The 1014737-nt window shown below is 40.8% G+C and overlaps 6 protein-coding genes across 26 annotated transcripts; 2 read left to right on the forward strand and 4 right to left on the reverse strand.

Annotated features, from left to right (window-relative positions):
• Nucleotides 1-14118: 14118 nt before the first annotated feature.
• tspan9a (tetraspanin 9a) lies at nt 14119-365316 on the forward strand. Of its 2 annotated transcripts, XM_074677479.1 has the most exons (9): nt 14119-14179; nt 91941-92005; nt 218835-218914; nt 313815-314006; nt 321342-321416; nt 342315-342416; nt 345332-345463; nt 355619-355702; nt 361641-365316. In XM_074677479.1, the coding sequence occupies exons 3-9, from the start codon at nt 218852-218854 to the stop codon at nt 361710-361712; spliced, it is 720 nt and encodes a 239-aa protein (XP_074533580.1). In that variant the 5' UTR covers nt 14119-14179; nt 91941-92005; nt 218835-218851; the 3' UTR covers nt 361713-365316. The 2 variants fall into 2 exon arrangements, with proteins under 2 accessions (XP_074533580.1, XP_074533578.1); XM_074677477.1 differs by lacking the exons at nt 14119-14179; nt 91941-92005 and having other exon boundaries at nt 217813-218914.
• A 10162-nt stretch (nt 365317-375478) lies between these two features.
• Nucleotides 375479-425435, forward strand: tspan33b (tetraspanin 33b). The gene is made up of 8 exons (XM_074677588.1): nt 375479-375588; nt 405837-405894; nt 406427-406554; nt 406737-406811; nt 412436-412531; nt 412873-413001; nt 420583-420744; nt 425342-425435. Exons 1-8 carry the CDS (start codon nt 375493-375495, stop codon nt 425408-425410), a joined length of 813 nt encoding a protein of 270 aa, XP_074533689.1. The 5' UTR covers nt 375479-375492; the 3' UTR covers nt 425411-425435.
• ttc38 (tetratricopeptide repeat domain 38) lies at nt 425337-463306 on the reverse strand. Its single transcript, XM_074677587.1, has 14 exons — nt 463187-463306; nt 462339-462416; nt 462161-462242; nt 457683-457854; nt 450484-450657; nt 440734-440809; nt 440241-440360; nt 440043-440102; nt 439782-439820; nt 437043-437124; nt 433776-433941; nt 428797-428956; nt 426415-426488; nt 425337-426060 (listed from the first exon to the last, which is right to left on the reverse strand). Exons 1-14 carry the CDS (start codon nt 463214-463216, stop codon nt 425976-425978), a joined length of 1398 nt encoding a protein of 465 aa, XP_074533688.1. The 5' UTR covers nt 463217-463306; the 3' UTR covers nt 425337-425975.
• A 2367-nt stretch (nt 463307-465673) lies between these two features.
• Nucleotides 465674-659574, reverse strand: mical3a (microtubule associated monooxygenase, calponin and LIM domain containing 3a). 16 transcript variants are annotated; one of them, XM_074677093.1, is made up of 40 exons: nt 659416-659574; nt 610060-610389; nt 567697-568103; nt 564730-564937; nt 564524-564640; nt 564290-564391; nt 563571-563726; nt 559588-559688; nt 554571-554828; nt 554315-554430; nt 553864-553990; nt 553681-553774; nt 553542-553571; nt 552295-552442; nt 543902-544098; nt 543623-543741; nt 543441-543503; nt 543130-543294; nt 540792-540893; nt 534338-534448; nt 524686-524872; nt 520817-520911; nt 520548-520641; nt 515799-515994; nt 512654-512949; nt 512276-512368; nt 511464-511634; nt 507144-507227; nt 503995-504108; nt 503832-503911; nt 501437-503687; nt 501257-501351; nt 497276-497326; nt 496414-496521; nt 489384-489477; nt 488494-488544; nt 487538-487588; nt 474875-474974; nt 470719-470792; nt 465674-467626 (listed from the first exon to the last, which is right to left on the reverse strand). In XM_074677093.1, exons 3-40 carry the CDS (start codon nt 567973-567975, stop codon nt 467442-467444), a joined length of 6963 nt encoding a protein of 2320 aa, XP_074533194.1. In that variant the 5' UTR covers nt 567976-568103; nt 610060-610389; nt 659416-659574; the 3' UTR covers nt 465674-467441. The 16 variants fall into 16 exon arrangements, with proteins under 16 accessions (XP_074533194.1, XP_074533189.1, XP_074533187.1 ...); XM_074677088.1 differs by having other exon boundaries at nt 501437-503735; XM_074677086.1 differs by having other exon boundaries at nt 501437-503750.
• A 4518-nt stretch (nt 659575-664092) lies between these two features.
• On the reverse strand, nt 664093-740162 carry LOC141796398 (UPF0606 protein KIAA1549-like). 3 transcript variants are annotated; one of them, XM_074677485.1, is made up of 22 exons: nt 739990-740162; nt 738773-739096; nt 708305-710371; nt 708119-708207; nt 706586-706745; nt 706373-706503; nt 704906-705098; nt 704737-704796; nt 704483-704628; nt 698476-698653; nt 696337-696521; nt 690159-690394; nt 687432-687568; nt 684174-684188; nt 683500-683708; nt 681991-682220; nt 681709-681853; nt 679185-679511; nt 674570-674622; nt 673562-673710; nt 671068-671219; nt 664093-669128 (listed from the first exon to the last, which is right to left on the reverse strand). In XM_074677485.1, exons 2-22 carry the CDS (start codon nt 738906-738908, stop codon nt 668931-668933), a joined length of 5196 nt encoding a protein of 1731 aa, XP_074533586.1. In that variant the 5' UTR covers nt 738909-739096; nt 739990-740162; the 3' UTR covers nt 664093-668930. The 3 variants fall into 3 exon arrangements, with proteins under 3 accessions (XP_074533586.1, XP_074533584.1, XP_074533585.1); XM_074677483.1 differs by having other exon boundaries at nt 664093-669170; XM_074677484.1 differs by lacking the exon at nt 684174-684188 and having other exon boundaries at nt 664093-669170.
• Nucleotides 740163-745299: 5137 nt separating this feature from the next.
• On the reverse strand, nt 745300-865455 carry hipk2 (homeodomain interacting protein kinase 2). 3 transcript variants are annotated; one of them, XM_074677315.1, is made up of 15 exons: nt 865084-865455; nt 841276-842452; nt 781444-781567; nt 779774-779893; nt 776947-777033; nt 771372-771556; nt 768694-768856; nt 763879-764008; nt 763069-763190; nt 756609-756739; nt 755485-755667; nt 755042-755365; nt 752703-752947; nt 752455-752612; nt 745300-751331 (listed from the first exon to the last, which is right to left on the reverse strand). In XM_074677315.1, exons 1-15 carry the CDS (start codon nt 865100-865102, stop codon nt 750867-750869), a joined length of 3633 nt encoding a protein of 1210 aa, XP_074533416.1. In that variant the 5' UTR covers nt 865103-865455; the 3' UTR covers nt 745300-750866. The 3 variants fall into 3 exon arrangements, with proteins under 3 accessions (XP_074533416.1, XP_074533415.1, XP_074533414.1); XM_074677314.1 differs by having other exon boundaries at nt 756609-756736; nt 763879-764104; XM_074677313.1 differs by having other exon boundaries at nt 763879-764104.
• Nucleotides 865456-1014737: the final 149282 nt, after the last annotated feature.

A 1014737-nucleotide genomic window follows, 5' to 3' on the forward strand; every position in this document is an offset into this window, starting at 1 on the left:
AAAAAATATGTACAAGAGTTAAAATTGTATCATATTTCAAAGGTTGAATTGTGTTATTATGATACATTATTTTTTTGGTAGCAGTTAATTTGTAAAATAATAATGTCAATAATATTATTTATTGTCAGTTATTGTGGGACAATATTTTTTCCAGCACACTTTGTTATCGGCCCAGGCCCAGTGCAGACTCAGACCCGTGTTGCTCTGACTGAAGGCTGGAGCTTCATCCTGCCACACAGACTTGTTAGTGGACGCCTTCCAACACATCCCTGTCCCCTCTGGGCAATCAGCAACATCAGATCCCCAGACTTCAGACTCTGCTCCCTGTGTGTCAGGATTACTGTTTATGTTGTGCTAAATCAACAGCAGACCTCATCCCAACATGTTCACCAGGCTCATGAGCACTGTGTGCCACTCGCTACTAGGCAGCTTAATGATGCCTATCACTGTGTGACTGAAGTCATTCTGTGTCATTCTGTCACTGTGTCAAGATGTGTTGGTTGGTCAGACACCATTAGTTCCTGTTAGGTATGGGTGTCGAATTAGGTACTTTTATAGGTACCGACCGAATTCTGTCAAAAGTACCGGGTACCGATTCACATAAAATCAAAAGGTACCATGTTTAGGTACCTAAATGCATCCTTGTGACTGTGAGGGAGTGGGAGAGTTAGCGATTTTCCATGCTGGGTATGAACACAGCATTGCAAGGTAATATGTTGTAGAATAAATATGTTAAATTGAAGAAAACATCTTTTTTATTCATAAATAAATTTATATTTTTTTACCACATGAACAAAAAAGGTACTGAAAATTGGTACCGTTGAGTACCGGTACCGATTGCCAGATACCGGGTATCGGTACCGTATCGTTTCAAATGTGAAAGGTACCCATCCCTAGTTCCCGTCTTCTTCTTATAACACTTTAACTCTGATCCCATATGAACACTTCTATGAGTTTACTAACAAACATGACACTATAAAATTCTCTATCTGTCAGATTCTTGATTGATCTGTGGAAACAAAACCAGAATAGATACTTTATCTATAGGAGATAGTTTCTTCAGTCTCTGTACAGCTTTCATAAAAGCTTTTAAGAGAGGGCCTGATCAGGGATTTCTGGTCAGGCTTTGAAGTCTCTTCTTGTACATTCACTTTAAATTGGTCTGGTCCTGGTCTTGCTTTTCTGCAGCTGCTTTTAATCTCCTAGTTCTCCACAAGGATGTTTGTATTTGTGTGTTTTACCTAAATATTATCCTCATGTAAAACTTTTAGTTTAGGAAATCTTTCCTTTGTTGAATCAAATTAAGATGAGAAAGTTTTACATCAGATAATCCTGATGGGCTATTTGTTTGATCAGATTGGACAGTTTGTTGGGTATGTCATGGTCTACAGAGGAACATTACAGTAAGAAATGAAAATGACCAATATCTGTTTTGCATTTAGATACATTTCCCAGAGATGAAACAGTGACAGTTGTGTTTTCTGTTTCCTTTTGTTAAATATGGTTTGAGGTTTTTGTGGTTTGTATCTGGAAATTGTAAACGGTAATGAAATAAACTAATGATGATGTTTCTAAGTGACCTACGCAAGAAAACAAAACCACAAGAAATCAAGCTGACATGTGTAGTTGATATTTGCATCTGAAAACACTGACATGAGATGCCAGATTGGAAAAATCAGCTCCTCTAATCTCTTTGTGATTTTGTCCTGTGGGTGTTCAGGTTCTGCTTTTGGATGAAATTATTCTCTTCTTGTCTTTTGACAGTGATATCATGTACCTTGAACCTATTTGATGGAATGACAGACTGCTGTACATGTGCTGCAATCTGCTGTTATATCGACCCAGCTTAAGCAGTTTAAAGCATTAAATATCATTTTAGAGTATCAGTATCGGGCCAATACCAGTATTTTTTATCTGTATTCGCGAAGGCTGTTGACACCAGCAGCCGATACTCAAGTAAAACAAAACAAAACAAAACAAAAAAACTACTTTGAGTAAGTCCTCCTCCTCAGTAGTTGCATTGCTGCGGTTAGACACCATGGTGAATGTGCATCTGGTCCTTTTCAGATGACATGCATGAACCAGGGAGAGTTAACAGTTAAACTGTTGTATTTACTTTAGTTTATTAAAAAAAGTACTAAAACTCAGACAGCAGCTAGTTTCATTTTGAATTTTGGGGAATTTGTTAAAAATAGTATACTCAGAGAGTTTTTGTGTTTTATTTTGGATTTGAGTGACTGTGCTGTCTTTGTTAATAGTTTTTTTTTGTGTATCAAAAGTACTAGTAGTATTGGGACTCGGTATCAGTGAGTACTCAAAAGTAGGGCTGTGTATTGATAAGGTTTTTATGATCCCAATGCCTTATCAATCCCTGCTTATCGATCCAATTCCATATCAATTCTCTTATCAATTCTCACTACAGAAAATTAAGAACTATGTGATTACAGATAAAGTAAAAAAGGTCCCTTTATTTTTTTTTCTTTTGTTTCAATGATAGTGATAATTATAATAATGATTAAACAAGTGTGTTGCAGCACATTATTTTATCTGTGGATATCAGTGTGTTGGCTGATATTTGATCTGATATTTCATTTTTCAGGCAATATCTGCTGATACCCATAATGTGCCGATATTATCATTAGAGCCCGACCGATATGGGATTTTTGAGGCCGATGCCAATACGGATACGGGGGGGGGGCAAAAAAAAGCAGATATCGGATATATCGGATATCCAATATATCGCCCGATATCCAATATATCGCCCGATATCTAATATATCGGCTGATATATAAAATAAATTCATAGATATACATGGGATATATAATTTGAACACAAATTATTATAATACCCTAATTCAAGACAGAGGCAGAACACTATTAAGTTACAACAAGGAACTTAAATTATAAAACTGCCAACATAAGAACTGTAGTGTTAACCAATGATAAATAAGAACAAGGTGTAAACACAATAATAAATAAAGAAGTCAAACTGTAAAAACTTTAAATAAAGAAGTCAAACTTTAAACACAGTAGGTATAAAAAAAAATTAAAGATGTAAACACAATGAGCAACTTACACAACATTAAAATGTCGTTCTATAGTCTTACATCTGATAATGGTGGACGTGTGAATTAACAGTAGCATTTATCTCTGTTTATCTCCCAAAAAAGCAACTTTCGCGACGTTACAACGTCCTTCTATAGTCTTACATTAGATAATGTTGGATGGAGGGGCCGGGCACTCGGGCAGCGTGCAGCCCAATACACAGGAGCAGGAGCGACAGAATCTCCGAGGAACGAAATTTTTTATAATTGGCTACATTTTGGCTGATGTTGATTAATCGGTGATTGGCATAATCAGCCCGATTAATCGGCCCGGCCGATTAATCGGTCGGGCTCTAATTATCATGCATCCCTAGATATTGAACATCATTGTTTTATAGAATTGGGTATCTTGTCCCTGGTGGTCTTATTTGCTTTTGTAGGTAAAACTATGGCATCAGTTTGAACATTCTGTCTCATAACCAGTGAGAAACTCCTCCTGGGGGCTTTTAAAAGGACTTCAGGGATAAGAAAAGCTCCATTAGCGTAGACAGGGTCAGACTGGATGATGCAAATGAGGAGAAACACTGTAATTGCATAGTTTCATGTCTGGGAAGTAAACATTGTTCTAATAATGCATGCAAAGTTCTTCATCCTGTCATATTTCTGAAACGCAAGGAGCCAAAGCCACCTGTCTAACTCATTTGCATCCGGGCACCCTGCATGTCTGACGTGCTGTGATGTGAGTGTCTGCAGCAGCCTGTCGGTGCTGTAGGAGGTGTTTTGATGAGAAGCAGCTGTGTGGATGTTCTCTGTGCCGTGCTACCTCTGTGAACATTGTTCAAAGCCTTTATGTCGTAATGCTGAGTGACACAGCGGGATGACAGCAGGGTTTTACACCAACAAGCTCTGAATGTTAAACTGCTGCAGGTCTGATGGGTTTGTTGTTTCTTCCAGAGGTCACGAGCTGCTTCGGGCATCAATTAGGTGTTTCCTGTTCTACAGCGTGACCTGGTGTGACCCCATCGTGTGTTTCTTCTTCTCTGCCTCACATTTTACTTATGTCTTTATTAGGCAAGCTGAGTGTGCAGCATGGGATCCAGTTGACCATATGTTGTGAGATTTCTAAAGATAGTAATCTTATTTCTGCGGCTGCACTTCTGCTATCAGGATCAATTATTTATGGAAAGAAAGGTCTGTAATTGATGTAAGCTGTGCGCTGCTTCATGAGCGCTGCTAAACCCTGCTCAGTGATTGATCACCGCAGAGTTTGAGCTGGTGTGTGTCCAAAGCTGTATGTGTGTGTCCAAGTCCTTTTTTCTTAGTGTGTCATTAACAAAGCGCCTGTGGCTACTTTACAAACGGAGGGCCTGATCTGCTACTCAAGTCTGAATCAGTGTTTTTATTGCTCTCCATCTTTTACAGAGGAACACACACTTTGGTGTATTTATTTTTCTGTTTTTGAACACACACCAAAGGCAGGGATCACCACTACATGTATGCCTGTCACACACGTCATCATATACCCCTATAACCGCTCTACATGTCATCATATTCTATAATCTGATCAGTCAGCCTGCCAGGGAGGATATAAATAGAGTTTTATCTCTCCTCATTCAGTCTTCCTGTTTGCAGCGCGGGCTCTTCCAGAGGCTGCAGAGCTGTCTGCCTCAGTTTGGCCGCACTGCAGTTTTTCTTTCTCAGGGTTAAATTTCAGTCCTAATAAGCTCAGATTTGCAGGCAGGCCGGGGGGCACACGGGGATTTAGGCAGGCTTGGCTGCAGAGTCTGCTGGATGGAGGAAAAAATCTAATCAGAGGGTAAAGCAGAGGGAAATAAAGTAAAACAGACATGCAGATGGTTTTCAAACAGAGCTGTTGTGACCACATCACACAGTGAAAAGCCTGGAGCACTTTTACTCAGCAAAATAGAGGAAAGAGGTAAGAGTTAAATGAGGTAACACTTTGAATTCCTGTGGTTACCTTTTGTTTTTGTACCTTGGTGTAATAAACACAATTTAATGACTTTGAAAATCTGGACTCAAGTTGAACTCAACTCCTAGACACCTACACAAGCTGTTAAAACATACTGTAGTGAAGAGAATGGGAAATACACGACAGTGAAGGGACACACAAGCAGAGATCATTTCATTAGTGAACACTGCTCTGTCCATTCAGATCTAAGGACGTATTAACAAGAGCAGAGGAACAGTCTGAGTGTGAGGATGTGGCTCTAAACCAGAGTGGAGAAGATGTTTGCACAGACTCCCTGAGTGTGTGCACGCAGTTTGAATCATATATAGAGTGGACAGCGTGGCTCCGCCTTTTACCATTGTACGGTTTTGAAGCCATCAAAGGTGACGCCATTCTGCAGCCAGAATCTGCGTATAGGCTGTGAGGGACTCAGAGAGAATCAGAGAGTTGCCAGTTGTCGAAAATAACAATATATATTTTTTCTAGAGTCTAATCTCCTCTTGCCCCCCTCAACATACTTACTTACTCCCCCCCCAAAAAATAAATAAATAAATAAATAAATAAAAATAAAAAAATACACAAGAATCTCAGCTGTCAATCATCGTAAAATTTGTAACGCTTCAATTTTTAACCTCAAATAACTAATGAAAAATAAACTCTTCAGAAAAAAAGAGGACTTGAATACAAGGCAGCTAAACAATATCTTCAAATCACCTCAACAATGTGAGAAACATTTCTACCAGGTGTTTCAATTTTTTTCAAGTTTGACCACACCCCATCTGGAATGACTGGAGAGCTGGATTTTTTTTTTTTTTTTTACCTATACTGCAGCCAGCCACCAGGGGGAGCTGTTTTTGGCCATTTTTTACAGTCTATTTGAATGAAGCTGAAGGAATCTGAGTGCAAGCAAAGGGTCTTTATGTGAACGAGTTTTGAAGCATTGTATGAGCAGGAAACTAGGTGGATTACCCAGTTGCAATTTAAAAAAAAAAAAATAAATATATTTAAACTCAAACTCAAGAGTTCAAAACTCAAAAAGAAAATAAAAAAAATTAAAAAAAACCCTCTAGGAATAAGGAAAACTTATCCTGCGTTCCAGAAATTTCCCAGTTGAAATCTCAGAGTTCTGACCTGAAAGCACCCCAGGCAAATTATGCCTTCAGTTTGAGCGCAAGGAAATGTAGTTTGTTAACAAACCAACATGACAGACATTATAAGGATAATTTTTAATTATTTCCATCACCAAAGGGGCCGCAACTTGCTCATTTGAGTGAAACAGAGGAGGGAAACAGTGCATAGGGTAACAAAAGCTTATACTTTATACTTTACGATATTGTTATTTTTAAACATATTTTGTATTGATTAATGCACTGAAAACTAGCAAATGCCAAAGTTATTATATTATATTATCATAATATTATATGACAATATAATTATATTATTTAGACAGTGATGTTACATCATAAGTTGCAACTGGGAGTACATTGATCTGGTTTCTTTTCAAAACAAGTATCCCCCCCCCCCCCCCCCCCCCCCCCCCCTTCCGTTTTTAAAAGTATTTTCACACGGCAAATCCACCAAGCCCCCGTCTCTCAGCTGTGACGTTGGAGAACCAAAAACCCAGTCTACATGAAATCACAAAACCAGAGTTCCCCAAAATCTCCACTTTGGCCTGAGTTTTCAGAAAACATAATTTTTAGTGACATAAAGCTGCAGTTTCATGTGGATGACAGGCATAAACATAAAAAAATATTTGTGTGGTTTCCCGAATACCTGGCTTCATGTGGGCGTAGCCGAAATAGACAGGAGGACAATCAACACAGGTGTGAAACAGGACAAAGGTGAAACACATGCAGGGCAATCAAACAAGAGGGAAACATAGGGAGAACTAAACCAAACCAAACACAGGGAGCAACAAAGCAACATGAAACGCAAGGGAAAACACAAGAATAACTGAGATTAACACAGAAAACACAAGACAAGAAACACAAAAAATAACCACAAAGAAACACCAGGGGCCCGTACTGCGAAGCTGGGTTAGCTCTTAGAGAGATAACTTCCTGGATAAGTTTCGGGTTTTCTGTACTACGAATGTGGATCTCTTTTTATCCAGACACGTTGCCCCGGTAACTGATGCTGAACGCCAAACCTGGTCCGGAGCAGGTTAAGTTCCAGGATAAGAGCTCACAGGGTGTGACAGACCGCCCGCTGACCAATCGGTTCTCTCGGACGGGCATAAAAAACCGCACAATCACCAATTTGCTCAGCCGGAGTGAAGTCCTCCGGTGCGGGAGCACCCCCTGTCTTTTCACCCAACATTTTTTCTTATGGGCTGTGAACAAACAATATCTTGCTGATCATCATAACTGAGACATTGTCAGGGAAAAGTAGAAATGTGAGCAAATGGAATCTTTCATACTGACCACTTTGAAGGATGTTTTTATTTCTATTTTTTATTTGCTCCCACGTCCTTTTTCCCCTCTGCTATAGCATCTGCAATACAAACTGCCTGTGAGCGTTTTCCTTGGGATTTGTAGGAGAGTGGACTCTTTCTAATTATGAGGTTGGATAAGATGCTGACACGCACACACTGACTGACAACACGAATGAATAAGGACCTAACTGCCCGTGTCGTCACATGAGGAGATAGGTCTATTAATATCAGCATTTTGGAAATTTACACATTCACAGAGTCGGCCATTTTTTGCCAGCAATCCATCTGTCTTCTCGCGGCCGCAGTGTCGCTCCTGGCCTAGACAATACTGCGGTACTCCTCGTATTTTTGCAGGATTATTTGCTGCTCCTCCGCAGTAAAGTAGGCTGCTCTCTTTTCCATTGTGGAAAATGCTCCGGGGCCGCTAACCACGCCCATTTTTATGTGTGCGCACACAGATCCCAGCCAGATTCACTTATCGAGTTGATAACGAGCCTCGTAGTACAGGGGATCTGGATGACGGAGATCCGGTGAAGTTCAGCGAGTTGTCGCAGAGTTCTCCTGGATGACTTAATCCATCTTCGTAGTACAGGCCCCAGGAGACTACAACATAAGGAAACTTAGTCCCTAAAATCAACAAATCACAGAACACGTCCCACACAACAGGAAAACTTGTGTGAAAATCTGTGAAACCATCTAATAATCCAGCCAGTGACTTTTGTGGAAAAGGGGGAAATCCAGCCAGAAACGGTTCAGGTTTAATTTCCACCTCCTGCCTAGAAATCACTAAGGGGCAGATCAAGTTCACTAGTTTTGTTTTTGATGATGAATCATCCCAGCCAGAATGTCGTATCCTCTTTCCCTCTTACTGAACTCACTCTATTGATTTATCGGGCTCAGACAGACTCATGTAAGTTATCTCTTTCCTTGTTGGATGCTGCAGCTGAAAAAATGAAGAGAGAATGTTGAGGTGATGCAAGACGTCATTCTGCTCCATTTTCAGGTTTTTGCTCCTTTCTTGCATCTCTGCTTTGGAGTTGAGAAAAATACAATCATTGTCAGGCTGCACACTTCCCAGGTTTTTCATGAAGCTTATTTCAGTGAAATCTTATTTGCAGATTCCAGTGTCACAGAGAAATTGAAAAATAAAAGATTGATGGGCAAGGCCCGAAAAAGAGGGAGGCCCCTGGGATATGATGCGGGGGAGAAGCGGGACGGGAGGAGGGCGAGGCAGAGCTAAGAATATACTCAGGGAGCTTCTCACGCTCCTGCCTTTATCACCAGCAGCTGAAACCTCCAGGGACTGCACCACAGACCTGCATACTGTACCCATTTACTGCGAGGAACTACAGGATATCCAGTCTGAAGAGCTGCACGTATCAGGACGCGGTGTTAAGCTTTCCTTTGTCAGAGTGCTCGCTGAGAGATTCAGCAACAATTAGGAAAGGTCAACTTAATGTCAGGTGGTGAGAGCCAGTTGGCTGAGGCCCTGTGTGATTTGTGGATGGTGTAATAGAAAGATTTGACATGATCCACAGTGGAGATGTTCTGTGGATCACATAAAAGAGCCCGTCTTAAATCAAGTGAACGTGAACACCCTGAGAGCAGGTTTTCTCCCTCTTCAGCTGTTGTTTACCCTCGATGATTGTGCATTGGCTTACCAAGAAAAGTGATCTGAAAGAGAAAATATTGAACCATGTTTCACTGATCAGTGCTTGTGCTCATGTTTTGAATCCATTTCTCCCTGCAGCCTCAGATGAATCAGCTCAGAGTCTTGATTGTATGCTTTCCTCAGAGGTCCGCTAAGTGCTTACTCCAAAAACAAAAGCAGTGAAGTGTGATTTCCTCCTTTTAAACAAAAGAACATGTTTTTTTTAAGATGCTTTTGGAAGATTGTCATTGTTGGAGGGAAACAGCCCTTCCTGGTCTCTTTACTTTTAAAGAGTTTATAATTTGGAAGCCACAACAGAAAAATTGTCGTCTGAGAAACCATGTGTTTCCAGCTAACATCTGATCCTTACCTCACTTGTTCCCTTGCTGTTTCCCCTCCTTTTTTCCTCTTTATTCTATTTCTGCCCTCCATAAGTCTTTCCAGTCATCTGCCTCTCAGCAGAACCAGACAGCAGAAAGTGACGTGGAGCACCTTCCCCTGGCTTTGCGGTGGCATGAGCAGAAATTCAATGAGGGGCAAACCTGCAGGTTGTAGACGCGCTCTGCAGCTTCAGAGGCCACTGACTCTGCTTTTGAAGCGGCTGACACTGTGAGCAGGAGAGTCCCACAGGAAGGTAGACTGAGTGGCTGTGTGTCACAGACAGCAGCCTCTGCTCTGTGGTTTAAGGCCAGTTCACAGGAATGGCTGTGGTCTGAACTGAACAGCCAACCTGCAGTTTCCACACAGACTCTGATTCATAAACACCGGATCCTCCCTGGTCATTACAGCTCTCCTCATGCAGGAAAAACCCTGATTGACTCATCTCAGTGTTCTTAAAATAGCTGTCTGTGCCTGTCAGCCTGCCTGACATCTTGATCTTAGGACTGTGGGTCAGGTCTGTATCTGTCAAACTGGTGGGAAAATCCATTGAGAGTACTTTATTAATTTAACCATCATATTTTGTTCATTTCTTGTCACACATTTTTGTGTTCCTGCACTAAAAAATGAAGACAGTTGGACCAACTTAATTTAACTGCTTCAATTGGTCACACCTCAATAAATTAAGTTATTTGAAATGAAGTTAATAAGTTCAGTTGTTTCAACTCAATAATTTGCAAAACCCAAAAGTAAAATCTGATGAGGTGTTTTTATACTTCATTGCACTGTAAAAATGTGACAAGTTGAACAAACAAAGGGAAACAATTGCACTATAAAGGTTAGTAAATATGACTAATAGTCTCAAGTTGCGTATTCTTTATGTCTGCTTGTAGAGTTTACTTTACAGCCTGTTGTATTCACTAAGTTTTAACCGAGGTGAGGAGGGAATGCAGTGGATATTAGAACCCACTGTACACTGAGATGTTAACCTGCTATGAGCACAGGCTTTCTTTGCTCCACATGGCATGGACCTGCTGTCTGTGCCCTGTCGCATGAACCGTGTACCCTTGAGTGTGTTTAATGTTTTATATGTAATTAAATAAGATGTCTTGATGGGCTTATATTATGATTAGAAATGATAAACTGCGTTTGCCTTCATTTATATTCAAATTACCATTACTGAGAGAGCATTTTAGTTAGAGCCCTCACTGCCATGGGGCAGCCAGGCAGCAAATCCCATGGAGCACACACAGACAGCCAGCTGGTCCATGCCATGGAGCACAGACACACTGTCTTAATGTTCAGCAGGGTCTCGTATCCACAGCGTTCCCTCCTCACCCACGGTTTGTCCTTTTGGGTTTTGCAGATTATTGAGTTGAAACAACTGAAAATTTTAAGTTATATTGATTCAAAATGTTGATTTGAAATGAAATATTTAGTTTATTTGACCTATTGAGTTGTGTTAATTAAACTTGTTAATTAAATTTTAAAGAACTTAATTTTTCTAGGTGTGACCAATTGAAGCAATTAATTTAAGTTGATCCAACTACTTTTTTTTTTTGGTTGTATCAACGCAGAATTTCAAGTTTATATTAGTGCTGCACGATTTGGGGAAAAGGTGCTATTTGCGATTAGGTGGACAATATTGCGATTGCGATTGTGCTTGCGATTTAATAAAAAGAGTTGTGTCATGATGAGTCTACAGACTTGCTTGGTTATCATGGAGAAAAATCTGAATTGCATGTGCTGACACTGCGATTGCGATTGCGATAATCGTGCAGCCCTAGTTTATATGATCGACAAAAATACATTGGAAACCTTAACTTTGAATATTGTGTTGGATTGATTAAAAAAATTACATCACTTCAACTGATTGAAGATTCACTTTTTACAGTGTGGTCAAAATGACCGGTCCATTAACACTGTAAAACTGTGATAATGCAACTATTATAACTTTTTGTGTTGTATTTGTGATCATAACAAGTTTTGAACTTGTATTTGTTGTTCATGGCCTGTAGGCCTCATTGTTTTGAGCTTATACACGTGGAATTCAAGTTCTGAAACCATCATCATTTCTGTTTAATTTTGACTCTAAGAAATAATCTGATGAAACAAAGTATACTGTTAATCACATACTACTTTGGGTCAAAGTTACAGAGGGCATACAATTACAAGAATCTGTTTCAAATATGATAGAACAAACAAAATATTATAAAAATATATGATTTTTTGTGTTAAAACCTCTCTTGGGACAAAGTCATGTGATCTCAAGTCAGTCTGAGCAAATTATCTCAGTTTTTTTAATAATAAATTCAAATTGGTCATATTCACAACATAGGGGTTAATTAAGATACCAAAATTTAGCTCCTGCACATCGATAATGACATCACACATGTCAGGAAACAGTTAATTGGCACTCCCAAATCTTATCGTCTGTAGCTGTCAGAAACATTAAGAGCTGAATTGGTCCTGACTGCTCAGTGCACACTTGATAAAGATTTGTCCAGATGTTTTTCAGGAGTAACGGCTCTGCCTCATGAGGCGGCCGGCTGTGTGCGGTCATCTGTTTTGTGTGTGTTGATTTTATTAATAGTCATGTTTTAGTGGGAAAGAAAGCGCACACACATGCTCACACAGTTCCCACTCAACTTCTGATTAATGTCTTCTGACAGATCACAGATTTATCCAGGCCGTTTTCTTAATCCTCGAGGTTTTCCTCATTAACCATGATGTCATGGTCCAGACGAGAGCTTAATTACAAGAAACACAAAGATGACGGTGTTAATTACACAGTGAGGGGAAGCTGTTTGACATCGCAGACATTACATTACTCGCTTCTTTTCAGAGACATGAGAGTCCATCCTGAGAGTCTGTTGTGAATTAATCCTCCACGTGTTTGGAGCTGAAAAGCAGGGTGAAAATGCAGGAGAAGATTTGGTTTCATGATAGTGTTTGGCTGCAGGAGGAGAAAACAGTTTATTTGGAGAGCTGAAGAGACAGAGTGCTATCCCAGAACCTATCAGCGGTCATCTAGGAACGTTCAGCTTTATTTAATCTCTACAAACAGACGTCTGTAGGGAAATGCTGCCGAAAAAGTCCACTCTTACAAGAAGTCCCTGAACTTCAACCTCCTTGTCAATTCTCTTTTGATATCGGTGAGGTCGAAATACACAATATTTTATCTTTTTTATGGCTGCTGTGTCAGATTAGGGGATTTAAGAGCCATAAATTCTGCTGTGGTTTGACTAACAGACCACACTGAAATGATACAGGGGTGCCTGACCAAACATCATGACTGACGCGAAAATGTAGGGAACAGAATGGTGTTGAGAAGACCTTAAACACAGCTGATGCTCAGAAAAAAAAGTTACCTTCTCCTCCCCAATACCCCCTCTTTAAAGATTCTTTAAAGAGGGGCTATTTTACTTTACCATGTTTTAAACATGGGTATTAAGTAACAATGCTGGAACTAAAAGTGCAGATTTCAAACTGCTACAATTATGTCATCACATAAGAATCTTCTTATGTAAGGTCTAACGTCAAAGTCTGTGCCCAACAAGCCTTCATAAAGCTGACCAATCAGAGCAAAGGGGATTTGTGGATCGTGCAGTCTTAAAGAGAAAGCAGCTAAAATGGATCTTTATTTCAGAAAGGCTGAAATTAGGATCTAGTAGGAATGTCACAATCTGATACACTGATAGGTATCAGCGCCCAACATGGGGATTTTTGCAGGATCAGATAGTATAAGATTTCATTATGTGATCAGGACCGATCCAGTTTTCATGTGTTTTCAGCACTGTCATGCTTTACAACTGCTGTAAATCAAACCACTTTGCAAACATGTCAGCTGTGTGAGACTACTTCTCTTTGGAAAGCAATGATAGTAAAACAGCATCTTACAACATTTGTAAAGTGAGTGTTCCCCAAGGAGGTACCAACAGAACTCACCTTAATACAACAAATATGATTCATCATTTACAACAGAATCACCCACCGGATAATGGGATTAATAAGAGAAAGGTATCTGTATCGGATCAGTTTTGGCAAAACATAGCATGAAAAAATCGAATAAGATTGGAGGTCAAAAAAATCTGTATTGGGACATCCCTAATATCTAGCCTGTGTGCTGTGAGTTTGATAACCTTGGTGTAAAGGCTTAAAAAAGAAAAAGAAAGAAGAAGAAAACTTCTCTTTAACTTCTCATCAAAAGACAGTCGTCAGGTTCCCAGGCTTAACTTTGAGTGATATTTTATGAAAAAGCATGCTTATGCTTTTTATATCCCATCCATGATGAATCATTTGTTCTTTGTATTCTGGGAAACCTTGAGGTTGTTTTGCTTTTGTTTTGTATGCCTGTCTGTTTTATTTCATTGGTGTGTGTTTTATTGTTGTGCCTTTAAATTCCATTTCATTTCGCTTTGTAATGTTTAATTTAAATGCATGACTTAAGAAAACAAACTTTGTTAGAACAACATTATTGTCCCTCTGGGATGCTGCTGCCATTTACAATCCCACGTTGTTCTACTCTACAGTCACAAAACTTCAGAAAATCTTAACTGATCACTTTTGAACTGTGTGTAAAGTTTTTGATTTGCAGTGCTTTGATCAGTGCAGTCAGCCTTACTCCTTGTTTTTCCTTCTGCTCAACAGGCTGTCAACAGCAAACCAGGAAACCACCACCTCTGTTTCTACACATCTGAGCAGGTAGGCTGTTTTTAGGATTTGCTTATGCAGTTTGAGAAAATGGAGATGTATTAAGAATGGGAGTGGAAGCAGCCTCACAGACTTGCTCCCCTGTAGTGTTGGTAGTGGGTATTTTCCCTGCAGCTCTGGCTTGTTGTAACAGAGTAGACAATAGACCTTCCAGGAAACTCACTCTGGGGACTGAATTACAGATTGTTCATGGCTGACTTGCTGCTCTGGTATGGGTGTGCTTCCTGTCAGCCTACCTCCAAACTTTGGCTCTGATGGCTGCAGGAAATAGCCCCTTATGCACACTCGCTCTCACACACACACACATGCTCTCTTCCTTAAATACTTGGGACATAACCTACCTGACCTCCTGTACCGCCTGTACCAGTAATTGGTTTTAGGTGCAATTTATTTTGGACCGTGAGGGCAGCAGACACACATGGGAGAGTGTGTGTCACTGAGGTCAAAAAGTTTCAGCAAGAATTTTAAGTGGCAGCGAGAATATTCCTGATTCAGAGTTTGCATTTTAAGAGCTAATTTATTTCACATTTTTGAGAGAGTTGTGTCAAAGAAGAAGTTAGGTAAAAGTGTCTTCTCTGCTGTGCTTGGTTAATGTTTCAGGGTTCTGATGCTTGTGCTGAGGTTTGTGAAATACATGTCTGAAAGTGTTTTTCAAAATGCTTTTATTGCTTTGAAACACATGGAACTTCTTTCAGCCTGTTTATTTGCGTTTATTTTGCATTTTTTATCAAAAGACGTTTAATCAGTTCGGGTTGAGTATCAGCTTTGTTGTCACATGTTTGCAGACAGGCAAGAGCAACAGCAGCACACAAAGCAGTTTGACTGACGTCATGTATCATCTGGAGTAGAGTTTGCTTTTTCAGAGGCCGAAAGCCTCTGGTAGGAACACTTCAACTGGCAAAGATCAGTGGCAGCATATGTGAAATATGACACGGTGCTATGCATGATGGATGTGTGATACATTGTCCCTCAGTTTGAAACAGTGCTGTCTCATTCAAATCTGGATGAACAGTTTGGTAACGCTACAGTTGTGTTCAACATGCCCCTCATCTGGTTCAGAGAGACGTCCTTTTTTCTGTGCTCTGTGCTGCTGCCGGTCCTTCGTATCTATCGGGGCCTGGAATATTTCTTGCTTTGCAAATTGCTATCAGTAGGTCTTTCTTAGATACACTGAAATACTTCAACACCTCAGACTTGTCGGCCCTTATCCAGACAAGAGCGTCCTTGCCGTGATTTTGCTTGTGTCACTGCGTACTGTTTCAGCCTTGTTGTTTTGTTGATAAAAGTCTTTCAGCCGAAAAACAAAAATGCACTTAAGGGCAGAGTCCTGCACTGGGTCGGGTACCCGATGGGTACCCGTAAAAACAGCTGATTTGCTGGTGGTTTTTAAAAACAATTTTTTTCCCGGGTTCGGATCTGGGTGGAAAAAATAACATGCGGGTTGGGTCGCGGGTTTTAGTGAGACATATCAAAATTAATATAAAATAATAACAAATACAATAAAATAAAAATGTAAGTTGTATGCTGGATGTAAGGCTGTGACCATATAGCCACACTATCCAGTTCTTATAATACATCCATGGTTGTGACATTATCCCGGCTCGTACCTGCTGAGCTTTGCTTAAGTCTGGACAGAAAGTAAGTCTACAATTACACATGTAAAGGTCCTTTTAAGAGATTAAAAGTTTAAAAACATTAATGGTAAAAAAAACGAGTGATTTCACACACTGAAAAAAATGTTTTGTTGAATTAACCCAATTTTATTGATTTTAGCAGTTGCACGCAATATCTTTATCTAGATCTAGCTAATTTATTTAATCTTAATGTACATGTTATCTTTAAGTTATTTCAAATTAATAACATTCGTTGTTGTAACTCAAATACACATAGTAGATTTTACTCAAATTTCTTAAGAGATCACAACTAAATCCATGTTCATCGAACTAATTTGTATTGAATTATTGAATTGACTCATTTCAAACCGTGAGTGAGGAGGGAGTGCAGTGGATATTAGACTCAGCTGTACAGTAAGATGTTAACCAGCCAAGGGCACTGGTTTTCCATGCTCCACATGGCATGGCCCTGCTGTCTGTGCCCTGTGGCATGGACTGTGTACCTTGAAGCATGTTCAATATTTTATATGTTAATAAATGAGATGTGATGATGGGCTAAAATTATGATCAGAAATGAAAAATTGGGTTTTGTCTTCAGTTATATTCAAAATACCATTACTGGGAGGGTATTTTAAGTGGAGCCCTCAGTGTCGTGGAGCACAGACAGCCAGTCAGCCAGGACAAGCAGCCTATGCTGTGGAGCACAGACAGCCAGCCAGACAGACAGCTAGCCAGCGCAGTGGATCACAGACAGGCAGCTGGTCCATGCAATGGAGCACAGACACACTGTCCCCACGTGGTATCTTAATGTGCATCAAGGTCTCATATCTGCAGTGTTCCCTCCTCACCCATGGTTTTTCCTTTTGGGTTTCACAGATTATTGAGTTGAAACAACTTAAAATTTTATGTTGGATTAATGCAAAACATTTATTTGAGAAGAATTAAAATATTTAATTTATTTGACTTATTAAGTTGTGTTAATTGAACTTGTTAATTTCATTTCAAAGAACTTAATTAATTTAGGTGTTACCGATTGAAGCAATTAATTCAAGTTGGTCCAACTACTTCTTTTTATTAGTTCACTGAAAAAATGTTTTGTTCAATTTACCCAATTTTATTAATTTTAGCAGTTGCACGCAATATCTTTATCTAGATCTAGATAATTTATTTAATCTTAATGTACATGTGATCTTTAAGTTAGTTCAAATTAATAACATTCGTTGTTGTAACTCAAATACACATAGAAGAATTTACTCAAATTTCTTTAGAGATCACAACTAAACCCGTGTTAAATAATTTAAGTTGGTCCAACTACTTCTTTTATTAGTTGTAGTAACTCAGAATTACATGTTGATATGATCCACAAAAATACATTGGAAACCTTAACTTAAATATTGAGTTGGATTGATTAAAAAATTACATCACTTCAACTGATTGACAGACTTTTTACAGAGCAGGTTATCCTCTGGCTTTGCTCTCTGATGAATAGGGCCTATTGCACATTACTGCCACCTCCTGCTCTGGAGAGGTTTTGCAGATGGGATTCCTACCTAAACCAATTAGGTTGAGTCAGCACCAATATTACAGGTAAATTCAAATTATTGCTTCGTAGCTTCTCTGTAGCTTCCGGGTCGAGCAGGACCAGTTGACGAAGTTTAGTAGTGAGAAGAGAGATCTGTGTTTTTCTCTGCTGAAAACAATTTCTGTGATTAATTTTGTTGTGATGGTGGACACTGGAGCCTAACTGTCAGACAGAAAAAAGGACAGAAGAGCAGAAGAAAGATAAACAGGAGAGAGATAGAGCACGAGCTAAAAGCTAAAACAGAGGCTAATCTGTTAGTGCTAATGTTCATTCCAACCCACAGTCAGCAGTTATTCTGCAGTGGTCTGTTCAAACTTGAGAGTCAATCAATAAAAGGAAGAGTGACGTTATGTTAGCTCTGATTGGTAGATGACTGGCAGGAAATAACCAGGATTCACTAACGTTACATATTACAGCTATGTCTCAGAGCACCAGGCTGTCAGTACTACATATGGACAGCTCCTAAACTACTGTATGAACTGTACCGTCCTGTTGTGTCCAGTAAAAGTTGTCTTCAACAAAGAAAATTTGTCTCAAAACAAATACGCCTGGTTAAAAGTCACATCTTCACGACGGTGTGTGTGAGACTCTGGGTCAGAAGGTGGTGAGGCAGTCCAATTAAAACAGATCCTCCTCATAGCATCAGAGATTTTTGTAGTGTTACTGACCATCAGTTTCAGCTCATCTCATACATGCACATTCACACACAGCTGAACAACTGTGGAAATAGATTGGAGCCCAGTTTACTGCTCAAGGACACTTCAGCATGTCACTACAGGAGCTAGGCCACAGCTGCACCATGTGACATAAGAACAACACTACAAGGATGTGAGAGTGCTTTTCACACTCGTCCATGAAGTGAGAAATAACCGTCTTGTCTGACTCTGTAGCTTATAAAGACCACACGTTGCAGGTATATGACTCTTAAGGGCCACATCAGTTGATCCTCCACCTTTGCTCTCAGCTGGAACTCATTTTCTATTTCTTCCTTTCTTTCTATTTTACTTTATTGTGTCCGTCTTCCTTAGTTTTTCCTTTCTTCCATCTTTATTTCCCTGCTTTATTTCTTCCTTTCCCCCATCCTTCCTGCCTCGCTAGTTCTTACCCTGGATTAACTACTCTTCTGGACACATTGCTGCCGTCTTCTTCTTCCATTACCCTGCCATCAACTTCTTCTTCTTTTATAATTATTTTATTTACAGTTTTCTAATTTTACAAATTCTAAGACGTTGGAAACACTTAAGATAACTTGGACAAACTAAAATCAACACAAATGGAACAAATGTGTAGTGTTACACGAACATGTTTCAGAAAAGTGTTTCAGTTTTTCCGTTTGTGAAACATACAGCATGTCTTTGAACCAGTGCGAGAAGCAGGGTGGACTTCAGTCTGAGGAGAATATATTTTCTAGCAACCACCATTCCTAAATGCAAAGCAATCTGCAAATCAAGGGACAGCTGTAATGTTTCTACAGAGCATTGAGAGATGGCCAATTTGTGGTCGGTTTGAATGTCTCTAGAATGTTCTTTGGAGTGACACTTAGAATTTGAAGTCAAAAAGTTGCAAAGTACAGAGCAGCACCACAAAATTAGAGCCCCAGATGTCTTGTACTGCACATTAAATTTATTGTTATTATTGAAGTACTTTCAGATGTCACTTTTATTGACTGACATGTTGCAGGTTTTGCAGACAGTTCTGCATTTGTGTTGTTTTGGCTTTTGGTGTAGAAACATGCTCATAGAGAGTTGCCATATCTGCCATGAAGAGTTGTTTTTGCTGAAATGTGGTTCAGTGTGCGTGGCCTTGTAAGTCTGTATCCCATATATAATTTTCCTCAGTATCTTCACTTGGGCCAAGACAAAATGCTGGGTCACACCTGTAACGCTGTGTGTGTTTAAGTTATGTCGCCAAATGTAGCGCTTGTACAGGTGAGTTAATGACAATAATGTTACTGAAATAATGTCAGTCCAATGTACCAGTAAGATGGACAGTCCGCTTCTATTTATATAAATCTTTATTGCAGACACAGGTCCATATACAAAAAAAAACAAAACAAACAAAACAGACATAAAAGTAGGCAGTAATATATAAAAAGATGCCGACATACACAAGGTACAAGTTATAGAGCTATTAGAGTTTGTATAACCTATCACACCAATGTCGCCTCAGCTTAGAAGTAAATCTAAAGCAGCTTTTCTTTGAGCTTACTAAGGCTTCTATTATGTTGTTCTCAGACTGATCAAGTCGACAGATAAAACTGAACATCATCTTTCTTAAAAGAGCCTCACATGTTGGCACCTGATTGGACACAAATAACTGGCTGGATCTATGCCACCTTGGGACATGAAGCAGAAGCCTCAGAGCATTGTTGTAAGCTACTTTGAACAGCTGCATACTCAGTGCCTTGAAGTTAGACCACAAATGAGCAGTGTATAGTGGGGTAATGTAAGCCCTGAAAAGTGAGCACTTAACAGCGACAGAACACATAGAAAATTTCCTAATCAGCATGTTCGCCTGAGCATATAATTTACAACGCTGTCTATAGATTTTTTTTTTTTTTTTCATTTTCATAATGTTGTTTTGACTTAAATATATAAATCTTTATTTGTCCCACTGCTGCTTTTGTAGGGATGGGTACCGACTAGGGGTGCACCGATCACAATTTTCGGGCTGATCACCAATCACTGATCTTTAAAAAGCCTGACCTGCTGATACCGATTCAGGCTGATACCAATTTTTGTTTTTTATAACAGAACATATGTTCAATGTTCCAATCTTATTTTATTGAAAATCATCACACAATACTTGTGAAGCAATAAAACCTTTATGTTTTAGCTTTAACAACCAATAAAGTGTCCTGAGTTTTAGGTCTCGGAAAAAAGCAACAATGGTTGGCTGTCAGACCTTCACAGAGATATAAAAGATCAGTTACATCACCCATCACCGATCTCCCAGTAATGAAGGCAATCAGCACCGATGTATGTCTAGAACCGACTTAGGTACTTTTATAGGTATCAATCGAGTTCTGTCAAAAGTACACAGTACCGATTCACGTAAAGTCAAAAGGTACCATGTTAGGTACCTAAACACATCCTTGTGACTGTGATGGAGTGGAAGAGTAGGTGATTTTCCATACTGGACATGAACACAGCAATGCAAGGTTTTATCTTGAGGAATAATTATGTTAAACTTAAATTTTTTTTAGACTTGGTTACTAAACAAATTGATTTTTTTTTTTTTTTACCACATAAGCACAAAAAAGTACTGAAAATTGGTACTATTGAGTACTGGTACCGATTACCAGGTTCTAAGCATCCGTACCATATTGTTTTAAATGTAAAAGGGACCCATCCCTATGCTTCTGTCAGCACTTCTTTTCTGATTCACTTTAAGTAACAAGGAGAGAAAGTTTGTTGTGATAACATCTGAATCTTCTTTGATTGACCTTTGACTCACAGTGGTGCCCTCTAATGGATGCTTTTTGAATGTTTTTTGTTACTGATGAGGGGACTATTGTATTGTGTAGTTTATAAACATAACAGGATGATAAACAGGCTTAAAATGTAATATGTCTTATTTTTTCTACTCTAGAAATAAAACCTCAGCTTTCAGCTGATACAAAGACGCCCACACTCTCTGTGTCCACACCCACTGCTCAGTCAAGAACAAGCTATAATTTGCTGCAGGTTGGGCGGTTTGGGTCACATTGAATCAAACAGCTTCTTCGGTTTTTGTGGTAACTGTAAGAAGATTAACTCTTGAAATATGAAAGCCCAGGATGAAACTGATGTGAGCTGCTGGCCTCTTCCACGCTGCCACTCTCAGGCTGAGTTAGACGCTCTCTCGTGAATACAGAAGGATTGTGACGGTCCATATAAAACAGGTAGAACCAGGTGCAGATTATCAGAGTGTGAGAGCTCTCTGCTGCTCTTCATTCTGGGTCAGGATGAGGGATCACATGAGAAAGAGGAGCAGCCTCTGAGGGTCTCCTGCTCTAAAAACCTCCTCAAAGTTCTGAGCTCAGGTCAAAGCCATTCATCGCCTCAGCTTCTGCAGCTTCTACTGGTCACTCCATGAAGTGGACTGTGCAGTGCTGCAGTGACCTCTAGCAGGCACTGTGGGATCTGCAGACAGATGTTTTGAATGGATTCACGGCTCTGGATGTGTCAACTTGTTTTAGCTGTTTTTAATTCAGACTCACCGTCCATAACCCACAGTGGAGAAAAAAGACTTCACAGTCAGCTGCAGATGGAGACTGGTTCTTTTTCATTTTCATTTAATGGTGGTAACATCTGGGCCCGGGGTTAGTCCTGAGTGATAAAGGAGGTGGTCTGTGGAGACAGGCTGGTGGGGACGGACTTTTTCCGGAGGGGAAAAAGGGAAATGAATAGCTTGGGCTTGTCACTATAAATCCCTGTGAGGCAGGTGAGACGCTGAGCAGAAAGGAGGGCTTTTTATTGTCACGCTGTTTAAGCTTTCCTTTTTAAATTCTGCTCATTTCCATCCTGCAGATTTCCACAGGGACAGAATTTAACCATCTGCACTTTACACCCTCCACTCCATGCTTCTTAAATTGGTTCATTTTTCCAGTTGTTTTAATAAGGTGTGTCTGTTTGAGCGTGCTCTTTCTTTTTAGTGCCTCACTGACACCTCTTTGGATTTTTGTTTGTGTGTGCACAGGTGTTCCCCCATAAACCAGGTGCTGCATCTCCTTTATGGGAGGGTTTAGTGATTAGAAATTAATCGGTAACGACTGATTAAATCATTTGTGGGATTTGATGTTAGTGATGAGTACCTCATTAAAGGGGACATCCCTTTATGCTGCACAGCTGGTCCAGTCAGCTGTTCATGGCCTCATGGTGTTTCACCACCACTGCAAACCCATATCAATCTTTTGCTTCTGCTTCTGTTTCAGCTCTACTTTGTCAGCTTTGGTTGCTCGATTTATGGCTCTTCTATAAGTTAGAGGTCAGCTGTGCTCTGAGGGGCCCAAGCAACTTGCAGGCCACAGTTTTTACAACATCAGTACTTAACCTTGTCTGAAAATGGCTGCTCAAAGCGTAAGCCTTGATTTCATGTTTGCCAGTGCCAAACAGATTTATTTTTTTGTTGCTATTGACTCTTGCTTTGAGATTCAATCAGGGGCCTGCTTGTCAGCACCCGTGAGGATCGACCCAGCTACAGTGGTCAGTAGGGATGGAACGTTTTTTTATTTTTTATTTTTGTGGAGTGGAGGATAAAACCACGACTGAGTCGCCAGCTTAGAGACTTTGTCGCTACATTTACACCTTGTGGCTAATGGCGGAAATACACCTGATGCATCTGCAGTTCGTCTCCGCTCCGTCAAGGCAAGAGATCAGACAGGTTTCCTTTCAAGTCAGTGGCCTTTTTCCAAACCACCTATTACACCAGCAGTGCCTACTGTTTTGGTCTGTAATAGTCAGTGTGCAAAAACTTGCAAAATCTGTAGTATACTAAAAATCCCTGGATGTCCTACTGATCCAGGAAAATTTCTCAGTATGCAACGGACCAGTGTATCTGGCATACTGTTTCCCACAATGCCCAGCGCTAATGCTGTTTGTCAATGTGAGTGGCAGGTTTTGGTAAATTACTGCCATCTACTGGAATGAGTCAGCATTACAACTACAACGCATCACTAACGTTAGACCGTCCATGAGATAGAATCTATCTATCTATCTATCTATCTATCTATCTATCTATCTATCTATCTATCTATCTATCTATCTATCTATCTATCTATCTATCTATTTATCTATCTATCTATCTATCTATCTATCTATCTACTTATTATAGTCCATATAAAACAATAATTACCCTTTTTTTTTAACATACATGAATTATAAGGATTTTTTTTCCCCATCATCTTTCCCAAACTTTAAACCAGAGTAGCATACTACAAAACAGACACAACACGACAGTCAGACTACATTAGGGATAGGTACTGAATTAGGTACTTTTTTTAGGTACACTCAAAAAAGAACATTGGTGTTTGTTCAATCAGCATAAATAAAACATGTAGCTTCTACTAGATTATTTCATGTTCAGTGGTTAAACATAATTAAAACATGTTGTTCCAGCATGATGTGCAAAATTGTTAAAACAACAAAATCACTTTATGTTAACTCAACCTAATTGGTTTAGGTAGCAATCCCATCTGCAACACCTCTCCAGAGCAGGAGGTGGCAGTAATGGGCAATAGGCCCTATTCATCAGAGAGCAGAGCAAGAGGATAACCTGCACTGTAAAAAAAAAGTATGTCAATCAGTTGAAGTGATGTAATTTTTTTAATCAATCTAACTCAATATTTAAGTTAAGATTTCCAATGTATTTTTGTGGATCATATCAACATGAAATTCTGTATTGCTACAACTAATAATAGAAGTAGTTGGACCAACTTAAATTATTTAACATGGGTTTAGTTGTGATCTCTTAAGGAATTTGAGTAAAATCTACTTTGTGTATTTGAGTTACAACAACGAATGTTATTAATTTGAAATAACTTAAAGATAACATGTACATTAAGATTAAATAAATTATCTAGATCTAGATAAAGATATTGCGTGCAACTGCTAAAATCAATAAAATTGGGTAAATTCAACAAAACACTTTTTTCAGTGAACTAATAAAAAGAAGTAGTTGGACCAACTTGAATTAATTGCTTCAATCGGTCACACCTAAATTAATTAAGTTCTTTGAAATAAAATTAACAAGTTCAATTAACACAACTTAATAAGTCAAATAAAGTAAATATTTTAATTCTTCTAAAATCAATATTTTGCATTAATCCAACTTAAAATTTTAAGTTGTTTCAACTCAATAATCTGCAAAACCCAAAAGGAAAAACCATGGGTGAGGAGGGAACACTGTGGATATGAGACCCTGATGCACATTAAGCTACCACGCAGGGACAGTGTGTCTGTGCTCCATTGCATGGACCAGCTGCCTGTCTGTGATCCACTGCGCTGGCTAGCTGTCTGTCTGTCTGGCTGGCTGTCTGTGCTCCACAGTACAGGCTGCTTGGCTGTGCTCCATGGCATTGGCTGCCTGGCTGTGCTCCACGGCACAGGCTGCTTGTCCTGGCTGCCTGGCCATCTGTGCTCCACTACAGTGAGGGCTCCAATTAAAATACCCTCTCAGTAATGGTAATTTGACTATAACTGAAGACAAAACCCAGTTTGTCATTTCTGATCATAATTTTAGCCCATCAACACATCTCATTTATTAACATATAAAATATTAAACATGCTTCAAGGTACACGGTCCATGCCACAGGGCACAGACAGCAGGTCCATGCCATGTGGAGCACGGAAAACCAGTGCCCTCGGCTGGTTAACATCTAACTGTACAGCTGAGTCTAATATCCACTGCACTCCCTCCTCACTTACGGTTTGAAATGAGTCAATTCAATAATTCAATATAATTTAGTTCGATGAACATGGATTTAGTTGTGATCTCTTAAGAAATTTGAGTCAAATCTACTATGTGTATTTCAGTTACAACAACGAATGTTATTAATTTGAAATAACTTAAAGATAACATGTACATTAAATAAATTATCTAGATCTAGATAAAGATATTGCGTGCAACTGCTAAAATCAATAAAATTGGGTAAATTCAACAAAACACTTTTTTCAGTGTACTGACCAACTTATGTCAGAAGTATTGAGAACTGATTCACGTAAAATCAAAGGTACATGTTTAGGTATCTAAATGCATCCTTGTGAGTGAGGGTATTGAAGAGTAGGCGATTGTCCATGCTGGACATGAACACAGCATTGCAAGGTTATATATAGAAGAATAGATATGTTAAATTGAAAATGATTGTTCTTTATTATGAAACAAATTGATCTTCTTTTTTTTTTTTACCACATAAACACAAAAAGTACCAAAAATTGGTACCGTTGACTACTGGTACCAATTGCCAGGTACCGTATCTTTTCAAATGTGAAAGATACCCATCCCTATACTACATACTACATGCAAAAGCAGAAGGCTGGATGCAGTGCCTACAACATACTACATCAGACCTGGGCAAACTACGGCCCGCGGGCCACATCCGGCCCTTTGTACGTCCCTGTCCGGCCCGCGTGAGGCCAATCATAAACATAAAACTCGTGCGAGTGCATATGTCTTAATACTCAATCTATCACAGGCACTGTACAAGACATTGCGGATGAAATCCTCCCTCTGGCTCAGTCAGTCTCCTCCACCTGAACTCTCTACTGTTCTGAAGAGAGAGCTCTGTCGCGTACACGCGCAGCGCGTAGGCGCAGCACACAACGAAGACAGACAGAACTTCACAACGACACGCGTGTCACTATTTTAGAGTCAGCATTCTCACTGTAAGATTCACGCTGCTCTAAAGTCTACTTATTGGAGAGGATGATGCGTTAGAGCAGAGCTACATTAGTTTAACTCACGACATGTCATGTCAACGCCAAAAAAGAAAGAAAGAAAACAGCTATGGCTCTGATAAACTCTTCATCAACGAGTGCTCCACTGTTTTCTGTCTCTGTCTCTGAGGTCTCCTGCAGCGTCTTTGGATCAAACCAACTTAAGAGAGAGAAAGGGGTGGATGGTTTTTGAGTTTTCGATATAACGACCAAATACAGGAGTTCATCTGACTTTGAAAAATATTAGAGATCACAGGAGCAAACTTAAGGTTGGGGGACAATCACGAGAAATCACAACCCAGGAGACCAGCTGGAGAAAGGGTTAAAAAATGGGAAAGTCCCTCCATATTCAGGAGTGTTGGCAGCCTGCCAGCACTCTCCATCGGTAAAAGTGAGATCATGTATGACACAGATTGACAAAGACGATAACTAAAGACAATTTCTCTATCAATAATTGTTTTTGTTTTCTTATTTGACCTATACACCACAGTTTCACAAAACCTAATGTAAATATTTACTGATTGCTTTATTCGTCTAAGTACAGCTATTCAAAATATTTAATTTAGAGCATTTTACAATGGAAGACAGTCGGTGGCCCTCTGACACAATTCAGGTTTCTTATGTGGCCCCTGGTAAAAATTAATTGCCCACCCCTGTACTACATTGTAGTATGTAGTAGGCGGTTTGGAAAACAGCCAATGTGTCAACTCACACAGGATCCGTTCTAATGGTGTATTTGAAGCATAAGTGTTGACCATTTTGGGGGGCATTGAGGTTCATTGTGTTAACCAGCTGCTTATTTTCATGGAGCCTTTAGGAAAGAGAAAGTTTCAACTGTGCCTGACTTTAGTCTGCTCCGGTTCCAACAGAATGCCACGATATATACAAGGCGTCTTTAAATGACCTTAACTTCTAAACCATTTGGGCTGGCAAGGACTCCTTAAAGAAGGAAAAAGAAGCTTTACAGGGATACAGATGTCCAGGTATAATGGTACTGCAAAGGACTCCGTGTACAACAGCCCTCCAATCAAAGGCCTGGATTGAAGCAAGCTGGTTTTATTACTGTAACTTCTTAATGATTTGAGCAAGAAGAAAAATAAGAGTGGTTCCTAAAAGAAGAGAAAGTGAGCTTTCTGAGCACGTTCTCTGACTCTTTTAGTTTGACACGTGGGGGATGAAGGGTTTCGATACCATGGTATCCTTTGGAAAAACAAGCAGAGGATAAGTGAAACTGAACTTTGAGGTTATGACCTGCACAGAAATTGCAAAATCGCATGAACCAGGTTTTAGTTAACTGAAGAAAAAGTGTGATTTTAGTTTGAGGAGTAACATGAAGCAGAACAACATGAGTTCTGGCCTTTGGTACACAGATGTGCTGGGTAAACCTTGACAGCAGATGGGAGAGAGGGACACAGGCGTGAGGGGGGATGGAGGGAGCTGAGGTTGAAGGAGAGGAAAAAGGGCACAGTATTTCACAGCCTCAGTAATGTTCTGTCTGTAAAAACATCAAGGCTTTGCTTCAGTGCGCTTCACAGCACGGCTCCTCTGACTCTGTGTTTGATGGCTGTGTTAGCAGGCCACAGCACAGCGAAGCAGCCGTGCACTGGCAGGTCAAAAGGGTTCAAAGAGGACCCAGTCTTTAATCAAGCACAGTGTTGACACGCCTTTAGCAAAACTGCTTTTTGGTTGTTGTTGTGTTGCACAAATGATGCAGCCTTTTGTCTCACTATCAGACATGATTTCACTTGGTATCTCTGTCAGCCTTTGAAATGAGCTGTTCCACTTTTGATCTGTTGTGCTTCAATGGATTTGCTGTTATTGTGTTTTTTAAATTGCTGCTTTAACATTTTTGGCTGGTTAAAGATAATTTTTGAGTGTGAGCTGTGAATAGAGATATTACATTAAATGGGCTGTCTGACAACAGTATCATTTCTCCCTTTTCTGAGAGTACTGACAATGAATGAATCAATCCATCAGTCAATTCTTTTTATACCAGGACACTTTATGAAAAGAGCAGGTCCAGACTGAACCCATTTTCTTTTGTTACACGGATCGAGACCTAACATTTGTCCATCATTAGCAGGCACAAAACAATCCTTTGTTAACAGACAAACCTCAGGTACAATGAGAGCCATGTGGAACAGCCATCTGCTGAGGCTGTGCTGGGCCAAGATGATGGGGTAGAGGGACATGTAGAAAGAGGGATGGGTGTGTGTTAGTGCAAAAACAACCTGGCTGACTCCTGACTTGTAGCAGGTCCACAGCCGTGAGGGGTCTGTAGCAGCAATCATCCTGAATCTAGAGGAGGAGCAGGAGAATTGCAGGGCCAATGCATTCATAGGGTATGGAAATATGAAGACATAGAGAAAGAGAGAGAAAAGAAGGATCAGGACCTTGTTTTTTAGATCTCCCTGCAGTTTAATCAAGCAGCAGGATGGATCCATGCTTTCATGTTGTTGACGCCAAATTCTGACCCTACCATCTGAATGTGGAGCAGAAATCCAGACTCATCAAACCAGGCAACGTTTTTCCAATCTTCTATTGTCCAGTTTTGGTGTTGCTGTGTGAATTGTAGTCTCAGTTTCCTGTTCTTAGCTGACAGGAGGGTCACCCGGTGTGGTCTTCTGCTGCTGTAGCCCATCTGCCTCAAGGTTGGACGTGTTGTGTGTTCAGAGATGCTCTTCTGCAGACCTCGGTTGTAACCAGTGGTTATTTGAGTTACTGTTGCCTTTCTAACAGCTCCAACCAGTCTGTCCATTCTCCTCTGACCTCTGGCATCAACAAGGCATTTTGGCCCACAGAACTGCTGCTCACTGGATATTTTAGAAATTTGCATTAATGAACAGTTGGAGAGGTGTGCCTGATAAAGTTGCTGGTGAGTGTATGTAAACATACACACACATACACACACATGCACATGCACAGTGAAGGAGCTGCACCGTCAGGAGTTAGAGGCACATTGCTTTGCTCAGTAGCACCTCTGCTATGTCCAGGGAACTATGCTAAAACCTCTTCAACTTTAAGCCTAATTTCCAATTCTGATCCATGCTGGGACTTGAACCAGTAACCCTCTACTTGCCAAGCCAAGTCCTAATGGACTTGGACTGCATTTGTCACTGAACACATGGCAAATCCATGGGCTGTGATTACATCATTGTTTTGAGGTCAGATGTCTTCATTGTGTTGCAGACATACATGTGGGCTGGAGCCCTCTATTGGTGTATCACTGCAATTTTAAAAGCCCTCTGTGCCGAACTCTGGTACGCGAGTTCAGCACCGTACCAGAGTCCTGTGTAGTCTACTTGTTTGACCTGGTTTTAATACTTTTTTGAAGCTCTGCTCTTGAGATTTTAAACTTCTCTCCCACTTCTGAAAGTGGGAGGAAATGTTCAATCAGGGGAGACTTTTCTCAGATGAAGAACCTGGAGTTAAACCTGTTTATTTATGTAAGAGAAAAACTTGCTCAAGAAACATTTTGTCTGCAATGCTGGCAGGAGGCCAGAGGTTTGAGCTGCAGCAGCCTTTATTTTCTTTTTACTAAGCAGCATCTGACACAAGATGCTAAATCCATTCCTGGGCTTTGTTCATATGCAGTTATTAAACCCAGTCTCAGTGAGACATTTCATAAATCAGAGAACTTCATAACCTAAAGATATCACTGCTGTGTTTTTACCAAAGCTCTCACCAGAGAGGGGGTCACTGAAGCAGCAGGAAATCTGCAGACCTCCTGTTTCTAGCGCCTTCTGAGCTTCCATTGGGTAATGTTGAGAGTTTCTTTGTGCAGGAAAGAGTATTTCATGCTGCTGCTGCTGCAACACTCTTGAAATTAAAAGTTCAATGCCACCCCTGAGCAATAAGATTATTGCATAACGCACAAGGTATTGTATGATTCCAGTTTATATTGCTCACCCCCTGCAAAGCACCTCTTTATTGAACCCTTTACTGCATTTGTTTGTTTTGCTTTGTGGTTGGTTTAAGAACACCGACAGCACCAAATGAAAAACCTGTCCGTGATGAGTCCACAGATATCAGGTGGAAGCTGAGTAACATGGAAGTTACATTTCCATATCTCTGCGTTTGCCTAATGAGCTCTCAGAGTGGACACAGATGAACAGGTATTAATCTCCCACCACTGCTCAGACTAATTTGGCTCTTATCGAATGACTGATTATCCGCCTCTCCCTCTGCAGCAGAAATGGATCGCCCTTGAAGTGCCCTCTGACGCTCTGACTCCAATTTGAAGAGTGTTTGTGGTTAGGTTTCAAAAAGCATTTACAAGATTAAAAGCGTACAGCAGGAGCGATAAAAGCTAACAGTATAAAATCTGATACATTAAAATTGAGTGATCTTCCTCATTAAATTCATCATGGGCGGTCATGTCCTGCATGCAGATGAGTGTGACTCTTTGCATTACATCATCTGGAACTTTTAAAACTTTGCGGATAGTGTGACATGCAGCAGCTGCTAGCTTACAGGATGGATACGTGAGCTAAATACAGTCTGTTCCTCTTCACTCCTGGTGTGCCAGTTGTGGCTGTTGCACATTTAGGTTTGGTCTCCTGTGAGAGCCTGAATAGCAAATAGGTTTTTTGCAAAGTCAACGGCTCCAGTGGCCAGTGAAGTGGCGTGTAAGCTGGATGCTGGATCCCATCAGTTAAATAGAAGCAGGAGGCTAAAGCAGCACAACCACTTATAAATCCAGCGAAAAAAGAACAGACACAGTAAACAAAGGGCAAGGATTCACCTTCTTTGTGATTTTCATGTGGCTCTTTGTTTCAAAGAACAACCGAGCTTTGTTTTAGAGAAGGCTGTGTGCTGCCAGGAGGAATACAGCAGCCGCTGTTGCATGGTAAGTACGTGTCTTTTGACCAATCAACGGCCTGCAGTGCTGTAGCTCCACCTCCCTCTGATCAGTTCACAGGCACCCTAACAGAAGGGTCCCATAAAGTGAGATGGCTTGTCCTGGTTATTTGGGGGTCTGTCTTGGGATTAGTCAGTGGAAACTGCATAAAATGCATGCTGTGCCGAGACAAACCAAAATAAACTACGTGGTGGAAACGGCTCTTAAGTGCCCCCTTGGTTGGCAGAACACACTAAACTGCCCTTATGGTTGGAAGAAACATACTGAATTTCCCCCTTAGCTGGTTAAAACATGACAAACTGCCCTCTTGGGCAGCAAACCTTAGAACTAAGTGCCCTCTTTCATGGCAAGAATGTGTGTCTGTGCCCTTCAAAAGCCTATGTGCGCCCCTGGTCACTGGTACTGTCATCAGTTGTGTTAAGGGGTGGGCACTGAATCAAGTATTCTTATAGGTACTGACCAAAGAAGTACAGAGTACAGACTCACATATTGTCAAAAGGTACCACGTTTTGGAGGTTTTCCATGCTTGACATGAACACAGCATATTGAAGAATAATTGTGTTACATTGGGAAACTTTGAGATTTTACTGTTCAACATATTAAAACATATTACCACCTAAACACACAAAAAAGGACCAAAAACTGGAACTGTTGAGTGTATCAATCAATCAATCAATCAATCAATCAATCAATCAATCAATCAATCAATCAATCAATCAATCAATCAATCAATCAATCAGACTTTATTTATATAGTGCTTTTCATACAATAAATGCAACTTAAAGTGCTTTACATAGAGAAAATTAAAAACATTCCCTTAAACCCACCTTCTCACCCCTGGGAATAGTATAGTATATATAGTATAGTAGTACAATAACAAATTGCCAGGTATTGGGCATAGGTACTCTATCGTTTCAAATATCAAAGGCACCCAGCTGTATTAACCATAACCTATTGGCTGCACTTTCAGTGTTGAGTGTTTTTTGCAAAAGTCCTTAGAACATTTCCTCTCGCATCCATTTGAGACCAGCTCTAAAAATCCAGAGCACACCTGTTCAACATCATCATGTGGTCCCTATTTTACAGCTGATGATTAACCTGTAGTGATAAATGTTTTGTTTATAACAACACTGTTTGAGGATTTTTATGTAACTTACTGGGTTTGATATTCTTCAGCTTCAGAATTGAACATTTAGTGTGTGGATTCAGCTGACTTTCTCTGAGATCTTCTGTCTACACATTTTCCTCCTATATAATCATTTAATCAATCAATCTGTTATAATGTCAATTGACAAAAAAAGATTCCCAAAACACTAAAAAACTCTAAAAACATCTACTGGATTTCTAAATAAATATTCTGTCTATTTGTGGTTTGACTGGTTTTAAATAAACAGGCGTCTATACAGGAAAAAACAGTTTGTATGGAGAGCAAAAGCAGGCAGAACATAGTCCACCAGAATGGCTGCCAGGCTCCCATCTGTGGATTCAAATGTGATGAACAAACTTTTCAACTTTCAAAAACTTTTCCATTGTCCTCTCCAAAACTAAACAAATAGCAAACAAATTACACCTGAGCAACAAATCTATAACATGCCAAACATTCTGGATAATCTTCATTCAACAAAAAATCATTTTAACCTTTTTCCCTTTTTCCTTCCAGTGACAAACCTATCAAGCTTTTTTTTTTTTTTTTTTTACTTTACAAAATATGGATCATTTTACTGTCATTTTAGCAACTACGAGACCTGCTCATGCAAGAAGAACACAGACTGCTTTTCTTCCTTTCACATATGTGAGCCAGAGTAAATCTGCTACTGATGATAAACAGGTGGGATCTAACAGACTGAGAAATTATGCCCACAGAAGTCCTGACTGAAAGTGGATTTATTGATCACTGTTGGCTGCAGAGGAATAACCGAGAGGCTGGTATCTGTTCCCAAGGATATATTATTGTCAGATGATTGGTGCTAGTTCCTCAGATTGCTGATGCTAATTGCTAATGAATTAGCCACGTGCATGGACTGCTAATCATCAGCAACTTTTCATTTTCAACTTCCCAATTCCAACCTGTCCCTCATATACGGTCACTTCTGGCTCCAGAACACCAGCAGTGCAGCGGCAAACCCTGAAACCTGAGTCTTCATTTCCCCAGGCGAGAAACTAATAAGTGCTGTCACAGTGACTGGGACCATTATTCATACAGTCTGTGGGAAAAACCAATTACCATGGAAAACCTACATTTCTGTCCGACCCTGAGCACTGAATAGAAGCTGTACATGTCTGCATTTATGAATCTATAATAATAAAGCATGCTATGATCAATAGCATGTACTGCATATGGCTGACACAAGAAAAGGTACAGCAGCAGAGGCTTTGTATGCTGCATGCTGCTGATTTCTCCAACCACACATGATGAGGTAAATGCCCTAATAGAGAAGGAACAGTCTGTGCCTCTTTATCCAGGAACATGCAAAGTCATTCAGCCTCCCAGAGAGGTAGTTACAGCTCTGAATCTCCCCACAAATCAATACAACTCTGTTCGAACATAATTATGTTCACATTTTTCTGTCAGTTTGGTAGCAATGGAGCTGCAAGCTCAGTCAGATGCTCCTTGAATCAGCGTTCTGTGACAGCTTTAACACATTCATCCTGGCAGGCAGGTTGATGTGTAGCAAGCAGAGGACAGTCAAAGTGAACAGGAGGCAGTAGAGGGAAGAAGTAGCTCGCTGTACTCTGCAGTGTGAGCCTTGCATGTGTTAAATGTAAGACAAATGAGTGAAGCAGAGAGGCTGTGTAGATGGAAAGAAAAGAGCTGCACTGTTTCCTTGCAGTGTGCGCCATCTAGTGAATACTGAGCCACACAACATGATTAGGTTTTCCCTGCCATGACTAATTGCCTCTGCTGCTGCACTCTGTGCACTGTAAACAAGCAGATGTTCAAACTTTAGAGCAAAGCATGAATATTGCACAAGGATCCTCTCTGCATTGTTGAGCCAGAAAAACAGCTTTCTGTGCTGAATACAGAAGCTTTTATCTCATGTTCAGTGTTTCTGTTTATCTCTAATCGAGGATGTGATTTGACTCACACGGCTTTAAACTGTTTAAAAACATCTCCTAATTCACTCCACTCCAAACCTTTAAGTTCATTAAAGAGCAGCAAAAAGAGTTCACACTTTGATCCCCCTGCTGAATAGAGAGCTCATGAGTCCTGGCAAGGCTTTGTGGTGGGTGTGACCCTAGAAATCAATAGTGTTCAAATCGAAAATTTCTTGGGTATCTCAGGATAGAAACAGAGAAACTAAGAGGGAGGAGGAAGGGAGAAACAGGAGCGAGCTGGAGGGAGAGATGGAGTAATGGAGGAAGAGGGAAAGAAGGAGGGAGAGGGATGGTTCACTAGAGGATAATTGGAAATCACAGAGGTTGAGGTGTTGAAACAAGCTGTTCCCAGCAGCCATTTATCCGGATCACCTGAGAGCTACTAGACCACTGTCCCTGACTTAAAATCAATTTTCTGATAAAATTACTTCAAGAACAAATTATCCCTCAGTCTCAGTGCTGTCAGGAGCCCTGTGTTCCTGATGACACCACTAGAGGTCAGTGTGACCCTGATGTGAGCACATGAAGGAGTGAAGATGTCATGTGCTGCTCTGATGGGTTGGAGGGGAGCTTGCAGCATGCTTCATTTTACAGTGGTGTCTGCAGTGAAAGCTGCACGGTGCAACACTTTGTTCGTTTTCCCTTACAAAAAAAATCACCCTCTCTTTTGTCTCCTCTTGCTCCCTTTCTTCCTCTGCAGTTGAAATCAACCTGTTTTTGCAACTTGCACAAGCCGTCTCTTCACTCCTGTGCTTACTCCTGTGTATTGCTCAGTAAGAGTGAGATGGCATTTCAAAAGGAATAGCTAACGACTCCATTGCCCTCATTGACGCATGTCAGTCTATTTCAGGCACGACGACTAACACCCTCAAACATGGCCAAGTGTGAGGGGATGATCTGCAGGCTGGATCAGCCCGCGGCGTCAGCCAGTCACTCAGTTAGTCAGGAGAGTGATTTTTGGACGGGGCAGGGCACTTTATCCTCATGCCGATGAACCATCACTGTAGTGTGTACTCCAGCCTCGTGTCACCCTGCTGACAGCTCTTCAATAGAGGAGGAGACGCACCAGGACATCAAACATGAGCTGACCTGATGTGGACGCCGTGGCATTTCTTCAACCCCGACCTCACCACCTCTCTGCCCATAACAGGAGCCGTCCCTCAGCCCCATCTCCTTATTGATCCCCACTTGGCCCCGGTTCATCCCACCCTCTCCGTTACAGCCATCAGTCTCCGTCCTGAGCTCGTTCACCACCGACCCCAGCTCGCAGGATGAGAGGAGCCGTAATTGGAGGGGAACGAGGTCGAGAGGAAGGGGGAGTGGATGGAGAGTCGAGCCATAGAAGGGGCGAGGACGGGTGAGGAAGAGTGGAGATGACGAGGGAGAGAAAGTGCGAGAGAGCGGTTGGGCAGCTGGGTGGAGACGAGTGGCATTAACGAGGCTGAATGCTGAATGTGGGGCAGGAAGGGCACTGCCAGCCGCAGAGGCCTGTGGCCGCTTTTCACATGACTCTCCGTATGCTCGGACGCAGGAGAGTAATAGATCCCAACGTGATGTGCTGGGATGCCTGGGGAGGGGGGAGTAAATTTAGCTGCAGCCACAGGCAGGCAGCTCCGCGGGGCCTTGGGGGGTGCAGCTTTAGGGCCTTCTCTTACTACCCCTCTGTGGTCATCTGCTCCCTTCTGGAAGAGTCGTAGAGGGCACGGCTGCAGCCACACTGTGAATCACCTCCTCTCCATACGTTAATGGGCAAATGGTGAGACATATCGCGTTGCAATGTGATTGCAGTGGGGGATGTGGGAGATAAGTCAGTCACACTTTATTTCCAGGCTGTGTTAGGGGAGCATCTGTCGGCTTGTGCTGCTATTGGGTTTCAAAAGCAATAGCGCATGTCATAAACCAATGCTGTATGATAGAATTGATTCTCTCTGATTGATGTACAGATGTTTCTCAGATGTTAGTCATTCAGCCAGTTAAGCAACAATAAAGCTGTGTTTTGAAGCCAAACACGCTGCAGGAGATGGCGTCTCTCAATGTCAGTGGTTGTGTCCTTAAACGCATCACACATTTCTCCCCCTGCCTGCATACAGTCCTCTGTGAGCCCGGCTGCCTGTCTCCTTTTTAATACCCTTTGAAGCAACATTAGGTGAAGATCAAACGAGGGCGCCGTGACTTTGGAGTGCTTGTATCCAAGTCAATGCTAATCTGTTGTTCAGCCCTTTCAAAAGATTCCCTTTTTCTCTTTGCAGAAGCATCGGCAGTTGACAGTTTATTATTTCCCAGCAGTCTGTCTCTGAAAGAAGCTGTAATATTTCTGATAAGAGAAGTCACAGAAAGGTTTGAAAGGGAAAAAAAAGCTCTTGTTTTTATTTTTTGGGAGCTCACTTGCTCAGGTAAAACCTGCCAAAATGAGATTGACTCTCTTTAAGTGTTAGCCCAGATTAGGGTAGTCTTGTAAACATCGCGTGCCAGATTATAGCTGTGTTTACGAATTTCTAATCTGTTAAAAAAAACAATCCTCTGAGAGGTTGGAAGCATATGCTTCCCTGATGGAGACAACTAAGAGAACAAGATCTCATAATCAGCTCAGGGAGGTGTGCTCCAAAACAGTGTGTGTGTGTGTGTATTTTTATTTATGTTTTATGATCGTTTGTCTCCACAGTTTGAGTTTTATCACTCTGCTGAAGATCAGGCAGCACAGGAGGCATCGTGTTTCCTTCTACAGTCGCTCTGGCACAGAAACAGCCATGCCTTATCTTTCCCTGCTATCTCCTCTGAAAATAACAGCTCTGTCTTCCTATAGAGCATCTGAACGTGGTGATATAGATTCCTTTGAGCCAATTAGCTTTGTACTTACAGGTCCAAACTGTTCCCATTTATGTTTGATTGCCTGTACGATACTTCTATTTCACAAACTGTTGGCAGGGTGTAATGCTTGTGTTTTATAATTGCAGGTTTATGGTATAGCTATATTATCTCTGATGAGAGCTGCAGTCCTGAATTACAAAGACTGACCATCTGCGCGGTGTGTCGACAGCTATATTACAGTGATTTATCAGCTCAAAGCAGACAGTGCTATCGTCATAAAGAGTCATTCATCGTTAACTAATGCTCCACACATTTTCTTAGTTGAAACAAAGGATACAGAGTTGGAAATGGCTGCAGGTTTGATGACACACTGTGAGCAGGATGTCTGTGAGTGAATGAAGAATCAACAACATGCTTTATTGCACTTCCTTTGGTTTTTATTTGTCTTTGGCAGGCCTCACTATTTGCCTCCTTGGCCTGAGTTTTTATTCAAATCTTTCTGACAGGCCTGAACAAAAGCTACATTCGGCTGTTGGCAGTCTCTCCTTTTACTTATTTGGAAAATCGTGCTTGGAGTAAATGAATAAGACTTGTTTTGAGTAGTAATGATAAAGATAAATGTCACACAGTAAGTCTGGACTCCACCTGTATTTTGGTATACACATTAATGACTGTGTTGCTGGAGAAATATCACATATCTGCTTTATTATAAACATATGATTCAGCGTCTTTATGCCTCATTAGATGCAGACTGAAGTTTGTGGGTGGGCTAAATTAACATTTTCAATCAAAGTGTTTTTATGGCAATCTTATTCAACAACTGAATGATTTAATTTCCTTATGTGTTCTCTCCTGGTGCCAGGTTTAAGTAACTTACAACATGTTTCTTTATCTGGGATCAGCCTCTTCTGGAGCACCAGAAATCTTGATAGTGGAGCAGTCTGCCTTCAAATTAAGGTTATCCTAATTATTTTGGGGTTAGCATTCAAATTAATGCTAAATCTTTGACTTAAAAACATCAGCTCACTGTTGGGGTCAGAGGCAAGAAGGATAGAGACTGCTGACGAGAACATTCGAATATATTCACCTTTATTCAGTCATTCATCTCCTAGTGCTTATCCTGTTCAGAGTCGCAGTTGGCTGGAGCCTATCCCACAGAGCTGACACACAGAGATAGACAACCTTGTTTTGAAAAATAACTTAATTGAGATTTTTCTGGACCAATGTTGCGATTGGGATTAAGTACAAGATTTTTGGGGGGATGTTTTTTTCTGCATTTTTCACAAGAAAACAAGCAATAAATCATTCTGTAGTATGCTCAACATGACAAAAGATACAGTCAACATATAAACTATTCTCTAAACATGTTGTGATGAAATTAGATGTATTGGTGTGTGAATTGATGTGAATAACAAACATTGATTTAACTATTACAATCAGTAATATTTTTGCCAGAAAAAAAAAACAAAAAAACAGAATGTTGACTTTTGCTGGTTTTAAGGAAGAATGAGTATAAGTTACTATATATTCCCTCCAGGTCTATGAAACTTTTTTTTAAATTATTAATTGTTCAGCCCTAGTGGGAGGAAGCTGTAGTACCCGGAGAGAACCCACTGTTGTACAGGAAGAACATGCAAACTCCGCACAGAAAGGCCCACTGGACTAACTGGGAGTCAAACTGGTGACCTTCATCAAGCATAGCGTTAGTTCAGGCAGGCCACGACGTCAAGCTTAGCTGTCGTCATCGGTGCAGATCAGCTCATTGCTTGGCTGACTCCCGTGTCCGCCTCCTATTGGAAAATTGCATTTAGAGTGGGATATTTTAACAGCTCTAGCCCAGCCTCCTTCCTGCTTCCTCTGATGGCATTTTGCAACCCACCTCCACCTGTCAATGAATTCATGTCGTTTGCCCTGCTCTGTCAGCTGTACTGATCCTGGTATCGGTATCAGTGTATCTGTGCCCCTCAAAGCTGGATCGGTGTCGGTGTGAAGAGGCCGATCCATGGTGCCAATCCAGGCAAACAGCTCTGTGCCTTTTTTTTTTCATCAGCTCTCCTAGCAATTTAATTTGAAATCAGGGATGGGTACCTTTCACATTCGAAACGATACGATACCGATGCCCGGTACCTGGCAATCGATACTGGTACTCAACAGTACCAATTTTCAATACTTTTTTTGTGTTTATGTGGTAAAAAATTAGGGCTGCACGATTTGGGGAAAAGGTGCGATTTGCGATTCGGTGGACAATATTGCGATTGCGATTGTGCTTTCGATTCAATAAAAAAAGTTGTGTCATGATGAGTCTACTGACTTGCTTGGTTATCATGGAGAAAAATCTGAATTGCATGTGCTGACATTGCGATTGCGATTGCGATAACCTCTTTTGCGATTACGTAATTGCATGTGCTGACATTGCGATTGCGATTGCGATAATCGTGCAGCCCTATAAAAAATATCAATTTGTTTAAAAATAAAATCTCATTTTTAATATTTAATAAATTTATTCTTCAATATAAAACCTTGAAATGCTGTGTTCATGTCCAGCATGGAAAATCACCTCCTCTACTACTTCCTCACAGTCACAAGCATGCGTTTGGGTACCTAAACATGGTACCTTTTGGTTCTACATGAATCGATTGATCGTAATTTTGAAAGAATTCCGTCTGTATATAAAATTACCTAATCCGGTACCCATCCCTACACTGTAAAAAATTTCACCGTAAAATTACAGTAAGTTACTGGTTAATAATTGCATTACTTTCACAGCAAGTTGCTGCAAATATTTTCACAGCAATTTACCGTAAGTAATACACAGTAGTTTACTGTAATTGTTTCACAGTAGTTTACATTAAAACAACAACACTTAACTGTTAATTCACGGTTGCCAGGCCCAAGGAATTACCGTAAAACAGGACAAGCAGCCTATGCTGTGGAGCACAACCAGGCAGCCAGGCAGCCAAGACAAGCAGCCTATGTCATGGAGCACAGCCAGGCAGCCAAGACAAGCAGCCTATGCTGTGGAGCACAACCAGGCAGCCAATGTCACTGGGCACAGCCAGGCAGTCAAGACAAGCAGTCTATGCTGTTGAGCACACACAGCCAGCCAGCGCAGTGGCCCATAGACAGCTAGCTGGTCCATGCCATGGAGCACAGACACACTGGCCCTGCGTGTTATCTTAATGTGCATCAGGGTCTCATATCCACAGTGTTCCCTCCTCACCCATGGTTTTTCCTTTCGGGTTTTGCAGATTATTGAGTTGAAACAACTGAAAAGTTTAAGTTGGACTGATGCAAAATGTTGATTTGAGAAGAATTAAGATATTTAGTTTATTTGACCTATTAAGTTGTGTTAAATGAACTTGTTAATTTCATTTTAAAGAACTTAATTTATTTAGGTGTGACCAATTGAAGCAATTCATTTAAGTTGGTCCAACTACTTCTTTTTATTAGTTGTACTAACGCAGAATTTCAAGTTGACATGATCCACAAAAATACATTGGAAACCTAATTTAAAAATTTTGAGTTGGATTGATTAAAAAAATTACATCACCTCAAATGACTAGAGATTCCCTTTTCACAGTGTAAGCTGACATACAGTCTTTGTTTCTAACGTGATCTAAAAAAGATTTTGTACTCCTATTATTGACAAAGGAACAGTTTACATCTGAGCTGGGAGCTGGCCCACACGGTGACGCGCTTCATGGCCTCTGATGCGCGCCCCGATGGTCAGTCTGTTCTCCCAGTTGCTGAGGTAACAGAGGCTCCGACCGTCTCCACTAACGGGTCTTTCCAGCACACTTTTTCCGCGCTGGCATGGATCATCCAGACCAAACAGTCACTGCGCCTCGGCCACAATAAAAAAGCGTCAGAAAAGCAAATAAAAAAGCGTCAGAGAAAAGAGGAATTAATATGGTGAACTTTACACTAGTTCAAAATGACAATATGTAGATAAAGTAAAGGTGGAAAACAAGGGTACAATAACTTGACAGAATATGTTAAACTTACTTTGGTGGCATCAACCTTGAAAATGTTGAAAATCTGCTGCACGTCCCACAATTCAGTTCATGGAAATTGCTGTGTTTTTGCAGTGGATAGTCTTAATACAGCATTTCATGGTGAAATAATGCAATAAAATGCTGTAAAATCCTGGTAATAATTGAAACGGCAAATATCACAGCAGTTGACTGTAGTAATACTGTTGTTATTGTAAATTTTAAAATTACAGTCTTATATTGTAATTATTACAGTTAAGTCCTGTAAAGTTGTAATACAGCAATTTACTGTGTGAAAATACAGTGAAACATTGTGAAATCCTGGTAATTTTTTACAGTGTATTTGAAATGTTGTTCAATATGTGTGTAGGATTGTTTTGCTGGTGAACATTTAAATATTTTATAGTTGAATTAATGTTAACTTCAGCAATTCCATCTACTCTTTTTTTGCATTTTTCCCAGTCTGATCCCACAATATGGCATACAGGTTATTATCTAACACTGGTATATGATTGGTATCGGTATCGATTGACACCCAAAGTCCAGGTATTGGGCTTCCCTAGTCTGCAGATGGTGAAATAGCTATTTGCAAAGACTGTGAAGAGTAGATGATGGAAGGAGAAGTCAAACAACAAAACAATTTTGCACTTCCACCTAAATTCAGCATCTAGCGAAACCATCATGAACAGCACAAAGAGTTTATGTAAAGCAAAAATGAAAAGCATCAGCGCAGTAAAAACCTGTCAGAACCTTGGTTATTAGAAAAAGCTAAGACATGCAGCAGCAACCACCCTAATGTTACAGAGCTTCAGCAGAAAGCACTTTAACTTATTGTTCTTTATGATCAGCCTGAGAGATACAAGCTTCCGGGGGTCAATGATGTTCTATGTAACAGTGTCAGTTCTGGTCAGTTCTTAGAATATGAGTCATGATTGATACAAGAAACTAAACTAGTGCACTTTTCTTAAAAACATGACATAAGCACCAGCTACAATTTGAGTTTTTGCAGTGTGACTTAATTTAATGAAGAAAGGGAAATAGACTGTAAATATTCAGATAAACCACATTGTAAAATAATAAAACATGATTTCTGTTCTATTTATCAGAATGAGAAGAAGAACCCCTTTCTCTGTCAGATTCTGTTCTCCTCCTTCCACAAAATAAAGACATTTTAAAGACGACTGGCTTCCTGGTAGCCTGAAGCTGCTCTTTCAGAGACACCACAGATGCTGTCAGTGTCAGAGTCAGAGTCAGATACAACAACCCAACAACAGAAACAAGTTCAACAGGACTGGAAATCCTGCTCTGAGGGGTATAACACAGAAACCAGACTCAGGCTTTACCCAGAACACACACACCAAACATACCCAGGCTCAACAAATCTTGAAACTCCAGTTAGAGACATCAGAAGTCATAAATTAATCACTGTTAGACTGATTTAAAGAGAGCAGATGAAAGTCTCATGCACAGTAAACTCTTACCCCATCCTTTTATTTCTAATGTGAAAACTACAAGCGTACATCTGTGAAGCTTCCACAGAGACACAGCGGGATTAAAACATGCAATGAGGCCTGATAGTTTCAAGTGAATAAAACATGCATGGAAAAGCTTGTAAGATTGGATTTGGCCAACAGAGAGGTTAATTTATTGATCTGTCGAGGGTCAGGGTTGTGTGTTACGAGACAAATCAGTTTTATTTTCCCTGTTTTTGCTCTAAAAACCACTTTAAAGAGACTAAGCAGGACTTAACCAAATATCAAAGCCATTACCGAGCGTCCTCATTGATCTTGTACTGTTCAAACAGTGTGCTGAAATTCAAAGTGCTGATTTTACCTGAAGCAAACAGGGAACACGCTCAGCAACAATACTCACACTGTGTTCAACTCTCTTAAATCCCCTTTCTTCTCCTTTCTGATGCTCAGTTTGAACTTAAGCAGCTTGTCTTTATCATGTCTACACGTCGTCACACACTGACTCTCTGCTCTGTGATTGGCTGCTCTAAAAAAAAAGGGGAATCTTTAATCAGTTGAAGTGATGTAATTTTTTTAATCAATCTAACTTAATATTTTAATATTAATTAATATTCCAATGTGTTTTTGTGGATCATATCAACTTGAAATTCTGCATTGCTACAACTAAAAAAAAGTAGTGGTTGGAACAACTTAGATTAAATGCTTCAAATTGTCACACCTAAATAAATCAAGTTATTTGAAATAATAATAATAATAATAATAATAATAATAATAATAATAATAATAATAATAATAATAATAATAAATCTTTATTGCAGACACATGTCCATATACAAAAAAACCCCAAAACAAACAAAACAGACATAAAAGTAGGCAGTAATATATAAAAAGATACCCAGATACATAAGGTACAGGTTATAGAGCTATTAACAAGTTCATTAAACATGACTTAGTTGGTCAAATGAACGTAACATCTCAATTCTTCTAAATCAACATCTTGCATCAAACCAACTTAAAGTTTTAAGTTCTTTTAACTCAAAAATCTGCAAAAACCAAAAGGACAAACTGTGGGTGAGGAGGGAACACTGTGGAGATGAGACCCTGATGCACATTAAGATACCACGCAGGCACAGTGTGTCTGTGCTCCATGGCATGGACCAGCTGGCTGTCAGTGGTTCAATGCGCTAACTGCTAACTTAAAATACTCTCTCAGTAATGGTAATTTGAATATAACTGAAGACAAAACCCAGTTTGTCATTTCTGATCACGATTTCAGCCCATCAACACATCTCATTTATTAACATATAAAACATAAACACGCTCAGAGGTACACGGTCCATGCCTCAGGGCACAGACAGCAGGTCCATGTCATGTGGAGCACAGAAAGCCTGTGCTCTTGGCAGGTTAACATCTTAATGTACAGGGGGTCTAATATCCACTGCATTCCCTCCTCACTCACGGTTTTAAATGACTAAATACAAAAGGCTGTAAAGTTAACTTTACAAGTAGATATAAAGTCAGCTCAAGTTAAGACTTTTAGTTATATTTACTAACCTAGTGCAATTGTTTTCCTAGATTATTTTAAGTGAGCTCAACATGTCACATTTTTACAGTGCAATAAAGTATAAAAACACCTCGTCAGATTTTACTTTGAGGTTTTGCAAATTATTGAGTTGAAACAACTAAAAACCTAAAGTTGGATTGATGCAAAATGTTGATTTGAGAACAATCAAATTTTTAAGTTCATTTGACTTCATCAAGTGTGTTGTTTAACTTCATTTCAAAAAACTTAATTTATTAAGGTCTGACCAATTGAAGCAATAATTTAAGTTGGTCCAACTGTTTTTTGTTTTTTTTTCAGTGTGATTAGATATTTATGTTAACAAGCGGTTGAACAGGTGTCTCTTCCCATGAGTCTTCTACTGTTATTAAAACACCACCAGCATGCAGAACCTGCTCCTGCTAATGCATTTATTCCCAAAAGACAGTCTTCCCACTAATCTCTCTAAACACTCACTGACAGCAGGATTTTGCTCAGTGAAATTTTGTTGTTTTCCTGCAGCAGATGGATGAACCCAAACACAGCACACTGTGGGCCGGGCGCTGTGTTTACAGGGCACGGAGTTCAACAGGCAGAGGATCGTGGCACTGCTGAAAGTAACGTTTTTATCCTGGTTCAGATGTTGTTTGGAGCGAACATGCAAATGACACTTGAGCACAAACAGTACAGTCTGTATCTGTGTGCTGAAAGTATAATGTTTTTATGTATGCTGTTTTGGTTAGATAAGGGCTTTTATCATTATTTCTTAATGCTTATCAACACAAATCTGGACTACCCTGCTGAAACTCTTATCCCGCTGTTTCCAAAAGAGACTTTTCATTAAGTATAAAACTAACTTTTGTATAAATCTCTAAGTTCACTTCCCCTGATTCAGGTTCAATTTAAACCTACTTTCTGCTTCCTCCATTAGGACACATCAGCTCTAAAAAGACATTACTTTGGCATCATCCTGAAATATTCAATGGCTGGAGTCATTCTTTACCCATACGAATGGAAAACCTTGGGTAGAAAATATCACAGAGTTGTTGTACTCCAGCCCTTGACCTGGGTCTCACATTTGCAGACACATTTCTTCTCATAGATCAGTCTGAATAACATGTTAATGGTGCTGTCAGAGCTGTTGAAGAAGCCGTGAACGTACACCTCATTGTCAGCTGCTCTCATCTCTCTTCCATTACTACACAAGATGAAAAATTCCTCCAATAACTCTCCGTCCAGACTGTGGAGCCTGGCTCTGCTACTATGGAGCCACAGGTGTGCTCATCTCTTTTTTTAGATGCCTCCAGCTCTTCCATTGTCTTAGCACAGGACCAGACGGCTCAGTGCCTGGGTGGTCAGGGGTGGACGCTCTGTCTGCAGGGCTTAATGCTCAGGATGTGGCTCCTAATTTAGATACAGAAAAAAATGTGCATCAGAAAAATATGACTGGTTTCCAAACTTTGAGCAGAACAAAAATGGATCAGAAAACAAAAGCAGCAGACTGAAAGTTTGGTCAAAGATTACACAAAGTGGTTTCCAAAGGACCGTGAGGACTATCAGTTTGAAGTGGACTGCAGCAACACCTTTGGCTGTGATTGCACGCACAATCGTAATGACATGACTCTGGCCAGGGTGTGTGTTTTTAATACTCCTTTTCTTTGTTCAAAACAACTTTGTTCACAATACAAACTGTTTTAGCCCTTAGCTCATGATTTGACTTTTAACCAGCCTTAAGCATGTATATTAGCTTTTAGCCCATGTTTTAATCTTTAGCCTGTTTAAATCTATAGCCCACGTTTCAACCTTTAGCCAGCCTTTAGCCTGTATTTCTCATTTCTCGTTCTCCTGTTGCTAGGCGCTGCCCAAGTAGCTGCCTGTTGCAGTAGCTCTCTCTTCTTTGTCCGTTTCTTGTAATTTTTTTTGTCTCTTTTTCGTCATCTTTGTATTTGGAGTGGATCGTCACTTTGTATGATTTATTGTTGGTCACGGACACCAAACTTTTTGTAGCTTCAGCGATATTTTTACTACTTTTCTCCTGTGTTTGTCTGGAGATCCTACATGTAACCATGGCTGCATTGTTTACATGTGAAATTAGCTGTTAGCAGCCTGTAGCATGTCAATGCTAACTAGTGTAAGGCTTGATGACTTCCCTCAAGGTGAGGAGAAGGAAGTGAGAACGACGTGCTGGTTCTCGGGTGCCAGCTGCGAGGTGATGACGTGGACCTGTCCTTCCACCCATCTTTGTTGGGAACGTGGGATCTATCTCCGGTGGGATGGACGAGCTAGTCGTGCTAACCCAGCGGCAGAGGGGCTGCTGGAGGGCAGAGCAGCATCATGCTGTTCACAGACGTGGCTGACGGAGCTGACATCGGACGCCAGCGCCACATTGGAGGAGCTTCGCCTGCTGTGAGCAGACAGGATCCAGGAGACAGAGACTGAACAGACTGCTGGGGAGGCTCAGTCCTGGACCCTGTGGAGATGGAGACTGGCTGGGCTGGAGAGTGGTGGACGGGCTGTCGTCATCTATTTTCTTATGGACCTTTTTGCACTTTCTATACACTTTCTTACTTTTGTTTTCTTAAATGCTGCGGTGACTCCTGAATTTCCCCTCGGGGATAAATAAAGTATTTTCTATTTCTATTGTATTCTGTTTTAGCTTTTAGCCCATGTTTTAATCTTTAGGCACATAATTTAGCCTTCAGCCCATGATTTAACCTTTAGACCAGTGTTACCCAACCCTGGTCCTGGAGGACCCCTGCCCTGCATGTTATAGATGTTACCCCACTCCAGCACACCTGATTCAAATGAATGGCTCGTTATCAGGCTCGAGCAGAGCTTGATGACGAGCTGATCATTTGAATCAGGTGTGTTGGAGTGGGGTAACATCTAAATTCTAAAACATGCAGGGCAGGGGGTCCCCAGGACCAGGATTGGGTAACACTACTTAGACAGCCTTGTCTTAGCCTTTAGCTCATGATTTGACTTTTATCCATTCTTTAGCCTTTATTTTAGCCTTTAGCTAGTGTTTTAGTTCATAGCCTGTGTTTTCACTTTTAGCCAGCCTTTAGCCTATGGTTTAGCCTCCAGCTCAGTTACTCCTGTTTATCGTTCTGCTTCTCTTTTGTTCTTTTTTCCATCTGACAATTAGGCTCCCGTGTCCACCATCACTACAAAATTAACCCAAGTAATTTTATTACCCAAAAAATAAACCAAAAAAAAAAAAAAAAAAAACGCAGAAATATGTTTTCACTGATAAACTTCATAAGCCAGGCTTGGTGGTTTCATGAGACTTTGATGTGCTGTAAATCAATTTGGTCCAGTTTAACTCAATCGGGAAGCTGAGAAATAGCAGTAAAAAAATATTTTTTGGTGCTGATGATCTGAATTTAAATTGTGGATCAGGCAAATATTTCTTTGAAGTTTGTCAAGATCACTTAGAATGTGCTTACAGTCCCTTTAACAAGCAGTTTAGAAAGTTTGTTGTAACCTGGGTTGCTTCTGTCAGATCCCTTGTTTTCAGCACAGAAAAGTTGATCATCAGTACAAAAGCAGAACGAACCCAGCCAGCTTTCTAAATTCAGCGACAGGATAAGCCTGTTTTACACAGAGATGACTCTCTCCTACCTGCTTCTTATTTCTAACAGCATTGCCCTCAATCCCTGCCTGCGTGTCATTCGCAGACAGTAAATTAATATGCATTAAAGCTAAGCGCTCAGGTGTGGAAGCAGAGGCCTGGCATTTTGCGGAGAGTAGCGCAGAGAAAGTGGGCTGTGAGTGATGAGGAATCGGACCGTTCCTGACACTTTGAGTCAGCCTTTATTCAGTGTGCACCTTCTGTCATCAGCCGCCCGCCACTTCTTTCATCTCTGTCACACACTGAATGCCATAACTTCACTAGCAACGCCTACAACAAATACAGACCAGCCCTCCCTCCAAACACACACACATGTGCTGCAGCGTGTGAAGCTCTCTATACAATTACCCACCATCCGTGGCCACTTTTGTGAGGCGTTTTAATGGAGATTTCCAACTATGTGATTTATGCTCTGAGATCTGCTCTAAATTGCGGTTGAGGAGATTCTCTAATAGGTTGTTTCTGCTGAACTCTAAACCTCTGAGATTTGTCATCCATTCATTCATTTCTCCGTCTTAATTGCTTCAACAGGTATCAGTTTCCACTCACTTCTTCTGCTGTCACCCTGAAGACTTCACAGACAGACAGAATGATAAAGGCAAACCTTTGCCCCAGAATGACTTATTCCCAGTGACATAAACAGTCACACACATGCACACCTCCCTGGAGATCTGTTTAATATTGAGCTACATAAATAAAAAGTGACTTGACACTTGTACACAGACCTACACATCTGGAGAAAGACTTGTCATCTCAGTCACATGTTGTACAGTACTGCGCTGTGTGTGTGTCCGGGGCCCCCCCAGGAGCCCCTGTGGAGCTTAGAGGGACAGTTTGGTCACCGGGACACCTAAAGGACAAACAGTGGCCAGGTGCCAGGGAGACAGCAAGGCGCCTAATTCATCACCACTCACTGCTGAGCGACAGACTGTGATGACACACACAGGGCCGACTCAAGGCATTAGCAGTGTAGGCAAATGCTAGGGACACTGGCAATCAAAGGGGGCGCCAGCGCGGCTATCTTTTTTTGTGTAAAAGAGTTTCCAGACTTAAATTCAGTTACAAAAGAATCCTGCAAAACTTGGCAATAACCTAAAAAAAGGCCCAATTTACTGCACTCGGCTTGACCCTGACGGGCACATGATCACAACATCCACACAGCTCCTCCTCACTGGCTTATTTGTGGATGAGATGGACAGGCAGTTTATGCTGCTTAAATAAAACTGGCCGACAGTAGGCTAAATAACAGGTATCATGTTAAAAGAGCCAAAGCCTTCAGGAGCCCAGGGGTGAAAGAGAAGAAGAGAGGAGGAGGAGAAATGCTAAAAAGACAGTGGTAGAAGTTTTACTTGAACTTATGCTAGCTTGTTATTTGTTGGTAGTCACGTTTGACCGTGTAAATCCTAACTTCTAATACAGTTAATGTAAGTGAGTTTCACCACTTTTTAATCAGGTAAACAAACATTTTATACGTGTAGATAAAATAACCAGGTATAGAATTACAGTTTTTTTTTGTGAGGCAGGTATCAGGTATCAGGTTAGAGTCATGCTGCTTATTAACATCATTGTGCACTTAGTAAGCTAACAATCGGCTGATTTGAAACACAAATATTGTAATAAATAATTTGAAGCACACTTGCCCTGCTGCTTTGATGAAGAGAAAACATACCTTGTAGAGATAGACCTATATGGATTTTTTAGGGACGGTACTTATACCGATTATTTGTAGGCAAGGAGGCTGATGACAGATATTAATTTGCAGTCAAAGTGAAAATAGTGGCGTTAAAAAATTGAACAATACAAACTCCAACACTTAACTTCATTCAAATACCTTTAGGCATATGTTTATTAAACAGCTCCCAGGCTTAGCAGCATATTTTATAAAGTTAAAGAAAAACTTTAAAAAACAAACAGTTAAATATTTCTACAGTAAATAAAGTTTCCAAAATTTCTATGCAACTGCAATAAACCTGGACATAATTGAGTTTGTGTTGCCTTTTACAGGCATGTAATGCAGTTGAGTTAATTGTCTGTTTGGGTTTACATGACTGATGTTAAATGTTTTGACCATTCAGGGCTTCCATAGGGTGGATAGAGAAACTCTGTGCAGAGAAGCATCAACAAGCAACTCCTGAATGTCTGCAGTTTAAAACATTTCTTATCATTTTTAAGAGGCAGCTTTCACTGCTGATTGGCTGTTACCTGAGCCATGGCTCTGCTTGTAACCAATCAGATGGTACTGTGGGTGGGACAGTGCTGTGGACTGAGTAGTGACTGCAGAGTGGTGCAGCTGCATCAGAGCCACAAACAACACAGTTTGCAATTGGTTTCGTATCGGCTATCGAATAAAAAAAAAAAGACTGATGCCGATATTCACCAAAATGCCAAATATCGGCCCTGATAATCGGTCTACCCCTATTACCTAGGAACCACTGGAATTAAGCTTTTCAAACGTTTGCTTTAGTATAAAAAATATTCAATACTACTAATTTGACTGATATATGTGACTAACTTGATTTCTTATTTATTGTATTTTGTTGTAGGTTCCTGTGATATACATATTTCAAATCTTTAATTTTTGTATTTATACATCTTTGTATTTCATTTCCAGATATGTTATTGTTTTTTTTTTTTTTTTATTTATTTAAATTTTATTAAAGTGTTTATTTGCTGTTTTTTTCTTTTATAAAAATAAAGTTACTAAACCGTAGCGCTGTATGATAGTTTTATTCCAGTATGTAAAAATTGTTATTGGTGCTGGAATACAAAGGGGCACCAGATGAAATCTTGCCGAGGGCACCAAATTGGTTAGGGACAGCTCTGGACACACACATGATGATACCACCATACCGCACTAGACCAGACCTGCTCTGCCTTCCCATCCCTCCCTCCTCTCTCATTACATTGAACAGCTCAGAAAAGGCTAACGTGGCACTATTGTAATTAGTGAGACACATTAAAGTCGGGGCCATGAAGCGTGTCATTAAAAATCTTCTGCTGCGAGCCACCTCTGTCTTCCCCGACTTCTAGGTGTGAAAACTCAGTGCTCAAAGTCTCTGCTTTGCATTGATCATGACATGCAGCGATCCTCTGTCTGTGCTCTTTGTCCTGCCCCTTCTCTCCTCTCCTCTCCTGCAGAGAGATGAACAGGCAGCAGGGCCGACTCCAGCCTATCACTCACTCTGTCAATCGCTGCGGGGTGATCAGAGCCGCAGGAGAGGACCTGTCCTATCCGCTACATGATTTAGCCATAAGATGGAGAGGATCCAGACAAACTGTGTTCCTCACCGTGTCTGTCAGTGCGCTGATAAATAAGACCCACAGAGATGGGGTGTTAGGGAAGGGTGTCTTTTCTTTGCAATTGTCTTATCCTCTTATTCCTTTGGAGTAAAAAGCTGAGGGCAGAGTGGAGACAGCCAGAGTGCAGCGCAGGTTGTGTGTTGATGTGCGGACGTGCCTGAGATCTGGATTTCCCTGAGTCACAGGGCAGCTGCTGGAGCAGATGAATTTCTCTCTGGCAGCCTGCTCATCATCAAATGTTGAAGCTCTCAATCAGCTGACCTTGTACACGCAGGAGTTCTCAGTCTGCTGTTATCTATCAAACATGCTGCAGCCAGTTTCCCTCTCATCCTCTCTTGTATCTCTCCTTGCATCTTGTCCAATGAATCACAGTGAATGCATTTATTTTTTCACGTTCCAATTTTTTGAAGTGTACCATCAGACCACCCATGTATCCATCCAGCAGGGGCTCCAGTATTAATGCTCCTGCCAAGACACGTTTCCTTAAGCTATATCTCATTTCAGCCGTTATCAGCAGCAGACCTGAGTAATACTCAGAGACTTGAGAGACACGGGGAAAAAAAGCACGAAGCTGATGTTTCGTCTGCGTCTGTGATTTGTCACGCAGGAAAAGTCCTTTTCAAACACTCGAAAACACTGCGACAGCATGTTGTTCTCATGCGTCTCTGCTGTGCAATCTGACTCCAGGTTCTCTTATTTAGTGTTTCCTGCTGCTGTGAATTCATATGAAGGCCAGACCTCCATTTGCAGAGTTGGACTTACAGAGCCATGCTGGTGTCCCTGAGGAGGCTTCAGTCGATGTGACTGTGTCATGTTTGTTTTGAAAGGGCAGACTTAAGATGACTGTCCAGACTTAGAAAACCTCTCTGGAGCAAGAGACACTCATTCCATGTAAAAGGTCACGTATACTCTACACTTCTTAGTCCAGCTAACACTTCGTTCTGTCTCCACACTCAGCAAAAACTCAAACCTTTACAGCTCTGGATGAAATTCTGTATCTTTACCTTCCTAAAATAATCTCATTTTATGCCAAAATGATTTTTGTTTCTGCCTAAACCATCTCCTCGTGACGCTGGCCTCCTCTAGTAAAATCATCCTCACCCTGAGTACAGATGCTGTAATTCTTCCCCTGTAGAATAAAAGACGATGTCAAGATTGTGACTGAGGCTGTTTCACAGGCTTTTCAAGAAGAATGACTCAGAGCTTGTCCTCTATTAGTTAGCGAGTAGATTAACTCTAATGTAGGCTAGGCTATAAATATTGCTCATTTATGTAATCTTTTCTGTCATTAAAATAGCTAAATCCATGAAGCTAGCACTCAGCAAAGAGTGGGAAGGCTCCACAATCTGTAGCTGTGACTAGTGATCAGCTTTCTGCCAACACTTTTCTCTTTTCAAACATTTCTTAATTTGTGTCATTTTTTCAGCATTGTAAGGATGGGTACTGATACAATTGTACTGACACCGGTGCCTTTATTGATTCTACTAATCAATCTGATTTTTAATTGACTCCCTTATCAATACCTCCTCTAAATTGTCTCTGTACGAAAAATAGCTTTACAGATTTTCTGTGTCAACAACCTTTTATTGAGTTTGTAAGTGAATTTGAAATTGCTCACTGGATCTGTATATCTCTGGATATAAAGGAGTGAAAATAAGTAATGTCATGTGACATTGATGTGCTGTCATGTTATATGTTATTTACTCAAGTAGGCCATCTAGTGTCTTGCAGTGCTTATAGCAATGATTTGAGTTGTTTGGAACATTGCATTAGTGATTAGTTTTTTTTTTTTTTTTTTTTCATGTCAGTTTATATTTTGACATTTGGAATTCTCAGTGTTGTTTACTTAGAATAACTGTGATGTGTGTCTCTAACAGAAGTTGAAATTCTATTCTGAAGCCAAAGTTACACTGATGTATGCTAACTAGGGCTGTCATTTTAACGCGTTAATTAGATTAATTAATTACACCGCAAATTAACCCATTATAAAAATTAACGCAGATAAGTCTGGATCCCAGACCCGCGGGGGTTCAAAGACGCACTTATTTTCAAATGTCTGGCACTTACAAACCGTTTGTCCTATTCAAAAGCTGTAAAAAGGTGGTGTTCTCGTCGGATTCTCAAATTTCTGAAGGCCCCTGAATGTATTACACATGACGTCAGCAACATGCTTTAAACCGGGGGGGGGGGGGAACGAGAGTGATTTTTATGAGACTGCCGTCCACATCTCCTTTATTCACACGTCCTTTTGAAAATCTGCAGAAGATCAACCGATCTGGTGTCGTGTTTCCAGTTTTTGGTTTCAATCCTAGAAGTTAGAAAAAATGGCTATTCCTAAATATTATATAGAATAGTCTTTTCTTTAGAGTTTTTATTTTATGAAAGCATCACGTGAGCATAATTTAAGTACTGATAACATCATTTGAAAAGCTTTACAGTTTGTCAGGCAGCTTGTGCTCACCACTTTGTCAGTCCCTGATGCTGCTTAACATGACTAATCACAATAAAAAAAAAAAAAAAAGGATTTTTTCAGAATGTTCGCACATTTGTGTGTCAACACCTCAAAGGGTTGTCATGTTTTGGTAATAAGTGATGTAAAGAAGCAGCAGGTACCAAGAGGAGACTCAGTTTCTGATTAAGCAGACGAAACTTTGATCAGTCAGTTTGTCAGATGGCTCTGGTTCCTTTTTTGCAGAGCCAAAGGTTTAGTATTGCCAGTGTCATAAAGGTGTGTTAAATAATAACAGATGTATGATATAATATACTACACAATATATCAATGACAAGACAAGGCTAAATAACTTTGTGATGGAAATCCAGTGCTCTCATACATTTTTATGTCTTTGTAGACGTCTCAGTCTTTTTAAAGTGACAGGGCTGACCTTGTCTATTTCACTCATTCCTCTCTATATCTGGTCTTGTGTATTTAGGAAAAATAGTTAAAGCAGCATTGAATGAGATAAATAAAGAAAAGATTGTGTGACAGACCTGACTGACCAGTTATACTTCAGTTATTCCAACAGTAGCCTTCAGAATATCCTGAATCTTATATATCTAAGAGTCAAGTTGATGATGGCTTCCTCTGCAGTTTTGGATGGCTGTTGGTGACTTTATGGAGCTTGTGTAAGTTCATGCTGCAAATTGAAGTCTTACATCTTGCTGTTTTCAGAGCAGAACCCATAACACTACCTATAGCTGTTATTCAATTTGGCATTAAATGGTTAAATCTATGGCTTGCGTGTTCCTGACTGAATCATTGATATTGATTCTATTACCAAGACTCCTCACTGATCCAAGTCTGTATTGATTCCATCACTGATACTTTTCTATTACTCGATAAGAATATGGCACTCCACTTTTAGAGAGAAGGAAATACAATCTTGTGTAATAATTTCAATATTTGCTGTAATTTTTTGGCAGCAGTAGTTGTAATAATGTTTTACAAGCTGAGATGAGATTAAGTTCGTTATTAAAATTCATTCCATCCTGAACATGTTTTTCATGAGCAATCAAACTAATTTCTCCCCAAACGACTGTATTTAGGCAAGTTTCTCACCAAACCTGAAAGCTCTTGTCTTGACTTGACACTGCAATTAAATCTGTAAGCAATGATGAATGCATCAGGTTAATTAAGCTCCTAAAATGAATTAATAATCAAAATACTTACCAAAAATAAATAAATAAATAAAAAAATAATAATAATAACAAGTGCTCTCTGAGTTGAAGTGGAGTTAAGCCCCTGTGGTGCCTTTTTTCCTGCCATCTAACAGGAAGTAATGACACCATTTCACTTTTTTTTTTTTTTTTTTTTTTTTTTTTTAACAGACTCAATAGCCTCATGTTAATCATCTAATTTGCAGAGTTCTGCCCCAATGCGTTCACAGACACACAAACACATACAGACACACATATTCTGAGTAGAGGACAGAGAGCTGGAAAACTACCACAAGATACATCTCCCAGCGCCCTCTCTGTGATGTAACAACACCTGCTCTCACTTACATGCACCTTGCGCAAAAAATAAATCCAAAAATCATCAAAGTACATTAAACATGTTGAAACACCAAGGAGCCAATCATACAGGTGCATCAGATTAGACTGATGTCAGCTAGCAGAGCACCATCCCCAAAGAGCTGTGGATATCAAAGAAGTTAAAAAGGGGTATCCCATTTTCCCATATTTATCCATGGAAATAAAGTAACAATGCTGGATGTTTGTACTAATTGGGCAGATTTTAAACCTCCTCATATTCATATTGTGTAGAAATCCCTGAGCCTACCCATAAACTACTCAGCCCTATCAAAACCCGCGTTTCCACCAAGCAGTCCAGTTCAGTTCAGTACAGTTTGGGATGGTTTGGTATGGTTAAGCCTGATCTTGTTTGCGTTTCCACAGCAAACTTTGCCCTCTCGTGGTAGGCGCCGTGTAAGCCGGATGCAGAAAGCTGCAGCTGTTAAACAATAGTGCGATGCCATAGCAGCGCGACACAGTGTACCCTGCTAACAAATCCAATGAAGAAGAAAAATATGACACAGTAAACAAAGGGCATAGATGGAAGACATGCAGCATTTCGTCCTCTCTGTGATTGGCATGTAGCTCTTTGATACAAAGTGCAATCAAGCTTTGTTTCAGAGAAGGCTGTGTCCTGCCAGGAGAAATACAGCCACTGTCACATGGTAAGTGACGATTCTTTTGACCAATCAATGGTCTGCAGTGTTGTAGCTCCACCTTCCGAGAGTGGATCAGTTCAGTCTGGCACCCATACGAAAGGGTCCCAAAAAGTGAGACGGCTCGTCTCGGTTATTTGGGGGTCTGTCCCAGGATAAGTCAGTAGAAATACCACAAAATGTGTGCCATACTGAGACGAACTGAACCGATCTGCTTGGTGGAAACACGGCTTAAGAGAAAGGGTCATCTTACCTAACTTTTTTATGACATGTTGGAGGAACAGGCCTCAAACACCAAGGTCTGCTCATAGTTCTGCCCCTGACAGGCCTCCAGACGACCAGCCAATCACAAAGAAGAGGGGGAATGTGGAGCAAGAAGTCTTAAAGAGACAGCAGTTGCAATTAAACATTTCAGACAGCGGCTGAAATATGGATTTTCTAAAACACCAGTGAGGTCAGTCTCATATGCATATAAATATAAAAATATAAATTATCAATAAATAGTAGATTTGAAAAACATCTTCAATCAAGAAGTTGAAGTTTAATAGCTTGTCAGGTAAATATGACAAGATGTAATTTTAACAGTGAATTAGATAGATATATTCATTAAGTTTTGTCACAGTCTATTTGTTTCTTGTAAATCTTTCCCTTGACTACATTTCCACATCCCTCTCTCCTTGGCGCTGCTTTTACCTCGCGTCTCCCAGTTTTCTCTCCACTGAACTCCTTCCCTCGTAAATCCCCTGCTCTTGTCTGCATGGACTTCATCCTCTCCCTCACATTCTCCCATGTCTGCTGACACAGTGCCGAGCGGATGCCTGACACCTGGGCTTGGCAGCGTCCTCTTTCCTGCCTCGCCTGGCGCGGAGAATGAAAGAGGAGAGGGAAGGGGAAGCGAGCCTCGTGCGCCGGCCTCAGCTGGGATGGAGCAGTGGGGATTTGTGGAGACCTAAACACCTGCGGGGGGCTTCAGGACGCTGCCAAAGTTGTTCACATACACACAGACATGAGGGCTGGCACGAAAGCACATTGTCACACAGTTCTGGCATCCCTTTGCGTCTGCACACACACACACACACACACACACATGCCCACACAAACAAAAGCTCACGCAGAAGGGAAATCTGTCACAGGTAAACATGTAGCCCACATGCTGTCACCAGGATTTGGTTTAGTTGTTAATCACGTCTTCCTTCACCTCCTGGAGTTTAAAAGACTGGAGAAAAAAAACTTGTTTCCATATGAAACAAGTAATGTCTCTATAAAACACTCTTTATTGCTGCTCACGTATAGATTACCAAAAGAAAATTGGAGTAGGATCACAAACAACTCTTCAGTGGCACCGCTGCTGTCCAAAAAAGCTAGAGAGGTCCATAAATTGTTCCTGTGGCTATTTGTTCCTTTTAGTGATCCATTATTGAGTAACAAACTCTGGTAAGCTCCGTCCTGGAGTAGAAGCTGCCTCCTTCAAGCCCCGCTCTATTGGTTATGGCTGCCTGTTGCAGCAGCTCTGTCTTCTTTGTCCGTTTCTTGTAATTTTTCATGTCTTTTTCATCATCTTTGTATTCGAAATGGGTCATTACCTGTTGGTAACGGATACCAAACTGGTTTTATCTTCAGTGATATTTTTACTACTTTTGCTCCTGTCTGGTGATCCTTAATGTGATTGTGGCATTGTTTACATGTGAAATCAGCTGTTAGCAGCCTGTAGCATGTCAGTGCTAACTGGTGCAAGGCCTGATGTTTCCCCACAAGGTGAGGAGAAGGAGGTGAGGACAACGTGCTGGTTCTCAGGTGAGAGCTAAGAAGTGACAACATCAACCTGTCCTTCCATGCATCATTACTGGGAATGTCAGATATATTTTTTTTGTAATTATCATTTATTTTTATTGCTCACTGTTTAAGCTGTCATCTACATAAACAAAGTAATTTATGTAACTAATTAATTAATCAATTTTTTTCCGTCATTCATTCATTCGGAATAGAAAAAGTTTACACAGTTTATAACATTTTTTTTTCACCAATTCCTTCACTTTGCCTTGTTTGGTTGCAATGATCGCCTGGAATCAAACATTGGGGTGAGCTCTGTGTGATGGATCGTATGAATGCCAGTCTGACATGAGGAGCTCCTGTTTGTCTGTGCATCTCCATGCAGAAGTTAGACATTTTTAGGAAATACAGGATGCAGAAATTTTCGGCTTCAAAAAGTCTGCGCGAGGAGATGAGACTGCCGAAATGATGTCATTTGTCCACACGAAGCTGCGCAGACCTTGCGGATGCGTCAAGAGTAAACCAGGCTCAACCCTGTCTTTCTCTTCTGTGTGTGAATAGAGCAATATGCACAGAGCGCTGAGCCCAAAAACCTGCAGAAGACGTGGCAAAGAATACAATAAGACATTTAATGAATGCTAAAATAATCAGTTTGTGTCATTTTGACTCTGGTTTAGATGTTGGCTTGTGTGATCACAGTTTGAGAGCAATCTCATGTAGGTCTATATCTTGTGTTTATTGACTTTTTAGGGTTTAGGGAGGCGATGGTACTTCATTTAGTTCACTGCAACAACTGTAACATAATGTAAACATGTTTTATAAAGGAGAGCTGTGAAAGTCAGGATGTGGAGGCGAAGGTGGAGATACCAGGTGAGGAAGCATGTTTTATAATAATCACTCTGCTTTTGAGTTTTCACAAGGTAGGCAGACTCTGAACAGAGTTTTCTTACACAGAGTGGACTACAAACGAAGGTCTGACTTATTTGGAGGATAAGTGTATACTCTGAGAATCTGTGTAAAAAATACTGAAAAATTCTGTATTTTACTGAGTCCCCTTTTAAAGTCACAGGCAGATTGTTTGGTTGTTGCAGATCATCTGCAACAACTTGTTTGTTTTCTCACCATTGACTGTAAACAACACCAACAACTCACCACCATCTAATCTCATTAAGAACATGAAGCCAGGACACCACTGTGTTGGGTCCCGGCATATTGTGCTGGAGGCGTATTTGGAGTCAAGACATGTGCTTGTTCTCCTACGTTTTACCTCAAGGTGATCCATCTGTTGATGTGTTATTCACCCTCATCATCTGCAGCCTTGTTATCACAGAAGAAAATCTACCCGTATCCCTTTAAATAGAACAGCTTGCCCTTACAGATGATAAAGTAGAATTCACAGCCCACCTGGGGTCTGCATTGAAGAGTGTTACTGGAATAATGATAAATGGTTACGTATAACACTGTAGACCTCAGTTTGAGCTCAATCAGCTCTCAGCTCTGGTTCACAAGACCAACAACCATAAAATCAATCTCAGGCATGAAACTGAATTTGTCACCAGCTGGGTGAAATACAGTAACACACACAGCAAATCTTCATGTGTTAAACTTCCAGAGTTAGGCCAGTCCAGAGGGAAGTGTTAAAATCTTGGTGTTGTTTTGAGGTATTTAACTCCATGCTGGGAGTTACTTTGCAGTGTTGATGAAAAATAACAGCACACAGTGTTACTTTAAACACTCCTCACTCATGGTTGCAATAATCATACGTTTTTACAATAACTGGTCTTTGATTGTTGACCCAGAAGTTGTTTGTTAATAAAACTTCTTGGTGAAGTTTGTAATAATAATTTTATTGCCTTTGTTTTCAATGCTTGAGATGCCCCATATCCTGCTTCCTTGAGACACCCCATCTCCTGATTCTTCACTAAGCTTCCAGACCCTTTTGTCATCACACCTTCTGCCCAGCCTCGAGGCCTTGTTGTGTAACTGCAAGTTCATTGCTTTTGTTTCCACCGTTAGAGAACCCTATCTCCCCATTTCCTCAATAAGCTTTATGATCCTTTTGTCATCAAACCTTCTGCCCAACTTCTAGGCCTCTGTCTCAATGTGGATTCCTGCAGCAGACAGAGGGGCGTGAAGAGTACTTTAGGGGGTGTTTCTCTCAAGCATAAATGTTTAGCTCGAACTATGATCAAGATCTTTCTTAACTTTGACCGCTGGCGTGTTGACTGACCTTTTTCTTTGCAAAGGAAAATAAAACCTTGCTGGCTGGCAGAAGTCTCTATTTCATTCTTCACCAGAAACAGGAAAATTTCCACATCAAGTTTCATTGAAAATTACATGTGCCATTTAAAACCTTTAATTCAATCAATTGAAGTTTTTGCCAAGAACTGCACTGTTTTAAAACTGAGGCGAGTGATTTCACTCAAATGATTTGAGTCATGATGAACTAAATAAAAGGTTAAAGTAAGTTTAACTTCAATGCTAAAAGAATTGGACTTATAATATTTTAACTTTAACTGACTTAAAAAAAAAGAACTGTTGGTCCAACTTAATAAAACTGTTTCAACTGGTCACACAAACAGTTTTTTCAAATAACTGTTTTATGTTGGACTAACATCATTAGATTAAGTCTCATGTGCTTTGTAATTTGATTCCTTTTAAATCGTCATATTGTATAAATCTAACTCATAACAAGTAATGCTAAATTTCCAGACTTTTCAATTAAATATTCTGTTAAAAAAAAATAATAATAATAAAAAAAAAAACTTTAAAAACTGCTCTTTTACATTTTAAGACAATTGTTTTAGCAAAGACATTTTTTGCTGTTTAGTAACCATGAGTGGAGTGTGAATGCAGTGGATATGAGACCCTTCCAAACATTGGGGCACAGGCTGTTTGCGCTCTATACATTGGACTGCTTGTCTGCGCTTCACAGCGTGGACTGGCTATCTGTGTGCTGCATGGCACAGATTGTCTGTGTGCTGCATGGCCTATACCCCCATGCAACCCCTCAATGTTCAGCAGGGTCTTATACCCCGTGTTCCCTTCTCACTCATGGTTGAAACAGAAACAGAACAACACAACTTAGTGTGAAAAATCCCCCTTTTGTGAGATAGAATAACACTGTAGGTGTTTGAATTTCAACACTATGAGAGAGTTAAAATATCATCACTTTCCAAAGTGTAAATTTAACTCTGAGTCTGTGAGAATAATATAAACTCAGGGAATGTGTTAAATTTAACACTGTCTGAGTTGAATTAACACTTTTGATTTTGCAGTGTAGTTAAAATACCTCTCTTCATTTTATACTGATCACTCAGTTGCATCAGTGCATCAAATTGAATCAATGCAAATCAAATCAGCTCAAATCAACTCCAACTTGGTTTGTGTGGAATGCTTGTTGGTGCCATATGGGCTGGTCTGAATGTCTGAAGAAAAGCTGATCTACTGGGATTTTAACCCTCAACCATCTCCGGGTCTTACAGAGAATGGTCCCAAAAAGAGAAAACATCCAGTGAGCAGCAGTTCTCTTGGACAAACTGTCTTGTCGATGCCCGAGGTCAGGGAATGGACAGACTGGTTGGAGATGATAGAAAAACAACAGAGACTCAATTCAATTCAAATTGATTTATTTATTCCCCTTGAGTGCAATTCAAAGGCACACAGAGCAGTATATCAAATTAATGACAGAGCGAAAAAAAAAAAAAAAAAACCTGAAACATATAAATAAATATTACTGCTGTGACTCAGAATTTTCACTCTGGGGATTAACAAAGTACATTCTGTTCTATTCTAGTGTATTCTATTTTTCTGTTCAATTAAGATACAAAATACAAAAAGGTATACAGAAATATTAAATATACATCAAAGAAATATATATATACATACAGAAAAAAGAAGTAATATGAATATACAGTGGTATGTTTTGGAAACTCGTCATACGGTCTCTCTGTCTCTGAGGTTCACTGCACATTCACACACGAACACAGTCACCTTCTTTATCCATCAGCCAATCACGTGCATGCTCTCTCATACATATACCTGTCATAGGTATCAGGGATAACTGATAGGCTAACAGCCTCTTGTGTTACTCTGTTATTAGTCCAACACATTTAAAGGGGACATATCATGCTGATCCCTGATTTAATACTTAAATATAATATAATAAATTTGAAAACAAGACCTTACACCCCCTGAATTTTCAAAAAATGAGATACTGTATTTTTTCTGATATCCTAGAACGAGATTTGATGCCTCTGAAGATAGGTCTTCTCTTCCAGTTGGCCGCCAGATTTCGACACGAGATGACACGAGGATCCTTTCTTTTTATTGGAGTAATCTGATAAAGCAGCTCCTCCTCTGTGATGTCACTTAGTCACACAATCACCACCGAGGGATACACCCACCAAGAGCCGACTGACTGAGTGCTGGATGCAGGGACTCTGTTCTGCTGAGCAGCTTGGCTTTACATGGTGAATTAGCAGTTAAAACACTGTAGTTTTAGCAGACGCCGTAATACTTGTGAGACTGTGATATTTGCATGCTTGTTCTGACATGCACTGAGAACCTGGACCACAATAATGCTGCGGTAATAACAAAGTGACGAACTGACGGTAGAGGCGATCTTTATACTACACTTTCAGCATGATGGATAAAACAAACAGAGAAAAGTGAAGGAGCCCTGTTATAGAAATAGTTAATTGGTGAAGTCTGCCTATATTTCCACATATAAACTAAACATGTTACAGTACCGGTTTGACTCACCACACTGAAGCGTCCTGAGATGATCTGTGTCCAGGTGGATTTTCTTCCTCCTGAGCTGCAGAACCGTCCGGGTCTGACTCGGGGTCCAATACAAAAGGACGTATCCTACACTCTGCCATTTTGTGCTATCAATGCCTTACGGTGAAGTTTTGGCAAACAGCAAACTCGCTCGGTCTGCCCCATCCTATATGGCGATTTTGTAAATACTGCCATGCTGCAAAAACCGCCCCCTGGCTCTACCCCCTCCGCCCCTCTGATAGAACTGACCAATCAGAGCACAAAGGGCTGTGACGTTGCGAGGTTACTGGAGGTCATTCTCCAAACGGAGCATTTCAACAAGATCTTCAGAATGGCCTAAAATGAGGATATTGAGAACGCTATTGTGGGGCAATGAAGGAACTAAATGACTTGTACTGAGGGCAGAAATGCTTTACAGGCATCCTAGTCTGGCAGAGTGAAAAGGAGAAACAAGCAGGATATGTGCCCTTTAATGACATTGGGGAAGCGCTGTAACTGCCATAACAATGCCTTTTTGTTTCAATTTACCTTAATTTTAACTTAACATAACAGTAGCAAACATGTTGTCCAATCAACAAGAAAAACGTTTTTCAAAATAATCATTAGTTGCAGCCCTAGCAAGTTGTAAAATGTATGGTGTGGGTTTATATTTTATTAGTTTGTTCTCTGGGGTGTTGTTCTGGGACTGTTTAGCCTGGTGGTCTGCAAGAGTTTTCTAGGGGGATAAGTGGTCCTTGGTTTGAAAAAAGTTGAGAAGCACTGGTTTAGGAGTCTGGAGTCTGCATTGGATGAAAGGTCTTGGCTCTCCTATGTTTTCAGCAGCAGGGACAGTGAAACCAGCATCCTGAGGAGAGCCACTCAAACACTGGGAAGATTATCTGACCTGCTGGCCTGATTGATGTAAGACTCCTTACAGCGCAGACTGTGACCGTACTCTGCAGGCGGTTTCTGTTCTGGAGGGTGGTGCAGTGGAACCAGCAGGTTATAGAAAAATTTATAATGCTATGATGCAAATAATCACTTGTTACAACCAAGGCCTGCAGAATCTCTGAACACACCACACATCCAACTTTGAAGCAGACGGACTACAGCAGCAAACTGCAGATGAACATCACCAGAACCAGGTGTCGTGTCCCTTTAGCGGCTTCACAGCCTCCAGGCTGAAGCTCTTTAACGGTGCTGTAGTCCTGGTTCAGATGCTGCAGTGCTTACTGCCTGAGGTGTGTGGAGAGGATGTAATGGCTCTGTTATGATGTCCAGTGGTTTTTTCCAGGCAGCAGCTCGGGATTAAAGAAAGGAAAGGAGACCTCCTTGATTCTCACTGCTCCTCTCACTGTCCCCTGTGGGGCCGTCTTACCTGTGATACTTTTGGAGGTTGAGGAGGTGCTGCAGTATCTGAGAACAGGCTCGACCATGCCCCTGAGAATTTTGTTGAAAGATTAAACTTTTTCAGTTTCTTTCTGGTTTAATAATCCCAGCGGCGCTGCTATATCAGGTGAGATTGTCTGAGATCTGCTCCACCAGGAACTTCTTCTCCATTCTCTCCATGTGGAGGACTGTGTGCTCTGGCTTTGACTTCATGACTTTCACAGTTATCTTCTTTGTTTGGCTGGTGAACAGGGCACAGTGTACCTTTATGAGAAAAACACAGGTATCAAAAGTGCATCTCACATGTCTAACTGTAAAGCATTCATGCTGTAAATGGTAAGCTCATAGACACTAAAGCTCTGAGCTTCACGCTGTTAAAACCGTGAAATCACATCATCCCTGCAAAATAAACACATTCAGTTCAGTATCATGTGGAAATGTTAAAAAGTCCTGACCCTGTGTTGGCCTGATGTGTTATTCCACTTGTACAGTTCATAACCCTGACTGGATACCACCCCTCTGACCCCTGGAGACTTGGTTTGGACGGTCTCTCCAACATGTCTGATTCCTCCTCTCCGTCAGAGCACACTGCTGCCACTGTTTCTCCATTTGCTCATGCTTTTCTTATCTCCTCCTGCAGACACAGCACTGGATCCACAGTGCCCTTCCTTATCACTTAGCCTGTATTTTTACATGCCCGTTGAACCTCTTTTCTTCGAGAAGTGCGTGAGCCTCTCATTAAGCATTCTTCCGGTCCATTCACAGACATGTGATGTCAAGGCAATGGGTCTTTAATTTGCCTTCTCAACACTATCTTCCCCTGCGTTCTTAATCAGAAAAATCATGGCTTCCAGCTCACTGGGACTTTTTCTTTATAGAGTAATATCTTCTTTAGTCCGTCTGTACTGAAATGTTTTAACATCGTATGTTAATATTTCATATTTTTGCGCTGCAGTCTCTATAGTTTTCGCTGCTGCTGTTGTTAATTTTCTCCGGCAAAATGGGTTGTTTTGCTCATCCTCATTGCTGTTCTTTCTCATTACTGCCTACATCCATTCACATTGAATTTCCTCTTTCCCCACAACAAATAGTTGAAAGAATGTGCTTTCAGGGAATCAGTTACTGTGAACACATAGCTTTTTACTCATTTCTCCCATCACCTGTTAAGACTGTCCCCTGTTAACCCTCATCACAGTTTACCTTGCAATCACATAAAGTGCAGTATGAGATCAAGGGCTCTAATTTTGTGGCACAGCGCAGGGGGCACAAGCCTGGCGCAGCCTGCGCAGTGCTAATTTCGTGCGCCGCACCTCCGTGCGCTGCCAATTTGACAATTTGGTAGACCGTCTGCGCAGAGATGGGTGTGACGGCGCGCCAGGGGGAGTTGACGGCGCACCAGGGGGAGGTGTCCGCAGATTCATGTTGGCGCAGTGACAATTTCTTGCCAAAAAAGTGCGCTGAAAGCTCGCCAGCTCCAACCTGGTCTATCCTCGGCGCAAGGCGGAGCGCACCCCACGCAGCTGTAATTTGGTGACAGGCGCACATGTGCGCACATATCATCAAAGCCTCAGAGGCAGGTTTCCAGAGTGTCAGGCACATTTTAATGCAATAAACAATCACAGTAATCACTGTTTAATATAACCGTCTGAACCAGCATATACATTTATATCTATATTAACTGTCCCCTCACATCTGATGTTAGATTAAAGCCGTTTGTCATAATGGAAAGTTAACCTGACGGCAGCTGGAAGTTTGATGCACATCTTACAATTAAACAATAAACAGCCTTAACATATGATACTGAGTATATATCTGGCGTCTCTCATTTCATTTAATTCAAAGAAAAGAGGGAGAGAAAAGACCAAGAAAAAAGAGACGAAATAAATTTATGTCACTCAGGATTTACCCGTGATTTCCCATATTTCTCTGTTTTACTCTTTATTTTTAACGTGATCTAAAAAGATGGAGTACATTATTGTAAGGAGGATGAGGTGGAGACACTGGGAGAGTATACAGTGTATCACCAAAGGTTCTGTTTGGCGAAGACAAACCAGATGGAGCAGGTGGATCAAAAGTATTCTGAATGGATAAGCCAGCTGTGTAACTGTCTCTTCATTTTGTACTCCTATTAATGACAAAGGAACAGATTACATCTGTCCCGGGAGCTGGCCCACACGGTGACGGGCTTCGTGTCCTCCGATGTGCCCGGCTGTCCATTCTCCTGTTGCAGGGACAGCGGCTCTGACCGTCTCCGCTACCAGCACTCTCTCCGGGGTGCTGTAGATCAGTCAGACCAATCAGACGCTGCACCCCGGCCGCAGGGCATTTAAAGGCGAGGAGAGGCGCTCATTTGATTGGTGAAAACAGCGCTAGGCTGTGTTAAACCCACTCACGGCTTTTCTCCTCCCTCTCTGCCATTTGCACGGAGGGAGGCGTGGACGCGCAGCTCTGCGCTCATCTGCACTCATCTGCGCCTGTACTGCGCCTCTCTTGGCACTGCAGGAAACTTGCAAAGTGCGCCGGTCACGCCCTGTGCGCACAGCGAAGGCCAGCGCAGGGCAGGTGCGCCTGTGCCTGGTCTACGAAATTAGAGCCCCAAGTGTCACTTGTCTCAGCTCTTCACAGCCTTAAACAAAAATGGCTTAATGACTTCTAAGTTAAAATTATTTGGTGTGAATGCTTCAGCATTAAATAAGACACCACAGTCAAGATGCTGGGTTCACTTTTTCCAACTTTTCATGATTTTGTTTCGGGTAGAGGCAAACTGATGTTTTCAAATGACATGTTTTGTTTTGCTATTTTGCTGCCTAGGGTTATGTATTTTTTTCTTTTGACACCCTTGATCATGACATTTTACTAAACCTGCCCACGCCACCATTGGACTCAAAGACACTGCCCTCATCTTGCTCAGCTTGAAGGGAAAAAATGCTCCCCCTGGTGACTGGCTGTAGCATAGGTAAAACATCCATCTTCCCAGTCATTCCATATAAGCTGTGGTCAAACTTTACAAAAATAATATATGTCTACTTCTGGCTTACAAAACAGTGACAAGAACAGCTCCTGCCTACCTAGGGCCCCTCATCCAGGTCTACACTCCTTTTGGTCCTCTACGCTCTGCTTGTGAAAGATGCCTGGTGCTCCCAGCCCAGCATGGCTCTGAATCTCTAGCCAGACTCTTCTCCTCTGTTGTTCCCAAATGGTGGAATGAATTACCTAACTCTATACAATTCACAGACTCCCTTTCTACTTTAAGAGATGTCTGAAGACTCATCTGTTCAGGGAACACTTAAGCCCTTAATCTGACCCTTCTCCTCTTTGACCTCAGAGGTAGAATGAGTCAGACGGTCTCAGACCCAGCTCTTAGTGCATTTTCAGCACTATTACTGAAAGTTGTTGAGGGTTGAAGTAAAGCATTGCATTATTTGGCCAGATTATTTAACATAAACAAACAAAGAAAAAACTTACTTTTTGCTTTTAACAATAAGCATCTGATAAATGAAAGCTTTTAACCACCTTGATGCTTTTTAAGATGGTCTGCCACATCAAATTGATTTTAAATTGTTTTGTTGTTGTCGTGTTGTTTGTTTGTTTTGTTTTTATTACCCCGCTTATCTTTTTATATTTCTTATTTTTCTGTTTTTATGAGCTCTTTAAGATCATCTGATGAAAAAAAACATTATAATAATAGTAATAGCAATAGTAACAATAATATTAATAATAATAATAATTATTATACTAATGATAATACAATTAATAAACTTGTTTGTGTACAGGAAATTATGTTTTATCAGTTGTATTATTCATTGTTGTTAGTTATTACTGTTTGTAATACAATGGTTTTATTCCAAATATGTGGGTATAAATGCTATTTTTATTTAATTTCTTGGGCTTCTGTAGAAGCCTTTTACAGATATTACAGATGATATGGTTGTAATTTGATATCACCAAAAGATGATGTTGGTCAAAGTTTTGAAAAAATGAAGTAACAGGAGTTTGAGAGGCAAAAATCTAAAGTCCTATGTCATATAAGTATGCAGGGAGGAGGTTAAGAACGTTCGAGGAGGAGGTTAAGAATGTTGGAGACAAACTGACCACACGTCATGTCAAATCAATTCAGGGAGGAGAATCCAGAAAGTTTAACTTCTGCTTGTTGACACCACAGGCCGTAAGGTGAGGTGAAACCATATTTGCAGACACGGCGTGCTAACCCGCGGGCTAAATAACACGGGTGTTTTTTGAATACTGGATCCTGTCCAGCAGTAGTAGCTTTGGAGAAGTGGAGCAGCTGGGAGCACCTTGAGGTCAACGGTTGCTGCAGAGAAACTGAAACGGTGGTGATGACCCCATCAGGGTTCACATTTTTTACTCATGTTATTTTTTTTAATCCTCTGAATGAGGACAGTTTAATGATAATTCCACCACAACACACAGATAAGAATCCATCGCTGATGAAGGCTAACAGAATCACTGGGGCATATTTTTCTGTATTCATTAAAATAACTGAACTAATGTATCTGGGTTATTTGTAGAATAATGGATAAACCCTCTACATGTAAATATACATATACGTTCCACCTTTCATCAGTCTCACAATGAAGCTTCACAATAGTCTTGTGTAGCATAAGCATATCATGTGATCTTGATTTGAACATTTTTAGGCCCAAACTAAAGCATGGTTTCATTCTCTTCTCTCTCAGGTCTCTGCAGAAGGTGCAGAACGGTCCAAACTAACGAAATATTAAGGCAGAGTTCTCCATTAGTCCCTTTATATTAATGCTGAGTGCTACTCAGAAAATTACCTTTAATTCTCCTGCTCTTACTGCCTGGGCTACCTTGTCTTTTCCTAAATTAATATATTTCTGTGCCTTTTTCATCTACTCTATCAGTGACTAAATAACTCCCCATCTCCCCAAACTCCTAAATGTTTCCCATCTCAAACTTTCACTCTAATGATTTTTGTTGGCTTCGCCCATGGACTTTCTGAACTCCCCTCTATCCTTGAAATTTCACCACTGCATTAAGCAATCCTGCCCCAGAGGCTCCTTCTCCTAGCACTCTCGTTTTGCTCACTCCCTGTTCCACCTGAGCTACCTGCAGCCCTTTACTTTTCCTACGGCAACTCCCTTTCATGAATGCACTCCTCCTCATCACCTCTTCCCATTCTTCCCCTGACCTCTCCTCCCTAAATGATACACTTTTGCTGTTAGAACTTTTTTTTTTTACCTTCCTGCCCATCTGTCATTGTTTGTACTGAGGCTAAAATCAAACCCCACAACCTTTAAAGCCCAAAGATCAGCAAAGTCAGAAGCAGAGCAGTATTGTGGTGAAGTCTAAACCTGCTATGACCTTGTTTTCCCTTGAACAACTTCCTCCTGTCAGGTGTTATTTTAAACATAGTTACATGGCTGTGTTGGATTCTTGATTCTAATTGGCCAATACTCCGTAGCAATGATCTGTTGTTGTTTATATATCAACAGAGTCTGGTGTAATGGCATTAAAATGTCATGTGCAGACAGAAGGTGGTTTGAGGTTAGAGTACGGTGGAAATTTAGAAAGAAGAGAAACAGCAGAGGAAGACGACACGAGCTGTAGGCAGTGTCAGAAAAGTCAAAATCGAAGAGGGTGTATGAGATAATATAACATGATTAGCTCATCCAGGGGTGAATTAGAAGTGGATTAATGTATTGATCACTGGAAAGTTTGGAAAGACACTAATAAATACTGTGCTGCAGTTACCACCAGCTCTCAGCCAACGGCACATATTTAACTCTAGCTGTGCTGACTGTTATCACCCTGAAGTGGATAATCTGTATTGAATGTGTAACGAGTCTCATTTGAATAAAAATGTTGTCTTTAGCCTGAAAGCATGTATAATCATTCGTTAAGTTTATGAAAAAAAAAAAAAAACACCACATAGAGATGCTGTTTGCTCTGCAGAGCAGTTTGTGGGGCTTTTAACCTTTGTACTCACAAGCCGAATGCACAACACCTCGAGAGATTTAGAGGTGGTAAATTCAAACCTTGGGAAGCAAGAAGTTTGTTGTAGCCATTTTGCGATAGTAGAAATAAATATCAGGAAAGTTCACCAGCAGGTGGAAATAGTTAGTGTGATAGTGAAAACAGGCACACGAAGAATGACTAAAAACATCAGAGGTTTCAGAAAGATGAGGTCAGCAGTGGTACAAATGTCCAAGCAGTCTATATAACATTGTTTCATCATGTTTAACCCTTCACCTACTGAAGCTAAAAGTGGTCTGGACATATTTGTTATTATACCTGTGAATGGTCCTAAAATGTCCTAGAGGTCTGAGTGGTCTGACCTCTTTCCCAGTCGTACATAAACTTGACTTTTAACATCTGGTTATTGATTGTATCAAATTGTACAGAAGTTTTGGAAGTTTAAAAGAAGAAAAAACATAAAAGCAACATTGATTTTTTAAAGGAGTTTAGCGAGGCAGACCCATAGACTATATATAGAGTGGACAGCATAGCTCCAACCATGTATCATTGTACGGTTTTAAGGCCAAGATACCCGTCACAGGCGCCACCATTGGCAGCCTCTGTGCAGCCAAAGTCTGCACAGGAGGCAGTTGACAAAAATAATTACATATTGTATAATTCCAGAAAAAAAAATCACAAAACAGCAAATGTCTGTCGTTGTTGAATGAAATGAGAAGCCCTTGTTTTGGGCTTCTTATAACAAATGAAAACGAAACTTTTCATAAAAAAGAGGACTTGAATACAAGGTAGCCAAATAATATCTTCAAGTCACGCCGACAATTGACCACAGCCCATCTGGAATGGCTGGTGAGATGGATTTTTTTTACTTATACTGCGGCGAGCAACCGGGGGAGCAATTTTTTGGGGAACTAGAAACTAGAAAGATAACATCCATTTTTTTTTTTTTTTTAATGGTCTATGCAGAGAACACTATAAATGACAGAAAGCACAGCTTCTCAGCTTTTTGTCAATATTGGAATTTTCCAGTTGGGCAAAAACTCCAAGAATTCTATTCTTTAACAGTGATTTAGCACAATAGCATGATATTTTGAGTGGTTTGCTTAACATCACATGCTTGTGAGTACTGAAGTGTACCATATATTACTAGAAGTGTAAGTGCTCAGGTTTCCAATGCAGTTAAAATTCTTCTGAAAGAAAACAAACAATGCTAACACTCTACCCAAGGTAAACACAGCAGACGCTAACGCTGTACAGAACATGGTTGCATATTGAAACTGTTGTAGGGATGCACCACTATGAACATTTTTGCTGATACCAATTTCCGATATTAATATTGCTGTTATGGTCGATAACCGATATTTACCTATATCGATATTGGTAAAAAAACAACAACAACAAAAAACAAGCTGGGATGATGTGTCGAGGTTGTTTGGAGGGGAAGAGCGGAGTGATAGCCGACCATGGAGAGGATCAAAGGATGTAGCGCCTTAGATGAACGTGATAGAAAAAGTATATTTTGTCTGTTTTTCGGATCAAAAACGTAGGAAGAGACACATAAAAGAAGAGAGTCCACTCGTCTTAGGTAGTTTTGGTATTACATATTCATAGAAAACAAGATTATTTGGGTCTTGAAAGATCATTGAAGATGCTCTAAAAATGGCCGGCAGCTAATGAGTAAATATCGTCCCACTTTACACATTGGCCAATACTGATATGTTAAAAAAAATTACCAACATTGGCTGATACAGATAAATTGTGCTTCCCTAAACTGTTGTTGACATTGTACATTGTGACAACTGACTTTAAATGTCATCCCTGCCCACAGAGTCCCAACCCCCTGCCCAACACCTTCCTGCTGTCAGGGTCAACGTCTGAAACAGCATGTCTGGCACATTTCTAGGGGTAAAGCTTTTGTAAATGTCTTTACATTTCAGGAATACATGTGTGATTAAGGCTTCAGATGTCTGCTGTCTCCAAGCTCTGCATCTGAGTGGCATCCATAGCGTCACCTGTATGATGACGTGTAAAACAGGAGCCATGACAGCACACCTGCTCATGTTACACTGGCTGAAGAAGCAGGCACATACTGCCTCTGTGGGAAACCTCCTCCAGAGGGTACACAGGTTAGAGGTGACTGAAATTGCCCCAGTGCTTTGCTGCTGATTTTTAAAGGTTTTGGGGTTAATATAACTCACCCAAAATAACATAAACACATGCAAAAAGAGACACAATTCTTGATGTATTGGAAGGCACATTTGGGCCATTATGTAGAGGTTGTAAATGGGTTTGGCATACAGAGGGACACCTGGGTACAGTATTTGCTAATTGCCCCGTAAAAGAACCCTGTAAGTACTTTCACCAACCTGAAGCTGGCAGCTTCAGGCTTTATTTGGACCTCAGTTTACGTGCACATTGCTTAAACTACACTCTGTGGGATAAAGCAGTGAGAGTGAAAGGGTGATCAATGTGAACTGTATTCTCCTCATGCCCTGTGGTGCTGCTACAAAACTGAGTCAAAGGTCTTTTTATAGCTACTCTGTGCAGATAATCCCCCCTGAAGATATTTGCAGCATTAAGAGGAAAGGTTGTTGGATTGCTGTAGTTTGATATATCCATATATATGTATGTTTGACAGTCTGTAGTGGGGTTTTGTTCTCCGCACTGCAGAGACAGAAACGTATGACAGCCATTTGTGCTAATTATGTTTTCCGAGCACATATTTCATCTGCTGCTCATTGTTCCCTGTCCACACTTATCAAACCCCTCCTCCCTGTTCATTCAGCTCCCTGCTTTAATTCCCAAAGACTGTGCCACTAGCTTGTCTATTACCTCCATTTAAAGCTTGGGGAGGGAAATGAAATAATAGGAGTTTTATCAGCTGTTAATCCAGTATGGCATTACTTTGAGCCAATGGACGCTATGGAAATGAGCATGAAGGATATGAGCTGTTAATACCACTTCTCCTGACAGGCTGCTGTGTTTCTTCACATTTATCCTGAGCAGTCTCATCTCTCATCCACCAACTCCATCACCCTGTCGCAGTGAGGTGGGGCACAGAGGTGGAGGCGCTACATGTTGAAGCTGAGGAGGAAGAAGTAGCTTGTCTTTAGGGATGGGTGCAGAATCAGATACTTTTATCGGCACCAACTGAATGCAGTCTGTAGTACCGAGTACTGATACGTAGAATCAAAAGGTATCATGTTTAGGTACTTAAACTTATCCTTGTGAGTGTGAGAGAGGAAGAGTGGGAGGTTTTCCACTAAGAATAAATATGTTAAATTGAAAATCTTTCAGAGTTTATAATGAAACAAATCATTATTTATTACCACATAAATGCTAAGAAAAGTACCAAAAACTGGTACTGTTGAGTACCGACACCAATAGGTTCCTTTAAATGTGAAAGGTACCCATCCCTAGTTGTCTCTGGAGCCCCATTTCCACCACATGATTCAATTTGGTTCATCTGGGCATGCCACGCATTTTATGGTGTTTCCGCTGACTAATCTCAGGACAGATCCCCAAATAACCAAGACGAGCCGTGCCATTTTTGGGACCCTTCTGTAGGTACTTTATTAATAGGTACCGACCGAATTCTGTAGGAAGTACCAATTCACAGAAAATCAAAAGGTACCATGTTTAGGTACCTAAACGCATCATTGTGACTGTTAGGGAGTGGAAGAGTAGATTTTCCATGCTAAAAGTGAACACAGCATTGTAAGGTTATAGATTGAAGAATAAATATGTTAAATTGAAATTTTTTAGATTCTTTTATCGATATTGAACAAATTGATATTTTTTTCCACAAAAACACAAAAAAGCCCCGGAATTTGGTACCGTTGAGTACCGGTACCGATTGCCAGGTACCGGGCTTCGGTACCATATTGTTTCAAATGTGGAAGGTACCAGTGGCGTGGCGTGGAGATTTTTTTTGAGGAAGCCAAGTGAGACAAAGCCTGTTATCTGTATTTTTTATTAGGGAGTGGGGTACATAAAAGGCTTTGTTGCAGTTTGTATCGCTATTTCATGTAACGGACCTGTTAGAGTGCCCAGAGAGCGCTCGTTTTACTTACTTTGAACACCGACACACGCCCTTTAGCTCTCCCACCCTCAATCACTCATTCACACACGTACATTGTCCTCTTGACTTAGCTTAAACATCGTATTAATTAATTCAACCGCCCACTTAGACGCACAACCGGCCGCTTCATGAACACTGCTAATGTGCTAACCTCCCTGATTTCATTCAGTGGCTCGAGGATGACGATACTGTGATTTGATTGGTTTGAGGCCAAAGACAGGGTGGCTTCCCTTGGCACAGTCTTGGTCAATCACAGATGAGCAGTGTCATGACCACGGCCTCATCTGATTGGTTAATCATTCTTGTTTTTTTTCACCAAGGGATGCCAACTCTGCTTGGCTTCCTTGCGGACAGCAACGTGCAGTATCGTATTTTCACCACGCATTCGCCACAGAACATTTACGAGGGCGCTGTTTTACACATTGTAAAATGCTCAATAACTAGAGGAGAGAAATAAGGAGGAGATGGCGGTGACAAAACACAGAAGAAGTATCGAAACTGTTAAAAAGGAATATTTTCATTAAATCACAGCTACATTCTAAAAAAAGAGAGGAAGCATGGCTTCCCTTGGCCTCCGGGAGAAAACGCCACTGGAAGGTACCCATCCCTAGGAGTGCCAGACTAATTCGGTCTGATCCAGAAAGGTGGAGCTAAAACACTGCAGACCTTTGATTGGTCGAAAGAATCGTCAATTACTGTGCAACAGCAGCTGTATTTTTTACAGTAGGCACACAGCCTTCTCTGAAACAAAGCTTGGTTGCTCTTTGTACCAAAGAGCTACATGCCAATCACAAAGAAGAAAATTTGCTGGATGTCTTCCATCATTGCTCTTTGTTTACAGTGTTGCATTTTTCTTCTTCATTGGATTTAAGTGGGGCTCTTAAAATCCTAACTGACTGCATTGCAGACATTAAAATGTGGTTAGGGCGAACTTTTCTGCACCTAAATAAAGCTAAAACAGAGTATGTTCTGTTTGGAGATAGTGCACACTCTGATGGTCTGTATTTAAGTTGCGTTCTTCTGTGAAGAGATTTGACTTTAAACACATCCGCACCACCACAGAATTTGGTCTTTTTAAATCTAAACTCAAACTCACTTTTTTAGAATGGCTTTTAACCCTGACTAAGGCTTTTAGGTATCATGCTCTTATTAGTTTTTAACTGGTATTATCTCTTCCAAATGGCTTTTATGCACCCTTATGCACACCTTCCTTTGCATTTTTATGTATCTTTCCTTTTTTATTAATTGTTCCTACTTTATTGTTTTATGTCGCTTTTATCAATAGTGTTCTTATTTATCCTTAGACACTACTGTAAAGCACTTTGGGGGCCTTTTGGGTTCTGTAAAGGGCTCTATAAATAAACATTGATTGATTGACAATTTGACAAACAAATTGACAGCGTGGTCAGAGCAAGTTTTTTTCAGTTACATGTTTTAACAAAGGTAAAACCTTTTTTTAAATTGTGCAGACTTGGAAAAAAACTTTCATGCATTTATTAGCTCAAGACTTGACTATAGTAAGGCATTGTATGTTGGTGTCTCCAAGTCGTCACTCAGCCGTCTTCAGCTGGTACAGAGTGCACTCGCTGCTTTGAACATATTTCCCCTGTTTTGTTTTCCCTTTGGTGGGTCCTTGTTTCTTTTATGATTTATTTTGTCAGGAGAACCCAGGGAGAACAAAGGAGGAGGACCCAGATGCAGATAAAATAAAACTGTATGCTAACTTAACTCAAAATTCAAAAAAACCCTGACAAAAGAAATACATCAAAAACGCAAGGAAACCCTTAAAAATCCAAGAAGCACAGGAGACATGAGATACGAGGCACAACACATAAGGCGACAGCTACAACGATCCAACTGAAAACAAAGGAAACACCGTGACTTTACACACACGGGGGAGTGATTAACACAGGTGTGCAACAAGACACAGGTGAAACACATTGGGAGCAATCAACAAGGAGGGAAACACAAGGAGAACTAAACCAAACACAGGAAAACTGGAGACAGAGACTGAATACATTAAAGACACCAAAACCCTAAGATAACCACAAAAGACCTACACATGACAAGAACCAAATCAAAACCACAAGAAACACAAACTAAGGACAAAAACAGGAAACACAGAACACTCAAGAATAACTAAGATAACACAGATGACACAGAAACAAAGGACAAGAACAGAACCACATAGAAACACAAGAAGACTAAAACACAAGAAAACCCAGAAATATACAAACCGAAAAACCAAACCGTGACAGTTCTTAAATTGCTTTTTGTTTTTAAAGCCCTTAATGGCCTTGCTCCTCCCTGTCCCACAGAGTTAGTGTGTTTTCAGAACCCCAACAAGGCCTTGTGGTCCTCAAATCAGTTCTTGCTGGAAGTCCCAAAAGGAAGGACTAAACACTGGGGTGATGGGGCCCTCTTGGTCGCTGGGCCTAGACTTTGGAATAAGCTGCCCTCTAAAAACCACACCACCACTGACTTTGGGCTTTTAAATCCAGCCTTAAAACCTATTTATTCAGACTGGCTTTTAACACACAGTAATGTGGTGAGATCTCGCCATTTTTCTTGAACTGTATTGTATTTTTATTGTATCGAATTTTAATTGTTGTGTCCTGATTTTAATGGAAAGCACTTTGGTCACCTTGTGTGTTGTAACAGGCACTACAAATTAAAGTTGATTGATTGATTGATTGATTATGAGCAAGGTACACTGTGTCTTGCTGCTATGATGCGATGCTATCATTTAACTGATGCGTGGTGGGCGGCATCAAGCTTACACACCACCTACCCTGTGAGAGGTCACGGTTGGGCGTGGAAACACAAACACGGTCAAGCTTAGGTGATCCAAACTGTTCTGATCTAAACCAGACTGGATGGTTGCTGCTTGAAACAAGGCTTCGGTTTCTCAGTAAAAACAGTTCATGCATTTTATTGAGAAAGATTCTGGGAGGTAAAAAAAGGCTCATTCAGATGGGTTTACTGCTCGATTCGAGGCAGATTGAGTCAGTCATTCCTTAAATATTTCAGATATTTTGGAGTCTCAGTCAGGCTTTGAAGTTCTGAGAGGGTACGACACAAGACTCTGTGAGCTCTGCCAGCTGGTGATGACACGTCTTTGTGAGGGATGAGGTGGATTTGGTGAGGTCATGGGTGATGACAGCTCAGCCCCTGCAGCATCGGGGCAATTGCTCATTTCCCGAAACCCCCTGTGTGTGCGTGCTGCTCTCTGGAGGTTGTTTGTTAGAATATGCGCGTTTCTGTATGTGTGTGTGTGTCTGGTGTGTGTGTGTGTGTGTGTGTGTGTGTGGGTTCACAGGTGCACAGCTGCATCACTCCCTGGCACGAGTGTGTCCGACAGATGCCGCAGCTTGTCTGTGTGGGTTTTGGGGTGACTGGAGAAATTTGGCAAAGTGGACTTTGCAGATGCCTCAGATTGCACGCTGGATCAGGAAGGAAATTCCTGCAGGACAGAGAATCGTCAGTGAGAGCCTGCAGGGCCGAGTTGGCATGGTGTCTGTGGTGAACACAGGCAGACTGCATCCTCAACCTAGGCACGTAGGCACACACAAACACACACACAAAGAGACCAGAGACATCAGACCTGGATCCACTCCAGAGCCATGGCGATGAGTGTACATGGTGACTGCTGTTTATCTACAGGCGGGGGTGATAATCTGCTCTCATGACTCCCCTGAGACTCTAAACCGTCTCCTGTGCATTAGAGTCACGGTCGGCTGGGGTCACAGGGGATGGAGGTATGAGCGGTTTGCAGAGGGAAAAAAAGCGAGAGATTAGTTGTGGAAAGCAGGGCCTCTGGGGAAGGTTGACTACCTCAGGGTTTTACAGCATTCAGGAGATATGCAGCCTTCAATCTCTCCAGTTCAGACGCAGTTCAATGTTAGAATCAATACAAACTGATTTCTACAGAATGCTGTTGGACACATTTCTTACATTATTTATTCTAAATGTTCAACACTTGACCCTAAGCCTTCATTAATGCAAGCAGAGAGGAGTAGTCTATTTCTCTGTTTTTGTGTCTTTGTGTCTTTTTTCACACATGCATCACACTCTGTGAGGCAGACTTTTCCTCTGCAGAGAGTCTGAAACACTGACGGTGAGGGGTTGATGCTGTTTTTCTTGCTGAACAGAATTACTGCCACACTCTTAACTGCTCAGCTTAATTGTCTGAATTATATGATGAGTCATGTCTTCCCTGAAGGGGTCCTATACCTGCCTACCATAGTAAATCCTGCTTATTACAAGGTTAACTACCCAAGATACAAACAGATTATAGATTGTATGTAAATAATTATTTAAAAAATAGCCCCAGTAATTCAGCGGCAGTTATTCTTCTCTGTCTGCTGTGGTTGAGTTAACAATGAACTGTCTTTATTCGGCTCTCCTTCTTCTCTGAGCTCTGTGGCTGCTTACCATCTGTGGCCTCAACAAACAGAAGCTAAACTCTCTGAACTCTTCTCTGCAGATTACAATAATGTGATCAATCTGCCCAAGAAATGATCATGTGAAAAAGGTGCTTCGAAATTTTTGCAAATTCATAAAAAAATAAAACTTAAGAAAACACTTATACACACAGTAAGTATTCACAGAATTTACCATGAGGCTCTTAACTGAGCTCAGGTTCATCCTGTGTCTTCTGATCTTCCTTGAGATGCTCCTACAGCTTCATTGAGTCCAGCTGTGGTAAATCCAGTTGATTGGACCTGATTTGGGAAGGCAAACATCTGTCTGTGTAAGGCCCCTCAGGTGACAGTGAATGTCAGAGCACAAACCAAGCATGAAGTCAAAGGAACTGTCTGTAGACCTCAGAGACAGGATGGTCTCCAGGCACAAATCTGGGGAAAGGTCCAGAAACATTTCAGCTCCTTTTAAGTAGGGGTGTATAAAAATTGTTGATGAATCCATGTATCGTAATATTTCCTCGCCCAATTCAATATCAATTCAGTAAATCGACCAGATCGATTCACCTCCCGGCAAGTGGGGGGTGCTGAGCATGTTAGTCATGTTGTATGGATGAGGGCCCCAGTGTAAAGTCAGCTCCTACAGCTTTAAAGTCTGCTGTTTGTATTTTTTGTTGCTCCAAAATATGAGGTGACAGACCACATATGTTCATGGGTTTGCAAATTGAAGCATTTCAATTAATTTTGTAAAAATATCGATATCGGATTGGATGATGTTCTTAGCAATATCCAGCCCTAATTTGAAGGTCCCAACGAACCCAGTGGGCTCCATCATCTGTAAATGGCAGAAGTTCAGAACCACCAGGACTCCTCTCGGAGCTGGCCCCCCATCTAAACCAAGGGTAAGCAGGGCCTTAGTCAGGACAAAGAACCTGATGGAAAACCTTCCAGAAGAAGATCCATCTCTGCAGCAATCCACCAATCAAGCCTATACAGTAGAGTGGCCTGACTGAAGTCACTTCTTAGTCAAAGGCTCATGATAGCCCACCTGGAGTCTGCCTAAAGGCCCCTAAAGGACTCTCAGACCATGAGAAAATGAGACAAAGATTGAACTCTTTGGTTTTAACAACAGGTGTCATATTTGGTGGAAACCAGGCCTGGCTCATCACCTGGACAATACCATCTCTACAGTGAAGCATGGTGGTGTCAGCATCATGCTTTGGGGATGTTTTTCAGCAGCAGGAACTGGAAGACTAGTCAGGACTGAGGGGAGATGAATGCTGCAATGTACAGAGACATCCTGGATCAAAACTGGCTCCAGAGACCTTTAGACCTCAGATAGGGGCCACGGTCCATCAGAATCTGATCAAACAAATCTGGAGAGATCTGAAAATGGCTGGCCAACGACGCTCCCCATCCAACCTGATGGAGCTTGAGAGGTGCAGCAAAGATGATGATGCAGTACCGACACTGCTGCATGTCACCTACACTCATCTCGAGAAGCCCAAATCTTTCATCAGACTGCTGTTTGTGTATTTCTTGAGCACCTTCAATACTGTGCAACCTCATCTGGTGGGACGTAAGCTACTGTCTGGATCTCAGTCCTCTGAAAACTAAGGAAATGGTTGTTGACCTACAGAAAAACCCCACCACCATCCCCTCTCTGTCAGTCAACAACCAGGTGATAGAGTCGAATCATTCAAATACCTCAGGACAATAATTAATCAGAGACTCACCTTCCACTAAACAGTGAAACCATCTTCTCCAAATGCCAGCAGCGCCTCTTTTTCCCGAGCAAGCTTTGCTGGCTCAGGTTCACCAGTCAGTCCTGACAGCTTCCTACAAATGCTTCACTGAATCTGTTATCACCTTCAATATATCAGCCTGGTTTGGTTCACTATCCAATATCCATCGCAGCCCACTCAACAAAATCATAACATTGAGCAGTAAAATAATTGGACTGGAGCAGGATTCGCTCACCAACATTTACAACAGAAGGGTTAAACTAAAAGGTACACACGTAGCCTCAGATACCACGCACACACTGCACAGTCACTACAATCTGTTGCCCTCAGGTAAGAGATACAGATCTCTGACATTCAGGACCAAGAGAGCCATGTCCAGCTTCATACCCACATCCATCCGGCTCATGAATGCTTGACCTGTGTCTGTAATTTGCATTCTGTAATTTTGCACTTTGCATGCCTGGAATAAGCTCATGAAAGCTTGTTCCATGTATGTTTGCAGGAGCCTATGATTAGGGTCTGTTTTTATCTACCTATTTATATTCCTTCTGTATTATAATCAACTGTTTTTTATCATTACTATTTATTAACTCACTCATTCATTTTGATCATTGTCCTCTGTCAGTATTTTTTAATGCATCCATTCACTGATTAGGCTTTTCGTTGGTTGACTGTTGGGTATTGGTGTGCTTGGGGGTTGACTGTTTGAATGCAAGTTGTATTGTACATGCACTGATGCTCTGCACAAATTAAGTTCCTAACGGATAAATAAAGTTTTTTGAATTGAAAGAGGAATGGACCAAACTGCCCAGAGATAGGTTAGCCAAGCTTGTTGCATCATATTCAAGTAGACTTGAGGCTGTGGAGGCGAAGTATTGAGCAAAGTCTGTGGACACTTATGTGCATGTGATGTCTCGTTTTTTTTTTTTTTTTTTTTTTTTTTTTTTTTAAGTAAATTTGCAAAACTTAAGAAAAAAAAAGCCTTTTCATGTTTTCATTACGGGGTGTTGCGTAGAATTTTAAGGGTAAAAAATAATTTCTTTCACTTTAATTTCTTCCCAAAATGCGGGAAATCAGAGTGCTGTGAACACTGTCCAGATGCATTGTTTCATAGCTGATTAACACAGAAACACTCAGCAATACTCAGCACTGCTCCTCCTGAACACTCCTCCTCTCTCTTCTCTAAAACAATTTCAAGTTATGAGAGCACATCAGACACATATGATCTATTGCTGTGAGGTTCACATGTGAAAAGCAATTGCAGACACTTTAAGGACCTTCAACTCCCTGAATTGTCTGGAGAGAGCAGGGCTTCATGTGTGAAAAGGGGTTTAAGCTGCAGAGCACCAAGATATGACACACAGCGACGCACCTGCTGGAGAGAACCACACACTGAGTGTATATTCTGTCTATTACATGGGCGTTTGGTTCCTCACAGCTGGTGTTTAACTCGTGAGTTTAAAAAGCAAAGTATCTGCAGCGCCAGGTTAAGCTGCGTGGGAAGAATTGGCATTTGACACTGGGAGCCTGGCAGTGGGCTGGCAGTAGAGATGTGACTGGGATCAACATGCAGCTGCAGAGCTAACATGGATGAATGGGTACATTTTCCCACCCAGGGTCCGCAGGCTGCAGCCCCTCCTGTGCATGCAGAGATCTGCAATTAAAATGCATTTTGTGCCACGGTGACTTCATTGAATACTTTGTTAAACTGATGAATCATCATGCATGTGGAGTGAGCACACAGCAGATATACATCTGACACGTGCAGCAGGCATGTGCTCCATACAAATAATCATGCAGGATAGGATCTACATAATGAGACATCATCTCCTTTAACAGAGTGCAATGACTCTCTCTTTTTCTCTTTGCACGTCACTGTCTCATAACTCTTTATTTCTGCATCCTGCATCCCTCCTCTGGATCCATCTGCTTATTTACCTCCCACACATGAACTCATCTCAGACACCGGGCCCGTGGAGGATTGTGAAAAAGGAAAAACTGCCCGAAAGAAGAAACATTTATCTAGGAAGATATCATTATTACCAACATCTCTCTTACAGTCAATAAAGTTTACAACACGAGGCGCTGACCCTGAGATATGTAGCTGCTAACCCTGAAATGAGACATGTATATTTCACTTCTCTCTTTAAGGTGCAGGAACACAAAACATGGCCACAAGCTCTTCTTTGTCTCAGCACTAAAGTACAGTTCCAGGCGTTACGGTGCAGTATTGTTTCAGTGCTGCTGAATCGAATCTCCTGCCCTGCACACCCCCAGTGTCAGAAAATGGGGATAATGGAAAGCATTTAGCACTTAAGCAGCTCCTTCTGTCTTGATGACGAAGCAGAACTTTGCTGCGGGGTGTACAAGCCGCTCTTAATGTTTGGAGATTTGTTTTCCTTTCTTCGCCCAATGAGAAGCTAATCGTCGATAATCGCAACAAGCCTGCCTCGGGGCCTTCATACAGCATCTCCCTCTTCTTCTAACACCACACGCCCACCGCTACATATTTCCCAGTGAGATAGAGGCGGCATATATTCAGCTTACAGGCCGGTTTGCTTTCTCTTACAGACAAAACATAATTTTCTTTTTTTTTTTACTTTTCTTCCAACAAGTAAAACTGTTAAAGACGAAACTGCGGATTGTTCTTTGCTTATTTGTCGAGCCAGTTAACCATAAAAATCTCTGTTCAATTAAGTTTTATTCCCAGTTCTTGTTTGTGCCTTATGCTGTTTTTTCTTCTTTGTGAGAGTCTTGCTTGACAAGATTTTAATTGGCTTGTTTTAATTCTAATCTGGCTCCTATGGCTTCATCCATCTCCAGTCGTCTGCTGTTTGAAGGAAAGCACACACACACACGCTCAGTCATAGTCACACACTCCAGGAGGAGAGAAGAAGAGGAGCCTGATTAATACAGCTCTAACCAGCAGCATTATGAACATTAGGAGTTGTAAAATGCTAAGCCCTGTTGCGTCCCTGTGTGTGTGATGTGCACACGCGAGGCATTGTGTGTTGAACCGTAAGGCTTTCACAGATAAATGATGCTGTGTGAGCTGACAGGCAGGCTGATGAGATAGAGCAGACCTGTCATAACTCTTCCTCAGCAGCACATAATGAACCTTGGCCTCCAGCTGACCCCTGAACCCTCTCTAACAGCGGCGGCATGCTCCTCGAATCATAATGCAGAGGAAAGACGGAACCCAGGCGGTCATTCTCGTTTGAATTGTCTCTTCAGGACGAGCTGTGAAGGACCTGTTGAAGCTGCTGATTGCCTGCTTTATGTGAGAAAACACAGAATGGAAATGTGAAACAAGCTAAACATGGAAAAAAAGAAAAGTCTATTATTCCTCACACCTCGATAGCCTCAAACTCAATTTCCTCTCTGTTCAATTCCAAAAGTGAGTATTCGCTCTGAACTGAAGCCACGCCAACAGCTTTCCCCGCTCTCCATGAGGAAAGTAATTGCATGGTTAAAGCTGTCCATTGAATCCCATCTTGCCTCTTATGATTCAGCTTCTGCAGGAACCTTCAGGCGCGTATCTCATCACTCAGCAATGCCACGCAGTTTGGCTCCCCTCCAGAGCTTACAGTAGCTCCCTCGTGGCCCCCAACTTAACTTCCGCACACATCAGCCTGCAATCAGCCTGGCCCAGCCACCCACCGGCTTGAATTACATAGAAATCCACGGTGATAAGCACCTGTGCTTTACCGATGCAGATTTCTGATGAAAGTTGTGTGGGCTGGCAGAAATGCAGGTCTGGGAATGAATGGAGTTAAGAAAAGCATTGCAGAAGTTAAGCCGCCTTCCTCATTTCGAGATCCTCCTGTTTCCCGTTTTTCATTTCACATCCCTCTGTGGTGCCAGGAGATCGGTGTGTGTGAGCCTGCGTGTGTGTTGTAAGGCCGTGCACGTGCTTCACACTCCATGCAACGGGATCTGTTTTGGAGCCTTTCCAGCATTCCTGGGCACAAGCGTCATGCCCTTCATGCCAAATATTACTCCGGGCGATGGCGTGTAGAGGCGGAACTGGATGAGACCGAAGCACAACGGCGGTGTAAAAAAGACGAGGGACCCAGAGTCCGATCTGAGCGGTGCAGCTGTCGAGGATTTGGGAAGTAAAGTTTTCTCCCCTTTGGCGCTGTAGAGCAGGATTAATCCAGGACAGCACTTACTGTGGGGATGCTTTCTCTGAGAAACCGTGTCATGTGCAAGGAAGTGTTGGTGCAAAGAAATAGATCTGAGCAGACAGATATGGAGGGACAGCTGTTGGGCCCAAATGTCCTGTGTTAGAAAAGAGCACTGTAAAATGTAATTTCTTGACTTTACTCGAAAAATTCAAGAGAATGATTGCCTCAAAATTTCCAAGTAAAGTAGATCATTAACTTTAAGTTGTCAAAGCTGAAAACTGTGTTTAGAAAACTCAGGTCATGGCAGTAACCTTGAGTTTAGTTAACACATTATTTGTTAGCTCAACTATAAAATGTTAGTTCAGACAGTCATTTTTGTTGTGATGGCATTTTCTTACCGTGAGTGAGGAGGGACTAGTGGATATAAGAGCCTGCTGTTCTTTGAGATGTTAAACAAAGGGTACAGGCTGTCTGTGCTCTAAATGGCACAGATCAGCAGTTTATGCACCATGACCAATGACCTGCAGTCTGAACCCGAACTCATCAACCCTTCTCATTTATTAGTATAAACACTAAACACACTACGAAAATCATTGAATACATGGGCCCATGTCCTGAGCACAGAGAGATTGTCCATGTCATGTGGAGCACAGAGCTGAGCTGATTTTGGCAGGTGAGCATAGATGGCTGGTTTGTGCAACACAGCACAGACAGCAGGTCTGTGCAGTGGAGCACAGACAGCCTGTGCCTCCCCACAGTGTAGCCTCTCAAAGAACAGCAGGGTCTGATATCCACTGTGTTTCCTCCTCACTCACGGTTATGAAACTCCATCACAACAAAAAGGTCTTCACTGTAAAATAACAGTAAAGTTTGTTTGTCAGTATTTTACTGTTATTTTGCAGTCTAATATTTTTTGGTGCTGTATTTAAACAAAACAGGATTTTACTGCTGAAATTTACAAGTTAAATTTCAGCATCTTGCGACTTGTACTAAAGAAAACTCTGCTTTAAAGAGCAAAAATGAAGGGTTTTTTTTTTTTCTTTTTTTAAGTTACCCACTAATAGATACAAAAGGTTATTTACTCAAATGGAATTTATTGGCATAAGTAAATGATATTAATAATCTTACAACCAAAACAGAAAAAAAAAGAAAAAAAAAAAACCTCTGAAAATGCCCACAATGCACTTGTGTAACACTCACGGAAATGCTATGATGTAGGTGTGCTTTATTTCCACTCATAAAATTTTAAGATGAAACATATTTTGTTGTTGAGATGATGCCAACTTTTAATTATGAGTTATCACAAGGGGTGCACCGATCAGCGGTCAGCAATCTTTAAAAAGCCTGACCTGCTGAAACCGATTTTTATTTTTCATTTTTTTTAACTGACAGTAATTTTCCAATCTTATTTTATTTAAAAATCATTGAACAATACCTGTGAAACAATAAAATCTTTACACTTAAATTTAAACAACCAATAAAGTGTCCAGAGTTTTAGGGGTCAGAGCACAAAGCAAAAAGATTGGTGCATGTCTTGTTATCACAATAACTTCACTAATCTTCGTCATCCTGACCTAAAATCATATGTTAGAACAACTAATGCTTTTTACAGTGCAGAAGGAGGCAGGAGGAGAAAGAGAGGGAAGCAGAAGGAGGGGGGAGGTATGCAGAGTCATTTATATAGATGATGGTCTTTTGAATTACCCTTAGTGCGGTGTTAGCACGGCAGAGTCAGCAGAATAGTAACTGCCGCACACACTTTATTCCTTACACCTTCCAACGTGCAAGGGCGAAGAAGCAGAGATGTGTTTTTGCACCTCAAGGCTTCATGACGAAAACAATCAATAACCTGTCAGCCCCACAAACTAAGGAGTGATCACTTAATTTCATCCGGACGTGCTCTGTTCCACTTCCTGTCGTTTCAATTTCTGAGCCCCCTTCCTCGAACTGAACGTGGAACGGAGATTAAGCATTGTTGTGTCTAAATTTATGTGTACGAGCAGATGGAGCGTGAAACGGATGAAACACTGTGTAGCATGTTGTTCATAATCCTCACAGGGTGTTAAACCCAGGATGGCATGATGCGCAGAGGCACAGGCCAGCTCACAGACAGCACGCTTCACACTCATTTCAGCTAATGGACGTTTGGCATCTCATCCCGATAAATCTGTGAAATCAGTCCAATTAGATGAGTCTGCAGCACGGCCTGGTTTGGTACCACCAGGCAGCCAAAGTCCATTCTAATGAATTGTTTCCTCTTTTAACGATCGCCTTTTCATCCACTCATCTCTCATTAGTCACTCCGACTCTCCAGACTTGCAAACACAAACTTTTTCCTCTGAGTTTGTCCTGCCACGTTGCGCTCAGGAAGCACTTGTCCCCCTCGGTTAGAGGAAAGCCAGCCGCCTCTCAGCTGACTCGCCGCTGTGTGCCAGCGCTGGCAGACAGCGCCTCATTCACAGCTGTGTGAGCTCTGTGTGCGCCACAGCTGCAGGGCTCCGCTGGCTCCCATGAGACAAATGATACCCTATTACCACACACAGCAAGAGCAGCGGCTTTTCAACGCCTCTCCCCGCGCTTTCTTATTAAAACAAGTTTATTTGCTCTGAGGTCCCACATATCATACTTCCAGACTGTGAAACACACACACACACACTCTTTGAAAGCATAAGTGTTCCCCTGCGTTCGAGACCAGATATTTCACATTCTCAATTCGTCTCAGCGAGGAGAAAAGAGGACTGTGTGTGTCGAATGCCAAGGTCAGCTCAGCTCTCTCGTCGGATCTCCAGGAATTGTGTTTGAATGCTAACATGCAAACACCCACAAAGCTGTGAGAAGCCTCTGTGTCCACAGTGTATAGGAGAGTGTCATGTATGTGTCTCATGATGGCACACATGAGAGCACATTTACTCCACGCACATGCTCCACACGCTGTGTAGAGATCAGAACGGGGTAAAGGGCCACAGATGGTAAATATAGCTCTGAGCAAGTGAGTGATCACATCTCCAGCCAAATGACAGTCTGTTTATAGCTATAGGAACATTACTAACTCTGCTCGATGCTGCGTGATGACCAGAAACTAGCATCTATCTCCTGAGGGGGACTCACTGTGGAAATGTTTAGCAGAATAAATGCTGACAGCCGCTCTGTTTTTCCACGTCCAGTGTTTAGAGTTGGCTGTCCAGTTGGCTATCTGCAATCCCCCCAGGAACAGGAAGGAGGGAAGTTCATAATGATGCTGCATAATTATATTTGTCTTGTTACACGGTGCGTCAATGGAGCTCTAATTAATTCTCCCGGCTAATGGGAGGAACAAACTGTCTTGTTTTGGCCCGCTGTGTCACTCTTTGGTTAATTCAGCTTTCATTCTGAACAGCGGTTGATGCGCGCTCCCTCTATTGATCACTGAGTTTTCTGTCTTCCTCTTGTTATCTCTGTGTCCTTATTATCCATCCTTCCTCTCCGTCTGACACATTTAAACCAACATAATGCTCACCTCCCATCAGCTCATACCTCCTGTTGTGCATGTCCTTCAAGCTACACACTCTGCTTTTCACTCCTGTCTGACCCCAGGTCTTTGACGTTACTCCTTTCATAGAAGCTGAAAACCCTCTGACCGATTCATCCTTACCTTTAGACCCACTACACTCAAGAACAAAAGTGGTGCTGATAGCAGGGACAAAGAAACTCAACGCGGCTATAATTTTGTGGAAACTTTTCAATGCAGCTCTTCACACACACGTCTCTGACAGTGTGTAGTCTTGTCTGTTAGATAAGAGTCGTGGTGAGAGGTAGCGTTTGGAACAGTTTCATTTTATGGATTACAACTCTGCTCATCATCTCCTTACACAGAACCATTTTTTTTTCATTAGACATTACTCTCTCTTCGGAAATAAAAAAAGTTGAAATGATTTACAGAAATAAAAGAATGTCGAGACCCGAAAGGAAAAGTGTTGCAATCTTTGTTTTTTTATTTTTTTCTAAATTGAATGTCCATTGCAGGGGACAGCTAACCTTGCAGAGAAGACAGACATGCCTGATCCAGTTTCTGAACTCCTGCAGGTCCATCTTGCTAGACTCCAATGACCAACGATTTCACTCGGCTAAATTCTAACCGGCCAATCAGGGAAGAGAGGCGGGAGCTGTGGGAGCAGACGTGACGTCAGCAGACTTTCGTACTTGTCAGCGTTCCTTTGATTCTTAAGTTAGATTTATAAAAATGGAAGCTGTCGTCTAACGCCTTCACAGCTGTTTCTCGTGATTCAGTAGTTGTTCATCTATTGTTTCTTAGAAGCATCGGCTCACACAAGCTATGTCATACCATGGTTTGATGTGGATTGGTCCGTGGTGAGTGTGTTAATCAGAACAGTTGTCCAATCACCAGCTGCTGATTTTTTTAAAGTCCCACCTCTGAAAACAAATTGGAAGAGCTGCTACCCAGATGGACTAGCGAAATATTTCCATAGCGAATATATGAAACTGTCCGTCTGGAGTGTCAGGTTAGGGGACAGCTGGACTTGTACTGAAAAATGTTTTTTTTCAGTCATACCTCCAGGTGTTTGTTATGATAAGCAAAACATGAATCATTTACCTCTGGAAAGTTTGATTGTAACCCTTGTGGATTGTTGACCCTTGCTTTCCCAGGTGTATATACAGAATAGAATAGAATAGAATAGAAATGAATTATTTATCCTGAGGGGTAATTCAGGAGTTGCAGTAGCAATCAAGAAATCAAAAGTAAGAAAGTGTATAGAAAGTGCAAAAAGCTCCATTGTTCATCATTGTCCAGTTCAGCCAGCCTCCACCTCCACAGGGTCCAGGACTGAGCTTCTTCAGCAGTCTGTTCAGTCTCTGTCTCCTGGATCCTGTCTGCTCACAGCAGGTGAAGTTCTTCTAATGTGGCATTGGTGTCTGATGTTAGCTCCATTAGCCATGTCTGTGAATAGCATGATGCTTCTCTGCCCTCTGGTATTCCCTCTGTTGCTGGGTTAGCACAGCTAGCTTGTCCGTCTTATAGAGGAGATAGATCTTACGTTCCCAATACTGATGGGTGGAAGGACAGGTCACTTCTTAGCTCACACCTGAGAACCAGCACGTTGTCCTCACCTCCTTCTCCTTACCTTGTTGGGAAACATCAGGCCTTGCACAATCTAGCATTGACATGCTACAGGCTGCTATGAGCTGATTTCACGTGTGAACAATGCAGCCATGGTTATATAGGGTATCTCCAGACCAGTGGAGGCTGCTGGTCAGTCAAAGAGGGGAAGCTCATTTTTTTCCAGCCTACATCATAAATTTGTTTATTTATATAAATGTAATTTCTACCCTCTGTTCTTTTTCAAGAAAATGATCTGTGACCCTGTCATATCAACCAGGTGTTTTTTCCAGGGATTTTACCAGTGTTCTCTCAATGGCCAGCAGAGCTAGATTGCTAGATTGCGGCCTTGGCCCATTGCGTTGCAGGTGTAAGACTTGAGACACTTAAAACAGGAGAAGCTCCTCTCTACAGAAGATGCTCCGATGGAGGGTTATACTTCAAGAGCGCTGACTGGCTCATTTCACTGTCAATCAAAAAGGGATTCGACCTCAGACAGATCATCCAATCATCATGCAGAAACCCAGCGTCCAGGCCAGCCCACTGCCTCTTAGACCCCGACTGTGTTTAAGCACTGAGACGCTGCAGGGATGAATGAGAAGTAGGTGGAGCCAGTTACATGCGATAGGAGCTGATTCTGAACAAAAGATGAAGGAATTCTAGCACATATTTGTCAATGAAATCTACACACAGCAGAACATATCACCACTTTTTTGGGGACATTTTAGGGGAAGCTGAGCTTCCCTTGCAGTCTTAGAACATTCGCCACTGCTACAGACAAACACAGGGGCTAAAGTAGTAAAAATATCACTTAAAGACAAAACCAGTTTGGTGTTCATGACCAACAAATAAGCCAAACAAAGTTGTGACCCACTGCAAATACAAAGATGACAAAGAGAGCTGGGCCAACAGGCAGCCACAACGGGGCGGCGCCCAGCAAATATGGTGTGATCAAATCTGGAAATAAAGACATTGAAAACTTTAAACTTATCTATGATTATGTATGCATTTATTTATGTATGTGTGTATGTTTGTATGTATGCATTTATATGTCTGTGTTTAGGTGTATTTATCATATCCATGTATGTGTGTATGTTTATCCGTCTAAGTGTGTGTGTGTGTATGTGTGTATTCATGTATCAAAGTGTATGTGTGTACATGTCTATGTGTGTGTTTTTGTATGTGTGTGTGCACCTATAGCATTGTGTTTCTACAAGGGAGAGACTCAAAAGCAGTGCACCTGACTCAGCATGTCAGCACAAGCTAATCGTGAAGTTATCTGAGACATACTTTGTTAGCAGAAAGCCAAGTTACATTGGTCTTCATCTCGCTTTGCTCCAAATACCCAAAAGCGAGATAAAGTTGAGCCAAGTTTCACCCTCAATTAGGAAAGGTCCATTTGTTTGGCGTTGGTTGCATTCTTCTTCCTCCGTGCTACGTCCTCTATTGTAGCTGCTTGGGATAGCGTCTCCACTCACTAGAGTCAACAGTTACTTGTGCACTGGACGCTCTGTGACTTGGTGAGGTTACCACTGCTACTCTCTGCCCAGAAACGTCTGAATACTACCAAAACATCACACATCACAAACAGGCTAAGGAAGGGTTGAGGCAGACACAGACACTGACACACGTGTATGTATGCCAAGAAGTGATGATTGAGCAGGATTATTCCTGAAGACTTTAATAATGTGATGTTTTGATGACAAAAGCAGGTCCTGGCAGATAAGATAAACTTTCTGTGCACGGTAAAAATCTCACTGAGGTTTAATCCTTAAATATTTAGCAACTGGGCACACGTGCCTTGTCAAATCCACAAGTCTCAAAAATTTTGAATTGGAAGTGTAACTGGTTGTCGGTACCCAAACGTAGTGTGAGGGAGATGAGAACTCAAAATGTTTACAACATAGTGATGGACAAAGCAACCGAGCCCCACACTATTATGACTGTGATTATATGAACGTAAGGTAGAAACAGACGGATGTGCTTGTCAGAGAATGTCTCTCTGTTTTTAACCTCTAATGTTTTTATTCATCCCGTTATTCCACTTGGCTCACAGTGAATTTTCCTTTTTTATCTGCTGTGTTCACACATCCTCCCACTCCCACTTCAAAAGACATTTTACACAGAGGCTGGTGAGAAAAGTGCAGGTAAAGCCAAGTTGAAACATTTAACTTACTGTGCTCACACATTCACAGGCAGCTCACCCTTAGTTACCAGGCAGTTTTTATGAGTTTGTGAATGCAGCTGGAGTGAGTCATATCTCCTCTGTTTTGACTTTAATTTTCCGGGAGGAAGGATGAATCTTGTGCACTCACTGCTCTGCCAATCAAACTCAGAAGACTCAAACATTGTCCTCTCACAGACATTGACTTTGGATGTCCCCCAGTCTGAACCTTCTCCAGTTTCTGTGAAAACATTTCAGCCCTTCTCAGAATTCAGAAAGATAAACCTTCAATAGATTTTTCAGCAACTGAAGACATATCAAACTACCTACATTGTCCTTGAGGAGAGCATGACATTGCAAAACAGGAATATGCTTTTGGCACTGGCAAAGGGCATTGTCCTTCAGTGAGCTCATGCAACAGTTCCGACTACACACAGAGAGAAACTTTAGCCACCATTCCTCACAGTAAAATGGAAATGAAGCAGCGGCTGTGCCCTCGTAAGTCATCCTGCAGAGAGAAAAGTGACCCCTCTTGTGCAAGATTGAGGCGCTAAATCAGCCTGCAGACACCTCCTGCTCCTCTCATCTTAAGGTGCTCGCAGAGAAGCATCACTCACACAGGAGAGCAAATGCAGCACTTTGATATTCTGTGTACCTTACTTTGGCCATGCTGCTCTTTGTTTCCAAGTGTTTTTTGTAAGTCTGTTCCAGTTTGATCTCAGTAGTGTACTTGACAGGGACGGCATTGAGAGATAAAGAAGATTGCATACTGAAACAAAAAGTACCTTTCCATTTGAAGCCCTTTGATTTACCAGGACACGCCGCCCGCACATCGTATTGTGGCGTTCTGCTGCACCAAGCAAGGTCACACTTTCACAGCTTTATTGTCATGATTGGAGCTCAGACCAGCTGGCCTGACCATGTCTCCAAAAAAAAAAAAAAGAAAAATCACAGAGACATCTTTAGTGTACTGCTGTGAAAGCTGCTGTAAGCAATCTCTGCCTGAGGTTGTCTTGTGGATGCTCTTCAAATTTTAATAACAACCCCGGGCTGTTTGGACACAAGTTTTTATACTGCTGTTTTATGGTTTGAATAAGCTTGTTTCTCAAGGACATTATAATTCATGGAGCTGGATGCAGGGGTAGTGAGTGAGTGAGGGTTTGCAGGAGGAGGCTCTCGGGTTGATTCATTTTAATGAACAAACTCAGGGAAGATAATTCAAACAATTCCAGTGACAGACAACTTTGTGTTTGTTTTTGCAGACTTTGCCGGTCCTCAGCCTGAAGTGGTGACAGATTCTCTTCATACTCTTCGCCCTCTTTGAAAGGTAAGACTTAAGATCAGCCCCTCTTCACCAGCTGTGACAATCTGTTTACACGACTCGAATGTCCACGGCGGCTAATTACCTTGTAGCATGAGACAGCACTCCTCAGCATCTCCTGTGTTTCTTCTGTTCATGTAGTCAGAGAGGCCCTTTAGCTTCAATTCAAATGCTTCTTTAATGTTAGCCCGGGTTGCTGTAAGGATTTCTCCCTCTGCAGGGTTAATTAAGACAGTAATGTAGGATGACAGATTATCTTGTCCGGACTACAGTAGACCTTTGTTGACGTGAGTCTGAGTCCATCTCTCTGGAAGTGTGAAGGGGCCACACAGCTAACCGCTCACATCTCCCCGCTGCACGCTACCTGTGCTTCAAAGAGAAGGCAGGCTCAAAGGGGCTAACTAAAATTAGCGGGGTAACAGATAACCTGCGCCTTGAGATCAAAGCGGGGCTGAACTGTCAGGCTCTTCAACGGCGCCTGTGGTGACAGAGCCACTAGAAGGAGGAATGCAGAGACACAGAGATGGGCAGGGAGAGAGTGAGGCTGCCATGCTATTCATGCAAGGGAATGAGTGTTCAGGAGGCCCCACGATGAGGTGTAAAGTTCCATGGCAGGAGATTATTCACGGGGCTGTTCAGTGAAGGGTCAAGGTTTTTTGTGTTGCACATGATGCTCTCGTTTTCTCTGTGTATTCAGAAACTGAAACATTGCTTTAAAGGCTTAACGCTGCAGTCAGCAGAGTGTTTGATCACTGTATTGTGTGCCATGGAAAGCTTTTTCTTTCAGTATCACTTCTCTGTGTTGTGTTTTGTAAGCCTGGATCTCTAGAAGATGTTTCAATAGCAGGTAGATGAAGTCAATGAAGTTTTCATCAATTGCAAGGGTCTGCAGCCGTGGCTCTTTGACTCCTTTGCAGTAGCTCATTGTAGCTTACAATAAAATCACACTAAATATTCATCACATCTAACAATAAAGCCTGCTGCTGCTTTACTTCACCTCCTACAACATTAACAGCCCAACGACTTTCCATGCACCTGTTGCTAACCTCAGGTTTCACAGCCCTGGGAAGAAAACTATAAATCTACAAAAAAACAATCATAAAAAAAATGACAAAATTCAATTCTGTGTGGTTGAATTCATGCCAAATGCCAATGTGCCAGCTTGGTATGTGGCAAGAGATAAAAAATCAACCAAAAATGATAAGTTGAGCTAAATGATATATATGTGTATATATAAATATGGTATTATAATAATCATTATGTAATGGTATGGTACTATTAAAAATTATGATATACATTATTAAAAAAATATATATATTTTTATTTCATAATGATTTTTTTTCTCCACCTTTTCTACAAACTGTTTGATTTTTTGTATTGTATTTTATCTTTTCGAAACAGTTTTAATTTCTGATTTTTATTTAATTTTGTAAATTTTTCAAATTTGTTTTTTCCAATTGTTTCATGAATTTTTCAAAAATTTTGAAATTTTTGCACATTTTTTCGAAATGTAAGCAAATTCTATTAGATTCCTTCTCTATTTTTTGCAAATTCTTGACATATCTTTTTCAATTTTAGTGAATATATTTAAAAAAATAAATACATAAATAAGTTACATGTATCATTTAAAAAAAAAAATAAATAAATAAATAAAACTTCTGTTGTAGATAATCATTCCCTAGATTTTAACTACATATTGAATTGTATTCACTGTACAGTTTTTATCATGAAGACAAAATCTGCAGGATGCTAGGAATACTCAGATGTCTCACTCAGGAAGAATTCTCAGCATACAACGGACTTAGCATACAGTCACCCATAATGTACCAAAATGCTAATGTTTTTTTTCTGTGTATGGTGGGTGGCGCTCAGTTTAAGGTGATTCACTATCACCTTCTGTAATCAGTATATCTACAATGCTGTGTTGCTAAGCAACAGTCTATCACATTGACAGTAAAGTGATGGGTAAGAAGTGACAGTAATTACTGTCTTTTCTAACCTTTAGAGAGGTGGTACTCATCTTACTGGGGCTGTTTTTATCTGTATAATTGATTAACGCAATCTACTTGTTAGCTTTTTCAATCCATACATGGATACTATGAAAGGGGTTTTGGGATTAGCTTTGCATCTACTTTACGAAACCAAAAATCCAGTGGAGAACGGATCAGCCTTAATAAAAACTTGATGCAAATGCAGTGTGCAGTACATATGGCATTCTTAAGTGGCATGTTGTAAGTGGTTAGTGGGAGTCTGCTACCTGAGTGGACTTATTTTTGTACTGTAATGCAATGTATGATGAAATTTGATGACAATCAGATACAATTTTTTTCCTCTTTTCACAACATCTATTTTCTCCTTCATCCTTCATCTGCATTACATGACCTCTTGCTAAATTGAGAAGCATAAATGTTTCTGGTTCATTCTGTGTTGCTGTAGAAACACAAATCGAAACCGCTCTGTAAGTGGACCTGCTCCTATGTAGATACAAGAAACTTAATGGGTTCATAAAAAAAACAAAAAAACAAAAAAACAAACAAAAAAAAAAAAACATTTTCATGTTTGAGTGAATAAACATTAATTCAAACAGAGCTGTGATTCTTATATTCAGTTCCTACCTAGTTTGTTTTGCAGGAACCTGCTTGTTACGCCCACTCTGAGGTGGCACCGTGTGGCTAACAACAATCCACATAATGACCCAACTCACAGTAAATCACCATAACAATGGTGATGGATTTATTTATATAGCATCTTCAAAAAACAGTGATTACAAAGTACTTCAACAGAAAAAAAACATGTATGAGAAAAGAAAGAGGTCTTGAAAAATGCAGAATAAAAAAAAAACAAATCAAAGGATTAAGAGGAATTTGAGCACAATAAGCAGTATACGGTGTGATGAACTCCAGGTAATCTTTTTAAATCCACCTGCAGAATGAAAGTGGGGAGATTCACAATACATTGCCATTCAACCATTACACTGCCTGAAATCATTTAAATTTCAAACACTATCCTTTAAAATGCTTCACTTTTTATACCAAGCATCCTTATTTTGTTTAATTTTAGCATACCATTATCACTCCACCTCTCTAATTTATTTTAGCACACCCTATCAGTATGTGGTTTTATGTTAATTCTCTAATTACAGCTGCTATCACTCAAATCTAATTTAAGCTAGCAGCAACTTTTGCATCACTCATTGTGACAGCACTTGTGTTAGTCTCTCATATTTAGCAAGCGCTGCTCACTTGTGAAAACACCTTTTTCCACACCTCTGTTTTAGTATGCTGCTCTTCTGTCACCTGTAGTTCTCTCAAACACTCTCAGTTTTTATCCTCAGCTTCTGTTTACCCCTCCCAGGTCTGCCATTCTCCACCTCTACACCACATGCCCTTGGACTTCCCCTTCTTTCCACCCTCTACACACCTGTTTGTAGTTTTAATCAGTGCCTCTACCCTCCCTGTCCACCTGCTCCCACTAACCTCATCAGTCTCAGTGCACATATAATGGACTATTTTCTTTAGCTGAGGTCAGACTGTAAGTTATAAGCACATCTGTTAACAAATGTGGCAGACACAAGGTTTTTGGGACCCGTTGGCTTTAGGATTGCCATGGTGAATGATAGATATAAGTTGTGATAAGCAGAAAGTGATTGAGTTGATTGTTTTTATTTTTTTATTGGCCGACTCACTTCTCACTTACTCACCTTAAAGATGCTGTGAGGAGGATCTTTTTAATTGGACTGAATCCTGGTTATGTCCTGCCAGTCATCTACCAATCAGAGCTAACATAACCTCACTCTCCATTTTATTGATAGACTCTCAAGTTTGAGCAGACCACTGCAGAATAACTGCTGACTATGGGTTGGAAGCAACATTAGCACAAACAGTTTAGCTCCTGTGTTAGCCTTTAGCTCGTGCTCTATCTCGCTCCTGTTTATCTTTCTTCTGCTCTTCTGTCCTTTTTCTGTCTGACAGTTAGGCTCCAGTGTCCACCATCACTACAAAATTAATCACAGAAATCGTTTTCAGCAGAGAAAAACACAGATCTCTCTTCTCTCTACTAAACTTCATCAGCCAGCGTGGTGTTGTCATAGAAACTTAGACGTACCGTAAATCAATCGACCCAATTGGGAAGCTAAGAAGTAGCATTTTGAAATAACCTGTAACCTGTAATATTGGTTCAGATAATCTCATTGTAAAGTGTGGATTACAATCAGGCATATATGTAGTAGGGAGGCTTTTTCAAGATCACTTAGAGACTCTCACAGCCCCTTTCAAGTAACTATTTAAAGGTGAAATAAAATAAAGTAAACAGAGTTTCATAAAGAAGACTCTACCAGATTTTTCAGTTAGTTATCCTGATCACTGCAGTCTGTGACATCTGCTTTTCCAGTTCCCAGTCTAGATCACCACTTCATTTTTTTCCCGTGTTCAGAATGTTGCATCATGAGGCATCGTCAGCTTTGTAGGTTTCTCTGTCCAGAACTCACAGTTAGGAAGTCTTTAACCTGTCAGAATCAGAATTCTTCTGATTCTGATTCTGACCCTGTCCTGCTTGTTCTTTTTCTCTCCTTGTCACTTCTTTTGTTTTTGTTGTTTTTTTTTTTTTCTCTTTTAAACAGCTTACAAGCTGAACAGCTTTTCGCAGATTAATCAATCTTTCTAAGGTCTTTGGTAGAATCACAACATGCTATAAAGCAATAACAGAATACAGCTGCAAGAGTGTTGGTCTAGCAACACTCGACTCCAGCACACCTGATTCAAATGATCAGCTCGTCATCAAGCTCTGCTGGAGCCTGATAACGACCCATTCATTTGAATCAGGTGTGCTGGAGTGGGGTAACATCTAAAACATGCAGGGCAGGGGGTCCCCAGGACCAGGGTTGGGTAACACTGGTCTAGCAGGTTAAAACATTTAAACAGGCACGATCTGCCTCTAACTGTCTGTATATGAACACTACCCTCCAATCTTCGATGCTAACCCTGTCGATAGCACTACAAAGAAAATAAAATGTCCTGCTTGTGGAATCACGTTTGTATTTTTAATACTTCCAGTGACTGAATTTGGAGTAATTTGACATATTACACATGAAACTAGCATTATTAATGCACATTGCATCATGTCCTGTGAAGCTCAGCATGTGTCCTTGAGGTTCAGAGCTAATCGTAAAGCTCTGACTCACCACTGTGAGTCATGTTCCTCCGTCATATGGCCATCTGTGGCAACACGCAGACTGATACACTGTTACATCTTCATTTATAAAGCGATTTGTGGCCTGCTACTACTCTATAGGTCTGTGTGTGTGTGTGTGTGTTTGTGTGTGTTTATCACACAGAACAGAGCTGAACAGTATTGATCACACTCCCAGGACCTTTTATATGCTCCCTGTCCCAAAAGCCAGATTAGAAATTGGGGAAAAAAAGCTTTTTGGGTTTTCTGTACCCTCGGCCTGGATCATAAAACTAAAGGAGCTGGTGTCATCAAATGTTTTTAAATCTAACTGTCTGTTTGGATAAGATGTAGATATGCCAACAGACATACAAACGTTTTGAGTTTGGATCCCTCAGAAGAACCAAACTGTCTCTGACTTGGCTCAGTTTATTTATTTTTTTTAATATATTTTTTATTTTTTAGCAAATTCAACTTTAAATTCAGATTTTTATGATTTTTTATTGCAGAAGAACATGTGGCTAATCTTGAGCATTGTAGCTAGTGATTTGTTTTCTCCTGCAGCCCAAACCAGATGTATTGTTTTTGGGATGCTGATTGTATCTATTAGAGTCAGGAATCAATGAGATTTCATTGACACCAGTGCCATTATTGATTCTACTCATCGATCCAATTATTGTTGGATCAGTTCCTGTGGAGTTTCCACATCCTGCATGCTTTATACTAATGGTAACATAGGACAAGTCTTGTACATCCCTTCCTTGACTGGTGTTTCAGTTTAAAGGGGGACCCTGTTCAGGAGTGACTTGCATCAAATGTGTCTTTGGGTTTGCAGTAGGGCTGCACGCTTATGGAAAAAATGAGAATCACAATAATTTTTAATAGAATTGAGATCATGATTCTGTGGCACTATGTTTTCACAAAATATTTATTGTACTGATGAACTTTAAAGAATCGAAAACGAATATTTAAATGGTCATACATGGGGATGGGTATTGATGAGATGCCCTCATCAATTTAGCTTATCTATCTGACTCTTTATCGATTCCCTCATCAGCCCCTCCTGTGGATTTTCTGTGTACAATAAGCAGCTTTACAGGTTTTCTGTGTCATTTTATTGAGTTTATAGGTAATTGAATAATAAATTGGCCAATTAATGTAGATATCTCTTGACATAATTGAATAAAAATAGGTATAAATCTTTGCACATGGGTCCCTGATCTCAGGTCTTAAAAAACACAAGTAAAAATTGCATGCATCTCCCTGAAACTCCTTCAGCTTTTCATTTAAAAGGTAATTTATGAGTATGTCCTGTCATTGTATTAAAATACAAACAAGGACTGTGTGTTTCAACCAGCAGCTGTCGTATCTGTCAACCAATGACACATTCAATAGACAACAGGGTCACACTTTTAACTGAAACACCGGGGGTGTAGAGAAAGAAAGACTTGGCACTCTTGGTATTTGATGTCGTGCGTCAACGAATGTTTCAGCATGATGTTTTTTTCAGCTGTTGCTTGAAATCACAGAGTGAGAGACGTTGCATTTAGCTTAAAATTAGCCACAGTTTGTCCACTGTGATTACTCCCTTGACTCTGTTTCTGTCAGTCATGCTGATTGCCTCGCACAATGCATGACGTCATTGTTTTGCAAGTCAGAAGAAATGATTGATTGTTTCCTTCTCAGTGGTAGGCACTGATAAGAAAATAGTTGAATGTGAAGTCAAATAGAAGTTATATCAATCAAACTTATTGGAACCTGTTCATTCTGGATCCTGTGTCCTGATTATCTATGACCGTCAGATGGATACAGGTTTGAGAGCTGAAATAAAAATCATATTGTTTATGACACATTTGTTTTTTGAAGTCAAACACTGATTTGTTTTTCTGTAATGCAATCTCTAGAGACGTACTGCATCTAAGCTCCACTAAGACTTCAGTGCTTTGTGGTTAATTTATTCCAGTTAATGTGTTTTCTCTATCAAGCGTATTTGTCCCACAAGGATCAATAAACTCTTAATGGAGCTATCTTGTTACTGATATCTTGTTTTAATTAAAACATAGCAGATCACAGATACTCAGAGCTGAACTTGAAACATCTTTCATGAAGGTAGACGACCTAACTGTTTAAGTCATGAGCTAGTGCTTGTTTTATGGTATATTTCTTAGCTTTAAGTAATAAATGTCAGGGTCGTTTGTATCATAATGAGAGGGTGCTTCTCCTTTATCCCTGTGCAAATCAAACCTATATCAGGGTTTCCTCCAGGATTTTTTTTTGAAACTGTAGGGGAGCCCCTCAGCCCCCCACCCCAAGAAAAAAAAGAAACCCAAAACATTAGAAAATTAACAACTTTTATGATTTTTTTTTTCAACATTAAAATAATTTAGCCTTATATAATGACAAAGTTTGACAAAGCATGCTGAGATCTATCTTTTAATTAAAACCCACTTGAAATGTATTAGACTGGTTGATGCATTACTACATTTTAACATTTAAACAATCATAGTTACTCATTGTTGTTAAAGCAGAGGGTGAAGTTAAAGAAGATAAATGGTGATTATTTGTGTGTATGCACATTCTGGCCACCCCTACTTATGTCACTTCCCTCATTGTGACCTCCCATTCTGAAAGTCTGGACAAGCCCCTGCACAGAGGCACCTATTGGTAACAGTGGTGTGAAAGCCAACACGCTTTCAGGTTTGTTCAAGAATGAAAGGAAAAGATAGACAAACTAAAACTTCTGTCTCAGAAAGAGCAGAAAGGTGACTTCTGTAGGAGCACCAGGAGGAGGAACGATCAGCCGGTGCATAATATGTGCAACTGGATTCACAGCACAGATCAGTACAACAGTCTCCACAAACTGATCAGGATGAAGTTTAAAGTAGATACAAACCACACAGACTGACAGGGGGAATTCTGCCCGAGCGGACTCTATATACCGATATAAACACTGCAATTCCGTATCGGGCCAGAATTTTGTGGTGCACGATTAAGAGACTTGAGAATTGTAAACTACAAAGACCTGCCCAAGCTCTGTCTCTTATTGGTTTTGACCACGATGTAATCCCACCATGAGTTTTAGGCTCCGTTTACACAACCTTTCATTTGAAAAAGCTAAAACGCAGTGAAAAAAAACTGCGTTTACATGGAAACACCAAGGGAATGAAAATGCTGTTGGAAGTATGCCAGGCCTGCAGGTGGTGCTGTAACTGCCTGTCCAGAAGCAGCTTTTGGTAGAGCTCCTCTGAAGTAGAGTTGAGTTGATCATCTGGTGTATTAGGAAATACTAAGTGCAAAAGTGGAGCAACAGATGCTCAATTTGTTGAAAGATAGTCAGCAGATACAGAAGATTGAGCAGCTCAAGCACAACACTGTAGTTTGTAATGATCGTAACAACGGTACTGTTGTCCTGTTATATGCGCTCGTGCCAAGTGGAGAGTGATGTCAGCATTTCATTGAAAACGCCAGCTTACTGTTTACACGGCAACGGTATCGGCAGCATTACAGAAAAATCCCACTCTAGAGGCCGTTTTCAAAAGTTTGCATTTTAGTTGAAGTGCTGTTTCCGTGTAGTGTGAGGCTGAAACGTAACCCTAAAACTGTTGTTGTGTAAACGAACCCTTAGTCAAGACAATTTTGGTCACATGTACAAGAGCCCTGAACATCTGGAAAAAAAGATTCCTAGTTCTGAAGGCATGGCGGCTTTTGTTTTGGCGTGGCGGTGCACCACGGTCATTTACATGTAGCTGAAACCCTGTATGTTGAATGACAAGGGACTTGGCATTGTTGACATCAGTCCTCTGACCAAGTCCTGCATGGCCTTTATTGTTTTTGTTGACTGTTTTTTACATTGCAGAGGCCTACAGCACAAAGCGCAGTCAACTTATCCGCGGTAACTCACATCTATCCAGGATTGAGTAACTGTAACAATGGCAATCAGGATAACCGATAGCACGACGCAAGTTATCAACACGGTAACTCAACCCAGGATTGTTTCATCAAGAGCCGTGATTGGCACGTAAAAGAGGAGGGCTCAGAGGCAGCTGACCAATCACAATCATAAGCGACTAAGAAAGCTCCGTACTTCACCGCTGAAGAGCAGCGGCTGCTAATGCAGCAATACAAGGAGGAGAGAAGCAATAACTCAGTAAGGGGGAACACGGCAGCAGCGGCCAACCGCAGGCAAAATGCATGGCAACGCATAGTGGACTGTGTAAATGCCTAAGTTACTCATCAGTGGCTCAGTATGATAGTGATCACACTTCTAAATCTCATACAATAATAAATGCTACTGTGCAAATGACTTGTGTCCAATTATCATGTCATTCTGGAGTCAGAAGAACATGGGAGCAGATAAAAAAAACAAAAACAAGAACATCATCACGTCTGATAAGTCTGTTTCAAGCAGTGGTGATTGCTCTAAGACTACAAGGGAAGCTCAGCTTCCCCTAAAATGTTCCCAAAAAAGTGGTGATATGTTCTGCTGTGTGTACATTTCATTGATAAAATTTGCGCTAGGATTCCTTCATCTTTTGTTCAGAATCAGCTCCTATCACAGGTAACTGGCTCCACCTCCTTCTCATTCATCCTGGGAACGCTATGAATTCGTTCCTAAGTTGCGTGAGGGCAGCAGCCGCTTGATGCACAACACGGGATGACGTAAACTTGCTCAGCCGCTCCTCATCCCCGACAGAGTACATGTAGCTGCCCGTGGCAAAGAATCACAGGGCGATGCACAATGTCTGTGGGACAGTCAGTGCACCGCTGCTGCGGGTTGCACGGGCAATGTACGGCTCTAATATTTCACAGAGGTAGAGTAGTCCGGGCCATCAGAACCTATACCTCTCATACCGGGAATCGTCGCTTTGATCGAGTGGATCTGATCGATCTTTAAACACCCTTTCTCTTTGTAAAGCTCTTCTTACAACTTGTACGCCTCTGTCCACCAGGTTTGGGAGACAAGGGCAGGCCATTGTTTCTGAGATCCGATTGGCCAGTGGGAGGGGCTTTTTGTAGGATCAGATTCAACCTCCAACTTATCCTGCTCCAGAGCAGGATAGCCGTTCAGAGTAGGTCACCATGGTGATCTACTCTGATAAAAAAGGAACCAGCTTCGTGCTATTGCTACTCAAGAGTTAACCCTGAAGTTATCTCGCTAAGACACTAATCCTGCTTCATGATATAGGCCTCTGGTCCATAGAGAAGTGGAGAAGTGAAGAAATAGGTCACAGAGACTGAGTCCATATCATGATGCCTGTAACGTGCTGTGCCCTGCCTGTCTTTTTCTCACTGGAAGTTTCTAGAGAGTTTCTATGCAGCAGAAAAAGATGCAAGTGTGTGAGAGAGATTCTGTGTGATTGGATTTGCATTTGTACTTAAAAACTAACAACAGAACATTCGGACTCAGGATGCTTGGATTTATAAATGTTGAATTAAAATGTTCAGTATGCCTCTGGCTTAATTCTGTGTCCTTCAACCTTCACATCATTCAATTATATCGGCAGACAAGGACACACACAATCGTTTCACAGCCCTTCAGCCGGCTTACAACTCCTTTGGGTCTCTCTGACCAGCAGAGGCAGCGTGGCACAGAGAGGTTAACATACTGGGAGAAAACAAGTGTGTGTGTGTGTGTGTGTGTGTTATTGATACCACTCCTGTTGTGTGTGCTGAAAGATACTGACTGATGCTATTCTACCAGTGAACCATTTACATATTTATTTCCCAGGCCAAGCAGCCCCACATGCACCGACGGCCACCAGAGACCTCATATGCCTGTCTTTAATTGGCTATTGATTGACTCTGCCATGGCAGTGAGAGACAATAAATTACCTCCTGCTTGAGAGGGGGGGTGCCAGACAAGATGAGCGTGGGGGGTGTCAAATCTCTGGCTGCATTATTTATACATCTCATTTTTATTTATATAGCAGGGATCAGTGACGCAATCCACCTCGGAACAATAGCAATCCCGACTCCCTCTGGGCCGCAGTTTATTTGCACAGGTCAGTGTTCATGAGTTTGTTTGGATATATGGTGCGAGCATGCAGAGGGATGCACTGTGTTTATGGAACGGATGAGCTTTTCAGTTTGAGTCTCGTAGAGCCTCTGTTTGACAAGAAATTGGCTCTTTTACGACAGTCTCCATTGTTGAGCCATAAATAATGCAGCATTATGTTTGTGTAAGCGTTTGCATCGGTGCTTGCGTGTGTCGTTGTGTCATAACAATATGATACGATGATCTGCACTTCCAAGTGAATGTAAATGAAAAAAAAAAGAAGATATGAATAAAACAGGCGTTTTCTTCAAGATTTACCTGACAAGCCTTTCAGCACATTTGCATTTCATTGCAGTTGTCTGATAAAGCACACAAGAATGATGCAAGGCTGACAGAGAGATTTCTCCTTCCTCCAGCCAGGAGAGTAATTATTCTGCCCGTCGGTGCCTGAGCGCAGACTGATGTTGAGCAGCTCATCACAGCCTCATTGCAAAGAAAGTCCATTTTAGCCTTTCATTCTGCCTCACCTTTAATTCCCCAAATCCTGTGCTTGAAAAACAAAGTGAGCTCAAAGCAGTCGACGAAAGCATGCCGTATGAATTCAGATGTTTTGTTTCACAACGAGGAATGAAAGTTACACACACTAAAACTACTGATAATTTTAGATTCAGAGGATAACAAGGGAGGATTAAAATGTTTTCCATTGTGCTGTTACTAATGGGGCCAGAGCAAAACCACAAACAGCTGTTAGGATAGAGCTTTTGGTTTGTCTTTTGAGGTCAGAGTTTTGTTTTTTTTCTGGTGTGTCTTGAGTTTCTTTGACTTTATTGAGTTTATTCTTTATGATTCTTGTCTTGTGTTTCTCTTTTAGTCTATGATATAGTTGGTTCATGTCACGTGTTGGGTTTTTGTCATGTTACTTCTGAGTGTTTCTGTGTTTCAGATTTAATCCTGTCTCTGTCTTAAGTTTCCTGTGTTTGGTTTAGTTCTCCTGGGTTGTGTACAAAATCATTCACTTATTCCCTACTAACGTGTAACGGTACACAAAAATCACGGTTTGGTACGTACCTTGGTTTTAGGGTCACGGTTCGGTACATTTTCAGTACAGTATGGAACAACGCAAAACCATTTGCTTGTTTAGCATGTTTATTAAACCAAAAACTTGCCATTATACAGCGAGGGGGGGGAGGCTCTTCAAGCTCCGGTTGGTCGTTAGCAGCAGCCATGATGCACAATTCAGACACAAGCTCCTGTGGCTACGGAAGCTCTTTGATATTCATCTTCTGATTGGCTCACTGTGAGACGTCACGTCCAGATGATATGCACATGATCGCAAAGCAGGAATCACAGACCACTTTCCTCATGAATATTAAAACACCTTCCCTGCTCAGCCAATCATAGACGAGTACTCACGTGAATATTAAAGAGCCATGTGCAGCAGCTAACGTAAACTTACTGTACTCATTTGAATACAGCACTGTACCAAACCGAACGGCCTTATGGAGCGGTCAAGCACGGATACATGTACCGTTACACCCCTACTACTTACTACTCATTATATGGTGAATAAGATGTAGTGGATTATATAATCCACTCAATCAGCTAAATTTAAACAACGTTTCGGACACTACTCACTCACCAGTAACTGACAGCGATATAATTACTCTCGTGTCGCTCATGGACGGCTGGGGATTTACAGTTATAACTTTTCTCAAACACGGCAAAACGGTTTTTATTTCAGTGATAACTAACATTATACTCAGCTGATTTTCCACAACTGCCAAATATTATAGAAACAGTTATTGTGTGTTATTTTTTTAAATAAATAAACCATATTTTTGTGCAGAACTTATGCCGTGTTTGAGAATAACAAGGTCCAGTGAATGCATCACCCGTGATGGCTTAGGGCAGTCTTTCTTAACCCTGGTCCTGGGGGCCCCTGCCCTGCATGTTTTTTATGTTCTGAACTCCAACACACCTGATTCAAATGATCAGCTCGTCATCAAACTCTGCTGGAGCCTGATAACGAGCCATTCATTTGAATCAGGTGTGCTGGTCTGGAGTGGGGTAACATCTAAAACATGCAGGGCAGGGGGTCCCCAGGACCAGGGTTGAGAAACACTGGCTTAGGGAGTGATTTTGGGCAACAGCCCTTGTGTTTCCCTTGTGTTTGATTGCCCCTCATGTGTTTCACCTGTGTCTTGTTTTACACCTGTGTTTGATTGCTCCCTTGGTTATATAAGCTGTGTTCCAGTTCAGGGGCTGCAGCCTATAGAGGCTGAATTTGAAGACCGGTTACACCACAATGGTGCGTTGAAGGCTGTCCCATTCCAAAGACTCCTCCAAAATGTGACCAGCGAATTCGGCCTCCTTTTCAAGCGCGGCAAAGGACGGATTCGGTGAATCCTTCTTAGCCTCACATATCCCAAGATCCATTGTGTGCAAACACTAAAGATGCTGGACATGGTCAAACTCCTAAAGAAGTCCTGTTTTACCCAGTTGTGAAGGATTTCTGGCAACAACTATATGATTGTTTTGCTAAAACACTGAAGAAGATTTTGTTTTACTGTGAAAATATTTCATGTTTGGGCAATTTTTAAGGAAAAATGGTTCTTCTTTATAAATTTTCTCAATATGGAAACTTCTACATTCATAAAAATAAATTCTTTGGAAAAAATAAAATCTTTTTTTTTTTTTTAAACAAACTATACATTCAATCAATTCAGTGCTCTAAAAAAGCAATTAAAAAAAATGTTTGTTTTTTTTTATTATTATCATTATTATTATTATTATTATAATTATTATTATTTCAAACATGATCTTACATCCCCCTAACACTTGTTCAAATCTTGAAAATGTATGTTGTTCAACTCTTACATGCACATTGTGGTTCGATTCTCTTTCAATAAAGAAAATAGTAATTATTATGTAAAATATTAAAAAAAGCAACAGTAAAGCACATCCTGTTGTAAATGTAAGGTTTTGATTTACATGTTTTAAAAGTAATGTAAGCTTGACAGGTGAGGGTGGCTGTGTGACAGTTTGTGACAAACAAACATCTGTTTCCTGTTTTTCTGAAGTTCCTGGCATTAGCAACAGAGCTCAATAGGGTGTCACTCTCAAGTGACCACACACACACACACAGGTCCAAGAGGTCAAAGAGCCCCTTCGACACCCCACAGTCACTTCAACCACTCCATTATTTCTTCAACCTGTTGCTTTGTTCACTCAGTCAGCCAGTTCGTCATCCAAACTGCCTCAGAGAAACAGCCGCAGGAGCCAGAGGAATCCACCAGCTGCATTCCTGAGCTCCGTCATCCTCCAGCCACACCGTCCGTCCGTCTGTCCGTCCGTCCAGGCTGGGAACTATCCCAGGAATGCCCCCTCCTGCTGTCTCACACATCCAGGTCCTGTTCCGGCAAATGCCCATCGGCTCAGATGGGCTTTGATGCTACCCCTGCACGTGAATGCTCTATGTGTGTGTGTGCGTGTGTGTGAGATAGAGAACGCTGACAGGCAGCCAGCCCTGGTATTGATCTGTAGCCATTCCGGCTGGAGCCCAAAGGGCAGGCTGTATCATCTGTCAGTCTACTGAGAAGGGCATTACAGCCGCACTGATCTTAGATCACAAATCCCACTCAGAGAGGGGGAGGAGGGGTGGGGGCGTCTGTGAGGTAGAGGGCAAGTAGGATAGAAAGATGCTGAAAGCATGAAATAAGAGTTGTGAAACATATAGTGTGCCCTAATGTGTGTGTGAGTGTGTGTGCCCTGCTTCTTTAGTGGTGACGCTGCCCTCCATTTACCCCTCAACGCTTTTTGTTGATTGAGACAAACAGTTACTGTTTTAGGACGGGGGGCGAAGACAACACTCAACACCGACCTTTTCACTCTGTGACCACCCACTCTCTTTATGCCCCCCTTGTAAACACACACACACACCAAGTCTTCACTGTCTCCCAGCAGCTCTCTCCACACTTCTGTGACAACACAATTACACAGCACTCAGAGAGCGTATAACCCTGATACACATCAGCGAAGGGACATGCACATAAAGTGCAGCATATGTACTCTATGCACACATGCACATAGCCCTGGGGACAAATAATAAATCATAATCATGTGTGGAACATATCGCCAAGCTGCGTATAAAGACTGTAAAATGACTTCAAAGGTTAGCATATCTCATGCATAGATAAGAGCTGAATGGAGCCGCCTGTTTCTCTTTCATAAGACCAAAAGTCACTCCGCTATTTTGATCTTGTCTACCTTCCTCGCTGTTATTGTCTCCCTTCCTCTAAGCCAGCTCCAAAAATCTATGCACTGTAATCAAAACTGAGATTGCTTTTGATTTGAAGTTTAGTGAAGGCGGCGCGCGCTGTGCTGTTTCAGAAGCGATAGACACAGCTGATTGTGTTGATGAAAATCCAAGGTTGCTACGACTAGTCTTGCATGACTCTCCTCTGCTCGGCTCCTCAACAGTGATTATTCCATTAGCCGAAATCTTCTAAATCTGTTCCCCCAACACTTATAGCTCGCCAACTGGTCTGTGTGTGACTTCACTTCAGCCGGCGTCTAAGTAAGAGAGCCGCCAAGACTCATAAAGCACGAGCGGTGATAATGGAATCATGACAGTGCGTTTGTGTCTATCTGTCTGCTGGCTTTTTATAACCATTGGAGGATAATGACCTGTTTGTGCATGGGTGTATTGTCCTTTATGCTTGACTTAGAAAACCACATAAATGCTGATCAGTGTAAATTACTGTTGAGAGGACACATTAGCATACACTTTCACCTTAAAGTCACATGTTACTGAAGTGAGCTGGTGATCAGGGTTGCATGAAATTAGCTATCCAGCAGCTGAAGGTTATCATTTTGTTTGAATCAAAACAAGTTATTTAAAATGTAGACAAAGTTCAAGAAACATCACTGAGTCTTTTTCATTTGAAAGGCTCTGAATACCTCTGTTCGGAGTTCTGTCTTTGATTTCCAGATTTTAAAAAAAAATGATTTGCTTGAGTTCTTTTAGCAACCTCTGAATTGTTCAAGACTCTTGAAAAACTGCTTCTTAGTGAAAAATTGTTTGCTGTTGTAAAGTTTGTTTATTTCTCTTTTAACCCTTATATTGTGTTCGGGTAAAATTTGACCTGTTTTTAAGTTGGGGTTTGAAAAAAGTACCATTTACTTGTATGTACCTGAACAAGGCTTCATCTAATCCTGAAACACAACTATTTTAACACAACAGAAGAAATTTTCTACACTCTAGTAAATTTTGAAGGCCTCAAAAAAGAAAAAAAAAATGAAGTGCAACTGTGGTGTTACAGGTCAAAAATGACCCGGCAGAGAATACTGACGGTTGCATGCATTTCGGAAAACCCGTGGGTTCTTCCACCAAACACAGACACAGGGTGCGTCTCAGAGCTCCAAAGTTCCATCCTGCCTTCCTCTACATGCGTCATTCACTTGAATCTTATGGTGCGGCCACACAGGCGACAGGTGATGGGCGAACTCGCAAATTTATTCGCGTGAATCGCCTGTCACGCGCTGCGTGAACGCCTGAGTCTCGACGCTGGACTATTTTGACAAGCTGAGGGGCGAACGCGCGTTAGCGTGGAGTAGAGAGCCCATTCATTTAAAGACGGAAATCCCAAAAGAGCATCTGAAAAACAATGAGCTGTGGTTTCAAAAGTATGACAGGAGAGTGTCTGAAAGCTTTGGAGATCCCGATCAATGCCTGCTGCCTCTCTCTGGTAATCCACCTCCACTGGCCCTGCCTGGCTGTTCCCTGCGATCCCATCCTCTATCTCCCTGAACCTCCGACCCCCCGAACCCCTGACTCATGTTCCTGGAGGTCTCCCTGGGGATAATGAAGGGGGTGAGGAAAGAGAGGAGCACAGAGAACTTCCATCTTTTCCCTGACTCTGCCCCTGCCCTGCTCTTTCCTCCTCTCAGGCTCAGAACTCCACTGAGGAAAACACAGTTTGACTCAGTGATGACCCGTGCAGGCAGATCCAGCTGGAAACGAATGTTTACAGAACTTACCTTCAAAACCTGTCTCCTCAGCAACTTTCACCCAAGCCTGCTGCTTTTTTTCCGGTCTCTGTAGAGTACACACGTGGTATCGTATAACTCTGGATGATGACACACCGCACAGATTATTTTCTCCTCCATCTTCCAGCGGAGTTGGAGCCAGAGCAGGTGGCGGTTCCCCCCCAACGTCATCAAATCAATGACGTCGTGGGGGAATGTCATAGCTGATTGGCGGCCACGGCAAGCCTTCACGCAAATTTGCGTTGAAAGTTCAATATTTTCAACTCGAGCGAATTCGCGTCTGCCACCCAAACGCGTGAACACTACAAACGCACAAACGCCCCAAACACTATTTTTGGCATCAGCTGATCACCTCAGGATCATTTGTCAGTCAGCTCTAACAGCTGTTTGTGCGTCTGGGCATGTGCGCTGTAATAACTCTGATCAAACAGAAACAGTAACAGAGCTTTGTCTGTTTCTTTAACCTGTTAAACAAACATGTTACCATGAAGAAAATGCTCTCTGTTTATTCTGTGTGCTGTTTAGAAGCTCATGGATCACTTTTCTGGTAAAATGCATGAGAAAATTTATGAATTATTTAGCCTTTATCTAGAGCTCATCCGATCGTGAACTCTGAAACTTGTTAATATAACCCACCTTATTGTGTCTGAGGAAGATATTATTGATCAGTCAGTTTTCTATATTAATCCTCTGATTATATTGATTTAATGATGGTTGTGTTCAGTGTTTTGTGCTCTAAACTCACAGCGAACACTTTATTACAAGATTTATGATCAGTTTCTGAACGATCCTCTGTGCCTGTTTTCAGCTCGTCTTTTCTCTCATTAAACTCTGTTGTGTTTTTGAAGTTTCATGTGAAGTCTGAGCTGCTGCAGCGTCCAATCAGAGAGTGATATTCCATATGGGGGCGTGTCTGTCAGTGAAAAGACTTCCGCAAAGCCGGCTCTCGTGTCTCCTCGATCGTAGCTCCTCCGATCAGTCTCCTCCATCCTCTCTCCTCTCTCCTCTGAGCGCAATTATCGCTTTGGGACAGTCTTCAAAATGGCGCCTGGGAAAGTACTTCCGTTGTCATGGGGGAGATAGGGCAGAGGAAGCACAAAGGTAACACATTGAGACGCACCCACAGACACAGACACACAGACACAGAGCTGGGAGTGTGAATGATGATTGTGCAGTGATGCTTTTCAATGTCAGTTCAAATCAACTCCTGCCAAAGCCAAACAGCTGATTCTACCATGGACTCTTCTTTGGTGTTGTTTAGAGCAGGGCTTTTCAAAGTGTGACACAGTGAGCCTCCCTTCAAAGAACATGAAGCCACCAGGGCCTCCCCTGTTTTAATAAAACAAATACTACTGATAAGAAATGAATTATCCACTTTGGTTTTCAACCACTAAATACCAAAGTATTAATTCAGAACAATCAGTCCCAATGCAGTCTCCCACAGTTTAGTGGAAATAGGTAATTAGATGAATTTGGGTCAGCACCAATTTCTGCATTTGTTAAAACAAGTACCTTAACTTCAAACATGGAAATAAAACGAGAGGACAGCTCTTGGCCACTGAGGCAGCAAAGAATGAAAGTTCAATCAAAATGTAGTAATAAAAACATTGTCCAATTTCAGATCAATCATACACAGAGCTTCTTTTAGCATCCGCAAAATTCTTGTTAAGGTGAGCATTTAGAATAGATTGTCAGACGCATGTAGTAGATTATAAATCAACAAACCACACATTATGGCCTTGGAGCATCTGGTCTAAGAAAAGGACAACTTTAAATATCGATAATTATCACTGTGTAAAATACAGAGAGTCTGAGACTCCTTCATTGACACGAGAGACCCCCTGAAGGCCTGAACTGTAACATTTCCAGGGTGTCTTAAGGGTCAAATTTTGGCTGGGTTCATATGTTCACACACCCCACTTGAGAGGGAAGCACGAGTGTCCCATTTGGTTGCAGAGCAGTTGGTTTTGGTGTTGTAGCTGTCTGCATGGTCACGCATGCACAAATACATGTGGGCGCGCACAGACAAGCACACAGAGAATCAGGGGAAAGAATCTGGCACACTGGTCTTCACACTTTCTACTAAGTTTAGACTTTTTGTGCTTTATTTATTTTGTGCCTCTTCTTGCAACTCCCCTTGAACTCTTTGGTGCCCCCTGGGGAGGCCTTACACTTTGGAAACCACTGTTTTCGTGGACTGGATGACTGGAGTCTACAAAAACAAGACATTTTGGCAACTTAACAAGTGAGTCATTTAACAAACAGGAGCTTTAATACCGTGTAGAAGAACAAACACAGCCACAACAGCCTGGCTCCTCCTCCTCATGCTGCTGACCAGCAGGCTAACACGCTGTCGAGGGATGACTTCCCATTATTCAAACAGCAAGTCAGCCAACGTGGTAGTGTTGGTCACTCTGGAACAAACAGCACTAGTGTTCGTGACCTGCCTCTGACATCTAATGTTAGATGGAGCTCAGCCTTCACTGTGGAGATGGTACTGGGGCTCACTTCAGATAGAATCAGGATCAGGATCAGAATAGTTTTTATTCACCAATAACAAGGAATTTGACTCTAGTTTGAAGTGCACTCTCTCCACACAATTATTGTGAATAAACACTAAAAATGAAAAAAAAAAAAAAAATAGAAAAAGATAGTAAGTAGTAAAAAAAAAGATAATAATAAAAATAACTTAAAAGAAAAAAAAAACTTTGAACAGAGGAGAATTGAAATATAGGCGCATTTTAGTTAGATAGCGCACTGAATAAGACTTCAAAGAAATGTGAAATGGGGGAAGGTTGAACTTTCTGAGCTGTCTGAGAATGAACAACCTCTGCTGTGCCTTCTTCCTGATGGAGTCTATGTGGGAGGTCCACGTCACATTCCAAGTGATGGTGGAATCCGGAAGGAGACCACAGTAGACACAGTGTTGTTAAAATGATGAGGGGGGTTTTCTCCTGTAGTCCACTGTCAACTCCACAGTCTTGGGCAGGTTGAGCTCCAGGTTGTTCTGACCACATTAGAGGATCAACTGTTCCACCTCCTGTCTGTAAGTGGCCTGGTCACCGTCCTAGATAAGGTCAACAGTGGTGGTGTCTTCCGCAAACTTCAGGAGTTTCACTGAGGGGTCCCCTGAGGAAGAGTAGTGGGGAGAGCACACAGCCCTGGGGCTCACCGGTGTTGACAGTCCGAGTGCTGGGTCCTACTAGCCAGGAAGCCAGAGATTCACTGACAGGTGAGGGCTAGCAGAGGGGTGGGTGGGTGGAGGATGTCAGGGAAAATGGTGCTGAAGTCCACAAACAGGATCCTCATGTATGTCCCTGCAGAGTCCAGGTGCTGTAGGATGTAATGCAGTCCCATGTTGACTGCATCCTCAGCTGACCTGTTTGCCCGGTAGATGAACTGCAGGGGGTCTAGTAGGGGTCCTGTGAAGTTGTTACTTGTTTTTTTTTTGGAACACCAGCTTGAATTTTCCCAATCACATGGGCTGTATACAGATCAGTCAAACATGGCATGCTGGTTCTTGGAGCAGACACCTACTGACCACTGCAAAAGGCCCTTGCTCACAGGTGCTGACAATCAGGTGACTCGTGTTCAACATAACTGAGTCACAACATTGTTTAGAGAAAGTTCTAATTTCATGTCAAAGTGGAATAGAAAAGAATAGATTAGGATAGAAGTAGGTAGGGTACCATTCACATTTGAAAATATGGTACCGCTGCCTGGTACTTGGCAATCGGGATCAGTGCTCAATGGTGCCAATTTCCAGGGCTTTTATATGTATTAATGTGGTACAAAATATCAGTACAATAAAATTAAATAAAAATAAAATCTCAAATTTATTAAATTAAACAAAATTATTATTCAATATGAAAACTTGCAATGTTGTGTTCATGTCCAGCATGGAGGGATGGGTATCTTTTACATATGGAACGATAGGGTACCTGGCAATCGGTACCGCTACAGCTGTGTTTATGTGGTGAAAAATATCAATTTGTTTACCAATTATATACTTTTTTTTTTTTTTTTCAATTCAACATATTTATTCCAAGGGATTATCTAACCCTGTACATCACATGGATGTGTTTAGGTACCTAAACATGGTACCTTTCGATTTTACGTGAATCAGTACCTGGTACTTGACAGAATTCAGTCGGTACATATAAAAGTAACTAATTCGGTACCCATCCCTAAATAGAATAGAATAGAATGTACTTTATTGCCTCCCTTAATTAAAACTCAGAGTTACAGCAGCAGAACAATTAAGTGTATAGTGCAAAATAAAATCAAGAATATTTAAATAGAATAATATAATAAGTGTCACCTGGAAAAAGTCTCCATCAGAGACGACAGCTTGTCCATCATTCTCCTGTCAGCCTCCACCTCCACAGAGTCCAGGACTGAGCTGGACTTCTTCACTAGTTTGTTCATTCTCACTCTCCTTTCTCCTGTTTGCACACAGCAGGTGAACGTCTTCCAATGTGGCGTTGGTGTCTGGTGTTAGCTCTGTTAGCCATGTCTCTGTGAATAGCATGATGCTACTCTGCCCTCTGGTATTCACTCCCTTGGCTGGGAGATATATTTTAATTTCCCCATAACTATGCATGGGTGGAAGGACTGGTTGATGCCATCTCTTCCTGGAAAGAAAGAAAAAAAAAACAGTGAAGGCTAGGATCCATGTGATGGAGGATGTCAGGGACAGACAAACAAGACTCAATGGCAGAATGAGCTATTTGGCCTTAGCAAGGCACAACCCACACACCCTAGCTCTGCTGCTCATCCTAGAAACGCATGTTCCTTACAAATGTAGCTCTATTTAAAAGTGAAACAGACTTCCCAACTGTACAAGATTTGTTGCCGAGTAGCATCGTTTAAAACAAAGAAACATAAACTCCTTTATATTTGGTGCTAAGTTTAGCTTCGTCAAATATCATCCCTTTTTTCTTTGTGTCCTGTACCATCTTTGGTATTCACCATGTTTTAAGAAAGACTTTTTTTTTAATAACAACGATCTTATTTGAAAAGTAAGGTTCAATATAACTCCACTTAGCTCTGTAAAATAAGATGTTTCTTTGAAGTCACTGATTTCCATTCCTCAAGGAAATGATTCACTCTGCATGTACCCAGTGATGGATGTGCCTCTGTACTGTAACTCAATCAGCCTCTACTCTATATGTCCTCCCTTAATAACACTTTATGTGATTACTACTGCATGCATAAAAACCTGGATTCCCATTATGTCACGCAGGTTTTATTTTCTGTTCATACTTCTGTTTACTCCAAATTACAAATTGAGTTCCCAGGTGGTGGCTGCCTTTAATTCTTCCTCCCCTGTGTTTGAGCCAATCAACTAATTAGCTTCAACAAGAAAAACCCTCTGCCTGATAATCACCACCCTGTGGTTTTGTGAATCAAACACTGATAACAAAGGTTACATCCTTTTCTGGCAGATAACACATTTTAAACACAGAGTTACAGAATCAAAACCAGCTCCTACAGGGAGGTATTGACCTGAAACACGGCTGGGATGAGCCTTTTGTAAGAGCTTCAAACACCACCGGGATCATCAGAGATAACAGACAATCTTGTTTGTCGCTGAAAAACATCGATATTGTTCAGAGAGATCAATAGAGCATATATTTTTAAACCTCACTTTGTGGATTCTTGAAAATGTTTTCAATAGAGTGGGAAAAAAAAAGTCAGCGAGAGCCTGAAATCTCTGATTGTACTCCACCTCAGGAGCCTTTCAGACACATTATTTAGTTTCACAATGTGTTTCTTCGTAAAGTTGTTTTGATGAAAAAAAGAAAAAAAAAAGTACATCCAAATGTGGGTGGAATGAAGAGCTGCGCCCCTAATGCAGATTCACTCAGTCAGAGATTTCAGAAACAATCAGTGAAGTCTGGAGGCAGAATAAAGAACACCAGTCCATTAGTGTTGAGAAAATGACAACGAAAAGTGCTCCCAACAAGCTCATTTAAATACGGAGTCAAAGATTGAAATAATTTCACCTCCATTTTAATAACTGCTCCACCTCTCCTATGGAAAATAACTATCAATGTTCAGAGCCAGGAGACTGAACGACTACACCCAGTGGGCTTCCTTCATTCAAACGGTATAAAACGGAACAGGAGGGGTCTTTTAGAGCCACATGGAGAGTTAAACCCTCAACATCTGCTGGAAGAGTTTGATTAAAAGATGAAGATGAAATCAGATTTCACCTGGAAGTCAAGATTCATCACAGCGTTTTACACATATTGTTGTTGATCATCGGTGTCTGAGGCTGTGCATCACAGTCTGCTGACCAACAAATGTCCCTATTTGAATGATCTATAAAAAAACATGGGCTAAAACAGCGGTTTCCGAGGCAGGAAAACCCCTGGAGGTTTTCATAAATCGGAAAATGGATAACAACATGTTATTTCATTTCTTGTTTTCAAATCAAAAATCGGTATACAAATAACAGCCTCCCTGCAAAAAAAGTCAACAACTTCCGGGTGACAACACATCAGAAATGATACAAACCAAAAAGGAGTAGAACAAAAATCCCATGATAATTCCATTCTCTCATACTCTATTTTTAATTTCAAAATCAAAAAATCGAAAAATAGGGCGTTACTTGTTTTCCGATTTTTTTATTTGAAAACAAGAAATGAAATAAGTTGTTATCTTGTTTGTCTGTTTGTCTGTGAACAACATAACTCAAAAACTAACAAACACATCTTAATGAAATTTTCAGGAAATGTTCAAAATGGAATAAGGAAGAAGTGATTAAATTTTGGAGAAGATTTGGATCACCGTCTGGATCCAGGATTTTTTTAAAGGATTCTTTATAATTGTGAGATAAGGTCGTTTTCATCATATATGTATATAACTCCACCATAATTTCTGACAGATGTGAAACTATGATCCAGACCCTGGCAATATTCTGAATACTAAGATCTGGAATATTAAATATGTACTGGGTCATCATCATTTTCAACACTTTCAGGAAGCAAATTATGGTACAAACCTACAACTAACACCAAATTGTAGCAGACAGTCTGCTGAAAGGGGGTATAACATTAAAGTAGGACTAAAGTGTTGGTGACAATCACAATATGCTTGGTGGAGGTCTGTGCTCTTTGAGTGATTTTCTAGTTCATCCTGTCTTGTGAAAATAACAAAAAGAGTTAATTTTTACATCAAACTTGGCAAATGGAAAACTTTTATCTGTTTTCAACATTTCTTAGTTTCCATTAGTGACAGAACCAAGTTGGCACCTGTTTTAGATGTAAGGCAGGTTAACTTAAGAAACACAGCAATAAGTCAAGTAAAGTCAAAGTTTATGTTTAGAGCACGTTTTAAAACAACCTTGGTTGACTAAAGTGCTGTACAGGGGTACAAAAAATCTCTCATACACTTTATATTAGAAACCTAGTAAAAATATAAAACAGTAAAAAAAAAATAAATGAGACAAACATTGAATATGCAAAAAAAAAAAAAAAAAAAAAAAAAAAACAGAAATAAAATAAAAGAAGAGTAAAAGAGAGGATAGGAAATAAAATGTAAGGGATAAAAGATACAAAGATAAAAGGATTAAAAAAGGTATGAGATAAAAGCCAGGATTGCATGTTTAGCTGGGACTGAACACCAAAGAATAAAGATGGGTTTTTAGCAGTGTTTTAAGTGCTCAGTTGACTGTGCAGCTCTAACCTAGATAGGTAGGCTTTTCCACAGTAAGTGCACATCACTTAAATTAAGTATCTTTAGTGATTTCTGCTCGTCTATTTGTGTCTGTTTTTGGATGGGCCTTTTTGTGTATACACATAGCAAGGGGGTCACTGGTTCCTGGCACCCCTATTTTGTTGGTTGTAAGCTGAAAATTCTGGGATTCCCTGGTCTGAAGCACAAGGTGCAAAATAATGTAACATACAGTGTGTCTGAACACATTTTAGTGTCCAAATGCCTCCCACTTTGGGTGTTAAGGGAGGCACAGGATGATAAAGGTTGTATTAAGTCCCTCCATTGTTCGGTGAGCTGGGCCTACAGGTAGGCGTTTCACTGTTTTCACAGCAGATTTCAAACTTTCACATCAAATAGAGCCAACTGGGGCTAGCATGTACCCCTAAAACACAAAAAACAACACCTGTGGTCACTCCACAGGTCAGGAAAGTGTACAAACTTAGGTTTCATTAACTTTTGCAATACAACAAGGCAACAAAAGTGACTGGATTGACATAGACGTGTGTACATTGACACATCAGAGTAGTGCCAGTGGTATGGTTTGCATATTCATTTTTGATTGGCGATATATTTGTAACCAGATTAGTCAGCTTGAATATTGGTTTTGCATATAAAATCTGGGGCGTTAGACTTTCATTTTGCATTTTTAACATGTAGCAGTGTGTAAACAACAAAAACACAACGACCCAGGGCTTTGTTAATCAGATGACTTCCTACCTTGAATACATGTCCTCACAAATTTTACATTTTCATTTTTAAGGGATACAGCCATGACGTTTCTGTATTAGAAATAAATTTGTAAACAATTTTTAGTTTGGAAATTGTAAGTAGAACTATACTTTTATTGGTCAAGCCAAGCTTTCTTTGCGCATGGCAGCACTGAGGCTAACTGTGTCCATACAGGAGCAATAAGTCACATTTGTATCTGTCCATAGTTCACTTCAGTGACATCACTCCATTGGTTTTTGAGGGAACATTTTCCAGCCTAACAACAGTGGTAACTGAGACTCATACTTGTTATTAATCAGTCAAAACACAAACACAGACATGGAGCTGAGACAGGTGCTAAGCTTCCTGACAATAACAACACACCTGCCTATTGATTACCTCAGCCATACCTCTGCCTGCAAACTGATGCACAACTCTGATCTTTTGCACAGTGTGTATGAAAAGATAAATGTGCTACGCACTCATACTCATTCTTTGAACCAGGCTGGAAATACGTTTATTGCTGCAGCACACTCATCATTTTGGGACTTCATAAGGATTCTTTAGCTTTCATAGCCAGGCTATGAAATTCATCACACATTAACACACCGATTCACAGCAATTTTCAAGTGGAATTCCATGTTGCACCATTATGATTGTGAATAGTTCAGTAATAAGGGAGCCGTGCATCAGTCAGCGCAAAAAAATAAGTGTTACAGTTGGCTTTGAACACACATCTGCCTTCAACCCTCATTATCACCAGTAGATAACCAGGACTGCTCAGAGCGATGCTTCAGTCAGATGGAGATTAGCCACTTTAGCATAGCTCAGCTTTCCTCGTCACTACCTACTCCTGTACAGTCAACTTTTTCTTCTCCAGGTTAAACAAGGTTGAATGGCTCCCTTCATAGTGTCTCTGGACTTTGTCAGCATCCCTCATCCCATCTTTTGATCTGTTCTGTAAGGAAAAATAAATGAGGCTGGAATAAGGCTCTTTGCACAGACAGGCTCTAAAAATAGTTGCTGAGGAATGCTGCCACATGACACAAATCTGTGTTTCCAACAGGTAGTGCTGTGCAATATAACGATATAACCGTAGTGCAACAAAAAACGTTGTCCATACGAAATAATTCTCTGTCGTTTATCGTTATTTGATGTATGAGCCGTTGGTCTGGCTCTGATGGTACGCCAACGGTGATTAATGTAATTGCAGCAGTGCTACTGCTTTGCGGTAGTGTTTCACGTCACCCACAAGTATGGGTTTACAGCACTGGAAGTGGAGCATGGATGCAACATGGCAGACATGGGAACCAGAATTTCATGGTTTGGCATTGGTTTGGATTTCAAAAATCAGACACCAACTAGAAATTGGTAATCTGCAAAACATGCCGCCAACAAGTCATCTGTAGCGACTAGAACACATCAAATCTTTTCTACCACTTAAAGACACGCCATGAAGAACTGTACAGAGACAGCATGAGGATGCAACGAAGCACGAACTTTACATCAAAACCACAACGTGATGAAAAGACAAATACACACCAAATGAGTCTAAAAGAAACGATGACCAAAGGCATCCCATATGACAAGCAGTCCCGCAGACACTGGGAAATTACAGATGCCATTACTAAATTCATAAGTCAAGATATGGCCCCAGTTTATACCGTGCACTTTTGTTTTGTGCACGTGTTAATGCACACAATGTATTTAGCAGTTTTGCTTTTTAAAAAGAATGGCACACTTGATTTTTTTGAAGCACTTTTTATTTTGATATTTGCACTTTATTTCATTCCTTTAAAACAGGTTGTATTCTCTGATATTTTGAACCGTATTTGACTGGATATTTATGTTTTATTTAAATGTATTTTTTTTATAAATTTTATTTTGTTTTATATACAAAACATGTATTTTCTAAATAAATAGAGAAAGCTTAGAGAAAACTGCCATTTATTTTATTTAATTTAAAGGAAAAATATTATATCTGGATATATCATTATCAGGATATAGAATTACCTATATCGGGATATAACATTTTGTCCATATCGCACAGCACTACCAACAGGTTTTGGGAGGGAGTCTTTGACCTCAAGACCTGATTTTTCCCTGTTTTTAACCATAACTGAATGTTGAAATCTCAGCCAGGTCCCGCTGAGTCAGTGGATCTACATCAGAATCCCCAGTCTGATGTCAGCTGGAGCTAAAAACATGAACAGTACCAGGTCCTCTGACAACCCAGATGGAAACCTCTCAATCTGTGTTTGTTATACTCACATGATGAGTACTTTCACTTCATCCAAACCAGGTTTCTGTTAACGTGGTCTCTAACTCCTCTTTGGGGATTCTCACTCTCACCTTCGTCCCATGTTTGAAGTGACTTCTGAAGCTTTGCAGGTGACGTAGCAAAGAGCAACACCTCCTTTGATCCACACATGGTGTTTGTGTGAACGAATGTGGGGAAGTGTGTCTGTGTGAAAGAAGTGGTGATGATGATCCTGGATGGTGTCTGAACAGACGCTCGTCGCCAGGCAGAGGTGATAGGCCTGCCGCCATGCAGTCTGGCTGTGTATGTGTGTGTGTGTGTGTGTGTGTGTGTGTGTGTGTGTGTGTGTGTGTGTGTGTGTGTGTGTGTGTGTGTGTGTGTGTGTGTGTGTGTGTGTGTGTGTGTGTGTGTGTGTGTGTGTTTAGCTGAGTGGTGTTTAATGTGCAGGGCTTTAAGGTGGAGTAAGGATTAATGTGAGATTTCAACCCCCAATGATCCGGCATATATTTCCTGCAGAGGTGCCCTCTGTCACACCATTATGGCGCCTGCGTGTGTGTATTAGTGTGTGCTAGTTATTTGTGTAGAAGTGATGTATCACTTTAGGCAGTTACTCGGTGCTCAAAATAAGTAGTTAACCCACCAGTTTGAAATGCACCATCACTTAGTTTGTGATTACGAAACAAACTGAAATCTAGCAACAGTTGTCATCAGCACAGACACAGGATCTCTCTTATTCACTGATATGACAGTGCATCAGGCCACCACGGATGGGCACATGAAAACAAATGTTTGAGCTCTTTTTCATCTTCCTGTGATGCAGAAAGTTAAATGATGTAAGGGCAAGTAATGTGATTGTTATATGATTTTTAACAGTCAAGTGTAAATCAGTGGCATGTACAGACTCTTTGAGGAGTAGGGATGAAAAGAAAGAGAAAAGCATATACAGCATGTTGTTAGGGGACCACAACATCCTTTATTGTGAAAATATAAACAAAAATATCAACATTTACATAAAATTTTTTGATCTGTTTTCCACATTTCTTTGTTTCCACAAGAACCCAGAGGTGAGATTAAATCAGATAAAACAGCTATATGTGCATGTAGGTTGCCTTATTTTCTAAAGTCGTTTTACCTTTAGCCTTTTTTGTTTGTTTTGAGATTGGCCTCTTCTCATGCTGGTTTCTTCAGGGATGAGAGGGTGTTTGTGAAATATTTAACCCTGAGGTTCCAAGAGGTTTTATTTCTCTCAACTACTCACTGATAGGAATGGGTACCAATTTTCCATACGGGACATGAACACAGGAGTGCAAGTTTATATACTGAGAAATACATGTGTTAAATTGAAAACCTTGAGATTTCATGAATGAAAAAAATATTATTCATTATCATATATACACACAAAAATACAGAAATTTGGTACCTTGGAGTACCAATACCAATTGCTTGGTGCTGGGCATCGGTACCATATTGTTTCATATGTGAAAAGTACCCATCCCTACCCACTAATATTCATCATTCTGCTTATTACCTAGCAGCTATCTTGGGATACAAACAAATAGGTGAAAAACATTGACTAAAATATTTTAATCCTAATGATCCCACAGTAGTAAGTGCTCCACGGATTCTTATCAGCCTGTTGTGGTTGAGTTAACGTCAAATCAGTCTCATGCAGTTTCCCTTCATCTTCTTCTGAGCTCTGTGATTGACACATCTTGAAAGACTTAAAAGAATATAATAACTTTGATCTCCACTGCTGTCATCAGCACCACTCATGGTTTAAGTTTCTTTGTAGCAACCGAAAGTTTTGCTCACCTGTAACACTGCAATTCCAGAGATTGCTGCACAGGATTCAGTATGGAAATATACATGTTGTTTAGCCTGCTGTATTAGCATGCTAACTGATACTAGCATTTCTACACTATTTCCAAATATTTCATTTAATTCATCCCACAACTGGAACATTTACAGAGGTACAGAAGTAAAAGTCAGTTTATAGTGCAAACAAAATATCAATCAGAGTATATAAAGATAGAATGATGCATTACGATTAACTAGGAAAAATAGGTTAAATTAAATTGGTCTAAATTCAATACCAATACCAGGTATTGATGCTACTTGTAATTTTGATCCATAAAATTCAAATTAACAGAAACTCTCTAACTTTCGGGTTTTTTTTGCTTTTTTTAAAAAAAATTTAACAAAAGTACAAAATAAAAGTGACAGCTGTCAGAGTTTTATTTATTTATTTTTGATTATTTTCTATTTATTTATTTTCAGATAACCTGAAGTGCAAAAATAAAACAGTTTTACTGTTAACTCTCTCTAGTTTATTCATGTTGTCTGAACAGACCTCACACACTTTTGCTGTGAAGTCAAACTGCTGCATGTTGCGCCAACTACTGGCAAGGAGGACTCACTTGGCGTAAGATTTTTTTTTGCCTCGAGTATCAGCTCCTGGTACCCACAGACTTTATGAGTACCAATACCTTGATACAAGACTGGCATCAGCCCGATGCCTGATACCTGATACCGATACCAGTACTCGACCATCCCTAAAATACAGCTGTGAAATATGCCCAGACTGATAACATAACAAAGATAAAAACCATCTACATAACAGTAGCATGGTGGTGAGGTATTCACATGTTGTGATTGCAGTAGTTCTCAAATTGCAGTGGTAATACAAACCAGTTATGGCACATTTAGAAAAAAGAGGGTTTCAATTACAGGAGTGAAAGTGTTGGTGGTGATGATGCAGTCATACCACGACTGGAATAAAACACAGATGATGAATAGACAATGTTATGCTAATGAAAACTCACAGTTTTAGATTTGACATGGTATGTGTACAGTTTGCCTCTGTTGCTGCTTATGGTAGTAAGGAATTTTGTCAAAGGTATTGACCAATCAGAAGAAAGCATCTTACACAGCTGGAATGTGAGCAAGAAAGCTGGGTAGAAATGTATCATAGATGTAATGTGTATATGTTTCAAACATCTAGACAGATCATTCCGTGTCCCTGACATAAAGCAGACCTGGCAGGAAAAAAAATATGGACACACAATTGAACCATACAGTGCAGAAGTTCACACACACACACACACACACACACACACACACACACACACACACACACACACACACACACACACACACACACACACAAAAAGTTCCATTAACCTGTGCAAAGACCATAAGGTGTGTTAGTCGGTGCATCACTGTGTCAGCTCTGGGTGAGTGGGAGATATGTGGAGCATGTTTTATAGTGTGAGAATAAACTACAAAGACGGTAAAGCCAACCAGACAAAACCACCTCGTCAGAGAGTGAGTGGGCTGATGGCTGAATCTTAAATACCCCTGCTGGGCTGGCCAAGTCCTCCCAGGTGCTGCAAAACCCCACCAACCAGCGACCTGCAGGGAGACAAACAGACTCAGGGAAGGAGAAAACAAAGAGCAAGCTCTGCTCAAGTGGGAGGCCAGTCACATCCCTTCAAACAGGAACCATGACAATCTAATTTTAGTTCCTCTCCGTAACTTTCTGGCTTGACTTTATTTCTTCTTTAACCATCCCTGTGCACTGACTCTAACCCCTGCACTAATCCTCTAACAGTCAGAGCTGTAATCATATTTTCATCTTATTTCTGGCACAGACTTCCCCGTATCACCATGATATATCTAAATGTGAAATTTTGCTGAAAGATAATCTCTTGATTCTTTTCATGAAATGCCATCCCACGGAGGATGTTGACACGGTTGTGTTTGGAGATGCTGAAATTCTTAAAACAAAGGATTATGTAGTAATATAGGTCTGTGGCTGCTTAATCTCTCTCTGGGCTCAATTGTGTTGTGTTTATGCTCGCGCATGTGTGTGGTTGTGTGTGTGTTTGGGTAAAGGTGGGGGGGCTGTTAGGTTTAAAGCGATCATGCTCTGATTCCCAGAGGTCCGTGTACGGAGCATGGAGACGGACAGATGGGTTGTTTTGTGAGATGCGGAATATTACCTCTAATGCCAAGGATCAAAGAAGATCAGAGTTGACCTTTCAACTCTGAACAAAACGTTAGAGGAGAGAACGATGACCTGGTTGCTGTTAGTATTTGTTCGGTCATGAGGTTAGCATTTAAAATTAAAGGGTTTTGTGCTGTGTAAGGCTGCACAGGATAGAGAAAACCTATGCTGCAGCATTTTCCTTTTCTCCATTATGCATGAAAATATTAAATAATACAGGAAATCAAACTAGAAAAAATAAAATGCAGTTTCATGTACATATTTAAAGTTTTATATCATACAAATGTCATTATCATTTTTTGGATCTGGACTTGAGTCTGTTTCCTGCTTTGAACCAGCTCCTGTCTTTATCACACTGTGTTCAGCCCTGTGACTGCTGCTCTGACCTCATCATGGAGACGTAGAGAGACAGCAGGAAGAAAAGTAGAGGAGTGACATAAAACCTTAGGAATAACAGGGATTGATGTACTTTGAAGTCATCATCCATTTCTAAAAATGTTTCAAGTCATTTTTAATCTGCTCTACCAATCCTTGTGTCAGTAACTTCAAATCAAATGAAACTCGTGCCTTCTTATATGGATGGGCACTGAATCAGGTACTTTTATAGATACTCAACAAATTCTGTCTGTAGCACCATGTACTGATTCATGTAAAATCTAACAGTACCATGTCTTGGTAGCTAAATGCATCTTTGTGACTGTGAGGGAGTGGAAGAGTAGGCGATTTTCCATGCTGGACATGAACACAACATTGCAAGGTTATATATTGAGAAATAAATCTGTTAACTTGAAAAACTTTGAGATTTTAATAATGAACATATGAACACACACAGAAGTACCAAGAATTGGTACAGGTTAGTGCCGGGCATCAGTACAGTATCGGTTTAAATGTGAAACTTGCCCATCCCTACTTTCTTCTGTATGTTATTCTCACATTTTAACATACCCTACAGTAGGGTTGAACAATTTTAGAATTTTTTTTTTTTATATCAGTATTGGGATTGCTATTTAGCATGCAATTTTTTGACTTGGGACTTTTCTCCTCTGTATTATTTTCTTAACACAAGCAATTAGGGATGTCCCGATCACCTCTTTTTGCTCCCGATCCAATTCCGATTTTTTTATTTTATCTGCCAATCCCGATATTTCCCGATCCGATCTTTCAGCAATGCATTAGGAAAAAAGCAAAGAAAAAAAACTCCTAAAAGTTGTCCTTTGAGTTTTTATTTTATTTTATTTAAATGAAGGTATCATTCTAGCCAACATGGATATAGCTTTTTTTCTCCACTTAGTGCAGCATTGGATCAACAAAATAAAAATAAAGCTTCTCAGTGGTACACCACAAGATAACCTTGTATGTGTGTTACAGTAAGGTTGTAATTTCTTGTTTGCAATATCGTTGTACTTGTTATTGTGACAAATAAAGTTATATTCTAAAATGAATGATGATGTTCTATTATACACATTTTAATTAAAAACAAGAACTAAGGCCTCAGGCTTTTTCCGATTCTGTCTCCCCCGATCTCCGATCGTTAAAAAATGCCCCGATCCCGATCCAATCCCGATCACGTGATTGGATCGGGACATCCCTACAAGCAATAAATCATTCTGTAGTGTGACCAACACAACAAAAGATACTGACGACATATAAACAAGTCTTTCCTGTAGGCCAGGCCCACATGTTATGATGAAATATGATGGATTCATGCAGGAATTGAGAGAAATAACATATCTGTGTTTAACTTTTACAGTCAAAGTAGAAAACTGATTGTTTTAACTTCAAGCCTTGGAGACATGTAATATTCCTTCTAGACAAACCAGCGTATTGACTTTTGCAGGAAAAATGAGAAAAAAATTCCATGTCTGTGCAAATGATTTTTTTTTTTATTACAGCTTTTGCGATTTGAAAATTGCATTCTATTTCATTGCAATGTCGGTTTCACTTTAAATAATAGTTCAGCCCTACTCAACATGGGTTAACATTGAGCACATCATGCTTCTGTTGGCAGAACATAATGAGTGCTCAAAACAGTAGCAATTAAACACAGAGAGAGGATATTCTACCTTTAAAAAAAATAATAATAATAAAATAAAAATAATAAAATAAACTGCCACCCCTGTAAAGGGCTGCACGGTGGTGCAAAGGTTAGTGCTGCAGCCTCACAGCAAGAAGGTCACTATTCCCAGCTTGGCTGATGGGCCTCTCTGTGTGGAGTTTGCATGTTCTCCCTGTGCATGTGTGGGTTCTCTTCAGGTACTCCAGCTTCCTCCCACAGTCCAAAAACATGCAATCACTTAATTGATCACTGAAAGGTTAACCAGTCCAGGGTGTACCCCGCCTCTCACCCAATGACAGCTGGGAAAGGGTTCCAGCCACCCGTGACCCTGATTTGGATAAGCAGTTCAGAAAATGGATTAATGAATAAATGAATTGTGTTCGAGAAAATCTTGGAGCAGCAGTATTGATGTATGTTTACATGAGGTGGGCTGCTCTCAAAGGGGCCAGCTCTGTCAGAGGTCAAGTGTGAGCTGCACTGAGATGACTGTGGCAGACCTTGAATGAACATTTAGATTAATCAAGGAAAGGGGAAAAGGTTGCTAAAGATTTTTCAAAGGCAGGAAAAGTGAAAACATGGAGGGTCTCAAATTAACAAAGTTTTATGTCTGTTGATGCAGCTCTTGTTTTGGGTTTGCCAGGAGTTAGGCTGTGTTGACATTTCCAATATGACAGTCAGCCTTCACAGTGGGTTAGCACTCAGCAGCACACCCTGATGTAAACATATGAAGCAGAAGCGCTAGAATCTGCAGTTCTTTGAAATTCCTCTTGAGGCTGGTTGCAGAAATAATCAGAACCCATACACGCCAAGCTGAGGCTGAAAAGAGGCCAAAGGCCCATCACTTTCAGTAGAAGGTATTAAGTATAATTAAATTGTATAACAGCTTGGATTTATCTAGCCCCTTTCAAGGAACCCAAGGCCGCTTTGCAAAAGTAAGAAAGAAACAGCAAAAACACACCCACATGCACACAGACACACTTCATGAGGAGGCGGATGAGCACTGGCTCGGTTGAATCCTTTGGTGAACAGGTGGTGTTTGAGATGTTTTTGAAAATGTCCAAAGATGCAGCAGCGTGAATTTCCGCAGTTCCAGAGGGTGGGGGTGGAGGCCTGAAGGCTCTGCCACCAGAGGATCACAGTTTTGTGTGGGGGGGTGGGGGGAGGACCTGTGGCTGAGGACTGCAGCTGTTGGGATGGGGTGTGGGGAAGGAGGAGGTCGATGAGGTACGGTGGGCCTAGACCATGGACAGATTTATAGTCCAGTGGGAGGATTTTGTATTGGATGGGGGACTTGATTGGGAGCCAGTGGAGGTAAATAAGGGTGGGGGTGATGTGGTACTTAAAAGAAAGGGTGGTGGAGTGCAGGATGACGGGCAGATAGCTCCAAAACTTTGTGACAGAAACAAATGGGTGATGTCACAGAGACTACATTCATGTGTTATACTGTCTATGGTCAGTGCTCATGAGCTGGGGCTAAAAAGTGACCTACTGTATGATAAACAACTTTTTTTTAGGGGAATAGGATCCAGAAATACACTGAAACATGTAACTACAGACTGGTCCATCCAGTCTGTGTGGTCTTCTAGGGCTGAAGAAGAACAGTACATCACAGTGTGATAACATTAATATTCAACAGTTAGAGTAAGATGCCTCAAACATAAAACCTTAGTGTGTGCCATGGTGATTAAAATGTTTGCCATGCTGTGAGTCATCGCTTTGCAGGAAGAATTAAAGATTCATGCGAATGAATAATTTACAGATATTAAACAAGATAGCGACCTGGGCGGTGAGGAGAGAGAGGCAGACAGGTAAGAGGCAGACAGGTGAGAGGGTGTAAGTAGGGCTGAGTATTGGCAAGAACCCCACTGTACGATACCCATTATGATACTTAGGTCACAATACCATGACATCACGATATCACAACATTGTGATATGATGCAATATTCTACTCAGTTCATCACTATTTGATTGAAAACAGCTTTTCTATTTTATTCTGTTTGAAATAATGAAAGTCAGATGCAGTTTTTCATACGCACACTTAACTTGAAACATTAGGGTCCGGTTTCACAGACAAGACTTGAGCCAAGTCCAAGACTAAAATGCAGTTTGAGCTGGCCTAACTTTAAGTCACTTGCACAGATTAATCTTAAAATAGTCCTAGATTTTGTCTGTTCTGGATTTAACAAAGTCAATTGCAAGAGGGTGGATTAGAGCTACTCTAGGACTAAACTGAAGTTTATATTAATCCTTCAAAGAGGCAGGTTTAACTTCAGCTTAGTGCCCTTTGTTAATTTAGTTTGTGAAAGGCAGCACACGAATAGTTTGAGAGCATGGAGTATTTGGAATATCAGTTTGATGAAATTACTTTCTGAGACCGCTTTTGAATGTATGAAGAAGACATATTGGAGATAACCACTTTGCTTGGGCCTAGACTTTCTTCCATGTCTCAAAGAAGAGGGCCTGTACCCATTTTTCTCCAAATTTTGAACACTTTGAGGTTCTTGGTATCCCAAGCACTCTTCTTCTTGTGTTCAGTGTCAGCAGTATGGTCTTTACTTTCAATGAAAGCATGATTTCCCAAAATTTGTTTAAGCAGAGTTTTTTTCAAACTCAGTAAAGTTCTTTGAGTGCATTCTTCTGGCTTCACTCATGTTTGGTGTCAAAATTCCCTTCCCTAATCACCATTAGGCTGATGGACTGTGCTCCCACTTAGGCTAATGAGAGTTGACCCAGGTGTTGTCAGTGACACTTAGGCTGTGTCCGAAATGGCATACTAACATACTACATACTACATGGTCGTTGTGTATATACTGTATACTACATACTATAAGTATGATTAGAGTGCCAACCGTTTACACTGTAGTATACTACTCGGTTTCCCATGATGCATTTCAAAACCTCCGACGACAAAAATTGGAAGCACACATAAGTCTATGGAAGCACACCAGGCTATCAAATATGTCTGTTGATTTGCCATATTTGAAAGTTTTAAGAGCATTTTAGGCGAGAAAGTCATCACGTAGAATATCAAAATGTGGTCATTTGGGCCACAAAACGCATGGATACAAATTTAATTTCGACATTTCGGACATTCTGTTAAGAGCGCCAATATGCTATCGAAGAAACTTCTGGTCCGCTCCAAAACAAGAGCCTAATTTACAAAAGCGTTCAAGAACTTAGAGGAGATAAACGGGTGCTTTTATTTTGAAAACGGGAAGTTCGCTAGTGGATGATTTTTAGCTAACACCGGTCTCAAGACGAATTCATCTCTCTTCAAAAACTTAAAAAATGTTTACTGCTCGCAGACACCGAAGATGATCCGTCCATCGCCTCAGGCACTTTATTTCTTTGTACTTACGTTTAGGTTTCCCTGTAGAGCTAAGTCCATTTTAGTTGCTTCTCATCTTGTCATCTCATGAATTTACGTTTATAAACACGGGGCTCGCAATGCATTATGGGGCGTGTCAGTACGACTAGTATGCCCACCTCCCATACTTAAAATTTTTACCGATATAGTATACATCCGGGTATTTCTCGCGCACACAATCTTTTCATACTATTTAATGTGAACGCACTACATACTATTTTTGACGTCATACTTAGTATGAGTAGTACGTTAGTATGCCATTTCGAACACAGCCTTACTCCAGGATTTCATAGTCTGGGAAAAGCTAAAACTAATGTATGCTACGCTCATGCAAGCTACTTAAATGACCCAGCTTTACTGGTCTGACTTAGGCCTAGTCCTGGCTTGATATAAGCCTTGTTTGTGAAACTGGGCCAAAGTGTGTCAAGTTTGTCGCTTCAGCTACTGTGACATTAAACTAATGCTGCAGAGAAAACGATTGGGTGAAAGACGTGGTCAGTTGGTGAAACTGATAAATGTAACTTAATGTAACCAATGTTCCACAGTTCTACAGTTTCATTTTGCAGACTCTTTTGTCCAAAGCGACATACAACACAAGCAAAATATAGATAAAAGGAAAACCAAGTTAGTACAACAAAGTGCCACAAGTTATTCGGCTGCAGTTGCACATTCTTCTTCTTCTTATTATTGTTATTTTAATAATGTTGTATAATCTAGCCAACTATCCACAATTAATTGCTGCAACAATATACTTCGACCTCTAACAGCATTCAGTAATAAGTGCTGAATATTGACTAAGAGCTGGGTCTGAGACCTTCAGACTCATTCTACCCCTGAGGACAAAGAGGAGAAGAATCAGATAAAGGGCCTAAGTGCTGCCTGAACAGATGAGCTTTCAGACATCTCTTAAATGTCATAAAAAAATCTAATATTGAACAAAACATGAAAAGATTAATATTTATCAGTCAAAACCCACATCATCAAGTTTAGGAATAAAATATTTTGAATAAAATTTGAGATTATATTTGTTATACAGTTTATGGGCAACATACTGTGGAGTAGCTCTTCAGCGCCATCTACTGCAGTGGAGGTATGGGAGACATACTGTACTTCCAACTCACCAAAAATATTTTTCATTTGTATTTTTACAAAAAAAATAATATTAAGAGTTTAATATTGATGTTTCATTACAGGTCAAAGTATCACTACGTGTTGTCGTATCCATATTTTTTCACACCTCTGGGTGTAATTAGCAGAACCTGCTTGGTATTTGCTGGGTGCGTCATTATTCCTCCAGGAGTCTATTTAGAGCGTTCCAGAGTGTGTATGTAGGGTCACAGAAAAAGCCATTAATTATCACATTAATAGATGAGTTGTTTCTTATGTCTTAACATGACAAACTTTATATACTGTCGCTTTTAATTACAGAAAAAGAAGTGCACAGGAGGAAAGACATTTGACACTTAACATTTACTCAGTTAGAGCAGTGTTCTTTTTATAAACACAGAGATGAAGTGAAGTTTTTTAGTTTGGAGAAATTGCAATAAGTGCATCTCACTTTAAAGAATATGAAGTTTAAACCCTCTTGACTGCATGCATGCACATGAGCAGACACATTTCATTTCATTTTCTTTTATTTGTTTCTGAGGGACACTACACATTAATAAACATTTCATAAAAATGTAAATGCACCCGAGTTAGCCAAAAGGCTAGTTTACATCAGCTATCCATCCTGCCAGAGCAGTATAGGCTAATACCTGGTAGGGAAGAAATAAAAGAGACATACAATATACAGATGCAAAGTGCAAATACCATGCTGATCAACAATAAAATACAATGAGATACACATTGATTAAAAAGCTTGATGCATAGTTTCCTACTATGTGACTCAGTCTCATACTCTCTCATGACATATATAAATAATTTACATGTTAGGTACGTTCACATCTTTCAATGTTTACATTAGGTTGCAGAGCGGAGGGGGTGCAGTGCGCTGATGAATCCGGAACATTAGACAATAATTTTTAAAAATAATGAGAATTTCCCAGCTTAACAACCTGTATTTTTGTATTATAGTGCAGTGATGGTATGCTCTTGGTTTTTTATCCAAGACTTTAAGAGCTTGTTTATAAAGCGACATGACTGGTGTTAAGGTAGTGCTGTTAGCAGTGAACCAGGTGGGTAAGCAGTAGTCTATGTGGGATAGTATAAGAGAAAACATGTACATTTTTTTTCTAAGATGCCGGAAATTTGCCAAAGCAAATCTTACATTTTTACAGATCTTGGAAACAACAAAACAACAAAAATGACTGTGTCATCAGCGTACATGAGGACTTCGCAGTCCTGGCACACAGACGGGAGATCATTGATGTAAAGACTAAAGAGGATTGGGCCTAGGACTGATCCTTGTGGAACACCTGACTTGAGGTTTTTATAGCAGGACATTGAATTATGAGTTTTAACACACATGAGATCCGTTTTGTCTGCACAAACAAAGTTTTCCTCGAACAAACAAGTCCTGCTTACCCCAAAGGCTACTAATCTGTTTTTGACACATTCCTTATGGGTTCGATCATGCAAACCCATACTACCACCCATACATGCGTGTCTGTGCCCAGACAGCTTAGAGCTAACATCTGCACAGCTGATGCATATGATATGAGGGGAGAATTAACATGGGCTGCACCTGATGTAGATTTTAGAAAGTGGTGGACCTGTGGTGTTGTTGTTGTTTGCTTGCTGAGGCCAGATTTAGGTCAACAAAGTGAGACTTCCTCTCAAGCTCCACCCAGAGGTGTCTGTAAGGCCCTATCAGCACCTCAAGGGATTTAGACTGTGTGTTTTTCAATGAGGAGATTATCCCCCGGGGACGGATTGGCTGCATGATACCTGCTTATAGTGTGTGTTGTGTTGTTTCAGTGTTGATGGAGCAGCCGCCCCCCCTCAGGAGGGAAGAGTTGGATAAGGTAAAGTGGGCTTTGCTCGTCCCTTGCGAGGTTCCCTTTGTCTGGAGATCATCTACTATCCCAGCTTTAAGAGGATTACCACATGTTATGACATTAAACTGGAAGCACAGTTATCATCAGCCCCGCGCCACATAAGCGGACTAGGAGCTGCTCTGCATCACCGAGCACATACATCACAGGAGGTGGATGCCTCCACTTCACTGCGGTCTTACCTCACGCGGATATATGATTTATCGTGTTATGTTTATAGATTTCTGAGCTGCACAATCAGTGTCAGTCATGTGTTTAGCATTCCCTCTGCATGCCTGCTTTCTAAAATAGGACTTTGCAGTTAGCTGGATTTATGACGTGCATCCACTCCTCTGTCTCCTCCAGTGAGCAGCACATCAAGGTTCTCCCCCAGCTCGCTGTACCCGGTCACATCAACACGCACATGACACATTTGTTTGTTCCTACCCCGAAAGAGCTGATGTAGAAAGAGGGAGAAAAAGAGGATGAAAACAAGGGAGAGGAAATGAAAGAGAGTTTAAGGTTTTTGTGTGTGTCACCATAACCTGCCACACACGCTGGAAGTGAAACCCCAGCTGGCCATGAGAAATCCATCGCTTTCTCCCCGTTAGTCTCCAGCCTTTTTCAAATCATGCTCCCCTGCCTTCCATGTGGACTTGTTATTACCTTCCTTCACATTACAGCGCCATAAAAAAGCCGTCCTCCCTCTCCGCGCGCTGTAAAAGATGTATGCCTTTTAAAGAGTGAATTTAAAAAAATGGAAGCCATGCTGGTATTTCTATAAATAATGGTTTGGCTTCTCAGAGGCAACCTTCGAGGCTGAGCGCCTGGCATACAGCACCCCCTAAAGTGTCTTCAGAATTTATCTGGTCCCGCACCCAACAGTATTCATCACAATGTAAAACGCTGTGCCTCTGCAATACATCACAATCGGGCCACAGGGCCGCCGTAAATCAAAACTACAATGCCCTTGACGTCTGCATTAGGCCCATAAACTATTTTTTTCGTTTTCTATTCAGGCCCAGTGGACGGTAAAAGACCCTGCTTGACCATAGTGGGCTGTGTGTGTGTGTGTGAGGGAGGGTGTGTAGCACATGTTTGTGTTACAGTGCATGGAGGTAAAGCTGCAGGCAGCTGTGTGTCGGGGCTTTCTGGGCAGTGTGACAGCAGCAGGCGGACACTGTCTGTGTCTGCGTCCGTCCCTGGCTTGACTGAAGCGTGATTTATGGGCTTTACCTGCTCCGTGGCTCTAATCCAGGTTTGGTGTGGTCTCTGCTCTGCTCAGCCAGACATGTCCCCTCTGTTCCAGCGCTCTACACGACCCTCATATACATGCACAGAGTAACGAGCGCTGACAGGCACACCTGTGTGTGCACTGCGCTGTATTTAAACAGATGGGGCAGCAGCACACAGACCTGTGCAGGGCTCATTCTGGGCGCAGAATTTCAGAATAGCTCTAACAGAGCAGCAATGCTCTGAGTATTTAAAAGAGAGGAGTTAGTGTGTTTGACTATTAGATTGGCCCAGCAGTGAGAGATCAATTGCATGGCTCAGATGTGTCCAGCTGCTTTTCACATACACACCAAGCCTCAAGTCTGCGACACGCCTGAGAGCTCTTTGTTCTCCTCTCTTCCAGTCTCCATTCCCACTGAGATCTCTTGACTCAGACTTTTATATTAAGAAACAATGTTTTCACACAGCAAGTTCTTTTGCTCTAAAGGAGAAAAGAGAGTTCCTTTTTTATGTCGTTTAAGAAGCAGGGAGCTTGAATTCTTAACAAAAGCAAGTATTTCCACTCTGTTTAGTCATTTGTTTTCTTGATGGGAGTTTTTTCCTCAGCCTGGGGATAGCAAAATAACCTCCACTGTCCTCCTGAGGCGGTTGTTAGCCTGCCGACGAGCCCACAGAGGTACAAGCTGCTAAAAAAACCTGCAACAAGCGCAGAGTGCAGCAGCTTTGGCAGTGGATTAAACACAAAGCCTCCAGCGTTTGGACTAAAATGCTCTAAATTGATTTGGCCTGCACTGTTTAAACGGAGTATGCTGCTAATAACTTTTCATTATCACAGGTCTACTGCCTGTACACTTGGTGATAACTCAGCAGACCCCGTCAGACAGGCGGTAGATTCAGCCACTTCACTAAAGCTATGCAGGGGCTGTTGCTGTATTGAGTTTAATCTTTCAGCACTTGTATGTGTTAATCCCGGGGGAAATTTAGCATTGCCATTGTTCTTCAAATAGTATAGCAGTTGGAAATAAGATGTGAAAGGGTCATAAAATAAAATAGAATAGAATAGAATAGAAAATACTTTATTTATCCCCGAGGGGAAATTCAGGAGTCACAGCAGCATTTAAGAAAACAAAAGTAAGAAAGTGTATAGACAGTGCAAAATGGTCCACAAGAAATTAGATGACGATATCCCGTCCACCACTCGTCCACCACTCTCCAGCCCAGCCAGTCTCCACCTCCACAGGGTCCAGGACTGAGCCTCCCCAGCAGTCTGTTCAGTCTCTGTCTCCTGGATCCTGTCTGCTCACAGCAGGTGAAGCTCCTCCAATGTGGCGCCAGCGTCTGATGTCAGCTCCGTCAGCCACGTCCATGAACAGCACGATGCCGCTGGGTTAGCACAGCTAGCTTATCCATCCCCCGGGGCTAGATCCCACGTTCCCGACAACGATGGATGGAAGGACAGGTCCACGTCGTCACCTCCCAGCTCACATCCGAGAACCAGCACGTCGTCCTTACCTCCTCCTCCTCCTCAGCTTGAGGGAAATCATCAAGCCCTACACTAGTTAGCATTGACATGCTACAGGCTGCTAACAGCTGAGTTCACATGTAAACAATGCAGCTATGGTTACATGTAGGATCTCCAGACAAACGCAGGTGAAAAGTAGTAAAAATATCCCAGAAGCCACAAAAAGTTTGGTGTCCATGACCAACAATGAACCATACAAAGTGATGATCCACTCCAAATACAAAGATGACGAAAAAGAGACGAAAAAAATAACAAGAAACAGACAAAGAAGAGAGAGCTGCTGAAACAGGCAGCTACTTGGGCAGCGCCTAGCAACAACTATAGATATACAGCACAAGTGATAGATATACAATAAAATAAGCAATAATGCAGCATTAAGTATCAGATAGGGATAATATATATATATATATATATATATATATATATATATATATATATATATATATATATATATATATATATATATATATTTGCATTAAGAGCACAAGGCAATGCTTAAAGATGCTTTGAGGAGGATCTGTTTTGATTGGACTGCCTCTCCACCTTGTGGCCTGGAGTCTCACACACACTGTCGTAAAGATTTGACTTTTAACCAGGTGTGTGTTTGTGTTGGAACAAATTTTCTTTGTTCAAGAAATCTTTTTAACAGATACAACGCAAAGAGGTAAGGTATTTATTACTTTGGTTACGTAGCGATAAGGTTTGAAACGTGACAACAAGCAAATGTAAGTTTGTACTGTACGTCAGTAGCCGGCTATATGTAGCGCTATCGGCAGCCCGGTGTTAGCCTACGTATCCGTAGACTAGTCTAGTCCGTCTAGTAGCTATCTATATTTAGCTCAGCTGACAGCCTGGTGCTCTAAGACATGTCTGTAATGTGTAACGTTAGTGAATCCTGGTTATGTCCTGCCAGTCATCTACCAATCAGAGCTAACGTAACCTCACTCTTCATTTTATTGATAGACTCTCAAGTTTGAACAGACCACTGCAGAATAACTGCTGACTGTGGGTTGGAATGAACATTAGCACTAACAGCTTAGCTCCTGTGTTAGCCTTTAGCTTGTGCTCTATCTCTCTCCTGTTTATCTTTCTTTTGCTCTTCTGTCCTTTTTCTGTCTGACAGTTAGGCTCCAGTGTCCACCATCACTACAAAATGAATCACAGAAATTGTTTTCAGCAGAGAAAAACACAGAGCTGTCTTCTCTCTACTAAACTTTGTCAGCTGGCGTGGTGTTGTCATAGAGACCTGGATGTGCTGTATATCAATCCAGTCTTGCTCTTCTTTGAAGCTACCGAGAAGTATTTCAAAATTTCCTCCAGTGACGCTGATAATCTCATTTTAAGGTGTGGATTATGATCAGGCACATATTTAGAGGGGATACTTTATCAAGATCATTTAGAAACTCTTCACAGCCCCTTTAACAGATATTGCACTTAGTAAACAGTAATAAACAGTATTTCTGAACTGTATTATACAGTGTATTGCACTTGGTATCTTTTTGCATTAGATAAATATTGTGTAAATGAACTGTATTAAACATATATTGCGCTCGATGCAATAAAATAATGCAACATTTCATGCAATAAAACAAAGGAAGAAAAAAAAAACAATATGTCAAAGAAAGACATCCAATGCAGTCACAGTGGATTGAAGAGGCAGAGGCTGATCCTTGTTTTAACATCTGGAGCAGCGCATCATCACTTTCCCATTAGTCAAGTTTTAATCAGCTAAGTGCTTTTCATTTTCTGCAGTAGACACAATTTGGGGGAAAATAATTCTGGAATAATCTTCATCTCCATCTCCGTTTTGCCTGGACAGAAACGGTGGAGAATATCTTCATGAGATTTTGGTGTTAGGCACTGAAACACATTCACTAACATATTCTCAGTGACAGTTGTGTTTCCTGGTTACAGCAAACTTTTTAGAACAACATACCCTTGTTGATGATCTTTTTGTTTTTAACTGGTAAACAACAGCTGCTCATGTCAAGGGGCAAGTTTGTGTGAATTGATCATTAGCATAAATCAAACCCCTGATCGCTCCCAAAACCTACCTCTGCCTGTCCTGTCCTGTTCCATATGGGATTGCACTGCATCATGCAGCTGCATAAACAGTCTCACTCTTTGGTTAAAAGGGCAGAGGATCTGCAACAGGTTTTCAGAATAAGCCCTGCAAAAATGTTAACAACACAAATTCAAAAGCCAGTCCAAGAGTTCACAACAAACGTCTATGTCCCAGAAAGCTGAGTCAGACAGCGCCCTTACAGACCAGGAGTATATCTGTCAAACTCAAATTTTCAATTTGCAACATTTCTCTTTTGCAGTTTTTGAATTAGCTGGGTATTCACAGTTGCTGTTGATGTCTTTCTTTTTCTTTTTTCTTTTTTTTTGCTTTTTGCAGTATTTCTTATTATTAAAAAATATTTTTGATATTTTACCACTGACAATTGTTATTATTATTATTTATTTATTTATTTATTTATTTATTTTTTAATTAGTGTCAGTGACAGTGATCACCTACTTTCTCCTTTGAATATTGCTGAGCCAGGTGCACATCTTCTGCACTTTTGGTTATTAACACACCTGACAACAGTGTACCATAGCAGAGCAGTGTCAAGGTGCATCAGAAACTAAGAGGGAGCAGTGTGACGGGGAGTCGAAGGTTAAAAGATCTTTCTCAAGCAGACTGGCCCGTGACTGAGATCTGAAGTGGTCAAAGGACGTGACAGTGATGAAGATGAATGAGGGAGAGTTACCCAGCAGTGTCGGGAAAAGCTGCAGAATTTCACCTATTCACATTCTGACATCTACTCTCTTAATCTTTTGAATTAGATTGGCACCTTCAGACTTAATGGTTGTTGGGGGGCCTCCCCCTGACCCCCAGCCACGCCCCTTCTATTTGGGGCAAGGTCTCCAAATCAACCAGAGGGGGTCTGGATGGGGACAAGGCAGCCCCTCCACTCAGTTTGAGCTTTTTTCTTGACTGTGGTGTACTTTGCTTTATTTTGGAGGACTTTTTAACCAAATGGTATCCTGATTGGTCAGGTTGGTTGAGGTGGCTCATCCCACTTCATTTACAGTCCTTTTTTTCATTTTGAGAAACTTTTTTTTCCCTAACTTCTCCCTAGCTTCTCTTAATGGTCTTGGGGTTGGATGGGTGACCCCTTCCCCTCTTTTTGGGGTACTTTTCTCTAATTTGGGGGACTTTTGATGTGTTTCATTTACATTGGAACTGGAGTGGAGAGTCTTATGAACTTGTCATAACAGCAATATTTCTGTGTGTAGACATTTAATAATACTATGTCTATGGCTGATTTAATGTAAACAGAATATAACAGGAGCTTAATTTCTTTTTACACCCGGGCAGCCATCTTTGTTTATAAATTTGGGGGTGGTGTAAATCCACCAACTTCCCAGTAGGAAATTCTGACTTCAGAGGGTGTTCCAGTTAAAAATACTCACTTTGAACTTGTATTTTCCGATTTCCAAGTACGAATGGAGAACCATTTGTTCCCACACTTACTGGGCATTTCTTGGGGTTGAGGTGACTTCTCCTGCTCAACTTTGGACTCTTTTCTTTACTTCTAGGGGAGTTTATAGCCAAACCCAGATGGTGTCCCAGGATTTAACCCAATTTTATTTCAAAAGTGGCCCAAATTTACCTCTACATTGCATTGTACTGTGGAAGTCCAAATTTAAATTTGGGTTTCTTCTAAATGGGAAAAAAAGCTGAAACTTATCTCTTTATTTTGGGTTTCTTAATGAAGCTACTTAAATTTACCCCTCGCTGTTGGGCTACCTTTAACAGTAGCCCAAATTTACCTCTTTTATTTTGCCCACTTTTTGAAAGAAGCCCTTTAGTTTGGGCTCATGTTTAATTTTTTTTACCTTAATTTTGGTTTTGTCCAAATGGAATATGTTTTTGTTAGATTTTTTTTTTTTTTTTTTTTTTTTTTAATAAATGAAAAATGCTTGAATTGAGTTTCAAATTCTGCCATGGGTCAACAATACAGTCTGTTCAAATAATGATCCTTTGAGAACATTAGAGGAAAAAAAAAATCCCCCCTATCAAAAGACAGTAAAAACACAACAGAGGAACTTTTGTCTTCTACTTTGTTTGCTCTAATCTTTCAATCAACTTTAACCCTCATATACCAAGTATTTATTATTTTTAATTATATAAACCATTAAACACCATTTCATGATATTACTGTTTTATGAGAACAAAAAAAAAGAACTTTTTTTCTTTTTTTTTCAGTGTCAGATTCACAATTTACTTTGAAAACATTAGAGAATAAAAACGTTCCATCTAGTCCCTTTATAACCACATTTTTTGATTACACAGTCCTTACACGGTATTAGGAATGGATACCTATTACATTTGAAATGATATGGTACCGATGTGCGGTACCTGACAAGTGGTACCAGTACTCAACAGTACCAATTTTCAATACTTTTTTGTATTTATGTGGTAAAAATTACTCAATTTTTTTTACAATAAAATCTCAAAGTTCTGCAATATATAACCTTGCAATGTTGTGTTCATGTCCATCATTGAAAATCGTCTACCCTTCCACTCCCTTACAGTCACAAGGATGCATTTAGGTACCTAAACATGGTACCTTTTGATTTCATGTGAATTGGTACTTTTGATAGAACTCAGTTGGTACCCATAACAGTTCCTAATCCGGCACTCACCTCTACACAGTGTAATCATGCACCCTCTAAAGTCAGTTTTGTTCTGGAAAAAAAAATACAGTTTTTACTGTTTACTTTAAGATATACAATTTTCCCTTTGTACATTCATGCATTAAACACATGTCTGTTCATAATGGTTAAAAACAACTGTAGCATTGCTGTTTTCACTTTCCCCTGCAAATAATTTAGTATAATATATGATATAATAATAATATTGGGTGTTTTTTTTTAGTAGGACTAAGGTTAACTGAAATATCCGAATAAAAACAGTAGAAAAAAAATATTCTTTTGTTTTTATAGAAGGTTTTGGTAGAGGACATGTTGTCCTCCAATGTCCTCAAAGGGTAGTAATTAAAAGGACCCACAAGGGTTAGGTTTTATATATGATGCTGTAATGGAGACACAATAATGTGTCAGACTTTATACAGAGGTGTGGAGCTCACAGCAAAGTGTCTCTCACGCCTCCTCTCTGAAACAGGTAACATGTATATAACTTGTTAATCATGGGCTTATTTTTGCCATCCTGTGAGAGTTCACAGTGTCATGTCTTTGTGAGGGCTGTGAGGGTGACGGACAATGCACAGGGTCAACTCAACACCACAGTGTTACTTCATTATTTCAGAGTCTAACCACTGTGAACACTCAGGTAATAAGTCAATCAAACTAAAAAGAAATAAATAAAGATTGTAATGGGCATTAAATAAAAGGTGCTTCTTTCCTTGTAAATACACTCTGAGATAAGCTCTCTGCTTTTTCTTTTTTTTTTTGGTTTTGTGGAACGACTAAAGTCAAGGCTGTTGATGTGTTTTCATTCTTATGTTACAGGAAGTCTTAGTGTTGTTCAGGATGACAGTTCTTGAGATCGACAGATGAATCATTTGTTTTTCTCCTCCTCGCATCACTTTTGCTGTACAGCATTATAAATATCTGTTTCTCACACTCAAAGGTATTTCCATGCAAAGGGCATGAGAGCTGTCATTGTGTGCTTGAGATACTATGGAACATAAAGAATAACAGATAATGGAAAAAGGTACAGCATTTACTGTGAAAGAAGACAATGTCAAAAACGTGTGACTTCAACAAAGGTCTCTGTCACTCCAGAATGAATCTCATCCACGTGGTTGTGACACGAGGCCTGGTTGTGTATTTTTCATTCGTGTCTGCCACACAGCTCCTCGTCTCTTTGCCACACAAACACGACCCGCATGTGTCCCCAGCTTGAGCTCCCATGATTCTTTTCTGTGGTTTTTACATCTTGACCACCTGCCGGCATCACACACACGCAACTTAAACAGCCGCCGCGCACACACCTGCTCCCACCCGCTTCCACCCGCTCCACTCTTTTTGCTCTCAGCAGGCCTGCCGCCAGTCTCCTCAGCAGCCAGCCAATCAGTCACCACTTTGTATTTGACATCAGACAGAGCCACCCTCATTGGCTGCTGAGAGGCAGACCACTGGGCTCCTAGTAGTTCGTTGTGGAATCAGAAATCCTGCATGGGAGCTGGGCTGCTTCATTAGTTTATTGCTTCAGCAGGTTGGACGTTTCATAAGCTAAATGGATCCTTTCTCCTCTAATCAGATCAGCAAAATCAGATCAGTCTGCATCATCAGCCAGCGCTGTCACATGAAAGGATTTCCCCACTCTACCAAAAACTGGGAGTACAACTGTTGTCCTGTGAGAATTTGTCGCACTCTCTCCGACTCTTAGTCTCTTTTTTCCCCTCTTTCTGTTTCGCTCTTCTTCTTCATCAAACACAGCTATTGCTTTCTCCCTGAGACGGTGCATGCCAAATGTGTCAAAAATTGCTTTTTCTCGTGCCTCTGTTCCATTTGCATTCTGTGCGCTACTACTCCTGCCAGTGTGTGTTTGTGCCCCTCTCTTTTTTTCAGTTTTCTCATTCATTCATTCCCAATGCTGCAGTCATGAGCGAGGGATGAATCCACAATGGGCCCCACAGTATTTCTAACTCCAAAGCGAAAACTCAATCTCTCAAAGTGTTTCACTCCAAAACGGCAGCTCAGGGCTGGCAGGAATGTGGTTTCCAGAAGTCAGGCAAAGGAAATCACTTCTACCATGAATACTGTAGAGAGCCATTTTCTGCTCTACTGTAAGGTCTGAACACTTCTTGAGGTGCAGGCTGGCTCCTGATAGGTGAGCATTGTGAAGCCGAAAAAGAAATCTATTGCTCAATGCAGCCAGCACAAAAAATGAAAGGTGCAGCAGAGGCTCATTTCAGCCCCTCTTATCTCTCTAATGTGAAGCCCATGGGTGTTCCTGAACCCGTGGCCTCTCTTCCTTCTGACCACGCTCTCTTTTGCACGTGTCCTCTCTCCCGTGGAGATGGAGGCGAAGCAAATTGATGAGATGACCTGATAGATAATTTTGTAATTATACAAGCTCTACATTTTCCCCTTATCAGCTTCAGTTCCCTCACAATTTTATAAATCCTGCCTTATTTTTCCATCAGATTCACCATCAGGCGATGCAGCACAGATTATAATTTGTGTTTTTGACACCCATCAGCCACAGTGTACTGACCGCTGACAGCTCAGGTAAATAACACTGATTATCTCTTTGCAGTGTCACCTGTCAGTGGGTGGGAAATGCAAGGCAGAACATTTTGTTTTTCAAGTTGTTTTAAAGAAATATAAAGCAGGAAAAATGTGTGGGTCATTCTTGTTTTTTATGTGAACAAATTTGACAAGAGACTGTGATGACTGGATGACTGGGTCAGATCAGATGTCAGACAGGAGTGTTTAAGGGTTGTGTTATTACCTGTGTCTGTATCTGAATGAAAAAAAACAGGAAGTGGGTGTGGCTTACACTTGATGTTTTTCTAGATGTTTCTGCAACAGTTATTAAAAAAAAAAAAAAAGTAGAAAAGATGTGACAATATTACGGATGAACATTAGATCAAGAGGAGCTGAGTTCATTATGACTTTACCGTCACTTGAACTGAGTCCATTTAATAGGTTGGAAAGTAAACTTTACAAGTAGACCTAAAGAAAACTCAACTCAAGACTCTGAGTTATGTTTACAAACCTTTTTAGTTGTTTTCCAAGATTCTTTTCAGTAAGCTCAACTTGTCACATGTTTACAGTGCAATTAGGTATAAAAACACCTCATCAGATTTTACTCAGATGTAACACTTGTACAATAAGATTGATTAGATGAAACTATGATGTAGGCTTGTTACCAGAATGATGGTCTCATGGGAGAGAGTGAGCAAGAGACTGAGGCTTTCGATCAAGGTTTTGAATCCTTATATTATGCAAAAGACACACATACACATATAAGCACATTAATTACAAAAATGTACATAGTGCATAGTATATACAGTGAAAAAGTGCAACTTTGTCAGTGCTGACAAAACCCCTGAAGTCCGTGTTCCCACCCCAAAGTTCTTTTAAGGACGTCTAGATCCGCTTATAGAATCCAAGGAAAAAAAAACTGCGGGTGCGATGAATTTTACTGTGTGGAAGGAAGGAAAGAATTGTCCTTGTGGCTACAAGAGCCTCTTACCAGTCCACCAGGAGCAGTTTCTTAAAGGTCATCGAGGTATCTCGGCTCTCCTTAGCTTCTCCTTAGCTCGCCATCAAAGTCCTGGTTCTGGAGAACGGGACCATAACTCTCATAAATTCAAATGTTCATAAATAAAGGTTTGTGCACAGTTCCTGTTACAGCACTGGTGGTACTATATCTCTTCAGTCAACATCTAAAAGACTGTCAGTCAACGGATGCTTCATATGCATTTTACATACATACATACATACAAACATACAATCAGTCATGACATGAAACCAAGGCTCTCCACAGATGTCTAACATCTTATATTGATCTAACAGATAAATATAAGTAAGTCTTCAACACCCACACTTCGTTTTATTTCATTCAGACCACATTGGAGAAACCAGCATGCTGTTTAGCAAACATTTGTGCTAACCGCACCAATTAAAATGAATGAAGCTGGCTAAGCTAGATTGACAAGACAGACTCACCCATCAGATTCTGTTCTACTCCTGGCTTGGTCATCAAAATTCATTGCAGTAAGAGGCTCCTACAGGCCACATAGTAAGCATGATTCAGTAACAAAGTTGTTAACATAGGAAAAGATATCGAAATGAATAAAACAAATCTGTAGCTTTCAGTAAAGCGCGTCTCCTGCTCCTACAATTCCCGCACTGACTGATAAGCTACCCGGTAGGCTATTCAACCCCATGTGACCCTCCCTGACGTCACCGAACCTCATGCTGTCATTGGCCAAAGGGCCCATGTGACCTGTAACCCGCGAAGCCTCGAGAATATCGCGAGACCACTATATCCAGGTACAGAATAGGAACAAAGAGAGCAGCAACACAGAATATCTCACCTGGGTTACACAGAGGTTTTGCAAATTATTACTCTGCCTTTTAAGTTCATTTGACTGAATCAATTGTGCTGATTGAATTTATGAACTTATTTCAAATAACTGAATTTATTTAGGTGTGACCAATTGAAGCAATAATGTAAGTTGGTCCAACTGTTTTCTGTTTTCAGTGCAGGAAGTTGTGCATGGAAACCACCTGAAAACACCCAGTGATTTTCAAAATAAAACAAAGTGTGTCAAAACCAGATCATATTTAGCCTGACTTTAACAACAAACCGCCACAATGAGCCCAGCCAGGCCAGGAGGCAACAGGTTTGAGGTTTTACTGCCCAGCATGAATAAAGAGAGGATGTACAGATGAGAAGCCTGACTGGAGATGTATCTTTTTACTGCCGGCATTAAAGGATCTGCTGCTGATGTTGTGATGCCAGATGCCACAAAACACCTTCGCCTTCCTAGAGAGTCCATATCTCAGCAGTGGATTAAACTCTATCTGATTTGTATGTGTGCAGACATATTTTTGTGAAAATATCTCAAAACTTTTTTTCAGTCGTATCAGCGTTTTCCTTCACAACAGGAGCAGACTCATACGGCTGCACACAGCACTTCCTCTCCCTTTTGATCAGTCCAGACAGTAAATTGTCTCCAGTTTTTTGTGCTGTCCTAGAGATGGTGATTATCCAGAGTAATTGATACACATGAGAGAGTGGACTCGCAGTTTCAAAGTGGATATGGCTCACTTACATAAACAGCAGAGTAAACTACATAAAAAGGGAGGAAACTGCATTCTATTTGCATAGTAATTCATTTTTGGCCCCTTATGTTCATAAAACTCATGAGTGTTTCTGCTGAAGCAGGAGGTGATAAATAAGTCATATGAAGTGAGCCTGCGTTCCTGCACTCTTTGTGTGCCTCTGTGTTTGTGTCTTTGGTGGAGCAAACATTGGATTGTGGTCAGAGGTTCTAATTTATCTTTTCATACACAAGCACACCTCTAATGATCGTCTGAATCAGCTCCCAGGGTTCGGTTTATTCTGATAAATAGAAAGAGCTTCAGATAGAAATGAGCTCTATACCTGAACACAGAGTGTGTGTGTGTGTGTGTGTGTGTGTGTGTGTGTGTGTGTGTGTGTGTGTGTGTGTGTGTGTGTGTGTGTGTGTGTGTGTGTGTGTGTGTGTGTGTGTGTGTGTGTGTGTGTGTGGAGGCTGCAGTCAGAAAGTGTTAGCACTGTGATTTGTTTTGCTTTGTTTTGGCTCAACTTCACCACTTTGGATTTACAATGAAAGTATCACTCTGAGGACAAAGTGCTGACTTTAGCTCCAGTCTTTGAGGATGTTGTCATCCAAACCTGGTGAGCGATCTAGGAATCATTGCCCGCTCTTTTTATGACAATGCAGCTGGGCAGTCGCCGTAAACAAGCAGAAGACTGCGTTTTTTATGACCACGCAGTGAACCAGACCTCATCAGTCATCTGAGCTCTTCCCAGTTAATCATTTGTTTCACTTTCTAAGAAGTGAGGGTTTAAAGCCACTGGCAGAGGCAATACATCAGCAAGATAGAAGAGTCTTCAGGCTGAAGAAGAATATTTTGATGAACCTGCCCACTTTTCTTGTTCTTGTACAAAAAGTCTTAAAACTGCAAAGTTTTTGGAACAATGTTTACAAAGGTTTGTAGCTCCAATGTTCTCTCCCTGAGAGGGATGGACCTTGAGTGAAATGACAATGAAATGACACAGTGAAGTCTCTAAAGAGTTGGAGGGACATTGTTTTGGGAAAATAAATAGAAGCTGCGTCACAGTGACCACTTACAGCAGCTCCAACACAGTCCTCACCATTTAACAGCTGTCTTTTATTAGAAAATTTCAACAAATCATTTTGATACACAACTCTGCACTGAGGCCTTTGTGCTTATATCTTAAAATATGTTGGGTTTTTTTGCAATTTGATTTTGTTTGATTGTTTTTTTAGTTTTTTAGTTTTTTTTTTTCTTTTTAAATTGCTTCTTAATTGTTTTGATTTAACCTGTTTGTCTGATTTGTATCTCAATAAAACACTCTGAATTGCTTTGCTGAAGTTTGCTACATAAATAAACTTACCTTGCCTCCTCATCTGAACTTTTCAGATACTGAAGTCAGTGTCAGTATTGTTGACTTTAGAGATAGACAGATCATTTACTAGCTGGGCTAATTATTAGGGCCGATATCTGGGATTTGGGGGCATATCCGCATCAGCGTTTTTTCTTAATCCGACGGACGATTGAATCCAATGGAAAATCCCATTGATGGGCTAGCACAATTATTGTTGTGACTATCTTACTGTTATGAGCTTATTTTAACTTTCACACAAATCACTCCTCTTATCAATACCCACAGGTTTACGTTTTACTGCATCAAAAAATGATAAGAAATGTTTTAAACTGCAGACATTCAGGAGCTGCTTGTTGATGCTGCTCTGCACAGAGTTTCTCCCTGTCTACACTATGGAAGCCCCATTTAACTTTATAAAACATGCTGCTAAGCCTGGGAGCTGTTTAATAAACATATGCTTGAAGGCATTGAGTGTTGGAGATTGTATTGCTCAAAATTTTTATGCCAATATTTTCACTTTGACTGCAAATTAATAATGTCTTCAAATAACGGTTATCGGCCTCCTTGCCTGCTAATAATCAGTATCGGTATCGGCCCCAAAAAATCCTTATCAGTCTGCCCACCCACATGTATGATACCACGAATTAATAAATATGTAGGCTACTTTAAATAAGACATACAACACAAGCTAACATACAAGCTCTTTGTGTGAGCATGGCAAATAAAAAAAAACGGAAAGGTCAAAGCCTGCTGGCTTCAAGGTCAACACTCCCTCTTACCTTAGCTTACAATTGTTCCATGTCTTTAAAGCTCTCCTGCTCCAAAACCCCCGCCCCTCTGATTGGCCATGACACAAATCAGAAGTGTAGACACAAACATACAAACTCTTTGTACAATCATATATGATGAAAAAAGTAAAGGTCAAAGGCCACTGACCTTAATTCATCTTTTCAAGTCGACTCTCCCTAATACCCTCTGCACTTAGCCAATGAAAGGCACCTTGTCCTTCCTGTACAACAAAGCCCTATGTGGTCCGTTCCTTATTACCTTGAGAGAGTGGGTATTTTTTTATGTATTAATATTTTTTGTCTATAGTGTCCCTTTGGTACCTCTTGGTAGCTTTTTGGGATTTACAGCTCAAGTAAATCTCCATTTTTCCCCTCACTTGTGTTTCAAGAAACCCTTAAATCAACCTCAGTCTGGCACACTTCATTTTAGCATCCTGCTCCACAAACCCCCTTCCCCCTGATTGGCCAGCCCTCTGGAGGCATTTCTGAAGCAAACCTATGGATGGACCCTGGTGTTTGAGTCCCGCCCCACCAATGTGTCATGAACAAGCTAGGAGACCCTTAAGTGATGACCTCATCATTTCAGCAAGTCTTGGAGAGATCTCATGCTATTTTTAAAACAGACTGTTTCAATTGGTTCACAGACAGATTCAGGGATTTCTATGAGATGTGAATCAGAGGGGTTTGAAAATCTTAAGACATTCAGCATGAACACCCAGTGTTGTTACTTGATATCCATATTTACAATATCAGGAAGGAGAATAGCCTTTTTAAGTTTTCAGGTCTTTGACAGAACACCTGTGCACTTGATGATGTTGATGGCACTGTTAATGGCTATGATGATGGTCACCTTGTGCATTGCCTTAAATTTGCAGTCAGTGGTGCTCCCACATGTTGGGAAGATGTTTGCTAGTATTGCCCTTGCTCACAGGTTTATTTCATTATGGCTTTTGTAAAAAAATTAACATTTTAAAGTGAGTTAAAAAGTCAGGGATGTACTCAGTTCTGGCTTGAACTAATTTCTACAAACCACAGTCAGTGTGAAGAAGTGCCATAAGGTGTGACACGTCTTAAGCTTTTTAGTTGTTCTTTGGTGTCCTTGCTTCAGTATTTGAAACTTGGTGTAAAGTGTTTTCGCTGCTGGTGTGACAGCAAACAGAAAACTGTGAAGGTCATTGCTTGCAGACTTTACTGAACTGAAAAACACAGCATCTTCCGAACAGAGCCAACTTTGAAAGATCCAATGAGCACGATCTGTTTTAATTGGACTGCCTCGCCATGTTCTTCAGGAGTCTCACGCACACTGTCGTAAACTACTGTTAGTGGGGTATGTGTTTGTGTTGGAAGTAAAAGGAGATCAGATCAAAGCAATTTTTTTACCAGTGCAGTTATATCGCACTACAGTTTAAAACGTGACAACAAGCTAACGTTATAGTAGCTGGCTATATGTAGTGCTATCGGCAGCCTGGTGCTACGGCATGTCTGTAAGCTAACATGACAACAAGTAAACACTGCCAGTTTGTTTGTAGTTTAGTAACTGTCTATATTTATATTTATATTTATATTTGGAATGGACATTATCACAAACAGTTTAGCTCCTGTGTTAGCCTTTAGCGCGTGCTCTATCTCTCTCCTATTTATCTTTCTTCTGCTCTTCTGTCCTTTTTCTGTCTGACAGTTAGACTCCAGTGTCCACCATCACTACAAAATTAATCACAGAAATCGTTTTCAGCAGAGAAAAACACAGATCTCTCCTCTTACTTCTAAACTTCATCAGCCAGTGTGGTGTTGTCATAGAGACCGAGATGTGATGTAAATCTTTCCGGTCCTGCTCGACCCGATCAGGAAGCTATGAAGTTGCAATTTAAAATAACCTGTAACCTTTAATGTTGGAGCTGATAATCTCATGGATTATGATCAGGCATATATCTAGAAGGGAGACTTTTTCAAGATCACTCAGAAACGAATTACAGCTCCTTTTAGGAGTGTTGGTGCCTAAACTAGCGAGTACTCTCTATGTTGGAGGCGTTCCCATCACTCCTGTTAATCTGAAAACTTGGAAGCTGTGGTGTCACTGAGTGCTATTTTTATTACAATCAACAGAGAGTGCTGAAACAGGAAGAGCAAAGTATTAGCATAATTATTTTCTGGCATTCCTCCAATAAATATGGATGTCCCTGAACTTTTAGACAAACTGTACAACGCAGGTCACTTAAGGCTAGTTTTATGAATTTTGATAAAGCAGACTTGCCAAACTTCCTCTCAGATCCTCAGAAACTGAGAGCAGGTAACAGTATAAGACTGAAGGTGTTATGTTTGGGGGGGATTTATTCTCCTGGCAGAGACAGGCTCTTTCTCCCTGAGGGCGCCAGGTGACTGACAGCAAACTGAATGTAATGTAATGCACCCACTGATGTGAGACCGTCGCCCTTTTCTGAACAAAGATGAAACCAAAATGTTGACAAATCCAAACGGAGGATGCATGTTTATGGCAATCGACTGCCAAACTGGCAATTTGAAAGTCTGTGCATGTTGTTTTTTGCTGTACTGAAGTTAATGGAGCCAAACGGACTCCACCGGGGAGAGGAGGCCTGTCTTTTACAAATATATTCACCGTGCAGACAGCTCAGGCAGGGAGCAGAAACTCAGACTGTGACTAACTCAAGATGGCACTGGCCCAATCTGATCTCACAGATCTGGCTCATTAATTAACAGACTTCATCAATTAACTTTTTTTGAAGATGAATGGAGCCCACATATTTATTTAACATCTGAAATTCTCACACAATCCTGCTCTGTTACTACACATTGCTCAGTGTGACAGAATATCTACACAACATGAGAGCTGGTTTAGCCTCACAGATACTTGGTGTTCACATCTATCACATATACACTCCTGTACTGCTTTGTTAGCAAACTACCTTGCTTTCTGCAGTACAAAAGAAGACTAAAGGGTTTCCACACATCCTAGACAACCGGGAAAACACTGGCTATGTTTACATGCAGTCACTAACCCTTTCATATTGGGAGTATTAGCAATAACCCAGTTGTGCACGGCCATGTAAACACCAATCACCCTTTGTAAAAGCCGGAATGTGCTCATATGCTGTTTTTTAAACACCTGAAAATCAACCCAGGGTCCAACTCCTTTTCTAACCTGAACATTTGGTCTAGTATACTCTTATCAGGATATCTCCATCCAAAGGAAAATGAATTTGTGTTTTTGGCATTTTGGTCTCGACCAAGGAAGCTTGCCACACTGCTGCTATTGTTGCAGAAAGGGACTCCATCCTAATGTCCTCCATGCATTGAGATGTTGTCCTTGCATCGCTGTTTTGATTGGGACACCATTTTAAAAGGAATAACTGTTTACTCACGCATGTAAACGGGTTATTCTGAATGTTTCAGAGCCTGGAATATTGACTTTAATCTGAATATTGACTGGATGTAAACGTTGCCAGTGGCTGTCCAGGAAAACCTTATGCCTCCCAGCAAATTATTGATGCAATCTCCTAAAAAGTCATTAGGTTTCCTAAAGAAGCTGACATTGTCTCCCTGGAAAGGCTAATCATGTTCAGGATCAGGTTGAATAGTGATGGTAATTTATGGACACAATTATAAACAGCCACACGCCGTAAACAACTCTAAGTCATGTCACACAGTTGGCACCAGCAGAGCAGTGACATCAAGGTCTTAAATGAGGCAAGAAATGTTTTGATCTCAATGTAAGAAGAGGCTACTGCTTTCTGCTCACTATTATTTTAAGCAGTGTAGGTAAGCATTATGGATTTCCTCATGGTTGAATTGTGTCACGTAGCATATTGCTGCTACGTTAGAAAAAAAAAAAAAAAAACTTGACCATTAAATGGTCAAAAGAATCGCCACTTCCCCTGCCACGGTGGTAACAAAGAACGACAAACATCCCTGCCATGTGTTAATCTCCAGTCGACTTTGTGAGGATAACTTCCCTATTGTTTGGAAAATGGCGTCACGAAACAGAAGCTGCTGTTGAAACAAAACTGAGTCACGTTTTTCTTATTTTTTGGATTTATTACACTGTGTTGCACTGCCTTCTTGCCACGCTATTACGTAGCTGATGGGGGTAATGGCATCAGGTTTACAGGCAGCCTACCAAGAAGGACATGGGTAGCTGTGGAAACACTGGGAAAATAAGGTCTGAATTGCATGTGACAAGTAAAAATATCTGCCAATGGAACAAAAGAAAAGTTCCTCGTATAAAAATGTTATTCTGGTTTTGGGCAAATTGTCCTGCAAATGTTCTTTTGTTCCATTGGAAGTTATTTTTTTGTTTACTTGTTACAAGCAGTGCAAACCTCATTTTTGTCTTTAAATAACTTGAAACAAGACATTTGTCTGGACTGGTCAGGTGAATGTGGCTTTTATCGAGTGAAACAACATTTTTTTACCTAAAATAAGACTAAAACACTTGATAAGATTTCAGTTTTTGCAGTGAAAGCAAACAGGATCAGACTTTACTGAGCCAACCTGTTTCAAACTGTACTGATCCATACTGGATGGCTTGGTAGCAATGATGCTAAGCAAACATATCAGTATCACTTTATCTCAAGATAAGTTTGATGTTAAACGGTTATACCGAATTATCCCTTTATTACATGATACTAAATGATAGCATTATTACGTGATACGTTTTTGGCGGTGTTGCACAGCTTGTATCTATGAAGTCTTCTGTGCCACTCCAGCTTCTTTAAGATAAATGAAGCTTCCTCTAGAGGGTTGCACTGATTCTTCCTTTTGCAGAGCCCCATGCATTTCAAAATCCATCTCAGTGTTGCAAACTTATTATTGTATCATCCACAGTGCTCGAGAACAGCAGAATCACCCCATGCCTTAACTCAAGCTTAGTTTGACAATGTAAGTAATCATGTCTTAACCTGATAATTCAGTTTATTGTAATAACCTGAAACTTATCATGTTATAACATTATACTAGTAAAATGTTTTTTTTTTTTTTTTTTTTTTTTTTGGTGAAGGTTGGTTGTGTTAGCTAAGCTTAGAGGGTTTGCTCATGAATGGAAAGCTATGGTTGAAACTTTGGATGGAACCATATAAGCGAGTCAAACAGTGTGAGCCACATTCACCTGACCAGTCCAGGAAAATGTCTTATTTTAAGTTATTCAAAGACAAAAATGAGGTCTGAATTGCATGTGACAAGTAAAAAAAATCTGCCAATGTCCCAAGGGCAAAGTAACTTGTAGGAAGACATTATTCTAGTTGTAAACAAATTTTCAAAAAATTCTTCCTCTGGCAGGTTTTTGACATAAATAGCTTGAAACAAGACACTTTTCGGGACTGGTCAGGTGAATGTGGCTCATATCAAGTAAAATATTTCAGTGGATGCTCCTTGTAATCTTAAACTGTGACACTTCATGCCTCTTTCTGACATCAGCAACAAACCAGAAGAGCCATCACTAGCCTACTTTGTGGTAAACAATCCATCACCTCCACTTTCTCTGCCAGCTGTAGCTCCTGTCATGGCTGCTTTATCGTAAATAAACATTAATTGGACAGTCAGTATAATATAATCATGTTTTACTGCAGTCAATTTGCACAGGCAAGTTTAATTTACGGGTATGTAATGAAGGAGTGAAATATGAACACAGTGTTTCCATGTAGACATTTTCAGGCAGTCAGACATGACATGACTGATATAAAATGTAAAATACAATAGTTGCTCAAAGATATTTCAGAATGTTCAACACTTAGTGGACAAATTTGATCAAACCTGTTTTAGATTAATAGACATCTCCCCAAATGTCGTGACTCAACAAACTCTGACTAAAAAAAATAAAGCACTGAGGGATGAAACCAAGGGCAACGAGAAAACAACAAAACATCTGGTTCTGTAGCTGCATGAGTGTGAAATCATTGCTTTGCTTATTATTCCATCAGTGTCAAACTGTGGTGATTCAAGCCTTGTTGAGGACTTTGTAGATCCAAGTAGTATTACACATCCTCGGTAATTTCTGTTTTTACCAGGAAGGCCACCTGTCTTTGAGGTCTGTGTCTCACACTCAGGCTCACAGGTTACCTGCCTTTGAGAGTAACTCACTTCAGATACTGTACAGCCCTCAGAGAAGTGAAAGGCTCTTTTCACTTTAATGGGTTTAATAAGGGATGCTGTTCAGGTTTATTCTGACGAGTCATTTATGTAATACGATTTTTAGATGATTTTTTTTTTTTTTTTTCATTTGTAGATATTACAAGAAATTATTGCAAAATTAAAAATAATTGAGTCGTGATTTAGCCCACATTGGGCACCGTAGAGTTTTACCAGTAGACTGTAAAATGAATGGACATATCTGTACCTGAAACAGAGTTTTGATGTAAATCATCAAAAATATTGAAAAGGGGGTTGACCTAAAGTTTCCTCACTAACATCTGTCAGTCAATCAGGTAAGCTGTGCCTCTGATTAGGTGAACTCCTATCATAATGTCTTCCAAATTCACCCTGTACAGTGGGTGCCATTAGGGAAATTATCTATTCAGGCTGAAGTCATTTTTTACCAGACTGTAAACATGTTTATTTGTGCAGAGCCGGCCTCAAAGGACATCCACTGAACTGCATTTTTTTGGCACATTTTCATCAGCTCATATTCTTAGACTAATATTTGTCGCTTGATTCCACCAGAGGTACTACCCACCCAGGCCTTGAGTGAAAAGTTATTACAGCAAGTAGTTGCCTGTCAGGACCTGCCCCTGTTGACATTAAGTTAAGTAACCCTGGCATTAAATTATAACAACCAAATCTGCTCATCTTCCCTTCCTGAGTGAAAGCTTTGCTTTGTAATCTCTCAGTGGAGGGTGTAGGTGTTAACTTGGTGTTAAAACTCCAACAGTATGTGTGTGTGTGTGTGTGTGTGTGTGTGTGTGTGTGAATGTCCATGACATCATCCTGAATGGTCCAGTCCTCTTCACATGAAGGGGTTCAAGGTCAGAGCCACATCTCCTTTGAATGAATCTTGTGAAAATTCTTTCAGGTTTTTCATGACTATGCGTGACAGAATGGTTAAAAATAATCTGTTAATGATGGAATGTAGTAATCTGGGTTGTTAAAACAACAACATTGTACACCAAACCAAACCAAAAACTGTGACCACAAAATCATGATAAGAGAAGATATGAACCATGGTTTTGTGAACCGTTCCATCCCTAGCATGTATGGATGTTTTTTTTTTGTTTTTTTTTAAATTGTTGCCTTGTTGTTTTTGTGTATTTTTATTCTTTTTTATTCTTTTTTTTTTTTTTTTTTTTTTTACATATGGACCCTGGTCTGAAATAAAGCCTATCTATCTATCTATCTATCTATCTATCTATCTATCTATCTATCTATCTATCTATCTATCTATCTATCCATCCATCCATCCATCCATCCATCCATCCATCCATCCATCCATCCATCCATCCATCCATCTATCTATCTATCTATCTATCTATCTATCTATCTATCTATCTATCTATCTATCTATCTATCTATCTATCTATCTATCTATCTATATTTTATTCACAAAAGACCTGTTTTTAAATGTTTTCTTTTATTTCGACTGAGCTTTTTCTGCTCCAAACAATGAGTCAAATTAATCAACTCATGAAATACAACTCCTCCAGCTCAAATGTTGGGTTTCCCACTCCCCCACAGACTCCACAGTCATGGTACTTCATCCCCCAGAGTCCTGTTTCAACACATGGCTAATGGGGCCAAATTCCCCTCCTCCCAAACCAAAAGGACTCTGTTGACATTTTAAGAACCAGGTCACAGTCATCTTCCAGAGCTAAATGGCAGAGGGTTTATTGAAACCTGTAATGTGGCCAAAGCTGACATGGAGAGGTATTTAAACACAGCGGGTCACTTTGAGTGGCAGTGAAGCAGAGCTGGTCCTCCTGTGTGGTCGTTACTGTTGGAGTTCAGGTGAAACTGCTCTGTGATCTGCGTGAGTCTCTGCAGGACAAAGAGGGGACCCTGCAGTGAGGCGTGATGTTAGGATTGTAGAGCTGCCAAAGTGCCCAGAGAGCTGGTCCACAGCCTCTGTTTATGCACTGCTGGAGGGACAATTCAACCTGGATGAGGTCCCACTGCTGGAGAGGGCTCACACAGGGCTGCAGCCAGCAGTCAAGAAGGGACGACCAGACAAGTCCCTGAGACGGGGGCTGCCTGTAGTGCTGCCCCCATTGAGCTCTTGACTGTGGAAAACAGAGTGGACGCAGAGAGCGTTCGCTGGGTGCTCTGTGAACTGGGTGCTGAAAGATTTAACAGCAGTAAGCCAAGCTCCAAAGAAGACAGAGGGTTGTGAATCATAAAGGGTTCAACACCAGCTCTGAGCATTAAATAACCCAAACAGATCCCTTTATGTTAAGCTACAGCAACTAAAACATTTTCTGAGATGTCTCCTATTGAACATAAAGGTTTTAAATCAAAGCATCTGCTCAGTGTAAACATCCCTCTGTAAAAAATGTGGTCATGAAAATTTAGAGACTTGAAATGTTTATTCAAGAATATATTAAATTTTGCATGAAGACATGACTCTTTGCAACCTCTTGAAGAAGTGTGGATAAAATCTTAACAGACTCTATGATAATAAAAAAGTACTTTATGCAGAAGCATTACATGAAAGGTCAGGGAAATGCTAGAGCTATTTTTGAGGACATGAATATGTCTGCAAGTCGTTAAAGTTATATGTCATAAATCCATGAATTACGGTTCATGAAAACTAATACTCAGTACATTATGACGCTACACAATTACATAAGCCCAATAAAAAAGGATGATAATATAATATAATGCAGAAGTATTGGTATTCTGAAAGTATATTAATTTATCTGCAATTAATATTTGGTTGGAGCTTCTATTCCATTAATTACTGCCACAATTGTGTGATATGGAGGGGATCAGCCTGTAGCCAGAGCTAGTGCTAGTTCTAAAGACAAAGAACTGGCTCCAGGTGCTGAAAACCTGTGCATAGCAAGCACCAACTCCACGCTGGGTCAGAGTGAAGCACAGACTACGTCAGGGACCAGGGCTACTGTGACCAAAGATCAGTGTTAAAAACTGCAACTGGTCAATAGCAAAGCTGTTGAGTGAGTTGTTTGTTGCTTTGTCGGTGATTCCTCATTCAAAACTTGAAATGGAGGCGAAATTGAGCAGCAAAGCACAACCTCTTTTAATGATCTGGTTATTATCTTGTTCTTTTATTTAACAGACTAAATAATCTTGTATTATTTACATTACAGGATGACATTTCTGCCTCATGGCCGTGCATTCACATTTCTTCTCTGCTAACTCTATTGTACATCCAAATCCAAATCCACTTTATTTATATAGCACATTTTAAAAACAGACAAACGTCTCCAAAGTGCTGTACAAACGCAAAAACCATAAAATAAATAAAACATTAAAAAAAATAAAAACATGAATTAAAATGATAAATAAGATAAAATAAATTAAAAGACACAGAGGACCACACAACTCACGCGGTGTTAAAAGCCAGAGAATAAAAGTGGGCCTTAAGACGAGACTTAAAACAGTTCACTGTGGGGGCCATTCGGATGTGGAGGGGCAAAGCGTTCCAGAGTTTGGGACCGACCACAGAGAAGGCCCTGTCCCATCTGGTTTTAAGTCTCGTCTTAGGCACCACGAGCTGGGACTGGCCCTCAGACCTCAGAGCGCGCGCCGGGATGTAAATTTGGATGCAGTCTGTAATGTATTGAGGGGCCAGTCCATTCAAAGCTTTAAAAACAAACAAAAGGATCTTAAAATCAATTCTAAAATTAACAGGGAGCCAGTGCAAAGAAGCTAAAATTGGGTGATGTGTTCGCGCTTCCTGGCCCCTGTTAAAAGTCGTGCCGCAGAGTTCTGGACTAACTGCAGCCGCGAGAGCGCATTTTTGCCTATACCCGTGTAAAGCGCATTGCAGTAGTCCAGTCGAGAAGAGATAAAAGCATGCACGACTTGTTCAAGAAGATTAAAGATAAAAAAGGTTTTACCTTTGATAAAAGACGAAGGTGATAAAAACTCGATTTTAAAACCGCATTGACCTGCTTATCCAGTTTAAAATCGTTGTCTATGGCAGTGCTCTACCCCAATGCATTTGCTGACCAAGCACACACCCACAAACACACACATACACACAGATGAGCATACTCTGTGGTGCAGACAATAAGGAAAAACAATGTCACAACAACCACAAGAAATGCAGATTAAAAAAAAAAAAAAGAAAAAAAAAAAAGAACTGCCTTTCTTGGGCGCTCCTAGTACCATCTCTTGGTTGCCATCCCCAGCAAGTGCAGCCAATTCCTCCCTGAAACGGCAACAAAAGTATGACATACTGATGTTTTACGATGACACGATGATGTGGCTCCAACTTGTCTCTTTGTCGATGGGAAACCAAACAGGTTCTTAGAAAGTACATGATTAGAATCAAATAAGTGCTAGCGTTGGCATGAAACAAGCACTGGTGGAAAAGAGGGAATAAAAGCTCCAGTTGCTTTCATAGTGTCCTTTGGCTCTTTCGACTAACTGGGTCTGGTGTCTCTTATCTCCCTCCTGACAAAACATCAAAGATTATCCTCTAAGGTTCAAGCCTGGTTAGCTTTCCAGTGCTACAGGTCCTAATCATATATGGACATTGTACTTATACTGTACAATATTAGCTTGACATGGGTGTTTCTGAATAACAAAACAAATGCAAATCTAAGAATCTTTTAAACACACTTGAAAGTGTGGAGCCTTTTAACGTTAAGGAAGCATTACACAATGTATAAAGTGTGAGCCGGTGAACTCTCGCAATAACAACCCAAAGTATTGCGAGAATATGTTTGCCCACCACTGCTTCCTGCAACTCAATAAACTTTCACTAAAGTTAACAGATACATCCCAAAACTACAATCTATCTCTTGGAAAAGTAACACAAAGCTTTCATTTTGTGCTGTTGAATAAAGGAAGGGTCTTAGAACAAGAATAACAGGAGCACTTGTATCTTTCTCCAGATTGTGTCTGGAGGGGGCCGGGAGTCCGTCTACAGTGGGCCACCAGGAGTGTGTGACCACAGTGACAAGGTTCCACTTTCTGTCCCTGCCCTTCACCCATCAATATTATCACAGGAATACATCTCAAAAATATGAGATAATAATTTTCTCACTTACAAAGCAAATTTGTGCTTGAAAAACAAAGGTTGGTGCATTTATCACAACAAAAACAACAACAATACTAAACAATAACAATTGTAAAAGTTTGCTTCATCATTGAAAAAGCATAACAACCAACTGGAGCTTTTGCACCAATAAAATCAGCTATTTTTCCTGATACTGCTGCCCAATTTAGTTTTGTGCCGTGAGATCAATCTCATATGACTATGACATGATTATCACTCCATAGTTTGCAACACTAGAAAAAAATAAAAGGGAAAAAAAAGTGGTGCAGTGGTGTGCACAGACTTTTTGAAGAGTAGGGGCTAAAGAAGAAAAAAAGGCACACACACAGTGCGTTTCTGTCACCAAGGAGAGCAGTTTATCATATTTTATACACCCAAAAGGGCAATTAAGAGTGTTTTGCCAACCAGGAAGGCACTTTCGTACTCTTTTTGTCCTCTGAGCAGGGACTTTAGGATGTGTTTTTCCCCCCAACGAGGTCACTTTAGTGCATGTTTTGGCTCTAAAGAGGGCACTTTATTGCATGTTTTTCAACAATTAGGCATAGGGGAGGTGACCAGCCTTCTTGCTCCCCCCTATGTTCGCTCCACTGCCTCAGAGTCAACATTTTCTTAAAGTTTAAAAAATGCACTACTTGGAAAGTATACATGTAGCTCATAGACTGTACAAAACATGGACCTAGTCTCGCCAACGTCACCCATCTGTTTCTGAAACGGAAAATGAAGCACATCGGCTTTAGCGGCCATATTGGTAGTGGCAGGGGCTTCACCTACAGCCATAGGGCTTTTTCAAACCGCCCCCTACACACTCTCCCTACCCACTAACCCTCCGTTTGCGTGTTCTCGCGGAGGGTCCGCCACATTAAGGGCCATCCCAAACCGATCCGCGGGGAGGGGTAGTGGGCCATAAAACCCTCCACGAGCGAGTCTGCACCGATGCCGACTCGCTGAACATGTGCAGCGCTAAATTGTGTCCGGTGTCATCCATGGAGGAAGCAAAAGACAAATGTAAGTTCCAGGCCTGCATAAACACTGTTAACCTAACACAAATATTTAATGATTGTCATGCAGATGTTCACAACTTAAGATGTACATGTCATTGATTAAGGCCTGCCTTGCGTTTGTTCAGACAGTTCGTGTTTATTTGAGTGTTTAATATTTAAGAAAAACATAATAATTTATTCAAGCGAGAATGAAACATGAAAAAATCTTCAATTAAAAAAAAGAAATGCAGCCAAAGAAGCGTGGGAGTAAGTTTCTTTTGTATTTCATACGTTATATTTTCTTTGTTTATCTGTTTCTGCCTGAGATCGAGTGAAGTTTCTGTCCGAAAGCTGTTTTTATACCCTACACCATGATGAAGTGAACTTCGTTCAGCTGCGAGTGTGATTCCATGACGGAGTGCACTCCGTCATGGAGTGGGAGTGTGTAGGGGGCGGTTTGAAAAAGGCCCATAGGGTGTCTGTCGGTCTCGTGACCCTCAGCTGTGCCTCTTATTGGGGGAGCTCGTGATCTTAATATCCTCCTAATGGCTGAGTTACAAAAAAAAAATCAGCCCAGTGCAGTGGGTGCCATTAGTAACATTAGCGACTCAGACAGGAGACGTTTTTTGAACCAGGCTGTAAATAGGTTAATTTCTGCTTTGAAAACGGCTTTTTTTGGCTTGGTGTGTATGTGACTTCCGCTACTTCCGGAGCCAGTGGAACCACTACATCTTTGCATCTCTGTGCTGCTGTTTGATTGTTTGGAGCCTTTTTGGACTGGGCCAACATGACTGTCACCTCCTTTAAACTCCAGATTTCCTCATTTATGTCAAGTCTTGCAAGTTCACTTGAACTGGATTGGAAATTAGTATTTTCTAATAGAGGAGAAGACAGGAAAGAGGAGCTGGTATGAAGCCCAGGATGCTGAAAAAATAGTGTGCTTAACAGTAATTAAGGGGGGAGTGAAAAAGTTTTTGGAGAGCCATTTGCCTGCTGGCTGCTGACCATTTGATAGTAGAACAGCACATTAAATTAGAGGCCACACAGTCCCAAAGTTGATGTTGCAAAATGTTTTAAAAGAAGCAGCAATTATTCAAAACAGCAGCATATTTCCAGGGCTAAACTTTATCCCTGGTCTGACCCCACTCATCCAGTGGGCTGAGTCAGAAAAACACAGAATTAATGAAGTGGATAGTGGTTAAAACAGGGAAAATATTTGTTAACCTCTAATACTTTGTGGTGAGCCCATTGTTTGGGGAGGCAGATTGGGTCACACCCAAATAAAGTGTTGATTAGTTGGTCATAAATTATTCCTGAATTGGGGTTTTGGCAAACAATGAATCTTCATTTTTAAAGGAAGAACAGCGCTGTCAGACGTCACATTAGGAAGAGGATTTTAATTTCACTGAGAGTGTATTTGGTGTAATTACACGTCCAGAGAAACACCAGAGTGACTGACTGATTGATGGCTTTTTGTTTAATGAAGAGAGAGTTGGTTTGTGTAGTTTCTCCATGAAACTTTGACAAACGGCTGCTTTGTTGGCTCTATGTGTTCTCAGTCAGACTGCTGTGGGACCTGATGGAGCTGCTCAGTGTCCAGGCTTCTTTTCAGCTGTGAATTATTCAAACAGGAAACTTTTTTGGCATTTTTGTTCCGTAATGTCTTTGTGGAGCTTTCCCTCCACTTTGATGTTGTCTCCGTCCACATTTGGGAGACAAGAGGGATGAAAATATTTGGTTTTGCTTTCCAGCTAACTACTCATTACTACCTAGTCCTAGTCCTGGTCACATGAACTAAGTGAAATGAGAGCAGTGTCTGCCTCAGTATCTGCTGTGTCTGAAAATCCACTTCACAGAGCATAACGCCCTCATGATAGTGAAGCACAAACAAGTCTTTCAGTCCTGCAGCTCTGAGCAATTTGCTCTTGTTTTGCATCCAGTGGAGTTGTGCTGTCAGTATAGGTTTGAATGCATTTAACCCTTAACTTAAGCTTAGTGATTTGGATCAGGGGTGTTCAAACTTTTTTCAAGGAGGGACACATTTGATTTTCTGAAAATGGGCCAGCAGACATATTTATTAACAGTACAAGTAGTGATTTATGTAAAAATCAGTAGCTCCTAGTGCTCAAACATGCTTGTTCTATCATCACAGACTGATTAAATCAAAGCTTACTCGTCCCTCAGGTGTCTCATCATACCAGATTTTAAGTGGTCAGTTTTTTTCTGAAAGTGTTACATGCTGCATGAACATCTGCAGGATCAGAATTTTGTCAAGATTATGTTTCATATTCAGGCAATTTTGACCTGCAAAAAAAAAAAAAAAAAATGATATTAGTGGCATCAAACATAGTTCAGCTCTACTAGTACTACTACTAGTAAGCAAAAGTTGTCACTAGTAGCACTGGTAGACTGAAAAATATTCACTACTAGTATTGCTAGTAGACTGTTTTACATCTAGTACAACAAGTAAGCCTTATATGCTAATCGGGGGTGGGGGGGGGTGGGGGGGTAATTCAGTCTTCCCATTGGATTTTGAAAGTATAACAAACAATCAGGGTGCTGTATTTGTTAATAACACATCCTACTTCACATAAGCTGCCCCTCCACATAAGACAAGCCCCCTCACTGTCCGCTTATAAAACAAGTCTTAAAACCCATTTTTATTCTTTGGCTTTTAACCCACCTTGAGACTCTGCTCATGTTTTAGTGTTTTTACGGTTTGTTTTAGTTTTAGTTTTTAATTAATTGTTTCACTGTTTTAATTATTCTTAGAACAATGTCACAATTTATTTTACTATGTGCACCTTTGTTTTAATGTTTTATTTGTTTTATTTACTCGTTTATGTCTGCACTACTTTTATGTACAGCACTTTGTTTTCAGCTGAGGTTGTTTTAAAGTGCTCTATAAATAAAGTTGAGTTGAGTTGAGTTGAGTTCATTAGGTCTACTAGAACTAGTGACTTATTTGGCTTTACTGGTAATTAGGGGTGGTTACCAATTTAGGTACTTTTTTTAGGTACCTACTGAATTCTGTCATAAGTACCAGGTACTGATTCACGTAAAAATCAAAAGGTACCATGTTTAGGTACCTAAATGCATCCTTGTGACTGTGACTGAGTGGAAGGGAAGGTGATTTTCCATACCGGACATGAACACAGTATTGCAAGGTTATATATTGAAGAGTAAATTTGTGAAATTGAAAAAAAAATATTTATTTCATGATTACAAAAAATTGTGTTTTTTTACCACACAAACACAAAAAAGTACAGAAAATTTGTACCATTGAGTACTGGTACTGATTGCCAGGTACTGGGTATCTATACCGTGTCGTTTCAAATGTGAAGGGTACCCATCCCTACTGGTAATGCTAGACTACAAACAGTGTACTAATACTACTAGTACTACTTTCAAGTTAACCAGTGGTACTGGTAAACCAAATTTTGTTTAACTAGTAAAGGTTTTTGGCGCACTAGTGTGCAAGTAGACCAGACCTGGGCAAACTACGGCCCATGGGCCACATCCGGCCCTTTGTAAGTCCCTGTCCAGTCCGTGTTAGGCCAATCATAAACATAAAACTTGTGCAATCACAGGCACTGTACTAGACATTGTGGTTTGAATTCTCCCTCTCTTTCACTGGTTTAGTCAGTCTCCTCCACCTGAACTCTCTCCTGTTCTGAAAAGAGCGTACCATGGAGTACATGTGCAGCGTGTATGTGTAGCACACACCGAAGACAGAAAGATCTTCTCAACGACACGCGTTTTTCTATTTTAGAGTCAGTCTTCTCACTATAAAGCTGCGTTTCCACCAAGCAGACCGGTTCGATTCATCTCGGTATGGCGCACATTTTGCGGCGTTTCCACTGACTTATCCCGGGACAGATCCCTAAAAACCGAGACAAGCTGGCCTACTTTGTTGGGACCCTTCCATATGTGTGCCAGACTGAACCGATCCGCTCTCGGAAGGTGGAGCAACACACTGCAGACAGTTGATTGGTCAAAAGAATCGTCTCTTACCCCGACAGCGGCTGCATTTCTCCTGGCGGCACACAGACTTCTCTGAATCAAAGCTTGATTGTTCTTTGTATCAAAGAGCCACATGCCAGTCACAGAGAGGACGAAATGCTGCACGTCTGCCATCTATGCTCTTTGTTTACTGTGTCACGTTTTTCTTCTTTGTTGGATTTAATAGTGGGGTAAACTGCTACGGCCTCACACTATTGTTTAACAGATGGGGCTAGCGGCATCCAGCTTACACGCCACCCACCACGAGTTTGCTCTGGAAACGCAAGAGGGATCAGGCTTAACTGTACCAAACCGTCCCAAACCGTACTGAACCAACCCGGACTGCTTGGTGGAAACGCGGCTTAAGATTCACGCTGCTCTAAACTCTCCTTATTGGAGAGGATGCTACATTAGAGCAGAGCTACGTTAGTTCAACTCACGACATGTCATGTCAGCGCCAGAAAAGAAAGAAAGAAAACAGCTAAGGCTCTGATAAACTCTTCATCAACGAGTGCTGCACCATTACCTGTCTCTGTCTCTGAGGTCTCCTGCAGCGTCTTTGGATCAAACCAACTAACAGAGAGAGGGATGGATGGTTTTTGAGTTTTGGATTTAACGCCCAAGTACGGGACTTGATTGACTTTGAGAGAGCTCACAAAAGCATACTAGAAGTTGGGGGACAACCAGCAGAAATAACAAGCCAGGAGACCAGCGGGAAAAAGGGTTAAAAAAATGGGAGACTCCCTCCATATTCAGGAGTGTTGGCAGCCTGCCAGGGCACCTTGGGCACGGTCTGGATGGTCAATATGACCGCACCCTTAAAGATGTCAGCTGTGAGAGTTGTTGAGTTTCTGCTGAATGTACACAGCTTTAGCTTTACATAAGCAGCCTATGCACAGTCCAGATGTAGTTTAGAGAGACCTTACAGATAGGCTTTGGTTTGGTTTGTGACCCTGACAGAAAATGTAAATGTTCACACCGTTTAGAACATGATTCATTTCAGTGACATAATTAATCCATTGTAAGATGAAAGCTGGGGGCAGTTTGAAAACAGACCTGGGTGCCTCATTTAAGTAATGCTTTTGTCACATTTGCACAGATTTAGTGGCTGTGAAAGCAAGCCCCAAGATATTTCAGAACTTTTCACCGCTCTGCTTAATGTTTAAGGGGAGGAGGTTAACTCTTTGTAAACAATAGGCAGATTAATATCCGACTGGGAAAACTGCAGATCAACTCAAAATGTAAGAGCTGTATTTGTTTAGATCACGCTTGGACACAGTTTGTCCACCTCATGCATGAGTAAACAGGCACAACGGCTTCAGACGAGGATGGAGGCAGAGACAGAAAACTCAGCTCAACAAATAAAGCCTTTAACTCCATTCATCACACAGCGGCTGCATCTTATCAACCTGTTTAATTAGGATCAGTGATTGATTACACAGGAGCCAAAAGGTTATTAATCTTCTTTTCCATTTGAAGGGATTGAGTACCTTCCTACCAATTACTGGGCCTGTGTGACTCACACCAGTTTTCAGAGGATCCTGGTGTTTACTTTAGCCTCCTCTGCAGTCTAAGTTGTTTAAGGATCCATGGCCTGGGTTTTCCCACAGGTCTATTTGTGCAGGCTTCTAAAAAGCACTGAGCCAGAGATGGAGCAGGGTGGATGTCTGCCCTTTGAACAGTGTCTAACCTTTTGGTGAAAGAGTCACTTAAACCAGCTGATGAGGTCGTCTAAAATCACAGCTTTGAAGCTTTTTCAGATTTTCCTCTCTCCAGGTAGAGCTCTATCTTATCTTCTCATTTTTTTATCTCTTCCAGGTTTAAATCCAATTTCTTTTTCTTTCTTTCATCACTGCGTTGTAACTGTGTCATTTCATAAATAGCTGATTCAACCTCCTAATGCGATGGCAATCTACACAGCAGGTGGTATCAGCTTTAGCCAGGGTTAGCGTTCCCTGATTGCAGGGCTTATTTTACATTGCAGCTCACATCTTTCAGAGTAATGGACCTGAAGATGAGATTTGGCACTTGTACAGAACGGTAGTGAGTCCATCCTCCCCCCTCTGCCCTGCCCCTGTGAGCATGAAGCACTGCAGTGTGATGGCGGAGAGCAGAGGGGAGGGCGGGACGTCTAATAGCAGCGAGAGCACATTTCTGTTTCCTAAAAGCTTCAAACCCACTTACTCTCCTCCATGTCACAGCCTGGGATCGTGGCAGCCTGATGAAGTGGATCAGCTGCTGACCTAAGATGACCACTGAGGAAATTTTAGCACCAGTGCCACCAGGCTTTCCTAAGACCGAGAAACAAAGTGTCACAATTACGTGGCCTCCTATGTCACAAGCTATCAGGCGTCATGTTATATAAAAGCATTTTGCCATCAGGCAGACTGGCTGTTCCTGCTCTTTCACCTTGTAAAAAAATCCCCCCGTGCAGGGCTGAGACTTAAACCACCACACACGTGTATTTTTGAACGTGAGCGTGGGTATTAATGGACACCTAAATGTGTCACCATCGAGTCTGTAAACGAAGATGGACTCAGGTAACCTTTCCAGCTGGTAAGACTCACTGCGTATCCTGTCTCTTCCACTCCACGTCCCTGTGTCACCCCCCAGCCCTGAAGACCCCTGCCGTTTCTTATCCGTCACCCCTTAAATATGAACATGATTCACGTTGACTATTTTCAGTATTGACTGTCCACCCTGGAGCATCTATCTGAGTTTGACAAGAGGCTCACCACACGAGAAGAAAATGTCTGATCTTTGGGTTTTTATTGGGATTTGAAATGTTTGACTGGTATACTTCTCAGATGAGCTGAAACCTCATCATGGAGCCTGAGTCAGGGCGATCATGGCAAAAATTCTGTAATGCACAATTATCCCACTCGTAACTCAGTTTATTCTGGAAATATTTGTAAAGTTCTGAAACAAGTAATGAACATGCAGATCAATGGAATTAAAAACACACATCAGCTAGAATAGAAAGGTTTTGTAAGAGCAAAGGAAATAAAATGTTCCTAAAAAAAGGAGAATTGAAAAAAAAAAGTATTTCTTAGAAGCAAAAAAATAAATAATAATAATAATAAAAATAAAAAAATACTAACTACCCAGGGTAGATTTCCAAGAAAGAAAAAAAAATTCTACAAAAATAAGAAAAATAAAAAATGTAAGGGTAAGACTGAAGGAGTTCTGGAAAAGAAGTAACTGTGTCTCAGTGATGATATTTTCATACTTTTTTGTTAAAAAATGGATTTCTAAGCTAACAGGTTAGCTATCCTACACAAAATATCTAAATAAGTGAAATTTCCTATTAATTAGTTAAAATATTCAAACTTGTTTGGTAATGACTCCTAATTAACTGACTCTCACATCTGGGTGTATAAAAGATTAAATTACTTACACATGTGGGCCTCAAAAAATCAGGCTCCTGCCTCATGTCTTTGATGTTCCTCTGGAGCATCATATTAGCATGCAACAATGTCAGTAATTTTTTGTAAAATTTGTATTAGTCTGTAAAATATTTAGTGTAATGGTAATGGCGGAAGTATAAGTGACAGCAATATTTGACTATAAATTAATTGCAAATTGAAAAAGTATATAAACAAATATAAACAATATTAATTTGAAAAATGTCTTTTTTTAAGTTGTTATGAGGAAATTTAAAGTGAAGATTTAAATGAATTCAGCACTTCTTATTGCTTTATTATAGAGGGGATGTTGAAATACCTGGATTGGGGAAAAAGTGAAATTCTAACACATTTGAATTTTTCAACACAGAAAAAGTATTAAAATGCCATCATTGAGACACAGTTATTTTCATAGCTTCTTCAACTTAAGTCTTACAAATAAAATAATTGTTTTTTTTTATTGAAAGCTACCCTAGGTTCAGAAAAACTGCCTTAATTGAGAAATCACTCCAATATAGAAAACAGTTTTCACCCAATGAAAGAGGTACTTCACTTTTTGATCGACCTCATCCTTACTGAAGCTTATGTTTGTCCAAAAAACTGACAGTAAATTCCTTTTGGCTTCAAGCTGCTTCTGTTGTGCTAATGGCTCAATGTTTGGATTTTCCTCCATGACACTTGTGTTTCCAACTGTCAAAGTCCCGTCAAATCCAACCACAGTTTGAAAGCAACCACATTATCTATGTGTGTTTACAATCATCTTAACTCATTGGCTGCCAGCCATTTTCAGAGCATCTTGACCAATCTTTCAAGACTTTTTAGATTGTTTGTACTAGGTGCTCCATCATTTGATCCTCTCCACGATCGCCATCATCTTTTCTCACGATCACGCCATTCCTTCACTCTGAACTACCGCAACACATCCTCAGCTTTAGTGTGAGCTGCTTAGACTTTTCTGACTAGCAACATCCATCTATAGGTGTAAATGGTAGCCACTGAGTTAATCAACTGATCTTGTGCTAAGTTTTAAGTCTGATTTCTTAATCTGCATGTCAACATGTTGTATGTAGCAGACTAGATGGTACAGTGTCACCTGGCCTTTTCTCCTCCTGCTGGTTTTCTGGCAGCCTTCGTGGTTTGTGACACCTGGGGCTTGTACCACGAAACATGATGAACACATTTAGGATCTCTCTCTATAACTTGGGTTGACTTAACAAAGCATTAATAATCCTGATAAGCGGTACTATGAAACTAGATGTCAACTCAGCAAGGGAACCCAGGGTTTTCGATCCGTGCACACTCACATTAAAGGGGCAGAGTTTGCAGCTTCTGACCAATCACAATCATGGAGAATCACAGCAGAGCAGCCTCCTTTACACTAGAGGAGCAGACAGTTATTCTTCAGTAAGAACTCAAACATATCATCCAGGACAAAAGAAACACTGCTGCTACAAAATCCAGGAAGGAATACTTAAACTACTAGATCTTTTTATGCATAGATTTGTGAGATTACACAAAATTATTTCATCGGACAGAATAAAGACAGCACTCTGATCACTCAATTTCACTTCAATACTTAAACCTGAAGTTACCTGGCTGAGAGAAAATCCAGCTTCATAGTACAGGCCTCTGGCTGCCTGTTGTCTAACTACACAACCAGCCAGGTTTTTTGATGGTGTATTCTTAGAATCCAAATAACCCACATGGCAGTTTTGTGTGGGTTAGAAGCTTTAAATGTCAGTTTTGGTTGTTTTGATAAAGTTCCTAGCCTTACCCTGAGTTGAACTCATCTTGAATAAACAGGAGTTTGCTTCTGTGTATTCCTGTTCCTGTGATTTTTAATTCTATAAACTTGTAACAACATTTGTAAAGCAGCTCATCTTTAAAAGAGTTAGGACGAGACGGAGAAATCAAGAGGAAAAAGCACATTATTCAGACTGCAGAAAGAACTGAGACTGAAACTTAACTTTGTTTAGTACTTATGTAATGTGATTCTGTGTAATTCTGTGATTTAACAGTGATGTGAAGGGATCTGTGTTGTCAGAATGGAGTCTGTTTGAATGCTTCGTGCAGTCTTTTATTAGAGCCTAGCTTTTGGTAGATCCACTACAAAACACACACACACTCACACACTCACACTGTTACACGGTGTATCTTTGGTCTTAGGGATTGCATTTTATTACTGCATTTGCTCTGCAGACACTAGAGCAGTGCGAGCTCACTGTACTAAATGATAATGTGCACTATATAAGCTCCTCCACTGTATCAAATTAACTGAGCCGTGCAGATCCTTTACTGAGTGATTTTAGCACAGAGATGAGAGTGTGTTTGTGTGCAGAGTGTGTTTATTCCACTGTAAACGCTCTTGTTTGCTCTCAGGTGAGGCATGGCGTGCTGAAAGTGTGACCGATCGTGTTCATTAATGCAGCGTTAGCCATGTGCAGGCTGTGCAGGGAGCAGGTGTTCCTCTAAACGTTAGCAGGTGATCGGGGTCTGGTGCGATGTGTCGCCGTATGTGGAAATATCCCAGGAGGTCTGTGCTCTCTTTCTTCATTTGTCACCCTGATGTCTCCCTGACATATTAAAACACCGCCTCACAGTTTACACACATTACATGTTTCAGTGTTGATGTGAACCTCCACTCTGTAAAATGTAATTTGTTGACTTCACTTAAAAAAAAAAAAAAAAAAACTAAGAAAACTGATTGCCTCAAAATTACCAAGTAAAGTAGATCATTAATTTTGAGTTGTTAATTCTGAAAAGAACTGTGATTAGACAACTACTGCTGTCTTCCAGCAAAGACATTCTTTGTTGTGATGGTGTTTTGTAACCGTGAGTAAGGAAGAAACACGGTGGATATGAGACCCTGCTGTTCTTTGAGATGTTATACGCAGAGTACAGGCTGTCTGTGCTCTACATGGCACAGACCAGCTGTTTATGCTTCATGGCAACAAACAGCTGTCTTATCTGTCTGAACCCTAACCCATCAACACATCTCATTTATTAGCATAAACACTAAACACACAGTAAAAATCAAAAATACATGGGCCCATGCTATGTGTTGCACACATAGCCCATCCATGCCATGTGGAGCACAGAGAGCTAGTCAGTGCTGCAGGGCACAGACAGCCCCACTGTATAAACTTTTAAAGTACAGCAGGGTCTCATATGCACTGTGTGTCCGCTACACTCATGGTTACAAACAGGGGATTGCCATATCATACCGTCTACAATGATACTGGTATAATTTTTTTGGAGGTATAAATTTGTCTTTTCCCGATATTTACAGTGCAGAAGTGCAATGATGTATGACGCTCCCTGCTGTGTACAAAACAACAATGACCGAGAGCGAAAGTAGCACGGCAGCATCAACTTCGTCCTCACATGAGGATTTAGAGCCTGAAAGAGGAGCAGCCTCAGTGATGTGAAGGTGGTTTGGCTGAACAAAGATCAGACACCTAGCAAAACACATTAAATGCAAAATGTGCAGGAAAACTGTTACCACAAAGGGTGGCAACACCACAAACATGTTCCACCACCTAAAGCTGAAACACACGGCCGAATACAACCAGGCTATGAAGACACGTTAGGCGCCCATAGCAGCTGGATACCGAAGATCACAAGAGAAACACATGTTCCTGCAGGAATTTCATCCATGACACCGTACTGTCCAGGTAATTAATTAGCATGTGAAACTCATCAGTATGTCAAACTTCAGCTCTTTCAGTCCATGCTTTGTCTTTCTGTTGGTGTCCTTATCGAAAGAATGTGTTGTGTCCTATAGAATTATGAAGTTTTTCACCTGCAAGATTAACTTTTCCTTCTCCAAAACATCAGATTTCCTCTGGATCTAACCTACTCACTATGTTTACATTTCAAGCTTGTGTAGTAAATGATTGAAAAAGTGGCTTCCATACTGTGTGTGCAATAAAAATGCTGTTATTCAGAAGCAGCTACCATTGATAATAAGTTGTTAGTTTTTTTCACCCCATATCATCATAAATATTGTCATTGCAAATTTCCTTAAAATGTACTGATATAATTTTAAGGCTATATCACCCACCCTTAGTTACGAAACACTATCACAACGAAAAAAATATTTGCTGTAAAACAGCAGTAAAGTACTAGCAGCAGGTTTGCAGTAATTTACTGTTACTTTACAGTGTAATTTCTTACAGCGCTGTATTTAACATAACAGGATTTTACCATTGAAATTTACAAGTAAATATACAGCAACTGGTGACAGTGAGCTGAAGAAAAATCTGCTTTAAAGAGAAAAACATTGAAGGCTTTTTTTCCTTCCCTTTTTTATAGTTACTCATTAATAGATAAAAAGGGTCATTCACTCAAATGAAATTGATTGACAACAGTAAATGTCCAAAAACCTGAATACCTTCAATGTTAAGTTGACGTTCATTTAAGTTGAAACATATTTTGAAGTCGAGATGATGCCAACTTATAAATATGTGTTTTCACAACAACTTAAGTAATATTTTGTACTACTGACTTAAAATAATATGTTAGAACAACTAATGCATTTTTTCAGTGCAGCATTTTATTGATGAGTGCTACACAAAGAGTTTGATGACTAAAGTCACCAAAGGCAGCGTGTGCTGAGAGCTCAAATTCAACGCTGTCAAGATAAAAAGGTTTTAAATGAATCACAACTTCTAATTTCTTCATTTTTAAACCAACTAGAGAATTAAACGGTTAATCTTCCCTGCAAGACATTTCTGCTTGACATGCTGCCATCCCAGAACTGTCAGGAAGAAAATTCAACTAATTAAATTGCACAACCAACGCTTTCTTTATCAGCAATGTGAGAAATGTAGGTGGTGCAGCCTGCTAAAGCGAACGCTTGGCTCCACAGCAAAGCAAGCCATGCCAGCACAACCTGAGGGATCACAGAACAGATAATCATCATCATCTTCCTCCCTCCAACCTTGAGGGCCGTATAGGTCCAAGGGAATTATTTAGGCGTGATTGAGTTTCACGATGTAGAAAGTTCTCTTCCTCCTTCTCCAGCAGTCGTGGCTTTGCAGAATCCCTCATTTTTCCCACAGAGGTGGCATGAAGCATGCATGATTTACAGTACTGCAGGGTAGGTAAGAGGTTTTATGTACAAAGCACACATGGCAGGCAAAGTGAGCCTTCCAAATGTGACAGCGTGAGACCTTCCAGGCACTGAAAGACTAAAAAGGAAAATCCAAATGGATGCACATGCAAACGTACGACACAGGTTCAGAAGACAGGATGAAAAACCACAGCGGTGTGGGGTTAGAAGCCAGCACTCATTTCCCCTCCTCCCTTACATCCACTTTATTACACAAACGCACAGCGTGACATGCTGTTTGTTTAGCTTGTAATTCACAGAGGAATAATTAAAACGAGAGGAGTTATGGCAACACGGAATAATGAATCATGAAGTGTAAGCTCTGCGACGTACATCTCACAGTGGTGTGCCCTCTCTTCTCACTCCAGCAGCCTCTTACAAGCCGTCAGACAGCAGGAAGACCATCTTTCATGCCCAAACAGAGAGGACACCTACAGAGCCGGCTGCTGAGGGAGACGGGAGCATTAGCAGAGAAATTGGGATGCTGAAAGCGTTTGGAAGAGATGAGAAACAGCCCAGACTTGGATGATGTGTTTTAGGAGGAAATAGGTTGTGCAAAAGTTAGAGGGATGAAGGAGAGACAGGGAGGCGCGGAGGACAGAAGGAAAGGACTGAGGAGAGAAGGAGGAGGGGAAGAGATGTAATTAGGAAGCAAGCGGCTGAAAGCTAGCGATGGCTGCTGCTGTGTTGGCCCCTGTAAGCATGTCTGACAGCCATCCACTTAACTCAGTGACCTGCATCAGAGCTCAGGGTCGCAGTCACGCAGGCCTCTAATTGTACCAAAAGACGCTCATCAGCAGGAGCATTGTACCTCATCCAACACACCCAAAGTGCTCTTCTCCACTGGCCAATTTCTGCAGAGTGACAAAATATGATTACAAGGTTACGCCTCGCTTTGACCCGAAGCTGAGTGCTAACGTTAGGAGGGTTTCAAATGTCCAGGCACAAAACAACAAACAAACAGACTTTAAGGAGTGTGGATGTACACTGTAAAATTAAATTTGTTGAATTTACTTGAGAAAACTTAGAAAATCTATTGCTTCAAAATGTTTAATTAAAGTAGATCATTGATTTGAAGTTGTTCAATCTGAAAGAACTGTGTTTAGACAACTCGTTATTGTTATCACGGAAACCTTGAGTATAGTTTACTCAAAATCTTTTGTTAGGTTAACTAAAAAAAGGAGGTCAAGATAGTGGGGGGGGGGGGGGGGGGGGGGGTGTATTTTTTTTGTTGTATTTTTTGTGATGGTGTTTTGAACCATGAGTGAGGAGGGAATATTAAACAGTGGGTACCGACTGTCTGTGCTCTACATGGCACAGACCAGCTGTTTATGCTCCATGGTAGCGACCTGCTGTCTTGTCTGTCTGAACCCTAACCCACCAACACATCTCATTTATTAGCATAAACACTGTATGCAGTGCGGAAATAATTGAGTGCATGGGCCCATGCACTGTGAAGTACAGATGGCCGTGCAGATGAGCACAGACGCCCTGTCCGTGCAAAAGAGCACAGACAGCCTGTGCCCCAACATAGTGTCATCTCTCAATGTACAGCAGGGTCTCATATCTACTTGATATAACAGCAAAGTACTGGCAGCAGGTTTGCAGTGATTTACTTTTATTTTACAGAATATTTTTTTTACAGTGCTGTATTTAAACAGAGCATAATTTTACTGTCAAAATTTACAAGAACATGTGACAGTGTACTGGAGAAAAGTGCTTTAAGAGAAAAAAAAGTATTTTTTTCTTTTCGTTTTTAAAAGTGACCCATTAATAGATACAAAAGGTCATTCATTGAAATGAAGCCCATTCACATCCGTAAATTACATAAATAACGTTACAACTTAAAAAACAAACAAAAAAAAAGACCACAATGCACCTGAGTAATACGTACAGAAATGTGATAATGAAGGCGCGTTTTATTCACTCTCCCACCCAAAATACCTTCATTGTCAAGTTGACATGCATTTCTGATTTATGTGGACATAGATTTTTAAGTTGAAACATATTTTGAAGTTGAGATGATGTCAACTTATAATTATGTGTTATCACAACAGCTTCAATTATCTTTGTCATCTTGACTTAAAATAATATGTTAGAACAATTAATGCATTTTACAGTGTAAATGTAGCCGTAGCAGTAATAACAGAAACATCCTCAGGTTTGTTTTTATTATCAAGTTTCAACATTCCAACAAATAAGCCTTTTTTTTTCTTCATTTTGATAATTCATATTTGAGAAAGTCATTTTCCTGCCTGGTATTTCATGAAAATTACAGGCTACTGATAGAAGATGGCCCAGGCCTTCTCTGTCTTTGGTGCTGCTGTTATTGTGCACTGAAAAAGGCAGCAGATGTCGTCACCAGAGCAGCTTCAGCTCTCCTTTAAAGTGATGTGCTCTGCAAACTGTATTTCCCTTATTTCATATTCTGAACCATCATGAATTTATGGAGCTTATATCACTCATCTCCAGCGAGGAGCATCCTTAAATGACCCTTCATGGGAACTTCATCCCACCAAAGCCGCTGTGAAATGTCAAGGCAAGTGAGAAAGGCAGCACTTCAGAAAACCCCGAGGAGCAGTGTGGAGAGAGACAGAGGACATATATTGATGCAAAGCTGTCCGTTATGTACAGTCATATGATGCTTTATTGAGAGAGTCAGAGGAGGCAAATGGAGAGGCTCAGTGATGGAGCGCCGCAGTGTGATGGGAGTTATTAAGCTGCTCTGTAAAGCTTTGAGCTGTTGGCCTTGTGATGATTTTCTTTTCAGTGTTGTTGATTTTTATAAGTGAATGAAAACTAAAGTGATCACACCGAGGCTTTAATGAGAAGATATCATATTTTGGTGTATTAGCAGACATTTCACATTAGACACATAAAGCCTGGTTGTTTACTTCTGCATTAATCCAACACTATAGTGGCTGATGCAGTCATTAACTCTACATACCTCTGCATCAGTGTTTACTTCTGCCTCAAAAGGCATAGAGCTGACATTCACTCACTGTCCACTTTATATGGTTCACCTGTTCACACATGGCAGCAACTCAATGCAGTTAGTCGTGACTGAAACTGAGCATCAGAATGGAGAAGAGAGGTCATTTAAGACTCTGAGTATTTGACAAACTGCTGATCTACTGGGATTTTAACCCACCTCCATCTCTTCAGTACACAAAGAATGGTCCCAAAAAGAGATCCATCCTGCAGCCTGAGTATTGTTGCTGACCATGTCCATTCCTTTATGAGCACAGTGTACCCATCTTCTGATGGCTACTTCCAGCAGGATAACGCTCCATGTCATAAAGCTGGAATCATCTCAGACTGCTTTCTTCAACATGACAATTAGTTCCCTGTACTTCAACACTCTCCACAGTTAGAGATCCTTTGGGATGTGGTGGAACAGGAGATTTTCATTGTGGATCCTTTAAGTACTGAACAATGAGAGGTTGGGCCTTTGCGGATCAGACTTGTAGCATAACCTGCAGATGCTGGATTGGATTAAGAAAGACTAAGCCATCACCTTGAGTTTGTTGCTGCTTTAAGTCACCTCCTTCTATCGCCCTGTAGTCCAGTTCTGGCGCGGTCCGCAGCTTCACAGCCTCAGCGTTAACCTTCCCAGCGTTTTAAGCTCCAGTAGCTCCTCTCTTTTCTGCCTTCACTCCCTGCTCACATCAATAATCCTTGGCTGTCTATGACCCTGTGTCTGATTTAGTGGTTTTCCTTTCTCAGACCAGGAGCACACCACAAGGTCTGCTGCTTTGGAGATGCTCTAACCCACTCCTCTAACCATCCCACTTTAGCCAGTGTCAGAGTCACTCACATCCTCACACTCGTCCAATTTTCCTTCTTCCATTACATTGACTTCAAGGACAAACTGTTGACCTGCTCGCCCACATTTAACACCAGCTGACAGGCCCCACTGTAAAGAGATGATCAGTGGTATTCATTTGGCCTCTCAGTGGTTGTAATGTTATGACTAATGGGTGTTGATGTGGTATTGGATGTGGAAAAATTGAGGTTCAATTTCAGTTTACTGGGTCACCACTCAGCAGGTAAGATACAAAAACTGAGTGAGAAAGCATTTCAGATTCAGTGGGGCAAAAAGTATTTAGTCAGCCACTGATTTAGCAAGTTCTCCTACTTAAAAAGATGAGAGAGGTGTGTCATTTTCTTTAGAAACACACTTTATGATGAGAGACAAAATGAGAACAAACATCCAGGAAATCACATTGTAGGATTTTTAAAGAAGTTATTTGTAATTTACTGTGGAAAATAAGTATTTGCTCAATAACAAATCAAAAACTTGCAAAATCAGTGGCCTACTTTATACTTTTTTTTTGCTCCAATGCAACTCCAGATTTCTACAATTCTGTTAGAGTGGATCGTTTATTCTTTGTACTACTAAAACTGTCATTAATTGCTGAGCTTTTCTGTGATACAGAAACTAGATAAACGTCAGATTGAGTGTGGAGTAATTTATTTTGGCTACATAAATAAATAAATAAATAAATAGATTAATTAATTAATTATTTGATAAATAAATGAATGAATTAATAAATAAATAAGTAAATAAATAAATGAAATAAATGATTAGCATGATGGCATAAAATAATGTTTTCACAGAAATAAATAAATAAATCAACAAATTCTGTAAGAAAAAAAGGAGAAGGCTGAAGCTGAGGCTTCTTTTTTGCCTTTCCTGCACAACCCATTTTTGAACCCAAAATATAAATTGTACAAAAAAGAAAAAAAAAAAAAAAAAAACTCGGAATTATTCCTATTAAACAATTGACATTTAGTTGTTTTCAATTTAGTTTAGTTAGTTTGTTTTCATTTAGTTTTTTTTTTGTTTGTTTGTTTTTTATCACAAGATATTTACATAATTTCAAGTCACTACTTAGTCTATTCCATAATTTAACTACCAAAAAAGAACTGAATTTAACATTTGTCCTCACTTCACCTATTTCGAGACGGAAAAAAACCCAACTTAAATTATGTTTATTTTTTCTTACTTAAAAAACAACAAAAAACAAATACAGTCGGGAAGCCTTTTTATTCTTTGCTCCAAATAGTACTTTCTGGTGTTTTTTTTTAAGTTAACAGTATCCTAGTATTAATTTAACATATTGATTGTCTTCATAAATTATACCAATATATTTAGATAATTTCCTATATATATATATATATATATATATATATATATATATATATATATATATATATATATATATATATATATATATATACAATTTAGTTTCACATACTGTTTTGCTTTAAATTTTATTTAGAGTTAATTTTATTTCACAGTTAGTCCCAACTCCATCAAGCTACATCCTGGTACCCAAAAAGACCAGACAGTAGGCTCAGGCACACGGCCTTGGTTGAACCGGGAGCTAAATTAAGGAGAGGTGTTGAGGAGTTTGCAAGCTGGTGGTTCCCTTTCACACAGAAGATCTCTGTGACCTCACTGAAACCCAACTGAAAAAATCTAACTGTTTAAATCTTACTGTCCTACTACTGCTTTTAAGGTAAACCGCCAGAGGATTAAAGTTTTGTTGGGGCAGTATACACTACATAACCTTTTTTTTTTAGCTTGGTATGCTGAGACAAAATGAGAAGATATGCACAGCCACAACATACTTGAGACAACTTCATCAAAATTTAACATCATGGGCCGAAGATGTGAAATGACATTTTCCGTTCTGTCTGTAACATTTCTGTGAAAACCCCGTGGTAAATCTCAAGATAAGATACCGTGCATTATTCAGCATTCTGTCCTTATGCTTTGATGAAAAAAAAAAAAAAAAAAGCTTTCTCCCTCTATTATTTTGTTGGTGAATTCATGCACTTGAATCCTGAGGAAATCAGAAAGCTGAGGAGAAGAGTGCAATGCTCTTACTAAGTTAAGGATGTATTATACCCTAATCTTGAATTTCTCCTCTTAGAGCTGCAGACACCTGAATCTAAGATCTGCATGTCACATTGGATGCTGCATGGATTTGTTGGGGGCAGCTAAATGAAGATCTGGCAGAGAGCTTTTGTGCACACTTTAATCACACGTCTATCAGGCTCTGCGTGTACAGTTTGCTGAGCTCAGATTTTCTTATCAGGGAGAGGCAGTCCAGAGGGCAGCCAGCTCTAAATCATGGATTAATCCCCCCATGTGGACCAGGCTCAATCTCCAGAGATGACACTTATTCGCTGTGATCCCCTTTGGTTTGCTGTGATCATATCGGCTCATCGTGCTGGTGACTCCGTCTACATCGGCAAACGTCAGATGTCAAGTTAGTGCTCTAAATGCATAAAGAGGGAGTCTCATATTAATTTTCTCTTTGTGTAGTTTAAAATCCTGCCAGGCAGTTGTGTATTGAAATGATATCAAAGCTCCCAAAGTGTATTTGGAGGGCCTCACAATGCAATACAAAATGCTTTCAATTATACTAAAGTACTTATTAATCATTGAATATCTGCTAATAAATTATACATCTGTGATGCACAAATGGTTCACATCGTATTTATTAATTATCAGCATCAGCTCAGGCGCATTTCAAAATGCTCTCTGTTTGAAATGCACAAGACTCATCTTTGCAGCAGCCCAGGCTGGCTGAGTATCTAATCTTGTCAGGAGGGGGCCACTTCAGGTGTTCCACATAATAAACGAAAACAAACAAAAAAAAAAGTTCCCTCTTCAAACAACCATACTTTCCAACATGAATTATTTAACTGTCGGATTTAATTTTGTTGCTGAATACACTGTAAAATGAAATTTGTTGAATTTACTTGAGAAAAATTGTAAAACAGAGTGCCTCAAAATCTCCAAGTCAAGTAAATCATTAATTTTAAGTTGTTAAAAGCTGAAAAGAACTGTGGACAGACAACTCATGTCATGGTAGTAACCTTGAGTGTAGTTAACACAAAATCATTTGTTACGGCAATCATAAAATGAAGGTTCAGGTAGTTATTTCTGTTGTGATGGTGTTTTGTAACCATGAGTAAAGAAGAAACAAAATTGATATACGACCCTGCTGTTCTTTGAGGTGTTGCACTGAAGGTACGGACTGTCTTCCAGCTATTTATACACCATGACAACGACCTGCTGTCTGAACCCTAACCCATCAACACATCTGATTTCTTAGAATCAACACCAAACATACTGTAAAAATCACTGAGTACAAGGGCCCATGCCATATGGAAAACACATAGGCAGTCTGTGCAGATGAACACAGACAGCCAGTCTGTGCAGCAGAGCACGGACAGCCGGGCCCTTCCACAGTGTAACTTCTCAATGTACAGCAGGGTCTCATATCCACTGTGTTTCCTCTGCACTCATGGTTCCAAAACACCATGGCATCATAAATTGTCTTTGCTGTAAAACAACTCTTAAGAACTGGCAGCAGGTTTGCCAGTTTGTTTTACTGTTATTTCACAGTGTAATGTTTTACAGTGCTGTACTTAAACACAACAGGATTTCAGTGTTGAAATTTACAAGTAAATTTACATAAACCTGTGAAGGTGTACAGAAGAAGACTGGTTTGAAGAGAAAAAAGAATTATCTCTCTCTTTTTTTTTTTTTAAGTAACCCATTAATAGATTCAAAAGTTTGTTCACTCAAATTAAATTGACCAAAATTAGTAAATGACGTAAAAAAAACCTTACTACTTACAAAATAGATAAACTAACATGACTCCCATAAATAAGGATTTTACTGTTAAAATTTGCCAGTAAATTTACAGAAACTTGTTACAGTTCACAGAAGAAAACTCTGCTTCAGAGAACAAAACATGATTTTTTTTTTTTTTTTTTTTTTTTTTTTTAAGAGGTACCCATTAATAGATACAAAAGGCCATTCACTCAAATGAAATTCATTGCCAACAGTAAATGACACAATTAATTTTACAACTTAAAAACAAAACAAAAACAACAACAACAAAAAAAAATTACCCACACTGCACCTGGGTAACACTGGCAGAAAGGTGATGATGTAGGTGTTTTTATTCCCACTTCCACCCAAATACCTTCATTGTCAAGTTGACATACATTTCTGATTCATGTGGACACAGATTTTTAAGTTGGAACATATTTTGTGGTTGAGATGAGGCCAACTTATAATTTTGTGTTATCACAACAACTTCAGTAATCTTTGTCATACTGACTTTAAATATGTTAGCACAACAAATGGATCTTACAGTGTTCTTCCTGGGAGCGCTTCTTTTCAGACAGCTGGGCCACATATCTTCTGAGGGTGGTTGTCAGTTGAAACCCTTGGTGTGGTTGAAGACGGACATCACAAAGACTGGACCTGTTCTTTGATTTGTCTCCTTTCTTGCTCTCTGGAATACATTTTGTTCCATTAACAGCTCTTTCTTTAGCTGTGCAGCTAGTTTCGTCCGCTCAGCTCTCTGGTACCTTGCTGGGTTTATCAATTGGTATCAAGTGGTGGGCTGTGCAAAGTGGTGTGGCAAGCCATTAGTATGAGACCCCTGATCAAGTGGAACATGCTGTAAATTTGGAACCAATGCAATCTGTTGATCTGCTACATGAAACAATTGTTGTGCTGAAAATGAAAGAAACAAAAAGATACGTACACTTCCTAAAGAAAAACTGACGATAAAAACACAAGAGACCCCCATGAGACAGTTCGGCAATTTTATTTTATTTTATTTTATTTTTATTTCTATTTTTCAACCCAGTAATGCCTTCGATCAGCCTAAACAGAAACTTGTTTCATTTTTTTATCATGACGTGACTGAGTATGATGACCCAGAGTCCATTTAACTTGCAGTAATGCATAGCTAATTTAGTGGCTGAGCTAACTCACACTTAATTCAGAATCTGACAGCTGGTAGTGTTTAATGAGCTAAAAGGCTCATTAATGATTCTTCTTAAATTAGAAGTGTATGTTTGAACCATTTAACTATTTCAAACCATTGATGTACATCAGAATAGATGTTGTTGGGGCCTCTACTAGAGGGCGTCTGAAAAAGAGGGGTCACACATATAGACTGTTGAATAAACAACTGGTCTCTTTGACATCACCCATCTGTTTCTGACACAGAGGCTGTTTCCCAAAGCCCAGGTACCTTGCCTTGCCTTACCTTTGAAGGCAGTGCCTCCGAAGCCACTTCCTTCCAATCCAAGGCAAGTGTCTTGCCTCTGCTCAAAAGGAGATGCTAATGGAGCAGCCTACAAAGGCATAATTTTACCATCAGATTCCTGTCACAAATGTTTATGTAATTGGAGTTACATTGTCTCACATAACATGTGTTGCACTGTGGACAGTGCTTGGAAAGTTAAATACAAACCTGGGAGTAGACTGTATGCTCAAGCAGCTACAAATATTGTCATGGCTTGCCACTTTTGTACGCTTTTTGCTTTTTTATTGTCACATCATTGACACTCTGCAGGTGCGGCTTCTCAGTAATTGTAGTAACGTGAGTGACACACAAAAGAGTTAAGTGGTGGACATGGTATAAGTTGTTATTTTCAAAAGGTGTATTTTGTTGCTTACATTTGAATTGGAATTTACCGCACGCCTCCGCTGGAGCGTCTCTCCCTGGTGCGTCTTTTCCTTCCATTTTTTTTTTCCTTTTTTTGTAGATTCATGCGTTGCATGTTGGGTATTTATGGCCATGGCAAGGCAGTGAAGGATACACCTGTGTATTCTTGGTCAGTTAGCCACATGCTAACCAAACGGAGGACATGTGCCTCCAGAGGACATGAACATTGGAACAGCACTTGGGCAGCAACCGATGATGTGGATGCCCACCCACGCCCACATCAGACCAAGGCAAGGCAAGGTACCTGGGTTTTGGGAAAAATCCAGAGTTTTAAAGACTGTAGTCGACAGAGCCATATTGGAAAAGTTGAACTCAAACAAGCTTCATTGAGTGACCTATTCAGACCCTGGTCATTCCTTCAGTCGGGCTGTAAACACACCCTTTCACTGCCATTGACGTATATAGACGTCATTTCAGTGCTGAACATTGCCCGCTAAAGAATAGAAAAAGGTGGAACTTTTTTTTCATATGTTTTGGAAATGTGCTCCAGTATTTAAGTTTTGGGAGATGATTGCCCTTAAACCTTTCTAAATTGTTCAATACTACCTTACCATGTTTGCCTGCTGTACTTATTTTGAATGACTTATCTAACCTGCACTTAAATTTGGACAATAGAAAAGCCTTGCTGGCAGGCCTCACTGCTGGGAAAAAACTTGTGGCGACACACTGGAAACCTCCACACTCGCTCTCGTACCGTGCTTGGATTCTGACATACTTGGACATTGCTTATTTGGAGCTATCGATAGCCAAAGTTCATGGAGCGAAAGACTCTGCCATAAAGGCGTGGGATGCACTTTTAACTAACCTCCATGGACTTCTGATGTAACATATGACTGAACTTTATGGATCTGGATCTGGGGAATGGGTGGGTTTTGATCTGGGTTTTATGGGTTTTTTTTATTTTAATTTATTTAATTTATTTTGTATTATTTGTGAGATTTACTCAATTTAATTTACTTTATTTATATACTTTAATATTTTCCTTATATGCTTTCTCGGTAGTTTATACACTTTTACCACCTTGACAGTTATTGTAGATGATTACACCTTTAATCTGTATTCCGGTTATGATTACAATATCTGTATCTTTACCTACTGCACTTTTATTTACATTTTTAAGTTTTTCACAACTTAAAATCTATTTTTGTATTGTGCATAAATATATTTGTATGTATAACGCCGAGAGGCAGAAATACAAAGCAAATAAAAATTTGATCACAAAAAAAGAATAGAAAAAGGTAGAGACAATCTTTTTTTCTGATGAAAGAAGAGAGTCTACTCTTTATTTCGTAGTTTCTGTGTTTACAGAGTCACAGAACTCAATATTCTGTGGGTATTGAAAGATAGGTCAAAATGCGCTAAAATGGCTGGCAGTGAATGAGTTAATTTTTGCTGCGAGACTGATGAGACGTGTGAGCAACTTTTGCCCCCAACTCTCTTAATACAAAAACACCCATGTGCAGGAGAGTTTTCCTGGGTGGTTGGGGAAGAGCAGTGCGATGTCTGAAAACAGTTTCGTAACTATTTGTGCTCAACGGTTGTGATATAGTCATTTTATACATCAGATGTGCAATAAGCCGCGACATATCACATATATTCAATATATCCCCCACCTCGAGCGACATGTTTTAAAAAAGTTTAGCAGATCGCCCCCTGCAGGCCTGGAGCACTTTAGTCGTCAAATCTCAAAATTGAGTGTTTTTATTTGATGAGACTGTTTCATATGCATTTTTATGTTTTCATATGTTGATGTTTGCAGCATTTACTGCAGGTTTTTTTTTTAATCTTTCTGTATGTTTTTTTTTTTAATGTTGCATTTGTTTTGGACTACACGTGTGTTTCTGAATTTGCAGCTCATTCCTCTCCATGAAGATCATTCAGGCCTTTGCCGATCAGTCGGTTTGCCTTGTCCACCGCTGTGTATCACAGATTGAAAAGCTTTCCTCTGACTCACAGTGGGTCACATTAAAGCTGTAGTCTTAAATAACAGAAGCTTAAGTCTGAAGTAATAAATCATTAACCAAATACTCTCCATCTGCGCCATGTTTAACTGGCTCCAGAGCCCAACAAAAAAGCCTACATCTGCCAGACTAATCCACTAATTTATTTGCATTTTGTGTCCTGTGTGCCCGTGAGAGCAGTCAGCTCACTGTGCTGAGGTGTGAATGTAAGCAAAATAGAAAGTGATTATCTCTGGGTTTTTAGGAGAACTATTATTTAATTTTTGTACTTAATTAAATCCTATTTTTATACGTTCCCTAAATCAAAAGTTCATTCTTAATGGGATGCTTGTCGTAGTAATTACCTTTTTTCACTTGTTTTATTCACAACTCCTAATGTGAGCTGAAAAGGTGTCGCATTGAGCACTGTCAGGGTTTGTTCAACCAATCAAAGTAACCACCTGCAGATCCGTCCGCCTCTCTGGAACAGAGATATTACAGAAGTCTATGAGCAGGAGGGAAAATGCACCACACCCCGTGATTACCCACGATGCATCCTATTACCGGCTGAAGATGACTTTGGACTCCCTCTGTGCAGTTTGTTGGTTTAGCGTCTATCTTTGAAAAATTAAAGACTTCTCGGGGAAGCTGAAGGAAGATTCTCGTTTAGAAAGTGTTGTCAGTGTGAATCACTGTGATTGATGCAGATGCTTCCAGCAAACATTACACCCACAGCTGTCTAATCACATGCCTCTGCTTTTGTCCCACTTTTATGTGAGCTCAGCTGCTTCTTGTGTCGAACCCACGCCACACTGAGACCACAGAAGAGCCTCCTCTGTGTTCTCCACGCCGCGTTTCGTGTAATTGCTAATTCAATTTCACTCTGTATGGTACGTACCCTACACTCTCTGATATAGCCACTCGAATTCAGTCGACGTCTCAGAAAGTGCAACAATAAGCAGAATATGGCGGTGATATGAGAGGCTGAAGAGTTGAGCCAGATGCCTGTCTGAATACAAAACGGGTGTGTGGGACGTGGAGCTGCAGGCAGCTGCGGATCAGACAGGGGGGAACCTGTGACCCTGATTTCCAAGCTGTCACAGATGTTGACACCCTGCGGATTCAGCTCTTCAGTGTGACACTGGCGTTCATACCCTGAATGTCACTCCGTCCCGTCTGGAGCTTAAGACGCACCTAAATCCAGCCACAGATCAGAAATGCATTAAATATCTTACAGTCGAGCGAACACGGTCACATGACTCCAGATCACTTCTTCTGTTCCTAGAAGCCTCATGAATACGAGCTTGGGGCTTGTTTAATAGCGTGTACCACTTATCCATTAAAGCTCTGAGTCTGAATGTGTCAGCTTTACTGTGATTTGTGGAGACAGTCGCTGTTTGCAGAGGCTGCCTTTTCATCATTCCTTAGAGGAGGCTGAAACAACAACAACAAACGAAGAAATGAGACAACACCAAGTAAAAACAATGACCATTGAAGTCCAAAATAGCTTCCGTTAATGTGGCAACTGATGACACACAAATCATAATTAGAATGCAAGGCAGTCGTTCTCTCCGCGGAGCCGTTCCTGCATTTTTCAATCCCATGCTTTATCGGTCAGGGACATGTAAAGTAAGAAGCATTATGTTTACCACTTTGAGCTATTACAGCAGATTAAAAATCATTCATACCTGCATTTTAGCAGAAGGCTGATGGAGCTGTGTTTGGAATATTTGCTCGGATATTATTCTGAAATGTAAGTTTCCCTGTTCCCTCTGCAGTAACCTTGAGTACCTCAATGCTTGTGTTTAATGAATTGCATTAAACCTCTTAGCAGTTATTATGAATATTTATGTGGCTGGAGCACAAAGACAGACACAGAGAGGTGAAATTGGAGGGCCTGAAAGATGCGTACCTGCTGTTCTTGACACCAGAAGTGACCTTTAACTCCACCCCTGCTTGTTTTGCCACCTCTGCAGAGAGTGGCGTGAGTCATAATTCTGCGAGAGCTCCTCCAGACATCTTACTCTGTGGTTTTATCAGGAGTGTCAAATTAACGTGAATGGAGGTCTTATCAGGACAATCCAGACATTTCAAAGTGTGCTCTGCTCATTGTGCTCTGATTTCTTTCAAATTGAAGCTGATGGTCTCTTCAGCCGTCACAAACTGCTGTTCACTCCCCATTATGTGAGGTGTACGCCTGATAAAAATGAAAGATGACGTGTTCCGTGTCAAATGAAGGGAAAAATGAAGGACAGTCCTCTCCTAATACCTCCCTCTGAGTTAGCATTCAGTGCAGGGTGCAGTTGTTCTGTGCCTCCACCTGTGATGTGGCAGGAATACCACAGCGGAGACAGACTGGAGCCGAGCGCTCTGAAGAGGAAATAAAACTCCAACACTGACTGAAACAGGACGGCTGACCTCGTCTGCTCAGATTCCAGGTTTTACACCAGAGAATAAACCCACTTGCAGAAAACCAGGGGCCACACACAGGCAGGGTGACATTAAGTGCATTTGGACAGGTTAATAGGAAGATCGCTGTGTAACTACTGTTTGTTACGTCAAGGGGAATTACAGTGTTTGATGAAAGCCAAAGCCTGAGTGTCAGTTACTGCATCCTGGTGAACTGTTAAAGTTGAAACTTGTCTCTTTTAGGCTGCCGTATGTCATGCTCTTTCCCTTCTTATTTTAAAAAATGTATTTGAACTGTAAATGCTACATTAAAGATGCTATGAGGAGGATCTGTTTTAAGTAGACTGCCTTGCCACCTTCTGAGTCTGACGCACACTGTCGTAAAAATGTGACTTTTTATCAAGTGTTTGTGTGGAACAAATTTTCTTTGTTCAAGTCAACTTTTTACCAAATATGACGCGACAAGTTAAGGTAGGGCTGTTGTTTGAAACATGACAACAAGCGAACATTGTAGTATCTGGCTATATGTAGTGCTATCGGCAGCCCGGTGCTCTGGCGTATCTATGACAACAAGTAAACACTGTCAGTTTGTTTGTAGTTTAGTAGCTGTTTATATTTAGCTCAGCTGACAGCCTGGTGCTCTAAGTCATGTCTGTAATGTTTAACGTTAGTGAATCCTGGTTATGTCCTGCCAGTCATCTACCAATCAGAGCTAACGTAACCTCACTCTCCATTTTATTGATAGACTCTCAAGTTTGAACAGACCACTGCAGAATAACTGCTGACTGTGGGTTGGAATCAACATTAGCACAAACAGTTTAGCTCCTGTGTTAGCCTTTAGCTCGTGCTCTATCTCTCTCCTGTTTATCTTTCTTATGCTCTCCTGTCCTTTTTCTGTCTGACAGTTACTGCTAAAATACACCTGATGTGTCTTAAGTTCATCTCATCAAATAGGTGTCCATTCAAGTCAATCTGTCAGTTTACACTGGACCCATTCTGTTGCAGTCCGTCTGTGTGGCTGCCCAGTTGTGTTGCAGGTAATGACCATAAACTGTATATAGAGTGGACAGCATGGCTCCACCATTTATCATTGTACAGTTTTGAAGCCAAATTACCGCCGTCTCAGGCACCTCCATTGAAGCAGTTTGGAGCCAGATTCTGGGCAGTAGAGACGATTAGGTATTCTGGGAGGATCTGAGTGGAGCTGGGTGACAAAAATAATATATATATATTTTTTCTTTTTTTCTTTTGGGAGTCTAATCACTTCTTGACTCTACCTCCCGACATATTTTACGCTCCCCGAAAAAAATACACAAGAACGTCAGCTGTCAATCATCATTAAACATAACGAAAAGCCTCGTTTTTAACCCCGTACAACTAATGAAAACCAAACTTTTCAGAAAAAAGAGGACTTGAATACAAGACAGCCAAATAATATCTTCAAATCACCACAACAATTGGATGTGAGAAACATTTCTATGATGTGTATTAATTTTTCAAAGTTTGACGACAGCCCATCTGGAATGGCTGGAAAGCCGTATTTTTTAACCTATACTGCATCCAGTCACCAGGGGGAGCAGTTTTTGTGGAGACCTCACTTCTAGCCAAGCAAGCGGACGTCCATTTTTTTAAACAGTTTATGGGTAATACACAGCTGTCCTGTTTGTGACGGATGTGGAGCTCTGACTCATAAATTCAAGGTAGGGAAGATTGAGCAAGACAGGAAGTGGTGGCTGGAAACTACTTTAAAACACCCATTGACTTTCAAAATAAAACAAACCATGTCAAAATCAGTTCCTATACAGCTTGACTACCATGATAAATGGACACAATGAGTGGAGCCAGACCAGGATACAACAGGTTTGAGGTTTTACAGCCCAACATGAATGAAGTGAGTCTTATCAATGGAGAGGGAAACGTGGGAACTCCTTCGTCTGTGACTCCAGCTTTCTGTCAGTCATGAAGCTTGATGGACTGAACAGCCGATGAGAATTTACAAACTCAGTCAAGCAGCGCAACGGAGTCACACTGCAGTCATACCAGGTGTAATTCAGACATCAGGCTCTAGTGTCCACCATCAATTAAAAATGAATCACAATCTCTCTTCTTTCTGCTGAACTTCATCTGCAGGTGTGGTGTTGTTCTAGCGACTTGGTGGTGCCGTAAATTAGTCATGTTCAATCTGATAAGGAAGCTATGAAGAAGTTACGAAGTATCATTTCGAAACAACCTATCGGCGCTGATAATCTCATGCTAAAGTGTGGATTAGGATCAAGCATGTATTTAGGAGGGAGACTTTTTTAAGATCACTTTCAAACTCCTCACAGCCCCTTTAACGCAGGATAATTAGCTGCTCTTCCTGGGGAGGAGCTTGAAGGACGATGCAGATTCTTTTTTATTCATATGTGAATCAGGAGAGTAAAGAAGTGGCTGAGGCTGTTTTCGCACTCAGCTGAAGGTCGCTGTGTGAGTCTGGAGCGACAGGGGAGACAGCATGTGTGAGTTTTCAGTGAGAGGAGCCCAGAGAGATGACTGCATAAAATATACAGTCGTGTGCACTGAAAGCAGAGAGGGCAGAGAGACACTGCATTAAGTGTAATGTAACTGCAGGCAGACAGCCTGTGCTTTCGCCCCAAATCTGGCCTCTTATCTGAGAACATGGACTGTAAGATCCCCTCTGCTGCTGCCTTGCTGTGCTCTGCGACTGATGGAGTCTTTAAACGAGGTTCACTGTCACCCTTCTGGAGCAGCTGCACAATATACAGCATGTGTCCTTTTTTCACTTCACTGGAAGCAAGCATTAGGAGATGTACCCTGGCTCAAACCTGCCGAGCAGGCAACAATTTTCACTGTTTCAAAGAAGTGATAATCTTGGGCAATCAAATCTTTGTGGTAAAGAGGGTGTACTCAGAAACATCTTTGCATGTTTTTAAAATGAGGTTACTTTGCTCCCACTGCAGAAAAAAGAAACTCTTTGCCCTTCAGCGAAGGAATAAGAAGTCGCCCTCGGGAAACTGATCGCATGCAGAACCTCCCATTACAGGAAGTAATGTAGCTGTTTGATGTGGAAAGATTGTGACTCCAATACTCCGGTGAAGATGCAGATATTATTATCCATTCCCATGGGTGATAGGTCAGAGGAAAGCTATTTTCTGGCTTAAAATCATTTTGAGGGAGACCTGGTGCTCTTGCGAGTGATGTAAAATTGATGCGTGAGTGGCAGAGTGGCTCACATTTCCCTCTCAGCGGCCCTCGCCGCCTCTGAAGTTTTTAGGGCATGTCATGTCTAATCTTGTTAGAGTTTGTATTCAGTCATTTCCTTTGAGGAAAAACATTCATTTTCACTTCCTCTCTGTTTTTTTTCTCTCTGGGTGTATTTTTATATGTTTAAGTAACATAATGAATTATGTTAAACTCTTAGATGCTCTGCATAAATTCTCCAGATGTTGTTATGTTTGGAGATTTGTGGTGAAGCAAGAATGGCTTTCATGTGAATTATCTCCATGCAGTTTTAGCTCGGGTATCACACAGAAGAAAAGCATGACACGGTATGGGAGAATATTGAGTTAATTTGTAATCATCAGTCCTCAAAGGGAATATGCAGAACTGGGAGCCATCAGCATGAAATGCATAAGTAGGTGAAATCAGAAAAGTAGCCCGAGCCAATTTCATCTCAGACTCTGGAGAGACTTCAGACTTTAATTAAGAATATTTGGCAGCTTAGCAAAGGCTCCTCGTCTCTGAGCTCACTGTAACAGAGAGATGGTAGGTAAAAAGTAGGGATGGAACAGTTTATGAAAAAAAATCCAAACTGTCAGGCTTCCCTCACTTGGTTCGGGGCACATGTGCTTCATTGTAGTGTTTTTCTTTTTTCTTCATTTTACTTCTCAGTTTAAAACGAGTATGTAGCTTCATCATACACATGCACAACTCAAGGTGAAGGTGAACAGCAGGACACTTTGTGGGGAAGCATATGTGTTGTTCACATCAGTGTTTCTCAAAGTGGGGTCCCAGGGCCCCCCCAGGGGTCCATGAACCATAGCTTGGGGGTCCACAGGATAATTTAGTAACAATTAAAAGTTTGCTGTATCACTGACAAAGCATGACAACAAACTTGGAACTTTTGCACCAATAAAATCAGCTATTTTTTCCCCCAATATTTCCTCAAAATTTAGTTTTGTGTGAGATCAATTCTCATATGACTATGAGATTTTGATCACTGCATAGTTTGCAACAATAGATAAAAAAAGAAAAGAAAGGAAAAAAAAAAAAAAAACCTGGTGCAGTGGCGTGCACAGACTTTTTGAAGAGCAGGGGCGAATAGAAGGAAAAAAGGCACATACAAAGGGCTCTAATTTCGTAGACCAAGCGCAGGCACACCTGCCCTGTGTCGGCCTTCGCCGCGCTGGCAGGGCGTGACCAGCACACTTTGCAAGTTTCCTGCAGTGCCAAGAGAGACGCAGTCAAGGTGCAGAGGAGAGCAGAGGAGCGCAGAAGAGCGCGTCCACGCCTCCCTCCGTGCAAATGGCAGAGAGGGAGGAGAAAAGCCGTGAGTGGGTTTAACACACCCTAGCGCTGTTTTCACCAATCAAATGAGTGCCTCTCCTCGCCTTTAAATGTGCTGTGGCCGAGGCGCAGCGTCTGATTGGTCTGACTGATCCCCAGCACCGTGGAAACAGCATGCTGGCGGAGACAGTCAGAGCGGCTTTCCCTGCAGCAGGAGAATGGACAGCAGGGCATATCGGAGGACACGAAGCGCGTCACCGTGTGGGCCAGCTCCTGGGACAGAGGTAATCTGTTCCTTTGTCATTAATAGGAGAACAAAATGAAGAGACAGTTACACAGCTGGCTTATCCATTCAGAATACTTTTGATCCACCTGCACTCCTGGTTTGTCATCACCAAATAGCAGAACCTTTGGTGATATACTGTATACTCTCCCAGTGTCTCCACCTCATCCTCCTTACAGGATGAATATGTGTGTGTGTGTGTATGTATGACCTACTACTCACACCTGCCAAATAGAACTGATATTTCCCGCGCTGTGGAGGGTGGGGTATTCCCGCAAGGACATTGGTAGTTCATGTAAAATAAGGGAGGAGCAAACATAAAAGCTTGCATTGCAGCACATTGTCCAAATCATTGGGGCCTGAGCCCGCCAACCGCAAGTTAGGTGAGAGCCCTATTGAAACCCTTGTGATTATTATTTCTACGCCTTTTTTCTTCATTATTATTTGTTTCTGCCAAAACATCCCCAAATTGCGTGCCTTTTGCTTGGAAAAAGCGCCCCAAAATTCGCATGCCCGAAAAAATGTATGAATCTGCAACTTGCCCAAAAATGAACGCTCCATAGCGCCCCTAGGGGATAAAAACTGCAGCCCCTTGGGCGACTTTGAGCTACAGCCCTAAAATTTGGTGTGTATAATGAGCATGCCCAGCCCAACTAAAAAGACTCTTACTAGTTTTGTGCTTTACGAACACAAACTTTACTATTTGGGCCTAAACATCGTAACTTAGCGATTTTGGCCAACAAACAAACTAGTCCTAGGTTTTTTTCACTAATCAACTCAAAACTTGGCTTGACTACGCTACTCCCATTGAAGATCAATAATCATAATTTAATTTTTATATTTTTTTTCGGTGTGGGTACGACATGGGCTCAAACTCTGCCACTGCCGGGTCCCAACAAAAGAGGAGGGTTGAGTGAGACGTTATAGTGACCACAAATATATTACAAAAAAGTAGATAGAACAAGTAAATAAAAATGTTTATGAGCATAAAGGGGGGTTACCAACATCAATCAATATGGTTCATTCTGTGAGAGTCATGAATGTGCACCCTAATCAGAAAAGATTTGGATGAAAGATTTGAAAGATACACAAACTCTAAAACTGAAAGTTTGACCTGATGGTGGCACTGCAGGAAAGGTCATATCATCACCAAAACCAGTAGGGTTCATACTCATGTTGTCATTAATGTTGTCAGTAAATTTGAGAAGATTTGGACAAAAACTTTTCCAGATAAATGATTTCTGATTGAAAAGTTTGGCCTGATGGTGGCGCTAGAGGACAGGTCAAGGTGTCATTATGAAGGGGTTATTGATGTATTCAACAAATAAACAAAGTTCCTGACACAAAAACTTGGTCAACTATTTTCTGTAAATCATTTTCTGGAGGCAAATATCCCTGGGGTCAGATTGACCCCAAGGGAAAAATGTGTGAGCAATATTTGAGGACGATAGGATAGTTAATATAGATATAAATGTATATACTGGTTCAGACAGTTACATTAAATAGTGATTACTGTGATTGTTTATTGCATCTGCCTGACACTCTGGAAACCTGCCTCTGAGGCTTTGTTGACATGTGCGCACATGTGCGCCTGTCACCAAATTACAGCTGCAGAGGGTGCGCCCCGCTATGCGCCGAGGATAGACGAGCTTTTAGCGCACTTTCTGCACTGTTGTTGGCACAAAATTGTCACTGCACCAACATGAATCTGCTGACACCTCCCCCTGGTGCGCTGTCAACTCCCCCTGGTGCGCCCTCACACCCATCTCTGCGCAGACGGTCTACCAAATTGTCAAATTGGCAGCGCACGGCAGCTGCACGAAATTAACACTGTGCGAGGTGTGCCAGGTGAAATTAGAGCCCAAAGTGTGCTTTTGTCATCAAAGAGAGCAGTTGATCATATTTTAACCACCCAAAAGGGCAGTTAAGAGTGTTTTGCCAACCATTAGGGCACTTTAATGCAAAATTTGGCTCTAAAGAGAGAACTTTATTTATACTTTATATAAAACTTTATTTAGAACTTTAATTATAACTTTATTATATTGGTTTTCAACAATGAGGCCTAGAGGGGGGTGACACCCCACCCCCCACCCCCCCTGTGCACACCACTGCCTCAGAGTCAACATTTTCTCAAAGTTTACAAAATGTATTACTTTGTTAGTATACATGTAGCTTAATTCTATTGTTGTGAAATACATTACTAAATAGTATTAAATTATGACAAATTATTCAATAATGATGGGGTCATTGAAAAAACGTCCAACCTGAAAGTGGTCCATGGTCTAGAAAAGTTTGAGAAGCCCAGGTTTACATGATGAGCTGAGAAGACAGAGTTAGAGTGTGTACCTGAGGCGTTGAGTTGTTCTGTTGTCACAGAGCACTTTAGATTCAGTGTGAGCTCTGATGACAGTGGTAAGAAAGTGGAGGATAACACCATGACTGAGTGTTGACAACTTGGAGATTTTGTAGCTTCATTTAATGACTTTCAGACCCTCTGGTGAGTCTTTTTTATAAAGAACACAATCGTTGTGACTTTTCCGGAGTTTGGAAAACCAGAATTACTTCTGCTGGTCCCCAGCCCAGATAAATAGAATAGAATAGAATAGAATAGAAAATACTTTATTTATCCCCGAGGGGAAATTCAGGAGTCACAGCAGCATTTAAGAAAACAAAAGTAAGAAAGAGTATAGAAAGTGCAAAAAGGTCCATAAGAAATTAGATGATGACAGTCCGTCCACCACTCTCCTGCCCAGCCAGTCTCCACCTCCACAGGGTCCAGGACTGAGCCTCCCCAGCAGTCTGTTCAGTCTCTGTCTCCTGGATCCTGTCTGCTCACAGCAGGCGAAGCTCCTCCGATGTGTCGCCGGCGTCCGATGTCAGCTCCGTCAGCCACGTCCGTGAACAGCATGATGCCGCTGGGTTAGCACAGATAGCTCGTCCATCCCCCGGAGCTGGATCCCACGTTCCCAACAACGATGGATGGAAGGACAGGTCCACGTCGTCACCTCCCAGCTCACATCCGAGAACCAGCACGTCGTCCTCACCTCCTCCTCCTCAGCTCGAGGGAAATCATCAAGCCCTACACTAGTTAGCATTGACATGCTACAGGCTGCTAACAGCTAATTTTGCATGTAAACAATGCAGCCATGGTTACATGTGGGATCTCCAGATAAATACAAGAGAAAATTAGTCAAAAATACCGCCGAAGCCACAAAAAGTTTGGTGTCCGTGACCGACAATGAACCATACAAAGTGATGATCCACTCCAAATACAAAGATTAGGAAAAAGAGACAAAAAAATTACAAGAAACGGACAAAGACGAGAGAGCTGCTGCAACAGCACTACTTGGGTAGCGCCTAGCCTACGGAAGGAGGGTTGATATCTAGACATTAAAAAAAAAACAAGAATAGACAGAAGAAAGTTCATTTGTAATTGTGAACATATTTATTATGTTGTGTTTTTCCTGCTTTCTGTCTCTTCCACCTTATTTCTCTCTCTCCTACAAAGTCCTTGACAATCACATGACAATGGATTATTATACAGATTAGACAGACAGCAGTGTCATTTAGTGACTTTTAGTGACTTCTGGGACAGCCAATAGTGGCTTTCCTTACTGAGGTGTTAGCATGTTGAGACTAGCACTGTTTCACTCAGCCTTTTCATGACTCTACATGACAGAATGGATTAAAAATAATCTGTTAGTGGATTATTAGGGTATATGGTAATCTGGGGTGTTAAAAACAACAATGTACACCGAACTGAAAACCATGACCACAAAACCGTGATAAGACCTGGTTTTGTGAACCATTCCATTCCTGTAGCAAGTACTCAAAGTAATAGATTACTCTATCACGAGGTTTACATTTGAACTAGTTTTTTTTCCATTAATGCTACTTGCACCATGTTGCTGGAGGGCTGAAAATTCCATTTTCTGCTTGGGAAACCTTTGTCCCCTCGTGGGATTTTATAGGTAATGTGCTCGGCTCCTGCATGTATGTGGTTTATTATGGGTTATCTGTGTGTGAGATGTTTTCTTTGTTTTTTCGCTCACACAGACACACATTTGACAGATTTAGCACTGTTTCATAAAAACAGTCACACCTTTTGTTATTGTTTTTCACGCAGCACAAACTGACAACGACTTTTGTCTGGTTTCACACCACCTGAAGCAGCGTCTGAACATCTGCTGCACGGTGCAAAGATTTCACGTGATACTTCGTGTATTCACAGAAACATGCGTCATCTTCCTGGCTGTACCATTTTCAGCGCAGTTTGAACGGAGGCTATCTCAAAGATGATCTGTTTCTTCGCTTGCAGGAGGATTTAATCTTTTGTGAAAACAAGAGCTGCTGTGGACATGTCTCACAAGTGTGTGTGTGTGTGTTTTACGTGTCGTGAGTGTTTATGCGACCCTTTATCAGTGGTTGTTGATTCATATCAGGAGTTTGCCCAAACACACAATGATTTGGCAGCTGCTTCCTGAGAGGAGGGTGTTAATCCCCAGCAGGGCAGTTCCTGTAAAAAAGAGGGATCCAGGCGTTTTGCCACACGCTGCTACCTTTATCTCCTCTCCTCTACTTCCCTTTTCTTCTTCTCCTTTCCTTTCCTCTCCTCCTCTCTCCTCTCATGTGTCGCCTCAGCTCTCTCTGGATGGCTGTGACACAACGGCTGCTCATGAATGACCACGGCCATATTGACCAGATCTGCGCCAAGGGCCAGACCCCGTGTCTGTAGTTCAAGCACACACACACTCACACACTCACTCACGCACACATGGACCAGTTGGGGCTTGACATATTGCAGGGAGGTGCTGCCCAGCTGGTCAGATTGGAGCTGAACCCATGTGGGCCATCATCTCCTCTCTGCTGGATTCAACCACATTTGGTTTGATCTTTCTGAATTTATTAATTTCATTTTTTTAAATCAGATTTCCTCCTGCCCACCCAACTCTTTCTCTTTCTCCCTTGTCGAATGTGGGCGTGTGGATACCACTACATGATGAGATTATGTTAATGGAAAGATAGTGTATGTCACAGGCAGCTGAAGATCATGCCGTGAACCTTCCCCGAGGAGCAAACAACAGTCTGAAGACAGAGATGAGGTGTCTTTTTGGTGGTGCACACAGTGCTAAAGCTCCTCAGGCGCTCTGTTGTGTCTTTAATCCATCCTTGCCTTTGAATCCTCAGCCAGGAGCCACAGTGCAGAGGAGCATGCATGGCAGAGAGGCGGATGCTGAACAGCTTGATGCTTCATCAATCCTCCTGCATCTTCAGCGTCTCCTCCATCTCCTGCTCTCTGTCTTCCTCTCCTCACAGCAGAGCAGCCTGACCCGTCTTTGTTTGCATTTCAGCGAGAGCCAACTCAAATATTGATGAACCCCCGGTGACCCCTCAGTGCTGTGTCAGCAGCTTCTTTAACGCTGCTTCAGAGATGCGGGTTGCTCGTCTGCTTATCGACTATCGCTCATGTTGTACGGAGTTCACATGATGCAGACATGTGCTGTGTGCCAGCTGTTTCTCCCAGCCTCTTGCGGGTTAGGAATCTGCAGGGTTGACCTCCCCCCTGTGGAGTCTGACCCTTTAATCTCCCAACATGCAGAGACAGAGATCATACACTGATCTCAGCTTGTGACTGTTCCACAGACAACATACAGTGCACACTGTAAAAAAAATAAATAAATATAGAACAGTAATTTCACAGGAAATGATGTAATTTTTAATACACACACACACACACACACACACATATATATATATATATATATATATATATATATATATATATATATATATATATATATATATATATATATATATGGATTTTACGGTTATTAACCCTTGATTTTTAAAGTGTATTTTTCTCTTTTTCAAAAACATTATACAAAAGATAGAAATTATCTGTAAAATGGTATCCTACATGTTTTTAGTTTTTTTTTTTTTTTAGGTATTATGCAAAGTATAGAGCTGATCCCTGTTCCCTCCTCACTCATGGTTGCAATTCAGGGTTAAAAAAAAAAAAAAAAAAAAAAAAGGTAAAGCACTGGCAGACTTCCAGACAGATGCCTTAAAATTACAGACAAACACTGTAAAAGTGCAAAACTACGTAAAATAACTGTAAGAATACGGGACTACACTGTAGAAAACAAAAAGAACTGTAAAAGAAACAGTAAAAGCACTGGCAGCAACGTTTCCAGACAAGTGCCATAAAATTTCTAGCAAACACTGTAAAAACATGGAACTACATGAAAGAAATGTAAAAAAATACAGGACTTTACCGTGATAAAAAAAAATAATAATAATTGTGTAAAAAATGGAAATAGCACTGGCAGCAAAGTTTCCAGACCAATACCCTAAAATTACAGTCAAACACTGTAAAATAGAGCAACGTAAAAAAAAAAAAAAAAAAAAGTAAAAATGCAGGAGTTAATTGTTTTTTTGTTTGGAGACAAATAAAAAAAAAAAAACAGAAAACCTCCAAACATAACACACTGCTCTTCTCCTAAAAACAATTTCCTCTCATGCATTACTGGTCATTTTTCCTCCATCAGTTTTTGTCCTAAATTTTACTTTTTTTTCTTTTATTTCACAACAAAGTCATTTTTTTGTGACAGTGTTTATAACCATGAGTGAGGGGGACACACCGTGGATATGAAGCCCTGCTGTACAGTTAGCACAGCATATCTTTGCTCCTCGGTGCAAATCGGTTATCTATGCTATGAGGAGTGGACCAGCTGTTTGTGCGCCAGGGGGATGGACCGCCTGTCTGTGTCCTGTGGAGTGGACTGGCTGTCTGTGCTTCATTGTGCAGTCCCTGTACCCAGTGATTTTTATGATGTGTTTTGTTTTGAATAAACAAGATGTGTTGATGGTCTCTGCTATGTTGGTAAATTTTTTTTTAATAACAATGTTATTTGAATTACACAGCCAGTCCATGCAGTGTTGCACAGGCAGCATGTTCCCCCAATGCAATACTTTAATGTTCAGCAGAGTCTTATATCCTCTGTGTGCCCTCCTCACTCATGGTTACAAAACACCATCACAACAAAAAGTATTTTGCTGTAAAATAACAGGATTTTTCTGTAGAACTCTTTGCATTGTCACTATATTGAAGGTGTTTGATCGTGATAATGTAGGAAAAATCTGTAAAATAATGGTATTTTTCTGTAAAATTACACTCATACTCAAAATCTGCAGACATTTATCTTTAGTTTTACCAGAGTTTGTTTTTATACATTACAAATTTGTTATTGCACATGGGGAAAAAATAGTATTTTTACAGGAAATTGCTGTAGATTGATTTGAATGTTTCCTAGAATAAATAATTAATACCATAGAATTAAAGAGATTAACCTTTAAGAAATCTGATTTGAATGTGTGTTGACTGAATTTATATGTTATTTTACAGTAATACAATGTTTTAATTAATTTTGACTGTAAAATCTAGTCCTGTATTTTTACAGTTATTTCATGTAGTTCCATGTTTTTACAGTGTCTGACTGTAATTTTAAGGTATTTGTTTGGAAACTTTGGTGCCAGTGCTTTTACTGTTTTGTTTTTTTTTTTTTGTTTTTTTTTCAGTGCAGTCATACCCTCCACAGTCAGAGAAAGATCCTGACTGCAGCAGCCTGAATGGAGCACAGGATCTGCTTTATGCTTGATGCTCTCTCTGAGTCTGTGCATTTCTTCATGTACTCATCTCCCCCTCCCAACCTGTGTAGCACTCAGAGGACATTTTGTCTTTAAGCTCTGCAGCCTGACCCATAGCCTGTTTCCCTGAAGCGCACGAGCAGTCGGGGTGATCTGTATCCATGTGGCGCCTCATAAGCATGTCCAGCTCCGGCGGCAGTGGGCTTCCAGGGCATTGAACGATCTGACCACCATATATTTTGGTTCTCCCACTGCCTTAAATAGTTTTTATGATGTGCCAGCGGCATCTGCAGGTTTCAGAAACGAGAGCTCTGAGGGGCATTGCTTCCGCTGTGGTTTCCATTTTTTCCATCTGACTTGGACTCAGTGTGATAAGTACATCCTCCCATCCGATCTCTGTTTCACAGCTTCCAGCACACAGAGACCCCTCACCTGCTTCCCTATTTTCTCTCTTGGCCTTTGTGGTCAGTAACACAACCCTCTTAGTGCGGAAGTGCTACAAATATGTCCGCTGCACAGAAGTGATTGCTTTTTGATACCACTCTAAGTTTAACACGTGCTATTTTGATTTCTGTCAAGGCAGCCACTGAGGTGCTGATTGTCAGAGCCCTTGACACGTTCATTTCAATTTTGCTTATTGTAGGTGTGATCTCACCTGAACATAAAGAATAACTTTCACACTGATTATGTTCTAGCAAAAGTTAAGCGATGCAACACCTTTAATTGGTGCTTTATGTCACCACATGTTCCCCTGTGTTCCAAGCATTCCTGTCAAACTCAGGGTGTCACATTAAAAACTGAGACAAAGGTCTTGTTTCCCATAAGCACTTACACACAATGTCATGAGGTCGTGTCACCAAGTCGTGTGCTTATTTTGAAGCAAACATTTCTAGTTGTTTTTTAGTTTTTCCAAGAGTTTTCCTAAATTTATGATCTTTGTGTTTTCTGAAGCATATGGGCTCTAATTTCGTGGCACAGCACAGGGAGCGCAAGCCTGGCGCACCCTGTGCAGTGTTAATTGCGCAGAGATGGGTGTGACTGCGCGCCAGGAGGAATTGACAGCTCACCAGGGGGAGGTGTCAGCATATTCAAGTTGGCACAGTGACAATTTTGTGCCAAAAACAGTGCAGAAAGTGCACTGAAAGCTCGCCAGCTCCAACCTGGTCTATTCTTGGCACAAAGCGGGGCGCACCCTCCGCAGCTGTAATTTGGTGACAGGCGCACATGTGCGCTCATGTCAACAAAGCCTCAGAGGCAGGTTTCCAGAGTGTCAGGCACATTTTAATGCAACAAACAATCACAACAATCGCTATTTAATGTAACCGTCTGAACCAGCATATACATTTATATCTATATTAACTGTCCCGTCACATCTGATGTCAGATTAAAGCCGTTTGTCATAATGGAAAGTTAACCTGACGGCAGCTGGAAGTTTGATGCACATCTTACAATTAAACAATAAACAGCCTTAACATCTGATACTGAGTATATATCTGGTTCTCTCATTTCATTTAATTCAAAGAAAAGAGGGAGAGAAAAGACGAAGAAAAAAGAGACAAAATAAATGTATGTCACTCAGGATTTACCTGTGATTTCCCATATTTCTCTGTTTTAGTCTTTATTTTTAATGTGATCTAAAAAAGATGGAGTATATTGTTGTAAGGAGGATGAGGCGGAGACACTGGGAGAGTATACAGTACATCACCAAAGGTTCTGCTATTTGGCGATGACAAACCAGGAGTGCAGGTGGATCAAAAGTATTCTGAATGGATAAGCCAGCTGTGTAACTGTCTCTTCATTTTTTACTCCTATTAATGACAAAGGAACAGATTACATCTGTCCCAGGAGCTGGCCCACATGGTGACACGCTTTGTGTCCTCCGATACGCCCCGCTGTCCATTCTCCTGCTGCAGGGACAGCGGCTCTGACCGTCTCCGCTACCAGCACTGTTTCCACGGTGCTGGTGATCAGTCTGACCAATCAGACACTGCGCCTCAGCCACACGGCATTTAAAGGTGAGGACTGGTGCTCATTTGATTGGTGAAGACAGCACTCGGCTGTGTCAAACCCACTCAGGACTTTTCTCCTCCTTCTCTGCCATTTGCACGGAGGGAGGCGTGGACGCGCAGCTCTGCGCTCCACTGCGCTCCTCTGCACCTTGACTGCGCCTCTCTTGGCACTGCACAAAACTTGCAAAGTGCGCCGGTCACACCCTGTCCACACAGCACAGGGCAGGTGCAGGGCAGGTTCAGGACAGGTGAGCCTGCGCTTGCGCCTGGTCTACGAAATTAGAGCCCTATGAGGTTGTCTAATGAAACACTTCAAGTTTCTGAGCTTTTATTTCTCTAAACACTGCTGCTGTAATACAGGTGGCTGTGGCATGAGACAAAACATTTCGCTGACGTGATTTTTCCACTGCCATCGTGTTTTTTTAGGACAACAAACAGACAAACATTTGTTTAAATACAAATAAAAATCCATATGTTTGGTGAGTTGGAAGTACAATACGTCTTCCACACCTCCACTGCAGTAAATGGTGCTAAAGAGCTTCTCCAACTGACCACGGCTTTCAATCAAGAGTTTCTTTACAACATTAGTCTAATGTCACTGTAGTCTACATGACAAATTTGACACTTTGTGTTTTCAAGTTAAGTGTTTGTGTGAAACACTGCATTTGACTTTAATTATTCAAATACAATGAAATTGAAAAGTTGTTTTCAATCAAACAGTTAACTGTGTAGAAAACCACAATATTGTGATATAATGGTATTATTATATTGTGATCTAAGTATCATTGGGTTCTTGCCAATACTCACCCCAGATGTGTTATACATACACTGTTTCTTATATGGACATACAGTATGGAGGTGATGTGATGTCACCCATCTGATTCATAATGAAGCTTATACTTAGTGGTGCCTGTATTGGAAATCTACTGTCTGCTAACTATCTGCCTTGTTTTAAGATCTGTCAAAGCCTCTTCCCCTTTTCAAGTCAGCAGGAGCAGCTTGACCAAATAAAAACAAGTCCACTGTGCAGCACTGGTGTTTGTGAAGTAGAAATATTATTTTGCATATAAATGGGCTAATTTTCCCCCTTATAAATGCATAATGGCTCCTTTAAAAACACACAAACAGCACCACTCAGGGACACTATTTCTTCTGCAGTGCTGTTTGTAATACATTTTGAATGTTCTTTGTGAAGGTAGATTAAACCTTTTTGGCTCACTTGTTCTGGTTTAGCAGGTGAAAAAGCTGTGTTGTCCTTTTTTTATATCAGGCCTTGCAGACTGTCACCAGTTTCGTCGGTGTACGATGTGTGAATGATCTGTCAGATTTGGCCCTCTTCATTTACAGGGGGAGGATTCTATGTATCAGGTCTTACCACTCACTCATACTGTAAACACCAGGAACATCAGGTCTTGGTGTCACATGAATCATATTTGTGTTATGTCTGATCTAATCCTGATCTCTGAATGTAAATACGTCAAATACTCAGAGCAGACTGGATAACTGAGCATCACGAGTACGCCTTAAAATGTCAAATACAGTTCATCTCTGCTTTAGATCATTCAGAGTCTGCCTTCGCTTTGCCCAGGAAGGCAGTCATTTCCTCTGTACGATTGCTTTACAGTTTCAAAGTAGCTGCTGCCAGTATCCGATGTTTGAAAAATCAAAAGACCCCCACCCTGAGTCAAGTTTAATTAACTCAAAGGCAAGAGATCGATAACCAAGCCTTCAATTTCACACATTTCCACTTTACTGGATCAGATTCATTTTGCTGACGTTCCATCTTTTCCCCTGTTCTGACGCTCATATATATTACATAAAGCACATAGGACTCTGATAAACTCACCCGTTGCACTTCTTTGATCAATATTATCAGAACATTGTGTAAGTCCTGATTTATCCGTCAGGCTATTCTGGGATTCACACGCCGTACAGCCACAGATATCACAGGCATTTGACCTCCCTGCAAAAAGCCGTATTGAACTGGACTTTACTGCACCGTGAAACTACGTTGCATTTCAATGACGAGAGACATTTTCTGATCTAAATGCTAATGTAGTATCCTGTAGTCGGAGTTTACTCAGTTTACTTGTAAAACCCAGCCCGTCTCTGGTGTCCTTCCTTATCTCCCTCAGCTCTGATGGACGTGCCTGAAGGAATTAACTTTAGATTGGGGCTTGGCTGCAGGACTGGCTGCTGGGGCTTTTGGGCTTTATGTGTGTTTAATTTTGTATGTGTGTGTGGATGTCGCTGCACTGAAAAAAGAAAACAGTTGGACCAACTTAAATTATTGCTTCAATTGGTCACACCTAAGTTAATTATTATCATTATTATTTTTAATGAAGTTAATAAGTTCAATCAACACAATTGATTAAGTCAAATGAACTTAAAAATTTGATTGTTCTCAAATCTACATTTTGCATCAGCTCAACTCAAAGTTTTCAGATGTTTTAACTGAATAAATTGCAAAACCTCAAAGTAAAAACTGACGAGGTGTTTTTATACTTTATTGCACTGTAAAAATGTGACAAGTTGAGCTTGCTTAGAAGAATCTAGGAAAGCAATTGCATTAAAAATCTTTGTAAATATAAGTAAAAGTCTTAAGTTGAGTTTATGTTATGTCTACTTGTAAAGTTTACTTTACAGCCTATTGAGTCGGCTCATTTCAAACCGTGAGTGAGGAGGGAATGCAGTAGATATAAGACCCGCTGTGCATTAAGATGTTAACCTGCCAAGGGCACAGGCTTTCTGTGCTCCACATGGTATGGACCTGCTGTCTGTGCCCTGTAGCATGGACCATGTACCCTCAAGCATGCTTAATTTTTTTAAAATGTTGATAAATGAGATGTGTGGATGGGCTAAAATTATGATCAAAAATGATAAACTGAAGTTTGTCTTTAGTTATATTTAGATTACCATTACTGAGGGAGTTTTAATTGAAGCCCTTACTATCCAGGCAACCAGTCTATGCCATGGAGCACAGACACACTGGCCCAGCGTGGTATCTTAATGTGCATCAGGGTCTCATATCCACAACGTTCCCTCCTCACTCATGGTTTTTCGTTTTGGGTTTTGCAGATTATTGGGTTGAAACAACTTAAAACTTTAAGTTGGATTGATGCAAAATGTTTATTTGAAAAGAATTGAAAATATTTAGTTTATTTGACCTCTTAAGTTGTGTTAATTGAACTTGTTAACTTCATTTCGAAGATCTTAATTTATACATCTGTGACCAATTGAAGCAATAATTTAAGTTGTTCCAACTACTTCCTTTTTTTTAGTTGTAGCAACACAGAATTTCAAGTTGATCAATCAACTGGTTGAAGATTCCCTTTTTACAGTGTGTGCCCCTGCTCCTGTCTGTGAGCATGTGGTTGCGTCATAAACGCCTCTTTTTCTTTCAGATCCTGACAGCAGACACAAACATGTGTCTCCAGCTCTCCTTGGTGGGTTCACTGTGACTGTCGGGGGGTTTTCCTCTTCAAAGAGTAAACAAACTGTTTACATGAGGGCGTGACATGTGGATGGAGCAGTTTCTGGCTCTGTGTATGGTCAGTCAGCAGCATCCTGACTTGTGTGATCAGTAATTTGAGAGTTTTACCTTTAGGGAGAGGTGCTTTATCTTTTCCAGCTTTAGTGCCATTATCTGCAGCCTTCATATGCTATCAAGACGGGATCTTCAGGGAGTCTGATGTCATAAATTCCTAATTAACAACCTTTCCAGACACCTTTATTGACTTTTCGGTTGCAAATCTCTGCAGAGTGACTGAGGGATGGCCATTACGTCTCGCCGGTCTGATCTCTATTGGAGGCTGGAAGCATCCTAAAGAGGCAGGACAGAATCCTTGATATGAAAGCAGACTGACATCTGATTTTAATTTGGTTTTGGAGACAAGGCAGACATCAAAATGTACACTGTTTGTTCATCCCTTCATCTCTGAGTACTCTCTAACCAAAAGGCACTTCAATCATGACCTCGTCTTCTTGTTTGCTTATTTCTTCCTTTCACTGTTTACGTTTCACAACGTATACGATCTACGTTGAAGATCTCGTGTTGACAGCGTTGTCTGTTTGCATCCACAGCAACAGACCCAGCTGAACGCTCCAAGGATCTAAGGCCAGTGGCGGTGACATACTGTGTGGGAGAAAGCCTTTGTAGTTGTAATCCTCTCCTTATGCTGCAGCCTTGATCATACATTCACACCAGGTTCATGGATGCTGTATGTCACTGGGCCTGACATGGCTTCAGATCGTCTGGTCAAAAGTATGCCGGACTAATTCCTTTGTAATATGAGCAAAGAGAAATTAGCCAGTAATGACCCAGAAGACATATTTTATCTCTGTTTGCTGTGTTAGAGCAGCAGACCTCATCTTCAGATGATTGAATTACACCCCAGCCGAGGACATCTGTTACATTCCTCCACTGGAACACAATTATATTCTTATGTTTGACATTTCAAAGTTTTCTGAAACTGACATTTAATAGAGCTTTATTTTTGTGGCGCTGCCGTGTAAGAGGCGACCTTGTGACTGGGGCTGTAATTGTCTTGATTCAATTCCAGTCAGCACATCGCTCACACTGGCAGGATATCAGAGGCATCAAAAAAAATACTGACATGTTCCCAATGAGAGACATGAGTCTGTTCATTAATGCGGCTAAAAATAACAAGTTTCTGTTTTTATTCTTCCACGGAGGAGTTCGGATCATTTGCCAAAAGAGCAACAGAAAACAAGGTTTATTTATTAAATCAAAGTGAAACCTGATTAAGCCGCTCTTATACTAAAAATACACCTCAGAGGTCACAAACACTTCACCAGCTTAAGGACTAAACACGGGGATAAGTATTTTATCAACATCCTCAAACTGCACCCCCCTCCCACAGTAAGGCACCCTCTACCTCATGTTCTCGTGTTATCTCAGATGTGGGGCGTTTAGGGGCAAATGACTTTCAGTCACTCAAAGTGGGGCTGTGCTTAAATATGTCACGATAGATTCATCAGATCGATAACACATCACATTAGACTAATTAGCCATGCAGTCTGTCAGAACTCACAGTTGGTGATAGAAACATCAGCTGCAGCCAGTTCTATTACACTTCAAAAGAGTTTAACTATACAATAAAACGGTTTTTAAAATCCAAAGAAAAGACACATTGAGAAATAAATTCTAACAAAATGAATTTCTGAAAGAAAGACCAAAATTACAGCCTGTGTTCAACAACAGCCACTTAGACCCACTGATCTCTTTATAAAGAGTTCCAGTTGTCAGTGAAATCATTATCATTCTTTTTTTTGGACTCAAATGGCCTCCACAGTCCCCAGATCTCAATCCAATACAGCAGCTTTAGGATGTGGTGGAACGGGGGATTCTCATCATGGATGTTTAGCCGACAAATCTGCAGCAACTGTGTGATGCTATCATGTCATGGAGCAAAACCTCAGAGGAAGGTTTCCAGTACCTTGTTGAATCTATGCCATGAAAAATTAAGGCAGTTCTGAAGACAAAGAGAGTCCAACCAGATATGAGCATAGTGGAAAGTGACCCATTTTAAAATTAAAAGAATAAAAAAGACAACAATGTGTGGTACTCTGTGTCAGTTTGGCCATCAGGAGCAGGTTATTATCAGTTATTTTCAACCCGTAACGTAAAGTAATCCATATTGTGCTTCTCTGGTCTTGACTATTGTGGAAGTAAGAGATTCAAAACAGAACCTCTGTAACATTACCAACAGCAAACACCAACAGGAAGTGCTCTGAAATAAAGGTCCTGACCTCTGCCTGTGGAAATAAAGAAACAAAGAAAAAAGAGACCCACACATCTGTCAAAGATTGTCCCAAATCTGATGCTTATGCTTAAAAAACCCAGGCTGTCAATCTAACTTTGTTTTCACACTGACATTCATTCTTTTCAGACTTGATGGATGCATCAAGAACTTGCTTAAAAAGCAGGACCTCTACACACATCCTAGTCATACAAACACAAATAACCTTTAGTCTTAACGTATGGTTTATGAAACGGACAATTTGGCTGTAATGTTTGCAGCATGCACAGCTGAAAATAATTGGCCAATAAGCTACACCACGGAAGCGAAACAGGTGCAGAATATGTCTTAATTCAGGGGAACCTCTTCGAAAACTCCATTCAACAAATTTTGAATCGCTCATGCAATTGCTATCAACAGGAATACAACTGGTGAGCAGTAATGGTGTGATTGAGAGAAAAATGTTTAAGAAAAAATGTGAAATAGCAAAATTAAAATAAAAAAATCCCAAACTTTTGGAATTTTCAAGAACTTGCAACATTTTGGAATTATGTGTATTAATTAGCAACTATTTTAAAAAAAAAAAAGGAAAGAAATGCAGAAAAAGTAAAAAAGTGATTTTACAAAAATTTCAGATCAATTTTTGTTTAAAAAAAATGCAAAACTGTCAAACAATTGCAAAATAATGAAAAAATGGAAAAAAAGAAATGTATTAGCTTGCAAAAAAATCATTTATTTTTAAGAATAATTTATTTACAATATTGATAGTGCTGCTCAACTCATCATGTTTTTTTTGTTGTTGTTGTTTTTTTCTTTTTTCCTAATGTCTTCCCATATACCAAGCATGTTCATTTAGGTGGAATTTAAATGATCCATGTACAAAGTGATTTTACGTAGTGTCGGTAATCATCAATACCCTCAGTAAGAAAAACAAAAATTATTTAATTCAATCATAGTTATTCAAAGGTACAAGGAGAGCAGGTTGCAGACCCCTGAGTCAATCAGATAAACAAAGGCAATGGAAACGGTTGGGCAAAGACCTTGAACAGAGTAAATGTGTTTGGTGTTTCACAGTAGAGAACCTCAAAAATAAAATCAGCAATATGAAAGCTGCTTTGCAGAACAAGCTCCTCAGCAATGCCCCAGTTACTCCATGAATAACCCTGCAAGCAGCTGTTTGATGAACTCCAACATTTCAGCACACACATCGTGGAAGGACCCAGACGCTTGCTAAATGCTGCAAAGTGCTGTACTCATGGTGGGTTGAGATGAGATAAAACTTCTCTTGTTTTGACATTGGGTCTCTGATAACAAAATACGATTTTAGTGTTAATGATTTGGGAAAGTGCCTCGAGATAAGGTTTGTAATGATTTGGTGCTACATAAATAACAATTGATTGATAAAAGTGAAAATGCCAAACAAACTTGCAAAACTAGTAGCAGCTTTGCCCTTGGGACTTCGATTGCCTCCCTTACCTCATCTATTAGCTAGAAAGTGTTGTGTCTCCTAAATATAAAGTTTGCTGTCAGTTTGCCACATCATCAAACTTTTCCAAAAGATTTGTTCCCTAAATTTTGTGTTCTCTCCACCTATTTGGTCTTAGATGGTAACACATGAAGTCTGCCATCCTTTGAAACAGTCAAACAAGTGCAGTAATCCTGCTGTTAGCACCTGTAACAGTGGGGTATATCACCACTAAATTCTGTGCTTTTTGGGGGATAACCTGGCTCATGCATACCACTTATTACTTTTTTTCACCATTAATACAAAAGGTCATTTTTCATTGCTTTGTTCTCATCATTTGTTCACTCTTCCTTTTATTTTGACATATAAATGTTAACATGCAAAAACACATTCTACAGATTCCTGTTCAGTCAAAGTCTTTCTTTTGGTGCAATGTTGATGCTGTTAACTGAAATTTGTCCAAGGTTGTATTTCTATCTGTGGCCCAACAGATCAACTTTCAGAAAGCTCTTGGATTCATTAGTTAATTAGGCTGCCATGACAAGGTTCAGTTAGAGAGGGACTGTCAGCCTCGGCTGAGTGGCACTTTCAAAGTTTGTTTGTTCTGTCGCTGTAACGGGAACTCTCCAAGGCTACAAACACAACTCAGCTGATGTAATAATAATGTCATCAGGGTTATATCAGCGTGGTCTTGGAGACCATCAAAGCTTGTGTAACCACGTGGGGATGTGAATGCTGCAGTGAGTGTTGGCTCTGATGTGGGGGTCTGGTGAAAGGAAAGGTAGGATCAGATCTGTTTGAAGCAGTACTCATTATTGGAGATACTGTAGAATAATATTACGGCCAGTGTTTTTGTCAATTCTGACTGTACTCAGACTTGATTAGGAGCAGGCTGCAATAATAGATGCCTGCCAAACATGTTTGCAAAAACAAATAAATAGATGAAGTGGACCTCAGTAGCACGTGGTAACAGCAGTCCCTTCAATTCAAGACTTTCAGCAGACTGTGACTTGACACTTACATTTAACATCAGAAAAGCTTTGGTTGTTTTGCTACATTTTTGGTGTCTTTTTGTTGCATTGAGAGATTTCATTTTTACATCCTTCTTACCAATATGACTCCTGACAACGATTTGCTTCAAAACTCAGTTTCAGAAACAGATGGGTGACATCACAGCGACTATGTCCATTTATTTTACAGTCCATGGTTGATCTACTTAGACGCAAGATGAGTTTTTGTGATGAAGACAACTAATCGAAGAATCACTGAGCTAACAATTCTGTTTCTGGTTGAATATCCATCCATCATGTCTGCAGCTTTTTCTCTGTCCATCTTTCATGTTCCCCTTTTTGCCATCACTATTGTTCTGGATTTTCTGCAGACTAAAGTGTCCACATACTTCTCACCCTTTTTGTATGAAATCCAAAAAAATTCTCCCAGACTATTGGAGAAACTTTTTGTTTTTTTCTTTTTGTTTAGAGATCCCTGCTTTGACCCGTGAGATTCTCCAGCAGCATCTGCCCTGCAGTAGGAGACACAAACTTAGGTTAGCTGGCTAGCTTACAAAGAAATACTCTTTTGCTGTTGCTGCTGCTTCCTCTTCTGTCCTGTATTTTATGGCAAGCAGCAGCCAGTGTGAACAACCACCACCACCCTTCCCAGTCAGTGTTCTCACCTTCAGCAGGATATCATTCTTGTTTAAAAGACGGTTACCATCTTCACGTATTATTTTAACATTACTGCTCACAGAAGAAAGTGTTCTGGAACTATAACAAAGATTTCATCAATTCAAGGTGAGTTGATGACTGAAATGATCCTCATTGAACAAGTAAAATAAGACTTCATAGAAAGAAAAAAAGGACTAAAATGTGACTAAAACTGATTAATATTTTCATCCATGCACTGAGACTAAGTCTGGTTTTCAAGAGACTGTTCCTTTGCAAGTGATCTTGGGAAAAGTATCACTTCTAGATATATGCCTGATTGTAATCCACACTTTAAAATGAGATTATTAGCACCAAAAAAATATTATTATAGTTATTCCTAAAGCTGAATGCAGATAGCCGCATCAATTAAATAATAGCCTGATGCCATGGCTAGGGATGGGTACCGAATTAGGTACTTTTTTAGGTACCGACTGAATTATGTCAAAAGTACCGGGTACCATGTTTAGGTACCTTAATGCATCCTTGTGACCGTGAGGGAGAGGAAGAGTGGATGTTTTTTTCATGCTGGACATGAACACAGCATTTCAAGGTTATATATTAAAGAATAAATATGTTCAATTGTAAAAAAAATATATATTTAACACATAACCACAAAAAAAGTACCAAAAATTGGTACCGTTGAATACCGGTACCGATTGCTAAGTACCGGGCATCGGTACCGTATTGTTTCAAATGTGTAAGGTACCCATCCCTAGCCATGGCAGCAGGGTTACCCTGCTAATAAATCCAACACAGGAGAAAAATGCAACAGTAAACAAAGAGCAACAATGGGAAACATCTTGCAATTTGTCGTCTTTGTGATTGGCATGTGGCTCTTTGATACAAAGAACAATCATGTTTCTTTACAGAGAAGGCTGTGTGCCACCAGGAGAACTGCAGCAGCTGTCTCACAGGAAGTGAAGATTCTTTTGATCAATCATTGGACTGCAGTGTTGTAGCTCCACCTTCCAGGATCAGATTGGTTTCGTCTGGCCCCCCTACGGAAGGGTCCCAAAAAGTGGGACGGCTCGTCTCAGAACTTTCCCAATATTAGTTAGTGAAAACGCTGTAAAATATGTGCCAAGACAAGACGAACCGACTGAACTGCTTGGAGGAAACAGGGCTTAAGACAACATGACACCAGCTGATAAAGTTTAGTAGAGAGAAGAGAGATCTGCACTTTTCTCTACTGAAAATTATTTCTGTGATTAATTTTGTGGTGATGGTGGACACTGGAGCCTAACTGTCAGACAGAAAAAGGACAGAAGAGCAGAAGAAAGATAATCAGGAGAGAGATAGAGCACAAGCTAAAGGCTAACACAGGAGCTAAACTGTTTGTGCTAATGTTGATTCCAACCAACAGTCAGCATTTATTCTGCAGTGGTCTGTTCAAACTTGAGAGTCTATCAATAAAATGAAGAGTGAGGTTACGTTAGCTCTGCTTGGTAGATGACTGGCAGGACATAACCAGGATTCACTAACGTTACACATTACAGACATGTCTCAAAGTAGAGTAGTGCTTAATATGGCTGGCTACCAAACTTACAGTTTGCTTGATGTCATGTTTCAAACCATATTGTTGCGTACATATGCTTGTGAAGCATTCACTTTTCACTGTTGGTCCACATAATCAAAAGAACTCAGCAACATATGGAGGGAGGAAAAAAGACCTATGGGTTGTTTTTCATACTTAAAACAAGACTTGATTTAATGAACTTTATCAAAATCCATTTATCAAAGATATATTTTCAATCGTCAAAGTCTGATTATATTGCAACAGACTTCATGTTAATTTCCCTCTACACCACACTGTTTGAAGATGAGGATATCTTGGTAATGTAGGATTCATAACATGTGTTTTTGCATACCGATAGAGCCCATCAAAAAGCATCCAAACTCAAGCAAATAATTTATCAACTCAAAAAACATATCTCTATCTGTAAGTGTCAATAATCTTAACTTCTTGTGTTTGGCACGCGGCCCTGACTCCATGGATTATGTTTCATGATTCTCTCACTGCCCTGTCAGAGGCTCAGGGTCAAGTGTTTGAGTTTCTTTACCTTCTGTGAAGCAGTCTGAGGAGCTCTGACAGAGTCTCTGTTGGTTTCCTCTGAATCGTGTCTCTCCTGTCTCCATCAGCCTCTGCAACACACTGTACATATGTTGAAGGAGCTGCCAGATTTAGTCAGCATCACAGAGAATCTTTGAATAAAATCCCGTCCCACACGCCCCCTCCATCTCCGCCCAGGCTCCTTGCTCTGGTCTGCTCTGCTGTGCTCCGCATATTTTTCATCCTCTCTCCAAGCCTCCGCTCCTCCGAGTCATCCTACATACGTCCATTTCTCCCGAGTCTCATTTTGTATCTCTCTTTCTTGCTTCAGCCCCTCAACCTGATGCAGGCGAGCAGAGCCTGGTTACACTGAGTCGATAGATGGATCTGTACGTGGCCCAGGAGAGAGCAGGCTTGGCTTGGATGTGTCCTTCAGGCTACTTGAGGAATCAGTAACACGCAGGCTAAAATCCCCACAGAGCTCTGATAAATGCGTGTAACTCAGAGAAAGCAGCAGTGACGCAGATTGTATGTGAATTTGAGGGCTGGAGAGCTCGCTGGATCACAAGTGCTCTTGAGTGTTACATGTCTTTTCACATGTATATAGCGGCTGACATGAAACCTTGCCACTTGTGACATGAGCAGCTATTTTCATCATCGTACATGTCTACCTTTGGCAGTCTTTAGAGCAGCAAGATATCACCTTAACCGTTTAGAGCGGTTACCTTTAGCAAGTATTTCTGTTACCATTTGGTTTTCAAATTGCTGAGCCTTTGTGGAGGCGTAATTAAATGATCTTTTAAAATAGTGGTGTCACATCAAAGTCCCTCAGCTTTCAAGGTGTTTGACTCTCAGCACTCTGTAATCGTTGAATGAGTGAGAGGTTTTCAAAGCCACAGAGAAATATCAAAAAATATGTAGTCAACAGAGACGCACTCTCCGTCTGTTTCTGAAAGGCCGAAATTGTAAGAATACGTCACATTTTCCTTGAAGGGAGACAGACATGATTTCACTAGGCACATATCAAATTGTCAATATGATCATCATTGTTGATATAATACTTTTTTTGCTCACTCTTCATCTGTTTCTTGTCATTTTTTCATCTCCTTTTCATCATCTTTGCATTTGGAGTGGGTCATTACTTTGTATGGCTCATTTGTTGGTCATTAACACCAAACTGGTTTTGTCTTTAATGATATTTTTACTATTTTTGCTTCTATGTTTGTCTGGAGATCCTACATGTAACCATGGCCGCATTGTTTACATGTGAGATCAGCTGTTCGCAGCCTGTAGCATGTCAATGCTAACTGGTGCAAGGCCTGATGTTTTCCCACAAGGCATAGGTGCTGATTCCATGGGTGCTTTGGGGCCCGAGAACCCACAGGGAATCCCGAGCACCCACAGAGAGTGCCAAGCACTAATATGTGTCAATCATGCCAGTGCAGCAGTCATTACTTTTTTAGTGTGTGTTGCTGTAAAATATGTTCATAGATCTGTCTTCTCCAAGCTCCACCATGAGTAGTAAGAGCAGAACTGATTGATCAGAGCTCATGTCAACTGTTGCAGATGCTAATAACTTACAGATATGAGATCCTTTACTCATATTCATTTGCTTAGCCTCAATAGAGGCATCATTTTTTAGAGTTAGATGGACATTATTTAACAATGTAGACTATGTATTAGCATTGTGGTAAGTTGTCCCACACTGTCCCACACAAACACATTCCTTGTCCCCTATGAGGCTTGCAAGCACCCGATCACTCTAGACAGAGGTGAAACCATCTCACAACCACTTGTTACTGTTTTTACAATCTCAATCTCACTGTTTTTTGTATTTTCATTGTCTGCACTTCAGGAGCACTAACCTAGGATACTTGCTGTGTTAACATAAGTCAAAGCACAACATATCTATCACAGGTTTGAGCCTTGTTGTTGCACCACATTGCTGTTTTCTAAAGCGAGCTAACAAGCGCTGTTGACAGCTATGTAAATCAAGATGCCTTGTTTTTATTGGGGTTTTGATATCCAATGAGGAGCTACCATACAGACAGCTCTTCATCAGAAGTCTGTGAATTACCTGCGACTGTCTGTGTTGGGTAAAATCGAACAGGCTGTCATGTTATCAGCACTCCAGCTCACACCAGTTAGGACACTGACAGGAAACAGTGGGCTCAAGCTGGTTTGGTGGCTGAAGCTCAAAATGCTGGCGCTTGCTGTTAGGATACAGCCAAACTGAGCTTGTTGGACAGACAACTATTTACTGGGTAGCACATATCTTATGTGACTACAGCAAAGAACAGCATGAAAAAAATGGGTTTACTTGAAATAACCATGTTTTTTATCACAACAACCAGACACCACGCCTGCAGCAAAAAGCCAATCAATAGATTCCAGTTCACAGGTCTCCAGGGACAAATGGTGGTGTGAGAAACAAGCTAACAAGCCTGTATTCCTGTGTATATCCAGTTTTGTAAATAAGATTTAAAAAAATAAAAATAAATAAATAAAAAAATAAAAAAGCAAAAAAAAATTAAGGCTATTATGTCTGTTATTTTTTTTTTTTGAAAAAATTAGAAAAATTAAAAATAAATAGATAAAAAAAAAACAAGGTATAGACCTGATTTATGGGGGAGAGGTAACCCTAAATAACTCCTGCCGTGACGTGAAGAAATAAAGTCAACTTAAATTCCAGGGGCGTGATATAATGGCAGGGGAAACACTGGTTAAGTATGTTTTGGCAGGGGGCAGTAACTTAGGTTTGTTTGTGCTTTTTGTCCTTTTTTCCCCCCGGATTAAATCAAGGCTAGCATCACTCACTCCCAGTCAGCTAAGCTTAACAAATGCTGGTTAAAGTCTTTAATTTAGCATAATCACATTTCAGTGGTCACAACATTTGGTTTACATTGAGGCTGCAGATGGAAACAGTTTCACATACAAATTCATTTATTTTTTTCTTATTATGTCAACCATCAATCCATGAATTTTGCTTCCAAGTTGCATCATTTATGAAATGCCCACGTCTGTTTCATTTCTCTGTTTGACAACCAGGACTCAAATGCTTTCTCTCTGCTGAAACAATGAAACACCAGAGGCTTGGATTAGCTCCTCCATGTCGATTGGGTATTACTGGATTTACCTTTAAGAGCATACGGTTCAAACTCTCCCTCCATCTGTCTGGAGGCAGAGCTTCCCCCCTCGTCCTCCCCGGCTGACAGACGACCATTACCAAAGCAGAGCACTGTGTGGTCCTCTGGTAAACCTGTTGGAGCTCGGCACTGCACGGTAACTTGATTCCCTGAGTCAATACTGCAATCAGTCTGTTATTCTAGTTGTTAGTCACTCAAGGTGGGAATTAACTCACACAGATAAAACAGCTTCGATTCCCCCTCTAATGACCTGGTTTTATTAAAAGTCCCCTCTTGAACTATTTGCTAACAATTAGATTTGCATTTCTGGTGATATGCACAAGAAGAAGTGGTTTATTATTGAAGCTCGTTGGTTGATCCTGATGTGTGAATCAACAGGTTGTAGGACTGAATGGTTTTGAAAAATAATCTGATCGCAATTTTTTGGGAATATATTGCGATTGCAATTTTTTGGGAGGGACGTTTATCTTCTGCATTATTAACTAAAAACAAGCAATAAATCATCCCATAGTATGACCAACAAAAAAAGCATACTGTCAACATGTAAACAATCCTTTCCTGTTGGCCAGACCTACATGTTATGATGAAATGAGACAAACTGATTAGGGATAGACCAATATGGATTTTTTAAGGCCTATACTGATTATTAGTAGTCAAGGAGGCCGATAACCAATATTTGAAGCAGATATTAATTTGCAGTCCAAGTGCATATATTGGCGTAAAAATTTTGAACAATACAAATTCCAACACTTAACTGTAATCAAATGCCTTCAAGCATATGTTTATTAAACAGCTCCCAGACTTAGCAGCATGTTTTGTAAAAGTAAATAAAAACTTTAAAAAAAACAAATAGCTGAAGTTTTCTACAGTAAATAAAGTTCTCCAAAATTTCAATTTAACTGCAATAAAAACTGGACAGAAATAAAAACTGGACAGAATTGAGTTTGTGTCACCTTTTACAGGCATGTTATCCATTTGAATTAGGTTTCTGTTTGGTTAAACATGACTGATTTTAAATGTTTTGACCATCTAGGGCTTCCATAGCGTAGAAAGGGAGAAATTCTGTGCAGCTCCTGAATGTCTACAGTTTGAAACGTTTCTTATCATTTTTTAAGAGTCAGAAAGATGTATTCCTGTAGGTATTGATCAGAGGGGTGATTTTTGTGTCTGTGAAAGTTAAAAAAGCTCATAGACAGTAAGATAGTCACGATGCTAATTGCGTTAGCCTATCAATAGGATTTTTCATTGACCTTAGCAGTAAGCTAAGAGACTTTAGCTAACCGATGCTAGCTGGATAAGAATCTCTTTCCTTTGCTCAGTTAGGCAGTGTATATCGTTTTCTGTCTGTTTTACACTGCTTTTCTGTGTCGAGTCTAAATAGATGACCAAATCAACAACTACTATCTCTCATTTCACTACGAACTGTTCAGTGATCTGCCGAGCTGAGCACTTATGTTCAGGGAGACTAGAGTTCATTAGGTTTCTACTCTCTCATACACACATACTTCTACTATGACTATGTTTATATCAGTATTATCAGCAAACTTAATTCATGTGATCAACACGTCTGGAGGAACTGTCAGTGAGCAGAGCTGCCGCTAATGTTTACATAACATTATTAAGTTTACAGTAACGTTAGTTGTGAGCTGTAGAGGACTGGGATGTGTATTACAATTTTGGGAGAGTCTGCTGCCTTAACTTACTTTTGAAACATATCTCTGCTATCCAGAGTTTCTCTTCTTGGCAAAACCTTTTTTTTTTAAAATCTTTTTTCTATATGTGTGTGTGAGAGAGAGATCACTGCATGCACACAGCTTTCACTGCTGATTGGCTGTTTCTAGGGATGGGTACCGAATTAGGTACTTTTAAAGGTACCGACCGAATTCTGTCAAAAGTATCGGGTACCAATTCATGTAGAATCAAAAGGTACCATGTTTAGGTACCTAAATGCATCCTTGTGGATGTGAGAGAGTGGAAGAATGCGTGATTTTCCATGCTGGACATGAACACAGCATTGCAAGGTTATATATTGAAGAATTAAAGTGTTAAATTGAAAAGAATTAAAATTTTATCTGTAAACAAATTGATATTTTTTACTACATAAATACACATAAGTACCGAAAATTAGTAACGTTGAGTACCAGTACCGATTGCCATGTACCGGGAATTGTTACCGTATCATTTCAAATGTGAAAGGTACGCATCCCTAGCTGTTACCTGAGCCATGGCTCTGCTTGTAACCAATCAGATGGTACTGTGGGTGGGACAGTGCTGAGGACTGAGAAGTGACTACAGACAGCAATGTGGCTGCATCAGAGCCGAAACATCACAGTTTGGAATTGGTTTCACATTGGCCATCCGATTAAAAAAAGACCAATGCCGATATGCCCTAAAATGCCAAATACTGGCCCCAATAATTGGCCAGGCCGATCTTTATTCAACTATTGCAGTCACAGCAGAATATTGACAAATTTATTCAACTTGAAGCCTTGTAGATGTGCAATATATGTATTATTAAAGGCCTTAGATAAAATTAGAGAAAGGAACAAAGCACTGCAGAACAAGCCGAGAATGAACAATACTATCAAAATAAATATAAATTTCGTCTTTTATGAATCTCACACAAATTTAAGTGTATAACTGTAAATAAGAGCAAATCACTGAAATATGTGAACATGTGAAATACACTTTTTTATAAAGTAAAAGAACACATGGATCTATGTGGCTCACAGGGTTTCCGCCAGAAAAAAACAGCATATTGACTTTTGCTGGTCTTAAGGAAGAACAAGTACAAGTTACTTTATTCCCTCCAGGTCTGTGAACATGAAACTTGTTAATTGCAGCCTTTGCGATTTGATAATTGCATTTGTTACATTATTATGTCAGTTTCAATTTGATTAATTGTCCAGCCTTTGCAGTATGGTCCCTGAATGTGACTCTAGAAGCTTCTTGAAGCCCCCATCCTCTCACTGTGTCTCAGATAGCGCTAGCCTGATCACTGTCTGTTGATTGGGTCCCTTTACATGCATGAATGCAATGCAATGATGAACAACACAGAGCAACAGTGAGACCAAGCTCAGGGCTGTTGACACCACCCACATCAGATGCAGTAATCACTTTAGTGACAGTTGCTTAATGTTTGGGAAACATGTGATAAGTCGTCATCCGTCAGAGGTAACCTGGGTCTGTTTGAGCTACAATAATCCTTGAAGTCACGGGCTACAGATGTGAACAGTGTGAGTCACTTTGGTGTGAAATCACAGGTTCTTGTGTCACCAGCAGTATGACAGCGACACCGCTTTGCATTTGAAAGAGGCTGCCAGCAATTTCCATCTCAAACACACACCCTGCTACTCCACACACAGCACTTTACCACATCTACAGTCCCCCCCTGACACTTCATTTTTTCCTCTTTGTTTGTTTCTTTCTGTGTAACTCTTCAATTCATCCCCGGCCCCTTAATTCCCCTGAGAGCAAAGATGAAATTGTTGAACATGTATAGTCAGAGCAAGCACAGTGATGAGCTTATTTAAGACGCAGGGAGTGGAGGGGAGGAGCTCTGGTTTGGCTGCAGCGGCTGCATTGGCTGCTCAGGAGTAGGAGGGGTTGAGAGGCAGAGGGAGAGAAGGAGAGAAGCAGAGAGAGAGTAGGGGGAGGAGGGCACTACTCTTGTTGGGAGATAGGGAATGCCCGTTAGTTGCGTCTGCCGATAATAGCACATCAGTCAGAGTGCTGCTATTGGGAGAGCAGAGCACAGGCAGTGCGGGGGACTGAGCCGCTGAGCGCAGAATGGAACAGTAGAGAAGACAGGCGCACTCAGAAAGAGACAGAGTGAGGAAGAGGAGAGAGCATCAGAGCGCAGGGAGAAGAGGAGCACAGAGAAGGAGCAGAGCAGTGCAGGGAGGAGAGGACAGTGAGGCAGGCAGAAAAGTTACCAGGTCAGCAAGAGATCGTGGAAGAGGAGCAGCTGAGACTCACTGGGGTCTCTTTTCTCCTGGAGCAGCTGGTAATAAGCAGCACAGGAGGAGAGTGATATTACAGGAGGGGATAGAAGGAGTGCTGCAACTTCTTCTTGGAGAGACAGTCCTGTCAGAAGGTGTGGGTAATGCTCCTCGCAGGACCTTTGAGCACAGCTACTTCAGGACTACCACAGGAAGACAGCAGCAGTGAGCAGAGGTGCCTGGACAGAGCAGCTCTGTGCACCTCAGTACTAAAGACTGTGAAGTGGATATAGTTGTGTTTCTGAGAGGTTTTCCTTTTTACCTATTTTGCTTCAGGGAGTGAAGCTGTGGACATTTGGAGAGTGATTTGTTCTGTCCTGTTATCCCTGAGACTATGGTAGACTGTGCATCAGGGAGCTCTTCATCAGCAGCTGCAGCCCTAGAGCATGGAGAAGTCCAGTAGTGAGGAGTCAGCCATTCACCGTAGCCCTTCTGTAGACAGCCGGGATTCCGATTTTGCGCAAGCATCCACGTCTGGCCGCCCGTTTGGGGGCCGCGGCTTCACTGCCGGCGCATTCTACGGCTCCACGGGGCCGCGCAAAGACGCACAGCAGGCGCAGGCTGGGGCAGCAGCTGACACCGGCGCAGGAGACAAGACCAACAACAAGTACAGCTCACCCAAAGGCAGCAAATACGTAGTCTTTTACCTGGATCTATCCTTTGTGTTCCTTTTAGAATTCAAGAAGTGCAACATGGCTAGAGGCTGCCTCTGCTGCTTGAAGTATATGATGTTCACCTTCAATCTCATCTTCTGGGTAAGTGCATCTCTCTTCTATTTTCTGTGTTTCCATCATGCTTGTTCACATCAATCTCGTACAATTTGCTCCAAAAATGTGTGGATGGGACTTGAAACAAAATGCTGACAGAGTGAATGTGGCTGCAGTAAGTCATGTGTTACTAAATGTGTCGGCTCAGTGAGTGATAAGTTTATATAAATGTTGATCTGGATGTTATTTCAAAGGGAAGGCTGACTGTGCAGTCATGCATGTAGTTATTACGTCAGGTTGTTTGTGCCTCTCCTCCCTGAATGTTGCTATTCCTGGATGTCATGACAGAGTCAGTGGCAGTGCACCAGGTCTCCTTTTGTATTTGGCTGCAGGGGGGAGGACATGGGTTCAGTAGGGTCACTCATTGGGGTGGTTTATGATTTACAGTGAGCATGCAGTTGAAATTCAGCTCGTGGCATGCAAGAGTGAAAGAGTATCTGCCTCAACAGTCCGGTAACACTGACGAGCAACACAATATGCACTCAGGGGAGACATCAGCAGGGGTGGTCATCAGGAGTTTCCGGTGGTTCTGCAGGAGATGATCTGAACTGTGTGCTCTGTTCTATCATTCACTCTTTTAATGAGATGTCTTCACTCTGGGGGAAAGCTCAGATCAATAACAGAGGAAATTAAAGTTATGAATTGCTGCACCAAGGCATTTAGCTCAATGTCTGTAATATTTAGAGTAATTAGAGTGATAATAGGCAAACTGTAACGCTCTCCATGAGGCTGTTTGCTCACAAACAGAGCAGGCTATTGTGTGGAGCACCGGTGTGTACCCGTGCATGGGCATTTGTACTAAAAGTGGGCATCCCTTGATTGTTTACAGAATGGATTAGAGGGCTTATGGGTTATGAGGCCAAGTCTTTTGTGCAGATGCAGTGGAGCGTGAAGCGTAAAAACATCCCTGCACGGGGGACTCTACCAACTCCAGCCCACCATGCCACTGGGATGTGAGCCCTGCTAACTGGGGCACACTTGGAGGCGACAGAGTGGGCATTATCTGCAGCCCAGCTGTGAGCCTGCCAGCATTATGAACACACACACGTACACATGCACCACACAAGCAGATATCCATCTCATCGTCAGAGGTGCTAAAGGCCAGGCTCAGGCCTGAAGCTGTGGGCATCTCTGCTGCTGCGGGGCAACATCTCCATGTCACTCTCGTATCAGTCCCCAGTCCACAGAGTCATCTGAGTGAGTGATCAGCAAAGACGTGAAAATGGCTCGGAGGCTACTCAGTGTGCCTCGCCTTCAAGTAAATGTTTGTTTAATGGAATGAAAGGGTCAGGAAAGCTGAGCTGTCATTGGTTAATTTGATGAGAGCACTTCTTGTGAACTCAATCAGCATGACTGCCATGCAAGCGAGGGCATCTGACATCTCTGCTGTCTGAAGAAAGGACATAAAAACTCAAGCAGCACACAGATTATCATGTCAATGTCTGAATCATTAAAAAAAAAAGGATTTTTGGTCTCCTTCTGCTTTGAGATATTTCCTTTTCTGCAAGTGGTGATGAGATTTCAAAGTTTGGGGATTTGATGAGGCTAATAACCCACGCCACGCTACTTTAACTCGATTGAACACACGTGGCTCGAAAGGGTTGTGACCTCCAAGAAGTGCTGCCCTTTACATGCAGAGCTGCAGGGGGACAGGTGCTCATTAGCCCAGAGGAAGTCAGACCTCCAACTAGTCAGCAGTGTTAGCAACACCTGTTAGCTCACTGTTCTGTCAGAAAAACAGCAAAACACACATGCCCGGCTTTTACAACACTGATGCCAGCTGCTGCAGAAAACTCAGCCTCCACGGACAAAAAGCACAGCTTTGGATTGTTGTAGTGAAGTCATTCTAGCACAGCTTTGCACAATATATTATTCAAGCTTAATCAAACCCTTAATCATGATTTGATGAGGAATTGATGAATTATGACAGCTCATCATTACTCTTTCTTGAGCAGTGAGTCACATGTGATAGATGAAGGCCTTACAAGACTGTACATTAACACAGTGACACCATCAGTTACCTGTGTGTCATCAGAGGCAGCCGGCTCACTTCATTTAATAGATAGCTGGCTGCCTGAGGGCACAGGTATAGGTCAACCTTTAGCAGAGGTCCTGAGGTCATCGTTATCCGTTCTCGTCTTGAGAGGTTGTCTCAGGGGATTTGTGTCAAGGCGTTTGCCTCCAAAGGTTCTCTTCAGGCTCAATTTGCGCTTAACCCTTTTCAGCAGCAAACCTCACAGCTAATAACCGGCTGCTGCACACCACTAATAGGGAGGTGGAAAAGAGGCTTTGGATTTCAAGCCTGGTGGCCTCCAGATCCCTTGAAGCGTCTCTTGTTGGACCCCATGGAAATGCATTACCACCATACTGTTGTGTGCGTATAAGCTGTCCTTTAAAGCAGGATTGTGGGAGTTTTCCTGTCATCATGTGTGAGGAATATATTTACGTAGTGGCTCGTGGAAGCAGTCCACAGGCTCTCCTACTGCAGCCCACCTCCTGCTATGCAGTAATTGAACTTTTACTCCCTTAATGTCCACTTAATGAGCACCCAACCTGCATATTCCCCTCTTCCCCTCAGATTGATGCTTGTTTTCCTCTCCCCAGTGGATCATTTTAATGACAGTTTAATCAGCATCTCGTGGGAAAAGAGAGGGGTTAGGATTCAGCATGTGGCGGCTGGATCTGTCTGTCAGCATGTGACAGCTCCAGGCTCAGCAGCAGCTGGCTGACTGGCACTCGGGACTGGGGCGCAGCAGTGTGCCCGGTTGAAGGTTAGGGGAGCTGGGATTAAAGGGTTCATTCGTCAGTGAGGGGTCCGGACGGGGTGTCTGATCAGTCTGCGACACAAGGAGGGAGGGTGAGAGACATGTTGTATCCTGACACCCCTGGGACTGTGCTGCTCTACCTCTGACACTCCAGGAATCACAAGGTTACCACAGCTGGTGGCGAGGTTTGCCTCTGAAGCTCTGACATCTCATCTCAGAGCGGGAGGGGGAATGATGGGCTGAGGTAATCCAGCACCAGGTACAGCAGGAGTCTCCTCTTTCCGGCTGCACATGCGTGAGTGCACTAGCTGTGCATACACATGCTTAGTGCCATCCTTGAAAGAATGCTCACCACCCACACACCACTCGCTCCACAGAGCTTACAGTGGTAACTTGAAACACAAGGTAAACAGCAGCAGGCACTCCAGGCATCTCAATACATGCGCTCATCCTCAGGCCCCCCAGCAGTTGTTCAAGACCATCTGGCTCCTCTTTCTTACCAAGGATTAGAGGAGTCTGAGCTGAAGGGGGATCTTCAGGCAGATTAGACCACTACTGGGTAGTGCGGTCAAGATTGAGAGCGTGGCTCCCTCGGACAGCTCTGCACTGAAGCCAACAATCATCCAATCAAATGGCCTTTGTGCTGTGACAATCTGTGGTTCAGTGGGAAGGGGAATCTGTTTGGCTCTGCCTCCCTTACACACGGCGGCCAGCTTGGTAGGGTGATTGATGTTAAGCCCTATTGGTGTCAGCCTTGTGAGGATATCAGTGTTAGTGTTCTTGCTCGGAGCAAGGATTTCAGCCTCTTACTCTGCGGTGTGTCCCCGCAGCCACCTCTGCTAATCTCTTCCATTCAGCATTCAATTTATTGTCCTCTGCTGCACTTATTTATCTCGTCTGGGATACCGGACGATGAAACAAGGGGGGTTCATACTCAGCAGAGGATGCCAAAAGTGAGGTATTCTCAACCTGCTCAATAAGTGCTAGACTTCAACTTGTTCACCTTTAAGTCGATCATTGATTACAATTTTCCAAGTCTCTCTGTCTCTCCTACTTGTGATAAATGTAGATCTGCTGACGGGATCTTGAGGTGCTGCCTTAAGCTCAGGAGTTTTGGGGATGACATTTTTCATTTGTGCAGTGATTTATATGCTATACAGCTGATTCCTGACAGTCTAATACTTGGCTGCTCAATTTTTTCTCACCCTTTCCTTACCACTTCAACAAACCCGCATGTTTGGTATGGTTGTTGCAAAACAGGTTATTTTGAGAGAGTAGGAACCGATTTCTCCTCCATGTTACAAAAAGTGGTTGAATGACATGGTTTCTTGTATATATTTGGAGGAGATCCGGTATACTCTATCCCTGTGTTTGCCAAACTTTTTTCAGGTGACCCACTTTTTTGGAGGAACAAGCCACAGCGACCCAATCCGAAATATGTCCAATCTGTAAATCAAGTGACAGGATAACTGTGCAAAGATAAAAAAGGGTTCTTTAATCATGTTTCTGCATCATGTTACATCTTTTGTACCAGCTAACAGGCCTAACATATTTGATGAATGCATTACAGCCGTGTTAGGCTTACACTCTGAAAATACTTGCAATTTTATAGTGATGGGTTAGCCTGCTAGCTTTTCAGAGTTGTATCTGAGTCATGTGATATTCAGGACAAGATATTAAGATGTGATGTTCATCCAGAATCAAGGTTACATGCCTTTTTTTTTTTTTAGCTTGATGTCACTGTACAGCTGTAACAAGCTGTCACAGCCTTGTTTCAGCAGCTGGTGCCTATCCAAGATCCAGCAGTGACTTTGGACTTTCAAACTCAAACAGGTTTTGAATCTGACTTCAAGTCTTTCTTTTGGAACCTAACGGTCTAAGTCCCAGGTGTCAAACCTTTGCCATGTAGGGCCAAGAGGCTGCAAGTTTTTGTTCCAACCAGAAACTCCACCAGCTAATTTCACTGATTAGTCCCTGCTCTCTGCTTGATGGTGAGGTAATCAGTGAAATCAGCAGGTGGACTTTTTGGTTGGAACGAAAATCCGCAGCCTCTCAGCCCTCCATGGCACGAGTTTGACATCCCTGGTCAAAGTAGTCAGTGGGTCAGCTCTTTCATATGTGTGATGGTGACACAGTCACAGCGTTTTCCTCTGAGTGCTGTAAAACAGTAAGAAACATGCGTTGGTTTGGCTTTGGTTGTTTGAGAAGCATCAGCTCATGGCTTCAGACTTTTGAAAAACAGTTACATGTTTGCAGTTACAGTAAACAATGCAGTGGTGACCCTTCACAATGAAAACATAACAAGCTATGACAGTGTGAGAAGCCAATCATCAGTAAAGAAATCGGCAAGGGTAGACTTCTGACTTCTCATCTGGTAAAGGAAAGCATGAATTTCGTGTAAACATTTTAAAAACGAATTAAGTGACCCATAAAAAATTTCTGGCGACCCACCTTTGGGTCAGAACCCAGACTTTGGGAATGACTGCTCTATCGGACACTTGCCACAGGTTCCTGGACATTTTGGGCTCTTTTATTGGTTATATCCAGAGGGACAGGCAGCAACCTCAGGACTAACTGAACTGAACTGTATCCCCTTGTATTATATCCAATACCTGCTGCTTTAAACTATCATCCTTCGACCCTCCTTGACATCTCTGACTATATGGCCCTCTTCTGGACTCTTGTGTTCATGTGTGGACCAAGATTCCTATTTAAATTTACCTCTGCCAAGTAGGTGATGTTTTTTGTAGAGTTTGTCTGTTTGCTTGTTTATCTGTGAACATTGTAACTCAAAAGATGATAGACAGATCTTAATGAAACTTTCAGGAAATCTTCACAATGGGATAAGGAAGAAGTGATTAAATTTTGGAGGTGATCTGGATCACCGTCTGGATCCAGGGCTTTCCTAAAGGATTCTTTATCATTGTGAGATAGGGCTGTTTTCACCATGTGTGTATATAACTCCACCATAAATGGTCAGATTGCTTTGCAAAACAAGACAAGACAAGGTCACCATCATTTCTGACAGATGTAAAAGTAGGATCCAGATCCTGGCAATATTCAGAATACTAAGATCCAGAATATGAAATATGTACTTGGTCATCATCATTTTCAACACTGTCAGGAAACAAATTATTGTACAAACCTGCAACTAACACCAAATTGTAGCAGACAGTCTGCTGAAAGGGAGTATAACATTAAAGTAGGACAATATGCTTGGTGGAGGACTGAGTCCTCTGAGTGCTTGATTTTACATGATTATACATGAAAAGCCATAAATAAAGTATTAAAAGTGAGGTATTCTCTATATGGAGACAGGATGTATGGTGGCCAAATGGACACATCCAGGCTTTGCCCTTAATTTGACACATAAACAGCCCAAAGCTCATTTGATATTCCTGTTGTAAAGAAAAGTGCTTGCTCAGCAACCCTTGTCCTACAAGTGAAAGCGAGGTGGTGGTATCAAAGCAGCGTCTTTGTTAGAGGAGCAAAAACAAATGTGTTTAACATTCATGAATTCTGCTGCTTACTTGAGGGATTGCTGCAGGATTTATACACCCCTTGGTCCAAAGTGACAGAAGATTAGATTCCACATTGATTTAATCACTGAATTTGACATTTAAGGTTTCAAATGTTAGAGCTATTGACTAACTCGGAGTGTCTTTTTTTAGTGGTGTGTGTTTGAGTGTCTGTGTCTGGTTCAGTGGAATCCCATAAAACGTTTCTCACACGCTGCCCCCCTCCCCCAGGAATTGGATCTGAGAAGTTGAAGCACTTTGCCTGTTCTTCATTCCTCGCATCGGCACATGAAAAGTTCAGTCGTGTTTTATGACTCAGGGAGGATGTATCGTCGCAAACTTTCCTTTTCTCCGTCTTTCTCACAAGAGGCACAGCTGAAGTCCATCAGTCACTGCCAGGTGAAACAAGGATCGGGGAAATAGATGAGGCTTGAGTGCGCCCTGTGAGATGATGAAACAAGCTGTATGTGCTGCGCTGTCACATGTATTTAATCCCATCAATCCACCGTGAAAGGCTGGCTCTTGAATTGGCTTTGAGATTGAAATGGCAGGATGCTGCATCAACCTCGGCCGGTCTGTCCAACTGAATTTTCCGCCCCTAGCTGTGAAAGGAGAGGCAGTCAGCACATTCAATCCGTGGTCAATACAACCAATTTCAGGTAATAAAGTTTGTTCTCTGAATCATCCATTTCAAGCACAGTCCACAAACTCTTCTTTGAATTCTGGTTCAGTTCTTCTTTTCCTTTGGAGCCTTGTAATTAGCGTCCCCACAGTCCCCAGGGCCTGGACTCGGATTGGCTAACCTGTTTGGTAAATATCTCCATATGCCTGCCTGTGTCCGGCACATTGTCAGGGGAGATCTCTCTAATTTACACGTCTCTTTGGCTGCTTCGATTTCCCAGCCGTGTTGTGCAGTGCCTCTGAGCTCATTAGCTCATGTTGCAGATCAACTGGGATACAGAGCTGCTGTGTTTCACTCTAGGGGGTCGAGGTAATAGACCAAGAGAAGTGGAGGTGCACTTTTTGCTTGGGCGCAGTGGGTGGGGGAGTGGGTGGGTGTTGCTTTTTGCATAGTCTCTCCTTTCATCCCTCAGCACTCGACACTCGCTGAACGATGAGTTCTGATGAGTTCAGTTTTGTGAAAGGGGCTGATTATGACACTCAAGAGGAATCAAGAGCTCGGACGTTTTTCAATGAGTTCACAACTTGTGCAGTGGATGTGGACTACCCTGTGAAAGTCTGATGCTATTTCCTAGAGGACCTTTCACATTTCTCCTCCCTCATTCATATTTCACTCCAGGTTCTGTCTCTTTAGGTTCACTCTTTTCTATTTAAAGAAACAGTCCCTGCCAAACGTGACCAATCCATGCTTTCGTCAGTTAGATATATCTTCAGCTTCGACTCTGCTGCACCTCGTCTTCATTTCTTTGCTCCAGCACATGAAGAAAGATCTAGATTTTCTAAATATAGGCCAGAAGAGTTCAGAGAAGAGACAAGGAATAGAAAGAAAGGGTGTCATTAGTTCTGCATACATCAGCAGGATCCTTTTTAATGACTATGTGCCAAAGTGTGTACCTCGGGCAAAAAGGAAAAGCAGCCTCTGTGTGGTGTGGTGTTGTGTTGTGTTGTGTTGTCAATAACAGGCTTTTAGCTGAACAGAGAAGGAGGAAATATCCAATATTGAGTGATCAAGATCCTATGCATTCCTCTTTAAGATATAAGATGTGTGTATAAAGAAGAGAGCAGCCCAAGCAGTGCTTGCGCCCAGAAAGGGAAAATCGAGCTTTTCTGTGCAGCCTCACAGCTGCATGTTTTCACATTTCAGAGCAGAATTCAATTCGCCGAGGAGTGATTGGTGTTATCAAGCAAACTGTTGCTCAAAAAATACAGTAGGTCGGCCAAATGGAGACGTCAGGAAATGAGTGTAATTACTGCAGCTTTTTGGTCTTCCTTTGAAGATTTCACATATCATGTAGTGACACTTTGGAGCGCCTGTGGACTTGTAGGGATTCAGTAAAGCCGCCAGCCAGTGAAACAGACACGCAGAGCTCTGTGATTTGATCAACTGGAGCTTTTGAAGTGCTCCCAAAGCCTCGTACTGTGACAAATTCTTCTGATTGTGCGGCACCTCCATGCTCCTTTGTTAGCCCTTTACAGAGATGCAGAAAAGCCTGTCTTAATTTTACTCTGTGGTCCCAGAGGTCAGTTCAGTACAAAGAGAGATTAATTAATTAGACCTGGGATGACAGTCAATAAATAAAGTCGATTAGTAAGTAAATAAATGAATGAAATGAATTTGATAATTTTGCCGACCACGATATATCGCTATTTGCATTTTTTCCTCGTCTCTCGCTTCCAAAGAGGCTGGATGTCAAGAGGGTTCACTCTGTGCATCACTTTCAGCAAGCAGTGCACCTGTAGCAGAATGAACAGAGTGAACCCTCTTGTCAGTCATCCACAATCTTTGTCTCAGGGGGAGGTGGGGCTGTTAGCATCAGGCTAGCGTAAACACACAGAGTGCAGCAAGTGAGCCTCATGAGCTTGTGAGTGTAAAAGAAAATAGGAGGTAAAAGATTATTGTAAAGTGAAACATCTCGGCTCCAGTGTAGAAATATTTCAGCTTCAAACTGAAAGACAGAGGTGAGATCATCAACACAGAAGAGCCAGTGTGCAGCAACAAAAAAAAGGCAACACAACAAACTTGCATGCCAATGAACTTGAACACAACCACCCGACCCAGTTTTCTGAGCTGGAGAAGAAACTGCTCCTGCAGATGCAGAGTCTTCATCCTGACAGTTAACACTCCAACAATCCACAAAGTTAATACAAACAGAACAGAGAAAAATGGTGTCGCTCACAGAAAGTGTATACTGAATGCTTCAAACTGAGACAACTGGACTGTTTATAGTTTGAGATGAAGATGATGAGGATGATGAAGCCTCATGGATGAGAGTGTAACCAAGGTCACTATTTTGCATACATTGTAAAAGTGAATGTGCATGGTAAGATTGAGTTGTGGTATTGCCGGTTCTTTGATTCTACTTTATTTATTTGTTCTCAAATTCTGTATTAATTCTTCTACATTAGATCTCACGCTATTTGCAGGTCTTGCGATAAGCTTATTAACCAATCATGTTCCTGGATTCAGCATGAATCAGGAAGTGTATGCATAAGACTGCGCATTTGATAGACCTGACACGCCAGACAGACAGTTTCATATATCCACCATAGAAATATTTCACTAGTCCATCTGGGTAGCAGCTCTTCCGATTTGTTTTCAGAGGCGGGACTTTAAAAAAAATCTGCAGCTGTTGATTGGATGACCATTCTGACTAACACACTCACCTCTGACCAATCCACATCAAGCCACGGTATGACCCTTCTAAGAAACAATAGATGAACAACTACTGAATCAGCTGTGAAAAAGGCGTTAGACGACAGCTTCCGTTTTTATAAATTTAACTTAAGAATCAAAGGAACGCTGACAAGTACGAAAGTCTGCTGACATCACGTCTGCTCCCACAGCTCCCGCCTCTCTTTCCTGATTAGGCCGGTCAGAATTTAGCCGAGTGAAATCGTTGGTCATTGGAGCCTGGCAAGATGGACCTGCAGGAGTTCAGAAACTGAATCAGAATCTTCTTATTTCATTAGCTGTCTCTTCCTTTGTTATCCTTACATTCATGCTAAAGTAAGCCTTAAAGGTAAACATATGTTACAAAAGGGAACGTCTTCACAAATTCTGAACAGTCCAGTTTTCCGGGTTTGGAGCGTTCAGATTAACTCTGACCTGGATTATGAGAATTTATGGACACAGGGAGTGAAGTTTGCTACATTGTAATTTTTTGACTGAGAGCCCATTTTACTTTTGTTTTTTGTTTATTTAGTGCATTTGAAAGTTATTGGTATATCATTACAATAGTGAAAAATACTGATGAGAAATAACAATTTATTACATTTGAAAGGGTGTATTGCATTATTATGATACATAATTTTATATTGGTGGTTAATTTGGTCTCAAAATATTGTCAGTAATGTTTATCACCAATAATTGTAGGATAATATATCCTCCAGCAAATTTTTTTATCCGCCCAGGCCTAGAATAAATAATTTGATGCAACACATTACACAGAACCTTCAATAAATATAAGCGTCAAATGTGTATTTTTCTCCACAACAGTGGCAGTGAGGACATCTCAGTAATACAGTAAAGCATGAACACACGATACAGATGAGAAATGTGTCCTGGTGCTGCAGGAGCGACTAACCTAGCATCTGTCGTCGTCTTCCAGGAAGACCAATCAATGCTAATCTGCACCTAAGCGGTGAATTAATGTCGAAATTTAGAACAGCTTGCCTGTTCAGCTACTCAGCATTTTTTCTGACACCTGAAGGCAAATTATGGTGAAATCAATGTTTCCCAGCTCGTCTCCACCCCCAGCCTCTCCGAGGAGGCTCAGAGAGTATCGTTCTCTGTGTCTTCAGAGAGCAGACCTGACTCCTTTTAGGTGATCTATCATGTTTCATTAACAATATATGATATGTGCTTAAGAGCTGAGTCATGAGCTGTGCAAACAGTCTTTTATAATGTTATATTCCTCAAGCTGCTCAAACATTCATGTGTAAATGCAGATTTCCTGGAAGTCCTACTGGAAGGTGTAATTTAGTCCATCAGTAGAAAAGCTTAAAGGTTGAGGGACCACTATGAGTTTTCTTGAGGTTATCAGCTGCAGACTGAGGGTGCATCAGTGCTGGGTTCCCCAGGGTCACTCCTTCAATTGATTCAATCCACTCTTATTCTTCTTCACACCGTGAACCCACTCAACCCACCCACAAAGCTTCCTGGGGAGCTTGTTTCCACTCATCTATGTCCTCCCCTTTCTCTCAACAACATCTCGATAACCAGAACCGCTGCTGCACAACGCATCCAAACCATGGGTAACAGATTGACTCTGGATCCGTTTATTTTACATGTGCCATCTTGAATTTGGGTCAGGGACTCAGGCAGTCTCTGCTTGAATGGTAATGAGCCCAGGACACATCTCCAGCAGGGCTGCAACACGCATGGAGGCACACACTCGTCCACGTTGTTAGCCATGACAAATGAGAGACAGATTTATGCCCCAAACATCCCAGCTTCTATTGATTTATTTAACCGAACCACAGAAGACGACTGCTGCGTTATAACTCAGCCATAAAATGCGACATATTGTAGCTTCTTAGACGTAAATGCATCAGTGCGTGTACTGACTGGATGATTTTATTGCCAGGCATGTTTTTATTGCTATTTTTGATGGGGAAATTTAACATAATATGCAACATACTGTACACTATCAGGCTCTGCATTACAGTTTGTTGTGTCTTGAAATGGATGCATGCTTTGTTGTTTTCAGAGCTAGACCCAGATCTTCGTCAGAGCAGGTTGTTGCAGTGCTCTGGTTATGTCTGATCCAATTTGAGCTTCACTCTTATTTGATGTGCACGAGGTGTGCTCACAACCAGCTGTAATATTTCCCCTGAAGAGGAAAATGCAGTTACTCGTCGAGATCCTTCACTGCTCCACTCACAGGATAACTGAGTGGCTGACAGATTTTGTAAATCTAACGTGGATTATTACCTTTCTTCCTGCATGCAGATTCATCCTCCGTCTTATCAGCAGCCACTTTTAAACTGTCCCTTTGACTTTGCTGGAGCCTTATCACAGGGCTTAAGCAAATGGTTCTGCTTGTTTATTTTACACCAATTTGCAAGCGCCGGTCTTATTGCCAGACATGAAAGAGCGCTTGCTGTAGGTATCTGCTCTGTTTTACAAGATATCACAGGTTTATTTCTTCTGAAAAGTGCAAATGTGAAGCAGTCTGGCTGCCTGCAGCATGCAGAGTCTTATATAAAAGGGGAGTTTGTAAAACCAGCCTCGTTCCATCACTTTGGTTTTTATCTAGGGCACAGAGGGATGTCTCAGATCTTACACTTTAGTCAAGACTTGATGGTTTTATTAAAGAAATCCTGGATCCATACGGTGAAGGTGTCAGAACTGATGAATGATGTGGTTAAAGCTTCATGAGTTGCTTTGTCGTCAAATGTGAATCATCTAAAATAAAGAAAGCTAAAATCTATTTTCTACTAGTCAATCACTTTACCTTATATAACTGTTTATATAATGTCTAAGGCTGTGTTCATATGGAGAAGCAGCTGATTGGTAGAGGTGGTTAACCCGACTGATTTCCCAATATGATTCGATTTTGAGGTCCCAATGTAATTACCAACCGTTTTTAATCATCAAAGAGTCTCGATTCTCAATTCTAAATCTTGGTTTTCCATTTGAAAATAACCCCAAATTATGCACCACTAAAAAAGCAGTCAGTTGCTGAATTACTTATCTTTAACTGAATAACTCAAAGCACTTTCTGTGGGGTGTTCTTGTTACTTTGTTGTTGTTTTAACTTGAAAAAAATGAAACATCTAGAGCTTTGGAAATGTGTGTGTTCACAGCTGTGTAATGTCTTGCACCTTCATGACACCTAAACTTAAATGGCAAAACGTATTGTAGCTTTACTCGCTACTTGGGAACCGTAGAACACAGAAATGAACGAGTAAATAATAAAATAGTCCAGCTAGTTTCGATGTTAAAGTTATCTAATCTATTTTACATGCTCTCCGGTGTGAGGCCCCCTTGATCGTGATGAGATGGTGTGAGACTACCAATGGAAATATCAGACGTGACTATCTACTGTTTTTCTCCTTTCATTCAAATATTTATTACGCCACAAACCAGATTACAAGTTAAACCCACCTGACTCCTCCAAAACTGGAACATAAAGGAGTCAATCCAGTTCACAGCGAGGCTCGACAGAAACGCAAGAAAAATGTCTGTCGCCAGACCAATCACATCACATTTGAGCAGTGTTGGGAAAGTTATTGTTACTCATTTTTTACCAAAAAAGTAAATGAATTAGTAACTGAATTACTCCTTCATAAATGTGATTACCAGGGAAAGTAATTATTGCATTACTTTTTTTAAAATCATCATTTTGCGGAAGGATTCAGTTTTTTGTGAAGGTTTTGCTCTGGGCCATAATGTTCACATGTCTGTTCTTGATTTTTTCATCTCTGACGTTGAAGTGGTGTCTGAATACTCCCATCCTGAAAACACCAGTTTTAACCCCACAGACAGCTCCTGTCTTGTCCTGTGTCTGGCTGAGTGATCCAGGTCAGATAGACCTGCCAACTCTCCTGGTTTAGGAGGGATTCTCCTGCTTTTCAACCCTGTCTCTTGCTCCACTCCCGACTTGTAGTTTCTCCAGATTAACCCCTTATTTTTAAGTCTGGTCCCGTTATCTCAAATATTTTTTAAAGTCAAAACAAGTCGGCTACTTACATGCCTTATATTCAAACCTAGAAAAGCATCCACCCCTCTCCCTGGAGTTGGTTTGATCCAAAGACGCTGCAGGAGATCCTCCCTGACTGCAGGTTACACAGACGCTCACAGGTAGCTGTGTGATATTTGTAAATGAAAAGTTGACTTTAGCATCGGTTCTTTGTTAAAGACGAGTCAACATGATAGCTCTAATCATTACTTGTGTGTCTAACACTTTTCCCCACATTTTATTTGCAGCTCCTCTCTTGTTCCTGGCTGAGCAAGCCAGTTCAGATAGTAATTAGTTATCATTTTACTGTTGGTAACAGGAACGGGGTTAGAATGTTTGAAATAGTAATTTGTTAGATTACCCGTTACTGGAAAAATTAACATTAGCAACATCATTAGTAATGCTGTTAGTTTTTAGGCTGTAATTCCCAACGCTGTGTTAGAGTTACCTACCATGTTGTGGTTCAGACTGTGCTGCTCAGCTACAGTGAGGCAGGACCATAGACTGTTAAAAAAAATGGACGTAATCTTGCTCGGCTCGAAGGGAAGTTGCCACAAAAAACTGCTCCTCCTAGTGGCTGGTTGCAGTATAGGTCAAAAATTCCATTTCCCTATTCATCCCAGATGAGCTCTGGTCAAACTTTAAAAAATTAATACACCTCGTAGAAATCTTTCTCAGGAGGTAGAGTCAAGAAGTGATTAGACTCTCAAAAGAAAAAATATATATATTATTTTTGTCTCCCAGCTCCACTCAGGTTCTCTCATAGCCTCTACTGCGCAGACTCTGGCTGCCAATAGTTGCGCCTGTGACGGGGGAATTTTAGCTTCAAAACAGTACAATGGTAAATGGCGGAGCCACACTGTCCACTCTATTTACAGTCATTGGGCAGGAAGTGAAGTGTCAGAACATCAGGACATACTGTGGCATCAAGATACCCTCAAAACTTGAGAGGGTATATTGAATCTGTGCCCATGGCTGCAAAGGATCTGCTATAAATAATGATTATGGCGCCATAGATAACAGATGGCATAAACCTCCATGGATTTTTATACCACCAATAGTGGAGCAGCCACTGCTTGTTGTTTTGGGATGCAATCAATTTTTCTCAATACCGCTACGGATATGTATACGTAAATATCAATCTAATGTATTCAGTGACTGTTCTTTCACACTCCAGTTTGTTTGACTTTGAGGAGTGTTTTCATTTATTGTTACTGTGTTTGATTATGTGCATGCTCTGTTGATGGAAATCCTTAATTAAAGATCAGATAAAGTGAGAAATTGGTGCAGGGACTTGCCATGTGTCATCAGCAGTCTTTGTCAGTAGTCATTTTTCCTGCACAGATGTCTCCATTTCTCTTATTAAGCCACCCAGGCTTCAGTAATGGCTGACTTGGGATTGTAGCTGAATACAAAAGAGTGAGTCAGAGTGGAGCTGGGAGTGGGCAGAGAGGGGTTAGAGAAGGGAGATAATCTGAGGAGTCGATTATGGGGTCATTGCCACCATCAGTGAATGATCTCATTCATCCACAGTGAGCCCTGAGAAATGATTAAATACACCTTCAGCCTGTGTACGCTCTCATCAGCGCAGTATGCAGACACAAATCCTCCTCCCGTGTTTTGACCACTGATGATTTCAGAAAAGGGCTCAGCAGCTTGTTTGGGGTCAGCCCATTAATGCCCCCTCCATTTCATACACATTTCAACTCCTCCGTGGTCTGCTCATTGTCATTTTGGCTCTCCATCATGACGGCAGCTTGCTCGCGCTGTTTGCAGGGTCTTTTCTTGAGCTCGGTTTACAAGTGAGCAGAGACAGATGGGCTCGGCCAGATTTTTCTCCCCAGTCCCCTTCTGAGAGGACAGACCGGCAGACCGAAAACGCTGTGCTCCTCCTGGGCGGGGAGAAACGAAGCATAAAGAGAGGGAGGGTAGGGACCGCTTCCCAAGAGCAGGAGAGGTAAACACATTGATGTTTGATGACAGCTCCCTCCGAGGTGAGTCACTCCTAAATCTGACTCCCTCTACTCCTGGCATCAGCAATGTTTACTCCAGGGAAGAAACCTGAAAATCATTTTGGGTCTTTGAGGAAAAAGACAAATTCAGTCAAAGCCATTGAGACTGTGATTCACATATTGAGTGTGAATTCCCTGCTGTTTCCCTGACTTTTTTTTTTTTTTTTTTTTGCAAGGTGACAAGTCTTTGGTTGATGAATAGCCAGCACTGAGCCTAGCGTTTGCTGCACATCATTAATTACATGTTCTTATCAGGTCAATGCTGATTAAAGTTTTAATTAAGAGAGAACTCACCTCTGATCAAATGGGACTTCAGGAGTGCTCGGTGTGATGTGTCCTGGTTGAGTCACTACGACTGTACAGCTGTCCTTCAGATTACAGCAGCCAAAAGGCCTGACACCAAGGCTGAACCTGACTCTCAGTGTTAGCTGGAAACAACATTACAAACAGATGCACTAGTTTGACTGAACGTATGAGAAGCTTGTTTCCTGATGTGAATAGTTTTTGAGCAACTTAGATTAAATTTGTATTGATCATGCAGAGCAGTTTCATCCACACAAGCTACAGTTTCCTACATTAGTATTCAGGCACAGCCAGCACACGGATGTGCTCCAGTACCAGGGTAAGACGGTGACATCACTGTCTAATCTTTCAGTGGATGAATGTGCAGACACAGCAGCATGACTTCACCTCACAGGGGCGACACGTGCAGGTGATCCCTGAATAAGCTAATATAACCAACCCCTATCAAGTTAACTACCACCAGGTTGGTCCGCTAATAGCTGCTGGCAACTTTTCAGCAACTAGCTACAGCACAGAAGTGAAGACAGAGGTCACAATAAATGAGGTTACAAATGAGGGGGTAGAATTTAGTCAGTCTGTGAGAAAGCTGACCCTTCTGTGTCTAAACATCAGTGATAGAGAGACACAATCAAAATGCTCAAAATGTTAAATATACACATGGCATGGTTTTAGCTGCCTAAAAAACATATCCTGTAAAGCCTTATTTATCTTGTTGGAAATGAGATGAGGTGTACAACATACATCTAAGTGTCAATTCTACTGTTTTCCCACACTTCAGTATCTGTTAGAAGGAACAGGGTACAATGCAACTGTAAACTCAGCTCCACTTCCCACACTGCCTTGCAGGGTACCTTTTAACAGTGCGCTCAGTCATTTTCCCACACTACTGCCTTGCAAGCCATAAAGGGTACTTTACACATATAGTTTGTCACTCAAAATGAAAATGTGGTGCTATCTAACCTTTACAAACAAGATGTTCACTTCAGTGAGCTTTACATCCATGATGAGAATCTCTCGTTCCACCACATCCCAATGGTGCTCTATTGCAGTGTTTCCCAATCCTGGTCCTGGGGACCCCCTGCCCTGCATGTTTTTTTTATGTTCCCGACTCCAACACACCTGATTCAAATGATCAGCTCGTCATCAAGCTCTGCTGGAGCCTGATAACGAGCCATTCATTTGAATCAGGTGTGCTGGAGTGGGGTAACCTCTAAAACATGCAGGGCAGGGGGTCCCCAGGACCAGGACTGGGAAACACTGCTCTATTGGATTGAGATCTGGGGACTGTAGAGGCCATTTGAGTACAGGGAACTCATTGTCATGTTGAAGAAACCAGTCTGAGATGATTCCAGCTTTATGACATGGAGCGTTATCCTGCTGGAAGTAGCCATCAGAAGATGGGTACACTGTGCTCATAAAGGGATGGACATGGTCAGCAACAATACTCAGGTAGGCTGTGGACTTTAAACCAGGCGGAGGTGGTGGATGGATCCATGCTTTCCTCCAAATCCTGAGCCAATCATCTGAATGTGGATCAGAAATCCAGACTCATCAGACCAGGCAATGTTTTTCAGTCTCCTGTGATCCAGTTCTGGTGAACCCATGTGGATTGTAGCCTTGGGCCTTGACCACACGTAGCCTGGTATATTCAAAAACAAGTATCGCCCACTTGTTTGTTTTTAAAAAATACTTTCAGACCCATATTCTGCTGTGTTTTTTGGGTGTGAAACCTGTGCCACCTACTCAGGATGAACCCCTGTAATTCAGCAGTGGCACTTCAGAGCCAAAAACTTTTCTGGCGTCTACACGAAACCATGAAACCAGAGCTTTCCTAATTCTTGGCTTTGGTCAGAGTTTTCGCAAAACATTGTTTTCAGTGATGTAAAACTGCGGTTTTGTGTGGACAACAGGCCTTTATGTATAAAAAATATGTGTGGCCTCAGTTCTTAGCTAACAGGAGGGTCACCCGGTGTGGTCTTCTGCTGCTGTAGCCCATCTGCTTCAAGGTTGGACGTGTTGTGTGTTCAGAGATGCTCTTCTGCAGACCTTGGTTGTAACCAGTGGTTATGTGAGTTACTGTTGTCTTATTACTCCCAGACAACTGCTGCTCACTGGATATTTTCTCTTTTTGGGACCATTCTCTGTAAACCCTAAAGATGGTTGTGGGTCAAAATCCCAATAGATCAGCAGTTTGTCAAATGCCACGGTCAAAGTCTTTTAAATCACCTTTCTTCCCCCATTCTGATGCTTGGTTTGAACTTTGGCAGCTTGTCTTCAACATGTCCACATGACTAAATGCACTGAGTGGCTGCCATGTGATTGGCTGATTAGATAATTGTGTTAATCTTAGTTGAACATGTGTACTTAATAAAGTAGGTTATCAGGACATTTTTCTCTTAAAAAGGTTACTTGGCCCCAGTCCTTCTTTGTATACTGGTCATAGGAATGATCCCTGGGCCCAACATAGTTTGATATTTGTCCTCCCCTACATTTCCTGTCTCTCCCTACCTGTCCTATCAAAATAAAGGTTATAAGCCAAAAAATAATCTCAAAAAGGCTTTCTCATAAATCAAAACTGACTTATCTGACAACATGAATTTATCAGCACACAACAGTGCAACAGTACAGTGTATTACCTATGCAGTAGTTGATATACCATTGGTTTAGCAGTCATAAACACACTGCAGTATCTCAGTGGTTTGCAGACTCGGCAGACTCTTTCTCCAGTATCAGCCAGATAAACATGGCTGCAGTGTCCTTCCTATTACAACTTGACAACAGCTCCAATCCAGAGGAAGGATTATCTTTTCAAATATCAGTTCTCTTTAGAAACTGGAGTAGTAGAAGAAGAAGAAGAATGTAGGTTTTTATTTGGTGTTAACAAAGGGAGTGTATATTTATCCTTCCTTTAGTGAAGCTAGCAAACGCTGGCTTTGCAACGTGTCTTCCAGCCTGCTGCGTATCTTCTTACAGCATAAAACAGCTGACAGAAAACACGTATCATCAATCGGTTGACAGAGCGAGCGTTTTCTCCATGATTTACGTTCAAAATTATGCAGACACGAGCCTGACAGGAGCAGGAAACTTTGTGGGGAATCCAGCTCTGTAAACTCTGCCTCATAAAATAAAGACACAGAATTAACTCACTCATAAACATCAGCACAGACAAGGTTTCCAGTTTGTACTCACTCTTATACAACACATACATACGTTTGGAGTAATTGGCATTATTGAAATACCCAGCGGCCACTCTCGACAGCTCCAGTGATGTTTATCCTTCAGAAAGGCAGATGAGCTCAGGTGTGCCTGGAGACAAACCGTTAGACTGAAGACTTAACTCCTCCTAAATTAGTAAGTTGCTGTTTCCTTTCGGCTGCTCTCAACTCCCCTGCCTGATTATCAGTGTTCAGAACATACAGCACAGTTTAGGTTCATTTTCTGCATTATTCATCCCAAACCCACACAGGCTTTTAAAATTCTGTAATTCCATGCTGAGCTTATGAGAGTGATTAAGCTTATTAACCATATCATGAACGGCCTCCTTCACTTATTCATTGATTCATTCATTATGTATCAAACTCTGTCTGGAAGTGTTGAGAACTCATGTACACGGAGCAGAGCTAATGCTGTATGCACTCTCCTGTGGTGTTTACACATGTAGCAGATCCAACATACATAGTGCAGCTGCATTAGCAGTGATGTGTTTCATAGTGGCAGGGGAATTAGCAATGACTGTGCATTATACAGATGACGTGCCTCCATCTCTTCCTATCAGAGGGAATGAAGCAGGTAAACATCCTTGATGGGCATTGACATGATGCTGCTGATGTATAGTAGCTGAGGCATGCTCTGAATATGGATATAGATAAAGATCCAGATAGACATCTTTAAATTGGTAATTCAAAGCACAGACATGATAAACTTGCATGTATGATGCATGGGTGGTGATAGTAATTGTAAGATCAAATTGTCTCTATAATAGTCACAAACCTGCATTTGGCCTTAAAGTTATCTGTAAACAGGGACAGTGTGGCTCCAGTCTGAGTTGGATCCAGACATCACAAGCTAAGCTGAACCTGTTGGCTCAAAGAAAGACATAGCAATCACAGCAATGATAAATACTGACCACACAGAGTGATCTGTTGGAACTGACAGTGTACTTCTTCTTGATAAAGCTATATGAAGTATTTCAGCTAAAGCCCAGTATTAAAGTTAAAGGTGTCACGGTATGGAATAACCCGGAAGCAGACTCTAAAGAAACCAAAACACTACGTATCTTCAAAAAAAAAAAAAAAAAAAAAAAAAAAAATCAAAACCAGTATATTAACAAATACAGGGATGAAAGCTGTTCTTAACCTTGCAACTGGAAAGTTTTTTTATTTATTTTTTTATTTTTTTTATTTTTTATTTTTTTTTTAATTCAAGAAGTAGAAATAGCACTTAAGTTGAGGATTGCTTTGCTTGTTGTCTTTCTGCCAAAAAAAAAAAAATCAAGAACTGGAAATTGCACTTAAGTTGTGGATTGGTTTGTTTGTTGTCTTTCTGCCAAAAAATAAATAAATAAATAAATAAATAAAATTTAAAAAAAAAGAATCAATGCAAAATTAAAGGCATGCTGACTGAGAATTTTTTTTTTATTTTTTATTATGTGCTAATTTAACATTTTTGTGAGAGAAAGGGAAGATATAAAAATGTTTTTTTCTTCTTTCTGCTCCTTTTCATTGTTTGAGAGTTTTTATTTTTACATTGTACTTATATATTTATGCCACCATGATTGAAATAATGACGAACTAAAAACTGAAACTAAGCCATTGATAATTATTAAATACTTTTTTTTTTTTTTCAAAGAAAGAGGAGAGTCAGACAACACATTTAAAGAGGAGGTATTATGAGGTGGTATATCATGTACCCTGTTGTATGTTAGCATGATTCACAGTAAAAATAAATAAATAAATAAATAAAAAATGGGGTTTCAGAAAACCTTTATTTTGTCTAAAACTCTTCATTTTAGCTGCTGTCTCTTTAAGGCGCACAAGTTCCACAAACCCCCTTCCCCCAATTGGTCAGCATTGTAAAGGCTTGTCAAGAAACTGTGAGCAGGCCTTGGTGTTTGAGGCCCACCCCTCCAAACGCATCATGAACCAGTTTGGAGATCCTCATGTGATGACCTCATCATTTCATCAAGTCTCATGAAGATCTCATCCTACTTTTGGGAATGGACCATTTGTGGACTTCTTTAAGTTGAAAAGCTCCAACTTTAACAGTTTGGAATTCTTATTTCAAATTGTGTTTGGCATCTTTGCTCTGACACCATCTTCAGTTTACATTCATTGAGGAATGGGTGGATGAAATCTTTAACCTCTGAGCTGGAGCCTGCAGGTGGGTGCTGCGGTGGATGTACAGGGCAGCAGTGACAATAACAGAGCATGGCAGAGGTTAGAAACCTGGCAGTGGAAATACTATAATACGAATCACTCTCTTCATGAACACACACACACACTGGTGAACAGTTGGTGCATTCATCACCAGCACAGTAAGAGTACAACCTTATGACCTATGCTGCAGCCAGCCACTGGGGGAGGTCTTAATATTTTGGCTTCACTCAAAGGAAGCAGTAGTGCCATCTATCTTCTTGATCAGTCAGCAAGAATTAGCAGTAACTTCTAGGTTTTACACTTTGAAGGAAGACAAACTGTTTAACAGCTGTGTTGTTATGATCTTCCACTTCAGTGAGAAGTCTGTTTCTGTCACTGCTATTAGGAGCTTAGTCAGTGGCATTTAAACACACATCTCTGTTTGCTTTAGTTAGAAGGTGTTCTCACATCTTCAAAGCCTCCCCCTCTCCACCTCATTCTTCCCCGGTGTGCTTACTTTGCAGAAGAGATGTGAGGGGAAACATATCCTGCAGCATGTTTGACTCCATCTTTAATTCCTTTACAGTAGTTGAAGAAATGAAGGAAGTGTGCTGTAGTCATGGGATTTTTTAACCTTGATTATCAACATGTCTTACTTAAGGGCTTCATGCAGACCAGTGATAAGCTAGAGGCACAAGTTTTAACTCATAAAGTGTGCAAAAATATGCCAGATTCACTGTTTCCCAGCATCTCTCCCCAACATGTTTATTTTTAATACCCGACAGTGTGTGTGATTCAAAGGTGTAGCTGTGAGAAATCTTCTCAAACACAATCACATTTTACGCCGGCCTGCACCAGAATAGCTTTATTAGGCTGGTTTAGCTGCTGATCCAATAGAACGCAGATGTTTTTAATGCCCATAGCATTCCTTCCTGATCAGCAGTTTCCCTTTTTCACCAGAGAGACGAGAGTAGTTTCATATAGAGACGCGTTTATTTGCAGAGGAAGTGCTCGGTTAGACGACAAACAAAACATCAATATGCTTTGAAACAGACTCACTCTGCATCAGTGCCTGTTATGGGGAGATGGAGAGGGCAGCTGCAGGGATGCAGATCTTCATTATATCAGAGTCCGTCTCAGACGCAGGCTGCTGCCGTGTCTGCTGAGCTTCAGTCTTTGTATGGAGATATGGAGAGCACGGTGGCATTGCAGAGGAGCCACGTGCAGTTTGCTTTTTGTGGGTTTGCATAATACATGCACTTGACTCGATTTATACTAAGAAGGCGGCCAAGGTTAGGGGAGTGTTCCACATGTATATTCATACCCTCAGATAGAAACTTGTGTATTTAAAAGCTGCAGTAGCTGTGTGTACTTTCAGACACAGAGTCAAGCAGAACAAACAGGAGAAGTTGTTCCTGATTATCTGCTTTGCTCTTGTGCTGTCAGTCACAGTTAGATCTCACCTCTCATTATGGGTACACTGAAAAATACAATAAGTTGACCTTACACCAAAAAATTATGGAAACCTGTTGCCTCAAAAATATTAGGTTAATTAAATACAACTCGTTTGAGAACGCAAAACCTTCCTTACATATTTTTTCAAGTACATGCAACTTAGGTCATGCTTTGTGATAACTCAATTTTCTCTTTTTGCACTCATAAAAGTATACACTAGACTCACTGAAATCTGTGTAATATTTAACACCTAAGAATATTAAGTACATCTGAAAGCTGTGACATCACAATGTTTGCCTTATTAATTAAGTGAATGTAAAAAAAAAAAAAAAATGAAGCAGAGCTGAGCAACTAAATTAAATAACATTTTAAAGTAGAGCTGGGTCTCATATCCACAGTGTTCCCTCCTCACTCATGGTTACATACACTGTCACAACAAAAATCAGCTCTAATTTCTAATTTCAACTTCAGTAACCGTGAGCGAGGAGGAGAGGCAGTAGATATGAGGCACTGCTGCACATTGAAATGTTGTTCTTCAGGAGGCACAGGTTGTCTGTGCTCCACAGCACTGACTGGTGGTCTTTGCTCCATGGCACAGGGTCTTGTACCTATTAACTTTCACAGTGTACGCCTAATGATTAATATATTCAATGAAATGTTTGACTGGACTATCACACTGTTTTGGCCGGTTTTGAAATGTAGTGTAAAAGTTGTTTATTTTCTGAAGTTAGCTGTAAATTAACACTAGGATATCATTTTAAGCAGTGACAGCCAGTTAATACCATGTGGAGCACAGAGAGCCTGTCAATGCTGTGACGCACAGGCATCAGTCCATGTCATGTGGAGCACAGACAACCTGTGCCACTGCTGCACATCTAGAAGTACGGCAGGGTCTTGTATCCACTGTGTCCCCTCCTAACTCAGGGATACAAAACGCAGTCACAGAAAAAATTCCTTCGCTAAAACCAATATATAATATAGTATAATATCAAGAAGCAGTATTTTTTTTTCTTTTTAAGTTTGGTTACAGAGAATATTTCATTTAAAAGTATGGAAACTTCAACTTGTGAAAACTAAGTTTCACAACTTTTTCAACTTCTAGCTACCATGACTTGTTTAAATTAGAGTTAATCACGCTTGATAAGAAGTGAGTTGGGTTCATGTAATATTTTTTATCAAAGTTAATGTTATGTTTTACAGTGTACGTAATCATTTATTAGCGACTTTCTGCGAATACAGCCAGTTTGCTGATCACCCATTGTTCTCTGTAGTGCTTGTTTTTCAGAGCATGCAGCAAAAGCTTGTGTAGAAGATGCAAAGTGATAGGAAGAAGGCACAATGAAAGTGTTTTTCCTGCAGAATCCAGAGTGTTGTCTCAGCCTCGACTGTGTGACCTTTTCTTTATAGTCACAGGAGACACAAAACAGTCACAGCTCTGCAGAAGCGTCCAGAAACAGGTCTGTTTTCCAGCTCTATGACGTGACCTTGTGCCAAACTGTGTTTGAAAAAATAATGTCTTCTTTCAGTTTGATAAGACAACTTTTAGAAGCTTTGATGCTGCATCTTTAATACGTTGGTTATTGCCACTCCCTTTTTTAAATGCATGTGTCCATATTTATTACCCCAGTATTTGTAGCTTATTAGCGTCTCCTCATCTGCCAGCCAGCACATAGACCCCTCCACTCCTATCAACCTGGAATAAAAGACTTCTGGGCTCTGGTAGTGAATTAGCGTTTTGAAAAAGACTTAGTGATAAAAAGGTTCATCTGAGGAGATAAACAGCAGTGCCACCAAATGTGAGACAAGCAAAAACACAATGAGTTGACATCATTGTTGACGATTTCTCGCATCTCTGTTTTCCATTTAATTCACCTTTCAGAGATCGATGCCGAACTACATCACCCACATCGATCACAATGCCCCCATCCAATTTTGTCCCTCTTGTCATGCTAATTACCCCGGAGATCTCTCAGTTTGCAGCAGAGTTTTTTGCCAAACAACGGAGAGCCTGAGATTTAGAGTGTCTCACCACACTGAGTTTTTCCCTGTCATAAACACTTACTCATTACTCTGCAGATATCCAATCACACAGTGTCTGTGGAGTGCACACAGGGGGTAGCTGAAGCAGCTGAAGAGGAACAAATGGGCTCCGTCAGCAGCTGTACTAATAATACCCTCTCCTCCTGTTCTCTGATATTAACTAATAGAAATGAAAAGACACCAGAATCTAAAGTGAAGCTTGCCACAGTTTTTAATCATAATGGAGAAGTGCACATTTCAAGGCGTACACACCAGGCATAAATATTGCTGCAGAAACAGCTGGTATAACCAGCAGAGCTGTGTTTGAAACGGCCTCTGGACACAGCGATAAGTCGAGATGGCATGGATCAGCTTCAGCTCTATCTTCTGCCTCATTTGTTCCTGTCTAAACGAGATAGGCCTGCTATCTGCTGGCAGCCGTCCTGCGGTGATACAGTGACAAAACGACAGGCTCTTTAAAGCATCACCTGCGTGCTGCGTGGGTTACAGCGAGCTTGTCACTTCCACCATTATCCAGCACAAACTCTAGGGACGGAGGACACTTAGAGGACAAAACAGGCAAGAGGCGGGCAGGCTAAAGCCTCGTCAAGACGACTGAGAGCCAGGGAGCGAATTAACTGAGCCGACACCTCTGCTGTTGTTACTGCAGGTGGACAGGTGGATGGGCAGATAGTCGCTGTCACTGTGGCAGCCGCAGGGGAGGCGCACAAGATGGATCAGAATGTTTATCGCTGCCGCCTTTCAGCGAGGAGACCTCTCTAAACACTCCACGCATCTGGAGACATCTGAGGTGGCCTACTTGAGAGACGCCCTGCACGGGCCTGTTTAAGCGTGTGTGAAATCTGGAGACAATCTTGGGTAAACAAGCTCTTTCTTGAGGAGGTTATTTGCATGCTAAAGCAGAAGAAAGGGAAGAAGGAGGAGCAACGCACCTGTTGCAGCAGTGTCTGCTGGATGTGCTTTGATTTATGAAGGAAAGCAGTCTGGCTCAATTTCCCCACGCTCCTCCTGAGATTTGAGGGTTTTTCATCGACTTTCAAAGGACTTTAATGTTTCCTTTCTTTTACTCAGGCTGCGTGTTAGTGTGTGCAGCAAAGCAAATAACGAGTCCAGGTGTTATTAAGACAAAGTGTGTGCCCTCAACATGTCTGCCATGGTTTCCTTTATGATACTGGAGACCTGTAAGAACAGTTTTTTAGCAAACATGCAGAGATTTCCATTAGAGAGATTTCTTGCACTGGTGATGACTGGGAGGAACTGTGAGGCCTCCTGCTTTCTGTTCTTGTTGTCAAAATGCTGTTTTGGGTTTGGGTATTTTCTGGTGAGTTTTCCATCCATCCATCTTCTACCGCTTATCCATGGTCTGGTGACTTTTTTTTATCTTTCCTGAGCGTTTCTGTGCTTTGGATTTATCTTGTCTCTGTCTTTATTTTCCCTGTGTTTGGTTTGGTTCTCCTTGTGTTTCCCTCCTGTGTGATTGCCCCTCATGTGTTTCACCTGTGTCTCATGTCACACCTGTGTTGATTGTCCATGTGCCTATTCAGGCCTTGTCCACACACAGCCGAGCATTTTCAAAAACAAATACTGTTCCAATTTGTTTTTAAAAATACTTTTGTCCACTAGGGATGGGTACCTTTCACATAAAAAACGATACGGTACCGATGCCCGGTACCTGGCAATCGGTACCAGTACTCAATGGTACCAATTTTTTGATACTTTTTTGTGCTCATTTGGTAAAAAAATATCAATTTGTTTAATAGTATATTTTTTGTATTATATTTTTTAATTATTGTTTTTCAATTTGACATATATATTCTTAAATATATAACCGAGTAATGCTGTGTTCATGTCCAGCATGGAAAATCACCTACTCTTCCACTCCCTCATAGTTACAAGGATGCGTTTAGGTACCTAAACATGGTACCTGATTTTTCGTGAATCGGTACCCAGTACTTTTGACATATTTCGGTCGGTACCTATAAAAGTACCTAATTCAGTACCCATCCCTATTGTCCACAAACGTACATGAAACCATGAAACCAGAGTTTTCCAAAATCTTTACTTTGGCCGGAGTTTTTTGAAGACATTGTTTTTGGTGGACGACAGGCCTTAACGTATAAAAGTATATGGGTTTCCCAGATATCTAGCTACGTGTGAACATGGCCTCAGTCTGTTTCTTGAGTTCCTTTGATGGTTCATCGTTGGCTGTCACCTCACGTGTGGTTGGTCTCTCATGTCTCATCCTTTTGGTTTCTTGTGAAAGTTTTCTCGAGTTTTTGGATTCTGTAGGAGTTTTTGGTATTGAATTTTTGGACTTTGAGTTTAGTTAATTTGACTTTTCTGTTACATCTGCATTCGGTCCTCCTCTCTTGTTTTCCTGCCGATACTTGTGACACTGGTGGCTGAAATATCTCACTCTAAGGCCCTTTACACACACAGCTGTTTTTTTTTTTTTCTAAGTTATTTTTTGGGCTTTTTATGCCTTAAATGAGTGTTTCCCAACCCTGATCCTGGAGGACCCCTGCCCTGCATGTTTTAGATGTTACCCCACTCCAGCACACCTGATTCAAATGAATGGCTCGTTATCAGGCTCCAGCAGAGCTTGATGACGAGCTGATCATTTGAATCAGGTGTGTTGTAGTCGGGAACATAAAAAACATGCAGGGCAGGGGGTCCCCAGGACCAGGATTAAGAAACACTGGAGTAAGAAAGGGGGCAAGAGTGGGAGGCAACAAGCAGGAAACAGGCCACAGGCTGGACTCAAACCTGGGCCACCCGCTTGGGGCAAACCTTATGGGGCGTTATAACCTAAACCACTAGGCCATCTGCGCCCCATGAAGCTTGATTTTTTTTTTTAAAGAAATAAAACACAAAAACAAATATCTCTCCCTCATTTAAAAAAAAAGTACTTTTGTCCACTCTTAAAGGGCAAATCCGCTGATAAATGCAGCAAGAAACATGCAAAACCCTTACATGGCAGTGTTTTTTTTCAGATGTGAAACCCGTGTCAGCTGATCAGAATCATCTCTGTCATCCTGCAGTTACGTGACAAGCCAAAGTTTTCCAAAATCTTCAGTTCTCTGAAAACATTCTTCTAAGTCAGTGTTTCCCAATCCTGGTCCTGGGGTAGCCCTACCCTGCATGTTTTTTATGTTACTGACTCCAACACACCTGACACAAATGATCAGCTCGTCATCAAGCCCTGCTGGAGCCTGATAACGAGCCATTCATTTGAATCAGGTGTGCTGGAGTGGGGTAACATCTAAAACATGCAGGGCAGGGGTCCTCCAGGACCAGGGTTGGGAAACACTGTTCTAAGTGACGTAAAACTGGTTTTGTGTGTATGACAGGTCTAAAAATATACGTGGTTTACACCTGGCTACGTGTGGATATGACCTAAAGGTGCAAAGCGGGTTGATTGGACAAATCTTCTTGGATCTGGATCACCTGGTGCTCCTCACCTGACATAAAGCTGGTTTCATGTTGCCTCACTCTCAGTCCCAGTCTCCCCATGATCGACCAGCCGCTTCACCTTCTCCATTTGTTAACACCCTTCCTCTTCATCGTGTTCACTTATTTCTTTGCACACTGCTGATGCTGCAGATTGTCCTCACTTCATGTCCATCGTTATACCCTGTTAGATTTGCATGAGTTGTGTTTCTCTCCTTTTATTATTGGCAAAGAAGTCAGGATATCGTCAAACTCTTCTGGGGGAAACTGAGCTTCCCTGCATGTCAGGATGATCAGAGCATCCGTACCAAACCACACCGTGTCTCCAGAGTTTATTGTCACGGTTTATCTTTTCTGGTGAGTTTCAAGCTTGTAAAAGCCACTTTGTATCTGTTCCTCACAGGAGACTGTTTCTTAATCTATCACATACTGTCTGGAGTGCAGGTTGTGGGATGAGTATTAAAAGCATGAAGAGCAAACTGATAGTGTGTGTGTTTGTGTGTGCCTCCCTGCATGAGGCAGCACAGGTTATCTGCTGTGCGCTGCAGCAGGACCAGACTCGGCAGTAATGGCAAATCTTCTGATATTATCCACATCTCTGCACAATCTTCCCACTGCGGGCTGTTCCATTACACTGGAAATGAAGAGTGAGGGAGGTCAGGGCAGTCAAATAAACAATTTTAGGTGGAGAATTTCATTACGTGTGGAGCAAAGAGAATGGTTTGCTGAGAGATTTGTTTCCTCAATTAACCGCTGCCTGCAGCTGCACACGGGATCTTTTTGTTTCTGTCTGCCGCGATTAGTTAGAAGAACGGTCAGAGAACTTCTGCTCTGTTAATGGACTTAAAACTTTTCCTCTGCTCAGTGTCTGCTGCTCCAACACCAAGGGGAGAAAGCTAAAGGAAGCATTTGTTGACTCATGTTCTTTGTGTTTGCTCTGCAGTCGGTACATTACCTCATGGCAAACACAGCTCCTTCTTTATGTTCCTGTTGGATGTTTTTCTTGGTGAAAGAGCGTGAAAAATTCAGCACAAAGCTTCACGTCGAGAAAAAAAACACTGTGGACAAACACTTGTGTGTTGATATCTTATAGGAGAAGTGCTGCTCTGAAAGCTCATCCACCGTTGTGGTGATCCAGTGTTCATGTTTAATTCCTTTAAGAGAGATTAAGAGCATCCGTCCTCATGCAAAATTTATTCATGCACTCTGCATTAGCAACGCATGTCTTTGAGTTCATCGTCCTCAAGATCAGTAAATTAAAGTTGTATAATCAATCAATTAGAAAGGGAAAGACTTCTGTATGATGCCAGGGGCAGATTTATATTTAAACTTGCCTGCTTTTGAGAGTTCAAGGCAGCTTTGACTCAATCCTAGTCTGCTGACCAGTGCTAAAACTGATGGTACTTTACTGTAGCATCCTGTGCCATCAGAGTATGAGACAGAGGGGTATGTCATCAGGAAGGTCATAAAGGCTTTTTCATCCCTGCCTTTTTAACATTTGCTCTCCATTAGTTATCTGTTAGGATTATCTTTGTCATGGTTTCCTTTTGGGTTTTTGTTTTGTGGATTTCTGGGTTTTGCATTTTCTTGTATATCTTGAGTTTCTTGGTTTTTCTTTGTGACTCTTTGTGCTTTTTGTGTTAATCTTAGTTATTCTTGTTTGGTTTTTTTTCTGTTTCCTCTCTTGGTACATAGTTCTTCCTTGTAATTTTAATCTATACTTCTTGCTGAGATGGGGACTGGAGATTGCAGCTCTAACTTGAGTTGCACTTAGTCTCCTTGCACACCAACAACGATGCAAATAAATGTACTAAATCGTGAAAAATTAGAGGCGTTGTATTCAATCTCCACAGCTATTCTCCTCCAAACGATGTCTTTGTAGATTTTTGTATTTTGTCTGAAACAACCAGGCACTGGGACATGAACTGAATCAGTGTTGAATGTTTTGGTGTGTGACGTGTCAACAGCGAGTGCTTTGATTGGTCCAATGTGTACTCATCACAGACAAAACTTAGGAAAAATCAACCTCTGTCCAAAAAAAAAGAAAAGCTACAATTTTGCTCAGCAAAACCTCTGTTTTGAAATCTTGCGTTGAAAACCGTAGGTTCGAAAAAATAAATACCATGCAAAGTATTCACGCAAAAATTTTGTGTCTGGTGTCCAAAAGAGACTTTAGACTTAACATGGACTTTAAGAGTGTCTTTTCAGCCTCAGATTTCCTCGAGGTGTGGGTTAGTTAATTGTTTGCTGTTTTCCTGTTTTCAACCTGGTGAGTTTTTCCAGTCTTTATGGGTTAGTGTCTTTTGTCAGGGTTTTTAGATTATTGAGTTAAGTGTGAATAAAAAAACCTTTCTGTTAAATCTGCATCTGAGTCCTCCACCTCCTTTTGTTTCCTGCTCTGTAAATTACGACAGTTTTTGTCATTTACGACCTCATCAGCACCACTCTCCCACATTCCCTCCAGCTTCATCTGCTCTCATACACGTTAGCAAACTAAGATATAGAGCAGAACAGCTGGTACACACAGGACAAATGGAAGAACTTCAAGCAGACTGTAACTTTCAAAGTTTTGTCTTGAAATTCAGGTCATTGTGGGATTTTTTGTGAAGCTTAAGTCAATTTTCCACTTTATGGAATATCAGTGTTTATTTTGCAGCCCTTTTTTCTTGCAAAGTATGCTGGGAAACAGAGTGATGCTGGTGGTTTTACTCCATCTTGGGCCATAATCATGCATTGAAAGACAAATGTGGTTTCAGACAGAGTAAATAAACCATGAGGAGCGCTGCTGGTGGTGGTTTGATGAATAAAGCTCCTCAGCTGATGACAACTAGTGACCAGTGGAGGTGGGTGGTGTGACCTCAGGTGGATTCATCATGGTCTGAACCACACAGCTGTCAACGTTTACATACACTGAGCTTAACTACTGTACTGTTAGGAAGCAGGACAGAAAACCCTGATTCGTGACTACGAGAGGGTACAGGACTTTAAACCTTTGATAGACCCCCAGATACAGACTGTGTCTCATACACCATCCTGACTCATCACATGGATTTCACATCAGCTGATACAGACCTGATCAAAATCTTAAGACCAGTTGGAAAATTGCTAGAATTTACCTTTTGCACATTTGGATCTCAATGAGGTTTTAAGTAGAGCTACAACATGCAAAAAGCACTTTGAAAAAGTAATTTATTGAAAACAACAAGTGAACTGAAATAAGCTGTTTATCAGCTGATCAAAAGTTTAAGACCACAGGCTATTAAAGCCATAATCTGCTCAAAATGTTCATTTTCTGTCAGGCATTCACACTGTCATGCCCTCCTGATGGCTAAAGCTAAGACGCTGTCTCTTCTTGACCATGGTCGGATTGTCAAGCTGCATAAGCAAGGCCTCTCGCAGCACGCCATTACTGCTGAGGTTGGACACAGTAAGACAGTCATTCTACATTTTTTAAAAGATCCTGAGCATTATTGAACAAAAAAGTCAAGTGGTAGACCCAAAATATTACACCTGTGCTGGGCCGGAGGATCAGATTGGCTGTCAGTCAAGACACAGGGTGGTCCTCGACTCAATCTAAGGAACTTCTTGGTACCGACTGCAGCGCAATAAACAAAAAACGACTTCAAAGGCCTTGTCTCCTTCAACACCACAAGACTGATCGTTTGGACGTTGCCAGGGAGCATCAAACATGGGACACTGAAAGGTGGAAAAAGTTTGATTCTCTCATAACCTTGATGGTCCAGATGGCTTCAACAGTACCGGCATGACAAGGAGATCCCACCTGAGATGTTTTCTACCCGGCACAGTGGAGGGGGTCCATCATGATCTGGGGCTTTTTCATTCAGTGAACACTGGAGCTTCAGGTGGTGCAGGGTCAAACGGCAGCTGGTTACGTGCAGATGTTGCAGCGGGCATCCTTCATGACTGACGGCCCTGGTCTGTGTGGGAACAGCTGGTTTTTCACCAGAACAACGCTGCAGGTCACAATGCTGGCTTGATGAAGGACTTCTTCAGGGAGAATAACATCACTCTTTGGACCATCCTGATGTTCCCCTGATTTAAATCCAATAGAGAACATTTGGGGATGAATGGCAAGGGAAGTTTATAAAAATGGCCGTCAGTTCCAGACAGTTGATGCCCTTTATGAAGACATCTTCACCACTTGGAGCAATGTTCCCAAAAGCTTCCTGGAAACACTCACATTACTTAGGGATGTTGCAATATTACATTTTCACTTCTGATACGATACCGATAATGCAGCATTGAGTATTGGCTGATACCGATACTAATCCGATACGACATGAGCATTAAACATACATACTTTTATTACTTATTTTGTATTATGTCTGTCATGTTAGAAAAGGCTTGATTAAGTGATATTATTCAAACAAAGAACAGTAGTCAGCAACAGTAGGTATGAGGAAAAACTGACCCATTTATTATTAACCAATGGGTAACAGAAACTGCTAATATCGAAGATTATAGATGCATTCCGATACGATACCGATACTTGTTTTTTTGCTGATATCGGACCGATATTCAATATCAATATCGGATTGGGACACCTATAGCATTAAGCCTGTCCAAACCAATTTCTGAAGTGATTAACGAGAATGGTGGAGCTACTCATTACTGAGTCCTACTGAGAAAAACTTTTTTTCTGGTTTGGAGAGTTTTTTTGTCATTTTTTGAGCAATGGTCTTAAACTTTTGATCAGCTGATAAACAACCTATTTCCGTTTACTTATTGTTTTTAATAAATTACTTTTTCAAAGTGTTTTTTTCTCCCGCCCCCTTCTTGCTTTTGCATATTGTAGCTCTACTGAAAACCTCATTAAGACCTAAATGTGCAAAATGCATATTATATCAATTTTGCAACTGGTCTTAAGATTTTGATCAGGTCTGTATCTCGAGTCTGTTTCAGTTCACAGTTAACTCTAAAGATATCTTTTTTAATGGAGAATATTTAAACTCCACCAACTGCCGTTCAGGCTCTGCCAAAACTGTAGATGAAGAATGAAAATGAAACAACCATTAGGCCTTGACCTTTAGCTTCATGTCGTGTCATCTAGAGGTGAGGAGACCATCTCAGGGCGCACCAAAAGATTGGTCTCCTGAGACCAAAATGTAGAGAAATATGTGTGACCTTTGCGCAGATCATCCTGCTCATCTCTGCAGGTTGCAGTTTTACCCTTTTCTACAGTTGACCCCTGAAGCCAGGTTTAATGTACTGGACGTTATACACACACTCTAAAAAAGCAAAGGATTGAACATAATTGCATTCAGCTCTTTGCACCACTGACATTAATTACACTGCCTCATTCCTTAGAGTTGTCATTTTAATATTTCTGCAGAAAAGCATTAAGATGAATAAATCTGGTCTTAATTTAATAGAAATAACTTTTTAGACATTATGTCAAAGCCCTCTTAAGCTCTGTTTTCCCAGCTTTGTTTTGCACCAGCTGCTGCTGTAAAAACAGTGTCATAAACTAAATATTCGACGGTTTTGGACTGGTGATTCACATGAAACAAGCCGCGTCGAGACGTGATGCGTCGAAAAGAGAAAAACTCTCACCACATTTGGAAGAAAACAGTTTCCAGAGAAACAGAAGAAAAACTGACATTCTGTGTTTGTAGCAGGGGCAGTCACCATTCATAACCCGAAACAGTTTTTTGGAAGATTTCGCGGCACACTTGATGAAAAGCGTGCTTTGTGTGTGTGGGAACAAACAGTGTTTGATTAAAAACAATGAATCTCAGTGATTTGTGTCATCAGTCTGCTTTTGATTGGAGATGGAGCGAACATGTCAGATGTTGTTGACTGAGGCCTACCACATGCCGCCTGCTGTACTTTGTGACTGGATCCAGACCTGCGAGGTGCAGCAGCAGAGTGCACATGCTCTGGATGATGAGCTGGCTCTGGATGGAGAAGAGAGGTGTCTGATAGGAATGTGGAAATACTGTTTACAGTGATCAGATGTATTACAGGTCACTGCTCTGGTTTGTATACCTCTGAGCTCCTCTCTCATGTGCACTGTGATGGATTGAAGAAAATCTGGACCGCATTAGAACATGCTTGTAAATCGACATTGTCATATTTATTACAATTAATTTCACCGTTACCTCTGTGTGACTCCCTCCAACCTCTTTGTTGTCAGATCTGAGCTGAATGATTGCACATAATGGATTCCACCATCCACACTCTCTGCAAAGGCCAAATGTTGAACTGATGTTGTTTAAAAAAGATGTTTGAGTTTAATTCATACCTTTTATCCAGCGGACACACCATGGCGTGTTATTTTCATGGGAACACTCTACATCTGAAGAAGAGATAATTATGAAGAAGATAAAACATCTGTTTGCTCTTGTGTTGTCATTTCTGCTTTCTTTCTTTTCTTTTCAATGACATACTTTTAATATTCATGTCGTATTATCCCATCAGTTGTTGGCTCCAAACAACATGTTTGGTAATGTGGGAATCTGATTTTGATTTGATGCTTACTGGTTTCATGATGGTGGCGTTACAACCGATCATAAATGACCCAAGTCTTCACCTCTGACTTCACCAAAGGCCCCAAAAACAGTTTCATAAAATCTGACCCAGTTCTTTGTTGCTCAGTGTGAGATGTGAAGGCTGTGAGAGTGTGCTGGTAAAGACCAGGGCCTGTATGCATGTTCAGTGATTAAACAAACAGATAATTGTCCAGTTAACTAATTATGCCATGAAAGAGGCGCAGGTGCAGATTACGTCATAATTAAGGAGAACCTCCTGGAAAACCCATCAAACAAAGTCAACTGAGCTTGTCTACCACTCAAAAACAGTGATAAACCTGGTGAGTGGTAACACTGTGACTGAGAGAAGATCAAGAGAAACATTTTTCAGCAGAAGAAATGGAGGTTTCTGTTGTTCTGTTGCTGTTATCAGTGAGTCAATCAGGTAAACAAAGAGAAAGAGAAAGTTTGGTGATCTTGAACAGAGTAAATATTTTTGGTGTTTCTGAGCACACAGTATAAAACCTCAGTAATAAAATCAGTAATGTGAAAGCTGCTTTGTGAAACAAGCATGGTGGCAATGCCCCAGTACCTCCATGAATAACTCTTGAAGCAGTTTATAAACTCCAACATTTCACCACAAACATCTTAAAGGACCCAGACATATTAAAAGCAAAGAGCGACTCGAACTTGTTAAACTGACGGCAGTGAGCCTCGCTGGTTTGAGACTTTGATTATCTCCCTTATCTCATCTATCTCATCTGTTTTAAAAATGTCTGACGCCGTGCTTATGTGTTATTGTTTAAGATGAAATATGCAAAGAGAACAGAGAACCGATATTTAAGTATTAATTGAATCCTTTAAAAAAGTAAGATGATGTCCAGATTTAGATCACATGTAGATTAAGTACCCTCCCCTAATCCCATTTATTCAATTTTTTTCCAGATCCGACAAATCAATTCCCTCACTTTCCTAATCGGCCCCCAGAGATCTGAATGGATTCTTTTCTCTTAACCAAAATAACTCAAAAATCCCTGACCTCAGTCCTGTACAATTCAATTTTCAGGATGTGAACCTGACCTCCCATAACTTCCTCAGAGCAATCTGGGACCAGAACCTCTGGATCACATTCTCTGAAGAGCAATGGAAGCGTAACCTTGCTCATACTCAATCTATGATGGAGGCACTAGACACCAACTCGTTCAGTGTAAAGTTTTACACAGGAGCCACCTCACTGACGTGAAATTAGCCGAAACTGATTCAGACAGAGGCAACTCTTGTAACAGATGTAAAATCTCTCCAGCTGACCACATGCACATGTTTTGGTCTTGCTGAGTTTTAGCGTGCCATTTCTGATACATTAGGGGGAATCTTTGGCTGCACCGTGATCCCTGCCCCTCTTATTGCTCTACTTTGGTTGCCTCCATCAAAAAACTCATATCGTATTAGCCTATTGCAAGGAGGCTCAGTCTTCTTAAATTGACTCATTTATCCCCACCCACACACAATGGATAGATTAAAGAAATTTCTAATTGTTGAGACTTGAGAAAATCAGATTCTTCCTGGAAGGCTCCCTATCTGAGAAGTTTGGCAAACTTTTTATTTTTTTTATTTTTTTACTTTTTTACTTCATGTAGATACCTTACATGTTGAAGCTAAAACCAATGAACCACTAAGTTGTTAATTTTATTTATTTATTTATTTATTTTTATCATAATTATTGAATACAATGAGATATATAGAAGTTTTCTTCTTTTTTTTTTATTTCATTTTCTTCCCCTTCCTGTGTGCGATACCATTTTCTAGTCGTTACCCTTTGACAGTTGAGTGTGTTTTCCTGTCTTGTTTGTCCTTGTAGTGTGAATGAGTGTGGATAAAGGGGTTGTTTTTAGTTTGGCAGTTGTTCACTTAAGTGTATCTAAAATGTCTTTTCCATTTCTGGACCCACCTCATGAACAGAAAATCAACAAAAAAATATTTGATTTGACTCATTGTCTTCTTCTGTGGATGAAGCTGAGTTACATTCACAGTCTCCACGCCAATGAGTAGCTTGGCGTAGCTTAATTTATCAGATGATTCATCTGTACATTCTGTCATACACATCCACATACTACACTAAAAACAGAAACAGTTGAGCTTTTACTCGTACATTGTCTTATGTGTGTTTTATGATACAAGTTAATCACAAAGCAGAGCAAGAGTTTTTGTGCTTCCAAAAGATAAATTTAAAGTCTTGTATGAGGACAGAAATTGTCTTCACATCCAAGAGGCCTGAAGGGAGAGCAAGGAGTCTCTGCTGACCGATAAACAGTTATTTTTAGTGGACTTCAGGCCTCTCCTGAGTGTAGAATACAACCTAATAACTGTCATTTCTCCTCCATATTCTGAACCTTAAAGACTATCATCTCTCCCCTGGAAATGGCCACAGATGTAATTCTACAGAAATCTCTCTTGACTTGTTTCATATTTAATAATCGACTTCTCAAGTTTGCCTGAGTTCAGGGTTACATAAGCTCTTGACATTTCTGTACAGAAACGCGCGGTCTGGGTCATGTGAGGCTCTAAAACTTCTCTCTGACTCACTCATCCTGTGGTTTTAGCTCACATCCCTCTGTCTTCCTCCTCACAGCATTTGCTGTTATCACAGAGCGCAGGCCTGCATGTCATTCACCAACTCACACGTTCAGTATTAGTGGATGCAAATATTCAAAGGATGTCGCCTCAAACATGGCAATCCATTAACCTCCCAGAAAAATTAGCATTGTCGACATTTAACAGGCTTTGAATTTTTGATTTTGACACCCAATTAATGCAAACTGTATCACCCATAGTTTCATCCTGTGATAAATGCACTGGAAAACAGCTTTAATAAAGATGGAAATGTGTAATTGAGAGACAGAGATATTAAAAGCAGTCTGAAGAATTGGCTTTTTTTCCGCTCCTCAGGAGTTTGCTGATCGTCTGGAATAGAAAAGGCGCTCTGACAGAGGGATAATTGAATTGACCACCTTCACCGCCCACCGCTATCCTCCTTCACTTCACACCTCCTCTGTGTCGCCGCAGCAGATAGTGATTTCTTTGAGCTTCGCAGAGAAAATACTAAGATGGGAGTGTATTGATCATTCTTCTTGAGAGTGGAGCTTCACAGATCACTGAGTTTCAGAAGCGGCCAACATTTTTGCGCTGGAAGGGATGCTCTTCACATCCAGCCTCTGCTTATCGCCCACTAAGAGCAGGGGCTGCTGAGAGGCTTTACCTTATCATTGTCCGGAATATAAATCACCTTTTCCACACACTTCACCTTGTGTGAGCAGAATGAGGCCATGTGAGCATCTGATTGTTAGTTTGTGCACTGTCTTCAATCAGTTGAAGTGATGTATTTTTTTTAATCAATCCAACTCAATATTTTAAGTTAAGGTTTCCAATGTATTTTGTTGATCATACCAACTTGAAATTCTGTTGCTACAACTAAAAAAAAAAAGTAGTTGGACCAACTTAAATTGATAGCTTCAATTGGTCACAGCTAAATCAATTAAGTTAATTGAAATGAAATTAACAAGTTCAATTTACACAACTTAATAGGTGAAATAAACAAAATACTTAAACTCTTCTTGAATCAACATTTTTGCATCAATCCAACTTAAAGTTTTAAGTTGTTTCAACGCAATAATCTGCAAAACCCAAAAGGACAAACCGTAGGTGAGGAGGAAATGCTGTGGATATGAGACCCTGATGCACATTAAGATATCACGCGGGGACAGTGTGTCTGTGCTCCATGGCATGGACCAGTTGGCCGTCTGTGGGCTCCAATTAAAATACTCTCTTAGTAATGGTAATTTGAATATAACTGAAGACAAAACCCAGTTTGTCATTTCTGATCATAATTTAAGCCCATCAGCACATCTGACTCATTAACATATAAAATATTAAACACACTTAAAGGTACACGGTCCATGCCACAGGGCACAGACAGCAGGTCCATGTCATGTGGAGCACAGAAAGCCTGTGCTCTTGGCAGGTTAACATCTTAATGTACAGCAGGGTCTAATATCCACTGCATTCCCTCCTCACTCACAGTTTGAAGTTGGTCAGTACAACAGGCTGTAAAGTAAACTTTACAAGTTGACATAAAGTAAACTCAACTTAACACTATAAGTCATATTTACCAACCTTTTTAGTGCAATTGATTTCCTAGATTATTGTAAGTAAGATCAACTTGTCACATGTTTACAGTGCAATAAAGTATAAAAACACCTCATCAGATTTGACTTTAAAGTTTTGCAGATTATTAAGTTGAAAAAACTGAAAACCTTAAGTTGGGCTGATGCAAAATGTTGATTTGAGGAGAATCAAATTTTTAAGTTTATTTGACTTAATCAATTGTGTTGATTGAACTTATTAATTTAATTTTAAATAACTTAATTTATTTAGGTGTGACCAACTGAAGCAATAATTTAAGTTGGTCCAACTGTTTCCTTTTTTCAGTGTGTCGCCTAATCGTGCTTTTAAAAAAAGATGCTGACGTGCGATTTATATGCAGCCCAAAAGTTTGGATCATAACTGTGGATCCCAAGCTGGCGTGGGTTCCTTGTAGACTGCACAGAGGTGGTTATCCTGCAGTGGTATATAAGAAGGCAGGGCCAGAGATATGATCATTAATTATTGATGCCTGTGCAGGCAGACAGCAGTGATGTGAGTTTCCTCTCCGTGCAGGTGTGATCTGCTGGAATAGTTCTGGGAAATGGATCTTTTTCACACCCTTGGTCTTGGCCTGTTTGTACCAAAGCAGTCTAAGGTTACTTCTAATGATCTGTTACCGCCAGGATGAGAGGTGTAAGGAAGCACAAAGGGGAAATGTTTAGATTTCAGACATTTTAGATTATGTAGGAATAGCTGAATCCTCCGCCTGCAGAGGAGGATGTGACCGTTACTAACACAGTTTGACTTTAAACGTCTGAAAATATGTAAATTTGGTTCACAGAGGGCACCTCACCTTTTCCCTTCAGTTTAAAGTTTGGATATGAAGAAGCTTGGTTTGGTTTGTTAAACGTAATGATTCATGTTGACCTTTCTGTCCACACAGGAAAAGGTCAAAATATGGGAAATGAGTCTCTGAATCCGTTCCTGTCCCTTCTCTGCATCTCTTGAATTAGCAACTTACAATAGGCCCTAGCCTTAATATTTCAGAAGCGAGCAGCTTGGCAAGACGCCATCTCCCTCCGGGCAGAATGTGGAAACCAAATGCAGTGATGTGTCAAAGCGAGTTCCTCCAACAGTCCACTAACAGAAGGATGTGCTGTGTGTGTGTGTGTGTGTGTGTGTGTGTGTGTGTGTGTGTGTGTGTGTGTGTGTGTGTGTGTGTGTGTGTGTGTGTGTGTGTGTGTGTGTGTGTGGATCCAAACGCTGCATGTATACTGCTCTGTATGTTTCCTCTCCTGGATAGGCAGTCATGCAGAACGTCTTTAGCTTTTCAAGCAGCGGTGCTCGGTCCTCATCACAACATGACCTCCTACGGTGTGTGCTCATCTCCCTGTAATTACAACCTAATTATCTGCATTGTGCAGCTGTGATCTAGATGCCCCAGAGAAGAATAGAGTCTTGACATGTTGACACAGATTCTTTTGAATTCACCGCATCCTTTGGAGTGTGAGTCCGTGCACACGTTTTTATAAATACTCACTCGCCAGTAATAGGCTTGGAGTGAGAAGAAAGACAGAAGGATGGCTGGGTCAGATGTACACATTAGCAGCTCTCGACCTGGGAGTCTTTGTATATTAATCAGGTCTAACAAATGCTCAACGGGGGGGCTACCGCCTGTTGATACATCAGCTTCTATGGCGTCTCGTTACCTATAGGCAACATTCCCATTTCTGTTCTTTTACGCTGACACAAGACATCCCAGTTGTCATTAAATACTTTTTAAAAAGAGAAAAGACCAATAACAAGGAACCAATAGCAGTGTTTGAATTTGTCATGTGACCCTCTGGAGGTCATGCAGAATCCCTTTTTTGCAGACTTTATTGCAAGGACCAACTCGGCCAATTCTCTTTAACCGTGTCTTCCTCAGGAAAAAATATTTTCATGTTAATAGACAAGTAAAGCCTAATCTCTAACAGTTTAAGTAAGGCATAAGGTGTGTCAAGGTGTCCATTATCAGTATTTATACCATGGTCTGGGTAAATACTTGATTCTGATTGGCTGTAGGGTGTCTGTTAAAAGGTGATAATGGACACCTAGAACAGAAGTTCTGGTCAAATAGCCTGATGGCTCTAAATTACTGCACTGGATCAAACATTAGTTGGTAACCATGGCAACGGAAACTTAACATCGCCTATAGCTCATAGACAGTAGAAGAGTGAATGGAGGATATTTATAAAAATGATGTAGGATAAACTTACTTTCTTGATAGCATATTTAATGATCAGAGTGAATGGTGGACAATATTCATTGCAATAAAAAAGATTTAGTAAACTGTTGACTTTGATCCTTTAAAAAAAAAACGCATCATTCTCTGGATACACAAACGATAAGAGGTGCACTTGCCCTCTGAAATCACACTTTTTTCACGTAACATCAACAATCATCTCACTTCCCTCCACTGATTAGGCCTAATACAACAACTGCAGCCGCAGAGCTGCAGGTTCTGTGGCCAGAGGAGGTTACCTTAGCAACGTGTCACAAGGAGCGACATTGAATAATCTGCTCAGCCGCTTCTTGTTTGACATGAATTATTTTACAGTATAAAAACAACGTTAATTGTTGTGTTAATAATTGACTAGATATGTATTTCTTTCATAAGTGACCATGGTATAAGCCAGATAATGCCCTCCGAGGTGTCCATTATCAGAAATTAATGGACTTGGTTCACGCCTCCGCGTCGTCCATTCATTTCTGATGATGGACACCTTATCGGGCATTATCCCTTACTGAATGGACAACTCGAAGTTGTGAACCAAAAATCCAGGGCCAGAAGATGATGCAAAATTTTGTTGATCACTCTGATCATTAAATAAACTGTGAGATGGTTACCAACTTGTGTTGAGCCAGCACAATCATTTAGAGCAATCAGGCCACTTGGCCAGGAGTTTTTTATGGGTGTCCATCATCGTTTTTAAACATACACCTTACTGCCAATCAGAATCGAGTATTCACTCAGACTATGGTTTCATTTACTTTATTTGCTAATTCATTCAAGGAAACATATAACAATGCAAATGTTACCCTGAGGCAACACTGTACCATTTCAGATTCACCGTGAAAACATGTTGATATAATGTCTTTGGGTTTTCAAAGTGTTCAAAAATTATTGTTTTATTTTTGGACCTTTTCAGTTTTCAACTTGATAAATTTGATGTTAGTTTTAGTAAAGTTCAGACTTGGACTATAAAGGGAGCTTTGTGAGCCTTCTTTACAGCGTGCAGGCTCATATCCTCCACACATTTCTCCCACAGTGAAAAGTCTGTCTCCTGAAAGCTTCAGAAGAAGTCTTTTGTTAAATAGTTCATGTAAAGTTAGATAAAATGTGTTTGGACTCCTTGACCCATTCATTTCAATGGGGCACTCCTCAATGGTAGAGTGTTCTTTGCAGGCAACGTTCAGACATCAAATCTGACAAAAAGAGTTTTTTTTTCTTCTTTATTTTTTCTTTTTTTTAATTTTTACACTTTTTATGAGAGCATTACAAAATGTTGAGGCCATCAAGTATTATCCTTGTGTTTGAAAAAAAAAAATGTGTTGAAATATAAATGAATACCTCTATTTTTTTCATTGCTGGCCATTATGGTACAGTGTTGGCTCAAAGCTACAAACCCAAAAAATCTATGAAGAATAATTCTTAGAAAAAAAATATTTGAAGAAATTTTCTAACTAGCATCATTATTGGTAGCATATAGGGTTAAATCCTCTGTGGCAAGTCCAGGCTTATATTCTTATTGTTGAATCCCAGAATAACTGACCAGGTGTTGATTACAGGGATCTCATTAAAACCAATGACTAACCACAGCAGCAATGATAAGGAGTCCTCACACCCACAGTGAATCTCCTCATCTAACCAGTTATTAGTATGCTGATTCAGTTCCTCCTTGTCTTCTGTCTGTCTTACTTTCTCTCCTCCTGCTCTGCTGAAACCTTAAACCTCAGTCCAGCCCACAGACCCCGTGATAAGCTCTGTTTAAAACCACAACGCCTCTCAGTCTGGCATGATAAAGAGATACCAAAAGCGCACTGTGAGGCTGTGCACCAGAAAACAGCACAAAGATGCCAATTTAGATGTGATTTTGTCTTGTTTTGAAGTCCAGCTTGTCTAATAGCAGCAGAGACAGGAGATGGAGCAGGGGGAGCGGTTATTGCCTCTAGTGTCTTATCACTCACCAGTCCCCAGCAGCTGAATGTGGTGCAGACATGGATTGGAGGGACTGTTGGGTAACAGCAGGTGATTCTTCATCCAGCCACGGAGTCTGCTCAGGGTTTCACACACACACACACACACACACACACACACACACACACACACACACTCACACACGGACAGGCGGAGTGTTTCTGATCCTCATCCTGCGACTTCTCCTGCTGAATCCTAATGTGCATGCATCTGCAGCAATGAGGCAGAGAGGAAACAAGATCTGCCACCTGCAGAACCCCAGCCAGCCCACAGATACCCATGATAAGACACACAGCATGTTTTATTCATGGGCAGAAAGTTTCCTTCCCCTTTAAAAACACCAGAAATATGAAGCAAAAATCATTTGAAGCATACTGTTAATTAAGTGCAAGCTGAAGTGAGTACTCTGCTCCAGAGGCTTGGCTCGCTCCTCGCGCAGTCTCGCTTTCCGTTCCCGTGTCCCTGGTGTGCGGTGTTGAGGTCACAAAGCACTAATAGGCAGGCTCAATCAGGAGGAAAATTAAGTGTGCACAACAATGCCAAATGGAGTGTTTCGCTGCTGTAATGGCTGTAAGTCAATGAAATGTCGGGGCATGTGACTAATGGACGGTGTGTGAGAGTCACAGTACGTTTCTATATTCCACTCACCCTGAATTGGATTTTCTTTTATTGCATTATTCCACTTTTTCAGGGTGAGATTGCTTGTTGGGGCACGCCTGTGGAATGAATCCATAATTTGATCTCTTTCTGCATTTGTCAGCAGTCTTGTCACAACATATTCAAACCGAACCACTTCAGTTTGAAAACATGCCAAATGAGGAAAGTTTAAAGGCCCCGTGAAGTGGAAATGAATGAAATGAAAAATGCATCATTAGTTTGGGAGTGTGTTGGCGACACTGTTAGCCAGATTCCCGGGCAGTGTATGTGTGCAGGGAAGAGGAGGGGGAGGACAAGCTCTCATTTTCCACTTCTGTCATCTGCCTCTCAAGAAGCAGTCACTCATTCCTCCTCAACAAACTCAATCGAGGAGATGCGTGGAAAGCTCGGCATCATATCGGAGATGGAACAAAACCAGCACAGCCATCTGAGGAGCTTTCCTGCAAGAAGTCCCCAGGTTAAATTTATCCCGTGCGGTTTCTCTAATCGAAGACTCTTTATTTTTATCCAACACTTCATCTCTCCTCACGGCGCCATAATTGCAGCTCCTTTCTCAGAGCAGTCAGTGTGTGAGCTCCCACCCAAACAGCCACCCTGAGGGAAGAGATGCCATCTCAAATTGGGTTTAAAGGAAGAAAAAAAAAGCCCAAAGAGAATATATTGTTCAGGTGGTGACGAATACAGAAGAAGCTTTTGCGTTTACACTGCAGGGGCTTTTTAGCCGAGTTCATTCAAGGATAGATACGTTAAAAGCTCCCTCTGTTGTTCCCCCTCTGTGTAGCTTGCTCTTTTCCTCCAATGGGGGACTGACTCTGCAGATTTTCAATTAGCCAGGGCAAAGTTGTCCTCATTAATTACACTACATTAAGATGATGCAGGAGGATTTTTCTCTGGGAAATTATGCAAGAGGAATTATGCAAGGATCCCCTGGAGTGGACCTGTTTCCTGTTGTTTGGCGTGCCGTCCCTCATGTTGCACTTAAGCTGGAGCGTTCACTAAATACGAGCAGTGTGAGGATGCCTTCGCTGGGTTTTTAATGTGGGCTCATAAAGCATCACTTAAGAGCAAATGGCTCCTCGCTCAGTCCACTTCATAATGTTACTCACTCTGTGGTCATGTTTGAGTTCAGTGTGTGCGATTTTGTTTTAACAAATATAATGTATGCGAGTATTCAGCGAGGCTTTTGTTTAAGGCTCTCAGAGCTCTTTGCATAAGCCCATGTGACTTTTAATTGCAGGTTGGCAGTGAGCTGCACCTTTCAGCCCTGGTCTGAATAAAAAGCAGTGTTATGTTTTGTCTTATTATGCGCAGGGCTTAACATTAACTTTTGTGCTCACCAGCCACTGTGGCTAGTGGTTTCTCAGGGTTACCAGCCACTCAGCATTTTCACTAGCCACAGTTTTGTTGTTGGATAATCATGTTTGATATGATTAAAGCTGACAATGGTATGCTAAAGTTTACTTAAACTAGATTTAAAACCTTTGTAAATGCAAATGACCCCTGTGCATACTCAAATCAAGACTACATCAATGTTTAACACCACAGATCATTGTTGAGTATTCAGCTCTGGTAAGTTTGTGCTCCTTAAATATAAAAATATACAGTCTGTTGAGACAAAGTCATAAAAGGAGGAGTTCATTATTGCATTTAATGAAAGTGGTGAAGGCAGAAGATTAATTGAAAAGATAAAAACTTAACTAAAAAAAAAAAAAAAAAACTTTGCAGGAAACACTGTCTCCGCTGAAATATTTATTTACAACAGTCATTTTTCAGTTATAAAGTAAGTACCATACTTCCTGGACTCAAAGTCACTCTGTAGTATAAATAGTCATTTTTTTAAGTAAAAAAATGTGTCATGAAGAAGAAAACAACAGATATATATCACATTTATTTAGAATGATTCAGTTTGTTTACAGTATTTCCAGAGTAAACTTTTTACATATAACTTTTATAAGAATTTGTACATTTGACGGTTTAAATATTCTTCCTACAGTTTCTCTTCTTTGCATGAGTTTTTCAATGCCCACGCCCTTTCTCTTTGAGTATTTCCAGTGAGATCAGAGCAGTGTGAGCTTAAATGATAGTCTGTGTAATTAATACACGTAGTCTCCCTGATGTCACCTGTCTGTTTCTGAAGCAGACTTTTGAAGCAAATTGGCTATCGCGGCTATACTGGAAGAGACGGGGGCTTTGAGTACAGCTATAGGGGCATCTATCAGTCACGTGAGCTGAGCTGTTCCTCTGATCAGATGAGCTTGCAATCTTACTGTCCTCTGAACTAGGGATAGACCGATTGTTGGCCGGGTCAATCATCGGGGACGATATTTGGCATTGTGGGGCATATCGGCATTGGTCTTTTTTTAATCCGATGGCCGATATGAAACCCATTCTGAAACCCACAAAACTGTGTTGTTTTGACTCTGATGCTTCTCTGCACAGAATTTCTCCCTGTCTACACAATGGAAGCTGTGGATGTTTGTTTAAAATCAGTCATGTAAAACCAAACTGAAAAATAATTCAATTGCATATCATGCCTGTATCAGGCAGCACAAACTCAATTCTGTCTAGGTTTATTGCAGTTAATGAAAATAAAATACTACAAACCTAACCGATGACTCCCTAACTGAAAAATAGGAGAAAACAACCTGATGCTGTACTCTCCCCTACTTACCAGACTGCCTTTTAACTTACAGTTTATCTTTACCTTAAGCACATCTAGTCTTCACATAAGTTTACTTTCTTAAACACAACTGCTGCTGCTCTGTGGGGAACGTTGGGAGTGAGGAAGGAGGAGGGTCGGCATCTCCACCCGCTCTGTCTTTTTTTAAACCGTCAGCCATCAGCTCCCAACCAATCGGCTGTCGCCCCTCCGCAGCGCTCCTCCAGTCGGCGTCGGATGCGCCAATTCCCACCGCCCAATCAGGATGCGCCACACCTGATGAAGGCTCAGAGGGAGAGCACAGAGAGAGGAGGGAGGGAAACACAAAGCTCCTCTACAACACAAATTCTACAATAAATTTACATAAATGACTCACAGTCATAACAACAGCAATATTTTCACTTTGACTGCAAATATCGACTTCAAATATTGGTTATTGGCCTCCTTGCCTACCAATAATCAGTCAATATCAGTAATAATAATCAGCCCCAAAAAAATCCATATTGGTCTATCTCTACTCTTAACTGCTGAGTTAGAAAGTTCTTTGGCTTGGTGTGTATGTGACTTCCTGTACTTTCGGAGCCAGCCTCAAGTGGACACTGGAGGAACAGAAGCTTTTAGCACTTCAGCATTGTCTTATATTCTTACACTGGAGTTGCCGCTTGGCTTAAATGAGCTTCATCTGATAAACGTCCTCACTTTTAAAAAGTTGGCGGAGTTTGGACTCCAGTTTGTGACTCAATTCCCAGAATCTGTTTACAATAGAGAGTGAAGAAGAAGTGAGTAAAATTTTAAATCACACTGTCAGGCTGTCCAAGTCTAAGCGCCTGTCAGCAGTTACGTTAGAAAAAGACTTCATGAATGGACCAATGAGCTTACACTGTGGTGGCAGTGCTCATGGGAGTTGTAGTGTCGTAGTCTCGTATTGCAATTGGTTTAGCGTTTCAGATGCCGTTTCAGAAAACTACATTTAAATAAACGCTGTTCCCCACCACTGCTGAAATCCACCTGGGTGTTCATGTCAAGCCCTGTTCATGAGTCTTCACTGTTTAAGAGTTTGGGTTTTTTCAGTTTGGCTGGAGAGCAGCTTCTCCAGCCAAACTGATCTCTGCCTCTCCTACTCATAGGCTTTAATTAAAATTACAGCATGGATCAACAGCCAAGTACACTCTAATGAAGACAAAGACAGGACGGAGCGGTAAACAGGCTCGACAGCTCTCATCAGACAAATAACGACCCCCATAAAACTCCCTCTACTAGTCCAACTTCACAGGCGTATCTCTTCCTCTCTTTTTACACTCATCTGGCCTCTCATTTCGCCTTCTTTCATCAATGTCCACACAAATCCCTGTGACACTTTTATCTTCGAGTTGTGGAGTTGAATATCTTCAGGGGAAATAAGTTTGTCTTGTAAAAGAGCCACACAAATCACAGAGGATCTGAAAGCAAAAGTGGAAAATGTTTGATGGTTTAAATTTTTCTGCATCAGTCAAATGGATTTTACTGCAGGAAGTCAATCCACAGGCCTCAGGAAGAATGAGCATTGTATTGTGTAGATGTGATGCATTAAGCTGCTTTTACCTCCTGATATTTGGGAAGTCATCAGATGCTGAAATGTAGAAGCTGCTGCGATGAAGTCGCACAGGATAGAGTAGCCATAGATTTGCAGCGTCATGGAAGAGAAAAAGAGAGACAGAGGAGGGGGCTGAGGCTTAGATAGTCAGTGAGGAGGCGAGGCATTAATGTCAGCTAGCAAATATAGCTCAGGGTTGTAGCCGTCCAGGCCACATGGGAGGGATATGGCAGTGTCAGGCCTCTGTGTGCCAGGTCTGATGGATGGAGTGGAGCAACTCGTCAATCACGAGGGCTTCAGTTTCCCCTAATAGATCCGGCCTCACTTTGGGAGAAGCTGCCCTGCGCCGCCGCCACTGCCACAGCCTGACATCCTCTGCACAGGAAAGGGCAACCTCTCCGTAGAAGTCTTTAACTCCTACCTCTGAAAACCCTGCTCTTCCTCAGGGTTTCTTTAAGGTCATGTGAATATTTTAACCTAATGACCACTTTTACTGAGACGACACTTTGCAGCGTCGGTTGCAGAGTTCACTGACACAACCTTCCTCGCACAGGACTTGACACAAGTAATTAACCTGTTTCCAGAGGGTAATGAGCGCTTGTTCCTGAGTTCAGATCAGCTGTCATATTGTTTGTGTCTGCACAATTAATGATGCAGACTCCACCTCAAACACTGGTGTTTAACACCTAAACAGGTCTTCAGAGTCTCCTCCTAATCACCTGAAGTGTCTCATTTCTTCTAATTCCTGAGCATGTTTTGCTTGAACTTTTGAGCAGCCCGATGGTATGTCCCTGAAATTACCTCCAACTGAATGGCAATGTCATATAAAATGAGTCCCCAGCAGCAGAGCCGTCCATCCATCCAGCACACATCCCACATCCCAACAACACGCTGTAATGCACACAACATTATCTCCTCCAAGCAGGAATTTGTGTCCACAAGCACTGACTTCCTGCCCGGTTTGCCTCCGCCGCTGTATTAACCTCCATCATCTGCACACACACTGGAGTGCCACAGCAGTGCTCAGGTTCTGCAGTAATTGCACATGATAAGTACTTCTCTCTGTGTAATCTCTGTCCTATGCCCTCAGCGCTTGCACCACACAATTCCAAGTTTCAAGCACTCCGCTTGTGCTGGAGGTTTAGGATTTAACGGCTTTTCTTTTCACAGAGGCAGCCGGTTTCATCAGGACTTCTCAAATGATTTTTCTGACTTTGATCTACAGTCAGTGGAGACTGAGAGAGGCTGAAGTTAAAGTATAATAAATGAAAGCATTTAAACAACCATTTATCAGCAGAACTCCTTTCTTTTTCTCTCTCATGCCTTTGTTTTGGCCCCAATAGGCCGCAGGGTTAATGTTGCATTCACATTGATTCAGACAGACAGACAGAACCGTCTCACCTTCAGCACCAAGAAAACAAACAACATCACAAGATGATGGAACAAACATATGAGGAGACTTGCTGCTATAGTGCTGTATTTCAAACTTTGTATGGGATTAAATTTCTATATACTTTACCCTAAAGCAGTATTGGGAAACCTAGGGCAGTGTTTCCCAAACCTGTTCCTGGGGTAGCCCTGTCCTGCATGTTTTTTTATGTTCCCAACTCCAACACACCTGATTCAAATGATCAGCTCGTCATCAAGCTCTGCTGGAGCCTGATAACGAGCCATTCATTTGAATCAGGTGTGTTGGAGTGGGGTAACATCTAAAACATGCAGGGCAGGGGTCCTCCAGGACCAGGGTTGGGAAACACTGACCTAAGGCACGGGTGCCACAGCTGGCACGTGAGGCTAATTATGTTGGCACACAGAGAATAATTGCAATACATAAAAACATTAAAAAGTAATGTATCCTGTTTAACACTTCACAAGAAATTGAGCACACTATGCTCACGTAAAAATGTAAACGCATCACCACAAATCTCTCATGAGTTCAGCCTGCCAGCTCAACCATTTAGCGGTGTTAACATGGTGAGCAAAGCAAGTTCCAGTCATCTTTCTAACATAGTTAGACAAAGGGAATATGGATTTATTTCCAGAGTAGATCAGGGGTTTGAAGCCTTCGCTATAAAAGTGTGGTATGAATGATATCAAGTGTGTGGCATCATTTTGAGACCAAACAAGAAAAATCTTCAGACATGAGACAGATAAATTAGAGTCAGTAAAAAGAGAGTCAGCAAAGTATTCACTGACAGGGAAAACATAAAGGAGACTTTCCTATTGACTGCCAGTGTTTTCATTGATGGACTACCAGATAAAATCCAATCAGAATCAAAGAGGTGTCTCTTTCAGCAAAAACTGTGGAAAGGTGTGGCTGTGGATGAAAGCGTGGACGTCAACAATGTTCTGTGCTCTGACATTTTGGCGGGATACACTGAATTTGATTGATTTTATGAAAGGAGTAAGTATCCGTACTTTGGGCATGAGTGTATTTTAAAGTGGTACAAGTCATGCAAAGGCTGCCTACCCCTGCTCTTAAGAATGTCTTCTTGTTCATGAAATCATTAGATTAATGTCTGAAGCTGCAAAATGAAGCTTGATATCTGTATTCTTTTCCAAACCTACGTTTTTAAAAGATTCTGTAAGGAGGATCTGTTTTAATTGGACTGTCTCTCCACCTCCTGGCCCAGAGTCTCCGCACACAGTCGTCAATTTCTTTTAGTGAGGCGCGTGTTTGTTTTGGAATTAAATGGAGATCAGTTCAAAAAAATTTTTCTTTGTTCAAGTCAACTTTTGACTGGACACAATGTGCTGAGGTAAGGTATTTATCAGTGCAGTTACAGTGACATCAAGCAAACGTTGTAGTAGTCAGCTATATGTAGTGCTATCGGCAGCCCAGTGTTCCGACGTATCTGTAGGCTAAGGTGACAAGTAAACACTGTAAGTTAGTATGTAGTTCAGTAGTTGTGTCACATTGTACAGGGGTTGACTTTTTTTTGTATCTCTGCAGTTTAGAAGATATTAGCATCACAAGTTTGTCCAATCAGATGCACAGCTAGCTCACTTGACTGATGGATGCTCTAAAGCTGTCAGAAAGGAACTCAAAGCCCAAGTCATATCCAGTATCAGTGGTCCCCAACCCCTGGGCCGTGGACCAGTGGGTCAATTGGCACCGGGCCGCACATAAAAATATACTCAACTTACAATATTTCTGTTTGATTTGTAATCTGACTCTAAATGATGTTTTATTTTGAAAAACGACCAGATTCTCTCTGTCATACCCGTCTATGACTCATTCTTGACGCCAAACCCCCCAATCTAGCAAAATGGACAAAAACATCTTTGGAAATTTTTTAAGCAGGGTAAAAAACAGTGAGGAGACAGAAGAATAGCTGGTCCATGAAAATATTGTCTGACATTTAACCATGGCACAAAAAATGTTGGGGACAGCTGCTCTATACGGCCCCCACCAACCATCCGCTTTATGACTCTGCATCATTAACAGATAGGTGGTATAGCTGTTTACCAGAAAGCTACAAGCCCATGTTTTTGGTGTCTTCTAGGCCAACTGGAGGTGTCAGTGTAGCTTCCTCTGCAGTAACCAGTGGCCAATCACAGAGAACACATTCAGGTTTTATACAGTCTATACTTGGACTAGTTGACATTATTGTAAGACAAAGCCTGAATATGTCTCTAATCATTGGACAGGATGCTAAGATGCTAACATAAGACACTTCAGGTAAAGTTAATCATTTGTTTGTTTGAACGTTGATTAGAGATCTTTGTATATTTTTATTTTATGAATTACCTGCTGCAGATGTATAACATCAGAGTCCTGTCACAGAGGGCAATAAAAACCTCTCAGATGAGCTTTCCGCAGCGAGCCATCCTGCTAATGTTTCTTCTATTTTCCATTATCCTCATCTGTTTTCACCACCCTCCCTGTTGACATCTGTCTCAATCTGCTGTGCCCTCAAGAACACTCTTTCCCTGAACAAACTCCGTGATTGGGCCTCTTTGCTTAAACGGAGCTCAAGCAAGCATGTCCAGAGGTTAAAATTCTGCACACACTGACTCAACAACACAGAGTATTTTAATTTACAAGACTGTGGGAAAGGGAAGTAATTGCATTTTCACTCTGCATGCAGTCCTGCTTTTTATTTCCGCGCACATTTGTTGCTTTATGCCGTCTTGGATTCCTCGGTTCTCATTTATTGGGTTTGTTTATGGGGCTACATACAATAACAGTAACATAATTAATCTTTAAGCATTGCTAACATCGAAGGAATTTCTCGAAACAGCATGAAAGTCAGCGGCGGCGTTAATGAAATGCCCTGTGTGTGCTTTGAATTATTCAGAAACATCTGTCGAGCTGCAGCTGTTAATTTGATGTTTCTTTTAAATATGTTATTAATTTAACTAGCAAAGGCTGTTGAAAGTAACTCATTATTTTACAGGTATTATTGTTCCAAGAGAAGACCTGTGTGTCTGTGATTAAAACCGCTCACACAGGGGAGTCAATAAGGTTTCCTGGCAGCAGAAAGCCTGAGTGTGCAGTATTTGCTTTGCATTTTTCTCCTGTCGTGTGCTTGTTGAATACACAAACACACAGTCCTGTACTGATCTGATTTAATGAGAATACCTCCTGACATCATGTTAAACCTCGGGGACACACACACTCACAGGGATGCTTGAGGTATCACAATCAGTGACTTTTACAGTTTCCTTCCTCACGTCTTTCCTCTGAGACATTTCGATCTCTCCAGGTTTGTCTCACTCGGTGGGGCACCCGTCAAACCACCATCCAGCAGCCTTTTCTGCAGTGTTGACTTCATGCTACATTACATGGAAGAGTGTAGTCGTATCAGATGACTCGTGAGTCCTTCTCCAAGGTAGCAGCAGCTCTCTTGTGAGGTGACGCCGGGGATGCAGCTTAACCTTTGAAGGAGGCTCACAATGAAGGGCTCTGCATACCAAGTGGTAATTGTCTTAAGAGGACACATGCTGCAACTTGGGAAAAAAGAAAAGCAGAGCAAGACATCAGTGAAGGGAACGTGTGACTACTCCCAACTCATTGAGGATTACTTCTTCTTAATTTGGCAAAGAGGTCAAATCTGCCTTTTTTTCCCCCCGTGGTGCCGTCTTTCTGCTCCGTTTCTCCCTGATGACATAAATTCTGCTTCCCGTGCAATTTTGTGAAATTAGCCTTTTCTGTGCGGCTGCACGAGTTTCTGCAAAAAGCCTGCTTATTTATTTATTTATTTATCTATTTATTTTTGGTGAAGGGCTTTGCTTTAACTGCCAACATGGTGAGAAATGTTTAGCTGTTTAAAAGAGTGATGCAGGTTTGCAGTGGAGGGAATAAAAGTGCTTTTATCAGACCAGGCTGCCCGGCAATATTTTTAGTTTTGACAATTGTGTATTTGTGGAAAAGAAAAGCCCTCAAGGTCAGAGTGCTCCCATAAATATGTTTTTATTTTTCATCATATGTTTGTTATCATGGTTTAGATTGTATTTCTGACAACTTTCTGAATATAGGCTGTCAAAAAAATCATAAAACCCTCCATTTATCACAGGCAGACATCTGGTTTTGGAACAAATAGAAGGAAATCTAGTGAGCTCCCGCTCTCCGAAACTCTCAAAAATCCACTCGTAAATACCGCCATGTGTCAAACCTGCACCACATTAAAGGTTTTTCTCGCCGCTGTAGTTGAATTCTGTCATTAAAGATGTGTTTTTAACTGCTTTGTCATGTACAGAGATGCCCTCACTTGCCCTCCAAGTGTAGCAGACACAGTTGAGGATTTGCAGAAGCCGGGAGCGTGTGAGCCTCGAACAAAGCCTCCATGCTGATAAGTCGCTTCTTAATCTTTAAATTCTGTGGACTATCTTCTCTACGTGCAGCTTTCACAGCTGAACCCAATCCATTTCACTAAAACGATCATTTAAAGATAAACGTATGGATCGTGTTAAAGGGAAATCAAAGTCATTAAAATGAAAAAAAGATAAAATAAAAAAATGTTAACTCGATCTGTTTCAACTCCCAGGTTTGATTTAATCTTTGGCCTGTTGCCGTGGAGGTCCTCATCTCCTCAATCCTCTGTGTTTGTACGCAGCTAACAGGGATTACAGCGGAAAGTCTGTTTACTAAGCTAACTATGAGCAGCATGGCTGACAGATGTAGCTTAAGTCAATTAATCATCCCTGACATTTAGAGACGTCCACCTACGCTGCACCTCATCTGTTTCCCCAGCAGTCCTCACAAACAAACTCACACACTCTCATTATACCGTTAATGTATTGATTGATCAGATTGTCAGTCGTCTATTTATGGGATTAACACTCCTAAAAGGGATTGTGTGTTGATCCTTTTGAAAGCCCGCACAATTTCTCCCTTGTGATGTGAAGCAGACTTAATAATTAGCGCTGGAAATGAATGGCGATTCCTCTTGCAGGATCATTTTGTTCCGTTTAGATGGCAAAAAAATGACTGCTGGTTTTACGTCTTCATTTTAAAGCGCTCCTCTGCCCCTCGATTTTACTTCCTTTCATTAGTGTGGGTTTTTCTTCTTCCACACTCACTCATCCAGGAGAGATGAGTGTGTCCAGAGTCTGCGGATCGAGCCTAATGAATGTCTCTCCATTTTTATTAGACAGAAGCACATCAATCAGAGCGAGGGAAAAGGAGAATCCCCCTGTGATGTGAACCGGTGAGATAAGAGTAAAGAGACTTAAGTGCAGTTAAAAAAAAAAAAAAGGTATACCCAGCACTTATTTCCATCAGCGCTAATAATGTATTTTACATCAAAATGTAGGGGGGAAAAAAAATCAAACGCTCAGAGCTCACTCAGCACATTAATCTTGGAGTACTTTTTGAAACAGAGGAGACAAAACCAAGATTAAAGAACGCAGGTTTCTCCTTTTCATTCTCATGACGAAAAGTTGAATTTTTAATCAAGAGTCTTTCCTCTCTCACATCCATCCAGCCACAACTTTTCTCATCACCTGAGCAGAGAGATCCTGTCTTTCCTGTCTACCCTCAAAGTTACTTTAAAGGGGCTTTAAGGAGTTTGAAAGTCATCTTGAAAAAGGCTCCCGATCGTAATCCACTCTTTAAAACAAGATTATCAGCACCAGTTGTCCGTATATTTCTCAATGCTAGTTTGTAGCTTCTTAGTAGCGTCCTTTACAAGTCTCTGTGACAACACCTCAACGGCTTTAGAAGTGAGAAGAGAGTTCATTGTTTTCTTTTCTTGAAACAATTTCTGTCATTAATTTTGTAGTGATGGTGGACTCTGGAGCCCAACTGTCAGACAGAAAAAGGTCAGAAGAGCAGAAGAAAGCTAAACAGGAGAGAGATAGAGCACAAGCTAAAGGCTAACACAGGAGCTAACCTGTTTGTGCTAATGTTGATTCAAACCCACTGTCAGCAGTTATTCTGCAGTGGTCTGTTCAAACTTGAAAGTCTATCAATAAAATGAAGAGTGAGGTTACGTTAGCTCTGATTGGTAGATGACTGGCAGGACATAACCAGGATTTACACATTACAGACATGTCTTAGAGCAGCGGGCTGTCAGTGATACGTATGAACGGCTAAACTACTGTCTGAACTAAAAGTTTGCTTGTTGACATGTTAGTCTACGCACCAGGCTGCCGATAGCGCTACATATAGCCGGCTACTGATGTACAGTACATACTTACGTTTGCTTGATGTCACATTTCAAACTGTAGCACTATGTAACTGTACTGATAAATACCTTACCTCATCACGTTGTATTCGGTAAAATTAGTAAAAAGTTAACTTGAACAAAGTAAATTTGTTTTAAATCAAACACACGCACGGTTGAAAGTCACATCTTTACAACAGTGTGTGTGGGACTCCAGGCCACAAGGTGGAGAGGCAGTCCAATTAAAACAGATCATCCTAAAAGAATCATAAAGTTTGAAATGAAAGTGACCAGGATTAAAAGGTTTAGTTTACTTTAACCTTTTTCAACTCTCAAAACTCTGAAAATGGTCCTTCAACAATGAATTGATTCTGTATTCTTCTTCCAACTGCTGAATATTGCATGGCCCCTCATTAAACCCATTAAGTTGTATGTTCCTTTTTTGGCCCGTTCTGTGCTGTAGTGTAAACTGTCGTCCAGAGTAACAGTAGATCTGCTCCTGTGTGGATAGAAAACGCTAATTCTGAGTCATCAAAAAACAAACTGATTTTATATTCAGGTGATTATACATTAAACATACTTATGAATATTATATTCCTTTTCTGCCCGCTCTGCCCTGCTGAATGCTTATTAGACGCACTGTACCTTTAAAGGTGTCCCCAGACAGGAAGTGAAGGAGATTTTCTCCTCACATCATTTGCATTGCATTTGCAATGACCTCAGGGCTGTTTTTGCACTTTGTGGTAATGCGCCCTGAATAGCTAATGTACCAACTGTACAGACATTAGCTTTACGTTCGTAGGCAATGGACACACTCATGATGTGTGTTGAGACGGTTCCTGTTTGTGTTCATGCTGTTTGTCCAATTATATCTGTTCATTTATTAAATCGTTAAAATGAGTCATAAAAGCCCAAGGATGAGTCAGACTCATTTTGTTTAATTTCAAGTTTTGCAAGAAGGTGTTTTCATGTGAGTGTGTGTTTAAAATAAATAAATTAAAAAGAAGTGTGTTCAGTAATGAGCCTCATTCCTGTGCATATGTTTACAGAAACATTTGTGCGTGCTAAATGTCCCTCAGTGGCCACCTTCAACAAACTCAGCCTCTGTTTTAAACAGTTTTAAGTGATGATATTACCACTTATCTTTGGGGCTGTTTGCATGACAACAGTTCAGCCTTACGTTTAGACTAAAACAGCGTTTTAGCCGACCTAGAATGCAAACTTTTGAAAACGTTCTCCAAGGTGATTTTTTTTCTGTAATGCTGCTGGCAAACAGTAGGCCGGAGTTTTCAGTGGAAACTCTGATGTCACACTCCACTTTGCGCAAGCACCTACATCAGTCCAAGTGTATCGTTATTTTGATTGTAGTCGACAGCTGCTAAATGTGCAAAATGAGCATCTGTTGCTCCACTTCTGCTTTTAGCATTCACCAATACACCAGATGATCAGCTCAACTCTACTTTATTGGAGATCTACTAAAAGCTGCTTCTGGACAAAACAGTTATAGCACCACCTACAGGCCTGGTATGCTAACTACAGTGTTTTCAGTCCCTCAGCATTTCTGGTTGAACACATATTTTTTCCCCTGCGTTTTCTCGTAAAACCTTTTTCTGTAAACAGGACCTTCTCCCACTCCCCACACCCTGACAGTGACCAGCACATCAGTGGGGTCATGTGGTGGGCACTTCTCTTTACTGGTGTTTTGTCAAGTCAGGCCCATGACACCTCAGGGAGACTTAACAGCTGACTCTGGCATCCCAAAGCCACCACATTCTAACTCCGACTGCCTGTCACAGTAACTGTAGAAAAACAAAACGACAAGAGAAGAATGGACCAAAGACTCACAGACAGGGGTTGGAAAGGGACAGGAAAAGCTGTAAACATGTTTATTTTTGCTGTAAAAATCAACTTTTTGTGGCTCAGTGTGTCTGTGTGTGTGTGTGGTGTCTGGAGTTTCTGCAGCCAGTCTCAAGCAGAAACTTGCAGCTTCCTGCATAAATCTTTTACATTAATTAAAGCACAAAAAAGGTACAACATTTAAGTTGTGACCCTGACGTGATATCGTCTGCGCTCACCCGTCGAACAGCTTGTGTGTGAATACCATGACAGAGCAGCCATCTGCTGCAGCCAACACGCTGAGACATCAACAACTTTATAACCAGTAACTGTACCGGTAACCTGTAACCTGCCCCTTAGGTGTTACTTGTGTCTTAACATCAGATGCCCTCAGGTGACCCAGTCATGGCTGATCAGACTGTGGCTTGTGTTCAGGTGGCACTTCCCTGCCTCCATTGTTCTCGATGGCTTTGATGCTTGCCCCTTGCCCAGTGCGCTGAGAGCTTTGTGGAGTGTGTGTGCACCACAAATCCTCTGAAGCCAGCCTCAATGGGCCTGGCCTTCCTGTTTGCGCTGTGCTCGACAGTCCATGACCAGATACTCATACTTGGTCCTCTTCCCTTCCTGAGCTTCTCCCATGGGCACTGTCAGCACCATGATGACGATGTTCTTGGAGGATATCTGGCCTCAGAGCAGTGCTGAGAATCCAGGTCCAGGCCTTCCAAAGGCAGCTGGTGAGGAAAAGAAAAAGTCTTCCTTAAAACTTGATTATAAACCTGTTTCTAACACCCTTTGAGCTGTACAGTATTGTGAGGTTACTGTCTCCTCTGGGTGTGTATCCTAATTACCCAACTGTAAATCTTTTAAATTAGCTGCCACAGCGGCCTCTGATGTCTCCGGTTTCTTTGACACGATCGATTTGTAAAGTGTGACAAACAAGCCAAGATCTGTTTCCCTCTCTTTTACCTCCAGGCTGGTTTTATAATGTGTGATAAAGTTTAGTTTGTTTTCCTGACAAATTCATCCTGCGGGATCTCCTCTCTTTAAACAGTGTGTTTTTCTCTCCTCTGTTTACCGTTCATTCAGTTTTAATGTTTGAAGATGTTCCAACCCTCCAGATTCTTCAGAGAATATCACTTTTTCAATTCCTCTTCCCTCCCGTCCTCTCGTCTGCACGCTGCTGCTACAGAGCCACTCCAAAGACTCAGTCAGCCTCAAACACGCAGTATTTGAGGGAAAGATCCAATCATTCCAAAGGTTCAGTCCCCTGACAGGCTGTTATACTGAAAGGTGTATTGATCACACATATTTAGTCATTATTGATTATTGTCACTGACTTGGCAAATAGTGCATGTGTGGAAGGTCTCCATTTATAAAATGAACAGGCGCACACAGCCTATAGGAACAACTGTGACTGAGGGTTTGCTCAGTTCAATCTGATTTTTTTTTTTCAATCTTCTTTCTCACTTTGACCCATAGTTTCCATTATGGTAAACTGATGAAGATATTGCACACTTTTATTTACCAATAAGAAAGTTCACAAGTTAAATTAAAAGGTGAACCAGAGTAAGAATGTTCTTACAACTCTTTGAGACATTGCATTCAATATATAAGGTGAGTAAACAACAAGAAATTAAATGTTTATTTTATTGAATTAAAAGAAAAAAAAAAAAAAAAAAGAAAAATCACACATGCTGGAGAATTTAATCTCTTTGAGTTTTTGTTTGTTGGTTTGTTTATTTTAATCCTTTGTGATTGAAAATGAAACTAAATGTGAAATGAACATAATGAGATTGGAGACTTTTGTGCCTTGGAGTGCACAAGGAAGCTTCAAAGTAAAAATAAAAAAAATAAAAAAACCAGCTTTATTTTAAAGTATACATAAAAGAAAAAATAAATATACTTGAAAAAAAACCCTCTGAACTATTTTTCAGTATCGGCAAATCAGTTTAAATCAGCCAGAATTTCATCTGGCTGCTCTACATATGATAGTAAAGAAATTCTGTCCAAGTGGCTTTAAAAAGCCAAAAATATCCAAATTAAATAAATAAATAAATAAATAAATAAATAAATAAATAAATAAATAAATAAATAAATAAATAAATAATAAATGGAACATTTTATTTGCAGGAAAAAATGGCCCCTCAAAAAAAGATTGGCATAATCGTCACTGTTTCCGTGTTGCCTTGAGTCTTTTTAAACCGTGTGTGAGATAAACCAGTTGTTTACGTTGCCAGGCAGAAGTGGGCTCTTTGCTTTACTGACTAAAAATCCAGCCTTGGACAGTGTCCTCTTTGATGATGTGGAGGCGGACAGGATGCAGGGGATACTTTTTGTGGTACTGGAAAAACATCAAAACATCATCAAACACAAAACAGGAGATGCTGTTTGGCATTGGCAGAGAACATCTGGCAATTTCACTCATCTCTGCGGCTCAAAAATGCATGTTCCTTATGAATGTGGCACCATGTAAAAGGGACAGAAACAGGCGTTCCATTTGTACAAGGAAGCTGTGATACAACAGAGAAATTACCTAACAAACATATACTGTCTTGCCTTAAGGCTTCAAGATATAGGCCTGTTTTCATGACAAGCCATTAGCAAGTAAACGGACCATTGGATGAATGGATAAGGGGTATGCATTAGCCAGGTTAAAGGGCCAAAAGAGCATTGGATTTAATGGAGGTGGAGTCTAATGTCAGGATCCAAGATTGCCAAACTTTCTCTTTCTCTTTGTTTTTTAACTGATTGGCTAGCTAATATCTGTTTGTTATTGTTATAAAATCTCCATTTCTTCCTCTGATTTTTTTTTCTTGATCTTCTATCAGTCACTCAGTTACCGCTTGTCAGGTTTATTGCTGTTAATGAGTGGTAGAAATGCTCACTTTGACTTTGATGGGGTTTTCCTGGAGGTTCCCTTTAATTATGATGTAATCTGCAACCTACGTCTCTTTCACGTTGTAATTAGTTAACTGTCCGATTATTTGCAGTCGTGCATGCGGCTAACGCTGCGGCCAAATGGGCCGTTCCATAACAAAATGTTAGGACGATTAGTCCCTTTTGATTAAAGACTGAACGTGCATACCCGCCCTGATCTTTAAGGAGGAAAAAGGAAAATGATCCAGACTAAGGTGTTGTGCACTCCCAAAGTCTGAATGTCTTCATCCTTGTTTTATAAGCAGGTGTCAGACTACGAGAATGTCAGTCAACTGAAGCTCTTTTTGACCAGATCAACCATTTGAGCCAGGCTGTAAATCAGAGAGTGAACTTTTTGTCTTTGTTTTTGTATGATACTGTCAGGGTGTCACATTGAAAACTTGGTCACACACTCTGTCTCCTCTGAAAAGCCTCTGCTTGCATAGACTGCATAACCCTGCTCACATTAACATCTTCTAAAATACTGAACTATTCAGATCATGTCCTCTGGATCCCACAGGCATGTTCCCTTTGAGCCACAGGAGGAGATGGTTGACCCCCGCCAACCATACCCCCTGCTGCCCTGCTTCTGAGATCTGCCTTTCAAACTCTGCACCCCCCTCCGGTGTGCGCTCAATTAATTCCTCATCATCCTCCATTTATTCTGAATTGATTCACTTCATCTCCTCCCCATGTGGGGGGAAACATCGTTCTGGTTTGTGTCATGGAAAAGGCCCGGCTCCATTACGCCATTGGCTGAGTTTAGATTAAAGATGTTGAACTAAATCACGGGAGGCCTTGTGACAGAGCCCCAGCAGGGTCCCCTGTAAGAGGTAGCCTGCCAGTGCCAGCTATATATAACCACCTCAATCAGTTCAGCGGCTGGTTGGACTTCAGCTGACCTTACTTCATTATATGTGCCAGAGGGACTCGTGGTCTTACTGACGGAGCATGTGGACCCAATGCACCTTGCAAGGAGAGGCAATCCAGGTCCTCCTGCAGCACAGAGACATGGTGAACAGAGAAATCAGTCTGATACTCAGAAGTTTCCCAAAAATGTTTTAGGCCTTCCCAAAAAGACTTCTAGTTGTGTTGTTTATTCCTTTTTGGTCTGTCTGTTGACACAAGAAGCTGTCAGCAGAGAAGTCCTTGCATTTCAACGGATTGACAGTTTATATATCACAAAACGAGTCAGCAGACAAGTAGCATACATACATAAGGTGTATTATCAGTATATATCAGTGGATCTCTAAAATGTCCCCATAAAAGTGGGGGTACGGTCTGTTGTGTGTACATTTCACTGAGAAAATATGCGCTAGAATTCCTTCATCTTTTGTTCAGAATCATCTATCTATCACAGGTAACTGGCTCCACCTCCTTCTCATTCATCCCCGCAGCGTCTCAGTGCTTTAACACAGTCGGACGCTAGGTGTCTTCTGACTTTAGCGGGAAGCGTAGAGTGGGTTGTTCCACTGTGGAAACTGGACGGTCATTGGATAAACTCTGGGTTTTGTCCCGCCCATCGGACGCTCAGCGTCTCTGGGGGTCTATGAGGCAGTGGGCTGACCTGGACGCTGGGCTTCTGCATGATGATTGGATGATCTGTCTGAGGCTGAATCCCTTTTTGATTGACAGTGAAATGAGCCAGTCAGCGATCTTGAAGTGTAACCCTCCCACGGAGCATCTTCTCGGTTGTTTTGGACTGAGGCTTTATCGATCCTCAGTGAGTTGACCTTTGCTAGAAACGACGAGCGTTTAGAGAACACTGGTAAAATCCCTGGAAAAAAACACCTGACAGGGTCACAGATCTTTTTTTTTTTTTTTTAAGAAACGGAGGGTAGAATTTACATTTAAATAAACAAATTTATGATGTAGTCCAGAAAAAATGTACTTTGCCTCCTTGACTGACCAGCAGCTGCCACTGGTAGATATGTAGTTTCATATCAACAGTTCATTACTTTATATTTGACGAGACTCATCAATCTGTCAGCTGAAATGCTTACCACAGATAGGACAAAGTCAAGTTGCCTCTTGTTTCCCTCATGGGATCTTTTTTCAGAAAACAATTGTTTGGGGAAAATAAAAAGTATAGGTCTAAAGAAATGTCTCCGTCATTTTGTGTGCCTGATGAGTATGTTTTGTAATTCAGATAAATGAGCTTTCCTTCTCTGATATTTAATTGTGCAAACTTGTCTGTTTTTGCTTAGTCGAGAATGCCAAGTCTGTTGATTGTTGTCTGTATATATGTTGACAATCAACAGATAGTCAACTACCAATCGGTTAATATATTATCTATTGATAGTCAGTTAATCTAATCAGTAGTTAAAAAACCAACAGAGTATAAAAAGGGTCAGTCATTTGATGGGTGAGAAATATTGGACATATGTTGATATTTCACTGTTAACTTTCAACTGACAGATCAATTCAGAGTAGTAGAGTCTGAACTTACAAGAAGAAGTTGACAATCCACAGATGTCAACTAATAGCCTGTTTAAATGAATAAGAGTCAGGAGAAAATGTATTTTAAATGTTGTACCTTATTCTTTTTAAGTGAAATTTTCTTGCTTTTCATGCCTTTATTGAGATAGGAGAGGACAGTGGATAGAGTAGGAAAGGTTTTGAGATTGGGCAGTGTGGAAACAGGCCACAGGCTGAATACAAACTAAAGCCACCCACTCGAGGGCGAACCTCACGGGGCGCGCCTTAAACCCCAGGTCTTTGAACTTTAATCTATAATTTTTCTCTCGGATCCTGACAGAAGCTTATTAGGAAACTCAGATACCCAGGGATTAGAAGACTTCACAAAAAAGTCATCATTGAGCGACTTGTGCTGTTTGCAGGAGTTCATGTAGCTCAAATCGATTATCAGCTATGCACATGCAACACAGCTGTCACTGCATCATTTGTTAAACATCTTGATTGTTTAATAGACGTCAAATCATTACCCAAATATTAACAAATAGTGTTGCACATTTTTCTCATTTCCTTCTGGATTATGTGTCAAATTGTTCTCAACAAACAAACAAAAAAACTTTGGGTAAGTGATTTTCGTGAGATACTTTCTGAACGTCTCTATCTGATTTGCTGTGCAGCGAAGTTCCCGTGGATGTATGGGCTTGCAAATCTCCACAATAACACCAGCAACCCAGCTGAGAGGCAAAGGAATCCGTCTTCCTTTGATCATTGCTAAGGCCTCTTTTGTAGAGCCGTGTCCTTGCTGCATGGCCTTGCATAAGATGGATTCAAAGTTAAGAAGTCTTTGAAAAAAAAAAAAGAGAGAGAGAAACCCTTTGAAATTCAAGGTGGACAACTCAGAGGTGCAGCGGTCACCGTGAAAGACACCATATGATCCCTGCATTTCTCATCAAATCCACCTGACTTCCTCGCCTGACGGTGAAATAACTTAGGTCAGCGTTTCTCAGAACTTGGTGCGCCGTATATTGCATAGAGCATAAATAACATAGTTTCCCAAACTCCTCCAAACTCAGCCTGTACTTCAGGAAATGTATTTATAACTGCTGCTCCGAGGGGACTCCACAAATGATGAACCTGTCAGCTGTCAGCTCCCACATAAAACCCACTGCCTGCAGCCTCTCCTCCCCCCCTGCTCACTTTGCATTTAAATGACGAGGTGTCATTGCGGCGGAGGAGTTGGACAGGAAATAGTGCAGCAGGTTTTTGCTTACTCTCGTCACTGGCCTTCCGGGGACTTGACCTACCTCGGCCCTCTGACTCTGACCTGGACCACAGGCGTGCTTGACAGGCGTCTAAATCTGCCAGGGGCCACCGTGTTCCCACGAGGACACTGTTAACAAAGGCAACCAGAGCCGCCTGAAACGCTCTGTGACGGTCACATTCACCTCACCCTTCCAGGACGCTGATTGAGATTTTTACACTTTCAGACACACACACACACAGAAAGTGAGACAGTAAGTAGATATAAAGATTAGCTGCCTCTCTACGTGACCTCTCCTGTGTGAGCCCTCACCTCCGCACACAACTGGTTTGACACCAGAGATTAGCGGAGGCATGAGAAATATCCGTGTTGCATGCACCATACATGGAGCTTAAAGCCTGGCAGCTCTGTGAGCACGCTAGGTTCAGTTTCTGCGAGGTGTACATGGATCATTTTAAACGATTAAAAGAGTTTCTTCGTCGGTCACAGTCAGGAACCAGGACCCTGATTGCCTGGGAAACTGCAGTGGCAGGCAGCTTTAAAGGATTTGTTTCTGTATGTTGTGTTCCTCTGTAATCATGTTTTTCAGGACGCAGTAGAGGTCTGTCGGCCTGTGTGAAATCCCCCGTCAGCCAGAGAGAGTTTACCCACATGAGAGCCGCTCAGCCTGCCTTCTCAAACACATCATCACAACATTTTGAGCCTGAGCAAACAGAATCCTCCTATTTTATCTGATCCCGTCTAATCTTGTGACATCTTATCTTGAAGAGGACCTTTGGATTGGGGGATCAAATCCTCTTGCTTGCAGTTTTTCCTGTAACTCCTGAAAAATGTAATTTTCTCCAAAACAAGTGGGGCAGTGGTTTTGACTTTTCTGTCACGCTTACATTTCTCATAACTTGGAAGTTAAAAGCCTTGTCCCAGTTTTTGGTCCTCGCTACAGCGAAAGATATGACAAAAAGTGACAATGTTTGGCCAGGACAGTCATTTCAAGCACGACCACAACATGTGCTCACTGATTCACCGCCTGAAAAAGGAGAGGTTAGATCTTCCAGGATGACTCTAACTCACATTTGATGGCCTTTGACAAAATGTTGCCCCGTCCGCCGTATGACTCATGCTTTGGCTGGAGACCAAGCCGGCAGCCAGTGTGGCAGTGTGGCCATCACGTACGGAAATTACTCACAATATTCTGTTGAAACTAATCCCCCTGTCTGCTTTTGTCTTTGAACTCGTGTCTGATGGCAGAGCCGCCTCCTCTGGAGGAGTGAAAATTCTTCAAGTTACGACGGGGGGGTCACAAGTGGCAACTGGAAAGTGACAAATGCAGACGTGCAATGAGCACATCATGCACCCTGAGTGCAGAAAAGTATGTAATTTATTCAATTATTCAGTGAACAATATATACAATGTGCCTTGATTCAGCGATATGCTATGCAGTGATTGAGGCCATATACTTTCTAGCGGTAAATGAAGGGTCTCAGTGCTTAGACAGCGTTTTCTCCTGATGGTGTGATGGGTAATTATGAAATAATAATCCGTACTGAGTGTGTCTAAAGCGTCAGGTTTCTTTGAAAAACAAATCATACCTTTAGGTCGAAATCTATGCCAGGTGTGTCCACATTTTTCAGAAAAGGCAACATTTGATATTCAGAAAATAACCAGGGCCCAGCAGCTCTTACTTAGCTCTCAGGTATTTATTATATCTGCCTCTAAGTGCGCTCAAACCTCCTCTTTCCATCATCACAGACTGATGAAATCAAAGCTCATCTGTCCCTCAGGTGTCTTGCGGTACAAGATATTCAGTGTTCAGTTTTCTGTAGTGTTACATGCTAAACATCAGCAAACTCTGCCTCTGACCAAAGAAACATTCTTCATTAAGGGGGGATATGGGGAAAATCTGTTGGGATGTTTTTGTAACATGTTCAGGATCTGTTTTTATCAGGATTGTTTTTTCAAAATTCAGATTATTGGTCCCAAACTATTTATGATCCTGTTTTCTGAACCATTTCCCTGCACCACTTCAAAGCTGTAATCTTCTCTTGTGTATTCTAATGGGTTTTATCTCGAAATGTTCATGACACACATTTTCACATCACACACATAAATTCCTTCATTTAAAGACGTCAACTGTAAGAGCTGTTGAGTTTCTGCAGAATGTACCAAGCTTTTGCTTTAGACAAGTAGTCTAGACACAGTCCAGATTAGGGATGAGTACCTTTAACATCAGTACATACAGTACTCAGGGGTACCAATTTTCAGGACTTTTTTGTGTTTGTGTGGTAAAAAATGACATTTTTTTGTTTAATAATACAACTTTTTTTTTAATTTAACATATTTGTATATCAATATTTAACCTTGAAATCCTGTGTTCATGTCCAGCATGGAAAATTGCCTACTCTTCCACTCCCTTGGTTGGTACCTATAGAAGTATCTAATTCAGTACCCATCCCTAGTCCAGGTGTTGTTTAGTGAGACATTACTAGAGTGTTACCCAACCCTGGTCCTGGAGGACCCCTGCCCTGCATGTTTTAGATGTTACCCCACTCCAACACACCTGATTCAAATGATCAACTCGTTATCAAGCTCTGCTGGAGCCTGATAACGAGCCATTCATTTGAATCAGGTGTGTTGAAATCTAAAATCTAAATCTAAAACATGCAGGCAGGGGTCCTCCAGGACAAGGGTTGGGTAACACTGCATTACTAGATAGACTTGGTGTTGGCTTGAAATGTGTTGCCCTATCATTTGCCGACTCATCGTAACAAAGAGGTAATTAATGATCAAAGACACTCTGACTCATTTTGACAAAACCCTGTCATGGGGTTGCGTGTTGCAATGTTATTCTGATTGTAAAAATCTTTTACAAAGGCGAGAAGCCAGGATTAAATTTGAAAGTTGCATCGACAAGCTGAAAAATAAATAACTGAATGCATCTCAACACAAGATGAGCAGGAAACACATCTGTATATAACATATACACGTGACAACCAACCCCAAAGAAAATGTGATGACTAACCCTGGATGGAATTTCTAGCTCTCGTCAAGGTTAACAACAATGTAACAACTAGTTAGCTAGCTAATAACGATCTATGCTATAGCTTTCCCTTCATTCTTTTTAAGTGTAACAAGCTTCTATTTAAAAACCCATTGTGCAAAAGCCTAGAAGAAATACTGAGGTGATGAATATTTTTAATTTGGCATGAAAAACACAAAATGTCATCTCACCTCAAGTTCAGCTGTCTTATGGTGCTTCCATTTGTACTCAGATCTGGTAAGTCGGGAGTGGGAGTGACATCATCTCTTAGTTCAGCGTTCCAGTTACCAAGTCGGAAAAACTTGGCATAACAGCAGTATTTCTGTATGTAAACATCATAGGATACTATGTGTATGGCTGATTCAATGCAAAAAACACTGGTCAGAAATTCTTGAATAAAAAGAATATAACAGGAGCTTAATTACTGTTTTCCCTTGACCTCGGAATTTCCTACTGAGAACTCGGGGAATGGTGTTGGTGCTCCGACCTTGGGGGCGTTCCCACTCAGAACTTGGAAATTCTGACTTGCAAGTACAAATGGAATGCAGCATTACCCCAGAGAAGACTATGTAGCTGAGCTCTGATCCCAATTCTGTAAATTTCCATACCACAATTTGAGAGACAGCGCCCTCTGGTGGTGATATATGATGAGTTTGACTACCAGCTTGTGTGACAATTAACCCTGCTCTTCCCTTCATTGTAAGATGGAAGCTGGGGGCTGTATGGAGATCATAATTGGCACCCAGGCCTGACTTTGGACATGCCTAGTAATGCACTCCACCCTTAGCATGTCCATGCATTGACAGAGTGAGCTGTGGCTCCGGGTTAAATGTAGTCTAACCCACAGACAGAGGTAAACACTGAGCAACGTGTTTTTATCCACAGAAGATAGTTTTGGCAGTGAGTTTCTGTATTATTCATAAACTTTGCAGTAAAGTGCCAAAGATTATATTAAATGTCAGAAATGTTTGAAGCAGGGTTTTAAATAAGACATCAGGATGTGGACCACCAGAGAGGACGATGTACGTTGTCATTAAAATAAATGACTTTTCATGCATATATTAAAAGTCCCTGCAGGGCCTCAGGGAGCCGTCCACAGAGTGGTGAGATAAAATATGCACGCTTGTGTGATGACAGGGGCAGCAGTGGATGTGTGAGGGGAGTAAGCGTGGGGTTGCACACGCTGGAGGGGGGTTGTGCTCCAGCACTAACTACAACGACTCCAAACCCCACCCTGCTCTCCACCAGCTGACCACTTCTCAGGTTGCTGCAGCACGGAGCAGGCTGCTCTCCTCTGACACGCTCTTCTGAGAATAACCTATATGATATGGAGGGGTCGCCGTGATGAGCTCAAAGTGTTGGGAGGGTTGAGTTTTCTGACAGACTTTAATGCAGATGTAATGAGTATTGATTTATTCCAACACTGTTTCTCTGAGCAGGCATCGATCCATGCGTTCCTTCACAGTTCGTCATCCTCACTACTTACCCTGTCCCCTCAAACAAGAATACTGCTGTTTCCAAAGAGGAGTGATGCTGCTTAACTTTAATGTATCGATGCTTACAAGCACACATCTTTCATCCACTGACTCAGCGTTTACTCAGAGCGGGACGGGGAGTTAATGTGGGCTGTCCAGAGGAGGTCACACATGGAATCGTATTACAGCATCCTCCATGCAACATTACAGCCTGAATGAAGCCTCATTTAATCTCCCGCTCCCTGCTTCCCCTTTCTCCTCGTCTCCTGCTCTCACAGCCTGAGGTGACTTACGCTGAATAACACAGCTAAGATTATATCACAACATTAATACAGGGATTGATGCCCTGCTATTATTTAGTGATATGTCTCTTTGTGTGCTCCAGTGCGTTGAGATGAGGGGCTGATGGGGATTCAAAGGGTTGGCTGACCAGAAAGGAGTAGTTACACAGTCCATTTCCCTCCTGCACTAATTAGCATGTCAACTGTAAACGCGCCTCCAATGAGCCGACTCGGGGTGGAGGAGAGGAGACGGACAGGAAGGCTGTGTGCGCCATCAAACTGACACTAAAATCTGACCTTTACACCGCTCAGAGACAGGCAGTGTTAGCAGCGTGTGTTGTCATGTTTTCCTCAGATTTCAGCACTTTTTACATGAATAAAAATTGTGTTTACTGGATGTCTGAAATGGTTGTACTCTCAAACGGTGAGTGAAGGTGCTTTCTCAGGAGAACACCAAGACATCATTCTTCTTGTAAAGAAAGAAACGCACAAAAATACCTTTTTAATTATCACCTTAGAGCAGCCTTTCCTATACTATGGGTCGCGTACCGCAATTGATTGGTTGAGCCTCACAGTTCAGTTTACACAAGCCCTCTGGCTGCCAATCCCTCTCCCAGCAGCAGCATGTGATGTCTAAATTTAAATATAAAGATGACGTTACAAAAGCCCAAAGAAATAGAGAAAATAGACCTCGATGTTTTTTTATGTGGCGAGGTGCTCAGTGATGAGAGTTTGAAATTGAATTAACTGGACCGATGTCTTCAAACCAGACACCTGACATATACAGGAGAATTGAGTGTTTCCGATGCAAAGGAGGCATTTAAGAGAAAATGTCTCTTGTTTTCATTGTCTCATACATAAATCTCCTGACTTGGGAGGGAGTCTCCAGCTTTTTAACCCTTTCTCCTGCTAAACTCCTGACTTGTGATTTCTCTTGGTTATCGCACTATTTTTAAGTCCTGTGATCTTCAATATCATTTTGAAGTCAAATCAAGTCCTGTACTTGTGCCTTATATCGAAACCTCAAAAGCATCCACCCCTCTCCCTGTAGTTGGTTCAATCCAAAGACGCATTAGACCCTCTTTTACTGCAGTCCCACAAACACACAGAGACAGCAGGTGGCTGTGTAACACGTGCTACTGAAGAGGTTTTCAGAGCATCAGCAACCTTAAAAAATATGTTGAAATGATTTTTCGCGAGTTAAACTCTTCCACAGCTTTAAGAGTTTATTCATCTTGTGGCTTAGTCCTGATCTCAAGTTGCATCCTCTAACTTTCATCAGGAAAGTTTAGAGCTGTGTGGATTCTGACTGTGGTGGCTGACTGTTACTGTCACTTTATCACAAGGAAATGTTAGTCAGATATTAAATTGTAGCTGATCATTTCAGGTAGACACGCAAAAATTAGATCTAAAATTAAAACTTTTGCTCCTAATTTACTCCACACTTCAAAATGAATCCAAAAAAATTAAAAATGTAGTACAAGATCAATAATTAACTAAAAACAACATTATTTCCATCTGAATATTGAAAAAAAAGACTCAAACTAAAACCAAGACTGATAAAAACTAGATAAAGAGAACAGAATAGAATGGAATAAACTTTGTTAAAACCCGAGAGAGAAATTGAGGAGGAGTCACAGCAGCAACCAAGAAAACAAAAGTAAAAAAGTGTATGGAACTTGCAAAAGATCCATAAGAAAATAGATGCTGACAGCTTGTCCATCATTGTCCAGTTCTGCCAGTCTCCACCTCCACAGGGTCCAGGACTGAGCTTCTTCAGCAGTCTGTTCAGTCTCTGTCTCCTGGATCCTGTCTGCTCACAGCAGGTGAAGTTCTTCCAATGTGGCATTGGTGTCCAATGTGAGCTCTGTTAGCCATGTCTGTGAATAGCATGATGCTACTCTGCCTTCTGGTATTCCCTCTGTTGCTGGGTTAGCACGGCTTGCTAGTCCATCTTATTGGAGATAGATCTTACGATCCTGATAGCGATGGATGGAAGGACAGGTCTATGTTGCACGTCATCCTCACCTCCTTTTCACCTCGTGGGGAAACATCTGGCCTTGCACCAGTTAGCATTTCATAATAAGCGTTTAAAAAAAGAGTTAAAAATCAAAATTAATAGATAGAAATAAAAAAGGAAACCTGCTTTAAAACAAATGAAAACTAAACTGAAACTGAAAAAAAGTCAGAATGAAATAAGAATTAAAACTGAAGAAAAATGTAAACCTCTAAAAGTGGATTTAGGTGTAAGTTTGATGAGATGCTGTGAGTGCGTGTGTAAATTGACCTCTTGACAAAGCTTGCCTTAGTGTGTTGATCCTCTGATCACAGCTGTTGAAGTTTGTCCAAGGAGAACAGCAGCAGTGATTGGAAAATCATGAATGGTCAAGTAAAAAAGAAGGTTGACTTTGGGCCCCAGGGAGGCATCAAATTTTTGTTTTGGGTCTTGAGCAAAAAAAGTTTTGGAACCCCTGCCTTAGAGTCTGCTTGAGCAGTTCCTTGATGAATGAAAAGTAGCAGGAGAAAGAGTGGGGAGGTATTCAGGGAGAGACTTCTTAAACAACCAAAGAGAACAGTGATCAGGGCCTCGCCATATGGCAGGAAAAGTAACTTGAGGCACATTGAAGTCTGAAGTTTCTCCTCAGAAAGAGGTTTTAGTCAGAGTAAGCTGAACTATTTCAGCAATGTCGTTTCTGTCAATGTCTGCGCTGTCAGGCCTTCATCTTGCATCAATAGCTATTCTTCCTTCTACCCCTCAGCCTTGTCTAAATCAGGAGAAGCTTTTCATAATGATGGATGAGCAGCTCCCTTTGTCCTCTAGACAAGACTCAGGTGCTGAGGCTGTCGTGCCAAAGGTGGAATAGAGGCACCCCCTCCTCTCCCATCCAGATGAGGAGCAGACGGGGCATCATCAACATTCAGGTGCAGCCTGAAGACACATCACACCTCCATGAATACAGATTGGCTCTCTGTATTTGCTAATGTAAGGCCTTGTTTTCGCTCCATGTTTGCTCACACTCTTACTTTATTATCTCCGGAATGAAGTCACTTGTGGCACACATTCCCGAAATAAGGTCAATTTTTCAGCATTTGTGCTGCTGTGCACTCGTGACTAAAAAAGCGAAAGAGGGGAGAGGGGGAAGGGAGATGCTGCGCTCTGCAGAATTCCCTCATTCCAGCAGGTCTGCAAATATTCCCAAAGCTGCTTTTCTTTTCTTTTTTCCTCTTTTTTTTTTTTGCCCAAGTGCAGCGTGAATTATGGCATGAATTATAGAATCTACCGCAACAAGCTTGGGTGTGGAAATAGTAGAAGAAGAAATGTTGCCTGCAGGAGGAAAAGAAGCAACAGTGGGACAAGTAAGATATGAGCAGACATGGAACGGGGCCAATAATAAAAGTCTCAGTTGTACAGCGTCAGGCTACTTTATCACTTCATAGGAGAGAGTGTAATAACATTAGCAAACCTCTTCCTCTCTACAGTTTTTTCCCTCAGCTCTGTCTTTAAAAGTGTGGTGAATAATTTACAATGAAGTGAAAAGAGTATTAAAAAGCCCTTTATACAGTAAGTGCAGGGAAATAGTCATTTACCCCGTGGCATGGCATGCAGAGCAGCTATTGATTACATGTCTTTCAATCTGGATATCCTCTTTTCTCGCTAGGCATCCGCTCGGTGCTCCGGTTTTCACTTAAGCTGATGTGCATATTCTGCGTCTTCATCTCCCCTCAGCCCCTCCAGGGATGCATAATGCCTTGCATTGCATAACAGGAGTGTTTCCATTCACACCAGCACTGCTTAAGGAATAAACATATGCTTAGATGTTCACTATTTTGCTCATATGCATTTGTTAAAAATTTGTTCCACCCCTCCACAAACCACGTGGAAGCACACACGGTGAAAAGACACAGCTTGTTTCAGCACAGCTGCACATTAAGGCTTCACCTCACCCCCGCATATTTGTTTTTGGGTCTCAGCCATCTCACCCGTTGGAAATGAAGCCTCTCTTTTTCATCAGCAGCATGAGTAAGCCTTCCTCACATTGTGCTGAATGAAAAGGCGGTGTGCTTGTGTCTCTAATGGATGTTGGTTTCCAGTATCAGCAGAAGGTCAGATCTTAGAGGACTGAGCAGCGCTCGTCTCTGTAGCCTCTCACTGTTTTTCCAACTAAACAAGATGTGAATGGCGTTCCTCACACGTTCCTGTTACCATCTTTCTCCTGAACAGCTCGCCGTCCCCACAGCAGCCTATTTTTGCTCAAGATCAGGCTGACCGACCCTGGAGATAAAGCCATAACGATGCACGTTAGATTTCCAGGTAGAAATCCCAGGCCTGCAGCAGCCTTCACTTACTTACAGACCGACAATCGTCCAGCTCTTTGGAAACATTTGTAGCAGCATGCTGTTCTCTTGTAGTCAGCCTGGCACACAGGCAGGGAGGGTCAGCTTCAGAGAAACCTCTCTGTGCCTCTCCGGGAGCATAGATTATGCTGTCGTTTGTTGTTCAGGGTGCTTCTCTGAAAAGTGTTGTTGCCTATGAGAGCGACATATATGTATGGGGCATATGGACAGCTCTGTTGGGGACCTCTCTACAGCAGATGTCCCCTTACAAATCCATTTAGCTGTTGCCCTCCACAGTGACTTTGAGTCTTGGGTTCAATTTGATACTGTGAGGGGTGAAAAGAAGCCAGGAAATGTGCTGAGTCTAACACTCCTGCTGTCTCTCCTTTACTTACAGCACACTATAGCTGCTATAGGGTGCATTAGGGAATACCAGTTTCCTTAAGCCAGTGGTTTTCAAAGTGTGAGGCTTCTCCTGGGGGTCACCACAGAGGCCAGGGGAGGCATGAGAAGAGGAACGAAAAACAAAGCATAGAAAAATAATAGTAATAAAAAAAATTCTGTTACAAGCTACAGGACCACGCAACAACTGCTCTGCTCTGCAACTGAGTAGGACACTCAAGCTTCCTTCTCATCAGTGGCACGCACCCACACATACACACGCATGTGAACATATGAACCCAGCTACACCATGTATGTAGTCCTCTGGAAATGTTGCTTTAATCCTTCAGGGGATCTCATATGTCAGGGGTCTTGGACCTTGCTAGACCCGTCGTAGTTTGCACAGTGATAATAGAATAGAATAGAATAGAATAGAATAGAATAGAATAGAATAGAATAGAATAGAATAGAACATTCTTCATTTATCCCTGAGGAAAAATTCAAGAGTTGCAGCAAAAATACAAGAAAACAAAAGTAAAAAGTGTATAGAAAGTGCAAAAAGGTCCTTGAGAAAATAGATGCTGACAGCTTGTCCATCATTGTCCAGTCAGTCAGTCTCCACCTCCACAGGGTCCAGGACTGAGCCTCCCCAGCAGTCTGTTCAGTCTCTGTCTCCTGGATCCTGTCTGCTCACAGCAGGTGAAGCTCTTCCAATGTGGCGTTGGTGTCCGGTGTTAGCTCTGTTAGCCATGTCTGAGAAATAGCATGATGCTACTCTGCCTTCTAGTATTCCTCTGTTGCTTGGTTAGCATGGCTAGCTTGTCTATCTTATTGGAGATAGATCCTACGTTCCAAATAATGATGGATGGAAGGACAGGTTGATGTCATCTCCTCCTTCTCCTCACCTTGTGGGAAACATCTGGCCTTGCACCAGTTAGCATTGACATGCTACAGGCTGCTAACAGCTGATTTTACATGTATACACTGCAGCTATGGTAACATGTAGGATCTCTAGACAAACACAGAAGCAAAACTAGTAAAAAAATATCACTGAAGACACAAAAACTTTTGTGTCCATGACCAACAAATAAGCCATGCGAAGTAATGATCCACTCCAAATAAAAAGATGATGAAAAAGAGATGAAAAAATTACAAGAAACAGATAAAGCGAGAGCTGCTGCAACAGGCAGCCACTTGAGCGTCCACAATGTGTGCCTTGTTTAGAGTGATTTCACAATCTATTTGCGTTTGGAATTCTGTTTTTAGGGTCTCCTTAAACAAGAACTTTTAGATGCTAAAAGCAGCTCTGTACATGATTTATCCATAACTCAACAATGTTTTAATTACTGCATTTTGATTTATCTTGTATTCTTTACTGCCACATTGACCATGTTTTCTTTCCTGGCTCAAGGGCTGTCATTTCATTTTTTTTTTAAATGTAGTTATTATAATAAATGAACAAATAGGTATTGGCCAAAATCAGTCCAATTCTCACCCATTTTAACTAAAATTGGGGAACTGCATTAGACTGAATTTTCTAAATAAACACGCTTATGTTTTGTGTTTGAAGCTCAGAGTGGATTATCGATTTGTTATTAGTGCTATTTGTTGTATTAAAATAGAGGGAGGCCCTGGTGACTTCATGTTCTCTGAAGGGAGGCTCACTGCTTTAAGCCCTTTGCGCCTGTGGTCCAGGATCTATGCAGGGAGCGGGTTGAGTGTCCAACCTGCATGATACACGAGTGTCTTGCCATGCGCTCCCTCTGCTGAGCCAGCACACTCATTAAGCCCTTCAACTAGTGAAACTCAATGGGACGCTGTCCAACCGTCTGCCCACCTCTGAGGATTTTCAGCCTGGCTGCACTGGCAGGCAGAGTGAGATATTTATACCAGGCCAGGGTTTCTGTGCCTCTACAGGCATGGCAGTTTATGTGGAGGAAAACAGGCACTCATAAAACAGCACTGCTCCCACATAAATAGATATTTATTTTCCTTAACGTGTTTACTTTTTATTGTACGCTAAAGCCTCGTAAGACATCTCAATAAGCACCTTTGATGGCAACAGCAAGCGGCGATAGTTGTTTAATTAGAGCCTTGTGGATGAACATTCCCCTCTGTTATCAGCCTTCTTTATGTATTTATATCTCTTTATCCTCATTAGAACATCACTGGCAGTTTTTACCGTCTTTCGTCTCTTCATGGAACTGTCTGAGCATCCGTCCTGAAATACTGGGAAGAGAAAGCGGTAAAACAGGGCAGCTGCTATTTCTGCAGCCGGCACGCATCCGCAGCAGGAAGAAGTAAAGAAGCTTTGCTCTCCTGTGTCTGTGTTTGTCTGTATTTGGACCAGAGCTTTGGTCTCTGGCTCTGAGCTCTGTACTCTGCTCCTGGCTTGCAGGCCCCATTTCCCTCTGCATCTGTCTGCGACTCTGTCAGCGATATAGACAGGCAGGCTTAGATCCCCCCGTGCTCTGCTTCCAATCATGTGATAACTTCCTTTTTCTGGTGCTCTCCTACTTGTTCTCCATGCATAATTGAAGCGCTGGTGGGTTTTTTGGGCTGATTGAAAAGTCTTGTTGGGATGGTGAAGATCTAACAGCAGAATTAGACAGGGACGTCTCACGGAGTTTCCTCTGCTATTGTCCTGGATTTCTTTCTTTTTGAGTCCCGTCCTCTGAGGGTAGAGGCTGTTGTCAGGTGTGAAAGAGTGTGGCTGCGTCAGCGAAGACAACGACTATCGCACTGGACAGGCAGAGAAAGGCTTGTCTGCCTTTAATCCCTCCCACCCCAATTGATTTGGAGTCACTTGGCGGTGAAATGGCCCAGCAGCTTTTCTCAGGAGAGACAGCGGCTGAGAGGGAAACATGTCAAGCCCTGCTTCATTGATAGGTGCATCGTTGAAGACCTCTAAACAAGGCAATCCAGACTCCCTCCTTAAAGTGCCCATCTTAGGCATCCAACCTGAACCGCACTGTAAAATGTAATGTGTTGACTTTACTTGAAAAAACTTAGGAAACAGATTGCCTCAAAATTTCCAAATGAAGTAGATCATTAATTTGAAGTTGTTAAATCTGAAAAGAACTGTGTTTAGACAACTCAATTAGAAAAAGGAACCACAAATAGTAATTTTTGTTGTGATGGTATTGTGTTTCACATTTCTTTGAGATGCTGTACATAGGGTACAGGCTGTCTGTGCTCTAAATGGCACAGACCAGCTGTTTATGCTCCATGGCAACAACCAGCTGTCTGAACCCTAACCCATCATATTTATTAGTGTAAACACTGAACGCACTGTAAAAATCACTGAGTACATGAACCCATGCACTGTGGAGCACAGAGAACCTGTCCGTGCAGTGGAGCACAGACAATCTGTGCCCCCACAGCTTAACCTTTCAACGTACAACAACATCTCATATCCACTGTTTTTCCTCCTCACTCATGGTTACAAAACGCTATCACAACAGTAAATTACTGGCAGCAGGTTTACCATTATTTTACAGTGTAATTTTTTTTAAGTGTTGTATTTAAACATATTAAAAAAAAAAAAGTTACGCAAAGTTATTCCCTCAAATGAAATTTATTGATAATCGTAACTTACATTTTTAACCTAACAACTTAAAATGAATAAATATATATATATATATATATATATATATATATATATATATATATATATATATATATATATATAAATTCTAAAAAGGCCCACAATGCACCCGGGTAACACCCAATCCCCACTCACCCACCCAAATACCTCCATTGGCAGCTTGACATGCATTTCTGATTCATGAGGACACAGTTTTTTAAGTTGAATTTATAAACCTGTAAGTATTTGTTATCACAGCGTCAGTAATCTTTGTCATCCTGACTTAAAAATAATATGTTAGAACTAATGTTTTTTTACAGTGCAGCGCGGGACTGCACAGCTGTGAATGCTTGACTAAGCATGTGATAGATGGTGTGAACTCTTCCTCTACGGGAACATACAAGCAGGGAATTGAAAAGGTCGACTGTTTTGTCTTGTGTACAGACGGATGCTGCAAGGCAGTTGAGATGTTCAGACAAACCCATAAAATCTCAATCCCCCCCAAATTTAAGAGTGCAGCTTCATAGAAAGCAGCACATTGTGATCCATCAGTCAGCATGATTTCGCTGGAAATCTCTCAGATCGTGCGATTCCAGCAGAGCCTTCACAGGGGGAATGAAACTTTAAACAGGCAGATAAGGTTTTAAATCTTAAGCTTCACATCAGCTCTTTGAATTCATGCAGTGTTTATTCTCAGCCTGAGAGTGCTGTGTCCCTCAGCCACCATCACAGACCTCTGTGAATAATTTAGGTGTCGTACTGCTCACACAGCCCCCAGATATTCACAGGGGAACAGAAACGATGCCCTGAGGAAGCCTGGGAGAGGAGGGAGCAGGGTATCAGTGGGAATCTGTATGCTGCCTACAGCTAACTTTGTCTCCCATTGTCTGAGCAGTTAAGGACACATTTAACACGTGTGTGCCTCGAACACAGGAGTAGATGTGGAAACATTTCACCAGGGGAACAATTCTTGGGTCTGTTAGGGAGATTGTTTGAGGAAGCATTTCTTACATCTAACAGTGCTTAGAAATATGTTAGAATTACGATTTCCTCAACAACCTCCTGTGTGCTGACATGTCTGCACTTCTCATCTGTACCCAGAGCACACAGACCAGCCTCTAAATCCTCGGGTCCGCGGGCTGCACAGAAAGTGACAAAGCTGCGTTCAGAGTAATTTGATCATAAAAGTGTTGGACAGCCAACGGTTTTAATCAGATTCTGGATGGCTTCCAGCAAAACCTGTAACCATGGGGTGAAAACATGACTTAGTGCCTGCTGATGCTGTGTCACACATTTCTATCGGCTGTAGAGGCTGTGGATTGATCTGTGGTGTGTTCACAGACTGCATTATGGTCATTTTAATTAACACACTCTAATACATTCTGGCATAATGTAAGTTTTGTTTTGGACCCTGTAAATATTTGTAAAAGAAATGCAGAGTAAGTTGGTCTGACACTATATCCTTAGATTATGACAAAACTGACCCACCTCTGGTCCCCTGCCAATTTCCCCCAAAATGTCAGTCTCAAATCACCCATCTTTCCCTCACCTCACGTTCAAACTGTGGGATTATTTTTGACAGGAATCTTTTTTTTCCACACCGTGTCACCCAGCCCATAAGAATAGCCTTCTTCTTCCAACTCAGAAACTGAACCCTACTCTGTTCGTTTCTCTCCTTCTCTGCTGCCAAAATACTAAACCCTGCGTTTATCATCCATCTTGACTACTGCAATACATCCTCAAGGACCACTCTTACCCCCAGAAAAATCATGTGGACCACCATCTGAACAAACTGATATACTTTAAACTCACATCATACATGTTATAACTTACAAGGGCTGCAACTAATGATTATTTTGATATCTGATTAATCTGTCAATAATTTTTTGATTAAAAATATTCATCTTATTTCTTCAATTTCCTTTATTGAGCAGTAGTATTTTTAAATTTAAAGTGACTACAGAGTAAAAAAGTGCACTTAGCCCCTCATGGTTTGATGTTTTCTTTCAGAATGAGGGAGAAAATTGACCAGAAAATCTGAGTATGGCTACATTACTGAAACATTATTCCATAATTCTTAAAATTTCCAGTTTTTAGATTCTAAAGTATTTTGATTAAATTTAATTACTCATCATCTTCTATGTCTAAATGCATAATTCTGCCTCACTACTTACCTGTATTCCATGTCACCACCTGTCAGACCTTCTTTTGAAGAATTAAAAAAATATATATCATGGATTTGGCAACATTTGTTTGGTTTAAGTTAAATAAATTGTAAAAAATATTCTAGCAACCCCCCCCCCCCCCCCCCCCCCCCCCCCCAAAAATAAAATAAATAATAATAATAATAATAATAATAATAATAATAATAATAAATAAATAAATAAATAAATAAATAAATAAATAAATAATTACATAAATAATTACATAAATAAATTAAAGAAAAATAAAATAAAAATAATTTTCTTATGGTCGTTGGTGACCACTAGGGGTTGTTGGCAGACCATCAGTGGTCCACAGACCACGATTTGTGAAACACTGCGGTACTCGAGCCAAAGTCCTCCATAAACTGCTCAACATCCAGAAATCCCCTGACCACATCACCCACATCCTCACACATCACCCACACATTCATTGGCTCCCTGTCCCCTACCGGTGTTTCTCAAATTGTGGTCAGCAGACCCCTAGTAGTCCTTCAGTCCCCCACTAGTGGTCTGTCAAGAAAGAGCAGAAGAAGAAGAAGAAAAAATAGCAAGTTTGACTGGACTCAGAAAAGTTTACAGGCAAAAATTATCATGTATGGGCAGCTTACGACTGGGACACTATATATATAATGTTTGTATAATAAGAGTGTTTAACACATCAGTTTGCTATCTGGGGCTACTTAGCTTGGTGGTCTGTGAGCTTTTTATGGAGGGGAAAGTAGTTCTTGGTCCAAAACAATGTGAGAAACATCACCCTTCCAAATCTAGTTTAAAATCCTGTTCCTTTCCTTGGACGACCAGGTCCCTTTCTACCTCAGTGACTTCCTCCATCATCACACTTCCTGTCTGTGTTCCCCACATGTCAACCCCCTGTCTCCTCACACAGAAACAAGCACCGAACCTTGGGGGACAGAGCCTTTTGTTTCTAAAACACCCTCACCATACATTTCCAAAACTGCACTGACCCACTCTCTTTCAAAACTCTGCTAAAAACTCACATTTGGCACGCTGGTATAGCCTAGCAGTCCAGGTTGCGAGCCTCCTGAGGTAAACCCTTGAGCTTTCTGCCTGGGTTCTTGTCCTACCTGTGGCACCTTCCCAACCATTGTTTCCAATTTAAGTCGTAAAAAGCCCCAAAAATAGCTTAAAAAATACCCTTATGTCTCTAAGCTTAATTTTAATGCTTGTTCAGTGTCTTTGAGTCATTGAAAGCACTTCAAATTATAAATGTATTATTATTATTATTATTTAACGATTCTCCTTTTTACCAAAAACTGCTCAAAGTTTGCTGGGAACTCAACTTTTTTATGACTCATCAAGTTTTTGAAGTTGAGCTTCACTTGCAGAAAAAACTTTGCATTTTGTACTTGTTCTTTCTTATTTGTTGCTTTGAAAACTCTTTGTTTTTATGCCTCAGTGAAAAGAAATCTGTCCAAATAAACACAGTCAAAGCTTAATTTTCAGTATTATTCTGTCAGTAACTCAGACTCCTTGTATAAGGCGTAAGAATCTTATTATTTTTGCTGCAGAATAACATTGATTTTCCATCAATCATTCTTCACAGCAACGGCAAGCTTACTACAAATGCTCACTGTGAAAGTATTATTGGAGCAGTCTTAACAAGTGAATGGTTATTAGCCAATAAGCTGCTCTAGGTTAATCGATTTCGGTTATGCCGAACTGCAAACATCATCTTAAAACTGTGTGTAGTGAAATGTCAAAAGTCAGAGCAGTGGACATGTAATTATTAGTTTCAGCGCTGTGAGCTCAGCTGAGGTCCAGTGTCGTGAGCTGCTCTCTGGTGAAGATGAAATTGGAACCTCAAACTGAAAGGTTTGAGGCTTTTTGGAGAGGACAGTGAGTCAGCGGATAAATCAAGAGTGAAAATGTGAGATATAACACCCTCTGCTTTTGTGTCACCCTGACTTTTGTCTTGTGTGTCAGTGTTTGGCTCCCTCGGAGGATGAATATAGTGAAAGTGTATTTATACTGGAGGATCTGAAAAAAAATCAACCTTTCCTCGCAGCCACTCTCACACACACTCTGGAGACTCTCCTCCTAAAATCACTCTTTTCTCTCGCAGCACGCCTCAGAGAAGACCTTTTCACTCACTGGGTAGAAAATACAGATCGCCTGTCTTTACTTGCAGGTCTTTTCTTCCCTCCTTTTTGAAGTTTACAGTTGCTTTATTATGTTTGCTTCTCCGTGCCTTGGTTTCCAGCATGCAGTTTGCGGCCCATTTAGCACTTATATGGGAGCATGAATCACAGGCTTGAGGGATCACACGGAGAGAAATGAAATATGTTCTTTTATCTGAGGTGAATATCCTGTGTCTTTATTTCAGTGCAAAATCAATGGAGGCTAAAGCAAGAGATGCTGTTCGCCGGCCGAAAAAAAGTTTTCTTTTCCAATAAAAAGAGAGATGGAGTTGCAGTAAAGGGCAGAGGGGATCGTAAAGTGATAAAGCAGTGCAGTCAGGTTGGCATTTTCCCCAATTTCAAAGTTTACTGTGCTGTAAGAGAAGAAGTGCTCCCTAATTACTGAAACTAAAGGTTAGTTTTCTGTATGACACCCACAGTCTTTAAAAGAGGGTTTTGAGTTGGAGATATGACTTTCTGGAAACATCAGAAATAATGGACAAACATTTCTACAAAGCTGTTTTCTTCTCCCTTTAACAGCAGACCCAGCAAATCTAGACTTCATAGTTTTATAAATTAACCACGAGAACATCACTTTCTGTCTCAGGTCTCTCCTGCAGAGCCAGAGTGACGTCTGTGTGAAAATGGAGCAACACCTGGGAGCTAGCTCATGCAGGCAGCTGAAGCTGCACCGATTTCACACTCCACATACTTCATTCTCACTCTGACGCCAGCTACACGCTGGAAAACCTGAGGCCAGATTTCGTGCCTGATGTGCCTCCCCACTGATCAGGGACTGACCTAATCTGATTCTGGGCTTGGTGTAACCCATCATTCCTCCAAATAATCCTCAAATGTGTGGTGTCAATAAGATTGTTAGGCTCCTCCTGACTAGGATGGACCTCTTTGACCTGAGATCATGAGCAGCAAACATGTCTGATATTTGCAGTTTACCGCCTCTGACAGAATACACCCAAACCAAAACCAGAGGAAGCATGACCAGTCTAGCGCTTTATGCAGTGTGTGATGTTAAAAATGTTGTGGTTTCAAACCAGTTTAGATCTTACAGAGTCTCGTTTGTCTCCAGCCTTACACCACAAATCTATCCTCGCAATTTTACAGTCAATTTAAACTGCAAGATTTCCAATCTCAGCCTCGGCTCTGCCATTACCCCTGCTGCCCTGCATAGACGCTGTGCTTGAACTTTGACCTCACCATCATCATCCCAGCATCCAACTCCAGCTCGAGACTTCAAGATATATTCTCATCACTCCACAGTCTCTGCAAGTAGAAATTAACACCAACCACTGCTGCTCAGGAAATGTTAAGAAGATGGCCATCACCTTTGGGGCCTGACTATCTGGAGGATTTTGTGGATTTGTGGCTGCTAAACCTGTGCAAATGAACCATGAAGACACTGTTTAATTCACACAGCATGCACAAATGGTAACATGCAGCAGAAACTGTGCTGCAGAAAAAATAGCATCAGGGCTGTTTGCATACAAAGCCATTTTGCACCCGTTTGCAACAAGTACAGTCCACTCCAGTGAAAGTAAGACTCATGAGCAGAAGTCCCATTAACAGCATGGAGGCTGAAAGAGCCACACACAGAGTAGGGCTGGGCGATTATGGTAAAAATAAGAATCCCAATTATTTTAAGTGATATTGAAATCACAATTAATAAACACAATTATTCATTTATTCAAAAACTTCAGTACTGATTTAAACACAACCTTAAAGAACCAGCAAGTGGCACATGCAGTATTATTGATACACATAAGTCACACACACTGGCTGTGGCTGCACATGGAACACAGAAGAGCTATGAAGCACAGGAACTTGCATACATCTACACTGTGTGGCATATTAATTGTTTTTCTTCGATTATATTGTTTTTATGATTGTTAGATGGGAAAATTGAAATCACGATTAAAATCCGATTAATTGTCCAGCCCTAACACAGAGGGCCACTCACAAAGGGCCACACACAGAGGGCCACTCACAAAGGGCCACACACAGAGGGCCACTCACTAAGGGCCACACACAGAGTGACATTTTTACCATTTGCTGAATACTGGTAGTACCTGTGCTGTAGTCTTTATTAGAGATAGCTCAGCCACACCTTCTTGTGATCATAACATGCGTTTCTGAAACTTTACAGCCTGTGATCCCAAAATAACCTGAGGCTACAGACCCCTGCTGTGGGGATACACTAATGGGCAAAACCAACAAAATCTATTTAAAAAAAAAGGCCAAACTATTTTATCTAAATAAGCTGCAAAGTAGGAAATTAGACAACTGTGTGCATGTTGCCACTGATACCACTGTTATCCTGGTTTAGTCACTTTGTGGCTCTCGGCAACAAAGAAATGTTGAAAGCTAATCATTTTTTTCTCCTTATTTTATTTATTTTTTCTTTTATTAACAGTTCAGTTTCTATCCCTGTTGATATTTTATAGTTATGGAGAAAATCTGCAATTTAAACACATTTTGATATTGGAAGCCATTCAACAATCCCTAATTTGGAAATTCGGACTATAACAACAGTTTCCCCTCTGGACGACTTAATATATATATATATATATATATATATATATATATATATATATATATATATATATATATATATATATATATATATATATATATATATATATATATATATATATATATATATATAAAAACATGGATTCTGATAACTACTTTGACATTAATATTTTATGATAAGAGGTTAAATAAGTCCATGCACGCTGCAGCCTGAGCATCCATGTCCAAACAGTGAAATTATTTTATAATTTTTTGAATGAACATACTGCTTTTACTTTATTCCTCTGTGCAGTTACACTACAAAAACCCCCAAAATTTTATAAAATGTTTTTCTTTTCTCATAATTAAAAAAAAAAGTTTTATTATTCTTGATTTCACCCACAATCAGTCCAGAAAAATGTCTTGTTTCAAGTTTCTTGAAGACAAAAATGAGGTCTGAATTTTTTGTTACAACTAAATAAAACTGCCATTGGAAAAAGAAAAAAAATGCTTTAAACTAGAATAATGTCTTAATACAAGTGACTTTTCTCTTGTTCCAATTGCAGATTTTTTTTTTACTTTTTACAAGCAATTCAGACCTCATTTTGTCTTTAAAAAAGACATTCTTCTGGACTGGACAGGTGAAAGTGGCTCATATTTAGTCTAAAAAAACATTTTCTACTGAAAATAAGACAAATACACTTGATAAGATTTCAGTATTTTGCAGTTGTAAAATCCATGTCACATGTCATACAAATCATAACACCACAATCCACTGGTCAAAGTTTCCCACCTCATTCGAGTCACCAGCTGTGTGGACAGATCTGAGTGTCCTCAGGATGAGAGCACACAGCTCAGCTCTGTGCAGCAAAAGGTGGAGATGCTGACAGCTCATCCAAATTCTCAGTACAAGAGTAAAGAGCTGCACTTTAGTGAACTCTGATTTCATTAGGGGTGTATGCATTGTGAATTAGACCTTGAAATGCCCCAGATATCGGAACAAACGATGCACAGTTCTTGGTTTTATTTGCAGCTCTGGTCCATTCCCCCACTCCTCAGAGGACACGTGCTGTTCTGACCATAGCTGTCGAGATCCAAGACAGTGTCTTCAGACCAGTTATATACTCTCAGTTGCAAAGCTGTGAGTAAACTGAAGTGAGAGGCTCTGTTCTTTCTGCTCACATCACTCACACACACACTCACACACTCGGACAAACTGAGTCAGTGGAGCATTGAACAGCAATTTGACAAAAATGGTCAGTTTTTACGACAGGATGTGACCTCTGAGTGCTCATCGTGTGAAAAGGTCAATCTCCTCAAACTTCTTTACACACACACACGCCCGCACACACACTTCCAGTCCCTCTTCACACCCCCTTCCTCTGGTGGAGATTGAAGTGGGTCGGGTGGCTCCGTGTCACTGAGCCAGTTACTGCAGCAACTGATAATTCTCCAAGCCAGCCGCTCGGATGAAGGGTCAGCTTCTATTTTCTTCTCCTTCTCTCTCTAAGCTTCATCCCTTTTCTTTAATACACATTTCATGTGTGCATCCAGTCTCTCTGGCACTAATACCTTTAATCCCTCCTCCACAATGCCTTAAGGTTGACCTGGTTCACCTCTTCTTCCTGCGTGGAAAGCCTCCTCACACTGTATTATTGCAATTACATTACATTCTGAGCCTGTTTCCTCCTTTCTTTTCTGCTTATCTTTGCTGGGCGTCTTTGTCACTTTCCCAGAGATGGCATCCTGATACAGGGATCCTTTGTGTCTTGCCATAGAGGTGCTGTCAATTTACTGCCCATCACAAGTTCATAAAAAGCTGTCGTGTGTGCTTTTATTCTTTTTTTTCTCCTATCAATTAAAAGAAATCTTCCCATCAGCCATGATCCCACGCTCCCAGTTTCCCTCCCTCCTGTCAGATGGGCTGTTATTAACTTTCTGAACTCAATTCAGCATTTAGAGCAGCCCCGTTTTGTGTTGCAGACTGCAAAATGCTTTTTCATTATCACCGCTCCGAGATATGTTCCTATCAGCCTCAAATATGAAAGTAACCTTCAAAGTGATGAATAGGAGGGAAGCATCTCCGCGCGCTGCCGGTGTAAGAGGCGATGTCGACGAGGCAAAACAGAACATCAACAAGACAAAACAGCCGAGTTGTTTTCAAAGTGTTTTAGAGTAACTAAACCAGAAATACATATTTGAAAATGTGGCATGCAAAAAGACTCCTCAGTGAAGTTTGTGAAAGTGGGAATGGTGGTGAAGCAGGCGTGCTGTCAGGCTTCACCCTCAGTGGTTTAATGATGGGTCTGAGTCCTGCAGGGATACATATGTGGATCGTAAACAACAGGAACAGCCAAGAGCGCTCTTGATGTTGTTACCATCTGTACGGATAATTGGTGCTGAATCCTGTTGTGCAGGTTGCATTGATAGGAAAGCCATGGACTCAGAGCAAACAGAGGCAAAGCTGCCAAGGCTACAGGACAGCTGAAGTGAGTGATGGGTTGAGGAGAAGTGTGAGTGCTGCTCTGAGGTCTGTAAGTTTTTTGCATCAGTTACTTAAAGCAACTCATCACGACTTTCCTCCAGTAGTGTCCTGAAACATTGTTGTTTTGATGTTTTTTTTTATTTTTATTTTTTTTTAATTCCCACATTCCTACACTGTAAAAAAAAAATCTTAACTCAACTTGACTCAGTCAAGTCATCTTGTTGCTTTGGCTCAGTTATGTCAATTCGACATGAAGTGTCAAATAATTTGAACAAGAAAAAAAAAGGTCAAGAGAAATCACTTTATCAAGTTTATAGGGCAAAGTAATTTTTGTTGTCAAGGTGTTTTGTAACCATGAGTGAGGAGGATATAAGACCTTGCTGTTCTTTGAGATGCTGCACAGAGGGTACAGACTGTCTGTGCTCCACTGCACAGACCAGCTGTTTATGCTAGATGAAAATGACCAGCTGTAATGTCTTTCTGAATCCTAACCCATCAACACATCTCATTTATTAACTTAAGCACTAAACACACTGTAAAAGTACATGGACCCATGCCCTGAGTAGCACAGATAGCCCGTCTGTGTTGTGTGGAGCACAGACAGTTGGTCTGTGCAGCAGAGCACAGACAGTCTGTGCTCCCTGCAATGTAACATATCAATGTACAGTAGGGTCTTATATCCACTGTGTTTCCTCCTCACTCTTGGTTACAAAACACTATCACAAAAAAAAAAAAAAAAAAAAAAAAAAAGCTTTATGATGACATGTATTTCTAATTTAAAACAAATTTTGTAGATGAGATGATGCACAACAACTTCAGTTATCTTTTATTTAAGATATTTTACAACAACACATGTGCAAAATCACATTTTTACAGTGTTGAAAATATGGTAATACATCAATTTATTCCTCCAACACTAATATCAATCATAACCTGTCAGCGTCTCCCAGTGTGGCTGATCAGTAAGCCTTTTCTGAGACTGTTTACTCTCTTCTCCAGTTGTTTGGGGATTCCTTTATCCCCCCCCACAGATGGGATATCAAAACAGGGCTGTTCCACAATTAAAGCAGATAAGGAGCTCAGCGGAGAGGCTCGGGGTCAAGCCGCGACGCACACATTAAGGTCAGATAACAGAAGAGATCAGAGCTTGTACGGGAGGTATTTCCCATGGCGTGGCATCAGAGGCCTGCTGACAGCGTGTTGTTGTCGTTTCGGTAGCAGTGATAGCAGAAGCTGGACTCAGATTATGGTTTTCTCCTGTTGGGCTCAGATCAGACAGATTGAGTGGGGGCTGGGTGGTTTCACAGTCACTTAAGAGAACGACACACTTCGACACGCTCCCTTCACTGGGCATTAAACACAATTAAGTCCCGGCACTGTATCCCTCTCCACCTGGACTCTTAAACCTTCCAGTGTTTCCCCCACTCGCTGTAAATCCACTCTAACTACCCGGCCCCTTTAACGTACGATTCCCTCTCATTCACTGCCTCAGACCTTAAACACGCTCAATATAATCTGGCCTTCTCAAAGGTGTCAGCGCTGTTCCCGTATATTTGCCATTCTGCAAGGGGGACATGACCTTTACCAGCTTTTTTCAATTGACGTTTCATTCATCGGTTTTAATCATGGGAGCATCAGGGGCTGGCGGGCGCCTCCCAGCGAATTCCTCTGAATAATTTAGACGACAGGTGATTGAAAGTCTTTGGTGCACCGACGCAGCCCGTCTCTTGATTTCACTCAAGAGGGGGCAAACCCTGACCGCTCATTCATTCAGGGTGTGAATTCTAGTGCAACGTCACTCTCATTGAAATGTGACCAAACAAGCAACCTTCACTCAGTGTCTGCTCAGGGAGCTCTTTTCATCACCACTCGGGCGTCAGACCTTGAAAGTGACTCTTTGTTTGTTAGAGTGGTGACGGAAATCTTTCACACAATCATACGAGCTAGGTCTGTCGCTGTCTGGGTTTGAATAAGACAGAACTATCAGCGTCTGGTGTTGGGAAATGGAGCCAATATGAAGGTGCAAAATCTGCAGTTTCCCCTTGAGGCTGGCTTGAAATGCCAAGGAAGCAGAGTTAGAGCAAATTGTCCTGTTCCACAGCAGAATTTAACACCTTTACTGCCTGATAGAAAAACAGCTGTGGTTCCAGTTCTTGATTCATTTTAACCATACAGGAAGTTCTCATCTGGTCTGATTATCATAAAGGTGGGAGTGTCAGGCCTTCCTCTGTACTGGTTTGTAGATTGGAAGTTAGGTGAAGTCAGCCTTTCACCGTGTTCCCTGTATTTTGAGGTGGTGTTGGTTGTTTATCGTATCCAAGCTGCAGTCATCATCCATTCACCGCCCTGTAGCTCCACTTAACTAGGGATGGGTACCGAATTAGGTGCTTTTATGGGTACCGACCAAATTCTGTCAGAAGTACCAGGTACCGAGTCATGTAAAACCAAAAGGTACCATGTTTAGGTACCTAAACACATCCTTGTGACTGTGAAGGAGTAGAAGAGAAGGCGATTTTCCATGCTGGACATGAACACAGCATTGCAAGGTTATATATTGGCAAATACATTTGGGAAATTCAAAAAAATATTTATATTATTATTAAACAAATTGATATTTTTTACCACATGAACGCAAAAAGTACTGACAATTGGTACCGTTGAGTACCCTTACCGATTGCCAGGTACCGGGCATCGGTACCATACATTTCAAATGTGAAAGGTACCCATCCCTACAGTTAACCCTACATGACCTACCATACCAAGTCTGACAGAGAATATATTTACATTTTTACATGAAAAGACCTTTGCTACACATTAGTACAACCTGTATATCCCAAACTTTAATAAAACTATATACACTACACTGGAAAAATAGAAATCTTACCAAGTGTTTTGTCTTATTTTCTGTAGAAAATGTCTTTTTAGACTTAAAACAAGCCAAATTCACCTGACTCCAGAGAAATGTCTTGTTTTAAGTTATTTAAAGACAAAAATGAGGTCTGGATTACCTGAAACAAGTAAAAAAAAAAAAAAAAAACTCCCAATGGAACAAGAAAAATTTACTAGAATGTTTGCTTGAAACTTTTCTCTTGTTCCATTGGCAACTTTCTTTTACCTGATTCAAGCAACTGAGACCTCATTTTTGTCTTTACATAACTTGAAACAAGACATTTTTCTGGACTAGCCAGGTGAATTTAGCTTGTTTTAAGTCTAAAATGACATTTTCTAGTGAAAATAAGACAAATCAAATAAGACAAATGTCTTTTTATTTATTTATTTTATCAGCAATCTTTACTATTGTATCACTTGATTTGAAATATTGCCTCTGATGCACTTTATTTATTTATTTATTTTTTTGCTGCATTACCAGTCAACATGGTATAAAAGTTTATATTTGAAAAGAACTTGTGTACATTCTGAAGAATTGTTTTGCTGGTAAACATTTAAATATTTCACACTTTAAATAAGCACTAACTGCAGTAATTCCCTATACTCATTTTTTGCATTGTACCCAAAACATTACCAGTCCTATCCCACAGTAGAGCATGCAGTTTTTTTTTTGTTTGTTTGTTTTTTTTTGTTGTTTTTTTAACACTGGTATCGGATCGGTATTGGTCAATCCCCAAAGCCCAGGTATCACTATCAGTATTGGAACCAGAAAAGTTGGGTTAGTCCATCCCTAATTTTTCTAAATACAGAAATTTCATGGCTATATCCTTCAAAACATTTAAATGTAAAAAACATGAATTCAATGTAGAAAGCAATGCGTTCAACCATGTATCATAATTTTTTCGTGTTGTTTTCTCTTTATACTGGATTTCTGCAAAGACATTAGTGAAACAGGAAACAGTGCTCTGGGACATGCTGAAAACGCAGTATGAGAGTGTAACTTCCCAGAGTTTATATGCAGAAATAACTATCGAGCTGTCTTTTCTGGTTGCAAATTTACTACCAGTAAAAACTTAATTTGCGAATCGCAGGTGCTACGCTGAGCTCGACAGGGATAATGGACACAGCCATGTGGCTGTATTGCACTTTTGAAACTAACTGACTTCACATGGTTTATCATTCAGTTAGTGAACCCCACCTTTGGTCAGACTTTGTTAAATGCATGTCAAACTCCTACCAGTAGATGGTGCATGTTGATGAACTTTGTGTATAAATAACCTAACTGTGGTCTGAGCATAATACATTGCAAACTCTTTTTGTTTTCTTGCCGCCATGTAACGTGAGTTAACAGGAAAATAGCAAAAACGAGGAAACAGTTAGCACATAAAATCAGTAAACAGCATGAGTCACATTTCAAATGCACATGTTGGGCACAGAAAATGCCCCTCCTCTGTTTTTATTCACAAACCACACACTGCATTTAACCACTCAGTGATGAGTAACCATCACATGTGTAACTTCATGACCCACGTGCAGACACCATAGTCCTTGAGGTTGGCAGCGTCATTTTAAATCCGACCCATGGCCCTTTGCCATGTACTGTTCTCAAGTCTGCGCCCAGGTTTCTACTGTGACCTCTCACTGAAGTCATGCGTGAGAACAAAAGATGACCTTTAAAAGAAACAGAGGGAATACAAAGCTGAATTGTGTAAAGATAATCAGATATCTAGAGAGAATAGAAAAAAACTTTGTAATCAAGTGAATAATTCTTATTTACACCTACAGAGAGATTGTAAAAGAAAACAGAGTGCATCAAAGCACAAAAATGAACAAACAAACTAAAAAAGTGTGTGTGATTGACAGTAAGCCTCTTCTGAAGCACATTAAAGTAAAATTGGAAACACTTTATTCTCCCAGCTGCTGGAGCAGATATGCAGTGAAAGGATGCAAAATGTGAAAGGAGTTATCTTTAGATCCTTGTTGAGAAAAACATGTTTTTATAGCTTTAGAAGTTGTGAAGTCTCTTTGACCTGGGGCTTTAAGAGGAGGGGAAAGCATAACTGTGCCCTTTATGGAGATTATGGTACAGGTGGGATTAAAAACGGTCTGTTAAAGGGTTTATTCTGTTCAGAATCTTATCTGTGCGTCTGCTTTTAATCAATTCTTGAAAAGAGTGTGTGTCATTTATCTGATGGCGTGTGTGCCCTGAGGCGCCTTCACCCATGGAGGTCGGCGTGCACGCAGTCTAACCTCACTACTCGAAGGTTACAGGTTAATGAGAGTGAAACTGAAGTCATGTGACACATGAGAGGGGCTCGCTTGTCTCCGGTTTATGAATGTTCAGATCCTTGAGGACTAATTAGAGCGGAGGCGTCCCTCACCACATCATGAGGCGTGTTTCTTTTCCACATCATCACCTTACATGTCTGGGAACCACTTCTGAGGTTAGCAGGACTTTAAATGAGCTCCCTGTGTTGTCTTTTACTGCAGCAAACACTGTTAAGTGCATTTGTTGTTCTAACATATTATTTTAAGTCAGGACGATGAAGATTACTGAAGTTATTGTAATAACACATAATTATAAGTTGGCATCATCTCAACTACAAAATGTGTTTTAATTTAAAAATCTACGTCCACATGATTAAGAAGGTATTTAAGTGGGAGTGGGAATAAAACATGAGTGTTACCCAGGTGCATTGTGGGCGTTTTTAGAGGGTTTTTTTCTTTTTTCTTTTTATTTTTTATAGAAGTAATGTTATTTTTGTCAGTTATTGTTGACATTTAATCTAATTTGAGTGAATGACCTTTTGTATCCATTAATGGGTAACTTTAAAAAAAAGAAAAGAAAAAAAAAGTTTTACTCTTGAAACAGAGTTTTTTTCTTCAGTACACCGTCACAGGTTACTCTAAATTTCAACGGTAGAATACGTTTAAATACGGCAAAGTAAAAAATTGCGGTAAAAAACTGGTAAACCTGCTGCCAGTATATTACCACTGTTTTACAGCAAAGACATTTTTGTTATGATGCCAATTAGTAACCACGACTGAAGAGAAAACACAGTGGATATGAGACCATGCTGTACATTGGGTGGTTACATTGTGGTGGGGTGCAGGCTGTCTGTGCTCCACATGGCACAGACAGGCTATCTGTGCTCTACAGGGTATACACAGACGTTAAGTATACTGCAAAACTAAAATCTTATCAAGTTTTTTTTGTCTTATTTTTAGTAGAAAATGTCTTTTTAGACTTAAAACAAGCCACTTTCACCTGATCACTCCAGAAAAATGTCTTGTTTCATGCTGTTTAAAGACAAAAAAAGATCCAATTTGCTTGAAACAAGTAAAAAAAATATCCCAATGGAGCAAGAAAAAAATTACTAGAACATTTGCTTGAAACTAGAATAATGTCTTAAAAGAAGTAACTTTTCTCTCGTTACATTGGCAGATTTTTGTACTTGTTTTAAGCAATTAAGACCTCGTTTTTGTCTTTTAACAATTTAAAATAAGAATTTTTTCTGGACTAGTCAGGTGAAATTGGCTTATACTATGTCTAAAAAGTCATTTTCTACCGAAAAAAGACAAAAAACACTTGATAGGATTCTAGATTTTTCCATTATTTTTATGCTAATAAATGAGATGTGTCGATGGGTGAGGTTTCAGACAGACTTGTGACAGCAGGTCATTGTAGGCATGGGTACCTTTCACATTTGAGACAATATGGTACCAATGCCCAGTACCTGGCAATCAGTACCAATTTTTGGTACTATTTGTTTTTTTGTGGTAAAGAAATTCAATTTGTTCAATAACGGAATATACAAAAAAAAAATCAATTTAACATATTTATTCTTCAGTATATAACCTTGCAATGCTGTGTTCATGTCCAGCATGGAAAATCTCCTACTCTTCCACTCTCTCACAGTCACAAGGATGCGTTTAGGTACCTAAATATGGTACCTATTGATTTTCTGTGAATTGGTACACGGTAACAGCTGGTCTGTGCCATGTACAGCACAGACAGCCTTTACCCTGTCATCTCAAAGAACAGCAGGGTCTCTGTGTTCCCTCCTCACTCGCGGTCACAAAACATCACCCCAACAAAAATTACTATCTGAAGTCACATTTTATAGTAAGCCTAACAAATGCTGTTGTGTTAACTACACTCAAGGTCACTGCCATGACATGAGTTGTCTGAACACAGTTCCTAGCTTAAAGTTAATGATCTACTTCACTTGGAAATTTTGAGGCAATCTGTTTCCTAGGTTTTTTTTTTTAAGTCAACAAATTACATTTTACAGTGAACGATCACAGGACATGAGCTGTCTGCAGGATGGAGCTGCTGCACATCGTGACTTTGTTATCAGTTGTGCTGTTGGTCTGTTACACCTTGTCGGGTAATGAAGATAGAATCATGTTCGGTGCATCACTTACTTTATTCTGTCAGGGAGGAGAGGAAACAGTGGAAATGTATCTATTATCCCTACCTGACGAGGACTTTGTGCGTCCCGTATATGAATATGTGCCTCTCAGTGTGTGAGTGTGTGTGTGTGTGTGTGTGTGTGTGTGTGTGTGTATTGTTTGCATGCGCAGCAGGTTTGTTGTACATATTGCTGACAGGCATTAAAGTGTTCCTGAGCAGCCGTGCGAGGATGAGAAAAGGAGGTGGGGAGCAGTATGAATAGAAGGATAGAGAGGGCGGTGGAGGGATGATTTACCACGCTGCCTCTCCATATTTTACCTCATTGGGCTTTTTTTCTTATTCATGAAGATTGCCCTGGGTATTTTATTCTATTAGGCGCAGGCAAAAAAATGTCACTACTTTTTCTCCTCGCCTATATTTCACAGGGTGCTTGGCATGTTGTGTTGCTCTTATCTCAGATAGATGGAGCTGCACATCAGCAGGTTGGACTCTCCACTTTGCCCATCCACACCCTCCATAAACACGTTTTTCACATTAATGGGCTTGCTCTGCAGCCCTCACACACATCACTTGGGTCATTGAATGGTGGCAGAGAGAGGTTAGGGAATTGCTCCCTCTAGGTGAGGTTAAAGTCACTGCAGGTGCTTTTTGTGAAGTTGAGAGTTTTTATTTCATGAGGTGGTAGTAATTACATCTCTGTTTGTGCTGGGTTTAGCATAATCAGCTCAAACGTGCACAACCAGCACAGTCCTAGTCCAATTTTTGTGCTAATCTCTGCCTCTGTTATTGGCTTATGATAGTTGTAATTGGGGTAAACCCTCTTGTTTCTGAGCTGTGTTTGCCGATGGATGACTGCACGGGCAGCTCCCCAAGCATGGAGGGAAACTGAGCCTGAGCAGCAGCTAGGATTTCAGTCTTTTCAGAGCCAGCATTCTGACATGGTGTGTCATTATGAGTAAAATCTGGTCAAAAGGAGCTGGAAATAAAGCATGCTGGTGCAGGATTTCTGTTACTAACCCTGGAAGCATTGTATCTGTGCTCACTCCTGTCCTCTGTCTTATCTCTTGCCTTGCAGTTATGCGGCTGTGGGCTGCTCGGCGTGGGCATCTGGCTCTCTGTGTCTCAGGGCAGCTTCGCCACCTTCTCGCCCTCATTCCCCTCATTGTCAGCTGCCAACATGGTCATCGCCATCGGCGCCATCGTCATGGTAACGGGCTTCCTCGGTTGCCTGGGTGCCATCAAGGAGAATAAGTGCCTGCTCCTGAGCGTGAGTCCAATCTGAATACCTTTTTCTTTTGAATGAGGCGGCTGTGCAGGCTTTGATGCAGCACCCCTCTAACCCTCTGTCTCCTCCTCTGGGTGTATTTCTCACATTCCTCCACATCAGCCACACAAATATTGACAGAAATGTCTTGTGGAGACATCCCATTGCTTATCAATCAATTCATATGTTTCTAAACACCTACGCACAGTGGTCACAGGCCAGCAGGAACTCCGCAGCATGTTTGTGTTGGTTTCTCAGCCGGAACTACAGTGGAGGCAGACAACTGACAGGAAGGGTTCACTTTGTTTGCATCAAACCTCAGGAGCTCACAGAAAAATAACAGCTGAGCAAAGGGACTCAGAGTTTCTGCAAATGAACATCAAAGCAGCCTTGTTACTTCCACAGCTTTGGTCATAGCCTGGAGACAGAGCTGTCAGTCAGGAGGCCCTTATGTAACCGACCTGCTGAATTACTGAATCAATGTTGGGCAGTCACAGCATTATTAGTTTAAGCACCGTTCTCAGGAGCTTGGTTTGCAGAATAAAAGAGTGTTTTAGTGGCTTAACTGTTTCATTGATCAAGTAGAGGCATTCGCACGACTCTTACATTTTTACACAACAAAGTTGAATCAGCAGACTGTTTAATCACACTGCTGAGAACTAGTGACACTTTTATTTAAAGCAGACCATTACTTCAGCAAGACGATGACATCACGACGTAGCCCTTTAGTTGGTGTCTGCAACAGCTGCATGCTAGGCTGTCAAAAATTGGCTAATTAACAGATTGAAATTAAAGGGTTTACACCCTCAGAGAATAGATATTATAAATATTTATGGATATATAAATATTTATTCCAAGGTTTACCTTTGAATTGTTCGCAGGATACCTCACCCTCCAATGCACCTGTCCTAAAATATAGATGTGTGGAGAAACTTCTCCCAAAAATTTAAATTGAAGGATAGGCCTATAAATTTTCTGTATTTTGACATTGTTGTACTTGATTTGAGTCTAGAATTTCCATTCTCTTTACGTATTTCATCCTAAACGTTAACCTATAAGCACAGCGTCTATTATCTTTAAGACAGGCGTGGTTATCCTGCTGTTTGCAGCTATGTGGTTTATACTAAATCTGGTCAGAATTTTAAACACATCTAAACTCATATGTTGCTTCAGTCTGAAAATGGCACAATTTTGTCACAATGTTACAAAGTGCTTTACATCAGTCATTCCCAAAGTCTGGGTCCTGACCCACGGGTGGGTCGCCAGATATTTTTTATGGGTCACCAAATTAGTTAACAGAATATTGACATTAAATATCCTTTTTTTTTCTTCTCTTGTCTGTCACGACTGATTGAAACTTGACTTTGACAGGCTCATTAAAACAAATACAAATAGGAATGGAGTTCCCACCAAAATGAAGAGATTGAGTTGCCATGGCTTGTTCCTCCAAAAAATGGGTCGCTCGAAAAATAGTTTGGGAAACACTGCTTTACATAATAAAACCAATCATAAAAAAAAACGAGACAAAGTAAAAGAGAAATTTGAGGAAAATGTAGAAATATACAAACGGTTAAGAACCACCACCAGATAAAGGAAAGGAAAACATCTATAAAATAACAACAATAATAGATTTTAAAAGATAATAATTAGATAACCAAAAAAAAAACAGAACCTGAGAATTTAAGATTCCGCCCATGCAGTTAAAGAATAAAAAGTTTGAAAAATTGATAATAGAAGAAAAGCAGCATTTTGAAAATTAAAGCACACTCAGCTGAACCACATCTATAAAGAATGTGTTTTAAAAAAGATTTAAAAGGGGACAAAGAGTCTGCCATTCTGATCTCCTTAGGGTGGGAGCTCTGACAGGGAAGGTCCGGTCACCTCTGGTCCTCGGCCTTGACTTTGAGTAAGCACAGCCTTAGCTGAGGACCTTAAGTTAAAAAAAGATGAGACACTCCTACACTGCAAAAAACTGAAATCTTATCAAGTGTTTTTGTCTTATTTACAGTAAAAAATTGTCTTATTGCACTTGATATGAGCCACACTTATCAGTCCAAAAAAATGTCTTGTTTCAAGGTATTTCAAGACAAGAATGAGGTCTGACTTGCTTGTAACAAGTCCAAAAAATCCGCTAATGGAACAATAGAAATTTACCAGAAAATTTGCTTGAAACTAGATTGACATCTTCCTTTAAGTAATTTTATTCTTGTTCCATTGGCAGATTTTCTGAACCTGTAACAAGCAAGTCTGACCTCATTTTTGTCTTTAAATGACCCGAAACAAGACATTTTTGTGATCTAGTCAGAGGAAAGTGGCTCAAATTAAGTCTAAAAAGACACTTTCTACTGAAAATAAGACAAAAAAGACTTGATAAGATTTCTGTTTTTTTGCAGTGTAAGTAGCTCATGACACCTGAGAGGGGTGGGCCTCAAACACCGAGTTCTGCTCATAGCTCAGCCCCCAGCAGGCCTCCAGAGAGCTGTCCAATCAGAGGGAAAGGGGTTTGTGGAGCAGGGAGCCTTAAAGAGACAAAATTAAAAACCAAGCACTTCATACAAAGGCTGAAATAAGAGTTTCTAAAACACCAAAGTGAGAAAAGGGTATTTATCTTTATTGTAAATCATGAAAAGCCACTACAGGGGTACCAGGAGGCAGTACAGAGCCTAAAAAAGTATACAAATATGCTCCCTTTGAATACATTCATTGAGCCAACCCATACTAAGGCTCCTCTGAGTACTTTTTAGCTGGTTGTGAGACAGACTGAATAAGACCATCAGTAAACCAGACTATTTTTCCCAGTCGTATTCAAGCGTACCATCTCTGTGGCTGTGTAGGTGTCAGACAAGGCGCTACCAAAACAGTGTGTTTACATTTTCAATGCCAGAGATTTGCGATTGTGATAGGAGATAATAGAACAGCTTCTCACAGGAGCATCAACCTTCAGCCAGTCGGGCTGCAAAGAATAGCTAACAACCAGTAATGCATAACTACAGGACATTAAGCGGGGGAGGGTTTTATGGGAAATAAGGTTACAGATTAGAAATTAGAGAAGTGTACTTCATTTCTATCTGGCTGTGAGGGAGAGACAAGCGTAGAAGTTATTTACGGTATTAACACAAAAATTAGTAGTAACCTTCAGAGAAACATTTAACTTACCTTTGATAAGGCTCTGCCAAAGTTGTGTTTTACTAAAATGTTTGTAGATAAAGCTTTTACTACAGAGCAGACTGACAAAAAATGTTTAAAGTGGAGGAAATTTTTCTTCAGTCAGACAGGGTGGAACAGACATGTAGCTTATCTCGCTACATTTCTCAGGAGAACAGCGACAGTGTGATCGTGTCTAATTTAAGAAATGGAAACAAGTTGCTTTGCCTGCTACATTTCACAATTTGCTTGCCAAACACGGCCTCTATGTACTTTTGCTAATAACGGCGAATGTTCAGGGGCACAAGTTAATTAGAAAAGTAAAAAAAAAATAATGAGTCTTTTGTGGATCCACTGTGAAAAACAGTGAAAACTTTCTTGTACACTGTGGAAAGTTTAAATGAGAAGCACAGCCTGGGCTCTGGGTACTTAACATCACAAACAGCTCAAGCCCTTGAAGCTCTTGCATCAGTCAGAAGCCTCGCAAAATCCTCAGTGTTCGACATGGCTCCCTTCACCTGCCTAACAACTGCAGCAGACAGAGGGAGACGGGCAGGGAGGGAGGTGAGGAGCCGCTGATATGAGAAGAGAAAGAGAATTAAGCAAGTATCTGAATTCTCATTAAGTGTCCGACTGTACCCCTGAGCAGCAGCATCATCTCATATTGAGCCCTGATAATTCTCTTTAAAGCAGAGACGTCTGCCGGTCTTTGTTGTTGTTTTTTGTAGTCTGCTGGTCCGGCTCAGCACACCCTCAAGGAGAGGAGGGAGAAGTACGTGAAAGACATCAGAGTGGGTTTAGATCTCCGAGAGCAAACAGATCTGAGCATCCACCTTGACGTATTATCTGTGAAGTTACTCTGCGGACAACTCTCTCTTGATTCAAAATATTCAAAGCCCAGACATCTTTTGCAGTTTCTTCTTCTTTACTGCCAAAAATGGTTTACCGAGACAAATTAAAAAAAGAAAGGAAAAAACAAAGTGGGAGAGAAACGTCAGCTCAAAGAAAGTGTGAAATGCAAGCAAATGAGGAGTGCAGCCTACAAAGGTGGTGAAATATACCCACATATTCTCACACAGAGCCGTCTAGACGTGCTGTTGCTTCAACTCTCAAAGGCACAACAGTTTTCAACGAAACCAGCAACCAGATACTCCGCCAACGTCAGCAAACAACTCAACTTTTAATTGAATTCCGGCCTTGACGCAAATAAGAGCCAAACATCCTTGGTCCCAAATGAGTTCTGAATTAATGGTGTTTTCTTAAATCTAGGTTTACATGCCTCCTCCCACTCTGCGCAGAGAAGCCTGGTAAATATTGAGCTGAAAGGGGTCAAGTGGGGAGAGGAGAAGATGAGACACAAGGAAGACTCTGTTGGATTTCTCTCAAACATTCATCAGTGTTTGAACATGCCAGGTTTTCATCAGTCTGTCACTTCCTGCTCGTCCATCAGCTCTGTTCTTGTCATTCTGAAGAATGTTTGAGGATGTTTCTAGTTTATGCCGCCCCATACTTGATTAGGTGGTCATACAAATCAAAAAAATGCATTTGGCTGTTTGTCTAATCAGAGGCAGGGCTTGTTTTAAAATGAACTGTTAGTACTCATAAACAGGAAAACAACATGTTTCAGGTGACTGTGTCCAATGAGTCTCACTCTGTTCTGGAAACTCCATTTCATAAGCTGTCCTGGACTCAGGTGCATCATCTCACATGCAAAATTAGAAATACTGCTTCATGCATTTATATCCTCTTGGCTCAGTTTCAATTCCCATTTGACGAATCTCCAATCTCAATAAATCCTCCCTGGACCATCTACTGTCGCCAAAACACTGCAGCAAGATGGTGAATCAGGTTCATTAAGAAAACCAACATTACTCCATTTTTTTTTTTTTTTGTCAAGTTGGATGCCAGTAAATCCTTTTTTTTTTTTTTACCAATAAAGCCAACCATGAAAGAAACCTGCTCCACCCTTGAGTCAACAGGAGATCCCTCAGGTTTTTCAGTCACTTGCTGTGGCTGGTTTTAGACTAAAAAAACAAAAGGTTGTTGTGTCTATGCACTGCCTCTTTGGAAGTTTTCAAAAGAGCATCTTTAGCTTACTGCTAATATTGCTGATTTTTTTTTTCAATTTAGTATTGATTTATCCTCCTTTTAGATGTTTTGCCCATATTTGTGGGCACTATATAAATCTGATTAATAATAATAATAATAATAATAATAATAATAATAATAATAATAATAATAATAATAATAATAATAATAATAATAATAAAACTATTATATAAATTATGCAAATTATTATTATTATTATTATTATTATTATTATTATTATTATTATTATTATTATTATTATTATTATCAAACATAATAATAATTATAATAATAATGATGATATTAATATTTTAATTTACTTACTGTATTTTCTGGACTATAAGTTGCATCAGAGCGAAGAAGACGCAAGGGAACCTTTTTTATCAGGCGCTTCAAACACTGGGAACTGTCAGAGTATCCAAGCCAGAGATGCAGAGCCTCCATCATTGTAGAGCTGTTGGGGCTGTGGAGATATATTTCCTCTTTGATACTCCTTACGTTTCTATATAGCGATGTGTTTCCAAAAAAGTATCACACAGAATCTCACTTATTTGATATGAAGTTGTACCTTAATTGAAGTTGCAGGGCCAGCCAAACTATGATAAAAAAAGTGGCATATGATCCAGAAAATATGGTGCTTACTAACTGTCCTCTTGTGTCCACAGTGGACAGATGCACACAGATCCAAACAACTGATTAGTGAATTTCCTCCTGAAGAAGTGAAAAAAACAAAGAGCCTCCTGGCTGCAAAGTTTAGCTTAACATGTCTAAATGACATACATTTTAAAGCAACTTTTACTTTTTATTTTTTACTTTTATTTTTCTCAAAATAAGCTAAATGTCACAGGACAATGACCCAACTTGCTATTTACAACTATCTCATGTGACTTCATGTCAAAAAAAGAAAATAAACAAAAGGGAACAGACTGTCCCTTCAAATATTTACGTTACTTTACAACGTAGAGCCTTCTTTCCAAGTCATATGTGACTTTTTATCAAACGCTGCTCTTATCACCTTTTCAGCCCTTGATACCCTTCTGTCTCCCATAAAGACAAGTTTCAGTTTTTGCAAAATGTTTTTTTGTTTTTTTCTTGTTTTATCTTAAAAAAGAAGTTCTACACATCTTTAACACATGTGTGCTAAATATGAAGCGAGTAGGGATGGGTACCTTTCACATTTACAAAGGCTTAAAAATCTTTCTACCAGCACTTTTGAGGCTTCAAACTCAAACATTCACCGTGTTCTTTAAGGTTTTTGTGTGCTAAAGTACTCCAGCTAAGCACAACCACTTCATGGAACTATTCAGCGTTTTTACACCTTAAGGTGAAGTGGGGTAAATGTAGTTCCAGACAGATTCAGGCTTGGTGTTCACCCATGTTTTAAATCATTACTCGTAGTTTTCCTCATATCTTACAACACATTAGCATATCTTAAAGAATACTGAACTATCCCTTTAACCCAAAGAGCTGAAACATGTTCTTCTTATTTTTGTTATTCTTCTTTCAACCCAGAAGGTCAAACTGAAACACAACAATGTCTTCTTCCAGTGAGGCACGTACCTGCACATCTCATATGAGGATGGATTAAATCTGTTTGAAAAACATCCCAAGTATGTTGTAAAAATTCAATACAACACTCTTCCTATGATAAAAAATGTTCTTATAAAAATTCTATAATGAAATATTTAAGAGATGCAGGGTGGGCCTCGGGGGTGGGGGGGATAAAAGATGAAATATCCTCATGTATCAGACTGCATATATTTGTCTGCAGTCCCACTTTCCGAGCTGTGATCAGGTTCAACCCCCGCTTGGCTGTTCAAACAAGTCAAGTTCCAGCGCTTACACTCGGCTGGTCCCACAGGACACTAACATTTGTGGTTGGTGTAAGAAATGGAAATGAGGCTGAGGGTAGGGAAAGGTGCAAAGAAGAGTGAGGGATGTTTGTTTGGTATGAATCCAAAGCACAACAATCCCTGCTGCAGAACTAATTATAAGACATATCAGAGCTGTCGTGTCGTTTAAACGGTTTCATCAGTTTTGTCAAGGTCGAATGACAAAACTTCCAAAGTGATTGTTAAAACATGTCTCTCCCCTTCTCTCTGACAGTTCTTCATTGTCCTGCTGATAATTCTCCTGGCAGAGCTGATACTGCTCATCCTCTTCTTTGTGTACTCAGATAAGGTAAGTTCATTTTGCTTTTCAGATTTCCCAGTCATTTCTGAGAGTATCTTTGCTTGAGTTGGCGTTTTTGTCAATTTCCACTTTTACTGCACTGCATTACATAAACAAGATGCATACTTACGGTATATTCTGGTAGATTTACCCTGAGAGCTCTCTTAAGGACACTTCATAAGCTCAATGATTCAATTGCACACCTCATATTCAGAGTCCTGGTTAAGTTCTTATTCCTCTCCTCTCCACAACTCTTTGCAGTTTGTCTACCTCTAAACTCTCCCTGCAATCACAGTCTCTCTTCAGCTGAAAACTCAAGCAAAGACATAATGCATTTTAAAATGAACCAGCACTAAGAGTTGGAAAACCGAGGGTGGCAGTAATGCAACATTATGGATGTTAAATTGTGTGACCACCTTAAAAAAAGAAATGAAAGTGGTGTAAATCATGTATAAACATTCAGCAGTGTGTTAAAAGTTTCTGTTTTGATTTTACGTTTTGGCTCAAGGCCGATGAGATGGATTGGAGTTGGTCTTTATTTGCCTGTAAGCGGCTTCTTTTTACTCACCACTCCACTCTTTATTCCCACCCTGCACGCTGAAGGGATTTGTTTTTATGGTGTGTGATGTCTGAAACATTAGCAGCCTGTGGGTACGTCCACACGGATACAGATATATTTTTAAAGTATTTCTCAATTTTTCTCTGCCTTCTAAAAGAAATTCACCTCCCAAACCAAAGGTGTTTATGAAAAGTTCTTCTTCCAAAGAACTACAATATTGAAAATTAGAGATGTCCCGATCCCAATCCCAAGTATAGGATCTGGCCAATTTTGGCATTTTTTGAAGTATCGGTGATCAGGAATTCTAGCCAGTACTCTAAATTGATCAGTCACGTCAGCTGTCATAAAGCCAAAATTGCTGCCGAACGCCAACGCATCAGTTAAGCCGAGCGCTATAAGTGCGCCCAACTTCATAAAGTTGAAGAGAGAATAATCAAGTAAGGTACAGTTACTAGAACAACAGACGCACTTAGCTTTATTACAGAACACGAGGACAGACAAGTTACAGCAATACTATCTGCTTTACAGCACCCTACGGTAACTCTACAGGGACACACCGCTCAAAGGGCGTAAACAAACACGGCATAGTCTGTTAGCTTGTCGCTAACAACTCTGTTGCTTCAGTGTCAGCAGTGTGGAAATACATCAAACTAGAAAGTTGAGACAGTCCAACAGTCACATCTATGCTCTGCGATCTTTTCAAGAGGTTTTCAGCTCGACCAAAGCATCCTAAAACATGATGCAACGTATTTCACTTACTGAGGAAAGGCTGCTCTGCTGTTTCTGGGCTATAAAAAAAGGATAAATATCCACGGAGAGAGGACAACATCTCCCAAAAAGCTCTGAGAAGAAGGTGGGATGCAAGTTTATGCCATGGATGGTTCAGGTCAGTTAAAGTTATTATCCAGTTTGTAGCTGGATAAACATTTCTGTGAAAAGGGAAAAACATGAGATAGTCCCATTGGTGTGTAATATGTAGGTTCAAAGTCTCTTACCGTCTTCACCCTTGGAAACTTGAAAAATTGGCAATTACCTCAGTGTTTTTAGTTTTTGGATTAGACAAATGGCTTTTAAATGACAGTCATTTAAAAATAAGTGGTACATTAACCCCGCCGACGGGTTCAGGATCCAGAGGGTATTAACTTCAAAACTAGCTGGACTTAATTAAATGGACTCAATAAGCTTTAACTATTATTTTTTACCATTCAGTATTGTTAACACACAAAACAAAAAGACTGTGCTGCTTCACTTTCTCACTCCTCCAAACCCAAAAATTGGATCAGGACTCAGTTTTGGCCGTTACTCAACATTAAATAATCGGAATCGAGGGCAAAGAATGCTGATCAGGGCATACCTATTGAAAACACATGTGCACATGCCAGACAAGAGAGTACCAACAACCTTTGATGTTTCTGTCACATCAAAAATGCCTCAATCAAGAGTGTAAAATTTATTTGCAACCATCCCAAAGCGATGCTGGGAAGTAGCCAGGTTATGGTGCTTGCACAATATGGCATACAAAAAACAAATGCCAAAGAAAATATTTAAAAGTATTCACTTTCTTTTCAAGAGCCTTGGTTTTAAGTGACCTGAAACTCAGTTTGAGGCCAAGTTGATATGAAAAATATTCTGGCAGTGGACATATGCTCGAGACAAGTTATGCACAGCAGTGTGGAGTAATCCACTCTTGATGTGTCTCTTATCAGATTAAACACATCACAGACCACAGAAGAAGTCCTTAAATTGAGAAGACTTTGTCTCAGTTTCTTAGTTAGTTTGTTTGTGAATCATCTTCAAAGACCAGACGTCCCAAAGTGCTTCACAATACATGATTCAAAGATGAATCAACAATAATGATTCAGCAGACGCTGAAACAATTGTTTGAAAGCAGACAGACAATCCAACAAAAGCTAAAGAAGTCCTTGGGTCTTTGATTCCTTTTTCTGCATTGTCTCAAGACAAACCACCTGAAACCCTCAGTTTGTCTGGTCTGTTGACAATCAAGCAATCCCTGATCATAGACTCTCAGAGTCCTGCTGGCCTTAGCAGGCCTGTGGTATTAGCAGGTGTCTGGCCTTGTGATTTCAGCATCTTGTTCACATCAGGGTGTTGGGGTTCGATCCCAGCTCCTGCAGTCAGAAGAGGATCAGGAGAGAGTGTAAATTCATGTGACTTTTTAGATGACATTGTCCAAGGTTAGCAGCAGTAAAGACCAGTTGTGAGCAGCACAGAATTTGACATTGACAACGTTTACCTACACTCAGTAATCCCTCTATGATTGAAATGTTAGCAACAACCTGTGTAAGGGCCATGTGAACATCAATAACCTTTATTTAAACTGGAATATGCTCATATTCTGATTTTAAAAACCCCAAATCCCCCCTGGGTTTCTCCTTTTCTAACCTGAATATTTGGTCATGTATACGCCTATCAGGATATCTCCATCCAAAGGAACATTAATTTGTGTTCCAAGCATCTTCTGTCCTCAAGGAGTCTTGGTCTTTTGAGTACAGGAAGTCCACCGTACTGCTACTGTTGTGTTGTTGTTGTTGTTGCTGCTGTTGTCATGGATATGGTAAGAACAAACAGAAATGACGTGCATTGCGTCATGATATTGTTTGTGCATTGCTGTTTTGTTCGGGATACCATGTAAAAAAGAAAAGGCTAAAGGCTGCGTAAAGCTTCCCGCACAAATGTGACGCGCGGAAATGAAACACACGAGAGAATGCGCAAGGCTTTTATGCTTTTCAGCACCCCGTGAAGCGTCGTTGGTGTCCATTCCCAAACTGCAGGGGGCAGTGTATCCCAAACATAGTTTGCCTTTGTTTACAGCACATTTACATATCTGTCCTGGAGATTTTTCTAGGCTCATTCAACTGATTCCTGTTCTGTGCCTAGAGTGGCCAAAATTTTACTGCATGAATTAGGCCCCATTTGCATGACAACATTTCATCTGAAAATGCTAAAACGCAGCAAAAAAAAGCAGCGCTTACCATAGACTGTATAAAACATGGACGTAGTCTCACAGACGTCACCCATCTGTTTCTGAAACGGAAAATGAAGCACATAGGCTATAGCGGCCATATTGGTGGTGGCAAGGGCTTCGCCTACAGCCATAGGGCGCCTGTCGATCATGTGACCCTCAGCTGTGCCTCTTATTGGGGGAGCTCGTGACCTTAATATCCTCTGAACGGCTGAGTTAGAAAAAAATTCACCCCCCTTACAGTGGGTGCCGATAGTAAAATTAGCGACTCAGACGGGAGTTGTTTTTTGAACCAGGCTGTAAATAGGTTCATTTGTGCTGTGAAAGGCACTTTTTTGTCTTGGTGTGTATGGGACTTCCTGTACTTCTGGAGCCAGCCTCAAGCGGACACTCGAGAAACAGCAGATTTTAGCACTTCAGCATTGTCTCATATTCTTAGACCGGAGGTTGCTGCTTGGCACTTACACAGAAACCCAGAGGGACTGAAAACACTGTAGTAAGCATGCCAGGCCTGTAGATGGTGCTGTAACTAGCTTGTCCAGAAGCTGCTTTTGGGAGATCTCCACTGAAGTAGAGTTGGGCTGGTCATCTGGTGTATTGGTGAATACTAAGAGCAAAAGTGGAGCAACAGATGCTCATTTTGTTGAAAGACAGTCAGCAGATTGAGCAGCACAAGCACAACATGGTAGTTCACGACGATCGTAACAACGGTACTGTTAGACTGTTTCATGCACTTGCGCGAAGCGGAATGTGATGTCAGGGTTTCCACTGAAAAAGCCGGCTTACTGTTTACACGGCAGCAGTGTCGGCAGTGTTTCGGAGAAATCCCACTCTTGAGGCCGTTTACAAAAGTTTGCGCTTTAGGTCGGCTGAAACACTGTTTCTGTGTAAACACAAAGGTGAAATGCAACAAAACTTTTGCGTTTCACCCTAAAACAATTGTCGTGTAAACGACCCCTTATTTACCACTCAGTTATCACAGTGATCTCTGTGTGAAAAGTCATACAGATACCTGTATTTTTGCATTTCGACCACTCCCACCATTTTGCCATGCGTCTCCGTCCAGAAGGTTAGAAATTTTTGAGTGTGTAAGGCGCAGAAATTTTCCACGTGACAGGGACCCCAGGAGGGGTTGTAGGGGTGAAAATGACGTCTATCCGCACAAAGTCTCACGGACCACACGGACATGTCAAGCATAAATAAGCCTTAACCCTGTTTGCTCACACACATGAACTGGTTATTCCTAATGTTTCAGAAACTGGGATACTGAACTTAACCTAAGTTCTGACTGCATGTAAACGTAGCCAGTGAGCTATTGTGGTGATTAGTATTTGAACTCTGAGCTTTTATAAAGTAAAATTGATTAATTAGAGACACACTCATATGTGATGTACAGCTGAATGTCATCTGCATAACAATAAAAAGAGTTATCTTCAGATTAGATAACCCAAGGAGAAAAGTTACACAAGAAACACCAGAGAACCCAGGACACAACCCTGAGGAATAGGACAGGACTTTGACCAGAGAAGATGATTTACACAATTAACTGTGTAACATGGGCGTTGTGTCTGTCACCAGTAACTTGTACGGAATTTGGAAACCCATCATAGGCTGGGACTCTTTTAGTAATGCTGAACTCGACCCAGCTTCATTTGAAGTTGGACGAGGCAAAGAAGTGGGTTTTAGCCTCATTGCAGACAGGTGTCTATCAGTCAGGTCTGTCATACCTGTATATAGCGAGAACATGTACATATGACAACTTCAAAATTACTACTTATGCTAAAATTTACCCTGTACAATGTGTGCCTACAATACCTAGTAGAATTAATGCCAGTAAATCTTGAATTAAAAAAAATAAATAAATACATCCCCTCTATTGGTTTCAGGTCACTGTTTCTTAGCAACATTTTCTTTACATATTCTGATGCACTTCACCACCAGCCAAGATACATCCATCCGCAATAGACAATACACAAGCAGTGAGATGCAAACTGCAGCTTCAACCTTGGAATAAAAAATATGTGAAAAGAAATATCACCTATTCTTACACTGCCTCTGCCGTAAGAAATATGTTTAGAGCATTGGAAACTGAGCTTTTAAAACTTGCACACAAATGACCAAGGAAAGCAGTTAATGGTGTTGAGTGTGATAAACACAGCAGCTCCAGCCAGCTTCCTGGATCTGATTTCATTTCTTTATAGGTGACTGTCTCTCCGGCAGGAGGTTGACTGTCTTTATTCTACCACCAACCCAGGGGTCAAAGGTTAGGCTACAAAATGCAGACCCATCCCCACCAGTTGGTTCCTGTAATTGGTCCCAAACAAAGTTCCCATGACCTCTGCTGGCCACTCAAGTCAGGTGTAGGTCTGCAGTGTCAACACATGATGACATTTAAAGCCCTGGAGATTATCAACATCCATGAAGAGAGGGGATTGTTCTCCATGTTTAATTAGGTCTCCGCACAAATGTTCGGTCCTGAAGACGACAAATGTTTCGGATGATAACCGAAGCCTTCTGTGGCTTTTCAAGGACATGCTGGTGATAGATCCTGGTCTATTTATATATTCAAAGTGTCTATGTTGTCTGGCCCAGGGGACATTGTCTAATTCTCCCTCTTTGTTCAGAGGCTATTGCTCAAACTTAGTCTCTCAGGCAGATAAAGGAATTCATTTAACAGCCAATCCATTCTTAGATTTGGATCAGGTCTCTCAAGGCACACCCCGTCAGGAGTAAATATGTCTGCTGCCTTATCTCCAAAATATTACCGGCTTAACTTTAGGGAAAAAACCCAAACCCTGATCTCTTGGAGGAATTTTAACAGAGAGCTCTTGACGCTGCAGCGATGCTTCCCATCACCCCTGGGGGATTTCTTTAGGGCAGGCTCAGGTGAGGTCACATGACTAAGGGTTTTGATGTTTCATGTTTCTTTCATCCCTCCTGATTACGCTGTGTTTATCCTGGCTTGGTTCTTACAGCTTGTGAAACCATGATAACACTGTCTCTACCAAACACTTACTGTTTTATTGGTCTTCAAATGTCACTGGAGAGGAACGCCATCACTTCAAATTATGCACCCCTGGAGGTGGCATTTTCCCACTGCCACAAAATGAGACACCCTGCAAATGTGTGGAAAATGTTCCTCGCATGGCCTTTCATGTTACACGGTACCGCAATTAGACGAAGGACAAAAGGTGTCCATCTCACTTGGCCCTCAGATGTTCTTCTGTTATTGGCTCATGTCTCTCCGCTGAGATCTGGTATGCTGTCTGAGGCTCTCCTTACCCTCAGACACAGGCCGTGATCAGAGGAATCACTAATTCACTTCTCCTGTTTGATCTGCTAATCACAAGGCATTTATTAACAAGTCTGGAAGACGTACAGTAGTTGGCAGCTTTTAAATGTGAATCAACAGAGCCAAGTGAAGCGGATTCTTTACTCTTTCAAATAGGTCATCTTTAAGTCATGAGTGACGCCTTTTCCAACAGTGATCCCTCTGGGTGACAAGCTGTTGACAAGACGGGGGGAAGACAAGAACTCAAAGTTTCCTGTTCTGCTGGAGGAATATTTTTCTGCACTTCTTTTATTCAGTCACCCCCTCTTCCTGCTTCTTGCTGCTTTTCCACCAGCTAAATCCTTCTTCAAATCTTTGCAACCTTTCTCTGACACTGTCTTTGACATAGATTGATGTAGTATCTGTGACATCACTCATCTGTTCCTGGTACAGAGTTTTGTTTGCAGTCACCACTGGTAGCCATATTGATGTGTTCATCAGTTTTGTGGATTTACCTTGTTTCTTTGTGTCATTAGTTATCCCCCATGTGTTCTCACTGATCCTGGCCATGATTGTTCTCCTTGTGTCTCAAAGTCTTTTGTGTTCCCTGGTCACTTTGTCCTTCTTGCTCCCCATGTGCCTAATTTTACATCTCGTCCTTCTGTTTCCCTCATGTTTGACTGCACTCATCAGTTTTACCTGTGTACCTGCCCTGATTCACCCTCTGTCTCTGGTGGTTCTGTGTATTCTTTGCAGTTTTATGTTTCTTTTATCTTTTTTTTGGTCTTGTTTATTTCCTTTTTTATCGGTTCTTGGATTTTTGATTTACTTTACTTTTGCAAGTTTTTGATTGTTTTGAGAGATGTGTTTAATCAATACTAAGTTTATTTACACCTGGGTTCCCCCTTTCATGTTTTCTCAAATTGTGACATGAACAGAAGCCTCCTCACAAACAGCAAAAAGCCGACCATGTGACAGACAGATGACATGATACAACATATTACAATATGATAGGATACTATTTAAGACTCAAGTGGCGAATGGTCCAAAATCTGCAGTTCATAAAGTGTCCACTTGAGGCTGGCTCCGGGAGTACCTAAACCACGTACACACCAACCCCAAAAAAGCTGTTTTCACAGCAAAAATTAACATGATTACAGCTTGTATAAAATATATATGTTTTGAAAAGCGCATCTGGTAACACTTTACTTGATGCACCTCTGTATAACACATTATAAGTGCATATATAGAGCATTATAATGCCTTTATAGCTCTGTATAACTACAGTTATAAACACTCATAAATGATCATAATGCTTTATAACAATAATCATAACACACTATACAGCATTTTATTATCACTTAAAAGGTCAGGTATTATAATACATTATAACTGTTAGCAACTCACTGACAATGCCCACATACATAATGAATTGTACTTTTATTCATGATTTACTTATAAATGTCGTTATCTATCAATATAAACACCCATAAATAATATACCAGTGAGTATAATGCATCATATCAGTGATTATAAGACATTCTAATGAGTTTTATTGATGCTTAGTTTGATAATAAAAAAGAAGTTTAGCAAAGTTTTGTGTTGTTCTTGCATAGATTAAAAGATGTATATTTTCTGTTACCTATCACTGTACCCATGGGGAGATATCGTAACTTTTAAAGATGTCAGGAATGGGAGTTTATCCAATCAGAGGCACAGCTCAGCTGATTGACAGATGGATGCGTTATAGATGTGAAGGTGGAGGCTCAACGCCTGATCCACTTCCACGTGGCCTCTGTAGACATGACATCACAGAGACTACCTCCATTTATTATACAGTCTATGGTCATACTATACGGTATGATACACTACTGTATGACATGGTATGATACTATAAAGTGATATGTGATAAGACTAGGGTTGCAAAGGGATGGAAAATTTCTCGTTAACTTTCCGAAACTTTTCAACATTTTTCCATGGGAAATTCATCTTGGGAAATTTGGAAATATTCTGACTTGTTTTATCGAAACTACAAAATCCATATTCTAGCTCTAGTTAAGTTCCTTATCATAAATTCCTGCCTAGCCTCTTTGATTCAGATTGAAAGTTTCTGACTTTGAAAACCCCTGGAATTTCACTCTATTGAAACAATGCAGCGGTACATATTACGTAACCATGCAATACAGTACTAAACAATACAGATGCAAAAAGACACATTACTATGCAACACAGTGTTAAAATATTACAAACAATGCAATATATGTGTCACACCATACATCATGTTATCCTATTATGTAATGTTATATCATACAATACCACAAGAAACCATTGGATTAACACAGTATGATGCAATACCACTCAATAGGGAGGAGAGGATAAGATTCATTTCACAAGTTACTATGGGTTAAAAAGATATGACAACCCCCAAAGTCATAACAACAAAACATTAACCAATGGAATAAACACAATCCAGTGTGAACCATCAAGAATTTTAATATGAATATATAATAAAATACAATATCAAATATAAAACTGAGAAAAGCTATGAAAACATAGCACAACTCCTACAGCCTCATGAAGCATCATTAAAAACCATGATTGAGCCCAGCCTGAAGAGAAACATGGCTCTTTAAAGCTCCTGTTAGGAAGCTTTTAGGAGGTAATGAAATGTAAGAACCAGGTGCTGATGACTTTAATCACACGCATTCAAACATGTGCACAACCTGGACAAATGAACCAAGAAACTGGCAACAAGACTGACTCTTTCTTTCTCTTTAAGTGATTCTTCATGCTCCAGTCACGGCGAGGGAAATTGGCTTTTAAGAAGAGCAGGGGCACTTTTTGTGCACAATACAAGATTAGCAAAGTCATAAGTGATACCACTTTGTTCAAAATGTCGACAAGATCTAATAAAACATTCCTCACAACAGCTTCACCACATAAAGAGCGGATTCTTGCTCCCCGAGGGACCAAAGCTCTGTCACAGGCTGTTATTTCACACAAATATGTTAAACATGTCACCTCATAGGAAATCCCATGTAAGTTTGTGTTAACACTCTTTGTCCAGGTCTCCATGATGTTCTTATACAGGTTTAAGTTGAGAGGTTTCTCCATGAGAAGTTAATCTTCGCCAATGTGTTCTTTGTGGCTGAGACGAGGGTAAGATATGTATGTGTAGATTTACACATTTCATCGCCTCGTCTCCCACTTATTCCTGCGTCTCCTCCAGTTTAATCCTGCTTAAGAGGCACTGCACTTTCCCCTTAATGGAAACTTCTTTCTCGCCTCCCTGAGCCCTACAGGCTCGCCTTCAGGTATGGCTTAAATGTAGGTACCCCTTCTTTCCCTCCACAGCCCAGTGGTGTTAAGCTCTCTGATTAAATGCCATGTAGAGACTGGAGTATAATAAAGGCTGGCCCTGCAGTTAGCAACCAGCTGACTACAGCAGATGGCTGGGCTACAAACCAGATTACAGCCATCCGTCTTTAACGCTGTGACCTCATTGTGCCTCCGCCCCAACACACCAAGCCGAACACCGGCGAAGGTTTATTAGCACAGAACGAGGAAGGAACCCGTGAGTAGAGGAAGGGAAGAGTGCTTGCTATGAAGTCAGAAGAAAAGTGGAAAAGTGTAGGAAGGTGGAAGTTAAATGAAGACAGGGGAGAGAAGAAGAAAGGCGAGGGATGAAAGATGAGAGTGTCGGGAGTAAAGTTGTTGAAGGAGAAAGGGAGCAGCACTTAAAAATAGTCTGAAGGGAGGATCAAAAGGAGACAAATTTGACAAGAGGGATGCTGTGAAGCTTTAAAAAGAGAGCCAGGACAAAGGGAACGATGCCATGGAGGATGAGGGAAGGTTAGTCGTATCAAAGATAGTTAACAGGGCAGGGAGGGGTCGTGCCTGAAGCTGATGCGTTTCACCAGCAACCCGACAAACTAGCAGACAAGTGTAGTCACGTGTTGCTTTTCTGAACAGGCAGAAATAATGTTCAACCCCTGGCTGGTTTTACTATTTCCAGACCAATTACCGAGAAGTGGTGGGGGTCTTCCCCTGGCTCCGTCGAGTGTCCTGGCCTCAGGCTACGCAGCACAGGCTAGCTGGGCAACTGAGGGAATTATGTATCCTGTTTAATGATGTGCTGCCGGGGACCTCTCGCTGCGATGCTGCTCCTCTCCACATCATTTATTTCACTTTGAGGGCAGTTAGCGAGCGCACTTATCCAGAGCAGTGCAATGAGAGCGAAATATTGTAAGGCTCGGGTCTGAGGGTCTATGACAGTCAAAGGATGGGAAAACTGGAGCCTGTGTGCCCTGACAGAAAATGAAAGACCTCAGAGAGAATGTGGGACAGAATATTAAACTACCAAACACTTTCAAAGAGATACCTCAGAGTGTATACCACGAATTAGTCCTAAAAAAGAAAAGTCTTCTGGTTGTCAGAAGGTTATGCTTGAGATCTCTTGGGCGCTGATAGAAAACGATGTGTGACTCCTTCCTGTTTTGTTGTGAGGTTACACGCTTTCAATACCGTTTTACAGCTGACTGCAGAAAAGCTAACCCTGTCTCTGTGATCTGACAATACACAAATCTCTGACTTCCTTTCACTTGAAGAAACAGTCATATTCATGACAGTTTTCTACACCGCGTAGCTGTTAAAGACTTCAGAATGAGTCATGTTTTTAGACAGGAGATGAGACAAGAGGAGATGAAGCGAGAGGGAACAGGGAATAGAAATTTGAAGATGGGACTGAAAAGCAGCAATTAAACCTGTCTGAACTTAATTTGGTCCCATTTTGAGTTTTACTGCTGATGTGTTTCTGAAGAGGGTCTAAAGGGAAAAGCCTGACTTATATGTATAGAAAGCATTGATGTTAATTCATTAAGTTCTACAGACGAGAGCAACAAGTTTCAAGAAGTAGGGATAACCATTCTCTTAATCAGTCCTGTCATGTCAAAATAACACCTGTGAAGTAAAGACTCAACTTAATTAGGCTCAACTGTGTCATACCACTTGAATTTCTCCTTTTCAATACCAGGATTGGGATCAGATGCACCAATCCCAATCCAAGTATCAGGTATTGGTCTGATCCAGCCCTCTAAAAGTTGAAACAGGCATCTGTGGTAAGGGGCCAGTCCATTATGCTGATCCAGGCAAGCAGCTCAATGCCTTTTTAAACCAGTGTTCTCGGCTACTTGGTTTGAAATGTTGTCTGTGACGCACTTTCTTTTGTTTTTTGCTGCATTAGCAGTCTACAGGGTATAAAGGTTTACTGTTGAAGAGTAACTTCTGTAGCATTCTGAAGCTTTGTGGTGAACATTTAAATGTTTTATACTTTACATAGCTCTGACACTGTTCTGGCGATCCTTAGAAGCCAAGACTTTTCAGATGGTCACAGATTTAACAGACCTCTGAGTTAGTGTTTGGCCCTGGATTTTGGAATCCACCCAAATTTCCATTTAAGTCTTGACCTCTGCATCGCACCACCCCTCACTTTGCCACCATTATTTTGATCATGGAGAAGAGTGGCCGGAGCAATTATACCTCATTAATTATAGGACATCTCCTGTTTGTGAACGGGTGCTTGTGCTTGTGCAAGTGTTTAGGCCTTTATCTGAGCCTTCTCAGGAGTAGAATGAGTCAGAAGGTCTCAGACCCAGCTCTTAAGGAATATTTAAAACTGATCCTTGAATGTTGTTGTAGGTTGAACTTTATTATTGCATTGATTAATTGTGGTTGGTTATAGCAACATGCTTACTTGCACGCAACATTCAACATGAAAAAAAAACAAAAAAACTTCTTCTTGCACTTGATGGCAGCACCTGAAGCCAAATAACTTGTAGCACTTTGTCGTTCTAACTAAGGTTAGCATGAAGTGTGCCGAAGTACACCTCTCTAAAGCAGTGTTACCCAACCCTGGTCCTGGAGGACCCCTTCCCTGCATGTTTTAGATGTTACTCCACTCCAGCACACCTGATTCAAATGAATGGCTCGTTATCAGGCTCCAGAGCCTGATAACGAGCCATTCATTTGAATCAGGTGTGCTGGAGTCGGGAACATAAAAAACATGCAGGGCAGGGGTTTATAGGACCAGGGTTGGGTAACACTGTACTACATGGTATGGAGTGTTTACATTGGCCAAACAAACTGGACTTAAGCATTGATGTGTACTTGGCCACAGTATGAAAAGCCAGTGTGACCCCTCCCGCTATGACATTCAGTAGGATAGTATTTCCATTATGTGGCCATGTGATGTTACCCATTGGCTTCACATTGAAACCACAACATCACCGAGACTCTGTTTATGTTTCTTGAAGCTTAAAGATGCTATGAGGATGCTTTCTGTTTTAGTTGGACTGCCTCGCAATCATCTGGCCCAGAGTCGCTTGTGTTTGTTTTAACAAATTTTCTTTATTCAAGTCAACTCTTAACCAAATATAAGACGAGTTAAGGTATTTATCAGTACAATTATGTAGTGCTGTTGTTTGAAACATGACAGCGAGCAAATAATGTGTGTTTGTGCTGCACGTCAGTAGCCAGCTATATGTAGTACACAACGTACCCATAGGCTAATGTGACAACATACAAACTGTCTGTTTGTACAGTAGTTTAGTAGCCATCTATATGTTGTACCAACAGCCTGGTGCTCTAAGACATGTCTGTAATGTGCAACGTTAGTGAAGCCTGGTTATGTCCTGTCAGTCATCTACCAATCAGAGCTAACGTAACCTCACTCTTCTTTTTATTGATAGACTCTCAAGTTTGAACAGACCACTGCAGAATAACTGCTGACTGTGGGTTGGAATCAACATTAGCACAAACAGTTTAGCTCCTGTGTTAGCCTTTAGCTCGTGCTCTATCTCTCTCCTGTTTATCTTTCTTCTGCTCTTCTGTCCTTTTTCTGTCTGACAGTTAGGCTTCAGTGTCCACCATCACTACAAAATTAATCACAGAAATCGTTTTTTCAGCAGAAAAAAACACAGATCTCTCTTCTCTCTACCAAACTTCATCAGCCGGTGTGGTGTTGTCATAGAGACTTTGACGCGCCACAAAACCAATCCGGTCCTGGCCGACTTGACCCGGAAGCTAAGAATAACCTATTTTGGTGCTGGTAACCTCATTTTAAATTTGTATTAGGATCAGACATATATCTAGAAGGGAGACTTTTTCAAGACCACTTAGAAACTCCTCACAGCCCCTTTAAATGGAGATCCCATGTTGGTGTTACATTTGAGGGGTTTTTTTCCAGATTGCCATGTTGCGCTTTTAGAGGCTGAAAGTTAAAGATTTCTACTCAGGGGTACAGCTCTGTCCTTCTTTCATTGACTACTGCCTTTTTCCTCTTTCATTCTGAGCGGCACAGTGTGTAGACAAAGTTTTCAATGACTGAAAACATTTGGGGTTTTTCAGGTTCCATTTTTACACACTCTGCTCAGCCACTTATTTCACAGATGGGTTGTTTTTCCTCTTCATTTGGCCTCCGCATCACCTCGTCCTCTCAGTGATAATATATTTACTAAACCACCTGCATGTTGTTTTTGTGAAATTGTACTGCAGAGACTGTGATTCATTTAGAAATAAACACTGTAACATCGTTTGAGGAGTGTAATCTCTCAAAGTGATAAATGGCAGGTGGGTAAAATGAATAAAACCCCCACCAATGCACTAATTGCTCTTCTATACACCCGGCACACTGCCTGCTGAAATAAGTAACACTTTATGAGATTTGTAAGGAAAAACAAACTTCCCAGTGAGGTATCAGATGTTGTCGTCATCCTTCTGAGTAAACTAATTTGAGAGAATTTGAGATGTCAACCCAGCGGTGAGGCTCATACAGAACATGTGCTCCATTATGGCACAATTTTTCACTAACATGGCACAAAAATGACCTTTCCTGATCTAATTAAACTTGACGTGCACAGCCAACAATGGCACAACATGGAAAAGAGCAGATCCTTCACAGTTTAGGAAATAGGAGCTGCCAGCTCAGTCATGGCTCAGCGTGCAGGTAATGAGTCAGCAACGTGTCTCCTTGTCTGCACCCTGACAAGTCCCATTGTATCCGATCCCCAAGGTGTTTACATGTCACCAAATCTGGGGCTGGGCTCTGACGGCAGAGGGTTGTTACTCTGAAATTATTAATGTCTCTGAGAGCGGCGTGGAGAAATTGAAAGAAATATTCTTGCAGAGTTTGGTAAAACTGTACATTCTTACAAAGCAGAAATGAAACAGAAGATAAAATCATACCTTCTTCTTTGTGGTGGTGCCAGCGCCGGCTGCATGTTTTGTATTTTCACAGCATTTCAAGTGACAGACAGGTGTTGTGTTGACAATCCACCACCCACTCTGTGTTCCCTGCTTTGTGTAGTGACAGAAAAAAAACACACCAATTTGGAAAGAAAGCCTGTTCCCTCCTCTGCCCTGTCAACATATATATCTGCTCGTCTGCCTTCCTTTCTCCCTGATCATGACTCTTTCCTGTGAGCCGTACCCTTTAGGTTTCTGTGATGAATGAGCTGTCTCGTATCACTGAGTGAGGTGGACCGGGTGAGCCCAGAGGAGACCTGGACGAAAAGTATGAGCCGTGTGTCGATATGCCACACTTGAAGTATTGCAGCAGGAGCTTTCAGCAGGAGTTAGCCTTTACTAAAGGACTGTTCTGTGAATTTTCTCCACCAGCAGCTGCATGAGCTTCAGTCAAGAAGTTAGTTTTTCCTCATCAGAAGAAATTAGGCTAATGCAACAACAATACGTGTATGTTCTTTTTGCAATCAGAAAATGGGGCAGCGGAGCGTCGCGCGATCAAATCCCTGTTTGTTCTGCTCTCGTTTGTCTCCCTCTCGTTAGCGGTAAATCTGCATCATTAAGTTTCATCTCAGGCTGTAACAAAGACTTCCACACATGAAATGGATGCTGCGCAGAGACTTATTGAAGACCGAGCAGATGATTTTTATTGTAGGAAGGGGCCCAGTGCTCTCTGGTGACTGTGTTTGCAGGAGCCGGTAATGAGCGAGCAGCATCACGCGGAGCCGAGATGGAGAGGAAGAGATAGAGGATGGAAACAAAGTGCGAGGCAGAGATTGATGATGCTCCTGTTCATCTCGTTTCCCTGCACGAGGGCAGACATGGAAGAGCTGCAGCCTGAGGTGCAACGCACTGATGCGCCGCTCTGCATCAGCAAAGTTACCGAGCAAGAATACATCTGAAATGATGCTAATCCTATTTATGAGCTTTAAGAGGATCTTTTTTAAATGGGTTTTGCATGAATAATGATTACTTAGCGTTTTATCGCCTAGAAACTTAAAATAATCAGGCAAATCCGTCTGACTTAAATATTTGATTCAGCAAATAGTTTTTTTATCCCTCACAGCAAAGGAAACAATAGTTACAAAGTTGTTTTTTTTCTGAAGAAACTGCTGAAGCACCTAATTGAAAGTTTAGAGGTAGCATCTGTGTGATCAAAGGCAGGTTTAGCCTGTTTCTCATGTAAGGTGACCAGGTGTTCCACTTTAATCTAATCACTTTTCCCACGTCCCACAAATTGAGACAATGTCGATGAGACGATGAGATGATGGCTCTTGCTCTCTAAAGTAAAAACATTACTTTCATCCTATAGCTGAAAGAGGGATATGACGGCGCAAGAACACTGACAGTAAATGTGGTATTCAAAAAGAAATTTGGCATTGTAAAAAAGATTGAATTGAATCTGAAACAAGTATTGGCATCGTAAGATGAGGACACTATTTTCTCTGCTGCCGCCCTGCTGTTATCCCTCTCTGCTATCTCTGGTGTGATAGGGGGGTGGGGGGGTTATAAAACACTGCATGCAATAAAAAAGTAAAAGAGCGACCCTGTCACACACACATAGATCCTGAAGACTGTCGTTCAGGCTCCTGTATGGCAGCTCCCACCACTGTCAGTCGCGCCTATGGCCGTCGAGCAGTGTTGGGTCTAACGAGTTACAAAGTAATGCAAAAGTAATGTAACATGCTACTACTAAACAAAATGGTCACGAAACGTAGTTCCTTTTTCAGTTGGGTACAACATTACTTTTTCTAGGCACTGATTTGAAAGCAACACTGCCTCAGTTGCACGCATGCGCAGTAGTCGTTGGCTCTCACCGAGACTGGTACTTGCAATAACGCAGAGAGCAGTCAATCATCATGTCATTATTGTTTTTCTTGTCAAGTAATGTAATGTCGAAATTGTTTTCCGACTTTATTCTTAACATGATGACTCAAATCTCTGATTTTTTTCAACTTTATTCTAGACATTTCAACAATACTCTTGTCATTTCAACTTTAATCTTGAAACTGTTCTCTGACTATATTCTCGTAATTTCAACTTTAATCTCGACGTTAATTAAAAATGGCCCCAATCCGCTTCCGTAGAAAATAGTGTCCTCTCCCCGAGCCTTAAAGTCCCCAGGGGCAACAAGTTGCTGGTAACCAACAGAGGCAGCTCTCCTCTCTTGAAAACCTGGAAATTAATTCAACTTTTTCTACAATGCCAATACCTTTTCTACAATACCTGTGTCTGCTGTCAGTCAATATCAGTGGGCATGTGGGATCAAGAGTTCATCAACCTGTCAGCTGCGTCCTCTTACCTCCGCCCACTGACACGAAAAAGAAAAGGCAAAAGCCCCAGAAAACAGAACGCAGACTTTAATGGAAAAACATGAAATTCCACGGACAAAAGGAAAATGGGGAAAACAGTTTAGGGTGATTTAGAGTGTTATAGGAACACTCCATCGGGCATCAAGGCGAGTTGGATGTGAAGCAGCACAGGTCAGGATCTAAAACCTGCTCACACATGGACTTCCACTTCCGGCCGAATGGAGTGAGCAGCAGGCAGAGGCAGCGCTGTACAACGGAATAATATTTAACCTTCTAGACCAGACATCATACGCATGTAAGACTTATTTTTCGACTCTGGATAACAAGACAAAATATATTCTGACATGAAAATGGACAGCAGTCGAAGACTCACGGAAAATAAACTTTGAAAAATTCTCCCTCATTGACTTCGGCCCACAACGCAGAAAACTGCAAGATGGCTGGGAACAAGACGACAACTCGTCTATCTCTGTGAGAATGCTTTAGAATGAGCCACAAGCTTATCAAGGCCGTATGATAAAAGGCTTTAAGACACATATTGAAAATATGGAGCTCAAGATACGTACAAATATGTCATCTCTTCAAGAAGAAGCTAAAGAAGATATCAAAGCGCTGCCAGATGACCTCTCACAGAAAATACAAACGCTACACAAAACACACAAAGACTAAAAACACTCAAAAAAGAAATGGAAACTTCAATAATGACACCACAGACTGACTCGTAACCCTGGAGGGTTCACACGAGTTGATAACAAAGGAATTGAATAGACTGCAGGATAAATGCATGGGTCTTGGGAGCAGAAGCAGAAGACAAAATCTACAGATAGGTACTGAGGCCAGCAACCCGAGTCGATTTGCAGCAGAGTTTCTTACCGGAGTGCTTGGTAAAACATGTTCACAAGAAGTTAAAATGTCAGCTGTGGCTTTCGTTTGATCACAGAAAGATTGGTTGACCTTTGAGAGTTGAGAACATGCAGTGGATGTAAAAATAGCTGAGACTCTAAGGGCGCTAATTTTGTGGCGCAGCGCACGGCGGTGTGGCGCACCCTGCGCAGTGCTAATTTCGTGCGCCACACCGCCGTGCGCTGCCAATTTGACAATTTGATACACCGTCTACGCAGAGATGGGTGTGACTGAGCACCAGGGGAAGTTGATGGTGCACCAGGGGGAGGTGTCAGCAGATTCATGTTGGCGCAGTGACAATTTCGTGCCAAAAAAGTGCACTGAAAGCTCGCCAGCTCCAACCTTGACTATCCGCTGCAAAGCGGAGCGCCCGCTCCGCAGCTGTTATTTGGTGACAGGCGCACATGTGCGCACATGTCATCAAAGCCTCAGAGGCAGGTTTCCAGAGTGTCAGGCACATTTTAATGCAATAAACAATCACAGCAATTAATGTAACCGTCAAAACCAGCATATACATTTGTATCTATATTAACTGTCCCGTCATCTGATGTCAGATTAAAGCCGTTTGTCATAATGGAAAGTTAACCTGACGGCAGCTGGAAGTTTGATGCACATCTTACAATTAAACAATAAACAGCCTTAACATCTAATACTGAGTATATCTGACTTCTCTCATTTCATTTAATTCAAAGAAAAGAGGGAGAGAAAAGACGAAGATTCTCCTGCTGCAGGGACAGCGGCTCTGACCGTCTCCGCTACCAGCACTGTTTCCGCGGTGCTGGGGATCACTCAGACCAATCAGACGCTGCGCCTCGGCTGCAGGGCATTTAAAGGCGAGGAGAGGCGCTCATTTGATTGGTGAAAACAGCGTTTGGCTGTGTTAAACCCACTCACAGCTTTTCTCCTCCCTTACTGCCGTTTGCGCAGACAGGGGGCGTGGACGCGCAGCTCTTGCGCTCCTCTGCGTCTTGACTGCGCCTCTCTTTTGGCACTGCAGGAAACTTGCAAAGTACGCTGGTCACACCCTGTGCGTGCGGCGAAGGCCGGCGCAGGGCAGGTGCACCTGCCCTTGCACCTGGTCTACGAAATTAGAGCCCTGAATGTATACAATCGTAATATTTCACAAGCTCCGAGAAACTTCTGGTTTCTTTTTTGAATTTTTACAAGTGTTTTTTTTGTGTTTTTTTTGTTTTGTTTTGTTTTTTATAATTTCTCTGTGACAAATGTAATTGCTTGTCTTGTGGATTGGAAAAATACAGAAGCGAGCACACTGTGAGCGACCAGATTGTTGTTGATTCATATTAATAAGCTTGGTCTCAATAGAAATTTTTATGTTTTAGGGTTGGCTGGGCATTATTTAAAAATCTAGCCCATGTTTCAGCATAACCTGTCCCACATTTTCACACACAAACACACTCCTTGTCCTACATGTGGCTCATTGGCAACTGGTCTGTTGTCATGTAGGTAGGGATTTAACACACAGAGTACGGCTCTCTGCTGAGCTACACAGGTATTACATCAACTCACATTAAAACTGGTTTTCTTTTATAAAAGGAGGCTGACATCTAACAGACTGCTGCAATTTTCCTGACTCTATTATTTTTTGAACAGAGGGAATTACTGAGCAGCCTCCGGAGCATGTTTAGCTGAACATCAGTCCTCTCTCATGCGCTCTCTGTCTCTGCTTCTCTCAGAGGAAGGAAATTGGAGAGTATGTAGCTGAAAGAAGCTTGTTTTGTCAGCCTGTGACAGACATGATGCCCCTCATTCTCTTTGAGTGTAGTTTCTATTCAGGCTCAGTCTGGTGCCTCGGGCTCTAACTTTTAAAGGAAGCATGTTTCTTCGCCCAGGATGTATCTTGTACGGCTTCTGAAGGGCTGCAGCGCAGTTCATACAGTGCATGTCATTTTTTTCCCCCCAGAAATAATTAGCTCTTATCTGAAGCGCCTCTCAATCTGTCCTGGCAGTTAGCAAATCCCCACGGGCAAACCAACTGCAGGAGAAGTAAGGCTCCGGTTTGTATCCCATTAACACATCCAGCGAGATATTAATCTCCATCAGACATGGCACAACCCAGAGCACGCTCGGCTCAGTCAAGAGGAAAATTATTTGCTAGCTTTACTGAAGGGTGCGATCAGGTTGTGTGTTTGTGTGTAGGTAGCACAAGATGAGTCAAACCTGCAGTTATGGTGTGAAAGTTCAGGTCGCAGCAGGAGATTTTCATTTCAGATGAAAAAAACTTTGAGTTGTATCTGCACTGCTCTTATCTATCCTATGTGATTTTGCTTCCCCTGCCTTTACAGTCTGACAGCTGTGCACTTTTATCATTATCCACCTGAAAAATAAAATCCACAAGAAATCATATGCAACCCTGTGAAAACACTAAAAGCTTTGCTGTGCGTCTTGAACACTACAATTATTTTTGATGTGAATGAAAAGACATCAACGTTTTGAAAACATTGCAAAGGACTATAATTATACATTGAATAATGCTGATACATCTTCACCCAAGCAAACAGGTTTAAAGAAAGTCTTTAACCAAGGCTGGTGTTCTCTTTTCTGCTCTCCTTTCTATCCTCAGGTGAGTGAGAATGCTAAGAAGGACCTGAAGGACGGCCTGGCTCTCTACAACTCAGAGAACAACATCGGCCTGCGAAATGCCTGGAACATAATCCAGGCTGAGGTAAGCTGACCTTGCAGCACAAATTACACCCAAGAAAAGACACATTAGCATGAATCTGCACACACAAGAGTGGAAGTGAAACAAAAAAATGTAAAGTTTGAATGAATTATTCCGACTAATGTGTCGTCTGGCTCATTACTGTGCTTATTAATGCACCATGGAAAGTCAAAACTGGCTTTACTTTATGCTTTACTCCTCTTAGGCAGTTTGAATTTAACACACTTGTTCAGTGGTGTATAAAGTACTTAAAAGCCAAATCTGAGTGCAAGTACAGATATCTCACTTGAAATCTACTCAAAAGTGAAAGTCATTAAATAATCACTTCAGTAAAAGTCTTAAAGTAGCTCAAGTTAAATGTTCTTAAGTGTCAAAAGTAAAAGTAGAAGAAAACAAAGCAGCTAGAAAAAGTTGTTCCTCTGGAAATTAAAATTTAAAAAGTTTGTGAGCTTTATTAAAAGGGCTGTGAGGAGTTCCTAAGTGATCCTGATAATGTCTTCCTTAGATATATGCCTGATTGTAATCCACACTTTAAAATGAGATTATCAGAATCAATATTACTGGTTACAGGTTATTTCAAAATGCTACTTCTTAGCTTCCAGAAGCTACGATTTCCGGCACGTCTAAGTCTCTATAACAACACCATGCCGGCTGATGAAGTTTTGTAGAAATGCTGAAAACGATTTCTGTGATTAATTGTGTAGTGATGGTGGACACTGGAGCCTAACTGTCAGACAGAAAAAGGACAGAAGAGCAGAAAAAAGATAAACAGGAGAGAGATAGAGCACGAGCTAAAGGCTAACACAGGAGCTAATCTGTTTGTGCTAATGTTGATTCCAACCCACAGTCAGCAGTTATTCTGCAGTGGTCTGTTCAAACTTGAGAGTCTATCAATAAAATGAAGAGTGAGGTTACGTTAGCTCTGATTGGTAGATGACTGGCAGGACATAACCAAGATTCACTAACGTTACACATTACAGTAGAGGGGAACCCTCTGGGCCTTCAAGGTATTCAGTGAAGGCCTAATAAAAAATATTGAAAGAATTTTTGTACTCCTACATAATTATTTTAGTTCTTTATTTTGTTTTATTTTGTTTTTATTCATTTATTTTACTCAATGAAATCATAGCAATGAGTTAATATAACTAAATGGAAAATGGACTAATCACAATTTTCCTTTTGATGGTATCTGGGTAAATCAGCGACACATTCTAGCAGGCAGGGCCTTCAGTAACTCTAACGAATGCCTGGCTAACTCAAGCGAATGTGGACACAATTTGACAATGATCATATTTCAATAATCATATTTTGTTAAGTTGTGGGCGGGATCATTTCCTGTCACCTTCCGGGGATACGCGAATACCTACCAAACACCCCCTCCCTGCTCCTCTGCCGGTTTCCTCTGCACTCAGACGGGGCCATACTTTACTTGACCAAAAACACAAATAAACGGACTCCCACCAAAAAATCTGATGTTGGTCTGCATTCACGCTTTATTTAGAGAATTTTCAGCGCGTTACTTTCACACAAAAACACCGCTAAATAAGGCTCTAGTTCTCATCGTGTCGTAAAACGGCGCTACCTCCGCTGCAGAGCCACAGCTAGCTACGAGGTGCTCGCCGCTTAGTGTATCAGTCCGCGCACACGGCGTCCCAGATATAAACAAACGCAGGTAGTCTGCCAGGACAAAGTAGACGAAGTAGATGTAACTGTACTTATAAATACCGTACCTTGGCGAGTTTTATCTGGTAAAAGTTATCTTGAACAAAGAAGGTTTGTTTTCGATCTGATCTCCATTTAATCCCAAAACAAACACAAGCTTCGCTCAAAGTAATATACAACAGTTTGTTTGAGACTCTGGGCCAGAAGGTGACAAGGGAGTGCAATTAAAACAGATCCTCCTCATTCCATCTTTATGATACATTTTCCCTCACTCACTCAACTCTCTTTGCATCTTGCTTCCTCCCTCCTTCTCCTCTTGCTCCATTCCTCACCTCCTCTCCCTCTCTCTCACTGTCTTTCTCCTCTTACTCCCTTTTTCGGTGAGTTTTCTCTTTTGTTGTTTTTCAACAAACACAGGCCGCACTTCATCCTATGAACCTTTAATGTTTTTTAGAAAAGGCCTCGAGTGTCCGTCTTTATGAAGCTAATCTAGCAGATGTTGGTAGTGGTGGTTGAGGTGTCTCTCCTATCACCAGTGGACAAGGTTACTTCTATCACACTGTAGACACAGGAATATTCCCTGGCTGTGTGTGGCCTCGCTGAGATGAGTCTCATCTTGATATGAGAGCACCAGTCAGTCGCCCAAGAACACATGGTCCAGATAATTCAGCCATGATGAGACAGTTATGTTCACATTCTACTTTGTAGTGAGTAATGAAGGTAACAGTGTAAACGTAGTTGACTAAAAGTGATTTTTTTTTCCAAGTAAAGTACAGATCCTCACAAAACCTACTCAAGTACTGTCACAAAGTACTTTTTCTTTGTTACTTTACACCACTGCAGTTGTTATATGAAAGCCTGAGGGTCTCCAAAACTGACAAGTTCCCACTAGCTTTGCAACTTTTTAAAGAAAGACTGATTAAAGAACAAGGGCTGAGAAATTAATTGGAGGAAAAATAAGTAAAGCATATGTTGTTTATCATTCATTTCTGTGCACACATATTGAACGTCTGTCCTGTAGGCAGAGATTATTATTTGTGCATTATGATGTGGACTAGTTTGTGTGACTGAGGAGAGATGGTATCAAATGTGGGCAGAGCAGAGGAGAGAGCTAATAAGAGTTAACAAGGAGAAGAGAAGGGTTGTGTGTTTGAGTAGGGAGCATGACGACGCCACAGTAGTAAGTCAAACCATCATGTCATATGACTGTAATGTTACTAACCTTGCCTACTTTTGATGTGTGTGTGCGTCCACAGTGGAAGTGCTGCGGTGTGATAGCGTACACGGACTGGCACGAGGCCCTGAAGGAGACGATGGTTCCTGACCGCTGCTGCCAGGAGCATTACCAGAACTGTGGGAGGAACTCCACCAACATGTTCTGGAGCAGGGTGAGTTCACTTTACGATGATTTAAAGGCAGAATATATATAGGTCATCGCTGGACAGAGAGTTGAATCTTGAAATTGTGTTTTCCTAGATTTTCATTTGCATAAAACCTCTGGAATTTCTGGACTTTTTCACCTTCAAGTTACCTGCTTGTTATTAAAATGTCCGCAAGAGAACAACGCAAGCCTATTTCAGAAGCTCATAGAAAAATCTCTACAAGCAATCAGTCAGGATGATTTCATTTAAGTCATGTGACCAAGCAACCCTGCTTCGATCTAAAAGTATGAAGCCTGTTAGCTCTGCTTGGTAGATGACTGGCAGAACATGACCAGGATTCACTAACATTACACATTACAAACCAAGGTTAGTGAAAACAGAAACTAATGTAATAAAAACCAAGAGGTGAAAAAAACATTTTTGTTAACAGAAAGAGGCTTTAAAAAAAAGATAACAAACTTAAACGGTAAGGTAGGTTTAAAAACTAATTAAATTGACTGAAAATACAGGAAAATGTCTTCAGTTTTTTTTTTCTGTCAATCCATCTCAAACATAAAACTCACTTTTTTCATTTTTTTACCATCCACCACAGTGACCAGCCAGAAAAAAAACACTGAGTGACACATTTTTATTGATGTTTGTCTTTTCTCAGTGAATTCATATTTGAGAATTATATCATGTTTTGAATTTTTATAACTCAATATTTTTTCTGTCCCTTTTGAATCTCACCCCAGGTATTAAAAAACTAAAACAGAAACAAATAAAAAACTAAACTTAAACCAAGCAATTTCAAAAAAATGAAATATAAACTAAAACACAGACTTTAAAAAAACAATTGAAACTAAGTTAGAAAAAGAAATAATAGGAAATCAAAAAAAAGAAAATAGAAAAAAGGAAAATAAGAAGTAGAACAATACAAATATGCCAAGCTACCATAATCTCGTTACAGACTTGTCGTAGAGTATCGGGCCATGAAAAACACTTAACTCTTCAAATTGTACACTTAACTGTGTTACAAACTGAGTTCACAAAGTTAAATTGATGTCAGGTTTCAAACAACAGCTCTTCAATTTATTAACTGTGGCTTTGCATTCTTGGAAAAGTAGCCTTGAACTAAGAAGAAAGAAACAAAGTGAAAAGGGTTAAAAGAAAAGAGTTGTAAAGAAGATCTGCTATTCATTTGTTTGCTTCAAAACAAATGTACCAAGAATTACATCTTTGTGCTCATGGGAAATGAAGTTTTTCCCAGTAGAACCCAAGCTTTCTGGATAGTCTTCACAGCCTCTTTAACAAAAAACATGTGAGTTTGGAGACTGACAAAAGAAGGATGCTGATGATGGAGCGCAGATGGCCCAGTGGTGGAGGTCATGCTCTGTGAGGTTTGTCTTCACAGAGTTTAAATCCAGCGTGTGGCTTCTTTCCTCTTCAGTCCACTGTCCTCACCACTCTGATTAATGGCATAAATGACAAAAAAATCCATGAAAAAAAAATCATTGATAACGTCTGTCTTTTTCACACCGCTCACAAAATTTAAAAAAAAAAAAAAAAAAAAATCTCTGTTGCCCCATCCTCAATCATGTTACATTACATCATACACATCACACTGTAGCTTTTGTCCCATACTTTTGACATGAGGCTCTTCATCTGTCCTTCCAGAAAAAAAAAATCTCATTTGGTGGAGAAGACTTCATGGTCTGAGACACCAGCGCATTTTAAAAAGGGAATCTTCAATCAGTAGAAGTGATGTAATTTTTTAATCAATCCAACTGTATGTTTTTAAGTTAAGGTTTCCAATGTGTTTTTGTGGATCATATCCGCAGTGAGGGCTCACATTAAGATACTCTCTCAGTAATAGTCATTCGAATATAACTGAAGTCAAAACCCAGTTTGTCATTTCTGATCATAATTTTAGCCCATCAACACATCTCATTTATTAACATATGAAACATTATATACGCTTAAAGGTACACAGTGCATGCTACAGGGCACAGACAGCAGATCCATGCCATGTAGAGCACAGAAAGCAATTGTTTCCTAGATTCTTTTAAGTAAGCTCAACTCGTCACATTTTACAGTGCAAAAAAGTATAAAAACACCTCTTCAAATTTTACTTTGAGGTTTTACAAATTATTGAGTTGAAACAACTGAAAACCTTAAGTTGGACTGATACAAAATGTTGATTTGAGAACAATCAATTTTTTAAGTTTAGGTGACTTAATCAATTGTGTTGATCGAACTTATTAACTTAATTTCAAAGAACTTAATTTATTAAGGTGTGACAATTGAAGCAACAATTTAAGTTGGTCCAACTGTTTTCTTTTTTAAGTGTGTGAACGAGCAACTTGTGAAACTTTCAGTGTCAGAGCTCCTGAAAATTCATGATAATTTTCAAGGGTGCAAATCTGAAAGAGGCTCTTGTTGGACTGAAAGGATCAGCAGTCAGGTCCATATGGTCTCGTTGTTTCACACCCTGTTTTGTTTAATGCATGTGGTTTTAAATAATGATTTTATTGATCCACGACACAGACTGATATAATCACGCGTCTCGCAGAGGACATATAAATCTTACATACAATCCTCAGTCCATCTGCTCGATCTTTTCTTCTCCAGCCCTCAGTGTGCATCTCAAGTAGCTTCAAGTTTCCATTTTGATGCTGGATTCTTATCACGCTGGAATTTTTCCATTATGCATGAGACAACAGCTCTTTTTTTTTTTATCCAAAGACCTTGCAGCACATTGTTCACCAATCCCCCCCATTACACGTCTAATCTTCTGTTGGTCTGGCATGCGGTTTGTTAGCAGGTCCAAAGAAGGGGATTAAAAGCTGTAATGTAATTGCCAAAATGAGAATAGGCAGACAGTGAGCTGATGCACTGGGAGAGCGCGGTGGTAAAAGCTTGTGTGTAATCCTGCCCAGAGGAGATGGCCACACACACTCTATAGAGTCAGGTCTTACATGCTGCATCAGCACCTCACCTCACCGAGGGCCACCTCTCGGCAGCTCCAACCATACAGTCTATCACCTCACCTCGCTGCTGGAGCGACCTCCCAGTGAACCCAGGCTAGAATATATTTCAGAGTTAGTGCACACATCGGTACTCATGGCCCATACGTCTGCATATATAAGCCAGCACTCCGGGGTAATCCACTCCTCTTAACACCTCACCTGGTCGCTCAGTCATGCTCAGGTCTAACTCATGTATAATGAATGAATGGATGAAGGATGATTTCAGACCTGTGTGCCCTTTCGAAATCCAAACCGTTCCTCAATCAAACTTTTATTTAACCACCATCTCTTTCTGGAAATGGTACAGTGCCTCAAACAATAAAATTAAAAACACATAAGGCTACACAGGCCGTTGCATCTCACAGAGTGTAAAAAGACGAGTTAGAGGAAATGGATTGAATCTATGCAGAGACTCAGTGTAAAGAGAGCATGTTTAAGTGGTGTGTGTAGGCGTCTTGGAGAAGAGTCCTTTTTATGTTCTTTCACCAGTTTGGCACAAACTATGAAAAAAAAATGGTCACAAAGTGTGTGGAGACTCTGCCTCCACTGTTCTCTCAGAGTTTATATCTATCATACATGTTTCAGCGACAGATTGTTTGGAACAACAGACAGTAGCTTAACTTCATCCCACCCCCTGCTGTGGCTCCAAGCTTTGCCATATTACACACACTAGTGCTGGGCAGTAAACTGGTTTCTGTACCGTAATTACTGGTATAATATGTTGCCATGGAATGAATTTTGCAACACTGTAATTACCGCAGTACAGCATTGCTACACATAATTTAGTCCAAGTAGTAGCTAGGCTATGTGGGAGATAAATTTCTCCTGATGTAGAGAGAGGTCACTTTTTTGCCTCAGCCATTCTAAAAGGACAGATTAAAAGCAGTAAATATAACAACATAAATACATAAATTAACGCCGTACACCTTCAAGGCCAGTAACACAGAGTCAGTGACGTGGTTTACCAAGCTGGTGCACCAGCGTGCAGAAAGGGAAACAGTGAGCCAAAACAGTGCTGAGAGAGGCCTGTAATAACAGCAGCTCGATGAGCAAAGTAACTGAACCAGACAGAGAAGTGTCTGTGGTCAAACCTCAACACCAAAATCAAACACCAACATTTTAAAGTAAACCCAATAGTGAAGTTTAGGTGGACTAGAAGCCGCTAAAATCCATAATTTAGCTTTAACAATGGTACAGCTAAATTACAGATTTTTACCATCTAACAAGCTTCATAGCCTTGTTGCAGCAAAACCAATATTTTTTTTTAGATTATTGTCATAATCAATAAAATATGTGTCAAAAAATATGAGTTTGCCGAGCTTTGATGGAGTTTAGGTGTAAATAACCAGCCTGCTCTGATTGGTGGATCGGTGTTTCTGCTGATGGGAAAGGTACAATGAGCATTGTGCTAGTTTGCTAAAAGTTTGTTTTCACATTTTTTGTCCAATAAACATGTTGCTGAGAAATACCTTTGCTAGACTTTTGTTCTGAGGATGAAGCCTGAGTGCTGTCCAGCGCCACATCATGTTGTTCTGCTGGGACAGGTTGTTGTTTTCACTCCTTACCATACACAATACAGCACAATACAGCTTTATTTATATAGCACATTTAAAAAGAACCAACGGGGGTAGCCAAAATGCTGCAAATTATAAATATATACAAAAAACCTCTGCAAACAAAGCAAAGCAAGCAATTAAACATATAAATTAAGAAGCACACAAGCTCACGGCAAGTGCCGTTAAAATCAAGACCAACGACATGACAAATTATAAGAAATTAAAAGCCAAGGAGTAAAAGTGTGTTTTTAAGAGGGATTTAAAAACAAGAAGTGAGGAGGCCTATCTGACCTTTAAAGGCAGCTCGTTCCAGAGCTTGGGGGCAGCGACAGCAAAAGCCCTGTCACCTCTGAGTTTTAGCCGTGTCTTAGGGACCGCTAGCAGCAACTGATCAGCTGATCTTAGGGATCGAGGCGGACAGTAAGGCTGAAGCAAGTCAGAGAGATAAGGAGGGGCAAAGTCGTTCAGACATTTATAAACAAGTAAAAGAATTTTAAAATTAATTCTGTACCTTGTGAGTGAGTGATGATGAATATATGAAAACCTTGGATTGATAAAGCTGTAGATCGAGCATATATCATATTGCGGTTCTTGCCCTCTGTTCTACAGTCAAATCACTGCCAGTGATCTGCGAGTATCTCTGTGTTTGTCTGTTTGTTGTCCAAAATAACACAATAGCGGTAGAAAAATCACATACCTAAAAAGTTCTGTCTCATGCCACAGCCGTCTATTTTACAGCAGAGGAATAAAAGCTCAGAAATCTTCCGTGCTTCGTTAGACAACCTTACAGGCTTCAGAAAACATACAGATCATAAATTTAGGAAAACTCATGGGACGACAAGCTAGATATGCTAATCTTTACAAGTTTATTGGCTCACCCTTTTTAGATAAAATGCAAAAAGTCATTTTTTTGTCTGTGGTTATTCTTCATTCCTCAGACCCAGTTTGCTCACTGGTATCGTACACTTTAAGCTTGAAATAGGATAAGCTTCATTTCCAAATGACATTGTGGGCAAAGGCCTTTTTCTATCAGTGTTAGACATTTTCCACCTGCTAGGTAGGATGTGTACACTTATAACACAGAACAGTGTCAGAATCATGTTTTGTAAAGGCTTCCCTTATTTCATGTTGGAAAACTGTGATATAATACTGTTTTCGCAAAATGAAGTAAAAATACCATTATGTAAATTTTAGGTCATATCACCCACCCCTGACACACACAAATGTAACGCAGAGCTGTGTTTGGTCAAGAAACGGCTTGAATACATACTTCCTGTTTGTTGTTTAGTCTAACTCAAACAACACACAGAGCAGGAGCAGCCAGAGCAGAGATCCATACATCTGTGAAATCAACAGTGTCTCATCTCCAACATGGAACCACAAGCTACGCCATTTTTGCCATGGTCACTACTGCGTGGAGTACATGTTGTTCTGTCACGGGTCATTAAAGGCTGCGACCGCTCCACACAGGAAGCTGATGTACGATTCATTAAAGAAATGAATCTAAAGGATGCAGCTTCAGACTCCACTCTCCTGATCCACTTCAGGATTCTGCTTTTCTCGTGCCCGCTAAAGCCTGTGTGAACGAGGCAGAAAGACACGGTCTGATTCACAATTCACGTGCACAAGATTTAATGCACTGCAGAGCAGACAGCATCTCTGTGTGTCAAAGGTTTTTTTTCATTCATTATGAGTTCATTTTAAGCAAATTAGACTCTTTTCTATTGGAGCATCACAGCAAATAACAGCTCACTCTGTAACACTGGGTGAAACATTTACAGTCATACAAACACACCGCTGTGTCTTCCAGAGATCTGAGCAATAAACCCGCCTCTGGATGACCTCAAATTAACATATCTGTATATGAAGTCTGTTGATATTACTTTGCATTTACTGTTATTATAATAACCAGGAGTGTGATGATAATGGAGCTGTCAACCCCTGCACACACGGGCTGTGACATTACACATGACGAACTGATTTATTTATCAGTTTAATCTGAATGAGCTGCCTTTTTCAAGCTCACTCCTGAATGGGAGCTGGATATAAACTGATAAATTTGAGTTCTTATTCACTAAGTGACTCTGAAATAAAATGGTTAAGACTCCTCCTTTCCGTCCAGCTGGGTATTTTTGTGCTTGTTTATCATTAGAGCAATCAGCTTAGTGAATTAGGCCTTGAGACAGAGCAGATAGCCGAAACAAACGATGCACAATTCTTGCTGCCATTAATCCGTTCCTCCCCCCACAGTTATCATACTCAGATTTTTAAAAGCAGTATTTAATTTAAATTTAAAAAAAAAATCAGGTTTCAGACTGCTCGTATTTCCTATGAGGTGAGAAAATTAAGAATGTGATAATAAACATTGTACTTTGGCCAAATTGACCTGGACTGTAGGATCTGTGACACTAAGTGCTGTTAAACAGATCAATGATTTTTAACATCCTTCAGATGTGATTCTCTTCAGTTATAGACCCTGGTCTTCACTACTGTTGTATGTATCGAGCAAGTTATTTTGCTCTTTGCTTTGGGGGGGAACTTTGGGGACAAACTTGTCAGCTCTCATCTGTAGACAACTTTTCTCTCATATATATTGTGAGGATTTGTTTTATATATTGTATTACTACAGATAAATTGAAAAAAAAGATACGTTATATGCTCCATATTTGTTTTTATGTTTTGTCTGATTTCTGTTACGTATAATATTTGCATAGTATTACCTGATTGCATGTCCTTTACGAAAGAAAAATATATGTACCAATATATTTTTTGAAATGTATTGTAATATATTATTGATATATTATGATATACATGGAATAATAGATTAAGGGCAAATATACAATATATTATATATTAATGAAATATATTGCAATATATTGCAAAATATACAAATGATTGCCACTTTCCATATATTGCAATATATTGGAAAATATAAATACTAAATCTCATATATGGAAATATATTACCTAATATATGACATGATATTTTCCAATATGCTGCAATATATTTTTCTTTCGTAAGGGATGTGTATTTCTTCCAACATCCACCGTCCACCAATAATGGTGCATGTTTGTGCCAGTAATAGGGATGCACGATATTGGATTCTTGCCGATATCCGATATGCCGATATACTGGGGTACACTGACATCCACTGTCCATGCCAGAAGAGCATCAAATCTGGAGGAGCTGGAGAGATTTGACAAAGAAAAATTAGCTGGGATTCCTAAGGAGATTGGTGGGGACTGTAATGAGTCTGACCCTGGTACTTTTGGGATATTCATGTATAGAACTTGAACTTTCATAGGAGGGGTGATCATTTTGACCTCAGCTGTATATATGAGCCTCTGTTTCACCTGCTCACCTGAGTGGAGATGTGTTAGAGTGATTCCTAGCTGCAGGGTCAGAGATGGGAAGAGCTGGTGTGTCAAATCTGTGACAATGTACAGAGACATAAAAGGTCAAAAACTTAGAATAAATAACTGGACTGCACTGCAAAAAAGACTGAAATCTTATCAAGTTTTTTCTTATTTTAAGTAAAAATTGTACTTTATCATAGTAACAAGAGAAATTTGCTAGAAAATGTGTTTGAAACTAGAATAATTTCCTAATACAAGTAACTTTTCTCTTGTTCCACTGGCAGATTTTTTCAACTTGTTACAAGCAATTCAGACCTCATTTTTGTCTTTGGATAACTTGAAAAAAGACGTTTTTCTGGACTGGTCAGGTGAATGTAGCTCATATTAAGTCTAAAAAGACATTTTCTACCAAAAATAAGACGAAAAGACTGAATAGGATTTCCGTTTTTGCAGTGTGTGACCTATAGTCTGCATCAGAAAGTGAGAGCTGTGCAGCTTGTAACAAGCCTGAAAGCGCTGTGTTGCACGGTAAAAAAAATCAGAGCAGATTTCTGCACGTAGGAGAAGAACTCAACAGACAGACAAACAGAGGAATGATGTCTGCTCTATTATCCAGCCGTCACCACCTCAGAAAAAGGTGCTCACAGCTGGATCTGAAGTCTATGAAAGATGAGTCAGAAGAGCGGCCGAGTGTTTTTGAGATCCAGGGACTCAATTATATCCTTAACAACCATTTAGGATGCAGTGATGTGACTGTGCTGTTTACTAAAGCCTGACTCATCCTGTGTAAAAATAATTTGGTGCTCAGGGACTCCTTCAGTGGATCTATCACTAATCCTCCAGGACGAGGTGGTTAGCTCTGAAACAAATCTGAAATGGTACAGATGTATTCTTTTCTTCACAGATGAAGACCATAAGTAGATTTCTATATTTCCATGGTGACAGTATGAGCATGTAAAAGCCTGACTGTTACAGAATCAGCTGCGGGGTCTGGGTGAATGTGGACCTGCAGGTTTTTAATGTGACTGCGAGAAGAGCCTAGAAAGCCTCATCAACAAGGAAAAACACTGAAATATTTATTCATGAGCACCAAAAGTTCAAAAGTACAACTAACAATCGTATCAAGCCAAGGAAAGGCTTTAAAGTAATGGAACCAGAGGCGACCTATAATCATCAAAAGAGCGGAGCACAGCAGAACACGCAGAAATGAATGAGTGTCCTCAACAATACACCAAGGCAGTTCACTGAGAATATCAGTGACTGGAATAGATTTGATAGCTCTCCGTAATTTCCTGGGGTTATTCTGATTGTCTGTGGTTGCAGTCTGATAATATTCAGACTTGGCTCGTTGAGTAAATGAAGGAAATGATTGCCAAGAAATGGAGCCGGCTGTGTGTCAGACGTTAATGAGCGGATGAGCAAGAACTTCCTGAAGCAAAATGGAGATAAGGCTGAGATCCTGCTAGCCGGCCAAAAAACATTTGAGGCGTTTTGTTCTCACTAAACTTTGGCATCAAGCTCCACAGACCCAACATCTGTGTCACTCAGAGTTTCACTCTGATTGAGTTTGTTGATTTAAAAACTTTTTTTCTTTATTACATGTGCAGCCGAGGAATGAGACTAAAGCACCTATCTGTGTTTGTCTTTAATATTACTTCTTTAAAAATGTTTTTTTTTCTGCCAAAAGCTGTTATCTCAGAGAGGCAGCTCTTGCCAAATTTTAATCCTCCACCAAAGTGAGAAAGACAGTTTCTGTTGTACAAATCCCTCAAAAAATCTGTTTTTTTTTTTCTTCAGACCAAATTTAAAACTTGTCCTGTTAGGTTTAGAGGTTTAAAGGTTTCCTAAAGTCTTAAGTTATCATAAAGGCCACCATAAAAAGCATCCTGAGATTCTGCTTTCAGCTTCTATGCCACAAAAATATCAAACAATTTACCGTCAGTGTGCTGTGAGGTCTCCTGATTTCTTTTTTCATCTTTCTTACTGTTTTGTGTATATTTTTTATTGTAGAGCCTTTAAAGCTGCTTTATCTCTCCCAGTGTATAAAGTTTTGTAATAAAACTGTCATGTTTGGACAGGTTTAAATGACAGCTCAGAGTTTATCTCTGAAATAAAGCCTGTTATAGACAGCAGATCCTCTTTAAAGGGCACTGTGTAAATGTTTTATTTCAGATTATACGTGCTCATTTTCTTCTCATTTCTCATGTTTATGGTTTAAACTCACTGACTTCTGTTTTTTAGGGCTGCTTTGAGAAAGTGGAGGAGTGGCTGGATGACAACAAGCACCTGCTGGGGACCATCGGCATGGTCATCTTGGTAGTGCAGGTAGGAGGCTCAATGATAAATGCTCCTTTTCTTCTTTTCTCCCAGACGCTCTGCGTGGAGCTGCATTTATTTCATCTGCCTGTCTGGCAACATGTGAGGAAGCGTGCACGCGATGGCCTCTGCGCCACCTTTGTCTGCTGAGAAAGTTATGAGGCCGGCGCTCTGTGGGCGTCCTGGGCACCCACACATTGTGAAATATTGAAGCCACTGTTTTGTGAACCCTGCTCCCGTCTGGAAGCATCAAAGTCTCCTGGCTTTGTGCCAGCAGCCTGTAGTCATGTAAGAGGAGCCATCAGAACACAGGAGAGCAGAGATGCTGAATATAGATTTCCAGGTATAGAGTGGCAGATTAAAAGCACTGCAGGGAGGGGTGATGGATATCCCCCCTCAGAAGCCGTTTCTCATTTCGTCCTGTATTCTGCGTTACATCTATCCCCTTGTCTTTGCAGAAGTTTTCCACTTACTTGGAGGTTGTGTCCTCAGGGTGTGTTCAGACTGAGCAAAGCAAAGTTTATTTTTACCTTGCGTTTGCTTTACCGAGTCTGACTCCTGGAGTGCTTTGAATGTTGTGTTAATTTGCATCAGACAGCCGAGCGAGCAACTGTTCAGAGAAAGGACGCACCCCTGCGCCAACACTTTCTACTGTCTGTGTGGAAAGTTGCACCCTGACACCAGGCAGCACCACACCACCTTCAGCCGCTTCCGCACTGACACCTTCCTGTTTCTTGCTGTTTCTAACACCTCAGACATTGTCAGCCAGAGATGGTTCATTTTTGTTATGATCAAACATTCAGGATTCAGCTGTCGGCAGTGGTACCTATTTTGTCCTCCAAAGCACCAGGAAAGGCTAATTTATTCTGGTAGTCCAGCAAAATTAATTCATGCTCTCTTCTATCAGCAAAGGAAAGAAAACGTTTTTATCACTGACATGCAACTGGTTTTTTTTGTGTGTGTGTATTTTTTTTTTTTTTTGTGTGACAAAAATGGAAGAAATAATAGTATTATTATTACCATTCTTCTTATAATAATAATAATAATAATAATAATAATAATAATAATAATAATAATAATAATTATTATTATTATTATTATTATTATTATTATTATCATTATTATTATTATTATAATAATAATTATTATTATTATTATTATTAATAATAATAATAATAATAATAATAATAATAATAATAATAATAATAATAATAATAAAATCATCATTATCCTTATAATAATAAATTATTAATTTTATTATTATTATTATTATTATTATTATTATTATTATTATTATTATTATTATTATTATTTGAATTCATCATTAGTATTGTGTCTTTGACAGCAAACCTGTTCAAGGTCTGTCCAAATGCTTTTTCCACCTCATGTTGAAATTTATTTTTTTTTTTTTGTTATCTCCCAAAATCAATGTCTGTATCTTAAAATCAAACTCAACATAAGACATGTTTAGACATAGTATAACAACCTACCCCAAGGGGGTCACATGTGATTTTGTGAAAATGTCCAATGACCAGCCACTGGACATTGGACATTACTTATTAAGAGGGACAGTAACATTTGAACGTGCTATGTATTAACTTCTGTAAAAATCAGTCCCTCAGTCTTCTTAAACCTCCTTGTTCCATCATCACAGACTGATGAAATCAAATCTCACCTGTCCCTCAGGTGTTTCTGATACCAGATGATCAGTGGTCAGTCTTCTGCAGAGTTATGCGCTGCATAAACATCAGCAAACTCTGCTTCTGACCAAGGAACATCATTCTCCATTAGGGGGCGATATGGGGATAATATGTCAGGATGTTTTTATGTCAGGATCAGGATCTGGATTTTATCAGGACTGTTTTTCATATTCAGGCTATTTTAACCTTTGAACAACATTTTTAGCACAAAATATTTCTCATCCAGTATTCTGAACCATTTTCCTGCCCCATCTCATAACTTTGGTGTCCTCTAATGTGATTATTGACATACATTTTCACCTTACAATGAATTCATTCATTAAGACGTCAGCTGTAATAGTTGTTGAGTTTCTGCAGAATAATCCGAGCTTTAGCTTTGTAAAAGTAGCTTATGCAAAGCCCTAATGTAGTTAAGTGACAGTGTCGTGCCAACTCTCCTGAGCTGCAGAACCGTCCGGGTCTGACTCGGGGTCCAATACAAAAGGACGTGTCCTACACTCTGCCATTTTATTAGTGCTATCAATGCCTTACGGTGAAGTTTTGGCAAACAGCAAACTCGCTCGGTCTGCTCCATTCAATGTGGCGATTTTGTAAATACTGCCATGCTGCAAAAACCGCCCCCTGGCTCTACCCCCTCCGCCCCTCTGATAGAACTGACCAATCAGAGCACAAAGGGCTGTGACGTTGCGAGGTTACTGGAGGTCATTCTCCAAACGGAGCGTTTCAACGAGATCTTCAGAATGGCCTAAACTGAGGATATTGAGAACGCTATTGTGGGGCAATGAAGGAACTAAATGACTTGTATTGAGGGCAGAAATGCTTTACAGGCATCCTAGTCTGGCATAGTGAAAAGAAAAAACAAGCATAATATGTCCCCTTTAAGAAAACAGGGGCTTCTTTCATATTTATTATCTATGCTAGCAACAGTTGGTTGTAACTTATGTTTGTGCCAACCACTACGTTAACTCACACACGTAAGACGAGAAAGTATGGCGAACACCCAAGTTTTGACTTTGAACCGTTGTAACAGTGGCTCTGGGTCAGATTCTGGATCACATACTGATGTAGATTCATTTGGCGAGCTCATCATGTTTGTTTTTGGTGTTTTAATGCGCCCTCCGCCTTCAGGCAGCATTCAGACAGCCGTCCCTCTGAGATCACTGCATGGAAAATGAGGTTAGGAAGTGAGAGGATGCAGGTCCCTTACAAAGGCTGAATCTGTGATGTGTTGTGAAATCCAACCTCGGTTAAAAGGACATGCTGTAAAAAGCTGGAAAATGCCACTGCTATGAGGGACCTTTGAACTTGGACGTCCACCAACACACAGCTGATGGAGGCAATCATGGACATATACAATTTTAGACACATTTCTGCCTGCGAGCTCTTTTGTATCTCTCGCTCTTGCACTCTCAGAGACAGGTCCATTGTCCTTGTAACTCTTACCTGAAGCCTTTCAGCCTGTTTTCTGTCCCTCGCTTACAAAGCAGCAAGTTTTCCACCCAAATGTTACGATTGTTCCACAATTTCAAGAGACTCTGCCAAAGAAAAGCCCAATTACACTGCCATTCTGTCCACAGCTGTCGGGCAATTATAAGAGGATGGTGGCATACAGATAAACAGCTGGTGGCTCTTCGTCTCCAGCCGTGGGCCATTAACCCATTATAAAAGAATAAAGCCTAATGGAATATGGTTAAACTTTAAACTAATAAAAATAAAGCAGGAATTCAGTCACCTCTTTCAGTTTGTAAAGGCAGATTTCCTCATCTGCTTCGGAGCAGGAATGTTTCACTCACATCATGGACTCTGCTTTTTTTTTTTCTTTTGGTGTGCACAAACAGAAAATGTGCATGAAATTTGTGGGGAGAGATCGCACTTAAAATTCTTGTCAGACAGTGTGTAATTCCTTCAACTCTTCTCCTTCCTTTTTTAACTTTTTATGCTTTCGCCGTCTCCTCTTGCTCATGCAGGGAAAGTCTCTGGTTAGCTAATCGATAAATCCACGGTTCACTCAGAGCAGGGTGGCCTTCCTGTGAAATCTCCAAACTGAATTTTGGAGGATCCTGCAAACGTCCTGAGGGGGGGAAGATGTTTGGGCTTTTCAATGAGGTCCACGGCATCACTGAGAGAAAGTTAGCGTCAAATTTAGTTTATATGAGATCACTGTGTGTTCATGACAAGATCAAACTCTGACACTAAGAAGAGGACGAACTTCCTCCTGCTTATGTGAACTGTAAAATGGAATTTGTTGACTTTGCTTAAAGTAGAACATTAATTTTAAGTTGTTAGAGCTGAAAAGAACTGTGTTTAGACAACTCATGTCATTGCAGAAACCTTGAGTGTAGTTAACACAAAATCATTTGTTGGGTCAAACAAAAAATAAAAAAGTAAGTTCAGAGAGTAATTTTTGTTGCGATGGCGCTTTGTTGGTTAATGAGGAGGAAACAAGGTGGGTATAAGACCCTGCTGTTCTTTAAGATGTTATTCAGAGGGTACAGACTGTCTGTGCTCTAAATGGCACAGACCAGCTATTTATGCTCCATGGCAACAACCTGCTGTCTGAACCCTGACGCATCAACACACCTCATGTGTTAGCATAACACTAAACGCACTGTAAAATTCATCAAATACATGGGCCCATGCCCTGTAGAGCACAGATAGACTGTCTGTGCAGCGGAGCACAGACAACTGGTCTGTGCAGCAGAGCACAGACAGCCTGTGCCCATTAGAGTGTAACCTCTCAATGTGCAGCAGGGCCTCATATCCACTGGGTTTGATGTAAAATAGTAATGTACTGGCAGCAGGTTTGCCAGTATTTTACTGTTATTTTACCGTGTAATTTTTTACAGTGCTGTATATAAACATAACAGGATTTCACTGTCAAAATTTACAAGCAAATTTACTGTAACTTGTTACAGTGTACTGAGGAAAACTGCTTTCAAGAGCAAAAAAATGCATTTTTTAAGTTACCCATTAATAGATACAAAAGGTCATTCACTCAAATTAAATTCATTGACATTAGTAAGTAACTCTAAAAATGTCCAGAATGATGTAGGCGTGTTTTATTCCCACTCCCACCCAAATTTCTTCATTGTCAGGTTGACATGCATTTCTGATTCATGTGGACAGATTTTTAAGTTGAAACATATTTTGTAGTTGATGATGACAACTTATAATTATGTGTTATCACAACAACTTCAGTGAGCTTCATAATCCTTTTTTAAAATAATATGTTAGAACAGCTAGCGCATTTTTCAGTGTGGGAGGGCTGAGAAACAGACCTGTAGCTGTCAGATTAGCAGACTGGAGGGAAAGGTGGAGGACCTAAAGGGGATGAGTGTCATAAAAAGCGCGCAGCTCTGGTTTATGAATGATTTCAAATAGCAGTACATGTGACAGACTTTGGAGAAGCTAATATGTAGAGCTTCACCCTCAGTAGCTCAGAGATCTCAGCTGTATTTCTGCATGAAGGCTGACTGAGCTTTGAAGAGTTGGAGGGGCGTCTTCCTGCTGTCTGGCTGAGGCTGAACGAGGCGGACAGCAAAACCTTTGAGCCACATGTAAATAATTGGGCTGCTTTTGAAGATATAAGGCTTTTTTTTATCAGTCCTGACTCGCTCTTAGCTTGATGTTTACCTCAAATGGCACTTTGTGTTTTGATTGGCGGCGGTTTAAGGTAGCATTTCCTCTGAAGCAGCCTTACGAATTAGGTTTTGACAGAAACTAAAAGAAGAGAATCAGCAGCTTTCTCAGGCTAATCACATCCCACAGGAATCCCCAGTGGAGGCCGTTTGCAGGAAGTCCACGTAGCATTTTTTATTTTTTTTAGAAAGACGACGCAGCAAACAGTACTCTTCAGTTTCTCTGCCATCAGAACTTTGCCAGATAATGGTTTTAGGATCAGCCTGTGACTGTGTTTGATGTCGAAGTATCAGGGGTAATGGAAACTTCAAAGAGATCGCTGGCTACTTTGATTCAGTGGCATCTCAATTTACGTCATTGACTTAATGCGTGTGCATGCTGTACTTATTTTTTCCCCATCAGAAAAGATTCCTGAGCTCGTGTTTGAAGGCTGTCTGTGAAAATGTGCTCTTGCTTCACCACAGGATTTACTGTGCATCAGAAAAAATAGCGTCCTGAGGCATCAGCATTTAAAGAGACCACACACACAACATACAGGAACACACACACACACATAGCACACATGCAGACGTTAAATTTACTATCTCTTTTCTTGTTTTCCTCCACAGCTCCTGGGCATGGCGTTCTCCATGACGCTGTTCCATCACATCCACAGAACGGGGAAGAAATACGACGCTTAGCCCAGGGAGAGGACGCCTGATGGAGAGGAGCCCCACTGCCTGATGGGATAAGACTCTGAATGAAACATCCCTGCCCCCTTTTACTCACTTTACAATCTCTTTAGAGTCTCCCCCTCTCCCCAGACCTTCTGTACAGATCCAGCTGTGTCCCTGCTCTCTGTTCTGCTCTCACCCTTCATTTTGCCAAAGAGTTACACAACTGGAAGAGAAGGGACACTGACTTTTTTGGCAAAGAAGAGAAACCCATTGGTTGTCACTCCTCTTGAGTACATTTCTATATATTTTTTTCTGCTTGGACTAACAATTTGCTGGAATGGAAGAAGAGACTTTGGGAAGACTTTACTAATGCCCGTGCACATACTCTGAGGCGAAGAGAACATGAAACTGACGAGACCTCTTTGTGGGGTTTCCTTTCCTCTTGTTTATTAAAGTCAAGCCCCCTTTTCACCTGTAAATGAAAGAAGTTCCAACATGGCATGCTAGTTTTCTACTTTAACGCCCTACCTTTGTCGTCAACGTCTTTATTTCGTCTCGTTTATTCTGTAAGTGTGTTCCTGTTGGATGTACGTGTTGGACGGATCAGTGCATCAGGGGGATGAGATGAGCAGAGTGATACAGACGTCAAATCAAAGCAGCGATTGAGGTTTTTTTATTATTATTTGGCTGCAAAAATCTGGAGAAAGTCAGCATAAAAGATGCTTGTCAGAAATCGTACGTGCATTTATTTCACATCAAGATTCGGCTGTTTCTCCTGCATCATAAGCAGCGATGCACAGTCACAGACGCTCCCTCTGTTCTGCAGAAAGCAGCAGCAGCAGCACTCCCCTCTCCTCCCCTGTGAGGCAATACAAATGTTACAAAATGCTTGTTTATTACGACTCCACCAAGACTGTCAAGTGAGGAGATGTGGGTGATGAAGTTTCCCCGTCGAGAATACATACTGAATAGTGTGAGCCTGTGTGTATGTGTGTGTTTGTGGGTGTGTTTTATCGTGCTGTCCGTGCTGCCGAGGAAAGAAAAAATACAGCGCACAGAAACACAAAGAATCAAGGGCAGAGGGGGCAAAAACAGAGCAGACATCTTGTCTTCTGGTTGCCATCAATTGTGTTAGCGGAGGCGTCTGGAGACTTTCTCTTCTGTATTCTTGAGATCTCATCCGCTCGCCTTGCCCTCCTCATTCTTCCCCTCTCAGGCTGTCAACTCCCCGAGCTTCTTCACCCCAATTTTCTCTCCAAAAGTCTGAAAGCTTCGAGCTTTGTATGCTCCATACGAACGCACAGACCCTCTGCACACACTCCTGTTCGTACAGGCTCACCTTAGGTTTGCAACTTCACTGGTGTTGTGTTTGCTGCCACCACAGAAGAGGAAGAGGGTGGGGTTGGAGGGAGGAAGGATGATCAAAGCTGAGACAGAAAGGTGGCACGACACGCCCTGAAAGACATGTCTGTCTACAGGAGACACATCTGCACCGGCGTCTTATGGTCGATGATCTGCTTTGTGTTCAACATATTTGACAGGTTGTAAAAGAGCAGCTGATAGTTCAGGGATCATTCCAGCTCAGAGCTACGCTTGCTTACAAATAGTTACTCTGAGGTCACACACATGTGAATTAGACAGGTTGTAAAGATGGTTTAACAAGTGGGAAGTGAGAGCTCATGGTGTCAGTGATCTGTGATGCTGAACAAAGCTGCGTCCTGGAGGGCGGTGATGCAAAGCTGTGTGTCCAGTTTGCAAGGTCACATTGTTGTAGATGAGAGATCAGTTAAAAACATGCACTGACCTATCAGACCACAGTGGTGCCTTGACTTATGAGTTTAATTTGCTCTGTGATGTAGCCCGTAACTCTAATAACTTGTATGTCAAAACAATTTTCCCCATTGAAATGAATTGAAATGCCATTAATCACTGCAATTTGGTTTGTTACATTTCTTTTAAAGGGTTTGTGAGGAGTTTCTGCGTGATCTTAAAAAAGTCTCCCTTCTAGATATATACCTGATAGTAATCCACACTTTAAAATGGCTAATCTGTTTGTGCTAACGTTGACTCCAACCCACAGTCAGCAGTTATTCTGCAGTGGTCTGTTCAAACTTGAGAGTCTATCAATAAAATGAAGAGTGAGGTTATGTTGGCTCTGATTGGTAGATGACTGGCAGGACAGAATAAGGATTCACCAACAGACATGTCTTATAGCACCATGCTGCAAGCTGAGCTAAATATAAACAGCTACTAAACTAAATACAAACTGACAGTGTTTACTTGTTGTCAAGTTAGCCTACAGGCACGTCAGAGCACCAGGCTGCCGATAGCACTACATATATCTATATCTGGCTACTACAACGTTTGCTCATTGTCACATTTCAAACTGTAGCTCTACGTAACTCTTCTGATAAATACCTTACCTCAGTGCGTTGTATCCGGTAAAATTTGTCTTGAACAAAGAAAATTTGTTTTGATCCAATTTCCATTTATTTAAGTGTATGAGACTCCAGGCCAGAAGGTGGCGGGGCAGTCCAATTACAACAGATCCTCCTCATAGCATCTTTAGGGAAAATAAAATGTACTTATAAATAAGAAATATTACTGCTATAAACTGTTTTTGTTAAGTATTGTGTTTAGCATCTACCTTGATTATTGGACGACTTGAAGGTGCTGACGGAGGTGGAGGAGAAAAGCTAAATTGAATGACTGAATCTTGATCCTTGGTTTATTACATTCCTCACTCTTATATGCAGGTGTTTTCCATAAAAAAACCCTTCACAATGTTCCTAGAATCAGTTAGGGAGGTGTTCTTAAGTAGCACCATCACAACTTTTTCTGGGTATTTGTTTTTAACAAAGTCTAAAAGTTTCTTTCAAGACTGATGCTTCCAGTGTGATCTAACTACTTAAAGGGAATCAGTGAGACACGTGATGCTGTATCAGCAGAGGGGGATCTGAAGCTGGCTCCTATCAGCTTAAAAGCAAAAAAATCAGTGAGAGACAGCTTGTATCTGGAAACAAACGTTAGTTGGGACACTCATAAGTCAAGGAACCACTCTATCGATCACCAAACTCTTCACCAACCAACCAAGAGATGAAGGCAGTTTGTCTTCCCCAGAGGAAATCCTTCCAGGATGGTGTGATCCTGACCTAAAGTGGGCAGACCTCCTACTTTAAATAACACGTCTTTGTCCATTTTTATTAGTTCCACAGCGCTCTGATTTCGTCTGGGCTGCAGCTCGCAAATATTTCATCTAAATCTGTCACACATGCAGCAACGATACATCAGCGCAATGCGTCAAACTGATTGAACAGGTTTTATTAGCATCAGATCCATCATGCATTAATGTTGGGAAGGAGGTATTGTGAAGTTTAATTTGTGCACACACACACACACTTACACATACACATTGATCTTGCTGCGTCTCTACAGCTTCAGCCATGTTGATTTTATAGCTTCGATTAAAGATTCAAATGTTTTATATTTTTCTGATACCGCAGTTTTGCTGATGGCAGACTTGTTCATGTCTGCAGTTGGTCATATGTGGAGCCAGTGCATTCATGAAAAACAGCATCAGAGAGACTCTGGTTTGACTCATCAGCAAAAAAAAAAATTCATTGGAGAAACTGGCTCCAGAGTAAGGCATGAGAAATAATCACTTACTTTCAGGGGCTGGAGGTTGATTAATTAATCATGATCAAAACTTTGTTGTAACTTAAAACAGCCACCGTAGTTTAATTCACCTTTTTTACATAAACACTATCTGAAATCCTGTAGAGAAAAGACGTTCATTCATTGATTTCTCAAAGTTTATCTCCATCTTTTAAGCCAGCACACGCAGCAGTGTTCTCCTTGTTCTTTCTGTAATAGAACGTTTTTATTAACTCCATCCTGATCAGTTAATCATCCTCACACCAGGACAGCAGTTCCTCATTTTACCTGTATCTGCCAGTCTTTTGAACTCAGTGGAGAGATGTTTTTTCTCTTTCTGTTGTGTTTCATAAAGGAACAGAACAGCTTGGTAGCATTCAGCTCCTCCTCTCTGGGTCAACAGATAAAATGTGACATGTGGATGACGTTCAGGTGAAAGTCAGGAAAATCAGGTACTTTTTAACATATGTTGAAGAATACATGAAGTTTAATCCGTGTGTACATGGCCCTAGCTTAATCTGATTATGTTGTTTTTTTGACCTGCGCATTACGTCACTCTGCCACTATCTGTAAATGTGTAAGAGAAGAAGAGATGCACTTCCTGCTTCCTGTTTACCTCTGGAAAGATGGATCCATGTGGTGTTTTGTTGGGGACACTTATTGTGTCCAGTTTTTCTGTTTGTTTATGTTTGTTTTGGTTTGGCTGCGTGTTGCTCTACGTACTTCACTTATGTGCCTCTTATGTACTAGGGAGCACATGCACAGACCAAACAATATTTTCTATCAACCCAACCCACTCCACTTACATGGAGTGGATTATCAAGTGGCGTAGACTACCTTTTACAATCTGACCCCAAATACAATCAGATTCAGGTGAATCAGATTGGCTAAGGTGTTTACATGAGACATTATAACTCTGATTTACCTTTCAATCTGATTGTAAATAGGATTTTTGGACCCATGTAAATGAGGCTACTGTGATTTTCCTGACTCACTGTGAGGTAAAGACATGTATTCAGTGGCGTATTTCCTGATGTGATGACGTGGCTCTTGTTGGTGGGAAAACAAGCTGCTTCTCAGAATCTGAACCAGAACCAGAACTAGAACCACTTGAGTGGAAAAGGCATATCTGTACACTGTGACAGATGTTTGCCACAGCTTTGTTTCCTCTTTAAAATACAGCTAATCTGTTTAAACCCACACACTGTCTGACTGACTGACTCCTCGTTCATCAGGCTTACAATCAGACTTAATCGGGCACGTTGTTTCATTTTTATAATTATAATGACATTGTGTTCGTTGATTCCTGCAGAGGAGGGGCGCTCATTCTGCTTTCAGTCAGCCAGGACTTATCTACCTGATGTAACAACGTCCTTTTCAGCGTGATTGTCGGGGAGGCGTTGGCGTCAGTCAAAGAGAACTGCTGATACAAAAGCCTGGCGTACCCACACAGGTGTTTTCAATTACTCTGCCTGATTAGATCCATTTAGTGTGGGAATTTAGTCATGGCTGTGTGTGGTGTGGAAATTAAACTGAGGATTCAGATCATGGAAATTAGGGCAGTAAAAATAATGTACTGTAGAGCAGAGGGAGTGATTACCGTCAGCCTATTTTTCTGCCCTCAAACCAGAGAGGCGTCTCTTCTCTTGATTGTTTTAGTTGTTCCTCCAACAACCACAGATAAACCCAAAAAAGTCACTGTGAATGAGAGCAGACATTTAATTTGGTAAGGCAATCTGGGATGTGAGCTGCATTACAAGACGCAGGGAACTCAGCGTCTGTTTTTTTTTTTTTTCTACACCAGACTTCTCAAAGAAAACTAAGAGAACTTTTAAGTGAATAAGTAACAGGAAGTTTTGGAGAAACTAGAAGAATAAAGCAGGTTGAAGTGAAGTGGAAAAGACAGCAGAGAGGAGGCTGTGGAGAGGATATCTGACAGGAGGGTTTTGTTTCTGTGGAGAACCGTTGAGGCTCGGTCAGTCTGATAACAAACAGCACAACGAGGAGACAGAAACGGCCTTACGAGAGTCACATCTTTGACATTTGGGCGGTCTGGCAGCCGGGTGCCTCAGAGTGTCTCCTGCAGTCATTCTTGACTTTTCTTTTTATTGTTTCTGTAATGAGTTAATCTCAGAGTCACAGATTTGGGAAGAGGGGGCATCATGCATCACAAAGCATCAGATCTGGCCGTTGTGCGCAGCGACCCTGCTGGCTGTGATTCACCGCCTGCCCCCATATGCTCCAGCTCCTCTTGCTGTTTCCACGGGGGGAACATGACAGCTGCTGATGTACAGCGCAGGCACGAGTGGTCACATCTCCCCTGCTCTGCTGCCTCCACAAACTCTCTACACATCCCTTATTTACTGCCGCGCTCAGTCTGCAGACACCCGGCACTACATTTACAGTAGCTGGCAGCACTGACACTGAAGAAATACAGCTGTGCTCTTTAGATGCCTCAAAGCAGCTGTGAGGTACACACCACACCTCAGGAGGAGAGCTGAAATATATACAACAATACCGTAAATCAGACCGCATCATTACTTACTGCAGCCGACGAGCAGCAGAGCCCAAAATAAATATTTTGTGTTGCTTTGTCTTGCGTGGGGGAGAGGGTGTTTGAACAAAGCTGTCACTGAAAATAAAGAGAATTGAGGAAAAGCGTAAAAACAAGAGCGTGGTGTGTCTCTAAAATCTGACGTCATACATCAGAGCTCCAGCCTGAACACTCTGTGACTCTTTGACCCCCGACTGATCCTCCTGCACTGACATCCTGAAATGCTCTGAACTCCCTTTTCAGCTCCGCCACCGTCACCTCGCTTCAGTCATGTCAGAGTGAGACGTTCCTTCATGTTTTAGAAAGCAGGGATGAATGCCGTTTTAACAAAAAGCTGTTGTAATGATGTTATTTTTGTACATCTGTTGTTGCTGTTTGTTTTTATACTATAAACTGTTCTCTTTTGTTTTCTTCTTGTAGCCTGTATTTCATTTTATTTTTCTCTTTGGAACTCATTGTAAGAACACGACATTATTAAACATCCGTTTCCTGGGGGATTAGTCTTTGCAATGTTCCTCTTCAAGGTGCAAAAAATGCCTTTCTGTCTTAACGTTGCTACAGGATGTTAAAGCAATTAAGTCAGAGGTAAATGACGGGGAAATTTGAGCTGCAGCATCGCTCAGCCCTCATATGACAAACTGCACGCTTGTCGTAGTGCTTCTCTGTAGACGAGCTAAACCAGGGCGTGCTGGTTTCATCTGCAGGATTTCTTTTTAAACTGACACTTGTTGAGGCTCTTGTTTGTCTGTGCAGAGCAGAGTGTTTTCAGCCAAGCCCTGGGTGTAAATATGCTCCTTTTACAATCATTGTAACTTCCTTTTGTTAGATTTCTGCTTCTTGTATTCACATTTATGTTGACAGCTTTTTAATTCTGAACCTCCTGGCTCTCCAAACTCTGTCACAGATGTGTCACGCTTTTATCAGTTTGTTCACATTTCACAAGTTTTCTGCTTTTTTTTTTTTTCTTTGAAACAACCAGAGAAATGTAAATTTGATGTAAATTTGTGTTTTGTTTATTTTATTTGCCCACATTTGCATCCTGTAGTGAGACACCTTGTTCCTTATGTTTCTTTTTTTATTATGATCATTATTATAATTATCACCTGGAAGGAGTATAAACCCCCCTCATCCGTGGAAGCTCTCCCAGTAAAGCACAGAGACAGCAAAAAGGCAAGTTATTAAGTTCCCTCTGCTGTGAAGAGACATCATTTCTGTCCCTCTATCTTTTTCTTCAACATATTATTTCTGTAATCTCCTAATCCCTCCCCCGTGCTACAGCTGAATATCTGAGCAGTGGAAATGTATGCTCTACAAATGGTGTGTTTGATGTTGTGTTCTGCTGGATGGCGATGTCTGATACCTGCCAGCCTTGTCCTGTGGAGTTTTTCTGCTACATGTGAAAGCACTCTGAATATCTATATTAGGTGGTGCACTACCTTCTCTTTATTCTCCAAATCAACTATTTTTTAAATAAAGGAAAGAGTGTCACAAAAATCCCACGACACCGTACGCTCATTGCCTTTTCATGTTTAATGTGTAATGACTCGATGCTCCTGATGATGTATTCCCTTTTCATGTAGCCGTCGCTTGCATCGGCGGCGTTTTAGCGGCGTTTGAAGCTGAGTTTGCGGGAGGCTGGAAGGCAGGTCTTGGCGTGAAGATGAAGAGGAGCGGTGTCACAGCGGATCTCATTGCATACTGTTTGAAAGGAAGTGGCACTGCTGCCTTAAAATTGGGTTATTTAAGAGAAAATAACAAAACCTGAAGGAGCGCTACCCTGAAGACGCTGAGATGAGCTAATGGCAGTCAGAAAGCCAAGCTGAAGGTTTTTTTTCTTCAAAGAACAAAAAGGAAACTGATGAAAGTGGAAACAAATGCCAATTTGTTTCATGGCTCAGCAGCGTGGAGCGAGCAGCAGAGTATTTTTGTGCAGAGTTTTATCCTTTTTAAACCTAATTGTTTTGAGGCTTTTGTGTGATAGTGAGTGGAGTTATTGTGCCATTCCATCCTGGCTTTCTGTCCTGCATCACTGTTCCTTCTATGCAAAAAAATGACCTATTTTAGCCTTTGTAAAGATTATTTTGTATAAGTAACATGTCCTGAAATAAAGTGAACAGAAACAACACCTGAACCTTTTTTTTCCTCCACTAATTGTTTTTGCAGCATTTTGATTTTTGTCCCTCTCATCCTCAGCGGATCTCATCTCATGGAGCTGCATCAGAAAGCTTTTATTTGGATGAGTGTTGGGGTTGTCCTCGTGCAGCTTTATTCAGCTTGTAAATCTGCAGTAGAGGTGACATGCAGGTTGTTTCTGCTGCTATCTGTTCCCAATCTGTCGCGTTTCCTCGAGTGAACTCGGTATCTTTTCATCTGCGCGGCTGTGAGGATATTTGGTTTTTTGCTGTGCTGTGTTTGCATGTGAAGTCACATCAGAAGAGGAGAGCTATAACTGAGGCCGGCTCACTGTACGTCGTTTTGTTGACTCCTCTTTGTTCCTTCTTTTGAATCTCCTGCCTGACAAACACTAGATTCAACAAACAGTAACTTTCACTCAGACTTAAAGGGTGAAGAAAAAGGTGGGGCTTTTTTCAAAGGAACAGTCTAGCATTAGACACATATTAGCTTAGCTCAGTGAGAAAAAAAACTGATATAAAAACATAGGGAAAAGCAAAAATGGTGCGCGAGGAGCATCATGAAGTGAGACATAACCAAGCTGTCTTAGAGTGAAAAACTGACTAAACAAAATGAAAACTAAATCACAGTGGTTCGTGTAACGAGCAAAAAAGTCCTGATCTGGTTGTTGTGAGTTTTCCAGTAACAACTGCCCTCGGTTATTGATGGGTCAGATTGATTTGGGAATCTCAGGCTGTATCCAGACCAGAAAAGTCCTTTGGTCCACTTGTTTGGTCTGGACCAAAAGCGGACTTTATTTTTTTTGTTTGGTGCGGTTCGTATTCAGATTGTACTTTCTGCAAGTGGACTATATTCTGTAAACACATCCACGTGTGTGACGATCAGTGCTCTCATTGGACAGCACTGACAAAGGGCGGCACACAGAATACAGACCTGGAAATGGAGGTAAACATGTGAGTTTGTGCTCTTATTAGAGCTGCAAAATCATTTTCAGTTTCAAGAGCAGCTCCTTAAAAAAAGGCTTAACAGCGTTCCATTTACAATTTTGGAACAGCGAAGACGAATGCGCACAGCAAGGAGGCGCTATACTCTGCATGTTCTGACCATCAACATGCTAGCAACTGCGTGGCAAAACAGAAGACGGAGGATCAGGTATGAACCAAAGACGGTTAGGTTACGGTGGCTTTATAGGCCCAAAAGGCGCATGTATCCTGTTGTTAGTTCAGATGGACCTTGGTTTGTATTCAGACCTGCACTGGGGAACCATGAACCGCACCAGAGTTCGTTTGGAAGCGGACCAAGACCACCTCAAAAAGTGGGTCTCGGTCCAGTTGTTTGGTCCGCACCAGAGCTCGTTTGTGTGTATTCACACCTGCATGAAAAGTCCGCACCAGCGTGGGAAACGAACCCTGGTCCGTTTAAAGTGGACCAAACAGTCCAGGTCTGAATACGCCCTCAGAGACAAGCACAGACTAACACACACTGATCAAAATTTCCTGATTCTAATCTCAACTACTCAATCTGAGCTCATTTTAGTACTTTTTAATGCAGGGGTTCCCAAACTTTAACATGCTAAGGCCCCAAACAGCATTCACTTCTGGCTGGAGACCCCCTTTGGAAACACAAATACTTCAGTATACGTAAAAAAAAAAAGTGAACTTTAAGATTGTATTTTTTTTTACTTTTATTCACTTTTCAATAACTATTATATGTATTAAGAATAGAAAATTATTAACAAAAGCCAGACTCACACAAGTAGGTTGTTGCAAAGGGAGAAGGCATTCAGGGCTCTGTCAGCCAAGGCTGGGTACTCCTTTTTGTTGACAGTAGTTAGTCAGGGGAAGAGCCTCAAAGTTCAGTTTAGTTTTTCAGATAGCTTTATACAGTACAGTACACGAGAGCAAAACTAAACACATTACAACAGTAACATCTGCTTTACAGCATCCCATGGTAACCCTCCAGGGACATACAGTTTAAATTAGCGAAAAACAAACATAATTGGAACAGTAGGTTTGCATTGGCAACTCTGTGGCTTTAATGTCTCATCTCATCTTATTTCATTTTCCACTGCTTTCCGGGTCCAGGGTCGTGAGGGCAGCAGTGCCAACAGCGAAGACCAGTGGCCCTTGTCCGCAGCCACTTCCACCAGCTCCTCTGGGGGGACACCAAGGTGTTCCCAGGCCAGTTGAGAGATATAATCTCTCCACCGTGTCCTGGGTCTACACCGGGGTCTCCCCCCAGTTGGATGTGACCGAAACACCTCCCCGGGGAGGGGTCCAGGAGGCATCCTCACCAGATGCCCGAACCACCTCATCTGCCGCCTCTCGATGCGAAGGAGCAGCGGTTCTACTCCGAGCCTCTCACGGATGTCTGAGCTCTGAACCCTCTCCTTAAGGCTGAGCCCAGACACCCTGCAGAGAAAGCTCATTTCAGCTGCTTGTTTCTGGGATCTTGTTCTTTCGTTCACTACCCACAGCTCGTGGCCATAGGTGAGGGTCAGGACGTAGATCTACCGGTAAATTAAGAGCCTTGCCTTCTGGCTCAGCTCTCTCTTCACCACAACAGGTCGGTATAACGCCCGCAACACTGCCCTCAATCCGTCTCGATCTCTCGCTCCAATTTCCCCCTTACTCATGAACAAGACCCCAAGATACTTGAACTCCTCTGCTTGGGGCAAAGACTCTTCCGACCTGGAGTGGGCAGTCCACTCTTTTCCGACTGGCCTCAGACTTAGAGGTCTGCATTGTGGGAAGAGCAGAATCAGAAATACTTTATCAATCCCATTGCCATTGCTCTTCATACAAAACAGCAGTTGGGAAATAAGATGTCGGACATTAAATAAAATAGGTCATAGACAGGGCCGGCCCTAGCTCAGCAGGCGCCCTAGGCGAAAGACAAAAATGCCCCGCCCTCCGCGGCAAACACGCAAACATACATACAATAAAATAAATACATAATAAATTGTGAAGATAAACATATATACATTCTTTATTACTTCAATGCGCACTAAAATATTACAAACCATACTTTTGTGAAAATAAAACAATCATTAGAATATTTAGAACCATAATAAAAATAAATAAAAATAAAAAACACTTCCAAGTTTAGTGCAAAAGTCCCTGGGGGGTGCAATTCCAAAAACCTCTCTCTCTATTACAAAATGGAAACATCCCACTTCTTGTCATTAAAATAATCAACAAAATAATACAACCAAGGCAAACCAGACCGGAAAGAGAACTCAACTACCCATGAGCGCTAGCATGTGCATACTGCCGTAAAGGTACAGATCTGCTGGTCGCGTGCGTTTGTTTTGTAGGCGAATCACAGAAGCCAAGACTTCATTCAAAGGTATTCTTCTGTCTTGAGCGGGTGTTTGCAGGATGGATAGCGACGAGGTAATTTATTTAATTTTGACTAAATGACGATGACGATGTTTAAAATAGCTAAGTTCAACTGGCTTTATTACCGGGAAGTCGGCCCTGCGCTCGTCCTGTTGAAGCTGTGATGACCCCTCTAAACCCCTAGGTGCTGCTTGTGGCAGTTTTCTGGTTGTGTGTCTGTGTCTTGTCTTTCAGAGCCAGTCGCCGGGTCATCAGGAGAGGATGAGATGCACCTGGGCCCGGTGTAGTGCCCTTCCTTATTAGTGTGACGCTTCCTACCTCACGGCGTACAACCTGAGGGGACGTGGCGTGGCGTGACTGTGTGCTCGATGATTACGATTACGAAGCAGTTTAATTTCTTGTGTTTTATTGTAATAAATTGAATGTTAAACAGCAGTTCTCTTGTCTGCCTCCCGTTCTTGCTACAGCCCAGGAGTCAGGTTGTAACAAAGCAATGAAGTGAATAAAAGTAAAGACAACCACGTGCTGGCGATATCACACACTTGAAAAAGGTCTAAACAAAATGACATACTGGTACGTTCTCAAGAATACTGTAAACGGATGGTAAACAATCAACAAGTACTTAAAAAGTCCAGCAATAAAAGGGCCAAGTCGGCATCGGTCAGACATCCCTCCTTGTCTTTTATTTCACGCCAGTAAATGAACACCGAACCGATGTTTATTCGTGCCCCCACCAGCAGATGGCGTCCTAGGTGGCCGCCTAGGTCGCCTCTGCCAAGGGCCGGCCCTGGTGATAGATATGCAATAAAAAAGCAATAAGTAAGCAGTAGGTACCAAATAAGCAATAGGTGACAGTGAGTGGTAAAACGAGGCAAGATGAGCTATAAACGGATGTTGCATTTAGTGTGATACGGTAAATTAATATTGCACTTAGTTGAACAGGATTAAAATGAGTATTTCACTTTGTGTACTGGGATTAAACAGATATATATCAAACTAGAACAGTCCAAAAGCTACATGCACTGAAAAGTGAGATTTTCAACTGCAACTTTCAACTCACAGTCAGTAAAGCCAAAGCCGACAACTGCAGGGAGTTCACAGAAATTGGTAGAGTGGCAGGGGTGGGGAATCCTCCTCATAGCATCTTTAAAGAAGTCTTTCATTTTAGGTTTACATTTTTCAATTTATTTTGGGATAAAAACATAGAAGCATGGATAAAGGATGGACAAACCAGATTTATATCTAGTTTAAAAATGATAGGGATTTCCCTCATCAACTCTTGAAACCTGACAGAGAAAAAACTCCTGTGGTTAGGTATTCACAAGCTGTATTCCTTTTGCCAAGGACAGTCCAGGACACAGCTCTGGTCCCTGAGCAGGGGAGCGCTGGTGGTGATATTTCATGTTAACTTAATAGTCTTGTGATCCTTTTTGACTGTACTCCATCCTCTGATAATCCCTCTGGTCAGTCTGACAGATGATCCACTTTGCCAGATGATTTATCAGTCCAGCTCCACATCTCAATCTCATTAGAGGTTAGGTGGCCTGACATGTTTTCCTCTTGATTCATTTGAGTGATGTTAGGATGAAATTCAGTAGATTCTGTCCTCTGGGCACAAACAGAAAAAAAAAAAACATCCAATGCTGTTTAACAGCATTAGATGTTCTGCCTTAGAAAAAAAATGCAATTGTTCTAACTTTGTCCGCTCGTATTTTCTGCAGGAGAAAAACAAGTCAGAAGCAATAAACTTTGGAACAAATTTCCACTTTGCTTGAAGCCCTGTGATTTCAGATCAAGGAAGTTTAAGGTGTCAGAGAACAGTTAGTGAAACAAAGGGTACATGGAGGTTAGGGAAGGCTGATAATTCTCCAGAGCTGGAGCCCATTCAGCTGCAGTCAGCTGGAGAAATTCTCTGTGTAATCTGACCCATCTGTCTGCATGGACAGTTCTGGGCTCTACCACTACGCTGGGGCAACGTCACACCCTCATTACCCCCTTTTTTAGGCAGCTTCACCCCCTGCAAACAGCACAGGACCCCCTCTTCCTTTTGGACTCACGTGGCGCCCGAGGGTGGGGCTGGATATACAAACTTGTTGGAGACAGGACGGTAAAAACATCAACAATGGACAGAAAACAGAATCTAAACCATGGTGAGACGTTCTCCTTCGTCAACCCTTGGATCAGATACTTCCTCTTCTTCTTCAGCTTCTTATTTTGGGTGAGTCAAGTCCTTCTGTCTTCATGTAGCTCAGACAAGCACTGACAAAAACACAGCTGTTGTGTTTTCCCTAACACCATATCTCAATATTCCTGAGCACACAAATCTCCAGCTATCAGGGAGCCTCTTTTCAAAACGAGTCAGATCTGCTAAACTCAAAAAGCACAAAAACAGGGATTATAAATAAGTCATGAAGGAGTATAATTCAGATGGTATCCAGAGCTGCACACAGCAGGAGCACCCGGCCTCCCTGCTGCTACTATTTTAAGCTTACTCCAGTTATATATGGACCCTGAAGATTGCTCATATGTTACTGTAGCAAATGTCGAGTGGAGCGGTCTTCTTATATCAATAGTGCACTGACTCATACTTAACTTCAAAACGCCTGGCAGCTGTGTAAGCAGCATGGAAGTCGTATCTGAGCATTTTGAGATATTTTAAGTCAAGGGAGGCTTTAAAAGTTGAACACATCATGCTGCGTTGTTTCACAACAGGACCACACACTTCTACAGCTCATGTTATCCAGCAGTGATCCCCAACAAGAGCTTCTTGTGCTGTATATGTGGACAACTTCTGAAAATAGAGTATCTCTTTAAACATATATCAAACCACAGACTGAGTCAGCACATACAATCTGGACAGGGAGGCTGTGAAAGTATCACAGCTGACAGATGAAAACAGATACACATCTCAAAAAGAGAGTCCTGCAACGAATCACGACACAGGAGGAGCAGGGGTTCCCAAACTTTTCTTGCTTAAGACCCAAAACAGACATTTGGTGTTGCTCCGGGACACAGGGACACTGTTGTTGTTCTCCTTGGACAAACTTCAACAGCTGTGATCAGAGAATTTCCCTTTGACTTTTTTCAGTTTCAGTTTAGTTTTTATTTGTTTAAAAGCAAGTTTTCTGATTAATGTAATTGTTTGTTTTTAAATGCTTATTTTTAATAGTTTTTGTTAGTTTCAGTCTTAGTTTGAGTCTCTTTTAAAATATTCAGTTGGAAATAATGTTTTTGCATAACTTTTGATCTTAAACTATATTTTATTAATGGATTCATTGTGAAGTAAGTGTCGAGTAAATAACAAGCAAAAGTTTAAATTTTAGATCCAATTTTTCCTCTGCATCTCCACCTGAAATCACCAGCTAGAATTTACCATCTGACTAACTTTTCCCTGTGATATAGTGACAGAAACAGTCAGCCTCCTCACTGTTAGGATCCACACAGCTCTAAACTCTCCTGATGAAAGTTCAAGGATGCTACAAGAGATCAGGGCTAAACCACAGGATAAATCAACTCTTTAAGCAGTGGAAGTTTAACTCGTGACATGTTCACAGATTTTTTGAGGTCACTGATGCTCTGATAACCTCTTCCGGAACAAGTGTCACACAGGCACCTGATGTCTGTGTGTTTGTCTGACTGCTGGATCAAACCAACTACAGGAAGAGGGGTGGATGTTTCTGAGGGTTTCGATTTAAGGTAGAAGTACAGAATTTGATTTGACTGTAAAGCAATATTAGAGATCACGGGACCATATTTAGAGGGCAACTCCGTTTTTTTGACACCTGGACCTTATTTATAGGTGTGTGCATGCTCATATGCTCACTCAGACAAACATCGTGCAGCTCGGAGTCCTTCAGAAGTTATTTAGATCCAACCAATTTTAGCCGCACTTAGCGGGGGCCACGGCAAGGGAGCTTCAGCGCGGGACATAATCTCTGCAAAATCGCTCATTTCGGCTATATTTTTTCATCCATCGCCAGTGTTATCATAAAGTCAGCTCATCTACCATCTTCAGGTGGGTCAGCTGACCCAGAGCTGACCTGGGAAACAAATGTTTGACGGTTGTCCTTACCGGTTTGAGCCTGAGTACACTGACGCGGAGCTCCATGAAAGAAGGATGCAGAGGGACGAAGAGCTGGCTCGAGAACAACAAACAGGAGTACGTCCAAGACTCAATGCCAACTGGTGGTGCGCTTGTGGACAGTGTTCGCCTATGGCAACAGAAGAGGACTGTGTTTGTGATAACGATGGATAGCGATGGATGAAAAAAATATAGCCTAAATGCGCGATTTTGCAGAGATTATGTCCCGCGCTGAAGCTCCCTTGCCGTGGCCCCCGCTAAGTGCGGCTAAAATCAGTTGGATCTAAATAACTTCTGAAGGACTCTGAGCTGCACGATGTTTGTCTGAGTGAGTATATGAGCATACACACACCTATGAATAAGGTCCAGGTGTCAAAACCTTTAAAAGTATAGGGGGCATGATCGAGTATATCACAAGCCAGGAGTACAGTGACAGAAAGGGTTAACAAAGTGGAGACTCCCTCTGAAATCAGGAGTGCTGACAGGTCTGTTTTAAAGAACAAGTCAATATATGAGACAGTGACAAAGATAAAAACTAAAGACATTTCTCTTAAACGCCCCCTTTACATTGGAAAAACTCAGTTGTCAATGCAGCCGATAACTTACAGCTCTTTTTTGCGCTGATGGTTTCCCTCTAATCTAAATTCTTGTTTGTTTTGTACTTTTGACAAGAGTGTCTGCAAAATGAAATTGCAGAATTGTAGAAATGCAGGCACCTTTTTCGTTTTTAAATAAATTGAAAAAGACATTTTTCTGGACTTGTCAGGTGAATGTGTGAGGTCGAAAAGACATTTATACTAAAATAAGACAAACACTTGATAAGATTCCAGCTTCTGCAGTGTGTCATTCACTTAAAAATTTATTTGTGACTAGAATTTGGAAGTTGTGCAAATACAGATGAATCATCTTTTTTTGTGAAGTTCTAAGGTCGGTTTGGCATAGTGGTGTCGCTGTACTTGTAAGTGGAGCATCACTGTTAGGAGTAAGCAAACATAGAGCAGACATCAGTCAGTTCATTTAGTGGAGGTAATGATGGCTATTATTCTGTACCTGAGCAGTCATGGTCATATCCTCAGCTTATGTTTGAGCTTTTATAAATGAAAGAATAATTTGAATCATGAAGTGTTTGCTTGGTTTGCTGCTCTGCACAAACTTTATCACAGCTACAATGAAACCTAAGGAGACAGGTGAAGGTCTGCAGAAAAGAAAACTGTGAAACCGTGGCATGACTGAACTCATTTACTGTGAAATACAACAACGTTCAGAGGATTTTATAAAGCAGTTTGGATACTGAAGCAATTCATTGTATAAATGCATGGTGAGGACTATCCAGGAAAACCAGTGTTTTTCCAGGATAAAGACTCTGTTTAACACCTGCACCTACTGTCCTGTGTCCATGACTTTAACTAAGGTGCATGTTTGTTCTGAAGCAAATGGAGAGCAGATCTTCTTTTACAACAGCTTTTTTTTTTCTTTGTTCAAGAAAACTTTTTCCAGGATGCAAAGTGGCGAGATAATCTATTTGTTTGTAGTTTTGTAGAGCTATTGTTTGAGATGAGAAATCAATCAAACTTGGACTGTGAATCAATTTGGTCCAGGACGTAAAGCTGAGAGCATTTAGAAATGTGCTGCTATGAGCCTGATAATCTCATTTTAAATCATTGGTTATGGTCAGGCATATATCTATATGTGAGACTTTTTCAAGATCACTCAGAAACTCCTCATGGAGACTTTGAGTCATGATTTGACAGAGCAATTTATCAATCATACTCACACTTTATTTTTGTACATATTCCACCACTGCTCGGTGTAGCTGATAACAATCAGAAAGGATATTCTAAAAAGGAGAAAAGGTAAAATTAAATTAAGTCAAATTTTATGGATGAATAAAATAGAAAAGGATTACCATATTGAATATTTGAATAAACAAGCCAAAAGCACTTTAATAACATAAATTAGTGAGAGAAATTAATTAAGAGTTCAAGGGTACAGGCTATGTCCATGTATTGAGCTTATACAGTAAAGTTAATGAACCATGATAGAGCTTACAAAATAAAGCCCAGAGCTAGTATCCTTTGTTTAATGATTTAGAATATAGAGATATAGACAATAAGCTGTTTATTGGATATTAGACAGAAGGAAACAATTTGCTCATAGCTTTAAGGAACAGATAAACAATTGAAGCAACTTCAACAAACCTAAATACTTAGAGTTTAGAAGTTTAAGGGCCAATCCCAATTGACATTCTCACCCCTTCTCCTTTCTCTCACCCCTACATCTACCCCTTACACTTGGCCCTCTGTTTTAAGGGCCATGGGTACAGGGTAACAAAAAAAAAAAAAACATCTCCCAGAAAGTAGACGCCATTCGATTAAAAAAAAACAACCCAACAATTCAGAACATGGTACAATTTACGTGAAGTAGCAAAGGATTAGATATCTATATAAAAAAAATTCTACATATTGATGTATTATTTTTTCTTTTTTTTAAAACTTCTTTTGTATTTATTTGTTTCACCTTATCTATAAGTCTTTCATCTCAGGCGCAAACAGAATTTTGCAAAGAAGTAGAAGGGTCTTTGTACAGGAGTGACAGCTAGTGAGAAGGAGGTTGTATGGTGGTGGGTTGTGTTTGTTATAATTGTACAATGTAAATGTTCACGATATTCAAAATTCAATAAAAATAACTTTAAACTAAAAACATATCAAATTCATAGGAAATTTGTCAAACCCCTTGGTTTCAAGTGAGGTCCCGGCCTTTCTCCTTGAGCTTAAGGAGAATTGGGACATGTGCAAAACAAAGGGCTAAGGGGTAAAACAAGGTCTAAGAGAATTAGGATTGGCCATAAATCTGTATTTTGAGGCACCAAATATTCATTCATTCATTTTTCAAACCACTTATTTCATTCAGGGTCGTGGGTGGCTGGTGCCTATCCCAGCTGTCATTGGGCGAGAGGCAGGGTACACCCTGGACTGGTCGCCAGCCAATCACAGGGCTGACACAGACAGACAACCATTCACGCACACACTCACACCTAGGGACAATTTAGAGTGACCAGTCAACCTGGTGAGCATGTTTTTGGACTGTGGGAGGAAGCTGGAGTACCCAGACAGAACCCATGCATGCATGGGGAGAACATGTAAACTCCACACAGAAAGGCCCACCGGCTAAGCTGGGAACCGAATTGGTGACCATCGTGCTGTGAGGCTGCAGCGCTAACTGTTGCGCCACTGGGCACCAAATATCTTCTTTCATATGATATATGGAATAAATGGACATAAGGTTAAAACCATAGACTGTATGATGTATGGACATAGTTTCTATGACATAACTCTTTGTTTCTGGTAGAGAGTCTTGAAGCCCAAGGAACATTGGAAATACTGACTCACCCCAGCTCGGTTTGATTTCTTTGAGTTAGAACTGAGTTTGGAGGTGGACCTTTTGGCTCTTTGAAGACCACTACAGGGTGCCAACCTGTTTTGGGCAAAACTCTAAAAACGAATAAATAAATAAATAAATAAACACCCCTGCTCAGTGTGTGTTGATCGATAAATGAGCTCAGACCCAGGCTGTTTTTGGAACCAGACTGTAAACATGTTTATTTTTGAAGTAAAAATCATAGTTTTTGGTCTGGTGTGTTTTTGGTTTCTGCTTTTTCTGCAGCCAGCCTTAAGCAGAATCTCTAAAAACTGCAGTCTCGAGCATTTCTTCTTCATATTTAGACCGCAGGCTGTGTTAAAATAGATTGCTGAAAGCAACTGATAAACAGTCACAAATGTACCATCACAAACTGATGGAAAAAATACACTTGGTAACAAAACCAAAGAAAGATGGGGTCTGATTCGCAGACATATTTTTCTGCTTATGTGTCTGTTTACCTTGTTAATCCAACACTGTTCAACCCTGTAAACACTGCTGCTGTTTGTGCAGTTTTAATGAGGTGCCTTTATGCCTTTAAGGCAAATGTGTCACCTTTAAGTGTAAATGATAAGTTACAGTATAAGGTGTAGCTGTCAAACTAAAATAAGCATGACCATAATTCCACCTCTGGAAGGACATCTTTGACGAACATGCTTTTGTACACAGCCACGTTAAATTCAGGAGGATCTTAGGCCATGTCCACACGAAGCCGGGTATTTTCAAAAACGTGCATCCCCCCTCGTTCATTTTTAAAAATACTTCCGTCCACATGCAGAGGGTAAATCCGCCGGTGAGTGCGGCTCAAGGCATGCCAAACCCATAATGGGCAGAGACATAAAACCCGTGCCAGCCAATCAGAATGAGCCCCCGTCATTCAGCTGGGACGTTAAAAAACCGAAAACTCCGTTTACCGGCGTCCACACGAAACCATGAAACAGGAGTTTTCCAAAAACTTCACTTTGGCCGGAGTTTTTAGAAAACATCGTTTTTAGTGGCATAAAGCTGAGGTTTCATGTGGACGACAGACATAAATGTATAAAAAATATATGTTTTCCTAAATACCCTGCTATGAAGTTTTAAATAGAATACAAAACTTTTTGTCAGGAATCCCAGGTAAAACAAGAGGAGGACCCAATAGCAGATGAAACAAAAACTTTATTTTAACTAACTCAAAATTCAAAAACTCAAACAAAAGAAACAAAATCAAAAGTACTCAGACACTTACACTAAAGAAACTCAGAGGCACAGGAGACACAGGACACAAAGCACGGCGTACAGAGACAGCTACAATGAACCAACAAAGAACACATGGAGCACAGAGATAATATAGACATGGGGGATCAACACAGGTGTGAAACAAGACACAGGAAACACAGAACACTCAAGAATAACTAAGGTTTACACAAGACAAGAATCACTAATATAAACCAAAAACCTCAAATACACAAAACCCGGAATAACACAAAACCAAATACCCAAACCATGACACTTTTGTTATTTCTTTATTTTGTCCTCTACCTCATCGTACTTATTCTCTGTGTGCCAACATAGTTAGCCTCACATGCCAGCTGTGGCACCCGTGCCCTAGGTTTCCCAACCCTGATATACAATTTAAAGTACTGGATAAATTCAAAACAATGAGACATAAAGTAAGAAATGATGCAAAAATACAGCTAAAACTTATGATAAATTGTTGAAAGGTCAGCATTTAAGATATTTGATATTTTAGGCAAAAACAAAGAACTGTTTGTCACATGTAAAAGTAACAGTTAAATTATATAGTAAGTGAAACATCAGCTTTTTAAATCAACAAAGACATAAACCATGGAATCTACATTTCAAAAGCATATTGTGATTGTCACCAACACTTTAGTCCTACTTTAATGTTATACTACCTTTCAGCAGACTGTCTGCTACTATTTGGTTGTAGTTGCAGGTTTTCTACGATAATTTGTTTCCTGACAGTGTTGAAGATTATGATGATTCAGTTTATATTTCATATTCCAGATCTTAGTATCCAGAATATTGCCAGGATCTGGATTGTACTTTAACATCTGTCAGAAATTATGGTGACCTTGTCTTGTATTGTTTTGCAAAGCAATCCGACCATTTACGGTGGAGCTCTATACACATATGGTGAAAACAGCACTATCTCACAATGAAAAAGAATCCTTTAAAAAATTCCTGGATCCAGATCAGCTCCAGAATTTAACCATTTCTTCCTTATCCCATTTTGAACATTTCCTGAAAATTTATTCAAAATCCTTTAGTTACTTTTTAACCAACAAACTCTCAAAAAAACATAACCTCCTTGGCAAACTTATAATAATGAACAACTTTCTTTTAAAAACATGAAATGAAGGAAATGACAAAAGATAAAACTCTTTATCTGGGGAAGCTGAGGAAGTTTTATTGATTAAAGAAGTAATAGAAAAGGTAAAAACAAGTGGGGTATTAGAGAAATACACACACCGTACACACACACACACACACACACACACACACACACACACACACACACACACACACACACACACACACACACAGAGTCAGGAGGTCTCTGTCAGACTCTCATCACTTGTTTAAACACAGGGATCATGTCCGTAGCTCGACCCAGCCACTACACCTCCACGACATCCTTGTTTATCTGATCCTACACACACACACACACACACACACACACACACTCACAGCAGGCAGCAAACACTGTACAGCGCTCTCACTGTGTTTAGGGCCAATCAGCAATAACTGCAGCCGTGGCAGCCCGGCCTGTGTTGACTTTGTTTATCAGACGTGAGCTCAGAAGTGAACACTGCAGCCCTAATCCATCAGGCCTTTGTCCTCGCGTCCCCGCGGCTCAGTTCAGCTGGCTTTCACCTCCATGCACAATCCTGCGGGAGAAGCCTGATTCATCCCTTTGAAAAGCCTGAAAACAGAGCTGGGATATATTCACCACGTTTGTGTGAGTGTGTGTGTGTGTGTGTGTGTGTGCCTCCTGCTGCAGATGCACACTGTCACCCTATTTTCACACACATACACAGTGGCAAACTAACAAACGGAGCTGCAGGTAAACACGCTCCTACACGACAGACACGATGCTGAAAAATAACCCTAACTAACAGCTTTGGAAAATCTTTTAAAACTGCTCTCAGAGAAACTCTGCATCGCTGCTGCCTTGTGTTTTGTCAGCTTTTGTCTCGTCAAAGGGGGGTTATCGATTCTAAAACGAAAGACAGATAAAGCACAGTTTACTTCTGCAGAGTACACACAACAATCAGGTTAGATTTTATGGCTGCCAAGCAAAACTTACACCTCTCTTACTGCAAATAACGCTGCAAACCGATGCATCCCCTCGACCTCTAGAGATCAAAACAAAACAGTCCGTGTTTATGTGAACAGAACAAAAGGCTCTCTGTGCTCAAACAGAGACTCACATTAGTAATCAGGAGACTATCTGTGAATCTGGAGGCTGTAAAATGAAAGTCAGGCCATGCAGATTGTTATTCAAGGTGAGAAAAACAATCAAGGAAAGCAGGAAAATTAGTGTTGACAATGCAATCAACAGGAAGCTCTAATTCCACCTATTTGTAGCCCTCCTGGCTGCTGTATTATGTAGCTCCTGTCAGGCTGAACACCCATCATCCTCTGCAGGTTTACAGCTTGTCCTCCAGCAACGCCATCACTTACACCTCTCACACACACTCACACACACACAGTTTTCTATGGCTGAGGTCGTCACTGTTTGCAGAGATTAATTAAATGAGGAATTCTCATCGTCCTCCTCTGCGTGCACAGCGTGGGCCGCCAACGTCTTTTTTTGCAATATTTTACTCAGCAGGAGCTGCTGTTTTTATTCCACTCTGAACTTTGTGTGTGATATATTTTTTCTTTTTTAGAAGAGCTCGGAGCTGGTCCAAGATAGATCAACACCCAAAACACCACACACTTCATCTCTTTGCTTCTCTCCCTGTGGCACCTCCGGTTGGATTTTCCTCTTCACACCTGACATTATTAGGGTCATCAAAACGCTGCTGGGTGGACAATAACCACACTTTTCTTTCAAAGTTAGTTTTTGGAGCTGTTTTTACTTTGCCAGGAAGGACAGCAGAGGGGAGACAGAGAATGTGGGGAGAAGAGAGGAGAGGAAGACAGGCAGCTGTGACGTCCACGAAATGTGTCGTCACATTTAATGTAATCTGTTTATGTTTTTATTTTTGGATGTCATAGGCTCGATGCACGGATCGCTTCCACATTGGCATGCAGTGGCAAGGCCATTTCCAGTCACCGAAAAATGCAGTAGAAAGTGACAGTAGATGGTGTTATGATGGCTAGTATCTAGTACAACACCATGTAACAAGTCGTTAGGGGTTGACCGATATGAGTTTTTTGGGGGCCGATACCGATGCTTTCCAAATTTGGGCAGCCGATGCCGATATGCATAGCCGATTTTTCCAATCTGATATTCAGGCCTATTGTTAAATAAATTTATATTCATCACATTTTTGTGAAACGCAGCAATTTCTGAGCAACTAAAAGAAATCTATTACAACAAGTCGTGTCCAGTCCTCTGAACATTTATTCAGTTTTCAAAACAATGAAATATTTTGTCTGAGTAAACACACAATGTAACAAGCAGTAGTAAACATTCACACTCTTCTTAAAGTGTCAAAAAAGAAATTTATACTTATTAATATAATTTGAACAAAAGTATGTAATGTATCCAAGTGGTTCCACAAGTTTGAGGTGCTCATCTTTTCTGCCACCTCTGCTTCCATGCTCACAAAATTGCCCGAAAATGTTGCATTTTGGTTTTCCTGGTGTTTGCTGGGTGAAGTGGTCCCATATTGGATTCTGCTTTTTTGCAGCCTGCAAAAAAAAAAAAAAAGTAAGTGGTATCAATAGATTGATTTGAAAATATCTTTTCAATTAATAAAAAAAAAAAAAAACGAAAGCATAATTGTATAACTGATTGCTATAACACACCATGTGTCACATACTACACAAAATACATAAAATGTGTTCTCTATGGGCCTGATTTAATAGGGGTTAGCATGTGGTAAATGCAGGGTTGGTGTGAGCAAAATTCAAGTGCAGTTAAGATTTTTGTCTCTTATAAACAAGACAGAAAAAATGCAGTGTAAACTAATCTATACATATAACTTGCACTGCAAATAAAAAACGTTTTATTTTGATAAATTTTATATAACAGGCTTTAAAATCACATTTTTTTTAATTGGATTTAGCACATACAGTTTAGCACCTGGCTTAGTAAATCAGGCCTTATAGTGATAGTCCGGGATGGAACAAGTTGGGTCCTATCATAAGGCAGTGATTTTGTGCAGCAGAAGCCCAGAGCGCACGCATCAAACACCCCCTCCCTGCTCCTCTGCCGGTTTCCTCTGAACTCAGACGGGGCCATATTTTACTTGACCAAAAACACAAATAAACGGACTCCCACCGAAAAAATCTGGTATCGGTCTGCATTAACGCTTTATTTGGAGAATTTTCAGCGCGTTACTTTCACACAAAAACACCGCTAAATAAGGCTCCAGTTCTCATCGTGTCGTAAAACAGCGCTACCTCCACTGCAGAGCCACAGCTGGCTACGAGGCGCTCGCCGCTTAGTGTATCAGTCCGCGCGCGGCGTGCCAGATAAAAACAAACGCAGGTAGTCTGCCAGGACTAAGAGACACAATGAGAACTAGAGCCTTATTTAGCTGTGTTTTTGTGTGAAAGTAACGTGCTGAAAATTCCCTAAATAAAACATGAATGCAGACAGATATCAGATTTTTTCTGTGGGAGTCCGTTTATTTGTGTTTTTGGTCAAGTAAAATATGCCCCGTCTGAGTGCAGAGGAAACCAGCAGAGGAGCAGGGAGGGGGTGTTTGGTGCGAGCGCTCTGGGCTTCTGCTGCACAAAAACACTGCTGTAGGGGTAATTTCTGCCCTAAACCTTGTGATAGGACCCAACTTGTTCCATCCTGAAGTATCACTTTAAATAGTGCATAAACAAGTAATTTCAAATATAATGAACCGATTATAATACTGCTACACTTACGTGTTATATGTCTGTGTGTCTGTCTCTCTTACTTACTGGGCAGTGGGCACTTCATACCTCAAAGGAAAACATGTAGCATAACATAAATGCATTTCTAAGTAGACCATAAATGATAAAAACATAACTCTGGTCATGCATTTACGTGGAGGAATTTGCGGGTGGCTAATAAATGTTTCAGAAAAAGCCCCATGATTGATTCTTTACTCCTTTTATGACTCTCGCCATTTCATCATATTTACTTTGTTCTGTTGTTAACAGTACAGTAGTGATGTGTTTTCACCAACACAGTTGAACATGTACAAGTAAAGTCAACTTAGACCACGCTAATCTCTTACTGCTAAAACTTATCACAAAGTAGCATTTGAAGTTAACATGCTGGAGACTGGAGAGCCATAGAGCCACAAAAACGGTAAAATGTTCAACAAATCTTACCATTATTCATTGTAGATGCAACAGGTGCAGGCTTGGATTCCACCGAGCTCACTCCGCTCTGACGTAAATGAATGCTATCCAGCGTGCTACAGGGGTCCTTTCTTGTGGGCCATCTTTAGCTGCCCGCACATGTGCCTGATCAAAAATTGCATAATTTTATACAACGGATCTAAAGTCAGCTTTTTAAAAGAAAATACGGCCGATGGCTGATAGAGACAAATGTCCAAATATCGGCCGGCCGATAAATCGGTCAACCTCTACAAGTCGTATAAAGGTTTTAAATTGTTTGTGTTTTTATTTGTTTGGAGCTTTGCAGGTAATTTGCTAACAGTAGCTAGCCTGAGCTAGAAGACTTAGGCTGTGTCCGAAATAGGATAGAATAGAATAGAATAGAATAGAATAGAATAGAATAGAATAGAATAGAATAGAATAGAATAGAACTTTATTGTCATTGTAACAAGTACAACAAAATTGAAGTGCAAAAAGGTCCACAAGAAAATAGATGATGACAGCTTGTCATTCAAATCACTCCCTATTCACTACATAGTGCACTTTGTAGTGAATACGCCATTTTGTAGAGCTGTCTGAAATCTGAGTGAGTATGGTCATACACCATATAGTCCACTCAATGTATCCCACAATGCATTTTGAAAAGTAGAGTATTAGCGATGCTTACTATGTGAACACTATATACCATCATGCATTGTGGTTCAAACAGAAGGAATGGCTGATAACATGATCAATGATAACTGATAACATGAGATAACATTAAAAACTGTCAGAGAATGGCACTTATCTCTCTGTTTAACTTTCAGACAAGCGCGTCTGTCAATGATGTTAGCCGCTGAACTGTTCATCGTGGGTACTTCAGAGTGTGGTAAAGTTCAAAACTTTTGAGTAGTGTGGGAAATCAGACACACAGGGTTTCTATTGTGGCCAAATTATGAAGTTACATTTGTGCCACCAGAAACTGAATTTGAATTAAAATACTGAATTTGAAAAAACACGATGTGTAATGGAATTTAGTATCTTGACATTGAATCTATTTTTTTTAATTGAATTATTTTTTTTTTAATGAATTTGAAATTGGATTTTACTTATGAAAACGCATCTCTTTTTATAACTTAAATTCAAAAACACAGAATTCAATTTCGATTCACAAAAGGTAGATTCAGTTATACAATTCAATTTCAATTCAGAGCAGCACGACCATTACGTCATCTTGTGTCCGTAAGGGAGAGTAATCAAGCTCAGTTTTATTGTGTTTATTTGTAATGGGATTTCTGTATTTATGAGGTGAGGATGCAGAAACAAAGAAAGTTTCAGGAATGGAAAAAAAACATTTAAAGATGTATTAACAATGATTCTTTTAAATAAAACTGAACTGTAAAGAAGCTCAGTTGCCGGCCTCATTATTTTCTTCTGTTTATACAGATATTCTTTTCTGCTTATGGGCTCTCACTGTGAGACCTGTAACACAGCCAAGGGTATAAACCCAAGAGCTGAAGAAATGAGATCTGCACCCTCTGTGCATGCAAACTTCAGCCAGTCTGAAGTTGTTAAGATAAATATTCATCTCTGACGTGGCTCTGAATTCTGTTGATTTAAAAGCACAGGTGGACAGATTTGATCAGAAAAATGAAATCTCTGCCTCGTCATCCTCTAAATTAGTATGAGTAAAGCTGAGATCCATGTGTTTGGGTTCGTTTCCAATCTGTCAATTTGCTGTTAAAAACATCAGCTGGCTCTGTTGTCATGGCTACAAGCTGTGCTCACTCAGCAGCTAAAGAAAGGCTCGCCATCACTAATCTCATCACGCCTGTCCTGTCTGAGAGTGAGAATAAAGTCTGTTTGAACACAGCTAACACAGTGGAGGAAACACACTTTCTCTGCAGAGAGCCTTCACACCTTCACACGAAGAATAAACACACAGTTACACACCAGTTACTGCTGCTAGATGCAGGTTTGCGTCAGGCTGTTAACCTGTTGAACTCCACATCTGTTGTTGAGTTCACACCAAAAAAATAAATAAATAAAAAGTCTCAGCTAAATGTTTAGTGTTTACTTTCTTCATTTTTTTTTGTAACCACAGATGCAGATCTTTTGAGAGGCAATTTCCTTTAAATTCCACTCCACTCTGTTGTCATCAAACAGACTTCAGCTTCACTATGCTGCCGGGGGATGCAGGTTGTGCAAACTGGGCCATTGCTAACTGGAAAACTGGAATCATGTGTTTGGTCATTCCTGACCTGAGAATTTCCATGCTGGTTTTAAAATGAGTGGCTGAAGATTAGATTTCTTAACTCCCATTAATAAGCAAACAGGTAGATTCATCATTGACTGTTTAATATATGTGATGTCACCCATTTGTTACTGATACATTGTTTTGAAGCTGATCGTCTTTTTCTTGAGGATGGATCAGGGCCCAGTGCCTCCTGCAGGTGGGGTCTGGATGGACCGCTGTCTTACTGTTTCCTAACTTAGTTATCTAAAGCCCTGATGCTAACTTGATAAAGTAACAAAAAAAGACACAGAGTCCAAAACATGAGAGTTCAGCCAGCTTGAGTCCAAAACTTCATTCAAAGCAAGCAAATTTAAACAAAATGAGTTGAGAGGTCTGCAGGAAATCAACTGTCTATATCAAGGGTGGGTGGGGTCTTGTAGAATAGAATAGAATAGAATAGAATAGAATAGAATAGAATAGAATAGAATAGAATAGAATAGAATAGAAAATACTTTATTTATCCCCAAGGGAAAATTCAGGAGTCACAGCAGCAATCAAGAAAACAAAAGTAAGAAAGTGTATAGAAAGTGTAAAAAGGTCCACAAGAAAATAGATGCTGACAGTTTGTCCATCATTGTTCAGTTCAGCCAGCCTCCACCTCCACAGGGTCCAGGACTGAGCTTCTTCAGCAGTCTGTTCAGTCTCTGTCTCCTGGATCCTGTCTGCTCACAGCAGGTGAAGCTCTTCCAATGTGGCGTTGGTGTCTGGTGGTAGCTCTGTTAGCCATGTCTGTGAATAGCATGATGCTACTCTGCCTTCTGGTATTCCCTCTGTTGCTGGGCTAGCACAGCTCATCCATCTTATTGGAGATAGCTCTTACGTTCCCAACAATGGTGGGTGGAAGGACAGGACCATGTTGTCACTTCTTAGCTCACACCTGGGAACCAGGAGTCCAAACCTCCTTCTCCTCACTTTGTGGGAAACATCAGGCCTTGCACCAGTTAGCATTGACATGCTACAGGCTGCTAACAGCTGATTTCACAATGCGGCCATGGTTACACATAGGATATCCAGACAAACACAGGAGCAAAAATAGTAAAAATATCACTTAGACACAACCAGTTTGGTTTCCATGACCATCAAATGAACCATACAAAGAAATGATCCACTCTATATACAAAGATGACGACAAAGAGACTAAAAATTACAAATGGACAAAGAAAAGAGAGCTGCTGCAACAGGCTGCCACAACAGAGAGGCGCTTAGCAACAAAGCGACAACAATATACTTATAATTTATACCATAGTGTTAGACATCCATACTGTTCCAGATGTCCAATGGTTGTCTTTCTTTGGGCAACAAGAGTTTTGGCAACAGACCCTTTTTACGTGGATGTACAGGTTCATGATGGTTTCCTGTTTCTGAGTGTTCTGAGTAAGCTATGGATAGCCATGCAGCATATGTAGGTTTAGGGGATTGTGGGCTGTAACTGTTTAACTGCTTTTAATGTGCTAGTCAGGGTTGTATGAATTTATGTTTGAACTTCTGTTGCAAACCAAACTGACCTCAGGAGACATTCAAGCCTTCAAATTCAAGTCTATTTTCATGACCTTAATGAACTTTTCTTTTGACACAGCAGTCCTGTACTACCAGCTCAAGTTCAATGATCTCAGATGTCAAGGCTGGCCTCAAACATGCATTTTCACCGACTCCTCAAGAGGGGGAAAGGGCAGAAAATTTTAAGGGTGTGTCCATGAGAGGGCCAGCTTCTGATGTCTCTGTTAGTAGACGGTAGGTTGACAGCTGTAGGGGCCTTTGGTTGCAAGTAGGTTAGCGAGGGACACTTGACTGCTATATTTAAGCCACTGCACAACTATGAACTGTCCCATCATCAGGTTTTTTGACAAAAATCCTCTACAGTTTACAGGGACCACATTGGAAATGTTGAACTCATAGCTTTGTGTGGGTTAGGGTGTGGTAAAGAGGCAGGCCCCTCCACAGAGTGCCCACCTGTCAGTCAAGTCAGCCAAGCCCTTGTATGGGCAAAAGTAAGTTTTGCACCTTTGAAAATGACATATTACTGAGAAATTTCTACAGCCAGCCTCATGAGCACTTTTGCATCAGCTTCATATTTTTATTTTTTAGACCTGGAGTTGCTGCTTGCTAATTACATGTAATCTACTGCATCAATGATTTTATTCAATTACCTGAATGCTGAACAGAACATTACAGATAACAGCTGGGTTCCAGAAAGCGCATGATGTCAAATCAGTTGGTGGCTCCTGGTAAATTTAATGCAGATAACAATAATTATTGCTAGCTTTTTGTCTCTTAAACAGAAAAATAACAGCAGGCCCAATAAGTGCTCTATCCAACAGCACCAGAGCTTGTGAGAGCATCTCTATGCTGCTGATCTTTGGGAAAATCACTCAAACCATGAGCTGTATGTTTTTTCCTCACCACCATTTACATGACAACGTTTCAATGAGAAATGCTAAAACAGTGAAAAAAATCTGCATTTACACAGAAACACTGAGTGACAATGAAACACAATAATACTTTTGCGTTTCACTCTAAATCTGTTGGCCCCTACTGGAAAACCACCTAATCTTTATACATACAGAGAACTGAATCCAGCTTTGTTTGAACCATGCATTCTAATCAAATTTAAATGACAAAGTTAAGTATAATACTTTTCAAGGAAAAATGATTTTTCTCCCCTTGTCAGGATTTTTACTCAGGTTAGCACCTCAGTATGTTTCCTTACACTTTCAAACGAACTTAAGACGCTCAGTAGAGACCCTTAAAATGAGACGGTTCAGCTCACAAGAGGTCCGTTCTAATAAATACTTTTCTTTAGAAAAAATGAAGAAGATGACACTTAAAACATCAATCTTTATTTGAATAGAGCCAAATCACAACAAGTGTTGTTGCAAGAGCCCTTCCAATATAAGGAACAGGTCTAGCTTTGCTGATGGTAAATAGTCAACATATAATCCAGCTTAAAGACAAGATAAGGAGTCAGACCTCATCTTAAACCATCACAGCAGTATGTTTTTATTGATGCTCATTTATCTATTCAGCTTTAAACAGCTCCCTTTGTTTTCACTGTGACTAACCCTTCTTTCAGAACAAATTAGCATTAAATTGAACATTATAATTCAGGGTCAAGTTCAAACATGATCCAGCTCATTTCTTCTGATTCACATTAAAGTGAATATTTCCATAAGAGGTGAGGTTAGAAAAGGAGAGCAGAACTTCAGTAGGAATAATCATGTTGACATTTCTGTCCCCATTCACCTCTGCTTCTTCTCAGACCTTTGATGTTGACACAACCTTAAAACAGAAAGGAGGTAAACGACTTCACCTTTCGCTTCTCGACCTCTTATGGGTGAATTGACTCAGCAGCTTGTCCTCACTTCCAACACATTACATTCTAATGATGTATTTGATATGATGATGATGATGATACCAGCTTGTCCCTCACATCCATCAGGGAAAATAAATTATTTGGTTTTTCTATGTGTTTATTTTGTTTTTTAAAAAACAGATTTTTGACTAATCCATTATAAATACCTCAAATCCTTTTTTCCTGTGCAGCCACATGAAGCGACGACTTCAGAGGCTTAGTTTGTGTTCTGCCTCCAACAGAAACTACTGTAAGAAGTCATTAATTATAAGAATTCACATATTCCTGCTTTCAGAGTTACAGCTTAATCCACCTTCATGCCTGTGCTCTAAATCTGAAGCTAAAACCAGGAAGTTTTTGGCTTAAAAGGGTTTATAATATTAGTAGAGGGAACAGCTACTTCATCAAACTTGCTTATTTGGTCCAAAAGGAAAGAGAGAAAACATTTTAGATACTGAAATGTAAAGGTCTAAGAAGACCATTTTCTGTCACTGTTAGGCTAAACTTTTCCTCAATGTGCTATCCTGAGTCTAACCTCACCTTTAATGGACTATTAGCTGTTTTAAAGATGCTATGAGGAGGATCTGTTTTAATTGGACTGCAGCTACCACCTACCAGTCTGGAGTCTCAACCACACTGTCATAAAGATGTGACTTTTAACCAGGCATGTGTTTGGGACAAATTTTCTTTGTTCAAGTCGACTTTTTACCGGATACAACGCGATGAGGTTCAGTTCAGCTTCAGTTCAGTTCAGTTCAGGTAAGGCATTCATCAGTACAGTTCCAGCTGAAATACACCAGATGTTGCAGTGCTTCTCTGCTCTGTCACTGCAAAAGAAATCAAATAGGTTTCATTCAAGTCAATGTGTCAACTTACACTGGATCCGTTCTGTTGTAGTCCGTCTGAGTGGCTGCTCCGTCATGATGCAGGTAATACACAGCCACACTGTAAAAAGGGAATCAATTCAATTGAATTCAATTCAATCAGTTGAAGTGATGTAATTTTTTTATCAATCCAACTCAATATTTTTAAGTTAAGGTTTCCAATGTATTTTTGTGGATCATATCAACTTGTAATTCTGTGTTGCTACAACTAATAAAAAGAAGTAGTTGGACCAATTTAAATAATTGCTTCAATTGGTCACACCTAAATAAATTCAGTTCTTTGAAATGAAATTAACAAGTTCATTGAACACAACTTAATAAGTCAAATAAATTAAATAATTTAATTCTTCTGAAATCAATAGTTTGCATTAATCCAACTTGAAATTTTAAGTTGTTTCAACTCAATAATCTGCAAAACCCAACGAAAAACCATGGATGAGGAGGAAACACTGTGGATATGAGACCCTGATGCGCATTAAGATACCACGCGGGGACAGTGTGTCTGTGCTCCATGGCATGGACCAGCTGCCAGTCCTGGTCCACTGCGCTAACTGATTGGCTGGCTGGCTGGCTGGCTGTGCTCCACAGCAAAGGCTGCTTGGCTTCAATTATAATACTCTCTCAGTAATGGTAATTTGAATATAACTGAAGACAAAACCCAGTTTGTCATTTCTGATGATAATTTTAGCCCATCAACACATCTCATTTATCAACATATAAAATATTTAACACGCTTAAAGGTACACAGTCCATGCCACAGGGCACAGACAGCAAGTCCATGCCATGTGGAGCACAGAAAGCCTGTGCTTTTGGCAGGTCAACAGCTTAATGTACAGCGGGGTCTAATATCCACTGCATTCCCTCCTCACTCACGGTTTGAAATGAGTCAATTTAACAGGCTATAAAGTAAACTTTACAAGTAGACATAAAGTAAACTTGAATCAAGACTATTAGTTATATTTACTAATCTTTTTAGTGCAATTATTTTCCTAGATCCTTTTGAGTGAGCTCAACTTATCACATTTTTACAGCGCAATGAAGTATAAAAACATCTCGTCAGATTTTACTTTGAGGTTTTGGGAATTATTGAGTTGAAACAACTAAAAACCTTAAGTTGGACTGATGCAAAATGTTGATTTCAGAAGAATCAAATTCTTATGTCCATTTGACTTAATCAATTGTGTTGATTAAACGTATTAACTTCATTTCAAATAACTTATTTTTTTTTCAGGTATCACCAATTGAAGCAATAATTTAAGTAAGTCCAACTGTTTTCTTTTTTCAGTGCATCCTATTTTTGATGGACACGGGGCCGTGACCCAAAATTTCAGCGTAGGGAAGATCGAGAGGGAAAGAAGGTGGTGACTGGAAACTGCCGAAAAAACAACCAGTGACTTTCAGAATAAAACAAACAGTGTCAAAATCAGCTTAAATACTATGACTCGATTACAGGCAGACATAATGTGCAGAGCCAGACCAGGAGTCAACAGGTTTGAGGTTTTACAGCCCAACATGAATGAAGAGAGACTAATCAATGGAGAGGGATAGTGGAGCAGATAACTGTAAAATTTCAAGAGAATCGTTCAAATGGTGATGCAAGCATGAAATTTGGTACAGATACTCTCTAAGGGACACTCTTTTGAAATAAAATGTTAGAAACGCCAAAATTCAAGATGGCAGCCATTTTTAAAGATGGCTGCTATTTTTATTATATGCTCCTTTTTTTAATGGTTCTAATGGTGATGCAAGCTTAAAAGATGGCACAAATACTCCTTCTGAGCCACTCATTTGAACAAGGAATGTTCAAAATGCTAGTCATTTTTCAGGATAACCACCACCATACTAGAAAACTGGTGTTAAGAGTGCTCGTGAGGTCCCTTTATAAGGAACCATTTACAGCCACTCGAAACTTCAAAACTGTAAGCCAAGAGTGTTTATTTGACTGTGTTTTGTCTAACTCCTTACCCTTGACCTGTCTGAATTAGTTAAACCTGCCAGAACTGCCCCCTAACAGCAAAGCTCACAGAGTTCATCAGAATACACAAGCTCCCTTACCGTAACAAGGTAACAGTCACAAGGCTTTGTTTTTTTTGTTTTTTTGCTTTTTATGCTTTCATATATATATATATATATATATATATATATATATATATATATATATATATATATATATATATATATATACTAGTGCTGGGCAAGTTAACACGTTATTTTTATGCTAACCCGTCAATCTATTAACACCGTTGAATATTTTATCGCGCATTAGTGCATGTTGCTCACATGCTTTTATTTTGTATGTCTGTTGCTGACCACGGTGGAACCGGAAGTGAAATTGGCGGAAAAACATGATGTGTAATCAAAATGTATATGTGTATCAGTCTGCGCGCACGGCGTGCCAGATATAAACAAACGCAGGTAGTCTGCCAGGACGAAGAGACACGATGAGAACTAGAGCCTTATTTAGCGGTGTAAGTAATGCGCTGAAAATTCTCTAAATAAAGCGTGAATGCAGACCAATATCAGCGTTTTTTGGTGGGAGTCAGTTTATTTGTGTTTTTCGTCAAGTAAATTATGGCCCCGTCTGAGTGTAGAGGAAACTATACAATATATATATATATATATATATATATATATATATATATATATATATATATATATATATATATATTTTTTTTTTTTTAAGAGCAAGAGAGAGAGGGGAACAGAGACACACAGAAAGAAAGAAAAGATAACTACACAAAGACTGAGCCATACCAAAGACTCAAGCTGGCTGCTTACTCTTCTATTCACACTTGCAGCTGCACAGTGCTGTGCAGGTGAACCCCAACCTGAAACATTTGCACCTCCCAACTTAAGCTGTTTGATTAAAAAAAAAAAAAAAAAAAAATTCCCTCCAAAATAAGTGCCTGTATTTTCATTCTCTTACCTGTGTAGCATAAAACATATATCATTTTTTCAGGTTATTATTATTTTTCTTCATAAAATTATTTTAATAGTAATAACAAATATTATTATTATTTAACGTCTTTTAATGCATTCTTTTTAGCATTCATGTTATTATTGTTTTTACCATTAAATTATTAGTATTGTCATTATTATTGATGTGTTTGAAAACAGAGCTTTTAAAACAAAATGGTGGCCATCTTGAAAAATGTCGGCAATCTTCAATTTTTGTATGTCTAGCATAGTTTTTGTGTCCCTTAAAGAGTAGTTGTGCCAAATTTTACATTTGCATCACCGTTTGAGTTTGAGTTGGAATAATGAGCGTTCAACTGAAATGGTAGCCATCTTGAATAAAATGGCCCCCATCATGAAAAATGGTCACCAGTTTGTATTTTGGGGTGTCTAAATTGATTTTTCATGAGTGTTAGAGAGTGTATGTGCAAAAACTCATGCTCGCATCACAAATAGAAATATATTAAAATAACAAGTGTTCAACAAAATGGCGGCCATCTTTAAAAATGGCCGCCACCTTGAATTTTGGCATGTCTAACATTTCGTTTCAAAAGAGTGTCCCTTAGAGAGTATCTGTACCAAATTTCATGCTTGCATCACCATTTGAACTTTTGAAATAAGAATCGTCTGATAGAGATGGCGTCCATCTATAAAAATGGCCGCCATCTTGAATTTGGCGTGTCTAACGTTTTGTTTCAAAAGAGTGTCTCTTAGAGAGTATCTGTACCAAATTTCATGCTTGCATCACCATTTGAACTTTTGAAATAAGAATCGTCTGATAGAAACGGCGTCCATCTGAAAAAATGGCCGCCATCTTGAATTTGGCGTGTCTAACGTTTTATTTCAAAAGAGTGTCCCTTAGAGAGTATCTGTACCAAATTTCATGCTTGCATCATCATGTGAACGATTTTTTCACTTATCTGCTCCACTAGGAAGAGCAGGGACATGCCCAGGTTTTGCAGTGTGTGAGTGTGAAAGACCATAATGTTATCAGGCTAAACAGTATTATTTTTTAATACTTTTGGCTTGGTGGTGTGCCATGGGACTTTTGCAATGTTAAAAATGTGCTGTAGCTCAAAAAAGGTTGAAAAACACTGCTCTGAGACATGTCTGTAATATGTAACGTGAATCCTGGTTATGTCCTGACAGTCATCTACCAAGCAGAGCTAACGTAACCTCACTCTTCATTTTATTGATAGACTCTCAAGTTTGAACAGACCACTGCAGAATAACTGCTGACTGTGGGTTGGAATCAATATTAGCACAAACAGTTTAGCTCCTGTGTTAGCCTTTAGCTCGTGCTCTATCTCTCTCCTGCTTATCTTTCTTCTGCTCCTCGGTCCTTTTTCTGTCTGAAGCCTTACAGTGTCCATTATCACGACAAAATTAATCACAGAAATTGTTTTCAGCAAAGAAAAACACTGATCTCTCCTCTCTCTATTAAACTATGTCAGCCGGTGTGGTGTTGTCATAGAGACCTTGGACTTGTTGTAAATCAATCCGGTCTTGCTCAACCCGATTGGAAGGCTACGAAGAAGCTAATAAAGTATGCATTATAATACCTAATTTACTAACGAAGACCCTGATCATGGCCCAGTTTAAACAGATTTTGTGTGATATAAATGTGTCTAACACTGAGACGTGGCACTGGCTTTAAGGAAGAATCTCACTGCCATCACTCCAGTGGGACGCCTCGTAAATGAGATGCTGCATCTCAAAGGGCAATCCTTTAATAAATTCACTTCAGTGATGATTGATGGACAGGCACTGAAGACTGTGTACCAGTACAAATACCTAAGCACCACTGCTTTTGACAAGCTGTCGTCTAGAAAGTTCATCAAACAGCATGTTTTTATCTGAGGACTGGGTTTTTAATGCTCATAAGGTTTGGTGAAAAAGGCTTTATACTTGTGGTATTGAATATCTTACATCCTATTTGATCTGTTTTGATGGATCACTTGATTTAAAGGTGCTGTGTGGATTTTAAAGATGATCAAATAGTCTCACTTTAATATTTTTTTCCCCATAATCCTTGATCTCAAATAAGACCATCAATGCCAAAAAGTGTTACTTGTGCTATTCATCAATATCCGTGGTTGGGTCAGATTTTCACAGAGGAGTTAGATCACAAATCTATCTACAGCACATAGACCAAAAGTCCCACAGATGACACTATACTAGCAAAGTTAAGCAGTGAGAGGTCATATCTTTCCTTTTTCTGGGAAAAAATAGTTTGATGTATTGCCTAGTATTGGAGGAAACTGGAGCCTAACTGTCAGACAAAAAAAAGAGATAGAAGAGCAAAACAAAGATAAACAGGACAGTGACAAAGCAAGGGCTAAGGATGCATTTACCCAAAAGTTTTCACCCAAAAATGCAAAAAAACAAAACAAAACAAAAAAAACGAAAAAAGATCTGCGTGCACATGGAAAAGCTGAGGGACTGAATATGCTGTAATTTGCATGCCAGGCCAGTAGTTGGCGATATAACTGTAGAGACACATTTAAAGTGGGCTGATCGTCTGTCATGTTGATTGTGGCTGTTTTCCGAACCACCATCTACAACCAGTCAGTATGTAGTTAGTATGCAAAAACTTGCAAAATCTGTAGTATGCCTAAAATCCCCGGATGTCCTACTGATCCAGGAAAATTTCCCAGTATGCAACAGACCAGTCTACCTGACATACTGTTTCCCACAACGTACGGCGCAAATGCTGTTTGGCTATGCGGGTGGCAGGTTTTGGTGAATTACCCCCATCTACTGGAATGAGTTGGCATTACAACTGCAATACGACAACACTAACGTTGGATAGTCCAGGAGATGGAAGTGAAGTGATAAGAAAGAAACACTAGTAAATCGTGTCACTTCTGGTTGTGAAAGAGGAGTTTACTTCTATAAATTCACTAAAGTCCATATAAACCACTAATCACCCCTTTTTAATCATACATGGATTATATGGAAGTGGTTTTTCATCAGCTATAAAAATAAAAATCCAGATTTATTTCTAGTCAATGATATAACTTTTGGTGTGAGATTAGAAATCAAGAATGATGATTCTGCATTCTGATTAACAAAATAAATAAATGATGAGCTCTGCCCATGGCTTGTTTTGTATATGTATATTAAAGGCAAAAAAACCAACATCATCTGTAGCTCTGCCTTCTGAGACTGAAAATCAGAGTACTATACTTCAAAACAGACCCAACAGAACAGTCATACTACATACTACATTCACATGTAGTGTGTAGTTGGCGGTTTGGAAAACAGACAGTGTCTTTGCATATTGCAGAAGTCAGGCAACAGTTGCACATTTTGTTGAAAGGCAGTCAGTAGATTTAGCAACACAAGCACAACACTGTAGTCCATGGTTGTTATTGTTGTTGTTGTCTGGTTTGTGCATGGCAATTTAACGTTGCCACCGTGAAAGTGTAACGTGCTGAGCAGAGTGTGATGTCAGCGTTTCCACTGATAACCCAGGCTTGGTGTTTGCACTACAACGATAGCCGTGGCATTTCAGAAAAAATCCACTCCGAAGGCTGTTTCCAAAAGGTTCTGTTTTGGGTCGGCTAAAATGCCTTTTCTGTGCAAATGGGAGGCCAAAACATAACAAAACCTTTGCATTTCATTCTAGAACTGATGTTGAGTAAACGTCCCCTAAAAAGACAGCAGATGCAGGACAGATGGAAGAAAACATTCCTACGTCCTAACCCTCATTCCTCTCGTCAATAACTCTTTGTGATGACCTTTAATTTTTGATATGTATGTCATTGCTATTGATTAAACAGAAACACTCATTTCTGGTGTCTGTTTAATGGCTGTGTGGCAAGCACTGCTTCGCTGGGAAACATATGTCCCCTCAAAATCGTCATCAAATCTTATCTGATCTGACCTGAAGTGTCAAACATACAGACACAAACATAAATTTGAAAGAGAATGTAGGAACACTCAATTTTTGCCCAGCCAGATATATACAGTGTTGACCAAATTACTTTAAAAAAGAAATTATTTATAATTACTTGTTACTTTCCCTAAAAAATAATTGATTTAATAACAGAATTACCCCGTCATAGATGTATTTAGATACTAGGGGAAATGATTCCTGCGTTACTCTTTTGAAATATCTACAATTTTGCTAAAGAAGCAGATTAACCCCTTATTTTTCAGTCTGGTCCTGTCATCTCTTATATTTTTTGAGGTCAAAACAAGTCAGCTACTTACATGCCTTATATTCAAACCTAGAAAAGCATCCACCCCTCTCCCTGGAGTTGGTTTGATCAGAAGACGCTGCAGGAGATCCTCTCTGACTGCAGGTTACACAGACACACACAGGTAGCTGTGTGATATCTATTGCTGCAAAGTTACTTCAGCATCAGCTCTTTGTTAAAGACATGTCAACATGATTGTTCTCATTATTACTTGTGTGTCAGACGCTTTTCCCCACATTTTATTTGCAGCTCCTCTCTTGTCCCTGGCTAAGTAAGCCAGGTTGGTTACATAGTATCACACCTAATTTTTCTGTCAGTAATGGTAACAGTGTTATGATGTTTGACACAGTGATTAATTAGATAACCCATTACTGGAAGAAGTAACAGCGTTAGTAACACTGTTAGTTCTGACGCCATTATTCCCAACATTGGACATACAATAATGTACACTCCACCACACAAGCCCACACTAAACCACATTTGGGTTTCCATTGCCAAGAAAAAAAGAGCAGATTTTCAACAGCCAGTTTTACCAATATGTTTCAAAATGCAACTTGTCTCTGAGTTTGATCCAGTGAGAGGAACTGGACTTGATGGAGATCAGATGATCAGACATTCAGCCTGTACTCTGAAAGGCTTCTTTGATGCTAAACAGACTGGTAGATGGAGCTTGAAAATATAGGACTCTAAAGCGTTGTCAGTCTGACAGTGAGTCACATGGGGTCATTAGTCGAGTCAGACAGAAATAGTTCACCCTAAAGTCAAACACAGCGATGTATGTCGTACAGATGCGTGGCCCAGCTCCTCAGGCTAAAACTCAGCTGGGTATCTACATCTGAAAGGACACTCATTATAGGACAGAAAGATTCAGAAAGGTTCAAAACTCTGAATCAGACACCGATGAATCAGTGTCACAGTCTATACACTGCAAAGTTAAGAGTGGTCGTTCAACTCCCATAGTGTTACATTTAACACTTTACCTTAGTTTATATAATTCTCACAGACTCAGAGTTAAATTTACATTTTGGAAAGTGTTAATATTTTAACCTTCTCATAGTGATAAAATTCTAACACCCACCGCGTTATTCCATCACAAAAAAAGATGTATTTATCACACTAATTTGTGTTTTTGTGTTTCTGTTGTAACTATGAATGAGGAGGGAACACAGTGTGTACAAGTCCATGTCATGCAGCACAGACAGCCAACCCATGTCATGGAGTGCAGACAAGCAGTCAGACGAACTCAGCACTACTAGCCTGTGTCCTCATGTTCAGCAAGGTCCCATACCCACTGTGTTTCCTCCTCACTCTTGGTTACTAAACAGCAAAAAATGACTTTACCAAAACCATCTTCTTAAAGGAGCAGTTTTTTCAAGTTTGGTTACAGAGAATATTTAATTGAAAAGTCTGGAAATTTAAGTCAGCTGTTTTGGGTTGGATTTATACAAGGTGATTTGAAACTAGAAAAGCAGTTTCTGAAGAAATTGCGCTATGAATGCAGAATGCTGAAGCAGCTTGAGCTGAACTGCTAATGCAGAATGCTGAACATGATTCACTGAAGGTATGTCTGAAAATGGCTGAATGAAGTTTTAAAAAGCTTGCACTGAACTGCTTGTGCAGAAACTGACCATGAATGACTGAAGGTATGTCTGAAAATGGTTGAATGAAGTCTTGAAAAGCTTGCACTGAAATGCTAATGCAGAATGCTGAATTAGCCTGCCATGAACTCTTGGATGAAAGGAAATGAATGGACGAAAAAATGGAATGGATGAATGAATTTAAAGTTGAAATGGTTGCGTCTATTCAAAAATTAAAGGAATGAATCAAATTTTAAAGAACATTGATGGAAATAATGACCTGACTGAAGGAAAATGCAAGTCGCATATCTTAAACACTGTTAAAATGTAATCCTGTGTGTCCTGTGTGTGAGTTTTTTAACCATGTAAGCCTGTAGGCTGAGGCCCATCTGAAGCCAGATGTTGCCATGGTGATCATTGTTTACCAACTGCCATCAGAGAGCTGGTGGAGTCTGTTGATTCCCAACACATTCCCTTTGAAATCAGGGTGTAAAGGTGCTTGCAATTCTGACAAAAAGAATGATGATGAAGCATGAATCAGTGTAATCTAAAATTGGATTTAAAAGTTTGAATGGCTGAATCAATTCAGGAATTAAAGGAAGGAATTTAGATTTAAAGAAAAAAATCTAGGAAAATAAGGAGCTGACTCAGGGAAATGGAAGTCAAATGCTGTTAAAGTGTAATACTTTCTGCCCTGTGTGTGTGTGTGTGTGTGTGTGTGTGTGTGTGTGTGTGTGTGTGTGTGTGTGTGTGTGTGTGTGTGTGTGTGTGTGTGTGTGTGTGTGTGTGTTCAATCATGTAAACCTGTCTGCTGAGGCTTATCTGAAGCCAGATTTTGCATTGGTGATCACTGATAAATTAACAGACACATGCGTGTCTTTGTTCCTGGATGTTTTGATGAGTTACTATAAACAGCTGCATGAGATCAAAGGTTTCCACGGAGACCAGCTCGTTAAGGGCAGCAGGTGCAGGTGCAGAACTTTGCCCTTGTTACTGTAATCTTCTGAAGATTTTGTGGCAAAGCAAGAGTCCGAATCTCCTGTCACCTTGCCAAAACCGTGAGGGCTAGAATAAAAATGAACACACCGTAGGAATCCTGAGACCCAGAGGAAGCTGTCGATCTAAATTTCATGCATGAAGGTCAAGAAATGAACCCACGAGAGCGATAGATAGATGAGGGAAATTTTACTGATCTCTGAGAAAACCCCTCAGGAATTAACATGGAGGTAAATTGGGTTTTTTTTGGACTTCTCATGACAGTTGGCTATTTTGTGAAAAAGTGCTCCATACTTTTGCTTTAAAAACCACTTTGTCAGAAGCAGGACAAGCCTCCCTACATTTTGACATATAATATGCCTATGTGGGGCAAAAATTATGAATTATTATTATTATATTATGAATATGAAAAATTACCCAGAATTTTTCCAGGTCTTGTTTCCCCCTCTCCCTGCTCTGTCGTTTGAATCTCCCACTCTAAGCTGAAACATTCCGTCCAATACACACGGCTCGAAGAGCTGAAATGCATCATGACCTTTGAAGGGTCATTGTGAAGAAACTATGAATGCTAGGAAACATTTGAAACCCACTGAATGAAGCCAAAAGATAGCTGAATATTTTGAAGTTTGAATGGAGTTTGTAGCTGAATGTATGACTGAATGAGGAGGGTTTGAAGCAGGCTGAAAAAATGTCCTGAAGAGAGGAAATTTTGAAAATTTCGCATTCATCTCTATGGGACTGAAATTTCGTAAATCGTTGAATTTCTCGGAAAGTATTCGTGAAAAATTTCTGAAGAGTCATAGCCCCCTTGTCCCCACTGAAACACACGCTTTGATGTTTGAATGGTGAAAATCGGTTGAAGTTTGCTGGAGTTTTAGCGGTCAAAAAAAGCGGGCGGAAGAATGAAGAAGAAGAAGAAGAAGAAGAAGAAGAAGAAGAAGAAGAAGAAGAAGAAATTTTTTTGTCACAGAAGAACATATGCTGTGAATGCATTGCTGCATTCACAGCAATGAATCATATTACTAAGCACATGAGACCAATGATGTTAGTCCAACATAAAACGTTTTTTTTAAGAAACTGTGTGTGTGTGTGTGTGTGTGTGTGTGTGTGTGTGTGTGTGTGTGTGTGTGTGTGTGTGTGTGTGTGTGACCAATTGAAACAGTTTTATTATGTTGGGCTAACAGTCTTTTTTTTGTTTGCTTGTTTTTTTTTTTTTACAATGCAGTATAGTTTGAGACAGTCCTTTTAGGACTGAAGTTCAATCTACTTCAACCTTTTATTTAGTTCACAACTCTAATCATTTGAGTGAAATCACTTGCCTCAATTTTAAAACAGTGCAGTTCTTGGCAAAACGTCAGTTTCATTTTAATTGAATCAAAAGTTATAAACAGCCCACTCATAATTTTTTGATGAAACTTTACTGAGAAGTTTTATTTACAACCAACTTCTGGGTCAACAGTGCAGATCAAAGGATAGTTTATTGTCTAACACATGATTATTGCAACCATGAGTGAGGAGTGTTTAAAGTAGAGGTCGACCGATATGGGTTTTTTGGGGGCCGACGCCGATGCCAATGCTTTCCAAATTTGAGGAGCCGATGCCGATATGCATAGCCGATTTTTCCAATTTGATATTCAGGCCGATTGTTAAATAAACAATGTAACAAGCAGTAGTAAACATTCACACTCTTCTTAAAATGTCAAAAAAGAAATTTAAACTTATTAGTATAATTTGAACAAAAGTATTTAATGTATCCAAGTGGTTCCACAAGTTTGAGGTGCTCATCTTTTTTGTGCCTAATCAAAAAGTGCGTCATTTTATACAACGGATCAAAAATCGGCTTTTTAAAAGAAAATACGGCCGATGGCCGATAGAGACAAATGTCCAAATATCGGCCCGATATATCGGCCGGCCGATATATCGGTCTACCTCTAGTTTAAAGTAACACTGTGTAGTGTTATTTTCCATCAACACTGCAAAGTAACTCCCAGCACAGAGTAAAATACCTCAAAACAACACCAAGAATTTCACATTTTACTCTGAACTGGTCTAACTCTGGAAGTTTAACATAGGGGGATTCGCTGTGTGGAAGTCTATAACAGGTCTTCAAGAACTCTATAAAGTCTGGTTGTCTTCATTAAATCAGGCTCATAATTTCCATGACTGAGAACTGTTAACTTGTTTCTCTCCATGACTGAAATTTTTTGATCTTTCTTTTTTCTTCAGGTTTTCTCTTTGTTGATTGTTGCAATCGGGGTGTACGCAAAAGTCCAGAAGGCTACAGGTATGGTTTCACCTATACTCCAAATCAGGTTATTTCTATCCCTCTCTGTAGGATCTATAAAGAGTGATGTTTTACTTTATGAGATCCATTCATAAATGTTTTTTGCACAGCTCTTCCTCTCTAGGATTTTAAAACCTGACCTCTTTTGGTTGCACACCTGATCAGCTTGTCACGTTTTGTAGGTGGACAACTTTTGGCTGCATCCTCGTCTCACCCTGAGCATTATTTCCAGGTTTAATTTGAAATGTGGTGTGGATAGACAACAAAAAGGATTACCCTGGACTCATCCCACTGATTATGTTTCTGTGTCCTGTCTGATCCACAGCAGGTCACTGATATTTAGGAGAATGAAGGCAGAGAGATGGGGAGAAAAACCCAGCAGAGGCTGAGAGAAAGAGGGAAGGGGTTTGAATAAAGGTTAGAGAGGAGGAGAGAAAAGTGATGAAAATAATAACAGCAGGAAATGAGATAAAGGTAGAATAAAGGAGGACAGATGTCTGAACAGGCTGTTGTGATCCTGTCTCTGTGCCAGACGCGGTGCGGGACACGTTCCTGATCGACCCGGCTGTCATCTTAATTGTGGTGGGGGTGGTCATGTTCTTCATCACGTTCTGCGGCTGCATCGGGGCTCTGCGAGAGAACATTCGCCTTCTCAAGACAGTAATGCACACAACACACAACACACACACATTACTGTAACTGTGTGTTTGCTTTCGCTACAGCTGCTCAGATTACTTTAAGTCTTACATCCTCGTATACAACCACAGATCTGGCTCTAGTGATTCTGTCTCAGCCAGTCTTTGTTGTTGTTTTTTTTATACTCTGATCTTTCCTCTCTCCAGTTCTCCTTCAGCCTGACCCTGGTCTTCCTCACTCAGCTGGCCATAGCCATTCTGGGCTTCTTCTACTCTGAACAGGTACTTTTTTTCTGCACTGACCACTCTGACTGCTCTGCCCATTGGCTGATTCACCCTTCAGTACTAAGTCCCTCTGAAGGTCACATATGGTTTTGCAGAAAGTTCCCCTGAGATCCACTGATTCACTCTATTTTTTCAACTTTAGGACAGCTGGAGCATTAGACTGTGTATTTGAGATAATAAGGCATGGAATCCACAGCAGGCCTCTGAGCTCACAGGGAGCGATGTCTTGTCATTGTCTGAGCCATGCAGCAAAAATAGAAAAAAAACACACACAGCAGGAGTACCGAGTCTGTGTCACTGCCTGTTAGCTGTGAAAATGTCCAAAGGAAAAAGGAGAAGACTTCCTTGTTACCTCTAAAGAAGGGGAAGACTTCAATGGATGGTGTAAAGCCAGCCTTTGTACCTCTGCAGACACAGTGTGTCGCAAAGATGCTGGAGACTATATATGTGTACATGTTTTCAATATTTTTGTTTTGGATTTTTTATGAGAGAAAAGAAAACTAGATGAAGAAGAGAAAGGAGGAAAAATGACACACAATTCAAACACTCCTCATCCAAGGACCATCATCTCTGGATATGGGGCATTCAATTTAACTACAAGGCTAGAAGAAGGCAAAAAAGACTAAAATAAGAAAATAAATTAGGAAAAGACATCATAAAACATCTTGAATACTTTCATGTTCTGTTTTTGCAAAGTAGAGCCAAAATACAGCCATGGTGTGCGCTGACATTTCGCCATGGTGACGTGTGACCTGAAGTGAACTGGCTGAGGTCAGAGCCATTCTTCTTCACAGATGTTAAAGTTACAGAAAAAACCTTCAAGATCCGTCAGGTGGGACTAGTCCAGCGGTTCTCAGACATTTCAGCCCATGACCCCCCAAAATAGAGGGGTCAGATACCAGCAATCCTGGCTGAATACACCATTACATAAATGAGAAGATCTAAAATGCTGATTGTAGTTAATCTGGACAAAACTATACTACCTGTGTCAATCAGTCAATCAATGAGTCTTTATTTGTATAGCACCAAATCATAACAAAAGTTATCTCAAGACACTTTCCAGAAACATGAACAGGTCTAGACCCGTTAACGTTAATACAATTTTATTAACTGAAACCCAACATCAAGATGAGAAGTCTCTCTCTCTTATCAAAGATTTGATTTTGGAAATCATTTTCTTTTGCGTACCCGTCTTTGGAAACTATGTGTAGCACCTGTGTTGATATTTTAGATGTATGGACTACCAAGTGTTATTTACCTCTATCATGTATGTCTATATAAGATATGAAAGTCGGGCTAGATCAGAAAAAATAGGAGTCCCTCACAGAGGGAGTGGTCCAGAGACTGAGATTTGCAGTTGATGGTACCATGTATTAACAAAGCAATGACATACAGTGAAACAGTGCATATTATTTTCAGTGTACACCCCAACAACCCTCCCACAGTCCATTGGGAAACAGAACCAAAACCCACGTCTGGGTTTGCATTGAGTTCAAGGGAAAGTAGTTATGATGAGAAATACAGTTGATAGGGGAAGTGTATGTTGCAGGGGCCGTGGTTAAAGTGAATGGGGTATGAGTTTGTCAGGTTACAAAAGGCCCCCTACTGGCCTGGCAGGAGGGGAGCAGCTCTCCACCAGTCTTTTCCTTTGGTCTGACAGGCTCTTTTCAGCTCACCATCAGTGAAATTACAACCCTGGCCAGTCGTCCACAACCACTAACGCGGCTTATTTTCCTCAACAGTCGGCCAGGGTAGAAGTCTCATGTAGCTCTGTTTAGACATGCATTTCCCTGCTCTAACTCCATTCAACTAGTGTGCTACACTTAATATTGGCACCCGATGCCAACCACGTAACCGTGTGAAGTCACCTCAGACTGCAACATTGATTGGTCAACATGTACACGTGATCATCTTGCTCATAAACTCCGCAAAATTTCAAGTAGGGAGATATATAGAGAAGGCAAAGATATGGTGTTATTACCTGGGTTACATATGGGTCAAGTCCAAAACAGGACAGAGTCTTGTGTTGTTTGAGGCAGATTGTCGTGTCCCCCCACTTGGTCTCTGTAGTGGCTCACATTGGTTAACACAGCTTTCAATCAATTATGAATATGCTTTAGTTTTAAGGCTTGACTGTGGATGGAGCTACAAATTGTTCACAGGAAACATTATTTAAAGGTATTTGGGGTAGGGATGTCCCAATCCAATCATGTGATCAGAATCGGGGCTGATCGGGGCATTTTTTAATGATCAGAGATCAGGGGGGAGGAAATCAGAAAAAGCCTGAGGCCTTAGTTCTTGTTTTTAATTAAAATGTGTATAATAGCACATCATCATTCATTTTAGAATAGAACTTCATTTGTCATTATAACAAGTACAACAAAATTGCAAACAAGAAATTGCAACCTTATTGTCACACACATACAAGGTTATCTTGTGGTGCACCACTGAGAAGCTTTATTTTTATTTTGTTGATCCAATGCTGCACTAAGTGGAGAAAAAAAGCTACATCCATGTTGGCTAGAATGATACTTTTATTTAAATCACATAAAAAAAATTTTAAAGGGCAACTTGTAGGAGTTTTTTTCTTTTCTTTTTTCTTAATGCATTGCTGAAAGATCAGATTGGGAAATATCGGGATTGGCAGGTACTCAAAATAAAAAAAATCGGATCGGGAGCAAAAAAACATGATCGGGACATCCCTAGTTTGGGGCCCATGCCGTGACCTCCCCTATAGAGTCATGTCTGTTTTTAAAGCAGTACCTCCTGAGGGGATTTAAGATCACATCCCTCTATGAGATTTCAGTCTTTTCCCTTATTATCTGAATCTTTTAGTGATGCTCTGTGGATGATGCATCTTCAAGTTCTTTGTTGTTTTACTCTGAAGAACATTATTCTGAAATTGTCAGGTTATTTGCTCACTGTTCTGGACCTCTTCCCATCCTTACTCCTAAGAGACTCAGCCTCTCTGGCTTGTTCCCAGTCACGAGTCTAACCTGATTGATAATTAACCTCATGATTTTTCTCTTCAGTGGATGTTCCTTTGAGTGTTGGAAACAAGGCCAAATGTGAAGCCAAATATGAATGTGAAATAATTCATGTTGAGAAGTACAGTTGTTCGAACACTTCACTGCTCTTTTCTGTCTCTTTTTGTGGGACACCTGAAGTTGCTTCTTTGTGCCAAGATTGAATACTCAAAGGCACTTTTTGAGTTTCAGACTGCTGTCTTAAAGGATGAACAAACCATCACAGTGTATTTTAACCATGGTGTTATACAGCCTCTTAAATTGTTAAATCTGTTGAACAAGCAGAGTCTGCACTGACCATAATCTACTGCAGATTACAAACCCTCGATTCAGGCTCAAAGGAAGCCTATATTTTTCACAACTTGGCTTTTCTTTTCTTTACTTTGACCACCGTTTCCTTTTTTATGATTAAAGAGAAAAAATCCCAAAGCAATGGCGAGAATTTCAAACAGTCAGACGATCGGTATTGGTCTGTTTTCAGACTACCGCCAAGGTCAGGGAGTCTGAGTGTCGGAGTGAGAAACTGAAGGCTGATGGAAAAATCAAACACTCTTTTTGGTCCAGCTTTGACTTACTGTACTCGCAGCTGCTGATTGTGCACAAAGTTTCCTGTGATCTTGTTCCTCCTCTTGGTCATACAGTGAGTCTGTGGGGACTGAACACTCCTCAAGGCAATAAGAATATTCAAACAGAGAACATTTAGGGGGAGTATACATAACAGAGTACTGATTATGACTAATTATGTACATAAAGGTGCCAGAATCTCCCCGACAACAGGTAACCCCTCAGCGAGAGCATGAATGTACATACATCTGAGCTGAGTTTACGACCCTGGTGAGTGATTTGAAAGCTGCAGTAAAGGGAACAATTCCCCTCCAGCCTCCACTTATCTCCTACAGTAACATCCCATTAGGACTCCGCCGGGAATAAAAGCACAACAGCCAGCCTCGGCATGTCTGGTGGCGAGGTGCCTGGTGTCTGATGATACCTCTCCTCTCCCCTGTGTTCTCTGTCAGCGCTTGGACTGCCTGCTGCTAAACAGAGCAGTTTAACAACCCTCCCAGCATCCTTCCTCGCTAAATGATTCAAACGCTCCGGCACTTCAAAGTGGAACCAAATGTTCCATTTCAACAGATCCCTTGAAGGAGACTCTGCCGCTAATGACATGGGGAGGTGTGACGGTGGGCTCTGGGGCCCCGAGAGTACACTGTACCACGTGGGAAGACAGAAGGGGGACACAGAAAATACCCCAACACATTTTTGCAAAACCACTCCAGGATAAAGAGTTCTGGCTATTGTGTTACAGCTTGTAGTGTTTATCAATATCACCTGATCTAACACGCAGGAACAAGAACAATCCAGACAGCCCTCAGCAAGGCGCTCACTTGACTTCAATTGAAGCTGAATAAAAATTCAAAGTTCAGCAGCTTGTTAGCATACAGCGCTTCGTTAGCATAAATTACGTCTGAACTTAGTCTGGGTAAGCAAGGCCCTCCTTGTTTTTAAAGAAGAAGATTTGCATTAAAGAGATTCTCAAACCTAATTATATAACAGAGAATAGAAAAGTAAATATTAACAATGCAAGACCTCATTTACACACAGGAGGGGTGTGTTTTATAAAGAGCGCGACACAATATCTACATCTGAATCAACCTCATTAAGTTCAAAATCTTCATCACAGATTATTCAAACAAATCAATATAATCCATTCTCATTTCATCTGCGTTTTGTTTACTCAGCTGTACTTCAGCTGATGATGATTACAACGCCAGAATAACAAATGGTGCAGTTGACGCTGTTACCCGCTGCAGCTGAAATGGCACAAAAGCTGTGTGTGCTCCTTATTCAGCATGCAGCGTGTGTATCGATCTCGGAGGCATGAATGTGTTTTATTATTATTATGTTGTTGTTGTTATGCTGCACTCCTGCAGTCATCACACTGCAGCAGCATGGCCGGCTTTCCAGCTGCTCTGTTGAGATATGTCCTGCAGGATGCTCGTACAATGAAAACAAAAGGGTTTTATACGTCCTCCCAATGCCTGCTATTATTTATGTTTATATGGAGGGAGACATAGAATATTCAATGAGGAGACTAATGCTGCGTATGAAAACGTCTATAGCCTAAAAGCTAAAATATGTCTCTGGATGGATTTTCGATAATAAAAAATACATCTGCAGAAAAGTGCAAAAATACGCTCATAAATATTGTTTGTGTGTATCAAAATAAAAAGTGTTATGAAAGGAGAAGAAAGCCAAAGAAAACTGTGATTGATCAGGAAATCGTGGGATCATTCTTGAAAAATGGTCTCCTTCTTTCATTTTTCACCATCTCAAACTGTGCGCTGTGAGTGTTTCCACAGAGTTTGCGTTAAGGTCGTTTCACGAAAGGAACATTTTCCCCACATGTAGCTGGAGTAATTAACTGAGCAGCACAAACTGAGAGAGCTCGGATACAGAGGCATTATAGATAAGTTCACCTCCGCCAGCTTTAATTGAGCTATTAATATTTAATTGATTTAATTTCTTTAGAGCATAGCTATGCTAATATGATAGTCATTACTCTTTGTGTAACCTCCCCTGTGTCTTCTCTCTCAGACTCGGGACGCTTTGGGAAACTTTGTGAAGAAAGCCATCACACACTACAGGGACGACCTGGATCTGCAAAACCTGATGGATTACATCCAGAAAGAGGTGCGCTCAACTCCAGTGGCTGCTTGTGTATGCAGTCAGTCATATCACACAAAAATTGATCACAGTCAGCGGTTTATCGAACGCACTAAACCAAGAAACCACAGAGCCGTGTGTTTCCTCTCCATTATTTGGCCTGGGTGTGGGTTTTCCACATGAGAGGTCCCACTTCCTGTGCTCTGTGGCTCTCCTCAGGTGACATCCCTCTTCCATCTGCGCACACTGGCACTCTCGAGAGGAGGGTTTTCCCTCAGGAGCAGCCCAGACTGTCAGGATGTACAGCACAGAGCAGGAGCCTGTTTCTAAATATACACCTGTGCCCTCCTCTCTCTGCTCTCTCTCAGTTCAAGTGCTGTGGGTGGAACAACTACACTGACTGGTCCTGGAACCTGTACTTTAATTGTACTCATGAGAACCCCAGCTCTGAGCGCTGTGCTGTGCCCTACTCCTGCTGCACTCCTGTTCCCGGAGAGGTGAGTGCTTCTACTGGTGAAGGACTGCATTAAAATAAAGCTCTTCTAGTCTCACATCCACTCAAACTACCCAACACTTCACAATATTTACCACATTCATGCTCTGATGGAAGCTTCTGTTCAGGCTGACATCTTGCTCAGGATCTGTTTTTTCCATTATTCTCTGTTAGTCATTCACACATCGCTCATTCACTGCTGACACAGACTTCATGAACCAACTGTGGTTCAGTTTCTGGATCAAGGACACAGTAGTTACATGTGCAGAGCTAAGTCAAGGATCACACAACAAATCTCCAGTGCCACTCCACCTACGGCTGATCTCTCCTGTGTGGACAAACTGAAGCTCCCCTCACACATGAACTCCTGATATCTGCTGGATCCTTTCAGGACTTCACAACCTGTATGAAAGATGGATAAAGACTCCCCATGAGAGTTCATTTAATGGTCTTAGAAAGGCCTTATTTAGCTCTCATGCCTCTAATACGAGGGAGGGCTGACAAGTTTGTAACCTGACCACACTGTAAACCCAGATAAGTTGAGTTTACTTGAAAAATGCTTCTAAACTGGTTACCTTAAAAACAAAAAAAAGTAATGATTTATGAAGCTTAAGTTAATTTAACTCAACATTATGGAAAATCATTCCAATAATTTTCTTTAATCAAATAAACCTGATGTTTATTTGTTACAGATTCAAACATTCAGTAATGTTTCAAAATGTTGCATATCACTGTAAAACACAAGTTTACTTACTCATAACTGAAGGTCTAATCATTAAATTTGCCTTCTGAATTGTATAAACATTACAATAAAAAGTTGAAGCACATCTGAACAGCTAAATTGAATCACATTTTAAAGTAGAGCTGGGTCTCATATCCACAGCGTTCCCTCCTCACTCATGGCTACAAACGCAGTCACAACAAAAATCTGCTGTAAAACCTCAAACCTGTTGACTCCTGAGGCCTATATGACGAAGCAGGATTAGTGTCTTAGCGAGATAACTTCAGCGTTAACTCTTGATTACTGATAGCACGAAGCTGGTTCCATTTTTATCAGAGTAGATCACCATGGTGACCGACTCTGAACGGCTATCCTGCTCTGGAGCAGGATAAGTTGGAGGTCGAATCTGATCCAATAAAAAGACCCTCCCACTGGCCAATCGGCTTTTCAGAAACAATGGCCTGCCCTTTTCTCCCAAACCCGCTGGACAGAGGCGTACAAGTTGTAAGAAGAGCTTTAAGAAGAGAAAGGGTGTTTAAAGATCGATCAGATCCACTTGATCAAAGTGTCAATTCGCTGTATGAGAGGTATAAGTTCTGACGGCCCGGACTACTCTACCCCTGTGAAATATTAGAGCCGTACATTGCCCGTGCAACCCGCAGGAGCGGTGCACTGACTGTCCCACAGACATTGTGCATCGCCCTGCGATTCTTTGCCACGGGCAGCTCCATGTACTCTGTCAGGGATGTGGAGCGACTGAGCAAGTTTACGGCATCCCGCGTTGTGCATCAAGTGGCTGCTGCCCTCACGTAACTTATGGACGAATTCATAGCGTTCCCAGGATGAATGAGAAGGAGGTGGAGCCAGTTACCTGTGATAGGAGCTGATTCTGAACAAAAGATGAAGGAACTCTAGCTCAGATTCTGTCAATGAAATGTACACACAGCAGAACATATCACCACTTTTTTGGGAACATTTTAGGGGAAGCTGAGCTTCTCTTGTAGTTTTAGAGCAATCTCCACTGCTTGAAACAGACTTATCAGACGTGATGATGTTCTTGTTTTTGTTTTTGATCTGCTCCCATGTTCTTCTGACTCCAGAAGGATTACATCTGGGAGAATGACATGATAATTGGAATACACGCAAGTCATTTGCACAGTAGCATTTATTATTTTATGAGATTTAGAAGTGTGATCACTATAATACTGAGCCACTGATGAGTAACATTTACACAGTCCACTATGCGTTGTCATGCATTTTGCCTGTGGTTGGCCGCTGCTACCGTGTTCCCCCTTACTGAGTTATTGCTTCTCTCCTCCTTGTATTGCTGCATTATGGTGAAGTACGAAGCTTTCTTAGTCGCTTATGATTGTGATTGGTCAGCTGCCTCTGAGCCCTCCTCTTTTACGTGCGCGTTCACGGCTCTTGATGAGACAATCCTGGGTTGAGTTACTGTGTTGATAACTTGCGCCGTGCTATCATTTATCCTGATTTCCTTTGTTACGGTTACTCAATCCTGGATAGATGTGAGTTACCGTGGATAAGTTGACCGCGCTCGTGCTATACGCCTCTGGTCTGGCTTTGCTCATTATGTTTGTTTATCATCAACGTAAAGTAAAATACAAACAGATTTTGACATGGTTTGTTTTATTTTGAAAGTCACTGGGTCTTTTTAGGTAGATTTTGGTCATGACTTCCTGTCCTGCTGACTGAATTTATGCGTCACAGCTCTGCGTCCGTCAAAAATAGGATGGCTGTGTATTATCTGTGACTTAATAGACCAGCCACGCAGACAGACCTCAACAGAATGGATCCGGTGTAAGCTGACCCATTGACTTCTGATCAGTTTGCTGTGACAAAACAGAGACACACTGCAGATACATCTGGTGTATTTCAGCTGTAAAATTGAAAACTTACCACTACCCTGCAAACCAGCAAAGAGACTCAGGAAAAATGAAGGTACAACCATAAGGTTATTTGATCGCTATGGAGCTATTCCCACACAATCCACCACAATAATGAGCCTCTCCTCAGTAAAGATGAACTGTAAAACCTCAGACCTGGTTACTCCTGGCACCACTCATTATCTCAAGCCTCTTCAGGCTGTGTGCGGCCAGGCCCCATGGGTGCAGGACTGGCCACCAGGGGCTTGCCATCGAGCCCCACCTCCAGGCCTGGCTCCAGGAGGAGGCCCTGGTGACCCACGTTCAGGCACCATTGTTTTTTGTCATCATGAGGGGTCTGTGTGAGACTGCTGCTTTTTTTTTACCATAAATATATATATATATATATATATACAGTGTATGTTTTTTTTACAGTGTATGGCATGCTTTTTGTTACATTTCCACTGATTAATACAGAAGAAACTAGAGCTCAGATGCCTAAATAACCAAGACAAACCGTCCTACTTTTTTTCACAACACTGCAGGTCATTCATTGGTTGAATGTTGCTGTTTTTTCCAAGGCACTAGCCTTGAAACAAAGCTACTGTTTACTGTGTTGTGTTTTTCTTCTTTGCTGGATTTATTAGCCGAATACACTGTGTAGTGCTGCTATGGCGTCACAACATAACTGACGCAGCTATCGGCATACCACTTACACAGAAGGCACAGTTGGTTGTGGAAATGCAAACAGGATCAGGCTTTACCAATCCAATCCGTACCAAACTGTACTGATCCAAACCAGACTACTTGCTGGAAGTTGGCCTTTAGGGATCTGGTGGACCATGCAGGGTCTTGTGTCCGTTGGTGGGTTGTAGTACAGGATCTTCAGACTTGAAGCTCGCTGTGGACCCGGCACTGGAGACTGCTTTTTTGTGGGGAATCAGGGGTGAAGCGTGCCTGACTGTGACTGTGCCCTAAGTGCTTCTAGCCTCATGTTATGAACACAGGAGCTTTCTGCTTGGTCCTGCACTTCACACACGCCCCCCACAGCAGGAGGTCATTTGTTTGTGGTGAGGGCTCCAAACTATTAACAGCTTCATTAACATGTGTTCTTCCTGGCTTCATGCAATCTCTTTTTACCAGAGGGGCTAGAATGAGAGTCTGCATGAAGTTAACAGACTTCACCATCCCTCTGCACACATGCACCCCATCTGAGTAAGACCTGGGAAGTGTTCAGAGGTGCTGTGTGTGTGACAGGTGGAGCCTAATCAAAAACTGCAGCTGATGAAGTAGCTTCAAAGACACGCAGAGTTCAGTTCAATGCCAGAAAGCAACATTCAGTTTGTGATGGAAAGATGTTTCAAAAGAATGTCTCAGCAAAGGTTTTAAAGAAGCACAAATATGCGTTTGAAGGTTCAGAGCTGAAACCTGAATGAGTCAGACAACAAGGACAAACAGGGGCTGTTTTCCAAACCACCTACCACATACTTCATGGAAATGTAGCCTGTATCAGGCACCTACTGCATACTGCCTGTTGATTTTGAACGTTGTATGACTGTTCATCTGTTATGTGACATAGGTTTATTTTCTTTTATGACTAGAGGGGGAAAGATTACTGGTGTTTCGTTGGCATACCTTCACTTTTCTCTCGTTCCGTCTAACATTTGTGCTGCAGTATTGGAGATGTAATGTCGACTCGCCCCAGTAGGTGGCAGTAATGCTCCTAAAACTAAGTGCCACCTGCAATAAAAAGAGGATGAACAGAAGATGAACAGCGTTAGCAGTTATTTCCAAAATCAGTAGGATATCTGGGTACTTTTAGCAGAGTGAAGTTTTTGTTCTGTATCACATATTAAACTCTACATATCAAAGTTTCAACAAAACAGTAGACCCTCAGATCACGGCTAGTTTAGTGGGTGGTTTGGAAAACAGCCCAGGTCTTTTAGTTTGAGATTAAAGGCTTTGACACTTAGGAGTTTAACTTCTGCTCCTAACAGACAAACCACACGGTGTCCTCTGTTACAACAGCTCTCTAAAAGGTTAAAGAGGCTGTGAGGAGTTTGAAAGTGAGATTGAAAAGTCTCCCTTCTGGATATATGCCCTCACTTTCAGATGAGATTATCAGTGCCAATATCAGTTATTTCAAAATGCTACTTTGTAGCTTCCCAATTGGGAATTGATTTATAGGGCGTCTAGGTCTCTATGACAACACCACAGCGACTGACTAAATTTAGCAGAGAGAAGAGAGATCTGTGTTTTTCTCTGCTGAAAACGATATCTGTGATTAATTTTGTAGTGATGGTGGACACTGGAGCCTAACTGTCAGACAGAAAAAGGACAGAAGAGGAGAAGAAAGAAAAATCAATCAATCAATCAATCTTTATTTGTATAGCGCCAAATCATAACAAACATTAGCTCAAGACAGCAGAGAGATAGGGCCTGAGCTAAAGGCTAACTCAGGAGCTTAACTGCTGACTGTGGGTTGGAGTCAACTAATGTTGACTCCAACCCACAGTCAGCAGTTATTCTGCAGTGGTCTGTTCAAACTTGAGAGTCTATCAATAAAATGAAGAGTGAGGTTACGTTGGCTCTGATTGGTAGATGACTGGCAGGACATAACCAGGATTCACTAACGTTACACATTACAGACATGTCTTAGAGCACCGGACTTCAGCTGAGCTAAATATAAACAGTTACTAAATTACAAACAAACTGACAGTGTTTCCTTGTTGTCACGTTAGCCTACAGATATGTTGGAGCTCATGGGCTTCCGACAGCACTACACAAAGCCGGCTGCTACAAATGTTTCCTTGATGTCACGCTTCAAACTGTAGAGTTACGTTACTGCACTGATAAAAACCTTACCTTGGCGCATTGGATCCTGTAAAAAGTCATCTTGAACAAAGAAAATTTGTTCCAAAACAAACACACACCTAGTTAAAAGCCATGTTTTCATGAAAGTGCCAGAAGGTGGCGAGGCAGTCCACCAAAAACAGATCCTCTTCAAAGTATCTTTAAGTTAATGCTTCCAATACAAGCATTATAAGATGGAACACACAAGTCACAATAAGCTGATGTGTCTTGTCTGTGAGAATGGGAAATGAAAGTCCCAGATACAGACAAGTTTAGGTGAGAAATCCAGAGAAGGATTTAAATAAGTCACTTGATGGCCAAGACACACCAGGTGTGTCTCTGGGCCGGCTCTGTCCCGTCACTAAGCCGGATCAGATCTGTTTATATTCAGGCAAACATGTAAACTTACACTGGATCTGCTGCATCCAGCTGCATCCCTGCTCCGACAGGTTACAGCAGGTAGGTACACAACTGTCCTGTTTTTGCCAGATGAAGAGGGTGTGAGGCATCATTTCCCATGGGCAGATTAAGCAGGAAAGGAAGTGAGTTACACTAACATCATCATCATCAAAAAGATTCTCTGACTATGGCAGGTCATGGCTGTTTTCACATAGCCCAAAAAACACCCAGGCCCCAAACAGAACGCAAACAAACATCCATGGAGAGATGTCAGAGTCAGGGCAAACTGGTGCTTCTGCAGCAGTGGGCCCAACCCCTGTACTATAGCTTAACCAGGACTTGAACTAGTTACTCCCTGGTTCTCAAGTCACATTCCCAGAGGCTGAAATGCTCTTACAGAGGGGTAGACATTTTCCTGACATGATGGTTAAGGTTTTAGTGCCTGTGAAAGTTTGATTGAATTTATGCTGTAAAAAACAAACAGGAAAACAAAACAAAATCCCATCTCAAAGCTAAAATTGTCTTTGCAACTTACCACACCATAAATAATCTATAGATGCTGTTATGAAGCCAGAGTTCCTAGACAGTGACAAACTGTATTTTCCTGATTTTGACACTGACTAAGTACACAGTTGTGTCAAAACAGCTGCAGCTATTTTTGTCTTTGCCTGAGGGCAGCACCAACATGTCTGAATCTGCAGGTATAAAGTGCTGCTGGTGTTACTTCCCCTCCCACGGGCAAAGCGAGCTGTTGTTTGCAGACTGGACTGATAATGACCAACCACTTCCTCCCTTTAGGGGATGATACAGCCTGCATATAAGACTGTTGCGAGGCTGTCTCAATGAGGTGATTTGCATCTAAAAAAAGCACTGAATTATATAATAATCCAGGGGAGCGGTCTCTCAAATTAAGCCAGACAAAGTGCATCCAAGGTCAGGCTAACAAATTGGGATATAATGATGCTGATATGCGGTGAAATTAACCAACCTTTGAAACAGTGCCTGCAGAGAGCATTCACCTGTATAAAGCCACTTTTCATGAAGGTTTTTATGGCGTTTTGTTTACGAAGAATCAACCCACACAGCCGCCTGTTCATAAATAACACACAGAATATATGCAAATATAAAGGCATGCGAGAACCCAAACAGTATATATGCAAATGCCGTCCCCATGCATGAATATTACAGTTGCACTCCCACGGAGACTCCAACAAAATGCTCATCTAGCCTCTGCAGAGACAGCAGAGCAGCTCCCAGGCCACTGAGGACCATTCCTTCTAGTTTGTGTGAAGACAGAAAACTAAAGAGTGCATGTACATCCATCACACTAATATTGATTTAACATCATGCTACACGGAAAACAGATCACAGCAACCTTTCTTCATGGTCGGAAAATCAATTAATTAAAAAGTGGAAGAGCTAATGCAGTGCTGCACCCTGCTGTTTGGAGCCGGTAACTGCAGGAGTGCTTCAGGGACTGAGCAGGCTTTCTTCTTACATCAAATACACACTGCTGCTTCTCCAGCTTGTAGTTTGCTTTTCTCTGGAGCTTTTACGGTCAACAGGCTTCCTCAGCTGTCACAATAACTGATGTCTCTCTCATGCACAGCAGGAAAATTGACATGAAATATCAGGCTGTGACCCTTCGAATGCTGACGGCAGTGTTTCAGGTTTAATAGACAAGACAAAAAAGAGATTAAAGGTTATCTGTCCTCCTTCTGTTGCACAGGCAGTGATTAACACCATGTGTGGTTTTGGGGTTCAAACGCAAAACTACCTGGAGGCAAACAAGGTGATCTACCCGGTGGGCTGTGCAGACAGAGCAGTGATGTGGATCGAGTCTCATCTGTTGCTGGTGGGGGCCCTGGCCCTGGGTCTGGCTTTACCTCAGGTAACCTCACACATACACGCACTAGGGATGGGTACCTTTCACATTTGAAACAATACGGTACCAATGCTCGGTACCTGGCAATCGGTACCGGTACTCAGCGGCACTAATTTTCGGTACTCTTTTGTGTTTATGTGGTAAAAAAATATAAATTTGTTCAATGATAAAGTATAATTCTTTTCAATTTAACATATTTATTCCTTGGTATGTAACATTGTAATGCCGTGTTAATATGTTGCTCTGCCGTATGTTATAGGGTGATGCTATGCTATTTTGTTATCTTGTGATGCTATTGTAAATATATTTCTTGAATATTTGAAGAAATCCTTTTTTTTTTTCTAATTTTGTCTTGTAGTATTTTTTTGTTTTGTTTTGTTTGTTTGTTTTTTGTTATGTTTTCTTATTTGATGTTATGTTACTATATTGCCATGTATGATAGGTTGTTTGAATGCTCGCCTGTTATTAAATTTAAAAAAAAAAAAAATGCTGTATTAATGTCCAGCATGGAAAATCTCCTGCTCTTCCACTCTCTCACAGTCACAAGGATGCATTTAGGTACCTAAACATGGCACCATTTGATTTTACATAAATCGGTACCCAGTACTTTTGACAGAATTTGGTCAGTACCTGTAAAAATACCTAATTCGGTACCCATCCCTAACACGCTCTGTCGACAGGCTACCTCAGATATCTGCTGGGTAAAATGACTCGAGTCTTATCTCAAATAAGCTCTCTCACACAAAACAAGAGTCGATACTTGCATCAACTGGCGGCTGACCAGACTGAGCGTGCAGAAATCAACATATCGACGGGGCCCTGCTCCCTCACAGTCAGAACCACGTGGTGTGTTTGGACTTGACTGCAGAAAGAAAAAAAGTCTGAGTGACATTTCATCAATCAGGACCACGCACCTTTCCTGGAGTAACACACGTCCAAACATCAATCTCAGGGCTTCCAACAACTTCCCTGCACGCGAACAGATAGTCTCAGGTATAACATCTCGGTGTGAGAGGAGGAAAAAAAACGAATAATGTTTCTTTAAGAGAAACCAGGGGGTGCAGGGTTAATGTGAGCCTAGTGGAAGAGAACTGATTTAAAATAGAGGGTTATACCCAGACGGCAATAACGAGGCACAAAGGGACAATGAAATTTTAACTGCACATTACTCATTTATTACACTGATCTGGTCTGAGAGAGCAGGTTAATGTGAAACAGAGACCGAGGTCTGTGTGTGTGTGCCAGCGTTTAAGATGAAGAAGCAAAGAAAGAGGATACTGATAATATCCTCCTCCTCAGTGAACACAGCTGCACAACACACCTTAAATCCCACAGCTTGAAGTGCTGGTAATAACCCCAGTCAATATGTGAGATTACCCATGAAATCAAATTAGCACTCTTGAAAAGATGCCTCCAAATAATTAGTGTGAGCACTCATCAAAATGAGACAGGTACCGTCACAGTGTTCTCTAACAGCGAGTGCAGTGTTACAACTTGATCTCCAGCCTTGTCTTCTCTGACTCTCCTATCCGCCTGATTGGGTCCCAAAAGGTTCAGCTAAAGAGGGAAACACGTGAATTACCCATGAGTCCTGTCAGCATGTTGGTATTCCAGTTGCTTTGATGTGAAGTCAATGCGATGATGACGCTTCTTCTTTGTCTTGCACATCCTAACCAAACACTTTGTCAATTTGCCGGTTTAAAGCTCCTGTGGGGGGATTTTTAGCTCTGAATGAAACAGACTGAAATTAATGATAATGATGCTTCTTTGTGGAAAAAATCAAAACCAAAGAGGAGGCTGATCATTTGCTTAATTAGTCTGCACGTTTGACCTCCTGTATGGTAGGTCTCAGACTATCAGCACACTGATAAGTAATCCATTTACCAACACTCGCTGTCAGGCAATTAAAAAAATTAATCTAATTAATTATATGATTTATAATTAATTAATCGAATTAATAGCATTTAATCTCATATCTGCTTGAGATCCCCAAATAAAGAATTTGAATTATAAGACATTAAAAAACTGTAGTGCACGATTAATCCAATAAATACACGGAGAACAGAAGATTCGTAAATTTACTTATTTTTTTTCAACTCACCAATATTAAAATGTTGACTGACATTGACGTTGTGCAAGCATTTGCTGCATCCATAGAAGTAAATAATGTTTTTCAGCAGGGGGAGGCGGGGTCTGGCAGAGCTTGTCATTTAAAATCCTGCTCATAAACTACTATGGGTGAGAGCGCTTTGCTCTTCGGATGAGAGCTCAGCATGGATATGGGGGGAAGATGTGAGATGACAGAGGCATAGCGAGATGCTGCAAGTCAGAGAAGTTCAGGCAGGTCACGCTTCAACTGAGGATGTGTCACGGTAGTTCAGAGAAAAAGAGCAGCGCCATCGTGAGACAGGGCGACGGAGATCATGGAGAGTATCAAAGGATGGAGCGCCTGAGATGAACACGATCAAAAAACTTTTTTTACGTTTGTTTTTTGGATCAAAAACAAGAAAAAGGACATAAAAGAAGAGAGTCCACTCTTCTTAGGTAGTTTTGGTGTTTACATAGTCAGTTACATTATTATTTGGGTCTTGAAGATCATTCAAGATGCTCTGAAAATGGCTGGCAGCCAATGAGTTAATAGCGTTATTTTTTTTTAACACATTAATTTGCGGTGTAATTAATTGATCGAATTAAAACGTTAAAGTTACAGCCCTATATGGGACATTTGAAATAAAAAAGGATGAGACTCTGTCACAACACATCACTTCTTCATCTTCTAGGACATTTTTTGCCGTGGTTCACAGCACAGCCAATAACAGACACCTCCTCCAGACTTCCACTCCTGTGCCAAGTGGACTCCACTTAAAGTCACGCCCACAGCTGACTGTGGCTCCCTTCAACAAGGTGGAGGGTCAAATACAGCATCATGCTGCAGGACAAACTCACTCCTGCAAAAATAGGAACTCAATGTAACCAGGATGACAAGTCTCAAAAATAAAAATCTGTTTCTGTGATGAAATTTTAGCAGTCTCACAAAAGTGAGGATGTCTTTTCTTTATTGGAGGCATCTCAATATTTATCCCATTTGAAAGATTAGAAAAAGAGCCAACTAGTTCCTGAAAGTCCCATTAACTTTCAGATATTTACATCCTAATAATAATAATAATGATAAATAACAATAATAATAATAACTCAGACTTATATAGCGTGTTTTAATGATACTCAAAGATGCTGACTGTATAATTCCTATTTTGGTAACAGTTTATGTCTGTGCAGGTTTCAACCTCAAACTGTATAAAACAGGAACATTATCCATACAGAGTTTTGAGGCCCATCATTGCTGGTGCTCAGCTTTCAGGCAAGTCAGCCATTCCCTTAAACAGACAAAACACCCGTACAGTATGTGCCCAAAAAGAAATGAGCCGTTCAGACCAAAACATTTTTCAACCAGGCACCAAACCAGGGACAGAGACGGGATTTGCTCCTTTATTATTTGAATGCATTTTACAGATCTACCAATGATTGCTCTCCATGGTACTGACCAAAGAGAAGCGCTGTAATGCACCAGTGGGCTGCCCCGCTAGCGCTTCCAAATTTATTATAGGCTGTAAGAATGGCAACATAAACCACGATTAAATAAAGGACAAAAAAAAAAAAAAAAACAGTCTTCCCAAAATTATTCTCCAGTCCCACCCATAAAGCATAAGGCTGGATGTTTCACCGCTCCTTTTAATTTTTTTTTCTTCCCCACAGGGAAAAAGGTTGCCAAACTCACCTTTTTTATAAAATAGACATGGAATCTTACGATGAAAAAGTGAAGTGACAAGGGTTTAGGGTGAGCCTGTTGTAGCTCCACCTTCCGGGATCAGGTCAATTAAGTCTGGCACATAAACTATAAAAAAAATCAACTTGCTCAGCTCAAAGTGAGGTCATCACAAAAACTGCTCCCTCTGGTGGCTGGCTGCAGTAAAGGCCAAAAAGTGCATCTACCCAACCATACTTACTGTTATGATGGGGTTGAAAACAGGCTTTACGTCACGTTTAAAGATGATTGACATCTTGTGTGTTTTTTTTGTTTTTTGTTTTTTTTGGGGGGGTTGGGGTGGGGGGGTTGTTGATAAAATGTGTTGGGAGGGAAAGCCAAGAAGAGATTGGACTCTCCACTCTTGCGTGAACTGAACCACTTGGTGGGAACGGGGCTTAAGTGTTCGGAGGAGAAAGAAAGGGTGATGACGCAAAGTGATCAGCTGTAGCTGCTGAAAGCTGAACTCTGTTTTTTATAGAAAGAAGACAGAACACACAGTGTTGCAGTTTGCTGTGTAGCAGGTGGTCTTTATGTCTTGGCTGATCGTGTATTTACCACTGAATTTGATTTTTCCAACCATGAGAAATGATAAAAATATCACCAAGTCTTTTTCACACTGTGCAACACAGCAAAATGCTCTAATGGACTTCTTCCAGTTTCATCTTATTTAAAATCAGTTCCTGTCGTTGCCAAATGAGCGTCACAACACCCTTGTAGGGACCTTGAGGTAATAGGCACAGGCTGTATAGCTCCTCAGAGTCCGCTCTGTAATGTAAAGTGGCTGCTGCTCTTCTCTAGATTGCAGGCATTGTGCTGTCCCAGATCCTGATCTCTCAGATCCAAGATGAGATTACCTCAGTGTTGTGAGAGTGGGCCGATGAGGGAAGAGGAGGAAGAGGAGGAAGAAAAAGAACTCGCAGTACTGGGCTCCTCTGACGTCTGCAAGGACATCTGTTTCACTGCTACTGTATCACTGCGATGTTTCAGTACATTTCTTATTCCTTCTGTGCTGTTGCCTGCAGGCATGAAAGTGTGGTGCACTTTATTGTGTTACTCTGACAGACAGTTTTTGACATGGTTTTTGTATTGAAGATTTTATTTCTGATAGTATTTATTTTTCAATGCGACGTTTGGTAATAAAAAAATACAAAGTAAGTCATGCTGCTGTGTATTGATTGACAGTTTTATCTATGTGCTATGAAGCATGCAACCTTTCAGACTAAGGTGTTATTTTTCCAGCAAATCTGTTTATGTATAAAGATTAACATGTCAGAAAAATAAAAGCTGCGAAGCTCTTCTTTTTAAAAAGGTCATGCAGATTTCTTAAAAGCAGTAAGTTCCTGTGTTATAGTGAAATAATCTCTGTCACATCAGATTATGGTGTTCCCTCCTGTTTCTTGCATGGCAGCTGCCGGCACACCTTGCTGTGAGTCTAGTGCAGAGCCAGGGCTCTCTGCATGAGACGGCTCGTCAGAGGGGATCCCGGCTTCATGGCATCCCGCTCGTACAGGAGACATCTGCAGGAATTCAGCACAACACAAGACAGTACAAAGAGATGAACACAGATTGAGAGAGACAGGCTGAGAGGCTGACCTGATCAATAATGAAAGCCGAACATGCTGCTCAGACGGAGGATGTCTGTTACGTAAAGAGGGCGCACACTCTCGCTGCATGCTGAATACCAGCAGCTGGAGAAGCGGTGTGGACAGAAGCCCCTCAGACAACTATCTCATGATGAAATCTGCAGCTTCACACACTGCAACATCTTCCCCTATAATATCTCAGCAGACTTTTACATTAAACATGGATGCAACACTGATGCACATGGATTGAAGCCTTGTGTTTGGTCTGAAATCCCTTTTGTGGATTACCTTCCCAGTTTCTGGTGTTGCTTATTCTCCGATTTCATGGCTGCATGGATAAGGAGTTGATTGAAGACGTCTCTCTGCAAACAAAAGTCGACAGCCATTAGTAAACATAAATCTACTCGGAGCACTGTATGGAGTCTTTATAACCTTTTGTGATAGACTGTATGTACACGGCTGCCCCATGGGGAATAGTTTTCTGAACACAAAGAACAGAGAACACATCAAGTCCATCAGCATCCATCACATATTTCATTATTCATACGTTGATGCTCTCTGCTCCACATTCTCACATGTTCACAGGCTGAAAGGCTTTTTCTCATAGGCAGACAGCTCTTCACCTCTGGCCTGTTTTACAACAACGAATCTTTGTTTCACTCAGGAGTAAAGTTTGATCAATGCCTTCAAAAAAATGAAGAGCCTCAAGGTTCTTCTCGTTTCAGCCCTGAATAGGAGAACTACTGTTTGTTTCAGTTTTCAATTTCGTGTTTGCTGAGGTGACCCTGAGCCAATCTACTCTGTGGGCCTCATCTCCATTTACAGGTGCAATATGGTGAATAATTCATACTTAAGGGTCGAGATGTCAGTAGTATGTTTGTTGTCCAACCATCAGGTGTCAGGTGTCTGGAGTGGAATCCAGTCAAATACATCCTAACTTCTATTAACGCCATGGAAAGGGTTACTTTTTGTTTACATCTGTGAACAGATGTTTTTCTTAAACTGTGGAGTAACTGGGTTTAAAATGCCAAAACCACCCGGACAGATTTTGTGGGGGTAACAATCTAAGGAATTGTTTCCCTATATAACCTTAATTAGCTTTTTTGTGATTGTGGTTTTGTTATGCTTTTTTCCCTCTCAAGACTACTTTATGCTGCATACTTGGTTGGATCTGTACACTTCTTCTCTCCCACGTTACACTTAGTTCCTTACACTTAAATAAGAAAAGAAAAAACAGAGGTAACTCTATTACCATTCTATGTTTTTGTCCTGATGTCTGCCTTTCAGAATTGAAAAATAAATAAAAAATCATAAAAAAACAACAAAAAAGCATCCCAACTTATATCTGAGGCTCAAAATCTTCCACTACAAACTCAATAAATGTGTGAATGAATGAAGGAAGTGTCTTTTGGTTCACTTCCAACACTTGAAACAATTTTCAAGCCTGAAGTGAAATTTCAGAATTTCCAAGAAAAACAGAAAGGGTGTGGGTTGAAGCCTAAGTTTATAAAGACCTACCCCTCATATCTGGTAAAATATAACAAAGAAAAAAATGACAAAACATGAGAATATTGTAAATAATAACTGGAACTAAGAGTTTAATAAAACAAACCTATCAAGTAATATTTTCCATGGTGTATTTCACAATCATGTGTGTTTTTTTTTTTTCAGGAGTGGAATTCCATAAATTGAGCCTTCAAACTGACAGACAATGAGAATTGGTGTTTGTTGGTAACTTTGGTTTTTAAAAAATGAATGTTCCCCTCAGACTGTATTGATTGTCTCTCATTATAAACAACTTCTGAACACTTGGTGGTGATTTACAAGTTTTAGCTTTATCTATTGTTTATATTGTGATATATTTGACTGTAAATTTATGTATATTTAATTACAAAATAGAGGATTGGTTGGTTCAGGGTTTTTTTTTTTTTTTTACTTTATCATTTATATGGCTGTTTTGTAATAGAAAATAGTGTCTGTATTTGCTTTATATGTATTTCCCCAGACCTCTACACAGTATGTTGCGTATGGGGCGATGAGTGAATAATAATGTACTGCTTTATACAGAATTGAGATGGATCTGGACACTTTAAGCTGAGACATAATTTATATGATAGTCCAATTTAATTCATTATCAAAATCAACACCAAAAATGTGTTCTCACGCACAGTTTCGACTTTGTCTTCATCTATTCTAATGTTGTAGTTAAGGTCTGTCTGTCTGAAAATCAAGTATTTTTTATTCCCAAGATGATGTAGTAGTTACTTGCATCAAACTAATCCTTTAAGTATCCAAAGTTCACTCCCCACAGTATCCAGAAACTGTTTGAAGTGTTTTCTAAGACAAAAGATTCACTGGACTTCCTGGAAGACATCAGAAAACTCAACCTCTGTTTAGCGAATATTTAAAAAAATGTTTTCCCCTCTCAAGGACACACTTGACAATTATTTTAGCCAATCAAAAGCCAAGGGTTGGGTAGAAACCACGAAACTATCTTTCAAGCAAGTCAGCGAAGCCTCTGTGAGACTTACTGTTTACAGTGAAACTGAGACTAGCAAGAAAGACATGAACAGACCCTGCTTTGGCTTTTTTATGAACGTGCAGTTGCTTCACAAGCTGTGATTGGCCAGCAAACAATGCAGAGCAACAAAAAGTTGCTGTGGGCTCTACCTGTGCATCACTGCCCCCGATGTTCAGAACGTCGTAGCGTAACGGGTACAGTAGCTCCACAGCCTGGTTGTAGTTGCCCTGGTCGTACTCCACCATGGCCTGACACATCGGCAGACCCATGGTGCCAGCCAGCTTGTGCTGGTAGTGCTCTCCAGGATCTCTGTGGCAAAAGAAGACATCAAGTCATACATGTGGAGGACGAAAACCCAGTGTGGAGAGGAATGTGTTTCAGAGTATTAGAGAATTTATTTCACAGGTTTTTGAGGGAAATATTTATCACGATGAGATGGAGGTCTGTGAAACTAATGTTTCCTATAGGATACATTCAGAACCTGAATCCAGTGACGTCTTTGGACATTCGATGCACCAGCAAATATCTCTTCACACCAAATGTTGCTGCATGCTTGGATTTGAAAAGTAAGTGCAAACATTGTAAATATTGTATTTATTGTAAATTTTGTACAAGGCCTGATGAAAAAAACAATTAAAAACGTAAACTCTGTTTGTCTTAGGTTTTATCAACACATCACTTCATAGTTTTGCCAGAGCAGGAAAATAAAAAGTATTTTTCTTTTGTATACTTCTCAGAACACATGGAAAGAGAATCTGACAAAAGTTCTCTGATAAGCCTTTTATTAAAATATTCTCTTTATGCATAAAGATTTTTTAGACATGAAAGGAGAAACTTTTGGAACTTTAACTGTAAATAAAACAATAAAGGGAGAGATGAGAGTCTGATAACTTCTCTTAGGAATCTTTTGTACAAGCTAATTCTAAAATAGTTGGTGCACTGAGTAAAATGTTCAAAAACATTAAACAATCTGATGGTTTGCTGATCATTTCAGCCCAGCATCAACTGAAAATACAGCAACTGATGCAGGGTAGAGTTTGGCATTTGAAGGATCTGTTTGGTGTTTGCAGTGACACAATCTGTTCTTGTTTCCAACTAATGTAGTCTCAAGTTACATACTTCTGTTCTTACGCTTACTATTCTGAGTGGATAAGTGCTTTCAAACTGACGGTATGGAAAAACACAGTGCACTTTGATTTCTCAGCTGGCGCACTCCAATCAGTCAACAGGGTTAGTGTGGAACACTGGACACTTTTCACGCTCAACGGTCGCCATTTTGGTGGTAATCAATGAAAAGCAGAGGGAGGCCTGTTGTGAAATGCGACCCTAGTTTCCAGTAAATGCAGAGTGTACGCAGTGCACTTCATGTTAGTGTATCTACGGAAGTGAGCACCCTTAACTACTGTTTTAAAGATGTGACTCTTTCTGAGATGTGCATTTGTTTTGAAGCCAATTAATTCATTCATTCAGTGTTCAAGACGACTTTTTACTGAACGCAGAAAATAGGATCCAGGGCCACCTCTCTGTGAGGGCCAGTGGACCTCATTCACAAACAGCGCGTACCCACAAATTTGTGCCAGAATTGTGCTTACAAATGTTTGACAAACAAATCTGTAACCCATCAATATTTTCTTCTTTGAATTTGTTTTTATTCTGCGAAAAAAATGTAGAACCTGGTCAGACCATGCTAATGATGAAATGAAAAATGAAAATCAACTCTCTCAGAAAATGTAAACACAAACTTTAAACTAAAGGCATGGCCTATTTAGGCTACTTTCAGTAAAAAAAAAAAAAGTAGACTTTGATAGAATAAAAAAAATCAAAATGTACATTGACTAAATGTATTGAATAACCACAAAGTGACACGTATCCACCCCTATTATATGTAGGGATGATTACCTTTCACATTTGAAACGATAAGGTGCCCGGTACCTGGAAATCAGTAACAGTACTCAACGGTACTAATTTTTCAGTACTTTTGTGTGCATTTAGGTGGTAATTAATATTAATTTTTGTAGTAATAAAATCTTATTTTTTTTCAGTAGAACATATTTATTCTTCAACCTTGCAATGCTGTGTTTATGTCCAGCATGGAAAACTGCCTACTCTCCAGCTCTCTCACAGTCTGAAGGATGCGTTTAAGCACCTAAACATAAGATAAGGTAAGATTTTTATTGTCTCCCATGGGAGAAATTTGTCTTGGACGCGAGGGCCCAGGTGACACTCACACTTAAGTCCAATCACACTCAAGCATAAAAAATAGAAAGTTACTCTAGAATGTATCCATTACATATACACAAATTTCAGCACAGTTTGATGTATATTGCACAATGCCCATGAATAGAAGAAAGAAAGAAATTATTGCACAATGCCCACCGGGAAAAACTAAAAAACTTAAAACAAATGAATTGCCAATTCTCATTGTCTTGTCACTCACATGCACCCACAAGCATACACGCTGACACACAAACACACCCACAACACACTGACACACAACAATACACACATGCTGACACACAAATGTACACACATAACATGCTGACACCCAAAGACACACACACACACACACACACTTCATCTCTTACTGTTGTTCAACAACTTAATTGATAATAGCTGCGTTTCCACCAAGCAGTTCTGGTCAGTTCAGTACGGTTTGGGACGGTTTGGTACAGTTAAGCCTGATCCCGTTTGCGTTTCCACAGCAAACTGTGCCCTCTCGTGGCGGGCGGCGTGTAAGCCGGATGCCGGAAGCCGCAGCTGGTAAACAATAGCGCGACGCCGTAGCAGCTTACCCCGCGATTAAAACCAACAAAGAAGAAAACGCGACACAGTAAACAAAGAGCACACATGGAAGACATGCTGCATTTCGTCCTCTCTGTGATTTTCATGAAACTCTCTGTTACAAAGTGCGATCAAGCTTTGTTTCAGAGAAGTCTGTGTGCCGCCAGGAGAAATGCAGCCGCTGTTGGGGTAAGTGACGATTCTTTTGACCAATCAACCGTCTGCAGTGTGTTGCTCCACCTCCCGAGAGCGGATCGGTTCAGTCTGGTACCCATACGAAAGGGTCCCAAAAAAGTGGGACAGCTCGTCTTGGTTTTTAGGGATCCGTCCCAGGATGAGTCTGTCGAAGCGTCGCTTAAAGCGCACCGTACCGAAGACGAACCGACCCGGACTGCTTGGTGGAAACACGGCTAATGGTACAAGAGAAAATTTGTATCGGTTCAATTTACAGTGAGGTTGCCTGTATCTTCTGCCTGAAGGCGTTATCTCATTCTCCTTGTACGGGATTTGGTTTGGGTTCGCAGTGATTTTTTGACATGATTTTGATTTTGCTTTTAATCATGGTACCTTTTGATCTGAAGTGAATCAGGACTTGGTACTACGGATGGAATTCGGTTGGTACCTTTAGAAGTACCTAATTCGGCACCCATCCCTACTTATACGTGTAATAATTCATCTTAAATTAAATGCTTAGTTGTACAATTAATAATATTACAGCGCACATTTTAAAATGTCACAGTTTTGATGTTAATGAAATGGTTGAGTTTGGTAAATGCAGTGTCTCTAATAGAGGTCAGTTATAAAGCAGGTTTCTAATGTAAACTGAGTGAAGTCATGAAATAACTGCCCCTCCTCATGACATTCTCTGATCAAATGATGAAACACAGCTTCACTGATCACTCACACTTATTCATTTGTTCGCAAAAATATCCAGCAACTGTTTTAATAAGTATGGTTTATGTTTTGGAAACTTGTTGTGATCTCACTCACAGCACCCAGGAGCTTCAGCTGATCATTGATCACCCCGTAAAGACTCCAGGTGAGTGGATGGGGAGTGGGATGAGGGTGACGCTGGCGACGTGGATGTCGAGGTCTGTGTCGCCTCCTCCTGAGGCCCTGAACAGATGTCCTTATATGGATAAATTGAGGTCTGGTAGTTTGCTGATTGCAGGTTGTGGGCACTCACCTGTTAATTTATAATAATTCTGATTCACTTACATATGCACAGTGGAGAGAAGGGAACTGGCTGCTGTGCATTTGTCATGAATCCAAATAAGATTTTGTACAAACAAAACTTTTCCTTACACATTTCAGCAAAACAAAGCAAGACCATTCTGTTCTACTACAGCACGGGTCAGTAGTAGAGGAGTCCAGGTGCTAAACCACTGTTCAGCAGCAGAAATCTCATATCAGGAAAGAATGGGACGTTCCACTTTCCTCCTGGTCTCACAAATGTGACAGAGCTGATGTTAAAAGAGAAGCTGATGACACACGATGATCAGCATGACCTTGTCCCAACCATTCTGAAATTGTGCATGTTTTACTTTCATCAAATATAAAACGGCTAAAAGGGTTTGGAGACCATCAAATTCTATTTTTAATCAACATTTCACAAAATGTTCAAAGATTTTTGGAATTGAGGTCATATTTGGAGAAGAGACTTTAATGTTCACTGATGTGAATGGCGCCAAAAGCGGTCTCAAATGTTAAAAGTCAAGAAAAGTAAATAAAAAACAGCTCCAAGCTATTTCACTGACGCAGATCTTACAACATTATCATCAATATCTAAGGATTCACTTTGCTGTGAGGCCGCAGAACTAAACTGTTTGGAGGCTTTTTGGTTAAGTTTACGCTCAGAGCTACTTCCTCTGGCTGCAGGAGGAAGGAGAAAAAAGAAGATGTGAAAGTATAGATTATGTAAAAATCTGTTCAATCCGTTAACGAAGAGAAACAAACGTGACACAGTGCCACGTATTCCAGTGACAGAGCTGAATAAAAGCAGAGCTGAACCACGTCCATGCGGCTTGCCTGATGCTTTAAAGAAGTGCTGTGTTGAATATAAAGTGGTGGTTTTAAATGGCAGTTTAAATGGAGAGCAGAGGCTGTCAGCGGTTGGACACCGCAGAGCTCCGGAGACGCTGCAGCTGCCGGTACATCTGCTGCAGTGGGGAGACCCCGCTGTCTGAGATGGACCGCAGCTCTGAGTTCTGAATCCTCTCTCTATCTGGCCTTCCCACGCTCAGCCCCGTTTCTGTCTCCGTTTTTACATAAGGCCTGTGAGGCTCTTATGTAACGCTGACAGAGTGTCAGGGTGTGCGCTGAAGGGGAGAGATGGTGTGGAACTTACTTTGCCAATTCCTGGAGGCCCCCGAGCAGACGCTGAGAAGTGGCGCTCTCTTTGGCTCCCAGAGAAGTCATTAGGAAGTGGACGTCGTTAAACATGGTCACGTGATCATCGGTGTGAGGCTGAGTTACCTGGAACAGCTCTCGCCAACGGTCCTTCACACACACACCTGACATATGCACCAACACAAACACACACACATATAGCTTGATTAGTGCATTAAGGTTTTAGAAATAAAAAGACGTATTGAAATATAGAGACAGACAAACTTAGAGCTTGTTTAAATTTACTGAGACACAATAGCCCCATTTCCACCAAGTGGTTCAGTTCAGTTCGTCTCTGCACGGTACATTTTACGGCGCTGCCACTAACTAATCCTGGGATAGATCTCCAAATAACCAAGACAAGCCGTCCCACTTTTTGGGACCCTTCTGTAGGGGTGCCAGACTAAACCAATCTGATCTTGGAAGGTGAAGCTACAACACTGCAGACCGTTGATCACTTCCTGTGTGAAAGCTGCATTTCTCCTGGCAGCACACAGACTTCTCTGAAACAAAGCTTGATTGTTCTTTGTATCAAAGAGCCACATGGCAATCACAAAGAAGGCAAATTGCTGGATGTCACTCATTGTTGCTCTTTGTTTACTGTGTTGCGTTTTTCTTCTTCGTTGGAATTATTAGCGGTGTATTCTCTGTGACTATGGCGTCACACTATTATGTTACTGATGCGGCTATCAGCATCCAGCTTGCAAGCCGCCTACCACAAGGAGGCACAGTTAGTTGTGAAAACACTAACAGGACCAAGCCTAACCGTGCCATCCTGTACCAAACCATAATGATCCAAACCGGGCTGCCTGGTGGAAATGGGGCTTATGTTTGAGAGGGGTCCAGCTGCAGACCTCCACTCTCAGCCGACTCTCTTGGAGCTCCACTCTGAGACCATCTCCACTGTCAGAAGGAAGTGACGTAGGATGTGAAATTAAGCAAAAAAAAAAAAAAAAAAAAGCTAACAGAGAGATTACTATTAAATAAATTTGAAGTTGGTCAATGGATCTGGATATCTAAATATATTTTAACAATTATGGACAATCCCTCTCACCCACTACATGAGACTGTGTGGGACTTGAGCAGCTCCTTCAGCAGCAGACTCAGACTCCCACCCTGCAAGAGGGGGCGCTACCGCAGGTCATTCCTCCCTATTGCAATACCACTTCATAACACACAAACCTGAACTCTTACCAGAATGACATCAAGCATTCAATAAATACATGTACTTTTGCTCACAGTTCCAGTACTCAATGTAAATATTCATTGTCAAGAACCAATTTTTGTATATATCTCGCTCCTATATAAATATGTAAATAGTAATATTTTTTCTACTTTTCTATATTTCTTAATTTTCTCATATTTCTTCAAATTTCTAATTGTATATTCCATTATCGTATTCTATTTTTATGTTATTGCATTACTGCACTTTTTTGTTGGGCTGCTGTGACAAAAAAATTTCCCCCTAGGGGGATCAATAAAGAATATTCTATTCTATTCTATTCTATTCTATACCAAAATAAGGAAAAAAATAAAAATAAAAAACCCCGGTCACCTGTCATCAAATTATTGTTTTGTTATACGTTATTGACTGAAATACGCCATCTAGTGTCTTGAAGTGGTAATAACAATAATTTAAGCCATAGCCTACAAGTAAATTTAATTTTGTTTTCTTGCTGGAAAACATTTGTCTGTTAGTATTTTGACATTAAGGGTTTTGAGTATTGTGCACAGAGACTAACTGTGATATGTTTCTGTAATCAAAGTTGAAATTCTAGTTTAACACCATCAGTTTATGCTAACTGCAAGCATATAAATTCAATTTCCCATATACGTTGGCATCAAGCTAGCGCTATTATTTTTTTCCATATAGCCTCTGGTATATTAGGAGATATATATCATTTTGAATGTATTGAATAAGAATTTGGTGTGAGAGAGTAATGATCATTTCTTTGTGTGTTCAGTTCTTCAGTAAAACCTCTAGCTGAAAATCCTCAGAGTTTTCTTGGGGAAATTGTTATCATCTGCTAAGCTAAGATAGCTGGGGTGTGAAACAAATGAGGAACTCTGCCTGTTAATTCATGTTGTGTAATTGAAGACATGCGTTTAATATATTTTCTTTTCTTAATGTAACACTATCAAGGATTCAGGTTCACTAAGGTAGTCAAAACAGAAATATTGGCTGTGTCTACACAATGTAACTTTGAAAGCAACTTTTATTTTGAAATTTTACCTCATATCCTGACATAACTTCCTTCTGACTATGGAGGAGAGGAGCCTCCAAGAGAGTCGGCTGAGAGTGGAGGTCTACAGGTGGACTGTTTTGGGAATGTTTTGATAAAACGTGTCTGTGTTCAGATCTCTGATTGATTGGAAATCACAAGTCAGTGTTTCATTCAGTCTGACAGCTGACAACTCAACTGTGATCTGCACATTTGTGAGATTAAAAAGAGAGTTAACTGAGGGAAAAACTGCATCAGAATAGAATCAGACATCTGCTTTTTTTCACTGAATACCTGTCTGTCTCACAGGTTTCTTAACGTCCTATCACAGTTTTGAATAAACTTTCAAAATATCAGTCCTGGAGTTAAAGATATGGGTCCATATAAGATATGAGGAAAGGTTTTAGTTTACATTTATTTTTGCCTGCAAAGAATTTTAAAAACAACAGCTGGTAATGACTGTTTTTTCCTGAAAGCCTCATATACTTGATTCTGATTGGTCACTTCCTTTTGGCAAGGGAGGGATCATTTCTCAACACCAAAACTTTGGCCGAGGTCGGCCTCTTCCCACATGTTGTTTGTGCTGCCAAATACAACAGCTCAAAAATGTCATGAGGCCCACCCATGCTTTACTGATTCACAGAGATTTCTGTTATACTCAATTATATATCTTTCTCACTTAAAACCAAAGTGCACAGCAAAAAGTTAAATTTAAGCAAGTACTTGTCTTTGCCTTTGTAAAAACAGTATAATAATTGACTTATGCAATATGACCAAATGAGAATATGTGCAACATTCACTTGACAAGTCCAAAAACACGTCGTATTTGAAGATACTGAAAGTTCAAATGATGCCTTGTTGTTTCATGTAAAGAGTAAACAAATTTTTCGATAGGGTGAGAAAAAAAGTACTTGTTTAGTTTCCTGTAGAAAGCGTTTCCTGAGCACAGACAGCTGTTCCTTCTTACATAAGATCATGACGCCCTCTTTTATTCCCCAGCTTACCCTCCATTTCCAGTCTGTAGAGCATTGAACTGGCATCCACCGTGTCCAACATGGATCCTGATGCTTTACAGCGTCTGAATATCTTTAGAGAGAGAGACAAGCTGTAACTGTTGATCACTGCAGGATGTTCATGTCACTGTCTACACACAGAGACACACTGCCTGGCCAAAGAAAAATCACCACCTGGACCTAACTAAGCAACTAGGTTCGAGCCTCCTATTGTATAATAACTGCATGGCAACTATCTTTGAGCTGGTAATAAGTTATTTAGTTTGAGAAGGATCAAATCATTGGAATGCAACAAGCAGAGGAAACATCTAAGGAGATTGCAGAAACTACTAAATCTGGGTTAAGAACTATCCAACACATTATTAAAAACTGAAAGGATAGTGGAGACCCATCGTCTTCCAGGAAGGAAGAAATGTGGCCGGAAAAAAATCTTGAATGATTGTGATCGGAGATCACTTTAACGTTTGGTGAAATCAAATGGATGAAAAACAACAGTAGAACTCAGGGCTGTGTTTGATATTGAAAGCAAGAGCATTTCCACACTTACAATGTTAAGGGAACTCAACGATTGGGACTGAAAACCACTGATCAGTGAGGCTAACTGGAAAAAAGGCTTCACTTTGCTAGGGAGAATAAAGATTGGACTCTGGATCAATGGAAGAAGGTCATGTGGTCTGATGAGTCCAGATCGACCCTGTTCCAGAGTGATGGGCCATCAGGGTAAGAAGAGAGGCAGATGAAGTGATCACCCATCATGCCTAGTGCCTACTGTCCAAGCCTGTGGGGACAGTCTATGATCTGGGGTTGCTGCAGTTGGTCAGGTCTAGGTTCAGCAACAGTCTGTGCTCAAAGAATGAGGTCAGCTGACTACCTGAATATACTGAATGACCAGGTTATTCCATCAATGGACTTTTCTTCCCTGATGGCACGGCCATACTCCAAGATGACAATTCCAGGATTCATCAGTCTCAGATTGTAAAAGAGTGGTTCAGGGAGCATGAGACATCATTTTCACACATGGATTGGCCTCCACAGAGTCCAGACCTTAACCCCATTGACAATCTTTGGGATGTGCTGGAGAAGGCTTTGTGCAGCAGTCAGACTCTACCATCATCAATGAAAGATCTTGGTGAAAAATTAATGCAACACTGAATGGAAATAAATCCGGTGACATTGCAGAAGCTTATCCAAACAATGCCACAGAGAATGTTTGCCGTAATCAGAATCAGAATCAGCTTTATTCACCAAGTATTTCCAGAATACAAGGAATTTGACTATGGTTTAAAGTGATACTCCGGGATGGAACAAGTTGGGGCCTATCACAAGGTTTAGGGCAGAAATTACCCCTACAGCAGTGTTTTTGTGCAGCAGAAGCCCAGGGCGCACGCACCAAACACCCCCTCCCTGCTCCTCTGCAGGTTTCCTCTGCACTCAGACAGGGCCATTTTTTACTTGACCAAAAACACAAATAAACGGACTCCCAGCAAAAAAATCTGATATCAGTCTGCATTCACGTTTTATTTAGAGAATTTTCAACACGTTACTTTCTCAAAAAACCATCGCTATATAAGGCTCTAGTTCTCCTTGTGTCGTAAAACGGCGTTACCTCCGCTGCAGAGCCACAACTGGCTACGAGGCGCTCGCCGCTTAGTGTATCAGTCCACGCGCGCGGTGTGCCAGATATAAACAAACGCAGGTAGTCTGCCAGGACGAAGAGACACGATGAGAACTAGAGCCTTATTTAGCGGTGTTTTTGTGTGAAAGTAACGCGCTGAAAATTCTCTAAATAAAGCATGAATGCAGACCGATATCAGAATTTTTTGGTGGGAGTCCGTTTATTTGTGTTTTTGGTCAAGTAAAATATGGCCCCGTCTGAGTGCAGAGGAAACCGGCAGAGGAGCAGGGAGGGGGTGTTTGGTGCGAGCACTCTGGGCTTCTGCTCCACAAAAACACTGCTGTAGGGGTAATTTCTGTCCTAAACCTTGTGATAGGACCAAACTTGTTCCATCCCAGAGTATCACTTTAAGCTGCGCTTGGTACAAATGTTGTGGATGGAAAAACACTGACAAACACAAAATATTAAAAAAGTAGAAAAATAGAACTTACGCAGTAGGGGAAATAATAATAATTACAATACTAAATAAAGAATTTTGTACAGAGTAAAATACAGATATATACAATTAAAGTTAAAAAGTTAAAAAGTTTAAAAGTAGTGCACTGAGTAGATGTCAGGTAATCAAAGCTAAAGGCGGTCCAATGAAACATTAGAGTGTGTGACCTTTTTTGGCCAGACAGTGTATTTCTAAGTTGTTTAAAAGGAGGAAAAACTCTACTGACAACGGTTTTTAAAAATTCACCAAACTCTCTGCTAACTTCACAGGAGAATTTCTGCTGTGTTCAAACTTATTGCAGCAGTAAGAAGTACAAACTATGAAATGTTGATGAGAGGCACATTACATGAAAGGGCTTTCCTTTGAAACTGTCCCCTATTTTTAGAGACAATAAAATAATAATCGACCCTGGCAGCTGACACTGAACCACGTCTTGACATGGACTTGACTTCCATTTGCGCACACTTGAGTTCCTGACTCATACACAGCACAACATATTGCTTTTAGTCTGCGTCCCATGTGTAATGGTGTATGCATGGCTCTTCAAAGGGCTGCGTGTGGATGTGCATCCACAGATAAACATGAAAGTTTTGACTCAGCCCTCTTCTCACAAACATACCTGGGAATCAAAAATCTCCAGAGCGGCGTCGTATTGCCCCTGTGGGGGAAGGAAGAGGGATGGATTTGAATAAGTTCAGACTGAGGAAATAAAGGGCGGTTGATAGATTGTGTTGCACAGATGCAAACACAAATTAATCTTGCAATATAATCAACTCCAGACTTCAAATTACCCAGGGGAAAGGATATCATAAATACAAATTCTACAACACTCCCTCTGCAAACTATCCGCCTGACTGAGAAAACTCATTATAATCTTTACCTTCTCAATGAAGTACAGACCCCAGTGCCAATAGTTGTGGCTTGCCAGAATGTCAGATGCCTGGAATGAAACAAGGCAAATTTGACACATTTTTCATGCACTAGTCAAAGCTGTCGTTATGTCAGTGGACCTGGTGCTGCAGAGACTGCAGAGTCGCAGTTTCTTCAGAGAAAAACACAGAAACAGAGGAAGGCGTACCGCCCAGTCTTTCTCTCTGCTCTCCATGAACTTCAGGCCTTTGTCGAGCTCGGCTCTCATTTCACACACATGAGCTACAGTGTGCACAGCCCAGGCGTCTCCTGGAGTCAGAGCCAGGCCCTGCGGAGAGAGTTTCACAGGTTGAAGTATTGAAGGGCAGCAGATACGCAGGGAAAACCCTGCACTCCTCACTCCAGTGAAATCACAGTTCATAAATAATAGCATACTCGACCCTCAGTAACTATCCGTCCTTTCGTCTCTGATTTTTTTTTTTTTTTTGTGGAGTGACCCTCATCTCACAAACACTCTCACATTCAGCACACAGGAGCGGTGCTGCGGCGCTCAGAGAGCTGTTTTGTATTGGTGCTGGACTGCAAATTACTTGGAGAAATGAACTGACACTATCAGCTCAGGCACAGACAGCCTGGACCACCCACTTTAAATAATGACAACAATGAGTAGAAAAGAGCATAATGGAGCAGAAAAAACTCACCTCCATGGCCACTCTCTCAGCCTCGTCATAGAAACGAGTCTCCATGAGACCAAAGGAGTACATTCCTTTCAGATATCTGAGGGCATAAACACACATAAACAAAGCTCTTATCACAAAATACAGAGTGGAAATTAAGTTTACTCATGAAATTAATTCATTCAGGATGATTAAAAGCAGACACTACTGTCATGCTTTCAGCAATAACAGCTACAGGACATAAACAAGAGCGCTCTGAAGTGACCTCATATTGTTTCAAAAAGTCAGCTCGATTGATTAAAACAGTCCCAACTTTTTATGCCTTCAACAACTTTTCTAATGCTGCCGGCCTCCACGTATAACTCAGAGGAATGTTGGCTTGTATTGTCAATAATTGCCAGTGCAGACAAAGCTTAAAGGTAGAGTCTGCAGGATTTTATAAAAAAATAGTGTCAACTTTTATAGGAACAATCCTGCTCAGTCGTGTCCTACAGGCATGGGATGAGAAGGCACACAAGTTAGCTTTCTGCTAACCAGGTATGTGATAAATACCCATGATTAGCTTGTGCTATCATGCTAAGTCAGGTGCACTGCTCTCGAATCTCCCCCACGGAGAAACATAATGCCACAGGTGGTTGCTGGGCTAGTGAGTGTTTTCATGTAGTCACGGTCTGAGACAGTGGGTGTGTGCTGCCGCTGGCACTGAGCCAAAGAGGAGGAGGAGACTACTTTAATTTTTTTGTTGACTACAGGTAACAAAAATTCCTGCAGACCCTACCTCTAAAAAGAAAAGTGACATGAAAGTCACCAGTAAACCTGAGATTATGAATCAATGTTGTTCCCACTTGTCAACCTAATGTAAAGAGAGACATTAGTGTAAACTCTCTACTGTACATTGGGATGTGTGTGTCAAACTGGTTAATCAGTTAGCCTATTATTGTGTCATTTACTGAAATGTTGAAATACTGAGCAGTCAGATTTAAAGATCAAATAAATGGGGTGAATTTTCCATTCTGCCTTACTTCTGCTTTAAATTTCCTGAGTCACCATCTTTTCTAATGAAAACAAAATGATATCAGCAAGATATACCAGCCATTGGCCAACTTGCCTTCAGATCTGACCCTGGTGTTGGGTTATCTTTCTGATACAGACTTAAAAAATTAGATTGAATTATCAGTGACAAAAGAGCAGATCTATTAAACTGCGTTCTATGTCTCTTATGTGTGTGCTAAGTCATCAACAGCCTTGGTCTGCACATTTGTGCTAGCCATATACCGTAAACCCTGAAGTGTAACCAACCTAATCCATTGGATTACGCCATGAAAACTTAAAAATTGTTAGTAAGTTCAATTTACTCAAATGCCTGAGTTTTCAGAGTTGAAACTGATGATTTCTGAGTAGATTTAACTTTTGTCACTGACTAAGTAAGAACAACTTAAAATCATTAGTTTCTCTGACGGCGTCTTGTAACCGTGAGTGAGGAGGTGACGCAGTCAATATGAGACCCTGCTGAACTTTAAAATGTCATTTAATTTAGTTTTTTAGATCTGTTTCAAGTTTTTATTACTACATTTACTTAATTTATAAGGCAAATTATTGATATCACATCTTTCAGTTTTGAGTAAGGTCAACTTATTATGTTTTACAGTGATATGCAACATATATCTTTTAACATTACTTAATATTTTAATTTTTAACAAAAAAAAAATCATCAGGTTTATCTAATTCAATTGATTGATCATTCAGTAGAATGGCTTATGTGTACAAAAATAGCATGTGGAAAGATAACTAGCATCTCAAAAGCAAATTTTCATTCCTGTGCTTCAGGCACTGTGATGCCCAGCTCTTCATCCACTCCTGTCTGAGCTCTCTCCCAGATACAAACTGCTCTAACACTCTTCAAAAATATTTCTGGCTTAAAATTATTTTTATGCCAACAAAACAAAATTCCTGCTGTTTTCAAATGCAGTGTTTTCAACCAGCTCCAAGTCTCCATTTCTCAGTGCACACTAATCGAGTTAGTGTCTCCAAAGATACCCTGGTTTTCTAAAGGATGAATCTCTCTTTCAGCCTTGTGCAGCTAGAGATACATCTAATAATAGAAGCTTGTCTCTGCTACTTTTATGTCCGTGTTGGACTATGAGAAGGTCTTGAGTGGGTACGCCTCTTCTCTTAGCTTACACGCTGTGAACTTTGTGTATCAGCGAGCAAAGAGGTCGATCACTGACTGTAAAGCTCTCACTTGTCATTGTTTGCTTTATGAATGCGTTGGTTTGTCCTCCCTGTCTACATTCAGACTCAAACACTGTTTTATCTGTATTTACAAGCCTTTCCTTGATAACTTCTTGCCCTCATACCTTCTCACCTTCGTCAGGGAGAAGAGCTCAGACTTACACATTTTAATCCAAGGATCTTTTCTTACTGTCCGTGCCAAAGGACAGAACTAAGGTGGGTAAAAAACACTTGAATTCTTTCTCTTTACTTGTGATGATATACAACAAGAGCTTTAAGTGAAAGAACAGGTCTCACTGAGGGGGTTTTAGGTTTTCTGCCTGATGTTTTTTTCCCATTTTGTTGACTTGGACAACCTTGAGTCACTTTAATTCAGTTAAACAGTTGAACTGTAATTCCTGTTATTACTGGAGTATCACTCACCACACATTTACAATCCCATAAACTATTATTACAGTCAGTTTTAATAGGTTTCATTACATTTTACCTTAAAAGATTAGGAAAGTCTGAAGTTTCCAAATCATAATTCTCATCCTGATAGTGAGGAATAGAGAACGTTTCATCAATCCTGGTATCAGACTGAGTTAGTATTCGTGTTTCCACTAGAGCCTGGGTATTAGTGTTGGTATCAGAACTTTGTCATTATATTGCAGATATTAATCATTTGCTAACGCCCTCATCCCGTAGCCCTTTGAAGCTTTTTATGATTCCTACTAAAAAAAACCTGGTACATGCTTTTGTGTTAACCTAATACATCAGTACATAGTTATCACTTTAAAGCAGAACATTGACTTAAATAAAAACATTAAGTGGACCCAACTCACTTTTCAGCAAAATGTTATTAACAGTTATTTTAAACAAGTAATGGTAATTAGTAAGTTTAAAAAGTTGAGAAACTTAGCTTTTCTGAGTTGGGTCAACATAAAAAAATAAATTTATCAGCAATATGTATTTATTTGATCACTTCACACATTCGCAAAGAAGCTCTGATTTACTTGGTGCTTAATTCATTTCTGGGATAGTCTACATACACAAGAAAAAACAAACTGTTGGTCCAACTTGCACAAAAAATATTTCAAGTTTTTTAAATAACTGTTTTAAGCTAGACTAATAAAATATAAAGTCACATGTGCTTTGAAATTCAATTCATTTGAATTGATCACCGCAAATAAATCAAACTCAAAATTTACACATACTAACCAAAAGTTTCTATATTTTTTAATGAAATATTCTCTATAAACAAACTTAAAAAATGCTCTTTTATATTTTAAGAAAATGGTTTTAGGAAAACATTTTTTTCTGTGACTGTGTTTTGTAACCATGATTAAGGAGGGAACACAGTGGATATGAGACCCTGCTATTCTCCAAGATGTGCAGTGGTGACACAGGCTGTCTGTGCTCCACATGGCACAGACTGTCTGTCTGTGCTCCACAGCATGGACAGACTGCCTATGCTTAAAACACTGTCCTAGTGATAATTAAAAGTTAACTGCAAAATAAAAAATGATGCTACGTTTCAAAACTGGCAAAAAATAGCATGATAGCCCAGCCAAACACTCAATTCCTTAACATATTAATCATTAGGCACACTGAAAAAAAAATAGGTACAAGACTACGTGCCATGGAGTACAGACCACCAGTCAGTGCCATAGAGCACAGACAACATGTACCCCCTGAAGAACAATATTTCAATGTACAGAAGGGTCTCATATCTACTGCCTTCCCTCCTCACTCACGGTTACTAAAGTCATGTTATTAGAGCCGATTTTTATTGTGACAGCATTTGTAACCATGAGTGAGGAGGGAACGCTGTGGATATGAGACCCAGCTGTACTTTACAATGATATTTAAGTTAGATGTTAATTGTTATTTTTTTTAATCACATTTACTTCATACATAAAGCCTGAAGAATTTAAATTTTTTAGATATACTCAGTATTATTGAGCGTAAAATGTTACACAAGAAAACTGAGTTATCACGAAGCATAAGTTGCGTTAACTTGGGAAAAAAATGTGTAAGTTGTATTTACTTGTCATATCTAAGTCAGCAGAACTTAATTTTTTTGAGGCAACGAGTTGCCATACTTTTTTGAGTAAGGTCAACTTATATTTTTCAGTGAAGGCTTTGTTAAAAACTTGATTCTGATTGGGTTTAATCATTTAACAGTCACTGACTCAACAAATCAAATAAATTCACAGAAAGTCGTCCATCACATTTCCCCCCTGCCTGTTGACACTGTGGTAAAAGCTGTAGTGTCTGTCTTGCTGGGTCCATAATAACAGTCAGCTGGAATGGATGTGAGAGCATCTCTACGTAGCTGATCTCTACAAAGACGCTCTGACCCTGCAATCAATCTATGACACATTGACTCTTGTCAAATCAATGAGCCACCTAGCTAGCTAGCTAGCTTAGACACTTGAACTCTACAGACACAATGTTCTCATGACGAGTCACATCAGCCCGGTCTCCACTCATGCTCCACAAAGTTACATTTATAGAATGAACCAGCATCAGTGATCGGAAGAAATGAAGGTGAAGGTGAGAAAAGAGAATACGGCTGGTGTGAAAAGGAAGCAGAGGAGAATATGAGTGAGAGCAGAAGGAGAAATAATGAGAGAAATCCCACAGAGAGGACAGGAAGCTAAATTTAAGGACAGAGGATGAAAGGATCGAGGATGAAGTGAAAAAAAGGAGTGGAGAGGTGGGAAGAAGAGGAAAATGAGTCCTGAGGAGCCAAGCAGAGAGGAAAGCTGAAGGAAGCAGAGGATTGAAAGCGAAGGAAATGAACAAGAAAGTAAATAGGAAACAAGAAATCAAACATGTGGAGAGAGCAGGTGTAGAGGAAGATGTGTTTGAGAAGAAAGACATAAAAAAGCAGATTAGGGAGTTAAGGAGAGCAGAATGTGCCAGGAGAAGATGTCAGAGAAGAAGACATTAATTTAAAATTTTATCCAGCTTATGTCTCGATGAAAAATCGTTTGTTATTTTCCTTTTTCCATTTTCTGTATCCTTTTGTTAGAGACAGCAAGTTCCAAGGATAAATGAGTCAAGCTGAGGACAGAGAGAAGAGTTAAGACAAACAGATGAGAGGAGACAAAGAGGATCAGAGGGTCAAATTAAAAGCACATTTTGTCCTTTTGTTGATTCATTTTCACAAGTTAAATTGAATTGAAAAAGTTTGACTCAACTGCAAAAGATTTTTAATCCAAAACATTTGTTTTCCAACTCTTTCTGCCTACAGACACATTTAACACAATGATAATACGTCAAAACCACGTCTTGTGTATCCAGTCCACAGCAGAACAAAGTTGTGCGTGGGTTTTTGGCAGACACTCACAATTATTGAAAGTTCAGAGACAGTTAATAAACGGTCTCTTAAAACAAGGACATACAACTGTGGCTAGAGCTGAAACAATTCCTCGAATGATTCGAGGTACTCGATTACAAAAAATACTCGAGTAATTTTCTAATTCAGGAATCGTTTAATTTTAAAAAAGACCAAAGAGTGGTTTTTCAAATAGAGCTGAGGCCATATTACGAGGTTTTCAGACCCCTCAAGCTACCTCTTATACAAATTAGCAACTAGCAACAAATCTAGCTTCTTTTCTGGAGTTTGGAAACTAATGGGTTAGTCTGCTGTATCAGAAAATTCTATTTCTCAAAGAGGAAAATTTTCATTTGAAAAATAACTGCTCTTTAACTAAACAAAAATGTATTTTATCCGATTACTCAATTAATCGATGGGATTTTCAGTAGAATACTCAAATACTAAAATATTCGATAGCTGCAGCCCTAACTGTGGCTTCTCACAGCATATCAAAAAATCATACGGGATCAGAGAAGATTCAGTACAAAGTTGAAAACTGAACTCAAACAACCAAAGAGGAGTAAAACTTTGTGTAAATGAAGGAATGAATACTTAAAGATAAATCTGTACTAACTCAAAGTCAGAAACTGTCTTTGAGAAAAGCTTCCTTGACATATCATTTCACTTTGCATTTCTACCTTACCTGTTAGCATAGAGGAAAGCACTGCAGCCAGCCAGTAGAAGGAGCTGTAAATGCCTTTATTCTTTTTTGGCCATCACACCACCCATCTTTTTATAGACCTCTTCATTGTTTGTAAACAGTTATGGGCTTTAGTGGATTTTCACAAAGTAAGTATTGTGGATTACAATGGTTTTTCTAGCCCTGTGAAGAGGTTTACTATCAAAAATGCAATTTTTACTTTGATCGCATCACTTTGACTGATGGTTAGCGACTCCCAGCTTCATGAGAAATCAGCGAGCGGATGGAAGACATCAGCAAGTCGGGCTGGTTAACAAACTTCAGTTCTTTTGTGGCACTGACTGAAATGCTTTGATATTACTGAGTATTAAAATATGTCTCATCTTTTGGTGCCAAAATTCAGTGCCCAAAGGGTTGATCAGGGATCAAGATCTGATACCACTGGTGATTGGCTGTAATGTTACATGGGGTTGCTGCACGCAGGTTGTTGCCAACATCAGACCCCTGTAGCGTCTTCTTGTGGGAAAAGTGATTATTGAGAAATCTAGTGACTTTTCTAGAGTTTGGAGACTGGTATGAAAGGATGTATTGTTCCTCAGCACATGCTGCTTCTCAACAAGCTGCACTGGGTGCAATACTGAGCTGAGTCCCTCCTTTATCCAAAACAACTCAGACAGACCAGTCCTCCTCACTAACACAGCAGTTCCTCTCAGGGCGAGGTCACACTGGCCATCCTTACAGTGTCCAGCACGCTTCAACTCTAAAGCCCAGTTTGTTTGGCCAGTGTGCTCGAGCACAATTCATTTCTCTGCTCAGGCGTGCTTCAGAGGGGTGAGCTTTGGCGTGGTGCTCTTCATGACGTGTGCTGCAGTCTGGAAAGGTGTCTGCATGCAAATGAATGGCGCTTACACTTTCCTCCTCTGGTCATTTTTGGCAGCCCCAATCCCGGACAGAGGCGGAGGATTATTTTGACATTTAAAAAAAATAAAGGTAGAGGAAATTTCATTTAAAGTTGAAAACATGTTTAAGGATTTACGGTGCACTCAGTATATAATGACCTGTTGCTTGGTTGTCGCTGTTCTTTTGCATAGGCAATGATTTGTTGTTGTTTTTTTGGATTTTAAAGAAAACTGGAAAAATACTACAGCTAAAAAATAAGACTTGTAACGTATCATAATGTGTTATGAAATATTTTTTTGTTCAAACAGCCATTACAAAATTGGTGCCAAAAAAAAGTATCGTCCAGGAACTGGTACTTAAGTGAAGGAAACATTACTGGTACTGGTATTGAAAATTCCTGAACGATACCCATCCCTATCAACAAGTGGACAAGTATACACCAGAGAGGAGTTGAAGCACACAAGTCACTTGGTGCCTATGGGTGTGTCTCAAAGCGATAAAAGTTTCATCCTTCCTTCCTCCACTTGTGTCTTAGTCCCCACCAGAGATGATGGAGACACGCAAGGAAATTAAGAGAGGAGAGAGGATGGAGGAGATTGGTTTTTGGAGCAATGGGACATCCTGTCCTCCGGAGCGGCATATGAAGCGACGTGTTTCAGTGATGATGGCATCAGCTGATCACCTCTGGATCATCTGTCAGTCAGCTCTAACAGCTGTTTGTGTGTCTCCACATGTGTGTTGTATTAACTCTGCTAAAACATTAACAGTAACAGAGATTTATCTGTTCCTTAAACCTGTTAGCATAACAAACATATTACCATGAAGAAAACTTGCTCTCTGTTTATTCTGTGTGCTGTTTAGAAGCACAGGGATCACATTACTGGTAAAATGTGTAATTGTGAAATTGTTCATGAATTTTTTAGGCTTTATCTATAGAGCACATCTGATCATAAACTCTGAAACTTATTATTTTCATTAATGTAGTTTATTGTGTCCTAGATATCTGTTAGATTTCAGTTTTCAGTTTAATCCTCTGTTATATTAATTTGATGATGGTTGTGTTCAGTATTTTCTGCTTTAAACTCATAACAAACACATTTTAATCCCAGATTTCAGCTCGTCTTTTGTCTCTCACTAAACTCAGTTGTGTTTGTGAAGTCTACAGCCTTCGCGTTTCCTCCATCATCGCTCCTCCGATCGGTCTCTTCCCTCCTCTCTCCTCTAAGCACAATTATCGCTTTGGGACAGTCTTCAAAATGAGGATTAAGAAAGTACTTCCGGTAACGCGGAGGGGAGAGGACTGAAGAGGCATAACATTATCGCTTTGAGATGCACCCTCTGACTGGACCGTCGTACTCAAGACGTGTGAATGAACGAGAAACTCTCCAAACCAAAGATGAGTGTCATGGTTTGTGTTTTTGGTTTCTGGGTTTCTGGGTTTTCTTGTGTTTCTGCCCTCTTGTGTTTCCTTGTGATTCTGTTCTTGTCCTGTGTTTCTGTGTCACCTGTGTTAACCTTAGTTATTCTTGTAGATTGCTGTCTTTGTCTCTTGTTGTTGTCTTTAGTTTGTGCTTCTTGTGGTTTTGATTTGTTTCTTGTCATATGTATGTTTTTTTGTGATTATTTCTAGTGTTTCAGTGTCTTTAGTGTATTTAGTCTCTGCCTTGAGTTTCTCTGTGTTTGGTTTGGTTCTCCTTGTGTTTCTCTTGTGGTTGATTGCCCCTCATGTGTTTCACCTGTGTCTTGTTCTGCACCTGTGGTTAATTACCCTGTCTATATAGTCTCTGTTCCGTGTGCTTGTTGGGTTCATTGTATGTTTGCTGTTGGCTGTCGCTGTGTCTTCATGCCTCCTGTGTTTCCCTGTGCTTCATGTGAGTTTTCTAGTGTTTTTGGTTTTGTTTCTTTTGTTAGAGTTTTTTGAGTTTGGTTTGATTTTTTGAGTTAGTAAAATAAAGTTTTATTTCATCTGCATTTGAGTCCTCCTCCTCTTTTGATTTTCCCTCTGGAATCTCATGACAATAAGCACACAGAGTGTGACACCCAGGTCAGAATAAGGGAGACCGAAAACTACATCCAGACAAAAACTGTACCAAATATACCAGAATTATAATGACTCAGAGTGACCCTGTCCACTGGTAGATGATCACTGACACATTTAGCTGAAGGTCTTCAGTTAGCACGGTTGCTCTTATCCCCAGAACACCTGTCGTTCTGTAACAGTCAGAACACCAAAGACAGAAGCTGACTCTGTAGAGGAGTATTGTTTCCGTCAACTGTGGAAAAACCTGTCATGGTCTGTCATGAGTACATGGTACATGTTTCAAAGGTGTCGTGCTGAGGTGGCTGAGCCATGAAGGTCACTGAAGCCCCATTTCCACCAGGCGGTTCAGTTTGGTTTGTCACATCGTGGCATGCATTTACAGCGTTTCCACTACCTAATCCTGGGACAAATCCCCAAACAACCAAGACGAGCCGTGCCACTTTTGGCGACCCTTCCATAGGGGTGCCGGACTAAACCAATCTAATCCTGGAAGGTGGAGCTACAACACTGCAGACCGTTGTGGTGGAAACAGGGCTTCAGAGCTCATTTGACTGTGGAGACATACAGAGTATAGTAAACTGGTGTCCTGTGCACCTGTACAAAGGAACGTGTGGTTTCCAGAAGGGCAGCACTCTGGCCACAGAGTCCCTCAGCTTGTTCTGAGCTCCAATGTAGAAGTAGGAGTCGTGAGAAAACTTCAGAGCCAGCATATCAGTGGGGTGATCCACCAGGATGTCTTCCCATATGTCGTTGGCCTTGAGAAAATTTCTGCGAAAGATATGAGTCACTGTTATAGCAGATCTGAAAAGCAATTAAGTGCCTCACACTGAACGTACGGTGAGAATCAGAGAGACGTCAATATGCTTTGTGCTGAATGTGTGGAGTTAGAAGCACTTCATAACCCTGAGTATCTTTCATTACTGAGAAACACAATGTCACAGTATTCTCCACCATACCATGGAGGTGAAGAAACTGCAGGTTCGAAAGGAAACATAAACGTGACTGAAGCTGTGGCTGAAATTTTCCAGGAGTCTTCAGCACACATGACAGCAGCTGCAGGCTGAGGATCTGAAACACATGTCTGCTTCACATGACGAGAGAGAGTGAGCAGCTCAGGGTTGGGAGTACTTTGCCAAGGAGATAAAAATCACTCTGGTAGTTTTCTGTCTCTAAAACAGCACCATTGTTCCACAGAAAAACCTATTTTCTCTGTCACAGCAGTAAACAAAAGTGAGCTCTTGTCTACTGGGACGTAATGCTGACTGGAGCTCTCACTTCAAGACACGCTGCGCTAAATCAGAGGAGACGTCTCTCTTTTTACCAGGAAGTGTTTGATAGAAGCAACAAAATGATCACAAAACACATCTCCATGAAAAACAGTCTGCTTGAAGAGAATTAATGAAGTTTATTTCATATCCAAGTGTCAATAAAATAACACTCTTTATTCTACCGTTTCTTTATTTCACCAAAAGTAACACTGTGCAGCAGTAGCTGTGCGCACTGTTGGCAGCTACACTTTTTTTAGTAGTGAGTACTTTTATATGCAATGTAAGGGGTTTGCATATGGTTTATCCGCTGACATAAGAAGTGCACTGCAAAAAAAAAAACAAAATTTGAGCCATGAAAAGACAAAACTGAAGTTGTATTACTAATTCAAAATCAGCCAATGGGGGGCTGCACAGTGGTGCAACATTTAACGCAGCAGCCTCACAGCAAGGTCACTGGTTTGATTCCCAGCTTGGCCGGTAGTGTGTGTGGAGTTTGTATGTTCTCCCCGTGCACCCCGGACACTCTAAAATGTCCGTAGGTGTGAGTGTGTGCGTGAATGGTTCTGTGTCTGTGTCAGCCCTGTGATTGACTGGTAACCAGTCCAGGGTGTACCCCACCTCTCACCCAATGACAGAGGCTCCATACACCCACGACCCTGAAAAGGATAAGCGGTTCAGAAAATGAATGAATGAAAATCAGCCAACGAGGTAAGAAACATGTGTTTGTCAAGTTTCTTGAAGTAAGAATGATGTTTAAATACAAGAAACTAGAGAAAATATGTTTGTCTTACACAATTGGCAGATTTTTTTAAGCAATTTTGGCAAAACAATTTTTGGATTTGACTGAAATCAAGTCCCATAAGACAGTTTTGACTAAAAATAAGACTGGATTAGACTTCATTTTTTTAGCATGTGCTTTTTAGATTGAAATTCCCATGAGCACCGTCACCAACTGTGTTAAAGACCTGCCTGTACCAACATGGAATTATTGACTAATAACGTAACAATGATGTACTTAGCTTATAAAAGGTAAGCAGACTGCATAGCTTGTTGTGGTGTGCCTGTGTGAGTCTGTATGAGTCTGTGTGTGCGCGTGTGCGTTGCCCCTCCCCTGTGGTTGCTGACCGGACCAATCAGAACTGACAATCAGCCAGCAGAAACTTCAAAGAGCAGGAGGGGGCTTCAGTGCAAAAAAATCAAAACTTATCAACAGAAAAATTATTCTAGTTTCAAGCAAATTTTCACTTTTTTTTTTACTTGTTACAAGCAAGTCAGACCTTATTTTGTCTTTAAATAACTTGAAACAATACATGTTTCTGGACTTATCAGTTCAGTGTTGCTTAAATTGAGCATAAAGACAATTTTCACGGAAAAGAACAGAAAAACACTGGATAAGACTTACAGTGTTCAGTTAGTGGTGACTGGATTTAATGTGAACTGGCTCCGCCTGTGCTCGGCGTTCAGTTAGATTACCTTTCTGTGGGGACGAGTCCTTCATAAAAGTTGCCTTTGTTTGTCAAACCTTAGTTTGCTCTGTTTAAAGCAGGCTCTGCTCCTTGGCTCCTGTTTAGAGAGCCCTTTTGTTTTGTTATTAGTCTAAGTTCTGTGTTCACTCATATTTTGTGAAATTCTTGTTTGTAAAATTTGTTCCTATTATTTCATTGAACATTTTATTCACCTTTACTATCTGGTTCAGTGGGGAACCTTCAGGGACTTCTAGGCCTTCAGAGAAGGCCTTAAAAAATCAGAGCCAAAAAATATACGTATCATATGTCTATATATATATATATATATATATACATATATATATATATATATATATATATATATATATATATATATATATATATATATATATATATATAATTTCTCATTTAGTTGAATAAAATACATTTAATACATCCTATAAGTTTTGAAATTAAGTACACTGCAAAGTTTACTTCAGCAATGAAAGGGTTACTGTCTTGAAACATGCTATCTCAAACGGAGCCCAGTTTGCTGGCTAGTTTAGTGGTTAGGACTTCACGAAGGCCAGGCTATGGGTTTTGGTTTGGAGAGAGACAGGAAGATTGACCAATCACGATTTGAATTTTGGGGGGGCGGGACAAAAACAGAAGAGCATAGGCCTTCGTGAAGTCCGAACAGTAGGCAGAGGAGTAAGGGCGGTGAGAGGAATGTCAGAAGATGAGAGCGAAGTTGTGGCTAGCTTGTTAGCATTTTTTCAGCGTGTGCGAGTAAAACTTTCATCTGGTCGTGCGAGTGCTTAAGTCTTCATCTATCACGGGCACTGTGTAAGACATTGTGGTTTGAATTCTCCCTCTCTTTCACTGGCTCAGTCAGTGTCCTCCACCTGAACTCTCCCCTGTTCTAAAGACAGAGCGCTGTCGCGTACACACGCAGCTCGTATGTTCATCACACACCGAAGACAGACAGAACAATGACACAAGTTTCACTATTCCAGAGTCAGCCTTCTAACTATATGATTACCGCTGCTCTGGACTCTCCTGATTGAAGAGGATGCTGCGTTAGAGCAGAGCTACGTTAGTTTAACTCACGACATGTCAACACAAAAAAAGAAGGATAGAAAACAGCTAAGGCTCTGGTCAACTCTTAATCAACAAGTGCAGCACAGTTATCTGCCTCCGTCTCTGAGGTCTCCTGCAGCGTCTTTGGATCAAACCAACTAAGAGAGAGGGGGTGGATGGTTTTTCAGTTTTCGATATAACGTCCATGTACGGGACTTGATTCACTTTCAAAAAATATTAGCGATCACAGGAGCATACTTAAAGTTGGGGAACAATCAGGAGAAATCATAAGCCAGGAGAACAGCCAGAGAAGGGGTTTAAAAAATGGGAGACTCCCTCCATATCCAGGAGTGTTGGCAGCCTGCCAGTACTCTCGATGGGTAAAAGTAACGAGTTTATGTATGACACAGATTGACAAAGATAAAAACTAAAGACATTTTCTTCATCATTTTAGGTTATTTTAGTAAGTTTTGTAAACTCACTTAATAATGTTAGTCATTGTTTTATTTGATTTATTCAATGAAAATGTTTTCTGTTAACTACTTTTTTCCGCGATGATTTCTTTTCTGGACTGTGAGGGCTGAGGTGAAGGCCCAGCTGTGGTACTCACGGTTCGCCACTGGTTATGTTACATCTTTTCACTACTTTGTAGAGCTGTTTGGTCATAACACAGAGATACAGGGTTTAATTTTAACATTTGCTCTAATGTCCCAATATATGTCTGAATAACCTAAATATGCTCACACTTACAGAGCAGAGAAGCGTTCACACACTGGTATTAACATTTAATAATCCTTACATAAACATTTAGCTCTTCAGTTAGCAGGGTGCTAAGTTTCCCTGTCAAAAAGAGACTTGGGAAATTTTTTTTGCCAATCCTCCTCCAGCAACAGCCATGAAGACTAAGCTATTTAAAAATATATATCACCTGGCTTCTCCTTGAAAATCAACCTGGACATAGAATCTAAAATTTAGTATGAAGAACTGACCATCAGGTTTACTCTGTGGGGCATGAAGAGGCGTCAGTTTAGGAGTGAGTCGTAGGAACCTCAGACAGCTTTGGGCTGATAATCAGGGTTGTTCGATGTTTACAGCACCCCGTATGTTGTTTATATCTGCTCTAATGATGAATAATGACTCGTGTTTCTCCTGGCGACAGTAGAAAAGCAGATTTCGAAACTCGGCTGGATTGTTACACAACAGCTTCTGTATCGCCCTCTGTAGATTTTGCAGACCAGTGTCCTCAGCTCCCCTCATTTCCTGTTTCTGCTCAGCTGTCCCATCACAGGCCTGTCATGGCAGCAGATAAAAACAGATATGTAGGAAGAGGAGCAAGAATGACTCCTGTCTGTCTGCTGCTCCTCCCTGCTTCGGTGGTAACTGGCAGTGAAGTGGGCTGAACTAACTGGTGGAAACTTTATGTTTCAGCGTGCTCTCCTTCCATCCATCGTGATTGACTCACCAGCTGACAGCGCTGTCAGCAGCCCCGCAGGAGAGACACGCTGTGGTGTGAACGGATTTGAAGCTGAAAATGAGCAGGGCCCATGCTTTTTTTATACAGGCTGTGGAAATCAGCAGTTTTAACGAGCAGCACATTTCAGCTCACCAGTCTCTGTCAATAGTTTCTTGTCTTGATTTCTAATTTCCCTGCACCTACGTGGTGTGATTGTTACCAACCTCCTTTAATACAAGTTTGATTTCCACACATCACAAAAGAAGAACAAAGGCATTAAAGCCAGAGACAGGAGTAAAACAAAATAATTATTTCAGCTTAAAAAGGAGTCAAGTGTGTTTCTGAAATGAGTAGAAACTTAAAATCTGTCATCAGAGTCAACAGAGTGGTTGGGGCGTTGGAGGTACGTCAGTAAAGGAGGAGTATTATCCTTTAGGGATCCTGGTCAGCTTCATATAACTAATTTCAAAAAAGTCCAACCCAAAGACTGCTTCATTAAAAGTTTAAATTATTAGACACCAGATCAAAATGAAGGTGAAAGTCAGAGATTCGAACTCAAAAATTGGAAACTTTGTGATGAAAGTTACAATAATGCAGTGAAATTTAAATTAATGACACTAAAACTTGTAAGATTAAAAATTGAAATCATGAGATAAAAAGTTAAATTGTGAGGCCCAAAATTGAAATTATGTGATACAAAGTTGTAATTTTGGAAATTAATAAATAAATAAATAAATAAATAAATAAATAAAATAATAATAATATGATAAAAGGGTTGAAGTATGAGATTAAAGATAAAAAAAATATGATACAAAGTTTAATTTAAAAAAATATCTAAAAAATTATGAAATTGAAATTGAAATTGAGAGATTAAAAATTAAAATCATGACAAAAATTGAAATCATCTGATAAAATTTTAAATTCTGAGATAAAGGTGAAATTATAGACACAAAAAAGAACTGTATGAAACAAAGCTAACATGAACTGATAAAAAAGGACGATGAGATAATAATAATAATAATAATAATAATAATAGTAATAAGTTAATAAGATAAGAACTTCTAATTTTGAGACTAAAATTGAAATTCCTGAGATACAAAGATCAATCTATATGATATGTTATCCACTTACAAGCTTCCTCATTACTAGATTAAAAAAAGTTAAATGTATGATATACCAAATTCAAACTAGGAGATACTTCATCTAAATTATGAAATAAAACAGTTAAAATCAAGATACTTTGTCAAGATTACATGATCATAAAAGTTAAATATGAGAAACAAAATTAAAATTATGAGCGCCAAGTAAAAGTTATGGGCTTAGAAGTCAAATTTATGAGATACTTGTTCAAGACTATCATGAAAAAGTTTAAACAACAAGGTTAACAGTTAAAACTGTGAAATATTTACTTGATATTCTGAAATACTTCAAATAACACAATACAAAATTCAAATAACGAGATAAAATCTGAATTAGCATCTTTTTATTTCAACTTTTTTTAATCTTTTCTTTTCAGGACAAGGTTCTCTGTTTATTTCCTTTATTTGGTATCAATGGTCTTCCACAGGTAATGAAACCACTTTAGAGCAGTGTTTCTCAATCCTGGTCCTGGGGTAGCCCTGCCCTGCATGTTTTTTATGTTCCTGACTCCAACACACCTGATTCCAATGATCAGCTCGTCATCAAGCTCTGCTCGAGCCTGATAACGAGCCATTCATTTGAATCAGGTGTGTTGGAGTGGGGTAACATCTAAAACATGCAGGGCAGGGGGTCTCCAGGACCAGGATTGAGAAACACTGATTTAGAGTAGCATCAACTGCTTTAGAAAAGATCTGTGCATTTTCCTTCACCTGTTCCTGTCACAGAGCTTTGTAGTGAACTTGTCATTGTTTGGGTTTTTTGGTTTCTGTACTTCTGGGTGTTTCTTGTGTTTTGGTCTTCTTGAGTTTCTCTGTGGTTCTGTTCTTGTCCTTTGTCTCTGTGTTAATCTTAGTTATTCTTGTGGAATGTTCTGTGTCTCTTGTTTTTGTCTTTAGTTCGTGCTTCTTGTGGTTTTGATTTGGTTCTTCTTTTGTGTGTGTCTTTCTGGAATAATTCTTAGTGTTCCTGTGTAATGTATCTAGTACTGGGGTGTCAAACTCATGCCATGAAGGGCCAAGAGGCTGCAGGTTTTCTTGTTCTTGTTCTTGTTCTGCACCTGTGGTTGATTACCCGCCAGTGTATATATTCTCTGTGTTCCATGTGCTTTCTGATGGTTCATTGTCTGCTGTTGCCTGTGTCTCGTGTGTTCCCCGTGCCTTTTGGATTTTTCTCTAGTGAGCTTTCTAGTGTTTTTGGTTTTGAGTTTTTGGATTTTCTTTGATTTTGAAGTTAAAATTAAAGTGTTTTAGTTTCAATCTGCGACTGGGTCCTCCTTTCTTTTTTCTTTTTTTTTCTTTTTTTATTACCTGGGATTCATGACAGAACTACTGCCCCTGGAGCAACAAAAGTCTTCTTCACCCCTCTCCTCTGACCCTCCTCTTCCATCAACCCGCCCCTGGATCTTACCCTCGTGAGAAGAGCTCCATGGCCTTGACATGGAGCTTCTCTCTGGGAGTGATGTCCTGGCTGTTTGCCAGCTCCACCGTCCGCTTCATGTCAGCAGCCAGACGCTGATCCAGCCTGATGGAGCTTCCTGTAGAGACCAGCTCCAGGCCAGTGCTGATCAGATGACCCATGACTGCAGGTATAACAGATAACACTGGTTTTATGGACGTTATAAGTTTGACATCAAGGTTGGCAAAGAAAGGTATCACACACTTGTTAATGATTTCTTTGTTGCACAGCCTGTCGATCAAAGAGGGAAAGATTTACTAACTACCTTTACACTCAAAGCTCAACCAGACTTTTTGAGCTAACACTTTAACAAGAGATCAAGTGTCAAAAATGTTTTCATCCTCACTGTGTGCCCTAAGGGTAACACGAGGTGGTTCCTTTAATATCATTACCTCAAACTGCATGTTTTTTCAGCCCCTTATCAAACTATTTCAATAAAAATAAACACCACTCTTCTAAAAACTGGTTGACTTATCTTTATTTTAACCAGTTTAAACAAGGACAAGAAAGAATTAATTGCCTCTGAGTCATGTTACGAATGAAATTTTTCCTAAACCTGCAGACCTAGATTCATTTTCTTATATAACAGCTACTTTAAAACATTTGAAAGGCCTGATCTTGGGTTTTTAAGCTGCTTGCATGTTTTATGAAGCGTTACACATCTTTGAGCAGAAGCTTGAAAAGCAGACATAATGAATAAAATTAGCCACGCCTCAGATACTGAAAGTCATTTAAGCATGCAAATCATCTGAGTCAGCGTGTAAGATAAAGACACAGTTTCACCTCAGCGGGCTGTATTCAGAGCAGGATTGTATTGGGAATGTATGATATTTGTTTTGTTTTTGTTTTTTTTTGTTATCCCATATGCCGATATTTGATAACTCCTTTCCCCGAAACCGATATTTTTTCTGCACACATAACTGCAGAGATTATCAACTCTCTTCTTTATTTGAAGTAGTTTATTGTATTATGGTGCATACTCTGATCACATTTGTTTTGTAATATTCATTTCTTGTGCAAAATCTGAAAAATATATCCTAAAAACTGTATATTTATAAGAGATAGAATGCTTCACAAAATCCATGGTTTGGTTCCTATCACAGTTTTCGGTTTGGTTCAGTGCACATTTACCCTAATAATCCACTATTAACAGATTATTTTAATCCATTCTGTCATGTTAAGTCATGAAAAACATGAAAGAATGAGTCTGTTTCCCATTTCAAACATCATTGAAACTAAGTGAAACATTGCTAGTTTCAACATGCCAACTCCTCAGTAAGGAAAGTCACTATTGGCTGTCCCAGAAGTCACTAAAAGCCACTAAATAATGCTGCTGTCTAATCTGTATAATAATCCATGTGCATGTAATTGTAATGGTCTCTGTAGGAGAGAGAAATAAGGTGAAAGAGACAGAAAGCAGGTAAAATACGACATAATAAATATGTTTACAACTAAAAATGAACTTTCTTCTGTCCATTCTTGTTTTTTTATGTCTAAATATCAACCCTCCTCCTTTATCTGGGCTGGAGACCAGCAGAAGTGATTTCATTTGCTGGGAGTGAGGAGAACTGTCTTTCTGTGTTTCAGATAGAGGATGGATTCACACACACTGACCATCAAGGAGATCTAAAACCCTCTTTAACCTCAGATTACCCAAACTCAAGAAAAGTCACAAGAGTTATCGTATTTCAAAAAAAACTCTCCAGAGAAGTCTGAAATCTAATCTAAAGAGCTCCCAGACAGCAGAACAACAGTTACACCCTCTAACTCTGTCTTCTCCGCTCGTCATTTAAAAAACACACACTTCCCTACAACTGCTCTGCTGTATCCTTCACCTCGAGTTGCACATGTGTACGATCTGTGCTACATACTCGCTTCAAAGTGAGCTGTGAAAAGAAGGAAAAAGAAAAAATACAAACCAAACGGTAAACTGTTCCATCCCATATATTTATTTATGGAAATTGATTTCAAACAAAAAATATATATGAAAGCTCTTCCTGAAAAAATCATAACATTACCCACAACCAGGGCAAATTTGGCCAATTTCATAACTGACAGTCAGTAAACATAACCTCTGCTTACAGGGAACATGTGAGAAGTGAAACTGTACAGCACTTAATCCCAAACTGATAAAAATGGTTTACTTTGGTAAATGGTAAATGTAGCTTAAGTAATCATATACATGTACCGTACAGACTGCTGCTTAAATTCAAGTTTAATCTGAAATAGGGCTGGGACAACATTGTAGTACCATGATTCAATTCTATCACAATTTTGGGGCTGCCAATTCGATTTAAATTGTGATTCTTCAATATTTACAACTTGCAATTTTTAGTTTGCTTTTTTAACACTAGACCATGTGAAAAAGTTAAATGATGATGATGATGTCTAAAGACAATATCAGGAGCCATATTTTCCCATAAAATGCACATCACGTGAGTGAGGGAGAAACATTTCACCCTCTGCCAGAGAAAAGTGGTAACTTTTTTCCAACACAGTTTATAAACAAAGACTGAAATGAAGAATATGAAATTTAAAAAAAAAAAAAAGGTTTTTGAGAAGAATCCACATTTTGATATTCTTCCACCCCTGGTCTGAACTGTGCAAACAAAATCACAAAAAAGTTCAAAAGTATCTGCAGTTTCAGTCTATTATTTTATCAGTTTATTCATTGCTGGAATTTGGTGTGTTGGCCAATAGCAGATTTTTTTTTTAAGCTTATATCGTGTGATACCGATAGCACCACGCTGTGATACTATCAAACACAGGTGATCTATATGCGCACAGATGTCTGAAGATAGCTAAACGACACACACATACATATTTTCCTTTAGTTGAGCTGGATCTCTCTGTAGCAGGAAGTGCTCTCTTATAATGTGCTTACTCTGCATGTTTAGTGTGGCTTAATGAGAACAAAGCAAGGGAGATGATGAGAAAACTTTTAGTGCTGTTGTTCCCTCTAACTAAAACAGACTGTTACAGAGAGGAGCTGACCTCCTTTCTAAACTTTGTGAAGGTAAAAGTCCTTTAAAGTGGGATACATCTGGCATTGCTACCCTCAGCACTTAATTCTCAGTTTTGAGTCTTCATGCCTGCTTTGGTACATTTTTAACTGATGCTGGCTACGACCTAGACCTGCTTCTAGGGTTGGACACTCCCAGTCTCCTGAGATCTATTACCTTGCCTTTTGCTCACTGATGCATTATAAACCTCCCTGAATGTGCTTTAAAAATGTGTTGAGCATCTCTGGATTCAGTTTAAAGAAGCAGTCCAAGTAGCAACAACAAAATTGTCCCCTGAGGACACATAAGAGGAAAAGAAAGAACGGTATTGGCGTGTTTCCTATCCTGACACCTTTGTTGGCACATCCTCAGGAGCAGGTTTCCTAAATGCTGGTACAATGAAAGGGATCCTGAAAGAATAATGTGATTCCAGCGTTGACCCTGCTGTGATTAACTGTCCTAAAGTGAGCCTTATTGGTGAGGCAGGTCCAGCTCTCCTCCTGCCTCATGCCAGCGCTCCCTTCAAAAGCACCTTTGTGAGTCCCTGCAGAGCATGGTGCCTCTTGGGATGTGAGCCCACCAAAAATAATCAAATGTTGTACACTTTCTCTTGTATTCAATGCCACCTCAGTGGGTAAAAACCACAGAAAAGCAGCTTTGTTTTTTTGTTTTGTTTGTTTTTTTAAGCAATGGTGAATCATAACTTATGGATGAGGTCTGCAGTGAGTAGTCTGCAAACAATATTCAAACTACTTATACATTTGTCTCTTTTGTGATGAGTTTAGGGATGATGGAATAAACTCCAGTTATGCTTCATATCTTCATCCAGCTTAAGTGAAAAGTTATGCAAAACCAGATAGTAAAATAAAAACATAAAGAATGCTGTAAAAATGTGCTTTATGAACAACCACACATTAGAGGACAGCACTAGATTAAAGGTATGAAGTGGTGCAGAAAAGACAACAATTAGAGCATAAAAGTAGCTAAGAATGCAGAACAGGAAATATTTGGGTCTGAAATTATTGTTTGCAGGTCAAAGTAGTCGGAATACGAAAAAAAAAAAAACATCCAGCTCATATTTCCATATTTAGTTAATAAACAGAGCATTCAGAGCTGGTCCTTAATTATTTTTACAAATTAAATGCGCCCTCAGTGAAATTAGTTTGGACACCTCTGCTTTAGTGGAAACCTCTGCATGGGAAGAACAAATTATTTTAGAGTTTTACCCTGTTTTTATTTTTTTTTTTAAATAAATATATATTTTTTAAGCCCAGAGGTATTCATCATGAGTAAGACACTAGCCTTGCAATATTCAACATGCTGTCTTTTACTATTTGGTGTTTGAATTATATAAAAATGATCAGATTCTGTTGTTTTCTGATATTATTTTAAACATCTGAAATTTTTCCAAACTGGAACTGTACTCACCAAAGTTGGGGTCAGCAGCCTTCATGGCAGAAATACACGCTTCCAAGCCTCCCATGGATTCATCACTCATCCACTTCACATACTAAGAGCCAGACAGATTGAGATGCTGTTATTATCAGTGACTGTCTTTCCCTCTGTAATCAATTTGCTGATGATGAGACATGTGTGACATGTATACCTGGGTGAGTACAGAGTCGTACAGTTTGCAGGCCTCGTTGCTGCTGGTGGTCAGAGGAAGACCCTCAGCCCTCCAAGCCTGAAAGAACACATGTATCAGGATCAGAATATGAAATCTGCACTTCTCCTTTTGAACTAAGTATTTCTGCATTCATACTTCTACAGAGAGCTCTTAACATTACACAGATATTTCACTCAACTTGATGATAATCTGTTTACACACTGCTCCTAGGTTTAATCCACCCACACATTCCTGCACAACTGCAGGAACCTCAAAGTGTGTACAATAACTCTTTATTATATTGTTTTACGGAATAGAGATAAATCTGTGGCAGTGAGAACGCTGAGATTAATAGTATACTACTTTTTAAATTATTATTTATTTTTTATTTTTTCCAAATTCTACTTTGTACTTTTTCTTTTTTAGCAAACGACAAATAAGTGCAATAAATTCCGATTACTGCATTTCAAGTCTCAAGTATGAGTTGATATCATAAAAAATGCAAAATGTGCAAAATTTGGGTGGACTGAAATGTAGATGCACAAACTGGGAGTAGGTCTGATTATATCCTGCAACAGAATTTCGACGTAAAGATTACTGTCTTTCTCGCACTCGGTCTGCTGCACACTCAGCGACACTGAAACAGTATTTCTGTCCACTCTTTCTGCACAAACAGCGCATTCCTGTTGATATCGTGCTGCACAATTCCCAGTATTGTTTACTCTCTACTTATCTTCCAACCTGTTCGTTATGAAACACATTTAACACCAAACGCTGAAGCGTCGTTTTCTGTCTCGTGCACCGAACTTCATAACACGTCATGAATCAGTAATTTTAAAAACACCAACCTCACAGTCTCTGTAACTTGCAGCGTCCATCTTCCAGTTGTACTTCTTCTGACACCTCTGCAAAACTTTCACCCACTTAGCAGCTGCGTGACTGACTTTTATGGGGAAAACCGGATGTTTTCTCTGCTGCTTTCAAAATAAGTGCCTGACGAAAAGGACGAAAAGGTTCAGACTCGAACAACAAAAACACAATCATATCAAACTACTTCCAACTCCAAACTTTTTTTCTGGGATGGTAGTTGAATTAATATACTGATTATTAGTCCTCAAACCGATTTAAAAAGAAAGTTAAAGGACTAATCCACTGTTTCTGAAGACTTTAGTAGTTAGAAATGTTTTCAAGTTGCGATCCCGCATGAAATGTCGTGTAGTCTATGGAACTAATTTTATATATTTTACAAGGAAAAAATACGCATTTCAATTTTTATACATTGAGAAAAAAATATTCTACTGATCTTAACTGATTTTGATGCACAAACACATTATTTTAAAAATATAAATATATATTCAAAACTGTAAGGAAACAAACAAAAAAAATTAATCCATGAATAAAATTCAGTTTATTCTATTGGAATTTTGTTTTTTGGGGGACGAGAGATATGAAGAACAGTTTGTGTGTGTGTATATATGTATATATGTATATATATATATATATATATATATATATATATATATATATATATATATATATATATATATATATATATATATATATACACACACACACACACACACACACACACACACAGTGTAACAATGGTTAAGGTTTTTCCCAAATACACACAAATTCAAACTCAAATGGTGGCCAATGTAATTACACCACCTTGCACATTAAAAAGGTTTCAGTTGTTTTGTTGAATTGACCAATATAATATCAATGAAAACAAATTAAATTAATGAAATATCTACAAATTAATTATACCTTTCTATATTCTCTACTTGCTGTGGAACAGAGCCATCATAAGGAGATTTAGGTTAATTTCTTGTAAAGAGGAACAGTGAAAATGAGGGGCTAGGTCCCTAAAGTCCAGACCTTAACCAAATCCAGTTAATTTTTTGGTGTGCTGTAAAATAAAGTGTACAGATCCATTGACAAATCAAAGGCAAACCTTTGTATTGAGTTGCAGAAGGCAGACAAACCAAGTGTTAAGGTTAAAAGCAGATAACAACAATAGAACTTTCTGTTTGCAAATATTGATATAATAAATATTGATAATACTGACCTATTGGGAGCTGCAAACATTTCGCACTGCGTTGTCTTAACTGTGACTGCAGATGAGTTCAGTTGTTAACAGCTGGTGAGTCTTACTTAGGAATGGGTACCTTTCTCATTGAAAACAATACAGTACCAATGCCCGGTACCTGGCAATCAGTACTGGTACTCAATGGTACCAATTTTTGGTACTTCTCTATGTGTTTATGTGGTAATAAATATTCATTTGTTCACTAATAAAATCTCTTTTTTTTTTTCAATTTAACATATTTATTCTTGGATATAAAACCTTGTAATGCTGTGTTCATGTCCAGCGAGGAAAATCACCTACTCTTCAACTCCCTCACAGTAACAAGGATGTGTTTTGGTACCTAAACATGGTACCAATTGATTTTACATGAATCAGTGTTTGGTACCACAGATGGAATTTGGTTGTAAAACCATCTAATTCGTGCCCATCCTTAGTCTTACTACAGCTAATCAGAGGAATTCTGCTTATCCAGATGGCTATGGAGAAAAAAACTTGACGTGCTAGAAAAAAAAATAACAGCAATTTTGGAATCAGCGTGCCAATTTTAGTTTTAATCAGCATGAAAATCTAACTCATGAGAATTTTTTATTCAAAATTGTTCCCCAGTGTGAAGTCTTACAGCCAGAACTTGACAGGTTTGTTTTTATTATCCCATTGGCAGACTTTTTTTTTAAAACTCTCTAAAGTCAGTTCATTTTTCACTTTTAATATCTTTAAATAAGATATTTTTCTGGGCTTGTCAGGTGGATCTGGCTCATATTAAGTGTAATAGGACATTTTTTTTTTTACTGCAAAAGTTATACAACCACTTATATTTTAGCTGTTGCAGGCAAGCACAGGAGAAATTTCAGGTGGTGCAGGTGTTTTAACTGTGAGCCCATGACCCCAGAATGTCCCTGCTGTCAGTAGAAGGTCTTGGTACCAGCAATTCTTCAGGACCATTCTAGATCAGGGTACCAGTGACTCACATACAGCTGCAGTCTGCATCACCCACCATGCAGAGCTCCCTGCCTCCTGACCTCTGCTGTTTTAATCAGTTCAGTCAGAAAACAAGAACGTCTCAATAAGAGAGTGTCTTTGAAGTAAGATTTCAGCTTTGAGTGTTTTTTGTTTGATAATGACTCAACCCAATATCTGCATCAAACATTTACCTTCTCAAAATACACTGTGTGGGCTGCTGATGGTAAAGACAGAGCAGAATCTGCTTGAATGACCTTAAAGTTATTAAAAAAATACGAGATACAAAAGAACAACTGCATTGTTTTATTGCCGTTTTCAGCATTGACATCCAACACCCCTATGCATTTCAGCTACATGAAGCATTTACATTACATGTCATGTGTCAACAGAACAGTTTAAAAATTAGGATTCATTTTCTTTACATATAATACAGTTTGCACACATGTTAATAAATATCAATACAATCATGTCAAACTTATCTCACACCAACTAAAACAACAACCCTTAAAGTTACACAACTCGTTTTTATTCACAGCTCATACCAAGTCATAAATCGATCCTCTGGCGTCTGTGCTGGGAAACAGTGACCACGAGGAGGCTGTTTGATTCGACCCCTCGTGTGATAAAGGATCTCGTTTGAGCATCCGCTGAGCTCCTCATTTCAATGCATCTGTAGTTTGTCTGGGAGCTGCTGTGTGGAAGTATTTAAAAAAAAGAAGAGAAGTAAAAATCTCAGGTTCCAGTGGGATGCAAAGATATGAAAACCAAAAAACAACTCAGCTCTGAAAAAGAACTTAAAAAAAGAGACTGGAAACGAAAAAGGCATCTTGTTGAAGGGTAAAGTGTTAACACTGTGTTTCGTGATAGAAGTGTGGTGTAGTGTGCGGGTTCCCCTCTGATCCTGCAGCACCTCTACCAACAGACGTGCACAGATGTGTCATGTGAGCGACGCTGATCTCCCAATGAAACAGTGAAATCGGTTTAGATATCGATAAACTCCACCTGGATTCAAAGAGGCAGTTCACAATGCTACTGCTCACCACTGTCAACAAATAAAAACTGGATCTGGACAAATCTTTGTAAACTGTGTGATATACAATGAATGGCATGTCAAGGAGAGCCCCCTCATTATCCAGGCATGTGAAATACTCAAGTGTTCATATACTATAATGTCGGCGTTTGAGAGATTGTAGCCATAAAATTCAAGGTTAAGCTTTTCTTTTTGCCAGCAGCCTTCATTCCTGACACACAGAGGCTTGTGTGTGCACGGGAAACATGCACAAGTGCAAGACAATGAGATTCTGGGCACTCTCCTGTGAATGCAAAACGAAAACCGGTTAAAAGCAAACAAAAAAGTAATAAATACATAAAAACCATGGCCATCTTTAACGTATTCTTAGCGTTGACTCACTAAACACTGTGAGGGAGATGAACGGAGACTTGTCTTTGCTGTTGATGCGGCTGCAGAAGTCAGTTTGTCAGATAGGAAGGCAGCTTCAGCAGAGGGTGTTCTTCTTCCTGTTGTCTGAGTCTGAGACCAAGAGCGGAGACTTCACACCTCTGTAGCAGTCCTTAGCAGAAGAGTGGGACAACCTTCGTCTGCTGAATATGTGACTTTTTCTACACAACTATACACAAAAACACAACTCTTTACAATTCCTTTACATCAGCAGGACTGAACTGCATTCTTCCCTTTAGACAATCGAGAATGAAACATGTCTCTTAACATTCTCCCAGAGCCCCTCGCCTCCTCCTTTGAGAGGCTGGGATGATAAAGCTGTGAATGTACTCGCACCTCCGTCCTCGGAGACAAAGAGCAAGAAAACTGCAAAGTGATTAACTGGGGCTGCCTTGGAGCAGAGGATATGTAAACGTTGAAGACTGTTGTAGTGTGTCGTACAGTGTCAGTGTGTGTTTGTTTGTGTGTGTGTGTGTGGTAGGGGGGTCTTTACACATTCACTGCTGCAGGTGTTCAGCAGATCTCTCAGATCTAACATGACCATGAGTCAGTTTTTTTTCCCAGGGCTTTCAAAGCAGATGTGTCCCTCTACTTAAGCCCAGTTGAGGCTGAAGCCTTTGGAAAGCATCACAGCCTCCAGGTCCTTGTCCTCCTCCTTCTCCCGAAGTCTCTGCTCCTCCAGGAGGGCGACGAGAGCGTCCCGCTGCTCCACAACCTCCAACATCTCGTTCAGGATCTGCTTCTCCTGAGCCAGCTCCTTTTCTGTCTTCAGGTTGTCTACGAGGCAAAGGGGAGCAGGAGTTAGAGCAAGGGTTTTTATTAGGGATGCACAATATTATCGTCACAATATCGGTATCGGCTGATAAAAGCTTAAAAATGTTTATCGGTATCGGCAGATATGAAAATTTCTGCCGATAGGCACAGCTGATATTATTATTATTTTCCATCTGAAAAATAAGCTCCTTAAATAAAATGTAGCTCTTCATTTATTTGCACTGCAGAGCTCTGTGTCTGTCACCAGGTTGTTACAGTAGCTCTAAAATAATCAAATGCAACTTGGTTATGTTTAAAAATACATTGTACGTTTAAAGTTCATGTGATCTAAAGAAATTATTTTTTTGTATTTCAATACTGAATGTCTTGAGTTTGAAAAAAATAATACATTTCTTATTTATGGTAAAATCAAATGTTTTTTGTCTTGTTTTATGTGTGTTTCTTAAACAAATAAGACCGTCACAATAAGAGTAACATATAAATTCCAGTACAGGATAGACTTAGCTTTCTTTACAGTCAAAAAAAACAAACAAACTTGTGATTATCGATATCGGTATCGGCCAAAAGGGGTTTCGATATATCAGCATATCGGATATCGGTAAAAATCCAATATCGTGCATCTCTAATTTTTATCAGGATTGTTTTTCATATTCACACTAGTTTGACCTGCAAACAACATTTGTGGCCCCAAATATCTGTTATATTACATCCTGGACTTTTTTTTTTTTTCAAACTTACTGAATTGTTTTCTATATTCATTCAAATCCTTGCATCTTTTTTTAACTGACAAGACAAGACAGTAACTTTTACAGACAAATTGTTAAAGGGATTGCATAAATAGTTATGATAACAACAATTATAATGGTAATACAGTGGGGAAAATAAGTATTGAACACGTCAACTTTTTTCTCATCACAGTTATTTCCAAAGATGCAATTCAAACAAAATTTCTACCAGACACTGGTATTAACTCAAAAAATCCACACATGAAAAGAAATCACAACGTTCAGGTCCATAAATAATGATTATGTGGAATGGAGTACAATAACAGAGAAAAAAAAAGTATTGAATATGCTAACTGAGACTCATCTAATACTTGGTGGAGAGGCCTTTGTTTGCAATGACAGCTTCCAGATGCTTCTTGTATGTTTGAACTAATGGCCCACACTGCTCAGGTGTGATTTTGGCCCATTCCTCTGCACAGATTGTCTTTAAATCTGGAATATTCTTTGGTGCCCTCTGGTGAACCCTTTTCTTTAGTTCTTTCCACAAATGTTCATTTGGATTTAAGTCAGGTGATTGACTAGGCCGTTCTAACAGATTGAGTTTCTTTTTTTGAAACCATTTGAGAGTGAACTTTGCCGTGTGCTTTGGATCGTTGTCCTGCTGGAAGGTCCAGCCACGTCTCATCTTCATCATCCTGGTGGATGGCAGCAGATTCATATCAAGAATTTCCCCATACATGGCTCCATTCATTGCTCCGTCAATTATGTGAAGTTTGCCAACACCATGAGATGAGCAACAACCCCATGCCATGATGCTTCCACCTCCAAACTTCACTGTTGGTGTAGTGTTTTTTTGGGTGATGTGCAGAGCCATTTCTCCTCCAAACATGGTTTGTAGTATGACAGCTGAAAAGTTCAGTTTTGGTCTCATCTGACCAGACAACATTCTCCCAGTATTCTACAGGCTTGTCAAGATGCTGTTTAGCAAACTTTAAACCAGCTTCAACATGCCTTTTCTTGAGGAATGGAGTCTTGCGAGCTAAGCGTCCATAGAGGCCATGGCAGTGGAGTGCATTGCCTATGGTTTTCTCTGTAACAATTGTACCTGCTGCCTCCAAGACTTTCTGGAGCACTTTCAGGGTGGTCTTGGCTCGTTGAGTACTCTTCTGAATATCTTTCTGACTCCCTGGTCAGAAATCTTCAAGGAGATCCTGTGCGTGGCCTGTTGATGGTAAGGTGGTGCTTCTTCCACTTGTGAATAATGGCCTCAACGGTGCTGACTGGAATATTCAGGTGCTTTGATATAAGTCTGTAACCAGTTCCATTCTGATGCTGAGCAACAATCAGGTTGTGAATGTCTTCAGAGAGCTCTTTGCCTTTACCCATCATGAGGTGTGTCGTATTTAACTGCTTGGTGAAAAAACAACCTTTTTTATGGGACCATCAATTTGCTCTAGCCCAACTGATGTTGGTTTGCACTAATTGGAAGTTCAAGTAACAATCACTGACAGATTTCAGGAGGTATGGTGCATTTCCTTGCCAAAGCATACAGCCTTTCCATGGTGTGTTCAATACTTTTTGTCCTGTGTTATCGTACTTAATTCCATATAATCATTATTTATAGACTTGAATGTCATGATTTTTTTTCATGTGTGGATTATTTGAGTGAATACAAATGTCTGGTAGAAATTTTGTTTAAATTGTAGCTTTGGAAATAAATGTGATGAGAAAAAAGTTGACGCGTTCAATACGTATTTTCCTCATTGTATTACCATCAAGGAAAAGTTATTTCGGTATATATTTTTATCGTTTTACTGCCCAGGTCTCTTTTTAGTTTTCTCCTATAAAATTAGTTATTTTTTCAAATAGTTAAATTTCAATATCTATTCATTTCATCATAATTTTCACACATTTGTCTGTTCATGTGCTTTTGTTAATGTTTTAAACTGTAAAGAGATTTATGGACATTGACAGAAAAACTTCTGGGAGAGCTAAAGACGGATGTTGATTCTGGTAAGAATGTGAAACACACAGGCATCAGGAGGAAAACACAGGAGTGTTTCTCCAACAATGAGTTGAACAATCCTTTATGCTCTCCACATACTGTGATAGAAAGTTATCAGTGTCCTTGAACATGAGTTGAACCAAACTCCTAAATCTCTGTTCCTCGGCTCCTCCCCAAGTCTGTGCAGCCGTCCTTACTCCCACATTTCCACATCCTGTCTCACAGACTTCTGACACACATATCTACGTTGTATTTTTTCCATCACACACCCATAAAGTCCATAGACTGTGTTTTTCTCCGCACAGTCAGACCAGATTCCTTGGGTGACAATGACCACCGCTGTTGATGAACAGTCCTGCACTCACCTTCCACAGCCATCCGCTCCCTGAGTTCCTGCTGCAGACGACTCTGTCTGTCCTCCAGCTCCAGCTCTCTGGCACTGTGGAACGAATGATTAAAGATCAGTGAACAAACTTTCCTCCACTGAGATATATTAAAGCTTTAGATTCATTGACTTTTCAACAGTATCTTTATTATCATCTAAGCAGGATTAATTTCTAGTTATTAGTTTCTCCCATAAAAGATAAATGCTTATTCAACTTTCTTTTTGTGTCTGATAATGAGAGAAAACTGGATGATTTAATGAGCCATCAGATTTAAGCAGTTATTCCTCAGGAGCTATTACAAATGTGATCACATATTAAACCACTAGACAATAATCGCAGACTTCATGAGGGCCAACAACTTCTTCTAAGTCGTTCTGCTGAATAAATTCTAATTATGAAACTGAGGAGAATTATTCCTTGGTCTATTATCACTGAAATCTGCCAGGTTCCTTAACACAGAAACATTATCCCATCATCAGATGGTTTCTCACAGATGTTACAGGTTTACAGGTTATCAGTAAGCTACTTCATCTTTCTGTTTCTGTTCATCGATTTCTTTTCAATTCAGAGTGAAATGTCTCATCAGCTACAGCAGATAATCAAAGGCAAAAAATATTGATCCTCAGGTCTTAAGAGACTCTCGTCATGTCTGATTGAACGATAAATCGCAATTTCATTCTACAGCAATCAGGGCATTCACGTTGAACTCAGTAAAAGTCTTTATAGAAATGACTGACAGTAATAATTTAACATAAAGAATCAATATTTTCTCAATCAGTGTGTAGCCACTTCACCTGGTAGAGATATAATAGGAATAATAACAATTCTGATGCATGTCAGAAGATGCTAAGCTAAGCTAACAGCTACCTTTGATTTAAAAGAAACCAATTTAGAGTTTTTTGTGTTATTATACTTGATTTCTTTATTCTCAAAATGCAATTTAGGTCTCATTTTTGTCTTTTAACATCTTGAAATAAGACATTTTTATTGACTTGTCAGATGAATGTGACTCATTTAAAGTTTAGAAAGAAATCGTTTACCAAAAATAAGACATAAACACTTGCTTGGATTTCAGTATCTTAAGTGTTTGTCTTCATTTTGCTCTGTTTCATTTTCACAATAGACTGTTCTGCTCCTCAAACCCTCTGACCGCTCTACGACCTCTTACACAACACGTCAGATTTACAGATTCACAAACATTCAAGATGACAGCAGAGGATTCTGGGTCAAGAAAGGAGCAGACTGGAAAAACTTAAAACAAAGCAATTAAGTTTTTTTTATTTCAAGAGACTTTCCGACAAAACATCAGAGTTTTTACTCTTCACAAGCAATTGTCCCTTTATCTATGATTTGAAAAATTAAAAAGTAAGATGTTTATCTGGGTTTGTCTGGTGATTGTGGTGCTCACAATGTCTAATGGCGTATATAGAGTATGTATATTTAAGTTGGAATAAGTTATTTGGGGAAAGTTTTTAAAGGCTCTCTGGTGTTTGCATGGAAGAGAGACTACCACACAGACACAGACGACTCATCCAGCAAAATATAACAATGTCATAACCAGAGCTGGGACAACATGTTATCCTACTGATTTGATCTTTTTATGGTTTTTGGGGAGCTAATTAGATTTAAATTGCAATCCTTCAATATTTTTTATTTTTAGTTCAGCTTTTTAACACCAGACCATGTGAAAAAAAAAATCACATACAAGTCAGTTTTCAGGATTTATTCAGGGATCTGATGTTATGTTATTAGATAGTTGAAGGAAAACATTTTGCCCTCTAATGGACAAAGACCAAAATGAAGGATTTTAATTTCATGGCATGCAGGTAACCCCAAATAATCCCGCCAAAATCCCTCCAATCCAAGGGTCTGCAACCTGCGGCTCTGGAGCCTCATGTGGCTCTTTGACTCATTTGCAGTGGCTTTCTGTAGCTTTATATAAATATATTTAAAATGAGGACTTTTTATTTTTCTTACAGAGGGTTTTAAAGATGCCTTGACACTGAACAAAATCATGATAACCCTAACCCTGTGGCCCTTTTCACTAGCACACCTTGGCCCTACTCTACTGTTTTGTGATGGTTTTCCACTAGCCCGGTTCTTTGACCACCGGGGGGGGGGGGGCTGGGTTGCTATAAAACAGCTGGTCAACACCATGTCCACTTCATTTTGAGCGCGACACAACTATCACAAACAATGGAGGACTTGGAGGCAATAGTATACATGGCTCTCGTCCTCTTAAGTCCCGTCTTGTCTTGGGCAACGCACTCGTGACTCATCGATGACGACATTATCTGACCAGTCAGTAGCCGGCAGTCAGTGACGTCATCTTTTAGTAACGACTCAGCTCGCTTGGAACCAGAGCGGAGTAGGTACTAAAACTAGCTTGTTTTAGGAGGTACCAGGCCAGTGGAAACACACTGCAAATTGAGTATGGCCGAGTAGAGTAGGGCCAAGGCGTGCTAGTGGAAAAGGGCCATAACACATCCCTAAACCTAACCCTAAAAACATCATCCCTTACACTAGGGCTGGGACGGTGCGCTATTCTCAAGGTTCAATTCCATTATGATTTTTGGGGGTGCTGATTCGATTGAAATTGCAATTCTTCAATATTTACTTTTTTTTTTGCAATTCTTAGTTCGCTTTGTTAACACCAGACCATGTGAAAAAGTTAAATGATGATAATAATGTCTACAGACTATATCAGGAGCCATATTTTCCCATAAAATGGACATCACCTGAGTGTAGGGATGGGTACCGAATTAGGTTCTTTTATAGGCACCGACCGAAGTCTGTCAAAAGTACCGGGTACCGGTTCATGTAGAATCAAAAGGTACCAGGTTTAGGTACCTAAATGCATCCTTGTGACTGTGAGAGAGTGGAAGAGTTGGCAATTTTCCAAGCTAGACATGCACACAGCTTTTCAAGGTTATATACTGAAGAATAATTATGTTAAGTTGAAAAATATGTATTTTAATTATTTAAAAAAATGGATATTTTTTACCACATAAACACAAAAAAATAAAGAAAATTGCCAGGTACCAGGTATCGGTACCGCATCGTTTCAAATGTGAAAGTACCCATTCCTACCTGAGTGAGAGAGAAACATTTCACCCCCTGCTGAAGAAAAGTGGAAACTTTTTCTGATCCAGTTTAAATTACAAAGACTGAAATAAAGGATTTGAATTTGGAAAAAAAAAGAGTTTTTGAAAGAATCCAGATTTTGATATTGTAAAACAAAAAAAATCTTGATATATGGTATATCAAACACTGATTTTTTCTCACACCCATACCTAACACACTCTAACCCAAACCCTAACCTGACCTTGACACTAAACAAAGTTATGCATTTACATCTCCATCACAACTGTCAGTAAAGCCTGCCACTTCACCTCCAATGACATCAACAGCCCACTAACTTTCCATGCACCTGTGGCTAACCTCAAGTTTACAGCCCTGGTAAGAAAACTAAATCTACAAACATACAAATCTAGAAGAAAATACAGATTTTAATTCCGTTTGGATGGATTTATTTAACTGCAAAGGTGCTGTCTTGATGGTAAGAAATCAGCAGACAATAAAAAATGATGAGTAGAGTCACATTATCAGTACAGGCTGTGTGATCAAATTCTACAGTTTCATAAATTCAAAAGAGTTCTTGTTTAGAAAATTAATCAATACGTTTTAACTATGTTCAACATTTCGTACAGCTATGGCTTCGGGGGAAGGTAAAGTAGATTTTGTGGCTCTGGAATAACATGATTCCAAGTGAGATGAAGAAAAATGGCTCCTTCAATAGTAAAGGTTGCAGATCCCTGATCTTACCTCAGCAGTACCAAACTTTTAACAACTATCTGAAAGTTTTCCTGCATATCTGGAGGTGATGAATGACACTCCTAAGAAAGAAATTAAGAACAACAAGCAGAAATCCAAGGGTGGAAAATTAACCCTAGGCCTCAAACTGTTGAGCAAACCCACTTCTCAGACTGCAGCATTCAAAGACATGTCAGAAATTCAAAGATCTTTATTTTGTTGTTGAATATCATCAGCTAACAGCTGGAATTTAGCTTCAAGGGCTGAACACAGTCAGAGTATTGATTCACTCAGCTTCTGAACATTCTGTAAATGTACTTACAATATCATGAGCTCCGACTCGTAGCGGACCAGCGCGTTTTTCTCCTGCACCAGCTTGAACCACTCCTGCATCAGCTTGGGGTCGTCCTTCTTGCCCATGCCTGGAGGAGGGGAGGAAGCACAGACAGGAAGTGAGAGGCGGGATAGATGGGGGACAGTGCTGATGTCACACAGACGAGGACCGACACAGGCGGTGTGATGAAAGCCAAGCCAGGATGCCCTCGCCGAGGAGGGGGTGAGGTGGAAGAATGGACTCGACACCAACGGGGTCGGACATGCCATCCTTTAAGATGGCGTACAGAAGAGGGCGTGGAGCTACAGGTTTCAACTTTGACATCTGCACACACACACACACACACACACACACACACCCAGCCAGCCACACCCAGACCGTACTGTTGTTTCAAAGTTGAGAGTTTGTTTACCCAGTTTGGACACCGTGTCAGACGTAGCTGCTCTTAGAAAGCAGCTACATCCTCCTATCATTGTTTTCAAAGTGTGTGGGTAGTAAGGAAAACACAAACAAACCAGGATTAAAGAGAAGGAAACCCAAGAGCCTGGAGTTCTTCATCCAGACCTGCCCACATATTGACCCCCCACCAGAAATGAAATCCTCTTAGATCCCGTTCATGCTGAGCGGTGCGAGAGTAGAGGGGGATACATTCATTATCCTGCCGTCTTAACATCGTCAATTAGGAGGTCAAATGTTCATGAGATGACTTTTCAATGAGAGTCATAGCAGAGCTGAAACTCTTCCATTCTTCAGTCTGCGTCAGGGTGAAGCATGTTGGATGCTGTCGGATGCATGCATCACAATGATCAGTCAGATTGAGCAGCTGTAAACTTCTCCTGCAGTGCTCAGATAAGTCTGCGAACGGCATGCTCAGAGAGGTCTGCTGCTGGGGCGATGCATCCTTTTCTTATTTATCTGACTGCAGCAGGTGGAGCCAAGCGGTTTCAATGAAACGCCGGAGGGCAAACCTCGATGCAGCGTGACATACTTAGCTGGGGAAGAGGAGGCTCTTGCAAAACAAAAAGGAAAAACATTGTGCACACATAAATCGCATGGCTGTGGTCTCGGGGGCCGGCTTTGGCTAATTAACAGAAAAGAGACAGAGAGAGCAAAGCTGGAGAAGAGCTGCACACAGTGGAGAGGAACACAACAAGTGGAGACAAAGGAGGAATTATAAAAGCAAGCCTGAGCCAAAACTATTCCACTCTTCTCTTTTTCTTCTTCTGCTCTTAAAACACTACAACCTGTTCCACCGTAACCACCCCACAGCCCAAGGCTCCAAACACAGAGGAGCAACCAGATCGAGAAAGAAACAGCAGTGAAAGAAACCAGAAACACCATCGCACACCAAGTGAGAGCGTGCTACTTCACGTGGATTAGGAGCTCAGGCAAAACTTCCTCTGACAGGTGTTAGACGCTGGAACAAACCAGATGATCCGTTAATTTTTAAGGCTTGTTTTGTGGAAGAGCTGAATATTTATGACAAATCAGCACACCATGCAAGTTTCTCACTCCTTCAACCACAAACCTGCCTGCAAGCAAGCCCTGTCTCAGGTGATTTGATTATCCTTTTATAATAACATTACACTTAAAATTAGTTGAAGGAAAAATAGTTTTTTTTCTTCCTTTTTAAAAGAGAAAAGTGAGTCCTACAGCTCTGTATGTAATTTTAGAAGCAAAAAGGAACACATGCTGTTAGAGACACACAACAGCACAGTAGTTCCCCCTTAAAGTGAGACCTTAATCTACTTTGATATTCTGAGACACTACAGTCGTGTTTCCAGGGGAATATTGAAAATGAAACACTACACTCAGAGCTACGCCACACATTAAAGCTACTGTGAGAAACTTTTGGATTGCTTTGAGTCTGGCGCCCCCATGTGGACGAAACTGTTGCTCTTAACTTGTTTAATCCCTCTGGCAACAAAAGTTGTAGTTTTTTTTTTTTTTTTAGGGATGCACCGAATATTTGGTAGCTGAATATATTTGGCCGAACATTACAAAAAAAGCCACATTCGGCCTTCGGTGAAGTGAGTTTAAAGCAAGGCCGAATCGTGGTGTGCGACGCAATGACGCAGTTAACCCTTCAACACTGGATGTGTTGTCACCGACACAATGGTTTACACAATCTGAAAAATTCCAACGGTTTGTGAAAGCTGAAACTGTGCTCTTTCAGTTGACGTGGTTTTTACAGTACCTTCACTCAGGCATGTAAGGAAGATCCCGAATACACACGATTGTGGAGCAGATTGATAGCAGGAGCGCACAGAGAGAATTGATTTAAAGTCTCCTAAAAATGCCAATTAAAAAAAAAAGAAGGAGAAGAAGATCCTCCAGGGTTATAAGACCTCCACTGAGGTTTCTGCATAATTCTGGGACTGAAGGTGCATCTGAAGGAGCAACCTTTTGAAAAAAGGTGACGTTAGATAGGATGAACTTCAGGATAAATGAGGCTTTCTCTAACTACTTTTTACTTTGTTTGCGTACTTATATGCATTGATTGAGGCTTGTACTGTGTGATATCCTTTGTAAATCAATGCACCGAGCCTTATTTGTACTGTACATGTACATGTACACACGTAACCAGCTGAAATACTTTGACTTTCAGTTTCGTCCCATGACAAGAAGGAACAATCCTCAGGTGGTGTGTGTGTGTGAGGAGAGAGATCTGTGTGATGCTGGAGATTCTGGTGATGCTTTTAGCAACCTTTTTATTTACAAAATAAGAGAAATGTTGATGTTCATTTGTTTATTAGTGTTTAAACTCTAAGTTCATCCTGTAAAATCTGTTCCCAGTGTTTGATTGCTGTTTTTTACTTCACTAAACCTCTAAGATCCTATTCTGCCTTTGTGTTTTTCTTCATTTTAAACTGTTTTATTCTCGTATAACATGCAGTAAATGGAAAAAAAAAACAAAAACCTCCAAATACTGAAAGTTCAAAGTATTCCAGAGGAATAGGCTGAAGCGTTTACTCACAGCCCGTTTTTTTGACCATTTTAAAGTCAACATTGAGCCCCATCAAACTTAGCATCTGATTCAGCATCCGATTTTCGTTATTCAACCAAATATTTATACTTTATTCAGCTTCAGCCATAAATTTTCATTTCGGTGCATCCCTCCTTTCTTTTAAACCTCTCGAATCTTGAAGTGTTGGTTTGACTTTGTGCATCTAGTTTAAAATTTTAAATGAATAAAATATGAAAAACATAATTATAATGGTTATTTAACATAATATATTAAAAGATAAAAAGATAAATTCAATTAACATAGTGTGTTCTACAGAGATCTAAGGAATGAGATGCATGCATTTATTTTGGGAGGAAAAATTTGAAATGAAACGGTTAACTACCTGATAATATTGACCCTGTGCATGTGCAGTAGTATTATCCAAAGAAAAAACAAATTTGCTAACTTTAAACAACCAAAATTATCACTTACTATGAAAATTTGTTGTCAAAGAAAGGCTAATTCTGTTATCAAGCTAACTGCCTCTGCAGCAGGGGTGACAGACTCTCAAACTACTGCTCAGAAATGATCAGTGTTGCTGCAGCTGCTCTTGTTTCCTTTTGTCCATCATATAAGGACATCATTATTGACTAAGCCTGTCTCACAGCTGACCGAAAGCTCCAAACAGTGTGTTTGCTTCTTTTTTTTTTGGTTTCTTTCATAGTCGTGTGGAGCTTGGCGTACAGAGAAAACTGGATAAATCCTGCTGGATTTGGCGACTCATGGCTAAAACAAACTGTTTTGGGCATCAGTGGTGCAAAATTTTTGCTGACAACAGAAGCCTAATCCATGCCAGTTTTAGTAAAAGTGGGACAATTAATCCCTAAAATAATATTTTGGAACAGTTTCTGTGGGTAGATTTGATCCTGAATCTCTGACAGGAAGACGACTTGACAATGAAATCTGTTTCAGCCCACTGCTTCTTTTTTGTAGTAGTATCTCCTTCATCAAACAAACACATCAAGGAGTCACAGCTGAAAAACTTCATGAGCTTTTCAAAAATGTCATTAGTGTCAGAATTTGAAACATCAATTTTTGTTTAAAAGCTGCTGCAGATTCTCTCCAGATGAAAATAACTGTATCATCTGTGATTAAAAAGGCAGCATGTGTGTTCCCTGCACATGACTTTTATTATGTTCAGAAAATAAAACACACATGGGCCCAGCATGGTCCCCTGAGGGACTCCCGAGATAGATATTACACTGAAAACCATGGGGCGTGCCATAACCAGACAGTTTTTTAGGCTTCTTCTCATTTCTAGCTTAACAATATAAAACTAAACAATCCAGGAAACTCTACCCTACAGTAGCAAAGTGTTTGGGGTTACATTTAGAGCTATTTGTCCTGCTTGTTATTTGGTTTGGAGAAGACCATGATGAGGGTGAAGTATTCGACTATGTCATGGTTAAATCTGACATTTTAAATGCAGGCAGTCTTAGAAAACCCAGCCTTTATCACAAAATTAAAACAATGACTTGTCGAAGCTAAAACACTTAGAGTGTATTTTTAAGGTCGATACACATCATAATACTTAGGTCACGATGCCATAATATCACAATATCACAATACTGTGGTATATTGTGATATTCTACCCAGTAAACTATTTGATTGAAAACAAATATTCTATTTTATTGTTTTTGAAATAAAGAAAGTCAGATGCAGTGTTTCATACTATCACTTAACTTAAAAACAGAAAGTGTCACAAGTTTGTCACTTAAACTACTGTGACATTAAACTAATGTTGCAAAGAAACTATTGGGTGAAAGACGTGGTCAGTTGGTGAAAGTGATAAATGTCACTTGTAACTAATGGTACTCATAAAAACTCTAATATTTCTTGAAACGTGACTATGACTATTGTTTTATCAGTCTGCAACACTGTAAAAAACTAATTTTAAATGATTTTAAACAAACTGACCCAAGAATAGAGAAAAAACATTGATGTTTACAGCATCAAAACCCACATCACTAAGTTTAGGCATAAAATATTTTAAATATTTTTAATAGACTTTGAGATTATACTTATTATACAGTTTATGGAAAACATACAGTGGAGTAGCTCTTTGGCACCATCTACTGCAGTGGAGGTGTGAAAGACATATTGTACTTCCAACTCACTTAAATTATGAATTTTTATTTTCACAAAAATATCCATATTAAGAGTTGAAATATCGATATTTAATCCCATGTCAAAGTATTGTGATATATTGCCCTATCTATATTTTTTTACACCTCTAATCATGACTTTGCCATGAAAGAAATAAAGTTTAAAAAAGAGTGGTTTTCTAAGACTGCATACTACTTCTTTGAGCCCGGGAAGCACTTCTTTGTCGATTTTTTGACAGATCAAAATGAAATCTAGAGCTATTTTTTTTAATTAATTTTCTCTTCATAGATTCTCAGATTTTTTTCTTTGAAAGCAATCAGGGGAAAACTACTTAGCCTTGTCACACAACAACATAGAGGACCGGTTTGAAGGGCGATGGGGAGGGACGGTTCCAACACTGGAGATCCTTACGGCTGCCAAGGTAACCTGCCACAACCTTCAACGTAGGCGGCGAGGTTACGTTACCTTCAGGGGAACAGCAGGGGCAGAAGGAGAGGGGTCTTCGGCGAGGCATCCCCACAAAAGGCTCAACTTCCACAAGACAGAGGGAAAGAGTGTGAGGGAGGTACGGAGGCAGGTGAGAGGGGGAGGGATGGAGGTGACGCAGGAGGGAGAGCAGAGCCATTACCCAGAGGAGAAAGAGGAAGAGAAAGGAAAGTTCAGGCTGAGGGGGTGAGAGAAGGAAGAGGTGGAGAAAAAAATGTGAGGGAGAAACAACACTGTGGAGAAAACCAAAGGAGGGCAGGAGCACTGTGAAAGGGAGAAGACAAATCACCTGGAGAGAGGAGGTGGGAGAGATCAGCTGCGTGGTGTGAGGGATGAAAAAAGGATAAAAATAGAAAACAGAAACAAGAGAAGACAGAAAACCCGATCACAGAGAGAGGGTGAAAATCCTCCCTGTCGTTCTGCAGATAATCGTAGTTTGGCAACAGACGACAGCCGACACATACGGGCAGTGTTTACCACAGCACAGGAAATGATTTAATCCCATTATCAAAGCCATTACTGATCACCAGGAGATCCGTCTCCCTCACAGACGCAGATAATTACCTCCACTTTAAAGACGTTTCAGCCTCTTCTTGCAAACACTACTTAAGTATGTTTAGACCATCCATTTTCTTACCACTGTGATGACTTTTGAAGTGCAGCTACTATTGAAGTGCAAATGAGGAGTTTTTCCTAATATGCACCTACTTAACTTGTTTTTTAACCAAAGTAAGATCAGAGATAAAATATGCTTCTTTAATAAAGCCCAGAGTTTAGGCTTTGAAATGACCGAGCCAGGGAGGATGAGAAGATATCTGAGGGAGACATCATACCATGGCGGTGTGTATATAGGGGCTTGTACCAGTAAATGACACAAATTAGAGGCAGACACAGCGCTCTGGGGCCGGTGTGAGAAGAAGTTGCAGAGTAAAATGCCAGATAATTGCTACAAGGGACTATCACAGAGAAAGAGGGTAAAGTCCTGGTGGAAAAACAGAGGGTCAAAGTTCAAACCAAACTTTTAGAGCGCCACTTAATCAAGTAAACATGTTACGAAACGCACCGTCAGCACTTTATACACTCATAAATAAATAACTATCATCACTCACACACTGAATGAGATGTTTGTTTCTTGCCTTCTCATTTTTTACAGTTACGTCTGTGCAGAGAACAAAGCTTCTCCTGGGAGATTATAATTTACAAGAAAATAACTTGTTTTCGCAAGATTCAGGGAAAACTGGAGCAGTCGAACATTTGTGCTGCGTTTGATCAGACTTGGAATCAGCCTGCAGGGCTCGTCCTTGGCCTGACTGCCCAGAGACTTTATAACTGTCGTGAAGTGAAGTCTGGATGTTTGATCAGTAATAAATGCTTATCAACCTGACATTCAGATGATATCTGGGCAACATTAGCATGTGAGTAATAAAAAAAGCCCCAGAGTGGTAGACTGAAATGTCTGCACAGCATCACTGAACACCACAGGACGTCTTTTCTACCTGTGGCTGTCAGACTGTCTCACTCCGCCCTGCAGGAGAAACGAAGCATGACTTTTTTTCCCTATCATGAGTTAAACTGTGCTGTTTAAAAGTTTTCATATCTTAAAATCAGGGGAAACACTTGATGTCAACACTAAAAGTCTTAAACTGAGAAGTAAAGACGTGTTGGAGTGATTGGGGATTCACATGGGAACTAGATGAGAGAGGATGTGGGAATTTCTTGTATAATTTGTCCTTTCAAATAGCTAAACATCTATGAACTCAATGAAGAGAACGTTGTAGCATGGCAACAACGGGGGAAGCTTCCAGAAAGATGTTCAAACCTAGGGAGCTGAAAATCAAAAGACAAGGTATATTGATATCATAACTTTGTGAAAAGTTGCTCTTGACATCAGAGATAATGTGCTGTATTTAGGGATGAGTATTAGATTAGGTACTTTTATAGATACCCGCCAAATTCTGTCAAAAGTACCAGGTGCCGATTCATGTAAAATCAAAAGTTACCATGTTCAGGTACCTAAATGACTACCCTCTGACTGTGTGGGAGTGGAAGAGTGGGTGATTTCCGTGCTGGACATGAACACAGCATTGCAAGTTTATGCATAAAGAAATAAATAAGTTAAATTGAAAAAAAAAAAAATTATTAAAACAAATTAATATTTTTCACCATGTAAACACAAAAAATATACCAAAAACTGGTACTGTTGAGTACCGGTACCAATTGCCAGGTACTGGGCAATCGGTACCCTATTGTTTCAAATGTGAAAGGTACCCATCTTTAGCTGTATTTCATTATTGTTATCATTATATCAATGTGCTGTTTCTGGAGTAATAACTGCCAGCACTGAAAAATGTAGGAAATCACTCAGGGGACACATTTTTCACCACTTCTACTTCATATTGGTTTGTGTTTTGGTTTAAAAAAAAATACAAAATAAACAAACATTTGTGATATGAACATTAATCTGAATTGGATTAAAGAATTTCTTGTCCTTGGCTTAACTGCCGAGGACTGACAGAGTGGTCGGGAAATTCTTTTAAAATTCTTTTTCAAGTCTGCCATGACATCTGGTTGAGATGTCTGGTTGATTTCTCTGGTTGAGAAAAGTTCCATTATCATCTGTTAACATTTATTTTTGCTTATTCGTTTACATTAAAATTACAGAATTAACAGGCTACAGCTTTGACAAAAAATAAAACTAGAATAAAACAGAGCGTTTTTAAAATACAATTAAAGTAGAGTATAACTCAACAGTGCTGCCTCCTTTAAAACTACAAAGAGAAGTTGTTGAAACAGAAAAACAGCTTAAACTTCAATTCCAGGGTGAAATAGAGGCTATTTATGTACATTTTTGAAAAAATTAAAAAGAAACTGGTTTTGGGTTCTCAGTCATTTGTACTTATTGTTCCCTTTGAAAGGTGGGAAAAAAATCATCAAAAAATTGTAAATAGAATTTTTGTGAAAAAATTGGAGATTTTATTTTTAGGCCTTATCACCCAGCCTTATTGTGCATCTCTACTGAGCTGCTCACCTTTTGAGGGCTTTACTTATTTAACCACCAGATCTGTACATTTTGGGATGCTGCTTTAGCTTCATACGCTAAATGTGTAACCCTTCACTTCAGAATTTTTTTTTTTATGTAACCATTTGTACCTGATGCTCTGATTCCCACTCTGTGCACAGTGAACGTCATTCTGGTTATACAGTAAACAGGAAGTAGAAATTCCTGTTCCCTCTTATCTTAAAACTGTGATGTAACATTTCCCTTTGTTGCTTGGAGCACAGGCTGGATGCTTGTTGCCCCCTTTTCTCAGTAAAATTCTAATTTTTTGAGGTAACAAGATTATTTACTCACAGTGTGCAGATAATGGCGCAGAAATGTGTGCATTTTTAAGTTTCTTTAGAGTTATTATTTTTATGAGTCAAGTGTTGGTCACTTTCACAGTTAGCACCAAAACAAGGAGAAAAAAGAAATGAGAACTTTCCCCCTTCAGCTCCTCCGTTTAACTTTGTTTGCTTGACACATAAACATTTCAGCAAGGATACAAAATTGAAACCGAGCCCAAAACAAAACAAAACAAAAATAAATCAAGTTTTGAGCAGATTTCTCCTTTTTTTCTCAAAACATATTCCCGTCCCAAAGCTCCACGCAGTCTCCCGTCAGATTAGTGAGAACAAAACCACACAGAAGCACAGGCCCTGCTCAAATATGTTGAAATGCATTTTCCACCAAACTCTACAATATTTCACAAACACAGCTGAGCTCTTTACGGGGAGGAGAATATGCATCCCACCCATATTCAAACAAGGCCAGAAAACTAGCAACAAACCACAGCATGTCTCACCCAGACACAGCGGACACGACTACTGCTGACCAATGAGGTTAACACAGAGCAGCTCAGGGTCAGTGGTTACCACACCGCCTACGAGCAGACACTACGACACACAGACTCAGAGTTATGCAACTGAGCAGTATGAGAAAGTCAGGAGGAGCCTCTTCTGGGACTACAGGACAGAAAGGAGCAGCACAGAGCTCTGAGGGGAAGCTAACAGAGCCATGCTAGCAGTTTAGTATGAGTCAGAGCAGGGGAGGTTACACAATACTTTCACACAGTGTGTAGGTGGGAGGGTGGGAAGGGGTCTATGTTCTGTGTCTGGTTCATGATTTGATCTGTTTATTTTTTGTCTTGTAAGAAACTTTTTAAAACAACAGATATGTTTCTCTGTAGAGGGTTATAAAATTAATGAGGAGGCTGAAAAAACAAAGTTGAAATGTTGGATTAAAGATATGTACAAACTACAGTAACACATCTGAACTACGCTAGAGGGACTTCACACAGATATTCTGGGATTGTCCAAAACTTCTTAACTTTTGGGAGGCAGAATAAAGGGAAATTCAACAATTTACTTTAAAGCCTTCACTCTCTATACTTGGGATAATAGTATCAATAACGGGAAATTAAAATACTGAACAAGGATTTTGCTTGTAACAGTAAAGAAAAAAAACAGTTTGCAGGTTGAGACCACTTTCCCATCGTTATGCAATGGAGAAACAGAGTCAAAGCTGTTTTAATCTTGGAGATAATCAGTGCAATGTTACAGCTGAAACATATATTTCTAAAAAAGATGGAAACCAGTGATAAATGCAATCCTTAATCTCTAATTATCTCTTATTTTGTATTCATTTTAATTATTTATTTTTGGGGTGTTTTTGTTTATATTTCACTTTGAGTGCACTTGTAATGTACAGAATTAAATGTGTGGATAATGTCAATGATACATCAAAGAAAGTTAAGTAAAGATGATGATTTTCTTTTTTTTTCTTTTTTTTTCCTTCAGGAATTGCTCTTAGAAGATATATGTTTAGCAAGTGTATTGTGGATGCATCTCCTCTCTGTATGCTTATTGTGTAAAAATAAATAAATTGATAAATAAATAAAAAAGATGTGTATTAAGTTAATCTGTAGCTGAATGGTATGACAGTGCATGGAATAAAATGCTTTGACATAAAAAAATAGTAACTGATAACTGATGCATATTGATGCTCATTTATTCTGGTAAGCTATATGTATTTCACAGCAAAAGCTCAAAATTAAGCAAGTTTAGTCTCATTTCTAATACTAAAAAAAACCTGATTAGAGTCAATAGAAGCCACATTCACCTGACAAGTCAAGAAAATGACTTTTTTCAAGATATCAAAAGACAAATTAATGCATGAGGTGAAAATCTGCCGATGGAATATGAACATTTACTCATCAAGTTTCTCAAAACATAAGATATGACTTGTGAAATAAAAATAACATCTTCACCTTCCCATTGGAAGAAACTCAAGCTGTACTTTTGAATTTTAGGCTTTGTACAAACGCAGCCAGGTATTTTCAAAAAGAATACTGCCCGCTCATTTGTTTTGAATAATACTTTTGTCCACAAGCAGTGAGCAAATCCGCCGATAAGTGCGGCTTGAGGGATTTCAAACCTATATTTGGGAGTTTTTTTAGATGTGAAACCCGTGCCAGCCATTCTGAATGAGCCCCCGTCATTCAGCTGTGATGTTTGAAAACCAAAAACTTGGTTTACCGGCGTCTACACGAAACCATGGAACCAGAGTTTTCCCAAATCTTCACTTTAACTGGAGTTTTCAGAAAACATCGTTTTCAGTGACGTAAATCTGCGGTTTCGTGTGGACAACAGGGGTAAACATATAAAAATTTATGCGGTTTCCCAGATACCTGGCCACCTGTGGACATTAAGGGTGGGAAAATAATCGATGTTCGATATGTCAGGATTTTTTGTCTGACCATATCAAAATTAGAGATGGGTACCGAATTAGGTACTTATACAGGTACCGACTGAATTCTGTCATAAGTACCGGGTACCAATTCACATAAAATCAAAAGGTACCACGTTTAGGTACCTAAATGCATCCTTGTGACTGTGTGGGAGTGGAAGAGTGGGAGATTTTCCATGCTGGACATCAACACAGCATTGTAAGGTTATATACTGAAGAATTGAAAAACTTTTAACCTTTATTTTAAAAAAAAGATATTTTTTTTACCACATTAACACAAAAAAGTACCAAAAATTGGTACTGATGAGTACAGAAACTGATACAAACCTAATACAAAATCAGGATTCTTTGTCAACCCCCCCCCAAATTCACATTCTTCATTTCTGTCTTTGTTCATAAACTGGATTGGGAAAACGTTACCACTTTTCTCCAGCAGAGGGCGAAATGTTTCTCTCTGACTCTCATGATGTGCATTTTATGGGAAAATATGGCTCCTGATATAGTCTGTAGATGTTATCATCATAACTTAAGATAACTTGACTTTTTCACATGGTCTGGTGTTAAAAAGCAAACCAAAAATTACAATCGCAATTTAACCGAATGGAAAAAAATCCCCAAATCATAATAGGATTGAATTAGTTTATTGTCCCAGCCCTAGCAGATATGGCCTTAATCACTTATTTTCCTGGACCAGTCTGGAGAATGTGGCTTACAAAAAGTCTAATATATTTTTTTACGACAAATAAGACATAAACACACTTGCTTAGTTGTGAGTTTTCCAGATCATGTCTAAACCAAGAGCACTGTGTGGTGTTTGTTTGAATACTCTCAATATTGACCCTTCTTCCTGTCAGTGGGCACCATGTCTGTCAGTGTTCCTACTTCAGTTTGTATTGTGGAGCCGTCCTTCTGAGGAGCGACAAATAAAAGCTGCTCAGTAATTCATTCATCTATCATTCATAAGTTTACTGAGATCAAAGACGATCATAAGAGGACAGCACGGGGCCAAGAGTCTGATCTCTGTTTGATGTAAAGAGTGTCTGAACTACAAACCCACAGGAAGAGGAGGAGGGAGGAGGGAGGAGGGGTATAAGAGCAGAAAGTATTGCACTATAGAGAAGCCAGCCAGCCAAACAGCTAGCCAGCCAGTAAAGGCAGATATGAGGGAACAAAGCTCAAGTCGTAAAATAAAGAAGTGAGGAGGAGGTGGGGGAGAGATTGGGTTAGCCATTAGGTTAGTTCAAAGCGACAGATTTGAAATACATACCGCCCAGATGCAAGTCCAGGATTTCACTGTAATTAGAATCTCCCCAATAGTCTACAACGACAGGGATATATTAGAGATAGGAGTTATTCACACTGCCCCAAACTGGGCACACAAACACAAGTCCTCAACAACGGCAAGTCATGCACATCCTTGCAAACATACGGACACACACGTTCTCACTGCAGCGACACTCTGAACAAGGAGCGTCCCACAGTACTCACCACAGTGCAAAATGCAGTCAGGCTGTGCAACACCAAAATGATAACAGACTGCTACATAGATTTCTGTATTTGCTGTTCACTGGCTCAGTCTGCTGCGCCTCTGATCATGTGTGTTTGTTGTCATGTTGAGAGTTTTTCTTTTTGCTCAAACAGCAACAAAAGCTGTGATTTTCTCCGGTTACAAATGTTTGACTCCAATAAGAGGATGATTTGATTTGGACTAAAAATGCATCAAGAGTGTTAAGTGAAGCCGAGTTAGAAATCACTCTGGATTGCTGTTACTCAGCACATTAAAAAAGATAATGAACAAGTTTTCAACAAATATCTGTAGCAAGCCGCTCAGCCAGAGCAAATATTTGCAGAAAGTATTTTCATAACGGAGTAGTCAGCCTGCAAACCAATTTGGATTTGATTCCTTTACGTTCTGATTGCATTTCTAATCATAGAGCGTGATCTGAGTCTGGATCAGAGCTCAGAGACTCTCCTCATCGAGAGGCAGTGATATAGAAACACATCCAGAATGAGCACACACACAAATCTATGTCAGGGGACACACACACACACACACGTTCTCCTGATGGCATGCAGCTGGCACTGACGATGGCAGACATGTTATGAACGGAGAGTGTTGAGAATGGAGAAGTGTTGCAGTGTGTCACCACAGATGGCGCCTAACAGTGTCACATGTCAGAAATAAAATAAAAACAATCAAAGAAACTGCCATAAATCTAATACCTGATCTTCTTTTGTGCTGTTTGGGTAATGTATAAGTACCTTTATACAATCCTTTAAGAGAGTAGAGTGGTAAACAAGTTAAAACATACGCAAACAGCAGGCTGGAGAAAGAGCTGATGGGAAAAGTAAGGAGTTATTTTGCTTGGTGAAAAATGGCCGTATTTAAGAAAATAACCAATACGTCTACGTTATGAGGATGCAGTGGCAAGATAAAAGCTTTGTTATTACGTTTCCATCATCATTAAGTCAATTAGGACAAAATAGGCTTTCCACTCTGTAAAGGAGCTGAGCACATCACCGCATCCAGAACTCACATCACGTAAATAATGTGATATTGCTGCTGAGCACTAGTCATGCTTCACACGCTTATATAACCACAGCAAATAATGAACTTTGCTGCTCCCCTAACAAATAATGTATTCTTCATCTTGGAAGTATATTGTCTGTGATAGTCCCTTGTCAGGCACGATTTGGGTTTATTACTTCGGAGGAACAAATATGTCTTCCTGCACGCAAATCTACATCCTGAAGTAGGCCTCAGCTCCTCTGAAGAAATGCTTGACAAAGAGCGAGTTTATAAAACGGTCACGCAGGGACAGCTTTTCTGAGGTAATGCAATTTTCGGTTACATCATGCTGATAGTCAATATTAGCCCTATTCCCTGCAGAGCCCTACAGAAGCTGGGCTGGTTTGGTATACAGATAAAACTCAGTCCTACAGAGCTACATTTAGCTGTCACAGGCATGTTAAATCACAATAAAAAGGATAGCATGAGCTGATTATAAAACTTACAACACCCTTTGGTTCCCTGAATATGGGCTTCATAACTTCCTGAGGTTGTATAACTGATACACAACACCACATGGGATGAATGTGTGACAAGATGTTACCTGCTTCTCCTCTCAGAGCCTTCTCCACAGCGACGCCTCGCTCCTCAAGCTGCCGCTGCTTCTCCTCCACCTGCTCCAGCTGTCTCTGGATGATCTGTGAAGAGAGGCAGGTTACAGTTATTAATGAAACGCTCCAAAACACCGACACAGGAGCTCCAGAACATTACAAACAACCCGAGTCCTCTCACACGAGTGCACGGCGTAATAACCTCGACCGTGCCACTAATTAAATCTGATTTGTCACACACGTTTCTGAGGGAGACCGACGCCAAGGTTACCTCCAACACTCCATTGATGCAACAGTTTACACTCATTAAAAATAAATGTCTGGGGGCGCAGCGGGAGTACAGCTAATTACAGCCGTATTGATGTCTGCAAACAAAAAAATGAGCCGTGCTTAAATATTATTTCAGGTTATTTACCACTGCCAGTGACTCACAGTTCACATCTCACTCTCCAGCAGCACACCCTCACTTTAGTCCAAGAAGTAAACTCTTTAATTTAACTTTAAAATATGAGCAGACTTTCTAATCTGAGACTAAAAAGAATAAATATCTGTTGTCTTCTTTGTTTAGAAGGCAGAGGCCACAGACCAATCGAACCGACACATCTAACATTCGACACTTTAAGCTTTTAAATTAAACCCCCGAGGAAACAAATCCTTTGTTTTCCGAGCCCTTCTTCAGCTTTATTACAGCTCAGTGCAATCAAAACGTTGATTCATTGCTCTCTTTAGCTGTTATTGGAGCAGACGCTGGTAGATTTATTCTCCAAATATGTGCAGTAAATTAAAATGATTGTGTTAAAGTGACCCAAGTGGAACCAGGTTTTTACAGGTCCTCACATGTCACCTGTTCATAAGCTAGGCTCACAGTGACCCCTCTGGTGAGAGAGGGGACTGTGTTTTGAATGACATGTTTAGTCATATACATTGCACAGTCTTAGATGCAGTTGAGGGATTAAAAATAACATAAGTTTTTTTAAAAAAAATGTTTTATTTATTGACATCAATAATTAGAGAAGCAGAGCAGAACAGGTGAACTGCTGCTCTGTTTCATATAGTTCACTCCAACTTCCACATTACTCTGCATCTTATTACAGCTTTCTCCATTGGTTTGGCTCATTTCTTCAAACAGAAATTACATTTTCAAAATAACATTAACAAACCTCCAAACTACTCGGCAATTGTTCACAACATAATTGAATTTCTCATTCATTTAATCAAATTCCAAATGCCTTTGTTCATTTTTGCAAAAGACAAAGTATAGGTAGACTACAGTTAGCACATTTAGCCTTTATTTAGCACAATTTTCAAGTGAATAGATCTAGTTGATTTAAACTGATTGTTGATTCTTAGTTTAAGGGTTAGTCTCTCCAAAACACATTATCATATTTTCACTGTATGAGTCACCTCATGCACAATAGTCTGTTCAACTGTCAAAATAAGTCAGCAACATAATAATATGAATACCAAGTATAAATCTCTTGGAACATTTGATAAATTGATAAATCAAAAGTCAGGTGAAACTAAAACTCAAAGGTGAGTTTCACACACCTCAGATGACCAGACAAGTTCTGTCTATGAGAATGAAAATACGCTAATTCTGTCTACAAGAATCTGTGTCCAGACTAGGGATGAGGACCGAATTAGGTACTTTTATAGGTACCAACTGAAAGTACCAGGTACTGATTCAGGTAGAACTGAAAGGCACCATGTTTAGGTACATAAATGCATCCTTATGACTGTGAGGGAGTGGAAGAGGAGGTGGTTTTCCATGCTGGACATCAACACAGCATTGCAAGGTTCTATATCAAAGAATAAATATGTTAAATTTAAAAGAATTTGCATTCTATTATTAAACAAGTGGTCTTTTTTTCCACATAAACACACAAAAGAACCGAAAATTGGTATAGTTGAGAACCGATACCGATTGCCAGGTACCGGGAATGGGTACGGTATCGTTTCAAATGTGAAAGGTACCCATCCCTAGTCCATCCAGTATGGATGGTGGCCAGGAGGGTGAGGACAGCGACCAGTGAAGAAGTGTTAGTTGTTAAACTCCAGCTTTATTTACTCTAGGCTACACATGTTGTTCCTTGTTTTTGTTTATGTTTATATTACAGTATATTGGGCTTTATACATTTTTTTTAAACTCTGATGTAGGGAAGTTACTTTCTGTGTGTAAATAATAAAAGCCAAAGTTTCCTTTGGCAGGATGAGAGCAATGTGTGATGTCAGACCTTGGAGGCTGCTCTTATCGTAAAATCTTTTTTTCTTCTTTTTTCGGCTTTATATATAACTGTTAGCTAGACAAACAAATGAGTACAGCACATGAGTATTTCTGACCTGGGCTTTTTCAAATCCAGACTGAAGACATATTTATTTAGGATGGCTTTTAATACTCAGTAGTATGGTGACACTTTTACTTTTACTTTTAGTCTGTTTTTACTTTTTTTTAAATTGTATTTTATTGCTCTTATTGAGTGTATTGTTTTCATTGCTTTTATTGTTTTTATTGCTGTTATTGCTTCTTTTGTTTTTAATTGTTTTATTTATTGCTTTCTTCCAGCTATTGTAAACCACTTTGGTTCACTGAAAGGGTTTTTGTAAAGGGCTGTATAAATAAAGAACATTTACATTTACATTTACAGTAACCTTTATCAGTAAAGGACTGGGCTGAGACTGAGAGGTGGACATGAGGGATATTTCAATGGTCCTCTGTCATAGTGACAAAACATGTAAACATTTTGACTTTCAGAGCACATAAAAAGCCAAAGGGACGATGCATTTTGGAGGCACTGACTGTTAATATTAGGGGTGCACTGGTCACAAATTTCTGGCCTATCACTGATCTTTAAAAAGCCTGACCTTCTGCTACCGGTTTTTATTAAAAACTGACAGCATATACCTTCAATGTTCCAATCTTATTTTATTGAAAATTATTGAACAATACTTGTGAAACTATGAAATCTTTATGTTTTAACTTAAGCAACCAATAAAGTGTCCCGAGTTTTAGGTCTCAGAGGAAAAAGCAACAATGGCTGGCTGTCAGACCTTCCTGGAGGTATATAAGATCAGTTTAATATGTAAGGATGGGCCAATGACCGATCACCAATTGATCTGTGCATGTCTAGTTTACACGATAAAGAAAATTGGTTTTGACACTTAACTGAACTGTTCTGGAAGAGATATGAGCTTTTTGCAGGTGATCCATGGTGCTGTGTTGATCAGATTATTTTTGCAAAAGCACCAAGAGTGTTGAGAAAGTCTGCTCCATTTCAAGAAATGAGCCAAAGCAAAGGAGAAGGATCTTTGCATTTTTGGTGGCACTGACTTTTTGTATGGGAAAGGAATTGAGTTTTGAAGCATGACTGAACCGTTTTGGGAGGGATATGAGCTTTTGCAGGTGAGCGATGGTGTTGTGCTGAACTGTAAGACTGTTTCGCCAAATGATCTCAGAGTTTAGAGAATGTAATTTCTGATTCATAAAATGAGCCAAACCAAATATCAAACCACTACTTACTCCTATCCTATAAACTGACACACACACACACACACACACACACACACACACACACACACACACACACACACACACACACACACACACACACACACACAGAGCTGTACCTCTGCTCTCTGCCTTCCCTCTCTTTTTGTTCCTCTCTCCTCTTTTCATCAGAAGGATCTTTTTGAGGTGCAATAGTTGAATTTTTTACCCCCCAGGAGAATCAATTTTCCCAGCATGTGAGCCGAGTGTGGAGGAGGATCATTGACATTGACGAAGGATTTCAGGCTGATGGAAACCGTAGGTTCAAAGGACACTGGCTTTAAAACAACGACAGATGTAGATCTGCACCGAGGATGAGCTGCACATCAATCAAAGCACGTAGAGATTTCACGTGAGCAGAGATCAAGCAGAGACGAGCGCGTATCAGTCGATCATGGGTGGTGTTTTCCCTCAGATGGATAAAACGTTACAGACAGTTATATTAAGAAGATGTGTGCTGACATGAGTGATGTTTAACATCAGTGTGTGTTTGATCCAGGTTGATTTCTTCAACACATTATTTTTCCAGCCGTTGTGGAGAGTAATCACAGTGAATCATCCTGGAGATGAAACCTGATTGCTTTTAATGACTTCCACACTGTGGTGAACTGATGTGAAGGTGATGTAAAAAAACGCAAGGAAGCACATTTCAAAGCAGCCAAAGCTTAATTTAAAAGTTTTCTGTTTCCCACAGAGTCCAACTTCACCGTTTCTGAACTTTATCAGCGCCGTGCAGAAACAGGAGCGAAACAAGAAGCACAGTTTGCATTCTGCAAATAGCCTCTAAAAGGAAGCGAGATTGAGGCCAGCAAACCGCAGCTCCAGGAGCGGAGACTTTAGCTGTGGCTTAGTGCTGACTCAGTGGACTGGGAGCTCCACTGCAGAGTTACAGCATCAATCACAGTGGATTTCCTAACCAGAGGAAGAGTCTGGAAGCTCTCCAAGACAGTTGAGTCACATTCAGATAACTTCACGGTAAGTAAACAACAAGAAAGGACAATAACTGAGTGGCTACGACAGTGACACTGATGTAAACTGACCACAGTGAATCACAACAGAAACATACGCTCTATTTTTTTATGTTTCTCTACTTATCCTTAAAGAGGCCCATGCTAACTAAACTCTTCTTTTCCTCATGATGAACAGGAATTAATGTTGTGTTCATGTTCAGTCAAAAATGCTTAAAGTGATAGCCTCTGTCAGTTTTTTTTAAGTGGGGTTGTATGGGTTAGTGATTTTACCACAACAGAGTCCAATCAGCTCTCCACCAGACAAGACACCACGCCACACACGCTGGGCGACAGTTTCTGCTGATGGGGTTGAGTCTGCTGCATAATTTTGGAAATTTTAGGAGACTGATCCAAACACTCATCACAGTATAAGTACACACTTATCAAAAATATTTTTCACTACTTTACTTTTCCATCAGATAAACTGTTTGTTTTTGCTCATTTTGATGACACAATACAGACCTGCTCATCTGTCCACACCTGCAACTTTATCTCTGAACGCACCTCATTAACCACCAACTCTTTTTCCTGAAAGTGTTTGAATTTCTGAAAATGTTCACCAGCAGCACGTTGTTTTAACTCTTCTCCTGACTCCATGACAACAGGTGATCTGTGTGTTGATGCGTGTGGCTAAGGTTAACTTCAATAACCCAGAACTACGTTATTATAAATTCCATCCAGCCTCACATGACTTTAAACACAGCTGTGTTTTGTATTAAAGTTTTGTTGATCTCCCTCAACCTACCTCACTCACCTGCAGCTTTAAGTCTCCCAGCAGCAGGTGAGTGGGCTCACCTTTACTGGATGAGTTAGAGAGAGAAGCTAACCTGTATGCTTTTGTCTGAAAGGAGTATGCCTTCTCTAGGTGTTTAATTATTTTAGTTTATTTCTTGCCTTTGTCTATGTTAGTTGTTTTTGTTAGTTTTTGACCGAAGCTCTTCAAAGATGCTGTGAGGAGGATGTGTTTTAATTAGACTGCTTCGCCACCTTCTGGCCTGGAATCTCACGCATACTGGTGTGACCAGGCGTGTTTGTTTTGGAACAAATTTTCTTTGTTCAAGACAACTTTTTACTGGATTCAAGCAAACATTAGTAAACAACACCAGCAGCACGGTTCTATGAGACATGTCTGTAATGTGTAACGTTAGTGAATCCTGGTCATGTCCTGCCAGTCATCTACCAATCAGAGCTAACGTAACCTCACTCTTCATTTTATTGATAGACTCTCAAGTTTGAACAGACCACTGCAGAATAACTGCTGACTGTGGGTTGGAATGAACATTAGCACAAACAGTTTAGCTCCTGTGTTAGCCTTTAGCTCGTGCTCCATCTCTCTCCTGTTTATCTTTCTCCTTCTCTTCTGTCCTTTTTCTGTCTGACAGTGAGGCTCCAGTGTCCACCATCACTACAAAATTAATCACAGAAATCATTTTCAGCAGAGAAAAACACAGATCTCTGTGTTTTATACAGCCTCTTTACTAAACTTTGTCAGCTGGCGTGGTGTTGTCGTAGAAATGATGCTGTAAATCAATCCTGCTCAACCCCATTAGGAAGCTATGAAGTAGCACCTTGAAATAACTAGTAATATTGGTACTAATAATCTCATTTTCAAGTGTGGATTAGGATCAGGCATATATCTAGAAGTGAGACTTTTTCAAGATCACTTAGAAACTCCTCACAGCTCCTTTGAATTCTTATTTCTAAATTTATATTTTACTTATACCTTGTTCAATTTTTTCTCTTCTCTTCTATTTCCGTTCATCCCCTAACCATCTTTAGAGGACAAAAGAGGTTAGAGGTTTGTGAGATGTTGCACTTTGATCAGTGCAATTACAGGAATGACACATAGCAGGACCTATCTCTCTGAGGGCTTTTACACCAGCACAGCTCCGTACCGATTCTGGTGTCCCCAACCAACGTGTACAGACCAGAAAAAAAAAATGGTTTGGAACCTGAAAAGTTGGTTCACAAGTGGAACAAAACAAAATAAGTTGGTTCCAGCTTGTAAACCATGATGTCATTGGTGGGCATGCTGTATTCTGTGTTGATAAGATGGGGAGGAAGCAGAGGAAGTGGAAGAAAATGAACAAGAAGAACGTCCAGTGGTTGAGGGAGGAGACAAAATGTTTGATGGCAGTTTGAGCCTCACCAGACTTGTGTCAGTAACAAAAATCAGGGACAAACCGGACATTTACAATGAAGTACCTTCAGGGACTATACAAAGAAACCCTGATATCTTTTTTTCCCTGAGAAACAGTGCTGTGACACTGCCAGCCTCGCTACAAGTTCATCCTCAACCTACCACAGGTATTTTGTCTGCAACCAGAGTATTTGAGACAAAGACTTTCTGTCCTGATGATGGTGCTAAGTAGCATAAATAAACAAGGACAGAAGTTATTCACTCCATCCATGAATGTCTCATCCCCCTCCATCTCTCTGTGGTGATAAAGATCACCTGAAGTCACCTACCTGGGCTCTGTGCAGTCTCTTCAGCTCCTCCTGCTTGGCTTGCCGTCGAGCAGCTTTCTGGACCCGACGTGTCAGCTTGGCGTTCAGCTCCTCCTCGGTGTAGGTTTTCTGGTGTAACAAAAACAGAAATGTGAGTTAGTCAATCATCGCTGTGAAGAGCTGGGGCTGACTCAGTGGGCTCTGGCCCCTCAGAGAGGATGGGGACTGATAAGACCCTGCAGAAGGTTAGGGACAGTAAAGACTAGGGGAGTTGATCTCTGGGTATTTACTCCTTCACTACATGTCTACTGGCTTCTTGAGGGCTATAAATCTGATTTTTAAGGTATAGAAACATAAAGCATCTTTGAAGACAATGTGACACATATATCAACTTGACTGCAGCTTTAACAGCTATAATCCTTCCCCACATTATGATATCTTCTCCATGATAATAGGCAGTGTAGTGTGTGAATGAGCAGGGATGTTTCTGCTCTTGGCTGATTTGTGAGGACATAAAAAGCTGGCATAAATCAGAGGAAAGGGAGAGCAGCGCTGAGGAGGAACACGTCAAAGTTATTCCAGTAGCCTGACCGCAGGAAAAACAGTGCCAAGGTGACAGATAGGCAGGTTAATACATGATGGTACCAGACAGAGAGGAACAGCCCTGATACGGAGAGGCGCAGAGGGGTCGTTGTGACCAGAAAGGTGAACCCGTGTTTGAACAGCAGTGAGTGACCGAGCGCCGTGCTCAGACTGTCACATGCATCCAGAGGGGACGGTTAGTGTGAGGCCAGGTGTGCGTAAGGTGTTATGACATTAAACCGGCACATGCGCTTGTAGGGTGAGGGTTTGGTGTTATCAACAGGAACGTGTGTAATACTACCTTTGTGGCGTACGATCTCTTGAACGCCAGTGCATGAGGGACATAAACAGACTTTGGGAAGACAGAACAAGAAAAAAAAAAGGGAGGAAACAAACATGACACAGATGAAATGATTAAAATGGGTTAATGATTATGTGAAACTGGTCAAAATAACACAAATTAAAGTCAAATTTAGCTGCTACGATCAAAACAGGCAATGTTAATATCCCACACCAACACATATATGGCAGGGTGCAACTTCAACATCTGTTAATCACAAATTAGTCCAACTTAACAAATACAACAATGTGGAAAACAGATTTCAAAGAGCCATCTTACCCTGGAGCAGGAAGAAGGATCTGCTATTTTATATTCTAGGTCTACAATCGAGTCTAGAGGGGAAATCTGATACAAACACATCTCTGGAAAACTATAACTTCAACAACACCCACCAGAGAGAACAGTCTACACACTTCCTGTGGGCTCTAATTCAATCACACACGGCCTGGCAGGCATGATGCGGCTTTAACCTCCACTTTCTCTGGCTGTGTACAGTTTAATTTCCAGCGATGTTATTGGAGAATGAGAAAATATCTATTTATCCTTCGTGGATGGAGTGATTTCAAAATGAAGAAGCAGGAGGGCGTCTGCGCTTCCCAAACGTGTTTACAATGGTTAATAAATTCATGCTGCTGGCCGTGAACTCGACTGGATCTATCTAAACCACCAGACACACACTCTCACACACACAGTGGAGACAATCACTTTGAATTTCAGCCCAACATAATGAATGCAAATGGATGCACATGAAAGAAGTTGTGTGATAGGAATTTGGGTTTTGAGAGCTGAATTTCAGCAAAGTCCTCAGAAGATCTGAGCCTCCTGCATCTTTAATGAGCCCGGCCTTTTGAAGACTTCACTTACGGAGTAATTGTTTAGCTCGGTATCCCTATGACGTGGATTAACTTTGTCATAGCATTAGGCGTTAGAAATGCGATCTTTTAATCATGAAACGGTTGCATGATTTGCTCTGAGACCACTTCAGGGCAACAGAGTGAACTTTCTTTTATGCAACGCTGCTTGAAAATAAATTAAAAATGAAAGATTCTTTGAGGTCAGTGTAAAAAGTTTATGCAAGTCTTCTAATTTCACTCTATATTTAGTGTTGGCCTTTTCACCAAACATGTTGAGATGAAATTCAACATCACTCAGCTCCTCACTGCATGATACCTCCTCATCGTCTTTCTCCTTCTCCCGGTTAACCTCTTTTTCCCACATTCTCTCTTTCTGCTTCTCCTTCACCCTCTTTTTCTCCTTCAACTCTCTCTTCCTCTCCTTCTCCAGTTTCTCCTCCTTTATGGCCTCCTTCTGAATGCCTGACACTAGGTCAAAGATGTCCGTGTGCAGCTGGGAGTGGAGGAAATGGTTCACAAAGAAAGTGTTTAAAAAGAAAACACAGAGACAGATGACACAGACGTGACGAGGGATTTTCAGCCTCTTTAAGCTGCTACAACCTCTGGCAAAAATTATGGAATCATCAGTCTTGGATGATGTTCGTTCGGTTGTTTAATTATGTAGAAAAAAAAGGCAGATCACAGAAATGACACGTAACTAAAGTAATTTCTAAAAGCAACTTTCTGGCTTTAAGAAACGCTAGTGAAATCAAGAAAAAACACTGTGGCAGTCAGTAAAAGATTCTTTTTTAGATCAAGCAGAGGGAAAAATTATGGAATCACCCTTTAAATTTTGATTCCCAAATGTAACACTTGCAGCAAATCTGCTCATAAGTCTGCGGTTAAAAAGCAGTGCTCACACGTTGGAGAGCCATGGCACCAAGTGGACTGACATGAATCATGGCTCCAACACGAAAGCTGTCAATTGGCCTCACACACAAGCGAGCATGACGTATATCCGGATAAATATCTAGTGGGGTGTAAACTTACGGTTACTGTAGAGCAGTGTTTCTCAACCCTGGTCCTGGAGGACCCCTGCCCTGCATGTTTTTTATGTTCCCGACTCCAACACACCTGATTCAAATGATCAGCTCGTCATCAAGCTCTGCTGGAGCCTGATAACGAGCCATTCATTTGAATCAGGTGTGCTGTAGTGGGCTAACATCTAAAACATGCAGGGCAGGGGTCCCCAGGATCAGGATTGGGAAACACTGCTGTCGAGCGCCGTTCTACTGAACGACAATATCAAATGTTTGTCATGGAATCCTCCAAAATGGTGCATTATCGTCATTGCGGTATGGTAAATATTAAAAGTTATGTTCATGTTTTTAATTGTGGCTTGATTTTTAACACGCTAAAGGACTTTACGTGTGATCGTTCATAGGTATCCTTTTCAAGACAACTATTTCAGCCGGGGTGTAGGAGAGATGTACCATGTTGAATGGACCAAACATGAATCTCTTGTGAGGAAATTATGTACATTTGTTGGTGTGTTCAGTGTTCATTGTCCCACAATTATTGAACATTGATAAAGGATATTATTGACAATATCATTTTGAGACCAAATTGACCACTAATATGAAAAAAAGTATTGTTTATATAGTGTAAATGATACAGTATTATATAAAAAATTGTATTATTTATATAACATAAATAATACAGTGACATTTTTTTAACAATACACGGCTGCACAGTGGCGCAACTGTTAGCTCTGCAGCCTCACAGCAAGAGGGTCACTGGTTCGATTCCCAGCTTAACCAGTGGGCCTTTCTGTGTGGAGTTTGCATGTTCTCTCATGTTGTGATTGGAAAATCAATACATTTCAAATATCATTAAAAACCAAAAATAATACAAATTGAATGGGCTCTCAGTCAAAAATTGCACTTACATAACAAAACTGTATTAAAGGGCAGAATTTCTTGTACTACACTTTCTGCGTCTATTTAAATTCTACTAAATTCTATGACGTTGACCTACATTACCCCTCATGAGCTCATCAAGCTCACTTGCTGCACTGTGTTTATGCTAGCCTGATGCTAGCAGCTCCACCTCCCCCCAGAGGCAAAGATTTTGGATGACTGACGGGAGGGTTCACTCTGTTCATTTTGCTACCGAACAAATGTGTCCAGGTGCTGAGAGCGAAGCACAGAGTAAACCCTCTAAACATCCAGCCTGTTTGAAGGAGAAAGACGAGAAAAACAAACGCGCATGAACAAAACGATATATTGAGGCCGGCAAAATTATTTAGTTCATTTTATTTATCGTATGATTAACTGATTTATTGAAAATCGTCTCAGGCCTACACAGTGGAACTTTTATTTGGTGCCATTCCAGTGAGATTTATGAAGATAACTGAAGAAAACATGTAAATGTTCACAGTCATTGTTGATCTGGGGCTGCACGTCAGGTAAAGGCACTGAGGAAATGGCTGTCATTACATCTTCAATGAATGCACAAGTTAACACCAACCACTTTTCTCATTCCATCAATTGAAAGGATGTTCGGGGATGATGACGCATCTTGCCATGGAGCAAAAACTGTCACAACTTTCCTTAAAAAAAAGACACATTAGGTCAAAATCATGGCCTGCAAATAGTCTGGATCTCTACCTAATTGAAAATCTGTGGTGGTAGTTAAAGAAAATGGTCCATGACAAGGCTCCAACCTAAAAAAGTACTTGTGGTGTGTCTAAGTAGTTTTGTATTAGTTTTTTTTTCATGATTCCAAAATTTTTCCCTCTGCTTGATCTAAATAAAAACTGTTACTGACTACCACAACATTTTTTTCTTGATTTCGTTTAGTGTTTCTTAAAGCTTGTTTGAAATGACTTCAGTTTTGTGTCATGTCTGTGATCTTCTTTTTTTCCCACATCCTCTCCCCACAAAATTAAACGGAATGAACATTCTCCATGACTGGTGATTCCATATTTTTTGCCAGAGGTTGTAGGATGACATTATTTCACTCAGGCTGAACAGACAAACCTGCAGGGGACAGGAGGACAGATTTTACAGGATTATCCTTCATTTTTTTTGCGTCTGTTGTTACTCACATCTGCCTTTGACTTCTGGGAAGATCTCTCCAGGACGTCGTCACAGGACAGGTCTGAGTCCTCAGAGAAGCTCAAGTTTCTTCGTGATTTCAAGTCTGAAAAATCAACACAGCAAAGTGTTTGGTTTTTCTTGAACTAAGGTGATTTTCATTAATATAACCCACGGTCAGCCGCTCTTACCTGATGATTTCCCTGGAGGTGACATCCTCTTTTTCCCAGAGTCCTGCGTGGTTGAACTGGACGATGGCGTGCTCGGACATGATTTATCGTCCTTCTTCTTTTTATCCTTTTTGTACCCTGAGAAGACGGCCTTCCACAGCGACTTGTGTTTTGGGGGCGTTTCATCAGCACCAGAGAGCCTGCTGGCGTCATTCTTTGCTTTCTTCTCTTTTTTGTTCTTGCGTGGTGAGAACAGGGAGCTCCGTTTCTTGCTCTTGCCGGACGAGGAGCCGTCTGACGAAGCCACTGAGCTGTCCAGACTCTTGTTGCTGCTGAAGAATCGCTCAGGTAGGGTCTCCGCCTTTTTCGACTCCAGAGCTTTCACGGCTGATGTCTTGGGGGATACTGCTGCCTTTTTACTTTTCTTGGAAGTGTCTGGAGTGGAGGTCCAGGCCACCTTAGGTGAGGCCCCCTTCTCCGTGTCATTGTCTTTCATCTTGTTCAGCTGCTTGGCCATGGCGTCTTTCAGGGCCTGGCTCTTGATGGACTTCTCTCGGGCCCTCATCCTCTCCTCAGCGATCTCTTTGGCCTCTGGAGAGAACTGCGTGGCCCTCGGGGTCTTGGAGGCTGGGTTTGCAGGGATGTTGGGTTTACCATTCTCCATTGCCAGAGCTAGATGAAGGGGAGGTCTTTCTTTGCTGGGTTTACTGGTGGGAGGGGTGTAGAACCTGTTCATGCTGGATTCTGGCGTCCGCTCATCGTACGACTCCTCCACATCATCAGCGAACGGAATCTCCTCCACCGTCTCCACGAACGACTTCCTCAGCTCCTCCTGCCGGGGCTTCTTCTTCTCTCTCATGACGACCACCGGAGCTGGTTCTGGCTCTGGTTCTGGTTTCTGTTCTGCCTGAGGTGAGGGGATTTTCCTGGGTGCAGGTTTGGGTGCAGACACGGGGCTGGGCTGGGTCCTGGGTGCAGGAACAGGACTCTTGATCTTCTCGGGCTCTTTGGCACGCTCAAGTGCAGGTTTTTCGGTCCCGTTCTTCCAGGACACCTGGTGTCTCTGCTGCCTGAGCACGGCTGGAGACTGGTTGGCAGGCACGGGCGGTGGCGGGCTGGAGGGCGGGGTGAGCATGGCTGAGTCGGACGTGTTGTAGCTGTCGCTGTTGACTGTCTGACTCGTGACCATGCTCCCGTTTAACCCCAGGCCAGAGCTGCTGCTGAGGTCCCTCTTATCAGAGCCGTTACTCTTCGGCTCGACAGCGGCGATGGGTGTGATAACCTGACCTTCCAGAGTGATGTTGAGCCTCCTGATGACAGCACGGCCAGTGAACGCTGGCTTCTGCTCCTCAGGGACCTCTGCAGGCTGCGGCTTCACAGGAGTGACGTCCTGTGATGGAGCAGACTCAACGCTCTTCTCTAAAATTTTACTGCTGCGGTCCAAAGGAGTCAGGCCCAGGCTCTTCCTGATTTCAGCACTCTTCAACCAGAACTCCTCGATTAAATCTGTCTTTTTAGACGGGGTTTCCTCACTCAAGGATTCTGTCGACTTGGAGGAATCAGATGTGTTCTTGTCTGTTTTGTTCATAGGCGTGGAGGTGACGGCAGGGACCGGCTGGGTCCTGACGGGGGAGTCAGAAGTGAGGGGTGCTGAGGGCTCCTGGCAGGGCAAAGGCTGAGCACATATGGGGGAGAGGGGGTTTCCTGTGAGAGGACAGATGGAGCGGTGAGGGTAGACTGGTGATCGAGGGGTGCGAGTCTCTGGGAGGGAGATGGGCTGAGAGCGAATTGGGGAGCCAACGGGCAATCTGATTGGTGATTCAGCTGTCGCCGGGGCTGGAGAAGTGACGGGTGATTTGGAGGATGAAATGAGAGGAGGAGAAGGAGTGGGAGCAGGAGAAGGAGTGGGAGCCAGGATGGGGGAAAGCTCCTGAGGCAGGGAAGGAGAATCCTGGACAAGAAGAGGGGAAGGTAAAGAGGACGGACTCTGGAGTGGGAGCGGGGAAGGCAGAGAAGGAGAATTCTGGGTTTGAACGAGTGAAGGGAGAGTGGAAGGACTCAGGACTGGGACAGGTGAAGGTAAAGAGGACGGACTGTGGACTGGGAGCGGGGAGGGCAGGGAAGGAGAATTCTGGGTTTGTACAGGTGAAGGTAAAGAGGAAGGTTGAAGAGCTGGGCCAGGTGAAGGGAGAGTTGAAGGACTGAGGACTGGGCCAGGTGAAGGGCACAGAGGGCTCTTGGCAGCAGGTGACCGAGTCGTCCTCTCAGGCTTCTGCTCCCCAGGTAGGAAGGGTTCAGGGAAAAAGCGGAAACCAGGTGACTTCACAGAAATGTCCTGGATTGGAAACAGAACAGATCATGTTATCTCTGATCACATCCCTGACATCTGAACTCAGTGATTGTCATCTCCTCTCACCTGTGCTTCAGGCTCTGGAGACGGCTTCAGTGGAGAAAGAACAACATCCTCTTTCGTCGTGGGGCTCGCACTTGATGGTTCTGAAAGGCAAGAAAAAAAACAGTTTTGAATGAGGTGGAAAAGACATACTCAACAGACCAACTTGTTTATGAATGAGGCGTACCGATACTGGAGGTCATTCTCAGGCTGTCGGATTTCTTGTCTTCCTCTGGAGGAACTTGGGCTCGCTCCGACTGATGCAAACGAGCCTCAGCTTCTGCATCTGAAGGGATGTCGTCTGGAATTCACCGAAAATATGAAGACAAGTTGAAACTTCTGCAAAGATTTATTTCACTTTTTCATATAATGCTCACTGTCTTCTTCCTGTCTGTTCTTCATCATCTAAATTTAACTTTCTCCACAGGAAAAGTTTTGTTTCTTTACTGCTGTTTTACTTTTCTCTGCTTTAATGTTTGATGTTTGGCGAGAAAATTCCTCCATATGTGTAAAACAACATGGACGTAGCTGTCAGTTGCTAAGTGCTAACATTAGTATTGGACAACTTCCAACTTTGGTTGAACTAACTTGAGTTAAACAAAGCTCATTGGATTTAATCTTAAGCTCAACCCCTGAGTCATGAGGAAGTGTTTCACTTGGAGCTACTTGCTGTAATAAACCAACAGCTTTAAAATCTGGAGTGGTTCTGACTCTACACTGATCCAAGTGAAAGCGCTGCTCTTTTAGCTCCCTGAACACTTTCAGTCAGTCAGTCACAGCTGGCTGTGCAGAGGAGCTTCTCATTATGAGTCATAAATGAGGATTTCATTGGCTTCATTGCCAGGCAGCAAGCAGCATAAGTTTCATGAAACGAGGTGTTATTTTTATTTTTAAGAAACCTACAAAGACGATTCTAGTTAAAAATATATAGACAAAAAATATATATGTGCACCCTTCAGTTCAGTTCAGTGTAGCTCTTGAGTGTAAAGAGATTTTTGCTGTCCTATCATCTGGGTGTCACACAGTTGATGGGAAGCTTGTATGTTTTTGGTATTTGTTCACCTCACTTAATGATCTGTGAAATTTAAAGAAGCTCAGATTCTAAAAACGTCTCTAAAAGTATAAAAAGCTTCTTGTTACAGTAACATGAGCAGCAGTGAGTCGTTATTTTCCACCTCTGGTTGTGAACTTACACTGATTCTGATGACTCATCTTCCATTTTTGTCCTAATCATTTATATCAGGAGTGTCCAAACTTTGTTCAGAGAGAGCCAGCAGCTCCCCCTGACATATTAACTAACTTTGACAGTAATACAATAACTCTTTCTTTCAGTGATTCCTGTTAAAAATCAGTCTCTCTGTTCTCAAACCTACTTGTTTCATCATCACAGACTGATGAAATCAAACCTCACCTGTCTCTCAGGTGTCTTTTGATAGCAGATAATCAGTGGTCAGTTTTCTGCATAAACATGTTCTCCACTAGGGGGCGATGTGTGGAAATAATTTAGGATGTTTTTATGGCAGGATCAGGATCTGGATTTGATCAGGATTGCTTTTCTATCTTGACTTCAAACAACATTTTTAGACCCAAATGTTTCTGATCCTTAAACTTTTTTTTTCAATCTTATTTTCAGTAGAAAATAGCCGCGTTTCCACCAAGCAGCTGTTAAACAATAGCATGACGCTGTAGCAGCGCGACACAGTTTACCCCGCTAATAAATCCAGCGAAGAAGAAAAACGGGACACAGTAAACAAAGAGCATAGACGGAAGACATGCAGCATTTTGTCCTCTCTGTGATTGTCATGTAGCTCTTTGATACAAAGAACAATCAAGCTTTGTTTCAGAAGTAACAATTCTTTCAACCAATCAACGGTCTGCAGTGTGTTGCTCCTCCTTCCGAGAGCAGATCAGTTCAGTCTGGCACCCATACGAAAGGGTCCCAAAAAGTAGGCTGGCTCGTCTCGTTTTTTAGGGATCTGTCCTGGGATCAGTCAGTGGAAACACCACAAAATGCGTGCCGTACCGAGACGAACTGAACCAGTCTGCTTGGTGGAAAGGCGGCTAATGTCTTTTTAGATTTAATATGAGCCACATTCACCTGACTAGTTGAAAAAAAAGTATTTTTTCAAGTTATTGAGAAACAAAAATGAGGTCTGAACTGTTTGAAACAAGTAAAAAAAAAATCTTACCATGGAATAAGAGAAAAGTAACTTGTGTTAGAACATTCTAGTTTCAAGCACATTTTCTAGAACTTTTTTCTTGATCCATTGGCAGATTTATTTTACTTGTTTTAAGCAATTCAGACCTCATTTTGTCTTTAAACAACTTGAAACAATACATTTTTCTGGACTGACCACTTGAGTGTGGCTCAAATTAAGTATAATAAGACACATTTTACATAAAATAAGATAAAAGCACTTAATAAGTGTATAACTTTCGTATGTCTTACATGTTCATTTCAGTAACATTCACGTATCACATGCTGCATGCATGGGGTGGGCGGGGTTTGCCTCCCTAATTAATCAATAGTTTCATTTTCATTACACTGACCTTCAGGACAGGGATGATGTATCGGTAAGTGTGGTTTATAAGCCTTTATGAAGATAGGTGGATTTATTTGAGCTAATTTTGAGTTTTGTGTATTTGTACATTCCAGGTTTACATCCTAGTTGTCTTTTACCAGCCTGCGTTTATATGCGTGCGTGATAAATAAACGAGGAAAAGAGAAGAAACGAGTTGTGTCCTCCGCCATTCCTGTTTTGAGGCCCTTCCAGAGGGAGTAGATTGAATTATACAACGTATAGTTCGATAATCTGGACAATAAGATTTTAGTTTTTTGCAGCATATGCTTCTTTTTTCTCTTTCTGCACAATTTCATTACTTAAGTCTTCTCGTGTCCTCTAGTGTGTTTCATGAACACTCACAATTTCATGATAAATTCAGTCATTTAAAGGTGTCAGCTGTAAGAGTTGTTGAGTTTCTGCTAAATGTACAGAGCCTTAGCTTCATACAAGCAGCCTATGCACAGTCCAGATGTCGTTTAGTGAGATTGTACTAGACAGACTTTGGTTTGGTTTGTGACCCTGGCAAAAATATGAACGTACACATCATTTAGAACATGACTAGTTTATTTAATATTATATTTATTGTTATCATTTGATTATTTTTTTAATACATTCTAAGCTGAAAGCTAGAGGCCATATAGGAATGGACTTTAGGACTGACTTTAGGACTGACTTTAGACATGCCTGACTTATATCCTGTACAAGTAAGAAAGAGTTCAAACACAGGTGAAGAATTGAGAGATGATTAGAGGTAATCATCCTCGTAGCTCACCCTGATCCATCTCTGTGCCGGGCTCCATGTCTGCGCTGTCTGCTTCTGCCTCCAAATCATCCAAATCTTCTTCCTCACAGGGTTCTGACAAGAAACACGAGGGATGAGTCAGCCTGTCGCTTGTTCTCCCTCCAGCTAATAAAAGAGCAGAACCTTATTCAAATTCCTACAAACCTAATCTGTGCTGCACTTTACTGCAGGCTACATTAAATAACAGCACCAGATTCTCCAAAGTGCTTCATAAAAACACTGCTAGGACAGAATCTGTGGGTCTGTGTGCAGTTATATGAAAGGTAAAAATAAATCTGTTAGGGTTTCAAAAACCAAAATCCATTTTTCCTGCCAGAGGTTTCATCTGGCACAAAAATCCTCCATTAGTTTTGAGGACAAGAACAAACGTCCACAGCGGGTCTGCCAATAAATACAACAAAGGATAAGCACAGAGCAGCAACAGTGAAAGAAACATGCAGCGATCCATTTTTAAAAATCACAAATGGATGACTTCTGAACTGAGCGGCAGCACAACTGAAATGTTAATGAGGTGGGTTAAGAGACGAGCAGCAGCCCCTCATGTAACTGTTTGTCAGGAGGGGTGATTCATCTAACAAAACTCAAACCATGACGACCCTCATCGTTAATTCATGCGGTTTAAAAATAATGTCACAACCTTGAAGGTCACCTCTGCTAAATGCTGTAAATTGGCAGGTTTTTAGAGGGTGTGCGGCTGCATGCTAATAAAACTTGTGGATAGAGTGGATGTGAGCACAGACAGCTTTTAACCCAGAATAAGTGCTGTCCATGAAATCAAAACTGTGTGCTGTTTTCACTCTCTGCGCTTAAGTCTGAGCAGTCCCAAAGTGGTAAACCTGAAGTGTGTCAACAGCCTCGTTGTCTGAACTTAATGCAAGGACAAGTGGGTTAGAGCAGCATACGAGAGCAGTTAACACGTTACCCATCGGGGCAAGAAGCACTGAGCTGTGAAGTGAGTTTAGAGTCTTTGAAGCAAACTGTTCTCTGGAAAACATTACAGAGAAAACGCTGAGTGAGTTCAGAGAGGGACATTTTTTGAGAGTTAGGAGGAAATGATGGCAGTGTTGAGTGTTAAAGGTGAATACTAAGGATGGAACGGTTTTTAAAAAAAAAACAAAAAAAAACAACTGTTTGGTTTTCCTCACTTGGTTCGGAGCACCTGTGCTTCGTTCGATTCGCGTTTATTCTTCATTTAACTACCTGTGGCATTGAGTCGTTCTGCTGTCTGGGAGCTCTTTAGATTCAGTGTGAGCTCTGATGACAGCGGTAAGAAAGTGGAGGATAAAACCACGACTGAGTGTTGCCAACTTAGATACTTTTTTGCCACATTTAATGACTTTTCAGACCCTCTGGTGAGTTTTTTTTAAAGACAACAATTCTTGTGACTTTTCTGGAGTCTGGTGAATCTGAGGTTAAAGTATGTTTTGATCTCCTTGATGGTCAGTGTGTGTGAGTCTCTCCCCTATTCAACACACAGAGACAGTCCTCCTCACTCACAGCAGATGAAATCACTTCTGCTGGTCCCCAGTCCAGATAAAGGAGGAGGGCTGATATTTAGGCATTAAAAAAACAAGAATGGACAGAAGAAAGTTCATTTGTAGTTGTAAACATATTTATGATGTTGTGTTTTACCTGCTTTCTGTCTCTCCCACCTTATTTCTCTCTCCTACAGAGTCCATGACAATTTCATGCTAATGGATTATTATGCAGATTAGACAGCAGCGTCATTTAGTGGCTTTTAGTGACTTCTGGGACAGACAATAGAGACTTTCCTCACTGAGGAGTTGGCATGTTGAAACTAGCAATGTTTCACTCAGCTTTAATGATGTTTGAAATGGGAAACAGACTCATTCTTTTTTCATGACTATACATTACAGAATTGATTAAAAATAATCTGTTAATAGTGGATTATTAGTCAGGCTGGGGCGAAACACTTTTCTCCCAATTTGATTCTTATACAATGTTAGGGGTGCCTTTTCGATTCAAATTGCAATTCTTCGATATTTACGATTTTTCATGATTTTTAGTTCACTGTGGGTCACCAGACCAAGTGAAAAAGTTGAATGATGATGATTAACATGTCTATAGACAGGAGCAATATTTTCCCATAAATGGACATCCAATGTGAGTCAGACATTTTTGTTAAGATCATCTTTTTTCTAACCTAGCTTATAACCAACGACTAAAACGAAGGACTTAGATTTGAAAAAAAGAAAACTGATTTTTTGACAAAAAAAATCTCATTTTAAAATCTTTTAAAACAACTGATACTAAGATAAATCAATTTTTTTCTTCCCAACCCTAATTATTAGGGTACATGGCGATCATCTCACCGACAAAATGTGTTTTAACCTAGGGTATATCTAGCCCCTCATAGCTGGATCAGGTATCGGTGGGAAAGGATCAGTCCAAACTTGACACTAAGGCTTAACTATGATTAAGTCTACAAGGTATAAAATTTTATAATTGAATCTTCGTTTTTGTAAATTCTGAAGCATTTTTAACGAAACTGCTGTTTAACATTTGAACTCTGATAGTTTAAATAAATAGCAACCTCAGTAATTCCATATGTACTAATTTTTGTCTTTTGATCAATCTTATTTCACAGTAGAGCATGCAGCCTATTATTTAAAGGCAGGGTTGGCAGTCCTGAAAAACTAGCATGAATTTGAACGTAGCATCTCGTCAGGACTCCTCCTAGCCCCTCCTCCCCATCCCCTTGGCGCTCCCTCAAAGCAACGCCCCCGCTCACATGCACAGGTGCCGCTGGTTCGCGACTCTGATTGTGAATGACTGAAAGACGGACTCGGCACATCATTTTATGTTTTGCACTACGTCGAGTCATGTCTCATTTAGAGGTAAGGAAACACCAAAACTTTAAAACGTAAAGCTAAAAAAAAAACAATAAACAAACGTGGCTTTTGTCAGTACTCGCGACTGTCATGTTAAAATCGTCCACTCTTACCTGTGACATGATATCCGGAGTAAAGCTATAATACAAACAGTACGTGTACATTTTCTCTAGGACTTACCAAATATCACAGTTTTTTTTGCTTGTCAGAGCAAGAAAAGAAAGCCTCCGTCTTTCTTTTCTTGCTCTGTTTAGCTGGAGGAGCGGCAACGCGCAATCGAGGTATAGGTAGCTTCTCCGACATTCTGCAGCGCTGCTCCTTCCTTCTCAGCTCGGCCACGTGCACTGAATCATGTGCCCGCCAGTGAAATGTACGCTCAGGAGGCAGGCAGAACGGCGACGGGTTTTGATTGGTTTACAAAAAAGGTGTCCCTGGAAGACGATTGGTTGGTGTTTTCCCTGTTTAACGCCTGCTGTAGATAGCGGATATTTTCTGCTCTGTGATCTGTACACATCATGTATTCCTTGCCATCGGTACATATAGATCATTTCAACCAGCATAACAAAAAGTGTATCTAAATCAAACTACCAATTATACCTGATATCAGATCAGTGTTCAGTAGTTGATACCCAAAGCTCGGGTATCTGTACCGGGACCACAAAAGTGGGATCGACCCATTTCTACCGAGAACCACAAGCACAAAACCGTAAGAAGAACCGAACTGTGTTTTTTGGTGAACCGTTCCATCCTTAGTGAATACAGGTGATGCTCTGAGAGCTCCTGAGAGCGCAGACTTCATGCTTGTGAGTTTTCACTCTCTGTCGTGTTTACGTCATGCTCCAGGAAAATGCAGCTGATAGATAAAGAGCGAGTCTAAAGCGGGATGTCGTGATCCCTTTTAAGTCTGTGCTACCTCCAGACAAGGACTCCAACCAGACTCTCACTGCCTCGTGTCGGGCGGATGTGTGGGCGGGGGCTACATTCAAACCAGAGGATACAGAACAACGAGGGATAGATGGCAGGGAAATAACAGTAAAGTAATTAGACACATGGGAAAGAAAATAGCAGAACACAAAAGAACAAAGCAGAACAAAATCAAAAGAACTGACAAAGAGGTTATATGGTGCACTGGGATGTCACTGAAGAGCTTTAAATTCACCCCAGAGGACCAAACAGCAACTCTGAACGACAAATTAGGAGAATGAACACAAAATGAGACATTCCAAATAAAGCAACGTGACAAAAATGAACAAAATGAGACATGATTATAAACGACAGGGGGGTTAGTTTGTACACAGACGTACAAACGTGAGAGCAGCAGCCACACAGGGGAAACCAGACACTCTGATCCTTCACTGACGCCTAAGGATCCACTCAAAGGTGTTCACCAGGTGTCAGCTCCTCTGGGGGGAGGAGGTGAGGAGGGGAGGGGGGTTACCTGTGGAGGAGGGCTGCGTGAGCTCAGAGGGGTGGGAGGGCTGGGAGAGTTGGGATGCCGAGACCGGCTGGCCATCCTTCTCTCCCTCAGACTCCAGGTGTGTTCTCACCACACCTGGGATGGTCTGTGGATCCACAGGCTGGAGGACTTGTTGGATCTGGAGGTTCCTTGCTGTACGACGGTTTTACCGTACGGTGAAGCACATTTGTGTATGTGTGTGTTTAGGGTTGTGTGTGAAGCAGGTTTGTTTAGAGAGACACAGAGAGATAAGAGGAAAGAAAGGCAAACATGGCAGAAGAGGAAAAGAGGATGAGGAGGGAAAAACAAGAGAAAAGGAAGAGAAAAGGCAGAGGCGATTAGATTACAGCTGCAATAAAACATAATCAGAGAGGCAGAGATGAGCGAGGCTGCATGCACAAGACTACGAAAGAGTCAAAACATAAAATTAAGCTCCAGAGATATAAGATTAGAGAAATAATATCAATTTGTTGAACAGAATAATTCTTGCCACAAATTACCAAACAATATCTGCAGCGCCTGGAGGGGAAACAAAAACCTCAAACATTTATCAGATTAGTGAGTTAAGGCTAAACACACCCACACACACACACACACAGGGGGATAAAGAGCAGGTTAGGCAGGGATGAGATTCACAGAAAACACAAACAAACCCAAAAAAACATTTAAAAACACAACAGCAACCAAGAGAGGAAGACGTAAAACTCGCTTTTCGTAGAAACCCAAACCAGCCAGGATTAAACATCACGCTCAGAGTTACTGCAAACACATCCACAGGCTGCTGCTGCTGCTACCTTTGAATGTACCAACATCCTCTTCATCTGTCAGGTACTTCTCCAGCCAAAGGCCGGACTGCAGCTCTCTATCCCAGGGGCAGTAATCGCCCTCTGCCAGCAGGGGGAGACAGAGGCCCGACAAAAGACAAACATACAGACACATTTACACCAACACAGACACAGACAGGCAGCACAGAGGGAAGAAATGAAGGGAAGGGTGGTAATAAGAGGGAAGAAGAAGAAGAGGAGGATGAGGAGGAGAACAGTGATAGGCACGGACACGTCACATGAAACAGACTTTGATCAAAGCAGGAGGAGTTCTGACACAGAAGTGGAGTCTGGACAGCGTTGAGACACAAACTTCATCTACAAATTAAGAGTTTAAAACTCATTTACCATCACTTGACTCCTCCTCCTCTTCTTCTTCTTCCTCCTCATACTCTTCCTCCTCCTCCTCCACCTCCTCGTCCTCTTCGTCCAACTCTCCGTCTCTGCTAACTGTGTCCCCCACAACGTCCTCCCCCTCCTCGCCCCTTAGTTTGGCATGGAGCTCCACCGCCTCCTTCCAGGGGACACCACCGAGGTCTGAGGGGCTGGAAGGGTGATGCTCCTCCACCTCCTCCTGATCCTGATCTTGATCCTGATCCTGGTCCTCCTGTTCGTCCTCTTCCTCCATGTCAGACTCTGAGCTGCTGTTGGAGGACAGAGGAGTGCAGAGTTAAAACAGGTAGGAGTCTTGTGCAAACATTTGTTTCCTCCACATTGTGGCCAGATCCTTGTTTTCTTTTATTCACTGCTAAATTAAACCATCTCTTTCCACGCAAGTTTGATTTCTTTAACCTGACAATCAGTACGGACCATTTCACAGATGATGGAGAAAAGCAGACAAATCACAAGCTTCACGCAGAATTTCAAAGGCAAAGACTGGAGCTACAGTCAGAATAACACCCTCAATACTGTTTAGTTTACAAAATAAGAAACTATCAACAGGAGAAAAAATATTTGAAAACCAGGAGCAAAGCAAGTTTTGATTGCTATTTTTCTTGAATGAATGAATCTGCCTCCGCCGATGCAGTTATTATCCTGGTTCAGTCACATCAGGAGGGTTCATGGCAAAAAAGGCATGTGAAAAACAAATCAAACATTTGAGTTTGAATTGTACATAAACTTTAACTCCAATTTTTGTTAATATTTTTCAACAGCAGATAAAACGTGCAATTATATACCGCATACCTCCCATCAGTGTTTTGTGAACACTAAAAAAGAGTTTGACTCAACTGAACTCAGTCAAGTCATCTTGTTGCTTTGGCTAAGTTAAATTGATTTAACATGAAGTGTCAAATAATTTGAGCTAAAAAAGATCAAGAGAACTGCAAAAGATGTTGGTAGAACTTAACTCATCAAGTTTTTATAGCAAGGTCATTTTTGTTGTGATGGTGTTTTGTAACCGTGAGTGAGGAGGGAACAGAGTGAATATAAGACCCTGCTGTTCTTTGAGATGTTATACAGAGGGTACATACTGTCTGTGCTCTAAATGGCACAGACCAGCTGTTTATGCTCCATGGCATCAAATAGCTGTCTTATCTGTCAAAATCCTAACCTAACAACACATCTCATGTATCACCATAAACATGGAATGCGCTGTAAAAATCATTGGGTATATATAGGGATGGGTACCGAATTAGGTACTTTTATGGGTTCTGACCAAATTCAGTCAAATGTACCGGGTACCAATTCACATAAAATCAAAAGGTACCATGTTTAGATACTTAAATGCACCCTTGTAACTGTGAGGGAGGGAAAAATAGGGGATTTTCCATGCTGGACATAAACACAGCATTACAACGTAATATAGTGAAGAGTAAATATGTTAAATTGAAAAGAATTTACATTTTATTATTGAACAAATTGATATTTTTTTCCAGATAAACACACAAAAGTACCGAAAATTGGTACCACCGAGTACCGATACCGATTGCCAGGTACCCTGAATGGCCACCGTATCGTTTCAAATGTGAAAGGTACCCATCCCTAGGTACATAAGTGCCCATGCCATGTGAAGCACAGACAGCCAGTCCGTGCAGAGGAGCACAGACAGCCTGTGACCCCCTTGCAGTGTAACATTTCAATGTACAGCATGCATACTGGAGATGAGGGTCTGATGCCCACTGTGTTCCCTCCTCACTCATGGTTAGAAAACACCATCACAACAAAAAAAATTGATTAATGTGGACATAGGTTTTTAAGTTTAAACTCATTTTTGTTGTTGAGATGATGCCAAATGGAGCTGCACAGCACTACGCACATATCACGTCTCCCTCGTCATAACCATCTCTCAATCACGTACTCTGCAGTGTTTCCCCTACCATTGTATGGAGGGGGCAGCCCACCCCCCAACAAAGGAAGCTGCCCCCCCTTGGAGGTCGGGTTAACTTTATTTTCCATTTAGCGCCAGTTCACAGCAGAAGTGATTCAGAGTTCCCTCTCTCATAAATCAGGTCAATACCTTGTTTTTCAATCTAACAGACTAAATAGCCTTATGTTATTCATCTAATTTACATGATGGGGTGTCATTCGTACATCCTTGTGTTCATATTTCTCATCATCCTGTTTCTTGTTTCCTGCACCGGGAAGTCTCCCCCCCTCCAGTACGCATGGGTACCTTTTACATTTCAAATGATATGGTACCATTGAGTATCGGTACCTGGCAATCGGTACCGATACTCAATGGTACCAATATTCTGTACTTTTTTTTGTTTATGTGGTTAAAAAATAATATCAATTTGTTTAATGGTAAAATGTATATTCTTTCCAATTTAACTTATTTTTCTTCAATAAATAACCTTGCAATGCTGTGTTGAAGTCCAGCATGGAAAATTGGCTACTCTTCCACTCTCTTACAGTCACAAGGATACATTCAGGTACCTTAACATGGTACCTTTGATTTTACATGAATTGGTACCTGGTACTTTTGACAGAATTTGGTCAGTACCTATAAATATATCTAATTCGGTACCTGTCCCTACTCCCCACCCTCTTACAACGTCACCACCCCCCCAAGGCTGTAAACCTAGGGAAAACACTGCTCTGCCTCTCTGTGGCGGTCTATTTAAACTGGGAATCTCCCGTCTCTCTGCCTGTCAATGCCTCTGCTGCTCTGCGTTTGTAACACTGCATGTTCTTTTTGCCACCAGTGTCACCCCAGCACCACCTGCAGGCTCTGGGGGAGGGGGGGTTGTGTTCAGTATGTTTTGCTCATCACTCCTCAGTGTTGCTATGTAAACTCATCAGTGAGGAGTGATGAGGCCGGAGCCTGGACGCCAAACATAAAAATATATTTGCTGCTAAATAAACAATTCAAACATGACTTGTTTGACTGAACTTATAATTATGTATTATCACAACAACTCCAGTCATCTTTCACTTAAAATAAAATGTTAAAACAAAAAATGTGAAAAATCACTTTTTACAGTGTATCCCCTTGTTTTAAAAAACACATCAGCGTCATTTGAAAAGTGTTTTAGTTGTTTTTTGTGTTTACCTAGAGCCCAGGTCAGCGTCTGTGGCCTTGTCGAGCACGCTGCTGAGGTTATGCTCTGCCAGCGTCTCCTCCGGCACCTCCTCCAGCTCCTCCTCCCTTTGCATGGACAGGCGGTAGTTCTCCAGCTCGATTCGCTCCGGGGTTCCTCGCAGACGCTTAGCCAGGCTGGGCTCCTGCAGGCCGTTGACCTCAGGTACTGCGGGCGTCAGGTGGAGACAGCAGGTGGCGTGATGACGTCAGCAGAAGCAGCAGGTTGGAGGCAGGGGAGAAAGCACAAAACACTGAGGATCAGGTCGATTCATAAGAAACAGAAGAGGAGCAAAAGGAAAGAAAACACTCTGCAGGCCCTGAGCTCTGCAGAACTAAATTAAAGTCTTTTTGTGTATTTCTGTGTTTGAGCTACACCAAAACAAATCTGATGTGCAAATACTGTGTGCAGAAACGTGTGTGACTGTCTAGCAGCAGCAAATCTATCATGCACCCAACAGTGCTGCTGTGCATGGCTAAACATTTGAGATTGGATTTCTCCTCCTGTTTACTGAAAAGAAAACATTGTTTGTGTTTCGAGGACAAAGTGACGAGGACACACCGATTGATAATCTATAACTGGATTTATTGCATTAGATTATATTCCTACAGCAAGAAGCAAGGACAAACACAGAGAAGTTAAAACTCTAAAATACTCTGTCAGACTACAGTTTTTCAGGAGTGCCTTGCCTTTTTCCCATCCTGAGAGACAAAACTTAAAACTGCATTTTGTTTTTCTTCTTTTTTCAAAATTTGAGTCAAATCTTGTAAATATTGATCTTAGCTTAAGCTTTAAACACTCAATGAAACAGGAAAAACCTTGTGTTAGAATAAATATTAAGACGATGAATGTGTGATATTATTTGATACTGAAGTTAATGTCATGGTGAGGATGACAATGAGGAAAGCCTTAATGTGTGACAATTCTATGAAAATCTGTTTAGAAAACACCAATCCAGAAATAAAAGGGCTGCAAAAAACTGTTTTTCTGTTTGTTTTTTTTTTAAATCCTTTCATGTCTATCTTGAATAACAACTCAGGGACAGTGTTTTAGTGATCAGGTGACTGAGTTAGATATTAATCCAACAATATGAGAGAAGCATAAAGAGATTTTTTTTTACTATGAAGAATCTATTGCAAAATAATCCACTCACTTAACGTTACCTCGCTTATTACCAGGCTGTGAACAAAATACACAAACGTGCTGACATTTTGTTTTGATGAAAGATTAATTTATTGATTTTAAATTAATGATTTAAAAGCAATAACCCCTCAGATTCTAAGATTAGCAGAACTTCCAAGGCAAAGAAATCTTCCCAAATCAACACCAAACTGAACATTTTTATTTACTTCAGTCTTAGTTGGCTTTAGTGAAATGACTTGTGTTGAATTTACTATTTTGTTCACATTACAGTTTAAAGCATTGACATTCTTCTGTTTTCATCCTTATCACCTGCAGGAAATCATAAAAAATAAGTAACTTTTCAGGTTGATTGATGCTTCTTTCCCTCAGCTCTTTGTGCGTTTTAACATCCCTAATCAGTTCCTCTCGTCTCTTCTTCTCCGCTGGTGACGGGTCAGCCTTTAACTAAAAATCTAAAGTCTCAGGCTCTCCAAGGAGTGACTTTAAAAATATCCTCCCTGATTTTTGTTGATGGTTTGGCACACTATTCTGACTCAACGTGTGATCATCTCTCTTGAGATTCAGTATCAACATCTCTTGTTGCAGGGATTTGACCAACAAGGATCAAACACTTCAAATATGGACGTACCAATCCAGCTTGTTAAGTCCTGATACTGAAACATATACCTAGGTTTTGGTATCAATGGATACTGATCAAGTCTAATATTAGTACTTATTCAACATTATCTTTCCTTTAAAGATGCTATGAGGAGGATCTGTTTTAATTGGACCACAGTGCCACCTTCTGCCCTGGAGTCTCACGCACACTGTTGTGAAGATGTCACTTTTATCTAGGTGTGTGTTTGTTTTGGAAGAATAATTTTTTGTTCAAGTCAACTTTTTACCGGATACAGTGCGACGAGGTAAGGTATTTATCAGAACAGTTACGTAGCCCTGTTGCTTGAAACATGGCAACAAGCAAACGTAAGCTTGTACTGTACGTCACTAGCTGTCCATATGTACACCACTAACAGCCTGGTGCTCTAAGACATGTCTGTAATGTGTAACGTTAGTGAATCCTGGTTATATCCTTCCAGTCATCTACCAATCAGAGCTAACGTAACTTCACTCTTCATTTTATTGATAGACTCTCAAGTTTGAACAGACCACTGCAGAATAACTGCTGAATGTGGGTTAGAATGGACATTAGCACAAACAGTTTAGCTCCTGTGTTAGCCTTTAGCCCGTGCTCTATCTCTCTCCTGTTTATCTTTCTTCTGCTCTTCTGTCCTTTTTTCTGTCTAGTTAGGCTCCAGTGTCCACCATCACTACAAAATTAAGCACAGAATTTTTTTTCAGCAGAGTAAAACACAGATCTCTGTGTCTTATCCCTTCTCTCTACTAAAATTCGTCAGCTGGCATGGTCTTGTCATTGAGACTTTTGACGCACCGTACATCAATCCGGTCCCGTTTTACCTAATCAGGAAGCTAAGAATTAGCATTTCAGAATAACCTGTAACGTTTACTATTGGTGCTAACAATCTGATTTTAAAGTGTGGATTACAATAAGGCATATACCTAGAAAGGAAACTATTTCAAGACCACTTTCAAACTCCTTACAGCCCCTTTAATAAGAGGGTTGTAAGCTACAATAAAATAAAAACCATATAATTACTTATTTATTTCAACTCAATGTATTATTATCTTATGGGATCATAAATGTGTACATGTGTGGTAAATAAATCTCCAACACTTACAGGATTTACAGTTTGCCTTGAACATATTTCTAGTGGTCATCAAAGTTTGTGGTAAAAAAAAAGTGAAATATCTCTACACTGAGCTGCTGTTGTTATCTTGTTTTATGATATTTTAGTTCTAATTTGCATAAATGAACAGACCCACCAGTGTTGATTATGTAGTACAAAAACACAGATCATTATAGCACTGAGTTGAACAGATCTGCCATGTGGATGTCTGATCTAACTGTTTGAGTCTGTATCAGACTTTACCTGAAACCAGGATCAGATCAGTGCGTCACAAAATGAACACAGTGAGGTGGAGCCAATAAAAAAAAAAGACTAGATTATTAACTCTATAAATAAAACAAACAGAAAAGTGATGACAGAAGTATTGTGGTTGAGGTATATTAAAAAGATTTTATGTTTGACTTTTTAGTGGAATGACCTTTAAAGAGTAAATCCTGATGATGCTAAATGGCAGTTTTAATCACACCAACCTTATTCTTTAGTAACTTTTCATACTACGTTAATAAAATGATATCTGTACCTTTGTTAATATCTAGAATGAATGAAAGAAATACTTATAGCTAACATTAATAGGATGTAAGAAGCCACTTCAGCACTTAAAACTCTACACTTGCCACACAGTGCAGCAGGCCTACACTTGATCTACTTCAATATAAGTTGCTCTATGTGAATATTTACCTAACACTCTTCTGCATCTCTTTTACACAGCTTTATAATCTCAGCTATGGTATGCAGAGCAGTTCATGTAGCAAAGATGCACTATCTGAGCAAGCACAAGTGGCTCTTAGCAGCAATCTGTCAGGGTGAAAGAGTGAGGGATGCAGGAACACGGGGAAACCAAGGAGGTCAAACAGAGGGGCGGGAATCACAGGAGAACCAATCACAGGCACTAATTCAAGCACGAGTCGAGCTCTCAGTTTTAAGCTGCTCTGATAGGAGGGGGAAAGGTAAAGCTCACAAAAGCACTTATTCAGGCACTTCATCACAGTAAGGAGGGTTTCAGTCAGAGGGAAAGTGTAGGTGCAAAACAGCTTACAGAGGGAGAGAAACACATCACAAAGCAGGCTCTAAAAGAAACACATCACAGAGGAGGAGGTAGAGCTAAAGAGGGCAGTCACAGGCCACTACAGGTTACAGTCACACAGAAGAAGGCTTGGCTTTTCATTAAAACACAGGCAGATAAACACTCATATTCAACTTTATGTCTATATGCCAAATCTGTAACCGTGTATTATGTTAATAAAGCTGCAACAGTTTAATATAAGAGCATGAAAGGAAGCTGTGCAACTAATGGATAGTACCGCAGCCTGGAGAGCTGAGCAGCAGAGCTCTGTCCAGCTCCTTTTTAACTTCAAAGCCAAGAGAAGGACATAAATGAAAGACGCAGCAATCATTTCACTGCCTGAGCAACCTGTTTCTGCCAATCACAGGTCATAAAAGAGCTGCAGACAGAAGGAGAAAGAATGCTGCATCTTCAGGAAATCAACCAGGAATCACAAGATTTACATGAACACTGCAGGCTCAGTGAGTCAATACAATCAGCTAAATCTGTCCAATCCTGCTCACATTAGTAAGCAAAGAGTCAAAGGAGGTAAGGATGGAGGAAAGGAGGGACAAAGGAGTCATGCTAGAAGAGGTTGAGCAGGACATTGATGGTGAAACAGCAGAAGAGGTAGATGCAGTAGGTGTACAGGAAGGGAGAGTCTAGGGGGTTGTGTGCCACCTGGTGGCAGGTCCAGGAGAGCGTGCGGCGAAGGGTGCGCAGCGGGACTCCCACGCCCCTGGCCAGACGGCTGGGCGCAGCCGCCACAGCAAGAGAGGAAAGTTGGGTACCTGAAGGCTGGAGCTCGGGAGAGGGGGCTGCAGCTGCCATCGCCCTGCCTGGGGCATCTACGGTCGCTGTGGGAGTCCTGGGCACCTGGTTCTCCTGCAGGGGGACAAACTGATGATGAGAACATGTTGGGAGACATGTGCTCCCTTTGATGGTCTCAGAAAAGCCTGGTTCACTCCATTATGTTTGGAAGTTAAATCAACTTTATCTCTGCTTCCAGCTGATCAACACTAGTCTCCTCAAAGATTAATCTGATAAATAAAGCAGGTACCTTAGCTGTGATGGGAGCAGGAGAGGGAGCAGGCCTCTTCCTCTGAGCATAGCCGGACAGACGGTAACAGTAGTGAGGCTTGCAGTAAAACTTCCCTGCAGGACAAAAAAGACAGACAGCACAGAAGTGAAGTCATTAATGCATGTGTTGATAGATGGACAGCAGAGAGTACAATTTTCACCTTCAGGAGTCCACAGGCTGCGTGTTTGTCATTCAGAATTAAAAACTGTCTGTCTGTCTCAGCTCAGACCAGCAGTGGGTTTGAGTCCCACGGCTAAGGCTGAAAAACAGCCACTCTGTCTCAGAGAACAATCTGCCGCCTGTCCTTGAGCACAAAGCATATCTCACAGAGAGGAAACTATGGAATCATGTGAATGAGCCGGCCTCTGGGGTCGTTTTAACGGCACTACTGTCAGGGAACGTCTTTAAATTTTAAAAGGTGTTAAACTACGTGCGCTTAAAGCACCTTTCAGGTTTTTCAACACTCCGTCTGTGCAGAAAATGAAAGCAGCCGGGTACAATCTGTGGGTTGGAGGAGGTTGTTGTTAGCTCATTCATCTCCAGAGATAGAGTGGGTGTGCTTTTCCTCTGCCTGAGATTATTTTTCAGACAACTGGTGGAAGGAGCCAGACACCAATTTTAAAACACTCGAGATGAAACACATGAGTTGGATCTTTATGTGCAAGTATTGGTGTTTGCCTGTAAAAGTATATTTACCAATTCTGATTTTTTTTTCCTTTTGTTGTTGCCATGAAATGAAAAATATGCTTTGATAAGCCTGACAGGGATGGTACAGTGTCTGTGAGACAGTTAAAAATCAGGACTTGTGAGGAATGTTTCAGATCTATGACATCAAAACACAAAATCAATACTTTTTTTAAACAGCAGGGGGCACTGTCTGAATTTAACTTCACTAATTGGGCATCATTATGTCTATTAAATTGTAAGTAGAGGATGCGCCACCACAGACTGCATTCAAAATAGATGCAACAAGTATTTACTGACTGTGAAGCCAAATAGAGCTCCCCCTGCTGACTGACTCCAGTACAGATCATAAACCCTGCCTCCTCATGTTAAAAGATAGAGAAGCAGCCAAACTAGAATGTAAAATAGTTTTTTTTTTTTTCAAGCATGGTTATTATGGAAATTTGATCATCAGAGAGCACACCAAATGTCATTTTTAATTTTTAAAACAGGACTGATTGACATCTCTGTTGACCAATGAGGCGCCCTGCAGCGCTGTGTGCACCAGATTATCAGAGCAAAGGAAGAACAGTGAGAGGAAATGTAACAAACACCAACACAAGAGTCATTGAACTCTCCATAACTGTGAGTGTCTGCTTCAAGCCCACACAGGAGTCTGTTCTGCTGTGGACTGGACCCACCTGAGGGGGCTTTGAGGTAAATATAGGTTTTTGTTCAAAACAAGGGGCAGAACATCAGTCACGCAGCTCTGAAAAAAGACACGTCGTCTGTTGTTCATACAGTTAACGGCTTACACATAGGGCACACCTGAGTGGAAATTTAACCACAATATTGGCTTATTTCCTATCCTTACAGGATCGACACAATAAAGTCAATGATCCCTCTGTGTAACATAAGAGCTTCTGATGGTGAAATAAATCTTTCATGTAATTCATGTACTGATTTTTTATGCCAATCAAAGTAGTGAAGGTATGAAGAAATCAAATTTGTTTGCGTGCGAGTATCAGACGCAAACAGACTTAAAGGGATAGTTCAGTTTTTTTGAAGTGGGGTTGTATGAGCTCTGTATTCCTTTCAGTCTCCATCTGTAGCAGCTCTTCTTCTGTGTGCTCCGGTTCATGCAGGTATCCTTTTGGTTCCAAAGTGAATGGAACTTCGTCGTCGCTGTCATAGTCACTCATTTTGAATTTCCTACGCTGCCTCACAATCCTTAGAGTACAAACAAAAGAATTACGATACTTGATCAAACTGCGCCCGAAGCATAGCTTGTTTACATTCCCTACAGCTGAAAGGAGGAGGGGGGACGGAGCGCACTAGCGCTGCGCGGAAGGACACATGACCAGTTAGTTTGGTCCGGATAAATGTTTATATTTCCAAATACTTAATGCACTTAAAAAATTTTTATGTAGCGTACTCTTAAACTGTGGTATTACTTTTTGATTTGAGTTCTTGTAGGCAGAGAAAATAGCCTTTGAATTTGGTACCATCTGTCCCTGTTAGCGTCTATTTCCTCGTCACCATCGATTAAAGTGTGTGTCTTACTGAGGGAGAGGAGACAACTTTCTACTGTATCTAATGTCCTTAGTGGTCACATAGAGCTCATACAACCCCACTTCAAAAAACTAAACTATCCCTTTAACTAAGAAACTCATCCACAAAGCTAGTGACATTACCGGGAGTGGAGTTTGACTCTCTGACTGTAGTGTCAAAGCTGTGAAGCATCTTCGACAACGTCCAACCAGTATCCACTCCATAGTGTAAAACAGTTCTTTTAAGTGCAGTATCTGTTTAATAGATCGTATTTAATTTTATTTATTTTTTCACTTCTCTTATTTCATTCTATGACCCTATTACATATTTTTCTCAACTGCTGTGTTATACAAAGAGCAATGGTGAGACCAAATTCCCCCCCTGGGATTAATAAAGCATTCCTGATTATAAATGACAGTGTTTTGAGGCACTCTATCCTGTGAATTGTACACTGTTTTTTTACACTTCTGTATTTGTATAGAGCATCATATTGCAATTATGAATGGTTAAAAAGACCCAACTTCTTAAAAGTGCTCCTTATGAACACCTCAGTGTGAATGAATAGACCCAAACTGAATGAGCAGTACTTTTAACCTTTTCAGAAATGAAAACATACAGATAAAAAAGATAATAGATGAAAAGAACACTGACTCATCTAGATGGTGTTTCTGATTGAATAAGGCTTGTTCAATATTAAGATGTTGCTTTAATACAAGCAATGAAATAACAGATAAACTTGTAAAGCCCTTTCTTCAAGCTGAGGCTCGTGTTTTGAGACTATTTCACAGTTTTTCACAGTGGAATCACACACTTTTAATTCACACTTCTGTTGCTGTTGTTGAAGCCCTGCTATGTTTACACCAGTGCTCAGCTGGTAGCACCAAAGCCAAACAGCTGGAGATCTCTGCAGAACTCTAAATACTTAAGATGCTCAGTGATGCAGAAGAGGCAAGAAACTAGAAGGGAAGAAAGCTGGAGCAAGATGAAGAGATCTGGGCTTTTGGAAAGGAGATATAAGTTGTGTCTCCCCTTTCTCATTATGGACATCATGAGAGCTCTGGTTACTAAGATGGATGTGCTAACAGGACAAGCCAAGAGTCTGTGGAGTGCATTTCCTGGTATTCCCAGCTACACCGTCACCATCAAGCTGACCAGGGCTGCACCGAGAGATCAGCTGACATCAGTGCATTTGTACAAAGCTTATTTATTTTTTATCCCTCATTTTATTTGTACTTCTGATGTAATGAAAAAACTCCCCCCTTGGACAAATAAGTGCTTCAGATTCTGACACCAGAGGAATAAATGAGAAGAAATAGTCATTAAAGTCTTAATGCTAAATGTCTCATTGGTTTGTGCAGCTCATAATAATTAATATTAATTTAAGTCTGTTTCATAAGCAGCTTAAAGCTCCTCACTAGAGTTTAAAAGGAGAAAAGACCACAGATATGAAGAAGGAAAGAATTGCTGCAAAGCATGACTCACTGCAGCTTATAATGAACAAAGTAAAGGCACTGCTCGAGCTGGTTTGGTTGAGTTCTTGGGGTTAGTTCTCCAAAGTTAGGAAACTTTTTATTGCATGGTGACGGAGTAACCACAAAGGAAAGATGGAGATGTTGTCTTAATGCAAGTCTCACCATCTTCCACGTCGAAGGCGTAGGAGGACAGTCGCAGTGTGGTGCCACAGTAGTCACACTTGAAGCAGCTGCGGTGGAAGAACTTTCCCTCTGCGCTCAGCCTCTCCATCACGTACACACGCTTTCGGCAGAAGAAGCACACGTCACTGCCGCCGATGTTGACGGGGAACTCTTTCCTGAGGGAGCCCTGTGGGAGGAAAGAGGAGCCATCAGTTTTCAGGGAGGAGAGTATAGGAGAGTATGGGAGAGTACAGGAGAGCGCAGAAGACTATAGAGGGATTATCAGTCTACGTCATCATAAAGAAGCACACGCATTTTGACTGCAGAGTCAGCGTTTAGCTTAATATATTCAGATGAGTTCCTGTTTTTTTAAAAACTAAATTCAATCTGTTAGCACCAGCGAATAATAAGGTGTATGTTCTGTGGTCAGTTTTTAGAAAAAGTACTATACAACAGAGGCAACGTCTATCAAGTTTGGACATTACAAAGTAACCAGTGTTTTGGAGCTAATAGCGACTATGACTCTCAGCTGAAGGTATCAGTGGTTAACCAAGGGGCAACATCTGATCAGTAAAAATGAAGCCTATGTGGAAGTGCTAAAAGTAGCTGTTTGTTGAGAATCTGCTTGAGGCTAACTGCAGAGGTTAGCCAGAGGCAAGTACAGCATTAAAAACATATTTACAGCCTGGTTCAAAAAACAGCTTGGGTCTAAAACGTTGATTTCACTATCGGCACACACTGTGAGTGAATTTTTTTTTCTATCTCTGTAGTTTAGAAGTTATTAGGATCGTTTGATTTTCCAATCAGAGGCACAGCTCGGGTCACGTGACTGGCGTGCATCATGTCATTGTTCGAAAAAAAAACTCATAGCCAGTGTCACAGCGAACATGGCTGCATCCCTCGATTGGCTTCATTTCATGGTTTCAGGGAACAGACGGGTGACGTTACGGATGCTTTGTCCATGTTTTATACAGTCTATGTGCTTAAAGGCTGAGAGTCACCAGTTAACAGGGTCACACTTTACACTGAAACACTAGCGACGTCTGAAGATGTGTAATTAAATGTGCTGTCTTTATTCAACCTCAGTTAACCAGGTTTGACCACAAACAGGGAATATTAAGTGCTGATTTTCAAAATCCAGATTTGACTTTGCTTCTTTAATGAAAAAGTTGGTTTGGGGCTGAGGCTCTGACCATATCAGACTCAACATAGACAGGAAATAAAGAGTGAAGCTATGAATGATGATTAACAGAAACAGATTTTGGTATCAAAGTAAAATTAGTGAATATTCTGAAATGATGAACCAGTCTACCAACCCTGAAAAACTCAACCATTAATATTCTGATTTGGTGCAGTTTTCTGGTTCTTTCATTGTGAACCAGGTCTCAGACTCAGCAGTCTGTGCTCTTTTTGGTCTGGGAGGGTTTCTGATTTATTGACACATGTTTACATCCTGGTCTGTCACAGTCTGGTAAGTATCCATGGATAATGCAGTCATGAGCATCGAGTGACAGTTGTGTGTTTAAATTCCCCTCTGGGTACACACAAGATTTCTCCTCTAAAAACGTCTGTCCACCTAATATCTGCCCACTTCCTGATTCCTTCTGTTCACTCACTGCTGTTTCACAAACCTGGGAGCTGTTTACCATCCATCAAAGTGATGATATTAAATTAAAAATCTGTTTTTTGGTGGTTAACTCCCTCACGTCTGTTAACAAACCATTATACTCCACAGTGCTCCTGCAAGTTGTGCTCGCATCTGCCGTTGTTGATACACAAATAATCCCTCTATAGTAAAGGAGAGTATAGGAGAGCACAGGAGACAGTATAAGAGTATAGTAAAGGAGAGTACAGGAGAGTAGACAAGAAGACAGAAGAGGCCTTGGAACCTTTAAGAGTACACAGACATCACCCTACAAGCTCACACAACATACTATTAGTGATGTATTCTGGATACTGAGCAACTTAATAACCTAATTACAAAACCACAACAGAGCAGCTGGATGTTATTGATCAGTAAGGACGGGTCAGTGGGAAAAAAAAAAAAACACATCATCTCAAACTGCTGTCCCTTGTTGAGCAAACACACACTCCTACAGCTAAGGGAGGCAGATAAAGGGTTAAACTGACCGTTAACTAGCACACCAATGTTCTAACAACATCACATCACAGTGTTGATCATAAACAGTAAAACAGCACCCCCTAGCTGCCGTCCATGCAGCTACATGCTCTCTACCTCTGGGACAGCATGCTTACCAAATCCCTCTTTTCAGGTAGTGGTTTAGGGTCTTCCTGAGCTTGAAGCTGATTGGCTATCTGCTCAGTCAGTGAGCTAACTCCACCTGTGTACATCCTTACGTAACGCTATCAAAAGCATGAGGAGGAAGAAAAGACAGGTGGACCGGCGTTAGAAAATGATGGAGAGGAGGGAAGAGAACATAAAAAACAGAGTGAGGAGGAGTGAGTGAGGATCTATCTGCAAACAACAGGAGCAGAAACACAGAAGACAAACAACAGAGTCTGACAGGATGTTTAGACGTGACATAGCAATGTTTCCATGCTCGGCTGATCAAGCGTTTGGATGCACTGACAGCCCCCCAACCAACGGCAAAACTGCATGCAGCTCACAAGAACGTTCTCCACAGCTGATCAAAAATAACTCCACGGGGTTCAACTCTGCGTTACCTCACCACTACAGAGCACGGCTGGGTTTCAGAGTAAGAGCTGAAACATCAAGACGTCTGAAAAGGTGACAGCTTTCAGGTGGAGCTTCTGTGACAGTTCATGTTACACACTCAGCAGCTGGAGCAGCGACGTGGCTTTTAATCACATGCACACACACACAGAGAGTTCGTTGTTTTACTCATCACTGGGTATAAACAGAGCGAAATGCTGGATCAAGCAGGTATTGTGGCATCAGACAAGCCCAGAACAATTTGTGCAAGGATTTGGTTTCTAATTTAAAAGATAAAGAGCAGAAATAATTTTATTCTCTTTACAGGCAGGAAGCCAGGGGCCTGTGACACAATTTGGTATTTTTAGTTTTTGAGGTAACTACAGGGTAACTCTGATTACCGCCCTGCTTTGTGTCAAAATATCCTCATCAGATAATAATTTAATGATGATCTATAACAGTTTGAAAAGGACTCATCTAGCTTCAAGACAACTATCAACAGGCTCATTTTCTTAGAGGTAGAGTCTGAAGGATTTTCCATAAAAAAATAAAATGTAAACTTTTACAGGTATAATTCTGCTCTACTGTCTCCTATGGGACTCCATACATATGTGTCAGTGTCTGCAACTGCCTTGAACCCTCTTCTCTGCCTGTATGTTGATGTTTTGGTAGTATTGGGACCTTTCTGGGTGGAGAGTAAGTTTGGCTACCTCAGCCAATCACAGCGCACCCATTGTGCAAGTGACTTTGTGTGTTGATAGTAGTAATTGGATGAAGCATACCGAGCTGCTACGATGGTGGATGTAGCCCAAAGAGAGAAAACCAAACTAAAATGAAACGCCAAACAGAAAAAGCTTTTCCCTAAACAAGGGTAAAGTTTGGCTTGACTTTTTCACTTGCTTTCAGGAACATCGGGAGCAGCACGGGACAAAGAGCGACGGGAGTTAGCCTTCTGCTGACAAGGTATGTGTCAGATACCTGTGATTAGCTTGTGCCAAGTCAGGTGCACGGCTCTCGAGTCTCTCCCACAAAGAAAGTGATGCTACAGGTGGTTGCTTTCTGGGCTAGTGAGGGTGTTTTCGTAGTCACAGTCGGAGTCAGTGGGTGTGTGCTGCTCCTGACACTGACACAAGGAGGAGGAGCCCAGTTTGAATTTGTGTAAGTAACAAAAACTCCTGCAGACCCAACCTTTAAAGCCAAAACACTTCTCAATAGCAGTGTTTTGCTGGCCAGATTTTTTTTTAACTCTTCTTACACGATTAAAACCAGCACCAGCCAAACACCTTCTGAGATAACAGGTTCACTGTGGTGATGTACGAAAAGATGCCAGCCTGTCTGTCTCCTTTTATGGTGTCATTTTGGCTGTTATGCCATTATGGTCCTCATTGTTGCCCTACTACCCTCTACTGGTCAGGTGGTGTATTGCAAATATTTTTTTTTCTCCTTTTGTCACTGAAACTTAAAGTTCCTGGTCCTTCTGGTCAAAAAGCACCTTGTGTTTAAAATTGGCCAAATGATGCTCACATTTAGTCTAGGTTGATCCATCAGGACAATGATCCATGTTGCTTAAAGTGGGATCTTCTTGAAAGTGCTAGTGAGGAAACTAAAAGATAAGCAGATATGCTGAATTTGCTTTGTAGACCAGGTCCCAGATGCTCTTTTTTATATTTTGACTACTGACTGCAGTAAGCCAACACCTCATAACAACACAAGTCATTGACCACCTGACTGACTCTGAGGTGTTTGGTCTCAGAAGTCTGAAAAACCCCTTTTTCCCTTTGTCAAGAAATTGTTCATCTCTGGAATCAAGTTGTGGAAAACACACCATCGTACTGAATTTTTGCATCCAAAAACATGAGGGAGTGTGGTTAATGAGATCCTGGTGCTGTCTTTATTCTATAACATGGGAAGAAATGAGGTCATGAGTTAATTGAGGCAAACCTCAGACTGCAGATTGCTTTGGGGGATGAGATTTGTGCAGATTTCGCAGAGCCCTGCTGCCTGCTGCTGTATTGCAAAGTTATTACTATGGCACAATCTGTGCTTGTCAACATGGGATTTACACAAGATGAGGCTTTTGCTGCCAAGCTGCTGTTCAGGCCCTGCCTCTGCAAAATAACTGTGGGAATTATAACCGAGTTCAAGCTCTCTGAGATGAGAATAATTTGATATCTGTTCAGATAAAAGGGTCGCAGCAAAGGACTCATCACTCGTCAGCTGTCTCACAGAAACACACGACAAACAAGGGGTTGGAAAAGACTTTGTTAATATTTCACACTCCACGATCTAAAGCTGAGGTCATGTGTAGTGACTTCTGGAAAACAGAGACGGACAAAATGCAGGAGTAGTGAGTTAGCGTCAGCGCAGTCCATTCCTTCAGGTGTGAAATGACTACCTGTCTCAGGGAGTCAGAGGAGGAGGGGGGAGAATCAGGGGGAGACTGGGCTCGGGACAGGTGCCATTGTTCCATGAAGAAACGAGAGGGTTTTTTCTTGGGCTCCACGGAGAGGAACGAAACAGGAGAGTCGTTAGCGGACTTGAGAAATCTGCATATTTATCAGTCAAACTCCAGGGCCTATATACACATTCAGTCATTAAACAAACGGAACCATTAGTCCTAGCGTTCTGTTATGGAACAGCCTGTTTGGCTGCAGTGTTAGCTGTATGTACGACTGCAAATAATCGTCCAGATAACTATGACACCATAAAAGTGATACAGGTGAAGATTACACCACAATTAAGGGGAACCTCCTGGAAAACCCCATCAAACAAAGTCAAACTGTGCACATCTACCACTCATTTACTGTAATAAACCTGGCTAGCAGTAACAGTGTGACTGAGTGGAGATCAAGAAAAACATTTTTTTAGCAGAAGGAATTGAGATTTTATTACAAGAATTAACGAACAGCTGTTATCAGTGAGTCAATCAGTTAAACAAAGAGAAAGAAAAAGTTTGACGATCTTGAACACAGTAAATGTGTGTGGTGTTTCCAAGCTCACAGTAGAAAATAGGGATGCACTATATATTGGTATCAATATCGGTATCAGCTGATGTTGGTCATTTTTTAACATATCGGTATCGGCCTATATGTTACCGGTATCGGTCGATATTTACTCATTAGCTGCCAGCATTTTCAGAGCATCTTGAACAATCTTTAAGACCCAAATAATATTGTTTTCTATGACTATGTAAACACCAAAACTACCAAAGAAGAGTGGACTCTCTACTTTTATGACTCTCTTCCTTTTTTTGATCCAAAAAAACAGACAAAATGTACTTTTTTGATCCCAGGCGCTCTATCCTTTCATCCTCTCCATGGTCGTGTTTTCTCACGATTGCACCGCTCTTCTCTCTGAACTACCTCTACACAACATCTCCAATTTTTTTTTTTTAATTAATATCAATATCGGTATATATCGGTTATCGGCCATAACAACAATATTTATATTGGTATCGGCCAACAGTTCTATATCAGTGCATCCCTAGTGGAAAACCTCAATAATAAAATCAGTAACATGAAAGCTGATTTGAGGAACAACAGCAATGCCCCAGTACCTCCATGAATAACTCTTAAAGCAGTTTATGAACTCTAACTTTTCCCCACACATTTTGAAGGACCCAGACATATCAAAGAAAGGGGTGGATCAAACTTGTTAAACTGACGGCAGTGAGTCTCGCTGGTTTGAGATCTCAATTGTCTCCTTTATCTCATCCATTCACTGAAAAAATGTTGTGCCTCCTAAATCTAAATTTGCTGTATGGCTACATATTCCTAACGTCCCATTGTCCAGTGTCTTGGAATTTTCCATTTCAAGCTTTAAAGCATAGCATGATGTCTGCCTTTAAACAACTGAAAAGGCGCTGTAATCCTGCCGTTAGCGGGAGTAATGGTGGGGTTTACCTCCACTGAATTTAACGCTGGCCTGTTAACCTTGGTCATGCATACCACTAATCCATTTTTTTTTCACCATTAGCGCAAATGGTCCATTTTTCTCACTAATGGCAGGTTACAGCGCCTACAAGTTTGATTCGCTCTTTGCTTTTGTACGTCTGGGTCCTTCTAGATGTGCATTTCTTCAGCTGAAAAATATTTTTCTTGATCTTCTCTCAGTCACACCGTTGCCACTCACTGTTTATTGCTGTATATGAGTTGAAAGCATGACTTTGACTTTGTTTGATAGGGTTTTTCAGGAGGTTCCCCTGGATTTATGATGTAATCTTTCATGGTGTCAGTAGTAAATTAGCCGATTATTTGCAGTTGTGCATTCGGTTAACACTACAGCCGTTCTATAACAAAACGTTAGAACTCATGGTCCCGTTTGTTTACCGACTGAATGTGCAAACAGGCCCTGGACTACAGTTTCAGTCAGCTGGATGGTTCCATTAAGGCATGCATTAATGAGTAATATGCTTTGAGTTTAAATGATATTTTGGGAAGTCTAATTCTTGTTTTCACTTTCTTTAGTAATATTTCTAACTCTGCATCTTTTCTAAAAAATAAAAGTTTTCTGAGAGCTGTTAAGTGATTTCTTCTCTTCTGAGCCAAAACTAAACCAACAATAGAAGAAGAATAAGAGTTGAAGATCTATCCGACCAACCAGGGTACGTCTCACCTGAGCGTACACTCTTTTATCTGTAGCCTTTTATATAACATCTATAAATATTGGAGTGATGCTCTGTCTGTGTTCACAGAGATGTTTCACCTGTGGTCCAGCTTTCTTGCCCTCAAACTGTGAGGCGAGCTGCTCAGCCCTCTCCTGAATACTAAGCACATATAAGGGCATTTGATCGTCGGAGAGCAGAGGCCCGGCTGGCTCCTGCAGGGAAACGGATGATTCAATCACAAAAGGGCATGATAGATGTTGTTTTCATAGTCCTGTTTGACAGCCTTTAATTTATGCGCTAATGTCAGGGTGTACGAGGAGAACAAAAGTTATTTTGGAGTTTCAGTTGAAAACATTAACCCCAACCTTTCTGACAGAGTCAGGAGAGGACAGCGGAGGATCAGGGCTCTCAGTCAGGCCCCGAGATAACTTCCACTGCTCTAAAAAGAACTTGGATGGCTTCTTCTTGGGCTCCAGGGAGAAAAAAGGGATTGATGAAAGGAGGAGTTAGACTTTTCTCACAGACAAATCCATAAAATAAAACTTTTTGTTGCACTGGAAAGCCATGCAGGGTGTTCACCTTTGGCAGACTGGCAGGTTTGCCCTTAAATCTAGCGATTAGACGATCAGCCCTCTCCTGAATCCCTGGTATATGAATGGGTCCAGGGTCTGTTAGGTGCAGAGGAGTCCACTCCTGCAGAGGGAGCTCTGGTTGAGCTAGTTGCTACAAGGTATTTGTTTTTACAGCTGCTTTCAAACATGATTCCTTTAAAGCAGGGGTCTTCAACCTGTAGCTCTGGAGCCTCATGTGGCTCTTTGACCCCTTTGCAGAGGCTTCATTTAGCTTTAAAAATATTACTGAAATAAAGATTTTTTTTTCTTTGAGGGTACTGATGATTACAGACATCGACACTAAATAATATCATGTTTTAACATTTTGTTGAATTAAATATTAGGGCAGGGGCGATACAATATTTTTTCTCCCAATTCAATTCTTTCACAATTTTTTGGGGTGGTGATTATATTCAATTGTGATTGCAATTCTATTGCATTCCCAAAGTTTGCAATTTTCAGTTCTCTTTCTTACCACCAGACTATGTGAAAAGTTGGCTAGCCTAAAAGAAAATTAATATGAATGATTTCAAATAAAAAATAATTGAAGAAAAAAAATTATTTAAAATTTATGAAAAAAAAAACCTAAAACTGGGTCTCTTTTTTTCTCCTACTACTACTGAAAATCCATCACCTCTTCAAATAAATCTTTCAAATATTTTTTAACACTTATGCAATTTTTTTTACATTTTGTATTTTTTTTAACATATTTTTAGAAAAAAAACCCCAACATTTTTATAAATATATATATATATATTTTTTAAATTTTTTGCAAATTTCAAAACAATTTGTATTGCCGCAAATTTTTATTTATTTATTTTTTTACATTTTGCGAACCATTTTTTTTAAATTAAGCAAAATTTTTAAAATATTATTTTTTTAATCAATTAAATTTTGGCAATTTTTTGAATCTCAAAAATTTTGGAATTGTTGCAAATTTTTGCCCATTTTTTAATATTGTGTGTTTTGAAAAGTTATGCAAATTTTTGACATTTCAAAACTGTAAAATAACTTTGCAATTTATTCAAATATGCTTAGTTGATTTTTTACAAGTTTTTTCATATGTACAGGATCTGTACGTTTTTTTGTCTTCATCGTGAAGATAAGGTAGATTTTGTGGCTCCTGAAAGACTTTAATTCAGGTGAGCCGAGGCAAAACGGCTCTCCTGAAAGTAAAAGTTGCAGACCCCTGCTTTAAAAATGCCAACTAAAGAGAACAGAGAAAATCTGCACACGCATCCATGCAGTCACTGGTTTACTCTACCCCGTGTTTCACAGGCTGCTCGTAGTACTCCAGCTCCTCTTCCTCTGGACGTCTACTCAAAAGCTTGAAGGCAGAAACACACAAACTGTATCAGCACTTTGTTTTTGCTTGATGTACACCAGAATGTAACAAAGGGAGTTGTTGAATGTCTGTTTCAGAACAGCTTGTTCTGCAGATTCCCTGACAGAGCCAGACACTAACTAAAAACTACCCACAGTCCCCTGAGTCTGCATTTATTTACAGGCCGCCACATCCCAACAACGCAGCCTTCAGCATTAGAGCAAGCTGCTCCTCTGATAATGACACACACTCCTACTCACAGAGAAGTAAACATACTGTCACCTCTGTGGGAAACACAGCGTTTTGTTTTCATTTACTGGACACACAGCACAGGTCAGATCTGAGCTACAGCAGACAAACTAGGAAGGATGCTTAAAGAGAAACAAACAGAGGGATAAGGGAACACAAACAAACGGACACAGCAGACTGTGCGTCACCTCTGGCTGCAGACAGAGCGAGGAGGTGGAGGAGGAAGAAGGGAGCAGAATGGTTTTCTTTGGGCAGCTCCGAGAGGCCGAGCCGGACAGATGGTCTGCACCGAGTCTGGCCTTGAGAGATGAAGGACAGGGACATGAGATTCAGCAGGAAAATGATAAGAAAGACCATGAGGCTGCTGTATGAGAGCAAACAAGTTCAAACTAGCATCCACGTTTTCACTGACACATTTAACTTGATCAAATCTGGGAGGTTAAATCTTCTCAGGAACAACTCACTACAACCTGAGTTATTGATTTGGTTAATGAAATTAGAGTGGTGTCATCACAAACCAGCACACTGATTTCACAGACACATACCCCCAAAAACTCACCATCAGGAAAGTTATTATCCCAAAATAAAACCAGTTAAAAATCACTCCAGAGGAAGACAGGTCAGTCCTGCTTTCATTAACTGTGATATGAAGCTGCAAAAGTTGGAACTATCCTATTTTGAAAACTTTGAGAGGAAAATAACTGGATTAACCAGATTATATCTGTTTCACAAAGCAGCTTGAGTCTAACTGTGTGGTGAGAGGATGCTGAGGAAGATGAGAAAATTTCCCTGTGTCAGGGAGGAACCATAAATGGCTCTTGGCATTTAATGATGGCACATGCAGTCACATCCTAAGCCATATGACCTGAAGCCACATCATGCTGTCAAGACATCTACCCATCACTTCTGTTTTTGTGTCAGAAATACACATTTAAAGGAGGATTATTTTTTCCCACTTTTTAAACATAGATTTAAAAATAATGTGCACAGATTTTTAAACCTCTGCATAGTTAAATCCCTGAATCTGTCAACTGACAAAGCGCTCCATACTAAAATAAAGAGCAAGCTGAAATGATGAGGTGATCGCGCAAGTATCTCCTAACTCCTAAAGGTTGTCCAATCAGCAGTGAGGGGGTTTGTGGAGAGAGTAGCCTTAAAGAGACAGAAGTTAAAACACGGTTTCAGTTGTAAAACATGTGAAGCAACTAAGGAGGTCAAAAAGAGTATTTTAAAACCAAAAAATGAGCAAAGCAAACCCCCTCTTTAGAGTCTGATTTCACCAATAAAGCCAACGCTTTGTCAGCAAAACAATGTTTTTTTGCTCATCCTGGTGCTTTTTCATGTTGGGGACACATTTGAAACGATACGTTTCCGGTACTTTTTGGTGTTCATGCAGTAAATAATATCAATTTGTTTAGAAATAAAGTATAATTTTCTTTCAATTTAACAATTTATTCTTCAAATATAACTTAGCAGTGCTGTGTTCATGTCCAGCATGGAAAATCGCCTACTCTTCCACTCCCTCACGGTCACAAAGATGCATTTTTGTACCTTAACATGGTACCTTTTGATTTTATGTGAATCGGTACCTAGTACTTTTGACAGAATTCAGTCAGTACCTTTTAAAGTACCTAATTCAGTACCCATCCCTACACATAGTTGCCCTGTTTCCACCAAGCAGTCCCGTTTAGATCAGTACAGTTTGATATGGGTTGGATCGGTAAAGCCTGATCCTGTTTGCGTTTCCACAGCAAACTGTGCCCCCTTATGGCTGGGGGTGTGTTAGCTGAATGCCGATAGCCACATCAGTGACATAATAGTGTGACAACAGGGCGACACACTGTACCCCGCTGATAAATCCAACGATGAAGAAAAACACGACAGTAAACAAAGAGCAACGATGAAAAACATCCAGCAATTTGTCTTCTTTGTGATTTCCGTGTAGGTCTTTGTTACAAAGAACAATCAAGCTTTGTTTCAGAGAAGACTGTATGCCACCAGGAGAAATGCGGCCACTGTCACACGGTAAGTGACGACTCTTTTGACCATTCAATGGAGTGCAGTGTTGTAGCTCCACCTTCTGGGATTGGATCAGTTTAGTCTGGCACCCCAACAGAAGGGTCCTAAAAAGTGGGATGGCTTGTCTTGGTTATTTGGGGATCCGTCCTGAGATTAGTCAGTGGAAACTCTGTGAAATGCGTGCTGAATCGAGACAAACTAAACTGAACTGCTTGGAGGAAACAGGGCTATTCAGACTGCTAAGAAGACCTCAGACTCTGTACTTTCATGGTCCCAGCCTGCCACACATATACAGAAAGGGAACAGCAACACACCAAATAAAATGGTGTGTTTCCTTTTTTGGGGCTTTGCTTGAATTTTATTATAAAACATTGTCAGAAATCTGCACACAATTTGGTTAAAGTGGCGGGGGATTACTTTAAAGGCCGAAAACAAACTTCATTTTGTGTCTAAATGACAGGAAGTATGATGCTATGACTTCAATATTAAGTTGTTTGAAAGAAAATAAATAACAACACCTTATTTTCCACTTTGGACACCTCAACAGGAACATCTTGTAAGGTTTTTTGGAACATATTTAACTACTTTCATGGCATCAACGTTGTATTCACATGCCACCATAAAACTTCTGAACGTATGGGAGAACAACCCTCCAACCAGGGGACCCAGAGCTCTGTTGAAGGAGTGTGTTAATCCAGCTTAAATCTTTTTATACTGGACAGCCTGAGCTTCAAAACAAAGACTTGTTTTCCAGTCAGAAGCCAAAAACGCAGACAGCTTTCCAGGCATCAGCAGGAGAAGACTGAGCTAGCACTAAATATGCTGATGCTGTTTTTCAGCAGAGAGGACAGAGGAGCAGGATGACAACCAGCTGTCTGCAGCTGATCTTCTACTGAGGCTGGAGGAGGGGATGTTACACGAGGAAGGAACACATCAGCACTAGGGAGGATAAGTCTTACAGATAGGATGCTCACAGATTTTACTTCTACTGCGGAGGCAGAAACACAGCAGGGAGCCTCGACTCCTTAAAGATGAATGATTTCAATAAACCCCCAAAAGAAGGAGAGGGCGGGCAGACGTCACAGAAAGACACTACATCCTCCTTGTTTTTAATGAATCTTTAGAAAAAAACAACCTGACACTTCAGACACACCTGTAGCTCCATGGAGCTACGTTTTGATGAGTGTGTCCCTTAAGTGGAGTTACACACAAGAGCTTTGGTATCAAGCGCCATAATGAAAGCTCCTGTCAAGAGATGTTAGGCGTTAAAGTCACCTGTTGATATGACGCAGAGACAGAGGAGCTAATTCCCTGAGCAAAGGCCGAGAAAAGTAGCACCTCAGTAAACTCTGTAAAGAGTTTTGTTTGTTTGGAGGAAATCTACCCAGAACATTGATTTGTTTTCGTTTCTAATAAATACATATTGGTCTTCTATGCTCTCATTTTTTGTGTTTTTTTTACATCTCTGCTGGCTGAAAACGCCTGCTCTGTTTGCATCATATGAACTAACTTTATTTCTTCTTATCAAACTTCTGCTGAAACTCTCAGCCCGATGGGCAGTCATTACCTCTAAGAGTTGATCTGTTACTGCTGACATTGCAGCAGTAGCAGTGCTTTTTAATGTTGTTTTATATATTTATAACACATGGTTGTTGGCGAGGTTTTAGAGTCATAAATCATTTAGACTCTCGATGATTTTGCTGATTGATTCGTCTGCTTGGGGCTTACACAGATCTGTGCTGGATGTTTTACAGAAACTTGTATGATGAGCTCAGGAGATGTTGTCTGGCTCAGTAAGCCTTCCCTCCCACTCTCTAGATTGGAGTCAATCTGTTTCCATCTGTACAGGAGGGGGAGGAGGAGGGGGAATCTGGACCTAACGGGATGTGAACGGGGCAGAGGGGCGACCAGGTCAGTGTCTCTGAGCGTACCTGCTCCCCTCTGCTCGGCAGGGTCTGACACTTGATCATTTCTTTGTAGCGGATGCTCAGCTGCTCCTGTTGCTGTGTGCGTCTCTGAAGCGGTACAGGAGAAGCGAGGGGGAGAACCATGATGGTGCCACACTCTTACATCTCTCACACACACACATACACACACTTCATACCTTGCTAAGCTGTTTGATTGACACGTTAGGAATCACTCATTAAACAGTCTCTCCAGGAGTTTGCAAACTTCTCTGTGGTTTTAATACCCTTAAATGCCTCGCTTTAATTTGTGTAATTTACACATCAACAATTAGCGACTGAGGAAATTGCTCCTAAAAAAAACCTTGGTGAGCTGGGAAACTGTTGCTCTACTGAAGTGAGAGCAGGTTGATTTTGGTGTGAAAGCATAAAATCAAATGTGCAGAACTCTAATGAAACTGACACAAACTGTGATAAAAAATACAAAATTTACACTGTGCTTGGATATATCAGTACACAATTGATACCATGGATGTTTGAAGAAGTGGCCTCTTCATTGTCAGCACCAGACTTACCAGGTCAAGCTATCTGTAGTCTATTAGTCTGGGCTGGGGTGCCAGTCACATGTTGTGTCTTGGCTTTAGTACAGTCATCAGACCTTCTGCTCTGGTTAAAGGAGCTGTGGGGAGTTACTAAGTGATCTTGAAAAAGTCTCCCTTCTAGATATATGCCTGATCCTAATCAACACTTAAGAATGAGATTATTAGCACAAAAATAGGTTATTTCAAAATTCTACTTCTTCTTCTAAGCTTCCCAATTGGGTAGAGCAAGACAGGATTGATTTATGCCACGTCAAAGTCTCTATGAAAACACCACACCGGCTGATGAAGTTTAGTAGTGAGAGAAGAGATCTGTGTTTTTCTCTGCTGAAAATGATTTCTGTGATTAATTTTGTAGTGATGGTGGACACTGGAGCCTAACTGTCAGACAGAAAAAAGGACAGAAGAGCAGAAGAAAGATAAACAAGAGAGAGATAGAGCACAAGCTAAAGGCTAATGCCCTGCATTTAGCCGGCTACTGACGCAAACTCGTGTTTACTTGTTGTCACGTTTCAAACAACAGTGCTCAGTTACTGTACTGATAAATACCTTACCTTATCTTGTTGTATCTAGTAAAAAGTTGACTTGAACAAAGAAAATTACTTCTAAAACATGCACGCCTGGTTAAAAGTCATGTCTTTACGACAGTGTGTGTGAGACTCTGGACCAGAAGGTGGCGAGGCAGCACAATTAAAACAGATCCTCCTCATAGCATCTTGGAAATTTCTCGTAAGAGCTTCAAATGTGTGTCTGTCCATCTACTGCCACAAAGCTTCAAAGCTCTACTACCCCAATGTAAACAAGCACAGATGATAGATGGTATCACATATCTGTGGTTTGGCAGTACTTTGATATAGTAGTATAGATTTCTGGATGTAAACTTACATGGAGAACCAAAAGTGGGTTCTGTGCTGAATGTTGACTGTTTTCTGACTGTTTTAATGTCAGACTTACCAGAACAAACCATAATTTATATTTTCATTAAAACGCCTGCTAAACCAGTTACTTTGAAACATCCCTGATTTAAAAGTCTTTGTAGCTCATGTCAAGACAAAAAAAGTTACTTCAAGAAAGATGATCAAACCAGAGCCTTGTGAATAAGAATAAATCAGCAATCTGCTCTAACAGCGGAAAGGTCAGGTTTCAAAGTCCTTAAAAAGATACCGCACACTTCGATCTCTAATCTAACACTGCAAACTAGGGCTGCACGATTTTAGGAAAAAAAGATACCGCAATATTTTAGTTTATATGTATTGCGATCTTTTCAAACGTTTACTGCTTCACTCTATTCAGCGGAGTTCTCCCTGAAATGATGATAAAACAGGCTGTCAGTAAATTGTTTCTGTCTTTCTGACTCTGTAAAAGCATTTATGTTTGCAAAGGGTCTTAATCATGTTAATATTTGTTAATTACTGACACTGATCTAAAATAATTCCTGCAAGGGACTAATCTCACATCAGGTCAGACTTTTTAAAAAAGCACCCCTGCACAGAGGTTCAATTTTTTCAGTTTCTTTCCATTACCAAATAATATTACAGAGATAATTTTTAAATATGAGAAAACACACAATGGCTCACAAATTTGTCCTTCTCCCATGTTTTGCCTTTTTTGTAGGCTTGAATATCTCGCCAGAGATATGTATTGATGAAAACTAAAGTTTAGAGACGTTTCACAAACATATATTGCAATGATGACACTGAAACAACATATTGTGCAGACCGACTGCAGACCTACCAGGGTCAGGATTTTGTCAAAAAATAACATTTGCTGATGCAGATGACAGCAACAACAAAAATGAATACATGATGGACTAAATCTGCAAATACTTGTAGAAATTGGCCAAATTTGCAAGGCTGTAATAAAGGTGTGAGGATGACGCAGTTCATGTAAGTTCTTTGAATCCCAACATTGCAACCTCCTGGAGTGACTGATTAAGTTTATTTTAACCACACAACTGCAGCTACAGAGTTAATTCCACTGAATCTACAAAGAAGGTGAGCTGAGACTGATGCAGGTCAACACAAAGTAGCTTCCCTGCTATGACAAACACCAGGCGGTTAGATGGTTAGACGAGCTGTTAGTCTCTACAGGGATGAGCTGGGGGCCACTCTTCTCTTTACCTTTCTCCATGCGGGGACAGGTGCCAGGCGCACTGGCTCTTTCATGGGGGTTGGGGGCGGGGACAGGGGCAAAAGGCGATCCAGATTAGGCAGAGAGTCCCCCTTTGTGGTCAAATAATGGTGATGAATGACGGCCAGTAGGAGGCCAGAGTGACCATGCAAGGCAACATGCAAGAGTCCAGGATGAGAGGAGTAAAGAAGGAGAGAAAACAGAGAGGGAAGTGAATCATGTGTGGGTGGAAAATAAAGGTTTAAGAGTAATGAGGAAATGACAGTCATAAGATCATGCTGAGGGAGATTTGTGGTATTTTTAACAACACTTATGAGATGCTCGATAACTGTCGAGCAGTGTGTACATCAATAACAGGCTGAATAGAAAGAAACACCAGTGTGCCATAAGTGTCTGTAAACAACAACTTCCACACTACTTAGCTTCAATTAAGTCTCACAAAACCAGAATGTACTCGCTTTTCAGATAACTGAGGCTCCAATAATATTAAAAACATAAATCAGAGATGGAGATTTGCAGACACTCTGTCAGGAGACGTGTTTTCAAACAGTAACAGTTGTAAGTGGTCTTCCTCTCCATCAACAAAACAGCTCAGTGTTTCGGTAGCCCATTCCTCCCTCCCACTCTGCAACCAGCAACCAAACCATTGCTCTGCAAACCAATTCAACCCAAGCCCTCAGAGCCCGGTCTGCACTGTGAGACCGCCTACAAGGCCCAGAACAATACCCAGCCTACCCAACGTGAGCATTCTGGTCCTCTGCTCATTAAAACAGCAGCCTACATCTCAGCTGTCATGAGACTGGAGGCTGCGACTTCTGCACAGCAGACAATCTACATGAGCATCTAAAGGGGCAAGGGTCTGCAACCTTTAATCTCCTTGGAGCTATTTGCCTCAGCTCACCTGGATTGAAGCCATTCTGGGGCCACAAAATCTACTTTGTCTTTACAATACAAACAAATAAGTCATTAAACTCTATACATAGCTAAAATCTAGTGAACAATTATTAGAGATAGGCGGATTATTGGCCAGGTTGATTATCGGGGCCGATATTTGGCATTTTGAGGCATACTGGCATTAGCCTATTTTTTTAATCTGACAGCTGATAAGAAACAAATTAAAAACTGCGTTGTTGCGGCTCTGTTGCAGCCACTCTGCTGTCTGCAGTCTCTACTCAGTCCCTAGCACTGTCCCACCCACAGTACCATCTGATTGGTTACAAGCAGAGCCATGGCTTGGGAAACAGCCAATCAGCAGCACAGTTATTACAGTAATTGCAGTCACATTGAAATTTTGAAAAAACTTTATTTACTATAGAAAACTTCAAGGCTTAAAGGTATTTCAACGAGGTTAAGTACTGTTTGTAGTGTTCGAATTTTTACACCAATATTTTCACTTTGACTGCAAATACATATCAGCTTCAAATATCGGTTATCGGCCTCCTTGACTACAAATAATCGATATTGGTATAGGCTCCAAAAAATCCATTTCGGTCTATCTCTAATAATTATCTACATGAGAATTTTCTTTTGCATTAATGAAATTGTACATGTGATGTCTTAGTTTTTTGCTTTTAACAATTTGCACAATTTTGCAATTTTTTTATTAAAAAAAAAAAAAAGCCAAATTTTGAAATATTTCTTTAAACGCAATAATTAAAAATAAAATAAAAAAAAAAAACAAATAAAAACAGAAACATGCAAAAAAAAAATAAAAAATAAAAATATTCAAAACTAAATGTAAAAATTGATTGCTAATGTTTTGCCACATACGAAGCATGTATATTAAGCTGGCCAATGGCAGTTAAATGAATCCATCCACACAGAATTAAAATATGTTTCTTTTTTTTCCAGGTTTGTCTTTTTGTAGATTTAGTTTTCTAACCAGGGCTGTAAAACTTGAGGTTAGCCAAATGTAAAAGGAAAATTGGTGGGCTGTTGATGTTGAAAAAATAAAAATAACATTCTTTATTTTAAAAAATATTTTTTCAAAGCTACAAAGAGCCACTGCAAAGAAATCAAAGAGCCACATGAAGCTCCAGAGATGCAGGTTGCAGACCCCTTGTCTAAGGTCTTAAATCTTATTACTGACCAGCTTTCACTACACAGCATCAAGCAGATTTGTGCCTGCCGCTGTTCAGAGAGAAAGAAATCATCATCAGATTGATGAAGATGGGAGCCTTTCCTGCTACTATCTGTTGAGTCAACTCTCCTCAGGCTACAAAAAGAAACCAGAACTTTCCCAAACTTTATTCTGGACCCTTGAGGAAAGATGTTATCTATCATGTAAAATCTGTAATTGATGATTATCCTCAAGGCTTTCTTCCGTACCTGTCTCTTGAGTCCTGAAGGCTGTGGAGCATTCTCCTCAAACTTGGCGAGCAGCTGCGTGGCCATGACCTTCACCTTGTTGTGGTTCCCTCCAGCACTGGAGTCCATTTTCCTCTCGGTCAGGACAGCTGGCCTGTCGTCACGACCGCTCCTGGATATCTCCTCCTGAGACAGAGCAGAAACACAGGAGCATTTATCAGCCTGATGCTGTCGGTTTGGAGGGAGTCATCAGACTGTTCTGGTTCGACCTGCTGCTCAAACATTAATCTCAAGCTCAACATCTGAGACGCTTTACTATCTGTTGTACTCACCTCCTCAGTCTGGCTTGTTTTTCTTCTCTTCCCCAAACCGTCAACATCCTTCTCCTTTTTGTCCTATTAATGACACGTCAGAAGTTATTTCCTCTCCAACTCTGGAGTGTAAAGTACACTCACCACTTTTAAAGGTGAAGATGGATCAAACTGGGGCTAAAGGACGTTAATCAGACACAAACCTTCGGGTTTCGTTTCCTGGAAATTGCGATGCTCTGACCGAGTTTGCTCAGGAAGGAGATGGGAGACTTTGTGCTGGCAATCAGAGCTGCTTTCTCCTCAGGACTCAAGTTCTGGTTATCTGAGCAGGAACAAAATGAAAGATTAAGAGCGTGAAACTGAAGTTTAAATCCCCCCAGGATTATTAATGTCCTCTCTACATCTGTCAGAAGAGGACATGAGTTACTAAAACACCTCCTATAACCATAACGCAGTAAACTGACTGTATTTCCCGGTCTTACCTCCAGGTGGCACTGTGTCCTTAAACATCTCATAGAACTGACTGAGGTACATGACCATGGAGAGCTTGTCTGGCTCCACCACAGAGGACATCTCTTTGCCAGTCATGCAAGGCGAGATGCCAAATTCCCGCTCCGCCACGTCAAAGCCCAACTGGTTGTTCTTCTCCTGGTCTTTCTCGTCCAGGAAGTCGAAGTCACTGAGGGCAGAGGGAGAGAGGAAACAAAGGATAGGATGAGGCAGGGCAGGATGGGATTGGCACCAAAGTTTCACACTGAAATAAAAGCCACAGACTCACTTTTCAGACTGTTTCTACTTTTATCTTATTTGTTCAATCTAAAACTATTCTTTATCTGAACAGAAAGAACAAAATTACATTTTTTTTTTGCTTAGCTTTGCAACATTTCTGAGATGATTTATTGTCTTTTCCCCATGACAGCATCACACCATGTTAACTCTTCATGAATCCTCAAGACATTTATTTTTAATCTCTTTGAAATGTGGTTAAGAACCATTAAGGTGAACTTAAGGAACATGATTTTAGCTCCAGTAGAGACAACAATCGGTTCTGTTAAATGCAACAGCATCAGGGAAGCACACATTGTTATTATTATTTTAATCTGTGAACAGGCTCAAAACACATTAACATTGTTTTCCCATCCTAATGGTAAACGCATGTGTCCAACAAACAAGCAACTCATATCTACTAAAACAGCATCTTTTACAGCCTCCCCTCTTCTGATCCACATGTGTCTAAAACTCTGCTGCCTCCTGACTCCGGTTCTCCCATCACAGGTGGCTGTGCCTCTGTTTGGGTAAACCCCTGAGTTTTATATCTTCTGTATTGCTGAGTTAGAAAAAAATGAACTCCCTGTGCAGTGTCTGCCGAAAACAGAAATGAGCTATTCAGACTGAAGTCATTTTTTGTTCCATGCTGTAAACCTGTTTTTTTTTACAAATCTGAACTGAGAACATAAAAAAACTAATTAACTAGCATACAGGATTAAGCTCCATTAAGAGTTCTGCTGTGCATAGAAAGTCTTTTGTATCTGTCAGAGCAACGTCATGTGATACAGCAGGTAATCAAAGTTGTGAGGTTATCATCATGGCTCACAACACAAAAGCTGTTTTCCAAACCACCTACTACACGAGCAGTGCCTACTGTTTTGGCCAAAGTTCAGTCTGTAGTAGTCAGTATGCAAAAACTTGCAAAATCTGCAGTATGCCAAAAATTCCTGGATGTCCTACTGATCCAGGAAAATTTCTCAGTATGCAACAGACCAGTCTACCTGGCATACTGTTTCCCACAATGCATGGCGCTAATGCTGTTTGTTTAAGTGGGTGACAGCTTCTGGTGAATTAGTCGAATGAGTTGTCATTTTAACTACAACACAACGCTAACGTTGGTCGGTCTGTGAGATAAAAGTGAAGCAAAAGAAACACAAGTAAATCTTGTTATTTCCTGTTTTAAAAGAGTTGTTTACTTCTACTAATTCATTAAAGCCCATATAAAACAATAATTCTCTTTTCAAACCATACATGGATTATATGGAAGTGGTTTTTCCACCAGCTGTACAAACAAAAATCCCTTCCTGATTTATTTTCAGTAAAGGATATAACTTTTGGTGTAAGTTTAAAAATCAATTATGATGACTCTGATATAATTAACAAAATAACTAAAATACCAACAACTACCCAAAGTTTGTGTTGTACATTTACAATAAAGGCAAAATAAAATCAATCACCTGTATTCATACAGTCTTACTACATGCAAAAGCAGTCGGTAGTCTGCAGTGCCTACTACATACTACATTTACATGTAGTATGTAGTAGGTGGTTTGGAAAACAGCCACAGCCTCAGTTGGACTAAACTTTCCTCTGACAGTTCACAGCTTACAGTATGAGTCTAAACATCTCAATGATCATCACAGTGTTCCTACAGCTTAAGGTACGTTAAATTCAAGACTTCTGAACACTTTTTAATGCTACTTGAAGTTAAATTTAAGACCAACTTCACTTTAAACGCTAATGGAAAAACACTGCATGAATTACGTAGGTTTAAGGACAATTAAAAGTGTCCCAGCTGCAACCACATCAGTGTTTGTTGGTTCCACTACCGTGATTGTGCGATGTTACTACCAGAGTCACTTTGTAAATTACTTTGAAAAAGACGTACATGTGAGCCTTTTTAGACATTTGGGATTATTGACAATCATTCCAACACGTTAACTTTTTTAACGACTTTTAGAGATTATTTAAGACATTTTAAGGCTGTCTAAGGCCTTGTAGTTGTTAGTTGTAGTTGTAGTAGCAAGTTGCTAGGCGCTTTTGCAGCGGCGCTCTCTTCTTTGTCCATTTCTTGTAATTTTTTCATCTCTTTTTTGTCATCTTTGCATTTGCAGTGCGTCATTACTTTGTATGGCTTGTTGGTCATGGACACTAAACTGGTTTTGTTTTCAGTGATATTTTTACTACTTTTGCTCCTATGTTTGTCTGGAGATCCTACGTGTAACCATGGCCTCATTGTTTACATGTGAATTCAGCTGTTAGCAACCTGTAGCATGTCAATGCTAACTGGTGCAAGGCCCGCTGTTTCCCACAAGGTGAGGATGACGTGCTGGTTCTCAGGTGTGAGCTAAGAAGTGACAACATGGACCTGTCCTTCCATCCATCGTTATTGGGAACATAAGATCTATCTCCAATAAGATGGACGAGCTAGATGTGCTAACCCAGCCACAGAGGGAATACCAGAGGGCAGAGTAGAATCCTGCTATTCACGGACATGGCTAACAAAGCTAACATCAGACAGCAACGGTACATTGGAAGAACTTCACCTGCTGTGGGCAAACAGGATCCAGGAGACAGAGACTGAACAGACTGCTGAAGAAGCTCAGTCCTGGACCCTGTGGAGGTGGAGACTGGCTGAACTGGACAATGATGGTCTTCTTCTGTTTTCTTATGGATCTTTTTGCACTTTCTGTATACTTTCCTACTTTTGTTTTCTTGATTGCTGCTGTGACTTCAATTTTGTTGTACTTGTTACAATGACATTCTATTCCATTCTATTCTATTCTATTCTAATCTTGTATTTAGATCCATGAATTCAATGCCTTGTAAAGACTTTTTAAGGATCCGCAGAAACCCTGCATCATTTTTTTAACGCTACAAAAAAAAAAAAATAGCCGAAACCCCCCCCCAAATTAGTGGTCCAAATAAAAATCTAATGTGTACTAATAATAAAGTAAGATGTTCCACAAATCAAAACTGACCCAACAGTAGGATGAATTAAGACAGACGATACAATGATAAAAGGCTAGAGTACTGAATTAATTTCATCAGACTCCACATCTCCTAAATCATCATTTTGTGTGTGGCTGCTGCTGAAACTTCTGTTTTTCATAATTAAGAACAATGAAAACACTAAACATGATGATCAGAAAAACAGATCAACTCAAGGACACATCTCTTCACTCTCCAGCCTCACTTACTCATCAGCGTTTGAGATGATGGAAATGAACCGGCAGTCAGTCTGCATTCAGCACTAATGAGGAAGCATCTCTGCTGCTGCTCATGCTGTGGAAAGCATTACTGTAAATGTCATTAGACGGCGGCTGAAAACACCATTAACAATGATCATCCATTCATCTCAGCAGCAGGAACAGGACCAGGGAAAGCATTAGCATCAGTACATCCAGGCACAAGCTAAACCTTCACTCTAAACCCTCTTAACCATTAGTCTTCTCCACAAGCACATGTGATCAGTTCCCCCAAGGTACCTCCACTCATCAGCCCCCCCCACACACACACATCATGTGACCAATCAAAGGCAGCAACTGCTCCACAGCTTTGTAAAGGTCAGGCAGAACACACACTAATAGTGTATGAGGCTAATTGCCACGTTGCCTCCAGAGGGGAACAAACAACATTAGGCATGTGGATGGAGACTGTGCTGTTTGTAGAGTCTGTGTGTGTGAGGGTAAGCAGATTGTTTATGTGACTGTGTGTATGTGTGTGTGTGTGTGTGTATGTATGTGGGTTTGTAGTGGGGGCAGAGTTATGAGCTCAGATCCAGCAGACTATTATGACTGGTAGCTGTCAACTCATTGATATTGATATACAACTCAGACACCAAGGTCCCAACCAGACAATAAACATCTTCCTGCAACAACAAACACACATCAACACAACGGGCTGGTTTCTCCGAACACGGCCATAGATTTAACCCTTTCACTCCTCACATGATCAGGCCCCGTATGCATGTCCAGTCATTAAACAAACCATTAGTCCTAACATTTTTTCATGGAACGGCCCGTTTGGCTGCAGCATCAGCCACGTGCACGACTGCGAATAATCAGACAGTTAACTAATTACACCATGAAAGAGACGCAGGTGCAGATTACATCATAATTCAGGGGAACCTCCTGGAAAACCCCATCAAAGAAACTCGAACTATGCATATCTACCACTCATAAACAGTGATAAACCTGGCGAGCAGTAACAGTGTGAGTGAAAGAAGATCAAGAAAAACATTTTTCAGCTGGAGAAATGGATATTATATTCCAAGAATACACAAACAGCTGCTATCAGTGAGTCAATCAGGTAAGCAAAGAGAAAGAAAAAGTTTGGTGATCTTGAACAGAGTAAATGTGTGTGGTGTTTCTGAGCTCACAGTAGAAAACCTCAATAATAAAATCAGTAATATGAAAGCTGCTTTGAGGAACAAGCGCCACAGTAATGCCACTTTACCTCGATGAATAACTTTTAAAGTAGTTTATGAACTGCAACATTTCACCACACACATCTTGAAGGACACAGACGTATAAAAGCAAAGAGTAAATCAAACTTGTTAAACTGACAGCAGTGAGCCTCGCTGGTTTGAGACTTGGATTTCCTTCCTTATCTCATCTGTTCACTGAAAAAATGTTGTGTCTCCTTAATCTAAAGTTGCTGTATGGCTACACATCACCACTTTTCTAAAGAACTGTCCACTGTCTTCACATATTTTGTCTCAAACAAAAACGTCTTGCACCTGTACTGGTGGGGTCTACCTCAATTAAATTTAACGCTCTTAACCTGGCTCATGTATACCACTATTCATTTTTTTTTCCCGTTAGTACAAACGGTTGGTTTTCCTTGCTAATGGCTGGTCATGCATATGGGCCATGAACATGAAACTCACAAAACTTTAAGAACTAATCATTAGGGGTGCACTGATCACAACTTTCTGGCCGATCACCGATCTTTAAAAAGCCTGACCTGTCGATACCGATTTGGGCTGATACCAATTGTTACTTTTTATTTTTTTATAACTGACAGCATATACCTTCAATGTTCCAATCTTATTTTATTGAAAATCATTGAACGAAATCTGTGAAACAATAAAATCTCTTTATTTAAACTTAAACAATCAATGAAGTGTCCTGAGTTTTAGGTCTCAGAGCAAAAAGCAACAATGGCTTACTGTCAGACCTTCCTGGATGTATAGAAGATCAGTTTCATATGTAGGATGGGCTGATCACGGATCCCCCCAAAATTAAGGAAATCTGCACTGATCGATCAGTGCATGTGTACTAATCATAAAATGTGATTTCAAACAGTAAATCGTTGTTAGTCTTATGTGAAATAGGTATCAGGTCTATAAAAGCTAAAGGATCCAATGAAGGGCTCAAAATTGTGACCATTTTGGCTCAAAATGCTCTGGGTAACTAATCTCCTTGACTTCAACATATTCCAAATTTAACTGTCCATTTCTCTATAAAATGTTGACTTACACACTGACCAGTGGTGATAATGAGGTGTTGCTTAGAAGTTCAGACTCATAAGTGATGTGAACCTCTTAGCAGACATTACTAATCAACACCTGCTCCTAACTGACCTTAGCAGGACATTCTTCACTTTCAAGGCTGAGCTTACATTGGTTAACATCAGCATTCAATCACCCCCCTGTTCTAATGAGGTGAACGTGGATGTACTGGCACTAAAGATGACTCAGTTTTCAGAGAGACAGAGGCTGAAAGTCTTTGAATGGCTCTGCTATTAAAAAGGAACAATACACTGTGTTCACCACAGAGTGCACTCATTTCAAGCGCCAGAGGTAAACCAAAACCAAAACGAGGAGAGGCTGCCAAACACAAGAGATGCCAGAACAACAAAGGAATCAGAACCAGGTTTGATTGTTTAAGCTTTCATTCATCAGGAAGCTGCCAGCCTCTCTGCTAAACTGGCAGAGCTGGATGTTAAAATTAACACTGCCACAGAAGCCAAAGAAGAGCTCGCCTTCACCAGGTTGGAATCCAGACTGCAGCTCAGGAAAATGAAGGATGTTAGGTATCGCCAACATCATCAGTGTAAAATATTTATACAAATAACTGGTTGTTGTGGTGTTCCTTGATCCACAATGAATGTCCAGAGACGTGATAGTAGGAAGGCTGTGAAGACAACAAGCCTCACCAATGACAACAAAGCTAAGACACAGAAGACTACAGCATTATCTTATGTTTGTTTTATTGTTTTCCTCTTTTTTTAATTCTAAAGAACTGAGAAACATGTCCTCAACTCCTGAAAAAAAAATCTTTTATATCTATTTAGTATTTATTTATCAAGTCGTGCTACATCCTGCTGAAGCAGAGCTGGAGATCTAATACAGGTACCATACAACAGACTGTTTCCATTAACAGACGGAAAAAAAAAATGCTCTGCCAGGACCCACATGGAAATCCAAAATTTAGTTTTTGTAGTTGGAGACACTGTGCTTACTTTTTTTTATCTCCTGTCCCTAAATTTATCAAACCACTTGTCACTTGTGTCATAAAATAAGAAAACCATACAGCATCATGACGTGCTTTAATGCCGACTTTTTGATTTTCAGAAATTCCCCAAAAACTGAAATTCACTGAAAAGTCAGACATGTATCAAAATTAACAAAAACACATTTTTCTGTTTAGGTACACAAGAACCGTATTTACTGGAATATATAACAATGTTTTTATCGTTGAAAATAATGTGAAAAAGGGCAGTTATCACGGTTCAACCATTAACACATGCTGATAGTTGTTTAGGGTCACTATATGACTGGGACAGCAGAAAGCGACAGTTTTTTATAAAGCCAGTGACCTCACAGTGGCTGCGGTGATCTGTCAGTCACAGCAGAGACACAGTGAGATGACACACGGGGGACGCGCTGATTTTCCAGAGCAAAGTGGACCAAAGCTGGGTGAGTTTACAAGAAACCTGAGGCAGAGTGATGATGCTGATTTTTAAGATAATGATTGTCAATGCAGCAGAGACGTTAAACAACTTTCAGGCAGACAGAAAATGATGGAGTTACAGAGTGTAATGTTAAAGACTGCACGTCCAAATAGAAAAGCTTATCCTGGTCCTCAAAGTGTCCGTCAATAAGAGACTGACTTGAGGGTAGGGCTGAACAATTAATCAAAATGAAACCAAAATTGCAATGTAACAGAATGCAATTTTTAAATTGCAAAGGCTGCAATTAAAGCAAAAAATATATATATGTACACAGACCTAAAGGGAATATAGTAACTTGTACTTGTTCTTCCTTAAAACCAGCAAAAGTTAATATTCAGTCTTTTTCTAGCAGGAATCTAGAAATCTTGAAGTTAAATCAATCTGTCAATTTTCTACTGTGATTATACTACTTAAATAAAGATATGCTATTGGTATTAATTCATGCATGCATTCATCTCATTTAACCATAACATGTAGGCCTGGCCTACAGGATTGAATTGTTCATGTTAACAGTCGTGTTGGTCATTCAAAAGAATGATTTATTGGTTGTGTTTAGACAATAATGCAAAAGACAAAGTACCTCCCAAAAAATAGCAATTGCAATATTGGTCAAAAAAAAATACCAAAAAGATTATTTTCCAAAATCGTTCAGCCCTACATGAGGGTGTTTAAGTTTGTCACTGAGAACAGAACAAAGTCATGCCCATTACCAGAGCTGTCATCAGAATTACATCTGAAACACATATCTAAGTGATCATTTACAGCAAGAAATGAAAGCAGCCTCTATATTTCAACGATTTTCTTAGAATTTCAATAAAAATCATTACAAGGTAAGTTATGGTTGCCTGTCTTTTTCTGAATATTGGTCTGGAAAAGAGGGGGTTGCTTATAATCAAGGTTACCTTATATTTGGTAAAATACGGTAAACAAAAAACAGTGAAGGTTACCAACATTTTGGCACCCAGGAGTTCACTTTTCATGGTTTATAATACGTTCTCCATTTTTAGGAGTGCTGTACCAAAGTTAAAATTGTATTACCACCACAACCCCTTTCCACAGTGTGACATTTGATTAGATTGTGAAAATGTGTTCTTGTTGTTCTTGCACAGCCACATCTTAGCCATCCGCATGTGGTTCAGATACTCACATGAGATCAGGTCTGTATCTGTGGATGAGGGCGCACAGTGCCAGGCCGCTCTTCCAGGACATAGTGAGGTCCGTCACATTCACGTTCCTGTAGCCCTCCGTCTGCCTCTGGCACCAGTTCAGCAGCTTACTGGATCTCGCGATGGATTCTAGTTGTGAAAAATAGAAAAATAAAGCTTTGGTGAGGAAGAATGAAACACAGCAGAATCTGGATTAAACAGGAAAATCAATGTAAACACTTTCTGAGCAGCACTGCTGGGTAATCTCATGGCCTCAGTCAAGCGAGGCTAAGCACAGGGTCGTAAAGTTTCGCCTCATTATCCATGTTAGTTACGGCTGTAAACAGGCAAAGAGGAGCATTATGAACCGTGAGAAGTTTGCTGGTGTAAGGAGGTAAAAAGGATGCAACCAAGAGGTTAGGAGAGGATGCAAAACTCAAAGGGAACTCTTTAAAGAAGCTGTTATGGGTCATAATGTTCAGTTTAACCAGGGAGCTTCATTAGGGGTATCCATGATGAGTTAAGCCGCGTTTCCACCAAGCAGTCCGGGTCGGTTCGTCTCGGTACGGTGCGCTTTTAGCGGCGTTTCCACACACTCATCCCGGGACGGATCCCTAAAAACCGAGACGAGCCGTCCCACTATTTGGGGCCCTTTCGTATGGGTGCCAGACTGAACCGATCCGCTCTCGGGAGGTGGAGCAACACACTGCAGACCGTTGATTGGTCAAACGAATCGTCACTTACCCCGACAGCGGCTGCATTTCTCCTGGCGGCTCACAGACTTCTCTGAAACAAAGCTTGATTGTACTTTGTAACAGAGAGTTACATGAAAATCACAGAGAGGACGAAATGCTGCATGTCTTCCATCCGTGCTCTTTGTTTACTGTGTCGCGTTTTCTTCTTTGTTGGATTTAATCGCGGGGTAAGCTGCTACGGCGTCGCGCTATTGTTTACCAGCTGCGGCTTCCGGCATGCAGCTTACACGCCGCCCACCACGAGAGGGCACAGTTTGCTGTGGAAACGCAAACGGGATCAGACTTAACTGTCCCAAACCGTCCCAAACCGTACTGAACCGACCCGTACTGCTTGGTGGAAACGCAGCTTTAGTGTGCACCAGTTATTTCAGAGGCTGCATCAGTCCATTATAAGCTCCATCATTCCACTTTACCTTTAGTGCACAGCAGGTGGACATTAAACTGTTAAAACTATTAGAAACCCTTCAACACCATGCATTTGGTCTTTGTGTTACCTTGCAACTGCTTGTCAAGCAGAAAATTGTCTGGAGTGAAAATAGTTTGTGATTACTTCTCAGCATCAGCGACTGCAGCAAAAACCGACACTGATGAATCAGTTGATGGTTTTTCTCTCAGCATGAAACAGATACAAACCATTCCTGGCCAACTTGGGCGTGGAGGAGTTGATGACGTTCTCGATTTCAATGCGCATCTCCCTGGGCTCTCCTGTGTCGCAGAGATGCCTCACCTAAAAGAAGGAAGGACAGAGTTACTACATCATTATACCAAGTTATGAGTGCGTGCAAAGGTGGCATCTGCAGCCTGTCACACACTGACCTGGCTGGGTTTGAGGAAGTTAAGGCTGATGTTGGGGTAACGTGTGGTTGGATCCACGCTGTACTGACTGAAGTTCTTACTGACGTTTTCTGGCGTGGTTTGGGGCAGTAAGCGATAAATGCTCTCCCTGGAGGGAGGATAAAAACACACGTCAATAGTTGTTAGAAGGAGAACTATATAAGGAAAGAATGGAAGGAGGAAATATAATAACATTGTGATACAGCAGAGAGAGTTACTGCAGAACAGAGGGGTCACATTCCATTTAGCTCTTAACAGAAGCTCTTATGGCGTAAGTACTAGCAGAGGTGGGTCTGATGTTTGAAATCACATTTCCTGGTAAAGCACTTAGAGATAAAAGGGTGTGTTTGAGGAAAGAGAACATAGATGTGTGTATGTGAAGTATACCAATGTGAGCCTCAGTGTGCGCACACAAGTGTCTGCACACCCTTACCTCTCAGCCAGGACCTCGAGAGGAGTTTTTCCCTGAGCCCAGCTCTTCACCATCCAGCCAGAGTCCATGGCTGCCAGGAATCCTCGCGCGATGCCAGTGCCCATAGGCCAGAAGGGCTAGAGAGAGCAGCCAACACCACATTCATCAACCAAATATGGCCACAGAGAACCCGTGTACTCAAAAAACAGAAAGTGAGGCCCTGCTGAAAGAAGTTTCAGTACTGCAAAGTCTGATGGGAACATTCCTGACCCCTCACCTCTAGTAGACTGTCACCCACAAGAGCCACAAGCAGCGTGTGACCATGGCGTTGGCGCACCATGGCTGCGTTCTCAGACGCGTACATGCAGGTGAAGTCAAACATGGCGACGTCAGGCTGGCCGTAGTGGTTGATGGCGAAATCCAGGGTGGGCAGCTGGTGGTTGGTGGAGAAGTCGGCAGCCTCACGGGCGTAAGACAGCAGAGCGGCCTGGTCCACGTTAGCTCTGGACAGCAGCAGCTCCGTGTCTGCGTAGTCCTACAGGGGGGACACAAGAGGGGGGATTAGACCCAGTGATTAGATCAAGGTAAAGACAAACAAGGATATTAAGTATATGACAGAATAAGCTGGATTTTAGTAGACCAAGTCTTTGATGTCTGTAAAAAGTTAGGATTCAGTTTATTGAAGGGATGATTTGGTTAGTAGATATAATTATTAACGGAATGAAAACGAGACAAGCAGAAGTTTTTTTACTCTGTTTATCTTTAGTTAATCTGTAGATGTTAGACAAAGAAGGAAAAAAATCGACCAAATGTTTCTCTTTTATTTAATGTCCAAACATTTCAGGCAACAATACAGCTGCACATGAAAATAAAACAGACACATGTGAAAAAAAATAAAAATCACTTCATCCCTTTTTATGACTGATACCAGCCTTTAAACAGTTTCTAGATTAGAGAAGGTCTGAAGTGGCGGATACCAGTGTTACTTAAACTGACAGGTCTGAAGGTAAGACAACACTTAACAGTCAAAACTGAGCACATTTTCTGTAAGGCTGCTGGTAAACAATGTCTTATTCATTTACAGGGTCTCAAAAGAGCTCACACTGCTGGTCTTGGCTCTAGGGATGCACCAATACCGATCCTGGTATTGGGTATCAGTGTATGGGTACCCCCTCAAAGCTGGATTGGTATTGGTAGTAAGATGCCCACTGGAAAAACTGAAATCTTATCAAGTGCTTTTGTCTTATTTCAGGTAAAAACTGTCTTGTAATACTAAATATGAGCCACAGTCACCTGACCAGTCCAGAAAAATGTCTTGGTTTAAGTTATTTAAAGACAAAAATTAGGTCTGAATTGCTTGTAACAAGTAAAATAATAATATTCTGCAAATGGAACAAGAAAAAATTGCTGAAAATTTGCTTAAAACTAGAATAATTTTTTGATACAAGAAACTTTTCTCTTGTTACACTGGCAGATTTGTTGTCCTTGTAACAAGCAATTCAGACCTTATTTTTGGCTTTAAATAAGTTGAAATAAGCCATTATCTGGACTGGTCAGATAAATGTGTCCCATATTAAGTAAAAAAATTGATTTTCTACTGAAAATAAGACAAAAACACATGATAGGATCTAAACTTTTTCCAGTGCCGATTTCCAGTGCATGGTGCTGATCCAGGCAACTAGCTCTCTTTTTACCAGTGCATTTGGCTATTTGATTTGAAATGTTCCCTCTGATGCACTTTCTTTGTTTTTGCTGCATTACCAGTCCATAGGGTATTAAAGTTTACATTTGAATAGTAATTTCTGTACATTCTGAAGAACTGTTTTGCAGGTAAACATTTAAATATTTCATAGTTCAAATAAATATTAACTGCAGTAATTCCATATACATATTTTTTGCCTTTTACCTTAAACATTACTGATTTGATCCCACAGTAGGGCAGGCAGGTTTTTATTTAACACTGGTATTGGTATCAGTTGATACCCAAAGCCCAGGTATCGGTATCAGTATCAGAACCAGAAAAGTTGGATCTGAAAGTGACTGACAGAGCTGTTAGCTGTACCTTCACTATGAGTGCAAACCTATTAAAAACTAAGAATGTAGGAGAATTAAAACAGGAAATTAGTATTTTTCTTTTGATCAGTTGTATAACAATGTATCTAAAGCAAAAACCTTCATTAAGAACAAATGAAGCTAAATGGTGGAAAAAAATTGAATGCAGACAACTAGACTGCAAAAGCTGAAATCTGAGCAAGTGTTTGAGTACTAATTCCAGCACAAGTTGTTTTACTACTGTAAACATGAGCCTGGATCAGGTCCAGAAAAATGAGCAGTCTCAGGATACTCAGAGATGAAAATGACACCAGGTTGATCATAAAGTCAGCCAGCGGTTCATGAAAAAACTTCTTTTTCAAGTTTCTTGAAACAGGAAAATCTATTAAAAAACATTAAACAAAAACATGTTTCTTAAAATAAGACATTTTTTCTGGACTTGTCAGTGAATCCGGCTCATTTTTAGACTAAGAATACATGTTTTGTTACAGATAAGACGTAAACACTTGCTCAGATTTCTGTCTTTGAAGTGTGATAGTATCTGGCTGCCAACAGAAACACAGTTTTAAGGAGACAGCCTCTTGCAGACTTTATCAACACCCTACTTGGAGGAACAAGAACTTAAAAACAAACCCTTCAGTTCACAAGTCCGTCCGACTTGTAGCATGAAATCACTGCATGCTTTCAACATGACATGTTTTCACAGAGGGCGGTGAGCAGCAGTCTCCCATCTCAAACCTTCCTGCTCTGCAGTGCCAGGAGGGCTGCTCGTGTTGACGGTGTGTGAGAGGAAGGGCTGGGCAGTGGAAGATATGAATGAGGGCTGTCTTAAACTGTAAGGAGTCGTTACGTTACTGCCATGCCTTCGCCCTTCCTCTCACCCTCTCCAAGGTCTGAGTCAGTGAGGCTGCTATAAAAAGATCTGTCCAGGACTTTTTATTAAAGGGGGAACTTCCACAGGTTATTATTCTACTGAGTTATGACTTTTCATTAACATGTGCCTGCATATTTCACATCCCTGCTCACAACGAAAACAAACACAGACCTGCACACGCAGGCAGGGGGAAAAGTTTAAATTATCCTAAAAGACTGAAGACTGTGACATACTAATTTGAGTGTAAAGACAACAAAGAATCAAAACCTACACATAATTATAGCACAACTTCCGCTATGACTGTACCCGAAGAAAGACGTGCTGTAAGGTTTTTCCTGTTTCCTGTGGAAAGTGGCCAGGGAAAGGAAACTACCGTGTAGAACCTGGATGCAAACACTGAGCTGGTTCTTGGACACTGTTGGCTTTGTTAGACCATAAGAGTCACAGTAAGAGGAAGCAAAAATTACAGTGGACAGTAGGTGTCAGCTGATTTGCAAAAGCAACATGAATGCAAACACAGTAACACAACAGTAGTGCAGCCACAACAGAAGTTAAGAAGACAGTTTTCCTAACCAACACAGAAAAGTTGAGAAATAAATGAAATGACTGTTTTCTTTTTACCTTCAGCTATGATAAATATAGCTTTGATGTCCATCAGGATAACAAACCTCTTTAAAACTTTGGTTGTGGGTGTGCTTCTGTTGTGTTGCACTTTTTGAATCTGTGTTGTGGCTTTTGCAATCATATTTTTTGCATTCATGTCGTGGCTTTTGCGTTCATATTTTTTTGCTCTTGCATTCATGTTGTGGCTTCTGCATTTGTCTGTAAGTTGCTTTTGCATTCATGTATTTTGCTCTTAGTAGCTTTTGCATTCGTGATGTGGCTTTTGCATTCCAGGTGTAGCTTTTGCATTTGCATGTTACTTTTTTGAATTCGTGTTCTTTGCTAATGCATTCCTGTTGTGGCTTTTGCGGTCATGATTTGTGCTCTTGCACAAGTGTTGGGGATTTTGCGTTCATTTTTTTTGCTCTTGCATTCATGTTGTGGCTTTTGTATTCGTTATGTGGCTTTTGCATTACTGTTGTAGCTTTTGCATTTGTGTGTTTGTTTTATGCATTAGTGTTTTAGCTTTTTGCATTCATGTTGTGGCTTTTGCAGTCATGTTTTTTGCTCAAGCATTCCTGTTGTGGCTTTTGCATTCATATTTTTTGCTCTTGCATTGGTGTTGTGGTTTTTGCATTCATGTTATTTACTCGAGAGTCATGTCATGGCTTTTGCATTTGTGATGTGGCTTTTGCATTTCTGTTGTAGCTTTGCATTTGCATGTTTGTTTTTTGCATTCGTGTTCTTTGCTAATGCATTCATGCTGTGGCTTTTGACTTTGTTTTTTTTTGCTCATGCACTCCTGTTTTGGCTTTTCAAAGCATGATTTTTGCTGTTGCATCAGTGTTAGAATGCAAGTAAGTGTTGCATTCCTGTTTTAGGGATTTTGCATCCATGTTGGGGCATTTGCATTTGTGAAGTAGCTTTTGCATTCCTGTTGTAGCTTTTGCATTTGTATTATTTTTTGGAATCAGTGTCTTAAGTGCTGCATGCATGTTCTGGCTTTTTCATACCTGTTTCTTGCTAATGCATTCGCGCTGTGACGTTTGCATTCATGATTTTTGCTCTTGCATGTGTGTTGTGGCTTTTGCATTTATGTTATTTTCTCGTGCATACATGTCATAGCTTTTGCATTTGTCTGTTGGCTGCTTTTGCATTTATATGTTTTGCTCCTGCATTCAAGTTGTGGCTTTTGCATTTGTGTGTTAGTTTTTTGCATTAGTGTTTTTGCTTTTGAATTCATGTTGTGGCTTTTACATTAGTGTTCTTTGCTCTTGCATTCGTGTTGTGGCTTTTGCATTTTGTGTGGTAGCTTTTGCATTTGTGTGTTAGTTTTTTGCATTTGTGTTGTGGCTTTTGCATTTGTGTTTTTGCTTTTGCCAAAGGCACACCTACTGGCCACCATAAAACCAGATCCAAAAATCGAATGAAACCCAGTAGAGACAAGAGGTGACGTGTCAAAGCTCAGAGAGTTCATTCAGAAAGTTTTAAAGGGGGTTAACCTTATTTAATCTTATGGTGTGATGTTCATGGGCTACCTCACGCTAAGGTGCTTCTTCTGATTTCCTTTTTACTGTTTTTGTTTGTGTCTATAATTCATGTTGAATTTATGGTTATTAAAATGAAGAAAGAGTGAGACCAGCTGAGGGAGAAGAAGACTCTTGGTTTTGATGTCTGTGCGTGCATACAGCCTGAATGAGATTCAACAATCGTCTCTCACACAAACACACCGCATGGCGCCCCGCTCTTGGCTCTGATAACTCACATGCAGAATGACTCCTTTCTCCAGCAGACTCTGTTTTTTGGCAGTCATCACAAAGTAGTGCGTGTCATCTTTGTAGTAGACGATGTTTTCCAGGTCAATACCTACAGAGCGCAGGAAAAAGAAGTATTGTCAGGTCACCAACATAATCATCATTCTCCTTCTCACTTTAGCTTGTTGTCGTGTCGTCATTAGAGGAGCAATTATTCCCCTCAGAGCACAGACCAAAAGGACAGGGGACATTGTCGCGTCAGCGTTAAACTGCGGCCGGCTTGGCCACAGACCTGATGTGAAGCATTTTAATTGGATGAGCTTACAAATTTGGACCGGTGATTCAGGGACAGACTGTCCTGTTAACCTTTATTTCACCGAAACACCTTAGAAAGTCAATCTCAATCAGGGTGGTGTGAGATTTTTAGATCTCAGAAGAGCTGGTTTGGTCTTTATGATGCATCCTGAAGGGCTGCTTCTTCAGGTGTGTTCAGACCCTGGGTTTTGTAAAACCATGTACAGAGAAGAGACAAAACTCCCAGAGCTCGCCTCCTGTAGAAACTGTGAGAACCAAGGCCTGTTTGTTTTAAAAAATGAATGGAGATCAGATCTTCTCTTTAACACTACTTTTTTTTTGTTCAGGAAAACTTTTTCGTGGATGAAATGCAACAAGGTATGGTATCTATCAACAGTTACACAGCGCTGTTGTTAGAAATGTGACAAGCAAACTTACTAAGTTTGGACTTTCGTTTTTTTGTTTTGTTTTGTTTTGTTCTTTTATACAACCTTTACTTAACCAGGAAAAAAACTCTGTTTTAAGGCTTCAGCTTTTTTTCAAGAGATCGGCATGATTTTTGTTTTGTCTGCATTTAAACCAGTTTTAAGCCATCAAAATTTGGTTGAATTCAAGTAAAAGCAGTTTGTAACTGTGCTGTGGTGGGAGCATGTATTGTTTATATAGATAGTAAATAAAAGGGGGCCAAGGACCAAACCTTGAGGCACACCTTTGAACAGTAAAAGTCTGCCTGACATAGTCCCACTAACCTGCACGCACTGAGTTCTATCTTGAAGACAGTTTTCAAAACATCTGACTGAAAGTCCTGATAAAACCAATCTGTGTTGAAGCAGTTTGTGGTCTACCATGTCGAAGGAGTTGACAAGTCAAAGAAAAGCGCTGCCAATTCCGTTCGGCATCTAAAATGTCAATAAAATAATAGAAAAATATTTAAAGAGACTTTATTAGCCGACTTTATTTAGCGCTACTCACAGCCTGGTGCTCTGAGACATGTCTGTAATGTGTAACGTTAGTGAATCCTGGTTATTTCCTGCCAGTCATCTACCAATCAGAGCTAACGTAACCTCACTCTTCATTTTATTGATAGACTCTCAAGTTTGAACAGACCACTGCAGAATAACTGCTGACTAGGGCTGCACGATATGGCCAAAATCCAATATCTCGATATTTGTAGGCTATATCTCGATACACAATATATGTCTCGATATTCTGATTTCTCCTCTAAGTCACTATATTAATGGTAAATCCAACTCTTTGATGCATAAAATGAGATCAGTATAATGATTAAAGCAGACTTTTTAGTTGAATTTTTAAAATTTGAAAGCAAAAAGAGAAATCTCAAATCAGGTAAAGTTTAGCAAACCTTTTATTTTAAACCAAACTTTATGTAGTTACATATTTTTAGTTGCAGTAAAATAATTCATTCAGATTTATTCAACTGGATGATTATATCATATAAGTTGATATCACAATCTGAAAATATAAACTAACGTTGGAGATATTATTATTTTTATTTCCATAAATCAGCTTCCTGGATAATGTTGGTCATGCTGAAAGGACTCTGGTGACTTCTGTCTTTAAACCTGGGGTCTGGTTGAACTGTATTGGATTTGGGTTTGTTTTCTTGCAGTATTTTGGTATTCAGCTGTAAAATAGCATTAAACTCATCCCCCGTCATGTTTCGAGCACTGATCAGCTGATTGCTTTGACCGAAAAGCTCTGGGGGGGGTAAGTGCGCCGAAAAGCGAAAGTGAAAGTTAAAAACATTCCGCGTTTGTTTCTCGTTGTGGGGAGATGGAATAGAATCAGGGATCATACAGGCAGCTAAGCAAGCCCAAATAAGCAACTACACTCGAGAAAACAAGCCCCAGGGACCTGCAACCCGAGACTGATAAGACGTGCAAGCGACTTTTCTTCTCTCCTCTCCTAATATCAAAACACGCATTCGCCGGAGAAGTTTTCTGGGTGGGCGGGGGAGCATGGTGCTCGCTGTGAGAGGAGCACCAGCTGAGCAGCAGAGAGTGAAACGAGCGAATCACCGAAGAGATGTAAGTTCTGACGACTGATAACATTTAGTTTTCTGTTTTTACGCGATAATTGCGATATAGCCGTTTTATACATCTCACGTGTAAAAACCCGCGATACATCGAGTAAATTCGATATATCCCCCAGCCCTACTGCTGACTGTGGGTTGGAATCAACATTAGCACAAACAGTTTAGCCCCTGAGTTATAGAGAGTGATAAAGCCAGAGCTAAAGGCTAATTAGCCTTTAGCCCGGGCTGTACACGGTGTGAACAGTAGGCCGAAACGCAACAATACTTGTGCGTTTCACCTTAAAATTATTGTTGTGTAAACGGCCCCTAAGAGGAAACATAACAAACACTAACACGGTTAACTAACGGTAACGGTTGCTAGGCGCTACCCAAGTAGCTGCCTGTTGTAGCAGCTCTCTCGTCTTTGTCCGTTTCTTGTAATTTTTTCGTCTCTTTTTCGTCATCTTTGTATTTGGAGTGGATCATCACTTTGTGTGGTTCGTTGTCGGTCACGGACACCAAACTTTTTGTGGCTTCGGCGATATTTTTTACTACTTTTCTCCTGTGTTTGTCTGGAGATCCTACATGTAACCATGGCTGCATTGTTTACATGCGAAATTAGCTGTTAGCAGCCTGTAGCATGTAAATGCTAACTAGTGTAGGGCTTGATGATTTCCCTCGAGCTGAGGAGAAGGAGGTGAGGACGACGTGCTGGTTCTTGGATGTGAGCTGGGAGGTGACAACGTGGACCTGTCCTTCCATCCATCGTTGTTGGGAACGTGGGATCTCGCTCCGGGGGATGGATGAGCTAGCTGTGCTAATCCAGCGGCATCATGCTGTTCACGGACGTGGCTGACGGAGCTGACATCGGACGCCAGCCCGACATTGGAGGAGCTTCGCCTGCTGTGAGCAGACAGGATCCAGGAGACAGAGACTGAACAGACTGCTGGGGAGGTTCAGTCCTGGACCCTGTGGAGGTGGAGACTGGCTGGGCTGGAGAGTGGTGGACGGGCTGTCATCATCTATTTTCTTATGGACATTTTTGCACTTTCTATACTCTTTCTTACTTTTGTTTTCTTAAATGCTGCGGTGACTCCTGAATTTACCCTCGGGGATAAATAAAGTATTTTCTATTCTATTCTATTCTATTCTAACACAAGAGTCACTCATCTTTTTAAGATATTAAAAAGAAGGGAAGAAGAAGGGAATTTTTCACTTCATACTTAAATCCTTAGACGTTGGGTTGGGGGAAAAAAGACACCTGTGTTCCTTTGCACAGCCCACGGTGGAGCAGCATGTCTTGCCCTTGCTTTAGTCATAATGCTGATCACACAGTCTCCACAGTAAGTAAAGAATAGCTGGAGTGAAGGAGGACGCAGTAAGTAAACTGCCAGACGTGTTAGCATCATTCTGTTCTGGAGATGTGTGTAGCCCAAGATGACGTCATTATGGGCTATATTTTCTAAACAAATCTCTTATGGAGAGATTTTTAGAAAAGGGGAGCTAGCAAAGAAGGGGTAGGTGGATTTTTTTTCATATTAGGCAGTGTTGTAGACAGTCTGGGTACAAATATTTTTGTTTGTAAATGACATAAAAGTGGATTTTGTGTAATATGTCTCCTTTACGTCATGGTTTGTTTTTGTTTTGTTTTTTTCTCTGGCTGACCTGTTGCTTCTCTGAGGTCTTGGAAGAACTTCTGGTTGAAGATAAAGGCCACCCCACTGATCTCCTCAACTTTTGCTTCTGCCGTAGTGTTCCTGTTGATGAAGTTAGCAGTGATGGCGATGGCGAGCTTTCCTCTGAACTCCTTACGCCTAAACCCTGCAGAAAAACAAATCAAAAGAGGCAGACATTAGGTCAGGGATCAGGGCAATAAAAATGTTACATCAGAAATCTTTTAACATCACTTAAAGAGGACACACTGAACACTGTAAATGCAACCAGATGTTCTGTTTCATGACAATGGAAACATCTTTCTGTGGTCACAGCTCATGGTAATCCCAGAGGGAGTCTGCTGCTGCCCTCTTCTGATGCTGCAGGCAGTAGGACAGAGAGAGGTCATGGTGCTCGACTCCACAGGGCTTCCCTCTGCCAGCACTGCTGCATGTGAGGCCCTGACGCTCAGAGAAACAGACACTTCAACAGTCCCTATTCTTCCTGCTGGGAGGCTGTCAGGAACACGCTCAGAACGTAGCAGCCACACACACAGATGCGCACAAGTGCTCATTTATCCTTGGGAACCGCAGTGAAGTCAGGTGCCTGAGCACGGCTGTGCACAAGTGAGATCATAACTGTTCCAACAAATAAAGCGTTTGTGTTTTCCTCTCTCTGTCAGAAGAAAAACCACATTACAGCGCTCTGTGAGTCAGAGCACGCAGACTCGCCTGGTAGCGTGTTCCTCCTTCCATCTGCTCCAATGATGACATCAAACTCCAGCTCGTTGACAGGGTGTGTCCTGGGGTGGACCTCGGCCCTCCAACCTATCCCTGAGAGAACACAGCGTGTGTAATCAGACAAAAATGCCTCAGCAGAGCCAGCTCAAAGCGTCTGACAGACAGCTCTCTGACACAACACATGCTCAGTTTTTGTCTTCCCCAGCAGCAGTTTGAACGGCTTACTTTCAATGTCTTGATCCTCAGGGGGCTCAATAACACCTTTGAACTCGACATTGACGTGGATCTCAATGCCCAGCAGGAGAGACACTTTGAGCAGCATGAGCTGAAGTTGACGAATACCTGCAAAACACAACAAAGAAGAAAGCGTCTGAGTGACACCAGAGCTGCTGCACAACAACACGAGCTGTAAGAGCTTCATCTGTACTCACTGATATGATCGATAGCACCAGCACAGAATTTCCCGTAGAATTTCTTGGCCCCGAGGCCCCTGAGGTCCTGGATGGTGAAGGGCCAGAGGTGGAGCACATTGTTCCTGGAGAAGGCGTCTCTTTTCTCCAGGAGCACCACTTTTGCACCCAGGAAGGCCAGCTCGATGGCCGTACGTAGGCCACATGGTCCTGCACCGATGATCAGACACTGAAGACACAGTGAGACAGAGGTTACAGCCGAGCTTCAAAAAATCACATTTACTGAAGAACAGCCGGGACGGCAGGAGAACTGTAGATTTTTAACTTCAAGGTCTAAACCAGTAGTTCCCAAACTTTTGTGCAGGGCCCTTTTTTTGAGCATATGAATATTTTCAAGCCACCCATCACCACTTCCACATTGACACAAACGTACAAATCCTCCACTTCTAAACTCCACCAGACTTACTTCACATTATAAGTTGTACAAAACAGCAACTTCTTACTACACAAAACTAATGAATGAAAAACTGACAAACCACTTTCACAGCTGAAATATAAAAAGTGTCACTGCATCGAGTATCATACAATTTTACCATGTAATAGTGTTCATGGCTTTAAACACATCTTCTCAAAACTGTATTTCTGCATAAAAAATCATAGTTTCCTGTCTTTGCTTTGGAAGTTGCTACATTTGGTGAAGAATCATCATCTGATGTGCGTTTAACTAGGAGCCCTGTCACAAGCTTGCCGCGCCCCCCCTGCAATACCTCGGCAGCCCCCCCTAGGGGGCGGGCCTCCCAGTTTGGAAACCACTGCCCTAAACTAACTAATGTCTGGATGAGACTTAAAAAACCCTCGTAAGCCATTTGATCCAAGCTCTAAACACTACACAGCCACACTGAAGATGTCTGAGATGCTTTCTGCTGTTTGTTATGGAGGCTCATCTTTACACACTTCTTTTATTAACTCTTAATTTAAGGTCTTTTTTAAAAAGTTACCCTTCACAAAAGAATTTGGCAGCAAAAGAAAAATAATAAGATCCAACACACTGCTGTTTAGCATCTGTAGAGTTCTCACTTAAAACATCACTCTGAAAGAGTCTCCGAGCTCTACAGTATTTGTTGCTGATTACACTAATTTTTGCATTGATTTATTATAAAAGATGATAGTAGCTATAAAAAATTCAATTGGACCTTTTGATGATCAAATGGTAAAGGACAAAAAGGAGCATTATGCTCAATTACAGATAATGAAAGTTAAGTCTGTATAAAGTAATGTGACATATGCTTTTATTGGCTTGTTTTAGTGATGTTAAGGTATAACACAAAGGCACACTGCAAAAGGAAACCGACACAAAATATGGGGTTTATTGAACAGTGAGTTACATTTCAAAGCTGAACACCTCGACTGAACAAAAACAAACACAGCTTGCTTATGATCCTCAGCTCTCATTCTGCAAACTGCAAACCAGAAAACGACCCAGTAAAAGAGTAAATCAAATTGAACTGTGAAAAAAAACCTTTAGAGATAGACCAAAATGTTTTTTTAGGGCTGATACCAATATTTTGGGCAGATATTTGCATTTAAAATAAAAATATTGGCATCAAAATCTGAATAAAACAAACTCCAACACTTAACTTTGTTTAAAGAACTTTAAGCATGTGTTTATTAAAGAGCCCCCAGGCCCAGCAGCTGTCTTATTAAGTTAAATGAAAACTTTAAAAATAAAGAGCTCCCTAAAGTTTTATACAGTAAATAAATTTTTTTAAAAAATGTCTGCGTGCCACCAATCAGATAGTACCGTGGAAGGGACAATGCTAGAGAATGAGTAGTGACTGCAGACAGAGAGGCGCAGCTGCATTGGAGCCAGAAAAACACTGTCTGAAATATAATTTCTTATTGGCTGTCGGATTAAAATAAAAGGCTGATATGCTTCAAAATGCTAAAAATCAGTGCAGACAATTGTCCTGGCCAATAATCGGTCTATCCCTTATAAATATGTCCAGTCAACCATAGCTCTGGCGCCCTGATCCTGCATAAAAGAAAGAGATAAACTGATCTGATCCTGTTATCTGGTATTAGCCCTATACAGACTCAAAACATCAGATCAGATATTGGTGATGAAGAGATAATCTAAAGGGCAGATCTATTCTACTCAGTTCTATGGTCTCTTGTGAACCTCTTTGGTTAGCATAGCGAAGTATGAAAGACGATAACTACAGAGGCTCAGCATTTTAGAGGTTTTTGTTTGTTTCATCAACAACTCTGACTACATTTTGAAATATACGTCACCATGCATTTTTGAGCGGAATAATAAATAAGTCAGATTTCTATATGTTGAAATCTCAGTATTTCAACAAAATAAAGAAGCACAAGAAATTTTAAGAAAGAGATTCAACCCATGTTTTATCTTCTATGAGCAGACAGTAACATCTTCCCCACTGAGTTTATGTGGAGTGAGACATCTCACATTATTCCTATCTCTGCAGAGAGTGGCGCATTTCATGAAGTATTTCAACCTCAATGCTGCAAAACAAGGTCTGCCTCTGAAGCTGGAAAGGGATCTCACTAACCATGAGAGTCTGTTCGTTATGCCAGAGCATTACAGAGACACACGTTGGACATCTTCCCTTACAGACATGAACTGTGAAAAATCTTCGTCTCCCCTTTTCAACTCCTCCTCTTCCTTCTTTCCTCGCCCTGAGCAGTCCAGCAGACTCTGTGACTGTGTTACGAGCTAAAACTGAATCATCTGTCTGACATTAACACTTACTGAGTTAACAGCTAAGAGGAAACACATGGATGAGTAAAGATTTTTAATGGCATCCTATTAAAGGTGATGTTTGTTTTAAAAGCTGGGAGAGAAGTTAATTATTTCTTCCATTCATTTATGGATTTGTGGATTAGTGGAGAAGTAGTTTTTATAACTGGTGAATGAACCCTAAACCTAAATGACTGGTACAGTCAGCCGTGGTGATTCAGTCCTACCTTGGAGTTGGCACAGGCACGGCCCTTCTTGTACTCTTTATGGCTCGCCCTCTTGTCCAATTTGGCCCAGAGCGCCTTCGCCTTCCAGTAGTTGAGTTTGGACTTGAGCTTGTGGTAGAAGATTCTGGACTCTGAGGGCTTCACCTCCAGGTGCTCACACAGCTCCTGGAAGGCCTTGAGCGTGCCCTTACACGTGGTCGCCTGGACAAAGTTGTCGAACAGGACATGGGACTTGTTCACCCCATCTCCTCCAGTTGCACTGGCGCCTCCATCCCCCATGGTCCAGCCTCACAGAGGGCTGTGAGGGCCCCTCACCCCCTGAGGGAAGGGGTCTGTGTGTCCAGCCCCAGCCCTGGAAGAAGTCTCTGTGGTGAGGGCTTTAACTCCCAGCTTCAGACATCTTCACTCTGTCAGACACAGACAGAAAAAGAAAACTCAGTGATTTGATAAAGAGAATCACACCTTTGTTTACAAACTAACTTCATGTTTTAACCTGACAGAGAAACTTTTTTTACTATGACCGCCTTTAAACGCTCAAATGATATCAATGCAGCCCAATCCTGCACAAACAAACTTTAATCAGACCAAGCAGAGATCCCTACAACTCAATGCCTCTTTAAGAACCTTAATGCTACAGTCCCTGATCTTCTTTAACAAGACAAACATACGTTTGGCCCATGGTCAGCCAACCAATTAAAGCAGCAAAAGGGATCACGACGAGTCACTTAAGGTCTCTGGGTCATTCTCCTGCAGCCACTCAACCCCTAACAACCTCTTATCTGTCCAAGAACGAGGCTGCAGGACACAGGAAGGGCACTGCACCCCACAAAACATCCAAACAGGAAACACAAAGGGCACAAGGACATGTCTGTGTGGCACAAATCACTGCAGACGGTCAGCAGACACAGGAAATGCAGAGTTCATCCAAGAAAGCTGTGAAACAGAACACAGGCCTGGTCGTTAAAGAGTGTTAGTGTATAACAGGATGATTTATTTACTGTACACACGTCATGTTTCATGTTAAACCCCAGTGAAAGTTGACTGCTGTATTTTGTTTTACCTGCTCTGACTTGAAGCTGAGCATATGTTCTGTTTTGTTATTTTTTTACCTCAGGGGACGAGATCATTCACGTCCTTTATGCAAGCTGTGGCTCAGCTGACATGACAGGAATGTCTTCACGGTCTCTTTGACAGCGTTTAGCAGCATGAGCACTCTTAAAAAGTTCAGCTTTCTTCAATTTCAATACAGTGCATAGGTGAGAAAATGAAACAGGTGAGCCTGAAAGAAATCCTGTCAAGTACCGTGACACAGATGACTGCAAAAAAACAAAGTTTGATCCAGTCTGTTGGCAGCAGACGCAGAATTACGTAACATACCCGAGGCAACAATTTAAAAACGTGCTCTGCTTGTCAGAGCTTGATAATGACTTGCCAGAAAATAAACCTGCACCTCAGCACGGGATGAGAAAAAAACAAACTCTGACAGTTCAGCAACTGTCAAGAAATCGTTACAAATGAGCCTTGACATACGGTTTTTCATATTTTCTATCATGAAGAGATAAAGAAATTACAAGCAGCAACACCCCACAGCCTCCACTAACCACATAGACTTGGTGGCAAGGAGCTTTAAACAGGACATTACCCCGTCACTGGATACAAAGCCAACAGACTGATACAGAGCTAGAGAGACTTCCCACACTGGCAAAGCTGGCACACCAGTCTCTCTGCAGACCAGCGTCATCACTGCCCTCTGAGCGTGTGAAATATTTCTCTGTTCAGTTCTTCTGATTCCACAGTCGATGGTTAGAAATTCCATCTGTGACTTCATGTCAAAGGAAATTATCTACAAGTTTTGATGTTTTGGCAGGTTAAACAATTCTTTTGCTTCTGTATCAGCTGAGATTTGCGCCATTTGATTTATTATAGTGAATTTGAAAAGCATCATCTGAAACTTAATTCAATGTTTTGAAACTTAATTTGTTTTGAAATTCTAATTGGCCTATGTGGCATGAATATTACATTATCTACATCTGTGGGGAAGAGTTATCAAGCACAGATTCCCAGAAATCCTACTGATGTCCATAAAAACTTGAGCAAATTGGATTATTCAGTAAAAGATGGACCAATATATTTTTTTTTCAGGGTTGACGCTGATACCAATTATTAGTAGTTAAGGAAGCTGATAACTGAAATTTGGAGCTGATATTTATTTGCAGTCAAAGTAAATTTATCGGCCTCAAAATTTTGATAAATACAAACTCCAAAACTTAACTTTTTTCAAATGCCTTTAAGCATATATTTATTTAAAAGCTCCCAGGCTGAGCAGCATATCTGATAAAGTTAAATGAAAACTTGAAAAAATACATAGCAAAAGTTTTCTATAGTACATTAAGTTTTACAAAATTTCAAGTTAGTGAAATAAAACTGTTCTGAATTGACTTGGTGCTGCCTTTTATTGGAATGTAATGGGTTTACAATTTTTTTCTGTTTAGTTTTCACATGAGTGGCTATCTAGCGCTGCCATAGAGCAGAGAAACTCTGAGCCTGAGCCATGGTTCTGCTCTGACCAATCAAATTGTACTAGGGATGGGTGAGTAGTGATAACCAGATATAGGTATCGGGCCGATACCAGCCTGTTTTCAAGGTATCAGTACTCGTGAAGACTCCCAATACCAGCAGCAGATACTCAAGGCAAGAAAATCTTACATGGAGCAAGTCCTCCTTGCCACTAGTTGCCGCTAATTGCTGCAGTTGAACACCATAACAAATGTGTGTCAGGTCCTGTTCAGACAACATGAATGAATCACGGAGAGTTAACAGTTAAACAGTTTTATTTTGCACTTCAGTTTACTTTAAAAAAAATCTTAAACTCTGACAGTCGTTAGTTTTACTGTGCACTTTGATTATTATTTTTAAATATTTATTACAACAAATCATAAACTCAAAGGGATTTATTTGTGTTTTTTTTTTTTTTTAAATCAAAAGTACTAGTAGTATCGGAACTTGGTATCGGTGAGTACTCATAAGAGAGTACTCGTACTGGTATTGGCAAAAAAGTGGTATCAAACATCCCAAGATGGTACTGTGGGTGGGACAGTGCCAGAGTAGAGACAGAGTAGTGACTGCAGACAGCAGAGCGGCTGCATCTGGGCCAAAATAACAGTTTTAAATTGGTTTCTTATTGCCATATGCCTCGAAATGCAGAACACTGGCCCGGACAATAATCGTTCCAGAACCACTGTATTAGAACATATCCATTCATCATATTTAACTAGCAACAACTTTGCACAGTCATTAAATGGTTCGCGATCTCCTTATGTTAGATAGCTAGATCTTTATTATCCTCTAACAGGGAATGCTGACTATTCAGAGAATCGGATAGAACTATGAAGTAATACCTTTGCCTAAAACACCTGTGTCTAGTAGCTAGCTATGCAAGCATATCAGAAGCTATCTTGAAAAGATTTCAATACCTGACTGAAAAAATAACAGGAACACAGGAAAAACACCTGAAGCCTGACGTGTTTGCCTCCAAAGTCACACCGTGTGACCAGTTCTTTTATCTTCAGCAGTGTTGTTTACTCATTTCAAGTGAAAGGATCAAATTCAAACCTAACCTTTTTACCACCTTGGTTCTGACTCATAGACTGTATATAGAGTGGACAGCGTGGCTCTGCCATTTATCATTGTACGGTTTTGAAGCCAAGATACCGTCGTCTCAGGCGCCACCATTGTAGCGGTTTGGAGCCAGATTCTGCGCAGTAGAGACGATGAGGGATTCTGGGAGAATCTGAGTGGTGCTGGGTGACAATACTAATATATATTTTTTTTCTTTCGAGAGTCTAATCACTTCCTGATTCTACCTCCCGACATATTTTACGATCCCAGAAAAAAATACAGGAGAACAGAAGCTGTCAATCATCGTCAAACGTTACATAAAGCCTCGTTTTTAACCTCGTACAACTAATGAAAATGAAACTTTTCAGAAAAAAGAGGACTTGAATACAAGGCAGCCAAATAATATTTTCAAATCACCACAACAATCGGACATGAGAAACATTTTAACGAGGAGTATTAATTTTTTAAAGTTTGACCACAGCTCATCTGGAATGGCTGGAAAGCTGTATTTTTAAACCTGTACTGCAGCCAGTCACCAGGGGGAGCAGTTTTTGTAGAGACCTCATTTCGAGCTGACGTCCATTTTTTTTACAGTCTATGTCCTGGCTTAGGGGGCACAGATGGTAACAATAGATCTGGAGATCGATGAGAGTTTAGTCCTTTAATTCTTCAGCCTAATGAAGATTTTAAGGTTTGATGCTGCAGGTCCAGGACAAACCAAAGTTTTAGTCTCATGCTGACAACCAACAACACATTCATATGTCCATACATTCGGATATAAGCTAAACACACGTTGATAATCTTTACAAAGCAGCTTTTACCTAGGCTTTGAAAAAAAAAAAAAGGAAATGTGAGGAATGCTAGCTCCGCACCTAACAAGAGATACAATTCTTCTTTCAGGCATCATAAAGCTGACAAAGAAACTAATTATTATCATCAAGTCAACATTGGTAACAGAAAAGTTATAACATGTTTGCTGACATTTGATGAAAGAGTACTCACTGTTTGCCCTTTTCCAGTAATTACACATGGCCCAGCTCAGCTAGCTTCAGTTCAGAGATTATGTAAAATGCTCAATTGATCAAATGCTTGGATAGAAAAACAAAACTATCCCAAATAATACATTTTTTTGCCCCTTCAGCCACTTTCTCTATGAAAACTTCAGCTTTTTTCAGTCCAGCTCCTCAGGATGTGAGTTAGTTCATGGAAACAAATGTAGTCTCAGTCCCAGTGGTAACACATGATGAAAGGGAGGCAGGTACAGAGGTCAGCTGGCCTCCTTTTCACACCCTGCCAGCTCCACACTGCAGAGAAAACAGGCAGCTCTGAGTTTGGCTCTGCTTCAGTCAGTCAGGATCAGGACTGGAGGGTACCACGCCAGCATGCACAGAAACAGCCTCATCCAACACAAGTATTAAGACCACTGACTACAGCAAGCTCTGTGTAACTGAGCAATCACAGCTTCATCATTAGGGAAACATCCTCCTCTTCACTACAGTCATCATCAGCAAACATCAGATCAACAAAACACAGCTCCTCAGACTGATCCAACGTCACAAGGAAAGACACTGCTCGTGATAATTACTCCATCAATGCTCTTTAAAGCCTTTGTCGATAATAACGACTGTGGGATTAAAAATAAGCGCGGCTAATACATGAACATCACTCAGCGGTTATCAGGCATCTGGAGCCTGTTCCTGTTTATGCAGCAGCCGACTGCAGCAGCAGACTGAGGGGAGGCCAAGTTTACAGCTTCTTAATGTGGAGTTAATGCTGCAGGCCTGTGATAACATTATGCTAACACGCAGAGATAAGAGACAGTTTGAAGGTGGTTTTCTGCACAGAAATGAACCACTGTGTTAGCGTAAGCACTCAGTAGCTCTTAGCTAAGAATGTAACGTGATAACATTCATGGAGGAGAGAAATGCAGTGCGTCAGCAGGAAAACAAGTTTAAAATCAGATAAAACTGGACAAATCTTCTCTGAATCCACAGTTTGTGATGGTTAGTGGAGTAATATGCTGGAGAGGGTGCATTTAGCAGGTGGTTCAACATCACAATCCCAACAGTTTAAATATTTTTGATGATATTTTTTTTTATCAAGGTATGATTTTCTTATTCAGTAAGTTTGAGCTTGTTCGAGGAGCTGAGAAAAAATCTTGAATCAACTAAAATATAAAGTATTTGCTCATGTTGGTGAAAGTCAGACCAGAAGAATTCCCAGTCTCTCTGCTTTAGTTGATTTTGGCGACACATGTGGACAAGCAGGACCATTTATCTCCTTGCTGTCATCTAACACGCAACTCACAATCAATCACTGGAGAGGAATGTTTTAAAACGGATGTTTCTGCAGCGCGTTGAGGATCACCTTGTCTGACCCTCCTCCACACCAGGAGGGTCAGGTGTAAAAATAATCATATGGAGATGATAATCAGTCTTCTGGATGAAGGTTCAGTTTGCTTTCAGAGAGTATTCAGCCCTTTTTACACCATAACAGTCCAAGGACTAGTTCAGAGCTGGTTTGCTTTATCAGGAACCAAATCTTTCAGACCACCGACTGACTTTAACTCTTTATCACCAAAGTATCAAACAGACCACCTGGACTTTTTTAATTTGGTCCTAAAGGAGATCATTACCAGAGAGTATCTTCTCTTCTTTCAGGAACCGTTTGATTTGTTTCACTTGTCCAAATAGTTGGAGAGTCACAGCAATAATGAACAGCTTGCATCAATCATTGCTTGCAATTGAAACATGGTTGTGCATGGATTACTATGCAGAACTGTAACACTTGGATATTGCTGCAAAGCTTGTCTTTTTTTTTCTTCAAGAAGCTGTTTGACTTTCCTTGTTGGCCAGATTGGTTGAGGATAGGGATGGGTACCTTTCATGTGTGAAACAGTATGGCACTGTTTCCCGGTACCTGGCAATCAGTATTGGTACTCAACAGCACCAATTTTAGGTACTTTTGTGTGTTTATGTGGTAAAAAAATTAGTGCTGCATGATTTGGGAAAAAGGTGCGATTGGCGATTGGATGGACAATACTGCGATTGCGATTGTGCTTGCGATTTAGTAAAAAAAGTTGTCATGAGTCTACAGACCTGTATGGTTATCATGGAGAAAAATCAAGAAAAAAGCAGAGATGGATTACTGAGGATTTTAATTGTGTAATAATTCTCAAAATATCCAAACTTACTGTATACAAACAACATTGTACAGCACAACAGTACTGTTTTGTTTGTATTCAAAATAGCACATTTATGCCACTTTTACTTTGCACGTTTTGAAAATTACATCTTTTTGCTGTGTCATTCAACCGGTAACCAAAATAACACCAAATAACAGAGGTAGGGCTTCTTTTCGCCTTGAGCGCCTCTCTTACTTCTTTGTGCTCCATCTTGTCTGATTAAACCGCCGTACCAGGGGGGGCAGGTAGTCACATGACCAGTTGAAACAGTGACTGATTAGTCATCTCACGCTCGCTCTCTTACTCAGTCACACACACACACAGACACACACATATCACTCACACAAACACTCTAATTTTTTTACACTTTTTTTAAATAATTGCACAATCGCACTTCTTTTGCGATTACATAATTGCACGTGCTGACATTGCATTGCGATAATTGTGCAGCACTATAAAAAATATCAACTTGTTTAATAATAAAAAGTAAATTCTTTTTAATTTAATGTATTTATTCTTCAATATATGACCCTGTAATGTTGTGTTCATGTCCAGCATGGTAAATCACCCACTCTTCCACTCCATCACAGTCACAAGGATGCATTTAGGTACCTAAACATGGTACATTTTGATTTTACATGAATTGGTACCTGGCACTTCTGACAGAATTTGGTCAGTACCTATAAAAGTACCTAATTCGGTACCCATCCCTAGTTGTGGAGTTTTACAGCATTAAACCAGAAAAAAAAACAGTTCCAGACTAGAACCAACTCCCTATTGGGACAGGAAGAAAAAGCCACTAAATCAAGGACTGGAGGCTGGGTAAATGTGGCCAAAATTACACACACACACAAAAAAAAGTCAGTAGGTTGTTCTCTCACAGGAAAACTTGCCCAAAAAGTAACAACTTGTGCAGTTGATCAATATCTGGGGGAGTGTAAATGGTGATTACCTTCTTATTCCAGACGTGTTTTGCTGAACCCAAAAAATGTAAACAAGAACGTCAGCTGTCAGTTATCACTAAATGGGGCGTTGCTAAGCAAGACAACGCTCAGTTTTGCTACAGTCTATGTTCCATACATGTCGGGTTATAAGGCCACCTAAAATATTGCCTACGTTTTATTCATCATTTTCATCCAAATATTATACCAAATAAAATAATGTTAGTGAAGGTTGATTTCATCATTTATTTCCATCTATAAGCACAAGCAGCAGAGTCCTTGACGTTCCTCCCGTTAGTGTAAACTTCTGTAAACTTCATCCTGATCAGTTTGAAGGGAGCCGTAGCTCCGACCTGTGCCGTGCTCACGCCATTAATTCACTCACATACTCTCCCCTGGCTGACTGCTAGTCCTCTTTCTCCTCCTCCTGTCAGGACAGAGTTATTTTTTTCTGTCATTCTTCTGAAATCAATAGAGAAGTGTTTTCCTGCTGCTTTTCATCTGGAAACCTGTTAGCCCTGATAGCATTCAGGTCCTTATCTGTGGATCAAAAGATAAAATGTGATGTTTGGTGTTTGAGTGAGGGTTAAAAAAGCAGGTACTTCAGAGCACTATGTCAAAGATCAGACCAAAGATTAATGTTTGTGTTTGTAAACTATGCTGTGTCCGTGTTTGAAGCATAAGGCTGCTTTCCTGAGCTTCATTTGAGCTTTCCTCTGATCAGCAGTCTGACAGCTCCGCTCTGAAGTATTACTCTCTGACCCTCCAGATCAATTTCAACTTTATGACAAAAAACAAATAAAGAGATCAAACTCATCAGAGGAGAGGTTAGCAGGCCAGCTGAAACTCCTTAATAAACTATTTTGAAATGAGAAATCAATGAGAACAGAAACTTTACAGCAGTGTTTGTTTACTTCACAGGGAAATCTGATCTCTTTGGTTATTCCAAGAGGTGATCTCCTCTTTCTCCGCTTTAATTTCAATTTAAGGACTCAGTTTCTGGAGGAGTATCAAAAAGGCGAGCCCAGGAGGAGAGGACACTTCAGACCTTTTAGACGCCCATCTGAAGAAGCTACACATCAACTCTGAGGTCTCAGGCCCCGTTTACACGGAGACTCCCGCAACGATTCTTCCTTTGCGTTTTCAAAAGCCACCCGCGTTTACACGAGGACGGCGTGAAAACGATCCGCGTTCATACGACCCCAGGAGGACAAGTCTCCTCTTCTGTTCTTTCTTTTTCTGCCGTTTTGTTGTGTGAGACGGTCGGCAATCCAACCATAACGCGCATTACCGCCAACTACTGGCTCAACTGGAAATGTGGCTGAGCGCAGAGCCTTCACCTAAAACTGCGAGTGCGCATGCGGTGACGTCAGCGTTTCACCCTGAGACGCTCCACTCTGTGTTTACACGAAGCTGGATGGAGGAGCGGATTCAGATCTTTCCACTCTGGGGAGCGTTTTCAAAAGTTTGCGTTTTCACTGAAAACGCAACGTGGTCTCGTCTAAACGGAAGGCCAAAACGCAACGAAATGTTTGCGGAATCGACCGTTTTCGGCGTCGTGTAAACGGGGCCTCAGACGAACAAAGGAGCAGGTTTTGGCCACACACTGTGTCAAAGAGTGAGTTTGCAGCTCAGGCCAGTCTGCAGAGACGTGCTGCACCCTGAGTCACCTTAAATGACACCAATAAACCTGGTCAGACACATATGCCTGATCAACAGGACACCATAGCCCTGTTTCCACCAAGCAGTCTAGTTTAGATCAGTACGATTTGGTATGGGTCGGCTCGGTTAAGACTGAAACTGTTAGCATTTCCACAGCTAACTGTGCCTGCTTGTGGTTTGCGGCATGTAAGCCGGCAGCTGATAGCTACATCAGTTACATAATAGTGTGATGCCAATTACATTACACATAACAGCTATGGGGCACTCATCAGTCACATGAGCTGAGCTGTGCCTCTGATTGGGCGAGCTTGTGGTCTAAATATCCTCTAAACTAACGAGTTGGAAAAAAATTAACCCCCCATACAGTGTGTCCCAACCATAGACTATAAAAAATAAAAAATGGATGTCTTCTTGCTTGGCTCGAAGTGAGATCTCCACAAAAACTGCTCCCCCTGGTGACTGGCTGCAAAATACGGCTTTCCAGTCATTCCAGATGGGCTGTGGTCAAACTTAAAAAAATTAATACACCTCAAAGAAATGTTTCCTATGTCCGATTGTTGTGGTGATTTGAAGATATAATTGGGCTGCCTTGTATCCAAGTCCTCTTTTTTCTGAAAAGTTTGGTTTTTATTAGTTATACGAGGTTAAAAACGATGATTTACGTCACATTTAACAATAGTTGACAGCTGTCGCTCTTGTGTATTTTTTTCAGGGATGGGAAAATATGTCAGGAGGTAGAGTCCACTCAGATTCTCCAAAAATCCCTAACAGTCTACTGCGCAGACTCTGGCTGCAATTGCTGCCAATGGCTGGGTCTGTGATGGGGGAATTTTGGCTTCAGAATTGTACAATGGTAAATGGCGGAGCCACGCTGTCCACGCTGTACAGTCTGTGGTGCCAACAGTGAAATGAGCAATATGGGCAGGAGACATTTTTTGAACTGGACTGTAAATAGGTTAATTTCTTCTGTGAAAAACGGCTTTTTTTGGTTTGGTGTGAACTTCCAGCCTCAAGTGGACGCTGGAGAAACAGCAGATTTTAGCACTACAGAATTGTCTCATATTCTTAGACCACAGGTCACCGCTTGAGAAGAAGAAAAGGTGACACAGTAACCAAAGAGAAACGATGGGAGACATCTAGCAATTTATCTTCTTTGTGATTGGCATGTGGCTCTTTGTCACAAAGTGCAATCAGTCTTTGTTTCAGAGATGACTGCAAGCAATACAGCTGCTATTGCTTGGTAAGTGGGGATTACAATCAACAGACAGCAGTGTTGTAACTCCACCTCCTGGGGTGGATCAGTTTAGTCTGGTACCTAAATGAAAGGGTCCCAAAATATGGGACAGTTGGTCTTGGTTATTTAGGGATCTGTCCCAGTATTAGTCAGTGGAAACACTAAAAAAATGAGTGCCGTGTGAGGAACCTCTTGTTGAAAACGGGGCTTCTGCATCATGTGTAGGGATGGGTACTGAATTAGGTACTTTTATAGGTACCGACCGAATTCTGTCAAAAGTACAGAGTACCGATTCATGTAAAATCAAAAGGTATCATGTTTAGGTACTTAAATGCATCCTTATGACTGTGAGGGAGTGGAAAAGTAGGAGATTTTCCATGCTGGCCATAATCACAGCATTGCAAGGTTATATATTGAAGAATAAATGTGTCAAATGAAAAAAAAGGTATATGTTTTATTTTTTTTTAAATTGATATTTTTTCCACATAAATACAAAAAAGTACGGAAAATTTATACCGGTGAGTACCAGTACCAATTGCCAGGAACCGGTACCGTATCGCTTCAAATGTGAAAGGTGCCCATCCCTAATCATGTGTTTCATGGAGGGGAGAAAAATCACATCAGCATGATGTAACAGGTAACAGTAAAGCAAGAGGAAAATGTTAATAGAACAAGACAACATCTAAATGTCCTTCTGCAGGGGCCAAAAACCAAACAAAACCCCAATGAAGCTTTCAAAAGAGGAGCTATGACAACAGGCTCTCCTGACAGCGAGGTCAGCAGCAGGATTTCACACATTCACAGAATGTACACATGCATGCAAAAGCCCTCCACACACACACGCACACTCACACACAGAGCATGCCTTTGTTTTTTTACTGGCTGCATTACATCATCCTCTAATCTAAAAATAGATCCAGAGATTAGGCCACTGGGCTACACACTGGACCGCTCGGCTTGTAGGTGCTGTCAACACGCTGGCTGCCTGTGGAAATACTAAACGCTGAAAACCATTTAATACAAAAAGGCTTGTTGAGTTGTAGTGGCTTGTTTGGGTTTCCTGTGTGTTTTTTTTTTTTTTTAATCATAGTCACAAGGTTTACATAATGTGGGCTGGGTCACTGTTTTGTTTTTTCATATTTTCTGCATCTCACATCGTCTGCACAGCTCAGTTCAACCCTAGATGCCTTGAATGCCCAAAGGAAAAAGAGAACAAATGATAATGTGCTCAACTCGTGACTCCTCTGTCAACACAACAAAGAGCAGAGTACAGAGGAGAGTCAGAAGGTTTGGTGTGGCGCTCAGTCACTGCACACACTCTGAGGTAAACACTCTGAAAGTGGACTGTAACCCTCTTCAGAGACACAGAACGGCAGTAATGACTGGACAGACTGTAAAGCTTGTGTGTCCTGAAATGGCTTGTTGTCTTCCTCTGTCAGCGTCCAGCTCGTGACCCATGATTGATGCTCAGAGCACACCCTGGAGATGTCTCCTCCTCCTCCATCAGGACAGAGGAGTGAAGTGAACCATCATCTCTCTGTAAACAGTGGACATTTTCACATAATGGATTTAAAACCATTTAGTTCATCATGAGGTTGATGTTCCTGTTCTGAAATACCAGCCTTATATCACAGCTGGATTTTCCTGTTTATTGTCTGCACTCATTTCTTCCTGTTTGCCTTCAGACGACTGCTGTTTTGTCTTTCTTCTTCAAAGTTAATGATCACCTACACGTCCCTCTTGCATTCATTATAAAAGTCACTGGAGATGGCTGTAATACAGTGGGAGCATAAGGCATAATTAGAGAGAAATGCAGCAGCAGCAGGTGTGGTCTATTCAGAGGCTGCCTGCAGGCTGGGGACAGATCAGACTGACAGCATAACTGCAGCACTTAACTCCTTCTTTCTCTCTGCTATTTGTTGGTCATAGTTCAGATAGCATGAAGGAAACGTGCACGAACATGACTGAAACTACTGAAAAACACAGATTTTCATTTCAGGACACAGGAAGGAATCCATTTCGTACAAAGCGAATACTCTGGATTTTATCCGTGCAAAACAACTGTCTTCTTATTAGACCTGGGAGTCAAGGAAAGCACAGTTATGTTACCCTCTGGTCCAGTGGTTTCCAAAGTGGTCAAAAACTTTTAAAATTACATATTTCCTCTATTGTTGGAAAAAGTACAGATAAAAATAAAGGTAATTTTAGGTAAAACCATACAAACAGGAAATGTTTCATTTGTTTTCCACATCTTTGGTGGTTTGTTCTATTTTTGGATTGGCCCATTGTTGTTTTTTCAGTGGAAGGGGGTTGCTGGTATCTGGCATCACCATTATAGGGGTCATGGGCTGAAAAGTTTGGGAACCCCTTCTCTACAACAAATTCTCAATAATGCACAATAAAGTTTATCCTATTTCTAACAAAGATATAGTCTCCACCACATCACCCATCTGTTCCTGGTACCGTGAAATGAAGCTAACCGCTAATCAGCCACATTGGATATGACGCAGGCTTTGAGCTTCCTTTCTAACAGCTACAGCGTGCCCATCAGTTGAATGAGCTGAGCCATGTCTCTGATTGAACAACCAAACAATCCAAATAACTTCTAAACCGTCAAGTCAGGAGCAGAATTCACCCCAAATACAGTGTGTGTGGATGGTGAAATCAGAGTATCCGACCAAAGATGATTTTTGAACCAGGCTGTAAATATGTTGATTGATGCAGTAAAAGTCTGTTTCTTTTTTTGGCACGGTGTGTACATAACTTCTGGTCTTTATTATTTGATGGTTCATTTTCATTTCATTTTCCACCACTTATCCGGGTCCAGGTCACGGAGGCAGCTGTGCCATCAGCAATGACCCCTGTCCCCAGCCACTTCCACCAGCCCCTCTGAGGGGATACCAGGGTGTTCCCAGGCCAGTCGAGAGATATTATCTCTCCACTGTGTCCGGGGTTTCCTCCCAGTTGGACATGCCCAAAACACCTCCAGGAGGCATCCTCATCAGATTCCCAAACCACCTCATCTGGCTTCTCTTGATGTGGAGGAGTAGCTGCTCTACTCCAAGCCTCTACCGGATGTCCAAGCTATGAACCCTTTTCCTAATGCTGAGCCCAGACACCCTGCGGAGGAAACTGATTTCAGCCACTTGTATCCGCGATCTTGTTCTTTGGGTCACGACCCACAGCTCGGGGCCAAAGGTGAAGATTGGAACGTGGATTGACCGGTAAATTGAGAACCTTGCCTTCTGGGTCAGCTCTCTCTTCACCACAACAGACCGGTATAGCGTCTGTATCACTGCCAACGCTGCCCTGATTCGTCTGTCAATCTCTTTATTTGATGGTAAAGATCACAAATATGCAACCAAGTATTTCATATTGGAGAAATGAAATTGTTTGCTATTTCGTCTTGGCACATGCGACTGAAACAAAAAAGCTGACGACAAGAACAAGAAACACAGAGAAACAGGAGGCAGACGTTTCCAAGATTTGTAAATATTGATAAGACAAGATCAGTTCTGAGCATTGACATAAATCAGAATCAGATTTAATCAGAATTAAACAAAATCAGATTAACTCTAGATTTAATTAGAATTCAGAATTTGGTTACAATAATATTTGGGAAGGAGTTCAGAGAGCTCCCCTTTACCCTGTCATTGCACACTGTTGAGTCTTAAGTGTTTTAATTCAAAAAATGAATTATGTATCCGGGTAATGCATTAAATCAACAAGTCTATTGTATATTTTTCTTTCAAATACTAAAATAATTTAGGTTTCAGAGTTTATAATTTGAAGATCAATGCTCAATAGAAATAAAATTAAATTCAATCAACTCTTTTGAGGGTCTAAAAACTTTTCTTCTTGTATTTTTCATAATTTTTACCCTCTTAAAGGAACACAACTGTTATTAGGAAGTGATAAGAACCAGAATGGGAATTGGAACGGATTGACATGCAACGGTATCCAAGTTATTAGCAGCTCTAAATGACTCTTTGTGTGTGTGCATGTGTGTGTGTTTGTGTGTTAGCACAGCTGTGGATCAAAAATAAGTGGCATACGAGGTACCGGAAAACAACTCCATTCATAAAAACGGGGAGTTTCCAAATTACTGAGAAGCATCAGACCGGCGATTATCTCTTTATTCAGAGTTCAAAGAGGATGAGTTCTTTGTGTTGGACGCTCATCACGGCTGTGTCCTTTGAACTGTAATCAAAAGAGGAGCCAAACTTTAAGAGCTTAGTCAGAGGAATCAGTCAAATCTTATCTGGGACCAAGAGGATGGAAAGTGTTTGTCCAAACCAGAGAAAAAGAAGCTGAACTGTTTTCACAAAAATGGTTAAACACGTTTTAAAGGACAGTGACTTGTAATACACACAATAAAGCTTGAGTCACGATCCTGCAGGTTGTGTGAGCAGGTTGTACAGTTGTGTCTTTTTCACATGAGCGTACAAAGCCTCTGAGCTCACAGAGTACACAAACGTTTGTTGACTGAAACCCGTCCCGCTTCTGGCAGTGTCTGTCTCCAAACCATCTGGCTCTTCAATCATGTTTCTTTGTGACAGTCCGCAGCTGAGCACTTCATTTAACTCTCACAACTATTACACACTTTCACCAGCTCTATTTACAGATCAGCCTCAGTGGAATTCATGATGTGCTCTCCTTACGACTTTGCATGCAGAGGAAAAACACCACGTCCTCAGTTAAATTCATCACATTTATCGTCTCCTGGGACTCAAGGAACTGAAGCTTAAAGTACAACATGTGCAGCAGCATCCTCTCTGTGGGCTGACCTGATAACTGACACCATGTGTCACTGTGTCTTCTGCTTCCTGTCAGAACACTGGATGCTCTCATTAAAGCAAAAATGTCTCTATTAATGAATGCTAACTTTCGAGTCTGGATTCCTGCTAATACTTTACAAGCTGTACTTCTTCCTGTTAGGTTGTCCCTGTGTCAGACGGGGTGAAAACAGTAATAGGTTTTTCATCTGACCTTATGAAGACAGAATAGAATGCAAGTCATAACAAACATAAACAAACTGTACATTTTTCAAAGACACTTCTGTTTAAAGAGGGGGTTTATATATGAATTTAAAGTAACAATACTGGATGTTCGGATGAAACTTGTGCAGATTTTCAAACCACTATTTTTTCAATTTTTGTAGAAATCCCTGAATCCGTCTATAAATGGATCAAAACAGACTGGCTTCAAACACCAAGGTCTGCCGGCAGCTCTGCCCCTAACAGGCCTCCTGAAGGCTGGCCAATCAGAAGGAAAGGGGTTTGTGAAGCAGGAAGCCTTAAAGAGACAGCAGCTAAAACAAAGTGTTTCTAAAAAATTACTAGGACTGTAAATCATGATAGTAAGGCACCAGAGGGATCATATAAGGACAGGTTTGGGCCCTCTTCATACCAGCTGGATCCCCTCCCCACAGCTCTGCTCAAATCCTGCCTCCCTTCTCTGCTCCCCTTCATTTCAGCCATCATCCACTGCTTACTGTCCTCTGGAATTGTCCCCACTTATTTCAATGCAGCTGTCAGTCCTATCTTGAAAAAACCTGGTTCAGACCCCGATGGCTTCAATAAGCTCTGCCTGATTGCTCACCTCCCTTTTATTTCATAAATTCTTGAAAAATACGTTGCTTCTCAACTCCGCTCCCATCTCACCAGTAACAATCTCTATGAACAATTCCTGCACTGGTTTCAGCCAGTTCATCCAACTAAAATCCTTCACTTCTCAGTCTACCACCATTACTTCAGGTGTGCCCCAGGGCTCTGTCTCGGACATCTTTTGTTTTAACACTCAAGAAAAGACAGTGTAATCCAACTACCCTCATTGACTCTGACTCAACACAAAGAGTAAAAATTAGGGATGGGCATTCTTAGCAAAAGAGCCATTTGATATTTGCTCATACCTATTTGAAATTATTCAAGGATCATCACGCTCTCACAAGACTGTGTAGTTGTTGACGACTTGAGATATGCTCGACTAACCTCAGAGTTTGCACTCCATCTCATTCTCCTTCATTTTTTTCAAATGAGTTCCCACATTTATCAATTCCATTTTCATTGGTGTCCTCGTTCTTGTTTTGGTTGTGAGTGCTCCAACCTGCTGACTTCTGGTCTGACTCCGTTCATTATATCAGTTTGTTGCTGAGGACAAATTAAATGCAATCTCGTTTGGACATGGTTTGTTTTATTTTAAAAGTCATTGGTCATTTTAAATGGTTTCTGTACACAACTTCCTGTACTGCTCAACCTCTTTTTTGTTGAATTGAGGCCTACCAGCTGCGGCACCAGGCATAAAACTGCAATCTGCTGCAGACAGGAACCTATGATTTTTTTGGTGTCAATAGCCACGTTTACATGAGGAGTTTTTTCGTCTTTCCGAATGGAACCTTTATGAATGACTTTTCCGAAAACAATAGTGTACTTGGAAAGGAATATTCCTATCTCTGGTCTCTCATGCGCGGTTGTAATCAAACAGAATACTCAATTGGGCATGTGCAGAAAAACGTAAACATCACGTGTTTATCAAAGACAGAAGACAACAGTTATTTTATCACGGTATTGCAATACTCCGTATTGCGAGTGTCCGTCCAGTCTTGAAATTATGTTCAGTTCTTCAAAGTTTGGATCAAAAGCAAACTTTCCTCCTTACTGACGGCTAGCCGCCATTTTTAAAGTTGAGGTACGTCTCTAGTTGCGTCTTACGTCATATCTGAGCATGCGCTGAAAGAACGTACCCTGACAACTTTCCATTTGAGTGGATACATGATACCTCAATTGGTTTGGGGAAAGGAATATTCCACCCCTGTGAAACCGATTAAATGTCCATTTGGATTGGCACTTTTCTTTTGGAATGAGGTGTAAACAAAGGTTAAATTCTTTCCGTTTAAGCAAATAAACTGAATGCAAGCGGAATATTTGGGTCCATGTATACGTGGCTATTGTCTATTCAAATATTCAAAAGTCATTGCCCATTCCTGGTAAAAACTGTCAATAGGTATAAAATAAAGGCTGGGTTCTGTGTGACCCAGTAATAATATTTTCAAAATCATTCTTGCGATGTATGATAAGATACTTTACAGAAGATATGAAACAAAAGAGCCTTCTAATGTCATAACGTCAGGTGAAACTGTGGTGCAGTCAGACTCAGGGTCAGCTCAATGTCACAGAAACAATATTACATCTTTAATTAAATAGGACCAGAGCAACCAAAATAGCAACAGAACATGAGGATGCAGTGTCCTGTTTCTGTCTGAGTGAGTCCATCTGCTCACGCTCTGAACCTGGCCTCTTTTCTCTCTTTTCTTTGGCCTCGTCTACCACAACAAACAACTCCATTCCTCTACCTCCAATTCCTGTTGACAGCAGCAAAGCACTCTGAGCTGGTACTGGTCGATGTCATGAATGTGACGGGACATGTTGTTAAAGAGAGAAGAAAAAGCTTCTCTTTCGTAAGGCTTCTCAGGTTTTACACAGACTGCTGTTGTCCACTCTGTCACACTACACAGGGGACAGTGGAAACAAGAGCTGGGGCTGGTTGTGTCAGGGGTTCAGACTCAGAGTCCTTTGTCTGTCGAAGCTTTGGTTAACGTAGAATCTGAACCATGAATTACAAGACGTTTAACGTTTATGACTTGGTAGTTGAAGTGAGACGTTTTGTTTCTTTGTCCTGCTAAAATCAACAGCTAACAAGTCATAACCAGCCAGATGACCTCCTTAAAGACACTATGAAGAGGTTCTGTTTAAAATGGACTCCCTCGCAACCTTCTGGCCTTGAGTCTCCGCACACTGTCGTAAATTACTCACAGTGAGGTGTGTGTTTGTTTTGGAATTAAATGGAGATTGGATCCAAACAAATTTTCTTTATTCAAGTCAACTTTTTACTGGATACAACGCGCCAAGGTAAGGTATATATTAGACATGCACCGAACAATCGGTGCTAATCGGCCCATCCTTACATATAGAACTGATCTTATACCTCTGGGAAGGTCTGACAGCCAGTCATTGTTGAAATTTGCTCCGAGACCTAAAATGCAGGACACGTTATTGGTTGTTGAAGCTAATACATAAAGATTTTATTGTTTCACAAGTATTGTGTGATGATTTTCAATAAAATAAGATTGGGATATTGAACGTATATTCTGTCAGTTATAAAAACTAAAACAAAAAATCGGTGTCTGCCTAATTTGGGTCAGGCTTTTTAAAGATCGGTGATAGGACAGAAAATTGTGATCAGATCAGAAAATTGAAATGTGGCTATATGTAGTGCTATCGGCAGCCCGGTACTCCGACGTATAAGGTAACGTGACAACAAGTTAACACTGTCAGTTTGTATGTAGTTTAGTAGCTGTTTATATTTCGCGCTGCTGACAGCCCTGTGCTCTAAGACATGTCTGTAATGTGTAACGTTAGTGAATCCTGGTTATGTCCTGCCAGTCATCTACCAATCAGAGCTCTATCTCTCTCCTGTTTATCTTTCTTCTGCTCTTCTGTCCTTTTTCTGTCTGACAGTTAGGCTCCAGTGTCCACCACCACTACAAAATTAATCACAGAAATCGTTTTCAGCAGAGACAAACACAGATCTCTCTTCTCACTTCTTAACTTTGTCAGCCGGCCGTGTGTCGTTAAGAGGGAAGCTCAGAAGTAGCAATTCAAAATATCCTGTAATCAGTAATATTGGCCCTGATAATCTCATTTTTAAGTGTGGATTAGAATAGAATAGAATAGAATAGAATAGAATAGAAAATACTTTATTTATCCCCGAGGGGAAATTCAGGAGTCACCGCAGCATTTAAGAAAACAAAAGTAAGAAAGAATATAGAAAGTGCAAAAATGTCCATAAGAAATAAGAAAATAGATGACGACATCCCGTCCACCACTCTCCAGCCCAGCCAGTCTCCACCTCCACAGGGTCCAGGACTGAGCCTTCCCAGCAGTCTGTTCAGTCTCTGTCTCCTGGATCCTGTCTGCTCACAGCAGGCGAAGCTCCTCCGATGTGTCGCGGCGTCAGGCATATATCTAAAAGGGAGACTTTTTCAAGATCACTTAGAAACTCCCCCCCAATGTCATTTTAAGTCGGCTCAGCTCAGTTATGCTGCCAAGTCAAAAAGACAGACTGACAGACTGACAGATCCACTTCATGACTGATCCAACTCTGTTGTCACACAGGTTTAAAACATAACACAGAACTCTGAACATATTGGTGGAAAACGACCATCAAATTCAGAAACAAAATTTGAGAAATACTAACTGATGATGAAGTGTCTCCCTCATATTTCATATTCGAGCCAGCTTACAGGGAGTCTGAGACTGAGACCTGTGTTCAGGGTGTCAAACACAATCCATTAGTGCTGCCTGCCAACTCTCACAGCAGCTATTTGATTTAAGAAACCTTCAAATCCTCACTAAACTGCCACTTCTCACACCTACACAACAAAAGCAGAGCTGGCACTGCAGCTAGGCAGAAACACAGAACCACAGGACACACACAGCGACACTGTAAAGCACAGCTATCACCAACAGAGCCCACAGAAATCTGGAGCATGTGGCTATCTCTGCTGCTGATTTGCATGTTTCACACCAGAGTGCTCAGAGAGGAGGTGGCGTGTATCTGGTTACCAGTACACTCAGCTCCATGTGAACCAGCAAACCAGGAAGTGTAATGAGATATGTTGGTGAACATAGTCAACATAAACAGGTCTCCGAGGCTTAGTCATGACCGACAAGGAATGGAGGCATGCAGGAGAGACAGAGGGGATCAACTGGACAGGATTCAGGGCATGTTCAGCTACTTTTATTTATGTAGGATCTGAGGAAACACATGTAAGACTGAAAGGTGATATCATAAAGGCCCTAATTGTATCCAACAATATCCGACATGTCAGCCAGAGAGCTTTATTTTTCTTCTGACCAACCAAACGTCTATCTGATTCTTTTGTCTCACTCTGTGTGTTTAAACGTTCAGGATGATAGACAGGAGGATAAACAGCTGGGCCGGGCCATAAAAACTAACCTTCCAGGCCTCACAACCACATCACACATTTAACACACAATGGCTAACCCATGTGTTTCTTATTCTGGCAGGCCATGGGAACATACAGTGCAGCTCTGAGGCTCTCCCCTCCTCCTCATATTAATAACAAAGCCGATAGTTAAAATTCGGACAGGCAAAGCAGAGACAGAATCCATCAGGGTGGACCACAAGGAACTGTGGTGCTGATGTGGTGCTTATCAGGGCCCAAGGCCCAAATGAGTAAGAGGACTAAATATAACTGGCTACTTTCTCAGGTCAAACATCCCCAGTGCCAAAACTTTACCAATGCATTCAGAGAGGTACAAATGCACTTCTTTTGGGGATTTGTGAATCTTTGCGGCTTGATAATGTAACATAATTCACTTCATAATTTAGCCTCTAAATTAAGTTTGGCTACAAAGTGTGTTGCTGTTAAACAGGAAGTTGTTATTACTTTACTGCAAAGCTTTAAATTAAGCTCAAAGTTCCAAAGACTCGTTTGAATCTTGACCCTTTTAAGTATTTACCCATAGTCTCACCCAGTGATTATCACACTTAATGATATGTTAAACTTGAAATCTGCTCTACATTTACTTTGTTTGATGAGTAAACCAACCCTAACACAACAGATCAATATTTGGTCAAACCTACAACTAGGAGTGGGCGAGTATTAGGGATGGGTACCGAATTAGGTACTTTTATAGGTACTGACCAAATTCTGTCAAAAGTACCTGGTACCAATTCAGGAAAATCAGAAGGTACCATGTTTAGGTACCTAAACGCATCCTTGTGACTATAAGGAAGTGGAAGAGTAGGGAATTTTCCATGCTGGACATGAAAACAGCATTATAGGGTTATATTTTAAAGAATAAATCTGTTAAAATCAAAAACAAAAAAAATATTATTAAACAAAAAAGTACCGAAAATTGGTGCCGTTGAGTACCGGTACCGATTGCCAGGTACCGGGCATCGGTACTGAATCGTTTCATATGTGGAGGGTGCCCACAGTTGCTGCTAAATGCTGCAGTTTGACACCACGGCAAATGTGCACCAGGTCCTGTTCAGACAACGTGAATGAACCCGGGAGAGTTAACAGTTAAACTGTTTTATTTTGCACTTCAGTTTACTTTAAAAAATACTTAAACTCTGACAGTTGCTAGTTTTATTGTGCACTTTCAATATATATTTCTTTAATATTAATCAAAAAAAATTAAACTCAGAGAGTTTTATTTAGGCTTAGTGGCAGAGTGACTGTGTTGTCTTTGATCAAAATGATGTGTCACTGTTAATTTAAATTCTATGCATCAAAAGTACTAGTAGTATTGGTACTCTGTATCAGTGAGTACTCAAGAGGGAGTACTTGTACTGGTATCAGTCTGCATAAAAAGTGGTATCGAACATCCCTACTCACAACAATACTTTGTGGTAAAAGCTAAGGATGTTCACAAACAGAATCTACACTCTTTAACACAGTCAACACAAACAGAGTGGTTGAAACAAATGATGTGCAAATATCCTATGACTTCCTGTGAGTTTTCCATACTGCTTTAACGTGTCTCAGTACACAATGGTCTTAAGACGGGGGAGGAAGGTGTCTTTCAACCTTATGAAATCTTCACAATGAGTACAGTTCAGTCCTCACATCCCAAATGTAATTATAATCAATATTTCAGAATAATTCAGATGTCCCACCAATCGATGTATTAGTGGGATGTCTATGTGTATAAAATCTTACCCTATCATTCCTCCCAGTGGTTATTTCTCTGATAAAACAACTATCCTCCAGGCTGGCTTCTTCAAAACAAATGAATAAAGAATAAAGCAGTCTTTTGGACTGCTCTTTGAAAGGAACTGACTCAAAATATCCCGCTCCATTCAAAGAGCTGTAAAACTCAAGTATCTTCTTCTTTCCCTTCATATATCTCCTTCACAGACATTTTGTCCAAGTCAGCAGGCTTCTACAAGACGACCCTCAATCCCTTAGACATTTTGCCCATCTTCTTCATAATTTTAGTGAATTCTTTTTCTCTTACCTTTGGACTAGTCAGTTTATCAGTATTTAAATTTTTGACAAGGTAAGTCGAAAGTTTGTGACACCTTAAAGAGAAACTTAAATTTCAACCTGCTTCAAATTTCATGTTTGCTGAGTGATGTGCTGATCTCTGCAGTAGCTTCATCACTTTCGAGATGACCGCAGCTAACCCCAATGTGCACAAATGTGTGAGAGTCTATTCAATGCTGCTTAAAAACTCTAAAACAATAGAATTTAACTAGAAACTATTGAACCATTTAGGTTACAGCTCAACCACAGCTCACCCTGGAAACACAGAGTTGACATAAATAGACCACTATGTGTGCTTTTCCTTTGTAACCTTCCTTGTAGTAAAACTACACTGAGAGAATAAATTTGCCAAAGGAAAAATCCAAACAAGCAAGAGTAGAGTAGGAAAAAAACCCACAACAATGAGATTAACTCACCACAACAAATCCCCACACAATCTTCTCTTTACCCAGCCCAAACAGCTGAATGTTCATTTAAGATTAGAGCTGCTTTTCCATTTTTTCCTGATCAAAATTCTCTGACAAGACCAAAGGAACCAATGGCTGCCCTTCAAATCCTTGATGGGACATGCAGCAGTGACACACAGCCAGCACACGCCGTAATCCTGTCATATCCACACTTGCTTTCTCTAATCTCAGTGCGTGGGCGCGGCTCTGAGTGCTTCAGATGGTAAACAAGTTGCAGGATGTGTGAGGGATTGTAAACTGAGGGAATCAGCAGAAAGAGCAGAAAGTAGTCATTTATGCAAAACTCTAGCAGTTGAAAAAAAACACAATACGTACATTAACCTACAGAGGTCCCTCTAACTTTCCTGAGGGCAGTCAAGAAGTACGATCAGGATTTATGTGAGTGTGTCAAAGCAGTAAAGCAGCAGGTGGGAAGCAATGTATGGCCACGCTGAGAGTAAAACAGGTTCACTAAAGTCAGCTTTAAAGTCAGAGTCTCACCCTGAAACCAGGTTGGAGCCCAAAGCAGATCTCTAAAGCCTGAGAAGCAAAAACAGCAGAGCACAGAGGCTGTAATTATAGTGAGAGAGCAACACTAGACAAAACAGTTTCACTCTGTTATGAAAGGCTAAAGCTGAGGACCAAGCTGCAGCTGATGTCAAACTTGTTAATAGGTGCTCTGCTTTTTAAACTCTGGGATCCTTTCATCACTCACCGTTTCAAGGTTTTAACAGGAGCAGAGTTTAATGAGAGCTCCTCCACTCCAGAAGAGAATGGGCTGGTGATAAAAACCGATTAACAGATCAGGCTTGCATAAAAACCAGAGTCTTTGACGCTCTTAAATACACACACTCTTTGTATAAAAGAAGGTTTTCACTGCGTGGGTTTATTCAGGTTTAAAACAGTTTTATCTAAACAAGACCAACAAGGAAAGCATCATATAACATCCTCACTGTTTTTAGGTACTCTGTTCATTTATCTCTTTCTGCTTAGCCTATTCAGGGTCGCAGGTGGCAGCAGCCTGTCCTGGCTTTCTTTTGGCAACCAGTCCAGGGTAGGCCCTAAATCACAGGGCTGACCATTGACTGTATTGGACAGTGTGGCTTCCTCATTTACCACTGTATGGTTATGAAGCCAAAATTCCCCCAGTCACAGCCGCCGCCATTGGCAGCCAGAGTCTGTGCAGTAGAGGCTGTGAAGGATTCTGAGTGGAACTGAGTGACAAAAATACTAGTTGTTTTTTAATTTGGAGAGTCTAATCTCTTCTTGGCTCTCCCTCTCAACATATTTTACACACACCCCCAAAAATACACAAGAACAGCAGCTGTCAATCATCATTAAACATAACCTAAAGCCTTGTTTTTAACCTCTTATAACTAATGAAAACTGAACTTTTCAGAAAAAAAGAGGACTTAAATACAAGACAGCCAAATGATGTCTTCAAATCACCACAACAATTGGATATGAGAAACATTTCTACAAGGTGTATTAATTTTTTAAAGTTTGACCACAGCCCATCTGGAATGACTGGGGGGATGAATTTTTTGACCTATACTGCAGCCAGTCACCAGGGGGAGCAGTTTTTGTGGCCACCTCATTTTAAGCCGAGCAAGATGACGTCTCCCTGCTTAAAGTCCCACCATGCCGCTCTACCCATTACTGCTCAGAGCTCAACTGAGATAACATCTCCACTCTACACTCATACTGTGCTCACTCAAATAATATGAGCATGCATATTTTACAAGCGGCAACCTCCAGTCTGAGAATATGAGACAATGTAGCAGTGCTAAAATCTGCTGTTTCTCGTGTGTTCGCTTGAGGCTGGAAGTAGCGGAAGTCACATACACATCAAGCCAAAAAAAGCTATTTTCAAAGCAGAAATTAACCTTTTTACATCCTGGTTCAAAAAACATCTCCTGTTTGAGGCCTGAACCACACGTATATGGATATTTTTTTGATCGGATATCTTTGTCCTCATTTAAAAAAAAAAATCTCCGTCCACACCACAGAAATATCTCTGTCCATACAAAGAGGCCAAACTGAAACGATCGCCTCTGAAGCCTGCAATACCATGCCTGGCCGATAAGTGGCAGGTTAGCAAAATGTGAAAACCATAGAAGAAGAACATTATGAGCATGCGCAGTCAAACACAGTGACTTGTTGCTAGGCGCTTGACGTCATCGTGTCAACACCAGCTCCGTTTAACACCGCTACACGGATCCACTCAACCGGATATTTTTTTATTTCTTCACTTTTTTATCCGTTTTTAAAAATCTCCGTTTATGTGGGTGAAATCGCCGTGTTCGTGTGGTTGAGAGGCCCAATCGGACATAAAAATGTGCGTTTAGGAATATATCCATATACGTGTGGTTCAGGCCTGAGTCGCTAATTTTACTACCGGCTCCCACTGTACGGGGGGTGAATTTTTTTCTAATGCAGCCGTTCAGAGGATATTGTGATCACGAGCTCCTCCAATAAGAGGCACAGCTGAGGGTCACGTGACGGCCGGCACCCTATGGCTGTAGGCTAAGCCCTTGCCACTACCAACATGGCTGCTATAGACGATGTGCTTCATTTTCAATTTCAGTAACAGACGGGTGACGTCGGCGAGACTACGTCCATGTTTTATACAGTCTATGATATTTTACTTATCCTTAACTGAAGCCTTACCCCAAATAGGTAAGAAGTTATAAAACATTTCTACTTGAATAATGAACTTAGATAGATTTGGGCCAAAATTTGATCATGTATCAGACTCTTGTTGTGAGCAGGAACAAGCAAAAATTGAGCAGGACGGCTCACAGCTCCACCTCCCCATTCACATAAAAAATCCAGCTCTTTTCAAAATTCAGCTGCATCACTCCCCGCTAGCTCGCATTCAGCTAACACGCTCTGCCTGATAAGAGCGTGCCTTTTGGAGAAAGGCCCACCAGGCCCCAACCAGGATTTGAGCTGATGACCTTCTTACACCACAGTGCAGTCATTACTCAGTACAATCTCTCAGTACATTTAGGTGTTGGAAGGTGTTCAGGAATGGAAATGGTGTCTTCAGAATATCTCAAGCTTTAAGAAAGTGCTGGAGATACACTTCTGAAATTTAAAGGAAATTTGTCCGTGCCAGAATTTTCAACTGTGATAACTCAGGATGCGCAATTCAAGCAAAACTGCTTTTTAAAAGTCACAGCTAACTATTTGCTGGCTACTTAAATAAATCCCTGCCACCCACTGCAAAGGGAGATAGATAATGTCAGGGCAAGTTTGTTTGTTAAACGGAAGTGATCCCTGATGTTATCGCCAAGCAGCAACCATTTGAAATGATATTGGTGCAGACATTTTAGTAAACAGCAGTTCCTTTGGTGTCCACCGTAGACTGTATATAGAGTGGACAGCGTGGCTCCGCCATTTACCATTGTACGGTTTTGAAGCCAAAATTCTGCTGTCTCAGGCGCCACCATTGTAGCAGTTTGGAGCCAGATTCTGCGCAGTAGAGACGATGAGGGATTCTGGGAGAATCTGAGTGGAGCTGGGTGACAAAAATAATTATTTTTTTTTAGAGGTCGACCGATATGGGTTTTTTGGGGGCCGATGCCGATGCTTTCCAAATTTGGGCAGCCGATGCCGATATGCATAGCCGATTTTTCCAATTTGATATTCAGGCGGATTGTTAAATAAATATATATTTATCACATTTTTGTGAAACGCAGCAATTTCTGAGCAACTAAAAGAAATCTATTACAACAAGTCGTGTCCAGTCCTCTGAACATTTATTCAGCTTTCAAAACAATGAAATATTTTGTCTGAGTAAACACACAATGTAAGAAGCAGTAGTAAACATTCACACTCTTCTTAAAATGTCAAAAAAGAAATTTAAACTTATTAATATAATTTGAACAAAAGTATGTAATGTATCCAAGTGGTTCCACAAGTTTGAGGTGCTCATCTTTTTTGTGCCTGATCAAAAATTGCGTCATTTTATACAACGGATCAAAAATCGGCTTTATAAAAGAAAATACGACCGATGGCCGATAGAGACAAATGTCCAAATATCGGCCCGATATATCGGCCAGCCGATATATCGGTCTACCTCCAATTTTTTTCTTTCAAGAGTCTAATCACCTCCCAACACATTTTACGATCCCCGAAAAAAATACACAAGAATGGCAGCTGTCAATCATCATTGAACATTATGTAAAGCCTCGTTTTTAACCTTGTATAACTAATGAAAATTAAATTTTTCAGAAAAAAGAGGACTTGAATACAAGGCAGCTAAATAATATCTTCAAATCACCACAACAATCAGACATGACAAACATTTCTATGATGTGTAATAATTTTTTGAAGTTTGACCACAGCCCATCTGGAATGACTGGAAAGCCGTATTTTGCAGCCAGTCACCAGGGGGAGCAGTTTTTGTGGACACCTCACTTCGAGCCAAGCAAGACGTCCATTTTTTTTTACAGTCTATGCCCTGCCAATCCAAAAAGTCAATTTTTCACAGCAAAAATGAACACAGAAACATGTAAGCCTCAACCTTAGTAGTTTTACCCAACCAGACACACCTTACCAGACTGGCAGGTGGGCACACTGTAGCTGTTGGAGTGAAGACTCAGAGCCTGCCTCACACTTTTCCTCAACAGTAGTTGGGAAGCATTTACAATATGGCAGCCGCTGACAACTGACTCCAAAACTCTACATCTATGTCTAAAACCTTCAATAAATGTTATACCCCATATGCAAGTAAACCTGTCGAGACAGTCTGTAAATAAACCCTGAAGTGTTACCGGCCAAAAGACGCCTCGATCACACATGTGAAAATGAAATGAAGGGGAAAAAAAACATGTAGAAGGGGTAATCTTTCTGTTCATTGCATTTACTTCATCCACCTCATACAAGTCCAACTTTACATTTCAACACAGCCAGGACAAAGTGAAGGTCGGCCTCCTTCTGTGAAGCTGCAGACTGATCCGACAGTAACTGAACACCCACACAGAGCCACGCAGCAGCACACACACAGCTTCACAGAGGACAGCGTGGAGGCAGACTCTCTCAAATCACACTCTAATCCCTGTCACATATAAAAATAAGCACCTGCTATTCTAATCAAATTATACACAGGTGCCACAGAGAGGCGGAAAGAGACTGATTGGATTTACTACACCATGAAATACAAGTCCAAATGTTTTATACAAGCTGAGGTTAATAGACCACAAGCTATAGTTGGTTACTAAAAACACAAAAAGAGACAAAATGATGCTTATTTATAAGAATATTAAATAGTATCCTGTTAAATGCTTAATCAATCACTCATCAGTTAAATTATTGTTGTCTCATGTTTTGGAGAGTAGTGCAGACAGCCCGGTGAGTCCCTGAGGCCGCTGTAATCACAGCATCTTCCTAAAGTATAATTAAGAAGGTAAGGCCTCATGGGGGTGAACTCTAAACCTCCCAATTAGCTTTGTCAAACCACACTGACGACATTAACCTCCATATCATCACAGCAAGTGCTCTGTGTGTGTCTCAGTGAGATTAACAGGGAGTAGGTGGAGCTTTGCTCAACGCCCACAGACACAAGTCCAGCCCGGCTCTGATAGACAAAAAGCTATCAGAAACCTCAGACCCTGTGTAGGTTTGTTCACTTTCTCCTGAAGAGAGCACTCAGTGGGCTTGTATCTCCATCAGAACTGCCAGAGAAGAATTCCTCTCTTGTCCGGATCGGCAGTTAACAAGACCCCACGGCTCCTCCACACACAGGCGGAGGGTGGGTGTGAAATATGATGTGGTTTCTGGAGGGATGAGCGGTTTACAGGAGTGAAAGGGTCTGAGTGAAGAGGGAGGTTAACAGCTTTGGGCTGAGCAGCTGTTGAAGTCTGATACCTGAACTGGGTGAGCCTTTGTTTGGGTTTTAGAAAATCACACAGGAGTGTGAAGACAATGACAGTTACAAGCAGCTCTGACCACCTAAAGGTGCTTTTCAACTGCAGGAACTTTCCACAGGAACTAGGGAATTTTTGAGGAACTATGTGTTTTTTTCAACCACAGGGATTAGGGTCTACAACAGGGATGGGTACCTTTCACATTTGAAATGATATGGTACCGACGCCTGTTTCCTGGCAATTGTAACTGGTACTCAATGGTACCAATTTTCGGTACTTTTTTGGCTTAATGTGGTAAAAAATATCATTTCTTTTAATAATTAAATATTTATTTTTTTAATTTACTATATTTCTTTTTCAGTATATAACTTTGCAATGCTGTATTCATGTCCAGTAGGGAACTTTGCAATTTTTCGTTGTACTTCTTACAATGACGAATAAAGTTCAATTCTAAAATCTCCTACTCTTCCACTCCCTCACAGTCACAAGGATGCATTTAGGTACCTAAACATGGTACCTTTTGATTTCATGTGAATGGGTACCCGATACTTTTGATAGAATTCGGTTGTTACCTTGAAAAGTACCTAATTCGGTACCCATCCCTAGTCGACAAGTAGTTGTGGGTAAGGGATCTACCCCCTGAAATGGCCCTGCTTAGGGGTACTACTTTGTTGAAAAACTGAAAAAAACCTCAGGACATCCCTTCACTTTATATATCTCTATGGGTTATAACATCTTTATGAAATGAGTACTTATAATATTTCAAAGCTGTTTTAGAGAGATGCATGGAGCTGTTGTTTTCTAGGCTAAAACACATTCCAGATATTTGCAGGCTTCAAACTTTAGGTTGGAAAGAGGTACTTCATTATGACAGTCAAAGACATTTAAAGCCACTGACCTGATCCGGATAAACAGTTACTTATGAGCTGGTAGCTAACGCTATCTGCAGCAGATGTTGGGTTCACAAAAACCATGGTTCGGTTTTGTGGTCACTGTTTGGTTTGGTTCAGTGTACACTGTTGTTGTTTTAAATAACCCAGTTAATCCACCATTAACAGATTATTTTAATCCAGTGTGTCATGTATAGTCATGAAAAACCTGAAAGACTGAGTTTGTTTCCCATTTCAAACAGCATTAAAGCTGAGTGAAGCATTGCTAGTTTCAACATGCCAACTCCTCAGTAAAGAAAGTCACTATTGACTGCCCCAGAAGTCACTAAAAGCCACTAAATGACGCTGCTGTCTAATCTGCAGAATAATTAGCATCCATTAGCATGTAATTGTCATGGACTCTGTAGGAGAGAAATAAGGTGGGAGAGACAGAAAGCAGGAAAAACACAACATCATTAATATGTTTACAACTACAAATAAACTTTTCTATGTCTAACTATCAACCCTCCTCCTTTATCTGGGCTGGGAACCAGCAGAAGTGACCATAATGAGACACACTCTTGCGTGTTTCATTTGAATGCAGTTGTCTCCAAGTCTTCAACACCCAGTCATGGTTTTATCCTCCACTTTCTTACCACCGTCACCAGAGCTCGAACACTGAATCTAAAGAACTCCCAGACAGCAGAACGACTCAACGCCACAGGTACTACTCTGACTCTGTCTTATCCACTCGTCATGTAAACAACACACACGCTTCCCCACTAAGTGTCCTGCTGAACTTCTTCGCCTCAAGTTGGGCATGAGTATGATTGGAGCTACATATTTGCTTTAAACTAAGTAAAATGAAGAAAAAAGAAAAACATGAACCCTACGAAGCACACGTGCCCCGAATCAAGAAAGGAAAACCAAACTAATTGGATTTTTTTCATAAACCGGTCCATCCCTAGTCTATAGATATTATAGTTATTCATGGTTTCTTCAGAAATGGTTCACAGCTCAAAGATAACATCCTGCAAAAGAGTGGGCTCTTTCCAACCAGTGATCTTTAGTCAGTGGTAAATAGTTCCCTGGAACTTTGATGGAATAACTGACGTATCATCACGTCCACATTGTAATTTATGAGTCAGCTCGCACAACAAACCTGTGAGCTTTTATAACATCACTTTACAGCCACACTGAGAAAAACTGTCAGGAAGCTGACACACTAAGAGCAATAACTCTATAAGAGCCCTCTGTACTCGTGCATTATAACACAACATTTAGTCCAGGACAATCCCAGTCATTCATCACCCTCACAGGAAGAAGTATGATTGTGTAGCTCAGCTATAGTGTTCAAGGGTCAGCAGCAACGTAAACAGTCTCAGGGTGCCGGCCTCAGGAATGCGTTTGTCACACTGGCCTACTTCTGACCTGGGAGGTAGGAGAAACTGCCAAGAGGTAAGTATTTAATCCAGAGCTCTGAGCAGCAACCAAAGCAAATGGACTGGAGCCATACTGGATTGTAGTGTGCATGACTTCAACCAGTGGATTTGCTGTTTGTTCTCCAAATGAGAGCTGCAGCGGCGGTGTTTCTAAATAAAGACATTTACACAAGGAACGAAGGAGGAGTATAACTCATTCACAGTTCAGTGATCATCATAAGTTCTTACTGGGACTCAAAACTTCAGGAAAACAGGACGAGAAATGTGTTTTTTATCTTGAGTTTGTAACTTCCAGCTTTCAAAGCCGATACAGTTGTATTTAAACGGCCTTGATGATGTCTCAAAGCTTTCAACTTCACATGCAAGGACTGTTTCCACAGCAATACTCTGGTTATTTCATTGAATGCAACACTGACAAAGAGATACTCAGTCTCTTTGACGGTATCTTTAAAATCTGAGGTGGAAACAGGAAGTAAAAATGTCAAATTTTGAAACAAATCTATGTTTGAATGAGGCCTGCTGCAATATGAACCCTGATCATGAAAATTTGTAATGAATTACCAAAACATGTGGAACCTTTGGTAGAAAACTTTGGAGAGATGAGTTTTATTAGGAGAACTCCTGTTTTTTTTTTACCTCTATTTTATGATTTTATTTTCCCATTTTTATTGTTTCACCATTTTGTCTCTATCAACTGTTTCTTATATTTACCTTTCTGCTTTTATCATCTATTTTTTATCTTTTTAACTGAGCACTCTGTTACCTGCATAAAAAAAGTATCCTTCAAATAAAAATACTATTATCAGTAAAATATGTTTTTAAACATCAAGCGCGCACACAGTATTGTTCCGTCCTGTCAGCTCCACCGTTGACAGTGATGACCCCCTTCGTTACTACACTCAATCCTGGCTCAAGGTTGTAACCATTTAGCTCCTCCCATAACACCTTCAGGATATTTCCATTGACAGCACAGAGCAACAGTCCCATCTCAAACAGGCAGTGTGAAAGGGGCTGAAGTAAATGTTTTACTGGAAGAACTCACTGTAAGGAAATCAGATCGTTAGCGACATGTCATTAGCATTGAGTTACAGGCATCTTGCCTTTTAAGGACTCACTGCAGACTGGAGCTGCTACAATATGCATGTTGCTCTGACATCATCCAGAGCCAGCAAGTCTCTCTGATGAGTCAACACGGCAATAAACCTCTGGGCTAAACCTGTCAGCAGGGAAACGTGGAGCTGCTCATGACGCAGCAGGAGCTTCAGAGGACTTCCTTCCTTCTGTCCTTTCATCCCTCAGTGTTTCCTGAGCCCGGGTACTGTAAAGGTGGTGGGGGTCAGGGGGAGACAGGACTCTCCCTCTGACTGAGAGACAAAGCGGGGTCAGAGTGGCTCGACTTCACTTTCTATACTTCCTTCCACTAACGCAGAGGATGGGGTTGACAGTGCTAAACAAACACTGGTGTCAAATCTTCCTCTCAACTTTGACACTGGAAAGTGTTAGCATGTTGAGAATAGGGATGGGTTCCTTTCACATATGATACGATACAACACCGATGCCCAGTGCCTGGCAATACTGGTACTCAATGGTACTAATTTTCAGTTCTTTTGAATTTTTCTGTGGTAATAAATATTATTTTTTTATTAATAAAGTCATTCAATTCAACACATTTATTCTCAATGTATAAACTTGTAATGCTGTGTTCATGTCCAGCATGGAAAATCACCTACTCTTCCATCCTTCAGTCACATGGTACCTTCTCTTTTTTATTTTTTATTCTCTTTTTATTAGAGCATTTTAACAATTCATTTTAATATCATTTTAATATCTTGTCTTTAATTTTGCACCGCAAATTTTATCTTAAAATCTGTTTTTATCTTAAAATCTGTTTTTCAAATCTGTTTAAAAATCTGTTTTAAAATCTATTTTAATCTTTTGTTTGTTTTTTGTTGTTGTTTGTTTTATTGTATCTTTTTAATTAATCTCATTTTTAATTGAATTTTAATTGTTTTCTATAATTTGTTCTGCCTGTAAAGCACTTTGAATTGCATTGCTGAAATGTGCTATAGAAATAAACTTGCCTTGCCTTGCCTTCTCATTTTACATAAATCACTACTCAAGTACTACGGACAGAATTTGGTCAGTACCTATAAATGTACTTTATTCAGTACCCTCTAGTTGAGAATGGACCTTATGTCAAATTTGAACAGAGGAAACAGAATTGTGAAAGTGTTTGTCATTGAGTGAGGGACATATCTCAGTGTTGTTTTGGGGTACAGTCAAAATATAGAGATCCAAGACTCTTTTAGGAAGAAACTGGAGGTCCTCAACTAGTCCACTTCTATCAAAATAGTGTTTTTTATAACCAGTAAAATCTTTGAGTATTTCTACATATTTATACCACACAGAAATCAATAAACCAGAACAGAAATGACAGTAATGCAATAAAATCAAGGCAATATGTCTCATTGATGTGTAAGGGCTTGTGTCCATTGGTGACATTTTCTACTTGCTTTACAGCTGCAGCGACAAACTCCTGGGTCATGTTGATTTTTGATGTACACCTTATCACTTTCACAGATCTTGTCCCGCACATGTAGTAGTAGTAGTATTTTCTGAAAAGCTCATCCAGCTCTCTTCCAACAGCCATATTCATGTCACTCATTGTGAACATTGGTGCTGGATAATGTTTTGAAGGGCTGCTTCAAAGAGCTGTTTCTTCAGTGACAGTCTTTGTGTTGAAGGTCTCCCTTTTGTAGGTCTTCAGAGCAAACAGTATTAATTTCAATCCATCTTATGATCATTTCTTCACAGAGGCTTTAGTTTGAGGAAATCTTTTCAAAAACAATGAAAGTGAATCATGACCTGGCACTAGCAGAAGCTCAAGGACTTAACTGTACCTCAAAGAAATTAGTCAGGAAACTTTCTCTTTGGCCATGGCTGTGGACAAGAGTTAATAGCACAAGTGCAGGCATGAGGGAAAAGTGACATGAACGGGTGTTGCAGAGTTCCAAAGGTTTAACTTTTTTTAACTCAGAGCAGAGACAAAAATTTGCTGAGGCTAAGGTATTCCTCTGCTTGAGATGCTGGGTGCCGAATTCCTTAACTGCTCAAGTTTGGTGTAAAATAGAGATGAAAAAAAAAAAAAGATGCCAAATCTGGGGGGGAAAAGTACACAGGTAGTGGACACAGGCCCTAATCTAAAATGTCCGTAGTTCTATATGAATTGCCATTTCAACTTTTAATAGCTTGACTGCAATTCAGATATTTTAATATTCAATTTTTCCTTTGTCAGAACAAAAACTTTCAGATTCTTTCTTTCATTTATCATCACTAGCGGCACTTTGACATCAAAGAAGGCTAAAATGGGAGTTTTTCCTAGAAAGATAGTTACTAGATTGTTAATCTTGGATTAGAAAAATGATGTTTTTGTTATCTTATTGTTTAATTTAACTAAGAAAAAGAATTACAAGTATCTCCAGCATCCAGTCAAGCTCAAATGTAAAATGTAATTTATCATTTTAATTCTAAAAGGCATTTACTTTTGTATTTTTGAGAAATGACCAATAGGGATGGGTGCCGATTGGGTACCGGGTACCAATTCATATAAAACCCAGAGGCACCATGTTTAGGGGTTTAAACACATCTTTGTGACTGTGAGGGAGTGGAAGAGTAGGCAATTTTCCATACTGGACATGAACACAGCATCGTACGTTCATATACTGAAGTATTAGCAAAATTGAAAAATAAAAAAAGATTTTTTTATTCAACAAATTTATATCTATTTCCACATAACGCATAAAAGTACCAAAAATAGGTACTGTTGGGTACCGGTACCAACTGCCAGGTACTGGGCATCAGGATTATATCGTTTCAAATGTGAAAGGAACCTATCCCTAATGACCAACACCAGGTTGTCTTCAGTGTCTGATTTGTTTACATCTGCATCCCTGTGAGATCATGTGAGGACACACATGTGCTCACTCTGGCACACACTGCACCTGAATAACATCCTGAACGGAGGGATTTGTTATTATTGTAATATCATGTTTGTGTTCATCTCTGTGATCCGTGAAAAGAATATTTGTGAAGTGATGCGTTTAATTCCTATGACCTGAGGTTACTTCTACTCCTCTGACCCTGCTCCTCTCTGGAAGCCAGACTGAAGCCATCTGCAGTTCCTTCTTGTGCTGAGTCAGCGTCAAAACAAACATCCTCCACCCACTCTGCTCCACATCCTGATCTCTTCATAAAAAAACAGCGAGTTATGATAACACGTGCAGCCTAACAGAGGTAGCACATCCAATTCAACGTCCCCCTGTCCTAAAAGAGATCATGTGACCTTTACAGAAGATGTCCAAAGTCTGACCGTGAATCTGCTACAGCCTCAAAAGAAGGCGCAGGAGCAGCAACAAAGGTCAATATCAGTGATCAATGGAACGAATGCTCCATCACTCCTCTGAGACAGGATAAGAGTCTTTGTCAGAAGAGACGCCCGTCAGGTCAGGACCTCAGCGCTCCATTTAACTCCAGACTGAGGCTTGTTGCTGTGTGACGTATGGTCCAATGTGGGTCAGTCTTAGAAATATATATTGTTATTGTTGCTGAGGTCAGAGAGCAGGCAGTCAACACAAGCAAAGACAAACGCATCATATTAAATCATGAATCAGTCAGTGACAGTCTGAGACTGGGGAGTTTGTGGCACCAACCTTTGGACACAAATCAGGCGTGTAAGTGCATCAAACAACGTGAGTCAGGTTATTGAAGAAGCATAGCATCTCCTTTTTATGCCTCCTGAGTGTTGAGCATCTGAATGACTGTGACAAAACAAACTGCTACAGTCGCTTCTTTTCATAAATACTAAAAACAGAGACAGAGAGACTATCAAGGTCACGCTGTTTCTTTAACTGGAAAAGTTGCTGCATTGCCTTTGCAGAAAAAAGCTTGGTTCCAAACACAGTATAAATAAATTAACATTGCAGTTAAACGTTGTGGCTCAGCTAATTGTAGAATTTAAGTCACAATTAAAAAAATATATGCTTCATACGGGGAGCCTTTTGTGATTTTATCCATATTTAAGTTCTTTTGGAGTTGGCTTTGGAGTTTGCTTTGGAAAAATGTTATGCACTTAAACTTGTGATATCTTCCAGTCTCTGTTTTGTTTTGTTTTTCAAATAAGTTTAGTGAGTTCTCTTGAAATAGCTTCAAGGATGTAACTGATTTTTTTTTTCCTGATTTTTCAATTTATTTCATTTTTTTTAATGAATTTTTTGGGAAAAAATCCACTCAGAACTCCTTTGTCCTGGAAAAGTCTGTGTTTTCCTCCAGTTTTGAATCTCACAGCACTGTAACTGTTTATGGCAACTGGCACTGATACTTGCTTATGTAAGTTGGAATAATTTCATGTTATTATAGAATTTTTCAATTTCATTTAATTACAAAAATAACATTTTTAGAACATCCTACAAGCATTGCCTGTAGGTTAAATCACATTACAACCAGGTTCTGGTAAGAGTAATATAGTTTTAAGATTAGATAAAAGACAATTGATCCATTCATTTTTATATATATATATATATATATATATATATATATATATATATATATATATATATATATATATATATTTATCATTAAATGATTATTTGAAAACCACAATTCATTCCTTGCAAAGACAACAACCTTCAAATAACTATTTGGTGACGATATTTTGACACCTTCCAGAGAAATCGTGAACATTTAAAAAAGTTTTGCAGTTATATTTAGATAATATTAAAATTAAGTTGTAAAAGTATTATACTATCATGTGAAATCACGATTTCAACTTGTCATTGTGATGAAGGCAGAGATGTTAGCATGTCCTTGTCAATAAATGACAATAAACCTTGGATTCATCCACGAAATAAAGACACACTGTAATGTGCTCTCACATCTGATAATATAATGAAGACAGGGATATTTTAATTTGACTAACGAGGAATGAATGTGTCCACATTCCACAGGCTGTCCTTACCCATCTGTGACTGAGCTGTACTGTGTAATAAAGCGAGCCTGCCAGATGACCACTGATGCACCATTACAGCACAGTGCATGTGCCGGGCAGATAAAATATCTGATTTATTACAGCATCATGTCGTTAAATCGTTAGCTGCTCTATTAAAACCACTGACTGTGACATTCCCAAACGTGTGCAGAGGTGCAGCCCGTGGATCCAGGGTAACGTAAAAAATGCACCGTGTTTGTCAAGCGACCGAGAGCAGCGTCCGTCCTTACCTTTTCATCGATTGTCTCTATAATCCAAGTACATAATCCGTCAATAAATCCATGTTCGTGGGTAGATCCAGATTTGAAGGTAAAATCCACAGTTAGGATGAATAATTAAAGTGGGTAATGCTTGTTCAGTCCAGAGCACGGAGCCACACCGCAGAGGAGAAGGCGCAACTTGAAACTGACAGAGAGGGATCGGGAGCGACCATTGTGACCAGGAGAAGGGGGGGCAGGCACGTCTAAAAATAACAACACGGTACGAAAACACGACAAGCGTTTCAACATCAGGAATTCCCCCCTGGAAAATAAATATGACCGAGAACCTTTACTTGTATTAAGATTACAATGAGTTCTGTGAAAATTAATCTGGATTTATGTGAAAACAGAAGGTAAAATCCCCCCTACGGTTCATTCGAGTGGTCCTGCGTGTTTTAACTCAGTTTAATCCGATTGGTCTCTTCCAGGGTGACGCAGCACTACTGCTGCCTTCACATGGTGTCAGAAACATTAAAACTGCTTCACACAGCAGCGAGTGGCGGGAGGGATTTTTACACCATGGGCATTTTAAAGAAATTGTGTAAAACTCACATTTGTTCTAGAGTATTTTTCGATAACTTTCTTAATCTTTCAAATATTAAACTGACTTAACAGGAGAGATTAGAAATGGTTAGTGAAAAATACTGATGTTCCTAAAGTAAGCTTAATGATCAGCTAAATGAGTGACTATCAGCATTGACTGAGCATGACAATGATCAATGACAAACAAGTCAATTCCTGTATCCCAAAATTATCTCAGTTCACATTAGGATTGAATCACAGCTACTGTCTGAAGCCCTGAGGCTGCATTATTTGCTGATTAGCTCAGTTATCAGTGTAATTCAGTCCGCACCTCCCGCGGTTTTATATGACCTCTGTATAGCACAGATAGGCAGCACTAAAATCAGGGTTGAGCCTAGTATCACGTTGCGTGACATCCCTCACAATCATTTTGTTGTGTCTGTCTGCTGTGTCTTTCCCACTGCATGAAATCATGAAGAATAGCCTATAATTCCCATTGAATTCCTAAACCCATTTGTTTATTTTCCAACAAAAGCACGGACGTGGATTGCGCCGTGGCTTCAGAGGGGCTGAAGTTTGCCTTACTGGAAAAACCACTCTAGATTACAACTTGGGAAAATTATAACTTTCAAACAATCACTTTCAAATGGCAGGCATCACATGGAAAACAGTATGGAGAGTCTCTGGCTGCTTCCCACAGACAGAAATATGCCTCCCTGATACACTGCTTTGTTCTGTCTCAATCACGACACAATCCAAGACTTATGCTCGTGCCACAATGGCATATTGTAAATGTAAACAGCTGAGCAATCCGCGCTGCAAATCCACAGGTCCTTTACGAAGCTGTAATCATCATCCTGCAGAAACGTTCTTGGTTAATTCAAAGGAAATGCCAATGAAATGCCAGCTTTGTTCCAAAACCCACTCAAATGCCAAAGTCAGTGCAGCCCATGTATGCCAAAACTAACAACTGAATCACAACAAATACACCGTGCAATCTCAAAATGGGGCTTTATGAGAAAATGTCATCTTCTTTAATCAGTAATAGGCTTATGTTTTGTTTTCAACCACATGGCTTTGCTTGATCAGGAGGGAGGAGCCCTTCTGCTGCTATCAGCTCTCTGAGTCTCTCGCTGTGAGATTTAAGAAAGGCAGACACATTCCTACTGTCTCCTCCTGTCAGTGGACAGATATGCAGGTGTGGCTGGTTTAAGGTAGCACAACCACACACACGAACGCACAGGTATTTGTAATCTCTGTCAAACACGCTGCGTAAACCTCAGCTTCAACAAAGACACGTGGAAGGATGAGTGAGACAACTTTTTTGTTGTTCCTTCAACAGAGTTCATTCCAGTGATTTAAAAAGCCTTAAAACAAACATCTTTCTGCCTGTGTGTGTTTGTTTTTTTCATAAACTTAACCAGGAAAAGCTTCACTGAGAATAGAAATCTCTTTCAAGAGAGTCCTGACACAAAAAGCAGCAGCACATTCATCAACACAGGTCAACATATCCTGGATAGAGGGAAGTCTTAAATCAAAGCATCTACAATCAGAAACATCTCCCTCTCAGGGTTTCTTCCTGTTTAAAAAAGATTTAAAGCTTTAAAAAGTAAGATTTACAACCTTTACCTCCTTCCCAAGACCCAGTTCCTCCTACACAGACTCCAAGCCACGAGAATAGCCCATATCTAACCCCCCTCTTCCCCCATGATGTGGTACACAGACAAAAGTAATGTTTCCCCTCACAATAACGTTTCACCCCAAAATGCAAAAATGCAGTGAAAAACGTTTATACAGAAACTCTGAGGGACTGAAATGCTGTAGTCAGCATGCCAGGCCTGTAGATGGCGCTATAACTGTCTCATCCCAAAAATGGCTTTAGGTAGATCTTCACCAAAGCAGAGTTGGGACGATTATCTGGTGTTTTGGTGAATACTAAAACCGCGTTTCCACAAAGCAGTCTGGTTTGGTTCAGTACGGTTTGGCACAGTTTGGTACAGTTAAGCCTGATCCCGTTAGCGTTTCCACAGCAAACTGTGCCCTCTCGTGGTAGGCGGCGTGTAAGCCAGATGCCAAAAGCCGCATCTTTTAAACAATAGCGTGACGCCGTAGCAGCGACACAGTTTACCCCACTAATAAATTCAACAAAGAAGAAAAACGCGACGCAGTAAACAAAGAGCATAGATGGAAGATGGGTTCAGTCTGACACCCATACAAAAGGGTCCCAAAATGTGGGACGGCTCGTCTCGGCTATTTTAGGATCAGTCCCGGGATAAGTCAGTAGAAACGCCACAAAATGCGCGCCGTACTGAAATGAACCGAACCAGTCTGCTTGGTGGAAACGCGGCTCAAGTGCAGACGTGGAGTAACAGATGCACATTTTGTTGAAAGACAGTCAGCAGATTCAGCAGATTCAGCAGATTCAGCAGCACAAGCACGACACGGTAGACCGCGACGATCGTAACAACGGTAGCAGATCGTGATGTCAGTGTTTCCACAGCAAACTCCATCTTGCTGTTTATATGGCAATGGTGGCTGCAGCGTTTCAGAAAAATCCACTGTGGAGGCTGTTTTGAAAGTTTGCGTTAAAGGTCAGCTAAAACTCTGTTTCTGTGTTGACGTGAGGCCGAAACGCAACAATACTTTTGGTTTCATCTTAAAACCGTTGTCGTGCAAACCCCTTAAGTCTTGCTTAGTGAAGTTTGTAGCTTCCAGCATGTTTCATGCCACTTCTTTCATAAAGAGATACTAGCTCTGAGCTGTAACTTACACAAACTGGTGGAGGTGAAACTGCAATTCATTCTACATATGAACACTTAATAAATTCTTCAGGACAGGCTGTCCCAAAGTTTCTCACTCACACAACAGTGTGAAGTTTTTCCCTCACAGACTGGTGGAGGGCTGTGTCTCATGAAGCAGGATATGACATAAAAAGGTCATTGTGGGATGTTATTAGCAGCACAAAGATAGCTCCAGGTATGTCATTTACATATTGTCCTCTCTGCCCTTTTAACCTTCAAATTTTCAAGCTCAGCCATGATGTCAGCCAGCTCACTCCAGCTCCTTAGGGAAACTGTACTTGAGAGGTGGCAGGTGAAAAACTCAGCTGTTTGTGTTCACACCTGCAGCTCTCCTTAAGAGTTTGGGAAAAAATTTGGGAGGTGAGGTGCATGTGTGAATACAGCCTTTATCAAGCGATCAGTGGACGCTTTGAGTCGGGCATCTTCTAAATTATGATGGATAGGTTTGACAGGATTTGTTCTGCAGTGCACTGTTTTCATTTTGGCTGTTTGTTTACAGTTGTTACATGTCTTCTGAAGCTTATAAAACATTCTGCCGTGGATAATTATTAGCTTGGCTCCAGACTCAGGTATTATGAAAACACGTAACCTCTCACTTCCTCCTGCAAACCTGTGTGACAGCATAATAGCTCCCAAAACAAGAGTTTCCTCACTTTATTTTTGGAGACACATTCACTGAGTTGGAAGACGAACAATCATTCCTGCGATTCAGGTTGTGAGGACACTTAAAATGTCGCTCTGTCTTATGTAACTGTAAATATGAACATTGCATCATCTCCCACATGTAATGCAACCCTCATACATGAGGTTCAGACCTGCGCTAATTAAAAACAGCAACATTTTGACTGTGAGAGGAGAGGAAAGATGGCTGTCTGCACCCCCACAAGCTTATTACACATGAGCTCTCAAATCAGAACAAGCTGCCCCAAATGAAGCGAACTGATTAGCTAATTAAAGAAACCACAGGGGGACGCAGGATGTCAACCGGGTCTGCTCGCGTGACAGTGAGAGGCAGAGGAAAGACGACAGGCAAGAGGACTGAGACCTGGAGTTAAGAGGACACGTCACACTGCCCAATCACAGAGTTTCAGCACATCACCAAACAGCTATTAATGTGTGTGTGTGTGAGCAGCTTGGTTCCCACCACGCCTCTGAGGTTTGTCAATAAGCATTCAGAGGATCAGAGGAAGCGTGCACACAAAGAGCTGTCTACCTAAGGTGAGGCAGGGTGCACTCATTACCAACATAACAAAGAGAATACACATGATGTCATCCCAGAAATCTCCAAAAGCATCTGCTGTATCACATTATAAAACAGATGACAATGGACTGCATCAGATCTCCATTCATTCAGAGGATTAAAGAGGGGAGTGAAGGTGAAGTACTCACTGTTCTGAGGGAAGACAGGCACAACCCGGCACTCCAGAAGGTATTCCTCCTCCTCCTCTGATTTCTTCTCTTTCTATTTTCTCCCCGGTCTCTCTCCCTCTGCCTCTCCTCCCGCCTTCTCCCCCTCTCTTCTCACCACAGCAAGATGCTGCCTGGACCAGTGCTCGCTGCCATGGTAACCAAGACTGGGGGGATTGTCACGTGACGGTCTCTCCCTGGGAGCTGATTGGTGGGTGTCCTGAAAGTGAGGAGGGAGGGATGGAGCTGGTGGAGGGGGTGATGTCACATGCCCACCGGTTCCCAGATGGGAGGGATCCTCACTCAGGCCGCCTGCGAGCGAAAAACAGACACAATGGGAGGCTTTTAAAGGTGGGGTTAGACTGAAGTGAGGCTTTTACTGCTCAGATCAGGAGAATTTCTACCCGGTGACAAATAAATAAAAATACAGAGTAGTGATGGAGAAAACAGCACTTTTATGTATTTATTTACAAAGCAATTAAAAACTCCCCCCTTATTTCTCAGTTCTACTTTTCTTTTATTGTCAGCAGCCTCCACAGATGCTCCCAGACATGTCTCATCCTACAAGACCCTAAAATTCTCAGACAGCTGCATGGGAGGATCTGCCTTAAATTTCTGAGCTGCTCGTGTTGGAATTTGTGCCAGAAAAGTTTCATCACTGTTAGTGATAATGCCACCGGGACAATCCAAAGTTACCTGAGGATATTTTAAATGCCTTTGCATCTGACTTGGAACTGAAGTGTTATTCTGCATGGAGAGAAAAGGTTTAAAAATGCATAAACATATTCCTTTTATCCCATCCTTAAAAGCAGTTTTGTATGGCTCGCAAATAGTTTTTTGTGTTTGATTAATTAATTTTTTAAATTATTATTATTATTATTATTTATCTTTTATTTTTTGAAGTACTATTCTTATTTTTGGTAGTGCTGCACTTTTTATTTGAATATATGTTATTATTATTATTATTATTATTATTATTATTATTATTATTATTATTTTTATTATTATTATTATTATTATTATTATTATTATTATCATTATTATTATTACCTCCACCAAGGAGGTTATGATTTTGGGGGGAGTTTATTTGTCTGTGAACAGCATAACTCAAAAAGTAACAAACAGATCCTGATGAAATTTTCAGGAAATCTTCAAAATGGGATAAGAAAATAGTGATTAAATTTTGGAGGTAATCTGGATCATTGTCTGGATCTAGAACGTTTTTAAAGGATTCTTTATCATTGTTAGATAGGGCTGTTTTCAACATATGTTTATATAACTCCACCATTGATGGTCAGATTGCTTTGCAAAACAATACAAGACAAGGTCACCATAATTTCTGATGGATGTTAAAGTACAATCCAGATCCTAGCAATATTCTGGATACCAAGATCCTGGATATGGAATTTTTTCTGGGTCATGATAATTTCCAACACTGTCAGGAAACAAATTATTGTACAAACCTGCAGCTAACACCAAATTGTAGCAGACAGTCAGCTGAAAGGGAGTATAACATTAAAGTAGGACTAAAGTGTTGGTGACAATCACAATATGCTTGTTGGAGGTCTGTGCTCCCTGAGTGCTTTTCCAGTTAATATTGTTGTTATTGTTGTTGATATTAGTTGTAGCAGAAGAAGTACTGTTATTATATCATTTGATTGTTAGCCATCATTATTGTTTTAGCTATTATTTCTAATATTGCTGTTATCAACAATAATAATGTGATTATCGTTATCACTATCAATATATTGAGGCATTATCAAAAGTTTGTCATTACTGTTATTGTTATCTTTGATGTTTCTCTTTTTGTTGTTGTTGTTTATTTATTTACTTGTCTTTTTTGTTTCCTTTTCTTATGTAGTCTTTGCCATTATGCTTACATTTTTGCCACACTTATCACTTCCATCACCACTTCACAACCCTTTCCTCTAAGTTTTTTGTTGCACATCTTAAAATTGTTATATATTTGTCTTATTTTTGTTTTCTTGTTCTTTTTTTAATGTTTTGTTGTTATACCTTTGCTCTTTAACCTTTCAGTTTTATGGGGTATCCTTTTTTTCTGTTTTACTCCCTCTCCCCTTCTTTAGTAAGTTTATATTTGACTCCTTTATCGTCATCTGCTACTCAACACCGCTGTCAGTGTGTTAGATAATGATCTCATTAATTTAAGCGTAACATTATATTGGTTTTAATACAAAGAAAAAATAAAGGACAACTGAATTAAAGTATGCTGCGTAAATACCAGAAATGTATATGTTTTGGAAAAGAATCAGGAATTGGAGGGTTACAGGAAAGACGCAAAGTGGAAATGTCCAAAATGTTTCTCATCTTTCTTCATGTTCATACCAATAAACCATAACATCAGACACAAACACTGTTTACATAGGGGAGATAAAGTCTTTACCTGTGACACTTGCACAAAAATAAATACATGCTTTCTGTATATTAGTAAAGTATATACTTTCTGTACTATGTAGATATGTTACTCTTTATGTAAATAATTGTTCCTGGGGCTAGTTTGTCTGCAAAATCTACAATTAGCCATTTAAAAAAAGCCTTCGCCATGAAGCCATGATGTTAGGAGGACAATGAAAAATGGCAGCTGTAACTCAGTGGTAGAGTCGGTCGTCTCTTAGGTGAGAGGTCATGGGTTCAATTCCAGTTCTGCAGTCATATGTGAAACGACCTCGGGCAAGACACTGAACCCCAACGTCGCTCCTGCTGTTGTTCTCCCTGTCTGTGAATGAAATGAACTAATACTAATGGTCCCCTATTGTAGTAGTCTCTGCCAAATGAATGAGTGAATTTGCCTAGCAGTGAATAACACTCTGAGTGCTCAGAAATACTGAGAAAGCTCAGTGGAAGCACAAGCTCATTTACCAAAAATGAAGTAAATAAACATAAAAAATAAGGCTTTTTGTTCCTCTTGGCATATCATAGTTGAGCTCATACTCCTCACCTTGATGGCAGGGACACCACTGCACTTTTGAAAAGTGTATTACCCTTTGAAAACACTCTGAGACAAAACAGTTATCTGCTTTTATTGTCAAAGGGAATTAAATATGAAATTAGGTTATGTACAATTTTGTAAATAAAAGAGTATTAGAGCATATCTATAGCTACTTATTTCATTGAATCATTCAGCATGATATGTGGCATCTTCAAAAAGATTTCAGGACATGACAGAACAGAATGCTAAAGGCTGTCGTGTCTTCAGCAGTTTCTGACTCATTCTGAGTAAAAGGAGCAAATTCAAACCTGATCTTTTTACCATCTCAGTTAGATCTTAGGCACAGACAGTAACAAAAGATCAGGGGATTAAAAACCCCGTCCACCGAGCGGTTCATTTCGGTACGCATTCTGTGCGTTGTCCCGTGATTAAAACTGGGACAGTTCCCCCTGTGCCCTCCCACTTTTGGGTACCCTTCTGTTGGGGAACCAGACACACCAATCCAACCTCAAGAGGTGGAGCTAGAAACACTGCAGTCTGTTGATTAGTCGAAGGGATTGTCACTTCCTGTGCAACAGCGGTACTTAACTCTGCCATGTCTAAATCTCCAGTAGACTTTGTGAAAATAACCGTTTTCATGTTTGGATGTCTTACTCTTTGTTTACTGCGTTGTGTTTTTCTTCTTTGTTGGGTTTATAAGTGCGGTACACTGTGTCACACTGCTTTGGCGTCACGCTGTTATGTAGCTGACATGGCTATCAGCATCCAGCTCACACATGGCCAAGGGCGTAACTGGCTGTAGAAACACAAAGAGGGTCAGGCTTTACTGATCCAGCCTGTACCAAACTGTACTGATACCACTTGGTGGAAACAGGGCTTGAGGTAATTTAAGATAAGCCACCGCCTCACAGCTAAGCATACAGGTGCAGACAACTGCATGGCATTAAGCATTATCTTGGTTAGTGAGATAGATAGTAACTGACAGCAATGAAGACTTTGGCACTAATTGCATCTGAAAAATGGCATTTTTTTCATAGTTTATATGGTTTAAAACACATGAGTGGGGTTTGTTGATGGATGCTCCCTGGTATAACTGTGTACACAGTTGATGATTATTCCAATAAACAAATGGAATGAATGCTTCTGCTCCAGGGGCTTGTATGCAAAAATAGCACAAGCGTTGCACACCATCTGAGTGCAACTTGACCAGCTGGCCTTACACACTTTAACCTCTCCTACAGGAGCTGCAGATAGGGATATAATTAGAGCTGCAGAAACCAGGCACACTGCATATTTTCACACAGTTTGCCTTTTACATGCAAAGCAAAATGAAAGACTTCTTGGTCACAGCAACATATACTACCGAGTCTGTTTCTGCTCCTGCTGATAAAAACTAAATGACCTGACTGTATTTCCTGAATTAGAAGAATTTATTTCGTCACAGTCTTAGCTGTACGTGCAGCTTACAGAGCTATAGAACACAAAACCTACACAGTGCCATGTGTGTGTGCATGAACAGCCTGTTTGTTTTAATTGCATAATGATCAGCGTCCTGCTGCTGCACATGTTACAGGCGTTTACAGGCTCGAAAGTTTGAGAGAAACTTGGCAGCAGTGACAGAGGCACTTAGCTGCTGAGTGAAAGAGAGGGAAAAAAAAACTTCCCATGTTCATTTGGACTGTAAGAGATTTCAGAAAAAGAGCCTGAGTGTGTTACGGACCATTTGAGCGAAAGTAGGTCTCTGTCAATTTCACGCTCATTCCCAATGATGACAGGAGTAATCTTGGGCCAGGCTTGTTGTCCAGACTGGTTGTGTAATGCTCTGGGATTGATCCAGTTAAGCCTGAGATGAGAAATGTTCTGGCAGAATGTTTTCGAGCTGATGTCATGAGTGGACTTTAAGGATCTCAGAAGTATGTCTCACTGGCCTCAAGTTCTCAGAGTAGGTGACAATCTTTTCTTTTTAATCAAACCTTCCTGCTGCAGGAAATTTAGAACAATCAGTCATCCTCAATATCAAAAAACGTTGCCCGTCCATGTTATGATAAAGATACTTTTGGAGCCCTGAGTGGCACATTTCTGAACAAAAGATTACAGAGAACACAAAAACAATGGCACATCTGTTTGCTAATAATGTGGCTAACATTAGCAGAGCTAACACCACCAACCATCAGGCCTACTTGCAGGTTAATGCTTGTTACTCATAGCTCTGGTTGAGTGGTTATATGTCAGTTTTACCAGCATACAAACACCCAACACACAGCTTTATATCCATTTACTAGATATAAATACTAACAAACTACACAGTTCTACCAGATCACATCTGTCAGCTGTGTTTTTTTAGATCCAGGTTGTAGAGCATTATATTATTCTAGCCGGAGCCATTAAGCTACAGGTCCTGCTATCAAAAATCTCTGCACAACATCTTAAGCTGTGTTTCTTTAGTGGAAACAGGTTCTATATTTAGTTCAAGGTAGTGAATTCATTTGGTTATAATTTTTGCTGAATGGCCTTAGTTATTGTCTTACTGCCCTCTACCTGTCTGGTTGTCTTTTACCTGTATGTTTTTCTCCATACCTAATCATGCTGTTTTGTATTATTTACTTAGGCCTTCAGTCCCACAGACGAAAAGCAGAGAAACTGGGCAATGTTTTAACAGGAACTTTAACAGGAACCAAACCGTGATGTGCTCAAGCACGATTGCCCCCTCACAGCGCTGTTTCCCTGCTGGAGAGTACGACCAACATTACATTACCCCAATATGAACCAGACTTCAGCAGGTGTCATACACACCCATGGCCCACCTATGTCATCGTGAAGCATCTGTTTAGACGAAGCGAGACCTCATCGGAGTCAGCGCGATGAGACGTAAAGAGCACTGCTACAACTTCAGAGACTTTTTGACTAATAGTAAGTTGTTCTGGTAAGCCACAGTCTTCCAACACCCCACTATTGTTCAAAATGATTGTCAAAAGGAGCAGTCATGACGATCACACGTCCCTTCGACATGACGATACACACTGTCTGTGTGCACATGCTTGTGCTTGTGCATGAAGTGTACCGTGCTGAAGCACGGCACACTTGAGGTCACACTGGCCAAAGGAACTGGGCTTAAGGGTTGAAGCGCACTTAAGCACGGTACAGTTTGCCTGAGTGACCATGTCCTTAAAGGCTCCTGGACTCTTTAGTTGAAACACAGTGTAAGACTCGACCCAAGACCTCCACTGTGGGTCTACAACAGTAAAATTACTACTTTTTATAAGTGACTAATTATACTCTTTTCAACTGACAACAGCGTGTGATTGTTTTAGCTTGATGTGCTCACCCTTAATCTCAAGATAAAACAACTGATTATAACCCGTTATGATGTAAGAAAAGACTTTGTTATGTCACAATGTTGTGATAAATTGATCTGTCTAAATTGGTGGATGATCTTTGATGAAACAATTGTGGAGTGACTGATTGTTTCCACCTTGTGTATGCAGTCTGTGTCTCTCTTTATCCTGTATGTGTCTGTCTTGTCTTCTAAGTTTCCAGAGGTCTTTGTCTTGTTTTGTTGATTTTTTTTTGTTAAGCTACTCCTGGAAGCCAGTTGATTACAGGATTTTTTTTATTGTTACTTCCCCTGCCTGGTTTTCTCTCGTGTCGCTGCGACTTTGTAACATTACTTTTTTTCATTTGATCTGTGATTTTCTTTTAAAACACCATCTTGTGTTTCAACTCTAATAAAAAGCTTCTTTTGTTGAAACCTTTGAGTCATGGACCTGAGTCTTAGGATAGGCTTTGGTCATTTTTATCCTGAAACAACAAGATAAGTTGGTCAAGATCTCTTTAAAAACAGACGTGAATTACTCTTCCAGGGGAAACAGAGCAGATCAAAAGAATGGAAACATAAAGACTCCCTTTGAATAAACTTTTAAATTAAGAGGAAACAAAGAAATCAGTAATATGTGAAAGGTTCAAAGCACTATTTGTTTTCAAGATCAGATTGGAAGCAGAAGTTGAGGAACAGGAAAAAAACACCAGTAACACCCAGCCGTCCTCTGTGTTTGGTTTGGTTAGAAGCATTTCGTTTACACCAAACACTCACTCTGACCTTTTATTGTTGTGTGTGTGGGTTTTTTTACACTCTTATGTTTTGTTTTGTATTTTTTTTTACATTGAAAGTGTAAAGAGTGTAAAGGTATCTTTTTGTTTGGCATTTTTATTCCTATAGTACAGAAATAGACTCTGACATTTTGACTCAAGGCTCAGCTGGACAAAAATAATCTGGACACCTGTCACGTTTAGGCAAGTCTCCATAAACACATGAACACCCCCACACACACACACAGGTCAACACCTGAGTTTATACCTGTTTCCATTGTGAATATCCAACATGGTGCGACTTATTACGTTCTTGTTTTTCAGCTTTTTTCCTCTTCCCTTGTGTTACTGTTGTAGGACTGTAGTAGAAATGCCGTCCAGTCATTAAAAATGTAGCTTTGTCAGGATGTCTATGCATTATGCAACCACTTTTCTTCTAATGCTATAACTGGGCAGTGAGCTTCATTAATAAAACATGCAGCGCTGTCTCCAGAGCCATCTGTTTCTCCACACCCAGCAGACACAGCACACGCTGAGGTGTGACTGACTTTCTGTCGTAATATCCAGTGATGACACACTCTGCTGTATTACCCCAGAGGTAAATCACCCCACATGTTTTGCTAAAAGAAATCATTCATAAAAAGCATAAACATATTTTAAAAAACTTCCTGTAATACTTTGGAACCAAAGAGTAGGGATGAAACTAAATTAAGCTCTTTGTGAGTCCGGGAGTATGACTGTATAAAGTTTTTACAGGCCTTTGCTTGCTGTAAACACTGTCAGTGGAGCAGAAAAGCATATGAGTCTACATATTTTCTTGCCTGTGTCTTTGGGTAATGACAGACTGTAGGCTGACACAAACTGACACAACATGGCAGCACATAAGACAGAGTTAATGAATCCAAGCCACAGAAAATGTCAGAAGAGTCAGACCGTCACTGCCATCTTTCACAATCCTATCAAGCACACACTCCGCCTGTGCCCTCTGCGCCTGAGAGCATGAGAAGGTGGAGGCAATGACGAGAAGAGTCACCCTAATAGGTGATCTCATCATGTTCATGGCCCATAATCAGGAGCCTGATACGGGCCACTGAGCACCGTGCCGCACAGGCAGAGGAGGAGGTGGAGGAAGAGGGAGGGGGACAGAGCAGGAGGTGCTACAGCAAAGTTACAGCATCTGACAGCCTCCATTGGCGAGCTTTCGCATTTCCTTTCTGGAACAAAAAAAAAATGTAACAGTGAGAAATTTTAACTGTAATTACCAAAGGATAAGTCCCGCCCTCAAAACAATGAGCCAATCACAGTGCATAGAGCCCTTCCCATACACTCAGACATTCTCTGTCCAGAAGTCCATTGAAATGCATTGTGCAAAGTCAGTTTTCATTCCGTTTTATTACATTTTACAGAGAGTTTAAGTTTAAAATGGTCACATAGTGTTCATGGCGTACATGCTACTCCAACACAAGGTATCCTTTGAGACTGGACAATGAGGTGTAAGCCACATCTTAGCGAAGAAAAGAAAAGTATCTCTAACGTTAGCTAAAGTTAGCCTACCGTTAGCTCCCTAGCTTCTTCATTGTGTCTCTTTGCTTGTTGGGAGTTCATTGGCCTGTTACGTTCTAGTTTTTGTTCTTTGTTGTCCAAAGGGCTCTAGGTAAACTTGTGTTAACTGGAGCTTAGCTTTATTAGCTCATCTGTAATAGCCAAGATAACAAAGGATGTCAAACGTTATGCCAAATGAGTCAGTGTAAAGACTCGTGCCAGTCGAACTTATACGTTAACAGTGCACAGACGATATTACGCTGCTTTAAAAAAGTTTTTTTTGGCTGTTTTCTGACAATTTTAACACAAGTTCGTTCACAGTCTTTGTATGGTTCTGTTTGGGACAGATGAGGTGTGTCCCTTGGATCTGTGGATGGTTTGTTTACTATGTACTTTTTAGGATGCTATGAGGAGGATCTCTTTTACTTGGACTGCCTCTGAACTTTCTGACCTGGACTGTCACACACACTGTCATAAATTTTCATTCAGTGGGGTGTGTTTTTGTTTTGGAATTAAATGGACAGAAATTTTTTTCTTTTTTATTCAAGACAAATTTTTACTGGATACAACGCGCTGAGGTAAGGTATTTATCAGTACAGTTACTTTGTGACACGGATTTAAACGTGACATCAAGCAAATGTTGTAGCACCTGGCTAAATGTAGTGCTATTGGCTACTCTTCATAGACTCTCAAGTTTGAACAGACCACTGCAGAATAACTGCTGACTGTGGGTTGGAATCAACATTAGCACAAACAGTTTAGCTCCTGTGTTAGCCTTTAGCTCATGCTCTATCTCTCCCGTTTATCTTGCTTCTGCCCCCCTCCATCCTTTTTCTGTTTGACAGTTAGGCTCCAGTGTCCACCATCACTACAAAATTAATCACAGAAATCGTTTTCAGCAGAGAAAAACACAGATCTCTCTTCTCACTACTACTACTACTAAATTTAGTCAGTGAGCGTGAGACCTAGACATGCTTTAAATAAATCGGGTCCTGCTTGACCCAATCAGGAAGCTAAGAAAAAGTTTTCCAAAATCATCTGTAACCTGTACTATTGCTGCAGATAATCTAACTTTAGTGTGCATTAGGATCAAACATTTATCTAAATGGGAGAATTTTTTAAGATCACTTAGAAACTCCTCACAGCCCCTTTGAAATTGATTATGGCAAAACAGGTGATGTAGGGTTACCCGGTAGGGTTCACCAGAACAACAGATCAGTCCAAAAAGACCCAATGAGACCAGCTGTCTTCTCCAGAGCCCACTCTTTGAGACAAGCTCTCCTGTTGGCTGAAATTTTGTAAACTTTTGAAAACATTTAGGTTTTTAGTTGTGAAAAAAAACAAAAAAACGTTGTGATGTGAATTGGAACAGGAAAGTAGTTAGCTTGATACGTTCACACGTACAGTCCAGAGCTAAAACATTGTATGTGTTCAAATTTCATGCAGGCTGTTTGTCCAATAAATGCACAAAACTGAGCAGCAGAGTTTACATTAACGCCCCTTCCTGCAGCTGAAACATTAGAGTTGATATCAGGCTTTAGAGGATTAGATCCATGACGCAGAGCGAGCGTCTGTCCTTCATCATTTGTTTCTACAGCAGACAAAGAGCAACACCAGCTGATTCACCTCATGAATGTGGGGGTATCATGATGTGAATTAACTGTGGGCAAACAGCAGACAGGTCATCCACAGACAGGGACAGAGTGTGCAGTTTTCATATAGAAGGTAATTGAATAAATCCACAGATAAACTGCATGAACCTCCTCAGTCCAAACAAACTTTATTGGAACAGGCCTTCCCAGAATCACATGAGTATTTCAGCCCTCATGAATCCCGTGCTGTAACTTGAACATTTAATTTCCTCCAGAACGATGAGCACTAACCCTGTGCAAACACTTCATAAATCAGCTCCAGTCTGACACCCCTGAGCATGATGGGTAGAGAGAGAAATGTAGAGACAGGGAGATAAACATAGAGACAGCAGGTCCAACTGAGGACTCAAAGATGGTGAGTGAAGAAGGAAAAACCAGCAGAGGAAAAGTCAAAAGGGGTAAACTGTGATGTGAAGGTCTGGTGGTGTGTCTGTGGTCAGTCTGAGCCGGTCTAAATTTGACTGCATGTGTTTAGGAGGCCTCAGACCAGGCTGTGTGAGGACTGAAACAGCAGCAGTGGGCACACTGGACTCCTCACACAGTCGACCTTTTACTTCTGTCATGAACTGCTCATAAATCCAGCCTTTCCTAGAAGTCAAAGAGGTCAGAAGTCACGGCTGTGTGGCTCACTGTCCCTGACCTGTTCCTGATCCTAAAGAGGTCTTTGTAAAGCTGGGGCTGTTAAAGGGTTAAGAGGTAAACTGCTGTAAGGGTTGGATCTGGACTGGCTATGAATGTTTCCCAGCTAAGAGTGCAGTAAAACATGTTTTTGCCTTTTTCTTCCACACGACACAGTGTCACAAATCACTTGTTTTGAGTGCACGAGAGTAGCACCAAGCTGCCGATAACACTACATATAGCCGGCTACTGACGTACAGTACAAACTTAAAACGCTTGCTTGTTGTCACATTTCAAACAGCAGTACATAACTGCACTGATAAATGTCTTACCTTGTCGCTTTGTATTTGGCAAAAAGTTACTGAACAAAGAAAACTTGTTCCAAAACAAACACACCCCTAGTTAAAAGTCACATCTTTTATGACAGTGTACTTGAGAAGCAGCTTCAAGTGGACACCGGAGGAACTGCAGTTAATTTGCATCGGCTTCACTTTTTAACACCAGAGGTTTCTTCATGCTTCCAGCTAAGACTTGATGTTCTGTGCTTTGTTTACTCTCTCACAGCAACGTGAGAAGCAAGAATGATAATGATGCTGAGACACAATGTCAAAGAACAGATTGTTAGTTGATGTCATTTGCAAGCGTTTGTTTGCAGCCAAACATTGAAGTTGAAGTTAAATCATGGTTAGCTGAGTACCAGAGGATTCTCGGATTGCATTACAGTGGTTTGTTCCTCAAATGGACTGTTCTCCTGTGAACAGCCAACTCCCATAGTAATATTACAGTATTAAAACTACTTGGAGAAATTGGTTTGCTGTAGAAGTTTAGAAGTTCACAGGCCTTTTCTGTTTCATCAGGAAAACAAAAAGTTAACGTGTGTTATAAATTGTGTTTATCCTCTTAATAATTGCTCCTCATGTGTTTCACCTGTGTCTTGTTCCACACCTGTGTTTAATTGTCCCACTGCCTTTCGATGCGCTGTTTCCCAATTCAGGGGCTGCAGTCTACAAGGCTGAGTTCAAAGACCGATTACGTCACAGTGGTGCGTTGAAGGCTGTCCTATTTCAAAGGGTCCTCCAAAATGCTGCTGAAGAATGTGGCCTCTTTTTCGGGTGCCCCAAAGGACAGATTTGGTGACTCCATTCTGGCCTTACCTATCCCAAGATTCATTGGGTGTGGTCGCCAAAGATGATTGACACATCCGAACCCTAGAAGGAGTCCTGACTTATCCAGTAGTTAAGAATTTCTAGCAACAACTGTGTGATTGTATTTCTGAAACATTAAAGAAGATTTTGTTTTACTGTGGAAAAATATGTTGTTTGGACTCTTTTTAAGTAATTTGACACAGACACTATTACCCTTTTAAATCGGCAAGTTTGCATACAGTCTCTCTCTTCCTGGAAACACAAAAAGCCTCAAGAATGTGAGACACACAGCTTAGAGAGTGGTGGAGGTAACAGAAAAATCTGAGAACAAACCAAAGGGGTTGAGCTGGATGACTCTTATCTTCTGTGTCCATTTGAATGTCTGCGAGAAATAAAACTCTTACTAAAAGAGACGCGACTAAATACGAGCATGTTTTTCAAATTTAGTCAGGGTTGAAAACTAACAAAAAACTATATAAACTTGCAGTAACTGGCACTTAAACCAACACTTAAACCTCTTGTTATTTACATCCAGACTTGTAGCAAAGTCGTCTTTGTGTCCTCGCAGATAATCCACTCTTTCTTGGACAGCCCTGTTGGACTTTCTTTTGATGGACCTCTATGACTATTGTCACCATTCCACCCATACCATTACAGAGGAGCTATTGGAGTCGGTATTAAAAAAAATGACCATAATCCCTGCCAATATGGTGGGAAGATGCTGCTTAATAACTGCAGCAGACAGGTTGGGGTGCATCTGTCTGCCCCGCGCACCCCGTCCATTCTCCCACTTTACTTCAGTTGCAAAAACAGTTCTTCTTCATAAATCTTATAACTCTATGCTCATAAATTTAAATTTTCTGAAAAAAACTCAACTGATGGGTTTTTATTTACTTATTTATTTGTTGATTTATTCATTTATTAAATTAATTTAGAGGGAATCAAACAGTACATTTAAATAAGTGTTGCTTACCTCTTACATTTACATTGTGGTTCTATACTCTAACAATAAAGAAAATAATAATGAAGTAAGATATTAAAAATAGTAGTGAAACACATTCTGTTGTAAATGTAAGGTTTTGGTTTATGTGTTTGTAAAGTAATGTAAGGCTGACAAGTGAGGGGGACGCTGTGTGACGTTGATTGTAACAAACAGAAAATGCTTCAAAGACCAGACCATCTCAATTTAGTTTGGTCTTTGTGGTCTACCCAGGCTGCGAGGGCTACAGACCCTGAATTGAGACGCAGCTTGTGTTTTATGAGTTCTATGTCAGTTCATTATATATCCAGTCTGCTGTTGCATGTTTCCTCGTGTTTCTTGGTTTCAAGTGAGTTTTAAAGTGCTTTTGGTTTTGACTTGATTTAGGATTCTGATTTTTGTTAAATCAAACATTTTTTGTGCATCTGCAGCTGGGTCATCCACCTCTTTGTTTTTTCTGGATTCCTGACATGGAGGAGTGATGTCCTAGAGTTTTAATAAGTTGACAAAAATGGACAATATGAGCACAAATAAGTTCAAAGAACAGGAAAAGGACATTTAGAGGTGATCTGTATTGATTAAATGTACCAATTCAATCAAAGGTCACCCATAGATTCTTTACACAAAACCAGGTATATCCAGAGGCTCTCTGATCCACCCTGTTTGTATCTGGTAATCCAGCAAATCCCAGACAATTTGTTTAAATTTGGCTTAAAGCTTTCTGTCATGAAAACTGTCCTTTTGTATGAAAATGGCAAAAAAAAAAAGGGCTTATTCTCCACATGTGGAAAGAGCTGGCCCACATGTCACTTCAACATAAAAAACAAATTCAGGGTTGAATTTAAACCTGAACAGCCAACAGCAGATGATAATCCCATTATTCATTGCGTGCTTCAAGTGTGATTTATATCTACCCAAACCCATCTTTCTTTTATCTTCAACAAGCCCTCTGTTCGCCTGCTCCCCATCTGTCTGGACTGCCCAGAGCTGCTTGTCATATATTATCAGACGCAACTAATCTGACAACAAAGTTCAAAGCTTTACTTTTTTCTGTTCCTTTCTCAACAATGGAAGAGAAAAGGAGAAAAGAGTTTTTCAACCTTGTTACTAGAAATTTACATTCTCTCACAAAAAACTTACATTCTTTCTGACATTAAAGTTATTGAACTATCAAGTGCATTATGGGTAATGTAGTTGTTCCATGGGGACTGTTTTAGCTTTGTTTAAACAACGTGCTATGAGGCCCCATTATAATCTTTATTTGCCTTGTTACTGAAAACAATAAGCAGATGTTAAAATGTAAACTTATCAGTTAAAACAAAAATATGTTGTTGCTAAATTGATGCAGTGAATTCATGATCAGATTCATCTTTTGAAAACACAAACCAGTCTCAAAGCTCTGAGCAAACAGACCGTGCCTCTGATCTCTCAGTCACTACTCCTGTCACCACGGCTCAAAGAACAACAAACAGGATGTACACACACTAATTCACTCAACAAATCTCTGCCCCACAGTGACACAGTGAGATTAGGACAGCCATGAGTGGGCTGAGGAGGATTTCACTCTCTCCTTCACTACCTGAACAAACAGGTGTCCCAGGAGAGCAGAGGAGCACTCTGATGCTGCTCAGTGAATCAGGCCACTCTGGTTTCTATATTTAACACAGTTTGGTTTGTTTCAGTGTGTGAGCAGGATTTGGTCTTCATGAAAATTTCAGCCAATCATCAAGCTCCAGGAGGTAACCTGGATGAGGAAAAACCCCTGACAGGCCGCTGCAGCTCTCTACATAAACCCAGAGGCTGGAACAATAAGGCCTCAACATAATCATTTAAAGGGGCTGTGAGGAGTTTGAAAGTGATCTTGACTAATGTTTCGTTACACGTTATGGACATGTCTTAAAGCCCCGGGAGGTCAGCTGAGCTAAATATAGACGGCTAAAAAACTAGATACAAACTGACAGTGTTTACTTGTTGCCACGTTAGCCGACAGATACATCACAGCACTGGGCTGCCGATAGCACTACATATAGCCGGCTGCTACAACGTTGTTGATGTCACGTTTCACACTGTATCGCTGTGTAACTGTACTGATAATTACCTTACCTCGGCGTGTTGTATCAAGTAAAAAGTTGTCTTGAACGAAGAAAATTGGTTTCAATCCAGTCTCCATTTAACTCCAAAACAAACACACACATGGCTCAAAGAAATTAACAACAGTGTGTGACCCTGGTCCAGAGGGTGGCGAGGACATCTAATTAAAAAAGATCCTCCTCATACCTCTTTTACATAGCAGATTATCTTCAGGCTGTTATCAGTTTGAGAATTTAAGAACATTTTTGCCAAGAAACTGGAGAGCACATTTTTTTTAGGGTAAATTCACATGAATGGGTGTAAAGACAAACTGCACATCCTTAAAACCCATGGTGCGAAACACTGGATCCTGACTGGTCAGAACCCTGTACCAACATTAGTGTTATTTCCTCAACAGCAAAGTGTTGCTGAACAGACCACACAGCTGGCCCATGGACACTGGGCAGAAACTTAAAACAAAGGGAAAAAATTTCATGCTTTGACTTCTACATCAATGTCAATATTATGTTTAATGTTCAACTCACAAGTATCCAGATACTTTCTTTTGTGACAACCTGCTCTTTTCTGTTACCTGAAGCCAGGTTGTAATCAACTTTTACTGGGGTCCTGCTCACCCTGTCAGGATTCCAATCTGCCATAACCACCTGTTCATTAGACTTTATAGAAAATAATAGTTAATACACTTCCTGGTTCTTCAAGCACAGAAGCTGTTCTGTGTTAGTGTGGCTATCAAACCTTTTTATGGAAGTTAAAGAAGTTTTTTGTTCAATGTAAGGTTCCCATTGCACTCATGCTTTTAGCTTGAATCACAGTCAGTAATCTTAGTTTATACTCATCTTAATTTAAAGGGATTGGACATAAAGTCTTACATGCTGCAGTGGAGAAAACAACCAGACACTACACAACATGGAAATTGTGTTTACATTTATGGAATTATTGTTTTAATAAGTTAAATAATTGTACCACAAGGTCCTATTTTAAGCCCTGTTCCCACCAACTATTCCGGTTTAGATCAGTACAGCTTGGTACAGGTTGAAACAGTAAAGCCTGGTCCTGTTTGCGTTTCCACCATAGACTGTATAAAATATGGACAAAGCCTCTGCGACGACACCCGTCTGTTCCTGAAACTGTGATTGGCAAACCAAATGATCCTAATAACTTCTAAACCGCAGAGTTAGACAAAAATTCACTCACCGTACAGTGTTTGCCAATAGTGAAATCAACGTTTTAGACCCAAGCTGTTTTTTGAATCAGGCTGTAAATATGTTTTTAATGCTGTAAAAGTCTGTTTTTTATGGCATGGTGTGTACGTGACTTTCCCTCTTTCTGCAGCCAGCCTCAATCGGATTCTCATTAAACAGTGACTTTTAGCACTTCCACATACGCTTCATTTTTACTTACCGGATGTTGCCCCTTGGTTTCCACAGCCTTCTGTGCCCCCTTGTGGTAGAAGGCTGCCAAGCTGGATGCTGATAGCTGTGTCAGATACAAATAGCAGCACGACACAGAGTATCATGCTAATAAATCCAACAAAGAAGAAAAATGCAACACAGTAAACAAGGAGCAATGATAGGCAACATCCAGCAATTTGTCCTCTTTGCTACAAAGCACTTTGAGAGAAGACGATGACGATTCTTTCAACCAATCAATGATCTGCAGTGTTAGAGCTCCACTTTCTGGGATTGGATTGGTTTAGTTTGGCACCACTACAGAAGGGTCTCAAAAAGGCTTGTCTCGGCTACTTGAGGATGTGCCCCAGGATCATTCAATGAAATGCAACAAAATGCGTGCCATACAGAGATGAACTGGACTGAACCACTTGGTGGAAACGAGGCTTATGTTTACTTGCTTAACTGAAGGTGAGGTGAAGTCACCTCTTCATCAGGCCAAATATGACTCTAAACACTGTTTGGCACCAGAAGAGAACCTTAATGTGCTCTACCCCGCGCTGTAAAGGTGCCGTCTCTCTCGTCTTACTCCTCTTCCTCATATTCCCAAAATGAGCGCCTGCAGCTTGCTCAGACGTCTCCTCAAGCAGCAGGCTCTGACTGTAATCTGCAGTCAATAACGCGTCCTGAGCAGGAGCTCTCAGTGCAGAGACAATGCAGGGCTCAGCTGCAGTTTACACTGTGACCTCTGAGCTCAGTACAAATCACTCTGCATACACAGCACAGACCTCAGCTCTGCAGGAGGATTTGGTCCCTCTGCAATCAAACACTTGAGCTTTCTAAGGCAGCGTAATCTGAGCTGAGGTCCTGTTTTCTCATTCTGCATCAAAGCTGCGTGTGCTTTGACCTCTACCTGACTTTGACTCCTAATGTGAAACTAATCCAGGCTGTGCTGTTTATTTTACATTAACTCTGACTTCTTCAGCTCCAACTTTGCATTTTAATTATGACTCATATTGGCAAACCTTGACTCAGTGATCCAACAACAGGCTGAGGTCATGGTTTCAGTTGACTCATGAACTTGATATGAAGTGGCCATGATGTTCTGCATCTTTCACGACAGGTTTGTACAGAAACACAGAAACCAAACACCCCACAGGCAGGACATGGTGACACGTTCACAGAAGAACACAGACACATCTACCTGTCTTTCCAACCAGTACATAACATTGACAGTCAACAAGACTCCGCACCTTAATATGGTTTCTGCTTGCCGGTAGTTTGGTTTAAACATGTAAGGGACTTTGGTTTTCATTTGTAGTACTTAAAGTGCTGACCAATCAGGTTTCAGCAAGCTTTGGTTTCAGCAGGAAAAATGGTCTGAGCGGAGAGCAAAAAGAGGAGGAACACAATCCAGCATGACACTTAAGCTCCCAATGTCTGTAATCTGAGGACAATTTATTTCTATGAATAAAAAAATACTTCTTTTAATATTTTAAGAATTATTTTCCCAGGCTTTTTATGCCTTAAATGATGCAAGGAGGATCTGTTTTAATTGTTCTGCCTCGCCACCTTCTAGCCTGCAGTGTCACATACACTGTCATAAACTACTTTCAGCTGGGCATCTGTTTGTTTTGGAATTAAACGGAGATCAGATTAAAAAAAATGTCTTTGTTCAACACAATTTTTTACTGGATACAGCGCGCTGAGGCAAGGTATTTGTCAGTACAGTTATGTAGCCCTACGTTGTAGTAGATGGCTATATGTAGTGCTATCGGCAGCCTGGTGCTCCGTATCATGTATCTGTAGGCTAACGAGACAACAAGTTAACACTTTCCATTACATTTGGGAGGAAATTATTCTGAATACCTGTCCACTACAGTCACCACTATCCACCAGAAGGTTAATGCTAATCCCTGGACAGTCAGTGGGTTTTCCAGATTGCAACAGAAGCATTTCCTGTCTTATAATTTGGAAAAGCCCATCTAAAGAATATCAGCCATCTGGAGCTCTTATCAACAGTCTTTTCTTCCTTTTTTAATAACTCTGACCTACATCAGAGGAAATCAGCTGCTGGAACAGCTGAAGAAGTTCCTATGAAAATGATTTTCCTCCACAGATCAGCCTCCTGCTGTCCGACCCCAGGCTCTGACTCACTCACTGGAAGTTAATAACACAACAGGACATGTCTGCGGATGTGAGGCAGCTGCAGGGTTCACTTACTTAAAGAGCACACGGAGCCTTCAGCAGACACACAGAGCCCAGAAAGATGGAGTGAAAAGATAGAAGTCACGCTGCTGAGAAAGATTTGACGCAGTCAGACCAAACAGGAGGAGTTCAGACGTATTACTTTATGTTTTTATCATCCACAGGATGAGCTTAAAAGAGCAGGTGAGAAGTGACAGCAGGAACATATCAAGGTTTCTAACATCATCATGTCGACTTGATGAGTTATTCACTTTGTGAATGATGCTAAGATGTCACTGTTATGATGGGGTTGGGATGCGGGTGTGATGAATTTAAACCAGACATAATGATGTAATTTCATACCTTCACCGATCTTTGGCATGAGAGCATGGTGAGAAATTTTTTACTTTTTTTCTGGCTTACAAGTAGACCAACATCAATTTAACGTGAATCAAATGAAGAAGGATGTCTCCATCTGTTCTAAGATAAGCTGATATTGTGTTTGAGGCAACATGTTGTCACTCTGCTGTTAAAACAACATAAAGTTAGCTTTAACACTAGAACCACCACTGCAGTCTGACAGACGCTTAGGGATTCTCTGTAGCATTAGCTAAAGTTAGCCTAACATTAGCTCCTAGCTGAGTTGTTCATCATGTCTCTTTGTTTGTTGAGAGTTCACTGGTATGTTTTGTTTTTTTGTGATCTTACATCATTGTTAGCTGTTGTCCAAAGGGCTCTAGTTAAACTAACGTTAGCTTCTGGAGCTTAGCTTCATTAGCTTATCTGTAACAGCCAAAATAACAAAGGTTGTCAAACGTGCTGAATGATTCAGTGTAAATCCTGTAGCTCTTGGTAAAGATGGTAAAAAGGAGGTTATATTTTTGTCCTGACCAAGGCTGATCCTCTGTCTTGTTGTCTGAGATGTTGATGCTAACCAGATGCTGTTTATCAGGTTTGCTCTGGGAGCTGTAAATTTAGTCTGTAACTGAAGCTTTTTATCAACCTTCTCGACAATACAATGATTCATATATCCCTTTAATATGGAGTTTACAGCCTTTTGGTGACTCCTAGATGATCTGTGATTTTTCTGTCTCCAGAAAAAAATCATCATTAACATTCTGTGAAAAGTCTCCTACCGTGTTGCCTGCCATGGTGCTGGTCACTGACTGTTCATCATTTGTCCAAGTGGAGGGGGCCTGACTTAGCCATAAGTCAACAGTACATAAACACACCAGTTTTATCAGATTATGTGGTTCTTTTTTTTTTTTTTTTTTACCTTTCTCTATTTTAATTCAGGACCTTCTGTAGAGGCCTTGTGCAGATGTTCCTGCCATCTTATTTCAATGGAATGGGTATGATGTTGTGATATCAACAAAAGTTGACATGGACAGTGTCCCTTAATGCAGCTAATATAGGTAAATACAAAAAAGAAGATGTACGCATAGATCTGAGAGGCAGAAATGTAATGTCCTCACAAGTATGCAGAGGTTTAGAAGGATTAGTTTTCCTTCAGTCTACTTTGATTAAAAAAAACAAACATACAATCAGCAGCTTAAGTTAAAATATTTCAAACTAACTTTTTTGCCTGTCCCTTTAGAGGGCTCTGCAGTAACCAGACTCAGTGACAGCTGTGACAGGAATGAGAAACACTGAGGAGAAAAGGGGCAGCGGTTGGCTTTGCTGTTCACTTCCACTCCCCATCTACAGAGGCTGCAGCCCTGAAAGCAGGGGCCAGTACATGGCCCTTTTCTGCACAACATCCCCTGCTTTCCTCTTTAATTAAAAGCATAGAAAACAAACTCTTAAGCTGACGTCTTAAGAAGAATAAAAGATTTGATCTTTAAACAACACGAAGGCAAGAAAACTCTGTGTCACTGAATGTTGATTTTACAGCTTTGAGTCATTCAATTTCTTTGTCTGCTGAAAGGCCAAGAAACATTAAAGCCTCCCTTTGATATTTAGGTGTCAAAAACATTGCATAACTTCTGAATGGAAGCTTTGACGGCATCCCTGTTGCCATAGCAAACAGGCAACTTCACCCCCCTCTACGTCATAGGTGCTCAGCTGTCAGGAAGTGTTTGACATCTTGCATCTTCTGGTTCAGTATCAAAACTTAAATCAAAACATCTCAATTCAAACAGTTTCATGAAGAGTGAAAAGCTCCTCATCTCAGGTTCCAACTTGTTTTCATGATGAGTTTGGTAGAGGAGTTTAAAATGCGGAAGCCAATGACTTTACAGTGATTTTCAGACTTTAAAACACAGATTGCTGACAACATTTCTCCCCACTGCTCTGCCCTTCAAATTCTCACACTCCGGCTTATCAAACCAGATCTCGCCCCTCGGTGTCGACAGAAAAGAGCAAACACACAACTATGGCGTGCAGCTGTTCAAATATTGTGACATGTGATCTGTGGCTGGCACAAAGAGCGTTTGTAATGAACGGCTGGGGTACAAAGACCAGGAGAGTTCGTCTCTGTAGCCAGTCCTACCATCTATCCACCAAATCTCACTCACAAACACACACAAACACACAGCTTTGTGCTTTCTGTCTCTGCACACTGAATAGCCACACATGCAGAAACTCTGCACACGCTCAGTGAGGGCTTCTTACACCCTTTTACAGCCTACAATCATGTAAAGCAAACACAGCAATCAGAGAGACCGAGGGGAGGCATGATCTTCATAAACCTTGTGCTGAATAACCGTGACACTCTGGCTTTTACCATAAATATCATAAAAGGAGGAACGAGAAACTGGATTCCTTATCTGGTGGAGGAACAAAAGTCTTTTTGTTCAGCTGTTTGCCTTCTTTGTCCCTCCTTCACGAGACAGTCACTCATCTTACCGCCAAAACCTATGTTCAGCGCTCTTTGTACTCTTTATCTCTACCAAAGATGGGGATCAAATGAACAAAGCCTCCTTAGCCCATGTCTCTAAGCTCTCCTGACACTTTTATAACAGTCAGACGTTAAGTCCTTCCTCTCATCACCCTCAGCTGATACCATACAGAGATCAGGGAGGATTATCTGAGCCTCAAGAATGGAGACTTTCAATTCATAACTCAAGAACAAGATGGTTTGATTAGCAGAATCTGTGGGGAAGGTTTCTGGGTTGAAGAGACCCTAAAAAGACCCTAATATCCCTTTTCCACCAAACTGGTGCTGGTGCTAGTTCCAGGCCAGTGCATTGCTGAGCACTGGTTCTTACATGAGCACTGGTGAGTACGTAGGGGGCCGGGAGCGGGATGACAGTAACCAATGATCAGTGAAGATAGTTCGAAATAAGTCATTTAAAACTGATCTCTGCCGAGTTGTAAGCGCTTCCAGTGCCAACTTTATTGTCATCTCCCACCCCATGCATCCACAGCGTGGTTAGGTATGGAGTGACATCCTGTTGTTTTCTGGTGACGCAATGACGTGGCTCAACTTGGCTCTTTGCCAATGAAAAACCAAGCCGGTTCTTAGAAAGAACATGATTTGAACCAATTAAGCACTAGCACCAGCACCAAACGTGCACTGGTGGAAAAGGGGTATAAGAATGCCAAGAGCCTAAAGAGGGGGGATGGTAGTGTTTATTTAGGCTTTACAGCTAAAAATAAAAACCCAACACTTACTTTTCTCTGAAATAAGAAAACCCTTATTTCACTTTGTTGGGGCTGCTGTCTCTTTAAGGCTCTCCGTTCCACAACCCCATCCTGTCTGATTGGTCAGTCCTCTAAAGGCTTGTCAGGGGCAGAACTTGGTGTTTGAGGCCCACCCCTTCAAAGTGTGATGAATCATTTGGTAGATCCTTGTGTGATGACCTCATCTTTTCAGCAGGAACCTAAGTTACTTTGTAAAACAGAACATTTTGTTCAGTTAACAGATTCAGGGAGTTCTGCGCCATATGTAGAAGTTTGAAAAACTGGACACATTAAGTATCAACATCAAGCACTGTTACTTTATATCCATGTTTCAAACACAGGAAAGCAGAACATCCCTTCTTAAAGTAAAATAATCTACTGGTGATGCATAGTAAAACATAACCTGTGGGTCCTTCAGTACTAAACCTACAGATGCTCAGAGCTCCCAAGATCAGTTTTTTCTACAAACTTTTTCATGATTAGGAGCTCTGAGTCTTCATGCGGAAACCATTTCCAAAAAGTCATCAGGACCAGTCTTCTGGAAACGTGAACACAAGTAAGACATTTGCTTCATAAATCAGGTTATGATAAAAGATGTAAGATATAAAAACTTGAGGTTCAAGAATATGGGATTGGTTTAATTCTGCGAAGGAAACCAGGGGTTATGTCCTCAGCTGGAAAAAGGTCAAAGGAAACACATAGTGTGTCTTCATGACGTCGATCCTTACACGCCACAAAAGAAGAAAAACAGATGACTTTTGTTTACACATCCACACATGTTTACACATCGGTTAGAAACCCTCAGGTAGGATGATGTCAGAAAAAACTTTCGTCCAGAATTAGATTATCAACCTGAAACATTTCTTCATGGATGGTATGTGTTACGCTCACACACACACACAATGCAAACATAATCACAGCTAAATGAAGGTTATCCAGCTGTGTAATGAAAAACAGAGCAGCAGAGAGAAAGCTCTGGTGTTACAGCAGAGGAGAAGAGAGAGTCAGAGTCAGAGTCCAGCTATTCTGATGATCCCTGAGCTGAGCCGTGACCTCACTGAGCAGCCTTGAGCAGTGTGTGTGTGTGTGTGTGTGTGTTATTACTGAGTTGTATGGTGTGTGTCACGTCCTCTTTTCTTCTGTGCCTGATGAGGCTCAGCAGACTTGGCTCCTCGTGGAGCACGAAGGTATGAAATAATTCTCTGATGTGAGCGGCCTCTGGCAGACTGAGGCTGCTGCAGAATGCTTGGATACATAAATACTGACCACGGCTGTGTGAGGCCAAAGAACGTGTGTGTTCGTGAGAAGAAGAAGGAAAGGGATAACATTTATGCACAAAGCACCCTTTTGTCAACTCATTTCCAGTATCTTCACTATGTCTCCTCATTAACTCTCATACAAGATTAATGCGCTGTATGTGTTGTGTGATGATTCATTAATTAATAAACAAAGGCCCGTGAGAATTCAATAAGTGATCTTTAAATTGTCTCCCTTTTTGTATTTGCCTGTTCATAATCCAAAAATGAGAATATCAGCCCCGAAATTGGTTATGTCTCAGTATCTGTGATCAGGTTGAACATGAATATATTTAGTCCCTACGACAATGCTACGCCAGCTGGAGAAGTAAGAATAGAAATTGACTGAGCTGGCCTTTTCCACCAGTTTGTTTATTCTCACTTTGCTGTATCCTGTCCACTCACAACAGGTGAAACCCTTCCACCGTGGCTTTCATGCCCAGTGTTAGCTCTGTTAGCTATTGGGATTCTCGAGTCATTCTCTCATCAATGGGAGATGAGTGAACAGATACCTGAATTTCTTGTTTTATATGACAAGAGCGTCTCCTGCCAACCTGGGGTCCCTCATCCAGGTTCACACTTCTTCTGGCTCACTATGCTCTGCTTGTGAAAGACGCCTGGTGCTCCCAGCCCAGCGTGGCTCCAAATCTCTAGCCAGACTCTTCTCCTCTGTTGTTCCCAAATGGTGGAATGAATTACCTAACTCTGTATGATCCGCAGAGTCCCTTTCTACTTTATGAGATGTCTGAAGACTCATCTGTTCAGGGAACACTTAGGAACTTAATCTGACCCTTCTCCTCTTTGTCCTCAGGGGGAGAATGAGTCAGAGGGTCTCAGACTCAGCTCTTGTGATTTTTTAGCACTACTATCGAATGTTGTTGAAGTTTGAAGTATGCTGTTGCAGCAATTAGTTGTGGTTTGTTGCCTTGTTGAGTATTGTAATCCCCCCCCCCCCCCCCCCCCCCCCCCCCCAAGGACCTGCACTTAATGAAAGCACCTGCATCCGAATAACTTGTAGCACTGTTGTTTCACTAACCAGGTTTTTCCTTCTGTCAAATTCTTGCTTTTGTTGTACATCACTTTGGACAAAAGAGTCTGCTAAATGAAACTGTAAACGGTATGATTTTTATAATTTTCGAGAAATTTTTGTCTGCCGGACACCTGAATCTCCTTTGAGTAATAATAAAGTACAGTCTATTTTAGCCATGATAGCATGATGCTACTCTGCACTCTGGTATTCCCTCTGATGCTGGATTAGCACAGGAAACAAACACAGGAAAGTTGTGAAAGCAAGTAAATGATTGTTTTCTTTTTGTCTTTTTTACCTTCAGCTATGATAAATATAGCTTTAATGCTAATGTTATTGATTAATAAAGCTAAATATAAAATGACATTTTTTCCAGTAAATAAAAAAATATAAGTACTATATTACAAGGTGAGGCCCCTACGAAGCTTTATTAATCACAGATGAAGTTAAAAAAGATAATCATTTACTAACTTTCACAACTTTTTGTGTTCGTTGGGCAGTGGTGAACTGGGACTGAAAAACAGCCTTGGACTTTGACTCGGCCCGGCCCACAACAACAGGACACATCAGTAGACCAGCAGCCCCCCCCCATGGCAGTACCGCCGTTGGCCGACTGGCGGCACTGGCCGTTCTGGTATTCTCCAGAATGCCCCAGTAATTTAAAAAAAAAAAAAACAAAACGATCCGACCACCGGCCGGTCGGGGTCTGGAAAAAGACTGGCTGTCTGGGAAAAGTCCCGAATTTTCCAGACGACCAGCCCGCCCCTGCCATTGGGATAACTAATCTTTTTAACTTGCGTGGTGGCAGTTGGATTTGTGTTGTCGCTTTTTGCATTTATGTTTTTGCTCTTGCATTCATGTTGTGGCTTTTGCAATCGCTGACAACCACCAACCACCACAGTGTCATCTCTTCTTAGCTGTCATCACACATCGTCCTCACCTCCTTCTCATCACCTCACAGGGAACATTGGTCCTGGCACCAGTTAGCATCTACATGCTATGGCTGCTAACAGCTGATTTTATGTGTAAACAATGTAGCCATAGATATCCCTAGACACATACAGGAACAAAAATAATAAAAATACCACTGCAGATGTAACCAGTTTGGTGTGCATGTCCAACAAATGAGACATGGAAATTAATGACAGGCTCCAAATATAAAGAATTCTAAAAGGATAAGAAAAAAAAAGAAAACATTAGATTTATTTTGTTCAGAGTATAGCTCTGAAAGAGAGATCTGTTTCTCTCTGCTGGAAAAGATCCCTTGACTTTATTTTGTAGTACACTGTAGGACACTGGAGCTGAACTGATGAATGAAAAAGGACGTCAGAGTAGTAGAAAGCTGAACAGGAGAGAGAAAAAAGAAAAGGAGACATTTGAATTATTATATTTTACATTGAAAAGAGCAGCTCCTCTGCCACGCTGATTGAAAGCACTACATCATAATTACAGCGTATATGTTCTGTATACACGCTGGAAGTCGTCCAGAAGAAAAACACTCATCTCAGCCGGAGCAGCCATCCCATCATTTTGCAGTCTAATGAGGGTGTGGAGCAGAAAGTCGGGTATCACTAAATCCTGCAGTCAGCCTGGCTGTGGTGAGATTTCACGGGTTTTAGTGGCATCTTTGCACTCTGGGAGAGCTGTCCTGTCAGCAGCTTGTCTCCATGTGGCAGTTTTTATTTTACAGGAGCTGCTGAAATGAAGGATCTACATGAATCCATCATAGAACTGATGAGTTCTTAAAATGAGCTTACACAGCTGATATTTCTCTGAGCTGAACACCAATGGTGACACAAAATAAGGTAGGTTTTTACTAAAGTTGTGTCAAAACATTTGATATTTTCAAGACATCTATTTGAAGGATGATAGAGTCACAGTGGTGGTTTTAGACTACTTCAGATAAGGCCAGAAGACTCCATCCTACTACCTGTGAAGGGTGTTGCTTATGCATTTTACAAAGGACATGTCCCCTGATTGGTTGTACAGTAGCTTCACAGTATGATATTAGCATTCCATCAGATTACACAGCATTGCAGTGGTTAGCACTGTTGCCACCCAACAAGTTGATTAACCTGGCTTGGTAGATGCCTGATAGTCAGGCTTCATCCAATAGTAAGTAAATAAATAAATAAAGAAAAAAAGCTTGTCAGGTTGATTGGTCACTCTTAATTTCCCCTAAATGTGAGTGCATGTGTGTAGGTTGTATATGTCTCAACATGTGAGCCTTGTGACAGTATGGAGACATGTTCAGGGTGTACCAGTGACACACAGGTAAAGATAATAGACAGATAGATGGATGGAAAAAACAAGAAACACAGATTATTATTCCAAAAATACAGACACCTTCAAACTTAAACGATAAACAATGGTGATGCTTAATAAGTTTTGCACTGCAACATTTATGCTTATATCTTGAAATCCTTTTTAACCCATTTTTTTCTATTTTGTTTTTCTTTATTGTATTTTATTATTTTTTATCTGTTTTTAATTTTTTTTATTCTTTCAATGCTGATTTGTATCTCTATAGAGCACCTTAAATTGCCTTGCTGAAATCTGCTATAAAAATAAACTTGCCTTACCTAAGTTCAGTAATGCTAGCTATGTTAGCAAGCTAGCTGGCTAACATAGCTAGCATCATGTAACTCATCCACCATCACTACCAGGATGTGATTGAACAGCTGATGATGTTATATGGGACATTGCTCACTGGCTCAGCTCTGTGTTTCTCTGTTGCAGCTACCTGTCATCTGTTTCACCTGCCCAGCTGACGTCACCAGCATCAAACACCACTTTAACTCACCCGTTCACTTTGACTGATTAATCTTGTACCGTACGCAGGTTTGTTGATCATAGTATGGTTTAATAACAATAATACATTTCCTCTCTGTAGCATTATTCAGAGCTCTCAAAATGCTTTATGATTTATTGCAAAAACAGATATAAAAAGACATAAACAAAACTCAACAAAAATGATTCGGTATTGTTGTAGCTTTTGCAGAGATTATTGAGTGGGTTACGGGGATTAATTGATCAGTGAGATAGCGAAGGGCCAGGTTATGGAGGGCTTTATGTGCCAGCATAGGCTTTTGAACTAAATACATTGGAGAACAGGTGGCAAGGACAAGGAGAGGGGTGATGTGATCACAGGCAGCTGAGTTCTGAATGTAGAGGAGTTCATTAAGGACATTTGATGATGAACCACACAAGATGCTACAGCAGTCAGTCCTTAATTTTGGACGAAATGAAGTCATGTCTCAAGGTTTCAGCTGCAGCAGTTCCACGCCTCAAATAAACTAGATTCATCTGCAGTTTGACTCCTTTCAGTTGTGTGTTGACTGTGTTTGTCAACTTATACCAGCTGTGTGTTCAGTCCAACAAGCTGCATGACTGACAGACAGCTGGAGACACAGACCGAGCAGTTCCCACTCCATTGATCAGTCTCTCTTCATTCATGTTGGGCTGTAAAACCTCAAACCTGTTGACTCCTGGTCTGGCTCCACTCATGTCACTTAGTCATCGTTGTCAAACTACACTGAAAAAAATGTTTTGTTGAATTTACCCAATTTTATTAGTTTTAGCAGTTGCACGCAACATCTTTATCTAGATCTAGATAATTTATTTAATCTTAATGTACATGTTATCTTTAAGTTATTTCAAATTAATAACATTTGTTGTTGTAACTCAAATACACATAGTAGATTTTACTCAAATTTTCTAAGAGTTCACAACTAAACCCATGTTCATCGAACTAAATTGTATTGTGTTGCTTTGACTGCAATAAACCTTTTGCAATAAACCGTGAGTGAGGAGGGAGTGCAGTGGATATTAGACCCCGCTGTACATTAAGATGTCAACCTGCCAAAGTCACAAGCTTTCGGTGCTTCACATTGCATGGACTTGCTGTCTGTGCCCTGTGGCATGACTATGTATAATATTTTACATGTTAATAAATGAGATGTGTTGATGGGCTAAAATTATGATCAAAAATGACAAACTGGGTTTTGTCTTCAGTTATATTCAAATTACCATTACTGAGAGAGTATTTTAATTGGAGCCCTCACTGTAGTGGAGCACAGACGGCCAGGCAGCCAGGACAAGCAGCCTATGCCGTGTAGCACAGACAGCCAGCCAGCCACTTAGACAGCCAGCCGTGGTGTGGACCACAGACCGGCAGCTGGTCCATGCCATGGAGCACAGACACACTGTCCCTGTGTGGTAACTTAATGTGCATCAGAGTCTCATATCCACAGTGTTCCCTCTTCACCCACGGTTTTTCCTTTTAGGTTTTGCAGATTATTGAGTTGAAACAACTTAAAACTTTGAGTTGGATCGATGCAAAATATTGATTTGAGAAGAATTAAAATATTTAATTTCTTTGACCTTTTAAGTTGAGTTGATTAAACTTGTTAATTTCTTTTCAAAGAACTTAATTTATTTAGGTGTGACCAATTGAAGCAATTCATTTAAGTTGGTCCAACTACTTCTTTTATTAGTTGTATCAACGCAGAATTTCAAATTGATATGATCCTCAAAAATACATTGGAAACCTTAACTTAAATATTGAGTTGGATTGATTAAAAAAATTACATCACTTCAACTGATTGACAGATTTTTACAGTGCAGGTTATCCTCTGGCTCTGCTCTCTGATGAATAGGGCCTATTGCACATTACTGCCACCTCCTGCTCTGGAGAGGTGTTGCAGATGGGATTCCTACCTAAACCAATTAGGTTGAGTTAACATAAAGTGATCTAGTTGTTTTAACAATTTTGCACATCATGTTTTAATCATGTTTAACCACTGAACATGAAATAATCTAGTAGAAGCTACATGTTTTATTTATGCTGATTGAACAAACACCAAAGGTTCCTTTTTTGAGTGTAGGCAGAAACTGATGTTGACACAGTCTGTTTTATTTTAAAAGTCACTGGGTGTTTTTAGGTAGTTTCTGGTCACTACTTCCTGTGATGGAGATAGTGTGGTGTTATTAATAGTTAATGTTTGTAAAGAGGAATTTTTGGCTGATGATGAAGATGTTTAATTTACTGCAGTTTTTCTGGAAGAAGTTTGTTTGCACCCAGGTTTTTATATTGGTGAAGTGAGAGGGTGGAGGAAGAGGTGGTAAATTTGGATCTCATGGACTTAGTAGTGTAAATCAAATTTATGGGTGTGTACAATGTTACTTAAGAAGGGCATATACAGAACAATAAGGAGAGGACCAAGCACTGAACCCTGAGGGACGCCTTGTGACAGAGGGGGACTGTCGTCTGTTTGAGAGCTATGACTTTAACCAGGAGAGGGCGGTCCCAGTGATGCTGTCAAGGAGCTCCAGACAGGAGAGGATGATGGTGCAGTTGATGGAGTCATTTTGAATATCTCAGTTAAATTAATAACTTTTGATCTGTGTCTCTTCCCTCTTTGTTACCAGCCCTGATCCAGGTGGAAGCAGAGTTCTCTGGTTAAAAGCTGGTTAAACATAAATGTATCATTTCTCTTGTTCACAGCTCTGAGATCAGTTTCCACAGAGACAGAACTGACAGGTCTGAGTGATAATGTAACTGATCTTTGCTCTTTGATCATGACAAACAGCCCTGGTTGGAGAGCTTCATCCAGGTATGTAAAAGTTTGGAGAACGTCAGGTGGAGCAGTTTGGGAGCAGACAGCTGGGTGCTGTGGCCTGAAATGAACCCTCGCTCCCCTTGCTGAGGAAAAATCCACTGAAGCCAAAATAAAACAGAAAGCAGCCACACCCAGAGTCAGAAACCACAGTGAACAGGACTGTACACAGAACACATCTGTGGTGAGGAAGACTCCCACAGCCCAGGCGACACAGAGGCCAGAGCTGAACCGGCTCAAAGGAGTACAAACAGGGACGAGGACTGTCAAAACCACAAGAACTTTATACTGCACACACACACACACACACACACACACACACACACACACACACACACACACACACCACAGTCTGTCTGTCCCTGACGCTTCCATCCTGCATGAGTGCCCAGCTGGAATCTCTCTCTCACACACACACACACACAGTCACACAGTCATTCTTCATCGCTGCAGTCGACAACTTCACAGCGTCCCCTGCAAAGGTTTCACATGAGTCAGTCAGAGGATTGTGTCATGTAGAGATGGTTACCGGGTTACATCAGGGTTTGTTTGGTTCTGTTGTGATGAGGAAACCAAGTCCAAGAGGAGATCAAACAGGAAGAGAAATGATTTCAAACAAATTCTGCAGATAACAAAAATAAGAACAGATGTTTCACCAAAACTACTCTGGAGATAAATATTTAAAGGAGTGGACGTTGAGGGTGAGGAAAATGTTAAATCTTGATCACATGTGGTTCTAGTTTCTTTGTGTATTACACACTTGACCTGATATATTCTCACTAATGTCAGATTACTGAAATAAAACAGGCTTTTAAAGGGAAGGGAAAACAAAGCCCTGAGTCAAACAAACACAAAAGTCTCTGTTCACACTCTGAAACATGTCACTGTTTGTTTGAATGAGCTCACACTTAGTTAGTCCCTGTGGGCAGGAACCACACTGTCAGAGACACGGAGAGATGAAGACAGCGTGATGGAGGATGAGGCAACAGAGACCAACGCTGTGATGATGGTTTCTACATTTAAAGCAAACCCTCTGATCACATCTTTGCTGTCTTTGTCTTAAAATTGAACTCCAAACACAGTCTTCATGGAGCCTCCAAACAACCCCCTTTCAAAGAAGTGTGCGTTTACTACAAAATGTTTACAGACTTTCTATTGTTCAGCCATTTTAATATACAGGCTACAAATACACTGGCCAAAGAAAAAGGTCACCAAAAAAAAAAAAAAAAGGTCACACACTCTAATATTTTGTTGGACTGCCTTTAGCTTTGATTAAGGCACGCATTCGCATTTTCACCAAGATCTTTATTGATGATGGTAGAGTCGGACAACTGAGCAAAGTCCTCTCCAGCACATCCCAACGATTCTCAGTGGGGTTAAGGTCTGGACTCTGTGGAGGCCAATCCATGTGTGAAAATGATGTCTCTACTCCCTGAACCACTCTTTTGCAATCTGAGCACAATGAATCCTGGTATTGTCATCTTGGAATATGGCCGTGCCATCAGGGAAGAAAAAGTCCATTGATAGAATAACCTGGTCATTCAGTATCTTCAGGTAGTCAGCTGACCTCATTCTTTGAGCACAGACTGTTGCTGAACCTAGACCTGACCAACTGCAGCAGATCATAGACTGCCCCCACAGACTTGGACAGTAGGAGCTAGGCATGATGGGTGATCACTTCATCTGCCTCTCTTCTTACCCTGATGGTCCATCACTCTAGAACAGGGTCAAACTGGACTCATCAGATCACATGACCTTCTTCCATTGATCCAGAGTCCAATCTTTATTCTCCCTAGCAAAGTGAAGCCTTTTTTCCAGTTAGCCTCACTAATCAGTGGTTTTCTTAAGGCTACACAGCTGTTCAGTCCCAATCCCTTGAGTTCCCTTCACATTGTAAGTGTGGAAATGCTCTTACTTTCACTATTAAACAAAGCCCTGAGTTCTACTGTTGTTGTTTTTTCCATTTGATTTCACAAAACATTTCAGTGATCCCTGATCACCATCATTCAGGATTTTTTTCAGACCACATTTCTTCCTGGAAGACGATGGGTCTCCACTATCCTTCCAGTTTTTATTAATGCGTTGGACAGTTCTTAACCCAGTTTTAGCAGTTTCTTCAATCTCCTTAGATGTTTGCTCTGCTTAATGCATGCAAATAATTTGACCCCTTTCAAACAAACATCTTTTCCACGACCACAGGATGTGTGTTTCCACATGATTGTTTAGGAAATAAGAAGTAACTCATTGCACCAGTTGGGGTTAAATAACTTGTTGCCAGCTGAAAGATAATCACTCATGCAGTATTTATCCAGTAAGAGGATCGTACCTATTTGCTTTGTTAGATCCAGGTGGTGACTTTTTTTAGCCGGGCAGTGTATACGTAACCTTGCAGAGCAGACAGACCTGCCTGATTCAGTTTCTGAACTCCTGCAGGTCCATCTTGAAAGGCTCCAATGACCAACAATTGCACTCAGCTAAATTCTAACCGGCCCAATCAGGGAAGAGAGGCGGGAGCTGTGGGAGCAGACGTGACGTCAGCAGACTTTCGTACTTGTCAGCGTTCCTTTGATTCTTAAGTTAAATTTATAAAAACTGAAGCTGTCGTCTAACGCCTTGTTCACAGCTCTTTCTCGTGATTCAGTAGTTGTTCATCTATTGTTTCTTAGAGGCATCGGCTTACATAAGCTACGTCATACCGTGGCTTGATGTGGATTGGTCCGTGGTGAGTGTGTTAATCAGAACGGTGGTCCAATCACCAGCTGCAGATTTTTTTTTTTAAGTCCCGCCTCTGAAAACAAATCAGAAGAGCTGCTACGCAGATGGACTAGTGAAATATTTCCGTGGCAGATATATGAAACTGTTCGTCTATACAAGGGAGGCCTGAAAAGTTTGTAGCCTGACTATGGTTTATTTTTAGATTAACTGATGCTGATGTAGTGTTTCAGGACCTTGAAAAAGCACAACCAAAGAAATTTTATGAATATGGATAAAATTTGGCATTGTGGGGTAATCAAATATTTGCAGAAAAAAGGGGTTTACCCTCAAGGACATTCACGCTGAAATGGTTGCTACATCAGGCGATGATGCTCCAGCTTTATAAGCTGTGAAAAAGTGAGCAGCTGAATTCATGAGGGGTAGGGAGAGACTTGAAGATGACCCAAGGTCTGGACGTCCTGCCACAGCAACAACCCAATAAAACATTGACAGTGTTGAAAAAAAATGCTGTAAGTGTCAGGAGATGTTGAATTTGACACATGCCAAGCTTAGTCACTATGGCAGAACTCCTTTCATAGTCAGGCTATGAACTTTTCAGCCCTCCTTCAAAGACAGTAAAACTGAACCAGCAGCAGATAAAAAGATCAGTCCTGCTCTTTGCCTCTTCAAAGTGGAGTTCAAAAGAAAAAAATTGTGAGAGCTTGAGATGTGCCATTAAACGATAGTGTTCATTGATCATTTGAATTGTGATATCATTGCCATCCTGATACAACACTACTTTGGGGACAGTAACTATGGAGCTATCTTTTCAGACCTGGTGTATTTTCAGTCTAGCCATCCATTTTCTTCATCTCTTTTCCTTTTTGGGCTTGTTGGGATTGGAGCATGTTCCAGCTGTCTTTAAGGTCAAGGCTGGTAGACCCTGGCCAGGCCACCAGTTTATTACAGTGCCAACACAAAGATACCATCAACTATTCACACTCACACTCACCGGCCGTTCTGAACAACCAAACAACCTGATGAGCATGTTTTTGGACTGTGAGAGGAAGCTAGAGTTGATGTCTTTTCTGTGAACTGAAAATTCTCCTTGTTAAAAAGTTTCTTCAAAAATTGCAGTGTGTTTTTATCTGCTCATGTGTCAGCATACAGCCTTATTGATACCATTTACTTTTTGACTGGGTGCTTGAAGAGACCGTCTGTTGTGGTTAAGGCTCTTCACACAAAGTGTTGTGTGATATTATGATGACTTAACGTTTTGTGAGAACGACCCTCGGTCTGTGAAAGCTGATCTTGGACGGCTTGATAAGAAGACACAGCTGCTCTGAAGACTTAAGTCAGGTTTGGACTCCCTCCCCTCTCTCAGTATGTGCGTGTGTTGACATGAATCATGTGTCCGGATGAGTATAGGATCTATTTATGACTGCCTGACTGGCTGAGTGACCTCCTGGCCCACACACCTCCTGGCCTGCTGTATGTGATGAGGCGTGTAACCCGCTCTGTCTCACTCCCCTCAGAGTCCAGTGATGAAGAGTCCTGTTTTCTGCCTCTCTGCTCTGCAAGCATCTGATCTCTACTCTCTGCCAGCTGACTTCACATGCAAGCCAGCACTCATTCAAAATGAGCTGCCCTTATGTCAAGTAGCAATGAGGGCCTGTGTCCACTGGAAGCAGATTTAGCAGAGCCAGTGTTCCAGCACTCCTAGCCAGTACTTTGTTTGGAGGAAACTTTGCAAAGAAAATGAAACAGCAACAGACAAAAAAATTGTGTCCTGCATAAGAAACAACTTAAGGAGAGGGGACAGGTTTTTTTTGTCAATCCTAGAAGTGCACAAATCCATAGTTACCTTCTTCCTTTATATACATAACTTGGTCTGACATTAGTTTTCAAATTTCTGACTATTTGAACATTGTTTCCTTATTCTTTATTAAAGAAACCATGTTGGCATGAGTCTTGGTTCATTACTTGTGAGCTATTGGAGCCCTGTCAGAAAAAATTATAGTACACCAGTATTTGTATGGAAACTTTGCTGCCAGTGTTTTTTTTTATTTTTTATTTTAAATTGATTTATTTTTTAATTATTTTTTTTTTTACAGATTTTTATTTTTTATTTATGTTAAAGTCCTGTATTTTTTACAGTTTTTTTCGATGTAGGTTTGCATTTTTTATAGTGTTTTACTGTATCTTTATGGTATTTGTCTGGAAACTTTGCTGCCGGTGCTTTTACTGTTTTTTTTTTTTTTTTTTTTTTTTTTTTCAATCAGTGAATTGCAACCATGAGTGAGGAGGGTGCAGGGTTCAGCTGTCATAATACAAAAAAAAACATCCAGGATGTCATTTTACAGATAATTTCTGTAATTTTACATTTTTGTTTAATGCTTTTTCAAAAACAGAAATAATACTTTAAAATCAAGGGTTAATAAAGGTAAAATTCTGATTTTTTTGACTGTGTAAATTAGTGAAAATATCTGTAAATCTACTGGCATTTTGTGGTTTTATAAGAAAACAGGAAAAAAATCTATTAAAATTACAGACCTTTTCCTGAAAAATTACATTTTTTTAACATCATACTCTATCAAAAGTATTGAAGGATGCCTTGCTGTAGCTCTCCTCTATCTTTTTTGCCATCAAATCTATGTTTACTGCCCTCCCAGTTTCAGAGTCATGATTTCTCTGTCTCTCTGATACTTCTGTATTAACCTGTATTTGCTGATATTAATAGACATCAAACTGTACTCATGGTGGCTTAAGACGAGATAAGACTCCTTATCTTGTGATGTTGGGGTTTCTGCTAATAAAAATTCATTTACATTAACAGGTCTTAACTTGTTAATGTTTTTAGAAAGTGTCTTGAGATAAAATTTATTATGATTCGGTGCTACATCTACAGTACTACAGTTTCATTTAGAAGACTCTTTTGTCCAAAGCAACGTACAACACAAGCAAGAATTTAGGCAGAAGGGATAACCTTGGTTAGTGCCACAAAGTGCTACAAGTTATTTGGCTGCCATCACGTAAAAGAAGACTTTTTTTTCCCATGTAGAATAATATAGCCATAACTAACCACAGCTGCAACAATAATGTGCAACCTTCAACAACATTCAATTGATCAGTGCTGAATATTGACTAAGAGCTGGATCTGAGACCGTCTGACTGACTGATAGGGCTGTGTTCTGCTTTTCACATGAAAGTGACGTGCCGGAATCAGAAGCATAAGATACGTGCGAGCGAATGCATGGGGCTTCATGCTTTTTAACATGCCGTGCGGCGTCCATTGGGTCCATTCCCAACCTGCAGGGGGCGGTGTATCACAAACATACATCTACTACAGTAATAAACGAGAGTTGAGGAAGTTGGGCTTTGTTAACAATACATTTACATACCTACCCTGAGATTTTTTAAGGTTCTTTTAACGGATTCCTGTTTTCTGCTGACAGTGGCTCCAATTTCACGCCATGAACTATTTACCACTCAGTTATCACGGTGATCTCTGTGTAAAGAGTGATACAGATGCCTGTATTTCTGCACTTTGACCACTTCCGCTATCTGGTCTGTGCAGGTTAGAAATTTTTAAGTGTGCACAGAAATTTTCTGCATGAAAAGGACTGTGCAAGGGGGCATAAGTGTGAAAATGATGTCACACGAAGCCCTGCGGACCCCATGGACGGGTCAAGCATAAATCAGCCTTCGTTCTACCCTTAAGGACAAAGAGGAGAAGGGTCAGATTAAGTGCTTAAGTGTTTCCTAAACAGATGAGTCTTCAGACATCTCTTAAAAGTATAAAGTATAAAGATTAGATTGTTTGCATGATTGAGTGATTGATTGATTGATTGATTGACTGACATTAGCACACTGTGATGAAAACATCATCATGTTTACGGCTGATTTGCAGCAGCAGTCTTGAAACCCAAATTTCCATATTGGTTTTTAATGTGGTTGGTATATCTAAAGTGAAACCGTTTCCTGTTTGCACATCCAGCATGCATTAAGCAAGAGATGTTAGTTTCTTTCGTTAACATGAAAACGCTGATCAGTTCTGCACTTTTAGTTTAAACTATAGTCCATGATGGCTGTGCCTGATGGGAAATAGACTTCCAGCCATCATGGACAGCCTAACACATGTGCTCCATAAATCCTGCAGACTTCATAAGACAGATTTTTGTTTTCTTACGAAAACTAATGGGACCTGGTGAGCTGACCTGGACTAACCACAGGCTCCAAACCTGTGTCAGATTGTTGAGCCACAGTCTGTTTCCCTTCACACTCTCTCCATGTGTTTCTTCCTGACCCCCAGGGAAGGTCTGGGAAGGGTCACATCCACAACTGACCCAGGTCAGGGTCCCTGAGGTTAAGGGTCTATGCTGATGTGAACACAGGACCAGGACTGGTGGGCTCCTGTTAAGGCAAAGAGGGTCAAACATCAAGGGCTTAGAAATTTAGCAGCAACACCAGCTCTTATCCCTGAGCTTTCAGATTGAGGTTTGGCTGCTTTTGGCAGAGAATCAGAGAGTCAGTTACAGAAACAGGCTTTGGATTACGGGCAGGCCTCAGCTCCTTATTCATCAGAAGTCTCACCAGAGGTTGGCAGCCAGGTGGAGAGGATTTTGCTGTTAAGCTAACAAGTTTTGGATTCCTGGGAGGCCGAGAGAGGTTCTGGTTCTCATGTCAGACTGAGTTACATCCAGCAGTTTACAGCTTCATTTACACTGCAGGAATTTTCTTTAGGGACTGAGGACTTCTGGAGGAACTCTGCATGGAATCAGCACAGGAGCTGGATCCACATGAGGGGGACTTTTAGTAGGAACAGAACTCTAGTGGACTTATAGAAATATGTTTCATGGACTACAGGAGATGTTTTGGGACATTTTCACAATCTAAGATAAAGTTGCTACCCTGACTCTCTCCTCTGACGTCTTCTCTGCTCCCAACCTGTCAATTATAATGACACGACGAGGCGTGAGCTGAAGAGACACACAGAAAGCAGGGTAAACAAAGACATCTGTCTCTCCTGATCTCAAAAGAAAAACTGCTCCGGCTTCATGTTTGTTTTTCCTGTTTTGACTTTGTTTACTCCACGCTCCGTCACTCTCAAACCAGACGTTGTGTAAGGTCACAGCTGAGGATTTTCTCCTGAATCATAACTGTTTATAAGGCTAAAAATGACTTTGCAGTTGTGTCTGTGTTTAGACGGAGACCTGATACAGGAGTCAGATGTGATCATGTGGTGCCCACATGTTCCCAGAGAGCGTAGAGTGAATATTTAAACATCAGGACATTATTATACTTCAGATAAACACAGTTTATTCCTGAGACAAGGATGTATGACTGTATCTTTAACCTGAAAACATGTTTGTCTTCAGATTTTTACCCTAAAAACTGAAATCTAAGCAAGTGTGAATGTCTTATCTTTACTTGAAAACAATTTCTGTGATTAATTTTGTAGTGATGGTGGACACTGGAGCCTAACTTTCTGACATTAAAGGACAGAAGAGCGGATGAAAGATAAACAGGAGAGAGATAGAGCACGAGCTAAAGGCTAACACAGGAGCTAAACTGTTTGTGCTAATGTTGATTTCAACCCACAGTCAGCAGTTATTCTGCAGTGGTCTGTTCAAACTTGAGAGTCTATCAATAAAATGAAGAGTGAGGTTACGTTAGCTCTGATTGGTAGATGACTGGCCGGACATAACCAGGATTCACTAACGTTACACATTACAGACATGTCTTAGAGCACCAGGCTGTCAGCTGAGCTAAATATAGACAGCTACTAAACTACATACAAACTGACAGTGTTTACTTGTTTTCATGTTAGCCTACAGATGCGTTGGAGCACCAGGCTGCCGATAGCACTACATAGCCGGCTACTACAACGTTTGCTTGATGTCATGTTTCAAACCATAGTGCTACGTAACTGTACTGATGAATACCTTGCGTTGTATCAAGTAACAAGTTGTCTTGAACAAAGAAAATTTGTTTTGATCTGATCTTCATTTAATTCCAAAACAAACACACACCTTGCTAAAGGTAATTTACAACAGTGTGCATGAGACTCCCAGCCAGAAGGCGGTGAGGGAACAGATCCTCCTCATAGCATCTTTAAACAAGAGCAATGTCATAAGTTTAAACTTTTTTATCTTTTGAAAAAAACATGCATTGGCCTTCCCATCTTTTCTGAAACAGCCTTCATCTGCATCAAATTTTCTCTTTCTGGACATTTTGGGATCATTGTTTTATTTCTCAGTTCCACTAGTTTGGAAAATGGTGAGATGCCATCACTTTGTGGGTAACATAATCGGTAGGTATTATGGACAACATAGTTCATGGTGAACGCACCCTTTTGACTTATCTCTTCTAAGACAATCAGACATTTTCAGCTCTTGCGGGCTACATAAAATGCCATGGCAGGCCACATTTGGCCCTCAGGCCTTGAGTTTGACACGAGTTTCACCAAAAACACTGACGACAACTCTCAATATGTGCCAGTTTGATTCCTCACTCATCCTCTACTGAGGTTTACTGTTAAACTATAATTCCTCACCACACATTCACACATTTATAACCCCATAAAATAACAACACAGTCAGTTTAAACTGCAATTACCAGAATATAATCCTCAATCTCATCCTGAGATTGAGGATTAGAGAATGTTCAATAAATAATTGGATCAGACCATTATCTCTTTTATCTGATACAAAAATCTAAAAATCTAGACTTAAAAACTTGTCTCACTGCATCTCTAGGGAGAACAGTGGTAAACTGAGGGCTGTAGTCCAATGATATATGAGTAAAAACCTTTCAGTTTCTTATTGTGTGACCCTGTGCTCTCTTATTGTTTGCTGAGAGCAGCACAGAGCATTTCGCTGATGTCTGCTAATGAGGTTAGTAAACCCAGCTCAGAGGACATGAAGACAATAACAGGACTGAGTGGAGGGAGAGGGCTCATAAATCTTTTTTAGCTCAAACATAATCTACAGCACATGAGAATAATCAGTTTGCTGTTTTAGTTGGTAGCACGCTGTTGGATTCAATGACTTCAAAGATGGAGAGAGACACTGAGAATGTTCCTGTGTCTGTAAATAAACTTGTTTTGGATGCTGTGGTTGCTCCAACAGTGCCATCAGATACAGACACATGTTGACTGGCTATTTATAGACCAGTGTTAGTCACTGCCTTTCCACATCATCAGGTCCACAGGGTCCACAGTCATCATCCTGTGTGTGCTCCAGCAGTAAAAACACCTTTAATATCCTCCAGAGTGTCCCCCTCACACACATCTTTAACACAAGCCTCTTCTCTTCTCCTCAGATCATGAAACAGTAACGTGATAAAAGACCCACAACACTGAGCCACAAAACAACAGTCAGAGCAGACAGAGTACACCCTGCAGAGTCCATCTGCCCGACAAAACAAAGCTTCACAAGAGAAACAGCTTAACGGGATTATCAGCTGATTATCATGCAGACAGCTAACCAACCAATCACCACACCTGAAGCTCTCTCAGATGTAAACAGGTACAAGGGAGGCTTTCCCAGGACGGACACAGGAACACACAGTGTGAACACAACAAGCACTGAAACATTTGCAGCTCTCGTCTTCAGTCTCTAACTCCTCTCATCTCTCATCTTATGGAGACACCTTGATGCTAGTTTGGCTCAATTGCAGAGGCTCCTGGTCCTTAGGGTGCATGTTACCCACCACTCCCTTCCCACTGCTTATACAGTAGGGAAAATAAGTATTGAACGTGTCAACTTTTTTCTCATTACATTTATTTCCAAAAATGCAAGATGCACTGAGACTCATCTATTACTTAGTGGAGAAGCCTTTGTTTGCAATGACAGCTTCCAGACGCTTCTTGTATGTTTTAACTAATGGCCCACACTGCTCAGGTGTGATTTTGGCCCATTCGTCTGCACAGATTGTCTTTAAATCTGGAATATTCTTTGGTGCCCTCTGGTGAACCCTTTTCTTTAGTTCTTTCCACAAATGTTCAATTGGATTTAGGTCAGGGGATTGACTAGGCCATTCTAACATATTGATTTTCTTTTTTTGAAACCATTTGAGAGTCAACTTTGCCGTGTGCTTTGGATCGTTGTCCTGCTGGAAGGTCCAGCCATGTCTCATCTTCATCATCCTGGTGGATGGCAGCAGATTCATATCAAGAATTTCCCCATACATGGCTCCATTCATTGCTCCGTCAATTATATGAAGTTTGCCAACACCATGAGATGAGAAACAACCCCATGCCATGATGATCCACCTCCAAACTTCACTGTTGGTGTAGTGTTTTTTGGGTGATGTGCAGTGCCATTTCTCCTCCAAACATGGTATGCAGTATGTCAGCCCAAAAGTTCAATTTTAGTCTCATCTGACCAGACAACATTCTCCCAGTATTCTACAGGCTTGTCAAGATGCTGTTTAGCAAACTTTAAACAAGCTTCAACATGCCTTTTCTTGAGGAATGGAGTCTTGCGGGCTGAGCGTCCATAGAGGCCATGGCAGTGGAGTGCATTGCCTATGGTTTTCTCTGTAACAATTGTACCTGCTGCCTCCAAGTCTTTCTGGAGCACTTTCAGGGTGGTCTTTGGCTCGTTGAGTACTCTTCTGACTATCTCTCTGACTCCCTGGTCAGAAATCTTGCAAGGAGCTCCTGTGCGTGGCCTGTTGATGGTAAGGTGGTGCTTCTTCCACTTGTAAATACTGGCCCAAACGGTGCTGACTGGAATATTCAGGTGCTTTGATATAAGTCTGTAACCAGTTCCATTCTGATGCTGAGCAACAATCAGGTTGCGAATGTCTTCCTGTGTTATCGTACTTAACTATACATAATCATTATTTATGGACTTGAGCGTTGTGATTTCTTTTCACGTGTGGATTATTTAAATTAATACCAATGTCTGGAAGAAATTTCATTTGAACTTCAGCTTTGGAAATGAATGTAATGAGAAAAAAGTTGACGCATTCAATACTAATTTCTCCCACAGTATGTGTGCTGTTTGGAGCAGTTTCCATATTGGGCTCCGATTGTACCACATTTAGCTCTAAAACATCACTTTTGATGCAGATTTAGAAATATTTTCGAAATATATTGGTCAAATATTATCTATAAATGTTTAATGTTTTATCTAAATGTTAAATGTTATATCTAAAATTTATAAATAAATTTCCTGATTCTAAATATTTAGCTACGTTTTTAAACATTTAGTTTACATTCCAAATATTTCTCTAAGATTTCTAAAAATTTAACTTGGACTAAATATTTGCTAAGATTTCTAAATATGAAATCAAGATTTCTTAAATTTGAGGTACGATTTTCTAAATATTAAGCTAATATGCAAATTCACACTCCCACCTGCCAGAAGCACTGAAATAAGAGTTTGAGGAGGCAACCTAACCAGGCCTCAGCTAAGTATTTATGAATCTTAGCTAAACACAAAGGATGGAAACTAAATGTTTAGAAATCTAGCTAAAATAAAAAATCAGGACATTTATGTATAAGAATTATATCTAACAGTTAACATTTATTAAAAGAAAAAAACATTCAACATTCATAAATAAACTTTAACAGATATACTTCACAATTATTTCTCTAAATCTGCATTAAAAGTGATGTTTTAGAGCTAAATGTGGAGAATTGTTGTTATTGGTAGTGTGTGCAACTTTACAATCAATACCCCATTTTTCCTGCACATGCTGCAGAACTCCTGCCCACCATGCACATACTCCCTCTGTCCAGCCCTGTCAGAGCTGCAATCTGCTGCTGCTGCTGCTGACTGACCTGAAAGAGCTCAGAGTCTGCAGCAGCAGCAGCAGAGCACAGCCGTCCACAGTCTGCCAGCAGAGATTAGCGCTGTCAGACACTCAGCTGTGGCATGCAGGGGTAGCTTTGTAAAGTTGAACACAATACCTCTGTCAACAAAGTGCAAATGGTGCACCACCAGGGATAGAGAGTTGCTGCCTGCTTTATCCAGGAACTCCTCTTTGTTTTTGACTGACTCCTAACCTGGCTAAACTAGATCAAGGTCAAGGTTCAAAAAGACGAGAGGTGAAACTCACAAGCTAGATTTTCACTCCTACCTGAGTATTTACACCTATGTTGAGAGTTTCTTTCACCTTATTCATCAGTAAATATTTGTGTACCCGCTGTGTGAAATACTTGATTCTGATTGGTCAAAACCCCATAACATCACTGCCTACATTTACAGTAGAGGTGAGTATTGGCAAGAGCCCAACAATACAATGCACATCATGATACTTGGGTCATGATACTGTAATATCACGGTATCACAATATTTTGATATATTGCGATAATCCACAAAGATAACTATTTGACTTTAAAACAACTTTTCTATTTGATTGTATTTGAAATAATCAAAGTCAGATGCAGTGTTTTATACAAACACTTAACCTGAAAACATACAGTGCATCAATTTTGTCCCTAAAACTACTGTGACATTAAACTGATGTTGGAAAAAAATGATTGGGTGAAAGACGTGTTCAGTTGGTGAAACTCATTAATGTCATTTGGTTCATAAAAAAATCTGATATTGAACAAAACACAACTATGATTATTATTTTATCAGTCTACTACACTGTAAAAAATAAAAAAAAATTCAAATGATTTTAAAACTAACTGACCCAAGAACAGAGAGAAAATGTTGATGTTCACAGCATCAAAACCCACATTATCAAGTTTAGGAACAAAATATTTTTAATATATTCTGAGATATATCATAGACTGTATAAAACAGTCCGCATAGGCTTCATTTTCATGCATCAAATGTTGCCCTTTAGATTATATATATTATACAGCGAAGTAGCTCTTCAGCGCCATCTACTGCAGTGGAGGAGACATATTATACTTCCAACTCACCAAAAATATGAATTTATATTTCAATACAAATATTGATATTAAGAGTTAGAATATCAACATTTTATCACAGGTCAAAGTATTGGGATGCATTGCTGTGTCAATATTTTTTCATACCTCTAGTTCACATGCAGTCAGTAACCCTTTCATATTTGGAATATTAGCAAAATTCTGGTTGCACATGGCCATGTAAACACCAATAACCCTTTTTAAAACGCTCATATTCTGTTTTTTAAAAAAAAACCCCAGATCACCCCTGGTTCCTCCTTTTCCAACCTTAATATTTGGTTATATATACGCCTATCATGATATTCCCATCAAAAGCAACATCGATTTGTGTCGTGCATGTTCTGTTCACAAGGTATCTTGGTCTTTTGAATACAGGAAGTCCACCATGCTGCTGCTGCTGTTGTTGTAGTTGTTGCTGTTGCTAAGGATACAGGAAGAAAAAGCTTTAATGACAAGCCTTGTGTCGTGATGTTCTCAGTGCATCAAGATGTTGTCAATGCACCACTGTTTTGATCAAGATACCATGTAAACAGGACAACCTGATCACAATCACAGCAACTCAACCAAAGCCTAAGATAGTCTGCCTGTTGACACTGTGATAGAAAGGCTAGTGTCTGTCTGAGGCTGCTCTCAGAGTGTGGACGTGGAGACAGTTAGTGGGCACAGGTGGAGCAGCATGAGGAACAGCTGGACCCCAAAGTGGAGCAACATCCTGTCCTGCAATCCAGACACTGACAGTAGAACTGGTTAGAGCATTTCTGAGCTGATGAGCTCGACAAAGCCACTTTGATCATGAGAGGAGGAGATAAAAGCAACAATGTTCAAAGTTGAGACAGCTATCATATTTCTGTATAAGGTATATCAGTGTCAAAGAAGAGTTGAATGAGGACAGTAAAGTCAACAGAAATGTTCCTGCTGAAGTTCCTCCTCCCTATTTGACCAAACATTCAGTGGATATATTAACTTCACACTGTGAGGACTTTTTATGTGATGTTGAAATAGTCTCACCTTATACATTTATCTGTTTATAATCGCAATTTAAGATGTGATTATCGCACCAAAACTGGTGAGGTTAGAGTTGGTAGATGAGCTCAGGCAGGACATAACCAGGGTTCACTAATGTTACAAGTTAGGGCCACGTCTCAGAGCACCGGGCTGTGAGGAACACTTAACAGTCTGCTCACCCCCTGGATATTAAACTACAAACTAAGTTTACAAAGTCTGATTGTTGTCTACACAACTACAAAAGACTTAAAAAGAAGATCAGCTCCGATTTTGGACTGCTTCCATCCTCTGACTGGTCAAAATCTTCACATCATATTATAACCTCTTCTACCTTGCTAGCAAGGAGGCTCATTCTTCTTCAATGGACTCATTTATCCCCACCTACACATAACAGATGGATTCAAGAAATTTTTCACTGCGGGAGACTTGAGAAAATCAGATTCTCCTTGGAAGGCTCCCTTAAGACCTTCCATGAAATCTGGCAAACTTTTTTACTTCATCCAGATACTCTGTCTATTGAAGCTGAAAACAAATGAGCTACTAATTTGCTGATTTCATTTTTTATTCATTTAATCTTTAATTATTTATTTTCTTTATTTGAATATTATTAAATACTTAGATGCACATTTCTCCTTTCCTCTTTTCCTTTCTTTCTCTTGTTTTTCCCTTCCTCTTCATTTCTGCGATACCACTTGTCCACTTGTTGATACCCCATGTCGATTGAGTGTGTTGTCGTGTCAATAAGTTCTTGTAGTGTGAATGAGTGTGAATGAATATGATGTTATTTTTCCAAAATTGTTCCATAATGTGTATCTAAAATACCCTTTTCTTTTCTGTACACACATCAATAACAGAAAATTTAATCCAGCCACGTCTCATCTTCATCATCCTGGTGGATGGCAGCAGATTCATATCAAGAATTTCCCCATACATGGCTCCATTCATTGCTCCGTCAATTATATGAAGTTTGCCAATACCATGAGATGAGAAACAACCCCATGCCATGATGCTTCCACCTCCAAACTTCACTGTTGGTGTAGTGTTTTTTGGGTGATGTGCAGCGCCATTTCTCCTCCAAACATGGTATGTAGTATGACAGCCCAAAAGTTCAACTTTGGTCTCATCTGACCAGACAACATTCTCCCAGTATTCTACAGGCTTGTCAAGATGCTGTTTAGCAAACTGTAAACCAGCTTCAACATGCCTTTTCTTGAGGAATGGAGTCTTGCGAGCTAAGCATCCATAGAGGCCATGGCGGTGGAGTGCATTGCGAATGGTTTTCTCTGTAACAATTGTACCTGCTGCCTCCAGGTCTTTCTGGAGCACTTTCAGGCTGGTCCTTGGCTTGTTCAGTACTCTTCTGACTATCTCTCTGACTCCCTGGTCAGAAATCTTGCAAGGAGCTCCTGTGCGTGGCCTGTTGATGGTGAGGTGGTGCTTCTTCCACTTGTGAATAATGGCCCCAATGGTGCTGACTGGAATATTCAGGTGCTTTGATATAAGCCTGTAACCAGTTCCATTCTGATGCTCAGCAACAATCAGATTGTGAATGTCTTCCTGTGTTATCGTACTTGACTACACATAATCATTATTTATGGACTTGAGCGTTGTGATATATTTTCATGTGTGGATTATTTGAGTCAATACCAATGTCTGGAAGAAATTTCATTTGAACTGCAGCTTTGGAAATAAATGTAATGAGAAAAAAGTTGATGCAATTAATACTTATTCCCCCCACTGTATGTGTGCTGTATGGAGCAGTTTCCATTCTGCGCCGATTGTACCACATTTAGCTCTAGAACATCACTTTCGATGCAGATTTAGAAATATTTTCAAAATATATTGGTCAAATATTATCTATAAATGTTTAATGTTTTGTCTAAATGTTAAATGTTATATCTAAAATTTATAAATAAATTTCCTAATTCTAAATATTTAGCTACGTTTTTAAACAATTAGTTTACATTCTAAATATTTCTCTAAGATTTCTAAATATGAAGTCAAGATTTCTACTCCTCTTACTCCCGCAAATATTTGACAAAGATCAGCTCCAAAACAAATGCATGCCTTGGTCACATCTTTGAGACAGTGGATGGTGGTGCTCATGGGAAAAAAAGAGTCTTTATCCCAGAAAAAAAAAAAAAAAAACACCTCTGCCATGGGTAGAGATGGGTACCTTTCACATTTGAAACAATACTGTATCGATGCCTGGTACATGACAATCGGTATCGGTGCTCAACGGTACCAATTTCCGGTACTTTAGTGTAGGGATAGGTACCAAATTAGGTACTTTTATAGGTACGGTGATTACGTAATTTTCATGTAAAATCAAAACAGTGTCATGTTTAGGTACCCAAACACATCCTTGTGACTTTGAGGAAGTGGAAGAGTAGGTGATTTTCCATGCCGTACATGAATGCAGCACTGCAAGTTTATAAGATAATTTTGAAAAATAAATGTTAAATAAAAAAACTTTGAGATTCTATTACAAAACAAATCAATATTTTTTTTTTACCTCAAAAACACACACAGAAGTACTGACAATTGGTACTGTTTAGTACCGATACCAGTTGCCAGGTACCGGGCATCGGTACTATATTGTTATAAATATGAAAGGTTCCAATCCCTACTTTTATTTATGTTGATGTGGTAACAAGTATTAATTTGTTTAATAATAAAATCTCAAAACTTTCCAATTTAACATATTCATTTCACAGTACATAAACTTGCAATGCTGTGTTCATGGCCAGCGTGGAAAATCGCCTTTTCCCCCCTCTTTCAGTCACAAGGATGCGTTTAGGTACCTTAACCTGATTGATTTTACCTATAAAAGTATTTAATTCTGTACCCATCCCTAAGGTCACCGCAGTCACACCAAACATACCAAACAGTGCTAACAGAGCCTTTAACTAGATATTTATTTGTGTGTTTTTGTTCAATCTTATCCTTGAGTCAGATCAGTTACAGTCATTGAGTTTATTTTTGGACACTTTCACTTCTTTACTGTTTTTTTTTTAAATCACTACTTTACTTCTATGAACAGTTTACCTGAAATTTAAAGCCTATTCTTTTCTTCTTGCATCACGATCTGTGGTTTAACTGGATGTTGTTATTTCAAACACGTGCTGGAGCTTATATGTCCTCCATGTCAGCATGCCTCTCCTCCAGCACAGCACACACACACACACACACAGGTTCAGAGTGGACAGCAGAGCAGCTGTGAAGGATCCAGGCAGCAGCTGATAGCAGGATCAGCATCTGAAGTCTGAGCAGGGGGCAGCTGACGGCCAAACAGCCTCTCTGTTATGAATGACAGCCATTCACCCCCACCACCACCAACATCATCACATGAGCCTGCCTCCCACTCCACACAGTGCAGGATCACAATGTGTCTTCACATACAGTAGAGCCTGGTGGGGAGGAGCTGTAGCAGAGGGAGAGATAACCTGGGCTGTGACCTTGATCCACCACTCATGGAGAGTTTATGGGCTACCTGAGCTGACGCTGCTCTGTGATGATGCAGGAAAAGCTGCTATCTTTGGCTCTTACCCCAGAAAAACTCAGTTCTGTGTCATGCAGCAGGAGTAAGTAGGACAACAGCAGCCAGTGGCACTGAAACCCCACATCACAGTCTCCTTCCCTTCACCTTCACTTCTCCTCTCCTCCGTTAGCTGCTTGTTCATGTTAGGAAAACAGAGCATGCTGGGAGCCTGTGCCTCCTTTCTGCTACGTCAGCTGCGTCAGCTTATGACACACTCGTTTGCGTAGAATCAAACCTTTCTGTGCAACCTTTCATTACAGGACGTCCAGCTGGGAAATCATCTTCCTACAGCCTGTGTGTGTGTTTCCTGACGCTGATGTCAGATGAGAAAATGAGGCGGTTACAGAGGAAAGATAAGCCGCAGTGAGGAGACAGTGGAAGAGGGAGAGGAGAGGGGCATCAGCAGCTTTAAATAAAGGATCAAAAAGATACAGTAAGTCCAGGGATGTGTTTTTGTTTTGCTGCTGCAGAGATCCGTCCCCCCTGTGACATTCTGTGCAGAAACAGTGACATCTCTTGGTGACAGCAGCACCTCCTGGCACTGAGCAGCGTGCTGCAGGAGATGCTGGGCTGCTGCAGTGTTTCTGTCAGCCAACCAACCCTGATGCAGCTCGCCGCCTCACAGGAAGCAGCTCTGACTCTCAGCCACGCTGGTAAACAAGGAGGGCGCTGCAACCAGATTTACAGCTGCCACAGACGCCGGCGTAGGAGGACTCTGATGCACTTGTTCAATAATCATCATTATCATCATCATCAAACTGCAGGAGTGTGTTTTTGTGACACACAGCTGGGGGAACATGTGCACACACACACACATATAGATAGATACTTGGCACACACGTGTCAGCAGCTTCACTGTGTCCAGTTCAGACTGCAAACATAACTGAGCAGAGACGACCTGAGAGAAAACACTTCCCTCTCCATCCAGAAACCATGACATGTGACTCCTCACACACACTCACACACTTACAGTGGATAACAAACTAAAAGCAGTCTACTCACAGAGACAGAAGTCCTCAGAGGGTTTTGTTTCTCCCTGGTCCTCCCCCTGCTCTGCCTGTCCTCCACTGCAGGACTGAAAAAGCGAGAGTGTGTTTGGACACAGAGATCTGCAGTGTTGGACCTCTGTCAGTATGCTAATGTGTGGATCTGCTCCGTCTCTCCTCCCCTCCCTCCCTCCCTCATAGTTTTCTTTCTCCAAGGTCAGTGGGTAGAACTTCCCATTTGACTCCTCCCTAAGTGGACAACACCCCCCCCCAGAGGTACCCTCCTCCAGGCCGGGCAGTAATTACCGTCATGATCCAGATTAACTCCTGGGTGTGCTCTGGAAGGAGCTGGACTCAGCTTTCTGAGCCGGGACGGGACGACACACAGACAGGATTACTCTGTCAGTGTGTGTGTGTGTGTGTGTGTGTGTGTGTAGGGTTTAGACCCCACAAGGAGGGCCAGGGGCGGCCAGACAAGCTGGGATGGTCCCTCTTAAGCTCTGCAGGGGACAAGATGGAGACAGACTGAGACACTGAGCTAATACTGAAGACTGTGAACAGTTTTCGCATGAGAGGACTCATGATGGACTCCTTCTCATTACACTCGGAAATCAGAGACATTTTCTTCATCTTACTGTTTTTTATTTGTCCAATTATTTTCATCTTTATCATTTTAAATTGCTTGATGTTTTTTTTTAATTCTTTGAATTTTTCACAGCTTTCATTTCTTTTACTTGTGAATCTCCATTTTTTTCTACTGTTTGGTTTATTTTACTGTTTTAATTGCTTTCATTCCTTTATTCTTTCCCCCATCTAATTTAATTTCTTTGCATTGCCTGATTTTTTATTTTATTTTCTAAAAACAAGCTTCCTTTTTCTTACTTTTTTAGATTATTGCTTTCACTTGTTTATTTTTCAATATTTTATCAACTTTCTAATCTTTTTTCCTTAAATCGTAGTATTTTTTCAACTTTTTACAGATTAATAATATTTATTTAAAAACTCTAATATTTAATAAAATTACTTATATTTCTTTCCACTTCTTTTGTCCTTTTCTTATTTTTTTAAATGATACACTTTATGCCCTCTATTTCTTATCTTGTTTTATATATTTCTTATCTTGTTTTATATATTTCTTATCTTGTTTTATATATATATATATATATATATATATATATATATATATATATATATATATATATATATATATATATATATATATATATATATATATATATATATATATATATTTATATATATAAGTATTTCGGTTTTCCACTTCCTTCCTTAGCCCTTCTCTTTCTGTACTTCTTCCTTTTTAATTTTTTTTTTTTTAACTTCACATTACCTTTGCCTTTAAAGATACTTATGGAATAACATAAATATCTTTTTAACTGAAACTTTCATTTTATCTTTTGTTTCATTTTATTTTATTTTCCTTTATATGTGTGGGAGGGACACTGCACATTAATAAACATTTCATAAAAATGTAAATGCACCCGAGTTAGCCAAAAGGCTAGTTTACATCAGCTGTCCATCCTGCCAGAGCAGTATAGGCTAATACCTGGTAGGGAAGAAATAAAAGAGACATACAATATACAGATGCAAAGTGCAAATACCATGCTGATCAACAATAAAATACAATGACTGTTTACTGTGAGTTTTTCTTTTATGCAGATTTTTTTATTATTTTTTTCTTTGTCTTTGCTACTTCAAATCCTGGACTTGATTATGTTCTTTCATTTATTTTTTATTCTTTTATTTTTCTGTTTTGGTAATTTAAATTCATGATCAAAACCTTCCTTTTTTTTTTATTAATGTTCTTTTCTTCACTTTGATCTCCCTAACATTGTCACATTTCTTGTCCTCAGTCTTTACCTTCACATTAATTAGGTCTTTTTTCTGTGTGGCTTCTCTTTCTGTGTTCCTTTGTTTTATGTTTTGCATTTTTTCTGTTGCTTAAAGTCGTTTTTTTTTTTTTCTTTTGTACCCTCATTCATAAACAATAAATACAAATAAAGTTGTCATTATTACAGGACATATGTCCATCTAAGGATAGTAGTGTCTCCAAGTGAAACACAAAAACAACCCGGACTTCCCCTCTGAGCTGCAGTCCAGTTTGGAGCGTGGACACAAAGCAGATTATTTGACCCAGCTCAGAGCAACAAAAAGACGCTCAGGCTGTAAAAAGAGCTGTGCAGGGACTATTCCAGTGTGTGAACCGTCTAAAAGAGTGCGCAGTCAGACCCCTGCAGAGTCAGTCCAGGAGATTTGCTGACTGTTTAGCTGCTTCCCTCAGTGGCTTTAGATCCTGTGATGGGATTAGAGGGGAGAAGCGTCTGATGGGATGAAACTACACTCAGTAGAAGAGCAGGAAGTGTTTCTTTACCTGACGGTGGGATGACACCATGGAGGGTCGTCTATGATCCTGCTGCAGGAAGAGAAATATGCAGATCAAACATACACTGGTTAATATCTGTGTCTTTGTGATGCTTGAGTGACCAGATTATGAATAGATTGTATTGTATTGTATTGTATCATTGCTGATCGTTGCTACATTAAACATATTTAACTTTTCTATAATAAATAATGATTAAAATAATCAGAGTTTCTATATTTAAAGTCTGGAAACTTCACCTCTGCTAGAGACAAACATGATAAGTGATGACATCATCTGTAGTCTTTGTGGATCTGCTTGGCTTGTGCTACACTGACACCCTGTGGCTGAATGTGGTAGTACTACTGTATGGCTCTTTAACAGCATGATTGGTTTATGTGATCTTCAAAGCTACCAAAATTTAAATGTTCAAGTCCTGCAAAAAATAATGCCCTGGGACTAATATGTGCATTCAGGACTCATTTTTGTCTTTAAATTAGGCGCGTCACTTTAATGTGTTAATTGAATTAATTTATTACACAACAAATTAATGCCTTGGAAAATTTACGCTCAATTGACTCATTGGCTGCCAGCCAGAGCATCTTAGACGATCTTTCAAGACCCAAATAATATTGTTTTTTTATGACTATGTAAACAAAACTATATGAAACTACTTAAGAAGAGTGGACTCTCTTTTTTAGTGTCTCCCTTCCTGTTTTTGATCCAAGAAACAGACAAAATGTACTTTTTTGATCACGTTCATCTCTAGTGCTCCATCCTTTGATCTTCCCCATGATCTCCATTGTCTTTTCTCACTGAGTGTTTAGTTGGAGTGTGAGCTGCCGGAACTTTTCTGACTTGCAGCATCTTCCTATGTCTCTGTCATCTCACATCTTCTCCTCATATCCATGCTGATCTCTCATCCAAAGAGTGCACTGCTCTCACCCACAGTAGTTTACCAGCAGGACTTTGATTGACAAGCTCCACCAGACCCCGCCTCCTGCTACTGAAAAAAACATGACATACTTCTATTGACATAGGAAACGGTTGCATAAAATCAATGGCAGCAAGCATGGACATTTTAATATTGGCCAGTTGAAAAAAAATCTTCTCTTCTTCGTGTATTCATTTGATTTGTCATGCACAACAATTTTGTAATGCCATATAATTCAAATTCTTTATTTGGGGACCTTAAGCAGATATTTGATAAAATGGGATTAAATAGTTAATTAATTACAAATCCTGTAATTAATTAGATTAAATTTTTAATCGCCTGACAGCACTACTTCAAACAACTTGAAATGACGTTTTTCTGGACTGACCAGTTGAATATGGCTCATATCACACACACACACACACACACACACACACACACACACATATATATATATATATATATATATATATATATATATAAAAGCCTAAAAAGACTATTTTCACTTAAAATAAGACAAAAACACTTGATAAGATTTCTGTATTTTGCAGTGTATGTTGAGGGTTTGTGTCTGGGAACAATGTGGAGGAAATTTTGAGAACTACTTTGAGTTTATTTGGAGAGCAGAAAACTTTTAACCAGTAGTAAATATCTGACGTCAGAGAAAAGAAGCAAGGAGAAGAACAGATCAGAATTGGAGATTGAGGTTAAAAAGTTATGACGCCCATCTCCTGTACCTCGCACCCCACCACTGGTGACAGAGCTTTCTCAGCTGCTGGTCCAACTCCCTGGGACTCCTTTCCTCCTAACATCTGTAACTCAGACTTAGTCTTCTCCTTCAAAAATCAACCCTTTTCAATACAGTTTTCAAGATTTGACTCCAACAAGCATAATCTCTCTTTTTTCTGTTTTTTGGTTATCTGTGTTAGGTCATCATCTCTGTTTTATAAAGCTTCTTTGAGTACCTTTAAAGAGCGCTATATAAATCTGATTTATTATGATCATCATTAATAAAAAAAAAAGGCTCACAGTTGATTGGCAGTATTCAGTGATGCCATGTATTATTTTAAAAGTTAAAGTTGAAGTTTTGTTAATTATTCTATCAGTTTCAATATTAATCTTTTTTTTTTTTTTAACTTTACGTGGCGACATCATGTGACTCTTCTGAGAAAGACCGCTGGAAGTCGGTAGTCCAAAAGCGCTGAAGTAAAATAAATAAATCACACTGGTAAAGTTAAAAGAATGGTCTGTCAGTTTTTGATGTTTTTCATTTTCAAACACAATGGACTGTGGATTTTAAAAAACAAAACAAAAACAACAACAAAAAAAACATGATAAGCTGATGAAAAATGTGCAGAAACTCAAAAGACAACAAAAACAGGTTTACAGTCATGAACTCAGACCCAAGGACACATGCAGTAATGACTTCTGTATTTCAAGGACTTTTTGAACAGCATGCGCAAAAACAAACAGAAGAAATGAAACAATTAAAACATGCAACAACAAACAAACTTAAAGTTGGGCCAGCCAACGAATCATTTCACCAAATACAAAACATGGAAACCGATGATCAAAAACACAACATCAAAATAAATCGATGGAATGAACACAAAGGGACTTCAGGATGAAGAGGAGTGTGCGGATGTTGTTACAGTACACGACCAGCAGATGGAGGCAAACAGTGTGAGATTGTAAACTTGGACACAAAGAGGCGGAAGAGAAGAACAGAAAACCACCTCGGATATAAAATTGTACAAAAACAGATTGTTCACTGTTAGCTCTGTGAGGTTTCTCTCCAGCTCCAAGATTTGAAAGCATGTGGTGGAACAAACAGGTTATAAAAAGACACAGAGGGATCGAGCAGCTGTAATTACTGTGATAAGGTTTGCCTCAAAGGCACATCATACTGCCAACGACTGAAACAATGTGCTGCTTGAAGCTCTGTGAGAGTTTAAAACCACCACACTACATTGGCAGACGCCTCAATATACATTTCCACTCCGCGCTTTAAAATCCAAACTTTCTCTTTTATTTCATTAAAATAAAATATCAACTCAGGCCCAAAACATCACAACATATCAGGGAGGGAGGGTGACTGTAAGGATTTCCAACCAGCACGATGACTAAGAGACATTAAAGGTGATCAAATCACATGAGGCAAGGTAAAGCAGAAAGATATAAAAGTACATAAACTGGTTGAAGTAAACCATGAAAGACAAGAGTACAGTACACGTCTTCCCTCCTGTGCTGATAAAAAGGCAAACAAATGATTGAATACTGCATGAAACAGAGACGTAGCTTCAGTAAATAATCAATACAGGCTGAATGTTCCAGAGAATACTGCTCTTCATGACGATCCCTCATTAACCGGACCTCAGCAAGAGTTTCCTAACACTGATTCATCTTCTCAAAGTCTTTAATGACCTGAGCAGTACTAAGTAGTCGGCATACAGTGCATCAGATTACAGCCGCATACTTAATACATACAGTATAACTTCATGAAGTCAAGCACAAACCAGAATTCTCGAGCAATTTCTGTCCCAATGTTGTGCCTGTGTAACACATAGGCTGAATGAAAAGATGGACGACATACCAGCTCCGCAAAAGTGAAGCCAAAACGTTTAAGCCCTGTTTTCACCAAGCAGTCTGCTTTAGATCAGTATGGTTTGGTACAGGGTGGCTCAGTTAAGATGGGTCCTGTTTGTGTTTCCACAGCCAACCATGGACACAGGAAAACAAAGAGCAACGATGGGAGACATCCAGCAATTCGTCTTTTTTGTGATTTCCATGTGGGTCTTTGTTAGAAAGAGCAATCAAAGTTATTTCAGAGAAGGCTGTGTGCCATGAGGAGAAATACAGCTGCTGCCGCTTGATATGTGATGATTCTTTCGACCAGTCAATGGACGACTGTGTCTGGGATCAGATCAGTTTAGTCTGGCACCCCTATGGAAGGGTCCCAAAAAGTGGAACGGCTCATCTCGGATATTTGGGGATCCGTCCCAGGATTAGTTAGTGGGAACGCTGTAAAATGCGTGCTGTGCCGAGAACCAAACTGAACCACTTGGTGGAAACAGGGCTTTAGAGATCCCCCTGTTGACTGGTATGAATAAAGCCTTCCCCCCCTCCATGTTAACAGATGGATCACACTGTAAAGTAGAACATGTGAAATATATGGGTTTTTCTTTTTAATCGTTCAGGATGGGCAGCATGTGTGAAGCAAATGGGAGAACTTTTCACCCGACCTATCATTAAAGGGGACATACCATGCTTGTTTCTCCTTTTCACTATGCCAGACTAGGATGCCTGTAAAGCATTTCTGCCCTCAGTACAAGTCATTTAGTTCCTTCATTGCCCCACAATAGCGTTCTCAATATCCTCATTTTAGGCCATTCTGAAGATCTTGTTGAAACGCTCCGTTTCCAGAATGACCTCCAGTAACCTCGCAACGTCACGGCCCTTTGTGCTCTGATTGGTCAGTTCTATCAGAGGGGCGGAGGGGGTAGAGCCAGGGGGTGGTTTTTGCAGCATGGCAGTATTTACAAAATCGCCATATTGGATGGGGCAGACCGAGCGAATTTGCTGTTTGCCAAAACTTCACCGTAAGGCATTGATAGCACTAATAAAATGGCAGAGTGTAGGATACGTCCTTTTGTATTGGACCCCGAGTCAGACCCGGATGGTTTTGCAGCTCAGGAGGAAGAAAATCCACCTGGACACAGATCATCTCAGGATGCTGCAGTGTGGTGAGTCAAACCGGTACTGTAACATGTATAGTTTATACGTTTATACTCGGCTCTCGGTGGGTGTATCCCTCGGTGGTGGTTATGTGACTAACTGACATCACAAATGAGGAGCTGCTTTATCAGATTACTCCAATAAAAAGAAAGGATCCTCGTGGCGTCACAACGTTTGAAATCTTGCGGCCATCTGGCAATGACCTATTTTCAGAGGCATCAAATCTCGTTCTAGGATATCAGAAAAAATACAATATCTCATTTTTTGAAAATTCAGGGGGTGAAAGGTCTTGTTTTCAAATTTATTATATTATATGTAAGTATTAAATCAGGGATCAGCATGATATGTCTCCTTTAAATTCCAGAGAGATAATGTTTGAGTCTGAAAATGTAAACAATACCAAGAAGACAGAGGTTTGTATTTTGATAATCTGCTTTCTACAGACAAAATGCACCAGATGCATCTCTGGTTGGACTCTGCTCTGTCAATGGCACAGGATCAGGTAAATTCAAGTCAATGTGCCAACTCACTGATCTATGGAGCTTTGATGCGTCAATTCACGGGAGGGCAGATCAAGAGAGGCAGAAAGTTGCGCATAGCCAGTGACTTTCAAAATAAAACTGTATCAAAACTAGAATATATTTAGGCTGACTACAACAACAAACCGGCACAATGAGTGGAGCCAGACCAGGAGTCAACAGGTTTTAGGTTTTACAGTCCAACATGAATGAAGAGAGAAGTAACAATGGAAGCGTGCGAACTCTACTCATGACTCCAGCTGTCTGTCAGTGCTGCTATGTGCTGGACTGACACAGATGATGTTGGTTGATAGAAAATTCCAGCAACACACCAGGTGTGACTCTGGTCCTACTTCAATCTGATGCATGCTGACTGCGTGCTCTCTTGTGTTCATTGCGTGTTCTCCCCAATGTGACATGTCCAATAATGTCTGTTGGCTGAATATGACATGGTTTTAACACCTTTAAATCAACTCTATTGTGAAAGTCATAGGATGTACTAATGTGGGTTCAGTGCCCTACTTCCTGTCCAGCTTGATCTGCTCTGGACATGTTGATGCATCATTGCTCCAGCATCCAAGACATCGGACCAGAGATGGATCTGGTGTGATTTAGCTGTAAAACCTTGCCCTTGAAATGTGTTTAAGATTTTCAAAGATGTCTGCATCTGTCATTATAATGTGGGTCTGTTTCTCTGCACACTACACAGTGAGAGCCACTGCTTCTTTTTTTTTTACGTTAAATCCTGACTTCGTTCTCATATCCGACAGGGAAAACTTCACACGATGAGGGAAATGTGTGAATAACAACTTTGGAAAATTTCAGGGGAAGGTCTGTCCTGATTTTGAGAAGCATAAATGTGGGACAGACTTTCTATTGATGAAAGAGGTGTGTGCTGTGTGAACCAGATTAGCAGAGTTGGAGAAGAACAGAAGTTAGACATGTGTTATGCGTTATTTTGACTTCACTCTTGTTCAGCAGGAGAAAGCTGAAATGTGTCGTCCATCTATGACTGCCAGGGATCTTACACCTGCCTCTGTTAGAGATTCATATGATTCAAAAGGCCATCAAGTCATGTGTCTCTGTCAGCCTGTTAGCTTCCATCATCATAATAAAAACACAGGAAGTAAATGCAAGCTGACCACAAAGAAGTACTGTAAGCAAAGAGGTCAAAAAGGAGGAACTCAGACTAACTCTGTGCTACTGCAGGAAGAAGAGAAGGAGCAGGTTGTGTGAATGAGTGTCATCAGTCTCTACGGGTGCTCCTCTGTGCCTAACGTCTGACCTGGCTCTCTGGCTGCGACCTATGACCTCACCGCAGGCCTGTACAGCCGACACGGTCAGGTGAACTACATCACAGTGTCAAGGCATAGCATGGCTCATCATGGCAGAAAACAGGACGTAGCACCGGATGGTGACAGGGAGGTTAGGAGCCTGGAAACAAACTAATACCTGTGTGGTCTTTCCAGTAGTGTTAAAATAATGAAGATATCTTCTGACCTACGGGGTGTCTGTTGAAGGAAGGCAGCATGAGAATGAGACTGTGATGCAAAAATCTGAAACCAGGAAAGTCTCGCACTAGTCCAGGAGTTGGCATGAGTCGTCCTTTCCACGAGTCCAGACATGCCACATGGTGTCCTGTTTTAAAAAGCATCTTTCTGTTGAATCGTCTTTCTTTAAAACCAGCAGAAGCTCTGATCCCGTCCCTTCATTTCGAGCTCTATAAATCATCCTGTTGTTCAGTTTTTCATGAGGGTGGTAGGAATCTCTTTCCCTCCTCCTCCTCACCTCAGTGGAGCAGGACTGTCTCTCTGCTGAGCACCCTCTGGGACTTCCATGGGAAGTATTGTGAGAACAGGCGGAGCAGGCAGGCAGGGTCAGTGTATGACTGGTTACAGACTGGTTACAGACTGGTTACAGACTGGTTACAGACTGGTTACAGACTGGTTACAGACTGGAGACAGGGTTCAGCTGTGGTAGCTGGGCACAGCCGCCTGTTTCTGCGAGAGACGCAGCAGCTCCTCTCTGATGGCCTTGATCAGGGAGGCGGAGGAGTGGGTGGGAGGAGATGTATCCAGAGGAGGCGGGGCTGACAGATAGCCCACACCAGAGGTATCCAGGTGGGCAGGAGGTGCCAAGGACTCCCTGATGATACTTCTGGGCGTCTGGAAGATAGAGGAGGACGAGTAGTCAGGACAGTCCAGGAACTGAAGGCAGATGGAGCAGAGACAGGAGGGGAAGGAGAGAGACGAGGAGGAAAAAGGAGAAAGGAGAGAAAGAACTCAAGTGAGACAGCATAAAAGAGCATTTGAGGAGAGACAACTTGAGGAGAAGCACAGCATGTTAAAAAAGCTGCTTCAATCTGCAGTGTTTAGATGTAGAAAGATCAAAAGTGGAAAATGCCTGATTGATCTCCACAGCTTTTTGCTCCTCTTTGCTTGAGAAAAAAAATAATTATCACAACAAACAAACGGTTAACTCAGAGTTTTTAAAAAGATCATCCTGAAAACTCTGGAGTTTCTTACTGAAAAGTATTTAAAGTGGACATATCATGCTTGTTTCTCCTTTTCACTATGCCAGACTAGGATGCCTGTAAAGCATTTCTGCCCTCAGTACAAGTCATTAAGTTCCTTCATTGCCCCACAATAGCGTTCTCAATATCCTCATTTTAGGCCATTCTGAAGATCTCGTTGAAACGCTCCGTTTCCAGAATGACCTCCAGTAACCTCGCAACGTCACAGCCCTTTGTGCTCTGATTGGTCAGTTCTATCAGAGGGGCGGAGGGGGTAGAGCCAGGGGGCGGTTTTTGCAGCATGGCAGTATTTACAAAATTGCCATATTGGTTGGGGCAGACCGAGCGAGTTTGCTGTTTGCCAAAACTTCACCATAAGGCATTGATAGCACTAATAAAATGGCAGAGTATAGGTTACGTCCTTTTGTATTGGACCCCGAGTCAGACCCGGACGGTTCTGCAGCTCAGGAGGAAGAAAATCCACCTCCACACAGATCATCTCAGGACGCTTCAGTGTGGTGAGTCAAACCGGTACTGTAACATGTATAGTTTATACGTGGAAATATAGGCAGACTTCACCAAGAAACTATTTCTATAACAGGGCTCCATCCTGCTCCTTCACTTTTCTCTGTCTGTTTTATCCATCATGCTGAAAGTGTAGTCCAAAGATCGCCACTACCGTCAGTTTGTCCCTATGTTATTACCGCAGCATTATTGTGGTCCAGGTTCACAGTGCATGTCAGAACAAGCATGCAAATATCACAGTCTCACAAGTATTACGACGTCTGCTAAAACTACAGTGTTTTAACTGCTAATTCACCATGTAAAGCCGAGCTGCTCAGCAGAGCAGAGTCCCTGCATCCAGCACCCAGTCAAGTTAGCCAGAGCTGGTAGGGAGCTGTATTTATACTAAGCTCTTGGTGGGTGTATCCCTCTGTGGCGGTTGTGTGACTAACTGACATCACAGAGGAGGAGCTGCTGTATCAGATTACTCCAATAAAAAGAAAGGATCCTCGTGTTGTCACAACGGTCGAAACCTATTTTCAGAGGCATCAAATCTCGTTCTAGGATATCAGAAAAAATATAATATCTCATTTTTTGAAAATTCAGGGGGTGAAAGGTCTTGTTTTCAAATTTATTATATTATATGTAAGTAATAAATCAGGGATCAGCATGATATGTCCCCTTTAAATGATTTTGTACTGCAACTGTAAAGTCAGTCTGGATATGCTGGATTAGGTCTCAGGGTCTCTTTTGTAGATCCTAATATATGTTAGATAATGGAAAATTACAGTATTTAATGCTGCTTCATGTTATCAGTAATCATGTCATCACTGATTTCTTCTGTTTGAACTGCAATCCCACAATGCATCACTCATACACTACTTTTCAAAATGCATTGTGGGATACACTGAGTGAACTATATGGGGAGGACCATGCTCACTCAGAATTTGGACAGCACTACAAAACGGTGTATTCACCATATAGAGTTTAAGGATTGACTAGGAGGAGCACAGGCCCTCATGACTTGGTCGTTAGTTAAGGGCAGTGGTTTAGAGCTAGAGAAATGAAATGTGTGATTATCTCTCTACCTCCTTTTCAGGCTCTGTCCTGGAGAAATTCTCGTCGTGGTAGTGGTTCCAGCCGATTCCTCCGTTCTGGCCCAGAGGAGCTCTCCCCCCTGCTGGGTAACCATTCAACCGACTTGACAATCCCACCTGTGCAAGATGATGGAGCTGGGCCCCTACAAACACACACACACACGCACGCGTAAACAAATCAGAGCCACAGAGCTGGACACTCAGCCCTCAGCAGCAGCTCCTTTCATTGGCATTGATGCAACCGCCTCAGTCTGCTGAGCTGCTCTCAGTTTGGTAAATACCAGAGTCCATTCTTATTAGTGTAAGTCACTTCTTTAATGATCTAAGAGATGGACAGACTCAGTTTGACAGGTTTACAGGTTGGAGGTGTGGATCCATGCAAAGAAACAGCACTGTGGTCTAGGGATGGGTACCGAATTAGCTACTTTAATAGGTACCGACCGAATTCTGTCAAAAGTAGCAGTACCGATTCAAGTGAAATGGAAAGGTACCATGTTTAGGTACTTAAATGCATCCTTATGACTGTCAGTGTGTACCCACCGAAAGCGTCGCAAATTTTTCGCGCGTTGATATTACATACAAAGTCAATTTAAAACCGCAAATTGATGCTGCGTCGGGGCAAGCATAGAGCGGCGTCAAGCGTTCAAGCAGTGAGCGGCCAGTGTTTCCTGCAAAAAATGCTTGCTGCTCACCGCTCAACACTCCAGTTGAAATAATTGAACTTTTCGAGCAAGCGAGCGTCTTGACGCGCCGGGACAGCCTATCAGTGTGGAGATCGTCACCGATGGACAGGCGCTCCGCAGCTGGAATGGAGCGCCTGTTGTTGGTATCCAGGTGGAAGATCCTGGCACCAACCCTGGATAGCAGGTCTTCAAACCGGGCAACAGTCAGCCTGAAGCACTGCTGGAACCGGCCATCGTCCAGACGCAGCTCCTGCAAGAGACGGCGGAACTCACTGAGCTCACACCGTCTCCATAGGGTAGCATACATCCAGTACCGACGTCGGCGCCTAGCCCGCAGCTGACTTCTCGACAGCAGGTTCAGAGCAGCGATGGTGGTGTTAGGAGCCATGTTTGACGATGCAATGATGATGGCCTTTTTCGTGCAACGAAGCTGCGGCAAGCGGTGAGCGTTTTTTTGCATATTTGTACCAGCGTCAAAACTCAAGAGTCTAGCGCGGCGCGATTTCACTTTACGCGCGTATACATTCGCTCTCAACGCTTTCGGTGGGCACACAACGTGTGAGAGACTGGAAGAGTAGGTGATTATCCATACTGGACATAAACACAACATCACAAGTTCATGCATTAAGAAATAAATATGTTGATTAAAAAAAAAGAGATTTTATTATGAAAAAAAACCCCAAACATTTGAACACAAAAAAACATTGAAAATTGGTGCCGCTGAGTACCGGTACTGATCGCCATGTACTGGGCATTGATACCATATTGTTTCGAATGATGCCCATCCCTACTGTGGTCTACAGTCAGTTCTGATCAGGAATAAACTACAACACACAGTGAATAATTCTGCCAACCATCAGGTCAGACTAACTAACAGATATACATTCATTTTTGATATGAATGATTATTGTTCAATTATTTTACTGTCAAACTAAGAGTAATTTGATAAGATGAGAATAGGGATGGGAATCTTTCACATTTGAAACGATATGGTACTGATGCCCAGTACCTGGCAATAAGTATTGGTACTCAATGGTACCAATTTTTGGTACTTTTGTGTTTAATTATGTTGCAATAAATATCAAATATTAATTTGTTACATATAAAATCTCAAAGATTTTTAATTGAACATATTTATTTCTTAATGCGTAAACTTGTGATGTTGTGTTCATGTCCAGCATGGTAAATCACCTACTCTTCTACTCTCAGTCATAAGGATGCAATTAGGTACCAAAAAAAGGTACCGTTTGATTTTACGTGAATTGGTGGTCATTACTACAGACAGAATTTGGTCGGTAGCTAAAAGAACCTAATTCTGTACCCATCTCTAAACGAGAGGCCTTCCATAGCTGCTGATGTATTAAAGCAACAGGCTTTGAGAATATATGCATAACTCTGCTGCGGGTCTTCCTGCTACATTAATGTTAATTCATGTTACATAATGAACATTGCAGCAAGCAGCCTTTGTCTGGATTGTTACAAACTTTGCACACCACGATGGAAATAGTGACAAAGTAACAGAATGAAAGCAGTGAGTTCAGGAAATGCTGGATGGGAATGTGATGCTTTGGCAAAAGTCCAATTTCTAGCAAATTGTGAAGCTCTTCATATATGAAGTGTTTCTAATGTAATGAGTAAATTTTTAACACACTGAATTATCTGTTGTGTTGAAATTCAGCAGCAGGCTTTACTGAAACAAAAGTGTAAAATCCTGCACATCAGAGCTGAAGACAAAGGTTAAGGTGGGAAGATTAGTGTCTGCTTGTTTGTGTCTGCTTCAGCATATTTTCTGCATGTTGTACCTGTGGTCCCGCCGACAGGCCTCGGTCTGGCAGACGAGGGGAGCTCGTCAGCGTAGAGTCCCCTGCTGGAGAACAGGCTGTCCGGCTGGATCTGATCACACTGACCAGGTGGTTCCCCTGGTGGCAGGTAACTGGAGCCAAGGCCCTGCCTGAAACACAAACAGAGGGTTTGTCTCCTCAGCAATGATTCAGGGAAACAGTGACAAATGTGTTTCAACTAGACCTTCAAAACCAGTAACTTCTGTCCTGGACTCAATTTGAACTTTTTAGATCTATTACTGGAGTTTTTTCTCCTTTATCGGAAACAGGAAACAGGAAACTAGAGTAGTGGGAACCTGCTACTGCTGCAACCAGGATCCACTTCTTCAGGTCCAAGATCTCAGTTTTCATGAGAAGTATTGAGACCTTGATGCCAACATCTGCAGTTTTTACTCCAAGGACAAATCAACTGTTTGGTTTTGGAAATAATTAAAATTATTACAAATTATTACATTTGTCCAAGAACAAACACTTTTTAAAAGATAAAATACAATTAAAAAAAATCAAAACATTGAAATCAAGATAAACCAGGAGAGGCTCTCTGGTATCTGTGTCTTTAAAAATGGAGTTGTTTGACCACAGATAAATCAGGCCTGTCTCTTTCTGCTGCGCTGCTTTCTAGAAAACAAATTAACCTCCTGAAAAATCTGCCGAGTGTGTATCTCTGAGCGTCAACATGAATATGTGAGTGTGTATGGGTGCCTTGGTCCTTTGGAGACAGTTAAGGGACCTCTTCCTGGACCTGATCCATTAAACCAATAAAATAAAGATGACTCTGGTTTCATTATTCACGAGCTCCACTCACTGGATGCATTCGAGGGAAAACATTCCCACCGGTAAAGTGCTGGAGCTCAGCCTCAGCTGATCAATTAGGAATCATTTTGGTGTAGGAAGGAGTGAACGTCACGTGAGCACATGATTTATTTATTTAAACACAGATGTTCAATTTTCATGGACTGATCCACCAACCTGGGTGTCAGGCCTTGGACTGAGGAGAGGGGCAGGCCCAGCTCAGGGAACCTCTGGAGGAAACAGGGAAGAAAACACAGCGTTAAGAGAGAGAGAGTGACAACAGAAATGACAACAACGGGCAGTCCATAAAGGAAAAATAAAACGTAACGAGCAGTAACATCTTTATACCACGCTGAATGTCTGATCATACCTGACAGTGTGGATAAACACAAGATACATCTGAACACTATAACTTCTAGTGCTTTCTCTTTAACCACTGTCACTGTTACAGCTATAATAAACGTTTATTTTTTAGTGTTAATGTGCATGAAGGGAACATTATGTCTGTTTTAGAGGATGCACGGCATTTCTTCTGCACATTGTTGAAAGTTAAAATACCCACTCTCTTTCTGTTATGCTCTAATCTTAAAGCTCCTCAGAGGATTTATCATTTATTTATACAGACATCACCAGAGAAGCTACGGGAGTAAACTTATCAACAACAAGACCCATCTTTTCTACAAAGTTCCTGTGACGCCTGGAGCAGCTGCAGACAAAGGGGTCAGAGAAAGAGATCGACAACATTTCTGTAAAACATCCATTTTCTCTCATGATGAAGATGTGCAAAGATGCATAGAGAGCTGGGTATTTCTGTTAAAAGAAAGTTTGGTTTGAGAGTTTATGTCTCATTTTTAGATAAAAAGGTAGTATTAGACTTAAAATAAATCATATTATTACCTCACAAGTTAAGAAAAGTGTTATTTCAAGATACTAGAAGACAAAAATGAAGCCTGAATTGCTTGTAAAGGTTAAAAAAAAAACTCTGCCAAAGGAGTAAGAAAAATGTAAATGTTTGGTTCCATAAATAAAAACATTACTTGACAAGAAATCTTTTTATGTGTGCAAAGCCAGGTAGCTGTTGCAGTGAAAAAGTCTCTTCTTTAAAAAGTGCATAAAAAAATCCTACTCCCACTCAAGAACTCAGTTTTTGTTTGGAGATACCGCAGTTTGAAATGTTAACATGAACTGAAGAAAAACTCTACATGTTCAAATTTTGTATCTATATAGAGAATTAATTCAAAAACAACTGTAACATTGAGGAAACACTATGAACAGTAATTGAGCACTGAAAAAATGTGCACAAGTTTGCTCCAGAGTGTTTGGAGACTTTTGCAGTTTGTCAAGATCTGCTCGTTTTGTTTCTGGACTTTTATGCTGTATTCAGACCAGAAAAGTCCTTTAGTCCACTTGTTTGGTCCGGACCAAAAGCGGACTTTATTTTTTCGTTTGGTGCGGTTCGTATTTAGATTGTACTTTTTGCAAGTGGACTTTATTCTGTAGACACATCCACGTGTGTGACGATCAGTGCTCTCATTGGACGGCACTGACAAAGGTGGCACACAGAATACAGACCCAGAAATGGAGGTAAACATGTGTGTTTGTGCCCTTATTAGAGCTGCAAAATCATTTTCAGTTTCAAGAGCAGCTCCTTCAAAGCAGCTTAACAACACCGTTTACAATTTTAGAACAGTGAAAACGAATGCGCACAGCAAGGAGACGCTATGCTCTGCATGTCCTGACCCACAACATGCCAGCAACAGCGTGGCTAAACAGAAGACAGAGGATCAGGTATGAACCAAAGACGGTTAGGTTACGGTGGCTTTATAGGCCAAAAAGGCGCATGTATCCTGTAGTTAGTTCAGATGGACCTTGGTTTGTATTCAGACCTGCACCGGAGAACCACGAACCGCACCAGAGTTCTTTGGAAGCAGACTGAAACCACCTCAAAAAGTGGGTCTCGGTCCGGTTGTTTGTTCCACACCAGGGTTCGTTTGTGTCTATTCACACCTGCATGGAAAGTCCGCACCAGTGTGGGAAACGAACCCTGGTCCCTTTAAAGTGGACCAAACAGTCCAGGTCTGAATACGCCCTTAGAGAAAATAGTTTAACACTTTAAAAGCTAAAACCCAAGTGTTTATGCCTCAATTTTTGTAAAAGTTATCTTACTAGACTTAAATGAGCCACATTCATCTGACAAGAAAAACATCTTATTTGAAGATATTAAAAGACAAGAAAAACAAAAAGTAAAAAAAAAGATATCAAAAGACAAAATTGTGCCTAAAGTGCTTGAATAAAAACTTCCTTTTTATTTTTTGACACTAAATAGGGTAAATTGCCTTAGAGGCAGATTTTTTTCTTTTCACAAGCATTTCAGGCATCCTTGTTGTTTTTTAATATATATATATTTTTTAATACTTTAAAACAGGGGTAGTCAACCTAGATCAAGGGCTCCACAGCTGGCATGTGAGACTATTTATGTTGGTACAAAGAGAATAATTACAATGAGACAGTGGACAAAATAAATCAATAAATAAATATCAAAACTATTGTATTGTGTTGTTTTGTATTTCTCACTTCAAACGAAATTGAGCACACCATAAATGTTCTCACATAAAAAATTAACAAATAACCTTAAATAATAAATTTAAATCATGACGCTACGGGTGCACTAATTAGGGTAAATTTTCTCACTTTTTTTACTCTTTTCCTACTCCAGTGTCAGATTTTTTTCTCTTCACTAGCAGTTCAGGCATCTTTGTTGTCATTTAACATCTTACAATAAGACATTTTTCTTAACTTGTCGTAAACATAAACGCTCTAGATGTAAACACTATTAGGTTGTAGTTTTGCTATAACGAAGTCTGTCTGAATTTCAAGATTCACCAGTTTTTACAGTTTATATTTTCAAAAACTCTGCCAAAGCTTTCATATTTATTCTAATGAAGTAAATTTAATGAAAAAGAAAAGAGATCTAGCATCGTGTTGAGCATCTGCAGAGGAAGCTGTCACTCTCTGAGACCTGAACCTTCTCTGTGGACAGCATGTCCTGACAGTATGGCTCATTCCTTCTATGGTATTAAACAGCCTTTTTTTCCTGAGTAGGTGTTTCTGAGTATCCCTCATTTCTACCTCTGACCTTCCACAGCACATTAAAGCAGCAGACCTGCAAAAGCAGAGCCAGTAAATAGCTTTTTATGGCTCCAGTGCTCTCCTTCTTTATTTGTCACCTGGGGTAAATAACACTGTTAGCATACTACAGATTCAGAAGAGATTGATGCTGATAGCTGTAAAATGCATTTGAGTATAACTCCCACGTTTTCAATGGAGAAATAAGGAACGACAGGAAAAATTAAGCTACAGAAAAGATGGTGATACATTAAACGACACATTACATAACGATTAAACATTAAACTTGTACTTCTCAGAGATGGATGGTTGTACCTGGAGGTTTTCAGGGGTCATGATGAAGACAGAAAACTGCTTACTACAGGTCTGATCCAGGTGCTTTCATGTACATACTTGGAAAAACTGAAATTTTATCAAACTTTTTGTCTTATTTTCAGTAGAAAGCGCCTTTTTGGACTCAGTACGAGCCACATCCACCTGACCAGTCCAGAACAATGTCTTGTTTCAAGTTGTTTTATGACAAAAATGAGGTCTTGGTTGATTGTAACAAGTAAAAAAAAGCCAATGGAGTCAGAAACAATTTCCTCATATTAAGACTTCATTCTAATTTTGTGCTAATTTTCTAGCAAATTATTTTGTTCCATTGGCAGATTTATCCACTAGTTACAAGCAATTCAGACCTCATTTTTGTCTTTAATGACTTAAAACAAGACATTTTGCTGGACTGGTCAGGCGAATGTGGCTCATATCAAGTATAACATGACAATTTTTATGTAAATACATAAATAAGACAAAAACACTTGATAAGATTTCAGTTTTCTGCAGTGCAGAAAATCTTTACACCGTCCTCTAATGCTGACATACTTCTTTGTCATATTTGAGCTACTTTTTTTAACCTAGAATGTTAACACCTCAAAAATTCAAATCTGAGCAAGTGTTGATGTCTAATTTTAGAATTTTGTCAAATTTTCTAATTAGATGCAGTATGAGCCACATTCTCCTGATAAGACCAGAGACATTCCTCATTTGAAGATATTAAAAGACAAAAATGATGCCAAAATTTCATGTGAAAGACCATAAAGAGGTTCCTTCATCTTTCAGTATGATTAAAAAATTATAAACTACCTTCTCTTTCATCCTCTGGCAGTTTTAGCCACAAACAGTGTGTTGTATGTGTGAAAAGAGTACCGTGGGCTCTTTTTTAAAAAGTCTAATCTTTGAAGGCAGTCTTCACTGACAGAATCTAATGCGGGTCAAGGGTACATCTCTGTGCGGTCTTAGGACTGCAGATCGCTGACGGGGGCTGAAAGGTTGTAGCTCCATTGGGGGTGACAGATGGAGGAATACTTAACTGATTAGGCCGCTAAGTGGACACGATTAAACTTGAAGCTATAGGCTCCATGCTGATAGTAAGCTCTAACAAAAAAAACTTTAGAAAGGGAAGAGATAGTGAAACAGCAGCTAAAGACAGTGCTTTGGTACTCACAGGTCGAAATTTTAGACTGAGAGGTTTTTGATTCTGTCTGAAGTGAAATCAGCTCTTCATGTCAGCAGGGACAAAGTCCAGGAGGAAAGCTCATGTACCCAGCCTTAGATGTTGACAGTATGGCTAACACTCTAACAGTATAAACCTTAAATGAAACATAAGAGCCATGTGGTCACTTACTCCACCAAAGGGACCATGTGCTTGGTACGAGGGACCCCACGGTCTAGGACCCCGTCCAGGAGGACTGGAGCTTGGGGGGTTGTTGTTGCTGACCCCTGGGAGAGTGATCCCTGCTGTGCTGCCCTGAGAGGTGGGGGACACCAGGGCAAAGGCATCGTCCAGCAGAGAGTGCATCTGCTGCCGGGCCTCCTCGATGGAGGGCTGTGGGGGCATGTAGGGCGGTGGGGGAGGGGCGTGGCCTGGAGGAGAGGAAGCGGGGCCGAGGAAGACATCATCGATGGGGGAGGGGCTCCTGTGGGGGGATCCTGGGGCTTGGTCGGGATCAGACTGTGGTAACAGAACACATAACGGACAGTTAGAGCCGTAGAGATTAGAGAGTAACCAGCTTAGAAGTAAAGGATAGGGTCAGATCCTGGGGAGTGGGTTGGAATAGCTGAGGGGAATCCCTCATGGAGTGGTGCTGTTTTTCCATCGGCAGAAACACCTGCTGACATGACTGCAGCCACTTTGTCGGACATACTATCCACCAATCAAAGCAGGCTGGCCATTTTTGACACTCGGTCTGTCAAAGCTCAGCAAAACTCATATTTTGTTGGCATATGGTAACACTTTACTTGATGCACCTCTGTTTGAGGCATTATAAGTGCATTTATAAAGCATTATAAATTCCATTATAGCTCTGTATAACTACAGTTACAAACACTCATAAATGATCATAATGCTTTATAACAATAATCATAACACACTATACAGCATTTTATCACCGCTTACAAGGTCAGGTATTATAATACATTATAACTGTTAGCAACTCACTGACAATGCCCACATACATAATGAATTATACTTTTACTCATGATATGATTATAAACGTCTATATGTATCAATATAAACACTCATAAATCTCAATAAGTATTTATAAGAATGTGCTTAACACATTATACAGCATTTTATAATGGCTTATAAGATCAAGTACTATAAACTTTTATGACAGATGGTCCCTTGCTAACTGATTTTTGTTGCAAGGATCAAAGGGTATTATGATTATCATAGTTGTTGTGAATTAAAACTCTTTCGAATGTCTTATAATCACTGCTATGATGCATTATAATCACTGGTATAATGCATAATAATGTGATTATAAGTTACTCTAAATGCTCATTGGGTGCTTCAAGTAAAGTGATGAAACTGTTCAGGTATAGGCTAATGTAACAATACAAGCTGGTCAAAAGCCGGTAGAAGTGGTTTTCTTGAAGAAAAATACACATCTTTTAATCTATGCAAGAACAACACAAAACTTTGCTAAACTTCTTTTTTATTATCAAACTAAGCATCAATAAAACTCTTTAGAATGTCTTAAAATCACTGCTGTTATGCATTATACTCACTGGTATATTATTTATGGGTGTTTATATTGATAGATATAGATGTTTATAAGCATATCATGAATATAAGTATAATTCATTATGTATGTGGGCATTGTCAGTGAGTTGCTAACACTTATAATGTGTTATAATACCTGACCTTATAAGCGAGGATAAAATGCTGTATAGTGTGTTATGATTATTGTTATAAAGCATTATGACCATTTATGAGTGTTTATAACTGTAGTTATACAGAGCTATAAAGGCATTATAATGCTTTATAAATGCACTTATAATGCGTTATACAGAGGTGCGTCAAGTAAAGTGTTACCGCATATATTTTATTAAAAACAACAATATTTGAGAACTTTATTGGTTTTGATGTGATGAGGCTATGAAGCACGTTAGACTGTAAAAATCCATTATTCAGCTGCAATGTTGTTTAAGCCACAGTTCAAAGCGTGTGAAAAATGTAGTGGCTTCTAGTCCACTACAACTTGGCTATTCGGTTTGCTTCCAAATGATGATGTTTGATGCTGTTACTGTTGTTAAAAATTGGTTGTATCACGTTTCAGGTTTTGAGGTTTGACCACAGACACTTCTCCGTCTGGTTCGGTCACTTTGCTCATCGGGCTGCTGTTCCTACAGGCCTCACTCAGCGCTTTTGAAAAGACTGTGGCAAAAAAGTGACCTCTCACTGCTTTAGAAGAAATAAATCTCTCACATGGACTTATTAATGTGTAACAATGCTTTACCACGGTAATTACGGTATTGCAAAATTAATTTGGTGGCAACATATGATAAAAGTGATGGTAATAAAACCAGTACACTGCCCACCCCTAGAGAGGAAGACACAACTGCCGCCAATAACAACACATGGAACACATTTCCCCACCTTCAGATCCAACGTCTAGAAAAGGGTGGGATGGCAGTGATGTAGCTGAAACACTGTTGTGTCTGCAGAACAACAACATCAGAGCCATCTGAGCCTGTTGCCAGTGTCTTAGTTGCCCCCTAACTGCCACCTGACCACATATTAATTTTCTCAATAAGTTTGCTAGACTCAGGAAAAGGTTGAAAGAAAAGATTGTTTCAACACAAAATGAGCCAATCAGAATCAAGCACAGCTTTGTAACAGACGGAGTAGAAAATTTACTCCTCACCACGTAGGCCACATTGTTGACTCCAGGACACTTCCTGTAAGCAGCGTCACTTTCCTCTGTGATGAGCTGGTCCTTGTCTGCCTCCATCATGCCTCCATTTAACTGCTCCTTCATCCTCTGCTTAGGAGAACGCCTCCCTCGAACACTGAGGAGAGAAGTTCAAAAAGGTTACCTGGTCTGTCAACGTGTATTTTCACCTGGAGCCAGGCTAGATTCAGCCCCTCAAACAGCCTGGCACAATGATCCTGAAACAGGTGAAATGTCCAGAATCAGCGCGCTAACCTTTTCTTGGATTGCATGAAGATGGCAGGCATCTGAGTGTCTGGGTCCAGTATCTTATCGATCTGATTCTGGGCCTTCTGATAGATGCGGTCTTGGTCTTTTGTGTCACCCAGGCCACTGTTCACATCTTCCATGGCTGGGAAGTCGTAGTGGCCTTTCCTCTTGGCGCGTAGACGAATCTTGTTGCGATGGTGTTCTATCTCTGATTTGTGCCTCAGGGCTACCTGGATCTGGAAAAAAAGCAGGACCTTGTCACACACAAAACTGAACTCTTAGAATGAGTTAAACAGGTATTTGATTCTGCACAACACTAGAAAAAACACTGATTGTCAAGCAACAGCGATGATGTTCAGTAGAGTCTCAGTGCAGATTAACTAAGATGGTTACAACCTTTCCAAGCTGGAATACCCAGATTTTAGTGCTGACTCAAAATCAGGTGAAAACATTTCAAACAAATACTGTAGTTTCCAGACTATGAGCTGCTACTTTTTTCTCGCTTTGAACCCTGTGTGTTAAACAACGGTGCTGCTAATTTAGAGTTTTTATGGCCGCCAGGGGGCGTTCTTTTGGTTGTACTCATACAGCAACAATGATCTCAAATGATCTCATGAGGAGGAACTCGGGAAGAGAACAGGTGAGGTGGAGAAACTCGGGAAGAGGACAGGTGAGTAGGAGAAACTCAGGAAGAGGACAGGTGAGTAGGAGAAACTCAGGAAGAGGACAGGTGAGGTGGAGAAACTCGGGAAGAGGACAGGTGAGGAGGAGAAACTCAGGAAGAGGACAGGTGAGGACAGAGCGCACGGTCACAGCAGAGCTCACCATACAGAGTCCTGAGGAGGTTATTTAAAACTCACAGAAAAAGACAAAGACTTATTTTGTTTCGATGTGGGGCCCCTTTTTTAAACAAGTCTAAATATTTTGGACATTGATATTTGAGCATTGTGCTAATTTTGGGTTCATAATTTGGGCAAATGACACAGACTTTACAGTGTATAGATGTAGTGAACCTGTCATTTTCTGATAAGTTTTGTATTCTGTAAGCTTTCTGGCCAAAAACTGCAACAGCATCAAATGTATCAGGGCACTAGAGACGGGAATTAATAGTTTAGAGATTAATAAAAAGCATCTGTCATTCCAGAGAGAGAGGACTCAAACCCCAAAGACTCCAAACAAAATACTCTTTAAAACCCGTCCAACAACAACTGACCTTGGTTTTAAAATCGAGGGACATTGTACTCAAAGCTTTTATAATAGTAGGTCCGTGTTACTTTCTAGGGAATACAACTAATTGTCAGTTCTTTTGAATACAACTGAAACAGGGTTAGTTTCACTAGCTGGAACTTAATTTTTAGCCTTTCACTTCTTCAACAGCTGTGGAGCTTTGGAGAAAAGTTTCAGAACCAATGACCTTCAAACTCTAAGCTTTCATAAAAAAAATGTTCTGGATCTACCACTAAATAATTTCATCTGTGAATACAAAACATTTTTAAGCAGATGAGAGGAGCACACCTCTTTGTTGATCTGGTTGGTGTCTGACAGCTTGCCGTTGACCGGGGGGCTGTGGAGTGGAGGGACAGGCATGGGCTGCATGGCGATAAGCTGGACTTTGTTGGGGAGTCTCCTGCTGGCCTCGGAGGCCCGAGACATCCGGTCAACATGCTCAAAGATGGACGCTGAAGACAGATGCTCGTTTGTACCATTCATAGGAGGAGGAGGGCCTGAGGAGAGAACAAAACAAGTCAACACTCAGACAAACTGCTCAGATATGCTTAAAGCTAACTCTGTTGTGAACTAGAGGATGGAGCAAAGGTGACTATTATTTAATAATATATATTATTTAAAGATCTCTACCAAATGTTATCGATTCATCTGCAACATGACTTATAAAGCGTGGAGTTAATATTCTGTCTCTATGAATTGAATGCTGAGTCTGCTTCTGAAGAATCAGCGTCAAACAGCGGCTCAGCCTGGCCTTTGTTTGACTGTCTCAATGCAGTGACTGACAGCTCAGCAGACAGTGATGGATGGTGAGAACAGACTGAGCGCTAAGCTAGCAGGAACAAACAGACACACGGACAGAGAGCACACAGACAGAGAGCACACAGACAGAAAGCACAGCTGCTGGGGGTCAGACCTGGGGTCTCACAGACACAGACACAGACAGAGAGAAGACAAACTCTTACCAATTCTATTCTTGCCTGGAAACCACAACAACAACAGAGAGAACAAAGAGATTTATTGACGAGAGAGAGATCAAATAAAAACAGCTGAGACAGAAGAAGGTACTGAATGTTTGCAGAGAAAATAAAGACTGCTGAAACTTCACGAAGGAAAAAAAAGAGAGAAGGAGAGGCAAATGAGTCATCCACAGCTGATAAAAGCTTCTCCTCCGGTCTTGTGAAATTCATTAATCAGAGAAATGGGGCAGAAAACACACAAACACGGACAGAGTGAGCCAGAAGGGAAAGAGCAGACTGAAAACTTCAGTCTGTCTCCTACATCCTTCTTTCAACGTTTTCCCTTTTTTATTTACCAAACGGAGCACAGTTCAGTCAGGAAGACGGCTGTTTTGCAATCATTCACTGAGTCAACAAGTCATCGTTCATCCATATCTTTATCCCCATTTCTATCTCTATCTTCTGTTCTTATCACCTGAACTTGGATGTTAACTGTGAAAGCACAACTCAACCACATTTTTCCTCATCCTGATCATCTAATAATCAGCTGCTGAACTCTGAGTAGGCTCCCCTCTCAGCTCAATCCATCACCTCCCCTACTTGTCTCTATATCTATCTCCAATCAAAGACTTCCATCCTCCAATTATCCTGCATCCTTCGTCATAAACCATAGGGGACTCTACCCTGCTCTCAGCCACACCACATCTTTGAATATTTAAAGACTCTGACTGAACATGTAAAGTCATTTCCTGCACTGCATAAACTGAGTGCAAGTGTTTATTGTTTATTTTAAGTAGGAATAATCTTATAAGACCTAATATGAGCCACATTCACCTGACAAGTGCAGAAAAAAACTTGTTTTAGGATATAAAAGACTATTAAATGCTTGAATTGGTTAAACGATATATTTTAGTGTCTTAAAACTGAGTTGTTTGGTTAATCTGGCTCATTACAAGTCTAATATGAGAACTTTTAATGAGCAGCAACTCGATAAATCATAAAAGATGGTCAGGGTTTCTTCTCTTCTCTCTCTGTTGATTCTTTCCATCAGATCTAAGATGAAACTCTTTTAGATCACTTCATCTTCGTGCCTCCGTTTTCTGACAGCAGTATTCCGTAAACCAGTTGTACCACAGAGCAGGTCTGCATGTGGGCTGAGTGTATTCAACATTTGTTTGTTGCTCACTTTCAGCAGCGCTAACTACCTCGACAGAGCTTTTGAAGTTTTCAAACAGTCTGAAACTCTTCAGGCCCACACGGCCCTGCAGTCTTTTTTTTGATCGTTGACCTTTTCTAGCCTTGATAAAGCAAACAGAGTTGAAAACTAGAAAGACAAAATGGGTTCTTTCCCGCAGAAGCAAGGCCACTGCTATGATTCAATCCTGAGTTGTTTTCAATGCTGTACATGCACTGAAAAAAGGATGGTTGAGTTTCTTGTTTAAAGATACTATTCCTATTTCAAGAAACTTCACAAGTAAATTCTCTTTACCTCACTGGTTGAATTTTCTACTCTTTACAGGCAGTTGAGTCTTTTAAAGATGCTATGAGGAGGATCCATTTAAAACGGACTGCAGCGCCACCTTCCGGCCTGGAGTCTCACACACACTGTCGTAAAGATGTGACTTTTAACCAGTTGTGTGTTTGTTTTGGAACAAATTTTCTTTGTTTAAGTCAAGTTTTAACTGGATACAACATGACAAGGTAAGATATTTATCAGTACAGTTATGTGGTGCAGTTGTTTTAAATGTGACATCAAGCAAACATTGCGAGTTTGTACCGTAAGTCAGTAGCCGGCTATATGTAGCGCTATCGGCAGCCCAGTGCTTCAATGAATCTGTAGGCTAACGTGACAACAAGTAAACACTGTCAGTTTGTAAATAGTTTAGTAGCTGTCTATATTTAGCTCAGCTGACAGCCTGGTGCTCTAAGACATGTCTGTAATGTGCAACGTTAGTGAATCCTGCCAATCAGAGCTAACGTAACCTCACTCTTCATTTTATTGATAGACTCTCAAGTTTGAACAGACCACTGCAGAATAACTGCTGACTGTGGGTTGGAATCAACATTAGCACAAACAGATTAGCCTGTGTGTTAGCCTTTAGCTCGTGCTCTATCTCTCTCCTGTTTATCTTTCTTCTGCTCTTCTGTCCTTTTTCTGTCTGACAGTTAGGCTCCAGTGTCCACCATCACTACAAAATTAATCTAGTTTTCAGCAGAGAAAAAACGGATCTCTCTTCTCTCTGCTAAACTTTGTCAGCCAGCATGGTGTTGTCATAGAGACCTAGACGTACTGTAAATCAATCCAGTGTTGCTCAACCTGATGGCACTGAAAATCTTGTTTTAAAGTTTGGGTTACGATCGGGCTTATAAGACAGACTTTTTCAAGATCACTCTCAAACTCCTCACAACTCCTTTAATATCCTAAGCTTAATTAAAACTTTTTAACTTGTCACGTGAATGTTGCTCATGTTAACTCTAATGTGAAAAATTCGATTCAAAATTAGACATTAAGACATGATTTGATGTCAGTTTTTGCAGTGAAAGGCTTCAAAACTAGCACCCCAGTGCAACTTCCTTTTTGGTCACCGGACCAGCGTTTATTCTCTTTGTTTTCCTGATAAACTGATAAACTGGGAGCCCTGCATTGCATAGTTTTCAATCCTTTAAGAACACAGGTGTGAACGGTTCTGCAGCACAGATTTATGAATGTGCCCCAGGCTTCTCTTTGGGGCCTTTAAGAGCTTATTAAAGAAAAATAGGAAGCGAAAAAATGGGCCATTGTGTGGAGCGTATGCTGTCCCAGTCAGAGATTTATCAATAACAAAACAGAGACCATTCCTCTGAGGGTGAGTCAGCCTGCAGTCTGTGCGCCTCGCTGCCTCTGGCTCCAGCTCTGATCGCTCTGCGGGCTTGAATCTATCAACAAGCTGTCCGATAGAGTAACTTCAGTTATTTTTACTCTTTTCCCCTCTCTTTGCTCTCCCTGGACTAGTTTCAGCCTCTGAATAGAGTTCACATCAGGCTCCACCTTCTCTAATCTTTGTCACTGGCTGAGTTGACGTCCTGCTTCCTTTGTTTTATCACAGCTCCACAGTCTCCCTCCCCCCTCAGTCCGGCTCTCCTGTCCGTCAAATCATGCTAGCTAATCATGCTGGAGTTTCTCTCCCTTTGGCCTCCTCCCTCCCCTCCCCCCCTGGTGTTCACCCTCTCAGTGTTTTGGGAAATGATGTGTGTGTGTGTGTGTGTGTTGCCAAGGCTACTCACCATTTAAAACATTGATGGGGACTTTGCGAGTCTGCTTGCTGTCGTTAGGCGTGGTGTGGCCTTTCAGGTTCTCCTCATTTGATTCCCGCTCACTTGAATGGTCACTCACCACAGAGTCACCGTCTGATGGCGAGATCCTGCCGAAAAACACACACACACACACACACACACACACACACACACATCCACGCGCATGAATAATAGAAAGTCAAGGGCACACTAACATCCAGAAGAGCATGCATAAATAAGAACGGTGATTTCCCAGAAAGGTGAAAGCTCGAGGGAGAATCTTCGAAAATATGGTCCCATGACTTCCAGCCAGAGGTTTTTAGATAAACAGATGTTTCTACTTGCAGAGATTGAATTCTTTCCAGTGACAATATGAGAAAATAAAACTCATATCATCCCTAAAAAACAAACAAACTACCACGCTGTGGTCTATATGAGGAGAGTATCTTCAGTCCTGATTGACAACTTCAGTGTCTTTCTTCTAGAGTATTGAGCATTTTCCGTCATGACCTCCTGATGGCAAAGGCTAAAAATCTTTCTTTTGTTGAATGTGGTCGGATTGTTGAGGTGCGTAAGGAAGGACTCCTGAAAACACACCATCGTTGAGGTTGGACGCAGTAAGACAGACATTTTGAATTTCTTCAAAGATCCTGAGAGTTATGGAGCAAAAAAGTCCAGAAGTAGACCCAAAACCATTTCACCAGAGCTGAAGGATCTGATTGGCTGTTTGTCAAGACACAGGACGATCCTCAACCCTACTAAAGGCCGTTACTGGAGTCGACAGCAGCCGAATAACCATCAGATGCCATCTGAGAGAGAAGAGCTATAAGAACAAAACACGTCTTCAAAGTCCTCGTCTCCTGTAATGCCACAAACTCGCCGTTTGGACTTTTTCAGAGAGCAGCAAACATGGGACACTGAAAGGTGAAGAAAGTTTGATTCTCTGAGGAGAAAAAACTGAACCTTGACGTCCTGATGGCTTCAACGTTACTGACATGACCAGGAGATCCCACTGGAAATGTTTTCACGGCGGCACAGTGGAAAAATAGTGTCTTGCAATTTTTTACTCAGTTACAAAATCTACTCTTGCTATCAGCCCCAAAAGTTAGTCTTGAAACAGGTAAAAGAAGCTTCAGACATGCTGCTCCTGCAGACTGGAATCTGTTACAAGAAAAACTGTGTCTTGGAGAGCTGGTCTTCTTGAATCTTTTTAAATGCAGATTAAAAGCTTTAGAAGATGATGAATTAGGCTGTAAATGCTTTGACTGAAAATTTTCTGCTTTGTGGCTCCGACTAAACTGATGGATATGTCTGTGTCTGTGCTTGAAATTGTTTTATGTCTGTAACTGTAAATGTGCTGCTGCCTGTCTTGGCCAGGACACTCTTGCAAGTTTTTAATTTGATTTTTAATCTCAATGAGGTTCTTCTGGTTGAATTAAGGTTAAATAAATGAATAAATATAAAAATAGAAATTTGATCAGGAGTGTTAGAGCAAAGATATCCCCTGTACTGTCTGTCACATGAACTACTGGCCTAAATGGTCTGCCAAAGCTTTTAGTCTGGTTTACCAACTCAGAATACAGGCTCTGTAAAACCTAGTTTAAGGGTCTCCAACCTGCGGCTCTGGAGCAGCTCTTTGACTCCTTTGCAGTGGCTTCTTGTAGCTTTAAAAAACATTATTGAAGTGAAAAATGTTTTGTTTTTTTCCAAATTTTTGAAATTTCTTTTCTTTTTTTTCTTTTTTTTAAATACTTTATACAAATTTTTGAAAATTCAAAGTTTTAGGGGGAAAATTTTGTTTTTTTTAAATATAAAAATGTATCTAAATTTTTGCAAATTTGTTAGAATTTTTTTTTTAATTGTAACTTCAAAAATTTTTATAAGTTTTTACACATTTTTACATTTTTTTCAATTTTTGAAAAAAAATGTAATTTCTTGAAAATGTTGCAAATTTTTGAAATTTGAAAAAAAAGAGAAAACTAAGTCATCATATACAATTTCATTTAGAAAAAAAACCCCTTCTTGTTAAGATAATTATTAATTAGGTTTTTATGTTTGGAATTTTATACACTGTATAGTTTGTGGACAGTGTTGATTTTGTGGCTCTGTAATGATTTTAAGCCAAGTGAGCTGAGCCAAAATGGCTACTGGGAAAGAAAAGGTTGCAGACCCCTGCCCTAGTTTCACATCTCTTTTATGATGCTTTGTTTGTTATGCAATCACCATTATAAAACAGTGTTTTGATGCACTGAGCTCTGATTGGTGAAATGTCCAAAGCATCAGTCTGAAAGTGCAATGACAAGCAGGTCTGACTGAACACAGGACTGTTTGGTTAATTTTTCTGCTGGTTTGATAACAGTGGGTAGAATGAAGAAAAGAGATTAAAACAGCTGGAGGAGTCAAAAACCAAAAAGAAAAAAAACATGTGGGACCTTTGTTTTACATCACCATCAGTGGAAATGTTTCATGTGAATAATAACAGATAGACTACAGAGTAAAAACTGTTAGCTCAGGCTGGAAACTACTCTCATTAGAAGAAGTTAAATGATTTTCAAACTAAGTATCTATATTATACCTTGTATGATTTAAAGAGAGGGGTTAAATAGAAAAGGAACTTCTGCAGTGTGAAACATGATCCCTGACCAAGCACAGCCTCTATCATCTCAATTCACCAACAGTTTTTCAGAGTCATGCTCTGCAGTACGGCCGAGTGTTTACCTCTCCCTCCTCCTGCCGCTGCGTGAACCCTTTGTTGAGTTTACTGAAGCTTTGGAGACCGGGGTTGGGATCTCTCCGTTCTCAGATGGGCTGAAGCCGTCTTTAATGGCCGTGGGCAGCGGTCCAGAGCCCAGCCCCGGTGGGACAGACTCCTGGATCACCATGACATCATCTTTACTCTGCTGGCCAAGGTGCAGCTTGGCAAAGTCAAAGCCCTTCACACTGGGAGCCTGCAACTGAGGAGGAGAGGGAAGAAATTAGAAAGAGGACAGGGAAATATGTGGCATGTTGTAAACCTGTGGTTCATGTTTTATCTAATGTCTCTGAGGTTACGAGAGCTGAAAAAACAGCCTGTACTGAAGTGTTTCATTTAAAGTTTGTCACTCTGACACCTGTTTTCACAAGAGAAGTTCCACTACAATTATTTTACATCCCAAGAGTGTTGTTTAAAACCAAGAACCATTAAAAACTGAGCAGAGATTCAACCGATTTATTGAAGGAAAAAGAAGTTGCTGTGTCTGATCATCGCATGAACAGGGGAATGGCTGATTCCTGATGAAGTATCTTAAACTATCATGAAGAATCAATTCATCAGCATCAGCAAAAAAAAACGCCACAAAAAAATTTCAAAGAAGTTTTATAATTTCTGAGACTCTTCCTTTTGCTGCTTTTTTAAAACCTAACACAGCTCAAATTTTGAAAAAGTCCAGCAGCAAATCTTTCAAAAATGAACTTTTCATCAAAGTTAGCAAGCAATTATTTTTTGTTTGGCTTTCAGAACCAACACTCTGAACAGAAAAAGACTGATGCATGATGACAGTGTTGATCTAAAGTAAGTGTTACAGTGAGTTCAGACTGACAGGCAAGTTTTGAGTTTATCAGGATGAGAAGTGACCAAACACGTCCAGGAGAGACACAGACAGACAGACATGAATGAATAAAGAGGTAAAGAAAGAGAAGGAGGGAGAGGGTGCAGCAGGACGTGTGGGGAAACACTGAGCTGTTTGCTTTCCTCTGAGGTGGCGGGGGATGGAGGCAGGGAAGCATCTGTGTGTAAAGCCATCAGGAGGAGTCCACAGACTGACAGATCTCAGCTCAAACTCAACATGTGACGCTGAAACGTGTGTTCAGGAGGAGAGAAGACGGACAGGACTCGCTCCTGATAATTCTTCACATCACACATACACTCACTCCAAGCTAATTGATGCAAAATGCCAGGCTCAGAGGAGGCTTGTTGCTCTAAAAACTGCTAATCCAGCATGATACTCGCCAGCACAGAAGTGCTAATCCAAAGAGGCAGAGAAAGAGTGTTTATGTTTGTGCATGTTGCTCTCAGCGGCATCAAAACAAGGCCAGTCATTGAGAGGGGAGCGGTGACACAAGCTGCAGCTGAAAAAGTCAAATCTGCAGCGCTGTGATTAAGACTGAGGCTGAATGGAGGCAGAAAACACACAGCTACTGATATCTCCCACACATTACACCCGCTAATTACTGCTGAGCCAGGCCTCGTGCGTAATTAGGGAACACCAACACACTGTTTACGCACAGAACCATGTCTGTAGATCTGCTACTGCACAAAACAGGGATGTCTTATATGGAGGTAATGCACGAGATGTCAGGGGAAGCAGGAGTCACTGCAGACAGCGTTAAACCTGAAGACTTTGAAGACAGCTGTTACGTCATATAACAAGAAGTCAGAGTTTCTGTTTTTATCAGGTGACCAAAACTAAAGAAAACTGATCTTATTATTTGAGAAACAACCAGAATCCACTGATTTGGGGTAAGCATTTAGTGATGTTAGCTAACCCAGTCAAACTTTGTAAAACTGTTTCACTGAATACAACTCCTGACTTTTAAGAGCAAACTTTGATTTTGACTGGAGTAGTGAAAGTGAACTGAAAATATTTCTACAGCAGAAAAATCCTTGAAAATTAGTAAATGTGGCAACTGTCTTTGCAAAAAATAACTAATGCATAAAAATTTCTTTCTACTGTGCAAAAACTTTTTTACACAGGCAAGTTGGTGTGTAACAACTTTTTGCAGAGATACCAGATAACTCAACAAAAATGAAGAAATGCCTGTGAGCTAGTTCAGACAGATGACCTGAGTCTCTACATTCATATTTGCCTCTTTCTCACAGTTGACGAACAGCTAAGTCCCCTGATCAAACACCACAAGCCAATCACAGTGCGTATAGCAATTCCCATACACTGTAAAAAAAAAAAATGTTGTTGACTCAACTTAACTCGGTCAAGTCATCTTGTTGCTTTGACTGAGTTAAGTGTCAAATAATTTGAACTAAAATACAGGCCAAGAGAACTGCAAACGATGCTGGTTGAGCTTTAAGTAATCTTTGTTGTGATGGTGTTCTGTAACCGTGAGTGAGGAGGGAACACAGTGGATGTAAGACCCTGCTGTTCTTTGAGATGTTATACAGAGGGTACAGGCTGTCTGTGTTCCAAATGGCACAGACCAGCTGCCATGTCTACCATAATCCTACATCAACACATCTCATTTATTAGCATAAACACTAAACCCACAGTAAAAAAACATTGGATACATGGGCCTATGCCCTGTGGAGCACAGACAGCCTGTCTGTGCCATGTGGAGCACAGGGAGGCGGTGCATGCAGGCGCCTGGGGCCCCCCTGTAGTATAACATATCAATGTACAGCAGGGTCTCATATGCACTTATTTTTACCCCTCAAAACAAAACACCATCACAACAAAATTAATTGATTCATGTGGACATAGATTTTTAAGTTTAAACATATTTTGTAGTCGAGATGATGCCAATTTAGAATGATGTGTCATCACAATAACTTCAGTAATCTTTTACTTAAAATAATATTTTAGAACAACAAATGAGCAAAATCACTTTTTACAGCATGCACTTGGACGGAGAAGTGTCTGTTTTGGACAAAGTTGTTGACCACATCATCAGCTCATTGTGAATAAAATTTACAAGTATGTGAAGGATGTCTACTTCTCTTGTAAAGTAAGTCAGCATTGTAATTGAGCTTATTGTCACTTTTCTGTAAAATAAAATAAAAAAAAAAAAAAAGTTTAAGAAAGAAAAAGTTTCCTCTAATCAGGCAGTTTATTGAAACTACAGGAGTTTTGGTGTCTGCCACTGCTGCTCTGTTACCAGAAATATGCTCTTAGCCCAACCACCATCCAGCCCTCACTTATTAACTGTGATTCCTTCCACTATTATCAATGTTGTGTTATTATAAATGTTTCAAGCAAATCTTATCTGCCCTAGAGGTTAGGCGAGAGGTCACAGTTAAAACTTCCTGGTATAAATCCCGTCCTGCATTGTATTTTCATAAAAACCCCAGGAAATAAATACAGATAGTTTATAAGATTTTCCAAAACAATAAATTCATCAATAACTGATGAATTATGCAGGATACTGTAAATATTTCTGTTAAAAAATCAAGTTTCTGCTCACGTCAGTCTCCACAGTCTGCTGTGTTTTTGTACTTTTTAAGTTTATCTTTTTTGTATTTGTGTTTTTGTTGTTGCTCAAACAAACAGGAGTGTTCTGCTTGCAAAGTGGCGTCTGTGCATACCCTCTGTTCTCAGGGATCTAAGAGGTCTTTGGTCTGGATCTTGGTGTCTATGAAAGGAGGACTCTACAGCTACTGAAGGCGATACCTTCTGTGCGGCTCTCCTCCCTTTGTCAGTCACTCTCTTTTTGTCCTCTCTCTTCATCTCTCCTGCTTTCATCGCCATCACTGCTCGGCTCTCTTGTCTCTTCTGCTCTGTTTGTTTGATTTCTCTCTTTTTAAACGTCTCTTCATCCGTGTCCTCCTCTTCTTCCTCCTCCTCCTCATCTTCTTCTTCCTCTTCTTCTTCCTCCTCCTCTTCTTCTTCCTCACTGCTCACACTCTGTCTGCTCTTAGGAAGAGCTGCAGGTGTCTGAACAGAAGGAGTTGTCAGCATAAATACTTCACATGCTGTTGTCTCTGGACTATAAACTATTGAACAGTTTTCTGTTGTTGCCTACGTCACACACCAAACACATACTAACTGGGTCTCTCCTCTACGGCTTCTAGAAAGCACCAGACACTGCTCTGTACCTTCCCCACTTTAACCTTCTCGTCCTCCTCTTCCTCCTCCTCTTCTTCTTCATACTCCTCCTCTTCCTCCTCATACTCCCCCTCAGTAGACTCGACGTCCTCATTAGTTGGAGGAAGCGTCTGCTGAAGGGAGGCTCTTGATTCTCCAAATGAAGTGGTGGACTGAGAGAGAGTGGGGTGGTGTTAAGTGACAGATGATTGGGTTAAACGCAGAGGACGAGCTGAGTGCTGGTTATTTCTGGACATTACTGTGATTGCATTAACCCAGACAGGCTTCATCCTGAAGCTTCAGCTCAGAAAAAAAGGGAAAAGGAAGAGAATGAAAACGGAAGATAGTCGGAGAGTCAGGATGATAGAAAATACAAGAACAGAAACAAATGGAGCTTTGTCGACAGGATGGAAAAGTCACTTGTCTTGGCTGTGAATCTGACTTTAGTTAGATGCAGGTACGAGCGACTTAAACAGAGACTGAATCACAGCTGTGACACAGTCAGAAAGAAGCTTCCAGTATTCCTGTTTGCATGGGGAGCAATACACCTGTGCACGAGTCCCACACATCTCCTAAAAATAAACCCTAATCCCACCAAACGAGGAACCCACACACCTCAGAGGTTTCAAGTTGCCACATTTTACAGGTGCATTTCTCTATCACTCTGTTTTTTTATGACATCGTCAGTTAATTTGTTCACAATCACTTATGATCATGACTTTTTCAGCTTCAAAAAACAGCGATGAGTCGGGACACAAAGAGAAAACATCCTTTAAGATGGTTGCTGCAATAACTGATGAACTTAATATGAACCTTGACAAATCTAACCTAGCATTAAGTAGAAGTAGTGTATATGTAAGAATAAAAACATTAAGGTTTTAGAGAGCAGCCCAAGCCCATTTCATAACTTCTCATCCAACTTGTGTGTCTTAAGTCGTCTCCTGATTTGGATCATTAAATTTTCACAAACCCTTACTAAAATAAGAAATGATGAAGTCCAGAATGTGAACAGGCCTCCAGCACATTCATTACAATGACGGATATTCCTCATTAACCCTAACACTGATTCCAGCAGCTGGGAGACTGTGTAAAATTTGGATGAAATAAAATCTCACGGTTTGCAAATCATTTCAAGCCGAGGCAGCAAAACAGTTTCTCAATTTAGATTCAGAGTCAGCAACATGTTTCAGGCAGCTGGAACCAAAATAATGAAACACTTATCAAGATCCACAACAAAGTTAACCAAAGTTAAATTGCGTGTGTGTAAACTAAAAAACTGCACATGCTATTAGTGAATAAGAGGAATTAGCAACAGGTGCAAACCTACCTCTTTAAATGAGGATTTAGCGCGTGCTACCAGCTGTTAGGGATGAGTATTGGCAAAAACCTAACGATACGCATCACAATACTTAGGTCATGATATAACAATTTTACGATATCACAATATTGTGGTCCTATACAGTTAACTATTTGATTGAAAACAGGTACTTTAATTTATTGTGTTTGAAATTCTGAAAGTCAGATGCAGTGTTTCATACAAACACTTAACTTGAAAACAGAGAGTGCATCAAGTTTTTCTCTTAAACTACTGAGACATTAAACTAATGTTGGAAAGAAATGATTGCATGAAAGGCATGGTCAGCTGGTAAAACTGATAAATGTCACTTGGTGTAACCAATGTGACTCATGACAAAACTAATACTGCGCAAAACATGACCACGATTATTATTTTATGAGTCTACTACACTGTTAAAAATTAAACTTGATATTGTGCATGCAGCCCTTCAGTGGATCAGGCACTAAGAGTTGTAAGAGTATAAAAAACACCTGAGAAACATCACCCAACTAATTTAAAACCATCAAACCTGTTTCTTTCAACCCTTTTCACTAATGGTCCCAACTCTCATGGAATTTGAGTTGTACAAGTGGTTGGTGGTGTGGTTGCACAAATTGATGCAATAAAGTGTTTCTGAACTGTGGGTTCAACATTTTTTGGATTAATATTGGAAATTTTTCTTGAGAGGAGTAAAATGAAGCTCTTAAATTACTTAGAATCACTGTTTCAACAACCTTGGAGGCACTTTGTGACCCTCTTTGAACTCTACCTTCTGTCTCTGCTGGATGGAGGTCATGGCGTCCGGCTGGAACTCCAGTTTATCCGTCCTACACAGCTTCCAGTACAGGATGGAAATGATGACAATGACCACGATGAGGGGGATCACCACCCCGACCACGATCCACACGTTGGTGTTCTCAGTGTCGGAGGGGGATGATGCGACCTTCTCCACAGCTGCAGACAAACAGAAACTCTTAGTTTTAGGCTGGAAATAAAAAAAACGCAATAACTCTTTTAATTTGTAAGATCTTTTTTCTGCTTTGAAATCTTCACAAACACTTTGGGGAAAATAAACTGATCATGTGCCATCCTTTGAGCGCTACCTCGTCTCACTGCTAAAATCTTCAATGCAGACCTTCATTAGATTTAATTAGCACTCATTTCATCCCCGGGGAGAGGACAGCGAGAAAACACAGTCAGCACAGAGACACCATCCCTCAAGGGGCTCTCATTAGGCCTTCATCCCTTGTTTAGATTTGTAATGAGGAAGACAAGCTACCACTTCTGCATGTTCAGGGGGGGGATTAAATGAAATGGTGCTATAAACGTACAAAGAAACACGAGGAGCTCTGATGAGGAGCTAAAAAACAAGTTCAGCTATAATGAGAACTTTTTTTTCTTCTTTTTTATGATCCTCTCTGTGGTTACACTTTTTAACAAAGTTTAATGAAGTACAACCAGACCATAAAGGAGCTTTGAGTGGAAAAAGTCCTACAATACAGAGGTTTGAAAATCAGTGAATCTAAAATCAGACACAAGGGAGACAACTACAAAATGAAAAGAAAAAGATATCATCAAAACTTCACATCAGCTGAAGAGTAAAGTTCCTTTTCCACCTGGATCAGAGACCCCTCCTTCTCCATTATCCGTCAATAAAGTGATTATTCACATTTATACTTTCATTTTTATTGTATGGAGATATAATTTTTAACATTATTTTATTTATTTATTTATTTTTTATTCATTTTATTTTTATTATTTTTATTATAATATAATCATAATTATAATAATAAAAATAATTGTTATTTTTATTCATTAATTCATTTTCTTAACCAATTATCCTGTTCAGGGTCGCGGGTGGGTGGAGCCTATCCCAGCTGTCATTGGGCAGGAGACAAACAACCTGGTGAGCATGCCCCAATTATTATTATTATTATTATTATTATTATTATTATTATTATTATTATTATTATAAATGCAATTGTTGTTAACAATAATATCACTATAATATTTTAATTACCAATAGCATTACAAAAAAAATGTCATTACTGTTATTGTTATCTTCTTGTTTTTTTTCCTTCTTTGGTTAATAAAAAATAAATAAATTAGTCTTTATTTTGTATCTTTTTTAAAATTATCTTTGCCATTATGTTTACATTATTGCCAGAACTATCACTGCCATCACCACTTCACAACCTTTTAGTCTATCTATGTCACTGTCTTGTCTGGTTGCACAATAAAAAAAAAAGTACAAAGTACAACCAGCTTTGAGTGGAAAATTCACACAATACAGAGATTTGCAAAGAGTGGAACTAAATTCAGACACAAAGGGAGACAACTACAGAATGAAAAGAAAAAGATGTCTTTAAACTGAATCACTGTTGGTCTGTCAGGATATGGGAACTGATCAGTGTCAGGGATCCTTTAGAAGCTTGGACAATGACTCTGAACCTACATTTTGGGTACATTTCATATTCCCCAGGACATATAATCCTCCTCTGTTGGCATTGATTGTAGTGACAGCTGTGAAAGAATCCGTGGTGTTTTTCCAGGATAAAGACTCTGCTTCCCATGAGCACCGTTACTCACTATATCATAAAGATGAGACTCTTGCCAAGGTGTACATTTGTTTTGGAAGCAAATGAATGGAGAACAGATCTTATATTATACTCTACTTTTCATGGCTCAAGACAACTTTCCCCAGGATGCAAAGTGACGAGGCAATGTTCAATATGATGAAAGCTTTTTCTAATTTGTATCCAAGCTGTACAAACTGAAAGGTCTGCAGACATCTTCTTGGAATTCGGCCATTGCATTTGCTGATGAAGCACAAACAAATATTTCCAGTGGAGTTTCCAGAGGTTTTGCATCAGTGAAAACAACATTATACAATTCAAAGTGTACTCACGCTGTGCCAAAATGCCCTGGACACGATACCCCAACACGATGGCAGCTCGTTGGACGTCCAAGCTGTTGAGAATGTTTGCTGCTTGGTCTGCAGGCATCCTCTGACCACTGGGACCCTCCACAAAATATATGACCTCCAGAGGATTGTCTGCACCCGCCAGCCGGCTAGCACTGACAATCTGAGGGGTGAAGAGGCAGAATGTTAGAGTGTGATATCTGATGTGTGATGCACAAGAGACAGAAGAAGAAGTGACATTCGTCATGCAGGTCAAAATGTCCTCAATTTTACATTTTCAAAAGTACAGACAGCGTTTTTTTCTACCCTCAAATGTTGGTCACTTTGAAAGCTTGACACCAAAATCTTCACTCAGACACCAGTTATCAGGCTGTTTGTTTGCTAATTGCTGTACTCAGAACGTCTCACTGAAGCTAAATACTGAAAGATATATAGCAGTCGACTTTGTCTCAGGTCTGATTTTCCTTAAAACAATGAACAGGAGTTACTGGACACACTTTGGAGGACAGGACTTCTGGTTGAAAAAGACAAATGAAAAAAAAGGTCTGTGTTACCAAACCCTATAGAGCCCAGAGCGCTGTTTTTGGAATTGCAGTTGTTCACATTGCTTCCTATGTTGAATACACATCATCACATTTTCTGTTATCTTTTTAAATTTAAAGAGAAACAGCATTTAGCATTTTATTTGGTAAGTCTGGATTTAAGTCTATATTTCTTAGTCAAGTTTGGGATATGAGGCTTTTATTGATGTATTGCAAAAGATTTATGCAAAAATGACATTACAGCAAGTAAAAGTATAAAGGTACTGGTAGACTTGGTATACTAAAGCAGTGTTTCTCAATCCTGGTCCTGGGGACCCCCTGCCCTGCATGTTTTAGATGTTACCCCACTCCAGCACACCTGATTCAAATGAATGGCTCGTTATCAGGCTCCAGCAGAGCTTGATGACGAGCTGATCATTTGAATCAGGTGTGTTGGAGTCGGGAACATGAAAAAACATGCAGGGCAGGGGGTCCCCAGGACCAGGATTGGGAAACACTGTAGTAGATCGTAAAGGGTTAATTCAGCTAATTAATCGTAAACTAGACTACCTTTGTTTATATTTCAACAATACTGGATAAACTATACAATTCTCCTTTATTTTCTTTTTGGAGTCACTTCACAAACCCCCTTTTTTTTTGTTTGTTTGTTTTTTTTGTTTGTTTTTAAGCAATAGGTGCAATAACTACCTGCTGTGCAATTTCCATATTACTTATATGTGAAATAATTACAAATTTTACTCCATTTTTAGAATCATATTCTCAACAAATGATCATACTTTTATTTCATAGTTATATTCAATTTCAAGTGCACTTACGCTTCTATTTTTTCCACTTCTTATGCTTGTAATTTCTCACACCTTTATTTTTTATAACTTCTTATATTTGTATTTTTTGTAATTTTTCAAATCTTGTAGTTCCTTATTTTGTACTTTCTATTTTCAATTTTTTAAAGCAGTAGCAGTAACAAAAGAGCAATTTCACCTCAGGGATTGATAAAGTACTTCTGAATCTGAACAAGTGTTTGGCCACGCTAAGGTAGTCCTCACCTTCACTTTGGGAACCCCTGCTCTAATGAACATCAGTAAACACAAGGTGCTCAGTAAATGATCATGTGATGTAATACTGATGATAACTTGTTTCAAAAATCACAAGGGGGCAACAGGAATAATATTTTCTGTTCTTTCTTTCCTTTCCCTTTTTTTCTTATTGTTTTGAAGTTTGTTTAAAATTTGTGTACTTCTATTTTGTGAAATGCTGAAAAATGCAATAGAATCCTTAAAACATGTCTTTTTTTAATTTATTGAGAAATGTGATAAATACAATAGAATAGAATAATCTTTATTGATCCACCATGGGAGAATCTTTCTTGTCACGGCAGCTCACAGACAAAGTGCAAAAATGCAATAATAACAGTACAAATAGAATACTACTAAGAAAATTAAATAAGAAATGTAAAGAAATATCGTCAGCAGAAAAATATTACTATTTTTACAAGAACAAAATCTGTACAAGAATCAGTGCTGAACACTGAACTATGAGTACTGAGATGATCTGTTAAAAAAGGCCTATGTTTTGTGATGCTGGATGGCACAGGGTGTGAGTTCAGCTTTGTTATGATCTGTTATAAAGTCTTACTGCAGATAGGAGGAATCACCTACTGCAGCGCTCCGTCTTGCAGGATAGTAGTCTGAGTCTGTTGCTGGAGCAGCGACTTAAATCTGAAAAATGTGCATTCAAATAAAAGTAGCTAACTCATGATGTATCAACTCATGACCTATAGACCCAGTCCAGTGTTGTCTAATATCTGTGTGTGTTTGTGTGAGTGTGTGTGTCTCCCTGTGGATGCCCCGAGGTGCAGCAGTCTGCTGTCTGCATTACTGGAAAGAGTAAAGTGTGGGTCATGCTGGGTTGACACAGAAAAACGGCGGGGCAGGCTCGGCCGTCCGGCGGGGTCTAATCCACTCCATGCACGGTTATTAGAGTGGAAAGACGGGAGCGTGAATGTATGTTACTGCACGACCCCATTTCCACCTCCTCTTTTATCTGTCTCGGCAGACCCATGAGGTATTTTCTCAGGTGACAACAACACACTGATTCTGTTTTGATGGTTTGATGAGTGCCGCTTTTATAATTGTGTGTGTTCAAGATGACAAGACAAAGATTTCTGCAGGAGTTCAGACACTTGTTCTCATTATTTCCAGCAGACACTCTCAGACAAGCCTTTGAAATGTAAGAAAATCCAATCTGGCGCCTGTGATGACAGAATCCTATCATGGCTGGAAGGAGCACAAGCACATAATCGGGCTTCTCTGCACAACACAAAACTGTGACTGTGACAAACTAACACTTTGAAAAGGTAGAAATGATGCCAAAAGCTAAAATTAGAGCCCTCATTTTAGCACACAGACAGATAACCGAGGTTCATCATCAATCAGGTCGTCTGACTTCATAAACTGCTTCATGGGTTTTATGCAGACAGCAACGCAGAGGTAGAAAGGTCAAAAGAACAAGTCTGCTACTCATCCAAAGATGAGATTCATCACACTGACAGCTCCCTCTTTAAAGACCTTTTTTAAGCACTCCGACTTCCGCAGCTCACATCAAATATGCATTTCTCCTCTCCCATAACAAGTCTCTTTTATCTGAGTGTTTTGCTCCCACTGTTCTTCTGATTTCAGGATCCTTTTACCTCTCCTCTGTATCTCTCCTTCCTTAATGTCCTCTCTCTCAAAAACAGAGACTCAGACTTAATCATCTGACTGCAGGAAACAGAGAGAGAAACAATTAATAATTGATCTGCTCTTAGCAGCTCACAGGAGCTCACATCCAGCAACAGGAGAGGAGAAACGAGGAACAGGAGACGGAGCGAGGACTCGTGAGGTTGTGGTCTTCTGAGCGGCTCACTCCTGGGATGAATGGGATGCTGTTGCCATGGATACAGAGCTCTAGCCTGTCCCCTTTGAGAGGAGCTGTGCAGGTGCGGAGAGAGCCCACAAAAGCTCGAGCCTGATTAGTAACGCAGTAAGGCTTTCAGTGGTTACAAACACTGCGACGCTCAGATAATGAGGCCTCAGTGCTCAAACAAGGTAGTTAGAGGGAGATCGCATCAGGAATTAATGATGTAAACGCTGAAATAAGGAAGCTCTTTGAAGACGGAGTGAGTAACCCATTTACAAACTGCCTGCTTAAGTTCTGATGCATAAAGCACAAGAAACTCATGCCCCTATCTTATGATGTCTTAACAAGAAACAACAACTTGAAGCAGAATATTTTGTTTGAGCTCAGGCAGCCAATGAAGAAACTTTATTTCATATCTTAAAATAAACTTCAAAGTCCTTCCACCCCCAAAACTTATCTCTGTTTTCAAAGTCTACAGAAAAAAGTGATGCTGGAAGACCAGGGTCTGGGTTTCCAAACAGAAAGAGCTCTGGTATCTGTTCGTTCAAATGTGTAGCTCAAGAAGATTTGACCAGTGTCAGCTGGCTCTGATTGCAGGAAAAAGTGTGTGTGTGTACATGTGGAGAGCAAAAGCAGGTAGAACACAATCTGCAAGTGAAGCTAACATCAGCTCTGGATCAACCTTTGAATTTAAGCAGGGTGCTAGATTAGGTTGATGTCTGACTATGTGCCCCATGCACAGAGCTACTTTTTTCAACTTATTGTTTGCAGGGTTTGACTGCTGGCCATGACCCTTTGATACAAGCTCAGCCCATGATTAGAAGGCCTGACATTAATTTTCTTCTTATCATGGGTTTGTAACGTTAGAGGTTGTGTAAGTTGCTGTTAACAGTGAAACTGAGACTCACCTAAAACCAGTGTTCGAAATACCTGGCCACATTTTGGGGGTCTACCCTAACTAGTGCTCCAGTATCAGACTGAAGTCTGGAGCCCCATTTCCACCAAACAGTCTGCTTTAGATCAGTACAGTTTGGTACGGATTGGCTCGGTTAAGCCTGGCCCTGTTTGAGTGTCCACGGCCAACTGTGCCCCCTTGTGGTTGGTGACGTGTAAGCCAGATGCCGATAGCTGCATCAGTCACATAAAAGCGCAACGCCATATCAGCGTGACACAGTGTACCTTGCTAATAAATCCAAAGAAGAAGAAAAATGTGATACAGCAAACAAAGAGCAACGATGGAAGACGCTCTTTGTTACAAAGAAAAATCAAGCTTTGTTTCAGAGGAGGCTGTGTGCCAACAGGAGAAATACAGCCGCTGTCGCACAGTAAGTGCAATTCCTTCAACCAATCAACAGTCTGCAGTGTTGTAGCTTCACCTTCCAGGATTGGATGAGTTTAGACTGGCACCCCAACAGAAGGATCCCAAAAAGTGAGACTTCTTGTCTCGTTTATTAGAATCAGAATCAGAAATACTTTATTAATCCCCAAGGGAACAACGTTTTTTTTGGTAATATTACTTTTTCTGTAAGTAAAAAAAAATAGAGTACAAAATAAGGAATCTGTTCTGGGGTTTGTCTGTGGAAACACCACAAAACGCATGACATACCAAAAGAACCAAACAAAACTGCTTGGTGCAAACGTGGCTTTGCACAGCATGCAGTACACAAGACCACAAGTAATACATATACACACTTTAAACACACACCACCCAGTCCAGCATCATAACAACAAAGCTGCACACAGCCACAGGACCACAGAGCAACTCTGCTCTCCAACCAAACAGGACACTTGTGCTTCCCTCTTATGTGGGCGTGTGCTCACACATAGACACACACATGCAAAATTTTGCGGTACAGGCTTTAAGGGGGTCTCTTGTGTCAGTTAAGAGGTCTCAGACCCCCATAGACCCCCAGTAACTCGCACAGTACTGAACATATAAATTGAGGCTGTAATGATGACAGAGAGGCACTTTTTGTGAACATGCCCTGGACACGATACCCCAATGCAACGGTGGGGCGGGGGCATCTACCTCATTTTAGACCTGGGCACTGGTTGCTCCTCAAGGTGCTTATCATATAATGAACACATAGCGCACTACACAGTAAATATTTGCTGGGTATTGCTCATGGCTAATTGCTAGCAACACTGGTTTGACTTCAGACTTGGTAACAGTCCAAGGTCCTACATCACTGTCGGATAAAAACAGAAGGATTAATGCAACTCAGTGATGCCTAAACTGAATGGGACCTCTACGGACACCTGGAGTTCAGTTAGGGGGTTGCAGCAAGGCTTGATAACTAACGCTCAGCAAAATAGCAATGCTAGCAAAACATGGCACAATAGAGGACAGGGGCTGCCAGGCAGAAATAAGGCTGAAATCAATTTTATCTAATTACATATTTTCTAAAAAAAAAAAAAAAAAAAAAAAAGTTTGTTGGAACTTTGGTTGTATGTCACACATTCAAGCTAAAATTGTGTATTGCATACAATGTTATAAATTAACATACACATGAGCTGCTAGCACAGTATACATCTGTAATTAAATACAATACCTGAACACTACTGTTTCCAATAGCAGTGGCTCTCTTCACACGCCGGACCAATCCCATTGCCTCTCCAAGTAGCATGGCAACCCTGCGCTCCATGTTGGCTTGGAAGGTCCTCTCACCCACTTTCTGGTCCAGCACACCCAGGAGCACTGCAAACACAAGTCAGAGACAAGGAAACATGCCAGCAATCAACACAAAGGGTCTGAAGTATTGGTGACAGTGGTCGCTTTTCATACAAAGAGTCGAGGCTGTGATACCTGTTCTAACCCAGGAGGAGCGCAGCAGGTGACTGGTGTTCAACTCTGGGTAATGAAAAGCTGAGGAAACGGTAAAATGAAAAACGCAGAGAATATCAGAAATACATTTTAAAGGTGGTTTTATTTGAAACATAAACAGAAAAAAAAAACGGAAGGCTGGAGAACTCACGCTCTGCAATCTGCAGCACAGGAAAGCCCATGTAGTAGCTGAATTCCACTGTTGTGAGCTTCATCAGAGCATTGCTGACCTCTGACCCCAGCAGATAACCCTTTGACCCCTTCGCAGTGAAGGTGATGTCCACTGGCTGTCTTATTAGCTGTCTGTCCTGATATTTAGGAGCAGCTGTGGTGATGTTCACAATCTGAAACAGTCAGACAGAGATTTACAGTTACAAATCCTTTTCTGTTTACTGTTTTTAAGAGATCTTTTTAGTGGGGCGAAATTAAGTTCAGAATCTGAGAATAAATGGTTTTATTTGCTGGAAATGAACTTAAAAGATTCTGTTTAAAAAAAGAAGTGTATGGCTTTTTCACCTGTGGAGAATATTGTCTTCAACAATGTGCACACAAAGGTTGCTTTGATCAGGTGTTACATGACAGGTATGACGGGGTCTTGGACATTTCTTCTTCCATTTCCCTGTGAGTATTGATCAGGTATTGACTGTATTTTGCTCCGTCTCAGTGTTACCACTAGTGAGTCATCAGCAGGGTGAGACACTCCTCAGTGATGGGCTGAATTTCAATGTCCCTCCTTAGACCCTAAGACCTATTTCACAGCTGTTTCATATTTATAAGTTTTATATTTTAATCCTTACAGGTAAACTTATTTTTGAAGTGTTAACATTGGTGGCACCATCATTGTTTCTCTCTTTTTTTTTTTAATTTCCGTTTTATGGCGTTGGTTTCCCCTGCCATGCTTGCAGGCTTCCCCTGGGAGTCCCATGTTTTTCATGTCACATTGCTTTCATGTCCCCTCACACTTAGTCTGAAAATATTCCCACTTATGGAAAGCAAAAGGGCTCAAAAAGTGAGAACAGGAAAGAATTTTGTAACGGTGAATAGCTTGGCCTGGTTTGTTGGATTTAGCACAGATACTCCCTTCAATTCTCACACAATGTCTGTACATTTGTTTTCTTTTTGTACTACAAACCCTATTTATTGGATTGCGACTCTTCTTCAGTCATCAACAACTTCTTTAGATTTCTTGTTATCAATCAGAGTTGATCAGTCAAAAAATGTAATATCAGTGCTGGCTCTCTGGGCTCGAAGTGTCAAACTGTCTGAATGTTTGAATTCTCTGTAGCTAATTGTTAGCTTCAAACATGTCTTGTAAAGACATCTTAATTGTTCTTTAATGTTTATATTTCATTAGGCATCTCTGCATGGAAGTGACAAAATAAATAAGATTTTAATCATTAAGTATCACTTTATTCCATCTCTCCTAAACTGTCTAATCAAAATAAAGGCATAGAGGCCTACAGGTCAAAAAGTGTAATCTCTTCTTTAAATGAGTGATTAGACTATGGCTTATGATTATTTGCAGTGCCTCATCCAGCTTTAAGCTGCAAAGCCACAACCCAACTTATGAAAATCAAGCCTGGGCTTTTAATGCGCCCCTACACTGGATTCCACTCACCTGCACAGTAAAGTTAGTCGACTCCTTTGAGCGTCGACGCACTTCTGCAAAGGCCAGGGTCAGACCTCTCTCAATGCTCTCGCTGAAGTTGCAGAAGCGCACGTCTATGTGGCTGGGGACAAACTGCAGCACTGCAGGGAGCGAGGACAGGGACCGTCTTAGATCAGGTTTAAATACCACAGCTTATCAGCGCTGGATGAAAAGGTCACTCACCTGTGTGGATCTGATATTTACGGTCTGGTGTTGTCCAGTTGGGAGACACAGACAGGAAGCGGCGCCCAGACCTTCGCAGAGCATTGATGACAGATATGGCTGTGTATACAACCGGACCAGACACCACCCGGAACACAAACTTTGGAGGTGGATCCACAACCTTCACAGACAAACAAGAATATATGACGCAGATGGATCGCTCTCTAGAGTATTTCACTCAGAGCTCAGTGGTTTTGTGTTGAATAAACAGCTCAGGTTTTTAAAAGGTCATCTCAGTCTTGAGGATCTTGATGTGACTACTCCTCTGGGTTGTTTATCTTAGACATACCAATATGAAACTCAGGAAGTGCTCAGGCCTTCATGGTTCATCTGTGCGACTGTAATGCACACACAAACTTAGAAAAACACAGTATATAAAACCCTGGACTTTGATTGGCTTATTGCCATGTAAGAGGCGGGACTTACACAGTGAACCACGCTGTTGGTTTTCTTTGTATTTTAATGGGCACTTTTCTTCGTCGGTACTTTAAACTCTGACTGTGGACTTGTGTGACATTGAAGAGGGACTTTCTGCTCATTTTAACGCTTTATATTGTCCCACATATCTCTCTGTATGAGCTTTTCATGATCACAGCTCAACATTTTTTCCTTTAGCTATTGTGTCTATAGCAGCCCACAGACTTCCAGAAGCCTCCCCCACTATTGCCACGCTGCATAGACATTATGACTTGTTGTTTTTTTTCCCTGTTTGAAAATGACAAACTATAAAATTAAGCCATGGTCTGGACTCTGAATCTGACTCAGGAGGTTTTGATATTGTAACTTTTTGAACAAGCCATTTAAAACAGCCTGCACATTCACCCTGGGACTACTCCAACACAAGTCGACCTCACAATGTGAAACATTGCCCACATTCAGAATTAAACTCCAATATTCATTTGGTATTTTGTTTTTTATAGAAAATAAAAAGTACAAAACCATCTATGTAAATATGGACCAGATTCAATCCAAAACTGCCAAAACTGCTATGTAAGCAAAAGTTGACTTCTTTTTTTTTTAGGTAAAAAAAGCGTTGTTAGACTTAATATGAGCCATACTCACCTGACAAGTCCAGAAAATTGTTTCATTTAAGATAATAAGAGTACAAAAAATAATAATGAGGTAAAAAAAAAATTCAGTTGAGTTTGGAGCCCAAATGCCAAACTCAAGGACTGATGAACCATTAGGATGCGAGCTATCCGGCTGAATTGTATTAAAATTCAATTATGTTAAAGTACTTGCCAAGAATTTTAAAAAAAAATGGTGTATTGAAACATTATGCATCTGTATGTGCACTCCATCTCCTTGCCAGCTGGGGCACTTGTATTTAAAAGTGTGAACATGCTCCTGGTTGTTTTTGACTTTATTTTTAAACAGAACATCTTTAGTACCAGTGTTTCCAAGTGAAACAATTTTTGAGCATGGCGAAACTTTTCCCAATACTTCCTTTAATTTGTCCCAACATCATCTTAACCACTGCCAAGTCAAATTTACCTGCAGCTCCACTGACTTGTTGAATTCCACTTTCAGGATGTCTCTCACTTGGGTTTTAGCGTAGCCAACAGTGGCTGCAGAAGGAAAACCTGAAAAGAAAGCAAAGAAAAACTGTTTATATTCCATTATTTAAAAAATAAATTACGTTGTTTTGTATATGTGTAGCACACAGCATGGCTAACCTACCAATTTTCACTAAATAAGCAGGTCTCTCTGGGTTGCAGAGGTACTGTCTTGATGTTGCCGCTGTAGTCGTGGTCTTTTGGCTGGTGGCTGAGATGATGTTGACGCTTGTTGAGGCCTCAGCGATGGCAGTAACTGTAGCTGAGGTTTGATGAGAAGTAGTGGTGGCAGATTTAGTTGTGGGCACAGCAGAAACTGTAATGGCTTCAGAGCTCGTTGGTATCAAGGTCACTGTGGCTGAGATGTCGACTCCATCATCAGTCGCCCCCTCATCGCTCAAGACGAGCGGGGGGACCACTGAACTATTAGATGTGGGTTCAGGGAAGAGGGATGTTGTGTTGAGAGTTTGTTCAGTTGTATAAGTTGAGTCTGTTGTTGTAGGAACTGTAATGTTGGCAGCAGGGTCAGAGGGAAGCAGGGAGAAGGCTGTGGTTGCAGTTAAGACAGGAGTGGTGAGAATGGTACTTTGGTGGAATGATTCTGTGACGAACCAGTGGACGTCCGTCAGAGAGGAAGACAACTTCACGTCTTCTGACAGCAGAGGCGTCGCCGTGGGTAACATAGCCTCTGTTGATGCAGTGCTATCAAAACCAACAGTCAGTGTAGGAGCTGACCAGTATGTGGGGGACACTTGACTACCCCAGGCAGACGAAGAGAGATCAAAGAAATGGCTCGGGACGATGGAGGGATCAAGAGAAGGCTCAGATGCATTGACCATCTGAGGAGTCTCTGTGGTTGATTCAAATTGAGGCTCAAACCCCGAACCACTGGAGAACTCGTCCTCAGTAGGTTTGGTGTCATTGGTGGAGCTGCTGGTTGGTGTTATCTCTGTAGCATTGATGGAAACCACAGTTATGTTCCCCCTGTGCTCAGCTCTGTGGTCTGAGCCGTTGTTCTCCTTGGTGGACTGAATGGTGTAGTACTCCAGACTGTTCATGTCAGGTAAGAGGACGTCTGTCGGTTGAATGGTGAAGCCGTCAGGCCAATCTATGTCCGATGCATCAGGAATATCACTGTTGACTGCAGGCGTAGGATCCAAAGTGAAGTGAGCTGAAGAGGATGAAGGGCTGATGGTTGCAGTGGGGATGATGGTGCTGTACGCTGTCATGGCGCTGGGAGACGGTGAGACATGATGAGGGTTCATGGATGACGGTGATATTCCCACTCTGGAAGGGAAAGATGTATCATAGCTTTCTGTATAGTCCTCTGTATCATACGAATCAGAAGGAACCTTGGTGACAAGGTTGTAGTCCTCTCCATCTGGGTTCAGGAATGACATGGTCTCCAAGTAGTCTCCAGAACCCCAGTCCACATCCATGGTGTTGGACGGGTAGAAGTCGTCTGGAAGGACTTCTGTTGGCTCATTTGAAGGTGATGTAGGGTGAGGGATGATGAAAGGCACATTGAAGCCAGGGGCCAGCATCTCCTCTGGGTTTTGTTGCATGTTGATATCATAAGCCAGCTTGTGATCTTCAAAGGGGGCACTACTGGGGCTCAGATGGTACGGTTCATCTGCTGGAGACTCAGCCAGATCCAGTTCAGGGGGCTCAAGAGGCTGGTCAGATGGTGAAGTTGTGGTTGTTACTGTTTGATTCAGCTTGTCATTAAAAAATACTGTATCTGGTGTCGCTGACCTCACAGAAGCAGAGGGGCCCAATGACTCTGTGGATGTGTTTGACTCTGGATGGAGCTGGGGTCTTGTTGGTGTTGGAGAGAGAAGGGAAGCTTGCTTGGCAGAATTTCTCATGGCCTGCTTCCAGTCTGTGGAGAGCTTAAAATTAGACCCCCATACAGGCTCAGAGGGGCTTAATGACGGAGAAGGAAGAGGATGTGGTTCCTGCCAAAGGAGGTCTCTCGCCATGAAGGGTTCGTAGTTTTCAGAGGTAACAGTTTCAGCGGTCTCTGCTTCACGGTTTGGTTCAGAGCTGGATGGCAGGGCACCAGGTGAGTCTGGGCTCTTGAAGGCAGTGTAATGTGAGGCTGGTAAGGCTGATGGTGATGACCCTGTTGAGCTTGGACCATCTCCAAGAAATCCCACAGGATGCAGAGTGGAGTCTGGCTGAGATGGATCTGCGGTGGAAGAAAGAGAGAAAGCTGCAGTTAATGTTGAATGACAGTTCATGGTTGAAGCACAACAGAGGAGGGGCTTGACACTGATTAAAGAAACATTAATGAATCAGCTGCCAGCATTCACAAACTCAAACAGATCCTGTGTTGCTAGGATCGAACAATTATCTTAAATATAGCATTTAGGTTTTAATCATCTGTTCATCTTCACTTGACAAACCCAAGTTAAAACTCTAGTTTTCAGCAGAAATGCATAAATAAACCACATGTCTTTATAAGGCAGACAAGAAGGCACCTTTTGTCAAGCTACATTGCACAACTGGGCACAAAAACAATGGCATAACATCAAGGTTCAAGGTTTCCTTTATCATCCTGGAGAGGCAAATTGTTTTTCAGTCAGTGGTGATGGAGAAAGCAGTAAAATAAAACAATTTACACCCACAACACTGAAACATTTTAAACAGCAACAACATATGTTTACACATTTGTGTTATGTGTCATTGTTAAGCCAGCCAGTTGCTACATGGAAAAAGAGTTTTTTTTTCCCATTTGTGCTTTTTCTTGGCAGAGTGTATCTGCTGCCAGAGGGAAGCAGCTGAAACTCTCTAAAGAGAGGAAGGTACGGGTCAGCCAAGATGGACCAGGCTTTACTGCGGGCTCGATACAGGCTTTACATGTCAGACAGAGATGTGCCCGCAACCTTACTGCATATTTTCATGACAGCCTGGAGTCTGTTCTTATTTTTCAGACTCGTTGTGTCTTCAGACATAAGAGTGGTGTCGACATTAGCGTAGAGGAGAGTGGATTGGATTTTCACTTCTGTCCAATCCCACAGAAAAAAAAACCTGTCCAATCCCAATCCTGGTAAATAGTCTCCCACTCCAATTCAGACTAACTCCCACTGCTGTACTGCTCCTATTTTTTCCCTTCTTTTAATTTTTAGGCAATTCATGGAGTTTGATTTGATTTTCTCCCCATTCTTTTTTACTTTGTGCTATGCATATTTTTTTTCTAAAGATAGGGCAACAGGTACGGTTAATCTGTGGTAAAATTAGAAGCCATTTAATGCCTCAATCCAAACAAAAATACCTACCTTAGTGTAATAAACCCAAACATACAAAGTTTCATTTCGCTGATTTGTTGAGCAGCTGTTACTGTTAAGCGTTGACAACTTCCAACTGTCCAGCCAGTTCTGTCAGCTTCATAGATCAGTCCTTACTTCTTACTTTGCATTGCAAATCAGTTTTTAGCACAGCACATCAGATTATACCCCAGTGTTTACTCCCTCCACTACTGTTCTTTTTTGAATCCTGGCCGAAGACAGTGGCAGGGGGCACTGCTGGCTTCTGGGAAGTGTAGTTCTTTTCACTTGCATTACAATGTAGTAGCAGTGTAACGGTACATGTATCCGTGCCAAACCGCTCCATAAGGCTGTTCGGTCTGGTACAGTGCTGTATTCGAACGAGTACAGTAAGTTTAAGTTAGCCGCTGCACATGGCTCTTTAATATTCACGTGAGTACTCGTCTATGATTGGCTGAGCAGGGAAGATGTTTTAATATTCATGAGAAAAGTGGTCTGTTATTCCTGCTTTGCGATCATGTGCGTATCATGTGGACGTGACGTCTCAGGGTGAGCCAATCAGAAGATGAATATCAAAGAGCTTCCCACAGGAGCTTGTGTCTGAATTGTGCATCATGGCTGCTGCTAACGACTAACCAGAGTTTTAAGAGCCTCCCCCCTCGCTGTATAACGGAAAGTTTTTGGTTTAATAAACATGCTAAACAAGCAAATGGTTTTGCATTGTTCCATACTGTACCAAAAATGTACCAAACCGTAACCCTAAAACCAAGGTACGTACCGAACCGTGTTTTTTGTGTACCGTTACACCCCTACAATGTAGGCTTATTGGAAATAAACTACAAATTGGTGGGGCATGTCACATATTATATTTCATCTTCCGGATTGGTTCCCGGTCCTGTCTTCTCCCGTTAGCTTTTTATCCTGTGCTGTCCTAATGATTATTAGTAAAGTAAACTCACATCCCACGGGAATCCCATGGCAATCAGGTGTCCATGGGATCCCCCCCAAAAAATGTCAGCCTCTACATTACAGCCATTGAGCCTACAACAAAAACAGATTTCAAATGAGTCTTTTTGCAACCTGATGTTTAAATTTCAGTTTCCAGATATTTGTGCCAGTTACAATCTCCACTACTTAATTATTGATTCGAACAGGGGAGAAGGCAGCGTGAGTCCTCAAAAATTGATGACAAGCACTTTTGTCTTTACAGAGTTTATGATCAGAAAAGAGTTTTTACACCACTGTGAAAACTCCGCCACCACAGGGCCATGGTCTGGCTGTTATTGTCCAGCAGAGAGACAATAACAGAATCATCAGTGAACTTGATAATGTGGCGTCCTGCATGTTTGCTCTGACAGCTCAATGGGATAACTTTAACTGTTCGACATCTGCTAAAAAGACCACAATGAAAACTGATCCAAGAGGAAACAGCTTAAAAAAAACTGTGTGTGAATCTGTGTTGTTTGAAGCTGTGTTGTTTTATTGGAGAACTATTCGGACATCCCTCATCCAGGACTGGTCACCTCTGGGGCTGAGGTCACAGTGGTGTTAGACTTAACAATACAACATGATCCCTGTCTGAATCTATAGGAAGACCTGTGGTTACTTTAGGGTATTAAATGTAACCTAAATTTAGACTAAATCAATACGACATAGACAGATGATATGACCTGCAAGCACTGACGCAAGAGAATTTAAAACCAATGGAGCTGAGGCTGGTTTACCAGAAAACATGAATTATGAAGCCTGCACTTTCAACTGTATCCCACAAGCCAGCTGACATTTCATGCTTGACTTTGAGATTGGTGACTCCTGAGAAAACCCTCAGACCTGATCACAAGTCCAATCAAGGCTGTGTTTGCTACAGAAGAGCAATTTATCCAATAGAAAACACATTTATGGGAGGGTGTAGAAGTCGTGAAAGAATAATAACAGCTTGAATGCTAAGTGTTGAAAAATGAAACTAATGCAGAGGAACAGAAACCAAGAGTTCTTCAAGTGTCCACTAAAGGATGTCTCCAAAAACACAAAGAATCCACTTTTAAGTCTACATTAAAGGGCTAATTTTTGACATCTGATCATACTTCTACATTGACCAGATAGCATAGCATATGCTGAGTCTTAAGATAGCGTATGTACACCTTCTCCCACACACCAAACAATGCAAATAGTAAGCCATGTGGTTAGCCCGCTCGGTGGAAACTACTTCCTGTATTTACAACATCTCCATATGAGCTTCAGATCTATAGTATATCTTCTGGAAATTTCATCTCCATCAGCATTTCTTCTCCATCCTTCTGTGTATTGTTTTCTGTATAATAAAGAGCAACATGTATCAGCTCCAATTTAATGTATCATTCACAAGAGTGCTGTGGTAAATAGGGAAGGGTACCTTTCATGTTTGAAACAACTCGGTATTGATGCCCAGTACTGCTTAACTGTACCATTTTTTTTGGCATTTGATTATCTAGAAGTATTAATTTGTTCAATAATTAAATCTCAAAGTTTTCAATTTAACATATTTTTTTTTCCTCAACATATAAACTTGCAATGCTGTGTTCATGTCCAGCATGGAAAATCACCCACTCTTCCACCCTCTCACAGTCACAAAGATGCTTTTAGGTACCTAAACATGGTACCTTTTGATTTTACATGAATCAGTACCCAGTACTTTTGACATAATTTGGCTGGTACCTATAAAAGTACCTGATTTGGTACCTGTAAAACACAACATTGACTTAAAAAAGTGAACCCAACTCGCTTTTCATCAGAATGTTACTGGCAGTTATTTTAAACTAGAAAAGCATTCAGAGAGTTCAGACCTCCTCCAAGCATATAGTGATTGTCACCAACACTTTAGTCCTACTTTAATGTTATACTTCCTTTCAGCAGACTGTCTGCTACAATTTGGTGTTAGTTGCAGGTTTGTACAATAATTTGTTTCCTGACAGTGTTGAAAATGATGATGACCCAAAAAATGTTTCATATTCAGGATCTTAGTATCCAGAATATTGCCAGGATCTGGATCGTACCATCTCTTAATGATAAAGAATCCTTTAAAAAAAGTCCTGGATCCAGACAGTGATCTGGATCACCTCCAAAATTAAATCACTTCTTCCTGATCCCATTTGGAACATTTCCCAAAATTTCATCAAGAACTTGTTACTTTTTGAGTTATGTTGTTCACAGACAGACAGACAAAATCTCCCAAAAACATAACCTCCTTATCGGAGGTAACGAATAGGGGGAACTAGAAATTGAAAAAGTTGAGAAACTTAGTTTTTTTGAGTTGGGTCAACATAGAAAAATAACATTTTCAGCAAGATGTTTTTGTTCGATCACTTTACAGCAGATTTTTGTTGTGATGGAGATTTGTAACCACGAGTGAGGAGGGAGCGCTGTAGATATGAGACCCTGCTGTAATTTCAGATGTTTCGTTGTTCAATACTGCTTCATTTTATTATCACATTTACTTAATTCATGAGGCAAGTTTATTGATAGCACAGCTTCCAGATTTACTCAATACTATTAAGTGTAAAATTAGACAGATTCCTGTGAGTCGAGTTAACGGTATACTTTTTAGAGTGCAAAGTTGCATTTACTTAAAGAATATGTAAGGAAGGTTTTGCACACTCAAACTAATCTAAGGTCAGCTTATTATTTTTTTCAGTGTTCCCATCCTTTGTGATAAAGCAAGAAGAAGAGATAGCAGGACCAAAAACAGGTAATCCGTTGCTCATACAGACCAAACTGCTCTCATGTGCTTCTGAGGAGTATTGCGGAGCAACGCACACACTTTGATGCAGAAATGTTATGCTCACGACTGTATCTGCCACTTGGGAAATGTCTTCAACGCTTTTTTGTGATACCTTGCCTTGAAGTGATGGATGGTGCATTCCCCAGCTCATCACGAAGCAGCTCAGCCTCTTGGAAACCACACTCAAGTCCTTAAGGGTGGCATTAGACCAGCCAACATGTAGAAATGACAAATGCAGCTTATGCAACATCTTTCCAACGTTGTTTGAGTGCCAAAGGCCTTTCTTTCCATATTGCATAACTCAGCGCATCATGCATGATTTAATTTGGGGAGTGAGTTGATTACACTGCATGGTGAGGGTCTCTAACTTATCTGAAAGAGGCTTCGTGAGCTGAAGGGACAGGAATAGAATTGCTCTTTAATAATTCACGATAATGGGACTTTTAACAGCTCAATGTAATGCTAAAGTTCGCCTCTTCTATATGCATAAATGTGTTCATACAAATTCAATAAGAAGAGTTTCCAAAGCCCACACACAAGTCAGATGGCCCTGCCGAAAGAAACCTTGATGCAGAAGCTGTAGGCAGGGGATGATGTCACGTGTCTACGAACAATAAAAGAGAGTCTTGGGATTTTAGATAAACAAAAGTACATCATAATTTATGCAGAGAGAGTTTATGTGAATAAGGACACCACATCAAGCTCTAAATATGCATGAAGTGAGTTAGAAAAGCTCTGTGCAGATTGCATGTCTTGCATTAGTTCATGGCAGTAGCTCTTAATCAGAGCAAAACTTCAAAAGAACTATTACTGCCATCGCCAGAAGCAAGACACCAAAAGCTCCTACATAGTGACTCAGCAGCTGCTGGTGTTGTTGCAGCTCTTTGTAGTGAACCAAGACTGTGCAGAATCACAAACACATGAAAACAGCTGCAGAATCAGCTGAGGGAGAGGACTAAATTTAACACTGGGAGCATAGAACAGATCAGTTCTAAAAAACATAAAGAAAGAAGAATTAACTTCTGGAGCGTCATCTTCAATTTACTGCATCGCTTCACACAAGGAGACTGCTTCTGGTTGGCCCCGGAGAAAACTCCCAACTTAATTACAGCCTACGCTGGTACCTTAATTCAGTCAACATGCTATTATAACAGAGCACTTTTAAGAGGACTTGGAAAGAGAAAGCCAAGTCTCTCTAAAGGCCGGTCTCTGCTGCACATTCTCCAAAATGCCAAACAGCTCCCTGTTCGCCCGTGCCAAGTGTTTGAACCCACAGGGACGTATCGCAGCTGGGCAGACGCACACAGTCTCAGCAGATCCTCTGCAGACAAAATAATTTTACCTCAAAGCAGAGAATCTAAAGGGCTGTGCTAAAAGGGTTTCCTCTGGATGGCCTGATTTCTTAGTTTAGCAGAGACAGAAATACTCAGGAACAGAAAATGCTGTGGTAAGGCTTATTAGGCTTTTTCACTCCATATAACAGGTAGTTAGTATGCCTGTGTGTCGTCTGTTCACAGTGACAAACATTAAGCTTATTAGTCCAGCACCGACTTTACCATTGACAAAAAACAAACAGGCCACATTGTTATAAGGATCAGACAAAGACAAACATCCAAGCTCTGTAGGGGGGCTTGTTTGTCCGGAAAACACACTGATGTTTGAGGTCGTTCTGTGGTATGTGACCCCAAAATGTCACCTCATCTCAGCACCCCCTGACAGTGACACCCCGCTTCCTTTGTCGCCAGTTTTGGGACGATTATTCACGCGAGAATGGATGACAAAACATCCAGCTAATCGAGACAAAGACTGTCATTAGGTGGCTGTTTATTCTGAGTCTGATATTCACATTATCAACTACATTTTAAGAATTAAAAATCACTGTTCTTTTCACAGAGTCTCATGCAGTGAGAAATAATCAACTCACAACTATGCAATTCAAAAAGACATGATGTGACACAATTCTATATGATTAAAAATCTTACCATACTGAAGGAAGGTACCTTAGAGCAGTGTTACCCAATCCTGGTCCTGGAGTACCCCCTGCCCTGCATGTTTTAGATGTTACCTCACTCCAGACCAGCACACCTGATTCAAATGAATGGCTCGTTATCAGGCTCCAGCAGAGCTTGATGACGAGCTGATCATTTGAATCAGGTGTGTTGGAGTGGGGAACATAAAAAACATGCAGGGCAGGGGGTCCCTAGGACCAGGATTGGGAAACACTGACGTAGAGTATAAAATATACAATACAATGACATGTAAAGGGGTTTAATTTGGTACAATACAACACAATACAATATGAGACGGAATGACTATGTTGAGGAATTATTTGTTTATCAACAATGGTGGATGTGTGCACAACTTGAGTGCAGAAGCACTATGTATAATGGTTTGTCAACCGACTTAGGGAAGTTAACCACCAAAAAACACATTTTTTAACTTAATATTATCACTTTGGCGGATGGTAAACAGCTCCCAGTTTTGTGAAATATCAGTGAGTGGACAGAAGAGATCAGCAAGTGGACAGATATTAGGTGGACAGACGTTTTTAGAGGAGAAATCCAGCGTGTACCCAGAGAGTAGTTTGAAAACACAACTGTCACTCATTGCTCATGACTGCTTTATCCATGGACACTTACCAGACTGTGACAGACCAGGACGTAAACATGTGTCAATAAATCAGAAACCCTCTTAAACCAAAAAAAGCACACAGACCTGTGAGTCTGAGACCTGGGCCATAATAAAAGAACCAGAAAACACGTCCAGAGAACTGAACCAAATCAGAATATTAATGGGTGTGTATTTAGGTAGGATTTTTTCTTCAGTCAACATACATTTTACAATATTTGTCACAAAATTGACATTTTAAACAAACCAGAATTCTTAAAAGTAGTGACTGAAAAGCCATAGGCAGAAGCAAAATGAATATCTGAGCCTAGCCCATATATTTAAACAAAGATAAGCTACAAAAAAATAAATAAATAAATAAATAAATAAACAAACAAAGATAAAGAATCAACATTAACATCATCATCAAGATATAACATGAATTGCGGGTTTTTGTGTTTATGTTTGCATCATTCCATAGTTTAACCCCAACAACAGAAACACATCTCCTTTTTATACCTTTTCTAGCTTTCTGAACAGAAAACTTGCAACATCTCTTAAATCATAATGAGTCTCCCGAATTGAGAAGAACTTTTGCACTGCACGAGGAAGAGAGTTTAGTAAAGTTGACTTTTGCAGTAAACATTAGTAACATTTTATATTAAAACAAATCAGAAAATTTCAAAATGTGTGAATTTTTGACGTCACCTGTCTGTTTCTGAAATGGAAAATGAAGCACATTCGCTATAGCAGCCATATTGGTGGTGGCATGGGGTTTGCCTACAGCTATAGGGCGCCTGTCGGTCACATAACCCCCAGCTGTGCCTCTTATTGAGGGAGCTCGGGATCTTAATATCATCCAAACGGCCGTGTTAGAAAAAAATTCTAACAGTGGGTGCCGGTAGTAAAATTAGCAACTCAGACAGGAGATGGTTTTTGAACCAGGCTTAAATAGGTTAAATTCTGCTTTGAAAATGGCTTTTTTGGGCTTGGTGTGTATGTGACTTCCAGTACTTCCAGACCCAGCCTCAAGCGAACACTCGAGAAACAGCAGATTTAAGCACTTCAGCATTGTCTCATATTCTCAGACCGGAGTTTGCTGCTTGGTTAATCACTGATACCTTTAGCTGAGAGTCACCAGTTAGCATGGTCACTATAAACTCCAAAACAATGGTTGCTCTGTAACCGTCCAAACTTGACAGAAGTTGCCTCTATTGTACAGTATTGTTTCTGACAACTGACCACAGAAGAACTAGACATTTTGATGCTGCTAACAGGCTGAATTTAGTGTTTAAAAAATGCTAACTGGCCTGAATAAATGGAGCTAAACGATGCTTCTGCGGTCAAGATGTATGCTCATATTTATGATGGCATAGCCTGATAATCCCTCAAAAGGATTCAAATTACTGCGTAACATATATTACGGCATGTTATGATATATTATGTGAAATATTATGGGATGTGATTCAGCACCATATGTTAGGATATAATACAGAATTTCTCCATGCCAAAAGAAATACAGCACGGAAAAAGAAAAAAAAAAGTAAAGAAAAAAAAAGGAAAAGTAAAAAAAAGAGAAAAAAAAGGAAAAAAAAAAAAAAAAAAGGAAAAGGAAAAAAAAGAGAAAAAAAAAGGAAAAAAAAGAAAGAAATACAGCACAGTAAGTGATCCTACACGATACAATATGTTATGTTGTGTTATTATATCCATACCATAGCCTTCTATGTAATACAAAATAGCTATTTTCTGAAGTAGCAGATACAGTACAGTTTAATATACAGTGGTGTTGAAAATTGTCACAACACCTGACAGATCTGAAAATATTGATCTCTTATTTGCCTCTAAATCATTATCCTGAAACAGGATTGTTGCTCTGAGCACAACCAACATCTACTTTTCACTTTAATATTTGGTTCGTCAACACCAATGTTATCCCATGCCTTTTGCAATTTTACAATAAGCAAATGAAGATAGAGATAGTTACGCCTTCGACATATAACACTAATCTTCTCAGCAACAAATCCAGTTAGTCAAAGTTGAATTAGGATTGTTGAGCTATCCAGTGGCCATAGTTACTCATCAGGCTCACTCTTCATACCGGCTGGCTCATCTCAGGTAATGAAAGTCAAAGCCCAGGGTGACAGACAGCAGCCCTGCACTGAGCAGATGAGAGTGGACTGAGATGGGGTGACATTACACTGACCAGAAACTGACAAAGGCCTTCAAGGCTAAGCAGCAATGCCACCTGTCTGCTCGAAACACGAGCGTCACACTCGGCTGGACGGGCATTGTTGGATCTGTCTCTAAATGAAGCACTGGGACCCATGCAGGAGGAGACCTTTAAATATCAGGTCACAAGAGCATAAATCGAGGGACCTCGCAGCTCCCCATGCAGCTTCATCCCTGTGACTCAGCCCGTCACTTTTTCTCTCAGCGCTCAGGAAAATGATTTCAGTTGAATGGTCAGGCTGTGGTTCCATTAGCGGTCTTTAACATCCATAAGTCTGCAATCTGTTCACTTAATGGTTCTTTTCATTAGGATTCAGTGTAATTGTATGGTACATTTTTACACAAAGACCAGTTTTAACCAGTGGTTCTTAACCTTAGGGTGCCAAGCCCAGAGGGGGTCACACCATCATTTCTTGGAGATTTTAGATGTGGGAAAGAAATCTTCTCAACTGGGTAATGCTTTATACGTCATACCACCTGTGTCACTGTTCATTTGGCGCTGTTTCACGCTGCTTTGTGGCAGCTTACCGAGGCTATCAGAAACCAACACTGTTTCTCCAGCATTTACAGGAAAAGATAAAATAACAAACCTCATAAATGTGCTGAACATATTTATTTTATATGACCTGTGTGGACAGGTCGTCTCTTGAGTCACTTTTGCTATAAAAACATTAACTGTTTTTATGGGATTTTGACCAATCAGATTAAAGTATCTAACATAGACAATAATTGTGCTTCGGTCTTATGTTTATTACGTTTATTTTACTGTTTTTACAAAGAACTTAAATTTGCTCAACTTACTTTCTCATATTACTCTCTCACATACATACTACTCAAACACACAGGGGTGTGCCTGTCTCTACCTTCAACTGTTATCCTTTTCTGTATCTGGCTTTCTTGCCAATTTATCAGGAGCATATTTCATTCAGATGCCTGAATAACAGAATTTAATCTGTGTTATTAAAAGTTTCACTCTGTATTCTGTTCCTGCAACAGGTTAGCCATGTTTAAGCCAAAGACTGTTTACTAAATCATATGGAAAAAGTGTCTGTGACATCACCCAAATGTTTATGGTCCACAATGTAAAATGTAACTTGTTGACTTTGTTGACCACATCTCATTTATTAGCATAAACACTGAACGCACTGAAAAAATCACTGAGTACACATGCCCATGCCCTCTGGAGCACAGATAGCATGTCCTTGCCATGTGGAGCACAGACAGATTGTGCACCCCTCGCAGTGTAACCTCTCAATGTACAGCAGGGTCTGGGGGTGTAACGGTACATGTATCCATGCCGGACCACTCCACAAGGCCGTTCCGTTCGTTACAGTGCTGTATTCGAACGAGTACAGTAAGTTCACATTAGCCGCTGCACATGGCTCTTTACTATTCACGTGAGTACTCGTCTATGATTGGCTGCGCAGGGAAGGTGTTTTAATAGTCATGACGAAAGTGGTCTGTGATTCGTGCTTTGTGATCATGTGCATATCATGTGGACGTGACGTCTCACAGTGAGCCAATCAGAAGATGAATATCAAAGAGCTTCAGTAGCCACAGGAGCTTGTGTCTGAATTGTGCATCATGGCTGCTGCTAACGACCAACCGGAGCTTGAAGAGCCTCCCCCCTCGCTAATGGCAAGTTTTTGGTTTAATAAACATGCTAAACAGGCAAATGGTTTTGCGTTGTTCCATACTGTACAGAAAATGTACCGAACTGTGACCCTAAAACCAAGGTATGTACGGAACTTTGATTTTTGTGTACTGTTACACCCCTAGCAGGGTCTCATATCCACTGTGATGCCTCCTCCTCACTCATGGTAACAAAACTTTATCACAACCAAAAATATCTTTGCTGTAAAATAATGGTAAAGTGCTGGCAGTTTGCTAGTACTTTACCGTTATTTTACAGTGTAATTTTTTTACAGTGCTGTTTTTAAACATAACAGGATTCTCCCGTTGAAATTTACGAGTAAATTTACAGTAACGTGACAGTATACTGAAGAAAACTGGTTTAAAGAGCAAAAAATAAATTTATTTTCAAAGTTATCCATTAATAGATAAACAAGGTCATTCATCAAATGAAATTCATTGACACCTTACAACTTAAAAAAGAAGATCAACTTGAAAAATGCCCACAATACACCAGGGTAACACTCACAGAAAGGTGATGACGTAGGTGTGTTTTAATCCCACTCCCACCCAAATACTTTCATTCTTAAGTTGACATGCATTTCTATGACGGCGTATTAGGGCCACTATTAGAAATAAAAAAAACAAACACATTTTCGAGAAAAAAACTTAAAATTTTCGAGTTTCTAAAGTCGCAAATTTACGACTTTAGAAACTCAAAAATTTTACAAGTTCATCAAGTGGAACATTTACGACTTAATAAACTAGTAAATTTGCGAGTTAAAGAAGTCACAAATTTACCACCTTGTAAAGTCATACATTTACCGGTTTATGACAAGTCCCGGATGTTAGTTCATGCACTGGCACAGGGGATGCCACGCTTGAGAGATGCAGATAAGCTGAAAAAAGCTGAGTAGAAAAAATGGTAAAATTGAAGGTTGTTTTGTGACAGATATGGGAGATGTCAGATGTTTTCATGTGTCTTTGCACGTTCATGATCTATTTGTTCATCTGTGATCCACTGAGAAGTCTGAGTGGACTGTAAATGATTGCTCTGGTCTCCGTTGCAGAAGCGCGAGATCGTCTGTTTTCCTTTTTGCATTCCTTTAATAAAATGCTCCTGTTCAACTACTTGCTCCTTCGTTCCTGTCCTGTTGAACCACACACCCCATCTGTATAGCTTGGATATGTAACCATCTATATTTTTACAATATGTTTGCAATTTTGTTGTACTTGTTGCAATGACTAATAAAGTTCTATTCTATATTCCCGTATCTGCCCGTTACGTTGAACTTCTGTAGGATAAACGCAAACACCTCCTCAAGTCCAGTGTGCTGCTTTGTTCTGAACAGCCCCATGGCACGACAACGTCTTTTCAGAGCCCGACTGCCCATAAGAATGCAATGGCTCTGGGCTAAAACCAGTAGTATCCCCTTATTGCTGAGATCAACTCCAAAGTACAATCTTGAGGCTGACAATTCCGTCCATCTTGCCGTGAAGTACAAAACTAGGACAACGTATTAGGGCCAAATTTGTGACTTTATTAACTCGCAAATTTACTAGTTTATTAAGTCGTACATTTTCCACTTGATGAACTTGCAAATTTTTGAGTTTCTAAAGTCGCAAATTTGCAACTTAAGAAACTTGAAAATTCTGAGTTTTTTTCTCGAAAATGTATTTATTTTTTTATTTCTTTAGTGGCCCTAATACACCCTCGTACATTTCTGATTCATGTGGACATAGATTTTTAAGTGGAAACATATTTTGTAGTTGAGATGATGCCAACTTTTCAGTATGTGACATCAAAACAACTTCAGTTATCTTTGTCATCCTGTTTTAAGATGATATGTTAGAACAACTAATGCATTTTACAGTGCAGAGTTTGAATCCTATCACTAGTGAATTAATACAATGTTAACTCAACCTAGCATCGTTCAAGTTTGGATGAGATAAAGAGGCGGGTCTTCCGTCTTTTGGCAGACAGCTGCAGGGTGGCTGCCTGTCAGTCAATAACAAGTTTTGTGAACCAGACCGTAATTTGACAGTTTTTGCTGTAAAAATCTGTTTGTTGGCTTGGTGCTTCCTATTTTCAGACTGGAGGTTGCTGCTTAGTCTGGCTGAAGCTAGGTGATGAAGTAATGCATTTTGTGTAAGCACAGATGTTACCCTTTGATCATGGCCTTAACAGGAGGTACGTACTAAAGGACGCCTCTCTTTATGGTAACCTGCAGAACATGTGTTGGGTGTTGTACGATATCTTAGACATGGTTTCTGATCCTGGATGGTGCTCTGATAAAAGAGCCAGTGACTGGAAACATAGCTTAGTTCTGCATTGTCCATGAAATCCACTTCAAAATAATGGATGAAATAATACAGCACACTCTCATTACTCTGACAACACTGGAGGATTAATGCAGACAGATTTTCATTTATTCATCACATGAATTAATGGAGGATAATGAGATCTCATTTCCGTTCATCAAGCCTTGATGTGTCTTAAAGAGGGACTTGGTCTAATGAATAGCAGCCTTGTACAAGTGCTGAGCTAAATTTGCATTTGACTAAAATGAAAAATTAGCCAATCCTACAAGTGTGTCATGATGCTGTCTACTTTATGTGTCTGGGGAACAGGTTATCCTTAAGTTGCTGTGTTAACCAGAGTAAGAGATAAACTGGTGGTGCACACAAGTAATTTAAGGAATTTAAAAAAAAGTCAATCAAATGAAAACATCTTTTGCCTTACTATGTTATGACATAGAAAGTGCCCCTGTTGTGAGTTGGTTGTTCTGCTCACATCCGGTAGCTTGGCTTGGATCACTGCCAGTAATCATGCAAAAGGGATTCTGACAAGAGAGGGATTACTGCTGCTGTCTGCTGATCTGATGCTCTTTTATAAAGTCCACATGAGAAGAGACAGAGCAGGGGACAAAACCTGAGCTGAACTTAATCACAACTTCAGACCTCTGTGAGAGTGAGAGGACTAACCCATTTAACCAGGATGGATACTGGCAAAGTCTTGGCAGATCACACATTTGATCATTGCAGCTCCACTAACCTATTTACAGCACGAGTCTGTGTATGTGGAATAGCTCTACAGAGACACAGCATGTCACAATAAACTGGTTTACAGACAGAAAAAAACAGGATTTTTCTTTGCTTTGATGTTAACATAAGATGCAGATTTCTGTTTTTGTACCGTTCAACCTTAACTTCACTCTGATGGTTGGTTACTTCAAGGGCAGGACAGGATTTTTACCCAAATGGAAAAGTGAGGTGTTTTGCATCTCTTTTTTACGTCTCCCTCATTAGCAAAACAACACGTCTGCCTCTGCATTAACATGTATTGGGATTTTTAGTTGAATGGATAAAGCATAAATAAATATCTTCATTGATGCTTGATATACTCTTCAGAGTGAGGATGAGTCCTGCTCACCCTGTCAGGACTCTAATCTGCATGACCACCTCTTTACTTCACATTATCCTGTTTATTACCTGGCTACTACATAAAGACATTAACAAGTTGGCACAAAATAAAAAAGGGTGTTTTTATTCAAAAATAATGTTCACATAAACAGCTATAAGTGGGAAAAATACATTCTTATCAATCTCCATCCAGGTTGAGTTAACATTAAACTGATCACTGGTACTTCCTGTTGCCATTTTGAGCTGATACAAAAAAAAAAAAAAATGACCGCAGCACCTGATTAAGCTTTTCTTTACCTTTACTGAGCTGACCTTTTCTTCTTTGTTCAGCCATCCGGTAACACCGCTGAAGCCCCTGAAGCAGAATCATGTCTGTCTGCCTTTGAGGCCCTGCCAGGACTTAGTGCTCTTGAAATAGTCTCAATTTTCTATATTTGCCTGTAAATAATCCAAGATCTTAAATTAGATAGTCAGCGCTAAAAATGATAATTTCTAAATGCTGTTACTCCATTAAGTAGGGATGGGCGAGTACCAGTACTGAGTATCGAGTTGATACCAGCCTTGTTTCAAGGTATCAGCGCCCTTGAAAGATGCTGATACCAGCAGCCCATACTAAAGGTAAAAAAAAAATCCTGCGTAAAGTAAGTCCTCCTTACTAGTAGTTGGCAATACATTGCTGTGGTTTGACCCAGTTAAACCGTTTTGTCATTCACTTCAGATTACGTTTGAAAAATTACAAAGACTCTACCACTTGCCAGTTTCATTTTACACTTTTGATAATTTGTTGAAAACAGATTGTAAACTCAGAGAGTTGTTTGTGTTTTATGTATGATTTGATGGCAGAGTGACCGTGGTGTCTTAGATCAAAATGATCCATCACTGTTTATTTTACAAATTTATTTATGTTTCTCTGCCAGAGGTATCTGTGATTGGTATCTGTGATTACACTCATAGGGCTCTAATTTTGTGACGCAAGCCTGGCGCACCCTTCACAGTGTTAATTTCGCGCCATGCGCTGCCAATTTGACAATTTGGTAGACCGTCTGCGCAGAGGTGGGTGTGACGGCGCGCCAGGGGAAGGTGTCAGCAGATTCATGTTGGCGGAGAGACAATTTTATGCCAAAAACAGTGCAGAAAGTGCGCTATTAGCTCGCCAGCTCCAACCTGGTCACCAGGCCCACATGTGCGCTCACGTCAACAAAGCCTCAGAGGCAGGTTTCCAGAGAGTCAGGCACATTTTAATAAAATAAACAATCACAGCAATCACTATTTAATATAACTGTCTGAACCAGCATATACATTTATATCTATATTAACTGTCCCGTCACATCTGATGTCAGATTAAAGCCGTTTGTCATAATGGAAAGTTAACCTGACGGCAGCTGGAAGTTTGATGCACAACTTACAATTAAACAATAAACAGCCTTAACATCTGATACTGAGTATAAATCTGGTTTCTCTCATTTCATTTAATTCAAAGAAAAGAGGGAGAGAAAAGACAAAGAAAAAAGAGACAAAATAAATGTATGTCACTCAGGATTTACCCGTGATTTCCCATATTTCTCTGTTTTAGTCTTTGTTTTTAACGTGATCTAAAAAAAGATGGAGTACATTATTATAAGGAGGATGAGGTGGAGACACTGGGAGAGTATACAGTATATCACCAAAGGTTCTGCTATTTGGTGATGACAAACCAGGAGTGCAGGTGGATCAAAAGTATTCTGAATGGATAAGCCGCATTTAAAGGCGAGGAGAGGCGCTCATTTGATTGGTGAAAACAGCGCTCAGCTGTGTTAAACCCACTCACGGCTTTTCTCCTCCCTCTCTGCCATTTGCGCGGAGGGAGGCGTGGATGCGCAGCTCTGCGCTCCTCTGCGCCTTGACTGCGCCTTGACTGCGCCTCTCCTGGCACTGCAGGAAACTTGCAAAGTGCGCCGGTCACCAAAATCATAAACAGTTTAGCCTTAGTTTCAAGGTCAGGCACATCCTTTCCCAACGATACCAGATCCAGCTTTAAAGGCTGATACCTGATACCAGGATCGGATCGGTGCATCCCTAGTCAAAATGATAAAGAACGGTTTAAGGTAAGCATGGGTCAATCTGTTTGTGTTAACTTTCATTCCAACCCACAGTCAGCAGTTATTCTGCAGTGGTCTGTTCAAACTTGAGAGTCTATCAATAAAATGAAGAGTGAGGTTACGTTAGCTCTGATTGGTAGATGACTGGCAGGACAGAACCAGGATTCACTAACGTTACACATTAAAGACACGTCTCAGAGCACCGGGCTGAGGGGAACACTAAACAGATAGTCCGCCCACTATGAACTGAGTTTATGAAGCTTGGTTATTTTCACGTTTCAAACATTAGCTTTACATAACTACGAACAGATACATTGACATAACTAATTTGAAGCAAAAAACAGGAACAGGCTTTTAACCACAGTGTCAACAGGCAGAGATAAAACCAGCCAAAACTTTATATTGAGTTGACCGTAGTTAGATGCAAAAAAAAAATATACAGGCAGATTACGAGTAAAGCCATTATGAGAAGTGAAAAAGGACAGTGCAAAGTATTTCTACTTCAGACAAATGATGAAGGATTAAGAAAGTCTGCCACGCTAAACACAAACACATGTTTATCTCTCAGGTGGGTTAAACTGTGGTTCAGGACTTTCTGTCCTCTCATGACTCCTGATCCCAGCCTCCAGACAGCACTTTACTCATGTCTCGAATTCAATCTTAGAAAATCTTAGCAAATCCCTCCTGCTGCTCTCTTTTACTCACACACAAACTCTGCGCTCACAAAGAAAGTCGATGCTGCTCTACACTGACTCAGCGGTCGGGTACAAGGGCATGTGAGAGTTAACAGACAAAACAATGATGCTGCCAGCTGCTTTTTCAGACAACAAAAGAGACGGGAAAAGTGTTTCTGCTGCTCATATCTGCTTTAACACAAGTGGCTGCCAAGTGTAAGGATGAAACTTGTTTTTAAGAGCAAGACGACACAATGCTTTCAAGCTAAAAGCCAGCTCTCTTAGTTCAAACGACAAACACGTGAACTCACAAAGAGGTTTGAAGTGAAACGCTCAGAGTGTGTACTTTTCATAGGAACCAACCTACATTTAATAATCAGACTTTTTTCGCATTAAACAAACGGGTTACAAAGCAAAGCAGCTCTGACTACATGTGTGTGTGCACAGTAACACATATGTTCACGTGTGAGTCCAGAAACCTGAGATACCAATTACAGAGCCCTCTAATGATATCATTTCCTCTGTTTGCCAGACTCCTTACTGAAAAAAAGAAAAGGGGATTTAATGGTTGTGTAATTTGGGGGAAAAAAGAGGGGGAGAGAAGAAAAGGGTCTTTTGGTATTAATGCTAGCTAACTACAAGCCCACACATGGTTCTGTTTTCAGCTGAGCCCCTTGCGTGACTGGCTGTATTCAGCTGGCAGGAGCTGCGTATGCTAAGTGCAGTCAGACAATCAAGATACAGCCGTGTTGACGTATGGTTTATCGAGGAAGCTTTTAAGACGAGAGAGATTCCATTGTTTTTATCAATGCAGTTCAATTAGTTTTCTGCCAAAGCTGGGCCTGCCCCCCTCAACGCGCCGTCATAAATAAACTGTCTGGCTTCATAAGGAGCGCATTTGTTTTCAACACACACCAGTTGCTCTCTGTTGCAACCACTTGCTCTTAATTCAGCCAACATCAAACAGTAGAAGGCTGAAAACAGATTAAATCCATAAAGAAAATGTTGAAAATAGAATCCTAATCTTTCAAGTTTTTGAGCCGGCCTGCCAACATCTTCCACGACTCAAATCAAGAGCCTGCATTACACTGTAAAAAAAGGAATCTTCAAAGTGTAGTGATGTAATTTTTTTAATTAATCCAACTCAGTATTTTAAGTTAAGGTTTCCAATGTATTTTTGTGGATCATATCAACTTGAAACTCTGTGTTGCTACAACTAAAATAAAGAAGTAGTTGGACCAACTTATGCTTCATTTGAAGCATAAGTTTCAAATGAATTGAGTTATTTGAAATGAAATTAACAAGTTCATTTAACACAACTTAAAAAGTCAAATAAACTAATTTTTTCAATTCTTCTCAAATTAACATTTTGGCATTAATCCAACTTAAAGTTTTTAGTTGTTTCAACTCAGTAATCCACAAAACCCAAAAGGAAAAACCATGAGTGAGGAAGGAACACTGTGGATATGAGACCCTGATGCACATTAAGATACCACGCGGGGCCAGTGTGTCTGTGCTCCATGGCATGGACTAGCTGGCTGTCTGTAGTCCACTGTGCTGGCTGGCTGGCTCTGTCTGTCTGTGCTCCACGGCATAGGCTGCTTGTCCTGGCTGCCTGTGCTCCACGACAGTGAGGGCTCCAATTAAAATACTCTCTCAGTAATGGTAATTTAAATATAACTGAAAACAAAACCCTGTTTGTCATTTCAAATCATAATTTTAGCCCATCAATACATCTCATTTATTCACAAATAAAACATTAAACATGCTCAAAGGTACACAGTCCATGCTACAGGGCACAGACAGCAGGTCCATGCCATGTGGAGCACAGAAAGCCTGTGCCCTTGGCAGGTTAACATCTTAATGTACAGTGGGATCTAAAATCAACTGCATTCCTTCCTCACTCACGGTTTAAAATGAGTCAGTACAATAGGCTGTAAAATAAACTTAACAGGTAAACATAAAGTAAACTCAACTTAAGATTATTAGTCATATTTACTAACCTTTTCAGTGCAATTGTTTTCCTAGATTCTTTAATGTTAAGCACATTTTTACAGTGCAATAAAGAATAAAAACACCTCATCAGATTTTACTTTGAGGTTTTGAGAATTATTGAGTTGAAACAACTTAAAACCTTAAGATGGATCGATGCAAAATGTTGATTTGAGAACAATCAAATCTTAAGTTCATTTGACCGAACCAAATGTGTTGATTGAACTTGTTAACTTCATTTCAAAGAACTTAATCTATTCAGGTGTGACCCATTGAAGCAATAATTTAAGTTGGTCCAACTGTTTTCTCTTTTTTTTCAGTGTAGCTTGAGAATGACCCTGAGTGAGGTCACGCCTGCACTTCATCATATATTTATAGGACTGTTGTTTTGTTTTCCTGAGGGAAAAGTTTTTAAGATAAGGGACCGAGGGGTGAGAATAGATTAGGAACAGGATGAGGGGGGTGCCGCCGAGGGGGTTCAAGTGAGGAAAAAAGAAGAGGGTTAAAAAGAAGAAACCTGAGTTTAAGGTACTTTTCTTTGGAGTCTTAAAGGATTTGTTGGGCTTCAGTATCACACACAGACGGACTTTGGTTCACACATAAAACCTCACAGCAGTCTCCCAAAAATTCACGATGGTATGACCAATTTCAAAGAGGGGATTATGATGGTGCAATGCCAATGTGTCACTGTGCAAGAAAAGCCTGGCTCCCCTCCACACACACACACACACACACACTCAGACACACACAAAGTTCTGCAGTTCTGCTGGACCCCTTTTTCTTTTTTTTCGCAGTCCTGATTTTCTTCGAAAGACAGGAAGGCAGAGACTTGTAACCAGAGAGGCCCAGAGGACTGTGTCACTCAGCACCCTCCTCTCCTCAGTCTCAGTCCTCCTCCCTGCACAGGACGCTCTCAGGCTCTGAGTCCTGGGAGAGCAAACACCGCTGCGTGAGGTCAAGCTCTCCTGGAAAGACACTGCTTTCGAATGCACTTGAAAGACAATATGAGAGTAAAAAAGATAAATATCTGGGCTGAGTACTGACCACCATGATTCTAAGTAGTTGCTATGATGTTAGAGGTCCAAAACAAACGGTTTAGCCCGGAGTAGTCTGAACCAGGCCGGGCTGAGCAGCACCATCTGCTCTGATAAATATATAAATAATCAGCTGCAGCTCATCAGAGCACATAGTGATTCAGGCTTGGCACAATATGACCTCAGTGCTGCCTTCTGTCTCATCATGAACTTTGTGTTTCACATTTCGAGCTCCCAACACTGACGAGGCGTTAAAAACAAAACAATAAGCACATTCAGACGCTCAGGGTGATCTATTTGTTATAAACAAGAGCTCACTGCAGGCCTGGATACAAAAACCTCCTGCCAAGAGGACTGTTTCTGCTCAGATCACAGTCTGAGACAGATCCAAGTGCTTAGTTTCAGAGCAGGGACACAGACAGAGAAATGTTAACAAGGTTCGCTTGCTTTTAGTGACTCACTCACAGCACAAACTCTCAAAGTGTATCTGCCATGAAAGAGGAAGCTCAAGAAATGTTACCTCAGATCATCTCTTAGATGCTGTGTATTTTTAATGTGATTAAAAATTCCTTAATCATTAAGTCGACATGGAATCACAGTTATATCGTAACTATCTACCCTCTCCTGAGAGCAAATCAAACACTTGTGAGTCCTCCAGTTTTGTCTGAAGTGGCTTGTTGTCCCACAGTATCCAGGCACTTGGACACTTGCAGGATGCTGAGACTGCAGTGGAAAATTGCCTCTGCAGGGTACACAAAATCACTAACAGATGTACACACACAGGCCCCCACCAAGGTACTCACATCACAAGCTACCAGTTTAATGCAGGTAATAGCACACAACTGGAAGAGATTAGGCATATGAGACAGCAGCCGTCTTCAGAGAACAACTCTGACATGACACACAGTGACAGACACTAGAGATGTAACACCAAGTCCTGTGACAGCTTCAATCAGTATTGAGGGAAGGCTCAAAGAATACTGAAACCTTTCATTTTTATCAATACAGAGCGCTGATTTGCCTTTTTCCCTTGTTGGACATCATTTCATCTCTTATGATGGACTCACACCAGATCCATGTCCATTCTGTCTCCACTCTGTGTGTTGACTGCGTGCTTTCTCATCTGTCCACCAACACTGGCTGCCAGGTCAGTACAGCACTTAGCAGGACTATAAAGTTTTCACCAAGCAGTCTGGTTTATTTTTTTAAGACTCTTCTTTGGTGTTTTTCAGTGTTTCCTGTTTGTTTTTGTTTGGTTCTTGTCATGTGTGGGTCTTTTTATGTTTTCTTAGTCCGGTTTGGATCAGTACGGTTTGGTACTAGGGGTGCATGATCACAATTTTCTGGCCGATCCCTGATCACCAATCTTTAAAAAGCCTGACCTGCCAATACCTATTTGGGCCGATACTAGTGGTGTAATGATCCATCGATATACATCAATACATCGATTGGTTAAGCAATGATCCAATCACATCGATGGAAAGTCGAAACATCAATCAACATCGTGGTCTTTAATGTACGCCTTTATTTTGAAATCCCGGACATGCATGTCTGTTTCCGGCTAACCGCATGTCGTTCTGAAGTTTCCTCTCGAGCCTCACGCACTCAGCGTATGAGACACACATTTGAACCTTTTCACTCTCTGACACGCCACGCCTGATATTTCTCCTGCTGTAAAATGTACTGTTTAGCCCCCACCGAGTCACGCCACTGTAGGCGAACATATTTTTTGCTGTAGCAAGACGCTGTTAGCATCACAGAGCTAAAAGGGAGCCAGACATATCGGCCAATCATAAAATAGCTCTCCTGTATCCGGGTAGGATACGGTCGACCTGACTGCAGAGGATGCATGCTGCACAGACGACAGGAGTGCATCATCAAACGACTGCAGTGAGTAATCTCATAATTTGATTTTGTAGCCACTGATTCATGAAATTTCATTTAGTTAAAAAGTAAAACGGCAAGAGCTTAGTGTCATTCTTCCTTCACATCGACTATTACACAGTGAAACAAAGTCTGATCACACTGACATACAAACTGTGGTTATCAGGCATCACAGTAAAAAAAAACTGTCAATGTTAAGTTAAGTTAAGTTGATAGTTCTAATTTTGAACAATAGAAATGTTTGGGTTTAATTAAAATCAAAACTTCACATTTTTGGTTTGATAGAAAATGGTCAAATGTTGGAGGTCAATAATAAAGTTTATGTAATCAGTAATTTTTAATTATAGTGTTGCATCATTACTTGATATAACAATCAAACATTACAGTTTAACAGTAAGACCCATAAGGTAATTGTGGGGGCAAAAAGCACCTTACCTGAATTTAACCAGTTTTAATTTTAAAACATAATTGGATCATACAGATGGCTATAATCCTCTACAAACTCACACCCAAAGGTCAGCACATTGTTCTACATTTCAGTAATAAAACTATCAAAATTGTTTTGTATGTCTTTCTTGCCTCAGGTGAAATGTTGCTGATAGTGTTCAGTGAGGACATAACATCGTCTTAAATCGATCGAAGGCCCCTGAATCGTATCGTATCGTATCGTATCGTATCGTATCGTATCGTATCGTATCGTATCGTATCGTATCGTATCGTATCGTATCGTATCGTGACAGACTTTGTGATATCGGCAAATATCATATCATTGTCCAAAGAATCGATATTGTATAGTATCGTCATGAAACTGGTGATTTACACCCCTAATATTTCTACACCTTGATGCCTGTCATCCACACAAACAATGTCTTCTTAAAACTCTGGCCAAAGTGAAGATTTGGAAATCTCCAGTTTCATGGTTTTGTGTGGACACCAGTGAAAGGAGTTTTTGTTTTCTCAAACATCACAGCTGAATGACGGGGGCTCTTTCTGATTGGCTAGCACAGGTCTTACGTCTGTAAAACACGGTGACTTCATTACGACGCAGTTGCTAGCAGCATAAAACAGAGGATAGGCATCATGTGGATGTCCTGAAAAAGGTCATTTGCAAACACATTCTGCTTTTTTTCTTAGTTTTAATTGGTGTAAGATGGCTACCTATCAAAATCTCCCATCCAGTGTTTACTCCTTACAAATCTTCAGGGGGGTCTAATACAACTTACATTTTCACTGCTGATCTTTCTTTTTGCTGCTTTTTTAACCTGAAACTTAATGATGTAGTGAAAGCTTCTTTCGTGTTCTCTAAAATAAAGACAGTTTATTAGCAGAAAGAAGAAATGAAAACACCAGGCTGTAGAAGAGGTTAAATAACATTAAAAACTGTTTTATGAGGTGATCTTTTCTCTAAAGCTTCACCATAAAGTGGGCTCTGACACCCTTTTAAAAACGTATCTAAACCCAGTGTGTGAACTGAGCGTGCTGTTACCTGTCTAACGGACAGTGACTCAGTTCAAAAATGTGTCTGTCTGCTGGCAGTGACCCCTCCTTGACCAGCAGAGCAGCTCTCATCGTCTCCAAAAAAAACCAGGCCCGGCTGCTCTTGAGTCCATCTTTGTGTTGGAGCTGCCGGCCTGGCGAGAGCAAAAGTTCCCACTGTTTGGCTTTTGATAGGTCCTGCTCATTGATCTGCAACTGGCTCCCAGCTCTAATGAATAATGAATGGCCATATTGTCATCGTGCACGGATCACATTTCACATGGCAACACAGCGCTCTGGTAATTAGCCAGGACTTTGTGCTGGCCTGAAGCTGGCTGTTCTGAACTTGCCAGCCACTGCAGTGCAGAACGAGAGGCTGCTGGAGCTGAACTGAAAGGGCACTGTATGAGTTCTGTCGAGAAGCTCATGATCACTTTGTTTCTATTTGTAAAAACCTTTGCTTTTGGAGCCTGGGTGTTAGTGTAGAGATATATCTTTTGCAGAAATGGAGCAGAAAGATGAAGAGCAGCTGGAAAGTAGAAAAGAGGAAAATGACTGTATGATGTCGGGTCTGGAGGAACAATTATACGTTAGTCGCTGTGCTCTATTTGACCTAGAAACTATAAAGTGTGCTTTTCAGTTGGAGGAGAGCTGTTTGACTGGTGATTTCACTGTGGAGACAGAGCGTGGAAACAGTCATCAACCCTCAAAGGAGTAAAGTGAACTGACTAACTCTTCTGACAAATCCTCTTGGCCAGTCACAAAAAGGTTTTTGGGCAATAAATGAACCAAATGTTCAAAGATTCATGACCTAATGTTGCCTCAATGACTACAACAGTATAATCAACACTTTTAAGTCTGCCCACAGCACTTTCATACTCATCCATTCACACACACTTTGCCTTTGACAGCAACCTGGAGTTCAGTGTCACAACGTGTAGACTGTATGAGCTTTCAACCTGAAAACAATGGGATGACCCACATTAACACTGAGCCTCAACTGTTTTAAGACTTCAAAAACTCCAATGAATGTAGAGTGGTTTCAGTTTTTTTGCAGATTAAAAGAATAAAATATGAAACACAAATAAACAACAAGGCTCTCCCTCATGTCTCAGTTCAGACGGACTTATTCTGGGCAGCATGACGCTGTGTGAAATCTGTCCAAACATGGCTGTTAAATTAATTCTCATGTGATGCAGGGGTTTCCAGTCATGACAACAGCTCCTCATAGAGCTGCTTTTAGCTCACTGATCATGAAAACCACCATTTAACTACAATATCACACAAACACAGTGTCCCTGCTTTGACAAAGTCCTTGGGCAAATTAAATATTCCCATGAAAATACAGAAATGAGGAGCAGTGACGTCACAGGACATGTGCTTGCTTTCATTTTTCTCCAAATCTGTTGAACAGATTTAACCGCCTTATAACAACACTTTCTAGAAAAAAATAAAAAACAGAACCTTCCTTTTTAGGAAACAACAAAAAGTTATCTTTTGCATACAACAGGGGAAAGATCTCAGGCCAGACAACTGGTTTCAGTGTTCAGACTCAGGCTCACAGGGATTGGCTGCCAGGATACATCCTGACTTTTAAGCCATGACTAGCATCAGTTTTTATTTGGTGTTTGCATTTACAGATACGTGTTCACATTCATGTATGCACAATTAAATCTTCCATATTATTTTACAAGGAATGGGTCAGTATCGAAACCAGGTATCCGTATCCGGCTGATACCCGCCTTATCTCAAGGTATCGGTATTCATGAAGGCTGCCAATACTCAAAAACATCTTGTATCTAGTAGTCCTTCTCGTTGGTTGTTGGGGCTACATTGCAGAAGTTTGACATCACGGCAAATATGCGTCAGGTCCTGTTCAGACAACATGAGATGCTTTTTTACCCCTTCCCCTTGGTTCTTGAAACAGAGAGTAACAGAAGCACTTGTCACATCTGTGACACTTAAATGGTCTCTCCAGTGTGAACTCGCAGGTGGACTTTCAGACGAAACGATCTGGAGTACCTTTTACCACAAACTGGGCAGAGATGTGGCCACTCTCCGATGTGGGTCTGAATGTGCACACTGAGGTGGGAGGCTTGTAGAAAGACCTTCCCACACTTACAACAGATGTAATTTCTCTTGTATGTGTAATTTCATGCATCCTTAGTTAGGGATAGGGATAGATGAAGGGGGAGGGGTAAGATTGAGAATAAGGACAGGCCCTAAGTTCTGAAACTCTAGGGTCTTGTTAAAAAAACATTACGTTCATTGGGTTGCCTGACACTCTAAGTTCACATGTCTTACTATATTATTAACAGATTAAGATTGTTAACACTGAACTTTTGTTGTTTTCTCCAAATGGTTTTTAAACCCAATGAACTGGGTTTTTATTGAAAATGTGTGCTTTTCTGTTGTATAATATCTGTGACCAAATAGATGTAGCGTTAGTATTTGTAACATGTACATCATCACTTTTGAAATAGCATTTATTAACAGTACAAAATTAACTTTACTTAGTTTTACATAAACTTTCATAAAAATTTAACATAAACCCTATGAGTAGTTTTACGTAAACCTGATTTTACAGCATTACATAAACTTTAGTTATTTAGTAAATTCTATTCGCTGCTTTTACATGAATTCTCTTTAGTCCATTAATCTCAGATTCATTTGATTGAATTACGTAAATTTCATTGTCTGATTTAGGTCAGAGAAACTTGAATCAATTGGATGGAAATTTTTCATGTAATTAAATTACCCAAATCAGACTAAATAGACCAAATAACTATTTAAGTGCAGGGAAGTTAACAGTTTAACTGTTTTATTCTGCACTTCAGTTCATGATAAAAAAAATAAAAAATTACTACGTTTGCCCCTCCGCGCATGCGCAGTACTCTCTGGAGAGCTGACTCCACTTCCTCCTTTCTTTGAGGGACAAACTTAAACAAGGTCTTCGTGAGTTCAGAGGTCAGTACAGCCACACAACGCTGTCTGGAGTGACAGATTGCAGCAGAGGACTAACCTGGAGCGGACCATGATGGAATATTAGTGAAAAACACAAGTTTTTGGACGATCAATGCAGTTTTAGGAGCAGCGCTGTCTATGCCCCGATGGATCCCATTTTACGGACGTCCGCTGCACGATTTTGTATCTAAATATCTCCTGAAGCACTGTTTGGATCAGGAAAGCCTTCTGGGTGAGTATTTTGTTCTGCTTTATTCTATAAACAATGTAAAAGCTGTATGAACCGAAGTTATCTTTTAAGGGGGAGTACTCGTACTGGTATCGTGTGAAAAAAAGTGGTATCAAACATACCTAGTTTTTAGATGTATTTACATATATTTGGATATTTGTTTGTATTTGTGGAATAACTCACACACATTTGGTTCATGAGTAGAATGAAATGTTGATGTCTTGTTTAATGTCACATTAAGAGGTTAAGGCCATACTAGTACAGAAGGGTATGGGCGTTCTTGAAGCATGTCAGATGTTGTCAACAATGAGGATGTCTTAGGATGTATATCCTGTGTTTTAAGTGTATTTGTTAACCTGGTGTTTATGTGTTACCTTGTCATGTACATTTATAGCATATCAGCAAACTCAAGTCAAAGCCTCTCCTGTTCCCAACAAAGCTAAAATTATCTCTATCCTCACTGAATAATGAGGAGGAAGAACTTGAAGTAGAAGAAGAAGAGTAAACAGCTCAGGCCTGAAGGTTTGGCCAGTTTGCTGGTTAAGTTTGCCTCGAGTAAGGAACACAATAACCCCGACTGCTCCGGTGCAGCTGCTCCTCGCCAACAAACAAGACTATGGCTGTGCTAGCCGAGCCTCTCCTAGATTATAATGTAGGTTACTGTGCCAAGCGCTGCTGAAAGAGAGAACCTCAAATCAGCAAATCTACTCTGAGAATGAAAAAGTAAAAGTTTTGAGGAATGTTTTCTAACTTTTCTTTTCTTACTGCATAAACAGAAGAAACAAACAGTATGAATTCTGATTACAATACAAGATAACTGTCTTATGTTTTCTCTAAAAGTGGTGGAAAAAAATCAATAATTTGGTCAAATAACAGCACATACTTCTCCATAAATAGCTTTTAATATTCTCAACCTTTCAGCTTACCTCTGTTTGATTTCCAGCTACTTTTAATCTTTTATTTATGTTTTTTATTTGTTTTTCAAATGTGTTGACTCTGTCTGCTCTTGTGTCCCCCAAAATCTAGGCTTCTCTTGAATGAATTACCACCTTTTTAATGAAGACTGTATGCTAAAATGGTTTATAATATGGTTTTAATCACTGACTTGTGGAGTGTCTAACTCTTATTTTAAAAAAGCAGGCATGTATGGGTTTATTTCTTGCTATGTTATCTCCATAAGAGTTTTTATTTTGCAACTAAACCCTGATAAGTGAAACTATGAATGTACTCTGTTCCTATGGCTCATAAGCACTCGTCTACAAAGTCAACTGATAGTCTTCAGTGACGTAACACAAGGTAAAAGTAAGTGGATTACGTCTGAGTCAGCGAAAGGTGTTCCCTTACCTGCAACAGGTGAGTCAGCTGTTATCACTGATACCAACACCATCATCCCCAAAAACAACAACGCACGCCGACTGTGTGAACGCATGAGAGCCTCAAGCATCGCCGTCAAACCCAGAGAGGAGACGAAACCCGGCATGGTGTGGAGGGAGGAGGTGGAGGAGGAGGAGGAGGAGGAGGGGAGGGTGAGGTCACGGCATTTCACCCAGTTATAAGATTCATTCCAAGAAGAGAGAGACGAACGTGTTGATAATGTCAGGGCTGTTATCTCCTTCAGTCTAGGCGTTCTTCATCCATAACACGGGCTCCAAGAATGAAGGAAGAGTGCTGAAAACAAAAGAGCAACAGTGTCAAAACAAAGAAGCCATGTTTACTTTCACTGCTTTGGCACAGCTCCATTAATAACGACTACACACTTTTCAGCTAGCTTGGGCTGGAATATAGAGCATGAGAAAATGCTAACTGAGACACCTGTTATGACTGAAACACATTTTATGCAAATATAATATCAAATGTTTTTTATGGAAAGAAACTGCTGCATATGTATTCACTAGAAGACAAAGGTCAATCTTACATTTCATTTTGTGGCTTTTTATTAATGAAAAAAAGTGTTAATGGGAACATTTGTGAACAATTCAGTCCATTGTATGTTTAAATTTGATGTTTAACACCTTTGTTTTGGGGTTTTTAAGGCATACATGAAAGTGAGTCTCTCCAATGAAAACCTTAAGACTCATAAGTCATAAGAGGCATCTTTCAACACACACACACAGTTTGTCTGGTAAAAGAAACCTCACGTTTACGCACGTGGAAAAACAGGATATTACCAGCCAACATTCATCGTGTTAGTCACATAAACACAATAAAGGCTTATTGATTCGTCATTGGAAAACATACTCCACACACACAGACAGCACACACAGACTCCATGTGTGTCTGCCTTCCAGCCTCTCTCCCTCTTTCTGTCTCATCATGACACAGTGCAGGCTCTTGTCCTACATCCCGTCCCGTTACTTGCAAGTTTAGCGGTCATGTGGCTCTCCATACAGCGACACAAAGCGGGTAACATGCCTCATTTTAATGCCGCAACACCATTCCCAAACTAGGCTGGCTTATTAATTGAGAACCGTGACACAAAGCTACACACACACACACGATATTTTCCCCCTTTGCCTCAGCCATTCCTGTCAGCCTGCTCATAGCTGCGCATTCAGACTTACCCCAAAACAAGGAGCTCCAACTCTGTCAGTCTCTTTGTCTGAAAATATCCTTCAGTGGAATTAAATGTTGGGCAAAGCCTCCATGAAACCTCCACCTGCTTGAAGTTATTTCAGTGTAGGCGTATCGTGCACGAGCTGGTCGCTGGCATTCATCTGACACTCTTTTGGTAACAGTTACCTTCTCCCGTCCTGAGGATTGGGTTAGTCCCGCCCCCCGGCTGATCTGATTAGTTTCTAATTTACCAATGCGCGCTCTCATTGGCTGCAGCTCGTTTCTGTCCGAGCGGGGTTTAAATACTAGGTTGTTCTGCCTCGGCTGGCGTCTGCGGCTTCCACGGCAACGTTGCCTCATACGATGATGCACTTAAAGTACGGCCATGGATGGTCATTTCACCGTCAGACCTTTATTAGCCCGAAAGAGTTCATGTACCTGTAACCCTTGAAGAAATCCTGTGAAGAGATATCAGACTGACACCGTCTTGCGTGTCCTGTAATTACCACTGTAAACTCATCTTATTTGCAAATCCATTTACATTTAACAGCCTATATAAACGCATTACATGCAGCACCCAAGACAACACGCCGAGCATGCACGCTTCGTTTCTGTGCCAAATGATGTCTACAGAGAGATGTTTGCCCCACATGGAGCAGATTTAGGGATAGGGCTCCCTAGTGTAAGCTGTAAATATTAAAAAAAAAATGTTCATCAAGCTTTAGAGGCAGAAAAAAGAAAGCTAATAACGTCAGCCTGTTTTCATGCGTCAACATTTCGGTGCACAGCGCCATCGTGTGGCAAAATGAGCGCTTTAGTTTAGCTGTCAACACCCATCAAGCCCTTCTACACATGTAATGGGTCCAATGATGATTTGCATTTTGTCGGCTTACCACTATCATTTATCTCACTTTAAAGCGCAGAGTAAAATTTCTTCAGTGTCATGCCTCCTTATATTTAGAAAAATACCTTCATATATTATAGATGACTGATTTAATGACCAATTGTATCACTTCTAAGCTTAATCAAAACTAAATTACTGTGAAGCACAAACTCTTGGTGTAAACAATCTAACACTGTGGTTCCTTTTAAGTATGGGGTGTCATGACCCACTGATGTGGGGTCACAAAATGCTTATTTCATAATCCATTCAGTATTGTTAACATAAAAAATGGGGCCATATGTTGTCAATTTTTTCAGTTATTCAATCAGTTTTCATCTAATTTTGGATTGACTTATGTGCTTTCCCACAGCATAGTATCACTGGTCTCTGGCTGCACCGTTTTGGAGCTGAAAAGTCTGGAAACCCCTGATGTAGCATACTTGTGTTCACATCTAATAAGCTTCATCTTACACAACTAGTAATACCAACCAGTTTGTGTATGAATTATTTTCAACTCTGTAAAAACTGACCCATCAAAAACCAGCTTTGACAAAAAAATATATATAAATAAATAAATCATTATTTTTTCTATTTTTTTAAACTGAGATGTATTTTATATTCATATTTACATATATGTATTTTATATTTTCAGCTCATTTTAAACAATGGACTGCTTTGGGATTGTAATTTAGAAATGGCAAAACTTTCTGAGCAGATTTTCCCCTAAACTGACAAACTGTGTCACAGCTTCAGATGGTAACTTTAATCTTGTAGTTTATTTTTTTTTTTTAAGTTTTTTTTGTGTTCCTCTATAAATCAGATCTTGTGATGTAGCATTGGTGGGTGTATGTGTCTCTGAGAACTATGTATTGTGTTTTGATAAAGTGAATCGAACAAAGTAACCTTTTTTTGTCCACAACTGCACTTAAAGTCATACATCGGGCTGCTCTTTGGTCCATTTAAAACATTGTATGGAGAGTTTAATGAACTAGAGCTCACAGATAACAAAAAATGCTTCAGAAATCAGGCTGAAATGAATCAGATTTGATCATGGAGAGTGGTGCACTGAAGTCTGTGAACAACCACAGAGCACTAAAACATGTGTTTTCACTTCATGTACCTGAGTGTGTCTCTTTAAGGACTGTGTGGTCATGTACAGAGCATGCTTATTTTCCAAAGGTTTGCTTTATTGTGGGAAAAGCGACACCTTAAATATTCTAACATTTGAGGTTTGGTGACGTAATGAACTTCCCAGAATACGCTCACAAACAGACACAATAAGTGAAAACACCTGTGGGGTTTGCTCAGCTTTGACTCTATTTTCAGAGGCAGGGGACTGTGCTGACATTTTGGAAGAGCTCAAAGTGTGTGAAGGTGTGTTCCAACAAATAAGATAATCCTCGACATCTGTTTCCATCAATTAATTAAGACAATAAAAGTGTAATTTACTCCAGAGTCATTACTTATAAACTAAAATGTTTCAAAAAAAAAAAAATCTTTAATCTTTATGATAAAAGTTAAAAGAAATTTAAAAAAAAAAAAAAAAAAAGATAAAAAAACGTGTTTTTAGATTACTTTTTGTACTTTTTTAAATAATCCAGATGTTCTTGTTATGGCCAGGGTTACTTCCCTTCATTTTTCCGTTTCTCACCTTTTTTCCCCGCACACACCTGTTCCTCCTTTGTCAGTAGCCAGCTGTGCTTTTACCAACCGCCAGATTATCTTTGTCAATTAATGTTTATGAGCTTCTTTCTTTCTTTCTTTCTTTCTTTCTTTCTTTCTTTCTTTCTTTCTTTCTTTCTTTTTCTTTAGTTTTTTTTTAAATTATTATTATTCCTTTGTTGTCATTTTTTTTTTATTCCTTTGTTGTTTTTTGTTTCTTGTGTTTGTTTGCCTGTTTTGTGCCACTTACTTTAGATTTCAGATTAGGATTATTTGGATTAATCCTTTTGGGATTTGTTTGCCTCTGCAGATGACTTTATGTGTATGAGCACCTGGACTGTTTGGTTAAGAACGTTAACTCCTACTCCTTCTCCTACCCCGACTTTTTTTCTTCTCTGAATTGTCACAAATATTATATTTTGAGTCTGGGGATTTATTTAGACAGTATGAACATCTTACCTGGGCCATAGAGAAACAGGACTGGACTATTGCTCAGTGGTTCACTTTTCAGATGAAAACTAGTTTTCATTATGTTTGTGAATCAAGGACCCAGAGTTTGGGGAAAGTGTGGAGAGGCTCAGGGTCCAAGCTGCTTGAAGTCCAGAGTAATGTCTCCACAGTCAGCGATGGTTTGGGGGGTCATATCATCTGCTGGTGTTGGTCCACTGTGTTTGCTCAAGTCCAGAGTCAACACAGACATTTACCAGGAAACTTTGGAGAACTTTGTGCCTGCCGTTAAGTTTTATGGAGAGGCTGATTTCATTTTCCAGCAGGACTGGGCTCCTGTCCACAGCGCACAAACAACAACCAAATGTTTTTATGATAAAGCTGTGCTCCTTTGTGTGAACTCTCCTGACCTGAACCTGGTAGAGAATATCTGGGTCAAAACAGTGGTGTGCACAGCAATTTTGAAGGGGGAAAGAGAAGAAGAGGGACATTTATTGTGCATTTTTGCTGTCTATCATATTTTAACCAGCCACTGGGACAGTTTGTGCATTTTTTTTCCACCCGACACTGTTAAAACTGTAATTTTACAGGAAATGATCTGTAATTTTTAACAGATTGTTCCTGTTTTCTAAACAACAAAATGCTAGTAGATTTAAAGATATTTTCAGTTATTTCACACAGTCAAAATTTTGTTATGGTTATTAATCCTTAATTTTTAAAGTATTTTTTTTCTGTTATTCAAAAACATTATACAAAACTGTAGAATTACAAAAATTATCTGTAAAATAACATCCTGGATGTTTTTTAGGTATTATGCCAATAATAGCGTAGAGCTGGACCCTGTACCCTCTTCACTTATGGTTGCAATTTACTGTTTAAAAAAAAGAACAAAGTGTAAAAAACAAACAAACAAACAAAAAACAGTCAAAGCATTGGCAGCAAAGTTTCCAGACAGATACCAAAAAATTACATTTAAACACTGTAAAATTGCAAAACTACAAATTAACTGTAAAAATTAAAGACTACAGTCAAAATTACAGTCAAACACTGTAACATAATACTACTTTTAAAAAAACTGTAAAAATACAGGAATGCATGTTTTTTAATGAGAGAAAAACAAAAAACCTCCTAACAGAACACACTGCCCTTCTCTCAAAAACACTTTCCTCTCATGATGATTATTGACTGTTTTCTAGAATAAATAATTTATATACAGAGATTAACCTAAAGAAATCTGTCTTTTGGCTTATTTCATATATTATTTTACAGCGTAAAGGACATTTATAAACTATGAAATACTGTGTTTTAATCTATTTTGACTGTAAAATCTAGTCCTGTATTTTTACAGTTATTTTATGTAGTCCCATGTTTTTGCTGTGCCTGACCGTAATGTTACAGTATATCTCTGGAAACTTTGCTGCCCGTGCTTTTGCTGTTTTTTTTTCCAGATTTTTTTTACAGTGAAAAGGGCAGTTTAATGTTTTGCCAACCACGAGGGCAATACAGCGCGCTTCTTTCAACAATTGAGCCATGGGGGGTGATGTGATCTTATGTATATGTATATATACATCTATGTTTGTGTAGAATAATTTGTTCTACGGGGATGCAAAGTGGCGCAATGGTTAGCGCTGCAGCCTCACTGCAAGAAAGGTCACTGGTTCGATTCCCAGCTTGGCCTGTGGGCCTTTCTGCGTGGAGTTTGCATGTTCTCCCCAGGTCCTCCGTCTTCCTCCCACATTCCAAAAACGTGTTCATCAGGTTAACTGACACTCTAAATTGTCCGTAGGTGTGAGTGTGTGCCCGAATGGTTGCCTGTCTCTGTGTCAGCCCTGTGATTGGCTGGCGACCAGTCCAGGGTGTACCCTGCCTCTCGCCCAATGACAGCTGGGATAGGCTCCATCCACTGAAACCCTGTACAGGATAAGCGGTATAGAAAATGAATAAATTAATGAATTTGTTGTACAGACAGGATCTGTTGGCATCTTGTTGTAGTTTTCTCCCGCTTTTTTTTTTTAATTTTTTTAAATTCTTAAACTTCTCTTATTTTGCAGAAAAGCCTGCTGATCATTTATTTTTATGTCTTAAGATTTAACAATTTAAAACTTGGAAAAAAAATAGTTTACCCTTTAAACCAAATTACCAAAAAACTTAACTTTTTCATGGTATTCTTATTTGTTGAGATGTTCCTGCGTGTATTTGAGTTCAATAAGAAATTCTTTCACACGTTTTAGTACATAAAGAGACAGTTCGCTCAGGCACTGACTCTGAATCTCAAACATACACACACAAACAATAAACACAGTGGAGGACAGGAGACTGCTGCCGTGACTTAACAGTTTAATGTAAATCCAAGACAAAGTGTGATTACATTTCTACACATATACAATATGCATATGTGAGCATACAAATTCTCATTAATAACTCGATTCACCTCGGAGACCGAAAAAATGATCAAAAGTAACAGTGAATAACAAGCTATAACATAGTTCACCACAACGCGAGCCCCTTCTCACCCTACAGTTAGTAAAGAGGACAGTTCAAATAATAACTCTAGTCTTCTATTTGACCAAGCTGCTTGTCTGTTAAAATCCTCCCGTAAAATTTACAATGCTATCATTAGTTTTTTGAAGCCTAATATAAATTCACTCCATTTTTCTACAACGAAAATGATTAAGAGAAGCACACAACATCATAATGGTAACACAAGCGCTTAGTAGCAAGTACTCAACTTGTTAGGAGGTTTAATTAATCCTTCTTCTTATTGTCAATATTATATTTATTTAAACATTCTATAAAGCCAGTAAAATATCCATTCTCATAACATACTCAATAATATTAAGCTAAGGAACAGGGGATACATTGAACGCTACATCAACAGATTGAAATAATGAGACATCACACCCCGATAAGCCAAAGTAAATAAGAAAAAGACGATGAACAGAGGAGTATACTAGGAAATACTGCAGCACACATTAGCTTAATCCACAAAGAATGAGATTTTACACCACTGAGAAACCATACAGCAATGGACACAACAGGGGGTCAGGGCTTGATGCGCTCTTAGGTTTTCAGAAAATGATAAACTTGCATGAAAAGATCCGTGCAAGAAGCTGTTTAAGACTTTGACCTGCAGAAATTTACTGCAAGGCTTTTAAAAAGAAATGTACCGAAAGGGATCGCAGCTTTGACCTGACCTCGAGCTCCAGATGATCGTTTCTCGAGTTCAAACGGTCAAATCTGTTTCTGAATGCAGCTTTGGTCTACCACCTCCAGGTCACATTTATTGAAACCAAAAGAATCAATTACCCTCGGCCTGAAATCTCTCTGAGAGCGTGATTGGAAAAGCTTCATTTTAGCTTTGTAGAGCAGGATCAAAGATCTTAAATTACAAATGAGGGATTCAAGGCTGCGGAAAAGTTTCCCTTTCTACGCCTCGCTTTCATCAAGGGTAAATTAAGTTTTTAAATCAGTTTTGGTTTTAAAATTCACACCGTGTGTTCACTGTAAATGAAGGCATCAAACCTTGACCTCCTCACCCTGAATTCCCCCAAGGAGTAGCCAGCAAAAGGAGCAAACCTCCTCAAACAAGGTTAAATTAAAGAAAAAAAACACACTCTCATTCAGAAGGGCTTTAAGAATGCTTGTGTAGCAGGATTATGAATTTCCCGGTGACAGAGAGTGATCCACCTAACACCTGTTCCTGACCCCAGTGCACTTTGGGACTTTACGTAAGGATTCAATAGGTGCAAGTGTGCAGAATGGTGGACTCCTTGTGGAGGTTGAAGTGAAATTTTGAAGAAGAATAAAGCATCACAGTGCCTCACCATGCTCTCAGGAATGTTTCCCAGTGTTTCCAGAAGCTTCTGCACAAACACCGTGAGCAACGCTGGAAGTTTGGGTGTGTTTCATCACAGAATGCCAGGCTTCATTCAGACTGAGATACTGCCTTATTGACTCCCCTCTCTAATTCTAATGTCACCTTTGACTTTGGAGGTATGATGGTTATTTGGAAGGCAGTACTCTAACAGTTAAGTCGCCAGCTGGGAAGGCTATGCTAACCTCGACAACACGAAACATTTTCACACTCTACGTAAGCACATTTTGGTAATTGTAAGGTCACTCGATCTACGCTTATGCTCACATTTCTGATTCCCCTTTCTTATAAAACACAAAACATTGGTTATGTTAAACAGAGTATGCACAAAGGTATCATACACATCAAGTCATTTTCCACAATGTTGCACAAACAGGGCTTCTCTGAACTGGTTCGATTTGAGAAAACAGTGATGATTTGACATCCCTTCTCGTGGGGATGGAGGAAACTTGACGTGAAGTCTCTTCTCTGGGACTCTGCTGGAGATCGGGTGTAATTATTGCATCATGCATGGCCACAGACGGTGTAGAAATCAAACGGTCACCCACTGAGAAATATCTAAAGCCATTTCAGATGTCACAGGTCACATATTACATTCATTTTGTGCAGGTGACCATATTTTAAAGGTATAGTTGGTACATTTTTGATTAATAGTTTTTACAGATCATTCTATTCAATGGCACGCTAATGTAAAAACAAAAGGGTTTTTCTCTTTTTACAAATTCATTTTCATACAACACCAATAAAGCTACAATACAACAACGTAATAACAAAGAACTGGCTTAATAATTTGGAGAGAGGTTAGATAATTATTGATCATTCAATGTCGACTGGGGCTGAGAATGAGGAGCCGTGACAGTGAAAGAGAAAAGCTTTAAAACAGACTGCAGCTCTGTCCAGATTCAGTCCAAATAAAACACCTGCGCTGATCGCTTTAGGTATGTTCATCCTCCCTGTGTACTTTTACGTCATACGCACACACGCACTTGCTCTGGGGTTAAAATGCAATGTCCTCAAAAGCACTTGTAAAGCATTTAAGGATGACTCCAGAAGTTATTGCCTGCCTGCTTTGTGGAGGATTGCTTGTTCTGCTGTGTGCTGTACAGGATCAATCTGCTGAATTCTTTGGTGGGGAGGAGCAAGAAAAGTCCGAGAGTGATGTGGGTGCTGTCCCAGAGCGGGACAGGACAGCAGTGTAGCGTGGGTAACACCAAATTCCCTCAAACAGTGGAATGTTTCAGTAGTCTGTCTCATAACAGAGGACCTAAAAGATATCAAATGGAAAAATCATCTCCCTTATGCCTGTGTGCTTCCACTCTGAAGCCCTGGAGGAAAAGAAGTAGATACAATAAAATCAAAACACAAAAACAGAACAGAGAAGAATGATGTAACCAGCGACGTACTTTGTAATCACATCTTTGACTGTCCGCACCTGAGGCTCGCATGCTGGACCTGACAGGGAGTGGAGAGTTTGGGGAAACAAGTACCAGGATGACAGACCTCTCTAAGGGACGTCAAACTCCACCCATCTACACCAGCCTCATTGGATTATCATCAAACTCACTATCATCAGCAGTGTCTCGCAACACTTTACACAGGTGCACCCATCTCCGAGGAATACTAAATATCTGTACATCATCCTCCAGGTTACGAAGTAGAAATGAGCCTGACATATAATAAACACACACACGCACACACACACACACTCTGATAAAACACCCACAAGAATTATTGCAACAATCTCTAAAAAGAAACACAACATGTACTACAGCCATGTCAAAAAGATCATGTTAAGTTAACGAAAACAAAAGAGGAAGAAAAATCACTTCAAATGCAACTACTATGGCAAACCATGAAGGATGGAGGAGGGGGAGGCTTCACTAAAACATCAGCAGACGTCATGTGCTCGAAATCGAGGGGACGAATGACGGAGAATGTTTGAACAATTGGCTACAAGAAGAAAAAAAGTGTTTGTTAAATCAAGCAGCAAACACTCAAAGCGACAGCCCTATTGGTTCTCTAAGTGTTCAGGTATCCCGTTCAGCTGGCGTGGCAATGTCTGTGGTGTACCTGGTTCGAAGACAAATGGACAGTGACAACTAATCGTGCCCTTCCAGGTGTACGCTACAGTGTTTCCCTTCTGTTCTGCTCCTGCAGCTGCTACCCAAACCTCAACAAAATTATTATCTTTGCAAGAAATGACAACTACAGAAGGATTCATCGAGTGTGCGTTCAGGTAGAGTACCGACCGCCCGGGCTCAGTGTTACTATCAACCTGCTCAGTGCCAACTTGCTACCATTTTAGTCCCATTTAAGGTAGAGCGTTCCCCCCGCTGCCCTCCTCAGTCTCTACCTAAACTGACCCTACGCTTTCAACCAGCCCCTCTCTCGTGCCTACACAGTATCTCTCTCGGACAACCCTCCGAACTCTGTCTCCTTGTCGCTGCAGCCCGGCTATCTCCAGCCTCACAGCTTCACCCTCGTGGCAGCAATCACTTTCTGTCAGGCCCTTCTCTCGGACTAGCTCATAGCCTTAAAAAAAACGACCTCTACTGTGTCTCAGACCTTGTACTGTAACTCATTCCCTTTACATGAAGCTAAATCTCTGCTCTGTGATCACGGTGCATGATTCCCCCAATGGGATTTATATATAAAAAAACAAATATATTCCAAACTAAAGCCACATTTTGGGTGATCAAGGTTTACAGCTACAGCTCTACTGTACATTTCATATTTACATTAATATCCAGAGCAAATGTAACAAGAATTTATCTGTGACTTTGGTAAGTACCCCAGGCAAGTTATCTCATGCACACATAATAAAAAACTCAGCATGAAATCGACTCTGACGTCGCTCTTCATCAGCTTTTGTCTGCTGTCGTTATGGGCAAGAAACAGCAAGGGCTGAGCCTACACCTGGAAGAGAGCTACAACTGCCCCGACGGGGATGTCAAACCAGGGAAACATGTGTCTATAAGTTCAGCTAGAGTCTCTTGCGGCTTTCAGGATCCAAGCCGAGTAAACTGTGTCGTTATATCTGTAAGGCACTACGAGGGAAAAATGTCAAAACCTAAAGACCGGAGAGGGTTTTGAGGAGGTGGACTACACACGCATGGCTGACAGTAGCACACACAGACAATCACGTTGTACATGCCTATGTTATTATAACCACTTTGTGCAATCACATTGAAAAAGAGGAACAAAAGATCTATTGGTATAAGGGGAAAGAAATTCCTCTTAAACGAACAGGTGCAGACTGCTACATTCTAAGAACGGGGCCCAGCTAAGACACCTAGCTAAAACTGAAGTATCCTCGTAAAGGTGAAACAGAAAGGAAAAATATCTATAAATACACTAAAAAGTTTGTTGTCTTCTGTTGGTTGTATTTCCAGGAGCCTCCTCGGCTGGAGAAGGTGGAGTGGGAGGAGTTTTTCCCCTCTTTTCTCCCCACACCACGAATGATTTGGAAATATTAAGACAGTTCAAGGCCATCAATATTTTTTCTTTGAAGAGCAGCAGGTTTCCGTATTTCACCTTCTCCCAAATCTCTTGGGAATCTGAACTTCCAGTCAGTAACCCCTGTTCAGCAGTCATGTCTTCTCCACTTTAAGAGGGGGAAACGAAAAGAAAAGAAAACAGAAATCCTCCAATGTCCCAAAAGGCCTGTTTCAAACTTCCCTGGAAAACCAATGAGACATCAATTCCTCATAAAGTAAAGCAAAGGAAAACAAACAAACGCAGAACTGGCCCTTTCAGGGAAAGAAAAGGAAGAAGAACTGAACAGTACCCCTCTGAAATCCAACCCCATCTTTCCCTTCAGGAGGAGCTTGATTCTTTTTACTCTTTTTCTCTCTGTCGTTTCATCTTCAAGTTATACGTGACAGTTTCATGAGGATTGCATGTTCCTCTGTCTCTGTGTAAGTCTGAGGTCGAGGAGAGGAGGTTTCAGGGCAGATGGGACTTAGGTGGGTTGGGGGGAAGCAGCAGAGCTGGGTCAGGCTCTCCAGTGTCAGTCTTCTCTAGAGGTAAGGGTACTGGTTGACCTTGGTGGGGCTCAGCGGGTATCCAGTGTAGACAGTGGAGGCGGGCGAGGCGCTAATGTAGGCCTGGTGGGCGAACTGGGCCTGGTACTGGCTGTGGTGCAGGGTGGGGGAGGGCAGCACACGGTGGCCCATGCTGACGGGGACCTGATGGACGATGCTGGGCGGGTAGCTCCCGTGCTGGACGGCGTGCCGCGCTGAACCCTGCGACGCCACCAGGTGGGCCACGGTGCCGGTGGAGCCTAGTGCAGCGGGGGCCGTGTAGGTGTAGAGGTGGGGCTGGCTGGGCAGATGTGCGGCCGTCAGGTGCGGGTGGCCGTTGCCTGTGTGGGAGGGGCTGTTGTGATGGAAGGAGTAGGGGGCCTGAGCGGCGATGGTGGGGGTGATGTAGGCCTGCTGGCGTCGGTGACCTCCATTTCGCTCAGCTACCATGTGCTGCTGGGCCTGAGAGAGGAGGAGAAAGGAAAGGAAAGGAAAGGAAAGGAAAGGAAAGGAAAGGAAAGGAAAGGAAAGGAAAGGAAAGGAAAAACCTTAGTTAGTACGACAAAGTGCTACGAGTAATTTGGCTGCAGGTTCTGCCGTTCAGTGCAAGAATTTGTTTTTGGCTAACCACATTTATTTTCTGCAACAATATTTAACTTTCAACATCATTCAGTTATTAGTGCTAAAAAATCACTAAGAGCTGGGTCTGAGACCTTCTGACTCATTCTACCCCTGAGGACAAAGAGGAGAAGGCTCAGATTAAGGGTCTAAGTGTTCCCTGAACAGATGACTCTTCAGAAATCTCTTAGAGTAGAAAGGAACTCTGTGGAACATATAGTTAGGTATTTTATTCCACCATTTGGGAACAACAGAGGAGAAGAGTCTGGCTAGTGATTTGGAGCCACGCTGGGATGGGAGCACTAGGCGTCTTTCACAAGCAGAATATAGTGGACCAGAAGGAGTGTAGACCTGGATGAGGGACCTCAGGTAGGCAGGAGCTGTTCTTGTTAATGTTTTGTAAGTCAGAAGAAGAGCTTTGAATTTGATTGGAGCTGCAACTGGTGACGTGTTGTTTTGGGCTGGTTAAAGACCAAACATGCTGCTGCATTCTGGGAAATCCTAAGGTTTAAATGGAGGCCTGCTAGGAGAGAGCTGCAGCAGTCGATGTGTGAAATCACAAGGGCCTGTACCAGAAGCTGCGTGGCCTGTTGTGTCAGGTAGGGTCTGATCCTCCCGATGTTATAGAGGGCAAATCAACAAGATCGAGCAATCGAGGCCACATGAACCTTAAAGGTCAGCTGGTCATCAATCATCACACCCAGATTTCTGTCAGAGTTTGAGGAAACAAGTTGATTGGAATCAAGCAGGACATTGATCTGTGGTTGAACCTAGGGACACGCTGGAAGGACAGAACTAAGACTTCAGTCTGACCCGAGTCCTGGTTTTCAGGGGTCTGACTGCAGCACTGACTGCATTAAGCAAAGTCACCTTACTCTTTCTCCCATTAACTTCACCTTCTGACAGAATGAATAAGTGAGTCTACTCACACAGATTCTCACATCAATGTTTAAATGTTGGGACCAACCTGGCTGAGATTAAGAGGCTGCTGCTGGAGGGGGTGTGGCCCTGAGCGCTGTCGGTAGGACCCGCCTCCAGCCACGCCTCCTGCTATGTGGTTATTGCCAGACAGCACTCCGTTGGAGGACTTGAACTTGTAAGCTGAATTCAGATGGTTCATTGCATCTGTAAAGAAGAGGAGACACTTTGGTTACGTCAGAAGAGGCATGTTGAAAACATCACTGCCTTCCACAGCGTGTGCTGTGGGTCCTTTACCTGGCATTAGCCGCTCACACTCGCTGGGGGCCTCAGTGTTTTGGGTTTTGAGAGGGGGAATGATGATGGTGCGTGGGTTCCCGTTGTTGTAGTTGTCCAGGATGGTGGTCTTTGTGTCGTAGCTGTTGTTGTTGGGGGGTCTGGACTCCACAGTGTAGGGGCTGTTGTTGCTGGAACAGTCAGAGTCGGGTGAATCGTGGACCGTCACGCAGCTAATGACATTCTTCCGCTGCTTCGAAGATGTTCTGGAGAGAATGGGGTCACAGAACAGTAATTATGAGTCAACACATTCAAAAGTTTTCCTGTTAGATAAAACCAGCTGTTACTGTTGGAGTCAGAATCTATGTCATCATGTTGCAGCTGTGGACCCAGAACATATGATCTAATTTTATTAACCTTTATTTAATCATGAAAAGACTCGTTCAGGTGAAAAAATCTCTTTTCTGAGAGTGTCCTGGCCAAGACAGGCAGTAGCACAGCAGAAATACAAATAACTTGCTCAAAACATCAAGTATATCTCGCAGCCACCTCCAGGGTTCAAAGCATCGAACATTACACAAAACATCTGCTGACAGAAGCATCTGCCACCAAATCATTCAGTATCTATTTAAAAGTGTCCAATGAGCTCAGTTCACAAAGCTTCAAGTCCTTTCTTAGGTTGGTCAAGTTAAAGTGAACAGCAAACTTGTTTACCAAGTTCAGTCCTGAGTCCTGATCCTTGGGATGGACAGTAGTAAAATGTTTTTAAACAAAGATTATGAGATCCTGCATTTTTCTGTGCAATGATTTAGAGGCAGACGTAAGTGTCTTTTAATACGTTGTGCAGCTCTAATGTTGCTATTACAATCTTTACATTCACTTTAATGGATGTTAAACAGAACAGACTTTTTTTCCTTCTTTGTGATCGCTCTTCTGGTATATAAAAACAAAACACTTCTTCAACTCCGCTGATCCAACACAATGTCTGGACATATTTATCTTTGAACTTATACAGCAAAAACTGCCATGTAAACAAGTTTTTCCTATTTTAGAAAAAAAAAATGATAAGAAAAATATCTCATTTCAAGATATAACAGGACAAAAATTACACCTCTTTTGCTCTAAATGACCACAAGCAAATAAGAAGAAGTTTTTTACTTTCTTGTATTAAGACGTTATTCTTTTTTCAAGAAACTTGACAAGTGCATTTTTCATACCCTGCTGGCAGACTGAAAAAAAATCCATTCAAGCAATTCAGACATCAGTTTTGACTTTAACATCTTGAAATAAGACACTTTTTTTTCCAAGACATTTTAGGTGAAAGTGACTCACATCAAGTCGAATAAGATAATTTTTCATTTAAAATAAGACTCAAAAATTAGCTTAAATTTCAGTTGTTGCAGTGTGGCTGAATGGCAGTATTTTTAGATGAAAGTCATTTTTGGTTTTTAAAAATTAATGTACAAAACAAAAAATGTTGGTTTAAGCATAGACTGTCTAAAACATGGACAAGGTCTCCGAGACGTCGCCTGTCTGTTTCTGAAACCTGGAATGAAGCCAATCCGTGCATGTAGCTACATTTGATATGGAGCCTACTGCGAGTTTCCTTTCAAACAGCTACAGGGCACCTGTCAGTCACCTGACCTGAGCTGTGCCTCTGATTGGACAATCAAACAATCCTAACAACTTTTAAACCCCAGAGACAGAAAAAAAATCACTCACCGTACAGTGTGTGCTGACAGTGAAATCAGCATTTTAGACTCAAGCTGTTTTTGAACCAGGCTGTAAATATGTTTTTAATGTCATAAAAGTCAGTTTTATGGCTTGGTGTGTACGTGATTTCTGGTCTTTCTGCAGCCAGCCTCAAGCGGATTCTTGACGAAGAGTAACTTTTAGCACTTCAGCACAGGCTTCATTTTTACTAACTGGATATTGCCTCTTGGTTTTAACACCAAAATGTTAATAATTAACACAATCACTTCATAAGGTGGCAGTTCAATAGCGTGAAGCACTTTGACTCACCTTGTTGTAGAAATGTGCTAAAAAATAGACTTGCCTTGCCTCACTTTGCCACTTGCAAACAGACCACTAAAGATCTGTTTTAACTGCTTATTGGACATATTGAACCTTTTTTTTTTAACTTAAAAAAGAAGTTGGTTGGACACATGCTGAAGTAAAACAGTCAAGATATCTTGAAGTTCTTGTTTAAAACCTGACAAGTCCAGCCTTGTTGTTGTTGAAGTTCCTATGCAGTACCAATCCTGGATCTTGTTCCACAGTGGGATAGTCACACCTGAATCCACTGAGATGAACAGAACTACAAAAACATGTGATGACAAACCCCGGAGCTGTGGACTGACCTGTTGTTTTGTTTGTTATCATCTTCCTCGTCTGTGTCGCTGCTGATGGTGATGATGCTGGCTGCAGGGCTGGGCGTGTCGGGGATGATGATGGTCTGTCTGGGGACTTGGTGCTGGTGCTGGTGATCCCGGGTGGTGCTTGAGGCTTGCTCTGCTTCATTAGCCCCCCACCCGCCGCCCCCGCATCCCTGCTGGGGCGGGCAGTTGGAGGAGGAGCCGTTTTGCAGCACAGCGCAGCGTGGAGGTGTGTTTTCCTTCACCCGCTTGGAGCGCTGCGGGGACAGCACCGCCTGAGAGGACGACACCTCGTAGGATGACATGTTCCTGAAAGAGGAATGAGAAAAAGGGAGATTTGCACACCAGAGAGCTCAAAATCTGAAACTATAAAACATCAGGATCTCTTTGTGGTGATGGTGTGGTTACAGGAAGTCATCTGAGCGTACCTGGCAGAACTCTGATGCTGTTTGTTCTTCTTGGAAGAGGAGTTGTTGTTGGATGGAGGCTGCCTCATGACATGTGCTACTCCAACATTGAGCGTCTGGTTTGATGGGAGTGTGACGTGGCCCGCTAACAAAGCCGGCTGCTGCATGATGGGGTTGTAATGGCTGCCATGAGGATGGGTATTCCTGAAACAAAAAGCAGGCGCATTGTCACCAAAACAGCAAGAAACCTGCAAAGAAAGCACAGAATACTGCAGGATCACAGACGGGAGAGGTGTTTCCTGCTGAATCCAGCAGGTGGCAGCAGCTGACTTTTTAAAGCTGATGAAAGTAGTGGCGAGAGTGGGTGACGGAGAGGAGGGAGGGCAGAGGAGCTGACACCAGCAGCTGTGGAGCGATAGCTCTGCAGAGGAAGTGCGACACTTTCCCAATTGTCTCTGTGAGGACAACAGAGCTGCCGTTGGACAGGCGGGGGAGGAGACGGGGCGTCTGGTCACAGATGGACAGCTCTGAGTGTTTCTGAGCAGAGACAGCCCTAGCAGCCACACATGCACATTATATCTGTGCATCCTCCTTATCTCTCTGCAGATAGCCTTCTCCCATCCATCCATCCATCCATTTATCCAGTCATCACGGTGACAGGCTGTACTCAGCGTGATGTCTCTACGTGTACCTATATCCCATCTCCCTGAGGTAAATCGACTCTCATACGAGCACCACTGTTCACATAAGAGCTGTGATTCACTGAAGACAGAGGACAAGCTGTCACGCAGGTGCAGGCTCCTCGGTCAATCAGTCTTATACCAAACCGTCTTCCTCTGGCACACTTTGACCTATAAAAGCCATAAAACCACTGCAGGCCTTTAAAATCAATTTATCTGACCCAGACGATGCTCCTCGTCCAGCGTATAAACCCGATTTTACAAAGTGCTTTGTTTTGAGAGCTCTAAAATGACATGTCGGCCTGCTGGATTTATCTATCGAGCTACATCCTGCTGCAGAGGAGGAGCAGAAAACAAACTGTAGGACACAATATTCAGACATCAATAACTGCTCTCCACATGCAGAAATCAGGAAAGGTTAAGGTTTGCTCGGAGCAGTTTAAGTAAAGAAACGGGGGTGTTTACCTCCAGTTGGCGAGAGGCTGTGTGCTGCTCATGGAGTCGGGGATGACAGTGGCATGCTGGACTGAGGTGTGGGTGAGCTGCTGCCAGGCCGGAGGCAGCAGGATCTGCTGGGTGCCGCTGGGCCAGGCCTGCTGAGAGGAGGGGAGAATACAGAGAGTGAAGGGAAGAAAAACAGCCATGAAACAAAAAACATCCAAACTATATTGTTTTTTTCTTCTGTCATGTGCTGCAAAGTCACCCATAGTTAACTGGAGTCTTTGGTTTGCTCGCGTTAATTTAAACATTACTAATGCATGAGGAAAAGGAACAAAGTGCACTGGAAAAAACTGAAATCTTATCAAATATTTTTGTCTTATTTTCAGTAAAAAATGTCTTTTTAGACTTGGTAAGAGCCACATTTACCTCAGGGGTCCGGAAAAATGTCTTATTTCAAGTTATTTAAAAACAAAAATGAGGTCTGAGTTGCTTGTAACCATAGACTGCATTATCAATGGGTATAATCTCCCCGATGTCACCTGTCTGATAGAGGTAGGAGAAAAAATCGTAAATCAACATATCAGGATTTTTTTGTTCGACAATATCACAAGTGGGATTCTTTGTCAAACATCAATTTTTTTTCTAATTCAAATTCTTCGTTTCAGTCTCTGTTCACAAACTGGACTGGAAAAAAGTTTCCCCTTTTATCCGGCAGAGGGTGAAATGTTTCTCTCTGACTCAGGTGATGTACATTTTATGGGAAAATATGGCTCCTGATATAGTCTGTAGACATTATCATCATCATTTAACTGTTTCCCATGGTCTGGTGTTAAAAAAGCAAACTTAAAAATCGTAAATATCTAAGAATCGCAATTTAAATTGAATCTGTGCTCCAAAAATTGAATCGCTAGAATGACATGTCATCCCAGCCCAACCATCTATTTCTGGAAAGGATTTTGAAGTAAGTTGGCTATCACAGTCATATTGGAAGTGACGGGTGCTTTGAGTGCAGCTATAGGGTGCCTGTCAGTCATGTGACCTGAGCTGTGCCTCTGATAGAGCAAGCTCCCGATCTTAATATCCTCCAAACTGCTGAGTTAGAAAAAAATTCACCCCCGAGTACAGTGTGTGTCAATAGTGAAATTTGTGATTCAGACAGGAGAGTTTTTTTAACCAGGCTGTAAAACGGTTAATTTCTGCCATGAAAACAGCTTTTATGGCTTGGTGTGTTTGTGACTTCCTGTACTTTCTGTACTTCCTTAGCCTGCCTCAAGAGGGCACTCGACAAACTAGGTATGGGTACCGAATTTGGTACTTTTATAGGTACCGACCTAATTCTGTCAAAAGTACCAGGTAGTTATTCATGTGAAATCTAAAGGTACCATGTTTAGGTACCTAAACGCATCCTTGTGACTGTGAGGGAGTGGAAGAGTAAGTGATTTTCCATGCTGAATATGAACAAAACATTAATAATAATAATAATAATACATTTTACTTGAGGGCGCCTTTCATGACACCCAAGGCCACCTTACAACAAAAGATAAAAGCAACATTGTAAAACATCATTAAAACAAATCATCAGAATAAAAGCAAGTGAGGTGCAATGTTCAATTAAAGTGAGTAGGCCAGTTTAAACAGATGAGTTTTGAGTTGAGATTCAAACAGGTTGATAGAGTCTGACTGTCGTATGTGTGGGGGGAGCGAGTTCCAGAGTCTGGGTGCTGAGCAGCTGAAGGCTCAGGCACCCACGGTTGTGAGGCGTGAAGTGGGGATTGTGAGTAGTCCAGCAGAGGTTGAGCGGAGGGTGAGGGAGGGAGTGTATTCATGGAGTAGGTCACAGAGGTATGAGGGGGCTAGGTCATGCAGAGCTTTGTAGGTGAGGAGAAGGTTCTTATATTGAATGCGGTATTTGACAGGGAGCCAGTGTAGTTGAATGAGAACAGGGGTGATGTGGTCCGAAGAGCATTACAAGGTTATATATTGAAAAATAAATATGTTAAATTGAAAAATATATAAATTATTGAAAAAAATGACGTTTTTTTACCACATAAACATAAAAAAGTAATGGAAATTGGTACCGTTAAGTACCAGTACTGATTACTACATACCAGGCATTGGTACCATATCGTTTCAAATGTGAAAGGTACCCTAACCGAATGAGAAACAGCAGATTTTAGCACCTCTGCATTGTCTCATTTTTTTTTTACCAGAGAATTTGGCTTGCTTGTAACAAGTAAAAAAATCTCCCAATGGAGCAAAGGAAAAGTTACTTGTATTAAGACATTTTTCTCATCTTAAGCACATTCTCAAGCAATTTTTTCTTATTCCATTTGCAGATTTGTTTACTAGTTACATGCAATTCAGAGCTCATATTTGTCTTCGAATAACTTACATTGAGACATATTTCTGGACTCATCAGTTGAATGTGGCTTATATAAAGTAAAACAAGACATTTTTTACTTAAAATAAGACAAAAACACTTGATAAGATTTCAGTTTCTGGCAGTGTGAACTTGGCTGATGGGTTCTGAGGGTGTTGTGATAAATCTCAATGTTTTCAAAAATGAATAAGAGCTGCTTTAAAGCAGCTCCTGGGCATGCAAAATGAACTCCAGCAGCTTCAAGGAGACATCCATCAACAAAAGAGATAAGACCAGGACTTAATAAAGATGTACAGCAGCTCTGTTCTGTCTCTGTTCTGTGTGTGTCTGTGTGTGTGTGTGTGTGCGTGTGTGTGTGATTATGTGTTTGACTTGTGTCAAATCAACCCATGTTCTAATTAAATCTGTGATTCTTTTCAAGCTGCTGAGAAAGAGGCTACTTTGTATTTCTGATGCAGAACAGGAGGAGAATCAGCCATAATATGCCCAAAGATGTGCCAAGATGTGTGTGTGTGTGTGTGTGTGTGTGTGTGTGTGTGAGTGTGTATGCTTGAGTGTGTTTGCGTGCTCCTTTGTGTGTGTGTAACCCTAATAGTTTAATGCAGCTCTATTGATTAGCACTTTAACGTCAGGACTAATGAATAGTTCCTTTAATACCATTTGCACATCTATTTACAACGGCATCAGTATGTGCTGCAGCACATGTACGTTTAAACAGAGAGGAGGAGGAGGAGGAGGAGGGATGAAGAGAGACTGAGAGGGGGAGCATACTGAGTGCAAAGCAGATAATGGGTGCGTACGCTACGGTAGCTTTATTTTTACCTTTATCTTTAACTTTATCTTAACCTTTATCTCTGTATTCCTGTGCTGCCTCTGCTCTGTCTCTTTCTATTCCACTCGGACACAAAGTGGCTGCTCGCGCTCTTCTCTGGTTTCAGCCTGGTGGACGTGGAGCGTGTTTTTTCACTGGGCCCAAACCCACCAGCCTGTGGTCTGAGTGCTGCAGGGGGGCATCTGCAGGCCAGCAGAGCTGCCTCGTCTCTGCACTGATGATTGACATCTCTAATGGAACATTCTGGAGCGGGCGATGGTCTTTACATCTAAGACCACATCCAAGGCCTTTTATCAACATGCCATTAAGACACTCTAATACATCCATCCATCTCCTGCTCCTCCGCCTCCTGCCCGCTCTATCTCCATTCCTGGCACTCTGCATGTCTCCCTCACTCGGTGTCTGCATTGTGTAACCGGCCTGTCTGCTCTCAAATGGTAACCCAGTTAAGAAGCCGCTCTCTTTCTTCCCAGAGCCCACCATCACTATCAGCGGCCCTCCGCCTCCCACCTCGACCTACACTCCCCGGGTGAAAACCCTTTGTCACCTCGAGCCTTTGAGAGCCCCAGCTCTCACTCCCCGATTGTTTCCACATTTTCTGCATTCCTGCTCCAGATAAAGGTCCTGCTAGTTTCTCTTCCCCCTCTGCATGGAGCCTCCTTCCCTCTGCACACCCAGGGAGCCTGAGGCCTAACTTGCATGGGTTCAATGTGGGCAACGGGTGCATGGGCAACAGTGAGCAGTGGGTGGGAGGAGGCACAGGTGGGGAGCATGCAACCAAGAGGAAAACAAGGACTCTGCCAAGCCTGCAAGACCTCCCACAGAAAGGAATAAACACACGCAGGCAGCACACCCAGTTATTAGGTGTGCTGCCTGCTGGCCTATATAAACCATCTGCTTACATTAACTATTGCCTGTCTTTGTTTAACATGTGCGCAGACAGGGGTGCATACCTGCAGAGCACGGCAGCACCATGCAAGCTACACATTACAGAGCATAGCCCAGTCCGTCCAGGAAAAAAATACAAAATAAGTCAGAACTATGAGATTCATGAGCTCCTGCTCGCATTAGAGTCTCTGCACCACCTCACTCTCAGTGCATCAGCTCACCCACCCAGTAAACAATATGTAACCCTAAACATGGTCATATATTCCACCAAATAAAAAGATGGATAAATATAAGCTTATTAATAGTTGTGTCTTTCAATCTCTGTAAATATATAAAAACACACTACAGTAGTAATTTAAAGTTTAATGTGCAGGAACTACCACTCAATCAGGGCACATTGTTTGATACTTTTGACTTTTTATCTAATGAATTTGAATTTAATCACATTATTACGACTCAATAATCTTAGAATCTTAAACTTTTATTTTATAATTAGGAATTTTATCTCATAATTTAGACTTTTTAATCTCATAATTTTCAGTTTTTATCACATAAATTTGACTTTTAATCTAAAAATGTTGACTTTTAATCTCAAAACTATGACTTGATTATCTCGAAATTTGGACCTTTTATTTTATAATAACAACTTTTTATCTCACAAATATAACTTAGCTCATAGTTATGACATTTAATCACATATTTATGACTTTCTTTCTAAAAACTAAAAGTTTGATCTCATATTTATGACTTTTTATTTCACAATTATAACTTTTTATCTCATAATTTTGACTTTTTATCTCATAATAATGAATTAATTATCTCAAAGTTCAATCTTTTATTTCATAATTATAATTTTTTTTCATCTCATAATTATACCTTATCTCATAACTATAAGTTTTATCTCAAACTTTTGACTTTTTAACCCCAAATTTTGACTTTTTAATCTCATACTTATGACTTTAATCAAAAAATGTTGAATTTTTAGCTCATAACTATACGTTTTATCTCATAATTAAAACCTTTTTCCAAAATTATGCCTTTTTTTCTTAAAACTTTGACTTTTATTCCATAATTATGTCTTTTAATAAAAACATTTCAACTTTAAATCTTAACTTTATGACTTCCTTTCCCAAAATTTCAACTTTTCATCTCATAATTATGACTTTTTATTTCATAATTCAGGAATCAGGAATCAAGTATACTCCATCAATTCCTGAGATATTTTTTGTTTTACCATTACTATATTACCATTTACATAATACAACAGTTGGAAATAGGGACATACACTAAAACAAGTGTTTGGTATATCATAAAATAAGCAAGCAGTATAAGTATAAGTATCAGTATCAGTAAAGCAATTAGTACTAAATCTCATAAGAACTACGGTATTTACATAAGGAGGTAGACGAGGCAAGATGAGCTTTTCTGGGCAGATATTGCACTAAGTGACGATATCAAACAGAATATTAAACAGAATCGACTTTGACTTCTTTCTATGACTTTTTATCCCATAATTTCAAATTTTCTCTTTTTTTCCCCCTTACTGGTGGAAACAGGCTTCCGTAGATACCAACTCTGATTGATCCATCAGATCCATGGATCCAGTGATTCAGATTCTCTGGGTCTCATTCAAGCTTCCCCTGACCTCCCAGGATCCTCTGAGGCCTGTAATTTGGAGCGCCTGACTTGGAAGCAGCCCTGGAGCTAATCACCATTTGGTATCTGACAGATTAACCCACCATAGAAACACAGGCGTGCACACAGACTAACACACAGAGCGCTGCTGCCTCCCTGCCTGCCTACTGCATGATTAACTGGAGATAAGGGAGCGCTTCAAACTCCCAGGATTCTCAGGGATATTTAAAGCCTTCATGGAAATTTCCATAGGGAAAGAGGTGGCGTGGCGATGTAAGGGGTCTCCAGTCTGTGCCGGAGTGGTGATGCACAGTCACTCTCTGTTACATCCAACAACTGTACGCGAGCAGCTAGAGCTCCGGCTGCAGCGTGCAGGCTCCGGTGAAGGCCTGCTCTGTGTGAAAGGCTCCTGCCTTTGTGTGCATCAGACCGTGTCAGCCTCAGCCTCCAGGAGACTGGGGCAGCAGAGGGAGGGAGAAAGGAGAGAAAGAGACAGAGAGGAAGAGGATGGAGAGGGAGAAATGCACAGGAGAGCTTGGCCTGAATGCGCTCAGGAAAAAAACAGCTGCCAGCAGGGGCAGGGTCACGAACATCGAGTGATTTCCAGCCTCTATCGACAGATACTATTCTTAGTGAGGGCTTATGAAAAAAGGGATGCAGAGAGCTTTGTTTCAGTGCACAACGATCCAAGCCGAACAGGCAGGGAAATCGCAAAGTTCCTTTTTGGAGACACTCAAATCTCTTCCTACCTGCGTGAGAAGGCCGGGTTGGATCTGAAGAGGCTGGGCTCCGGGGGCCTGGGTCACTATGGGAACCGCGTTCTCCATCCGCACAGAGTAACTGGTGTGCTTGGAGGGGGACGCCTGCAGCCCTGCACATGAACAGAGGATGTAAACAAACACACTTAACAGCTCTCCATCTGTCACTTAAAACCAGCATACCATCTGCAAAATGAAGAACGACAGCACAGATAACATGTTCTATATGCACACTGATTAATCTGCATGCAACAGATGTCAAAAGCCTTCTGCTATGTTCAAACATAGCAGCACCACAGAGGAAAACAAAAACAGTAGTCATGGCAATAGTATAAAAACAGTTTCTAATAATGGAATTTCTTTTTATCAGCGGTCCCACAGAAGGAATAAATAACAGCGAGAAATGCCTCAGAGCTTCTCTGCCCTCCCAGAGCAAACACAGAGGAGACAAAGGAGGAATGAGTAAGCATTACACAAAGATATAAATATCCTTTCAAATGATTAATTGCCTCATTAAGTTATCATTGAATCACAGCCTGTATGGCAGGATTGACACCGCCTGTGGCACACATAAAAATGCGACAAAAGCGACCATAAAGGGAAGACTGTCTGAGCACTGAGACAGAATAAAAACCTAATTCTGTGCTGCTTGTCTGCTACCAAATACATTCAAAGAAGCGTTTTCCTCATAGCACGGCCTCCTCTAGAGCAGATGCTCATGGCTCCTTTCTAATATTTGGCACAGATGAGCAGAAATCTTTTGGTTTACTCTAACGTACAGTGACAGCGAGAGCTCCTTACCTTGGAAGCCAGGTGGGCAGACGATGAGTGCCTGCTGGAAGGGGTCGGGTCGGGCGGCGCAGAGCTGAGGAGCCCCCGGCTGCAGGGGCATGCTCCTCTGGGCCACGGCTGCCATGGAAGCAGCGGAGGGCTGGTAGAGTGCAGATTGGTAGTTTAGTATGGAGACATCAGGACTTGCAAAGGAAAGGGTGGCATTGTTGGTGGAGGAGGGAGCCAGGTTGGTGGCCTAAAGGAATGATGGGACCAAAATAAAATCATGAGCGTGGAGGTTCTGATGGGAATGACAGGGAAGTGGAGGAGCTCCAAGGAAGGAGGGCTGAACAGCATGCATGGTGCAAACAGAAAGATAAAAATATCTGAAGAGAACAATGCAGACATAAAGATGGTAAACAGAATCAGCATCAGGAGGAGATGGATGGCAGGGCATCCATCATTAATGAAAGCTGAGGGAAGAATAAAGAAATGGGAGAACTGATTTGATGGCGTCTTCAAATATGCAGAGTGTTGATTTGATTAATTAGAGGGAGAGACAGAATGTGTGCAGGGATCCAATCAATGCTACAATTCAAAGAATAATCAACCATCAATGAGTGAGAATGCCACAGAGCACTTTCAGAGCGAGACTGATGAGTTTCTTTTAGAGGAGCTCACAGTCGAGTTTCCGGTTTTTACACTATTATAATATCTATTTTCTGACACTGTTTGACTCTCTCCTTTAACCACAAAAATCCTTTATTTCCTTTTGAAGAACTGTTTCATTTCAAACATCAAGACGGGTGTAATGGATCAGAGAATTACACATGATATCATGATGTGAAAGCCATTATCAGGACAAAAAAAAGATGACTACCTCTCAGAAAAAATATACCTCTACCTGGAGTAGTGCTTCAGTGTGCACTGCAGTCTTTTTAGTACATATGCATCATCTTCATTTTAAAGAAATCGAAGACTAAAGGGGAATTAAATCCTGATAAATTACATTTTTTAATAACATGTTCAAAATGTCATTATTTGCATTTTGGAAAAGTTCTAGAGCCAATCATGATGAGTTATGCAGGAACCAAATCAATGTAATGAAACAATGTTTACACTTTTGGCTTTTTATTTATTGTCCTAATAAATTAGGCCTTCAGTCACTCTGCTCCCCGTCTCTGGAACTCCCCCCTACCAGACATCCATGACACTGACTCATTGACTATTTTCAAATTCTGCCTAAAAACCATCAACTTCTCCTGGCATACTCACTCTGACTGCCGTCCATCTTATCTTTTGGAACAATTTTTTTTTTTTTTAAACCTTTGTTGAAATGTTTTTAAACTATGCTCTTTACCGCGTCCTTGGGTGCCTTAAAAATAAAATGAATTATTAATATTTTTATAAATAAATTCTGCACTGTGACACCTGGGTGGTTTGAAACCACCACTTTGGGTACAGGCACGACTTTCAGCCCACCATCCAAAAGCTAGCAGTGTAAGAGACCTGCAACTCCCTGTGTAGGACTTTAAATAAATAAAAAAATATAAATAAATAAATAAATAAATAATAATAATAATAATAATAATAATTACTATTATTATTATAACTTTATATATATATATATATATATATATATATATATATATATATATATATATATATATATATATATATATATATATATATATATATATATATATATATATATATATATATTTACCACATTTGAGAACAAATTGGTAATAAATTTTGACAATCAAAAACACAAAAGATTGATTCAAATGATAATAGGCCAATAGGCAAATCCAACCAATTATAATAAAAAAAATTAAAAAGTACTTAATTGGTATGAAATTTGACAACCTATTGTCACATATTGCTGTGTTTTATGAATTAATCTGTTTCCAAAATGTCATCATCCTTGTTTTGCCACCTCGAGGGTCATCAACAAGACATGTGAAATACAGATCGAACCTTTTCTGTTTGTACAGTTTTATAAAAGATTCAGACCCTAATTCTGTTTATTGCTGATAGCAGTAAATTAAATATGCGAGTGTAAATTGTTTCTGATTTTGGACCCCCCACCCCCCACTTTTGGAACATGTGACTAGCAAACAGCATAACAGTGTTTAATCTGTCAAGTATAAGGTTTATAATTTTAAAGGAGAACACTCTTACATATTAAGACAAATGCAGGAGTGTATACTTTAATGTCAAATTAGTGTCACTATATCATTACCAGTGATCCCTGATGTGACAGCGTTTGCACTTCCAGCTCAAACACACCAACATTATCACCTTTCTGCAAGTGTTACCCAGGTGCATATTATTTAGATTCTACTCATTTATTTATGTCATTTACTATTTTCAGTGAATTTCGTTTGAGTGAATGACCTTTTGTATCTATTTATGGATTACCATAAAAAAAAAAAAAGAAAAAAAAAACATTTTTTTCTTTTTAAAGCAGAGTTTTCTTCAGTACGCTGTAAAAAGTTACTGTAAATTTCAACAGTAAAATCCTGTTATTTTTAAAAACAGCACTGTAAAAAATTACACTGTAAAGTAACAGTAAAATACAGCAAACCTGCTGCCAGAATTTTGCGGTTGTTTTACAGCAAAGACATTTTTTATTGTGATGGTGTTTTGTAACCATGAGTGAGGAGGAAACACATCGGTGGATATGAGACCCTGCTGAACATTCAGAGGGGGCACAGGCTGTCTGTGCTCCGCTGCGTGGACAGTGCAGCATTAAAAACTGAAAATTCATGATTTTCACAAGTTAATTTTTCAAATAAAGTCAACAAATTACTTTTTGCAGTGTGCCCGCTGACCTCAGTCTGAGTAGCTGCACCTCTCGTAGGTGGGAGCTCACCCTGTGCTGTGCGTTGGTGAGGTTTTTATTCTATTTGACACAAGGTGCTTACTACTGTTGACTTCTCCTCTGAGCTGTCTGGGAGGTTTTTCAGTGAAATGTGTCAGTCGACAGAGCAGTGGTGTCATTGTTATGCATCATAGTGGCAGCATGCAGCTTACCATCAACGCTAACAGTGAAATGCAGTAAATCTGGACTGTGTGATTCAAGGTTAACACTGGCAGCCCTTCTTATTTCAATGAAGAATCTCAGTTCCTTTACCAGCTCTCATCTGCTAACAACCCTCACTTCCTCCAGCCAGAATAATGCACTGCTGGAGAGAAATCACGTACACGCTGCAGTAACAATAAGCCGAAAACAAGTTATTGGTGCTTCAAATGTCTCATTTCACACTTCCACAGTAACCGAGCACCAACATCTCACTTAGGCTCAGCCGTAGATGATGCATGCTTCAGTCACATTATAAGTCTGTTTAAATGTAGATGTTGCTGAATCAATATAAGCAATTATAATGAGCTGCAGCAAAAGTTGACATTTCATGTCACAGCTTCACTATCCAGCCTGCAGATCAATAGGCCTGACAGGAGTATCATCTCACAGCTCTTCCATCATTAGATGAAGCACCTCCAGCATGTCTTGACCATTAACAGAGCACATGAAGTCCTGAAACTGCCTGTGAGCGTCAGAGATGTGATGAACAAACGCCTTAAAGAGGCGCCGTTTGCTCAGCTTGTAAGTAGTATTTGCTCCGCTGTCTAATTTTAGCCCTTTCATTAAGCGTACAGAGGGGTGGAGGGAAAAACAGAGACAGCGCTTTCATTTTTCATTTGCTCTCTTTAGCGTGTTCGATAAACACCAGGGGAGGGAACACAATCAATAAGGCGCTGTGGCATTCATCATACACGGGCACGGAAGCTGCAAAGTACAAGCCAGAGATGCATTCCAGCTCGCAAATGAATCAAGTTGAATAAATCACTAACTTAAGTCTGTCTATATGCCCTGAGAGCCCGGCGCAGAAAAGACAAGCAGAGGGAGTGTTAATCCATTTAAATCACAGCAAGATGAGGTTTTTGTCGCATGCTACACACTGTGAGCCGGCTCGATATAGTCGGTGATAAAGAACTCTGTTTACAAAAGAGGAGAGGAGGAGGGAGGGAGGGAGCGGGACTCGTAACTAAGCACAATCTGGAAAACCTTGCAACCCGAAGCTCGGTGATTCCGGCGTAAGCCAAAAGTCAGCAGTTTGGATTCACAGAGGGTAGGGGAACGAAGCGAAAGAGCACCACAGGCTCAACCCCGAGGAAACGAGAGGAAAGAAGAGAAGACAGAGGAGGACAGGAGCGAGAGGAGGGAGAAGGAGAGGAAGCCTGGTGAAGGGATTCTTAAGGCCTGAAAGCCCCAGAATGCAAGGCAAGCAGGAAGTGGGGCTTGTCATGTGTGTAATCAGCACTTTGTGACAATCCCACAGGACCTGAGGCACAGACAGAAACGCAGGCAGGCAGATATACATGCAGCAAGGCAGAAAGGCAGGCCGGTAAGCATGGAAACGTGCAGACAGACAGGAAGGGAAAAAAATAGAACAAAGAGACAAACAGCAGCTCACGCTCCACTAAGCTGCTCTACATCAGACTGTTTGCTGTTTTAAATACTATTATTTGCTACAGACTGCATGAGGGGATGTGAGGAAGAGGCATCCGTCAGGTTGCTGCTCCAGGATTTAATCATCCTTTATGAAGCATTTCAAATCATAAACACATTATCAAAACATAAAAACATAAGGATACATATTTCATACTTCATCTGAGGAGTCATGGAGACTTTAATCTTGACTTTTATCTTCCTCCAGGAGCATTTCTTACTCAACTTTTTCATTCATAATTCTTTTGGAAACGAGCGTGTTGATGCAGCAGACCAACGCCGAGCTGATTTCTGCTCAGGCTGGGTTAAAGGGACTTTCTGTGGCTCACCTGGCTGTGCACAGTGTTCAGCTGGTTGTTGAAGGTCATGGTGAGGTTGGTGGAGGTGCTGGGGGCCACGTGGGTGATAAAGGGCGTCTTGCTCTGGTTGACTGTGTCGTACATGTTAACACGGCGCTTGCAGATCTCCATGTTTTGGAAGCACGACTTGACGCTGTACGGACAGACGGAGAGGGAGAGAAACAATGAGCCTGTCATCAGGAGATTTCAGTTCATCATTTAACATTAAAATTTGATTTTATTCCAGTGTTACTACATGTTTTGGATGATTTGCTGATTGTATTAAATGAGATGTTTCTGCGTCAGCAGGCTGAGACAAATCTACCACGTAGTTCACTTAATTTCTAGACAATCAGAATAGTAATATTGGCATAAATATACGCTACTTTAAGATATTTTAAGTGCTGTCAGTTTTTTGTTGCTATTTTTAGTGCAGGGATCAGCTGTTTTGGTCTTTTAAATTTAAAATCCCTAAAGTGACACAGTGTCAAACCAAGTGGCTTTCTGTTAGGGAGACATGGAAAAAAATTAAGAATTTATAAGCCAACACGAGTCTAAGTTTCTCAAATTTAGCTTAATTATGGGTAAAATTAACACCAACATGGGTGAATGTTAGCCATTTATTTTCATTGTCATTTTAATTTACAGAAAAGGATAATAATAGTAATAATAATAAAAAAATAAAAAAATAGAAAAAGAAGAAGCAGAAATAAAGTATCTGGGGGGATGTCAATCTTTGAGTTCATAGAACCATTGCCACCAAAGTCAATTTGTTTTGAATAACCATTCAAATCCAAAATAGTCCTTTAGAGGAAACCAGTCTTCCACAAAAATGTCCAGTGTTCTGTCCAGTACATGATGGAGTCTCTCATATGGTAGCAATGTTGAAAGTTTTTCATGCCAGAGAGCTTAAGTAGGTTTATCTTAAAATCAGAAAAATGGGTTTTAAGAATTTTTATTTTTTAAGGTCTAAAACCCCATTTTTTATTTTTTGGTTTTTAACATAGCCTGAGACTCTGCTCCTGTTTTAGCGCTTTATGTTTTCTTTTCTTTTTTTTAAATAATTGTTCATATTGGTCTTAAAACCTTTTTTTAAGAACAATGAAACTATTATTTTAGTAACTGCACCTTTGTTTTATTTATATATTTATTTTATCTATTTACTTATTTATACTTGCACCATCTTTTATGTACATCACTCTATTTCAGCTGTTGTTGTTTTAAAAGTGCTTTATAAATAAAGTTAAGTTGATTGCTAGTTCCGAGCCAACCAGCACCTCCTTCAGGTAACACAGTTTCAACTGACAAGTACCTCAAACAAAAACTCTGTGAAAAAAACTTAACCATCCCTTTAACGTGAAAAACCACACTAAGAGAAAACCCTTTATTTTATTTTTTGATTTTTTGAAAAACCAGAGACTGTGTTTTAATGGACTTTGTATCTGTGACATCACCCACCTTTTTCTGAAGCAGAGTTTTGAAGCCTATTTGACGGAGGCCATGTTGGAAATACTTAAACCAAGAGGCGGGCTTCGAGTCTCAGCTACAGGCTGGTGGCCCGTCAGTCAGCTGAGCTGTGCCTCTGATTGGCTAAACTCACGATCTTAATAGCTTCAAAACTGCTGAGTTAGAAAAAAGAGTGTGCTGTCAGAGAAATGAGCTTTTCAGATGGAAGTCTTTTTCCCTACCAGGCTCTAAACTTATTTATTTTAGCTATTAATACACCCTTTTTTGGCTCTGTCTATATGTGTTTTTTAGTACTGCTGGAGCCAGCCTCTAGTGGACGCTCTACGAACTACAGGTTTTAGCAACCCTGCATAAACCTAATTTCTTGCTGCCTGGGGGCGCTGCTTGTAAAAAGTTTGACCTAAATGATGTGCTTATATTAGGAGTTATTCATTATGTATAGCGTTCATGGTTGTTCTTACTGCTACTTTTAACACTGAGCGTCATTACATTGTAAAATAACTTATTTATAATGGTCGCATCTCTGTGACATCACCTATCTGATTCTGAAACAGTTTTGAAGCAACAGGGTCCCCATAGGAAACGAGGCGAGCTCTGAGCCTCCTCACTAACAGCTATAGAGGTCTGTCTGTCAGTCAGCTGAGCTGTGCCTCTGATTGGATAAACTTGCTTTCTTAATTTCTTCTACACTGCTTATTTGGAAATAAATTCATCCCTGTGCAGTTTGTTTATTTTGGCTGTAAAATTCATCTTTCTTCCACTTGGCGTGTCATGGTCCCTGGTACTTTCGGTGTATACACTTGTCAAACAGCAGTTTTGGGCACTTTTGTATTGCCTCATATTTTTCGACTAGAGGTTGCTGCTTGGTTTGAACTGAAAAAGCCTCCCTGCTGAGTGTGTGACTGGAAAGCAGCTGAAGAGACTCTCTGGGCAGGTACAGGTTGTTTTGTTGGTTTCAGTTTGTGCTCACTCAAAGATGATGCAGGTCTGAGTTGCTTTCATTAAGTGTTTAAGGTGAAGATTGATTTGGTTCTGAGCTCTGTCAGAATTAATAACAATAGAAATGAACCAAGAAAAAACAATTCATGAATAAATGAATAAAGGTAGCACAATCTGGTATTAGCTTCCTAGTTCATATGAGGTCTGGTATCAGCCCTGTGCCCTGTCAGAGCATCTCTTTAAAAATGTTGTTGGTCTCGTACTGTGTGCTGTGCGGGAAATCCAGGAGGTGCGACATGGTCACAAAGGGGTGGTTGAGCGTTTCGATGGGGGTGATCCTCTTGTCTGCGTCGATGGTCAACATCTTTGTTAACAAGTCGATGAACTCCCTCCTGTCGGCTTTCTCCGCCAGCATGTCGCTGCCCTCCAGATCTGACGTCATGTTCACCTGCAGACAAAAACACACCGGGCACGTCAATGATTTCTTCACTGACTGAACAAAGACTCAAGGCTCCGAGCGTCTGAAGCATCTCTGCACCAAGTTATTCACATTCTGGATAGATACTCACACGGCCTTCGCATTAGTGTGTTAGTGTGTGTGTGAGAGAGAGAGCACAGTGATAACCTTGCACCTTGGTGACATTTTAAACATTTACACTTGTATTTTTAGCCCCTCTTGAAATATCTCCTGGCGCCTTCACTGAGATTTCTATCTGTTCCTGAGATGTGAAAGCAAACAAAAAACATGAAGCTGATAAATGCAGCCATTGGCGCGTCGTTCAGAAGCCTCCTTTCACTGAGAGCGCCGTTTTGTGCGCGCCTCTGAGGACGCTGACATGAGACAACTTAACCTATATATCTAAATATGTGCTGAGGGGCTTCTGGGAAGCTGCCTGGGAACATGGTGTTGCTTCATCTGTATTAAACATTGCGGCTTATGTTGTGGATAAGCACTTGGCACGGCAGACTCTTGCAGATTTTGCTCAAACGGAGAGCTACATAACAAGGCAGAGTTGATTTGTTAGACTTATCACGAAGAGTGATGAAAGAAGAATTCAGGACAAGGTCACGTCACAGAGTGCGGCCTGGGTTTTTTCTGCAAAGCTGCAGATTTTCCGGCGGTGCAGGGCAGAGATGGGGACAGAGGCAGCAAACAGCGCATGTGGAGCTGCCACGGCGAGGTAACCGTCCTGTTTTTAATAAAGACACGCTGCTTATCTGTAGGCCTGCTCCAGGGGCTATCAGATGTGCTGCCAGTCAACACCGCAAATCTGATTCAATTCTCTTTCTCCATGCAGGTTATTCAGGCTCTGTAACCATCCCTCTCTGCTCACCATCTCTCACCGCTGGCTCTGATGGAGGAATAATCTGCAGAATGGGTGATGAATAATCACACCGTCCTCTGCTAGTGGAGGAGATGACTTTGGGAAGTGAACGCAGCAGAAGAAATAATAATTCCCCTATCGTGGATTTACTAAATTGACTAGACAGAGAAAGTATCTTCATGCTTCATTGCTCCTGAATAACAGCAACAATCAGCATTTTCTTCTTCCGAAAGGAAATAAAAACGGTGACTCATAAACGCTGTGACGAGAAGCTCCGACCTCGCGTGTCTCGCATGTCAACGGCTGTTTATGGAGCCACATCTGTGCGGTGAGGAGCTCTGACATGCTGCTCTGGAGAGTGGGCAGCCGTGGCAGATGTCGAGCAGTGAGACGGGTCGGGCTACGCCTCGGGAGACGTGGAGCTCGGCGTGCAGGGGTAGAGGCCTGTCTTCGGCACAGAGCTGCAACACGGGCAGATTTAGCCATAAACTGTTTCCTCCTCAGCAGGAGGGGAAGGAGAAGTGTATTTATACGTGTGTGTGAGATGAGGAACGATAGCTAGAAGACTGTGCTGCTCCTCCTGCTCAGCTCCTCTCCTATCAGCGCAGATATTGGAGGATAGCAGATCAAAGTGAATCCAGTTTCGAGCAGTGCCGGCCTTCCTTCCTTCCGTCTACATCAGGCCTCCAGCGAGGTCCTGCACAGGCTGTAAGTTGGTGTCTGATTTACTCAAATTAGATATACTTGTGACTAAAGCCTCCCCACATTTCCCACGACTGAAAGGAGGTTCATTATCTCTTCCTGGCACCAAGCCCCTCTGTCTTTCAGGGCCTTCAGCTATATCATCCATTATACACGCAGAGGCAGATGTCCACAATGCTGACTTGTTTATGCGGTCAGGATGGTGAGATGGGGCGAAATAGACAGTTTTCTCTCACATTAAGGCTGTGCAGCTCTGCTGAAGACGGGACACAGAGCTTGAAGCTTCGGAGACGGAGATGACCCAGGGGATATCATACCGGTGCAGGTTGGTTTCATTAAACTCACTGCTGTGAGTGTGTGTGTGTGAGGGAGAGTGTGTGAGAGAGTGTGTAAAGTAACTGTAAACTCAACAATCCTGAGCAGTGATGCTATCTTGTCCTAGCCGACTGTGTGCTGTTCCAGACAGACCTGACAGCGGCCCAAGGCGCTAACGGACAACCATAATGGTCTCCATCGCTTAAAGGCGGGCACACACTACAGGGTAATGGGGCTGACTTTTGTCCCGATCTCCTCTTTATGATCCTGTGTGATTTTCCTGTGGTGTGGGGTGTGTACAGAGTGATTTCGTCTGGTCAGAGCCGCTCTGACGGCCTCTGATTGAGAGACTGTAAATTACACTGAAGAACAATTTGAAAAGAAAATTTTGTTTAGTTAGATTTTTATGCTGATTAAAACAAAAATTGACACACTGATTCAAAAATTGCAGTCAGTTTTTTTGTAGCACGTCAAGTTTTTTCTCCACATCTTACTTTCTAGATAAGTGAAATTCCTCTGATCAGCTTAGTAAAACTCTCCACTCTTCAATATCTGCTAACAGAAACTAGCATAGCAGGAATGAAGAGGGTTTGTGTTGGCTTTCCCTTAACCTTCATGGACATACTGTTGTAAGTTCTCTTTCTTTTTATGTATTTTTTTTTAGTTTTCAAAGCTTGTAACAAATCCATCTTAGTGTTTTCTTTAAACAGGTCTATATTTCCTTTGTTTCAGATCATGTCTGCTACTGTAGTTCTTCCAGTATCCACTTCCTTTGTAAAATCCTAAAAGTGTTAAATACACATTGCGTCATGCCCGTTTCTTTCATATTTCATTGTATGTCAATATTTAAAGATTTCTCTAAAACAAGCACATATCTGTTATGTGAAGTATTTTCCATATTTTTAAGAAAATAGGGATCCTATAGTTCAAAAACGTGACATGATAGAGAAAAACTGAGATTACTTTTGGATTCTGCACCCAAAAAGTAGTTATAGACAGCTGTCAGACCTAACTCGACAAAAATTGTGTTCCTCAGTGTCATTAACATGTTTAATATTTGGGACTAAAAATCCTGTAGTGTGTGGGGCGCTCTGAGATGAGCTGAGCAGGTACAGCGTGTAATGTCATGTATACTGGAGCAAAGCCAATCAAGATGACTGACTTAAGAGGAAGTAAGAAATCTATCTGTGATACTTTCAACGACTTTCCTCACCTCCAACTTGCACTTTTATTCATACAGCACATATCCCCCATGTCTCCACGACTTTTCCATAAATGTGTTTATTTTTTTGTAGGGGTGTACCAATACCACCTTTTTTTCAGACCAATACCAGTATGAGTACTCCCTCTTCAGTACTCACCGATACCAAGAGTTGATACCACTAGTACTTAGAATTCATTCATTCATTTTCTGAATTGCTTGTCCTGTTGTGCGTCCTGCAGGTGGCTGGAGCCTATCCCAGCTGTCATTGGAGAGGCAGGGTACACCCTGGACTGGTTGACAGTCAAACACAGGGCTGACAGAGACAATTTAGAGTGCTCAATTAACCTGATGAGCATGTTTTTGGACTGTGGGAGGAAGCTGGAGGACCCGGAAAGAACCCTGGGATGCACGGGGAGAACATGCAAGCTCCTCACAGAAAGGCCCACCGACCAAGTTGGGAATCGAACCATTGACCTTCTCCCTGTGAGACTGCAGCACTAACCGTCGCGCCACCGTGCAGCCCAGTCCTTATAATAAATACATCAAATTTCAATTAACAGTGATGGATCATTTTGGTCAAAGACAGCACAGTCACTCTGACATTAAGTTCAAATAAAAAAAAGTTCTCTTTGAGTTTATAAATTGTTTTTGATAAATTAACAAAAGTGCAAAATAGAGATAAACAAAAAACTAACAACTGTCAGAGTTTTAGTGTATTTTGAAATAAACTAAAGTGAAAAATAAAACAGTTTAATGTTTAACTTTCCCATGGTTCATTTATATTCCCTGAACAGGACCTGACGTATATTTGCTGTGGTGCCAAACTGCAGCAATGTAGCGCCACCTACTGGTAAGGCGGATCTACTGGATGCACTTTTTTTTTTTGCTTTGAGTATCGGCCGCTGGTATCGTCAGCCTTTGCGAGATACCTTGAAATAAGGCTGGTATCGGCCCGATGCCCATACCTGGTATCTGTACTTGCCCATCCCTATTTTTTGTTGCCTTTTTTTTCAAGATTTTAGAGGCCGAAAACAACTATATTTGTTTTTTCCTGTTTGTCCATCATGTTTGTTTGCACTGAAGTCACGTTTAACGACCCAAGACTTGGAGTATTGAGTGTTAAGAAGCTGATACTCTGCTGAAGAATCTGTTAGTGTGTGGTTTGCTCCAGAGTGTCTCAGAAGAGAGAGATCTTGTGCGAAGTGTGTGCGCTTTAAATGTGTGAAGGTTTGGAGAATCTTGTAATGTGAGCCAGTCTTAAGTCTCCATGTATGTTGGACCCACACGGACACATTCACAGGCTGCTGCTGCTGGCTGCGTATGGCCTGGCTCCAACAGAAATAATTCACCTGCTTAGTTCTTATCTCCTGGCTGGTTGCTATCAGAGGCAGCATCGAGGTGCTCGATGACAAGACAGCACTGTCACAGGATCGAAGGGTCCAGGGAAAGACATTGTGATTTTCCATCAGCGGCGCCATATCTGCCAGCAGAACCAGTATTTGGCCGAGCCATGGCGAACAAAACAACGCTCGCTATCGTCTCACTGTCACGCACGTACTATCAAAATGTCATGGCTGCTTGTGAACTTTCCATCTACAGAGGCATGAAATCCCTGTGAGTCACAGAAGAAAGGGACATCAGATCCGACGCAGAGCTCCTCTGTGTATTAAGCTGTGATATAAGTCACCTCCTGCGGTTACGTAAGACTGTCTAAACAGATTCCCACAGGTGACACAGCCGGCCGAGGAGCCAGCAGACATAACACTGAGCACGGCCCGCTGAGCAGCTCTGAAAAACTCACTTTCCAGCGATGTGTTAGTGATTTAGAAAGACAGGGAGTTCAACCTTTACTACCCCTGCCCCAGACGTGCTTACATGTTCTATAGACGTACAAAGTGGAGACACAGCCACAACACTCGCTCCAGCTCAAATAAGAAAGCAAACTGCACATATCAAACACGTTAAGCAGCGCGGCCACATGTTCGGCTCAAATGTTCGCCTGTAACTCATTAGATGGTGGTTTAGTGAGATGAGGAGCAGAGGCAGGGCTGAGCAGGGTTTCTGTGAACAGCTGCTTTTATTTCAGCCTGTAAAACTCAACGTAGCAGCAGAGTGAAGGCACATGTGGAGACCGCGCTCTGGCAGGGTGAATATTCTAAAGGATTTCAAATATTTGATAGATAACTCTCAGGAGAAGATGGATTAAACCATCCAGCGACCTGACCAGACCCACGACGGCACAAGAGCAAATGTTAGTATCTATTGTCCTGTCATGGTGAGAGGAGAGCATACCTGCGCCATATCATCCAAGCAGTTGAAGATGTACTTGCGGGCCTCCTTGGACTTGATCCCCGTTTCACCCTCGTGGTCTTCTGGAGTCTGTTGGAGACAAGAAGCAGATGTTCTGTCACACTTCCCCTCTGGAAACACACTATTTACATTTGGCTCATTACAGCCTCTTGTTGTTGATGTGCAGCAGGACTCGGCTTGCCCTCTGAGCAACCCTGGGGTAGCACACAAACACTCATCTAACAACCAGGGGGGAGGCGGAGGAACAGCATCGAGGAGACAATATACACAATTTGACTGCACCTGACGGCACGGTGCACACTCAGGTTACACAGGGATACACATTGATTTAAACTGAGGGAAAATCCTCAGAGAAGAAGCAAATGTGACACTTTCGAAAACTAGTTATCGACTAAAGTTGTGTTTCAGGAATCTCTCTGTAAAGGAGACACACAGCGAAAAAGATGCTGCAAAATTTACAGTAGATTACTGTCAGGGTCATCACCGTGTCTTTGTTAAAAACATCAGTACAGTGGAAAAAGCTACAATACTATCAAGTGTTTTTGTGTTATTTCTAGTAAGAAATGTCATTTTAGACTTAATATGAGCCACATTCACCTGAGCAGTCCAAAAAAAATGCCTGATTTCAAGTTATTTAAAGAGGCTGTGAGGAGTTTTGAAAAAGTCTCCCTTCTAGATATATGCTTGATCATAGTCAACACTATAAAACAAGATTATCAGCACCAATAGGTTATTTCCTTAAATGCTTCTTTGTAGCTCCGCATTGGGTCGTGCAGGATTGATAGTCTCTATGACAACACCACACCGGCTGATGAAGTTTAGCAGTGAGAATAGAGATCTGTGTTTTTCTCTGCTGAAAACAACTTCTGTGATTAATTTTGCAGTGATGGTGGACAATGGAGCCTAACTGTCCGACAGAAAAAGGACAGAAGAGCAGAAGAAAGATAAACAGGAGAGAGATAGAGCACAAGCTAAAGGCTAACACAGGGGCTAAACTGTTTGTGCTAATGTTGATTCCAACCCACAGTCAGCAGTTATTCTGCAGTGGTCTGTTCAAACTTGAGAGTCTATCAATAAAATGAAGAGTGAGGTTACGTTAGCTCTGATTGGTAGATGACTGGCAGGACATAACCAGGATTCACTAACGTTACACATTACAGATATGTCTTAGAGCACCAGGCTGCCAGCTGAGATAAATATAAACAGCTACTGAACTACATACAAACTGACAGTGTTTATTTGTTGTCATGTTAGCCTACAGATACATTGGAGGACTGGGCTGCCGATAGCACTACATAAAACCTCAGTGCATTGTATCCAGTAAAAAGTTGTCTTGGACAAACACAAGCCTTGTAAAAAGTCACATTTTTACAACAGTGTGCATGAAACTCCTGGCCAGAAGGTGGCGAGGTAGTCCAATTAAAACAGATCCTCCTCATACACTGCAAAAACTGAAATCTTATCGAGTGTTTTTGTCTTATTTTCGGTAGAAAATTCCTTTTTAGACTCAAAATGAGCCAAATTCACATGACCAATCCAGAAAAATGTCTTGTTTAAAGTTATATAAAGACAAAATGTGGTCTGAATTGCAAAAGACATTGTTCATTCTAGTCTCAAGGAAATTTTCAAGCATTTTTTTCTTGTTCCATTGGCAGATTTTTTTACTGGTTACAAGTGATTCAAACCTCATCTTTGTACTCTGATAACTTGAAACAAGACATTTTTCTGGATTGATAAGTTGAAAGTGGCTCATATCGAGTATAATAAGACAATTTTTACTTAAAAAAAGACAAAAACACTTGATAAGATTTCAGTTTTTAGCAGTGTAGCATCTTCAAGCAAATTTTTCAGCACATCTTTCTTGTTCCATTGTAAGATTTTTTATACTTGTTACAAGTAATTCAGACCTCATTTTTGTCTTTAAATAACTTAAAACAAGACATTTTTCTGGACTGACCAGTTGAATGTGGCTCATATCAAGTAAAACAAGACAATTTTTACTAATAATAAGACGAAAAAACACTTGATAAGATTAGTTTCTTGCAGTGTATGGTGTTTTTCCCCACAATCCCTCGCTATTTCCTGTAAATTACTGTTCGGTTACAAAACGTAAATCAGTTACAGTGAAGAATCATGTCAAGGAACCCTGAAGACATGTAAAAATCAGGGGAATTTGCAGCGGTGGTGTAAGACACAGGCTTATAATCTCTTCCTGACAGAGCTACTATTACCTCTGAACTTCAGGAGCTCAGAAACCCCCTTACTCCAACCAATCACGTTGTGTTTTAAACCCTCATGATCCAGGAGGTTGTGTGCTTTTTCTGAGAAGACTACTCAAGTTGCACAACTTTTACCTGACAGCTGCTAAACAGCCATAGGCAGCTAGCATGACAGCATGTACAGTATGTGCTCTGTGTTGTTTTATCTCTCTTTTCAAAGGGCAGCCAGCATTAGATGTTGTCAGTGTGGTATGTTACTTTAAGAAAACAAATACTAAGTAGGATATGTTTTCACCATGGCTTATCTTTCAGAGATAGATCAGTGTTTGATACATATAGGGGAAATCCAGTGAGTATATTTACTGTCAGCACATATGTCAGGTGAAGAAGGTAAAAATGAAAAGCTTTGTAGGAGGTGTTAGAGCACACGGTGTTAAACACAGGTTCATTAACCCCTCTCTGTTATGAAGCTAATGCTTCACAGCAGGAGGTCTGAGATACTGATAAACAGCTAAAGGTGTAAGAACATAAAAACACTCCTTAATGGATGATCCTGCTCACAGCTTGTGAGCATGCACCTGGTTCTGTACCTTCAGTCTCCAGAGAGGGTAGGTGGAGTCTGGGTCTCTGTTGAAGAACCTGGTGGTCTTTGTCCCCGCACTCAACAGATACTCTGCAGGCAGACCCTGCGTCTGCGAGATGTACCGGATCTGCAACGAAAAAAGACAAACTCACATTTCTACACCACATGGGCCACACTGTAAAATGTAATTTATTGAGTTTACTTGAAAAAAATAGGGAACCAATTGCCAAAACATTTCCAAGTAAAGTAGATCAGTCATTTTAAGTTGTAAAGCTGAAAAGAACTGTGTTTAGACATCTCATGTCAGTAACCTTGAAAAATCATTTGTTAGGTTAACCATAAAATGTAACTTCAGATGGTAATTTTTGTTGTGATGGTGTTTTGTAACCTTGAGTGAGGAGGGAACTCAGTAGGTATAAGACCCTGCTGTTCTTTGAGATGTTGCACAGAGGGTACAGACTGTCTGTGTTCTAAATGGCACAGACCAGCTTTTTATGCTCCATGGCAACAAACAGCTGTCTGAACCCTAACCCATCAACACATCTTATTTATTAGCAAAAACACTTAACAAACCATGAAAATCAATAAGTACATGGGTCCATGCCATGTGGAGCACAGAGAACTGGTCAGTGCAGATGAGCACAGACGGCCTGTCTGTGCAGTGGAGCACAGACAGCCTGTGCCCCCTGACAGCGTAACCTCTCAATGTACAGCAGGGTCTCATATCCACTGTGTTTCCTCCTCACTCATGGTTACAAAACATCATCACAACAAAAATGTCTTCACTGTAAAACAGCTTTAAAAAACTGGCAGCAGGTTTGCCAGCATTTCCCTGTTATTTTGTAGTGTTAGTTTTTATAGACGGCTGGTCTTAAATCAAAGACAAAATGCTAACGTTAACCTGCTAACTCTGACTGAACCGACAGCTGTTGATTTCCTTTGTGCTTTTTTAGGGGGAGTTGATGATGGTTAATCTTCACTCAGCATTTAAATGAAGGTAACTTTAGTCTGATGAGTTTTATTACTTTCATCACCAGGAAGTTATATTAACTAAGTGTAAACTGGGAAAGTAAATAAATCAAGCAGACATCAGTTACAATCTCTCTTTATTTAAAGTAAGGATTAAAATTAGATTTAACAGACAAGAGGGAGAAAACTTCAGTTTGCCTGCCTTAAAATTCAACACTGACATTAATTTCTCCAGACGGATCTGGTTGAAATATGCAAAGCACCAAAACATGACCTGAGCTGAAGAGTCTGAGATTGATTTGAGACTTGTAAATGAGACACTTTTGCTAAGTTTTTTTGGACTTGTGAAAAATCAAGCAAGCTTGTTCAGTGATGGAGCACAACTCGCTCAAGGTTTTCCCGCTGAGCCTCGCCTGACTGATAGAGAGAGGGGAACGCGGCAGTGTCTTGCTCTGGAGCACAGGGGCTGCGCTAATTGGACAAGTGGCTCTGTGGCATCTGTTCAGATAAACAGGGAGGCTGCGCAAGAATCATCAGGGGCTGTCAGGGGGATAGGAGAGGCGTCCCGCCCTCCAGAACACACTCATTCAGAAAGAGCACACACACCAATATAACTGAGCATTAACTCTGATTCATGGGGAGGAGGGCTTCCAAACACACACATGTGAGGAGGTCAGGAGACAGATTGAAGAGGCTGTTATGTGTTACCTGATCGTACTCTGAGGCTCCAGGGTAGAGGGGCCATCCCAGGAAGAGCTCAGCTATCACACAGCCCAGGGACCACATGTCTATGGCCTCACAGAACGGCAGGCCGAGGATGATCTCTGGAGCCCTGTAGGTAGAAAACACAAGCACGGTTAGAGAAGGGACTTTTTTATGAATGAAAAGTGAGAAAACGCTGAGTGAATCAGGTTTTCCAGGTCATAACGGTGACATAGCAGTGACATAACAGTGACATAACTGCCTTGTGCTTGTCGCAAAATCAGCGTGAGGAGGCTTCATTCACTCCTCCTGTGAGCTCATAGAGAGGACAGACGGGCGTAGTACGCACAGGTCTGAGAGGGAACCAACTCAGCTGCACGTGTAGGAGTGAGCTGGAGGCTGTCCACAAACATTAGCAAAGCCAGTGCAGCTTAACTCCACAACAAGTGCACAGATTTTTACACCTAAACACACAGTTTCACACCGTTTGACAAAAGGTCAGTGTTAAAGACGGACCACCTGGTGTCGCCTTGATTCAGAAGATTTCAAGGTGAAGATAACAGGTGTCCCTGCAAGGGCACCAATCAGAGGGATCTGTCCCTGATCAGTCAAACACAAGGTCTGCGCAGAAGTAAAGGAATCAACAAAGAAACACAATCACATTAGATTATAATCCAAAATAGTTCAGCCCTAATCAAGATGCAAAACAAGTATTTTTTGTTACCAATTTTAGGCAATTCAGGCTTTATTTTTGTCCTTTAATCTCTTAAACAAGACATTTATCTGGATGTGTTCGGGAAGTGTGGCTCATATTAAGCCAGTGAAGACAACTTTTTCTACAAATAAGAGAAAAAAAACTTGCTTCAATTTCAGTTTTTTCATGTGCACTGGCTTTTCTCCTCCTAACACAAACACAAAGTGAACCACAAACTGCCTTTTTTTTAACAGAGCCAAGATAAAAGTCAAACATTTGTCGATGAAGAATAAAAACCGTTTCAGTTTGATTCTCAGAAGTGAAAAACAGCTCCCTGCTTTCATTCCACATGTTTCAAATACTGTCAGAGAGAGTAATAAAACTTCTTGTGAGGGAAACTGTCACAAACAAGGTTTTGGAAGGAGTACTTTGGATGTTTTTTGGTCAAACTTGTTATGTAGTGGAAGATTTTGGTCCCACTAACAGAAACTTCTTTGACTTTAAATCGATCCACTGGAGCTAAAAACCTCTTTTCTCACAGCGGCGTGAAAAACAACACCATCGCAGGAGCTGAGCGGGGATCTTGCAAGTGTCTCATTCATGGCATGGAGCTCACGCTGATGACTCTGCAGTAACTATGGTAAGGACACCCCCCACCCCAAGCCTGAGCTGGCTCTGGCAGGGTGAGGAACATAAGGGGGACCTGGCCTTGGTCCTGCTGGAACTGAAGGTACCAGGGAAACAGAGAATGTGGAAAACAAGCAGAGGGGGGGCAGCAGAGGACTTCATCGACCTGCAGTGGGCGATGGTGAGTGCTTTGAGAGGGGACTTAATGAACAGAGCTCACATACTTACAGTAAAAGCATGTTTCTAACTGTAGCTCCCTGCCCTCTATTCACAGCTCTCCCTGGTGTAAAAGCAAAGAGGAGAGAGCACAGGCGGTGCTGTGTGGACTGGGATATGTCTAATGTAGGATGGCAGAGGCCAGCAGTCATATAGATGATGAGAAACTGCAGTAAAAGAGGACGGCAGGCATGCAAGTACAGCATAACAGAGGGTGAGACTCATTGCTCAGTCATGGACCAGGGTTATTAGGGTCTGCAGGGGAACACACACCAAGACAACAGAGTCTCAGGGCAGTGCTACACAGAGATACAAAGACACCTTCACACACCACGAGCAGAGACGTCTATCGGTGGCTGCTGGAGTCATAGAGGGGCCTGTGAGGACGGACAGCAGGAGGAACAGTGAGAGGAAAGAAGTGGACAACAGGACCTGGACTACAGCTGCACATGCGAGGAAAGAGAGTTAAAGATCACAAGTTTGAGGAGCAGTTTAGAAACTAACAGTGCAGGTCATTTCCATTATGGAAAAACAGTCCCTGCAAACAAAAGCTGAGAGGATAAAAAGAGAAGGACAAACTGGATCCTTAGTTTCCAGTGACTGCTCCCTCAGAGCTATATGAACAGATACTTTCCTTCAGCTCTACAGAGAGGTCAGCTTGTAAAGCCAGCAGGGCTCCATGGGGGGTAGATTCAAAGACACATCCTGTTTGGGACTGGAACCAGACAGTGGCAACACAAACAGGACTAACAGGCCTGGAGTGACTCTCTGAAGTCTGGATCTGTGCAAGTCCACGGACTGTATAATATGTGGATGTATAGCTTCCATGACGACACCAGTTTGAGTTGTGTCTGTAACCTTAACTGTCAATAAAGACCATCGGAAATGTGGAACTCAACCTAGCTTTGCTCCTATCAGTCAAATCAGCAAAAGCTGTAAGCTTTTAAGTTTAACAATTTTAATGATAAGTTATAAAAGGAAATTACTCCTCGATACTGTGTGTTCTGATGGAGAAATGAGCAAAGAAACCAATCAGCAGAGTTTAATGGGTCATGCATAGATGATCCTCAACAATGATTGGCTGTTTGCCTCATCAGGGACGGGACTATCTTAAAATTAACTATTTGAACTATTTGGACTAGAAATAGAACAATATGGATTCTTCTGGGTCGATACCTACACCTACACCTACACCTACACAGGCTGATAAACAATATTTAAAGCCGATTTAAATCATTCAAATACCTTTAAGCATGATTTTATTAAACAGCTCCCAGACTTAGCAGCATGTTTTATAAAGTTAAATTAAACTTAAAAAAAAAACAAATAGCTAAAGTTTTCTACAGTAAATAAAGTTTCCAAAATTTCAATGTAACTGCAACAACTGTCATAACTGTGCTGCTGATTGGGTGTTCCCCAAGCTTTGGCTCTGCTTGTAACCAATCAGAGGATACTGTGGGTGGGAGAGTGGTGGGGACTGAGTAGTGACTGCAGAAAGCGGAGCAGCTGCATCAGAGCTGCAACAACGCAGTTTTAAATTTGTTTCTTATCGGCCATCAGATTAAAAAAAAAGGCCAATGCCGATGTGCTTCAAAATGCTAACTATCGGCCTGATAATCAGCCCGGCTGATAATAAGTCCCTAATTTGGACATCCAACCTTATTTTGTCTTTGCTACTTGAGTGAAGTACTTCACCTATCCGTGTTACAGGACACATCAAAATCTGCAGGCAAACTTCTGCACAGTCACAGTCAAAAAAGATCTACTAAAATCATTACTACTTACACTTTGCAAACTAATGTACTTTTTGGCATATTAAGGAGAGTGTGAATGAAATTGCTCTCAAATGTGGCTCCAATATACCAGCTGATTCTGTTACCCATTTGTAAAATAAATGCTGACAGTGTATGAATCATGACCTTCACCTTTTCCTTACAGACAAAACATGACAGGCTGTGGTCGTAAATTGTTTCACTGAAAATATCTCACATCCTCACTGACTTCAGAGCTTTTGGGGCATTTTTTGTTCTGGAAAAAAAAAAACTTTTAAGAAAAAAATGAAACATTTGAGATCTCATTCTGTTTAAACTCGTAAGATATTAAAAATTACACTTCAAGATAAATAATGACAAGACCAGTCAATCAAACTTCTATATCCTTAAATCAAAACATGGATTCAAATCAACTCATTTTACTGCACCAGTACTAAATTCTAACTAACCTATGTGTAAAATTAGAAAATCTGAATTTATGAATTACACGTCCCTTTGTCTTACAGTAAGAACTCTAACTTCAAAACAAATTTCTTTAATTCAAAACCTGGATTCAAACGAACATCCTTTATGGGTCAAAAAACAAATCTAACCTTGTGTTATGTTCTTAAATCAAAACTTGGATTTGAATCTTCTTCTTTTAGTCTAACTGTGACTAATCTGACTTCTAACCTCTGTCCTTGAACCAAAACTTCAAATCAAATGACCTTTTTTTTTACTCTGACTGACATAAATTTAACTTCTGACCCTTATCCTCCAATCAAAACTTGGTTCAAAATATCATCCCTTAGTGTTACTGTGATAAATCTAACCTCTAAATTTGTTCTTGAGTAAAACCTTTGAACAAAACCTACGTTTCCTATCAAACAAATTTAACTCCTAAACTTTGTCCTACAATTGAATTGAAAAAATGTCCTTCAGCCAAACTTTGAACAATCTCACATCAGTCAATGATCATTATTCTCTTTTTGCCTAAATATGAGAACAAACTTTAGTGTGAGAACTAAAGTCACTGTCTGTGTAAGTTAATAACAAACTCAGGCAGAGGTCAACATCACAGAAATATTTGTTCTGCTGTTTTTTCCACCGTAAATAAAAACCAATAAGCGGCAGCTCGGCTCAGCTGTGCATTTTTCCTCCTAATCTGATTTACACACACCCACTCAGCAACACCAAACTGAAACCCTCTGATCTGCACTAGTTCTACAGAAATCTTCATTTGACTTTGAGAAAGCAGAAATGTGCTCTGAGAGCTGCAGAAAGTAAAAGCTGTTCTCACAACACGTTGCTGTTTTCTGCCTCTGCTGTGAGGAAACTCTCACCATCAAAACACATTGTGGAGATGAAAGCCGCAGGAAAGCCTTTCATCACATGGTTCTTAGATCAGTGCGACTGCAGCGGACACTCACAGGACCTTCAACTTTCCCCTGTTTTTACCAAAACGCTGAACTGAGAGGCTCCCAGCACCGATCACTGCCACTCCTGCTGTTATGGTATGGATTCTGATGCCTCACACCACAAAAAGACACATAAAGCTCAACACACAGCCAACATGAAATATGGAGGCTTTCATATCAGCACACCCAAACAGTAACTTCTTTTATCACAGCTTTTCAAGCACCAAGTCTTAAGCTTTACAACAATTTTTATGCAAATGTGCCTCAGCAGACTTTACGACTGTGCGTGATGGAGAGATCTGCTCGTCTAGATGTTGTGCTTGGATCCATTTTAGCCTGAACCTTCCCGGGTTATGCTCCACTGCTCCACTTAGCCTGTTCTCATGGCTGCTCTGCCTCTCACAGAAAGCTCACAGAGAGGAAGCGCGGAGGGAGGAGAAAGTCAGCTTGCTGCTCATGATATAAAACCACAAATGCAAATCTGCCCCTGCCAATGCACCACTTCCATATCATGCAAAGCACCCCGCAGCTGCTGCTGCTGCTGCTGATACAGGCCTTTCACTGGCACTGATGAACAACTCACACATCTGCACGGCTCACACACACACACACACCTTGCTCCTCTCGAGAGATTGACAACTGATGCAAATGAGATGATTTGAGTGTTAGATGGTAAACACAAGAACCAGAGTTAACCTAAACTGAAACTTGCACTGAATCATCCAGGTGTTTTGTGGTTGGGCTTTCAGGGGTGTTTCCTCCTTTGGTTCACAGAGTTTGGAGTCTGTCAGAGCTTATGTAGGGCAAGACAAAGAGACAGAACACATCAAAACTATGAGGCGGGCATGCAGACAATTAGCATGTTTTAGATCTTACTAACCAGGGCAGTATTAGCAAATTGCTATGAAAAAGAAAATCAGCAAGTTTAGTGGAAAATAAAACAAAACAATGACTTTTACATTAGCTTTAAACTTGACTAGTGTCATTATTAGATTATGGGTTTGAGTATGCCTTGGTTTTTGATTGTTCGGTTATTGCTGTGATTCTTGTGTTTCCTGAGTTGTTTTTGTGATTGTTTCTTCGTAATTCTTGTTTAGTGTTGTTGGTGTTTTCTGTTTAGATTTATCCTGTCTTTGTCTTTAGTTTCCTTGTGTTTGGTTTAGTTCTCCTTGGCTGTTTTCCAAACCGCCAACTACACTAGCAGTACCTACTATTTTGGCCTAAATCCAGTTTGTAGTAGGCAGTATGCAAAAACCTGCAAAATTTGCAGTATGCTAAAAAATCCCTGGATGTCCTACTGATCCAGGAAAATTTCTCAGTATGCAACGGACCAGTCTACCTGGCAAACTGTTTCCCACAATGCACGGTGCTAACGCTGTTTGTCTATGCAGGTTCAGGTTTTGGTGAATTACTGCCATCTACTGGAATGAGTCGGCATTACAACTACAATACAACAACACTAACGTTAGACGGTCTGTGAGATAGAAGTGAAGTAAAAGAAACACAAGTAAATCTTGTCATTTCCTGTTTTAAAAAAGGAGTTTACCTTTACTAATTCATTCTACCCTCATAAACCGATAATTTTAAACCACACGTGGATTATCTGGAAGTGTTTTTCTCATCAGCTGTAAAAATAAAAATCCCTTCCAGGTTTATGTTCAGAGAACGGTATAACTTTTGGTGTAAAATTTAAAATCAAATGTGATGATTCTGCTGTGATATGATTAACAAAAAAACTATAATGTTAAGATCTACCCAAACTTTGTGTCGCTACATTTTCAGAAACTGAAAACCAGAGTAGTATATTACAAAACAGACCCAACAGAACAGTCATATTACATACTACATGCAAAAGCAGTAGTTAGAATGCAGTGACTACTACATACTACATTCACATGTAGTATTGCCCCCCATGTGTTTTACCTGTATCTCGTACTACTTGGTATTCTGTGTGAGTTTTTTCAGTTTGGGCTTTTGTAAAAGTTCTTTGTTTTGATTTTTTTGGTTTTTGACTTGAGTTAAATAAAACTGTTTTATGTTAATCTGCAACTGGGTCCTCTTCCTCTGGTCTTCTACTCCTGTGGACTGTGACAATTAGAAGAAGTTATGACAACTCAACCTCAGATGACTGTAACTGGGACAAACTGACCCCACGTCTGTTGAGTCTGAGAACTAACGTGACTAAAACCTTCAGTCATGTCAGCTGACAGTCTCCAGAACTGAGGTGCTTGGATACACCAACAGAGCGTGCAGCATTCAGCTGACACTGCCAATTCATCACCCTTTAAGCTGCATCCCACCTCACCCATCTCCAGTTGGCATAAAGAGCACAGACAGAACCTTTCCTCGGGTGGCGCTGAGTCGCTTGCCGCAGACTGTAGATGTCACATACAGTACAGACGGTGAGCAAACCATCGTTCAGCCACGGGCTTTCTATGGGATTCAAAGAGGACCAAACTGCATGAGAGGCCTCAGTGTTTCGGGTTACTGGATCTGAGAGCGCTGGTCCCTGACAAAAGAAAGAGGGGGAGTATGATGGAGCGAGGAGGGAGGTGGGGAGGAGGAGAGAGTCTGCATGCTGACATCCTCCCAGCTGGCCTGGTCATTGATGAGCCCCAGTCCCCTTGGGAGCCAGAGATGGCACGAATCATGAATGGAGCCTTTCTTCTGCCACCCCAGCCCACCCCGACACCTCGTCCCCTCCACCCCCACCCTCTGCCAGCACAGCCAACCCCAACACCTCACCCTGCCTCACCACCCACCCCCTCCTTACATCCCTGCTGCCAGCTAAACCCCCTTCCAACCCCTCAAAGTAGGGCGCCGAGGCCAGGCGAGCGCACCCTCCCTGCCTGCCTGTCCGCCCTCTGCTCTGCTGAACTGTGCCTGCCAGCCCACACACACACACACACATATAAACACACACATGCGCACACTTGCACGGACACACACACAGCTGACATCACAGGCTGTGTGCATGTCAGGATGTATCCATCAGGCTGACCTTCCCTAAGCTTGGCTCCAGACGGGAGACTGATGGATCCCTGGAACCCTGCAGCATTTACACACAAACACATACACACACAGACACACATATATACACACATTCAGGGGTCAGCCGGTCTGTAGTAATGGATTTGGTCTCTTTCCTTTCCATTTCAGGGACTCAAGCACAGACCAGCTTGTAGCTATGTTTAATTTAATCAATGCAGGCAGTTTTGAGTAAAGACCAGCATCTCTACTGGTAAATACGACCTCTGCACTGGGATGCTGAAAGCACATTTAGGACACAGTGCTGCTGGGGGAGCCAGATAGCTGTTCAGAGCTAACAGGGAAAAGCACTTCACCAGAAAAGAGCGTGCCATTAACTTTTCTCCCCTCTATCTCCTTCTCTTCTTCCCTTTTCCTCCCCTCTCTTTGCCTCGTCCCCTCCCTCCATCCCACGCTCTGCCCTCGCCTAATGTGAAAGGCTGGGGTTGGAGCCGTGAATGACTCCCTCCCTCCCTCCCTCCCCTGGGGTATTCATCTACATATTCATGCCCTCAAAGGGTTCCTCCACAGCCTCTTTGAAGATGCACCATAGAGAAACACTTTCCTCGATATATTGCACGGCGGCCACTGACTGTGAAATCAATGTGCGGAGTTACATCCCCTACCGTGCACCTGTGGCTCGCAGAAACACGCCCCGACCCAACACACACACGTATGCACACATATGCATAGATGCCATACCTTTCCATTTCCTCCACCTGGCCTCATCACATCAGAAATTGCAGCATGGTGCCCAAGCGAGGTGTAGCCGGGCTTGTGTAAATGCACGTTTATATAAGCAGAGGCTGTAGATGGTATTCAGATTACAGTGGCGTGTGTTCCAGGTGGGTCAAGGTTGGAGAGGGGTTACTGGACCAGGCATGCTTTTTTTACAGGGTCCTTGAGAAATGTGGTCTCACTCAGTGAGATTGGTCGACATTCCTCTGTTCAAGGTCCTAAAAACAGCCCTCCCTCTTTCTTTGACTCCCTCCTTCTCTTCACAGAAACCAGACCAGAGTAGGGCTGGGAGGTACGGAAAAAAATGATATTACAGTATTTTTTAAGATTTTGACGGAAACATAGAATGTCACATTATTTTTTTGTTTGGGTTTTTTGTGTGTGTGAATTTGTTACCAGTAGTTTGGTAGCTTCATGGTACCAAATGATTAGTTTTGCAGATTGGGATAAATACTGCATGGTTATATGGTGTGGCACATTCCTATGCCCGTAAATCACTCGATGTTTCTCATGTTTCTGACTGAAAACGCTGCATATGTAATGATTATAAACTTAAAAGCTATGTAGCAAAAGATCAGTTCTTATCGAGTCCTACCCTCTATATTCAACCATCAGAAATAGTGATTTTGGCGTGCATGCGTGAGTGACTTTACAAAGCAACAATGACCAAAGTGCTGGGGATCTTACTTTCATCCTGAAGACTTCAAAAAGCAAAGGTAGTTCACCTTGTGTTGAGCTGCTGAAATAACCATAACATGGGCACTCTGTTAGCTTCATAAATGCAATGAACTCATTCTTTACTGCAGTCACTGCGCAGTGTAATTTTTGACGTCCAAATCAGGTCTCCGCAGGGACAGAATGAAAGTTTTCGTATGGAGGTCAGATTAATGTCTTTAAAAGGTCGACTAATGACGACTGAATGTTTGGATCCACCGCCGTTACAACGTCCAAAAATGGTCAGATTTAGATGTCACAATTTGTACCCATATGGTCTTCGACGGACCGACCCAATACTGACGTGATCTGCATGTCTCTCCGACGTCCGATGTTAGCAATGGTTTTCATCCTTTCTCCACATCTCTGGATTTATAGAGCAACTATTAGACAAAAGCTCTGACTCGTCATACATGTTGAATAATCTACATTTAGGAGCAATAAAAAGTAGAGAAACCAATGACATTTACAACAACTAGCTAAATGTAAATATAAATATGCGGTATGTGTAAATGTAAATATGATGGTGTGCTCTGAAACAGCGCATCAGTGCCAACCTGTAACACAGGGAGACACTCCGAGAGCAGAATAAATAATTACGTGTTTACACGTTCAAGTCTGTCAGGATCAAAAGTGGTGTTAGTGTTGGCATCTGAATCATGGAGATCTATTGCTGGTTCTTACAGAAACGACAGGTTCACGTGTTAAAGTGTGTCAAACTGTAACAGAGTGCGTGCAGCGCTGACACACAGAGCACGTGACACACGGGCCAAGAGTCAAACGTGTCGGTGAAGAGGGTTTATGGATGAACATCTAAAACATTTTTAGTGACACACGATGTCAGAGGTAGGCCTACTTAGTTGAAAGGGGTCCCCTGTGAGAGGTGGTGTGACCAGAGCAAACAAAGGGGTGCTGGATAGCCTGCTTAAAGAGCGCATTGGGAAGATAATGAAACATGACAGCATACCAGTGTTCCTAAAATCCATATCGTCATGAAGTTGGCTGACGGTCTATTGTAAACACACGTATACTGTTCAGCTGTAGAACAGAGTAAGCTGTGAACCAGTGCAGAGCAGTCTTTAAGAGGAGCTGAGGCTGAAGTGCTCAGATGCATCACAGCAGACTAAAGTAAAACACAGCTGACTGCTCCTTTCTTATTCAACATCATCTGCAGTACAGTTAAGTCTCCAGGGCTCCAGACTACCTTTTTTTTACAAGGAGCACAGTGGCCCCTACCTTAAAATTTAAAGGGTGCAAGCAGAAAATTTAAGGGGTGCTCACTCTAAATTGTCTTGCAAATTAAATATTCACATTCCCTCTCTCTTTTTCACTGTATGACTGACAAATAATTTGAAAAAAGTTAATGAAATGCAAAAACTATGTTTTAAATCAACATTTTATCATGCAAGTTTTGACAACACTATTGTAAAAAAGGAAGTTAAACAGCTTATATACTAATAAGTAAATAAATAAATAAATAAGTTAGTGATTAGGCCGCATTAACCAATGACAGAATACATTAGCACAGGCTGCCTATGGAGGAAATCAAAACACGCTTCAACCTCAGACTCCAAACTCCAGAAAAGCTGCAAAAATTGTTATCTTAAAAAAAAAAAAAAAAAAAAATTGAGGGAGAGGTCTGAAAAGTCATTTAATGCAGCGACAAAGTCTCTAAGTTGGCAACACACAGTCACAGTCAGTCGTCATCTCTGAATCTGAAAACTTATGGACAAGGTTACTATTCCCACCCTGGTGTCTACGCTTCAGCTGACCAGTTGTACGACACAACACCACAGGTACACCCTCTACCTCTGTCTTCTCTGCTCGTCATGGAAACAACACACACACTTCCCAACAACTGTTGCTGTATCCTTCCCCTTGCATTCTGTGTCATGATTGGAGCTATAGACTTGCTTCAGCTGTAAAGCTAAGAAAACAGAAAACAACTGAGTGAAGAACAGATGCCCCGAACCGAGTGAGGAAAACCGAACGGTTCAGAGTTTTTTATAAACCATGTCATCCCTAAATCTCATGTATGCAATAAAGCATTAAGTGGGCAGACAGCCACTCTGTTCACTGATAGGCACACATGGCACACCAAGTCCTGACATCACAGAGGGTCACGGTCAATACCGGCACACAGGATGTGTCATATTCTCTCACATGGTATCAGCCTGTGTCTTAACACACAAGCTGTTTCACAAATGGTTCTGTTAGATAACGTATCTGATTTCCTGTTAGGCAACATCAAACATAATTCACTGGCCTGGCCGGCGCTGCACTGACTGCTGTGGAGACTTTCTCCTGCCTCTGAGAGCAGCGACGTGCCCTTTTCTACCCACGGCGCTCTTTCTTTCTGTCTTCTCCCTCTGCTCACACAGCTTCCATTAGCAACGCTAACAACAAGAAACAAACAATATGTGAAGGAGCAGCAACACTGCGCGCTAGTTCTGTTAGACGTGCATGCAGATCTCCATCACTCCTTCTTGGTAACTACCTCTTTCCTCTGGTTATTATTATTCTCCAGCATGCAGCCGATCTTATAAGAAATGCATCTCATTTTCACCTGCAACAGTGGGTGCTCCCTCTGCAGCCCTCCACACCCCCACCACCTGCTGCGGGGTCAAAGGGACACACCGCTTTCATGAGGGTGGAGGTGAAGAAGCAGAAAGGAGATGAGGCAGAAGAAGGAGGAGAGGGGTGGGCACAACAATGGGAGACAAAAACCTTCCTGATTAACACCCATCAGCCTCCACACACTCACACACACACACACATGAAGTGAAGGATGTGTGGATTTGGACTGGGTGGATGATGGGTATCTGTCAAACAGCGTCTCAGTCTCTGCAGACAGCCCTGAGAGAACATACAGGGGACGCAGAGATGCAGTCTCACGTCTCCTATCAGGACAGAGGAGCCACAGTCAGACAGTATTAGACCATTAGCAGCTAACGTCCAGACACTGACCCAACCCTCAGGCATGGACAGCTCTCCCCTGACAGACTGAAAGCTCCACAAAAATCAGACTCTGGAAGACTCTTTAACTATTAATACAGGAATGGTTGATTTATGTCCCGCCCTGGAAGTAAAAGTGATATCTCATAACAAAGAGATCCTTAGAAAGACTTAAACCCTGCATGCTGACCCTGCAGAATGATGCCATGGCTTCCTCATACCCTGTTAGTCACTCAGTCCTCCATCAGCGGGCCCGGAGGTGAAATATGGGTCACACAGAGCCTGCTAGGAAGGGGGCGAAGCCAAACGAAAGGCAGAAAAGCAGACAGACAATAACACATCCAAGCATGTAGTCACTCAGTCGACCAGCTTAACCAGCTGGCAGGGCTGTCACTGGGTCTGAGATGCTTACCCAAACAGACAGGATGGAGGCAGGACGGGTGGTGAGACACACTCCGCAGACGGGGGAAGGTGGGCAGTCAGGCACATGAGAGCGTGTCTGAAGAGATTTTAACAAAAGCCTTAAACATCTCAACAAACTGAAGAATGAGCACAAGTTTGAGGGGGATGGAGTTCCTCTTTGGTATCTTAGGTAAAATCAGTGCAAACAAACACCAGACTGCCACGCAAAGCTGCATTAAATGAGAAATTTAGCCAAAGATCCAAGGCCCATATTCATAAGCATCCTAAGGCTAAAAGTAGCTTAGTGACATCATTCTTAGAAAAATCTTAGGATTCCTCTGATTCTATGATTTTTCTTAGAATTTTCCCTCGGGAAGATAAAAGTCATTCTTAAATCATCTTAAGCCTTAAGGGAGCTCCTAGGGTGAAAAACTGTTAGGAGGAGGGAGGAGGACTTTTATGTCGGACTTTCCAAACACGCTAAACACAGTTTCTGCCACCTGAGACAGCTGTTTATCTGATCCACCCCCTAAACTGCCCGGTTTATGAGCAGATGAAACTCTGTAAAATTCATACAGTTATTAATATCAAAGAAACCAACGTCAGCAGCCATAACCTAAATAGTAGCTACAACAATGTATGAGAACAACTTCACTTTGCGCTCTAATCTCCACTCTCGATTGGGATTACTGCACAGCACTTCTCAATGTGCGTACAATGTGCTTCCAAGTCTGCTCCTATCTTTGTGCTGTGATCAGTGGTAGGGATGGGTACTGAATTAAGTACTTTTTAAGGTACCAACTGAATTCGGTCTGTAGTACCCAGCCCTGATTCAGAAAAAAATTTAAAAGATGCCACGTTACGACACCTAAAACCAATCCTTGTGACTGTGAGAGACTGGAAGAGTAGGCAATTTTCCAGACTGGACACATACACAACACTGCAAGGTTATATGTTGAAGAATAAAAATGTGAAACTGAAAAATAATGAGATTTTATTATTAAGCAAAACTATCAAAAATTTGTACAGTTGAGTACAGATACCAATTGCCAGGTACCAGGCATTGGTACTGTATTGTTTCAAATGTGAAAGGTACCCATCCCTAATCCGGGGACCCAAGTTCCCTCTACACTCTTTTATTCTCCTCCATGAGCTGAGCCAACAGCAGGCTTTGTCAAGCTCCTTTTACATTTTGTTCATCTTTTTGGTTGTTCTGACATATCAAACCACCCTTTAGGGTGTCAGCAATCACAGGAAGTGCTGTCAGCTAAGTCTGCGTCCACCATTAAAATCAAACACATTGAGTAGTAACATGATCAACATGGACAATAAACAGGACAATAAGCAAATGTATTTCATCAGTGTGTGAATGAGGTACATTCAAATGTTTTGAAGCTGAGTCACAATTAATCTAATTTAGCTAAGTTTCATCATCATGACATTAAATGAATATCATGATTACACATTTCTTAATCCAGTCTGAGTTATGTGATCCATTGATTACTGTCCATTCATTTCTAAAAGCACAGAGAGCTTTTTTCCCCCTCATCTTTTTCCCTTTTCGTATCAACCAATCACAGATTTTTTGAGACTATGTTATACCTAGCAACCGGGTCAACCACACCTCCTCACTAAGTTCAAAGTTTCTGTCTCCTCTTTGCTCAGAGCTGCTCTCAGAAGCTTCCTGAATCACTCTTAAGCTGAGACTCCTTGCTAGGAATTTTTAGGCTAAGTTAGGAGCTCTGTGAATACAGGCCCTGATGTTTTCCTTATTATACCTATTTTTATTCCTTCCCTAATCTGCAGTCACATCCTCACATCCTGCCTCACTGAATCTGCCCCCCCGTCTCTCTCTGGTGGTCTGCGTTTCTCCTCTCTGGGTGATGGACATTATGCTCGTTTCATTATCTAGCTTCCTCCAGCAGTTGCTTTATACTCCAATATTGTCCTGAGCGAGAAATTGCAAAGCTGTGCACTGATATGTCCCATTCTGTTGATTTAGGAAGACCAACATAGAGATCAGGTGATAGCGGGGGGGAGAAAGGGGGGTTCGGTCGATGTGGTTGGCGAGCAGCTGTAAAGTCTGTATATGTGGTAAAACAACAGACTCCAGAAATCCATCTGAAATGCAGCGCCTGGAAACATATAGCCAGGAGCCACGGGGGCGCCGTCCTATTGCTGTAATGACATACGTCTGCCTGCCGTTAGGCATACTCACACACACAGAACACACATGTAACACACACACACACACACACAGTTCGATCCTAAATGCTGCTCTGGTTGACTGGTTCCTTATTTCAGGGGAAAGTGAAAGAGCACATGGGGGAGACATTTGCAAGAAGACGGAGAAACCCCTCCACCTGTCCCCCACATACAGTACATGCACCACCCATCCCCCATCACCCCCTCTTTCTCTATCACTCCTCCTGGTTTGACGACCGTCTTCCTTCCTCCCACCCAGTCGGGCAGTAATACCATCTCCTGCCTAATCAAATTCTGCTGTGTGTGACATGAATTCTCGGTGCCCAAGGCTGCGCTGCCTCCCGACGAGCTACAGGGCCAAGGAGAGCGGTAACTAAAGCGCACACGGGTCCCTCCCTCCAAAATTGAACGCAAGGAGGAGACCTGCTGGATACTGTTCCCGGGCTTTCTCCTTTTTTTTCTGTGTGCCTTTCTCTGCTCGCCTCACTGTGTGTGTGGGTGAGTGTGTGTGAGTGAGTGTGTGTTTCAGGGAGTCCCTGGAGTGCTGCAGGCTCATGCTTAATTACAGACAGACTGACAGACGCTGATCAAGACTGTCACCAAGATGTGGTCAGATCTTAATCCAACACAATGACTGACCCCCCTCTTATCCCTCTGTCACCATGAGCATTACACATCATACCACCAACACACACACACACATCCATCCATGTGTCCTTCAGGTTGTCTTTGGGGACGAAGAAGCCTCCACCGTTCACGAGCCTTCCCGCCTCACTCTCCTGTCCCTTCATCCGCCCCACAGTGCCGCCTGCTCGCTGTGCCTTCAGACACTCTTCACGCCGCTTGTCACGCCGCGTTCCTCACTGACAAGAATTAGAAATGTCAGCACGTGGAGAAACAACAGCAGGATTATCAAAGCTTTGGGGAGAATTTGGACAAATAGGCCGTTCCCTTCTCGTGCTTCATCAGAAGACAGTGCTCCCGCTCAGACAGATATTGTTACATATGGTGAGTTCAAAGACTTGTAAATTAGAGCTTCAGTTTGTCTTGTGAGGATTAGTATTGGAAAACAAGTTTGTCAGCAGGTGAATACTTCCTCAAGCTTAGAGCATCAGCCTGAGCAGAATTAGACAAAGAATCTGGAAAAAAAAAAGGTTTTTAAGATAGAACTATTAGGTAAGATCAGGTACATTCACCTTTACTGCAGAAACCTAACCCCTTCTTTTACTGACATATCAGACCAACTTAACCACCAACCATCCCACCTGCAGTCACCATATTTTTGCAGGGGGCTATTTTCCTTGAGTTCCACTCAGATTGAAAGGCAAATTCTAACGTGTCTTCTATGGTGGCATTATACTGACAAAACTGGAAAGAATATGAGATTCCAGTATGACATTCTAGAGTAACTATAAGATTTGCATGAGCCTAAATAAGATTGGCGCGAGCACATATGACATTCTAGGATGACATTAAAAAAGACACATGGGATTCACCAGCACATATATGAGATTCAAGTATGTCATTGGAGAATATATATGAGATTGGCACGAGCATATATGAGATTTAATCATGACATTCTAGGGAAAATGTGAGTTTCATGCAAGCATATTAAGGATTTGAGCCAGCATATATGAGATTTGTGTGAACATATATGAGATTCAAGTATGACATTCCACAGTAAATATGAGATTGGCAGGAGCATTTATTAGACTGGTGCTAGAAAAGTATGACATGCTAGTGTGACAGTCCAGAGAAAATACAAGGTTTATATGAGCATAGTTGAGATATGCACAAGCATGAGATTCTAGTATGACATTCCAGAGTAAATATGAGACTGGCACAAGCATAAATGAGATTTATGCCAGCATATGTAAGATTAAAGTATAATATTACAGAGTAAAAATGAGATTGGCAGAAGCATATGAGATTCACTAGGCAAAAATGAGACTTGTGTGAGCATATATGAGATCAATGAAAGCAGATATGAGATCTACACGAGCATTTATGAGAACCGGGCGAGCATATATGAGAGTTAAAAAATGATACTCCTGACTTAATATGAGACTGACACAGGCATAAATGAGATTGGTGCAAGCATATGTGAGATCGGAGGGAGAATATATATGAGATCCATGAAACCAGATATGAGATCTACCTGAGCACTTATGAGATCGGCTCGAGCATATATGAGAGTTAGGAATGATACTCATGAGTTTATTTGAGGTTGCTTTGAGCATATGTGATCGGCCCGAGCATATATGAGATCTATGCAAGCAGATATGAGACCTACCTGAGCATTTATGAGAATTGCACGAGCATATATGAGATGTATGCAAGCAGAGATGAGATCTACCCGAGCATATATGAGATCGGCATGAGCAAATAGGAGTTAAGTATGATACTCATGAGTTAATATGAGGTTGACTTGAGCAAATATGAGATTGGCCGGAGCATATATGAGATCTATGCAGGCACATATGAGACCTACCTCAGCATCTATAATATTTGTGCGAGCATATATGAGAGTTAAGTACGATACTCCTGAGTTAATATGAGGTTGACTTAAGCATGAGATCGGCCCGAGCACATATGAGATCCATGCAAGCAGATGTGAGATCTACCCGAGTATTTACGAGATCCGTGCGAGCATATATGAGATTTAAGTATGACACTCCTGAGTTATGTGAGACTGACACAAACATATATGAGAATGGTGCAAGCATATATGAGATCCATGCAAGCAGATATGAGATCTACCTGAGTATTTATGAGATCAGCGCTAGCATATCTGAGAGTTAAGTACGATACTCCAAGTTAATATGAGACTGAAGCGAGCATATATGAGAGTCATGTATGATACTCTTGAGTTTTATATGAGATCTGTGTGAGCATATATGAGAGTTAAGTATGATACTCCTGAGTTATGTGAGACTGACGTGGGCATATATGAGAATAGCTTGAGCATAAATGAGATCCATGCAAGCAGTTATGAGATCTACCTGAGTATTTATGAGATCTGTGCGAGCATACATGAGAGTTAAGTATGATACCCCTGAGTTAATATGAGATTGACGTGAGCATATATGAGATTCAAGTATGACATCTCAGAGTAAATATGAGATTGCCCCGTGAGTATATGAGAACTATGGGAGTGTATATGAGATCCACGCAAGTTTGCTGTGGAGCTGTGCAGCTTCTCAGCAGATGCTTGCTTGGATCTCATAAATGCTCTCAAAATTTGGCAGAATAATGCCACCAGATTCTTCCATCTGTGGCTGAACAGAGCCCACATGGAGGCCGCAGGTGAGTGTTTTGCAGTCAAGGATGCAGCAGCACACACTGATCATACCTAGGCGGTCCTCAAAAGGATCTTAAACCACAACCATCACACAAAACACAACAGCAGTTAATCTGTTTTTTTTTTGTTTGTTTGTTTGTTTTTTTCCAGCTGTTCCAACTCTAGTTGAAGCACATTTTTGTCCATTCCATCTTACATCTCCATCCATGAAACAGAAAAAACAACACTCATATGATTTAATTTCTGCTTAATTCACACCTTTCCACATTAAATTCCTGAAAAAGCCGGGACCCGAGAACAGGTAATAATGATTGGAGACATCTTCACAAACAATCAGTCACAATGACAGGTAATTAATTTGGCCCAGCAACAGTGGGCTGCAGTCATTTATAGTATAGTCACAGTTAATCACCTCTCAATGACAATACCCCGGCACTGTTTTTTCTCCTCTCACTCTTTCACAGCGTGATAATTTTCTCCCATCCCCACCAGCCACCACAAACAATGACGGCATGCTCCGCATTTAATGCGCCGTATATTGTATGTTGAGGGAAAACAATTACCGTACAGGGACGATCAATATGGTATTATCCTTTTCATGTAGCCATACTTGAAGATTCAATTATGATGGACAAAATGACATTGTGATTTCTGCTGCAGTGGCCTCAGTCAAGGATTACACAGACAGCTCTGATTCCATCTGAACAGACGTTGGGACAAAACTCTCACTGATCAATACAACACTTTACAGCATGCACCATGCAGCACAGCAGGGAGAGGAGCTGCAGGGGAGTTGATGTCATGAAACAGGAAAAATAGATCCTACAAAAGCTTATCAGAGCCTAAGCTGCAAGAATGACCCTTTCACTGCACTGGTCCATCAACGCTTAGCCCATCAGGGGTCAGTGGAGGCTGGAGCTGGTCTAAAGAGTCAGACTCTACACAGAAAAGTCCCAATGGCTGTGGATTTGAAGCTTCCTAGTGTGACATGAAAGTCGGTGCTTTTTGACTTGAAGGTCCAGCAACTTTTAGTTCCTGGTAAAACATTGCCAGGAACTACATGTTTCCTGTGGCCCATCGTTTGACTGTTTTTTTTACAAAAGACTGAAGACCCAGGTAGAAATCAGGCCAGTGACAGATAGAGAGGAAAAAAAAAAAGTAATTCAACAACCTTTCAGACCAGTAGAGGGCAGTAAGACAAACATAAAGACTATTCAGCAAATATGAGTCCATAAAAGGAGACGGACAGACCGCCATCTTTATCTTTATGTTCAGCACCACAGTTAGCCTCTGCTGGTTTTGATCGTGCTTACTGCTCTGCCGATAGATTTGTTGACACTTGAAAGGAGACAAGCGCTACTAACAATAAGGTCACCAGCTCGAGTCCTGAGCCCGAAACAGCTCTGTCTGGAGAAATGCCGCGATGTAAATTCGGCAGTGTTTTGGCTTAAAAAACGGCTTGTAAGTTAACGACTTCAAAAGGATGCATCCTTCCCAAGCAACTTTAGATTTTCAGTAGATACTCTACCATCACAAACAGTCAAGACCGCCCCCCTCAGTTCCTAAGCTCCAGGCATTCATAGTTCTAGGGCAGGGGTCTGCAACCTTTACTTTCATAGGAGCTGTTTCGCCTCAGCTCACCTGGATTAAAGTCATTCCAGAGCCACAAAATCTAAACATAGATGAAAAATAAATAATAATCTAAACAAGACGTTTTTTGAATTTATGAAATTTTACATGTGATGTCTACATTTTTTAAAAATTTGTAATAACTTTTTTTTTAACTAATTAATTTAATTAATTAATTTTTTTTAAGATAAGTTTACAAAACTTGCAAAAATAAAGAAAATGGAATTTCAAAAAATGTGCAACATTACAAAAAACGATATTTGAAAAATCTTTGAAAATCGAAAAAAAAAAATCAAAAATTCTAATAAATTCTAATAAATTCTAAAATATTAAAAAAATATATAACTTCTAAAATCTGGAAGAATTTTAATTCCAAAAACTTGCAATTTTGTTTTCTAATTAAATAAAATTTGTCAGACAATAAACGTTTTTGAGAGTACCTGAATTTTATCATGTATTTATTTTTCAATTTATTTATTAATTTATTTTGAATATGCATTAATACAGGACTTCTCAATCACAACTATTTGTTTGGACAACATAGTACATAAATGAAAATTTGGGCAAGCCAACATAACATCACTCAACTTAACATTTTTTGTTGTTTGCTTATGTCCTGCCACATATCAAGCATGTATATCACGCTGTCAAGTAAGTTAAATGAATTCACCAAGTGTCTATGTCTTTTATCTGCGTCTTTAATTAACAATACACTATAAAATTCTTTAATACAAAAATATTGTTTTAGAGCTACAACGAGCCACAGCAAAGGAGTCAAAGAGCTGCATGAGGCCTCAGAGCCGCAGGTTGTAGACCCTTGTTCTAGGAGAAAGTTCCTTCACAGGGACATGTGACCCTAATCTGACTTTTTTTGATCGTATGTGACTACAATCCGACTTTCTTTAAGAAAATTGGAGCAGCAGAAGTCACATGGAATCAGACTTTTAAGCTTCATATGTGATCTTAAATCAGTTGCAGATCAGAACCAGAACGTGACTCTGATGTAAACAGACATGGACGTCATTATTTTCCTCATGAAACTACGAGCTGCTCTTACACCACTATGCTGTAAATGACAGCTTAGTTACTTTTGTTTAGTCCAGTTCACACACAGGCCTCTTTTAAAGCTCTCATCAGACCTGAGTGTTAATCTGAAATGAACACTAAGACCTGCAGTGTGAACACCTCAGTCTTTATGGACGCCACAGTGCTGGATTCAATGAGGTCATGCACAGCTGGCAGAGAAAAAGGGACTGTAGGTGTGTTTGTACTTGTTGGCACATTTTCACAGTGGAAAATAAGTTAGCCAATTAAATGAGAGAGGAGGAGGAGGAGGAGGAAGATTATAGAACAGAGACTTAAAGAGGACAGAATCAGCAAAGATATACAGTAATTCTGTCCATATGAGCTGCCAACCAACACACACACTCGCAAACACACACACTGTTGAGCAATTAGCCAAACCAAACATCAGTCAATCCCTGAAAGAAACTTTGATCGGTCACACATCACATACTTTTCTCTATTTATCAGACCTCTTTAAGATGTTCAAAAGAAACTTTATAGGTGTAAGATCAAACTTTCTCCATTCAAGCCTCAAATCAACAAAAATCTTATCTTAAGACCAGAAAATTACTCAGAGAGCACAGACCTCCTCCAAGCATATTGTGTTTGTCACCAACACTTTAGTCCTACTTTAATGTTATACTCCCTTTCAGCAGACTGTCTGCTACAATTTGGTGTTAGTACCGTACCATACCACCTTGTACCATAACTTTGTACCTGACAGTGTTGAAAATTATGATGACCCAGTTTATATTTCATATTTTGGATCTTAGTATCCCGAATATTGCCAGGATCTGGATTGTACTTTTACATCTGTCAGAAATTTTGGTGACCTTGTCTTGTATTGTTTTGCAAAGCAATCCGACAATTTATCAAGTCCTGGATCCAGACGGTAATCCAGATCACCTCCAAAATTTAATCATTTTTTCTTTATCCCATTTTGAACATTTTCTGAAAATTTCATCAAGTTCTGTTGGCTAATTTTTGTGTTATGTTGTTCACAGACGAACAGACAAACTCTAAAAATCTAACCTCCTTGGTGGAGGTAATTATTTGTCTTATTGATGATAATCAAACATGGCCACCACAGATTCCCCAGAGGCAGGTTTTTCTTTCAGACAACCTGTGTTTAGGAACAGAGAGGGACTAGCTGATCTTATTTTGTTGAAACATATGCAGCCAAACACATGACTGAAAACACGACACGTGAGACGTAATGAATGGACAGCAGAGCAGCATGTGTCTCTCTGTTAGTTGGCCTGTGCTAAAACGTGATAGCCTTTCGGATCTATTTCCCCCTGGAGTTAAAAGCCTATAAAGAAAGATAGAGACAGGGAGAAAGGTCACGTTTACAGGCAGGATGATAAAGTGTTAAAAGGAGTGATAGCTGCACCTGAGATTGCAAACTATTCACTCGTGGGAGTCTAATGACAGACAAGATTGTTGAGCTCTTTCATGAGATTTTCTCCAAGACAAGACACACCACATTCCAGGCAGATCTGCATGTCCTGTGACAGCTCTGTAACTGAGGCTTGGCTTCCTCAACCAGGTGTTTTCCTGTCTCGGCGTACCTTGCCCAGAGGGAGGACCGTCCCCTCTCTCAGAACACACACACACACACACCACAGAGCCTCTTTGGCTCCGAGCGCTTCCTTTTGTTGTGGAGTCCGAGGCAGCAGACAGTTTCACAGAACAAGCAGGAACAGTGCTGAGGGGAGCCTGCTGGACTGCATGTGAATTTTTAACCAGCACTAAACATGACACATTCGCTGTTTTTCAGGCAAGAAATCACCTCACACTGAAGGCTGTGTACAGAGGAACTCCCTCCTCCTCCTCTGTTTGTCTCCCTCTTTCCTCCTTCGCTCTTACACACTTTCCTTCTCCTCCTGCTGTGTGTGAGCGCTCCAAGAGTTCAGCTGGAGGGAGTCCAAAAGGACACGGTGTGAAATGAACACAGCTCTGACCTCCCAGACACCCCCGACACAGCCAATCAGATCACTCCGTCCCGACACACAGGGCCCTATAATTGGTTGTTTGGTGGGAAATGTGACCAGTGGGGATTGGAGTGGCGGGAAAAAAGAGGGAGAAGGAGGAGGGGGAGGGAGTGGTGCCCCGGCTCCTCTGTGCACTTTAACCGACCCTCTGCCCAGGACAGGACAGGAAATCTCCAGAACAAAAGATAGCTGTCATCTGCGCCTGACAGGCTCGCTCCGAACAAAGCTGCTCTCAGCTGACTGGCAAAACCCGCCAATCCTTCAGGGAGCGAGCTTGTTGTAATCTGGTTCCGTCTCACATTCCAGACGTCTCTGCTGAGCGGGACCAGAAAGAGCGTGCCCTGAACCCTCAAACAGGAAATGAGTCCGAATGTCGTTCCTTTCCCTGGGATGGGGCCTCAGCTGTGGGCAGCAGAGGGCTGCAAACAACACTGTAAAAACATGTTGATTCAACTTAACTCATTTAAATCATCTTGTTGCTTTGACTGAGTTAAGTTAAGTCAACATGAAGTGTCAAATAATTTGACCTAAAAAAAGGTCACGAGAAATATAAAAGATGTTGGTTGAACTTATTTCATCAAGAACAACAAAGATGTGATGGCGTCTTGTAACCGTGGATATAAGACCCAACAGTAACTGAGATGTTGTTCAGAGGATACAGGCTGTCTGTGCTTTAAACAGCATAAACCAGCTGTTTATTAGGGGTGGGAGAAAAAAAAATACATCAGGATTTTTGTTTGAGGACACCAAAATCATGATTCTTTGTCATTTTTTTTTTTTCAAATTTAAATTCTTCATTTCAGTCTTTGTATATAAAATGGACTGGGAAAAAATAACACTTATCTCCAGCAGAGGGTGAAATGTTTTCTGTGACTCAGGTGATGTGTATGTTATGGGAATTGCATAATGTCCAAGTACAACTGTCTATGCTCCATGGCAATGACCTGCTGTCTGTGCATCACAGCACAGACAGCAGGTCTGTGCAGCAGAGCACAGACAGCCAGTGCTCCTCACAGTGTAACATCTTAATATTCAGCAGGGTCTCTTATCCACTGTGTTTCCTCCTCACTCACGGTTAGAAATGGACATGGATCTTTACGTTAAAACATATTTTGTAGTTGAGATGATGCCAACTTATAATTATGTGTTATCACAACTATGGATGGGTACCAAATTGGGTACTTGTATAGGTACCGACTGAATTCTGTCAAAAGTACCAGGTACCAATTCACATAAAATCAAAAGGTACCATGTTAAGGTACCTAAATGCACTCTTGTGACTGTGAGAGAGTGGAAGAGTAGGTGATTTTCCATGCTGGACATGAACACAGCATTGCAAGGTTATATATTAAAGAATAAATGTGTCAAATTGAAAAAAGGATATATTTTTTTGTTTAACAAAAAAAAGTACCAAAAATTGGTACCGTTGAGTACAGGTACCGATCGCCAGGTACTGGGCATCAGCACCGTAGTGTTTCGAATGTGAAGGTACCCATCCCTAAATTCCACCACTTCAGTAATCTTTGTCGTTCTGACTTAAAATGAATGTTAGAACAACTGATGTGCAAAATCACTTTTTACAGTGAACTTTGCTGATAAACATGCCCAAAAGCTGCCATCCACACACATACACAATGCAAAAACACCAAAAGCTCTTCATTGCCTCTCTTCTTCATCTTTACCACGTAGGTACAGACGTACACAGCCTCCTCTCTGTCTGCAGCACTCACAGCTGCATGCCCCAGGCCTTTGTTATCTCCAACCCAAACCCAGACTCACATCAGCCACATTCCTCCGCCGCCCAGAGCCCCAGGGGCAGCTTCCCAGCTGGGCACCGAGCTGGGCTGCTCCCTGCATCCCTGACTCCTCTCTCACCACATCCTTTTCTTCCCCTCTTTACATCTTACACAACCTTCAACACAACACATCCTTCTGCCATCGCTGCCTGATTGTCCCAAATTGGTCTAGAGGAGAAATTTGTTCAATCTCAGTTTACGCGATGAGGTTAGACAGACGTTATTTGAGCATCCGAGAGCTGCAGAGTGTTTTCTTTAACTCTGAATTCATTCTCTTGTTGAAGCCGCTTCTCTTAGGTGTGTCAGGCTGACATGGGTAAAAAGACATGTCAGCAAACACGCTACACAATCTAATAACTAATCTGCGACTGTGAGACGATCCGGTTGCTTCCAAACAGCAAGAGCAGTCGATATGTGACACGGATCTCATAATGCAATAAATAAAAGTATGAGACAAGCTGCGGAGCACGACAGAAACTAGACCCTGGTGGGATCCAAAGAGGGGAGCATCAAAACTTCAGTGTTGAGAATCAAGGCTCCTCACAATCAGTTCCTTTTCACAGCGGCTCAGCAGTGACATTAAGAGGCCGGCGCTATCGTTTACCAAGCCATCAATCAAAAGCGAGAGGCAGCGGACTGATAGCTGAGTCAGGTCTGATTAAATATCAGCAAGAGGACACTTTGGTACTCCAACAACTTCCCTGAGCAACTCCAGACGCTCAGGGTGAGAAGAAGCATATTGTTTAACCACGTGGGAATGTGCAGACGAAAACTCAAAGAGGAGTCTGAGGGGGTTTCACCAACTCCAGGAAATCTGAGGAAGACAGGAAAGCTGAACGGTTGATGCATTTGCATGTCTGTCTGTGAGTGAGTGTGTTTGCGCCTGGTTTTAAGACCGGGCTCTGTTTCATGGTTTCAGTAAATGCCATGCGGCGTGCCAGTCTAACTGCTCGTGTCTCTGGCCTCCTCCAGATCCGTAACAGAGAACGCCATCTCCCATCAGAGCTGCTCCTCCTCAGCTCAGAACGGCCCAATAACACACACGCATGCACGTGTCTGCACAGACACGCACAGCGCCGATCTCTGATGAGCTGACACAGAAAAGCAGATTTATTAAGAGGTGGAGGGGAGGAGAGGTTGGAGATGTGTGGGGGTGTAATTACAGGAATGGACACAGGTTGTTGTTGTTGGCAAAAACACACAAAAAGCAACATGGCAGCTGTAAAGTGCATCACTCTGCTCTAAAAAAAAACCCTGTTTATTTCAGACCTGTGACACAAAAGCCACAGCGGCATGCAGGCTTATCTCTCCCCATCCCATGAAACGAGGCGCAGCCCCCAAAGAGCTCCCCGGCGCTCCACATGCCACTTTCAATTAGTTCCACAAAGAGAGTCTTCCTCCACCAAAAGGAAGATGGGAGCTCATTACTGAATTCCTCTCTACTCGCAGCTTTGAAATATAGATCAGGAGGCTGCGTCTGTCTGCCCGGGCCCTGCATGTGCCACTCGCTGTCCACGCCAAACCAGTCCAGAGCAGACGAGCTCAGAGTGCCAAGGATTAGCCCCTTCCAGTGTTAATTTTCACAGCAAATTCTGATTTAGTCTTAGTCATATTTTAGTCCTCTGAAAACTTCTAGTCTTTGTCCAGTTTTAGTCGACTCAATACCAAAATAATTCAAGTCTTAGTCAAGTCTTAAGTCTTTCAGTCTTATACCGGGCGGACACTGTGCGATTTTAGAAATCTGACTGTCGGGGAAATGCTCCCACTGCACGACCGGGTTTGTCCTCATACTGTACGACTGCTGTCAGCCACGATTATTGACAACTACGACACTTGTCGGCGTCAGTCGGCGTGTGACGGCACAACCTGCTCGAGTGTGAACAACGAAAAACAAAGGTTCCTAGTTCCTATGACAACCACAGCGTGCCTGACAACAGGATGGCGAGCAGGCAGCAAGTTGTTGCAGTTGTGTGTGCTGAAACTAAAAAAAAAAGAAAAGGATTTGAGTACCTGATTGGCTGAGGAGACGTGGTCGGTATGGGATGTCCATCCTTCATCAGGAGCTTGAGGTAACGTTAATGTTGAACTATATATTGTTTTTTTTTTTTTTGCTCCACCGGTGTCTTCTGTGCAGGTGCGAACGTAGAATCGTGACGTAACACCACTCACATTGTACGAGCTACGGTGAAAATTTCTGACATGCCAGAAGTTTGATCTGGAGGTCGCAGCATTATCGTTAGAACGTAGCAGCAATTAATCCTTCCTCGTGAGTGTTCTCACACTGTACGGCTTACGACCTCCCGACCGGACATCCCAACTCTACAATGTTTCCATGATGACGCAGCGTGGTCTGCGACAGGAAAATGGTGGTGAAATCCCCTCGAAATCGCACAGTGCCTGGCATTAGGGACAATCCCAATTACCATCCTTACCCTTGTGACTTGGCTCTCTGTTTTAAGGGCCAAGGGAAGGGGTAAAAAAATAAATCCTAGAAACAAGATGCCAGTTGATCCCAGCCACGTTATCACTAAGGGGCAACATTGAGTCAGTAAAAATGAAGTTGACGCAGAAGTGCCAAAAGTTTTTTCTAATTCCGCAAGAAGTTATTAGGATCATTTGATTGTCCAATCAGAGACACATCTCAGGTCACGGGTAGCTGCTCGAAAAAAACTAACAGCCAATGTCATAGCAAATGTGGCTGCAATTGCAGATTGGCTTTCTTTCATGGTTTCAGGAATAAACGTCGCAGACGCTACGTCCATGTTTTATACAGACTATGGATATCACCCTAGACACCTGCTGGCTGTTGTAGGCACAGCGACTGTTTATTCACTTCAAACACATTGTTACAAACTGATGGTAAACCGGCGTCAGATTAGGATGACAAACTCACAGCAAATAGACACCACCAGCATGCATCTCATCACATGAGTAACAAGACAGCTAAGCCACAAAAAGTGAATGTCAAGTGAACGTTACAGTATTCAGGAGCTTTATTATGTAGCTCCTGAATTTTGTTTGTTTTGTTGATGCAGCTCCTGAATGCAGCTTAGCTGTAAAATCACTCATGAAACGCAGCCCACCACAGTGAAGTCTGTCTGCTGTGAACCTGTCACCACGGTCTGACATCAGCGTAGCTGTTATTAGCTCTAGCTGCGTTATAGCAGCATTAGGTAGATCGTTCTAACAAGAGATTTTGAAATAAAAGGGGAAGTTTGGCACATGTGGGGTCAGGTACTTTTCTTCTGTTATGTCTCTCCTTTTCAGCTCAACCCGTGCTCTTCGTCCATATTCTTGTGATTGTACCATTGACTGTTAAATAATAAAGGTTTGTACGCATTCTCATGATCCTGGCCTTTATCAGCTTCTGTGACACATGTCAACCCAGTGCCACCCCAGGCCTGTGTCCCTCTCAAACATTTTTTTCTTGTCATTTTTTGTTGTTGTTATGTGCCACTAATGTTTTGTTTCTGTTTTTTTTTATCTTGAGGCCACCTTGGACCTCCATACCTGCTTCACTCCTGATCCCTGGCACCTGTGAGCTGGCCTTAAAAGCCACTGCTTGGCTCCTCCCACTCTCTCTCACACTGCAGCCAGGATCAGCAGCTCCTTGTTAGATTGTATTTGTCATGTTTTTTATTAGTTTTGTATTTTTGGTTTTGTCTGACTGTCTGACTTGAGTTATTTTATTTAATTTTTTTGATTTCTGTTTTTGTTCCTATTCTTTTTTTTTTTTACGTTACTCATCTTTTGTATTCATGATAGATTTCAAAATGAAATGTCTGATTTTGTTGTAAATGTGTCACTTGTATATCTGCACAGTTCACCAATTAAAAAAAAAAAAAAAAGGCAGCAGCTCCTCTGAACTCTTTAAGGTCTTTTCCTTCACCTTTTTGTAACAAATGATTGTTACAACTTCATCTAATGTCTCCTACGTTGCCTCCCCTGAGCCAGGGTCGTCACAACGGTTATATTTCCTCACAGTCTTCCTCTTCATGCCTGACTTTCTATTGAGCTTTTATTAAGTTTTTGTCTGTGAAAAAGGTTTTTTAAAGAACATTTTTCTCACAGTTTTTGTTGACGAATTTTCCACTGGCCCCTTCTCACACCTTACCCTGTATCTCAGCCTCTCCCTCCTCTGAACAGCTTCCTGAAGCTCTCTGCACTAAAGCCCATGGATGGTAAAATACCGGCTCTAATAATCTGATGAGAGCAGGAGCGGGGAATCAGAGGGAATGTGGATATCACTTCCCACTGTGTTAGTTTTAAAGTGAGTGCAGAAAGAGAAGCAGGCGGTGATAAGGCAGCACACATTCATTCAGGTATTCTAATGAAGGTAAAGCTTATAAAGGCTGTAAAGGTGGGCCTCTGTGGAAATCAGCTCTGGTTTGGCTCTTCATTACGGTTTGACACATTAAAGTTCAGAGATTCAAAAGCACTGATGGCTCTGCTAATAAAACAGAGGGTGCTGATTGAGACTTACAACACAGCAGCTGAGATTTCTTACCCCACCAGAGCCAAACATGCTAAAGCTACTGCTGGTTCACAGATCCCCCTCAGGACCCTCAACGGCACGTCCTCCAACATGTAGCAGCTTCTTCTTCTCCTTTTTTTTTTTTTTGACTGATAATCTCATTAACTCCACACAGGCCTCCATGCTGCTGCGCCACACTCCAAACACAGCAGTGTGTGTCCAGTCTGCATATACGCACGGTGACATCTCCATCTACAGACAGTATGTTTATACCTTCAATTAACAGCTTCCATTACGGGCGGCCTCAGAGGAGCGCCGGCAGCTAGGTTACCAACAGGCGGTTAATTAAAGGGTTATTGGCTGGAACTCAGAGATGACCATCAGGGACAGCGCGGCGTGGAGAAACATGACCCGTGATGCTCTAGCTTTAGTAAATAACATAAATAATTTCCTAATGTTGTGCCCTTCAGAGAGGCAATTCCTGCCCTGTCAATCAGCCTCGTAAACAGGACTACGAGGAAGCGGGAGAGGTAGGAAGGTGGCTGTAATGGCGTTGAGAGAAGAGGGGTACAGGGTCTAGATTGTCTCTGTGATTCGCTCTCTATGCAAATCACAACAATCACAGGAAATGCCTGGGCCTTGGCTGCGGCTAATTGCCACAGCAATAACAAAGGAGGGCTTCCTTTGAGCGCAGAGGCAAATTAAACATTAGTTTAGAGTTTTCTTGGAGACCGAGGGATGTTATAATTACCCAGAAACCAACACATCAGCACTTTGCACGCCACGCGTCCCACTCTCGCAGCCGGGCTGAGGAAAACAAATGTATCTCATATTCTGTAAAGGAGGCGCTGGGGGGGGCGGGATGGTGGGTGGAAGAGAGGAGAGGAGCACCAGGAGGAAGAAACGGAGGAGAGAAGAAGGTGAAGGGCACGCAGAGGGATGAGAGGAGAAAGCCGGGGATGGGGGAGGACAGAGATGGAGAGACACACGGGGGGATAATGAGGGAAGGGAGGAGGAGAATGATACCCCGTCTACCCAAACCTCTCCGTGCTGGAAGTGAAGCATCTAAATGTACACCCACCATTAGCATACTGACCCCACCCCCCTCCTCTGGCCTGCTTCCCCCTCATTATCATCAGGCATGGAGCACGGGATGCAGGAAACATAAACCCAGCTCATTTCCCATCACATGTTCGCCTAAATGTCACGCCACTGATGAAATGAGAACACGGAACAAATGGCGCGTCTCCTCCGTGCAAATGTGTGCGTTAGTTGGAGCGTCGTGCCGGCCAGCCGAGGGTTAAGTCTGGGAGCACTTTATTAATGTGGGTCTGTGCAGCCGAGCATGTTACAGGCGAAACAAACAAGGTTGAGATATGCAACCATGGAAACTTCGGGAGACGTCCTTGGAGCTTCTTTCCTCAAGGGGGGAGGGAGGATGAGTCCCTGCCCCCGTCAGGAGGGCCGACGCTGGGCCTTGAGCGATGTGATGTGTCCTGGATGGCTGGTTCTGTGTTTGATCTACGTCTGAGGGCAGGGGCAGAGTCTGACATGCTCGCCCAGCCTGTCTAACCTAAATGTTCACTCAGAGGGCCGCGCGCTCCCTGCAGCCAGACCCGTCTGCAGAGTCTCTGTCCACAAACTGTGAGACCGCCATTCTGTCTCTGTCCCGCTCCAGCGTCTGTTTGTCTGTCTGTCTGTCTGTCTGTCTGTCTGTCTGTCTGTCTGTCTCTGTTATTAGGTCAGGGTCTGCATGCCTGCCAGAAACGCCTCCCCTCACACCGTATGGATGCATGAACTTATACGAGTCACTGACCATGCCCTGGAAATCTAATCATCCTGCACAGTTGGATGTTTGTTTGTGCTTGTACACACACACACAGATGTGCATACAGGAGTGCAAACAGGCAGCCACGATGTGCACAAACAAAAGGCCGCGGCGGCCATGATCAGAGTGTTTTTATATAAGGCAGAGCCTGTTTGCTCTTGTTAGTATTTGTGCTCAAAAAGCACACATTGTGTTTTATTAGTCACACAAGGCTAACCCCTTTCTCCCTCCACACACACACGTACACACACATACATACAGATCCCTCTATGTCAGCACGCCAGCTCCATAAAACACTCACTCTCTAATTGGCATGTAGTAATTCTGCTCGCTCCTATAATAAAAGAAACTTTTTCTATCCCAATTACCTCCCCATGTTTATGTAATGGGGCTTGTTATTTTCTGACTTTTTTAATATCCACCCTCATATAACTGAGAAGCATGTGAATAACAGCCTTAATAGACCACAGGCCTGCAGGGATTTGTTACTTTAAGGGGAACCAGGACTGCGCTGATACAGTGTTTGCGAGCAATCCAGAGCAGTGACATCAGTTAATTACATAAATTGTTGAGGGATTGTTGAGGGATTGGGCCAGCCAGAAAAGAGATTATGACACAAGGGCAGACTGAGCGGCTAAAAGGACACAGCCCAGTGTGTCTGACACCGGCATTCAGGAGGAGAGGGAATTACATCACTGAGCGGAGGTTACGTAAAACACTGGACCTGCAGGAAGACTCAGGGAAAACACTTCGAGGGACGAAACTCCTCAAGAGAGACACGGCTCATTTCTATCACCTGAGAGTCTCTCTGTGTAATAAGTCAGGCTGGGGAAGTAACAGATTACATGTAACGACGTTAGGTAATTAGGATACAAAAAAATATAACTGTAATCTGTTACAGTACAGAAAAAAAAGTAATCAGATTACCTGTATATTTGATAAAAACGGATTACATTTTAAAATCGAACCGGATATACTACAATGCACAGTGTTCACGCATTGTGATACTTAACGACCACCAACAAACCAACACATAAAGCAACCACCCAGTTAGCTTCGAGCTAAGCTGAGGTTGTTTATCATTAAGGCCACTACCAGGGGAAAAAAAGCCTTCACTGGGGAGAAACTGTGGCATCATTTTGAGTATAAATCAGAAAAGGGGAACAATAAAGTTCTGTCATCATCCAGGGACTCCATGCCAGACTTTAAAAAACATCTACAGGTATGAAGACAAACGTTTGCTGAAATACACACAAATCCAGTTACCTTAAGTTCAGGTCTGCTAGCTGGCTAACCTGTCAATAACCACTATACTCTGTGGACACATGGTTTGTTAAAAAATACAGTTGATGCTCTCATCCCATCTACCAAAACAGAGCCTTCTCTGTTTGCCTTGTAAAAAGAAGATATTTTCTATCTATTTTGAAAAAGGAGCTTTGAAAAAAAAACATCTTTCAACTTTTTTTATTCTTTGGCTTTTAACCCAGCTTGAGATTTTGCTCATGTTTTAGGGTTTTACATTTTTTTTTTTTTTTTAATTTTTATTAAATTGTTTAATTGTTTGAAAAAATTTTTAGAACAGTGTAACAATTATTTCACCGCATGCACCTTTGTTTTATTAATTTATTTGTTTTATTTACTTTATTTATCTATTCCTGCTCTACTTTTATGTACAGCACTCTGTTTCAGCTGCTGTTGTTTTAAAGTGCTTTATAAATAATGTTGAGTTGAGTTGAGAACTCTAACAATGCTGTTTTCTTTTTTCAGCCAAATACTTGGATAATTTACACTCAGTTGGTGTTCTGCCTGAATTTTCTCTATAGTTTTAATTTTCTTTTTTCCTTTTTTTAAAATCCAGTATATGAGCACCTGATTTTTTAAAAATACTATGGGTTGTCTCAGTCTATCTGTTCAACTGAAATAGCATTTCCTGTATGCAGTGTAAAAGGAGAACTTATCGTTTTATGCTTTTTTAAATAAAATACGTCGAGCAGATGACAGATCTTTTATGCCCTCTTGTCTTTATGTGCACGTTTGGTATAAAGTAATACAAAATTGACTAAAAGTAAACAGGTACATTACTGTAATATTGTGATAGTCAGGGCATGGTCACTGTGGCCATCCAAATCGTGCCATGCTTTCCCTGCTGTAGAGTACGGCCAGTGGTCACACTACTCCAATATGAACCAGACCTGAGCAGGTATCACACACAGGCATGGCTCTCCTACGTCATCGAGAAACGTCTGTTTACATGAAACGCAGAGTCAACATGAGACCCAGAGAGCACTCCTACAACTTTAGAGACTGTTTTGGCTTATGGTAAGTCGCTTTAGTCTGACACAGCCCTCTGACATCCCGCAATTGTTTAGAATGATTGTTAAGAGGAGCGGTTGCAGCAATTCTACATCATGGATCACACACCCTGTCTGCGTGCTTGTGCTCGTGCATGAAGGGAACTGTGCTGGAGCCCACCTCTCTGAATCATGCCAAAGCAGAGAAGAGAATCGTGCTTAAGCATGGCATGCTTGCAGTCTCACTGGCCATTCAAACCTGGATCGAAACTGGTTTACAGTTTTACAGTAACCCTTCCAACCCTGGTAATCAGGTCAGCAGTTTGCATTAAAAAAATCATCATGAAAAGCCAAATTAGAGGGTAAACACTCCAAAAAAAGCTTCAAGAAAACACAAGTCCATGCTAAAGATAATCTATGAAGGAAAAAGGAGCTCAAAGCAGCACTAGAGGGGGTGTGAGATCTCCACCTCCTCATCAGCAGGCCTGAAGTCTATCCCTGAGACTCTGAGAAACCCAGAGGGGGATCAAAGCCTGTGTGATCCAGTGGCTGTTAAATCACCCCCAGCCCGTCCTCCCGCTGCGGAGCCTTACAGCGCAGACAAACCAGGAGGAGAGTGAATACAAAACACTGACCTGGTCCCGTCTAAGCATGCAGCCTTTCCTCTGCAAGGAATTTAATTTCCCTCCGCTGCAGCTACATTTACATTCCACTTTGCATTCCATTAATTTCCATTTGACCACACTTGCATGATGTTGCAGGCAACATGAATAGTCATGAGCCGCACATGCACTCACAATAAGAAGCCTGGAGAACAAGCACGGGTTGAATCCTTTTCCTGTCATTGTTCACACTTGAGGGAAACAATTTAGCCTCTGCAGATTCAATTTGTTTTTGTATTTTAATTCAACGTTTATTTCAGCGGGGCTGTCACTCATGAAATATAGCTCCCTGCTGTTCCTGCTGTCCCCGCTCTGTTGTTCACCGTGTTGGAAACCTTCATTTAAAACCAGCGCTCTCCTCTTTGCAGAGCCTTTTTGGAGATGAAACAAGGAGACAGGCCTGATTGGAGCCTGTTTTCTTCCCTCAGAGGAAAGGCATCTCAACAGGCCCGCTATTGACCACATCCACCAAGGGAGGGAGTGGGTCAATGCAACCGAGTGCAGGGGACCATTTTGGACCACTTAACTATAATCAGTAAATGTACCCCGGTCGCAATTAGCGCCGGGCCACCCTGAGAGCGTTCGTTTTGCTCACAGCTCTGCCTGTGTTTTATTCGGCTCCACAGGAACCTTGTAATGCAAATAGCACTCCTCACTCCCAGCTTAACAACCAGGAGGGAGGCGGGAGGTGTGCTGGAGCATGCTGCTACCCTTACTTGGAGGTTCTTTTAGCAGATACAGTTGCTTCCTTGTGTTTCAGTCAGGAATAATCTTTAAATCCTCTGTATTCTTCTGTTCTGCTCCAAAATAAACCTTTGAAAACTGGGCTCGTGTGGCGAGAGCTGACAGCCAGAGCACTGTAAAATGCATTTGTTGTTCTAACATACTGTTTTAAGTCAGGATGACAAAGATTAGTGAAGTTGTTGTGGTAACACATAATTATCAGTTGGCATCATCTGGAACTGGAAACTGGGAATAAAACATGCATACGACGTCACCTTTCTGCAAGTGTTACCCAAGTGCATTGTGTGCATTTTTAGAGTTTATCTTTTTTTTTTTTTGGTAAGGTTATATATGTCATTTATTATTGTCTCCAATGAATTTCATTTGAGTGAATGGCCTTTTGTATCTATTAATGGCTAACTTAAAAAAAAAAATAACTTGCATGTTTTGCTCTTGGGAGCAGAGTTTTCCACAGGACACTGTGACAAGTTACTATAAATTTACTTGGAAATTTCCTGTTATGTTTAAACATAGCACTGTAAAAATAACACTGTAAAATGACGGTAAAATACCTTCAAACCTGCTAATAGTACTTTACTGTTGTTTTACAGCAAAGACCTTTTTTGCTCAGACCCTGTGGTTAGGGATGGGTACCTTTCCCATTTAAAACGAAAGATACAGATACCCAGTACCTGACAGTCGGTATCGGTACCCAACGGTACCAACTTTCTGTACTTTTGTGTGTTTATGTGCTAAAAATTATCCATTTGTTAAGTAATAAAATGTTTTTAATTTTTTTTTTATTTCACATATTCTTTAATCTATAACCTTGCAATGCTGTGGCCATGTCCAGTGTGGAAAATCGCCTACTCTTCCACTCCCTCACAATCACAAGGATGCATTTAGGTACCTAAACATGGTACCTTTTGATTGTATGAGAATCAGTACTCAGTACTTTTGACAGAATGCGGTACCTATAGAAGTACTTAATTCAGAACCCAACCCCTACCTGTGGCACACTGTGGGGAGGCACAGGCTGTCTGTGCTCGAATGGCACAAAATAACGGTAAAATGCTGCACACCTGCTGCCAGTACTTTACCGCTGTTGCACAGAAAATACTTTTTTGTTGTGATGATGTTTTGAAACCTTGAGTGAGGGGGAAACACAGTGGATATGAGATCCTGCTGTACCTTGGGAGGTTACACTGTGAGTGGGCACAGGCCGTCTGTGCTTAGCTGTACAGACTGGCTGTTCTGTGCTCCACTGCACGGACTGGCTCTGTGTTCCGCATAGCACAGACCCATGTAGTCGATGATTTTTACAGTGTTTTCAGTGTTTATGCTATGAGATGTGTTGGTGGGTTAGGGTTCAGACAGACAAGGCAGCTGGTCATTGCCATAGAGCATAAACTGCTGGTCTGTGCCATTTAAAGCACAGACAGTCTGTACCCTCTGTGCAACATCTCAAAGAACAGCAGGGTCTCATATCCACTGTGTTCCTTCCTCACTCACGGTTACATTTTATAATTAACATAAATACACTCAAGGTTACTGACATGACATGAGTTGTCTAAACACAGTTCTTTTCAGCTTTAACAACTTCAAATTCATGATTGACTTTACTCGGAAATTTTGAGGCAATTGGTTTCCTCAGTTTTTTCAAGTAAAGTCAACAAGTTACATTTTACAGTGAGGGTAATCATCTGGCTCAACATTCTCAGCTGATTATCTGCTCTGGTCCAGTGTCCTCTCAGCCGTCTGCACCGCATCTAAAGATCTGTTATGACTTGTCCTCAGATGCTGCAGCAGCAGGCTTTATGCAATTAGCCCCACAAAATGGCCTCTTTTCATAAATCAAGAGCTGGCGAAGGAGGCAGAGGAGCTTTATATTTGGAGGCTGATAACAAAGAGGAGACAGTGTGACAGGTAGCTGGTGCTATCACGCTGAGCCTCTCCAATGCACCAACACGCTCCTCATTTATGATTCACTACACTTAGTCATCCATTCTCCTCCTTTTCCCTCCGGCTCCCAGGAAGAAAAGGCAAACACAGCAGACAGACAGAAGGACGGACAAACAAACAAACAGAGGGCCCTTTTTAACTGACGTTGGCATTTCTGCAGAACAGGTGCTGTATTTATGATTGATTTGAGCTGCATTGTGCATTGACGATTCAAAGAGAGAGGAGCGGAGAAGAAAGGAGAGCAGGTGAGTTCAAGCAGTCTGTTAAACTCTCTCCTCCTGCAGTGGCGCTTTGCTTTGACTGATTCAAGAGTAGAGTTAACTTTGTCAGCAGAGTGTGTGCCTGCAATGCTACCGGGTAGAAGAAACCTGTTAGCAGGAACACAGCGGCACAAAGAAAGCCTCCATAAAGTATGAAACAGCATTTTCACTACAATATTTATGAATCGTAAAGAAAATGTCACAAAAAGTATGAATATTTGCACTTTTTTAAAAAACTCTGGGTATTTTTTCTATCAGGCATAATCTGTTGCAGATGACAAGCCCCATATGTACAGAGCGTTGTGAAACATGCAAAGCTCATGCTAAGACACCTTCAGCCCATGATGAAACAAGCTACTGGTGCATTTGTCCCAGCTCTGTGCTCGTATGGCCAGCTGAGGGGGATCAGGCTTTGTGATCCTCTGTGGCTTCTGGGTGTGATGATTGAAATGCCAGGCAGATTTGTGTAAGGGTCAAAGGTCAGGACGGAGGAAATGGAGAGAGGAACGGGAGGGATGGACAGAGGCAGAGAGGGAGGTTGCAGAGAGGTTAAAGGAAGATGAGCGGAGGATGGAAAGATGTAAAAAGAAGCAGAGAAGGGGGGAAAGGGGGACGAGAAGAAGTAATGAAAAGTTCCCTGCTGTTTTCTCAGCTGTTTCTCGCAGTGCCATGAGGAATGCTGAGCACACGGCCAGAAACTTTGTATGCTAACTGGGCCATCGCTCTCTCCTCACACTGTCCTCGCTGTGACTGAACACCCCAGAAACCAAACCTGTGTGTCTCTTATTTAAAGCTGCACTGTCTCTGCTGTGCCATCATTCATAAGAGGATGAGCCTTTTATATCTACACAGGAGCGGGTTCACTTTTCACACAGGTCGCCATCTTCAACCACCATCTGTCTACAGCAGCATAGAGAGGACAAACTTAAACCATACATGTTTTTGTTAATGAGTCGACACAAGAAATGCACAAAAAAAGTCCCTTCTAGATATATGCCTGATTGTAATCCACACTTTACAATGAGATTATCAGCACCAATCTTACAGGTTTCAGGTTATTTTTATTGCTACTTCTTAGCTTCCAGATTGTTTCAGGAAGCTAATCAAGACCGATTTTGTAGTGATGGTGGACACTGGAGCCTAAATGTCAGACAGAAAAAGGACAGAAGAGAAGAAGAAAGATAAACAGGAGAGAGATAGAGCACGAGCTAAAGGCTAACACAGGAGCTAATCTGTTTGTGCTAATGTTGATTCCAACCCACAGTCAGCAGTTATTCTTCAGTGGTCTGTTCAAACTTGAGAGTCTATCAATAAAATGAAGAGTGAGGTTACGTTAGCTCTGATTGGTAGATGACTGGCAGGACACAACCAGGATTCACTAACGTTACACATTACAGACATGTCTTAGAGCACTGAGCTGCTAGCTGTGCTAAATATAGACAGCTACTAAACTGTCACGTTAGCCTACAGATACATTGAAGCACTGGGCTGCCGATAGCACTACATATAGTTGGTTATTACAACAATTGCTTGATGTCTGTTTTAAACCGTAGTGCTACATAACTATACTGATAAATACCTTACCTCAATGCGTTGTATCCAGTAAAACGTTGTCTTTAACAAAAAAAAATGTTTCGATCCAATCTCTTTTTATTAATATACATATATAGATATAGTCATAAAAAAATGGAAACGCTAAAGGTAACTTCATGGGTAATGACAATATGCTGGTATCAGCCTTGATTTCTCCTTCAGCATTCACAAAGTTTGACCTCAAACAGACTGATGGAGGATGGGAATGAGATCTGAGCTCCTCAGACGTTTCTCATCCTCATTTTCAGCTCTAGAGGCAGAACGAAAAGAACAGCAAACTCCACATCTCTGCGCACAGCAAACTCCTGCCAAAGACCCTAATAAGAAACCTGCGCTGGAGTTGTCAGAGCTTCGACTCAGAGCCAGTAATAATAAGAGTGTCATGGGCAAAATCTTCACTTATTTCTTCTCTGAGAGGGAAACCAAGAGCACAATGCACACAGCTGGTTACAGGCTGCAGATGAAAGCCAATTTGGTTTCTTTGTGTAACCGAGAGCTTCAGTTGGACCACAGGTCCCTGTGGAACAAAACCAGAGAGGGGAGAGGTGAGGGAGGGGGAGACAGGGTGTCCTGGTCCACCTGGGCAAACAATAGCAGCGAGATGAGAGTGTGGCTCAAGGGCCCTCCCTGTCCCTAAAGTACACAGCTGTGTGTGAGGCAGGCGGGCAGATCAAACCGCCCTGCTCGAGTTCAGGTGTTACACCTTCACAGGCGAATGGACTGTTTTGGTTGCCATAGAGACGCCTGAAACAGAGGGGCCGTCTTTATATTCCAGTGAAGTGATGTGTTTACATCCATTTGTTTTCACACAAACACAGAAACGGAAAAGAGTTTTATGGATGTTAAAGAGATGCAAGGCCGCGTCACTGAATGTGTTTGCTGCTGAAAGGAGACTCTCACGCTGGAGTTTATTTGCATGCTGAAAGCAGCTTGTGCAGGATTCAGGGCTGCGTGTTAATGGATTTGTGTAACATGTCTGCACTGAGTGTACTGAGCCTTGATTTCTAGTTAGGGCATTCAAGCCTGCGACAGAAGACACAGAGGAGAGGAGTGATAGACTTTCATGTAAGCTTTATTCACTCTCAGCTGGTGGGAGATGTGAAAATTCTCCACTGGCAACTGATCTATAAAAAGTCTGTTTCAAGGATTGGATGGGTGTTGATGTGAGAAGTGTGTGTGTATAGAAATGTCTTCATAAATAAAACCACAGGTGGGACACAGCTCATGTACTTCCCTTTTCTGATACAAGGAGACACACTTATACTCTGCAATCTACATCTATGGTTTTTCAGCTTGATAACTGATGATAAAGCTGATGGTGGAGAGGCACGAGGGTCTGAACTTTTTTCAAAGAGGGCCTCATTTAATCTTTTTAAAATGACCTAGAGCCAGCAGCTCTTACTGACTTGTTTAGCAATAAATGCACTACCTGTGAAAACTTTCTTTTAGTGATTTCTGTAAAAAAAAACTCAGTCTCTAGGTGCTCGAATATACTTGTTCCATCATCACAGACTGATGAGATAAATCCTCACCTGTCCGTCAGGTGTACGGAGGACCAAAACTGCCAAAATTAAAAATAAGTAAAATTGAAAAGTAAAATAAAAACAAAAATAAATACATGGCTGTTGGCAGACAAATCTAGTCCATTTCTGCACTAATTTGTAGATTTAAAAGTAGATGAATAGTTCAATCCAAAGCACACAAGACCACCCCCTCATTTGAATAACTTTTCCTTCTATATTTCATGCTGGCAGTGTCTGCCTCAAAAAATAAATAAATAAAAATAAATCAATATGAGAGCAGGGACCTTTTAGTTCCTTTTTTACTCATATTTGATTTCCACATTTATTGTTGTATTTATTTTTGTTTTTATTTTCCCTTCTATTTATTGATTTATTTATTTACTTCTGTATATATATAATTTTTTTTTTATTTTTGTTTATATTTTAACTTTTATTTATTTTTCTAATTTTTGCAGTTTCGTTCCTCCATAGAGGTGTCATATCTGACTAACTGTGTTGAAGTGTGGGGAACTGCCTGAAAAACATCTGTCCCAACAATCTTCATTTTACAGAAAAGAGCAAAAAATAGAGTTATTAGTAGAAGTCAATATTGAGATCCTTCACACCCATTATTTCACAAATTGCAGTTATTAAATTTGATGAGAATATAGATTTTAGTGTATGACAATGTACAAAGCCCGTAAGAAACTGCTATCTATTAACATCCAGAAGTGTTTCTGTAAAAAGAAAAAGATGCTATATTTAAAAGCATTTTAAATGTTCAAAACAACGAGATTCAGGACCAAGATAAAGGAACTTATGTTACAGTGAGAGAGATAACCTCATGGAATAATCTTGAAAAGGGCAACAAAAAAGCTAAATCAAAGTATATCTTTAAAACATTATCAAAACTAGTCTGCTAAGTCTGCTTTATATATCTTTTTTTTTTTTTTTTAAGCAAGAAAATATGAAGCGTAATATGGTTTGTTGATCTGCAGCTCTTTTATTAAATTTTGTACTGTAAATTACATTTTTAATAAATAATACTTTGTGAGAGAAGGGGCATATGCATAATTTCTACTTTATTTTATTTATTTATTTATTTTTTGCATGAAATGCTTAAGTGTTTTTGACAGAATTAAATCACGTCAAATCAAATCAAATTAGATCAAACAAAAACTTGATCCCAGATGATCAGTGGTCAGTTTTCTGCAGTGTTACGTGCTGAGTAAACATCAGCAAACTCTGCTTCTGATCAAGGAACATGTTCTCCACTAGGGGGGTACTGCGGTGAAAATATGTCAGGATGTTTCTATGGCAGGATCAGGATCTGGATTTTATCAGGATTGTTTTTGAGATTTAAACTATTTTGACCTCAAACAAGACCCATATATTTCTTATCTCGCATTCTAAATTATTTTTATGCATTTTTTTTCCTTTTCAGCATAATTAAGTAGCTTTTATGTAGTCTTGTGTCTTCTGCTGTATTCTCTCACATTTTCTAATCATGATAAATCCATTCATTTAAAGATGTCGGCTGGAGTTGTTGCAGAATGTACATAACTTTGGCTTTGTACAAGCAGCCTATTCACGGTTCAAATGTAGTGAAGTGAGATGTTACAGGAGACTTTGGTTTGTGACCTTGACAGAAAATGTGAGTGTACACGTAATTTAAAACATGATTCAGTACAGTGACATAAGACATACACTGTAATATGAAAGCTGGGAGCCTGACTCTGGATATGTCTGGTCTATTGGTTTAAAATACAGATTATATCAAATTAATGGATTATCTTTTGTTCTATTGGGCCAAATATTAAAGCTATTACCACATACTTTTCATGGTGTTTTAATATCCCACCTGACTGCAGTTCCTGCTCTAATGAGCATTAAGAAATCAGTCAGGAGCACTGATTAAGGTCAGCAGTTAAGTCCTGTGCCCCCTGTGGAGAGTCTTTAAAGGAGCCTCAGTTCAGATCTGACCCCCCTCCTCTTTGCTGCATGTCATCTTCTCTCTGTTCCATGAAAGCAGTAAAAAAAAAAAAAAAACACATCTGAAGAAACATGTTAGTGTTTCTGCGTGTGGATGCCACATCAGAGGAGAACAGAAGGCCCTGAGAGTGTGGTGACGTAGAAGTTTTAATAATTCTCACACTGATTGTCTGCAGGGTTCCTCTCTTTTTTTCTTAAATGCAGCTGAGGCGCTCGGTTTCCTGCAAATCTCATTATCAGTCTGAGTGAAGCAGACAGCCAGTGATTGTCAGATGATGTGCCAAGCACTCCTCGTGTGAGCGCGCTCAGACTTTGAAGCAAACGACTGAGGATGCAAAGATAAAATAGTCCATACATTAACTCTGCATTAAAATATTAGGCTCATTTAATCCTTTACAGAGGATTTCAGGTGCACAGAGAATGTCAGGGACGTTTTTCAAGATGATAGATCTCCTGTCTGCAAAACCTGCAGGGTCAAACATGTCAAAGCTTCAAGACCAGCTCAGGTAAAGGTGAGACTTATTACTGTAAGAGCAGAGGATGGAGGAGCTGCGACACAACATCTCCCTGGAGCTCACAGTCAGTGTAAGAGCTTCACATCAGAAGCAGCTTCTCCAGGTCGTCCTCTCCACAGAGCTTTACGCTGGCTGATGCACAGAGACTCCTTCACCTCTCCACAACAACACCGCCTTTGTTTAACATAACACCATCTGTTTGATTCCACTGACTGCGGCTGGAATCAAAGGCAGTGTGGAGGTGTCGTCCCGACTGTGTTTACAGGGAGGAGGTGAGTTATTACGAGCTGATAAAACACACTGATACGTCTCAGATAGTGGGACCTGTGCCTGCTGCTCGCGTTGGCTGCGTATGAGCAAAATTTGTCTCTGTTGTAGCTGTAAATCAGTCAAAACTGTTCAAGGTTTGTGGAAGTAAACACTAAACAGGTTGTGTGTAGCTTGAAAGGACATAACCTCCATGTTTAATCAGCAACACACACACACAAAGACACACACACATGCCAGATTGTCTCATGTGGTTGAGCAGCTTCTCTTCACATTTACAGAGATTATTACGCCTCCTATCTTTTTTTCACTCTTTTATTTTTTGTATTTTCCTCCTTCTTCTTCTTCTTCTTCTCTAAAATCTTCCTGTGACAAGTCGTTCCTTCCTTTCCTCTCCGGGCTGATGTGCAGCATCTTAATGCTCTGCGGTGCCTCTCAGCTTGTGCACCCAATAACCGGCTGAACTCCACAGACAATCCGACGCTCCTCGCTCATAAAACACTGGGATTAGTCTTCAAAGCTCTGCAGCCGGGCTCACAGGAGAAGTTCATTAGTTTGCATTGCTTTTGTTGTGAAATGTAGCAGTGTGGTCGTTTATATAGGGCTGTAAAATGCAGGACTTTTCAGAGTGGGCAGAATGATGTCTGAAAAAAAAAAAAAAAATGTTTGCCATGAAGTGGAGTGAAACCCCCTTTTTGGATGCTGCCCCATTCCTAATGCTAACCCCTTTAATATTTAACCAGGATCCAATACAGGAGTAATTATTTTTCCAAACAAATTACGCCTCAGGCCCAAACCGCCGCAATGTGATACACCACAGCGATACATTCTCTGTCACAAGGCGCTATTAGTCATTTTAAATTATTCATCAAGCTTGGGTGAAATAGGATTTGCTTCAGACCTGTTTTATGACTAGCATGGAGCTTGAATAAAATCTTGAGTGGCCTTTATATTCCACAAGAGCTCATTTTGGTCTTCTAGCTTTTCCACCCAGAGATGCAAGGAGTTTACAAAAACACAAGGTCGCTGAGAGAATGTCAATGTGTGCGTGTGTGCACTCTGCAGAAATCTTATCACATCTAAGGTTGCTGAAAACAGTGAGTCCTGTTTACCGTTACTCTTCCTCTTGCACATAAAGTTCTCATAAGGTAAAAACAAGTTATTTTCATCAGGACTCTAAATGACCCAACGAAATCTAGGAGACATTTCTCTCTTGAATCTCTAAACTGTTCCATTCAAGGTCTGTTAAACGTAACACAAGCAGGCGGAGAGCATACCAAGACCAGGAACGCTTTCATCAAGAGTCCACCAAATATTGATTTCTGGCTCATTCAAGGTCAAGCTTTGTGATGTTTCCAGGTATGGGCTTGATTTTTTTGAGCATTAGTAGCCGTCTGAAAGATCTTTTGTAGTTAGCCCTTTTTATGTAGTCAGTCTAATGTAGCCCTGCCATCATCACACATTTCAGAGTGGTGTACAAAAAGCTTATATGTATTAAAGTCTGCAAACAAGAGTAGTGTGATCCTGAAAATTTAATAATAGTAATAATAAAAAATGCAATAGCTTAATAAATTCACAATGCAAGATGTTTTTTTTTATGATTAGTTAGTTGATACTAAAATGCCATTATGTAAAATATAGACATGCACCAATCAGCCAATCCAGCCAATCGATTGTTGCCAATTTCCTTAATTTTGGGGGATTGGTGATCAGTCCATCCTTACATATGAAACTGATCTTTTATACCTCCAGGAAGGTCTGACATTGTTGCTTTTTGCTCTGAGACCTAAAACTCAGGACACTTTATTGGTTGTTTGAGTTAAAACATAAAGATTTTATTGTTTCACAGGTATTGTTCAATGATTTTCAGTAAAATAAGATTGAAACATTGAAGGTTTATGCTGTCAGTTATAAAAAATTGAAAATAAAAATCAGTATCGGCGGGTCAGGCTTTTTAAAGATTGGTGATCGGTGATTGGCCAGAAAATTGTGATTAGTGGACCCCTAGTAAAATACATAACAAAATTAAGTTGTCATAACTCATTCTAATTATACACAAGGCACATGTAAAATGCTTTGAATTTACACAATATAGTTATATGGCTTTAGCCTAGTTAATGAATATACCTAACACTAGAGAAACATTTAAATAAAAATGAAAATGAAAAAGTAATTGTATATTGAGCACAATCAACTGCAAGAATTACAATTTTAATATGTGCAACCGATGTGCATATTTTTAATGCAATACAAACAGACTTGTTTTAGCCTAATGTAGTTTGCGAAGATTAAACACACGTCTGGATAGATGTATAGCCTTTTTCCAGTGTTTTCCAGTTCAACTCCAGGAGATGACCCATTGCTGTTTGTCATCTCCCACTCTCTGCTCAGGATACATTTAGTGTCTCTCTTCAGCTGTTTGGTACAGCAAAGCAACAGGAAAAAGTTATAATAAGGATGCACCGATCCGATCTTTATCAGGTAACAGTGCCGATCCAGCCCCTCAAAGCTGGATCAGGTATCAGTGGGAAAGGATTGATGCAGAGTTAAGACTAACGTTAACCTATAATTTAGTCTACAGGGTGTAATAATTACAATCAAATAGTCATTTCTGTAAATTCTGAAGCATTGTTTTAACCAAACTGCTGTTAAACATTTAAATAAAGGTAAAATAAATATCAACATCTGGAATTAAGTATGTTCTCATTTTTTTTCTGTTACTCGAAACATTGCCAGTCTTATTCCACAGTAGAGCATGAGGGTTGTTATCTAACATTGGTATCAGATCAGTAACAGTATTGGTCGATACCTGCACTGGTCAAAGTTGAGACCTTGGTCCACTTACTGTAGGCCCAGTTACAGCTCAAGGTTTCTAGTTTACAGGGTCACACATTAGCCAGAGCCTGAGCCCCTGAGCATTCTGGTCCCATCAAGCAGCTGCCTCCAGTCTGGAAATATGTGAGTCAGCCTAAGATGAAGTTTTAAAAACTGCAGTTCATCAAGGGTCCACATGAGGCTGGCTGCAGGAACACCAGACCCCACAAACACACCAAGCCAAAAAGAAAAAAAAATCTCTACAGCAGAAGGCGAGTAACTGACTGACTGACTGACTGACACACAGTCAACCTGGAGCTGCTAGTGAGAGGAGGCTCAAATCCCACCTCTTGAGTTCAGCATTTCTAAAATCAGAAAAAGATGGGTTAAATCACAGATACAGTCTGTGGTCATTTCATGCAACATTATGACATCAGGAACACAAAAGACCCAAGACAAATAAGGTCCAAACACACACACAAAGCACTGCCATCCCCCTCCCTGCCTGCTGCTTCAGCTCATAGTGATCCCCTCTCACCTCTCCGTCACCTCTGTGACTGTCTCTGATGCTGGCACAGCCATGGGACGACTCGGCCCCGTCACACCACTCAGACATTCTCACCCAGAACACCTTTAAGCAACAAAAAGGAGACGACTGTTTCCTGATTCTTGTTCTTTTAACTTGTTCTGGATGAAACCTGCAGCAACAGCTGAACATTAGGTGTTTCTAGTGCAGTGGCTTTTTAGACTGACTGTAAGAGTGACGCATGTCCACAGTGAAATCAGCAGCTGAACAAGCTTCCATTCACATTTCCTACAATGAGTCTGAACATACAATGCAGTGCAGTGTGACGTAATCCTCCCGTACAGGTGACAAACTTAAGCTTACTGGCAAACACAGGTTGTTGTCACATGGGCTCAAATAGTGCATCCGTGCAGATAATCTGATGCTGAAAATATAAAATGAATTGACTTTTGTGTATCAGTTTAAAATATGATGGCAGCATTTAGCACAAACTGACTCCCCTGTATCTGGAGCTACAGTGGTTAAGGCGAGGTGACATACAAGCCTGGGTACATTTTTTTCTTTCTGCTGTCCTGGGAGATTGAAAAGGGCTTAATTTTGGCCACGGCTCACAGTTGGAGAAAGCAGCTTCTCACCACAGAGTTGATTTGTCTGTCAAATTCAGAGGAGGATTCAAAACCACCCCCAGGTTTTTTGGCACGGGGCTCAACACGAGCTGACTGTGGGCCAAGACTGTTGTGAATGAGTCTAGTGGACTGACGGGGCCCAACAGAAACATGTCTGTGTGTAGCTAGTTCAGTCTTAAAAAGTTCTTCTTCAGTTGAAATAAAGTGACAAGATGACCTCCAGGGTGGTGTTTAATAAAGAGACAGGATATATAAGATTGGTCATCATCTGTTGTTTTCCTCTCCGTCCAGGGGCGCCTGCTGGCTGACCGTGCAGCAGGGAGCTCTGCCCGTTGCCTGCTGCAAATTAGCCAAACTATTTACCCTTGTATATGCACATTAGCAAATTCCTCCAATTGAGAAAACAAATGCATCTGTTTTGTTCTGTTGAAACTTCATGGGAGACTGCATGGGCCTCTGCACACCAGGCATTCTCTGTCACAGTCAGTTCACACACACACACACACACACACACTTACACACGCACACACAAAGCCTGCATGGAGCCAATTGCAGGTCCCCGCCAGGCCTCCCCAATCCCCCCAATCCTCTCCCCAGCTGGACAGCTACAGCTTGGATCAGTCTGTCTCAGTGTCTCTCCTGCCCTGAGTCCGTCTCTGTCCTCCCTGGTGTTGACAGTCTCAGTCTCTTTCTTTAAACACCCCCTCCACCATAGTAATTGGACCGCTCAGAGCCTCATCAGTACTCCTCTGACCTGCCTTTAATAAGGAAACTCTGGCTCCCAAAATGAACAAATTCTTTGTTAGCAAGTCTTCATTGCCCTTGCAGCATATTTTCCATCCTGGTGTTGGCGTTTAAATATTCATGTGAGTGGATGGAAGAGGTGAGGGGGGGAGGCGGGAAGGTGAGGGGCGGTGGGAAAGAAGAGAAAGGGAAGGAGGGCGGGAAGGAGCCGAGCGGAGGGGGCACCCCCCCCTCTCCAGCTCCCTGCGGAGGGATGGCGGGCATACAGGAGCAGTGGGAGGAAGAGGAGGAGGAGGAGGGGACCAGCAGGAAGCCTCATGATTTATTTAGACCCAGGGGCACCTGTGCCAGTCAGCCGCTGATGGCAGCCCTCACCCTGCCATCACACCGGTGAAAAGAAAGCGTGATCTGTGGCGAGCAGGGGGGTTAATATATGACTACTGCAGAGCCAGTTTCACCTGTCCAGTTAATGACTGTCAGATAAAGAGAGGGGAAAGTTTCATTGTTCTACAGTTAAAGTCAGAGCTGCAGTATTTAAAATGATGATTACAGGATAACTGATCATGATTATCAGTCATTTCAGGAAACATTTCCTTCACATTTCAATCAACAGAAGAACAATTTCAGATCTATTTCTGCCACGTTCCAGCTGGTGAACAAACCTGTCATAAAACTTTAAATCAGGTTCTTCACCTGAATGTTTCTGCTTCCTTCACAAACATGCAAACACTGCCTAGTCATCACTCTCATCCAGTGCACTTGTGTTTTTGAGCTGGTTGAACCAGTCAGTTGTGTTGCTCTGCAGCTCAGACGCAGCATTTTTGCTCTCTTTGCAAATCATCTTATCTTTACAAACATCACTTAGTCAAAACAACAGATGATGAGCTGTTTGAGGACACCAGCTTTCAGTCTTCAGCTGCAGAAATGTGACTTTTTGATACTTCTTCCCCTCTGAACTGCAGCTGCCAGGTTGGCTTTCAATACTTAAGACCCAATGAATCATTGCTGTAGCCAGACACTAGGGCTGGGATGATATGATTTTCTCCTGATTCAATTCTTTTACCATTTTTGGGGCACCGATTAGATTAAAATTGCAATTCTTCAATATTTCCATTTTTTTATTTTTTAGTTTGCTTTTTACACACTAGACCAAGTGGAAAAAGTTGAATAAAAATGATGATGTCAATACACTACTGAGTCAGTTATTGAGATTCATTCAGAAGATCTGACTTGAATTTGAAATAACAAATAAATTAAAATAGATGATTTGTAAACAAAAAATTATGATTTAAAGTAGTCACACAAAAAAATACTGATATATTTTTTTCTCCCACCCCTACCAGACACATGTCATTTTACCATCAGGCAAAAATCTCTAAGGGCTTCCAAACTGCAGAGGACTGGCAAGACAAAAAAAATCATAGTTCAAACAGTATTGTTGCTTTTAACCGTCAATTACTGTGAGTTTTACTAAATTGGCATCAAAAAAATTGCCACATTAACCAAAAATATATGTCGCAGTCCTCCCCCATCATTCTGGACTAAATGGGCTATTCCACAACATGCATGGTCCAGCTGTGCTGTGTCTTCAACCACTGCAAATTCTGAAATGTGCATAAGTGTTTGTGTCTTATTTCTGGAAAAAGTTGTCTCATTTGACTAAGTATGAGTCAAATAATCCTGAGATTTCCAGAAAATGTCTTATTTCAAGACATTTGAAGAGAAAAGTGACCCCTGAACTACTACTAGACAGTAGAATAATCTACTAATGGGATAAGACAGATGTACTAGTTTAGTTTAGTTTAGACATTAATCTTATTTTAAGATAATTCACAGGTAGATTTTTCTTTACCCCGATGAAATATATTTCAAATAATTTAATTTCTTGATACAAGACATTTTTAAAGACTCGTCACTAGGGATGTCCCAATACAGATCAGAGCAGTTTCGATTTTTTTATGATAAGTTTTGCCAATACCATTTTGATATTGATACCTTTCTCTGATAAATCCCATCCTCCGTTAGGTGATTCCTAGGGATGGGTACCGAATTTGGTACTTTTGTAGGTACCGACCCAATTCCATCTGTAGTACCACTGGTTCACGTAAATTCATAAGGTACCATGTTTAGGTACCTAAATGCATCCTTGTGACTCTGAGAAATGGAAGGTGATTCACCATGCTGGACATGAACACAGCATTGCAAGGTTATACGCAATGAATATTAAATAATTTTTCTTTTTTCATTTTTTTATTAATCAAGTTAATATGTATTGCCACATAACACACTCAAAAGTACTGAAAATTGGTACCATTGAGTACCGCTATCGTTTGCCAGGTATGGGGCCTTGATACTGTATAGTTTCATATGTGAAAGGTACCCATCCCTAGAGATTCTGTTGTAAATGATAAATTACATTAGCTGTATTAAAGTAAGCCCTGTTGGTACGTCCTCGAGGAACACTCCTTTACAAATGTTGTGAGACGCTGTTTTACTATCATTGCTTAAAGAAGTCTCACACAGCAGACATGTTTGCATCTTGGTTTTCTTTATAGAAGCTGTAAAGCGTGACGATACTGAAAATACAAGAAATCTGGATCAATTTTGATCACGTAATGAATTCCTATGCTGTCTGATTTTTCAAAAACAGGCGCTGATACCGATCAGTGTATGGGATCCCTACTGGTCACTGAGTTTACTAAGATGATCTTTACTAGAAATAAGACACTTAAGTTTCGGTGTTTTCCGTGAACAGGGATGAAGAGACAGTGAGATGTCAGAAAGAAGCCAATAGAGAGCACAACAGCCCCAGAAAACAAAGAAGAAGCAGGAGGAAAGCAAGGTGTTGTGATCTAAACTGTGAAAGTAACAAAGAGGGCAACAGAGATGGTCAACAACAAGATACTCCAAGTAGAACATTAGACTAATGGGTACAGGGGGGCATCTCTGCTCTCCACAGGTGGAGCATGCGCTCAGACGTCAGTGTCACAGTCGTGTTTCTTCAATCCTGAGAAGCCAACTTCATGACCGGCTGTTTCGTCGTCTGTGGGTTTCATGATGCTGCGTCTTTTTTTTTGTCCCCTTATCGTGCAGTGAAGCATCTCCACAAACACCTGTAAGGTTGAACAGCTCTAGGTGAGCAAAAATCCCATGTTTCAAATAAGCCAATCAATACAGAGCAGGCGTATTGCAGCCTTAGTGAGCTTAAGTGGGCGGCTCGCCGAGTTTTATCAAGGCAGCTTAATTTCCGTCAGCTTAATATCCTGGGAAATGTATGGAAATTGAACCGCGAGCGAGAACAAAGACAAGTAGCTGGGATGAAACGATGTGGTGAAACTCGGAGAGCCGTGTCTTATCGTAGCAGAGCACAGTCCCACTCCAGCAGGGATGCAGTCACACACACATGAGCAGCACCAGTCTGAGCGTATTGTTTCCATCAGCCAAACGCTGAAGTCCACTTTTACCTACAGAGCTAAATATTCTCACTCATTATTTGCCTAAACGAGCGTGAGCACTGACTCCTGTATGTGATCTGATGCATATGCTGGAGTGTGCTTGTTAATTAGCTTAGCTGCTACATGTCTCCTGCTTTGGGCTGCTCTGTGGAGACACATGGAAGAGCTGCCCAGAGGCAAATTATAAATGAGAAACAGGTTATTAGGATTCTGTCATGCATACTAAGGTGTTATGACTGTCATAAAGTGAAGCAGGAGTGAATGCAGGGAGCAGTAATTATCATTTTAGGGTTCTTTCTTTTACAGCCAGCTCCTGACTATTATAGACGATCATTTCAGCACATACAGTCAACACGGCTGAGGCCCTGAGTGGCCGGCAGCTGGAGGTATAAACATAAACCGAGCAGAAAGTCAGCAAAAAGTAACAACAAGTCGCAGCGGCCACCCAGGCAGGCTGAACCTCATGAAGCTCATCTGCATTAGTAATAATCTGACACTGCTCGGGGGTGAGACTGCGCTGTTCCAGGTACTGGTTAGGAATGCAAAACAACCACCTTCAACACACCCCCAACCCCATCACCTCACCCCCCTCTCCCCCTTTTTCCTCCCTCGTTCAGGAGACTTTCTGGAGAAGCTTCACACAAACAACACCTGCACTATTAACAGCGCCGTTTCCACTGAGTGCATCTGCCTCTTCTGTCCTTTTCCAATTCATCTTTCCTCTGTAGCAACCTGATCCTGGCATTTACCCACCTTTCTCCCACACACACACACACATACACACTTAAATACACGCTTCACAGAACAGTAACTAATAGCAACCTCATTCATTAAAACACCCCTTGATGTTTCGCACGAAGGAAGGATAAATGTGCTGGAACGCCTGCCCTGTCTGTCTGTCTGCTTGTGCAACGCTAACAACAGATAGAGAGGCAGATAGACAGGTGGGGCAGCAGCTCATCGTGGAGTCAGCCGCCTCAGCCCGAGCAGCGCCGGCACCTCCTCTGATGGAGACGGATACATATTTCATCAGTTATTAAGGCTAAGACATAAGCCGGGCTGTGTCAGAGATCCTACTGTAGCGTCAGCTGCTCCCGCCTTCACTGCCAGCATGAATATAGATACAGGCTTTAAAAGAGGAAATGCAAAATGTTCTCAGCTTTTTGTGAACCTCCCGTCAAGATCTCCACTTATTGTGCACAGATACAGACATAAAACTGCACAGTACGCTCCTCTTTCTCATGCATGTAAAGGTTTGGAGGTGTGTGAAATGTGAGTGTTAGGTAACAGGTACATGTATCCAGCATGTGCATCATATAGCTTCAGGCTCTGAGGTTGTTAATGTGCTGATGTTTAATTACAGGAAGGAAGTGATCGGATTCTGAACAAGCTTAAACTCTGAGAAATTCAGGTGAATGCTGATTAAAAATGGAAAAGGATAGTTGGGAATTAAAACAAATGATAGTGGGGTGCAAAAGAGAGGGTTGTTGCTTCATTTGTTCACATGATAAATAAAACTTTGTAAGGAGAAACTGAAATCTGCTTTTTCTTGCCTCTGTACTGATTGGCAAGTCCCTGCCTGATTTAAATGGGATTAGAAAATTGGTTCCTAAAATCACCAAAACTTTCTCAAAGATGCTGAGAGGAGGATTGGTTTTAATTGGACAGCTTCGCCACCTTCTGGCCTGGAGTATCCACACACTGTCGTAAATTACTTTAAGCAAAGTGTGTGTTTGTTTTGGAAAAAAAATGGAGATTGGATCGAAAAAAAAAAATTCTTTTTACTGGAGTAAGATATTTATCGGTACAGTTACGTAGCACTACGGTTTGAAACGTGACGTCAAGCAAACGTTGGCTATATGTAGTGCTATCGGCAGCCCCGTGCTCCAGCCTATCTATAGGCTCGAGAGGTGTCAACATTTCTGAGAGTCAGCCAGCTTGATGCAAGACCTCAAAGAGCTTTAAAGTAATCAGTAAAATCTTAAAATCAATTCTCAAATGCACAGGAAACCAGTGGAGAGCAGCAAGGACAGGAGTGATGTGATGTTTAAACCAGAAGAAGCCAGCATGAAGTGAATACACAACATATTCCAGCATTTAGATATACACACATAAAACAATCAAAAACATTTTATTGTGTCTGTGATCGACAAATTTTAACGGCTAACACCACTTCTTTGAAGTACACCAAATACCTTTCAAGTATAATTTTATATTCTGATATAAAAGAGTCCACGAGCAAAACTAATGTCAGAGCTTTAGTAACACTTAGAAACACTATCCGTGCCGAACTGCCATAAGGCGGTACAGTGCTGTATTCAAATGAGTACAGCAAGTTTACGTTAGCTGCTGCACATGGCTCTTTAATATTCACGTGAGTACTCGTCTATGATTGGCTGAGCAGGAAAGGTGTTTTAATATTCATGAGGAAAGTGATCTGTGATTCGTGCTTTGTGATCATGTGCATATCATGTGGACGTGACATCTCACGGTGAGCCAATCAGGAGATGAATATCAAAGAGCTTCTGTAGCCACAGGAGCTTGTGTCTGAATTGTGCATCATGGCTGCTGCTAACGACCAACCGGAGCTTGAAGAGCCTCCCCCCTCGCTGTATAATGGTAAGTTTTTGGTTTAATAAACATGCTAAACAAGCAAATGGTTTTGTTGTTCCATACTGTACTGAAAATGTACCGGACCGTGACCCTAAAACCAAGGTACGTACCGAACCGTGGTTTTTGTGTACCGTTACACCCCTACTTAGCACCAAATCCATGTTCAGGAATTAACATGGAAGTGCATTAAAACCCGTGCTTAACAATCTCCTAAACTGCCTTCAGGCCCCAGTTTAGCCCAGAGGTTAAAACCTGCATCCCGAGTTCAGAGGCTACGGCTCCTGGAGCAGTTGGCCCAGGTTCAAACTGAACTCCATCCCTGATCCTACTTCCTGAATTCACTGTACAAGTTTATGTGCTTCTTCAGCAAAACCATCCACAACTTTTCTTTTTTAAAAAGAAGCTACTAAGGAAAAAAATAAAAGAGTTCAGGGGACAACTTTGGGAAATTCTGCTAGAACCAAACACCATCTTTGGTTCAGTGCCTAACAGAGCTCTGGTGGATAAAGACATGAAACTGTCCTCCTGAGACACCAAAACCGCAGTGACTTGAGGACAGTTCAGCAGACAGTCATGCAGGGTGTTCGTCTGTCTCCACATCGCTCCTCCCTTTCCTCTCACAGCTACATGCAGACTGTCTCCACACCAGCTGCACCCCCTCAGAAAACTTTAAATAATATCCCAGCACATTCCAACCTTTTCACGGCCTCTACCCAGTGAGATAAATAGGACAAACATGACCAATTGGGACAAGACAATAATCCCTTTATCTGACACAGGGTAAGCTTGACTAGCCGGCTTACCGGTTACATAATTAGCTGTAGGCAAGAGGGGAGCAGGAAAGGAAGGGAGGATAAAAGAAGTAGGACCAGGGTAAGGTCGGTCAGGTTGATGTAATCGGGACATAAAAACCACACACTGCAAAAACTGAAATCTCATCAATTGTTTTAGTCTTATTTCCAGTAGAAAATGTCTTTTTAGACTTTAAATGAGCCACATTCATCCGACATCTGAGAAAAATGTCTTATTTCAAGTTCTTTAAAGACAAAAATGAGGTCTGAACTGCTTGTAACAAGTAATTAAAATCTCCCAGTGGAACAAGAGTTACTCTTATAAAGACATTGTTCAAGTTTAAATCTTTTTTTTTTTGTCTCATTTTTGTCTTTAAAGAACTTAAAACAAGAAGTTTTTCTGAACTTGAATGTGGCTCATAACAAGTATAACAAGAAAATTTTTACTTAAAATAAGACAAAAACACGTGATTATATTCCTGTTTTTTTTGCAGTGCAATAATTAGGAAAGAATAATATGAGGTAGAGTTGCTGACCACAGAGAGCTTTAAATGATAGTAAGAGACTGTGTTTAAGTTCAGTGTCTCTGAGTGGAGAAGTGGCACCGACTGGCCTGTTTGACAAAGATAGATGAGCTCAGCTTCATGAGGCTGCGAGCGCCCTGAGAGCTGTTCTCGTAAACAGCACATCACTTGTTTACCTTGAATACTGCTGTTTTATTTGCATGAGTCAACCTTGTGGAAAATCCATAAGTCATTTGCAAGGCTCTTACAGCACATCACGACAAACAGCAGCGATGGCATCTCAGATGCAAACAGCCATGTCTGAGGGGCATAAAAGCCCCCACCAAATGGAAATATGACACTGATTTACTGTGTTTAATCTCTGCTATTATGACTCGTTATTAACTCTTTTCTTCATTACAACAAACCAACTCAAACTTTATTTAAAGAGCACATTGAAAACAACCGAAGCTGACCAAAGTGCTGTACAGATTAAAAGCAGCACAAATAAGATGCAATACTAAGATACATAGAAACATACAACTAGAGAAAACATAATATGAAATGAAAAAGAATATATATATTTTTTTTAAACTATGCCAGATATCCATTCACATTTTGATTAAAGGGGCTGTGAGGAGTTTCTAAGTGATCTTAAAAAAGTCTTCCTTCTGGATATATCCCTGATTTTAATCCACACTTTAAAATGAGATTATCAGCACCAATGTTACAGGTTACAGGTAACTTTAAAATGCTACTTCTTAGCTTCCCGATAGGGTCAACGCAGACCTGATTGATTTACGGCAAGCCAAAGTCTCTGACAACGCCATGCGGCTAACAAAGTTTAGTAGAGAAGAGAGATCTGTGTTTTTCTCTGCTGAAAATGATTTCTATGATTAATCTTGTAGTGATGGTGGGCACTGGAGCCTAACTGTCAGACAGAAAAAGGACAGAAGAGCAGAAGAAAGATAAACAAGAGAGAGATAGAGCACGAGCTAAAGGCTAGCATCTTTTTGTGCTAATGTTGACTCCAACCCACAGTCAGCAGTTATTCTGCAGTGGTCTGTTCAAACTTGAGAGTCTATCAATAAAATGAAGAGTGAGGTTACGTTAGCTCTGATTGGTAGATGACTGACAGGACAGAACCAGGATTCACTAACGTTACCTCAGCTGAGCTAAATATAAACAGCTACTAAACTATATACAAACTGACAGTGTTTACTTGTTGTCATGTTAGCTTACATATACGTCGGAGCACCGGGCTGCTGATAGCACTACATTTAGCTGGCTACTACGTTTGCTTGATGTCACATTTCAAACCGTAGCGCTATGTAATTGTACGCAATACCTTACCTTAAACAAAGAAAGTTTATTTTAATCCCATCTCCATTTAATTCCAAAACAAACACACGCCTCACTAAAAATAATTTATGACAGTGTGCTGAGACTTTGGACCAGAAGGTGGCGAGGCAGTCCACTTAGAACAAATCCTCCTCAAAGCATCTTTAAAAGCCAGAAAAAGGTGAGACTTGAGAGAAGATTGAAAAACACCTATTGACCCTGCAGAGTGGATATGCAAAGGTAGGTTGTTCCACAGCCAGGAGGGCAGCCAACACAAAGCTCTGTCACCTCAAGTTTTATACCTGGTTTTGTGAATTAACTGTTATGTCTCATCTCATATGTTAAACTCACATCCTTTGGTGTAGTCTGGTTTTTTAAATTTGTAGTAATGTCTTGCTTCTCGTTTCAGATAACTTCACTTCCTGCCCTGATGTGTTTCCCGCTCTTGTGATTGCTGACCCCGCCCCTATTGTTTCCACCTGTGGCCTATCACCTCATGTATAAATAGTCTGTGTAGTGTCCTGTGTCTGTTCGTCTCGTCCTGTCAAGCCAGTTATCTGAAGCCCCCTGTTGAATCTTATTTACTTAGTTATTTTATTTATTTGATCCTGGGTTTTTCCAGCGCTTGCTGAGGTTTTTGTTTGTTCCTGTTCTGTGTTTTTGGTGACTTTTTGTTCTCACTTTTATTGCAATAAAATCAACTTAAGCTTCTTTTAGTTGTGCGCCTGGGTCCTTGTAGAAATTCTTGCCAGTAATATTGTGAAGTCAGGCGTTATCAGTGCAGGAAACCTCAAAGCCCTCATCTTATTGGCTCCTGGTACAGCGTCACCCCTCCTCAATTTGTATTTTTGTTTTTATATGACGTGCATCAAACAGAAAAATATCCTAAAAACTGAAAAATATTGAAAAGAAAAGTGTCAGACAAGCTCATGCAACAAACATTCTGTTTCTATGAACCAAAGCAGACAACAGGCGGATGTTTCTGCTGTTACAGGGGAGACAGCATATCAACAGCCAGCAGGGCGCAGCAGAAAAACTCCACCTGGATCTCCACCTTCAAGGTGCTGTGTGCAGGACAGAAGCAGAAACAATCCCGCTATCTTCTCATCTGAAACCATCAAAGCTGATTTGATGTTCTCCTCTCAGCTTTTGAACTCACCATGAACTCCACCCGCAGCCCGGGTTTGTTTGTGGCCCAAACTGTACGCCATGCGAAGACACCCGCAGTGCTCATCTCCCATGAGCTCATTCTTTGAAATAAATTGAACGTCATGTACTATTCCTCACGCTGAGTCCTGGCACAGTCAAGCAAACATGCTCAGGTTGAGTCACCGAGTGCTTCATGACGCCAAACACACACCACTCTGAATACCTCAAAACCAGGGTCACCAAATGCTGAGCCAGGTTCTGGTGACTTTTGGGAAATTTTCTGGTCACTGTCTGCCTTTTTTTCCACTCCTACACCACCAAGAGGAAATGAAGGGATGATCTCTTTGCTCTCTCCCACTCTTCACTCCCCGAGAAAACAAACGGGAACATTTTATGGCCTGACTGTTGACCTAAAGCCCAGGAGCAACTAAAACAGGCTGCTGCTGGTGTTTACTTCAGGATGAGCCACTTAAACTGAAAAAACAGCACTGCCCTGTTCAAACGCACAATCCAGCTCCCAGACTGGGTTCTTAATGTACTCTTGGTTCAGTTTGAGGGAGGGGTTTGTAAAAACACTTCATAAAGACTCCAGCTTTGATGAAATAATCCACCTGTCAGCAGCCTGCAGAGACGATCAGGATCTGAAGAATCCTGCGCTTCAAGCGTTTTATCTTCTGAACGCAGCGATTTGAATATCCGTTAAAGTTCATCACGCTGCAGGAAACAATGGCTCAGTGTAGCATGTGTAAAAAAGCCTGTGACAACTGTTTCAACACTGCACTAAAGCCAGACCACAAACTTCACCTGACGGAGTCTGCACTGTGAGCCGAGCAGAGCAGAGCCACCACCTGGCGTATGTGAGCGTGGGTTTGTGTGTGTTTTTGCATGAGGTACCATAGACGCACACCTGTTCCTGTCTAACCCCAGCACCAGGCTTCAGCATCAAACAAAGCTCCTCTCTGTGTCGGCACGGTCACTGTTTGAGTCCTCACACAGTTCCCTCAACGCTGCCTCTGCTGAAACCTAAACACACCGTTTGCTGCGAGGCTGTTTAAGAAGGAAGGGAGAAGAAAGACCGGCCTTCCTGGGGACTCATCTGGTTCTAATGCAGGGCCCGCTGGTGTGGATTACAGGCACATATTACAGGAGAACTCGGGCTGACCCCTCATCTCTATCTCTGGGGAAACGGGAGCCAGCCATGGTGATGGGGGTTGAGGGTCTGGGGGGGCCTTGGGAGCAGAGGGGTGAATGAAAACCTTTGGACAGGCTGAGTTTCCCCAAAGCTTCATTCACACATGCACGAAACTAGCTGCACTGCAAAAAATGAAATCTTATCAAGTGTTTTTTGTCTTATTTTCAGTAGAAAATTCCTTTTTAGACTCATTATGAGCCAAATTCACATGACCAATCCATAAAAATGTCTCGTTTAAAGTTATTTAAGGACAAAAATCAGGTCTGAATTGCTCGTAACCATTAAAAAAATCTGCCAATGGAACAAGAGAAAAGTTTCTTGTATTAAGACATTACTCTAGTCTCAAGGAAATTTTCAAGCAATTTTTTCTTGTTCCATTGGCAGACTTTTTTACTGGTTACAAGCGATTCAAACCTCATTTTTGTACTCTGATAACTTGAAACAGACATTTTTCTGGATTGATAAGTTGAAAGTGGCTCATATTGAGTACAATAAGACAATTTTTACTTTAAAAAAAAGGCAAAAACACTTGATAAGATTTCAGTTTTGTGCAGTGTGAAACGTTCTGGATGAGCATGTTTGGACACAAAATCCTCACCTTGACCTCACCTGGACTTTTTTTCTGCTGAACAATTCTCACAATAAATCAAAGCGAGACAAAATAAGAACACCTCAGGAAATCCAGTGTGAGAGAAAGGGCAGGGTGGATGATGTCTCTATCAAGCAACAAGTCTGAAACTGAAAGAGCGACTAGAAACAGGACGAATAAAAACACCTGAGCTGGAAACTAAAGTGTCTGCACACCCATCTGTTTACATATAACATTGATATAAATCTAAAATCTGTCATCATAGTGTGAGTCTCTCTCTGTGGTTTTCAGCGCAGGCTTCTGACATCATGAGTGCCATCCCCCTTCCTCTTGCAAGACTTAACACTTTGTGAGCATGCAACTTTGGAAAATTCAAAGGTCAAAGCTCCAGAGAATTTCTGCAAAATTTCAAAAACCTCACATGTGAAAGAGGCCAGAAATCTCTTCACACGACCTTGAACCCATTTCATACCAAGAGATGCCTCTGCTTCAAATATTTCCTGTGGTCTGTCACCTCCTCACTACAGCCTCTGATTATCGTCAAAGTAACTCCTAAGCATGCTTGTTTACCACATTAAATGCAGTAAGCAGGACGCCACTCTGAAAGCTTTTGAGTTTCACAGCCTCTCCACCACTGGATGGAGGCGGGGGTGGGGGTTACTACGAGGGTAAACAAGCAAACAGGAAAGGCCGAAAGAGAGGACTTCAGCACTCTGGGTGTTTGGCCAAATAATCAGCTCTGCAGTGAAAACATTCCTGTTAAAGCAGGGATCAATCAAACATGATGCAGATAGCACAATGAGCCCAGCAGAGTGAACTGTTTCCTCTGGGACACTTCCTCTTTGAATCTCCAACACAAGATAAAGAGCAGAGGAACAAGGCTTCAGCTCTTACCTGTAGTATCTGGACTGTAGATAGGTGGAGCACACCGCTTTCGACACATGGCTAGCAGATCCAAAGTCAATCACTTTGACCCTGTAGGGCTGTCGAGACGGGTCCACGAGCATGATGTTCTCCGGCTTTAGATCCGCATGGATCAGCCCCAGACTCTTCAGTTTCATGAGCGCTGTGGCCACTTGCTGCAGCACGGGTCTGATGTATTTGAGCGGCAGGGGGCTGAACTTGTTCTGCTTGAGGAAGTCGTACAAGTTCTGCTCCAGCATCTCAAATACCAGGCACGTGTGGTTCTTGTGCTGGAAGCACTCGTAGGCCCTCACAAAGTTGTAGTCATCTGCGCTCTCCGTGCTGAGCCGTGCCAGGATGCTGACCTCGATCTGACCCTGCCGTGCGTACGACGGGTGGTTTTTCAAGATCTTGATTGCGACGATCTCGTTGGTGCCCCGCTTCCAACACTTAACGACCTGTCCAAAGGTTCCTCTCCCCAAGAACTCCAGCACCTCGTACGTATTGGTCATGGAGCAGAGCACCTCGTGCTGCACCAGCTGATAGTCTCCTTCGCTGTTGGAGCCGCTGTTCTTGGACGTTGCCGTGGAGGTGGCAGTCGCCACCGTGGCCACCATGGCTCCACTGGCAGCTCCGTTCTGGATCATGGGTGGGCCGTGCTCCTCGATGATCTGCACACTGCTGTTGTTGTCAAGCTCCTCACTCTTGCGTTTAAGCCCACATCGCTGGTAGGTATCCAGGAGACTGACCGTGCTGCGGCGTGTCAGGTTGTGAACGCCGATCCCACCTCCCAAACTGCCTCCGCCCCCACCTCCACCACCACTGCTGTTGCTGCTGCTGCCTCCACCCCCGCTGCCCAGCAGAGACCCCACGGCCCCCGAAGTGCTGCTGGCTGAGGCGACCACGATGTGGCCCGCGCTGGCTGGAAAGATGAGTGCCTGCTCGTAGGGCAGGGTGGAGCTGGCGACCTGCAGGGAGCTGTTGATGCCGAGGGGGCCACCGGTGGCCGACAAGTTCTTGCTGCTGTTGTGGCTGTAGACTTTGCTGTGTGTGCCGTACCCTGTCATATCCCAGTTACAACTCTGCTCCACCTTCAGTTTCTTCACGCTAAAGAAGGCACTTGATTGGAGAGTGTGAGGGGAGAACACTTGCACTTGCGAGGCCATACCTGTGAGAAGAGGGGGAGAGGGGGAGGGGTGGAGAGGACAGGAGGGGAATGAAAGTGAGAGGTTAGGAAATTGAGAGTGTCTGAAACATGAGCAGAAGCTGAAGCTTTAAATAAAGACAGCTTGGGTCAGAGCGGGTCATTAAACACCAAGCGTATATGCCGCTGATGTGACGCATGTTAACCCTTAAACTCTGAACACGAGAGAGAAGATAAAGACATGAACCAGCAACAAAAAGCCACTCAGCATCTGTTGCTCTGGCATAAAATTCTTTGCTTCAGTTTTTAAGAGAAACCACATCATTAAAGTGATGGGAAAGCTTTTTTTCTGTCATGTTAAGGCCTTCTTTTAAAAAGTTATATAACATAAATAAAAAGCAGAATGTCTGGCAGAAAGATAAGCGGGTTTAGATGGAGTGGTGCTTATACAAACCACTGGTTCAAGCAGAGGAAATGCCTTTTCCCCCACTGTTCCCATCTGCAGCAAAGTAAATAGGCTGAGTGAATACTAAAAGAATACCCTTTCATGGGACAGTCCACAGAGACAGCCGAGCAACACAAAAACATACACAAAAACAGCCCCATGAAAAAATCTCATGGCATGATTGCAATTTCCTTTTCCCACTACACAACCCAGCCTGTGCATCCACTGGTCCACCATTACTCAGTTCAGGGAAGGCGCTGAAAGAAATTTTGTTGAAGTAACTATGAGAACAGGAGAGGGGCACTGAACTCCCTCTCAACTACAGATCCCGAAGACAACAAAACAAAAGCAAAACTGCAGCGAGGCTGTGCTCTGAACTCCTGGGAACAAACTGCCTCAGAATAAGCAAAAGCCTCTCCAAGCAAACAACCGCCCAAAAATAGTCCCTTTCTTTATCTCCGTGTGTGCAAACAGGCCTGTTTGTAGCATTGAAATGATTATAACAGCACAGCGTAGATTATGAGAGACTTGTAGTGATGCTATGTTTAAAGAGTTTCCAGTAAACCCAAAATTAGTTTACTGCTAACAAACTAAGAGCTTCCACCTGGCCATGCCAACACTCACACAATTAGACCTCGCTGTTCAACCGCCGATGCGTGAATCAAAGAATGCGCCGGTCACAGCTTGCACACAAACACCCAGAAAAAGCCGTGCATACAAATAGCCATTAAACTTTGTTTGCTGCTGGAAGAATGCTGCGTTTGTGTGTTTAATGGACGCCTTGAAAGCTGGGAAATGTTTTATATGTTTTCAGATAATTAGGAAACATTTCCCACTCCAAGATGGTGGGGACTTCCATTCCTCGGAGCTGTATTGTGTGGACAGACGGCAGAGGAGGAGGGAGACATGCTGGTCACTTTGTCATTATTAGTCCTCTGAGTGGTGATGATGATTAATTCAGTCGGAAGTTGGTGGTTCTGCTCCGTTCTCTGCTTCATTTGTCTTTTTTAACCATCCTTACCTTTCCTACTTATGCAGTCTCTGTGTGGCCTTGCTTAGCCTTAATAGTTATCAGTCGGGTCATCTGGACTTAGCCCTAATGCTGCAGGATTGAAGCAGTACATCAGAGGGCTCACTCTGAGCCTGGCGGGTGTTGTGCAGTAGCTGGGGAAGAATAACACCTCCAACTTTTTTTTAACCGCCTCACATCCGCGCTGAATAATCTTCAAACTCAGCCTTTTCTCTGCCTGCTGACGACATCCCGGTTTTCGTGGGTATGGCCAGTCCAGAAAGGTAATGAAGATCGTCCGCTTGGCTATTAGGGGCAAGGCTCTCTGCTAATCACTTAAGCCCTGAAGGCCAGATGTCACTCCTTGGATTACCAATTCCTGTGCCTGGACTTTACGCTAAAAATAATTTGAATGATGGGTTACGTCACAGGGCAGCGTCAACACTGTGTGACTGAGAGCCTGTCAGGATAATCACAGACACACACTGATGAGCACAAAGATGGATGGTCTCACACAGAGCTGGCCTGTTCCTCTTATGGAAAATTCCAGCAATACATATCTGCCAGCATGATTATGGATAGCTCAGGGTTTTACAAGGCCAGAATGAGGCTGGCTGCTCTTTGCATTAGCATCACATGAATTCCTCCTCAACCTCGGTCTTAGTCACTCATTGACTCCCCGTCAGTTTTTAACCCCGTGGTCAAAGAGTTCACTTGACACTGCCTTCACGGTGCAATGAGCTGGATGCCACACAAGTTCCCCTGAACCGAGAAAACACAACCCGCGGAAAGAAATGCATAGATAAAAACAGAACTCGCTGACTTATGTGCACAGCTAGTTTCTCCATAAGATCTTAAAGCTGCAGCACAGTTTGGAGCCCTGTGCGGGAAACAGATAAGTAATTAACTGAACCAAAAGTAAGAGGTCAAATGGCTGGAATGTTATCTCAGAACAACATACACAGAAAACAATGTGAGCAATTATACTTCTCCGAAAAGGCGGCTCCAGCTCTCATGAATCACTCCTCACCCAAACTAGAGTTCAAACATATTTATGATCTCGAATCGAACAACCAAACCCTCTGTACTTTCGTCGCAAAAACTCTCTCTTTCAAACTCTCCTCTTGAAGTTTATTTGAATTTCTGAACTCCACGCCAAGCGCAAAACTGTAAAGGTCCATTGTTGTGCATTTACAACGCTGGAATGCCTTCAGTAGCCAAGGCTTTCCATTTAGCATACCTAAAGGAACGCTGTGTGTCCCACATACTGCAATTAAGCATGCCAGAGAGGCATTTTCCTCTGTTTAGAGGCCGCATGTTGAAATGCTAGTAGTCAATGTTTTCAGGGAGATTACTTCTCTGTCAGGGGTTTGTTAATCTTCTTTTTGGGAGGATCAGGGCCGTTCTGCATGCCATGTGAGGGCTGAAAGGAGCGGAAGGAGAATAGAGCGTGGCCATGAGTGGCCCTCACATTCTCGCCTGTGACCTGCTTCTGTTTGCTCTCCTTTATTAAAGCCGTCATTTATACTCCCCTGACAACATGACACAGAGTATTGATGAGGACGCTTTTAGACACCACCAGAACCTGCCAACGCGTCTTTTGTAATTAAAAATACTCGTTGAATAAAGAACCTGCTCTTCAAGTCCTGCCCTCAAAGTTCTGTGCTACAGTTAAATAGATCATTAAAATGTGTCTTTACTCTCACATGAGAGTAAACTCTGCACAGCAACATCCACAATGTATAAAAAAGAAGGCTTGGGCTCTGTCAGGTCTGATACATCTGGACTACATTCATCCTGAGGCCTTATGGCTGCTGATGACCCACTCTCAGTCCTGGACCTGCAGAGTCTGCAGGACTGAGGAGTGTGGGGGGTGGACTAAATCGCTGGTTAATGAAACAACTTCTGACTGTCTAGACAAAGCATTATCTTATCCTCTGATGCTACACGTGGGTTTCAGGACACTGCTAATCACACCTCCATCTCCCTTTCGAACATCCTGACACAGACAGACGAGATAACAAAATGTGACTTCTTCTGATGTTGGGTCGCTCGATCAAGGCTTCAGTCCACTCAAGAAATGTTCTAAAAGGATGAAGATTATTTTGCTTTAAAACAAGACTGGGAAAATAAAATCCCTTACTCTCCTGTAGGTAGACCTGGACTAATAACAAATTTTGCTGAACGATATATCATCCCACAATTATTGATGATATTGATGACAATATCATTTTGAGACCAAATTAACCACTAATATGTATTAATATATATATATATCTATGTATATATACTATAACAATTAAATACACCCTCTCAAATGCAGTACAATTTTATTTTTCACAAGTTTTTTTTACTATTGTATTTGGAATATCAACAACTTTCAAATATCCTTAAAACAAAAAAAAATTTAAAAAGGGCAAAAATTGAACCTAAATTAAAAAAAAAAAAAACAGTATTAAAGAGCAGTATTTCTTTTGCAATGCAGCAAACTCCACTTTCTGTGTCCATTTTAATTCTCATCATCAAGGTCAGAGTTATACTGAACGCTCCAAACTAAGGAAACTGGACTGTTTAGAGTTCATGTAGACGTTTCTCCTTATCTTCCTCATCAGCTTCATCCCAAACTATAAACAGTCCAGTTGTCTCAGTTTGAAGCGTTCAGAATAGGGATCGGTACCAAATTTGGCACTTTTATAGGTACCGACCGAATTCTGTCAAAAATACCAGGTACCAATTCACGTGAAATCAAAAGGTACTATGTTTAGGTACCTAAATGCATCCTTGTGACTGTGAGAGAGTGGAAGAGTAGGTGATTTTCCATACTGGACATGAACACAGCATTGCAAGGTTATATATTGAAGAATAAATATGTTAAATTGTAAAGAATCAACATGTTATTATCAAACAAATTTTATACCACAAACACAAAAAAAGTACCAAAAATTAGTACCATTGAGTACCAATACCGATTGCCAAGTAACGGGAATTGGTATTGGTACCGTTTTAAATGTGAAAGGTACCCATCCCTGGTTCAGAATGCACTTCCTGTGAGCTCACACCATTTTTTGCTCTGTTCTGTTTGTATTTACTTTGTGGATCAAACTCGTCAGTGAGTGTTGACTGACGGGACAAAGGCTCTGCATCTGCAGGAGCAGTTTCTTTTCCAGTTCAGAAAATTGGGTCGGGTGGTTGTGTTATAGGTGGGCATGTAAATTTGTTGTGTTGCTTTTTTTTGTTGCTGCACACTGGCTCTTCTGTGTTAATGGGTAGTATTTCTACACTGGAGCTGCGGCATTTCACTTCACAATCATGTTTTTTCCTCTTAGTTTCTACAATGTTAACCTGTGTTTTCCTCAAGGAGCTCATGACGCTCACTTGCTGTGCTCTGTGTGTTTGTGCTAGCCTGATGCTAGCAGTCCCACCTCCTGGAGACAAAGATTATGGATGACTGACTGGAGGGTTCACTCTGTTCATTCTGCCACTGAACAAACGTGCAGGTGCTGAGAGCAAACATGCATGCACATGGTGATATATACTGAGGCCAGCAAAATGATCAAGTTCTTTCATTTATTGTAAAATTAACTGACTTATTGACTATCATCCCAGGCGTACCTGTAGATCTGACTCTAATGCAGATATTTAGTGAGGGTGTGTAATCTTCAGTCCCTGCTTCCTCTCTATTATTAATGCCTCTTATCTTTGAGTAATGTTACATGAACACAGACGTCCCCGCCTGCAGACCCACTGATGGGAAACCTGTTGGGGGACAGTGACCGGGACTCTGGGGTTAAACACATCAGTGAACGCACCACTGAGGAGGAACATATTGTCCATACAGAGCAGCCTGGCCTTGTGTTCCTGCCTCCTGCCTGAGTCCTGGCCTCAGTGGGGGAGCTGGAGCTTGACGCTGCATCTCTCCCTGTCTCCCTTTCTCACCCGCTGCCACTATTGACCCTCCTATCTGCTGTTTTAGCTCTCTCCTCCCTGCTTATTTATAGAATAATGCATCAGACGAGCTCACGGGGAGATTCTGTCATGCAGGCTGCTGCTCCATCAGCCTTCATGCTCATCCTGACCACAGTTTCTGACCGGTTTGAACTGCTTCTCTCTCTTACAAACTCACAAAAGAGGACAGATATTCATCAAGCACAGTGAGGCCTCAGAGGGATGTATACATGCTGTCTGACAGACACGCACAGGACCTCAAAGACTGTAAATCCTCCACATGCTTGCTGTAAAAGTGACACTCCCTTCACTCTCCTCTTCCTGGAAGCAAACAGGCAAAGATACGGCATGTTGTGTTAGCTGTGAGATAACACTTTCACTCAGCACAAACTCACATGCATGAGCAGAAACAGAAGCAGTGGTACTAAAGTTTCCATGTTGGAGCACCAAGCAGCATGGCTCAACTCTAAACATGTTTTCCACTTTTGTTTGAGCCCACTCAATATTTACATTTCTAATCTGAAAGGCCTGGTATGTGCACATGATTCCAGAGACCTGCAAAGAACTGCACCCAAATATTCAGCCAAGAGTTTTCTGTCCTCCTTGTTTCATTTTGTTGGTCACAGAAGCTGAAGAACCAGGGTTAGTAAGTGTCGGACGATAAGGAGGCCGCTGTTCACGTTGTAAGTGGAGTCATAAAACGGCTGGTGTGAGAAAACATTTGCCTTGTTTTTACTGCCAGGTCAGCCTAACCAGGCGCTGAACCACAACGCCGGGTGGAGGAGTGGAGCAGGAGGAGGGGGAGGGCAGAGTGGCTCTGCTTGAGCTGGATTTCTTATTAATCAAATCACGAGTGTGGCAAGTGCACAAAGCACAGCGCCGAACTTCCTCCACACTGAAGAAAGAAAGAAAGAAAGAAAGAAAGAAAGAAAGAAAGAAAGAAAGAAAGAAAGAAAGAAAGAAAGAAAGAAGGATGGAGTGTTCCTGTACAGAAAAGAGAAGTAAGACATGAGGTGTGATGCAGATAAAGAGTTGTATGGCAGTATAAAAAATGAAGGGGGGGCTGAAACGACCCGACCATAAAGCAGCAGCACCTGTTAGCTCAGAGCTTAACGGCACCACCACCAACACGCCGTGTGTACATCAGCTCTGAGCACACACACAGTGAAGGGCCACGCAGGGACACACACCTGATAAGCAGCCGCTCTCCACAATGCTTATCATTACACACAGCAAGAAACACCCAACTACACACACTCAGAGATAGACAGACAGTCGCACACACACACACAAAAACATTCACACACACACCTCCTCTTATGTCATTAGGACTAACAATGACAGCTGGACACAATGTTCTATAATGAGATCAACATAAGAGACAAGGAACAGAAACCGAGCACGAGCAACAATGAGGGGGGAGGACACCCACACACACACACACACACACGAGGACAATGAGGGCGCAAAAATTGCACAATGGCAGATTGATTGGAGAGGGGACAGTGTGGTATGGATTTGGTTGCATGCTGCATGGCTCTGTTGTGCTATAATGTACTCAAACATGAATATGAGGTCAGGATGTAAATGGAGGCAGTGCTGACTGCTATCACAGCAGCCTGAGCTTTTTCCAAAGAGCGGTACAGTAAATAAGAAATAAAAGCCTTAACATGATATTCAAAGTGACACCACTGTGTGATCACACAGGGACACACACACACACACACACACACACACACACACATACCAAGCCAAGTTTATTCTTGTCGGTATTCTCCCATCTGTCCATGAAATAAAAAGCCATGACAGGAAAGAGATTTATATAAAAGAACCTTTTAGAGGCAGAGATGGAAGCCTTGACTTTAATTTCCAGGGATCAAACCTCTTTCAAGGGTATTATTACCATGACTGATTTATTTACAGCCCCAGTTCACAACAAGTTGGGATGCAGTTGAAAAAGCTGATTGAAGCAGGTAGGATGGTTTGAAAATTACTGATAGACAAACTGAAAACAGGTTCCTCTCAATTCAAATTTGATGCCAGCAACATGTTTCAAACAGTTGTTTTAGGGTTATGTTCACCACTGTCATCAGATATGTTAAGGTTTATCAACCCAGGAGATCATCTAGCGAGTCTGGAAAGTGAAATGTCCCATTCTTGCCTGATAATAGATTTTGTTTTGTCATGATGCTCCATTTTTTTTTCAACAGGTTTTCAAGTCAGGACTGCAGACAGGCCAGCTTTGGAACCTGGACTCTTCTACTGCAGAGCCATACTGTTGTAGAAGGCACTGTCTGAATTAGAGATGCACAAATCCTCTCTGGGTTTCAGTTATAGGTCTGATACAGAATACAATAGTAAGATCTGGTATCGATGACAGATCTATACTGCAAAAAATTGAAATCTTATCAAGTTTTTTTTTCTTACTCTAAACAGAAGTTGTCTCTTTACCCTCAATATGAGCCAAATTCAACTGGTCGGTTCTGTGAAATGTCTTGTTTTAAGTTTTTTAAAGACAAAAATGAGGACCAAATTGCTTGTAACAAGACAAAAAATTACCAATGAAACTAGAAGAATTTATTCAAAAATTAACTTAAAAATGTGTGTGAAACTGGAATAATGTCTCCATACCAGTAACTTTTTTCTTATTCCATTGCTAGTTTTTTTTTCACTTGTTACAAGCAATTCGGACCTAATTTTTGCCTTTAGATAACTTGAAACAAGACTGCTCAGGTAAATGTGGCTCATACTAAGTTTAAAAAGACATTTTCTACTGAAAATAAGACAAAAACATAGTGATAAGATTTCAGTTTTTACAGTGTATTCTACTAAATTCTATGATCTTGTGTGTTCATCAACAACCATGAGTGAACTCCATCATGAACTACAGGAGGTCTGTCGATTTTTGCTGAGTCAGCTGAAATATCATGAGTAGGGATGGGTACCTTTCACATATGAAATGATACGGTACCGATGCCCGGAACCTGGCAATCGGTACCGGTACTCAGCGGTACCAATTTTCTGTACTTTTTTGTGCTTTTTTTGGTGAAAAATATCAATTTGTTAATTCTCTATTTTTTTGTTTTTCAATTTGACATATTCAATATGTAATCTTGTAATGCTGTGTCCATGTCCAGCATGGAAAATCAACTTTTCTTCCACTCCTTCATAGTCACAAGGATACATTTAGATACCTAAACATAGTACCTTTTGATTTTTCGTGTCTCGGTACCCGGTACTTTTGACAGATTTTGGTCGGTACCTATGAAAAAACCTAATTCAGTACCCATTCTTAAGATGAGGATGTTAAATTAGTGCTGGTATCAGGTCTGATCAGGATCATTATCTGCAGATTTGAAATCGACTCAGAACGTCAGACAGGTGAATCCCGAGCCTGGATGGCAGGACATGTTGCTCCTAAACCTGTTCAGCATCAACGGTGCTCCACAGATGTGTTAGCTACGTGAAATGTGTGAAGTGGTGGGGTATGTGAAGAAGTAGAAATCACAAACAGTGGAGTGTAAAAAATCAGATTTAACAGCTGCAAAGGCAGAACAATGTGTGATACAGACTATAATACAAACCTAAAAACTGAAATGTGATTCTTCACAGTTTCCTTTTTTGTGATTCCTTTCTGTTAGCGCTCATACACTGTCATCCTGGTGGCTGTTTGACACTGTTTTAAAACTTTAACACCCAAAATGTCCAGCTGTACAAGCAAAAAGGGTAAGGTTTGTATTTAAAGTTTACAGCGGGGAAAGATGGGGCTCTGCTTCAGACACCGGTTTAAAGAGGACATCATCATTTCTCCACCCTGCTGCTCTGCCCTCTCACACCTGAACAGACGAACAGGTCTGGGTTAGCCGTGTGTGTTTTTATTTAACTCAGGGGTCAAAGTCTGCTGCTGCATTTATATCAAACAGAAACAGCTGCTGCAATGCCCATCCTGACAGCACACACACACACAGCTTCATGCACGTGTGCAAAATGTGTCTGCATGTGTCAGGAGAGGTTTAACAACAGACATGCCTTTGTGTTTCTAAAACTCAACACGACTTAGAGAGCTTCTGAAGACTTCCTTAACTGTTTATCTAAGCTCTGACATCATAGCTTTGTGGTGACAGCATGTAAGACGCTGCCACCCCTAAACACACACACACACAAACACACACATACACACCCAGAGGGATTCTTCTGATGCCCCACCCCTTTGAAACCCTGCGATGAACCCCGTTAACAGAGGAACCAGTCCAACCTGACCTGGCACCTGAGGACCAATCACATGCAGGCAGGGACAGAGCTCCCTGTGTGCCCAGAACACAGAACAGGAAGTGATAGAGCCATCGAGCTCTGCGAGGGGAAGATATCCCTGAGAGGAAAGGCTTCACTCTTATCTCTTTTTGTGTGTCTGTTTTATGCACAGCTGGGAAGAAACCACAGAAGCTTGGCTGTTATTTCATGTTGCCAGTTGATTCCAGGATGGAGCAGGCTGACACACACACACACACACACACACACACACACACATGCTCTGGACAAAGAGCACATGCCTCAAAGAGCACACAAACACACACACTTTTCATATGATGACCCCCACATGTGGTTTTCTCCCCTGTCTCACCCTGAAAACCCCACCTCTCCATGCTCCCTGCTATCAAATCCACACAGAGGAGGGTGCACATGCCTCCCCAAGGCGACAAGAGTGTGTGATATTTCAGTGGGGTGTGTGAAGCTGCTGCTCGGGGCCTATTAAGGCCGCAGATCAGACTAATTTAGACTGCAGATGCCTTTTTCTCCCACAAAAATGCCTCAACATGCACTCTGCAGGTGACTCACCCACACGCAAGCTTGATATATTGTTTTAATCTCCTAATCTCGCTCCGTCTCCTTCTTCTAACCCTCCCTCTCTGTTGCTCCTCTCATCCTGTCTGCCTTTGACAAAGTGAGGAGGCCCACCGTGCTTTACTATACATTCAAACAGCTCTTAAAAGATTATAAGAGAGACACAAACGCCTGCCCACATACCAATTTAGAAAGGCATATGTGTCCTTAATCCAGCTGACAGTGCGCAGTAAACATGGCTGTTGAGCCTTTCTGGCCACACAGCTGAGGAAATAAATATGGCCGGCCAACTCAGCCCTCTGCTTCTGATTCAGCGTGAAAATCATGGCTTTAGCAGATTATATTTACAGTGTCTTCACAGTCACAAATAGCAGCCAAAAGCGGGCAGGAAACGGCTATTCTGACCATCAGTTTAACACCCACACACTGAGAGGCCGTGTGAGACGAGCGCACATTTCATTTGGCTTGCATAAAAGTTTAACACCCTCAAAAAGAAAATTAGAGATGTTGGTTTTAATATTACAACTGCAGTGACTCTTTTTTTTAATTGCTTGAGATTAAATCTTATGAGTGTAAAATTGAGCCAGTTTGTTTTTTTTCCTCCACTTGAGATGTTTCTCTAAAGTTCAGAGGTAGCAGAGAGAGGTTTCAACAGATGGAAAAGATGAGCTGTGGGAATGGAGTCAATACTGATTCATCAAACTGTGAGATGCTCTCTGTGAGTAAAGATAGAAGGGCTATTAGTCTGTTAGCCCTGCTGAGGTATTTTTATTTCCCCCAGCCATTAGCATGCTGAAAGGGTCTGAATGAGATCCATGTTAGGGAGATAGATGCTGCGTCGTGCTGCCATGTTTTACGCCCAAGTGTCTTTAAGTTAATGCTTATGGATGCTGCTCCCCAGGCCTCTCACGCTGCCTCAGAGTAATGAGACCAAAACAACTCGCCTGGCCGGGGTCGCCTGGCTCCAGAGAACAGGTCCTGGGAGCTAAAGGTCAACTTTTGGCCTTTTTCTGGTCAGTTTCTCTCTAACGGTGATGGAGGGGTGGGAGTGGGCTTGTGGCTGAGAGCAGCTGCTGGGCTCCATCGAGAGGAGCCAGAGAGGACAGAGTCTTCTGTGGACAAGTTCTGATCCCAGATTTAAGAAGCAGACAGGTTAGAGGGGATGAGGGGTGAGATGTGCGACCCCCAACACCAACCCTCTAGAATCCCCCCTCTCGCCTCACCCCTCCTACAATCGCCCCTGACCTCCGGCGGGTGCCCCTGAGGCCCCTAGAAGAGGGTTATTCATCTCTGGAGCCCAGCCCCCCATCTTCTAGCTCCGTCTTACTTTTTCAATCTCTGTCACCGCGTCTCTCTGTCACTCTCCGCCCTGCTCTCTGTCTCTCAGGCTGAATGGAGGGGTCAGTTCAAAGGGCTGCAGGCAGAGCAGAGCGGGCTGCTCGCCATGTGCCTGAGGCTTGAAGACAGGAGTGGATCTAAAAGGTGTGCAGCCTGTTTTTTATGCTGCAACACACTCCAGCTCAGACACAGAAACAGGTGCTGCTCCTCGCTCTTCCTGCTGAAGGTGCATAGCTGAACTATTTAAGGATGAGACATACTTTAGTGATGAGTGTTACAGGAACATTTACAATGTGAATACTTAAAACACCAGAGAGAGTCTCATCAGGTATTCTTGTTTCATTTTCTCCTCCTTTTCTGGGACATTACAACACAACCTATGTACCTATACCTTTTTGTTTGGCACATTCCCTCTGAAGATCCTAAACACTGCTATAGTAATGTAGAAGTTCAAGAAAAGTCATTGTCAGTCTATTAATAATTCAGTTATCCTGTCATTACAGCCAAAAATATAAGTCTGAATGAAGAGAAGTGTGTAAGAAAAATTGTTGACACAACATTTCTATCTCTTCAGTCTTGAGAATAGGGAGCAAAGGGAGCAAATAATTTGTGCTTGTTATGAACCTACATTCTCTTGAGCAGGGGTGTCCAACCTTCACTATCAAAGGAGCCATTTTTCTTCATCTCACTTGGATTCATGTCATGCCAGAGCCACAAAATCTACTTTACCTTCCCCAAAAGGCCATAGCTGTATACAATTCAAACATAGTTAAAACATATTGAATAATTATCCAAACAAGACGTTGGCTTGAATGTGATAACATTTATTGATGATGTCGCTCGACGCATCAATTTTCATTGTCTGCTAATTTCCTGCTATCAAGAATTGAGCTGGCACTTTGGCAGTTAAATGAATCCATCCACACAGAACCAAAATCTGTGTCTTCTTCCAGATTTATCATTTTGTAGATTTAGTTTTCTTACAGGGATGTAAAAATTAGGGTTAGCACAGGTGCATGGAAAGTTGGTGGCCTGTTGATGTTGTAGGAGGTGAAGTAGAGCGGAGGGGTAGGCATTAATGACAGACGGGATGAATATTTGTTGAAACAACATGTAAAATCATGACATTATTTAGAGTCAATGTCATCTTTGATACTCTCTTTGAGAAAAATAAAAAAAACTCTTTATTTCAATTATATTTTTTCCACGCTACAAGGAGCCTCTTCAAAGGAGTCAAAGAGCTGCATCAGGCTCCAGAGCTGCAGGTTAAAGACTAGGGCTGAACAATTTTGGAAAATATCTGATTTTGAGCTTTTGGACCAATATTGTGATCACATTTTTTTTTCATTTTTTTAAATCTATTTATAAATCTATTTATTTATTTATTTATTTTTTATTTATTTATTTTTAGTTATTTTTTTTTTTTATTATTTATTTAATATTTTTTGATTTTTTGATTTATTCTTATTTATTTATTTTTTATCTATTTTTATTTATTTATTTTTATTTATTGATTTATTTATTTATTTTATTTTTTTTTTTTTTGGGGGGGGGGGGGGGGGGGGGGGTATGTGTTCTGCATTAATTGCTAAACACCAGCAATAAATCCTTCTATAGTATGACCAACATGACAAAGAATACGGTCAACCCTATAAAAAAAATTTCCTAAATTTTCTCTTTTGTTTCTTAAATTAAAAAAAAAACCCGAAATTTATTATAAAAGAAAATGTACATTTTTTCCACTTAAACACAAAAAAGTATCAAAAATTGGTACTGCTCAGTACCAGTACCGATTGCCAGGTACCAGGTATTAGCACTGTACCATTTTAAATGTAAAAGGGACCCATTCCTAATAACATTGTGGTATTGGTTTCAATTCAATTAATTGTTCAGCATTATTTTAGACCCCTGCTGTATGACTTACAGATAAAAAAAAAACAGGATCAGCAAATGCAAACATTTCCATGCGACTTGAAATTCAAAAACTGAAGGAAAAGTCAGTGATTTAACAACTTCCACAGACTCATCCTGCGACTTCTTCTTCTCCTCCCTCAGATGCTCAGGTAAGACAGAAACACAAACCGGTGCTGCCTCTACTCTTCCTGAATACCAACATTTTTCAATGCTGAGCTTCACTTCCAGGAGGAGTGTGGGAACATTTACACCAGTCAGTTTCTGCTCGGATTTTAGAATCAGCAGAGCTACGCAAATAAAGCATGCACCTCCTTTGAACCCAGCAGAAGAGCTGTGTGTCAGAAGTTTTAGAATAAACCAGAGGAAACGCAGAGACATAACCACTTCGTCAGACCTCTGAAGCTCCTAATGTTGTGTATTTTTATTAAAACTGTTGAAAATCCTCCATTTAACATCCATAATACTGCACTTACCCTGCCTCTGATGCCACATTCTGTCTCTGGAGCTGTAAATATGAGGAGATGTGTCTTACAGTCAGGGTGTTCTCAGATGAGCAGTGGTTTTAGAGTCAGAGGATCATCTGATTGAATCAATGACTTTCTTACAACTATGTCTTTGTGCGTTATCCCTTATAAGCTCATAAACTCTCAGTTTTCAGCCTTCAGCAGCATAGAGACATCATTTTCTCTTTATATGTGAATGTCAAACAGATACAGAGACCATTTCAAAACCTCTGAAAGATTCTCATCAGCCCATCAAAATCCTGCATCTTTGGATGTGATGTTTTCCTTTTGAGTTTAGCTCACCAGGACTACTGGATTAGAAAAAAATATCCCTAATCTGAGCCAGATTATGATAAAGAGGGTGGGTGCTTAGATGTAACACTCACTGACACCTCTCGGTTTGATTTCGGGAGTTGACTTTAAAAGCGTCCTCACTGCTGCTCTCACAGAAACAGAATAATGAGTGTTAGAAAAGGAGTAATGAGTCTTTTAGTCCTCTGTCTCTACATGCTGTAAATCACACAGCATGGAGGAGATAGAGAGAAAAATGAAGAAAGTCTGAACAAATGAATGAATGAGAGGAATAATAAGAGAGCAAAAAACGGGACAAAAAGGCAGCAGAGGAGAAGCAAAGGTCCGAAGCTGCTCATTTCCATGCCTGTTGACTCTTTTGACCGCTCAGCCCGTGTCTGCTGCTGTCCCCTCTCGTCTCCTCTCTCTGCTCTGTGCCTTTTGCCTCCTGGCTCTGGACAGAAATGGGCTTTAGAGCTCGTCTGAGCTTTGAAGTCCTTTGGGTTATCAGCCAAGCGTAGCGCTGTACCTGCCAGCCATCTGTGAAGGGGCCGCCAGCAGCCACCTATCGCTTCACTTCCCTTCCATGACCGAGAGGGGCCGGAGCCAGAAGTGAAGAGGGTGGCAGCGACACACGGTCCACGCTGGCTGACCGACCACACATGAAGGAGGCTGTGGATGTGTTTAGTATATACCATAAAAAAACTGCCCTTTCTGCCTCTCATTTCACTGAGCACTCACTCCTTCCCTGCTCATTTTAATACCCCTGTAAACACTCCCCCTCTCTGTCTCCACATCACCCTCCCTGCACGCCTCGTTCCCGAGGAGAGGAGGAAAAATGTGGAGGTTATGAGAGGCTTTGATTAAAAACTGCGCACCATTTTTCACGCCGTGCTTGGTATAATGTGAAGAGACAGTTAGGGATCTTTTGTTTAAATGAAGTGGCTGTGAGGAGAGGAGCTGCCCTCACCATCGGCTGGAGCATCATCTGTTGTCTGCGCAGCGTTCAGAACTTTTTGACTCGTAACGTTCGGAGCTGAAAGGCCAAAACAAGCTGTGATAAACACAGCAGCAGCGGCAGCAGCTCTTTTCCAGAGTGTGCAATGTCAAAAGCTCTTGTGCGGGTGGACATTATCACAAACAATAGGATTAAGACCTGCGACAATGTGCACCACAAACAAGCTGCTGGTTGGGTTTAGGGGGGTTAGTGATGGCAATAAATAAGACAAGCTGGGCGGGAGAGGGAGAGGCGGGAAGTGATGGGGGGCTTTTTGGGTGGGGGTCATGATTACACAGAACAAAAAAGCTACAGTAGATAGACCTCTTCTCAGACACAGCCTCCAATTACACAGCACACACATACACACACACAAACACACACACATACGGTGGGGGCTTCCAATCTGGCCATCAGGCTGTTGCTGAAGTGTCACATGGGCGCCATGTGTGCTGGCCAATGGCCTCTCGGCTTATCAACAAACAGAGCGGGATGGAAGGACAGATAGAGAGATAGAAGTGGGGGTGGGGCGGGGAAACGTGTGGAGGGTGAGGGGTCACCGGCAGAGATGATTGCGAAGCGAGCGTGGGTATAAGCTATAGGGGCATGACGCAGATCATGCGCCTGCCGCTCTGTGTAATATTATTAACACAGAGGAGAAAAGGTGTGACACCTGCAGCGTATGAAGCGCTCTTTATGCCGGAGGAATCTCTGTAATTATTGCTTAACAGGCACAAGCTCACAAAGGCCTCATTCACTGCGAGCTGTGTTGAGGAGCAGTAAAATGTGAACCTTTGTTTGAACCGAGGCTCCTCAGCAGATCAAAGCACAGTGTCAAAAGGTGCAAAGACTCTCAGCGTCATACTTTTTTTCATTGATGCGAGCCTCATCCCTCGCCGTGAAACACACTCTCTGCTTTTCTTTGAGCAAGAAGTGTTTATTTAAATTGAAGATGGATATTTATCTTTTTTTTTTCCTCTGCGCTCTGATCTTCAAACACTGTGCTGAGCTGTGGAGCACTTTCATGAAAGCCTGAGGAGTGCATGGAAAGAATGGGCGCTGTGTGATTACATCACTCAATCCTGGTTTAAATATACGAAGCATCCCAGTTAAACAAGTGCACAGAGAGAATTTCAGAAATAGCTCACAGCTTCTTAGTCCGTGTCTCATGTTCACCTGAGTGCAACATGCTCCTTCTAAGTTAACCAAGCAGCTGACTCCTCACTAATTAGCATGAGGAGGCTAACAGCTAACATCATCAAATGTTGTGACAGCACAGTCACCTCCATCCACAGTTAAATCAACCCGTGCAAAGACAGCATTGTGATAAATTCAGTTCAGGCAGCGTGTTTTTGTTTTACAGATGTTTTAACTACAATTAATAACAAGAGTCTTTTTCAAATTGAGACTTTATGAAAAACGTTCACTGCTGCGTTTCTGGCTTTGTCTGATGACACGGGAAGCATGATTCCTGGGTATCAACTGATACCAATTACAGTGGTAAATAATAACCTACATGCCCTACTGCTGTGGATAAGACTGGTAATGTTTTGGGTAAAAGGCAAAAATGAGTTTGTAGAATTGCTAAGTTAATATTTATTTAAATTATGAAATACTTACATTTTGTACCATCAAAACAATTATTCAGAAAGTATACAAGTTCTTTTCAAATGTTAAACTTTTATACCCTGCAGACCCAGTAATAAAGCAAAAACATAGAGGTAACATTTCAAACCAAGTAGCAAAGAGCGCTAGTTAGATTAAAAAAAAGGAATAGAGCTGTTTACCTGGATCATCAACATTGATCTCTTCCAACCAATACCAATCCAGCTTTGAGGGGCACTGATACAAGAATAACTGATAATACTGATTGGTTTTGGTGCAAACCCCAGTTCTTGACATACCTGATTAAATTGATGGTGGTTGAGGAGTTTGCTTTTGCTCCTCCTCGCATCATCTTTGATTTAGCATCATTGGTCAAGCAACTTCTATACAGGGACGAAACAGTCTGTGAAAACAAATCTGAACCTTTGGTTTACCTGACTTGGTTTGGAGCGTGTATAGTTCCTATCATACGCATGCACCATAGACTGGACGTAGTCTCCAGGACGTCACCCGTCTGTTCCTGATACTGTGAGATAAAACCAATCCACGGACACAGCAGCATTGGTTATGAAGCCGGCTGTGAGCTTCCTGTCAGGGCAAACTGAGCTGTGTCTCTGATTGGACAATCAAACAATCCTAATAACTTCTAAACCACAGTTAGAAAAAAAATTCACCCACTGTACAGTGTGTGCCGATGGAGCGTTTTGAACCCAAACCATTTTTTTAACCTGTACACTTTTCAATGTCCTAAAAGTATGGGGTTTTTTTTTGTTTTTGTTTTTTTTACTGGATGTGTACATGACCTCCTGTCCTTTCTGCAACAGCCTCAAGCAGATTCTCAACGAACAGCGACTTTTAGCACTTCATTTTTCGAAGCCACACTGTTGCCCGGTGTACATGGCAAGCAAAGAAGACGGTATCAGTCTGACCTCTATTTGTCTCTTCTGGGTCACTTTTTGTCTGTTATTTTTACAGTTATAAAAATAAACTTATATTAAAAAAGGATTAATTAGGACACAGTTCATTTGTAGTTCTAAACATATTTACTTTTTTACATGCTTTGTCTCTCCCACGATTGTCAGTACTCTTTTCCTACAGCGTTCTGTGACAGTTACATGCAAATGTCTTATTAGGCAATTTAGGCAATGGTGTCTTTAGGAGACCTTTTAGTGCCTCCTGGGAAAGTCAATATTCCACTGAAGAGTTGGCATGTTGAAACTAGTCGCTTTTCACCAAAGCTTTAATGATATTATTAAATGGCAAACTGCCTCATTCTCTCAAGTTGTACACACATGGCATAACTCTGTTGATGGTGGATTATTGGGATATTTTGTATTCTGGGGTGTTAAAAACAACAGTAAACCAAACTGAAAAACGTGACCACAAAACGTTGAAAAGATCCAAACTGTGGATTAATTGCACCGTTCCATCCCTGGTCCATACAGCCAATATCTTGTTGCTTGTTGTTACTGCTATAGCTGTCAGTGCATAACCAATGCATCGTCTTATCTATGGAATATTTTGCATCTGTCAGTACTTTTGTCTGCCAAACACTGAGTGTTTTCACCTCTTAAAAAGGACAGGTGAAGCAGAGAGCTGGGACAGACATGCAGCAAAAAGTCCAGACCAGGTTTTTATGTAACACTAGACTCAACTGATGACCAGAAAAAGTCAAATGAGGAGTCAGATAAGAGTGTAGTCCACCACATTAAAGACGTTTTCATCAGTTTGACTGATTGGTTAGAGAGGCTGTTTAACAGTCTGGTAGGTAGAGTGGGTGTAGGATGCCTGTGCCTCTGGTTTCCTCTGTAACAGAGCCTGAAGTGGTTTAACTGTTAGAGCCAGAGGCAGCTGTTCCACACAAGCTGACACCATACACAGCTCGAAACAACAGCGCAGGGGGGAAAAGGCCTTCACACATGCATGACAACCAACACGGAAATGCCTTGTGTAAGCATTCAGCAGGGCTGAGGCTCCATCCAGCAGCCCCCCTCTCTGCCCCCCCCCCCCCCCCCCCCCCCCCCCCTTCCCCTTCGATAAAAACGGACTAATGTCAGCAACTGATGTGGTCTCCCGCTTTCAAGGACCTCAGATCCGGCTCTCAGCGTCCTTTCTCACAGAGGTCTGAAACATATGGCAGAAGCACTAAAATAGAAGCCTTTCTCACTGAACAGAAAACGAGAAATATAAAAAAGTCCCGTTGCATCTCAACTGAATATCCTCCACCCAAGAAAAAGAAGCAGAAGAATGATGAGCTGGAGCGCTGCAGGCAGATTTACTCCAGAGAAATTTGCTGAAAAGCTTATATGAAGAGTTGAGGCTGTTGAAATAGCCAGAGGTATCTGCTCATATTCAAGGCTGGGCCCTCTTGTGTCAGACTGGCCTCTCCTAACCTGTCATTTCAGCTCAGGCTGACGTTACCCTCTCCACCTCCCCCCATCTGTTTCCAAAACCCTCAGATCACACCTGTGAACTATTTGAGAACATCAGAGAGCTTGCATATTCCCCCGTCTTTAACCCAGAGCCGCGCACACACACACAAAACTCACATTCTATCTCCCTCCAAAGCCTCGGCTTCTTCCACTAAACGCTCCAACAAATCAATAGCAAGAAGAATCCCCCAACACTGGATTTCACTTCCTTTTCAGATAGGAAGCTTTGAATAATGCAAAAGCGATACTTGTAAAGGCAGCTTATCCATTTTCATAACCCTTTCTGAGCAAAGCGTCTTCCAAACAAGTCATGAGGTTATGCGTCAGGTCAGCGAGCAGATCAAAGCGGCCGCTGAGTGAAAGTGAAAAACAAGAGATAAACATTCACGAGGCACCTACACAGATTTGAGGAGTGATGACTGTTGCTTCCTCTCAGCTATTTAACCATCAGCCGTTCGCTCTCTTCCTCCCTCCAGGCCTCTTTTTATCCACGGCGTGGACGCTGAAGACCTAAACACACCACTCTGCCTGTCATAACAGTCAGGAAGTAAAAGACCCTCCTCAGCCCCCCTGACTCTGCCATGAGGTGGGGCCCTGACCTGGCCCCCAAAGGCCCCCGGGGTTCTTCCTGCAATTCTAATCAAAGTTTAAAAAGCTGCAACCTTGGACTCTAAGCCGGGGTCGCGGCCTGTGAGGAAGATATCAATCAAGCATCTCCAAACAAGCGTGAGAGGAAGAGGAGGGAGTCAGAGCGGCGGATTGTGAGAGTCCGGATCTTTCTGTCCTCCTTTTCCCAGAGGATGAACTTTCCCCTCTACCTGCAGAGCAGGAGGTAATTCAGAGTCACATTAGCACATTACAGCTGTGTGAATGGATAAAACATTAATCTGATTGTGATGCCGCAGCGCCTATCACCACCATCATTATCAGCTGCAGCCTCTGACTCATACTCTACCTCTTTTTTTTCCCAGGCAGGAGTAAATGAATCCTCTCTGGAATCGACTGGTTGACCTGTGATCCACCATGAAGTCGCCCTCCTGCCCGGTGCCCAGCTCTGCAGCTGTCTAATCCTCTCACAGGCCTGCTCCACAAATGGGAGATGGCACATGTGTACAAGTCACACAGAGACACATGCACACATGCAGCTCACTGCAACATTCATATCGAGCTGAGGGAAAAAAAATAAATAAATAAAGCACAGGCAGGGTTTGGCTGTGTCTGAATATTAGCTTTTCCACAGCTGGGGGCTGCTGGACCTGCTCCGATCATCAGACATCCATCAAGGTGTCAGTTTGCGTTATGAGACCGAGCTCCCAGGGTGATCAGAGCGCTGCCCGGCCTGCCAGCAGCCCGCCTGATGGCCTTCAGTGTGAGCCAAGACGGACCAAAAGCAAACATGTTGGAAAAAAGAAGGAGGAGGAACAGGGACACAAATTCACATGAGCTCTGTGTCCTTTATCAGCGTCATTAACATTCCTGAAAGTATGAAGTATGGTGAAACCAATCATTCCTCTTCAATAATTCTGAAAGTGTAATAAAGTTCAGAAAACAAAAACAAATGTCTGCAGCTTTTCCTCAACAAGCTCGACTGGAAGCGATCAAAGGAAGTAGTTAATCTGTAAGATTTGTGTTATTAGTTTTTCTGTAGCTGAGGGGGTGAGTAATCACCATAATAGCCTGTCTAAGTCTACACAGAAGACCCCCCTTCACTCTGAGGGAACTGGATTTTCCACCAGAGACTCTGGTCATTTCCACGACTGCTCCACATAACAGCGCGCTCCCCAGCACCGAGGAGGACAGGCAGGGTAATTAATTCCCCCAGCCGCCTCCTTTTCTCTCCCTCTCCTCCTCTCCTCCTCTCTGTGGTGAAGGGAAAAGCCGGGGAATGTAATTTACACTAATTACCTTTTGCAAAGGAGTCTCATTTCAACTTTTCTTTTCATGTTGAAGCGACGTCGTCTGGGGCTATGCCTCCGAGCTCCAGCACCATGATGAAAATTTACTATAGCATAACTTCAGGGACAGAGGAGAGCAGTGAGGAGTGTGGAGCCACCTGAACATACTGCAGCCTGTCATTTGACCTCAATATTCACATTCTTATGTGTCACTTTAACTTTGTGAATCATACTTTTTAAGTAGTTTTCTTTGGAGATGGTTGTGAATAGAAGAAAGGGGGTTCCCTGTAACACCAGCAGAGGGACTAAAGAGTAGATAAAACACATTTCACATCATGCCTCTTTAAATTGAATACTTTTAACATCATAAGTCAATATTTATTCATGCTACTGTTAACTTTGCAGGAGCTTGTGATCTGCATGGAAGGCTCTGTTTGCTCGGAGTTAACCCGACAACGCAGCGTGTCAGCAGGCTTCAGTGCTCCTGCATGATACATTTACTACAGCTGAATTTAATCACAAGATTGCATGCAAATGCATAATACTGAAGTCCCTGTTTGATCAGAGTGTTTAATCTGTTGGTAATGTGTGTGTAGTTGCAGAGGGAGCAGGCACTAAAACACCCGATCCTGCACCGGTTAGAATGGGCCGCTTGCTTTTGTTTAACGTTAATAACCCACCTTTGCAACCACACACCCCCAAAATAACACATCTGCGAGGATTGCATTGTCAAAGCGTTGAGGAAAAAAACTGAATGACAGGAAATAATTTCGAGAAGCACGCGGGGTAGCGCTCTCGCAATTGGATTAGTCACAGCTACAATGCTGCAGCGATAGCGAATATGCAGGATTTAGCTTTCCTGGGAGAAATATAAGACAACTGAATGAATTCTCCAAAGCAATGAAACATGTTGAGTCTGACAGTTTGCAGATTGGCGTGGGAATAATTGGGAATAGGAGGAGAAGGAGAGTAAATAAAGGCGAGACTGGGACCGATCGGTGTCCGACCTTCTCTTACTCTACCTCTTTCTGTCTCTATTTTCAGTCAGATTTAAGAACAAAACCAACGCGTCCAGGTGTGTGGATACACACACACTGCTCTATGCCACACAAATGCACGTCTTTGACCCTTCTCACAGCCAAACAGCGCAATTTTAACTGACACAGCTCACAATCTGACTCTGCCTCCACTATGATCCCTTCGCTGTGACCAGCAGCTCCATAGCACAAAGCTGCAGGTGATTCCTCAGCCTGCTTCTTTAAGGCTGAGGAAATGTAAATAAATCCCCAAACCCTGTGTGTTTAACGATTCTGACCAAAAGAGGAGAAGGTGCAACGCATCTCTGCCTCCGGAGCAGCCGCAGTTCAATGGGCTCACAGTGATACTGTCTGTTCAGTGCACAGGGGAGGAAAAACAGCACATCTTCACAAGCATCTTACCTTCGTATACAGGGGCCATCGGTGCAAGGATTTCTGTTATTCATGGCAAAAAATAAAGCGAGATTTCTGCTCAAAACTCAATGAAAATCTGCCATCTTGGAACAGTGATGAGAGAGTCGCCGCGGTCTCCTGCATTACTGGCCCGGTTCATTAGTGAGGAAAATGCTCATAATTCATATCCAGGCGGTAGAAAACGTAGAGTCCGAGGCGAGGGGAGCGACCGAGGAGAGGCTGCAGCTCAGATCCGACCTGCGGGCTGTTTCTGGAGGCTCCGAGGACGAGCCGCGATGACAGGTTTACTTCAGCTATTGTGCGACATGTCTGTGGAGTGAGGAGTCTCTGCAAAAGTTGCAGTGGTCAGAGCGCAGCGAGTTTGGTGTACAGTGAGAGTCGAGCGCCGATCGAGTCGATGCGGGGAGTGAGGAGCTGCATCAACGTCAACTCCACGAGAGAGCACGTCTGATCTGACTACAATTTACACAGTGAAGTCATTTTTTTTTTTTATAAACGATTTGGAAAAAATAACATTTTAGCTTGAGAATGACGCAAGACAAATATTATTGGATTGGTAGTATCCTACAGTTAGTCATGATTACTTCAGATACACATTTTAGACGTGAGTGATTGGCAGAGGGCAAAGAGAGTGATGAATAAACGTATGACTTAGAATGAAACAACCTGCTACACAAGGTTAAAAAAAAAAAAAAAAAAAAGATCACCAAAGTTACAATGAGCTCAAAGTACCAAAAATTGCAGTCTACATTATTTTTTTTTATTCTGTTAAAATGATTTTAAAAATTGAGGCACAGGACTATGTGGGGAATCTTGAACTGTTAGAACTTGAACTGTATTGAATTAAATAAACATTTCTTTAAAAAAATGTTGCTAGCTTGGATTAAAAAAATTAAAAACTCAACGTTTATAAAGTATCTATGAAATGGTGTAATGCTTTTTGAAACAATATTTCAATAAATCATGTTTGAAAAGCACATTTGCTTCCGGTACAGATTTTTTTGAAGGGCAGGGAGAAAAGAAAAGAAATAACAACTCACTTTAGCCTAATTTATTTTTCTTTGCCACCAAGTTTTGAGCAACCAAGGGGGCACTTTATGACATGTTTTTCAACAACTGGGCAAAGGGCACCCCCTGGTCTCACCACTGTTTAATGACAAATTAAATTGTATGGTTGGACTTTATCACTACAAAAGTCCTGTAACAAAGGCACTGCCTGGCATGAACTGGACCTTGAACCTGACAGTCAGTCCTTTCACCTTACATTACTTATATTACTTAATACATGTGCATGTTAACATATACATTTTTAGTGTGAAAGAAAAGATTTTTTAGTTATTTTCAGACATTTTTCTCGATAATATTTTTTCTTCTGGGAAACTTTAGTGTGACAGGTCCTGATGCTTAAGCTCAACCACTAAAAAATAATTTAAAAACAGAGTTAAACACACATCAGTGTCAGTGATAATGTCATCTTTGTTTGTTGTTGTTTTATCAAACCAAATGATGTCTCTTCCTCTGAGAAAAAGCCTAAAAGGTACCTGCATCACTTCTCCTAACTGTTTTATGTAAACGTGACAGGAACGACAAAAAGGTGGGGTCACTTTAAAATGACTCATTATTTTCATAATTAATGTAAAATCAAGTTTTAGTCAACCTGTGTAGAGGATAACAACTCACACTAAAAAATAAACAGGGGCAGGTTTTTATGCAAGTGTAAATTTCATGATAATTAAACTGCTGATTTGCAGCTGATGTGCTGGAGACAGGACAGTTTTTTGGCTTTCTCAAGTTAAGTAAAGATTCTGACATTTAAAAAAAAAAAAAAAAAAAAAAAAAAGCAACTTTCCTACTCCTTTACTGTACAAGTCACAGAAATCAGTCAGTTTACAAGTTAAGGTTATTTTTGGATTATTTATGTTTTTTAATGTAACAACTCCAGGAGAGATGCTGTATGTTTTATTTTATTTTATTATTATTATTTTCATTTTTTTGTTGTTGTTGTTTTTATTTTGTCCCAGCGTTTATTACTAATATAATATGAATCAAACTCTGTTTGTGTCAACAGTCAGCATGTACTTGCAGCCTTATTATGACCATAATAATTAAAGCCCAGTATTTACTGTTAAGAGTAATTTGTCTTGACCAAAAAGCGATGAATTCACTTATAAATGTAAACGATGTCTGATTTTTCTCCCTACGTCACTACCATACACGTTGTTCACCTACAGCTGCTGACATTGTTGTCAGCCGTGCAAAGTGCATCTGTGCTCGATGTCTCTGCGCTCGATTGGTCGGGCCTGCGTGAGGCTGAAGCGCTCCTACAGTAGGCTGCTACAGTATGACGACATGAGATTTGCACAGAATGAACTGGAGCGGAATCGGATTACATAGGCTCACACAAATGTGAGTAATCTGTCATTTACCAGCGACACTAAAATGCACTCGCAGCTGTATGCGAGGCGACCTCTAAATTAAACATGCCGATTTGGTCACGTGGGCGGGGTTTAATATAGCTGTGCATTAGAGCAGAGCAATTTCATCTATAGCCTGAAGTACACCCACTAGAACACAGGCGAGAAAGCTCTATACTTAATGTGACCGGGGAAGGATTTGCCGTCATTGTTTTGGAGGCAAAAGACATAAAACAGACCCTATGGCCTTTCAAACAAAGTCTTATTCATGGAAAAGTTCATGACTGTGAACAAATCAGTGAAAGCTAGTCTGTCTATGGCTCACACTGTGCATGCTCTGAGCCATGAAGCTCTGCAACGGGTTATGCAATTATTCAATGAGTTTAAGTACAGCCTGCAGCCTGTGCACACATCATATAGAGCTGACCCCTGCATGACCAAGCTGTGACGTAACTACAGGACAAGTGCAAGAGTAGGTCTGTCCTGCAGAAACCCTGGGTGCACAGCGTTTAAACATCACATAGGTCAGATCTTCTATCAGACATGTATTTTGAAGTCATTAACCTGCAAATATCTGTCTGGTTCTTTTTAACATCAGAGCCAGCAAAAGCTCATGCATGCAATGATACTTTCTCACAAAAATAAATAAATAAATTTGCAGTCTGGTCAACTACAACAGTATGTTTAACTCCATCAGTAATCTTTCCAAGAATACAGATGCTTAATGAGTCTACATAGTTTCATTGTTGTTACTCATAAGGTTTGCATTGCTGTAATGTTTTGCTGTTGCAAGAGGCTGGAGTAGGAACAAACCAGCAGGTTCTGCAGTTGCAAACATTGGGCAACAAGGAAAATGTTCATATTTTCTTCAATGTTTGCTCTGTAACAAAATGTAATAGGTGTCTGTCTGTTCTGTGAATAAGTCTGTGGTATTCAAACAGTACAGGACCACATTTGGAAAAACAAACCCATAAGTATCAATTAGCCTTTATTTAAATAACACAATTTTAAAATGAATGTTACTTTACATGAAAAGCAGCTTCTGCTGTACTGTAACTTTCTAAAAGTCCAAAGCAGAGCACTCTGCAGCTTAGCACATAAAGACATCCATCATCAATCATTAAAAAAAAATTATTCAGCACCTTTCATAAAAATCAAATGCAGTTTAAGTTATTTTTACAATATTTTTTTTACAATGATAACAAAACGTACGGAAAATAATTTTAAGTGTTGACTAAAGCACCCCCAAATAATAAGATATATAAAAACATTTGAAAAGTTTAAAAACAATTCAAAAAATCAAAATGAAAATAGAATTATAAATAGTTAAGTTAAATGAATAAATAAAAAGTGTTCAGATAAAGGTTGAAGATAAATAAAAGGACTGAAAATACAACATGTTGAGTTCCTACGTAATAAAAATAATACATTTAAGAACATTCCAGATAAAAAAGTTGGTCTCTAGTTGATGTTTAAAAGTTTCTTTGGCCCCGTTTCCACCAAGCAGTCTGGTTTAGATCAGCTTGGTCCTGTTTTCGTTTCCACAGCCAACTGTGCCCCCTGGTGGTAGACTCTGTGTAAGCCAGATGCCGATAGCTGCATCAGTTACATAACAGCGTGACGCCATATCAGCGGGATACAGTGTACCCCGCTAATAAATCCAACAAAGAAGTAAAACGTGATACAGTAAACAAAGAGCAACAATGGGAGCATTTGGTCTTCTTTGTGATTTCCATGTGGCTTTTTGATATAAAGCACAATCAAGCTTTGTTTCAGAGAAGACTGTGTGCCGCCAGGAGAAATACAGCCACTGCACAGTAAGTGATGATTCTTTTGACTAATCAACAGGCTGCAGTGTTGTAGCTCTGCCTTCAGGGATCAGATCAGTTTAGTTTTGCACCCCTTTGCAAGGGTCCCAAAAAGTGAGACGGCTCGTCCCGGTAATTTGGGGATCTGTCCCAGCTGTAAAATGTGTGATGTGCCAAGACGAATCAAAGTGAATCAGTTGGTGTAAACGGGGCTTTTGTTTTCAGGTCCTCAAGTTTCACAAGCAAAATACAAGTTTCTTTTAAACAGCAGAAAACTGACAGGCAACAAGTGAAACAACAAGATCAATGGAGTACCAATAATAAGAGTAAAAGTATCCTTTTCTGGTTAAAGGAACAGCAAGACAGCTCTAGGATGAAGGATTTTAAACTATTTTCTTGATTCCATGGGGACCCAGTGCAGAGAAACTACCAGAGATGTGCTCTTTCTCTTTCTCTCCTCCTAGCTCTCGTCAGACTCAAGCTGCAGCATCTTAGACCAGCTGAAGAGTCGTTTGGGTCCAAGCGGACATCTGAAATTTCAGATCTTTCTTCATACCTTTATTCAGTGAGAGAAATCTTATTTAGAGATGAAGAAACACACTTTCAAAACGTTTTGTGTATTCACTGTTGCAAGACTGTGTTCACTCTCAGTTTTGAAAGTGCACACTCGGCTAAAGTCAAACCAGGACGCAGCTGTGCAAAGACGTTTCTCAACAGTTTGGGAAACAACGTACAAATACAGTGTCACCCCTCATTCTGTAACTTTGAATAAAACCAAGCATTTCTTTACAGTCGTTACAGAATGTCTGAAAACTGAATCGGGCCGTGAAGTTTGACAAAAATTTGCTCATGGACCTTGAAAAAAAAATCTGAGAATTTCAGCCCATCAGATGAAGAGGCGGCCTTTTACAGTTGAAGACACTTTGATTGATACTGAGAGATATTCTGGATATCAACACATACATCGTTTCTGTGCAGGGATTAGAATGACAGAATAACAAAGCTACAAAAGAAGCCTCTTTGAGCAAATGTAGAGTAATGCAGTATCACTAAAGAAGTGAAAGTTCAGTCAGGAAGTGTTGTGGTTTATCGTCACTGTGTTTTATTCACTCCTCCATGCATGCTCTCTCCTTTCTTATGTGGTTGTTTCCATCACCGATCCCTGCTGTCTTTTTTCTACAATTTGGCTTTCTATTCCTGCAGCTCATTCATGCCATTGTTTTTCACAACTCTGCATCCTGTATAACCACCGAGCTTCATCTCATCAGCTTCAGGCTCCACCATAGACTGTTCACTATATGGACAAAACTTGTAAGTTTAAGCTTTGTTTGTTCTTACTTAGTATGCATGTGGCTTCTGGTGTTTCAACAGACAGCCTCAAGTGGACACTCAATGAACTGCAGTTTTTAGAATTCTGAAAGGTTTCCTATTTTAAGACTGGAGTTTGCTGCTCATGCTACAGCCTACAAGTTTTTTTTTTTTTTTTTTTTTTTTAAAGAACTTCTTCGTCCATACGACAGTGCAGAAATGGTTAAAAAAAAGCCTGCATTTGCATCTATAACCAGTAAGGTGGGAGAATGTGTTCTCAGTCAATCAATACCAAAAAAAAACATTGTTTACATCATAGACTGTTAAAAAAAAAAAATGGACGTTATCTTGCTCGGCTAAAAGTGAGGTCCCACAAAGTTGCTCCCCCTGGTGGCTGGCTGCAATATAGGTCCCCAGTCTTTCCAGATGAGCTGTGGTCAAACTTTTAAAAAATAATACACCTCGTAGAAATGTTTCTCACATCCAATTATTGTGGTGATTTAAACATATCACTTTTCTGGTTTATATTCAAGTCCTCTTTTCTCTGAAAAGTTTCATTTTCATTTGTTTGTAAGAGGTTAAAAATGAGGCTTTACTTCGCTTTTAACAATGATTGACAGCTGTTGTTCTTTTGTATTTTTATCAGAGAACGTAATATCTGTCGAGAGGGAGAGCCAGGACAAAAATATATTATTTTTGTCACCAGGCTCCTCTCAAATTTTCTCATAGCCTCTACTGCACAGACTCTGGCTCCACAACTGCTGCCAATGGTGGCGCCTGTGACGGGGTTATTTTGCCTTCAAAACTGTACAATGGTAAATAACAAAGCCACGCTGTCCACCCTATATACAGTCAATGGTATGCTCTGGCAACCTTATCGATGTTAAAGCAGTGCTTGTACTTCCACCCTTGAATGACAGTTTTAACTCCACAGACTGCTACAGACTTGACATTGTTGAATGTAATTCTCTTGTGTGTTGCAACTGAACTCTGGCTCTGATTGGCTTACCATAAAATTGTACTCTACCTGAGCCAATAATCATTACCTATGTGTCACCCCTCCTCCCTCACCAAAGACAGACAATCAGGAAGAAAAAGACTCTTTGTATTTGCAGTTCCTGTTCTGAGTGAGCCAGGTCAGTTTACAGCTGTTAGATATACATTACATCAGTGATGACTGTTACGGCGTTGAAACATTTCAAATAGTAATTAATGGTAACAATAAAGGCGTCAGTAACGCTGCTATTTTTAACAGCGTTATTCCCAACACTGCTCATTTGTGGTTATAATCCAACATGTCCACTGTCAGAGTCTGAACTCCACGTGAGGATAGATTCTGCTGCAGCTCAGAGCAGACATCCTTCAATCTCTCCCCCTGTGGGGCTCAAGCACCAGACACTGACAATAATTCAATATCACATCATCTCTGTGTAATAAATATTTAACTTTAATTCATTAACTTGTCTCTGCTGATAGGAATGGTTTTATCTAACATGTATGGGTCAATGTGAGACTTCTGGTGTCAGTTTGAAGGTACCCAACAAAATCCTGCTTCCTCTGAGTCACCACAAGCCAAACCAATGTTTAATGGTGACCTAGCTGTCTGAGACCACACTCTCAACCCTGCTGCTCTAGTTTCTCACCATCTGAAGGCTCAAAGTCTGAGATCCAAGCAGCAACCCTGGGTAAAGTTTCCTCTGCCTCAGTCAGAAACAATGAATTTCATTTTCAAAGATATTAAAAAGTTCACTGATAGAGTTGAGTCATATCAGTTAAAATCTGCTTTGAAAGTTTGTCACATGGCTCCTCTGACCAAAAGTCTGACAGCTCCCTGAAAAGACCAGCATGTCCTCTGAATGACGCAGGAAGTTTCAGAATGATAGCTTATAAGCTTCTAGAAATATCCGCTGGAGACTTGTGTCCCCCGCAGAGGGCAGAACTGAATTACTGAGCCCCAGGAGGATACGGTTGAGGGTGCTACAGAAATAACAGGTGACAGACACGGATGATGTCATGCTGGCAGACGGACAGACGGGCAGATGGTCGACGCAGTTGATGTAGACGGGCCAAAACTACAAATCCCAGCAAGCAATGATAAAACATGATGACACAGAGGTCGACGACATGTTCTACTCTGAGAAAGTCAGGTTAATTAATTATTGATATGAAGTATTTTAAGATCTCTTCATGCTCTCCAGATTGACTGTTTGTAGCTGAGTAGATATCTTTTAATGAGACACACACACACACACACACACACACACACACACACACACACACACACACACACACACACACACACACACACACACACACACACACACACACACACACTTTAAGATGTTGTAGCTGCATCCATAGAGGGAGCTGAAATGTGTGAACCAGTGAGTCAGAACAAAGTGTGAGCAGTGGCCCCATGGTGGCCAATGGAGGTACTGTAGGCAAACTGAGAAGCAGTCAGCAACAGAGTAAATATGTAAATATAAAAGTTTTTATCAGATTTATTTGAACATTTCTTTGTGTAAAAAAATAACACTTTGTTTCATTGCTTTGTTTTTTTATGCATTGTACTGCTGTTGGTAGACTTTTCCTCCTCTTTGTGTAAATATAAATATGTTGGGGAATACTATATTTTGGCTATTTCAGAGGTGATTTATTAAAGGTTTGCAGAGCCTATATCTTCCTTTATTTTCATAATGGGATTTGGCATCCAGAAACTGACACTGTCAAAAGACAGCAGGTCTTCCTACACAGCATGTATACAGGAGATGTAAAATGAGGAGTCAGATGAGAAAAGAAAGAAGAAAGTAAAGAAAGTGTTGTAATCTGTGCAATATCTGTATTATATAAACTTGCAAAATCTGCAGTATACTAATAATCCCCGGATGTCCTACTGATCCAGGAAAATTTCTCAATATGCAACAGACCAGTCTACCTGGCATACTGTTTCCCACAATGCACGGCGCTAACGCTGTTTGTTCATGCAGGTGGCGGGTTTTGGTGGATTACTGCCATCTACTGGAATAAATCAGCATTAAAACTACAATACAACAACACTAACGTTAGACGGTCTGTGAGATAGAACTGAAGTGATATGAAGAAACAAGAGTATATCTTGTCACTTCCAGTCGTAAAAGAGGTGTTTACTTCTACAAATTCATTAAAGCCCATATAAATCACTAATTCACTTTTAAAACCATACGTGGATTATATAGAAGTGTTTTTTCATCAGCTGTAAAAAATAAAAACTCCTTTCAGATTTATTTTCAGTAAACAATATAACTTTTGGTGTAAGGTTAGAAATCAAGTATGATGATTCTGTGTGATATGATAAACAAAATAACTAGAAGGTCGAGATCGGCCCATAGATTGTTTTACACATTTATAACAAAGGCCAAAAAAAAAACAAAAAAACATTCTTCTGTAGCTCCGCTTCTGAAACCAGAGTAGTAAACTACAAAACAGACCCAACAAAACAGTCATACTTAATACTACAAGCAAAAGCAGTAGGTAGTATGTAGTGCCTACTACATACTATATTCACATGTAGTATGTAGCAGGTGGTTTGGAAAACAGCCTCAGTGTGAGTTTTGTTTTGAGTTTGTCACCTGACACCACACTGCTGCTTTCTGAGTTAGAAGAATATAACTGTTATTGAGAGGTAAAGCTATGAAACACATGCAACAGATATGATGGAAAACACTGTAATTATGGGGACTTACAGAGCGTATTTGCTCTCTGGTTGTAATCAGCACTGGGTGCCCCTGTTTGTGTTGACAGAGCAGAGTGCAGCCTGCAGTCAGAGCACAGAAATTAGACCACATGGAGCACATGGTCTGAGTCAAGCTTAAGTTTGAAATTAGAGTGTCAAAGGTGCACAAAAACAAGCTGAACAGCTCTTGAAAAGTAACGCTCAGCTATATTTCCAAATATTATCTTCTGCCACTTTGAACAGCTGAGGTGAACCTGAAGGTGGTCATTGCAGGTAAACTAGTCCATTTTCTAGTCAGAGAAACATGGTGCGAATTAAGGCCTTGTACACATGTAGCCGGGTATTTTCAAAATCAAATACCCCCTTTTATTTGTTTTTAAAGACACTTTAGTCAACACACAGTGGGTAAATCCACTGATAGTGCAGCTGGAAGCATTACAAACCCATATTTGGCAGTGTTTTTCCAATGTAAACCATGCCAGCCATTCAGGATAAACCTCGTCATTCAGCTGTGACGTTTGAGAACCAAAATCTCTGTTTCCCAGCATACACATGAAACCATGAAACTGGAGTTTTCCAAAATTTTCACTTTGGCTGGAGTTTCCAGAAAACACATTTTCGGTGACATAAAACTGGGGTTTCATGTAGATGACAGGCCTATTTGTATAGTGGGTTGCAAAATTATTCATACTCATGACCAAAACTTAATTTCTCGGCACAGAAAAATGGAAAAGTGTGTTTCACTTGTCTGCATGAAAGGAAATAGCACAAAAACAACAATCCATCACTATTTTTGTTCGTAAGCACTCTTCTATGGATAGATTGCATAAATGTGTATTTCATTGTTGCAAAAGTATTCACACCTTTGCACCAAAGTTGTTATTTCGAGTCAAAAATATTAATAAACCATTGCATCACAGTGTCACAGGCCTACATTTAGTCACCTGTGACTTGTATAGGCTTGATTACCCCCTTTAAATTGTGCCCAATAGTCACCTGTCCACAGTCATCCCATGCAACAGGGCGTCCCTCTAATATCACTGCAGAAGGCAAGCGGAAACTGCACAGGGAAGCTAAACTTGAAGACCTGAAGAAGTCTCTCCAGGTTGCTGGGACTACTGTACACAAGTCCACAATATCCCGCACTTTACATTAGGAAGGTCTCTATGGGTGTTTTGCAAAGAAGAAGCCATACCTCAAGAAACAACATCTCGAGGCTTGTTTGCAATTTGCTACCACACATCTGAAAGACACTCCAGCAATGTGGGAAAGAGTGATCTGGTCAGATGAAACAAAAGTGGAACTTTTTGGCCTGAACACCAAGAAGTATGTTTGGCGCAAAGCCAACACAGCTGATGATCTGGCTCATACCATCCCTACTGTGAAACATGGAGACAAGAACATAATGCTATGGGGCTGTTTCTCTTCCTCCGGTCCTGGTGAGCTTGTCCGTGTACAAGGGACTATGGATAGTGCCAAATACATTGACATCCTGGAGAAGAACCTCTTCAAGTCTGCAAAAAGCCTGAACCTTGGGAGGAGGTTCACCTTTCAGCAGGATAATGATCCAAAACATACAGCTCGAATTATACAAGAATGGCTCAGAAAGAGGAAAGTGAAGGCTCTAGACTGGCCAAGTCAAAACCCGGATCTCAACCTGTGGCAGTATCTGAAGATTGCTGTTCACCAGGGATCACCAAGGAACCTGACTCAGCTGGAGCGGTATTGCAAAGAGGAGTGGGCTGTCCAAACAACACTGCGCAAAACTGGCTATCCAAAGCGATTGGAAGTTGTTGTTGCTGCCAAAGGAACTGCAACCAAATACTGACAATGACTTGATGACTTGGTGTGAGTACTTTTTCAACAGTGAAATACAGACTTGTGCAATCTATCTTTAGTAAAGAGTGCTTATGAATAACAGTGATGAATTGTTGTGTTTGTGCTATTTTTTCATGCAAACAAGTAAAACACAACTTTCCTTTGTTCTGTGCTGAGAAATTAAGTTTTGGTCATGGGTGTGAATACTTTTGCAACCCACTTTATAACAAGACACGCAGTTTAACAATTACCCAGACGTGGTCTAAGAAACAGAGAGACGCATCAAAACAAGTTAAATGTTGTAAACAAACGGAAAACATGAAAAGAAAAAAACTTGTTGTGTGTCTGATAATCAAACTGATCTTTGTATTTGTCTGTGCCTCAAGAGCTGGTGACCTCTGACCCCTCCCATAGCAGCAACTACTGTACTCCCAATGGCAAGTCCCACAGGTATTACCTCTCATTACCAAGGGCCAGGGTTGTTCCTGGTTTAGTGATTAAGATGAGATCATTGACTTTTATCAACATTATTGTGGGGAAAAACAACCCCTTGCCAAACCAGATTGAAATGTTAGAGGATTTATTCAAGGAGGATGTTGTAACACCTCCCAAGTCTTTGTCCAACTCGCTGATGAAATCGCAAAGGCTTTTTTTTATTTACAGCTTTGGACTCAGTAGACAATAAAATTTCAATATACTGGCATCAGTCTTATTGGGGTATGCTTTGATGGTTTTAAAAGCTACATGTTTCACAGTGAGCAGTATGCTAATAAAAATGGAGCATCTTTAACCTAAAGCCTCACACTGGATGGTGTTCCTCAGGGCTCCATACTAGGTCTTCTTATATTCTTCACGACTTGCTTTAATATCAAAAGCTTCAAAATCAAAGAGGCTTTTTACACTTGATGTTTCGATGAGGATGAAGAATATTTTCAAATTTAATTAACATCTGGTTCAGTACAAATGGCATGTGATAAAGAGTGGGGATACAATTTTAAGCTTACAAGTAGAACTCTAGTAGATCAGAACCAGCCTATTGTCACTGCTAATGATGAGCTAAAACATGTTTCCTCAGGTCAGATGGAAAAAGAAAGAACATTTCCAACAAGGCAATGAAAAACATTTGCATTTTATGAGGACTGAAGCCCCAATTACAGAGGATTTCTGTGTTTGTAATATGTGAATTAACTATTTTTGAAATTTAAAGGGTAAAAAAATACAACATTGTCAACCATATTTCTTGACACATAGAAGCCCTTAAATCATGTTGTTTTAGTCTGAATTAGCACTTGTACTTTGGGTGGTCATTTATTTGTTTGAGGAAGTGTGTTTTTCTGACCCTTCTCTGATCAGAAATAATGAAGGCTGTGTTGGACAAAACCTTTAATGCATTTTGAGTCTGCTTTTGCGACAGTGTGGTCACCCACTCAGACACATAACAAACTAAAATTAACGTATGAGCGTGTACTAATGTTTTAAATGTAAATCATTTTTGTCAAAGTTTACCAGATGGGGGCGACTTTCTGTTTGTTTCCATCTGTAGAGTGTGTTGCTGCCCCCAGAGGCAAAGGGAATATTGTGCCGTACTTAAAGCCCTGTTTCCAGTAAGTGGTTCAGTCCAGTCCAGTTTGTCTCGAGACAAACTGTCCCTTTTTTGGGACCCTTCTATTGGGGTGCCAAACTAAACCGATCAAATCCCAGGAGGTGGAGCTACAACACTTCAGTCTGTTGATTGGTTGAAAGGATCGTCACTTCTGGTGCGACTGCTGCTACTGTATTTCTCCTCACACAGCCTTTTCAAAGAAAAAACTTGATTGTTTTTTGTGACAAAGAGCCACATGGAAATCACAAAGAAGACAAATTGCTGAATGTTTTCCATCTTTGTTCTTTGTTTACTGTGTTGTGTTATATTTCTTCATTGGATTTATTATTGGGGTACACCAAGGCATACCACTAGAGCTAACTGGCCCAGCTGTCCGAATCTGGAAATGCAAACAGGATGAGACTTTACCAGGCCTACCTGCACCAAACCATACTGATCCGGACCACTTGGTTGGAAATGGGACTTAAGTGTTTCTAACCAAGAGAATTAGTGAATTACAGATGTTGCTTACGGTGGGAATTTGCAACACCAAACAATGATGTCAGGAGATGTTTACACAGTGTAAACACAAAGGCAAAAACAAGTATTAAAAGAATATGAGTGTATGGGAAACAATAAAAAAATGAACATGTTTATAAAGTAATATTAATAAGCAGCAGCAGTGGGTAACAACGTCTGAGCTCAAAGAAACATTTGTCTTGGGAAGTTCCCTTCTGAGCTGCCATGAGAGAAGCTGTGGTTCAAAGGCCATGATGTTTCAGCCTACATCATTATCATATGATGTTGTTTGCCTGTCTTTCATTGAACCTGTTTTGTCGTTAGCAGAGGTTTTGTGTTTTTTGCTGGTACATAAGAGAGTGGTGTTGTTTCTGGCTGAATGAGCTAGTGGTGGTTCCCCAACGTTTGAACAGAGTAAACTGAATTTAGATGCGCCTGGTGATGATTTTGGCATTGACAATCTTTTTGATTGAGCTACGGTAATTTCTCAACAACAAGAAGCGGCATAAATTACAACACAGAGCGCCAAATGATCGTCCCATATGTCTCACACGCACCAGAGCATGACATGGAACAATCAAGCAATTTGCCATGCCTTATAAAACCTGCAGCACTCTTTACAGCTTCTCTGCCTCCTCTGTCATTCATTCCAAACTGCCCAGCAGTGATGTCTCAGAATGTTCGTCATGTGTTGTAACGTATGGTCTCCCGTCTCTCCATGCCTCTGCTCACCCTGCGAATGTTCCTGTGGGGTTTATCGGTGACTCAGTGTCACTGAGGACAGGACGGACACAGCCTCCTGGGTCACAGCAAAGGGGAAGGGTGAGAGACAAAAGCTTGTGGAGGAAATAATTGACAGGTTGCCTTGGAAACAAACTAATCTGCATGAGAGTGTTGGGAACCAAGCTGTGAGGCACGAGGGAAGGAGACTTTTATTCCTCAAACACAAAAAGTTTCGAAGTTGGCCAAATTTTAAAAAATAGGATAATGATTACAAACTGTCACTAAGAGAGGACATGGATAAGCTGGCAGCAAGATTACTTAATCATTTCATTTCACAAACTGACCTTGCACAAGCCTCTTTTTTTAGAGTTTGAAAATTCCTCTCTCATGCAATGAACTGTATTCAGTCCAATTAAAAACCTCATGCTCAGATCAAATTCAAATTGGCTCACTAGATCTGTCTTCAAATACAGGCCATTGCTTTTTGGTTTTCTACTCCGCTTCAGGATCACCTGTTCATCAGTTTGTGGTGAATCTCGTCCTGTGTCTCAAATCACGTACTTATGTAAGTACGCTTACATGAAGTGCAGCGTGTACACTCTGCATTTACTGTAACAGTGCGAAATATCTAACAGGGTTGACAAGGTTTTCAGGAAGGACCCAGATGCATGACTTTCAGAGTAGAAAAGCTTTTGATTCAGTCTCAAAAGTGCTCAGCAAGGCTGGACAGAAGAACATGAAAGGAACTAAAAATCACAGCTAAACTGGTCAACACCAGGACAGGAAGTGAAGTGATCTGAAACAAGAGGAGAGAAGTCACTACAAAAAAAAAAAACAAAAAAAAACAGACATGACAAATATGAAAGACAATACTGAAGTAAAACGTGCAAACTTAACTAAATCCAGAAATGACACGGGTAGTGATGTCACAAATCAAACACTGAGTGTTCATTCTTCCTGGAAATTACAATTGCTTTCAACAACCATTAACAGGTGTTCTGATTTTCATTGATTAACCAGCAACCAGCATTTTTTACAGCTAGCATTTTTTTTCCGTGCTATCAGTGGGAACACACTTATGCTCTCAGCATCATGAGTGTAAGTGCAGAAATGCGTGGTTTAGGACACAGCATCAGTTTCACTGTAAATAGTGAGTCCCACAGAGGCTTCACTCTCGCTTCCTTCACTGGTATGAAGCTGAATAAAATAACACTTTTATTGTGATTAACTGCTGATATTTCTACTGAAATAGCATCATGATGTTGCGGATTAGTAAAAGTATAAAGGCAAGCTTTGTCAGGTCTGTCTTCAAAACAGGAAGACACTAGTATTACAATGTTTGTTTGTTTGTTGAGTGGTGGTGGGATCCTTCAGCTCTGATGCCTTCACAAAATCACTTATTCCTTTTTTCACACACGTATTCTTTTCGGTCAAGCAGCATCAAGCAAGTTTGAGTCTGTGTGTGACTTTGGTTGAGAACAAGTTGTAAATGACGGCCAAGCTGCTCCTGTAGCATCAACTTTTGGTTTTAAAAAATGTTATTGAATGGTCTATATGTTCTACGGTTCAATAAGACCCCATGTTAGAGGAGTTAAGGATAGCACAGTGGTACAATGGTTAGCACTGTTCCCCTGTTTCTTCACTGTAGGAAGGTTGTATTCCCTGGCTTCGCAGGCGCCTTTCTGTGAGGATTTATTTATTTATTTATTTATTTATTTATTTATTTATTTATTTTTTGCTGGTGACCTGTTCAGTGTTTTTTTCGTCTTCTCTATTTTGGGGGTTTTAGGGGTTGGAAGTAACTTATTACATTTACTCCAGTTACTAAGTAAAAGCAAAAGGAATCCAAGTTGTCCATGAACAGTGTGCCTGCAGCTGATTGGCTGAGATTTCTGGTCAAGTGATCTGGTGAACACTGCAAAAACTGAAATCTTATCAAGTGATTTTGTCTTTTTTTTTTTTTTTCGTAGAAAATGTCTTTTTAGCCTTAATACGAGCCACATCCACCTGACCGGTCCAGGAAAAAAATTTCAAGTTATTTAAAGACAAAAAGTTTGAATTGCTTGGTACAAGTTAAAAAAAAATACCAGTGCAGCAAGGGAAAAGTTACTTGTATTATTCTAGTTTTTCTAGCAGGTTTTCTAGCAAATTTTACTTTTTCTACTGGCTGATTTTTTTTTTTTTTTACTTGTTTCAAGCAATTCAATTCTCATTTTTGACTTTATACAACATGAAACAAGACATTTTCTGGACTGAAAAGTTGAATGTTAAGTGTAATAAAAGAATTTTTACTTAAAAGAAGACAAAAACACTTCACAAGATTTCTGTTTTCTGTTTTCTTTTTTTTCCTTTTTTTTTTCCTTTTTTTTTTTGCAGTGAACTAATGTAGAGGTGAAGAAGAACACTCTGCTTATGCTGAAATCACAACAAATCCTTCCACCGGTTGGTCCTTCAGGTTTATGACTGCTCAGAGAAACAGATTTGATAAAGCTGACCCCTCTTTCCATCCGCAGTCAGCTCAAATGTGATAAACCTAAACCTGATCCTGATCAGAACAAGCTGTCCCACAATCCAGATAATTCACAGTGAACATTTTGAACTCACAGTGGGCTGTGACTTAATTGAATTGAATTGATTTTATTTCGGTCATGTCGACACACATATACAACATCACACATTGTCAATAGATGATCACATTGTACATGTCCGAAAGGGAAGACGGGAGAAGCAGAGCTTATCTAGTCCCGTCCCCGTTTACTCAATATTTAGTCTCCTCTTTTTCACATTTCATTAGAGTAATATAAATTTTGATTACATTTACAGAACTTTGCGTAATTATTTATTGTCTTTTTGTGTCCATAGTTGATTTTAAATGTCCAATCCTGTTCTTCACGTACGGCCTGGTTCGTGGGTCTTTCAATTTTGTTCCTGTTGGTGTCTTAAGCATTTGAGTCGTTGTCACTCTCCCCTTCGCCCAGGCGTGCTCCAGCACTACCGTCCCGGGCTCTGCTGCGGTTTTCAGCCATGCGGGCGTTTCCGCCTCCTCCTCGGGTTGTATTGAGGAGTGCACGACTTAATGTAGGAAGCGTTTACAAAGGTCAAAATAAAAACAAAGAGGAAAGTCAAATATTCAGGAACTTCAACCTTAACATGTGTTGTTCTCAGATTAAAACTCTCCTGTTGGTTAGACTTTAACTATCAGGACAGGAAGAGATGATCTGACTGCATTTGGAGATCATATCTGACCAATATCTTTTTAGCCCCCTCACTCCACACCCCCGATTTAAAAACAAGTACTCGGCACTTTAAAGAATTTTTTTTTTTTTTACATTTACTTCAGCAGATTTATGGACTATCACTTCACTTGAGTCAAATTTTATTAAGGTATTTGAGTTGAGTATAGGTTGAGTGATTGGTTGAGTACAGCCACACAAACAGAGAGGAGGAGTATTAGGAGAAGGAGTTGGTTTGTTGTGTAAGATCTGTCACAAAAGTGAAGCTGAACGAACTAAATGCATACATTGTTTATGTGTAGTGGAATGTGAATAAAAGTGAAAAATGACTTCAGAGGGAAAGTGATGAAGCGAGAGTGAGGGTGGAGATTTTGTGACGAGTCTCTGAAACACACTCAGAGGAGATGTAGTCAACAGAGGGAAGTGTGGTTTTCAGATCATGTGCTCAGAGGTTAGTAACAAAAAGGTAAACACTATGACTAATACAAATCCAGCAGTCCATTCATCACACACTCAGCGCTGAGTCATGCTTTAAAATGTCAACATGCTGAACTCTTTGTTGTTTCTGTCACGTGAGCTCTTTGTCTTCCACTGTGCTCTCATCTTTTCCATCCTGCTGTCTTCCTGCACTCACATGTGTCGCTGACGTGTGCTGCAACATTTTCACCATCTTCCCTTTTTTTCTGCTTCCCTCCTCCAACGGCCTGATTAAGAGCTGGTAATGTGCCACTGAGGGGTGTTTCCTCCATCATCCAGGTCTGTAATTGATTTCTAAATGTATTCCATGTTGAGGCCAGTGGGTTGTCCACGTCAATCAGACTCTTCCTCAGCTCTCTGTGCTCTCTGCTGTGAGCCTGCAGATAAAGAGCAGCCAAGAGCAACATTCAAATAAGCTGTGGAAATACATTTTAGTTTGGTCTGATATGTTCTTCTATATTTTCTCATGGGGATTACTTATATCTGCAGCTGAATCTTGGTTCAAAGTGTTGTGCTTTTCTGCTGAGTTCATGTTACACAACATGAGTGATGTGGACTTGAGTCTAAGCCCTATTCAATGATGTAACGCTACAAATCAACAGCTTCTTTCTACCAACAGGAGGAACAGAGCGACATGGTGAGCAGACAGATTACTGTAAGCCACGGCATGAATAAGCATCCAGCAGACTTTTAAGTATCTGGCAGGTTGAAGTTGAAATTAAAGCAGAAAGTGCAAAGTGACTGGGAAAGCAAGTGATGGTTTTTCCAAATTTTTTCAGTATCTATAGCCGTTGTCTGACTGACTGATCGATGGATCTGAGAGCTGCAAGACGCGTCCTGAAGAAGAGACAAGGAACTTTGGAACCAGCTTATCAGATCTGCATCACAACTTCATCTTTGAGGACGGACATGTTGTTAGAGCCTTGTTTTTCTTTCTGCTCCTCTGGTTTTACCTCCAAAATGAAACTGAACCTTCATGCCAGAGGGGTTTAAATGTCGAGCCAGGACTGAGAACTGACTCAGGGCTCTTTGTCTTATCAAAAGGGACTGTGAGGGGTTTAAAAGTGATCTTGAAAAAGTCTCCCTTCTAGATATATACCTGACCATAATCCACTTTGAAATGAGATTATCAGCACCAATATTGCTGGTTACAGGTTATTTTAAATGCTACATCTTATCTTCCTGAATGGGTCGAGCAACACTGGATTGATTTACAGCACATCTAAGTCTCTATGACAACACCACGCCAGCTTACAATGTTTAGCAGTGAGAAGAGAGATCTGTGTTTAAAGGCTAATTAGCTTTTAGCTCAGGCTGTATCTCTCTATAACACAGGGGCTAATCTGTTTGTGCTAATGTTGACTCCAACCCACAGTCAGCATTTATTCTGCAGTGGTCTGTTCAAACTTGAGAGTCCATCAATAAAATGAAGAGTGAGGTTACGTTAGCTCTGATTGGTAGATGACTGGCAGGACATAACCAGGATTCACTAACATTACACATTACAGACATGTCTTAGAGCACCGGGCTGTCAGCTGAGCTAAATATAAACAGCTACTAAACTACAAACAAACTGACAGTGTTTACTTGTTGTCACATTAGCCTACAGATACGTCAGAGCATCGGGCTGCCGATATCACTACATATAGCCGGCTACTACAACGTTTGCTTGATGTCACATTTCAAACAGTAGAGCAACATAACTTAAGTATAATAACTTACTACAAATAATTGGTGCAAGAATATAGTTCATCCTTCAACAATATTCAGTAATTAGTGCTGAAAATTTACTAAGAGCTGGGTCTTAGACCTTTTGACTCATTCTACCTCTGAGGACAAAGAGGAGAAGGGTCAGATTAAGTCCCTAAGTGTTCCCTGAACAGATGAGTCTTCAGACATCTCTTAAAGTAGAAAGGGACTCTGTGGATTGTATAGAGTTGGGTAATTCATTCCACCATTTGGGAACAACAGAGGAGAAGAGTCTGGCTAGAGATTTGGAGCCGCGCTGGGCTGGGAGCACCAGGCGTCTTTCACAAGCAGAGCGTAGTGGACCAGAAGGAGTGTAGACCTGGATGAGGGACCCCATGTTTTGTGAGCCAGAAGAAGAGCTTTGACTTTGATTAGAACTGCCACTGGAAGTCAGTGAAGAGAGATTTACAGCGAGATGACATGTGCTGTTTTTGACCAGACGTGCAGCTGCATTCTGGGTAATCTGCAAAGGTTTTAATGGACACACAGGGAGGCCTGCTAGAAGAGAGCTCCAGTAGTCAGTCTGTGACATCACAGGGGCCTGTACCAGAAGCTTTATGGCCTGTTGTGTCAGGAAGAGTCTGATCCTCCTGATGTTATAGAGGGCGTATCCACAAGATCCAGCAATTGATGCCACATGAACCCTAAAGACAAAAAAAAAAAAAAAAAAAAAAAAAAAGTTTCCATCGATCTCCTGTTAATTCCAAAACTGAGATACACCTTACATCATTACAACGGTGTGTATGAGACTGTGAGCCAGAAGGTGGTTAGGCAGTACAATTAAAACAGATCCTACTTACATTTTTGAAATTCAGTACACTCAAAAAAGGAACATTGATGTTTGTTCAATCAGCATAAATAAAACATGTAGCTTCTACTAGATTATTTCATGTTCAGTGGTTAAACATGATTAAAACATGTTGTTTCAGCATGATGTGCAAAATTGTTAAAACAACAAGATCACTTCATGTTAACTCAACCTAATTGGTTTAGGTAGGAATCCCATCTGCAACACCTCTCCAGAGCAGGAGGTGGCAGTAATGTGCAATAGGCCCTATTCATCAGAGAGCAGAGCCAGAGGATAACACTGTAAAAAAAAGTCTGTCAATCAGTTGAAGTGATGTAATTTTTTTCAATCAATCCAACTCAATATTTAAGTTAAGGTTTCCAATGTATTTTTGTGGACCATATCAACATGAAATTCTGTATTGCTACAACTAATAATAGAAGTAGTTGGACCAACTTAAATTATTTAACATGGGTGTAGTTGTGATCTCTTAAGAAATTTGAGTAAAATCTACTGTGTATTTAAGTTACAACAACAAATGTTATTAATTTGAAATAACTTAAAGATAACATGTACATTAAGATTAAATAAATGATCTAGATCTAGATAAAGATGTTGCATGCAACTGCTAAAATTAATAAAATTGGGTAAATTCAATAAAACATTTTTTTCAGTGAACTAATAAAAAGAAGTAGTTGGACCAACTTAAATTAATTGCTTCAATTGGTCACACCTAAATTAATTCAGTTCTTTGAAATGAAATTAACAAGTTCAATTAACACAACTTAATAAGTCAAATAAATTAAATATTTTAATTCTTCTCAAATCAATATTTTGCATTAATCCAACATAAAATTTTAAGTTGTTTCAACTCAATAATCTGCAAAACCCAAAAGGAAAAACCATGAGTGAGGAGGGAACACTGTGGATATGAGACCCTGATGCACAATGAGATACCACACAGGGACAGTGTGTCTGTGCTCCATTGCATGGACCAGCTGCCTGTCTATGGTCCACTGCACTGGCTAGCTGTCTGTCTGGCTGGCTGTCTGTGCTCCACAGTACAGGCTGCTTGGCTGTGCCCCATGGCATTGGCTACCTGGCTGTGCTCCACGGCATAGGCTGCTTGTCCTGGCTGCCTGGCCATCTGTGCTCCATGACATGGGCTGCTTGTCCTGGCTGCACGGCCGTCTCTGCTCCACTACAGTGAGGGCTCCAATTAAAATACTCTCTCAGTAATGGTAATTTGTATATAACTGAAGACAAAACCCAGTTTGTCATTTCTGATCATAATTTTAGCCCATCATCAAATCTCATTTATTAACATATAAAATATTAAACATGTGTCAAGGTACACGGTCCATGCCATGTGGAGCACAGAAAACCAGTGCCCTTGGCAGGTTAACATCTTACTGTACAGCTTAGTCTAATATCCACTGCACTCCCTCCTCACTCACGGTTTGAAATGAGTCAATTCAATAACTCAATACGATTTAGTTTGATGAACATGGGTTTAGTTGTGATCTCTTAAGAAATTTGAGTAAAATCTACTATGTGTAATTGAGTTACAACAACGAATGTTATTAATTTGAAATAACCTAAAGATAAGATGTACATTAAGATTAAATAAATTATCTAGATCTAGATAAAGATATTGCGTGCAACTGCTAAAATTAATAAAATTGGGTAAATTCAACAAAAAAATTTTTTCAGTGTATGGACCAACGGTCACCAGCACCTCTGCATCAGATAAACATCTTTACCAGGTTAACACAGCTTACACACACAGTAGCCAGTGTTAGCATGTACCCAGGCTTTGCATGGTTGATCACACATCTGAAAGAAGAGAAACAGAGCAGCCTCCTCTGTTGTTTCCCCCCTGAGCTCTCTTTAGTCCCACAAGAAACAAAGACCTGTGCTTGTTTTATTCCTTACAGAGAGAAAAAACAGGTTTCAGCTCATGTTTGTGTGTGTAATCACTACCCACTTTAAGTACAGTTTGATCTGTTTTTATTACTCTCCTGCACTCCCTTCATGTCTGCTCTCTATGCATGGTCAGGTCTGCATAAACACACATGTACAGACATACACATGCATGAGCAGGGGGACACAGATGGAAAGGAAAGTGTGTCCAGAACATGTAAATTCCTGTCTGCAGTGAAGCTGCAGCTGCTGATGGAAGTTATGTAACCTACAATCATAAGACTTGAAGTTTTACGCGCTAAAGAACGCTGAAGATGAAGATGTAAGATCAAAAAGCATGAAATCACGGTGTATGACAGCAGCTGTGTCCTGTCGATTAGAAATGACAGGGTTCAGGAGAGTCAGAGTCCACAGACAAATCAAGAATCACACCCACTCTTTCAATTTCATTCCCCACAAAAACAAACTAAAGGTTGTGTCCTTGAAGCTCGGCCTGTCACTGGTCCCTTAACTGATGAAGGCCTGTGCACCAGCGTCTCTTTCCTGTCTGACTTACTGAACAGCACAAACCGTACATACCGGGGGAAATCAAAAAGCTCTGCTTGTTTCCACTGAAGGAATGTTTCTCCTCTTATATTTCCTTGTGATGAATGCTCCCACGGTCTGCACGCCAAAGCGTCAAAGAGTGTTAATGATTGTTATCTCAGAGTAAGCTTTAACGCTCGGCTAAAGCAGTTTAGTACCCACACACAAACACAGAGGTAGGGGCGTTTTTCTGCAGCAGTGAGAATCCCCCCTCCTCCCCCCGGGCCATGAGTTCAGCAGAGTGTGCTCCAGAGTGTGGCAGGCAGACTGGGTTTCACACTCCTCTGCTGGCAGCGCTGAACCCCTGGTGAACTCCAGCGCGGTGAAGGCAGAGCGGTGACTGAATGACTGATTGAATGACCCCACCTCCTGCAGCCCCAGACAGGTTCGGTGGCGGCTGCAATGCTCCAGTCTGTATTTGAGATCACAGGTTAGAGTGACGCCTGCTGGAGTCTGCAGAAAAAAGACAGAGTAATCTTCCCACGACATAATGGCTTTTTAAAATATGAAGCTTTGGCCCCGTCCCAACCTCAACATCCAAGTGTAAACACTGAACTCTCATGGGCTCAAACGATTGCTTTGTCTGAATGGTGAGGATTTCAGATGGTACTAAAATAAGGCCTCACCTACCATGACATCAAACATTCCATGGAACCAGGTGTTCATTTAGATCAGGGGTCTGTAACCTTTACTTTCATAGAATCCATTTGGCCTCAGCTCACCTGGATTAAGTCATTCCAGAGCCACAAAATCTACTTTATCTTCAACATGAAGACTTAAAAGTATATCCTACTACAATTAATTCTATAAAGTTAAAATCTAATGAATTATTATCTAAACAAGATTTTTTTAACTTAAGTCATTGTACATGTGATGTTTACGTTTTTTTTTTTTTTTTTTTTTTTTTTTTTTTCAATGTAAAATAGATTTGCGAAAAAAATCAAATAATTGTGACATTCCCCAAATTTCTGGGATTTGAAAACATTTGGAAAATTTGGATAATAAGATCCATCCATCCATCCATTTTCTTCCGCTTATCCGGGGTTGGGTCGCGGGGGCAGCAGCCTAAGCAGGGAAGCCCAGACTTCCCTCTCCCTAGCCACTTCGTCCAGCTCTTCCGGGAGGATCCCAAGACGTTCCCAGGCCAGCCGAGAGATGTAGTCTCTCCAGCGTGTCCTGGGTCTGCCCCGGGGTCTCCTCCCGGTGGGACAAGCCCTGAACACCTCACCAGGGAGGCGTCCGGGAGGCATCCTCATCAGATGCCCGAGCCACCTCATCTGGCTCCTCTCAACGCGGAGGAGCTCTACTCCGAGCTCCTCTCGGATAGCCGAGCTTCTCACCCTATCTCTAAGGGAGAGCCCGGCCACCCTACGGAGGAAGCTCATTTCGGCCGCTTGTACTCTTTCGGTCACGACCCAAAGCTCATGACCATAGGTGAGGGTGGGAACGAAGATCGACCGGTAAACAGAGAGCTTCGCCTTCCGGCTCAGCTCCCTCTTCACCACGACAGACCTGTGCAGAGTCCGCATTACTGCGGATGCTGCACCGATCCGCCTGTCGACCTCTCGCTCCATCCTTCCCTCACTCGTGAACAAGACCCCGAGATACTTAAACTCCTCCACTTGGGGCAGGATCTCATCCCTGACCCGCAGGCCCTCACGATACGTTTGGGTCTACCAGGTCTGACCGGCATCTTCCCCCACCATCGGAGCCAACTCACCACCAGGTGGTGATCGGTTGACAGCTCCGCCCCTCTCTTTACCCGAGTGTCCAAGACATGCGGCCGCAAGTCCAATGACACGACTACAAAGTCGATCATCGAACTGCGACCTAGGGTGTCCTGGTGCCAGGTAAGATATTTTTTTAATATAAATTTGCAAAAATGTCAAGTTTTTAAATTCCAATAGTTTGGAAAAATTCCCCCCAAAAATTGAATAAAAAAAATGCAAACTATCCAAACATTTAGTTTTTTTTAAATGCAATAAATAAATAAATAAATAAATAAATAGAATAAAATAAAATGAACAATAAAATTAAATACAAATAAAGTAAAATTAGATAAAAAATAAAATTAAATAAACAATTTTTTTGTTTTGTTTTGTTTTAGAAAGAATGCTTGGATTTGATAATGTATTGATAAAATTGCTGAACAAATATTATTATTTATATATATATTTTTTGCTTATGTTCTGCCACATATTAAGCATGTACATTAAGCAGGCATGTTTGCAGTAAAATGAATCTATCCACACAGAATAAAAACCAGTTTGTTCTTCCAGATTTCTCTTTTTGTAGATGTAGTTATTTTACCAGGGCTGTAAAACCTGGGGTTAGCCACAGGTTCAAGGAAAGCTGGTGGACTGTTGATCTTACAGGAGGTGAACACACATGCAAAAGACCAAAAGTATATAGAATGGACAGCATGGCTCTGCTTATTACCATTTTATGCTTTTGAAGCCAAAATACCTTGTCTGAGGTGTCGCCCTCTTGTGAAATTTGCAGCCAGAGTCTGTTTCTGTGCAAAGCCAGTTAGCCTTAAAAGATAAAAAAAAATCTTTTTTTCTTTTTTTCTAAAGTCTTATCTCTGCTTGGCTCTTCCTGATATATCTTATTGTACCCAAAAAACTGTGCAAGAACGGCAGCTGTCAATCACCATGAAATGTGATGTAAAACCCTGTTTTTAACATTTAATAACTAATGAAAACAAAACTTTTCCGAAAAAAATGATGACTTGAACACAATGCAACCCAATAACTTCTTCATATATTAACAATAATTCCAGATTTTTTTTTTCCCTATACTGCAGCTGGTCACTAGGGGCAGCAGTTTTTGTGGCGACCTCACATTGTGCCAATCAGGATGATGCCTTATTTTCTTACAGTCTAGATATTACAGAAGAAATTACTTTCATTTGTAATGTGTTAAGATAACAGATGTGTAACAAACATCAAGAAGGAAACATGATCATTTAAATTGAGAACTTACAGTAAAAGATGACGAAGTCATGAACATTCACAAACTGCTCTGAAAAGAAGTGTTGGAATTTTTTTCTGTCTTTTTCTATTTTCAAGGCCTCTTCATCAATTAGCTTACACCTATGGAAGGTTACTCATCTGATTCTGTTGGTTAGGGGACACTAACGTCACCACAGTGGCATTCTGGGAGATACAACACATGGCACACTATAGGTGATGATCATCCAGGCGTGGGTTTTCTGTCTGTAAATTACACGCTTCCCTCCTCAAGGTAAAGAACAAGAACATCCTCTCTCTGTCGTCCCTAGCCATTAACAATGGTGTTCGCCATTTTCACTCTGAGACACTGAGTAGCACTTAGGAGGAATGATACACAAGGGAGGATGGTCTCTACAGTCCTTGCTTCACTCTGCTCCAGTTACTCTGATAACTTTTACCTATGAGAAGTGGAAGTAGCAGTTAGTATTTTTAAATCAGGGGTGTGGAGTGAGGGGGCTGAAAACATGTCTGTCATATATGATCTCCAGATGCAGTCAGAATGACTCTTCCAGTGCTGATAGTTAAAGTCTAATCGACAGGAGAGCTTTAATGTGAGAACAACACCTTTTAAAGTTGAAGTTCCTCTCTGTTTCTTTGAGAAGTTATTGACCTAAGGACCAAAGGATTTGTTGTGATTTCAGCCTGAGCGGCGTGTTCTTCTCCTCCACGTTAGTTCATCACTGGATCAGAGATGTCAGCCAATCAGCTGCAGGCACACTGTTGATGGACACCTTGGATCCTTTCTGCTTTTTTTTTAATGGTAATTTGAATATAACTAAAGATAAAGCCAAGTTCGTCATTTCTGATCATGATTTTAGACCATCAACACACCTCATTTATTAACACATAAAACATTAAACACGCTTAAAGGTACACGGTCCATGCTACAAGGCACAGACAACCTGTCCATGCCATGTGGAGCACAGAAAGCCTGTGCTCTTGGTAGGTCAACATCTTAATGTACAGCGGGGTCTAATATCCACTGCATTCCCTCCTCACTCACGGTTTGGAATGAGTCACTTCAATAGACTGTAAAGTAAACTTTACAAGTAGACATAAAGTAAACTCAACTTAGGACTATTAGTTATATTTACCAACCATTGTCAGTGAAATTATTTTCCTAGATTCTTCTAAGTAAGCTCAACTTGTCACATCTTTACAGTGCAATAAAGTGTAAAAACACCTCGTCAGATTTTACTTTAAGGCTTTGCAAATTATTGAGTTGAAACAACTGAAAACCTTAAGTTGGACTGATGCAAAATGTTGATTTGAGAACAATCACATTTTTAAGTTAGTTTGACTTAATCAATTGTATTGATTCAAATTATTAATTTTATTTCAAATAGCTTCATCTATTTAGGTGTGACCAATTGAAGCAATAATTTAGGTTGGTCCAACTGTTTTCATTTTTCAGTGTGCTATAACACAAAATTTCAATATTCTTCAATATGAAAAGGAAAAATATTATTAATAAACTTATACACATACTGTTGTTCAAAATTATGCAAATTATGAACTTATATTGCATTCTGCCTTTAGTGGCTCCAACAGTTGGTTTTGACTGAATGAGGAAAACAGGCATGCCTTCATCACATTGTGGGAGAGGTTTGGTCAGGTGTGGTGGTGTCTGTGGAGCAGAGACTCCTGTGGATGTGGAGATAATTATCATTTCAGTATGTTAAATGCTGATTAACGCTCAACCCTGGGAGGTAAAGCTCCTGAATCTAGTTCTCGTCCTTCTGACTCAGCTGGGGTGAAAGTAAAGAAAGCTGGCACAAAGCCCTGTCTGCAGTTCTCACTGGACACGAACCGACCACTGCGCCCCTGATAACCTCACATACAGCTACACATCCTGTTGTGCTCAGGCAGAGAGGAATCTGTTGCTCTGAAAATAGACCTGACAGATATACGGTGCATGATTTGGCCTCAGAGTCCTGCTCGCATGATGAATGTTGTGTGAAACAAAATGCCCCATGGCACAGTGACTACCACTGTAATCCTTCCCCTCTCCTGTTTGCTCCAACAAAACGCTCTAATGGCAGCTAATCACTTAAGCTGTGCAGTATGCTGTGTAACTAAAGCAGGGACATTCTGGGTCCCGAGGTCGAGAGTGGAACTGATGACATATTCTCAGATGATCTCACAACAAGTGGGTTTAAAACGGTGTGGCTAATCCAAGTGGACAGAGTGAGTCAGGGGTCAGAAAGACAGAGATGATACTCGTGTGCTTTATGAGGAGAGACTTTCATTTGTAAGCAGAGTTACTGAAAGGTGGCAGTGAGATTTAATACAGACAGGATGCTTGGCAGAACAAACTAACACAGCTCCCAGAATTTAGATGGGACTCTTTCCTCACAGCAAACTGTGTGATGAAGACGATGAAGAGACTCCAGCTCTGATTAATGAAGTTACTAAACATGTCTCCATAGCAGCGACGTGTAGGAGACTGGTTGTGTTTTTCCAGAGGACAGATAGGATGCTTCCCCCACTGGGACCAAGCAGCTGGATGCTTCTGCAGCGTGACTGCTGAGTCCTTGGTGGCGATAAAACGCTCAATGTCCTGTCCAGATTGTTCAGGAATGTTGGAGAGGAGCTCAGTGATCCATATGTTCTTTTCCACATGGCACAGCTATCTGGACTCCTCAGATCACATCCAAACCAATGTGTTTCATTAGAGCTGGCTGTACACGCTGCCTGTGGGGGATTAAGTCTATAAATCATGGCCCAGTTACTTATTGAAATCAGCAGCAGGCTTGTGAGGAGATATTCCCCAGCAAATCCCAACTGACTGAGCGCTGACGTGGGGAGCTGCACAGTTTCACTGATGTCCATTGGTTAGCAGGAAGGGTTCATCGATGGGGACAGCACTTCGTTATGGTGTGTGTTTGTGTATGTGTCTATTTGTCACCATCAAATTTTTACCCAAACAAAGCCAACTGAATTGAAACGTGTTTTCTTCTCTTTCTGTTTTTCTCTGCATGGTGTGTGTTTGTCAGGCATTCTACTAACAATTACACCAGACACCTTTACAAAGATAAAAAAACAACCTTGAATGTCTATCGTTTGCGCAAGACTTGTGGTGCCTCAACCTGGGTATACATTACCGGATAATCTGGCTGGATTTCAACTCAATCTCACCGTCCCTCTAAAAGTCAGCAGAGGCTCAATTTTCCAAAGGTTCTGGAGACTCTCCTCTCAGTTTTTTGTCAGCTGGTGTGAGGTGTGTTGAGTGAGATGTCACCTTCCCTGTTCTCTTTGGCTTATGGTTGTGACTGCATCACTTTGGAATAATAAACCTTGAATGTGTTTATTATGCATGATTAGACATCACTAAGTCTGTGGGTAATGACAAAAACAAACAGTTCAATGAGACTTGGCAAAGTATTTATGACACTCTGGCTGTAACACTAGAATTATGAAGAGACTGGGAATAGTTGGGAACTAAGAACACAGAATTGGGGTCAGATGTGATGGTGTGCACATGGATGATGTATGAGGAATGGGTGATTCGTGTCCATATGTATACAGTTTTTGTTTGTTTTTGTTTTGCTTTGTTTTATTTGTTTTGAGTACAATCATCATCATTATTATTCATTTTTAACTATGTTTTGGAGTTTGATGAAATAAAATACATTAATTAACAAAGCTTTCAGGAATATAGAATAGGTATGTAGAATATGTGTAGGTATCAGATATGTGGAATATGTGGTGTGTATTTGTATGTGCGTATAGATATCTGGGTTAACATGTGCTCATGTGTGTTTGTATGTGTATTTACATGCATATAATTTCTTTGTTTTGATTTAGCCTCTTTTGTTTGGGAAAATGTCTATGTCAAACACCTTGCCCTACCTTGTACATATACCATGGAATATTATGAATTATGATTAGTAATTAGGTGTATTTAGATGAACTATGAGTTAGATGTAAGGCCTATAATCAAATAAAGAGAAATATAAAATAATTAAAACAAAGAAGGAAGTGTGTTTGAGGAGGCAGAACAAACTAACAGAGCTCAAACATGGTTACAGGAAGCACATTTGGTGAGCAAAAAGAAAAAAAAAAACGCAGTAAATTTGTGACAACACAAGTGATTCCAATAAGTTCTTAAAATCTAATAAGGAAAGGAAGTAATGCAAGTTTCAGGTAGATAAGTTAGCTGTTTGATCAACCTCAGTTCGTTCACGTCGACAGAAAGTCACCTTTAAACATCTGGGTTGGTTATGGAGTTCCACAGGGCTCAGTGCTTGGACCAATTCTTTTCATTTTATACAGGCTCCCTTCAGGTACTATTATGAGGAAACATTCCATAAATTTGCTCTGTGATGCAGATGACAGCTGTATTTACAAATGAAGGCAGGAGAAACTACAAAAGCACTCAGAGAGCACAGACCTCCTCCAAGCATATTGTGATTGTCACCAACACTTTAGTCCTACTTTAATGTTATACTCCCTTTCAGCAGACTGTCTGCTACAAGTTGGTGTTAGCTGCAGGTTTGTACGATAATTTGTTTCCTGACAGTGCTGAAAATTATGACCCAGTACATATTTCATATTCCAGATCTTAGTATCCAGAATATTGCCAGGATCTGGATCATACTTTTACATCTGTCAGAAATTATGGTGACCTTGTCTTGTGTTGTTTTGCAAAGCAATCCGACCATTTATGGTGATGTTATATACACATATGGTGAAAACGGCCTTATTTCACAATGATAAAGAATCCTTTATAAAAAAAATCCTGGATCCAGACGGTGATCCAGATCCAGATCACCTTCAAGATTTGTTTGTTACCCTTTTTTATGCTGTTCACAAACAAACAGACAAACTCTTCCAAAAAACATAACCTCCCTGGTGGAGGTAACTTGACCAGATTAACTAAACCAGGAACTGAACTACAAGCATGCTTCAGAGATTTAAAAACCTGGATTCATAAATCTCGGGAATAAAATGAGTCACTGTTTTTAGACTGAAACGCCTCAAAAAAAGGTTTTTCTCATAAGATAACCACCCTAGAGAAATGATTGAATGGGCACCCAGCACCACTGTTAGGCTGCTCTCAGAAGTCCATGAAGAGAAAAGAGAGATCCTTATAAAGTATAATCAAGATTAATTGACTAAATAAACAGCTAACAGTAATAAGCTTGACAGCTATCTTGCTGTTGGATGAGAAATCTTGTAGATAATGATTAAAGAGTTTGGACCATGGATGTTGGTGGTTAGATCTTTTGTTTGTGTGTTAAATCCGTCATGGTTTATCATCATGTGTCTCAATTTATGATGTGTGTTTTGAAGGACATTTTCATGTGGGCCTTCAAATGTAAGTGCACTTGAACCATTGGTCACTGGTCTAATTACTCAAACATAGAAACTACACCAAGCCACTTTGAACAAACCCTGTTTTTATAGCGTTAGTCTACTCATCAAATACTAGAGCCCGACCGATTAATTGAGCCGATTATAGCCTGTCACTGATTAATCAGCATCGGCCAAAATGTAGCCGATTATAGAAAATTTTGCCCCGCGGAGATTCTGTCGCTTCTGTTTCTGTGTGTTAATTAATATAAGGCTACTACACAGCGCCTCACTTTGTAATGCCACTTTTATAATGCAGGATCAACCTGGGCTTATAAATTCACCAGTTATTGTTTTGGTTGAAATAATTTTTGAAAATGTTTCAATGTATTTTGTTGTAATTGTATTTATTGCATCTTTTGGAAGCAGCGACATTGTTACTTAAAATCTAGTTTAGTTCCATGCATTAAATGGAAGATGGAACTTTTCAATAGCTAGTCATAATTTGTGTTCATATACAGTATTTATCCTGTGTATTTCAATGAATTTAGTACATATATCAGCACATATATTGGATATCAGTCGATTTATTGGACATTGGCTTCTTTTTGCCCCCAGTATCGGTATCGATATCAGCCCCCAAAATCCCATATCGGTCGGGCTCTATCAAATATTAAAAAATAAGCCAGTTTGGGGGGAGAGCAAACTTCTACTTAGTCTTAGTGTATTGTAGGAGTCAGCAGTTGACACAAATCACCGATGCAGAGCGCTCAGTGTAGGAGACACAGACACTGAAGCTCTGCAAGGACAAACATCCTGCTTTGTGTTTTGAAGCCACATACAAACGTGACACACCGAGCAAGCAGGCTGATAATCAATGGATCTTTTCAAAACGGGAAACCTTGACTACCTCTGCTAATTATTCCCTTCACTTTGCATTTGCTTTATTGTTTACCAGATCAATTATGAGGAGGCAGGAGGTAAAGACATACAGAGGAGCACATGTCTACATTCTCAGCTTGTGGAAAACTTGAAGTCTATTTAAGAGAGATCAATAAGTTTTTCATACATAAAAATAAAAAACCATTGGTCCCCTAACTGTGTGTATAAAATAACACCATCAGCTCTGCCTGCACATACAGCACCAGTTATCTGTTAGTTTGTCAGAGAGCGTCAGAGGGGGAGCTGCAGGACTCTGTGATAATCAGGATTTCTCTTTGTGCTACAAGGGTGAAGCTCTGACGGGTAAGTCAGCAGCTTCTGTTAAGGTGTCAGAAGACGGCATGCATCATAAAGAAACCTGCTGCTTCCACCCTTTACACCCCTCCACACACCTATATGTGGATCACTGTTATATTTGACATCAGACAGGTCTGCTGACTCTGCAGGTCCATTGACCTTCCACTCCCTGCATGCAGCCTGGCTTGTATGGTCATTAGCTGACCTGCTGAGTGTTTATTGTTGAATTAAACTTCATCGGATAGCTCATTTCTCTCACAGGATTCAATCAGGACAATGCAAACCACTATTCATTGGTTTGATGTTTCTCTAAATGTACCAGCCTACACAAAACTCTTAAATTTTCCTGAACATTTTTGGATGGGCTCCTTGTGTGAATACAAAACAGTGCATGATGGGCTTTGAAGTTTGAGAAATAACTTGACAGAGGCAATCATACTCTTCAGCCCTTTTTAGCAGATTTGTTCTAAAGAACTACTCAAACTTGTGTCTCCAGGTTGTGGGAGAATGAGCATTGAACCTGAGACAACAACAACAACTGTTATAAAGAAAAAAAAAAAAAAAAGACCCCTGTCTTTGCTAACATGTATCTCATAGTGGGGAAAACCCAAAACTTCACCTTATTATGAAAAGTTAAGTCTAATCTCATAACAACTGAGTACATTAAATAAAATAATGTTTCTCAACTGTACATTTTCATTCAGAGTCAAGCAACAAGAAGTTCGGCTGAGTGGATGTGAAATCCAAGCAGAAAATGTTGAAGAAAATTCACCACAAGAGCATGAGGATGATTTAAAAAATTTAAGATGGATTTTGAATACGCTTTGTTTATTTTGAATCAGGCTGCACCCTGAGCAATACAGCAGAATACAATCTAGAGATGTTTTTATCGCCTTTGTGGTCTTGTCAGGTCAGAGTCCTGCTAAATAAACAGTGGTATACCAGTTAGTAAATAAGACTTGTGAAGTTTGACTGAAAAAACAAGCAACTGATGAAGGGAGAACCCACTACTAGTCTATGCAACTTGGTCCATCAGTACCTCCCAATGATGACGCTGGACTCACATCAGTTATGTGTCATTCTGCTTGTTTTTTCCAGCGTGTAGCAGGACCGAGATGAGGAGTTCCCGCCCCAACATCGAGCCTCTCTTCTTTAAGTTTGGCCTGTAAAACCACAAAACTGTCAACTCCTGGTCTGGCTCTGCTCTGTTGGTTTGTTGTAGTCAAGCTGTATATGATCTGGTTTTGACATGGCTTGTTCTATTTTGAAAGTCCCCAGATGCTTTAATATGATTTCAGTGTCTAACTTCCTGTTTCCAGTCTTGCTCAATCTGATCTGTGCAGAGTGATGCGTAGCTCTGGTATCCGGCAAAAATACAAGTTGTGGTGTCTGATCCAGGGGGCGCCAACCTGCCGGCAATGCAACAGAGACAAACCAGTCAGCGAGATGACCCAGAAAAAAAAAACACAGGCAAAAATAGTGGTGAGTATTAGCAAGAACCTCTCATCACTTAACGAATCACGATACTTGGGTCACAATACGATTATATCACAATATTACAATATAGTGATACATTGTGATATTCTACACAGTTTCTATTTTATTGTGTTTGAAATAATGAAAGTCAGAACCAGGGTTTCATAGATAATTAACTTTAAAACATAAAGTGCAACAAGTTTGTCACTTGAACTACTGTGACATTAAACTAATGTTGCAGAGAAAATGATTGGGTGAAAGACGTGGTCAGTTGGAAAAACTGATAAATATCACTTGTCACAAAACACGGCCTTGATTATTATTTTATCAGTCTACTACACTGTAAAAACAAGACTTACAATGATTTTAAACCAACCGACCCAAGACTAGAGAGAAAACAGTGATATTACATCATCAAGTTCGGGAATAAAATATTTTGAATATACTTTGAGATTAAATTTATTATACAGTTTATGAGCAACATACACAGCACAGCATCTCTTCAGCGCCATCTACTGCAGTGGTGGAGCAGAAGTTGTTTTTTACTCCCAACTCGGCTAAAATGTATAGATTTTTATTTTAACAAAAATATTGACATTAAGAGCTGAAATACCAATATTGTATTACAGGTCAAAGTATCAGGATATATTGCTGTATCACTACTTTTTTCACACCTCTTGGCAAAATGGTTAAACAAGAGCTGCACTTCTGCATCCAGGCTGCACATTTCTGAATGCAAGAGAAGTCTTTTTATAGGACCACACACTGGCTTGACTTGTTTTCTGGTTTAAGTAGGAAATAATTTGGATAGTTTTATCATACAGGATTAGGATTAATCATCGCGGAAATGATCGTTTTCTTATAAAACTTATAATCCACCTTTTTGATATTTTTGTTTCGTCCACTTTGCTGGAAATGCAGAAAACACTGATCTTGTCAAAGAAACAGATAAATGCAAAGCCAAGGCTTTTATCATTGGGTGTTGTTGGCTCTCTGCCGTCCAGCAGTACCACTTACTACAGCAGGCAAGAAACAGTTCAACCAAGCAATAACACAGTTCTTGTAGCCCCAGTCTATCACCTGCTGACCATGTAGCTTTTTAGATGATTTGACGTCTTTGAATAAAAGAGTTTTACCTGTAGTCTTCTACCTCTCATCTTCACTCCCAACACTGAAACTTCTCTCTGGAAAAATGGAGCATGATCTTTCATTATCATGTCCAACAATGAGGCTCAGGCATGTCTGGTTTACAATGATTAATGATGTGCAATATGTCTTTTTCAACATCATCGGTACAATATTACTGATCCATTAAGTTTTCTAAAATCATGAGCAACATTACTTTATACTTTATTTTGATCCAATTCTCCCTCAGGGATTAGTGGAGAACTCATCCATCTATCTCTGTGTCTATCTATTGCTTTTCTCTTCAGGATGTTTTCCAGGATTTCAATCTGCAAAGAACAATGTGATCTGGCAGAGCACAGCCTGTTTCCACTTCAAACATTTCTTTCTTTTCTTCCCCTCTCTTAAAACATTTCTCCTTTTTAAGGACATCCAGCCATCAAAAGATGACACACTCAGAGCCTCCTAGCAACAGGAAGAAGGCCCGCTCCCCTCTGAGAGCTCCCGTTAATCTCTCCCCTCGTCTGTGCCTTTATGACCACGCTGACGTCAAAGGCCAGGCCTCTGTTATTGTTTCTCCAGGACTCGAGTGCCTCAGATGCTGGATTCACAGCAGTGCCGAGCTTCCTGTCAGGGTCCAGAATAGCCGTCCTCTGTCTCAGACTGGCAGCGATCGTTGAAGTCACCTACAGCTCTATATGTGCTGAGAGGGACGCTTCGTGACAAGGAGCCTGGCCTCTCTGGAGGGGTGTCGGGCTGTAAATATCACTGTTGTTGTTGAAGTGGATGATGTGCTCTGTGGGGAGGAGATGCACTGTGCCGGCTACACTCATGTGTTTGTTTGTGGGCAAGAGCGTCAGCGATGGTTCAGGTAGGGGGCACCCATGTGACTTACACAAGCAGAGAGGCTGTGGATTAAGGGTCACATGTATCTGCTGTGTTGCTATAGGACGGGAAAAGCTCTGTGTAAGTGCTTCATCCACATGACTAATGTGCTTATGTAAAGCACAGCGGCGCATAATGTAACCTTCCTCATCTTAGGTGATGCTGAAACTGATATGAACACACATTTTGTTTTTCTTTTAGCAGGGAAAACTAAGGCTGTATTCAGACCAGAAAAGTCCTTTGGTCCACTTGTTTGGTCCGGACCAAAAGCGGACTTTATTTTTTTCCGTTTGGTGCGGTTCGTATTCAGATTGTACTTTTTGCAAGTGGACTATATTCTGTAAACACATCCACGTGTGTGACGTTCAGTGCTCTCATTGGACAGCACTGACAAAGGGCGGCACACAGAGTACAGACCTGGAAATGGAGGTAAACATGTGTTTGTGCTCTTATTAGAGCTGCAAAATCATTTTCAGTTTCAAGAGCAGCTCCTTCAAAGCAGGCTTAACAACACAGTTTCAAATTTAGGAACAGCGAAGACGAATGCACGCAGCAAGGAGACGCTATGCTCTGCGTGTCCTGACCCACAACATGCTAGCAACAGCGTGGCTAAACAGAAGACGGAGGATCAGGTATGAACCAAAGACGGTTAGGTTACGGTGGCTTTATAGGCCCAAAAGGCCCATGTATCTTGTAGTTAGTTCAGATGGACCTTGGTTTGTATTCAGACCTGCACCAGAGAACCACGAACCGCACCAGAGTTTGTTTGGAAGCGGACTGAGACCACCTCAAAAAGTGGGTCTCGGTCCGGTTGTTTGGTCCACACCAGGGTTCGTTTGTGTCTATTCACACCTGCATGAAAAGTCCGCACCAGCGTGGGAAAACGAACCCTGGTCCATTTAAAGTGGACCAAACAGTCCAGGTCTGAATACGCCCTAAGTCTCTCCTGCTCTCCAGTTACTGTTTCTCTTATGCACAAACAGATTTCGATTCTTACATAAAAGAGAAACATAAAGTAAAGTTTTTCAGCTCAGGTAAGACGATAAGCAACAGCCATAATCATCAGGAGTGAAATTTTGAAACACAAAACAAAGCACTGAATATTGACAAAATATTGTAATGAATTGTCCCCATTGTACATTGTTTCATTCATCTCTCCTTCTCCTCTGAGTCCTGTGGTTGACTGCCCTTTAGAAATGAGATCATCACCACTGCTATTGCTGTAAGCTTTTTTGTAGCAATCATTTAACTCATTTTCTCCACTTAAAAAAAAAAAAAAAGTTTATTTCCACAGAAAAAAATAAATTGGAATAATTTGATTTTTCCAGCAGCAGTGTCTGCAGTGTTCTGCACGTCTTCCTCGGCTCAGTTTGCTTCCATCTGATGTTGCCTCTTCGCCATAGCAGTGGTAGCAGTGTCATCAATGTAGGCGTAGTTCCTGAGCTTTAGGAGGAAAAGGCTAAACTCTCGATCTATATCAGTCAATAATCATTCCAACCCTCAACTATGGCTAATTGATCAGGGCAGCAACGAACGATTGCTTCACAATAACAAGCTAATGCATTCATTTTTCTGTCAGATGGCAAGGCTAAACCTAACCCTCTTATCCCTGAATCTAAAAAGCCTATTTATTTATTTTTTTTAATACTTGTAAGGGCACAAAAACAAAATTGACCTTTTTTTATTTTTCAAGTATTTGACTTTCTCAAAGTTATAGACATGTCCACTCCAGTGGTTTACATGCACCTAAGCATTTAACATAAAACAATACTTAATGTAAAAATAAATGAAAACAAAGAACTAAAAAAGAAAAGAGAAAAAAAAACATTTGAATATTTTTAAGACATTTTAACTTCAGTGGACACATGGTTCATGATTCAAAAATGAGATAAAAATACTGTTACTTAAATGTGACTATTTGACTGTATACAATCATGTTTCTTTTTCCTCTAGGGTTCTTTCAGAATAAAAAGATTGACAGGACATGTCAGGGAGGTCCACAGGTATGGCTGTCTTGGTTCATCTTGGAGCCAGTGAAAATTTACTTTCAGTTACAAGCAGTGGCGTTTTCTCCCGGAGGCCAAGGGAAGCCATGCTTCCTCTCTTTTTTTAGACTGTAGCTATGATTTAATGAAAATATTCCTTTTTAACAGTTTCGATACTTCTTCTGTGTTTTGTCACCGTCATCTCCTCCTTATTCCTCTCCTCTAGTTATTGAGCATTTTACAATGTGTAAAACAGCGCCCTCGTAAATGTTCTGTGGCGAATGTGTGGTGAAAATACGATACTGCATGCTGTTGTCCGCAAGGAAGCCAAGCAGAGTTGGCATCCCTTGGTGAAAAAAAACAAGAATGATTAACCAATCAGATGAGGCCGTGGTCATGACACTGCTCATCTGTGATTGACCAAGACTGTGCCAAGGGAAGCCACCCCGTCTTTGGCCTCAAACCAATCAAATCACAGTATCGTCATCCTCAAGCCACTGAATGAAATCAGGGAGGTTAGCACATTAGCAGTGTGCATGAAGCGGCCGGTTGTGTGTTTAAGTGGGTGGTTGAATTAATTAATACGATGTTTAAGCTAAGTCAAGAGGACAATGTACGTGTGTGAATGAGTGAGTGAGGGTGGGAGAGCTAAAGGGCGTGTGTCGGTGTTCCAAGTAAGTAAAACGAGCGCTCTCTGGGCGCTCTAACAGGTCCGTTACATGAAATAGCGATACAAACTGCAACATAGCCTTTTATGTACCCCACTCCCTAAAAAAAAGTACAGATAACAGGCTTTGTCTCACTTGGCTTCCTCAAAAAAAATCTTCATGCCACGCCACTGGTTACAAGGACTGACCACTGAATGAAGCTAAAAGGAGAAGAGCATCAGAGAACACCCTAGAGGATCCTCTGCAGTCCACCGTAGAGATTTTGCTGACAAAGACAATGATGAAAAATACTTTTCAGTGAACCTTTATCATGGATAAAAAACTAAATAAAACTAAATAAAAAGTCGGACATGATGTCGAAGATTGTGTCGAAATATAACTGACACTTTTATCAACGAAGGCTTGGAGCAATGTCCAAAAGAGCATGTGCAATCCATTAAGCGTGTTTGCCTTCGTGAATATGCAGAAAATATGCAGATCACCTGAAAGTGCAGAGTTCTGGGAGGAGATGCAAACATCATTGAGGGATTTATCAAACCTGAAACTGTTAGTGGCTGGTGTTTTTGCGTCCATGTTTTGTACATTGCAGATACAGGTGCAAACTAACACAGGGTTACCCACAAACAGCTGTGGCCATTGTGGCGTGAAGGAAGCAGAGGTGAGGCAATGACAGACACGGGAGAGAGTATCTTCCATGTGTGTATCAATATGTTTGGACTTTCAGAAATAAAAAATAGTGTAGACACATCGTCTATCCAGCAATGCCATTTTTGAGCTAATGGATTATACTCTTATGATGCTCTTATGGTATTTAGCAGAGTAAAACTAGACTATAAACAAAAGGTTTCAGAAAAATAAATAAAATATGAGTTACAGTAAATGCTTTGTTATTCAAAAGATTAAGACTTAATCACAATTTGCTTTCAAAATTAACACTGAAACCATTACTTTTAGGAGACATTGACTTTTGACCAGTTGTCCACTGCAGAGACCACAAGACCCCAGAGGGATAAACAGTAAGAAGCTCAGACATGATGGGGACATGGGGAATCGAGGGTTAAAGATTTGCATTGAGGAGCCAGATGAGACTGTTCAAACACCTGATGAGAATTACTCTTCCAACCCTCTGGAGGTCTCTCAGAAATGGGCAAAGAGACCTACCTGTGGTAGACTCTGAGCTTGCAGGAGTTTTACATCTCATTTAGCCTGGCCAATGGTGGGTGGATTCCTGGGATAGGAAACTTGAATGATAGCCAAAGTGTTTTTTTTTTCAAAGCAGTCAGGTATGATCTGAAAAGTTAAGGCACAGCTAAAACCAAGAAAAATTTATAGAAAAATCTTCATATTTATTTTGAGTTTAAATATCACATTTGAACATTATTTTTCCAGCCTGAAGTTACAACATCTAACATTAGCTTTCAGACACCTTCTAGGTACTGTCAGGTACTGCATTGTAAAGATAGCTTTAAAGCTACACTTGACTTAATCTGTAAATTTTGGGGTTCCAGAGCACAAAGAGAGAGTTGCCCCATCTGCAGGTCAGGGGAGACAAAAAAAAGTCACTGAATGGATAAAACACAGTCCACAGAGTCTGAGAAACAATGGATTATTCACAATAATCAACCACAATCAACTGCCGACAATCAGCTGCTTTCACTGTGCAATGCCCCCCCCCCTTCTTTAAGAAAGACAAGCTGTCACTCCACTCAGCTCCAGGGTCGTGGACAGCACCACATTTGCCCATTTTGTCATTTCAGCACCTTCAGAAACATCACCTATCACAGCACAAATGCCTGCTTGTACTCCATGGGATTAATAATGATTAAACGCCAACATGTTAGGACAATAAAAGCAATAAAACATCTATGTATGAGTGTAGTCTGGTGCATTAATCAACATCATCCCACGTATCACGTCTCTAACTGATGACTATGACACAACAAAGCTGCACAGCAGAGGGAAATAAAACTATCCCAACCTTTTGATAAGTTTAGCTCAAACATAGCCGTTGCTCTCTGTCGTCACATTAGCTTACAGAAGATGCTACTGTGCTAGCATAACTGTTGTTGTTGTCAGCAATCCTACGTCCTGCTGTGCTGCTGCTTTTGTCAAAGTTATCTCCACCAACCTCCCCTAAAACCACCTTGACCTGCTTTGGGTCCTGCCAGTTAAAAGAAAGAAAAGATGAAACCTGATTTGTCTTGTTGACATTTCTTGCTGGGCTAAATCAAAAAACATGAACTTGACTTTGGTAACGTACACAAAACTCCCACACACCCCTACATGACCTGAGTGCTCTCTGACCTCTCACTCATTCCTGTTTACATTTAAGAGTTATACAACATGTTATACAACAACTTTGGTGTCAGTTAACAAAAGCTCATATAGCCTCCCTGTAAATAGTCCATTCCCCTTCTCAGACTTTCTGATGGGTTTTAAGGTCAGTCCACTTTTTCCATTTTCTTTGACAGATAGATTGTTAAATTATTATGTTGTGTGTAAAGCTCTCCATGTTGTGTAGTTTCTTAGCAATGTCCATCCAGTTTTGGTTGACATGACTGAGAAATGTTTAAAGTTACACTGTGTGGTGTTATTTTCCATCAACACTCCGAGGTAACTCTCAGCACGGAGTTAAATACCACAAAACAACACCAAGAATTTAACACTTCACTCTGGCCTAACACTGGAAGTTAAACAGAGAGGGGTTTGCTGTGTGGAAGTCTTTGATCTCTAAGTCAGTGTTTCTCAATCCTGGTCCTGGAGTACCCCTACCCTGCATGTTTTTTATGTTCTCGACTCCAGCACACCTGATTCAAATGATCAGCTCGTCATCAAGCTCTGCTGGAGCCTGATAACGAGCCATTCATTTGAATCAGGTGTGTTGGAGTGGGGTAACATCCAAAACATGCAGGGCAGGGGTCCTCCAGGACCAGGATTGAGAAACACTGCTCTAAGTCATATTCTCTCCTCAATTAAATAAAGCTTCTTATTTCTCCTTTTGCAATTAATCTGTTGATTATTGTTTTGTCTCGTTATGCCTATTGTTTAAACCTTTAGTTCAGGGTTCCTGGTTTAAAATTAGTGTCATACACTGAGAAAAAAAAAGAAAAAAGAAAAAAACGATAAAGGCACTGACAGCAAAGTTTCCAGGCAAATACTGTAAAATTACAGTCAAACACTGTAAAACAGAATCATGTGAAATAACTGTGAAAAATACAGGATTAGATTTTACAGTCAAAATAAATTAAAACACAGTATTTCATAGTTTATAAATGTTGGTTATACTGTAAAATAACATATACATTTAGTCAAAACACATGTATTAGTGTGTAATTTTAGAGAAAAATAACATTTTCAACAGATTTTTCCTAAATAATTCAAACACCTTCAATAAAGTGACAATGCAAAGAGTTATGCAGAAAAATATCGTTATTTTACAGCAAAATACTTTTGTTGTGATGGTGTTTTGTAACCGTGAGTGAGGAGGGCACACAGTGAATAAAATACTCTGCTGGACACTAAAGTATTGCATTTGGGGAACATGCTGCCTGTGCAACACTGCATGGAACAGCTGTGGAGTCTTTATTACGCTGTCATTAAAAATTGCCCAACATAGCAAAGACCATCGGCACATCTCATTCATCACCACAAAACACACTGTAAAAAAATCAATGGGTACATAGTCTGCACCATGGAACACAGACAGCAGATCAGCGCCATCGGGCACAGAAAACCTGTCTGCCCCTCAGGGAACATACAGCCAGTCTTCACTCCAGATGCACAGGCAGCCGGTCTGCACCCATAGAGCTCAGATGGTTCACACCATGAGCACAATCATGGTGTTTCCCCTGTACAGCAGGGTCTCATATCCACAGTGTGTCCTCCTCACTCATGGTTACAAAAAAATGCTGTGAATAAAAGGGAAAAAGTAAAATTTAAGCTGATGGAGGACAAAGTGACCAGTGATGCATGAGAGGAAAATGTTTACAAGAGAAGAGCAGTGTGCTCTGTTAAGAGGTTTTTAAAATCTGTCAATGAAAAAAGAACAGTTCATTCCTGTATTTTACAGTTATTTCATGTGGCTCTGTGTAACGGCATTTTGCTGTAATTTTATGGAAACTTTGCTGCCAGTGCTTTAACCTGTTTTTTTTTTTTTTTCCACAGTGAAGTCTTGTATTTATTTTTTCTTTTCTTTTCTTTTTTTTTTTTTTTTTTTTTTTTTTACAGTTTTTTCACCTAGTTCTATGTTTTACAGTGTTCCACTGCATTTACCTTCATTTTTTTTTCCACAGTTTTTTTTTTTTTTTGATATTAAATTGCAACCACAACTGAGGAGGTTATAGGGTGCAGCTATATGCTCTTGTTGGCATGCTGGCAAAAGCATAAACAAACAAACGAACAAAAAAAAAAAAACATTCAGGATGTTATTTTACATATATTGTCTGTGATTTTACAGTTTTGTATACTATTTTTGGCAACAAAAAATAATTTAGAAATTGAGGGTTAAGAACTGTGAAATTAGTTTTTTTTCCACTGTGTACAATTACTGAAAATATGGGTATCTCTACGAGCATTTTGTTGTCTTCAGAAGACAGGAAAAACCTCTTAAAATTACAGACTGTTTTCTGTAAAATTACATTTTTTTTAACAGTGTAGGCCACCCAACTTAAAATATTTGCCTCATTCTCCATATCAGGACTTTTTGATAAAAATGTGATTTATTTATTTTAAATACTCTTTGTTTATAAGCTGGGTAGGAAAAAAGTTAAGATGTCAGATCCTCTGAATAAATTTTAAAAACTAACTCAGATGTGATGTTCATTTTTTGGTAAGATATTGCTCCAGATATAGTCTGTAGACATAATCACCATTCAACTTTTCACATGTTCTGGTGGTAAAAAAGCAAACCAAAAAACGGAAATATTGAAGAACTGCAATTTGAATTGAATTTGCAACCCAGGAATAATAAAAGAATCAAATCAGGAGAAAAATACATCGTCCCAGCCTCATTATGCACAGTCCACATGTTGTTTAGTGAGGTGAGATTACTAGACAGACATTGGTTTGGTCTGTGACCTTAACAGAAAATGTAAATGGACTCACATAATTTAGAACATGAGTCATTTCAGTGACGTAGTAAAAACATTGTAAGACGGAAGCTGGGGGCTGTATGAAAATGGGCCTGGCTTTGGACATGCCTGATTTACAGCAAAGTTTGAATAAAGTGCAGTCACATTTCAAGCTTTGTTAGCTTTCAGTCTTTGCTTTCACTCCAAAAAAAAAACAAAAAAAACATCTAAAATGTGACATTTGACCACAGGAGGGACATCTCTTACAGTATAAATATCAGTCATGTTAAAATGTAAACGTCGGCTGCTGCTCAAAGCTCATCCAGTGTGTAATGTAGCCTGAAGTGTGGACAGATTTCACTCAGTATTGTCAGGTTATTTAAAGCTCAGTTTCTTTTGAGACTGATTGAGATGTAAAATACACTTAATTTATGCACAAGACAGTGTGTCAGTCTAACAGTATCTGATTTTCCCATTGATGTCAGAGGGAAACGTCTGCTGATCACAAACGTAGTAAATAGATCATACGCCTAACACTTGGTCTTATTATCCTTCATTCTCTCCTCAGTTGTCTGCTCCTGTCTGCTCCTCCCTCTCTTCTCTGCTTTGTCATCCGTCTTCCTTTCTTTCGGAGCAAAAACATTCCCTCTCTCCTCCTGCCTCAGTGCTTCATTTCTGTCTTGTGTTGTTTGTGGAGGCTCAATGGAGCGTCTCTGACTGGCCCCTCGACAGATTCCAGACTACACGCTGCAGCTGCGGCTATAGAATAGGCGTTAGCAGAGCTGGCACTGCGTTGCTCCAAATTACCCGCTCTGCTTTCAGTGTTTAAATAATGGTCTTAGCACAGAGTTAATGGCAGCGGTGGGAGGCTGGGTGAGGAACACACTGTTTTTTGGTGCAAAGTGTTCCTGCCTGTGCGGGCTGGGGATGGCCTGGGTCCCTGGGTTAATAGGGTCTGGGGAGTGATACGTTGTCGTAATGGAAATGAAGGCAGCTCGAGGGAGGACATTACTGTGATTCTGCTGTGTGTGATGTTTAGAAGATGTGAATGCGGTCATTATTCCCTTACATTGCCTCGTCTTGTAGCATCTTTGGGGGAGGGGTGCTGGAGTGAAGGGTTACAGTAAGCTGGTTTCTTTTTGTAGGTGTTGGTAGTTGACATGCAGACGGACAAAAAGCAGCACACGGATCACTGTGCATGCTTTTCTTCCTGCTCTCTGTGCCTCTTATCGAAACATGTTTGGAGACAAAGTACAGACGTTCCTGTCGCCGTGCAGCCTCTTTAATTTTTCCTCCCTGACTTGCAGGCCTGTGTTGCGGTAAGAGATTGTTTCATTAGGGGAATATTCATGGGTGGGGAGTGCAGGCTCAGTTATTGATGCAGCTCATTGGCTTTTTGTGAGGCACAATGGGCTCCCTTGATTGATTATGCTCGACGGCCAATGATGTGACACAGAGGAGCGGCAGACATGTAGAACCACTGTATGAGCTATCGTCAGAGATAAACCCCCACTGAGTGCACACACACACACACACACACACATGCATATATTTACACACACACTGCTGCACATGAGCAAACTATAAGAATGTCTCTGTAACAAAGACAGCCCTGTGAACGTAATGAACAACATTGAGCCCTTTATGCTGAGGAGATTGGTCGTCCTCAGACAAAATAATTAATATCAACGCTTGGCCTGAAATGAAATAATAGCTGAGATTCTCAGAAGGCTCCGCTGATAAAGGATTTGGAGCTGATTTTAGAGCACAACTTGAACAGACTGGATGGGCCAAGCCTGGCCTCTCTGATCTGGTTCTGGTTTCCCAAAAGCAGAAGGAAAAAAAGAAGAGAGATCAATGTTCTGTTCAGTTTTTGTTCATTTGTGAGAAGGATTGCAGCCCGCAGCTAACCAGATTTGGTCCGAGCGGATTCTTTTGGCTTGTGACTCCACAGTGCCATAGCTTATTAATCAGAGGAGTGTTCTGCTCTCTGTGATAAGCCTGCACATTGTGTCTGTGTGTGAGTGTGTGTTTTTGTGTCTGTCTGTCTGTGTGTGGCGCTGCAACTGTGTGACCACCAGCCAGGATGTGGGAGCCGGGGCTGAGCTAATACAGACAATACTCCACAGTGCAAACACTGACACATGCACACACACACACATACACACACACTGGTTCACTCGTGATCCGTTCACTCCTCTCACTCTCCCTACGTCCCCCTCCCATCCTCCTTTTTCTTCATCTCCTTCCTCCTTCTCTCCTGCCCATCTGGACCCGTCCATTTATTCAGTCTGAGTCTCAGAGGGCCGGTGAGGGGGTCTGAGGCTGTGAGATCTGATGCTGGCATCCTCCTGTCCATGTGACTCCCTCTGCACACCCCTTTCTTCCTCTGTGTGTCTGTGTGTGTGCTCGAGTTTCATGCATGTGAACCATCTGGGGGGGCTTACCCGTCCACGCACAAATCAATGGTCATGTATCGATGCTGCTTTTATGAGGCACTTAACAATAAAAAAGCAATAAGCTATGACATGGATAATGCGGCGGGGCATCACGAGCATTGCAAAGCAATTATAACAGCTCTGCTCTTCCAGTGTAAGATTTACGGACACGCCTACGGTCTTAAAAAGCTCTCTGATACCAGCAACGTTTCCAGGAAGTAAGACGAGGATTTATGGAACCGTTTGTTCATACAGCACCACCTCGTCTCCCATTTTTTCAGGGTTTGAACTGAAATTGAGCTGGAGTGATATCATTAATAAATGGAGTGACTTTGCTTCTCCCTGGAGCCTGAAGTGCATTACAGAGAGCCGATGGGTGTGTAGGTGTTTCTAAATTGTCACATATCACTCTTCACAGTCCATCACAGCAGATCTGTGCTCCACTAATATTATAAAACCCAGCGGTTGCATGATTGCGTGTGGGTTGATAAAATTGTTTGTGGATTTGCCCACAGCTTGCCTACCCGCTGATCATAATGCCGGATTATTCATGAAGTGAAACTGCAGAGAATTACAGTGAACCGAGTGTAATTATACAGCACCTCGAACCGGCCGTATGTGGGCGACTAAGATGCAAAACTCTGCATTTGATTAAAACTTTTGTTTCCTCTGTGTTTGTGAGGTCATCTGTTTGATCACAGCTCGCTGTCAGTCTTTACTTTCTTTTGATCCTTTCAGATTCTCACTCTCTCTGTGTAGGTGTGTTTCTCGTGCTTCTGCATAACAACACATTTGGTGATTTTTTATTTTTTTTTTTTTTTTTTAGGCCTAACCCTGCTGTCAGATGTGAAACATAAACTGCTGTTTACATCTCCATGTAATCAATCTGGATCTGATATGGGTGTGGTGTGACATTTCACAATGTGTCCAGAAAACAGATGATTTCTATCAAAGTGAGCTGTGGTTCAGTCACGTTCAGATCACTTTGTTCACATCATGATGTGTTGAGGATATAAAGGGATTACTCTCTAAGGTTTAAATGTGATGCTTTAATGTAAAGAACATGCTAATTTTCTCTATCTACACTCAAACAAGTCAACTAGGGCATATGTTTGATTCCCTCATGAGGAATATGTTTGAAGTAAACGAATTAAAGCAAATTTACTCATCCTCATCAAAGCAATGACTCTGATCATCAGCTACTAATGAGCATGGTTTGTATCTCCAACTGGATGCCAGTGAAACAGAGGTGGGACTTTGGTTTCTGAATCTACTGCTCCATTTTCACCAAGTAGTATGGTTTGGTACGGGTTGGCTCGGTAAAGCCTGGTCCTGTTTAAATTTCCACAGCCAACCCTGCCCCCTTATGGTAAGCCTGAAGCCAATAGCCACATCAGTTAAATAACAGCGTGACACCATAGCAGCACGACAAAGTGTACCCTGATAATAAATCCATCGAATAAGAAAAATGGGACACAGTAAACAGGGATCAGTGATGGAAGACATCCAGCATTTCGTCCTCTTTGTGATTGGCATGTGACTCTTTGTTACAAAGATCAATCAAACTGTGTTTCAGAGAAGACTGTGGACTGCCAGGAGAAACACAGCTGCCGTCCTACGTTAAGTGACAATTTTTTCGACCAATCAAAGACTGTAGTGTTGTAACACCACCTTCGGGCCGTAAAATGCGTGCCGTATTGAGACGAACCAAACTGAACCGCTTGGAGAAAATGGGGCTTGGACCGTCACAGGTTGTTCTCCAAGGCCCAGTTCCTCCGGACAAGCTTCTTAAAATTAGTATGAAGGAAACTCAAAATGCTTGTTTTTGATCCTAGTATGGGACTTTTTCTATTTTTCACTTTTAAAGGAAAAAATAAGCTCAGGGCATGAGATGGTAACCCCCAAGAGCCCAGCAAAGTGCCGGTGCTGCAACTTCGTATTAAGTTACAATTGGCTGTGGATTTTTAACCAGACTGATAATTGTTCTTGAATATAAAATCTGTGCAATTTCACCTTTGTATTTCGGTGTTTTCTTCCACTTTTGTGTTTGCAGGAATCCGGTGTAAACATGAGCAGCGAAAACATTACTAACCTAAGTAGAATACATGACACCATCACTTTTTGGAAACATTTTTGAGGAATACAGCCATGAAATTTCTGTTTGGAGGAATATGAGAAAAAAAATTTCCCATCATGGTTTATTGCAATTTTACAAATTTATTTAGTTAGTCTAGAGAGGCCAATACATTTTACTAAAGTTTGTGATAAAAGGGATGTTTTAATTTCAAAAGTTTTATTCAGAAAATAACACTACAGCATGTAAACAGTAAAGACATGCGCTGGCAGACTTTGTGTTTGGTTATAAAGAGTTAAAGAGAGACAAATCTGAGAAGTTTGTCAGTATGTCTGTAACTAACCTTCTTTGATTCATACTGTAAAGTGGACATTGTTTTACTAATGTGTTTTTTATGCCTTTTTAAAAGGAGAGAGGACGGTGTATAGAACATGAAACAGGGTGAGAGTGGTTAGTGACATGGGGAAAGAGGCCACAGGCTGGATTTGAACCCAAGCCAACTGCACGAGGGGGAATCTCATGCAGGACCATAGAGCAGGACCTAAACCACTAAGTCATCTGTGCTCCATACTTATGTGTTTTAAAAATATAGTCTAGACTAAGTATAAAGATGTTCACTAAATGAAAAGCAAACTAACTGGATGGAGGTATAAGAGTTAAATTCCACCTTCTAATGTTTCAGCTGTTCAAACAATACAGATGTGACGACTTTTACTTGGTTTGTTTACATAAAGGCACCATGGTGACATCCCATCATTGTGTTGCTAGGAGCTGCACTGTTGTGGCTGCCTGTTGCAGCAGCTCTCTCTTCATCCATTTCTTGTAACTTTTTCATCTCTCTTTCCTCATCTTTGTATTTGGAGTTGGTCATGACTTTGAATGTTTCATTTGCTGGTAATTGACACCAAACTTTTTTTTGTCTTCAGTGATATTTTTTCCCTTTTTTGCTCCTGTGATCGTCTGAAGATCCTACATGTAACCATGGCTGCAATGTTTACAAGTAAACTCAGCTGTTAGCCTGTAGCATGTCAATGCTAACTGGTGCAAGGCCTGATGTTTCCCCACAAGGTGAGGAGAAGGAGGTGCTGGTTCTCAGGTGTGCCCTAAGAAGTAACAACATGGACCTGTCCTTCCATCCATCCATCGTTGTTGGGAACGTCAGATCTATCTCCAATAAGATGGATGAGCTAGCTGTGCTAACCCAGCAACAGAGAGAATACCAGAAGGCAGAGCAGCATCATGCTATTCACAGACATGGCTAACGGAGCTAACACCAGACACCACCTGTCGTGAGAAGACAGTTTTACGATCAGACTTTTAGGGATGCTGTGACACGGAGAGTTTCTTTCAGGCATTTGAACTGACCTTTGAATCCATCATTCACTGACTATCAACTCCAAATGTATCTACTATATATGAGACTTCTATTTACAACAATAACAAAGCAAAAACAAAGCCCTCAAAGAGGTGTGGTTTATCTGTTTTCTCATCACACTCTTTCTTGACGTCCATCGTCTTATTTCTGTGTTCCAAATATATTGAGAGAGATATTGAAAAAGTCAAAGGGTTTAAGAGAAAGATGAAACCATGAACACTGTATGCTGTAACTTTATTTCACAGTGTTTTGATGTGTGTGAGGTAAGTATTCAGGAGTTGTAACTAATCAGATTCACACACTGAACACAGCAGGGTGATCAGTAAGAAGTGGATGAATAAACATATTTATTCTCTGTCTTTAAGTGTTTTTCTGCATAAACTGATTAATTCATAGACAACCAACTGTTCTTAGAGTTGATTGTTTTCTCTGTGCTTTCTCACCTTCAGACAACTCAAGAGTTTGATTTTAAATTTCTGTTCAGTCGGGTGATTAATGTATGGTCCACATTTGACCTTAAGTGTGATATGATCTTTGTATCTAAGAGTAACTAATCTGTCATAATCTAATCTGAGAGTCCTTCACAGTCTGAGCTCAGTCATCAAGGAGACTGCATCATTACTGTTGGTCTCGTCTTTAATGAAACCTTCCACAGTGGCTCTTTACTCAGCTTAATGTGATGATCAAGTTATTATATACCCAGAATAACTCTTTAACTCATGAGAGGAAGACATAACAGAAATAACTGCGCAATGAAATCAGATCCTGGATGATATAGGTTGGCGCTGCTGAGTTTTGGGTTATTTTTGATTTCTTTTTTAACCAGATTTATTCCCTCTTAGGAGAAGTGTCATCTCCACTCTGGTAAAAATACTCTGAGAGGCCTCTTATTACCGATAATCAGCATGATGGTACCAGATAAGCTTCCCAGTCTGTATCATGCTCCAAATTTCACCTGTGAGGACAAAGAGGAACATTTCTAACCGGTTTGGCGTCACCCTCCCATCCTCTGATCAGAAATTACCTGCAGTCACCCCTCACACTTATTATCTCTGTTTCCATCTTAGTTTTACATTTTAAACACCTGAAAGGTTCGTTCACAGTGTTCTTCTTCTCCCATGCGGTGCATAACACAGCTGTGACCTATGTACGAGTGTCGTATTGTGTGTATGTGCAGGCGTGTGAATGTACCACTGAAGTCACTCAGCCTCTTCTTGTGCAGCAGGAGGCCACACCTCCTCCCCCTCCTCCTCCTCTCTCCCTCTACTCCTCTGGCACATTAGTCACTAAAACAGCTTCTATTATCCTTTATCACCTAACACACCTCACACACCTTACTGAGAGTTATCTCACCTTTCACTGATGTCAAGCTTAAAATAAGAACAGCAGCAGAGGAATTAAAGGTCGACCTCTAGATCTTTCAGTTCTTTATCTATGCAGTTTGCTCAAAGAGCTCAAAACTCAAAGACAAAACATTTTGTCTAATTTCATTCTTAAAGGGGACATATCATGCTGATCCCTGATTTAATACTTACATATAATATAATACATTTGAAAACAAGACCTTTCACCCCCTGAATTTTCAAATAATGAGATATTGTATTTTTTCTGATATCCTAGAACGAGATTTGATGCCTCTGAAAATAGGTCATTGACATTTGGCTTCGAGATTTCGACCTTCATGACGACACGAGGATCTTTTCTTTTTATTGGAGTAATGTGATAAAGCAGCTCCTCCTCTGTGATGTCAGTTAGTCACACAACCACCACCGAGGGATACACCCACCAAGAGCTGAGTATCCCCCCTCAGATGCTGGATGCAGGGACTCTGCTCTGAGAAGCAGCTCGGCTTTACATGGTGAATTAGCAGATAAAACACTGTGGTTTTAGCAGACGTCGTAATACTTGTGAGACTGTGATATTTGCATGCTTGTTCTGACATGCACTGGACCACAATAATGCTGCGGTAATAACATAGTGAGGAACTGACAGTAGAGGCGATCTTTAGACTACACTTTCAGCATGATGGATAAAACAGACAGAGAAAAGTGATGGAGCAGGATGGAGCCCTGTTATAGAAATAGTTTATTGGTGAAGTCTGCCTATATTTCCACGTATAAACTATACGTTACAGTACCGGTTTGACTCATCACACTGAAGCGTCCTGAGATGATCTGTGTGGAGGTGGATTTTCTTCCTCCTGAGCTGCAGAACCGTCCGGGTCTGACTCGGGGTCCAATACAAAAGGACGTATCCTACACTCTGCCATTTTATTAGTGCTATCAATGCCTTACGGTGAAGTTTTGGCAAACAGCAAACTCGCTCAGTCTGCTCCATTCAATATGGCTATTTTGTAAATACTGCCATGCTGCAAAAACCGCCCCCTGGCTCTACCCCCTCCGCCCCTCTGATAGAACTGACCAATCAGAGCACAAAAGGCTGTGACATTGCGAGGTTACTGGAGGTCATTCTGGAAACGGAGCGTTTCAACGAGATCTTCAGAATGGCCTAAACTGAGGATATTGAGAACGCTATTGTGGGGCAATGAAGGAACTAAATGACTTGTACTGAGGGCAGAAATGCTTTACAGGCATCCTAGTCTGGCATAGTGAAAAGGAGAAACAAGCATGATATGTCCCCTTTAAAGGGAAAATGTTTTCTATTTTGGTTGTGTGTAATGTGAGGTGCTACTCAATAACTGGTGTTAAAGCCACAAAAGATCCTGGTCGGCTGTGTCCCTGTGTGGAGAAATCCACCAGAGAACAGACACAGAAGAAGCTATCAACCCCTGCAGACAGGGTCAACTCTCCCACACAATTCAGCTGACTTTCCACTTGCTGTTGTGAGGGGTGCAACTTGACATAACTTTGTAAACTTGTGTTTGTAAAATTAGTACAAACTAGTTATGTACTTTTTGTCATGACAGCTCATTGAAACCATGAGTGAGGAGGTGGCATTTGGTATTGAGATGGCGCTTGACTGCTTGTTGGGGATGGGCCGGCTGTTTGTGTTTTCCTGGCACTTGATTGGTGGCCTTTGCTCCATATTGCCCAGTCCATGTCTCCAATGATTTTTATATTTTGTTTTAACTTAATAAAACAAAATGTGTTGTCAGGCATGCTTTGTTGGCCAACTTTAAACTCAAGTGTTTTAAGATTACACAGCCTGTCCATGCAGTGGAGTACAGACAGCCTATGCTGCTTTTGTCCAGAGCATACAACACAGCTGGATGTACAGCAAGGTCTTATATCCACTGTGTACCCTCCTCACTCAAAGGTTCAAATGTCTTACCTTAGTGAGTATGTTAATACCAATCTACAGTGGGGATGCCTCCTGGATGCCTCCCTAGGGAGGTGTTTCAGGCATGTCCAGCTCAGAGGAGACCCTGGGGAAGACTCAGGACACTGTGGAGAGATTGGATCTCTTGACTGACCTGGGAACACCTTGGTATCTCCTCAGAGGAGCTGGTGGAAGTGGCCGGGGACAGGGGTCACTGGTCTTCACTGATGGCACTGATGGCACTGATGACTCTGCTGACCCACCCAACCCTGAATCTAGATAAGCGGTGGAAAAGAACATGGCATGATGACATGATTTTTGTGTGTTTGTTTCCAGTCCTGGAAGTGGAGATCTGCAGCAAGGTCGTCTTGGTCATTTCATGTTGAAACAAAGTGGTTATTTCAGGACAAATTAAAGTGCTGAAAATTTCCAAACAGCGCATACTTATACCAACATTAGTTTTGGGGTTAGATTTTCCTAAAACACCTTATGACCCATCTTTAGAGGGTGATGGTCTTACTTCTATGCTGGTTTCCTGGTTGGTTCCTTAAAAAAAGAGCCAAGCTGTCCAACCCACAAATACCTCATAAACCCGGATTATCCCTTTAATTGGAACAGACCATCTATACCCCAGTCTGAGCAGATAAAATACTAAAGGTACAACATTTTTTCCTACTTTGTCATCAACATTTAGCTCTTTGTTGGTAGTCCTTGAATTAATAACATGATAGAAATCTAAATCTTAATCAACACAGCAATATTTTTTTTTATTCTTACATGTTAAAACTGTGAACGCACTGAGAAAAATCCAGTTATCAGACAAAAGATTCAGAGCTGACTGTCCAAAAAATCCATTACCTTCAACCTGTTTAAATTCAAATCAATGTAAATGAACTCCTGAAGGTGGATGAATCAAACTCTTTCATTTTGTTCTTAATTAAGAAAAATAATAGTCTTCATGTGATTCTCACTCACTCTGGTTTGCAGCTCCGTGTGGGATTTGAACTCCATTATCTCTCGTCTCCCTCCACAAAAATTAAAACACTCTGATCTCTAATTTTGAGCTGAGGCATGAATGGATTTAACATCTCATTAAATGTGACTTTGTGGAGACTAACTAACCAGCCAATCATAATAATCAATATACACTGTTTTTTTATGGCTAATTGAATCTGGCATGTTAAAGCTCCTGTGAGGGTTTTTCAGCAGGTTATCAAACAGACTGAAGTTAATGATTCTACCTGGAGAAGGAAACCAGATCATAACAAGGACGATAGACTGATTCTTTACTCTTAGTTTCAAAATGTGAAACTGTGTCAGGAGACAAAGAGCAGCACACAGCTGCACCAGACTTTCATTTTACACTTCCACAGCATAGCTCCTCAGTGAGTGATAGAGGATAGAGTGATGAGAGGAGCTTTTTAATGGACATCAGCAATATATGCACACAATTTTTAAACATAAGTAAGCCAGATTTATTATTATCATTTATTAAATCTAGGGCTACTTTTTATTATTTAGGACACAAATATAAGGAAGCTAAAACAAGCCTTAACTCATTTACATAATTCCCCTTTTTTTGCATTTATTCTAGTAGAAAAGCTGGTAAACTTTTTTGGTCATTAAAAAATAAAAGAGAACTGTGAACAAGAACAGATGCTGCTCCTTTTGCAGGTGTCACTCAGATTTATGTGTTTCCTGAAGCGACACACTCTCGTCTCCTCTCTGCTATCACATATTGGTATGATCCTATATTCTCACACGTGATTGGATGCATGGCTGCCATGCTGTCAGTCAAAACAAAGGCTGTTTTCCAAACTACTTACTACACTAGCAGTGCCTACTTTGTCTGAAACTCAGTATGGAGTAGTATGGAAACACTTGCAAATCTGCTGCATGCCAAAAATCCCCGGGTCTACTGATCCAGGAAAGTTTCTCAGTATGCAACGGACCAGTCTACCCAGCATACTGTTTCCCACAATGCACGCACTAACACTGTTTGTCTATGCAGGTGGCAGGCTTAGGTGAATTACTGCTCTCTGCTGGAATGAGTTGGCATTACAGACAGCTACAATAAAACAAGACTGACGTTAGACAGTCCGTGAGATAGAAGTGAAGTGAAAGAAATACAAGTAAATCTTGTCCATTTTCCAGTTGAAAAAGAGCCATTTACTTCTGCAAATTCATCAAAGTCCATATAAACTACTAATTAACTTTTTTAAACCATACATGGATTATACGGAAGTGGTTTTTCCATCAGCTGTAAAAATAAAAACCCCTCCCAGATTTATTTTCATTAAACAATATTACTTTTGATGTAGGATTAAAAATCAAATATGAGGATTTTGCTGTGTTATGATTAACAAAATAGCTAAATATTTAAGATCTACCCAAAGTTTGTTTTGTACATTTATAATAAAGACAAAATAAAATCCATCACCTTAGCTCCATCTTCCAAAACAGAAAACCAGAGTAGTATGCTACAAAACAGACTCCATAGAGCAGTCATACTACATACTACATTCACAAGTAGTATGTAGTAGGCCGTTTGGAAAACAGGCACATTTGTGCAACTGAGGGAGGTCCTGGCAAGGAAAGGACAAAACTTGGGAGCTGGCTATCACTTGATGGGAATCAGCTCCTCTGATTCTCAACAAATCATTGGCTGTTAAGGCCACATCTTTTGCACATGACACATCACAAATATTTTCTAGGACTTAGAACTTCCAAAGATTAAATCGAACATGAAGCACACCAAATAGTTTAAAGAGGAAGGTATTGTGCTAGTTTCAGACTTTCTACCATCCCTTTCACGTCTCTGTGAGAGATCCTGTGATTTAACAGCTCCTTACTTGTGGTGGTTTGTTTTGCCATTTGCAGAGGTGGTGGGAGTGCTAAAAATTTGTACTTAAGTACTAGTACTGTAACATTGCTTAAATTGTAAGGATGGTAAGGATTTACTAGAAATAGAAAATACTATATTTATCCGCGAGGGGAAAGTCAGGAGTCACCGCAGCATTTAAGAAAGCAAAAGTAAGAAAGTGTAAAGAAAGTGCAAACAGGTCCACAAGAAAATAGATGATGACAGTCCGTCCACCACTCTCCAGCCCAGCCAGTCTCCACCTCCACAGGGTCCAGGACTGAGCCTCCCCAGCAGTCTGTTCAGTCTCTGTCTCCTGGATCCTGTCTGCCCACAGCAGGTGAAGCTCCTCCAAAGTGGCGCCGGCGTCCGATGTTAGCTCCGTCAGCCACGTCCGTGAACAGCATGATGCCACTCTGCCCTCCGGCAGCCCCTCTGCCGCTGGGCCAGCACGGCTAGCTCATCCATCCCACCGGAGACAGATCCCAAGTTCCCAACAACGTTGCATAGAAGGACAGGTCCACGTCGTCACCTCCCAGCTCACACCCGAGAACCAGCACGTTGTCCTCACCTCCTCCTCCTCACCTGGAGGGAAATCATCAAGCCTTACACTAGTTGGCATTGACATGCTACAGGCTGCTAGCAGCTAATTTCACATGTAAACAATGCAGCCATGGTTACATGTAGGATCTCCAGACTAACACAGGAGAAAAAGTAGTAAAAATATCGCTGAAGCCACAAAAAGTTTGGTGTCCGTGACCAACAATGAACCATACAAAGTAATGATCCACTCCAAATTTAAAGATGACGAAAAAGAGACGAAAAAAATTACAAGAAACAGACAAAGAAGAGAGAGCTGCTGCAACGGGCAGCCACTTGGGCAGCACCTAGCAACGACAAAAAAAAATAAAAAAAATGTTACTGTTGATAAATACATTACTTTGTTAAATCCATTGACTGTAAAAAAAAATAAAAATAGACGTCATCTTACTCAGCTCGAAGTGAGGTCTCCACAAAAACTGCTCCTCCAGGTGGCTGGCTGCAGTTAAGGTAAAAAAAATCCATCTCCCCAGTCAATCCAGATGGGCTGTGGTCAAACTTTAAAAAAATGAATACACCTTGTAGAAATGTTTCTCATGCCCGATTGTTGTGATGATTTGAAGACAACATTTTGGCTGCCTTGTAATCAAAGTTTCGTTTTCATTAGTTATAAGAGGTTCAAAACAAGGCTTTATGTCACATTTAATGATGATTGACAACTGCCATTATTGTGTATTTTATTTCTGGGATGGTAAAATATGTTGGGAGGTAGAGTCAAGAAGTTATTAAACTCTCTCATATATATATATATATATATATATATATATATATATATATATTTGTCACCCAGCTCCACTCACATTCTCCCAGAATCCCTCACAGCCTCTACTGCTGCCAATGGCTGCACCTGTGACGGGGATATTTTGGCTTCAAAACCATACAGTGGTAAATGGCAGAACCACGCTGTCCACTCTATATACAGTCAGTGGTTATAGCCAGTAAAAATTTGTCTTGGATACAGTTTTGATCTGATCTCCATTTAATTCTAAAACAAACCCACACCTCTTTAAAAGTGGTGTCTTCACGACAGTGTGTGTAAGACTCTGGGCCAGAAGGCAGTGCAGCAGTGAAATTAAAACAGATCCTCCTCATAGCATCTTTGTTGATTTTAACGTTTTGCATATGTAACAGACAGTGAAACCAGTGTTTTAATTTTAAATTTGAGGAGTGTAACAGTTAAGTTTAAGCCATTCATGTGATCACAGGAATCTATGACCAATATCAACACCTCTGCTCCATTCTGAGGTGTTTATTCTGAGGAGTTTATTCTGAGTCTGTGTGCTGATCTGTCGTCAGCCTCACCCTCCCCACCCTGTCCAAGTGTATTGTGCTCTCAGAGTACAGATGCAGCTTTAACAGACTTGTTCCCCCATCCCTCCCCCTCCCTCCTTCTCCTCTTGCTCTGCACGAGTGCAGGAGATGCTTCACCCCGAGAGGTTTGCTGCTCATCTCTGGCTCTCCGCTAAGAAAAGACTGCCTCTCCCCCTCCCTCCTGATACTCCCCACTCCCTCCACCCTGTTGCCTTGTTTTGAGGGAGAGAGGCAGAGAGAAAGATGCTGGCTCCCAGAGGCAGACTGCTCATCCCTCAATAACTCTAGCGGGCTCCCTGCGGTGCTGAGCCCTGTCCTCCACCACTCAATTACTCCCCTCCACAAAGACGTGCAGATGGGCTGGGATGTAAACGTGCACAAAGACTCTCCCACACACACATTACAGCAGACCTGTGCACGTTTCCATGCCAATTTGTGCACGCAGAGGGCTCACACAGCATGTAAAACACACATAGACACACACACAAACACACACATGGACACACAAACACACTATCAACCAGGAAGCAGCTCACAGGCTGTTCTGTGCTCTTCCTTCTCACACAGGCTTACAAATGAGGGGAAACAAACTTTCCTTCCTTATTTACCGAATTTTGGAAAAAATCATCTTTATTTTTGTTGTTATCTCTCTCAGCAGTTTTTTTCCCTCCTCTCCCTGTACCCCCTCAGGTTGCTGAGGTGAACACAGCACAGACCAGCTCACCTGCCTCTCTACCTCCAGTCAGCACCATGTGAATCTTATGATGGGACAGTTACGTGTTGGAGGGGTGGACTTTCCTTGGATCTGATGCATTTTTTTGTTGGACATTTTGTACTCCACTATATTTAACATTTAATCAGTTACTGAGTAGAGAAAAGCAGAGAGCTCCAACAGTGTGCCTGCAGCTGATTGGCTGACATTTCTGGTCCAGTGATGAACTAACGTGGAGGAGGAGAAGAACATGATGCTCAGGCTGAAATCACAACGAATCCTTTCACAGGTTGGTCCTTCAGGTCAATAACTACTCAGAGAAACAGAGATTTGATAAAGTATTTGCTTACCCATCCAAATGATCAGAATCAGGTGTCCTAATCACTTGCTACCTGGTGTATAAAATCAAGCACCTAGGCATGCAGACTGTTTTTATAAACATTTACGAAAGGATGGGCCACTCTCAGGAGCTCTGTGAATTCCTGTGTGGAACTATCATAGGATGCCACCTGTGCAACAAATCCTGTCTGTAATTTCCTCGCTCCTAAATATTTCACGGTCACCTGTCAGCTTTATTAAAAATGGAAGAGTTTGGGAACAACAGTAACTCAGCCATTAAGTGGTAGGCCATGTAAACTGACAGAGAGGGGTCAGCAGATGCTGAGGTGCATAGTGCAAAGAGGTCGTTGACTTTCTGCACAGTCAATTGCTACAGAGCGCCAAACTTCATTTGGCCTTCAAATTAGCCCAAGTACAGCACGCAGAGAGCTTCATGGAATGGGTTTCAATGGCCGAGCAGCTGCACCCAAGCCATACATCACCAAATGCAATGCAAAGCATTGGTTGCAGAGGTGTAAAGCACGCCCCCTCTGGACTCTGGAGCAGAGGAGACCAAGCAGCAATCTCCAGTCTGAGAATATGAGACAATGCGTAAGTGGTAAAATCTGCTGTTTCTGGAGTGTTCGCTTGAGACTGGCTCCAGAAGTAGCTGAAGTCACAAACACACCCAGCCAAAACAGCCATTTTCAAAGCAGAAATTAACCTATTTACAGCCTGGTTCAAAAAACATCTCCTGTCTGAGTCGCTACTTTTACTTCCGGCTCCCACTGTATGGGGGGGTGAATTTTTTTCTAACGCGGCTGTTCAGAGGATATTAAGATCGCAAGCTCACCCAATAAGAGGCACAGCTGAGGGTCACGTGACGGTCGGCGCCCTATGGCTGTAGGCGAAGCCCTTGCCACTACCTATATGGCTGCTATAGCCGGTGTGCTTTATTTTCCATTTCAGAAACAGACGGGTGACGTTGGCGAGACTACACCCATGTTTCATACAGTCTATGGTGGAGACGCGTTCTCTGTAGTGATGGCAATCTGACGGACGAGTCTGGGTTTGGAAAACAGGAAAACAGTACATTTAGAACTGCATTGTGCCAAGTGTGAAATTTGGTGGAGGAGGAATTATGGTGTGGGGTTGATTCCCAGGAGCTGGGCTTGGCCCCTTTGTTCCTGAGAAAGGAACTTTGAATGCTTCAGGATACCAAAACATTTTGGACAATTCCATGCTCCCAACCTTGTGGGAACAGTGGAGCAGACCCCTTCCTCTTCCAACATGACTGTGTACCCGTGCACAAAGCAAGGTCCATAAAGACATGGATGACAGAGTCTGGTGTGGATGAACTTGACTGGCCTTGCACAGAGTCGTGACCTGAACCAGATAGAACACCTTTGGGATGAATTAGAGCAGAGACTGACAGCCAGGTCTTCTCAATCAATATCAACTTGTGACCTCACCAATACGCTTTTGGAAGAATGGTCAATGTGAGTCAAGCCAGGTGAGAAAACACTTTTGGTAATTTATATATATATATAAATATATATATTCACACACACACACACACACACACACACACACACACACACACATATATATATATATATATATATATATATATATATATATATATATATATATATATATATATATATATATATGTAATTATCTATATGTAACCACATGATTGGATGTAGTGTTGAGAGTCACACCGTCTCAACTCCACACAGAAACAATGCATGACATCAGTTTGCCACAGTGACACTATTGGTTAAATACTGTAAAACGGAACAGCACATGGTAGCCGGGTTAGGGGCGTGATGTATCAGCGTGGATCTACTCAGTACAACCAGATTCTCTAAATCAAATGACTCAGACTCGAGGGACCCGACTCTGGGGATGTTTGCACAGTTTTAGGATCAAACCCCAAAGTATTGTTGCGTTTTGAAAATTATCCTCTAGAGTGGATTTTTTCTGAAATGCTGCAGGCGATGTTGATGTGTAAACAGCAAACAATTTTTTTTTTTTTTAACGCAATGCTCCGCTTTGTGTAAATGCATACAACAGTACCGTGTTACGATTGTTGCAGAATTCCGTGTTGTGCTTGTGCTGCTCAATCCGCGGAATTTGCTGACTGTCAACAAAATGCGCATCTGTTGCTCCACTTCTGCTCTTGCTATTCACCAATACACCAGATGATCGGCCCATCTCTACTTCAGTGGACATCTACCAAAAGCTGCTTCTGGACAGTTATAGCGCCAACTATAGGCCTGGCATGCTGACTACAGCATTTTCAGTCCCTCGGTGTTTCTGTGTAAACGCAGATGTTTTTCTTTGCGTTTTTCCGTTTTAGGTTGAAACATTGTGTAGACAAGTCCTCAGAGTCAACTTTAGCTCTACAAAAAATCAGACGTGGACTTGACTCAGGGGACTGAACAAACCAAGCTGAAGACTTGACTTAGATTTGAAGCTCAATGATCCAACACAACAGTTGTACAAGATTATTAATCTGATTCTCTCATTGCTTAATAATCACAGGGCAGAACATTTACCTTCCTGTTTGCAAATGTGAATGATTCATTTCTGAACAGTTGAGAGTCACTGGCATGGATGAGTCTTGGACCCTGTCAGTCAGAATCTGTCAGATCTGCTCTGACGCCCATGCTGCACTCAGAGGTCTCCTCTCAGACCGTCTTCACTACAACTCCACCATCTGCTGTGCAGCCGCAGACGCTCTCAGACCCACACAAACATGACTGCACACGGCTCTGTGGGGCTGCTCAGTCTATAAGCTGCGTGTGTTTCATACACAGTGAACCATGATGTGAGTTTTTATCTCGTCTGACTGAAATGTGTTGCTGTGTTATGATGCAGAAAACGATGTTTGTGTCTCAGTGTCAATAGCGCTGCTTTTCTTATAACACACACAATCTGAGGTTGTTTTTGTGTGACTGTAGCTGTTTGTTCAGCCTCAGAGTTGCTGATTTTCTTAAATCCGAGTGGAGAACGGCACATGTGTACTGCTAGAATCAAGAAAACAAAGCATCTCTCTCACACACTGAAAAACACACATACTCTGTATTTTTACTTTCTGCTCCACACACATTAAAAACACACACTCTCTGCCACGGCAACAAGGGAAACAAACATCGTCCCTCACCCGCTCTGCAGCCCACACTCACGAGACGCCAGCCGCTGTATCACTCAAAGCAACAAAATACAATCTACAGAGCACAATGGCTGCTTAGTGTCAAACAGAGCAACAGTTAACTGTGAACGCCACATTCTATCTGTTTTTAACAGCTTTACAATGAGCCCTCCTGGTGAGATTATCCCACGCTGAATGCGGTTTAAATCAACAACACACTCCACTCGTGACTTCATTTTTCAACATTATTCAGGACATTTTGTTTACTCTTTTACAGGATATGGGATAAATCTAAATCTGCACTCACTCTGTGTTTTTATTCATTATCAGCTGAATGGAGTCACACAGGCCGTAAAGAGGAAAAAAAAGAGACTTTAGACAAAATAGCAGAAAATAAAGACAAACCTGTATGATAATGTTTTGGGGGGTCTGTAATCTGTTTTACTTTTCCAAGAATTTTTTTTTTAAACTGAGCAAAAAACAGGAAACTAAAGAAATAAATGAAGTCATGCATGAAACATAATAATGTGTGAGCTGATGTTTGGATATTTGCATAGAAAGCGTTGGCCTGTGTGTTCTTAAATAAACTGGTGTGTAAATGGATTTTATGATATTTGATGCTGAGAAAAAACAAACAAACAAACAAAAAAAAAAAACAGAAAACAAACATTACTGAAACTTTTGAAAAACACTGAAACAATTTGAACTGAAAAAAGAAAAACAATTTCAGCCCTCCATCTCAGAGACATTATAAAAGGACTGTGTTTTACAAGTTTTCATGTTTTGAAGACTTTTCAGAGTACTTTATTGTTTATAGGCTTAACTACTCTGCATTTAAACTTTAGAGTTCTGTTTACTCGTTTACTGCTGGTTGCTGGGATAACAACTCAAAGACGCTTAAAGGACTGTCTGTTTGTTTGGTACTTTTCCAGGATGAAGACTCTGTTTCCCATGAGCACTATCACAAACTGTCATGAAGACGTGACTCAAGGTGTGCATTTGTTTTGGAGCAGATATTCTTTTTTAGACTACTTAACTTTATTCAAGACAACTTTTTCCAAGATGCAAAGTGATTAGCTCTTGTATTTATTCATAGTTATTGCAGTACTATTTTTTGAAAAGCGACAACAACTTAACTTTGTAAACTCAGTTTGTACTTTAGTGTCCAGAAGGTGAGTAGACTACCTGTTTGGTGTTCCTCATAACCCTGTGCCCTGAGATGTGTCTTTGGGTGTGTTTCACTTTTAAAAAGCATCTTAAAACCCATTTTTATTCTTTGGTATTTAACCTCGGGGAGACTTAGTTTCTTTGCCTGGTCTTATTCCCTTTTATTCTCTTTTATTCCCTTTTATCTGCTTTTGTTGGCTTTTAGTTGTTTTTGGTATGTTTTCTTTTATGTGTCTGTTTTTTCTCAACTGTTTTTATCTTTTTAATTAAATCTACCTGTACAGCATTTTTTATTTATTATTTTTTTTTTTTACAGTTGTGGTTGTTTTTAAAAGTGCTATGGTATGGTATGGTCTCAAAGTGATAATCTGAAGCCTCCTCTCTTCTCTGTCCTCTCCCCCGTGGCACTGGAAGTACCTTCTGAGTCGCAATGTTGAAGACTGTCCCAAAGCAATAATTGTCTTCCTTGAAAAGAGACGATGGAGGAGACTGATCATAGGAGCGATGATCGAGGAAACACGAGAGCCGGCTTTGTGGAAGTCTGTTCACTGATAGACACGCCCTCATATAGGATATCACTCTCTGATTGGACGCTGCAGCAGCTCAGACTTTACATGAAACTTCACAAACACACCAGAGTTTAATGAGAGAAAAGACCAGCTGAAAACAATCACTGAGGATTGTACAGTAATGGGTCATAAATCTGGGATTAAAAAGTGTTTGTTGTGAGTTTAAAGCATAAAATACTGAACACAACCATCATCAAATCAATATAACAGAGAATTAATACTGAAAACTGAAATCTAATAAATAATATCTTCCTGAATTACAATAAAGTAGGTTAAGTTGATAAGTTTCAGAGTTCATGATCTGATGAGCTCTAGATGTAAATGGATTTATCCTCTACATGCAAAATCAGATCATGCTATCAGTGCGCTTAAGTTTTAATGCAAATTTACAACAGTTGTTAACTTGACATCCCTCTCCTCTGTACACATTTTGATTCATTGGCCCTCATTTAGCAGGTAAGAAGTCCATTAAAACATATTTTTAATACAGACATGCCTATTAAGCCCAAATTCTATATTTAACCCTTAGAAGAGGAGGAGGAGGAGGAGGAGGCCTGAGTGTGTGTTTGATGTATGCAGGAGCCCTGTCTGTCACTCCTGACACATGCAGTTATAATTATCACACTGTCATTAAAGTGACTCAGTGTGAGTGCCCGGCAGGCGTCTTTATTGCCAGCTTTAATCTATGACCGGTTCACGTCTCATTATTAAAATGGTAATGGATCTCCTTGAACAGATTAAGGCTTGGAGTGGTTGATGGTGACAGTAAAAGCTATTTCAGAGTTTAGAATCAGAGCGGGCTCAGAGGGGGTTTGATGCTGCCGTGGATTTAATGGAGAGTGTTTTTTTTTTTTCTTCAGAGCGCAGTCGTGGCTATCTCTGTGTTTTTTTGGTAAGTTGTGAAATTTAAAAGTGCACTACGTGTTGATAAATAAAATCTGATGTGGATGGTCTGCTCTGAGTGTTTTTATGGGTGCTTCAATCTAACAGCTTTATCTACTGTCAGTAAAAGTGTCATCTCTGAACACAGGCAGGAAACACGCAGAGTAACTCCAATTTTACTGGTCATAGAAACACCACCAAGGAACCAAAGCAACAGGAGTCCTATTTTCTTTCTTTCTTTCTTTCTTTCTTTCTTTCTTTCTTTCTTTCTTTCTTTCTTTCTTTCTTTCTTTCTTTCTTTCTTTCTTTTTCTTTTTTCTTTTTAGTCCATCTTTTTTAACTTTGAATGTTTTTGTTCTTTTCTTCCTTTTCCATCAAGCTCTCATTCTTTCTCTATTTCTGGTTATTTCTTTTTTTTTACAGCCACACTTTTTTCCTTGTTCCCTTATCTACTTATTTATTTCATGTTCTTTCTTCTAAACGTTTTCTTTTTCATTTCAACTTTCTTCTTCTTTTTTTAATGTTCTCTCTAATATTTTTTTCCCATTTTCTTTTCTGTTTCCCATCCATGCCATGTCTTCTCTGTACCTTTCTTTTTTCTTTTTTTTTTCACGTTTTCTCTTTCTGTCGTTTTGTTTTTTCCCTTTTTGGTTTTTCATTTTTTTCTCTTTTGGGTCTCTTTTTTTAGTTTTCTTTTTTTCTCTTTTTTTTTTTTTTTTTTTTTAAATTTTTACTCTTTTTTTGGTATTTCTTTTATAATTACCCTCTTTTTTTCTTTGACTTACAACTCTTCCTTTTTAAATCATTTCCCCTCATTACCTGTCCCTTCTTTTAATTTCTTTTTTTTTATGACTTTTTTTTTTCTTTTTGCACACAGTTTCTATTTTTACTCATTTTTTAAAAATCCTGTCTTCCTTTTCTGTTTCCATCTGGATCTGTTCCTTCAGTACAATTTATTTTTCATACGCCTTATTTTTCCTTCACATCTCTCTTTTGGGCGTTTCTGTCCTTAATTTTGGTTTGTTTATTTCTAACTGCTCTTTGGTTTTACCTTTCCTTCTGTTGAGTTCCTCGTACAGCTGCAGCCAGATGAGCTGCGTTACATCACTCAATGACATTTCCCCACGTCCCATGATGCCCCTCAAACAAAGTCGTGTACAGAAGTCCTCCATGCACGTCCAAGGACTTCCATGTCAGCAAAACCTACCGACATTCATGAATAATGCAAAGGAGGGGGTTTATGAGTCTTCCAGGGGGGTTCAGTCCCCTGAGCAAATAAATCCATCAGGTGTCACGCTGTTATGTGTTTATGTGAGGCGATGCTCATGTCGAATATCCCAGAGATTAAACGCACCATCTCCTCCTTTTATTTTCCTTTACACATCACTCATCAAGACACCTCTGCTCTCTTTCACCAGGTATCCTGCCTCTTTTTTTTCACATTCCTCGCTCCATAAGGAGTTAAATAAATGCCAAACTATCGTCTTTCTCCTCTGCAACACGTCCATGTTTTAGTTGGCAGGATTAGACTCAGGAAAGTTTGATTTAATCTCTAAAATCTGTGGCAGAATTTCCATCTGACTTTTTCCTTTGCTGCTGCCTTTTCTTTTGTCTTTAGTGAAGCATTTCACCCATGTCAAAGCTACTTAAGCCTTTGACTCAAACACACACACACACTCAAACACACACACTGTCATATCGCACACAGAGGCGTAACTCCCCCCTAAGGTGAGAGAAATCTTGCTTCAAACATATTACTGCACTTCATTAGATTTGTTCATTAAAGAAGGCTCACAAGTAATGACTTTCCCGCACCATGTGACTGCCAAATAGATTACAGTATTGATAATTGCATTAGTTTTATGATGAATATGTAAAAAGTGGAAGAGGAGAGTGGGCGTGTTTCATATCATAGAATTAATAACGTTTTATTTCGTCTCAGCCCCAATTCCAGCGCTGTGTTTTACTGGAGGGATTATCAGCCCGGGTGTGAAAAAGTGTCTCTGCTGGATGAATCATATTCAGGCGTCTATCAGAGCAGGCAATATCAGAGACAGATAAACAGATACCAGGGCTTAACACTTATTCTATATTTTTCATTATTCTACACTTTCTTTGCAGATATTTCTACTTTATTGTGAAACATAAATTTGTTTCTACCCTGTCTATCTTTTGTCGCAGGAAACCACAAACTGCAAAGTGATCCACCAAGGTCACCAATACCTGATTAAAACACGTTTCTTTGATTAACAGTGAAAACTGAAATGTTCAAAACCTGGTTTTCATGTTTTCATCCAGCAGCCTGTTTTTTTTTTTTTTTCATTCACAAGGTCAAAGTTTTTTTGGCCTCTCTGTGGTTGAATATTGTAATTTTCCCCACAAGTTTTTCAACCTCACCAACAGTATCTCAAGGCCTCAAACAGAGGAAAAGTGGAGAATCAGAAATCAACCTTTAAAAGAGTTTTTGTGTCCAAATACTGGCAATTTCAATGACACGTCTTCATTTCAGAGCATCAAAGATAAATTCTTATCGTAAACACCACAAGTTTTTTTTCCCCACATCCTCTAAGAGCTGTAATTATTAACAACACCATTTATGGGGCCATTATGGTCCGATCTACACAATATAAAAAGCAAAAAGAACAAAAAAAAAATCCATTCAGTACATCAGCTGCAAAACCGCATAACAATTGACCAACCCAAACCGCCGCTCCCCTCATTTCAGGTTTCTGCATGAGTCCATCCAATCCCCTGTCTCCCCCTCCGCACCGTCCCGCCTCGTCACGTCAGCTAGCTGCTCAGCTACTGAAGCGTCATGGAGCCAGAGAAGACCAAAACCAGGGAACTGTTACTGTTGCCCACCACAGGGAAGGGAAGTAAATGAAAAAGTTTCAAGGAAAAGGCTAAAACAAGGAAGAATTATGAGGGATACAGGTGTCAACTGAGACTGAATATTGGAGAAATGTACGGCTGGTGGAAAAAGCTGCAGAGGGATTTGGGACTGAAGACTGATGCTGAGACAGCTGAGTTTCTGTTGAACAGGTAATGACTTAGTTTACCACAGTGGGAGATGTTAGCTGAATAACTCTGGTTAGTCTGTGCCTATACTGGCTAATGACTGAACGCTGCTGGACAGAACGCGTCGGCTCTGTCAATAGATTTTAGCATAAGTTAGCCACACATCTTCAGCATTGTAAACTGAGCTGGTGAAGACACGCAGAGAAAGGTAAAGCCCCGCCCACAGTTGTCTCTGCTCAGCTGGCAGTGGCAACGCCAGACCTGCTTCGCCGGCTAATTCATGGTTTTGATCGTGCCGGTCCAATTGAAAAAGCTACCACTGTGTGTTACAACGGGGATGACTGTTGTGTTTGTTACATTTTCTGCCGGCTGTTTTTTTGCTCTGTCGGAGGGGGTGTGTTAGGAGGCGAGGTAGGGCACCACGAGCTGGGGGGTGGGATCTTGGAACATGGAGGGGAGGGGTGAGTGCGGGGGACTGCATTCTTTAAATGTGTCCCTTCAGCTTAACTGGGTTTCAGATCATGTAACATAGCTTTAAGGTAAAAATGTTCTTGTTATACTCGATACGAGCCTTATTCAACTTATCAGTCAGAAAAATGTCTTGTTTCAAGACAAAAATGAGGTCTAAATTGCTTGCAACAAGTTAAAAAGATCTGCAAATAGAACAAGAAAATATTTGCTTGAAACTAGAATTTTTTCTCAGTACAGGTAACTTTTGTCCTTGCTCCATTGGCAGATTTTTTTTACTTGTTACAAACAACCACTTGAAATAAGACATTTTTCTAGACTGGTCAGGTGAATGTGCCTCGTATTGAATCTACAAAGACTTGTTCTACTGAAAATAAGACAAAAACACTTGATAAGATTATAATTTTTGCTGAGTGTTTTCTCTTTTTGGGACCATTCTTTGCAAACCCTGGAGATGGTTGTTCGTTAAAATCCCAAGAGATCAGTTTGTCATATACTCCACACACCAACAACCCTGCCACGCTCTAAGTCTCTTAGGACGCGGTCACACTGGCCATCCAAAACGTGCCGTGCTTGAGCACGATTGCCCCCCTGCAGCGCTGCTCCCCAGCTGGAGAGTACGGCCGGCGGTCATACTACCCCAATATGAACCAGACTTTAGCGGTATCACACACGTGCATGGCACGCCTACGTCATCGTGAAGCATTTGTTTACATGAAGCGCGATCTCATCAGAGTCAGCACAATGAGACACAGAGAGCACTGCTACAACTTTAGAGACTTTTGGACTTATATAAAGTCGTTTTCGACCGACACAGCCCTCTAACACCCCCGCTTTGTTTAAAATGACTGTCGAGAGATGCGCTCGTGGTGATTATACGTAATGGATCGCACGCGCTCTCCGCGTGCTTGTGCTCGTGCATGAAGTAAACTGTGCCGAAGCCCACCTCTTCGAAGCGTGCCGAAGCACGGAAGGGAATCGTGCCTGAGCATGGTACAGTTGGGGTCACACTGGCCTTTCCAAACGTGCTTCACGGCTGAAGAGTGCTTAGGCACGGCACGATTGGCCAGTGTGACCGCGTCCTTAAATCCCCTTTCTTCTACATTCTGATGCTCAGTTTGAACTTCATCAGCTCGTCTTCATCATGTCTACATGAACAAATGCTGCCATGTGATTGGCTGATTGGATATTTGTGGAAATGAGCAGCTGAACAGGGGAACCTGCTAAAGAGGCTGGTGAGAGGAAATTAGTGGTTGTGGTAAAATGATGAATCAGCAGTTTCACTTCAAAAAGCACTACCTCTGTTTTGAACTTCTGCCAATGTATTTATTTATTTTTAATCTGAAGCCCAGTGTGGAAAAAAGATCACTTCAACACAGACTGTTTCGTTCTCCTTATGTCTGTTGATGAGTTTTATTTTAACCCAGGTTTAAAAGAGTCAGTGTTCTCTCGTTGGTTGATATCTCAGCACATTGCTTACATCCACATTGAAGCTGTTTGCCTTGGTCTCTGCAACATGCCCCCACACAGACTCATGCAAATAGAAACTGTGAATAGGAAGCAGTGAGTCGGAGTCCACGGAACAAACTGAATCAGAAAAGGCGATGAATGGAGGAGCTGTGCTGGCAGAAAGAGACGTGTGCGATGGCAGAGGGAGCTGAGGCTGTGACAGACTGAGAAGGTGTTACCGCGGCTCCTCTTCAATTCCTGAGTCTATCACTCGCAGAGGAAAAATTCAAGCCATCCATCTGGCCTCTGCGAGAGATGATTCATTTAGTCCAGTCTGAAAAAAAAAATCAAATTTTAAATGGTGCTGAAAATTAAGGAACTTGTATCCATCGTCCTGGAGCCTTTTTGGTGATAGAGGACCAAACACTCAGCTACCTGAGGTTGAACTTCACAGAGCAGGTGGTTTCTCCAGGACGGCTCTGAGCTGGTTTCTGCTGAACATTCCCCATCAGTCAGACAGAAAGCGTGTCTATTTGTGATCATGTTTCCTTCCCTCCACAGTGAGATGTGGAATCCCTCAGGGATCAATACTGGGACTGATTTAATTCTCTCTTTATATGCTCCACTCAGCCACAGTATTCAGAGACGTGTTATTTCATCCAGCTCGTACCCCAATGACAACTCTGCTGTATCCCTAGGTAAGGCGTCACAAACCTTAACTCTCTGTCCCGAAAAACTAACCAAACAGATGTAACTCCTGCTAGGTTTATGGGTTGTGATAAAAGATTAGTGACAGGACCATAATCCAGGGGTGGAACCAAAATATTTAGATCTCCCCTATTGGCTGGCTGCGTGAAAGGTCAAAAGTAGGAACCCTCATAGTAGAAAGTTTTTATTTTCTCATTGAAAAGGTGCCCAGCTGATACTGACTTCAAAGACACTTTGAATTGAAACAAGGCAGGAGAATGAACAGTTAGAAAACAGTTAGATGGATTGAAAAAAAAAAGATGTAATGAAAGTAAAACCCCGATGTTTGCCTCAGATATTGGCACGATGACACACAAAGACTCTCATTTATCAATAGAGTGTAGAAACCAGGGCAGATCTCAGTGCAGAGTTGAGGGTTCACTCAAAATCCATGAAACTACCTGAGCCAATCATGATTCACCACCACTGGAGCAGAAAATGATGATGTCAGACCATAACAGTTTTCTGAGTCCAGAGTCTCCACCGGTAACCTGCTTAACACGACCAAACTGACCTTAAAGGGACTGTGAAAATTGAAAAAAGTCTTCCTTCTAGATATATGCCTGATTGTAACCAATATTACAGGTTACAAGTTATTTCAAAATGCTACTTCTTAGGTTCCCGATGGAGTTGAGCAGGACTGGATTGATTTTCGGCACGTCTAAGTCTCTATGACAACACCATGCCCGCTGATAAAGTTTAGTAGAGAGGAAAGAGCTCTGTGTTTTTCTCAGCTGAAAACAATTTCTGTAATTAATTTTGTAGTGATGGTGGATACTGGAGCCTAACTGTCAGACAGAAAAAGGACAGAAGAGGAGAAGAAAGATAAACAGGAGAGAGATAGAGCACGAGCTAAAGGCTAACACAGGAGCTAAACTGTTTGTGCTAATGTTGACCAACCCACAGTCAGCAGTTATTCTGCAGTGGTCTGTTCAAACTTGAGAGTCTATCAATAAAATGAAGAGTGAGGTTACGTTAGCTCTGATTGGTAGATGACTGACAGGACATAACCAGGATTCACTAACGTTACACATTACAGACATGTCTTACAGCACCGGACTGTCAGGGGTGCTAAAGATATACAGATAATTAACTACATACAAATTGACAGTATTTAGTTGTTGCCACGTAAGCCTACAGATACGTCGGAGCACCGGGCTGCCAATAGCACTACATATAGCCGGCTACTACGTTTGCTTGATGTCACGTTTCAAACTGTAGCACTACGTAACTGTACTGATGAACACCTTCCCTCGGCGCGTTGTATCGAGTAAAAAGTTGTCTCGAACAAGAAAATTTTTTAGATCCAATCTCCATTTAATTCCAGAACAAACACGCTTCACTCAAATCTTAATGAAAATGTGTGTGAGACTTGGGGCCAGAAGATGGCGAGGGAGTCCATTAAAACAGATCTTCCTCATAGCATCTTTAAACCACATTTGAAGACTTTCATCCATCTAAAGGCCTTTGTTGGGCCACATTGCTAAATTCATTTATTGTCTCTTTATGTCAGTTGTTAGTTCAACATGTTTTATTCTGTATGTGTCACAACAAAGGTTAAAAGTAGCAGAGGGTGAAGGACACAAGTGCAGAGGAAACAAAATCAAGAGATTAGATTAGAATATACCTGTAATAACCCAGACTGAGAAGGACGAACTGACACAGACAGGAGGAAACCCAGAGACTAAACACACCTAGGGCTACTAGAAACAGAACACAGGTGTGACAGATAGACACAGGTGAAGCCTATGAGGTGCAATGAAAGAGGGGAACACGTGAGGGCAAACACACAGGGAGCAAACTCTACAGAATAATACAGGAAACACTGATGACTTGACATGGAAACACACACACAAGGAATACCAGAAAACAACTTTGACACAAGCACCAAAAGGCATAAACCAGGAGAAGACATGACGGTATGCTGCTCTTTTTTACTCCTGCATCCTGCAGTTAATCGTCTCCATTTAAAGTTTTGTGAAGCACTTTGTAACCTTGGTTTTGAGAGGTGTGACATAAACAAACTGAACTATTATCTTTGTAATCATCCTCAGACCCCAGTGGGGGATTCTTAATGTAATCTCAGACAAATGTGCATCAAAATAAGCGAGTTTACAGCATGAAACCACATTAAGCAGAATAATCTCGTTCAGACTCATTACGGGACTAAATGACTTGTTAAGATGGACTTTTTGTGTAGCGTGGGTTCACTCAGCCTCTAACCCACTACCACCCGCTCTGTTCCTTCAATACCCAGCAGTACATTAGCCAGAGAGCTACTATTACACTGCTTCAGTATCCTGAGTGTTACAGTAAGCCCCCACCGGTTTAATGGTGCAGACCTCTCCCACCACCTCTCCCGTCTTTAGCTATCCCTCCCCAGGAGCACAAGGTCACATTAAAATGAGGACACAGCAGCCCCCTGTGTGTGTTTCTGTTTGTGTATGTGTGACTACAAAGGCAGAGGAGAGTCATTAGCTGGAAACAGTGAAAAAAAGGGGGTGAGGTTTCCTCCCTCCAGCTCTCTTCGTCTCAGTCTTTCTCTCAAGTAAATGTGGCACAGAGCGAGGTCTCGCCATCCTCAAACACAGATGGAAGTGTCTAATCCCCCTCGGTAAAAGAAATTCCGATAGGACAAACTTCAGATCATTCTGCGCTGTGCGGAGTCAAGAGTGCCGTATCGATCTGCTCTGTCTGTGATGAATCCACAATTAGAGGAACGGCAGGCCGTGGGGGAGTCTGTCCTCTGTTTGATTGAGCCTGCCCTCTTTGCCTTCACAGATACAGTATGAGGATGAAGCATTAAGCAGGATGCACAGAGCAGGAAGTGTGCATGTGTGTGTGTGACAGCTGTGGCTGGCAGGAAGAGGAAAACAAGAAGAAGTGAAGATAGAGGCGATAGATTACGGAGATGCTCGCTGATATTACAGACAAGGACGAGGTCGAACAGCAAAAAGAGAAGGGAGGCATTCCTGGTGGGTGATGTAGTGCCACAGCATGAGGGGATCTGGGTGCTGGGTGAACACTTTAGATGATCTATCACAAAAGGAGGAGTTCTGGTTTTGGAGCTTCACCCCTGAAGAACTGGAGCTGAGTTGGGGTGTTCAGCCTGGAGGAATTTCAGTGTAAGAGCTCAGCAGAGCAGGGGGACTAAGGGTGAGCGTGTGTGTGAGTGTGTGTGTGTGTGTGTGTGTGTGGGAGGGGGGCATCCTGCCAACTGGGTCTGCAGCTTAATTAAGTCTAAAGCAGGCGAGCTGCGGGCTGCCCCGTTGCCTTGCATATCAACGACCTGAGCACTTTCTAAGCACCTTAGCAGACAAGCCCTCCTTTGTGAGCTGGGGAGTCTATTCAGCAGGGGCCGCCGGAGCCTGAGGAGCTCCTCTCATGAGTGTCCTCAGTGTGATCGACGTGATTTTTGCATAAAGATCTACAGCTGCTGGACAGAATCCCACCTACATGACCTGTTCTGACATTCTTCTTCAGGTTCAAGTGTGTCACATTAAGCTTTCTGCTTCAGGTTGTCAAATCTGTAAAACTAGTAATTAGATTTCTTCAAGTTATCAGGACCACAATCTGATTAAACAAGAGTCTGAGTGTTTGCAGCCACGGTTAATGACCCGTTCTAATCTGTAAGAAGGTCAAAGCAGCGTCTGAGACAAAGCCTCCTGTGCTGAAGCGCAGCAGCTTTACTCATTTCCTCACAGCATCAATCCGACTTCACACTGACCTCTAGTGGCCAGGGATGAACTCATCACCTCTGTATCATCACTCTCAGCTTGTTCGGTGATTTTGTGTTCGATCTGCAGTTTTTCTTGGGTTGAAAACTGAGCTCACAGGTTCATAAAGCTTTAAAAAAGAAATGTCAAGGTTATGTTGAAGGTGACTACAGATTGAGATAACAGTGAGCCTCAGGGTTATTAAAAAATCTGAAAATTCAATATCTTCTGTTATTTATTTATTTTTTTAAAAAAGGATTTGGTTAAAGATGCAGCAAATAGCTCTGCTTCCTCTTTTCTGTTTGACTCACATGCATGTCTTTGTGTCCCAGCTCAGTGAGGGGAGATTATGTGATGCACTGTACACACATACACAATTACACACACACGTCTCAGTGCAGCAGTGCAGAGGTCAAGCCTGATATATTCTGCAGAGAGCTCACCGTGATCTGTGATGAGAGCGGGCGGGATTATTAAATTTGGACCTGCTGGCTCCTTCAGGCTGGCTGGCTGGCTGGCTGACCTTGACTTGCTGGCTGGCAGCGTCCATGATGACGGACCAGCTTTGTGGTGCTTGGCCAGCCAGCAGACTTATTGACTGCACGCAGCTCTGCAGGGAGGCCTGGCTGCCTGTTTTGTTGCTGCTTCTTCTCCTGGCTGGGAGGCTGATTGATAAGCTGCTGATTTGCAGGTAGTTGATTGACTGGCTGGCTGGCTGCTTGCTGGCTGGATGTCACTCTGCTCTATATTTCATTATGCCATCAATTTACTGACAGCTCTGCTGCTACAGAGCCAACACTTCACACACATCTGCTGTCGCTAACACACTTTTATCATCCTGCAGAGCGCTGCACGTGTCCACTGAGCAGGACAAAGCAGCTTTTGTTCTGCTCGATGTGAATTTATTGAATGTATCTCACACAGAACAGGTTCTTCAGTTTTTAGTTGTAGAAACATTCTGCTAAAGTACAATATTTGACGTTCGTTCTTGTTGATAATACTTTTGTAGTTTTACATACAGGAATCAAAAGTTGACATTTTTTGAGGAAATCATGGTCCCTACATCCTTCACTCCAAAGAAGAGAGGGACCACCCAGGTTGTTATCAGTTCACAGTTTTAAGGCCAGCTTCCCTGGCTCCAAGTTCCATTAATGCTGCACAATATATACAGGTTTTAGAGCAACACCTCCTGCCATCCAGACAGAGATGTTTTCAGGAGACCCTACATATTTCAGCGAGACAGCACCAAACTATATTCTGTATGCACAACAAGCAATGTGGAAAATATCCAGCCAAAATCTGGGAGTCCAACCAAACTACTGCTCCTGTATCAGGCTATAGTCTTACACGTCATGCAATATACAAGACTGCAAGTAGTACATATACATACTTTAATTACATTCACTCAGTTTGGCACAGGCAAGGGCAACATCCGGTTGGTAAGAATGAAGCCTATGGGGAAATGCTAAAAGTTGCTTGAGGCTGGCTGCAGAAAGATCGGAAGTCATTTACACACCCAGCCATAAAAATTGACTTTTATGGTTCAAAAACAGCTTGAGTCAAGGAGTAAATTTTTTCTAACTCAGCGTTTCAGAAGTTATTACGATTGTTTGGTTGTCCAATCAGGGACACAGCTGAGGTCACGTGACTGGCGGGAGCCCTGTCGCTGTTTGAAAGGAAACTCACAGCCGCTGTCATAGCAAATGTGGCTGCGTCCGCGGATTGACTTCATTTCATGGTATCAGGAACAGGCTATATTTGTTGCGGAGGCTACATCCGTGCTTTATACTATGTCTAGTCTATGTGCACAGGGGTCTACAACCATTACTTTCAAAGGAGCCATTTTGCCTCAGCTTACCTTGATTAAAGCCATTCCACAAAATCTACTTTATCTTTCACAAAAAAAAAAAAAAAAAAAAAAAAAAAACACACTACAAAATGTTTTAAATCTTATGCATCGTCAAAATACAGTGAATAATTATCTGAACAAGAGTTTTTTGAATTTAAAAAAATGTTCAAGTGATGTCTTTGGTTTCTTTAGTTTTAATAAATTAGGAAAAAAATAAAAATACTATTACAAAAAAATTGCAAAATTTTTTACTAATTTCCAAAAATAAAGAAATTCAAAATTGTAGAAACTTTTGCAAAAAAAGCAAAACCATTTGAAAGATAAAAATTAGCAAAAAAAAAATCTGCAATTTAATTGATTTTGCAAAAGTTAAAAAATGAATTTAAAAGAATTTCCCACATTAAAAAATTGCAAAAATATTAATATTTTCAGAAATGTTTTGAAAAATGTGAAAATTAAAAACTGCAGAATAAAAAAAATACAAAAATTAAAAAAATAATAAACTGCAGAAATATCACACAATTTTGAAATTCTAAAAAGTTTTCGAAAATTTCAAAATTTTTGAGAGATACTTGAGTGTGATAACATATATATCGATAATGTCTCTCAATCCATCATTTTTATGTTTTGCTGATGTCTTGCCACATAAGCATGTATACTAAGCTGGCAGGTTGTCAGTTAAATGAATCCATTCTCATTGAATAGAAATCTGAATTTTCTTTGTAGATTTAATTCTCTTACAAGAGCTTTAAAACTTGAGGTTAGCCACAGGTGTATGGAAAGTTGGTGGGCTGTTGATGTTGTAGGAGGTGAAGTAGAGCAGTGGCAGGCTTTAATGACAGATGGGATGAAGATTTAGTTGAACTAAATGTTAATGCATTAATTTGTTATGTGTTAGTGTCTTAAAACATCAGTATCCTCTGAAATAAAAATAAAAATGTTTTATTTCAGTGATATATTTTTTACAGCTACAAGGAGCCACTGCAAAGGAGTCAGTTAGCCGCATGAGGCTCCAGAGTCACAGGTTGAGGACCCTTGGTCCAGCATCATTATCAACAGAGCTGCACACAGATACGGGACCATGCAACAACTCTTCTTTGCAACCAAACAGGACATGCATACTTCCCTCTCATAAATGCATTTTTATTTTATTTTTCATAAATATATTCCCAAATTAAAATAATTTTATTCATATTTTTCCATTTTAATTTTGATGTTTTCAAATGTTAACTGCTTCATTTCACACTGTTCTTTCAGTGGTGAGTGTGTCCTCGGTTTTCAGATCTTTTCTTTTTAGGCAAATTGTGAAAAAATAATTAACGGAACTGATTAGAGCATTAATTAGAGACATGTGACCTTCGAGATTGAACTGATTTAATGTGGAACAAGTCCAAAAGGTTTAATTGTTTAGTTTGTTTGATCAAGCCAAAGCCTGAAAGTCCCCTGAGCAGCATTTTAATCTGCACCTGAGATGAAATCGCACCTTATCTCCTGCGTTCATTTATCTTGAGCAAATTATTCTGTTTCTTTGTTAACTCTTACAAGGTGGCTTTAAACTATTGGTTAAACAAACTTAACTATTTCATCTTAAGTATACACACACACACAAACACACACACACACACACACACATACACACACACACACACACACATGCGCGCGCAAAGATGGCTCTTTTAGGTGAGGATGAGTTGTGTTAGATGAAATGATTCATGTTTTGTATGACTATCAGCTGCAGTGGGATTCTCTGACAGGCAGAAAACCTGACGCATGTCAAACAGACACTCATTCCCATGAAGTGGTTTTATGGAGCAAAACCCACCCCGAGGGTCTCCACAGCCCAGTCTAGAAGCAGCCTCAGGTGACGTGGGCTCTCCTCAAAATCTGATTGGCCACCACAGGATCTAGCCTAAAATCTTAAAATGTGATTCGGCTTTTTAAAGACAGTGTGTATATATACATCAGTTATTTGTTCTTTGTAGTGACAGGCTTTCTTTTCATTTTAATATGACTCAGGATTTTTTGCAGCAGAAATTCCGTTGTTCTGATTCTGTTGTCTAACTTTTGAATGCTGATAAATAATCTAAGTACTATTGCATGTACCATTAGTGTAACCCTTTTTATGACTCAGAAAAAAAACCCTCATTCTTCATCTTCAGAGACAGTTTAAACTGCGTCTTCACCCAGTGAACTGCCTATTAGAGCTATGGTCTACAATCTGAAACCCAGTTTGGCTGATGAGACACATTTGAAAAATGCAGCCTCTCTCACCCCTCCCCTCCGTGTTCCAAGATCCTGCCCCCCAGCTGGTATCGCCCTACCTTGCCTCCGAACAACACGCCCCCTCCGACAGAGCAAGAAGCCGGCTGGCAGAAAATGTAACAAACACAACAGTCATCTTCCTTGTAACATCTTCCTTGGACTGGCATGATCAAAACCCCTAAATTAGTGGGTCTGGCGTTGCCACCGCCCGCTGATCAGAGCAGAGCCGACTGTGGGCAAGGCTTTACCTTTCTTGGCGTGTCTTCACCAGCTCAGTTTGCAATGCTAAAGATGTGTGGCTAACTTATGCTAAGATCTGATGATAGAGCCGACCCGTTCCAACCAGCAGCATTCAGTCATTAGCCAGTATAGACACAGACTAACCAGAGTTATTCAGCTAACATCTCCCACTGTGGTAAACTAAGTAATTACCTGTTCAACAGAAACTCAGCTGTCTCAGCATCAGTCTCCAGTCCCAAATCGGCTCCATGACGCTTCAGTAGATAAGTTAGCTGACGTGATGAGGCGGGACCATGGGTGGGACAGTGTGGAACAGGGGAGACAGGGGATTGGATGGACTCACACACAAACCTGAAATAAGGGGAACGGCAGTTCGGATTGGTCAATTACTATGCCGTTTTGCAGCTGATGTACTAAAGGTTTTTTTTTTCGTTCTTTTTGCTTTTATATTGCGAAGATGGGACCATCGGACCACAACGGCGTCGCAAACGGTATTATTGATGATTACCAAGCTTCCAAGTCTTAGACCATACACTGAAAAAAATGTTTTATTGAATAAACCCAGTTTTATTAATTTTAGCAGTTGCACGCAACATCTTTATCTAGATCTAGATAATTTATTTAATCTTAATGTTTATATTATCTTTAAGTTATATCAAATTAATAACATTCGTTGTTGTAACTCAAATACACATAGTAGATTTTACTCAAATTTCGTATGAGATCACAACCAAACCCATGTTCATCGAACTAAATTGTATTGTGTTGCCTTAACTGCAATAAACCTTTTGCAATAAACCGTGAGTGAGGAGGGAGTGTAGTGGATATTAGACCCCGCTGTACATTAAGACTTTAACCTACCAAGGGCACAGGCTTTCTGTGCTTCACATGGCATGGACTTGCTGTCTGTGCCATGGACCGTGTACCTTTAAGCATGTTTAATATTTTATATGTTGATAAATGAGATGTGTTGATGGGCTAAAATTATGATCAGAAATTACAAACTGGGTTTTGTCTTCAGTTATAGTCAAATTACCATTACTGAGAGAGTATTCTAATTGGAGCCCTCACTGTAGTGGAGCACAGACGGCCTGGCAGCCAGGACAAACAGCCCATGCCATGGGGCACAGCCAAGCAGCCTATGCTGTGGAGCACAGACAGCCAGCCAGCCAATCAGTTAGTGCAGTGGACCACGGACAGGCAGCTGGTCCACGCAATGGAGCACAGACACACTGTCCCCATGCAGTATCTTAATGTGCATCAGGGTCTCATATCCACAGTGTTCCCTCCTCACTCATGGTTTTTCCTTTTGGGTTTTGCAGATAATTGAGTTGAAACAACTTAGAACTTTATGTTAGATCAATGCAAAATATTGATTTGAGAAGAATTAAAATATTTCATTTATTTGACTTATTAAGTTGTGTTAAATGAACTTGTTAATTTAATTTGAAAGAACTGAATTTATTTAGGTGTGACCAATCGAAGCAATTCATTTAAATTGGTCCAACTACTTCTTATATTAGTTGTAGCAATACAGAATTTCATGTTGATATGGTCCACAAAAATACATTGGAAACCTTAACTTAAATATTGAGTTGGATTCATTAAAACATTACATCATTTTAACTGGTTGATAGACTTTTTACAGTGCAGGTTATCCTCTGGCTCTGCTCTCTGATGAATAGGGCCTATTGTACATTACTGCCACCTCCTGCTCTGGAGAGGTGTTGCACATGGGATTCCTACCTAAACCAATTAGGTTGAGTTAACATTAAGTGATCTTGTTGTTTTAACAATTTTGCACATCATGCTGAAACATGATTTAATCATGTTTAACCACTGAACATGAAATAATCTAGTAGAAGCTACATGTTTTATTTATGCTGATCGAACAAACACTCATGTTCCTTTTTTTGAGTGTAGCTTTAACAACAGCCTCTTCACTACATGGTCAGACTGTAAATAAAATAAAAAGTCAGAATTACCCTTTGGTGCTGTTAAGGAATGGTGTTCCTTGTGAAAGCACCTTCTAATGCTGGGCCGGGATTGGCTGAGGAAAGCAACAACCTCTGGAGGTGAAAAATGAAGCCAGTGCTTTGAACTGAAATTCCTCAAGTGTCCATTTGAAGTTGAACCAAAAACACATACACACACTCAACTAAACAAGCCAATCTGAACAGCAAACTCTGTGGTAAAGACACATTTTGGTATAACTAAGCAGTTAAGTTCTGCAAAATTAGAGGCATGGTGCCTCTACAGACAGCCTCAAGTGGACACTGCAGTTTTTTTGTTAGCATCTGCAACATATTTGTAGACTTGAGGTTTTCTGCTTAATTCTAGTTTAAACACATCTGTTTTTTTTATGTTTCTAATGATCCTCTGATTTTATTTTTCTGTGTTAAGATGTGATTAAATGTGCTGTATATAAAATACCTACTGTTATTCAGACACATTGCTCATTGTTTGTGTGTACTTAATAAAATCCCTGTACCATTTCATCAGTCCATACTCTGCCAAACACAGTTTCACAAAAGGCTGATTTCATTTCATTCACAGCATGAGGTGAGATGAGAATATGAGACAGGTGAGACTCTGTTAGCATATAGATTCATTCAGTCACAAACCCAGGAGAGGACTTAATTCTACCTTAAATACAGAGACAAGCTCCTCCAGTCCAACCAATCAGATGTGACCAAGCTGCATGTACCCACTCTTCAGTTTGCTTTGAGAAAACCTGTCAGGTATCAGAGTGTATCAAGAGTAGCACCCCGCCATGACACCCTCCTGTGGGGACAGAGGTATTAAAGTGGCACACTCCCCGATGCTTCGCCTGATCAGTTTGGGCTGAAAAGACGGGCAGCGTCTGAAAGGCAGATTTCTTTCTTAAGAAGACATCAGAGCGTTCAGGCCTCACTCACTTCCCTCCACTGCAGGCTAAAGACTAAAAACAAGAAAGAAAGCAAGGTTGGAGGAATAAGCGCAGCAAATTGGGTTTGCTATGGCTGGATGTGATGCCAAGACTGGACGAGCTAAGTCAGAATTCAGGGATATATGCCAAAAGAAATTACTACAGCTTTCAGTGAGCATAATCCACCACTCCAGTGTGCTTCTTCTTCCTCTGGCTGTGAGAGGAGCTCGTGGTGTCTGGAGTTAACTTCTGCTGTGTATAGAATCAACTGTCAAAGCATGAAACATCAACCATTTTTTAACAGGTCTCTGAGATTTGAAGATGATCTGTTGAACTGGCTGTTTCACAGTTTGTCGAAGCTAAGTGAGAAAATACAGCCTATCCAGAATGAAGTTTCTTCTGTTAAATATAGACCAGAGCTGTCAAACAGTTGATTTTTGAACAGCACAGTGAACCACAATTTGTCACATTTTCAATCCCATGTCTGATTGCTTAGAATTTTGAAACTGTTCCTAAATCCATGTTAGCAACTTCTTTTACTCATAGATTAACTCAGATAAGAGATGCCAGAATGATCTGAAAACATAATAGTCTTTTATTTATATTTCACCTTTAAAACATTTCTTTACAATGGGCTTTGCAGAAGTCCTAGAACAAAAAGAAGAAGAAGAAAAGCTCATATCCAGAAAAAAAGCATTGAAATAATGTAACCTAAACATGAGGTACAACCTCAGTATGTATAATATATATGTATAATACATAATCCAGTAACACAGACTGAGACCACGAGGACCAGAGCTAAGGAAGAGAAAGAAGCAAGAAGAAATGATAAGAAAGATAAAAACAACATGAATAGTAAAGTAGATGCATAAATTAAGGAACATAATGTTTATGATAGAAACATTAAAAGCCAGAAAACAAATAGCAATAACAATGTTGAGATTGTTAAAATGATTAAAGTAAACAAGTAAAAATGATGAAAAGTATCAAGTTTTGTTGCCTTCCTACTGCCTTTGCCTTTGACTCATACTTTCTATTTTTTTATTGAGTTATTTATTTAGTTAACTGTCTTACAATACAATTTCTTACAATTTCTTCTTACAATAATGAGACAGCTTTAATTAGCTTATCGTCAAACACAGGGTTTAATTTCATCTTTCTGTAAAAAAGATTACCCTTCTATCCTAAATACATTAAAACATACCAGTGAATGTAAAAAATGTGATGATGATGTGAAGTTGCTCTTACTGAATGCATCAGGAGGAGATCCAGTTCGTCCTCCTGTTTCTTACAAGTCCTCCAAGTGCAAGACTTCTGTTCCCTTGGACGGTGAGGCATGACTGTGTGTTGTTTTGATTCTGTACTTTGGACTCATCAACTGAGCTGTTGTTTTGTTTTTGTTTCTACCCAATATGTCCCAGCTGATGGCGAACAGATGAAAAGAGAACATGACACAAGCCATTCATGATGTGGGGTACAATATTAATTTAAACACACTGACCTACAATCCTACCTGATTTACAATCGTTTAAATAATCACTTACTTTTCTGTCACAGCTGAGCCATCCTCCACATTCCGCTCAGCATCTCAGAGCTCTGACGTTGACACACTTTCAAACATAAATCAGTCAATCATCACAGCTCTGAACATTGCTGCTGTTATTGTTACCTCTTACCACTGAAGTGACTTTGTAGAGATCAGCATCTCAGAGATGCTCTGGATTGCAGGACAGGATCCAGTATTATCTCATGTTGTTTATCCGAGACCCTAAAGTTGGGGTTTTGACCCATTTTGGTTCACAAGACACTGGGTAAAATTACACATTTTATCCATTACTGTAAAATTAAAAACAAAGCATCAATTAGATTCGCAGTTCCACAACTTTCATTAAGCAGACCCGTTTGTCCAAAGCAACGTACAACACAAGCAAGAATTTAGACAGAAGGAAAACCTAGTTAGTGCGACAACAGTACTACAAGTTATTTGGCTGCAGGTGCTGCCATTAAGTGCAGGATTTTTTCTTTTTTTTTTTTAGAATGTAGAATGATCTAGCCAACTAACCACTATCAATTGCTGCAACAATATAATTCAACCTCCAGTAGCATTCAATCATCAGAGCTAAATATTCGCTAAGAGCTGGGTCTGAGACCTTCTGACTTGTTCTACCCCCAAGGACGGAGAGGGATCAGTTTAAGGCCTAAGTGTTCCCTGAACAGATGAGTCTTCAGACATCTCTTAAAGTAGAAAGGGACTCTGTGGATTGTATAGAGTTAGGTAATTCATTCACCATCTGGGAACAGCAGAGGAGAAGAGTCTGGCTAGTGATTTGGAGCTGCGCTGGGCTGGGAGCACCAGGCTTCTTTCACAAGCAGAGCAAAATGGACAAGAAGGAGTGTAGACCTGGATGAGGGACCCCAGGTAGTTAGGAGCTGTTCTTGTCTCTGTTTTTTTTAAAGCCAGAAGAAGAGCTTTGAATTTGATTGAAGCTGCCATTGGAAGCCATGGAGAACTCAGATTAAAGCTATGCAAATATAAAACACCGCCCCAGTTTCTGCTTTTCTCAATTGTCCTCTGACACTCACCTTCTAGCCTTTCTGAAATGAATTAAAACTTTATCATGCTTTTTCATGTTATTCCATTGGCTGATTTGACTCAACCACGGCTGTGATCTATGTGCAACCACCCTGATGAAGAGGTATGTGAGACTCTGCAGTCATTATTGGGCAAAAGGTTTGGGAACCCCTGGTCTACCTTCCTACTTTAGAACGTAACTGAAACATGTTTGTCTGATGCTTACCAGGTAAGTGACTCAAATATTCAGTTACTGGCGTTCAGTATTCATTTTTTGTTTTCAGCAGCCTTATTTTTATTTGTTCATTTTTCTCCTTCTCTTTTAATTGACATACATATTCTTCTACATGAGGCCCCTGTCTTTTGTTTTTTGTTTGTTTGTAGTTAATATGAAAAAAACGAGTACGCTGGCTCTCCACGTTGTATCGAATGACCCATCCTAGCTTCTCGGCATTGGGACGGTGCACTGATGCTCCATAAAGGCTATGCCCTCGAAGCTGTTAGACTTCTAAACATGCTGCTGCTGTTCACCCTCACACCTACAGCTGCCAACATCTCACAGTGAACCCCACCCACAGCTCACATTCTGCACCACCCACTGGATCTCCATCTCCTTTACACACTCACACATAACATTTAGTGGATATGCTCTGACACTTCACACCGGACTGTAATCACCAACACTCTTCTCAGCTCACAACTGCTGTAGAAAGTGTGATAGTTGGAGTTGGAGTTGTGTTTTGGTGTCAGAGTTTACTGCCAGAGTTCAGGTGATATTCATGAAAAGCAAAGTTTGCTTTGACCCTTATGTGGCTAAATATGAACCTCAATGTTAAATGGGAAAGTTTAACTGTAGTCTAGTTTAACTTCTTTATAGAAATCCCAAAGGATGACACTGTCACCAGGTAACACTCTGCTTTCAGGTGTGGGTAAGATGACAGGATGTTAGTTTTTCCTTCCAGCTTAGAGACTAATGTCCAGGCAAGTTAAGACACAGAGTGCAGAGCGGCATGAACTTCTTGTATCCAGAGCATCTTCCAAAAACATTTTCCCAGAATCCTCTGGAGTAGTTATCAGGCGGAGGCAGACCTCAGCTCTGAAAACGGAGCTTTTTAACACCATCACGCTCAATTACATGTTACCCCAAATGGCCTGGAAGATTTTATAACCAATTATCACTTAAGCAATAAAAAGGGTTTAAATTACCCTCACACTTTCTTATTCTCCACCCAATCTGATGTGTGAAATTGATTCTCATTTAAAAAGCTCCTCGGAGTAAAACATTGAAGTGTGATCCTTTCACCTTCACTTTGACACTTCACTCACTTAATCCCTGGGGTGAAGTGTTATAATCTATTTCATATGAGGAAAAAAAAACACCAATTTAGATACTCAGGTTTTCTTTTTCTTTTTTTTTTTTACTTCATTGCTAAATCACATTTGTTAGCAGTCTCATGCTCTGCTTTAAACAATAAGAGCTGTTTTAATCAGACTCCTCTGTGGGTCAGTGTGTGTTATATGAACTTTCTCTTCTTGCTGACATCCCTCACATTCCAGGAAAGGATGTGAGATTATCAGATATGTTTAGACTTTTTAACAAATGTGGAAAACTGTGGACATGAAAATCAAAACCTTAATGCCATCAGAGTTTACAGCTATGAAATGTGACCTGTAGGGAACATGGATGGAGCCTCAGGGCCATCCGATTGTTTCTGAAGAGATCTTTTGAAGCTGATAAATGAAGGATGTGTGTGTCTGAATGTGCGTGTGTGTAGTTGTATTGTGAAAGGAAGTTGTGTGTTTTCTGTACAAGTTCACGCTCTGTGGTTTCAGAACAGTCTTTGGGGCTTTGGTGTCCTCATCCGCGGATCTCACAGCTGAACCTAATACAGGGGAGCGAAGTACGGAGGGCAGGGAGCGGAGCGTGAAGGAGCAGAGCGGGCGGATGAAAAGGCGGGTTTGAATGAAGCAGAACAGGAAAAAAGAAAAAAGATACATGAAAAGACGGTAATTGGTCTGCACAATCCAAAGTAATGATGATGACCGTGGATTAATATTCAGATCATAACAGTCAATCAAGGTGAATTCATTCATTTCAGGGACAACTTGTTTTAATTCAGATGTAAATAAAGAGTACCCTGCCAAAGAGGGAGTCTGATCATAACAAGATAACAACATCAAACTTGATGAAAAAATGTCTTAAAAGTAGTGGTACTATTGCAGCAAGTTAATGTTTCTCGAATCTCAAAATGGGAATTTTGAATCTAGAAATGTGTCACCCTCAAGAAGTATTTCAAAGTGTTAAATATGAGAAGAAAATGCTCATTTGTTTCTTAAATGTATCTAAAACTTCTTGAAGCACATATCATGAATACAAACAAAAATTCTAATGTCATCCTTTTTGTAACTTTAATTTTAGCAGCAAATGGACTGCTACTTGTTCAGGCAAAGGATGACTCAGCGTTCAAGAGTTATGACAAACATATTTTGCATTGTTCCAAAGAAAGTATTTCTGTGCCCAAACTTTATTGCTTTTGTTTAGTGCTGTCAGGCGATTAAAAAAGATTAATCTAATTAATTACAGGATTTATAATTAATTAATCTAATTAATCGCATTTTAATCTCATATCTGCTTAAGGTCCCAAAATAAAGAATTTGAATTCCAGGGCATTAAAATTACATTAAAAGACATTAAAAAAACATTAAAAAATAAGGTGGGAATAAATACAACACATTTTTAGGTACCCTGAGGCATAAGGAACAAATTAAAAAAAGTTGCATGGTTCTATCTTTACAAAATCTACATAGTCCTGCACCTAAGATAAGCTGATTTGATTTTTAGGACGTTTTTTGCTTCTGTTCACAATTTTACTCAATGTGGACTCAATTTTTACTGCAATTTGAACTTCTATACTTCTATGAGGTCAGGAGAACCAGGGCTACAGGTTAAAAACTGTGAGGAACTATGTACAAAACTCTTAATTCAAGTCTTGGATCAAAGAAAAGTGAAGTATTCTCAGTTTTACATGCTCTGAACACACAAACTATTGCTCATTGGTGCAGAGCAGCCCCAAGCTGAAACATGACACCAGGAAGATGGAAGCAAATTTTCAAAGGATTCTTTAGATTTAAACACAGGACAAATATCGATCATTCAGAGCTTGTTTAATGCAGTAAAGAGTGTGAAATGGCCTGTTTTTTACAGAATTGAGCTAGAGCAAACGGTTGATTTTCTGTAGATTTTCAAAAACGGACGTGTGAATAAATGAGATGTGGACGGCAGTCCCCTTAACAGCGCTCTCTCTCCCCCCCGGTTCAAAGCATGTTGCTGACGTCAGGTGAGATACATTCAGGGACCGTCGGAAATTTGAAAATCTGACGAGAACACCACTTTTTCCATGTAGGACAAACGGTTTGTAAATGCTAGGCATTTAAAAATAAGTGCGTCTTTGAACGCCTCGTGGGTTTGGGATCCAGATTAATCTGCGTTAATTTTTATAACGCGTAATTTGTGGTGTAATTAATTAATCTAATTAACGTGTTAAAATGACAGCCCTACTTTTGTTACATTGATGCATATACAGTGGGTCTGGGATGTATAACTTCAAGAACACCTGTGGTTGGTTTGTATGATGTCCTCAAAATTGGTCCATACATGTTTGTACATGTCTGAGTCATTCACTGGGTTGAAATGTCTTCAACATATGTAGTTTGTGTCAGTCTTAAATCAGGCATTTTGAAGGTGTAACTGTCTCTTACAAGAAGTTTTGTTTTCAAGAAACATTAGGTTAGAGAACCAGATTGTAAATTTCAACATAGCACATGCAATAGTTATAAATAGGTTATATTCAATTTATAGATATAGGAAAGGTTCCCCCTCTGACCAGCAAAATGGGACATAGTGCATTTTATACGATTGTTAGTATGTGTAGAATATGAATCAACAGGTATTAGTGAGATAAAAAAGGTCATCTGAGCCGTATCAAGACCTGACTGGGTCTGTCGCAAATTCGGGACAGCAGGCATCAAGGGCTCAAGATTGTACTGAAAATAACATATTAGAAAAAGTATAATTCTGTTGCTATAATGCTGTTGGTCCCCAGGGTCAATGCAAACATGTTAAAGAAGCCTTCATCTTTTATTCTACAAATATCTGAAACAAATTCCCAGAGAACATCAGGTCTAAGCTAAAGACTCACCTTTTTGCAGCTGCCTTTAGTTAGAATATCATAACAAATCATTTTGATATCTTTTTTTATCGCACAACTCTGCACCACAGCTTTTATGCTTTTATCTTAAAATCTGTTTTAATTTTCTTTTATATTTTTGCCATTTTATTACATTTATGTATTTATTTATTTATTTTCTTCTTTTGAGATTGTCAATTTTTTTTTTATATATGTTTTGCTGACCTTTCAATGTGTATTTTTATCTCTGTAAAGCACTTTAAATTGCCTTGCTTCTGAAATGTGCTTTATTCTGAACTCATCTTGCCTTTAAAAGAAGGTCATAGCAGCTAGTAGTTTAAAAATCCACAAGTGTCAAATAGTTTGGTGTGTACGACTTATTGGTTCCCAAGTGCTACTTTCCTACAGTGTTTATCCCCCAACAAACTGAGACTTGAAGCTCAATAGTATATCTGAATGTAATGCATCAGCTGGAGGCTTGATTTAAATGTAAATTTAAAAAGTGCCAAATCAACCTTTTACCAAAAATAGACTCAAGCTAAAATCTGAGCATTCTGATCACGTTGAAAAATAAATAAAATAAAACTGAATTTAAGATAAATAAATAAATAAATAAATAAATAAATAAATAAATAAATGTATCAGAATAACTGTGAACCACATTCACCTGAAAAATGTATAATTTAAAGATAACAGACAAAAACACACACACACACACACACACACACACACACACACACACACACACACACACACACACACACACACACACACACACACTTGTACCCAATTAGCAGATTAACTACTCTTTACAAGATCCTGACACAAGAATATTTTTAGTAATAAAACATTTTTACGTTAAAATAATACATCAACACTTGCTTGAAATTCTCTTAGATGCACAGTAAACAATTTCTTTAAGTGGTGTGTTTTACAAAGCTGTCTGAAAATGTTAACAGGTTTTGCAGATTTTCAGGGAATGGAGCAACACCCCTTGAGAAGCAGTGCTTAAAACTGGAATTCCTTGAATGTCCAAAAAGAAACAGACGCCATATACAAGCTTAGAAAAATGTAAAAATAAATTAATAAACAAACAATAATAATAATAAAGGGGGAGAGCCAAAGTCTTCTAATTTCGCCCTAAATATGTCTGTTACTGTAGGGAGCAGTTTTCCTAAGGCAGATCGTGCATTTTAAATTATTAATTTAATTGGATAGATGAAACTAGGTGATTTGAGAGAGTGGGGAATGTTATCCAGCTAAAGGTCAAGGTTACGAGGAATTTCTGATTCTTTGTTTAACGTTACCTGAGAAAATAAATGACCAGTTAAATTACAGAAAGAAGAAAGCTGTATTGAAAACAGTCAGAGATTCAGGCAAAGCAAAGAGATCAGAATCCATCAGCATATAACAGTATCCCAGGATGCTGCAGCCAGAGCTAATGATAGGCTGAGACATGCATCAGACAGGGGTCAGAGGTCACACAGCGACCCTGGCTTTCATCATCCAGTTTATTGGCTTTGGGCTGCACAGTGGATGTGAAATGTCAAAGGGGGACGAAGCTGGCTGGAGGAAAAATCAATGCACTTTGGAAACACTGCTCTGCTGCTGCTGCGCATTGTTTTCAGCACACACACACACACACACACACACACACACACACACACACACACACACACAGAGCATGATGCAGACCTGTTTTGACATTTTACCTGAAATAAATCAGTCTGAACTGCGCTTTCAGCTGTTTGAGTCTGCTTTTATTTACTGTGAGACTTTCCTTTAATGAAAAACTGCAGGAGCTGAGTGCTGCAGGGTGAACTTTCTTTAAAAGTGGTCAAAATATCTGCTTCTTTATCAATTACAGACAAACATTTACAGATTTAAGACCATATTTGTGTGTTTTATTCTGCAGCTGATATTTTTTCGGCTCGAGCTGGTGCTGTATGTTGTGCGGCATTTCTTCCTCTGCAGTGATTGAATCAGACAGCAGCATTAACAGACCCGTAAAGAGTTGGCTGAATTACTACAAATGTTCAATGCCCCGCTGGCTGCTCTGTACTCCAACACTCTGGACCAAATAACATTGATTTATTTAAGTCAAGTGAGTGAATTCACTTCACTGTTGGAATAAAACGTGCCCGTTCTGTGCTTCACCTCTGCAGCTGTCAGACTCCGGTTGAGCTGTGCAGCCGGAGAATGGAGCAGTTTTATTTGGTATTGTGCTGCTGACAGCTTCTCCTCTGAGTTTAATATGTGCTTCTAAGAAAAGTTAGTACAGATTTCATGTGATTATGAGGGTCAGACTGTTACAGTAATAGTAGATACAAGGTTAGAAAGTCAAACTTTAAATCTTCTATTCATCAAAGTTCTACTGCAGTAATTTACCAGCATTTCTTGAAGCCTCTTGACTGACCTGAGTTTATAGGGACAAGGGTTACTGACAGATAACCTCAAGTGAAAGCCTCCCTTAGAAAGTGTACATCCTTTAAAGGTTGGACTATATAATATTTCTGTTACATGGTGTCGTAAGGAAGAAGAGCTGGGCTAAATGACCTAAAACACCAATGGAAGCTTCTCAGCTATTTCTCAGTGATGTTGATTTTCTTTCAGACAACAGTGGTCGTCCTTCAACAACCTACCATAAAGGTGGAGATGTTAGATGTTGATGCCAGAGCTCCAAAAACGTTCTCATAGTTACACCTCACAGCATCAGCTTTGTATTGTTTCACTTATCCGTCTTGTTTGGGGCCACCAGGGGCGGCATCGTGTGGGCCCAACGGTCTCAGGCCCAACCACTTTCTGAAAGGCCAACCTCAAACTTTTCTTTTAAAAAAATGCCACTATTAAGGGCTGCACGGTGGCACAATGGGTAGCGCAGCAGCCTCTCAGCAAGAAGGTCACCGGTTCAGATCTCTCCAAATTCCTCCCACAGTCCAAAAACATGCTCATCAGGTTAATTGGTCACTCTTAATTGTCCTAATTCTAACCCTGTGTGAATGGTTGTCTGTCTGTGTCAGCCCTGCGATTGGCTGGTGACCAGTCCAGGGTGTACCCAGCCTCTCACCCAATGACAGCTGGGATAGGCTCCCTTGACCCTGAACAGGATAAGCGGTTAAGAAAATGGATGACTGGATTTATTTATTTAATTGTCGATTTAAAAAAAAAAAAAAAAGATTGGTTTTGAAGGGGAATATTATAAAATGTTGTCACTTTGTGCTTGGTTTGCTATTGTTAGATGCCCTGTCTTCATAAAATTTTGGCAACTTTAGCCCATTGGCAAAAAAGTTATGACTCATTCAGTCATACTGGTAGGACAGAAGGAGTTAGGATTTTTTTCTTCTTTTCTTGAACTGTGGTTAATGTTGCTGCTCTCACAGCCTATAGTAGGCTACATGGAAAGTTTAGGCAACGCAGCCCATTGGTGTGTTAGAGCAGTGTTTCTCAATCCTGGTCCTGGAGGACCCCTGCCCTGCATGTTTTAGATGTTGCTCCACTCCAGCACACCTGATTCAAATGAATGGCTCGTTATCAGGCTCCAGCAGAGCTTGATGACGAGCTGATCATTTGAATCAGGTGTGTTGGAGTCGGGAACATAAAAGACATGCAAGGCAGGGGGTCCCCAGGACCAGGATTGGGAAACACTGTGTTAGAGCACTAATCTTCGGCCAATACTACTGAGAGCCATTGCTGTCTGATGCACTAAAATTGTATTAAATATAAAAGAATTTAAAAGTAACCGAATCCGCTTTACAGCATGCATAGTAACAGCACTGTATCTATATCTATATAGTAATAGAAAGCCAACTTGCGTTGCTCTTTGTCCAGACATGTTCCAAGTCTGGATTTCAAGTCAAGTGTTCAAATATTCAGTTACAAAGCTAGTAGAAAGCTAAGTGAAGGTCACGTAGCTAATGCTGAGCTGACTGACCCTTTCCGCTAATGTGACTGACCTATCCAGATGAGTTTTCAGGTTCCCGATAAAATCTGATGTGCTGGATCCAGCATCTTTTATCTGGATCCTGCAGATTTTGCAGTCAGCTCTCCTTCTGTTGGTCCCATTCTGTTTGAAGTTTTAATGACCAAATATAATGACAAATGGTACAGCAGCAGCTGACATCGCATGATGCCATGAGTCGAACACCTGATGCGTATGGTTACCATGGTTACCATACAAAAAAAGGAAGGATTAATATTAAGCTCTTCAGAATTTCCTTTATCTTGTAGAGTCGAGTCTGAAGTCTTTTGAGCACAAGTCTAAAGTCAAGTCTAAAGTCTCTGTGGGTGCGACTTGAGTTAGATTCGCAAACTTAAGTACCCATCTCTGTCTTTGTCCTGTTCTGCTCTTAAGTGCCCAAAAGTGAGTGAAAGTCAAAATAAACTAACTTTAACTTTTAAACTAACTTTACTAAACCCTCGTTTAGTGAAAAAGCTTTATCTCTTTGCCTTTCTGTTTCACTTTGGTTTTGTTTTTCTTCATTTGTGCTGCATCCACTACCGTAGCTGCTAGGGATAGCTTCTCCCATTTGCTTTTCAACACACAAAGTCACTTATGCACTGGGTGTGCTGTGACTGGCTGTGGTACCCACACTTATGCTATGCCCAGATATGTCCTGATACAATCAAAACATCAACACACAGGCAGAGGAGAGAGCTCGAGGCAGGCACAGACACTGACACACGTGTAGAGGCTCATAATTGATGACTTGGCAGGAATACTCCAGTAAAAGTTGAAATTTTGGAAAGAAAACCCTGCAGACTCTGTCTTTAAGTTTCAACAATAATGTGAGTTGTAACATGATTAATAAGTGAGATACAACACACTTGAGTGAAGACATTTTTTGTAAATCAAAGAAACATGTCCTGGACAACTTTTTTATGTGGTGATCTAAGGGCATGGACAGATTAAATAAAACACCAAGATTTCTGAGTTCAGTCTGGACAAAGGAAGAGCAGGAACCAATGCAATAAGAAACCTTGGAGGCTACAGTATCAGAGCCAATAATGTCAGCGTTAAGCTGCTGGTAGCTGTGAGCCTGACACAAAAGGAAAAATTTTCAGCATTATCAAAAATGTTTCCAGCCTGGTTCAAAAAAATGCCTTTGGCCAAAAAGCTCATTTTTTATATTGTTTAGATGATACTAAGATTATGAGTGTGTTACAAACCAGATGTTGTGTACTTCTCCAGCTCAGTGATATGGCAGCAAATATAAACACAGCTGTGTCCTGAGCCAGGTGGACTATCATGATCATGTTTTTTAATAAAACATTAACATCTAGGTTTTTCCATAGAAAACTTGCCAGGGTTTCCCATGTCTGACTGTCTTCTGAAGTCACATTTGATCAGGTGAGCTGTCTGTGAAATCATGACTGTTAGGCTTTATCACAAATGTCAGGTGTGGTCTAGCGTTTGTATCTCTCACCATGTTAAAATCAGTTAATCTCTGAAACTTGTCGAGTGTGTGGTCCGCCAAAGTGATGCAGAAATCCTCAATTTGACAGAAAGAAAACTTGTAAGACCTCCCTGATATGTTGAACTCCTGTCTGAGAGGAGGCCTGAGGACAAAAGCTGGCATAGAAACTCACCATGGTATTATATGATGGATCTGTCCTCTCCTGAATACACCAGCAGCTTCTGACGCCTGTCAGGCTTTAAACAGTTTAGTTTGTATTCCCCCAGAGCTCTGCCTCCTGATGCATTTGTGTCTGGGAGGCTCTGGGGATGGAGGGATGAGGGGATTGAGGATTTAGCGATGATCAAACCCACTGGACTGGACAGGAATAACACAACAGGACGGGCTCTTTGACTCCTCCGTCTTTTGTGAAGATGATTCGTCCGTCTGGGGCCCGCTGAATGGAATAATGAGCGGGAGGATGGAGGATGGGGGTGATGGAGGGGGCAGCAGAGGTGTGATGCATGGGGCGAGGTGTAGACAGGATGGTGGTTTTCTTCTGTTTCTGTGGCATCTTATTCCCTGGAGTAATGTGGACACAATTAGGAAGAGAGAAGTGTCCTGGAGCAGCTTCATCCCTTCATAAAAGATGAAAGACAAGAGAGTGACTCCTGCCTTTCTCACCTGCCTGTGCTCTTTTCTTTAAATCCAACCATCACCTTTTCTCTTCCCCTGCTCCCGTTCTTCCTCCTGACACCCTTTATTTCTACCTGCCTCCTCTTTGTCTCATCTCCTTCACCCTCCTGACAGCCTAAGTCCTCCTTATTCCTTTCTTTCATCTGCCTCAGCTCTGACACCCATAAATATTCATCCAGCCAGTATTTATTTTAATAATGTGATTCTTATATGCACATCCACATTCACATGCTCATCTTTCATGTTCATTTACATCCTCAGCATCTGTTCCTCTGCAACCCTCACAGATTGATTGTGTCCACCAGCTTCATGATTCTGAATTCAGATGTTTTACTGTCAGAGGGCGTCAACCAGAAGTCTGTCCCTCTGCTTGTGGAGCTTCATCTCTGCTGCTCCTCAGACAGCTGGAGGAATATTTTAAACACGTTCCCAGAGGGATGCTGGGTATATGACACTGCCCTTGTTCTGTCGTGGAGCACAAACCCGAGCAGTGTGGACGCTTGATGCAAATGTAAAATCTAGAATAACTGAGCCAAAGCATCACAATAGAGTCCTGAATTTTTAATATTCCACAAATTAGTAATGTGTTTGTTTGGTGTTTTTAGTATGTTTTTAAAGAGTCACTGTATTTAACAGTTAGATATAAAATGGCTAGCTGGCTAAATGTTAATAAAAACATTGTGTATCTCTACCTCTCACTTACATGTCCTGAACTGAGTCTGGCACCCTGACACATCCTCAGGTAAAAGCACTGATTAAGTGACGTTTACAAAAAAATAAAAAAATAAAAAATAAAATCTGGATGCAGAAAACGTAAACAAACAAACAGAAAAAAAAAACCCACGAACACAAATCAGTGCATCTGGTCAGTATTAAGTCCTCCAGTACAGTGTAGGTTTTGAATTGTTTTTTTACATCAACAATAAAACTCTTTTTGTACAGAATCCTCAAGGAAAACAGGGATTGTGTGATTTGCACAATCATGCAATGCTTGCAGTAGACATTGAATATTATTTTCAAAAATCACGGTCTGTGAACACAGTGTATTGTTAGTCTGCTGCAAATACATTTCAGTCAGGAGAGACTTATACACCAGAAAGAGTTATGAACAGATCTAATGAATATAAAACAAAGTTTGGCGGTTAGCCCTCACCAAGCGTTAAGCATAATAACCAATGACGTTATGTATTATGAATATTCTCCCGATGAAGTCGGAACACTGGTAGTGGTAGGAGTCTTGAGAAGGCTGGATCTGGAAGATTCAGTGAGGACTAAAGGGCTGAAGAGCAGAGAACTATGCCCTGAAGAGTGGAGATGCAAGGGGAAGAGGATGAGGTCACACAAACAGTCTTCCTGACTGAACTTTCACTGAGCTTCATATCAAAAAGTGTACCATGCAAATAGGAAACAAGATCATACAGTTCATATTGTTAAAAGATTTAGAGAATCTAAAGAAATCTCTCTCAGAATAAAACTGGATGAATGTTATCTTTAAGACCTACAGGGGGCAATTGAGACAACCACAAATTAGAGTTAAAACTGAACCATGCATGATGAAAACATATACAGTATAATCATGCTCCAAAAACATGATTAGCATGTGTGGTCAAATCCAAATCTGACTATTTATTTATTTATTTAAAAAGAAAAAAATAAATAAAAATAAATAAATATATATATATATATATATATATATATATATATATATATATATATATATATATATATATATATATATATATATATATATATATATTATTTTTAAAAAGCTGACTTTTTTGAAAAAAATTCTTAGGTTTAAAAGCAACATTTGCTTCTGATGATGACTTCTTCAGGGAAGACCTTATTTTAGCAAGACAACACTAAACCACATCCAGCAACAATTGCAACAGCATGGCTCTGAAGTAGAAGAGTCCAGGTGCTGAACTGGCCTGACTGCAGTCCTGTCATCGATTTAATACATAAAGTAACAAAGAATATGATGAAACAGGACTTAGACTGTTCAGCAACTGGAATCTTCTACCAGGTTAACTGGTTAACAATAGTGGCGAACCGTGAGTACTACAGCTGGGCCTTCACCTCAGCCCTCACAGCCCAGAAAAGAAATAATCACGGAAAAAAGTAGTTAACAAAAAACATTTTCATTGAATAAATAAAATAAAAATAAAAAGAGGCTTTACATAAAACAATGACTAACATTATTAAGTGAGTTTACAAAACTTACTTAAAAAAACAAAAATGATGAAGAAAATGTCTTTAGTTTTTATCTTTGTCAATCTGTGTCATACATAAACTCGTTACTTTTACCCATCGAGAGTACTGGCAGGCTGCTAACACTCCTGAATATGGAGGGAGACTCCCATTTTTTAAACCCCTTCTCTGGCTGTTCTCCTGGCTTGTGATTTCTCCTGATTGTCCCCCAACTTTAAGTATGCTCCTGTGATCGCTAATATTTTTTGAAAGTGAATCAAGTCCCGTACATGGGCGTTAAATCGAAAACTGAAAAACCATCCACCCCCTCTCTCTTAGTTGGTTTGATCCAAAGACGCTGCAGGAGACCTCAGAGACGGAGACAGATAACTGTGCTGCACTTGTTGATGAAGAGTTGACCAGAGCCTTAGCTGTTTTCTATCTTTCTTTTTTTGTGTTGACATGTCGTGAGTTTAACTAACGTAGCTTTGCTCTAACGCAGCATCCTCTTCAATCAGGAGAGTTTAGAGCAGCGTGAATCATATAGTAAGAAGGCTGACTCTGGAATAGTGAAACGTGTGTCATTATAAAGTTCTGTCTATCTTCTGTGTGTGATGCACATACGCGCTGCATGTGTACGCGACAGCGCTCTCTCTTTGGAACAGGGGAGAGTTCAGGTGGAGGAGACTGAATGAGCCAGTGGAAGAGAGGGGAAATTCAAACCACAATGTCTTACACAGTTCCCGTGATAGATGGAGTATGGAGACATAAGCAGGGCTTGAAGACCTCCGGCATAGTGCCGGAAATCCGGCGTAGACAAACCTGCCAGATTGTGAAATCCTGCAGGTCGGTCTGGCTGCCCTCCGTTGATTTCACTCGATCGAGTTCCGACTGAACCAGTCAGGAAAGAGAGGCGGGAGCTGCAGAGAGCAGCTCCCGCCTCCCTTTCACAAACAAGCAGCAGCGGCCCAAATCCGCTACGTCATACCGTGGCTTGATGCGTATTGGTCTATGATGAGTGTGAATGGCAGAACGATCGTCCAATATGGCACTGTCCGTCTAATTTGTCAGATAAATGTGCTTCGTGAAGAGAGTAATTAATGACGGAGGCGGAGAGCAGAAGCGGAGTAGCAACCCCTTATAATGAAGCAGTGATATTGAGAGATGTTTTTGGACAACAAAGAAGCTTGGCTTCAGAGAGCAAGTTTACCACGTAATCGGGATACCCGCTCGAAAACTGCGCCGCCAGCGAGTCTGTAATCACGCAATCGGGCGCGCATGGATGTATTTTTCATCCATGCGAATTTCAGTAAAACCGTCACTCCTACTAGCGACTTCGGCGGGTTGAATTATTTAATTGTAGTTTTCTGAAACGGCATCTGAAATACTAAACCCATTGCAGTATGAGACTACGACACCACAACTCCCACGAGCACTGCCTGCACACAGTGTTTGCTCATTGGTCCCTTCGCAAAGTCTTCTACTGACAGGCGCCCCAGACGCGCTGGTCTTCAGCCTTCGTCTCGGACACTGTGACAGCTCCCGGTGTTTAGCGCCTGATAACGTGTTTTAAAACTTCACTCGCGAGGGGCGCTACTGAGCAGACCATGGAGTAAGTCCTGTTTTTGGAGGCTCCCGCTAATTACGATTTTTAAGTTTCATAAAGTACATTTTTACAGCCTGCTTGAATATATAGACAACTGAAGAACGTTCATAAGATACCAATACTTCCAACGTTTTCATTTTTTTGGGTGAAATGGCGTCGAGTCTGAGGAAATATAAATATCACGGATCAGCGACGACTAGGCCCGGCTCATCCCCAGACGAGAGTAATCCGAAGACCCCGAAAGCAGCGGCTAGCCCAAGTAGCTCCAATGCTAATACTAACGCTAGTCCCAGCGCGAAGGAACAGCTCAATCAGAGCGAGATGGACACCGCGGAGTTAAAGTCTGAGCTTCTCTTGTCTATCAAGAAGGATATTGCTGGGGTACTGAAGGAGGAGTTAAAGAAGGCACTCGCTGAAGATTTTGACGACATTAAGACGCAGTTGCGGGAGGTGAAGGAGGAGATCGCTAACTGCAAGGAAGCGACGCGGAAAGAAATTGAGGAAGTCAAGACCACGGTGAGGGATCTTGAGAACGGACTGTCCACTTGGAGTGACGAAGTGACCACTCTACAAACCACAGTAACTGTCCTGAAGAAAGAGATGACTGATCTGAAAAATAAATGCGATGACCTGGAAGGTAGAATGAGAAGGTGCAATATTCGCATTTTAGGCGTTCCAGAGACCCCAGATTCAAGTACCTCTACGGCTGTGACCCGGTTACTGAGAGAAGTCCTGCACATGGACAAGAATGTCCTCATTGATCGCGCACACAGGAGCCTTGTCCCACGGCGTCCTGGAGGGAAGCCGCGTGCCATCATAGCGAAGCTCCATTACTACCAGGACTGCGTGGAGGTATTGCGCCGAGCCCGAACCCAGGCTCCGCTGATGTTAAACGGACAGTCCGTGGCCATATTCCCTGACTTCACCCCATCTGTTGCTCGGAATCGGGCTGCTTTCACAGAAGCCCGAAAACTTCTCCGTGATCAACCAGGTGTCCGGTTTGGCATAATGTTTCCTGCACGGCTCCGCATTACACACAATGGAGAAGAAAAGGAGTTTGTGGATCCTACTGCTGCAATGGATTACATTAGAAAATACGTGATTAAAACCTAGGAATGGGGACACGAACCAGCTTCGTGGGAGCGTGCAACTTCTATAGAGGTTTGGTAAATCTAACTCTGTATTGACTCTATATCTGTACCGAACACTAATTCTACGTGGCTTTTGTTTCATTACATCGGTCTTAGCCAGTTATTTGAAAAGTTCAATGAATGTAGGTTGTATTTAAGCTTAGCGGGAGCCAACTTTGTTTTGGCTCAATAGGTTACCAAATAAGCACGAATCGTGTGGATTTATGTGTGATGGTTTTTTGTTGGAATGGTCACCAGGTTCTATTAGGAGACCAAGTTCATTTTTTGGGGGAGGTTGGGGACCAGCCAGACAGTATTTTTTGTTGTTGTTGTTGTTTTTTTCTCATGGGTTGTATTGCAATGTTTATGTTTATCTACCTTCTTTTCAGTTGCAATGCTCATACTTAAATATCTGTAACCACTATGACTTCTTCATTGAGTGATTGCTTGATAAATTTTGTGAGTTGGAATGTAAAATCTCTGAACCACCCAGTCAAACGGAAAAAAGTTCTTACCCATTTACATCAGCTTAAGGCCAACATAGCGTTTCTTCAAGAAACACACCTGCGCATTTCTGATCACTCCAGACTTAGAGGTGGTTGGATAGGCCAAGTGTACCATTCAAAATTTAATTCTAAATCACGAGGCACTGCAATTATAATTAACAAATCCTTACCTTTTGTGGCTACTAATATTGACGCTGACCCAAATGGACGATTTATTATTGTTGTAGGGAAAGTATATGGATTCCCTTTGGTGCTGGCAAACATTTATGCCCCCAATTGGGATGACTCCAGTTTTTTTAGTGATGTTTTTTCACGACTGCCATGTATGGCATCACATAATGTCATTGTTGGTGGGGACCTAAACATTGCCTTATCCTCTTTGGATCGCAGTTCTCAGAGGGTTATTCCTGTTGCTAAATCAGTACATGTAATTCACTCTTTTTTGGATACTTATGGTTTGGCTGATGTTTGGAGATTTCTGAACCCGTCCTCACGCAAATTTTCTTTTTTTTCAAATGTTCATAGAACATTTTCTCGAATAGATTATTTTTTGTTAGATAAGAAACTCCTTCCTCTTGTTGCAGATTGTGACTACAAGGCCATGGTCATTTCAGATCATTCCCCTGTTGCTCTCTCATTACGGATTCCAAATGTAAGTTGTAACTATCGGCCCTGGAGATTTAATCCGCTACTGCTTGCAGGTGAAGAATTTAAACATTTTTTGCGATCTCAAATTGAATTTTTTGTCAGTATAAATCAAACCTCAGAAGTTTCACACTCTACTGTATGGGAATCTCTTAAGGCATATTTGAGGGGTCAGATTATTTCCTTTTGCGCAAAACAGAAGAGGGCCGCAACGGAGCATCTCACTAAATTGGCTGATCAAATTGTTAAATTAGATGCTGCATATAGTATTTCTCCCTCCCCTATATTATATAAACAACGATTGCAATTACAAACCGAATATAATCTTTTATCCACAAAACAAGCTGAACATCTTCTTTCTAAATCCCGAAGCGGCACATATGAACATGGTGAGAAGACAGGCAAACTTTTAGCGCAGCAGTTGCGACAAAGGACAGCTAACCAAGCTATAGCTGAAATACAAAATGATCAAGGGATAAAATATACAAGCAATTTAGACATAAACGATAGTTTTCTGCAATATTATCAAAATGTATACAGTTGTACTTCATCTGGTGATCACTCGAATATAGATAATTTCTTTGAAAATCTGAATATTCCTTTACTTGAGACAGATGCAGCTAATAGTTTGGAGGAACCAATTTCTGATCTTGAAATTCATAGGGCTTTGAGGAGCTTACAATCTGGGAAATCTCCAGGTCCAGATGGGTTTCCATCTGAATTTTATAAGGAATTTGCTCCTCAGATTATTCCATTGTTAAAGTCTACATTTGAGGAATCATTCATCTCACAGTCTTTACCACCGACAATGCGCCAAGCAGTTATTTCTTTAATTCTTAAGAAAGATAGAAGCAGTCTTAATTGTAGCTCATACCGCCCAATATCCCTACTAAATGTGGACACAAAGATTCTTGCTAAGTTGCTGGCTCATCGCTTGGAAAGGGTCTTGCCATCCATCATCTCACCCGATCAAACAGGTTTTATTAAAAACAGATTTTCTTTTTTCAATATTCGACGTGTATTAAATAGTATTTATAACCAATCTGACAAAGATGCTGCTGAAGTTGTAGTGTCACTTGATGCCGAAAAGGCGTTTGATCGGGTGAGATGGGATTTTCTTTTTGCCACTCTTAGACGGTTTGGATTCGGGACAAACTTTATTTCCTGGATTAAAGTGTTATACTCCTCGCCGGTCGCGGCTGTTCGAACTAATAGTAATTTATCTAAGTATTTTCGGCTCCAGCGCAGTACGAGGCAAGGGTGTCCTTTGTCACCCCTCCTCTTTACATTGGTGATTGAACCCTTGGCAATTGCTTTAAGACAGCAATCTGACATCAAAGGGATTCTTCGTGGAGAGACTGAGCATAAAGTCTCGCTTTATGCGGATGATATGCTTTTGTTTATTGCAGATCCTTCACATAGTCTTCCAAAAATTTTAGATTTGCTTAAGGAGTTTGGAGCAATTTCAGGATATAAGGTAAATTTTGAAAAAAGTGAAGCCATGCCCATTGGTAGAGTAATAGGGGAATCGTCAACTGTTCTAGATCCTTTTAAACTCAGTTACAATAAATTTAAATACTTAGGCATATGGATTACACGAAATCACAAAGATTTATTTAAAGCGAATTATCAAGTGTCACTATCAAAGCTAAAACAAGATCTTGGAAGATGGGAGTTGCTGCCTCTTTCGCTTGGTGGCAGAATTAACATCATTAAAATGAACATTTTTCCTAAATTTTTGTATTTGTTTCAATGTCTTCCAATATTTCTAACCAAATCTTTTTTTAAGAATATAAACAGTCAAATTTCCTCTTTCATCTGGAACAAAAAACCACCGAGACTAAAGCAAAGTGTACTACAAAGGCCCCGGAGCGCGGGAGGCTTGGCACTCCCAAACTTCTTATTTTACTACTGGGCATCCAATATAAAAGCAATACTTCACTGGGTACAAGTGGATGATAATTTACCATCATGGGCAACCCTTGAAAAATTGTCAGTGAAACAGGTCACACTTAAATCTTTGTTATGTGCAAAGTTACCTTTGCAAAAACCCATTTCCAACTTTACTTCAAACCCTCTTGTTATACATTCAATAAAATTATGGAATCAGTTCAAGAGTCACTTCAAATTGACAGCATTATCCTTGTTTGCACCACCCCAGAGCCATTGTATGTTTCCTCCATCAATGATTGATAAGTCTTTTAGCATCTGGACAGATTTGGGAATCACATCAATGTATGAGCTCTTCAATGACAATGTCTTCAGCTCTTTTGAGCAGCTGAGGACTAAATATGATATTCCTGGATCTCACTTTTTCAGGTACCTACAAATTAGACATTTCATCGTCTCCAACATGGACTCCTTCCCATCTTCTCCCTCCCCATCGCTTCTGGACGATATCTTCAAGCTCAAACCCACAGTCAGGCGCCTGATAAGTGTTATCTATGGGTTGTTAAATAAGTATAAGATGTCTACACTGCAGACACTTAAATATAGATGGGAGGACGATCTGAGTGTACAGATTTCAGATGAGACCTGGAAAAATATTATTGACAGAATTTTTTCTTCATCCATTTGTCTCAGGCATACAATAATACAATTTAAAGTTGTACATCGACTTCATTGGTCAAAAACTAGATTGAGTAAGATCAGAGACGACTTTGACCCTACATGTGACCGCTGTAGACAAGAACCAGCCTCGTTATTACATATGTTCTGGACCTGTTCTAAATTGCAGAATTTTTGGAAAAATATCTTTGATACTTTTTCTAAAATATGTGGTTTTTCCCTAAGTCCTTGCCCGTTCATTGCAATATTTGGAGTGACTTTGGATAATCGCTTATCAAAAGCACAAGGTAGTTTAATTTCTTTTAGTGTACTTTTGGCTCGTAGGAGAATTTTGTTGAATTGGAAGGATGTATGCCCACCTGTGTATGGGCTTTGGGTCAGAGACGTAATGTATTACATTCAGTTAGAAAAGATAAGACACACACTAAAAGGTTCTGTCCAAAAATTTTATGATATTTGGAAACCTTTTCTTACCTATTTTGAAGGCGTAGAGGCAAAAGACATTGCAGTATAAATGTATATATTATTATTATTACTTTGTCTGGCTGGCTGGGGTTGAGGGTGGGTTTTGGGTTTGAACAAAAAAATATGTATGTTCAATGATTGTTTTCTCACATTGTGATGATCCTTTTTTCTTAATAAACAGACCTTGATTAAAACTTCACTCGCGTCTTGTTTGCTCTCTATGGTAAACGGATTCTGGGATTTAAGTCACAATCAAGCGCCAAATATTCCGTAACTTGTTAAAAGTGAGGACATTTATCAGATGGAGCTAATTTAAGCTCACAGTGCACTGTTCACACCACTAACACTCACCTAGAGCAGGGGAGGAAAAGACAGGAGGACACGTAGAGAAGTGAAACTGATCATAGATATGAGAAGCCGTAGGAACAGTATTTAAACCTCCTAATAAACAAACATTTTAAAAGTTTTATGTAAAAAGTTCACTCTGGAAATACTGTAAGCAAACCAAATCATTCTAAATAAATGAAACTTATGGTCCAGTGTGACTTATGTAGGCCTACGTTATTTTCGTCTTCATGACGCATTTATTTTGACTGATACGACCTCAAAAAATGTATGACAGTACTACGAAGTGACTTGTAGTCCAGAAAGTATGGTACTAGTTTATTAGTGAAAAATTACTGTTGTAAATAAATATTAAAGTAGACAGTGTTTCTAGAAAGCTTTTTCAGTTTAGTTTTTATTTTTTCAATTAATCTTCAACCTTCACAACTTTCATTGAATGCAATATTATGCTCCTCCTTTAATTACTTTGTTTCAATAGTCTGCATATTTTCATATTTAAGGAGCACAACCATTTCAGAGCTGAATACCTGATTTAGGTAGTCTTTATTTGAGTGTGCACAGGGGTCATTTATATTTAAAAAGGTTTTAAATCTATTTCAGGTAAACTTTAGCATTTCATCATCCGCCTTGATCATATCAAACATAATTATCCAACATCAAAATTGTGGACCCTACCAGAAGCGATGGCCACAGGTACTTATGCTGTATCGCTGACTGACCGTTTGTGTGAACAAAAAATTAGTGTTACTGTGTTTAATGTTGTTTTTATTATCATTATTATTATTATTAATAATAACAATATTAAACGCAGTACAAGAACAGAATTACAAAGAAACACAAGAAGAATAAAACACAAGAAAAACCCAGAAATACACAAACCAAAAACCCCAAACCTTTACAGACACCTGATAATAAATGAGTCTTAACCATTTGAAATCAATCTGCAACCTCCAGTCTAATAATATGAGACAATAGCTGTTTCCATAACACATTTTCGCAGAATAAAAGCAATAATCCTGAAGTTTCGAAAAAGAACAATTTCGCCTTGCCAATGCTTCCATTAGGACCAGAATTCTGAACAACTTAAGTAAAGTAAAACATAATGTCTGTCCTGATGCTACACTCATGATGATGCCGATTCTTGAACGTTAGTGTTTTTATTCACTGCTCAAACTGTGGCCATGATCACGCTAACTCAAAACAGGCACGATTTAAAGACTAAATAAAGATCATCATCTCCAGGTCAGATACTGTCTCTCAGACCTCCGCCCCTCCCTCCTGCTGCTCTCTGACCCTCTCACAGCTTTCCTGCCAGAGTCTGTTTGTGTGGCAGTGGACAGACACATACAAGGAGGTGAGGGAGGTGCGTTATTATGACAACATGACGTTTTTGCAAAAAAAGGTGTTTCCATTGCACTTTTGCGAGAAACTTCTGAAAAACCACCTCATGAGAGTGTGAAGAACTTTTTATCAAAATTTGAGAAGTCTTTTGAAAATGTGACGTTTCCATTAGCATTTTTAAATCAGATTTTTATGTTTTGCGCAATTCTAGGTGTAATGGAAACACAGCTAATGCTGAAGTGCTAAAATCTGCTGTTCCTTGAGTGTCTGCTTGAGGCTGGCTCCAGAAGTAGCTGAAGTCATTTTCACACCAAGCCCAAAAAAAGATGTTTTCAAATCAAAAATTAACCTATTTACAGTCTAGTTAAAAAAATGTCTCCTGTCTGAATTTTACTATCAGCACACACTGTACTGGGGTGCATAATTTCTAACTCAGCAGTTTAGAGGATATTAAGATAGTGAGCTCACCCAATCAGATACATAGCTCAGGTCACATGACTGACAGCGCCCTACAGCTGTCCTCCAAGCCCCCCTTACTTCAAATGTGGCCACTATAGCTGATTTGCTTCAAAATCTGTTTAAGAAACAGATGGGTGACGTCAGGGAGACTATGTTCATTAACTACAAAAGTCTATGTTTGAAAAATGTTGATGGAATTAAATTAAAAAAGTGCATATATCATTATCACTGTAATCTTTTGATGTTGTCTCTGTATTGTTTTATCTCTAATGTGAAGTTAAAATGATTTGCAGTTCATCAAAATCATGTTTAAATTCACAGATAATAAAAAAAATAAGTCATCACTTCCTTTCAACTGTTGCACATGTAAATTCACCATTTTCAAAATTTTAATAAGCTTTTCAAATAATTTTCTTTAGCCAATCTTTTATTGTGCCCCCTCTCTGCCACTGAAGCAATAATGCTCTTTCTCTCATACTTGTGACTCAGATCCATTTGATGATCCTCCTTTTCAGCATTATCAGAACAAAAATCTGTTCCCTCTCTGTGCCTAAGTAGCACTCACCATCTTTCCTTTTAGGCGCTTCTTCTGTCTCTCTCTGCCCTCCTATGATAGAGATGAGTGGGGCTACATCACACTTCTGTCACCCAGCCTCCTATGTCCTGTTTTCTCCAGCAGGAACACCACAGAGCACTTCTGGTTAATATTTATGCAGCAGGAGCTCTTGTTAATAAAGTGTAGCGTCTGAGCACAAAGCCATATTTGTTCAGCAGGGCTGCAAAGTGAATGCATGAATAGGGAAGTTGTTTTCGCGAGCAGATCAATGCTCAAATGTGTACTGCATATTGATTTCAGCGCTGATGATAACACCAGAACATTAAGGTAATGTAAAACAGCAAACGGCCTCCTGGCTTTGAAGAAAATCCTTCTTTTTACCTCCATTGTATCCAGACAGGATTATTTAGCTGTGAAATAAAAAGAGGCCGACCGCAGAGCTGGGCTGAGCTGAGCTGAAGTCTATAATTACCCACGAGGCTCAGGGGGAGAGGAGAGAGAGGTGGTCATTTAGATGGGATGTTAATTGTAATTACTGTTCTGGTGGGATGTCGCCATGGCAACCTCAGCCACCTTTGGTCTCAGTCTGACCATGGAGACAGTATGAATGTGTGTGTGTGTGTGTGCGTGTGTGTGTGTGTGTGTGTGTGTGTGTGTGTGTGTGTGTGTGTGTGTGTGTGTGTGTGTGTGTGTGTGCGTTTGTGTGTGTGTGTGTGCGTTTGTGTGTGTGTGTGTGTGAAACTCAAGTGTACAGAAACTAACAGTTGTACTTCATATAAGTCAGCAGCAGTGCTACAAAGAAATGTTTGTTAACTTGTAGTTTCGATGCTCTTTATACTGAGCCCAGCATTCTCATCTATGCTACACTTCAACAGAGGCGATTGTGTAGAGTCCCTTGAGTCCCTGGGCAAAAATTCACTGGGGGGACCTCTAACTAGTGTCTAGCTTTATTTATAAATAACTTGGCATTGACACACCTAAAACAATAACATGGTAATAATGTAATCTCAAAAGTTTTTGCTTGTATAGCAAAAAAAAAAATAAAATAATGATAATAATAATAATAATAAAAAAAAAATAGGATTCAGTATGTGAGCATTGATGATATTAAATCTCATCCGAAACATGAAACCTGTGGGGTTCCACAGGGCTCAGTGTTGGGACCAAAGTTATTTATACTTTAGATACATGATATAAGTACAGTAAGTAATACATTGAAATATGTTATGTTTGCAGGTGATACTAATTTATTTTGGTCTGGACAGAAGAAAAAGGAGTTGTTAAAAGATATAGAAATAGAATAAATGAAGTTAAACAAATGGTTTGCTTCAAATAAGCTATCGCTAAATGAAAGTATAACTAAATTTATGTTTGGTGGTAATAGGACTAAAACAGGGGTAAAAATTGGATTTAAATAATGTTGAATTTTATAGGAGTATAAAAGACTACATTCTTGGGAGTAATTATACACTGAAAAAAGAAAACAGTTGGACCAACTTAAATTATTGCTTCAATTGGTAACATCTAAATGAATTAAGTTATTTGAAACAAAGGTAATAAGTTCAATCAACACAATTGATTAAGTCAAATGAACTTAAGAATTGGATTGTTCTCAAATCAACATTTTGCATCAGTCCAAATTAAGGTTTTAAGTTGTTTTAACTCAATAATTTGAAAAACCTCAAAGTAAAATCTGATGAGGTGTTTTTATACTTACACTCTAAAAATGTGACAAGTTGAGCTTACTTAAAAGAATCTAGGAAAACAATTGCACAAAAAAAGTAAGTAAATCTGACCAATAGTCTTAAGTTGAGTTTGCATTATGCCTACTTGTAAAGTTTACTTCACAGCCTATTGAACTGACTCAGACTGACTTCAAACTGTGAGTGAAGAGGGAATGCAGTGGATATTAGACCCAGCTGTACATGAAGATGTTGACCTGCCAAGAGCAAAGGCTTTCTGTGCTCCACATGGCATGGACCTGCTGTCTGTGCCCTGTAGTATGGACTGTGTACCTTTAAGAGTAATAATAAATGAGATGTGATGATGGGCTAAAATTATGATCAGAAATGACAAACTGAGTTTTGTCTTCAGTTATATTCAAAATTACCTTTACTGAGAGTGTGTTTGGGGCCCTCACTGCCGTTGAGCACAGGCAGCCAGGACAAGCAGCTTATGCTGTGGAGCACAGCCAGGCAGCCTATTCCATGGGGCACAGGCAGGCAGTCTATGCTGTTGAGCACAGCCAGCCAGCCAGCCAGCACAGTGGCCCATAGACAGCTAGCTGGTCCATGCCATGCGTGTACCTTAATGTGCAGCAGGGTCTCATATCCACAGTGTTCCCTCCTTATCCATGGTTTTCCTTTTGGGGTTGCAGACTATTGAGTTGAAACAACTGAAAACTTTAAGTTGGACTAATGCAAAATGTTGATTTGAGGAGAATTAAAATATTTAGTTCATTTGACATATTAAGTTGTGTTAAATGAACTTGTTAATTTCATTTCAAAGAACTTAATTCATTTAGGTGTGACCAATTGAAGCAATTAATTTAAGTTGGTCCAACTATTTAGTTTTTTTAGTTGTACCAACGCAGAATTAGTTGATATGAAGTTGATTTGATCCACAAAAATACATTAGAAACCTTAACTTAAAATTTTGAGTTGGATTGATTTAAACAATTACATCACTTCAACTGACTAGAGATTCCCTTTTTACAGTGTACATGATTAAGTTTGTTTGAAGCCTCACATAAAATATGTAAAACAGAAATTATCCAAGTCTATTTTTAATTCTTTACAGAAAAAGAGATTTACTGACTAAGAAATGCCTTCATTCACTTCACTTTTCACTTGTGATGCCTTATTTTACATACTGTGCAGAAATTTGGGTAAATGCGTAAAAAATGAACCTAGATCCAATAATTAAACTACAGAAAATAGCTGTTGGGTTAATAAATGAAGTTGGGTGTCGTGATCCTACAAGACAGCTTTTTGTAAAACCAAAAATTCATTAAAATTTATGGACATTGTATTTTTAAAACATTACAAATTTTGTTTTGAGTAGTATATAAAACAATTCCTGTTTCAATTTAAAAAATGTTTAGGCCGAAGCAGGGCATTCAAAACTTGGAGGGGGGTTACTAAAGTTTGAAACTTTCAAAGTCAGGACTAATCTCAAATACAGACGTGTGTCAGTTATGGGTGTAAAGTTATGGAATGCACTAAACAATGAAATAAAGATTTGTAATTCTATGTTGGTTTTCAAGAAAACTTTGAAATGTAAAATCATCAAAGGTTACAATAAAATTTAATTAAATTCTGTTTTTCAGTTTAAGCCATCATATGTTTTGATAATTCAGCCTATCCCTTTTTTGGTTGCTGTCGTTTTGTATAAACATGATTTTTTTTTTTTTTGTGTGTGTGTGTGTGTGTGTGTGTGTGTGTGTGTGTGTGTGTGTGTGTGTGTGTGTGTGTGTGTGAGAGTGTGTGTGTGTGTGTGTGTGTGTGTGTGGGGGGGGGGGGGGGGGGGGTTTGTTAACCTGAATAAAGCAGTCATTCATTCGTAACATTAAATTCCTTAAAGGCAACTGTTCTTCTAACACTTCATTATTTGCCCAGTTAAATTAGAGGCAACATGATTTAACATGGTTCCAATACAAAAGATTAATTTTGTGCTGAATCCTGCTTTATGACACTTGGTTTACATATACAGCATAATACAGGACATAAATAGAAACAGTTTAAGAAGCATAAAGCCAACTAAAAGATGCTATGAGATGTCTTAGTTGGACTGCTTCGCCACCTTGTGGCCCGGAGTCTCAAACACACTGTCATAAATTTCTTTTAGTGAGGTGTGTGTTTGTTTTGTAATCAAATGGAGATCAGATCAAAACAAATTTTCTTTGTTCAGAACAACTTTTTACAGGATACAATGTGCCTATGTAAATGTATTTGTCAGTACATTTACGTAGTGCTATGGTTTGAATCGTGACATCAAGCAAACATCGTCGCAGCCGTTATATGTAGCGCTATCCTGTCCGGTGCTCTAAGACATGTCTGCAATGTGTAACATTAGTGAATCCTGGTCATGTCCTGCCAGTCATCTACCAAGCAGAGCTAACGTAACCTCACTCTTCATTTTATTGATAGACTCTCAAGTTTGAACAGACCACTGTAGAATAAGGATAATAATGTAGCCCCAATAGCGCTGCATAAAGCCCGACTACTACAACGTTTGCTTGATGTTATGTTTGGCGCTTGTATCCAGTAAAAAGTTGTCTTGTACAAATGAAATTGGTTTCGATGCAATCTCCATTTAATTCCACAACAAAAACATGCCTTGCTAAAAGAAATCTCTGCCAGTGTGCAAGACTCCGAGTCAGAAGGTAGTACAGCAGTCCAACTGATACAGGTCCTCCTTACAGGTCCTCCTTACAGCATCTTTAAGACCAACCAGTGTCTACTGCCAGTCTGTAAGAGCACTTTAAACCCCATCACTAAAGTTTGTTTCACGTAACAAAGACGATCACAAACAAAGTGACCTGATTTTATCTCAACCTTTGGAGGGGCTCATTTGTTTCACAACAATCATGCATTGAGTATCACAGAGACAACGCGGTGAAATACTGGCCAAAGACTGAATATTAGGGACATTGTGGTTTATTATTTGTTATTATGCACATTGTTTTAACTGGTATCTTAACTCACAAAATCTTATAGGTAGAAATTTAGAGTCAATTTTTAACATCCAGGACACACACTCCTCTCTGGCATGCCCCAGCTACCCCTCCATCTTTCACGTCCTCTCACTCCAACTCCCACCGACTCCATCACCCTCTAACCCTCATCCTTCACTTTTTCCTCTCTCAGCTCCTCCCTCCTATTTTTTTTCCTGTCCCTTGCAGTGTTTTCCTTTCTGCTCGACTGCTTCCTCCTCTTGTGTCACTCGTAAATCAAACATAAGTAGTTGGTGGACGGAGTGTACTCACTTGGAATCTGTTTACGACTAATCAACCAAAGGCTCCTTGATTTTCCACATTCAGGAATCAGCTGTGTGTACACATGTTTGTTTGTTTGTGTGTGTGTGTAGCTTTGGACGAGAACTGTAGCTCCTGTACCTGTGACTCATGCCATGCATAAATAGCCCATGAAGGAAAACAAGGCATGCTGGGAGCTCTGCACAACAGCAGGACTGTGGTTAGTTCAATAACAGCTAATCACTGTTTACTGATTCAGGTTTGTGTAACTGCATTTCTCCTTCAAATAAACATGTTTTTTTCAGGTGCTAATGAGACATTCAGCAGTGTGTGTCCAGTGTGCGGAGCTGTAATGCGATGCTGTAAATGCAACATATCTTGTCATACAGATTAATCATTCTACTTTGTACATCTGGGTCCATGACTTTACACTCTGAGCCTGTGTATCGACACAGTTAGCCTGCTACTGTCTTTCTGTTTTCTCACACACACAGATCCAAGTTCTGACATGGGAGACTGATTCGGAGTCAACGATCTGCCACGGTTATAAAAAGAATCTTAAATGGACCTTCCAAATCCGACCGAAGCGAACATATTAGACTGAAAAAAGAAATGTTATCTGGTTGTGCAGTAGAGTTTTGTTTACTGCGTCACGCCTGCTTGCTGTGTTTGTGGTGCGACACAGAGGGAACAGTGCTTGGACTGTTTGCAGCTCCAGTTTACACAAGATAGTGTGGTCATGGGGGTTTCACTGACACACAAAATAGCTTCATGAATCCTGCCACTGGACCGCAGCTAAATACTCTGTTAAAACCTTGTGTAACCATAACACAAGAAGTCCACAGTGATTCTTTTAGTTAAAAAAAGAATACTCTGTAAGGTACTTTCACACATTTACTGATCCACAGGGGATGGAAGGCTTTGAGAATAAACAGAGTAGAAACTTAAAACAGAAGTTGGGCTCAAATGTTTGACCAATTAAAGCAGGGGTGTTGTACTCTAGTTTGTACTCTTTGAGAATCGCCATGACCTCATAGCACCAAAGATATGCAGGTTTTTCCCCTTGAAGCAAAAACATATATTCACCTTTTCGTCGTTCCTGAAACAGCCTTCATCTGCATCAACTTTTCTCTTCCTGAATGTTTTGGGATGATTGTTCTATTGAGTTTGGAAAAAGGCACTGATGTGAGAACACTGTGATCTAGTGGCAGAATGCCGTCACTTTGCAGGTAACATATTTGGTAGGTATTATGGGAAACAGAGTTTATGGTCAATGCACCCTTTTGAATTATCTAACAGAGAGAATTAGACCTTTTAAGCTCTTGCGGGCCACATAAAATGGTGTGGCCTTGAGTTTGACACGTGTAAGTTAAAGGGATGTTTTTCTTGTTTTGTTTTGTTTTTTTTTTGTTTTTTTTCACAATGTGGTTGTTTGAGGTATAGCTCGGCCTTTTTACTGGTACAACTGAGCCATGTCATTTAAACAAATTTTCACCCACCTACCGGTATCAGTGTAGCTCTTCCTGCTCTGTCTGGAAAACTCTCAGTGCTACGTCGGCTTCAAAAAGCCACTTTGTTTAAGCTCTACTTAAGGATGCATTACACATGCTCTGCTGCCTGCAGCACCCCGCTCAGCTGTGTGAGCCTGTTGATTTTAAAAAGAGAGACAAAAATACACCAAACTTAAAAATGAATGATCCTCACAGTGGTTTTGTTCATGCTGTTACTGTAGACATAAGAGGACACCTTTATGAGCTGGAGTTTATAAGGGAAGAATGAGACTCGCTGGACCAGAGAGACCGGGGAGAAACTTCTAGGCTAACTGGAGAGCATGAGAGATCACAGGTTACCTCGGGCCTGAACTTATTTTCCCTTATTGAGGTAACTTCAGGCTTAACCCAGGGTTTTCTGTCCTACTACACTGGTTCACTTTTTACCGGGATAAATCAACACAGTAACTTATAGTGCACAGGTAACCTGCGCCGGAGCAGGTTAAGATCTGGATCAGAGATCAACAAGTATAAAAGCACCACCTCCTGACCAACCAGCTCTCTTGGAAAATGACCTGCCCATTCTCAGAAGATCCTGTCAACAATGGTGCATGGAGCATTAGAGGAACACTTAGGAGAGAAAGAGTTGTTAGGGGCAGATGTAATCCTCTTGATATCCTGGATGACATCCTGTACGAAGATACAGATTTTCATCAGATGGACCGAGCAACATTTGTAAACTGATGGAGTCATGTGTTATAAATGTAACTTTGCAGTCAGGTGCATTTGAAATAATGAGGTTGATAATAATGGACACATATGGCAGAACTGCAGAAACATGAATTTATGAAACATTGTATAACTTGACAAAACTATGCATTAACAGAGTCTGCAATTTTCTGGCCTCATTCCTTACTGGCTTTAGCATATTTGCGTATTTTTTATGAATTACTGTCTGCTCCAGGGTAAAGGAGGCTGCTGTGCAGGGTTTCTCCCATTTCTTCATGTTTGTGATTGGTGTAGCATTGTGTAGCAGTGTAAGAGCCCACCGATCATAAGTGGAAAACCCTAAATTCACTTACTGAGTTGATATTCAGTTTCGTAGTACTTCTTATCAGGACTGAATGTCTCCTTAAGTCACAGAATGAGAGATCCTGGCTGTGTTCATCCCGCTTTGAAGCACAGGCCTCTGGTGGTGCAGGTGTATAAACTTGAGCCTATGACCCCAGAGACCTCTTGCTGTCAGGAGTAGAATTGTGAGAGGGGGCCATTTACACAACAACGGTTTTAGGATGAAACGCTAAAGTTTTGTTGGGTTTCGGCAGCTTATATACACGGAAACTACGTTTAGACCTAAAAAGCACTTTTGAAAATAGCCTCCAGAGTGTTTTTTTTCTGAAACACCACAGTCACTGTTGTTGTGTAAACAGCTAGCCAGAGTATTCAGTGGAAATGTTGACATCACACTTAGCAACTATGGTACTGACCAAGGTGCTTTCCATTAAAAACCCCAAATATCAGAACAAAACAACTTAAATTCAATGTGATAACAATACAATACAATTATAATGGCAAAAATATCTAACCACATTACTGTGTGTTTAAAGGCAGCCTGACTAAGCTTGTTTCAGAGTCTGGGCCCGATCATCCCAGTGTTTAGCCCTTGCTCTGGGGACTTCCAGCAAGAGCTGTTTTGAGGACCGTAAGGCCCTGATGGGGTTCTGAACACACAGTAAGTCAGACAGATATGGAGGGGTAAGACTACTGGGTGCTTTGAAAACAAAAAGTAACATTTTATAATCAAATCTAAAAGAAACAGGGAGGCAATGAAGGGCAAACAAAACCAGGGTGATGTGTTACTTTTGCACTTTGCATTTGCCTATATGCCAAATGATTAGTCCAACTCTGCGTCAGTGGAGATCTACCAAAAGCCACTTTACTCATGTTCGATGCACTCATTGGTTTCACCTGTGTCTCTTCACTAACCTGTTTTCAATTACCTTCTGTGTATTAAATCTGTTTTCTCTCTTCCCGGCCAGGTTGTCTGACGAAAAAAAAAGAGAAGAAGAATCTGACTCTGCTCAAAATCTGATCAACCTGTGACATCACAAGTTGACATCACAAGTTGAGTAATTATGATAGCAACCACCACCCTCCCTTGGTATCTCCACCCTCACATTCAGAGCTCCTCTTTGTGAAGCCCTGGCATGGTTTCCTCCCAAGAATAGGAACGTCTAGTACACTGAGATCTAATGTTGACGTGTAATGGATGTTATTTATGATGTCTGCTTAAATAATGTTTCCTGCAGTGATCTAAATGTAATACTGTCACCTATTCATCCCCTATAGGGTCGATAAACACAAGATACAGACCTTAACACATGTGCAAATCTTCACAGGATCAATCTCAAACTGAAATCATGGCAAGCCAAAATTTGAAACAAGAGTTAAAATGACACAAAGTTAATAACTGCATGCGACACCACACAGAAAAGAGGGGCAGCTTTGGGAGGAGCTTAATAAGATTTAAAGAGACACACACCAGAATCAGCATTTTTAAGAGTTTCTATTTAAAGCTTGTTTAAAAACCTGAGCTGGTGCCTGAATCATATTTGGACTGAAACATTGTGAAGCTGTTTCATTCAGATCACAAGTTAAATGCCTCAAAACAGACATGTGCCAAACTGTGAACTCAAAGGTCATGGATTAGACCTGTTTTTCTGTTAGTCATGAAAAAAAAACATTTCATCAGAATGATTGTCTGTACATGGGGCGCATTAACTGTTCATCAACTGTGTTATGAACATTTTCTGCTGTTCTTACTACACTGAAAAAAGGAAACAGTTGAACAAACTTAAATTATTGCTTCAATTGGTCACACCTAAATAAATTAAATTATTTGAAATGAAAAGAAAGTTTGATCAACACAACTGATTAAGTCAAATTAACTTAAAAATTTGATTGTTCTCAAATCAACATTTTGCCTCAGTCCAACTTAAGGATTGTCAGTTGTTTCAACTCAATAATTTGCAAAACCTCAAAGTAAAATCTGGTAAGAGCTGTTTTTATTTTTTTTATACTTATAAACGAATCTAGGAAAACGATTGCGCTCTAAAGGTTATGACTTATAGTTTAAAGTTGAGTTTACTTTATGTCACCTTGTAAAGTTTACTTTACAGCTTATTGAATTGACTCATTTCAAACCGTGAGTGAGGAGGGAATGCAGTGGATATTAGACCCCGCCGTACATGAAGATGTCAACCTGCCAAGAGCACAGGCTTTCTGTGCTCCACATGGCATGGACCTGCTGTCTGTGCCCTGTGACATAGACTGTGTACCTTTAAGTGTGTTAAATGTTATATTTGTTAACAAATGAGATGTGTTGGTTGGCTAAAATTATGATCAGAAATGACAAACTGGGTTCTGTCTTCAGTTATATTCAAATTACCATTACTGAGAGAGTATTTCAATTGGAGCCCTCACTGTAGTGGAGCACAGGCAGCCAGGACAAGCAGCCTTTGCCGTGGAGCACAGCCAGGCAGCCAGCCAGTGCAGTGGACCACAGGCAGCCAGTGGATCCATGCCATGGAGCACAGACACACTGTCCCCACATGGTATCTTAATGTGCATCAGGGTCTCATATCCACAGTGTTCCCTCCTCATCCATGGTTTTTCCTTTTGGGTTTTGCAGATTATTGAGTTGATCAACTTAAAACTTTAAGTTGGGTTGATGCAAAATGTTGATTTGAGAAGAATTAAAATATTTAGTTTATTTGACCTATTAAGTTGTGCTAAATGAACTTGTTTATTTCATTTCAAAGAAATTTATTTATTTAGGTGTGACCAATTGAAGCCATTAATTTGAGTCGGTCCAACTTCTTCATTTTTTTAGTTGTAGCAACACAGAATTTCAAGTTGATATGATCCACAAAAACACATTGGAAACCTTAACTTAAAAATATCGAGTTGGATTGATAAAAAAAATTTAATCACTTCAACTAATTGAAGATTCCTTTTTTACAGTATATAGATCAGTGTTACCCAATCCTGGTCCTGGAGGACCCCTGCCCTGCATGTTTTAGATGTTACCCCACTCCAGCACACCTGATTCAAATGAATGGCTCGTTATCAGGCTCGAGCAGAGCTTGATGACGAGCTGATCATTTGAATCAGGTGTGTTTTTATGTATCCATGAAACATAAAAATGTTCCCCTAATTATAGAATCACTCATATACAGGCTAGAGAGAGATGCTGCATCATGATGCATCTAAATCTTAATTTGTCTGACATTAGTTTGGTCAATGTTGGACTTGGTACCAGCTTCCTTTAAGTAATTTCCTGTGAATTGATCCCATCAAGCTTCTGTCTTCAGGGTTGTGTATTTAAGTGTGCATACATGCACTGTAGTTTCCTGTCTGACTGACCAGCAGCCTCTCCCAGCCTGTGAAGGTCTTCCTCCAGCGTCACGGTGTATAGATTTTCATTTGGGACACTCGGTGCTGCAGAGGAGGAGGACACTGCTCCTGTCACATCCAATCAGCTTGCCTGTTCTTCTTCATCTAACCTGCCTTTCTCCTCACCTATGCCTGTGACCCAAACCCCACATGTCAGCTGATCCTTGAGTCAAATCCTTCGTGATATCCAGAAATGGTGTTGTTTCAGATCATGGTGATGAAAGACGTTCAGCTGAGGACACATCTATTAGTGTTGTGCGGATCATGAACAAATCATTCGGTACTCGAGAACTGTCCCATGGCTAAGTCCCGCCCACAAATGTGATGAATCACTCATAGTGCTTACAGCCTTCCAATACACTCAGACCTTCCCATACATCCATTGAAAAACACTGCAGAAGGTCAGTTTTTTGTTCAGTTTTATAATGTCTCTCTAAGATTCTAAGTTTAAAAATGACTAAACTGTATTCATGAGGTACATGCAACGCTGACACAAAGAATCCTAAGATGCTGGGCAATGAGGTGTATTTTTTACCCTTTTATACTCCACATCTCAAAAGAGAAAAGTGTCTTCTATGGATAGAAGTTGTGCAGTAGACCACATCAACTCAACATGGATGAACTGAACACGGAAAGCTGTCATCGTCACTCTGCTGTAAAGAAATATGAAGCCATCTTTAACTCTAGAGCCACCACTGCGGTCTGATGGGCGCTTTGGGATTTTCTCAAGCATACTCTAAACTTAGCCTAACATTAGCTCCTAGCTGCGTTCTTCATCATGTCTCTGTGTTTGATGGGAGTTCCTTGGTCTGTTTTGTTCTAGTTTTTGTTCTTTGGTGATTGAACGTCATTGTTATATATTGTCCAAAGGGCTCTAGTTAAGCTAACATTAGCTTCTGGAGCTTAGCTTCATTAGCTTATCTGCTATAGCTGAGATAACAAAGGTTGTCAAACGTTGTGCTGAATGATTCAGTATAAATACTGTAGCTCCAAACTAACAGAGACAAACTCTTGGTAAAGATGGTAAAAAGGAGGTTATATTTTTGTCCTGACCAATGCTGATCCTCTGTCTTGTTGTCTGAGATGCTAATGCTAACCAGATGCTGTTTATCAGGTTTGCTCTGGTAAATTTAGTCTGTAACTGAAGCTTTTTATCATCCTTCTCAACAATAAAATGATTCATATTTCCCTCCAATGCGGAGTTTAGAGCCTTTTGGTGACTGAAAGATGATCTGTGATCTTTCAGCTGTCACTGAATGTTCATCGTTTGTCTGAGTGAGTGGAGGGGTGTGGCTCAGCCATAGTTGAATTACCTTACTGACTCGTTAATCACGATTCCTTGTCCTTACTGACTCATTCACTGACTCAGTACAAAGCTCACAGTTGCCCGGCCCAATCCCAGCACAAGAGATTCACTCCCTAGCTCACAGTATGTAGCAAGGCTAAACTCAAAACAGATACAAGTCACTCCCTCCTTTCCTGTGAGCTAAGAATCTCTCACAAGCTCACAGTACATAACTTGGCTCGAAGCTTGTACAAGTCACTCACTCACCTCCAGCCTCCCAGCTCTCAGCCACTGGAGGTCTCTGACCACTGAATGAGACACTTCCTCACCTGAGCTGAAGGTCTGCTGCAAACTAAACGTGGGACTAAAATGTGTTAAAAGGTGTGGCATGTGCTGATTTCTATGCACTCTCTGGGATACTGACTCAGTGACTCAAATGACTCAAAAAACCTGATTCACTTTGGTGAGTGACTCATTAAAACTCAATTGAAAAGAGTTGGGTTTACCATCACTAACATCTGTGGCGTGAAATAAATACAGCATCATTTTTTTTTCCACAAGTGTAAGATCTCATCTTTCATATCATCTGACATACATCGATCTTAAAGCAGTGTGGTGCAACAAGAGGGACAAAGAGGGGGAAGCAGTTACAGATGTGAGGGTAGAGCTGGTTTAGTTTCTTTCACTTTTTATCTTTGGATCAAAACCTTCATGAAAAAAATGACTTCCCACTCTGCAAACAAATGAGGAAGCCTTCGCTGTCTTTTTCTTTCATTTTTATCTCTTTTGTCCCTCTTGTCCTTCAAATCCTTTTTTCGCACACATCTCCCCCAAATCTCCAGGCTGAGGAAGCTACATCGCATGATTCTGTCATTCCCTCGGCCTCTGGTCCCTGAGCCATTTGAGAGGGGATCAATACCAAACATTAATGTCTGCTGCTCTCTAATCACAGCGCCACTGGTGGGAGATGAAGCAGAGAAACCCACTGTGGAGCCCACCCCCTTTCAGCCTCTCTTCCTCCGTCTCACTCGCACATTCATTCTCACTTCTCGTCTCTTTCTGCAGCCAGTCTGACACCTAGTGTGTGTGTGTGAGAGTAGCTCAGCAGAGAGCAGCTGTCCTTTGTGGCGCCAGGAAATGTCCATGTGTTTCAGTGTCCTTTGAAAAGCAGCCAGTACCCTACGTTGGCAATGGCTCTTCTTTGATGTAGACTTCACGTTTCATATTCATATTTTCCATCTCATGTCAAGTTCTGATGTTGCTGCAGAGATGCATCCCGTTTTCATTACGTTTCTCTGAGCATGCCTGCATGAGAGCTGCACGTTAATGAATAAATGAATTAATTAGATCTTGTTTGATCCACCACCATCATCAGGCGTCTCTCCCCCTTGGTAATGACCTCAATAATGGTGCTGACTTTAATGGGATTTTAATTGATTTAGCTGCCTGAGTTTTCTGGTGCATGTTTGTCTCCTACACTCAGGCAGAGGTGAACACAGAGGTGATCTGTTGTGTCTTCTTTTTCCTACATGAGACAACATAACATCAATTCTTAATCCATAAAACCATTTTCATTAAGCTCCATGAAGTGGAACTGCACCAGATACTGTCATTTCCAGACTATTGGGGGCACCTGAATATATGCTGCACCAACTAAATTTAGAAAGAATGAAACTGTACATATATAGGCCGCACTTGACTTTGAGCTGTACATTGTAACATAAGATATTTACACAGAAATGGGTCAGTCCAACGTTTGACACATTGCATTTTGTCCTTAAAATCTAAGGATAACAGACCGAGGCTAATGTCTGTTTTGTTTTGTTTCTTATTACTGAAACAATATTAACGCATGCCTTCGAGGACGCCAGATCAAACTCTCAAGAGAACTGTGTCAGAAACTGGGAAGTTGGGAGTCGGAATAACGACATATCGAGTTCAGCATTCCAGTAACCAAGTTGGAAATACTTGCCATTACAGTAAAATTTCTGCATATAAACATTGAATAATACTACATACGGCTTTTTTGTTGCAACAAACACTAGTCAGAAATTCAAAAATAAAAAGAATATGACAGGAGCTTAAATACTGTTAACTCCTGAAGTCAGAATTTCCTACTGGGAACTCAAGGGTGGTGTGGGTACTTGGACTTCAAAGTCAGAAATTCCGACCTTGGGGGCATTCCAGCTGGGTGTTCCCACTTGGAACTTGGAAATTCCGGCTTTGTAGTACAAATGGAACGCAACATTTTCCTGGATCAGCATCTATTTCTATTTGTTTGCTCTCTCTGACTAAGTCCACTAGTGTAGTGAAAATAATCTTAAGTACTCTTGCTGTAACTTTTCTAACCTGGGCGCTGGATTACAGCTGTCAGAGCTTGTTAATTTGCGTTAAAATACATCATGTGTAACATAGGAAGTCATGCATATATATTTTTTTTGCTTATTTCTTTATTTAAATGTATAGCAAAAGTAAGCTATAGGCTGATACGGGGTCTACGATCATTTTGTTATTTTGATAAACACTGAATTAGCACAATGCTCAAATAACAATGTCCAAAATATTTATAATGGTTTAAAACAAAGGGCCACAATAGAGGTCATTTTTTCAGCATATTTCAATTAACCTCCTCAGGGCTGTGTATGGTGAGCTCTGCTGTGACTGTTCACTCTGATTGTGCGCTGTCCTCACCAAATTAGCTGCAGCGCTGTATAAGCCGCAGGCTTCAAAGCATGAGAAAAAAGTAGGAGCTTATATTTCGTGAATTTAGGTAATAACTCCAGTTTGATTTGCTGTATAGACAGTTGGTAGAAAACATATTTCACAGGTTCTGGTGTTCTTGGCTTTTCAGGAGCTCTGGCCGGCTGTGGCTCAGGGTAGAAGTGGGTCATTTCTCAAACATAGTGTGTAGGGGTGAATAAAATTATTGAAGAATCGATGCATCGAAATATTTCCCCGCCCAATTCAATATGAATTCAGCAAATCCTCTGAATCAATTAATCTCCTGGCAAGTGAGGGGGACTGTACGTGTTATTTGCGTTGTATTGACGAGGGCCACCAGAGACCAAACAACAAAAAAATGGCAGCCAAAGCACCAGCAGCAGCATAAAGCCAGATCCTTCAGCTTTAAAGTCTGACATGGATATCGAATCAAATCGATATGGAATTGAATTTTGACCTAAAGAATCGAAATTGCATCGAACCGTGTGGTTCTTGGCAATACCCATCCCTAATAATGTGATTATTTGATCTCTTAGTCTTAAAGCCCACGCGTTGAATTGTATTTGGGTAAGACACTGAAACTGAGGAGCTCCCAAAGGCAAACAAACAGTTTGTGATTGTGGTTCTCCAGGTAAGCAGTCAGACACTTGACATGGCAGCTACTTCAGGGTGTGCCAAGGTAGGGACACACTACACCAGTGGGGAACCTTCAGGGACTTCTAGGCCTTCAGAGAAGGCCTTAAAAAATCTGGACCAAAAATATTCGTATCATATATCTATATATATATATTTTTTCTCATTTAGTTGAATAAAATTCATTTAATACATCATGTAAGTTTTGAAATTAAGTACACTGCAAAGTTCACTTCAGCAATGAAAGGGTTACTGTCTTGAAACATGTTATCTCTATCAGAGCCCAGTTTGCTGGCTAGTTTAGTGGTTAGGACTTCACGAAGGCCAGGCTATGTGTTTTGGATTGGAGAGAGACAGGAAAATTGACCAATCACGATTTGATTTTTTGGGGGGCGGGACAAAAACAGAAGAGCATAGGCCTTCGTGAAGTCCGAATAGTGGGCAGAGCGGTGAGAACGATGAAAGGAATGTCAGAAGACGAGAACGAAGTTGTGGCTAGCTTGTTAGCATTTTTTCAGTGTGTGCGAGTAAAAATTACATCTGGTCGTGCGAGTGCGAGTGCTTATGTCTTAATACTTCATCTACCATGGGCACTGTGTAAGACATTGTGGATTGAATTCACCCTCTCTTCCACTGGCTCAGTCAGTCTCCTCCACCTGAACTCTCCCCTGTTCTAAAGAGAGAGCACTGTCGCGTACACACGCAGCACGTATGTGCATCACACACGGAAGACAGACAGAACTTCACAATGACACACGTTTCACTGTTTTAGAGTCAGCATTCTCACTTTATGATTCCCGCTGCTCTAAACTCTCCTGATTGAAGAGGATGCTACGTTAGAGCAGAGCTACGTTAGTTTAACTCACGACATGTCAACACAAAAAAAGAAAGATAGAAAACAGCTAAGGCTCTGGTCACCTCTTCATCAACAAGTGCAGCACAGGTATCTGTCTCCGTCTCTGAGGTCTCCTGCAGCGTCTTTGGATCAAACCAACTTAGAGGGAGGGGGTGGATGGTTTTTTGAGTTTTCAATATAACGCCCATGTACGGGACTTGATTCACTTTCAAAAGATATTAGCGATCACAGGAGCATACTTAAAGTTGGGGAACAATCTGGAGAAATCACAAGCCAGGAGAACAGCCAGAGAAGGGGTTTAAAAAATGGGAGACTCCCTCCATATTCAGGAGTGTTGGAACCCTGCCAGTACTCTCGATGGGTAAAAGTAACAAGTTTATGTATGACACAGATTGACAAAGATAAAAACTAAAGACATTTTCTTCATCATTTTAGTTTATTTTAGTAATTTTTGTAAACTCACTTAATAATGTTAGTCATTGATTTATGTAAAGCCTCTCATTTATTTTTATTTTATTTATTCACGAAAATGTTTTTTGTTAACTACTTTTTTCCGCGATGATTTCTTTTCTGGGCTGTGACAGCTGAGGTGAAGGCCCATCTGTAGTACTCACGGTTCGCCACTGCACTACACGATAATCAGGCTGATTCTAGTCCCCATCTCATCCTTACGATCAAAGCCAGCAAAGGCCTGATTGTCTGATGACATCATGTGTGATTTTCCTGTGGTGTGGGGTGTGTTAACAGCAATTTCTTCTGGTCGGGGCCGCTTGGAAGGCCTTGGATCGAGATATTGTAGATAATGAACATGTTTAATATTTGTGACTAAAAATCCTGTAGTGTGTGGGGCGCTCTGAGAGGAGCTGAGTAGGTACAGCGTGTAATGTGACGTGTACCGGAGCAAAGCCAATCAAAACGCTAGCTGACTCAGCTGACTGACCGAAGAGGAAGTAAGAAATCTATCTGTAATACTTAAAACAACTTTACTCACCTTCAACTCACATTGTTATTCATACAGACCATATCCCCGCCGTCTCCACCACTTTTTCCATAAGCCCTTTTCTTTTCTTTTTCTCTTTTGTCTCTACTCAAAGCTGGAATGTAGATGAACGATAAACAGAAAGTACTTGTGTTGTAAGTCAGTGTTTCCCAATCCTGGTCCTGGAGGACCCCCTGCCCTGCATGTCTTTTATGTTCCCGACTCCAGCACACCTGATTCAAATGATCAGCTTGTCATCAAGCTCTGCTGGAGCCTGATAACGAGCCATTCATTTGAATCAGGTGTGCTGGAGTGGGGTAACATTTAAAACATGCAGGGCAGGGGGTCCTCCAGGACCAGGATTGGGAAACACTGTTGTAGGTCACCACGAATGTTAATGATGTTTCAGCACCTGACTTCCTGTCCTACTCAATCTGCTCAGTAGAAATTAACATTTCATTGCTCTGGCAAAAAAGGAGGCTTGTGTTTCTGATCCAGAGGGCTCCAGCCTGACAGAACAGTGTAAGTGAACACTTTGGATGAATCTCAAGGCTCTGAATTTCCATCCTCGCTTCCCCCACTTGGATATTCCATGTATGTCTTCGTTCCTCCCACATGAGATGCACAGAAAGGTGCACAGAAATAAACAGAGGAGAGAGGACACAAAGAGATTGGTTTTAAGGCAAATGAGATGTCTTTTCCTTCAGCCAACAGAGCCACATCGTCTACAAAAAGCAGAGCTGATATTCTGTAAGACTTGTATATATGAGCTTCCCAAAGGACATCACAGGATCTTTTTTGTGATACTTCATAGAAACTGAGTCCTCATTTTACGTTATCTCTGGAAATGACCTAAAACACTGGAAACACTGGTGACGCCCCCTCTCCCTGTGCATCTGTGCTGAAAAACTGCTCCTGTCTCTTTCCTGTGTTCACGCTCCTGCATTTGTCTTTGTGACTACACTGCAGACTTATAGTTAGAAGATGAGTAAGATACATATACTTTTTTTTTTACTAAGATGTACCTCAGTGTTGTCACTCATCTATTAATGATACAGAGTTTTGAAGTCCATCATTAACCAGGACCATATTGTTAAAGGGGCTGTGAGGAGTTTGAAAGTGGCTCAGAGGCTAACACAGACTGTTTTAAATTTCTTTTAGTGAGGCGTGTGTTTGTTTTGGAATTAAATGGAGATCTGATCAAAACAAACTTTCTTTGTTCAAGACAACTTTTTTACTGGATACAACATGCTGAGGTAAGGTATTTATCAGTGCAGTTACGTAGCTCTATAATTTGAAACATGACATCAAGCAAACATTGTAGTCGCGGGCTATATGTCAGTGACATCAGCTGTCAAGTGCTCCGATGTATCTGTAGGCCAGGGGTGGCCAACCAGTCAGTGACCGAGAGCCACAAAAATGACTGTGATACGACAAAGAGCCACATCACACACACACTTCCTCTCACACATAAACGAAAAGACATATGATGAAAATCAAAAGACTTCCAAATCTTGAAGTGACATTTATTGCGTTTGTAAGCTTGTTTCAATTCGTACCAAGAGCTGTGTCAGAGACAAATTTTTCTTTTTACTTCAGAAGAGACAAAGTTTCATCCATCTATCTATCTAGATAGCTATGAGCACATGTGTGATGTAGAGAAAAGAAACTGAAACTTAAGTATCAATCTCATCACCCAAGTATTGATCAATACTGATCACAACATCAATATATCAATAATTTAGATTGATTGGTACACCACTACTCATAACAATGATGAATGGATCAAAGAGCCGCACACAGGAAGGCAAAGTGTCACATGTGGCTCTAGAGCTGCAGGTTGGCCACCCCTGCTGTAGGCTAACAACAAGGATACAATGTCAGTTTGTAGTTTAGTAGCTGTTTATATTTAGCTCAGCTGACAGCCGGATGCTCCTAGACATGTCTGTAATGTGTAACGTTAGTGAATCCTGGTTCTGTCCTACCAGTCATCTACCAAGCAGAGCTAACGTAACCTCACTCTTCATTTTACTGATAGACTCTCAAGTTTGAACAGACCACTGCAGAATAACTGCTGACTGTGGGTTGGAGTCAACATTAGCACAAAGAGGTTAGCTACTGTGTTAGCCTTTAGCTTGTGCTCTATCTCTCCCCTGTTTATCTTTCTTCTGCTCTTCTGTCCTTTTTCTGTCTGACAGTTAGGCTCCAGTGTCCACCATCACTACAAAATTAATCACAGAAATCATTTTCAGCAGAGAAAAACAGATATCTCCTTCCACTGCTAAACTTGTCAGCCATCGTGGTGTTGTCATAGAGACCTTAATGTGCCATATATCAGTCCAGTCCTGGTCCACCCAATCAGGAAGCTAAGAAGTAGCTAAAATAACCTGTAACCAGCAATATTGGTGCTAATAATCTCATTTTAAAGTGTGGATTACAATCAGGCATATATCTAGAAGTGAGACTTTTTTAAGATCACTTGGAAACTCCTCACAGCCTCTTTAAGATTTTACAGTGAAACATAAAAACACTTGACCTCGAATGTTTCCTTTAATGATTGAAGTAAAAGCTGGAATTAATGAAGTCTATTTTATTTGTTTTATTGTATAATATTTTTTTCTCACTCTCAATTGCATTCATTCATATGTTTCACATTATCATTACTCCTGAGTTGCAGGAATATTTAGTGACACACAAATAAAAATGTGAGCATGGATTAGCAACCACATTTCTCTGAAGCAGAAAACTGTGTTCTTCATCATACTCTCCCTCTTTCATTTATAATTGCCTGTGACAGTTTGCTGCTTGTTGTCAGTGTGTCATTAGTCCAGGCGCTGCAGCTGATAAGCAGAGAGCAGACAGCTGTAATGTTCCTGCTCCTGACATAAATAAAGTCCACCTCCTCTGCAGCTGCAATGTAATAACCTCCCTGCTGACCACGGAAAAGAGGGGGTTTACAGGTTGCTCTCTGTGTGTGTGTGTGTGTGTGTGTGTGTGTGTGTGTGTGTGTGTGTGTGTGTGTGTGTGTGTGTGTGTGTGTGTGTGTGTGTGTGTGTGTGTGTGTGTGAAGAACTGAACATTTTACATTTCTTGCCGGTAATTGATTTAGATGCTCATATTAAACCAGTCTGTCTTGGACTTTAATTTGATGCTCAGGTAACAACATGGTGGTTACATTTCCATGAAGTATTTATTCAGACCTGGAGCAGTTTTCACAGTTTTCACCCTTTTTCTCTCTGAAATAAAAACATATGTTGTTCACGTCCCTTACAATGTCGATTGCCTGAATAAAGCTGAAACATATTGAGTATTTCAAGCAATTAAACAATTGTAAATAAGATACTCACTTTGAAACCGTCAGCAATGTGTTGTCAGTTTTTTAACATCTCATTTAAATGAGGAGCTCTCATCTTTTAGGCATTTTAAAGACAATCAACCAGGAAACAGAAATGTGTCTGCTGTGATGACAGAGAGGAAGAGAGTTTTATATCTGTGACTTTATGTCAAACGTTTTATATTTTATTGCATGACCCTCACTCGTGCTACTCAAAGTCATGAAGTCACAATACAATGGAAAGACTGGATCCAAAAATCCATACAGAAGGCCATTTAAAATTTAAAGAATAATATTTAACTCCTGCAGCATCAAGTCATGTAGACATGGCGAAAACAAGCTGCTGAAGTGTAAACAGAGCATAGTAAGGAGAAGAAAGACGATGTTGAAGACTTTGAACGCGGCATGTTTGTTGGTCTGAGTGTTCCATAAAATGCTGATGTACCAGGATTGTAACCCACAACCATCTCAGGGAATGTTGAGCCTTGAGGCAAATTGGCTACAGCAGCAAAAGAGCCACCCTAAGAACAGGAAACTGAGGCTACAATCCACACGAGTTCACCAGAACAGGACCATGGAGGACTGAAAAACGCTGCCTGATCTGGTGAGTCTGGATTTTGGCTCCACATTTATTCTTTAGCATTCTGCTGTTGCTGGTCAAATGGTGTGGTGGAGATCTTCTTGGCTCACTTTGGGCCCCTTAGTACCAACTGAGCATGGTTTAAAGTCCACAGCCTACCTGAGTATTGTTGCTGACCATGTCCATCCCTTTATGAGCACAGTGTACCCATCTTCTGATGGATACTTCCAGCAGGATAACGCTCCATGTCATAAAGCTGGAATCATCTCAGACTGGTTTCTTCAACATGATAATGAGTTCCCTGTACTCAAATGTCCTCCACAGTCCCCAGATCTCAATCCAATAGAGCACCTTTGGGATGTGGTGGAACGGGAGATTCTCATCATGGATGTTCAGCCAACAAATCTGCAGCAACTGTGGGATACTATCATCTCAATATAGACCAAACTCTGAGGAATGTTTCCAGCACCTTGTTGAATCTATGCCACGAAGGAACGGGAGATTCTCATCATGGATGTTCAGATTCAGACACCTTTATTTATCCCAGTGGGGATAAATTAGATTTTTAAAAAAAAGAGTACAAGAGGCTCCCTGCTTTAAGGCCCACCATGCCGCGCTGCCCGTTACCACTCTGCACTCAACAGATATTGCATCTCTGTTCCACAAAAATATGTGCCCGCATATTTAACTTATCTTTATTGAAGTCTTAGACCCCAAATAGGTGAGAAGTAATAGAATATTTTTCCTCCGATACTGTACTTAATTAGATTTTGTCCCAGATTTGGGCATGCATCAGACTCTTGTTGTGGGTGGAAACAAGTGATGATTGAGCAGGATGGCGCCCTGCTCTGCCTCCCAATTCATACAAAAAAGGAAAAAAAAATCCTGCTTTGTGCTCCTTTTAAAATGTTCAAAGTACGCTGCTTACATGCTCTGGTCACAGCACAGACACTGAGGGGTGCGCATGCATCCTCACTTGGGCACGTTGCATCAACCCTTCGGCAGACTGCGCTGTAACAGGGCGTTGAGTTTGAGGGGAGTGTGTATGCCATGCGTCTTCGTCACACAACTGTTTGATTCTGTCATGTCAATATGGAGCCAAATCTCTGAGGAAGATTTCCAGCACCTTTGTTGAATCTTTGGGTCCCAGAAAATCAAATTAAAAGCTGCCCAGCTTTTGATTACAGTTAATGTATTGAATCTCCACCATCTTTGTCGTACAACAAGTATGTGAAGTTGTGACGGACTGAATGAAACGTCCTGACTGGTTCAGGCTAAATATGTGTCCAAGAGCATCCCAATACCTCAGTGGTTCATTTATTTATTTTATCTATCTATCTGCCTATTTATTTGTGTGTGTGTGTGTGTGTGTGTGTGTGTGTGTGACCTTGGGGTGTGTTTGTACCCTGTAAAAGCCATTCTGTCCTCTTCACCATGCTAATGGCCGGCTCGTGGCCTTGGCTCTCTGCTCTGTTCTTCCAGCAGCCTGCTGACCGGAAGACAGGATCAAACGTGAGAGGAAGAGGAGATCTCAGCGACTGGAGTCAGCCACTCTTTCATCTCTCCTCTCCCGCTCTGAAACACACTTTAATGCTTCATTTTCTCCCTGCAGAGTGGAGGGAGTCTCCACAAAGAGAGCTCTCTGAGTGAACCTCTCTGTGTGCCTCTGATTCAGTTCTGCTTTAACTGATCGTCCCTGATAGAAATACAGATCCTGATAAAACTTATTGAGCGCCCAGTACTATGAGTATTTCCTCTTTGAGTTCACATGTCGTGGTTTGTCACCCCAAGAGCATCATCTACATTCACTGCAGTGATACTCACCTAAAGGAGGATGATACTGACAAGTATATAATCCTTTAGTAAGGGGCTGAGAACATCCTCTGTTTGACCCGACATGTGGATTCACTGAAAAGATAAAAACAAAGTTGAAAATTTCCCTCAAAGTGAATTCTATCTGAGCCTCTGATTTTAAATCTGCAGGCATGCAGGATTTAATTGTGCTGAATAAGCCTCAACCAGATATGTAAAATTAAAATACTCTCATTAACAGAGTGACAGGAGGAAACCTCCTCAAGAAAGTGAAACTTGGTCAGACAATGAAAGACCAAAGAGACAGTGACTTCCACCAAACTTATGACCTCAGCGAGTTTACACTCACTGGCCACTTAATTAGGCTCACCTTGCTAGTACTGGGTTGGACCCCCTTTTCCTTCAGAACTGCTCTAATCCTTCATGGCATAGATTCAACAAGGTACTGGAAACATTCCTCAGAGAGTTTGCTCCATATTGACATGATAGCATCACACAGTTGCTGCAGATTTGTCGTCTGAACATCCATGATGAGAATCTCCCGTTCCACCACATCCCAAAGTTGCTCTATTGGATTGAGATCTGGGGACTGTGGAGGACATTTGAGTACAGGGAACTCACTGTCATGTTGAAGAAACCAGTCTGAGATGATTCCAGCTTTATGACATGGAGCGTTATCCTGCTGGAAGTATCCATCAGAAGATGGGTACACTGTGCTCATAAAGGGATGGACATGGTCAGCAACATTATTCAGGAAGGCTGTGGACTTTAAACCAGGATCAGGTGGTACTAAGGGGCCCAAAGTGAGCCAAGAAAATATCCCCCACACCATTACACCACCAGCAGCAGCCTGAACCGTTGATACAAGGCAGGATGGATCCATGCTTTCATGTTGTTGACGCCAAATTCTGACCCTACCATCTGAATGTGGAGCAGAAATCCAGACTCATCAGACCAGGCAACGTTTTTCCAATCTTCTATTGTCCAGTTTTGGTGTTGCTGTGTGAATTGTAGCCTCAGTTTCCTGTTCTTAGCTGACAGGAGGGTCACCCGGTGTGATCTTCTGCTGCTGTAGCCCATCTGCCTCAAGGTTGGACGTGTTGTGCGTTCAGAGATGCTCTTCTGCAGACCTCGGTTGTAACCAGTGGTTATTTGAGTTACTGTTGCCTTTCTATCAGCTCCAACCAGTCTGTCCATTCTCCTCTGACCTCTGGCATCAACAAGGCATTTTGGCCCACAGAACTGCTGCTCACTGGATATTTTCTCTTTTTGGGACCATTCTCTGTAAACCCTAGAGATGGTTGTGGGTTAAAATCCCAGTAGATCAGCATTTTCTGAAATACTCAGACCAGCCCGTCTGGCACCAACAACCATGCCACGTTCAAAGTCTCTTAAATCACCTTTCTTCCATTTCTGATGCTTGGTTTGAACTGCAACAGATCGTCTTGACCATGTCTACATGCCTAAGTGCATTGAGTTGCTGCCATGTGATTGGCTGATTAGAAATTTGGATTAACAAGAATTTGTTTCTGTCTTTTCCAAACTATTATCATCATCAGGAAATTGAAACTAGATGTAGTGATGACTAAGTTATTTTAATGAATACTTCTTTGTTGAGTTGAGAACATGAGATCCAGAATAGAAGCCAGGTCTTCCTCCTCACTCCCAGTTACAATAATTATTCTGATTATTACTCAGAGAAAAAAAATAATGACCAGTGATTCAAGAAAAGAACATGTGTCCATCAGAGGAGTGGTGTCTTCTGTTTGGACATCTTTTGTTTTGAAACATCCGACATTGATCAATAAAATGACTTAAAGGAGCTGTGAGGAGTTTGAAAGTGATCATGAAAAATCGTAACCCACACTTTGAAATGAAATTATTACTGCCAATATTTCCTCCTTCCTCTATCCTATCCTATCCTATCCTATCCTATCCTATCCTATCCTATCCTATCCTATCCTATCCTATCCTATCCTATCCTATCCTTTGTACCTCATACTTCATAGCATCCTGATTGCATCAAGCAAGACTGGATTGATTTACAGCACATCTAAGGCCATGTCCACACTAAGCCGGGGATTGCAGAAACTGCAAATTATGTTAAGGCCTGTCGTCCACGCGAAACTACAGTTTTACACAACGTTTTCTGAGAACTCTGACCAAGTGAAGATTTTGGAAAACTTGGGTTTCATAGTTTTATGGTTTTGTGTAGACGCCAAGAAGTAGAATTTTTGGTTCTCACATCACAGCTAAAAAATGGGGGTTCATTCCAATTAAATGGCATCACGTCTGAAAGACACTGACACATATGGGTTTGGCATGCTCTAAGCCACAATCACATGTGGACGAAAGTATATTTAAAAACAAAAGACAGGGAGCTATTAGTTCTTAAAAATACCCGGCAAGTATGGACATGGCCTAAGGACATGGACATGGCCACATCCGCCGATGAAGTTTCGTAGAAAGGTGAGTGATCAGTGTTTTTCTCTGCTAAAAACAATTTATGTGATTAGTTTTGTAGTGATGGTGGACACAGGAGCCTAAATGTCAGACAGAAAGAGGACAGAAGAGCAGAAGAAAGATAAACAGGAGAGAGATAGAGCACAAGCTAAAGGCTAACACAGGAGCTAAACTATTAGTGCTAATGTCCATCCCAACCCACAGTCAGCAGTTATTCTGCAGTGGTCTATCAATAAAATGAAGAGTGAGGTTTCATTAGCTCTGATTGGTAGATGACTGGTGTGACAGGTGTGAGTGCATACTCTCTTTAAAAAGTTGTCAAAGCTTCACTTTCATTCCTGCACCGCGCTCTGCCTGCAGCGCACCAATCAGCTGTGTGGGTCTGCAGGCTTTTAAAGATACAAAAACCAAACACACCAAGAATGAGGGGTACTAGCTCTATGACATGGTGCTGCTTATAGAGACCGCTGACTTCCTTTAGGCAATACACAGCACTGTGCCCAATTTTTATCATGGGTGACACGTAATCTCTGCATGCTCAGTGATCAGCTACAGTGCTCTGGTAAAGGGCTGCAAAAAGGTCATTTCAAGGTGTTTTCCTGCAGATTAGTCATATACAGCCTTATGTTTTGCTTTTTCTTTCAGTGTCAAAACAACTAAGGTAGAAGCAGCGTTTTAGTTTATTTATTGGCTTTTAACCTCAGTTAGACTTAGTTCCCATGTCTGTTCTTATTTGCTTTGTGTCTAATGGGTTTCAATATGTGTTCTTTTATGTTAGCCTTTTTTTCTTACCTGTTTTTATCTCTTGTACTTGAGCTACGCTGTACAGCACTTTGTTTTTAGCTGTGGTTCTTTCAAAGTGCTTTATAAATGAAGTTAGTTAGTTGGTTGGTTATGTACTTCACACCGCACACCCTTGAAGCATCAAAGTAGAAAATACCCAGAGGGTTTTCTTGCAGATAATCGTGGGCAGCAGAGGTTTTTGGGATAGTTTGAACAGATGGCTGAATGAAAGTAAAGTCATCACTGGTTGACCTTCACTAACACTGATCAATACTGACGCCTCGGGACATTAGAGTACACTGTGACTCAACAGAGGAAAAGGATGGCAACAACCACATGTAAGGTATGAACTGGAGGTCAGTTAATGTGTATAAAATGACAGGGCAATAAAGCTCTGAGCCTCTGATATGTTTGATAATTGAATTATCACAAATAGTGCTGAGGGATGTGAGTGTACGTGAGCAGACAGGGCAAAAATATCTTTCTGCAGTCCCATTTCATCCCAGCGAGTGGCCTCTCATCTCTGCTCCCCAGTGTTCACTGATGCCTGTCACGTCACCACAAAAAGACAAGAGGAGGAGGAGGGGGGCTGACACACATCCACCCCTGCTCCCCTCTGTGGATGGAGACGGGCAGATTGAAAGGTGTAGCTGATCCCTGAGAAGCTCAGCAGGCTCAATATCCCCTCTATATCCTCTCCGCGTGTCGTCTGGTACAAGGAGTGACGTCAGTGTTATTTCTGTCCATCTCTTGGTCAGGGAGGGGTCACCGGCTCTAATGCATTATTCACACCGGCTGCATCAACCTCTGCAGATCTTATCTGTGGTGACGCCACTGTAACCTCACAGTCAGCAGCTGAATAAACAACGGATGCTTACAGAGCTGCACCTTTCTTTCTTAATCTGTAGCTAATAAGAGTTACATGGGGATGTTTATGTCCTTACATCCCATTCATTTGAAATATTTCTCTTTGTGTTGGTGTCTGTTTGGCCTGTTTGTTATTCATATTTACAATCTCTGGCCTCTAGTCACAGACAATAGCTACATTCAAGACTTCAGGAGACACAAAGAAGTAGTTTGAGGTTATATGTTGGATGGCTTAGAAACTATTTGACAGCCAGAACTCTATGGGCTCTAATTTTGTGGCGCAGCTCAGGGAGCGCAAGCCTGGTGCACCCCGCGCAGTGTTAATTTTGTGCAGCACACCACGGTGCGCTGCCAATTTGACAATTTGGTAGACCTTCTGAGCAGAGATGGGTGTGACGGCGCGCCAGGGGGAGGTGTCAGCAGATTCATGTTGGCGCAGTGACAATTTCATGCCGAAAACAGTGCAGAAAGTGTGCTGAAAACTCGCCAGCTCCAACCTGGTCTATCCTCGGCGCAAAGCGGAGCGCACCCTCTGTAGCTGTAATTTGGTGACAGGCGCATATGTGCGCACATGTCAACAAAGCCTCAGAGGCAGGTTTCCAGAGTGTCAGACACATTTTAATGAAATAAACAATCACAGCAATCACTATTTACTGTAACTATATAAACTTCAATGAGCTTAAGTGAGGGTGTGATTCCTTATCTTCCTGTAGTAGTGATAGTCTGGTGTTATTCCCAGCTGTCAGGTTATCTGTTCTGTGTCCAGCAGCAGTCAAACAGCTTGGTATGGACGAAGATCAGAGGGTGGATATTGAAGAACTGGTAGTAGCTATCATGTCAGTACACACTGAAAAGAGACAGCAAAATATATATATTAAAAAAAAAAAAGTTAAAAATGATGTTGGTCTCTAAATGATAAAACCAGAATTTTTTTTTTCCAATACTTTTTGTTGTTTTGTTGTCTTTTTGCTGTCTTGCAGGAGAGACAGGGAAGTTATGTACTTTTACTTTTTCGGTTTCTTTTATAAAGATTTTTTTTTTTTTAAAGCTTTGTATATTTACCAACAGGGCTTGATTCCTACCCACACTGCCAGAAGTACCAAACAAACAAAACAAACAAACAAAATAAAAACAAACAAACAAACAAACAGAAAAAAAACAAAGCTGCCAAAGCTGAACCCCAGGGAGAATCTGTGGGAGATTGTCAGTCAAGACCAAGAGATCAGATCCAGCAATGAAGAGGCCAAAATTTCTGAATTTGGTGGGCCCGTTATCTGTGAGCTTTAAACATCACTTTTAAAAGAGTTTTTTTTCGCACTGAGTGTACAGAAGCTCTATATCTCATGAGTTTCACTTAAAGTGATCAACTTTTCCACAATTTTCTTATTTATTGAGATACACCTGTCCAAATTCTCTGTTACTAATCATTTTGTTGAAGAAGTAGGTCTCTGAACTTGAACTCTTGAGAGAAATGCTTTGAATCCTTCACAAATATCACCCCCTAAAGTTAAATTTAACATCACTGATCAACAAACTGTAATGATTTAATAAAAAAACCTTCAAACTCTGGCTGGATTCCCTTTTTGTTTTCTGCTTCAGTGCGCCCATGACTCTCCAGTGCTCTCCGTAGGCCTTCTTGTTATTCATGGGATTTATAAACCACACTCTTGTGAAGGTGTTTAATGAGTGTCCAGCTTCCTGCATGCTACCTGCTCACTACAAGACTCCCTGCTTGTCTGGCAGGGGAACCCTGTGGCTTTGGAGCTGCTTTACTCTTTCATGTTACTCACAGCGGGAGTTTTGATAGCTGTTAATGGATCCAGCTCTTTTTCCCCATCATCCACGACTTCATGCGTATTTCTTCTGAAAGTGAATTAAAGTAAAGCTACTTTCAAGCCATCCCATGGGATTTCATCAACCTGCGCCCAACAGTGCTGGAATATGAAGCAAATGTAGAAGTTAAGTAAATCGTGAGCCCATTAGTGTCCAATTATTGCTGGCTTCAAATGTTAACGTGTTTTACAGCAAAAACAAACACGTTTTGTTCTCTACAACTCATTCATCTATTAATGACTATGGCTCGAGGCAATTTTGTGTATTTCACCTTTTAAATACAGTATTTTAAAACCTCAAAGAGAGGCTGTGATTCTGTTGTTGAAACTGCCTCAAAAAATGGTTCACAACAAAATCTTTTTTTTTTCTAGCTTTTTCAATGTGTGGCATCCTTGTTTTATTATTTTGAATCTTTGCTTTCTATGGCTGTGCTTGCCATACCTGGGTTGTCTATATCTCCCTCATGAACTTGGTATTGAAGAAAATAGAATAGAAAATAGAAAATACTTTAACCATCCCCGAGGGGAAACTCAGGAGTCACAGCAGCAATCAAGAAAACAAAAGTAAGAAAGTGTATAGAAGGTGCAAAAAGGCCCACAAGAAAATAGATGACGACATCCCGTCCACCACTCTCCAGCCCAGCCAGTCTCCACCTCCACAGGGTCCAGGACTGAGCTTCTTCAGCAGTCTGCTCAGTCTCTGTCTCCTGAATCCTGTCTGCTCACAGCAGGCAAAGCTCCTCCAATGTAGCGCCAGCGTCCGATGTCAGCTCCGTCAGCCACGTCTGTGAACAGCACATGCCACTGGGCTAGCACGGCTAGCTCGTCCATCCCCCGGAGATAGATCCCACGTTCCCAACAACAATGGATGGAAGGACAGGTCCACGTCGTCACCTCCCAGCTCACACCCGAGAACCAGCATGTCATCCTCACCTCCTCCTCCTCACCTCGAGGGAAATCATCAAGCCCTACACTAGTTAGCATTGACATGCTACAGGCTGCTAACAGCTAATTTCACATGTAAACAATGCAGCCATGGTTACATGTAGGATCTCCAGACAAACACAGGAGAAAAGTAGTAAAAATATCGTTGAAGCCACAAAAAGTTTGGTGTCCATGACCAACAATGAACCATACAAAGTGATGATCTACTCCAAATACAAAGATGATGAAAAAGAGATGGAAAAAAAAATTACAAGAAGCGGACAAAGAAGAGAGAGCTGCTGCAACAGGCAGCTACTTGGGCAGCGCCTAGCAACGGAAAAAGGTATATAGGTATATGGGACATTCCAAAGACATGCTACTGGTTAGCATGTATTGACTGAACCACACATACTTTTTGCAAACAACACTGGAAGCTCCACATGTATACATTCTCTCAGGCAAATGTTTTTTCCAAACAAGAATACAGATGGATTAATTTCAGACTTATGACAGACTGTTGCATAACTACAGCAAGCTCAAGGTTCAAAAGAGCTTTAAACTTTCCTATCAACACATCCAGCTGCTTGATGTCCTACTTTAGTCAATATACATATCAGAAAAAAATACAGGTAAGCTTGTTAGATAAGTAATATGCAAGTTGTGTCTTAATGACGGGGAAAAAGTTCTCTTAAAATAATTTTCTAATACCAGTTAATTTATCACTTAAGTTGTGTTATGTTTAGTTGCACCATTGGAGATGCTAGGTTTGCCTGAAATATCTTAGTGTGATGTCCAAACTCAGCAAATAATGTTGTTAATTAGTTGGTGGAGTGAGCATATGAATAAAAATATCTAAAGATAACTCCCATTAATGATAAAAAGGTGTACAGAATGTGCTAACTAGTGTTGGGAATAACAGTGTTAAAAATAACAGCGTTACTAATGCCATTACTTTTTCCGGTAACGGTTTTTATCTAATAATTACCATGTCAAATGTTTCAGCACAGTTAAAAAAACTACAGAGCAAGTCAGGATGAACTAGCTAAATCACCAATGAGTTATCCTTTTTATGGTGAGTACTGTTGAGCTTTAATTTCTTCTTAAGTGAAGACGGGGTCAGTTGATGAAACTGATATTTTCAATTGGTGTATCCAATGTTTCTCATTAAAAAATAAAAAAAATGACATGACCCAAAGAAAGTTACTCTGTATATAATTTTCTTAGGGTACTACACTGAATAAAATTGAAAACTGTTTTACACCAAGTGACCCAGAAATAGAGAGAAAACATGAATAATGTAATAAATGACATATTTCATCAGTACTCTTGCTGTGCTTTGTGGTTGCTCCGTTGACTATTCGATTGTACTGGTTCTTTAATTGGAAAAAAATATTAGAAATTTCATATAAAGTACAAGGCAAGTACATGCATATTTTTGATTTGACCACTATACCAACCCTTGTTTGTCCCTGTCCCTTTTCCCTGATACCTTCACCGTGGCTGCAACGCAAGGAAACACGCTCTCATCTCAAAGTCAGTGTGCCCTTCATAAATGTACACATGTGACATGCCCAAGAGGGCTTGGAAACTTAACTAAAGCTCATATAAACATTTATGTCTTGTAACAGTTTTAACACCAAGGGCTCTAATTTCGTAGACCAGGCGCAGGCGCATGGACTGCCGTGCGCACAGGGCGTGACCGGCGCACTTTGCAAGTTTCCTGCAATGCCAAGAGAAGCGCAGTCCAGGCGCAGTCCAGGTGCAGTCCAGGTGCAGAGCTGCGCGTCCACGCCTCCCTCCGCACAAGCAGAGAGGGAGGAGAAAAGCTGTGAGTGGGTTTAACACAGCCGAGCGCTGTTTTCACCAATCAAATAAGCGCCTCTCCTCGCCTTTAAATGCCCTGCGGCTGAGGCGCAGCGTCTGACTGGTCTGACTGATTCACAGCACCGCGGAGAGAGTGTTGGTAGCGCCGAGGATAGACCAGGTTGGAGCTGGCGAGCTTTCAGCGCACTTTTTTGGCACTAAATTGTCACTGCGCCAACATGAATCTGCTGACACGTCCCCCTGGTGCGCCGTCAACTCCCCCTGGCGCGCAGTCACACCCATCTCTGCGCAGACGGTCTACCAAATTGTCAAATTGGCAGCGCACGGCGGTGCGCCGCGTGAAATTAGCACTGCACAGGCTGCTTCAGGCTTACGCCCCCTGCACTGCGCCACGAAATTAGAGCCCCAAGCAGTAAAAGCAGAAAGGAGCAAAAACACAGCACCAGCATAAACCCAAAGAAACATGACCGGTGAGATGGAAACCAAGCTGCAACCAAATGAGTCAAGGCTGAAGTGCTAAAATTCACTATGGCATCAGAGAGACTACCTCCATTATTTTTTATACAGTCTATGATGGAAACACAGAAACAACAAGTAGTACAGTTCTGTTCCAACAGTACCAGTTTTATCCCTCTTTGATCATTATTCCCCAAGCAGCTAGAAGCCAGAAGAGACACAACAAACCACTTGCTTTAAAATAACACAAGCAGACTTAACATTGTTTTTTGTGGGCAGAAACCTTATCCACCATGACAATATATATATATATATATATATATATATATATATATATATATATATATATATATATATATATATATATATATATATACTACACGACTACATCTCTTTGCATACTTACAGAGCAGTATCCTGCTCGCTGGAAAACTTTTCAACACCATCAAAGAGGTTTGATTTGAACAAAGCGATTGTCTGTCAATTTATTTAACAAGGTTGCTTCCTCCTGGGTCACTATTGGTGTGATTGACATAAAGGTGGCACCCAGAACTTGAGTCCGTTGGCTCTAATGGTTCTGTAGAGGTGTCAATCATTCAAATTACTGCCCAGCTTGATTCAAGTTGCGGAGCCACAGGTTATGTTTGATTGCCTGTGAGACTGGTGTGCAGAAAATGGGTTTGCAACTGAGAGGAAGTTTTGGTTTTGGAGGACTGTGGAGCTAATGTGTTTCCTCTAGATTCGTTTTCAGATGGAGACGAGCTACTACTGCACAGTGACAATGAAAGTGACCATCAGCTATCGTAGATGACTGTTTGACTGATGAATCTAATTTTACTAAAACCTCCAGAAAAAAAAACAAATATGGCAGCAGCCAACTGTCTTGGTTGTGATCATAATCCATGTGAACATTTTTCCCTGTATGCATGAATCATACTGCTATCACATTCTGAAAAATCTCATTCCTGATTCTGGGAGCATAGAGTTCAGCCCTCGCCTCCTGGAGGAGAGAAAATACTTTCTTTTCCTCTTTTACCTGAAGGTAATAGTTATTCATTATCCATGCCATTCCTTCCCATGATCCTCAGCTTACTGTATATAAATGTGGGCCTGAGAAGAAAGCCAGCTGATGGATGTACACCGCAGCCATCAGCCGCCTCCGCCAGCTCAGTAATTGAAATGGTAATTTTCTGATACAGGATGATGACCTGTGTTCAGCCAGAAATCCCCGGCATTATTGGATAATGAACAGGGGAGAATCATCACTTAAATTCAGCTGCAGAGGAGAGCAGTCTGTAGGTTGTTTTTTAGTGCACATACATGAAGTAGTCTCCTGTCAATATGAATTTACTTCTGCATCATCTTTTCCCTCTCCTGTTCCTCTGTCTGCTTATTCTGCCTCAAAAGACAGGGCTCTGATATGCTAATATATTATAACATTTCTTTCTTTCCTAAGACTCGGTGTGTAACAGCTCCTCACATTTTTGGAATGATGTTAGAGAGCGTTGTTGTGTGTAGAGGGAGTGTCCCTGAGTGTTTGCATAAATGAGTTCGACCAGGACCTTGTCAGTCCTCTTTGTACTTTATAAATTCATTTATTTTCCCTACAGCCTCCCTCTCATTGTGTGCCTCTGTTTGGCATGGAGTCTGATAGTCAAATGTGGTGTTATTTGTGTTGTATGCCAGACAGGTAGCTCTGTTTTTTTGTTATTCAAATCATTATCTTAATTGCTTTGCATAGCTTTGATGGCTTCAGGGTGGCTAGTTAGTGAACCTGAACAATCAGCGCACGGTGACCATCTCTTTTTTTTCCCAGCACTTCTGTCTCGCTCTGGTCTTTTGCCAGATAATAATACAACCCCACCACCCCTCAGCTCCCAGCTCCACCTAACACACACACATACACATACGCTAACACACATAAGGCCATTACTCTGACTAATTAACAGTTTGGCCATATGAATAATTACCTTAAGTAAGGCAGAGAGGCACACTGTAATATTTAGTTCTACCCTTATATTTGATATCTATGTTGTTACTTGCTGCATATTTTTCCGTTGCTAGGCGCTACCCAAGTAGCTGCCTGTTGCAGCAGCTCTCTCGTCTTTGTCTGTTTCTTGTAATTTTTTTCGTCTCTTTTTCGTAATCTTTGTGTTTGGAGTGGATCATCACTTTGTATGGTTCACTGTCAGTCACGGACACCAAACTTTTTGTGGCTTCGGCGATATTTTTTACTACTTTTCTCCTGTGTTTGTCTGGAGATCCTACATGTAACCATGGCTGCATTGTTTACATCCAAAATTAGCTGTTAGCAGCCTGTAGCATGCCAATGCTAACTAGTGTAGGGCTTGATGATTTCCCTCGAGCTGAGGAGGAGGAGGTGAGGACGACGTGCTGGTTCTCGGATGTGAGCTGGGAGGTGACGACGTGGACCTGTCCTTCCATCCATCGTTGTTGGGAACGTGGGATCCAGCTCCAGGGGATGGACATGCTAGCCGTGCTAACCCAGTGGCATCGTGCCGTTCACGGACGTGGCTGACGGAGCTGACATCGGACGCCGGCGACACATTGGAGGAGCTTCGCCTGCTGTGAGCAGACAGGATCCAGGAGACAGAGACTGAACAGACTTCTGGGGAGGCTCAGTCCTGGACCCTGTGGAGGTGGAGACTGGCTGGGCTGGAGAGTGGTGGACGGGATGTCGTCATCTAATTTCTTATGGACCTTTTTGCACTTTCTATACTCTTTCTTACTTTTGTTTTCTTAAATGCTGCGGTGACTCCTGAATTTCCCCTCGGGGATAAATAAAGTATTTTCTATTCTATTCTATTCTATATCTATTTAAAAAGATGTTATGAGGAGGATGTTTTAATTGGACTGCCTCGCCACCTTCTGGCCCAGAGTCTCACACACACTGTCATAAAGATGTGACTTTTAACTAGGTGTGCCTTTGATTTGGAACAAATTTTTCTTTGTTTAAGACAACTTTTTACTGGATACAACATGACAAGGTAAGGTTTTTATCAGTACAGTTACATAGCACTACGGTTTGAAACATGCCAATGAGCAAGCGTTGTAAGTTTGTACCCTATGTCAGTAGCCGGCTTTATTTAGCGCTATCGGCAACCCGGTGCTCCAGCGTAGCCATAGGCTAACGTGACAACAAGTAAACACTGTCAGTTTGTACAGTAGTTTAGTCGCCGTCCATATGTACACTGCAAAAAAATGTTTTGTTGAATTAACCCAATTTTATTAATTTTAGCAGTTGCACGCAGTATCTTTATCTAGATCTAGATAATTTATTTAATCTTAATGTACATGTTATCTTTAAGTTATTTCAAATTAATAACATTTGTTGTTGTAACTCAAATACACATAGTAGAATTTACTCAAATTTCCTAATCACAACTAAAATAAATGTTCATCGAATTAATTGTATTGTGTTGCCTTAACTGCAATAAACCTTTTTTTATTTGTCTACATTCAAATCGATTAATTAGTTCATTAAAATATTATAAAATTGAGTTTAATGTAATTTAACATTTATTGTTATACTTGGTCTTTAGTTAATATAACTAATAGAGTTAAGTTGAGTTTACTTTATGTCTTCTTGTAAAGTTTACTATACAGCCTGTTGAATTGACTCATTTCAAACCATGAGTGAGGAGGGAATGCAGTGAATATTAGACCCCGCTGTACATTAAGATGTTAACCTGCCAAGAGCACAGGCTTTCTGTGCTCCACATAGCATGGACCTGCTGTCTGTGCCCTGTGGCATGAACTGTGTATCTTTAAGCTTGTTTAATGTTTCATATGTTAATAAATGAGATGTGTTGATGGGCTAAAATTATGATCAGAAATGACGAACTGGGTTTTGTCTTCAGTTATATTCAAATCACCATTACTGAGAGAGTATTTTAATTGGAGCCCTCCCTGCCATGGAGCACAGATGGCCAGGCAGCCAGGACAAGCAGCCTATGCCGTGGAGCACAGCCAGGCAGCCTATGCCATGGAGCACAGACACGCTGGCCCCGCGTGATATCTTAATGTGCATCCGGGTCTCATATCCACAGTGTTCCCTCCTCATCCATGGTTTATTCCTTTTGGGTTTTGCAGATTATTGGGTCGAAACAACTTAAAATTTTAAGTTGGATTCATGCAAAATGTTGATTTGAGAAAAAAATAAAATATTTAATTTATTTGACCTATTAAACTGTGTCAAATGAACTTGTTAATTTCATTTCAAAGAACTTAATTTATTTAGGTCTGATCAATTTAAGCAATTATTTAAGTTGGTCCAACTACTTCTTTTTATTAGTTGTACCAACGCAGAATTCCAAGTTGATTTGATCCACAAAAAATACATGGGAAACCTTAACTTAAAAATACTGAGTTGGATTAATTAAAAAAATTACATCACTTCAACTGATCAAAGATTCCCTTTTTACAGTGTGTTTACAAAAACTGATGGGGTCTGTACATCACAAATAATGTTGGTGGTGGCCTTAGATAAATGCTCAGGTAAGAATCTGTGAGATTCAGCTCTGTCTACAGCAAGCGGCAACCTCTGGTCTGAGAATATGAGACAATGCAGAAGTGCTAAAATCTGCTGTTTCTCCAGTGTCCACTAGAGGCTGGCTATAGAAGTACAGGAAGTCACATACACACCAAGCCCAAAAAAGCCATTTTCAAAGCAGAATTTAACCTATTTAAGCCTGGTTCAAAAACCATCTCCTTTCTGAATCTCTAATTTTACTTTCAGCACACACTGTACAAGGGGTGAATTTTTTTCTAACTCGGCCATTTAGAGGATATTAAAATTGAGAGCTTGCCCAATCAGAGGCACAGCTCAGGGTCACGTGACCAACAGGTGCACTATAGCTGTATGCAAAATCCTTGCCACTACTAATATGGCAGCTATAGCCGATGTGCTTCATTTACCGTTTCAGAAACAGACGGGTAACATCAGGGAGACTACATCTATGTTTTATACAGTCTATGGATTATGCGTGTCACGTTCGCACGTACAGCATAACACAGCCTTTACCCTTCCCTGTGTGTGTCCCTGTGTGTGTGTCTCTTTTGCAGCAGACCTCATTCAGATAGGATGTAATGTAATGTAAATAGACCAGCAGGGCCAGGCAGTGAAGCGAGCAGCACAGAAGGAGAGCACAAACCAGGGATGAGAGGAAGGACCACCACAGCTGACTTTATCTGCACAGTAATTGGTTGTTTTTATCTCCATCAAATGGTGCCTGTTAATGAATGGTTAGGAAATAAAACAGGATTAAGGCCTCTTCTGCAGACTCCACTGAAGTCTGTTTTAATGTCTTCATTAGTTAAACTCGTTTCACCGGATAGAGGCTACAACAATCATATGGAGGCTGTTCAAGGCTCTTTCGTCTGCTCTTTAAGCACAGACACATTCAGGGACTTTCTGATTTTGTTTCGCAAGCAACTTCACGCTTGTGGTTCAGACAGGAACTGACACATCGTACAATGCTTCCTCTTTACTTTGAGGTGACTGCTTCCAAAGGCAGATTCCTGAGCTCCTTTGCTCCTGTCTCACAACAAACATTTACCTGGACTCATTAAGGATCAGACACATCAGAGGCAGCATTCACAGTGCTGATGTTTTTACTCGTTCCTGTTCTCTCACTAAATAATCAGCACAAACTTAAAGCTTCTTACCCTCTAAACTGAGTTTTATAGGCATGTAAATCAAAGACTCACACTGTGTGTGGGACTGTGCAGAGAGGTTAGCAGGTGAAATCAATCTTTTTCTCAAAAGCTCGAATTTGAATAGGTTAAAAATATAATTTTTGTGTTCTTCAGGAAACATCAGAAGAGATCAAACCATTAAAACCCTTTCTTTAATCTTTGCTTTGCCTGCAGGAAAACATCACCCTTAAATTAAAATCAGATGCACTCTTCGTGATCTTGGTTCACTCAGAATTTACGTACACACACAGCCCTTTTACTATGCTAAAATCGTAGAAATAACTCTTTCTGATGAATTAAACATTTTAATACTTGTGGTGTGAACTCCAGCTCACATGTTTGATCAAATACATCAGGGAATGAATGTGTAAGTTAAGAGATCATTCGCCTGTCTGCTTTAGAGGCAACTTTGACATGCAAGGTCTGAATTGCAAATGCATCAGATTTCTGTTTCATTTGAGTTATTTTTTTCTTCTTTTGGATAAGTGCTGGAAATAAATGAGAATGGCTCAGGTCAGACAGAAGCCCTCACACAGACTTTTAGCCCTTTTGAAGTTCGTCCTCTGGATTTCACTTTACTAAATTCTAAAAAAAAAAAAAAAAGCTTGATATATTTAAATTAGTAAAAAGGTCCAGATCAACCTCCTCTGAGGTTACAATTTTTTGCAAAAGTCACCAAATTTAACCCCCCCCCCCCCCCCCCCCCCCCCCCCCACACACACACACACACACACACACACACACACACACAATTTTTTTTAACCTCTGCAATTTTGGGGGAAATATCTGCAACTACTCTACACAGGGATTCACATCATTGACGCAGGGCTAGGCAGTTTGCAACGCACCTCCTCTTTGGGATTTTTTATTTATATAGTGAATGATTTACATCAAATATTTGTCACAATGAGTCAAATGACCTGGCTGACACAATAAAGCAACCATGTTAAAGTCATAGCAAAAATAGTTTCTGGTTCCTGGGCTCCCCCCTGCTGTGGGCCTCTATGCAGTTGTATTGCATGCTTCAGTGGTACACTCAAAAAAGGAACATTGGTGTTTGTTCAATCAGCATAAATAAAACATGTAGCTTCTACTAGATTATTTCATGTTCAGTGGTTAAACATGATCAAAACATGTTGTTTCAGCATGATGTGCAAAATAATCAAAACAACAAAATCACTTTATGTTAACTCAACCTAATTGGTTTAGGTAGGAATCCCATCTGCAACACCTCTCCAGAGCAGGAGGTGGCAGTAATGTGCAATAGGCCCTATTCATCAGAGAGCAGAGCCAGAGGATAACACTGTAAAAAAGTCTGTCAATCAGTTGAAGTGATGTAATTTTTTTAATCAATCCAACTCAATATTTAAGTTAAGGTTTCCAATGTATTTTTGTGGACCATATCAACATGAAATTCTGTGTTGCTACAACTAATAATAGAAGTAGTTGGACCAACTTAAATGATTTAACATGGGTTTAGTTGTGATCTCTTAAGAAATTTGAGTAAAATCTACTTTGTGTATTTGAGTTACAAAAACAAATGTTATTAATTTGAAATAACTTAAAGATAACATGTACATTAAGATTAAATAAATTATCTAGATCTAGATAAAGATATTGCGTGCAACTGCTAAAATTAATAAAATTGGGTAAATTCAACAAAACATTTTTTCAGTGAACTAATAGAAAGAAGTAGTTGGGCCAACTTAAATTAATTGCTTCAATCTGTCACACCTAAATTAATTAAGTTCTTTGAAATGAAATTAACAAGTTCAATTAACACAACTTAATAAGTCAAATAAATTAAATATTTTAATTCTTCTCAAATCAATATTTTGCATTAATCAAACATAAAATTTTAAGTTGATTCAACTCAATAATCTGTGAAACCCAAAAGGAAAAACCATGGGTGAGGAGGGAACACTGTGGATATGAGACCCTGATGCACATTAAGATACCACGCAGGGACAGTGTGTCTGTGCTCTATTGCATGAACCAGCTGCTTGTCTGTGGTCCACTGCGCTGGCTAGCGTCTGTCTGTCTGGCTGGCTGTCTGTGCTCCACAGTACAGGCTGCTTGGCTGTGCCCCATGGCCTTGGCTGCTTGTCCTGGCTGCCTGGCCGTCTGTGCTCCACTACAGTGAGGGCTCCATTTAAAATACTCTCTCAGTAATGGTAATTTCAATATAACTGAAGACAAAACCCAGTTTGTCATTTCTGATCATAATTTTAGCCCATCAACACATCTCATTTATTAACATATAAAATATTAAACATGCTTCAAGGTACACGGTCCATGCCACAGGGCACAGACAGCAGGTCCATGCCATGTGGAGCACAGAAAACCAGTGCCCTTGGCAGGTTAACATATTACTGTACAGCAGAGTCTAATATCCACTGCACTCCCTCCTCACTCACGGTTTGAAATGAGTCAATTCAATAACTCAATATAATTTAGTTCGATGAACATGGGTTTAGTTGTGATCTCTTAAGAAATTTGAGTAAAATTTACTATGTGTATTTGAGTTACAACACCAAATTTATTAATTTGAAATAACTTAAAGATAACATGTACATTAAGATTAAATAAATTATCTAGATCTAGATAAAGATATTGCGTGCAACTGCTAAAATTAATAAAATTAGGTTAATTCAACAAAACATTTTTTTCAGTGTAGTTGTGCCAGTGGATCACCTAACAACACACCAAGTGTCGCCTCTAACTTGAAGCCCTTGGAATCAGGAATCTCTCAGTCCTGTACCAGGAATTAGAGAAGGTAAGTTCAATTATTTTTACTGAATCTTTTTTAATAATCATGCTTTTTGCTAGTGATGGTGAGATGAAGCCTCATGAGGCCTCGAACCACTTGAGCCAAGTGGTTCGAGAAAGGGTTCATTTCTCGAAGCTTCACTTGCTTACCTGCTGGTCGGGCACATAATCACAGGCAGTTATAGCTTAACCCTCTGATGCATAAAATGTGGAATTCTGTGTCATGATTTTTGGAGTGATTTTATTCTTAAGGTATCAAAATAATGTTTTCAATTTCTTTTTTTCAAATACATGATTTGTTCAGAAAGTAACAGACATGTCTACTCCAGTAGACACTGTTCAGTATAAAACAGCATGGACTTGATGTAAAAAAATAATAATTTAAAAATATTTTTTTAAATACTATTTTTTATTAATATATATTTTTTTAATTAATAAAAAACAATTTTATTTTATATATATATTTTTTGGGTAATTCCATAAAAAAAATGTTATGCACTGCAAAAAAAAAATCAATATTTTCAGACATTTTTAACCATGCATATTTTAAATTTGATGAGCTTTTTCTCTAACATTCTGAAGAAATCAAGTCTTTAAAAACACTAACATTGCTTTTTTTTTCATGGTTTATAAGAATACACGGACTGATACAGTTCCACCACAGAAACCATTGGCGTTTTGTAGAAACTTATTTTTTTTAAATGTCCACTGCAGGGACCACAATGCACCAGAGGGTTAACCACATAATGTGTGATTCATTGAACTTCTGTGCCTGTTTTCGCTCTTGGGAACGACTGTTAATTACGAAAAAAAAAAAAAAAAAGTTCAACCAAATAATTTCTTTACAAAAATGATCACATATTAATATGAAACAGCATTTTTGAATATTCTGTGTGTAAATTTCCCATAAATGGTACTATCAATGACAACAATGTTTTTATGTTGCTTTAGGAAAATTGAAACAGGCAGAACACAGTGAAAGTGTGGAACTAGGGAGCACTGTATATGCTTATATGGGCTTATGGGCTATATGCTAATAGTATAATATACAGTACAGGGGAGATTTTACTCATTTTCATTTTGAACCAACGGTTCTTCAACTGTTTTAAACTGTTTTCAAACTAAAAACGCTATCCCAACTATAGTATCAACACTATCAGTGACTGATCAACTCTCTTTCAAAAGCCTATATTTTGAATGGAGCCTGATGGGCTTATGCTGCTGTCAAACCTCGCGGTAAACTCTGAACCACTTTGGTACAGTTGGGCAACGAGGCTTCGGACGTCATCATTTTTGGCTCCTCCTCCTAATGAAGCAAGCCTCGATACGCACTTCGCAGGAACACCCCCTCCATTACTCGATACACGCTTCGAAGCCTCGGCACATCTTGTAACATCACTACTTTTTCCGTCATTCGAGTCACTGAGTCAGCGACCCAGAGAGTCCATAGAAACCTACATGTGCCACAAGGTCAACACCATTTAACACCTCTTTTTCTTCCTGCCCCATACACACAAAAGTTAAAATGGAAACAACAAAATTAAATCAATTAAAATAAAAACCTGAGAATTCATTTCCAGCAAAGCAGAGCAGCAGACCTTGAGCTCAGGTGAGGTAGTGTCTCACCTGACGCTACGAGAGCTCCAGTGGCTGCAGCTAAGAGCCAAGAGGGTGCATCAGAGTGACTTGTGCGTGAGTCGAGCCATGCTGTGTACTGTGAGCGGCTGAGTGATCCATCTGGGCTGTGAGTCGAGCCACGCTACGTATGAAATGTGAGCCAGTGAGTGTTTTGTGGCTCACGAAATGGAGGGGGTGAGTCAGTGAGTTGTTAATGTTTTGAGTCGAGCCATGTTATATAATGTGAGCTAGTGAGGGATTCTTTTGCGCTTAGATTAAACTGGACAACTTTGAGCTTTTTAGCATGAACCATGATTTACGAGTCAGTTAAGTGATTCTAAAATATCATGACTCGCAACACTACCAAGAAATCCTTGTTGCCAGTAGTGATGGGAACTTCATCTCTTTTCAGTGAGCAGGTTCTTTTTGCTCCCAAACAGCTCATATTTTAGCCTGACTTGGCATATATGAATAACTTGTTTATTGAAAAACCCTATTATATTCCATGCATTTGTCAGTTTTTGAATGAAAAACCTAATATTTGACCTTTTTTTGTGCTATTGATTTATTACTAAAGCACGTTCCAATTTTTGTTTAAAGTTTTAATCAAAGTGAAGAAAGATGCAGATTTATATGCCGTTCTGTTTTCAGGTGTCACTCATATTTATGTGTTTTTGCAAAGCGAGGCACTCTGCTCGCTGCTGTCTGATGTCTCACTCATTGACTGAGGACAAGACTAGATATATACTTACTATTTTAAGTGTATAAGCGTGTTCACACTGCCAGTACAGAAAAATATGGTGCACTTTTATTTCTCAGCTGGCACACTCAAATCAGTCAAAAAGTTGATTATGGAATGGTGGACACTTTACCCTGTAAGCACTGTTTTAGTAACGCCGAGCTCACATTGGCTCCGGAACGGTTGCAGTCCAGATACCGTGCAGATTTTCCGTAAGCTGCCACTCACATCAGCTCCAGATAGAGGCTGCGGCTGGTGCCGGGTGCGGAAAGGGCACTCGCGAGACTAGAAGCTCACGTGGGTTCACGTTCTTGTCTGGACTTGCACAAGCGCTTTATTCCTCTAATGTTTATTTTTTAATAACGTTACTTTTATCTTTTCTTGTATTATCCTTATAACTGTATGGGATGTGTCATATAAAATTGGATGACTTTCCACTTCAAGGATGAGTCTCTCGTTGTCCATTGTTGTCAAAATTAGTGAGGAGGTGCTGTGCTGCTCACTTTTGCGACCTCGTGTCACCGGGTGTGATGTAATGTTTACATTTACCACTAGCGCGACTGTGCTGTCAAAGAAGAGTCAAGTTACATTTGTTTGTACACTGATTTTATTTTAGAAAAACAACAGATCTTCATGCCACCCAGCAATTCACTTCCTGTATAGCTCATCATATTTCATTCAGCTTGATGCAGACCCTCCCGGCGTCCGGGAAAGAGAGACTTCTTGTGGATTCTTTCCGTTGTGCCGTACAGCAACCGGACTCGCACTGCGCGGGGCTAATGTGAGCCTACAACAGTGATTTTAATGATACGGATTACATGCAGAAGCCACACCGGATTCAATGTGAGCCTGGGGTAAGTGCAGAGTATATGCAGTGCACCACATCTAAAGCGCTGTTCACACCGCCGCGCGGTAACCGCTCTGAAAACCGCTCCTCTGCCGGCAGAGACCCCTAAAATGCAGAGCGTTTTTCAAAGTGGCTCCTGCCGCCGCGGCATGAGCATGGGGTAACCGGCAGCAGCGACGTAGACAGCAGAGCCCGCCCAAAAGTCTTTCACAACACTCCCTCCTCAAA

The sequence above is a fragment of the Halichoeres trimaculatus genome, unplaced genomic scaffold (genome assembly GCF_033239565.1).
Source record: "Halichoeres trimaculatus isolate MK-OKI-2021-1 unplaced genomic scaffold, fHalTri1.1 fHalTri1_scaffold_10, whole genome shotgun sequence".
In the NCBI taxonomy this organism is placed as follows: domain Eukaryota; kingdom Metazoa; phylum Chordata; class Actinopteri; order Labriformes; family Labridae; genus Halichoeres; species Halichoeres trimaculatus.

Coding starts and splice junctions, on each gene's coding strand:
- tspan9a (XM_074677477.1), top strand. CDS start 218,546: ATGGAGAAGTCCAGTAGTGAGGAGTCAGCCATTCACCGTAGCCCTTCT. Junction 218,915..313,814: donor CCTTCAATCTCATCTTCTGG/GTAAGTGCATCT, acceptor CTTGCCTTGCAG/TTATGCGGCTGTGGGCTGCT. Junction 314,007..321,341: donor ATAAGTGCCTGCTCCTGAGC/GTGAGTCCAATC, acceptor TCTCTCTGACAG/TTCTTCATTGTCCTGCTGAT.
- tspan33b (XM_074677588.1), top strand. CDS start 375,493: ATGGACAGAAAACAGAATCTAAACCATGGTGAGACGTTCTCCTTCGTC. Junction 406,812..412,435: donor GCTTCTTCTACTCTGAACAG/GTACTTTTTTTC, acceptor CTTCTCTCTCAG/ACTCGGGACGCTTTGGGAAA. Junction 413,002..420,582: donor GCACTCCTGTTCCCGGAGAG/GTGAGTGCTTCT, acceptor TCTGTTGCACAG/GCAGTGATTAACACCATGTG.
- ttc38 (XM_074677587.1), bottom strand. CDS start 463,216: ATGGACGCTGCAAGTTACAGAGACTGTGAG. Junction 462,417..463,186: donor CAAGTTACAGAGACTGTGAG/GTTGGTGTTTTT, acceptor GTGTTCTTTCAG/GCTTGGAGGGCTGAGGGTCT. Junction 440,810..450,483: donor CCACACGTTCCTTTGTACAG/GTGCACAGGACA, acceptor TTATGCCCTCAG/ATATCTGAAAGGAATGTACT.
- mical3a (XM_074677086.1), bottom strand. CDS start 567,975: ATGGGGGATGGAGGCGCCAGTGCAACTGGAGGAGATGGGGTGAACAAG. Junction 544,099..552,294: donor AGATACAGACCTGATCTCAT/GTGAGTATCTGA, acceptor CTCTGCCCTCAG/TGACTTCGACTTCCTGGACG. Junction 474,975..487,537: donor CCTGGACTTGCATCTGGGCG/GTATGTATTTCA, acceptor CCCCTCCTCCAG/GCATGGGCAAGAAGGACGAC.
- LOC141796398 (XM_074677483.1), bottom strand. CDS start 738,908: ATGCCGGGTTTCGTCTCCTCTCTGGGTTTGACGGCGATGCTTGAGGCT. Junction 682,221..683,499: donor CCAACCAGATCAACAAAGAG/GTGTGCTCCTCT, acceptor CTTTTTTTCCAG/ATCCAGGTAGCCCTGAGGCA. Junction 679,512..681,708: donor TCAACAATGTGGCCTACGTG/GTGAGGAGTAAA, acceptor CTGTTACCACAG/TCTGATCCCGACCAAGCCCC.
- hipk2 (XM_074677313.1), bottom strand. Junction 777,034..779,773: donor ACCCTCTCTGGAGACTGAAG/GTACAGAACCAG, acceptor TGTCTCCAACAG/ACTCCAGAAGACCACGAGGG. Junction 752,613..752,702: donor GTGTGAGCGGCTAATGCCAG/GTAAAGGACCCA, acceptor TCTTCTTTACAG/ATGCAATGAACCATCTGAAT.